General features: G+C 44.7%; 5 protein-coding genes across 12 annotated transcripts; 3 read left to right on the top strand and 2 right to left on the bottom strand.

Moving 5' to 3' along the window:
- Positions 1-88,688: 88,688 nt before the first annotated feature.
- Positions 88,689-93,013, top strand: CCN2 (cellular communication network factor 2). Its single transcript, XM_029594405.1, has 5 exons — positions 88,689-88,967; positions 89,517-89,736; positions 90,112-90,363; positions 90,815-91,026; positions 91,647-93,013. Exons 1-5 carry the CDS (start codon positions 88,905-88,907, stop codon positions 91,941-91,943), a joined length of 1,044 nt encoding a protein of 347 aa, XP_029450265.1. The 5' UTR covers positions 88,689-88,904; the 3' UTR covers positions 91,944-93,013.
- Positions 93,014-124,448: 31,435 nt separating this feature from the next.
- On the bottom strand, positions 124,449-349,888 carry ENPP1 (ectonucleotide pyrophosphatase/phosphodiesterase 1). The gene is made up of 25 exons (XM_029594404.1): positions 349,477-349,888; positions 276,001-276,073; positions 265,783-265,899; positions 264,188-264,313; positions 248,954-249,014; positions 229,727-229,824; positions 229,495-229,574; positions 217,976-218,095; positions 213,378-213,487; positions 199,970-200,035; positions 197,996-198,068; positions 192,572-192,680; positions 186,030-186,161; positions 182,118-182,149; positions 179,648-179,775; positions 178,580-178,649; positions 163,587-163,674; positions 155,309-155,478; positions 155,154-155,205; positions 145,125-145,279; positions 137,453-137,588; positions 135,689-135,769; positions 134,339-134,471; positions 129,344-129,500; positions 124,449-127,472 (listed from the first exon to the last, which is right to left on the bottom strand). Exons 1-25 carry the CDS (start codon positions 349,648-349,650, stop codon positions 127,302-127,304), a joined length of 2,712 nt encoding a protein of 903 aa, XP_029450264.1. The 5' UTR covers positions 349,651-349,888; the 3' UTR covers positions 124,449-127,301.
- Positions 349,889-401,903: 52,015 nt separating this feature from the next.
- Positions 401,904-731,757, bottom strand: ENPP3 (ectonucleotide pyrophosphatase/phosphodiesterase 3). 7 transcript variants are annotated; one of them, XM_029594399.1, is made up of 26 exons: positions 731,383-731,757; positions 730,630-730,824; positions 634,738-634,834; positions 627,796-627,918; positions 622,223-622,348; positions 616,432-616,492; positions 612,666-612,763; positions 605,827-605,906; positions 599,966-600,085; positions 594,118-594,227; positions 564,301-564,366; positions 547,871-547,943; positions 537,464-537,572; positions 514,219-514,347; positions 496,646-496,677; positions 493,233-493,360; positions 489,071-489,137; positions 477,894-477,981; positions 474,667-474,839; positions 474,508-474,559; positions 471,663-471,817; positions 428,885-429,014; positions 424,506-424,583; positions 422,833-422,965; positions 412,723-412,879; positions 401,904-402,229 (listed from the first exon to the last, which is right to left on the bottom strand). In XM_029594399.1, exons 3-26 carry the CDS (start codon positions 634,808-634,810, stop codon positions 402,053-402,055), a joined length of 2,538 nt encoding a protein of 845 aa, XP_029450259.1. In that variant the 5' UTR covers positions 634,811-634,834; positions 730,630-730,824; positions 731,383-731,757; the 3' UTR covers positions 401,904-402,052. The 7 variants fall into 7 exon arrangements, with proteins under 7 accessions (XP_029450259.1, XP_029450260.1, XP_029450261.1 ...); XM_029594400.1 differs by having other exon boundaries at positions 730,630-730,817; XM_029594401.1 differs by lacking the exon at positions 731,383-731,757 and having other exon boundaries at positions 730,630-730,942.
- Positions 731,758-731,799: 42 nt separating this feature from the next.
- On the top strand, positions 731,800-1,062,430 carry MED23 (mediator complex subunit 23). 2 transcript variants are annotated; one of them, XM_029594394.1, is made up of 26 exons: positions 731,800-731,940; positions 750,424-750,455; positions 750,539-750,626; positions 765,548-765,672; positions 773,956-774,067; positions 784,096-784,194; positions 785,984-786,085; positions 788,051-788,120; positions 806,779-806,891; positions 831,585-831,680; positions 832,289-832,306; positions 862,937-863,137; positions 864,381-864,524; positions 866,574-866,719; positions 887,251-887,496; positions 906,962-907,104; positions 918,251-918,425; positions 919,290-919,453; positions 923,574-923,698; positions 950,612-950,817; positions 990,771-990,951; positions 1,015,999-1,016,169; positions 1,028,718-1,028,934; positions 1,047,808-1,048,044; positions 1,051,276-1,051,441; positions 1,062,294-1,062,430. In XM_029594394.1, the coding sequence occupies exons 1-26, from the start codon at positions 731,890-731,892 to the stop codon at positions 1,062,400-1,062,402; spliced, it is 3,537 nt and encodes a 1,178-aa protein (XP_029450254.1). In that variant the 5' UTR covers positions 731,800-731,889; the 3' UTR covers positions 1,062,403-1,062,430. The 2 variants fall into 2 exon arrangements, with proteins under 2 accessions (XP_029450254.1, XP_029450255.1); XM_029594395.1 differs by lacking the exon at positions 832,289-832,306.
- Positions 1,062,431-1,109,813: 47,383 nt separating this feature from the next.
- ARG1 (arginase 1) lies at positions 1,109,814-1,150,680 on the top strand. The gene is made up of 8 exons (XM_029594393.1): positions 1,109,814-1,109,956; positions 1,114,687-1,114,759; positions 1,120,317-1,120,491; positions 1,123,112-1,123,271; positions 1,136,614-1,136,708; positions 1,139,765-1,139,869; positions 1,144,740-1,144,876; positions 1,150,078-1,150,680. The coding sequence occupies exons 1-8, from the start codon at positions 1,109,906-1,109,908 to the stop codon at positions 1,150,242-1,150,244; spliced, it is 963 nt and encodes a 320-aa protein (XP_029450253.1). The 5' UTR covers positions 1,109,814-1,109,905; the 3' UTR covers positions 1,150,245-1,150,680.
- Positions 1,150,681-1,153,433: the final 2,753 nt, after the last annotated feature.

The raw sequence follows: 1,153,433 nt of genomic DNA, 5'->3' as shown, positions 1-1,153,433 counted from the left end.
AGAAATATAAAGTTAAGTTAAAGGGAGAGAAACAAATTCCGGACTAGAGGTAGTCCAGACTAGAGATAGTCCACATGTTAGAGTCGGTATCCATGCTGTCAAGGTATTCAGAGGAGGGGAGGATCCATTAATCATGGGTAGATAACGCCTAATGTGTATCCCAGGGTTCTGGGAAGGCTTGGCGGAACAGCCACGTTTTGAGTTTTTTCTTAAAAGTTAGCAGGCAAGATTCCAGCCTAAGTTCTGCAGGGAGGTTGTTCCAGATGGCTGGGCCTGCTGTCGAAAATGCTCGGTCCCTGGATGCGATGAGTCGTGTGGCTTTGGTTGGAGGGGCTTGTAGCGTTCCTTTGGATATTTCTCTCATTGGCCTGTTAGAAGTATGGAGTTTTAATGGAATTTCAAGGTCGAGATAAAGGAGATTATAGATGAATTTGTGTATTAATGTTAAAGATTTGTGAAGGACTCTGTAATTGACTGGTAACCAGTCATATACACACACTGCAACCTTTTCTCATTGTCTGGGCCATAAGCCAGGACTTTCCTGCATAAAGAGAGTCCCCCCTCTAGGGATTAAAATTCAGCATGGGATGGAATGGTTATCTGGCAAGGCCCCCGAAGATATAAATTAGTTATGTGCCCTAAGGAGCAACAATCCTCCAAAAAGGGGGTTACATATACATTTAAACCAATCATTGAAACATGTCTCCCTAAATTTATTACCCAGTTCTTTGGATAGAGTGAAGATATTGGTCATTCCTTTTTTGGAATCTGACCATGACTAAATTTTAAAACTTCTTTTCCCCTAAATATGACAAATGTTGGATCAAGTGATTTAAATTCAAATTGTTCCAGATGTGATTGAGAGACTCAAACCTGTTGGTAAAAGATTTTGTTGTTAAGATCTCATGTGCATTGGCTTTGGAAAATTGCTACAATATATGCTATTGAATTGTCAATAGGCTTTACCCACATAAGTGCACTTAATGCAGGTAAATGGGCTTTTAAAAATTGCTCTGATACTATGTTACATTTACATTTTCCTTTGAAAATTATTCTGATAGAGCTCAATACTTCTTTCAGGAACAGTCTCACTTGGCAGCTTTGCTTCATGAGACCAAAGGATAGAACTATGACTGAGAGAATCATGTTCCTATTTCATTGCTTATATTTTCTAACTCTTCCACTAACTTAGCTGTATGATGACTCCCAAACTACTGAGATTGCAATGTTAGGTGGCAAAGAGGTTGCATTAAGATCCTAGTCTACTGCAAGGTGAATCAATAATCTGCCATAGCAAACTGATATGGATAATAGCTGAGGATTTGAAGGTTTAATGTATTATTTAATAAGTGCTTAACCATAATAAAGAAGCAAACAAACTTGGCCAACAATGAACATTATTTTAACAAGCTCTTTACCTAATTCGCAAAGGTTAGGTCACCCAATGTAATGGGATTATTTCTGACTACTCTGACTGGGGATGTATTTGTTGCACTGGAGATGGACCCTTGGCCTGGTGCAGGATTGGTATGGCCCTCTGGTTGGACTCAGAGAGCGCCTGCCACCAGGAGGTGGAGCACACAAGGAGACAGAGGCTAGCTGGAGCTTCGCCAATAGCAATCCGGGGTTTCCGCAGGTTGAGCCTTTGGGTACCCAGACCGCCTGGACTTAGGTGGGCCTCAGAGGATCTCCCAGAGAGGTAGCAGAAAGGTGTGCCCACCATGAGCAATGGAGCGTGGCTGGTGAAGAATAGAGGAACTAGACCTGAACCAGGATCACCGGAGACCTCAGGAAGGCAACAGGAAATGAAGGTCCTCCGGGCAAGATAGGCAGCACTTATTGGTCCTGTCTGATGTAGGCTGCGGGCAGTGTCTGAGCAGGCTGGTCTGGTGGTCACAGGAGCAGAGTATCCGAGTGTAATGCAAGGATCAAAGCCAGGGTATCCATCCAAGGGTGGTCAGCCAAAGCAAGGGTCAGTTCCGAGATCAGTCCGTGCGTAGTCAAAATGAGCAAAGGTCAGTTCCAAGCAGCAGTCAACATGGTCAGACAAGTAGAGGTCAGTTCCAGGTGGCAGTCAAACATAGTCAAAAGGCAGGCAGTGGTCAATTCCAGGCAGCGGTCAAACGTAGTCAGGCAAGCAGGGGTCAGTACCGAGAATCAGTCTGAGAAGGTACGACAGGAGGAGGAACGTGGAGCAGGAATCAGGACAGACGCTGGAACACAGGAATGCAGGAGCACTGGAACAAGACAGGAACACAGGAACGCAGGACAGCAAACTAGCTACACTGAAGGTGTCGACCCGATTGCCAAGGAGAGGTCCTGGGGACAGGGCCTCACTTCTTATAGTCCTGCTTAGGTGACACCCTTGGCCCTTTAAAAGTAGAGACATCGGCCACGCGCGCGCCTAAGGGGTGGGGCCGAGGATGCCAAAGACGTGGCGCTCCTACGGGAACTCCGCTGAGAGGCCTGTGGCATGGAGGAAGCCGGAGAGGCCTGAGGAGAGCGTCGGGGACATCGGGAGTTGGCAGCCATGGCAAGGGAAGAGGAGCCGGAGCTTGTGGAGGACAGCGCGAGGTGAGCAGGCCCGGTCGCGGCACCAATGCAGCCGAGACATGCAACAGTATTTAGAGATTAGGCCGTATGTGTTCAGACTAGTTTGAAGGCCACAGGCACTGCAAATTGCTTACACACAGGCAAGAATCTGTTTATTGTAGATATTCCAGTAGTTCTGTGGTGAGAAAGTAAGTAAACTGATACTAAAGTCTGAGAAAGTGAAGACCACACAGCTACATCTGAATTCGATAAGAACACAAACAGGCCTATTCAGAATGGTGCGCTCAGCTGAGCATACCGTATAGCACACTTTTGGCCTTGCATTTTCAACGAGCATCTATTATCCCTTAAACTGTAAGGGGCAATAGTGCTTTGAAAAACGTGAGTCCAAACTCGTGAAAACTAATAGCACTCATCACATGCGAATGCATGTTGATGAGCCTATTATTTAGTCGCCTGGGATACTGAAAGTAAAATATGTGGCCAAGCCACACATTTTACTTTCAGAAATTAACGCTTGCCCAAAGGCAAGCATTAATCATGGACAGCACTGGGAAAGTGTACAGAAAAGTAGAAAAAACTTTTTTGTACACCCTCCGACTTAATATTATAGCGATATTAAGTCGGAGGCCCCAAAAATAAAAAAACCCAAAAACTTCTTTAAAAAAAAAAATCTGCCCGCCAGTCAGCGGGTTCGAAAACGGACGCTCAATTTGGCCGGCGTCCATTTTCCGAACCCATGGCTGTCAGCGGGTTCGAAAACTGACACTGGTAAAATTAAGCATTGGTTGTCGGACCCGCCGCCTGGTGGGCAGATTTTTTTTTTTTAAAGAAGTTTTTGGGTTTTTTTATTTTTGGGGCCTCCGACTTAATATCGCTATAATATTAAGTCAGAGGGTGTACAGAAAAGCAGTTTTTTTCTACTTTTCTGTACACTTTCCCAGTGCTGTCCATGATTAAAGCTTGCCTTTGGGCAAGCGTTAATTTCTGAAAGTAAAATGTGTGGCTTGGCCACATATTTTACTTTCAGTATCCCAGGCGACTAAATAATAGGCTCATCAACATGCATTTGCATGTGTCCCTAGCGCCTCCTTATTAGCGCGGACCCTAATTTAAATACAGAATCGCGCACCCAGGAGAAGTGCCTGGGCGTGTGTCGGGAGAGCGGGCACTCAACACAGAGCACCAGCTCTCCCGCAGGTTTTTTTGCATCGGCCTGAAAGTGAGGGAACATTGCAGCTCTCCCAATCATTAGTGTATAAGGAGAAAGAACAACTAGATAAAAAGGGAGAGAGCACTTCCTGGCATGATAGCACAGACTGATCCTTTGGAAACATGTAAGCTTTATATATATGTATATATATATATATGTGTGTGTGTGTGTAGCAATTACTGCTATTATCAGCAACTAATTCTTCTGTATGATCTGATTTTATTTATTCTATTCTCTTATTGCTCAAATAAATTTACTTTCCTATAAACCTGGAACTGTGATGTACTAAATCAAAATTTGTGTGTAACTATTTGTGTGGAGAATAAACTCCTGGGTTCAAGCCCTCAGGTATAATCCCAGTAATTGTCTCTGTTTACATTGGGTAAGCTCTTGAGGTAGTCCTGTGTGCATGCAAGTGATGAGGCCCTCAGGTAACTCCTAGTGTAGACCCCAGTGATATTAGCCCCCAGGTCAGAGCGCCAGTGTGCATGGTCTGAACCCAGAACACCCGAGCACTCATATTTGAAACCTGAGCAAGTCATACATAGTAACATGATAATGACAGAAGGAAAAGACCAAATGGTCCATCCAATCTGTCCAGCAAGTTTGTTATAGTAGTAACTGCCATTTCATGAGATTACCCCTATGGTTCTGTTGAGGGTAGTAACTGCCGCTCCGTGCAGATTACCCCAACCCTTATGTTAAGGACAGTAAGATTTACAATCAAAACCAAGCAACTGTTAAACCCATAACAAAATTACTGCTAGCAACATTTGTACTGAGTGAGCAACTGAGCATCCTTCTTGATAATTTGGACAATGCTGCATAGGAGCAGTCCTGCACCTTTTCCCTAATATCTATTAAAAGTCGGGGTCCAGCATTGGCTGTTGCCTGAATCCAAGTCCCCTTTTTTCCTCCCCTCTGTTGTGTCAAAAGCATGAAAGCTAATTGGTTAAGGGGAGTCATCACCATGCTTTCAGTTAAGGGTAGTGTTGCGACCGTCGCTGCTCGACACCCTCACTCCGCCCTCTTTACCTCTGTGACGACTCCCTCCGGGTTTGATGGACGGCTGGCTGCCGCAGCGTCACCATGCCGTCTCCCTCCGGCGTCCCCAGACCGGCTCGACGTTGCAGATCCGCCATGTTGCCTGAAGATCTAGGGCGCGCGCACCCGCGCTCTGATTGAACTACCAGCAAGGGCATGAACCTCAGGGGCATCCCCCTGAGATGACGTCATCCGCTTCCAATATTTATAGGTCTCTATTTTGCTATCTAATTGAGTTAGCAAGGATAAGGGAAGGTTATGCTATCCTAAGCTACTCTGCCTCCTCGGACTTACCAGAGGTACCCGCTCCTCGGGGGCCTCACTCTTTTCTTTACTTTCAGATTACAGATAGGAACCGGTACTTGCTCCTCAAGGGCCCATGTTCATGGACACTCTGAAGATTCTCTACTGCCTGGAAGCTATCGCTACTACAAACAATTGTGAGTTACCATCGCTCTCTGAGAGCTTTCCCTGGAACCAGGTACTCGCTCCTCGAGGGCCTAAACCTTTCCAGCTCCTGAGCTTCCTTGAGACCTTATGTGAGTTTTGTCATCTAGTTCTGTTCATGAACTCTGTCTACTCACTTCTTCAGTTTTTTCAACAGCTCAGCCATCCTGGATCACTGTTCCAGTACCTGAGGGACTACAGCCCTGCCGGGCATATCAGCTCACTACTGCCACCTCTGGTGGTTTCAAAAACCTGTTTAATATAAGAACTATGTGTGTCTGTCTCCATACTCAAGCCTAGCCAGTGGTCCCTCTCGGGATATCCTCCCGGGGGCGTGGTCATCTGCCACTGGCCCCGGGATCCACCCACAACTATATCTAATGCTAACAGATTGCTAACTCCCTAGCAGTCTACTAACTCCAATAACAACAAGATTGCTGACTCCTCCTTCTTAGAAGCCAATATTACTGATTGTTCCTCCTATCTGATTGCTCCTCCCATCAGGTATCAGATCACTAGCAGAAATATAACAGATTGCTACTTCTTGCAACAGATCAATAACAGATTGCTATCTCCTAGCTTTCTTAACAGAGCATTTATAATAGGTAGTAACTGCAGCTCCATGCAGATTACCCCCATGCACCCTTTCCTTCATTTCTAACCCCCAACTATTTAGAGATCCACAGTGTTTATCCCATTACTTTTTGAATTTGTTTACTGTTTTCATCCTCACCACTTCTTCTCGAAGGTTTTTCCAGGCATCCACCACGCTCTCCGTGAAGAAATATTTCCTTTTTTTTTAAATTTATACTTTATTGAATTTTTCAAATATGATGACATAACGTCAAAAATAGAATACAGGTATCATTTTATCTCAAAATACATAGGTAATTGAATAATATTGGAAATTATAATTCATATTGAATTAACTACAGGAAATAAAACAAGCAAAATAAATTTAGCAATCCAATATTTTCTACTATTAAGAATAATTATCAATTGCTACCCTATTTACTATGTAATTATCAGTAAACAATCTGTGTTAGAGCTATTTTAAGAATTATATCTTAAGAAAAAGAAAGTATAATGTCCCATTTCTTTCACTATACGTCACACTTCTTAGCCACTATTACTCCCAATTAATTTCTTAGCTTCTAGAAAGACTTTTAAATCCGCTGGATCAAAATACACATATTTAACATCATTTAGTCTTAACAAACATTTTCATGGGTATTGAACTACCATTTGGGCACCAATCTGCTAAGCTAATTGTCTCATTGCAAGGAATTCCTTCCTTCTTTGTTGTGCTACTTTAACAATGTCTGGATAAATCCAAATTTGATAATTGTGAAATTTTACAGATCTATTACATAAAAATAGCTTAAGAACTGTGTATCTATCCAAAGGAAAAACAAATTTGACTAGTATAGTTCCACTTTTTTCCACAAGATCATCACCAGATGAGTTTAGAATCTCAGACACATTTAGAGGAGATGTTTTTGTAAGATGAAATATAGTAAATCTTTGCAAGTGGGGGAATGGCTTCTGTTGGTATTTTTAAGACTTCATTTTTTGAATTGATCATGTAATGTTGTATATCTGATCTGAGGAAAATTTATGATTCTAAGATTCAAGAATCTTGAATCATTTTCCAATCTTTCAAGATTTCTCATCTGGCTCCTCTTTCCTTGTAATTTTCCCACTTGGACTTTCTGAACGAGATACTTTTCTGCTCAAGTTCCTTTATCTGTATATTGTTTTTCAGAAGAAATATTTCCTAATGTTGGTTCTGAGTGGCCCCACCAGAGTATCATTTCTTGTCTCCTAGTTCTAATATTTGCTTTCTAATGGGAAAGGTTCAAGGATCGTGCATTGTTAAGACCTTTCAGTTATCTGAAGGGCTGTATCATATCTACCCTGCACCTCCTCTTTTCCAGGGTGTACATGTTCATTGTTCATATCCTTCAGCCTCTCCTCATAAGTCTTTTGATACAGGCCCCAACATAGAGTTTAGAGTAAGGACTAAAAAGCAAAGTTCTATCATACAAAACTTTCCATTTAGGATTGTCAATCAAGAGATAATATCCCCATGTCTGACCTGATTACATAACTGTTGCTTGCTCCTGATGCTTGATCATAAGACAATGGGGAGGGGGGGGGGGGGAACCCAATTCTCTCCACGAAGGAGGATTCGCCTACCACAATGTGGAACATATTGACTACCAAGAAGTTTACAGATCAGAAATATGAGAGAGGAGATTTATCACAAGGTCTGGTTTCCATTCTTACAATGAATTTATTGAATCTAAACCCTGCATTGTAAAACCTATGCATTCCAATAGTTTTTGCGCATTTTCATATTTTAAATGTAATATTTTCTCTGTAATGTATTTTAAGTATGTACTTAATTAGTCTGGTGATTTATAGGTTTGAGGGTAGATTTTTCCATCTGCTTCAATTCCTTACAAATAAGAAACAGAAATGATAAAGTTTGAACAGTTGCCATAAAATGAATTACTTGCAAATTCTATAAGAGTCTAAAGTTTGCAAGTTCTAGACAATTAAGAGACAATAATCAAATATCTTTACATATTTACCGATGCATAAAAGAACAGGGTATGATTATTCTCTCTCCCCCAAAACTTGGTTAAACGTATGTGAACTGGATGACAATGCATATACTTTTAGATGCAGTGGAAGTGGGATGCATAGGGGCAGGATTGGAGCAGGGAAAGAAAAGTACACATAGGGATTTCATGCATGCACTTCCTTTCTGTGGACACTTTTGCACCTGCTTCAAAGTAAATTCCAAAGTATGTGGTTACAAAGTACCTACTGTCCCACGTTCCACCTCCGCTTGCCTTATTTTCAAAGGGAAACTCTATGGGGAGCTTCTCTTTGGAAATGTGCTTGCAAGCTACAGGGACCATCTTATTATTGCCCTGTCCAAGTATAATATTTAATGGGAAAGTGCACAGAAAAAAAATGTGTTTTCATTATTCGGTTCATTTTCAGGAGGTTTTTTTCCCACGAATTTTGGTTCGTGGATTGCTTGATTCATTTCATTCATGTGAAAAAAACAAATTGAGCAATAAAAAAAGAAAAATCCCCAAACGGCCAAAAAACGAAAGCAAAGCCTTCCTCCCAGCCTCCCGGAAACATGTCGGGACCAGGATCCCCCCTGGCCCACACTTACCCTGTCTGGTGTGGATCCGCTAGCAAGACCTAAGCAATGCCATACATCAAAATGGCACCATCCATTGGGGTGAATGAGCTGGAGTTAATGAAATCTGGCTGACCCCAGCAAATGCTGTCATTTGGTAATGAAGAGCCAAAGATAGAAGAGGACCCAAAGAACAGCTCCCAGACTTGGCCTCCTGGCGGAGGCCCCAGAATAGGTCCTGGATTTGGGCCTAGGCCCTGGTATTGGGACCCGGCCTCTGTGTCAGGTCATGGTGTCAGGCTTGGGTCCAGACCTAGGCCCAAGCATAGGGACCCAGTCTCTGGGTCGGGTCTCAGTGTCAGGCCATGGTTTGGCCTCTGGCCTAGGTGTCAGGATTTGGCCTTTGGGTCGGGTTGTGGCATCAGGCCTGAGTCCGGGCCAAGGCCCCTGCATCAAGACCCAGCCATCACCAAATATCTGATGGATCAGGTAAAGTTTTGTTTTTTGTTTTTTTAATTTTCAATGTAATAACTATCACTTAATAATAAGCAATATCATGTGCAAATAGCTCAAATATTTCAAACAAAAAATCACATCATCCAAAAAATGCTATGGATGTTATGGATCACTGGGTCTACAAAATATATAAACTCTTAAAAATAGACTCATTCAATAATCACTTCCAATGTCCAGTGTCCAAATGTAGACTCAGCACTATTTTATAGACCCAGTGATCCAAAACATCCATAGCATTTTTTGGATGATGTGATTTTTTGTTTGAAATATTTGAGCTATTTGCACATGATATTGCTTATTATTAAGTGATAGTTATTGCATTTTTGAATGGTATGTTTATGCACATTTTTGATTACTGGGGGAATATGTAATTAAATATTTGTGGGCATTGTATATTATATGATGTGTTATTTTAATGGTTGTGATTGAATGGTGTGGATGTGGTGAGTGTATGAACTAGATAGTACTTATTGTCTAGTTAGTATTTTTACTGTATGGTCTCATGAATAAAAATGTTTGTACAGATCTATGTTTGATGTGGTATAAGTTTTGTGTGTTCTCTTATGTGGTTGTTATTGTATAGGTATAGGGAACCTATTGTATGATTTACCCTCAGTGAGTATTACTCTGCTGAGACCCCAGCATTGCGCTCAGGCCTAGCCATGGCTTCTGCTTTGGACCTCGGCCTAGGCCCTAGGTGAGGCCACAGCTTCAGGCCTAGGCCGAGGCACCATGTCATGCTCTGGTATAAGCCGCAGCTCCTGCTTTGGGCTTCGGCCTATGCCCTAGGCCCTAGGCAAGGGCCCGGCTTTGGGCCTGGGTTTAACGCTGATGCATTAGTTTAAAACAAAATGAATGAATAAAGTTTGTTTCATTTGATGGAGCCCTGAATGGGTTCAGAACCCTCCGAATGAAACAAATTTGCCTTATTTGTCAAGTTTTGCACTTTAGTTTTAAACTAATGCACATCCCTAATATTTAGGCTTTAAAAAACTAACTAAATAACCTTTAAAATGAAATCATCAACTAAAACAATTTCCAAGTGCTCTCAAACTGTCTGTTTTAGGATTGCCAACAGGTTCCATTTTTGGGGGGAGAGGACCACATAAAATGAACACAAATAAAATTGGTAGTAAGGTAAACCTCAATCGACTTTCAGAACAGTTTATTCATGAGGACTAATTAAACTTAAAGTAGATAAGGCAATGGGGCTGGATGGGATACATTCAAGGGTATTGAGGTAACATAGAAGTCCTGGCAGCTTCACTGATTGACCTTTCCAATGATTCTTTAGAATCAGGAGTAGTTCAGGAGAACTGGAGAGGGGCAGATGTGGTTCCTATTCATAAAAGTGGAAGTAAGAAGGAGGCTGGGATCTACAGGCTGGTTAGTTTGACCTCTGTGATAAGCAACTTAATTGAATGCAGTTAAAACAGAGGATAGTGCAGTTTCTGAAATCCAATGGTGATCTGTCCCCAGCAGTGGGTACATGTTTGTATCTGTCTATATTGTAATTTAACTGTGTTTAGTGCAGTCCTCCCTTCTGAGGATTCTTAATACTGAAGCACTGTTTGTAACCTATGATAGAAATCTGTGAGCCTTTGCCTTTAAGAGAGGCCCCCTCCCCCCTCCATTTTCTCTCACCATCGGGAGAGCTTGAATCCCTCTCAATCTAACTTATGTTTTCCAAGGTGCCTTATAGGTTCAAAGATTGCCCTTCATGCTCCCCCTGTGTTACATGATTCTAAGGCTCACTGCCATTGGACCCTGTCCCCTGCCTCCAGCTTGAGGAGGCATTTCCTTTAGCAGCTTTTGACGAGAGTTCAGTTTGCTCCATGCTTGCTTCCGAGTAGCAGCAGTCTGCGTTACCCCCTGAAACGGATTGGGTTTCACCTTCCCCTTTATTGCCTGCTTCTGTGGGCTAAATCAGCCTCATATTTCTCTCATCCTTCCTATCTCTACCATAAACCAACTCCTGCAACACAAGAGACTCCCTTCTCCTACCTTGTCTCCTGTTACCAAAGATTCTTGCCTGGGGCTCGCGTTTGAAATGCAACAATTGTGAGTAGAATTTGCTTGTACAATAAATGATTTCAGACTTACAGAATCTTTGTTATGAGGACTGATTGGGGAGGGGGGGGGGGGGGAGTTTAGCTGCCTAGGTAATAAACACGGATGTTTATGTGAGCCAGAACAAATGGATTGTATGATCTGAAGCAGCAAGGTTTTACTAGAGGTAAGTCTTGTCAGACAAATTGGATTAATTTCTTTGATTAGGTGACCAGAGAGTTGGATCAAGGGAGAGTGCGAGACATAGTGCACTTGAATTTCAGTAAGGCCTTTTACATGGTTCCGCACAGGACACATAAATAAATTGAGCACCTTTCATATCTAAATACACCAGTATTTAAAGATGAAGGGCTCTCAATTCCCAGCCCTCTCCTGGAGGCATGCCTATCCAGTCAAGTTTATAGGATTTCCCCAGTGAATGTGCATTAGAAAGATTTGCATACAATGGTTCTCTGATATATGCAAATCTAGAATATTCATTATGGATATCTTGAAAACCCATCTGGTTAGGTGTGCTTCCAGGAGAGGGTTGGGATACACTGAAACACACTATAATACATGCCATAGCACATATAAAGTCACATTAAAGAAATGCAGATGTAATTCTTTCAAATGCCCACTTAAGGGAGCTCAAACCCATGGGACACCATGTTCAGCATAGCTTAAAACTGAAAGACATCAAACACATTACATTGACATCACATATTGCATCTCAGTAGCAGCATAATATACTAATTCTTCTGGGAGAAGAACATAAAAAACATGTTTCTCATCATCAATCCACTTCAGCTCCCTGGGTTGGAAAACCAAAAGCTCTTCACACATCTGAAGAAGACATCTCTAGTCAAGGAACATACAGAGGCCTCTTCCACACTAAGGTGCAGGGAACATATGGGCACACTTGGGCCCCTTCCACCCAAAAGAGTAGGGAAGATTTGGCACACCTTCCACCAAACCCATACAGGGAGAAACATTAATAAGGAGGGCACATTCTCACCAGTGGAGCCACCCTTACCAAGGAACATTTGAGAACATTTCTTATAACCACCAAAAGCACCTTTGCAATCATTGTGGGAAAATTATAGTGTAACCACTCTTTTCCTCAATTGAGGTACTCACAACCACAAATTATCTCCAGGGAGGAGAAGTGGCAGAAATACTCCTGCGACCACTGGAAATAAGTCCATGGAAGACCTCCAAAATCTTAGACCATTAGTAGTAGGGATGTGAATCGTGTGCCCGATCGTTTTAACGATCGGGTTCGGCTGGGGGGGGGGGGGGGGGAATCTGATTGTTACGAGATGTGAATTGGAATCGGTTCTGATTCCAATTCACATCACTAATTTTTTTTAGTGAGGCCCGCGCCGATAAAAAAAACCCCACCCCGACCCTTTAAAATTACCCCCGTAACCTCCCCCAATCTCCCGACCCCCCCCCCCAAAAAAAACTTTTTACACATACCTGGTGGTCCAGGGGGGCCGCGGGCAGCGATCTCCCGTTCCCACGCTATCAGCTGCGCTAAAAAAAATGGCGCCGATGGCCCTTTGCCCTTACCATGTGACAGGGCAAAGGTAGCGCCGGCGCCATTTTGAGTACTGGCAATATGGCCGGAGTGCAGGAGGTCGCTCCCGGACCCCCGCTGGACTTTTGGTAAGTCTTGTGGGGGTCAGGATGCTCCCCCAAGCTGGCCAAAAGTCCCTGGGGGTCCAGCGGGGGTCCTGTTTATTTATTTATTTATTCCTTTTTTTTTGTAAAACAATAACCAGCGAAAACTATGTATAAGTGCTCATGCGAGACTTCGAAGACGCCAAAACCTGTAATCAAAAACCACAAAACAACCTGAGTGAACTCTCCTGGACAATTTATCTCTGGGCAGGCGTCTAGACTGATCCTTGGTACTACAGGAACGAAAATTAGCAGGTAAGAACCAATTTTCCTTTCCCTGTATGTACCAGGATCAGTCCAGTCTGCTGGGATGTACCCAAGCTGCCCTAAATGGGGTGGGACCTAAGCACACTGCTGCCAAAGGAATCCACATCCAGAACTCGGACGTCCAAACGGTAATGCTTAGCAAACATGTGCAAAGACTTCCAAGTAACTGCCCTGCAGATTTCTTGAGGTGATACACATTGGCTCTTTGCTCACGACACCGCTTGCGATCTGATAGAACGAGCCTTAAGACCATCTAGCACTTGTCGCCCGTGACATATGTACGTTGAAGCAATAGTGTCCTTTAGCCATCGGGCAATGGTAGTCTTAGAAGCCTTACAGCCTTTCTTGGACCGCTCCATAAGACAAAAAGATGATCAGACAGTCGAAAGGCATTAGTCACCTCCAAATACTGCAGGAGAATCTGTCATACGTCCAACTTCCTCATATTCTGGCCCTGAGGAGAACTCTTATTCACCTCTGGAAAGGCTGCTAACTCAAAGACTGGTTGACGTGGAGCACCGAGACCATGAACGGATCTCTACATGACAACGCCTGAAGATCCGAAACGTGTCTGGCCGAACTGATAGCCACGAGAAACACCATTTTAAGAGTTAAATCCTTCAATGTGGCCCGCTTGATAGGCTCAAAAGGAGAACCACAAAGTCCACGGACCACCAAATTCAAACTCCATGAAGGACAAATCGCCCACACCGGTGGGTGTAAATGTTTAGCTCCGCTCAAAAAACGAGCAACATCCGGATGTCCCATGATGGAGGTACCCTCAAGCTTACCACATAAGCAGCCTAATGCCGCTACCTGGACCTGGAGTGATTTATATGCCAAACCTTTCTTCAACACTCTACATTTCTTCAACACTCTACATTTCTTCAACACTCTAAAACACTCTACATTTTGGACACTTGTATCATTGCCTCTGGATAGCCTTTCTTTCTCAATTGCCTCCTCTCATAAGCCAAGCCACTAGACAAAAGCGATCTACCTGATCAAAATATACTGGACCCTGTAGCAGTAAATTCGGTAGGTGACCCAGACGCAAAGGGCCCCCTACCGCTAGGTTGACCAGATCTGCAACCCACAGCCTTCTTGGACACTCTGAAGCCACGAGAATAACCGGTCCCTGGTGGGATTCTATTCGCCTTAAAAACCTTTCCCACCAATGGCCAAGGAGGAAACAAGTAGAGGAGAATGTCAGGAGGCCATGGAGGAACCAGGGCATCCACCCCTTCCGATCCGTGCTCCCTTCTGCAACTAAAGAAACGAGCTGCATTGGCATTCAGCCGAGTCGCCATCAAGTCCAGCCGAGGGGCCCCCCCACTGGTGCATCACTAGCTGCATCGCCTCCTTCGACAGTTCCCATTCGCCGGGATCTAGCCGCTGTCAGCTGAAGAAGTCCGCCTGGATGTTGTCTATTCCGGCTATATGAGATGCCGCTATGCAAGTCAGATTGTATTCCACTCAGGCCATCAACTTGTCTGCCTCGGAGGCTACCAGCTGACTCTTTGTACCTCCTTGATGGTTTATGTAAGCCGCGGTGGCCGCATTGTCGGATAGAATCCATACCGCCCGGTGCCGGACAAGGAGGAGAAATTGGTGCAGCGCTAGCCAAACTGCCCTGGTTTCCAACCGATTTATGGACCACTTGGCCTGCTGAGGTATCCACTGACCTTGTGCCGAGCGGGACTTACAGACCGCCCCCCAACTGGTCAGGCTGGCATCCGTTGTCACAATTAACCATTGGGGACTTTCCAGATCCACACCTTGAAGCAAGTGATCCGGGACCAATCACCCATCTAGGCTGGCCCTGGTCGGATCCAGTAAGGCAAAGGCAGGTAGAACTCATCTGAATTGGGATCCCAACGGGAAAGCAACACCCTCTGCAAAGGTCTCATATGAGCAAAGGCCCAAGGAACCAACTCCAGGGTAGACACCATAGAACCAAGAACTTGTAAATAGTCCCACACCTTGAGCAAAGGAAGGACCAACAGACGTCGAACATGAGCCATTAATGACTCCATCCTCGCCAGAGACAGGGAAACCTTGCCCTCAGATGTGTCGAAACGTGCTCTGAGAAATTCCACGTGCTCCCGGAAATTCCAACATCCGGGACGGAGCCATCTGGCTCTTGGCGTAATTGACTAGACCCAGCCTAGTGAAAGCAAACTGTGCAACACCGACTGCACCACAACCTTGCAAGGCTATTTCGATTTCACTCGAATGAGCCATTCATCCCGGTAGGGATGAACTAATATCCCATCGCGCCAAAAGCATGCTGCGACTACCATCATCACCCGAAGAGTGGGCCAGCAACATTTCATAGGGTAGATTTAGCTGGAGCTCCTTGTGTAGAGGAGTCCCGAGCTGGTCTCCGGTCTCGAAAGGAATGAGACCAGGACTGCGACCAAGAAGAGGGAGTCCTGTGAGGCACCGGTCTAGTCTGATGACCACGCCTTTGCCCTCTGAACCGGGCCGCATAGTGTTGGAGGTTCTGGCAGTCCGAGGACTATCTTCCGGCAATTTATGTACCTTATCCACCCCAAGCGATTTAATGATATTGTCCAACTAGTCTGGGGCGGACCCATCAACATCCCCGTCTCCAACCCCAAGGAAAAGGTCCTGCGACCCAGGGTCCGGCGGATTAGGAGCTAATGACCCCGAGGAATTAACAGCTGTCCATCCTGATGGCCTGGGGACCTTTGCTGGTGTAGGTCCCTCCTCTTGCCATTCAGCCTCCACTTCTAAAAAAGCTTTGGGCATTAAAAACACAAACTTAGAAGAAAAAACCTGCTGTCTCTTTAAGGCCCCCCCTAGGGAAGGGGTCGCACTGGGAGGAGAAGCAGGCTCTAGGTCTGCTGGTTGCACCGGCTTAAATTAGGTGTAATAAAAGTACAAAATCAGTAGTAAAGTAAGAAGGGGCTTTCCCTGGAATTGGAGGAGAGGGGATATCGTTCTAAGGGTCCAGGATCAAATCTGGAGATCCCATGGGGCGCAAAGCCGGAGGGGATTGATGAACTACAGAATCCCTTCCCCCGTCCAGCAAAGAAACAGACTCGATTTGTGCACAGGCCGGCTCTCCACATGTGGATACAAAATGGCGATCGAGGCATCGGGAGGGAGGAGGGGGGAGAGGAGTTGCCACAGGAATGGCAAAATCTTTCTGTGCCCGGCTGCTGCAAGCGGGGGAGAGAGAAAACCCCGCTGAGAAATTGGCCTCTGCGAAGGCCCCCTCCCCCACCCCACCCGCCCCCGGGGATACAATGGGAGCAGAGGCCTTCGCGGAGGAGCACAACACAACCCACACGGCATTAAAAGCGCGCGAAAAAATGAAAGGCAGCTGGGTGAATTAATCTACCCCCTCCGGAGGCCCGGGAGACTACGGCAGGCTAGGGCTGAAGAAAAGGTCTGAATACCCTTTTAAATGTTCCTTTTTTTGAAATAGTTCTTTTCATTTTTTTTTTTTTTTTTTTTAATCAGCCACCAAGCAGGGGAATCACCTCCCTGATACCTTAGCACAAGCTAGCACCCACCAGAGGAATTTTATCATCTCTGGGCTTGTATAGAAGGGGGAAGATTGACCGGCCCACTGGTAAATACTCCCCCCAGCTCACTGGGTAGGGACACAATCTCTGGGTAAAAAGGCATTAGGGCACTGCCCTGCCTTGCCTGCCCTTCAGGATGCTATCAGTACACTTGCCTTTCCTGACAGTATTTATTATTAGTTATATAGATATATATCTTTTTTTCTTTTTTTTTTGTTAGTCAAGATTGATCTAGAAAAAGGTCTAAGGGATATTTCAAATACCAAACCTTTCCCAATGTACAGGATTATCACGGAATTTGACAAGGAACAGGACCGCTGGTTATGCTTTCCTTCATCTGCTGGATTAAAAGTAGTGGCTATTCCCTAAGTAAACTTGGAGTCAGAGAAATACTGAAGGATCGCAGGTAGCACACCGGTATATCTAGGGGGTGCTTTTCAGCTTTTCTCTGACTCCATCTACTGGAAGGGAGGCATAACCCAGCAGTCTGGACTGATCCTGGTACATACAGGGAAATAAAGTTTACTGATTATTTCCAAAGCATCAATCACTGTCCTACAAACTTTCCATAAATGAAACTGTACACTTGAACTATTTACATTGTCTCTCTGCTGAGCTGCTTGTGTCCATCTCCCTAGCTCCTGGGAGGGAGCTTGCCACTGTCTCCTCAATTGTGCAAACTGCCCAGTAGATTGGGGAATCCTAGAGGGGAGCCCCACGCCATGAAAAGATCCTACCTGAGTCCAAAGTTCAGTCTGATGCCAACAGCCTGTGTCCTGATCCCTTTGGGGTGGAGATCCAGTTGGGAGTCTCTAGATCTTGATGTTACAAATCCTGTTCTCTCCTTCTCTCTATGTGACTTCTCTGAGAGAGAATCCTGATGTTCCATTCTTGACAAAAGCTCTCTATCTCTTTTCTCCAAGTTGTGCAGAGAAGTGGAAAAAAACTTCCACACTAACAAAAGAGGAGAAATCCAAATGCCTCTATCCAAAATATCTCATTCTGAGTAGTGCTGTCACTGGTCTTGCTTCCTCTAGGAAGTAGATGAGTCACTCACAGGTCTCCAGTATCTGCTCTCTAGCTTAAGAGGGTTGCCCCTCTCCAAAGTGTTGCAGAGGTGGACCCCTGGCCCAAGGTGGTGTTGGCGCCACCCATGGGGAAAGCACCCACAGGTCCCCACCATCGGGAGGCGAGGCCAAGTAGGAAGCAGAGGTCGACTGGAACTTTGCCAATACCAGCCCTCATTCCCCGCAGGTTGAGCCCTTGGGTCCCGGGGCCGGCTGGAATTAGGCGGGCCTCCGTGTGGTTGATCTCAGAGAAGATGTCTAGAGACAGAGTGCCAGGTGGCAGCAGAGATGAAGGTTTCCAGAAAGAAGAGGCAAGATCTGAGGTCGGGTCCAGACGAGCATCGAGGCAGGCGGCAAGAGACAAGGTCAGGTCTAAGCAGAGGGTTGAGACAGGTGACAAGAGACAAGGTCAAGCCCAAGCAGAAGGTCCAGGCAGGTGGCTAGAGACAAGGTCAAGTCCGAGCAAAGGGTCAAAGCCAAGGAAGTCCGTCAGAAGGTAAGCAGAAACAAGGACAGGAGCTGGAGCAGGAACTGGAGCTGTAACAGGTACTGGATCAGGAACTGGAGCAGATACTGGAACAGGAACTGGAACAGGAGTAGCAACAAAACGCATGACAGGGAAGCATGGAGACCTGTTGGCAAGGCAGGCTCTGAACGACTGATCCTGCCTTATATAGTGGAACTAGTTGACGTCATCATCCGGGGCTGTGGGAGGCTTTCCCGCCATGGCCCCTTTAAAGTCCAGAGAGGCGCACGCATGCGCACCTAAGGCTGATGGGCCAGGGAAGAGGAAATGGTGGCGTCTCCCTGTGGTATACGTAGGGAAGCCCGGTTAGCCCAAAGAAGGATCCCGGGAGCACGGAGGGAACACGGGCACGTATGCAGCTGCCTACTGCTGCCAAGGAGGTCGGGCCAGCTCTGGGGACCCGGCGTCGTGAGTGAGTGAGCCCAGCTGCGGGCCTGCCATGGCCGGGGAGTGCAACAGTACCCCTCCTTACTCCCCCCTCCTGGAGGTCTGGGCTTACCCGGATGGGTCAAATGGAATTGCCGGAGGAGACCTTTATCAAGGATGTTGGTAGCAGGTTCCCAGGAGTTTTCTTCGGGACCATACCCCTCCCAAAAGAGGAGATACTATCAATGGCAGCCTCTCTTGTGGATGCTAAGACTTCTTGCACCCTGTAAAGGGTGTCAGTTTAGAAACAAGTCGCAAGGGTTCATGGGTTCTATGAGACGGCCATGAAAGCACCAAAGGTTTAAGCAGGGATACATGGAACAAGTTGTGTATTCCCAGCGTGGGTGGAAGACAGAATTGGTAGGTCACTGGGCTGATGCATTGGATAACTGGAAACAGGCCAATACATCTGGAAGCAAAACGCTGGGAATGAAGCTTTGGATGTCTGTGGCGCATACTCAGCCATACCCTGACACCAAGCTGCAACTCTGGGGCTGGCCTTCAGACAGCATCTGAGGATTTTTTGGCACATGCAGCAGCTTGTTGTAGCCTTTGATTCATGTGGGTCCACAAGGCCTGAAGAACATCTGCAGTTGCTTGGGCTGCTGGAGACAGAACCGTGAGGGGTATCGGCAGAGGAGGCCGTGGTTGTCTCCCATATACTAAGGAGAAAGGGAAGGTTCCCGTGGCTGCGGTGATGTGAGAGTTGGTGATGGGAAAACTCAGCCCATGGGAGCAGTTGGGCCCAATTGTCATGCTGGTCGTTGAAGTATGAGCGCAGAAACAATTTGAGAGAACAGTTCAAACACTCAGCTTGCCCGTTGATTTGATGATGGTAGGCTGTAGTCAATCCAACCAATATCCCAAATTTCTTGCACAGGGAACGGCAATAACGGTCAACAAATTGAGGTCCTCTGTCTGAGGTGATGTGTTCGGGTAATCCATGGAGATGAAATATGTGCAAGAAGAACAGGTGTGCTAGTTCAAGTGCAAAGGGCAAGTTAGTAAGCGAGATAAAGTGAGCTACCTTGGAGAACCTGTCCATAACCACCCAGATAATGGTGTTCCCATTAGATACAAGAAGGTCCACCACGAAATCGGTGGACAGGTGAGTCCAAGGCTCTATGGGGGCTGACAATGGCAGCAATAGCCCCCAGGATCAGCCCATGGATGTCTTTTGTTGTGCACACATAGGGCAGGAATCCACATAGGCTCGAGTATCCAAGGACATGGTTGGCCACCAATAGTAACGTTGAAGGAAGACAACATCCGTGTGCATCTGGGGTGTCCAGCGATTCGGGAGTCATGTGCCCATTGTAGTACCTTTTCATGAAACCTGCAGGGCACCACCATCTTCCCCGCAGGCACGGTCATGGCAGCAGACAGGTAGGTACAAGCCAGGTCAATAATATGCTGAGGCTCTTCCTGGGAATCTTCAAGCTCAAAGGAACGAGATAAGGCAACAGCACATAAATTCTTTTCTGCAGGACGATAATGTAGATCAAAGTTAAACCGGGTGAAGAACAATGCCCAGCGGGCCTGGTGGGAATTCAGACTCTGGTCGTGTCAGAGGTGCCAGGGGTGCCATTCTTCTAGGGCGAGCTTAATCACAAGGAGCTCATGATCCCCGATACTGTAATTCTGCTCTGTGGAGGAAAACTTGTGCGAGTAAAACTAACATGGATGCAAGGTGCCCTTACTAGAATGTTGACTCAAGACTGCTCCTGTTCCAATGGCAGAAGCATCCACTTTGACAATAAACATAGAAACATAGAAATGACGGCAGAAGAAGACCAAAAGGCCCATCCAGTCTGCCCAGCAAGTTTCGCACTCTTTTTTTTTTTTCTCATACTTATCTGTTACTCTTGGCTCTTAGTAACCCTTTGGTTCTATTTCCCTTCCACCCCCACCATTAATGCAAAGAGCAGTGTTGGAGCTGCATCTAAATGTAATATCTAGCTTAATTAGTTAAGGGTAGTAACCGCAGCAGTAAGCAAGCTACACCCTTGCCCATTTGTCTACTCAGACTATGCGACTCAATCCCTGTTGGTTGTTGTCTGTATATAGATCCACTTTTCTTCATTCTCCCTGCCGTTGAAGCAGAGAGCTATGCTGGATTTGCATGAAGTATCAGACTTTCTCCCCTGCCGTTGAAGCAGAGAGCTATGCTGGATATGCACGTAGATTCAGACTTTCTCCCCTGCCGTTGAAGCAGAGAGCTATGCTGGATATGCACGAGAATCAGACTTTCTCCCCTGCCGTTGAAGCAGTGAGCTATGCTGGATATGTGTGAAGTATTAGTTTTTCTTCTCCCCTGCCGTTGAAGCAGAGAGCTATGCTGGATATGCGTGAAGTATTAGTTTTTCTTCTCCCCTGCCGTTGAAGCAGAGAGCTATGCTGGATATGCATTGAAAGTGAAGTATCAGGCTTATTTGGTTTGGGGTAGTAACCGCTGTAACAAGCAAGCTACTCCCCGCTTTTTGTGAATTCAAATCTTTTTCCACATTTCCTCTTGCCGTTGAAGCTTGGAGCAATGTTGGAGTTGCATTAATCGTGTGTATGTTTATTGAATAAGGGTATTATCTCCAGGTAGTAGCCATCATTCCCGCGAGCCACCCGCTCTTCATTCACATCCTCTAGACTTTATGGATCCACAGTGTTTATCCCACGCCCCTTTGAAGTCCTTCACAGTTCTGGTCTTCACCACTTCCTCCGGAAGGGCATTCCAGGCATCCACCACCCTCTCCGTGAAGAAATACTTCCTGACATTAGTTCTGAGTCTTCCTCCCTGGAGTGACCCCTGGTTCTGCTGATTTTTTCCGACGGAAAAGGTTTGTCGTTGTCTTTGGATCGTTGAAACCTTTCAAGTATCTGAAAGTCTGTATCATATCACCTCTGCTCCTCCTTTCCTCCAGGGTGTACATATTTAGATTCTTCAATCTCTCCTCATAAGTCATTTAATGAAGACCCTCCACCTTTTTGGTCACCCTTCTCTGAACCGCCTCCATCCTGTCTCTGTCCCTTCGGAGATACGGTCTCCAGAATTGAACACAGTACTCCAGGTGAGGCCTCACCAAGGACCTGTACAAGGGGATAATCACTTCCCTTTTCTTACTCGATATTCCTCTTTCTATGCAGCCCAGCATTCTTCTGGCTTTAGCTATCGTCTTGTCACATTGTTTCGCTGACTTCAGATCATTAGACACTATCACCCCAAGGTCTCTCTCTTGCCCCGTGCACATCAGCCCTTCTCCCCCCATCGAATACAGTTCATTCAGATTTCCATACCCCATATGCATGACTCTGCACTTCTTGGCATTGAATCTCAGCTGCCATATCTTTGACCACTCTTCCAGCTTCCTTAGATCCCGTCTCATTCTCTCCACTCCTTCCGGCATGTCCACTCTATTGCAGATGTTAGTGTCATCTGCAAAAAGTCAAACCTTACCTTCTATCCCTTCCGCAATGTCGCTTACAAAGATATTGAACAGGACCGGTCCCAACACAGACACCTGCGGCACTCCGCTCAACACCGCTCTCTCTTCAGAGTAAGTTCCATTTACCATCACACATTGTCTTCTGTCCATCAACCAGTTTGCAATCCAGGCCACCACCTTGGCACTCACTCCTAAGCTTCTTATTTTATTCACCAGTCTCCTGTACGGGACCGTATCAAAAGCCTTGCTGAAGTCCAAGTAGATGTCATCGAGTGATCTTCCTTGATCCATTTCCTTGGTTACCCAGTCAAAAAAGTCAATCAGATTTGTCTGACAGGATCTTCCCCTGGTGAATCCATGCTGCCTCTGGTCCAGCAATTCTTCCGACTGTAGATAGTTCACTATTCCTTCTTTTAACAGCGACTCCATTACTTTTACCACCACCGAGGTGAGGCTAACCGGTATGTAGTTTTCAGCCTCCTCTCTGTTTCCACTCTTGTGAAGCGGGATCACCACCGCTCTTCTCCAATCACTCGGCACCACTCCCGTTTCTAGGGATCTATTGAACAGGTCACACAGCAGACCCACCAGCACATCTCTGAGCTCCCTCAGTATCCTGGAATGAACCTCATCAGGCCCCATGGCTTTGTCTACTTTCAGTTTCCCCAGCTCTTCCCATACATTCTCTACATTTGGGTCCGGATGGTGTAAACAGGGTCCATGTACAAAGGCCTCTTTTAGGGCCTGGAAGGCTGTGATAGCCTCTGGAGTCCAGTTCTTGGTGTCACTTCCCTTACTAGTGAGAGCCGTAAAGGGGGCTGCAACTAGAGAGTAGTTGGCTATAAAGTGTCTATAATAATTTGCAAAACATAGAAATTGCTGTAATGCCCGTAGGCCCATGAGCCAGGGCCAATCTTGGATGCTCTGCTGTTTACTAGGATCCAGCATGGACATCCTGATGATGAGTGAGGTCCTTTGAGAAAACAAGTATGTCGTCCAGATAGGCAATGACTTTCGTATACAGCAGGTTGCGGAATATTTCATTTATCATGCGTTGAAATACTGCAGGGGCATTACAAAGGCCAAATGGCTAGAAACAAGGTCAGGTCCAAGCAGAGGTTCTAGGCAGGTGGCTAGAGATAAGGTCAAGTCCGGCCAAAGGGTCAAAGCCAAGGTGGTCTATCAGAAGGTAAGCAGGAACAAGGACAGGAACTGGAGCAGGAACTGGAGCTGGAACAGGTACTGGATCAGGAACTGGAGCAGGTACTTGATCAAGAACTGGAACTGGAGCAGATACTGGAACAGGAACTGGAACAGGAGTAGCAACAAAGTGCATGACAGGGAAGCATGGAGACTTGTTGCCAAGGCAGGCTCTGAACATCTGAGCCTGCCTTATATAGTAGAGCTGGTTGACTTCATCATCTGGGGCAGTGGGAGGCTTTTCCGCCGCGGCCTCTTTAAAGTCCAGAGAGGCGCACACGTGTCTAAGGCTGTTGGACCAGGGAAGAGGAAATGGTGGCGTCTCCCCGCGGCGCATGTGGAGAGGCCCAGTCAGCACCAGAGAAGGCCACAGTGGCACAGGAGGGCCCCGGGAACACGGAGGGAATGCAGGCTTGTAGGCAGCTGCCTACTGCCTAGGAGGTCAGGCCAGCTCTGGGGACAGTAACACAAAGAGTATAAGGTGTTCCCCAAAGCAAAAAAAAAAATCCAAAAGCTTACCAAAATCTTCAAATATCTCTCTCTCTCTAAAAGGAGGCAGACCCTCTCAGACAATATGTGTACTAATGAGGAAGCTCCTCTAATTGCAAGAAAACATACTAAGCTGGGTTAGTGGGCCCAGCTCAGCAGGGAGAAAGTAAGCTCCTTACTCCTTAAAACCAAACTCAAAATGACCACACTCTCTCTTCCTTTAGCTCTGCCTTATGCCCTTGAGATAGCCAATCACAGTCAGCTCAGTGGAGTGACTGGAAGAGAATGGAAAATCCCACTGCTGTTACTAGTTCCAATCGTAAGGGACCTAGGGCCATCTAGTGGCAAACTGAAGGGTCAGCCACATTTATATGAGTTTATTAGATGTTCAGCTGTTTTGAAATATGTATTTTTTTTATTAATATAGTTTTACTATTGCTGATATATATTTCTTGATTTCATTGTTTGATGTTTTATGAGGAATGGTAATATGACTTTTTTCCCCCTTGTTGCACTGCATACAGGATCTGTCTTATTGCAGTTTCCTGCTCAGTTTTTGTCTGTGGGTTTCTATTTATAATTTATGGTTTCTTTATTCTGTACTTGGTGATAGTCTATCTGTGTTCTAAATGTGTGACCAAGATAAAATATTCCGCTATCATGCAGTTTCTGAGTAGGGATCTATAGCAGCATAGTTTGTTCTGTTTTCCATATGGGAGGTGTATTGGTGTTTTAGGGCTTGGTGTAATGTTTGAATGCTAGCTGTTAGTGCTGTTTTGGTATTGGAGGTTTAATATATTTTAATTTTAATTGTTCACCTCAGGCTTTCTGAGAGCCGAGCCCACAGCCAACATGTGTTACAATAGGCTTAATGCATCTGGGATCCAAGTCCTTTTTAATGTAAAAACTGTTATAAATGCATAATTTTTAATTTGTGTGGGGAGGCAGGAACTGCGAGTACATGGCTGTAAGGTTCATCTATGGTACCTAATACCCTTGCACTAGCCCTGGCTGCACTGGCTCCACATGGGAATGCAGGATTCTGGAGCTGTGCTGCTTTGGGATCTGTGGCTATCCCAAGTCTCAGGCCAGGGCTTAATTTTTCTTTCTAAGCTCTTGAGGAACAGCATGGATCATGTCTGGTCTCCCCTTCCCTTCCCTTCCCTTCCCTAGATTAGTGTTTCCAACCAGACCTGATCAGGTGTACCATGGAAAAGTCATCATTGCCTGATACTCAGATCCTGACCAGCATCTGGGCTCTACTCTCTGCACCTCTGAACCACCAGCGGTGGCTCTTGAACATGTTAGTGTTCCATTCTAAGAGCATATTGTTATCATGCATGCATCTTTCTAGTTACATGTAGTGTGGTAATTAAAGGGCAGCATTTAGGGCATGGTTAGCCAGTTCCCTCTTTGTGCAGTACACACACAGTCCCTCCTGAACATTGCCCTTTGAGCCTTTCCAGCATCTGTCTTATCCCCAGGCTGAGTGAGACAGGGAACATGTATATGGAGCATGGGATGTGACATTCCTAGACCTTCATTTTCAGTTTTTATTTTATTTTTCTCAGGAATTTCTCAGTATTTATTATAAAAAATTAAAATGGGAGAAAATCAATGGGGAAAAGATGCCATTGTTTCCACCGCTTTTCTCCCATTTTTGTTCAATAAAAATAAAATAAATACTGAAAACAAAGGCCCATACTCATTCTGAGTGTTAGGGGCAGCACAGCAGAGGAGTTATGGACAGCCAAATATAGCAGTGAAGGTAACTAAGTGAGCCAGCTGCCTACATCACGCCAACTTCTATGTTCTGCATTTATATATATAGAAGGAATTGGCCTGTTGTGATAAGCTCATGTATTTCTCTGCCCTTTAAAATGTGGAAGCAATATTGATGGGGCTTTCAGTGCTTTCGTAGCTCTTTTTTTTGTACATATGAGTTCTCTCTATGTCCAAATTGCCTGGCCTATGGAGTTTGATGTGTCACACATTTTTGTTAATGTAGGTGTGCCTTGGACTTCAAAAGGTTGGGAAATACTGACCTAGAGCAGGAATGCAGTGCAGAGCCTGGGGAACCATGAAAGCAAAAGACTCTGTAGCACCCAGTCAATGGGAATGCGCTGGAGTAGTGGCAGAGAAGTGGAGGCAAGCTAAAGTCACAGAAAGGGAGGAGCCTGTGCAGTGTTAGGAAAGCTTCTGTATGCTGAGTCAGATGACTGTGGACCCAGTGAGTCTCTTGGAGTGCCAAGAAGGGGTGGGGATGGTATTGGGAAAGGGAGAGGGCTGCTGCAGACTGGGGGAAGGGCTGGCAGCAAGCAATAACTTTTTAGATAATGATGCGGCAGTACTGGAGCAGGGGCATTCACTGTGTGAGCGTATGAGCAGCAGCAGCAGCAGCACCATGACAGAATGTGTGTATCAGAAAGGGTGTGTGGGTTTCTTTATCTCTGGCACAGAAAAACACCCCCCCACACACACACAACTTTTTCTATGACACACGCATACACTGAGAACGAGCGTGTGGGTGTCTTTATGTCAGAGAGAGAAACACCTTGTTATGATGCTGTTCGCAGAGCCTATCCCACCAGTAGCCTCTCACCTTGCCCCGGTCTGGCCTGATGCCACTGCTGCTCCCGCAGGATGCCCTCTTCTCACGGCCTGAACCGCCACGCCGCTGCCACCCTGGATCGCTGCTGCTGCGTTCCCCAGCGGGCCCCCTCGCTGCGGGCTCCTCCACTTATCGGCATGGAGCCACCACTGGAACGCTTCTGCTTCCCTCTTCGTGGCATGGAGCCACCGCCGTGACGCCATTGTCTCTTCACTTCTTGTAGCATGGAAGCCTCTGCCAAAGCTCCTCTTTGCGGCCCTTGTACCATCGCCGACTTCCTTCACCTCCCGGGCCTCTGGGCACAAGCACGCCTCATTACAATATTTAAAGGGCCAGTGGCGGAAAAAGCCCCGCGGCCCCATCAGATGACCTTAGCCTGTGCCTAGTCCAGCCCTATAAAAGGGCTCAGCTTTCACTCCTCGTGGCCTTCAAACCAGGATTCACAGTTGCCTGTGGCCTCTTCTCTGGTCAAGGTCCTCTGTGGTCTTCGCTTGTCTAGATGGTTCTTCGTTTAATGTTCCACATGTGCCTGGTCTCCTTCGTCTGATGTTCCTAGTCTTGTTCCTCTTTGGAGTTCCTTCATTGCCTGTTTCTTGTCTTGATGGTCCATGTTCCTGACATCCTGATGTTCAATGTTCCAGTCCTGGGTCTGATGTCCTCATCTTCAGCTCTTCGTCCTGCTTCCAGGTTCCCTGCTTTTCCACCTTTCCTGGCATGCCACTGTCGTGGTCCATGACTATCTCATAGGGGGCTGTGTAGGGCGCTTCATAGCACAAGGCCTGTCTTCTCATCTGCAGTGCAAGTCTCCGGAAAACCCTTGTTTTTAATGCCGAGGTCTGCTCCTGAATCCGAGTCTTGAATCCTGAGTCTTGAATCCTGTTTCCGGTCTTCAGAGTACCTTCTTCCTAATTCCGTCCATGCCCTAGACTCAAGCCAGAACCTGCTCCGCTTCAGTGTGGTCCACGACCAGCCACAGGCGGCTGTGTAGGGCGTGCCCTGTTTCAGGCGTCTCCTGAATCTTCGACATATTTCCAGTTCCAAGTCTTCGCTTTCTCACCTGAAGTCTGCTTCGCTTTTGGCGTGATCCATGACCAGCCATGGGCGGCTGTGTAGGGTACGCTGCGGTGCAGTACTCACCCTGTACTAGTGCCTGAATCCTGAATCCTCATCTGAGTCTTCCAAGTATCCTGAAATCTTGTCTGAGTCTTCCAAGTTCCTTGAGCCCTTGTTCAAGTCTTCCAAGTATCCTGAAACCTCATCTCAGTCTTCCAAGTTCCATGTATCCTCGTCTGAGTCTTCCAAGTTCCTCGAGTCCCAAGGTCTTGAGTTCCATGCCTTGTCTTGTTCCTGCCCTCAGCCTCCATCTAGCCTCACACACTTGTCGATCCCAAGCGGCGGGTCCGGAAGGACTACCAAGTGGCTGGAAGGCTACTCTTGAGATCAGCATTGCATTACTGGGTCTCACCGGTATGTGCAGGACCAGTGGAGGGCTGAGCCTGCCTTGTTCCAGTTCCTGAGGTTCCATGTCTTGATCCTGGTCCAGCCTTGTTCCAGCTCTAGCCTGTGCCTGAATACTCTCACCTCCCATGGTGTGTGTCTTGGGGCTCCTCCCTGAGCCGCGCCATGGCCCAAGGGCTCACAATCTCTCTCAGCAAGCGACCACACTTCCACGCTTGCAACACACCTTTTCTGAGTCACAAAGTAAGTGTCTGAAAGAGTGTGTGTGGGTGTTTGTGTCTGAGAGACTGTGTCTGTGGGTCTGAGACTGTCTGGCAGTGTGGTTGTCACATTTCTTAGCAACTGGTTCAGAAGCTGATTGGTTGGCAAGAGACTTTAATACCAAATCAGAAATCCAAGATATATCTACATCTATATCTATATATATCTATATATATATCTATATCTATATATAGATATAGATCTCTCTCTCTCTCTCTCTCTCTCTCTCTCTCTCTCTATATATATATATATATATACACACTGTATATGAGAGATGTAACCAAGCTTGGGGGCAGAGGGCAACTGATTGCATGGATGAAAGGTGACTACAGCTCTGTTTGCTCACCCCTGGTTTAGGGTGTGCTCTACTACTTAGTTATTTAGGAAAAATATGAAATTTATGTTGCAGATTTTTTGGTTTAGTATTGCCAGGCTCTAGTTCACATGATGTAACTCTGAAGGGTCAGTTTGGCATGCTTTTGGGACATGTTGAAACACATGCTGCAGGGAAAGCACAAAGGGCGTCAGACAAATACCCCATGGGCCAATTTTGAAAAACATTGACTGGAATGATATTTTCCTGCAATCCGCCCCTGGTAATAGACACTCAGTTTAACGTTTGTCCATAAACCTGTCCTATCTGAAATATATGGTTGCATGTTTATAGATGTTTCGCCATACATTCATCTCTTTCATTCTCTTTGCCATCTCCCCAGATTAAACAGAGTGACTCCTTGACTTATCCTTAAGCATTTATCAGCATACTTCCATATTCTCTCTTCTTGGTGATGCTTAACATGGACTGGGACGTATGGGTAGTGTAGACTAAGCCTAGCCCTCACTTTTCTCCAAACTAGCCTGTCAAGTTGCCGTGCTTTACTGTGCCAGAGGCCACCCATAATTGGACTCTCACCTCTCTTGCAATTGGGTGATTGAGAACTCCTGGGCCCACAAGTCCTCCAGGCCCATTGCTTGTGCTGGACAAATTGCCAAAATATGCTGGAGAGTCACCACCCAGCCCACTATAGAAGGAGACTCCTTGCCCCTCCAGAGGATACCCCGGAGCTGACATGATGACTAAATGGTCCATGCACTACTAACAGAATTCCAACATTGTCTCAGGTCTTTTTACTAATACATTGCTGCATGGAGTGATGATGGAAAAACAACAGCAAGCACTGGCGGCACTCATGACAATGTTCCAATTCCATGAATCATAGTTTCAACTGACCACGGTGCAGCCGTCCCTCCAGGATGATCGGAAACTTGAGAACTCTTCATCAGATGATCAACCTTGCCTCTTCCTAGCCAGCTGGCAGACAAGTGGCGGCCTTTGGGTCACACCTCGCTATCTAGGAGCAGTCAATAGATGACACAAAGCAGACCTCTCTCATACGGTTCACTTTCTTCAGCTGTCCACAAGGCCCATTCAACAGTGTCTTTCCTACTGACCCATGATGTACTGTCTGCTCTGTGCAGTATCATAGGGACAGCCTCACTTCTCCTCTTCCACTACCACATCTGGGTGGCTCAACTGGACTAGGCAATGTGGCCTGAGGTAACTCAAAGGACCTCTCGCTATCAGCAGATGGGCTGGGTAGAAGCATAGCAGTCTTGTTTACTAACACAGTATGTTCCACTCCTGGCTGCAGGTCCCAACTACGCTCTCGACTGGTTTGATTGCCATTGCAATGTCGGGGGGATATTAACTTATTCTAACCCAAACATTTTTATTGAAGATTGCGGAGTATTTATATCACAATAAAGATTAAGATATCCTTTCAAGAACTTTGTAAGGACTATTTAGTTTGCTCCATGCTCTCTTCCTTCTGCTGCTTGCAATAACTATTGTCATTGGTGATAATATTGACAGATGTGACATGTGATGATGTTTTCCATTGTTTTATATAGTTATGGAGCAGGCAATGGTGCATCTTTTGTAATGAAACAGGCTTAAATGGGATGGAGGAAAAATTCATGTACAGTGTTATTTTATATTTAGGAAAAATGAGAGATTACATGAAGCATCCTACCAGATTAGGACATATAGCAAAACTTTGCTGACTTTTCTCTAATCCAGGCAGCAAGGACAGCGAAAGCAAAGGTGGAGGGAACAACATGGGAACATTTCCCCACATTAAAAAAAAAACCAAACCCAACAAAATGACATTGTGATTCAATAATTACACACCTTCATATTATGAGACAGGAATGCCCACAAGAGTCAGGACTTTTGTTTATTCATGAAAACAAACAGTTGCATTAGCTCAGCTCCCCCGCAATTCTCACACTGAAAGAGGTCTGGCAACCCTCAGAACATGCAAACAGGAAAATTAAGTTTTATCCAACACTTACAGGAATTTCACCCAAATTAAAAACAAGAACATTTCAGCAGAATCAATCAACAAAAGTATATGTTTCTTTTATTTGTTTTTATATCTGCTATGGAAGTAATCTAGATGAGGCCTGCTCCCACCTCCTTATTCTTAATGAAATAGAGAAAGATATTGATAATTGTCTTATTAGTTTTGAGAGAACAAAATGACCTGCATGCTGTGTGAGGAATCCAAGCCAATTACCTGAACAGCTACTTGGTGGAAGAATGCCAAGCAGCAAAACCCCAATGGATACTCAACATATGGTGATGTTAAAGGGCCATTTTAGAAGAAATAGGATATACAGATGTAACCCCATCTCCGGGTGCAGACTGGTATCTGGTGAGGCCATAAAAAATATTTGTATAACTCTTCAGGGCTTGTTCCTTCCTAGAGTAGCTTGAACACTGACTCTTCTTTTCAAGGCCTGGATCCTTTTTCAAGAGGGGTGAGGTTACTCCCAAGGTCCCGAGTGCTAAGGGTGACCCTGCATCTGCATGTCCTTTATTCTTCTCCCTGGGGAAAGGGGTAGTTGTGAGTTCCAGTGTGTGCAGGAAGTGCCAAATAAAGTCAATGAAGCCACTGTGTTGTTATGAATCCTCTGCCCGCGGGTCACCCCATGCTGCTTCTCTTCAGCCGACGTGGCAGGATGCTGCCGTCAGCCTTCCCATGCGGCCGGAGCCACGGACTTTGCGCTCCCCTGCAGCCTGGAGGCCGCTCATCGGGTCTCCCTCCATCCATCGCGGCCGGAGCCGCGGGCCTTTCACCCTCTTCAGCGCGGCCGGGAATGCCACCGACGTCTTGCTCATCTTCACGGCGCGAAGGCCGCATCCCCGGGCCGGAGTGGCGGCTGGAGCGTCCCCTGGGGCTTCCTGCAGTGGCTGGAGCCGCCCCCGTCATTGGGCCTGCTCCTTAGGCCCTGCCCTGTTCCTTTGCGTCTGACGTCAGTGCAGGCCGCTGTCCGCGGTACTGCACAGCTCTCCTGCTTCCTCTACGCACGCGGCCGCGCCTCTTCACTGAATTTAAAGGGCCAGGCACAGGAAGTGTGCTGGCCCCACCTAGGGAGTAGACTTCCTGTACCAGCCCTATAAAAGGGCTGCTCCATCAGTCAATCTTGGCCTTGGATCGGAGTTGCTTCATTCTGGAGGCTCCTGCCTGCCAGAGCTCTGTCAGGTCTTCTTCGTCTTCTCCATGGAGTTCTTGTCACGCCATGTCAAGTTATGTCTTCGTTGCCTGAGGTCCCTGTCCAGGTGTCCTGGTGTCTCGCTTTGATCCTCCATTTCCTGATGTTCCAGGTTCCTTGATGTCCTGCTCCTGTGTCTTCGTCTTCAGCGCTCTTGAGCCTTCTGGTACCTGTCAGGCCGGGGGTCCCTCGGATGATGTCTTGCCAGAGCGTGGACTAGCCTACAGGTGGACTGGTGTACTGTGCTCCTGAGCCGTCATGTCCTGCCAGTCGTTGGTGGAGCTTCGGATGACATCGGCTCTGTCGGAGTTCTGCTTTGACTGGATCCTTCCAAGCACTCATCCCGCTCCCAGCGTGGTCCGTGACCAGCCTCATTGGGCTGTGTAGGGCGCGCAGTGGGACAGGGTGGTCTGCGACTCAGTCCCGTGGGTGGGCTGAGTAGGGCGCCCTGAGAGACAGTGCCAATGTCCTTCTGCCCAGCTTCTCGTCTCGTCTGGACTTCATCAATTCCTCGTCTCATCCTGGATGCCGTTGCATCACTTTTGGTATCATGTCTTGTTCCTGATGTCATCACATCGACCCTGGTCTGGGATGCCGTCTCATTGCCACTGGTCCGTGATGTCTTCGTATCAGCTTTGGTGTCAAGTCTTCGTCCGCAATGCTGTTGCATGGACCCTGGTGTCATGTCTTCAGCTACCTTGGTGTCTTGTCTAGTGCCAGCCTTCGTCTCTGATGCCATCTGCATCAGCCTTGGTGTCAAGTGTTCGTCCTCGATGCCTTTGCATCGATCCTGCTGTCATGTCTTCGTGTCAAGGCCCGTCTGCCCTTGACCTCAGGCCAGGCCTGCTGCTCCATGCTGTTCCATGCAGCAGGTCCGAAAGGGCTCGGAATGGTCGGAGGACCATTCACATTTATTTATTTATTTATTTATTTAACAGCTTTTAATATACCGGTGTTCGTGCAAGCACATCACGCCGGTTTACAATAAACTTGAGAAGGAGGAAATTACAAAAAACAGGGAATGGGGGATGGAGCAGGAGACAAAAAAGAGGGGGGGAGAGAGAGGGAGAAAGGTAAAAGGAGGAAAGACAGCAGCTGAGAAAGGTACAAAGGAACGTAGCAGTATTTACATGAGAGGTTGAGTAACGGTTAAGCATTGTTGCTTAATTACAGCGGTTAAAAGCTTAATTACAAAAGTTATGGTAGGTTATATTGATAACTTATTTAAACAATTAAAACATATGTATAAAATATTTGCTTATTTACATCAATTATAGCAGGTAATAAAAGGTAGCTTACTTTAGGTTTTTAACACAGGTTGAGTGTTTTAACTTGTGTTACAGTGGAGCACGGAAAAACTAGGTAGCGAATCAGTGAGTGGTGGGCGGGGCGGTATAGGAAGGGGTGAGGGGAGGGAGGGTGGGGGGATAAGAGGGGGTATGGGTGGGTTGAAAGGTGAGACTAGGGTGGTTTCAGGGGTTGCAGGGGGTGCGACTAGGGAGGTTTAAGGGGTGAGACGAGGGAGAGAACAGGGGGGGGGGGGGGAGAAGCTAGGGAGGTTTCAGGAGGGTTGACTACGAGAGGTTGGAATCGGGGTAAGCCTGTCTGAAGAGACAGGTCTTAATGCCTTTTTTGAAGTTGGGTAGGGAGGGTTCAAGACGGAGGTGTGTGGGGAGGGAGTTCCAGAGGGCGGGGCCTGCGATGGTGAAGGCTCTTTCTCTGGTGGTGGATAGGCGGGCTGTTTTGAGGGGTGGTGTGTGAAGGGTGCCTGTGGAGGTGGATCTTGTCTGGCAGGTTGAGAGGTGGAAGTGGGGCATTTCTTTAAGCCAGGGGGAGATGTTTTTGTAGAGAGTGTTGTGAAGAATAGTTAGGGTTTTGTATTGGGAGCGGAAATGGATGGGCAGCCAGTGTAGGTCTACTAGGATGGGTGTGATATGCTCTCTTTTACGTGTGTTAGTAAGGATTCGAGCCATGTTGATTCCAACATCATCCTTGTTGTTGGCCTTGGGAGCTTGCAGGCCTGGCAGAGGGTAAGACCGTCAGCCATGGTGGAACACGCCGTCAACCCTCGGTTCGGTCCTGGATCCGTCTGGGGTCGGGCTGAGGCCCAAGGGCACACTAAAACAATCCTTCTCAACAGAATGCAAGGCCTTTCGAGGCCCTCTCTCAACAGAATGCAAGGCCTTTCGAGGCCGTCTCCAACAGAATGCAAGGCCTTTCGAGGCCGTTCTCAACAGTGTTAGTGTCCAAATTAATCTTTACTGTTGCAAATGAGTGAAAATGCCAAAATGGCACAACCTTGATCCACAGCACCTTTCCTTTAGATTTTTATATTCTGCTTTTCAACTTTTTTCAGCACTTCAAAGCAGATTACATTCAGGTACTTCCCTATCCCCAGAGGGCTTACAATCTAACAGAGTCATTTATCAAATAGCGTTTTGGCATTTTCGCATGCGTTAAGGCCATAACATATGGTGCGATGCAAATCAGAAAAAGAGGAGGAGTTAGGGGCAGCAGTGGGCTGGGTTCATTGCTGTAATTCTCTCATACTAGATAGGTATTTATATCTGTATGGGAGGCCTACCTAGTAACTCGAGGTGAGGTTTAGTGTAGGTGTTAGGGGCCACTTTGACATTCAAAGTGAGACTTACGAACAGAACAGTGCTCTCTTGTGAAGGTTTGATGACCTTCGGAGTGAGGAAACTCACCCAAAGATGAGATTTGTGCAATGTTCTCTCAACCTAGCTTGATGGACTCTCTACCTGAGTAACATCAAGCTAGGTTGAAGAGCATTGCACAATGCGATAAGCTGCCTATTACCATAAAACACACCCCTTTTTCTATCGCATGTGATATTTAGTGCATTTTGATAAATCCAGGCATACGTTTGTACCTCAGGCAATGAAGAGTAAAGTGACTTGCCCCAGGTCACAAGGAGCAACAGTGGGACTTGAACCCTGGTCTCTTGGTTCATAACCCACTGCTCCACTCCAACCTATTACAATCTCCTCCTCAATCTGTGCAGGAACATCAGCTTTGGTTTTTTTTTTTTATCTTGAAACTTACTTCAGCCCGATTGCAGAAGATTGCTCCAGGACCCCTGCTGGGCCACCAGGGCCTTTTGGCAAGTTTGGGGAGGTCAGGAGTCCCCTCCAAAGCTTGATAAAAGTCCCTGGTGGTCCAGCGGGGGTCCTGGAGCTATCTCCTGCACTCGGGCCATCAGCTGCCAGTATTCAAAATGGCACCAATAGCCTTTGCCCTTACTATGTCACAGGGGCTACCGGTGCCATTGGTCGGCCCCTGTCACATGGTAGGAGCATAAGATGGCGCCAGCCGTCCATTGCTCCTATCATGTGACAGGGGCCGACCAATGGCACCGGTAGCCCCTGTGACATAGTAAGGGCAAAGGCTATCGGCGCCATTTTGAACACTGGCAGCCGACAGCCCGAGAGCAGGAGATCGCTCCAGGACCCACGCTGGACCACCAGGGACTTTTGGCAAGTCTTGGGGGGGGGAGGGGTCAGGAGGGTGGGGGTTTATTCGTTAGTGATATGTTGTATTTGTGGGAGTTCACCATTAGGGATGTGAATCGTTTTTCAACGATTAAAATTATCGTCCGATAATGTTTATATCGTCTTAAATCGTTATAGAACACGATACAATAGAAATTCTAACGATTTATCGTTAAAAATCGTTAAATCGTGTTAGTGCGCACTAACTCGAGTTAGTGCGCACTAACTCCCCGTTAGTGCGCACTAACTCGATTTAGTGCGCACTAACTGAAAATGATACAAATAAACACTTTCCAGGTCACTGAAGGTCAGTTAGGAATGAATATGTGTTCCTATTGGCTGGCTGCCCTCTTATCTATTGATATTACCAAGGTTACCACTGAGGTGATGGTTGGGGGGATGGGAAATGGAACTGGAAACTAACGAACACCAACAGAAAATGAAACAAAGTGTTCACACTTCCCAGGTCAGTAAAGGTCACTTAGGAATGAATATGTATGTATGTATTCCTATTGGCTGGCTGTGCTCTTATCTATTGATGTTACCAATATGGTTGGGGGGATGTGAAATGGAAACAGTTGGAAGCTTGACAAAAAAAGTAATGTAATGATCAGCACTCACGTGACTAGAACTTGTTTGTTTATTATTTTTGTTAGCAGGCACCTGAAATGCTAGTGCATGTTGAATTTGCCAATCACTGTGCATTTTAGAAAGGTGGTCCTGGCTGGAACTGTACACAGTTCAAATATATGTAATTGATTGTTGGTAAGTGTATTTTTTAAGTAGCCACACTGGCACCAGTATGTTTACTTTTCCTCCTACTTAACTCACTAGCTCAGCTTTGTAAGAAGGGCTTCTCTGCTTGTGTGTTGTTTTTGTTTGGTGTGAGGAGAGCAGAAACATCAGATCTTTATTCAATCTACTACAGTCATCTCTTACAGTGCCCTATCCCTATTAATACCAGGAGTGTTGTGATCTTCCTGCACACAGTGCCCTAACCCTGATACCAGTCTGAGACAGCTCCCTCCCTGCATTACTAGTGAGAGGCTGGCTTCACAGACAGGGGGGAGCTGCCTGACCCTCACTCCTGACTTCCCCCATGTCCCAGCTAGTGAATGGTGTGTGGGTGAGGGGGGGGGGAGGATGGTGAAGTCTGAGACAGCTCCCTCCCTGCATTACTAGTGAGAGGCTGGCTTCACAGACAGGGGGGAGCTGCCTGACCCTCACTCCTGACTTCCCCCATGTCCCAGCTAGTGAATGGTGTGTGGGTGAGGGGGGGGGGGGAGGATGGTGAAGTCTGAGACAGCTCCCTCCCTGCATTACTAGTGAGAGGCTGGCTTCGCAGACAGGGGGGAGCTGCCTGACCCTCACTCCTGACTTCCCCCATGTCCCAGCTAGTGAATGGTGTGTGGGTGAGGGGGGGGGGGGAGGATGGTGAAGTCTGAGACAGCTCCCTCCCTGCATTACTAGTGAGAGGCTGGCTTCACAGACAGGGGGGAGCTGCCTGACCCTCACTCCTGACTTCCCCCATGTCCCAGCTAGTGAATGGTGTGTGGGTGAGGGGGGGGGGGGGAGGATGGTGAAGTCTGAGACAGCTCCCTCCCTGCATTACTAGTGAGAGGCTGGCTTCACAGACAGGGGGGAGCTGCCTGACCCTCACTCCTGACTTCCCCCATGTCCCAGCTAGTGAATGGTGTGTGGGTGAGGGGGGGGGGGAGGATGGTGAAGTCTGAGACAGCTCCCTCCCTGCATTACTAGTGAGAGGCTGGCTTCACAGACAGGGGGGAGCTGCCTGACCCTCACTCCTGACTTCCCCCATGTCCCAGCTAGTGAATGGTGTGTGGGTGAGGGGGGGGGGGGGGAGGATGGTGAAGTCTGAGACAGCTCCCTCCCTGCATTACTAGTGAGAGGCTGGCTTCGCAGACAGGGGGGAGCTGCCTGACCCTCACTCCTGACTTCCCCCATGTCCCAGCTAGTGAATGGTGTGTGGGTGAGGGGGGGGGGGGGGAGGATGGTGAAGTCTGAGACAGCTCCCTCCCTGCATTACTAGTGAGAGGCTGGCTTCACAGACAGGGGGGAGCTGCCTGACCCTCACTCCTGACTTCCCCCATGTCCCAGCTAGTGAATGGTGTGTGGGTGAGGGGGGGGGGAGGATGGTGAAGTCTGAGACAGCTCCCTCCCTGCATTACTAGTGAGAGGCTGGCTTCACAGACAGGGGGGAGCTGCCTGACCCTCACTCCTGACTTCCCCCATGTCCCAGCTAGTGAATGGTGTGTGGGTGAGGGGGGGGGGGGTGGATGGTGAAGTCTGAGACAGCTCCCTCCCTGCATTACTAGTGAGAGGCTGGCTTCACAGACAGGGGGGAGCTGCCTGACCCTCACTCCTGACTTCCCCCATGTCCCAGCTAGTGAATGGTGTGTGGGTGAGGGGGGGGGGAGGATGGTGAAGTCTGAGACAGCTCCCTCCCTGCATTACTAGTGAGAGGCTGGCTTCGCAGACAGGGGGGAGCTGCCTGACCCTCACTCCTGACTTCCCCCATGTCCCAGCTAGTGAATGGTGTGTGGGTGAGGGGGGGGGGGGAGAGGATGGTGAAGTCTGAGACAGCTCCCTCCCTGCATTACTAGTGAGAGGCTGGCTTCACAGACAGGGGGGAGCTGCCTGACCCTCACTCCTGACTTCCCCCATGTCCCAGCTAGTGAATGGTGTGTGGGTGAGGGGGGGGGGGGGAGGATGGTGAAGTCTGAGACAGCTCCCTCCCTGCATTACTAGTGAGAGGCTGGCTTCACAGACAGGGGGGAGCTGCCTGACCCTCACTCCTGACTTCCCCCATGTCCCAGCTAGTGAATGGTGTGTGGGTAAGGGGGGGGGGAGGATGGTGAAGTCTGAGACAGCTCCCTCCCTGCATTACTAGTGAGAGGCTGGCTTCACAGACAGGGGGGAGCTGCCTGACCCTCACTCCTCCGGGGTATTGTGATCTTCCTGCACACAGTGCCCTATCCCTGATACCAGGGGTGTTGTGATCTTCCTGCATGCAGTGCCCTATCCCTATTAATACCAGGAGTGTTGTGATCTTCCTGCATGCAGTGCCCTATCCCTATTAATACCAGGAGTGTTGTGATCTTCCTGCATGCAGTGCCCTATCCCTGATATCGGGATGTGTGCAAGAAGATCACAACCCCCCCGGTATCAGGAATAGGGCACTGTGTGCAGGAAGATCACAACACCCCCAGTATCAGGAATAGGGCACTGTGTGCAGGAAGATCACAACACCCCTGGTATTAGGGATAGGGCACTGTGTGCAGGAAGATCACAACACTCCTGGTATTAATAGGGATAGGGCACTGTGTGCAGGAAGATCACAATACCCCTGGTATCAGGGTTAGGGCACAAGTTCTAGTCACATTGACTGATCACATTACTTGTTTTGTCAAGCTACCAACTGTTTCCATTTCCCATCCCCCATATACTGTCAGTAGGAAACTTGGTAACATGAATAAATAAGAGGGCAGCCAATAGGAATACATATTCATTCCTAAACTGACCTTAACTGACCTGAAAAGTGTCAAATTGTATCATTTTCAGTTAGTGCGCACTAACTCCCAGTTAGTGCGCACTAACTCCCGTTAGTGCGCACTAACTCGAGTTAGTGCGCACTAATCGGAAAAAAACGATTTTAACGATTTTTTAACTAAAAAATCGTGCCTAAGACGATTTTCTTGCCCTGCCACATGATTTCTATCGTTAAGACGATATGGAAAACGATTCACATCCCTATTCACCATATGTTTTGTGACCCCCACGAATACAACAAATATGGCATATACGTTGCGGATTGCCAATACATTGCAAACAAATGCACACCCCTAATATACTGTATTTGGCTTCTCAGAAGGCATTTAATAAAATTCCTCATGAGAGATTCCTCAGGAAATTAAAAGCACATGAATAGGACACAGTGTCCTATAGTAAACTAGTAATTAGTTACAAGGAAATAGAAAAGTACTAGAGTCAGTTTTCCCAAAGGAAAAAGCTAAATAGGGAAGTGCCACAAGGGTCTGTACTGGGATTTGTGCTGTTTAACATATTAATAAATGATTTGGAAAAGGAATAAAAAAGTGAAGTGATCAAATATGCTGATGAAACAAAGAGATTGATACTGAGTTGTGGGCAGTCCAGACTCGGTATCAGGATAAACTTATCCAAAACTTAAGCTAGAGCCTCCAGTTTCCTATGACAGATTTTTCATAATTCCATGGCAAGAGTTAGACAATTCTGTGGCAAATTTGCATAATTTTGCATAAAGATCCATACCTCTTATTATGCAAAAAAGTCACATTTTTTTTATTGAAAACCATATTGTTTGTTTTTAAACAATATTTAAATATACAAATAAAAAATGTACCAAAATCAAAAATCTACAATTTATCAAATTAAGACATATGTAACAAATTTAACTGTGAAATGCCACTTTTGTTTTGAACTGAAATAGTGCAACTATCGTATTTATAGTTTCTTGAGAAAGTTCTTGTCATCTTTCCAAGTATATGAGCTTCTGTTTGCTAAAAATGCCCTCAACATCAGCATTTTGTCATGCTAATTACACAGATACTGTATGCACATATACTGGATTCATGGTAACAGATACAAAAGGACTGAATTACAAATTGAAAGTTGTCAGCAGTAGTGTTAGTCATTAAGGCTTCTTTGAATTTAAATTAATGCCCTCTCTGCCAGCTGTGGGCACCTGCAGTTGTAGACTTCCAAAGCACATCCAAGTCTTTGTAAATGGTATATGATTGGCCACAAATAAAGATGAAATTCTTCTTCTATAGGGTCATCACTCCATCCAGGAATTATATCAAAATAATCTTTGATTTGATAAGGCTTTAAGAGATCTTTGAGGGATCAAACATTCTGACTGCTTTCTCTGTCCACTCTAACTTTACCTCCCCCAATCCCTCCGTTCACATCAGGACAGGAGGAGGTTCCCTGCAGGCTGTTTGCAAGGGATGGTGCTGGAATAGGAGCAAAGAGAGAGACGTGACTGAAGGCAGGCAGGCTACCCACAGTTTTGTTCAAAAGATTGAATTATGAAATATGAAAACTTTCAGGAGTGTTGATTCTGTGGCAGTTTCACCCATGGCCAAACAGTCATCAGTGGTGAAACTTCACTGACAAATCAAGTACTGCAGTTTTGAAAATGTATATTTTCAAAAGTTTGTATATTTATTTTTTATGCATTTGGACATCATTCGAATAAATGCAATCAAACTCGGCAGGGGATACTTTTACGTCCAGAGGAAGGTCATGGATTCGTTTTCAGCCAAAAATGTCTAGTCTTCTCCAAGCTAGAGGTTCAGACTGAGACTTTATATTTGGATGGGTGCACAATGTTTCACAAATATGCACTGGGAGCTCTAGATCAAACTCATCAAGACTTGTTACACAATGAAGAACTTACAGGTGGAATTCTGCTTTTAGAGGGCGATTTTCATCAAATACAGCCATAGCTGATTAACTTAATGCTTGCTTGAAAATCTCTTACTATGGAGCAGTATAACCATGCTTCGACTGCTAATTTTTCTCAACAACTGTTAAATACTGATTTTGGAAAAGTACTAGTTAACCCAAACATTGGACTCATCAGCGTTACAACAAGCTTCTGCAATACTGTAGAGTCAACTGAAATGCTATAAACCTTGAATCTATAACACCATTTCAACAATCACAAATGACTTTGTGAATGTGTCATTCTTACACCTACAAGTAGCAGCATAAAAGCCATCATCTTAAATATTCTACAACAGCTACCCGGAGAACCTACATCATATAAGTCAATCAACACAGTTGTGGATGTTAATCAAGTGGTTCAATATCCCACTGAATTTCTCAATTCTCTTGAGCCTTCTGGAATGCTAATGCTTAACTTGATCCTCATAATTGCTTCTCCTATTAGAATCTTGAGAAATTTGGATGCACCAAGACTACGCAATGGCACAAGACTATGTGTTAAAAGTTTGTCTCCTTATATTATTAAAGGAATAGTTTTGACAGACTGTGCAAAGAGTGAGGATGTAGTCATTCCATGGATACCTAACATTCCTACTGACATACTCTTTGCAGTCAAATGTCTGCAGTTTTTCTGGTATGTCCTGCTTTTACAATGTCAATCAATAACCTAAAGGACAGTCATTTAATTTAGTAGCTTTAAGCTAGAGACTCCTTGCTTTTCTCATGCACAACTTTATATAGAATGATGAAGTGTCAGAATTGAAATATGTGCTTGTCCCTAACTCTAAAACAAAAAACATGTATATCACACTACTTTGCAATAAAAATCTGATCTAATATATAATATACAATAGGCATGTGCATTCATTTTAAACAAAATAGACAATGGCAATGAAATTGTCTATTTCATCTTGTTTCAGGAGCACCATGAAACAAAAGAAAAAAAATATGATGACATTTTGTAAAAATTGCTATTTCGTATTAGTGTGCACTAACAGTCACCCCAGTCACTTCCCCTCTCACCAGTCACTCTTACACCACCAGGGAAATTAAAAATATGGATATTCCAAAGTGCCAGGGCCCTTTCCTAAAATACAAAAAGATTAGTGAATTCAAAATATGCATTTACATTACATGCTTTTGCTGACTTGAACTTGATGCTTTTATTACATCACTTGTTTGTTTACACTTGTTACCAGGCACTGGTTATCCCCTGACAAACACCACCTTGCAACCTTGGCAACACAAACAAGTAACTAAGGATACAGCCAATGGGAATGCAGAACCATAGCTTTAGCTAATGAATTGCTCCCCCAGTTGACACTTTTTAACTTATTGGTAACATTTTCAGTTAGTGCACACTAACTCCGACATGAAGGAACTCTGAAATAAACACCCCAAACCATTTTAAAAACAAAATCAAACAGATAATGACCTGAAATGAAAATGACACACAAAAAACAAAGCACACCCCTATTTTATAATGTATGTTGATTTTGTTTATCTTCTTTCTAATATAGCAGCCATTAGATTTCAAATATTAGCTTGTCAACTAATACCTGAATACATTAAAGTTCCCTGGATATATTTATCTGGATAATTTTGAGTGCTATATTAGAAAAATGTTATGCTCCTAAATATAGGCCGCTAAGAGGATAATTAATACAAGAGCACTCATGTCCATATATGAGTATTATACACATAAATATATCCAGGAACATACACGTGCATATAAACAAATGTACCAATACATTTTTGCATTAGCCGGATAAATTGTACTTTTTTAGACTTCTCCAGCTATCTAATTTAGCTGGATAAGTAGTGTTCTAAGACTTATCCAGCTAAGTAGTGGCTTTGTTGCTACTTAACCAGATAAATTGAAACTTATCTGGATAACTGCTACTACTTACCTGGATAACTCAAAACCTATCTGGCTAAGTAGAGCAAAGCAGCCACTTAGTGAGGTAAATCAGAATTTAGCTGGATAAGTATGCACTGGTATACCCATTTATTTTTACATCTAATTTTAATGTGATATACAAGTAGATTTAATATGCATATTTTAGATACACTTATTAGGGATGTGAATCATTTTTTGACGATTTAAAATATCGTCCGATATATTTTAAATCGTCAAAAATTGTTAGAGCCGCGATACAATAACAATTCCCCCGATTTATCGTCAAAAATCGTAAATCGGGGGAAGGGGGAGGGGAAAGGGGAGGGCGGGGAAAACCGGCACACTAAAAAAACCCTAAAACCCACCCCAACCCTTTAAAATAAATCCCCCACCCTCCCGATCCCCCCCAAAATACCTTAAATTACCTGGGGTCCAGAGGAAGGGTCCCGCTGTGATCTTCCACTCTCAGACCTCCGGTGCTTGTAGAAATGGCGCCGGCGCTACCTTTGGTTTTTCCGTACGGAAAAACGATTTGCGGCAGGAGATCACTCCCGAACCCCCGCTGGACCACCAGGGACTTTTGGCCAGCTTGGGGGGGGCCTCCTGACCCCCACAAGACTTGCCAAAAGTCCAGTGGGGGTCCGGAACGACCTCCTGCAGTCGAATCGTGTTGTCTACGGCCAGCGCCATTTTGCGCAAAATGGCGCCGCAAAATGGTGCCGGCCATACAGCGTATGGCCGGCGCCATTTTCCGTACAGAAAACGATTCGCGGCAGGAGATCGCTCCCGGACCCCCGCTGGACCCCCGTATGGCCGGCGCTGGACCCCCGTATGGCCGGCGCCATTTTCCGTATGGAAAAACCAAAGGTAGCGCCGGCGCCATTTCTACAAGCACCGGAGGTCCGAGAGTGGAAGATCACAGCGGGACCCTTCCTCTGGACCCCAGGTAATTTAAGGTATTTTGGGGGAGTTCGGGAGGGTGGGGGATTTATTTTAAAGGGTCGGGGTGGGTTTTAGGGTTGTTTTAGTGTGCCGGTTTTCCCGCCCTCCCCCCCACTGGACCCCAGGTAATTTAAGGCATTTGGGGGGGGGGGGGGGTTCGGGAGGGTGGGGGATTTATTTTAAAGGGTCGGGGTGGGTTTTAGGGATGTTTTAGTGTGCCGGTTTTCGATTTTCACGATTTTAACGATATTTAAAAACCCAAACGGCGACGATCCGATTCCCTCCCCCTCCCAGCCGAAATCGATCGTTAAGACGATCGATCACACGATTCACATCTCTAACACTTATTCCCATAAATCAGCGTTTACACTCTCTGAACCTGAAGTCCCCCCATTTCACCCAGACACCCCCCTCCACCCTGTCAGTATTTCTCTTACAAGATGTTTACAATCACTTACTCTAGATATTGAGCAGGAGTAAATATACATGAATAAGCTGCCAAATTTATATGCGTAAATTGCTTATAGAATAGCAACTCATTCATGTAAATGTTGGCCCTGCTTCATAATGCACCTGGCCCACTCCTTTTTTACACGTACAGATTTGCTTGTGGATCCTGATTTATGCATGTATCTTGAGGCTTCTAAAATAGTGTATACTCACATATATACTATTTTACACATGTAAAGGAAAATTGGTTCTTACCTGCTAATTTTCATTCCTGTACTACCACAGATCAGTCCAGACCAATGGGTTATGCATCCCTACTAGCAGATGGCAGGAGAGAGCAAAACTTTGAGGCTGTGCACTATAAACGAGAGTACCACCTGCAGCCCTTCAGTATTAAACTGTACCCAAGCTTAGAACCAAAAAACAATCAACTTAAAGGGATGAAACAAACCCTGGTACTGATACCCCCAAGCGTGACCAGACTGCTGAAGTCCCACAAAAAAGGTTAAACTCATGAAAAATATTGGCGTAACGAACTTGGCAGCTTAAAACTGTAACCCTTCTGAACGCAGTAGCAGAACTCTAGAAAAAAAAATCAGTCTTTTGGTATTGATATCAGGGTGGGCCTCTGGACTGATCTGTGGTATTACAGGAATGAAAATTAGCAGGTAAGAACAAGTTTTCCTTTCCTGAACATACCCAGATCAGTCCAGACCAATGGGATGTACCAAAGCTCCCTACACTGGGTGGGAACCCGAAAGACCTGCTCTCAATATACTTTCACCGAAAGTAGGAGACTTGTGAGCCCGCATATCCAAGTGGTAATACTTGGTGAATGTATGAAGAGAAGACCACACCACAGCCCTACAGATTTCCTGGGGAGAAAGCAATTGACATTCAGCCCAAGAAGATGCCTGAGGTCTTGTAGAATGCGCCTTCAGGACCAATGGTACGGATCGACTCTTGCTAATGTAAGCTGCGACAATAGTTTCTTTCAACCAACGGGCCATAAGTAGCCTTAGATACTTTTTCCCCTTTCTTGGCTCCACCAAAAGCCATGAAGAGATGATCCGATTGTCGAAAGGAGTTGGTGGCCTTGAGGTATCGTAAAAGAACTCGCCTCATGTCCAAAAGATGGCGATCCCTCCCCATCGCCAGATCTCAAGACTACTTGGGAAAACCTGGTAACTCCACTACCTGATTCACATGAAAAGAGGAAACCACCTTCGGCAAGAAAGATGGAACCGTCCGCGACACCACTTTGTTATTATCAATTTGCAAAAAAACTGATCCCAACACGAGAGAGCCTGAAGCTCTGAAATTCTCCTTGCCAAGAAAATTGCCACCAGAAAAACTGTCTTAAGTGTCAAAGTTTTCAGAGAAGTGTGATTCAAAGGCTCATAGGGTTCCTCACCATATTGAGACTCCATTCTGAACACATCTTCTGTATCAAGGGTTTCAAATGCTTTACCCCTTTCAAAAAATGAAGGACATCAGGGTGAGAGGTCAAATTCTCCCCCTGTACTTTCCCTCTGAGACAGCCTAGGGCTGACACTTGAACCCGGAGAGAGTTATACACTAGACTCTTGGATAAACCCTGCTGCAAGAATGCCAAAATCTGTGTAATGGATGTGACAAGAGGATACCAGTCTTGCTGATCACACCAGGACTCAAACACCTTCCAGACTCTGACATATACCATCGAAGTGGAAGGTCTTCTGACCTGGGGAAGGGTAGAAATCACCTGCTCTGAATAGCCTCTCACTCACAAGTGTCGCCTCTCAAAAGCCAAGCCACGAGACAAAAGTGATTCTCCCGATCTGAAAAGATGGGACCTTGGTGCAGATGTTCCAGCAAATGAGGCAGTGGAAGGGGTCCATCCACTGACAGACACATTCATTCTGCGAACCATGGATGACGTGGCCAGTCCGGTGCCACCAGAACCACCAATCCAGGGTGTGCTTCTATGCACCTGAGAACGTGACCTATGAGTGGCCACAGTGGAAATAACCCCTGTCAGCCAAGGACATACTAGAGCATCCAGCCCCACCGAACCCCTCTCGCATCTGCAACTGAAGAATCTTGTGGTCTTTGCGTTGGCTTTTGTCGCCATGAGATCCAACTGAGGTGTCACCCACTGGGCACAAATCGGTTCCATGCTTCCTGGGTCAACTCCCACTCGCCTGGATCCCGCTGCTGATGACTTAAGAAGTCAGCCTGAACATTGTCTACTCCTCCTATGTGGGAGGCCACAATCCCCTGGAGGTGGCTTTCCGCCCATATGATGAGCAACTGAACCTCCCACGCCACTGCCTGGCTCTTGATGCCTCCTTGGCAATTGACATATGCCACCATCATTGCGTTGTCTGAGAATATCCTTACCATCCACCCCTGGACCAGCAGGAGAAATATTTCGAGAGCCCTGCACACCGCTCTGGTTTGCAGTCGATTTATAGACCAGGTTCATTCCATCTCTGACCATCTTCCCTGTGCCCAATGTCCTAGGCACACAGCACCCCAGCCCATAAGACTGGCATCTGTGGTCATTACAACACAATCAAGAACCTCGAGGGACATGCCCTTTTCAAGATTGGCCCTTGCAAGCCACCAGGTTAAGCTGGTTCTGGCTTCCTTCTGAAGGGGCAAAGGAATATGAAACTGCTCCAAAACTGGGCTCCAATGGGTCAACAGAGCTCTCTGCAGGGGATGCATATGAGCGAAGGCCCATGGCACCAGTTCCAGGGTTGAGGCCATGGAACCGAGGACCTGCAAGTAATCCAAGACCTTTGGGACTGGAAGGCATAGCAAATGACGAACTTGACCCTGCAACTGGGAGATCCTGTCTTGGGTCAGGGTGTTGAATCGTGCTCCCAGATATTCCAATGACTGGGATGGAAGCAGGTGACTCTTCGCCACATTGATCACCCAACCTAAGGTTCTCAGGACCTGCATCACCAGGTGAATCAAACGAGAACACTCCTCCTCTGTCTTGACCCGAATAAGCCAGTTGTCCAGGTATGGATGCACTAGGACTCCATCCTTCCACAGGAATTCTGCCACTACTATCATTACCTTCGTGAAAGTCCGAGGAGCTGTGGCCAATCTGAAGGGAAGAGCTCGGAACTGACAATGTTGACCGAGCACCTTGAACCTGAGGAACTTTTGATGATTTTCCCAAATGGGAATATGTAAGTATGCCTCCATGAGGTCCTAGGATGCCAGGAACTCCCCCTTGCGGACTGCAGCAATGACTGTGCGCAGTGTTTCCATCCAAAATCTGGGAACCCACAAACTCCGGTTCACCTTCTGTAGATCCAGAATGTGGCAGGAAGTGCCCTCCTTCTTGGGAACAATGAAGTAAACGGAATACCGTCTGCGACTGTGTTTGCCCGGAGGAACCGGAAGAATGACCTCCAATGACAGCCATCTTTGAAGCATCCCTTCTACTGCTGCCCTTTTGCTTTGGGAAATGCAATGTGACTCCAGAAAGGTCTCCTTGAGAGGTCAAGAAGATTCTAAGGCGTAACCGTGGCGAATAACATCTAGTACCCAGTGGTCGAAGGTAATCTTGGTCCACTCCTCAAAAAACCGGGACAATATGCCCCCAAGTGCCACAGTTGAGGAGTGGACGAGCCTGATCTCATTGGACTGACTTTCCGCTTGCGGCTGCTTGACCAGAACCGCCTTTGGCTGACCTACCAGGAATGTTGCCGGTTAGCCGGTTGTTTACAGCCCGAGGAGGAAGCCCCCTTCCCGGGGTGAAATCTGCGCACCTCCCAAAAAAGGGGTTGACTCACAAAGGATCTCTTTGTGCTCCTCTTATCGTCTAGCAGTTCCCCCTGGCCTCTGCAAGGGACTTCATAAGCGATCCAGGTCTTCCCCGAAGAGCAGCTTTCCCTTAAAGGGAAGATTACACAACTGAGTCTTGGACGAGACATCCGCTGACCAATTATGAAGCCATAGGAGGCACCGCGCCATAACCGCCGATATCATACCTCAGGCGGCAGTGCGGACTAGGTCGTACAAAGCATCTGCCATGTAGGCTATCCCCGCCTCTAGACAAGCCACTTGAGCTGGAGATAAGTGTCCCGAGGATGAAGGTTCCTGAGGCTTCTGAACCCAACATCATCATCAACCCATCATACTCGCACAGACAGCTGCTCGAAGATCCAAGGAAGAAACCTCAAACATGAGTTTGAGCTGAAGTTCCAGTTTGCAATCCTGAACATCCTTAAGAGCGGCCGCCCCTGGAACTAGAACTGTTGTTTTCTTGGTGAACGCGGAAACTGCTGCATCCACCTTAGGGGTCTTAAGGCGATCGAGATGTTCCTCCGACAGGGGATATAACTTTGCCATTGCCCTTCCCACCTTGAGACCTGACTCCGGGGCCTCCCACTCACGGTTTGTAAGCTTCTGAATTTTCTTTGGGATAGGAAAGGCACTGAGAGGTCCCTGAAGCCCATCCAGAACCAGGTTCACTCCCTCATTGTTAGATTCCCCTTGAGACATTTTGACCCTCAGTTCCTCCAGAACCTGGGGAATAAGCGGAAGCAGCTCTTCTTTTTTGAAGAGACGGACCACTCGAGGGTCATCACCCTCTGAATTTGCCCCCTCCAAAAATACCTGATCTTCCTTAGCTGGATCTGGATCTGAGAACTAATTCCCATCTGGGTCCCCTTCTGGATCTGCCCCCGGAGAGGTAGAACCGTCATCCTGTAGGTCATCTGAATCTACCAGATCCTCAAGGTTCCCTGCTGCCCATATAGTTCAGGCTCTTTTTTGCTTGGGCGGCTCCTAAAAAAGTTCCTCCGGGGTCCCCTGGGACCTTTTTGAGGAGGTGACATGTTTATCCTTAGGTTGCCTTTTAAAAGACCCCCTAGCTAGAAAGTCTTCATGCATTAAAAGGATAAATTCAGGAGAAAACCTTTGACCATGGGTTCCGTTTGGGGAGGGGGTCATTTTTTAAAAATATAGATTGCTGGAGGGAGCTGGGCTTTTTTTGATGGGCACAGGCCAGAGACCTGAATGATATGGGGCAGAGGCAGCACCACAGTAATTGTTCGCTCAGGGCAGCAAAAAACCTAGCACTGGCCTTGTCTCCATTCTCACCTCCAGTGGTTGGGTAACTTTGCTCTTTTTGGTGAAGCAAAAAAGTGTTTTTGAGTGTTTATCTTTTTGGTTTTGGGAGGAAATATTTTGCCATCCTTTCTGCCCGGGAATAGGGAAATAAAAGAGATTTCTGTGCTGTATGGATTTTAGGACTTTCAGCTTGAAAGATCTGAGTGACATCTGAAAGGAGAATTGAAAGTGAAAAGGATTTCATCTGAAGACTCCCATAGGAGCTTTTTTTTCCTGGAACAGAAAGGACTGGTAGTATTGGAATCTTGGGAGAAAATCTACCTCAGGCATTTTTTCTGTTTTTGGAAAGGGAAAGTCAAGTTAGCTAGAGCAGCCTATTGAACCCTAGGACCCTTGCTTCTCATACTTTGAAAAGAAAGTTAGTATTGGACCCATAGGGGTAGATTTTAAAAGGTGTGCATGGGCATACATGTGTGTGCGCTACCCGGTGCGCACACATGTACGCCCGATTTTATAACATGCGTACGCAGGCGCGCGCATGTTATAAAATCAGGGGTCAGCGCGCGCAAGGGGATGCACAATTGTGCACCTTGAGCGCGCCAAGCTGTGCTGCCTTCCCCCGTTCCCTTCCCCCTAGCCTGGCCTTCCCAACCCTTCCCCTAACCTTTCCCCCCCCATAGCCCTACTCTAACTCCCCCAACCTTTGTCTTACCTTTTGCGCCTACCTCCAGGCAGGTGCAAGTTGCATGCGCCGGCAGTCTGCCGGCATGCGATCCTCCGACACAGCGGCAATGGCTGTTCTGTTGGAGGCCTCGGCCCCCGCCCTGCCCCCAGACCACCCCACCCTGCCCCCACCCAGCTCCCGGACCACCCCTTTGGTAAAGCCCCGGAACTTACACGCGTCCCGGGGCTTTTTGCGCATCGCCGAGCCTTTTTAAAATAGGCCCAATGTGCGTAGGGCTTTTAAAATCCAGTCCATAATATTGAAGGCCACTTGCACTGAGTAAGAAAAAAAAGATTTTGTACTAATCATGGATATAACTAAGAGAAAGTATGCTTGATGCCTACTTATAACTGCTGAAGAAGCATTATAGTAAACTCTGATTTGGAACATCCTTCTGGAATATCCAGCTTGATTATTTAGAACTGATGAGGATAAATTCCCCTGCATTATGGGTCCTGGAGATTTATCCTATCCCTATCAGAGAATCCACCCCTGGGGCCGTGGGACTGTGGGAGAACTTAGCCCCAGGATTGAGTGTGACCTCTAGCTTCATAAAATGAACTAGAATAGGAGCTATACAGAGCATTGTGGACAATGACATCATGTTAAAGTATTGTGAAGTTTGTCTAACTGTGTCAAGTATGTAGAAGATCAGTATAACTGGATTAACTGATAACTGGAATTTGGAGTGTGTTTGCTTTATCCCTATGCTGTATAGTCTTTTCCTTTAGAAAAGTCAAATTGTTTTAATTTGTTTAAATGCCTTTGAATAAACCCCTGCTTAACACTGGAGTGGACTCATTCTGCAGGGAGGTCTTCAACCCGACACCTAGAGAGGTCACACTCTTGTGGGTACATGGCGAAAAATGCCAGTCTGTTGACCCTCATGTGACCTGAAATGATAGACCAAGTTGAAGCTGGTATCTAGCCCTGGTTACCATATCCTATCAATATGGACAGGGATTTCCATTATTTTGTGAAACTCTGACAACTTGCCCTTTTGGAGGGCCTGAGCAAGAAGAAGAAGAACCAGACAAGAGGTTTCTAGCTGGAGGACATCAACCTGCCTATAGCAACTCTGACTTCCCTAAGCAATGCTGGAAAGAGAAGAAAGTCCATGTCCCAGAGACCATCACAGCCCTTGCCAAAGTCATACTCCTCTCCCCAAAATCATTCAGGTACCCACTTTTTGGGGATAAGTACACCTCAGGGAAAAGCAGGCAAATGTTATGCCCTAGTCCTTTAGAAGATCTCAGAAAGATGATGGATTTCTTATAACCTGAGAGAGCATTCACTTGGGGCAGATTTTAAAACCAGCACGCGGACGCAGATTTGTTCGCGCAAGCTGGCGTGAACAAATCTATGCCCAATTTTATAACATGCGCATGCAGCCACGCGCATGTTATAAAATCCAGGGTTGGTGCGCGCAAGGGGGTACACAATTGTGCGCGCCGAGCTGCGCAGCCTGCCTTGGAGGGAACTTTCCTTCCGCCCCCCCCCCCCCCGCACCTTCCCCTCCCTTCCCCTACCTAACCCGCCCCCCAGCCCTACCTAGAACGCCCCCGTTACCTTTGTTGAAGAAGTTATGCCTGCTTCCTGGCAGGCGTAACTTACGCATGCCGGCCACTGTCCGACCCGCAATCCCGGGCACAGTGGCAAATGGCCGCTGTGCCTGGAGGCTTAGGCCACGCCACGCCCTGCTCCCGGACTGCCCACACCCCACCCCTTTTTGCAAGCCCCGGGACATATGCGCGTCCCGGGGCTTGCGCGCGCTGCTGAGCCTATACATGATAGGCTCGGTGCGCGCAGGGGAGGCAGGGATAGGTTTTTGGGGGTTGCGCGCGTAAGATACACGCGCAACCCTTTGAAAATCTACCCCTAAGCATAACAGCACTTCCAAGAAAAGGGGCGTTGGACCAGGGACAGGTTTTTTTTCTCAAATGACTTGGTGTACGGAGTAATCAAGGGTGAATTTGAAGGGAAGCAGTGGAAAACAATTGTTGATTCCCCAACCAATTAGAGCCCAAGTAAGGAAGCTGGAAAAAAACAAGAGACAGGATCTTGTCCCAGTTTTATTAGCCCAGTATTTAACACCAAGTGGAAAACTTCAACTGATTGTGTCCAAAATGTCAGCTAACTTCAACCCACAAGTCCTGCCTTTTTAATATTTATCTATATTTAATTTCTTATTATCCACTATTCCGGCTCATCCAGATTGCCCAAAGCGGTGTACAGACCAACATGCTTACAAATATTTTATGAAAAATATATGTAGAGATCCTGTTAGAACACTACCAGGAACCATATAGAATATTTCATTTATGTGGGGGTGGAAACATAGGAACAATGTGGGTATTGTAGCTCCCCATGTGGAAGAGAACAACATGGAGTGTTCCTTTGATATAAATACTCAAAGCACCATCTTATGGATTCTCTGTTTCCCTTTCTAGGAGCAATAAGCCATGGCTGTCTCCTGATTTTTTCTGTAGTCTGCATCATAATGCCTCCATGGAGACTTCTAATTGTGGGATATAGGAGTTTCCTTCCATCCTCCCTATCCCTTTTGTATTTTTATGCTGAAACAGGGTGGGCAACACAAACCATATGCAATGACCATAAGACCTCCACAGAGATGTTCCAGAGTCCTGGTTTTTCTCCTGTTGACAGAAAGTGAAAGGGCTTATGAAGCATGGGAGAGGGTTGGGTCCCAACAACTATTATATCACCATACCAGAAAAGAAGAAAAAGAAACAACACCCGCCCACCAGTCTTCTAATGAAGTGGATTGAAAAAAATAAGTGTCATCTAATCTAGAGTAGAGGAAAAACAAGAAGATTTTTGAGCCATTAGTGGCTTCAAAAAAGCAAACAAGCCCTCTGTTTAAAAAAAACTGCAATCCTTCAAAAAGCAGACTTCTTGGCCTTGATATGTCAGTACAAAGACATATTCTCATAAATTGCCTGACACACTAGAATCATCTAACATGGGATTCTTATTGAAGCAGAAGCCATATAGAAAGACGTGGCTTAATAGAACACAGTCAACATGGATTTACCTAAGGGAAGTCTTGCCTCACAAATCTGCTTCTTTTTTTTGAAGGGGTTAATAAACATGTAGATAAAGGTGAACCGGTAGATGTAGTGTATTTGGATTTTCAGAAGGCGTTTGAGAAAGTTCCTCATGAGAGGCTTCTAAGAAAACTAAAAAGTCATGAGATAGGAGGCAATGTCCTTTCGTGGATTACAAACTGGTTAAAAGACAGAAACAGAGAGTAGGATTAAATGATCAATTTTCTCAGTGAAAAAGGGTAAACAGTGGAGTGCCTCAGAGATCTGTACTTGAACCTGTGCTTTTCAATATATTTATAAATGATCTGGAAAGGAATACGACGAGTGAGGTTATCAAATCTGCAGATGATACAAAATTATTCAGAGTTAAATTACAAGAGGATTGTGATACATTGCAGGAGGACCTTGCAAAACTGGAAGATTGGGCACCCAAATGACAGATGAAATTTAATGTGGACAAGTGCAAGGTGTTGCATATAGGGAAAAATAACCCTTCCTGAAGTTACATGATGTTAGGTTCCATATTAGGAGCTACCACCCAGGAAAAAGATTTAGGCATCATAGTGGATAATTCTTTGATATCATCGGCTCAGTGTGCTGCAGCAGTCAAAAAAGCAAACAGAATGTTAGGAATTATTAAGAAGGAAATGGTTAACAAAACGGAAAATGTCATAATGCCTCTGTATCGCTGAATATCAGGTACATCCGGCTAGGTAAGCCAGATAACTTTGGACCTGCTTCTGAGCAGGTCTAAAATTAGCCGGTTTTGTGTGGCTGGATAACCTGCCACTTAACCGGATGTCTTCAAAAGATATCCGGTTAAGTGGCAATGTTAATGGGAAAAAATACACGATCTGAAAGGCCCCAAAGAGCCTGGCGCCTGCTCTCTGCTCCCAAAAATGCCCTGTAGGGTTGGTATGCTAAAAATAGAGGCCAGGGTTGGAGACAGTCTTGCCTCATTCCCCCCACCCCTCACTCCTTGGTTTGACTTATTATTTTCCCAAGGTCAATCTCTGGGCCTCCCCTCCTTCCTGCCAACCCAACTCTAACCCTCCTACCCTTGCTTTATCTTAGTCTCCTACCACGAACTGGGCTGACGTAAAAGAGAAAGATAAGGTGAAGCAAGGGTGGGAGGCTCTTTGGCACCTTTCAAATCATGTATTTTATCCCATTAACATTGCCACTTAACCGGATATCTTTTGAAGACATCCGGTTAAGGGGCAGGTTATCCAGCCACATAAAGCCGGCTAATTTCTGACCTGCTCAGAAGCAGGTCCAAAGTTATCCAGCTTACCTAGCCAGATGTACCTGATATTCAGCTAGGTTAATTGGATATCTCAGCACTTCCTTGGAATGCCCCCCAAATGCCCCCTTTTTATCAGGCTATTATTTAGACAGATACATCGCTGAATAGGCCACATTTTTTAGTTATCTGTCTAAATGGCTTTTGAATATCTACTCCAATGTCACAAATAATTTAAAAAATCATTCTGTTATGGACCCTGCTGATGTGGCAGGATTCAGGAATCCCATCCTAGTCATCAGCGTCCTTAGCCTGGTACAGCTTGTTTCTTTAGCTCCAGGTGGCTCAGCCTCTAGATTACTTGAGATTAAGAACTATATTAGACTGCAGGCAGTGGTATTATAAGCACGTCATGTGGCACAAAATGTGGCCATGAGGGTGCTAATAGAAACTAAGCTTAAGGGCCACATTATGCCAGTTTTACAATCACTCCACTGGTTGCCAATACAATGGTGAGTTTAAGTACAAATTCTGACACTAATTCAAAAAGTGCTGAGTGATAACATCCTGATATGCATTAATATAATGCTGAAGATTTACTAGCCACCAAGGCCATTGAGGTCTGCAGGATGAAACTTCTTAGAAGCCCTGTTCCTCTGACAAATGCACCTTGTGGAGACAAGAACTTTCACAGTAGGAGGTCCACCACTATGGAATTCTCTTCCAGTATTTAGGGGCAGAAGTTTGCATTATAACCTTTAAGAAAAAGGTAACGACTTTAGGAAAGCATTTGGAGGAGAAAATTAGCTTGCATCTGTTTGGTTATTTAAATTTGTAGATGTTGTATAGGATTGTGGAAAAAGTATGGAGGGCTCTGAACAGGATCAGAGAGTATAATATGCTCAATAATCAATGTCAGAGTAAATTAGAAGCAGGGCAGGGGTAAGTTTTAATATGTTGTAAAGTTTCTATGCTTTTTAAGAGAAATGTATTGTTGTGTGCCACCTAGGACTATGAATGATGGGGCATAGAAATGTTTTAAATAAAAAAATAAATAAGGTTTCATTTTTGCCATAAATAGTAGAGGTGTGAATGGGAACCGGAATCGGTTCGGTTCCGGTTCCAATTCAAATCGTGCAATTTTTTTTGTCCGGCCCGATCGCGGTTTTGTTTATTGGCTGCGCCCAATCCAATAAACAAAAAACCCACCCCAACCCTTTAAAACTTCTCTCTTAGTCTCCCCCACCCTCCTGACCCCCCAAAAATGTTTTAAAATTACCTGGTGGTCCAGTGGGCCCCGGGAGCAACCTCCCGCACTCGGGCCGTCGGCTGCCACTAATAAAAATGGCGCCGATGGCCCTTTGCCCTTACCTTGTGACAGGGTAACCGTGCCATTGGCTGGCCCCTGTCACATGGTAGGAGCACTGGATGGCCGGCGCCATTTTTAAAGATGGTGCCGGCCGTCCATCATCTTTTTTTAGGTCAACCCATAGTGCTTCTTCTTTGCCCCATCTTCTAAGTGCAGTTAGTGTAGCTAGGTTCAAAAAAGGCTTGGATAAATTATTGGAGGAAAAGTCCATTAAAAGCTATTAATCAAGTTTACTTAGGGAATAGCCACTGCTATTAATTGCATCAGTAGCATGGGATCTTCTGCTAATGGGACTAATCTGCTTCTCTAGAGACTGGAAATCTCTCTGTACCACTTGGATGCTGCTTCTAGCAAGGTCGTTGGTTCTCAGATGGATGATAACATCAACTTTAGAGTCTTTGCTTTCTTCTTTGATCACTTTGACTATTTGAATAGCATTTCTGCTGGCCAATGATCCTGGGAGGCTTTTAACTGTAGTGTTTCCCTCGCTAAGAGTTCCCAGATTAGAGCCTCTGATGTCAGAGTCACCCAGCACAATGAGCTTTTTCCTTTGGTTACTGATTGTATTATGGAATTTCTGTAAGCATTGGGTTTCTTCTTTCTTTTCAGATAACACTTCAAACTCTTTCACAAGAGCTTCTTCATTACCTAATACAGGTGTCTTGTATTTGTGTCACTTGATACAGCATGTGTCTTCGCATCACAGGTCTAATTCTACCAGAGCCCACTGTAATCCCTTTGTTTTTTGAGTTCCTTAATGCCCTGTGTGAGTGGGACGGTAGATTTGTGGGCTGCACAGCTGTGAAGAACAGGTGTCTGTGGGTCACAGATCTTATCCTACCTGAGCCCACTGTAAACCCCTTTTTCCTTGACGTTTGGTTTTTCTGTGGTAATGGGGAATTAATTCCTGAATAATGTAAAGTGGGTGAAACTTTCTTTATTGCAGCTAATTCAGCTTAAACTTCAGCCAGCTCCTTTTTCAAGGAACAAATGGGATAAGCCCTAAGTTTCCAGATGATTTCCCTCAGAATAAAGGCTCCACAATAATTACATGGTAGGAGCAGTGGACGGCCGGCTTCATCTTAAAAAATGGCGCGGGCCATCCATTGCTCCTACCATGTAACAGGGGCCAGCCAATGGCACCGATAGCCCCTGTCACATGGTAAGGACAAAGGGCCATTGGTGCCATTTTGATTAGTGGCAGCCGATGGCCCAAAAGGGGGAGATCACTCCCGGGACCCCCACTGGACCACCAGGGTCTTTAGGCAAGTTTTGAGGGGTCAGGAGGGTGGGGGATTGTAATTAATTAAATCTGAAGGATTGGGGTGGGTTTGGATTTGAGAGGAAAACCACACAAAATTTTGTGGGTTTTCCTATCGTTTCAGGGACCCTCCCGAAACACGACGAAATAGGAAATATCGTCTATATTTCCTATTTCGTCGCAAACGAATGCACATCCCTAATATGTATATCCTTCAGCCTCTCCTCATAAGTCTTCCAATGCTGACCCCTTACCATTTTGGTCACTCTACTTTGGACCGTCTCCATCCTATCTCTATCCTTTTTGAGATATGGGAACCAGTATTGGAGTGGAGAGAGTGGGACTTAGTGCTGGAGGTAGCCCTCCCTTTACCTACCCTGCGCTGGAAAAAAAAAGATTTCTTCTCTTTGTTTCTGCCTGGTGGAGGAGAGATTCGGGCTGGGGGCGGAACCCGGAAGTGACATCACCGGGAGGCACCCCGAGGCCCAATAAAGAGCGGCGTCCCACGGCACTATCGTTTCAGGGACCCTCCCGAAACACGACGAAATAGGAAATATCGTCTATATTTCCTATTTTGTCGCAAACGAATGCACATCCCTAATATGTATATCCTTCAGCCTCTCCTCATAAGTCTTCCAATGCTGACCCCTTACCATTTTGGTCACTCTTCTTTGGACCATCTCCATCCTGTCTCTATCCTTTTTGAGATATGGGAACCAGTATTGAATGCAATACTCCAAGTGAGACCTCACCAAGGGCCTGTACAAGGGCATTATCATCTCTTTTTTCTTACTGGTTATTCTTCTCTCTATGCAGCCCAGCATTCTTCTGGCTTTAGCTATTGCCTTTTCACATTGCTTCGCCGCCTTCAGATCATCAGACACTATCACACCAAGGTCCCTCTCCCAGTCTGTGCACATTAATCTTTCACTGCCATTCATATACAGCTCTTTTGGATTGGTTCATGAGCAATATGATGCGGCAATCCAACAACTAGTATTTTATGGTCTGTAAGGCCTATTCAATACTACGTGCCTCCTTTTCAGTTGTGCAGTAGTTCTTTATTCTGGGAAGTAATTTCTGGCTGAATTGTCCAATTGGATGCTCTTCATCCAATGATTCTTGCTTCAACACTGTTCCTAATTCTATGATGGCAGCATCTGTTTGAACCACAAATGTCTTGGCAAGGTCTAGGTTGTTTAGAATCATGTCAGAACTTATTTACTTCTTTAACTTCTGAAATCTGCTAGTCATCTCTTCTGGAACCTGTTTTCTTAGGAATGCTGTCAAAGGCACCTTTTCTGTTGCAAAATTCAGAACAAACCATTTATAATATCACAGTAACCAGAGAAAGGCCTTTACCTGATAGTTTAGGTCCCTAGTAACTGGCTATAGTCATTTGAAAATAGCTGGTTAAGTCTCAAGTTATTTGGCTAAGATTAGCCGGCTAGCTTTAAACATAAAAGGATATTAAAAAGAATATCCGGTTATGTTTATCTTTATCTAGCTAATGTTAGCTGGATAACTTAAATTGAGGATATTCAGTAGGACGTTTATCCCATTGAATATCCAGGACAAGTTATCCGACTAACTGTAGCAGGATATCTTGTCCACCAAACATCCTACTGAATATGGACTCCATTATGTTTTATTTTTAATTAACCCCCCCCCACACACACACACACACACACACACACACACATACATACACAGATACATTTAGCCAAGACTGCTTCTCTATTTAAGGAGATTACCCATAGCCAGCATGAGTCCAAAGACTGACTCAGGAGATCAGAGTTGGAATTTCTATGTCATTAGATCATGATGATGAAAGACGTTTATTTTTCACCACTCCACTGTCTTAAATGAAAGAGGAAGAGATTTATGAGTCATGTTTAAAATTGCTGCACCACACTCCAAAAGTTCTTAAATACCTGCCATCAGTGAAAACTGGAATATTCACTCTAAAGTAGAATGATATCTTTTTCTTCATGTTTACATAAAATAATAAAGTACAATAAAATTCCCAAGAAATTTGACTGACAACAAAAAGTTAATGTGATGATCTCTTCAGATAAAGATTTGAGTAGCTATGGATTTGAAATGTAATTATGAGTTTGGGCACATGAAATATAAACAATATGTAAGCAGAACTGAGTATATTGTTTAGACTGTCGCCACAGCTGGTGGACACATGTATAAACAGGATAGCTTTTTGGCATTCCCTGATCATTTGTTGTGTTGAAGACAGAATATCAGCATGGTTACGTAAGTTTAAATTGGATCCATGCTTACGTCTGACACATCCCAGAAGGCCTAAGGCCATTGCCACTGATATAGTGTCTTGCAGGATTTCCTTACCAGATGATGGATTAACACAGGGAGGACAATTTTCAAAGGCATTTATGTGGGTAAAAAAATCCTGGTAGAATGCTAGTTTTCAAAATTGCCCTTTCCCCAACAAATGTGGTTAAAAGAATGCAAGTTCTTTCACAACGCATGTACCTTTAACCATGTTTAGGGGAGGTGTTTCCAGGAACATGTTTTGAGTAGGAATTATGCTTAAATCTACACACATTATTTTCCAGATAAATTTTACCTTCACAAAAATCTGGTGCAAAGGTTTGTGGATACTTTGTGCCCATGGTAATTTTCAAAGAGAAAGTATACACTTCCGATGTTACCCACTGATATCTATTGTAGTCCAGGAGATCCATGACTCTAATAAATCTGAGATTAACCAATGACAAACCACATGGGACTCAAGAATGCTCAACAACTAGGAGGGCTTCATAAGCAGAGGACTGGTAGAACAATCCTCATTCACAGGCTGTGGGAGATCTCTCAATATAGAGACCACATTCCACGCTCTTAAAATCTCTTGGTAGAAAACTGCCAGCTTTTATGAGCTCTCCGCTAATACCTCTTAGATGGATATAAAAAACTTGCCTTTCATAACATAGGTTGCATAACTGGTGAATACATAAACACCTTGTATCTCCCATTGCTTGCTCCAGGGAATGCACTGTCTCCTGACCTCCTCTGGCTCAACATGCCAACAACCCCTCAAAATTTGCCTTCTTTCGGGAGGCACACTTCTGCCCCATGTCAAGGCCTACCTTGTACTCGTTCATATTGCACACCTTGCATTTCTGTGCCTTTCATGATCCACTTCAACACTATCTGGCAGGAGACGCAGTTCATTTCAGAGAGAAAGAAGCCCCAGTGGGAATCATTCTGCTCACATCTAATACTAAAATCTAGCAGGGATCTTAGTTGTACAGTTTTGCATGGTACTATTAGTTTATTTCAGACTCCTCACCCTTCTGTTTCTTGTCATAGGCGCCAGCTCTGTGGGGCTGGAGGTGCTTGAGCACCACTGTCTCCTGTACTTCTGTGGATTAGGAGGCAGATAGCAAGGAAATGATTCTGTCTCTTGCTACTGCTCCTGCTTCTCCTGGTAGCCTATTGGCTGGCTGTAGAATATCTGACCAATGAGCTTCAGGGGAAGGCAGGCAATGCACTTCTGTCTCTTAGCTACTGTTCCCCCTTTCCCCTGAAGCCTATTGGCTGGCTATGGAATGTCTGCCCAATGGGAGAAGAGAGAGCAGCAGTAGTCTAGGAAAGAGGTTTCCTGAGGAGGAGGGGAGATGGGGAGAGCTGCTGTTAGAAGGGCTAGAAAGGAAAATAGGAACAGACTAGCTATAAGGAGGATGATAAAGGTGCTGAAAGAACCACTGGGAAGACATGTTTACATAGGAAAGACTCATATAGTCACCTGGGAGATGATTGTAAAAGGGGATACTAACTGGAAAAGGAACTAGAAGAAGAAATTCTAGCTGGGAGGGGAGGAGGTGAGGACCTGTGAGGAGAAGAGGGCCTGGGAGAGGAGCTGTGGCTTGGAGAGTAGCAGAGAGCACTGAGAGGGCACATGGACTGTGAGAAGGGAAAAGAAGCTGAGAGAAGGAAAAATAGGATGCAAGCTAGTCGCTGTGATAAGAAGAGGAGCAGGGATGTGGTTAGGTGAAGGGAACTTAAAAGGAAGAGAAGAGGACCGGGAAAGGAACTGTTTGGTTGAGGGGACTAATAGGAGAGGTAAATCAAGAGAAGGGTTCATGGTGGAGGAAAGAGACAAGAAGAGAGGATCATGGTGGAAGGAAGAGGCAAAAGAGTTGAGGAAAGATGGAAGTGACAGGAGGGGGTGAGACTAGGAGGAGGTGAGAGAAGCTAATGAGTTATGGAGAGACAGCCAATGGATAAAAAGAGATATACACATGGAGGAAAAATAACAAATAATAAAGAAATGAGAGGAAGACCAGAAACTAAACTGTAAAATAAAAGGAAGGAGTAAGGCAGAGAGGAAACTGAGAAAAAGTCAAGAGCCAGCAGAGACAGAGGAGAGAGTCAAACTGCAGGCACAAAGTTTGGAAAACTGTGTTTAATGAAGCTTTCTGTGCTAGACTGGCTCTGGAATGGAATCTGCCAGTACTGGGAGAAGTGCTGCAAGGGGTGGGAGTAGTTCCAGAAAAAAAAGTGCCAGGGCTCAGGAAAGGTAGAGCCGAGAAGTGATCCAAGCCTATGGAGGAGCAGGGAATCACAAACTGAAAGGTGAGCCGAGCTTGTCATTGAAGAGAAGCTTGATATGCTGGTAAAGGCTGGGAATCAATGAAGGGATAGGTGAACCAAGCCTGAAGAGGAGGACAATTAACTAAGGAGGAGTAAGGAGAAACCTGCTGGAGAGTACAACGGTGGGAAGAGAAACTAAGAGGGGGGGGGAGAGACAAAAAAGGACAGGTCAGTGAGAAATGGGGAGCAGAGCATTCTAAGGGGATGTAGGGAGGAGAATTAAAATCCCTCCTCCCAAATATTAAATTCAAAGTATACCCATATAGAAGGGGGAGAATGAAGAGTGTAGAGGGAGTAAGGAGGGGAGGGGGAAGAGGAGATTGAGTGAATGAGAGAAAAGGGAGGTTGAGAGAGTAGTGTAACAGGAAAGAGTGAGGAAGAGACTGTGATGTAACTGGGTTGTTGGTGGAGGGGAATGGAGCAGGAGGGAGGAGACTGGTGGGGATGAGCTGGGATTGGGGAGAAGTATGCATTGTGGGACTCTGAGTGTTTCACTGGTTTTTGTTATGACCACATGAGTGTTTCCAATATCCACATTACCTGCTCCTCTCTGGACATTTAAATAGAAGCTAGTCAGGCATGTTCACAACCCACTGTGTTTCATTCTTTCTTTTTTGTTGTAATTTGTGTTGAGTTCAGCACGCTCGATCATTTTCAGAAGTTGGCTCCTATGTCTCTTACACAAGAGGATAGAATCTGTTTTTCATATCTTTCCTTTTTGTGTCTTGACTGCAAATGTTTATACTATTCTTAAAAAATTCTTGTGTTTTATTTCTGTCTACACTTCCATCCCCCTCCGACCCCACTCAAATCTTCTTATTTTTGGATGCACAATGTCCAGGACCCTGAATTGTAGGCGAAGGACCTCATGGTCCATCTCTTCCTGGCTGTTGCTAAGATGCACCACTCCAATGCTATGATGGCACCAGTGGCCAATGAGGCCCTCTTAAGGTTCACGCCAGAATACAGTAATGCCGGGCTGCAGCAACGGATGAGTGAGTTTGCATCCTACCAGCTGGGATCTCTTCCCCTGCAAGCCTGCTCCTCTCTGACAGGGAATGGTGGTGGCCTAGCTCTAACCTCTTCCTGTGGCCCCCTTAAGGGTTGTGGTGCATGCAGACCCCCACCCACCCACCAAAAGGCTGTATGTTGAAAGGCCAAACCAAACTGGCGTGCATCTTGGTGCACCCCTTAGTGCATGATCCTTCATGTACTTTCTGTAGTACAAGATGGACTGTTGATCTGCCCAGCCTGGAGTTGTGTCGTCCCGTTCCCACCCCCCCACCCCCCCATGTGATCTTTCTCCTGTCTTCTCCTCCTGTGTCTGTTGGAGCATCAGGGCTAGCCTACTGGGAACAACCCCCAATGCTTACCCTTGCTGTCAAATTGGACCCCACTCTGCTGACTATCATACATCAGGATCATTCACCAGGGTATTACCTACCTTACATATCCAATAACACCACAGACCCAACCAAGACTGCCTCTGTGGGATAGACATTACTCCAGACCCCAACTTTCAAAAACTAAACTGCATGTTATATCAAAACAAATACTGTGCATTATTTGGGAATAGTGTATGCTATCTATAAATAGTGCACACTCTTTTCTGAAATGGATAACCCAAAAATTTCTTTTAAAAAAATGAAAACAAAATTTGGTCAGAAAGCAACCTGAGCTGAACCGAAAAAAAAGGCTGCACATCCCTAAGCAAAAGCATCGACCATTGAGATGCTGACCAGGAGAAGATGACATTCCCAGGGGGCCACCACATAACAAACATTCAGGGGCCAATATAATAATGTTCGTGGAAAGCGGGTACTGACTTTTCAGCGCCCGCTTTCTTATCACACACATGGCACCCGCAAGGGGGGTGCCATACAATATGTAAATTAGAGGGTTGCGCTAGGAAGGAGGCACTAAGGTCGCTTGCGCAACCTTAGTGCCTCCTTGCTAACGCAACCTGCCGTGGCTCCAGGTTATGAAGACCGACGTCGGTAAACTCAGCCTCGGTTTTCATAACCAGCTTGTTTACCAGTGGCCGTTTTCATTACTGGCAGACGGCCGGTTATGAAAACCGACACCGAGTTTACTGGCGTCGGTCTTCATAACTCGATGGTCTGCCGAGTTCAGCTCAAGAAGTACAGAAAAGCAGTTTTTTCTGCTTTTCTGTACTTCTTTTACCTGCGCTCAGCTATTAACGCCTGCTCCAGTCAGGCATTAATAACTGAGCGATAAATGTGCGTCTGAGGCGAACATTAATTTTTTTGCATGCGGAGTGAATGAGTAATAGGCTCATTCATATACATTTGCATGTGATAAGCGCTATCTCATTCACTCCGCGTCGGACGCGCGTTAAATAGGCGCTAATCCCCCTATTGCATTAGGGGTGGATTAGCGCTTATTTATTCTGCGTCCGACTGCAGGTTATTGTTATGGTTAATGGTGTTTGGGTGGATCCTTGGACACTGTGGAAGCTGACCATGCCCTCGGGGGGCAGTCCCGTGAGGGACCACAGTGTCAGGCTAAACTCCGGACAGCAAACACAGATTTGAATCTTTTATTAAACAGTTTATGGAACCACCAGAGGTGGCAGTAGTGAGTAGTGGTTGTAGAGCCCGGCTGGGCACATCTCTCACAGAACGCTGGAACAGCGGATCCTCTGTAGAGAAGTGCTGTATTGGAAAGAGACTGAGAGTTATGAGCATACAATAAGATTAGCATTCAGAGTCCCAAATAGAATAGGAGAGCTCCGAGACAGGGAGAGCAGGCCCTCGAGGAGCAAGTACCTGATCCCTTAGAGCAGAGAGTCTCAGTTGTATTGTACTCACTAGCAGTAGCAGAGGTTCCACTAGACGAGAGGTCTGGCACCGGAGCAGAGGGCAGGCCCTCGAGGAGCGAGTACCTGATTCCGGCGAAGCAGTACTGTAGAGAGAGATGTTTTCTGTACTCACTGATGGTGACTGTAAGTTAGTTCTTCCAAGTAGAAGGGTAGAAGTAGCAGGCAGTGACACAGGGAACATGGGCCCTCGAGGAGCGAGTACTGGTTTCCTGATAGCACCTGAAAGAAGCAGAGCGGCCCCCAAGGAGCGGGTACCCCATTAGTGACCCCGAAGTGTAGTAAGAGCTCTAGATAGAGCTGGAGTGGCAGAGTAGCTTAGGAACGGAGAGAGAATCCCATCCGTATGAATCCTGTTGCTAACTCAACGAGCTAGCAAATACTGTAGGCAGATATACTCTGGAGTTGAAATGTCAGAACAGGGGGGACACGCCAACGTGAAGTTAAAGATGAGGGCGGCATGCTTGTGCGCGCCCTAGAGGTACCTTGAAGGACAATGGTGGGAGGCAGCACCAAAGCCAGTCCGGGGACGCCGGAGAGAATGGCAAGCAGATGCCTCGGCGGCCATCAATCCAGGGTGAGCGGGAGGAGCCGCAAGTAGAGAGAGGTAAGCGGGGCAAAGCCGTCGAAGACCGACGGACGCAACAGTTATACAATGCACTCGGCAGGTCAAATGAATCTGCAAGGCAGTAGCATAGCCAGAGATAGTCCTCAAGGTCCTGTGTGCCCTCACTTTTAGCTCCACCTACCATCCCTAATAGTAGGGTCATGTTGCATCTGGGCCAGCCCCTTAAAGGTTCAGTTAGAAAGTGTGGAGGCCTCAACTCACTGCCAGTCCATAATCCCCTGAGCCTTTAAAGGAGGCTAACTTGAATGGGAAACACCACTGCCATTGGGCTAGACATGTAAAAGTTTGATGCCATCAAAGTCTTTGTTTTCTTTTGGCAGGCAAGTATTTAGCCCTTGTCCCCTCAGCCCCTTCAAAGTTAAGGAATGCCTGAACTGAATGGAAGCCTATTTACATAATCGCTCTTCAGTAACCTGAGAGATTAACACTTATATAAAGTAGATGCCTTAACCACAAAAGGAGAATGAGAACCAACAGAGACAAGCTCAGGAGACAGTGAAAAAACAGGAGATATAGCATATTGCTAGACATGAAAAGCATTTTGTTGCCACTTCTGTAAAGACCCATTTAGGATGGGGTAAAGAACTGGGCAGGATGCAGTGAGATGGCCACAGTGGCCACTCATAACCTTGGCCTCCTTCCCAAAAAATTCAGTTCTGTCTGCGCCCCTGCTACAAGGGAGAAGTGAGACATTCCTGCCCTAAAACCATGAGTCTTTGAGTTAAATCATGGGTAAGTGGGAGCAATTCCTAAATTTCTCTTTCCAGGGATCTGGCACCTTTGCCCTTCCTCTCTTTTGGATTTTGGCTTACTTTTCTTCATATATCATTTTTCTTGTACACTATTTTCTTTTTAGTGCATTTCCTAGTAAACAAGACCTCCTATTGTCAACATTCAGTCAATCTGTCTCTCTGTCAGTGGGTTAAAATAGAGAGAACAATTATGATTAACAAATGTTTAATCAAATTTAAACATGTACATAATGCCAAAAATACATTTTTACAAAAAAATAAAATGTATAATAAATCATCGCTGGAATCACATCTCAACCCATAAAACCTCAGTAGAAACAATCAAAAACACTAACTTCAACTAAAGATTTCTGCTTTTACCTATTACATGGTATATCATTATCTGTTATGCTAATGTTCCATACAAATTTTTACAGTGTTTACAGTGTTTGCTGTTAATTCACTTTAAATGTATCAAGTTGTTGTAACTGTAAACCAGAGTGAAGGCAACTCTGCTATACTTCGGTATATAAAATATGCTAAATAAATAAATAAATAAATAAATAAATAATCACATTCATTCCATTCCAGAAAAATATAATAAATTGCTAACTCAATTCGCATAGATATATAGCATCAGAAAATGTTCAAAATAAATCAATTATCAATTTTATTCTCCAATGACTTCGTCAAGCCTCATCTCCTTCTTCTTCAATGTTCTCATTAGACTCGAAAGGATATAAGATTTTATTTAAAAAATCCCAAATTCTCATCTCCTTCTTCTCTTATATTCCCATTAAAGTCGAGAGATGTAAGAGATGTAAGATGTAAGATGTAGATTTTATAAAGGCTCCCGACAAAGAATTCTTTATTTCACCCTACAAACAAAGGGCCTCAGGGGAAATATCAAAACATAACCAGACTCAAAAGCACAAAGCAAAGCTGCATAGCTGCGTGAATCGTGATTTGGAAATCCTGTCATGGATTATTAAACAAACATGCTTCTTCACAGCTCTATTGTGTTGTATTCCCAAGCTCCAGCGCTGAAGCAAAGACTTACAAGCCATGAATCGTACGTGTTACTGAATAGAGTCAATGGTTAAATGTAATGTAACGGTTAAACATAATGTAACTATCTGTCTGGCTGGCCATATGCATCAAGGGACATCTTCATGGATGGACTGAGATGAAATTTAAAAGAATGTGGTATTGAGGTGCCCATAGTCCTGCCAAATTTTTGCCACATCTGTTCAATGGGAGGTTCCTTAATGTGTCGGGAGAGTGGGGCAATCCGTCATTTCAGAGAAGTAGGAAAACTGGAGCCTAAAAGAAAAGAAAATTAAATACGCCTTTCCTATGTTATGCTATAAGCAAACACTTCTGCTTTTCCTATGAAAAGCAATAGGGAAATCAGAACCACAACAATGAATTAGCCTCTTCTTTATGATATGGAGCCAGTTGGCAACTCTAGGGACTAGATCAGGGGTGGTCTCCTCCTGTCCTTGAGGGTCCCAAACCGGTCCGGTTTTCAGGATATGCCTAATAAATATAAATGAAAGATTTGGATGCACGCTGCCTCACTTGTATGCAGTTGTATGCAAATCTATTTCATGCATATTCATTAGGGCTATTCTGAATACTTGACTGATTTGGGGCCTTTGAGGACCGGAGTTGTCCACCCTTGGACTAGCTTACTATAGGCACACATAACTTTAGCCTGAGGTTGAGGAATGTATCACTGTCACAGCAGGTATACTGTACCTGTTAAGATCACAGAGACTTTCTTCTTTATTCTCCATGTCATTTCCTTCATACTTTTGTTTCTCACCACTCCCCTTGCGCAAAGATTTTTTTTTTTTTTTTTTTGTTGTTGTTTTCAGTTGCAATAGCTTATTTTTACCTTCCTACCATTCTCCTTCCTGACTCCCTCCCAATATGTAAGTACTGGGCTAGCGTCCCACCACAGGGCCTGAAAGACCACACCTGAAATTAGGTTTAAGCTGTTAAAGCCCTCTCTTGATGTTAAGCAAACTCTGATGTCCAAGATTCCCTATCGAAGGGGAGGACTAGGGAGAAAATTCCTGGGCCCTGAGCATTGTTCGGTGATTAAGTCAACATTCAAGTTTCTTGTACACAGCAGTAATAATCACACAAAGCTGATTTGGTTTCCCAAATAACTTTTACTGATTGAAGATGGAAAGGTGATAAAAATGTTCAGTTACATGTTATCATTCTTTACAGGCCATTTACAGCTTTAGCTTTCTAATAAATCTGTGACTTTAAGATTCCAATTAATGTATGATGTTACTGAAGTCAACTGATTCTTTTATTCCTGATCCTGTCCAATTAACAGGGTCGTTTTGGAGCTTTCTTCCAGAATTCGGTGATTAGGATATTATCTCCCAAGTTAGATGTTCTAATTCAAAATCCCATCCCTCAGAACCTTTTTTCAGTTGCTCAGTCATTCTCCTTAGTTCTCTCTTCCACATCTTTATGGTGTAAGAGTGGCTAACACTGGATGGGTGCCAGAAATATTCTTCTCCTTCTCCTCCCCAGCAATGAATCCAGGTCTCTTCCTCCACCAGGACTTACCATAGTCCCCTTAGATAGCCCTGGGCCCTAGAGTATGCAAGCTGATAATAAAAATAAAACCTTAGAAGAAGGGGAAACCAAAATAGAGAGAAGAAGGGTGGAAAAAACTTCCTTCTCTGAAAAGCAAAAAAGGTTCCCCCCAAAAAATCCTAAAATAAGGCAAAGGAAATCCTTTCTACTTTTCCATACCCAAAACTCATCCTTAACCCAAGGGTCCTTTCCTAAGAAAACAAAAGCATAGTGACATGCTGCCCCTAGTAGAGATAACTCAAGAGCCTGCCCTCTAAAATGGAGGCATGGGTTTACAGTATATACTCTGGGGACTCACTACATTTAAGATAGTTGGATATGTTACACAATGAAAGTGTTTTCTCTACAGTCATTATTTTGTTATCTACTGCAGTGGTCCCCAACCCTGTCCTGGGGGCCCACCAGCCAGTCGGGTTTTCAGGATATCCACAATGAATATGCATGAGAGAAAATGTGCATGCACTGCCTCCACAACATGCAAATTTTCTCTCAGTCATATTCATTGTGGATATCCCTGTAACCCTTGCTGTGATTACAGGATGTTAGGTTCCACATTAGGAATTACCACCTAGGAAAGGGATCTAGATGAAATAGTGGATAATACATTGAAATTGTCGGCTCAGTGTGCTGCAGCAGTCAAAAAAGCAAACAGAATGTTAGGAATTATTAGGAAGGGAATGGCGAATAAAATGGTGGATGTCATAATGCCTCTGTATCGCTCCATGGTGAGACCGCACCTTGAATACTGTGTGCAGTTCTGGTTGCCGCATCTCAAAAAAGATATAGTTCCACTGGAGAAATTACAAAGAAGGGTGACCAAAACCATAAAGGGGATGGAACGACTTCCCTATGAGGAAAGGCAAAAGAGGTTAGGGTTGTTCAGCTTGAAGAAGAGTTGGCTGAGGGGGGATATGATAGAGATCTACAAAATCATTAAAGGACTTGAACAGGTAAATGTTAATTGGTTATTCTTTTTCACTCAATGCATAATTAAGCTCTGGAATTCATTGCCAGAGGATGTGGTTATGGCAGTTAGTGTAATTAGGTTTAAAAAAGGTTTGGATAAGTTCCTAGAGCAGAAGTCCATAAACTGCTATTAATCAGTAAGGATTAGTAGCTTGGGATCTACTCATTTAAGGGTAGATTTTTGAAGACCAACGTGCGCAAAAACCGGGTAATATGTGTGTGGCTGGGCTGGGCACGCACCAAGCACATTTTAAAAATGGCCCGGTCACGCGCATATGTCCTGGTATATGCGGACATGCCGGGCTGATCAAAGGAGGTGGGCCAGCGGCAGAGTCTGGGTGGGGTGGGGTTGGCCGGGACAGCGGCCATTAGGCCGGCTGCCGGCACACGGAACTTACTTCCTCCCTTAAGAGGAAGTAAGTTCCAAAATTTTTAAAAAAGGTAGGAAGAGGGGTTTTAGGGGTCGGGGAGGAGAGTGGAAAAGGGAGGCAGAGTAGTAAAGGAAGTTCCCTCTGAGTTCTCTCCTTAATTGGAGTGGACTGGGAGGGTACTGGGTAAAGGCTGTTCATTTCGCAGCTTTTTTTTTTTTTTTTTTTAAATCACCCTACCTCACACGAGTGTCACGACCCACCCACACATGCACCCACAGATATAAATTCAGCAAGCACATATGCGCACATGTATTGTATTTTATAACATGCACACGGCGACATACGCATTTTATAAAATTGGCACGTCCAGTGCGCGCGCCGGGAACCATGCGCTCTTGAATACGCATACAGCTTTTAAAATCTACCTCTTAATGTTTGGGTACTTGCCAGGTACTTGTGACTTGGATTGGCCACTGTTGGACACAGAATACTGGGCGTGATGGACCCTTGATCTGACTCAGTATGGCATACCTTATGTTCTTATACAGAGGACCACTGACAATTACGTACCTTTCACTTCTGTTTGGACATTATCTCTTTCTTCCAAATAATGTACATTTGTTATACCTTTTGAATATGGCTTACTATCTAGATTCCCTGGCTTTTCCCTGAGTTATTGCTCTTGTTCATGATATTGTGAGCTCTCGGTGCAAAGTCTTTATTTAGTTAGAATTATGATGAATAGAATACTTTTTCCATATTCCACAGCCTTTCCAAACCAATGCTCCCCCGTGTGGCTGCCAGCCGGCAAAAATAATTTTGGAAGTGAAATCAGGACTAGAAATTATTTACAACTGAAAGATACAAAGTCAGCTTAAAATGAAGTTTGCCGATTTGAACTTTACAGCTACAGTGCTTTGTCTCTTTTAATTTAGTGTTACAGCATTTGCTTCGGAAACAATTTACAAGGGTTTCCATGATGGCTAACAAATATAATTCACATCTAACATTTCTACATGAGCATATGAAACTGATTTCCGCTGAAATGGATTTCTTACTGGTTGAAAGCACTCTAACATGCTGCTTCCCATGGTTTCAATTTAAACAGTTTTGAAATTGGTTTCAAGTACTGCATGGAAAAAGTTGAGAGGATTCAGCTATAGTAACTGCAGTACACATGCACAATCTGACCAAAAGGAGTAGCGCATTTTAATGAACTTCTCAAGAATCAAGTCAGAGTAGGCACGAGTAGAGAGGTATATAAATAGCTGCCACAAATGTAAAGACAGCAAACTCGAGGCCTCTCATCTGTGTAGAAAAAGTGTGCCACTGTTTGCATCTGCAACTTTTTTTGACAGAAATTAATGGAAAAGCTTTTTCCTACATGAATGAAAAGTGACAAAATCCACTCTCTCTGCTGTATTTGCCACCTTTCTTTTTTTATCCTATAACAAGTTCCACATTTTCACTTTTTCTGCCATTCAAGTAGAAATTCTCGCTTTAAATGAGTATGGAAATACCTTTATTTATGGAAATGTTGCTGAATACTTGCAAATCTTTTTGTGAAATGACATTTTTGAAAATTCTACTATCTGCATATTCTTAGATGCAAGCAGGTGAGTTAGATGGCTCAGTGATAGTGCTCTAAAACAGGACATCTAGATTTGAAACCTGGGTCTATATATTCTTCCTTAGGCCAGTTGAATCTAAAAGTGATACTGCATCCAAAATCTCAGCCCACAGAAAGTAGTGAAGATTGTCCACAGCTACACTCTCTGATTAGTCAAGTCAGTCAAGTTGAGCCAGTCAGCACCATCTTAGCTCTAGGGTTGCCCACTAGCTCTAGATTTTCTTTTTTTTTTTTTTTTTTCTTTTCTCTTTATTAACTTTTTCAAAATTACATCAAGAAAACTTCTCGATATGCATATATGTATACAAAGTATTTTTCATAATTATAAGTACTCAGGCAATATCAAATCAAAAGTATACAATATTTAAGTCCACAATACAGACTCCAAGAATAACTAATTCCCAATTATCAATTATTTTCATATATTAAGGAGGAAAAACTTAAAACTAAACTAGCATCGGCAGGTGCTATATTATAACTATGAGGTGGCATATTCTCAGACATACTGAGGCTACAGGACTAAATATCAGAAACACAATCGGGACCCTCTACGTGTTTATCACTCAAGAACTGAGTTAGCTGTGAGGGTGTATAAAACAAAAAGGATTTATCTTTAAATTTAACATAACATTTACAAGGGAATTTAAGTAGAAATGATGCCCCTATCCATAAGACCAGCGGTCTCAGCAATAAAAATTGCCTTCTTTTTTTCTGTGTAGTCTTAGAAACATCTGGGTACACTCTAACTTGCATTCCCATGAATTTCTCAAGTCAATATTTGAAGAAAAGCTTCAGCACCCATTCTTTATCTATTTCTAACGCAAAGGTAATTATCATTGTTGCAGGTTCCGCCTGGGCCTGATCCGAAGTTTCCAAGAAATCTGTTAAGTTAAACCCATTTTTTGTTTCTTTTTCCCCTCCTATCGCTCCCAACAGTTCTTTATCATCTCTAGATGTTTGTCTCTTTAGCTGGTATGTAAAATGCCCGAACAAGTAGTGGGATTTGCTCTTGTCTCACTTTCAAAGTCTCTTGAAGATATTTATTAAAAATATCTCTTGGCAACATATGTGGAACTTTCGGGAAGTTCACCAAACACAAGTTTTTATTTTTTAAAGTGTTTTCCAAATTTTCCATTTTACCAAGTAATGCCAAGTTATCTTTTACCATTAACTCATGTTTGATTTTGATAGATTCCAATAATGGTGATTTCTCAGCATCATGTTGGTGTAATACCTTAACAGTGTTTTCCAACATTTTAATACGAACTTCATGGTTTTGAATATTTGCTACAAGAGGCTCAGTACGTGTAATAACTAAATTACCAAGTCTCTCCATTGCTTCCCACAATGATTCCAGCATAATCTGAGGTGGTTTTTGTAATGAAAAAGTAGAAATAGACAAACTTAGCTGTTGGGGTGTCGATGAGCTTTCCGGCATACTCAGTCCTGTTAAACCTCTGTCTGGGCTGCCTAAGGCCGCGTCCAGCCCTTCGGGACGATCTTCAATGCTGTCCTCTCCCGAATCGAGACTCCCTGGCCGGTTACACTCCGCGGCTACTTCAGCCCATGTTGCTTCCGGGTCTCCATCCGGGTTTCGCAGCGACGCTGGGTTCCTCGGCGCCTCCCTCATCATCGGGGATAGAGTGGTGTCTGAGTCCGGTAAGGAACTTACTTCCTCCAATTCAGTTCCTGTTTCCCGCGACTCACCTCCCGATGTCAAAGCAACCCTTAGAACATGGGCATCCATCGGGCCAGTTTTCGGTGTCTCAGGGATGTCCCCAGGGAAGGCTTTCTCCCTGGCTCACCGTTTCCTGGCCGAATGGGGCATATTAACAAGGTAAACTTAGGAAAAAATACCAAAAGTAAGCACCCCACGCTCTCGATGCTAGCACTCCAGCGCCATCTTGGAGCCTGCTCTAGATTTTCAAGACAGACTGATCCAGTCCTGCTTTTACCCCACTGCATGCTGGGACTTGTAGTCTTGCTTTTCGTAAACAACGTGTGACCCAGCTTTGCTTGTCATTAAGCTATTGCTCTATTTTTTTCTAGCAAAGTAGAGGATGGGCAATTTTTAGGGATCTTCCTTTGCACTTATCCCCACTTTTTTTGTGGGAAGGCTTAAAGGGACCATAAAATTTCCCCTAGCATGTGATTTGGGGGTTTTTTTTGCCATTCCCCAGGTGGACTGACCAGGAGGAGAGAGGGTTTCTCTGCTTGATAGTAAAGAAGCCCAAGGGAGACGATTTGAAGGGATTTGTGTTTTGAGATTTCTATGGGAACCAGTTCCTACAGAAGGGATTCCCACTGGCATCTGAAGGGACTGGATATGGGTTTTTCTTGTCACTGGTGATGAAGTAAAGCCAAAGGTGAATATTTTTAAGAAATTCTACATTCCATAAGGAGTAGCTGAAGAGGTGTTTCGATCTATTGAGGGGATTTTTCCCAGTTTTGAATGCTGGAATTACAACAGGGATTCCTACCCTAAAAGGAGAAGGACTGTTTCCATAGTAACATAGTATTGTCGGCAGAAAAAGACCAAATGGTCCATCCAGTCTGCTTGGCAAGCTTCCCATGGCAGCAACTGCTGCTTCGTGCAGGTTACCCCCATGCCTTATGTTAAGAATAGTATACTTACAAGCAAGACCAAGCAACGGTCAAACCCATCACAAAATTACTGCAACAGCCTTCCCGATATTTCAGACAATGCTGCTTTAATGTTCTTTGCTTTTCGACTTGGCCATAGAAGCTTTATCCCCAATGTCAGCATTATCAATGCCTGGACGGTAAAAGTTGGTGCCCAGCATTGGCTGTCTTCAGAATCCAAGACCCTTTTCTCTCACCTAGGCCATCAAAGTGGAGAGCAATGTTGCAGTTGTGTCTAAAACAAGGCTAATTGGTTAAGGGTAGTAATCCCCCATGCCTTCTGGTTAAGGGTACTAACTGCCATTCCATGCAGGTTACTCCCATGCACCCTTTTCTTCATTATCATTCTCAAGCCTTTAGGGATTGATATAGATGAAGGTACAAGGGAGCAAAGAGCATTGGACACAGGGCTTATGGCATTTCTAACCCTTATTTTCCTCATATTATCTTTTATATTCACCATCTTGACTTGGATTTTAATTTAACAAACTGAAACTTTTGCTTTGAGCATCAAGTTGGACTCTAAACCTTTTTTGGATTTAGGATTTTTAAGAGAGATAGAGCATGTTGGGTGAGGGGTATTTTTAGCTTTTTACTATTCTATGTCTTTTGGCCCCCTCCAGTACTACCCTTGGCACCAGTTTAGAAGAGCAGTGAGATCAGAGGGACTGTTAGTGACCATAGACCATGTCTATACCCAGAGCCCAGGAACTCAGGCTTCCTCCCACCCCTCACCAGAGGAACCCCGGCACCGTAGCGCGCTGAGTGCAGCCAACAGAGAGTCCCGCTACAAATCGAATAGGAAAATCAGAACAACAAGTCCCTGCATGCACTGTACTCAAATGAGGAGTGGATCAACCTGTCCTAAAAATCTGAAACCAAACCTTAGGTGCAAAAGGTATGACCGCACTAGATTCCGCAGCTGGAGGGGCTCCTTGGGGACTGCAGTAAAGTTTTAGGGACAGCCTTTTAGTAATGGGCCAACAGCAGGAAAAAGGAGCTGCTTTTGGTGAGTGGGCTCTACCTCTTCCCCACACAAGTTCTCTTTCAAACTGAAGGAAGCTACTCGGGCCATGTGTGGGCCTTGCCACAAGGAACACGCCGTGGCAATAGGTTATGAATGAGTACAGGGACTATAAAAAGATCCACATTTTATTACTACACCAGGCTGAAGTCTAAATTCTTATGAGCCTGAGGACTGGGGAAATCTTGTGGGGCCATGTAATACACCTAGATCCACTGTCAAAGGAGGCCCTTTTATCTTTCTAAGGAAAGGGTGGAGGCAAAAGACAACAGTAAAAAAAACCCCAAAAAACATAGTCTACCAATTCTTTGTATTATGCATGCTGATGACTGTGCAAGATCAATGGTTATCTAAAGAGGCATTTCAGTATTCCTCAGCAGTCACTTATACTGAAATGCTCCCCTAAAGATATGTACAGTGCTATACCCCCTTTCCCCTAATTAACAAGTTAGTATGTATTAGGGGCATGTCGTATTCCCTTTGGCAGTGATTCAGGTCCCTGCTGACCAATCTCACTAAACAAATTCCCTATTAAACTGGGGCCTAAAGGGAAACTGGAAGCAAAAAAACAACTCAGAAGAAGCCTCAAAAACTGTATTGTAAGTAAGTTTTCTTTAAAAAAAAAAAAAAAAGTGTTATATTAGAGAACCACACATGCTCAGCAAATAATTTCAGCATAACCACTCACTAGCTTAAGAAAGCGAGTCTTCAAACAGTGTTTTCTTTTCTGGGTGAGGAAATCCCAGAGCCTGCTAGGAAACACCATATTTCCAATGAGGAGTGATTCTTCACCACCCACTGTCTTTCACTTCTGTGTGAGTAACTCCGTGATGATGATTTCTCTGCAGACATTTGGAAGATTGTAGTTATGTGTTAGCTGGGATATCTAAACCTGTAGTTGTTAAATTTCTCATACATCTGTATGAAAATAATGAAGTTCGTTTACCCTCCAACTTCTAGGGTTCCCATTTGCGTCATTTGCACTGACATATTTGCACAGTGCGCATACCACAGACCACATACCATGAAACCAGGCCAGCGTGATGGCTGCCAGGAAGAACGGCAGATCCATTCCAACTAATCAAACAAATGATCATGTTACAAAACTATTTTCAGGTGGGTAGCTTCAGTGTGAATGCTGAACTTTAAGAGCATATTAATTTGAAGACAATAAAGTAATGTAATGTTATAAAGCAAATGTAGAAGCATGTATAAATAATGTTGCATAAAACATACCTTTTAAAGGTAGAATTGAATTAATTACACCAGTTTGCATGTGGCTGAGTTTCAATTGTATTCAGACAATAAAGCCGCGAATGCGTAGCGCATATCATGTACTGGATGTATTGCTTCATATGTATACTACTGTCACCCCCAAAGCTATGCTCACTATTTTACAGGCTCGTATGTGCCTGGAATGGAAGCCAAATTCCTAAGTGATCAACTAGGGTCAGCAACAGATATCAAGCTTTCAAATTAAATAAACCGATTGGCGACCATTGCTATGCTTCTGTTGCGCTCGCCTGCCACAAGAAGCCGCAACCGGCATCCCTCACCTCGGGTCACGGGGAAGCCGCTCCGGCCTGCGCAGGGCTTCCGGTCCCCGTCGGGTGTTCCTCTGTGCTCCCCGTCTCGTCCGGCCGCACCACTGCCGACGCTGCACTGACCCCCCTCAGGCGCGCACGCGATCCTTTGTAGCTTTTAAAGGGCCAGTGGTGGAAAAACTTTCCCGCGGCCCTCATCAATGATGTCAGGACAAGGGACTATTTAACCCCTGCCTGACCATTAGGTCCTCGCCTCAGCCACTGAACTACTCTTTCCAGGGTGCGAGTTGTCTGTCATGGTTCTTAATTCCTGCTCCCGGTTCCTGAATCCTGTTCCTGGTTCCTGCGTTCCTGATTCCTGCTCCCAGTTCCTGATTCCTGTTCCTGGCTCTTGACCTTGCACCTCGCCCCCTTGGACTGCTTTCCTGGCTCTGACCCTGCTTCGTTCCTGGATTCTGCTTTGCCTGCCGCTTGTCCTGACCATCTGCCTATTCTCCGACTCTCCGTTTGCTGCCTGCCCCGACTCTTGGACCGTGTCTAGTTCCTCTCATCCACTGCCTGCCCTGACCTCTGGTACATCTGACGTCGCTTCTGCCTCCTGTCTTCTGGGATTGTCATCTTCGAGAGATCCGTGCCTAAGTCCTTACGACCCCGGTACCCAAGGGCTCAACCTGTGGGGAATGTGGGCTGGTATAGGTGAAGGTTCTGTTGGGTCTTCTCTCCCAAAATTGCCTCCCGATGACGAGGATCTACAGGGACCATACCCTGGAGGTAGCGTCACCCTCATCTCGGCTAGGGGTCCACTGAACAACAGCTTCAAAGATAGTGTTTAAAAAGATTTACCTACTTTTTCTTCAGTAACAAAAAAGAATCTGTAAATTTTATAAATTCTTTCACAAAGGTATAATTTTCATTATATAAACAATCTTCAGGAACCCTCTTGCCACACACCATCTCATGGCTACTGGGCAATTTTTGAATTAAGCACTTTTCCTCTCAATACAAAATGAGAATGACCAGTTGTATATCTGGTCCTTTTTGCTTTGCGTTTTGTGATATTTATCATTTTTCCAAAATCAATTAAGTTTAGGAAAATCAATATATATTTTCACTAATGAAAGCAAAAAATGAAAATATTAGACTTTTATTAGAAAAGATAATGACGACCTGATAGTTCTGAAACACAAATATCACATGGTTTATTGTGAATAGTCACAGTATAGGCTTCTTTATAAACCAAAGGCCTATACATTTATTAAGAATCAACTGCAAACTACAAAGACCATAAGAACATAAGTTATGCCATTTTGAATCAGCAAAATCCATTAAATGCAGCATCCTGAACATAAGAAAATGCCATACTGGGTCAGACCAAGGGTCCATCAAGCCCAGCATCCTGTTTCCAACAGTGGCCAATCCAGGCCATAAGAACCTGGCAAGTACCCAAAAACTAAGTCTATTCCATGTTACCATTGCTAATGGCAGTGGCTATTCTCTAAGGGGCGGATTTTCAGAGCCCTGCTCGCGTAAATCCGCCCAAAACCGGGCGGATTTACGCGAGCAGGGCCCTGCGCGCCGGGAAGCCTATTTTACATAGGCCTCCCGGCGCGCGCAGAGCCCCGGGACTCGCGTAAGTCCCAGGGTTCTCCGAGGGGGGCGTGTCGGGGGCGTGTCGGGGGCGGGCCCGGTCGTCGCGGCGTTTCGGGGGCGTGTCGGCAGCGTTTTGGGGGCGGGTACGGGGGCGTGGCTACGGCCCAGGGGCGTGGCCGCGCCCTCCGTACCCGCCCCCAGGTCGCGGCCCGGCGCGCAGGAGGCCCGCTGGCGCGTGGGGATTTACGTCTCCCTCCGGGAGGCGTAAATCCCCCAACAAAGGTAAGGGGGGGGTTTAGACAGGGCCGGGCGGGTGGGTTAGGTAGGGGAAGGGAGGGGAAGGTGAGGGGAGGGCAAAGGAAAGTTCCCTTCTAGGCCGCTCCGATTTCGGAGCGGCCTAGGAGGGAACGGGGGTAGGCTGCGCGGCTCGGCGCGCACAGGCTATACGAAATCGATAGCCTTGCGCGCGCCGATCCAGGATTTTAGCCGATACGCGCGACTACGCGCGTATCTACTAAAATCCAGCGTACTTTTGTTTGCGCCTGGAGCGCAAAGAAAAGTAGGCTGTTCGCGCTCGTCTGAAAATCTACCCCTATGTGAACTTAATAGCAGGTAATGGACTTCTCCTCCAAGAACTTATCCAATCCTTTTTTAAACACAGCTATACTAACTGCACTAACCACATTCTCTGGCAACAAATTCCAGAGCTTTATTGTGCGTTGAGTAAAAAAGAACTTTCTCCAATTAGTTTTAAATGTGCCCCCTAGTCTTTCTGTTATCCGAAAGAGTAAATAACTGATTCACATCTACCCGTTCTAGACCTCTCATGATTTTAAACACCTCTATCATATCCCCCCTCAGTCGTCTCTTCTCCAAGCTGAAAAGTCCTAACCTCTTTAGTCTTTCCTCATAGGGGAGTTGTTCCATTCCCCTTATCATTTTGGTAGCCCTTCTCTGTACCTTCTCCATCGCAATTATATCTTTTTTGAGATGCGGTGACCAGAATTGTACACAGTATTCAAGGTGCGGTCTCACCATGGAGCGATACAGAGGCATTATGACATTTTCCGTTTTATTCATCATTCCTTTTCTAATAATTCCCAACATTCTGTTTGCTTTTTTGACTGCCGCAGCACACTGCACCGACGATTTCAATGTGTTATCCACTATGACACCTAGATCTCTTTCTTGGGTTGTAGCACCTAATATGGAACCCAACATTGTGTATTATAGCATGGGTTATTTTTCCCTATATGCATCACCTTGCACTTATCCACATTAAATTTCATCTGCCATTTGGATGCCCAATTTTCCAGTCTCACAAGGTCTTCCTGCAATTTATCACAATCTGCTTGCGATTTAACTACTCTCAACAATTTTGTGTCATCTGCAAATTTGATTATCTCACTCGTCGTATTTCTTTCCAGATCATTTATAAATATATTGAACAGTAAGGGTCCCAATACAGATCCCTGAGGCACTCCACTGTCCACTCCCTTCCACTGAGAAAATTGCCCATTTAATCCTACTCTCTGTTTCCTGTCTTTTAGCCAGTTTGCAATCCACGAAAGGACATCGCCACCTATCCCATGACTTTTTACTTTTCCTAGAAGCCTCTCATGAGGAACTTTGTCAAACGCCTTCTGAAAATCCAAGTATACTATATCTACCGGTTCACCTTTATCCACATGTTTATTAACTCCTTCAAAAAAGTGAAGCAGATTTGTGAGGCAAGACTTGCCCTGGGTAAAGCCATGCTGACTTTGTTCCATTAAACCATGTCTTTCTATATGTTCTGTGATTTTGATGTTTAGAACACTTTCCACTATTTTTCCTGGCACTGAAGTCAGGCTAACCGGTCTGTAGTTTCCCGGATCGCCCCTGGAGCCCTTTTTAAATATTGGGGTTACATTTGCTATCCTCCAGTCTTCAGGTACAATGGATGATTTTAATGATAAGTTACAAATTTTTACTAATAGGTCTGAAATTTCATTTTTTAGTTCCTTCAGAACTCTGGGGTGTATACCATCCGGTCTAGGTGATTTACTACTCTTCAGTTTGTCAATCAGGCCTACCACATCTTCTAGGTTCACCGTGATTTGATTCAGTCCATCTGAATCATTACCCATGAAAACCTTCTCCATTACGGGTACCTCCCCAACATCCTCTTCAGTAAACACCGAAGCAAAGAAATCATTTAATCTTTCCGCGATGGCCTTATCTTCTCTAAGTACCCCTTTAACCCCTCGATCATCTAACGGTCCAACTGACTCCCTCACAGGCTTTCTGCTTCGGATATATTTTAAAAAGTTTTTACTGTGAGTTTTTGCCTCTACAGCCAACTTCTTTTCAAATTCTCTCTTAGCCTGTCTTATCAATGTCTTACATTTAACTTGCCAATGTTTATGCTTTATCCTATTTTCTTCTGTTGGATCCTTCTTCCAATTTTTGAATGAAGATCTTTTGGCTAAAATAGCTTCTTTCACCTCCCCTTTTAACCATGCCGGTAATCGTTTTGCCTTCTTTCCACCTTTCTTAATGTGTGGAATACATCTGGATTGTGCTTCTAGAATGGTATTTTTTAACAATGACCACGCCTCTTGGACATTTTTTACTTTTGTAGCTGCTCCTTTCAGTTTTTTTCTAACAATTTTTCCCTTTTGAAAGTTTAGCACGAGAGCCTTGGATTTGCACACTGTTCCTATTCCAGGCATTAAATCAAATTTGATCATATTATTATCACTATTGCCAAGCGGCCCCACCACCGTTACCTCTCTCACCAAGTCCTGTGCTCCACTGAGAATTAGATCTAAAATTGCTCCCTCTCTCGTCGGTTCCTGAACCAATTGCTCCATAAAGCTATCATTTATTCCATCCAGGAATGTTATCTCTCTAGTGTGACCCGATGATACATTTACCCAGTCAATATTGGGATAATTGAAGTCTCCCATTATTACTGCACTACCAATTTGGTTAGCTTCCCTAATTTCTCTTAGCATTTCACTGTCCATCTCACCATCTTGACCAGGTGGACGGTAGTATACCCCTATCACTGTAGTCTTCCCTGACACACAAGGGATTTCTACCCATAAAGATTCAATTTTGTATTTAGTCTCATGCAGGATGTTTATCCTGTTGGACTATATGCCATCCTGGACATAAAGCGCCACACCTCCTCCTGACTTCTATGGTGGCCCATGTAGGTCGTAATTGCCCAAAAAGAGTAGATCCATTTCTTGTTGCTCACTCTCAGGGATAAGCGGTGGCTTTCCTAAATATACCTGGCTGAAAATGGTTTATGGACTTCTCCAGGAATTTGTCCAAATCCCTTTTCGACCCAGGTATGCTATATGCTTTGAGATCATCTTCCGGCAGCAAAGTCCACAGCTTGGTTATATGTTAAGCGAGAAAAATACTCCCTGATTTATTTTAAATCTGCTACCTGTTAGTTTAATTAAGTGTTCCTTACTCTTAGCACTATTTGAAAGGATAAATAACCATATCCTATTCACCAGTTCCACCCCACTCATGATTTTAGAAACCTTTATCAGATCTGCTCTCTGCTGCCTCTTCTGCAAGCTGAAGAGCCCTGACCGGTTCAATCTTTCTTCATAAAGGAGCTGTTCCTTCCCATTATCATTTTTTGCTCTTCTATGTACCTTTTCTAATTCCACTTTTTTTTTCTTTTTTTCTGTGATGGGGTGACCAGAATTACACACAATATTGAAGGTGCAGTCTCACCTTGGAGAGAAATGGATTTACTATGATAGTCTTCATTTTATTTTCCATTCCTTTCCAAATCATTCCTAACATTCTGTTTGTTCTTTTGACTGCTGCCCACTCTGATCTGAGGATTTCATTGCATTGTCTGCAATGACTCCAAAATCCTTTTTCTGGATGGTGATGTCTACTACGGAACCCAATTATTACATACCTATAGTTAGGAATTTTTGCATCACTTTGCACTTGTCCACATTAAATTCCATCTGCCATTAGATGCCAAGTTTCCCAGTTTCTCAAGGTCCTCCTGCAATTTTTCACTATCCACTTGTGATTTAACATCTTGGAATATTTTTGGGTCATCTGCAAATCTGATCACCTCACTCATTCCTCTCTTTTCCAGATCATTTATGAATATGTTAAACATCACAAGTCCTACTATTTACCTTTGGGGAAAAGGACCATTTAGTTCTACTCTCTGGTTCCTCACTTTTAACCAGTTACCAACCCAAAATACAACATCGCCTCCTATTTCAATGCATTTTAATTTCCTAAGATTCTCTGATGGGGAACTTTGTCAAATGCCTTCTGAAAATCCAGATAATCCATATCAACCAGCTCATCTTTATCTATATATTTATATCTTCAAAAAATCTAATAGACTGATAAGGCAAGCCTTCCCTTGCTAATTTCATGTTTGTTCTTCCCCATTAGGTCATGCTTGATATGGTCAGTAATTTGTTTTTAAGAATACCTTCCATCATTTTGCCAAAACGGTACTATATTTTTAAACAGTCTCCCTCTCCATTCATTTTTTTTTCCTGATTTCCTCATTTTATCCTGGACTCCCTTTTTAAAGTTAAATGCTCTTGCAGTAGTTTTACTTAATGTCCTCCTGATTGTGTCAAATTTGATTGCATTATGATCTCTATTGCTAAATGACCCCCACCACCATTATCCCTTGCACTTTTCAGCATTCTCGCCTCCAGCGTTTCTGTTCCTACGACCCTCCACCCAGTGCTCCTGCTCTCCGGACATTCTCCTGTCCTGCTCCTGCTCTCCTGCTCATCCTTTCTTAGACAGACCTTCTGCCTTCTGACCCCTGGCTTGATTCCTGACTATGAATTTTGCCACCAGCCCTGACCTCCAGCCTGAATCCTGACTACAGGTTTTGCTGCCTGCCCTGACCCTTGGCTAGGATCTGGACTACGAGTATCTCTGCCTGTCTAACCACTGTTTCGGATCAGTCCCAAGTCACCATTGAGCCCTCCTCAATGGGTTCATCCATGCAGAGGCCCACCTAAGACCAGCCGATCCTGGTACCCAAGGCCCCACCTGAGGGGAACAAGGGCTGGCATTGGCAAAGCCCCAGCTGGCCTCTGCTTCTCATCCGGCCTCGCCTACTGACGGGAGGGACCTGAGGGGGTCTCCCTTCAGGCAGCTTCAACTCTTCCCTCGGTTGCAGGGTCCACGCTCGCAACAAGTGACATACATTACATTGTAACTCTCCCATCTTATTTTTTAGACTTCTGGCATTTGCATTCACTCCATTCAGACAATTTAGAGTATGGTTTTTTTTATCTTTATTCACAACTTGATTATTAAGCAGTTAATACAACTGACTACTATTTAATTCCACCCAGGCTATTTCAAACTTTACCACAATCTTTCTATCAGGGTATTCTAACTTCCTTGTTTTGATAGTATCTTTAGTAGATACCTCTCTCCAAACCATGTGCTCCTGAGCAACTGTCTGCTTTCTCTCATACAGGCCGATACAGTACAGTGCGCTCTGATGGAACGCACTGTTAGCCTGGGTTTGGCCGCGCGTTTTCGACATGCTAGCTTTACCCCTTATTCAGTAAGGGGTAATAGTGCGTTGAAAACGTGCGGCCAACCCCCCCGAATCTAATAGCGCCCACAACATGCAAATGCATGTTGATGGCCCTATTAGTTATTCCCACGTGATACAGAAAGTAAAATGTGCAGCCAAGCCGCACATTTTACTTACAGAAATTAACACCTGCCCAAAGGGTGGCGTTAATTTTGGCTGGCACCGGGGAAGTGTACAGAAAAGCAGAAAAAACTGCTTTTCTGTACACCCTCCGACTTAATATCATAGCGATATTAAGTCGGAGGCCCCAAAAGTAAAAAAAAAAAAAAAAAATTAAAAAAAAAAATTAAAAATCGGCCCGCGGGTCAGAAGACGGACGCTCAATTATGCCGGCGTCCGGTTTCCGAACCCATGGCTGTCAGCTTGTTTGAGAACCAACGCCGGCAAAATTAATCCTCGGCTGTCAAACCCGCTGACAGCCGCCGCTCCTGTCAAAAAGGAGGTGCTGGGAATGTGCTAGTGTCCCTAGCGCCTCCTTTTACCGTGGGCCCTAATTTGCATAGGCCACCCTCCTGAATCGCGTGCCCAGGAGAGTGGCCTGTGCGTTCGCCGGCTCTCCCGCGCGTTTTTCTGTATTGGCCTGATAGTCTAGTTTAAAAGCTGCTCTGTCTCTTTTTTAAACATTATCACCAACAGCCATGTTATACTCTGGTTACGTTAGAGACCATTCTATCAGAATAATCTCCCCTTCCCAAAAGTTTTCCCCAGGTGCTAAGAAATCTAAAGCCCTCTTTTCTGCATCGCTGTCTCATCCATGCTTTGTGTCTTGAGCTCAGGCTGCCTTTGGGGGACATATGTTTGGAATGAAAGCACTTCTGAAAATACAACCCTGAAGCTTCTTGATTTCAATCTCTTACCTAAATGCAGCTTCCAGAACTTCCCTCCTGCACTTTCTTATGTTGTTGGTACCCACATGCATCATGACAGCTAGCACCTCCCCAGCATGCTGTAAAATCTTACCTAAGTGACGCATGAGTTCCACTGCCTTCACACTAGGCAAGCAAATGGCCAAGTGATCCTCTTGCCCACCAATCATCCAGCTATCTAAATTCCTAATGAACCAGGCCTTATTGGTTGGCTTTTTCTGCCCCACCTTGGGCATGATCCTTGCTGGTTCATTGATTCATTTCCTGGGCTCCTTTGCTTCCTGGTTCCAGTCTTCTGGTGCTCCTAATCCCTGGTTGTCTGGGTTACTTCCATGTTCCTGGATCCTTGCTCTAGTACTGCCGTGAGTCCTGGTTACCTGGATTTCTTGGACCATATATTTCCTGACCTTCCCTTGACTTCTTTGAACTGCCTTGGTTTCTTGCTGTTGAGGTTTAGTGAGATTAATGTAACCTTGTTCAGCCTCTTCTTATTTGTAGTATGTGTTTGGCAGGCATTCCCAGCACTAAGCTCCAGGGATCCCCAGTTTAAGGGGGCTGCCCACGTCTCAGCCTGGGGATTCCCTGGCAAACACCAACCTGAGGTTCTGCTTCCAGCTGACATTGTTCCTTCAAAGCAGCACAGAGTTGTCAAACTGTCCGTGAAGGGTTTCTCTATATACCTCTTTGTCTGCCACTGCTCCTTCAGGAACCCTGTGCAAAACTCAGGAAATGGTAGCAATCCACTGTCTCCCTACCCCAGTTCAAACAGCAAAATCTTCAGTGTGTTTTGCAGGACTGTTGCTGTGTCTGTCTTGTGCTAAAGAACAAATTCTAACATGAATAAGCTTTAGGGAAACATTTGCATTAGTTTTAACTCAAGACACTGACATAGGCAGAACAAGACCAGCTGAATTACAGGTGATTGCTGCAGTACTTAAGAAGTGGCTTTCAGCTCCACATCCTTGCTACAGCACAGCACACCTAGCAAGGAACTTGGATAGGTCGAGTTTAGCTGAAGGCTTTGGGGAGTTAGTATAGCATATATAATTTTTTTTTTTTTTTTTTTTTGCAACATTCATTTAGCTTGAGGCACACTGGAAACATCTGCACTCAGCTAATGTTCAGGCTATCGTAACGATAAATAGTTCAGTGTGCATATCTCCATATAGGGCCAGACTTCCCCTGTCTGTGCATTGCGTACAGCTCTTGGCTCACAGCTGCATTCTTTGGTTATGTTTCCCTGCTAGCTTTTGATTTCCGCCTTGAGGGCTGGCACAGACCTCCAGCTGCTCTTATAAGAAAATGTCTGCCCGATGAAAGTTGAAAATATGCAAAATTCCTTCTTTAAGTACACAAACACACCGAGTCTAGCCACTTTCCTGCAGTCCTGCCAGGGTTTCGGTGCAGTATGTCTGAGACCTGATCAAATGACTTTTTGGGGATGGGGGGGGGGGGGGGGGGGAAACCCTTAAAGGAAAGGAATGCACACTTTCCACTTTCACACCTGTACATTTTACAAGACTCGACTAAACACTAACTGCAGGGATTGAAGCAGATGTAAAAGTACTGTACTGTATATAGCTGTGTAAATACGACTGTCCTGCCAGCAAAGTAAAATTCTTCATTTTACCAGAAAAATATGTCCTGCTGAAGGCATTTATTATATAAACATCTGCACATAAGTAGGCATTAGTACATTTTAACCCTTGCAAATCTGTGCACAGACATGCAGTTTAATTCTTAGAGCCGGGCCCTACTACTAAGGAGATTCTCTGATTTACCGGGTCTTTCATCAAAATGTGTTAGGGCCCTAACACGTGCGATAAATATGCAGATTTTACATTTAGTAAGCAAGTAGGAGGAGTTAATGGAATGAGTCTGGTAGCGCGGAATGCGATAGAGTAACGCACACTAATGCGGGATTTAACGTCAGAAATGACTACACCTTTTTTTGTGCGTTATACCCGCATTATCATTGCATTACTGGGGAAAATGTTTTCATTGAGAGAGTAAGAGAGAGAGAGAGAAATAATGGCTGGTGCCATTTTGTTGTATAGCAGATTCTACTGGACAACAAAATGATGCTGGCCTCGGGCTGGCCAATGACCTGCAGTGGTGGGGCTGCTGCAACTCTGGATCACTCCTGCTCAATGAAGATATACAGACGGGGTAAGAAGTGGCATGGAGAGCTCAAGAAACTGGCACCAGGCCTGGGGAAAAGGCTTTTTTAACTTGAGCTGTGGGGAGCAGGGCTTTTTTTTTTTTTTTTCATTTTAAATAAACTAAATGAACCAAGAAACAATGCACACTCCTAATTTATATCCATTTTTAATCTGATCTTTTCTAGATGATCTAGGATCACAATTCCCCTATCCCTGGTTGATGGGAAGTACCTAGTTTATGGATGGGGTTTTGGATTATAATCTCAGGCTTTGATTATCAATATGATTTCTAATTATTTTCATTATTATTAGTTCCATAGCCACCTCTTTTCCTGTCGGTGCAGTTTATAATAGAAATCACAGTAAAAAAAAGAAAACAGACAATACAGTATAGCAGAAAAGCGTGGGTCTCATAAGATATCATGTAGCTGAATATTATGAGTTTCTGCTGTATCAAATGAAGCAAAAAAGGAATGAAAACAGATTATTAGTATCCCTGCCTCCTCCCCTCTAAAAGGCTGGCACTTAATAGAAATATATTAATGTTAATCAGAATGTAAAGAAATAGCTACTTCTATCAGTTGTAAGTAGGTTTCCATAAGCTTACCAGGCATCCTGCAAAGATTAGAATTCAGAAAAGTGTGATAACATCAGAAGTATAGATATACTGACACCACACCCCCGTCTCCCCTTCCATCATGTCCAAGTAATCCTTCTAATAAGTGTTTATTAAAAAGCACTACATAGTTCCTGGTACAAAAAGGTTGAAGAAGGAAAATCAGTAAGATTAGAATTGGTGATGCACTTGGGACTTACGGCTCACATTTGGCAAATCTCTACAAACAGGAATGCATCAGCTTCTTCCACGCTTTCACCTCTTCTGCCAGAAGGTAACTATGAATGCTTCCCACAGAGTAATCATTAACAGAGTCATAATGACCTTGCCTATTGTGACATAATGCACTCTAAGAATCTAATGGCTATAGAAAGAGGTGGTAAAACCACCAAAACATGCCCTCATAGACTGGCAAATGCCCCCAAATCCGAGAACACCCTAAACCAATGCGCACAGTTATGCAGATTGAAAGAAGGTGGCTTGCAATCCCTGCTTTCTTGTCTTTGCCATTCCCTCCTCACCTCTGTAGACGCGCACACACACACACACACAAGACACACACACACACAGAAGACACACACACAACACATACACACACACACACACACACCCATCTAAAGGAATGAGCATTCATCCTGATGGAGTAACTCGGCATGCAGCAGCCAAATATAGTCTAGTAAAATGGAGAGTTACTTTGCCATTCATCGCCCCCTACTCCAGTGCTGGTACATTGCAACCAACTGTTTGTCAGAGCACCGTGGCATGTGCCAAGCTGGCAATTTCAACATTCCCTACTAGCAAACAGCAGCATTATTAGTTACAGAGCAGTTCTTGTAATTTCCATGAGTTTTAAATGGACTATCTGTAATAAAAAGTATATATAGCATTTATTACTAAAGACTGCAAGCTATAGAAGCAACACGTGAAATCCAGATCACAACGCTATCTTGTTCTTTCTCGCAAACATGTTCTGTGTATTTGTTACTTAAAAAAAAAAATATATATACCAATTTGGGATTTGAATAGGTTTTTTCTGGAAAACTAATACTGAAATTACTTTACAGTATTGGTCTCTCTAAAAATATACTGTTGTTTCTTAAACTGTGAATCCTTCACAGATTAGAAACCTCTTCTTTCTCATTACCAGAACTTTTAGAAAGTGTCCTGTCTGAAAAAAACAACAACCCAGAAAGAAAGAAAAACCTCAAATCCTTCTCCAGCCTGGTTTAGATTCCCTGCAGTTTGCTTCTTATAATAACGTACGTGTTAACATGATTTATGGAATTTGCGGGTAGCACGGGCAAGGTAGAATACTTTGAAATAAGAGTTAGTCATATCAAAAAATAAGTTGAAGTATTTTTATAATTATACAAACCTGAGAGCGGAAAATATTCCGACTTGAGGCTGGAAATACAACGCCCTTTTTGTGTTCAGAAGTTTGCCAGCTTTTTCAGACAGGAGGAATGTTGAGTGTCAAGGGGTCATGATCAATCTGGTGTGAGTTGATGAAGCAGGAAGGTGGGGAGGAATGCTAGGAATGCCCCCTGTTTGTGTAGGACTCCATTCAGCTGATTGGCGAGTCCCAGCAGCCAACAGGGTATAAAAAGAGCCACGTCTCCCTGCTACACTCATACAACAACTCTTCCAGCTCCTGACCGAGAAAGGGAAAGAAAGAGGCAAAAAGGAAAAGGAAAAAAGAAATTCATTAGCAATCCCTGCGAGAAAGGAAGCTGCATTCCACAACGAGATCAACTTGATCCTAGGACACCTTCGACTGAAAGAGTGAAGGAGAAACGTTTTTCTTTCTTTTAGTATAAACCTGAGCTACAGCAGTGCTGAATAAATATGTCTGCAGGAATGGGAACCTTCACACTTACATCTCTGCTTCTAGGCGCCCTGTGCTGCTGGGTAAGTTGAATTGTTGCTGTCCGCTCACTGTAGAACAAGTGTCAGTCACTTTTAAGGCAACTAAATGTCACATGTTATTCTTATTCTCACAGTTTTGGGGTGAATTTACCCTACAGATAGAAGTTATAGTGAGTTGAATAACGATAGTTTAAACACTGTGACATCGTAATTTCCTGTCTTTACAGCACTCTTAGCACTTCATTTCTGTTTAAAGGGGCAAAGTCATTTTGCAAATGAATAAAAACTTTCAAATGTGATGTTACTGAGTCAGGGATGGTGAGCAGGACCTTAGATCTTGAAGTGCAACTTAAGAACTGCCTATTCTCAGTGCCTGTGGGGTATTTTTTTTTTTTTTTTGCATAAAAGTTTCCTGGTAGAGGGGAAAACTTTCAGGGAATTAGAAGAGGTGGTTGAAAAGGATTTCTTTAGGATGCCTCAACATGCTTTATGCCCAAAAAGAAAACAATTGTCAAGCTGAATGTACCAAAACATGATCTCTATTAACTGAGTGCCCCTCTCTCTCTCTCTCTCTCTCCCTGTGGCATACAGGTATCTAGTGCCCAAGAGTGCAGTGGTGAGTGCCAGTGCCCGCAGAAGCCACCAGAGTGCGAGGCTGGAGTCAGCCTGGTACTGGATGGATGCGGCTGTTGCAAGGTGTGTGCCAAGCAACTGGGTGAGCTCTGTGCTGAGAAGGACGTCTGTGATCCCCACAAAGGGCTTTTCTGTGATTTTGGCTCCCGAATGAACAGGAAAATTGGAGTCTGCTCTGGTAAGCCTGAACTGAGAAAAGACTACTACTATTTATAATTTGTAAAGTGCTACCAGACATATGCAGCACTATACAGATATACATAGATAGAATATGGTGCCTGCTCCTTGGAGCTTACCTTTGAGCTCTTCACTCACTTGCTTGGGTGAAGATAAATTAATCTCATTCCAAGGAAAAAGGCAAGGATAGATTGAAATGTTATAGCTTTCCCAGAGTAACTTAACATAGCTGTGGCTACCATGCACCCTACTTTGCTGCATTGTACTATTATAATTAAGCCTACAGCTATATATAGAAAGAAATTAGTTTGGTTTCTTGCATCTGGTTGTATTTTGGAACTTGTAACTGGAATTCTGCTGTCCTTTTTCCTTTCAGCAAGAGATGGCGCCCCCTGTGTGTTTGGAGGGATGGTGTACCGGAGCGGCGAGACCTTCCAAAGCAGCTGCAAATATCAGTGTACTTGTATTGATGGAGGTGTGGGATGTGTCCCTCTCTGTAGCATGGATGTCCGCCTGCCCAGCCCCGACTGTCCTTTCCCACGAAGAGTTAAACTGCCAGGCAAATGCTGCGAGGAATGGGTCTGTGATCAACCCAAACAGCAAACCATGGTTGGACCTGCCTTGGCTGGTAAGTCAAAATCATGAGTTACTGTTCACTGTGTCTTATAGTAAAATACATTTTAAGTATTAGCGTATCAAAATGATTTAACCTTTAAAAACATAATTGATTTTCCATGGGGTATGGACTAAAGATTTTATTTTTATTTGTTTAAAATCTCTTATATTACACATAAATGCAACAAATTGTAATGGGTTAAGAAACTATTTATCTATGGGTAACTGATCCCATGTGTACAGTTATTACAGTTATTTCATTTTATAGTTATATATGTATCAATTTATCAATATGAATAATTGCAGATAGCATTATTCCACTTTATATATAAGCTCACAGCTTTTGACTTTCTAACTTAGTAGTATTCTATATTAGAATTTTGGATTTTCTACAAAGTGTAACTCAGACAGATAGGAATAGTATCTTCCATGATAAACTAATTTTATGTTGTCTTGCTCCACAGCCTACAGACTGGAAGACACTTATGGGCCTGATCCCTCTCTAATGCGTGCCAACTGCCTGGTCCAGACTACTGAATGGAGTGCTTGCTCCAAGACCTGTGGAATGGGCATCTCTACCAGAGTCACCAATGACAATGCACAGTGCAGGCTGGAAAAGCAGAGCAGGCTTTGCATGGTCAGACCTTGTGAAGCTGACTTGGAGGAAACGATTAAAGTAAATATATTACTTCATTACTTTTGTAATTTACTACCTGAAAATTGTAATAGCGTAAAATTATAAGTAATCTTCCAAATGGATCTATAATTGAGGAGGTACATATTCAAAAGCCATTTAGATGGATAACATAATAATTATCCGTCTAAATGGCATACCCGGCTATATTTAGTCCTTATTTAGCTGGATAACATGGGAGCATTCCATGGGTGGGCATTAAGGGGAGGACCAAAGTTAGCTAGTTAATTTAACAGGCTAACTTTGATATTTGTAGTTAGCTGGCTAACCTAACCGGCTAAGTCTGTTCGGGCCATAGGACCATAGGGTCATAAGGCTGTCCTGAAGTTAGCCGGTTAGACATAACTGGCTAACTTTAAGATAGCCAGGTATGTTTATATTTGACTAACTAGCCAAGCTGCGCAGCGGCTGAAAATGGATCCCTATGGTTCTATATCGCAGTGCACATATCTTAGTAAATGAACCCAGTGAAAATCCTAGTGGCATATAGATTTAATTGCGATATATATATATATATATATATATATAAAAAACAAAAAACATTTTTCAAAAGACTCTGCTCGCATGCCCTAATTGTTCTTCCTTATTTTATTTCACAACAGAAAGGCAAAAAGTGCATCAGAACCCCCAAAATCTCCAAGCCTGTCAAGTTTGAACTGTCTGGCTGTGCCAGCGTGAAGACGTACAGGGCCAGGTTCTGTGGCGTGTGCACCGATGGCCGTTGCTGTACCCCTCACAGAACAGCCACCCTCCCCGTGGAGTTTAAGTGCCCCGATGGGGAGGTCATGAAGAAGAAGATGATGTTCATCAAGACCTGCGCATGCCACTACAACTGCCCTGGAGACAATGACATCTTCGAGTCAATGTACTACAAGAAGATGTACGGCGACATGGCATAAAGTGACCTGGACAGACTTTTAACTCGAACTGATTTGCATCTCATTTGTGTAAGCATGATTCAGTAATAGCACAAGAAAGTATTTAAGTTTGTTTAAAAAAAAATAAAAAAAAAATTAAAGGTCTCACCCCGGCCTGTGACACCAGACAAGTTGTCTGTTGACCCCAGCCAATAGTTTGAAGACGAGTGTAAGACAGACGGTGGGACCACATCGCAGGTCGTTGACTTAGTTGCGCCAGCGTGACATGTCAGGTTACCAGGGAGCAACAAGTCCCTAAAGGGTGGTAGAGCCCTTTACCCATCAAGTGATGCAACTATAAAGGAAACCCTTAGCATATCTGATGACCTTAGCTGAAACCCTAACCCCTGGCCACAAATGGTGCTAAGTAAAAAGTGTCCTGTTGGCCACGACAGCACTGTTTCAGCTTTGACACTGATTTAAAATGAGTTGAGTAAAGTCAGACTCATGGCTATTGATAGACTGGATGGCTTCAGGCATCTGATATGCCTGTAACAAGCTAGCTTTTTTGATATTGTAAATAATATGTATATATATATTTTGTACAGTTATTTTAAATTAATTTAAAGTTGTTGTTTTTTTCCAGTGGCTCTCTGTTTTGATTGTTTCAGTGCTTTGATATCTTGATGCTAGCTGTTTTTCAAACATGATATGTAGTCAAGCTTGTCTGACAGTGCATTCAGAGCAGGAATCGAATATTCAAATGAAATTTTTGCTCAGTCAGAGGAGAGCAGAGAATCAACCCTGTGAGGTATTGTTTAATAAAGCTGAAGCACTATATATGGACCATGGGCCATGAAGGCAGCATTGATTGTATGGCAGTATCTGATTACTTCAGCTTTAATGAACAGCTAACCTACAGTACAGTAAGTGGATACCTGTATAGCTGACAAAGGTTTACAGCTAGGAGCATTTATTTCTCCTTTTGACCAGGACTGTTTATTTTTAACAGTTTGTTGAGAAGTGTGACCAAAAGTTACATGTTTGCACTTTTCTAGATGAAAATTAAAGTGTTATATTTTTTATATAAAAGATCTAAGTGTTCATTTTCATTCTGGTTTGTTTTTTTTTTTGTTTTCACAAGAAGAAGCAAAACAATGGGTTAAATACATTGCTCAGTTTTCCTAGAGACATGGGGAAAAAACAAAAACGGGGGTTGGATTTTGCACAGGTTTGAAACCTGTGAGCAGTAGTTGCACCATTTGTCAAGGTTTCAACCCTGGTTACTGTCTGTTTTGTACAACTTTCATAGATAATTCATAATTCAATCGTCTTAAAAAAAATTAAAGTGGACAGTATATGTCACATTTACTTACCTTACATTTGGATCAAAAAGTGCTGGGCATTCGGGCTTTCAAGAATAATGTAAGTATCAATAGATAATCAGGTTTATAAGTGGATGCAATTGTCCAGGGAGTGGAGGGGAGGAAGGGGGCTGGGAGAGAAGCACATTAAGGAAAAAAGTATCTGGGACGCTGTCGTGGGTTGAGTCTAAAACCACACAAAAAATATAGCAAGAATCTTACATTGTTCCTCCTGATCCAACCATGATCCTCATCTCCTCCCTATATTAACTTCAAAGCTTGTTTAATTTTCTTTGGGGTTTTAGACTGTCTGATAAACACAGAATGGGAAATGATCTTTAGTGCATTTGTTCCAGCATTCGTTCCCTTCACAGCGCACTGCCTGCAGCCATATACTGAGGTTGCTATATGTCCAAAATGACAAACCAGAGAGCCAGAATTCAGTGATGTCACAAGTTTGGCTCAGCACAATAACAAACACGTCATCTGAGACTCTATGCCAGTAGCAATGAAGTTTGGCATTAAGGATCTGAACAGCAAATAGCATCTTCCAAACAACAAATTAAGATAAGAAAACAAATTAAACATACAGAAAGTACATCGAGAATACAGTGGCAAAATATATCACCAACGGGGGAACATGTACTAAAGGTTTTCTCCAATGTTTTGTCTTGGGGAAAAATGCTTAGTATATAATACCCAGGGATCTTTGTTTTCAGCTTTTATTTTTCCTGGGAATTTCAATGTTATAACAAAAACAACTGGTGAAAAAATGACTTTTCCTCTGATTTTTCTCCTATATATTATAACAAAGTCATTTTTTCTGTTGATTTTTTTTATATAGCATTGAAATTCACAGGAAAAATAAAATTAAAACTGAAAACGAAGATGCATATTAATATCCTAAGACATATAAAGTACATGACAAAACAACAACTCAATTTTGCAAGACAGTTTTCCCAATTAAGTAGGTGACTTGAACTCTTTAGGTATAGGTACGCACAGACTGCAATGGGTAGAATGTACCAAAGGAAAAGGATGAATAAAGGTTTGCTGCAGTTTTACACTGGGAAAAAAATACCCGTATTTTTCACTGAAAATTGGAGCAAAACATTGAAAAATTCCTAGTAAAGTCTGGTCTAATGTTAAATTGATATCAGAAGGTTCGCCCCAGTCCAGGAATTCCCTTGGTAAGCAGGATCCTTGTTTAGGGCACTTACAAAAACATGTAAAACAGTAAAACAACTATATGTATATCTATCTATATATATATAAGTACCTTTTTCACCAGGTAAAAGGGATCATGCCATCACTGCAGAATGCTAGGTTTCTTTTTTTAACCTGGAAAATCATTTTTAAATTATTTCTTTAAAATACAGTACTTAAAATATTTCTTCTTGGTATGAACATAGAGATGAGTCTAATTGTTTAAGAGGGTGCCTACTGCAGCAAGTCTTAAGTGGTGGCACTCTTACTTCATGTTATTCCTGGCATCTGAAGTTAGTACAGAGCAAAATAGAAATGTAATCCAGCCTGTCATTTTCGATTCTTGCTTCCTTTCCTACCAGATAGTCAGATATGTTCCTTCACACTCACTTCTCTGAACAGAGGCCCTCATTCTAAGCAAACAAGGAAGTTGAACTTCTGAAACCTAGGCTTTTAAATGGTCAGATGGTTCCTTTCCTTCTGTGTCAAAAACTGTTTTGAGAACATAACCCTTCATAAACATTTCTGAAGCCATGGCTACCAGTCTCTCTCCTTGTTCTTAAGAACATAAGAACATGCCATACTGGGTCAGATCAAGGGTCCATCAAGCCCAGCATCCTGTTTCCAACAGTGGCCAATCCAGGCCATAAGAACCTGGCAACAGGATTCATCATTTAATCAGCGCAGAAATCATTTCACTGCATAACAGCTGACTTTGCATGCGCTTTCGAAACTGACTCTTCAATTGGGCTGGTGGAAATCCCTAAGACAGTCACCTTCATCGGGCAGGTGGAGCCTGATGTATCGGGGGTCATCTCCTTCTCAATGCCCATTGGAAAAACCCCTTGTTGTAGCAGGCTGACAGCCTCCATGTTAGGGATTCGTTGGTACTAGGGAGTCACATTTATGGATGAAATGATAAACTGGCACCTGCGTTTGCATTGGTACAGTCTGTACTGTGGTGCTTCAGCAGCAGCCCAAAGCTTAGGGGTAGATTTTCAAAAACGGCGCGTTCGTGTACTTTTGTTGGCGCTCCAGGCGCAAACAAAAGTACGTGAGATTTTAGTAGATACGTGCGTAGCCGCGCGTATCCGCTAAAATCCTGGATCGGCGCGCGCAAGGCTGCCTATTCCGTGTAGCCGGCACGCGCCGAGCCGCGCAGCCTGCCGCCGTTCCCTCCAAGGCCGCTCCGAAATCGGAGAGGCCTCGGAGGGAATTCGCTAATGCCCTCCCCTCACCTTCCCCTCCCTTCCTCTACCTAACCCACCCCCCCGGCCCTGTCTAACCCCCCCCCCCTACCTTTGTTGGGGGATTTACGCCTCCCAGAGAGAAGTAAATCCCCGCGCGCCTAGACGCAACCCGGGGGCGGTTCCGGAGGGCGCGGCCATGCCCCCGGACAGCCCCGGGCCGAAACCACGCCCCTGGGCCCGCCCCCGAAATGCCGTGTCCCGCCCCGAAAACGGCGCGCCGCTCAGCCCCGCCCCCGACACGCCCCCCTCGGAAAACCCCGGGACTTACGCGAGTCCCGGGGCTCTGCGCGCACCGGTAGGCCTATTGAACATAGGCGCACCGGCGTGCAGGGCTCTTAAAATCTGCCCCACTATGAATCGACCCCTTTGTAAATAGTTGGAGTAATCTCTCCTGCTTCAGCATTTCATACAATAGGGCGTCTACGGCGCACTTACAATTACAGGACGGGTTGCACTCAGTGTTCTCATGAGCTCCAGATGTGAATAAGAATGAATTACAGTCCTTTCAAAGAAATGAGACAGAAAGTATTATCCAGATGGAACTTCAGCAGATTTGGTATAACTTACAAAGACAAAAATACCTCAGTTGAGGAAACTTTTTAAAAAATGAGCCACTGTTAATGATCTGAAACCACAGGGAAAAGAATCAGCTAGTTGAACAAAATCCAGTTCTTTTTACGTGCAAGGACCGGGATTTAATAATGTTGTTGGCTTCTGGACGCACTACTAGAAATAATAACTCTAGTTAGATCACTTGCATTCCTCCTCGTGGTGTAACCCTGCACCACATTCAGTACTTTACTTTTAAGTAGCTAAACTTCAACGCAAAGCCAAGGATCTTTTTATGTCGTATAACACACTTGAGACTTTCTCACTTATACGTTATAATTTTTATGCTCAATAAGACCTGTCAACTTAATTGTTTAAGTCTTTTTTTTTTTTTTTTTTTTCTCCTTTATCTTTTGGTCATCAATGTTACAACGTTATTGTTAAATTTTGAACTTATGTACACTGTTCCAAGTTTCATAACCTTGTTCTATGTAATGCCTTTTGGCAATTTTCATGTTCTGTTTCAATGTAAACCGATGTGATCTTTATTTCATATAGGAACACCGGTATATAAAAATCTAAAAAATAAATAAATAAATAAATAAATAAATTTGCCTTCATTGTAATCGTTTTGAATTGCTGCAGCCTCTGTTGTCAATTTTCAGAGTCTACTCCTTGAGCCGGGGCCTTGCTCTTTCATACTCAGCATGAAGCAACTGAACTCATCCGCTACAACGCACAGCACTGCTTGATGTGGGCAAGTGTATGGGCACTTTATAGCACAGGGACGTTATACAACTTTCCAAAGAAAGGCAACACGGGTTAGTTTATCATTGAAAACGTATGCTCGTTAAAAGGAGCCTCATAATTTGCATCTGTTTTTTTTGCGCGGGCGGCCAAGGAGGGGTGGGAGTAGCATGTGTAGAAGTGACAATATTACATACATGTGCTTTTCCCCTCCCCCTACCCAAATATGTCCACCCACCAGGAATACCTTCTCGCAGCCCTGCTAAAAGTCTGTGTGCTCACTGTGCTATGACAGAAAGCCCTGCAGGCTGGAAGCACTGAAATAAATAGACGTTCCCCCAGAAACACCGGCACGCATGTAACAGGGTGGTCAGCCTGGCAGGCCAGAAATTTGCGAAATGACCATGCTAGCATCGCTGGTTATTTAGACTATCACAGAGCTAAGTGGTTAGCCATGAGAAGGGAGGGGTGCAGGAGTGAACGGTGAGGGAATCTACCTGTGCTCATCTACCCAAGCAGTCAGAATTTTGAGGAAGAAGACAGAAATACTGTCCTGGACAAGGAGAGAGACCTCGCATGAGGTCACACTTATGTGGTTGGCAGCTGTGATGTATCCTTAGAGGGTGGACAGATGAAATGGGCAGACTGGATGGGCCGGTGGCTCTTTTTCTTCTGTCAGCCAGACTGAAGGAAGGTCATTTTCAGATTGGCCAGTTTACTGAGGTAAATCACTATTTTCCAAGCTAAGGACCTAATTGAAAAAGCAAAACTGGGTTTTACTTGAGTAAATGCACTTTACACATGTAAGTGGGCTTTTGAAAATTCCTATGATAGTATGTCACATTTACGCAGGTAAACACTTTGAAAATTCACTTTTATTTGGATTTGAAAATTCTCTTCCCTTACGCTTCAGCAGTCTGAGAAATAACGGGACAATTTTCAAACTGCTTGTTGAACTTTACACCAAATTTCAGAGAGAAAATCTCTGGGCATACTTTCCCTTGAAACTTGCCCTCTGGTTACTTTAGAAACTGTTCAAGTGCAGGGAGGATTTTCATGGAAAATAACTCGCACAGATTTGAAAACTCCACCTATGCGCATTCATTTATTGATCATGCCCGATAACACATTTCCTGCAGGGTCTCCTCCCAAATGCAGCTAAAAGCATGCACACTGTGGTACACAACACACACTTTTGGATACTTTAGGGTGGATTGAGGGAGGGCAATATTCAGACTTCCAACTTAAGGGGCAGATTTTCAAAGGGGTACTCGCATAAGATACGCGCGTAACCCCTGAATAGCTGCCCCTTCCACCACCTGCATAGGCTCAGCGGCGCGCGCAAGCCCCGGGACACGCGTAAGTCCCAGGGCTTTCCTGGGGGGCGTGTCGGGGGTGTGTCGGGGGCATGTCGCGGCAGGAGCATCATTGGGGGGGTTCCGAGGGCGGGGTCGCGAGCGTGGTTCCAGCCCGGGGCGCTCCGGGGGCATGGACACGGCCTCCAGACCAGCCCCTGGACCGGAACATGGCGTGCCGGCGCGCGCAAGTTACGCCTGCCTTGGGCAGGCGTAACTTTTGAAATAAAGGTAGGGGGGAATTAGTTAGGGCCAGGGGCGGGTTAGTTAGGGGAAGGGAAGGTGGGGGATGCCGCAAAGAAAGTTCCCTCCGAAGCCGCTCCGATTTTGGAGCGGCCTCGGAGGGAATGGAGGCAGGCTGCGCGGCTCGGCACATGCTGGCTGCCAATTTTGCGCAGCCTTGCTCGCGTCGACCCTGGATTTTAAAAGATCCGCATGGCTATGCGCGTATCTTTTAAAATCCGGTGTACTTTTGTTTGCGCCAGTTACTCAAACAAAAGTACGCATGCACGTACTTTTTTAAAATCTGCCCCTAAGTGAATAAATAGCTATTTACCTACCTACATTGATTTGAAAATTGTCCTCTAAGAGGTAGATTTTAAAAGCACTGCTGGCGCAAAAACGGCCACATATATGAGTATTCGGGCCGTGCGTGAGCAACGTGAATTTTAAGAATCCACAAAAGTACGCGGGTACATACCGATGCACGTGTCAAGAATAAAGGGGTGGGAAAGGGGCGGGGCATGGCTATTCCGGGGCAGGGCTAAGACTTACCTGCATAACTACGAATTTTAGAAAAGCTGACCATGGCGCGCATCCGTGTGTTATCCGCGTAACTTTGCTGCAGGTCCTGACAAGGAGAAAGTCTAGAGAACTGGAGTTTTAGGGCTTTCAGGACAGCATGAAAGTTCGGGGTCAAGTGCGGGGCTTACAGGATGAAGAACCAGAGGGGTCTTGAAGGCCTCAATATCAACTGGACAAATTGGTGGACTAATTGGAAAAACTGTTTTTTCCCTCGTGCGAGCGTGTATGCATTTGTATATATAGATGTGTGTGTGTGTGTGTGTGTGTGTGTGTGTGTGTGTGTCTTTCCTTTCCACAGCTTTTTCCCCATTTTGTATTTATGGGGGGTGGGGGGAGAAGAGCACATTGTAAAATAGATCTGTAGTCTAATCATTTGGATTAAAAATACAAAAAAAAAAAAGAAATGTGTTTCTGTTGTAACTAAAGTAAAAAAAAAAAAATCATTCCTTTAAATGGCTGTGAATCGTTTTTGACCATGTTCAGAAAAAAGTAAAAAAAAAAAAAATCATTCCTTTAAATGGCTGTGAATCGTTTTTGACCATGTTCAGGAAAAATAAACTAAGAAGTCAAATGTGCATTGTATACATAGGACAGGGGTGGCCAATTCTGATACTAAAGAAGCACACACAGGCTTGTTTCTCTGAATATCCAAAATGAATATGCAGGAGATACATTTGCATATAATGGGGGTAGTGTGTGCAAACCTATGCCATGCATATTCATTGTGCATATCCTGAAAACCAAGCCTATTTATGTGGCACTTGACTGTAGTTGGCCACCCCTGATATAGAACTTCAATGTGAAATGTTACATCCTGAAGGAAAATCAAAGTCAGATGCTATAAATCACTTTAGATGATATAAATTGAGCATTTTTTATGACACCTTATTTCTGTATACTTGATTTTGGTGAACATGGCGAAAATGTGTCAGAATTAAGGCTCACTGAGTTTCAGCAGTAAGATGCTATATTGTATCAAACTTATGATCCTTAAGGAATAGACCCCCGAAGAGACTGTTGATCTGCATTAAGAACAGAAACCAGAAATTAGTTCCTGGAGCTAATGCAAATATAGTTACAAATAAGTATAGTTAGATATAAGCATTCTGAACTGCTAGCACCACATATGTCCATTGCAGGGACTGTTACGTCCATTAATTATTATGGCCCACAGTGGCATCTAGTGGCCCCAGTCAGAAAGAAGCAACTCAGAAGAGCAAAAGGATTTAAAAAATGACATTAGATTTTATTTTGTTTTAATTCTTTATTTATCACTTTTCTAATGCATGCAATATTTTAAAGTATATTAGGAAATGTTATATTACATTAGATATAGAAACTTATTACAAAGAATTACATACCAAAGAATGATTCTAATGTATTTACCAAATCTCAATACAGTAGACTCCGAGAGACTTTATACTGAAGAGTTAAAGAAAATAATAACCCTGAGGAATAGGCTTAACCTGATAATAGTACTGTTTATTTTTTCTTACTACCTTAGATCCCTATGGTGAAACTTAGGGTAAAAAGGAGTCCAAATAAGTTCTCAGCTGCTTGGGAGAAAAAAATATATAGGTATGATGCACTTGCACGGGTATTTTAATAAAAAGGTGGCCTCTAAAGATACTGCCTCCTGTCTCATAGTCAAGAAACCCTTGCATCTCTCCTGTGTAACCTTCGATATATCTGGGAACATACGAACCTTACTGCAATGAAATAAGGAATTTAAGTGTTTGAAGTAACATGCCATTAATCTGCTAACATCCTGTTCCATAATTAAAGATACTAACAATGTACAACAATCAATAATCTCTACAGCAGAAGATACCAAAAATGTGGTTAAATTTTCAAGATTAATAGGAGGCACTGTTGACTCACACGATTTTGAGCATTTGGAGGAAGAAAGTATGCCTTATTTATCATAGGAAATTGTGTCTTAGGGCCTCATTTTCCAATATCGCAGCAGTAATGCATGAGGGGGCGTGTCCTATGCAAATAAGAAATTTTTTGTGCACTGGGGAAACATCGCCGCACGCGATGTTTTCACCATTTGTGGAACTGGAGTCGCAAATCGTGAAAACATCGTGCACAGTGATGATTCATTGGTTGTTTTATCGTGGTGCACGATGTTTTCACAAAACTGTCCAGCCAGGAGTATTGCAGTCCACGATATACCCAGCAGCCCATTTCAGTATGAGAGAGAAAGAGTGCAAGCGAGCGAGCGAGCCTTCCTATAATGCCCATGCCCTAGACAAGTATTTGTATCCCTATGGGAGGGCCACCTAGTAACTCGAGGTGGGGATTAGGTATGAGCGTCAGGGGTTGGGGGCCACTTTCGCATTCCACATGAGATGTACGGAAAGAACAGTGGTATCTAGTGAAGATTTGCTGGCCGTCGGAGTGAGGAAACTCACTCCAAGAAGAGATTTGGGCTACATTCTCTCCACCTAGCTCATCAAGCTAGGTGGAGAGAACGTTGCCCAAATCTCCTCTTGGAGTGAGTTTCCTCACTCCGACGGCCAGCAAATCTTCACTAGATACCACTGTTCTTTCCGTACGTCTCATGTGGAATGCGAAAGTGGCCCCCAACCCCTGACGCTCATACCTAATCCCCACCTCGAGTTACTAGGTGGCCCTCCCATAGGGATACAAATACTTGTCTAGGGCATGGGCATTATAGGAAGGCTCACTCTCTCGCTCTCTCATACTGAAACAGGCTGCTGGGAATATTGTGGACCATGATATTCCTGGCTGGACAGTTTCATGAAAACATCATGCACCACAATAAACAACCAATGAATCATCACAGTGCACAATGTTTTCGCAATTTGCAACTCCAGTTCCACAAATGGCAAAAACATCGCATGCGGCAATGTTTCCCCACTGCACAAAAAATTTCTTATTTGCATAGGACACACCCCCTCATGCATTACTGCTGCGATATTGGAAAATGAGGCCCTTAGTCAGTTGGAGTGTTTCGGCAACATATTTTTTTAAATGTAGTTATCGGCAGTTCTTCCATTATTCTAGGTAAATTTATTAATCTTAGATTAAGATGTTGATTCCAATTTTCTTTCAGTTCCAATCGCCGAGACAGGGCCGCTCTATCTTTTATGGTTGCCATATTGAAATTCATTATCTGTAATATGTCTGATTCTGCTTTTCCAACGGTGGTCTGAACTTGTAATAAAGAATGTTCTTGAGCTTGTATTTTTGATTCATTTGAGAAGAAAATATATCCAGCTTAGTATTACATAGCCTTACACCGGTTGTTAGGCCTGCCGTTAATTCCCACAGGTTCTCAAGTGTAACGACTGCCGGTCTTACCAGGGTTTCAGGTCAATCACCCGATGTTGAGGGGGTCGCCTCAGAGGACGCTGGACCCATTGAATCAGCACCGGTTGAAACCTCTGCCCCCGCTGAATCTCCTCTCCTTCCTGGTAATGCTGAGCTCTGTGGCGATTCTCCCTGCAGTCCCACGCCTCGGACCTCATCAGTCTGTGACTCTTGCAAGGCGTCCGGAGTTAACGTTCCTCTGGCAGCCGGTGGTCGAATGTTGGGGGGGCTGAGGGAAACCTCAGTCCCAGGCAAAATTGCCTGTCCTCCAGGTAGTTTCGCAGTGGGATTCACCAACCTGAGATTTACAGCACCCTGGTCTAGGGTTTGCTCTGAAAGCTGGGTAGGTATAGAGGAGAACACCCTCACCTTCCCCTTTCGTTTCGGCGGCATCACAATTATAGGAACAAATTTCTTGAACGAGGAAAAGAGCAGCTCTAGTCCATAGACCCAGTCAGGACGCCATCTTGCCCCCTGATGATCATTTATTTTGTTTTATAGTCAGCTCACATCTTTTCATTGGTAGTTCAAGCTGAGTCATACTCAGGTATAGGAGTTTTACAATCTAAGGACCTAATTTACTAAGGCTTTTCTCATATTTTGCGTCTCTGGGAAAAAAAAAATGCTTAGTAAATGAGGCCCTAAGTCTAAGGTTGCCAATTGGTTCCAGATTTTCAGGACAGGTTGATTCAGACCTGGTGTTACCCAATTGCATGCTAAGACTTATTCTGATTTCTCTATTGCATTCCCTAAGAAAAGCAAGACTATAAGTCCCATGTATGCAGGGGAGAAAAACCAACGACTGGGTCAACCTGTCCTGAAAATCTGTAGCCAGTTGGCTACCTAGAAGTGACTTGCCCTCTGGGAAGACTGAGTGGAGTGGAGAAGCAGCCCTAGTGGTTAGAGCCGTGGGCTATGAACCAGCAGCCCAGCGTTCTCGTCCCACTGTTGCTCCTTGGGTGAGTCACTTTACCCTCCATTACCTCAGGTTATGCTGATATATTTGTGCAGACGATGTGCAGGTTTTTTGCCCATTGTACCAAGATTCCTGGAGTCCATGAATGAAACAAAAATTAACTCATTTGTTGCATATTGCCATTCATTTCAAACAAATGCACATCCCTATTACTGTTTTGGTGCCCTATTTTGAATTGTACATCACATTGTACAGTGATTATCTTGTATTGTTCACCAGCCTTGGACAACCTGTCAGGCTGGGAAGGCAGGCAAGACTAGACATTTATTAAATAAATAAATAAATAAATAAACAAATAAATAGATAAAGGTCACAAGGAATGTCAATGGGATTCAAATCTTGTCTTCTATGGTTTTCTAGCTGCTGCACTAACCAGTATGCTACTTCTCCACTCCACTAAATGATTACGTTTGTAATGTATATGGTGCCCATTCAGATGCCATTTCTTGAATAACTGTCTAGCATCATTGTCATCATTAGCAGCATAAATTAGGCAGCAAAAACATGCCCAAGTTACATCAGTTTTTAAAGCAAACTTCTGCATGTAAGTTTGCTTTGAAAGTTATTCCTCCAAAGTTATCCATACACACGATTGTTTCCATGGAACGTTTACTTGAAATGTTCTGTACATACTTTTGAAAATGCAAAAGTATGTGCACAAGTGCATACACCTCCCCAACCCCACCCCTGGGAACATCTCTCCTCAATCCAGGTAAACCTATGTGCATACAAGACATATGCACGCAAGTTTATGTGCTTATCAGGCAAGCAATTTTATAACAAGCAGGTAAAGCACCATCTTAGTGATGGAACTGCTTTTGAAAATTTCCCTGAAGAAGTAGAGAAAGCTGTTTCTTTTATACTCCTGTCTATGGACAAACCTTTAGGGTACTAACAGTAACACTTGGCCTTGTTACAGCAGTTCTGAAGATTCACATTAAGTATTATCCCATATATGTGAATCAACCCTATTCTCCCCCTCCTTGCCACAGATAGATCTAACACACCGATCTTCATGGTAGAATCTGCAGGTACATTTCCTAAATTTCTCAGCAGGATATCATAAAGATGAAAACTTTAAGATATATTTTTTTCTATCTGATTTCTGCAATGGGACTCGGTTGTTCAGTGCAACCATTTGTGTCTAAAAGTTATTGTCCAGTTAGGTAGATGCTTCCAGCTGACAATAAAATGTACCTTTCTTTACTCTGCCCTGGTAGTTATTATTTTATCAATTCTTTGCAATGAGCAGACAAAGCATGGACATTATTAACAATTCTGAAAAAGCTGGAGTAAAAGGCAGGATGTTAAATAATATCTATACCATGTGTGGCATTATTTCTAAAATACACATGATCAGACATAACAATCACCCTATACAATTTGTAGAATAATTACTGTTCAAATATTGTAATATTTTTAAAATTCTTTCTGCAACATCCTCTTAACTTTTTTAGATTCCTGGAAATAGCAAGATTACAAATGTCACACTTTACATCACAAATACTGGATCTGATAGCATGATTCCAAGACATGGTCCATGTAAAGCCCAGAAAGGTGAACTAAAGGAATCTCCATATGGATGCTGTAGTTAGGTGTGCCATTGCAAATCTATATAAATCTATATAAATCTATATAATCTGCACCAGCAATATTGCATGTGATGCAATATTGCTGGTGCAGAATGTGCTGCTACCATTCATCCCCTTAATGTTTCTTGCCCACACCCATCTCATCCTATGGACCAAGTGCCCATCACACAGTGTTCATTCCCAAACCAGTACTGTCTGATCGACCTCCTTCCATCATGGCCATATCATCTATGCAAGAAATTTTACATTGCTCCATGGTTTTGCTTTGATCACCACTTCTCTACATAGCCATAACAAACTATTTTGGTTTGATCGCAGTAGTGCTATGGTGCTCATGCCATTTATTGCCACTACCTCCGAGTTCACTGATGCCTGTGCTTTCATCTGGGTAAGACTTTGAGACACAAACTGCAAAGACGCTCAGGGGCTCTATAGCGGAAAGAGGGCTATAGAAAGAGCCTATCCTGGATTTTCTCTCTACCGCTGCAAAACAGCACCCTCTTCTGCCAATGGTCAAATCCTTAGCTTCAGTAAGAGTAACAGCTGACATTTACTACAGCTGACATTTACTACATGTGAAACAGCTGATATTTATTTACTACAAGTGAGTTGAACCTCTGCAATTTCTATATATTTCCCTTGAGAACCCAATCCAGTATGCAGGCGATACATTCCCTCTCTCTGACTCATGCTGGCAGAGACTGTTCATTTGTCCTGCAGATTTTAACATTCATTGTGTCCCTTTTCCTGTTTTCTTCCTTCATCATGTCCATGCCTGTTGATGAGGCAAGGGCTGCTGACTGACTGCTGGCAAGGTTAGAAGCCAGTGCGTGAATGCCACTGTATCACAACTGCCTGGACTTGCTAGCGAGGGGACGCCTTGGGTTCTTATTCTTAGCCCTTGTTGCTATAGGCTCTAGCTTAAAGATCATAATGGTTCAGTCCATGTACCACGCTCCACCGCCTGAGTGTGCAATAATGGAATGAGCCATAGAAAGAAGAGACGTGCACAGAAGCTTAAAGGGCAATTTCAAAGTAATTTACCCAGATAAACAGCAAGTTAAATGGGTAAAATGGGCCAAATGAAAATTTCCCTCCTTAAAAGCAGCTTTAAAAATGTGCATGTTCCATAGCGCATGTATTTTTAGCCACATGGAAAAAGGCATTCCTGGGGGCATCTTTACTAGGTCGAGGAGGAATACAACATGCCCACATTTGATTTCCTATTGTACATGCAACCCCTGTGATGGTAGAACCCGGTTAATATTTCCATATTTCATGTTTCTATTTAGATGGACATTGTAGCTATGCCATAATATTTATGTTCCAGGGTTTCCTGCACGGAGGAAAAGATTCCTTTCAAGGCCCTGACATTGCTCTTTACTTTTCCCATATATGTCTCTTGCACATAGCACTGATAATCTCAGCATTATAGAATAATGAAGTCACTACTCAATAAAACACATGAAAGGTTTTTGCTGGTTTCGAACATTTCTCTTTTACTGATAAAAGTGCAACAATGAACTGAAGTTTTTACGGCTGTGAGCTTCATTTATAAGATAGTACATGTTCTTTTAGTAAGTTTGTGACTTATTACAGTCTTTCTCAAGTTTTAAATGTTAATTCAATTGAATCAGTTCTTTAAATGTTTAAGTTACTTGATTTCTTCCCTCCCATTGGAATATAGGGCAAGTGTGGTACTTTCCTCCCAATATAGATGAAGTATCAAAATGTACCTTTAAAGTATTTAACTTTTATTTCCTACCTCCTCTTGTAGTATTAAGGTTGATACCTCTTTCTCCTTCTCATCAATAGATAGTCATAGGCCATTGATGTGTTCCAGCTACTCTCCTTCCCTCCCCTTTCTCCTTCCTCCTTCCTTCTTTCACAGGATGGCTGGAAGTCCATCCTCTCCTTGGATTCTGCTGATCTCAGGTTCCACTTTCAGGAAGGGAACCTCTTCCATTGGTTAGGAAGAGTAAAAATTAACCAAGCTTAACTGAGTCCAAAAGCATTTGGCACTCTAAACTCAAATGAGTTAAAGGGGGCATGATAGGGGTGGAAAGAAACTGCCATCTAAAACAAAAGTCTCCATGGAGCTTAATGTAAAGAATAAGAAAAATGAGAGCACAGCACAGGATATGCTGCCTCCTTGAAAACAAAAAGAATCCATGAGGACAAAATGGTGATCTCTCTAAAAAACAAACAAACACTGAGGTCACTACCATTGCTAGCTGCCACAAGGGGGAGCTGTAAACTCAACAAACACGAATCTGTCTACCCCCCCAAACCAAATGGTATAATCATGATCCAGTGTCAGTAGGGGGTCTAACAGAATCCCTACATACACATGCTATTTCCCCCATCTACACAAATAGCTAGTGCAGTTGTTTTTAACAAATATATACTTTGTACTGGCTAAATTTCAACGTGAAACAATCCAGGTTGTTTCATCTTCAAAATCAGAGTAAAGTGCGTGCATTCAAATCCTCGAGGTAGATTGCAGCTACACAGTCTGTTTATAAATTACTCCCTTACTCCTGGGAGAATTCTGCACACAAACATTTAAAATTCTGCAAATTTTACATCTGTCAAAATAACACAATGTACATCACAGTCTTTGAGTAATTAATTTAAAATATAATACAGAACAGTTATTATTCAAAGATAAGGTGTTTTAAATAATTTGGACAGAATTCCCCTAAAGAGTACACTGTAAGATCATCCCTTCCACCTCTCTCCCTAGTCTCCTGATCAGATCCACTCTCTCCCATCTCCCTCCAGACTCAACCCCTTCCACCCTATCTCCACTCCCTGTCCTCCACTCCCACAGTTTGACCTTTCTCTCACACAGGCTCTCTCTGTTTCTCTAAAAAACATTCACACACCCTGACACATGCTCCCTCTCTCTCTCTCTCTCACACACACACACACACACACATACCTTCTCACAAAGGCTCCCTCTCTCTCGCATACACAAATATACATCCTCACACAGGCTCCCTCTCTCTCTTGCACACACACTTTATCTTTCTCTCTCTTGCACACACATTTCCTGCACATAGACTCCCTCTCACACACAAACATGCACCCAAACACACCCAATCCTCCTCTCACACACACCCTCACTCACACATACAGGCTTCCAATCTCTCACTCACATACACAGTCCCTCACAATCTCTTCTCACATACACACACCCTCACTTAGGCTCCCATCCTATCTCTCACTCTGTCACACACACATGCACCCTCACATCCACAGGGCCATACTTCCTCTCTCTCTCTCTCTCTATTACAGGCTTTCTTGACTCTCCTATCTTCATCAGCCATGAGCAAGATGGGCTCCACTGATGACCCACCGAGTCTCCTTGCTCCTCGGCCATGAGCAGAATGGGTTCTGCTTGCAGCCCACCAGCCACCCTGGTCTTCAGTTGTGAGCGGGATGGGATCCACTCACGACCCTCTGGGTCTCCTTCCTCCTTGGCCACAAGCAAGATGGGCTCCACTCGATGCCTGTCGGTTGCCCTGATCTTCAGCCATGGGTGGAATGGGCTTTATTTGTGGCCTGCCAGTTGCCCTGATCTTCAGCCATGAGTGGGATGGACTCTGCTCATGGTCCACCAGGCTTCCTTGCTTCTGGCCATGAGTGTAGTGAGCTCCACTTGTGGCTTGCCAGGCCTTTATTCAAATTCTGAGCAAAAAATGCAAATTCTTTACAGAAGGGGAATTCTGCGCATTCTGCACTGCACAGTTGATAGAATTCCCCCAGGACAAGCCCTCAGAGGGTTGATTCACTCTAGACAGGGAAGGAGTGAGGATCTTTTTCTAAGGGAGACTGGAAAGGGGTGATCTCTCTGAAATAGGAGAGGATCCTAAGACTTGTTTCCAGTGGCAATCTAGAGGCTAATACAGCAGCTTGCAAAAACACTTATTAAAGCAGCAGCAGTGCCAGTTCCCAATCACAGATCTTTTGTGAATGAATTTGAATCTGTAACATTCAATTTGTTATTTCATGTAGTTTCTCCCATATCACAATCTTTTCAGGCTCCTGTCTGCTAATCTATTTTTCTACTAAGAATAGGCCTTGTTCCCTGAATTTTCCTGAGTCCTGATTACAAAATTGAATTCTACTTAAATCAGTCTTGTGCTTATTTAAAAATGTCTTCTTAAATTAGCAGGACGTGGGTTCATTGGAAAAAAATATAACTTGGAAGGAGCATTAAACAGCACCACATGCTATCATAATGCCTTCTTGCTGCTGTTAGACTGGATGTTTCTTCAACCTTTTACAAATATGCTCCCTACTACTGCTGCAGAGTCTCTCTGCTTCAGTGTCAATCAAATACTGGTGCACCCTTAAGTCAGTAGCTTTGGCACGTAACACTGATATCATAAAAAAGGAGAGGGCTATTGAGAGGTACTGCCTACGGTGGCTTAAATAACCGCATCAAAAAATGAAGTGGCAATAAATTGCAATTGCCTACAGTTCTGTTTTTCAAATGCTTGTAACTTCGTGTTTCCTGAGCCTTGACTGCATAGGCCATTACTTCTCTGGGGCAAAAAAAATGCTCTCCAGTCACAGGAGCACATCCCTACCATAAATAATGAATTAACTTCCCAAAGTCTGTTATTTGTCCCATATGTTTGCCTTGGAGCCAAAAAGGTTGATCATATCCCAGCCTTCTTATATGATCGTCACCTGCAGCCAGTGGGGAGGGGGAGCAGAGATTAGTTATCAAGCATTGGTGAAATCAGGCATTGCAGTTAATATTTACAAGTTGAACCATATTTACAAGTAGAACCATACATTGCAGTTATTATTTATAGGTGGGGGAGACAGCTATGGTAGTTGGAAAACGGGGGGGGGGGGGGGGGGGGGGAGGGGGTTAGGGGTGATTGCGGTGTGCGCAAGGGTTACTCAGGGAAGGCTTGTTTGAAAAGCCAAGTTTTTAACTTTTTTTAAAATTTTTGGGTGCTTGTCTCAAGTCGAAGGCCTGATGGCATAGAGTTCCAGTGTTTGGGCCCTGCTAAAGAGAAGGCACGCTCTTTTCTGGATGTTAGTCATTAGGTCTTGTGAGATGGGATGTGAAGGGTGCCTTTGTGTACTGATCTGGTGGGGCGCTCAGAGGCGTATGGGCGGATGGTGTTGTTAGTCCAGTTGATGTTGCTGTTGTGCATGGATTTATGTATAATGGATAGGATCTTGTAGAGGTTGCGGGAGGAAACAGGGAGCCAATATAGTTCCTTGAGGATTGGGGTAATGTGGTCCGTTCTACACGTGTTGGTTAGTATTCTGGCTGCAGCATTTTGGAGTATTTGTAGGGGTTTGATGTAGTAAGCGGGGAGGCCTAGGAGGATTGAATTGCAGTAGTCAATTTTTGTAAGGATCATAGCTTGAAGGACGGTATGAAAGTCATTGAGATATAGGAGTGGTTTAAGTTTCTTAAGGTCATATGATGGAGTCCTCCCACCATCTTGGTCCTTTTTCTCTGAATCGCCTTCATTCTTGAGATACGGACTCCAGAACTGAACATAGTACTCCAGGTTGGGCCTCACCAGGGATCTGTACAAGGGAATTATCACTTCTTTTTTCCTACTAGATATTCCTCTTTCTATGCAGCCCAACATTTGTCTGGCTTTAGCAGTTGCCATGCCACACTGTTTTGACATCTTTAGATCGCTAGATACTATGACCCCTCTTGCTCCGTAATCAGCTCTTCACCCCCAATACATACTGTTCTTTTAGGTTGCACTCCCCAGATGCATGACTCTGCACTTCTTTGCATTGAAGCTCAGCTGCCATGTTTCCTACTATTTCTCTAGCTTTCTTATTTATTTATTTATTTATTTATTTATTTATTTATTTATTTATTTAGCAGTTTTATATACCGAAATTCTTGTAAAAAGTTACAAATCAGTTCGGTTTACAGTGAAACAGTAAACAGTGCTTCAGAAGAGAGCAATTACATTGAACTAGGTATTACAATAAAATAAAATAAAATACAAAAACGAAACAGTTAACATTGTAACAGTAACAGTGTCTCGGAGAGAGCAAATATATTGAACACGGGAAAGTATAAGTTTCTTTCTTAGATCACTTCTTTCTTAGATCACTTCTTTCTTAGATCACTTTCTTAGATCACTTTCTTTCTTAGATCACTTCTCATTCTCTCCACCCCTTCCGGTGTTTCTACCCTGTTGCAGATTTGAGTATCATCCGCGAATAGACAGACTTTACCTTCAATTCCTTCTATTATGTCACTCGTGAAGACATTGAACAGTATCGGTCCCATTGATCCCTGCGGTACACCACTTAACACCTTCCTCTCCTCAGAGTAGATTCCATTCACTATCACACTCTGTCTTCTATCAGTCAGCCAATTTGCAATCCATGACACCATCTTGTTTTTCAGCCTTTCTGCAAGGGGTGGGGAGGGGCGGGGAGGGGGGTGGGCTGGGACACACCATTATTCGCTGTCCCGGCTGCCAGCATGCACAACTTACTTCAGTTCGAGAGCTGAAGTAAGTTGCAAAATAAGACGAAGAAAAGAAAAAAGGTAGGGTTTAGGGGGTGGGGAGGAGAGAGGAAGGGGAAGGGACTGGGAGGGAACTGGGAAAGGCCGGGATTTATTTATTTTATTTATGTGTTTTTATATACCATTGTTTGGAACTTGCCTTCACAACGGTTTACAGTAGAACCAACAATAATACATATAACGTTATGCAGGTGAACCAGTAATACATAGGAACACTTAACAAGAGAAGAAACCAAATAACGTTTAACAATTGTAAAGTATAAAAGTGTAATTGATTGTATGTAGTATGTGATCACTGTAGTGGGTTATAATTAGGAGGTAAAGGAAGATTATAAAGGGTGGGGTTGGAAGAAGGTTCATATCATCGGTGTTAAAAATAAAAGAACTTCCACAACAATCCACACAACCAATAACTATATCGTTCAGGAAACAGTGCTCAGGAGACCAACTCAGTGAACACCTGGCCAAGGAACTAGAGCACCTAGACCTCTCCGACGCAAACTCAGCAACTTTATCATGGACCAACATCACTAAAAAGGTGGCAGATCAAATATGCCCCATGACAACTAAAGTTATCAATCCAAACAAAGACAATAAGAGACCCTGGTTCACACCGGAACTTAAAATACATAAACACGAGTTGAGATGCAAGGAACAAAATTGGCGAAAAAACCCATCTTCAACCACCCTCCTCACCTACAAATCATGCCTTAACTCATACAGAAACAACATCAACACAACAAAGAGAATATTCTTCTCTAAAAAAATACACCACCTCATTTTCGATTCAAGAGCTCTTTTCTCATACGTATCTACCCTCACAAAACCCCCGGCGCCTACCATTCCTGACGATCAAGCACTCAATAAAGCGAACGAGCTGGCAGTCTTTTTTGACAACAAAATCACTTCACTCCTAGCCCCCCTCAAGGGACCTTCTTCACATCCAAACCACGTAATCAACCTCAGCCCCCAATCATCGCGATCAACTGCCCAACAATCTTCACTCTCAATCGCTCAACAACCAACACTCTCAACAGAACAACAACCATCGCACCCAACCGTACAACAACCTAACACCTCACCAATAGTTCTCAACACTTTTGAGCCCACTTCCACATTAGAAATAGAGAATATTCTCAAGAAAATAAAACCATCCTCCCATCCATCAGACCATATTCCATCCAACAAACTGAGTCTGATCACAAACACTATAGCCAAACCTTTAGCAGACATCATTAACTGCTCTCTCACCCAAGGACATGTCCCGAACCAACTCAAGTTAGCCATGCTCAAACCGCTCCTCAAAAAACCCAACTTACCTACATCAGACCCAGCTAACTTCAGACCCATAGCAAACCTCCCTATGATAGCCAAAGTTATGGAGAAAGTTGTCAACAAACAACTTACAGAATTTCTTGACAAAAATAATATCCTCACCTCAAACCAATTTGGCTTTCGTAAGACTATGAATACCGAATCGTTACTAACATCTTTATCAGACACCATCATCTTCAACCTTGAAAAGGGCCAACCTTGCCTCCTCGCTCTCCTGGATCTCTCATCAGCGTTTGATACCGTAAACCACACATACCTCCTGCAACGATTAATAGACATCGGCATTTCAGGAGCAGCTTTTAACTGGTTCAAATCGTTTTTGGAGAACAGATCATACAAGGTCAAGATAAATAACAAAGAGTCCCACACCATCGAATCCAAGAGGGGGGTACCGCAAGGATCATCCCTCTCTCCGACTCTTTTCAATATTTATCTGCTCCCACTATGTCAACTTCTCACTAACCTTAAGCTAAGACATTACCTATACGCGGATGATATTCAAATCCTCATCCCTATAGAAGACTCCCTACACAAAGCCATATCATATTGGAATAAATGTCTGTCTGCTATCAACAATCTACTCACCAGCCTCAACTTGGTCCTAAACAAAAACAAAACCGAAATCCTCATTATAGCACCGGAAAACTATACCCCCCCTTCACATTCTAACACTAATCAACATCCGGACACCACCGGGCACTTCATCACGCAACAAGTTAAAGATCTGGGAGTCATCATAGACAGCAGACTCAATCTCAACAAATTTGTCAACAACACAACAAAAGAATGTTTCTTTAAACTTCAAACATTAAAGAAACTTAAACCACTCCTCCTATACAGGGACTTCCGTATGGTTTTACAAGCCATCATACTCCCAAAATTAGACTACTGCAACTCTCTCCTCCTAGGCCTACCAGCATGCACCACCAAACCACTTCAGATGGTCCTGAACGCCTCAGCAAGAATTCTTTCAAATGCCAAGAAAAGAGATCATATCACCCCAATCCTCCACTACCTCCACTGGCTCCCAATCAAATACAGGATCCAATTCAAGTCTCTAGCGATGATACATAAGGCCTTATACAACATCGCGCCTCTCAACTTAACATTTCAAATTCAACTACACACATCCGTAAAACCTACCAGAAGTGCTTATCAGAACAGACTAATCACACAACCGGCGAAATCCGCTCTAAGGAAACGTGCACTGTCGACAGCGGGCCCTTCACTTTGGAACTCGCTCCCTCCAGACCTGCATCTGGAACCATGCCACATTACATTTAAAAAGAAACTTAAGACTTGGTTATTCAAACTAGCCTTCCCCTAGAACCAAGAACAAAAAAAAAAAAAAAAAAGTCTTTTCACTCCCACAATGATATTTTTCAGATCTTTTTTTTTTTTTATTCAATTAGAGATTCACACATTCATGCTGTCTACATACAGTCTACATACACATTCATGTGGACTTACATATCTCCATGTTATTTTTGGATTTATTAACCGCATGTCTATTAATGGTTTAATAGTATTTACTATTTGCCTACTTCTATTAAGTTGTTTCAAAGTAAAAACTTGTTTACTTCGTTTGTTTCAATGTTAAAACTTGTTTACTTCTTTTTGCTCAATGTAACACTTCGTTGTTTAATACTGTTCTATGTAAACCGCAAAATGTAGCGATTGTTACTGTTATATGTAAACCGGGGTGATATGTATATTATACAGGAACCTCCGGTATATAAATTATTTAAATAAATAAATAAATAAATTGGTCATGGGTTGAATGAAGTTTATTGATATGCTAAGTGCTAAGAAAGGTTTTTGTGTGATGTTGCAAATTGGTGGGTGATAGCTGTGTTCGTATTTTTCTGGTGGGTGACAGCTGTGTTCATATTTTTTCTTATCCAGTGCCCTCTCTGTAGGCTTGTTGGAGTAGCCATGTTTTGAGGTGTTTTCGGAAGACTTTTGTATCGCTCAGTAGTCGTATGTTTTCTGGGAGTTTATTCTAGAGGGTAGGGGCTGCTATTGAGAATGATCTCTCACGGGTTGTAGTAAGTTTGGCTGCTGTGACTGAGGGAATTTCTAGCAATGCTTTGTTTGCAGATCTTGTGTTTCGTCATGGAATGTGTGGGTGTATTATGTCATTTAGCCATTTGATTTCATTCACATATATGGTTTTATGTAGCATGGTTAGCGCTTTGAATTCAATCCTTTTGTCTATGGGGAGCCAGTGCAGAGATTTTAGGACAGGGGTGATGTGGTCTGTTTTTTTGTTACCGGTAAGGACTCTGGCTGCTGCATTTAGAAAGACTTGTAGTGGTCGTGTGGCTGCTTTGGGTAGGCCTAACATCAGGGAGTTACAATAGTCCAGGCTTGTCAGGATTAGGGATCGTAGTGTGGTTCTGAAATCATTATGGTTTAGTAGTGGTTTTAGTCGTTTTAGTTTAGTAGTCGTTGCCATGCAAAAATTGTGGAAGTCAAGCCCCCTTTGTGCACGCCAAGCGCATGTTATAAAATCGGCACGTCCACATGTACGTGCTGGGAAGCACGCGCACATGGATGCGTGCACACTTCTTTTAAAATCTATCCCATAGCCTTCCAATTACTCTCATTTATGATGTTGTTCCCCTTGGTCTTTTTTTGAGTTTTGATTTCTTGTTCATCCATTCCCTTCTGCTTTGGATTTGGATAAGGATTTGAATTTGAATTTAGGGAGTGACTATCTAGATCTTTTCTGTCACCCCCAACAACTAGTTTAAATGTCTGAGGGTGTAGCATCTGAATTTATCTCCGAGGATCCTTTTTCCTGCCACTGATAAATGTAATCCATCTTTGGCATAAAGCCTCTTATTCTTCCATAGAAGCCCCCAGCCTCCAATATATCTAAAATTTTATTCCTTGCTCAAGTATTGAGCCAAGCATTGAAATCAGTTATTTTTTTTGTCTCTCCCTCTCCTTTACCATGAAATGGGAGTATTTCTCAAAAGGCAATAGATTTAGGTTTTATTCTTTGAGTGATCTGTTTCGTTAGCGTCTGGAAATCTTCGATATTATTTTTTGCAAGGTTGTTTGTTCCCACGTGGATTATTACATCCAGTTCAGAGCTTTTATTTTCTTTCCTAATTATGTTGGTTATAACGATAGTACTTCTACGAGCTGATGTTCCTGAGAGGCATTTGACTATGGTTTCACCTTCAAAACCAGTTCCCATGTTTGTGCCTCTGATGATAGAGTCCCCCAGCACAATGTTCTTTCTTGTGTAGGGGTTGGGTTTGTATATTATTTTCAGGTACTTTGTCAATATCCTTCCCTAAATCTTTTTTATTGTTTTGGACAGAAATGATATTAGGAATTTGTTGCTCTTGTAAGAGCAGGTGGCACTGTCCCCTTGACCCTATTTTGTGAGGTGTGGAGAAAGGGTGTCTATGTGGTACAGGTCTGGTTCTATCTGATCCCACTGAATAACATCTTCTTTTCGTGGGTCTACTTTTATTTATGGTTTTATTAAGTGAATTGGGTTTATATAATGAGGTTTCTATTCTAATACTCCTTTAATTGCAGCTAGTTCAGCTCTAGTGTGGGCTCTTTTCTCAGGGCATTTAGTTGTGAGCATATTGGACATGCCTTTTCTTTCCATACATGCTTTAAGATAAAGGCTCCACATTTGTTACATTGAATAGTTTTCATTTGTTATAGGGATTGTCTAAATTGCTTGATTGTGTACTCTATTAATAGTTTTATCAATTTTCTTATCAAAATATTTTTTCTTTATAAGTAGAACATCCTTAGGGGTGGATGGGTAGAGCAGTAAGGTGGGAGGGTATTGAGATAGTTGCCGTGCCGGTGAGTCAGTGTTCTTCTTTTCCCGCCGCTGTCCTCCTTCCCCAGCTCCTGTCAGGCACTGCAGCCCTCCTCCGCTCTGAAGATGGTGTCGGCTGATCTCATATATATATATATATGTATCTTTTGTACATATATAAGGACCAACCCTTACTTTTATAATCACAAGTCACGTTTCCAAACTGTGTAACTGATTCCTTCTGTTCCATTTTACCCTGGGGGCTTCCATTGCAATCCTTGATTCTAAACCCATCTGAAAGTCAAAACCTGTTCACATTTGAACTGTAACACAACATTTCTGATTTTTTCTGAGTACCTTGAAGAAACAATAACAGAACAAAACTTACGAGCTCGTTAGTTCTGTTGCAATCAGTGAAAATTAATCAATGAAATTTTCTTAATTTTATATAAAAATTTGGATATTTGTACAATCTGAGATATATAGTTAAGGATACATCTGATTTTTCTATGTGTATTGGGGCCTCCTTAGGTTACACTGACATCTTGTGGCTCTTCTGAGTTCCACATCCATTCCTGTCATATTCCAGACAAAAGCACCTTATTTGTTATTTGCCTCGGGCAATTAAATAAGTTGCACTGATTTTTAAATTTAGCAGGATCTGTCAAGAACTAAATTCCAGCACTTTTGCAGCACCTGAAAGTGACCCTGAGAACTTTTCTGATGAATTCCCCTTCTGGATGATTGTGCTAACAGATTCTCATTAGTACTGGGGAGGCCAACTCCAGTCTTCGAGAGTCACAAATAGGCTTGGTTTTTAGGGTAATCCACAATGAATATGCATCAACAGATGGAGGCAGGGCATGCGCATCTATCTTATGCATATTTACTGCGGATATCCTGAAAACCAGATCTGTGGCTCTTGATCACTGGATTTGGCCACTCCTGCACTAGTACGTGACCCTTCTTTGTGGTGTCCATCTCTAAGACCGCAGCATTGCTGTAGAGGTGCTGTTGATATTTGGTGGGGCCTAAGTTTTGTTATAAAATATTTCTTAGATTGCAGGTAATTAAATTCTACTTGCTGTCACTGAGATAATACAACAATGTGCTACTAATTTCTTGTCAAGGAGCCCTCACCAGTTCACTGGGAGAGACACTCCAGCGCATCCTTGAGATAATGTATACTAGAATTCTCTTAACAGAAATATACAAGTTGTAATTATTTGGGGGAATATTAGCATAAGAAACTTTTTGATATAAGAAGTATCTTTTCTTTGGAAATCTTGCCTCCCCTTCTTATACTGCGGCTTCTGCATTTGAAAGCACACAAGCATAACAATGTGATGGAGTCTTCACTCCACACAGGAGGCAGCAGGCACAGGGAACAGCCAGGATGCTGGGGATACCACATTAGAAAATGGTAGACGCCCAAAAGGGAATTCATTTAATTTATTAGATTTATAATCTGCTTTTCTAAAGAAAGCTCAAAGCTGAAAAAACTGGAATCGATTTTTAATAAAAAGGATGGCCCTAGGAATTGGAGTCCTGTGGAGAAGGGATGGCCAAGAATCTACAATCATGCCCCAAACTGGCAGTAAAATGGCAAGAAAAAGGCAAGCAAGGGTCTGGGATGCTGAGCTGTCTCCTACTGAGATAGATAAAAGGACAGAGTTTGTGAGCATGCAGGCAAAACAGCACAGGGTCTCCCAAACCTGTCCTGGTGACCCCACTGCCAGGCAGATTTTCAGGATATCCACAATGACCACACAAGAGATAAATATGCCTACACTGGAGACCCAGCCATCAAGACAGATCTGGGAAGCCCTGCCCTAGAAATAGCCAAGGGAAATTCTGGACATGGTTGTAATAAACATAACTATATTAGCAACTTATATTTCACCTTGTTACCAGAACATTGGTTCAAGGTGGATTACAACATAAATAAAACACTGATAAAACAAAACAAATTAATAAACAGATACAAAAAAATAGAATGATATATCTATAGCACCTGAAAGGCCTCCATATAAAAATGAGCCTTTAAAAGTTCCCTAAAACTCTTAAAATCCAGAACCAGTCATAACTCAGCAAGCAGATCTGTTCCAGAGCTATGGAGCAGCCTGTGAAAATGCCTCATGGCTAGTTCTGACACATTAGGAGGTTTTGTTTGCTGAACTGGATGCATTTGATCCTTTGGTTGGTAAGCATCCCTGGGTAAATAAATCCCTTTTGAGAAAGTGTTACCTTGATGGACTGCATTATTTGGTATGTCAGAACCTTCAGAGACAGTAATTTGTCCACTGGCAGTCAGAACCTTCACAGACCTTCATTTCTTTATTCAATTTTTGCATATATAACTCAATAGTACATGAAAAGATACTAAGATATCTTGCTATACTCCCGCTCCTCCTCACCCACCCCTAAAGAAACAGAAATGTGTTTAAGCATTAATGGTTCACCAAATGAATGTGTTTATTACTCATTTTTATATAAACAAAAAATGTAAATTATGTTAAGTTAGACTTGAAATAAGCTTAGTAAAGGGGGACCCCTTCCCTCTGTGTGGTGGTTGCTCCTATAGTTTAATGCAACAGTAATAGTAAGCATTTAAAAATAATTCAGTTGACTTCTAGAGTAAGTGAAATCACTGGATCCCCTTTCTTATACCATTCAAAGAGAATAGCATGCTGGATTTGCACTATCTTCAAACTTTGGTTTCCTGTATAGTTCAAAGATATGTATGACCTTTGGAAATACTGCCCTTGAATTCATCAGTAAGAAAATTGGCTAATTGGAGGAAAATGCCTCTTTAAGTAGGATATTGCATTAGAAGGGTTGGCCTTAAGCTTGAAGGAGCCTGGGGCAAATAGGAATTGCAAGGCCATACTTTTAAATTTAGTGTACTGCGCCCCTGAGGCCCAGGGTGTTGTATAACTACGTATGTGAAGGTATAATCCACTAAGATTTCCAGACTGCCGGAATAGAAATTGGTTAAATAAATTAGTGTCTCTGTATGGGGTATTCCCCTAATGTAAGGCCTGCGTCAAGCACTCTGGACACCCTGGTAAGCTGGGCCTAAGACTGCCCCTGACCACTGGACTAGAGCTATCTCAGGGCTCAGGGCTATTGTGAACGATAAATGCCAGCAGAGTGAAGGAATAGCCTACTGGTTAGAGCAGCAGGATGAGAATTAAGGAAACCAGAGTTCAAATCCTGCTATTGCCCCTTGTAACCTTGGGCACGTCACTTCACCCTCCATTATCTCAGGTACAAACTTAGAGCCTGAACAGAGTTTAAGAGTACATTCTTCAAAATCTTAGATGGGTAAAATAGGAGTCAGCATTGATTCTTCAATGTAAGCCAGCTAAATCAAACTTATAGAAGGCAGAAATAGTATGCATACTTCTGCTTTCCAGAAAGTTTAGCATATGCACTTTGGGGACAGTTCCAGGGCATGTCTGAAAAACAGCCCCTAATTTCAGCCTGCTTGCTTGACATCAACACCTGGGATGCCCCACCACCACCTTAAACCTAACATGACCCTTCCCCCCCGAACCAGCTTCCCATCTTCCCTCTTCTTCTGTCTCTGTGGATGATGTTCTCATCCTCCTAATTCCCTCAGCCCATTAACTTGCGCTTACTGTTACAATTAACAGCTCATGGAGGCCGGACCTACCCTGGATCTTGCTGGCTTCCTCCTGCGGCATGGACCTAGCAACACAGGACCTCCATCAAGCACGGCACACTGCACCAGGATGCCACCATCATCCTGCATCAGCCCTGGGAGTGGTTGTGGACACAGAAACTTAAAGGGCCCGCAGCAGGAAAAGCTCCCGCAGCACCCATTGATGAAATCATTGGCTGGCCTGAATGATCCCATGACACCTGAGCAAGAGGTCTCCTGATGTGCCTTGCTTGTCAGTTCTTGTTGCTTTGTTCCTGCGTTTGCTTCTCATTTTGTATTCTTACCTCCTGCTTTGCTCCAGAGTCCCAGGCTTGCCTTACCCAGCCCTTGTGCCTCCTGGTCCTATACTTGCCTTTGTTCAGCCTTGCCTTGCACTCCCTTGGTCTGACTTCCTGGATTCTGACCTTTGTTCTGGACCTTGACCATTCTCAATTACTGCCTAGACCTAACCTTTGCTTTGGACTTGACTTCGCCTTGTCTGCTGCCTTCTCCTACCTCTGGCCTGCCAACTGGTTCTCGTTGTCTCCTGCCTGCCCTGACCTTCACCTGGCTTTGACTTCTCATTCTTGCCACCACCTTAGTGACCCACCTAAGACCTGCCAGCCACAGGAACCCAAGGGCTCAACCTGTGGGGGAGGCGGCTGGTATAAGCAAAGCTTCGGCCAGTCCCACCACAGGGCATGGCCGCCAGTTGATGGAGTGTGCCTGGTGGATTTGCCCACCAAGCTGCGCCAACCCCTTCTTGGCACCAAGGATCCACAATTAACAGATCCATTACACTTATCTTTGATGCCCCTCTCTCCTTCTCTATGCACATCCAAAACACTTCTAAAGTTTCATTTCATTCTCTTTTAACATTGCTAAAATCCATTCCTTCCTTTCTGAGCATGCTACCAAAATACTCATCCATTCTGTCTCCTGCTTAAACTACTACAATTTGCCCCTGGCAGTCCTCCCTCTGAGCTGTTTTTCTCCTTTGCAGTCTATCAAAGTTCAGCTGCATGACTTACCCTACTTTCATGTAACTTTTCTTCTCAACTTGTTATATTTTTTCTGCATACAGTTCAAGCTTCTTACCTATATTCACTACCCTCATTACCTGTTGCGCTTACCGCCCATGGGACAGGCCCGCTAGTGGTTCACTCACCTTCCGATACCATGCACCTGTTGCCGGCACAGTGTGAAGCTCCACTTTCCTTACACCTTGCCACTGCAAACACTGAAGCCTTGACTTGCGGAAGAGGGAGACGCCACACATAGCTCAGCGTTGCTCTTCCATTGTGGTGGTGAGACATTGCCATTGCTGCCTCATGGCCTGAGGGTTTCCGACTTCCATTCCGCTCCTGCTGGCATTCTTCTCTAGGAGCATGCTACGCTCCATCCAGTGGAAAAGTTCTGCGGCTCTTCCTGATGACGTCTTCGCCTTGTTATGCTTGCAGCCCTATAAAAGGGCTTCTCTGCGAGTTTCCAATTGCCTTCCCAAGGAGATGTCCTGCTCCTGGAGTCCTGTTCCAGCTCTCCTTCCAGGAGTCTTCAGTATTCAAGTCTTTGCTTTTTCAAGGCCTTCATGTTCTTTGTGCTTTGTGGGAGCTCCTCGATGTTCTTCATTCCTTGTTCCTGGTCTCTCGACGGTTTCTGTGTCTTGTCCCTGATGTTAAATTCCTGATATTCCAGCCCTCGTCTTCAAGTCCCACCTTCCAGGTCTTCTCTCTTGTCCACTCCTCTAGGCGTGCCAGCATCGTGGTCTGTGACTAACCCTCGTGTTGTGTAGGGCACCTTGTGGCAGAAGTCCTGTCTCCTTCACTGGTCAAATCTCCGGAAGTCTCTTGTTTTTAAACGCTGGGGATCCATCCCTGGTTCTGAGTTCCTGAGCTCTGAGTCCCTGAATCCTGATCCTTGTCTTCAGAGCTCCTTGTCCAGCTTCTGTCCAAGTTTAAGTTTCAAGTCCAGAGCCTGCTATGCATTTGGCATGGTCCGCAACCAGCTCTCAGGTTGTGTAGGATATGCAGCGGTGCAGGCTCTCCCCGAGTCTTCATCATGTTTCCAGTGCCAAGCTGTCATCATGTTCCAAGCCCAAAGTCTGTTTTGCACTCAGCGTGGTCCACAACTAGTCTATGGGCTGTGTAGGTTGTGCTGCGGCGCAGGGCTCTATCCGCACTTGAATCTGAATGAGTCTGAGTCTGAGTATGAATCCTGATCTTGAGTCTAAGTCTGAATCCTGAACCTGAACCTCAGTTCCTTTGTCTAAGTTTCAAATCTTCAATGCCTTCATCAAATTTCCAAGTCTTCAGTGCCTTCATCTAAGTTCCAAGTCTTCAGTGCCTTCGTCTAGTTTCTTGTCTCCAGAGTCATCTTCTCTTCTCAACCTCCATCTGTCCTGACACTTAAGCCATTCCCAAGCGGCAGGTCCGAAATGGCTTTTGAGTGGCCAGAGGGCTACCCTAGGGGCCAGCATTGCATTGCTGGGTACTCCTGTGCATTCAAGTTCAACAGAGTCTCCAAGTGTTCCAAGTCTTTGAGTGCTTCCAAGTTTCTGTTCAGCTCATGCCTGGATTTGTTGGCCTCCTGCAGCACATACCTTGGAGCCTCGTCCTGGGGTTATTCCATGGTAAAAGTGCTCACACTCTCTCATTGGTCTGGCCAATAGCCTGACCACAACAGATTGCGAAGGCCATTAGCTCAGTGAACATCTCCCCACGATGGGCCCATGTTCCTGAATGTTTTGCATTTTGTTCCAGTCTCGAATCTTGTCCAAGCCTTGCTTTTCTTCTGAATTTTTTTAATGACCAGCAGGAGGTGCCTGCATTTATTCCTGGGTTTCTATACAACCTGCATGAGGTGCCTGCACCCAGGTTTGTGCTCACGTTTTTCAATTCATCCAGGTCTTCTGGTTCTCTCTTCATCACTTCTGCCTATGACCCGCAGGAGGCGCCTGCATCCAATTTCTTCAAGTTCTACAACTGTTTCAAATTTTTCTGGTTACAACCTGCAGGAGGCCCTTGCATTCAAGACATTATTCTAGTTCTTCAGCCACATCCCCGCTTCTGCTTCATACAGCCTTGGTTCAATACCAGTCTTGTTCCAAGAGTTCTGCTATGTCATTGTCTTAGTCTTCAATTTATTTCAAGCTTTCAATTACACTTCAGTTGTTCACCTCACAGTGTGCAAGCTTTTAAACCATATCACAGCCATTAGTCTGTCCTTGCCCAGACTTCAGCTTCTGGATTTTGGGAAAATATTAGAGGTCCCTCTGGATGCTTCTAGTCACCACATACCTGACCTAATGAGCTTCAGCATTGGAAAATCCTAGAATTGTGATTGTATCTCATCCAAGAATACAGCAGAGTATCAACTACCTTTCCCCTTAGTGCTGTGGGGGAGAGTGCTAACTTTACTCCTAAATGAACATCAGCCATAGCTATTCTGAGTCTCCACTCACCAATGCATTCTCTTGGATCTTTTTCCAAGTCTGCATGTCTTTGAGACCCAACTGAGAGTCACTTTTGAATCTAATTTGCAATACATAATGGTACTGTAGTACTGCTTCCGCCACTGGAAATTAGTAGTGCGATATGTCATGAAGTCAGGATGGTCTTCAACTCCCTCTCCTGTAAATGGGTCCCTTAGCAACGCAGTCAATGCAAGATTAGGACTTGCACTCTCAGGTTTCAGGACTTTGAACCACAATATGAGGTTCTCCCTACTCCCTTCCCATATCAGAGGATTACATTTCAAATGTACAAGGATTACCAGCATTACTAATTCTAAAATTAAAACCAAAGAAAAGTTGATTTCATTTTCTTTAAATTCTCAAGAAACTGGGATTGGCCGAGATGGGATGCTGGGCTCGTTGGACCTTTGGTCTGACCCAGCATTCCACTTCTTATATTCTTAATACCTACCCCTTTTCTAAACGAAAGTGATAACTGTGTGTGTATATATATATATATATATATATATATTAGACTAGGAATGCTTAGCCTTAGACTCAAGAGTTACATGAGGCCCTTTAGGGTTTTCAGTGTGACCATTTTATTGAAATGATTTAAAAAAATACAGAATAAAACAAAAAGGTGAAATGCTAAAAGAGTATTAGAATATGGCTCTTGGACACTTGCTCAGTGCTACAATGAATCATTGCCTGACTAATTTAGAGAATTACTGCAACACAGCAGGAGTCTATTTATCAAATTATGACACATGTCAAATACACTTTATTTACTGCTGCTCCCACTACTTGCATTGCGGTCTATTTACCAGTAATATGTGTCACAGTTTGATAAATAGATTCCCGTGTATAGCTCGAGTTTCTTGTTCTTCACACACAACTAGCTGTGTGTAGATGGCTGCCCCCTGATATAGGGAATATTGCTATAGCAAACAGTTGTCTATAAAGGTGTTTCAGAACAGTTGAAATGTTTTGCGCCATGTCTACTCTACGTAAATGAAAAATAACGTTGCTCCATTTTATAAAAATGGATTTTCCTAAACACAAAATCAAATCAATACCACAAGCTACATTCTAAAAGTACAACTTTTTAAAACATTTCCAGGGGTCCAAAAACAAAATTTTACATATTGTAACGGCAATACCCACAGATGACTTTTGTTGAAAAATCTCATACATTACTGTTACTTCTGCACTGTATAGTGCTGGCACTTGTGGAGAAATGATCATATTATACAGATTTTACATAGGATACAAAGTATGTAGGCTAATAAAGTAGGCAGGGGCAGAGTTAATATATTTGGGAATTTGGATTCATTGCAGCAAATCTAAAAAGGTATAAGGGCATGGGTGTGGGATGGTCTGTGGGCAGAGTGGATAACATTAATGGGGTGTCTATAGCAGCTCTGCCTCCTATGTGCCCCAAATGAGATTTTTTTGAGCTGAGCAAAATGCATTTTTCTTCTCCCCTTCTGTGTCTCCTGCATAGCTTTTTGGGTTTTATTTTATTTATTTTTTTTACAATTGTTGTTACTTGGGAAAATCCAAACTTTGGTAAATATTTGCCGTGAAACAGGAGGGGTGGGGGTGAATTGTTTTTCAACATTTATTATTTTACAATGATTATTACCACATATGAATGGAAATGCTTATTTTCTGCTATTGTATGTCCCATAAAATATATTTAAGTAATACAGTTTACCAAACTGATCATCCAATATTTGCTTCCAACCAACTCAAGGCAGCTGTCTGGAGCTCAAAGAATGCTACTTAATAGTCAAAAGCATTTATTGTAGGTCAGCCCAGTGGCAGCATGACCTGCTACCTTGCAGAATGACCCAGGTTCAATGCCAGGGCTGGGAATGGTACAGAAACTCCAGTCACAGCCCTTAGAGTTGGGGTGTGGTCCGCAACTGCACACTCTGAAGACAGCGGTGGCACGTTGGCCCCGTCTTAGCAATGTAGCTACACTAACTGGCCTAAGTGAAGAAAACAGGCATTAAAATAGGAGTAAAATACCCTGAGAAGCATCACATGAAGTCTTATGGTGCCATATCCTGGCCCCAGTTATATTTTCAGCACGAACAAGGAGGATAATACTGCCCCCCCCCCTTACAAAAAAAGCAGTTATCCTGATAATGGAACTATCAGGATTGATAAAAAGTTGAAAAAGTTGTGATTTTGTCATCTTTCTGCCATCAAGTCAACTGTGATGTTCTAACAAGTTTTATGTCCACTGTCGGACAGAGGAGCCCTTTGAATGGTTGCAGCTAACCAGCCTCCAGCATTCATTTTCTAAAATACCCTGCACTGTTCATAACTGAAGTGTGTAATATATCCTCAAAACAAAGGCACAGTTTTGAAGTTATGTTGCCTGTTCTGCCAGGCATTAACACTTAGATGGTAACTTTCAAAGCGGCGCGCAGGCGCACACCTGCATCAGCCCACACCGAGGGACGTGGCTGTTTTATAACTTGTGCGCTTATATGTGTGCATGTTATCAGAGAGTTTGGCCGCGTGCACATGTGTGCCAAATTTTAAGTGGGCACACGAATCCTGCTTCTACTGTGTAAATCTGGGGATTTTAAAAGAGGCGTGTGCTGATGCTATTCCCAGTTTTACCAGTTCATCTTCAGTCGCCAAGTTAACAGTCAGGTCCTCCAAACCCCCTAAATTAACAACCGTCACTCCCCCCAAGTTAGCCCCAGCCTTTGAAACCCTGCAGATCTGCCTAGTTTGCTTTGTTTTATTTTTAACTTACACCGCATGCATAGCAGAAGTAAAGTGACGTGGCAGCAGGGCCTTGGTGCATGCCAGGCTGCATTAGTACTTTTGCACACATCTCAGGTTCATGCCACCAAACACCCACGCCCTGCACCTTTTTGAAAATTTTCTGGAAGTGCGCGCTCCGGGCTTTTAAAATTCACCTTTTAACGTTCTGTCTTTGTAGTGGTCAAGTAAGCACCCATGAAAAGGAGAACATCCAGAGGATGTGCTGCACACATTTACAAAGTGATGGCAGTACTTACACATTTTAGCACTGTTTCTAAAGCAGAATTATTCCACACGGCTCACAATTTTTGCAAGCCATTTGTATCCACCTCTTGCATCAGTTGTTCGCTCAGAAAAGTTATTGCTCATGAGTAACATTTTCCAGTGCAGAACTTTAGCAGTATGTGAGTGTAAGGCTTAACCCAAGTCACCCTCCTCTCCAAACAATGTCCCTGAGGTAGCAGTACAGCAACAACAAATTTCAGTCAATTTTTTTGGGTCATGTTGAGTCGGACTGTCCAACAGCTTTGAAACATTCAAACTTATTTTAAAACTTGGCACTGGCAGGAAAATACATACTATTTACTGGAAAAAGACACACATGGAAAATGCATATTTCCTCAAACAAACAAAAAAAAAAATCAGTCCTCTTTGTCAAATGTTGGCAAGTACGTTTTGAGCCATAGCACATCTGAAATGGGTTGTTTGCTGTCATGAAAAAAGCTGAGGCCAGTGATCAGTTCCACATCTTTGACACGGGCTGCATGAAACCAGATTCGCTCTTCAACCCACAAGGATTCATCTTTACCATCCTGTTGGAAAAAAAAGGGCAAATAAAAGAGGGTTTTTATTTCACAACAGCTGGTATATAAGAATAATCTTATGGTCGTTTCAAGAAACTAATGAACACAGCGGCGGTAATGTACCATAAAAACCACAAAGCTGAAAACAAAGACATGATCAATGGTTAAAAAAACAGTAATATTATGACTCATCTCTGTTAAGCTGAATAGAAGCATCACTCATTCTAGGTCAATCCCTTTTTCAACCATCCATATTTGGGCAATTATTTCACTTATGTAACACCTTGCGTTTAACCAGGATGCAAAGCACATGTGTGACTGACTTATCAACTCATCACTGCAATTATTAAAGCCTGCCAACAGAAGGAACTCGAAGGAGCTTAGTGAAGACTAGACAGAAGTGTGCTCATGTTTGAAAGGAGACTTCTGGGATGTGTAGTCTCTGTGTTCTGGGCCTCTTTTTACCGTGGGCCCTAATTTGAATAATTTTTTTCTGAATCGCGCGCACAGGAGAGTGGCTTGCAATTTTTACTGTATCGGCCTGTGTGCCAGGCTAATCAGTTGGGGAAAGCCCAGTCTGCACAAGTTAACTGCTCTAGAGCAGCGTTTCCCAATCTTTTCATGCACAAGGAATGCCTACATTCATTAAAAAAAAGTTGTGTGGCGCACCAGCCTCCACAGAGCGGGCAGTATAGGCATGGAGAGGATTAAAATGGCAAAAAGAAGAGATAGGAAGCTTTAAAACAATGGGAGAAAGGGAGTGGAGGCACACATGAACCTCTCACAATGGATCAGTTCCCTCGAGTGTATCAACTCTCGCATCCCCTCAGGTCCTCTCAAAGAGGAATGCTCCACGTCCCCCTTCTGTCAAATGTGCTCCCCTTTCAGAGACACGAGATTGTGCTTTTTCTGTGGCGGCTCCAGTCCTGTGGAACTCCTTCCACATTGAGCTGTGCCTATGTGACCGACTTAAAACATTTAAAAACATCTTTGAAAACTTTCTTTTATAGGCAAGTCTTTTTGTAGAAGCAGATTAGGGTTTGGTTGAAAATGAGTTTGTTTGTTTTCTCGGTCATTTAAGTTGTGGCTGAACTTGGGCAGTATTTTTTTTGTAAGCGTGTGTTATTGTCAATTTCATGTTCTGAAATATGTACATTGTACCATGCAAATTTGCATAAAGTTAAACGTGTAGGAGAAGGGAAGATGTCACAGAGGGATGTGGGCAGCAGGCTCAGTTTAATTACTTTACGTGTGGCTGCCAGAGCTCCCTCATTACTGCTGCTCCCGACACTCAAAACGAGTCGCACCCAGGGCTCTGTGCCGGCTCTCCCTATCTTACTCAGCCTGGGGAAAAGAGGCAGGCTAGGACGGACTCCGGACTGGAAAATATGAGGAGGTGCCGTGTGCAATGCCCTGTGCTACCCAACGTGGATCTCTGCTTCCCACGCCCCCACAGGCTGCCCATAGTCCCCGTACTCCAGGGCTCATGCTTGCAGCTAGGAAGAGGCGGCACTGAAGAATTACACATGCTCACAAGAAAGGAGCTCCGACAAAGATGAAGCGCCACCACTGGGGTCTCTTGTTGCTGCAAGGCACTGAGAGCAGAGCCAGCGTGCTGGCCTGGATCTGAGCATTAGGCAGTGGTGGCTTTTCTGTGGCACACCTGCTGAAGTGTGAAGGCGCGCCGATTGGGAAATACTGCTCTACAGATTTTTACTTGTCTGAGAGGAGGACAATACCAGAGAGGAACATGCGATATTATATTTATTACAATTTCACTAAGGTTACCTGAAAGATGGGAGGCAATACAAAGTGCTCTACTATTTTAATTTGTGTCTGACACCTTAGCAAGGAGTACTTGTAAAGCTGGTATGACTTACTGCACAGCTTTCACTGTTGTCTGGTCTGTGAGGCACAATAAAAGAGAGGGCATCAAGGAGACTTTCACACTGTGCAGGCGTCTGGGACACATTTTTACAACTTGCCAACACTATAAAGTAGTGTGTTGGGACTGGAACCTCTGAATTTGTGTTCAGTCTGAAATACAACGACAAGGTATCACACAATTACAGTTGCAATAAACGACGGAATAAATATCAGAGAGCAATAGATGCCAATACAGTTTATTCACTGGCCTAGCATGAGTACTTCAAGATGCATGCATTTTTGGACTGCATAGAAAAGAGGTGTTTTGGGAGCATTTTGGAGGAGTGCATGGAAACTGTTCATGTGCATTTAATTTCCAGAACAGTTTGTGCACTGCAGGCATGCCGCTAACCCCATGATTTGTAAGGGTACGTATGCACCTTTAGCCACCTAACAAACTGATATTCATACACCATGGGCCAGATTTTAAAAGGGTTGTGCGCATCAGGCCTATTTTCAAAAGGCCCGGCGACGCGCGTAAAGCCCCGGGATGCATGTAAGTCCCGGGGCTTGCAAAAAGGGGCAGGGAGGGGGCGGGGTCAGGCTCCCGGCATAGCAGCCATATTTGCCACTGTGCCGGGGATCGCGCGCTGGCAGGCGCAAAAGATAAAACAAAAATTTTGGGGGGGGGGGGGTGGGAAGGGAACGGGGGAATGCAGCGCAGCTCGGCACACACAAGTTATAAAATCGGGTGTACAAGTGCGCGTGCCGGGTAGCGCGCACACATGTACACCCACACACAACCTTGGGTTTTTTTTGGACCTTTGACCATGTCTCTGCATCTCAGGTTTCGGGAGGGAGGTGGGGGGGGGGGAGGGAATATAGGCTGGGGTGGGGAATGGAGAGTTACTATTGGGAAATTTGTATAACTTACTATGGTGGCCGCTTTCTTTTTTGAAATGTACTTTTCTGAGATCCGGTGGTCACATTGTTTACATTTTTGTATTTCTACTTGTTCTTAATAAAAATTTTATTTAAAAAAAAACAAAAAAACCTACCCCTAAGTGTGCAAATACTTCTTTAAAAATTGTTTTGTTTTCAGTGGGCTTAACAGTATGCACATACCTTTAAGGTGCCCTCCTGCAGAATTTACCCTAGTATATCATATGTACTGTGGTTATAAAAACAAAACACTTCTGGGGAGAATATCCTAGCTGCACGGTTTGATTTTTTTTAATGTACAGCAAGTTTCCAAAGAAAGGCAGAAACAATGTAATTTATTATTACTGTGACACATTCAATTCCTATTTCCCATACAGTTCTCGGGCAGAGTCTCCAAATGAGTGTGTTCTGCGCATACCTTGACAGCAATGAACCTCATTCATAAGCCAGAGTATGTTGGGAATGATCTCAATCTCTCAACTTTATTGCTAATGCCCTTCTTGGTATTTGCATTATGCTAAAGAAAGCCTCCTTCTGGAGTTCAGAGGGTGTAATCTTTATAGGCAACAGAACAGGGTGTGCTTGGAAATTTTTCTTAATCAAGCCTGTGGCACCCAATATAATTGGGACAATTTCTGTTTCTTTCTACATTTTCTTGGTCTCTGGGTGAGTCTCCTAGTACATTAGGATCTTCACTTTCTCTCTACGATCCACAGAATAGTTGCTGGGTATGGACACCTCTATAACAATGCCATTCTTGTGTTTTTCTCCTTCATCACAATATCCTGATTTCTAGCATCGATCTTCCTGTCAGTTGGAATAGGAATGTCCCAGGTGATCACAGTTTCTTTATTCTTTTCTATTCCCAGTTTTGTTTGGTATATCAATGTTATAATACAGTTTCAAATTAATAAATCTGCCACCTTGTGCCTTTCTGCATACATGCCTTCTGACATCAGCACATCACATTCTGCAATGAGATTTGTAACTGTTTCCAGTTCTGTTTTGCAGAATCACATTTGTCTGTTTACTGTTTCTTTTTCTATATTGGCTGTGAACCATCTTGTCTGTAGTTCACTGTGCTGCAATTATCAATCTCTCATCTATAAGCTTTCACCTCTTCTTAGCCACTGCTGAGTCAAATCTTGATCCATGTGGGGTATCTGAAGTAGCTCTCTGTACTTCCCACTGTATTTGTCCTACTGCCAGTTATCTTACCTTGCTTGCAGGTCATCTAATACTTTAAATGTTGTTTTTTTCCTCTTGTTTTGCTAATTCGGTAGCTTCTTTCCCTTCATGTACTGGTGGATTTTCAGTCATTCCCTCTATTCGCCAGATTGATTGCCCAAGCTTAAGGATTGAAACTGATAATGTTTGCTCACTTTCATATTTCAGCACTATTTGAGCATTTGGGTCCACTGATGCTATTAAGTATGACTGAAGGCCTATGATAGTAGCTCTCTAGGTGCAATCAGTTTCTCTAGAGCAAGGAGAGTAATGTTGTTACCAGTAACCCAATTAACATGGAGCAAATTAAATAAGATAGCAACTTGCCTTCATATTAAAAAGTTCTTCTTGGCATTTCTTGTACTTGAAGCAAACTGGAAACCGATCCAAAATCGCAAGTAGCGACCAAGATCAGTAGAACACCAAGGATTCTTTATTATAAAATGCAATAAGAAGCCCGACTCAGGTTGAGTTTCACTCTGTTATGAGCTGCTTCAGGGGCTGTGATCCCTCAGGGGTGATCCTTGGTAAATTCTGGGGCTTTTCCCCACCCCTCCCCCCAGCTCTTTGATTCACATCTTGAGGACTTCCATAAAAGGAGCCTTCCTGGAAGGGTGGCCTACTGAGGTGTGCCTTAGAAGCCTCCATCCAGCAACCAGTCTCAGAGCCATAATAGTCGCAGTGTGGGAATCACCATGACCCTATTTTTCACTGAGGTTCTGATGATGTCATAGAATAGGTGTCTCACAAATGCTATACATGCCTCTTGGCATGCAGCGTCCTTAAATTTTGCAACACTGTCATCCAGGCATTTCTCTGGGAGGTGGTGTATTCTGGGAGGTGCAAAACATGTGCTAGACACAATGCTGCAAAGCACTGAGTGCAATGTCAGGAAGCATCATTGCCTACCTCCTTTTTCTCAGCAATGCCAAGGGACCACAGAAAATGGGAGACTGATGGCAGCTCTTCCTGATTCACAATGGATTTATCTGTTGCCAGAGCCTAGCAGATTGAGGTGGACTAGGGAGTCAACCTGGAGGAAGCTGTGAGGAGAATGCAAAGGAACTGCAACCTTTCCAGCACCCCTGTCCTTCTGAAGAGAGGAACCACCATAGCTTCACCACTCTCACCACCTGGAAACACCACCTCCTCCAACTTTCATCTCTTCCTGGCCTTCCAGGAATCCAAGGCCTTGACAGGAACTGTGAAGCTGGGGCTACAGCCAGCTCATCCAAATCCTCATCTATCCCCAACTTGAGCACCAGAAACCCCCTGTGGGGGGCAAGGAGAGGAAGGAGAGCTGAGGGGAGTGCCTCTGTGTGAGGCAGCAGGCTTGGTGGAGGAGACAGCCAAATTCAGAGAAAAAGGAATGAGGAAAACAGTTGGGAGGACTTTTTTTTTTGGGGGGGGGACGGACCTCTTCCACTTCATCCATCAGCTGGAACCAGCTCAAAACCACAAGCATTAAAGAAGGTGGACCCGGGAACAGTTCCTTCATGAGAACAATTAACCTCTATAATAGCCACCATGCCTGCTGTTTCAGCATCCCCCATCCCTCCTCCCCTGAAGGGGCCTGCAGAAGTATTCGAGAACAACACTGGAGGAGAATATCCTAAGCCTAGCCTCCGTAGGGGTGATCCCTCCCCCCACGGACAACTCAGCCCTTCTCAATGGACCCCCTGCTGCAGGAAAGACAATAATTGATGGCTGATAACCACTGCAGCAGTAACCACAGGCTGAGCTACCTAAGAACATAAGAACATAAGAAAATGCCATACTGGGTCAGACCAAGGGTCCATCAAGCCCAGCATCCTGTTTCCAACAGTGGCCAATCCAGGCCATAAGAACCTGGCAAGTACCCAAAACCTAAGTCTATTCCATGTAACCATTGCTAATGGCAGTGACTATTCTCTAAGTGAACTTAATAGCAGGTAATGGACTTCTCCTCCAATAACTTATCCAATCCTTTTTTAAACACAGCTATACTAACTGCACTAACCACATCCTCTGGCAACAAATTCCAGAGTTTAATTGTGCGTTGAGTAAAAAAGAACTTTCGCCGATTAGTTTTAAATGTGCCCCATGCTAACTTCATGGAGTGCCCCCTAGTCTGCAACAAGGATGGCTCTCTAGGAGTTATCCTGCCAAGCAAGGTTGCCTTTTTCTCAACCTCCAGCTCTAGCTGCTGACCATGAAAATGTACAGGAGTTTCTGGTGGGAAGGGGAGGAGGGATCCAGAGCTTCAGGATATCACACCTCCCCTCAGCCCATACGGCAAGCATAAATCAGAGATAATGTCTCCCCCCCAAATCAGCTCTGCTCAATTGGGGAGAGGGAGATATGATCCCTAAGGATCATACCCGGAGCAAACATCTTCCTTTCGGCAGTCCCAGCTAGGGAATACTGGATCATTGAGCGTACGGGGGGCTCTATAGGGTGATGACAGAGCTCCAATTCTTCTTTATCTGCATCAGCTTGTACAGGGACCAATCCCATATATTTTAACTGGTCTGGTGGGACGATAAGGAAATTGTGCCTATTCCAAAGATAAGAGATTAGAAAGAAGATATGAATCAGCAAATGCTGATAAAAATCCCTTTGAAGCACAATAGGAACACGCTTGTCAAATGTATAGTATGATGGAGTAAAATCACACAGTGCTAGTACAACAGCCATAGTAAAAAGAGGCTTGGCAAGTGTAATCTGCAAAATTAATGTAAATCACCTGTCCTTTTTTCTAGCCAAGAGAAATAGAATATTACCAAAAGCCTTCTAACAATTTTGTCAGCTGTTTATAAAAGGCATATAGTTGTTGAAGGGAAAAAAAAATACTTTCTTACAATTTAATTTTTTGTGGAGTATCAAAATGGCCATCGTAGTCATAGTCAAACACAGGCCCACTGATTACGTTTACCCCATTTCTTTCTGCAGCGTATTTCAGCAAGAGGACATTGTGGAAGAAGTCCCAGATCACTGAAAAACAAGGGCAAGAAACATTTAAACATAATTATATCATGTGTGCTTTATAGATGGGCATATTTCATTATGGATGATAAATATAGCATTTTATAAATCCATAGGCCTTACTGAAGACTAGGGGCATTTTTAAATGCAAAAATGACTTGTGGTAGAAAGCTAACAATACATTGAAAAGCAAGCGTAACATAACTTGTTTGTTAATAATCCAAGTTCTACGTCAGGGAAAAGGAAAAATATAGACTATAAGCCTGCTAATGACCACAAGGCCCATGCAGTCTGCTCATTTTCGTTTACTCTCCTAATATGGCAGACATTACTTCATCTCCAGCATTACCCTCATTTCCCCAAGGATTCACTGTATTTATCCCATGTTTTCCTGAATTTCCATACACCGGCGCTCCAATCACCTGCCAATGGGTGGATGCTCTTCCAGGCAGCCAGCACCTCTATTTCACGTACAGACATGCTTTATTCCACTGCCACCACACCTGCCCCCACTTCCTCATACCGTACCTCCTTGCTCTAGCACTCCCTTCCCCCTACAGAATTCTTTACGGTTGTACATTAGTTATATCTGGCACTTCCAGGTTAAAGCACCTTCAAGCTTTAACCCTGTCTCACTATTGTATATTTATAATTATTACCTGCCTTTATCTTCTTTCCAGCTTATGTTAAGCTTCCAAGTTCTCGATTCCCGTTGATTGTAACTTTGACTTATTCCTATCTATTGTTATCTTTTGTTTACCTGAATTGTTCCTTCAGTTATACCCTCTGTTAAATGTAAACCGATCCGATATGGTTATTTACTATGAAGGTCGGTATAAAAAAACTGTTAAATAAATAAATAAAATATCTTTGAGCTATCCAAATATCTGTAAGACATCCTACCTCTTGTGTTCCAATTTTTTTTTTATTAAAAAAAAACCCAAAACCAAAAAACAGACAAAGCACATCATACAATATCAGATACCTCCCAAGGAAGTGTTCTGTGAAATAGTCCATCAAGAAGTTAAGTTCTGCAGGTGTATATTTGGAGCTAGTTATTGTATACCTGTCCTGGATGTGCATTCACATCTCTTTGTACTTTTGGTCTGTAGTGTGTGACAGTGTGAGTGTGTGTGAGAATGTGTGTACACACTGTACAGTCTATGATCTCGGTGTTGAACTGTAACAGGGCCCAATAGGCAGCAAAGTAAATTAATGCTACTAACCTTGAAAATCCTTGTACATTGGTACAATGTTGCTGGTGATTAGTGCAACAGAGCCGCTATTTCTTAAGTCCTTTACTAGACCTTAAAGGCAAATTTTAAAAAGTAAGCTTTAGTTGCTTTGGAACGCACCTTTTGAAACTTTGAAAGTGAATTTTCAAAATGTTACCCATATATGTGCATAAGTAGCCTCTACTCCCGTATTCCATATTTTATAAAAGTAAAAAATGTGTTATTTGCTTTCACGCACACATATACGCTGCAAAAAAAAAAAAAAAAAAGGGGAGCATCCCAGGGAGCGCTAACACTGTCACGAGTAAGTTGCTATTTTAAAAGGCACTTATATGCATACGTTTTACAACTTAGTCATGTGCTTTTACACTTTACTAATTATCTGATGCAAGTGATATTCATTTTTATTATGAAGAATTGACTGAGTAGAGGTCTGGGTGAACTGGGGAGAATGCAGGCTTTATTAATTATCCTCTTGTTTTGTCCTTCCAGCTCAATTGAAAGCTTTGGCAGCAGAAGCCTTGAGTTGCAGGGACAGGAGATGTTTGTCCCCCCCTTTATTTTATAACCTCCCTTTCTGCACCCCTGTTCTGCATCTAGCCCAACCATCGCAGTGGCAATCCTAGGGGAGACGACACAGACTGCAGACTCCCTTCTGGAACCTAATATTCACGCATCCCGGATCTGGCCAACAAATGCTATCCCTAAGACTCATGAATGCTGCTTCAGCAATATCCCCAGCATGGGAAGCCGAAACAGAACTGAACACAGATCTCCACTAGGGCGGCGCTCAGCACAGCCACTGAGTCAGGAGGCCAGCCCCTCTTCTGGCTTTCTTGCTACCAGAATATTGCTATGTAGGAGTATTACTCTAGTCTCTAAGAGTTTGTGTCTCTTTGTAATTTTATTACTTTGGTTAAAATGATGCAGCAAATCAATTTAAACCTGTGCCCAAAACAATGGCGACAAGATATAGGGGTAGATTTTCAAAACGTACACACGTAAAAGCCCAGGGTGTGTAATTTGCAGCTTTTAAAATATGCGGCACTCACATGCATGCCACGTGCTCATGTGTATGGGCCTTTTAGCGCAAGCAGTGCTTTTAAAATCCATCCCATAGCATCGCTGTTTGTCTGCGCTGTTCCTGCTCTGACCACAAGAGGACACTCTCAGTTGTTAAGCACACATACTCTGCAAAAAATTCACTTTGGAGGTGCCACATATCCTCTATTGAATTTTCAATGAGTTGCAGTTCACAGATGCGGGGCAATTTCATAAGATCTTTTTTATTTATTTTATTTATTTAGGCATAAATTATTGTTAAATATGCACATAAATTACATTCGTTTTCAAAACTATCTTATATCTGTAAATCCGCTTTGAACATTATCCCAGATTTGCTGTGCATTATTTTGCCAACAGAATTTACACACACACACACTTTTTGAAATAAAAAAAACTATATACAGTAGTCCCATCCTCGCCTACACTGATCACGTGCAATTTTACACACACACAGAGGTCGTGCACTTTCCTAGAGGACCACTTCTGAGGGTAAAGCAGTGCTTTTCCAGCAGAAGTCCCCTTTGTAAATGACCCTCTTTAAGGCTGCAATATGAACAGAACATAACGAAGGAAATATGTCCCTGTTTGTAACCCACAAAAGCCTTTCCTTTCACTTAGCAGAAGCGAAATGGAAACCTTTACCTAACAGTCAGACTATCCCTTGCCCTTTCGATGCACGTCTGGACTTACTTGGTGGGAAAAGAAAGCCGTACTTTAGGAGAGGGTGATTTTTGTAGTAAGAACATTTCTGACTATATCTTGGAGGGATGCGGCCGTCTGTGAACAAACAGTTGGAAACATCTATCGTGGAAACAGATAACTTCGCCTAGTGATGAAAACATCCAAACAAAATAGTTAAGCTACTACAATGACTAGAGAAACCAACCATAGATTGGCAACATAGATTGTAATTCCATTCTTCATTCTTTCTACCAAGACAGGTGGGGACGTGGGTGGAGGGCATGAATGAGACGAGGGATTTTTTTTTTTTTTTTTTTTACTTACGAGATTTACCCCATTAGATTAGAAAGCTATTAATTTAAGTACTTCAGAAAAGTGTGTCTGCCTTTAGGAGTGGAAGTGGAAAAGCAAATCAGATCCAGATGTTGGGGACTAGTAATGCATAAGAAGCAGCTTCCTAACCTGCTTTTCATTCCTATGACATACAAAGAAAAAAATGACTCATACCTGTACAGCGAGAGCTGGTAGAGCTTCTGGCAGATTGCTAAGCATTTTCTATACTGAGAAATATGTACTCATGACCAGCGAGGATTACAACTGGAATAACTATATCCCTATCTTTTGGGAGAAGACAACTGGAATTTCTACAGTATTGTTGAAAACTGGACAGATCTCCAGTATTCCAATACCAACAGAGATAATTATTTTAAATTTTAAGTTAATAAGAAATAAAAAAAAAAAAAAGAAAAGCAGCAAACTTGACTAAGGAGTATAGAATATGTATGATAAAAGAGAAAGTTGCTGGTTTCTCACACTCAGTATGCTGCAGGAGGAGGGGAGCATGCGCCTCTTGCAGCACGTTCTAAGATGTGCTGCATATGCAGAAAAAAAAGGATAAATATTGAAATCCCTGTGTAGAGAGGCAGAGAGACAGATAGTGAGAGAGAATCCTCGACTTTCAGACGCTCTCCTAATAATCATAAGAAAGCATTTGTATTATATTATTGAAACTATTGTCTTTGCTATATCCTTTGCTGGCTTGCCTTGCTTTCCGGAACGTAAACTAGCAATAGTAATAAAACACTGTTTATCCTGGCATCCGCAGTTGTTTTGACTCAGTGTTGTGAGCATAGCGTGAAATGCTTGGTGTAGGGGATCCTGTCAGGAAGGGAGCCGGCAGGAGGCTAGTCTTGTGTCTGGAATGGTGGTTATTGCCAGAGGAACTGCCTGGGAGACACCAGTGTTTTGTGTCCTTGTGTTGCCATACTCACAGACAGGCCAATACAGTAAAGGTAGTGCAATTCAGGGGGGACAAACATGCAAATTAGGGCCCGCGGTAAAAAGAGGCGCTAGGGACACTAGCGCGTCCCTAGCGCCTCTTTTTTAATGGAAGCGGCGGCTGTCAGCGAGTTTGACAGCCGACACTCAATTTTGCTGGCGTCGGTTCTCAAACCCACTGACAGCCACAGGTTCGGAAACCGGATGCTGGCAAAATTGAGCGTCCAGTTTTCAACCCGCGAGCCGCGGGCCAATTTAAATTTTTTTTTTAAATTATTTTAAACTTTTAGGACCTCCGACATAATATCGCCATGATATTAAGTCGGAGGGTGCACAGAAAAGCAGTTTTTACTGCTTTTCTGTACACTTCCCTGGCGCCGGCAGAAATTAATGCCTACCTTTGGGTAGGCGCTAATTTCTAAAAGTAAAATGTGCGGCTTGGCTGCACATTTTACTTTCTGTATCGCGCGGGAATAACTAATAGGGCCATCAACATGCATTTGCATGTTGATGGCCCTATTAGTTTCGGGGGGAGGGGGGGTTGGACGCGCGTTTTCGACACGCTATTACCCCTTACTGAATAAGGGGTAGAGCTAGCGCGTCGAAAACGTGCGTCCAAACGCGGGGTAGCAGTGCGCTCCACCGAATATCGACCTCCACCGGAGCGCACTGTACTGTATTGGCCCGAGAGTGAACCTGTAACACTGCACAAGATTTTGCTTACACACGTTTTTCTGAGAAATGCTTTCCTGTTCCAGAAGATGCAGGATATTAAGGCCTTGGGCAAATGCTAGACTATTTCAACACTGTTCAAAGTAAACTGAGCAGCAGGCTTCTTACGCTCAAGTTTGCATGATCTTTAGATTTTGAATTGATCCTAACCTTTTCCAACAAACAACATTTACATTCTAGTTTATTTCTGAAAGCTTAGGTTCTCTTACGTGCACAAAAACATGATATTCAATAACCGTGTTTGTATACCTAGCATATGTTTTTAATTGGCATGTTCAGACAATCTTTTATCAGAGCTAAAAGTATGACTAAGTTACATAAAATATAGGGGTCTAAGCAATAACCTTTAGCATGCACATTAAGGCTGTCTTGTGCATGCTAACAGCAGCGAGCTATACAGGAATGTTAAAGGAGCCCTAGCAGATATTAGCATGTCCAGGCCATCCGTTTGCATGTACGTGCATGCAATGAAAGCACATCACATGCATTAAATAGCACTGTATGCTCGCCCACCACACTATTTTGTAAGTGCCCCTAAAACAGGGGTGGGGCAAGTCCGGTCCTCGAGGGCTGCAAACCAGTCGGGTTTTCAGGATACCCCTAATGAATATGCATGAAATAGATTTGCATACAACTGAGGCAGTGTGTATGCAGGTCTCTCTCATGCATATTCATTAAGGATATCCTGAAAACCCGACTGGTTTGTAGCCCTCGAGGACTGGAATTGCCCATCCCTGCCCCTAAAATGTTCACTAGTTAATATCGACCTCAGTCATGTTAAAGTAACACTTTTCCTTTGCCCCCCCTCACAACTGGTTCTCTCACTTCTTCCCTTTCAATGACCAGCAACCGCCATGTACCAGGGTTAGCTGTATAGCTTTTGGAAGCCAGCAGAAGAAACCAAGAGAATCGAGCAAGCTCAGTTTAGCCTGCTCGTGCTAATTAGCGTGCCCTCTATAAGCAGCATGCTCACGTGATTTGGCCATTGCATTTTTGGGTTTCCATGCCACTTCTGACATTTACCACAAAGCTCACTAATCTTTTTTTTGCTCGGCTCCTTAAGCAGCTTCTAATGAGCCCATGCTAAAATTGGCTGTTTTGTGTGTTTTATTGCATATGCCCCATAGTTGGAAAGGAAAGAAAGAAATAACTAAAAATAAGGAGAAGTCTGGTATATCTTCACTGGAAACAAATATCCATAATTAGACAAAGATTTGAGAAGAAATGAAGACCATATTAAGGTTCATAATATTGATAGCTTGTGTTCAATTAGTACTTTAGTGCCATAGAAACAATATTTTGGAGCACAGATGTCAGCCCTGTGGGAGGAGCTGCAATATTCAGCAAATTCGGGAGAGAGAGTTTGTGTTGAGCATAGTATCCCCAATCATTTTGAAAAGCTGGCTTCTATTATTAGGAGGCCACTAGATATCTAACTTCCTACCAGTCTCCCAACTTACTGAACAGCCAACATAAACTGCCTTATGATCAATGCACTAGATTCTTGTGATCCTGCCGCCATGGGAAAAACCACATAATTCATTTAATTTACAAGCCTCTGCAGAATCAACCAATCTTTGATTTCTGCTATGCCACAGATCAGATGTAGGCCTCAAATACCTGCCTTCGGTATAGTTGTAATTCGTTTCTGAGTTTCTCCCCCCCTTCTGCTTTCTTCTTCCCAGTCACTTCCCCCTGTTTTATTGCAACTTTCGCTCCTGCCAGTTATGGTTAACGTTGTTTTCCTTTCTGTTCTTTGTAAACCGATTTGATATGATCTTTATCATGAAAGTCGGTATAGAAAAGCTTTAAATAAATAAATAAATAAAATAAAATAAATCTGAAGTTCCCCTGCTGCATACTACTGCCTGCAAAGCTGATTCAGTGTGACTACTCTCAGCTTGGAACCATTGAGTTGCATGCTGATTGGCTCTCTCTCTTACAGCCAATTAACATAGCTAGCACCAGGTTAATCACTAGGACACAGAAGAGCTTAAATAAAGTCTCTGCAGATCCCCATTATTAATATTGCTGCTGCCATCTAGTGGTGAAGACATAGCATTGCCTGTTCTCATCCTTACCTTTGCTGCTTTTAACTAGATTCCAGCTGAGAGGTATGTTTTGCACTTGAATATAATTTGTGCTACTTTTTTTTTTTTTTTACTTTTTTTTATTTATATAAATGTTTTTTTATCTGGATAATGTTTACTCCTTTCCCCTTATTTTTATCTTTTTTTTATTTATGTGTATATATATATATATATATATATATATATATATATATATATATATATACATACATACATGTATTTCTATAGAGAGTATTATTCCCCATTTTTCCATTAGATATTAAATCCCCTCCCCAGCCATTAGTCCTCGGCAGCACAGGGAACCGTCACCAGTTCTGTGAGCTAGAGCAGTGCTTTTCAACCTTCTTTATTCTGTGACATATTTTCAAGTCAGCTCAATCCTGGTGGCGCACCAAACCAAATATTGCACAATTCTTGTTCCCCTTCCCCACCACTAGCAGAAGACTTGCACTTTTCATCTTGTGTGCCTCATTCTGTTGGCTTTACTCTGACAGCTAAACATGCAGAACTAGCCGATTCTGGGAGATTACAGAGCCCCACACATTCAAACATCAGATTGGAGCTGGTAGGGTTGATGCATGTAAGATGCACTGTTCTTCTCCCTCCAGTGGGAAGGCGGGACATAGGGTAAGATTACCAGAGTTCTGGTGGGTGAATCTGGGTCACTTGTTCCCTTTATTGCTAGTAATGAGTGAGCAGGTCATTTGGGAAGGGGGAGTTGCAGGTTGTTGTTCAGTGGGCTGTCCCCATGGAAAATTGTAGCAACCTATTCTCAAAATATACCTAAAGGCATACAGGTGAATTTTCAAAGGAGTTACGAATATAAATTTAACATGCCATCATAGCAATTTTCAAAAGCTATTTATTACCCACTTTAAGTGCACTTAAACGTGGGCAAACCCTATTGACAATTCAATGGCATATATTGTAGCAATTTTCAAAAGCTCACTTACATGGGTAAAATGCATTTTGAAAATCAGGCCCATGTCTTAAGTTTTGTTACCACAAAACATTTTTGGGCCTAATACAAACGCCTCCATGCTGGGGACTATGTCCTGCATACAAGAGAATTAATTATACACCAAACAAAAATCCAACTCTTCCCGACATGTAAATTCTACGTGGGAGACACATCCAGGTCAGAGACTTTGAACCCAGATATTTTACACTATTCTTTATCAGGCAATAAAAGTTTCCAGCCTTTGATGTCTCTGACTTACTTTCTTGGCTGATTGGGTCTTTTATCTCTCATTCTTATGAGAAATTCATTCTTTTTATGTTTTCCCTCTTTTTATCTGGGGCCCTCTTTCCTTCTTCATCTCTTTCCTTGAGTGGATATTTTAATTCTCTCTCCTCTTTCAATCTTTCTGCTCTTTCCTTGATTCTCTCCTTCCCTCATTCCTCCTCCTCCTCTTCCAGGGTCTTCTCGCTCTCTCTCTCATCCCCAGCTCTCCCTCATTCTCCAGTACCCTTTCTCCCTGTCTGTTCTTCCAATACCTGGTCATCAATCCCTCCTCCTCCATCCTGGCTCCCTTTCCACTCTCCTATATCCAGTGTTCTGTCTCCTTCTCTCTCTCATGCCTCTCTATACCATATCCTCCTTTCTCTCCCTATTCCTGAGTCCTTCTCCATCGTACTTGATCTTCTCTCTCTCTTTTTTCCTGGGTCTTCTTTCTCCATCACTTTGCTTCATATCTAGGGTCCTTTCTCCCTTTTTCCTCAGTCCCTGGTCTTCTCTCTTGCCCTCCCTTCTCTTGCCTTCTTGTTTTTCCCCCTTTGTCCTTCATATCTGATAACTCTCTCTCCCCCTCCTCCCCTGCTATTGCCCAACTTGACCTTCCAATCTTCCAGTCTGGTTGGCAAAAGCATCAGGGCATAATAAATACTGTGTCAGCATCCTGTGATTCCTCCCCCAACATTCACCACCTTTTGAACTGCCTCCCCTCACCGCCTTTCAGCATTTACCCTCCCCTCAAACCATTCTCACCAGGCTGCATTTCTGGGTGTCTCCTTACTTTGCTGTCATCTAAGTCCCAAGTCCCTGCAAGGCAGACATCCAAGGCTTGGGGCAGTGACTTCTCCAACCAAACAGCACAGCAGAGAAAAACCCTGTACTCCAGGCAGCAGGCGGGAACGGGGGAGTAAACAAGAGGCAAGAGCAAGGAGCTGAGGCTCTTGCCTGTTGTTCACTGTGGCTGGGGGAGCTCCCTGCTCTCCCCCCCCCCCCCACTTCCCTTCTCAGCGTTGTCTGGTTATCATGAGCATGGGAAGGAGGGGCTGGAGTTGCAAGAAGGAGATTTGGAGCATTGTGCAATGGAACCAGGGAGGAGGACATCCTGAGGCTGCCAGCACCGCTGCACATTAAGAATTTCCCCAAGGCACACACCAGTGTTCCACAGCACTCTAGATGGGAAGCACTGAGCTTAGAGGGATGTGTCTGCTCAGACTATACCTCTGCAGCCTTCTACGGGGTACAGCCATAATGGGGAGGAGGTGCAATCCGTTCCCAGGCACAAAGGGGAAGGGCGATACAATTGTTGAAAAATAATGTGAAAGGTTTTCCATTTAAAAAAAAAAAAATAGACTTTTTGGCATATTAAGAGATGAAAAAATTTATTCAAGATCATGCAAAATTTGCCATATAGTTGCCACAGAATTTTGAAAAGTTTGCCATCGAATTTGCTAACTCTTGTCGCGGAATCTTGAAAAATCTGCTGCAGAAAAACAGGGGCTTTGCTTATATCAGATGCTAATTCACACGGTATTGCAAAGGATCTAAACTCATGGATATATAAATAAATACACTGTAGGTATAATGTGCTTTACTGCATGGACTGAAGAATATAGAAAGGTATATTGCTGTGTTCTTTTTATATTCAGCTAAAGACCTCGGAGCACTGGAAGAGATCAGAATCGTAGCCCATCAGTTAGTGCTCTCTACTAACAAGTGGAAGACTTCTGGTCAGGATTGGGGTTTCTGCTGAAATATGGGTAATATTCGCTCAATACCAATGGGAGAAAATGTTTGATAAACTAAGCTCCCTTCATGTTTAATCAAACTGCAATGCTATAAGTAGCTATGTTAGGAACTGACTTTTCCCAATTACAATTTATCACTGCAATATTTGGCCTTGATGTGGGAGAAAAATGGAGAAATAATGGAGATTGTGCATGATGAGTCCTGGAGAGAGCCAAATGAAAGAAGGAGAATTTGCACAGGAGGATAAGCCAAACAGCAATTTCTGATATGTGACGGAAGGTGGAGAAGTGAGAAAAGCACACAGAATCCTTGTTCAGTTCATGCACCAGTTGTTTAAGTTAAGGTTCCATATAAATTGTGCACTTGACTTTTCTCTGGAAGCACTGCCTATCAAATGAATCACAGGAAGAAAGGTCTCCTTTCATGGGCACAACCTGTGCTTTTGTTTGCAAACTTACAATATAGAGTTTTGAGCATTCCTGGGGTTGGAAAGTTTGATTCAGCTGAGAAAAATCAGTTTACAAGCTTAATGCAAAGTCTGTGTTTGAAGTCTAAAGTTTGAGGGATATACAATGGATGAAGAAAATTCATTGATACTTGCATGTTTGCCAACAGTGTATGCACTCCACAAAGGCATCTGGATATCAAAGCTGAACCCGCTCACATACTGACGGTGAGACAGGCTGCAGTAGTTGGTATGGTTCTGTAAAACTCTTGGTCTCCCAAAGGGTAAATTTTGGCTGTTTGTCTTCGTTACTAAAATAGAAATATTGAGACCTTATTAAAAAGCTTACCATTTGTACTTGTGGTAACAGAAAAAATGTGAACCTATAGTTTCTAGAAGAAATTCTCTGCCGGGTGTCTGATTCCACATGGTTTCTCTTTATGTTATTTGGAATATTATAAACACAAAAGTGCAAAAATGCAAAGTTTCTGAAAATATATTTTAAATGATACTAATCAGCTCAATGTCCTGAAGAGAGATCAGAAAACCAGAACTGGACTAATTCCCATTCTAACACATTCAAAGGCATGAATCAGAACATGCTCAATTGGGAGGCAGAAAATCAGAACTGAACTGTTATCTTAAGTGACATGGAGTTAGGGTGGCATCACTGTATTTTTTCCAGAACATAACAGTTTTGTTCCTTATGTTATAAAATGATAGGCAAAATCCCTCTTCTGTGATTGGCTGCTGACAGTTCCTCTGCTTCTCTCATTGCACAATTCTGGTGAACCCTTCAGAATTTGGTGACCTTTCCTTTCCTCATCCCCATCCTCCCCTCGTTATCTTCACTGGCAAGGAATTGTTTTTTTATTCGTTCCCCTGCATTCTTTTGAAAGCCCCAGGGGCAATCATGGTCACAAACTACCATACTTGCAATGTGAATTGGTTGATTCAGTGATTTATATATCATACGTGACATCATGACCAATGTGAACCAATGAGAAGTTGGGTTTGCGAGACAATTTGTGACTCTCACTATTGGTGAGGTTCAGAAGAATTCCAGGAGAGCAAACTAGGAGTGTGCATGCCAAATGTTTTTGCTTTGTTTCTTCATTTTGTTCCTTTTTCATTTCAATTCTTTTTTCTGTTCTCTTTTTTTTTCTTTAACGCACATGAAAACTTTTAGTGTGGGCTATTTGCAAATAGTACATGTTAAAACAATGAAACATCCTTTTTTTGTGTTTTCATTTTTAAATGACATAAAACGACATAACAATATTGTTATTTCTTATGTCATTTTAAACCACGGCATATTCCTAGAGCAAATTATTTAAAAATTACTTACCAGTAGAACAGTTTATTGATTGTGTGTGAATATCAGTGTCTGACGGACAATATTTTGGGATGGGACAAAGAAGGTAGATCTTTCTTTTCAAAGCTGTTATTTTCCAATAGAAATAAAGCACTCCAAAATGCATACTGTTATGGGCTATTGACAATTCGTGGGGTCCGGAGGCACGGGGCTACCCACACATTTATCTAAGCAAGGGCTGGAATTCAAGGTGGCCTGGGATAACATCAGACTGAAAAATACATATGGGTCATCTTCTTCCCAATAGCTGCAGCAGCAATGTGGCACATGAAGTGTGCCCAACGACACTCGCTCTGGTCTGTATTGCAGAATAGGGGAGGAGCAAATTCAGAGCGGCCGGTGATTGGCAGCATTAGAAGACAATTTTATGTGGTGGGAATACTTTTTGTTTATTTTTGATTAGTGGGTCACTAATTTAATGGCTAAATATCATATCCGGTGAATTTTGATTCCCGTTGATACATGACAATATTCAGCAACCTCATACAGTTGGACTCAGTGAAGTACCGTAGCAAGATAGGAAAATTGGTCCTTATCTGCTAATTTTTGTTCCTGTAGTACCATGGATCAGTCCAGACTCCTGGGTTTATTCACCCCTGCCAGCAGATGGAGACAGAGAAAGTTTCACTGACTCTGCTTGTAAGCCCTGGTGCCACCTGCAGTTCCTCAGTATTGATATGTATACAAGCAAAAAGGTTACGTGCAAAGCTCAATAAAAACTGGCAAAACTGGTAAACTGGTAAAAATGTGGATAAAAAACTAGTAGTCCTTAACCGAAACAAAAGGTGTATGCTGAGCGGAGGACCCTCCACCTCCAAAAACCGGGTGGGTTCTGGACTGATCCGTGGTACTTCAGGAACGAAAATTAGCAGGTAAGGATCAATTTTCCTTTCCCTGTACGTACCTAGATCAATCCAGACTCCTGGGATGTACCAAAGCTCCCTACTTAGGGAGGGACCTGGAGAGTTCCACTCGCAAGACACTTTCACCAAATGACAAGGAGCCCAAGTCCCCTACATCCAGCCGGTAATGCTTTGCAAAGGTATGCAGCGACTTCCAAGTCGCCGCTCTGCAAATCTCTTGCGGAGAAACCAACTGAGCCTCCACCCACGAAGCCGCCTGAGCCCAAGTCGAGTGGGCTCGCAAACCCTCAGGAACCTGACGACCTTTGATAATATATAAGTCGACCCAATAGCTTCCTTAAGCCACCTTGCATGGTTGCCTTGGAGGCATGGGTACCCTTCTTTGAGCCACTCCATAAAACGAAAAGATGATCAGATCTCCTGAAATCATTAGTGACCTTGAGATACCACAGCAAAGCTCTGCGAACATCCAATAGCTTAAGCTCTCGAGCATGCGTCATAGAAGCATCCAATTCTAGGAAAGCTGGAAGTTCTATAGACTGATTAACATGGAAGGCAGAGACCACCTTCGGAACAAAAGAAGAAACCATCTGCAATGAGACGCCCGAATCAGAGATCTGAAGGAATGGGTCACGGCAAGACAAAGCCTGAAACTCAGAAATCCTCCTGGCAAAACAGATGGCCACTAAGAAGATGACCTTGAGAGTCAAGTCCTTAAGGGTTGCCCTAAGGATTGGTTCAATTGAAGCCTCACACAGCACTTGGAGAACTATATTAAGGTTCCAGGAGGGACAGACTTTCCGCACCAGAGGGCACAAATTCTTCACTCCCCAAAGGAACCTAAGCACATCGGGATGAGAACACAAGGTGTATCCCTCAACTTTTCCCTGTAAGCAAGCCAGAGCTGCTACTTGCATCCTAAGAGAATTAAAGGCAAGCCCTTTACCTAAATCTTCCTGCAGGAAAGACAAAATGTGAGACAAGGAGGAATGTTCAGCCACTATCCCTTCAGATATGCACCAAGCCTCAAAAACCTTCCACAACCGAACGTACAACAGGGAAGTAGATGTCTGCCTAGCTTGCAAAAAAGAGTATCCTTTCCATCTCAAGCGTTGCCTCTCAAAAGCCAAGACCCTAGACAAAAGCGATCTGCCTGGTCAGAAAATATGGGACCCTGACGGAGAAGACAAGAAAGATGACTGAGGCATAGCAGGCCGTCCACTGCTAAATTGATGAGATCTGCGAACCACGGTCAACCTTGGCCACTCTGGGGATACCAGCACCACATCCCCTGGATGCTTTTCTATCAGATGCAAGACCTTGCCTTCTAGAGGCCAAGGAGGGAAAACAGAGCTGAATCCCCTGAGGCCAGGGTACCACCAGAGCACTGACTCCCATGGCCCTGTACTCTCTTCTGCGGCTGAAAAAAACGAGGTGCTTTTATTTTGAGCTAGGTTGCCATCAAATCTAGGTGAGGACAACCCCACTGTTCTCGGATGAGCTGCATCGCCAAATCCGCCAATTCCCATTTGCCTGGATCCAAGCTCTTGCACCTGAAGAAATCAGCCTGGACGTTCTCGATGCCTGCAATATGAGACGCCGCTATCTGAACCAAGTACTGCTCCACCCAGTGAAACAGCTCTTGAGCCTCAAGGGCCACCCCCGACTCTTGGTGCCATCATGTCAACTGATGTAAGCCTGACCGAGCGACCTTGAATAAGAGGTAGAAAAGTGAGTAGCGCCAACCGCACTGCCCTGGTCAACAGATTGATAAGCCAAGAGGCTTCTTCCAAAGACCAAATGCCCTGGGCTTTCTGTCATTCATACACCGCCCCCCATCCAGAGAGACTGGCTGTATTAAGAATCACCCAATTCGGAACCTCCAGATTGACACCACACTGTAGATTGGATGACTGTAGTCATCAAGAGAGGCTGTCCCTGGTCGAAGCATCCAGAAAGACAGGTTGATGAAAGGCCTCTGACAACGGATTCCACCTCTCCAACAGAGCCCTTTGAAGTGGCCTCAAATGTGCGAAGGCTTATGGCACTAGCTCCAGCATGGAAGCCATCGACCCCAGAACCTGAAAAAAATCCCAGGCTCTGGATACCCTCAATGCCAACAAGCACCGAACTTGTGTCTGTAACTTGGACATATTCTCCTCCGGGAGGAACACCTTGCCCTGCCTCGTATCGAAACGAGCTCTGAGGTAGTTGAGGGACTGAGACAGGACCAAATGGCTCTTCGCCAGATTGACCACCCAGCCAAGAGACTCTAGTAGCCGAATTACCTTCTGCACCGCGACACAGCACCCGTCTAACAACTTTTCTCTGATGAGCCAATTGTCCAGATAAGGGTGCACCAGCACTCCGCCACTGCCGCCACCACCACCATAACCTTGGTGAATATGTGGGGAGTCGTGGTCAGCCCGAAGGGAAGAGCCTGGAACTGGAAATGCTGACCCAGCACTGCAAATCTCAGGAAGTGCTGGTGATCCTGGAATATACAGATAAGCCTCCGTCAGATCCAGGGGGGCCAGAAACTCTCGGTTGCGCACCGCTGCAATCACCGACTGTAAAGTCTCCAAGTGAATCCTTGGGACCTTCAACACAGTATTTACATGCTTCAGATCCAGAATGGGGCGAAAAGTGCCTTCCTTCTTTGGCACCACGAAATAAATGGAGTATCAACCCTTGCCCCATTCACCCAGGGGAACCGGGATTATGGCCCCTAAGCTGTGCAACCTGTGCAAAGTCTCCCAAACTGCATGATGGTTTTCTAAAAATCAGCATGGGAGACTAGAAACAGGTCACGAACAGGGCACGCAAACTCTAATGCGTATCCATCTCATTACACTGAGGACCCACTGATCCTGAGTAATTTTGGTCCATTCCCCGAAAAACCACACTAGGCGACCCTCTATTCAGGGAATGGTGGAGTGGACTGGCCTCACTTCATTGGGATGATTTGGCCCCCATAGCTCCCCCACTTGTGGGAGCCCTGAAAGACCTACACCCTCCCCGAAAGGACTGACCCCAAGTCGAGCCTTGAGATGGAAACTGTCTCTGCGACATCGCTGCATCTCTCAAAGGGCAAGACTGTCTACCATCCCAAAAATGCACCCGAGCCTGAAAGGCCTGCTTATTCCAAGGCTTGTCCTCTGGAACTTGTGCACCTTCGTCTCACCCAGCTGCTTCATCAGCTGTTCTAAGTCCTCTCCAAACAAGAGGTGCCCTTTAAAGGTTAACAACCCTAACTGAGACTTAGAAGATACATTTGCAACCAATTACAGAGCCATAGTAAATGCCCGGCCGCCACTGCGGAACCCATAATCTGAGACAAAGAACGGACCAAATCATAGAGAGCATCTGCTACACACACAACAGATGCTTCCTCGTGATCTGCATTAGGCGCATCGGTACCTGCTGTGCCTGTGCATCCTGAAATCATTGTACTCAGTGCAGACAGGCTCTCTGCATAAAACTGGAGCAAATGGTGGCCCTCAGTCCCAAAGCAGACACCTCAAAAATCCATTTGAGATGAAGCTCCAACTTTTGATTCTGAACATCCCTGAGGGCAGCCATGCCTGCAACTGGTATAGTGGTTTTCTTAGTCACCACCAATACTGCCACATCCACCTTTGGAAGTGAAAAAAGCTCTAAAGTTTGCTCAGGTAAGGGATAAAGCTTCAACATCACTCTTCCAACCCTTAAACCAGAGTCTGGGGTATTCCATTCCAGCTCCACCAACTGCTTCACGGACCTATGATAGGGACACTGTCAGAGGAGCCCTAAGGCCATCGAGCACCAGATCCGTCCCACCCATGTCCAGATCCTCCTGAGGGGCCTTCAATCCCAGCTCCTCGAGAACCAGAAGGTTTAAAGGAGCCAACTCTTCCCTCTGAAACAAATGGAGAATTTTAGAGTCATTCCCTTCCAGAATTGGAGGGGCCCCCAGATCATCCCCCTGATCTATATCAGGCAGCCCTTGATCATCACCGTGTGCTCCCGAGATTATCACCATATCCTTGGAGGGGGGAGTCTAGTGACCCCACTAAGTCATCTGAGTCGTCAGCCATCCCCCCTGGAAGCAACAAGCACTGAACCCCCGAGGGTCTGACGTCCCATGACTGACTGGACCCTGCCATGGTTCCAGAAGGCATGGGGCATGGTCCCCAGGATGCCAGGCCTATCTGCCGGGATCCCAACCCCTCCTGCCAAGCCATATAGGTCTGGTGAAGCAGGAGGATAAAATCCAGGGAAAAAGCGTGCAGAGCCACAGGCAAGGAAGAGGCCTGATCCCCAATGGCCCTGGAGCCCGCATATCCTTCCCAAGTGACTCCACTGTGCCCCCCGCCCCTCAAAGGGACCCGAGTGGACAGGGGAAAGCAGTGGAGGGAGATCCCCCTCCCCTTCAGGACATGGCGGCACGTGCGAACTGGGGTCTAAAATGGCCACCGCTCCAGCCACAAGGGAGCCAGCGGGCCCGATGTGAGCAGCAGCAGCACTAGTGGGGTCGACCGCAGTCACCATGAGGCATTCAGTTTTTCTGCACTTCACGGCCATCGGGAGGAGAAAGGGCCCTACATGCAGAACAAAGGCCGGCCCAACTGAGACATGCCGAAGCCGCACCACAAACGTGGCATGCCGAATCGTGAACCATTCCCCCTGGAGGCGGGAGAAGAAAACCCTCCCCGCTGACACAAAATAAAAAGAAACGCCAGTAAAAATGCACAGGAGGAGGAGGAGGAGGAGGGGAAGGGAAAAGGCCTCAGAGCCTTACCGCTCAGCTGCTCCTTACAGCAACAACCTTCCTGTTTCTATGAACTTTAAGAACATAAGAACATGCCATACTGGGTCAGACCAAGGGTCCATCAAGCCCAGCATCCTGTTTCCAACAGTGGCCAATCCAGGCCATAAGAACCTGTAAAGTACCCAAAAACTAAGTCTATTCCATGTTACCGTTGCTAGTAATAGCAGTGGCTATTTTCGAAGTCAACTTAATTAATAGCAGGTAATGGACTTCTCCTCCAAGAACTTATCCAATCCTTTTTTAAACACAGCTATACTAACTGCACTAACCACATCCTCTGGCAACAAATTCCAGAGTTTAATTGTGCGTTGAGTAAAAAAGAACTTTCTCCGATTAATTTTAAATGTGCCACATGCTAACTTCATGAAGTGCCCCCTAGTCTTTCTGTTATTCGAAAGAGTAAATAACCGATTCACATCTACCCTTTCTAGACCTCTCATGATTTCCTCTTTTTTTTTTTTTTTAAACTTTACTAAAACAGAAAAATCGAGGGCTCTCCTCTCCTAAGGCTGAAGGGAACAGTCCAGCTCAGTTCAGCTGAAGAAACCTAGGAGAGGAAGAGGCTCTAAAAAAGAAATAAGGAGCAGAGGGGAAAAACACCCCAAAGTTGAAAGCCACCTAGGCAGCCTCGTGGAGAGGAGGGATCACCAAGGATCGAGCATACAAAAAGGTCACCAACCTCCAGCTTGTCCACCTCGGCCAAACAGGGAATGGGTTCCCTTGGGATCCAAACTCCTGGGAGAAAGACTCACCCAAAACAGAAAAAAAGGAAAAAAGAACTGAAAACTGCAGGTTTATGCACCAGCCACCATCTGCTGGAGACAGAAATACTGGGGAACTGCAGGTGGAACCAGGGCTTATCAAGCAGTGTCAGTGAAGCTTTCTCTCTGTCTCCATCTGCTAGCAGGGGTGAATAAACCCAGGAGTCTGGACTGAATCAGGTACGTACGTACAGGGAACTGCAATGATCAGTTTGTCTCGCAATGAATAGCAGAAACAAATATTGTACCCAAACCATAAAATATGTTACAGTTAAGCATTCTTAGCTGCAGTAACATATTAGTTTGCTTGATTTTTCAAAGAGCATCCTGGAAACAGCAATACATGAAAATTACCATGGCTAATAGCCAGTTCTTTATTTCCTGGATTATCTTAGGTATATATGTACTGTAATATCTCTCTTTAGTTATAGTCAATTTGAGGAATCACATTTCTTGCAGAAAATCAAAGCAATTTACAATAAAATTAATTACATGCAAATAAACATAATAAATGATAAAGTAATCATAAAATTAATTTCATAAAGCTAAAAAATATAAAAAAAATTGACTAATAATGAAAACAGATCAAAACTAAACAGTGGTGCAGCAAATAACAGAAAACCAGGATACAGAACCACAATTGTCATATGTTTGGCAGAACAGAAGTATCTTGAGCTCTTTTCTAAACTTGTTAAAATCTTCTGCTGGAACAGGCATTACTGGTATATGCAGATAGAGGAGTAATTCTCATTGATCGAACCTCTCTCTGGTAGAGGTTTTACAATAATGCCTTGATTTCACAAGCGCATCCACTGAGTTTTTGGATGCCAGATCTTACGCTGCAGATGGACTTTTGAACTATCTTTTCCATGCAGTACATTGGGGTAGATTTTAAAAGGGTGCACGTGGGTGAACATGTGCACGTGCTACCCGGCGCGCGCACATGTACACCCAATTTTATAACTTGTGCACACAGGCACGTGCAAGTTATAAAATTCGGGGTCGGAGCGTACAAGGGGGTGCACAATTGTGCACCTTGCGCGCGCCGAGTCGTGCAGCCTTCCCCCTTCGCCCCCCCCCCCCCCCCCCGTTCCCTCCCGGGCCACTCCAAAATCGGAATGGCCTCGGAGGGAACTTCCCTACCCCCCACCCCACCTTCCCTTCCCTCCCCCGTCCTTACCCCCCTACCTTTTCTTTTTTCTATCTTTTATTACAAAACTTACTTCAGCCCTGGGGATGAAGTAAGTTGCGCGCGCTGGCCGACTGCTGGAGCACGATCCCAAGCACAGTGGCAAATGGCCGCGGTGCCTGGAACCTCCGACCTTGTCCCCGCCTCGCCCCCAGACCGCCCCACCCCTCCCACGTCCTGCCCCCTCCCCGCCCCTTTAGTAAAGCCCCGGGATTTTCACGCATCCCGGGGCTCTACATGCGTTGCCGGGCCTTTTGAAAATAGGCCTGGAGTGCGTAACCTTTTGAAAATCCGGCCCATTGTCTACTAAAGGAACATCTGCTCATACTTTGTATATATGAATGAGATCTCCTATAAAAGAATTCCTTTCTCTCTCTCATCAGACTGTGATTGTAAAGACCTAATTGCCTACGTGAGAAAACCTGCATAACTATGTTTTGGAAACCTATGGGGCAGATTTTAAAAGGCCCACGCATGTAAATCCTTCCGGATTTACGCGCGCAGGGCCCTTGCGCATGTAAATCCTTCCGGATTTACGCGCGCAGAGCCCTTGCGCGCCGGCGCGCCTATTTTGCATAGGCCGCCGGCGCGCGTAAAGCCCTGGGACGCGCGTAAGTCCCGGGGCTTTCGAAAAGGGGCGGGAGGGGGCATGTCCGGGGGTGCTCCCGAAACGACGTGGCATTTCGGGGGCATGCCGCGGCGTTTCGGGGGCGTGGCGCCGGCCCGGGGGCGTGGTCGAGGCCTCCGGACCAGCCCCCGGGACCGGAGGACGGCGCGGGGCTGCCGGCAACGCGCGCAAAGTTAGGGGGGGGGGGAAGGTGGGGGGAGGGCGAAGGAAAGTTCCCTCCGAGGCCACTCCGAAATCGGAGCGGCCTCGGAGGAAACAGGCAGCGCGCGCTGGGCTCGGCGCGCGCAGGTTGCACAAATGTGCACCCCCTTGCGCGCGCCGACCCCGGATTTTATAAGATACGCGCGGCTACGCGCATATCTTATAAAATCCAGCGTACTTTTGTTCGCGCCTGGTGCGCGAACAAAAGTACGCGATCGCGCAAGTATTTAAAATCTGCCCCTAAGTGATTATAGTCCAAGAAAACCCAATTGATTATAGTCCAAGAAAAGCAAACTATCCTGCGACTGAGTAGACACAAACTCATCCTTCATAACTCTATTTTGACTCATTTTCTTACCCTCTGAGGAATTCAAGTTTAATTTTGACTCAACATCTTCAGCTGACAAAGCCTACAAAAGAATGAAAATATATTAAAATTTAAATATTTTCATAATAGATTAAAACATAATTTAAATATGAGGCAGCCATTTTTGCCACATGATTCCTACTTACTAAAGCAGTACAAGAACAACCTAGCTTGTCTGAGGCCACATGCAGAAATGGGCAGATAGAAGGTCCAGTTACTTCCTTGGGATGGATGGGCTCATAGACTGGTTTCCTCAACAGGTGATTTAGATTTCCATGAGAGCCATTATTGGATGCTGGTGTCAAACCTAATAGGTCTATAGCAAAAACACTAAAGTTACTCAATAATACTGTGTATGCTTTTTACATGAAGTTCAGGATTTTAGTGAAAGCCTCAGTGTTGTTTATAAGAGAAATCATTTTGAAAGTTTAAAAGGGCACCAAGAAACATAAATTATTGTAAAACCTGGGCACATATTGGGGTCGATTTTAAGACTAGTGTGCACATGGATGTGACAATTTTATAACATGTGCACCGATGTGTGCATGTTAAAAAATCTGATGGCTGCTTGCATGTGTGGGCGGCCCGCGACTCGCAAGCATGGGAGGGGGGGGGGGGGGAATTTTACAAAGCAAAGCATGACAACGTGAGTAGGGCTTCCCCAGTTCCCTCCCAGGCTGCTCAAATTAAGGAGTGGACTGGGAGGGCACTTCCTTATACCCCTATCTAACTTTCCTACCTTTTCCACTCTCCTCTCCTCCCTGACCCCTACCCCCTACCTATTAGAATTGTTTTTATTTTATACCTTACTGCTCCTTTGGAGCAGCAGTAGACTCCGCGCACTGGCAGCCGGCCGGTGCGTGCTTCCCCGGGACAGTGGCTAATGGTGCTGTTCTGGCCCTCCCTGCCCAGACCATGCCCCCGGCCTGCCTCTTTGGCGAGGCCCAGCACTTCGGCATGTAATGGTGTTTACACACGTGGCTGTGCCCTTCCGAAAATGCGCATGGCCACACACGTAAACCCCTCATTTTTACGCACGTGGCCCTTTTAAAATCGGGCTGAATAAGCAGGAAAGCTCCAATAAAAAATGTATTAGTGCCTGCTTCTGAAACTAAAATCCACAAAACTTCAAGTTAATATATTTTTGGAGCTTTTACATTTAGCGATATCTTCAGATTCTGAAGTTTCATTTGGCATCTCCTTCATAAGAATACATTAATCTTAGCAACTGCTTGTCCTTATAGTTCTAGGATAATAATAATGTATGTATATTACATTAATGTTGCATTTGCATAGAGGTAGTTTGGTAACCGGAAAGGTAATTTCAAAGGGACTTCTGCGGGTAGACCAGTGTTTTACATACAGAAATTGTCTTTTACACAATTGCCCACCCAATATACACAAACGTATTTATTTGCATTTATTTGTTCTTGGATTTATTAAACTGCCCTGCTCCATGATCTTGAGGCAATTACATAACATAAAATGAATTAAAATATTACAGCATAATAACAATTGACTAAAATAAACATGCAAAATTGAATCATAACAGATGCCATAAATCTAAAATAAACTACAAATTAAATGCGCTCATATATAAACATCAAATTATAAAAAAGCAAATGTTGCTTTCCTGTAACAGGTGTTCTCACAGGACAGCAGGATGTTAGTCCTCACATTTGGGTGACATCACAGGATGGAGCCCAATCACGGAACACTTTTGTCAAAGTTTCTAGAACTTTGACTGGCACCTACTGGGCATGCCCAGAATGGCACTAAACCTGCAGCCAGCAGGGGTCCCCCTTCAGTCTTGTTTAAAGCTACAGGAAGTGCCGAAAAATAAAATAAGAAAGCGAACCCAACGTCACGGGGTGGCGGGCGGGTTTCGTGAGGACTAACATCCTGCTGTCCTGTGAGAACACCTGTTACAGGTAAGCAACATTTGCTTTCTCACAGAACAAGCAGGATGGTACTCACATATGGGTGAATACCGAGCTGAGGATGTCCGAGAAATGCACCAAATGTACCCAAGATGTGCAATAGGCACAAGGACTTGGGTGGAATTTAGTAGAGGGCATCCTGAACCCTAACGGGCAGGTGGGTGTTGGTACGTCAAATTGTAAAAAGGTTGCACAAGACAGATAGGCCGAAGATGGAATCTTGTCTTCCGGCCTTGTCTAAGCAATAATGGGCTGTAAAGGTATGGAGAGAACTCCAGGTAGCAGCCTTGCAAATGTCAGGAAGCGGCACCAAGCGTAGGTGTGCTACTGAAGTCACCATGGCCCTCATAGAGTGTGCTTTAACACGGTCTTGAAGCGGAATGCCTGCTTGCTGATAGCAAAAAGATATGCAGTCCGCTAACCAGGAGGAGAGAGTCTGCTTACCCACAAGCTGCCCCAATTTGATGGAATGGAAAGAGACAACAATTGAGTGCTTTTCCTGTGGGCAGCTGTATGGTCTAGATAGAATGCTAGAGCCCGTTTACAATCAAGGGTATGCAGAGTCTGCTCTCCTGGATTGGAGTGGGGCCTCGGAAAGAAGGTAGGTAGTATAATGGATTGATTAATGTGAAACTCCGATACTACCTTAGGTAAGAACTTAGGGTGAGTGCAGAGTACTGCCCGGTCTTGCAGAAGTTTAGTGTAAGGTGGATAGGTAACTAGGGCCTGTAACTCACTAACTCTGCGAGCAGATGTGATTGCAAAAGAAAAATTACTTTCCATGTGAGATAGCGAAGATCACAGGATTGGAGAGGCTTGAATTGTGGTTTCATGAGCCAACACAAAACCAGATTGAGGTCCCAAGAAGGGGCCGGAGGACATAGTGGAGGCTTGAGGTGAAGCAAGCCTTTCAGAAAACGTGTTACGAGGGGTTGTACCGAAATAGGAACGTCCCCGACACCTTTATGGAAGGCGGCCACCTCACTGACATGCATTATCTGATGGAGGAAGTTTTTAGACCTGATTCTGACAAGTGCCATAGATAGTCTAGAAACTTCGTGGTGGAACAGGTAAAGGGATCAAGGGATTGAGAACACCATGACTTAAACCTGTTCCATTTGTAGAGGTAAGACGTTCTCGTGGAAGGCTTCTGTGAAGCAATCAGGATAAGGGAAACTGGCTCTGAAAGGTTAAGTGGCTGAAGAATTAACCTTTCAACATCCAGGCCGTCAGGGACAAAGCTTGAAGATTGGGGTGGCGTAGGCACCCGTCCTTCTGAGTGATCAGAAGTGGGTCTGTTCCCAAGGGAATGTACCTGTGAATGGAGAGATCCTGAAGTACTGGAAACCACACTTGGCGAGGCCAGTGAGGTGCTATCAGGATCATGCATCCTTTGTCCTGATGTAATTTCATGAGAGTCTTTGATAGAAGTGGAAGTGGAGGGAATGCATATAGGAGACCGGTTGCCCATGAGAGGGAGAACGCATCTCTTGGCTGAGAGTGTTGGCTGCGAGTGAGAGAGCAAATGTTCTCTACTTTGCGGTTTTGAGGTGACGCAAAGAGGTCTATGCAAGAATAACCCCAACGTTGGAATATTAGTCCGCTATTGTGGGGTTGAGGGACCACCCATGTGGATGGAAAGTGCGACAACTTGTCCACCAACACATTGTCCACTCCCGGCAAGTAGGTGGCCTTGAGGTACATCGAATGGGAGAGGGCATCCGCCCATATCTGTGCAGCTTCCTGACACAGTAGGTAGGAGCCCGTCCCTCCCTGTTTGTTGTTGTACCACATGGCCACCTGGTTGTACATCTGAATCAAGATGACCTGATTGGAAAGGCGATCCTGAAACACCCTGAGAGCATATCCGATTGCTCGGAGCTCCAGGAAATTGATTTGGTGTTTGGCTTCCTCTGGAGACCAAGTTCCTTGTGTCTGCAAATCGGCAACATGGGCTCCCCAGCTGAGGTTGGAAGCATCGGTGGTGAGAAATATTTGAGGGACTGGAGCCTGGAAGGGCAGGCCTTGAAGGAGATTGATCTGATTTTGCCACCAGGCTAGAGACTGACTGAGTGAGTCGGTGATGTGGACAGTGGTCGATAGAGGTTGGACGGACTGAGTCCATTGTGACCTTAGAGTCCACTGCATGACTCTCATGGCCAAGCGGGCCATTGGGGTAACCTGTACTGAGGACACCATGTGTCCCAGCAGGATGAGGAAGTGGCATGCAGTTGTGCGGTGCTGAGACTGTAGCTGCTGTGCGAAAGAGATGAGAGTGAGAGCTCGCTGTCGAGGCAGAAATGCCTTTGCCTGCAAGGTGTCCAAGTCTGCCCCTATGAATGATAAAGTTTGAGATTGGACTAAGCAGGATTTCATGTAGTTGACGATAAATCCTAGCGAAATCAGAGTGTGTAAAGTAAGACGTAGGGACGACAGAGCAGCTTGCTGAGTGGGAGCCCTGATCAACCAATCGTCTAAATAGGGGAAGACGTGAACACCTTGAGTCCTGAGGAAGGCTGCTACTACTACGAGGCACTTGGTGAAGACTCATGGTGAAGATGCCAGGCCGAAAGGTAGCACTTGGTACTGATAGTGCTTGGGGCCTACCAGAAATCTCAGGAACCTGCGATGAGATGGAGTTATCGCAATGTGTGTGTACGCGTCTTGGAGATCGAGAAAGCAGAGCCAGTCTCCTTTTTGCAAAAGAGGAAGGAGGGAACCCAAGGTTACCATCTTGAACTTTTCTCAGTGGAGGTACTTGTTGAGGGCACGTAGGTCCAGAATTAGACGAACTCCGCCTGATTTTTTGGGGATTAGAAAGTACCGGGAATAGAATCCTAGGCCTTGTTGGGAGTAGGGCACCGGCTCTATTGCTCTGGACTGGAGGAGGAGGAAGATCTCCTGCTCCAGGAGTAGTGAGTGGTCAGATGTTCTCCACATTGGTAGAGGTGGGGAGTCCGGTGGGATGGAGAGAAAGTTCAAGTGATAACCCTGAGAGATTATGGCAAGGACCCACTGATCTGATGTGATTGTGTGCCACCTGTTGTTGAAATGGCACAATCGACCTCCCACTGGTATTTGAGGCAGTGGAAACTGGCTGCCGCTCTCTATGCAGGAGTCAAAAGCCGGAAGCAGGGCCCGGCTGAGGAGCTGCTTGTGGCTTTTGTTTACAAGGTTGAAGAGACTGGGCCTTTTGGAAAGGTCTCATGGAACGAGTTCTAGACGGTGGTGGATAGGACGTCTTTGGATGGAAGAATGACTTTTTAGTATCCTTCCTGAATGGTTGTTTGGAGGAATACTCAGAGGGCATCAGAGAGAGCTGGCGAAGGGTCTCATGATGCTCCTTGAGTTCCGCCAAACAAATTGTCTCCTATGCAGGGCAGATCAGCTAATCTGTCTTGTACCTCAGGGTGCAAGTCCGAAGACTTAAGCCAGGCTCATCTTCTTGCCGAAATAGCAGTTGCAGATACCCTGGAAGCGGTGTCGAAGATATCATAAGAGGATCTTATTTCATGCTTCCCTGCCTCAAAACCCTTGTGTACCAGGATTTGAAGCTGTTCCTGGAATTGCTGCAGCAGGGACTCTGCAAAGTCCTGTATCTGCTTGAATAAGATCCTGTTGTACTGGGTCATATACAGCTGGTAAGAGGCGATCTGAGAGATGAGCATTGATCCCTGGAAGACACACCAGCCAATGGCATCCAGGAATTTCTGCTCCTTGCCTGCGGGAAAGGAAGAGTGGGGTTTTGATCTTTTTGCCCTCTTTTGGGCAGATTCTACAACCACAGACTGGTGATCCTGCTGAGGTTTCTGGAATCCTGGGGCTGACTGGACCAAATAAGTGGTATCAGCTTTTCTGTTGACTGGAGCAACAGAACCAGGGTGTTCCCAGTTCTTTTTTAGGAGATCCAAAAGAACCTGGTGAATAGGGATGGAGGTTATTTCCTTGGGAGCATCCAGGAATTGCAATAGCTACATCATTTGATGCCTGTCATCTTGCTCAGTCTGCAATTGGAAGGGAACCAATTCAGACATTTCCTTCACAAAATTTATGAAGGATGGGTCCTCTGGAGGAGAACGCTTCCTGCTTTCAGTAGAAGATGGCGATGGCAAGTCTTCGGTGTCTGGAGATGAATCATCAGTCCAGGTATCATAGGGTTCAGCACCTGTCCCCCTAGGAACATGAGAAGGACGGGACGATGAAATTCCTGAAGGTCCTGGTCTAGCCTCTGAAGGCATCGAGGGAAGAACTGGAGGCACCGATGAAGGCATCGAGGACATCGATGGATGGATCATTGGCTCCGATGGATGTATCGACATCGATGGTTGAGGCATCGGCAAAACCCCCGATGGAGGAATGCGGAACGGTGTTTCTCCACCCGATGACAGGGTAAGCGGGGAAGGCACCGGAGCCATCGGTGACCCAGGATCCATCGGTGGAAAAGCAGCTATAAGTGCGTCCATCTTCTAGAGCAGCGGTGCCAATGCTGGCGGAATGGGATCGATGGTCGGTTCCGCGGCCGGCACTGATATTGGAGCCGGGGGAACTTGGAGTCTGTGCATCGCCTTATTGATGGTCTCCTGGACCATTCGGTCCAGTTCTTCATGGAGACCTGGAGCAAGCAGCCCTGGCTCCGGAAGGGAAGAAGGAGGCAGAGGCATAGCCGGAGGGACCACCGTTAAAGGTGGAGTCGCGGCTTCCGATACCCATCCGGGTGAGGGTTGCCTCAGTTACCCGGTCGCAGAAAGGATCGAATCCTTTTCTGGACGGGGTTTTTTCAATGGCGGCTCGGACGATGGCGAGGTCGATAATTTTCCTTCCTCGATGGTCCGAGACTTCCGGTGTTGATGCCGATGTTTCTCTCTATGATCCCCTCGGTCCTGAGGTAGAGGTAGTCGAAGGCCGAGAAGTCGTCGACGCCGGGCGGTCACCGGCCGGTGGCCGATACTGGCGCGAAGTGGATGGTGCCGGTTCAAACGACGTTGATGCAATAGACGGCGTCGGGGTTTGAGAACAGAAGAGAAGTTCCATTTTCTTCATTCTGGCCTTGCGACCTTTTGGTGTCATTAAGGCACATTTGGTGCAGGTCAAGACATCATGCTCGCACCCAAGACATATTACACAGACTTTATGAGGGTATGTCATGGACAGGGTGCGAGTACAGTCCGGGCACTGACGGAACCCCGACGCCATGGCTTTTGAAAAAATTGAGCCGCGGTATGGTCGACGGCCATTAGGCTGTGAGGGCCAAACTCGACAGGAATCGACCGAAAATGGGTAAAAGACTTACCGGAGTACCGCAGAGTAAAAAATTTGAAGGAGGGACCCCTGTGGGGTATGAAAGTTTTTAGTAATTCTGTGAGGAAAATTCCTGTCAGGAATCTCTGTGGAGCTCCTTAACCCACGTGGCTACTGCTGTGCAGAAAAAAGAAGACTGAAGGGGTAACCCTGCTGGCTGCAGGTTTAGTGCCATGCTGGGCATCCCCAGTAGGTGCCAGTCAAAGTTCTAGAAATTGACAAAAATGTTCCGTGATTGGGCTCCATCCTGTGATGTCACCCATATGTGTGGACTACCATCCTGCTTGTCTTGTGAGAATTATAAATACATAACTCATGTATATATGTCATGTTCAAGCATAAGTTTACTCACACTGAGTGGAGGCATTCCTGGAAGTGGATTTGGGGACTGGTTTGAATTTAGGTACATAGGCCTGGATTTATCAAAATGCACTAAGTATCGCATGAGATAGGAAAAGGGGTGTGTTTTATGGTGATAGGCAGTTTATGCTAATACTTATGTGGACAGCCAGTGTAGCTATTGGGGCCCTCCTACAACCACTGGGGGGGGGGGGGGAGGGAGAGAGAGAGAGACAGACAGACAGACAGACAGACTAGCCATAATGCCCTCACACTAGATAGGTATTTATATCTCTATGGGAGGCCCACCTAGTCACTCGAGGTGAGGTTTAGGTATTAGTGTAGGAGTTAGGGGCCACTTTGACATTCAAAGTCAGATGTACGAACAGAACAGTGCTCTCTTGTGAAGATTTGATGACCTCCGGAAAGATGAGATTTGTGCAATGTTCTCTCAACGTAACTTGATGTTACCCAGGTAGAGAGTCCATCAAGCTAGGTTGAGAGAACACTGCACAAATCTCATCTTTGGGTGAGTTTCCTCATTCCAAAGGTCATCAAATCTTCACAAGAGAGCACTGTTCGTACATCTCACTTTGAATGTCAAAGTGGGATTTTTTTTTCAGGGAAAATCTGCATGCACAATTTAGCAGGTATAACTTGGGTGGGTAGATTTGGCAGGCTAATTTTCAAAGCAGACTTATGTGTACAAGTCAACTTTTATAATTGATATAACCTGCCTGCCATTTTGCTCACATCTTTTGTGTGGACTGTTTGAAAAACTTCCCCTAAACGCGATTACTTTTAAATTATATGAAATGACTTAAGCTGGTAACAAGCATTTCCTTACCACACATGAGATTATAGATTTCAATATTTTCGAAGGGTTCAACTTCAGTCTTAAACTTGAATCCAGGTCCAAATCCGATAAAGAGTGCCTATGATTTAATCAGAGTTCCACTTTACTACAATGAATTGAAAAATAGATAGGAGGAAAAATAAGCAGGTACTGCATGTAAACGAGTCCTAACCATCAGTCACGCCATGTGAATTATCTACAACTAAACCCTTTCAGGAATGGCAGTGCAGTCTGCACTCTCCTACAGGACCCAAATCAGTTTATCCATGGGTAATAACCTCTGGGCTTTACTTTCCCTTGGACTGCAAGTCCCACTGATTGGTTCTCATTCCAGACATTACACAGGGCAGGGAACTTATCAAAACAATAGACTGACCTTTACTTAAGCAGTAACATGACATCACTGCTCGTAGAGCAGATTAGAGATTGCTGTGGAAATTCTGAGCTCTCTAACAAAACTGAATGTAAATAACAGAAAAAGCGTATCGCTGTTTTCTCAAACAGAGTGCACTCTGGCAGTAATAGAAACAGGGATCTGTTTAATAATCTGTGATGCAAACAGATTCAGTGCCAATAATGAAAGTTGCAGTAAATAACATACGTTATTGCATGTCGCAGGTCAGTAAATAGATCATTTTTTGTAGCTGAGCCATGTAGTCGTTTCATTTCAGGTGGATCCAAATATTCAGGTTGCAAGAAAGAGTGTGCATAATAAGGTGTTCTACACATATATGCTGCAGTAGTCCATTTGCTAAGCCCAGTTTAACTGTGTCTAGATCAGTGACTGTGTACGCCAGTCCTCAAGTGCCACAAACAGGCCAGGTTTTCAGGATATCTACAATGAATATGCATGAGAAAAATTTGCATGCACTGCCTCCACACTATGCAGGGAAGCGTGTTACTTCTAATCTGTACGCCGGCCCACACAGCAGATTGGATAGGGCTCGGCATTTGCAAGGTGCACAATTGTGCACCCCCTTGCATGCGCCGACTCCGGATTTTATAACATGTGCGCGCCTGTTATAAAATCAGGCATACATGTGCACGCGCCAGGGCGCACATGTTATAAAATCCGGGGTCGGCGCATAAGGGGGTGCACAATTGTGCACCTTGCAAATGCCGAGCCCTATCCGAGCCCGCTGCCTTCCCCTGTTGCCTCCCAGGCCGCTCCGAAATTGGAGCAGCCTCGGAGGAAACTTCCTTACCCCCACATCCCACCTTCCCTTCCCCTATCTCCCCCACCCTTTCCCCCATACCTTTGTTGCTTTCTTTTTTTTTGTTTTAAAACTTACTTCAGCCCTGGGGCTGAAGTAAGTTGCGCGTGCCGGTCAAATGCTGGCGCGCGATCCCCAGCCCAGCGGCCGTGCAGAGGCCTCTGGCCATGCCCCTGCCCCGCCCCCGGACCACCCCTTTTGTAAAGCCCTGGGACTTACAGGCGTCCCAGTGCTTTACGCACACCGCTGGGCCTTTTGAAAATAGGCCCGGTGCGCGTAACCTTTTGAAAATCTGGCCCTTGTTGTTTAAGCAGTCCAAATACAAAGCCTAGTATGGCTCTTACAATAACTTTGCGGTCTTCATATTCACACTAATTTACTGCGCATGGGGCTAAGTGTAATATATGAATTTAATATGTGACTACTAATGACATTGAAGTACATAATAAATAAGGTGCAGTATGCAGTGTCAGATCTATTAATTATGATTCAGTAATAGAGATATTTTTAATAAATATTTTTAATAGAATTGATCCATAAACACAATTATATGTACACCTGTATGCATGTATCTGTGCACATATATACACGTAGATGTGTGTGTCTGCATGCATGTGTATACATGTATATACAATTCATTAATTATGTTCTTTTAATTATATATGAGATTCATATTGTTATGTTCTGAGTGTCTTGAACTAATAGTGAGCCCTTGGGTCGTGGCGAGTGAAGACTCCGCCCACAGGGAGGAGCCCTGTGGGCACTTCCACAACAGGCAAAGTCTCAGCAGTGATGTACAACGGAGGAACCAACTTTATTGTACAGCCAATAGTGATCCGAGGAGCGGATCAATAGAGTCAGTCCAAAGAGAGAGTGACCTGCAGCTGGTCGGTCCGATTGTAACCCGCAGTGTAGAGCAGTCCAATGGATACCTTCTCTAGGCGTAGCTTGTGCTGGCAACTCTGGTAGTGGTCCGCAGTGTGGGGTAGGCCGGAAGCCGGTGAAAGGTTGCACAAGACTGGAGGGATCCGGTAGTGGCCCGCAAGCGAAGTAACCCGAGAATCCGTGCCACAAAGGTAGAAGTTCTGAACTCACGCCGGTACTGTGGAAGTAGATGGAAGATCAGGCACCAAGGAAGTCCGGAAACCAGAGCAGCAAGGGTCGTCCAAGGACAATGCAGGAACTCACTGGAACAGAGAACAAATAGTAAAGGCTCTCTGAAGAGCGGATAGCCCTGAGTGTGGCAAGGCCCCCGAGGAGCGGGTACCTGGGTCACCCAGAAGGATAGCGAGTGCCGAGTAAGTCCCAGTGAGGTGGAAATAGCAGGATGGGAATCCAAAGGAGAGAGGAATTAGGTAAGAGAATCCTTGCTAAGTCACTGGATGGAGGAATGAAGAGGCCTTAAATACCCCAGCAGGGGTGATGTCATCTGGAAGATGGCCCAGGGTTTCCCGCCCTGGGCCCTTTAAAGAAGAGGCCATCGTCGGCGTGTGCATCTAGGCAGCATCGGGGGGCGAGGCCTAGACAGCGGCGGTGTTCCCGCCATGGAAAAAGGCCTCTTGCTCTTGGAGCAGGCTGCGCGGGAACCCGCCACGCCGCTGACTCCGGCATCGGGCGGCCCGGAGCAGACAGCAGGCTGCGAGGGAAGGTAATCATGGTCGACCATGGATTCCGAGGTCGACCGGCACAACACATATTTGATTCCTAGATTGGTTTTGTTACTGCACAGCTACCGTGAAATAATTCAACATAGTGCTGTACGATTAGCAGCACTGGTGATAATTAAACAACATTCAACCTGAGAAAAAGGTAATAATTAAATCATTCTCCATTCATATCTGACTTTTTCAAGGATTTTTTTTAAATACACTTGTTAATTTAATCTGTATTCTAATGTTAATCTCATTAAAACTGATAATTAAGGGATCTACGAACTTTGCATAAGGAAACATCAAAATCCATATTATAAAGGATATACAAGGTATATATTTTTAATGATATTGCATGCATATTATTGCTCTTTGACTTTTCCGCCCGCTGTTTTTTATGTTTTTGCAGGTTTTACTATATTTAAATCAAATTATCTTTGTTTTGCTTGATTAACTTTTTTCTATTATTTAATATTCTAATATGGTTAATATAATTTTATCATATTCAATATGTTTTTATATTTTTTAAGAATTAAAAATAGTAATTTTGTACTGGACTTGTTTATGATTTTTTGGTGTTGAATTATGATTATGTTTCTTATATGTATTATGTTTTTTTTAAATTATTTATATTATGTTTTGTAGCCCTTGATGCAGCCCTTTGTATAGGTGAAACTCGGCCAGAGTTGGGCAATTTGGATATTTTACGTTTGTAATTTTACCTCATCTGCTAAATAAGCAATTATTGAGAACTCAGACGACTAGTCTACAGTTTTTCCTGCCACCTGGGAGGAAAAAGTTGGCCATCATCGCATGTTTTTCCCCATTTCACAGTGATATTTTTTTCTCGTGAGTTTTTTCTGTGATAAAAAAATATCACTGCAAAACAACATGATATTTTACCAGGGAGGGGAGAAATATCACAGGAATGAACCCCGTGATATTTCACTCTTCCCAGAGTAAAATCTCGCAGCTTGCTAAGGAGGAACCATTTGAAAGTTTAAACATTTGAATAAATCCTGATGTGTTGAAAATTACCAAAAACAATAGGAGAATTTGGAGCTTTTTCTTTTGGGAATTTTCTTGCAAATGTATAATTATAATGTTAAATGTATAAATAGAGGATAACTTTCAAACATGTGGCGGCATATACACGGGTAGATCTATGATAGTATTGTGTAACCTGCATTATAACATATACATTCTTTACCCACAACATATGCGTGTATGCATGCTTATGTGCAAATATATGCAATGCATTGAAAACGAGTATTTCAAAGCAATGAACAAGTACATTTTCTACCTATTTCAAAAATATATGCAAGTATATTTTTCATGCAAAAAGAAAATAGGACTCATAAAAACCCAATTTACATGTGTAAGTCAGTATATTTTAAAACATGCTAGTGTAATTAAAGTTACCAGTTTACCAATTATTCCACCAGTTCACCCAGTCCTTCTCTTGATCATCAAGATCTTTTTGATTCTTCAGTCTGAATTCCCCCAGAGCTTCTAACCAGCCAATAATACATAATAAGCAAGTCTGATATCAATTAAGCAAGATAATTAGCAAGTGTAAAATTATGCAAGTTGCCAAATGTACATGTCTTTTAAAAGAACAAATTATTGTATGTGTTAGCTTTGTCACAGAGTGCCCCTAGACCCGTCCCTTATATCTGTGCATGAAACCTAAAGCATGCATGTATATTCAACTTTTATAAAATATGGATTATGTGAGTACAGGGTACTTATGTGTGTTTTATGCTAATTCTTACATGTGTAACAATTTGAAAATTACCACCTTAATGTTTTTCCTTAGTGATAAGTTACATTTTGGGCCGTCATGTTCTTCACCTGAGATAAACTCCGAGGGATGGTGACATCTTGTCACCCATCTTAAGAACATAAGACTTGCTATACTGGGTAAGACCAAAGGTCCATCAAGCCCACTATCCTGATTCCAACAGTGGCCAAACCAGGTCACAAGTACCTGGCAGGATCCCAAGGGGATAGATAGATTCCAAGCTGCTTATCCCAAGAATAAGCAATGGATATCTGCAATTCCACCCTAATAATGGTTTATGGACTTTTCCTTCAGGAACTTGTCCAAACCATTTTTAAATGTAGCTACACTAATAGCTTTCACCATATCCTCTAGCAATGAATTCCAGAGTTTAATTATGTGTTGATTAAAAAATTATTTTCTCTCCCCTAGTCTTTGTACTTCTTGAGTCCTGCTGTCGCTCCTTGTGACCTTGTGGCCTCAGGTACAAACTTAGATTGTAAGACCTCTGGGGATAGGGGAAATACCTACAGTACCTGAATGTGTAATCCACTTTGAAGTGCTGAAAAAAGTGTGCAAAGTGGAATATAAATCTAAATAAATAATGTTTACTCGTTCCATTCCACTCATTATTTTATATCTCTACTCAGCCGCCTCTTCTTCAAGCTGAAGAATCCTAACCTCTTTAGCCTTTCCTCATAGGGGACTCATTCCATCCCCTTTATTATTTTGGTTGCCCTTCTCTGTAACTTTTCTAATTCTTCTATATCTTTTTTGAGATGTGGTGACTAGAACTGAACACATAGAAACATAGAAATGACAGCAGAAAAAGACCAATCGGCCCGTCTAGTCTGCCCAGCAAGCTCCCATACTTATTTTCACATACTTATCTGTTTCATCAACCACCAAGTTCAGGGCCCTTGTTGGTAACTGTTTGATTCAAATTTCCTGCCATCCGTCTGTCATTGATGCAGAGAGTAATGCTGGAGTTGCATCAAAGTGAGCATAAGGCTTAATGGTTAAAGGTAGTAACCGTCATAATAAGCAAGCTACCCCCCCCCCCACTTATTTGTTTACCCAGATTGTGAAGTTCAGTCCTTGTTGGTTGTAGTCTGAATGCAAATCCTCTTTTCCACATTTCCTCTTGCCGTTGAAGCAGACAGCAATGTTGGAGTTGCATTAACCATGCAAAGGCTTATTGAGTAAGGGTAGTAATCACCAGGTAGTAGCCTCCACTCCAGTAATCCACCCCCATGGTTCGTCTCTTCATTCCCATCCTCTAGCCTTTATGGATCCACAGTGTTTATCCCATGCCCCTTTGAAATCCTTCACAGTTTTAATCTTCACCACTTCCTCCGGGAGGGCATTCCAGGCATCCACCACCCTCTCAGTGAAGAAATACTTCCTGACATTGGTTCTGAGTCTTCCTCCCTGGAGCTTCAAATCATGACTCCAGTTCTACTGATTTTTTTCCAACGTAAAAGGTTTGTTGTTGACCATGGATCATTAAAAGCTTTCAAGTATCTGAAAATCTGTATCATATCACCTCTGCTCCTCCTCTCCTTCAGGGTGTACATATTTAGGTTCTTCAATCTCTCCTCATAAGTCATTTTATGAAGACCAGCCACCTTTCTGGTTGCCCTTCTCTGGACCACCTCCATCCTGTCTCTGTCCCTAAGAACATAAGAAATTACCATGCTGGGTCAGACCAAGAGTCCATCAAGCCCAGCATCCTGTTTCCAACAGAGGCCAAACCAGGCCACAAGAACCTGGCAATTACCAAAACAGTAAGAAGATCCCATGCTACTGATGCAATTTATAGCAGTGGCTATTCCCTAAGTAAACTTGATGAATAGCAGTTAATGGATTTCTCCTCCAAGAACTTATCCAAACCTTTTTTGAACCCAGCTTCACTAAATGCACTAACCACATCCTCTGGCAACAAATTCCAGAGCTTTGGAGATACGGTCTCCAGAACTGAACACATTACTCCAGGTGAGGCCTCACCAAGGCCCTGTACAAGGGGATCATCACTTCCTTTCTCTTACTAGATATTCCTCTCTCTATGCAGCCCAGCATTCTTCTGGCTTTAGCTATCGACTTGTCAAATTGTTTCGCCAACTTTAGATCGTTAGACACTATCACCCCAACACAATACACAAGATGAGGTCACACCGTACAGCAAAAACAGAGGCATTATGATATTCTGTGTTTTATTCTCCATTCCTTTCCTGATAATTCCTAGCATTCTATTTGCTTTCTTGCCTGCTGCTGCACACTGAGCAGAAGATTTCAATGTATTATCAACAATAAAGCCTAAATCCTTTTCCTGAATGGTGGCTCCTAATATGGAACCTTGCATTGTGTAGCTATAATTTGGGTTACTCTTCCCTAAGTGCATCAATTTGTACTTCTCCACATTAAATTTCCTTTACCATTTATGTCCGGTCTCCCAGTTTTGCAATATCCTCTTGCAATTTCTCACAATCCTCTAGTGATTTAACAACTTTGAATAATTAGCAGCAATTTTGATCACCTCACTTGTTCCCATTTCCAGGTCATTTATAAATATATTAAAAAGCAGTGGTCCCAGAACAGATCCCTGGGGCATGTCACTATTCACCTTTCTCCATTGAGAAAATTTACCATTTATCCCTACTGTTTGTTTTCTGTCTTTTAACCAGTTTGCAATCCATAATAGGACACTGCCTAAGAAATCTCTCATGAGGGACTTTGTCAAATGCTTTTTTGAAATCCAGACACACAATATTAACTTACTTACCTTTATCCACATATTTATTTATGCCCTCAAAAAATGTAGAAAATTTGTGAGGCAAGACTTCCCTTAGCTAAATCCATGTTGGCTTTGTCCCATTAAATCATAGGTTTGTATATGATGGAAAGGCAACAGGTTATGAACCAGGAAAGACATGGTTTATATCTCACTACCACTCCTTGTGACTTTGGGCAAGTCACTTCACCCTCCATTGTCTCAGGTACAAACTTACCCCTGCATGCACTAAGCTGCGATAGTTTTTATGGGAGGGGTCCCACTCTCCCATCTCTCCACCTATCCCCACCCACTCCCGCATCCCCCTCCCCCCAAAACCTTTAAAAGGATCCAGTGTAGGTGCTGGCAGCACTTTCACACCCTGGCCTGGTAGGCGCCATTTTCCAAAAGGGTGCCAACCTCACCTTACCCCGGCTATGTGACTGGGGTAAGCTCCGGGGATCAGACTCAGGTCATTGATTCCCACTCTAGCTCCCTATTTGCTGTGATTTTTTTCTTGCCACTTTAAATGTGCGGAGGGAGTCTCGGGACCTGCGTTAGGTGTTTCAAGTAGGTGTTATTTTATTGCGGGTGACCACTTTCATGGTCAGCCTCAGTAAAATACTTATATCAAATTGACTAGTAATGACCTTCTTTGCATGTATTTACCTTATTCATGCATGCAAATCACATGCAAAGAAGGCCATTGTAATAGGGTAGGGTACGTGCGTGGAGCGATGTAAAATATCATGTATATCACTTGATATATGCAATATAAAAGCAAGTTTGCTTACCATAAATGGTGTTTTCTGTAGATAGCAGGGTGAATTAGCCATGCTCTCTGTGACATTCTCCAGACAGCCCTGGGCAGAGCTTCTCTCAAAGATCACAAAGCTTTGTCTCTGTGAGCATGTGTGGCTCTTCCCGTGTGATATCGACTCTCCTTGGTCTGTAACATAGCTTATCCAGTACCTTGACCATGGAGAGGCTGTCCAGGGAGACGGGCTTGTAGTATGACTAATTCACCCTGCTATCTATGAAAAACACCATTTACTTTAAGCAAACTTGTTTTTTTCCCGTTGATAAGCAGGCTGAATTAGCCATGCTGTCTGGGAGTCTCCAGCTTAGGGTTGTATCTCACATACTGATATATTCTGAAGAAGGGGGTACACACCCCTTGCAGGCATGACTGATCTGGTGTGCTCATAGTCATGGAGAGCTTCATTTCCTTGTTGATCTGTTTAACATTGCTATGTCTAGGGCTGCGTCTGAAGATGCCTGCTGTTCTACACAGTAGTGTAATGTGAAAGTATGCAGAGACAACCATGTGGCTGCTTTACATATGTCCAGCAATGGTACAATGTGGAAATGTGCAACTGAAGCCGCTACAGCTCTGACCTGATGTGCTTTCACTGTGTTGGAAAGCTCTGCAGAGTGCTTTGAGTAACAAAAGTGAATGCATTAGGATATCCAGTTTGACAAAGTCCTTTTTGCTACAGGTAGACCTAGGATACAAACAGTTGAAAGGTCTTATTCTCTACATGCATGCTTTGTTTGCAGTAAGCCAAAGCCCTTTTACAATCTAAGGTATGAAGGCATCTTTCCCTGTCATTGGCATGTGGCTTCAGGAAAAAAGATGGTAATGTAATGGTTTGGTTCAAATGAAGCGCCGAGACTATCTTAGGCAAGAAGGAGGGATGAGTTCTCAAGGTAACCTTGTCGTAGTGAAACTGTAAATAGGAAGGGTAGTGAACCAGGGCCTGCAGTTCACTAACCCACCTTGCTGAGATTACTGCAAAGAGAAACACCACTTTCCACGTCAGATATTTAATATGGCAACTGTCCATGGGTTCAAAGGTTGGGAGGCTTTGTCATAGGTGACTTCAATTTCAGGATCCCTTTCATGAATCTGGACGCCAGAGGATGGTTCAAAATGGGTAGGCCATTGAATGGGTGATGATAGGCCACTATAGCACTCTTGTGGACCCTGACAGATGCTGTAGCCAGCTGTGCTTGGCAGAGTGTATACAAGTAGACCAGTAGAATTTCTGGTGAGGAAAATGGGTCAACCCCCCTCTCACCACACTAGGTTGTATAACGCTACCATTTGCCCTGATAGTTTTTCATTGTGGAAGGCTTCCTAGCTGAAACCAAGATGTCTTGGATATCTGCTGATAACTGGAGGTGGTCTAATACTGTCCTTTCAATCTCCAAGCTGTGAGATTAAGTGAAGAGTACATGGGGTGCAGCAGTGAGCCTCCCTCCTGAGTTAGCAGATGCACAGTGTTTCCTAATGAGATAGGAGGATCAATGGATAGTTGAACCAGATAGGCATACCAAGGTTGTCTTGGCCACTCTGGAGCAATGAATATCAGATCTGCTACATCTGCAATGCATTTTTGGATTGTATGGGATATGAATGGTATGGAGGGACAAGCATAGTAAAGTCCCTCAGTCCATGGAATGACAAATGTGTCCTGGGCGCATTGCTCCCAACTCGGATTTACTGAGCAAAAGGCTCAAAACTTCTGGTTGCATATTGTCATGAAGAGATCCATGCATGGAAGGCCCCCTGTTGCGAAAAGGTCGTCTGCTACCTCTTGGTTGAGAGCCCATTTGTGGGGATGGAATATCCTGCTGAGTCTGTCTGCCTCTGTGTTCACGATCCCTGGGAGATAGGTCACTTGCAACGAGATGGAATGTACCTCCGCCCTTTCCAGGATCTGGGTGGCTTCCCTGCAGAGTATCCAGGAACCTGACCCTCCTTCCTTGTTTATGTAAAACATGGCCACCTGGTTGTCCATGTGGATCATTACATTCTTTCCCTGCAGATGGCCCCGGAATGTTTGGAGGGCGGTTTTTTATTGCTCGCAATTCTAGGAGATTTATTTGCCGGCTTCTCTCTGATGGGTTCCATAGACCTTGTGTCTTTATGTGCCCTAAATGAGCTCCCCAATCTCTTGTTGAAGCATCCCTGGGCAGGACTAATTTATGTACTGGGCTGCAGAATGGGGCTTCCTTAGAAAGGGTTGGTGGGTACAACCACCATGTAATATCCCACTTCATTGCTCGGGTCAGTGTTACCTTTCTGGACAATGGTTGGGTGAACTGGGCAAATTGGGATTTGAGATCCATTGTAGACTATGCATATGCAGGCAAGTGTTTGGTAGAGATGTGAATCGTTTTTTGTGTTCGTGTCGTTCTTCGTTTTTCGGCCGCCACAAGAAATGTCATTTTTTTGCGGTTCGGGGGTTTTTTTCCGCGAAAAATCGTTTTTTGAGTTAGTGCGCGCTAACTGCTCGTTAGTGCGCACTAACAAAAACTGTTAGATTTTGTTATTTTGTGTTACCTTTTGTTAGTGCGCACTAACGGGAGTCAGCATGCACTAAACCAAAAAATGAATTTTCGTGGAAAAACGGGAAAATCCCGATCGTTTTTCAGGCTCCCTGAAACATGCTGAATTGGACGGTTTCTTTGAAATTGTCCAATTCGGAAAAAATGAATGCACATCTCTAGTGTTTGGCACTACATATATAGCTGCTGCCAAGTGGCTCAGAAGGGTTAAGGTCTGATGGGCTGACGGATGGGCGCAGTTCTTTAACTGTGTTGCTATAGTGTGAAAAATTTGAGCTCTTTCTTTTGGGAGGTAGGCCTTCCCCATAATAGTGTTTATGGTGGCCCCTATGAACTGAAGAGTTTATGTTGGATGAAGGCTGGATTTCTCATAGTTTATTATGAATCCTAGGCCTTCCAAAAAATTTATCATGTCTAGCAAGGGTGTTTGAATTGAGGTCGCTTCCTAAGCCACCAGAGGCCAGTTGTCCAAGTAGGGAAATAATTGAATTCCCTTCCTTCTTGTGGGCCACTGCTACTGCTAAACATTTAGTGAAGATTCTTGGGGCAGACAAAAGCCAAAGGGAAGAACTTTGTAATATGAATGCTGCATATTCAGTTGGAAGCACAGGTAGAGCCATGAAGAATGGTGCATAGGTATCTGGGAGTAAGCATCCTTGAGATCCAGCGAGCACATCCAATCGTTGGGTTGTAGGAAGGGTACAATTGACTTGAGAGATGTCATCTTGAACACTTCCCTCCAAATAAACTTGTTGAGGGCCCTCAAATCTAAAATTGGGCTAAGGCCTCCTGTTTTCTTGGCAATAAGGAAGTACTGGGAGTGGAAACCCTTGTTGCGTTGGTATGGAGGCACCACCTGTATCACCTTTTGTTGCAGTAGGGTGTCTACTTCCTTTTGCAACAGTTGTGTCTGCATGTGGTCTCGCACTGAAGGCACCAGGTGCAGAAGAGAGGGATTCATTTTGAAGTTCAGCAGGCATCCCTCCCGGATGATGTTTAATACTCAATGGTCTGATGTGATTGCCTGCCAAGAACTGTAGAATCTGGATAGCCTGCTCCCCACAGGTAACAGTAGCTGCAGCCAGGCCCTCCTTAAAAACCCTGTTGTGGTTTTGGGTTGCTGCCCTGTTGTTGCCTCTGTTGACGCTGGTTTCTTGCCCTATTTCTGGGTTGCATTTCTTGTGGCTGCTGCCTGGGCTGTTGGTACGCTAGTGGATGGTAGGGTGTATACAGCCAGAAGGGGCACTTTGAAAGTAGGACTTCTTGAAGGTCGGGTAATACCTTCTGGCTGAAAATTGCTGTTCTACCAGGAAAGCTAGGGACAGGACTGCCACATTCTTTTTCTTAAGCTGGGATACGGTTTTCCGCAGCTTGTCCATCAACAGGTTGTATCCTTTATAGGGGAGATCTGTCAATTTCTCATGGATGGCCTCACATATGGCACTGGCATGTAGCCAAGCTATTTTCCAGGCCGCTTTGGACCCCATCGATGTATGGGCTGATGTCTCGAATGCTTTTGTACATTGTTCGAAGAAAGTGTTGCAAGCCCTCTTCCAGATCTGTGAAGGACTGAGGCAGCACATCGTCCGACAGATCCAGTGTAACATGCGGTTTTAAGGACTGTAAACACTTATATAGATATTGGGTGATATAGAACTCATTTTGCTGGATTTTAGCACTCAACATCGCTGCTTGGAAAGTTCTTCCAAAGTCATCCAGTTATTGGTTGCCTTTACTCGGTGGGGTATTTGAGTGTAGCCGCGACTTCTTAGATGTCTTCATGGCTGATTCTATGACTACTGAGGCATGAGGTAGTTGAACTGTTTCATAGCATGGGGATTTCCTCATCCTGAACTTCAAAACAGTTTTTCTGGACATTGCTGGTCCCGAAAAGGGAGATTCCCATGCCTTGTCCATTACCGCATCAAGTACTGTGTGGGAAGGTAAGGCTGTGAGTTCAGCTGGGACTTCAAAGATCTTCAAGATCCCCAAGACTCCGATCTGGGATCTGCTACCTTCCTAGTTTCAATTTTTAATACCGTCCCCACTTTTTCAATAAACTTGGAGTAGGACAGGTCTTCTGGGGATGAAGATGGTTTGGGTGTTTCCTCCGGTGAGTCTGACAGAATTCCCAAAGAGGAATTCTGGTGAAGTTGGCAGGGAGTCCCTGGGCTCAGATGTTGCCTGGGGGAGATTGTGGTTGAGGGTTTGCTGCTTCGTCTTGCGGGCTGTGATCATCCTGTGTGGGAGATTGTGAGCCCCCCCCCCCCTCCTGCGAAGAATCTTCTGATGGAGAGGCCAGGTGGCAGGTGACGGTGCTTGTAACTCTTTAGGGACATGGAAAAATTGCTTAGAATTGTGAAGATTTGCGACATCACTTGTGAAGCTAGTCCTTCTTCCATAGGGTCCTGATGTCTCTTCCCCTGGACAGTGGATGTGACTCCCTCATGCCTCTTGTTCTCTCTTTTGACCACCCTGGGTTTGACCACTCAATCCTCCTAGCTTTGCAGCTAGGAGGATTGAGGAATCTGGCCCTCTATCATGCTTTATGGAGTGTGGTCCCTGTGCGATATCCTGTGTCTCTTTGTTAGTGGCTCCTGTAACTGAAGCGAGTGCATTTTCCTCTTTGAGACCAACAACATGTCCGAATAAACCCTTAGAGATGATCCTGAAAAATTCAATGAGCGATGGTCATCTGAGAGTGGTTCCACATTGGAAAACCCCTGCTCCAAAAGTTCTGCTCATCAGAACACAACCTGATGATCCCTCCTTGTTTTAGGGGGAAGCCTGCTCCTTGGGAGGCCTGTGCTTATGCACCATCTTCTCCTGTTGAGGGCTCAAAGCCCTGCGGTATGCGTTCTGTGGGCCACTTCACAGTGGGTACTTGAGCTATTTTCTTTTAAGGAAGCATCTGTGTCGCTGGGAGCAGCGCTTACAAGCCATGCTTCGATGTGTCGTGTGCTTCACTCTGCAGTGCATCCCTGTATCATGTAAGGTCTTCCTCGACACTTCTTTCAACCCCCTCTTTGCGTCATGCTTGCCTTGGTTTGACATGTGTGTCGGTCCGCAAGGTTCAATGCTGGTGAATGCTGGCGATGCAGTTCCTGGTCTGGGTTTTTGCGAAGCATCCCCCCAAAGCCTGTGACCTTTTCAGGGCATGGGGGAGCTTAAGCCCTGTGGTGACATGCACCACCTGGCCCTTTTTCTTTTTGCCCCAGATGGACGCAGGCAGGAGGCCCTCCTGGCCTGCTCGGCTCGGTGCATTTTTGGCCCCTGAGATGAGTGTGATGTCAAGTGTTCTGACGTTGGGGCATAGGAACCTGCCATTTCTCTCATAATTTGGCTATGGTCATAGCTCGTTGTTTCTGGGCCTGGGCGACATTCTCCCGCAGTCCCTGCAGATGGACTGGTCATGTTCCAGGTCCAGGGAGAGGTAGGATGGACATAACTTTCCTGTGCTTTGGCAGTATTAAAGCCTGGAAGGTTTTGGTGCCATGGTAACACTTAAAAGTGATTTTCTTTTTTTTGGGTGGGAGGGGTGAGGATTCACCAGAGTATAAACTAAGGAGAATGAAGAGAGAAATGACTGCGTGCAGCAGCTAGCAGCACAGAAGAAAAGACTGAAGAGAGCTCCGCCCAGGACGTCCCAGACAGCATGGCTAATTCAGCCTGCTTATCGATGAGAACACCCACGTTAGAGCACTAACACAGCCGGATGCATCGCCCCCTTAGATTGTAAGCCCTCTGGGGATAGGGAAATACCTACAGTACCTGAACGTAATCCTCTTTGAAGTGCCTGTAAAAGCAGAATATACAATAAATGGTTTCCCTCTGTGATTTCTTAGTTTCCTTTTCTGCATTCTCTGCTCCCCACTCCCTCATTTTGGAGGACTTTTGTATGATGAAATTTGTGCTGGTATTTTTGAGGGGGAGGGGTTAATAATCAAAGCTAAAATGATTTTGCTTTGCTTGCTGATGCATACCCCACAGGTAACAAGCACCCCTGGGATCTGCACGAAGGCACCCAGTTTTGATTATTTCCCCTGATATTAGTAAAGTTTCTCCATCCGAGGTACTGAAACAGACTCAAGACCAGAAAGATCTTCGTATTGAGAGCAAACCAAACCACTCCTCTTTCCCAATTTTGCTTCATTTCACTCAATCATTTCAGGGTTTTGTTTTTTGGGGGGTTTTTGCATTTACTTGCCACTTACCTGCATGTTTTTGAAACGATTATCGGAACCGTGGAATCCACCCGCACAATATTTGGCATCAGCAGGAGTCCTATTTATAAAATCAAACATTAGATATGGACAGAGAGAAATATGTCAGGTTTTTCCATAATATATCTTCATGGTAATATTCATAAACCGGAACAGGATTTACAAAGCAGTTTACTGATAATACTTTTGGGATTTCAGGAATCTCAAGGGTCTGCGTAAGAATCCAGCTGAAATCCTTTGAAATAAATCTAATAAGGCCAAATCAAATTAGATTTGATTTTATAAAATTTGTGATCTATATTCAATAAGCTGGCAAGTGGAAATGTTATCCAGCTATAGTTAGCCAGATAACTTGTCATGGATATTTAGTGGGACAAGTCTGCTGAATGAACTTGCCGAAGGTTATCCAGCTGGATACCTTAAAATCTAACTAGATATATTCTGAATATAGCCAGGGACAATATTTTTCAGGATTTAGGGTGGCCCCCTCAATAGGTTTCCCTTCCCAATGGGTCTCTTGCCCTGCAGACAAGTAAGGGGGTGAGCGGCTCCCAGGCAGTAGCAAAAAGGACACCTTTTTTGGACATTGTTTTAAATTTTGCCACATCAAAGTAAAATGTCTTTTGAACCCCCAAATTGAGTCCTGCCTGTTCCTGCAACACTACCACGATTACTGAGGCCAATAGCACACTTCAGGAAGGATTCCACGTCACTGCCTGGGCCTAAAAGATTAAGCCTTTCCCCCATAGAAAGAACCTGTTCCTTGGGATAAAAATTGGGGAGGAGGCAGAGGAAGATAGACCCAACAGAAATTCTTTTGTGTTCCCTCTGGACCTAGCAAAATCCAAAGAAAAGGGTTACATGAACATTACTCTAAGCCTCCACATCTGTCCTGACAATACACAATGGCTACAGAACTACAGAAACATCAAAATCTAAAATGTGATAAAAGAATAGGAAATGACAGTTATGTCCTGTGGTCTAACCCAAACAATTAATTGAAACTGATCTCAAAATATTTATATTTTTTTTATAGCATTATCAGTTAACTCAACTTACTGAACAACCTGCCACTGCTGGTCAGAGTAGAAATGGGCGGGCTCAATTCTGTCATTCTTGGCAAAATGAAAACATTTTGGCAAGTGATTTTTCATGTAAGCTTTAAAATGCTGATCCGGTACTTTGCACTACAATAGATAAGTTACAGCACATTTTAAATCATTTTGCAAACAGGCAGGCTTAACAGCTATTCAAACTTTTCTTCAACCAACCATCAAATAAACTCCCAGGAACCGTTACATTAAGGAGGTAGATATTCAAACGTTAGCCAGCTAGTCAAGTTAACCGAATAAAATTGTCCTGCTAACTTGGAGGGTCATTTTCTAAAGTATCACAGGCCTGCGATACTTTAGGTAATGAGGGGCGGGAGGCCAAAACAGGGGGCGGTCCTGCGCTAGCCGGCAGCGATCGCACCGCCGCGTTGCGATCACTGCCGGTTTCGCACCCAATAGCGCCACCATAGAAGGTGTAGCTATTGGGCGCAAAATAGGATGCGAAAAGGCCCTTACCTTTTCGTCATCTGCGGCGTCTTCGCGGAGTCGGCCCCCGGTGACGCCCCGACTCCTCCTCTTCTGGGGCCGACTCCGCCCCCATCTTGGTATCGCACGCGATAAGGGACTTTTCGCGTGCAAAACGTCCCTTATCGCGTGCAATCCATCTGGAAAATGACCCCCATAGAGGGTCATTTTTCAAATCACGATAACAACGGCATCACAATTCGAAAATGTAAATTAGGAAAAGGGGAGGAGTTTGGGCTGGGTTTAGGAAAATTAGGGGCCTGTAATGCTGTGGGCAATAATGTATCGCAGTACAGCTGGAAATAGCTATGGGGCAAGTGTGCAGAGCGGCCACAGCCGTGGTGGGCAAAAAACGCACCGCCGCGATGTGCCCCCCTTCTCGCTATTGACCCCCCTCCCCTCGCCGCTTTTTTCCTCACGGCTCATCATTCCAGGGGCAAGTCGGGGTATTCAGTGGTATAACCGAGCCACTGAATATACTCTGATCACTTTTTAGTTAGCCGGATAAGTTTATCTGGCTAACTTTAGACCTGCTCAATAGCAGATCTAACTTATCCAGCATACTTAGCCATATAAGTCTTCCAGTTGTGCCCACGTCTCGCCCAATATTTACCCAGCTAAGTAGTTATCCAGCTAAGTGGCAGCCGCTAAAAGTAGCTGGGTATTGAGATGCTGCCACTTAGCCGGATAAGTCAGAACCTATCTGGCTAAGTGGTGCTGAATATCAACCTCAAGATTTTGGTTTTAGAACCTTTGGATTTTAAATGTGGTGATAGATACATGTAAACTGATAGATACATGTAAACCAAAACTGGTAGGAAACAGGTATTGTCAAAATGCCATAAATATAATCATAAACATGAGTTCTTACAGAAAATCACCCCATTAGAAAATGCCAACAACTCTTTACAGGCCTCACACGCCTGTTTGCAAATATACCTAAGGTCATTTTCAAAGGCATTTCCATGGGTAAAAGAGGATTTTATTTGCAAAACTGGCCTTTTACAAAATTTCCATCTGATATGTGGATAAACTGATAAACATATGTCCCTTTTGGGCACAGGTTTAACCAGACTGAGTGAAAGCATTCAAGTAGGGTGGGAGTTGCCTTTGAAAAGTGCCTTCGGTATTGCATTTTCCTATCTGGCTGCCTTGAATAATATTTTTCTGAATTTGCAAAGGTTTCCAATATGCTAGTATAAACACACTCACCTAGTTTTGAAAAACATTTCCTAAAATGGCATTGCACACAGTTTTGAAAAGCTGTTTTGCGTCCGATCTTACTACATTTGTTTAACTGGACCTTACGACATGCTTATGGAAAGGCTGAGTATTGGAAAATGGTGCCATTTCCTTGACTGGAAACACATATTAAATTAAATGTGCTGAGCAGGAAAATCACATTGAGAACAAAGCTTTGTTTTCAGTTGTGTTCCAGAAAGCACCAGGATGCAAGGAAGAACAAGGAAAAAAATACCTCTGGAACAATAACTGTTAGACAAATAACTTAGTCCAAACATTTTCAGATGTGTTTATCAAGCAGCTATTCCTCAGGGCTTCTATTCTAGGAAAGTTTGAAGTGTGAAAAAAGTTATGTACAGAAGGAAATCTTCTGGACCAAAGTCAGATGTGCATTAAAATTGAAGTGAATATATAATTTTTTTTATAGCCTGAGAAAAATATAACTTTATTACACATCTTACTGTAAAAACACTCAAAAGAGTGGTGCAGCAATATAAAATAATGATAGAACTTCCAATCTTAAATAAGTTATAATAAGAAACATCAACCTGATCACATTGTTATGCCTTAATCATGGTCATTGATGACTACAGAGTTTCTGAATGCTGCAGATCGGAGGCTCTGGTAGCAGACTTAAAGCTGCTGCGTGCTAAATGGGAAACATGCACATTTTAATTAAAGTGAAGAAAACCGAACAAGAAAGTACTTACAGTAAGGTTTTTGACAACGCCTTCATAATCAACTGGAAGAGTCACACACATGAGAATTAGAGACCTAAAGTTCAAGAATCAGATTTCAAATAAGAGGTTGCCAAATAAGGCACCCATCATGCAGAACGTCAAAACCAAGAGTACAAATCTCACTTTTTTTATACTCATTTCAGAAACTTACAGGTGAAAAATTACAAATAATGGATCAAAATTTGAAAGCTCCACCCAAATCCCTGAGTGGGAAAATGCCTGGTTTGCAGCAGGGCTTCCGACTGAAATTCAAAATTGCAAAAGCATTGGCCTATATACATACTCTTTGGCATTATTCACTGGATCCAGAGGCAAAATCAATTTAAACTGTGCTAGTTTTAGTATAAAGGGAACAATTTTCGGGCAGCCTGCAGAGCCGAAAAACCTGCACGGACCTTGGTGCTAAATTTTAAAGGGAAATTACATGGATAGTTTCTCCTTTGAAAACTTCCCACAAGTACAGAGGACCCAGCTTTTTCCACAGGTAAAAATCTGCTAGAACACCACGCATGTAAGATTAGAAAATCCAATCTGAGGGGCGCATAACCCCACCTACACATGTAGGTGGGGTTATGCGCACTGGGCCTATTTTAGAAAGGCCCTGCAACATGCGTAAAGCCCCAGGACGCGCGTATGTCCTGGGGCTTCGAAAAAGGGGAGGGAGCGGGGTGGGGCGGTCCGGGGCGGGGCCATAGGCCTCTGGCACAGCGGCCATTTGCCGCTGTGTTGGAGGATCGTGTGCCAGCAGGCTGCCGGCGCGCGCAACGAGCCTGCCCAAAGGCAGGTGCAACAGGTAAAATAAAGGTCAGGGGTTTAGGATAGGGCTAGGGGGCGGGAGGGTGAGGGGAAGGGGAAGGGAGGTGAGGTTAGGTTAGGTTAGGGATTTAGGAAGTTCCCTCCGAGGCCGCTCCAATTTCGGAGCGGCCTGGGAGGAAACGGGAGAAGGCCACGGGTGTCGGCATGCGCAAGTTGCACAATTGTGCACTACCTTGCGCGAGCCGACCCCTGATTTTATAACATGCACGCACCTGCGCACGCATGTTATAAAATCGGGCATCCATGTGTGCACGCTGGGTAGAACGCACTCATGGACGCTCGCCCATAACCTTTTAAAATCTACCCCAAGTGCCCACCCTCACTCCAAAAACGAAACAGGCACGAAAAAAACCCTATGCAAACCTCTATTGTTTAATAGCATTTTATAGACTTTTCCTCGAGTAACCTATCCAAACTTTTTTTAAACCCAGCTACACTCAACTGCTGAACCACATCCTCTGGCAATGAATTCCAGAGCTTGACTATGCGCTGAGTGAAAAGCAATTTTCTCCAATTTTTTAAAATGAGCTACATGCTAACTTCATGGAGTGCCTCCTATTCCTTTTATTATCTGAGAGTAAATAACTGATTTACATTAACCTGTTCAAATCCTTTCATGATTTTGTAGACCTCTATAATATCCCCCCTCAGTCATCTCTTCTCCAAGCTGAACAGTCCTAACCTCTTGCAACAATATTTCTAATGCTTGCTATTTCAAAGAAAAGCTTCCTTTCTCGTTTTTTTAAATAATTTTCAATTGGCATAATATGTATTTATTTATTTAAAATCTTTTCTATACCGTCGCTAAGTTATATACCATCGCAACGGTTTACATGTAGGCACATAAATTAAAGTCGGTGAGATGTGTACTATAGTACATTCTAACAGGTGCCACAATAGGTTCAGTTACAATATATTATATAATACAATCAATTGTTTAGTGAAACGGTCGTGACCAGGTGTGCGTGTAAGGTACTATTCACAGATAAAATACATATTCTTTGTGTTTTACAATTACGTTTGTAACTGTGTTGTTTGTACATATGACTGTGCATTTAAAACTGTCCCCCCCCCCAAAAAAAAAAAAACCCACCTTATCCCGAGTCACTAGTGCCCCCTCTTACAGTAGTATAAATATTTATTTATTTGTAGGTTTTTATATACCGACCATCAGAGATATCATGCCGGTTTACAGTTAACTAGGGAAAAAAAAAGTGGGAGGATATCAGTTACAAAAAACAGGGGTCTTAAATAGTAGAGATGTGCATTCGTTTATTACGAATTAGGCAATTTCAACGCCAGTGTATTTCTCCAATTCAGCCCTCTTCATATTAAAATGACTATACTCGTCTATTAACACTTCTCGCATATGCTACCTGTAAATACCCCTCGTTCAATGTTATATGTTAAAGTTATCATTTGATTGTTTTTTGTATCTCGTTGTTAAAAATGTAAACCGGAGTGAAGGCCTTCACCAATACTTCGGTATATAAAAACCTATAAATAAAGAAAGAAAGAAAGAAAGAAATCTTGTGCTCCTACCATGTGACAAGGGCTCCTACCATGTGTCAAGGGCTGACCAATGGCACCGGGACTCCTGACCTCCCCAAGTCTTGCCAAAAGTCACTGGAGGTCCAGCGGGGGTCCGGAGCGATCTCCTGCCCTCGGGCCATTAGCTGCCAGTATTCAAAATGGCACAGATAGCCTTGCCCTTATGATGTCACAGGGGTCACAGGTGCCATTGGTCAGCCCTTGTCACATGCTCCTACCATGTGACAGTGGCTGACCAATGGCACCGGTAGCCCCTGTGACATCATAAGGGCAAGGCTATTGACGCCATTTTGAGTCATAGCAGGCCCGACAACCTGATGGCATGGAGGGAGAGATCACTCTCGGGACCCCGCTGGACCACCAGGGACTTTTAGTAAGTCTTGGGGAGGGATCGGAATGGTGGGAGGGGTGGAAGAAAGTTAAATTTAAGGGTTGGGGTGGGTTGTTTTTTTCCCGATTCGCGTTTTTTTTCCCCGATTCGTGTTTTTTTTTTTTTTTTATTCATTTTTCTGGTTCCGGGTTCAGGTTCCAGTTTCATTTTTGGCAAAAAACGATCCATGGGTAAACGAGTTTTCCCACGAAGCGCCCGAACCGAAACCTGACCCGAGCCAGAAAAACGAAGCTCATCTCTAATAAATAGTTAACTTTTTTGTGAGCCTCTACTGAGTCTCTCTCTCTTTCTCTCTAGCTCTAGCCAGCAGCCGAACTGTCATTCATGATAAAAACCTTTTTGGCTGGTAACGCGGCTGCGGTAGATTATTCAGTGTGTGATGTGAAAATAACATGCGGTGCAATAATGGCATCATGTATTGTGATTAATACATATGTTATGTGATATCAGGAAAATTAGCCTAACCATGCCACTTTTTTTTTTTTTTTTTTTTTTTTTTTTTATTGTGGGTGCTATTTTCACTATATTTATAGCAAAATGATGAATCTAGGTCTAAGTCTGGTCAGATAGTTTATTAACTGTCTAGCTTTAAGATAGTCATCTATATTCAATGGTGCAGCTCCACTATTGAATATACCTCCCAAAGTTAGCCATGTAAGTTTATTCGGCTAACTTTGTTATCTGGACTAAGTGAATACGGACCTTAGTGGTGTGAACTGCAGAATGATACTTAGTTGGACATGAATAGTCTGTTTACTGAAATGCAGAAAGTACTCTGACCAGCATGCTATATCGAAGAAAGTCACGTAGGCCAAAACAAAAATCATGATCAGTACTTAATGGTAAACAGAGATAAGTCTCAGGTTATTTGTAGAGCAGTGACTTACAGGTTATTATATGAGAACATTTGTATTGCAAGAGAATAATGTCCCATCATTTCACAACTGACTCACTGCTTTTAGAGGCCAGACTGGGTATTTTTCTCCTGCAATAAATAGATGGAATCAATACTAACTTTACACACGTGAGGTCTCGGACTGACTTCATTCAACATAACACATCAAGAATCATAAAAATATATAGTTAACCAAGAAGTAATATGAATTAGTTTAATAACTACATACAAGAGAAATACTCATCTGGAACATTTTTGGGTCTCAAACGAGCTGCAGGGCCAGACACCACTACGAAATTGTCAACACTGTCAAGGTAAGAGTTCAGGTACACTGTTTTTTTACAGCTACCCTGTTCCATGCCTGCAAATAATAAAATAAAATAAATAAAAAATAAATCTGTGTTTTAAGGGGTAAAAAGCCTTTCACTTTTCAGTCTATAACAAGCTTTCAATGCATAATTTCAGCAACTTTGCTTTTAGTCTATATAAGATACCTATTACATGCACACCTGTGGCTACCTGAAAAATTCCTTGCAAGAAATACCAGACCACAACAATTCCATGAATGTCAAAAGATGAGACTATAACTAATAAACTCAAGAAATACCACAGCAACATCCCTTAAAATAGTATTTCAGCACAGCTAGACTACAATCAGAGGGCAATGTGGTGACCCGCAGAATTTCCACCAGATTTTTGGCCATTTCTTGCAAAGATTTGTTACCCAAGCAAACGAGCAGAGCAGAGCAGCAAACATTTACACAAATGTTTGCTACAGCAAAAAAAAAAAAGAGCTATATTTTATTAAAGTCTAGTACTCTTCTTTTTTTTTTTTTTTTTGTGAAAAATGGCCCATGCTTTTGCAATCTGGTTTTCACTTAATTCAGAATGAATGAGCAACTTTGCATGACCTTACATTGCAGCAGTTCATTGATTTTGAATCTAAATAAAATTTCACACAACATGAAGTATGCACAAACTTTTACTATTTGTAAAGCGGCAAGCAGGGCTTTGCTTGCGAACATGCACAATATCCTTAAATTTGGGAGTTCTGCATGTAAAGCCTCATTTGCTAAATTTCTCACTCATAGTTTTAATTTTACACTAAAAATGGTCATCAACCACTAGTGTAGCAAAGTAGAATATACATTATAGTTCCTTTAAAAAAAAAAAAAAAAACCACAATTCTAGTTTCCTTTTGCTAATCTTTCTATATTAGATCCAGATGAAACAGATTCTGATACAAGCTGGAAGGGAAATGATGAAGGTAACATTTTACAATACGTTTTCCTTCAAAAAGAGTGTACAACACTATTTAAATGTTATGTTGATTAATCCAAAGCTTCCTCTCACTGTTTTACACAAGCTATTTGGTACAACCGGATTCAGCACAATAAATAATTTAAAGGACCTTCATCATAAATGCTCTATGCACCAAGCCTCATAGCTTGCAGTAGCAAAACTATTGATTAAGCCCTGGCCTACTCAAAGGTCCCAAAATGTATTCATTTTTTTCAAAAAGGACAATTAAAATAAGATTGAATGAACACAGAAGCTCTCTCTCCAAGCAAAAAAAACCAAACCAAAGCACCTATGGTGCAACACTGTTTAGAGAAGGGGCATCTTTTTTCAGAATTGCAATGGATACTGATTGAACAGGTGGTAGAGCCCAAACAAGGAGAAAAATCAGGAAACGTTTTGGATCTATACGTTGAGGACAGGTCAGCCATTCGACCTCAGTTTGGAGATTGATTGTTATTCATAGATTTAATACTTCACTTTGCTATTTTTTTTGTTTTAGTAGCATTCACTTCTGTTCAGTTTTATCCTTTATCACAGTGGTTCTCAACAGGTGTGTCGGGGCAAACTGGTGTGTCGCAAGGTCCTGGGAGGTGTGTGGCAGGGCCTGCTGTCTCCTTATCAGCCTGGGTGGGAGTTGGTTGACTTTTCTTATATTGGGCCTGATGGGAGGCTACTCTCTCTTCCTTCTCTTCTTTCTGGCTCAGTGGGAGGCTGTTTACGCTTTCCCCCAGATCAGAGCGAGATATTGCCAACTCTTGCTGTTCTGGGCCCCGATGTGACAAACTTTATCTTCCCCTGCTGAGTCTGGGAGTGATGCTGCTGATGATCTTTTCACCCTGTGGAGGGTGGGGAAAAGGAGGTTGGAAATTCTGGGCAGATGGAAGGGAGGGGGAGTGTGGGGGCTGCTGAGCAGGAAGGGATGAGAAATGGGTCAGGATAGCTGGGCAGGGAAGGGGTAGGGAGAGAGTGAGCACAGGGAAGAGGATGTGGGGGGATGTCAGGAATGCTGGGCAGGGATGTGAGTGTTAGTGGATGATTGAAAGGGAGTAATTGGCAGAAGGGAAAGATGACAGAGACATGGAGGGAACGTGACAAGGGGTACAAGAGCCATAATATGTCAGTTTGGGGAATGTGCATTTCTTCTCTCTTTGTACTTTGCTTAGTGTAGGAGGAGATAGATGTACTTCTGTTTCTAGCTCTCCAGTTTTGCACTGCATGCAGATTGGCTTTTTGGAGGTTTCCATTCCAATTTTTGTCTCCACATTTGTAATTTGTGGTCTTTTATTCTGTATTTGGTGAAGGTTGGAACTGTATGTGTGAGTGAGGTGAGGTATTTTACTACTATGAGGGGATTTGTATCAGTCTTATTTGTTGGGTTTTCTCATTCTCAAGAGGACATGCACTGGTGGTGCACTGCTGCCTTTTCATAGGTAGGGATATTGCTGTCTTGAGTTCTTGGAATTAGTATTGCAATGGTATGGCAGGTTTGCTACACATGTGCTGTTTTTTTTAGGTTTTGTATTTTACTATGCATCTGGTAGTAAGGGAGTTTGTGTTTCTGTTATTGAGATATATTTTTTTATATGGTGAGGTGTATGGGGAATTCTCTTCTGCATCCATTGTTTGGGGACCTGGGGAGGGGCGGGGAGGGGGGGTTGTGAGTTCCTATGGATGCAGAGTATATGTATATATTTATTTAGCCCCATGATGGTCAAGTGTTCAGTGTGTCATGAGTGTTAAGCATTATCTGTCAGGTGTGCCCCAATAGAAAAAAAGGTTGAGAATCACTGTTCTATCATCTGCTTATAAAGCTGTGGAAGAATGAGGTGAGGCAGCACGCCTTGTGCAGTTGCACAGTGAAACATGTGCAGCTCTGACTGGATTTAGATGCATAATAACATGGTGGCTCCATCTGATTTTTAGAATTGGCTTGGCAAGGAAATGCTGATGACACGTTCCCTGATGCAGGAAGAAAAAGCGATTCCGGAACATGGAACATGTCAGGGATGGCATCACATTGTTTTAAGCTCAGTCCTGTTTGCCTGTCTGTTTTAAATGCAAATTTAAAATGAAAAAAAAAAAAGGAGATATTTTAGGACATAATTAGATCAGGGCTTAATCAATAGTTTTGCTACTGAAAGCCGCAAGGCATGGTGCATAGCCAATTTTTATGAAGGTCTTTTAAATTATTTATTGTGCTGAACCTTGTTATACTTTGGCGACTCCAAATAGAGTGTTTTAAAGCATTAAGAGGAAGCTTTGGAGTAATCAATATAGCATTATTTTTCTCTCCTAGCCAGACCAATATAGTGATCAACACTATATAATAACATTATATGTTCATAACTAAATATTAATCACCTGGCTGTCTTACGCAAGCTCTCGAATTTCTTATGTACTATCTACCAGTGAATAAAATAAAAATATTATTTCTCATTATATGGCAAGACAACTAATGGATGTTCTGACAAACCGCAAGAGTGAGCCAATATGCCCATGAGTAGATTCTCAGTAGAGGTTAAAACAGAGAGGCAGATGTTTGAAGAAACATTATCTGTAGGCCTTGTGGCATTTTCTATATGTAGGAACCCCTTATCTCTACAATGGAGTTCTATGCCTTGGAAGAGGTTACATTCCCGAGAACACACTACAGAAAATGTATTGGGTCTAGAGGAAGGTGTGTTGATTGGGTTCTGCCAGTAGGTTAAGAGTTCCGAGTTGGCCTCTGGTGCGAGAGAGAGGGGGACTGACGTTCCGGTTCTCCCAGCAGAGAAGGGAACGGTTGGTGGAGAGCTCGAGAAACGTCCATTCTAAAGCCGCCCTACTATGCCAGATCAATCAGGGTGACGACTGTGAAGCTTTAACACTTCTTCCCTCCTGCTGCAGGACTCTCCAGTTTGGGATTATCATCCAGTAAAAGAAGATTTGCTGAGGACAAGAGTCTGAGGAGGACCCTTCTATTTATTTATTTATTTGAAGTTTTTTATATACTGCGGCATGTGATGCAAATGTTCTTCTAGTAGAGAACGTTTGTGCTTTGACCTAAGGAAACTACTGACAATATTCCTATAGAATTAGGAATGCTGTTAGACAGCAGCACACATCTGAAACCTCCTTTTGTAGGGAAAGTCTTTATTTGGGCTCTTTTTGCTTTAATTTCAAGCTATTTTCCTCACCATGCTGAGAGGCTTCTTTCAGCAACAATTCCCATATAAGTGAGAAGTGAAGAGCATAATTGCAGGTGTTATCTCTGGGGTTTTACAATCCACATGAAAACTGCAACTGAATTCTGTGTAATCTACCTAGCATGAGATTTTTGATGGCTAGAATTTATCCTAGTTTTTGAGATTGGGACTGTTGTTTAAACCTTGAACCCTTTTGGAGAAGGCAATATCCCAGACCCAAAAGGGCAAGAGCTGGAAATCTGTGAGCCTTGTTCCACTCCCTAGAAGAGGCAAGCACCAGTGACATCATCACATCAGCTACAGAGGGATTTTTGAAAAGAAGAAGGTATTCCTGTTTTGTTTGTGGGGAGATTTTTTTTTTTTTGATCCACCCCTCCTCACTGGGAAACAGGGCTGGGACAGCCATTTTCCTTCATAGAAGTCACAGAAGCACTGAAATCAGGAAGAAGGACCAAGATCAAGGAGACTGCCCCAGCCCCCCCCCCCAGGATCTCCACTCAAAGGGATGAGAACATAGGCTGGGTGACTGGGTATTAACAACTGGACTCAGGATTTTTCCGGGTCTAAGGGGAATCCCCTCAAGTAGGTTTTGCCTGGCCCCCTGGGGCAGTTTATGGACATAGAACAGCAGTGTAAACTTAACCCCAGGACCCTGAGAGAAAGACACATACCCAAAGGAAGATTAACAGCTGTAAACCAGACAACTGTAATATCAGCTTTTTGGATAAATTGGATTTTGATTTAACTTTAAAGAATCAGTAAACTTTTATTTTGAACACTCAGTACCATGTCCTTAATAACTTTAATGTTACAGCATTAAAGTTATTAAAGAAGAAGGAGGTACAAACAAACCACCACCTGGGCCATAAGCTTTCCCCCACAAAAAGGACCAACCCCTTGGGACAAGAAGAGAGATGGGGGAGGTGCTAGCTGGAGCAGCCCCAGAAGAAAAATGTGTTTGTGTGCCCTTGGGAAGAGGAACTCCCCAACAAAGGGTTACAGTAGTTTCACTACGCATTTTATAAACATACATGTGTGCACATTTTATGGGTGAAATAACAGACACTGCATGATTACCCACTCAGAATTAAACATAAAGGGGCGGATTTTAAAACCCCTGCGCACGTAAATCCTTCCGGATTTACGCGCACAGGGTCCTCGCGCGCCTATTTTGCATAGGCCGCCGGTGCGCGCAGAGCCCCAGGACGCGCATAAGTCCCAGGGCTTCCTGTTGGGGGCATGGCGGGGGGCGTGGCGGGATGATGCGGCGTTTAGGGGGCGGGGCGCCGCGTTTCGGGGGCGGCGACATGGGCATGGTTTCGGCCCGGGGGCGTGGCCGCGGCCTCCGGAACAGCCCCCGGGATCAGACCACGGAGCGGGGCAGCTGGCTGACGTGCGCAAAGTTAAGGGGGGGTTTAGATAGGGCCGGGGGGGTGGGTTAGGTAGAGGAAGGGAGGGGAAGGTGGGGGGAGGGCAAAGGAAAGTTCCCTCCGAGGCCGCGCCGAAATCGGAGCAGCCTCGGAGGGAACAGGCAGCGTGCGCTGGGCTCGGCGCGCGCAGGTTGCACAAATGTGCACCCCCTTGCGCGCGCCGACCCCGGATTTTATAAGATACGCACGTATCTTATAAAATCCAGCGTACTTTTGTTCGCGCCTGGTGCGCGAACAAAAGTATGTGTTCGCGCAAGTATTTAAAATCTACCCCAAAGGCAAGTATTTTAAAAAGTATGTGTCTATGCCATTTTGAAAATACTCGCATGCTTACTAGGAATCACCAGTTTGCAGATATCGCCACTCTGTCCTTTTTCAATTCAGCTAGACCCTCTAGCACTTCACCATTTACCCCCACTAGTTCACCCAGACCTCCCACCACAAATCTGCAGACAAGTCCGAATTCACTTTTGCAAGTCAATTAGTAGATGTAAAAATGTCCAAATAACATCTACGTGCATCTCTCTTATAAAATAGCAACTACCCTGTTTACTTTGGAACCCTGCCCCAGACAACTCCTAAACCGCCCCTTCCTACCCCCCCCCCCCCAGTGAAATGCATATATGAAACTGAAAATATGTCCATATTCTTGACGTTTATGAAATAGCATATACTGGCATGCATGCTTTTACATGTCTATGCAATTTTTATGCACGAAACCCCTCTGAACATTCATTCTTAAGTGAATAATAAAATTAGTAATACATAATCAAATAAAACACTTTTTTGTCTATTTTGGCATATTCTAAATTGATATTGGGCTGGTTGCTTAAACAGTATAGAAATCACAGTACCGTGATCTGATAAAAGAATGATGTTCAAGCATTTGTGCAAGTTCATTTGTTTAAGGCCATCCATCAGCATTCCTACTATGCCATCCACTCTCTGTAATGCCTTAATAACCTAGGTATAAAAAAAAAAAAGATAGATATTTTAAACAGGTCAAAAAATAAAATACTTTATTTGTGTAAGACCTCCCACACATACACATACCACACCCTCCTGAGATTCAGCAGTAGCTTACTTAAGAGCTGCTCTTTGCTTTTGCTGGGCATGTCAAGATAAACATGCAAACTGAAGTTTCAGCAAAAGAAAAACACTCAGGCCGATATTCTCAGCAGAGTGAGTAATGGCAGCTCCATTCTGCAGTAAACAGGAAACTTCGCAATGTTCAATTTTTCATAGATTCCAAAATTTAATGTGGAAAGTGTACACTTGTAGCTCCTTTGATGTTAAACGCATCCTTTGCTAGTAGATGAGAAAACATCACCACAAACTGCTTCTAGTGCCAAATAGCAGCATTCACAGCCTCTTGAAGAGCATCCCAGCCATTACATAGCAGCGATGTCTGCCTGAGAACCATGGTTAGAACCCCTTGTCTGAATGACTGTTACTGCAACGGCTGGACTGAGTGGGAGCAGACAGAAAGGAAGTGGAAATGTGGAGGGATTGAGATGCGTGAGATCAAGGCCAGGTTTGACATGTGAAAAGGAATGGGATCAGAGCCAGAGGTGAAATCTCTCTCTTTCTCACATACATACAAACACACACACACACACACACACACACACACACACACACATACCCAAATCAAAGCTATGTAACTGCCCTTCTCTCAAGGTAACTAGTTCTGCTTCCTTCAAGGGTCAGGGGTCCATAAGTGATCCATGCAACTATTGGGTCTGTTCTAGGGATGTGAATCATTTTTTAACGATTTAAATTATCATCTGATATTTTTAATATCGTCATTAATCGTTAAAGAGTGCGATACAATAGAAATTCCCCCGATTTATCGTAAAAAAATCGTTAATCGGGTTAGTGTGCACTAACTGAAAATGATACAATTTGACACTTTTCAGGTCAGTTAAGGTCAGTTAGGAATGAATATGTATTCCTATTGGCTGCCCTCTTATTTATTGATGTTACCAAGGTTCCCACTGAGGTGATGGTTTAATATATGGGGGATGGGAAATGGAAACGGTTGGTAGCTTGACAAAGGGAAGGGAAAGGGGGAGATGAAGGGCCAAGCAGTCCCACTCCCTGGTCTCTGAAGGACAGATCTCTTCAGAAAATCAGAGCTGCTGAATGCAGGGGCTGTCTCCCCCTTCACATCCCTCTTCCCCCCCCACCCAACCATTCACTGTGCTCAGGTTTGCAGTTCCTGTGTTAAACTAAACTTTTTTTTTCACTAGCGTAGAATAAAATAAAATTAAGTACTTTGTGTATTAAACTAAAGAAACTTTACATAACATGAAATTAAGTACTTCTCTATATTCTACTTTAGTGAAACAAAACATTTAATAAAGAAACTTGCAACCTGAGCTTCAAAACATTAACATACTATAGAAAAACTAAACAAAAAACTTTATTATTAATTTATTATATTTACAGTGGTTAAATTTAAAGAGAAGGCTGAGGCTAGACTGGCTACTGGCTACTGCTGGCACTGTCACTGCTGCAGCCTGCTGGCACTTTTTTTCTCTTTCTGGCTAGTGCGTGCTATATATGGTAGCAAAATGGCCACGGGGGACAGCACCAAGCACCTCTAGCTAACGAACATTTCCTCAAATGTTACTTTTAAACCATTAAGTAACAATTTTTGATAGTGCGCACTAACTCGCATTAGTGCGCACTATTCAGAAAAACGATTTTTAAAAAAAAAAAAATCATGCCGATCCGATTTTTTTCTCCCCCCAGCCGATCCAGATCGTTAAAACGATCGGGCACACGATTCACATCCCTAGTCTGTTCTGTTTCCTTAGGAGAGCCAGAACTGATATACACTGCTGGCTCTGCTCCGCTTTCTCAAGTCCCAGAAAAAAGATGGAGGAACGTCATTCTGGGTTATTCTGCCAAAAATTAAGCCCGCAGTAATGGACACAAAAAGGGGTTCAATAAGCAGAAGTTTGAAAGTTTTGAGCAGTAGTGCCATTCATCAAGACCAGGGTTAAAGCCTTAACAATTGCCATTATTGCTCACAACTTTCAAACTTGTGCTAATTCAAACCTTTTTTTTGGACTGTTCTTTGCTCTGCAGTCTGTTTCAGTATGACCCCTTCCCCTTCTGTTTACTGCAATACAGGAGAAGTGGGATGGAGGGGGAACAAGAGAGGAATGGCTGGATTAGGAGCAGCATGGGTGTTCTCTGCTCCGTGTGTTTCAGGCTCAGCCCGTCTCCTTCTCATCCACTCAGGCTGCCTGGAGAGGAGGGGCTGGAGCAAAACACCCCCTGCTGCTCTGACTCTTAAGCCTGAAAAGAAGTCCGGGAACTGCATTCTACCCTGTTCCCCCACAGAGTAAGTCCTGGGTGGGAGAAGGAATAGTAACATAGCAATGCAATAAATGACATCCGATACAGATAAATTGGACTATCCCATCTAACCAGTTGAGTTTTCATCTCTAATTTTTTACCACTTGGGGTAGATAAACATATAAAAATTCTCATACTTAAAACACCACTTTCAACCCTGTCCCTTTTACCTGAACTCTCAAATCTTTTCCTACCATTGCCCATCATATCTGTCCCTAACATGTCCAAATTCCATTACAATAGTGGCCTCCATCACTCTACTGGTATTCAGGCCTTGTCTTCCTCTTTGATTCTTACAAGACCAATAGTTTAGCAACCAAGCTATGAAGGACACTGGTGTCTGACAAGCCCCCTTCTTCAAGTACCCTGTAATGTTGTGGCCAGGACTGGCCTTTGCCCTGGTGGTGGCAATCTCAAGATATTGGGGTGGGAACAGTTCTAATTGTAGCACTGGCAACCATAGGATGACAATCTCTAAGTTTTCTGAAAGGATCTCCACAGTCAAGCCAAAAGAATGGTTGACCTCAAAGAAGCTGTCATCACCCAAACCATGGTTCTGGGTCAAGACTTAAACATCTGCAATGGTCTATGAACTGATGAACCACATCAAGAACAGCAATGATCATCACAATCATGCCAATGTATGTGGAATGGCCCCTCAGAAAGACAGTAAAACGTCTGTGGAGCATACAATGTTTGAACATAAGTTGCCATGATTTAACGTTTGGTTTGAAAAAAAGCATATATAAGTGTGCTTTGTGAAGGAATTTAAAAAAAGGAAAAAAAAAGTATATGCTGGTATATTTTTCTTTTACAAAGAGAAGTGTGAGAAGATTTGTAATAGCTCAAGGGCCTGTGGGTAAACATTTACAATGTCATTACTTGTGCATTTTCTCCATGTGTAAAACTCCAATGTTTACTGGTAACTGAGCCCTTTGGAACAGTGTGCATGCTAAAACATTAACACCAGGTCCCAGGCAAGTGTTAAGTTTTAGATCTTAGCCATTTCCTATCCATCTGCTAAAGCATCTGTTGTTTCTTCATTTAATTACATACACATCTGTGCTAATTCTAGTATGAACATACTAATGTCGGTTTAGTGTACATGTTAGAGCATTAGAGGTCAATATTCAAAGGGTTTGTCTGGTTAACTTTTGAAATTAACCCAGGCATTGCTCACAATCTTTTCTACCATGAGGTGGAAGAAAATGGCTCTCTTGTCCTTTCCTGGAGATCCCAAGATTAGGTCTGCTCCCATTAACCCTTTAGTGTCCCATTTAAACAGAAGCATGCCTGTCGCTGCATCACTGAACAGCCCGGTTCATCCAGAAAACCCTCCTCTGATTTGAAACCCAAATCCTCAAAAAGACAGCAGGGCCGTGAAATTCTATTGGAGGCAGGACTTTGAGGCCTTGGCCATTTTTAAGTCCCCCTTGGGATCCTGAGATATTCCAGAAAGAACAGAATTCCCTTGATTAAATCCAGGTTTGCCTTAATGATTAAGCTAGTGTAGACCATGGTGATGGGGTCTGAAGCTGTAGTCTCTATTGCTACTGATCTTGGTGGGGATCCAGATGTTCCAGGGAAGCCTCAATGCCAGTTGTGTCTTCTACCATAGCATCCTTCTATCTTAAAGCTCGATCTTTCACATCTCCTGCAGTACAACCAGTCACCTCACCCCTTAAACTTGACATCCCTGTGTAATGAGGTCCTATTCTTCATTCTGAAGACTCACCAGTGGTACCCATGCTCCCACACAGGGTGAGATTTGACCTGTGAAGGATGGAAGAGGAAGGACAACTGCCCCTGTAGCTTCCTTACTTGGTGCACCTACAATTCCAGCCTTACGCACAATCCTTAGGCCTGGTTCTAGAGGTTCCTTGACCAAGAATATTAAGTAAGAAAATAAATAAATAAATAAATAAATAAATAAAAAGTCTGGGGTGTAAGAGAGAGATCTGAGGCAAAAGGATACTGCAGTGTGAGAAAACTTTAAGCTGATCACAACTGCAACTTGGCCAGGGAGTCCCCTGACCCAATACACATTTTTTTGGGGGGAGGTGGGGGGGGGGGGGGGGGCTCTGGGAAAAGAACACTCAATCCTGAGTTGCTGAGAGCCTCAGAGACAGTCCCTGCTGTGGCACAGAGGCCAGAGGTTAGCCTCTCATAAAATCACTCTCTAGGTCTAGAAGCACACAGCAGAGACACACATCGCCTGCTCTTTCGGTCCAGGGAGGTTCCCTTACTGAAAGATCTCATTTACTGCAGGGTAGTGCACACGAAAACCATTTTGGCTGAAGAGCTGGCAAACCGACTGAACAACAGTAAGAAAGAAATAGGGGGGAAAAAAGGACTCAGGCTTCTGGAGGAGCATAGGAAAGGCTCTCTCTAGTAGACTTAGACTGAAGTGAGGTCACCAGGGAAAGGAGAAGTCGGAAGGAACTCCAGAAGCTAAAATGTTGCTGGTCTCACCAGCAGGCGGCCCCATACCCATCTGGTACAGTCCATGTTAAGAAGCAACAGAATGAAAGGAAAACACATCGCTATTCAATAGAGTAATATATGAGGGAGAGTGCCATATATCATGGATAGTATCACTATTAAAAATCTCAACTCTCTGCGTCAGCTGGAATAGATAATAAATCCAATGCAAATGTTTGGAAAGGGAAAAGATTTGTAATTTGATTAGACAATGATGCTATTGCATTAAACAATACACAGTGTAACGCATCTGTCTGGTATCAAGGCTTTCTAGAAAAAGTAATAGGTTACATATATTTAAAAACACATTTCTGCAATTCTTTTATCTCACAGTGTTATGTTGAGATTAACAGTGCAATAAAAAGAGCAGCTAATATACTGTCTAAAGCATCACTATTTCCATTCACAATTCAAAAAAACATACTTACTGCACTGCTGACTGGTCCATATTTATGCCCTGAATCATCCGGCTCTTCTAAATACAGAGTGTAAAAGTGTGGTCTATATCAAACGGTACCAAAAATGGCATATTTTATCAGCAATATTTTACAATACAGATTGCAAAATAACATTCAGAATAAAACAGGTTACAGATAAGACAACAAAAAATCGGCCTTCTTTCCACTGCATTCAAGACTGCTATTGAAGTTAAAGCATAGTTAGGGATAGTAGAACAAAGAACCCAGAGCTTCAGGGTGGATGAGCAGCCTAGTGGTTAGAGCAGTGTGCTACAAGCCAGGGTTCAAATCCTGCTGCTGCTTCTTGTGACCTTGTGCAAGTCACTTCACTTCCTCAGGTACAAATTTAGATTGTGACTCCTTAGGGGACAGGGAAATACCTACAGTTCTTGAATGCAATCTACATCAGTTAAGTGGCTAATTCTGGCCCACCCCAAAACCTATATACTTAAATTGCAGGTGCACATCATATGGCTCTGAATATCCCCAACCTCACAGTATTTATTTATATTCTACTTTTTCAGGCTGCCCTAAAATTAACCAGTTTGACATAACCGGCTAACTTTAAGATAGCCAGGGATATTCAGACCAAATAGCTATATTCGGCTAACTTAACTAGTCATTCTGGGGCTGAATATCGACCTCTGTGTTCCTAGTACTCCTCTCAGAGAAAATTTTCTCAAAAGGGATTTCCATAGGTAAATGTACGTTTATCAGTGGAAACAAAATACTGTCTTTCCCCCTCCCCACCAATGCAGGGAAAAGTGCATGTTATGTCACAATTGGAGAAAAGGGTGGAGCTAGGCTCACATCACCTTTACCCTGCACCTGCAAAGCACTCGGGGTAAAGAATCCACCCCATCGTGGGAGTTTCATTTGGAAATCAGCTTGGTTTCTTAGTAATGTACTATTCTACCTTCATCGCTATTTGTGAATCAGAGAATAACTATGCTGTGCCCCATGGTAATAAGAGATACACGTCAATAACATGAATCCTATTTTTCTCATTAGGTACATTGGCTTCCAGTTGCCAAAAACCAATTTACAGAAAAGACATGATGAAATCTTGGCAAAGCTAAGGATGCAAAAGAAGATTATTTATGAAAGGAGAAATTATTTCACTACTTTTCACCATAGGGATCAAACCAAACATTTCTAGCAAAATGTGAAGTTGATTAATTCTTGTAAAACATAATGCAAAATCAATGAGTTAATTAGCTTTTTATATCATTAATAATTTGCAAAGGAAAATATGGTTAGTATAGCATACAGCAAGAGTCATCAAAATAGTATAAAATGTTGCTTATTAGAAGCCACTTTTTAAAAAATATCACTGAGGTAGGAAGCATTTCTATTTTACATCCAACAAATGAGCCTATGCCAATACAACAGGAATTCAACTGGGCAGACCAAATGCACCTTACAGATATTATCTGCAATCATATTCTATGAATAGGGGAGAACTGTTCTTCTGAATTTATTATTCTGTAACATGCTTACCAAGCAAAGAATCTTTCAAAATCTGAAGCACAAAAGACATCTAATGCTGTGGTTATGAATCAACAAAATATATATTTAATTACTTTGCATAAACTTCATGGATGATCTTAAAAAAACAAAACAAAACATATTACCCCTTTTCTTAAAGTGTGTACTGTACATGTCTACAAATACTTGCTGGTCAGTCATATGCCTAAATTTAAAAATGCCTGTTGTAGCCTTTCTGCACTTCACTGTGAAGATGGTAAAAGCAGTTTAAAAGTAAATCACAAACGTTTTCATAAATTGAAATTACATCTTTAAACGGAATCCTGAGAAATCTGTGGGTGATTAGCAATCAACATTTTGGTTGTCCCTGGTTGGGGTTAAATAACTTTGCCAACATTTTCATAAAGAAAAAGAAATAAAAAAACCTTTTAATTTTTTCACTTTATATATATATACCTTTCACCTTCAGGTAACCGCATCCAGCTGAGAATCTCTATGACTCTTTCTTCAAATGAGATTGATCTAAAACACACATGTGCATTACATAAACATATGTAGTGAACTCTCGAGCACACTTAGAATAGTTTAGTCTGGTCCCATCGATCATGCACTTTTGAATGTATAACCCCCCAACAAAACAGAGGATATGCCACGAACATCTGAAGCACTATGCCCATCTAAGGGCCATCCCCTAGACCCAATAAATCCAGTAATCTTCTAGTTTTGCCATGAATAAGCCGGCATGCTGTGGTGCGCTCCCACCAATTGGAGATGATTGTCATCATCAAATGAAAAGTAGTTCTTAGGCCAATATAAATTCTAAAAGCTGTCAGTGTCTGCAGCAACAAATGCGCACAGGGATGAATTGCAAAAAGATGGGTGAGCTCCTCCTCTACCCAGCCAAATTTTGGCCATTTAAGGATAGGACAATTTTCAGTTCAATCAAACTGGCTACAGTTTAGGATAAAAAAAAAATCAGTCTGGCTGGCTAAACCTTAACCAGCAAGACAGAGAGCACTCAGCCTTGCGCTTCTGAAAGCCAGCTGGTGCTGAAAATCCACCCTGATCAGCTTAGCCCTCTCCAGCAGCCCCCTGCAGCCCAATCTCCCACCCACTAGCCTTCTAGTGTCCTGATATTTAAAAGAATGACCCACTGCCCAATCTCCCTCCCACTACCACCAATGAATTGCAGCGGGGGTATATTTTCAGCGGGTGTAAAGTCTGTGGGCACGTTTTACGTGCAGACTTTGTGCCAATTTTCAAAGCTAAAGTACATGGACAATTTCGCTTTGAAAAGGATTCCAGGAAAACCATCTGCCTGCATTCATGCCAGAAATGTGTGCCAGAGGTTTCTCCTCAGCAATATTCACGTACATAGCCTTTTAAATTTTAAAAAGGTATGAATGTAAATCCAATCCCTGCTCAGACTCTGCCTCCTGCATATAAGGTGTACGCACGTTTTTTTTTCTACGCATATTGGGCAGGCAGTGGTACGATACAGCACTTCTGTGGGTAAAGCCCTACTTTACTCACATAAATGCCTTTGAAAATTATCCTCTAAAAGTGCCCCACAGACCAGGAACCACTTTCTCTTTCCCATTACACAAACTGCTTCCAACTATCCAGCCCATTCAAACCCCCCCCCCCCCCCCCCCTCCCCCCCCCGTTTCCCTTCATCAGATTTCGACTAGTGGCAGACTGGGAGGGGCGGAGGCAGAGAGGTATACAGAGGAGACCTTCAGGGACATAGTAGAGCTGTCCCACCTCCAGTTTTGGCAGCCCCTGTGCTGCTTTGGAGGAAACAAGGTTACCTGGAAGGAGAGCATCACCTTAGTGTTGCAAGAATTGCTCCTGTAGCTGCAACCTGCCCTCTAGGGGATGTGCCTCCAGGGCTGTGTGTCCAGGAGGGAAAGGATAGGACTGCCACTGTAGCTGGAAGTTCAATTATTAGTAATTTAGATTGTTAGGTGGCTAGTAGGCATGAGGATTGTCTGGATTTTAAAGTTTGTTGGAGAGCAGCTTGCTGTCATGGTACATGCAGGTACCAATGATGTAGAAAGGTGCAGGAGGAAGGTTCTAGAAGCCAAACTTAGGCTTTCAGGCAAGAAATTGAAATCTCAGAAATGCTCCCCGTTCCACACACAGGACCCCAAAATCGGACGAACTCCAGAATCTCAATGCATGAATGAGATGACAAAGCAGAGAAGAAAATCATTGGAGAACATTTTGGAAGAGGGACATGGTGGGTTCCATCTTAACCAGGGTGGAATCCAGCTGCTGCTGCTGATAATTAAAGAGAAGATAGAGAAATTATGGGGGAGTCAAAAGTTGCTAAAGAGCTTAGAATTTGGGTGAGGTATCATCTAAGGAGACTTGTAAAGAGACCCCCCTGGTCTCCACTAGGTGGCCCTAATATCCCTGTCCTTTTAGTTAGCCAGCGGGGGAGCTGAAGTGGCTCAATCCCAGTCCACAAGGGGGAGGAGGTTAGGAGTCTAGAGAGTGTGTTCTTCTGAGTTTGGCTTTTGAAGGTAAAGAAACTGTTTTCAGTGCTTTGTTTTGAGTTAGACCCTCCTTGCCTAACTTTCCTGTGAGGAGAATCTCTTGCAGTACACCCCTTGCCTGTAGGGATCCTTCTCCAATTTTAGTAAATAAATCTTTTCATTAGAAACTGAAAGCTTGTTTTTTGGATTTTTCCTGGGGTGAGACTCTGGTTCTTTCTGGTGAGGGACATGCCCCAGATCCAAAGACCAGGAGTGAGAAGAACTGTGTGCTCACTCCCTGCTTGTAAAAGGGTGACAATGATTTTTATCACCTCAGAGAAAGTGTGAACTTTGATAGTGGGGTTTTTCCCCTTTTAGTTTGTTAGGAAATTTTTACCACTCTTCCTTACTCTAAAGCTGGGTTTTCAGACTGCCCTGCTTCTGAATCTACCCCTTGCAGCAGAAGATCAGAAGGCGCATCTGCATACCATTCTCAGCAGCCCCTGGGACAGGACTCCAGAGGTCTCCACAAGTGATCCAGGCTTTCAGGCCCCTCCTCCTCTTGCCATAAATTTACTACAGATTTTATACAGAAGGAATTTAATTCAAAACAAGAGTCTATAAGGTGGGTAACTAGGTAGATATAACTAGATTAAATCAATTTACTAAAAGTGCATATCTTAGATTTACATTCCTACTCCCTTAGAAATTTTAACTCGATAATAAGTTGAGAAATTACAATGGAGATAGTCCAGTAGCACGAGAGAGGCTTTCCAGTCTTTAGCACCGAGTGTCAAATGTATGATTATCTCCCAGTTGATGAGAAGTTGTATGCGTGCACTAGGTGTAAAGAGCTCCTAGCCCTCAGAGAACAAGTCTGATCTCTTGAGGCTTGAGTGGGAGATCTGGAGGAGCTAAGGTATATAATAGAGAAGTCCCACCTCCTATCTCGCAGCTCCTGTGCTGCCTTGAAGGAGAAAGGTCACTTAGAAGGAAATCATCAACTTGGTGAGGCAGGAAACAATCCTGTAGCTAGAGCATGCCCTCAAGGTTACGTAGTATCACCAAGGATATATCTCCAGGGGCATGCGCCCAGGAGGGAAGGGTTAAGATGGTCATTGTAGTTAGCAGGTTGATAGCTGAGTGGTTGATGGACATTCAGATCACTTGGTAACTTGCCTGCCTGGTATGAAGGTAGTGGACTTCACGCCTCACGTAGAAAGGATTTTAGATAGTCCTGGGGAGGAGCCGACTGCTTTGTAAATGTGGATACCAATGACATAGGAAAGTGCAGGAGGGATCTTTTGGAAGCCAAATTTAGGATTTTAGGTAGAAATTTGAAATCCAAAACCTCTAGGGTAGATTCTCAACAGTGCTCCCCGTTCCACATGTAGGACCCCAGAGCGAGGCAGAGCTCCAGTGTCTCAATGCGTGGATGAGACAATGATGCAGATGAGAGGGTTTGGGATTTGTTATGAACTGGGCTTCATTTTGGGGAAGAAGGGGCCTTTTCCAAAAGGATGGGCTCCATTTTAACCAGACAGGAACTAGGCTTCTGGCACTAACCTTTAAAAAGGAGACAAAGCAGTTTTTAATCTAGATGATGGGGGAAGCCAATATTCACTCAGAAATATTTGCTTCCCCCATCATCTAGATATTATGAAAATAGGGAAACTAGGGCAACCCAGTAGAGAAGTTCCAATAAATGCTAAAATGGACCAGAGTAGAAAGATTCCAAATTATCCCTGTCAACTGATAAGCAGGTTGTTAATCCAAGCAGAAAACTTACTTTGAAATGTCTGTATGCTAGAAGTCTAAAAAATAAGATGGGAGAGTTAGAGTGAATAGCACTGGATGAAGGGGTAGATATAATTGGCATCTCAGAGACATAGTAGGAGGAGGATAACCAATGGGACACTGTGATACCGGGGTACAAAAGATATCGAAAGGTGGTGGAGAGGTAGCACTAGTATATTAAAGAGGGCACCAAGTCAAACAGGATGAAAGTTCTGCAGGAAACAAAATGCAATGTTGAATCTTTATGGATAAACATTCCAGGTGAAAAGGGTAATAAAATAACAGTGGCCAGAATGAACAAACAGACAATGCTAAAAGAAATTAGGGAGGCTAGCAAAATTAGAAGCTCATAATAATGGAGGATTTGAAATGCTAGAGAGGTAAAGTTTCCAGATGAAAGATATGACTGCTTCGTGGAGCAGCTGGTACAAGAACCAACAAGAGGGGAAACTATTTTAGACCTAGTCTTTAGTGGAACACAGGATTTGGAAATACTATTTAGTGGAACACAGGATTTGGAAATCATATTGTGATATGATCAAATCTGAATTAATAACTAGAGGCAGGACACTAAAGAAATTACAGTGACAGCATTTATCTTTGAAATGGGTGACTATGATAGAAATGAGCAAAGCATTTATAAGGAAGGCAAAGAGAGAATTTGAAAAGAAGCTAGCCATGGAAGCAAAAATTCAAAATAAAGACTTCTTTATTAACATTTGCAGTAAAAAGCCTGTGAGGAAGTCAGTTGGACCATTAAATGATTTAAGGGTAAAAGGAGCACTTAGAGATGATAAAGCCATAGCAGAGAGAATAAATTAATTCTTTGCTTCGGTATTCACTGAGGAAGATGTAAGAGATATACCAATGCTGTTGCGCTGGAGGTGGAGGATGGTCTGGATGAGGCCGGGTTCCAGAGATCTGGATGCCAAACAGGAACAGAGTAGAGCAGGGGCACTTAGATAAAGATGGCCAAAGCCTGAGAGGCCAGGTCTGTAGGATACTGGAGAGGAGTCCAAGGCAAGCTGAAGTCAGGGCAGGGGCAGGAGGCGAAGTAATGGAAGCAGAGCTGAGGTCAGAGCCAGGAGATCAGAACAAGTGTGGTCCAGACGTAGCAGGGGTCATTGCCAGGGAATCAGTCAAAGAGTAGTCCAGGCGAAGCAGGGATCAATACCAGAGAATCAGTCTGAGAGTACGAAGATGAGGAGCAGATGAAGAGACAAGCAGGAACAGGAACCAGGAACAATGACAGGAACAGGAGACAGGAACGAAGACAGGAACCAGGAACGAGCAACGAGCACACGAACAATCGTGGAGACCTGTTGCCAAGGCAAGCCCTGACAGTCAGGGCTCGCTTAATTTAGGCCCTGGCAAATGACATCATCGGGGAGGTCTGGCAGCCTTAGCGTGCCACGGGCCCTTTAAATAAATCAGAGAGGCGCGCACACGCGCCTGGGGCAGCCAAGAGAGAGGAGCAGATGGCGGCGGCAGGGTGGCGGGCAAGGAATGCCAGTCACGAGATCCGCAGCCGGTCGACACAAAAAATGCTAGAAATGATATTCAAAAGTGATGATTCAGAGGAACTGAAACAAATCTCAGTGAACCTGGAAGATGTACTAGGGCAAATTGACAAACTAAAGAGTATAAAATCAGCTGGATCAGATGGTATATATCCCAGAGTGCTGAAAGAACAGAAAAATGAAATTGCGGACCTGCTACTGAAAATTTGTAAACTATCTTTAAAATAACCTATGGTACCTGAAGATTGGAGGATTGTCAATGTAACCCAATTTTTAAAAAGGGATCAAGGGGTGATCCAGAAAACAGACCATTGAGTCTGACATCGTAGAAACTATCATAAAGAGCAAAATTGCTGAGCATATAGATAAGCATAGTTTAATGGGAGAAAGCCAACATGGATTTAGCCAAGGGAAGTCTTGCCTCACAAATTTGCTACCTTTTTTTGAGGGATAAAGGTGAACCAGTTGATATTGTGTATCTGGATTTCCAGAAAGCATCTGACAAAGTCCTTCACGAGAGGCTTCTTAGGAAATTAGAAAGACATGGGATAGGTGGCAGTGTCCTGCACTGAGCCACAGCAGACCCGCGGCTCAGCTCCCTCACCTCTTTCAAAGTGATCCAGCACCTGGTCCCTCATCTCTGGCAGCTGTGGGCCACCGGCTTCAGCCTCAGACCACTCCTGGGGCCTCCGGCTCTGCTACAGTTCCTGATGCTTCACATCGGGCCTCTCTGTGTGGCCTATGGAGAGACGCCGTCCTGACCAGCGCCGCGCCACTCCCTAGGCACACGCGCGCGCGTGCACAGCTGATCCTTTAATAGAGCCCGCGGCAGGAACCTGGCCACAGCCCCGGATGATGACGTCCGGTATTAAGGCCGGGCTCCGCTCTCTCAAACTGCATTTGCAACAGGTCCCCTCGCTAGTCGAGTACTCATTGCCTCTTCAGTTCTTGGTTCCCGATCCTGATTGCCTTCGTTCCTATTTCCTTGTCCCGGTGTTCCTGTTCTTTCATCTCTCCTTCGGATTGCCAACCTAATTTGACCCTGCATTGCCTGACGACGCCGTTGCCTCTCTCCAGCCCCGGACCTCTACATTGCCTGACTACTCTATTGCCTCTCTCCAGCCCAAGACCTCTGCATCACCTGACCATGCCGTTGCTTCTCTCCATCCCTGGACTTCTGCTTCATCTGACCATCCTGTGACTCTCTCCTCATCTAGACCTCAGCCTTGCTCGCCACTGCCTCCAGACTGCCGCCAGCCCTGAATCCAGCTTGCTTACAGATGCCTCTTCAACCCTTGTCCTGGACGTGGTTCATTCAGGCTTCGGTCTGCTCTTGCTTAGGTGCCCTATATCAGACTGTGTTCCTATTGGTGCCTGGGTCTCCGCCTTGTCCAGTACAGACTGATACCTACAGTAGTTGTTGTCTCTGGGCTGACCTCAATCCACCCATTAACGACCACTGTCAAAGGCCACCTAAGTCCAGCCAGCCCCGGCACCCAAAGGCTCAACCCATGGGGAACGAGGGCTGGTATTGGTGAAGCGCCAGCCAGCCTCCGTTTATCAGCCCTCCGTCTATCAGCCCTACTATGGGTAGTGTCAACCCCACATCGGCCCAAGGGTCCATCTCTGGCGCAACAGATTCCAAAGGCCATGGACTCGGTGGAGCCGCATGCCCTCCTGGCTATTCCTGGCCTGGCCCTAAAGGTACAAGAACAGCAACAGTTTCTTGAAGCCCTGGCCTCTTCCCTCGAGCATCTGCATACAAGGCTAGATGCCATGTCCATCAACTCAGTTCCAGCGATGGCTTCCTCTCCGCCACAGCCATCTACTTCCTCCTCCAGAGCCCTACTGGACCTGCCAGCTCTGCCTCGTTCAACAGTGACTCCAAACTGTGTAGAGGGTTTATTAACCAGAGCTATATGCAGTTTGCTCTTCAGCCCTCCCTCTTTCAAGATGAATTAACCAAGGTCACCTTCATCTTGTCTCGCCTAGAAGGGAAGGCGCTGGCGTGGGCTTCTCTCTTGTGGAAGTGTTTGGACTCACTCCTACAGGAATGGTCTCAGTTCGTGACCGTGTTCCGGCAAAAGTTTGATGATCCTGGGCGGCATGCCGTGGCAAGCACTAGTCTACTATACCTGCGACAAGGCCAAAGAAGTCTCTTCGACTACACCATTGAATTCCAGACTTTAGCGTCTGAACTCGCTTGGCAGGAGGACTGCCTGCGAGCTATTTACCTGGATGGGCTCTCCCCGCAACTAAAGGACAAATTGGCAGCACAAGAGCTCCACTCCGAAGAAATTGAACTTTTGATTCTAGAGAAGTCCATCTACCTGGTAGTTCTGGGACTACCTTGGCTCCAATGGCACTCCCCCCAATTCGACTGGGGGTCTCTCCAGCTGACAGAATGGGGCTCCGCCTGTCACCAGACTTGTCTTCAGAAAGTGGCGCCCCCACCAGTGGTTCCTCTGGCAACCACTTCCTCAGGCATACCTGCTCCCTACGCTGTCTTCGAAGACGTGATCTCAAAGCAGAAGGCAAACCTCCTATCTCCGCTCCGGAAATTTGATTGTCCCATCGATCTTCTGCCTGGAAACATGCCCCCCCCCCCAAGGGCGTACCTATCCTCTGTCGCTTCCCGAGACCAAGGCCATGACGGATAACATCCGGGAGAATCTTGCGAAGGGGTTCATTCACCCCTCTACCTCCCCTGCTGGCACAGGGTTCTTTTTCGTCACAAAAAAGGACGGATCTCTAAGACAATGGATCGACTACCGTGGTCTGAATGCGATCACTCTCAAGAACAAGTACCCTCTGCCCTTGATATCAGAATTGTTTGATCGGCTACAAGGAGCCTCTATCTTCACCAAGTTAGACTTACACGGAGCCTATAACTTGGTGCGTATCCGCCCTGATGACATCTGGAAGACTGCTTTCAACACCAGAGATGGACATTATGAATATTTAGTGATGCCCTTCAGCCTTTGTAACGCACCTGCAGTTTTCCAGTGAATGATTAATTAAATCTTTAGGGATCTCTTATACATCAAAGTTGTGGCGTACCTGGATGACATTCTTATCTTCTCCAAGGACCTGGCCACACACCCTACCGATGTTCGTACTGTACTTCAACGTCTTCGGGAGAACCATCTGTTCGCAAAATTGGACAAGTGCCTATTTGAAAAATCCAGCTTGCCCTTTCTGGGGTACATAATCTCCCAACAAGGAGTCTCGATGGATCCTGTGAAACTAAAAGGAATCCAAGACTGGTCACAAGTCATGGGCCTGAAGGTACTTCAACGTTTTCTAGGATTCACGAATTACTACCACCACTTCATACCGCACTACTCTACGTTGGCGGCTCCTCTTACATCTCTGATCTGTAAGGGTCAGGACACGCGAAACTGGACCCCGGAGGCTGTTTCTGCCTTTCATCACCTCAAGGAGGTTTTCTTAACTGGATCCTGTCTCCATCATCTGGACCCTAATCGCCTCTTCCAGGTTGAGGTAGATGCCTCCGCGATTGGAGCAGGGGCGGTCCTGAACCAATGCTCTGCTTCCGGATCCATGGTCCCGTGTTCCTTCTACTCGCACAAATTCTCTGCTGCAGAACAAAATTACAGCATTGAAGACTGCGAGTTACTCACCATCAAGCTGGCTTTGGAGGAATGGCGCCCATGGCTAGAGGGCACCCAACATAAATTTACAGTGTTTACAGATCATAAAAACCTGAAACACTTGAGCCAAGCCCAACGTCTCAATACCCTTCAAGCCCGATGGGCTTTGTTCTTTTCCAGATTTAATTTCGAGAGAAAAATCTCCGGGCAAATGCCCTGTCTCATTCATTCGAACCTGAAGACAAACCCGAAGAACCCGGTCATATTATTGACCCAGCCTGCATTTGTCTTTCGGCTACTCATCCTGTTCCTACGGGGAAAACAGTGGTGCCCCGTCGACTCCATGAAAAAGTCCTCCGGTGGGCACATGAATCTCAGTTTGCCAGTCACCCAGGGCGAACACGAACCTTAGCGCTGCTTCAGCAGTTCTTCTGGTGGCCCACTATGGTCTCTGACGCTAAAGCTTACGTCGATTCCTGCAGTACCTGCGCTCAACAGAAACCCCGGTTGGGTGACCTTGGCGTTTACTCCAGCCACTCCCAGCTCCCGATGAACCATGGACACATCTTTACACGGATTTCATCGTGGACTTACCACCATCTAAAGGCCACACGGTCATATGGGTTACAATTGACAGATTCTCCAAAATGGCCCATTTTGTTCCACTACCGGGCCTACCATCTGCACCTGAATTGGCACACCTGTTCTTTCGACACATCTTCTGGCTACATGGCTTACCCAAGGACATTGTTTCTGATAGAGGCCCACAATTCATCGCCAGATATTGGTACGCCCTTTGTAAAAGGTTTGGCATTAACATCAGTTTAACAACAGCATACCATCCTCAAGCCAATGGACAAGCCGAGCATACAAACCACTCCTTGAAGTCCTTCCTCCATGCATATATAAACGATCGTCAAGACAATTGGTCGGAGCTTCTTCCTTGGGCAGAGTTCTCCCATAACTCCCACATTGCCATGGCCACAAGTATGTCACCCTTTTTCATCGTTTATGGGAAACAACCGCGACCACCGCTACCCATACCATTGTCAGTGCCTTCTCCTGCTGCGCAAGCTACTGCCGATGCCCTCAAGGCACTTTGGAACCAGATGAATCTTCGCTTACGCCAGGCCGCTTCTCGGGCCAAGATATCTGCTGACAGCCATAGACACTTGGCTCCTGAGTTCCTTCCTGGCCAGAAAGTCTGGTTAAGCACCCGTTATATTCGACTCAAGATACCTTCTCAGAGGTTTGAACCAAGGTATATTGGACCTTTTCCAATCATTCGTCGTGTCGGACTGGTAACCTACCAACTCCGGCTGCCGCCTACATTGGGAATCCCAATACGTTTCATGTATCACTCCTAAAACCGGTGGTCCTATCCTGGCCTTCACGAAAGGATCCTGCAGCTCTTCCACTGGTTGCAGAGACTGACACCACTTACAAGGTCCATGAAGTCCTTGATGTCCACCATAGGAGCCGCCGGTGGGAATACCTCCTTTCTTGGGAGGGTTACGGCCCTGAAGAAACTCCTCCTCCAGTTTCATCATGCCCATCCAGGTAAACCCAGACCTCCAAGGGGGGGCGTAGAGGGGGGGTACTGTTATGCGCGCCGGCCACAGCAGACCCGCAGCTCAGCCCCTTCACCTTTTTCAAAGTGATCCAGCACCTGGTCCCTCATCTCTGGCAGCTGTGGGCCGCCAGCTCTGTCCTTGGGCTGCCCCTGCGGCGTCTGGTTCTGCTACAGTTCCTGATGCTCTGTGTCAGGCCTCTCCACGTGGCCCGCAGAGAGACGCCATGCTTCTCTCTAGGTGTGCACACAGCTGATCCTTTAATAGGGCCCACGGCGGGAACCTGGCCACAGCACCAGATGATGACGTCGGCAAGCTCCGGTATTAAGGCCGCGCTCCTCTCTCTCAAATTGCCTTTGCAACAGGTCCCCTCGCTAGTCGAGTATTCGTTGCCTCTTCAGTTCTTGGTTCCCGATCCTGATTGCCTTTGTTCTTGTTTCCTTGTTCCGGTGTTCCTATTCCTTCATCTCTCCTTCGGATTGCCAACCTGATTTGACCCTGCATTGCCTGACGACGCCATTGCCTCTCTCCAGCCCCGGACCTCTACATTGCCTCTCTCCAGCCCCGGACCTCTGCATCGCCTGACCATGCCGTTGCTTCTCTCCAGCCCTGGACATCTGCTTCACCTGACCATCCTTTAACTCTCTCCTCGTCTAGACCTCAGCCTTGCTTGCCACTGCCTCCAGACTGCCACCAGTCCTGAACCCAGCTTGCTTACAGACGCCTCTTCAGCCCTTGTCCTGGACGTGGTTCATTCAGGCTTCGGCCTGCTCTTGCTTGGGCTCCCTCTGTCAGACTGTGTTCCTATTGGCGCCTGGGTCTCTGGGAATCCGCCTCGTCCAGTACAGACTGATACCTACACTAGTTGCTGCCTCTGGGCTGACCTCAATCCACCCATCGATGACCACTGACGGAGGCCACCTATGTCCAGCCGGCACCAGCACCCAAAGGCTCAACCCGCGGGGAACGAGGGCTGCTATTGGTGAAGCGCCATCCGGCCTCCGTCCATCAGCCTTCTCTGCCTACCAATGGTGGGGACCCGTAGGATCCCTCCTATGGGTAGCATCAACTCCACCTCGGCCCAAGGGTCCACCTCCGGCGCAACAGTCTTATTGAGGATTGCCAACTGGTGAAAAAATAGAAAACAGAGAGTAGAACTAAATGGTAAATTTTCCCAATGGAAGAGAACACTGCTTTTTAATATATTTGTAAATGACCCGGAAATGGGAACAAGTGAGCTGTTGAAATTTTAAATCACAATAGAAATGAGTGTAACTGCAAGAGGACCTTGCAAAACTGGTAGATTGGGCATACAAATGACAAATAAAATTTAATGTGGACCAATGCAAAGTGATGCACTTATGAAAGAGTAATCCAAATTATACTATACAATGCAAAGTTCCACATTAGGAACCACCATTCAGGAAAAGGATCTTGGCATTATCATTGATAATACACAGCAGCAGCCAAGAAAGCAAATAGAATGCTAGGAATTATCAGGAAAGGAATGAAGAATAAAACAAAAAATATCATAATGCCTCTGCATCACTCAATGGTGCATTCTCACTAAGTATTATGTGCAGTACTGGTCACCACATCTCAAAAAATATATAGCAGACTTAGAAAAGGTACAGAGAAGTGCAACCAAAAAGATAAAGGGGATGGACAGACTCTCCTATGAGGAAAGACTAAAGAGGTTAGGACTCTTCAGCTTGGAGAAGAGATGGCTGAGGAGAGATATTATAGAGGTCTATAAAATAATGAGTGTAATGGAACAAGTAAACGTCAATTGGTTGTTTATTCTTTCAGAAAGTATTAAGACTAGAGGACACTCAATGAAGTTACTAGGTGATGTATTTAAAACTAATAAGAGAAAATATTTTTTTTACTCGAAGCATAATTATGCTCTGGAATTCATTGATAGAAGATGTGGTAAAGCTGTTAGTGTGGCTGCATTTAAAAAAGGTTTGGTCAAGTTCCTGGAGGAAAAGTCCATTAACCATTATTAAGGTAGATTTGCAGAAATCCACTGCATATCCTTGGTATAAGCAGCTTGGAATCTATCTATCCCCTGGGATCCTGCCAGGTACTTGTGACCTGGCTTAGTCACTGATGGAAACAGGATACTGGGCTTGATGGACCTTGGTCTGACCCAATCCAATATGGCAAGTCTTATATTCTTATTGTTCTAAGAAATAACATCAGAAGATGCTACAGAGCCTATCCAGATGTTCCTTGTAAGTTACTATTTCAGTCTTATAGGATCATTGCTATTCAACTACAGTTGGTTTTCTAAAAACTGATTATATTTTGATGGGCAACATGCTGAAGGCACTGACTGGGCCAGATTTAAGAGTATTTTGCCCACAGGCAGGGTTAAAGAGTGCCCGGGAATAGGTACATCCTGGAGATCAGAAAATGGGGGAAATAGCTTTCCCTCCACCACCCCCACAGTCCCAGAGTGCTGAGCGGCACCTCTTTGGAGTAGATAGCTGGAGTAGTCTCCTCTGACATATGCACTCCTTTTTGGTCTGGGTATTATTTGGTGCCTTCATTATTTGACAACCTAGGCAATTGCCTACGTCGCCTATGCCTAAACCTGGGCCTGAACTCTGAGCCTTCCATTTAATACACCAGGAAATGGGAACATGAACAGATGGGGCAAGAGGTGAAACCAAATTTAAAAAGAATTCTCTGTATTGGGTTCTAAGTATGCTATATTAAATATATGTATTTTGACAGTTGTACTCAGCAGTCATTTCTTCTATGATCTACTAATTGCAAGTATGCTAAATAACATTTCATGAAGGATATATACAAAACTACATTTCATAATAGATTTTCTTTTGTAAAATATTATGTATCCAACCACATTTACATACCTATTATACTTTTTGTAGAAATTTGGAAAACTTCCATTAATCTTAACATCTGCTCCAGGCCAAAAGAATGTTCCAGCCTTAAGACCTTGATTCATTGCTGTCAGCCAAATCTGCAGGAAGACACGTATTACATATACTATCTTCTGTTTTTACATTTGAGGTTTGGATTTTTTATTTTTTTCTTGTATTTGATATTAGGAAAGGTTTAGTTATTTATATAGCTGTATTATTAAAGCTTGCATTTTTTATGATTTGCGTGTTAATGATGTATTATTTTATTGATGTAAAGTGACATTGTTTTTCTGATATAAATAGAAACATAGACATGTGATGGCAGAAAATGACCATATGGCCCATCTAGTCTGCCTATCCATGTAATCTATCTAGCCCTTACAATTCATATCATCGCCTACGAGATCTACTGCATTTATCCCATGCTTCTTGAATTCAAATACCATTTTTCCCTCCACTAGGAGGCCATTCCATGCATCTACTACTCTATCAAGAAATATTTCCTAAGAATACTCCCAAGTCTACCTCCTTTCAACCTCATCTCATGATCTCTTGTTCTACAGCCTCCTTTCCTTTGAAAGAGGCTCGCTTCCTATGCATGAAAACCTTTGAGATATTTAAATGTCTCTATCATATCTCCCCTATCACACTTTTCCTCCAGGGTGTACATATTTAGATTTTTGAGTCTGTCCCCTTATGCTTTACCACCCTTTTGGCCAACTCCATCCTGTTTATATCCTTTTGAAGGTACTGTCTTCAGCACTGTACATAGTATTACAAATAAGGTCTCACCAGGAGAAATATAACTTCCCTTTTTCTGCTGACTATTCCTTTCCTTATGCAATCAAGCATCTTTCTGGCTTTTACTGTCAACTTTATACACCTTAAGATCATCATATACAATCATCTCCCAGATCCTACCCTTTTTTCATAGAATAATTTCACCTCCAATACTGTACATTTCCCTTGGGTTTTTGCATCCTAAATACATTAATCTGCATTTTTTAGCATTAAATCTTAGCTGCAAGACTCTAGACCATTCCTTGAGCTTTGCTAAATCTCTTTTCATGTTTTCTATACCTTTCTGGCTGTCTTCCTTGTTGCATATTTTGGTATAATTGGCAAAAAGACAAACCTTACCCAACAATTCTTCCTCAAAGTTGCTCACAAAAATGTTGAAAAGAACCTGTCCCAGGACTAATCCTTGAGGCACACCATTAGTAACTAGAGATGTGCTTCGGGTAAATATTTCATGTCGGGCTTTGTTTTGGGCCCCCCCCACGGGAATTTTGTTTTTCCCATGGTTCGGGAGGGGGGTTTTCGGAAAAAATTCAATCATTTTTTGGTTCTTCCGAACCATTCCGAATTAGGCAATTTCGTTAACATTGCCTAATTCAGGAAAAACATAGAAACATATAGAAATGACGGCAGAAGAAGACCAACCGGTCCATCCAGTCTGCCCAGCAAGCTTCACACATTTGTTCTCATACTTAACTGTTTCTCTTGGCTCTTAGTAACCTTATGTTCTAATTCCCTTTTCACCCCCACCATTAATGTAGAGAGCAGTGCTGGAGCTGCTTCCAAGTGAAATATTAAGTTTGATTAGTTGGGTAAGCGGCAGCATAGCTCTCTGCCATGAAGCAGAGGGCAATGCTGGAAATGTGTGAAGTATCAGTTTTTCTTTTCCCCTGTCATTGAAGCAAGGAGTCATGCCGGACATGCACCGAAAGTGAAGAATGCCTTGAAAGTCACATTAACTATCATCAAATATTGAAAAGCCTAATAATTGGTAATACCTATAAGCCCATGAACCCATCCCTGTTTTTTTTTCTTTTTTTCTTTTCTTTTTTTAATTGGGAGATGGATGCCCTTCAAAAAAAATAGTGATTAATTGGGAGATGGATGCCCTTCAAAAAAAACGATTGCACATCCCTATTAGTAACACCCCTCTTCTCAGAGTAAACGCCGTATACCTCTACCCTTTTGCCACCTCCCACTTAGACAATTTCTAACCCAGTTGGTCACTCTAGATTCCATACCAAGGGCACTCAATTTATTTATGTCTTCTGTGCAGAACTGTTACTGAAGTTCACGTATACTATGTCTAGCACTCTCCTTTGATCCAATTCTATAGTCACCCAATCAAAAAAATTACTTCTAGTAAAACCATGCTGCCTCAGATTTTGTAATCCATTAGATTCCAGAAACTGCACTATCCTCTATTTTAGCAGCGATTCCATCAATTTTCTCACCACAGTGGTCAGACTAACCAGTCTGTAGTTCCCAGTCTCCTCCTTACTTTCACTTTTATGAATAAAAACCCAATCTGCCCCTGTCCAATCCTCTGAAACTACTCCAGATTCTAAAGATGCATTGAAAAGGACTAGTTAGCTCCACCTTGACCCATTATTGGGAAAGTGAAATAAAATGGAAATAAATAAATACAATATATTATTTGTGCTGGATTTTATTAATGAACAACTATATAAACTTTTAATCTCAGTTAAAAAGTTGCTTTGATACTGCAGCCAGGCCATCATCCAAGTTTATTACCGAAAGCTACATTAGTTAAGCTAGTGCAATGCTAATATCTGAATAAATTAAACTTTTGGAATAAGAAAAGTATTATAAAACAGCTGCATGAATTGGCAATAATTTTCTTTAACTTTCAATTTAGATAAAAGCATCCAAGTTCATGATGCATATTTCCTAAATGAATTAAATTTAAAAAATTAATTTAAACAAAAGATTTACAAGTAGGTTGATAATCAGAATATAATGAACATGTTAAAAAATACAGCAAGCCTTTAGTAAGGCATTCATACAACATCTGGAGGATTTCCTCAGTTAACCTCAAGGCAAATCCCATTAAAGACCAATGATTTTCAACTCAGTCCTCAGGGCACACCTAGCCAGTAAGGTTTCAGGATATCCACAATGAAGATGCATGAGAGAGATTTGCATAGAATGGAAGCAGTGCATGCAATTCTAATCTCATGCATATTCACTTTGGATATTCTGAAAACCTGACTGACTAGGTATGTCCAGAGAACTGGATTGAGAAACACTGTTTTAGACATCTTGAAGCCAGAAGAGAGACCAAGGCAAATAACTGCTTGGGTTGTAAATTATCTTTTAATTTACTATTCAAAGTTCATGCAGATGTTATGCAAATGGCTCAATAGCAGTGTACAAGCTAAAAATAAAAAATTTTGGGCTAGCCCTGCTCCAAGCTGCAGGATGCATTAGCTGCTCATTTCCCTATGCATGAGCTTCACTATCCTTCCTTGGACATGCAAAATGACTTGGGTGATAGTCCCTAAGAAAAGAACAGGGAAATCACACTGAGCATGTTCAGGCTGTGATGTCAGCACAATTTAAAAGCAAGAAGCCAAAAATGCCTGACTACACATCAGTCTCTATACAACCTCATTTTACATACCCTCTGAAACACTTATTCACCCCAATAATACAAGAATCAATGGGGAAAACTCCAAGAACCTCCCCCCACTCCCATAAATATGCACATACACACACCCAGTACAGTCAGAAAACAAACTTGTCAATGTCCTAGCAAGCTTCAGGTCATGAAGAATTGCTTGCAAACAAGATCAGCATGGTTCCAAATGAGGAAAAAAGAAAACAAAACACATTTTCCCCTTATACACAATCTTTGCTGTGCCTCCTTTATTCACAGTTGTTCTCTTCATAAAGGCCAGCATTCAAATGTCACTAACCACACACCGTTGCCATGCACATATCATGCAATCTTCAATCCTTTCACTGCTGCCATAGTGTCACAAATTCACAACCCTATTCCACAAAGCTCATGAAGGCTAGGGATAATTGGAACCAGAGTTTCATCTATCATACCCAAGGACTGTATCACTACATCTACCGCATAAATGAGGGGTTTCAGCCATCATGCATACCACACCTGCAGGCTTCTGTCACCTTCTACCATCATTCAGCCTTCTTGGATAGAACGCTTTGCTCACCACCTGCTCTGAATAGGGATATACAGCCATACACATGGAGGCAAACATGCCATATAAAAAACAGATAGATAAATCTGGAGCACAAAGTGATTGTTGCCATCACTTCTTCTTGTCTCTGTAATCCACTTTGAAGAGTTGAAAGGCGGAATTTAAAAAATAAATAACTTTAAAACAAACTTCTCTAATGCCTACTATTTAGAATCACCAAAGAGCACAGCTTGCCTGTCAGCTGTGCCTAAGCAGCACTGGTACATATTGGCCCTCGAAATGCTTGTGATGGCACTGAACACTGTAAATATCCAAAAGGGAGCTGAAGAGCATAGTGATTGATGTTGAGAAGCAAGACAGATTAATGTTGGAAAGAAGCAGAAAAATCAAGCAGGTATCAGAGAAATGAAAAAGGGTAGATACCAAATATAAACATGTTCTTTACCCAATAGACATTCAATTAACCCATTGAAAATAATGTACTTAATAGGTAGAGTGTAACTCAAAACTGTCATCAAACTGTCATCAAACTACTGTTTTGGGAAGGTAGAGTTAGAAGACATTTAGGGAGTTTACAACATGGTTTATGCTTATACTCACAGGTTCTCCTTGATACCAAAATGGATTAAACTTCTCTTCGCTTTTAAGAGTGAAGAAAGCATTACGACTGTGATCATACATTTTATTGTCAACCACACCATGAGATTCGGGATACAGACCCTGTAATGAGAACTTAGTTTAGTTTGGGAAAGGCTAGAATGCCATGCAAAATGCTTTGAAAAGCTATAATCCCCTAATTAATTTTATCACATGTAAATAATGTTAAAGCCACAATACCATTAGAAATTAGAATTAGATGTCTATTTAGAATGATAGTGGTGAATCAATTTGCCCCAAAATTTGAACACCACTCATTCATGATATTATCAAAGCTTTCTAAATGTTAAATCTGATTTGTGATTTAGACAATTCCTAGCCCAACTACTTTCAATTTGCCTTATTAGTCATGTGTTTGGAAAACTCTTAGGATTTCTGGGAGCTTACCACCTTCTCTCAGTTTATTCTATATTGTCGATATTCAAAAGTGTTTGTCCAGGTACCATTCCAAATTATCTGAACAAACCCTGAATTTTAAATTTCCAGCCCTGCTGAGTGGATACATTTTACCTGGGTAAAGCAGAGTTGCTTACTTTAACAGGTGTTCTCCAAAGACAGCAGAATGTCAGTCCTCACTCAAGGATTACATCATCAGATGGAGTCTGACATGGAAATTTGATTTCAGAGTATCTAGAAACTTTGAGCATGCCCAACTGGGCATGTGCAGCCTGCTATACTACCACACATCCATGCTGGAGCCCCTTCAGTCTATAATTTAGTTCAGAGTTGGAGAAACCAATGCCAAAGAAAACTGGGGGATTTTGGAGGACTGACATCCTCCTGTCCACAGATAACACCTGTTACAGGTAAGCAACTCTACTTTCTCAGAGGACAAGCAAGATGGCAGTCCTCACACATGAAGAATCCCTTGCTACAGACTGCCCTGAATGAAAAAGGAGACAATCCAAAATAGTGCCAACAGATAAAAACTGTTTTTGATGGCAACAAGCCTTTTTTATATATTAACTGTCATTTCTATAGGGGCAGCTTGAAATGAAAGGAGGATTCTACACCTCAAAGATAATCCTCAGGACAAATTAGCCAAACCTACTGTTGCGTCAGAGTCCCTGTCCAAGTAATAGTTCAATGGAAATGTGTAGTTAGAACTCCACAACACAGCCTTGCAGATCTCCTCTATGGAGGCTAATCTTAGGCAGGCTACTGATGCTGCCATGGCTCCGACACTGAGCCTTGACATGACCCACCAGATTCAGGTCTGCCTGGGCATAACAAAATCCATTTACAAAAGGTGTGCTTGGCAACGGCAATTGCAGGTTTGTTGGTATCAAATGAAACAAAAAGCTGAGTGGACTTTCTAAGGGCTTCAGCCTGCTCAGATAGAAGGCCATGGGACTTGGGACATGTGGCCTGAGAAAGAACGTTGGCTGGTTGAGGTAGAAATCAGACACCATCTCAAGCAGGCCCTTAGGATGCATGCACATAACCACCCTAATATGAAAAAACTTGGTATGAAGATGGATACATCACTAGAATCTGGAGCTCATTAATTCTGCACACTGAAGTGACCCCACCATAAATATCACCTTCCAGGTCAGCTCATAAGAATCTATAGGTTCAAAGGGAGCTTTCAGTAATTTTGAATGTGGATAAAATGAAAATCATGAATCTTTAAAGCTCAAGATAGGCTGTTTTTGTATTTGAGGGCCTTCAGATTCCAACAGCATCTCAAGTGAAGAGCCTTGGAATCATTATAGACACAAGTCTTTCCATGCATCCACAGATCCATGTGTTCACCAGAGCCATGTTTTTCAAACTTAGAACATTGCGCAACTTAAAACCACTGAAGGAGGGGGAAGAATTTGTACAGATCTCCAATCTCTGCTGTTTACCAGCTTTGATTACTGAAATGGTTTATATCTTGGAGTTTCCATCTCAACCTCTGCAAGTCACCCAGAATACTGCTACCCATGACCAGTCAGGACTGAAAGTTAGACAACATGTTATTCCAGGTCTTTACAAGCTCCATTGGCTCTTAATTGCTTGATGAATTAAATACAAAATAGAGGGGGTCACGTGATGCCGTGAAAGAGACCAGACGCACATTGTCTTCTCTCCGGGGGCCCTCTCCCTTCTTTGTGCATATTAAACCTCACTTTATACTCCAAACCCTGTTTTGAAGGCAGTGATCATCTCCTTGACCTGACAGGCATACAAATTGCTGTGTTAAAACCGGGAAGCAGCACTCATGTTGATGTGAATGGCACAGAGAGAAAAAAAAAAAAGCAACAGCCGGGAGAACTTAAGACGGCTGACTTAGAAGAGGGAGATGACACAGGAAGAACCTTTGATGGTACAGTGGCTGAAACAGAACATCCCCCCTCTGAATTAGCAGCCACATTTATTGCTGTACTGGAGGGGAGACTTCATAAATTGTCAGATCAGATTGAAGGGATCGGGTCCCAAATTGCCGGCTTTAAGCAAAGTCTAACTGAAGCTGAGCAATGGATATTGGGCCTGGAGGACCTACTGGAAACCACAATTACTGGACTCAAAACATCTAACGAGTTCCTAACATCTAAGGTAGATGACCTGGAAAATCATTCCAGGAGGAACAATTTAAGGCTGATGGGTATTCCAGAGTCTATCCCCGAATCTCAATTAGTTGAAATCTTGGAAAAATGGCTACCACACGAATTACAGACCCAAATTTCTTTACAATCTTTCAGGGCTTGTTTTGGGCGCATTTCTATAATCACTCAAAATGCACTAATGCAAGAAACAATATGGAATATGGAGTACAGCATACATATCACAGAGGCAAGTTTATATGATGGGTAGGAAGATTCAAATATATGTATTAAATGTAATGTCAAAATTGGGACACTTTTTGGTATTGCGCTAATATTCAATTCTTCTGGAAGCAGATATTTGGATATATGGAAAATGTTCTTTCTATTCAATTACCTTTTTCTGTACAGTTAGCAATCTTTGGCTCATTTCCTTCAGTGAGAACATACTCTGATGTTCAAAGACTATGGATTTCTAAAGTTCTAGTAGTTGCCAGAACCACTATATTACATTTTTGGAGAAAGGAAGTGGATCCATCTTTCACATTCTGGAGAAATGCTGTTCATCGTCTTATTAATGGAACTGATGGTCGGCAAACAGAGCTGCCCCAACATGAAACAGATAATATTAAATATTTGGCTCCCCTATATGGACTCTTTCACCATGTACTAGAATTCTGCTCCTGAATTCCTATTGATGGATCTATGTTAGTTGATGATACACTTATAAGTATGAAGGGGGTGGGTAGGTAATTGGGACTTCAAGGCTTTGTCATATCTATTTTGTAAAGATTTTCTAAGGACCTGATGTGTTAGGGAACAAACCATAAGGTTACGACTATATGTTTTGTAGGATCTATGCTGTTTGAGTTATAACAATAATAATCATAATAAAAATAGATTTAAACAAATACAAAGTAGCCATGACAACACAGAAACTATATGAGAGCCCTGAATCACCCTGGTTTAGCACCACGTAACCTAGTGGTTAGAATAGTGGTTACTCAACGCATAATAAAGTTCTGGAACTCGTTACCTATTAGTGTAGCTGCATTTAAAAAAAGTTTGGACATGTTCTTGGAGGAAAAGTCCATTAACCATTATTAAGGTAGAGTTGCAGAAATCCACTGCCTATTTTTGGAATAAGCAGCTTAGAATCTATCTACCCCTTGGGATCCTGCCAAATACTTGTGACCTGGATGGGCCACTGTTGAAAACAGGAAACTGGGCTTGATGGACCTTTGGTCTGATTCAGTATGACAAGTCTTATGTTCTTAGATTACTCACTGCTCCCTCTGTTAAAGCGTCTGGTCTATCTGAGACAAAGAAGCATGCTTTTTCCATTGCTATTTGACTCTCGGGAATTCTTAGACTGACTTCTTGCACTGAAAACTTTTCAGAACCCATGTTTTTCAGCAGGCTTTTGACCCAGAATCTTAGCAATAGATATAATTACCTGATCTCAGGGCAGGCCAGATTATAATTGCATGGCTAAAATAGCTGTAGTCTTGTGCATTTGTAGTGTTGAATACTGTTTATATTTTAATCTTTTTGTGTAATTTTTTTATGTATGGAATGATGTTAACCATTTTGAATTTCATCTAGGTGGTATTCAAATCTTTTAAAATAATGAATAGATAAATAAATAAAAAATGTGGACCAATACCACATTGAGATAATGCTGAAGACTAATGGAAGGCTTCAAATGAAGTAAGCACCGCATGAAACAGGCAACTAGAAGCTGTACAGACATGGGTTTACCTTCTACATGGTGATGGTAAGAACCAGTTGCATTAAAGTGAACCCTAGATGAGTTGGTGTTAAGATCTAACTCACTCTGAAAGATACAGAAAGTTATCAAGCAGTTTTTGGGTAGAGCAAGAGAAAGGATCTAGGGCGTTTCCTTCACACCAAAAGGCAAACCTCCTCCACTTCCACTCACAGGACTTCCTCATGGAATCCTTTGTAGAAGCCAGATCACAACACACATCCTCAGGAAGATCCAGGGTTTGCAGAGATACCATCAACATCCAGGCTGTAAGGGGCAGGGACTTAATAGTGGGATTGCACAACTGCCCCTGATTTTGAGTGATTAGAATCGGGGAATTCCCCAGCCTGACTGGATTCCTAATGGACATCTCCCGTAGGAATAGAAACCAAATCTGCCTCAGCCAATAGAGTGCTATGAGAATCTCTTCTGAGTGTCAACAAGGACTTTGCCACTAAAGGAGCTGGAGGATACCCATTCGGTAAACCCTGACACCAATTCAGGGCAAAGATGTTGGATGCTAATTTGCCTTGAGACCCCTTCCTGGAACATAAGAGCAGGACCTTTCTGTTCAGAGAAGAAAATAACAGATCTACCATGGGTGTATTCCACTCATGAAATATCTGGTTTGCTAGTCCCCTGTCGAGGGATCATTTATTGGATTCCAGGACCTGACTCAGACTGTCTGCCAGGACATTCTCCTCACTTGCCAGATATATGGCTCTGAGGACCATATCTGGACAGTCTCCTGACATAGCAGGCACAATCCTGTTCCTCTCTGCTTGTTGATGTGGCACATTAACATTTGATTGTCCATCTGGACAAGGGTAACTCTGTTGGCTAACCAATCCCTTCAGAATATACCGTACCACCCTTAGCTCCAGGAAGTTAATCTGATTAAGTTTTTCCTGAGCAAACCTAAGACCCTGGGTGCAGACTCCTTCTGTGTGGACTCCCTAATCCATGTTTCACAAAATCTGTGGTTAGGATAATTTGCGCTGGAGGAATTTGGAAGGGTATTCCGTGGCCAGATTTTAAAGAATAAATCATCGTGACAGGGAATCCTTTAGAGGCTGGGTAATATGGCTGCTGTCCCTAAGATCTTGAGTGGCCCAATTCCACTGATCTGAGAATCCATTGAAATCTGCATGTGTAAATGTGCCAAGGAAGTAACATGGATTATTGATGCCATAAAGCCTAAGAAACCCAACATGTCCCATGCTGTCATCTGCTAATTTGTTCTTATGTTCCCCATTGTGGATATCAATGTGACAATCCTCTTCTGTGGGAGGAAGGCTCTTGTCCGAGTCACGTCTAACAACATTCTTATTAATTCCAATTAAGAAGACAGCCTCAGGTGGGATTTGGGATAGTTGATGATGACCCTTAGTAACTCCAGCACCTTGATGGTTAATGTTCTTAAGATTCTGTAGTACCTCATTGATACATGCTCTTGATCAACCAATCATTCCGATAGGGAAACACATGCACCTCCCAATTTGCACAGATGTGCCACCACCACTGCCAGAGATTTTGTGAATACACATGGTGCTGATGCTAGACCAAAGGGCAGAACATGATGTTTAAGGTTGTGTTTTCCTACTACAAATCCAAGAAATTCCCTGTGGCCTGGAAATATCTCTCCATAGGTGTAAGCATCCTTTAGAAAGCATAGCCAGTTCCCTTTTTCAAGAATGAGAATCAAGGTGCCCAGGGAAACCATTCTGAACTTTCCTTTTCAGGAACTTGTTAAAACCCTCAGGTCTAGAATGGGACAGAAGGTAATAGTGATTCCCATATATGATTGGTGGAGTATTTTCCAGTGAGTGGTACTGTTTTTTGATTGGCTGGTTTGAGTATTTAATGTGAAGGTAAGAAGAAGCGCTGACATCTTGGAATGTGTATATAAGACATTTGTGACATCGGAGGAGGCGTCTAACAGGTTGGTGATTCATATATATGGACTGGGAGTAAGAAATCTGCTTATTTGAAGAAAAATAAATTTTAATTCTTTTTGATAATTGTTTTGAGTTGCTTATAAGTGATGATTATATAAGGTCATTATGTGTATTTGTAGGTACACATGAGCTAGTGAACTGAAACCCAAACGAAGTTGAGTATTGTGAAGTATCACTGGATTCAATCTGAAAGTAACAGGTTCTATAATACTGATGTCAGGTCTAGTAGCGCATATGTATACCTGATCTTCATTTAGAAGTATGTATTTGTGAAGTATACTTTTGTTTCATTTGCAGAAGGGAATATATGATAGTGATTGTTGATATGGAGTTGATGATATTATTTTATAGTACTTAGAGCCACTGGATGAATATGTTCCCCTGAAGAAGCCTTATCAGGTGAATCAAGGGATCTTGTTGGGATGTCTGTGGTATGGATGTTGTGACCGTCGCTGCTCGACGTCCTCACTCCACCATCTTTACCTCTGTGGTGACTTCCTCCGGGTCTGATGGACGGCTGGCTGCCGCGGCGTCTCCATGCTGCCCCCTTCCGGCGTCCCCGGACTGGCTCGACGTTGCAGATCCGCCATGTTGCTTGAAGACCTAGGGCGCGCGCGCACTGTGATTGAAGAACCAGGAAGAGCGCGAACCTCAGGGGCGTCCCCCTGAGGTGACGTCATCCGCTTCCAATATTTAAAGGTCTCTATTTCACTATCTAACTGAGTTAGCAAGGGGATTGCTTCGGCTACACCTCCCAAGCAACTCTGCCTCCTCGGACTTACCAGAGGTACCCGCTCCTCGGGGGCCTCGCTCTTTTTCTTACTTTCAGATTACAGATAGGAACCAGTACTCGCTCCTCGAGGGCCCATGTTCCTGGACACTGAAGATTCTCTACTGCTTGGAAGCTATCGTTGCTACAAACAATTGTGAGTTACCATCGCTCTCTCAGAGCTTTCCCTGGAACCAGGTACTCGCTCCTCGAGGGCCTAAACCTTTCCAGCTCCTGAGCTTCCTTGAGAGCTTATGTGAGTTTTGTCATCTAGTTCTGTTCATGAACTCTGCATACTCTGCCTACTCACTTTCTACAGTTTCTCAACAGCTCAGCCATCGTGGATCGCTGTTCCAGTACCTGAGGGACTACAGCCCTGCCAGGCATATCAGCTCACTACTGCCACCTCTAGTGGTTTCAAAAACCTGTTTAATAAAAGAACTAATGTGTGTCTGTCTCCATACTCAAGCCTAGCCGGGGGTCCCTCTCGGGATATCCTCCTGGGGGCGTGGTTATCTGCCACCGGCCGGGGGATCCACCCACAACCATATCAGATTCATTACAGATTGCTACTCCTTAGCAAGACGATATCTGAGACACTACAAGATTGCTGACTCCTCCTTCTTTAGGAGCCATTAATAACAGATTGCTACTCCTAGCTTGTCAACTAAGCTCATTCAGAACAGATTGCTAACTCCGCAGTCTAAGAGAAGATTTATAACAATGGATGCCTGTGGTCTGGAATAGATGAATAACAAGTAGAACGCCTACGGTGTGATATAGATGAGTAGCGGGACACATACTGGCATATATCGGGACACCTATGGTGCTGAATTATGAGATGGTATTTGATGTGAAGATATGAAGACATCGAGGAAGACATCTTTATATATAATTTTTTTGTGTGTTATTGGTGGTTTTATCCTCTAGGCCTATTTTATGTATGCATGTGTATGTAAGGGTATGTAAGGGTATGATTGATGATATATGGATTATGTGTTTGAGTGAAGTATTATATATGAGTAAGTTGGTCTATTATATTTAATATTGGGAATGTCTTATTTTGTGTATCTATTAAATATCTAACTCTTATATACTATTTATATTGTGGGATGTTTTCCACACTTTTGTAAAGATACTTCTTTGTAATAAGCATAAAATTATGTAATAAATCCTATTTATATGAATATAAGGATATTTTAGTATTTTTAATTATCCTTTGGATTTGTACTAGTGTTGTTTCTATACTTGCAGAAGGTGGAGCATACTTTCCGGTTTGTTACCTGATAGGGTTCTTTTAGTTGCTGACATACAATAGATAATCCTGCTGATACAGGAGAAAATTCCCAGTTCACCTAGCAGCTTGCCCAATCAGAGAAAAGATTACATTTAAGCTTTGATGTTGTTTCCCTCTATAGCCAGAAGGTGGCAGCATAACATAAAATCTGTGTAAACAGTCTATGTAGCACAGTGAACATTTCAAATACAACATATAGCCTTAAATTACTGTTATGATAGAACAAATGTTATACAACATGATTCTGTATTGATATATACTGCAGTATTTTCATCCAAAAATAAAGCCCATTTAAAAGCAAAAAAAGATAAGTAACAAGTAAAATTTTTATTTTAAAAACAGTTAAGGGTAGCCTATAAATTCTGCATATCAAAATTCAAAATTCACTTTATCTCATATACATACCTGGCTTTGGTTAATATTTATTTCTACGTTAAATAGTTATACTGCTTATATTAAATAATATAATTCTTTATTTATTACCAGTTAAACTATTATTTTAAGTTATCATTATGTTAAATTGTCTACCAGTTATATTGTTCCATATGTTCTACAGTTCCATGTAAAGCTCCGCTCTCTGTTGAGCAGTTCTTTGTTCTATATAAACCGGAGTGATTTGTAGTCTCTACAAGAACTTCGGTATATAAAAATTAAAAATAAATAAATAAATATTCACATACCTATATGCTACTAACTAACTGCTATATGCTATAAACAGAAATAGGTCAAATTTGCCAGCTCTGTAGCCTTTCCTTAGCTTTTACATTTCTAAACAAGAAAGCATAAAAGGAGAGACGGCTGCAAATGTAGTAAAAAGGTAAATTGACAGTTTTGTCTATTTTGTTAGTAGGCATTTTTCAGAACACTCGATTCCTGGCGAAAGGGAGAGCCTTATAAAAGACCAACAAGAGATGTTATAGTATATAAGCTTTAGAGATCTCAGACAAGGCTTTTCAGCTAGCTCAAGCTCATATACTTCAACGTCCCTCTTGCTGGTCATTTAGGGAACAATTTTCAGAACTAAGCAGATTTGCACCAATTTTTAAAAGAAAGGTACGTGTGCACTTTCCTTTTGAAAATTGCCTAGAAAAAAAAGGTTCCCAAAGAAATGTGCAGCTCCTTTTCCTGTGGATTCTTTTTCCCTGAAAAACAAAAGAAAAAAAACACACATAGGCCAATTTTAAAATGAGCGTGCGTGCGCCCATACATGCGCATATCAGTGCCCGAGCAAAGAGACGCTGGAATTTGAAATCATGCGCGATATGCATGAGTATGCTTTTAATTTTAAAAGGTTACTTGAACAGACCTACTTCGCATATCTTCCATAGGACTTTGCCGGCTTTAATGCGTGTAGGTAAGCAAATTTTAAAGCATGCTTGCACAAGGAACATTCCCAGTTTTTGAAATGAGTCTGACAGCTTGCCCAGTCAATATCAAGGTCTTGCAGACCCCTCTGGTTCCTCATCCTGCACGCAGCCCAGTTGACCCGGAGCCCTCACCCTGTCCTGTAAGTCCTAAAATGCGAGAGCTACAGACTTGCTTCTCATCTGGAGCAGCAGTAAAGTTATGCAGCTAACAAGCCACCGCGCACTGTGACCTCTGGTTTTAAAATATGGAGTTACATGCGTTAGTGTTAACCCCGCCTCAGAATCCCCATGCCTCGCACCATTATTTTTGGCGCAAGCACGGGTACATATGCACGTAAATCACAGCTTTTAAAATCCACATTGCTTGCGTGCGGCCTACATACACATGTATGTGGGCATTTTTGTGCGAGCAACACTTTTAAAATTGACTTCACAGTTTGAAAATCCAAAACTGTGTCTCACCTCATCCCACCTGCTTTTCCCATGGGTAGAAGTTATGCATCTGTGACTGTCTTCTGGTGTAGTTTGCAAATAAGGCAGGGTTTGTTCTCAGATACAGTTTGTATTTATTTTTTAACCCTGGGGCACAATTCCATATGGCAGCCCTTCTCCAAGGAAAGCAGCTTTCAAAGGCAATTGTTCATTCTGATAACTTCTGCTTTATTTTCACACGACAACAGATACTTGCACTTCATTCAAAGCATATACGAGGACAGACATTTGAACACAAAAAGGCATCTATATGTCAGCATTCTCTAAGAGCCATCTGGATTTCTATTTCTAGAACTGAGATTTGTTAATTAAAAACTACTCAAAACGCACCTTCTGGAGATCAGAACTAATAAAAACTGGTTATCACTAATTTCTGCTCTCCATAATCAGTGATTCCCAAACCAAATGAGAACCTTTATCCAGTCTGGTATTCAGCATATACACAATAAATGTATAGATCTGCATGAGGTAGATCTGCAGACACTGCCTCCACTGTATGCAAATTTATCTCATGCACGTTCATTGCAGATATCTTGAAAACCCAACTGGTTAGGTGCCACCCTCCAGTTAGGATTGAGAAGCATTGATCTAGATCCTTCTTCTCTCCAACTTCCCTTCTGACTGACCACACCCTTACAGAAACTCCCAGCCAAAAGAGGACTTTCTTACACAGAGCACATGGTACAATACATGGTGAAATGTGAAAAAATTATACACACACATCAGTAGCAAACATTGCTTAGAAATTGTTGATCCTCACACATCCTATTACCCGCATTCAGGGAGGGCAACTTTTATCTGAGTAAATGGCCATGCACATAGCTAATTGAAGTTTAAAAATTGCCCTCCTCAAAGAGGTCACAGTTTACAAACATTCAAACCGTTTTTTTCACCAATATTTCCACTCTAAATATTTTTTCTGCATCTCTGCTAAGAACACACAGAACTAAACTTGGGGTGGTTCAGGACTCTGATGACTAAAAATTAAGAGACTGCCATCCACACAGCAATCAGATTAGCACTCAATACAGTAAGTACGACTGAACTGAAAAAGTACCAAACTCTGTATTTTAAGATGTTACTGTTATCTAATGAAATTAAAATATGACACACAGAGAGAGGAGAAGAAACATTATATATGATGTTTGGTGCTGAGATAATATTTAGCATATATTCTTGCTAGAAATGGAAAAGCAAACAAATCTCCTCAAACTGGAGACAGTTAAATGTTTAAATACTTAAAATATTTCTCTAAGATGATTGGCAATAACCAGTATACTTACTGTGACTATGCTGTAGTGATTGGGGAAGGTTTTTGTTGGATAAACTGGCCTCAGGTTCGGTGTATATGTTCCACATGTTTCTGATTTAAACAAAAAAAAAATGCTCTTTTAGACATCAGACTCCTGTAGCAATTCATACTTCAACCACAATCACCTGTAATTGATCAATTTCATTCTTTTTTTCTAACATGCTCATTAGATTCTCTCACTGCTCCGCAACAGTGCCACTTACTTAATTTACTAATGGCAGGCAGAAGTCCACCCCAAGTGTGCAAATACTCAGCCCTGAAGCCATCCAAAGAGAACAAGAGCAGAGGAGGCTGGGCGAACCTTTAAAAAAAAAAAAAAAGAGAGAGAGAAAGTTAGTTAGAATCACACATTAACCAGATAAATTAAGTCACTGTTTTCCAACTTTTTCAAGTCCAAGGCACACCTACATTAACAAAAATGTAGGGTAGTATGCCAACCTCCACTGAGCAGCCAGTACAGACATGAAGAGGACTTATATGGCCATAAGAGCTAGAGAAGCACTGAAAAACCTCAGTCTCTCTTCCAAATGTAGCAAAAAAGGGAAGGAGAGGACGGAGACATACCTGAACCCATCACTATGAACCAGCTCCCTCTATATGCAAATGAAGGAGAAGTCAATGTGATGCCGCAGCTGGCTATCTTGGCTACAACATGTGGCTGCCAGAACTTCTCCACTGCTGCTGTACCCAAGACTCAGACAGGCCGATGAAATATCATGCACATAAAAAACGTGCATACAAAGTGGATGCTTGTTTTTTGAATGCACGCTCATCCACCTCTCCTGGGCTCTCGAAACAATATGCAAATGAGCTGCTGCGCTAAAAGGGACAATTTGTGCATCCCTAGCGCTCTGCATCAGGCACACAGGAGAAGTGGCTGTGCATCCACAACAGCCTGGCCAGAGCTCCCTCCCCACCCTCTAGCACGGCTGTTCCCGATTGGTTCTTTTCAGTGATAAGTGTCAGTGAAAGGACCAATCAGCAGTAAGTGAAACAGTGAATAAATTAATATTATGTGCCCTGGATGTGCAGGTTACCAAAACGGACACAATTTATGTACGTCCATTTTCTCCCACAGCAGCTAATTCACTGGCACAATATGCATGCACAATATAGATGGCCCTGAGTGTGTATATTGTGGGTGTTTACTGTGCGCGCTGAAATTGTTTTTTATGAACTTTTTTTTTGCATGGTGCTACGAAGTAGGAGGAACCAAGGAAAATCAGTTTTTTTGTTAAGTTCAGCCCTTGATGCGTGGGAAGACTTTATGCCTACTCCGGGCAAGCGTAAAATTTGACAGGTTAAAAAGTGCACCTTGGGCACATGGAGATTTTTTGCATCATGGGGTAATAGCCAATAGCCTCATCTACATGGATTTTACATGTGATGAGCATTATTATTTATGCGAGAGTCTGGATGCGCTGATCACCTTATTGCATTGGGGGTTATGGATACATGTCCAAAACGCGAGTCCAAGTGCTCGTTAACCTGTGCGCTAGGATCAGCGCACGATATTGCATTGGCCTGAGAGTGAGTCAGTGCAGTGTCTCCCTATCTAGCTCAGCCTGGGGATAGGACAGAGGTTGGAAGGACTCAAAGGAGGAAGCTAAAGAGATGGGAAGATGAGGTGCTGTGTGCAATGTGTGTGCTGCACAAGGTAAGGCCCAGCTATTCCATGCCCTGAATGATTAATTAGGATTTTACATTTAATTACCACAGTCCAGGGCTTAATGCTGTAGATAGGAAGAGGAGGCATATGTGATTAAACATTCTCAGAAAGGAGCGTCTATACATTTACGAGCCACCACTGGTGTCTCTTGTTGCCGCAAGGTGCTGAAAGCAGAGCCCAGGTGTTGGCTTGGATCTGAGCATCAATGGTGACTAGATCTGAAGACATGCCAGTATATGCCATGGCACACTGGTTGGGAAACCCTGAATTAAGTTATGACTTAATTTTTTCTCATCTAATGTCCGCTTACACAGGGTAAAAAAAATTTTTGAATAGGTTATGGATTCTGGAATTCAGCAGAATAGTAAATATGACGTTGCTATACAGATTTAGGATACATGGGCAAAGAGAAGGCAGCTGACCCTGATGAACATAAATTTTATAGCCAGTGGACAAATTGCAAGCCTGATATAGAAAGCAACTGTGGTGATATAGTGGACTGGTGTGCCAGTTACACCATCACTAACATTTTTTTTTTTTTTTTTAAACACACACTAGAAGAAAAATCACCACAGGGTCATTCCTCTAAGTAAATGCTGCTAACATGGCTCACAGAAATTATTATATTTGAAAACAAAGAGACAGTTCAGGAGCTGTTCTTCCTGTCCGCCTCTAAACTAGAAAGCTTGGATGCAATTCTACAAAACAATGAACATAAAAATCTACAAATGTAACTTCACAGTGAACTGGAATTCCAATAGAAATTGGTACCTTGAAGAAGCTAGAACTGGTAAAATAGCCCCACCTCCTATTTGTAGTCTCTCCCATAGACTGCCTTTGTAAAGGTTTCACCAACCACAGAAGGAGGTTGCAAAGTATAAGCTGAAATCTGTAATACCTCACTTCCATGTTATATGGAAACTCAGTGAAAAGTGGAGATTCCATTATTTGGAGATCATAGCAGAAGCACAAAACATGAACAAAAATGCATTACCCTTGGATGTGAAATCAGAAGTGATAAGGCACTTTTGTCCTGGTGAAAATCTGACCCAGACAGCAAAGGCATTAGGTCTTGCAACATCCACAGTGACAACAATCCATGAAAACAAAGATTAAAGAAAAGCAAGTGCAAACAGCCACATCTTTACGTGCAACTAAGCTGGTCGCTTCATAGGCGTGGCATCATGGAAACCACAGAAAGACTGCTGAATGTATGCATCAAGGATCAGAACCAACACAATATCCCCATAATCATGATGGTAATCCAGCAGAAAACAATGTGAGCACAAGGAGCTCTGAAAAGAAACCTTTACCACCAGCAAAGGGTGGTTTGAGAGATTTAAGACATCACCGTTTGCATAACATCAACATAAGTGCCAAAAAAAAAAAAAGCCAGTGCTGACATAGACACTTTACATAATTATCCCCAAGTTGCTGAAGAAAGTCAAAGAAATGGGATGAATTTCAAATATTTTATTAGCTTCATCAAATTGTAACACTGAACAACATGAAGTTAAACATTCAGAAATAATCATCAATATATCTGCCTTTAACACTCAAGCTCTACAAACAATAAACGAGAATGTTCTGTAATGTTCTATGCACCATAAAAAAAACCAAACAAACAACATTCCATTGGTTGTTATGGGGGTCATTTTAAAACATATTTACGTACATAAACATTTTTTTGGGGGGGGGGGGAGGGGCAGCACACACTACTGATTTTGGAGAATCTGTGCAGAGATGTACATGTGGAAAGTTAGACCTGCTTGGAAGTGGATGTAATTTCCCATGCGTGTCCCTACATCCACACCGGCACGACTGGGGAATTCTCACTGCAGATTTATGCATTTTAATTGCTTTAGAAAGTCTAGCTAAAGTCTGTATTCAAAACGTAGCTGGTTAAATCCAAAACAAAACACCACTACTTGCAGGCAAGAGGACCCAGTCCTCCACCCCCACAATCAACTCATATGATGTTGGGCATAGCGCCTAAAGGGCCCACCCCAAGTCCCTCATAAGAATTAAAATAAGTTATGGTCCATAGCAGCTTGAGAAGTCTGCCACCCCCCACAACCGACTTTGAAAATAACAAGATGGCTCCGAGTTCTCTTCCAACCCCCACACTCAGCCCCTATACCCCAACCCTACCACCCTGCCCAGAAGCCCCCAGAATCCCCAAGGATGCAGGGAGCTAGGCAACATCCAGCCTTGCTGTCAGGGTATTATATCCCCCCAAACATTCGATAAACATTTTTAATCCAGAAGTCCAAACTGCCACTCAGCAGAGAGAGAGAAAAATGCAACCCTCTCCCACCCCAAAACAAAAACATCACACAATCCAGTTATGGGCGTAATTCTGAAAGGGACCTCTGTGGGTGAAACACTGTTTTGTATACAAATGTGGCCTTTTATACACTACCCAACTGATATGTGGGTAAACTCACCTGCATGTGTCAAGTTCACACAAGTTTACCCAGACTGAGTGGAGGCGTTCCCGGGGGCAGAGTTGGAGGAAGGGAGTCTGGATTTATAAAATTCAGTAGTATATTGGTGTTATTGGATATTTCAGCTGCTTTTGACACCGCTGACCATCAGTTTTGGCATTTCTGGCTCAGTGCCGACCTGGTTCCAGTCCTACCTCTCTGGCCAATAGCAGCAGGTGCGTGTGGGTCACACATGATCCATACCAGTGTCCCACAGGGTTCAGCCCTGTCAGCAGTTCTCAGCATTCATAAGTCACAATTATGTAAGCTGCTGGCTGGGCTCTCTGTGGGATACTGGTTACATGCTGATGGTATTCAGATTTCTATCCCTGCTTGCCCTTCATGGATTGAGACAGCTAGTACTGTTTCTGTTTGTCAGCAGTATGATATTGGCTCAATCATAACAAATTGTCTGAGAGCCTGAGTGTGTGTCTGTGTGAGAGCCTGTGTGTATGTGACTATGTGAGAGCTTGTGTACTTGTGTATGTTTGTGTGCCTGTAATAGCCCATGTGTCACATACAGGCTTTCACAGGCACCCGCGCACACACAATGTATCTATGAGGGAGAGAGAGCCAATATATGTTAGAGAGGAGTGTGTGAGAGAATGAATGTGGTATTGTCTGTGTGTGAGAGAGAAAAGATAACATTTGTGCAGCCCTACCTCCCCCAATCCTCGACAATCTCAGGGTGACTGGAAATCAGAAGATCACAGGTATGGAGAGCAGGAGATTTTTATTAGTTTTAAATATTGGGTGTAATTTGATGATTCTGCTTTCGAAATATTTAACTTTTTTTTTTTAGGGGGGGGATAGAACATTTTTTAATTATTGGATGTTTAATTCCATCAGATGTTTTGAAATATTTTATTGATGTTTGGAAAATTTTGGATATTCTATTCATTAACAGGTTTGAAATATTTATTCTTTTAATTAATGTGATTTTACTATTATGATTGATGTTTTATATTTTTTGAATTTATTATTTAATGTTTGATGAATAATGGTTATGTTTCTATTTTTCCATTATTGCTTTGCATATAGAGGCTGGCTTGCTGTGGGTTCTAGTTCAGTTCTTCTCAGCACGTTTCTGTTGATACTTTCTGATCTCTTTATTCTGTATTTGGTCAGGGTCTCTCTGTGTTCTGCTTATGTGATGGAGATGAAGTATTTTGCTGTCATATAATTTCTGTGTAGGGATCTGTAGCAGCCTGGTTTCCTAATAAGAGTTTTTATTAGTGTTCCAGGACCTGGTGTAATTTGTGCAGTTTTGCCTTTCCATAGATGAGATTGTTAGGGGTGTTTTGGTATGGGAGGTTTACTATATTGTAATGGTAATTCTGTTTATTCATAACTTTCTGAGGGCCAAGCTCACACCCAACACGCATTACAAAAAGTCTAATTCCATAGGAACTCCAAGTGTCTTTTTTTTGCTGAGTCTTCTGGTTGGCACCACAGCAGGGCATGTAAATATAATATGCATGTTGTGATATTTTTGCCTCAGAAGACTGTACTTTTGAATGTTCTTTTTTATGTAAAATGTGTTATAAATGCTTAACTTGTGTGTGTCTGTAAAGGGTGTGGGAGTGTGTGAGAAGGTGGGGCACATGTGCAAGGCTGAAGGTTTGCCTAAGGTATCTAATACCCTTCCCTATCCATGGGCTCTGGGCGGGGGGGACTTGTCCGTTTTTAAAAATATAGATTGCAGGACAGAGCTGGGCTTTATATTTGATGGACCCAGGACAGACACCTGGGGGTGGCGGTAATTTTTCACACAGGGCAGCAAAAAAGCTAGCACCGGCCCTGGAGGCAAAAGGAGGTCCACAGAATTTGTTAGACCTGCTTAACTGTGAATTGTGACTTTTCATCTCCATCTCTGCAGAAGGTAAGCAGGTTTTCTTTTCTGTTCTGTGGTCTGAACAATAAAATATTTTTGTGGAGAAAGCCATAGTCCAGAGTGCTCTATCTTTTGGCAAAGCTAAGACTGCTCATGCTGTGCCACAAGCTGGAACAAGAACAAGCTGTTGAGAAGGAGGAGGAGGATGGAGAAGCGCCATTCACCCTATTATCAGTTGAACATAAAGCAACTATATGAAGCCTTTACAAACAGATCCTCATGAATAATAATCCTAGTCATGAACACAGTCTTAGAAGTTTCCAGAGGAATACATTATATGCTCAGTGATACAGGGAGCTATAAAAGGAGAAGAGGAGGAATTCAAACTGAAGTGTTTCAAATCCTTTAAAAAAAACAAACATACAATTGACAAGAGAAGGACTGCCTCTACACCTCCAAAAATGTTATTTTATTTCTTGTGTCTCTTTTGTACATAGGAAGCATCTCCAGGGTTTTCATGGAAGTCGGTGGGAAATGTGGCTTTCATATACTGAATTCAGATATGGAAACAATATCTTCTGTATGTCAAGGGTTTCCCATAGTATAAATTACAGTTTGTATCATTCCTAGACCTAATGTAAGTTTAATGATGTGATGATATGCCAAAAGCTATCCCTTTAGTGTTATTGAGAAACATTTTTTAAATGAAATCTTTCTTTTAAGAACAAAAATGCAAACCAACTCAGCATAAATTTAAAATGAATGATCAAGATGCTGAAAAATGGAAAATGACTGCCCTGGTTTCTGGTTTGAACACAAAACAAAAAAATCAAGACAAATGTATTCTCAAGAGCACCATGGGCATGAGATTTATACAGCTTGATAGTGTTGCGTTTCTGGCCACTATGTGGCTTCCCCTCCATCAGAGGACCGTGGTGAGTCTGACTCCAAACTACACTGTCCAATACGTCTCTGCTCACCACAGCCACGTCTTCAGCCTCTGTGCCACCAGGGGACCTGCATGAGCTCACTCCCCTGGCTGGCCAAGCCCCTCTTTTTTGCCTGCACCACACCCAGACACTAGCCCTATTTAGCCCTGTTTCTCCCCTGTCTCTACGTTTTGGCATAGAGTCCTTCTTAGCTCCCTACTCTAGCTACCCATGCCTTGCGGCCTTCCTAGGCCTTTTCCTTATTCTGACCTGTGGCCGTTGGGCCTTCTGATCTCTGTTCTGCCTTGCTTGCTCATCTGACCATCCTGTTTCTGTCCTGTGGCCAGCTCTGCCTGAACTCTGGCCTAGCCTGAGACCTCCCTAGATCTCTTCTGATTCTAGGCCCCTCTTTATCACCTGACATCTGGCCTAGCCTGAGACTTCCCATGTCTCTTCCTTGTTTCTAGGCCTCGCTGCTTTGTCCCACAAGGCCTTCCTATTGTAGCCTTCAGGCTTTTATGTTTCATGTTCTATATAGTCCTTGCCCTGGTTTGTCCTGTGTTATCCTAGTCTGTCTAGCCCTAGTCCAAGTTCCAGTTCCACACTTACCTGCATCCTGTTCCTGTGCTCCAGTTTCACCCTTACCTGCTCTCAATTCCAGTGTTCCAGTTCCCTGCTTATCTGCATCCAGTTCCACGCTTACTTGCATTCTGTTCCTGTGTTCACCCTCACTCTCCATGCAGCCTCAGTCTGTTCCTGAGCTCCAGGCCAGCCTTCACTTCGCTCCAGAGCTCCAGCTCAGCCTGCACTTCATTCCTGAGCTTCAGTCCAGCCCTACTTGTTCCTTGCTGCAGTCGTTCCGGACTGCCCGCACCTACCTTCCAGGTTTGCTGTCTTGCGCTACTCCCGGAAGCGGTGTCCACAACACCCCCTCTCTATTGCTGCCCTCACAGCAGACAGTTACATGAAAAATGCCATAAGCAGCTCCAGGACGTCTATATGTGTGGATCAGTGAGCAAGGCTCACCTTCCATCAGCAGAGGTCCTCAGTGAGCCATATTCCCTGCACTGTCACAGTTTAAATGTCTGCCTCCTATGCAGTACTCTGCCTCAGCCTGGAGTCCTTTCATGTTCCTTATCATGGCTTCTGTTACTTCAAGTATTGTTCTCCATTTGTGTTCATAGCCTGGCATTAGCAAGTTTGTAGCCTTTCTGTGTCTTGTCTGTTCCTGTTCCTCTTGCATTTTTTCCCCTTCTTTAGTCTTCTATTAGCCTTAAGTTCTGGCCTGGTTCTGTTTGTCACAATTTTTCTTGTATCCTGTCGAGGCCCTGGTTTGTGACCCTCTGGTTTTGATTCATTTGTCCTTTTCTTATATCTGTATGCCCTGTACCTTGTGGTGTACTCTGTTCTGTGTTTGAATTGTGGTCACCCTTTTCTTTCCTGTTTTGTTCCTACAATCCAGCTCTGCTCTTGTGGGTATCCCCTGGTATCTGTCCTTCCAGTGCTCCTCCCGTTCAAGTCCTGCCAGCCACCAGAACGTAAGGACTCAACCTGGGGGGAGGTGGCCAGTCCAGAAGAAAACCTTGCTTCTAGGCCAATTCCTGCTCTGCTTATTTAGCTGCACCTGTGTCCAGCCTGTCACAGCTCCAGGAGTTAAAACCACTGGCAGTTCCTGCCATGACACTATGTACTACTATATATAGATCTGTCAATAAGAATGGACTCTGGGAGACTGTAAGAAAGACTGGTTGCACAAGTAAATTCAGAGGCATGAGGGCTTCTGTGTTGAATGCAGGTGAGAGATCAGAGAATTTCCTCATCTCCAATGGAACCAAACAGATGTGTCCGGGCTCCACTTCTATTTCGTATTTAGTTTTCAATGGTATGATTTATTCTCATTAAAAACTGCAATATGGGCATTCCTATTCCATTTCACATGGATGGTGACATCTTCAACATTAAGTGGCAAAACAAAAAAAGGTACATACTACAGTCTGGTCATCTTTTTGCAGATGATTGTACACTAGTGGTGCACTTGCTAAATGAAGCCAAACAGCTATTTGATTATTGTGTATCATCCTTTCAGCCTGGATAGACTGTGAGCCTCAAAGAAAGCAAAAAGTTATGTATTAACCCTTTCCAGTCTTTAACCCATCTGTGCCAGAAGTGCATGTCGGAGACAGCAGGTTAACAGTTGTCGACAAGTTCTGTTATCTTGGCAACTTCTTGTCTAACTATTAATATCTATGTTTAGGTTAGTGCCAGGCTAGCCAAGGCAAATGTTACATTTGGATGCTTGAAGGCAGCACCTGTGGAACAAGCATGATGTGCTGTCAGTCTATCATGCAGCCATCCTCATGCCTCTACTTTATGGATGTGAGCTCTGGACTTTTTATACCATCATTGCAACCCAAAGCTTGTTTAACCCTCGTCCGACAGCGGGTTAAACAGTGTGCTCAGCTGAGCACACTGTATTGCATCGGCTCCAAAGATAGTCTGAGAACCCATGAAAAGGCATGCAGCCTGTTTGCTCAGCTGCAGAACAAAAGGGCCTCAGACAGGTTTATTACATGGGTGTGTACCAGTTTGAACAGAATTGCACCTTGCTGCTGATGGAGAAAAGTCATTGCCACAAAGCAGCTGTGTTTCCATCCAATCCTGTGTTTGAATGCAACCTCTGCGGAAGATTGTGCAGTTCAAGAACAAGCTTATAGTCACAAAAAAAAACAAAAACCGCATCATAGCTAATAAGATTCATTGAACAACAGCTCAGTCCAGGAGCAAACTAACAGGCTGATACAGTACAGTGCGCTCCAACAGAGTGCACTATTAACCTGCTCTTGGACGCGTGTTTTCCCTTACCCCTTATTCAGTAAGGGGCGGAAAACGCGCGTCCAACCCGCGGCACCTAATAGCGCCCTCAACATGCAAATGCATGTTGATGGTCCTATTAGGTATTCCCCGCGATACAGAAAGCAAAATGTGCAGCCAAGCTGCACATTTTACTTTAAGAAATTAGCGCCTACCCAAAGGTAGGAGCTAGTTTCTGCCGGCACCGGGAAAGTGCACAGAAAAGCAGTAAAAACTGCTTTTCTGTGCACCCTCTGACTTAATATCATGGCGATATTAAAGTCGGAGGTCCCGAAGGGTAAAAAAAAGTAAAAGAAAAAAAATTTTTAAATGGGCTGGCGGCTGTCGGGTCGAAAACCAGATGCTCAATTTTGCCAGTGTCCAGTTTTCGAGCCCGTGGCTGTCAGCGGGTTCGAGAACCGATGCCGGCAAAATTGAGCGTCGGCTGTTAAACCCACTGACAGCCACCGCTCCGGGCTAAAAGGAGGCGCTATGGACGCGCTAGTGTCCCTAGCACCTCCTTTTGCCTGTTTCTACCGCACCACCTAATTTGCATACTGTATCGCGCGCACCGGCGAGTGGCCGGTGCGCGCGCCAGGAGAGCGGGCGTTCGTCCGCTCTCCCGTGGACTTTACTGAATAGGCCTGTCAATGGTCAGGATTTTTAAAAAAATCTAAAATGACTGCCCTGGTTTCTGGTTTGACCACAAAGTAAACCTCAAGACAGATGTGCTTATAGTAAGCTACCAATCACATTGTTGTCCACAATCAGTCAAAATACCCCTTGTGGGTTTATTTACAGTGACTGGTCAGCTAGGGTTGTATTCAATACACATACACACACACACACACACACACACGAGTCATTATCTGAATACTGGTACATGGCTGTTTTTACAGATGTTAAAGAAAAGCTGATAAAAGATAAGAGCATCAGAAAAGGGTTTTTAGAAAAACAAAGCTCTGAAACCTCAGTACTTAGCTGTGAATTTGCAGCCTATAATTTTCTTTATCTGCTCTAGACAAGAAACCTTTACAAAAGATTTGGGCTCAAGGAACAAAACAGAAAAGCATATGCTTTTAAAATCAGCTTAAACACAGTTTATACTGTGTCGTCTCTTCGTTATAGGTTTTTTTTTTTTGTTGTTTAGACTTATTTAATTGTGTTTTCCAAATCTGAATGCAAGGCAAGTTGCAATTCAGGTACTGTAGTTATTTCCTTATCCCCAGAGGGCTTACATTCTAAGTTAAACTGGAGGTGATGGAGGATAAAGTGATTTATCCAAGGCCATAAGAAATGGAAGTAGGATTTGAACTCCGAATTCTTTCATTCATAGCCCACTGTTCTAAAAACTGGGCTATTCCTAGTGCTGAAGAATGTTGCCATGAGTGGAGAAAAACTAGTGAGAGCACCTTGGTAAGAATCTGATAACCGTACTGGCTGCTGAATCACACAGAGGGATATATTTTGAATGGATCTGCCTGTATTTGTTGGCTGGCTGAATGGGTAAGAACTATGCAGGTACTTTTATAATGTACAAAAAAGTATTCCTGTGGGCATTTTAGGTTGAGGATTAAACAATCCATGTGTAGAGATCCCCTTAGATCTCTACTAGTACCAGTACCCATATGGAGTATTCCACTGTTATGGGGGAACAGAGTAGTAATTAGTGTTTGTAACTTCCCCATGTGGGAGCCTGAGGTGGTGAGCTCAGTGTATATAAACCCCTGCCATCATCTTACGTGTGAACTTTTGAATTATCCCTTGTAGATGCAACATGTTGCTATGCTCTTCCCTTGTTTTATTGATTTTGCTTAGGGAAGGCTCCATAGGTCTCTAATGATGAGACCTGAGTTTAGTAAAGTGGAAAGGGCGCCTTTGCCTAACCTTAAGATATCTCCTTGGGAACTATTTATTTGAAGGAGAAGGAAATTTGTTCATCTCCCTCTCTCTATTGTTGGTTTCCCCTTTCTTAAGTTTTTTTATTTTTGTTACCTACCTGAATCCTTTTGGCTCCAGGGACTCGGGATAGTAACATCTTAGAGGAATGGTGTCTCTCAACCAAAGAGCACGGATGAACTATTGGAAGTTCTGAGGAGGAATGGATTTGGGTTCATACCTGAGGAGGAAAATGTGAAGACTACTTGTTGCACTCATTTGGTGTATCCACAGCCTTCTCATTGAGATAACCATGGGAAGAGAGAAGAATGGAAGTACCATACAGATACAAACAGGGGAGTAAGCAGAGTTATTGATCAACTGGACTAAAGATCTGAGGAACTGGGACTTTACTTAAGAACATGTAAATTAGGAATTGTCATTCTATCCACCAAATTTTGGGAAGAAGCTCCAAAACTACCCTATTAATTGGACAGAATTCAGAAAATAAATGGACATCAGTAAAGAGTAAATCAATTGGAAGCTTAAGATCACAAATTTAATGAAAGAACTAAAGCTGAGGAGGATTGCTGCATTAACATCAAGTTTCTGTCATCGGTCATTAAGAGGGCAAATATAGTCAGTCTCTTCAGAGATTATGTTTCCTTGTATGCCACTGAATCTCATAAAAATCACTCTCTCTTTACTGACTTTTTATTTTCTCTGGCTCACCCAACCTTATCACTGGAAGAAAATTTGATACTGGACATTCCAATCATGGTTCAGGAAATTGGTTATGCCCTTTCTTGCCTTCAGCTCTATAAGGCTCCTGGCATGGATGGCTATACTGTAAAATTGTTCAAGGTCTTTTCTGATCAATTACTCCTTAAATTACAATCTTTTTATGTTGAAATGCATACCACTGGCACTGTGCCAAATTAGTTTAATGATATGAAGATTCTTGTTTTTCCTAAGACTTAATACTATCTGTCATTGATACAATATATAACTTTCGTTCTTCTTAACCATACATCGATACATCCAATTCACCTCTAGAATATATGCCAACCTGATCCTACTCACGCCCACTATCCTGAACAATTCCCCAATATCTACCATTCTGAGGTTCACCATTCCTTGATCAACCTGTGTTCAGGTTACATTGTTACAGTTAATCTTATTATGTTACCTTGTTTGATATCTGTTTATACTATACCATCTCCTTTTATACTATGAGGACATGTTATATATTTATACTATGATCTCATCTTATTCTATTCCATCTTAGTTAACCACCGGTTCTGCCAGTTTACAGTATTGCGTTTCTATAGTTTCTTCTATTGTACTGCATTGTTCCAAATGTAAACTGGAGTGAAGGCATCTAGCTAAACTTCGGTATATAAAAATGACTAAATAAAAAATAAATAAAATATATAGAAACCTACTATTGGTGACTAATTACAGACTAATATCTTTGTTTAATGTTGACCATAAAATATTCCCCAAATTGTTATCCTATAAACTGGAATTGGTACTCCCCAAACTCATACATCCAGCCCAATCTGGTTTTATGACAGACTGTTATATCACGGACAAGGCTCATCTTTTTCTAAACATGCATACGGTCACCAAAGAGCAGCCTGTGCCAGTGGTGGCCGTCACTCTTGATGTGGAAAAGACCTTTGACCATGTTGAGTGGGATTATTTATTAGACGTTTTGCATTGGTGTGGATATGGGAATCATTTCATAACTTATACAGAAGGGGTTTGTCATACCCCCTTTCATTTCTCTCTACCAACAGCACATTATGTGACTGTATTCCTTTACAGAGAAGCAAAAGGCAAGGGTGCCCATTTTCACTTTCTTTCTTTAATCACTTTCGGAGCTATTGCTATACTCTCTCTGGCAAGATCTTTCTGTCATTGGTGTATGATTTTACAGTACAGAGCATAAATTGTCTGTGTACGCTGATGTTCTTTTATATGTATCACAATCCGATATTGCTCTGCCAATTATCATGTGCCATATTTCAACCTTCTCTCCTCTTTCAGATCATCATATTAATTAGAATAAGTCTGAAATGATGCCTCTCAATGTCAGTGATAGTCATCTCTCTTCCCACTTTCCAAGTTTTCACTGGCTAATATATGGTCTGAAATACCTGTGTATATATTTTTATAATTCCATAAAAGAAACTTAGTCCAAATCAGGATGCTCACAAAGCTTTACGATTCATAGCCCATTGATCCTCATTACATTTTTCTTGGTAGGGTCTTCGTGACACCATTAAAATAGTATTGGCACCATGGATTAATGTCATATTTACTATGCTCCCAATATTTTTAATAACAAATTGTATTCTTATCTAGATGGTTTGTTGTATCATTTTCTGTGGAACAATAAACCACACATATTGCCTTATGCAAACTAAAACTTCCATGGATCTTGGACGGGATTAATTTCCCAGATTTTTATTAACACACTGCTTTTATTATGCAATAGGGATTGCCCTGGCTAACAAAAAGACAAGAGCTGGATGTATGGCTTGATGTAGAGAAGGAATTAGTTCAGCCAATACCCTTATGGGCTGTTCCTTGTCTGAAATCTATATCCCTTTTTCGATACAATACCATCATTTTAACCATGTTCAAACTGACCATTAAAACATTATTGACCCCATGGAAAAAGTCCTCATCGAATCTGACATTCTTCATTGATTGTAAATTGATCAATTGGCTGCAGTGGTATCAAGCTGATATTTGGACATTAGCTCAGCTATTGGTTGCCACGCAATTTCCGTGTTTTGCTCAATTGATGGATAGATATGTTACCCTCCACTCAAAAGTTCTGAAGATTATAATTACAATCCTGTATGCATGTGGACTACAGATATGGAGCCTTCTCTACATCATTATGGCTTGATGTAGAGAAGGAATTAGTTCAGCCAATACCCTTATGGGCTGTTCCTTGTCTGAAATCTATATCCCTTTTTCGATACAATCCCATCATTTTAACAATGTATTCTGTTTATAGATTGTTCAAACTGACAATTAAAACATTATTGACCCCATGGAAAAAGTCCTCATCGAATCTGACATTCTTCATTGATTGTAAATTGATCAATTGGCTGCAGTGGTATCAAGCTGGTATTTGGACAATAGCTCAGCTATTGGTTGCCACGCAATTTCCGTGTTTTGCTCAATTGATCAATAGATATGTTACCCTCCACTCAAAGGTTCTGATGGTTATAATTACAATCCTGTATTCATGTGGACTACAGATATGGAACCTTTTTCCCGATTTCCACAGGCACTCACAATTTTGACCTCAAAATCCTCTCAAGGCCGCATTGACTCCCGTAATGTATAAGTATTTGAAAAAAGTGAAATCTGCTCGCTCTATAGGCCTTGAGAAGGCTTGGGCCGATGAACTGTCATTGAAGGATGATTTCTTATAGGATCATTACTAGAAAAGAACATGGAAATTATCCCTTTCTTCTCATATAACCCAATCAATGTTTTTTCTAGTACATTATGGGGCAGATTTTTAAAAAGTACGAATGCACGTACTTTTGTTCGCGCGACCGGTGCAAAAAAGAGTACGCCAGATTTTAATAGATACGCGCGTAGCCACATGTATCTTTTAAAATCCGGGGTCGGTGCGCACAAGGCTGCATAAAACCGGCATCCTGCGCGCGCCGAGCCGCGCAGCCTTGGAGGTAACTTTCCTTCCACCCCCCCGCACCTTCCCCTCCCTTCCCCTACCTAACCCACCCCCGGGCCCTATCTAAACCCCCCCTACCTTTGTTTGAAAAGTTACACCTGCCCGTGGCAGGCATAACTCATGCCCGCCGGTGGGCTGCTGGCGCGCCATCACCCAACCCAGGCGCTGGTCCGGAGGCCTCGGCCAAGCCCCCGGAATGCCCCCGGGCTGGCACCACACCCCCCGGAACACTCCCAAACTTCGCGCCGCTACCCAATACGCCCCCCTAGCAAAGCCCCGGGACTTGCGCACGCCACCGAGCCTATTCAACATGGGCCTTTCTTCTTCTCTGCATGCTGGTCTGTGGAATGTAAAAGACTTTGCTTTTAAATCTTCTCTTTTATTGTGCCATTACACATTCCTTTTGGCTAGAGGTAAGGGACAGAATTTCATCTATATTGAACATTACTAGCTCCATAATTTATAATCTCATTATCTTGAAATCTCTTGCAGTTTCGCGAGTGCCTTCCCAGGGCTGATTAAGTATCAGAAGCTCAGTTTTCCAGCATTTGTTTTATGCAATGTCTTTGTTGAAAATTTTGAATTTGAATGTTTGTATTGTACATCGCTTAGGCCATTTTGTGTAAAGTGATTAACTAATTTTAATAAATATAAATCTAAAATGAAACTGTAAACCCCAACTTTCATATCTGAAAATGAAATTATTGGATTTTTTTCTCTCCATAGCCACCCAGATGATCTTGACCAACTGGAAAAAAGGCATCTAATTTGAATGTTCATTTTTGGTGGAATAATATTTGTTGGTATTATAAATATGAAAAAGTGGCAGCAGCCCGTTATCATAGGATTGCTAGTTGGGTTTGTTACGCTTGGGCTGTGTTCTGGTGTTGTGAACACCACCTTCTGGAGCGACTCCAGGTGGAGAGAGATAGGGATGGCTGGAAAGTCTCTGATGATGGTAGTAGTGGAGCAGAGAACTGGCTCACAACAGGATCCACGTCCAAACTGGGTCAAGGCAGGCGGCAGGCAACAGTGTCAGAGTTCAGGCTGGGTCAGGGCAGGCAGCAGGCAACAGTATCAGAGTCCAGGCTGGGTCATGGCAGGTGGTAGGCAACAGTGTCAAGGTCCAGACTGGGTCAGGGCAGGCAGCAGGCAAGCAGAGTCAGAGTTCAGGCTGGGTCAAGGTACCAAGCAGCAAGGCAGGGAGCCAAAAGGCCACACACACTCAGCAGGGCTGAGGGCCCAAAGGCCACACACTCACAGCAGGGAAGAGGGCCCGAAGGCCACACACACACATGGCAGGGCTGAGGGCCCAAAGGCCACACACACACACGGCAGGGCTGAGGGCCCAAAGGCCACACACACGCACACGGCAGGGCTGAGGGCCCGAAAGCCACACACACACACACGGCAAGGCAAGGCAGGCAGAGCAGAAGGCCCGAAGGCCACGCGCACAGCAAGGCAAGGCAGGGCAGAAGGCCCAAAGGCCACATGCACAGCAAGGCAGGGCAGAAGGCCCAAAGGCCACACGCACAGCAAGGCAAGGAAGGCTAGAGCAGGGAGCCCAAGAGAGCTCGATGCCGAAGCACCGAGGGAACTGCCAGGCAGGGTTATAAGGGGAAGCCCAGAACATAGAGAAACCGGGCCGGGCCAGTCAGGAGAGCCTGCTCTTGAAGGACCCCTGGTGGTGAGGCGGTTGCACAGCAGCCATAGCTGCTGTGCAACCGCCTCACCACCAGGGTTACAATGTGGAGGTCAGTGGGTCACTATTTTCATGAGTGATGTTCCCTTTTTTTTTTTTTTTTTTTTTTTAACTATAATGTATAAAATGGAAGCACTCCAGCTTGTTAATTTGTTTTTATCATATTGTTTGTTATGGTGTTTGTGAGAGTGCTGCACTTATCATTCATATCTGTATCCTCAGATGAGCAATTTCATTGTATCTCCTGTTCTTTAATACTGTATTGTTAATGGTTTTCAATATATAGATTTGAAACGGGAAAGCACTGAAGCTATAAATGGGTTGAAGAGAATAAGAACTTGTAATTGAACATTATCATCAACTTTACATCTTTACTCAGTAACAACTAACAGACTGGTCCAATATCATGCTTGTAAAAATGTGCGTCCAAACTGGGCGCCTGTTTTTCAATGTGCGCACACCCAGGAGAAGTGGATGTGCAGCTATATTTTAATGAATTGCCGCATAAAAAAGGACACGCTCAGCTAAAATTGTGCATCCCTAGTACTCAGAAACATTGGGTGCCCTGGAGACATGGCTGTGTGTGGGCCAGGAAAATGGGCACTCAATATGAGTGTCCATTTTATCCTGCCACAGATAACACATGCACAAAATACACGTACAGCTGCAGCATGGATCTTGGGTGCCTAGAAAAAAATTTTTAAGTGCTACAAGTAGTATCACAATGATACTAAGTCATCGGAACCACAGAGACCAGGTCTTTTTAGTTTTTTCATGTGTGGTATGACATCAGTTTTAGAGCTGGCATTAAATTTGCCGCATAAAAAAGGGCGCATTGGTTGACCAGCGACTTTTTGTATCGGGGGGTAATAGTTAATAGCCTTATCTACATGGCATTTACATGTGATGAGCGCTATTAGCTACACGTTTATTTGGATGCGGATTTTAGACTCACTAATCCCCTTACTGCATCAGGTATTAGTCCAAAATAAGTGTCCTTCTATGGGTTAACCTATGCACTAGCTGAGCGCACTTTATTACATCGTTCCCCCAATTTTGGAACCACCAATTGTATCCCCATTATTTATTACTGTTGTTTACCACATTGTGATCGTTACTCCTATATACAATGGAATTTAATACTGAATTGACTATAAACCAATGTTCAGAGTCTAGAAGAGAATTATTTCCCCCACTCATGGAATCATGGACACTCAGATAACATAACTGCTTGGGAAGACAGATGTAAAAACTGTGTTTGAGGTGTGGTTCCCGCGGCCTTTCCCCAGGACTATTAGTCCAGAGGTTTCACACATATTACTCAACAGGGCACCTGTTTCCTGTTTCCTGCACCTTAGCCATCCACAGAAATTACAAGTACAAAATAAGTGGGTATTTTCAAACGTGAAAAAGTTTCAGTACATTTTCAAAAAGGAACTACACAGGTAGTTTCTCCTCAACAACAAATATTTGACATATATTTGCCCATATTTTTACTAAGAATATTTTTGTGTTCTTTCATTCAATTCAAATTTACAGCATTCTTCCACCATTGTTGGTTTGTCTGATCTGTCCCTTAAATTCAAAAGGACTTTTATTAATAAAGGATAAATTTGTTTATTTCTAGGCATATACTGTCAATGTCCACAACAAAATTAATATAAATGAGTACAGGAATATACTGTGTGAATAAGAGAATTGACAGTGGGCATCTAAACCACTCGAAAGGTGCGGACAGCACAGCTACAATTTGGGGTGCTCAGAAAAACCACTCGAAAGGTACGGACAGCACAGCTAAATTTGGGATGCTCAGAAAAACCACTCTTAAAACACGCATAATGCTCTCTTTTCAAAAATTTAGATTACATTTTATTGGAAGAAACAGGTCTTCTAGTAGAATATATTTGGTATACTAAAATGTTAATTTATCACTTCTACAGGCTAGGAAAACTTCACCGTAGAGTAAGGAAACTATGGTTATTGCCATTGTGCTTATCAGTTTCAATATCTCCTCTACACCATCTTGTGGGTGGTATCTGACATAAGTCACAGACTACCATGATTACAAGTATCCAAGATGCCATTATCTGCACAGGAAAGTCTCCGAAAAGGAAGACCACCACGAGACTCCATGATGAGGACTCTAATCTTTGATTGGTTATCTGATGTCTTAACTGAAACTAAAATCTAGGCTATGTGACAAATCTGTCATTATAAAATTAGAAACTAGAATTTTTTTTTAAGTTAATTGGGATAGTTTCAAACTGTGCTATTCACACTTGTTAAATGTGGGGTTGTCTATATAACCGGTAAAAAAAGTTGTGAACATTTTTCAAGAAGAGAAGAAAATAGTCTCACCCTGCTGGGCACTGCAGTGTAGTAAAGTCTTCACATGGTTCTTCCACCCAGCTTTTATTTCCTAAAAGAAAGGGAAAGTTCAAAGTAAAGTAAGGGAAAAAAAAAAGTCTTGAATGAACACTTGCCAATTAATTTTTGCCAAGAAAATGGTCATGCTGATCTAGTAAACTAACTGCCTGATTCATGATGGCTTTTCTCCCACTCTGTGTCTGGGAAAATAACTTGATTAACTTCAGTCAATCAAGTAAGCAAATACTTCATGTTCTTGTAACTGCTCATTTCATACTATTTTTCAAATTTCCATTTGGGATACAAGAAGAATACCAATAACTGTTCCATTATGCTAGTGTTTAACGATAGTGCTTAGACCTTACAATATTCTTAAGCATTAAGTAGCATAGTAGATGATGGTAGAGGAAGACCAGTTGACCCATCTACTCTGCTCAGTTATTCCTGTTCACACTGCATAGATACATCCCAGCTGCCAGCCATAGAAGCTTGACCAAGCTCAGCCCACATTCTGAATGCAGACTGGCTGGAGCAGATTCATCTCCAATGCATTATGTAGTTATATCCAGAAAACATTCCACAATGAACCGGGACCACATCTGACTCATGTGTGTTCCTCCTCCAGATAACATAAACATAGTATCAAAAGAAGGGGCAATGGTTTACCTGAGTTCTTTGTAAACCGGCATGATGTGCTGCACGAATGTCGGTAAATAAAAGTTAGTTAGTTAGTAAATAAATAAATAAATAAATAAATATAAGTAATGGAAAATAATCTTGTACTTGTGCCACGTACTTGTGACCCAAAAGGTCACAAGTACGTGGCAGGATCTCAAAAGGTCGATGGATTCCATGCTGCTTATCCCAAGGACAAGCAGTACATTTCCTCCAAATCCACTTTAATAATGGTTTATGGACTTTTCTTCCAGGAATTTGTCCAAACCTTTTTTAAACCCAGCAACACTAGCAGCTTTTACCACATCCTCCAGCAACAAATTCCAGAGTTTTGAGTAAAAAAATATATTTTCTCCTATTTGTCTTAAATGAATTTCCAAGTGACTATGGGCCGGATTTTAAAAGGGTTACGCGCATAAGGTACGTGTGTAACCCTTTTAAAAAACCCCTGCGCGTGCCGAGCCTATTTTGCATAGGCTTGGCGGTGCGCGCAAGCCCCGGGACGCGCATAAGTCCCAGGGCTTGCAAAAAGGGGTGGTCGGGAGCATGGCCAGGGGGCGCGGTTTTGGATCGGGGGCGTGTGGGTGGTCCGGGGGCGTGGCCGAGTGCCCCGACACAGCGGCCTGTGTCGGGGCCTGCCGTGCCAGCGCACATAAGTTACTACTGCCCGGAGGCAGTAGTAACTTTTCTGATAAAGGTAAGGGGGGGGGTCTAGATAGAGCCGGGAGGGTGGGTTAGGTAGGGGAAGGTGCGGGGGTGGAAGGAAAGTTCCCTCCGAGGCCGCTCTGATTTCGGAGCAGCCTCGGAGGGAACGGGCAGCGCGCGCAGGGCTCGGCATGCGCAAGTTGCACAAATGTGCACCCCCTTGCGCGCGCCGACCCCGGATTTTATAAAATACGCGCAGCTATGTGCATATCTTATAAAATCCAGCGTACTTTTGTTCACGCCTGATGCGCGAACAAAAGTACGCATGCGCGCTCTCTTTTAAAATGTACCCCTTTGTGTGTTCCCTAGACTTTATACTTTTTGAAAGACTAAACAACTGATATGCTTTTACCTGTTCCAGGCCACTCATTATTTTATAGATCTCTATTATATCTCCCCCTCAGCTATCTCTTCCCCAAGCTGAAGAGCCCTAACCTTTTCATTCCTTGCCCTTTATCATTTTTGATTGCTCTTCTCTGTAGCTTTTCTAATTCTGTTATATCTTTTTTGAGATGTGGTGACCAGAACTACATACGATGCTCAAGATGAGATCGCACCATGGAGTGAAACAGAGGCAGTATGATATTTTCTGTTTTATTCTCCATTCCTTTCCTAATTCCTAGCATTCTGCTTTCTTGGCTGGCACTGCACAATATGCAGAGGATTTCAACATATTATCCACAATGATGCCTAGATCCTTTTCCTGGATGGGGACTCCCAATGTGGAACCTTGCATCATGTAACAATAATTTGGGTTGCTCTTAATGTTCTTCACTTTATAGGGCATGGGAGGGAGATGGAAACAGGATGACAGAAGGAGACAAGACCCCTTCAGTTTGACTCCATAAATTGGGGAGATATGCATGTTAAGAAGTTACACTCATTTTCATTACAGACTTGTGGTACTCAAGCATAATGGGTGAAAACAGTATTAGGAAAAAGGATATAGACTCTGAATGTTCCTTCAGTGTACTTTATTTACAGTGGAAAAACAAACACAGAAACGAAAAGGGCAGCACAACTTAACTCCAAGTCTCAAAACAAATAGTGCAGTTCACCTTAACTTCAGGTCAAAGCATGTAGCGCAGCTTACCTTTAGATATAACAGGTTCTGGTGTATGATATGTCTCTCTCTACTTCCCAGACCCTTTCTAACCCTTGTAGGCCCTGAGGTCTTATACTTTGGTGACAGGCTCCTCCCTTCCTCCAGGATCTCAACCTTAAGGAGGACTGGGCAGGACACCTGTGACCGGTCCTTCAAGATAGTCTAAGGGAGTTTTCTGTACATTCACTCACATACCCTTCCCCTTAGCTCAGCCTTGCCGGGATGAGCAACTGCCTATACAAGGGACACCTCTCGACAGAAAATCTGCATTGTCATTCTCCCTTCCTGTCCTATGTCAGATCTTATAGTTGGGATGTAGGGGTAGGAACCATCTCATCACTCTTGTTGGACTTCTTCTCCAACAAGAGTGATGAGATGTAGTCCATTATGACCATGAACTGCCGTCCCAGCAGGTAATAACGCAAGGCCTCTCGCGTGGCATCAGCTTCTGGCTAATATATGCCACAGGATGTTCTTAGCCACCCTTCTTCTGGATTAAGATGGCTCCCAAGCCGACTTCTGAGGCATCAGTCTGTACCGTGAAGGCTTTGGTAAAGTATGAGCTTATCAGGATAGGTTCAGAGCATATTGTTTCCTTCAGGGCTCTGAAGGCCTTTTCTTCCTCTGACCACTGGATCTTCTCTTGTACTTTCTTTAGCAACAGGCTTGTAAGAGGCTCTGCCGTCTCTGAATAGTTGGGAATAAACCTGCAGTATGTGTAAGGCCTAGGAATGCTCTTTCACTTTTTTTTTTTTTTGCGGGACTGGCACCCGAGTGATCACCTCGAACTTCCTGCTCTATGGATGGACCTTGCCCTTCCCAAGGGTGAAGCCAAGATACTGGACCTTTTGCCCTCCCAACAAGCACTTCTTAGGGTTAGTCATTAGCCCTGCTTTCTTCAAACTGGTTAGCGCAGCCTGGAGTTGGCTAAGATGTGTCTTCCAGTTGGGGCTGCAGACCACTATGTCATTCAAGTAGGCAGCTGCATACCCTTGATGTAAGCGAAGCAAGGCAGTCAACCAATCGCTGAAACATTGCAGGAGTGCCATGGGAGTATGGTGAACTGGAAAAGCCCACTAGGTATCGAGAACACAGTCTTTTTCACCAAGGGTTTGAGAGGCAGCTGCCAATATACTTTGGTAAGATCAAGGGAAGAGATGAACTGGGGCCAATCCCAGACGTTCAATCAGTTTAGCCACTCATAGCATCAGATAGGCATTGAGTTTTGAGACCTCATTGACCTTTTTAAAGTCAATACACAATCTGATGCTCCCATCTGGCTTTGGCACCAATACTACGGGTGAGGACTAGTCCCGTAGCTGTCAGGGTCACTCGTCAGGACGAGTGACCCCGACAGCTACGGGATGAGTGACCCCGATAACCCATGAATAAGGGAAGTTGATACTTTTTAAATATATAGTAAAAAAACACAGAAAAATTGAACTTTGTTGTCTTGGATGCTAGCTACTTGGACCAATTGATTAAACGTGACCCCAATGAAGTGCATGAAATGCAAGTTTAACTTGTGAGCACTGGGGGTGGTATGATGGTCCTTAAATCCATATGAAAATATTGATATGCATAGCGTTGTGATTTTTTCAAATTTCTAAATACCACGTGTTTCAATTTAGTATATTGCCGATGATCCCCATGAATACATGCCAGGGGCACTACCTTATTACAGTCAATTTGAATTTGCTTCTGCAGATCCCTCCAAACGAGCGTTTTCACACTCCCAGAGTCCACTAACACTTGTACTTCAATGGCATCTAGCTCAGCCAGGATCACAAACTTAGAAACTCCCTGGCTGGAGACATCTACAAAGTTATAGGAGTGTGGAGCCACAGCATTAATATCCATCGCCTCATCTTCCCTGCGGGGACAATCTCTTGTGAAATGGTCCCTTTCTCCACAACTGAAGCATGGCAGTCCAGCTGAGGGTTGCAGGTGAGGTGAATAGTCTGGCCGGGCCTGCTCTTCTGTCTGTTGAGACCTCTGAGCCTTAGGACTCCGCTGTCCTCTATCCAAGTCAAGGGGCTTCTCATGGAAATGAGACAAGCATGTGGTACACCGATGAAGGCCTGTGCACGTGCGCACCTAGGGAATTCCGAGGGCAAGATAGCGGTCGGCAGCATCCACGGTGTCCCGGGAGGCCCGGGAGTGGTAGGCAGACTGGCGGTGGCTGGTGGAGGCTGCAAGTCTTCCCAACGGAGTCAATGCTGCTAAGAAGGAGGTGAGCAACAGTGATCGCAGCCATCTGCGACCGACGGGCGTAACACTCTGGTGACTGACTCCTCCTTTAATCCAGGATTCCCTGTGGGTTTCAACCTTAAGGAGGACCAGGCAGGACAACTGTGCCTGGTCCTTTAAGGTAGTCTGAGGGAGTTTTCTGTACACTCCCTCACAGGACTTATGTGCATAAGTCCACTTTGAAAATTATCCCATCAAATCTACCTGCACAGGTTACATCTGCTAAAATGTGCACTGATATTTTTTAAAACTAAAAAATATGTGTATTAATGCAAACCACTTTCCAACCCCGCCCCCAGGAATGCCTCTAATCAGTCTGGGTAAAATCTCAAGACAAACTTGCATAAGTTTTTTGAATGCTGTGCTAGGTAATTTTGTAAAAGGCCATTTCTACATGAAGAACACTGTTTCATCTGCAGAAGTCCCTCTGAAAATTACCTTCCCTATAAATTAAGCAATAATGACTGCAAATTACTGGGTGTTGTGTGTTATAGACAAGAGTTTATCCTCTCTTTTAGGATATATAATAGAATGTATCAACAATGAATTCATGGTTCTGGGAGAGATGGTGAAGCAGACAGGTGCACAGGTGGTATTTCTCCTCAATCCTCCCTGTCAAGGATAAAGGCCCAGGCAGGGAAGCTCGTATTCTGGAGTTGAATGAATGGCTGTATAGCCATAGATTGTGTCAACAAGGGCAGCTTGGTTCCTGAATTATGAATAATATTCCAAGGACTGCTGAGCAGAGATGGGGTCTCTCTCACACACAGCGCCCTGGAAAGTTATGCATGTTAATGCTCATAGTACAGAATAAACAGTCCCAGATCTAGAGGCAGTCCTGGAAGAAGCCGACTTGGGAACAGTGGTGATCAGAGACATTATACAATACATAAAGAACCATAAATGGAATATAATTATACCGGTCTATAATTTATGCAGGTAGGAATAAGGGTGGAAGAGTGACATGCTATATTAAAAAAATATTAAAGCAACATAATTGCAGAGCTTAAAAGGTAACGAGGAGATACTGTGGGTTAAATCTGGAAAGGAGGACTAGAACAGCTATTTATATTGGTGTAATAGACCTACTTCACAATCAGAAGAAATGGACAGAGTTAATCGAAGACTTTGCTATGAAAGGAAAGGTGTTATTGCTAGGCGATTTCAATCTGCTGGTGATTTATTTTATTTCTTGGATTTACTGGGACTGGGACATTTCAGCTCTGCTGTCAAGTAAAAGCAGGGAGATCTTAAATCACCTGTAAGGAGAACTATTCCGGCAACCGATAAGAGAACCAAGACACGAGAGAGTAATACTGGGCCTGGTGCTCCAAATAGGAAGAGCATTTCTGATGTCATAGTGGGGTATGGCCTGGGACCCAGTGATCACTGGATACTGTGTTTCAGTATTAGAGCACAGGCAATGAAGGCTCATTCAAAGGCTTGGACTTCAGGTAAACTAACATGCAGGCCGATTCAGTAAAAGTCGCGGGAGAGCGGGCGAGCGTCCGCTCTCCCGTGTGCGCGATTCAGTATTTAAATGAGGGCCCGTGGGGGGGGGCGCTGTTCGCCGCGTATGTGTGCGGCCGCGTGACAACTGAGCTCTGCTGAACCACCCGCTTAAAGACCCTTCTATCCGCGGCGAAACGCTTCCCAAACCGGTGCACCTGCAGGTAAAAGCGCAGACAACCCCCCGAGCTGCCAGGCGTAATGGCTTCTAAAAGGAAAACCCTGGATTTAAAGCAGTTCTCCTATGAGAAACTGCCGGGGGAACCTGGGCAAGATGGCGCCGAGGCCGTGCACCGGGAGCTTTGTGCTCAGGGAGAGGAGGCAGAGCAGCCTGCAGAGCTTGGTGTGACTCCCAAACAGCCCGATCCTACTGATTTACTTACCCGCTCGGAAGCCCGGACCTGGTTTATGGAGATCAGGGCTGATCTAAGGCAGCACAGAGAAGCCATAATGGCGTCCATGGCAGATTTAAAAGAAGATCTGGCTGCCTTACGGAATAGGGTGGATGACGCCGAAAACAGGATAGATGGGCATGGGGAATCTATTAATTCCCTTATTTCACAGCATACAACGATGACCTCGGATCTCTTAATATTACAAAATAAGGTGGAGGACCTTGAAAATCGTAGTCGGCGCAATAACTTGCGCATACGCGGGGTCCCGGAGACACCGGAATATGCAGGGGCAGCGGAGACAGCAGCGCAAGTCTGTACCTTTATTTTGCAGCAAGCACCGGAGGGGGCGGTGACAGAGCCTGTAAGTGAAGCTGATATTAAATTTGAAAGAGCACACCGAGCGTTGGGGCCCAGATTGGATCAGAGGCCCAGAGACCTTGTACTCTGTTTCTCCAGCTTCCCCCTCAAGGACAGGATTTACAATATTGCTAGGAACCTGAAGGAAATTAACTGGCATAATCATCAACTCTCCGTCTACCAGGACTTGTCCCCGGTCACCTTGAAGAAAAGATTTGAGCTTCGGGAAGTCACAGCGCAGCTCCGTGAGAGGAACATTAGGTACAGATGGACCTATCCCTTTGGTCTCTCTTTTCAGGTCCAGGGGGTTGGATATAAGATCACCTCCCTGGAGGAAGCGCCAGGAGTATTTTCTAAAGCACAGCTGCCGGTTCAATTCCAACATCCAAATCCAAAGCAGCCGGAACCTCGGAGGGACGACGCGCCCAGATGGCAGAGAGCAGATAAGGGAGGAAAACGGCTGAGGCGTCAAGCTGGAGTGCGTGGTGCAGCTGCATCGGACAAAGGGTGATTTTTCCTTTCCTCCTCAAGTCGTCGAGGACACTTCGGTCTTCTTTCCCTTGTATGTGGGGATCCCGTGCGTAAGGACATTCTAGCTGACATGGAATGTACTCTGTGCGGTGTACAGGGAACCAGTCATTTTCACTCCAATGGGATGTGAGATGTCTTATCACTGAGTTTCTGTTATAAATGGGTCTTTTATTGTTTTTCTATTGCATTTGGTTCAATGTTGCGGGTGGGGAGGTTGCAGAGGGAGGGGCACACATCGTATGCGACAAAACAGACCTCCAGAGGTGGAGTATCCCTATGAGGTGGATTGGGATACTACAGGAATTACCTGGGGTTACACTGGTCTTTCTAGACAACGGCTGTGGTATGTTCAGTTTCTGTGGGTGGTTATGGGCTTTGGCCCAAGAAGGGCAACCTTGTTGATGGGCCGATTACCAGAGGCTGGGATGAGGGGATTACAGCGGAGGCGGATGGCTTGGGAAGCGGTGGAGTCTTTTTCTTTTATTGGGTCACATGGCGACTAAAATACTATCCCTTAATGTGAAGGGGATTAACACTCCCCGTAAGCGTACCTTACTGCAGAGGGAACTACGTAGGCAAGGGGCGGGAGTGGTTTTTATACAGGAAACGCATGTACGGAAGCATCATCAAAAGTTACTGCATTTCCCGCAGTACCCGGTTGCACACTGGGCAGCCAGTACAAACACTTCCAAATATGCGGGGGTGGGCATACTTTTTGCAGCTACTTTTGCACATGAGGAGCTGTTTTCTATATGCGATCCACAGGGGAGATATGTACTGGTTCGAATTCGAGTCGGCAGACAGGTCTTTACTCTGGTTAACGTATACTTCCCTAATGATTCTAAAACTCATTTTTTGCAGGGGTTTAGAGATTTATTACAACATCACGTGGAAGGGGAACTCATTATAGGGGGCGATTTTAATTTTGGACAGACACCATCGTTGGACTCTAGTTCTGGGAAGATAGCAGACCCCCAGACTCGGAAGCGGTGGAGTGAGATTATGGAGGACTGGAGTCTGGTGGATATCTGGAGAATTAGATACCCAAAATCTAGAGCTTACACATTTTTCTCTCCTGTTCACCACTAGGATTGACTGTTTCTTCCTGTCCAGAACGCTGCAGAATTCTGTTCTCCAAACTGACATTGACAATATCACGTGGTCAGACCACGCTCCCACTTGGCTGGTGTGTCATTTTAAAGATCTTCATAAAGGGTTCAGGCCTTGGCGTCTTAATGACTGTTTGTTTAAAGATAATACCTTTACCGGCCAAATGGAAATGACCCTAAAAGATTACTTTCAGAACAACCAGACGGAGGGTATGTCTCCGCTGGTTGTTTGGGAATGCTCAAAAACAGTGGTCAGGGGGGGTCTGTATCGCCCAGGCCGCATATTGTAACCGGGAAAGGGAGAGGCAGAGGGAGGCTTGGTTGAAGGATTTGACCACTCTGACTCAATTGCATAGTCGCACACAATCAGGAGCCATGTACCGGCGGATACTCCATCTTAAAGATAAATTGAAATCATTGGAAGACTCTGCCGTTAGTCACCAACTACTGCTTCTTAAACAGCAATATTATGAGGGAGGGAACAAGGCGGGAAAGTTCCTGGCTAGACAGTTAAAAGCGGTCCACTAACACGACGATATCCAAACTTCAAAACACCCAAGGTCAATTGACCTCGTTGTCCGAGGATATTAGGACAGCCTTTACTGACTTTTACTCCAACCTTTACCGCCCGGACCCCACTATCAGGGCAAGGGCTATAGAGCAGTACTTGAGCACAGTACAGTTGCCAGTTCTGGGTGAGACACAGCAACTTATCCTGGACAAACGTATAGAAGTAGATGAAGTGATGGCTGCTATCAAGCAGCTTAAGCCCGGCAAAGCTCCGGGATTAGATGGGTTCACGGGAACTTACTACCGTAAGTTTGCCCTTCAATTGGCTGACCCACTGACAAAGGCATTCAACTCCCTTCTAGAGGGTAAAACCTTTACAACTGAGTCTAATACTGCAGGGATTACGGTACTGGCTAAACCAGGGCGGGATCCCACTAAATGCAGCTCCTATCGCCCTATCTCGTTAATTAATATTGATCTGAAACTATTGGCTAGAGTTTTAGCGGCTAGACTCAATGGTGTTCTCCCTGAGCTGATTCATAATGACCAGGTGGGCTTTGTACCGGGCCGCTTGGCAGCGGATAATGTCAGGAGGATTGTCAACATTGTCGATATAGTACATCAACAGCAAATTCCGGCGGTGCTTTTGGCTTTAGATGCAGAAAAAGCATTTGACCTGGTCCATTGGGAGTTTTTATTTAGTGTGTTAGGCAAAATGGGTTTTGGTAATGCCTTTCTGATGTGGATCCGGAAGCTTTATGAGCATCCTATGGCTAGGGTCAAGGCTAATGGTGGATATGGCCCCCCTTTTGCAATACAGCGCGGAACGCAGCAGGGATGTCCGCTATCTCCTCTGCTGTTCGCCCTGTTCCTGGAACCCTTTGCTACTAGGGTGCGGGAGGCCGGAAATATTAAAGGGGTCTGGGGTGGCACTGTTCATTCCAAAATATCACTTTTTGCGGACGATGTGATGCTAACTCTTACTGACCCTGAAGCATCTTTACATGGGGTGATGGCTGAATTGCAGGGATTTTCGGTGGTATCAGGAATGCGAATCAATTATGAAAAATCAGAAATCCTCAACCTGACTCTGTCCCCTACTACAGTGAATAGTCTTAAAAGCAAATTTCCTTTTCTATGGGCATCTTCCTATCTGAAATATTTAGGTGTTAAGATTGGAACCCATGTGAGCCAATTATATGATTTAAATTATAAACCTCTGGTGGCTAATATTCGGGAGAGCTTGAGGAGATGGGACCGTCAGGTATTCTCTTGGATAGGATGCCTGGCTATTGTTAAAATGAAAGTTCTCCCCCGTTTCTTGTATTTCTTCACTACTATTCCAATCTGTATACCCGCCGCACTCCTCAAACAATGGCAGCAATTAATCTGTGGCTTCATTTGGCGGAAACGCCCTCCCAGGGTGGCAAAGTCTATTCTCTATTTACCTAAAGATAGGGGAGGGTTACATCTACCTAACTTAATGTGGTACTATTATGCGGCTCAGTTGCGGGCGCTAGTGGCCTTACATGGTGTCAGAGATCTCCCTCAGTGGGTGAAGTTCGAACAGGGGTTGTTGGGGTCTTTTCCCATTACAGCGTTACCGTGGCAGCCCAGTCCTTCGTGGGACAAATTTGATTATTACCCCTTTGCTCTACGCACCACGATGCGGATCTGGCACCGCTGGAAAACTGAGCTGGTGGGACCCGAAAGGCACTCCCTGCTAACCCATTTATTTACCAATACGGCAGTACCCTGTTCGGAACGATCTGTTGGTCTTAGCTGCTGGCGAGGGACTGGGGTCTTGCGCCTGGGACATATCATACAGCAGGGTAAGGTGCTTACCAGAATGCAGCTTAGTGATTTGTACCCTGGACGCACTGTAGATTTTCTACTATATGCCAGAATTGCGTCCTTCATACAAACGGGTTTAAGGAGACGTACTTTGAGACCCAATAATACTCTCTTTGAGACTTTATGTCAACATGCCTCAGGTATTAAGGGAATTATATCCAAAATCTATACTATGTTTAATAATAAATCCCAGGTGGTACACAAATATAGGGCGCTGTGGGATGCGGACTTTCCGGGTTGTTTGGAAGACAGTGATTGGGACACTATTTTTACTATGGCTGGCAAGTGTTCCATATCAGCGGGCTTACAAGAAAATTGCTATAAATTGCTATATAGATGGCATTATACACCCCTTGCGTTACACAGGTTTTATCCTCATCTTCCAGACAGCTGTTGGAGAGGTTGTGGTGATCAGGGTACCTATCTGCACATCTGGTGGTACTGTCCTCGCATACAGAGTTATTGGCAGGGGGTGATTCAGTGGATTTCCCAGCTCTTAAGTAAGCCTTGTGCAGCTCAACCCTGGCAAGTGTTACTAGGAGCGCCTATGAAAGAATATAATACACCCACACAGAAGTTGATTTTGCAAATCTTTATTGCTGCCCGGACAGAGCTGGCTATAAAATGGAAGCAAGTAACGATACCTACGCTTGCTGCAGTGCAACATCGCCTTTTCTCATTATACCAATTGAGTAGACTTACTGCTGTCCATCGGAATCATATCTCTTCCTTTCAGGCTATCTGGGGCCCATACCAAAAATGGATAGCTGATGATAATACCATTTCCAGTCCATAGATTTGTAGCTATTATGCTAATCCACCACACAGGAGTATTAGTACTCGATTCTTATGCACCATTTCTTAGTAGGTCACGATTGTAGTAAACCAGTGTGGGGTAGGGGAGGGGGGTGGGTAAGGGGGGGTTGATAAGGTTTATCAGGTTATCACACTTCAGCATGTAATTTGATCTTTTGTTTGTTGTTATTATTGAGATTATTCTAAAGTTATGAAGGCAATTTTTCTCCGGCATGGTTGCCTCTGTGATTGTCATTTCTTCGATGTGCTGTATAATGGTGGCAATTTGTTGTTTACTTGTTTCTTGCATATTGCTGTAAGTTTTGACTTGCCAATAAAAAAAGATTATACATAAAAAAAATAAATGAGGGCCCGTGGTAAAAAGAGGTGCTAGGGACACTAGCGCGTCCCTAGCGCCTCTTTTTTGACAGGAGCGGCGGCTGTCAGTGAGTTTGACAGTTGATGCTCAATTTTGCCGGCGTCGGTTCTCAAACCCGCTGACAGCCACGGGTTCGGAAACCGGACGCCGGCAAAATTGAGCATCCGGTTTTCAACCTGCGAGCCGCGGGCCGATTTAAAAAAAATGTTTTAAATTATTTTTTACTTTGGGACCTCCGACTTAATCTTGCCACAATATTAAGTCAGAGGGTGTACAGAAAAGTCATTTTTACTGCTTTTCTGTACACTTTCCCGGTGCCGGCAGAAATTAACACCTTCCTTTGGGTAGGCACTAATTTCTGAAAGTAAAATGTGCGGCTTGGCTGCACATTTTACTTAGTGAATTGCGCGGGAATAACTAATAAGGCCATCTACATGCATTTGCATGCTGCGGGCGCTATTGGTTTCGGGGGGGTTGGATGCACGTTTTCGATGCGCATCCCTTACCCCTTACTGAATAAGGGGTAAAGCTAGCGCGTCGAAAACAGTATCAGCATGTCAGAAAACATGGAACATGGTCAGAGTATCTAAAAGGGAGAGGAAAGGACTATAAAACTGAGCAAGAGATATGGATGAACAGACTGGATGGGCCATATGGTCTTTACCTGCCATCATATTCTATGCTCTATAACATTTGCTTTTGGAGATGTTTTCTATCTGTTTTTCTTTCTGCTTCAACAACCTTTTACTAGTGCTATATAGTTGCTAATTACTGGGAGTTATGTGTATAATCCCTTCCACCCTACCCCTCACCTACCTATCCTAGTAGCATCTTTCCTTATATAGTCTACATAGGGTGTGAATGAATTATTTGAAGTAGACCCCAACCTCTGCAACAGAATAGGTGACTGAGGACTACATTAGATCAATACAACTTTCTCTAATATATTTCTTCTTCCTGTTGCTATTCCTCCCCAACCTTTTTAGTCCAAAGGAAACCATCCAATAATTGAGTCCATTCCCCTACCCTACTCCCACCATCTCTTCTGGTCATTGTGTCTCCTTTCTGTTCTTTATGACAAGACTGTAAACTCGAAAAAGTAAGAACTGTCTATTTAGTGTCTCTGTACAGTGCTGGATACATCTGGGATACAAATAATTTGTAATAAAAAATGAGGATGGGCATGTTCTGGAACAGAAGCTAGGGGACTAGGATGAAGATAAGAACTCTTAATACAAGAAGCCATCAATGAATAGGAAAGGATCTAATTAGAGGTTAGTCGTATAACAAATTGTGAAATGAGGGAGAATAAGTCAAAACACACAATTTTATCTTATATCTATAAAGAGATATCAGGTAGCTAAAAGGTAATGTCATCTAATTATCTATGTCAGGTTCTGAAGCACCTAACCTAAAATAATTCTAGAGCTATATCCCTGTATTCTGCATGGTAGACATCCTATGTTTATAATCTTGATCAGAAATGGTAAAATGAGTCTTCCATATTAATCTGAATTGAGGATATATAAAAAGGTAAATGCTATTTTACAATTATTCTGTAAAAATTCATTGATTCTTAAATCACAACAATACAAGGGATGTGCAGCCCCAAAATTTTCAGTTCAATTTGTTTTTTCTTTTATTTGCATTTAGTTAGTTTAATTGAGAGGGGGGGGGGGGGGTTCAGTTCAGTTCATTTGCCAAACTGAAAAGAAAAACAGTATTTAACTAGAAAAAAAACCTCTGAAACAAACAAAAAAAAAAAAGGGTCCCCAGCTGCTCTGGATGGCCCATCCCAGACCAAAAAATGGCCTGGACCAGTCCCAGCACTGAGGTCTGCTTCTGGTGGAAGCTCTTTTTTTGAAATGGAACAAATACAAAAAAAACAAAATTTTCGGGTAATTTTTGTTTCATTTCTTTCAGGAAGAACTGATAATGGCCTCATTTGGAGTATTTTTTGCATTGTTAAAAATGATTGCATATCCTTAATCAATATTTATTCTTGAAGAACATCAACCACAAACAAGAACAGATGCTTCATTAACCTAGTCTTCCTATGATTCAAATGTGCAATATGGCCACTTTTAGTTAGCTATTGTTTGTAAATGAATTCAGAAATTTAAACAAATAAAAATAAAAACACTTTTCTATTTACTGAACACGAAACTGCTGTGGAAAATCTGTTATTGAGGTTTCATTAATAAAGTTACAGTCGTATGCAAAAGTATAGGAACTCCTGGCCAACCTTTATATTTCAATAAGTGAAAAGAAACTGACACAGATTGTTACAACCACAGATTGTTTCAAATGCTGAGACAGTTGCTTAGGGGAGCCCATGGTTTTTGAAAACAGACGGAATACAACCACAACATGAGAGGTTACAAGGATCAGATTATTGGTTTACTTGTGGAACTGTCTTTATCTCCCTATTTGAAGGCCTAATGAGTCAATCAACTCTTTGGGCTTTATTAACAACTTTTTTAAAAAGTAGCAATGAATCAAATGGAAGGTGTCCCAGCTTTTGCACATGCCATATTCACTGTTTTGTTTTGGGTTTTTTTCAATCAGTTAATCCGCAAATAAATAGCAATTTTGCATTAAAAATTGCAGAAAGACATCATGTTTAACTTTGTATCATAAAGAGGTTGTGTCATCTTCATTGAAACATACAATTTGACTAGGGATGCCTAAACTTTTAAATACAACTGTATTTTTTATTATATTACTAGTATTTTTAGTCATATATTTATACTGTTTTAATTATTTATTGTTTGAATTTGTTTGGTCAACCTGTATTGTTGTTTTACCATGATTATGTATGTTCTTTTGTTCATCGCCTAGGTCTGATATGTTAGGCGATTCATAAATTTTAATAAATGTAAATTGATTATATTCCTGTATTTTGAATTTAGAAGTATGCTGTGATTGTGAGCACTAGGTCCACTGTAATAGGTGCTGAGTGTGGCCTATAGAAAGGCACGAGTAAACTGAAAGCAAATTTAGTACAGAAATACAGAAGTAACTGGACTCAGCCGTATATTGGTAATTTACCTTGACAAACAGTGCTATAATTGATGCAACAATCTCCACGTTCTTTGCAGTCATCAGAACAGGAGCAAAGATTCCCAGGCAACTTCTTCTCGCCACATCGGAACTTGTTGCAAGTCCAAATGTGAGCTGCGATCAAACAGGCAAAAATTGCATGAAACGTGCAAGCTCAGAAATTTCTTTCTAAACAAAAGTAAAGAGAAACTGGCTTTCATCATAAAAGCGATTGGCATAGTACTCATGACAAAAGTCTGCACTCAGTCACCTTATTTTCAAAGACAGGAGGCCTTCACATTTGTCCTTGAAGTAGTACTGCTACAATGAAGGGGACTTTTTCTTTGTTTTAAAAAAAAAAACTTGTTTTACCAAAAATGAAATGTTTCTTATTCTTTTACAGTTCCTGTGAGCTCCCCTCATCATGAAATAGTGGTAATGCAGTTACCTTGCTGTCACATTCTCAAAAGGCCTGGCAGCGCGTGTAAAGCCCCGGGACGCGCGTATGTCCCGGGGCTTTGTGAAAGGGGCGGGGCGTCGGCGGGACCAAGCCCTCCGGCATAGCGGTCATTTGCTGCTGTGACAGGGGGATTGTGCGCCGGCAGGCGTAACTTACAAAATAAAGGTGGGGGGGATTTAGGTAGGGCTGGGGGGTGGGTTAGATAGGGGAAGGGAGGGGAAGGTTGGGGGGGCCGAAGGAAAGTTCCCTCCGAGGCTGCTCTGATTTTGGAGCGGCCTTGGAGGGAATGGGGAAAGCCATCGGGGCTCCCCTAGGGCTCAGCGCACGCAAGGTACACTAGTGTGCACCTTGCGTGCGTGCCAGCCCCAGATTTTATAACATGTGCGCTGTGTTTGAATCAGTGAGGAGCACAGGAAAGGGAAGGGACTGGGCTCCCACTGGACCAACTGGGAAACAACGAGGAGCAAGAATGCAGTGTGCGGGCCCCTAGAACTAAAATCAGGAAACAAGGTGAAACGTCAATGCAAGAACAGACAAGCACAGACGTGCTAGCTGAAAGACATTCAGGGCCGACTGACAGGCAGTTGACTCAAGAAAGGAAAAAGACACACAGAAACCTCGGGGTGCTGGTTGAGCCCTGGCAGGCTGAGTACAGAATGCTGCCAGGTGAAGGTGCATTAGGTACTCCTTCCTCTGTGGGAGGTAAAGGAGGTGTCATCCAAAGTCACTTCAGGTGTTATGTTATAGTCAGCTAGACTGCAGCTGAAAATTTTCTTAAAAACTTGGCCAGCTATAACATAGTCAGGAAGTAGGAACAAGCCCCTGGTACTGAAAAGTGTTCACTTTATCTTTTAAATGTCATTTCGTTCCTGCCTACTGGGCCAATATTTTTCCAGCAAGTGAGGTGGCAGTCTGTTTTAGGATATACGGTTTAAATAAATGCTGACAAAACAACTTTAATAAATGCCATATAAATCTGTGCCTGTAATTTAAACTATTACCTGGTTCGGAGCACAATTAATTTCTTTCATGTTTGATCGTGGGATCTTAATTACACCAATAGGAAAAAAAATGAATGTATGTACATCTGCATGTATGTTTGTATAAACATTTTATTATAATAAAACTCTGGTTTCTCCCTTACCTGGCAATATGCACATGTCCTGGTAATCTAAACAGCAGTTCCCAAGCTCTACGCAGGCGCTGTCACAGCGGCAGCTCCCAAATTTTCTCTCAAAGCATCGATTTTTGCAACTTTTAACTGTAATAGGTGAGAGAGGATGTTATACACAGACAACTAAAACAATGGTATTACTATATACTTCTGTGCCATGAAACTCACAGTAATTTGTGTTGTTTAAAAAAATGAATTCAACGTAGCAGTGCTCAGGTCAGAACTGGAAGAGGAAAATGCTGCTGCTGCTATTAAAGCATGCTACAATTTAAAAACAGAAAAGTTAGCAGCAGGAAAGTCCACAGCTCTGTCCTAATCTCAGTGCAGCACCTTTTTGCATTTTGGTGATTCTTTGGGGGGGGGCACACTCAACACCAGAGCTAAGTACCGACTCAGTCCTGCAAAGCTGGAGTGGATTCTCTGCAAGGAGTGAGGGATGATTAATCTCCAGGGCCCAAAGCATTTAGATGTCTTTACCTAAAGAGACATTTAACAAAAGGAATGTGTTTCAAAAATGAAATCTTTACTGAGAAAAAAAAATTCACAAGTTGACAAAAGGTGGCAATTTATGGTCTTCGGCATAAACTCCAAAAGTAGTTACTGAGCTATCAAGAGGGGGTTACTAATCCTTGCTGGTGCACCCTCCTGGGATCTCCTTACTCTTTTGTAAGGTGTTTAAGGATTCCCTTGGACAGATGCTGGGCTCCCTGGCACCCAAGGACCCGCAAAGGAAGATTTCCAATGCCATGTGTGCAGTTCCCGGCGCGCGCGCATGTTATAAAATACGATATCCGTGCGCACACGTGCGGGTGGACTGCAACTCGCACGCACAGGGGAGGGGAAATTTTATAAAGTACATACGGCGACGCAAGTAGGCCTTCCCCAGTTCCCTCGCCGTCTGCTCCAAATAAGCAGTGGACTGGGAGGGAACTTCCCTAACACTACCCTTCTTACCTTTTCCCCTCTCCTCCTTGACCCCTAACCTAACCCTACCTAGCCCCTAATTTTTCATTTTAATACTTACTGCTCCTCTGGAGCAGAAGTATCTTCTGCATGCCGGTCAGCTGCCGGTGCATGCTGTCCTGGCCCGGTCCCCACCCTGCCTTGACCACATGCCACAGGCCACCCCTTTCAACAGGCCCGGCACTTCAGCACGTAAGCGGGGTTACGCACATGGCCGGGTCCTTTGTAAAATGCATGCGCAAGGCCTAGCCACACGCCTAACCCCCAAAATGTATGTGTGCGGCCCTTTTAAAATCTAGCCTTTATTGTACTTGATTCTCTAAATACCAGAATCTCTCCTACACACCTTTCTCCTTGCAGGGCTCCTTTGGACTACTATTTCACTGGACATGGGGATCAAACGGGCAGTTTCCTCCTTCTCTCCTCCTTTCACATTGATGGTTACCTCCAGACACACACTTCTCATTCACCATGAACTTGGATCAGGGTCTCTTTTCCCCCCAACAGTAAGGCAGAGGTTTACTCCCTCAGAGTGGCAGCACTTACCTTCTCACTGCTGGATTCCCCAAGAACAGTTATAGTGCTGTATCAGAACTGTGTGGCCCTCTATACCCACCTTCGATCATAGAGCAAATGGATTTCACCTCTTTCCAACTCAATACTCTCAGGACACCAGAGACTTGATTCCTCTCACTCAATTCCTGACTCCTAATCCTTCTTAACAGAAATCCTCAGGCTGATCTCCCCCAACCCCAGGACTGCACCACTATGGGCACTCCTAAAAGTGGCGCGCATAGCAAAATGGCTCAGTTTAAGATACTATTCTGGCCTCAACAATATGTCTCCCCATTGGGAGGAGCATGCAGTAGACCTAGTGAAGGCGCCAAGGGCCCTTTTACATTAAGTGGGAACCTAAACCAAGATAATTTGATCCAAGAGAAGAGACAGCTGGATTTCAGTGGGTTGGAGAAGTTCACATCAGCATTTGCCTTGATCAGCGGCATACACTACTAGGGTAGAAATCAGGCAGCCTATTCCATTTGCTTACGATGCATGATGGCCTCCCGAGATGAGAAGGTGTTTGTGGCTGTAGCAGCATTACCACTAGCAGGGCAAACTGAAGCACCGATGTGCATGCCGAAGGTCGCATAGAATAGGGTGGCTTGAATTTGCATCCCAGGATTTCTTTTTCTGGCTTGTACATCACTAATCTAGCCACCAGGACGCACAACCTCCCTTCTTCTCCTTGGTTCACAGAACGCTCCTCTGCGAGCATCCAAGAGTTAGGGAAAGCCTAATTCTTCAAAGATGTTCAAGAATTAAAGGGCACGGCCCCAAACATGTTCTAGTATTCACTTAAAAAATAAATAAATAAATAAATGAAAGCCATCTTTTCTTTTCATTGTGCAATATAATTGCAGAAGTTCTTTTGCACTGATAAGCTGAAGAAACAACGAGAGCACACATTTCTTTATTAAAGCAATCTACTGTGCACTGTCCAGTGGCTGGTCTTTATATTAGGGGATTTCTCTACTGTAGCAGAAATTATTCTGCTTTATGCTATACTGAGGGAAAGAAAAGGAAAGCGGAACATGAAAAAAACAAACCTGTCACTTGTAGTAAATCTGCATTCTGCACCACCCCTAAGATTAGACACCATTGACGAGCAACTTAAATATACATTCCATTTGTGTCTAGTGTTACGACTGCTATGTTTTCCAGGGCAGCTGCTATGGGGCATGATTTTGAAGAGCAATGATGATGGATACAATTTCATGCTACTTTTGAAAAGCACATGGTTTTGCCCACCTCCATTATTTGATTAGCTTTGAAAGTACCCTTAACCCTAACAGATGTCATTTGTCAGTGACATAGAATAGCCAGTTCTGTTCATTATTTTTGTACACCAAATTTCCCACATTTTAACATTCTGGTAACTGCAAATTAAGTTCATGGCACTAAATAGAAACTGGCATTTTACATTCCTCAAGCAATACCTGGCAATAAGTTGGCACATAACTCCTCCTGAATCATGGGGGAACCACACACAAATATGCTCCATTTCTTGTTAAAAAGACATTGTCAGGGTTCACACAATGGGAATTTAAACCTCTGACAATTGGCTCGCAAATATGGTGTTTTCTGTTTCTGCACAATTTTTCATGGTTCAGAAAAAGATGCTGGGATTGAAAAGAACAGCAAAGAATGCAAACAGAATGATTCACCGTTTGTTTCACACATTTATCCATCAATTACCACATTGAAAAATACTGACAGAAAGTTAGAACCCCATTCTACAGATTTTTTTGCAAAAGCAAATTGCCTGATTTTTTCCGTTTTCACTTTTGTAATGACATAGTTTACACATCTATATTGACGAGTTATTACCCACCCCCGAAAATATTTATTTATTTGTATTTATTTATTCAGGAGTTTTATATACCGTCATTTCAGAATAAGATCACAACGGTTTGTAAAATCAGTCAATAATTGCATTCTGTGCTAGCATTCATAATATAGGTCAACATCACATCAGATGCATGTTTCAGCTCATATTCGTACATATTCTTGGTCAGCTCGAGTGCAAGTTTTTGGACTACTTCGTATTCATACATTTTCAAAGGCAACATTACAGCAAATGCAGATTCTAGTTCTACTTCCTATACGCTTTACATCATTCGTTACTTATTGCTCACTTCACTACTCTTATCTCTGGTACTGACGTTGATGTTTTCAGTGTATTGGTATTTTATGGTAAGCTTTTCTAAAGAGCATGTTTTTAGTTCACCTTTGATATTCTGTTATCTAGCGTAATGACTGGAAGGGAGTTCTACAACTTGGGGCCTGCTATGGAAAACATTTGGTCTCTTATTTGAGTTAGGTGTGTGTTCCGAGTGGGCGGCACTGTTGGAAGTCCTTTGTTTTGTGATCTTAGGGTTCTCTGTGATGAGTAAACTTCAAGTGTAACTCCTAATAGGCATAAGTCAGTATTGTTAATGACATTGAAAATTAGGGTTAATACTTTATAATGAATTCTGGATTGTACAGGAAACCAGTGCAGTGCCATCAGTGAGGGGGTGATTTGGTCAAATTTCCTTGTCCCCAGTAAGTCTTGCAGAGGCATTTTGGAGTATTTGTAATGGTTTTAGTAAGCTTGAAAGTAGGCCTAGTAATAGGGAGTTGCAGTAGTCTAGGTTTGAAAATATTAGTGTTTGTAGGACAGTGAGGAAATCCTGTGTTGTTAATAGAGGTTTTAGCCAGTGTAAAATTCTCAGCTTGGTGTATCCTGTTTGTATTAATTTGTTTATATGCTTTCTCATAGTAAAGTTCTCCTCCATCTGTATATTAATAATTCCAAGGTCTAGTGTTGGCGGTGTGATTATTGTTGTATCTCTCCTTAACCCCACAATTTCAGTTTTTTGGGGGGTTAGAGTTAGTTTCAGTTGAGAAAGTTTTTCTTGTATTTCCTGCATGCATGTTGACAGAGACGATGCAGTCTTTTCAAAATAGAAAGGGATGTAGAATTGAATGTTGTCTGCATATAGGAAGAAGATTCCCAAATTTGCTAGTAATGCACATACAGACAATAGATAAATGCTGAATAGGATGGCTGATACAGGTGTCCTTCAGGGTTCAGCTCTATCAGTTGGGAAGGTATCTATCTTTTAGGAAAGAAGAGAACAAATTAACATTTCCGCCTTTTCCAATTTCTCTAAAATTGGTGGCATAGCAGGGTGTGGTCAACTGTGTCGAATGCTACTATAAGATCGATTAGTATACATTTAGTTTTGTACTAGCCTCACGCAACCAGCTGTAGTTCAAGTCTCCTATGCCAGAGCATGGCAGAAGTCAAGTAAAAGATGTGTTAGGGTTAGCATAATGCTGAAACACATGCATTAGCATGAGGCCTAGTCAATGAGGTTTAGTCAGTTAGGTTAAGGATGATCAGCCTATTCCCCAGCTTTGAGCCACTATGCAGAAAAGACTTCTGGACGACATCATGGACACAGTTACACTTTCCCATAGAAGAGGTTTACAGCAGCTTCAAGGATATTTGGCATGTAATATAGAGCTAAAAAAAAAATCACCTGCAAAAGGATATTTTCTCCAATATGCTAAAAAGCTACACAATTAACTCAAAGGCAGTGTGTTTTCAAGCAAGAGAGATTATCTCCCAGGTATGCCTGAAAGACCTCTGTCCTCTGTTTCCTGAAAGAGATAACCACTTACTGGAAGGGCTCAGCCAAGCATAGATCAAAGAATCTCTACTGTTAATTGGAAAGGAAAAACTCCAGCCTTGGACACAGCACAGACTGTGAAGCAAAGGGCTATAATAATAATGTGTGTGGGGAAAAATGCACAGTACAGCAGCATCCGAGAGTGCACCAGCAGCAACCCATACTGACCGAACACCAGCATCCTGCTTCCTTTACTTCTGGCCAAAGTGGGGAACAGACTGACTTGGCTGAAAAATAACTCCTGTTCATTTAGGAAAGACGTAGTTTCTAATTTTTTTTTTGTTTATATACTACAGTTAAAATAAATATTATAGTTCCACTGGGTGGTCTCTCCTGTGTCTATATCCCACACATGCTTCCTGCTAGTCATGTTAGTGACACATCGCCTGGTAACTTTCCTCTGCTCCAGACAACAAACCCACCAATTAAGACAGACAAGATAACCTCTGCTATAAGCAAGGAGGAGGATCACCTCTTGATTGTTTGACTTGAAATCCTCCTGGACTCCAAACTCTACTCCTTCACTTGAGCTCTGCCTTTGGGCTCCTGCCAGTTTCCCTAGAGGAGAACTGGAAGGAAAGAACAGGGAAGGGGTCTGGGTTCATCTGCTATATGGAAACCTACTCCCTGTTGCAACCGTCCCTTTCCGACGGCTTCACTCCACCTACCTCTCTTTGCTTCTCCTCATGCTGCGGATGGACGCCTGGCTGCCGCGACATCTGCCTGCCATCCTCTCCGGCGTCCCCGGACTGGCTTGGGCGCTGCCTCCTGCCTTGCTCCACTTATACCATAGGGCACGCGCACCGCGCAGCCCTTCTTCTTATTTCCCCCAGTGATGACGTCATACTGTCCGGATATTTAAAGCCTACAATGTTTGCTAGCCTTTGAGTTAGCAAGGGGGTAATCCTATGGGAATCCTACGGACAGGATTCGCTCTCCGTACCCAGCTACTCTGCCTCTCCAATCTCTATTGTACTCTCTAACGCTAATGGGGTACCCGCTCCTCGGGGGCCTCACTTGCTTTTCAGGTCGCTATCAGGAAATCGGTACTCGCTCCTCAAGGGCACATGTTCCCTGACTCGCTGCCTGCTCCTACCTTCTCTTCTGGCTGGAAGGATTCGCTAATCTTCAACATCAGTGAGTACTACCATCTTCACCTCAGAGCTGTTCCCTGGAACCAGGTACTCGCTCCTCGAGGGCCTGCCTCCGTTCCAGCCCTGGTGCCATCTCCTACGTGGAACCGCTGTGTGAGTACATCATCTGCAAGCCTCCCAGCTCTCAGGGTTCAGAAGCTCACTCGTCGTGGTCTGCACTCCCTACCCTGGGGATTTCCATACTGGAGTTTTGTATATTCTCCACTGTACTCATTCTCTTAGTTCTTTCCACTACAGCACTGCTACCGGAGGAGTTGCTGTTCCAGCGCCTGAGGGATACCAGCCCTGCCGGGCTATTCCAGCTGCTCACTACTGACACCTCTGGTGGCTTCCTTACACAGTCTAATATAAGATCAAACTCTGTGTTTGTGTGTCCTGAGCTAAGCCTGACCTGTGGCCCCTCATGGGACTTCCCCCGTGGGCGTGGTCAGCTGCCAAAGTGTCCAAGGGTCCACCCAAACTTCACAGTTTACAACACTCCCTCTGTACAAGACACCTTACAATGGGGAGCATCTAACCCAGGGCCACCACAGCCAGTCGGGTTTACAGGATGTCCACAATGAATATGCAGGAGATAAATTTGCATACCTTAGAGACTCAGTATATGCAAATGCATCTTAAGCATATTCACTGTGGATATCCTGAAAACCCAGCTGGCCATAGGGTCCCAGAACAGGTTTGGGAAGCAATGATCTAACCACTAGCAACCACCGTTCTTCTTACCTCAGATATCAAATAAGGCACACATTTTGAGACACAATTACAATGGGAACACAGTAGATGCTGGCAAATAAGGAGCATTTGGCTTACCCAGTCTGCCCAGTTGCCACTTAGCTGAAGATATCTCCTAGCTGTCAGTCCTACAAACGTTGTTGTTCTGGCTGTAGTCATTACCCTTTCTTACACCAATGCCTTTATCCTCACCCACTATACTAGCTTGACTACCTACAGGAGTTGTATATCCTAGTAAGCCTGAAACCCAGGCTAGGAAATTCTTGCCACCCCAGATTCTCTCTCTGAATGTAGCAAAGCTCTGCTGTTTCATGTTGGGTGAGCTCTGCCTCCTTTTCTTGGGCGTCTGAAGTAATCATCAATGGTATTCTCCCCTTCTACAGCCAAACAACGTTAGGTTTCCCTGATACTTCACTGCTTCAACTGAGATGATTGCTCCTGGTTCCCTTTCCTGTTCAGTAGCTCTCAGTTCATGTCCTCCTGATAGTGAATTTATGCTCCTTCCCCCAACTTCCCAACCTGTTGCATCTGATGAAGTGGACTCTGGTCCTCAAGGGCTTACCCATGTAAAATGGGTGTTTGGAAACTGCTCCTTCCCCACTGTGGGTAAAAGTATGCATCATGTACTTTTACCCATACAGTAAAAAGGGACGAGAGAAAATCAAGGAGGGAAAGCACAAGTACTTTCACACACGTATGTTGCACCTACTTCAAAACAGGCACCAAAAAATGCCCACATTCCTCTAGCAGGAGTTTCCCTTTGAAACTTAGCTATGCAGGCCCTGGGAGCAGTTTTAAAACTGTCCCTAACCCCCACCCCAACCCTGAAAGCTTTTGCCTCGGGGCACCTATTAGCTTATTAAGTTGTGAACATACCCTGTGAGCATTATTCCAATTTTTTCAGGTTCACTTTCATTTTTTTACCATCCCTCGATGTTTTTACCCTGCTATAGATGCTTGCCATCCGTAAACATTTCTCCCTCGAGTCCCTCTATAATGTCGCTCCACTCTTAAGTGGCAGCTAGGAGGGAGGTGAGGCTTCCAACATGGGTTTCCAGACTCTTCTATTGCAGTGACGGAAAAGCATGAAATCTCTGGAATGGCTAACGCAGACTCTTCCAAGGGCGGCAGCAGCAGAAGAAGTAGGAAAGAAGAAGTTCACCTCTGTTCTCTGGACTTATCTCTTCAGCAGTAGAAGCAGAAGAGGGAAGGGAGATGAGGCCTCTGGCAAGGCTCTCAATTAGGTGGCAGCTGGCAATGACGGGAGGAAGAGAGCTGAGGCCTCCCCTCTTCGGTGCCAGCCAGGGTGTTTCTTCAGCTGAACTATTCAGGAAAGCAGGACAGTCTTCTAAAACTGCTCCGCTGCGCGTGCCTTTGCTGCCATGTGGAATTATGAAGGGGATTTTGCAATTAAATGTGGTGATTTCAATGTTTGCCTTTTGCTGCCAACCGATTCAAAATGTGGCGATTTTCATGGCATAATCACTGCAGCTATTACTCCTGCTACTCCTTCCAAATATCCTGCCTCCCTACCACAATAGTTGATTGAAAAAAAAAATGTAAAGGCAGCAGCTAACAGCAAGTGGGACAGATGGAAGGGGGTTACTGTTGTTGGGGTGGATGGGGGAATAGAGGAGATGCCATTGCCCATGATTCTGTGGGAAGAGGAAAACTATTAGGGGTGTGATTCGTGTGATCGATCGTCTTAACGATCGATTTTGGCTGGGGGGGGGGGGGGGAGGGAAATCTTATCGTCGTGTTTTTTGTTTTTTTTTTAAATCGTTAAAAATCGTAAATCAGGGGAGGGCAGGAAAACCGGCACACCAAAAAACCCTAAACCCCACCCCGAACCTTTAAAACAAATCCCCCACCCTCCCGAACCCCCCCAAAATGTTTTAAATTACCTGGGGTCCAGTGGGGGGGTCCCGACGCAATCTCCCTCTCTCTGGCCACGACTGCGTTGAGAGAAATGGCACCGGTGGCCCTTTGCCCTTATCATGTGACAGGGCAAAGGTAGCGCCGGCGCCATTTTGGTTCCTGGTTCCCGACGTCACACGTCCAGGAGATCGCCCCTGGACCCCCGCTGGACCCCCAGGTACTTTTGGCCAGCTTGGGGGGCCTCCTGACCCCCACAAGACTTGCCAAAAGTCCAGCGGGGGTCCGGGAGCGACGCCCATATGACATAGTGAGGGCAAAGGTAGCGCCGGCGCCATTTTGAAGATTGGCAATACGGCCCGCGTGCAGGAGGTCACTCCTGGACCCCCGCTGGACTTTTGGCAAGTCTTGTGGGGGTCAGGAGGCCCCCCCAAGCTGGCCAAAAGTACCTGGGGGTCCAGCAGGGGTCCGGGGGCGATCTCCTGGACGCGTGACGTCGGGAACCAGGAACCAAAATGGCGCCGGCGCTACCTTTGCCCTGTCACATGATAAGGGCAAAGGGCCACCGGCGCCATTTCTCTCAACGCAGTCGTGGCCAGAGAGAGGGAGATCGCGTCGGGACCCCCCCACTGGACCCCAGGTAATTTAAAACATTTTGGGGGGGTTCGGGAGGGTGGGGGATTTGTTTTAATGGTTCGGGGTGGGTGTTAGGGTTTTTTTGGTGTGCCGGTTTTCCCGCGCCCTATTTAACGATACAATACAAATGCCCCTGACGATAAATCGGGGGCATTTGTATTGTATCGTGCACTCTAACGATTTTGGACGATAATTTTAATCGTTCAAAAATGATTCACATCCCTAGAAACTATGCAACCGCTGCAGTTGCAGATTCACAGGAAAACCGAGCACTTACCTATAAGACCCTGACAGCTTATGCACCACAACCTGCGTGTGTGTTCATGCAGAATATATTTTTTATGGGAGCAATACAACAGAGCATTCTAATTCACCCACATAAAATTGTTTTAGCTGATTGGTAAAGCTAAACTATACATCAGTTTAGCCTGTTCAAAAAAACAAAAAAAAAAAACGTTTTTAAACAAGGGGATATGCACAGCCAAAAGAGATTCAGATTGGAACCTTAATGGACTAATGATACCAAAGTTAAAAAAAAAAGTATTATAATTAATCTTCCATAAAATGAATTACAGAGATGTGTCAATTACCTTCCCTGGAACAGCTTGGCTTCAGCCCAAATATCAATCCTAGGATCAGTGTCAACATCAAGACGCACAGTAGCTGATAAGAGAAGAATAAAGTAAAATTGAATGATGTTATGGTTAACTTTTTCAACATTCTTTACATAAATATCTCACCTTAATCTCCACATATATTCAACCACACAGAAGAGGGGGAATGGGGTTCGCTTACTCTTTATTTTTTGGGGGGAGGGGGATACTGAATTTTGTACTAGAGGGTCTTAAAACCACAAGCCCTTTGTCATCAAGGATCTGTAACAGAGAGGGGTGGAACCCTCCCCTTCACATATTTACATACAGTAACTGGCCTGTTATATAACCACCTTAAGGCCTGAGCTAGGTCAGATAATGGAAAAGTCAGGAAACTGGATTTATACAAATAATCATAGACCCCACTCTCCTGCTGCAGCTCACGGGTAGATGTGGCAAGAGTTGTAAAATTCTGCAGCAAAATTTCTGAATTTTTGTGGCACATTTGCACACCTTTGAATCATTTTGCATATCAAATGATGTTATGTTAATTTATCTTGCACAAATAAAAATAGTTTTCCAACCTTGTTTGTGTGTTTGTACATTTTATTTTGCTCTTCTGGTCATTTTATGGGTTGGGAATCTCAGGTATTAGTTTAGAGGAGGGGAGGAGAAGAGGACTGAGATGTAGAGAGTTAAAAGGGAGGTAGATCAGAGATGGGCAGGAAGAGAAAGTTCACCACTCTCTTGCTTCTGACCCTTCTCCCCCTCACATTCCCACGTATCTCTCACACGCCTTACCCTCTCTCATCTCCCCATACTTATCCAACTAAGTGGTGGGTAGGAAAGGGGTATTTCATGAGGAGATACTTATCCGATTAACTTAGCCAGATAAGTGTTGATATTCAGACTTAAGTTAGACCTGCTCAATAGCAAGTCTAAAGTTAGCTGGATACTTTATTTATTTAAATGTTTTATATACTGTCATACCATGTGAGAATCACTAGTTCATAAGACTTATCTAGCTAACTGACTTAGCTATGGTATTTATTTCTGAATATGACCTCATGGATTCTATTCAAGAAATATTGCTTAGAAAGATTTGACAGGTCATACTCGAAATAAGCAGGCTTTAATCCCTAAAGTTAATTTGTTGGATAAATCACTTTCTGATATAAACAGGCAAGTCTTATAACGTTAGTCAGTTATGGAAAGAGTTCAAAATGACCTGGGATCCATGGCAGAAAAAAAACTGAGACAATGGATTTGGTGGTTAATAAATTGATTCAAGATAATATTGCACTAAAAAAAAAGGATGGAGAATTATGCAAACTTTATGAAATATAAGAACTTTATAATAATACATTCTTTTGTGGTTAAGGGTATTTCTCCTCTTGAGTTGTTTAAATAATATATGCATGAGTGACTATTGTTTCCTAAAGAGTCTTCTCCACATTTACTGAAAGTTTATGTGCCATCTAAAGACATTATTAATGGTAGCCATTTGGAGAGAGAATCTTTGGATTTGTCATTAGAATTGAATACCTTGAATTACAAGTGGTGGCTAAAAGATCATCAATAATGACTTTTCTCCATGAAACAGATAGGGATTAGCATTTTTTAATATTCTGTACTAAAATGAATTCTTTGTTTTCAGATGGGGAAAATTCAAATGTACCCCAATCAGGGCTGGATTCTAGGGTGGGTGATATGGGCTGATGCCTTGAGTGCCATGAGTTGAGCACCCTGGCACCACCAGCAACACCCTGCAGCACCCTAGGCAATGCCAAAATCACCCATCCGTAGCAATGTGGCTGTGATGGATCTCATCTTGCCGTGGTGGAAGAGATGCCTGGTGGCTTTGGCTGACCCTATCCACCACGACCACAAGGAGGCCCAATGAGGGCCATTTTTCGCCCAGAGCACCATTTACCCAAAATCTGGCCCTGTCCCCAATGTATCTATCTGTTTTAAAATTGGGGCTGATTTCAAACTGTATTGCCCATACACATGTAAACTGAAATTATGTGATGTCTCTTATGTTTTTGGGGATCTAGATCAGTTTTTGGTTCTGCATCAAAATGAGAATAAGAAAATAAATTAATTGTGCCAAGTAATGAAAGTAAGGTTAGGTTTTTGCGAACTTACACCAGCAGATTTAATATTCTTAATTTTTTTGAAGTGAAAAAATTCTAACAAAACATTATTCATGTGTTAATGTATTGCTGAATGTTTCAAGATGTTGTGTGTCTTGGATTTGTGCTCAAAATTATACAAAATATAAATTAAAAAAAAAAAAGAGGCTAAAGACAGTGGTCACCAAGGTCCAAACAAGGCAGCAGTTGCTGGTCAGTTAGCTGTACTTATCAGACACAGAGCCCCATCCACCAAAATGATTAACTCAAGTCAGTTACTGTACTAATAACAAAATCCTAAACTGAAAAACAATTACCCCTTGATAAAATGACAGAAAAATCTGATTTTTTTTTTTGATTGGGTGACTAGAGAATTATATCAAGGAAGAGAGCTTGATGTGGTATACTTGGATTTCAGCAAACTTTTTTTTATAACAGTCCCACATAGGAGACTCATATGGGAGTGGATCTCAAGGCGGTGGAATGGCTGGCTGACAGAAGTCAGCAAGTAGTGGTAAATGGAACCTATTCTGAAGAAAGGTGATAAAAGGAGTTCTTCAAGGATCAATTCTGGGACAGGTTTTATTCACTATCTTTGTGAGCGATACTGGGCAAGACAATTCACTCTCCATTGCCTCAGGTACAAATTCAGAGGACTATTTTCTAAAGGTTTTCTCCCATTCTGTATCTATGGGAAAAATGCTTAGTAAATAGGGCCCTTAGAGATGGTAAACCATATGGAGATAGGGAAACACCTATAATGCCTGAATGTAATCCACTTTGAAGTGTTATGGCCCCGGGCCTGAAGCCAAAACCTCGAGGCCGGCCCGGGCCGCTGGGACGCTGACAAGACCGGCGATCCCTCGCGTCTGGCCCCACCCCCTAGGTGCACACGTGCGCAGGGGCTCGGAACTTAAAGGGACCAGCACGGGAAACGACAAGGACTGCCTCCCGATGATGTCAGACGCTGCAGGTCTACTTAAACCCTGCAGCTTGGCTTCTTCCCTGCCTTGCAACAAGGTTCGCTCTTCTGAGTTGCTAGTTGCTGCTCCAGGACTCCTGTCTATCTTCGGCTTCAGACTTCTGACCCTGCTTCGTTCATTGACTCCGACTCTGGCTTCCGCCCCTGGTTTTGGCTTCACGCTTCTGACTTCTGGCTTCAGACCCTGCTTCGGCCATTGACTTCGGCTCCAGTTCTCTCATCATCTACAGGTATCCGGTTCTTCGCTTGCCCGGCGGCTCAGGCCCTCACGGGCCGCGGGCTTCCAAGGGTGAAGTCTCTTCTGGCCTCCTGGGCTCAGCCACCTCCGTCGACTACCTCTTCAGCTGCTTCCCTGAACCTTGGTCGCATAGGGTCACACCTAAGTCCAAGAGGCCTGGGTCCCTATGGGCTCCTCCTGGGGGGACCTCGGGCTTCCAGTGGTGAAGCCTTCTTCAGAACTCCTCTTCAGCACTGCCTCCCGGCTGCGACGCCCACTGTGGGCCCCCACAGTGCCACACCATCAGTCTCAGCCGGCCAAGGGTCCACTACCTTAACAGAAAGGCAGGATATTCTGCAACAGAATGGACACACCTGAAAGCATAGAGAATGAGAAGTGACCTAGTAAAGAAGCGATCCAAAAGGTTTGGCAGCCATTTACTCAAGTAAAGTGCTCTTGTGTGAGCAAATCCTAAGGACAATTCAATGACATATATTGTAGCAATTTTCAAAAGTCCACTTATTCAAGTAAAATGCATTTACTCAAATAAAATACAGTTTACGTGTGTAAATGCTTTTTAAAATCAGTCCCTTAATATACCCTGGAAAAGACGAGAGACAGGGGAGATCTGATACAGACCTTCAAATACTGTAAAGGATTAGATACACAAAAATAAAATCTTTTCTGATGGAAAGGAAGCTGTATAACTAGGGATCACAATATTAAACTCCGCACCCTGTAACCAGTCTCCATGTCCGGACCTGATCAAGTCTACTTTACCTATTTAATTCCGCCTTTAAGATGTATACCTTGTTAACCTAAATCTTGTTAGTCAGATTTTATTAAGTATTTATCCTAATTTGAATCTTGTTAATGTTCTAAGTAATGAATCTTCTATCATTTCCAGTTCAAAAGTATTTATTTATCTATTAACTTTGTTTAACAATAGTTTAGCCATGGTTCCTTAATTATGTTCTTGTCTCTTATATTGTTCCTTGTAATGCTCCTTTGCAAAGTTTTTTGTTCACTGTAAACCGGTATGATTTGTAGTTTTGTACAGGAATATCGATATATAAAAATCAAAAATAAATAAATAAGACTCAGGGACAATGTCAGGAAATATTTCTTCACAGAAAGGGTGGTGAATGCACTCACTGAAGAGGTGGTGAACACAAGAATGGTAACAGAATTCAAAAAGGGCGTGGGACAAACACAGAGGATTCCTCATGGCTAGAGAATGGAAATGAAGAAATGTGGTAACTTTTCTATTAAAGTTTACATTTCTGTTTGGGGATAGCCTATATAAAATGGCAGTTGCTACTATCCTTAACAGCAGGGTAGTCTGCATGGAGTCGAAGCTGCTGGTAGCCAAAAAAAACCCAAACACTTTTGGTCTTTATCTGCCATCTTTCACTATGTTACTATTTGTGTACTACAATATCTGACCACACCATATGACACAAAAAAAATAAACATAAAAGTTTTATAAAATGTTTAAGGGTTTTTTTCCCTTTCCAGTTATATACAGTAATTTAGGTTTTTCTGAGAAAGCTCGTAATGCATTATTTTGATACGTTTACTTCCTCTTAAGAAGTATAATTCCTTCAACCACAAACCTTGCATAATCATGGTCCTTAAAAATGCATACTTCTCCATGTAACAAGGGAAAACATGTTCTCTTTCTCTCCTGGTGGTGTGATTTTCAAAGCCATTTATGTGAATAAATAGAAATCTGCTCATGTAAATTGGTCATCTGAATACTGTCCACCCTGAATTCGGCTAAAAGGATGCACATTTTCCCCCATGAACTGCGTATTTTTATCCACATTTATAGAAGACATTCCAGGGGTCATGTTTAGGTTAGAGGGGAAAAAAATGCACCTAAAATAACATTTTTAACACTAGAGCCTGAGTTTTTGATGGCCCGCTCGCATAAAATCCGGGGATTACGCACTGAACGAACCCCGAGTGCGCCAAGCCCATTTTCGAAAGGTCCCGGGTATGCGCAGGTGCCGGGCCATCGAAAATGGGTGAGCTGGGGGGTTGGGGTCTGGGTGAGGAGGGGGGCTGGCTGAGACAGCAGCCATTAGATCCTGTCCTGGAGAAGCGCGTGCCGGCAGCTGGCAAAAAAAAAAAAAAGCGTGCGTAGCTAGGTAGGGCTTTGGGGTTAGGGGTCAGGGAGCAGAGGGGGAAAGGTAGGAAGGTTAATAGGGGTATAGAGAAGTTCCCTCCCTGACCACTCCTTAATTGTAGAGGACGGGGAGGGAACTGGGGAAGGCCTACTCATGTTGCCGCGTGGTGCTTTTTAAAATTCCCTCCCTGGTCGAGCGAGTCTCGACCCGCCCACACATGCCTGCACCGAATTTTAAATCTGGTGCATATGTGTGCATGAGAAACATGTGCATGCCAATGTGCGCATGTTATAAAATAGCCGCATCCAAGTGCACGCGCCAGGAAGCACGCACACATGGACGCCCGCACGTGTCCACATGCATTATTTTCTATGGAAAAAATACTTGCGTGAAAGAGAAGTGCAAATGTCCATATGTAATCTGCACTTGTGGCAACTTTCAAAGCTAGCATGCTAGTACTACCTCTTTGAAATTTGTTGCAAAGTCTGTTTGTAAAGGGGAGAAACAAATCATTCTGTGTCATCTGCAAATATGATTGCCTCACTCACTTCCTTTTCCAGATCATTTACAAATGTGTTAAAAAGCACAGGTCCCAGTACAAATCTCTGGGGCACTTCAGTAGTCTATGGGGGCATGGTCAATCAAAAATGTCAGCCAATCAGCGTTCACTTCTGGTTTAAGCCCCGCCCATGCACTGCCCACACCCCACCCACTCTCATAGAAGTAAATGGGGTATGGCACCACCCCCTCATGCCCCAACCCTGCCCCTAGCTCCACCCCCCAATAGAAGGGAATGGAGTGGCCCTCCCATGCCCCACCCCCAAACCAACCCCCATGATGCCACTGGTGGCCCCTCCCACACCCCGCCCCAAGCCAAACCCCCTATGATGTCACAGGTATGACATCACCAGAAATGATAGAGCCAGAATTTTGTCCATTGAGACAAAAGCTTTTTGATTCGCAGGATCCAGCCTTTGTCAATGAAAATGCTATGGACTCTGCAGATATAGAGCTCCACCAAGCCGCATTAGACTTTTTTGACTGGGTAACCAAGGAATTGGATCGAGGAAGAGCACTCGATATCATATACTTGGATTTCAGCAAAGCTTTTGATACGGTTCCGCACAGGAGACTGGTCAATAAAACGAGAAGCTTGGGAGTGAGTGCCGAGGTGGTGACCTGGATTGCAAATTGGTTGACGGACAGAAGACAATGTGTGATGGTAAATGGAACCTTCTCTGAAGAGAGAGCGGTTTTAAGTGGTGTACCGCAAGGATCGGTGTTGGGACCGGTCCTGTTCAATATCTTTGTGAGCGACATTGCGGACGGGGTAGAAGGTAAGGTTTGTCTTTTTGCGGATGACACTAAGATCTGCAACAGAGTGGACACGCCGGAAGGAGTGGAGAGAATGAGACGGGATCTAAGGAAACTGGAAGAGTGGTCGAAGATATGGCAGCTGAGATTCAATGCCAAGAAGTGCAAAGTCATGCATATGGGGAGTGGAAATCCGAATGAACTGTATTCGATGGGGGGGGGGAAAGGCTGATGTGCACGGAGCAGGAGAGGGACCTTGGGGTGATAGTGTCTAATGATATGAAGTCTGCGAAACAATGCGACAAGGCGATAGCAAAAGCCAGAAGAATGCTGGGCTGCATAGAGAGAGGAATATCGAGTAAGAAAAGGGAAGTGATTATTCCCTTGTACAGGTCCTTGGTGAGGCCTCACCTGGAGTACTGTGTTCAGTTCTGGAGACCGTATCTACAAAAAGACAAAGACAAGATGGAAGCGGTACAGAGAAGGGCGACCAGGAAGGTGGAGGATCTTCATCGGATGACGTACGAGGAGAGATTGAAGAATCTAAATATGTACACCCTGGAGGAAAGGAGGAGCAGAGGAGATATGATACAGACTTTCAGATACTTGAAAGGTTTTAATGATCCAAAGGCAACGACAAACCTTTACCATAAGAAAAAAATCAGCAGAACCAGGGGTCACGATTTGAAGCTCCAGGGAGGAAGATTCAGAACCAATGTCAGGAAGTATTTCTTCACGGAGAGGGTGGTGGATGCCTGGAATGCCCTTCCGGAGGAAGTGGTGAAGACCAGAACTGTGAAGGACTTCAAAGGGGCGTGGGATAAACACTGTGGATCCATAAAGTCAAGAGGCCGCCAATGAAGAGTGGGTGACTCGCCAGAATAATGGCTACTGCCTGGACACAATACCCTTATTCAATAAACATACACATGGTTACTGTGACTCCAACATCACTCTAAGCTTCAACAGCAAGAGGAAATGTGGAAAAAAGGATTTGCACTCACAAAGCCGGGAGTAGCTGGCTTGTTACGGCGGTTACTACCCCAAACCAAATGTGCCTGATACTTCACTTTCGATGCACATCCAGCATAGCTCTCTGCTCCAACGGCAGGGGAGAAGAAAAACTGATACTTCACGCATACCCAGCATAGCTTCAACGGCAGGGGAGAAGAAAAAAGGATTCACACTCACAAAGCGGGGAGTAGCTGGCTTGTTACGGCGGTTACTACCCCAAACCAAATGTGCCTGATACTTCACTTTAGATTCATATCCAGCATAGCTCTCTGCTTCAACGGCAGGGGAGAAGAAAAACAACCAATAAGGGCTGTATAATATAGTCTGGGTTAAAACAAATAAGCATGGGTGTAGCTTGCTTATTGCGGCGGTTACTACCCCTACTACCCCCTAACTAATCAAGCTAGATATTTCACTTGGATGCAGCTCCATCACTGCTCTCTACATTAATGGTGGGGGAGGAAGGGAAATAGAACCAAGAGCTAAAAGAAACAGATAAGTATGAGAGAAAAAATGTGTGAAGCTTGCTGGGCAGACTGGATGGGCCGTTTGGTCTTCTTCTGCCGTCATTTCTATATGTTTCTATATATGTTTCTATATTTGCTGGAAAAGCTTGAGTGTAAGGTAAGAAAATCTCTTTCATTGTAATTATGCATTTTAGGGGGACTTGGTTAGAAGAGGTTTTAATGTAATGTTTACATTATGTTTTATAGAAAAATGAAGGATCTTCACAAACAGAAGAATATGGGGACACACCAGATATCAACATGACCTGTTTGTGCTGTTTTTGCCCAAACATCAATGAACCACCAGACTCAGAAGGTAACAAAAAAAAAAAAAAAAATCAAACCTGAAGATGTACATGATTTCAGCTGGTAGAGGTGTATGGGGTTTCCAAAACCCCTGCTGGTACATGGCCTTTTTCGAAAAACAACATTTAGATCAATCATAAGGGTGGCCACGTACAGCATTCTTACAAAGTGTTTGGCCACCATGATGACTGCAATGGCTAACTCATTGATGAACCAAGTCAGGCAGACCATAGTTGCGTTTATTGGACTGCCTCTGACACCTAGGAAAAATTAAGGACCGTTTGTACCAGGCTGTGCCTAAAACGTGTTTTGAATCTTATTTTATTAGCAACACATAAAAGAGGTGTATTAAGTCTAAACAATAACGATTTGAATCTGATCATGTGTGAAAAGCGCTCTAAATTCTGTAGAAAAACTAAATAGTATGCTTAGACCTACAGATGAGGTTTTAATGAAGCAATATATACCGTATTTGCTGGTGTATAGGACGCAGTGGCGTATAAGACGCACCCCTTTTTTATACATATTTTTAAGGAAAAAATTATCGGCGAGTGATTCTGCAGGTCCTATGCACTGGTAATCAAATTACTAACAATGTCTGGTGGGAGGGGGGTTGGGAGTGTCGCGCTGCCCGATTTTGGGAGCGACTCTGCAGGTCCTATGTGCCGGTGACGCTCCCTGATTGAACGGCACTTCGGCAAGCCCCTTTTGCCCAGCACCGGCCAATCGGGCGGCGTGCCCTCACTCCCCTACGCCACCATGACACTCCCCCCCCCCCCCCCACACCGGACGCTGTTAGTAATTTTGATTACCGGCTCAAAATTACTAACAGCGTCCGGTGGGGGGGGGGGGGGGGGGAGTGTTTTGCAAGAAAAACTGTCAACATCTCAAGAGTGTTTTACGATCAGATCTGGGCAACCACAATCAAGCCACGCTTCAGCAAGCCCCTTTAACCCAGCATGGCCAATTGGGTGGCACGCCCTCGCTCACTGATGCCACCGCGTCACTCCTCCCCCCACTGGACGCTGTTAATTTTGATTACCAGCACATAGGACGCACTCCTTATTTTTCCCCTATTTTGAGGGGAAAAAAGTGCGTCCTATACGCCGGAAAATATGGTAAATGTCATGATCTATGGGAGAAAGCACCAGTCCTTTTTTAAAAATGCATAATAAAACAACCGATGTTTGCTAGTAATGTTTTTCTTGTCTGTATTTTCAGAAGTGTGTATTGAACATGAAATACTTTGTGATATTTAATACATTTTGCCATGTGCATAAATTAGTTAAAAAACATATAAAAACAACTAATAAATATATATCAGAATTAACAAAATGTGTCAATCGTGATCTACGGAAGGTTTTTTGGGGGGGCTACAAAGGGGGGGATACCTTATGGTTTTATTAAGTCTCATTGATAACAATGCACAGACTGTAAAATAGTTGATACAGCAACCATTTCATTAAACAAAGAATGAATATTGCAATGACCTAAGTGTGGGGGGATGTTGTCTGGACTCAAGATCTATAAATGGTTAATCTAATCAGGATGAGACAATGTATAATGTGTAATCTTTGGAAGAAAAAACAAGAGACCTGGATGACAAGCCATTCAAGAGAGAAAGGTCTTTCCCATAAGGGGTGGTGGGGCTGCTGTAGAGAATGCAGTTGTTGAACACTTGACAGTTTGAACAGACAGTTTTGTGTTATAATACACAATATTTTTTAGGATTGCTGTATGGGGAGATGAAGGAATACACAGAGGGGTGACCATTAAAGCACTGAAAAGCTCATCAGTCTACAGTTTGTAAAGTGCCCCCAAGACCTAAACAGGCAATGTTAACACACTACCTTTCATGAACAAAAGGGGGCGGATATTGTAATGACTTAGGTGTGAGTACATGACTGGACTCAAGATCTAATCAGGGAAAAACAATGGCCAATGAACCATTAAATCATAAAAGGTTCAACAGACTGTAGTTTTGTGAAATGGCTTCAGATCTAAAGAGATATTGATAATACACACAAAAAGCCCGTAAATGATAATCCAATCAAGAGAACTCTCTTATACTATAAGGGGGGTTTCTGAGATTGTTGTAGCAGATGTCCATCACATGACAGAGAGGGGCCAGGTAGCTTTTGTGTTACAATACACAAGTTTTGAGGGTTGTTGGTGATTATGCCCTTATGTTGATAATAAAAGGTATAGCCAGTGACCAGAAAGGTTCACCAGTCTGTAGTTTGTAAGGCCTGAAGAGTTTGAAACAGAAATGGATTATTCAAACAAAGAAAGGAACAAGTCTGGATTTATTAATAAACTGTCACTCACTAAACGGAGGCAACAAAGAAAACTGAAAGGTGGGTTAATTTCTTTATTGTATCTTTTTGTTTTTAGATATGATTTTAAAACTGTGGTAAAAAAAAATGTTTGTCTGTTTTCTTTTTATTATTAGAACAAGAAAATATTGCAAGAACAGACACAGTGTTGAGCACAGACCAACAGCCTGGCTGCAGTGAGGCCTCAGAGCAAAAAACAAAAGCCCATAACATTTCTGACAATAATACAAATGAAGGTAAGAAACATTTTTTTTCCTTAATGTCTGTGCCCAAATGTTTCTTTTCCTCCACAACAACCATCGAAGCAGAGAGCTATGTTGCAAAGGCATCAAAAGCATGTGTGACCCAGTGTTGTTTTTTTTTTATTTGCAATTTTTAGAACGTGAAAATGATGCAAAAAAACCTATTTTCCATAGAAAAAGAAAAGACAGTAACATCTTAACAGAGGGGGAACCAGTTGAAGGTAAGGAAGCATTTTTATATCTATACAGGTAAACCTCCAATTAGTTCTCAGCTGTGTAAATGAAAATACATTACCTTGTGTTTTTTTACATAACAGACCAAGAGCAACATATGCCAAAGAAATCTGACAAAAGACCATACCAAAAACCAAGAGATAAACAAAATAGTAAGAATTTTTACTGTTATAGTTTTACAAAATTCTTCTTAAAATATTGTAAAATCAATAAAAAGTATGACCCCATGTTAATTTTTTATTATTTTTAATTTTTAGACTGTGAAAATGCTACAAAAGGGTCTATTTGCGAAAGAAAAGACAGCGAGAACCTCAGTGACAGCAGACCAGCGCACAGGGACACAGTAGAGAAAGAATGTGAAAGCATGGCCTTAGATAATTGTACTGATGACAATGTTTCAGGGGGGTTGGTAAATAATTGTATATCAGGGACCTCTGAAAATGCATCTGCAGAAAATGAACCGGTTAATTTTGGGCAATTTGTGAGAAGGTGGAGCCATGATTTAGAAAAATGTAATGGCGTACTTTATTCAGAGGAATTTCGTTTTATTAATTTAGATAGAATAGATTCATTCATAGGTGCACAAAACATTGTAAGGCAAGGCATACAGCATGTTCTAAATGAAATAAGCGATATAATTTTATCTAATGATTATGTTCAGGTACATTTACATTCTACGGGTTTTCATAATTCTTTGTATTCAGGAAAGTTAAACCCTCATAATCTGAACGCTGATGATTTCTTAGATCAACTACTGCAGAGTTATAGAGAAATACAGTTTGGTGAGACATTTCGTATTGTCGTTCTTATTATACGGAACAGAGGGGGAGGGGCATGAAGGGTTTAAGGTCTATATACAGCCAAATCGTACATAAAAAGAGAAAACATTTAATAGACTTTAATATGACATACAGGTCGATACAGTAAAGTGTGCTCCGTCGGAGCGCACTGTCAGCCTGCTCTGGACGCGTGTTTTCCCTTACCCCTTATTCAGTAAGGGGAGGAAAACACGCGGCCCACCCGCAGCACCTAATAGCGCCCTCAACATGCAAATGCATGTTGAGGGCCCTATTAGGTATGCGCGCGGGATCCAGTAAGTAAAATGTGCAGCCAAGCCGCACATTTTACTCTAAGAAATTAGCGCCGACCTTTGGGTCGGCGCTAATTTCTTCCGGCGCCAGGAAAGTGCACAGAAAAGCAGTAAAAACTGCTTTTCTGTGCACCCTCCGACTTAATATCATGGCGATATTAAGTCGGAGGTCCCCAAAAGTAAAAAAAAAGTTAAAAAAAAAAAAAATTTGAATTCGGCCCGCGGCTGTCGGGCCGAAAACCGGACACTCAATTTTGCCGGCGTCCGGTTTCCGAGCCCGTGGCTGTCAGCGGGCTCGAGAACCGACGCCGGCAAAATTGAGCGTCGGCTGTCAAACCCGCTGACAGCCGCCGCTCCAGGCCAAAAGGAGGCGCTAGGGACGCGCTAGTGTCCCTAGCGCCTCCTTTCCCTCGTTTGCACCGCGTCACCTCATTTGAATACTGTATAGCTCGCACCGGCCAAGGGCCGGTGGGTGCGCCGGGAGAGCGGGCGTTCGTCCGCTCTCCCGCGGTTTTACAGTATCGATCCGATAGTGAGGGCAAAGGTAGCGCCGGCGCCAATTTGAAGATTGGCAATACGGCCCGTGTGCAGGAGGTCGCTCCCGGACCCCCGCTGGACTTTTGGCAAGTCTTGTGGGGGTCAGGAGGCCCCCCCCTAAGCTGGCCAAAAGTCCCTGGGGGTCCAGCGGGGGTCCGGGGGCGATCTCCTGCACGTGTGACGTCGGGAACCAGGAACCAAAATGGCGCCGGCGCTACCTTTGCCCTGTCACATGATAAGGGCAAAGGGCCACCGGCGCCATTTCTCTTAACGCAGTCATGGCCAGAGAGAGGGAGATCGCGCCGGGACCCCCCCCCCCCCCACTGGACCCCAGGTAATTTAAAACATTTTGGGGGGGTTCGGGAGGGTGGGGGATTTGTTTTAAAGGTTCGGGGTGGGTTTTAGGGTTTTTTTGGTGTGCCGGTTTTCCCGCGCCCTATTTAACGATACAATACAAATGCCCCTGACGATAAATCGGGGGCATTTGTATTGTATCGTGCACTCGAACGATTTTGGACGATTTTAAAATTATCTGACGATAATTTTAATCGTTCAAAAACGATTCACATCCCTAATACTTGTGCATTTATAAACTGCAATAAATATAAAATAAATTCTGATTAATAAGGAATTTTTAATGCTGGTAATTGCTTGAAATAATTGAGGTAAAATGTTTTAAAGTTTCACACATGATGCATAATGGCTGTTGCAAATTACTTAGCCATTCTAGGTTGCAGTATATGTCATTATTTATCAATAAGAAAACAACTAGTAGGTCTCAGACCTGCATGCCTACAGCTCACCTATGTTAACCTTGTGCCCACCCAAAAAATCAATTCTGTCTACACCACTGCATGCGCTGACAACATATGTCTGCAGTATATGTGCACCCACTCAGATGAGGAGAGAGCCCTCGTAGAGACTTGGTACACTGTGGAGATGAATGTGGCTGTTGCAAAAGGGTATGTGGTTGCTGAAATATGTGAAATATGGCACATTGAACGTAAATCTGACAGTCTCGTTTTCTGAATACATAAAAATGCATCTCCATCAAAATCAGGAGGCCTCTGGTTTAGGGATGTGCATTCGTTTTATGACGAAATAGGAAATAAAGATGATATTTCCTATTTCGTCATGGTTCGGGGGCAACAAAATGATAAGAAAACCCACATTAAAAAAAAAACCCCAAACCCACCCCAACCCTTCAAATTGAATTAATTGCAAACCCCCACCCTCCCGATCCCCCAAGACTTGCCCAACAACACCCCCCCCCCCCCCCCCAAGACTTACCGAAAGTCCCTGGTGGTCCAGCGAGTTTCTGGGAGCGATCTCTCCCTCGGGCCATCGGCTGCTACTAATCAAAATGGCGCCAATCGCCCTTACCGTGTGACAGGGGCTATTGGTGCCTTTGGCCAGCCTCTGTCACAAGGTAGGAGCAATGGACGGCCGGTGCTATCTTGGGCACCATCTTGATTCGTGGCAGCCGATGGCCCGAGAGGGGGAGATCGCTCCCGGGACCCCGCTGGACAACCAGGGACTTTCAGTAAGTCTTGGGGGGGGGGGGGTCGCAATTAATTCAATTTGAAGGATTGGGGTGGGTTTAGGGTATTTTTGTTTTGTTTTTTACATTTGAAGGGCCGGGGGGGGGGGGGGGGGGGTTTAGTGCTTCGGTTCGAGGTCAGATGAAATAAAATTGGACCAAACCGTGGGAAAATGAAATTTCCTGCGGTGGACCAATAATGAAGGCCAAACCAAAAGGTTCGGCCGAATCACATCTCTACTCTGGTTACCCTCAGTGATGTACCGATGTAGAAAAACAAAACATATATATATATGATTTTTACAAAAATGAAGGTGTAGTTTTAAGGCCTGAACAGATTAGTATAAACCCCACAAAGTGCCAAATTGCTAAGCTTTTCTTAAACTCTTTGTGGGGGAAATTTGGCCAAAGAACAAACCTACCTGTTACAAGTATTGTGAGAGATCCTGATGATCTGTATAAGTATTTGCTTTCACCAGAATATGAGGTTTCATCATGCGATTTTATTGATGATGAAACATCCTGTGTGACATGGAAGAATTCAAAAGACAGCAGCGTGCTGTCAGGTAATACAAATATCTTCATTGCCTGTTTCACAACTGCTTATGCTCGTTTAGAACTGTACAACCTGCTTGACAGTTTGCAAGAACGTTGTCTGTACCACAATACAGACTCTGTCTTATTTGTGAGTCGTGAGGGTGCCAGTGACCCCCCTTTGGGAGATTATTTAGGTCAGTTGATGAGCGAGATACCCACAGATGAGCATATCACAGAGTTTGTATCGGCTGGGCCCAAAACATATGGCTACAAACTGTCCAGCGGAAAGACCTGTATGAAAGTGAAAGGGATTACGCTAAATGTAGAAAATTGTAAAAAGATCAATTTCACTAATTTGAAAGATCTCGTCTTTGACTATAAAACTGAGTCTGTGGACAAGAGTCCTAAAAAGATACAGGTACAACAATCTGAGATCATAAGAAACAAAAAGACCTGGTTGATAGAGACTAGCCTACTTAAGAAAAAAAACAAAGTGTTGTACATGATAAAAGGGTGATAAAAGAGGGATTTAACACACTGCCCTATGGATATTGATTTTGTGGATGTGCCCTGGAGGCACCCCTTTTCTTGTATTTTAGCTGGACCGTCAAATAGCGGCAAAAGCTTATTAGATCACATGGGGCGAATGTTGACTGACATGACTAATAATATTGTATGGTGTTATAGTTGCTGGCAAACTTTGTGTAAAGAAATGTTGTGTAACTATCCTTTATAGCAGGTAATGAACTTCTCCTCCAAGAACTTATCCAATCATAGAAACATAGAAACAAAGAAATGACGGCAGAAGAAGACCAAACGGCCCATCCAGTCTGCCCAGCAAGTTCTGCTTTTTTTTTTTTTTTCTCATACTTATCTGTTACTCTTGGCTCTTAGTAACCTTTTGATTCTATTTCCCTTCTACCCCCACCATTAATGTAGAGAGTAGTGTTGGAACCCTCTAAGTGAAATATCTAGCTTAATTAGTTAGGGGTAGTAACCGTCGTAATAAGCAAGCTATACCCATGTTTATTTGTTTACCAAGACTAAATAATTCAGACCTTGTTGGTTGTTTTCTGTATATAGATCTACTTTTCTTCATTCCCCCTGCTGTTGAAGCAGAGATTTATGCTGGATATGCATTGAAAGTGAAGTATCTGACTTTCTCCCCTGCCGTTGAAGCAGAGATTTATGCTGAATATGCATTGAAAGTTAACTATGAGACTTTATCCTCTGCCGTTGAAGCAGAGAGCTATTCTGAATACGCGTGATGTATCAGTCTTTCTCCCCTGCCGTTGAAGCAGAGAGCTATGCTGGATATGCATAGCTCTCTGCTTTTTTAAACACAGCTATACTAACTGCACTAACCACATCCTCTGGCAACAAATTCCAGAGTTTAATTGTGCATTGAATGAAAAAGAACTTTCTCTGATTAGTTTTAAATGTGCCCCATGCTAACTTCATGGAGTGCCCCCTAGTCTTTCTGTTATCCGAAAGAGTAAACAATTGATTCACATTAACCCATTCTAGACCTCTCATGATTTTAAACACCTCTATCATATCCCCCCTCAGCCGTCTCTTGTCCAAGTTGAAAAGGCCTAACCTCTTTAGTCTTTCCTCATAGGGGAGCTGTTCCATTCCCTAACTGTGATTAAGAATTTTCTTGACATCTCTGAGGACACCCTAGGGAGAGAGCAAGGGGGACTTTTAAAATTTCTGTGATAAGACTGTTTTGTCCATTTTTACCCAGGGTCAGAGGGGAATCCCTGCCACACAACAAAACAGGGACCTTTCCCACCCTGGGCCTTCATGCTTCCACTCCCTGGAAAGTGGTGATAGCCTAGGTCCCTGTGAGGGATCCTACTGCAGATAGAGAGAAAACCGTGTAAATTAAATGGCTTGACCGTGAGGCTGAGAATTGAATCATTTGTGCCATATCCAGCTGCTTATCTGCCAATAAACTTATTTTGACGCCACCACAGAGTCTAGAGTGGTTTGTTCTGGTATAGATAGCCCACAGTGGAACTCTACTATTGTGTACTCCTTTACCAGGGATATATAGATCTGCAAAGCACCCTTAACACTCAGGGCCCTGAAAGGAAACTCCCCCCCCCCCCCCCCCCTTTTCCCAACCCAATACAGAACTCAAGCCACTGGGGAAGAAAAGAGACTGGAGCAGGAAGCCTGACTAGCTGGACACAAAGAGACAATACAATTATTTTATGGCCCCACTGGATCATAGTCCGTTCCTGAAGGTGGGGTTACACTTCCTTGAAGAAGATGTGCAAAGGCTGACACAGCATGCCTTATCACCCTAAACTTCAGTAAGTTGATATGAAACCAGCTTTCTTTGAGAGACCAGGGGCTCTGGGTTCGACAGGACCCTGTGTAAGCACCCCATTCTTTGGTGGGGACGTCAGTCACCAGCGTACCTTGATGGGGGGGAGCATGCAAAGAAGAATTCCTTCCAGGGTGTAACTATGATACCAGTTCTCTTTTTATGTGACCTGTGCCACAGAAGACAGTGGTAGTGTTGACTGATCCAATTGAGAGCACAGACCCCACTGAAGATAATGGATATGAAGGCGGATCAGTGGAACCACATGGATGGTTGCTGCCATATGTCCTAATACTATGAGACAAGCTCTCGCTGAGAAGCTTGGAGAGTACACTAACTTGCAGATTGTAAGCCCTCAGGGGACAGGGAAATACCTAGAGTACCTGAATGCAATCTGCTTTGAATTGCTGAAAAGCAGAATATAAAAATAAAATTAAAAAAAACATAAGAAACTGATAGCACATCACTGAGCAGGAACAAAAAAAACCTGCCTCCTCTCAACTCCACCATGAAAGCAAACAGGATGTGAATAACCTCATAAGAGATTTCTTGACCACTCATCCCCTGATGGTTATGGAAAAGTGACAAATCAGAGCCAGATGTGAAAATCTGTCATTACTAAAAGACCTAAAACTGAATGTGACTCAAGTCACATTCATCTCTAAATACAACCATATATAATTTTGGAATACCCAACAGCAATGGAACAGAATGTACCAACTCAAAAACAGTCTGAATGCAATTATCTGCATTCTTATTCATATTGTTTTACAATGATACTTAAGAGAGAGACCAACTCAATAGCTGATAGACATAAACCTGAATTTAAAAAAACCCTGAGCACGTAACATTCATGGGTTATGTGCGTGGCTGGGCCCTGCGCACACAGGGGCGGATTTTAAAAGAGTTATGCACGTAACCCTTAAACCCCCCCTGCGCGCGCCGAGCTTATTTTGCATAGGCTCGGCGGCGTGCGCAAGCCCCGGGATGTGCTTATGTCCCGGGGCTCGCAAAAATGGGTGGGACGTGGGCGGGGCTGTAGTGGGGCCGTGGTCCGGGGGGCGTGGCGGTGGTCCGGGGATGTGGCGGCGGTCCAGGGGCGTGGCCGAGTGCTCCAACATAGCGGCCTGTGTCAGGGCCTGCCGTGACAGCAGATAGCTGGCGTGCGCAAGTTACGCCTGCCAGAGGCAGGCGTAACTCAACAAAATAAGGTGGGGGGGATTTAGGTAGGGCTGGGGGGTAGGTTAGCTAGGGTAGATTTAGGGGTCGGGGTGGAGAGGGGAATGGGAGAAAGGTTAGGTAAGGGGTAGGGAAGTTCCCCTCCAGTCCACTCCTTAATTGGAGCGGACTGGGAGGAAATTGGAAAAAAGCCCAATCTCATCAACGCGCATAACTGAAAAAATCCCCCACACCTTGCGTGGAGGAGGCCACCCACTCGCACATGCGTGCACGGACATTAAAATCCGGTGCACACATGCGTGCGAGAATTGTATTTTTTAACATACGCGCGCTGACGAATGCATGTCATAAAATAGCCGCATCTGTGGGCGTGCGCCGAGAACCGCATGCACATGGACATGCGCGCAGGCCTTCTAAAATCTAACCCATAATCTGCTATACACTAGCAAGCTGCAAATTCAGGTTCTAGATCGGAGAATACTCTGGTCTCTCCAGATAGCTAGCCCTGGAAACACAATACATTAGGGGTGTGCATTCGATTTGAACGCATATGTAAAACGCAACTTATATTTTTAAAAGAGAAAAAAAAGGTTTGAGGAGAAACGCATCGCGAGTTCCAACGTATTCAACATAGCTATGTTGAATACGTTGAACCTAAATAAACACTTAAACCCCCCCACCCTCCTGACCCCCCCAAGACTTACCAAAACTCCCTGGTGGTCCAGCGGGGAGTCAGGAAGCCATCCCTGTATTCCTTTGCGAGGAGCACGTGACGTCGGCGTCACGTCGGAGTGACGTGGACGTCACGTGCTCCTCCGTGCCTCTGCTCTCGGACCCCCGTTGGACCCAACCGGAACTTTTGGCCAGCTTGGGGGGGCCTCCTGACCCCTCCAAGCTGGCCAAAAGTTCCGGTTGGGTCCAACAGGGGTCCCAGAGCGACCTCCTGCCACATGACCTACCTGTCACGTGGTAGGAGTACAAGATGGCGCCGGTGACCATGTGACAGGGGCTGACCAATGGCACGGCAGCCCCTGTGACACAGGCTATCGGCGCCATGAGGAAATCGCAGACGAGTGCAGGGATGGCTTCCTAACTCCCCCCTGGACCACCAGGGAGTTTTGGTAAATCTTGGGGGGGGGATTAAGGAGGGTGAGGGGTTTAAATTTTTATTTAGGGAACCGGTGAACGTATGGACAGACCCTCAACTTATGGAATTCTCCATATGTCCATATTGAATGAAATCGACCCTCAACTTCAACTTATCAACGAAAACTTTTTGTCTGCACATCCCTACAATACATCAGTCCAATCACCTGAAATCAGGGAAAAGCAGTACCTGCCAGATGTCCATAGAAGAGTGCATAAACAAGCAAGGAAAGGTATTGAAAAATTTCTATTTGCTACTGAAGAGGAAGTAGATTGATTGAGCAAGTTTTTTACAAGTCCTAGATTGAATGTGCTAGGATGGAGGAAGAAGAGCGACATCATAAGAATAAAATTAAGCTCATACGCTATCTCAGTCTAAGATTGCTTTCTCTTTCCACACTTTTTCATAAGGAAGAGTGCAGAGTTTAGACAGGTATCGGACATAGAAGCAGAGGAGGATCTGCAAGAAAAATATAAAGTAGGATAAGAAAATTATTGTTATTAACACATTTCCAGAGTATGGACGTATGTTTTGGAAATTAAGACATTGTATAGATAAATCAAACCATTTATATTATAGACCTCTTGAGGCTCTTGACATTTTTTCTATTGCAGAAAGAATTTCTAAGAAAAAATAAATGTGCCTAATAAACTAATGGACCTAGTTACAAATTTTAACTAGCAGATAATTTTACTATTTATAATGAATGTAGTTTAGTATCACATGATAAAAGAACACACAGATTTTCAGAGACAAATTAATAGTTCTCTGATGTATATCTTGACTGGTACTGTTTTAAACCAGGGGTGGGCAGTTACAGTCAGACGGCTACCAACCAGTCAGGTTTTCTGACTATTCCCAATGAATATGCATGCACGCTACCTCAATTGCATGCAAATCTCTCTCATACATATTCATTAGGGGAATCGTGAAAACCCAACCAGTTGGTGGCCCTTGAAGATGGGAATTGCCCACCCTGATTTAAACCCATGTGAATTTTTTATTTGTGCCTCTGTCCTATATCGAACATAATCAGACTGTATCTCTTCATCCTCAGGGAAACAAATCAGTTTACATTTTAGAATTAAAACAAAAAAAAAAAAAGTAATAGCTCCATCTTTGTATGTGCTGCTTTCAACATTCTGTGGTGTGGCAGACACAGGAGAGCATGAAGAGTCTTGGTGGTTCCTGAATTTCAGGATAGAATCTACATGCTACATTTTTAGGACCATCTAGTGAAATATCTTGTGCAATTAAGAAGAAAAAAAAAAGCTTCCATTGCTAACTTTCTATATATGAAGTGATCCTCCATGCTATTTGTGGGAGTCCACAGAGAAGGCCTGTGATTTGGAAAGCTTCTTCCCATAATCACACCCATAAAATATAATTGCATGCCCTACCAGCCTAAAGAAGCCTGAGGTTTACCTTGATGGTGTTACTGTTCATAAAATGTGGCTTTCTGCAGATGTTTTAACAGACTCTGGAGACGGCGAGACAAGGATATCATTTACAGAGAATGTGATCTGCTCTCTAGATAGTATCAAACAATGTGATACTTTGTTTCCCTCTCTCCAAATTTTAAGTGTTCATTTGGGTATTTGCATCTCAGAGAAAAACTACAGTGTTCGAAATGTAAAAACAGGTTAATTTGTCATATTTGCTTACCACTAACAATGTTTGTGAGTGTGCTGGCATATATATATATGTTTTCCAGAAACAGCTTTAAAGTTAAATATAGAAGAAAACTGTCTGTTACACTTAACATTACTGCTGATACTATAAACCCACTATTTAAAAGGAGTCGATTAAAATAAAACATGATGACTATGATCCGATATGTCAAATCTTGTCCCTCTAGTCTTACTGTGGCTCTTCTCCCTCCTTTCCTTCACATCACAGCAGGTCCTGGTCTAATTATGCCCCATAAGTGTCTATTGTGCTACACAGGGATACCACTGGATCCGTTTTCCAGGACGTACAGAATGCCCAGCTTGGTCAGCTAAAAGAAGCTAATTTTCTGTTTCAACCTAACTGGCTAAAACTTAGCTGGCTCAGTATAGAGCACTAGCCGACAAAGTCTTATCAAAGAAACACCTACCCACAAGGCAGCAATATACCTCCTCCTTCCAATCTGTATTTTTTTTAAATGTGTAACCAAACCACCACCCGAGCCACTCTCCCATCCACATTAAGTGTGTGTGTGTGGGGGGGGGGGGTGTGGAGGGACGGAAGGCCCCAGTTCCCCTCTCCCACCCAATCAAAAAAAAATTGTCTTCTGCTCTGCACTGCCTGGCCTTCCTCTCATCCTCCAGAAGCCTCCGAAAAGATTCCTAATCTAGCTGGAGGACACAAGCTTACCTCCTACCAGCTTGCCATTCAGACAATGCCCAGTAGGGATGTGCAGCAAGGATGGATTTATCCCATTTGGTATTCATTGGGACCCAAATCCGTTGCATCCGTTCTCGGGGGACCCCGATCCATTCATTAGTTACATATGTATTCGTATCCCCCCAAAAAACCCCATCCCAACCCTTTAAATGTAATTTACTACAAACCCCCCCCCCCCCCAAGACTTGCCAAAAGCCCCTGGTGGTCCACCGGGGGTCCTGGAGCAATCTCCTTTACTCGGGCCATCGGCTGCCAGTATTCAAAATGGCACCGATAGCCTTTGCCCTTACAATGTTACAGGGGCTACCGGTGCCATTGGTCGGCCCCTGTCACATGGTAGGAGCACAAGATGGAGCCAGCCATCCATTGCAAATCTTGGGGGGGGGACGGGGACTCCTGACCTCCCCTTCCTGGAGCAATCTCCTGAACTCGGGCTGTCTGCTGCCAGTATTCAAAATGGTGCCGATAGCCTTTGCCCTTACTATGTCACAGGGGCTACCGGTGCCATTGGTCGGCCCCTGTGACATAGTAAGGGCAAAGGCTATCGGCACCATTTTGAATACTGGCAGCCGATGGCCTGAGAGAAGGAGATTGCTCCAGGACCCACGCTGGACCACCAAGGACTTTTGGCAAGTCGGGGGGAGTCAGGAGGGTGGGGGTTTATTCATTAGTGATATGTTGTATTCGTGGGGGTTCGCCATATGTTTCATGACCCCCACGAATACAACGAATATGACATATACGTTGCGGATTGCCAATACGTTGCAAACGAATGCACACCCCTAATGCCCAGTATCACTAGGGAAAGCAGAAGAATGCATGATAGCAAGCCTGTAGGAGGTAAGCGCTTGGTGATTATTTTGAGGGCTTAATGATCCAAAAGACTGGGGAGAGGTTTGGGGCTGCTCTCCAGTCAAGAGTTTGTTTTGTTTTTTTTTTAATCAAGCAGAAGGAAGGTAATAAACTGCAGGTTCCAAAAGCCAGGATTGTGTGAAAGATTTAGTCCAGCTATCCTTGCACCTAGGAATGGCTGACTAATCCCTAGATTCATCATATATAAAAATATAGCTGAAGTATCGCCTGCGATAAAAAAGGGGGCATGGTTAATTGCTCCTGCATTGGTAATTTCCACAACACACTGAGAGAGAGAGAGAGAGAGATGGGGGCCAATCTGTTAGTTTACTATTTATACCACTATAAGAGGGGGCACTATTAACTTGGGGTGAGGTAGGTTTTAGGAGGAAGTTTTACATGCAGAATCAGACATACGAACAGCAAAGTGAAGATTTTCTGTCATTTGGAGTGATGAAAGGTAAGAGAGGAGTTGATTTGTACAATGTACTCTCTACCTAGCTTGATTGCACACAAATGTGTGCTCTTTGCAGAGTAACAGTACCAACAGATAACACCAGTTCCCCAAGCTCCAACCACTTCCCTATGCTCTTTATGGTAATGATAATATTTATTTTACTATACCGATTGTCATACATTCAAACCAGTGTACAACATGTGGTACAATATAATAAGAAAAATAATGAATACAACTATATATAAAACAAAAATTACCTCAAAATTATAATCGTGATAAATTTTATCAAAATAAAATAAAAGCATTCTAGGAAATCAGAAAAAGAAAAAAATTTGATAATCAAAAACTGCTTATATAACCAGGATTTAATCAACTTTCTACATTTCATAAAGTTGTTTTATGTTTGAAAATCAAACAGTAAGGAGTTTCACACTACTGGTATTGGAAAGTACATTGGCCTTGTTGCTTCCAAAGTAATCCCCTGTGATGATGCCAATCTTAAATTAACTCCACTTTCACCCCAAGTTCTTCAAAGGCTCAAAAACCTCTAAGACTGAAAGATCCATAGTCTCAGAAATCCTTCTCTCTACTCCTCTGGCCTCTTGAGAGGCACTTTAATAAACTTCCTAAACCCATACCATCACTGACCAACTTGAGACACACCTCCCAGAACCTCTCCTTATTTGAAAATTCTCCACTACACACGCAGAATAGAATTTATTGGTCTAACAAAGTGCTCTTTGGAATCATGGCATCTTATCAGGAACATCATTGTGCCTGCCTTAGCCACTTTTACGTCTTCACTGAGATCCCATATGAAGATGAACACCTAGTGCAGGGGTTCTCAATTCTGGTCCTTCAAGGGAAAAATCCCCAGGTAGATGCAAATGAAAGGCCATGCACCCAGATCCCAGCCCTGGTTTTGACTGAGCTGGGAAGTACAAAAGAGCAGAAGGATACTTCCGGGTCAGAACAACATCTAGATAAGTGCAAAAGGTCAGAAAAATATTTGCAGCCATTTTTTTTTTTAATTGTTTTTGGTTTTCTCCATTTCAAAAACCATCCAGTCAAGCTTTCAAGCTTAACTTACTGTCAGGGCATGGAAAAGAAAATGCTTGTGCTAATAATGATTTTCTTTTTTTTTTTTTTTAAAGAAAAAAAACACACACTTCTCAGCAAAACCATAGGCAAATGAAAATCGTAACTCAGAGAAGTAACGTTAAACCCATTACTCTGAGTCTGGTGCGTTATTACTGCAGCACTACACAAAGAATCAGGATGGAAAATCCCAGATGCTGGATCGCCATTTGTACATAAGGCCTTCTGTATCACCAAAGCATGAAACATTCATACAAAGTACTGTTTATTTCACGCAAAGTTTTGAACAATATTCCCATTCCATGTCTTTAGACTTGGTTTCTTCTAGGTGTAAACCACCTGGGCAAGGAACTATGGTGGTCATTTTCTAAAGGGATCGGGAAAAGTCCCTTTTCGCGTGCGATACCTAGGTCGGGGCGGCGTCAGCACCGGAAGGGGAGGAGTCGGGGCGGCACAGGGGTGGATGTGGCGGAGACATCACTGGCAGCGAAACGGTAAGACTCCTTATCACCGCCAGTAGCATGCCCAATAGCACCACCTTTCACAGTGGCGCTATTGGTTTGCGAAAGCCGGCAGCGATAACACCGCGGTGGTGCGATCGGTGCTGGCTTTCACAGGCCCGCCCCGCCCCCCTGCCCCCCGGGTACTGCACGATTCTCAAAGGCCTGCGACCTTAGAGAATCCAGGCCTCTGTCTTTGCATGCTGGCGTTGGTGATCGAGGGCTTCAAGCTTTTGGGCTTGCACTTGGTTGATTTTAGAATAGAATAGTACACCAGAATTTAAATTTAAACCCAAGTAGATTCACAATTGATACAATTATTTTTTTGACACTTCAAATAAAGAACATTTTTTTATTTTTTAGTTAACTAAGGCCTGGATTTTCTAAAATCGCAGGCCTTAGTGAATTGTGCAGTACTGGGGGTCGGGCCTGCGAAAGCCAGCAGTGATCGCACCACCATGGTGCAATCGCTGCCGGCTTTCGCACCCAATAGAGCCACCATGAAAGGTGGCGCTATTGGGCGTACTACTGGTGACGATAAGGAGTCTTACCTTTCGCCGTCAGCGAAGTCCACCCCAACGCCACCCTGACTCCTCCCCTTCCGGTGCGGACGGGGAGGAGTCACTCTGCCCCGATCTAGGTATTACACGCGAAAAGGGACTTTTCAAGTGCGATCCCTTTAGAAAATGACCCCCTAAGCTGGCAATAAAATAAATGAATTGTATAAGGATTCTGTGAATAGGTATCAGAACATATATGGCAACAATGCTTCACTTTTTTGTTGTTTTAACAATGCAAGATATTTAATGGGCATTCATGCATAATTTTCATAAGCTAATAACATATACAATAAACTTTTGTCTTTCAGATATATTAGTAAACTGAAATCAGTTTCCTTGTGATAACAAGAGCACTATCAGATATGTATATTTCCTTATATTTCCCTTTATTATATTATCTCTGTTCTATATCTTTAGTTTGTATTTTAAGAAGTGATCATTTGCATTTTACTTTTCAGTTAAATTCCTCACAAATAAGTTTAAACTATTAACCTTAACCTATGGTAAGTATTCTTATATGTTTCTTCTTCCCTATACTCTTGTCTTTCTGTGTCTCTTTCTTGTATGTATATTTTCTTTCTATCCTATTTTTATGTTTAATTTTAATGTTCATCTGTATATCTTTCTATTGTCTCAGTTTCTTGAGTGCACACTATTTTTCACTCCCAGCTGCTGAAGGCTGGGGCAAGGCTCATTAACGCTGCTAGATAGCAATGGGTGCTATAGTACCAGAGGACGAGACGATTTAGCAGATTGATGCCAGGGCTAGCTAGTATGGCTTGAGAGCATAGACAGGAACCAAGAACTCTTGACCACGTTGAATAGTTAGAGCCCAGACTGATGTCACATATTAACCTAACTTTACCAAAATAAAAAGATACTATCGCCCTTGCACCAAATTATCTTTGGCCACCTAATATGTTGCCCTCTGTGTATCTTGTAGGCTTAGCGCCAGATTTTAGTAGCTACGCGCGGGCATAGATTTGTGCGTGCAACCTGATGTTTGCTGGCGATTCAATTGTTCGGGATGTTTGTTCCCAGACTGCAAGTTCAAGCATGTCTGCTCCAACTGCGGTTCTAATCACCCCGCTGCAAAATGTATCCAACAAGGGTCCTGGTAAGTGACCTATCCCGGAGGGTCCCAACACCTATTAAAGTTGAAGTGCTTTGGCCATGGTTGCAATTATATCTGGTTGCGAAAGTTGGGCTTATGTTATATAGGGGATTTTAATGGGGTTTTCACATTCCTTTTAAGCATCCCAATGTAACTGGGGGAGGGGATAATTGCCCATCTGTCCGTTGAATGGTGCACATAGTAAGACAGAAACTGGAGGGAGAGATAGCTCTTGGTAGGATCACGGGTCCTTATGCAGAGTCCCTGTTCCAGAACTTAGTTCTCTCATCTCTGGCGGTCATCCCCAAGAAGGGGGCTGGGAAGTTCAGGTTGATTCATAACCTGTCCTACCCGAAGGGTAACTCCATTAACGACTTCATTCCAAAGGAACATATGAACATGCCATACTGGGTCAGACCAAGGGTCCATCAAGCTCAGCATCCTGTTTCCAACAGTGGCCAATCCAGGCCATAAGAACCTGGCAAGTACCCAAAAACTAAGTCTATTCCATGTTACTGTTGCTAGTAATAGCAGTGGCATTTTCTAAGTCAACTTAATTAATAGCAGGTAATGGACTTCTCCTCCAAGAACTTTTCAATCCTTTTTTAAGCACAGCTATACTAACTGCACTAACCATATCCCCTGGCAACAAATTCCAGAGTTTAATTGTGCACTGAGTGAAAAAGAACTTTCTCCGATTAGTTTTAAATGTGCCACATGTTAACTTCATGGCGTGCCCCCTAGTCTTTCTATTATCTGAAAGAGTAAATAACTGATTCACATCTACCTGTTCTAGACCTCTCATGATTTTAAACACCTCTATCATATCCCCTCTCAGCCATCTCTTCTCCAAGCTGAAAAGTCCTAACCTCTTTAGTCTTTCCTCATAAGGGAACAGTTCCATTCCCCTTATATGGTGCAATATGCATCTTTCGAGTCAGCCGTCCGGATGGTTTGTAGGAGGGGGAGGGAAGCCTTAATGACTAAAGTGGACATAGAATCCGCGTTTAGGCTGCTTCTGGTGCACCTGGATAATTTTCCTTTGTTCAGCTTCCTTTTTGACCATGCTTTCTATTTTGATAAATGCATCCCTATGGGCTGTTCGATTGTGTGCGCTTATTTTGAAGCCTTCAGTACTTTCGTACACTGGGTGGTGGAGCAGTGCTCTGGTTCCTCCTTCATCGTTCACTACTTAGATGACTTCCTTTTGGTGGGGAGAGAGAGTACGGTGGAATGCAGTGAGTTACTGAAATGCTTTCGCATGGTGGCAGATGCTTTTGGGATCCCTATCACAGAGAACAAGACAGTGGGGCCTGGGATGAAGTTAGTCTTCTTTGGAGTAGAATTGGACTCTATAGACATGGTTTCCTGGCTGCTGGCTGACAAGGTCATTAATTTGAGGGAGCTTGTTAAGAGTTTGCTAGGGTGGGCTAAGTTGACACTACTGGAGCTTCAAGCCTTGGTGGGGAGTCTGAACTTCACCTGTCGCATCATTCCGATGGGGAGAGTTTTCCTCCTTAGGTTCGCTTTTGTTATGTGGGGTGTCTTCAGAGCTATCACCATATTTGTATTTCCAAGAGAATAAGGGAGGATTTGGTAGTTTGGGACAGATTTTTAAGTGATTTCAATGGTAACTCTTTCTGGCAATTAGATGGTTTGTTGAGTCAAGACCTAGACTTGTTTACAGATGCGGCTGGTTCTGTAGGATTTGGGGTTTATTTACAAGGATCCTGGTGCGCAGCTTTATGGCCGTAGGATTGGACAGCTCAGGCAATTACTAAGAATATCACTTTTTTAGAGTTATTTCCAATAGAGATACTAATCTCTCAGTTAAACCACGACTACTAACAGGAAGGTTATATTCTGGTGTGACAACTTGGAAGTCACGGAAGTCATTAGCAAACATTCTGTCAAATGTCTGCTCATATCAGACTTATTGCGGGAATTAATTCTGCATTGTATGTCCTTAAATGTTACTATATGGGCTCGACATGTGCCCGGAGTAGCTAACAGCATAGCTGATTCTCTTTCTCGTGCTAAATGGGATTTGTTTCACCAGCTTGCACTGGAAGCAGATTCTGTCAGAGTGGTTGTACCGTCTTTCCTTTGGAATTTTGGTTCCCTGAAGCATTGAGATTACTGTAGTCATTACTAGCCCCATCTACTTGGACAAGCTATTTGAATGGTACCTGTAAGGTGGTGTCATTCCTTTCATCCCTGGGCTGGCGCTGGGGACCGGTCTCTGACATGCAACTGTTGCAGTTTATCGAAAAGGCGAGAGCAGAAGGGTTATCTAAATCGGCAGAGGCCAGACAGTTAACTGGTTATTCATTCTTCATGTGAGTTCACAGTTGGGATTTCCCAATGGGTCAGTTCATGATTCGTAGGTTATTGCTGGGTTGGTCTAGAGGTTCAGTGCAAATCCCTGATGGACGTCTACCATTACACAACCTCTTGGTCGAACTTTGGAATATATTGCCTAGTATTTGCACATCCACTTATGAGAGTTGCCTTTTTCGAGTTGCTTTTGTTTGGCTTTTTTGGGGGCTTTTTGAATCAGTGAACTGGTGGCTAGGACTACGAAGGGAGCAGATTTTTCGGGTTTGCTAATCAAACATGTCACTTTGGGTCCCAATTATTTAATACTATATATTCCCAGATCAAAAATTGACCAAGCTGGGTGGGACAATTCGGTCACGTTCCAGGCTGTCGGTGGTTTGTCTCCCTGCCTAGTGTATAATTTGTGGGTGTATTCCTGCCTCTGTCCTGCTGGTGGGCATCATTTCCTTACTTACCAGCACTTGTGGCCCTTGACCAAATTTCAGTTCGTAGCGGTACTTTGAACCAGCTTAATAGATTTGGGTTTGGACACTCGTCATTTTGGGACACACTCTTTTAGGGTTGGTGAGGCAACTTCGGCTGCCAGGTCTGGTTTACCTGGGGGAATGATTTGCATGATCAGCAGATGGTGATCAGATGTTTTCGAGGGCTACATCTGTCTTGGGCAAACTGATAATTAGATATGGTACTAATTTTGCTCTCTTTCCAGGTGTTACACACTCAAGGCATGAAGTATGGATTCTGATACACTCCTTTATCGCCCGGGGCTTTTGGCATGCATGCAATTGCCCATATGGTGGTCATCTGGACTTTTTTTGCAAAGGGGTATGGGTCCAGTGGATTGGCTGTAGGGGGATGCTATGGAACAATCTTATTCCATGTTTGAGATGGGCCTTGGAATGTTTTGGTCAGCCCAGGATACTGATCATCCATCTTGAGGGAAACAATTGGGGTTAACATCTATTTTGTTGCCAAACACCATAATCTGTTGGTCTGATATAATTGCAAAGCCTGCTGAGATGGGTAAGCTAATATGGCACAGACGTAGGGCTAAGGCCAATCAGCAGATTGGTTCTTGGTTAAGATGGGTGGGAGGGTTATCACATCAGACTCAGTACTTATGGGATGTAAAACTGGGGTTATTTAGACAGGAGGGTGTTCATCCATCCTTCATTGGCACGGACTTATTTCTGAACTCATTTCAGGAGGCCTTAGAGGACTTATTGCAATAAGAATCCTGGGCTGTATTTTTGGGGGGTCACATGGTTTATTTATTTATTTATTTATTTATTTATTTATTGTTTTTGTTATACCGAGTTTCATGACTAATATCACATCAACCCGGTTTACAGCTAACAATGTGTGTAGGGTAAAGTGTAACATAATAAACAAATTTCCCAATTGCAACTTTAAATACAGTAAAACAATAATAAGGATGTGAGAAAGTTACAATAAAACAGGGAAAATTAACTAGGATCAGAAAAGGGGGGGAGAGAGTGAATAAAGAGATATTTACAAATCAGACAGTTTCATCAAGTAACATAATTGTATAGCAAAGTGAGTACATATCAGCCAGTTGCATCAAGTAACATAGTTGTGAGTAAATGAGACAACGTGAGTAAATATGACTGTGGATAGATATGACGCAGTAAATAAATATAGCCAAGTGAATAAATATGACACCCAAGTGAATAGATATGACACAGTTGTGAGTGATGATAATATTGTGCTGAGTATAAGTTTGTGGTTGGTGGATTCTTATTTTGATCCAATTTTTGAATACATTTGTGCTGAAGGGTGGAGGTTTTAATCAGGGCCTGGGAATGCTTTTTTGAAAAGCCAAGTTTTTAGTCTTTTCCTAAATGTTAGAGTGCATGGTTCTTGTCTCAAGTCAGGTGGGATAGAGTTCCATAGTGTTGGACCTGCTGAAGAAAAAGCTCTGAGACTCAATGATTTATGTTGGTAGGTTTTGGCATGAGGAATTTGGAGTGACTCTTTGTAGTATTCCCTGATGGGTCTGGCGGATGTGTGTTTTTTAAGTGGTATTTGTAGGTCGAGTTGAGTGTGTTGGTTGATAGCCTTGTGGATGATATTGATAGTTTTGTACATGATTCTGTAGTGGATCGGTAACCAATGAAGGTCTTTGAGGATCGGTGAGATGTGGTCGATTTTCCTGGAGTTTGTAAGGATTCTGGCTGCTGAGTTCTGAACCATTTGTAGAGGCTTGGTGTAGGAAGCTGGGAGGCCTAGTAGTAGTGAGTTGCAATAATCTAGTTTGGAAAAGATTATTGCTTGCAAGATTGTTCTAAAGTCCTGAGCGTGGAAAAGTGGTTTAATTCTTTTCAGAATATGTAATTTGTGGAAGCAATCTTTGGTGGTCTGGTTAATGAATGGTTTGAGGTTAAGCCGGTTGTCTAAGCGGGCTCCTAGGTCTCTTACGTGGGTTGTTTGAAGGAGGGCTGGTGGGTTTGGATGTGTGTTGTTGTTTTCCGGTGATATGAGCAGGTATTCCGTTTTCGAAGCATTGAGGACGAGGTTTAAGCTGGTGAGGAGATGTTTGATATCTAATAAGCAACTATCCCAGTATTCCATTGTTTTTGAGATTGATTCTTTTATGGGGATCACGATTTGTACGTCGTCTGCGAAAAGGAAGTGTTTCAGGCTTAGTTTTGAGAGAAGTTGACATAGGGGAAGCAGGTAGACATTAAAGAGTGTGGGTGAAAGTGATGAACCTTGTGGCACCCCACGGTTGGAAGGGTGATATTGGGATTCTGTATTGTGAATTTTGACTCTATATCCTCTGTTTTCTAGAAATGTTTTAAACCAGATTAGTGTAGCACCTGACAATCCAATGTTTGCCAGTTGTTTTAGAACAACTGGCAAACATTGGATTGTCAATGTTTGGAACAAAACATTGGATTGTCAATGTTTGGAACAAACCTGCGCCTATGGCGGGTGGCCTGAGCCTATTTAGGGTGGCAGCATCGTGCTGATTGGTTGTACAACTTGGCAGGTGCCAGGTTCGAATATCACAAGAGTATACATGAGTGCAGTTGTCCCTTGACAACTCCTTGCTGGGCAGTGGCGGGGGTCGATGGCTTCGGCTGCTTGCTGTGTGGCAGTGGGAGTTGAGTGAGTTAGCCATTACTGGAATCTTTAGGTCGGGCGACCTAGTGGAAATCATCTTGCTGGGAGGCGGCGGATGGTTACTATCGCGTTCCTAATTGGGGGGTGGGGACATGTTGGCTCGGGCACTACTGTTTGTTAAATAAAGCTGCGGGCTTTGGATTCCAATTGTTGTCCTGTATTCTTGGTGAGGTTACTTTGTGAAGGGCGAATGTGGAGGGAGGAGATAGTCCTGGCTGCCTACATTATGAAAGGGCAGGTGGGCCTAGTGCCCATATGCACACATTAATGTGGTACCAGGCTTTCCCCTGACTGAAGCCCCAATGCCCGGGGTGGGGGTGTCTTGGCTGAGCACAGGTTCAGGCGCAAAGTTGACCCGGGTTCCCATGAAACCGTTGGCATGGGTATTTTTTAATTTTGGGGCTTCGGTGCCAATTGGCTGTAAGGGTAATGAGCTGGGTTCAGGAGGAGGAGTTACCAGGGTTAGCTGACAAGCTTTTTCCTCATTCCATCACCTCGATCATGTGTTGCTCCCTCCTGCCCGCCTTATTTTATCACTGTTTGTACTGGGAATGCTCTTGTCGCAGTTTGGAGGGGGCGGGTGGCCCGAGTCTATTTAGGATGGTAGCATGATTTGGCAGGTGCTAGGTTTGAATACCACAAGGGTACAGCTGGGTGCAGTTGCCCCTGCACGACTCCTTGATGGACGGGGGGTGGGGGTCGATGGTTTCGGCTCCTTGCTGGGTGGCAGCGGTGGTCAAGTGAGTTAGCCATTACTGGAATCTCTAGGTCAGGCAACCTAGTGGTGATCATCTTGCTGGGAGGTGGTGGATGGTTACTATCAAGTTCCTAATGGGTAGGGACGGGGGGGGACGACGACATGTTGGCTCAGGCACTACTGTTTGTTAAATAAAGCTGCGGCCTTTTGATTCCAATTGTTGTTCTGTATTCTTGGTGTGGTTACTTTGTGAAGAGCGAATGTGGAGGGAGGAGATAGTCCTGGCTGTCTACATTATGGAAGCAGGTGATGTGTGCTGGGACTATAGGATATGAGACAAATACAGATGACTGTAACCTGAGACCTTGAAACACAATCAACAATAAGACTTTGAAGGAAAAGAATGTCATGCCTTCAAAACGATTAAAGATATTCACTGGGCATGCATGTACCTATTTACACATTTCCTTTTTTTCTCTTATAAAACTTTCCTCAGTTTCTTCATGTTATTATCTTGAAGAAACCATTTGAACTGTGAAGCAGAAATTGTTTGTGTTTCGAACAATGCCACTATACTTTATTGAAACTATAACCTTAAAAAAGGAGCAGTTAAGGTTAGCTTAATTTCTTTCAGTTCTTTTTATAGAACTTCAAGGTTAAATTTGGTCTAGCTGACTAGATTTACACTAATCCTGCACCTTAATTAGCACTTTTAAATTATTTAGGGTAATTATGCCCATAATTATTCTTTAAATCCAGTTTTTAGTACTGGCAGAAAGTAAGATAGTTTCTCAACAATATGGGCCTATTGTGAATAAGAGGTTTATTATCCCAAGGCTTCTGCCTCTTCTTTAAACGATTTGAGGTGAACATGGAACAGCTATTTTATTTTTAAATAACCTGTTTCTTTATCCTAACATTTTAGGTTCTCACTAACAAAATAAATTCCCATTCGCATATTTATCAATGTTCCCTCTCAACTATTCTGAGCTTTTTAAACAATTACTAGACCTCAGAGCGGACAGAAGGAACACAACTGCTCTCTATCTTCCAGCTTAGTTCTCTCTCTCTCTCTCTGTTCTAAACTCTATCTTTCTTTTGACAAGAAGATTCTTACTTTTTGTGATGTCAGCAAAAAATTAATTCTTCACGTATCCAAATTCTCTATTCAATATCCATGGAGCCAACTATAAACTCCATGTCACAGCTTGTTGCGATATAAAAAGTTTTTAATAGCTTTAAAATTTAATTATCACTGTATTTTAACCAAAAAAGATATAACTACGCTAGCCTGCTAACTCGTTGGCTTTTGGTAAACATTCCGATTCTATTATGTCTCCCTGGTGATGGCTTCAGAACTTTGAGTTATTTTCAGTTTTCTGGGCTACTGGACCTTCTTTTGATCAAATTCAACATCAGATACCAAAATAAATATGGACAAACCTAACGAAATAGAGCCCAAACATCCAAACCAGTCTAAACTCACTTCATCCCAGCCAACCACAAATCAAGGAGGTCCAACATCATAAAAACACCCACCAAAATTCACCAGAAGCACCCCAAAAACATCAGTGCTCATAGGTAAAAATTATAATATTCCAACCCAAAACAATGGTCACACAAAGATCCCCAATACCTCCTTGGATGCTCCCAATTATGAAACAAATTTCCTGATGTGTTTTACATTCCAGAAATCACTCAGAAAAAAAAAAAAGGGGGGGGGGGTTATATTTCAGCTTTGAAAATCACTTTTAAGTCCAAACAGAGGTTTCATTCGGGTCTCCAGCCTCTCTTTTCATGACCTCATCCTTTATTTTATTTCAGTTTGTTATTTTTTTTTACAGTTTTCCATCCTATGGTTCTGGATTAACCAATGTGCTTCCCAGATGTTATAAACTGATAGAGAGCCTCCCTTAGGGCTTCCCACTTGAACCAGGGCACTTTGAAATTTTAATTTTGGATATTTTTCCTCTTTTGTTTTTTTTTACTTTAACATTATCCCCAGGCTCAGGATTGTCAAGTTCCGCTGATGTGATTGATAACATCAGGGGGACCTGGCCTATGCTGCACTATTGTGCATAAGGCTTTCCCAAGGCCCCTGTATTAGTGTGTAATTTTTCATCTTTTATGAGAGAAAAATACTGTCATGTAGTTGTTCAATGCTGTACCCTGAAGGGGGGGAGCTGGCAAATTATAATACTCTGTAGGCGGAGTTATCAATCTATAGTGGGTTGGCTCCCCACAGAGTAACAGTCTGTTATAATACAACTCTTGTAGTGTGGGGAAGAGTACCCAACGTAAGTTGGTGAATCTCTGGGCCGATGGCAGATAACAGCGCCCCCAGGAGGATATCCTGAGAGGGACCACTGGCTAGGCTGGAATATGGAGACAGACACAGATAGTTCTTTATTTAGGCAGATAGTAGAACCACCGGAGGTGGAAGTAGTGAGCTGATGTACCTGGCAGGGCTGAGGTCCCTCAGATACTGGAACTGCGATCTCTGGGCTTGCTGAGCTGTAGAGAGAGACTATAGATAGTGAGTAGACAGGGTATGCTGGATACACCCAGTAGACGATACACTCACAATTGTATATATAATGGCTTCTATGCAACAGAGAGTCTTCGGTATATTCAGGATCAGGAGCCTAGAGGCGAGTACTGGTTCCAATGCAATCTGGAATAAAACTCATGATCTCTGTACCTGCGATAGCGTCTTAGACAGAAGAGAGTCTTCAGAGATTAGGAACATGGGCCCTCGTGGAGCGAGTACTGGTTCCTATCTGCAATAGAACTCACAGAGTTCACATCTGCGATCGCTTCCAGGCAATTCAGAGACTTCTAAGCAATCAGGGACGTAGGCCCTCGAGGAGCGAGTACCAGATCCAGTCTTAGAATCTGAAATCAAGAAGAGAGAGAGGGCCCCCAAGGAGCGGGTACCCTTAGGTAAGTTTGAGGAGGCAGAGTAGCTTGGGCCAATCGTATCCAAGAGAGTAAGAGTCGAGTCCTTGCTAACTCGATTCGTAAGCATGAAAGAAGACCTTTTATGCTGGAGGTGGGTGACATCATTATGGGGGACGCCCCCGAGGTTCGCGCCTCTGCCGGTACAAACTCTGTAGTGTGCGCGCACGCACCTTATGTCATCTGGAACATGGCGGATTCACAGAGTCAGGCCAGCCTGGGAATTCCGAGGAGAAGCGGCAAGGAGATGCTGTGGCAGCAAGCCTTCCATCAGACCTCGAAGGAGTCGCCACAGCGGTAAAGAGGGTGAAGCGAAGGTGAGAAGCAGGCACGAACGCAACAGTACCCCCCTTCAAAGGGCGATCTCCTCTTCGGGTACCAGGTTTAAGTTTCAAAGGATGCGTGAGATGAAACTGACGAAGCATCTCTTTGTCCAGGATATTGGCCTGAGGCTCCCAAGAGTTTTCCTTGGGGCCGAAACCTTCCCACTTTAGAAGGTATTCAAAAGTCTTGACTTTTTTACGAACATCTAGAATTTCTTTGACTTTGTATTCTAAGTTGTCTTCAGCATTGATAACCGGTAGATCTTGGGTTTTGGAAGAAAATTCGCTGAGTATAAGCGGTTTCAATAGTGAAACGTGAAATGCATTATGAATGTGGAGACTAGGTGGTAGCTTCAGCCAATAGGTGACATTGCCAATACAGTGAAGAACTGAAAATGGTCCCACGTAATGAGGGGAAAATCGAGAAAAAGGTAGTTTGAGTCTGAAGTGCTTAGAAGACAACCAGACAGACCTTGTCCCCTGGTTTGAAGACTGGGGCTGGTGCATGGTGCGCATCATAATACTTCTTAGCATGGTCATTTGCTTTGACTAACATGTCTTTTGTCTGAACCCAGAGTTTATGAATATCATCCACAGTGGATTGAGCTGCTGGGGACGTCACTGAGAGTTTCAGTGGAAGCGGCAGTGTTGGAGAAGGTCCAAAGACCACTTCAAAGGGTGACAATCCAGTTGATGTTGCATTCAGCCCATGGAAGCAATTTGGCCCAGTTATTTTGTCGGGACGTGACATAAGCTCGTATAAACTGCTTCATAGTTTGATTCATCTGTTCCGTCTGGCCATTTGACTGCGAATGGTAGGCTGAAGTGTAGTCTAAAGTGATGTCAAATAACTTGCATAAAGCCTTCCAGAATCGTGCTGTGAATTGAAACCCACGGTCTGATACGATGTGTGAAGGTAGACCGTGGAAGCGGAATATGCGTTTTATAAAGAGCTTTGCAAGCTCTAAGGCTGATGGTAGGCCCGGAAGTGCCACGAAGTGTGCCATCTTGCTAAAGCGATCTACAGTCACTCAAATGGTGTTCATTCCTCCAGACGTAGGTAAATCAACTATAAAATCAGTAGCGATGTGCGACCAGGGCCGATCCGGAACTGGCAAAGGTTGCATTTGCCCCCACGGTGGTTCAGAGGCCGGTTTGTTCTTGGTACAGTTGGTGCAAGATGCCACATAAGAATAGGTATCCTTTTTGATGGTAGGCCACCAATACAGCTCTTGGATTCTGAGCAGGGTGCGGCGTTGACCAGGATGACCAGCCAGCTTAGAATCATGCGCCCAGAAGAGCATTTTCTTCCTGAGGTTCTTTGGAACAATAGTCTTTCTAACAGGTACTGATTGGGTAGTGGCCAAAATGATTTTCTTAGGGTCAATTACGTCTAGTAGCTCATCAGGCATATCTTCCCACATCGTCTCTTTGTCCATATCAGATGAAGGGTCTATTTCTTTTTCGGGTAGCACCATATTTAATCCTGAACCCATAGTATTCTCACAGGATCTCAATAGAGGAATGGCTTCCATTACCTCTTTAAAAGATTCATCTTGGGAAGGAGCCTGCTGATGTAATGATTCTGGTTCTGCTGGAATATTAAATCTGCATCTAACAGGCGAAACTTCCTTGAAACATTTCTTATGACAATCTGGGCCCCATCGTGAAAGATCCAAGGATGCCCAATCAAATTGAGGTTGTGCTCTTTCAACCAGGGTAACCCCAGAACAATCGGATGCATGGCCCTCTCCAATACAAAAAAGGAGATTATTTCCATATGGAGTGCTCCGGTGCCCAGCGTAACTGGTCCCGTCTCACAGGTTACATCGCCTGGCAAGGGCTCCCCGTGAATGGAAGATAACAGTAGTGGACTTTTTAAGTAGATGAGAGGAATCCTCAGATATTCCACTAAACATCTACTAATGAAGTTACCTCCTGCCCCTGAGTCCATCAGGGCAGGAGTCTGAATCGTGACCGGTCCATAGGTCAGAGAGACTGGAAGAGAAAGCAGAGGAGAAGATGCGGTAAGTCCCACGAACAGTCTTTCCACCGGACTTGAATTCCTCCGATCTTCAGGCAAAATGGGACATGTAGAGACATCATGGCCAGGCTGACCACAGTACATGCATGGACCATGTTTTCCCTGGGACCTTCTCTCCTTAAAGATCAAGTGACCAATGCCAAGTTGCATCAGTTCTTCTTTATGAACAGCAGGATTTGCTGGACCCATCTGAAAGGTAGGGGTACTAACCTGCTTTAATCCAGGTAATACCTTAGGCGGAAGTTCCTTCACCTTGTCTTGAAGCTGCCAGTCAATCCAAGTAGCTAAGGCTATTAATTCTTCCAGCGAGTCAGGTGTCTTACGAGCAGCCAACTCAACCTTTACGCAGGTGTCCAGACCTCTGCAAAAGAGTGTCTTCAGACATCTGGGGTCCCAGTGAAGTTCTGCTGCCAGAGTTTTAAATTCTATGGCAAATTCAGCCAGAGATCTGTTGCCTTGCTTCAAGTCCACCAAAGCAAATCCAGCAACAGACATACAAGCAGGATCATCAAAAATGGATTTAAACAAGTCCATAAATCCTTCTATGTCCTGTAAGATAGAATCCTTGTGTTCCCACAAGGTAGATGCCCATGTCAAGGCTCTCCCATCCAAATAAGACAGAATGTAGTTAGTCTTAGAGAGGCCAGTGGGAAATAATGAAGGTTGTAAGGTGAAATGTACGCTGTCTGAGTCTTCTGGAGTTCTCTGGACAATTGAAGAGGTGCCACCAGTGGAACAGCTGTCTTTAAAGTTACCTCCTGTGACTGACCCTCTGGTGTAGAATCTTCTGGGTATGAAGTTGATGAAATGCTGCAGTAAGTTTCTCCAAGGTTTCTTGCTGTTCCGAGATATGTTGAGCTAGGCCCAGAATAGCCTGCAAGGCGGAAAGGTGAGCTGGGTCCATGGCTACAGACATCAAATACCTTTGGCTAGATTCCGAGGAGTACTGCTTCTCCAAATACTTTTAGCCATATTCACTGGAGTTAGCAATCTGTTCAATGCTGTACCCCGAAGGGGGGGGGGGGGGGGGAGTTGACAAATTATAATACTCTGTAGGCGGAGTTATCAATCTGTAGTGGGTTGGCTCCCCACAGAGTAACAGTCTGTTATAATACAACGCTTGTAGTGTGGGGAAGAGCACCCAACGTAAGTTGGTGAATCTCTGGGCCGATGGCAGATAACAGTGCCCCCAGGAGGATATCCTCAGAGGGACCACCGGCTAGACTGGAATATGGAGACAGACACAGATAGTTCTTTATTTAGGCAGATAGTAGAACCACCGGAGGTGGCAGTAGTGAGCTGATGTACCCGGCAGGGCTGAAGTCCCTCAGATACTGGAACTGCGATCTCTGGGTTTGCTGATCTGTAGAGAGAGACTATAGATAGTGAGTAGTCAGGGTATGCTGCATACACCCAGTAGATGATACACTCACAATTGTATATATCTGTAATGGCTTCTATGCAACAGAAAGTCTTCAGTATATTCAGATCAGGAGCCTAGAGGCGAGCCGAGTACTGGTTCCAATGCAATCTGGAATAAAACTCACGATCTCTGTACCTGCGATAGCGTCTTAGACAGAAGAGAGTCTTCAGAGATTAGGAACATGGGCCCTCGTGGAGCGAGTACAGGTTCCTATCTGCAACAGAACTCACAGAGTTCACGTCTGCAATCACTTCCAGGCAATGGAGAGACTTCTGAGCAGTCAGGGACATAGGCCCTCAAGGAGCGAGTACTGGATCCCATCTTAGAATCTGAAATCAAGAAGAGAGAGCGGGCCCCTGAGGAGCGGGTACCCTTAGGTAAGTTTGAGGAGGCAGAGTAACTTGGGCGAATCGTATCCAAGAGAGTAAGATTCGAGTCCTTGCTAACTCGATTCGTAAGCATGAAAGACCTTTTATGTTGGAGGCGGGTGACGTCATTACGGGGGACGCCCCCAAGGTTCGCGCCTCTGCCGGTACAAACTCTGTAGTGTGCGCGCGCGCGCGCCTTACGTCATCTGGAACATGGCGGATTCGCAGCGTCAGGCCAGCCCGGGGATTTTGGGGAGAAGCGGCAAGGAGGCGCCGCGGCAGCAAGCCGTCCATCAGACCTGGAGGGAGTCACCACAGCAGTAAAGAGGGTGGAGCGAGGGTGAGAAGCAGGCACGAACGCAACAGTAGTTTTGTGTCACTGAGAGGAGAGTTTTTGCTTCATGCTTTACAGCTTCCTTCGGCCCCCACCTTTTTCCCCCTTAGTATTAAAGAAAGCACAACTTACTTTATGTACAAGGTCAGTCTGCATATTTTCTTTACTAAGGCACAGCATGGGATGTTAGGTAGTTCTTTCACTCCCTTTGCTAGAAGCAGTTTCCCCCCTAGCCGTCCCATCACAATAGCAAACAGTTCTCCCCCTTCTTCACTCACAGCTCATGGCTCCCACCCTTGAGCACAAAATGGTGATAAGACAAATAAAATCATAAGATTGCTACTTACTGAAAGCCAGCCAGCTTATTGAAAGTTAAAAGATCTTGGCTGGCTACATCAGTAGGCTCTGCAGAAATCTGAATTTGGAAAACACCTGGCATATAACCAGATTAGTTTTAGCAAAACATTTTAAGAAGTATATTATAGAATTGTATACCATACTTACATGTCTTTTTATAGTGATTCAATAGTAGTGTTTCTACCTGAATTATTATATGATTGTTTCACTTATACTAATGCAGAAATTATTGTGATTAAGCTTAAAGAATATTTTAGATAACAATCCCATAGTAACCTATATGAGAAATAGGGAATATGCACAAAACATGAGTGGTCCCAAAACATATGCAGTAGTTATTTTTTTTTTGTTTTTTTTGGGGGTTTTTTTTATCAGTAGTTGGCAAAATGTCAGGAGTTATATCAAAGAGAATTGCTCTGAGCACATGCAAGCCAAGGACATAATAATATGCAGATGGGTGGGACTGCAGACGAGAGCTGAAGAAAGACAGAGAGAAAAGATTCAGTATCTCCAGTATTGTATATGTTTGTTTGTTTTGTTATTTGTCTCAAGCATTCTCATAAGCACCTGTCTTGTACATACAGGGCCTGATTTTAAAAAGCATTTACATGTGTAAAACTAGGTTTTACTCAAGTAAATGCACTTTACTCGAGTAAGTGGGCTTTTGAAAATTGCTACAAGATAGGCATTGAATTGTCCATAGGATTTGCTCTTGTAAATTGAACTTTACATTTGTAAATGGCTTTTGAAAGTTGTTACGATAGTAGTTACATTTACACGTGAATATCCTTTTGAAAATTCACCAATTATACAGAAAATATAGCTTGTCATTGTTTCACAAAAAGACATAGTGAGTGTTATTATTTTCTTAGTTTGTCTGTGTGATCCAGCCCATGGGGCAAATACCCTACACCCCAAAAGAACCCACAACAGCCCCCTGACACTTTATTGTGCCTTAATTATGAGTGGCAGCTCTGGCTCACCTGAGGTGGTGCAGGTATTTAATTCTCATCGCCGTGGCCCGTCACTGCAGCGGGCAACCAATGCTGCCTCTCTAGATCGCCATCAGGTGCTCCTGCCTTACTTCCCCAGCATCTAATAATGACAGTCAACTGCAAAGAGCAGTCATTCTGCTTTCTCCAGGCATTTCTCATTAAAACACTTGTGGCTATATTTTTCTTTGGCTCCTCAGACCCTACCAACACCCCCCCCCCCCCCCTGTTGCCATATTTCCAGGGCTTCCCAGGTTCATACCAAGCTTCAACCTAGACCACCATACCACAGGGCCTCCTGCCTCATAATCACACCAGGTTAACCACAGCAAGCAAATCTTCACCAACCAAGGACTCCAAGACTTCACCATACAAGTCAGGTAATTAAATATTATTTTTTTCACCCTAGTCACCCTCATCATATCAAAGATTAATGCATTGCCTTGTTTATGTTGCTAATTTTAAATATTTGGATTATCCCTACGTAGTAAGTGCTGTATAAAAGCTATAAGTAAGGCTAGGAAGGTCTCACAACAGGAAATGTGGTATGAAAATATTACTCTCCAACCAGATTATCTGCCATCTTTAAAAATCTATTCCAGGAAGATCTTACAAGAAGAAAGGAACAAACCCTCTAGCACTGTATGTGCTTCTCTAAGATTGGATGCGTGAAAGCAATTAGTAGGAAAAGAACAGCTAACAGGGTTACCAGTAAGAAAGGGAAACTGGCACCTTGCTTTCTAGCAAAAGTATATTTCATATATTATGCTATTTCATTGGCTGTGTTAACCATCCTCCAACCCAGTGGGAATCTGCACCAAATCTAGCTGACTTCCATTTTTTATAGGGGAGGATCCAAAGCTAAGGGACTATTGACCTTCGTTCCTGGCCTCTAGATCATATTGTGGTATTAAAAATCATGATTAGAATCCATCCACCTCACTTTATATACAGCTATGGCAGTGAATGTCCCCGAACCCTCCTGTACACAGTCATGAACATATGGTTTTATAGATAGGATACTTAAAACTGAATTTCATTGGCCTCAGTAGCTCCATAGTTATTTTTGCAATGTAATGTATTTTGCAACATGCTGAGAAACAGTTCTCCAGTTCCTGAGATTTACGCCACTCTGAGGAAGTCTGTCTGGTAAAACTCTTAAAACAAAATACATAGTCTGCTTTACTTTCTAAAGGTTCATTTTTATTTTATTTGGAACCAACAAATGTTGTTCCCTGGGTCTCAGTCTCTGAATTAGCTAACCTTTATGTAGGAAGTTGCAGGAAATAACGTGGTCCTATAAACACTGTGGGCTGTGAGGGCAAATGTGGCAACACCCATCCAGAGCACATTTGGAAATAATTTTTTTTTTTTTGGCTAAAAGTAAAAGGAGTATGTGATCCCTCTTCCCTGCCTTCCCACGCACAAATACATGAGATGGAATAGATTTAAAATGTCTCATCAGTGCACTGCAGGCCGAAAATATTGCAGAGCCTTGGCAGGACCCTGTCACATGGATGCACACAGTATAGTACATTAGAGGAACTTAAAATGCAGTGGTTTGCTCAGTGAACCAGACATATTCCTAGGGAGATGTTGTTCACCTAACAATAGGAACACTCTGCTGCTGGTAGTGAAAGGCATGGAGAAGAACAAAATGATCTACAAATGTAATGGTAGACTCATCTCTCATTTGCATATTTGACCACAATAATACAAACTCAAACTGGAGAAGGAAGAACAAGTCCCCAAAAACTTTGCAGTTCTTTCTTGTTAGAACTATAAAAGTTATAGCACAAATGACTACTCTACCAAACTTCAAAAGAGAAATGTTATTACTATTATAAAATTGAATACTGGGTTGACGATAGTGGCTCAGATTTTATCAGCAGGGCATGCTTCTCTCTGCTGATTAAACTGTACTCATATTTATCAACTAATGATCTTGCTACAGTAGTCCATTCTCCAACCACAAGCAGATTGGACTTCTGTAACTCATTGTACCATGGGTTCGTTTGAGACAACTCCAGTTGCTTCAAAATAATGCAGCATGGCTGCTGTCAGGAGCCAAAATTTCTCTTCTGGATTCTCTGGAGGCCCAAGATTTCACCATTCCTAGGCTCTGGAATTTCTCTCTCTTTTCTGGCACCCCCTTGCCCAAAAGGATATTACCCAAGTGCCTTGGCCTGAAGCTGATGCTGAATTCCCCCATCTCATAAGAACATAAGAAAATGCCATACTGGGTCAGACCAAGGGTCCATCAAGCCCAGCATCCTGTTTCCAACAGTGGTCACAGTGGGCACAAGAGTTTTGTAGATCAGTGGTGTTCAAACCAGTCCTTGGGGGGCCCCTCCAGCCAGTCAGGTTTTCAGGATCTCTAGTAAATATGCATGATATTTACTTGCATGCACTACCTCCTATGTATGCAAGTATTTCTCTTGCATATCCTTTATGGATATCCTGAAAATCCACCTTGCAGGGGTGGGAGAGGCCAAGGACCAGTTTGAACACCCATGTGTTAGATCTCAAACCACTCCCACTAGGGAGTGGTATACTACAATACCACACTTACAGTATAGTGACTTCACACTTAGGGGCAGGGTCTGGATAGAGGACTCTAAACTCATACTGCTGGCAGGGTGAACTGACTTACAGCGACACATCAAGACTCTACTGGACGAAGGGCTGCGAGCTAAATATATCTCTGATAAGTTCTTACTTGAACCTTTTCCTCAGATTCCATTCTTTTACCTTGTGCCAAAAATTCACAAGTCACTAATTTCTCTGCCAGTCACCCTATAGATTGGGAATGATTTTTGCCCATTTTTCCTGGCAGATTTGCTCCAGGTTGTTCAGGTTGGTTGTATGATGCTTATGGACTGCAATTTACAAATAGTGCCACAAATTCTTGATTGGATTGAGACTGGACTTTGACTTGGTCATCGTAGAACATTCACCTTTTTGTTGTTCAACCACTCCTGTGTTCCTTTGGCCTTGTGCTTGAGATCAATGTCCTGCTGAAAGGTGAACTTTCTGCCAAGTTTTAGTTTTTTAGCAGATTGAAGCAGCTTCCACATGGAGGAAGATATAGACCCACAGGGTTACTAATATGTCCCCACCGCACACTAATGGTACATTCTGACTGAATTCTAGTAGAGAGCTAATAGGATCCCTACCCTTAGAACAATAACAAAACCAATTGTAAGGAGACCCCCAAATCTGCCCCTTATTAGCAGTATTTGCCCCTTGTTCAAATGGTAATTGTGGCCTCAACAGGTCATCCTGTTTCATCAAACAGGCTTCCCCAGGGGAAATTATGGTTCATAACTATTCTTGCATTCATACTATGGACTGTATTTAGTGAAGAGAACGCAATTTCTTATTGCTGATTCTACTATATATGTCAATTTGCCAATTCAGTGTCTCAAGACTTCAACTGTTGTTAATTATGTTGTCTTTAGGAAGCTGCTAATCATACGTGAACTTCCATTGTCTTCTCAGCATGTTGGAAACCATCCCAAGCCTATTTGCCAGAGCTATATCTGTAGCAGACTTCAATGTCTCCTTGCAGTATAAATGCAATGATGTTAGTGTCACATCAGGGCTCTTAGCTGTTTGTATCTGGTGGTAATTTATATAGACCTTTATTGACATGTATTTAACAAGCTGCTCATTAAAAACAATTGAAGTCTGAAGACACTGAATTGGTAAATTGACACATAAAATAAAATCAACAATAAGAGATCGAGTTTACCAGCGCTCGAGTCCCACTGCAGCTCCTTGTGACCTTGGGCAAGTCACTTTACCCTCCATTGCCTCAGGTACAAACTTAGGGGAAGATTTTCAAAGGCTACGCGCATAACCGGAGAAAATTTGCCCCTGCGTGCACAAAGCCTATTTTGCATAGTCTTGGCGGTGCGCGTATGTCCTGGGGCTTGTAAAAAGGGGCCGTCCGGGGGCGTGGCTGGGGGCATGGCGGCATACTGGGAGCGGTCTGGGGGCGGGGTCCAGTGCTCCGGCACAGCGGCCTGTGACGGGGCATGACACGCCGGCAGGCGTAACTTTTTCAACAAAATTGGGGGGGGGGGGGGGGCCCAGAGAAACAGTTCCCTCCAAGGCCGCTCTGATTTCGGAGCGGCCTTGGAGGGAACGGGAAATCCATCGGGGCTCCCCTCGGGCTCAGCACACGCAAGGGTGCACCCCCTTGCGTGCGCTGACCCCAGATTTTATAACATGCGCGCAGCAGTGTGCACAGGTTATAAAATCGGGCATAGATTTGTTCGCACTGGGTTGTGCGAACAAATCTAAGCCCGCGCATACGTTTTAAAATCTGGACCTTAGAGTGTAAGCCCTCTGGGGATAGGGAAATACTACAGCACCTGAATGGAATCCACTTTGAAGTACTGAAAAAGTGCAAAAAGCGGAATATAAATCTAAATCTAAAACTAAATCTAAATAAATAAATAAATAAATAAGGTCCATGGTATCACTGCAAGAATAGTTATGAATCATAATTTCCCCTGAAAAAGCCTGTATGGCAAAACAGAAGCCTTTATAGGGACGGAGAGAATACAGGACATAGAGAGACTACACAGGATACAGAAAAATCATTGGGACAGAGTCAATACAGGACACAGAAATATTAATGGAACCTATTTCAAGTGATAAACATATGCACAAGACTCTGAACAACATTCCTGTGAAACAATTAAAAAGTATCCTTTCTTGTGGACTGTGGTTCAACTGTATCCCCGTTTTATGAAGGTGTCTTTCATGTGACTCATTTGCAATTCACAAAGTATCTTTCTTGAAGTTCCATTCTATTGCTTCATTACAAGCACTCTATAAATTTTGGCAATATTTTATGGTGGTATTTATACATGCTATAAATCCATAAAACTAAAGAGAGTATAGAAGTGGTATGAATGAGAAATGATCGATTAAGACAACTGATCAATATGTGTGTGTGCCAATTTTATCTTTTGAATATTTTTTATATTCTTTGTCATTGTATAAGGGAGGAGGAATAGCCTAGTGGTTAGAGCAGTGGACTATGAATCAGGAGACCAAGGTTCAAGTCCCGCTATTGCTCCTTGTGACCTTGGGCAAGTCACTTTACCCTACATTGCCACAGGTACAAAAACTTAGATTGTAAGCCCTCTGGGGACAGAGAAATGAATGTAAACCAGTGTGATATCTCAATTGAGAAGAATGTTGGTATATAAATATAATAAATAAATAATAAAGCTTGCAACATTTGGCATCTTTTTAAAACATTAGTGGTGTTACTTACCCTATTTTAGGGTCCTCTGACAGAGAGATATATAGATAGAGACAGATATATATATATATATAGATATAGATATATATATAGAGAGAGAGAGAGAGAGAGAGAGAGAGTAAAAACCTATGCTTGACTTTAAGTAGTTTTGGTGCAAAAATCATTTTTGAAATACATGTGGTGTCATGACCAATTTTATCTTAAAGGGTATTAATTACCATGTGAACTTGACGGGTGTCAAACCAAGGCATTGAGTACCAAGTAAATTTTGACGGGGATTAAACCTTGCATTCTCTAAGTTCAGGCACAACTACTCTCCGATGTGGATACAGTCCCTGAGGCAGCGCAAAGCGAAACGTACGTCGGACTGCGCAAGCATCTTCAATATCGGAAGTTTACCCATTTAAAGAAATTCCTGAACAACCTTCATCTGCAAAGCGCGGTAGCGCTGTAGACTAAATCGGAAGCGCGGAGGCGCTCAGCACAAGTAAGAAAACATCATCTCTTGGAAGCGCGGTGGCGCTCAGCACAAGTAAGGCAAATACCATCCTTTACTAACTTTAACACCGTCACATTAAAAATATTTTTTACAATATAAAAAAATTGAAAAAAGAAAAAAATTGATTTAATAATAAAGCAGCATTTTGAGGAATTAAAGACTGTAACGGACTGATGATTAAACATGACCCGTTGTGGTTGAAAGCTTGGCTTACTGCCTAACCAACCCAGGGTGGTATGATGGTCCATCGCCTTAAATAATTTATTGCACAGAAAAATGAAAAATTTGTAGCTTGCGACGTCTTTTGTATATAGAGATAAGTGGAGCTCGTTGCATTTTCACAATCAACTGTTCCTTTATAGTGGTAATTGAAATCTCCCATTATTATTGCACTGCCAAATTGGTTTGCTTCCCTGATTTCTCTTAGCATTTCATCATCTGTCTGACCATTTTGTCCAGGTGGACGGTAGTATACTCCTATCACTATACTCTTACCCAACACACATGGGATTTCTACCCATATAGATTCTACTGAGCATTTACTCTCTTGTATGATCTTTATCCTGTTGGACTCTATACTCTCCCGGACATAAAGTGCCACACCCCCACCAAGTTGATCCTCCCTATCATTGCGATATAATTTGTACCCTGATATAGCACTGTCCCATTGGTTATCCTCCTTCCACCAAGTCTCTGTGATGCCAATTATGTCAATCTCATCATTTGCTGCTATACACTCTAACTCTCCCATCTTACTACTTAGACTTCTGGCATTGGCATACAGACATTTCAAAGTGTGGTTTTTGCTTGTTTTAACAACCTGCTTTTCAGTTGTTTGGGATAATTCGGTAATCATTAGCTTTGGTGATTTTTTACATATAGGCATATGAACTATGTTTGCTTTTGATGGAACCTCTCTGTTGGGATGCCCTAACTCTCCTGTTTCATTAGTATCCTTCAAGGATACATTTCTCCGAACCATGCACTGCTGAGTGACTGTCGGCTTTCCCCCTTGTTCTAGTTTAAAAGCTGCTCTATCTGCTGAAAACGGAGAATACTGGCAGGCTTGGGTCACTGCAGGGTCATATATATACACGGATGTCAGTTTACTCTGTCTCCATCTCCTGGCAGAGCATAAACCCACTGTCCTGAGTCCATCTGTCTACATGCTAGGAAATTCCCCCGATACTGTGTAATTCCATGTACAAAGAACATTATTACATCAACTGGGCCATGAATCCATCACAAATACAAATATCAGTTCTATTTCCACAGTCTCATGTTTTTAACTGATTATTCTGTATTCTTCTAACCGTTGGATGTTGTGTAAATAAGTCCTGAGGTTAACTGATGAACAAAAAAACCCCTACAAAAGCTTTTTTTTTTGTTTCGCCCTGTTACAGGCTTCCTCAGGAGGAACCTGCATTGTTGCAGAGATCTTCACAAAGTAATAATCCCATCCAATGTTCACCTGAACCAACAGTATTGTAGCATATTTCAGAAGGGAACAGTCTCATCAATGTTTCACCCGAGGTGGGTTCAATCTCCTAAAACATCTCATTACGGGTATTTTCAGATGGCTAATAGAACGAGCCGTGCCACAGTAAATTAATAAAAAGTATATTTCAGCATATTATCATTATAGACTTTTCCTGCTTTAAAATTTCCTAAAAAGTGTCCAACCCAACACATATAAACCAAGTATTTTCCTCTATTTTCAATATTCACTCATTACAACAAAGCAAATGTTTAAATGTTCTTGCACACCTTCGACTGACTCTCACTGCCTATAACTGATTTAAAACTATTTTAACTCCATTTCAAACCTGTTTTACCTCCCGATGTTACTTCATCCAATAAGCAGATAGTCATGATACCCTAGCCTCCCTATAAAACATACTCTTCGGAGGCACTATACATATGACACTACACAGGTCATCTATGCAGTACAATGACCATGCCTTAAATTATATATAGGACAGACTTAAGAGATCTAAGACACGCATTATACAACATAAGAGTTACATAAGGCACAAAAAAAAATGGATGCACCATTGGTCCCACACTGGATTTAGTATAGGCACACCATTGGCCAGCTTCAATTTTTCATAATTCAACATATTCCCATGACAAGGGTTAATGACACTACAATATGCTTGCAACAGAAGGAGCAAGCATATATCTTTTAATGGCTCACCATTAGCCCTATAGGATTAAATTAGGCCATTGACTGGGAATCTTTTTATTGAAGCTGTAATAAAGTTGCACCATTCAATTACTGTCAGGTACAAATAGAGGAATTTTCTGGCGGAGTCTTCAGAGATGATTTCCCACCATTATGGAGCAGGTCCTGACTGTCATGACTATCTGTTCACCGGCTGAGGTAACATCAGAGAGTAAAATGGGTTTGAATTGGAGTTAAAATAGTTTTAAATCAATTATAAGGCAGAAAGATAGTTGAAGCTGTGCAAGAACATTTAAACATTTGCTTTGTTGTAATGTCTGATGAATTCTGAAAACAGGAGAGGAAAATACTTGGTATATGTGTGTCGGGTTGGACATTTTTTAGGCAATTTTTAAAGTTGAAAGGTCTACAATGATAATGCACTGAAATATGCTTTTTATTAATTTATAGTGACATAGCTTGTTCTATTAGCCATCTGAAAATACCCTTATGAGATGTTTTAGGAGATTGAACCCAGCTCGGGTGAAACCTTGGTGAGACTGTACCCTTATGAAATACGCTACAGTAATGTTGGTTCAGGTGAAAATTTGATGGGATTATTATTTTGGGAAGATCTCTGTTAACAGTGCAGGTCCCCACTAAGGAAGACTGTAACAGGGCAAAACAAAAGCTTTTGTAAGGGTTCTTTGTTCATCGTTAACCTCGGAACTTATCTCTACGATGTGTAACAATTAGAAGAATACAGAATAATCAGTTAAGAACATGGATCTGTGGGAATAGAATTGATACATGTTTTTGTGACAGTTTCAAGGCTCAGTTGAAGTAATAATGTTGTTCTTTGTACATTGAATTACACAATATATTTCCATAGTGAGATGCCTTTTGAATGCCTTTTAAAAAATATCTAAGTACATTTGTATCTTCCTTGTTCTATAGGGACACTGTGATATTTGGTTTTAGGATGGCATGTGTGTGTGAGTGAGTGTTTTGCTATGTTGTGCTTATATAAACATATCCAAGAACTAAGGGGATAGTTTGCCAGTAATAAGAGTCCACAGGATTCAAGTGATAAAGTTTTATTTATCAGTTTTCAGAAATGGCACTGCAGTTCTTTAAGCAAAGCAAGTCTTACACAGTCCCCTTCAATCTCATCAATCTTTTGGTGCACCCAAAGTACACTAAGACACATAGGCAAGTTATTGCATTTACAACCCATGCTGTCGAGCAATCAGTATGGAAATTAAACTTAATACTCATTTGTCTGTTTAGGGTTTCACTCCAATTCCTCCACTGTTTGTGTACAACAGGAACACACTCCATATTTGAATCGACCTCTGGGTTGTGTTTCTTCTTCTATGTCCATAGGTAAATCCCTCTAGTAATATTCTTTGATGCTTTTCCCTTTGGTGAAAGCAAAGCATGGCATCTCTTTGAAAACTGAATGCCATGCTAGTATATGCCAATGTTTTTTTTTTTATAATAGTTACTATGGCCTCCCTCTTTGATTGAAATGTCAAAAGCAGATCTCTGTTTGCATATTTTGCCCTTTTATATGCCGATATAATAGACTACAGATATCCCCTGGCTTCAGATCTGCTAATCAGCTGTTTTGCTTAACATCTAAAGTCACTGTCTTGTGAACATATTTGTCTTTGCTATAAAAACTGGCTACTTGGTAAACTTGCTTTACTATGAGTTTGAGGATATTTTATTGATCTATTTTTTTGTAATGTTTATTTTATGCTGATTTAAAATATTTTATGATACATTTAATAAATGTTTATATAATGCTTATACCTATTATTGTATTATAATTGTTTTATTGATTATGTACTGTAACACATTGAGTACTTGTTTACCAATTGAAATGTGTGATCCAAACAAATTATGTTTATAGTTTTGTGCATACTTTTATGCAAATTGGGGAGAGGCATTCCAGGGGCAGCAAAATTGGAACATTTGTGTGGGTTTTGATTTTCAAAAGTATGTAAGTTCTTCCGCACAAGTTATACCTTCTGGAAAGAAAGGGTAAGCCTGTGCAAGATATTCTATATGCATACCAGGACAATTACCTGTCAGTTTTCGACTTGAACTTATATACATAATTTTGCTTTGAAAATTCAGAGTAAAGTCTACTTATAAGAAGGTACATGCACACATTACCCAAACGGACACAGTTATAAAATTACTTTCTTTGTGTCTATGTGGGAAAAAAATGCTTAACATGTCAGGCACAAATCTGCTTTAAGGAAAAGGATTGCAAGGTCTTCCTAAGACTATTAAAGAAATTCATACATACAAAACAGTACCAATGTTTACCAACCCAAAACTTATTTATTGACCAGGAGACAAGCCCATTTAAAACAAATTGAAACCAAGCACAGAACTGCCTTGGAAAATCAGGCCCTACTGTGGACAGGGTATGGACTTGAGAGGTAAGACAGGCTGAATATAAGACATAGTATCAAGCATATATCACCTTTGCTTGAAGGGTTTTATTCACTCCATCTATAGCTACATAGCCATTCCATTTGCTTTGAATCCTTTGTAATTATTTTATTTCAAAACAAAAACTTATACTCTGCCTATCAATATTCTTGGAGAAAAGACTACATTCTTGTGCCCTCAAGTTTCTATGTTAAACAATTTTCTATTGTTCTATTGCTGGGTTTTTTTCTCCATTCCTCCCAAACAACCTCATGCACTACCATCCAATTTTTTTCTCCTAGCACAGTCCATGTCTAGAGAGAACCAGCCAGCCAGGACAACAAATCCAGTTACTTTTAGAGAAAAAAAGATTCTCGGGAATCATAGAAAGAGAACATAGTACATAGTACCGCTCATCCTTGTGACCCTTGGACAAGTCACTTTACCCTCCATTGCCTCAGGTACACACTTATAGGGTCATTCATCAAAATGCGCTATGGCATTATGGCACGCGATAACATGTTAATGCCATAACACATGATATAAACATATTATCGCATGGTGCAAACGCACGTTTTTTCATGGGGCAGGATTAATGAAAATGAGGGGCAATATCACACAGTGCGATAGCATGCATTATGCTATTACATGGTTTTAATGCTGGAAATAACTACACTTTTTTTCCTGGCGTTAAGCTGTGCAATATGCCAAAAACGGCCATAACTCAATTTGCGATAAAATTTGCAAATTGCATTTCAGCGCTGGGGGAAGAGAAAGGAAGAGAGCCTCTGGGGAGGTCTTCACAGTATTCAATTATTTATGACTATAGGAGGGCCAGCTAATAGTTTGCTGATGGTGGTTTAGGGGTCAGTTTTACATACAGAGTGAGACGTACGAACTGCATAGTACATCTTGGTGAAGATTTGACATCATTTGGAGTGAGGAAAGTCTCACAAAGATGAGATTTCTACTATGTTCTCTCACCCTAGCTTTACTCATCCAAGTGATGTCAAATCTTCACCTAGGTGTACTGTGCAGTACTGTGCAGTTTGTACGTTTCACTCTGCATATAAAACTGGCCCCTAAACCAGCACCAACACCTTACCTCGAACTATTAGATGGCCCTCCTTAGAGATATAAATAGTTGACTACAATGAGGGCATTATAAATAGTCTCTCTCTCGGCACTTATTGAGCTGCAAAACAGAAATATTGCAGGGTGCAAAAACTTTACCACACCAGGTGATACTACCTATGTAAAACGCTATGTTACTGCGCAGTGCGTGCATGCGATATTATAGCATTTTGATGAATCTAGGGGTTAGATTGTGAGCCTTCTGGAGACAGAGAAATAACTACAGAACCTGAATGTAATCCACTTTGAAGTGCTGAAAGGTGGAATATAAAATCTGATAAAAAATGATGGCAGATAAGGCCCAGCTGGCCCACCCAGCCTGCCCGGCTGTTGCCCTGATTTTAGCCTATACCTCCTTCAGTATCTTTGCAACCCCTGCTGAAACACAGAAAGATAGAAATGACGGCAGAAAAGGACCAAATGGTCCATCCAGTTTGCCCAGCAAGCTCATGGTGGTACCTACTGGACCGTGTAGGTTATCCCATGCTTATCAGTTTCCCACACCGTAAAAGTCAGGGTCTTCATTGGTTGCTGTTTGAATCCAATTCCCCGTTATGCATTGTCATTGAAGCAGAGAGCAATGTTCGAGTTGCATCAAAATATCAGTCTTATTGGTTAAGGGTAGTAAACGCCGCATCAGCATTTACCCATACGTTTCCCCAGACCGTAAAAGTCGGGGCCCCCATTGGTAGCTGTACAAATCTAATTCCCTTTTCCCTCTGCTGTTGAAGCCTTCATGAATCACATGAAGGCAGATTACAAATACAATACTTTTCTTTCTCCCACCAAGAAGCTGCAAGTGCTGCCTTAGAAAGCATTCCAATTCAATAATAACTAGAGCAATCATATCCTGAGAGAGGTTAACCCAGTTCTCCCCCTTAGAAACTCAGAGCATTAACCAACAGCTCATAAGTGTGGCTCCTATTTTAAATGTAACATTTTGTATACACTCTGCTCTGTTGATTCCTATTTAGTGTTTCTATTGGGATGACATTCTGTAACATGGTTATTATATGTCACAAGAGGCAACCTGCAAAAAAAAAAAAAAACCCCACAGAACTCATGAGGACTCCCGTCTTCTCCCAGGCCTTCACCAATTTTACTCTCTTCTCAGTTCCCAGGGAGGGGATCTCTGACCCCTTCTGGGGCATCAGGAAGAGATCCCCAGATCCTGAACTCACTTACCTACTATTAATTAAGTTGACTTAGAAAATAGCCACTGCTATTACTAGCAACAGTAACATGGAATAGACTTAGTTTTTGGGTACTTGCCAGGTTCTTATGGCCTGGATTGGCCACTGTTGGAAACAGGATGCTGGGCTTGATGGACCCTTGGTCTGACCCAGTATGGCATTTTCTTATGTTCTTAGCATGAATATACGAGTTACTGGCTGGCCACTGTGAGGGCTTCTGAATAATGCAAATGATACTCAGTTTCATTTGCCATTAGAAAATTCTTGGTCTGAGTCCCTTAAGAAAATCTCAGCTTGTATGACAATAATTATATCTTGGCTGACTGAGAACAGACTTGCATTGAATTTAACAAAACCGATATTGTATTCCTTAAGACACCATGAGTCTATATTAATTCCACTCCATATAATCACTGGTGATAGTGAAGTAAAAATTGTTCCCCATGTAAGAAGACTTGAGTATATCTTTGACTAACTTATCATTCATTCCTCAAATCAAGGCTGTAATTAAAATTGGTTAAACAAGCTGCATCTGTCACACCCTCTAAAAAGTCTATTATAACCATATGATTTTCGAATGATTGTTCCGACAATTATTGCTCCACTTCTAGATTATTATATTGTGCTGTATTTGAGTATGCCCTCTACTGCACTTAGGTTGATGAAGCTTCTCCAAAATGCTCAGCTCACCTAATATCAGGTCTCTCGATTTGAGAGCATATTATGCCAGTGTTGTCTGATCTTCACTGGCTTGAGGCTTCCCATGCTCTGAAGGTTTGGATATAAGACCGCCCTACTGGTACATAAATTGCTTGCCCGACCAGAGACTCCTTGGATTAATGCCTTAATCAAGCCCTACAACCCAACAAAAACACTGCAATGTTCACAGAAAGCTTTGCTGGAAGTTTCATCTGTGAGCAAAGTACATTTGACTGAGACTTGTCTGCACTCCTTTCTTGGAGCATCTGAAATGTGCTGGCTAGATGCATGAAAACCTTTAAGAAGCAGTTGAAGACTTTGGGGCGGATTTTAAAACCCCTGCGCGCGTAAATCCTTCTGGATTAACGCGCGTCGGCGTGCCTATTTTGCATAGGCCACCGGCGCACGCAGAGCCCCGGGACGCGCATAAGTCCCGGGGCTTCCTGTCGGGGGCGGCGACATGGGCGTGGCCGCGGCCTCCGGAACAGCCCCCGGGACCGGACCACGGAGCAGGGCAGCCGGCCGACGCGCACAAAGGTAAGAGGGGGTTTAGATAGGGCCGGGGGGGTGGGTTAGGTAGGGGAAGGGAGGGCGAAGGAAAGTTCCCTCCGAGGCAGCTCCGAAATCGGAGTGGCCTCGGAGGGAACGGAGGCAGGCTGCACGGCTCGGCGCGTGCAGGCTGCCGATTTTGGGCAGCCTTGCACGTGCTGTATCTTATAAAATCCGGTGTCCTTTTGTTCGCGACGGTGGCGCGAACAAAAGTACACGATCGCGTAAGGTTTGAAAATCTACCTCTTTATTCTTTGAGCAACCTTATTAGAGCATTTTGATATCTGTACTCACCTTTAGTTATTCCTGTTTTATGAAAAGGTACAGAGAAGTGCAAGCAAAATAATAAAGGGGATGGAACAAGTCCCCTATGAAGAAAGGCTAAAGAGGTTAGGTCTCCAGCTTGAAGAAGTCATAGCTGAGGGGAAATATAATAGAGGCCTATAAAATAATGAGTGTAATGGAACAAGTAAAACATTAATCAATTGTTTACTCTTTCGAAAAGTACAAAAACCAGGGGACACACAATAAAATTACTAGGTAATACATTTAAAACTAATAAGAGAAAATAATCGTTTACTCAATACATAATTAAGCTCTGGAATTCATTGCCAGAGGGTGTGGTGAAATCTATTAGTATAGCTGCATTTAAAAAAATGGTTTGGACAAGTTCCTGGAGGAAAAGTCCATAAACCATTATTAAGTTGTAGTTGCAGATATCCACTACTTCTTCTTGGGATAAACAGCCTGGAACCTATCTACCCCTTGGGGTCCTGCAGGTACTTGTGACCTGGATTGGCCACTGTGGGAAACAGGATCCTGGGGGTTGATGGATCTTTGGTCTGACCCAGTATGGCAAGTTCTTATGTTTTTAAATGGGAAGTGATTTTATTATGTATTTTACTTGTAAACCGCCTAGGGCTGTTGCTTAGGCAGGATATAAATAAACCAACCATAACCATGCAGACTTGAAACAAAAACACTGATGTAATCCAAACTGCATTTTAATTGTATATTTCTGGCAACAGCACCCTTAGCCTATTTTTCACTGACCTGATGAAGGGAAATAACTCACTCTGAGTTCCGATTCCTTGCATATTACCAGAAGTTGGTACCGCTTCTTTGCGGCTGTTAAAACTGCCCAGGGTCACAAGTTCTACAGTTCTATATTTGTATTGGTCTGCATTCCTGCACACCACATCATGCCACTTGAAGGTTCCAACACACAGAAATAGTTTTTCGATTCATTGATTATGCAACAGTACTCGGCAGAACAGGATAATAAACTGTTATGATGAGGATTTACTGTGAGCTGCATTGGTTATAGTGATTTCTGGAGCAGGACAGGAAAGGAATTATTGGCACCAAATGCTCGGGGATTCTATAATCCTGCTTTCTTCTTGAATTTTTGAGCAATTAAATTATAAAATAAAAATGGGTGGGGTTGGGTGTTGACATTTTTCTTTGGCTTTTTCATTATTGGTAGGAAATGTTTTTGTTCTATTTTGTCAAAATGATTTGGTTTCCACAAACTTCTTTACTACTAACTTGCCTTTAATCCTTTAGTTTTCAATAGTCATACCAAAGGGATTACAAAATAGGGTTGAAGGTCAAAAAGGTATAGCATGTTTCCATTACATCTAACAAAAAGTTAGGATTTCATTTACTAAGGCTTTTCTCCCATTCTGTATCTATGAAAAAAAAAGCTTAGTAAATCCGACCCTAACAGGCCGATTCAGTAAAAGTCACGGGAGAGCAGGTGAGCGCCCGCTCTTCTGTGAGCGTGATTCAGTATTTAAATGAAGGCTCGCGATAAAAAGAATGGCGGCTGTCAGCAAGTTTGACAGCCGACGCTCAATTTTTCCGGCGTCGGTTCTCAAACCCACTAACAGCCACAGGTTCGGAAACTGGACGCCGGCAAAATTGAGCATCCAGTTTTCAACCCACGAGCCGCGAGCCAATTTTAAATTTTTTTTTTTTTTTAATTTTTTTTTTACTTTGGGACCTCCGACTTAATATCGCTATGATATTAAGTCAGAGGGTGGACAGAAAAGCAGTTTTTACTGCTTTTCTGTATACTTTCCCGGCACGGTAGAAATTAACGTCTACCTTTGGTTAGGTGCTAATTTCTGAAAGTAAAATGTGCGGCTTGGCTGCACATTTTACTTAGTGAATCGCGTGGGAATAACTAATAGGGCCATCAACATGCATTTGCATGTTGTGGGCGCTATTAATTTCGGGGGGTATTGGATGCATGTTTTCGACCCCTTACTGTATAAGGGGTAAAGCTAGCACGTCGAAAACGCGCGTCCAAACGTGGGTTAACAGTGCGCTCCGCCGGAGCGCACTGTACTGTTTTGGCCCGTTAGTTTGGTATTGTTTGTAAGGTTATCCAAAAAAAAGGCTTTGATCCTGCTGCAACTATAAACAGTGGTACCTACACTTAAGTAAAAACCTAGAATAGATTAACACATTGCATTAATGTTGCAGTCCTAGTCGCAGGTCTTGCGACCGGGCCCTTACCTTCTTCTTCGGGGTTTCAACGGCGGGATACGCTGCCGGTCGGGCCTAAACTGGCCGGCAAGTACTTAAGGCCGGCATCTGACTGAGTCAAATCGCCTTGCAACGAGATTCCCTGCTGGGTGTTAGTTGCAGAGTGCTGTCTTGGCTCTTGCCTGGATTTCCTGTTGTTCCTGTTCCTGGTCCTGCTTCGTTCCAGCTCCTGATCTTCAGTTCCAGCTTCGGAGCTTCTCTTCAGTTCCTGGTCTCGCTTCAGTTCCAGCTCTGGATCTTCCGTCCCAGTTCCTGGTCTCTCTTCAGTTCCAGCTTCAGTTGTTCTGCTTCCGTTCCGGATCTCCCTTGATTGCTTCCCAGGTTCCTGACTTCTGCCTGCTCTCGACTCTCCATGTCTGCCGCCTGCCTCGACCTTGGACTGTCTTCACTGCTGCCCACTGCCTTTGCCTAAGTCCCAGCAGTCCGGGTTCTCACGGGCTCCTCCCGGGGGAACATCGGGCTTCCAGGGTGAATTCTCTTCATCTCTCCCAGTCACCTAAGTCCCAGCGGCTCGGGTCCTCACGGGCTCCTCCCGGGGGGACCTCGGGCTTCCAGGTTGAAGACTTGAGCTCTACGTCCAGCTTGTATCCGCCTCCCGGCCTACCTCTTCACTGCGGAGTGCTCTTCCTCTTCCACTCCGTCAGGCCAGCCCAAGGGTCCACCGCTACGATCGCAACAATTAATATTTAACATGCAGAAAATCATCTGTTGCTATAAAGAGATAAGGGCAAGCCACATAGTCTGTGCTTCTAAAAGAATAGGAGAGTAAATTCCTCACAAATGAGTCAAGAAGGGTCCTGGGGTAGAGTTCTGTGGAAGTGGGAGAGCCAGAGTTCCAGATCCAGATCCCATTTGCCTGCTCAAAAAGGGCAGGGGGTGGAAAGAGTGCATGCAAGCTTACCCGAGAGGATCTCACATAGCTGAGCTAAAGAAAGAACTGTGAACCTAAGCAAGAGAAGGATATATTGTGGAGTCCCAGAGCACTGATCGGACTGCTAACCTTCTGGAACTCTATGTAAACTGCCTATGGCCAGAGTGGAACAGCTATGCTCAAAACAGATGTCTGGAATCCCAGCAGAAGGAACCAAAAACAGGAGTGTGTGTGTGTAGGGGGGGGTGGGGGGAGGGATCCCAGCAAAGATCCACTCTGTCGACTGATGACCCCGGTCATTGTAGCCAGTGGAAGAAAAAAAAAAAAAAAGCGACCAAAGGAATAGAACAAAGGACACTCAGTCCTACACAGTCTGCCACATTCACATGCTAATACTGCATCTTTCCACTTTTCCTCCCCTCAGTACATACAAACCCTGCCTTCTTAATCCAAGGGCTTGCTCCCCATGCCCTTTCTGGATACGCACACAGAGTGAAGTCAAAGCAGGAAACACAAGAAGTTACTGGCATTTTTCAATGTTTTGTTTCTTTTTTCCTCAAAAGTTACTCACCTATGGCATTAGGTTTAACAGAAAAGCAATGCCAAAAAAACCCAAAAAAACTGGCTACACTGAACTGCCGCTTTAAAACTCAGATTCCAAGTTACTCCAAAAGCAATTATGAGCATTAAAAGTGTGAGGGCAAAATATGAAAATTTAGTCACTTCTTTGTCCATTTAAAAAAAACAAAAAAAAAACCCCCATAAAAACTGGCCTTCAAGTCAACCAGTTAGCTAACCTAGGGGTCGATGCAATACAGTGCGCTCAGCTGAGCGCACTGTATAACCCGCAATTGGACACAGGTTGTATAGGCACTAATTAATTCCCTTATGCAATAAGGGGATTAGCGCCTATTCAACGCGTGTCTGACACAGAGTGAGTCTAATAGCACTAATCACAAGCAAATGCAAGCAAAAAAAAAAAAGTGTGTCTAGGACACAGATTTAGCGAGCAGGCATTAATTGCTGAGCACTTCTTAAACCAGTACAGAAAAGCAGAAAAAAAAACTGCTTTTCTGTACTGCCTCCTACTTAATATAGTTGCAATATTAAGTAGGAGAAAAAAAACCAAATTTAACCAAAAAAAAAGTTTTAAAAAAAACCGCCAGCAGTCAGGAGCAGGAAGCGGATGCCCAATTGAGAAGCATCAGTTTCCTGAACCCCCTTGATTGTGTGGTGTTTAGGAAACAGACACCGATAAATTTGGTGTCAGTTTCCCTAATTGGCAGAGGGCCGACGCACTCTGGCTCTTCTTGCTAACGCGACCCCCTAATTTAAATATTGCATGGCACCCCCACGGGGGAGCACCTGGGGGCACATTAAGAAAGCAGGCGCTGACTGTTCAGCGCCCGCTTTCTCTGCCAAAATATTGCATCGGCCCACTAGGTTGCGATTATGCCACCAATAGGAGCCTGAGGTAATCCTGGCAATATACGGTAAGCAAACTTTCTCTTTTCACGTAGATAAGCAGCAGATAGGGATGTACATTCATTGAAAGGAATGGATAAAAATGCAACAAAATGAGACTATTTTAGTTTCATTCATGGATCCCAAAACAAATGGAAGTTGCCCTCACATTTAAATGACAAGTTTCATTTCATTCATTTATGTTTATGACACATTAAAAAGTGCTGCACTGAGAAAGCTGCAGTGAGACCTGGAAACTATAAGCAATCAATCACTGCCTGTGTGATGTAGCAGCCAGACCAGAACTGAGATAGGAAAAGTAAGCAAGTAGGCAGGGTGGAGGACCAATTAAGGTAAAACTTTTTTTTTTAAACTAGCCTATAACTGGCATCTGGATCAAGTGACCAGATATCCTCCCACTGAAAGGTCTGAGATGTGTGAAGAAACCATTTTTCTCTCTTGGATTTCACTGAAGAAAGATTGTTTCTTCAGAAGCTCTCAGAGACAAAGAAAAGCTTTAATAAAGGGGAGAGAGAAGAATTTTGGCAGTGGCAACAGGCTTTTTCTGATCTTCACTGCTGCAGTCACAGATCTGTCACTGTGACAGAGAGACACTGGTTCTTTGTACCTGACTTTGCAAGGTACACTGCACTGATTATCTGCAGACAGACTGAAGCCTTGCCAGCTGTCTCAATTTATTCAGTTTCTAATAGTTTGGGGTTTTTTTGTATGCAAAAGGAGTCAGTCAACAGTGCACACAAACATACACTATGGACCTCATTTTCTAAAGTATTGCAGGCCTGTGATACTTTAGGTAATGAGGGGTGGGGGGCTGAAACGGGGGGTGGTCCTGCGCTAGCCGGCAGTGATCGCACCGCTGCGGTGCGATCGCTGCCGGTTTTGCACCCAATAGCGCCACCATAGAAGGTGTAGCTATTGGGCGTGAACTAGGACGCAAAAAGGACCTTACCTTTTCGTCGTTCGCGGCGTCTTTGCAGAGTCGGCCCTGGTGACGCCCCGACTCCTCCTCTTCCGGGGCAGACTCTGCCCCCATTTTGGTATCGCATGCGATAAGGGACTTTTCGAAACGTCCCTTATCGCGTGCAATCCATCTCGAAAATGAGGCCCCATGTATATTTTTGTGTGTGTAACAGACATTTTTGCACACACTGTGAGTGATAGCCCTAGAAAGGCAGAGGCTAAATTTGTGCCACTAGCAAGCTGCTTGGCAAGTTGGCACTATGCTGTATTGTGATATGACTGCTGTTTTAAATTGTTTACATCTCTAAAATGTGAAGCTTCAAATGACCTGTTTATAAGGAGCTTTTGGGAATTGATTAGAGTCTCTTAAGGAGTTGTGCGAGTCTTGGGAGTCTGAAGGAGTTCTAGGGAAGTGATGGAGATACAAGAAGGGTTCCTGGTCTGCCTCTTCAGTCCTTTGGAACATCTCTGGAGAAGGAAATCCTTCTGTGGGATTTTTCAGAAGTTTGACCTGGGCGCATCTGTCTGCCTGAAACAAGGGGAAGATTCTTTTCGGACAGTGGAGTGTGAGTACTGTGAGCCCTTAGAGTAGTGATGGCAAAACTCTAGTCCTCGAGTGCCATAAACGGGCTAGGTTTTCAGGATATCCACAATAAATATGCATGAGATTATCATAAAATAGAGGCAGTGCATACAAATCTTTCTAATGTATATTCATTGTAGATATCCTGAAAACCTGGCTTGTTTGTGGCACTTGAGGACTGGAGTTCGCCATCACTGACCTAGAGAGACACTGTCAACTTTATGTGAACAGAGAGCCTGGGGAAGATTCTTACTGCCAGTAACATCTGACTGATGAAGAATAAGTCTGGAGAATTGTGGCACTGTGTATTTTTGTATCTGAAATGCTTTAATTTTTACTTAATTTTGAACTTTGTATTCTTGCTGAATTGGTTATTTTCCTAGCAAACTTTTCTCTTGTTTGAAGTTCCAGTTTTTGTGTGGACATGGAGTTATTTCATGGTAACCTTTGCCTAGTTCTTGGGACATAAATATGAATCCTCCACTCTGGTTCAGTGATCCCAGAGCTCTCTGGGACTGGGAAGATGACTCCCAGATGAGGGAGGGTTACAGCTATATGGAGCTATATCCATACCTCCCTATAGGGATTACCGCTTTAGAACAAAATGATGCCAGGCCTCAGGGTCCACCAACACCATGCTGATTAAAGCATCTGGAGGGTCAGCTCCTACCCATGAAGTTACTTATGATTGTGGGTAAGCTTGGGAGGAGGGGGCAGTTCGGAAACAGTCCCAGTGGGACTTTATTTAATTTTGTAAACTTGCAATTTTTGTGGAGGGACAGTGCCCTCCACCACCCAAGGCTGTCTGCTACTGCCTTTTTTTTCTTCAAAAACAAAATGTAATGAAATTTGTTTTTCTTTCTCAAAATTGAAAACCAAAATGAAAGCAAATCCTTACAGAGCAGTTAGTGCCTTTCCCATAACTTATTTTAAATGCTGGTCCAATTAAGGTCTGAATCAATGGTTAAGGGCTGATGTACCTTTCTCGGATGGATGCAAATAATCCCCTTTAAATACATTCTTATCCTCCAAGGTGTAACCCCAGACCTTCATAACACCCAAAAACCACCTTCTCTACACCAGCCTTTTAACCAAGAAGTTCTTTGGGAAAAGAATGTCTATTTGCCTGTGTATGCAAGTAGCACATCTGAGAATATCATAGATTTAACTACCTGTGTTGGACCCTTTCCTAATTCCTTGAACTGCTGTTGAACCTTTATTACTATAAATACCTACTTTATGGAGGTTAAGTCAACAGCAGCTGGGATCCTAACCTTAGCAGATGTTACATGCTTTCCAGATGATGCCTTTCCCATACAGAAACTCAAGAAACAGGATCTTTGTTCTATACAAGAACCATAGTTTATATATGATGGTTAACAGTGCCACAACCTTATAGATTATCAGTTGTATTTGTAAGTTTAAAAAAAAAAAGCCCAACACAAATACAATTAAATATTTTATCTTTCCCGAATTGTTAAGAATCAGCATAACGAAAAAACAGACTGCCTTGCCTCTTTTAACTGAAAGATGTTAGCTAATAGGCAAGACCGCTTGATGAGTAACATCTTGTCTGGATGACAACATGCTCAGAGTAAATGGAAAAAATGAAGAAGCATGAGTGGGCCACATGGGGGATGGCGGGGGAAGAAGGAAAGATGTGCTCGCTTCAGGGACAAAATCCACTCACCGAGCAATCCTAACAGCCCTTCCTCCTTCATACACATCTTCAAAGCAAATTATTGGGCAAGTACGGAAATAGTTTCTGATGAGCACTTTTCATCCCTGGCGAATAAGTCTGAGAAACATTTTTAGAATTCCTGCTCATTGCATCACGCTAAAGATTCAAGATGCAATTTTTTTCTTTGATTGGGCCACATCTTCTTGTCAGAAACAATAAGCTTGGAGGGGGGACATGGAAAATGCTTTTGTAATGCACTTAGCCTCTTGTGTTGGTTTGGAGTTGTCAGTTTATGACTCTGTTCATCATTTTATGCTGGCAAGAGTAATTTCATGTGCCAAAACTTAAGAAAATTAATGTTTCCAAAGACATGCTATGTTGATGACTTAGTGTCCCTAGACCTATAGTCTCAGGTTTTGTGAAGAAGTTCCAGAATCCTTTGCCCAACTCCATCCTGTACTAGGCTTGTTTAATTTTGACCCTTATTCCTTTGCTAGCACCATTAGTCCAGTCATTTGTATCTAGGTGCAGTGACATTCAGTTCACACTCAAAACTCCAAGCTGTGACATATGAAAAGTACCAAATTTCCCTTCTAACTTTACACCCCTTTACTATAGGGTTAGTTAAAACATTTTCTGACAAGTCTGAATTTGATTAACAGGATCAACATCAATTTCCACGTGGCTCAAACATTTCGAAGGCAAACCAGAGAGTTTACATCTAATTTATTCATCCAGACGTGGAAGAATGTGCAGCCTGCAAAACCATGCCCATTTAGAGCACTTAAAAATAAAGTTTTCCTTTTAAAAAAAAACACGTAAAAGTCTAGCTTTCAATTACAGGTAGTGTGTTTCCAGCTGATTCAATTGTTTCCTGACAAGTTAATCCAGTTCTGATCATACAATGATACAAAAGGTGGGAAGCATTTCTCTCAAGTGCTGCTGCTCCTGCTCCCACCCATGTGTCCACTGGTTCTCAGCATGAATGCCCGGGATCGAAAGGCCACAGCACATGAAAGGAAAACTCTTCCAATATCCCTGCCTCATGGCCGCTTGTGCACAGTATTGAATCTCACTCTGCACTGGATGGAAGACAGTATGAGCAAAAGAGAAGAGAGCATGCAAAAGAGAGCAAAGGCAAGTAGGGGAAAAAGCAAAAGAAGAAGTGAAAGAGCAAACAGAACGAGGGAGGGGAAAAAGGGATAAAGAGCAAAGGAGAGAGCAAGAATAGGAGAGAGAGGGCAAAAAGGGGAAGCCAGAGATTAACTGGAGTCTATGGCACTGCATTAAGAGTGAAACTGGGTAATCCAGAGGCTAGACCTGAAGGCCTTATAGTCCTCATCTGCCATTATATTCCATGTTTTTATGGAAACAGTAGAGGAGAAATGGTGCAACCCCATGTTGCTGATGGGCTAAAGAACCTGTACATTTCAGAAGACAAAGAAGAAAAGCAAAAATGGATCGAAAAAGGCAAGAGAAACCACAGAGAGAAAGAGAAGGAAGGTAAAGGAAGACTAAAGAAAACTATTGCTATCCCTGGGAGTGAGTAACAGGAGTTAGATCTACTTTATGGAATCTGTCAGCTACTTGCAACCTGGATTGGCCACTATTGGAGAACGGATGCTGGGCTCGATGGACCTTGGTCTGATCTAGCAAAACTTATGTTCTTAATAGAGGAGACAAGAGACAAAGTCGAAGGAGTTTGGACATGGAGAGTTAATCATGATAATGCCAGAAATCATTGGGTAGACAGATGTACCTTTTAGGCAAAAGCTAATCCACTAATCTCCGCTGAGTGACACACAAGAATGGAGAAAGAGAAAGGCAAGACATGACAAAACATTTTGTAACACCCACCCACAAAAATAACAAAGGATACAAAGTTGAAAGAAATGCAGAAAATGAAAAACAATCATTAAGACAAAAAGCTGAAAAGGTACAAGATCAGGTGGTAGCAAAATTGAGCCTAAGTGAAAAAGAAGACCAGAAATGCAAGTTTGAAGGCCTTCCTAAGAAGTTCTGGTGCACTATATTTCAGTAGAAAAAGCTGAGAAGGGAGAAGAGTTAGCAATTACAGAGATGTGTGACCTTTTTAAAGAGAGATAAATGAAACAAAGCAGCAAATTCTAAGAAAATACCCACTACAGGCAAAATCCAAGGCACATCCACAGAAAGATGCAGATCGTCCATAGGTTCTGCAACTCAAAGGCTATGCTCAGATGAGCTTCCACTTTCTCCTCCAACTTAAGCCAGTTGAACGAGGCCATGTTTTTCCTTGTTACAAGATGAACACCTAGATATTTCAGGGTTTCCTGGCTTCATGAAAAATTGTTAAACTCCTTTGGGAAAAGGTCCACTCACTGCAGTACCATCATAAGCCCTGAGCATTTGGCCCAGTTGATCTTGGCATAAGATGTGGATGAATATATTATGCTCAGCTCCTGTAGAAGGAGGAGCTAGCAATCTGTTATGAATCGGCTCTGTGGAGGGAGGAGTTAGCAATCTGTTATGAAACTGACTCCTGCGGAAGGAGGAGTTAGAAATCTGTTATGCTCTACTCCTCGAGAAGAGAGTAGTTAACAATCTGTTAAGGTATACACTGCGGAGTTGCAATCTATTATGAATCTGTTGCTGAAAGCTCCTGATGGGGAAGGAGTAGCAATCTGTTACCAGCGGAGTCCTTGGAGAGGGCATTCAGCTGTAGAGGAATGTAGATAGGTGGATCCTTGGCCCGATGGCCATGTAGGATTGATCTTGATGAATCATCTGCTCTAGCAAGGTCCCTAGCCTCGGCAAAAGCACTTTAGCCAGGATTTTGTAGTCTATGCAGAGTAAAAACTGGAAGCTAGTTCCACAAGTTGCATAGATCCTCTTTTTGGGGGAGCAGGGATTATATTGCGCAGCCACATGACAGTGGCAACTATCCAGTTTTCAGGGTTTCTGTGAGGACTCACAGAAGATCAGGTCCAGGCAGATTGAAAAAATGGCAAAAAAATACTAATGTCAGACCATCGATGCTAACATTTTATTGCAGGGCATCTGGTTCAGAGGCTCAGAAAGGTCCACTAAACCCAAGGGCATATCCAGCTTGTCTCTGCAGTCTAAATCAGAGCAGGAATTCCCTCCCATGAGATCCTGCAGGAGTCTGGGTTCCGAAGAGAAAAGGGTCAAATAAGAGCCCTGACTTCTACCCAAACTCTCTCCAGATCTATGAAGATGGTCCCGCTGGCAAAGTTATTGCTTCTGGGTGCATCTCTTCTCCAACCCACAGAAAAAGTACAAGCCACAATCCATTTCCTGAAGAACTGGATTTGTGACCTCATGAAGACTCCCAGCCTCATTGCTCCTCGAGGTGAATGAGGATGCACTTCTTCTCCATGTACTCATATCACAGAGCCCTAGTCCTTGGCTTTGAGATCCAGCACCTCTCTTAAGGTTCTCTATTTGTCAGCTCCACTCTGTTAACACCACTGGCATAATCTTGCCACAGCCATTTCATATGGATTTTCCCCATGTCCCACAATTGGATCCATGAGGCAAAATCTCTCTCACAGGTGCACCATTCCACCCAGAACTCTCAGTTCACTGCCACAAAGCACCTCAAGCAAGGAGTTGAGAGTTGTTGAAATGTCAGTGGGTGGCTTTAGACCCAGCCAAGTCAAGCCTCTCCACAGTGATGGCATGATGGTCCAAGATGACTCCCATTTCAATGGCACTCAAAAGGGCTCATGATGTTAAGAAGCCCATGATGTACAGCCAGTCAGTCTGGAAGCGGATGACTTGTCCCCCTCCACACCTGGATAAAGGTGAATGAGGTGAAATTAGCCAGGTGATGTAGCCATCATGCATCAATGAGAGAGAACTGGTTAACCATCTCCCCCAAGAATACAGAAGAGGAAGTGTGATTTTCATGACCAGTATGGTCATGGCTCTCAAAGGTGCAATTAAAATCACACCTGAGCACAATCTCCTCTGTTGCATTCACGGTATGCAATAGGGCTGACAACTGGTGAAAGAACACTAACCTGGCTTCTCCTTCGTTCGGGTCATACACATTGGCCAAATTGATCGTGCTGCCCTGGATTAGTATCTGCAAATGTAGTAAATGGCCTGGCATGATGGATCAGATGACCAGTACATCGCCTGCAAGGATTCTACAAGCAGGGTGACCACCCCCTGGCACATCCACAGTGGCTAAAAAAATACCCTGCGTGTCACTCCAGGAGCCAGTGGGCTTCGCCCTCTGGAGTGGAATGGGTCCCCTGCAGGAGATTTATGGAGTACCCTCCCTTCTGAAGAAAGGAGAGTATCCAGCTCCTGCTGAGACTATCCTTGCAGTCACTGAGATTTTAGGTGCTGACTGTTAAAGCCATCCTCTACCAAGATTGTGCTGCTAAGATACTGGTACCCCTCACAAGATGACGCCAGATGCATGCCGAACCTCAAAGCTCACTCTATGTTCACCGAGCTCAAGTGTTTGCTCTTCAGGAGGCAGCCCAGGGTCATCATGGAAGGAGCCACTTGTGGATTGTGGAAATACGGAGTCACTCCTGAGAGCACTATCCATCCTTATTGCCCTTCCTATTCATTGTTGTAAGAAATTGTCTAGCTCCTTGTAGGAGATAGAGGAGTACTGACCCTTTTGATCTTTGGTGCTTGTGTGCTGAATAGCTCCATTTCTCCCAACCTGAATCTTCTCTCCCCACGCCTGCCCCAATGGTCTGGCCAGCGAGCAGAAGGTCACCAGCCACCACCAGAAGAGGATTGTGGATACCAATTCTGAGCTGGGAATTTCAGTCCTGGCCCCCACACACTCAAAGACCTTCCCTGTTTTGACCAGATCCCCTCTTCCCTTTGACCCTCTGCTCTGGGGTTAGTCCCCGAAGTTATACCTGGCTCCCCGCTGTTGCAAGCTGAAACTCCCAAGAGAGACCCCCTCCCCCTGCCTGACTGCAAAAATAATTGCTTGCTATGCAGCCGGTTGTGGAAAGAGGAGGAGGGGGGGAAGGTAGATCCTCAGAGGTTCCTCTAAGGCAGTTGCCAGGACCCCAATTTGAGACCCGTTAGTGACAAAAGGGCCTTGAAACATTTGTCACAGGAAACTTGTTCCTCCTACCTCAGGGATGTTATCGATTGAGAATCACCACTTTCCCACTCAAGTGATCTATCCCATGAGGTAGGGTGACAGCGATGCTGTTACCTCCTTCTTTAGTGGCTCCTTCCATGATGACCCTGTGGGTGCCAGCAGTGAGTCTGAACAATTGTTTGATAGGACATTCCATCTCTCTCTCTCCTTAAGCTTAGGTTTCTCCATGACAGAGAGAATGGGGGACAGAAGGTCCTGGTGGTGCATGGCAGATTGTGCTTGGTGCCTGTATCTATTGAGCCTTACTGCTCTTCCTGGTAGGGGTGATCTGCCATATTCCACTGTCCAGTTCTCTTAAGGTTTCCTCTCCCAAGCATTCCAAGCAAATGAAAGCAAAAAAAATGCACAGTGAACACACAATGAGTTCCTTTCACAAATACTTGTTTAAATTATTTTTATATTTGATGAATACTAATCAATAGTTGAAAAAAAGACCTCAGATCCCCATATGCATTGTTCTAACAGAACGTATAAGTATACAATCGGATAATTCAATCATCAGTCTGAAAAACCTCCAAACCATCCATTTTTAGATTCTTATTTTATTCAATCCAAATATGTTTTATCCTTTAAGTTATTTGTATGTGTTAAATTAAAAACTGAGACTTATCTTTATAAGGCTAAATGCCAAAATTGCTGATGTTGGCCAGCGTGTCGCAGAAAATGTTCTAATCACTTCAGTATTCAACTCCTCATTGCAGCGGCAAAACCGCTACTGCAACCACTTGGAGAACAGCCTTAGTGGGCGGGGCCTTCATTACAGCGCCTGGGTACCTTTTTTGAGTGTGCCAGACTTCCCACAGAGGTAGCACTCCTCCCTCCCCACAGAGTAATAAACCCGATAGGTAAACCCACTATGGGGGAAAGCAAACCACCTCGCAGCCTCCTCTTGACCTCTCGGCATTTTTATCACCATTTCCCTCCGATAGAATTGTATATGCTTGAGCGCGCCATCTTTGTGCCCCATAGGGAGAACCAAGGATGAGTGACCTCAGCTCCCCGAGGGAATGCAGGCGCATTTCCAGGGCCTGCACTGGAAGGAACCGGGAGAGAGAAAGAGCTTAACCATTATCCCCAGCCTGTCAAGGGGTAGAAGACTCCTCTGACCACCAGCCCTTCTGTGATCGTCCAATGGGCAGCCACTAGGAAAGACAGAAATAGCACTGCCTTCCCATATATTTTGCTAAAGGCCACGTTGTTCTGGGCCCCACCTCCTTCACCATTGCCAAGGTGTAATCCTGTGGTTCCTCGTTAGGGAGCATTGGGCAGCGAACCCCCATGCTTTCTGTGGAGGTTTGCTCCTGCTTCTTTGGGTAGTACCCCATTATTTTGTCTCAGAGGCAGCGATGCCACCAGCTGCTGCCGCCACACAGGAAGGTTTTGCTGTGTCATGCCAGTTCGTGGGGAGTATCATCACCCGAGCCAACGACTGGGTGAGTTATCACTTTTGCTTGTTTCTTGCCACTGTCTATGGGAGACCCCTCCCCTCCTTTGTGGGTGGGGCTCTGGTGAAGGTAGTGCTGATGGCCACCCGACACACTGTTAGGCATGGTAGATGTGTTCTGGGGAATTCTGCCTGGAGGAACTGCGGTGGTCGTGGACTCTCCCGGGACGGATGGATGAGGCCAAGCTCCCTTAGGGCAGCATTGGGTTGTGCTCCTGTCTCCCCCTAAGATAGCACTGGATTGAGTCCCTACCCCTCCCAAGAAAACTCTGGACTGAGATCCAACCCCCACTCATGATGGTGCCAGACTGAGTTCCAGCCCCACTTAAGGCAGTGCTGAGCAGAGTCTCACTCCCTCCCAGGATGGTGCAAGGCTGCATTAACACTCCTCCTGAGTTGGCACACGGTTGTACAGCAATTCCTCCCTGTCCAACGTGGGCTTGAGTCACTTTTTCTCCCAGGATGGCACTCCCTACAGGCAGTGAAATAATGCCACCTGTAATTTTTTGGATCTCTCCCAGGGCTAAGACACATTCCTGCATTGCAAGTTTTCCTTGGAGAAGAACTGCTGAAATTGTTCATAGGGCAATGATAGCTCTCCCCCCCCCCCCCCCAAAGTGGCAAAGGCAATACATCCTTGGGGGTGTGCGATGTCCATAGGTACAAAGATGTATCATATACCTGGTATTGGCAGCTTTGGTGCTATTTTGCTTTGCAAGGTTTTATTGGTGGAGATGGTTTAAAAACAGAAGAAATTGCCATGCTGGGTCAGACCAAGGGTCCATCAGTCCAGCATCCTGTATCCAACAGAGGCCAAACCAGGCCACAAGAACCTGGCAATTACTCAAACATTAAGAAGATCCCATGCTACTGATGCAATTAATAGCAGTGGCTATTCCCTAAGTAAACTTGATTAATAGCCGTTAATGGATTTCTCCTCCAAGAACTTATCCAAACCTTTTTTGAACCCAGCTACACTAACCACATCTTCTGGCAACAAATTCCAGAGTTTTATTGTGCGTTGAGTGAAAAAGAATTTTCTCCGATTAGTCTTAATTGTGCTACTTGCTAACTTCATGGAGTGTCCCCTATTCCTTCTATTATTTGAAAGTATAAATAACCGAGTCACATCTACTCGTTCAAGACCTCTCATGATCTTAAACACCTCTATCATATCCCCCCTCAGCTGTCTCTTCTCCAAGCTGAACAGCCCCAACCTCTTCAGCCTTTCCTCATAGGGGAGCTGTTCCACCCCTTTTATCATTTTGGTTGCCCTTCTCTGTACCTTCTCCATCGCAACTATCTCTTTTTTGAGATGCAGCGACCAGAATTGTACACAGTATTCAAGGTGCGGTCTCACCATGGAGCGATATAGAGGCATTGTGACATTTTCCGTTTTATTAACCATTCCCTTCCTAATAATTCCTAACATTCTGTTTGCTTTTTTGACTGCTGCAGCACACTGAGCCGACAATTTTAAAGTATTATCCACTATGATGCCTAGATCTTTTTCCTGAGTGGTAGCTCCTAATATGGAACCTAACATCGTGTAACTACAGCAAGGGTTTGAATAATGATGGTGACTCCTCTGTTAATGGGGGTGCATTTGATTTCCCCTTGAACTGGGGTAGCCAGGATGAATTGTACCTGAATAGTTTCTGGACAGGTGGGTATGGTTTGTGTATCATTCAGCATGTGGCCACGGGCTATCATGGCATCTCTTAAGGGGGTGGGGTGCAGGAATTTGGAGAAGTCCAGTCCTACATTTTTTTCTTTGTTGTTCACTTTAGGCATGATGTATGGCTGTAATATATGGAAAAAATCCAGAGTGTGTGTGTGTGTGTGTGTGTAAAGCTAAAAAACAGATCGGGGGCATAGGGTGGGAGGTTAAAAGAAAAGCAGATGCTGACCATTATAGTCAGCAATCAAAAACAAAAAGTTCATACAGGCAGTCTTACATTACAAAAAGAAAGGAAAAAAAACCTTTGAAACTTGCTTACCTTCCTGTAGATTGTTTATAGTGAAAAAAAGGGAGAGGGAGAAAAAACTCAAATACTTAAGGCCGACTTTGGCCAGGTGGTGGGGGGGAACCTAGGCAGAGGAGGGAGAAAAAACAAACTAGGCAGGATAGTCCAAAAGGAACACACACTCAAACATTCACATATACAGGGGAAAAAAAGGTGGGGGAGCAGACTATCTGGAGACAAAAAAAAAAAAGTTGGGTTGAAATTTATAATGAGGAAAAAAAAGATTATAAAGTTGTGAGAGGGGAGTTGAAAGAGTAAATAAAACCAAAGATGAATGTAAATAAGGTGGTTGTAAATGAAAGATGAATGTAAATAAGGTGGTTGTTTTATTTTTTTCTGCTCTAAGAAACTCAATTAAAAAGGGGACGGGGAAAATTAAATGAAAGCTTTTAAGTAACAGCTCTGCTATCCCCCCCCCCAGGTGAGAGCTCCACACAGCAGTAATTCATGCTGTCCCTGAAAAGAAAAAAAAAAAAAAAAGGAGACTGTAGGTTTACTCTGGAGCAGCGGGAATCCAGGCAATGAGCCGCCACTGCAGGAAAGCGCTAGCAGCTGTTAAGGGCTGAGAAAGAGTGGGGGAGGGACGGAAGAAGCAACTCCAGGGGTGAAAAAAGAAAGTACTAGAAAAATGTAGAGAGAAAGGGACTGTAAAAGCAGAAGCAGGTGGTGGGAGTTGTAGTAAGAGTTAAAAAAAAAGTTTCTTCCTCACATAAGGTAAATGTGTTTTTTTGCGCCGAAACTGAAGCTCTGCCTATAATATGATCTGTACTGCAGCTCTGCACCTTGCAAACGTCCCAAGTCCTATGGAGGAGTGAGCGTGACGAGGGCTGACCGCCAGCAGCAGCAGCAACAACAATGAGACGGCGCCTCTGCTTGCAAATGATTAACTCTGCACCATAAATCAATTCCAACTCTTCCCGCAGAACTTGAAAGCAGTAAGCACTCACTAGTAGTTTCCAGCTCTGTTAACCCTTCCACCTCCCTCCCTATCCCGCTTGTTAGCCCAGGGCTGCGCACTCACCAGGGAGATGACTTTCCACTTGCTGGATTTCTTCGCTTTGCCGCTGGGAGGCGCCCTGTCCGCCTCCTCTCCCACCTCCATGGGGTGCACCTCTCCTCCTGCCGCCGCCGCTCTCCTCTCCCCGTTCTCCCGGGTTCCCCCTGTCAGCTTCTCCTTGACGTTATCCTCCTCCATGGCCTGGCTCTGCCACGCTCAGCTCTTCCTGCTCGATCGGGATGTGCGTGTGGCTTGCATGGACCGAGCAAAGCTGTAATAACATCGGGGGGGGGGCCGAACCGTATCGGGGTCCCGCCTCTATGTTGGCCCACCGCCCTGCCCCACGAGCCACAGCAGCAGGTTGTGGCTTCTTTGGCTTCCTGCCTTGACCCATCTTCGATTAAGGGGATTTAACTGGAAGGAAAAGCGTTTCCTCCCTTCGCCAGCCTCTGCGCCGCAGGGCAGTATTATTGTTTGCTGGAGTCAGGGCGAGGAGCAGGAAATCTAGTGCAGGGGCCGTCTGGATCCGTGTCCTCGAGATCACGGAGGTGGGGAAATGGTGCTTACAGGTTTGGCAGAGTCTGGGAATGTAGGGTACTGCCCTGTTGGACCTCCTAATTCGCTTAATGTACGGAAATAAAGGCCAACTAAACATATATATATATATATATATATATATATATATATATAATATATAGGTAGACTAAATTATATTTCTTGGAAAGCAGAACCTTGTTTCTATGCAAATGAATTAAGCACAAAACTCTCACTCTGTCTATACTAATGGATTGAGGCTAGGTATATGATGTGTAAAACTGAGATTTAACAAAGTGTTTGCTTCAGACTTAGAAGTGTTTATGTACAATGTAACCCAGTCGTGGTATGCCCTCTTGCTGTGATAGCCCTGGACACTCTCCATGAATTATATTGTAGGAAAAAGTCCTTGGAATAGTTTTTTTCATGGATGGCATGTCAGTGCTGCATTTTTTTGTCTGCAGTAATTGCTACTGTATTTAAAGGACAATGCCAATAGTGATGCAGTGCTCCAGGGGACAAAAAATCTGCTCGCCTTAGTCTGACCCCATTGTCTGCGTATTATATCCTGCTCAGTTACTCAGACTTGCGTTTGTATACGTTTCCCGCAGCAGCTCAAGAGTAGCTTACAGGTTAGGGCTCTTCATTTACGGTTTAAACTGATTTTCGCCCATAAATTCTTGGAATTTTCCAAAAGTGAAAATCAGTTTAAACTGATTTTCACCTTAGTTATTGGCTGATTAAAGAGCAGCTCCAGAGCTGTGTTGCAGCGCCTCAAGGCTTCCAGTAAGTGCTGGAAGGCAGTGAGGGGCCAAAGCACCTGCAGCCTTTGAAGTTCTGCCTCCCACCAGCGAAAAAGCTTGCCCTCCAGTGCTGCTATGGTGTTTCAAGTCCTACTTCCCCTCCCCCTCAGTAGCCAAAGTGCCTGCTGCTTGGTGCCACCAGTGTAGCATTTGAAGTGAGCCACACCCACCAGAAGCAATGGTGTATTAAGGGGGGGGGGGGGGTTCCACTAGTGTGACAACCAGCAGGGGAGGCTGCCATGAAGATGGTTTAGTAGTACCAATCATCTGCTTTCAGTACAGCCTGGCAGAGCAGCCGCAAAAAAGAAAAAGCATGCTGTGCTTCTTGTACCAACTCTGTGGTGGCTCTACTCCTGACTCCCATCCTTGCTGCGGCTCAGGCAGGGCTGCCGCTGCCGAGTCCCAACTCGAATAATCGGGACGGGTGAAGACGGATCGACGCAGTCGGTGATTTGTGTTCACTATTTGACAGCACCCTCAACGAGGCGCAGCCCGAGTCCTCTGCTCCAGGCCTCCTGAGAGACTTCTGACACAGTCTCTTGCCACAGTTGTCGCTACAGTGCCTCCCGCTCTGCTTTCTGCTACAGTCTGCTGCTACTGCCTCTTCCCCTTAGAAGTCTTCGGCTGGCCCGGCCATCTCCAAGGTCCCCCTTGGGCGATGCCGCCAGTGTAGCCTTCAAAAATGAAATTTGCTGTCTGCTGCATGCTGGTCTTGGCAAATTAAAGCTGTATGTCTGCTTTCTTGTCCTGTTGGATGTTGCTACACAGTCACTGCCTCCCTCCTCAGTTGTCCCAGTTCCACAAGGCCCTATAAAAAGTGTGTGTGTGTGTGAGAGAGACAGGAACCATATGTGTGAGAGAAGGAGACAAAGGAAGCATGTATATATGGGTGTGAGAAAGACAGGAAGCATTTGTATGTGTGAGAGAGAAAGCCGTCTGTATATCTGTGAGAGACCGAGGAAGCACTCACACATGCTTGGAGCATATTGAGTGTGTGTGCGCGCACCCAGTCTTCAACAGTCTCAGAGTGGCAGGTATGGAGAGTGGGGGACTTTTAAAATCCTTATTAGTTTTAATTACTGGGTGTTGTTTGTGTCTGCTGTCTTGAAATATATTGCTATTTAGGAAATTTTTAAAATTTTGTATGAGTTTTTAATTAGTGGAGCTTATTCTATTTGCCAGCTATTTTGAAATGTATATTTTTTAGTATTATGATTTTGCAATTGCGATTCATTTATATTCCTTGATTGTATTGATATGAGGAATGGGAATGTTTCTGCTTTGCCATTGTTGCACTTCATACAGAGTTTGACTTGTGGTTTCCCGTTCAGTGTGTGAGTGTGTGAGAAAGAAACAGAGGGAGCATATGTGCCTGTTTCACCAAGTGTATATATAAGTGTATATATATATATATATATATATACATACATACACACAATACATGAGACAGTCAGAGCATATTGTGGGGCCAATGCAATACAGTGCGCTCAGCCGAGCGCACTGTATAACCTGCAGTCAGACGCGGGTTGAATAGATGCTAATGAATCCCCTAATGCAAATGCATGTGATTGAGGCTATTAGCATTCACTCCAGATGCAAAAGAAAATGTGCATCTAGGACCCACATCTAGCACTCAGTAATTAAGCCTGCCTGGAGCAGGCGTTAATTGCTGAGCACTCTTTAAACCAGTACAGAAAAGCAGAAAAAACTGCTTTTCTGTACTGCCTCCTACTTAATATCGTTGCGATATTAAGTAGGAGGAAAAGTGAACTGGCAGACTGACGATCGGGTTCGCGTTTAACAAGGAGCTAGAGGCGTACAAGCAACCCTAGCGCCTCCTTACTATCACGCCCCCCCCCCCCCCTTGGGGTGCCTGGGGCACGTTAAGAAAGCGGGCGCTGACTGTTCAGCGCCCGCTTTCTATGCAAATTTATTGCATTGGCCCCTGTGTGTGTGTGTGTGTGTGCGCGCGCGCACACCCCAGTCTACGACAATCTCAGGGTGACAAATATGGAGAGCGGAGAATTTTTTAAATCCTTATTAGTTTTAATTACTAAGTGTAATTTGATGTGTCTGGTCTTCTAAAATATTTTAGTTATGCTTAGGAAATTTTTAAAAATGTGTACATGAGTTTTTAATTAGAGGATGCTATTCTATTTATCAGCTGTTTTGAAATATATATTTTTTAATAGTATGGTTTGACAATTCTGATTTATTTCCATTTCTTGATTGTATTGTTTTGAGGAATGGTGATGGTTGTGCTTTTCCATTGCTGCACTGCATACAGAGTCTGGCTTGTGGCAGTTTCCAGTTCCATTTTTATCTTCATGTGTGTGCGTGTGTGTGTGTGTGTGACAGAGAGACAGAGAAGAGTGTGTGTGTGACAGAGAGAGAGACAGAGAAGAGTGTGTGTGTGACAGAGAGAGAGACAGAGAAGAGTGTGTGTGTGTGTGTGTGTGTGTGACAGAGAGAGAGAGACAGAGAAGAGTGTGTGTGTGTGTGTGTGCGCGCGCAATGGCGAGGGGAACAGCAGAAATTAAGGCTTGAGAGCAGAGAATGTAAATCCTTTCTATTTACCTTTGAAGAATAGGCTAAGTATTGAGATTGGATTTCTTGTATTTTTTGTACAAAATAAAATGCAGTAATACTTATTCACTGACTTATAAATGACCTGCATGTTTCTTATTTTCAATTTGCTTATGACTGTACTGAACTTAGTGTACAATTTAGAAATCCACTTGCAAACCTATTTTTCTTAAATTTTAAAATTATATATGGGGGGATGCCAAAGGAAGTATCCGCCTGGGTGCCAAATATTTTTAAGTGCGCCACAGACCAGAAGTAGTTCCTAGCAGCTTCTCTGGCCCTGCAAAAAAAGAAGTGTGGTGCTGGAGTCGCATGTAGAGGGGAGAAACCTGGAGCCACTACTATTGAGGATGAGGGCTCTTATAATGGGGGGGAAGAGCATGATTCTCATTGGGGGTGAGGGAGGACAAAGGGACATGCTAGGCATGGGTTAAAGATAGGGATACTGGTGAGTGGGAGAATCTGCTTAATGTTATTTTATTGGCCTAGTTTCTGACCACCAAAATAAACTTCAATATTTACCCAGAAAAATAAAGAATCACATTTTTCCACTGATTATCTCCTGTTTTTGTTCTTGTCATAATAAATCCTGATAACTTCCCAAGAAAATAAAACATGAAAATGAAAGGCCCGGGGGGCGCTGTTCTGCCGGAGACGGTGATGGCCGCTTAAATTTGAGCTCTCCCTCCCGGATTATAAAAGCGCTGCTAAAGGGACTTTTTACTCGCAGAAAATTGCAGGATATATAGCCTAACTAGAGCGGGTACTCTCTATGATGGCAGGAAAGCGGAAAACCACTGACCTGAAGCAGTTTTCCTTTTCTAAACTACCGCCTGAAATGTCGGAGGTACACGAGGCTAGGCCGGAGCAGGCCGCGCTTGAGAGTGCCGCAGTAGATTCTGATGTACCCCCGGGAAGCGCGGCAGTCGCAGAAATCGAGGTCCCGGCGAGTATAACTCAGCTGCGAGATGAGATTCGGGGCTGGTTTATAGAATTTCGGGCGGATCTCAAGACTTATAAACAAGACCTTCTCGCCTCTATCTCTGACCTCCTGGAGGATTTCGCAGCGCTGGGACAGCGTGTAGATGAGGTTGACGTCCGGACCGAGGGACATGCGGCAGCTATAAATACTTTAAATGAGCAACAGGGTGCCATGAGCGATGAGCTGTCCTCCCTTCAAGATAAACTAGAGGATCTTGAAAATCGCTCTCGCCGCTGCAATCTAAGGATCCGGGGTGTCCCTGAATCGGCAGCCTACACTAACGCCGGTGAGGTCGCTGGGCTTATCTGCAAGTTTCTTCTTAATGAGGGCAATATACCTAATCCAGACCCCTCGACTCAGCCGGCTATCAAATTGGAAAGGGCACACAGGGCACTTGGACCCAGGTCTGATGCCAAACCCAGGGACTTGGTGTTGTGCTTCCACAGTTTTACCCAGAAAACTGCGATCATGGAGGCGGCCAGGAAACAGAACAACTGGATGTGGGAAGGACACCCTATCTCCATTTTTCAGGACCTAGCCTCCATCACGCTACGGCGGCGGTTCGAGCTACGGGAAGTTACCGCTTTTCTGCGCCAGGAAAATATCAGATATAAATGGACTTTCCCGTTCGGGCTCCAATTTGATGTGAAAGGGTCAACGCACAGGATTAAAACCCTGCATGCCGCAGTGGCGGTCTTGGAGAAAGCAGGCTTTCGCCTCCCCATTGCCACTAATCAGCCCAAGACTGCCTCCCGTAAATTGGTTGACCAACCTAGGTGGCACAGGGTGGGCAAAGGTGGTAAACGCCTTCGTAGGCACTCAGAAGAATCGAGATCAGCCCTGTCGGATCAAGGTTGACTTGCTAATGCTTCCAGTTTCCGTCCTGGATTAATTTACAGTTTAGGTACCATTGATGGTCACCTGTTTCAGTTGTATCTCTGTATATCTATTTATGCTTTAGGGATTCAGAGTTCTTCTGCGAGTACATGTGTGTTTGTATTGCCATGTTCTTAGTTTATGATATCTTCTTGAAATGTATGTAATCTGGGGGGGAGGGTATTGATGGCGGTTGTTCACGCCCGGTTTGGAGGCCCTCCTGTTCATGGTTCTCACCATCTCTTGTGATGGATGGTGGGGGGGAGGTGGGAGGGGAGGGGGAGATTGGGGGGGTGTTTCTTCTCTAACTGGTTGGTTACAATATCTTGTTTATATGAACAGTCCACGGCTTAAAATTGTGGGAGTACATAGTTCGCCAGGGGTCATCTTACTCTATAGATTATGGCGGGGATGTTGAGGTTTGTCTCCATTAATGTCAAGGGTCTTAATCATCACCATAAACGGGCCCTGTTGGAGAGGGAGTTGGAGACCCATAAAGCTACGGTTGGGTTTATACAGGAGACTCATCTCCGTAAGCGATATGAACACTTACTGCGCTTTCGGCAATTCCCACATAGGTACCTAGCGGCAAGTACTAAAGATTCTAAATTTGCGGGTGTGGGAATCTTATTAGCCCGGGATATCCCGCATGAGGTTCTTGCATTTGTGCCCGATCCTCACGGTAGATATGTGATAGTGAAACTTCGCATCGGAGACGAGGTGTTCACTATGGTCACTGTATATGCCCCTAACACGGGACAGAGCACCTTCTTCCGCAAACTGGACAATATCTTGCTTATGCATGCGGAAGGACCATTGATATTAGGGGGGGACTTTAATGTCACGTTGAATCCCGCCTTGGACAACTCCGGGCAGTCTTCACTTATCTACCGGGGAGCGAGGTCCTCATTACTCTCTTTAATGGCCCGGTGGGATCTTAAAGATATCTGGCGACAGAGGTTTCCAATTACAAGAGCTTATACGTTCTACTCGCACGCACATCAATCCTATTCGCGGATTGATTTTTTTCTGGTGGACTCTAGGATACAAAATAGAGTGGTTGGGGGGGACATTGATCCCATCACTTGGACGGATCATGGCCCAGTAACTATGGTAATTACATTATCCAAGGCCCTTTCAGGACAAAGATTTTGGAGGTTAAATGAAACTTTATTGGCAGATAAGATCTTTGTGACGAAATTGGGACAAGAGCTGCTAGCTTATTTTCAGCATAACGACAACCCAGAGTGTGCGCCACCATTGCTGTGGGAATGTTCTAAGGCGGTGGCTCGCGGTCTGCTTATTTCGCAGGCGACATATTGTAAAAAGGTGAAGGGGGAACGTAGAGCACTCTTGCACGACCTTATTGCCCAATTATCTAGGCAGCATCAAGTTAGGCAAAGCCAAAAAATCTATAATCAGCTAGAAAAAGCCCAGTCGGAACTTCAGTCGCTAGATCTTGCCACGACTAATTTGGCTTTAAATATTACCAAACAGCAGTTTTACGAGGAAGGGGATAAGGCAGGCCGCATGTTGGCCCGACGTCTAAAGGTGGTCCTTGCCCAAAACAATATAGCTAAACTTAAAGACCCCATGGGTGAGATGGTCACGACTTCTGACGATATTCGTCACTGCTTCACGGAGTTCTATGCGGCTCTTTATGCTAAAGATTCTGCTATAACTGACAAGGATATTGACTGTTATTTGACTCCGGTTGCTTTACCGACCCTGACCCCCGAACAGCAAGAGAGGCTAGAGGGACCTATTACTGCGGCTGAGGTCCAATATGCTATTAAATTGTTGAAGGTGGGCAAGGCTCCAGGCCTTGATGGCCTCTCAGGGAGTTACTATAAAAAATTGACGCACACCTTGGCCAAGCCCCTCACTGACATGTTTAATTCTTTGCGGGGCGAAGCGCGGCTAGCTCCCCATTCTAATGTAGCGGGTATCACGGTCATCGCAAAGCCGGGGAGGGACCCTGACCTCTGCGGCTCTTACCGTCCGATCTCTCTGATCAACCTTGATCTTAAGATACTGGCCCGGGTCTTAGCGGAACGCTTGAAGATTATATTACCCAATTTAATTTACAATGACCAGGTTGGCTTTATTCCAGATCGAATGGCCAGTGACAATATTCGCAAAGTAATTGATCTGATTGACTGGGTACAGGTTAAACAAATACCAGCAGTCCTCCTGGCCATTGATGCTGAAAAAGCCTTTGATCTGGTTCATTGGCCCTTCTTATTTAAAGTCCTGCAAAAAATGGGCTTTGGTCCATATTTTCAGTGCTGGGTACAGGCCCTCTACGACTCCCCACAGGCTAGGGTAAAGGTGAATGGTGGATATGGCCCTTGTTTCCCTATTCAGAGGGGTACTCGGCAGGGATGCCCTCTGTCTCCTATGCTTTTTGCCCTTTTTTTGGAGCCGCTGGCCTCGAAGGTCCGAGCTTCCTCCCAGGTGGTGGGAGTTGAGTTACAGGGCATTCACTGTAAAATGTCGCTTTTTGCGGACGATGTCCTCTTTACGCTGACGAATCCCTTTGATTCTCTCACAGCTGTGAGGGGTGAACTGGAAGCTTTTCAGAGAGTAGCGGGTTTCAGGGTCAACCACGATAAATCTGAGCTCTTGAACCTTACTCTGCCACCTTTGGAAGTTGAGCGTATAAAGGCGGTGTTCCCCTTCCGATGGGCAACCCATTTTATTAAATATTTGGGGGTTCATATTGGAGCACGTACCTCTGATTTATTTCGCCTTAATTACACCAAACTTTGGCAGAAAATTGAAGGGGATCTACATCGTTGGGGCAGGGAAGCCTTCTCTTGGATGGGACGTATTGCCATTCTGAAAATGAATGTGCTTCCCCGGTTACTATATCTGTTTTCTACTCTCCCCATATTAGTACCTAAAACGGTTCTAGCGACTTGGCAAAGGAAGCTCTTCGGATATATCTGGAGGAGGAGACCGCCCCGGGTGTCGCGTGCTGTCCTTTATCTCCCCCGTAGAAGTGGGGGGAGGGGAGTCCCTAATTTGACATGGTATCATGGGGCAGCTCAACTACGAGCTATTATTGCCACCTATCAACAACGTGATGTTAAGCAGTGGGTCCGGGTAGAACAAGCTATGATAGCTGTCATGCCTATTCAAGCTCTGTTCTGGCAGCCCAAACACACATACAGGCCTCTTGTTTACTTACCTGGGGCGTTACGGACCACTCTTGCTGTGTGGGCTCAGTGGCGTAACCAGCTTGTCGGACCCTATAGGTATTTTCAGTTGACTCATTTGTTCCATAACACTGATTTTCAGATGGGCTTCCGGTCCCCAGTTTTTCATAGCTGGCAACAGCAGGGAGTGGTCACTATCAGTCATTTATGGACAGGTGGGGAGGTTTTATCTGCACAGGAGTTTCTGCACAAATTTCAAGGGGGAATGGGAGATTTTCTGGGAGTGGCTCAGGTTCGGCACTTCCTACAAAGGATTCGGGCTGCACAGATGTTACGTACCACTAAATCCTTGTTTGAGACCTTTTGTGATAATGCTGATAAGCTAAGAGGTGTAATTTCTAAATTGTATGGGTTATTAAATGCATTGTCCCCCTTTGCTTTCCCTCACCTTAAAGCATGGGAGACTGAGTTGGGAGTTAGTGTTTCAGATGATGACTGGGAGGTTGTTTTTCATTCTACAGCCAAAAGTTCCATCTCTGCAGCCATACAGGAACATTGTTATAAACTATTGTATAGATGGCACTTGACCCCAGCTCGGTTGCACGTTATGTTTCCACAGCGTTCTGATAAGTGTTGGAGACGGTGTGGCCAGGTGGGCTCCTATCTCCATATTTGGTGGACCTGCCCCATTGTAACTGTCTTCTGGAATGCAGTCGGTGAATGGTTGCGGGCTGTGCTGGGCATGGACATCCCCATGGGACCTCTCCAGGTCTTGCTGAATTTGCCTTGCGAGGATATGGACAAATTTCGGCAAGTCTTTATTTCTCAGGTGTTTATTGCAGCCCGTTGCGAAATTGCCAAGGCCTGGAGGCAGCCTGTTTTACCTTCTCTCTCAGTGGTGATACATAGACTACATATATGTCATCGTATGGAGCACCTTACTGCGTTGCGCAGGGACAAGGTCGCTAAATTTCAGCGCATCTGGGAACCTTTTCTAAAATGGATTCAAAACCAATCTACCTAGAGTGTCGGGGGACTGGAGCCCGGTTGGCTTTGAGTGCCTGGACCTCGTACTTTCCAGGGACTGTTCGCCTTATTTACTCTCCGGTGGACTTGATATTACTGACTGTTCTAGTTCATGTTTTTTCTCTTTGGTGATTTGTACTACGAGATATGTTTAGATTATTCTGTATTGGAGCGGCTATAGAGAAGGGGTGGGGAGGGGAGGGGAGGGGAAGGGGGTCTAGGAGACTGTTTGTTTGAAAACGGTATTGGTCTCATTATGCTATTATGGTATGTTGTCTGTTTAAGGTGATCAATAAAAATTTCATATACAAAAAAAAATGAAAGGCCCTACTTAAGGGCATCAAGTGTTAGAAAGTTCAGCCACAACCTCTTTCTATTTCTGCAGTAATTCTGTGACACGTTGGTAAAAATTAAGATGCAGTTTTGTATCATAGGCAGGGCCGGGCATGCACACAAACTTCTTCAGCCACCGCCAGAACCCTTCTTCATCTGACACAGGATGGGATCAGCGGTGGCCGTTCTGCAGGCCTCTTCAGCCACTGCAGGATGGAGTCCTGGGATGGCCAGCAATGAGAGATGCCCAATGTAGTTTATACAGTTTCTGTATGTTTTTATAGGCTTTTTGTTAATTTATTTAATAAAATAAAACAATATGTATCCTTTCCACTTTTGTTCTATTTTAATCTGTATATCTGATACTGATCAGACAACCTGAGCATCACCAGGCACTTTTGCCACAGGGTTGAAAGTGCATCTTGACTTGGCTCTGGCAGGGGAGGAGGGAGACACACCAGAGGCAGTACAAGGCTGCTGCCCTCATCCTCCTCCTCCTTTTTCTTGTCATTGGAGCCGGCGAGCAAGGGAATATGGATGGCGTGGGTGTTGTGAGGGTAGGGTTGGGGGGTATGGAACGCACAGATCGGGGCAGTGGGAACCTCGAGGAGGGGGGCAGTGAATGAACATGGGAAGGTGTGGGGACTTCGTGGACTGGGGAAAAAGTGAGGGGTTCATTGGGATCGTTTGGGGTGAGTGAGTGTTCATTGGGAGGAGGAGTGCATGGAGTAAGAGAGGGATTTGTTGAGAGGGGACCTGGTAAGAGGTTGGTAAGGAGGGAGGAGTGAATGAACTGAACAGGGATCATGAGGTGGGACATAAATTGAGATATAGGCCAAACGAGTATATATAGCTAGAAACAAGCTGAAGAAAGTACACAATTAAACATTTTTCCTACTGTGATTAGGAAATGCAACTACTTCAGAATTTGGCAGCTTGCTTAATATCAGGAAATTATAAAATACAAATTATAAAATTATAAAATACAAAAAAATCGAATTGCTTTTCAGTGAACATCTAATTTAAATATTATCACCAAGTATTTGTTGCAGGATTGAAGTGTTCACTTGGTGTTGAATCTCTTTTGTGGATCAAGTGTAATATCAGGAAAGAGCAGGAGGGATCATATCTCTCCCGTACTGGCCGATTTACATTGGTGAACTATTTACTATCGTGTTATTAAACCAACACTTAAAAAATTCAGCCTTGACCAACTTAATATTTCTAATTTCAGACCTATTTCTAACCTCCCTTTTATCGCAAAAATAATCGAAAAATATGTCAATCAACAACTTCAAGACCATTTAGAAAAACATAAATTACTATTCCCAAATCAACATGGTTTTAGAAATACACTCAGCACTGAAACTTTATTAATATCATTATCAGATACCATCATTAAAGGATTAGATATTGGCCAAAAATACATTTCCTAGCATATAGCAGATGGACTCAGAACCAATGGGTATAGTGTACTTCTGATAGCAGTTGGAGACGGATCAGATTTCAATCTGACGTCAGCCCTAGTACATATACCCCTGCAGGAAGTGCAGCTCTTCAGTATTTTCTGTCTCCATAGCCGTTAGGGACTCTATGCGATCTCCCGCTCTTGGGCCGTTGGCTGCCACTAATCAAAATGGTGCTGATGGCCCTTTGCCCTTACCATGTGACAGGGTATCCGTGCCATTGGCCAGCCCCTGTCACATGGTAGGAGTAATGGACGGCCGGCGCCATCTTTAAAAACACACACAGGCTTCCCACTCCCATGTTCTATCTTACATATACAAGCTTCTCACTCCCATGCTGTATCTCACACAAACCCATGTTTCTCACTCCTATGCTAGCTCTCTCCACATGCACAGGCTTCTCATTCCCATAATCACTTTCTTTCTCACACACACACACTCCAGTCATCGCCCTGACCAGTCACTTCCATTGTCTCTCCTATATACACACATCACCTCTCTGACCAGTTTCTCTCAATCACACACATGGCTCTCTCTCACACACTTTAAATAGATGATCTCAATCAAAGGCTCTCACTTATACACAGGCTCTCACTTACAGTTACACATGCACACTCTCAATCATATATACATTCTCTCACTTACAGACCGGCTGGCTGTCTTTCTCTCTCTCTCATTTCCTGCCCCCCCCCCCTTCTTTCTTGGCATGCGGGGACTAGAGGAAGAGGCAGCAGCCTCTTCCTCTAGTCCCTGCATGCCAAGAAAGAAGAATCCCATTGGCCACAGGAGGCTAATTCTGCTGTCTCCTGTGCTGATTTCTGGCTCCTTCTGATTTTGCTTTGGGCCCATGCTACTGCTCGGGGGCCGCCGCTGCTGACACTGTTTTCTCATGCGGCATGGCTCTTTCTTCTTCTCGCGTACCCCACTGCACGTCACTTCCTGTTCTGGGCCAGGGGGGCAGGTGCGGGAAGAAGAAAAGGCCTAGCTGCAGTTGCCAGCCTCCACTAACACTGCTGCCGTTCCCATCTGGGTTTGAATGTGCTGATAGCCCGGGCGGCAATGGCAGCAGTGGAAGTTAGCCTGCCTCTCGCTCGGTGAAGGAAGAGGGAGGAAGAGCAGCGGGAGACCAGTAGCACAGTGCTGCTTTAGAGGGAGGGGGAAGGCCCGAGATCTGTTAAGCCACGTGAGCCCTGAAGCTGTTTGTTTTTATATGTTTTTTTGCTGCGGCTTGAGAAAGAAAGGAGCCTGCCACAGAAGAAAGCTGTGGGAGCTGGGAGGCAGGTATTCAGCCCGCGGAGAGGCAGCGGCAGGAAGTGTGCTGGCTGGCTGCCTTCCGCTGGCAAAAACGCAAGCGGGGCAGGCGCGAATGGAATTGGCAGGGCCTCGGTGATGATGGGGCACGGGAGAAGTGCGGCGAATAGGCCCATGAAACCGGACCTGGTGCCGCAGAGAAAATACAAAAGCAGCACTTCAATGTCACATGGCTGCTGTTGGTCGCCGCGACCAACACCAATCACGTGATTGGAGTGACCGGCCCACCGGGGCATGCCCGAAGCCCCGATAGGCCAATCCACCCCTGGCCTGGATTTTCTAAGGTCGCAGACCTTAGAGAATCTGATGGTAACGGAGGGGCGGGGGGTGGGCCTGCGAAAGCCAGCAGCAATCGCACCTCCATGGTGCGATCGCTGCCGGCTTTTGCACCCAATAGCACCATCGTAAAAGGTGGTGCTATTGGGCACACTACTGGCAGCTAAAAGGGTTCTTACCTTTTCACTGCCAGCGAATTTTCCGCCGCGTCCGCCCCTACGACGTCCCGACTTCTCTTCTTCCAAGGCCGACTCCGCCCCGATCTAGCTATCACACGCGAAAATGACCCCCTAAATCTCATTTTAATAATTTTGATTGCAATTAAATGCTTGCATACAAAGCTGTCTTTCTGTAAAAATACATCTCTCTGTATATAATATTTTATTGGGAAGCTCTCTGTTAGTATTGGTAAACTTTATGGGCTTGTTTTTCAAAAGGATTAATGCACATAAAACCTGGTCTTATGTGTGTAAATGGCGTTTTGAAAATCAGCCTGAGGCCTAGGCTCACACAAAAGTGTAAAAGCAGATTTTGTGCATGCTTTTGTCCACAGCCACATGAGGTGTTCCAAGGGGCAGAGTTGGAGTGCAGAAAGATTTATGCACATACTTTCAATTTTCAAAAGCATGCATGCAAATATACATACATAGAGTTACACCTCATCCCAAGCAGGTGTGACTTTGTGCGTGTATGTCCAAGCATGTAGTGAGACAACATATTTTCAAAGTGGACTTCTATACATAAATCCCTTTTGAAAATTCAAGCCAAAATTCACAGGTACAATGTACACAGTTGAGAGCAATTTTCAAAAGTCATATACACATGTAAATGGCTACCTTCCTGGCTAAAAGGTCTTTTTGAAAATTGCTCATCTTATGCAGGTAAAAGTACGCATGAGTGGATGTGCTCCTAGGGACAGGGTTAGGCTGGGGAATGAAACCATGCGCTTGCTTTGTATTTTCAAAACTAGGCATGTTTTTGAAGGAAAAAATATCTGCAAAAAAAGGAGGTGCAAATGTGTATGTTCCCTTTGAGAATTATTGCAAAGCTCATGAGCAATACTGTGCAGTTTTGAAAATTGCCCCCTATGTGTTTTTACCCTGTCTGTTACACAGGAGAATTATAGGCAATAGTGACGTTTGCTAGGGCAAATATAACTTTTAAATCTGTAAATGTTCTTTGTATGGTTTTAACATTGTTTGGATGTGTGTTTAGGATCATAACATTGTAATAAACCCAAATTGATTGAGTAGATTATATATTATTTCTACTGTAGCACATAGCAACAATAGATTATAGATTATAATTTCTTTCCATCATAAACCATTTCTTCCAACCTGCATAAAAACCATTGGCAGTGCTTCACTCATCTCACTCCCCACTCCATATTTACACTGTAAAAAGGTGGGGCTGTGCGAAGATAGACCTCCTATAGAGCCCTTTAATCATTTATAACTCTTTAATTTTTGTTATATTATTTAACACACATCTGGCAATATAAGGGGAATCCTATTAAGGGCAAAGGCTTTACAGTATACGTTAAGCAGCCATTGGGGATTCTGAGAATGATTATGAGCTGCAGGCGAGGGAGAGTAGTTGGTATTACCCGTGTGGTAGTGCTGACTGCTGTGACCAAAGAGAGCAAATAAAAGGCTGGTTTATTTACTTCTTCCCAGAGGGTAAAGCCACAAGAAGATGCGGTTCCAGCTCCACCAGTACAAACAACAAGATTCAAACAAACACAGCATCCACGCTAAACAAAAGGCACTGGATCAGTTTTGAGTGAGATAGTGTTTTTTCCATTCACGAATGCAGGTTTGTATTGCAAAATCAGTGGGGTAGGTCGGGCTCATAATGTCACATTTACTATATCTACAAATATAGATGTGAACAATTCTGGATCCTTTCACTATTGTGCATTCGAATAATCTGAAGGATGTGCATTTGGATGATCTGAATGTGAAAAACTGATTTGAATGAGGTGATTTTTGGTTTGGTTTGGATCATCCAAACTGAATGGGTGCAGTCATTCTGTCTGCAGATCACCTAAATGACTCTCTTCAAGTACTAGGCAGCTTTTATATTGAGGCCTGCATGACCCTCTTGTAAGGGTTGTTAGTATTACATGGTTTATCTGACATTTAATTCAGATAAATTAAGTCCATTTTAAGAAAGCAGAATGTCTATACCTTTTTGGGGGTGAATGAGTTTTTTTATTGTAGCATAAACATACAATGATTTTATGCAGCAAATATAATTTCTTTTAAGTTTCTGGTTTTTTAAAGCAAGGCACTATTTTTTCAAAGATTACACAAACTTCTGTGTTAACTCAAGTTAATTTGCACTTGCCAAATATGCATTGCCAATTAACTGTCTCCAGCTAAAATAGAAATTAAGCTAATGATCTCACCCTTCACTGCTGTAGTAGTAGGGTCACATTCCTGGTAAATCAGGGTTCCTTTGTCGAGTTGGAGGAAATCCAGCTGTACCTCTAAGAGGTAAATGACAGGTTAACTCCACAGGCAAGACCCAGAGCACTCACAGATGCCTCTGAAATCTGCATAGGCAAAAACAGGATGAGAACATGGGCTAATGTGAAACCAGCAAGCACTCCACAGTTATGGAGAGGAGCTGGGCTAAGCTTTGAATCCAGTCTCATTGCCAAGTCACAGATATAAAGTTTATGTGGATGGCAGCAACAGAATAGGGAAAAGTTCCTATAAAGGAAATTACTTTCAGCAGCGGAATAGGGAAAAATTACTCTCCTGCAATCTTTAAAGTCCAAAATCTTTTTCTCTGCTCAGAACTTCATCTATATGGTACAAACATTGATCTTGATTGGATGTTACCACTTTCCACAGGCATCCCATGCCTGTGGTGTTGCGCTGCGATGGGACAGAGCGCAACTGGGAGCTCTCCAGCACGGGAAGAGGAGAGTGTGTTCCCTTGCAGTGAAACCAGTCCAAGTCTGGGAGGCTAGCACAGGCAAGGAATGTCCTTGAAGACTTGGAGCAGACATGAAGACTTGGAATAGACGAGAAAAGTCCTTGAAGACTTGGAACATTCATGAAGATTTGGAGCAAGCGAGGAAAGTCCTTGAAGACTTAAATAGATGAGGAAAAGTCCTTGAAGACATGGAGCAGACATGAAGATGGACATAGACACAGAGGGGGCGAGCAAGGCCCTCAGGCGCCCTACAGAGCCCAGAGGCTGGTCGCGGACCACGCTGTCCCCGGCACGCCCTACACAGCCAGATGGCTAGTCGCGGACCACATGGCGAGTGGGACAGGCTCGGGAGGTCTCATAGCACAGGAGTGAAGCCATCCCTTGGATGTCAGGAGAGGACTGGATTCAGGAGCAGATAAAACATGGAACTTGGAACTCAGATTAAAAGCAAGGAATCTCCGGAGGCACAGGTGGTTCAGGACCTAGAGCATCAGGACCAGGAAGAGACATCGGAACATCAGGACTGGAACGGAACTATGGATCTATGGATGAAGATCAGAGATGCCAGGCAGGAGCTGGAGACGAAGAGTCCTTGGGAGGACCTAGCCCCTTGCCAAAGCAAGGACTGAATGACTGAAGGACCCTTTTGTAGGGGAAGAAAGCAACTCCCTGGGAGGAGTTCAGGTGGACCACACCTGGCTGGCCCTATAAGTAGGGGAGAGAGCCGCGAGCCTGCCCCCTAGGAGGAGCAGGAAGAGGAAGTCTGCAGGACCCTGGACAGCAGCCCTGCAGACACTGAAGCAGGGAGGAGCTGGAGCTGGGCCGTGCAGGCCCCGACGTGGGAGGCGGAGCAAGGCAGTGTCCCTGCTGCTGCGGAGCAGACCTCCAGGCCTGTCGAGGGTCAGTGTGGGTGGCGTCCCAAGCCACGAAGAGGACAACGAAGTCCGCGGCTCCTGCTGCTCTTCTCCATTTCCTGGTCTTACATCTGAGTGGTCTTTCCACATCTTACCAGATTGAGGATGCTGGTATTTTTTGAACTTACAATCTATATGAGAGTCTGTGAGCCAGTATATCCTTTGTTGTCCAGGTAGACCTTCAAAGTATGGGTTCATTTTTAGCCCCTTAAGTATTGCCTGGACTGTCCAAAGTCTCCTTTTTCTTTGTCTCAGCTGGTTATTCCACAGTTTTGTCTGGGCTCCCATCTCCATTATTACAGCAGAAATACCGCACACATCTAGCCGCCTACAAAAAAACCATCCAGAACATGAAACGCAATTACTACAGTAAAAAAATAAATAACTCCGCCAACAAATCTAAATCACTGTTCAACATAGTAAACAACCTCATCGCCGAAAACAACAATCACAATACCACCACAACAAAAAATTTAAGCCAAGACTTAGCTATCTTCTTTAAGAACAAAATTTCAAAAATTACTGATGCCTTCAACACCCCATCAATCATAGAAAAGCATCCTTTATTAAACATAAGTCCTTGGCTTGAATTCAATCCTATCTCCAACTTGGAAACAGAGAAAATGTTGAAAAAAATAAACCCTGCACGTCATGACATGGACACCATCCCAACCCGAGCTCTAAAGGAAATCGCTCATCCCATAGCCCCAACAATAGCAGCAATCATCAACAAATCTCTTATTGAGGGTGAGCTTCCTACCAAACTAAAAATCGCTACAATCACGCCACTACTTAAGAAAAAAAACCTCAACCCAGAAGATTTAAACAACTACCGCCCAATATCAAACCTTCCCCTCTTTGCTAAATTAACAGAAAAGGCGGTTCTGAAACAACTAAACGAACACCTTGATGACCACAAAATTCTATTTCCTACTCAACACGGCTTTAGAAAAAACCTCAGTACAGAAACCCTACTACTCAATCTTTCTGACACCTTATTAAGAGGCCTCGATAACAAACTAGATCACCTTCTGATCCTCCTCGATTTGTCAGCAGCCTTTGACACAGTGGAACACAAAAGGCTTATTTTTAGTCTGGAATCCATCGGGCTCGCTGGAAAAACCCTTAACTGGTTTTCCTCTTTCCTTAAAAACAGATTTTTCAAAGTTTCCTACAACAGCTTTTCATCCGAGGCCATCCCTCTGGATACTGGAGTTCCTCAAGGGTCGGCTTTATCACCCATTCTCTTTAATATCTACCTTCTTCCTTTATGCCATCTTTTAACTAACCTTAACATCATTTTCTACATGTATGCTGATGACATACAACTTCTCATTCCCATTACTTCATCTTTAGAAGAATCAATGTCAAAAGCAGCCTCACACCTGGAAGCAATACGAAAACTGCTAAACAACCTAAAATTATGCTTAAATATGAGCAAAACAGAATGTATACTAATTACAAGAAAAAACTCTGGTATAACATACACTCCTCCCTTCCAATTTGACAACATTCAAATCCAACTCAAAGACAACGTTAAAGATCTGGGTTTCTGGCTAGATAATGAGCTAAATCTTAAAAAACACATCGCAACAAAAACAAGAGAAGGCTTCTTCAAAATTCAAATACTCAAACACCTAAAACCGCTGCTTCACCCCCGGGATTTCAGAACCGTTCTTCAAACCCTCATCTTCTCCAGTATAGACTACTGCAACTCCCTTCTAATTGGCCTTCCCAATGCAACCTTAAGACCACTGCAGTTACTCCAAAATGCAGCTGCCAGAGTCCTGACTGGTAAAAGAAAATCCGACCATATATCCCCAGTACTCCACAACTTACATTGGCTACCTGTTAAAAAAATAATAGAGTACAAAGTCATCACAATTCTACACAAGACAATTCACAAAGCAGACTTCACTGCCCTGGACAATATTATATATCTGCATAAATCATCACGTACAACAAGATCTACATATAAAATTCAACTGGATGTCCCTTCATTACCACAAGCCAAACTTTCCTCCACCAGAAATAGAGCCATCTCTATAGTCGGTCCAAAATTATGGAACTCATTACCTCTACACCTCAATTCACAAGAAAATCTTAAATCTTTTAAAAAAGAACTTAAAGAATGGCTACTCTCACAGTCTTACAATAACTGTGAACCCATTGATAACAGAGCATAAATCCTTTTCATATCCACCTCTCGCTCCTTTTTATTCCAGCAATCCTTCTGACACTCGCCCCGACTTGCAGAAACCTTCCTTCTCATTAACGGTTTCAACCGTCAACCTCAAGCGTTGCATACATTCTTATCTAATGTTCAATGTACTTATTAACTTTTATTAAGTTAATGTTCTGTTTCAATCTCTGTTTTAATGTTATGAATTCAAATGTAACTGGTTCGTTGTAATGTAAACCGGAGTGAAGGCATTGTCAGCTGTACCTCGGTATATAAACAAATGCTAAATAAATAAATAAATAAATAAATAAATCTGTAGTGACATCCAGTTGTTCTGCAGTTCTGCCTTGGTTTGTACCAGTGGCAATTGTTCCATGGCTTCACCTTGACCCATGTTGATGGTAATACTCATAACAGCTATCTGTGGTGAGCTTTTTGGAGTTGTGACATTCAGCGAGAGGGCCTTGTCGAAGTGCATATCTGGGTTACTGTCACTTGGTTTATATCTGGGAGTAGGATCCTGTATCCCCAGTCTCATTCATTGTATCCCAACAGCATGCCTTCTATGCCTCTGTCCACCATCTTGGAGTGTTTTCCATTTGGGACATGTATGTAGACCTCACAGCAAAATGCTTTCAGATGCCACATTTCATGCAGTGTCACCTTGTTTGCCCTTGATAGCTGCAGAATTTGCATATGGTTCACAGTGCTCTCTCCAGAATTTGTCAGGAAGGTTGGCATCCATCAGCATGCTTCTTGTCATTTCCATCAGTGTGCAGTTTTTCCCTTTGGCTATACTGTTCTGACTGGAAGCATTAGATACTGTGGTCTGATGCTTGATACCTTGTCATTTGAGGTATACTTGAAATACTTTGTCCATGAACTCTCCTCCTTTGTCCATACAGATGTTTTCAGGTTGATGTTGGAACTTGTTGCCCATCATTGCCATGTACTTCTCAAGTTTCTCCAGTGTTTCACTTTTGTGTATCAGGAGATGGGTCTTTGTATATCCGGAGTAATCATCAATGAAGGACAGGAAGTATCTGTTTCCACATAGGATTGCTTTCTTCATTAGTCCATACTGTAGATTAGCTCCAGTGCCTAATTTGCTCTGCTATGGCCTACCTCTGGTAGTGGTACATGTGTTACTTTGCCTTTCAACAGCACCTGCATGACAGTGTCTCTGTGCATGGGGATAACTTTAAATCCACCATCATCTGTTCATACAGCAAGTCATTTATTGCAACTGGGCACCTGTGCCCCAGATGTCTGTGCCATGTGTGTGTATGCAGTTCTGGTGTGGGGGTTAGGCAGCTGCTTTGGTTTCCTCATCTGTTCAGGTGATTTTGTACAAGCTGTCACATGCAACCCCCTCATACTACTGTGCTTGTACTCTTCTTAATCGTGCATACTGTTACAGTTTGTGGGTATGCGGACGAGTTGTTACAGCCTGTGGAGAGGAGCCCTACAGGTCTGCGCCGTTGAGGGAGGTGAGGTGCCGGCACAGCGGGGAGCTCTAGGCACAGCGGTGGAGAGGCCCCAGGGACTGACCCGAGGAGCAGGACAGCTGACAGTCAATTGTGAGCTGGTGTCCATCCCCGAGGAGCAGGGCGGAACAAGGTAGTTCACTTGACTGGAAGTGCAGCCTAAGGTGCAGGCAAGCGTGGTCAGACTTGGCGTAGACATGGGTGCAACCCTGAGGAACGAAGAAGGCCAGAGGAGGAACTCACAGGTAGCCGAGGTATACCGATAGAGACTCGAGTAGCAGGAGCCAATGCAGAGTGGAGCCCAAGAGGCACAGCGCCAGCCCGAGAAGTGGGGTAGGCCAAGGGGGCGAGACCCCGAGAGTGCACACTGACCCCTGACGAGAGAGTGCCAGACAAGGTCCAAGCGCGAGGCAGCAGGTGATGTCTCAGGAACACACAGGAGTTCAGACCACAGATGGAACTTGTTGCCAAGTCGACTTGCTGGGGGTGAAGGTGAAGCTTATACAAGAGAGGCTGATGACATCATCACAGCGGGACGTCCCGAGGTTCCCGCTGAAGAGGCCTCAAAGGCGGAGCTGGTGATGCATGCCCGCGCCTAGGAAGGCCCGGCCTCGGAGCAGTGAGTAGCGGCGTCCATGCCACCAAGAGAAGTCCCACGGGGCACAGCGATGTAGACAGGCCCGCTCAGTGAGCAGCCCCGGGGAGGGCAGGAGAGCAATGCAGGATATGAGTACTTGCAGTCACAGCCGTCTGTGACTGACAGGCATAACACATACATTCTTGTAGAAGAGAACAATAAGGCTGTTGCTTGTCTGGCTTCTCACTGACAATAAGCTGCCTTTCAATTCTAGCACATCTTTTATAAGTATTCTGTGTTTGCATCCAGCAGTGGTAGCACTTATGAATTGCACTTCCCCCTTCTCCATCACAAGAATGCATTTCCCATCTCCTATGTACACTTTCTGGTCAATTTTAAAAGCCCTACTATGCACGACAAAGCTGGGAGATGCATGTGTGACATGGTGTGGTGTGCACATGTGGATTTTAAAACACATGCAGGTATGCACATATATCTCAGTACACGCAGAAAAATAATTTTTGAAAAAGGGGCATGGGCGTGGTCTGGTTGGGGCATGGGTGGGACATGGACTGGCCAGAACTGCATAATGAATTATGCACATAAGTCTTTATGCAATCAAGTGCGTGCCAGGGTACCCTAATGTGTAACTTTACTTCTGGAATGGATGGCATGTAAGTTGTAAAATAAAGAAACTAAGGGTAGTCAGCAGGGATTTAAGCCTTGGACCTAATAGGGTAAAAGGGAGGTGAGAGCTAAGGGGGTGTTAGGAAGTCCTCTCCTTTACTGGGTCGAATTAGGGACAAATTGGGAATAGAGGTAATTGTGTCGGCACACGTATCTAGTAAAATCCCCCCCACTTATGCAAGCAAGGTGGAATTTGCACACACATGCGCGCATCAATATGAAATCATGCTTGTGAATAGCCAGTTTTAAAACACATGCAAATAGGCACATATGTTTTAAAATCACCATGCCCATGTGAGTGTGTGGCAAATGCACGTGGCTCTTAAAATCTACCTCATAATGTTTCACACTGTTTTAATACCCTATTACCTTAAAACTATTAATAAAAAAAAAATGTTTCACATTGTAATCGATCTCAGTGAAAGTTTTTGTATTATTTCTCATATGCCTTGTTGCTCCGGAATCAATATGCTAACCTCATATATGACTTCCCTCAGGGAGTTTAAAACTGCAACTCCAAAGCAATTCATTGTTTCTCTGACTGCCTATGCATTTATCTATTCCTGTTGTCTCAGCAAACAACTGATTGCTATCAGATTTCCATTCTGAGCAGCTCTTTAAGAGGCCATCTCCTTGCAGTGATAACACACCTTGGGCTGTGACCATCCCTCACCTGTATGCCCTTCTGTGTAGGTATCTCTGCCTTTCCAAAGTCATGCTTGCCAACAAGCTATATGAGAAATGTTTGCTCTTGGCTGCTTTCCTACACCCATCCCTTCCCCTGCAGCAAAGGCAGTTTGAAGATCTTTTGTCTCTTTCTCTCTCTCCTTGCAGGACTGCCTTATGGTGCCTGTGCTGCTTGTCTTTGTCTCCTTTAGTTTTTAACTACTGTGAACGTTTGTGAGTCTGCCTTTCACATAGTCCAGTGTTAGAGCACATTCTGGTCTAGTCTCCAGAGCATTTATGAGCTTGTCATATGTCATATGATGCCTCCATATGTCATATGCCTCCATATGTCATATGACATATGACATATGACATATGCCTCCATATGTCATATGTCATATGATGCCTCCACTAAGAGCGAAGAAATCGCCCAGTATTTCCTCATAAAAATCACCAACATCCTCCGCAGATTTCAACACCCTTCTCCATCTACCTCCCCTTCCCCCTCCCTCCAACCTTCCCCCACTTCACCCACCCTCCAAACCCTTGACCTGACTTCCGCTAAAGAAGTGGAATCTATTCTCAGAAAACTCAAACCAGCTTCCCACCCTTCAGACACCATTCCCACAAAATCCCTCCTCTCCATCCCGAATACTATATCCAAACCCATCGCAGACATCATAAACTCCTCCCTCTCTTCAGGCTCTGTCCCAGATGCTCTCAAACAAGCTATTGTCAAGCCCCTCCTAAAAAAACCAACACTAGACCCTAAAGACCCCGCTAACTTCCGCCCTATCTCTAACCTGCCCTTCCTATCCAAAATTATGGAAAAGATTGTAAACATCCAACTTACAGAATATCTAGAAAGCAACAACATTCTGCATCCAGCCCAATACGGCTTCCGTAAATACCTCAATACAGAAACCCTCCTGCTCTCCCTCACGGACCACTTACTCATAGGCATGGACCGAGGCAACTGTTACCTCCTCGTCCTACTCGACATCTCAGCTGCCTTTGATACCATCAACCACAACCTCCTCATCAACCGGCTATCCGAAATAGGCATTTCAGGCCTAGCCCTACTATGGTTTAAATCCTACTTATCTAACAGAAAGTTCTCCGTCAAGATAGGAAACGCCAACTCCACACTCTACCCCTTGTCTCAAGGTGTCCCACAAGGCTCCTCCCTCTCCTCCACCCTTTTCAACATTTATCTCACACCTCTATGTCAGCTCCTCACAGACCTCGGCCTCAAATTCTACCTCTATGCAGATGACGTTCAAATCGTCATTCCCATTCACAACTCTCTCTCAGATGCCCTTGCCTTCTGGAACACATGTCTTGCCAACATAAATGACTTCCTCACCAACATCCACCTCGCTCTAAACTCCTCCAAAACAGAGCTGCTCCTTATCTCTCCTCACCTCCCTCCCAAACCACCGATCTCCAACGATCCAGCTTTCAACGTCATAACACCCCAACCCACAGTAAGAGACCTTGGGGTTATCATAGATCAACAACTCAATCTCAAAAAACAGATCAATTCCATCCTCAAAGAAGGTTTCTTCAAGCTTCACATCCTGAAGAAACTCAGACCCCTCCTCCACTATCATGACTTCCGCACCGTCGTCCAAGCCACCCTTTCCTCAAAGCTGGACTACTGTAATGCCCTCTTCCTCGGCCTACCCTCCTCCACCACCAAGCCCTTACAAATGCTCCAGAATACCATCGCCAGGGTCATCACCAACTCAAGGAAAGCTGATCACATTACCCCTATACTCAAAGAACTCCACTGGCTCCCCATCGAATCCCGAATTCTCTTCAAAATTCTAACCATAGTGCACAAGTCCATCCACTCGCACAATTCCAATTGGTTGGATGAACCCTTTCGTCCTATACGCACTGAATGACCCACTCGCACTGTCAACAAAGGCACCCTCTCCATTCCCCCTTTGAAAAAAGCCCACCTCTCCTCTACTAGGGACCGTGCACTATCCATTGCAGGCCCTAAACAATGGAACGCCCTCCCTACCACTCTCAGGCTAGAGCCATGTTACGCCAAGTTCAGAAAAAAACTTAAAACATGGCTCTTCCGACAAGCCTACCCTGATTAAGTACACCGACTTCCGCAAGTATCTTGCCTACGCCTTGTATATTCCTGTAAATAGTCCGTTGCAGTTTTATTTATTGCTTTAATTCCTCCACCTCCTGCTCTTTGTATACTCCTCCTTGTTCGCCATCCCTGTTCATTGTAATTTCTGCCTTTAAAGTTACATTGTGAACCGGTATGATGTATGCATACTAATACCGGTATATAAAAGTTTTTAAATAAATAAATAAATGTGTCTGGCAAGCTACACAATAATATTGAAATCACATGACCAACTTTTAAATCTACTCAAAACAAAAAAAGAGCAAAACACCTCTTACAATATTCCAAAATCATGCAAAAAGCAACTACAGAACTGCTCCAAAGTTCAATAAAAATCTTCAGGGAATGGTATCAGATTTTAATAGTGCTTAAAATTCTAATACACAGACTCTTGCCTGCAATTTAGATATCAACATCTACTTTTTCCCCACCTGTAATTTTAATCAGCAAAAATCAAATTTAATTAAAAAAATATTTATTTGAAAAATTATTTGTACTTATCTGTTGTCGCTAAATGTATTAAATATCAACACCACTTATGCAAAAAGAGGATCATTCAAGGAACCTTGTGAATCCTGACGATGCAAACCCAAGTGCTTTCATAAAAAGCAGCATTGACAATGTTTTGGCACCATACGTGCCTTTATCAGGTGTCCATATCTCAAAACCTGCAATAGAAGCACAAAAACAACTGTTGGTGAGTGTTTTAAACATAATTAAAAATTAATTTAAAAGACTGCTACCTGGGAATCATACCGTCATTATCGATTTGACCAGGCTCTACTTAGCTTTCCAAAAAATGGTGTCAAGCTATCGGACTGTCCACTAACTACTCAAATTTAAAGAGCTAAATAGATGGTACTATTTGTTATGAATCGGCTCCTATGAAGGGAGGAGTTAGCAATCTGTAATGAATCTGCTCCTGTGGAAGGAGTTAGTAATCTGATATGCTCAGCTCCTGTAGAAGGAGTAGTAAACAATCTGTTAGGATTTAGACTACGGAGTAGCAATCTGTTATGAATCTGTTGCTGAAGACTCCTGATGGGGAAGGAGTAACAATCTGTTACCAGCGGAGTGCTTAGAGAGGGCACTCAGCTGTAGAGGAATGTAGATAGGTGGATCCTTGGGCCGATGGCAGATGATGGTGCCCCCAGGAGGATATCCTGAGAAGGACCACCGGCTAGGCTTGGGTATGGAGACAGACACAGATAATTCTTTTATTAGACAGGTTGGTAGAACCACCAGATGTGGCAGTAGTGAGGTGATATGCTGAGCTGTAGAGAAACTATAGATAGTGAGTAGACAGGGTATGCTGTGTTCATAGCCAGAACTGGATGACAAAACTCATATAAGGTCTTAAGGAAGCTCAGTAGCTGGAAAGGGTTAGGCCCTCGAGGAGCGAGTACCTGGTTCCAGGGAAAGCCCTGAGAGAGCGATGGTATCTGCTATAGCTTCCAAGCAGTAGAGAATCTTCAGAGTGTTCAAGAAAATGGGCCCTCGAGGAGCGAGTACCGGTTCCTATCTGCAATCTGAAATAAAGAAAAGAGAGCGAGGCCCCCGAGGAGCGGGTACCCCTGGTAAGTCCAAGGAGGCAGAGTAGCTTGGGAGTAAAGCTGAAGCAATCCCCTTGCTAACTCGTATCGTTAGCGAATACTGAGACCTTTTATATTGGAAATGGATGACATCATCTCAGGGGGACGCCCCCAAGGTTCGCGCCCTTGCTGGTACATCAATTGGAGCTCGCGCGCCCTATGTCATCAGGCAACATGGCGGATCCGCAGCGTCGTGCCGGTCCGGGGACGCTGGAAGGAGACGGCAAGAAGACGCCGTGTCAGCTAACCGTCCATCAGACCCGGAGGGAATCGCCACAGAGGTAAAGAGGGAGGAGTGAGGGCATCAAGCAGTGACGGACGCAACACTATTGAGCTATTGAAAGCTAAAATATCACCACCTACGTCTACAGGAACATGGACTAATCCATTTCCTTATTGGGACCATGTGGTTGTACAGTCTGCAATTTAAAAATACACTTCTGTTCATGATGGGTCAAAATAAGATCATAATCACCCCCATGTTAATTCACTGTAGGTACCTCAATACTGAAAAAAATAAATTATTACATATATGTCCAGCCAACAGTCAATGTTCAACTAAAGGTGCCTCTAGTCTCTGACAGTTAATGGTGCTACAATGTTCTATCATGCATGCCAATAGTACATTTACTAGTGACACATGTTGTCTTCACTCTAGGTTTAAAAGACTTCAAACATTTAAATGACAAATTCACTTTATTTGTGGGCAAACAATAGTGGCCACAGGCAAAATGACCACGCTCAGAAGTGCTATCACTGACAGCTTCAGTGTTCTGTACAAATCAGGATTGTATAACTTGGTCCTTAATATTCAAAGGAAACTTGATAAAGAATGGATGCAACTGCAACACATGCCAATGTACTTTATAGGGATGTGAATCGTGTCCTCGATCGTCTTAACGATCGATTTCGGCTGGGAGGGGGAGGGAATCGTATTGTTGCCGTTTGGGGGGGTAAAATATCGTGAAAAATCGTGAAAAATCGTTAAAAATCGAAAAATCAAAAAATCGAAAAACCGGCACATTAAAACCCCCTAAAACCCACCCCCGACCCTTTAAATTAAATCCCCCACCCTCCCGAACCCCCCCCCAAATAACTTAAATAACCTGCGGGTCCAGCGGCGGTCCGGAACGGCAGCGGTCCGGAACGGGCTCCTGCTCCTGAATCTTGTCGTCTTCAGCCGGCGCCATTTTCCAAAATGGCGCCGAAAAATGGCGGCGGCCATAGACGAAAAAGATTGGACGGCAGGAGGTCCTTCCGGACCCCCGCTGGACTTTTGGCAAGTCTCGTGGGGGTCAGGAGGCCCCCCACAAGCTGGCCAAAAGTTCCTGGAGGTCCAGCGGGAGTCAGGGAGCGATTTCCCGCCGCGAATCGTTTTCGTACGGAAAATGGCGCCGGCAGGAGATCGACTGCAGGAGGTCGTTCAGCGAGGCGCCGGAACCCTCGCTGAACGACCTCCTGCAGTCGATCTCCTGCCGGCGCCATTTTCCGTACGAAAACGATTCGCGGCGGGAAATCGCTCCCTGACCCCCGCTGGACCTCCAGGAACTTTTGGCCAGCTTGTGGGGGGCCTCCTGACCCCCACGAGACTTGCCAAAAGTCCAGCGGGGGTCCGGAAGGACCTCCTGCCGTCCAATCTTTTTCGTCTATGGCCGCCGCCATTTTTCGGCGCCATTTTGGAAAATGGCGCCGGCTGAAGACGACAAGATTCAGGAGCAGGAGCCCGTTCCGGACCGCTGCCGTTCCGGACCGCCGCTGGACCCGCAGGTTATTTAAGTTATTTGGGGGGGGGTTCGGGAGGGTAGGGGATTTAATTTAAAGGGTCGGGGGTGGGTTTTAGGGGGTTTTAGTGTGCCGGCTCACGATTCTAACGATTTATAACGATAAATCGTTAGAATCTGTATTGTATTGTGTTCCATAACGGTTTAAGACGATATTAAAATTATCGGACGATAATTTTAATCGTCCTAAAACGATTCACATCCCTAGTACTTTAATGCTCTTTTGAACTCTGAAGGAGAGAACGGTAACGCACAAGTCAAACAAGAGGAACCTGATCATGGAAGTGATTGTAACAAAAGTTCTCTGTTATTCCACCTGGCACATTTCATTGCAGTATTAACTACTGCTAATGCATAACCTCTTTCCAGAAATTTTTTCTGCATCTTCTGTACTTTGTTTAAATTCACCAGCTGTAGAACATAAGTATCACAGATGCAAAAACTGCCCAAATAGTATACTGTCTCGCAGAGGCTGGGGGTGGCAACTGTTATATCTCAATATGGTATTCCTATCAGTAGGTTTCTGATAAATAGAAAAAAAAAAGAATGTATTACTTCCTAAAGTAATAGTTATCCAAAAAAAGGTAAAGAAACCATACTGAAAATGAAATACATTATAATACTCTCTTTACTCTCTTACATTTCTGCTTTAAATATGGGGAATCACTGGATTATAGATTACACATTATTCCAGTGTCACAGTACCAGTGTATCCTGACCATTTCTTAGTATTCCTTTGCAGAATATGGGCAAATCAATGGGTTATCAAGCACCAAAACCACTTTTCACTGTTGTCCACGTTCGCAATACCAACTCATTTAGGAATATGAGATTTACAATGCGATTTCATTCCTAGGTAGAATGTGATGAGATCATCAGATAAGCAACTTCTAGTATACTGTAAGTTCCTGTGGCTGGAAAAGATAAGACAAGACAATTTCCTTTCTCCTGACAAAGGAGATAAGGAAAAGCCAAGAGAAACAGTGCAGTGTGCCACAATACCTGAAGAAAGAATTCTGAGCAATTTACCAAAAAAAAACAACCCCAAACCAACCCCCTCCAATGGGTATTGCAAAGCCTGCAAAATGTGTGATAGGTAAATTATTTACATTATTTACATTATATATAAACGTGAAACCTTTTTACAGTATTTTCTTATTTTTTATCCTATTTTTTATATAGAAAACAACAGCTGACTGGGTCAAGGTATAAGAGATATCGCTTCACTAGTAATTTTTCTTTATTTCACTGTAACCCTTATACCAGTCTTTCAAAATGGATGATAACATATAGGTCCACATTCAGTAAGCCAGCGAGTAGACAAGTTGTCCTGCTAAAGTTAACTGATGACTACATGGATATTGAGTGGGAAAAGTCTCCTACTGAATGTAATTATCTAAAGCTATCCAGCTAACTTCAGCTGGATACCTTAAAACCTAAATGGATAAAGATAATTCAGATAAGTTTAACCTTACCTGGCTATATTCAGATTATAGTGGGTACGTTAAAAAAATATATCTATCTAGAACCCAGGGAACTGTTAGGTGCGGTCAAGCAAACACCCACACAAACACACTCCATTCTTCTTAAAGTGTGTATTCTCTCCTATATTCTAATCTCCACCTTTATCTTAAACTTCAAAGAACTAAAGTTAAGTAACACCAAACTTTTAGCAGAGTTAGAAAAACTAGACATAACTTATAACACTCACCAAATAGTACTTATTATGATATAATGTTACAGTATTTTTGATGGCACCTGTTTAAGAGTTAGAATTCCAGACACTTTATGCAACATAGTTTTTGTGCCTTATTGTGAACCGTTGTGATGGCACCCGCTTAACGATGGTATAGAAAAGATTTTAAATAAATAAATAAATTATATATATATATATATATATATATATATATATATATATCCTTCTAGGCCTTCAGACTCAGTTCCCCAGTTCCTCACATCCCCTCAAAATACTTAAAGGTACTGTAGGTTAGCATACAATCCCCCTCCCAACCCCCTGACCACCAAAATAAAAAAAGATTAGGTCACAGCAACCAGAGGCCAGTTCCCCCTCCATGATATTCCATGCAAATACATCAAACCCCTCTTGCCCCCTCAAGCCACCCACAATCTCAACTCCACCCTATCTCCGTATCCCTTAAACCCTAGCCAGTCTTACATGCTCCAGGACGTTGCCAGTGTTACTCAGACAGTAACGTTGTTTGTGTCTGCTTCCAATGTTGCTCTCAGAGCAATGCTGGAAGCAGCCGGGAGCGAGTAAGACTGTACTATACTCCCGGCTGGGATCTGGGGGTATGCAGTGGGATGGGGAGGGTGAAGTTGAGGTTTCAGATGGGGGGGAATCTTTACCCCAGTTTCTGTTTGGATTCCATTTTTTATGTGACTGGATCTTTTGCTAAAAGGATTAGAGAGAGAGAAAGGAGATGAAGTCGTTTTTTCCCTCTACTTTGCAAGTGGCTTTGCAGGAGAGACTTCTACAATGTTGGATCTGTAGATTTTCTCTAATGGAACATGTAAGCCCATCCTGGTCAGCTCTTGGGCACAGGGGAACATGCAGACTGTCACATACCACACAAAGCCCCATGACTTCCCTTGGATCCCGCACAGGGAGGAAAAGACTGTCTTTTGAAGGCCCTTAGGGTTTTCTTCACTCTGGGACACTTCTGCACACCAGCCCAGACTAAAATATTTAAATAAAAACTCCACTCCACTCAGCTTTTGTTCAAAGTAAAAGTCTTTACCAAATTGGTAAGTAGGCAGGCAAAACATAGTTCCCAAAACTGGGTCACAAAAATAAACTCAATCTCTTTTCAGATCGCTCAACAAAGTCCACCAAAATAGTAAGCTCTTTGGGCCCTCCCTGGGCCCTGCCAGTACCTGTGTTGGTAGAGCAGATTATCTTCTCTTTCTCTCAGGCCGATGCAATAATCTGAGCATTAAAAAAGTTGTGCATTGGTTTTCAGCACACAGTTTCAAAGCATAGATTAAAATGTTTTTTAACTCCTGATGCAGTAAATGCATTGGGAGTGTATAAAAAACGTGTTAACTGTAAAATGTGTGTTTGGCACATTTTAACTCGGGAAGGGGAGGAGGGGCGTTATGCACCAGATACGGAGCCGTCAATTTTTATCTGGCTAAGTGGCAGAGAATAGACTGATAAATCCTGACTTCTTTGCCTGTTTTTGAGTATTTTACGGGTTTTTAGTGCCTGGAGTTAAGTTTTCCAGCACTAAGAAAATCCAGGTTAGGCCAGCACACCTCTCTGCATCAGGGAGTACTAATTAATGTCCTCACTTGCATGGAATTTCCATGCAAGGGCGCTAAGCAGTACTCACAATTTTTCACACATATTGGAGTACATTTTTAGAAAAAGAGCTAGCGCGTACTTTTGTTCGCGCACCAGGCGCAAATAAAAGTAAACCTAGCCAACATGTATCTAAGCATTATAAAACAACTACTGACACAAATGGAACTTGTAATTAATATTGATAAAACAGAATTTCTACACTTAGAACGAAAAAACTCTGAAATCAGTCAAACCTCAATAATTCTCAAAGACAACCAGAAAATTGAACTAACTGGGAAAGTACGTAACCTGGGAATAATTATAGACCCCGAAATCAATCTGAAACAACACATATCACTAAAAGTAAAGGAAGGTTATGCAAAACTCATGGTACTCAGAAAACTTAAACCACTACTAACTCAAAATGACTTCCGAACAATACTACAGGCACTAATTTTCTCCAGCACAGACTACTGCAATGCCCTTATGCTTGGACTACCAAATACGACATTAAGACCACTGCAAATACTACAGAACACAGCAGCTAGAATACTAACCGGAAAAGAAGGCGGGACCATATAACTGAAACCCTAGCAGAGTTACATTGGCTACCAATTGAACACAGAATTAAATACAAAACACTATGTATCATCCACAAACTAATTTATGATGAGAAATCAGATTGGCTAAACACAGCATTACGGGTACACACACCACACAGGAATCTCCGATCAGCAAATAAAGCACTCCTAACCATTCCATCAGTTAAAACAGCAAGACTGACCCAAGTGAGAGAGAGAGCCCTTTCACTAGCAGGACCCATAATCTGGAACACAATGCCTCCAGAGATCAGACTACAAAATGATCTAAAGACATTCAAGAAAAGTTTAAAAACATGGCTTTTTAAACAAGAATTTTACAAAGAGACGAAAGAATAGAGAGAAATTATTCAGGAAAAACAAAAAGGCACAGACACACAGTAAGTAGAACTTTACAATAGATTAGTCTATGAACTCTACACCACAACAAACATAACTATAATACTATGTGTGATAAATGTTGTGCTCCGCGGCCATGGCGCCCCACGACCGCGTCCCCCTACCTGACTCTCAGTGCCATGAAAGCCCCGGGGGAGTGCTCCGACTCGGGCCCGTGCTGCCCGCTGCAGGGGAAGCCTCCTGCTTCCCTCAGCGGTGTCTCTCCTCCACTGGGGAGATCCAAGATGGCCTCCACCATGAGATCCAAGATGGCCGCCGTCAACTCATTTGCATTTAAAGGGACCTGGTCCCTTTAACTAGACTCACCTGCTTCCAATGATCCAGAGCAGAGGAAGTATATAGGGAGGCTTCCTCTGCTCATTCCTTGACTTGGCAACGTCTCTTGTGAGTGTTGTTTGAGTCTGCTTGCCTCGGTGAGTTCCTGCTTCTTGCTCCTGTTACGTCTTGGTGTTCTCTGGTTCCTGACTTCAGATTGGCTTACGGTGATTCTCTGGTTCCTGACTTCGGATTGGCTGACGGTGATTCTTTGGCTCCTGACCTTGGCTTGGCAAGTGGTGATTCTCTGGCACTCGACGTTGGACTGGTGAGCGTTGACCCTCTGGTATTCGACCTAGGACTTCTTCAAGACTCTGTCTCCAAGGGCCCACCTAAGTCCCAGCGGCCCGGGTCCCTACGGGCTCCTCCTGGGGGGACCACGGGCTTCTAGGGCGAAGCTCCAGTTGGCCTTTGCACCATTGCCTGACCTTTCGAGGTCCACCTAAGTCCCAGCGGTCGGGTCCCTACGGGCTCCTCCTGGGGGGACCGCAGACCACCAGTGGTGAAGACACAGCACCTCGTCCCGACTCCTCATTGCCTCCGTGTTCACCTCAGCCTCCAGTGCCAAGGGTCGACTGGTCCTACCTCCTGTCCTGCCTCGCCACCCGACGAGAGAGCCTATGGACCGTCCGGAAAGTATACCATCCTCTCGTCGGCCAAGGGTCCACAAGCCCAAACATAACAATAAAACTACCCGTGTAAGTACCTTTGGTACAACTGGTCATGAACTACTTCGCGAAATGTCTATGTCTAATGATATATTGTAACCGAACCTTTAACGGCACCTGTTAGAATGTACTATAGTACGCTTTTACCCTCATTAAATATGTGCCTACATGTAAACCGTTGCGATGGTATTTAACTTAGCAACGGTATAGAAAAGTTTTAAAATAAATTTTTAAATAAGTCAGGCTTTGTGGTAGCAACTGTTGGCGACAACACAGGGATAGCAACTGTTATCGACTGTTGGAAACTGTTGGCAACTGTTGGCAATGACACAGGGGAAACCATAGTGATCAGCAACTTTCCTGACGTGTATAAAAAGCAGAGGGGTGGAACGGCAAGACAGGAGTCTTTTGGAGCACCTTCGTAGATGTACGAAGTGCTGCAGATTCCCCTTCTTCGCCTAATCAATTGACGAGACTTCTCGCACAGACAGGCTGATGTATGAGGGGTGAGGAAACCTGAATATCCATGGACAGGTATGTGACTTTGTATATATGTATAGAACTGTAAGCTTTGAACCATGACGTCATGCAAATAAATGATATCATAGAGAGCGTGTGGCAGTGCTTTTATTCTTGCTCCACACACTAGCGCACCTCTGAATTGGAGGTTCCTTCTCTGGTACATTGTATCTTCAGTCCTGCTTAGCACTGCGATCATGTGGCATTGACGCAGGACGTCCTCTCTCTACTGAACTATAGTCGTGTCCCTGCTGCAACTGACCTCGCCTCTCGATGGAGAGGACCTGTGGGGTCCCACCCCTCAGGTAGCATCAACCTCCACCTTGGGCCTAGGGTCCACGAAATCCACGAAATCCACGAAATTCATGGAAATTGTTCTGAAGTCTTAGCTTTCTCTCCTGGTGTTCCTCACAGGTTGGAATAGACCTAGCAGCAGCTAGTATATAGTAGAGGGTAACATATGTGTAAACCCGGCTCCAGCTTCTGGCTAGGCACAGGGACTACCTGGGGAGATCATGTGCAAGCACAGAATCCGTGCCTCCCAGAGATTTTGCCTACACTAGGGGAAAAGAGTCAGTCTTTCAAGGCCCTTAGGGGTTTTTCTTCTCTCTTGGAACTCTTCTGCAATCCAGAGCAGCAAAACCACAAACCACATCATAAATGTCCAACAATATTGTTCTTTAGTGGTCTCTGATTGCAGGAAAACAAAATCCACAAAGCAATACGCTGAGAATTTAGTGCACCAACAGTAGAAGAAAACAAGGTTCAGAAGCAAGAGAAATAAACACAGTCTCTTGCAGCAGTCAAAGCCCCTGCTTTCCTGCAGCAGATTTTTCAAAATTCTGCAGCACTTATATGGCAAATTTACTTAATTTCACTTAAAGCTATGCAAAAAAAATCAATTTTTAAATTGAAAACCATTCATATTGTTTTTAAATAATATTTAAACTATATACAAATAAAAAATGTACCAAGTAAAAAAATCAACAATATATCAAGTTAAGGCATATAAATTGCAAACTTAACTGTGAATTGCCACTTTTTTTTTTAAATTCAAATAATGTAACCAACCTTTTTATATTTTCTTGACAAATTCATTGTCTTCCGAATATATGAGCTCATGTATTCTGAAAATGCCTTCATTATCATAATATTAATTACTAGGAATTCACATTCGGGAGAAATGAAATAAGAAATGAGATGAAATTTCCTATCTTGTTTTGGGTTGTTTTCAAAATGGAAAGATTGAAAGTCCGATTAAATTTCATTGGAATTTCATTCTACTTTGAAAAACAGGGAAAACAAGAGTCACCCATTGGACCTAGGCCTAGGCTTTAAGCCAGTGCTTTGCATAGGAAATAGAATGGGACCCAAAGCAGGGGCCTCAGTCTACACCGAAGCACGACGCTAGTGCCTTGGCCTAGGCCTCAGCCCAAAGCCAAGGCCTCACCAAGGCATACACCACAGCTCGAGCATAATGCCAGGCCCGAGACCAGCACAAAGGCCAAGGACCAGGAAATTTCCCAACCCCGAATTACCTTGTCCATCAAGAATCCAAAGCCATGTCAAGGCCAGGTACCAATGCCTGGGCCTTGGTCCAAATCCAGGCCTAACCCGGAGGCTGGGTCCTAATGGAGCCCAGACCTAGGACTTTTGCCAGGGCCAGCCCTGCAGGCCCAGTCCCAACACCTTGTCCTCAGGCCAAACCCAGGCCCGGAGGCTGGAGACTGGGTTCCAAATTCTGGACCTCTGCCTAGGCCTTGGAAGAGGACTGGGCCTGAGCCCAGGCCCAATGCTGGGACCAGGCCTGGAGGCCAGGTCCTAACTCCAGAGCCTCAGCCCAGGCCTTGCCGCTGGAGTCCAGGCCTTGAAAGTCCGCTGTCTCTTCAACTTATTTCTTGAAAATCTGACATCCACTTGGGATGCACTGGAGTATGGCATACTGCCGTACAACAAAATGGCAGGATGTTCTTATGTTCTTAGGACATACCAGAGTTAATGTACTCCAGCGCATCTCTAGCATTCAGCATCATTTCAAGAGAGAAGACAGTAGACCTATGAGGCCTAGGCTCCCACATCCAGCCCTGGGCTCAGGTATTGGGACATGGCCTTCAGGCCAAGCCAAGGTATCGGGCCCTGACCTCTAGACCAGGACCTAGCAAAAGCCGAGAGCCAGGCATCGGGACCCAGCCTCTGGATCATGCCCGGACATCTGGCCTGGCCCTAGGCCTAAGCTCTGGTGTTGGGACCAGGTCTACAAGCCTGCACCTTGCATAAGGCTTAAAATAAGGTCATGGTGGCCTATTGTGGCCTAGGCCTAAGCTCTGGTGTTGGGACCAGGCCTCCAAGCCTGGGCCTTGCATAGGGCCTAGAATGAGGTCATGGTGGCTTACTGTGGCCTAGGCCTATGCAAGACTGAGGCTTCAGCCTGGGCTTAGGCCTCGTTGTCAGATCCCCTCATTGTCATATCCCATTTAATGAGACAAGTGTTATAGTAGCCATAGACATTGTATGGAATTAAAGTATACATACATCCAAAAACATCCTGCTACCATGATTTTACAGTTGCCATAATCCCTTATTACTCTCCCTCTCCCCATATCCCTCTCTCCCCACACTCCCTCATCCTTCCCCTACTCTGAGACCAAAATACAGGTGAGGTCAAACCCCACCCATTTTCCATGAGGATTGAAGCTCCCTGGCAGAGCCAAGTATATCCAAACCATATTTAGCGGTTATTCTATTACTTAAACTGCTAGTGCTGCCAGTAAAATTAATAAGAACAAACTAATAAAAAAGAATAGAAGACCAGCACTGTGATATGTGGAACGCTAGAGTAAAAGATGTTATTATGTAAGAACTTAAGTCCATAAATATAATGCCAGTTTCAGCTGCCGAATCTGCGCAGGCTGAAAGAGAAGATGGTGGCAAGTGAAGGTCAATCAAGCAGCTGTAATCTTCTCAGGTAGTGACATCAAGCAAACCAGGAACCTCGTTGGAGCTAGAGTTTCTCCACAATCGCTTGCCACCTTTGCCTATTCGTTACCACCGAGTCATCTTCCTTCGTGGGCCAGGCATATTATTCACTTTAGTCACCTTAACCTCTATTCCTTTCTGCTTGAGTACATTTTCTGCTGACTCAGGCGATCTTGCAACAAGGGAATCTCCGCTGATCGTGAAAGAGAATCCGAAGGTGTATAGCCATTTATATCGTATGTTTTCAGCCCTCAAGGTATCCAGTATGTTTTTCATAGCCTTATGTCGTTGAAGAGTTAGGGCTGAAATACCATTAAATATCTGAAGTTTCATCCCCTTCCATGTAATTGTGCTTAAAGATCTGGCTTTCTGCATAATAGCATTTTTCACAGGAAAGTCATGCAGACATGCCTTTATGTCTTGAGGTTGGTTGTTGCTTGGCTTTCCCAGTGCCCTGTGGGCCTGATCGATCTTCACATGCCTATCTGAGTTCTCAGAGGAATCCAAATTTAAGATTGCCTTACAGATATTCTGAACTAGCAAGGCATAATCTGTACTTCCCTCCTCTTCAAGTACAGGATAAAATGGATGCTCATATTGAGCGCCTGTTGTAATTGTGGATGCCCAATGAATTTGAGCGCTAGGGACACACAATTCTCCCCTAGTATAACCTTTTTTTACGCAGCCCCTCATTTAAATTCTGTATCGGGCGCCCAGAGGATGTGGCTACGTGCATGTAAGGAAAACGGACACTCAATACCAGCGCCCGTTTTCAACTCGCGTCTTGTTGCATCTGACTGCTTTTTCTGTCCATTCCCACTTCACCTTCCCCCCACTTCACTTCAGTACAGGAAGAAGGAGGGTGGGGGGAACTACAGAAAAAGGTTCCCTGCAGGCCCGCTTGCGAGGGTAAGGGCTGGAGCAGGAGCAGAGAGAGAGCTGAAAAAGAAGGCAGATAGATTCTCTGCAGCTTTGCTCAGGAAGGTTAATTCTGTAGCAGACTGTGAAATACGCGGCAACAAGCTAATTATGCAGTTTCTCCCCATCACACAATCCTGGGAGGCTAGGGGCACTGACAGTAGAATATTCTGCACCCCTGGGACAGATAAGAACCTCCCCCCCTGCTTTTGGGCTCTTTCCTTGGTACCTGTTTCCTCTGATTGCAGCTCTTAATTTATTCTATCATCATCAACTGGCACATTCTCAGAATAAATTAGGAACATCTAAACTGATATTTCCCTTTAGGCTGCAGCTCTGAAACAATCCTCCAGCTCTGGCAGTCTTCATTGGACTCCAACTTAAAACTCCATTCTTTTCCCAGTTCAAGGACACTCTCCCTGGACAGATGAGGAGCAAGGATTTACGCCTCTCTTTCCTGAGTCCACCTCTGGGTCTTCCCAAAAAGACTTGAGGACTTGAGAGCTTTACTCTCTTCCCATCTGAAGAAAACCTTCTTACACGGGTCTTCGGGAAACCTAGGAATCCTTCTTTGGAATTCTCTGCAGAATCTCTCTAATCCTAGAGTCCTGGATAAACAGCCTTAGGTCCCAGCCACTTTTCTAGGACAGGATGCTCCTTTGAGAGAGGCATCCCACACTATGACCTCTTCCCTCGAAGAAGCCTGCATCCCTGAAGAGCCCTGTATACTCCCATGGACACAGGAATTTTGGTAAACTGCTGACACCTCCCATCGGGGAATGCCGAGTATCTACCACTCCTGTCAATCACTCACACTCAATGTCTACTAGGATGCTGATGCACTCTAATAAGTTTATTTGTGTTGTTTTATGTTTCACTGATGTTGAAGGCTAGAAACATAATGGCTGAGGCTACACCCTGGTCTTACTCATTGCTTCTGCCTTTAGCTGTGTGTCTGCATATTGTTTATCTTTGCCTTACAACTAACTGATGGCTGAATACTTACATTTAATTATATTATAGGTTCTTCCCCTGCTTTCAGTTTGCAGTGGTTTGTGGTTGAGGCCAGGGTGCCAAACAGAGCCAAATTCGTTTTTTAAAGTCAATAAATCATGCAAATATTTTTCCTGAGGGGGCCAGAGATTGCATGACTATGTTGCCCCTCCCCTCTTGTTTTTTCCTTAAACAGTAGTTAGGAGTTAGCTTGAACTGTCCTGACTCCAGTTCTCTCTGGATTGATTTGATAAGAGCCCAATTGCCCTGGTATTAATCTTGACAGAGTGAAGAGTTTGCCTTGCCTAATTGATGCTGTTAGCTAAGAGTTGCATGAGTAATACTGGATTTAATTTTGAAAATGTGGAGTTTTGAAATTGTAGTCTCTTTTACTGCATCTTAAGGATGTAATTTCATCATGATAGGTTTTGCTGGAAAATCACAGCATAGTAATGATAAGATTGTCAAAAATAAGGAAAAGCTTGTCAAAAGTCCTGAAAGGTCACGGGCATATTTAGTAACTAATAGGGAAGCTGATGCAAAAAGCTGAGTGTTAAAACTGTGAGATGAAACTCAAACTCAGTGCAAAGTTTCCTAATGTACAAGCTAAGTTTTGTTAAACTCTCAATGCAGTAAACTAATGTTATGTTAAAGCAACAGGAGTTAAAATGTGTGCAGTGCATACAAACTGTTGTGAAGGAAGGCAGCTGGAGAGGGGTTGTTGAAGATACCACCTCCTGGAGAGGTACAGAACTGGAACAGAGGGTGGCTGGTCCGGTGAGGCTGGAGCACTGGAACAAGGTGCAGGCAGGGCTAGAACAATGGAACAAGGTACAGGCTGGGCTGGGGCATGGGAATGCTGGAACCGAGTGCTGGTAAGGATGGTACAGGAACACAGGAACAGAGTGGAGGTAAGCGTGGAGCTGGATACAGGTATACATGGAACTGGAACAGACAGGATCTGAGTGCGGGTAAGCGTGGATTGGAACAGCAAGAACAGACTGGAACTGGGTGCAGGTAAGAGTGGAGTGGATGCAGGAATATGTGGAACTGGAATGCTGGAACAGTCAGAGATTGGGGCAAGACAGGACAAACCAGAACAAGGACTACACAGAACATGGAACATAAGCAGCGAGACCTAAAGTCTCAGAGCAAGATCAGCTCAGGAAACAGAGATGCCTAGAGTAAGCCGGAGACAGAAGGCCCTCAGGCCACAGAGCAAGGCTTGGAACAGATGGCCACAAGGCAAGTTGGAGACAGAAGACCCAGAGGCCACAAGACAAAACTAGGAATGGCTTGAGAAAGCCATAAGCATTGAAGAGACAGAGTTAATTAGGGCTGAGTGTGGTACAGGACAAGAGAGAAAGAGAGAGAGAGAGAGAGATTCTGTAGAGAACAATATGTAAGGTTACTATTTATACCACTGTAAGAGGGGGCACTTTTAACTCGGGGTGAGATTTGGGGGATGGGGGAGGTTTGGGGGCAGTTTTATATATGCAGTCAGAGGTACGAACAGCAAATGTCAACTTTGCTGTTGATACCTCTGACTGCGTATGTAACACTGGCCCCCCAAACCTACCCCACCCCCAAACATCACCTTGAGTTAAAAGTCCCCCCTCTTTTATTGTGGGCACTATTTTTATTATATTTATAGCATTTTGATGACTCTAGGCCTAAGCTTGTAAGTCATAGGGCCCAGTTGACATTCAATAGGGAATGGGCCCATGAATCAAGGAGCAAACTTCCCAGAGGGCATTTTCCCTCATAGATTTCTGGTGCTAAGCTAGACTAGGCTTCCAGGGCGAAGTTGAAGTGCTGGGAGGTGTTTCTTGTCTGTGTGTTTTTTAAAATGCTCTGCTGCTTGCTCTAGATAGAAGCTGACGTGTCTTCTGCCACAGCTCTTGAGATACCTGTCCCATCAGGTTTGCAGAAGTGGAGGCAGATGCATCGTGGGAATGGTAGGCCATACCATAGGTATGAAAGCGGAGCGAGAGCTGGGGCTGGATGTGCAGCCATGTCTTGGAAGTATCCAGCCATGATATTCAGCTGGTCCTGTTGCTGCTGAAGCTGGTGCGACAATGGCAAAGGATTGAGGCAAGTTCGCCAAGCTCATGGCCTCAGCAATCTGTGAAGGGTAGTGTGGGTGTCAGCCTCTGGTGCTGTGGAGTAGTTGATGCAACCCCATAGGCAAACCTACGAGGCCTACACCGGCAGCTGGCGAACGTGCCCTGTAGCAGGACAGACTGGAGCTTCACCTATACCAGCTGCCTCCCCACAAGTTAAATCCTTGGGTCCTGGCGGCTTGCAAGTCTTAGGCAGGTCTCTAGGGTAGTGGCTAGAGAGAGAATCCAAGGTAGGCAGAGGTCAGGGCTGGCTGCAGGCAGATGGAATCAAGACAGGCCAAGGTCAGCACAGGTGGCAGACAAAGGTGGTCAAATCCAGACAAGAGGTCAGGTCCAGGCAGCAGGCAAAACATGGTCAGGTCTAGGCAAGAGGTCAGAATCCAGAAGTCAGGCCAAGGGTGGATGGAGACACACTGAAGACACTGGATGAGATGGACAAGGAAAGCTGAATGAAGTGGATAAGGCAAGACTGGACAAGTCAGGAGAAGACAAGGTTGGATGAGGCAGGAAAAGACAAGGCTAAATGAGACAGGAGGTTGGATGAGGCAAGAGAAGATGAGACTGGAGATGCAGGAATTCAGGAATGCTGGCAACATGCATTGCAAAGCAGTTGCTAAGGCGCTGATAAGGCATCTGTGGAACCCTTATATAGGAAGGGCCTGCTGGCATCATCAGAGGGTGCTACGAGTATTTTCCCACCATGGGTCCTTTAAACAAGCTTGTTATATGTGTGTGTGCATGCATGCACTTATAGAAGCCATGGTTGGGGCAGAATGGCGATGTCCCTTGCTGCTACAGCAGCAGTCAACATCGGTGGCGGATGAGCTACGAAGAGTCGTTGGCGGGGCAGGATCGATCAGGTTACTGTAGCATCGGGGGTAAGAGCAGCGGCTTGTGGGGCCAATCTGCAAGCCACGTATCTTAATAGGAGTTGAGGGGGGAATTCGTCGATCTCCAGAAAAGTGAATGCTTTGTATCCGGGGCCTGGAATGTTCTGCGGGAACGTCCCGGTCAGCCCCCTGCACTCCATGAAAGAGCGGTTTTACTCAGCTGGAAGATTCCGGAAGGTCCAGGCGATGCCCTCAGTAGGAGCCGGTGCCGGAGCTGTTTTAGAAGCGTCACTCTATGCAGCTGCTATGGAATACAAAGCTCTGGGAAAGGCAAGCGGACTGGTGCCAACCTCGTCCTTCACTTCTTTGAGTAAGCTTTGATTGAGCACGGCACCCTGGAGGGTTTAAAGTATGCTCGCAGAATCCTGATTTTATAACCCTTATGAGTAATTATGTTATTGCAGTGTTCACTTCTGCCATGTTTAAAAAAAAACAAACAAAAATCTGTTGATTCCTCTTTATACTACTGAGCTCAAGAAATTAAAGTGAAAGTATATACTGACCGGCTGACTAATCCTGCAAGCTTCCTTATATGGCACTTTCAACTGGCCGCTCTGTGACTCAAAAAAAAGGTATAGGAGCTAATGGTCCTTGTTCCTGGAAAGAAACACATTTATTATGGGTTTTTGAAATTTTGGCAGAGTTTTGTTCTCCAGAAAATGCATCCACTTTTCACCAGTAATCATTTACAATGTTCCAGCACAGCAATGCTGGAAACTTTACTCCATCTCTGACCAGGAGTAAAATTCCCAGTGCTAAGAAAACAGGAGGTAAGCCAGCACCCGTTTCTTTATTGGGTGGGGGTAATGTTTAGTGCCTTCACTGGCATGGGATTTCCATCGGGCCGATATAGTACAACCTGCCTTTGGACGTGCGTTTTCCCTTACCCCTTATTCAGTAAGGGGAGGAAAACGCACGTCCAACCCGCCGAACCTAATAGGGCCCTCAACATGCAAATGCATGTTGAGGGCCCTATTAGGTATTCGCGCGCGATTCAGTAAGTAAAATGTGCCGCCAAGCCGCACATTTTACTTTCAGAAATTAGCGCCTACCCAAAGGTAGGCGCTAATTTCTTCGGGCACCGGGAAAGTGCACAGAAAAGCAGTAAAAACCCTCTGTCTTAAGATCTTTGGTGATATTAAGTCGGAGGTCCCGAAGGGTAAAAAAAGTAAAAAAAGAAAAAAAAATTTTGAAGTAGACCGGCGGCTGTCGGGTTGAAAACCGGACGCTCAATTTTGCCGGCATCCGGTTTCCGAGCCCGTGGCTGTCAGCGTGCTCGAGAACCAACGCCGGCAAAATAGAGCGTCGGCTGTCAAACCCGCTGACAGCCGCCGGACCTAATTTAAATACTGAATCGTGCGCGCACAGGCCACTTATCTGTGCGCGCGCCAGGAGAGCGGGCATTCGTCCACTCTCCCGCAGACTTTACTGAATGTGAGGGAGCTAATCAGGTGGCAGAGTTTTACATGCATTGGCATTGGCAGTAAAATTTGCAAGCACAACTACAGCAAAAACATTGTCTTCTGCTGAACGCACTTAACTGCAGCAACCTGTGAAATAGGCTAATTTTTTTTAATGTCAATCCAGAGTGATAATCTTGGATTTAAATTAATTACTTACCTTTTCCCAATCCAAGCTCAAGATGAGTTACAGTTCAGGTAGTGTAGTTATTTCCCTGCCCAAAAGGATTTCCAATCTAAGTTGCACCTGAGGCAATGCCCAAGGTCATAAGGAACATCAGTGAGAGGAGCTTCCCTGGTTCTCAGCTCACAGTTCTAATCACTAGGTTACTCAATTATGGGAGTTTATTGTAGGCATCCTGCCATTGTTGGGTGTCTGTCTTTGATCAGCGGTATATTTTTAGCCAAACTTTACTTTCTGATAGCAAGATAATCAGCCAAAGATGTCTGACTGCTTTCCAGTTCCACTTCCTGTTTGCTTGTTGCCAATCAACTAAGCCCGAGTGATCAGCATCCTGTAATCCTGCTATGCACCTACTCAAGTTCACCTTCCTTCTTTTAGGTCCTACTACTTCCTTCAGGCAATCAGCTGAGTCCTCCCACAAGCAGCAGCAGGGCTGGATTTATGTACCTCTAGGAAAATCTACTTATTATTATGGTTAATGAAAACGTTGAACTCCCCGACTTCCAGTTCATCAGGTCTAAGCGGCAAACAAAACTAATTGCAACATAAGTACACACACACTCATATGACTGATAAAATAACAGTTCAATACAAAGTATATACAAGTAAACAATATTAAACAACAAATAAAGCTAAACAATGGAAACCTAGCAAAAACAAACATAATACTTATAATATTATGTTATAATATTTAACATAGAGCAAGGGCGGAGTAAACAGCTCACACATATGGAGAAATACAACAAAAATAATGTGTGGCAAGCAATGCACTGGACAATAACTATTAACACAAAGGATTGTATTTATAAGTAAGCACACATGAGTTGTGCATAATTCTAAACATACAATTCAATTGTAATGTCCTTGTATAATATTTAACATAACGTCTTTAGAGAATTACAAAAAGCAGTGGTGAAAAGGTACTTCTCAAGAGCAGTTTTAGTCTTTTTTTATTTGTCTGGAGCCGTTTGTCTTGTGGGAAAGAGTTCCAGAAGGCCTGAGAGTGAGAATGCTTTCTCCCGAGTAGAGGACAGCTTGGCTTTTTCTTCAATACCTGCAGTCAGCCGAGTACTCCCGCATTAAATCATTGTCCTATACCAATATCCAGACATATTTGCCAAACTGAACATGAAGAATGCATAAGCCTTCCAGACCAACCCAACCATGTGATGCCTGCTTTTCCACTAGGACTTCTACTTATTACTGTATTTGCAGCCCTCCAGACAGACCCACATTTTTTTATTTATTTTAAAGATTTGTCTGCACAAATCACAAGAGTTCAAGGCGGAGAAGTCCATTAACAGCTATTAATCAAGTTGACTTAGGGAATAGCCACTGGTATCAAGTGGACATACAAGTAAATTTTAAAAGTCCTGCGTGTGTGAATTACGTGTGTGAAATGGCCCTGCGCACGCCACGCACATTTTCGGAAGGGCCCGGCCACATGCGTAACCCCCGTTCGATGCTGTCCCGCCATTCGATGTTGTCCCGGGGAAGCACGCGACAGCAGCCGGCTGGCGCGCAGAAATGACTTCTGCTTCCGAGGAGCAGTAAATAATCAAACAAAAAAATCGTAAGTAGCTAGGAAGGGGTTAGGGGTCGAGAAGGAGAGGGGAAAGGATGGGAAGGTTAGGTAGTGGTATAGGGAAGTTCTCCCCCAATAAGCTCCTTAATTGGAGCAGGCAGGGAGGGAACCAGGGAAGCCCTACTCCTGTCGCCACGTGTGGCCTTTTAAAATTCCCCCCCCCCCTTGCATGTGGCGGAGACCACCCACCTGCACATGCATGCACGGATGTTAAAATCCTCCATGCAATGCGCGCAGATATATTTTATAACATGAGCGCACAACTCGCATGTGTTATAAAATAGCCGTATCCTTGTGCGCACACTGGGAACTGCACATAAATGGACGCATTTGGGTCTAAAAATTGACCCCCCCTTAGGGAATAGCCACTGCTATTAATTGCATCAGTAGCATGGGTTCTTCTTAGTGTTTGGGTAATTGCCAGGTTCTTGTGGCCTGCTTGGGCCATTGTTGGAAACAGGATGCTGGGCTTGATGGACCCTTGGTCTGACCCAGTATGGTGATTTCTCACATTCTTATGTTCTGAAACCAAGGTAGGAACATAATGTAAATCACCTAAGCGAGTAAACTATCCTGTTGCACAGACACATAGGCAGTCTTAAGTGTTGACGGTCAAATAGGGTTTCCATTTGAAGGATTTGTTTGAAGACAGTTCACCAGATATTATTACTCATGTAGATTCACAATAAAATTAATAAAATAAAAATGTATAAAGAGAAAAAGAAATAATGGAGACACTCTTTTGTTATAATGAATGGTGTTTTATTAATTAGAGCTGAACTGGCAGGTGGAGTAATATTTCAGCTTTAAATAGTTGTAAATGCCAAGTTTGAAATCTTATAAAATACTTGGTAATTCAATTCAGTAACAATGCAATTAAATAATGTAAAATATTCAATGATACTTTATACTGATGCTATTTTTTTTAATATCTTTAGCAGGAACTATGGAATTAGAACTGGTTCCCATAAAAAATTAAAGGATTACTGTCAGATATTTCTCTTATTTTTTTTATTTCTTTCTTTTATGTAGTATATTCTAGGCTTTCAATTAAGGATTGATCTTCTAATCTCTTACAGGGAATTGGAGAAGACTTTCTCCAATGGCAATGAATTTTAATTCAGGTGTTACTCTTAAATGTCTGTTTCTATTTCTCGTGTTGAAAAGCAGGACAAACTGTAGAGATCGGTATAATCTGGGATTCTTTATTGGTGTTAGCCCGACTCTGACCAAGTTTCGCTCTCGCAGGAGCTGCCTCAGGGGCTACTGTACCAATGGTGGCTTGTATTATCTCATATGAATAGTATGAAAACTTTACATCATATCAATTGGAATTATAATAGGTTGACTCAACATTGAAGCAGAGTGTAATTGATGTTTTGAAAACACGAACACCACTCTCAATGCGGTATATATCTTAGTCATGTAATGAACGGAGATGGAGATCCCAGCAGGCAGACGTAGTTGAATACAGGCACCGAGGCAGGGACATCAGGCCCTCGAGGAGCAAGTACCTGATCCCTGATAGGCACCTGAAAGAAAGCAAAGGGCCCCCGAGGAGCGGGTACCCAGGTTAGAGAAATATCCCGAAGGGCAGAGAGAGCTTCCAGCGGCAGCACAGAAGTGGCAGAGTAGCTCAGACCAGAGGCATTCCAATCTAATCCTTGCTAACTCAAAATGTAGGGCAGGCTAAATACCCGGATGGTGTACATCACTCGAGGGGACCCCCCCGAGGTTCCCGCCATGACGTGGATAAAGACGTGGGTGGCATGCACGTGCGCACCCTAGGAGGCCCTCAGGAGAAACATGGCGGGTTGCCTTGCCATTGCCGTTCCGGGGACACCGGAGAGAGTGGCATGCATATATGGCGGTGGCCATCTTCCCAAGGCTAGCGGGGAGAGCAGAGAGAAAGGTGAGGCACAGAGGTCGAAGCCGTCTGAGACAGACGGACGCAACAACAGGGTGCATAGCTAATAGCCTCATGAACATACATTTACATGTGATAAACACTATTAGTTTTGGAGTGGGTTATACACACGTTTTCGACGTGCTAAACCCCTAACTATATAAGGGGTGTGGGCATGTGTTGAAAATGTCCGTCTAACCATGGCTAAAACGGTGCGCTCAGCTGAACACACTTTATAAAATGGGCCTGATTTGTGATATTTTTACCTCAGAAGACTTAACTTTGAATATCCTTTTTCATGTTAAGAAACAGCTAGCCTCCCTGCATTCAGAAAGTTGGGACACCACAAGTTGGGAGACTGTTTGTACAATCTGTTATTATAAATGCATAATTTTTGTACAATTTGTTATTATAAATGCATAATTTTTAATTGTGTGTGGTGTTATGGGAGTCTCTGTTTAGTGGACCCTTGGGCCGACCTGCTGGAGGCTTGGAAAGGTGGTCAATGTCTCTAATGAACAGCAGGCCGGGAGGCAGATGTTCAGGCAGGACGTAGATGCTCTTCACCCTGGAAGCTGGTACTCCCCCGGTAGGAGCCCATAGGAGCCCAACCGCTGGGACTTAGGTGGCTTCACCCTTGGAAGCCGAAGCCCCCCCGGGAGGAGCCCGTAGAGGCCTGGTCGCTGGGACTTAGGCAGGTTGTGGATCAGGACAGGTAACTGGAACCAGACTAGGACAGTAGCAATACTGTAACTGGGCTCGGGTTCTGAAACCAGGCAGGAACTGTAGCAAGACTCGGGTACTGGAACCAGGCAGGAACTGTAGCAGGATTAGGGTACTGGAAACAGACAGGAACTGTAGCAAGACTCGGGTACTGGAACCAGACAGGAACTGTAGCAGGCAAGCAGGGACCAACCAGGTCTAGTAGCAGGCAGGCGGGAACCAAGCAGGTACTGTAGCAAGCAGGCAGGAACCAGCAGGTACTGTAGCAGGTAAGCAGGAACCAGGCAGGTACTGTAGCAGGAACGGAGCGACGAAGCAAGGCGAGTCACTCCGGAGCACAGCGCAACAGGAAACCGGGAGGCTAACCTGTTGCAAGGCAAAGACTGGATGGCCGCGGCCGGCTTATCAAGGCCGCGGCGTCTGACATCAAGAGTTGGGCGGAGTCACCACTGGCAGGAAACGGCCTAGAAAAGCGCCCCTAGGAACCGGGCGTCCATGGGAGACCTCGCAGCGGCGCAGCCCCAGCGGGGACGCCACCAAACAGGCCGCAAACCAGGCCTCTGGATGCGGGAGCAGGTCCGGGAGCCCGGAGGTAAGGGCCTAGCCACGATGCTCGCAGCCAGAACCGCAATATGTGGGGAGAGCATTACGGGTGTGGGGGTAGGACACAAGGCTGTAAGGTTCCCCTAGGGCACCTAATACCCTTGCACCTTGCGGCCTTGGACATTGCTGTTCAAATATTAGTCTCCCAACTTGTGGAGTCCTAACTTTCTGAATGCAGAGAGGCTAGCTGTTTGTGTCCAAATGGATCACAGAGGTGAGTCTCCAACATGACAGAGCTCAGGCTTGCCTTCTGAATGGCAAGGAATCCATGAGACCTGAATTGGAAATCATAGAGAGTGTGTATAGAGTGAACACTCTACATGGAACTCAGGCAAAGAGTCATTGGAGCCAAGCAGGATGGCTCCTTACACTGCTCAATTTCCTCATAAGGAACTAGGAGGTCCAAATTAAGCCATTGTGTGGCTCGGCTAGTTAGTCAGGTAAACTTATCTGACTAAATTAGTCCATATATTTGGCTAACTTTAGGACAGGTCTACAGATCAACCAGAGTTAGTCGGATAAGTTATCTGGCTAACTCAGCTCCTCTCAGTTATGCCCCAGAATGTATCCAGCTAAATTCTAACCGGCTAATTTATTATCTGGCTAGAATTTAACCCGATAATTAGTAAGCTGGTTAGAAGTTAGCACAAATTGTTATTTAGCCGAATAACGTTATCCAGCTTAATGAGCTGCTTTGCATCCATTTGCAAAGCATTTCCATTCAAAGCTGCTCATTACCATTTTGGTGATATTTGGAGTAAAATATCACAAGGTGTTTACCACACATTAACCTTTAAGTTTGTACCTGAGGCAATGGAGGGTGAAGTGACTTGCCTAATGTCACTTGGAGTTTCAGCAGACACCCCTGGTTCTCAGCCTGCTCTTCTAACCACTAAGCTAATTTGAGACACTGGAGGGTATCTCAGGTTGGGAGGGTGTGAACACAATGGCATCATCTATCTCCAGTTTGTTCATGAATCCACAAATCCCTGGGCCTCTAAATTATAGGGGGATCCAGTGATTTACTTGTGGCCAGTTCCCCCCCCCCTCCCTTGACACTGGCTGCATTGTATTTATTTTATTTATTTATTTTATTTATAACTTTTATATACCGGCATTCGTAAAAAAAAACATCATGTCGGTTTACAGACAACTGAGAAAGGAAATTACAATGATAGATGGAGGAAGGATAGGAAGTTAAAAGGTGACAACTTTACTGTAGAGCCAACGGGCGCCACAGTTATTAAATGAGATTACATGTGGTTAACCAGGTTGGACATAAATTAATTATATACAAGAGGCGACAGAGTGGGGGGTAGCGCGGGGTGGGGGATGAAGCGCATAGGGGAGGCGGGGTGGGGTAGGTGGGGTAGGAAAATTTATTTTATTCATTTCTTTTTGTGCATTTATTAGTCACCTGCTGCCAGGGCCCTAGATAGTTTAGATATAATTTGCCGAGGTTTTAATGTTGGCACTAACGTTATTATGATCCTTCTTCATATATCGGTAGTATTTGACACCTTAGATCACTCTCTCATGCTTGCTAGGTTAGAGCACATAGGTTTATTGAGAGAAGTTTTGGCATGGTTTGAATCATACCTTTCAGACAGAAATCAACAAGTGAGATATGGAACTAAAGCCACAAAGTGGCATGCATGGAAGACAGGGGTTCCTCCCCGTCGTCTGTTTTATTTAACATTTATTTGCAACCAATATGTCATCTCCTCTCTGGTCTGGGTTTATACTGTCGCCTTTGTACAGATGATATTTATGTGTTCTTTCCCATTCCATCTGATGTTAAGACCACTCTTGGTTGTATTTCTATTTATCTCACTTCTATAAGGTTTGGTTGAGTTGTAATCTGTTGTCTCTGAATTTATCAAAAACTGAGATAATCAGATTAGGCAGTGCCACTTCTTCCTCCTTTCTATCTCACTTCAATTTTGAAAATGTCACCATTCCAGTTGCAAGTGAAATAAGACATTTGGGTGTAGTTATGGACTCAGAGCTCTCCTTCATGCCTCATGTGAAATCCATGGTGCAAAGATCTTTTTGCAAATTATAAGGTGAATTTTAAAAGCTGGATGCGCACTGAAATTGGGAGAATGGCACATATCTGGCACTTGAACGTGTCCACCTGCATCAGCCAAAAAAGAGGTGTGGCATGGGTGGTGCAGGGGCGTTGCGGGGCCAAGAGATGTTCACACAAGTACCTACATGTCTGGGCGTGCACCCAAGTCCAGTACCACCTAATATTACTTCTGCTATGGAGGAGCTGTATTTCTAATTTCCTCTCCTTTCTCCATATGGACTTTCAAACTGATTCATTTCCACTCCCTGCCTTTGGCTTGGCTTCTAATCCTTACCTTCCTGCCCCTACAGACCTCAGGGATTTCTTCAACTCTGGTGGTGGTGTGATCATGGGAGTCGGCCTATGGCCCTGTCCTCATAGATCCCCACCTTTTGCACAGAAGCCTGGAGGAAGCATAATCACTACAGTGCCTATGAAGTGCGGGGCGGTGAGTTGGCTCAGCCTACAACATGCTCAATGCTTTCTGGATGTACTGTAGCCAGAGCTTTGAGATATGCAGAGGAGGGAGAGATGAAGAGTGTGGCAAGAAGGAAAGGATCAGAGGACTGACTGGATGGAAGGGGAGAGAATTGAATGAGAATGGAAGTCTGGGGCAGTCTGGAGGTCTGCGGGGTGGTAGGGGTGGTAGGGGGTGAACGGGAAGGGAAAGGGGCAGATGGGACAGATTGGAAGTCTGGAACAGGGAGGAGGCAGAATTTGAAGTCCATAGGACCGTGCAGGACCTGTGTATAAATCCACCATCTGTGAATCCAACTTTAATAGAGTAATTTTAAAAGGAACGCACATGTGTCCATAAACGTGCTTATTGGCACGCAAGTGGAGATATGCTGCAATTTTATATCACGCACATTTCATTTAAAATACTCCTCCAACAAGTATCTGTGCGTGTAATTGTAAGAGGCAGCTCGCGTAAATGTCCCATGCATAATTCCACTATGGCTTTAGCGGCTTTTATGCGCGTATGGAGGCAGATTTTAAAACTGGCTCATGTGAGGGAAAAAACTGTTTTTCCAATTAGACCACCAGTTTGTCCAGTTGATATTGAGGTCTTCGAGATCCCTCTGGTTCTTCATCCTGCAAGCCCCCTACTTGATTCCAAACACTCATGCTGTGTTGAAAACCCTAAAACTCGAGTTCTCCAGATTTGCTCCTCATCAGGATCAGCAATAAAGTTACGCAGACCACCCGCAGACGTGCACCATGATCAGCTTTTTTAAAATTCAGAGTTACGTGAGTACATCTTGGTCCCACCCCCTTCTTATGTACATGCGTACTTCGCGGCTTCTTAAAATCCGCCTTGCTCGTACATGGCCCGCATACAGGTGTATATGGCTGTTTTTGAGTGAGCCACACTTTTAAAATTTACCTCTAAGTGTTTCAGAACTTCCATAAGCCATTCAACTTCCTTCCATTTTCCCAGATGTAGAATGTGAGATGGAGGGCACCTGAAAAGCTCAAATTGTATTTTTATGGTGTAGAATTCCTGGCAGCATAGAAGCCCATAACACAGGGGTGGCTAAGTCTGGTCCTCAAAAGCCACAAATAGGTTTTCAGGATATCTATAATGAATATGCATAAGATAGATTTGCATACAATGGAAGCAGTGCATGCAAATCTATCTCATACATATTCATTATGGATATTCTGAAAACCAGGTCTGTTTGTTGCTCTTGAAGATCAGATTTGACTACCTCTGCCATAGCATATAGCATGAAAAAGAAATGTGTTTATGCTACAAAACTGGTTCTTTAAAAGTAATACATTCTGCTTGAGAGAAATAATATTTGGCATGATTTATATTTGGCTAATGATATATATAGAAAAGTAAGATGAAGTAAAAAAAAGTCCCATATTTCTTTCACATAATTTAATATAGGAATAATGTTAATTGAAGTGATTCTGTTTATAAGTAATTTTGGACTGAGCACATATTTTCAACTTATTGCTATCAATTGACAAACGACTTTCAATTATTTAATTATTGCTAACCTCTCTTCCACCCCTTTCAGTTAATAATAGTTTCAAATGTTGGCAAAAATGTCTTCAGCTGTAAAATTTCAGTTATGGGTTGTTCTCTGTTCTGATAAAAATCCAGTCCAGTTAGAAGTTCCACATCTTTGACACGTGCTGCGTGAGCTTTGAGTCTTTCTTCAACCCACTGGGATTCTGGCTTACCACCGTCCTGCCAAGGAAAGCAGAGATAAGATTGACAGGCTTGCTAGTAACCCTGCAAGAGAAACATTAGCATAGAGCTGCCTGGCAAAGATTGCACTGCCCTCTTATATTCAATGCTGATGAAAAATTGATCTTGGATCTTTGGGTAGGAGAATGATTCAGACTAGTAGATTATATCCCTCTGCATTCAGGTGCCTTTTTTTTTTTTCGTGAAAAATCGTTTTTTGAGTTAGTGCGCGCTAACTCCCCATTAGACTTTGTTACTTTTTGTTAGCACGCACTAACGGAGTTAGCACGCACTAATCTGAAAAATGAATTTTCGCGAAAAAATGGGAAAATCCCGATCGTTTTTCGGGCCCCCCGAAACATGCCGAACTGGACAATTTCGTTGAAATTTTCCAATTCGGCAAAAACGAATGCACATCTCTACTATTCAGTTTTCTATAAATACCATGTTAGTACAATCAAGTGGCACATGAGAAAGGAAGAACAAATGAGGTAAGCAGGCACCAGGTTCCAATTTTTGATGAAAACTTGTTTTTTCTTGTGCCATTTAACAAACAACAGATGTTCAAGACCATGGGGATATTTCTCATTTGTTGCAGTCTTCGTGCTTTCATATGTGCTGTTAAGTGAGAGTAAAACACGAGCTCACTATTCTGGAGATGCAACAGCACAAGAGTGAGCTGTTGACGAGAGTGTAGAATATCACCAGCTCAACAGACTTTCAAACAAATTAAAGCACAGTTATGACACCTTAAAGAAGCAGACACTGGATTGGGTATCAAATTATTTTTCCTAATATAATACCATTTTAATATGTTTAATAATGAATGAAAGAAAAACAAATCTCCCTCTTAATACTATGAAATCTGTACTAATCAGAACCACCAAACTGAACTTCAGGTACATATACATATCTTTATTAGCAACATTCCTGAGGAAACTAAAGGAAAAATATGCTAGGAGACACACATCAAGGGTGAGAAACTGAAATGGAACTTGAAACACTGGAAAAATAGGCAAGGGTTTAGAAAATGAGTTTCAGTGCTAGGAAGTTTAAACCATTCATTTTGGTTGCAAAAATCTATTAGCCATATATCAATCAAAAGGGCAAGACCTGGAAACTGTTAAATGAGAAAAAGATCCAGGAGGAATCATGTCAGATGACCTCAAGTAAGTCAATCAATGTATTAAAGCAATTGAGAGAGGCTGCGTAGGTAAAGAAAGGCTGTGCAAGCCCATCTTAGACAGCCGATGATAACTCGGCATTAGCACGGGAAGGAGTAGGAGTTGAAGGGGGAAAGGGGAAAGGGGGGAGGGGAGAAAGGGCAGAAGAGGTATAGTAGGAATATAGACAGGCTAAGGAGCTGGGTAACGGTCGAATGAGTAGGGGTTTGAATTGGGGTGTTGTGATTGCCAGCAAGTAATGGAGTGACGAAGCAGCAGATTGATGCCATTCGAGCTGGAGCGGCGTGGAGAGAGGGTGCATGGGGCTCGCGATCCCGCCCTCCCTCCCTGTGTTTTAAATGTGATGTATTACATTTCTGTTTTTTGTCGCAGTGGGGCGGTATAACCTGAGCCCTTGTTACTATGGAAGAATTTGTAAGGTTCAAGAGGGGGGGGGGAATGGAGGAGGGGGGGCAACTTGTGCAGTTGGAGGGGCTGTTGTACAAGAAGACCTGCGAGCTTGGGGGCTATAGCTCAGGGCCAGGGCTTGCCCTCGCTGGTGTGAGGCGGGGCAAGGGGGGGGAGGTAGGTGGCAGTGCTTTACCTCTGGGACGAGGGGTAGAGACGGAAAAGGGAGGGGGGTGAGGAGGGGGAGATAAGGGGGGGGATAGGGAGTTGGTGGTTACATATTATAAGTTTACAATTGTTTGTAAGGTGCTCGGGTTTATGGATTAAACTGCGGCCTATGTTAAATGCCAAAAAGTGGTACGTGTTTTATTTGGGGCGAGGGCGTGAAGGAGCGATCTGAGAGCAGGTCTAATCTCCCTGAGCTAAGGTATCATCCGCAGGAAAAAGCAGGTAACGTTGCCCTTGTCTCTAATAAGACTCCACTGAGTTTTGTGTTCAAGCCTTAGTTTCAGAAGGGCATTGAGAGGATGAAAGCTGTTCAGAGAAGAGCTGCCAAAATGATACAAGGCCTGCAGCAAAAACCTCACAAAGAGAGGCTTAAGAATCAAAATCTACTCACTGGAGGAAAGAAGGGGGAAGGTGAGACATGATAGAAACAATCAAATATTTGACAGACTCCAATAAAGTATGGGAATGTGAAAATTTCTAAAGAAATGGAAACTCAAGTTTCAGGGAAGAAGATGCTGAGGAACGATGAGAAAACACTTCTTTATTGAAAGGATGGCGGATGCCTGGAATAGCCAAGCAGCAGAGGTAGTAGCAACCAAAACCAAAACAAATGTGAGCATGCTTGGGACAGAAACAGGATACAGCAGTAAGAACAGGTGGGGGGCAAATGGGCAGAAAAAATGAGGAAGAGGGTTTGAGTGTTTCCTCAGTCAGATGAAACTTGAGGGCCAAAAAAAAAAGGCTAATACAAGCCAATGTACAGATAGGGGTAGTGGAACCACATCAAGGCATCCAACCCCAAAATAAACTAGCACTGGATGACCAGACACTTGGGCAACAGCTTCGCTAATTTTGGTAGCTGTTTTGATTATTTGAAAGATGGCTTTTATAACATGGGATGAGGCTTGGGTGTTGGTTGAAAAACGGGACTTGAAGAAACTTAAGAGGAAGATGACAATGCCTGGAGTGGCATATCAGTGGAGGTAGTAATGACCGGCACTCTTAGAAAAAGGCGCGGGCCATCCATTGCTCCTTCCATATGACAGGGGCCGACCAATGGCACCAGTAGCCCCTATCACATGATAAGGGCAAAGGGCCACCGGCGCCATTTTGTTTACTGGCAGCCGACGGCCCTAGAGGGAGAGATTGCTCCCAGGACCCCGCTGGACCACCAGGGCTTTTAGTAAGTCTTGGGAGGGATCAGGATGGTGGTGGTGGGGGGGGGGGGGGGGGGGGTTGTAGTTAAGTAAATTTGAAGTGTTGGGGTGGGGGGGTCCTTTTTTTTTCAGCGTAAATTGCCAAGAAAAAAAAACTGACCCATTGGAAAATGGTTTCCACGTGTTGCCTGACCCGAAGCCTGACCCGGCAGATAAAAACGAAGCACATCTCTAGCAAGCAGTAGGGATGTGAATCGTTTTAGGACGATTAAAATTATCGTCCGATAATTTTAATATCGTCTTAAACCGTTATGGAACACAATACAATACAGATTCTAACGATTTATCGTTATAAATCGTTAGAATCGTGAGCCGGCACACTAAAACCCCCTAAAACCCACCCCCGACCCTTTAAATTAAATCCCCCACCCTCCCGAACCCCCCCCAAATAACTTAAATAACCTGCGGGTCCAGCGGCGGTCCGGAACGGCAGCGGTCCGGAACGGGCTCCTGCTCTGAATCTTGTCGTCTTCAGCCGGCGCCATTTTCCAAAATGGCGCTGAAAAATGGCGGCGGCCATAGACGAAAAAGATTGGACGGCAGGAGGTCCTTCCGGACCCCCGCTGGACTTTTGGCAAGTCTCGTGGGGGTCAGGAGGCCCCCCACAAGCTGGCCAAAAGTTCCTGGAGGTCCAGCGGGGGGACAGGGAGCGATTTCCCGCCGCGAATCGTTTTCGTACGGAAAATGGCGCCGGCAGGAGATCGACTGCAGGAGGTCGTTCAGCGAGGGTTCCGGCGCCTCGCTGAACATACGGAAAATGGCGCCGGCCATACGCGTATGGCCGGCGCCATTTTCCGTACGAAAACGATTCGCGGCGGGAAATCGCTCCCTGACCCCCGCTGGACCTCCAGGAACTTTTGGCCAGCTTGTGGGGGGCCTCCTGACCCCCACAAGACTTGCCAAAAGTCCAGCGGGGGTCCGGAAGGACCTCCTGCCGTCCAATCTTTTTCGTCTATGGCCGCCGCCATTTTTCGGCGCCATTTTGGAAAATGGCGCCGGCTGAAGACGACAAGATTCAGAGCAGGAGCCCGTTCCGGACCGCTGCCGTTCCGGACCGCCGCTGGACCCGCAGGTTATTTAAGTTATTTGGGGGGGGTTCGGGAGGGTGGGGGATTTAATTTAAAGGGTCGGGGGTGGGTTTTAGGGGGTTTTAATGTGCCGGTTTTTCGATTTTTCGATTTTTCGATTTTTAACGATTTTTCACGATTTTTCACGATATTTTACCCCCCCAAACGGCAACAATACGATTCCCTCCCCCTCCCAGCCGAAATCGATCGTTAAGACGATCGAGGACACGATTCACATCCCTAGCAAGCAGTACCCATCCTGCTCATGACCAAGAAAAGCAAACACTTGGTGGGCCACAAGCAGCATCTCAATGATTGAGGTTGAACGGGGGGGAGAGAAGAGAGTAAGGGGGGCTAGGTGCACAAGGCAGAAGGTTTGCTTAGGGCACCTAACACCCTTCCACCTGCCCTGCCCTAGACCAGAAGTGAGCAAAAGGAGCTGGTGCCCTATTCCATCCATGTAATCGGTTGCCATCTGTCCGCAAGTCTGGTTACATCTCTCATAATTATATCTTGGATTTCCAGTCTGGTATTAAAGTCTTTTACCAAGCAAGCAATCAGCTCTTGAACCAGTTGATGGACTCTATAACAGGGTACCATCAAGGTAGGGTGAGATAACATAGTACAAAATTTCATCTTTGTGAGACTTTCCTCACTCCAAATGATGTCACATCTTCAACAAAGTGTATGGTGCTGTTCGTATGTCTCATTCTACATGTGAAGCTGGCTCCTAAACTCTAAACTACCACCAACACCTCACCTCGACCTATTAGGTGGCCCTCCTATAGAGATATAAATACTTCACTACTAGAAGGGCCTTGTAGATAGTCGCTTTCTCTTGGTCTCTCTCTCCCTCCCTCCCTCCCTCCTCCTCTCTTTAGCACAGGGTGTGAAAAATACTACACCACACAGTAACTCAAAATTTTCCATAAACACACCCCTTTTATTTATTGCATGTGTTATTAACACTTTTTGTTGAACGATGGGATTAGTTTGTTATTTTTCATCCAGTCTAAAAGTGCTACCAAATGATGATTGAAGATATTAACTGCTTCAGCTCTATTTTTCCCTAAAGGACATAGATGCACAATGCATATCACTGGTTGATAGTATATTCCAATTATCTGAATCACAGTGAAGCCAACTTCTTTGAGCAGACTCATTCTTATGCCCTACAGTGACATATACCAAATAGTATCAAGTACTGGTCTGTCCAGGAAATCTTGGTTACTTCTGTCCCCATTAGTTTTAAATGTGTTTTTTTCTGCTTTAGAATACTAGATCACGGAGGTGGCCTGCAACATGGGCTGGTTCAGAAATTAAGACAGACCAGATGCCAATGTCCCTTTTATAAAATCCGCCCCTTGGCCAGAAGACAATGCCCCAGCATGTATATTTAAATCTCCTAAAATTGGTACGTCTGTTGCTGTGGTAGCACTGTAGTGCATTCAAACAAAATTCTTGAAAATTACCTTTTAATTTAAAAAATTCTTAAGTCATTAAAGGAATAATTGTCTATGACATTTGTATGCATAAAAAATGCACCTAAATGACGTGCTATAAAATTGGACAGAATTTGTATGCAGAAAATATGTGTGGAATCCAATTTTGCGTACAGTTTTGATGCACAAAAATATATGTGTGCTGTAGACAGAGTTGGGGTGGAGTTTGGATTTGCATGCATATATCTGATTTTTTAAAAGTATGAATGCAAATTAACATACACAAAGAACAGGTGTAACTTTCTGCAGGTGAGCTTGTGTGCTTTCTTAGAGATCATTTTGAAAGTGAACTTGTATGTTTAAGTTCACTTTGATAATTGGTGTAACTTATGTGCATAACTGTTAACTGTCACGTAAGTTTCCTGCAATGTTACAAAATTACTTTTAAAAGCAATCTTTTTGTTTTGTATCTGTCTGACAGCAAAAAGCAGGTAAAAATCCAGAAGTGCGTTTCTGCAAAGGTTGTTGTTTGCACACATTTTTTAGCTGAATTTTTTTTTAACTTCTTGAAAGTGTAGGAAATTAAAATCTTTGGGCAAAAGTTGTGTTATTTCATAATTGTGCAAGTAAAACAAATTGCAGACTTTATGAACTTGTTTTGCCCTATTCTTGGCCAAAACTCAAATCTGGCCCTTTATCAGCCAAATAAATCACACCCTTGGGGGTCTTTAAAAGATCCAGGAGGGAAATTAATACAGGAAGGCTATTTCTGTGTGCAATAACAAATGTGAGTGGAGAAAACTGAGCCCAACGTGGAACCAAACCAAAAACATTACATTGGAAGCAGAAAAGAAAGTTACTGCATTTGCAAGACAAATATGCACTTTTCAAAGGAAAGCTAATGCTAGAGATGTTCAGAAAGAACGCACTTAATAAACGTTTTTACATTGTGAAATGATTTTTGGTAGTGATTTTCATCTTGGGCCTCAGGGACCACTCAACCAGTTTGTTTTTTCAGGATATCTGCAATGAATGTGCATGAGAGATACTGCATACAATAATTATGTAAGGGTGATTTTTTTTTGCATGTGGGGGTCATTCTAAATTTCTTTCCTATGTTTGGGGAAAGGTGCTGGGGAAAGGATGAGCCAGAGGCTTTGGAGTGTAGGATGTCTTTGGAGGACAGGGATACTTGCTCCTCTAAGACTCGGGGGGAATTTAAGCCTTTTAATATTAAGGAGCTGCTTTGCATGTATTTGCATATGACACTACTCACTAATATTTTCAGCGTGTTCCTCCAAATTTTTGTAATGATGGTAATGCTCGTGCAAACGTTACCAATATGACATATTAACATGTTTTAATGCAGTGGTTCCCAAACCTATCCTGGGGACCCCCCAGCCAGTCAGGTTTTCAGGATATCCACAATGAATATGCATGAGAGAAAATGTGCATGTTATGGAGGCAGGCAGTGCATGCAAACCCGACTGGCTGCGGGGTCCCCAGGACAGGGTTGGGAACCACTGTTTTAATGCATATTAAATGCCTAATTTGGCATGTAATGTGCATTAACACCATTTAGTATATAGACCTCTTAACTTTTTAAAGTGGTAGCACTAAGCAAGCAGTTTAAAGGAAAACCAGGAAAAGATTTATTGTAATCTAATCTCAAAATATGCTGTTTCCTGAAACTTACAAACATATTTGTTACTAGGGATGTCATATGAAAGGGCAAAGGTAGCGCCGGCGCCATTTTGGTTCCTGTTCCCCGACGTCACGAGCGTAGGAGATCGCTCCCGGACCCCCGCTGGACCCCCAGGGACTTTTGGCCAGCTTGGGGGGGCCTCCTGACACCCACAAGACTTGCCAAAAGTCCAGCGGGGGTCCGGGAATGACCTCCTGCACTCGAATTGTGTTGCCGTACGGCCAGCGCCATTTTGCTGTACGGCAATATGACCATATGGCCGGCGCCATTTTGCTTTGCTTTGCTTTGCAAAATGGCGCCGGCCGTACGGGTGGGGGATTTATTTTAAAGGGTCGGGGTGGGTTTTAGGGATGTTTTAGTGTGCCGGTTTTCCCGCCCTCGCCCGATTTACGATTTACACGATATTTATAAAAACAAAACCGCAACGATCCGATTCCCTCCCCCCCCCCAGCCGAAATCGATCGTTAAGACGATCGATCACACGATACACATCTCTATTTGTTACCACAGATATAAGGATCCCATGCACACTATCAGAGCTTCGGAATATTTATTTATTTATTTATTTATTTATTTATTTATTTAAAGCTTTTTTATACCGAAGTTCATTTGCACATCACATCGGTTTACACATAACAGCAAAACGATGAGAGAGAAAGGAGGAATATGCTCTACAGAGAATGAAAATGTTTGCCAGATAAATCCAAATCAACCAATTAAATTCAGCAGTTTCCTACTTGTGGGAGATATATACAGGGCATGATTTTTAAAGTGGGACTCTGGGGCTCAATATTTAAAGATATCTGGTTAACTTAGAATGGATATTCAACAGCTGAATATAATCAGACAAATGTTATTAAACTGGTCTAACTTATTCGGTTAACTTAACCAGATAAGGCTGAATATAGGCACTTATCTGGTCATGATAACTGGATAAGTTGCCCGCCTCGATGTGCCCATTGGCAGCCCCCAAGATATCCAGCTATCTACTTAACCGAATAAATAGTTATCTGGCTAAATGGCAACAGATGAACAGATTGATATTCAGTGGCTGCCACTTAGCTAGATAAGACCTACTTATCCGGCTAAGTAACATTTCAATATCTATCCCTGGATATTTTATATTGATTGAGTTCATTTATGTTCTCTTTCTAGCAAGGACACTGTACTCAAGGACAGTGATTATGTTGAATTATTTTGATAAATAAAACTCTGTGCAGTTTTAAGAGTTTTTGCACAGAATTCCCCCAAGAGCACAAAAAGAGCCACTGTCCATTTCTTCTCAATAGTAAAATGCAGTAAATAGGCCAGATGGGGAAAGTGAGTGAAAATGGGGGACAATCCCTATTAACTGCAAATGATCACAGTGCATGGCCCCAGTGTGTCTGGATTCTGATTGAGCTGCAAGGCCCAGAGGAGAGGAGGAGGAAGATGCTGGGCATAAAAAGAAAACACAGAAGATGTTGGCAAATAAAGAGCCGCTTGGTCCATTCAGTCTTCCCATTTACATTTGCCTACGGTAGAGCCACACAATTCCGACTTCTCTCTCCCTTCCCCTATCACTAGTGTTCCTGTGTGTTTGTACCAAGCATGCTTGAATTCGGCCACCATTTGGCTCCTACTTTCCTTGGATGGAAGTCTATTCAAGGAAATTACTACCCTCTCAGTGAAAAAGTACTTTCTCTTATTCCTTTTGAGTTTTTCTCCTTTCATATGTGTCCTTCTTATTCTATTAAAAGAATTGTTGGTTTATGGTACTTTTATGAAGCCTTATATATTTGAATGCTTCTCTCATAGCTCCCCTTTTTTCTAGAGAGTACATCTTCAGTTCATTTAGTCTCTCTCTATATAGCTTAAAACAATGCTTCCCAACCCTTTCCTGAAGGCACACCTAACCAGTTGTCATTTTGGAATGTCCAAAAATGAATATGCATGAGACAGATTTGCATACATTGGAGACCCAGGGTATGCAAATCTACCTCATGCATATTCATTGTGGAAATCCTGAAAACCCAACTGGCTAAGTGTGCCTCCAGGAGAGGGCTGGGAAACACTGGCTTATGATGCAGGCCATGCACCAGTTTGGTTGCCCTCCTTTGAATTGTCTCCACTTTATCAATGACCTTTGGTATACATGGACTCCAGATCTGAATACAGTACTCAAAGTGGGGGGTGGGTCTCACCAGAGATCTATACAGAAGTAAGTTTACTTTCCTCTTCCTAGTGGTGCCTTTTACGTATCAAACCATATTAGCCTTTCTAACTGCTTTGTTGCACTGATTGCCTACAATGACATCATTGTCAATGATGACTGTTAGGTCCCTATCTGTTTGGAGGCTGCTAGTACTTTCCCTCCTAAATGGTAGGTGGGCTTTGGATAGTAAAATAATTTATTATTATTATTTTTAATGTAAACAGTCATCAAATGACTATTATCTTCCAGATGACTTCTATAATTACATTTCATTTTCCACATAAATTTTCGAAGCTTGTCAGGCAGCATGGATGATCTCTCAGCCTGGTTTCTGGCATATCCTGATCCATAATATATGTACTCTATAGGCAATATTGCCCACCTTAAATACGGCTACACGCCCATGCATTGTTGCACAGTGGATATGCTTTTAGCCATTTTGAGAGGAGGCATTGCCAGGGATGTGTTAAGATCGGGGAGGAAAAGTATGTACTTATATTGTATTTTTAAATCTTTGCTTGTACTTTTACAGCAAAATTCTACCCACGCAACAAAAGGTGCAAATGAAAGTGCATGATTTGTACCCTTGGCAATATTTAAAATGAAAGCCTTTCATACTTTCCCTTTGAAAACTGGTGCAAAGATGATGAGTATAAAGTAAGAATATGCATAGGAAGCATTTTCATTTCAATTTGTTCCACTTGTTTTTGGCCCAATTTTGCTCTAAGGGCATTTTTTTCATGTTTTTTAAATTTATTTTCTGAAAATAGTGCCCATTATTTACATATAGCATGCTTTATTTTCCAAAATAAATAACTCAAAAGATTTTTGGGTTTTCAGAGTTCTTTTGAGTAAATTGAACTAAATTGAAAATGGGCTGTTTCAGTTCAGATTACTCATTTGTTATAAAGGAAGGCCCATCCTTAGTAAAAGGTACATGTGCTTTTTGCATCAGTATGGGCAGTCTGAATATTTACCCTTATATGTGCAATAACTGTCTGTAAATAAACTGGGTTGACTTTCTTCACTTTAAGAGGGAAGAGTGGAGTAATTCAGTCTCTGTACTTACAGCACAGCTCTCACTGTTGTCAGATCTGTGAGGAATGAGGAATGACTGAACATCCAGGAAGCCAGGGCATACCACAGGGATACTGGAAGAATTCTTACAGCTCGTTAACACTATAAAGTAATGAGTTGGGATGGGAATCTGCAGATTGGTTAAATTCCTAAAAAAAAGATAAAGAAGAAATCAGCATGTGATTATACAAGCTTAACAGGTCCACACTGTGTAATCTGATGAAAGGCAAGTTACCCAGTTAAAGTTGACAAGTCTCCCTCTGAATATACTCAGCTAAAGTTAACCAGATAAAATTATCCAAGTAGCTTTGCTACTCACCAGCTTATTCAATATGATAAAAAATGAAAACGAGCAGCAGCCAACCCCCTCTCTCCTTCTCACCCCCCTCCCCAATATTGTAACCAATAGGAGCATGAACTATGTCACCCACACCCAACATACTGAAAAAAAAGTCACACAACCCACTGGTCCCCCTTCTGCCTCCAAGGAACTTGTAGAACTAGGTTTCCTCTCTCTCTGCTGCTTTCTACCTCCGTGCTACTTGTATTTATTGTTTTCAAATCTGATATGGTATCCTGCCCAGGGTGGTACACAACTAATTAACAAAAAGAATTGTACTTATAAAATTAGAAAACAAAAAGGCAGAGGGTTTCATATAGGCATTTAAGTGTCTGAATATGCTACCCTGAAAAGATGCATTTTAACCTCGACTGGAAAGAAATATATCTGCACATTTGAATTAATGAAAAGATATTGGCAAATCTCATCAAAAAGGGAAACTAGAAAAAAAAACCAACTGTATTTGCCATACAGTTTGGTCTATTTAATCTTAAGACCTTACCATTTGCACTTCATGGCACATCCAGTGATGTTTCGGTACATCATGGATCAAGGGTTATGACCCCACTCATGATATGCAGCCACACACTTGGATGAAATAATCATCCATAATGTGGATTGGGAATCCCATCTATAGAAAATCAGGCCAGTATTGCAGACTGTAAGGCAGGCAGGGCTAATGGCAAACCAAGCCAAGTACACAATGGGAAAAGTAGACACACTCAGGTAAATTTTCAAAGGAGTTACGTGTGTAAATGTAACATATTATCTTAGCAATTTTCAAAACCCACTTACACAGGCAAAGTGCATTTTTATGTATAAAACCCAGATTTATGCATGTAAATTCTTTTGAAAACCAGACCCAAAGTACTTAGGGCAATCCTCGTGGAATGGGCAGATAAAACTACTAGGGGTCCATTCCAAAGGCATTTAGCCGGATAACTTGTAAGTTATCCAGCTATATAACATCTTTTGAGTATTTTCAGAACTTATCCTGTTAAATTTTACCTAGATAATTCATTATCCAGCTAGATTTTAGCTGGAAAATGTAGGGGCTTTCCAGGTGCATTCCAGGCTGGAATTAAGTTAGCCAGGCTAATTCCACTATTCAGAGTTAGCCAGATAATTTACTTGGCTAAGTCTGTTCTTGCCATAGAGTAGCACTAAAGTTAGCGACCAATCCAGGCCACAAGTACCTGGCAGAGTACCAAGAGGTAAATAGATTCCATGCTGCTTAACCCAAGGATAAGTAATAGATTTCCCAAAATCCACCTTAATAATGGTTTATGTACTTTTCTTCCAGGAACTTGTCCAAACCATGTTTAAACCCAATTACACTAACAGTTTTCATCACACCCTCCGGCAATAAATTCCAGAGTTTAATTTATAAAAATATTCCTTCTACTTCACTTAAATGTATTACCTAGTAACTTCATTCCTTGTACCCTAGTCATTGTACATTTTGAAAGAGTAAACAACTGATCTGTGTTTATCCATTTCACTCCACTCATTATTTTATAGACCTCTATCATATCTCCCCTCAGCCATCTCTTCTCCAAGCTGAAGAGCTCTAACTTCTTTAGCTTTTCCTCCTAGGTGAATTGTTCCATCCCCTTACATTTTGGTCACTCTTCTCTGTACCTTTTCTAATTCTACTATATCTTTTTTGAGATGCAGTGACTGGAATTGCACACAATATTCAAGGTACAGTCATACTAAGAAGCAATACAGAGATATTATGATATTCTGTTTTATTCTCCATTCCTTCCCTAATAATTACTAGCATTCTATTTGCTTTCTTGGTCATTGCTACACACTGGGCTGGATTTTAAAACCTATGCGTGCCCAAATGTACGCCCGATTTTATAACATGCGCGCGCAGCCGCGCACGTGTTATAACATCCGGGGTCAGCGCACGCAAGAGGGTGCACACTAGTGCACCTTGTGTGCACCAAGCCCTAGAGGAGACCCGATGGCTTTTCCCATTCCCTCCGAGGCCGCTCCAAAACAGGAGCGGTCTCGGAGGGAGTTTTCCTTCCGCCCCCCCCCATCTTCCCCTCCCTAACCCGCCCCCCCCCCCCAGCCTGCGCGCGCAAGTTATAAAATCGGGCGTACATGTGTACATGCCGGGTAGCGTGCGCACATGTACGCCCGCGCGAACCCTTTTAAAATCTACCCCTAAGATGGTAACTTTTAAACTGGTGTGCAGGCCTCCCTTCTGTGCCTGAGTTGGCGTGTCTCTTCATCCTTCACATCTTTCACCTATATCCCTTCCAAAGCACATACTGTCGGATAGAGGAGTCCAATTCACTGCGAGGTACCGGTGCTTCCTTTGTAAAATATTTTGTATAATGTGCAACTATACTAGAGCCTACCACCCATAGGGCAATGGACAAGGGGAGCATACCAACTGCACCTTTAAAAGCGTCCTCTGCTCTTACTTCAATGAGCACCAGGATAACTGGACTATCCTCTTACCGTGGGCTGAGTTCTCACATAATAATCACATTAATGCCACCAACGGCTCTTTGCTTTTTCAGATGATCTATGGAAAACAACCTCTACCACCTCTGCCACGGCCACTGACTGTGAAGGTACCATCTTCAGCAGCTCAACTCTCTGCCCAGGAATTGCATGAACTATGGGAACTGACCAATCGGTTGATAGAGAAATCCACTGCATGAGCCAAGAAAATAGCAATACCTAAAGACTAGCCTTGCAGTTCAAAATGGGAGAAAGGGTGTGGTTGAGTACCTGAAACTTATGTCTATAACTTCCCTCAATGTGCCTGGCCCTATGTTTTATTGGACCATTTCCTGTGCTTTGACAAATAGGCCCTGCACATACCAGCTAACATTACCACCAATGCTAAAAGTCCATAACATATTTCATGTGTCCTTGCTTAAACTAGTAGTGCTTTCATGGCCCTCCAGAGTCTTGCCTGAACCTAAGAGATCCTAAGCTCCCACCAAAGAGGAAAAAAAGTTGAATATCTAATCTCATGGAAAAACTATGGTCCAGAAGAAACCTCTTGGGAGCCATCAGCAAAAACATACTGGATACCAACCTCTTGAAGGACTTCCATCAACAATACCCCAGAAAGCCCAGGACCTCGGGGAGAGAGTCTAAAGGGGGTGGGGGGTACTGTTATGTTTGGCGGTCCACTGGCGAACAGCCAAATTAACCTTCCTGGCCAAGCCAACCCTTGTAGCTCCTAATGTGGACTAGTGCTTCCAGCTCTCCTTGCAGCTGGAGGCCACGTTCCGATGTGACAGGTTGTTGCCAGCATCTCATGTGGCAGGACACTGCCAGTCCCAGCCACCTGCGCTCCTCCATAGGTCCGCACATGCCCGACTTCACCCTACTCTCTCACCCTACTCTCCTGAATCACTCCACTCTCCTTAAACGACTTTCAGACATCGGGATAAAAGGTACGGCCTTCAAATGGTTCGACTCCTTTCCCACGAACAGAGGCTACAAAGTAAAGATCAACAATAAGGAATCTCCGCTCATCAACACCACAAGAGGTGTTCCACAGGGCTCCTCTCTGTCTCCTACACTATTCAACCTTTACCTTCTTTCCCTTTGCCAGCTGCTTACGAATCTTAAACTCAAACACTATCTCTACGCCGACGATGTCCAAATCCTGATCCCAATAACCGAATCCCTCACAAAAACACTGAAGTTCTGGGACAAATGTCTCCAAGATTTCAACGACCTCCTCACTACCTTAAACCTTGTTCTTAACAAGTCTTAGACAGAAATGTTCTTTATATCTCTCAACACAACGATAACCCACATTCAATCCACACCAACACCTTGGCCAGCCAAGCAAGAGACCTCGGAGTTATAATTGATAACCAGTTAAATTTTAAAAAGTTCATCACCAACACAACCAAAGACTGCTTCTTCAAACTTCAGGTACTAAAAAGACTCAAACCGCTCCTGTACTTTCAAGGCTTCAGATCGGTACTCCAGGCCATTATATTCTCCAAATTAGAATACTGTAATTCGATTCTGCTAGGCCTTCCCACCTCTACCACCAAACCGCTTCAGATGCTACAAAATTCAGCCGCCAGAATTTTAACAAACTCCAACAGAAGAGACCACATCACACCCATCCTGAAAAATCTGCACTGGCTTCCTGTAAACTTTAGAATTCTACACAAGTGTCTCACCATCATCCATAAAGCTATATACAACAGAACACCCATCGATTTACACTAACCACTCACGCTGCACTCCTCTTCTAGACCCATTAGAGAAGCCTACAAGGGCTTGCTACACCCCCCCCCCCAGCCAAATCCACTCACCTCTCATCCACCAAAGATCGAGCCTTCTCGACAGCGGCACCAACCATCTGGAACACCATGCCCCCTGACCTTAGACAAGAACCTTGCATTCTGTCTTTCAAAAAGAAACTCAAAACGTGGCTATTTCTACAAGCCTTCCCTGAGCTATGACCTCCCCAACCACAATAACTTCATGGTCCTCCAGTCAATGTACCCATGCACTGTCTCCATATTAGTTAGTTCCGAGTTCTAAGACCTGACACTATTTAGTCATGAATATACGATATTTACAGTCCTGAGTATATGATCTTATTTAGATATTTGATAGTATTCAGCCATGAGTTCAGATTATTGTTAATCCTGAGTGTATAACCAGATATTATTTATCTCTGAGTTACCCATATCTTTGGCTCTTCCTCCTCCCAGTTCGAGTGCCCCTGTTTTATTGTAACTTTTATTACTTCTCGCCTATTGTTCAGGTTGATGTTAATGTTATTGCACCATTGTTTATTGTAAACCGATATGATATGATTGGGATCATGAATGTCGGTATAAAAAAAGCTCTAAATAAATAAATAAATATTTCAAGCACCCGCAGCAGGAAAGTGCAACGGCACCTAATGATGACATCACATGTTCAGGCCTATAAAAGGCCCTTGCTGTCTCTCCTTCACTACCTCACCAACAGGTCCAACTATGCTTCATAGTGCGTGTTGCTTCCCAGTGTCTTGTCTTCGTTGCAGCCTTGTCCAGCTTGTTCTTGTCCAGCTTGCTTCTCCCACGTTATCCGCTTATTCTTGTCCTCGCCTGCCTGCCCTATCTATCCATCCCCCTTCTCTTCCCTCAGACAGATACTAGGTTTGACCTCAGCTAGGACCATGGATACCCTTGACTGCTTCCTGCCTCTGACCATTGCCTGGACAATGGATACACTTGACTGCTGCCTGCCTCTGACCATTGCCTGGACCTCAGATTCACCTGACTGCTGCCTGCCTTTGACCCAAGTTAATCACAGACCTTCTCTTCTGTCATCAGCAGAAACCTCCACCTAAGTCCTGCCAGCCCTGGCACCCAAAAGGTTCAACCTGTGGGGGAAAGAGGGCTGATATAGGTGAAGATCCTGACAGGTTTCCGCCTCTCCAAGGTCCATTTGCTGACAGTGGGAACCTGCAGGAAGTCAATCCTGTCTCGGTCCAAGGGTCCATAGAGGCAACAAAATGTGGCCATCATTAAGTTTCTATTATTGCCCCCAACTAAAAGCTAATGCAAAAATCTATTACTAAGTAGCTACAGAGGAAAGATAACTTTCAACAAGTGTGCACAATGGCATTAACATATGTATATGGCTGTACATTGTTTTACCTTACTATTTTATAAGCTACGAGTATCATAAAATACGCATATCTTTACCTTGCAAAATACAAACATATGTAGGCTTCCCTGTGAAGGTAAGCAATGCGTTGAAACCATGTTGTTCAATTGATATTCCAAACCAGTATGAAATTGGCTTTTTTAAATCTAAGTCACTCCAACTGTGTCTCATCTATACACCCCCAGGTCTCCTGGAGAAAGATTCGTCCCCCCTTATCGAATTTTTTGCAAACTCCCTATCCTCTGACATACCCACTATTCTCCTAGGAGACTTTAATTTACATGTGGATACCTCCCCACAATCCCCAGCATGTGAAGCATTCCTCTCCTCCCTTGAAGCTATGGGCTTCCAACAAATCGTGAACTCACCCACACACAAAGCAGGCCACACACTTGATCTTATCTTTGTCAACTCCCACATGAACACTACCAATCCCCCATCATGCATTGCAGTACCCTGGTCTGACCACTCCCTGATTCAGACTAAGCTCTCACTCCCGCAAATGTCCCCCTCCACGCCACAGCAGCCCATCTCATTTAAATTTCGCAAACCATGCGATATTGATACCATCTCACAAGCTTGCGCTGACATAGACAGCCAAATGGACGTCTCATCCCCAAACAATGCCTTCTCTACCTGGCTCAACCTTACCCTCAGCATCGCCGACAAACATTGCCCGCTTACAACAAAAACTATCAACCCAAACCGTAGAAACAGAAAACCATGGTACACACCTGATCTTAGGAATCTTAAAATTCAACTCAGAACAGCTGAGAGGTCATGGCGCAAATGCCAATCCCCTGCAACTAAAACTTTATACTACCAAAAAATGCATGAATATAGAAATTCTATCCTTCAGGCTAAACGCAATTACTATGCTAAAAAAATACATGGTATGCAATATAACCCCAAGGCCCTATTCACCATGGTTGCGGACCTCACTTCTCCTACTCCCACACAACTACCAGTCAATCCCTCTAAAAATCGCTGCAATGAATTAGCTCAATTTTTCAAAAACAAAGTCTCATCCATCACTGCACAATTCTCACATAAGAACATCAATATCTGTCTGCCCACCATAAACTCTCTGGTCCCCCTCTCATGTTTTGACCCCTCATCCTCTCTTGAAGTACAAAACATTCTTAAAAAATTAAAACCTTCATCCCATCCCTCCGAAACCATCCCCACTAAACTCCTGCTAGCCATCCCCGAGGTGATTGCCAAACCTCTCTCAAATATCTTTAATTGTTCTTTAGAGCATGGCACAGTCCCTAATTTTCTAAAACAAGCAGTAGTGAAACCACTACTCAAAAAACCTAATCTTGACCCTGACACATTATCTAATTACAGACCTGTCTCTAACCTACCCCTTCTAGCTAAAGTCCTTGAAAAAATAGTCAACGCACGTCTCTCCGATCACCTGGAACAAAACAATATTCTCCCTTCTACACAGCACGGTTTCAGAAAGCACTTTACTGAAACCCTGCTACTCTCCCTACATGATACCCTCATTAGAGGAACTGACTCAGGTTCTTCCTATCTGATAGCCATGCTTGACATCTCAGCGGCATTCGACACAGTCAATCACGATGTCCTCCTCAACATCCTCAGGAGTATCGGGATCACTGGCAATGCCCTATCCTGGATACGATCGTATCTCCAGGACCGCCTTTTCACTGTATTAGTTGATAACAATGAATCTGACCCCATTAGTCTGCCCCAAGGTGTTCCCCAAGGTTCCTCCCTCTCCTCCACCCTCTTTAATATATACATGCTCCCCCTCACTACACTCCACATCAAGCATTTCATTTATGCGGACGATGTGCAACTCATTTTCCCTTTCTCTGATTCTCTCCATAATGCTCTTCTTAAATGGGAATCCTGTCTCTCCTCTATCAACAACTTACTAAATGATATGCAACTAGCTTTAAATCCCAGCAAGACTGAACTCTTAATCATATCAAACAGACCACCGCTCCCAGACATCCCACCTGCTTACTCTTCCACATCTTTCCCATCACACGTTCGCAACCTTGGGGTGCTTATTGATAACCATCTTACCTTCAAACCCTTCATTAAATCCATCATCAAGGAATGCTATTTTAAGCTCCAAACCATAAAAAAACTGAGACCAATGCTTCACTTTTCTGATTTCCGCACTGTACTCCAGTCTATCATTTTATCTAAGGTAGACTATTGCAATGCACTCTTGCTAGGCATTCCCGCTATCCATACCAAACCATTACAACTATTACAAAACGCTGCCGCTAGGATTCTATCAAATTCAAAAAAAAGAGATCACATCACCCCTACACTTATAGAACTCCATTGGCTCCCCATACACTCTCGAATTCGCTATAAAGCCCTTTCTATCATCCACAAAAGTCTGCTGAACTCTAACCTCAACTGGATTAACCCCCCTCTCCTCCCCCTCAAATAGACCCACACGTACAGCCCTCCAAGGAACCCTACGCCCCCAACCTATCAAATCTTTTAAATTATCTTCCACCATAAGTAGAGCTTTCTCTCTAGCCGGCCCTTCTATATGGAACTCCCTGCCTCCGGATATACGCCTGGAAACATACACACCCACCTTCAAAAAAAAACTGAAAACATGGCTCTTCCAGCAAGCTTACCACATATCACCATCCATTACATAAACCCTCTGACTAACTAAAATTCGACTAACTAAAAATTTGCTACATGACTAATGAATCGACCCATTGGAATCTGTCTTATGCCTATCGATTTGGTACCTTTGACTCGGCTATTTATGTCTCTATCTATTGTATATAGTTTTGATTTATACATATATAGTGATTTTGCTGTATCTATCTATTAACCTCATGGACTCTGCCCGGCATAGTCAGCTCTATACCCTTTCCCTGTTTTAGCCTTTTTTTTTACTCAGTTACTTGTAAGGGCCCTGCCCATAAGTTACTCTGTTTTGCAAAGTTATATGTAAGGGTTTCCGCCCAACTGTTACTGTTTCACTGTAAACCGATGCGATGTGTGAACGGTCATCGGTATAAAAGAGACTTTAAATAAATAAAAAAATAAATAAATGTATTTCAGTGCATTGAATGCCGTACTTTTCCTGCCTCTTTTAAAAATATGTGTGTGTATATTTTAAGTGTGAAAATAAAGTAGGACTTACGTACATTGGGATTTATGCACATAAATTAGCCATTTTTAAAACATGTGCGCTGCACATCAAGGAAATTACTGGTTTTACCAACTAGTCCACCAGTTTACCCAGTCCTTTTCCAGGTCATCGAGATCCTCCTGGTTCATCAGCCTGAACTCTCCCCAGTTCACCCAGACCTCCCACCCACTCAGTACTACCTATTAAAGACATTTAAATATCACTTACACCTGATAATTAGTAGGTGTAAAAATATGCAAATAAGTTGGCAAATGTTTCTGTGTATCTCTGAAAATAGCAACTTAATCCGCATAAGTGTTGGCCCCATCCCATTTTATGCGCATATATGGGGGACAAAAGCAAATAGATGTGCATATTTTCTATTTTTATAACATATGGAATACACGAGCAGAGGCTACTTGCACGCATATATGCAAATTTTTACATGCGGAATGTTTTAAAAATTCATCTCTTAAGTGCGTAAACTCTTGGAGGTTGACAATCACTGGCTTTGTGTAGGTAAATTTTGGAGTTACTCGTGGAAAAGCCAAGACCGGAGTATTTCCCCCTCTCCCCAATGCATTCGTTTTATCCATGCAGCTCACGCGTACAAACTTTTTTCCAGATAAAAAAAAGAGTTATCCAAGGCAGGGCTAAATTGAGACGGTGAGTACACATATTGGGAACTTTCTGGTTAAACGTACGCCTATAAATCAGATCAGAAAAATAGCTGACCTAAAGCTATCCAGGTAGAGTTATCCGAACAAGTTTATCTGAGTATATTCAGCAGCAGACTTATTCAGGTAAGTCCTGTTGAATATCCAGGAAAAGTTACATGTACAACTTTACCCAGATACTTTACCTGCTCGCCAGCTCTCTGAATATTGACCTCTTGATGTTTTGCTGTAACATAAATGTTTGTTGCTGTTTCCACGGCTAGATATTATACTTACTGTTTAATTTCATATAAAGAATCAAAATGGCCATCATAGTTGTAATCAAAAACAGGTCCACTGACCACATTGAGTCCATTCTTCTCATTAGCGTACTTTGGAAGCAGAGTGCCGTGAAAATAATTCCATATCCCTGGCATCAGAAATACAGAAAGAAGAATTACCGAAAGTGGCAAAATGTTTCATACTTCATGTGGCTTTTTACTAAACATGTGCTGCCAAAAAAAGAGTTCTTGAGATTCATTTATTGTGTACCTGACAACATTTAAACAATTTGAGTTAGGCAATCTACAGGAAGAACTACATGACTGAGCTGGAGAAATGTGCCACAGCATTCCATTGTTTCTCATGAGACAGAAAAGGACTAGGAATGTGTGCATTCATTTTGAAATGACAAGAAAAATGCAATGAAACAGCCACGTTTTGTGTCTTTTCATAACAAAATGAAATAAAATCCGGCACACACCCTACCAACACCGAAAAAAAACTCAGTACCACTAAAATGTAAAAATTAATCCCCCGCCCCCTGTTCCCCACTCATGGATACTTCTTACCTGGGTAAGAGGTATCCAGTGGGTCCTTAAGAACATAAGAAATACCACGCTGGGTCAGACCTTGATCCATCAAGTCCAGCATCCTGTCTCAGACAGTGGCAAGTCTGGGTTACAAGTGCCCAACAGATCCCAAAAAAGCAGATCCATTTCTAGTTACTTATTACCAAGGATAGCAATGGCTTTCTTTAGTCTACCTGGCCAAAAATGTTTTATATACTTTTCCTCCAGGAACTTGTCCAAACCTCTTTTAAACCCCGCTATTCTAATCACCTTGACCAGGCCTTCTGGCAACAGATTTCACAGCTGGACTGCGTAGCGTACTGAGTGAAAAAGGACTGTCTACAGTTTATTTTAAATGTTAATTGTTAATTTCATCAATGTCCCCTTGTTTTAGTATTATTTCAAAGAGTAACTAACTGTCCTTTATTTACCCCCTCATGATTTTGTAAACTTCTTTCATATCCTCTTTCTTGGCTGTCTCTAAGCCATAGCGTGTGGAGCCTCTCATCGTAGAGGAGCTGCCCATTCTCTCCTATCCCCATCCTCAAAAATCAGGCAGGAGGGATCCTCAGTCACTGCTGCCCTGCCGGCTCCTCATTTGAAAATGGTGCTGGCCGGCCCTGAGGGAGGGTGGTGGGGATCAGTGTCAAGACGTCTCTCTCTTTTTTTTTTTTTTTTACTTTGAACATGAGGTGGAAGGGGGAGGGGGAACTGGGCTGCTGCTCAGCTGGCAATTTGTTTGTTTTTAAATCAAACTGGATAAATTTAATCCCTGGTGGGTACTATGATTTACTAGGAATTTATCTGATCAGCAGGGGCCAGATAGGATATTTAAAACCCAAGGTTTATCCAGGGAAGCCCAGGCTTAGCCAAAAAACCTTTTGGAATATGGATTTCTAGCTAGGATACCAGTTTCCTTTTCTTTCTAAGGAACAAAGGGGGTCCCATGTTTTAGGCTGGTATTTATACTCTTTGCTGATTATTCTATATTTTCATGTAAACTCTGCTGTTTTGCCTTTGTATATAATCAATATCCCCTTTTTTCCTGCCCTTCAAGAAATTCCAGAGTTATATGCAAGCAACAGATAGAAACTGATCATCCAAACTTGTTGGACCTACTTTTAAATTCATTGTACATAGGAACGATATTACTGGAGATTAGTGCATCATATTGCCCAAGTTCACTTTTATTGTAGTCTGTAAGAAAACAAATAAAAAAGAAAATGTAAAAGTAGGTTCTGATGAAACAAAACTTTTTGTTTTGCTTTTTTTTGTGGGGAGGGGTAGTTTTTATAATAGTCTGTGTACATTTGCGTAGGCTACACCAATTTTCAAATCCAATTTGCACATCTCAGTTCACTTTGACAATGATCCCACAAAAACTCCCCATACAGTTACACCTGCAATGTTGTATGGGGAAAGTTGGGGGGGGGGGGTTTGGGGGGGGGAGAGATTTACATGCATCGTTTTCAGAATTGAAAGTATGCACAAAAATGCACCCCCCACAATGCCTCTCCCTGATGTGCTTAATATTACGCGCATACAAGTGCATGCATATAATTTTACGTACATGTCAGCCAGGCAGTTTTAAAAGAGAGTCATTTCTGCAGATAAAGCACTATTTGCCAGCAGAAGTCGCTATGAAAATTACCCTTCCCAAGTGGGACATTCTAATATAGAAAACTGTAAAATGGCAAATCGAAGGTTCTGAGGCTTTATTTAATGAAACCTAAAATTGTACTTAAGCAATAGTGCCCACAGCAAAAGGCATTATCATGAGGTAATTGCCTGTGCCGGTAGGTAGATGTTCCAAGCCAAAAATGAAACAAGGGTAATCATCTAATAATTATCACAGCTAAGGTTACTATCACTGTTAGAACACTGAATATGACAATTTGTTCTGATGTTTCAGAGGATTCTTTTTGTTCAAATAATGTCTTCAGTAGCACAGTTCAGTGGGCCACTGATAGCTAATGCTGACGGAATCTGTCTGCTGACTCTCAAGAAGCGGAGTTCCATGTTCTAATATTAATGAAAATCTGTCATAGAACAAATATTTTAACATGAAGAACAAGAGATAATCTAAGGGGGAAAATTGCTTCTAAGCCTTTTAAAAGCAACCTTCCTCTCTAACTGACTTTCCCTTTTAGTTCATGGGATCTGGGGGTGATTGTATCTGATGATCTTAAGGTGGCCAAACAGGTGGATAAAGCAATGGTTAAAGCCAGCAAGATGCTTGGCTGCATAGGGAGAGGAATGGTAGAGGTGTGCATCCGTTTTCCACGTATTTGTAATCCGCAACTTAATTTTTGCAATCTGAAAAATACGTGGGGAGGCGAAACGCATCGCGACTCCCCACGTATTCAACAGATATCCGTTTTATTCGGCCTCCTAAATAAACATTTAAACCCCCCACCCTCCTGACCCCCCCAAGACTTACCAAAACTCCCTGGTGGTCCAGCGGGGAGTCAGGAAGCCATCCCTGCACTCGTTTGCGGTTTCCTCACGGCGCCGATAGCCTGTGTCACAGGGGCTGCCGGTGCCATTGGTCAGCCCCTGTCACATGGTCACCAGCGCCATCTTGTGCTCCTACCACATGACAGGTAGGTCATGTGGCAAGAGGTCGCTCCGGGACCCTCGTTGGACCCAACTGGAACTTTTAGCCAGCTTGGGGGGGCCTCCTGACCCCCACAAGACTTGCCAAAAGTCCAGCGGGGGTCCGGGAGCGACCTCCTTTCACGCCATCCGTCCGATCCCAATACTCAAAATGGCGCCGGTCGCCGCCATTTTGAGACTCAAAATCGCCGTCCCGCCAATACTCAAAATGGCGCCGATCGCCATGGCGATCAGCGCGGCGTGAAAGGAGGTCGCTCCCGGACCCCCGCTGGACTTTTGGCAAGTCTTGTGGGGGTCAGGAGGCCCCCCCAAGCTGGCCAAAAGTTCCGGTTGGGTCCAACGAGGGTCCCAGAGCGACCTCCTGCCACATGACCTGTCACGTGGTAGGAGCACAAGATGGCGCCGGTGACCATGTGACAGGGGCTGACCAATGGCACCGGCAGCCCCTGTGACACAGGCTATCGGCGCCGTGAGGAAACCACAAACGAGTGCAGGGATGGCTTCCTGACTCCCCGCTGGACCACCAGGGAGTTTTGGTAAGTCTTGGGGGGGGGGGGGGGTTGTAGTTAATTTAGTAGTAACGTATTTACAGATCGACAACTTATTGAATTCTCCATACTTCCACATGAAACGGAATTGACCCCCCACGAATACCTATCGCGTACGCAACGAAAACTTTTTGCCTGCACATTTCTAAGGAATGGTCAACAGAAAAAGGGAGGTGATATTGCCCCTGTATAGGTCCCTGTTGAGACTAGAGATGTGTATCGTACAGGCAATCGTTTCTGGTTTCATTTTCGTAGAACCGCAGGAAATTTTGTTTCCCGCGGTTCTAACCGTTTGGTTTTTTTTGGCTGTCCCGATCCGAAAAAAAGAAAACCACCCCGATCCTTCAGATTTAATTATTTACAATCCCCCACCCTCCCGACCCCCCCAAAACTTGCCTAATGTCCTTGGTGGTCCAGCGGGGATCCCGGGAGCGATCTCCTGCTCTCGGGCCGTCGGCTACCAGTTAACAAAATGGTGCGGTGGCCCTTTGCCCTTACTGACAGGGGCTATCGGTGCCATTGGCTGGCCCCTGTCACATGGTAGGAGCAATGGGTGGCCAGCGCCATCTTAAAAAATGGCGCAGGCTATCCATTGCTCCTACCATGTGACAGGGGCCATCCAATGGCACCGATAGCCCCCTGTCACATGGCAAGGGCAAAGGGCCATTGGCACCATTTTGATTAGTGGCAGCCGACAGCCTGAGAGGGGAACATTGCTCCCGGGACCCCTGCTGGACCACCAGGGATTTTAGGCAAGTTTTCGTGGGTTGGGAGGGTGGGGGATTGTAAATAATTAGATCAGAAGGGTTGGGGTAGGTTTGGGGTTTTTTTCCCTGTGTGCCCTTTCTCTCCCCCCCCCCCCCCCCCCAAATGATAAGAAAACCACACAAAGTTTCGTGGGGTTTTCCTATCATTTTCGGGGACCCCTGATACATGACAAATTATGAAATATTGTACGATGTTTTAATTCATCATAAAAATTATGCACATCCCTAGTTGAGACTTCATTTGGAATACTGTGTGCAATTCTGGAGACCGCACCTTCAAAAGGATACAAACAGGATGGAGTCATCCAGAGGTTGGCTACAAAAATGGTCACTGATGTTCGTTCTATCTATGGGGGATAAACTTAAAAATCTTATTTATTTTATTTATTTGTTTAACACTTTTTTATACCGGCATTCGTAGGACACATCATGTCGGTTTACAAGTAACTGAGAAAGGAAATTACAATGAACGAGGAAAGAGGGCTAACTGGATAATATACAAAAGTACAGGTGAAGAGAGTCAACGAGCAGAGTTACCACTTTGCATTCATGTTAGGGTTAGATAAGCAAGTGAACTATAAACAATGTTAAGGAGGCATGTGCACTTAAGAAGTTAGCATATGGAACTTATTTACAGTATGAAGGAGGCAAGTGCACGTGTGTACAGATAAATGCTGGTGCAGGGGGGAGGAAAAGAGGGAGGGAGCGAGAAGGGAAAAGGAGCGGGGGGGTGGCGGGAACAGGGGTACAACAGAACGAGGGTACTTTCAGGGAGAGGATGCTAGGGGGTGAGAGGGCGGGGTAGGAGGAGGTTGTGGGGCGCTAGGGGAGGGAGGAAGGGGGGTACAGGGAAGGTATAGGGGAGGTCAGGGAGAAGGTAGATAGGCTGAGCGGGAGCTGAGGTGGTTCAGGGAGGAAAATGACTAGGATTGGGAGGAATTGGGGTATGCCTGTTTAAAGAGCCATGTCTTTAAACAGGCATAACCTTAAGGAAAGGCAAAATAAGGGAGATATGATAGATACATTAAAATACCTCCAAAGTTTCCATGCACAGGAGGTGAGCCTCTTTCAACAGAAAGGAGGCTCTAGAATGAGGGGGCATGAGATGAGGTGGAAAGGGAGTAGACTCAGGAATAATCTTAGGAAATATTTCTTTTCAAAGAGGGTGGTGGATGCATGGAATGGCCTGTTAGCATTTTCAATCTGAACTTTCTTTTACTAGGACTTTTCTCTATCTGTTTAAAAAAAAAAAAAAAAATCTAAGCCTTCAGAATTAAACACATCTGAATGAAAGGTACTAAATTCATCTAGGGTACCTCCATCCCGTTTTGTGCTTTTCGGAAACCTTTCAATGAAGTAGGCCTCTGATGAAGTTCCTTAAAACTGATTAATCATCATTATATCAGCTCTTCTTCAAGTCAAAAGCACAAAAACCACTTAAATTCTTTTCCTGTGCAGTGCAGTCACTACAAAGCTGGTTACTGTGTTTTGTATGTGCTGGTACATATGGCCACATCCAGATGATTAAGGCTTTGAAAACTCTTGCTTTAAATAGAAACAAACTCACTGGGAGGATAGAGGAAACCGTGGGTAATATTCAGGTCTGACTTGTAGTCGGAGCATTTTTGGCTCTGTGCGCTAGGGATTCTAACATCAGCCCTCAGACAGTCTGGAATAGTGGGAGGAAGTGCGTCTATCTGGTGAAAAGGAAAGAAAAAAATAAGGCGATTTCGCCCACAATTGTGGTTAGCCAGATGTTCTCTAATGTTTCAGAATTTCTCGCACTGTTTCATTTAACTTTTCCTATTTATCTAATGACTCTGCTAAACAATACAATATTCTTCAAGCATTCAGTAATTTTTTTTTGCTTATATATGAGATAGAAATGTTAACCTGATCATTTTTACTTCGTGCCTCCTGCTTAAAACCTGTTATGCATTCTCTCCTTATTTTGCTTTCTCTCCTAAGGCTAATTCAGCTATCAAGCGTGAGCACCTGTCTAAAGAGTAAGACATCAAAGAAATCAAATACTCCAACGGCACAGAACTGCACATTTGTGTTCCCAGTTTCAGAAACAAATGTGCAGTTCTGCATTCCCTGCCTCCACCACGATATTTGCATGCATTTGGAATGTGTGCAGCGAAAGAAATGGAACTTAGCGGAGGCTGCATTTGAGTCTGATGCCAGATGAGGCAGTGGAATTCTGTAAAATGAATAACATATCAGACATTTACTTCACAGCAGGAAAATGAGTAAATACAAACAAAACAGACCTGCTCTAGCAATAATGGAAAGTAAGAGAGATTAGGGAAAGTAAGAGAGATTAGGGAAAGAGCTCAGGGTGGGGGGAGGGGGAAAGAGCTCAGGGTGGGGGGAGGGGTTTTCAAAAAATAAGCCTTTATTTGGAATTTATACAGTTTGGTAGACAGAAATGTTTAGCTGAATACACAAACAATTTCTTCATCGTTTACTTAAATCTATAAACACAAGGTGAAGGCCAAGTTCTAACATCATGGCTAAAACTAACAAAGCTCTGCAGAACTAAGTAGTACACACCTAATATCTGAATCTAAACAATATTTATCCAGACTGACACTTGTGTTTGTCCAACATCTCTTTCCATTTCGCTCCCTCCATGTGGGGAATCTTAATGCAGCACTCAGAGTAGAAATATTGTCCAAACTCGCCAACACTGGTTAATAATCTGAGTCAAAACATTTTTGGTTTTTTCGCTTTGTTTTGTTTTTATTTGGGGGCTTATTTTTTCATTTTATGTTGTTGCATTTTTAGTGTGCACTAAATTTTTTGGTGCCCGCTAAAACCTATTTAGTATGCACTAATTCCTATAATTATGTGCTAATTCTATTTAGAACATAAGACATCCTATATTGGGTCAGATCAAGGGTCCATCAAGCCCAGCATCCTGTTTCTAACAGTGGCCAAACCAAGTCACAAGTACCTGGAAAGTAGCCAAACATTAAATAGATCCCAAGTTACTGTTCCATATTGATTAATATCTGTTTATGTACTTCTCCTCTAGGAACTTAACCAAACCTTTTAAAAATCTTTTTTGATTCAATTTAGTATGCACTAAAAAAAAAAAATCAGTGCACAGCACACTAACTGAAACAAAATGAAAGAAATGGTAACACATCTTTAGTGTTGGGAACTGGGGTTCTACCAACTCACAGTTTTTGCTGCCAGGAAGAAGCAAGCGAGCAGCGCCCTGGGAAGGGAAAGCCATGAGAAGCTGCTAGCCCTGGAGGTGCGTCCACCAGAACAGCCTCTTTACAATCAGGATTCACATGCCGCCTGTGCTCATCAGGGCAGTACTGATCTAAGAAAATGCCATACTGGGTCAGACCAAGGGTCCATCAAGCCCAGCATCCTGTTTCCAACGGTGGCCAATCCAGGCCAATCCAGGCCACTAATGAATACTCCTTCAGTCACCACTTGTCACCAGGTGAAGACTTCTGCATGTTCATTTCTGCTGTACCAAACTCTGCCAGGTGAAGTTGCCCTCCATTAAACAATGCAGTTAAACTGGGCTAATGAGGATATGTTAATTTAAAGTTGATGATTGTTAAGGATTTTGCCAATCAACGGCTTTATTTCCTCTTTTACCAAGAAACTAATATGCATAAATTGGACCAGGCCTGGCTTTCTTACAGGTCGATCCAGTAAGGCCGCGGTAGAAACAGTGCGGTAGTGTCAGGCGCACCCTTCCTCCCCGCACCCACAGTTCTCTTCACTAACTCCCCGATACTCTCCTCTAATCGCATGCAAATGCATGCCGCGGCTTTAAAGCGGTAGGGAAGGGATATGGCCGCGTAACCCATTTTACTGTATAGGCGCTTAATACAGCGCCTATACAGTAACCAGGGTGCGTTGGTACCTGTCATTTCAAATGACATTTGAAATGACAGGTACCAGGAAGTGTAAAAATCAAAATTTTTAAATACCTGTCGGAGGGCCGCGTGGGTCCAGGCGGCCGGCGGGATCCGGGGGGCCGGTGGTCGCGTGTTAAATCTAGGCCGCGGGCGGGTGGGCGCCTGTTCCGGGCGGCGGGGGGTGGACGCGCGTTAGTTTCAGACGGCCGCGTGGGTCCAGGCGGCCGGCGGCGGCGGGGGCCGGGTGGTCGCGTGTTAAATCTAGGCCGCGGGCGGGTGGGCGCCTGTTCCGGGCGGCGGGGGGTGGACGCGCGTTAGTTTCAGACGGCCGCGTGGGTCCAGGCGGCCGGCGGCGGCGGGAGCCGGGCGGTCGCGTGTTAAATCTAGGCCGCGGGTGGGTGGGCGCCTGTTCCGGGCGGCAGCGGCGGCGGGGGGACACCCGTTAGCTCGAGACGGGCGGCGGGTGGTCGCGTGTTAAATCTAGGCCGGGTCCGCAAAGGCGCGCATTCATTCACTGCCGGTGGGGTCCGGCAGCCCCCACCGGCAGTGAATGAATGCGCGCCTGTGCGACCCCTGCGATTCGGCGCTCAAGGCGTGACGTCACGGCATGTGACTGCCTTGAGCGCCGAATCGCAGGGGTCGCACAGGCGCACATTCATTCATTCACTGCCGGTGGGGGCTGCCGGAGAGGCAGCCCCCACCGGCAGTGAATGAATTCATTCATCCAGGCGGAGGAGCCGGGTGCTTTCGCCACCGGCTCCTCCGCCTGGATGAATGAATGCGCGCCTGTGCGACCCCTGCGATTCGGCGCTCAAGGCAGTCACATGCCGTGACGTCACGCCTTGAGCGCCGAATTGCAGGGGTCGCACAGGCGCGCATTCATTCATCCAGGCGGAGGAGCCGGTGGCGAAAGCAGCCGGCTCCTCCGCCTGGATGAATGAATTCATTCACTGCCGGTGGGGGCTGCCGGGAGAGGCAGCCCCCACCGGCAGTGAATGCGCGCCTGTGCGGACCCGGCCTAGATTTAACACGCCGCCGGCCGTCTCGAACTAACGCGTGTCCCCCCGCCGCCGCTGCCCGGAACAGGCGCCCACCCGCCCGCGGCCTAGATTTAACACGCGACCACCCGGCTCCCGCCGCCGCCGTCCGCCTGGACCCACGCGGCCCTCCGACAGGTATTTAAAAATTTTTATTTTTTCTTCTGACAGGTTTTATGTGTCCCACATCATTACATTTTCTCGATCATCTCTGTATCGCTTTTTTTTTAAATTGTGTTTTATTGTTTTTGAGTATCTTAAGCGGTGTCGATGGATTTGTTACTAGACTCAGTCCTAACTCCTACTAGGGGGAGGCGGTAAACTAACACGTTACGGCCGCGGCAAAACAGTGCGTTACTAATGAGAGAACCTGAGCGCGCGTTACGGTATCGGAGGGGAATAGCTAATTCCTTCATTATACAGCTAATTCGTTCATTTACATGCCGGGTGCGGGAAGGGTTACGCGTCTGTTTTAAGAAGCACTACGGACGCGCAAAACTGGAGACTGTATCGCTGGTTTGCCTTACACGTCCGAATTGTGCGCAGCAAGCTCGTTACAGACGAGAAATCTTCAACTTAACTTTACTGGATCGACCTGTTAATAGGAAATGGAGGGGAAGGTAAGAGAGATGGCAAAGATAGGGGGTGGGAGGGGGCTGAAGATTTACAGCCTTCCCGCTGTGCTGAATCTCACGCAGCAGAAAACAGCCCTCTGCTTCCTCATCCAGCCACGCAATTCTGGAGCACAGAGAGCAAAGCGGGATCATTTTGGTAAGGCTAGGAGGGGCTGAATAGGGATCATGGGGGGGGGGGGGGGGGAGAAGCAAGGCTGGGGGGTGAGAGTGCATCAGCTGGGGGGAAGGGGGCAGTGTTTGTGTGTGAATGCAAGAAAAGACATTGGTGCTGGTGTGTGTGCCAGATTGAGAGGATAGTGAGGCGGTTGTAACTGGGACAGAGACCAGTGGGTGTGTACCTACCTCTTTTCCTTCCCCCCCTCCCCCACCACTGCAATTCAGGTTCTCTCACCCTTGACCTGTTATGCCCTGGATCCTGGATCCTCCCTTCCTTCCTCTCCCTTATCCTGGAACCCAGCCCCCACCATATCCTACGCCCTTTTCCCCATTCTCAATCCCAGAACCTCTCTCCCTTCCCCCTCTTTTCCTCCCATCCCAGATTTCTGATTTCCCCCTTTCTTTAATTTTCCATCTCCCATCCTACCCCTCTCCCTCCATTCCTAGTCCTCCTCCTTTCCTCCCCCCATCCCTGGTCCCCTCTCCTGCCCATCCCTTATCTCCGTACTGATATTTAAGACCCCTTTTCCTCACCCAACAAAAAAGTAAATTATGCAGACACGAGCAAGGATGGAAAATTACTTAATTTTTATAAAATGAAAGATGGAAATGTTTGCCAATGTGCTTCACAATTTTTACAGTTTTTACCCCAGAATCTACGCCTGAGCTGCTGCAGCAAACTGTGGGGCTGTGCCTTACACCTCCTGCTCCCTGCTGTCTGACCTTACCCAGGAGTGGGGAATGGGGGCGGGGAGCGTGACAACAGCACCAGCACCTGGGGGAGGTGGGGGGGAGGGTAAACTCCTAAATCTGTTTCTGTACTGGGCATATGATAGCATACATACAAAGAGGAAGAATTAACATAGGTTTGAAATTTCAGGAGCTCAGAGACAGCATGCCTAGCTCTTTATTGATCCAGGTGTATGGTGAACACTTCGGATAGAGTTTTGTTTGTATTTCGTAAAGTAATTGAATTATAAATGCTTATGTAAGATGCTGGAATGGACGGTAGCCAGAGCTGAAGCCTTGATGATTGATCCTGCTGTTTACAAGTTTCATACTTGTGCAAATTCAATCCCTTTTTATCTGTCTTACCAAACTATGATTATTTTACTACTTCAAATATTTACATGCATCATAGTGTAACTATATTTAAGTGGTACAAATAATAAGCATTAGAACTGAGTTTATTGCTCATTTACTTGAAGAAATACTAAAAACTATGCTGCAACTGGCATCTAAGACAAAGCAAATGTTGCTTACCTGATGTAACAGGTGTTCTCACAGGACAGCAGGATGTTAGTCCTCACAAATGGGTGACATCGAGGATGGAGCCCACCACGGAAAACTTCTGTCAAAGTTTAAACAGAACTTTGACTGGCCCCTACTGGGCATGCCCAGCAAGGCACTGACCCTGCAGCCAGCAGGGGTCTCCCCTCAGTCTGATTTTCAAAGCTACAGGCAGTGCCTAGAAAGTAAAAATAAAACGAACCCAACACCGCGGGGAGGCGGGCGGGTTTCGTGAGGACTAACATCCTGCTGTCCTGTGAGAACACCTGTTACATCAGGTAAGCAACATTTGCTTTCTCACAGGACAAGCAGGATGGTTGTCCTCACAAATGGGTGAGTACCGAGCTGAGGATGTCCCGACTTGCACCAAATGTACCCAACGGTGTGCAGCAGGCACAACAACTGAGGAGAAATTTGGGAAAGGGCATCCGCACCCAACCGGGTAGGTGGAAGGGTGTTGGTACATCAGGTTGGAAAAAGGTTACGCAAGACAGACTGGCCGAAGATGGAGTCCTGTCTTCCAGCCTTGTCCAAACAATAGTGGGCTGCAAAGGTATGGAGGGAACTCCAGGTTGCAGCTTTGCAGATGTCAGGAAGCGGCACCGATCGAAGGTGTGCCACTGACGTCGCCATGGCCCTCACAGAGTGTGCTTTAACACGGTCTTGAAAAGGAATGCCAGCCTGCTCATAGCAGAAAGAAATGCAGTCCGCCAACCAGGAAGAAAGAGCCTGCTTACCCACAGGTTGTCCCAACTTATTAGGATGGAAAGAGACGAATAATTGAGTGCTCTTCCTGTGGGAAACTGTACGGTCTAGGTAAAAAGCTAGAGCTCGTTTACAGTCTAGGGTATGCAGGGTCTGCTCTCCAGAGTTGGAGTGGGGCCTGGGAAAAAAGATAGGTAGTATGATGGATTGATTGATATGAAACTCAGAAACTACCTTAGGTAAAAATTTAGGGTGAGTGCGGAGTACCGCCCGGTCCTGCAGGAGCTTAGTGTAAGGCGGATAGGTAACTAGGGCCTGTAATTCACTAACCCTGCGAGCTGAAGTAATAGCCAAAAGGAATAACACTTTCCAAGTGAGGTATTTAAAGTCACAGGAGTGCAGAGGTTCGAAAGGAGGTTTCATAAGACGACCAAGAACCAGGTTAAGGTCCCAGGATGGGGCTGGAGGACGCAAGGGCGGCTTTAGATGGAGCAAGCCCTTAAGAAAGCGTGTTACTAGGGGTTGTACTGAAATAGGATTACCCCCAATACCCTTATGGAAGGCGGCTACCGCACTGACATGCATTCTGATAGAAGAGGTTTTAAGACCTGATTCAGAGAGATGCCATAAATAGTCCAAGAATTTGGAGATTGGACAGGAAAGGGGATCAAGGGACTGAGAAGTGCACCATGATGTGTACCTTTTCCATTTGTATGAGTAAGACTTTCTTGTGGAAGGCTTTCATGAAGCTATCAGGACCCGAGAAACGGAATCTGAAAGGTTGAAAGGCTGAAGGACTAACCTTTCAACATCCATGCCGTCAGGGACAAGGCTTGGAGGTTGGGATGGAGGAGGCATCCGTCGTTTTGAGTGAGCAGATGCGGGTCCGTTCCCAGAGGAATGTGCCTGCGGATGGAGAGATCCTGGAGTATTGGAAACCATACTTGGCGTGGCCAGTAAGGTGCTATCAGGATCATGGTTCCTCCGTCCTGGCGTAGCTTCACGAGAGTCTTTGACACAAGAGGAAGTGGAGGGAATGCATAGAGTAGACCGGTTGTCCACTTGAGGGAGAATGCATCCCTCGGCCGAGAGTGCTGGCTCCGAATGAGAGAGCAGTAATCGTCCACTTTGTGGTTCTGAGGGGACGCAAAGAGGTCTATGCGGGGAGAACCCCACGTGAAACAGAGAGGTCGCTACCAGAGGATCGAGTGACCACTCGTGTGGTTGGAAGACACGGCTCAGCTGGTCTGCCAATACATTGTCTACTCCCGGCAGGTAAGTGGCCCTGAGGTACATGGAGTGGAAGAGGGCTTCCGCCCAGATGTGCGCAGCTTCCTGACACAGAAGGAAGGAGCCTGTGCCTCCCTGCTTGTTTATGTACCACATGGCCACTTGGTTGTCCGTCTGGATTAAGATTATCTGATGAAAGAGATGATCTTTGAAAGTGCGGAGCGCATAGCGGATTGCTCGAAGTTCCAGGAAATTGATCTGGTGTTCGGCTTCCTCTTTGGACCATAACCCTTGGGTTTGAAAGTCGTCCACATGGGCTCCCCAACCGATGTGAGAAGCGTCGGTGGTTAGGATTACTTGCGGATCCGGTGGAAGAAAGGGTAAGCCCTGAAGGAGGTTGACCTGAGTCGTCCACCAGGTTAAGGATAGGCGCAGCGCTTGTGTGACTGTGACTATGGAGGACAGAGGCTGAAAAGCTTGAATCCATTGGTGTCGTAGAGTCCATTGTGTTACTCTCATGGCTAGTCGGGTCATGGGAGTGACTTGAACCGAGGATGCCATGTGCCCTAGGAGAATGAGGAACTGGCGAGCCGTGGCAGTGTTCTGAGACTGGAGCTGGCGAGCCAGGGACATTAGGGTGTGGACCCTCTGAAGAGGAAGGTAAGCCTTTGCCTGTAAGGTGTCCAAGTCTGCCCCAATGAAGGATAAGGTTTGAGACGGGACTAAGCAAGATTTCTCGTAATTGACGAGAAACCCTAAGGAAAGGAGTGTTTGAATAGTCAATTTTAGGGAGGATTGAGCTATCTGTTGGGTGGAGGCCCTGATTAGCCAATCGTCCAGGTATGGGTAGACGTGGACACCTTCCTTCCTTAGGAATGCTGCTACCACTACGAGACATTTGGTAAAGACTCGTGGGGCAGAAGCTAGACCGAAAGGGAGGACACGGTATTGATAATGGTCGTGGCCTACTAGAAACCGCAGATATTTGCGATGAGACTGTGTGATCGCAATGTGGGTATAAGCGTCCTTGAGGTCGAGAGAGCACAGCCAATCCCCTCTTTGTAGCAGAGGGAGCAGCGCCCCTAGGGTTACCATTTTGAACTTCTCTTTTTGAAGGTATTTGTTGAGGGCTCGAAGGTCCAAAATGGGACGTAGTCCCCCTGATTTCTTTGGTATTAGGAAGTATCTGGAATAGAATCCCTTGCCTCGTTGAGAGGGAGGAACGGGTTCTATAGCATTTGATTGCAGAAGAAGGGATACTTCCTGTTGTAATTGAGCCAAATGGGTGGATAGACTCCACGCTTGAAGAGGCGGGGAGTCTGCCGGAAGAGTTATGAAGTTGAGGTGGTAACCCTGTGCGATAATTGTTAGCACCCACTGATCTGAGGTGGTCTGCAACCAAGGTTGTAGAAAATGGTACAGTCGACCTCCTACAGGGATGTGTGGAAGAGGGGTTTGGCATGTGTTCCCTACAGGGGAGTCAAAGGCCAGCCGCAGGCCCAGGAGGAGGGGCTACAGTAGGCCTTTGCTTCCTAGGCTGACACGGCTGAGGCCTAGCAGAGGATCGAGCTGGACGAGGCCTGGCCGATGGAGGGTAATAACGGCGTGGTCGAAAGAATGACTTCTTAGAGTCTTTCTTTTGCGGTTGCTTGGAGGTCAGCTCAGGTGGGACAGATGAGAGTTGTTTCAACGTCTCATGGTGGTCTTTTAACTCCGCCACAATCTGCTGAATTTGCTCTCCAAACAAATTATCGCCTAAGCAGGGTAAATCAGCAAGACGATCTTGAACCTCTGGGCGAAGGTTGGATGATTTTAACCAAGCCCAACGTCTGGCTGAGATGGCTGTGGCTGAAACTTTTGTGGAAGCATCGAATATGTCGTAGGCAGTCCTAATCTCGTGCTTCCCTGCCTCAAATCCCTTGTGAAGAAGGGCTTGAAGCTGCGGTTGGTAATGGTCTGGCAACGTGTCAGCATAGTCTTGCATCTGCTTAAGGATGGCTCTGTTGTACTGAGTCATGTAAAGTTGATATGAAGCTATGCGTGAAATCAACATAGCTCCATGATAGACTTTCCGTCCAACACTATCTAGGAACTTGTTGTCTCTGGTAGGCGGGGTAGAAGAGTGTGGCTTAAGACGCTTGGCCTTCTTCTGTGCGGATTCAACCACAACAGAGCGATGATCCAGTTGAGGTTTTTGGAAACCTGGTGCTGACTGGACAAGGTAGGTGGAGTCAGCTTTTTTGTTAACTGGGGACACTGATGAAGGAGATTCCCAGTTTTTCTTGAGCAGATCCAAAAACACCTGGTGTATAGGGATGGAAGCGATGATTTTTGGAGCATCCAGAAATTGAAGGAGTTCCATCATCTGGTGTCTGTCATCAGCTTCAGATTGTAGTTGAAAAGGTACAACTTCTGACATCTCTTTCACAAAATTAATGAAAGATAGATCCTCAGGAGGAGATCTTTTTCTACTCTCTGTAGGAGATGGAGGCGAAGGCAAATCCGTGTCAGAAGATGTATCATCATCATCACCCCAGGTATCGTAGGGATCAAGTGGGGTTTGTAACCCTGATGGACCTGGCTGAGGCTCTAAAGGCATCGATGGAAACCGAGGTGGAATCGGTGCCGTAGGTGGAACCAGAAATGGCATCGATGGCTTCGGTGCTGTCGATGGAATCGGTGCCTGGCGTGGAATGGATGGAACCGAAGGATATATCGGTGGAGATATACCAGAAGGCACCGATGGAACCACCCCGGAAGGGGGAATCCGGAACGGTGTTTCTCCTGCCGATGAAAATCCAGTCGGAGACGGTGGTGTTGTCGATGGCACTGGAATCACCGATGGAAGGGCCGTCATGAACGCCTCCATGCGGCTCAGTAGCGGTGCTAGCGCTTGTATCAACGGCTCGGTGGTCGGTTCCCTCCTCGGTGGCGAAGCCGGTGCCGGTGTCGGTGCCGGGGGCGGCATTGGAACCGGTGCCGGAGACGGTGCCGATGGAGGTTGCAATTTCTTCATCGCTTTCTCGATGGCCTCCTGGACCAGCCGGTCCAGTTCTGCCCGGAGACCAGGGGTAACCATACCCGGCTCGACGGGAGAGGGAGGCTGAGGCAGGGCCGGAGGGACCACCGTAACCGGTGGGATCACGGCCCCCGCACCCCGGGAGGGTGAGGGTTTCCTCGATGCCTGCGAACGAGACGTGGAGGGTATCCGGTCTGTTCGCGGCTTCTTTGTCGGTGGCTCGGCTTGAGCAGAGGTCGATGGCTGTGGATCCTCGACAGGCCGAGACTTATGCCGTCGATGGCGGTGCTTTTCTTTCCGATCCCCTCGCCCATCCGGGGAAGGGACGGGAGTCGACGGCCGAGAAGCGATCGATGGCGGACGGTCACCGGAGGGTTGACGATGATGGTACAACTTCGACGGTGCCGGTTCCGATGACGTCGATGCTATCGATGGCGTTGGGGTGGGTGCATGGAAGAGGAGCCCCATCTTCTCCATCCTGGCTTTGCGACCCTTGGGTGTCATTAAGGCACATTTGGTGCAAGTCAGGACATCATGCTCACTACCCAAACACATCACACAAACCCTGTGGGGGTCTGTGATGGACATAGTCCGGGTACAATCCGGACAACGGCGGAACCCCGTTGCCATGGCCTGAAGCCAAAATTTAGGCTGGGGATCGGTAAGTGCCAACAGGCCTCAAGGGCCAAATTCGACGGTAGTCGATGGAAAAAGGCAAAAAACTTACCGGGTTCCGTAAGATGACTAAAAAATTTGTCGAAGGGAGACCCCTGAGGGGCAAATTTTCTTAGGAAATTAACTTCCAAATTCCTGTCAGGAACGTGGTTAGAGAGCTCCTTTCACCGCGTGGCAACTGCTGCGCGGAAAAAAGAAGACTGAGGGGAGACCCCTGCTGGCTGCAGGGTCAGTGCCTTGCTGGGCATGCCCAGTAGGGGCCAGTCAAAGTTCTGTTTAAACTTTGACAGAAGTTTTCCGTGGTGGGCTCCATCCTCGATGTCACCCATTTGTGAGGACAACCATCCTGCTTGTCCTGTGAGAAAGAGAGAAACATTTTCTTGCCCCTTCTTATGGATGTGCAGGGAAACAGAATTTTATTTTGCATTTCTATGTCATTTCATTTGTTTATGTTTATATTATTTTGTTTTATCATTTATATAATTCATTTCATTTTCTTTGTTTTTGTGCACATAGGGATGGTAACTTTCAAACCAGTGCATGGGAACACATTGGCATGCATACGTCGGCCCGTACTCAGGGACGTGGCTATTTTATAACATACACGCGCATGTTCTAAAATAACCTGGCTGCATGTACATGTATGTCGGACTTTAATTGGGTGAGTGCACGGGCACGCAAATCCTACTTCTACCACGTAAGTTGGAGGATTTTAAAAGGGGCTCGTGCAAACGTCATTCTCAGTTTTCCAAGTTCATCCCTAGTTCGCCCACATAAGGGAGAGGTCCTCCAACCCGCCGCCGCCCCCCCCCCCCCCCCCCACAGTTCAATAGACTTCACTTCCCCCAGTTAGTAGAAAGAAGAGGACGGCGTCGATGGAGCTATGAGGCCTAGGCCCTAGGCATCAGGATCCAGCTTCCAGGCCAGGCCCCAGCAATGGGCCTGGTCCGGGTTGAGGCCCAGTCATCAGGACCTGGCATCTGAGCTGCTCTGCATCATTTGGCCTGGGCCCGGCCTCTGGTCTAGGTCAAGGCCCAAGCGTTTGGACTCAGCATCCAGGTCAGGCCCAGGCATTGCTAGGCCCTGGCCTCAGGCCTGGGTATGGGTCAAGGTCCCAGCATCAGGGCCCAGCTTCTGGGACAGACTGCGGCATTGGGCCTGGGCTCCAGCCTAGGCCAAGGCCCAGGTGTCACAACCTGGCCTCTGGGCCGGGCCCAGAGGTCGAGCCTGGATCTAGGCTGAGGCCCCAGAGTCAGGACCTGGCCTCCAGGCCAGGTCACAGCATGGGGCCTGGGCCCAGTGGATTACCACCAGACCAGTAAGTGGGGACTGGGGGGAGATCCTGGCCCCAGAATTTTTCATGTGGGAGGGATGGGTGGTTGGGAGAGGAAGGGAGGCCCTGTTTTCTTTTTTTGGAATTATTTTTTTTTTTTAACGTTTGATATGGGTTTTTTTACACAAATGAAACAAATCAAACATTCCATGAAATGAAATACATGGATAAAAATTCTCCCAGAAACAAACCAAAAATGAAAACACATCTTTATCCCTGCACACCCCAACAGGAACTAAACCTCTGCAGCAGCACCTGAAGAAAAGCAGTCAAAGAAGACCCCCACAGTGATCCCATTGGTGATCTGCCAGCATGGTTCCAACACGTATGGCAGGAAGAAGAAGACAACTAGAGATTGGGGGGTATGAATGAGAGGGAAGGAAAGGAAAGGGGTGAAAGGGGAGGGAATGAGTAAGAGGAAAGGGAGGTAAGTGGGAAAGGAAGAGGTGAGTGAGAAGAGGGAAAGAAAGGCAGAGTGAGAGGGAAGGGAAAGAGGTAGTTGAGAGGAAAGGGGAGGAGAGTGACAAAGCGAGCAGAGTATGAGTGAGACGGAAGGAGTGAGAGAAGAAAGGGAGGTGAGTGGGATGGGGTGAGTGATTGAGAGGAAAAGAAAGTGTGAGTGACTGAGAAGGAAGGAAAGGGATGCGTGAGAGGGAAGGGGTGTTGAGTGAGAGGGAAGGGAAAGAAAGGGGATATGAGTGAGAGGGGAGGGAAGTGGGTGAGTGATGAGAGGAAAGGGAAGTGAGAGAGTATGGCTGAAAAAAAAAAAGGCGTTCAGGAGCATAACTGGTAGGAACTACTGATACTTATCTGGCTACTTTAGACCTGCTATCAAGCAAGTCTAAATTTAACCAGATAACATATCCAGCTAACTTTAAACTTATCCAAGTATATTCTATAGCATACAACATCATCCATTGAACTGGTTCAAATCTTTTTTAGAAGATAGAACCTATCAAGTAAATTGGAATTTATCCACCTCTCAAAGTAGCCAACTACATTGTGGTGTTCCACAGAATTCTGTACTATCTCCTATTCTTTATATCTGTTACCTGGCACCACTAGCAACTTTAATTCAAAGTCTCGCTTTCTCTAATTATCTGTATGCTAATGACATTAAGATTATAGTCACCTGTGATCTCAAGTTTACTGACTCCTTGTCAACTTTAATAGCTGTTTGACTGAAGTTGCTAACTGCTTAGCTTCTTCCAAGCTTAAGGTAAATCCATTGAAATCAGACGCCATTTGGTTTCTTAGGAACAAAAATGTTAACCAGTTACCATCTCCCAATATGGCAGTAATTCCTATTCCAATCTAAGAGTCTATTTGTGTATTAGAAGTCTGGCTAGACTCATCCTTGAGTTTTTCTTTTCATGTATCCAAGGTTGTTCAAAACTGTTATTACGTTTTACGATTTCTGTGTCAAATCAAACCATATTCAGATCTTGACACATGCTATTATTTTAAGTAATATTGATGTCATGAACCCTGCCCGCGGAGCTATTCCCTGCGAGCAGGCTCTGCTTACCTCACCCCATGCTGCTTCTGCTTCTTCACCCGACACGGCACGGACGCTGCCGAAGTCGGGCCTTCCCGTGCGGCCGGAGCCGCGGACTTGATTTCCTTCGCGGCCCGAGAGCCGCACCTCATGTCCCTCTTCGCGGCCGGAGCCACCCTGACGTCTACGACATCTTCGTGGCAGGAGGCCGCAAGCCCCGGCCTGGATTAGCGGCTGGAGCCGCCCCCGGGGCCTCCTGCAGCGGCTGGAGCCGCCACCGTCATCAGGGCCTGCTTTCCAGGCCAGCCCTGCATCAGAGACGTCGACGTCTGCAGGACCACTGTCCACAGTCCTGCACAGCTTGTTTCCTGTTCCTCTAGGCATGCGGCCGCACCTCTCTACTGAATTTAAAGGGCCAGACACAGGAAGTGTGCTGGCCCCACCTATGGACGGATTTCCTGTGTTAGCACTATAAAAGGGCTGTCTTCACTCTACGTCTTGGCTTTTGCATTGGAGTTACTTCACTCTGGAGGCTCCTGCCTGCCAGAGCTCCGTCAGGTCTTCTTCGTGGAGCTCCTCTTCGTTTCATCTCTTCATGTCAAGTCATGTTTCGTGCCTGAGGTCCACATCCAGGTGCCCTGGTGTTTCGCCTCCTGGTGTTTCACCTCCTGGTGTCCTGCCCTTCTTGGTGTTCGCTTCAGTGCTCCTGAGCCTTCTGGTCCTATCAGGCCCGGCTCCATCGGATGACGTCTTGCCCAAGCGTAGAGTGGCCTGCAGGAGGAATTCATTCCTGTGCTCCTGAGCCATCATGTCCTGCCAGCCTTCGTGGTGCTTCGGACGACATCTGGCTCTGTCGTCGGAGTCCCACCTCGACTGGATTCTTCCCTGCGCTCATCCCGTTCTCAGCGTGGTCCGTGACTAGCCTCCTTGGGCTGTGTAGGGCGCGCAGTGGGACAGGGTGGTCTGCGACCAGCCCATTGGGTCCGCCTGTGAAGGTGGGCTGTGTAGGGCGCCCTGAGAGACAGTGCCAATGTCTTCCTTCCCAGCTTCTCATCTCGTTTGGACTTTGTCAAGTTTCCTCGTCATGTCTTGGATGCCATCGCATCGACCCTGGTCCATGATGTCTTCGCATCAGCCCTGGTGTCATGTCTTCAATAGCCCTGATGTCATGTCTTCATGTCAAGGCCCATCTGCCCTCATCCTCAGGCCAGGCCTGCTGCTCCATGCCGATCCAAGTGGCAGGTCCGAAAGGGCTCGGAATGGTCGGAGGACCATTCAACTTCCAACATCATGTTGTTGGCCTTGGGAGCTTGAAGGCCTGGCAGAGGGTAAGACCGTCAGCCATGCTGGAACACATCTTCAACCCTTGGTTTGGCCCTGGATCTGTCTGGGGTCGGGCTGAGGCCCAAGGGCACACTAGAACACCCCTTTTCTCAACAATTGATTACTGTAATGCTCTGCTATATGGACTCTCTTCATATCAACTAAGATGCCTTCAATTTGTACAAAATAAAACTGATGCAAAACAGATTTTTGGAAAAAAGAAGTATGAACATGTCACTTCTTTGATGCAAAATCTAAATTGGCTTCCCATAAACTTATGTATTTAATTTAAAATAGGATGTCTGACTTTTAAAGTTTGATGTTCAGGTGTTCCCCTTACCTTGCATGTTTTATTATACCTCACTGTTATTCATGTCCTCTCAGATCCTCTCAACAGGAAATGCTTGTCTTACCTTCACTTAGGGATATTAGGTAAGAAATGACCAGAGAAAAAAGTTTTCTTACCTTTTGCCTAGCTGATGGAATTCTCTACCATTGGCCATTCGACTGGAGAGCGATTTCGTCAAATTTAGGAAAGCCATGAAGACTGTCCTATTTGTTAAGCTTTATGAAAACTGATAGTTCATTTTTTATAAAAAGTTTTATCTTTGGTTTTCTGATCAGGATCTGTTTTATTGTATTTTTATGTTATTTTATATTCACTTAGTCTTATATTTATGATTGCTTTTATTTTAATGTCTGCTTATATGTTATACCAAAACTTTCAATGGCACCCTATAATTCAGAGGGATTTCTACAATGTAACAACGCATAGACCCACAAATCACCTCTTGAATGGAGGAGGTCCGTTCAAGATTATAATATGGTCATATCACCTGGTTGGGGCTCATGATACTAATATATGAAACGTTCCTCTTTCCATCAAAAAAATGTTTTGTGCTGTGATAAGAATTGATATAAGATAATTTTTTGGTAATGCTATAATCATCATCCAATATTGGGGTATTCAGTTGTTTACATTGAGAAAAATATTTTTTAAGAGGTGATTTGTGGGTCTATGCTTATAAGTTATGTCATTAACTGCCATTTTTATGAATTATGAATGAAAATCAACTGAATTAATACAAAATCCTATCAAACTTAAAAAGGATCAGATAGTGGAACTAACTGAAAAAGACCGAAACCTAGGTATAATAATTGACAATGAACTCAACCTTAAGCAACACATATCATTGAAAGTTAGAGAAGGCTATGCCAAACTAATGGTCCTTAGAAGGCTAAAACCCCTATTAACCCAAGCACACTTTCAAACTGTTCTGCAAGCACTTATATTCGCTAGCACAGACTATTATAACACACTTTTCCTAGGATTACCATATACAACATTAAGACCACTTCAAATCTTACAGAACTCTGCAGCCGGAATGCTAAATGGAAAAAGCAGAAGGGATCACATCACTCAAACACTCGCCGAATTACACTGGCTGCCAATTGAACAAAGAGTGCAATTTAAAACACTATGCACAATCCACAAACTAATCTATGAGGAAAATACTGATTGGCTAAACACTGCACTACGACTACATGTCCCCCAGAGAAATCTCAGATCAGCCAATAAAGCTTTACTAACCATACCCTCTGTAAAGACAGCAAAACTGACGCAAGTAAGAGAGAGAGCACTATCCCTAGCCGGTCCAATATTATGGAACACAATGTCTCTTGAAATAAGATTAATGAAAGATTAAAACTCTTCAAAAAAAGTCTAAAAACATGGCTCTTCAAAAAAGCTTTTCAAAGTGAGAGTGGGGAGAAAGGAATACTAACGGACAAGAAAAAGTACTCCTACACACAGTTAAAAGTCAACAAATAGCAGTTATCCTTTTCTCATACATAAGTATTAATTTGAGTACAGTATATCTCATGTATGGATATTCTATTAATCATATAATTGGAATTTCCAATCCATGAACCATATAGCATATTTTATTTGAACCATGTAACCGAAAATTTATTGGCACTTACTAGTTAATTGATAAACCGAACCAAACTTATTTATGTGCCTATCTGTAAACCGTTGTGATGGTATATCACTAAACAACAGTATAGAAAAAATTTTAAATAAATTAAATTATCTTTGTGGTATTCTTAATTTGTAATTTCAATTTTTTTTATGTTCATCGTTTTGATTTACTTTTGTAAAATATTGCAATTAATTAAGCACATAAATAATAATAATAAGTTAGCCGGAAAAGCCTTATCTGGCTAACTTACTTAGCTGGCTATGTCTGAATATTGACCTCGCAAGAGCTTAGTGCTGGGATGTCTGGCTCATGTTCTATTGGCTTCCACAAACCCAAAGCACATGTATTAAGCTCTATAAATCAGAAAGAACCAAAATTAAGGCCTTACATCTTACGCAAGCAAGCAATAAAATATTTTAAGTTATACTAGAAATACCAAACTAATTTAAAACATGTTATCGTATACTAAGAACAAGGGCTATAATTTTCTCCAACCACATGTACTTTGGGTTCCCATCCAATGAACCTTACTATAGGGAAATTCATGCTGCTTTGTTTACCAAGTAAGAATATGGACTTAATCCGCATCCGAAAATAAACATTAAGCACACTGCAATCTATCTCAAACCTACTAAATTTAAAATTCTCTAGGAAAAATAATGACAACAATATGATTGCCAGTTTTACTTTGTGTGCTGCAGAGTGTTAAAAAGAAGGAGGAGGTGGTGGTGACAAAAACTGTAACAGAATTCAAGAAAGCCTAGGATAAACATAGAGAATCCCTACTTGAGTAGTAAATCAGAGATTGGCTTAGGATCAGTGGCACTGCACCAAGAACAGACTAAATGGGCCTAATGGGCCTAGGGATGTGCAGAGATAAAATGTTCAATTCAGTTTGTTCATTCATTTTATAGGGCACCTCCATTCAGTTAGCTTTAAACAAAAAACACCTTTCCATTTATTCATTAGAAGGTCAATTTTAAAAGCCCGGTGTGCACCAAAATAAGGAGATGCACATGCATGTAAGGCTTACATAATAATATGCCTGCCATATTTTAAAAGCTGTCACCTAACAAACCCACACATAAAGGTTATTTTTTAACCATTACTTAAATATTTTTTTGAAAGTATATATTTTTTTGACCCTCATAAATAGAAGTGAATAATGAAAAATCTTTTTAAATCACGCTCATCACACCCACTAAATGAGTCCTATGAGACTCTAACACATACCTTTCCAAAAGAAAAAATATTTAAAGGGTGTAAGGCGATGCTTCATAAATTTTCAGAATTTTCAGAAACACCTACATGCCTACATGCATGCATATCTCCTGCTGCATGCACATTTCACTTAGAATCAAAAAGGAGGCATGGTGTGGACGGGGCAAGGGTATTCTGGGGCAGGTTCAAGAGACGTGCACACAAATATTTACACATCTGGGCATGTGCCCAGATCTAATGCCATGTAAGTTTACTTCTGCTATGGAGGAGGTGTAAGTTAAAAAAAAAAAAAAAAGCCATCCTTGAGGGGTTCAAAGGGTCTGGGGAACTGGGGGGAGTGCAAGCCATTAAACCAAGAGGGTCTGGAGGATCTAGCTCTACACTGGGTGAACTGGAGGCCAAACTGGTGAAACTGGTCTCGGTGTGAGCATGCACCGATTATAAAATTCCATGACTTACACAGCCGAAACCCGATTTGCGTGGTTGAGCACACCTACCTGTAAAATTAGGTGCACGCATACGCGCACCAAGGCTATTTTATAACATACGTGTGTGTATGCACGTATGCTATAAAATCGCTGCATCGATGGGCACACATCAATGCACATGCAACAATGTTCACCTGCGTGCCCCTTTGCAAATTACCATCTTTCAGGGTCATTTATCAAAATGTGTTATGGCATTAATGTCTGTGATAGTTATCGCCACGCGCTGAGACTTAGGGGGCGCCATGGCAGGTGGCAGAAATATGAAAGGTCAAAAAGTGCCCTTTCAAAATTCGGCCAGCCCCCACCTCCCCCCCCCAGTGCCACCTTCCTGATGCCCCCCTGGTGGTCCAGCGGAGGGCCTGGGAGCAATCTTCCGCTCCTGGGGCCTCGGCTGCCACTAATCAAAATGGTGCCGGTGGCCTTTAGCCCCTACCATGTGACAGGGGCCAACCAATGGCACCGGTAGCTCCTGTCACATGGTAGAGGCTGAAGGCCACCAGCGCAATTTTGATTAGTGGCAGCCGATGACCCGGGGCCGGCAGATGGCTCCTGGGCCCGCCGCTGGACCACCAGGTGATTCGTGAGTTTTCTTTTGGGGGGGGGAAGGAGTCGGGGCTTCTACCAGGGATGGGGATGGGAGTGGGGGGGCGGCACAAGACTGAAGGTGCCTAGGGTGCCCAATCCCTTTGCACCGGCCCTGGTTATCGCAACACAAATGCAAATTTTTTAATTTTTTTAAAGGGGCAGGACTGGGGGGGGGGGGCTTTGGGTGGGAAGAGAGAGAGCCTCTGGGGTGGCACACATAGTAGTCAACTATTTATTTATATCACTATAGGAGGGCCAGCTAGTAACTCAAGGTGAGGTTTTGGTGGTGGTCTAGGGTTTTGGGGCCAGTTTTACATGCACAGTGAGATGAACGAACAGCACAGTACACATCAGTGAAGATTTGACATGATTTGGAGTGAGGAAAGTCACACAAAGATGAGATTTCTACAGTGTTCTCTCGCCCTAGCTTGATGGACTCTCTACCAGGGTATTATCAAGCTAGGGCGAGAGAACACTGAAGTAATCTCATCTTAGTTTGACTTTCCTCACTCCAGTTCATGTCAAATCTTCAGTGAGCTCTACTGTGCTCTTCATACATCTCACTCTGCATGTGAAACTGGCCCCAAAACCCTAGACCACCACCAAAACCTCACCGCAGGTTACTAGCTGGCCTTCCTATAGTGCTAAATAGTTGACTACTAGGAAAGCCTTATAAGTCTCTTTCTCTCTCTCTGTCTCCCCCCACATCACAAGTAGTGGAAACTTTAACACACATTGTGCAAAACTACCTGTGCAGTAATTCTAAAATTATCAAAGCCATGCCTCTTTTCCTTATTATAGGTGTTATTCATGTGAAAATAAAGCTAGGCCTTTATTTGTTCATTCATTTACCATTAAATAGGGGAATCACTGTAGCCTAAGTTGGGCTGCAAAATTGGGATTTTCTAATAATTTCTAATGAAACTGGTGGGTAGATATTAGGGATGTGAATCGGTACTGGACTCATTTCCGGTATCGAGTTCGGGTAAAAACTGCGAGAAATCTTCATTCCCGTGATTCTTACCTGTTTTAATTGGCTGTGTCGTGCCGAAAAAAAACCAAAACACCCCAACCCTTTAAATTTAATCCTTTCGCATCCCCCACCCTCCCGACCCCCCCCCCCAAAAAAATGTTTTTAAAGTACCTTGTGGTCCAGCAGGGGTCCCAGGAGCGATCTCCCGCTCTCAGGCTGTCGGCTGCCACTAATCAAAATGGTGCCGATGGCCCTTTGCCCTTAGCATGTGACAGGGTATCCGTGACATTGGCAGGTCCCTGTCACATGGTAGGAGCACCTACCATGTCACATGCTAAGGGCAAAGGGCCATCGGCACCATTTTGATTAGTGGCAGCCGATGGCCCGAGAGTGGGAGATCGCTCCCGGGACCCCAGCTGGACCACCAGGTACTTTAAAAATTTGGGGGGATCGGGAGGGTGGGGAATGCGAAAGGATTAAATTTAAAGGGTCGGGGTGGGTTTGCATTTTATTTTTATGTGCCCTTTCTTCCCGCCCCCCAAAATGATAAGAGAACCCCAAGAAAAGGTTTGTGGGGTTTTCCTATCGGGTTCGGGGGCCCCCCCAAATTCTGACGAGTTTGAAAATATCTTCCAATATTTTCAGTCGTCAGAAAAATGATTCACATCCCTAGTAGATATCATCAGACGGGCAAAGGCTCCCCACAGTGGCAAGAACACGCCAAAGTGTAGAGTCTGGGGTAAGACAGTAAGACTGAGTAAAGAAAGACCCCCAAGGAGTATAGTACTAAGACAGAATGCTAAGATGTCTGTCTTCCTATTGAGGTACATGCCACTGATTTAGTACAAGAAAATGATCTGTCATAAGTATTTTAAGATATAATCTTTTATTAAATTCTCTACTTGAAATTGATCTTGCTGCAGGGTGGAATTTTCGGTTTCTTGTGAAATTTGCTTTCCAATTGAAACTTTTGTCACAATCACTATATGACAATGATCTCTCATCAGTGTGGCTTTCCTGGCAATTTATGAGGTTTGCTTTATTAAGAAAACTTTTCCTATATTCTGTAGCTGAACACGGTCTCTTTCCTTTGTTGATTTTCTGGTATTGCATTGGTTCTCTCTTCCTACTGAAACCTTTTCCACATTCAGAACATGTAACAAGTCTCTCCTGTGCACGTTTTCTGTTGTGCTTGCATTTCTTCCTTCTGACTTAGGGTTTTCGAGGACAACATACCCCAGTATAACTAAGAAAGACAAAGGGTTGGAGAACTAGGCTGGGATCCTAGAGATGTTCAATAAAACAGTAAGGTAGAGAACCAGAAAAGAGATGGAGTAGGAGTAGAAACTTGCTGTTCATATTTTTTTTCTAGAGATAAAACACCCCAATATAACCAACAAACAAACAGAGTGGGAGAACTAGATTCAGATCCAAAGAGCAAATACGAAGGCACCAAAACTTCCATGCTGGTACATAAAAGGCATGGCAGGTAGGCATATTATCAGCATGACCCCCATTGTATTTCATGGGCAAGACAAGTAGGCAGAGCAGTAGCAATAAGCCCCTTAAGTGATATATCAGGGGCATGGCAGGTGGGCAGAGCAGTGTCAGCAAGATGCCTAAGTTGATATATCAGAGACTTGACAGGTAGGCAGAGACCAGCAAGGCCTTCAAAGAACTTCCAGTCATCATACCATTCACATGGAAATTCTGGAAATCCATGCAAAGGCAGATTGATTTTCAAAAATACCAGCTTTTCCATCAACTCTAGCACCAGCCTTGAGCAATGAGATTTCATGATATCCCCTGCCATTGAGAAGACACATTCATTGAGCAAGCTAGTTGATGAGTAGGAGAGATAATACTGAGCCACCTTGGCTAGGTCTAGCCAGATTGCAGATTTATGCACCAAATATGCCAGCACCTGTGTCCATGTTCTCGATGGGCTTTGTGAGATAGTGTGTCACAAATTTGTGCTAGGGCCTCCTTTTCTGGTGTGGGCTGAGGGTCTCTCTTGCCAGCTGCTTTAGCTATGGCCTGTGCAGGCAACGTGTCTTTGGCATATTGAGGTGGGGTAGGAAGTAGTAGCTAACAGAATTGCACCATTCTCTGAAGTAGTAGCTGACAGGATCGCACTACTCTCTGAAGTTGCCACTCTTTCCTGTGCTACATCCCCACTGTGCCTCAGTCTCTGGTGTTGCTGTTCACACAACCTAGTTACCATCATCTCCTTCAAGAATGTGAGATGCTGGGACTGCAATGTGACACTGCCTTTCACCCATGGATCACAAAGTGTAGAAAGCATGTATGTATTGTTTTCTGTGAGAGGTTTCAGTCTCTCTTGCACTTACTTCTGCAAGGAATCTAGAACTTGCAACATCTTTGCTTCCATTCCCTCTTGCTCATAGAAGCTCTCTAACATTTCTTCCAGAACATTTACTATAGGGATGATCTTTCCAGGCCTGGTGCAACTGGGTTTGCAGACTGTGCAATTGCACAGGGCAGCATACTCCAGACGGTGGCAGAGACAGCAGCATAGAAAAGGAGAAGGCTGTGCCATAAGACAGAAAAAATACATGCGGCCCACCAAAAATGATGATAGACTTTCTCGGCTCTTAAGTTAGTGGCAGTGTTACTTTCAAGGTACTCAGGTGAGCTCCCGCATACACCACACTTCAGACTCCACACTACCCAACTTGGGAAGAGAACAAGAAAAGGAAGCCTGTTCTGCCGATTTTCCTTCCTGCAATATTCAAAACTGGCAGAGCAGTAACCAAAGAGGCGTGCACTGCTGGTGTTGAACATTGCAATTCTGCTACTCCTGTCCTGCTAATAACAGTCTTAGATGGCACGTCCATTTTTTCCTCTGCTCCACAACAAGAGGGAAAAGAGCAAACAGCAGTGGCACATGCTCTCCAAACTTCAATTTATTCTGCATTGAGCTGTCTTTCTCTCCTGCCATTCTGAGCCTAAAAAAGTTCCTCTTCAATTTAAGTGCAAGACTGTCTTCTTTTATTGCTGCCCCTGCCAAAGCTGCCAACATCTCTTCCTCTCCTTTTTCTTGACATAATGGAATTTGTTGCAATTCACTGCCTACTAGGAGGGTTTGGATATTACAAATTAATTTATTGATATAGTGGCTGCACACCCACTCAAAGTACCACGCATTGTATAGTGAACACTCTGTTACACAGACACACGTACAGTGTATGTGTGCTTAGCTGTGTGCACTACTGCTATCTCCACACACAAAAAATGAGTGTAACCACTGCAGCAAAGAGAAGATTTGAAGCAGTCCTTTGCTAGTGCCAAATCCAAAAATTAAGCTTTTTTAAACTCCGTGAGGGCTTCTACTAGCATGTCTTTCTCTGTGAAGAGCTAGAGAGGAAATACGGATTGCTTCTTGCACATGTTCAGACTTTACAGTGGGAATGGGTCAGCATCACTTGCTCCAGATAACAGCTATAGGCTCATTAAAAGATGCTGTACCGTGAGTTGTCCTCTGCTAGTTTCCTTGCTAACTTGTCCTGCCTTGGCCCTGTCAAGGCTCTAACAAAGTGCTGAAGTCCCACAGGCAAGAGCTGGTTGTTAAGTTACCTGCACCTGTTTTACAGCAGAACTATAGGCTTCAATGGGCCATAGACATGAATGGAAAACATAAATGAATGAGACAAGGATTATTTATTTCATTTGTGGGAGCCCTCCCCCTTTGTTTTGGGAGACCACAAATGAAACAAATATGAGCTCATTTGTTATGTTTTGTACATCTGCTGTCATAGTCTATATTTTTACAGATATGAAAGAATTAAGTTCTGTGAACTTTAAAATATTTTCAAAGTATACATAGAAAGCAGTAATAATTGCCCTTTATCCGGGCAAAATATAATATTTTGAATTCCCCCACCCCCACCCCTAGCTCAATGGCTAAGTTTTGTGCACTCAAATCATTCCATGCACACAATTTAGGAGGATAAAAAGAGGTGGCCCTGGAGGTGAAGTGAAAAATCTCCATTCAGAACTGAGTTCTAAACGGGAATTGATGATCTGTCATTGAATCAACCAATCCTGGCTGCAGTGCAGTGAATAAATGAATATCTAAGTGGCAGGACCAGTCTACTATACCAGCAGATATTCACCTTATGGGAGGAGTTAAGAGCATTTCCTCTTCCCACTGCAATTTTGGAAGCTTTTGGAGGTTATGGGGTGGGTTGAAGTGGTGCCCACATTTTTATGAGGGGAAAAGCAAAAGGGCATCAGGCCACTACAGCAACAACAGAAATCAGACTTAAGGATGAGCAGTGTGATCGGGCTGCTACAGCTCACTTTTTTTTTTTTTTTTCCAATATTCAGTAAGCTGATAAGTGGTATAGTTACCCAAATAACTTTATCCTGGTAGATTTAGCCGAGTATATTCAGCTGAAGGTACGTTCAGCAGTTATCCGCATAACTTTACCCAGATAATTACCGCTGGACAGCTTATTGAATCTTGGACTCCCAGTCTCGGCTGTGCTTCTTAAGTAATGAGTTTACCTGGTTAAGCTTCTCATATTAATTGATTTCTTAACCACCTAAAACTCATCAGAAAATTGGATGCACAGTGCTTTGATTTTAACGTTAACCGCTCTTATTCACAAGACTCCTCTTCTGACAACTCCTGCAATGCCACTGAAGCTGCCTCTGCCTCAGCTACATATCGTATCCAACCTCCTTCTAGTAGTCAGTTATTTGCCCCATTTCCTGCACATTGCAGGGACTTTCCAGCTTAGCAGATATCTCTGATCCTGCAGATTAGATTCAGTGTTCTTTCAAATCAGTTTAAGAAGGGAAAAGGAGATGAAATGTGCCAGAGCTTTTCAAAAGGATCCAATGGTCTAAGTGCTCACCAGTGCCCCTTTGAGTGAACTTTTTAAATGATTTCTGTCTGCCTTTTCAGCAAACCTCCTTTACATTTCTTATCCAATGAGTCATAGCCCATTTCAAAACTCTTAAGCAGTAGATAGGTAACTTAGAATCTGTTTTGAACATTTTTGATGAGTTTTGAAATCAAAATTCAGTATGAAACAATGAAGACAGAGGGAGGCATAGAATCTGTGCAGGCTTCATGCATAAAATGTGTATCACAGATTTACACCTATAAGCATAGAACCTCAGCTTTTGTCAGCTAACATGAGCACTAGCAACATCAATACTAGCATTAGCACCAACACAGCTATAAACAGGGGACATGGCATTGCCTTTCCACCTTAAATAGTCATACCAGCAACAATTCACATTAACATTTTAATCAGACTTCAACCCAGACTTCAACATATTTTATGGTGAGGCTGACCAATGGCAGGACAACTTTCTGCTGATGGATTTGGAAGAACATGGAATTTCTCTCCCTGCACCACTAAACTGAAATAAAAAGTATTTGAAGGGTCAGCCCAGTGGGACACTAGCAAAAGGTGGGACCTGGATTTCATTGCCAGGGCAGGATTCTGTTCCGGAGGCCACCAGGGCTTTAGATGCTCTCAAGAGAGAGTTCAAAGACCCCAGGAGAGGGAAGTCTCAGTCATTGTTTCAATCAAAGACTATTACTAAGATGGTCCAACAAAGCCTTATGATAAGAGTAGTAATATTTACAATCAAAACCAATCAAAGATCAAACCCAAAACAAATGTCTGCTAGCAACATTTTTACTGGGTGAGGAGCTGCTTGACATTCTTTGCTTGGGGACTTGGCCATAGAAGCCATCCTGTGCTTTCCCCCTTATAGCTGTGTGTCAGTACTTCAGACCATAAAAGTCAAGACCCATGTTGGTTGTCGTCTGAATCCAATTCCCCTTCCCCTCCACTAGGGATGTGAATCGTTTTTTGACGATTTAAAATATCGTCCGATATATTTTAAATCGTCAAAAAATCGTTAGGGCCACGAAACAATACCAATTCCCCCGATTTATCGTTAAAAAATCGTAAATCGGGGGAAGGGGGAGGGCAGGAAAACCGGCACACTAAAACCCCCTAAACCCCCCCCCCCCCCAATGCTTTAAATTACCTGGGGATCCGGCGGTGGTCCAGAACGGCGGCGGTCCGGAACGGCCCCCTCAATAGAATCGTGTTGTCTTCAGCCGGCGCCATTTTTCAAAATGGCTGCCGCAAAATGGCGGCGGCCATAGACAAAAACGATTCGACACAGGAGGTCATTCCGGACCCCCGCTGGACTTTTGGCAAGTCTTGTGGGGGTCAGGAGGCCCCCCCCAAGCTGGCCAAAATTTTCCTGGGAGTCCAGCGGGGTTCCGGGAGCGATTTCTTGCCGCGAATCGTTTTCGTACGGAAAATGGCGCCGGCAGGAGATCGACTGCAGGAGGTCGTTCAGCGGCGGTCCGGAACCCCCGCTGAATGACCTCCTGCAGTCGATCTCCTGCCGGCGCCATTTTCCGTACGAAAACGATTCGCGCAAGAAATCGCTCCCGGAACCCCGCTGGACTCCCAGGAAAATTTTGGCCAGCTTGGGGGGGCCTCCTGACCCCCACAAGACTTGCCAAAAGTCCAGCGGGGGTCCGGAACGACCTCCTGCGTCGAATCGTTTTTGTCTATGGCCGCCGCCATTTTGCGGTGGCCATTTTGAAAAATGGCGCCGGCTGAAGACAACACGATTCTATTGAGGGGGCCGTTCCGGACCGCCGCCGTTCTGGACCACCGCCGAATCCACAGGTAATTTAAAGCATTGGGGGGGGGATTTAATTTAAAGGGTCGGGGTGGGTTTTAGGGGGGTTTAGTGTGCCGGCTCACGATTTTAACGATTTTTCACGATAGTTTACACACCCAAACGGCAACAATACGATTCCCTCCCCCTCCCAGCCGAAATCGATCGTTAAGACGATCGAGGACACGATTCACATCTCTACCCTCCACCAAATGCAGGTGCAAGGACTTCAATAAGTCCTTACATCTGCATTTGGGAGGGGGGTGGCAAGGGTGTTTTGGGGGTGTGCTATGAACTCAGGTCACATTAATTTTCACACAGCACATGTGTAACCAGCATTTCATAAGGCATGGAACTTGCACCATTGTTTTGAAATAGTTACACACGCATGTTTTGCTGCATAACAACCCACTAGTCACCATGAGGACAATATTCAAAGCCATCTAAATGGCAAGTTATCCATCTAAGTTGTAAGTTATCTATTTAACTAAGTTATCCATTTAAATGTTTTGTTTTGAATAGTGACCTCCATGTGTTTGAAAACGAGGTTATTTTGTGCATGCTTAAAAGTATGCATGGAACTGTGCGGTTTGGCACAGTACTGAAAATTTACCTGGTGAGTATCTGGTGCACGATTATTCCAGAGGGAAAGGAGCAAGCTGTGAAAAAGGCCCAAACTCAGAATATAATAGCAGATGATGACCATTAAACCCATCTACTCTACCCCATTTTATTTCTAGTGCAGCACCATAGTTCCCTGCTGCTTTCTGGCTTTCTCTTCACTTTTTTGCAACTAAGGAGCCTTTGTGCTTATCCCAATAAATTACTGCTTTTGACCGCACCACCTCCACTGAGAGGCCATCCACCAACTACTCTTTCTGTGACGAAATGCCCCCAAACCTTAAAAGTGGCTGTATTTGTCTGAAACATTAAATTGTAAAGCATGTTAGCATTTTGTTCAGATTATTGGTACTATATAAATGCAAATTATTATTCAAATATCACAAATGCACAACTGAGCTTGGACATGAGTCCACTTTCTATTTCTCTCTCACACGTACACATTCTCTTTCTCTCTCTCTCTCTCTCTCTCTCTCTCTCTCTGGATTAAGCAGTATGCACATATCCTGTGTGAGAATACATCAGCTGCCAAGAAGCCAGCATACCTCCAGCTCTTGATTTAGCAAGAGAGTCCTCCACTTCCCTATATGGCTTCCCAGATCCGCACAGCACAATAATATTTCTTTTATTCATTTACACTAGGCCCCATGAAGTCAAATGTCTCCTCGTCCCCTTTCTGCAAAGGTGCCAGACATGTGGATTATGTGCCATATCTGAAATCACAGACTATAACCATAAAAAACCCTAAAAAAGTAGTTGCATCTTTAGGGGTGGATATTCAAAAGCCATTTAGATGGATAACTGAAAGGTTATCCATCTAAATGGTTAAGCTGCTATTTTAAAAAGCTTAACTGGCAATATTTTAGCCAGATAATGAGTTATCCATCTAGAATTTAGCCTGTTACATTGGGGGTATTCTGGGGTGGGCAATAGGTGTTCCTGGGAGGAGCAGACCTGGCCGGTTAGGTTTACTGGATAACTCTGATATTTGGATTATCCGGTTAACCTAACCAGCTAACTAGCCATGCCTTAGGACTGGTCTAAAGATAGCCAGATACACCTATCCAGCTAACTTTAAGATATCCAACTATATTCAGCAGCATTGCTGCACTGCTGAATATCCCAGTTAAGTTAGATAAGTGTATTCGGCTAACCTAACTGGCCATTCAGTGGATGAATATGGACCCCTTAAACCTTCCCCAAATTCTCACTTAATCTCTGCCATTGGTTTTCACTGTGCAGACCAGGAAGGCACAGAATACCAAGGAAACAGTTACATATTATTAATTCTAGCTATCTGGGATAGGTTGGAGGAATTACTCTTTTATGAGCACAGAAAGCCAGATTTTAAAGATAACTTTTAAACAAATCATCAACAATGCAAATTAAGGAATAAGGGGGGCCCTCTTGAGCAGCGACCAAGATGGCTGCTTAACCTAAGAGCTCCGCCAGACCTTGCTGTAATAACCCTAGAACCCACTTTGTTACCAGATGTGTTTCGCCAAGAAATTACATCAACTTATTTGGAAGATGTCCACCTCCAAGTCGTGGAAGATTGAGGCAGCCTTTGCTGCTGTTTCGGGCTCCAAACGGGCCAAACAAGACCCACCCTCCCCGGAGAAATCCTCTACACCACAAAAGATGGCGTCTGCAGATTTGGTTCTCCTGGAGCTAAAACAGCTTAAAGACATGCTTCAGCTGAATATTGATGTGACCATGGCTATCCGGTTTGACCTGCAGTCAGTTACCCAACAAATGGCTAGTTTTCAGACCCGACTGCACGACGTTGAGGCACAAACCTCTTCACTGCTGCTCTCTACTGCGACACTCCCCCGTTTCAACCATGAGTTAGAGCTCCTGCAATCTTAAATTGAAGATTTGTCCAACAGAAATCGCAGAAATAATCTTCAACTCTTAGGCGTACCGGAGGGAGCTGAGGGACCTGACCCGATTACCTTTCTAACAAATTTCATTCCGTCCTGCCTAAAAATAAAATTCAACTGCCCCTTTGAGATAGAATGGGCGCATCGGATACCGACCAGGCCCCTCCATGACTCTCCCCACCCGTGGCCTCTCATCTTTAAAGTGCTCCGTTACCCTCAGGTACTTCTCATCTTAGCCACCGCTAAAAGTCAATCGCCTCTTCAATTTCAAGGCAATAATGTTCTCTGGTACCGGACTTTGCCAAGACCACTGCCGTGAAACGGAAACATTTCTTGGCATTGCGTCCACGGTTACGCTCCCTGGGGGCCCAATATGGCCTCCTTTACCCGTCGCAAATGAAGATCACCTATCAAAACCATACTAGGATCTTTCACCAATCTACAGTGCTGGAAGAATTTCTACAGAGTCAAGAGGCTTCTTCCACCATGGTCACTTGAAGTTACCTTACAGATCCGGGTGTTTGCTACTATAGGCTTTCTTTTTTCCCTGAGAGCTTTTCACACAGATGATCCGATTCTGGCTCCTAACTGTTCAAGATGTGATGTTCAATTGAAATCATTTTTGTTTTTTTCTATTGCTTTGATGCCACCACACATCTGATGTTCACTTTGGAAGTGGAATGTAACGGCGAATGCTAGCCTGATGTACATATGTTTCTTTTTTCCTCCGTGCATTTCTTATACATAGGGTTTGCATGTATCCTCCTGCCATGGTCTGGCGGGCAGACTAGGAAAGTAACAGCCACTGGCCAGACAAGAGGCTCTTTTGAGTTCCGAAGCCAATATGGCACACTGGCTTTTTCTATTCTGGATTATCTCATTTCTTTTATTTTCTTGTTTCTTTTTCTTTTTTACCTCTCCCACGATTAAGGTTCTTCCAGATACATGCTACTCCTTTTTGTTCTTGCAGCCGATTGCATCCCACTATTGCAATGACTTTGCTATCTGTCACCTATGTTTTAGCAGCATATTGCTCTCATGGCGTCCTCTATCACTTCTCTCACCATCATCTCCTTGAATGTCAACGGCTTCTCACACCCTATTAAAAGGAAAAAAATTCTGGCATATTTACAATCTTTACTACTAAAACCATGGACCTTGAATTACTAACACTTTAGGGATGGACCGTTGGTAAATACTGACCCACAATCGCAAAGAGTACCAATAGTGTCCAAGTTAATGCTCCATTCACCAAGAACCTATAGGGTGAATATACATACTAGGCTTCATTGACCTTCATAATAGGCTTCATCGTATAGCATGGTTTTACTTTCACACTCCGTCTTATCTTTAATCATTGGTCAATACTGGTGCGTTTTTTTTGTTGTATTTTTCAATCTGCAAAATATCTTGTGTTAATGCCATGTGTGATGTGCTCCTTAAAATCACAATCATACATCAAATTTAGCTGCATTACTTAGCTTTCAAGGGCTCATCTATTGTGATCGCTCAATTTGTCAGTTTGAAACATAGTGGCATCATGCCCTTTTTCAAGGGCTCATCTATTGTGATCGCTCAATTTGGCATCATGCCACTATGTTTCAAACTGACAAATTGAGCGATCACAATAGATGAGCCCTTGAAAAAGGATAGTTTCGACATCTGAAACATGGTCCCGTGTCAGGCAGAGTTTACCGGGCAATCCAACTTGAAAATTTGGCTTCCATTTATTAACCTAAGTAATGCAGCTAAATTTGATGTATGATTGTGATTTTAAGGAGCACATCACACGTGGCATTAACACGAGATATTTTGCATATTGAAAAATACAACAAAAAAACCGCACCAGTATTGACCAATGATTAAAGATAAGGCGGAGTGTGAAAGTAAAACCATGCTATATGATGAAGCCTATTATGAAGGTCAATGAAGCCTAGTATGTATATTCACCCTATAGGTTCTTGGTGAAGGGAGCATTAACTTGGACACTATTGGTAATATTTACAATCTTTACATGCGGATGTGGCTTTTATTCAGGAGACGCACCTCTCTCCATCTGAATCTCTTAAACTGAAATAGCAATGGGTGGGCCAAGTTCTCTACAGCCCAGCAGTGCAAAAGAAACGCGGCGTTGCTATCCTTCTTCATAAATGCTTGGATGCGCAACTCTTACACCAAATCTCTGACGTGGATGGCCGCTGGCTCCTAGCTCAGGTTAAAGTTGCCCAACATGCCTATATCTTTCTCAACATTTTTGCCCCCGATGCAGATACTCCAGAATTTTTTCACTCCATTTTTGCTCGCCTGCTGGCAATGGACTCTTCTCCAACCACTATTGGCAGAGATTTCAACCAACCATTGGATCCCTTCTTGGATAAGAAAACTACACTGCGGTCTCATATTTCTAAATCCTGCAAAACTCTGCGGCATTTGATCAACTCCTTTGGTCTTTCGAATTCTTGGCACTTACTTCACCCTACAGACAAGGATTATACCTTCTATTCCTTTCCTCATTAGATTACTTTCTCATCTCTAGCACACTGATCACCTCTGTGCGATCGGCTTCCATCTGTCCCATCCTGGTCTTTGATCATGGTACTTTTCTCAACTATTCACAAGGTTCCAATCCGGAAGACGGTGGTTCCCCGGACGCTCAGGAAGATCCTCAGATGGGCCCATGACTCTCTACTTGCGGGTCATCCTGGACAATCCAGAACACTGACCACACTGCAAAGATGTTACTGGTGGCCTTCTATGAAAGAGGATGTACGGGCCTACATGGAATCTTGTTCTATCTGCGCAAGACAGAAACCACCGGCCGGTCATCCCTGGGGACTTCTTCAGCCTCTTCCTGCTCCTAGCGAACCATGGACACACATCACCATGAACTTATAGTTGATTTACCAATATCCAATGGCAACAATACCATCTGGGTCACTATAGACCGTTTCTCTAAAATGGCTCATTTTGTGGCATTACCCGGGTTACCTTCGGCTCCAGAATTAGTGAAGCTGTACATCTGTCACGTATTCCATCTGCACGGCATGCCTAAGCACATCCTCCTTGACAGAGGAGTCCAATTTACTGCGAAGTTCTGGAGATCTATCTGCAAAAATGTCGACATATCTCTGGATCTTACTTCAGCTTACCATCCACAAGCCAACGGACAAACAAACAGAGAGGATGAACTGTACCCTAAAGCAATTTCTCTGGGCTTATGTCAACTCCAGACAAAGTGACTGGTCCGAGCTACTTCCCTGGGCTGAATTTGTGCTAAATTCTCATCAATCAGCTTCAACTGGATCGTTGCCTTTTCAACTAGTCTATGGATGTCAACTCCTACCTCCTTTACCACTGCCCTTGTCAGTATCCTCTCCTGCAGCCCAGGTTTCGACACAAGAACTGCATCTGCTTTGGGAACACACCAAGGAACTTCTGCAGAAAGCTGGGCAACAGGTCAAGAAGTTCTATGAGCCCATCATAGGGCAGCTCCTCCATAATTACAAATCAGAGACAAGGTGTGGCTCAGTACCCGCTTCATCCACCTAAAGATGCCTTACGCTCACTTTGCACCCAGGTACATAGGGCCTTTCGCTATACGCCGCCGCCTGGGTCCAGTCACATACAGCCTGTAGCTACCATCCTTTCTGAGAATCCACAACGCCTTCCACATCTCCCTTCTAAAACTGCATGTTTTGTCGGAGTTCTCTAGGAAGACTCCTGATCCTCAACCTCTCACGGCAGAAGAGGACATCACTTATCAGGTGGAAGATATAATTGATGTACGAAAAAATGGAAGACGCTGGGAGTACCTCATATCCTGGGAAGGATTTGGAACTGAGGAGAATAGTTGGGATCCTGCAAGCAACATCCTCAACAAGGAGTTGATTAGACAATTTCACTTGTCATATCCTAGGAAACCAAAACTCCAGGGGAGGGGCCCTAAGAAGGGGGGTACGTTACGCCCGTCAGGCGCAGATGGCTGTGACCTCTCATGCTCACTTCTTTTTTCCCTGCACCATCAATCATTGGGAGAGTGGCAGTCTCCAACAGCCAGCGCTGACCTCCTTGGCGTCCCCAGGTCAGCGTGGGCGCTGCCTACCGCCATCTTGAACCTGGAATTACCTAGGGCGCGCTCGCACGAGGGTCTCCTTTGTACGCATCATGGCGGGAACCTCGGGGGCATCCCCTCTGGATGACGTTAACAAGATGCTGTACTTAAACCAACCTTCCCTCTGCTATTACGAGTTAGCAAGGAGTTTTCCTCGCTGCTGAATCCGCTCTACTTTGGACTTCAGTTCCTGCCTTCTCTCTCTGGGTTTGGATGCTCTGGGTACCCGTTCCTCGGAGGGCCTTCCTGCCTGGGGATTCCTCCTGACCCAAGCCTTGGGACTTTATCTGGGAACATCCATTGTGAGTACCTTACTTCTGACTCCAACGACTCAAGCTTGACTGAAGCCTTCCCGCAGTGTACCCCATTCCTCAGGCCACTACCACTTCTCCTTCAGTAAAGAAATTTACAATACACCCTGAGATGCAGGGCTGCTACTGCTGCAACTACAAGCTTCACTTCCGGGTATCTGTTCCTCAGTTCTTCCATCTACAGTACAGACTCCTTGGTGTACCCTGCTCCGCAGGCCACTACTGGATCTGCACCACTGAGGCTATCTACACCAGTCTGAAGGAACTTACTGGCATACCCCGCTCTGCGAGCCACTATCAGATCTTCTCAGCTGTGGTATCACATGGTATACCTCTCTACTCAGAACTGTACTTATTACAGCTCCTGCTCCACGGGCCCTGTCTTTTCCTTCCTGCATAATAAAGTCTATATATATAGCTGTGTCCTACGCTGCTGAGATCCCACCTATCGATGGTGAGACCCACAGGGCTCCTACCTGTGGGCGGAGACATCTCACATCTCGACCCAGGGTTCACATCCATACAAAAACATAACACATAATTGGATTAAAGGTATTATATTATGGGCATTTATGTCAATAACATATATATTTATAGATAGATAGATAGATAAAGATAAAAGGTTTGTGTCATTTGGGCCAGTCCATCACACTGTCGTGTCTGTGTTTGATCACTAGCTGGTACCCAGAGCAGTGGAAGGTGCATAGTGCAAAGCCAAGTTGCTCCGTCTGCAAAGCCCTGTTGTGCACACACACACACACAACACACACACACAGGCACACACACATGCATGCACACAGGCAGTCACACACACATACACAGGCAGGCACACAATTCACATTCAGGGCACACATGCACAGGCACACAGGCGTAAACACAGGTAGGCATATATGCACACATACACACACACACATGACTTATTTTTACATATACAAGTGGACTAACAGGCACAGCAACACATCTGATTCTATTCAGTTTTGGAGGAAATTGAAGATTTGTTATTCTCTGAAGCCTTTTCTCAAACCAATTCTAATATAACATCCTACAGAACTTGATTTGGCCTCTTTAGTCTAGGTTCAGTGGTTTCATTTGTGTTACATATATTTGTTTTATGTAATTCGCCTAGTAAGGCTGGTCCATTATAAGTGAAATATAATTACTATATGCTGTGGGCATCAACCCTTGGATCAAGGTGGAGTTGGCACAATCTGCAGGGAGGAGCCCTGCATGTCCCAACCATTGGCTGGCAGAGCTGGCTGTGAGAGAGGCTCAGTTGGAGCTTCTCCTATACAAGCCCATGTTCCCCTTAGGTTGAGTCCTCAGGTGCTGGGACCAGCAGGTCTTAAGCACGGGCCTCTGTTGCTGAGCAGAAGATCTGTCAAGTCAAAGGAGTTGCAGGCCAAGGGCTAGCACAGAGGGGATGTAAGCATAGTCAGAGTCCTGCAGCAGTTAAGGCAGGCAGTGTACAATCACAAACGAAGTCCAGGCAGTGGTCAGTGGCAGGTGAAGTACAGAGTCATGATCCAGGCCATGGTCAGTGGGAAGCAGAATACAATCAGAGTCAGAGTCCAGGCCAAGGTCACAACCAGAGGTCCATCTGAGGAGCAACAAGAGATGGAAAGAAAGTAGGGAGGCGAGGAGTGGCACAAGCAGGAGTGGAGACATTGAAGACTGACCACGAAGAAGACAAGGGACTAAAGACTCACCATGAAGAAGACGAGAACTCAGGAATATGAACCAGACTGCCAACACAGAACCAGGAACAATAATCAAGAACTCAGGATCATGGACCAGGAACAATGAAGCCAGAATCAGGAACACGCAGAGGCAATGCACTACTTCCAGGAAGTTCATCTATTGCCGAGGCAAGTAGTGCAGGGAGAGAGGGCCTTAAATAGTGACAGTGCCATGATGCGGGCCCTTTAAAGTTATAGCAAGTTGGGCACACATGTGCCTAGAGGCAGCCCCGTGTCAGTATTAGCATCTCGCTGTTAGTTCACTACTATGGGTCATTCAAGCATGGTGGTCTGCTGCACACTCATTTGGAGAGTCTGCAGAGAGCTCGGGCTGGAGGTAACAGCAGCAGGTTATGGACCTGCTCCCACAGACCACTGAGTGTAACACTGTATTTTAAATAAACTAGAATAATAATAAACCACATACACAGGCCCACACACAGAGGCACTCACATACATACACACACACATATGCCCCCATATACAGAGGCAGAAGCACCCACATACATACAGGCAGAGGCATACACACACACAGAGGCCCAAACTCCCACAGGCACACACACACACACACACACACACACACACAAATTATAGGTATATAAACATAAACATAGAGGCTGTTTTAGATCAGACAACCTAAACAATGCTGGATGGAGGACACTAATATGCTCTAGAGATGTTCAGAAGGAAAAAAAATTGTTTTTGCTTCATTCATTTGCTTCTTGGGAATCTTAATTTGTTTCATTAGTTTCAAAACAAACAAAAATATATACATATATATATATATATTCATTTATTGGTTTAATTTGGATTTTTTTGTTTTTGTTTTTGTTTTTCAAGGGGCAAGGGGGAAGCACTGCAGCCTATTTTGTGCTCCAGAATTAGGGTTTCCTCATCAGATCTAATGAAACTTGTGTGAAGAAATCTAGAGAAGGGGGAAAGAACTCCAAGGTACCTAGACTATGGCAATGTGGCTCTCAAAGTGTCATGAATAGCTTAAGGTTCCATAAAGGAGAAAAGAGGCACCAGCAGGGGAGCTCTCCAAAGCATCATCAGAGAAGCAAAGAAGCAGCAAGAGGGGAAGAATACCCAAGGCCCCAAAAGAGGGCACTACCAATAATGGCATAAACCCTTGAAGGTAGCCTGAGAGGAAAAGTGGCACCAAAAGTGGTATCTGCATCTTAAGGCACCATGAAGGGGAAACAAAGCAAAAAAGGTGGCAGGAAGAACCCCATGACATTGATAAAGGGGAAAATCAGCACAAACAAACAGCTTTGGTGTGTTGGAATCAACCCACCAAAGCAACATGAGCGGTGCAAAGCAATCCCCCAGTGGTAGGAATACCTCAAGATGTAAGGTCTGGGGTATGGCAGCAAGGCAGCATAGCAGAAAGAGCCCCAAGATGTAAAGTCTGGGTATAACAGCAAGACTGTGTGGCATAAAGACTCCCAAGTTGTAGCATGAGGGGTATAGCAGTAAGGCAGAGTGGCATGGGGGATGTCTGTCTTCCTGTGGAAGCTCTTGCCACTAGTCAGATTTAGTGCAAGGCAAAAATCTGATATCAGTATAATTTTTGTTTCATGAGCTTTTATTTTATTCCCTACGTGAGTTTGATCTTGCTACTGGGTAGAATTAAAGGTTTCTTGTGAAATGGGCTTTCTGAATGAAAATTTGATAACATTCAGAACATGTAAATTGTTTCACTTTCTAATCAGTGTGGTTTTCTTGGTAAGTTGTAAGGTTTGCTTTATTAAGAAAGTTTTTCCCATATTCCTTAGCTGAACTCAGAATATTCCATTTCTTAATTTATTTGTTTTGTAAGAGTTCTCTCTTCCTACTGAAGCTTTTAGCACATTCTGAATATCAAAATGGTTTCTCAGCAGCAATTTATTTTTCTTATGTTTGTATTGCTTCCTTCTGGCTGAGGGTTTTTGTGGACAAACCACCCCATAATATTATTTATTTGTTGTAAACTGCTTTGATTTATTTTAGAAAAGCGGTCAAATAAAAGAAACTAAACTAAACAAAGAGCCAGTATAATCAGTACAATCAAACAGGGTTGGAGTACCTGGCTGGGACTGTGAAGGAGTAGAATAAAAAGAACTATAAAACAGGTGTTGTGGTAGAGAAATTGTATCTTTTGACTTTTTCACATTTTGTTCTGGGGACAAAACACCACAGTATAACAAACAAAGAAGAAAGCTATAGTGGGAAATCACTCCAAGGCTTCAAAAAAGGGCACCAACAACAGTTGCATGAACCATTGAAGGTACCATGAGAGGCAAAGCGGTACCAAAAGTGGCATCAGCATCTTAAGGCAGGGGTGTTCAAACCAGTCCTATGGGCCCCCCTAGGCAGTTGGGTTTCCAGGATATCCCTAATGAATATGCATGAGAAATATTTTGCATACACAGTTTCCTGCCATTTAAGGAACTACCATAAAGGTAATTTGATGAAAATTATCTTTAACCACTATTGGGAAAATATAGGTGCGCAGAGGGAATTTTAAGCAGGGAATTGAGAAATTCAGGGCTGGCTGCCTCACTGATGAAAGTTCTCTCTCTCTTTTGGCACTTCTAAGAGTCTTCCACAGCTGGGAAAGGTAGGAGAACCTACTAAGGTGAGAACACAGGATTAACCCTTCTTTGTCTGTTCAGATTCTAGAGATGTGAATCATGTGCCAGATCGTCTTAACGATCAGATTCGGCTGGGGGGGGGGGGAAATCTGATCGTTAAGATATGTGAATTGGAATAGTTTCCGATTCCAATTCACATCGCTAATTTTTTTTTTAGGGAGGCCCGCGCCACTAAAAAAAAAACCCACCCGACCCTTTAAATCAAACCCCACCTCCCGACCCCCCCAAAACCTTTTCAAAGGTTTAGAGTATAGTATATTATACTATACTCTATAATAGGGGCTGATGAGTAATGATGATGGCTGGCGCCATCTTTAAAGATGGTGCCGGCCATCCAGTGCTCCTGCCATGTGACAGGGGCCGGCCAATGGCACAGATACCCTGTCACATGGTAAGGGCAAAGGGGCATCGGCGCCATTTTTTTTAGAACAGCTGATGCCTGGGAATGGGAAATCTCTGCCCGAGGCCTCCCTGGATCTCTCCTCTCCCCGAGGCCCCCCTGGATCTCTCCCCGAGGCCAACCAAGGCCCCCCTGGACCACCAGATAATTTTAAAGGTTTTTGGAGGGGGTCGGGAGGTTTCACCTGATACCTTTGGGTTAACTGAGAGGAGAGATAACATCTCTAATGATTTTCTTCTGAGTCTGTTCTAAATAGAGTCGGTAAGTGACTGCTATTCATATTTTTCTGTTTTCCTGTTTTATTTTGCATTTGAATTGGACTGTGCCTGGAGTTTCGTTTGTCTGCTATTTTGGAAACCAATACATTCTGTTGTTTTTGGAACTATAAAGGTGTGGTGTGGACCCTGTTCTTGCATGAGTCTCCCCTTGGGCCTCCCAGAATTCATTTTGGACCCCAGTTGGTTGAACTCTGGAGGTATTTGTTTTTTCTTATTCTAGAGCTGGATAAGGGTCAGCAACTACCCCTGCAGCTGGCCGAGGGTGATCCCAGTGTCATGGGGGTTACATAAATAAATCTGGTGCTACTGTGCTGACTCTCATCAGAATCCCCATGCAGACATCACAATAGTACCTGCAGAGGGAAATTTTCAAAGTCATTTATGGGGGTATGTAGCAATTTATCCAGATAAATTGGCTGTCCTCAAATTTCCCTCTTCAAGGCAGCAAAAAGCATGCATGCTGTTTCACAATACACATACTTTGGTTGCATTTAGGGGAGGCATTCCTAAGGTTTATGTGTAATTTCCAGTCTACAGGTGTTATTTTCCATTCAGATTTTGCTTGCACAAAAAGTACATGCAAAGTCTGCAGGGGAAAGGTAGACATGTACTCTCTGATCATTAGGTACAAGGTCCAAGAGTAAAAAAATAAAATAAGGAACTTTGATAATTGCCTCTATAAAGCATGAATCATATGGAATGAATAGATTGAAAGTGCACTCAGGGAAGGCATTTAAAAAAAAACAAACCAGAAGACTATGTCAATAATTAACAATGTATACCTTTTATAGCAAAAAATGTAAAAATATGAGAAGTAAATTATAATAACAAAATAGAAAGACTTAGGGCCTCATTTTCTAAAGTATCGCAGGCCTGCGATACTTTAGGGAATGAGGGGCAGGGGGCCGAAACAGGTGGGCGGGCCTGCGCTAGCCGGCAGCGATCGCACCGTCGCGGTGCGATCGCTGCCGGTTTCGCACCCAATAGCGCCACCATAGGAGGTGTAGCTATTGGGAGCGAAATAGGACGCGAAAAGGCACTTACCTTTTCGTCGTCCGCAGCGGCTTCGTGGAGTCGGCCCCGGTGATGCCCCGACTCCTCCTCTTCCGGGGCCGACTCCACCCCTATTTTGGTATCGCACGCGAAAAGGGACATTTCGCGTGCGAAACGTCCCTTACCGCGTGCGATACGTTTAGAAAATAAGGCCCTTAGGGATAAGACCAATAGATAAACCAACAGAGCCATTAATCAGGAATGTTACTATTTGGAAAAAATAATTTGTTTTCTATATAAAGGATTAGCGACTACTTGCAGCAATATTTGAAAACAATGCAATTCAAAAAGTATTCAGAGAAAATGTACCTTGTGCAAAATATTATTGCTTTGATGTGTCTAATAGATTTTTAGAGGAACTATTTGTGGTGGTACTTTGTTTATTAAGATTTACATGATCACAGCCCCAACATGTAATTTCTTACCTTTTGTAGCCCACAGCAGCTGGTCTTCCTGGATGACTCCCATCCAGGTACTAGGCAGGCCTGATATTGCTTAACTTCTGAAATCTGAGAAGTTTAGACTGTTCCATGGCAGTGCTTGTATGAACATATGGGGAGTAATATTCAGTAAGACAGCCAGTGAACAAGATATTCAGCTAAAGTTATCCAGATAACATCTCTCAGATATTCAGCAGAATAAAGGTCCCGCTGAATAATCCCCAGTTAAAGTTGTCCACAGGTGCTTTTCTGTTTGTTTTCAGTTGTCCTACTTTCACAGTTGTCTTGCTTCCACAGCAGCTTTCTGTTTTTTTTGTTGCTAATGCTGCTGTTCATGTTCTTACGCTACATAAAGTTCTGTTATACTGTTATATGTATTGTTCACTGCTTCTGCTGCATTCAGTGCAGATGATTCTATAGGGCTAACTTTTGACTTGGAAGCAGGAAGAGAGCGCATTGCACAAATCAACTCCTCTTGTACCTTTCAACAATTCAAACAGCAGAAAATCTTCAGTGATTTCACCTTTGCTGTTTGTACCTCCTACTGTATATGTAAAACCGCGTCTCCCCCCCCCCCCCCCCCCCGCACCATGTTAACAGTGGTATAAATAGTAAAGTTTAAAAAACACCACTCCACTCATGAGGAATATCTTATTCTCTAATTATCCAAATATTTCTTTATATCAGGAATCAGAATCAGAGATAAATGTGCCGTTACAATCTCCAGGCTGTTGACTGCAATGGGCTACAACAGTATCATCAACAGGAATCAGATTTTACATCATTCACTGTTTCCTGTATTGCATTTTATTCAATTTAAATACTATATTCTTCTTATTTATTTATAATCTTAAATCTTTACTACTTGTATTTAAACCCTTTTACCAAAAACTCCCACCAGAGTAAGTGCTTATCTTTAGCTTTGAAGATTTTTGAGTTGTGCGTTGAGCTGCTGGGGTTGATTAAAAAGTGAAAAGTCTTTTAAAAGGAATGTTGGTGAGATTTATGTGTTTTTAATCATAGATAAAGAAATATCCCCTGAAGATGCCGAAACATTGTCAATGTTGGGTGCATTGAATGAAGAAAACGCAGCGGGAAAAGTAAAACTGCAGCAGGCAAAATAAAAACATTTGAGAGCCTGTAGAGTAAAAATCTCCAAAGCTAAAGATAAGCACTTACTCTGGTGGGAGTTTTTGGTAAAAGGGTTTAAATACAAGTACTAAAGATTTAAGATTATAAATAAATAATAAGAAGAATTTAGTATTTAAATTGAATAAAATGCAATACAGGAAACAGTAAATGACGTAAAATCTGGTGCCTGTTGATGATACTGGTTGTAGCCCATTGTGGACAAGAGCCTGGAGATTGTAACGGCACATTTATCTCTGATACTGATTCCTGATATAAAGAAATATTTGGATAATTAGAGAATAAGATATTCCTCATGAGTGGAGTGGTGTTTTTTAAAGTTTAATACGTGAGGTCTTTTAGCCATTGTATATTTGAGAATAAATAGTAAAGTGACATATTAGCTCTATAGAGTCTCTCTCTCTCAATAAAAACCTTTTTAAGTGTGCATTACAGAGTTATCATGCACGTTAGGGCCTTAATGTGAAACGATGAATGAACTTGTAGGTTACTTAGAGGGTCATTCTCTAAAGCTATCGCACGCAAAAAGCGATAGCTAGCTTGGGGCGGAATCAGCCCCGGAAGAGGAGGAATCAGGGTGGCACCGGGGCCGAAGCTGCGGACACATCGCTGAATAACTACACCTTTTATGGTGTAGTTATTCAGCGTGAAAGCCGACGGCGATCGTACCGCGGAGATGCGATCACTGCCAGCTATCGCAGGACCGCCCCCCGCTTCGCCCTCCCGCCCCCTGTTAATGCCGGATTCTCTAAGGTCTGTGAGCTTAGAGAATCCAGTCCTTAGTTGTTTAGGCTTTCAATATCTACCCCCCCTCTATTTTATCTGGCTAAATTACAGCTGGATGTGTGCTCCAATTTTCAAAAAGTTGCCATTTGGCTGGATAACTTGTGAATTTATCTGGCTAAATGGCTTTGAATATATTATTGATCTCATGCTTTTTCAGTAATGTATTAAATGCATGTTGTATTAGTAGTACACATTTTGTAGATTTAAAACATACCTGCTTTTCAATGGTGTATGCACTCCACAGTGGCATCCGAATGTCCTGACTGTATCCATTCACATAGTCATGGTGGTATAGGAGACAGTAGGTGCTGCTCTTCTGTAGGACTCTGGGTCTCCCATAAGGTAAAATAAACGCATTTGCCTTGTTCTCTGGAAGATAAATTAGAGATTATTCTGTCTTAAAGTAGTTATTTTCCAGGCAGAGTTTTGCATCAATGGAACAAGCAATGAGAGTTGTATTTATGAAGGCTGTGAATGCGTGTCCGACATCACTCTCCCCAGTGTTGTGTTGTCAATTTCTTAACAAACGTCTTGTCAGACATTTTCCACTGGGCAAGACACACTTTTTTTAATCTAAGGGAAAGTAATTTTTAAGCAGCCTACATAGGAAAGTCAAGCACATAAGTTACATTAATTTTCAAAGTGGACATATGCATATGCCCGCTTTGAAAATCATTTCACCAAAACTACCCCACACGTTACACCTATTTGGTGTGTATACATTTTCCTGATCACTTATGCACATATTGCCAGATTTTCTAAAGTATGATTGCTTCTGATCATTCTGGGTAAACATGTACAAACATTACTTACACACACACTGGTTTACTCGCATGTCGGGCATGCATAACTTTTAGAGCTAGGTCCCTAGACATTTGAATTAAAAAACATGTGGGCTCTGAGCGCCTAAATCTGTGTGCTGTAAATCACATGGCATATAAGCTTAGGAGCGGTGGAGCCAGTGTTGAGAACAGAGTGGGCTGAGGACATTAGGAACCTAGTGCTGATTTTCAAGGGACAGACACCTAATCTGGGTGACCACATCTAGATTGTGTCGGTGCAGGTCTAAATCGAGCTGCTGAATCCCCCTCCCGGTGACAGATGCAAAATTAAATTACAGGACTGACAATGCCTCCAATCCCCCTCTCCCGCACAATAAAAGATGAAAAAATAGTGGGGCTGATAGTTCCATTGATCCCCCATCTCACTAGCCCAAAGATTAAAAAACAAACAAACCTGGAGCACATCAAAGGGTGCACCTCAAATCTCCCTTCCCTGCCCCACAAGCCTGCTTGGCAGCCCCCAAAATAAAACTAAATCAGGAAGCCACAGTCTTAAGGTCCTCATGGCATAGCAGCTACCATTGCTATCCCACTAGTAGTGTTGCTGTCAGATGCTAAGCTGGGAGGAATGTAAGACTGCATACTCTCGGCTTAGTTTATTTTTTGTGGCGGCCAGGCAGGCTTCTGGGGATGGAAGGGGGCACCCTTGGATGCCCTCCATTGTTTTTGTATTTGAGTGGGGAATCTGAGGGGTTGCTGATCTTCACAATTGAAGTTTGGTTTGGTCAGAATAGGATTTAAGCCATCTAGTGCTGATGGTTAGGTGGCTATGTTTAGGGATTTTAAATGCTCATTTAGGGTTCTCTATATTTAGCATGATTTTTAGGCACCTAAATCAAGGTGTATAGTGCTTTAGAAAACAAATTGGGCTTTTAGGGATCTAAATATGTACAGTACATACATGAGGAGTGAAGAGAGAGGGCATGGAATAAGCACATAGAATCGAGAGTTGGGGAAAAAAGTGGAGAGAGAAAGAAAGAAGGGAAGTGTGACTAAGCAATATGAGGGTCATTTTATAAGTGTGCAAGTAGGGGTAAAATCTGTAACTCTTACATGCAGACTTTACCTCACATTTTCAAAACAAGCTTATGCGCAAAATTTGGCTTTGAAAATGTTAGGTAATTGCTCTTCGCCATGCTCAAAATAACTTGCATAAAGTAATGTAATATAGTTGCTTTCTTTCTTTCTCTCTTAACGTTAACTCTATCCCTCACTAAACTCTGCTTCTCTTTTTCGACATCCCGTTCCTTGGAATTTACCTTGTTAGATGTAACTATTATTTTCCTCCTACTGATGTTAATTGTTACCCCTGTTATAATGTAAACCGATGTGATATCCATTTGAACGTCGGTATATAAAAGTTTTAAATAAATAAATAAAGTCAGCCACACCTACGTTTCGCAGGGCATAACTTGTGCGGGATAACTTATGCACACACATTCTTTTGAAAATAAAAAAAGTAAGCATGCAAGTCCCAAATCCACTTCCCGGGACTCCTACCGCCAGCGTTCATGAAAGTATGCGTGAAATCAGATAATGCGCATACTTTTATGTGCACTGACCATTGGTCCATTTATAACAGCCATATATGGGCATAAAACAGTGTTTTATGCACGTAAATGGTTTTTAAAATTCAAATCTGTATAAGTGATTTAATGAGTGTTAGGGTTGCCAGAATGAATGGTAAAGCGGGTAATATGAAATGTTAGAAGTACAAACAGAAATGCAGGTAGCCACGCAGTCAGGTCCGTTTGGCCTTGTTGACAGAACTTTCTAGCAGCTGAGTCTGTCTGGCAGGCTGCAAGAATAGCAATATCTAGAAGTCCCATAGGAAATGTAGGCACTTATATAAGCAGCTCTGGCTGGTAGGCTTTGCAGGCACCCTAGGAGACCAAATATTCGGGTAATATACACACTAGTGCTAGTTGCTAGATTATTACAAAGCTTTACTTTTAGGCATGGAAAGGGGGAGACGGTGTGATGCCAGGTGTGAACTACCCAAGAAGGCAGAGACTAAAAGAAAAGATAACAAAAACATTCCTGGATAAGGAATGGTATCTTATAAGCAGACACACTATATGGCTGTCAGCTGAGGTATATGCTTAGCAGGGTAAATAAGGTTAAATGAGAAGACTGGATGATGCAATTGGTCTTTTTATGCCATCATCTACCATATTATAAGGAAATTCTAGTTTCTTTTCCCAGTCTGAAACTTACTTTCATCTGCTGTGAGGTTTAATCTTTGATTCATTGCTTCAGTGCTGACTGACTGCAAAACAATATATTTTGAAGATTATACAGTAAGAATTCTTAAAAAAAAAAAAGAAAGATTAAGAAGACATTTTAAAATATAACATGTACTTTATTATGACTTACATTAGTATCACATATGCAGCCTAAATTATCTGCAGAGGCTGAATTGGTAAATGGACACAATGAGACATCTGATTGCTCTTTTGGATGAGATGGGTTGTAGAACGGTTTCTTCAAAAGGTGGTTTAGGCTGCCATGGGTACCATTGTTTGGTGCTGGTTGAATCTGTAGTAAATCTATATAAAATGGGTCAAGTAAATGCAAACATTATCCAAGCAAATGAAGCGGTGAACAAAAGCCATAAAGATACAATATATTGCCATAATAAGAACATAAGAACATGCCATACTGGGTCAGACCAAGGGTCCATCAAGCCCAGCAACCTGTCTCCAACAGTGGCCAATCCAGGCCATAAGAACCTGGCAAGTACCGAAGAACTAAGTCTATTCCATGTAACCATTGTGTTACGAAGGACGAAATCCGGAAGTGGATCCTTAGGCCGACTGACCCGAGGGGGCAGTCGGGAGGCAGAACTCCCACTGGGCAGATGGAGCTTCACCTGGAAACCCGTGACTCCTCCAGAGGAGCTGTGGGAGCCCGGGTCGCTAGGACTTAGGAGTCTTCGCCCTGGAAGCCCGAGGTCCCCCCGGGAGGAGCCCGTAGGGACCCGGACCGCTGGGACTTAGGCGAGGACGGAGAAGCCCAGGAGTGGAATACGAACCGGAGTCTAGGCAGGCTGCGGACAAGCAGGAATCGGAGTCACGGACCGGGGTCAAGGCAGGCTGAAGACAAGCAGGAATCGGAGTCACGGACCGGAGTCAAGGCAGGCTGAAGACAAGCAGGAATCGGAGTCACGGACCGGAGTCTAGGCAGGCTGAAGACAAGCAGGAATCGGAATCACGGACCGGAGTCAAGGCAGGCTGAAGACAAGCAGGAATCGGAGTCACGGACCGGAGTCAAGGCAGGCTGAAGACAAGCAGGAATCGGAGTCACGGACCGGAGTCAAGGCAGGCTGAAGACAAGCAGGAATCGGAGTTACAAACCGGAATCAAGGCAGGCTGAAGACAAGCAGGAATCCAGGAACCAGGCAGGAATCAAGCAGGCAGGCAGGCAATCAGCGGGGAACAGGAACGACGGCAACTAGCTCTTCAAAGAAGGAACCTCGTTGCAAGGCACTTGGGTGAGGAAAGAGCCCGGTTTAAATCCCCCGGTCGGCGTCTGACGTCACGGGGGGCGTGTCAGCACATCCGGGTGCTGACAGCACAAAACGCTGCCCTTCGCGCGCGCGCGTTCCCTCGCCGAGGGGAGGAGTCTCCGGCGACGTCTCCCTCGTGGAGACGCCGCTGCCAAGCCGCGTGGAGGGCCCCGAACCCGGCGGTTCGCAGCGCGGGTGAGAGAGGTAAGCTCCCGGTCACTAGTCTAGTGACCGGGATCGTAACACATTGCTAATGGCAGTGGCTATTCTCTAAGTGAACTTAATAGCAGGTAATGGACTTCTCCTCCAAGAACTTATCCAATCCTTTTTTAAAAACAGCTATACTAACTGCACTAACCACATCCTCTGGCAACAAATTCCAGAGTTTAATTGTGCATTGAGTAAAAAAGAACTTCCTCCGATTAGTTTTAAATGTGCCACATGCTAACTTCATGGAGTGCCCCCTAGTCTTTCTATTATCCGAAAGAGTAAATAGCCGATTCACATCTACCCGTTCTAGACCTCTCATGATTTTAAACACCTCTATCATATCCCCCCTCAGCTGTCTCATCTCCAAGCTGAAAAGTCCTAACCTCTTTAGTCTTTCCTCATAGGGGAGCTGTTCCATTCCCCTTATCATTTTGGTAGCCCTTCTCTGTACCTTCTCCATCGCAATTATATCTTTTTTGAGATGCGGCGACCAGAACCCGCATCAGTATTCAAGGTGTGGTCTCACCATGGAGCGATACAGAGGCATTATGATATTTTCCGTTTTATTCACTATTCCCTTTCTAATAATTCCCAACATTCTGTTTGCTTTTTTGACTGCCGCAGCACACTGAACCGACGATTTCAATGTATTATCCACTATGATGCCTAGATCTCTTTCTTGGGTTGTAGCACCTAATATGGAACCCAACATTGTATAACTATAGCATGGGTTATTTTTTCCCTATATGCATCACCTTGCACTTATCCACATTAAATTTCATCTGCCATTTGGATGCCCAATTTTCCAGTCTCACAAGGTCTTCCTGCAATTTATCACAATCTGCTTGTGATTTAACTACTCTGAACAATTTTGTGTCATCTGCAAATCTGATTATCTCACTCGTCGTCTTTCTTTCCAGATCATTTATAAATATATTGAAAAGTAAGGGTCCCAATACAGATCCCTGAGGCAATCCACTGCCCACTCCCTTCCACTGAGAAAATTGTCCATTTAATCCTACTCTGTTTCCTGTCTTTTAGCCAGTTTGTAATCCACGAAAGGACATCGCCACCTATCCCATGACTTTTTACTTTTCCTAGAAGCCTCTCATGAGGAGCTTTGTCAAACACCTTCTGAAAATCCAAGTATACTACATCTACTGGTTCACCTTTATCCACATGTTTATTAACTCCTTCAAAAAAGTGAAGCAGATTTGTGAGGCAAGACTTGCCTTGGATAAAGCCATGTTGACTTTGTTCCATTAAACCATGCCTTTCTATATGTTCTGTGATTTTGATGTTTAGAACACTTTCCACTATTTTGCCTGGCACTGAAGTCAGGCTAACCGGTCTGTAGTTTCCCGGATCACCCCTGGAGCCCTTTTTAAATATTGGGGTTACATTTGCTAATCTCCAGTCTTCAGGTACAATGGATGATTTTAATGATAGGTTACAAATTTTTACTAATAGGTCTGAAATTTCATTTTTTAGTTCCTTCAGAACTCTGAGGTGTATACCATCCGGTCCAGGTGATTTACTACTCTTCAGTTTGTCAATCAGCTCTACCACATCTTCTCGGTTCACCGTGATTTGATTCAGTCCATCTGAATCATTACCCATGAAAACCTTCTCCGGTACGGGTACCTCCCCAACATCCTCTTCAGTAAACACCGAAGCAAAGAAATCATTTAATCTTTCCGCGATGGCCTTATCTTCTCTAAGTGCCCCTTACCAACAGAACAATTTTATATCATGGCTTTATAGTTTAAACATTTAAATGAGTTATCAGAGATGATCATGGTTACTCTGAAACTAGCAATATTTTGCCAGACATTTGAGATTTACAGTTTACAGTGCATTGTGCTTCATTATTGTATATGCTCACCACATATCAGATTGTAAATTTCTATATTTTCAAAAGGTTCCACTTCAGTTCCATTCTTAAAGCTTGGCCCATGTGCTATAAAGATAGCCTGAAATGAAATAATACAAACTGTTATCTTTTTACAATCCAATAGGGATGTGCATTGGTTTGAAAAAAATGGGTAAAACATAACACATGAGCCTATATTTATTTCTTTTGTGGCCTCCATACAGTGAGTGGTACTGTGAGTGGGGGTACAGTTATAGTACCACAAAATAAATTAATTTGTAATATCCAAATCCCCAGTAGACAGTTCATTCCAACAAATTCCATCACATCAGGAAAAGGGAAAGGAGAGCATGTTTGCAGGGTTGGCAGCTTTGCAGAGGCAGCAATAAAAAAAAGGGAGTCCTGCACTTAAATTGAAAAGGGACTTTTTAAAGGTCCAGAATAGCAAAAGAGGAAAGAAGCTCACGGCAGAAGAAATTCAAATTTGGAGAGCATGTGGCTGGCGCTTCACCAATACCAGCCCTTGTTCCCCACGGGTTGATCCTTTGAATACTGGTGCCAGCTGGACTTATGTCGTCATCGATAGACGGACTGAGAGGTCAGCCCAGAGGCAGCAACAGTGGAATGAAGAAGTCTATACTGGATGAGGTGGAGTCCTGGAGACCTGGGCACCAATAGAACCAAAGTCAGACAGGGGGTGCCCAAGCAAGAGCAGGCCAAAGCCTGAATAGGCCAAGTCCAGCACATAGACTGAAGAGGTGTCATAGAACAAGCTGGAGTCAGGGCCGGCAGCAATCAGGAAGCAGTGGCAAGACAAGGCTGAGGTCTGGACGAGGAGAGAGTCAATAGCGTAATCAGGCAATGCAGAGGTCCAGACTTGGAGTCAACGGCCTGGTCAGGCAATGCAAAGGTCCGGGCTTGGAGAGAGTCAACGGCATGGTCAGGCAATGCAGAGGCCCGGGCTTGGAGAGAGACAACAGCGTAGTCAGGCAATGTAGAGGTCCAGGCTTGGAGTGAGTCAATAGCATAGTCAGGCAATGCAGAGGTCCGGGCTTGGAGAGAGTCAATGGCGTGGTCAGGCAATGCAGAGGTCATGTCCGAGAAAGCAATCCAAGGAAAGGTTAGGAATCAGGAACACAGGAACGAAGGAGAACAGGAACAGGAACTTGCGAGGTTCAGGAACCAGGAATGCAGAAGAATCACCAGGAGGCAACGAGTACACGACCAGCGTGGAGACCTGTTGCAAAGGTGATCATTGGGAGCTGAGCCCGGACTTAAGTACCGGAGCTCAGGTGACATCATCATCTGGGGCCGCGGCCAGGTTCCCGCCGCACACCCTTCATAAGGATCAGTGATATGCGTGTGCATACCTAGGGAGGGATGGGTAGCTGGATGGCGGCATCTCTTCGTGGGCCATGCAGAGAGGCCCAACGCAGAGCACAGGAATCTGTAGCTGAAGCTGAGGCACCAGGGGTGGCCCGAGGATGGAGCCGGCGGCCCACCACCGCCTGAGATGAGGAACCGGGCACTGGATTCGCCAGAGAGAGGTGAGGGGGCCAGACCACGGGTCTGCTGCGGCCGGCACATGTAACATTATTGACTATTAAAAATAAATACACTAACTTCTGCTTATTAGCTGCCATACTGACTATTAAAAGCACAAACACACTAAATAATATACCCCAATAGTTTACTTCTCCCCAATATTAAAAAAAAATAAAATAAAATTTCCCAAGCAAAACTTACTGATTCCTTTCAGCCACCAGCAAGGTGATCCTCTCCTCTCAGTTGTCCCTTTTTTGGGATCTTTTATACTTCTTGAACACTGTTTTGTTTTTTTTTTGCCTTTATTTTTTCAGCCACCTCCTTAGAGAACCAGACTGGGGTTTTTTCCCCTCTTACTCTTGTTTACTTTTCTAACATATAAATTTGTTGCCTTTGTAATAACTCCTTTTAATTTGACCCAGTTTTGTTCCATCTCACTCATTTTCTCTGTCTTCCAGTTCTTCGTCCATTTTGACAAAGTCCATATTTGTGAAATTCAAAACTCGGGCTTCATGTGACTTCTCTGTATCTTATTCACTATGTCATACCATACCTTCTGATGATCACTGGTGCTCAGGGGAGCCCCTAAGCAAACATTAAAGACATTATAACCATTAATGAGCATTAGATAGAGTATCAAACCCTCCTTCATAGGTTTCAATATCATTTGTTTGAGTAGAGCCCCTTGAAGGACATCCATTATCTCTCTATTTGTTATAGATTCCACAGAAGGGATACTCCAATCCGCATCCGGTAGATTAAAATCTCCAATGAGCAACACTTCTCCCTTCTTTCCCATCTTTTTGATGTCCATTAAAAATGGAAGCACCATCTTCTTTTTTAGGATGGTCCATAGTGCTTTTTCTCTATCCCACGTCCCTTGCAATTCAGTTGCTTGGATATATATTTTTTTTTACATGGAGAATTACTGCTCCCCCTTTTCTGTCCTTTCTTAACAAGTTATAGCCTGGGATGGCCATATCCCAATCATGAGAATCAATGAACCATGTCTCAATAACAGCAACAATATCCAAGTCCGCCTCCAACATTAGGGCCTTCAGGTCTGAGATTTTGTTGACCAGACTACGAGCATTTGTAGTGAAAGCTTTCCAGCTGCTCTTCCTAGTCACCTTTTCTGCTTTTTTTGAACTGATTGATTTTATTACTGTCTTTTCCCTCTTCCGTTTTACTTGTGGGTGACATGCCAAATTCACTGGCCACCTTCTGCCACCCCTGCTCCCTAGTTTAAATGCCTCATAATGTATGATCTGAATTTTTCACTTTGCATCCTCTTTCCTGCCACAGAAATGTTAGGATTCTGAGGTATCAGATGGTGTGTGAACCCTTGGGCCGAAGTGAGACGTGTTACCACCCACAGGGAGGAGCCCCGTAAGCCTGTTGGGAGGCTAGGTCTCGGCTAAGGAAGGCACAGAATGAATAGAGTCTTTATTAACAGAGATAGAAGCACTACCCATGGAGCGGGAGGTGCCAGAGAGAGATGGTCACACAGACCCTGAGACACAGGGTCGATGGGATAGGTAGAGCCCTGAGGGAATACCTCCGTAGTGCTGGTAATAGTCCGTGAAACAGGTACACTGGAGAGGTTTCTTGTAACAATGGTAGTGGCCTGCGAAGCGGGGTACACCGAAGAGGCCTTGATAGAGATGTAGTGGCCCGCAAAGCGGGGTACACCAATGATGTCTTCGGTAGTGATGGTAAAAGCCCGCAGAGTAGGATATGTAGATGATGTCTTCAGAAGAGGTGACAGCGGCTCGCCGAGCGAGGAGCACAGTCGAGGCCCAAGGTAGAAGTGGTAATGGCCCGCAGCGCGGGGTACACCAGTGAGGGTCCTCAGTCGGTCTAGTAGCGGTCCGCAAGGCGGAAGCGCCTGTGAGGTCCTCAATAGCGTAATAGAGCAGGCACCTCTGTCAGAGCTCTCTGTAACGATGGTAATGGCCCGCAGCACGGGGTACACCAGATAGGCACTTGGTAGGTAGGAAGTGATCCGCAGAGCAGAGTACTCACAAAGAACAAGTTGGTTCCAGGAAGCTCTGGGGAACGGGGCAGATGGAGTTCCAGGCATCAGGCCCTCCGAGGAGCAGATAGCCAGGACGAAAGAGAGGCCCCCGAGGAGCAGGTACCTGAGATGTCCACGTCAGAACTGGAATCTGGAACACAGGAAGCGAGGCGGAAATAGCAAGAATGGGACTCTTTGCCAAATCATCTTTGCAGAAGGCCAGCAGGTTTAAATATCCACAGATCCTGACATCATCTGGAGGAGTCGCCCCCAAGGTTCCCGCCATGACGTAGATAAGATCAGCCTGTGTGTGTGCGCATGCGCCTAGAGGGACCTGATGGCAGGATGGCGGTTGGCGGCGTCTGTGCCAACCCAGAAGGTCTGGAAGCGGTAGGTAGGTCGTAGGTAGCTAGCGGAGCCTGCCAATCTACCCCATGGAGTTGGAGACATGAAGAAAGAGGTGAGCAGAAGTGGTCGCAGCCGTCTGCGACTGATGGGCATAACAATACCGCCCCCCCCCCCCCCTTCTTAGGGCCCCTTCCAGGGGGTTTTGGCTTTCCAGGATGAGAAGCATGGAACTGTCGAATTAGCTGCTTGTCAAGGATGTTTTTAGCGGGCTTCCAATTGTTTTCTTCGGGGCCAAATCAGTGATGAGCATCGTAGAATTTTTTCACCTTCAGAGCTGCTTGTTGTAGCAATTGCTTGGTATGCTCCTAGAGTTGGTGCAGTTCTTGAGCGGAGGCTTGCACTGCTGGAGAGGGCACAGATAGAGGAATCAGAAGAAGAGGTAAAGGCTGGCATCTATATACCACTTAGAAAGGAGATGATCCTGTGGCTGAAGATTGATGAGAATTCAAGGCGAACTCGGCCCATGGCAACAACTCAGACCAATCGTTCTGATGGGAATTCACGTATGCCCGGAGGAACTGCTTCAGAGTATGATTGGTTCTTTCTGTCTGTCCATTGGACTGTGGTTGATAGGCCAATGTAAGGTCCAGGGAGATGTCAAACTTCTTACACAGCGACCTCCAGAACTTAGCTGTGAACTGGACGCCCCTATCCGAGAGGATATGCTTCGGAAGTCCATGAAGATGGAACATGTGTCTGATGAATAATTTGGCCAACTCTGGAGCTGAGGGCAGGCCGGGTAACGCCACGAAGTGAGCCATCTTTGAAAAGCGTTCTATGGTGACCCAAATAGTATTGTTTCCACTGGAAAAGGGTAGGTCTACAATAAAGTCCGTAGATACATGTGTTCACGGCTCACTAGGTGCCGGGAGAGGTTGTAGGAGGCCCCATGGACAGCCTGTCGGCGGCTTTTGGCAAGCACATGTGGGGCAAGATTCCACATAGGCCTCAGCGTCCTATTTCATGGTCAGCCACCAATAGTACCTCTGAAGTGTAGAGATCATTCTTGCTTGCCCGGGGTGGCCAGAGAGCAGCGAATCATGTACCCATCTGAGGATCTTCTTGCGAAGAGGCCAGCGAACCATCATCTTCCTGGATGGCACATTGTGAGTAGCGGAGAGGAGTACCTTCGTGGGATCGATGATGTGCCTGGGGACCTCCGGGACATCATCGGTAGTAAATGAGCGAGAGAGAGCATCTGCTCGCACATTTTCGTCTGCTGGTCGGTACCGAAGTAGGAAATTAAATCGGGTGAAAAAAAGAGACCATCAGGCTTGTCTGTGCTTCAGGCGTTGGGTGTGATGGAGATATTCGAGGTTTTTGTGATCCGTGTACACGGTTATTTGATGCTGTGCTCCCTCGAGCAGGGGACACAATCTGCTTGTGATTTAACTACTCTGAACAATTTTGTATCATCTGCAAATTTGATTATCTCACTCGTTGTATTTCTTTCCAGATCATTTATAAATATATTGAAAAGTAAGGGTCCCAAAACAGATCCCTGAGGCACTCCACTGCCCACTCCCTTCCACTGAGAAAATTGTCCATTTAATCCTACTCTCTATTTCCTGTCTTTTAGCCAGTTTGCAATCCACGAAAGGACATCGCCACCTATCCCATGACTTTTTACTTTTCCTAGAGGCCTCTCATGAGGAACTTTGTCAAACGACTTCTGAAAATCTACCGGTTCACCATTATCCACATGTTTATTAACTCCTTCAAAAAAGTGAAGCAGATTTGTGAGGCAAGACTTGCCTTGGGTAAAGCCATGCTGACTTTGTTCCAATAAACCATGTCTTTCTATATGTTCTGTGATTTTGATGTTTAGAACACTTTCCACTATTTTTCCTGGCACTGAAGACAGGTTAACTGGTCTGTAGTTTCCTGGATCGCCCCTGGGGCATTTTTTAAATATTGGGGTTACATTTGCTATCCTCCAGTCTTCAGGTACAAAAATTTCATTTTTTAGTTCCTTCAGATCTCTGGGGTATATACCATCCGGTCCAGGTGATTTATTACTCTTCAGTTTGTCAATCAGGTCTACCACATCTTCTATGTTCACCGTGATTTGATTCAGTCCATCTGAATCATTAACCATGAAAACCTTCTCCAGTATGGGTACCTCCCCAACATTCTCTTCAGTAAACACCGAAGCAAAGAAATCATTTAATCTTTCCGCGATGGCCTTATCTTCTCTAAGTGCCCCTTTAACCCCTCGATCATCTAACGGGGGATCTGGATGACACAGGGGAATCCGGACGGGGGATCTGGATGACACAGGCATGGTTCTTGCAAGAAGGCATCCTTAAGTTTCTGGAAAGCGGATACAGCTTTGGGTGACCATTGGGATGGATCAGATCCCTTTCGTGTCATGGCCGTGAGTGGGGTGGTTAGTGTAGAGTAGTGGTTGATGAAATATCTATAATAATTTGTGAAGCCTAGAAATCTTCGGAGTGCCTTGAGACCCAATGACTGAGGCCAGTCTCAGATGCTTTTAGCCTTCTGTGAAATCCTTGGCTAGAGACCACATAGCCCAGAAAAGGGATGGACTCCTTGTGAAAGGAGCATTTTTACAGCTTGGCATATAACTGGTTTTCCCTTAAATGTTGGAAGACGTTGATGACGTCCCGATGATGGCTTTGGAGGTCTTGTGAAAAAAACAGGATGTCGTCCAAGTAAACCACAACACAACTGTAGAGCATGTCTCTGAAGATTTCGTTCATCATATTCTGGAACACCACATGCGCATTGCATAGGCCGAATGGCATGACCAGTTTTTCACTCATCGCCTTGACGTATTCTGATCAAATTATAAGCGCCCCTAAGGTCCAATTTGGTGAATATCTTAGCCCCCTGGAGTCTGTCAAACAGTTCGGAAATTAGTGGTAGGGGGTAGCAATCCTTCTGTGTAATTTTGTTTAGGCCGCGGTAATCTATACACGGCCGGAGAGAGCCATCTTTCTTTCCTACAAAAAAGAACCCTGCTCCAGCAGGGGACTTGGAGGGATGAATAAAGCCTTTGGCCAAGTTCTCCTTTATGTATTCGGACATGGCTTGAGTTTCAGTTAAGGAAAGTGGATAGACTCTTCCTCGAGGAGGCTCAGTATTGGGTAGCAGATTGATTGTGCAATCAAAAGAGTGATGTGGAGGTAAGATGTCTGCAGCTTACTTTGAAAATACATCCTGGAAGGAGGAATATTGTGGTGGAAGTCCTGAAATCGATGGCTGCGTGGTCAGGCAAGGCATCGGTGATATTGTTCTTAAACATTTTTTATGGCAGGAATCTCCTTAGTGAGAGAGTTGGAGGGTGGTCCAGTCAAATTGAGTAGTGTGTATTTTTAGCCAGGGTAATCCCAAGACCACTGGATGTATAGCCTTGTCCAATATCAAAAAAGACTGTAGAGATCTAGTGTGAAGGCGAATAGGGATCGTGGAGAAGGCGACTTTACCAGGCAAGGGTTCGCCATGAATAGATGAAAGTAACAAGGGATGGTGGGAATGCGTTAATGTTCTACAAGTTGCCGGAGAATAAAGTTTCTCCCGGCTCCGGAGTCTAATAGTGCCAGGGTGTGAAACTCCTGGTTATCTAAGTTATTGGTGACAGGAAGGGTTAGTGGAGGAGAAGGTGCAGTTAGCCTACGTGGAGTCCTCCAGCGGATCCTAGGCCTGGAAGTTTCCAGGACGAAGAGGGCAAGATGGTACAGCGTGACCCGATTGGCCACAATACATGCAGATGCCTGCTTTCTGGCGACGCTGATTCTCCTTTGCGGATAGATGACTATGGCCCATCTGCATTGGTTCTTCTTCTTCTATGTTTGATGCTGAAATGCCCTGAGTGGAGGATGTGTGCGAACCCGTGGGACACTAGCAGCCGCTCTCTTGGTTCCTCTGATCTCCTAGGAACGTTCGCGTAGATGACTGTTTATGGGGCCAGTGAGATCAATAAGCGAGTCCAGGATCTCAGGGAACTTGCATTCTGCCAACTTGTCTTTAATACATGGGCTAAGGCCCTCAAGAAAAATGGCTCGCAGACAGCCCAGGTCCCAATGTTCTGATGAGAGAGTCCAAAACTCGATGACGTAATCAGTCAATGATCGGGAACCTTGCTGCAAATGCAAAAGGGTGGATCCGGAAATGGTCCTTCACTCTGGGTCATCAAACACAGTTCAGAAGAGAGCGAGGAAGCCTGGTAGATCGTTCAGGATGGGATCTGTATGTTCCCAAAGAGGTGATGCCCAAGCCAATGCTTTATCATCCAGAAGGGATAAAATATATGTAGTTTTGGAGACTACATCCGGAAAATATGCCGGTTGTAAGCAAAAGTGCATGTTGCACTGGTTCAAGAAGCCTCTGCATAATGAGGGTTCACCTGCAAAATGAGGAGGAGCCGGCAAAGGTACAGGAGGCCGAAAGGACGGTGCTTGCTTAGCTAGATCAGGATTGGCAGGTAAAGATATGGAATCCAACCGGCTATTCAGTTGATTGACGGCATTAGCCAAAGTCTCTAGAATCTTCTGTTGCTCCGTGATTCGCTGGGCCAGGCCAGGAATGGCCTGAATTGCTGATTCATGTGCCGGGTCATGATCTGACAATCTGTTAGGATTCTGAGGTATCAGATGGTGTGTGAACCCTTGGACCGAAGTGAGAGGTGTTACCGCCCATGGGGAAGAGCCCCATGAGCCTCACTGTCGGGAGGCTAGGTCTCAGCTAAGGAAGGCACAGAATGAATAGAGTCTTTATTAACAGAGATAGAAGCACTACCCATGGAGCGGGAGGTGCCAGAGAGAGATGATCACACAGACCCTGAGACACAGGGTTGATGGGTAGGTAGTGCCCTGAGGGAATAACTCCATAGTGCTGGAAGTAGTCCGTGAAATGGGTACACCGGAGAGGTCTCTTGTAGAGATGGTAGTGGCCTGCAAAGTGGGGTACACTGAAGAGGCCTTGATAGAGATGTAGTGGCCCGCGAAGCGGGGTACACCAATGATGTCTTCAGTAGTGATGGTAAAAGCCCGCAGAGTAGGATGTACAGATGAAGTCTTCAGAAGAGGTGACAGCGGCTCGCAGAGCAAGGAGCACAGTCGAGGCCCAAGGTGGAAGTGGTAATGGCCCGCAGCGCAGGGTACACCAATGAGGGTCCAACAGAGACCTGATGGCAAGATGGCAGTCGGCGGTGTCTGTGCCGACCCAGGAGGACTGGAAGCGGTAGGCAGGTTATAGGTAGCTAGCGGAGGTTGCCAATCTACCCTATGGAGTTGGAGATGTGAAGAGACCGATGGGCGTAACAAGAAAAATGAAGGCCACCCTTATCATATAGTCTTTTATTGTTCCATACACAGCCCCAGCCTCCAATGTATCCAAAACAATTTTCCTTATACCAGGTTTGGAGTCAGATATTGAAATTATCTATATGGCATAAACTTTCCTTTCCCTTTCCATGAACTGGTAATACTACTTAAAAGGCAATAGCCTTTGCCATGGATTCAGTCTTCTTCCCTAGATTTTGGAAATCTTACTTTGTGAACACTATTTCTAGCTTAGTCATTGGTCCCCAGATGGATGATAACATTGTTATCAAAGTTCTTACTTTCCTCTATAATTGCATTGACCACCTGGTTTGCATTTCTATTAGCAAAGGATCCTGGAAGGCATTTAAACAGTTGTCTCCCCATCAAAATGAGTTGCCATATTGGTTCCTCTGATGACTGAGCCTCCCAGCAGAAGCAGCTTTTTTTTAATGACATTTCATCATATTGAAGGGTTTCTGGGTGAACAAGGTGACTTCTTCCCTTTCAGACATCACTTCATATTCTTTTGATTGGGTTTCTTCATTTTCCAGTGCATAAAATACATTATATAAGGTAATAGCAGGGACAATGGGTGTCTCTTCATCACAGACCTTTTTCTGCCAGAGCAAATAGTAATCAAATTATTACTGAGATTCTGAATCCTGGACGTCTGACCTCTCCCTGGGTATTGAGGTGGATACACAGGATGCTTCAAAGTTGGGGAAATTGGGTATCTCAGTGTCACAGGTCTTGGTTTCTGAATTCTCTGTAAGAGTTTGGAGCGATATTCTGGATGATGCATGGAAAGGGAGGTTTTTTGAAACTTGGACAATATCTTTTTCAAATGAATCAGCTCCTTATTCATGGCAAACAACTGAAGGTAAACTGGACAACCCTTAATGCTCCAAATGATAGGCCTTGGGACATAAGCACCACAATTGTTGCAATGAATAATAGACACTGTGCTAAAGTGACTAATAAACAAGTCCTATTATTATTATTCAATCATCATAAGTGCTCGGAAGAAATATTTAAGAAGGAAACACTTTATGGGTGGAAGGGAGAGGGGATAGTGAAAGGGAATAAGTAGCAGAGATAAAGCAAAATATATTGGAGAAATAAATATTAAAGTTATATTAAATTAGACTGTTAGACTTAGCCAAAACAGGAACCAGATATGCTGTGCAGCCTTCAGCAAGATCACATGTGCTAGAAACTTGTGCTTGGTTCAATAACCCTTGCTATGCAACTGATTAAACTACACCTAGAATATCTGCTAGGTAGGGTCCTGTGTTCTTCTCTGTGAAACAGCGCTCCTAGTGTCCCCTTGTGAGCATATGCAGGGCCAGGCTAGAGGCCTGGTCCACTTTAATTCCAAAGACAGAGAAGGTTCTATAGGGTGTGACCCTGTAGGGGCAGGAAAATGTCCAGAGGGTGGGACCCAGCTGGGGGTGGGTTAAGAGTGCAAGCCCAGCTCTATTCAGTAGGCCCCCTAGGCCTCCAGGAGGAAGGCAGCTTCTGTAAAGCAGTCTGCTTCGGGTACACTAACCTGAAGCAAGGTAGTCTACAACCCTTTCTTTGTAAGTGACTACTATGGAAAGTAGGAAGGCTTTTGAAGTATTGTGTTGCTCAATCTACACCAGAAAAGCTGGAGTCAGTGTGGATTCTGTCTCTAACTAGGGAAATTCTGCTCGGTCTCCCACACTCTCTTTAAAGCACACAGGGATTTTACAGTAATACAATACACAAGTCAGAGTAAGAACCTGCAGAAATAGAACACTATCTTTTTTTTCTAATATTATACAGCCACACACAAGGCCAATATAGAAATCTGTAAGGACAAGAAAACAAAATCTTGAACGGTGATTGCACACTAAGCCAAGGACATAAGATAAAAGTCATGGAATCATGTTTGAAAAAAGGTACCTCACCTCCATGCTTTTAAACTCGTTGTCATAACCATGGTTTCCTCCTCCGCAAAAGGTATATGTGTTATCCCTGTTGATAAATGAAGAGATCATTTTGAATTCTCAGTGTAATTTCCCTGTTAATCCACTTAGATATGTAGAAATAAAGGCCAACAAATAAGTTGTAGGTAATACCTTTTTACTGGATTAACTTTATATATTTGTGACACACTTTCAAGCTATATTTCATCAGGTCAGTGCTAAATGAGCTCATCTATAAGTTATACCTATATCTATATGGTAGGTAAAACTCAGCATTTCTTCAACTGAGGACAACTAAGTAGATACAATCAAACAAACTATAAAGTTGAACCCTCCTCAACTATTATGCACACATTTTTATTAAATTCTTTACATACATGAATATTCCACTATGTAAGAAAAGTGGACCCTTGTGCTGTGGTGTGGTTGGCGCAGCCTAGTGGCGAACCCTCTAGGCTCATACCGACAGCTGGTGTACATGCCCTGGGATGGGACTGAACAGGAGTTTCATCTTTACCAACCCCTTTCAGCACAGGTTGAGCCCTTGGGTTTCAGGGGCTGGCAGGACTTAGGCAATGTCCCACAGGGCAAAGAGTAAGAGAGAGTCTTGGGCCAAGCTGAGGTCTGGGCAGGCAGCAATCAGAGAGACACTGGGTTGGGGGCAGGTGGCGAGCAAAGCATAGTCTGATTCTGTAGCAATGGTTAGTGGCAGGCGGCAGGCAAGAGGGAAGCCCAGGTCCATGCAGAGTTCAAATCCGAGAAGTCAGTCCTAGGTAGAGGCAGGATGAAAACAAGGAGGACAGACTGGAGAGGCAGGGCAGGAGGATGGACAAGGCTGGATGAGGCAAGGATGAGACAGGCTGGACAAGGCAAGGACAAGGCAGGAATCAGGAACACATGGCAACATGTACTGCAAGGCAACAGACTCATTGCTAAGGCAAGGAAAGGCAGAGCAGCCAGCACTTAAGTAAGGCTGCAAAGTCGTTTTCCCACCTCAGAGCCTTTAAGGGATGTGCGGCTGCATGTGTGCACACCTTCAGGGGGCAGTGCAAGGAGAATGATGGCAGCATCCAAGCCACGTCGAAAACAGCCGGGGTTCCAGGGGACAGACTTGCAACTGGCAAACGTTACACACTACACATAATTATCAAACAGCATTCCAAAACAATTCATGCTATATCGCATTTATCAATCCATTAAAAAATGAAAAGACCATAAAGCCTTCAACACACTCACACCCACAAACCAGGTATAAGGACATTAAGATCCAGTGTTCATTAATACTTGATGAAATATGTTAAAAGGGTCTTGAGGAGTCTGTAAACACTTTAGCTGGAGAATTTCTATAAGACACCAGAAGTATTTCTATAAATGCTATATCACATTTATCAATCCATTACAAAATGAAAAGACCATAAAGCTTTCAACACACTCATACCCAGTATAAAGACATTCAGATTGAGTGTTCATTAATCCTTGACGAAATATGTTAAAAGAGTCTTGAGGAGTCTGTAAACATTTAAGCTGAAGAATTTCTTCAAGCCACCAGAAGTGCACAATAGAAAATCTCCATTAATTTGCCTGGATTTATTTGTTTTTATAAAGTTAATAAATCAGAAACCCAAGTGCTTTCATATTGACAACTTCATGGATTCTGTGTGCCAGCTCTGTAGTATTTGTTAGGAACTAATAGCAAAGAGCCGAAAAGGTCCTATAGTACAAGCAACACAAAAAACAAAAGGACTCCGTCTTAACATTCAAAAATTGCACGCTAGCAAAATAATTTTTAAATTTTTAAATTTTTTAAGAGGAAACCGCATCAGTAAGCCTGACAACGACTATGTGTATAACAAAGTCGTCCGGTCTTGTCCTCATATGCGGCAAAGTTGTCAAATAACACCTTGCGATGCTTTCCAGATTTAAATAGTTACTTCAAAATTATTCATCTGTACCCTTTGTAAATGTCCAAGACCCAATAGCGGCCGGTGTTTCGCAATCTATTTGATTGCTTCTTCAGGAGTCAAATTTATATTTTTGTTTTCTTAAAGACGCCCGGTCTTAATAAATTTGAAAAACGGGACAACTTTGCCGCATATGAGGACAAGACCGGACGACTTTGTTATACACATAGTCGTTGTCAGGCTTACTGATGCGGTTTCCTCTTTAAAAATTTTAAAATTTAAACATTATTTTGCTAGTGTGTAATTTTTGAAAGTTAAGACGGAGTCCTTCTGTTTTTTGTATTTGTTAGGAAACCACGTGTTCGGTGACTCAGTGCCAGCAAAACACGCCATGATGATAAGTTTAAGAATTGAAATATGTAACTATAATCGTTATAAGGACTAATGAATGTTGAATAGATTTATCACTATTGATGAACTCACTATTGATGAACTCACAAGCAAAAAATTCATTATTGGACCGATGATTAAAACTTTGGCAGTGAATAATCTCTGGTCATATGCAATGAGTTTTATGCCTATATATGAGGCCCATTAATAATGAGATAAAAAATCCGTAACACAGTGTTTTTGTATCACTATATATAAGTGGGACGTTTGGCTACTCTTGTTTGATCACCATTTGTTAAATGGCTATCATCCCTCTATAAATACTATAGTGAGAGTTGCATATTCTTTGTTCCAATATATACATATAACACAGAACGCAATAAATAAATTATACATCATAATTAAATACATAAAACAAAAAAACATCAAATAAATATAACCTCATCAAAATAAATAGCTTTACAAACACGGTTTTTACAAACAGGAATTTTTGCTTATACATAAATATAAGCATAAAATCGTTTAGAAACATCTTTAAAAAAACATAAAAGACATATTATAATAATAAATGTGAGTGACAGAAAAAGAGGTAAAAAAAAATAGGGCAGGAGAGGTGCTGGTGGCAGGAGAAGCAGTTGGAGAAGCACAGATCTGCTGGATCTGCTTTCCTGCTGGCCAAGCCTGCTTGTGTCAGGGAGTTGTGTTGTGGAAGTAGTGAGGTGCTGATGGAGGGTGGTGAATCTAAAAAGTGCAGAGCTACTGACTCTGCTTTCCTGTTGGCCAGGCCTTGTCAGATTGGACAGATCTGCAGGGGTGGGGAAGAAGTGGAAGAAAGAAATGAAGAGAGAGAGGGGCACTAGCACTGGTGAGCTTTTAGGTGACGGAAAAGTCATGCTTTGGTCATGATTAAAGGATTGTGAGGCAGCACCTCTAGTGTCCCCTTGTGAGCATGTGCAGGACCAGACTGAGAGCCTGGTCCCATTTAAATTCCCTAGAGGGAGAATGGCTATGGGCAGGAACCCGCCGGGTGGGAGATGCTTGTAGTGCGTGTCCAATACCGTAGAGGATAAGTTGTTGAGCCAGCGAGGAGAGGATGGGCTCCATGGATCTGGGATCATGAGCTCCAGGTCGTGTCTGAGTGTGGGAGCTCCAGACCTCTTTCTGGGAAAGGATAGGCAGACTTCTGGAAAGTGCCTAAGGATCTGTGAAGATAGGCAAACTTCTGAGAAGTGCCTATGAGTTACTGTGAAGGTGGGCAGACTTCTGGGAAGTGCCTAATGTTAATGTACAGAGTGGAGAATAGAAAGACTTCTGGTAAGAGCCTAGTTAGCTGAGACTAGAGAGTAATCTTTGTATTTGCAGCTGTGTTTGCCAATCCTGTCTGTGATAAGTGTGGCATTGTATGTAAATGCTCTGAAGTTACAACAGAGTCTGAGAAGTGATTCCTCTAGCTTTTCCAAGTCCTTAACTGCTTGAGTGCCACAAGAATGAGGTATTTGGACAGCCAAATTTTCCAGAAACTCCTTATGTTATATTCGAGTCATTACATTAGGGCACCTCTTCAGATGTTCAGAATATGGAAGCCCACCTGCATCATCATCTGTGGAGAATTCTTATGTCTGTGAAATAAAATGTATCAGAACATAGAAAGAAAGCATTCCCATTCATATTCTTGGACTCTGTACAACTACAGAATGATAAAAAAGACAATCAACTATTTTACTTATTATTTTTCATCCACAACTGTTAAGACCGTGAAGACAAGCATTCTTCCTTACTGTTCCATGGAGGTCCTTGTTAGATGTGTCCAAGATGATTAAGTACATAAATAGAAGTAATTGTTTACACTGTACCTCACAGCTAGCCACTGCCTGTCAACGTAAAGATGAACTTTGTCAATACGAATGTTGTTGGCATAGTGGAATCGCTTTGGCAGGTCAGGCGTCAAGTAGGGCTTGAAATGCTGGTTGGGTTTACGGCACTGTAATATAAATAATATAGTGGTGGTTCTGCACAATCACACGAGGCATAGAAAGCAATTAACTATAGTCCTGAAGAGTAACAAGCAATGGGTCGGTCATTATGATAGGGACGTACGCCCAGAGTTGCAGAATCAAATGTGGCTCTTCATCTTTCTAAAATAATCAAATCTGAAACTGGATTTTTGAAAATATCCTATTTTGAAACCTTATGAATTGGATCCAAGGTGCCTGAAGATGTCCCTCTTCCTCTCCTGTGCTTCCTGTATTGCATCAGGAAGATAATGGGGAGAGGAGAAGCAGCTTTTGGGATAAAGTGTAGTTCCCAGCTGGAGACTTTGCATCTTTTTTTTTTTTTCTGGTGGTCAAGTAGGTGGGACTAGCAACCTGAGCCCGATTCCCCTCACTTTCTTCTTGCAGCCACTGGGTCTCTTCCTACAGCTCTGCTTGAGTCTCCACAGCCAACAGAAAAGGAGGAGGGGAAAAATGAGGGCTAACCTTTTTCTGCAATGGTAGGATGAAATGGGTTTTTGGACATTCAAAATGTCCAGAAAAACCTTATTTTATATTTGGGCTAATTCAGTAGGGCCCATCTTCAGAAGTTCAGAGATTGGATGTACATTCATACTTTCCCTTTGGAAACTGCGTAGGTAAAAAGTACCCATCTGTTTTTTCTATGGATACTTTTTTATCCTGAAAAGCAAGTTTTCAAAAGGCAAAACTATGCATGTTGTTGCCTTCCCTGAACTAACCACCCCCTCCCCCAATCCTACCTTCTTTTCCTACAGGTAAAAGTGCTTGCATTGTTGATCTCCATGTGTACTTTCACAGGGGGCAGGATGGGTAATTTTTAGCCTATTTATCTGGGTAAATGGCTTTTGAATTTTGTGAACAAAGTAATTAAATAAAAAGGATAAAAATATATAATAGTTCAAATAACAGTAACATAAAAGAGTGTGGAGAAGACACAATAACCAAGATAATTTCCAGGTTCTGGTGATGGACCCTGGTCAGATTGCATTTCTGGTCTGGTGGCAAAATACAACATATTTTAAGCAATAGTTGCTGTTTCTCCTGTTTCCCCCAGGATTTATGCAGAGTTTTTCCTGTTTTGTGAAATGTGAATCTCTTATCTTTGTACTTTGTACAACAAAGGAGGAAGTTGAGTTTTGTTTTCACTTCTAAGGTGCTCCATGCATGCAGAGTACAGCTTCTTGGGATTCCAGGTTAGCTTTTATTTGCATATTTCTATTTGTAGTTTGTGGTCACTTATTCTGTATTTGATGAGGATATGCTTCTGCTTTGCATGTATGACCAAGGTGAGGTATTCTTTTCCAAGTTACACAGGAACTCTGAGCCACATTATTTCAACATAGGATATCATAAGAACATAAGATTTGCTCTACTGGGTCAGTCCAAAGATCCGTCAAGCTCAGCATCCTGTTTCCAACAATGGAATCCTGGTCACAAATACCTGGCAGGATCCCAGAAGGTCGACAGATTCCATTCTGCTTATCCCAGGGATAAGCGGTGGATTTTCTCAAGTCCACGTTAATAATGGTTTATGACCTTTTTTTTCCAGGAACTTCTACAAACATTTTTTAAACCCAGCTATACTAAAAGCTTTTACCACATCCTCCAGCAACAAATTCCAGAGGCCAATTATGCATTGAGTAAAAAAATATATTTTCTACTATCTGTCTCATATGTATTACGTAGAAACTTAATTGTGTCTCCTAATCTGTGAACTTTTTGAAAGAATAAACAACCAATTCACGTTTACCCATTCCTCTCCACATTATTTTATAGATCTCCATAATATCTCCTCTCAGCCATCTCTTCTCCAATCTGAAGAGGCCTAAACTCTTTAGCCTTTCCTCATAGAGTAACCATTCCATCTCTTTATCATTTTTATCACCCTTCTCTGATTCTTTTTTAATTCTGTTATATCTTTTTTTTAGATGCAGTGACCAGAATTGTGCACAATGTTCAAGGTGTGGTCGCACCATGGATGATACAGAGGCATTATGATATTTTCTGTTTTCTTCTCCATTCCTTTCCTAATAATCCCTAGCATTCTGTTTGCTTTCTTGGCTGCTGTTGCTCACTGAGCAGAAGATTTCAACATATTATCAACAACGATGCCTAGATTCTTTTCCTGAGTGGTGACTTCTAATGTGAAATCTAGCATTGCCTACCTATAATTTGGATTGCTCTTCCCTAAGTGCATCATTTTGCAGTTGTCCACGTTAAATGTCATCTGTCATTTGGATGCCCAGTCTCCCAGTCTTGCAAAGTCCTCTTGCAATTTCTCACAATCCTTTATGGATTTAAGCACTTTGAATAATTTTGTATCATTAGCAATTTTGAACACCTCACTCGTTGTTCCTATCTCAAGTACATTTAGCTGTAAATTTTTGTAAGACATGATTCTAGGAGATTCAAGCACATATGGGTGTAAAAATATTTGCAGTTTACTATATTATTATTGGGATTTATTACCTGCCTTTTTGAAAAGGAAATTCATCCAAGGCGAGATACAACAACTTAAAAAGAGTTTAAACATACAGTGGGTTTAGCAACATAACAAAAGGTCTGATAACTAGGATGATCAATAAAATAAGGTATAGCAGCATAACAGGGTCTACATCTAGAAGGAACTTACAAAATAAAGATTTAATCTTGAATGGAGGACAGATTTGTAAATGTCAAGGTCATAGTAGCAAACTTGAGCAATGATTGTTCACTGAAATCTGATGACCTCTATTGGTGACTTCTTTAAAACACAGCTCAGATAAGCATCATTCAGAGTGAAGATACCAGTTACCTCTTAACAGGTACCCCACAATGTACCCGCAGGAAACTCCGTCATACATAGAACTGCTTCAAGATTTTTCTAAAATTTTTTACAGACTTTGCTACCAATGCGCTATATCATTTATGCTTACAGTATTGTTTCTCTTATGAAGACCTCTTTTTTCCTTTGAATGCAAAATGAAAAGATCTAAATAGGCTTTAAGGGGGTATACTTTCAAAAGACTTAGTTGGGTTTTACCCTTGTAACTTCAGAGTTATGCAGATAGGACTCCCTAACTTAAAATGTATCCCCATTTACCAGCTTAAAAGTATGCACATGTCACTACATGAATACTTTCTTCATATATCTCTCCTTTCTACAGTACATTTGACATATTAGCATGAACAAAAAAAATACATTTTCAGTGTTATATCATTAAAATTGTTTTAAACCACTAAAATGATTAATCACAGGATATTCCAGTACTCACTGTGAGGTTTTTAACGATTCCGGCAGAATCAACTATTTCAAAAAGGGGAAAAAAATGGTAAGGTATGTAAAAACATTTACTTTTGGCGTTTTGGCAGTAAACAAAGAGAACCCTATCAAGATGGATTAATGAATACTGAAACCACTCTGCTGAAATTTCTAGCAGAAAAAGGACAATAATCACAGTTAGATATATTACTATTAATAACCTATTAATATTACTAACAATGCCATCAGTGAAAAATAAAGGGGTGCTGGGATATTATGTGCTCTCGTCTTCTGCTGGCTGCCATGGTTATGATGAAGTTTTTAAAAGGTTTGAAATAAAGTGATAAAGATTTGCTCCTGACATTTGAATAGGTTTGTTCCTTATTGATATTTTTTTTTTGTTTTTGACCTGACAGTTTCTCTTACTCCTGTGTACTTCCTACTTAGTTAGAACCAGGGGTGGGATTTGCCACCATTTGCACCCTACCTGGGAGAGGGGTGTGCATTCGTTTTGAACGCATTTGCACTCCGCAACTTATTTTTTTTCAAACTTAAAAAAAGTGATGATGCACAACACATCGCAACTTCCAACTTATTCAACATAGCTATGTTGAATAAGTTGAACCTAAATAAACACTTAAACCCCCCACCCTCCTGACCCCCCCAAGACTTACCAAAACTCCCTGGTGGTCCAGTGGGGAGTCAGGAAGCCATCCCTGCACTCCTTTGCGATTTCCTCATGGCGCCGATAGCCTGTGTCACAGGGGCTGCCGGTGTCATTGGTCAGCACTGGTCACATGGTCACCGGCGCCATCTTGTGCTCCTACCACGTGACAGGTAGGTCATGTGGCAGGAGGTCGCTCCGGGACCCCCGTTGGACCCAACCGGAACTTTTGGCCAGCTTGGGGGGGCCTCCTGACCCCCCCCAAGCTGGCCAAAAGTTCCGGTTGGGTCCAACGGGGGTCCGGGAGCGGAGGAGCATGTGACGCCGGAGCGGAGTAGCACGTGACGCCGGAGCGGAGTGACGCCAGCGTCACATGCTCCCCCGCGCCTCCGCTCCGGGACCCCCGTTGGACCCAACCGGAACTTTTGGCCAGCTTGGGGGGGTCAGGAGGCCCCCCCAAGCTGGCCAAAAGTTCTGGTTGGGTCCAGCGGGGGTCCCGGAGCGACCTCCTGCGACATGACCTACCTGTCACGTGGTAGGAGCACAAGATGGTGCCGGTGACCATGTGACAGGGGCTGACCAATGGCACGGGCAGCCCCTGTGACACAGGCTATCGGCGCCGTGAGGAAATTGCAAAGGAGTGCAGGGATGGCTTCCTGACTCCCCGCTGGACCACCAGGGAGTTTTGGTAAGTCTTGGGGGGGATTAAGGAGGGTGGTTGGTTTACATTTTTATTTAGGGAACCGGGAAAAGTATGGACAGATCCTCAACTTATGGAATTCTCCATAAGTCCATATTGAACGAAATCGACACCCCACGAAAACGTATCAATGATTCACCGAAAACATTTTGTCTGCACATCCCTGCTGGGAGTTTCAGTCCCTTATATATCCCCTCCCCATTTATGTTTTGCCCTGAGGGTCCTAGGCTAGGGCATCTTCAGTTGTGGTCCAGGAATCTGGCCACGTGGGAGTCATCCTTTACTAACGACCAGGACTCCCTTCTCCTACCCAGAGGCTGTAAATGTTGCCTCCACAGCATTCCCAGCCCCAGCTGACCCACAGAGAGGCAGAGCTAACTTGAAGATTGAACTGGGGACCTCCTGCATGGCAATGCAGCACATTTACCACCCGAGCCCTTGTGAAGAATAAGACTTGCATTTTTGAATACTGTAGGCAATCATGGGCCGAGACTCCTTTAGGTGCACACTGGCAAGAGGCTGGGCTTAATATTTTGGATTTACAATTTTTTGAAATAGGAAAGGTTGCCTGCCATCTGTATTATTTATTCATCTTTTATGCTTTATATTCTGTATACTACAATAGTTTTATTGATCACTGTATTTCATGTGGATGGTTTCTTTGATATTTCATAACCTTGTATTTACATGTGTTTTTTTCTATTGATCCTATATCAATAGATATTTGCTTTATGGCTTGTAGTTGTCAGCTCTTGGCTGACAGGCATGCTTGTTTACACTTGTATTTTATTGGTGTTTTTCTGTCATGTGATCTTTCGTGCTATTTTTCTGAGTCTATATTGACAGTGGTTGTCTTTGATCTGACGCATTGCTATCATAAGCTGGTTTCAATCTGTTATGCTGTGCCATTTTGAAAATTGCTTGATCTGTTCCAGGTATGTTTTCTATTTGGTGTCTATTATTAGGGGTATGGGTGTTTATTATATTGTCTTTAATATATATTTTTATATATTTTATTTCTACATGTTCCTCCTGATGCAGCTTGCTAGCAAAACACAGCCAGTGTCGGGGAATTATGGTGATTGTCTTATGCTATTTTATCTCAAGTTTTCCAAGAATTAAATAAAGAACAAGTTTTTCTACATGATGTCATTGGAACTATATGTTTTATAATGTAACCTTTCTCACTTGATTCATGAGGGTATGTATGTATATACATTAGAGATGTGTATTCATTGCAAACAAATAGGTAAAATGCAACAAAAGAATCAATCTCTTTTCATTTGTGGACCCATGAAACAAAATGGAGGAGGTCCACAAATTTAAACAAAAGGTTTTTAAGTTATCAATTTAAGTCTATGGCACATTCAAATCTATGGCTGTGCTGTGAGCAGAGAGTACTGAAAAAACAAACAAATGCAGGTAACTTAGCAACCACAACCTGCTTGTGTGACATCTCCTGGGAGTCAAAGCGGGACAAGTTGGCAAGGAGACCAGACAGAGGACAAATCACGGTGAAGCATCTTTTTAACTAGCCTATAGTTACTGTCTGGATCAAGTGATGTGGACGTCCTCTCACTGAAACTCTCTATTTCCTCTCTAGCAATTGGCAGAGAAGGATCTCTTGTGAGAAGCTCTCTAGCAGTTCAAAAAAAAAAAAAAAAGCTTTGAAAAAGTTAATTTTGGTACTGGTAAAGTGGCTTTTTTTCTGACCTCTGCTGCAGTGGTCTCACAGTGACAGACAGAAAGATAGAAGCAATATCACTGCTTTCTTTCAGTGTTTACTGGGGGAGGGGAAGGGAATGTCACTGGAGATTGAAGCACAGTATTAGTGATTTTTTTGTCTTTGTCTGAATGTCTGAATGTCTGAAGACAGATTGAAGTGGAGTCTCAATCTTGTCAGGCTGCCAGTTTTAAAGTTCTTAGCTATATTTAACTTTAATACTAACAGTTTTTGTGTGTGGAAAGGAGTCAGTCAGTACTCAGCAATGCACAGCACACACATACACTGTATGTTTGTGAGAGAGAGTGAGGCAAGGCTGGGCTGGAGGAAACAGGAGCAGCAACACACACTACACTTTCCAGTATAGACGACTCTTTTGCTGAGATGATGCTAGGGTACACAGCTGGGCCTTAAGTACCCAGCCACGTGACATCATTGGGAGACATGAGCAGCCCTGGTTCCCGATGTGAGCCCATTAAAAGGCAGCGCGGTGCTCGCACCTAAAGGCAGCCTACAGAGGAGGGAGGAAGATAAGGCGATGGTGGTATCTTTGCATGACGAGCTTGTCGGGCATCTCCCCAGTGGCAAAGGGATAAGTGATAGCTCTTTTGACCAGCAAACATAACAATGGCAGGTATGGAAACCAGCTCAAGGCATAAGAAATTTAAAGTTGGAAAGTATGTGTCACTGCCACCCATTCCTGCCCCTCTTATTCTAGAGTAGAGGGAAAAGGTGAAAGAACCATCCAAGGCTGGCATTAGCAGGGCAGGGCAGCAGAAGTGCAATGCTCAAAGCCAGCAGCATCTTCTCTATAGTTACTGCTTCTGGGGCAATATTTGTATCAACTGATTTTGAGGAAGAAACTTGTCTGGGATTCTCTCAATCAGAAACTGAAGAGCTAGTAGCTGAAGACAGTTTGGGATGATTAGTCAGTAACATTTTAGCCTCTTGTGCAGTAATAGGGAAGATAGATGATACTGATGGTGTTGAGAGTAACCCCCAGGAAGAGCAGATATTTTTCCTCCTGGTCCATCCTCAACCTCACATACAGTTCAAGTATCAGTCCCCAAAGATTTAGAGAAAGGATCATGGAAGACATCCCTGATCTGGAGGCACCTTAAAGTGAAGGTGGACCCCCTCAGTATATTCACAGCATTAAGTATATTAGTTGAGGGAAGCAAGTGGGGCATCTGACATATGCTAGTATGCAGCATCACCTGCAGAAGCAGCACCCGCTAGCATTGACATCAGGGGAAGGTAGAAATACTAGTCTGATTACCCCTTCTGCCACATGAAAGGGGTTGAAAAGGAGAAGATTTTTCCCCCAAGCTGATCTCATGGCTCCTTCTACCAGTAAAGAGGCAGGCCAGCAGTACCCACCCATGCGTCTGCAAAGGCAACCCAATATAGAGGAAACTGGGCGGTGTTCCATAACCATACCACTGTCCAAGTGCATGAAGGATGCAGCATCTAAAGTAGTAACAAGGAACATCAGGGATATGATTGTTTTCTGTGCCGTCCATGGCAGACCCGCAGCACAGCCCCCTCACCTCTCTGCAGTAACTCCAGCTCCTGGTTCCTCCTCTCTGGTGGCGGTGGGCTGCCAACTCCGTCCTTGGGCCTCCCCTGGTGCCTCTGTCTCATCTGCAGTCCCTAGCATTTCTGGTCTAGCCACCATGTCCATTGCTTCATGTCGGGCCTCTCCGTGTGGCCCGCAGAGAGACGCCGCTACTCGGCGCCGCACCCCTCCCTAGGCGTGTGCACGCGCATCACCAATGCTTATGTAGGGCCCGCGGCAGGAACCTAGCCACGGCCCCGGATGATGACGTCAGTGAAGCTTCAGTATTTAAGCGCAGGCTTCACCCCCTAGCTTTGCCTTTGCAACAGGACTCCTCACTGGTCGAGTACTCGTTGCCTCCTTAGAGATTCGTCTCACTCCTGTGTTCCTGTTCCTCATTTGTTCCTGGTTCCTTTCTCCTTGTTCCTATGTGCCTGCCTTGCACCTTACCTCGGATTGCCTACACGGACTTTGACTTTGCTTTGCCTAACTCGCCATTGACTCTTTCCAAGCCCGGACCTCTGCATTACCTGACTACGCAGTTGCCTCTCTCCAGTCCCAGACCTCTGCATTGCTGACTAAGTCATTGCCTCTCTCTAGACCCAGACCTCAGCATCTTTCGACTACACTTAACTATCTCCATGATCAGACCTCAGCCTTGCTTGCCACCGCTTCCAGATTGTCGCCAGTCCTGTATCAAGCCTGACCTCAGACGCCTCTTCAGCTTACTTCCTGGACTTGGTCAAATCAGGCTTCGGCCTGCTCTTGCTCGGGTGCCCCCTGTCTGCCTTCATTCCTTTGGTGCCCGAGTCTCCAGGACACTACCTTGTCTGATGTAAGACTATACCATCTCTCTTCTGCTGTCTCTGGGCTGAACTCAATCTTCTCATATTCTACATACAGAGGCCTACCTAAGTCCAGCCAGCCCCGGCACCCAAAGGCTCAACCCGCGGGGAACGAGGGCTGGTATTGGTGAAGCTCCAGCCAGCCTCTGTTCATCAGCCCACTCTGCCTGCCGACAGTGGGGACCCATATGTCCCGACCTATGGGTTGCGTCAACCCCACCTCGGCCCAAGGGTCCACCTCCGGCGCAACAATGATTGCCTTGGATGACTAACCCCTGTAAATAGTGGAGAACATAGGTTTTAAGTGTCTGCTGCCTATCAGGTCGATCCAGTAAGGCCGCGGTAGAAACAGTGCGGTAGTGTCAGGCGCACCCTTCCTCCCCGCACGCACAGTTCTCTTCACTAACTCCCCGATACTCTCCTCTAATCGCATGCAAATGCATGCCGCGGCTTTAAAGCGGTAGGGAAGGGTTATGGGCGCGTAACCCATTTTACTGTATAGGCGCTTAATACAGCGCCTATACAGTAACCAGGGTGCGCTGGTACCTGTCATTTCAAATGACATTTGAAATGACAGGTACCAGGAAGTGTAAAAATCAAAATTTTTAAATACCTGTCGGAGGGCCGCGTGGGTCCAGGCGGCCGGCGGGATCCGGGGGGCCGGTGGTCGCGTGTTAAATCTAGGCCGCGGGCGGGTGGGCGCCTGTTCCGGGCGGCGGGGGGTGGACGCGCGTTAGTTTCAGACGGCCGCGTGGGTCCAGGCGGCCGGCGGCGGCGGGAGCCGGGTGGTCGCGTGTTAAATCTAAGCCGCGGGCGGGTGGGCGCCTGTTCCGGGCGGCGGCAGCGGCGGCGGGGGGACACGCGTTAGTTCGAGACGGCCGGCGGGTGGTCGCGTGTTAAATCTAGGCCGGGTCCGCACAGGCGCGCATTCACTGCCGGTGGGGGCTGCCTCTCCCGGCAGTGAATGAATTCATTCATCCAGGCGGAGGAGCCGGTGGCGAAAGCAGCCGGCTCCTCCGCCTGGATGAATGAATTCATTCACTGCCGGTGGGGGCTGCCTCTCCCGGCAGCCCCCACCGGCAGTGAATGAATGCGCGCCTGTGCGACCCCTGCGATTCGGCGCTCAAGGCAGTGACATGCCGTGACGCCACGCCTTGAGCGCCCAATCGCAGGGGTCCGCACAGGCGCGCATTCATTCATTCACTGCCGGTGGGGGCTGCCGGGAGAGGCAGCCCCCACCGGCAGTGAATGAATGAATGCGCGCCTGTGCGGACCCGGCCTAGATTTAACACGCGACCGCCCGCCGGCCGTCTCGAACTAACGCGTGTCCCCCCGCCGCCGCTGCCGCCCGGAACAGGCGCCCACCCGCCCGCGGCCTAGACTTAACACGTGACCACCCGGCTCCCGCCACCTGGACCCACGCCGGCCGCCTGGACCCACGCGGCCCTCCAACAGGTATTTAAATTTTTTTATTTTTTCTTCTGACAGGTTTTATGTGTCCCACATCATTACATTTTATCGATCATCTCTGTATTGCTTTTTTTTTAAATTGTGTTTTATTGTTTTTGAGTATCTTAAGCGGTGTCGATGGATTTATTACTAGACTCACAGTCCTAACTCCTACTAGGGGGAGGCGGTAAACTAACACGTTACGGCCGCGGCAAAACAGTGCGTTACTAATGAGAGAACCTGAGCGCGCCTTACGGTATCGGAGGGGAATAGCTAATTCCTTCATTATACAGCTAATTCGTTCATTTACATGCCGGGTGCGGGAAGGGTTACGCGTCTGTTTTAAGAAGCACTACGGATGCGCAAAATTGGAGACTGTATCGCTGGTTTGCCTTACGCGTCCGAATTGTGCGCAGCGAGCTCGTTACAGACGAGAAATCTTCAACTGAACTTTACTGGATCGACCTGTATGTTAGCCCCCAATTACAAAATCCCCTCCAGGGCTATATTTAATACACAGGATTAGAGATGTGCATCGGGTGCCGATTGTTTCCGCTTTCAGTTTTGTGTAGCCGCAGGAAAAGTTTGTATTCCCGCGGATCGGCATTTTTTTTTTTTCGTATAGAATAGTTTTCGGTTTAGTGCGCGCTAGCTCCCGTTAGTGCGTGCTAATACAAACCCAGCGCGCACCCCGATCCTTCACATTTAATTATTTATAAAAATTATTTACAAAAAAAACCCCAAACCCACCCCAACCCTTCAGATCTAATTGGTTACAATCTCCCACCCTCCTGACCCCCCCCCAAAAAACTTGCCTAAAGTCCCTGGTGGTCCAGCGGGGGTCCCGGAAGTGATCTCCCACTCTCAGGCTGTCGGCTGCCAGTAAACAAAATAGTGCCGGTGGCCCTTTGCACTTACCATGTGACAGGGGCTATCGGTGCCATTGGCCGGTCCCTGTCACATAGTAGGAACAAAGGACAGCCGGCGCCATCTTAAAAAATGGTGTGGGCCATCCATTGCTCCTACCATGTTACAGGGGCTGGCCAATGGCACTGATAGCCCCCTGTCACATGGTAAGGGCAAAGGATCATTGGCACCATTTTGATTTGTGGTAGCCAATGGCTCGAGAGGGGAACATCGCTCCTGGGACACCCGCTGGACCACCAAGGACTTTAGGCAAGTTTGGGGGGGGGGGGGGTTCGGGAGGGGAGGGGATTGTAAATAATTAGATCTGAAGGGTTGGGGTGGGTTTGGGGGGGGGGGGGTTTCTGTGTGTCCTCCCCCCCCCCCCAAAAGAAAACGATAAGAAAACCACATGAAATTTCATGGGGTTTTCCTATCATTTTCCGGGACCCCCGATACATGATAAGAACATAAGAAAATGCCATACTGGGTCAGACCAAGGGTCCATCAAGCCCAGCATCTTGTTTCCAACAGTGGCCAATCCAGGCCATAAGAACCTGGCAAGAACCCAAAAACTAAGTCTATTCCATGTTACCATTGCTAATGGCAGTGGCTCTTCTCTAAGTGAACTTAATGAATTATGAAATATCATATGATATTTTAATACGTCATAAAAACGATGCACATCACTGGTCAGGATATCCCCACCTAGTACAACCAATGCTGTAGTCATATGTAGCCACAGGTGGCTAAGGCAGAGGGGAGTAGCATACATTTCACCAGCAATATCTGGACCAGCACAAATGCTATGTATGCTTACCTCTCCCTGATGGCACACTGGTGGGACCTGGTCAAGGCAAAAACAGGCAGCAGCTCTAGTGGGGATCGAGCATTAGTGTGGAGGTGGGTTGTGCTGAACACTCAAGTGATGAATAGTTTCCATATCTCATGCAATATTTTATCAGTTACAACAAAAATGCTGGTGGGTTGGCAGCTAGACCGGAGAGGCAGGAGTCTTCAGGCAGGTTTCTTTGTGACACACAGTGGGAAAAATATGATAAGAGCAATAGATAATAGGGCTTCTGATTATCCGTTGCTTTCACACTGCTGTATCTGGCAGTGAGGGATCCCCTGGAGCTGGGGCTCAAGGAACACAGGAATCTATCCCTGAAGGACCTGATAGTGAGAATTTATTATAATTAACCTTTCTTATTCGACCTATAAAATACTGGTTATATTTGAAATGACAAATGATATTGGGGGGGGGGGGGGTTTCAAAGGGTTACACGCATATATTACGCATGTAACCCTGAAAACCCGCTCCTGCACGCACGCGCTGAGCCTATTTTGCATACACTCGGCGACGCGTGCAAGCCCCGGGACCGCATATGTCCCGGGGCTTTGAAAAAGGGGAGGGAAGAGGGCGGGGCGGGGGCAGGGTTGGAGCCTCCAGGCACAGCGGCCATTTGCCACTGTGCCCGGGATCGTGGGCCGGCCGTCAGCTGGCGTGCACAATCTATGCCTGCCCGGAGGCAGGCGCAAATTATAGGACAAAGGTAAGGGAGGGGTTTAGGCAGGGTTGGGGGGCGGGTTAAGTAGGGGAAGGGAGGGGAATGTGGGGGGGCAGGGGGAACGGAGGAAGGCTGCGCGGCTCAGCGCATGCAAGTTGCACAATTGTGCACCCCCTTGCGTGCGCCGACCCTGGATTTTATAACATGCGCGCCTGTTATAAAATCGGGCATAGATTTTAAAATCTGGCCCATATTTTGCATCAGCTTAGGTAAGCTATATATTACTTATTCATTCTTAGTAACCAATAAAAAGTAAGGGATTGAATAATAATGAGCCTTTTTAATTATGTTTAAAAAAATAAGGATGCTTTTGTTTAAGGAGAGAGTCAAAGGAAGAGATACAGGCAGACTCAAATTTAGGCATAGGCAACTACCCAGGTTCCAAATTTTAAAGGCATCAAATATCCACACCAAAGAGGAGCCTGCTTCTGCCTGCTTCAGAGCCATGTGACAGCAGAGCTTCAAAGTTGTGCTGCTGTGAAATTTTGACTGTAGGCACCAAAATCTTATACCCAGCCCTTTATACATGGATGTAGTCATGAGGTGTGACCTAAATTTGTTGCGCTTTCTGGCCACGTTCGCTCCGCGGCCGGGCCTGCTCACCTTTCCCGTCTGTCCATGAGCTCTGGGCTCTCTCATGCTGCAGCCGCAGTCAGTCCACGGCATCCCCGGCTCTGCCGTGCTCAAGCTCCTGTCCAGGCCTCAAGACGGGATTCGGCATCCTCCGTGGCGTCGGCGCCACCCCTAGGCGGTACGCACGGACCACCTGGCCTCTTAAAGGGCCAGGGGCGGATCCCACCTCCGTGATGCACCCTGATTGATGGCTCTACTAAAGGAAGTGGTCTGACACCACTTCCTTCCCTTGGCAATCGGGTTGTACACTCCGGTGTATATAGTTTGCCTTCCAGCATCTCTTGATCCAGAGTCTCTTGTTCCAGCGTCTCCTGTTCCAGCATCTCCTGTGTCTCTTGTTCCAGCATCTCCTGTGTCTCTTGTTCAGGCGTCTCCTGTTCCAGCATCTCCTGTGTCTCCTTTTCCAGGGTCTCTTGTTCCTTCGTCTCTCCATCCTTAGTAATACCCTTTGGACTGATCTCACGGTACTGACCATTGCTTGCTCCTGACTATTCTTGATTGCTGTCTGGACCTGGACCTTTGCCTGTTCTCTGACTTCTCATGATCGCTACCTGGAACAGACTTCTGCCTGATCACTGACTACTCCTGATCACTGCCTGACCTGACTACTTCCAGATTGACTACAGGTACTGACCCCTGCTTCGGCTGACTATTCTGAACTGTTACTCTGGCCTTGATCCTCGCTATCCATTCAGACTGTTCTCGCCTCCTATGACCTCTAGACATTCCTGTTCTGACATCGACCATGCACCCTTGTTTGTGGTGGGCACTCCACTGCACTTCCTCTCTAGGAGATCCTGCGAGGCCCACCTAAGACCAGGCGGCCTGCATAACCAAGGGCTCAACCTGAGGGAACCCCAGGTTGCTACTGGTGAAGCTCCAGCTAGCCTCTGTCTCCTCCTGTGCTCCACCTCCTGGTGGCAGGCGCTCTCAAGGCCAAGGGTCCACCTCCAGCGCAACAAAATTGCAGCCTCCAGCTGGCTGCTAATAAGAAACGAAAAGTAGTTACAGGTAGCTGGAAGTTTTCTTGTAGCCATTATCTGAAGAAAATTACTTATTCAGTAGCATTGAGGCAGATAGCTGTTTATTATTTTGTAGTGAGGGGAAAAAAAAGTGATTTTTAGATATTCTCTGATTTTTGTTTTATTTCAAGCTAGATGAACAGGTAACACTGTTAGTATTAATCTAACTTTTGGAAGATTTATCATGATTTTATTTAGAATAGAAAAGGAATATTATTTCATTTGTGAGCTTTCAGACATCATCTCTGTGAGGCAAGCTGACCCTGAATCTATGTGCAGCACTGGTGTTATGGGAGTCTCTGTTTAGTGGACCCTTGGGCCGACCTGCTGGAGACTGGGAAAGGTGGTTAATGTCTCTAGTGAATAGCAGGCCGGGAGGCAGATGTTCAGGCAGGACGTAGATGCTCTTCACCCTGGAAGCTGGTGCTCCCCAGGAAGAGCCCGTAGGGGCCCGGCCGCTGGGACTTAGGCGGGTTGTGGATCAGGACAGGTAACTGGAACCAGACTAGGACAGTAGCAATACTGTAACTGGGTTTGGGCTCTGCAACCAGGCAGGAACTGTAGCGAGACTCGGGTACTGGAACCAGGCAGGAACAGTAGCAGGCTCTGGGTACTGGGACCAGGCAGGAACAGTAGCAGGCTCTGGGTACTGGGACCAGGCAGGAACTGTAGCTGGATTCGGGTACTGGAACCAGGCAGGAACAGTAGCAGGTGGGCTGGGACCAACCAGGTACAGTAGCAGGCAGGCAGGAACCAAGCAGGTACTGTAGCAGGCAGGCAGGAACCAGCAGGTACTGTAGCAAGCAGGCAGGAACCAAGCAAGTACTGTAGCAAGCAGGCAGGCAGGAACCAAGCAGGTACTATAGCAGGAACAGAGCGACGAAGCGAAGCGAGTCACTCTGGGGCACAGCGCAACAGGAAACCGGGAGGCTAACCCGTTGCAAGGCAAAGACTGGATGGTCGCGGCCGGCTTATCAAGGCCGCGGCGTCTGACGTCAGGAGTTGGGCGGAGTCACCACTGGTGGGAAACGGCCTAGAAAAGCCCCCAAGTGGCGCGTGCACGCGCGCCTAGGAACTGGGCATCCATGTGAGGGCTCGCAGCAGCGCAGCCCCAGCGGGGACACCGCCAACCAGGCCGCTGGAAGCGGGAGCAGGTCCGGGAACCCGGAGGTAAGGGCCTGGCCGCAGTGCTCGCGGCCAGAACCGCAACAGTACTTCCCCTCTTACGCCCCCCTCTTAGCCGGTCCAGGCTTACTTGGGTGGTCCAGATGGAACTGCCATAATAAGTCCTTGTCGAAGATGTTACGGGCCAGTTCCCAAGAATTATCCTCGGGTCCGCAACCCTCCCAGGCAAGCAAGTATTCCCATCGGCATTGATGAAACCGGACATCCAAAACTTCACGCACTTGATACGTGACCTCGTCCGGTACTGAAGGATCCGATGGTTCAGGAGCCCGGGAGTGGTACCTGGATAACACAAGAGGCTTCCGCAATGATACGTGGAAGACGTCATGTATGCGTATGGAGTAGGGTAGGCGCAGACGGTAAGAGACTGCTCCCACATGTTCGGCGACTCGAAAAGGCCCACAGAATTTCGATGCAAGTCGTCTGGACGAGATTTGTAGCTGTAGATTTCTGGTGCTAACCAGACATGGTCTCCTGGAAGGAAGATGGGTGCTGGCAGAGGATGGAATGCTGACAAAAGACTAAGTTGCAACAGGCCCCTGGGCTTCCTGATGGGTGGCTTTTGAACAGCACACCTAGGGCATGAGCCCACAAAAGCTTGGACGTCCCATCTCACCGTTGGCCACCAGTAGAAACGGTTTAACAAGTCTAAAGTTCCTTTCCTACCCGCATGACCCCCAGGGAGGGAGTCATGGGCCCAAGTGAGAACGGCTCTCCGAGAGCGACGTGGAATGATGGTTTTCCCTTGGGAGGACACTGAGGTTACAGCAAGACTTACTTTCTCAGGATTCAAAATATATTGGGGTGTATCAGGAGTCTCTTCGACCTCAGAGGAGTGCGAGAGCACGTCAGCTCGAATGTTCGAGCGGGGTCGGTGGCGTAACGTAAAGTCAAACCGGTCAAAAAACAGCGACTACTGGGCTTGTCTTGGATTTAGGTGTTGGGCTTGCTTCAACAATGCTAGGTTCTTATGAATGGTGTAAATCGTAACCGGATGGTTGGCTCCTTCCAACCACTGTCTCCATTCCTCCAGGGCAAGTTTCATGGTTAGCAACTCTTTGTCCCCAACACAGTAGTTGCTCTCTGCCGGGGAGAATTTCCTTGAAAAATATGAACAGGGCAACAGCTGTCCAGAATCAGAGTACTGACTCAGTACGGCCCCCACGGCCACACTGGAGGCATCAACTTCCACCACGAAGGGCCGGCTGGGATCCGGATGGCGAAGACAGGTGTCTAACAAGAAGGCTTCTTTAAGGACCTCAAAAGCTTGACAGGCAGAAGCAGGCCAATCCATCGCGTTAGCCCCCTTTCGGGTGAGGGCAGTTAACGGGGCCACAATACGAGAGTAATTGGGAATAAAGTGACAGTAGACATTAGAAAAGCCGAGGAAGTGTTGCAACACTTGAAGACCCTTTGGCCGAGGTTAATTCTTAATAGCCGCCACTTTCTCAGGATGCATTTGAAAGCCAGCTGCAGAGACTATGTAGCCTAGGAACGGCAGGGACGTCTTCTCAAAGCTACATTTTTCCAGCTTCGCGTACAGGCCATGCTCCCTAAATATCTGGAGCACTTGATGGACATGCTGACGGTGCGATGACTGATCCTGAGAGTAGATTAAGACATCGTCGAGGTAAACAATTACACAGGTGTTCAGAAGGTCCCGCAACACCTCATTTCTGGGACGGATTCTGACTAAATTGTATGCTCCTCGCAAGTCCAATCTTGTGAAAATCTTCGTTCCTCGAAGCCGATCAAGGAGCTCCAGGATTAACGGGAGCGGGCAACGGTCTCGATTGGTAATAGAATTTAGGCCTCAAAAGTCCATGCACGGGCTCAGTGAGCCGTCCTTCTTGCTAGGTATGGATAAGGGATCAGCCCTTCCTCGGGGGGGCATAGTACCAGACAGCAAGTCCATAGCACAGTCATACGGACAATGCTGCGGGAGGAACTCCGCCTTGGTCTTGGAGAATACATCCGTAAAGTCCTCATAAGGTGCCAGAGGATCCATGGCAGCGTGCATCAAAGGAAGTGCAGAAGTCTTGGGCCCTTTCATACAATTAGCTAGGCAAAAAGGACTCCATTTGAGAATCTGTAGCGTATCCCACTGAATCGTGGGCGAGTGCTTCTGTAACCACGGCAACCCTAGCAGCACAGGGTGGACAGCCTTCTCCAATATTAAGAAGGCTATCTCCTCCAAATGGATCGCCCTGGTGCGGACCGTAGGGTGCTGTGGTCATCTGGACAGGTTCTGGAAGAAGCGTCCCCTGGATAGAGGTAATTCATAACGGGACCTCCCGTCTATGCGTAGGGATACGCAACTGGGAGACTAAGTCCTGCAGGATGAAATTACCTCCAGCTCCGGAACCCAGGAACACCATCGTTTCAAAGGAACCTCCGGGATATTCCAAGGTAACAGGAACAGTACACTGAGGAGTGGTAGCACAGCCTAGCAGGAGCTCCTCCCAATCTCCTAGGCTTTGGCGTTTTCCGCACGCTCCTGGCAGCGTGCCAAGAAGTGGCCCTTCTGACCACAATACAAGCACAACTTCAGCGAACGGCGATGTTGCCTTCCTTCCACAGAAAGCGGGGCCCGTCCCAGCTGCATAGGTTCGCAGGTGGGAGCATCTGGACAAGAAATCTTGGGCGAAGGCACCAGTCTTGGTCCTCGAGTCGGACTATGGCAAGAGGAGCGTTGCTCCTTGGCCCGTTGTTGTAGGCGGCGATCAATGCGGCCAGCCATCTCAATCAAGGCATTGAGGTCCCCCGGCAGGTCTCGAACAGCAATTTCGTCCTTTATGCATCCGGAGAGGCCTTCCAGGAAGATGGCCTTGAGACTATCATCTTGCCAACCTACTTCTTGGGCTAAAGTCCGAAACTCCATTGCATAATCTGCCAAGGAGCGAGCCCCTTGACGAAGTTGCAGCAGGTCAGACGTAGCTGTGGTTACTCGGGCGGGCTCAAAGGCCTGGCGAAAGTTCGTGATGAACAGTTGTAAGTCCGTTAGCGAAGAATCATTGTTTTCCCAGAGGGGAGAAGCCCAAATTAAGACTTTCCCGTCAAGCAGGGACAGGATATACGCCACTTTCACCGCATCTGAGGGGAACTGCCGAGGCAACAAGGAGAAACGTACAAAACATTGGTTCAAGAAGCCGCGGCAGGTCCTTAAATCCCCAGTGTAACGAGAGGGTGCGGGCAGCTGGGTCACTGACGAGTCCTGGGCCTCGAGTCCTGGTTCTGGGGCAGATGAGGCCCTGACATCCAACCGGGCCGACAATTCCCCTACTGAACCGGTAAGGACCTGAAGGTACTGTTGTTGATACTGCAGCTGCTGGGCCAACCCCGGCAGGTCCAAGGGAACAGGCGCATCCGCCGAGTCCATGGCCTTGCAATCTGTTATGGGAGTCTCTGTTTAGTGGACCCTTGGGCCGACCTGCTGGAGACTGGGAAAGGTGGTCAATGTCACTAGTGAATAGCAGGCCGGGAGGCAGATGTTCAGGCAGGACGTAGATGCTCTTCACCCTGGAAGCTGGTGCTCCCCCGGGAGGAGCCCGTAGAAGCCCAACCGCCGGGACTTAGGTGACTTCACCCTTGGAAGCCAAAGCCCCCCCGGGAGGAGCCGTAGGGGCCCGGTCGCTGGGACTTAGGCGGGTTGTGGATCAGGACAGGTAACTGGAACCAGACTAGGACAGTAGCAATACTGTAACTGGGTTCGGGTTCTGGAACCAGGCAGGAACTGTAGCGAGACTCGGGTACTGGAACCAGGCAGGAACTGTAGCAGGATTCGGGTACTGGAACCAGGCAGGAACAGTAGCAGGCTCCGGGTACTGGGACCAGGCAGGAACTGTAGCAAGCTCCGGGTACTGGGACCAGGCAGGAACTGTAGCTGGATTCGGGTACTGAAACCAGGCAGGAACAGTAGCAGGTGGGCTGGGACCAACCAGGTACAGTAGCAGGCAGGCAGGAACCAAGCAGGTACTGTAGCAGGCAGGCAGGAACCAGCAGGTACTGTAGCAAGCAAGCAGGAACCAAGCAGGTACTGTAGCAGGCAGGCAGGAACCAGCAGGTACTGTAGCAAGCAGGCAGGAACCAAGCAGGTACTATAGCAGGAACGGAGTGACGAAGCGAAGCGAGTCACTCTGGGGCACAGTGCAACAGGAAACCGGGAGGCTAACCCATTGCAAGGCAAAGACTGGATGTTCGCGGCCGGCTTATCAAGGCTGCGGCGTCTGACGTCAGGAGTTGGGTGGAGTCACCACTGGTGGGAAATGGCCTAGAAAAGTGCCCAAGTGGCGCGTGCCTAGGAGCCAGGTGTCCATGGGAGGGCTCTCAGCGGCGCAGCCCCAGCGGGGACGCCGCCAACCAGGCCGCTGGAAGCAAGAGCAGGTCCGGGATCCCGGAGGTAAGGGCCTGGCCGCGGTGCTCGCGGCCAGAACCGCAACAACTGGACCCCAAACATCTCCAACTGTTTCATCAACAATCTGGACTGCAGAGAAGTTTGTCTAACATATTCAACTATCATGTTAGATTAAATTGAAAATGTATGCTAATATTCTGGCTGGGATTTATAAAGGAATTTTGAATCTCCAATAACCTTTAATGTTCTATAAGTGAATTGCACTGAGATTTAGGGTGATTTTTGTTACAATTTACACAGAGCAAATTTTCTTAATTTTCAATGCTAAGAAGTTGGTTTTTTTTTTTTTTTTACTTAATGCCCTGTGCTTCTGTTTCCAATAGAGTATAAGAATCCAAATGTGCTATGTAAATATGCATGTGCTGATTTTGCTTATATTCCTTGCAATAATAATATTGGGTGTTTATTTTATTTTATGCTCCAGCCTTTTCTGCCCACACCTGGAGAACCTTAATTTATATGGGTGTGTTATACATGCCCATTCTAAATCACACAGGTAAGAGATGGTTATTTATATATCTCTTCCCATAGATGGAGGTTTACAATATTATATTCTTGCACATCTCTAATCATAACTAGAAATCTTTATGTGTAGAGATAGCTAGTTTTTCTAGTGCTCAACTAACTGGCCAAGCAATAGAAATGTTGCCACCTTTCCTCAACAAAGTTTATTTTTCTTATAATCAGAGAGATACCCAGCAAATGTATATGCTGTAACATAAAATACAATGGCAAATAGGGACCTTAAAGCCCCTCTAGTGCTGCTGTATTTCCTGTTGCAATACCATCCACCCTACTTGATATCCAGCTCCTCTGCCTTTATTTGCAACAAATAACCCTCTGTGCTTATCCCATGTTTTCTTGAACTGTCTTATTTTGATGCATTTTTTTTTATTGCACGATGGTAATGCATACTTACATTTAAAGTAGTCTTGGGGGACATTTTTCGACCGTATTCGAGCTGCTGGTCCATCATACATGTAGAAGTTAATCTCATTAAAGTAATTAGTCATATATTCCAATTTTTCACAGAATGTCTTTTCCATTCCTAAACCAATAAAGAAGCACATTCAAATTGTTCAAATACATTCTAGACCTTATTTCAGTGTAACAGATTATGCACGCCATTCTGTAGAAATTATTGCTATTTAATTTATTGAGGAGGTAACTTTCAAAGGAATTGCATGCATAAAAGTAGCATATCTATGCTATGATATGTGATTTAATTGAGATTGTTTCTACTCAGAAATTAGATTTCTTTTGAGTTTTTCCTTTCAGTAATATCTTTCTGCCCCCTTAGGTATTTTCTTTTGCTTTCCCCTCCTTAGGTCCTATTGTATTTTTTCCTGTATTTGTTAATTGTTTTTGTAATTAATTTCTTCTAGTATACTTCAGTTTTTCTTTCAGATATGTTTAAATTTGATTATAATTTGAAATGTAATAAGGAAGTAAAAAAAAAAAAAAGCTGCACATATTGTAGCAATTTTATGTGCATAAATCTGCCCTATGGAGTGAGTTTTCAAAGGAGTTACGAGTGTAAAAGTAGCAATTTTCATGGGCCCATTTACGTATGTACAACCCAGCTTTACATGTGCAAATCCTTTTGAAAATTACCTTCTCGTGTATAAGGGTTAAAGTACTTACAAAAAATGATACATTAATGTGGTGCTAGATTAGACAAACTAGTCTGTCCTGGATAGCAAATGAAAAGAGTTCTCTTGAGAAGCAAGGTTCATGAGGAAATATCAGAAGAATAGAAACATGAAAGTGTACATGGAGAGGGAGTATAGGTAAAAACAGAGACTTGTTGAGAATGCAGAGATCTGGGTAGAATGATGAAGAAAACCAGGGTAAAGAAGGAAAGAAATACTTGGATCTCATAATACAGGGATTTTAAAGATAGGAGCTGAAGTTGGGTTTGAGGAGAGATTGAAAGCCAGTATAATATGAAAGAAGGAGAGATAGCAGAAAAAAGTAACAATGCAGCAAATCTTAAATGCCATTTCATTCTTGAGGTTGGCCATATGGACAATAGAGTGGACAGTTTAAAGAGAAACTAAAATAGAAACTTGGAGGTAAACATTCAGCATGTTTGCCTGGCTAAGCTCAGGACAAACACTGGAGAAATGTCAGGAAATGAAAATTCCTGCTGGCTGACTGCCTCCGAGTTATCCAAAGTAGCTTGATAAAATTTAGCCAGATAACTTGAAGGTGGTCTGAGAGCATTTTGGAGCAGAGTTAAGTTAGCCATATTCAAAGTTAGATGGATATAACATATTCAGTTAACTCTGGTCATGCCGTAGAGCATTCTTAAAGTTAGCCAGATAAATTGATCCGGCTAACTTTATGATAATTGGGTATATTCAGCGACATGGCCACACTTCTGAATATTTCACCTAAGTGAGCCGGATCAGTTTATCTGGCTAATTTTGATGACTGGATAGCAGCAAAAAAATGGACCCCTAATTGAACATATCAAAAAGATTGGTTGTGTGCAGGTTTGAGCTTAACAGAGACAGAACAAGCAACCCCCTGAGGCAGCAGAATATTTGAAGACAGTAAAATAGCTTCTGTTTAGTGTAAGCATCACCATTTCATTTCATTTTCATTTATTCAAATTTATTAATCGCTTAACACAAAAAATTTGGCCTAAGCGATTTACAATAAAACATACATAAAATTATATCATATACAAACAAAAATATTAACAGAGAATAGAGCAAATATCTTGGAGATAATTTTTAAAGAGTTATGCAGGGGTTGTATGCATAAAATTAGCATAAATAGCATGTACACCTGTATATGCTACATTATAAATCTTGTGTGTCCGCATGTTCTTGCAGTATTGTACGTAAATGTTAAATGGGGAAAAAAGAAGGGGTTTAGGGGTATTTTGGAATGGGATTTGGAAGGATACACACAAGTTGCTATTTTATATGCCGTATACTTGCATGCATTACCGAACCTGCTTGTACACTTTTACAGTGTTAATTGACTCGTGCACTTGAAATCACACTTGTCTTTTGATTGCAATTTTTGGGTGGGAGGTCTGGTTTAAGTGATGGGGGTTAGGGTGACATTCTGGAGGGCCTAGGAGAACTGATGAAGGTCTGGGTGAAATGGCAGAGATATCAGTGAAGTGGTGATTCTAAGCAGGTACACAAATATTTTCAGAAATGCAGAACATGCATTCTATTTAAAATCTCTACCTTTTCATTTATTTCAGGGATATTACACGTGCATTATTTCAATTGTTATGCACAGAAAATATACATGCATATTTTTATAAAATGGGTTTAGAAAGCTTGTATTTTCCTGCATTCAAATGTAGATGCATATGTTACGCGTGCCGTCTGTGGCAGAGCTGTTGTTAGCACCGCCGGCTGCGGCAAGCCGCGACTGGGGCCAGGTGTCATGGCCGCCGGCCGCAGCAGACCGAGACTAAGGCCGGACCAGCGGGTGCTGAAGAAATAGTTACCCGGGACGTTGGACGGCGTTCAGGGCTCCTGCGGGGCAGGCTGCCCTCCTGCTTCTTCCTGCGGCCGCTGCCGCGTTGCCGGGCTGGCTGGCTCCTCGGGGTTCAGCTCCGCCCCCATTGCTTCTCCTAGGGCCGCGCGCGCAGCTGAAGATTGTTCTTAAAGGAGCCATGACAGGAAGTTGTCATGGCTCCCCCTGAGTCTCCTCCCCTGGCTTCTGGTACTTAAGGCAAGGTCTGAGCATTCAGACCTTGCCTTGGGTTCCTGCTTGAGTTGCTCCTGTGTTCTCTGTTCCTGGTTCTTCGTCCCGCTCTGCTTCCCTGCTCCGTGGATTGCTTCTTGGCTTCTGACTTCTGGACTGGTGGACGTGTCTTCTCCTGGCTTGATCTTGGTACGGCACTGGACCCTTCTCTGGCTTGATCCTGGTACGGCTTTAGACCCTTCTCCTGCTTAGACCCTGGACTGGATTCGGACCTCGTCTGTGTATCGAACCTCGGACCGGCTTTGGACTCTTCTACAACTCCGTCCTCAGACTGCTATGACCTGCTGGAGGCGCCAGCCATCTGGAACCCACGACCTGCAGGAGGTGCCTGCATCCAGACCTTTCTACAGTCTTCCGAGGATTCTCCTAAGTCCCAGCGGCCGGACCCCTACGAGTTCCTCCTGGGGGGGGGGGTTGCGTGCTTCCAGGGTGAAGTCTTCAGTCAAGTTTCTCCTGTCCAAAAGGCCTCGCCCTTATACGGTAGCTGTCTACCTCGAAACAGGGGTCCACTTTCATAACAGCTGTGGCACGGCCCCCTCACCTTTCCACAAGGACTCCAGCCTCTGGTTCCTCCTCGCTAGCGGTGGTGGGCCACCAGCGCTGACTTCGGGTCTCCTCTGGTGCCTCCGGCTCTGCCACAGTCCCCAGCATTCCAGGTCATGATGCTACAGCTCATCAGGCCTCTCTGCGTGGGCCGCGGAGAGACGCCACTACCCGCACCATGCTCCTCCCTGGGCACATGCGTGCATATCGCTGATCTTTATGTAGGGACCACGCAGCCCCGGATGATGATGTCAACCTCTTCACAGTATTTAAGCTCAGGCCCCACTCCATAGCGTTGCCTTTGCAACAGGTCTCTCCTCGCTGGTCGAGTACTCGTTACTGCTAAGAGATTCGTCTCTACTCTACGTTACTGATCCTCGTTGTTCCTGGTTCCTGTTTCCTCGTTCCTGAACTGCCTATGCTTCGGATTGATTACACGGACATTGACTTCGCTTCGCCTGACTACGCTACAGCCTATCTCCAGACCCTGACCTTCACTTTGTCCGACTACGCTATTGACTTCTCCGTGATCAGACCTCAGCTTCAATTGACTATGCTATTGACTATCTCCGTGATCAGACCTCAGCATCGCTTGCCACATCCCCTGGATTGCCGCCAGCCCTGACTCAAGCCTACCATTGGACGCCTCTTCTGCCTACTCCATGGACGTGGACTTATCAGGCTTTGGCCTTCCTTTGCTCAAGCGCTCTCAGTCTGCCTTTGTTTCATTGGCGCCCGAGTTTCCAGAACCTTACCCAGTCCAGAGTAGGACTACACCATCCCTCGCCTGCTGTCTCTGGGTTGAACCCACTTCTCTTGCTATTCTATCTCAAGGCCCACCTAAGTCCTGCCAGCCCCGGCTCCCAAAGGCTCAACCCACGGGGAGCGAGGGCTGGTATAGGAGAAGCTCCAGCAGCCCCTGCCTATCAGCCAACTCCACCTTCCAAAGGTGGGGACCCATAGATCCTTACCTACAGGTTGCATCAACCTCACCTCGGCCCAAGGGTCCACCTCCGATGCATCAGCATACTGAAACATATGTATTTTGGGGGCAGAAATACATGATGCTTTATAAACTGAGTGGTTTCCACAACACTATTTATACAATACTAGCATAAATCTCTACCACCCCATTTATAGGTGTATTTCATGTACTTTTGAAAGTACTGGCAGTAAATTTGTGAGGACTGAGATTGGATCCAACATACCATATCAAGAGTGAGGTTCATCCTGTCATAATATGATATGATAGAGGTGTTTAAAATCATGAGAGGTCTAGGACGGGTAGATGTGAATCGGTTTTTTACTCTTTCGGATAATAGAAAGACTAGGGGGCACTCCATGAAGTTAGCATATGGCACATTTAAAACTAATCGGAGAAAGTTCTTTTTCACTCAATGCACAATTAAACTCTGGAATTTGTTGCCAGAGGATGTGGTCAGTGCAGTTAGTATAGCTGTGTTTAAAAAAGGATTGGATAAGTTCTTGGAGGAGAAGTCCATTACCTGCTATTAATTAAGTTGACCTAGATAATAACCACCGCTATTATTAGCAATGGTAACATGGAATAGACTTAGTTTTTGGGTACTTGCCAGGTTCTTGTGGCCCGGATTGGCCACTGTTGGAAACAGGATGCTGGGCTTGATGGACCCTTGGTCTGACCCAGTATGGCATGTTCTTATGTTCTTAATATGTACAGAACAAAACCAAAGGGAGACATTAATCCAAGGGAACGTAGCAGAAAGGAAGCTATAAGTCCCATACAGATCCCCATGCCTGGGGATCTGTATGGGACTTATAGGGGCTGGAACAGGGGATGGAACAGCTCCCCTATAAGGAAAGGCTGAAGAGGTTAGGGCTGTTCAGCTTGGAGAAGAGACGGCTGAGGGGGGATTTGATAGAGGATTTTAAGATCATGAGAGGTCTTGAACAGGTAGATGTGAATCGGTTATTTACACTTTCGAATAATAGAAGGACTAGGGGGCATTCCATGAAGTTAGCAAGTAGCACATTTAAGACTAATCAGAGAAAATTATTTTTCACTCAACGCACAATAAAGCTCTGGAATTTATTGCCAGAGGATGTGGTTAGTGCAGTTAGTGTGGTGGGTTCAAAAAAGGTTTGGATAAGTTCTTGGAGGAGAAGTCCATTAACGGTTATTAATCAAATTTACTTAGGGAATAGCCACTGCTATTAATTGCATCAGTGGCATGGGATCTTTTTAGTGTTTGGGTAATTGCCAGGTTCTTGTGGCCTGGTTTGGCCTCTGTTGGAAACAGGATGCTAGGCTTGATGGACCCTTGGTCTGACCCAGCATGGCAATTTCTTATGTTCTTATGATTCCATAGAAAACGGAATTCCAAGGGGTTTTTAATTACTGCTTTTATATATCTCTTTCTTAGTCAAAGAGGCTTCCATTTGGCTTTGAGCAAAAAGAAAGGAGAGAAAAATGGGAAAGCTGGAGAGAAAAGGCTCTCCTTGGAGGTAGAGTGACAGAGAAAGGGAGATGGGGGCTATAGACAAATGCGGGTCTATGACAGAGGGAGGTAAGAGAAAATTAATGAAAAAGAAAGTGGTAGAAAACCATAATGCCATTATTATAGGAAATAATGCGAGATTACAGGAAAAAACTAAATATATTAGAAGGGTAATCTTGTAACAACCTTCATAGGGTTGAAGTCTAGATATTGTTATAATTCTGCTAGCGGTTTACTCCTGTAAAGGGAGGAGTTAGCAATCTGTTAGAATTCTGCTAGAGGGTTGGCAATCTGTTGTAGATCTGCTGCTGGATACTCCTGTAAAGGGAGGAGTTAGCAATCTGTTGCACTCTGTAGGCGGAGTTAGCAATCTGTTGTAGGATCTGCTATGCGGATGGGAGGAGCTAACAGAGAGAATAGCAGTCTGATAGAATCCCCTCCCCAAAGGGGAGGAGTAGCAATCTGTAGTGAGCTGCCTCCTATGGCTCTGCTAAGGAATGGCAATATGTTATGATGTAGACTGCAGAGTTGACAATCTGTACCAGTACTGGAGATGGTGCACAGCTGGACAGAAAGTAAATAGGTGAATCCTTGGGCCGATGGCAGATGACAGCGCCACGAGGAGGAAGTCCCGAGAAGGACCATCGGCTAGGCTGGAGTATGGAGACAGACATAGATAGTTCTTTTATTAGATAAGTAGTATAACCACCAGAGGTGGCAGTAGTGAGCTGGTATGCCTGGCAGGGCTGAAGTCCCTCGGATACTGGAACTGCGATTCCCAGGTTGCTGAGCTGCAAAGAGACTGTAGATAGTGAATATACAGGGTATGCAGATGTACATAGCCAGTACTAGATGATAACTCACATAAGGTCTTGAGATAGCTCAGTAGCTGGAAAGGGTTAGGCCCTCGAGGAGCGAGTACCTGGTTCCAGGGAAAGCTCAGAGAGTGTGGTGGTCCCTCACAATAATCTGTATCTGGAATAGCGTATAGTCAATAGAGAATCTTCAGAGAGTTCAGGAACATAGGCCCTCGAGGAGCGAGTGCCAGTTCCTATATACCATCTGAAATAGTAACTCACAAATGTCTGTACATGGAATAGCTTCTGGACAAGGAGAATCTTCAGAGTGTTCAGGAACATAGGCCCTCGAGGAGCGAGTGCCGGTTCCTATATACCATCTGAAATAGTAACTCACAAATGTCTGTACATGCAATAGCTTCTGGACAAGGAGAATCTTCAGAGTGTTCAGGAACATAGGACCTCGAGGAGCGAGTACCGGTTCCTATCTGTAGTCTGAAATAATAAATCACAATGTCCGTCTCTTGTGATCGCTTCCAGGCAATGGAGAGTCTTCAGAGAGTTTAGGAACATGGGCCCTCGAGGAGCGAGTACCAGTTTCCTTCTGTAATCTGAAACAGAGAAAGAGAATGAGGCCCCCGAGGAGCGGGTACCCCTGGTAGGTTCGGAGAGGCAATGCTGCAAGAGTGAATCGGGTCCGAAGGAAATCCCGCAAACAATCCTTTGGGTGCAGAGTAGTCTTTGGACAACCGAAGCCAGTCCAATCGGAGTCCTTGCTAACTCGATCTGTTAGCAAAAGTAAAGACCTTTTATGTTGGAAGCGGATGACGTCAATACAGGGGGACGCCCCTGAGGTTCGCGCCCTTGCTGGTACATACTTTGGAGCACGCGCGTGCACGCACTATGTCATCAGGAACATGGCGGATCCGCAGCGTCGAGCCGGCCCGGGGACGCCGGGGAGAAGCAGCATGGAGACGCCGCGGCATCAAGCCGTCCATTAGGCACGGAAGGAGTGGCCACACAGGTAGAGAGGGTGGCGCGAGGGCGAAAGCAGGCACGAACGCAACAGATATAGAAAGTACACGCAGACTTCAGCCCAAATTTTCAAAGCAGAGTTACGCATGCAATATGAGCAGGTGTACGCTTAACACTGCATGGCAAGCATACACACATCAGCCCCTGCTCAGGAGCAGGAGGGAATATGTACATGCACATTTACCCGCATACTTTTGAAAATCAAAAGTTACACATGTAAGTGTTTCACTGCCCCACCTAACAAAGCCTCTTCTGCATTCTACTTTTACATGCACAGCCCTCGGGTAATTTTCACTAAGCCCTTTTACATGCATAAAATTGTGTCGTATGTGCATAAATGCCTCTGAAAATTACCCGCTTTATGACATTTCTTTAGTTAATTTATTTAAAGTGGCATCTGCGACAACATTTCTATGGAGTTTCCCCAGGTTTTCTCTAAATAACTTTTTATTCATCATTATCAAGTGTCATCTTCAATATGAAGGCTTTCCTTTGTTCTCAGCTTTCATCTTTGTTTTACCCATGTAGCAATTTTCAAAGGATTTTCAAAGCATAAGAACATAAGAAATTGCCATACTGGGTCAGACCAAAGGTCCATCAAGCCCAGCATCCTGTTTCCAACAGTGGCCAACAGATACAAAAAGGGGTTGAAATAGCATAAGTTGAAACTTGTCAGTAGTAGGGTCAGTCATCTAGGCTTCTATCAACTGAAATGAATCCTAGATCTTGACCATTTTTTTTTTTTATGGTTTATGGGATTCTTTGCATTTAAACAAAAACATAGACCACTCTACAATAAGGGCTGTAATTTATATTATCTATGTATTTTATACTTTTTATGGGGTTAATTTTGCATTGAAAGGCAATATATCAAATAAAGGAACTAACTAAAGCCATTTATGTGCGTAATCCCCGTTTTTATGCGTGTAAATGATTGACAAGAAAAGTTACCAGTCTATGTCACAGGGGCCGACCATTGCCATTGGCCGGCCCCTGTGACATAGTGAGGGCAAACGCTATCGGCGCCATTTTGATTACTGGCAACCGACGGCCCGAGTGCAGGAGATCGCTCCCGGACCCCCTCTGGACCACCAGGGACTTTTGGAAAGTCTTGTGGGGGTCGACCATCCATTGCTCCTACCATGTGACAGGGGCCAGCCAATGGCACTGGTAGCCCCTGTGACATAGTAAGGTCAAAAGCTATTGGCACCATTTTGAATACCAGCAGCTGACGGCGTGAGTGCAGTAGATGGCTCCCGGACCACCAGGGAGTTTTGGTAAGTCTTGGGGGGGTCAGGAGGGTGGGGGGTTTGTTTAAATTCGCTCCTTTAGACGGCTGAATAATTCGGTGAAGATTCGTTGTATTCGTGGGGAATCGCGATACGTTTCACTTCCCCGCGAATACAACGAATATGGCCCTATACATTGCGGATTACCAATACGTTGCAAACGAATGCACACCCCTAGTAGACAGGCCCGTGCTGGGAGCAGACCCGGGGAGGGCAGGAAAGCGGTGCAAGAAGTGAGTACTCGCAGTCGCAGCTGTCTGCGACCGACAGGCATAACAGTTAAAATTGCTTCTGGTGCTGTTGCTGCAGCCAATTAGGATTTGTTAAGAAATTTGATGGTTTAATTGTATACCTCTTGTATTCATATATATACTTTATAATGTTTATTATTTTATGCTTTTTAAAAAATAAAAACAGATTTACCATAATTGTATACCTCTAGGATTGTGCTTTTCCTAAGATTATTTCATTGTTTAATATAGCTTCCTTGTATTTCAGATTTTCCCCAGCTTATTACTGTGGGCTTCTAAAAGGATTAGAGTTATTGATATTTTCTTTTGTATTATGTCTTATTTGTTTCTGTATCTCAGAAACCTATTTTCTTTATAAATATTAATGTATTGTTATTATTTGTTAAAACTGAATAAATGGTTTTTTTGGGGTTTTTTTAAAGAGATAGAGCAGCTTTTAAGCTAGAACATGGGGGAAAGCTGACTGTTGCTCAGCAGTGCATGGTTTGGAGGGAGATATCTTCAAAGGGTACTAAAATAGCAGGTGAGTTAGGGCATCCTGATAGAGAAGTTCTAATGAAAGCAAAATTAGCCCATGTGCCTATAAATAAAGAATCACTTGAGTTAAAAGATTCCAAATTACCCATATCAACTAATAAGCAGATTGTTATTCAAACAAAAACCATACTTTGAAATGTCTGTATGCTAATGCCAGAAGTCTAAAAAGTGAGATAGGAGAGTTAGAGTGTATAGTACTGAATGAAGAGGTAGACATAACTGGCATCTGAGAGACCTGGTGGAAGGAGGATAATCAATGGTACAGTGGCCAGGTCAGAGAACAAATGTGACACAATGAAAGACTCTGAGGCACTGGATAGGCTGCGTTAAGTAGGGCTGAGGCTTGAGAGTAGTATAATCAGCAAGGAGGTAACTGGCAAGGTAGTGAGCAAGGCTCACTGAGGACTTCTAGTAGAGGGAAGACTGCATAGCAGGCTGAACTTTGGCACAGGAAGACTTCACAACAGGCAAAACCATGACAACTGCTTCATGGAGCAATTGGTCTGGGAACTGACCAGAGGGGGGAGCCATTTTAGAGGACTGCAGGATTTGGTGCAAGATGTAAATGTGTTGGGGGCATCTTGGTAACAGTGATCATTTAATATTAGAGCTGTAGATTTACTTAATGTCCTCCCTCCAGTCATTAAATCTAATTTGGTGGCAGTATGACCTTTGGCAATGCGTGTTGGGTGTGAGCTTGGCCCTCAGAAAGCCATGAATAAACAGAATTACCATTACAATATAGTAAACCTCTACCAAAACAATCCTAACAACCTTATCTATGAAAAGCCAACACTGCACATATTACACAAGGTCCTAGAACACCAATAAAAGCTCTTATTAGGTAACCAGGATGCTACCAGAAATTACATGCTAGCAAAATACCTCCCCTCGGTCACATATACAGAACACAGAGAGACCCTGACCAAATACAGAATAAAGAGATCATAAAGTATAAACAGAAACATGCTGAGAAGAACTTATAGAAACATAGAAATGATGTGAACCAGCCCACGGCAGGCGCGGGCAGGTCCCCTACCTCTCTTCCTGCTGCTCCCCAGAATGCAGCAGTCCGCTGCCGTCCTCCATGGTCCGGGGGCCACAGCAGTCTCCTGCCCTGTGCAGAAGGGCCGAGCCGTCTGTCACTTCCTCATTGCAGTGAGAGCTGCTGCCGGGGTCTTTGAGCAGCAGAGAGGCCATCTCTGCCGCTGCCTGCTTCCTCTTCGTGGCACAATGCTGCTTCTGCAGCCTGCCTTGTTTCTCTCTTCACAGCAGGGCTGCCGCTGCCACTCATCGGGCCTTCCACATGGCTGGGATGCCACCACCGACGGGCCTGTCTTCTTCCTGCTTCTTCCTAGGCGTGGGCGCATGCCTCTGCTCGGCTTTTAAAGGGCCAGTGGCAGGAAAAGGCCCCGCGGCCCTCAGAAATGACATCATCGCCCTGCCTTGCTTCAGCCCTATAAAAGGGACCCTGTGTTAGTCCATCTTTGCCTTCGCAAGGAGTTAGTTGCTCCTGGATGTTCCTGTCCTTCACTCCAGGAGTCTTCTGTGATCCATCGCTTCTTCAAGCTCCTGTGTTCCTTGTTCTTCGTTGGTGCTCCATGTCTTGTCCTGATGTTCGTGATCCAGTCCAGATGTCCGTCTTCCATTCCTGATATCCATGGTCAGTCTTGATGTCTGTCTTCCAGTTCCTGATGTTCCGTGATCTAGTCCTGATGTTCCATGATCCAGCCTTGATGTCCTGAATCTTTGGTTCCTCATTTCCACCCTTACTGGCGTGCCATGTCGTGGTCCGCGACCAGCCCCATAGGCGGGCTGAGTAGGGCACCTCGTGGCACAAGGCCTTCCTCACAGCTGCAGCGCAAGCCTCTGGGAGACTTCCATCTTGAAGCCTTGTTCCTGAATCTCTAGTTCCCAGTCTACAGAGTCGCCTTGCATCTGCTCCGTCCATGCCAAAGACACTGCCAGAACCTGCTCCATTCAGCATGGTCCGCGACCAGCCACAGGTGGCTGTGTAGGGTGCACTCTGGTGCTGGACTCTACGGAATCTTTGCCATGTTCCAGTCTCAATCTTCCATTATTTCGATTAGAATCTGCTTCGAGTCCAGCATGGTCCGTGACCAGCCCCGTGGGTGGGCTGTGTAGGGCGCGCTGCGTCTCAGTCTCAACCTAGCACTTTGATCCTGACTCCTCGTCTTCAGTGCCTTGTTCCTGACTCCTCGTCTTCAGTGCCTTGTTCTTGAGTCTTCATCCAAGTGTCTTCACCTGAGTCTTCATCCAAGTATCCACGTTTTCGCCCGAGTCTTCGTCTGAATCATCATGTTCTGCCCTCAGCCTCCGTCTGGTCCCCACACACTCGTCATTTCCAAGCGATGAGTCCGAAAGGGCTTCCAAGTGGCCGGAGGGCTACTCTCGTGACCAGCATTGCATTGCTGGGTCACACTGGTGCATGCAGGTCCAGTGGAGGCTGGGTCCAGTCTTGTTCCTGCTCCAGATTCCATCGTTTGTCTTCAGTCCAGTCTTGTTCCTGTCCAGCCCATGCTCGGGCATGCCTCGCCTGCCTCGGCACCTCTTCGGAGTTCCTCTGGGGGTCGAGCCATGGTCCAAGAACTCACAATCCACTGGAAAGTGGAACTGCTCTCCTAGCGCTTCCTAACAGTTTGCGAAGGCCATGTGTTCGGCGTTCATGTCCTTGTGATAGGCCATGCCTAGTTCCGGTGTTCCTAATCCAAGAAAATTTTCTTAAGAATTTTTTGTTCAAGTTTTCCCTGAGAATCCACTGACCTGCTGGAGGCGCCAGCTTGTTTTGAGATTTTTTGTTTTTCTTCATCCGCTAGAGACTCTAGCATCCGCTATCATCAAGAACCTCCTTGAAAGCTTGTATGGCCTGGGTACATTTTTGTTGTACGACCTGCAGGAGGCACCTGCACCCAGATTCACCAACATCCATCTAGATGCCAAAGCTTTTGGTTTGATTCCTCTGCTTCTACCTAGTCCAGAATTTTTTTTTTCTCTAAGGACATTTTTGTTTAATCTTTAAGATCATGAGTGGTCTTGAACGAGTTGATGTGAATCAGTTATTGACCGCCTTATCCGCGATCATATTCAAAAGGCTAAGAGTCCACAAAAGTCTACAGTGAGGGCTAACCATCCAAAACCTGTGCCTATTGCTTCCAGCTTACCGTCTGCACTCCTAGAGGAGGAAGAGCCTATGCAACTAGGCCAAAGCCACTTGACTTCTAAGGAGAGACATTACCGCAAGCGCATGGGCCTGTCCATGTACTGTGGCCAATTGGGCCACGCAGTCCAAACCTGTCCCATTTGTCTGGGAAACTGATGAGCCCAGGATCTGCAGAAGGACTTCTCCTGGGCCTTACCTCTCCTACTCCTCCATTATCTTTACCTGTATCCCTGCTCTGCGGAGGTTTCGAATTTCAGACCCTCGCTCTCATTGACTCCGGTGTCGGAGGTAATTTTATTCTGCAGCGCTTGGTCGAACATCTGAGGATTCCTACCACACCAATAGATAAGCCTCTGCTATTGCCATCCATCCATGGAGAACCACTTCCTGGAGAAGTTTCTTTGACCACCCAGGCCATTGGCCTGCTCACTGGAGCCCTACACACAGAATCAATTTCCTTTCTAGTGTTGGAAAAAGCCATGCATCTGGTGGTATGGCTACAAGATCATATGCCACAATTTAATTGTGCTACCTTGGAACTGTCCTAGTGGGGACCAGTGTTGCGTCCGTCGGTCTCAGAGGGCTTCGTCCGACATGCCTCACCTCTATTTCAGCCTTCTCCACCAGCCTCAGGAGAATGGCATCTGTAGCGTCTCCTTGCCATACCCTCCGGCTTCCCCGGAGCAGCTCTGGCGCGGCGCCCCTAGAGCGCGTGCGCATGCACACCTCAAGTCTTGTAGCAGTGCGCGCAAACCTCGGGGGCATCCCCCTCGAGTGACATCACTGCTTCCTTCTTCAAAAGGTTGCCCATTTGCTGACACTCGCCGAGTTAGCATCAGATTGGATTCACTCCAGTCTGAAGCTGCTCTGCCGCTTCTACTCTGCTGGAAACTACCTTCACCCTCCGGGGGTCTACTAACCTGGGTACCCGCTCCTCGGTGGCCCTTTGCTTATTTCCAGGTGCCTATCCTAATTAAGGTACTCGCTCCTCGAGGGCCTGTGTGTCTATCCTGGTGCCTGCTACCAATTCTTCAACCTGCTGGAACACTACCTATCAGCTACAGAGAGTGAGTACTACTTCTCCCAGTCTGTCCATCTACAGCTCCTCGCTGCCCATCTGCATCGGGCCCTACACCACCATTGTGGAATTGATCTCCTCTGCTGAGCATCACAGACTGTTGATATCTATCCTCTCTCTACTGCTCACTGGGAGCTCTATCTACTAGAGATGTGAATCGTGTCCTCTATCGTCTTAATGATCGATTTCGGCTGGGAGGGGGAGGGAATCGTATTGTTGCCGTTTGGGTTTTAAAAATATCGTGAAAAATCGTTAAAATCGTGAGCCAACCCCCTAAAACCCACCCCCGACCCTTTAAATTAAATCCCCCACCCTCCCGAACCCCCCCCCCCCCAATGCTTTAAATTACCTGGGGATCCAGCGGTGGTCCAGAACGGCGGCGGTCCGGAACGGCCCCCTCAATTGAATCCTTTTGTCTTCATCCGGCGCCATTTTGCAAAATGGCCGCCGCAAAATGGCGGCGGCCATAGACAAAAACGATTCGACGCAGGAGGTCGTTCCGGACCCCCGCTGGACTTTTGGCAAGTCTTGTGGGGGTCAGGAGGCCCCCCCAAGCTGGCCAAAAGTTTCTGGGAGTCCAGCGGGGTTCAGGAAGCGATTTCTTGCCGCGAATCGTTTTCCATGCGGTCCGGAACCCCCGCTGAACGACCTCCTGCAGTCGATCTCCTGCCGGCGCCATTTTCCGTACAGAAAACGATTCGCGGCAAGAAATCGCTTCCTGAACCCCGCTGGACTCCCAGAAACTTTTGGCCAGCTTGGGGGGGGCCTCCTGACCCCCACAAGACTTGCCAAAAGTCCAGCAGGGGTCCGGAACGACCTCCTGAGTCGAATCATTTTTGTCTATGGCCGCCGCCATTTTGCGGCGGCCATTTTGCAAAATGGCGCCGGCTGAAGACAAAAGGATTCAATTGAGGGGGCCGTTCCGGACCGCCGCCGTTCTGGACCACCGCTGGATCCCCAGGTAATTTAAAGCATTTGGGGGGGGGTTCGGGAGGGTGGGGGATTTAATTTAAAGGGTCGGGGGTGGGTTTTAGGGGGTTTTAGTGTGCCGGTTTTCCTGCCCTCCCCCTTCCCCCGATTTACGATTTTTTAACGATAAATCGGGGGAATTGGTATTGTATCGTGGCCCTAACGATTTTTGACGATTTAAAATATATCAGACGATATTTTAAATCGTCAAAAAACGATTCACATCCCTACTATCTACTCAGCTACCGGGGAGTGTGTTATAACATCTGCCAGTCTGTCTCTCCTACAGTGCTTTACTGGGCATCTGCATCTGGACCTTACACTACCATTGTGGGACGGGTCTCCCATGCTGAGGATCACAGACTGTTGCTATCTAATCCACTCTCTACTGCCACCTCTGGTGAACCAGACAAGCTGTATAATAAAAGATATATTCTCTGTGTTTGGTATCTGAGTCTAGCCCGGTGCTACAGTTCCTTACGGGGCTCTTCCCCATAGGAGATACCATCACTGTTGCCCCTGAGAATCCACCAAACACCTCGATATCATAACAGATTGCTAACTCCATGGATTCGTCTCAGCTCACCGCATTGCAGGCCATTCCAGGCCTGGCCCAGCGAATCACTGAACAACAGAGCATGCTGGAAAGCTTGACTGTGGCCTTTAATCTACTGCACTCACAGATGAACGCTTCTACTACCTCAGGTAAAGAAGAAACACCACCAGAAGTGACGGTTAAGACAGTTGTACCCCTCTCCGCTCCTATTCGCTTCTCTGGGGAAGCCTAGAGATGCAGGGGATTCCTCAACCAATGCTGTATGCATTTTGTACTTTAACCTAATAATTTTCCCACAGCCTATGCCAAGACTACGTATATCCTGTCTTATTTGGACGGAAGAACACTAGCTTGGGCTTCTCTACTGTGGGAGCGAGATGACCCCATCCTGAAGGACCTTACTGGGTTTTTGGAACTGTTCAAATCCGTATTTGATGACCCAGCCAGGTACACAATCACAGGATCTACACTGGTTCATCTACAGAAAGGTAATATACCTTTACCAGACTTCGCCATCGAGTTTAAGACTTTGGCTTCAGAGTTGAATTGGGACTCGAGATGCCTGAAGACCCTGTTCTTTGAAGGCCTGAACTCTCGGCTGAAAGATGAATTGGCAGCTCGAGAAATGCCTGAGACCTTGGAGGACCTGATGAAGTTAGCCACAAGAATTGACCAACGACTTTGGGATAAGGTTCAAGAGGTTAAAGTTCCAAGAGGCCAAGCCAGGGAGAAATCCGAGACAAGACTATACCTAAACCTATTCAGTCTAAAGCGGTTGCGGGTGAAGAAGAACCTATGCAATTGGGCCATAGTCACCATACTTCTAAGGAGAGAAGAACGCTGAGAAGATTAGGTCTCTGCATGTATTGTGGTCAAGCAGGCCATGCAGTACAAACATGCCCTATCTGTCCAGGAAACGGGCAGATCTAAGTCCTGTGGGAGGACTCTTCTTAGGTCTAACTGCACCTTCTCCTCCACTCTCCCTGCCAGTCTCCTTGATAAACAGACCACTTGAATTCCAGACTCTTGCCCTAGTGGACTCTGGGTACATGGGTACAATATTGACATGGGTACAATATTAAATCGGCGAGAGCAATATTGGATCTATAAATTAAGAACTGAAGCACCATCTGGATTGAATGATCAAATAGACTGGTATTCCCTCCTTTAAATTGAATTTAAAGGGGTTTCTGAATTTCTTTACTGCCATGCCAAAGGACAAGTGATGGAGTCCCTTTAAATATGGGACGCTGAACAAGGAAGGGCGGGTTCGCCATTTTTTGAAAGGAGCACAGAGCAGCGCTTTGCGAGCTTCATTATAAACTTGAACCGGGAAATATCATGAGTTGGGACAAGCAGTATCTAAGTGGCTCTCCCTGACGAAGATGAACTTCGAAACTGGGCCTTGTCGGGGATAGTTTTGCCAATGGGTATACTGGATCTTCAGGATATATCTTCAAAGCTAACTGACATTTTCTAACTATGCTCCAGTTTTGATGTGGGCTTGGTGAACCGCATTTCCTTGCTGTAGCGCTTTTCACATTAGCAGGCGAGGATTATTTGTTCAACAAAAGTACATATAAATTAAAAAATATTTTTTTGAAATAAACAATAAAAGGACTATTGGATGGACGGTGGTGCTTATGATTAAATAGAGAAAAAGTATGGTACACCGGGATGGTGCCCTGAAAATTTATGAAGCATCACTTTACACTCATTAAATATTTTTTTCCTTAAACATTTTTTCATAAATATTTTTTCACAAACATTTTTTAAGTCTCGGGGAAGCTAACAAGTGAATGTGATGAGCGCGATCAAAGAAAAGTCTTTTTAAATTAGTCTATTGTGGTGTGTTTTATAAGTAATTAAAAAACATATAAAAAAGTAGCAAAAATTGATTAAGTGTTAGGTAATTAATTTTGTTTGTAGTGTGGGTTCTTTTTGTGGATTGGAAGTATTTTGTTTTCTAGTGGACTCCGGGGCAGGAGGGAATTTTATACTGAGACGTCTGGTGGAACATCTGCGAATCCCCACTATGACTATGAAGCCTCCGCTTCTGTTATCCTCTATTCATGGGGAGCCCTTGCCCGGTGAAGTAACCCTACAAACAGAACCAGTCAGTTTAAGGACTGGAGCTCTTCATACGGAATCCATTTCCTTCTTCGTGCTTGAAAAGGCTATGCACCCCTTAGTACTCGGGTTACCATGGCTACAAAAGCACATGCCTCAATTCAACTGGGCTACACTGGAGCTTTCACGTTGGGGCCCAGATTGTCATGGCAAATGCCTGAAGGAAGTTCCACCACTACACTGTATGCCCACAATTCCGTTGATGCCTGGGTTACCACCTCAATACGCATCATTTCAAGATGTGTTCTCTAAAGAAGCTGCTGATATACTTCCTCCACACAGATCTTATGAAAGTGTGATCAACTTGAAACCGAATACAGAACCACCCAAGGGAAGAGTTTACCCCCTCTCAGTTGTGTAAAATAAAGCGATGTCGGAATACATCCAAAAAAATCTACAAAAAGATTTCATAAGGCCATCCAAGTCTCCTTCAGGAGCAGGGTTTTTCTTTGTGGGCAAGAGGGACGGAACCCTACATCCATGCATTGATTATCGTGGTCTAAACGGGATCACGGTCAAAGACCGCTATCCCTTACCACTCATCTCTGAGCTGTTTGACTGCCTACAAGGGGCTAAGATCTTCTCCAAGCTGGATCTTAAAGGAGCATATAACCTTGTCCGCATTCGTTCAGGTGACGAATGGAAGACAGCTTTTAACACCAGGGACGGACACTTTGAATATTTGGTGATGCCCTTCAGCTTATGCAACGCCCCAGCTGTCTTTCCTGTCTGTCTTAAGGTGGGCCAGGCCAGATAGCTGGAGCCGGTCCGTTAAGGCAGTCTGAGGCTATCTATCACATACTCTATCACAGCTTGGGATGCACACCCAGTTGCACTGGGCCTAGGGATCTTAGGGGTTCCCCTGTACAAGGCACCAGGAACGGATGGCTATCGAGGGGAATTTCATGCTCCTCATGAATGAAAATCTCATTGAAAAGCAGTATTTCCATACAATGCTAATAAGGCATTAATAACGCTACTTCCTTAAAAAGATAAGGATCCACTTTTGCCAGGTTCTTATAGACACAAATCATTGCAGAATTTTGACATTAAGTTATTAGCCAAGATTTATGCAGACAACCTAGAATGTGTTATCCCCTCTTTGGTGGAAGATCATCAGGTTGACTTTGTACGTGGGATTCATCCTATTTTCAATGTGAGGAGGGTTTTGGCTTCTACAGCGAGGAGTACTTCCCAAGTGATTCCATCACTATTGATCAGCTATGACACCGAAAAGGCTTTTGATCAGGTAGCATGGGATTATCTCTTCTTCATCTTAGAACAGCTTGGATTCTGTGGAAACTGGTTAAGAGTAGTGTGTGCTTGCTCTATTCTGATCCCAGGGCTCAAATATTAGTAAATGGATTTCCCATAAATGAGTTTCCTTTACAGTGCAGCACACAGCAGGGCTGTTCTCTTTCACCCCTTCTATTTATTGTATCGCTAGAACTGGTATTACAGGCCATAAACCACAATGTTTGCATTTCAGATATTCTGGCAGGTACCAGAATGTTTAAGAACGTGGCCTTTGCAGATGATCTGCTTATACACCTTAGTAATCCAGTGGAGTTGTTGACTGCTTTGGTGGAAGAATTTGCTGCTTTTGGCTCCTTTTCAGGTTTTAACTTGAATATGAGCAAATCTGAGGTGATGGCATCCCCGGTTCGCTCTGAGATGGAGTGGGGTGGGCCAGAGATTCTTTCCGCTATCTGGGGGCACAGATATCAACAAACCTCACCAAGATCTATGATTTAAATGTTCTACCATTATTAAAGTCCTTAAAGAACAAATTTTTGGAATGGAGGGATTTGCCCCTTTCGGTGACAGGTAAGATGAATTTATTTAAAATGCTTTTATGGCCCCAGTGGTTTTATATATTGCAAACTCTTCCTTTAGTTCTTCAAAGGCAGGATATTAAGCTAGTCTATGCTATATTGTCCCGTTTTGCATGGCAGGGGAAAAGAGCGCAGATCTCTATAGTTAACATGTTGGGACCTTGGCAGCAAGGAGGGCTGGGGATTCCAGAAGTGGAGGAGCATAACATGGCCTGTCTATTGAGACACGTTGAAGATTGGATGTTTAATTCTGCACATTTTACCCCCCTGGATCTGGAGAAGGAATTGGTCAAACCTTTATATCCGTGCTTTGTGGTGCATGTTAGTTCGGTAAAATTTCCGTTGGATATATGTTGCAAGTTCTCCATAGTCTTAGGGTTGCCAACTTTTCTATGGAGCAGGACTGGACCCTTGGGGGCTGGGGGGGGGGGGGGGGTATTTTTGGAAAAAGCCAAAATGAATTGCTAACCAAATAGAAAAGCACAGGTCAGAAGCTCATGACTGGATAGGAAGTCACAAATCTAGTACACCTGCACTGAAAGTATGAAACTAGCCCAGGCTAATTTTCCATTCACATTCTTCCCTCAAATAAGCATTTTGGTACTCTCTTTTTCTCTCTCATTACAATTGTTTCCTGCCCTCCTAGACCCAAAAGGCAGCCCAGAGCATCAATATACAGTTCACACACCAAAGAGAACATTCATCACATTAACAGAAATTACAAAGTATCAGGTGAATTTTCAAAAGGATTTACACATGTAAATGTAACTACTGTCTTAGCAATTTTTAAAATCCATTTACGCATGTAAAGTGCAATTAAGTAAGCAAATCCTCTGGACAATTGAATTGGATATATTGCATCAATTTTCAAAAGCCCACTTACTTGAGTAAAGTGTAAGCATGTAAATGCTTTTTAAAATCAGTCGCTGTATATATATAGGGAGGGTGATTTGAAAACATCATGATCAATTTATGCAGCAGCTACTTTTGCCAATTTTAAAAGCGAACTTAAATGCATATATTTGCTTTGAAAATTATCCAAACTAATGCACGCAAACTCACCCACATTCTTTGTGGGGTGTAACTTGTAGGAGTTCATTTGCATGCATACTTTTTAAATTCAAAAATCCATCCCAACTCCGCCACCTGGAATGCCTATTTTTTTGTGCACAGAAAAGTATGCACAAAGTCAGGTTATGTGCATACTTTTATGTGCACAAACCATGCGCAGTTTTATAACAAACTGTTTATAAGTGTAAAGCAATATTTTATGAGCATACTTGGCTTTGAAAATTACCCCCCCCTCCAAAGTAAAATTCCAAATCATTGGACATAACCTTACCCACAATATCACTAGCACCTGGATACATTCTATTTTACACTTTTATATTCCTTCCCGAAACTTCAAATCAGCAAATCGATTTCTGCTTCACGTCCCTTCTGCTAGAAACACCAGATTATCCAAGACACGTGAAAGAGCATTGTCAATTGCAGGCCCCACTACCTGGATCTCACTTCCCTCAGGGATTAGAGCAATGGCAAACGCTAAAGACTTTACGGAGGCTTTGAAAACGCTTTCTCTTTAAGCAGGTTCTCTGCGAACAAGTCTAACTCGGCTGAGCGCACTGTATTGCATCAGCCTCTCTTCTCTCTATCTCTTCTTGGCAGTGCTTATATTAAGTCAATTGTCTACTTTATTTTGTTTTGCATTTGTTTGGTTCTTTTCTGTTTCAACATTAGGTATGCTTTTCTGTAACCCGCCTCACACATTGGAGGGCACAGACAAGAAGCACTTTAAAATAAATAAATATATAAACCTGACCCTTGATTTGGGAAGGGATTTTTTGGGGGGATTCTAGAGTTTGAATCAAGAGGGACAGGGCTTGCACTAGGGATGTGAATCGGGCTTCGGACGATTGAAAATATCGTACGATATTTTCAAAATCGTCAGAAATCGGGGGCTCCCCCAAAACAATAGGAAAACCCAACGAAATTGTTCGTGGGGGTTCTCTTATCATTTTGGGGGAGGGTGGGAAAAACGGCACACAAAAATAACCCCTAAACCCACCCCGACCCTTTAAAACTAATCAAAATGGTGCCGATGGCCCTTTGCCCTTACCATGTGACAGGGTATCCATGCCATTGGCCGGCCCCTGTCACATGGAGGGAGCACTGGATGACCGGCGCCATCTTTAAAAATGGCGCGGGCCATCCTGTGCTCCTACCATGTGACAGGGGCCGGCCAATGGCATGGTTACTCTGTCACATGGTAAGGGCAAAGGCCATCGGCACCATTTTTATTAGTAGCAGCCGACGGCCCGAGAGCGGGAGATCGCTCCCGGGACCCCCACTGGACCACCAGGTACCTGTAAAAAGTTTTTGGGGGGTCGGGAGGGTGGGGGAAGCTAAGGGATTAGTTTTAAAGGGTCGGGTGGGTTTTTTGTTTATCAGCTCGGGCCGATTCACATCTCTAGCTTGCACTGGCTTCTGAAGATATCCCTTGAGGCCTACCAGGGGCCTCTTTATTTCACTATGGAATGCTGGTGTGCCGAAGATCTGCTCCTAGGGCCAGAGCCCAGTGGCTTATCCAGAGCTCTTGGGGGAAAACGGGCACAGCCAGCTGACAGAGCTGCTTCCCAGGAGAAGGAACCTTTCTGCTAATTGACTCAGGGCTCTTAGTGAGCACTAGCTGGTGTTAACAGGGGGTCAGGCTGGAGCTGTTTGAAGAGTTAATGGCCCTACTGCTATAGGGAGCTGGGATTGCTTTCACCCAAGGCTGTCTGTTAGATTATTGTGTAGTAGGAACCTGTGACTCATTCTGTTGTTTTTGTGATTACTGCTGATTTTTCCTAAAGTAATGCTTGATGTGCTGGAACTATAGTATAATTTGTGAGCCTACTTTTGTGGATCCCAGGGTATGGGGTTTGTATGAACAAGACATCCTGAAGAAGGTCTAAGGAGGAGTGGGGAAAGCAATTTAGATGGTCACAGAAGGGAAAACCTTTTAATTTTCCCTTTCGCTGTCCTGAAGAATGATCCACCTCATTGTCCCCTCAGCCAGGTCCAATTATTCAACATCTTACCAGACCAATTTTTGGGAACCCACAGAGTTTGTGTCAGGACTCTTTATTTTATGTGCCCCCTAGCAGGGTTTACATGAGGTTACCTAAGAATCAATGTATATTATATGTTACACTCCTCATAATGGGGTAGGTAATGAAACTATCTGCATGTCAAGAAACTCTGTAGGGTTTGCAAAAATAATCAAAGCAAAACTAATATTTTGATTATTGCCTAATGGAAACATGCGTGCATAAAGCTGTGTCTGCTTTCTCTGCGGGTATTTTTTTTCTGTAGATTCGTATACAGTTAGCTTTGATTATTCACAACTACTCGCATAAGAGCTTCCCCAACCAAACCCCATCTGCGGGAACGCCGCCAGACATTTGCAGGTAAAAACATCCATAATGCTGACATCCGCGGGTGCTTTTACTGATGTATGGGGTAGATACTAATCAAGCACAGGTAAAACAGTGTTTTACCTGCAGAAAGGGTTTGGATTATGACTCTCAATATATACTATATCATGTGGCTACTCCATTGCATTATCTCTCACACGATTTTCTTTCAGTTTGTCTCTGGGTTAAGAGTCCTTTCATATTTATTGTACACTACAGATCCAGAAACGAGAGAATAGGATATATTGTGCAAGGTGAAAAAAAGAAAAATAAAGCAAAAATGTATATACCATGATCAGCTACAATAATTAGATTAACGCAGTTGTGCAGATTCCTTTGTTTGAGGCCGTCCATTAGCATCCCTATTGTCCGGTCTGCAAGTTGCAAAGCTTGGATTACCTGTGGAAGTAGGAACACATTTCCAGCATTTCAGTGTTAGCAGCTTCAAGAACCGGAAAAGAACTATTACATGCAAGAGCATCAACCAACAATTGTTCTTTCATTTTCTTTTAAACTTGTCTTGCAAAGTACCAGCTAGCAGAGCTCCAGGACACTTCTTGGTACTGCCACCGAACTACATTCCTGTAACTGAAGAGTAATTACTAGTTTTTTAATATATTCTCACAGCACCGCTTCCAAACTCTTGACCATTCTAGCTTTTTCACATCTTCTGTCGTTTATTCTGCTCTCATGGCATGGCAGAGATTTTGGTATAAAGCAGTGTGGCAGCTGTGTTAGTCCACTTGAATACATGAAAATAAGAGTTAACATATAAAAACTTGTATATATATTTTGTTATTATTTACTAACCTTTATTTCCAACAGATGTTTGTGTCTTTTGTAAACAGGCACATTTCTGTCAACTTTGAAAGAGGAGAAGGTTTCTTAATTTTTATTGCTTGGTTGGGACTCCGCAATTTGCAGCACAAAGTGTTAGTTCTCGTGCAAGATCACATGAAAACTTGGGTAAAAAAAAAAAAGCACTCTAGAACTTTTTTAAATTTAATCCCACTAAGCAAAAGTTTCATAGTTCTTGCCAGAGAAGATTTTACTGGCACAAGATTTCATGTGCAATTTTTTCTTTTTTCCCTAAGTACAGTTTCAGGAAATCAGTCCTTAGACAACAGATGCTCTATGACTTCCAGGGCTATTTATACCTGTTTTTGCACTCTTTTGACCACAAAACTTAAGTTTGGCTGCAACTGTGCACAGGTCTTGTACTGCTGCCACACAAAGCACAAAGGTGCTTTTTATTTATAAAACAGACAGTGATGTTCTGGTGTTTGTTTGTTTTTTAAGTCTTAGAATGTGTTTAAATGGATGTAGTATTTTCAGCGTATACAGTAGACAGTTTGGCAGTTCCTATGGTAAATAGCACGGGTTTTGTGGAAAATGACGGCGCCCCTTGGTTTTTTTTTATTAACTTGGTCTATAATTTTCAAAAACAAGCTATGCTTCATACTAGTATTTTTTGTGTTGGGGGATTATATTATTTTAGACATGTTCCAAAAAATGCAGTTTTATTAGTGGATGTGCCTATCTGGATTTATATGCACTCATCAAAAAGAAATAGTGCACAAGCAGAAAAGGTAAGCATGCAACTCCAGTGGGAGGATTGAAAGGAGAAGATCATATTGCTGGAGGCTGAAGAGGATCGGTAAGTATTCCTTTAGTGTTGTGATTCTGCCCGCGGTCCCTCCACCTACCTCTCAACTGACGCGGCAAACTGCCGCCGTCCTCCACGGCCCAGAGGCTGCGGCTGTCTCCTGCCCTGTGCAGCAGGGCTGTGCCCTGCCGGGAGCCTTCCTCCGCGGCTGGGGCTGCCGCTGCCGCTCCTGCTCCGACCTTCACGGCAAGGAGCCGCTGCCGGGGTCTTCAGACGGCAGGGAGCGGCAGGTTCCTGCCGATGCCTGCTTCTTCTCTTCAGTCTTCACGGCAGGGAGCCGCTCCAGCCACTCTTTGGGCCTTCCACGTGGCAGGGGACACCTCCAGCATGTCCATCTGCTCTTGCTTCTTCCTGCCTCTGCATAGGCATGGGCGCGCACCTCTCTGCGACTTTTAAAGGGCCAGCAGCGGGAAAAGCACCGCAGCCCTTGGAGATGACATCATCAGCCAGGTTTGCTTCAGCCCTATAAAAGGGGCCCTGTGCCAGTCCATTGTTGCCTTCGCAAGGAGCCAGTCTACTCCTGGATGTTCCTGTCCTTTGCTCCAGGAGTCTTCTGTGGTCCATCTCTTCTTCAAGGTCCCGTGTTTCCTGTTGGAGCTCCTCTGTCTTTGTCTGAACCTTTGCTCCTGATGTTCCATGTCCAGAGGTCCTGTCATCCTGTGAGTTCATTCCTGAAAGCCTTGATGTTCCAGTTGTCCTGTTGTTTGTGGTTTCGTTCCTGAAAGTCCTGTTGTTCCTCATCCTGATGTTCCAGATGCTCCGTGTTCCTGTTCTCTTGATCCTGACGCCCTTGTCCTCTCTTCTGCATCCAGTTCCCAGGTTCCTTGTACCAACATTTCCTGGCCTGCCATGTCGTGGTCCATGATCAGCCCACGGGATGGATGTGTAGGGTGTGCTGTGATGCAGTGCTCACTAGGGATGTGCAGAGGGACGCCATATGTTGCATTCGTGATTCGGATTCGTCGGGGAGCAGATACGTTGCATTCGGCTGTATGGCGCCCCGATGCGTTAATACGGCGATTTCTATTCATGTCCCAGCTAAAATTAAAATTAACTACAACCCCCCACCCTCCTGACCCGCCCAAGACTTACCAAAACACCCTGGTGGTCCAGCGGGAAGTCTGGGAACCATCCCCTGCACTCTCACACCCTCGTTTGTCGGTTTCATCATGGCACCGATAGCCTTTATCACAGGAGCTACCGGTGCCATTGGTCAGCCCCGTCACATGGTCATTGGGTGCCATCTTGTGTTCCTACCATGTGACAGGGGCTGACCAATGGCACCGGTAGCCCCTGTGACATAGTATGGGCAAAGGCTATCAGAGCCATTTTGAGTACTGGCATCGGCCGGCCGGCGTGCAGGATCCCCGTTGGACCAACAGGGACTTTTGGCCAGATTGGGGGGGCCTCCTGACCCCCACAAGACTTGCCAAAAGTCCAGCGGGAGTCCGGGAGCGACCTCCTGCACGCCGTCCGTCCGATGCCAGTACTCAAAATGGCGCCGATAGCCTTTGCCCATACTATGTCACAGGTACCGACGGTCGGCCCCTGTGACATAGTGAAGGCAAAGGCAATCTGCTGCGCGCTGATCGCCTTTGCCCTCACTATGTCACAGGGGCCGACCGTCGGTACCTGTGACATGGTGAGGGCAAAGGCGATCTGCTGCGCGCCGGCCGTCCGATACCAGTACTCAAAATGGCGCCGATCGCCTTTGCCCTCACTATGTCACAGGGGCCGACCGTCGGTACCTGTGACATAGTGAGGGCAAAGGTGATCGGCGCCATTTTGAGTACTGGCATCGGACGGCCGGCGTGCAGGAGGGTCGCTCCCGGACCCCCACTGGACTTTTGGCAAGTCTTGTGGGTGTTAGGAGGCCCCCCCAAGCTGGCCAAAAGTCCCTGTGGGTCCAACGGGGGTCCCGGAGCGACCTCCTGCACGCCGGCCGTCCGATGCCAGTACTCAAAATGGCGCCGATAGCCTTTGCCCATACTATGTCACGGGGGCTACCGGTGCCATTGGTCAGCCCCTGTCACATGGTAGGAGCACAAGATGGTGCCGATGGCCATGTGACAGGGGCTGACTAATGGCACCGGTAGCCCCTGTGACAAAGGCTATCGGCGCCATGATGAAACCAGCACCGAGGGTGTGAGTGCAGGGGATAGCTCCCGGACCCTCCGCTGGACCACTAGGGAGTTTTGGTAAGTCTTGGGGGGGGTTCAGGAGGGTGGGGGGTTTGTTTAAATTTGTATTTAGGTGGCTGTATAATTCGGGGAAGATTCATGTATTTGTGGGGAATCGCGATACGTTTCGCTTCCCCACGAATACTACGAATAGTGCAATATACGTTGCGGATCGCCAATACGGCGAAAACGAATGCACACCGCTAGTGCTCACCCAGTACTTTGTCTGATTCCTGAATCCCTGCTTAAACCTCTCAGTTCCCAAGTCTTCGTCGATGTCTTCATGTTCCTGCCCTCAGCCTCCGTCTGGTCTCACGCACTCGTCGTTCCCAAGCGGCGGGTCCGAAAGAGATTTTGAGTGGCCGGAGGGCTACTCTCATGACTAGCATTGCGTTTCTGGGTCACACTGGTGCATGTAGGTCCAGCGGAGGCCAGGTCCAGCCTGGTTCCCGTTCCGGATTCCATCGCTTGTCTTCAGTCCATCCTTACTCCTGTCCTGCACATGCTCGGGCATGCCTCGCCTGCCTCGGCACCTCTTTGGAGTTCCTCTGGGGTCGAGCCATGGCCAAAGAACACACATTCTCCTCAGAAGTGGAACCACTCTCCTAGCACTTCCTAACAGATTGCGAGGCCATGTATTCGGCGAACATGTCCTTGTGATGGGCAATGCCTAGTTCCAGAGTTTCTAATTCAAGAATTTCTTAAGAACTTTTTGTTCAACTTTTTCCCGGAGAATCCATCAACCCGCTGGATGCGCCAGCTTGTTTGAAATTTTTTGTTTTTCCTATGACCGCTAGAGGCTCTAGCATCTGCTTCCACCTTCTTGGAAACCCTGCGGGGCCTGGGTATATTTTTGTTTTACGATCTGCAGGAGGCGCCTGCACCCAGTTTCACCAGCATCCACCAAGCTGCTAAGCTTCTGGTTCATTTCCTCACTTCCACCTTGTCAAGATTTTTTATTTTTTCCTTGGGTGCATTTGTTCTACCGGCAGAAGACACCTGCTCCCTAGAGCTTATCATGCTAGAAATCCCATGCATCTCGTCCATCCAGTTCACCATCTTGCAAAAGATGTCTTCACTCTTCAACTCGTCATCTTTGGTACTTCTCTCCAGACGACCTGCAGAAGGCACCTGCGCCCCATCAGCTGTCATCCTTCCAATGGGGCCTGGATTATCTCTCTTCTCTATTTCGAGTTGAACCAGCGAGTTTCTCCGATCGTCCCGCTCAGCTTCTTCAGTTCTACCAGCTACCACATTCTAGCCTCGCTCACCATCCTATGCTCAAGACCAGCGATATCCCTCTGCGATCCCTTGCTTTCAACGTTTTCTTCTGCAATGATCCAGCTCCCGCTGGAGAACAATTGGAGACCTCTTCTTTGGGATCCACTGCAAGTTTCATCATCCAAGCTAAAATCCTGTTTAAAGTGCATCTATTCCTGGCTTGCACTTAAGTCCTCCAGAGGACATCACCTTTTCTGCCAGTCTGGCAATTCTACTTCGCCGGCCTTCCTTGCCTAGTCCTAGCCTGTCCAATTGGCACCGGACCTCTCTGCCATCAGTCAAGAATAACTTCAGCTTGACTGTAAACCTTGCCAAGCCTCACTGAAATTCTACCTTTGCCTAAGGGTTCGCCTTAAAAGATAAATACAAGGACTTCTGTGCCTGCAATACTTCCGCTCTGCTCTTAAGTATTCACACCTCCATTGAACTACACCTCCAGCCTGAGTGAGTTTAACAACTAAATTCGTCTGCTGTATGGAGACCAATTACCAACAAGACGACTTCATCTTACATTCCTTGTAAGAGGACCTCACCCTACAAGTCTATTTCCATTCTGTGACCGCCAGCAGCTGGCCTATGCATTGACCAGCTATTCTTCAATTCCGTATGCTAGGAGTTCACGCTTGCCTCAACGTCCTAAAATCCAAAAGACTGCCTAGGTACCCAGTCAAGACTTTCCTACGGTCTGGCTCTCTAACCAACGGGTAGTGTCAAATAGCGAATACTCCATCCTATTTAATCCAAACTTGGACAACTATGGGAATGATTTCAGTCTTCCAGAAATACCAAGACTATTCCTTGATGCATCCTGGGCTGCTACCTAGACTCCTTGCCTTCAGCTTCTTCCACCTAGAATCGCTGGAGTGCTAGTCTTCTTGAACCATTCAACTCTGCGCTTTGATACTTCTTCTTTCCACAACAGCTTCAGCCTTGAAGAATTCTAAAAGATTCCCGTCTGTATCCAGCCTTTCCAAGTCTAGATGGGAGCCTTAGCATCTACCACCTTGATTTCAAGAACCGAGATGCCATCTTGCGGTTCTGCAATTCCACATTTTTGCCTGACCTGCGCCTTCAGTATTCAGTGTTCTGTGTACGTCTTGTCTGGACCTTAACCACCTCCGTTTCCTGTCTTCTGTTCCAGTATTTTCCCCACTACAGTTCCTCACCAAGAAATTCCAGCTTCTGCCCTTGGATCCTTGACTTCCCCCTAATGGTAAGGAGTATACCTTCATCTTTCCAAGCTGTTGACAAGAGGCTTGGGGAGGGGGTCTTTGAGGAGGGGGTACTGTTGCGAATCTGCCCACTGCAAAGAATAGCAGAGCTGCTTATGTTTTGTTTCTTGTCATTAATAAAGAAGTTTATGAGAAATTTGCCAGAATCCAGCCTAGGTCTGTCCTCTGGCAATCCCAAAGACCGCATATGTTGCCACACTCACAAACTCTTCCACCTCTCCACCCACCCCCCCCCCCCCCCCACACACACACACACATTCGCCAAGAAAAAAATGCATTGTATCTTCTATATACTAGAAAATAAACAGGCTAATATTTTGTAAGGTAGATAACTTATCCTTTAGATTCAGTGAGATAAACATTCTGCTGAATATATTTGCCTACAGTCATCTGGCTTCATGTAGCCGGATAACTAAAAAAACATAACCTGTAATGTTTGAATATAACTGGTTAGATTTTTTTGATATCCAGTCTTGTGTGGCCAGATCTCCAATTCAGCTGGATAGCTTCAAAAGATATTTGGTTAAGTAACCCTATACATTTTTGAAAAAAAGAAGAAGAAATCCCTTCCGGAAGTAGGATATGAACTTGCCCGTTCCCGACATGCTACAACACAGATTCTATCACAAGCTGCACTGGAAGCATAAACTACCATGGATGTGCAGTGGGACGCCATACATTGCATTTGGGATTCGTATTCGTTGGGGGGCAGATATATTGCATTCGGCAAGGGGCTCCCCCCCCCCCCCCCGATACGTTCTATACGTCAATTCCTATTCGTTTCCCCGCTAAAATTAAATTAACTACAACCCCCCCCCCCCCCCCCAAGACTTACAAAAACTCCCTGGTGAGCCAGCAGGGGGTCCTGGAGCCATCCCCTGCACTCACACACTCGGCTGCCGGTTTCAAAATGGCACCGATAGCCTTTGACCTACTATGTCACAGGGGCTATCGGTGCCATTGGTCAGCCCCTGTCACATGGCCATCGGTCCCATCTTGTGCTCCTACCATGTGACAGGGACTGACCAATGGCACCGGTAGCCCCTGTGACATAGTAAGGGCAAAGGCTATCGGCGCCATTTTGATTACTGGCAGCCGATGGCCTGAGTGCAAAAGATTGCTCCCGGATCCCCGCTGGACCACCAGGGACTTTTGGCAAGTCTTGGGGGACCCTCCTGACCCCCAAAAGACTTGCCAAAAGTCCAGCGGGGGTCTGGGAGCGACCTCCTGCACTCCGGCCGTTGGTTGCCAGTAATCAAAATGGCGCCAATAACCTTTGCCCTTACTATGTCACAGGGGCTACTGGTGCCATTGGTCAGTCCCTGTCACATGGTAGGAGCACAAGATGGCACCGATGGCCATGTGACAGGGGCTGACCAATGGCACCGATAGCCCCTGTGACATAGTAGGTCAAAGGCTATCGGCGCCATTTTGAAACCGGCTGCAGAGGGTGTGAGTGCAGGGGATGGCTCCCGGACCCCCACTGGACCACCAGGGAGTTTTGGTAAGTCTTGGGGGGGTCAGAAGGGTGGGGGGTTTTGTTTAAATTGGCTCCTAGGTGGCCGAATAATTCGGCGAAGATTTGTTGTATTCGTGGGGAATTGCAATACGTTTCGCTTCCCCACGAATACAACGAATAAGGCCTTATACGTTGCGGATTCCCAATTCGTACAGAACGAATGCACACCCCTATAAACTACACACAGTTTATGACTCCAATACTGAAAGGGTCCACAGCAGCTTGTGACAGAAGCTGCGCTATAGTGTGCCAGATAACTTTAGACCTGCTCTATAACCAGATATAACTGAAATTCGGCTAAGTTAGCTGGAAAATTAAAGACCTCGCAGAAATGCCTCCAGAACGCCTCTTTTTTTATCCAGCTAGATTTTCACTGGTTAATTACTTACCTGGCTAAAATCTAGCCAGATAACGGACTCGATATTCAGAACTTTGTAATTTAGAGGGATAACTTGTGATATATCCATCTAAATAGCTCTGAATCTTGACCTCACAATGTTTGAGTATTTATTTTTAAACATGGCAATGAACACTTTTGAAAGCATGAAATTTTAGCCCATATCCTGGTGATGACCAACCAGAAGCAAAATATTTGGTCCTATCATGCAGGTAAATGTTCAAAAAAATCTTGCTGCTTAGTTGTACAGCTCATTTTAAATAATTTAATCTACTATTGAACTGCAGAAAAAAGCAAATGGTTTTGTAATTAAATTTTTGATATTTTAAAGTTAATTAAATTTTTGGATTTTTAGCCTGACTTTCCAAATGATGCTCAAGGTTTACAGCTTTATTCAAATCCAGGTACAATAAGTCATGTTATGACTGTCGGTCGCAGATAGCTGCAACCACGTGTACTTACTTCCTGCACTGCTCAGCTGCCCTCCCCAGGGCTGCTCGTGGCTCACGCCAGCCTTCACCTCTATGTTCCCCGGGACTCCTCATGGCTGCCATCTTCGTCGACTTTAGGCCTTCCTAGGCACACACGCGCGCGCCACCGAGCACTCTCTTCAAGCTCCTCGGCGGGAACCTCGGCGGCGTCTCAGATTGATGACATCACCAGGCTGGTGTATATAAACTCCACCTTCGCCCTCAGCCAGCCGACTACTGTTATGTGTTCCTGTGATTTTGCCTCTTGGACTTGAACCCTTTCTGGTACCCGCTCCTCGGGGGCCAGTGCACACACTGGGGACTTGCTTCCCTTGCCTACCCTACTCCTCGGGCTGGCTCTGCTTCTCCTGGGTTGTAACCTGCAAGGCCTCCCATTCCTCAGGACTACCTCTGGGAGATTTCAACTATCCGTGAGTTCTACTAAGGGACTTCCCCGCTTCTCAGGGTTGCGCCTGCATCCTGAACAGGACTGATCGTGCCTCCCACTCCTCGGGACTGCGCCTTTCATACTACAGTGATTGTCAAGAGCTCCCTGCTCCTTGGGTTTACGTCTACGAATGATATTGGGACTGCCTACACTTCCCCACTCCTCGGGGCGGTGCTATCATCACATGAGGCTCAGCTCGGGCTTCTCTGTCCTGTGGGCTGGCCTACGGCGTTACATCATCAGCCTATGCTATGCAGCTGTTACGCTTGGGCAGTGATCAGGTGTAGTGAACACCACCTTCAAGAGTGACTCCAGGTGGAGAGAGACAGGGATAACTGGAAGGTCTCTGATGATGCCTGGGAGAGAAGTGTTGCGGCAGGAGTGTATGGAGCTGGGTGATGGCTGGTAAATGGAGCAGAGTACTAGCTGGGAACAAAGTCCAAGTCCAGGCTGGGTCAGGGCAGGCGGCAGGCAAACAGCATCAAAGTCCAGGCTGGGCCAGGGCAGGCGGCAGGCAAGCAGAGTCAGAGTCCAGGCAGGGTCAAGGCACCTAGTAGCAAGGCAGAGAGCCCAAAGGCCATACACACACGGCAAGGCAGAGACAATGAACCTTATAGTAAGGCAGAGAGCCTGAAGGCCACACACACAGCAAGGCAGAGGGCCAGAAGGCCACACATACACGGCAAGGCAGAGGGCCCGAAGGCCACACACACACAGCAGGGCAGAGGGCCCGAAGGCCACACACACACACGGCAGGGCAGAGGGCCCGAAGGCCACACACAAACACGGCAGGGCAGAGGGCCCGAAGGCCACACACTCACGGCAAGGCAAGGCAAAGCAGAAGGCCCGAAGGCCACACGCACAGCAGGGCAAGGCAGGGCAGAAGGCCCGAAGGCCACACGCACAGCAAGGCAGGGCAGAAGGCCCAAAGGCCACACACAGCAAGGCTAGGGCAGGGAAACCAAGAGAGCTCGATGCCGAAGCACTCGAGTTTAGGGTAGGCAGGGCTATAAGGGAACCTCCAGGACATAGAGCAGGTGGATTGAGCCAGCCAGGAGAGCCTGCTCTAGAAGGACCCCTGGTGGTGAGGCGGATGCATAGCAGCCATAGCCGTAACAGCAGCTCCTCCCTTTGGGGTTGCCCTCCGGAGTACTTCCTGATTGCTCAGGCCTCATGCTCCCCGCTCTGCAGTCTGTCTGGCATTCCTCCCTTCGGGGTCCCTGCCCAGGTATTGCCTCCAGTCTACTCTCATGGGGGTCCTCACCTGGTACCCCGGGACCACTCTGTTGCCTCACCCAGAGCTCTCCGCTGTCTCTGACCTTACCTCCGGACAATGCATACCCACAAATCATAACATGATCTCTGCAATGTTATGACTATACCTTCGATCAGGCATGTAAATCAATCAGGGCCACAAACATCTTTCTGCATTGTTTCATTGTTTTCATACATTTGTACACAAAACATGTAATTTGTATATTAATAAGAGAGAATCATGACTTACTCCTCCACTGACGGGTCCAAAAGCGTGCCCAGCGCTATCAGGTTGTTCTATATACAACGTATAAAAATCTGGCCTAGTGGTACATAAGGACAAAAAGCAAAGCAAGAAAAGCAAATGAAAAATAGCATATTGGAATATCTTTTCATGCATGTATTTCTGGGATTCTGAAGAAGCAACACTATACATTATCATGATAGGTGTAGTACATTTTAAGGTCCTCTAGGTGGGGTCATGGAGGACCATCAGTGTTAGGAGGGTGAGGACAAAGGATGAATCACAGCATCATGGGAGAGGTGGTTGAAGATATAGGGTCAACAACGTTTGGGGACAGGGAAGATGAGGAGCATCACAGATGGGGATGGAGTGAAGGAACAACAGTACGGGTGGAGGGAGATGTTTGATTTTTGGCATCATCAGGGGTAGAGAATCAACTGGATCATCACTGTTAGTGGTGTTAATCATAGAAGGAGATACATTGGCAGCAGTTTTGGTGGAGGGGGAAGGGAATGACGGGAAGGAGAGGAAGAAGAGGATCACTCCAACTTCAGAACTGTAAAATGTGCTACATTCACTGTGAATGCTTGTTTTATTTTATTAATAGATCATTCAATTTATTTAAATTCAGTTTATTTAATTTTATCAATCACCATCCCAAAAGCTCAAGACAGATTTATAGAAGATAGAAACAAATTTAAAAAATAAATAATGCATGACCTATAAAATCAGAGGAAGCATTGATTCACCAGAAGTAGGTCTTGTCAAACAAATCTGATCAATTTCTTTGACTGGGTGACCAGAGGGTTGGATCAGAGAAGAGCACAAAATGTAGCATAACCTGAATTTCAGTAAGGCCTTTGACAAGGTTCTGCATAGGCAACTTGTAAATACATTGAGCACGCTTGGTGTGGGTGCTAAAATGACTGACTGGGTTAGAAACTGGTTGAATGGGAGGTGACAGTAGTGATAAATGGAGTTCACTTTGAGGAGCGAGTTTTACTAGTGGTGTGCTGCAGGGATCAGTCCTCAGACTGGTTCTTCTCAAAATTTTGTGAGTGACATTGCGGAAGGATTAATGGGAAAGGTCAGTCTTTTTGCTGATGATATCAAAATCTGCAACAGGATAGACAGCCTGGAAGGTATGGAAAAGATGAGAAGGGATATAGTGAAGTTCGAGGAATGATCTAGGTCTTGCAGCTAAGTTTCAATGCTAAAAATACAGTTATGCATTTAGGAAGCAAAAAGCAAAGGAAGAGGTAGAGTATAGGGGGTGAAATTCTTCTAAGCATGAAATAAAATCGGGATCTGGGGATGATCATATCTGATGATCTTACAATGGCCAAACAGGTGAATAAGGTTGATCACAAAAAGTAATCTTGCCTCCCTGGTCAGATCTCATTTAAAATACTGTATATAGTTCTGGAGACTGTATCTCAAAACAATATAAATTAGTTGGAATCAGTCCAGTGGGTAGCTATTAAAATAGTCGGTGGTCTTCATTCTAAAGCATATGGGAACAGACTTAAACATGTATCTCCTAGAGAAAAGGCAGGATTGGGAGATATGATAGAAACATATAAATACTTCAAAGGTTTCCATGTATAAAAGGCAGGGCCTCTTTCAAAAGAAAGGAGGTTCTAAAGCAAGGGATAAGAGTGATAGGGATTAGACTCAGTAGTAATCTAAGGAAATATTTCTTTACAAAGAAGGTAGTGAATTCATGGAACAGCCTCCCTGTGGAGATAGTGATGACCAGGACAGTATCTGAATTCAAGAAAGCTTGGGACAAATAGTAAGGATTGTAAAGCTGAATAACTGGTGTGGATAAGCAGACTAGACAGTAGGGATGTGCATTCGTTTGCAACGCATTGGCAACCTGCAACGTATACGTCCATATTCATTGTATTCGTGGGTTCGCGAAATGCATTGCAATCCCCCACAAATACAACATATCATTAGTTTTATTCTTTTGGCTCACAGTGATTTCTTAGCAACCGTTTGAAATAAGAAATAGCAAAAACCAGCCCTTTCCTGTGAGTCATAAGTGATCTCACAGCCCTGTCACAGAGTGGGTCAGACAGGTTGGCAAGGAGACCAGAATGCAACCTATCAGAGCTAAGCATTTTTCTAATGCAGCCAATCGCCGCTCTCACTCAGTGCTCTGTGACGCTATTCCTGATGACGCAGCACTATTTATACGTGAAGCACGTGGCATGCCATGCACTTTCTTGGCGGGGATGGTTTGGGGAGATGGCTGCAGTCAGAGCTAGTCTGAGTTGTCTCAAATCTGTATTCAATTGCTAGCTACTTTGATAGAATTTTCCATTGAAAAAGATATTTGTTCGATTTGGCTGCAGTGCTGCCGCCAGCCAGCTAGCCTAGCCATGGTTTTTTTGACAACCCTTTTTTTTTTATTGATCTGAGGTGGTCTCTGTGCCACTGAGAGAAGCTGCTAGCAGTGGCATTTTTCTGCTTATTTTACCCCTTGGGGTAGGTTGCAAGTAGGATTTGGGTGTTGTGGGAGGGAGATATATTAAATTGCTAGCTACTTTGATAGAATTGTCCATTGAAAAAAATATTTGATTTGGCTGCAGTGCCAGCTAGCCATGGTTTTTTTGACTGCCCATTTTTTTTATTGATCTGAGATGGTCTCTCTGTGCCACTGAGAGAAGCTGCTAGCAGTGGCATTTTTCTGCTTATTTTACCCCTTGGGGTAGGTTGAAAGCAGGATTTAGGTGTTGTGGGTGAGAGATATATTAAATTCCTAGCTACTTTGATAGAATTTTTCATTGAAAATATATTTCTTTGTTTTTGCTGCTGTGCCAAACAAGCCAACCTTTTTATTTAACTACAGTTTTTTTTTATTGAACTCAGGCTGTCTCTTTGTGCTCTTTTAAGCCAAGAAGACACGCAGTGCACTCACTGGGCATCAGTGGGCACTGGGCAGTTTTGCAGACTACTCATATATACATTATTGGGACAGTAGTGCAGTGGGCCTCTTTTGTAGTTACAAGCTTGATGTGTGCACACATACAGCGAGAGGTCCCAGTTTTAGTGTACATCCAGGCACGGCCTGGGGCACTTTTGCAGTCTCAAATATATATTATTGGGACAGTAGTGCTCTCTGAAGACAAATCCCCAGTGGGCCTCTTTTGTACTTACAAGCTTGGTGTGTGCACACATACAGTGAGCGTTCCCAGTTTTAGTGTACATCCAGGCATGGCCTGGGGCACTTTTGCAGACTCACATATATATTATTGGGACAGTAGTGCTCTCTGAAGACAAATCCCCAGAGGGGCCTCTTTTGTACTTACAAGCTCAGTGTGTGTACACATACTACAAGCGGTCCCAGTTTTAGTGTGCATCCAGGCACGGCCGGGGGGTATTTTTGCAGACTTACATATATATTATTGGGACAACAGTGCTTTCTGAAGACAAATCCCTAGTGGGCCTCTTTTGGAAATAATTCTTTTAATTGAAACCCCTAGTAGGCAGGACATTAAATCCATAATGTCAGGGAAAGCTAGACGTGGTCGAGTGATTGGGACTGGCATAGGAGGCACTTCAAAAGGCAATGCCAGTCCCCCATTAAAGTTAAAAAGGGACCTGTTCCAATCTAAAATCTCTGGAAGGGCAGGCAGTTCCATCCGGAAAACAACAAAATTTAAAGATGCTACATCGCCACTACCTGTTTCTGACCATGTAGTTTTGGAGGTGAGGGAAGGGGAGGCTGAGTCATGCCAGACAAAATGGCGACACTCAAAAGCAGCAGTGCAACAGCAGACTCGACTTAGCGTTGACAATGTAACACAGGCACTGTTTGCTTCTGATTTCGATGAATAATCATCTTGTGTGGGATTCTCATTATCAGAAATGGAAGACATAATAATAGCTGAAGAAGGTTTAGGAGGATTAGTTAGTCCTGTCTTAGCCTCCACTTCAGTGCAGCAGGGAAGAGATGAAACTGATGATGATGAGGAAGAGCAGTCAGCGCAGGTACAGAGTGTGACTGATGCCCCTGGCATTGCTTCTCAGGGTGTACCCACTACTTCAGCTCCAGTGCCAGCATCTACCCTGATGTCTAATGAGAACGGATCACGAAAGAAATCTGTGATCTGGAGCCACTTTAAAGTGACGGAGGACCCGCGTTTTGCTCAGTGTAATTACTGTGGCAGGGCTATTAGCAGAGGCAAGCAATTGGGACATCTAATTTTGGCATGACGCATCATATGAAGAGGCAACACCCAAAAACAGTACTGCCATCTGGGGATGGTGGCAGTCAGTCAGGGGACCACTTTTTCCAGGCAGCGTAAAGTGGTTGAAAAGGAGCATAGTCACCCCTCGCCCTCAGCCCCTTCTAGCAGTCAGGTGGCAGGCCAGCAGCCCCCTGCCATGTGGCAGAAGCGACAACCCACCATGGAGGAAATGGGGTGGTGTGCGGTAATGCTATCCCGGGGTAGGAGGCAGGCAGCCTCAAAAGTTGTAACCAGGAGCATTGGGGAAATGATTGCCCTTGATGACCAGCCCTTGCAGATAGTGGAGAATATGGGTTTCAAGCATTTGCTGAAGGTCTTAGTTCCAAATTACAAAGTCCCCTTCAGAACCACATTTAGCAGCAAGGTCATCCCCAGCCTGTACAACCAGTGTCGCAGTCGCAGTCGCATCCAAGCACTGCTAGCTAAGGCAGAGGGGAGTGTGCATTTCACCTGTGATATCTGAACCGCCATGAATGCTGCACACTCTTACCTCTCCCTAACAGCACACTGGTGGGACCTGGCTAAGGCAAGGGCAGGCAGCAGCTCTATTAGTGAACAAGTATCAGGGTGGAGGTGGGCTTTACTGCACACCCACCTGACGGACGAGGCCCATACCTCAGCCAATATTCTAGCATGCATCAGACAGATGCTGGAGGGCTGGCAACTACACCAGCGAGACAGGAATCCTCAGGCAGGGTTCTTTGTCACAGACAATGGTGCAAACATGGTAAAGGCAATATGAGATGGGGGCTTTCAGAACATCCGATGTTTTGCACACACTCTGCACCTGGTAGTGAAGTCAGCTCTGGGGTTGGAGTCCAATCACCAAGAGAATGAATACCTGCATACGTTAATACAGAAGTGCAGGAACATAGCAGCACACTTCCACAGAAGTGTGAAAGCGGGGCAGGTTCTCCGAGAAAAGCAGACTGATTTGGAGATGCCTCACAAGCGTCTCATTCAAGACATTGTCACCCAGTGGAATTCCACCTTTATGATGCTGCAGAGGTTAGTGGAGCTGCAGACACTCCTTCATGAAATTTATGGTTCAATGGTTCAATGGACATAGGTGTGCAGAATCCCCTAGGGCATCATGATTGGTTAGTCATGAGTCAGCTGGTAAAAATCCTGCAGCCCTTCAAGGATGTCACGGAGGAGCTGATTTCCAGAAGTGCCACCTTGGCTGACATCATCCCTATAGTTAATTTTCTGGAGGAAAATTTGGAGGGCTTTAAACAGGAAGAGGGAATGACAGCAGAGGTGCTGCATTGTCTGGACATTTTGCAGCAGCAGGTGCAAGAGAGATTAGGGCCCTTAACAGAAGAGCACACATACATGCTCGCCACAGTCTGTGATCTCCGTGTGAAAAGGAAACTCGCACTATAGTCCATTTGTCTCTCATTTGTGAAGGACCTGCTGTTAGCAAAAGTCTGTGATCAGAAGCGCCATAGGCAGAGACAGATTAGGCATGAAGCAGAGGAGGAAACAGTGGCAGGCACTTCAGAGAGTTGTGCTAGCCCAAGCACGAGCAGCTTTCTGTCAGCAGCAGCTAGTACCTCCTCCTCCTCCACTTCAGTATGGCAAAGCCATGTTGCCCATAAAGATTCATCTTTTGTGCTACGGGCTAGAGAGAAAGCAGCTGGCATGAGTGACTCTCAGCCCACCCGAGCAAAGGAGACTCCAGCACAACTGTCAGTGACATGGTATCTCTCAGAGCCCACAAAGGACATGCAGACAGATCTGCTGGCATATTGGGCACACAAGTCCACTGTCTGGCCACACCTAGCCAAAGTGGCTCAGCGATTGTTACGACTGTCGCTGCCCAACATCTCCACTCCGCCTTCCTTACCTCTCTGGTGACTCCTCCCGCGGTTGACGGACATTTGGCTGCCACGGCGTCTGCCTGCTGCCCTCTCCAGTGTCCCCGGTCCAGCTTGAGCATTGCCTCCTGCCATGCTGTCCAGCTGCCTTAGGGCGTGCGCGCCACACGGCCCTGCTTCAAATACTTTCTTTGGCGCGAACCTCAGGGGCGTCCCCCTGTGATGACATCACGCATCCCGGATACAAAAAGCCTACACTACTGCTAGCTAATCGAGTTAGTAACAGGTATTCGTACTGGTGGTGAACTCCTTACGGATGGGATTTATTTATTTATTTATTTATTTATTTATTTATTCATTCACTCTCCGTACCTAGCTACTCTGCCTCTCCATTATTGGACTTACTCTATTTGGGGTACCCGCTTCTTAGGGGCCTCTCTCTTCTCTTTCAAGTCACTGTCTGGAACCGGTACTCACTCCTCGAGGGCCCATGTTCTTGGATTCGCTGCCTGGACTTCACCACCACCTACACCATCAGTGAGTTACTATCTACTTCTCTCAGAGCTGTTCCCTGTAACCAGGTACTCGCTCCTCGAGGGCCTGCCTCTACTCCAGCTCCTGTGATTCCTGCCGAGAGAAAACCGCTGTCACAGCCATTGTGGGATCGCTGTTCCAGAGCCTTGAGGGACTACAAGCCCAGCCGGGCTTCATCTCTGCTCACTACTGCCACCTCTGGTGGCTCCTCAATACTGTTAATAAAAGATCTATCTGTGTTGTGTGTCCTAAGCTGAGCCTGATCTGTGGCCCCTCACGGGACTTCCCCCCGTGGGCATGGTCAGCAGCCACAGTGTCCAAGGGTCCACCCAAAACCTTATAAACAATAACAGCGATATCTGTCATGTCCTCCAACCAGTGTGCCCAATGAACGTGTATTTTCAATGACGGGGGATATCATAAGCCCTCACCGCTCAAGGCTGGCACCGGTGTTTTTGAAAATAAACTTGCCTTTGCTTGGGTTTCCAAATTTTCCCTGTGAATGGAAAGATGAATAAAAGCAATTGAAAGCCTTGCAGCAGCTCCAACTGCCTCCTATGCTCCAGAGAAAATCAGCACATGTACCTGACCTGAAACGCTGTGCCTGTCCGTCCACTGTCTAGGCAGTATGACCCTGCAAGGGCCTGACCTGAAATGCTGTGCCTGTCTGTCCACTGTCCAGGCCGTACATCCCTACAAGGGCCTGACCTGAAAATCTGTGCCTGGCCATCCACTGACCAGACTATACGTCCCTACAAGGGCTTGACCTGAAAAGGTGTGCCTGTCCATCCACTGTCCAGGCCATATGTCCCTATAACGGCCTGATCTCAAACTCTGTGCCTGTCTGAGTTTAGTTCTAGTATTTCTAATTTCAGTTTCATGTATTTGTGCATCAATTCTTTCCAGAAAATTCTTTTCCTGTTTTGCAACATTTAGAATGTAAGAACATAAAAAGCTGACTTCAGATGTTTGGAGCTTGCATATTTCATATGGTCAACAGTTTTCCAGACCTTCATAATATGGGCCATGTTCCTGAAACCTTTCTTAGGTGCCAACAGTAATGTTTCTAGTACAATAGAAAACTGGTGGTAGTTACACTCTAGTTCATACCCTGTCTTCCCATAGTTTACCGAGGCACTTTGTAAACTACAAAGTCAACATAGGTTGATATTGTAGATTTGGACTTGAGTAGTGGCTTTCTTATTTCTGAGAGCGCTTCATATTCCTTTGTAATCAGCTGAAGTGCTTAAATACAGTTAAAAGCTTCTGGATATTCACAAATAATCTCCAGAACAGTTCTTGCTTCACAAATGGCAGTCTCTCTTGCTGTAAAAGCATCCTATATTGAATTATCTTTCATAAATCAAAAAGATGCCATTTTCTTCTGGTAGTGACAGATCAAACCACAACAAACATGCACAAAGGAAATCCTCTAATGCTGTGCGTGTCCGTCCAGGCCTTAAGCCCCTATGAGGGCTTGACTCCTATCCTCTAATGCTGTGCCTGTCCATCCAGGCCTTATGTCCTACAAGGGCTTGACCTCTAAAGCTGGGCCTGCCCATCTAGGACTTACGTCTCTACGAGGGTTTGACCTCAAATGCTGTGCCTGTCCATCCAGGCTTTACATCTCTATGAGGGTTAGACCTCGAATGCTATGCCTGTCTGTCCAGGCCTTATGTCCCTAACAGGGCTTGACCTCATATGCTGTGCTTATCCATCCAGGCTTTATGTCTCTACGAGGGCTTGACCTCGAACGCTGTGCCTGTCTGTCCAGGCTCTACGTCTCTACAAGGGCTTGATCTCTAATGCTGTGCCTGTCCATCCAGGCGTTACCTCTGTACAAGCGCTTGACATCTAATGCTGTGCCTGTCTGTCCAGGTCTTACGGGTCTACAAGGGTTTGCCCTCTAATGCTGTGCCTGCCCATCTAGGACTTACGTCTCTATGAGGGTTAGACCTCGAATGCTATGCCTGTCTGTCCAGGATTTATGTCCCTAAAAGGGCTTGACCTCAAATGCTGTGCCTGTCCATCCAGGCTTTATATCTCTATGAGGGCTTGACCTCGAATGCTGTGCCTGTCCATCCAGGCTTTACATCTCTTCAAGGTTTGACTTCTAATGCTGTGCCTGTCCGTCGAGGATTTATGTCCTTAAAAGGGCTTGACCTCTAAAGCTGTGCATGTCTGTCCAGGATTCACATCTCAATGAGGGCTTGACCTCGAATGCTGTGCCTGTCTGTCCAGACCTTATGTCCCTAAAAGGGCTTGACCTCTAATGCTGTGCCTGTCCTTCTAGGCTTTATGTCACTACAAGGGTTTGACCACTAATTCTGTGCCTGTCCATCCAGGCCTTATGTCCCTAAAAGGGCTTGACCTCTAATGCTGTGCCTGTCCGTCCAGGCTTTATGTCTCTACGAGGGCTTGACCTCGAATGCTGTGCCTGTCCGTCCAGGCTTTATGTCTCTACGAGGGTTTGACCTCTAATGCTATGCCTGTCCGTCCAGGCCTTATGTCCCTAAAAGGGCTTGACCTCTAATGCTGTGCCTGTCCGTCCAGGCTTTATGTCTCTACGAGGGCTTGACCTCGAATGCTGTGCCTGTCCGTCCAGGCCTTATGTCCCTAAAAGGGCTTGACCTCCAATGCTGTGCCTGTCCATCCAGGCTTTACAACTCTATGAGGGTTAGACCTCGAATGCTATGCCTGTCTGTCCAGGTCTTATGTCCCGAAAAGGGCTTGACCTCAAATGCTGTGCCTGTCCATCCAGGCTTTATGTCTCTATGAGGGCTTGACCTCGAATGCTGTGCCTGTCCATCCAGGCTTTACATCTCTACAAGGTTTGACTTCTAATGCTGTGCCTGTCCGACGAGGATTTATGTCCTTAACAGGGCTTGACCTCTAAAGCTGTGCATGTCTGTCCAGGATTCACATCTCTATGAGGGCTTGACCTCGAATGCTGTGCCTGTCTGTCCAGGCCTTATGTCCCTAAAAGGGCTTGACCTCTAATGCTGTGCCTGTCCTTCTAGGCTTTATGTCTCTACAAGGGTTTGACCACTAATTCTGTGCCTGTCCGTCCAGGCCTTATGTCCCTAAAAGGGCTTGACCTCTAATGCTGTGCTTGTCCGTCCAGGCTTTATGTCTCTACGAGGGCTTGACCTCGAATGCTGTGCCTGTCCGTCCAGGCTTTACGTCTCTACGAGGGTTTGACCTCTAATGCTGTGCATGTCCATCCAGGCTTTACGTCTCTTCAAGGGATTAACCTCTAATGCTGTGCCTGTCCATCCAGGATTTACGTCTCTACAAGGGCTTGACCTCTAATGCTGTGCCTGTCCATCCAGGATTTACGTCTCTACAAAGGTTTGACCTCTAATGCTGTGCCTGGCCATCCAGGCCTTATGTCCCTAAAACGGTTTGACCTAGAATGCTGTGCCTCCTCCATCCAGGCTTTACCTCTCTACAAGGGTTTGACGTCTAATGCTGTGTCTGTCCGTAGAGGCCTTACATCTGTATGAGGGCTTGACCTTGAATACTGTGCCTTTCCATCCAGGCTTTACCTCTCTATGAGGGTTTGACCTCTAATGCTGTGCCTGTCCATCCAGGCTTTACATCTCTAGGAGGGTTTGACCTCTAATGCTGTGCCTGTCCATCCAGGCTTTACATCTCTAGGAGGGCTTGACCTCGAATGCTGTGCCTGTCCTTCCAGGCCTTATGTGCCTAAAAGGGATTGACCTCTAATGCTGTGCCTGTCCATTTAGGCCTTATGTCCCTAAAAGGGCTTGAACTCGAATGCGGTGCCTGTCCGTCCAGGCCTTATGTCCCTAAAAAGACTTGACCTCCAATGCGGTTCCTGTCCGTCCAGGCCTTATGTCCCTAAAAGGGCATGACCTCAAACGCTGTGCCTGTCTGTCCAGGCCTTACGGCTCTACAAGGGTTTGACTTCTAATGCTGTGCCTGTCCATCCAGGCCTTATGTCCCTAAAACGGCTTGACCTCAAATGCTGTGCCTGTCCATCCAGGATTTATGACTCTACAAGGGTTTGACCTCTAATGCTGTGCCTGTCTGTCCAGGCTGTATGTCTCTACAAGGGCTTGATCTCTAATGCTGTGCCTGTCCTTCTAGGCCTTATGTCCCTAAAAGGGCTTGACCTCGAATGCGGTGCCTGTCCCTCCAGGCCTTATGTCCCTAAAAGGGCTTGACCTCAAATGCTGTGCCTGTCTGTCCAGGCCTTACGGCTTTACAAGGCTTTGACCTCTAATGCAGTGCCTGTCCATCCAGGCCTTATGTCCCTAAAAGGGCTTGACCTCAAATGCTGTGCCTGTCCATCCAGGATTTATGACTCTACAAGGGTTTGACCTCTAATGCTGTGCCTGTCCATACAGGCTTTACGTTTCTACATGGGCTTGACCTCGAATGCTGTGCCTGTCCATCCAGGATTTATGTCTCTACGAGGGTTTGACCTCGAATGCTGTGCCTGTCCATCCAGGATTTACTTCTCTTCGAGGGTTTTACCTATCATGCTATGCCTGTCCTTCCAGGCTTTACGTCTCTTCGAGGGCTTGACCTCTGTTGCTGTGCTTAACCATCCAGTCTTTACGTCTCGACAAGGGTTTGACCTCGAATGCTGTGCCTGTCCGTCCAGACTTTATGTCTCTATGAAGGTTTGACATCTAATGCTCTGCCTATCCATCCAGGCCTTATGTCCCTAAAAGGGTTGACTTCGAATGCTGTGCCTCTCCATCCAGAATTTACCTCTATACAAGGGTTTGACCTCTAATGCTGTGTCTCTCCATCCAGGTTTTACATCTGTATGAGGGCTTGACCTTGAATGCTGTGCCTGTCCATCCAGGATTTACCTCTCTACGAGGGTTTGACCTCTAATGCTGTGCCTGTCCATCCAGGCTTTACGTCTCTATGAAGGCTTGACCTTGAATGCTTTGCCTGTCCATCCAGGCCTTAAGTCCCTAACAGGGTTTGACCTCTAATGTTGTGCCTGTCCTTCCAGACCTTATGACCCTAAAAGGGTTTGACCTCTAATGCTGTGCCTGTCCATCCAGGCCTTATGTCACTAAAAGGGCTAGACCTCTAATGCTGTGCCTGTCCATCCAGGATTTACGTCTCTACAAGGGTTTGACCTCTACTGCTGTACCTGTCCATCCAGGCTTTACCTCTCTACAAGGGTTTGACCTCTAATGCTGTGCCTGTCCGTCCAGGTTTTACATCTGTACGAGGGCTTGACTTCGAATGCTGTGCCTGTCCATCCAGGCTTTACATCTCTATGAGGGTTTGACCTCTAATGCTGTGTCTGTCTGTCCAGGCTTATGTCCCTAAAGGGTTTGACCTGTAATGATGTGCCTGTCTGTCTAGGCCTTATGTCCCTAAAAGGGCTTGACTTCGAATGCTGTGCCTGTCCATCCAGGCTTTACATCTCTATGAGGGTTTGACCTCTAATGCTGTGCCTGTTTGTCCAGGCCTTATGTCCCTAAAAGGGTTTGACCTCTAATGCTGTGCCTCTCTGTCCAGCCCTTATGTCCCTAAAAGGGCTTGACCTCTAAAGCTGTCCCTGTCCATTCAGGCTTTATGTCTCTACAAGATTATGACCTCTAATGCTGTGCCTGTCTGTCCAGGCTGTACGTCTCTACAAGGGCTTGACCTCTAATGCTGTGCCTGTCCGTCCAGGCCTTATGTCCCTATAAGGGCTTGATCTCTAAAGCTGTCCCTGTCCATCCAGGTTTTATGTCTCTACAAGGTTATGACCTCTAATGCTGTGCCTGTCCATCCAGGATTTACGTTTCTACGAGGACTTGACCTTGAATGATGTGCCTGTCCATCCAGGCTTTACATCTCTATGAGGGTTTGACCTTTAATGCTGTGCCTGTACATCCAGGCTTTACGTCTCTATGAGGACTTGACCTCGAATGCGGTGCCTGTCCGTCCAGGCCTTATGTCCCTAAAAGGACTTGACCTCCAATGCGGTTCCTGTCCGTCCAGGCCTTATGTCCCTAAAAGGGCTTGACCTCAAACTCTGTGCCTGTCTGTCCAGGCCTTACGGCTCTACAAGGGTTTGACCACTAATGCTGTGCCTGTCCATCCAGGCCTTATGTCCCTAAAAGGGCTTGACCTCAAATGCTGTGCCTGTCCATCCAGGCCTTACGTCTCTACAAGGGTTTGTCCTCTACTGCTGTACCTGTCCATCCAGGCTTTACCTCTCTATAAGGGTTTGACCTCTAATGTTGTGCCTGTCCGTCCAGGTTTTACATCTGTACGAAGGCTTGACTTCGAATGCTCTGCCTGTCCATCCAGGCTTTACATCTCTATGAGGGTTTGGCCTCTAATGCTGTGCCTGTCCATCCAGGCTTTACGTTTCTACGAGGACTTGACCTCAAATGCTGTGCCTGTCCATCCAGGCTTATGTCCCTAAAGGGTTTGACCTGTAATGCTGTGCTTGTCTGTCTAGGCCTTATGTCCCTAAAAGGGCTTGACTTCGAATGTTGACCCTGTCCATCCAGGCCTTACGGCTCTACAAGGGTTTGACCTCTAATGCTGTGCCTGTTTGTCCAGGCCTTATGTCCCTAAAAGGGTTTGACCTCGAATGCTGTGCCTCTCCATCCAGGATTTACCTCTCTACAAGGGTTTGACCTCTAAGGCTGTGCCTGTTTGTCCAGGCCTTATGTCCCTAAAAGGGCTTGACCTGTAATGCTGTCCATGACCATCCAGGCTTTACGTCTCTACAAAGGTTTGACCTCTAATGCTGTGCCTGTCTGTCCAGGCTGTAAGTCTCTTCAAGGGCTTGATCTCTAATGCTGTGCCTGTCCTTTTAGGCCTTATGTCCCTAAAAGGGCTTGACCTCTAATGCTGTGCCTGTCCATCCAGGATTTATGTCTCTACAAGCGTTTGACCTCTAATGCTGTGCCTGTCCATCCAGGATTTATGTCTCTTCGAGGGCTTGACCTCTGTTGCTTTGCTTATCCATCCAGTCTTTACGTCTCGACAAGGGTTTGACCTCTAATGCTGTGCCTGTCCATCCAGGATTTACGTCTCTACAAGGGCTTGACCTCGAACGCTGTGCCTGTCCGTCCAGGATTTATGTCTCTACAAGGGCTTGACCTCGAATGCTGTGCCTGTCCGTCCAGGATTTATGTCTCTACAAGGGCTTGACCTCGAATGCTGTGCCTGTCCGTCCAGGATTTATGTCTCTACAAGGGCTTGACCTTGAATGCTGTGCCTGTCCATCCAGTCTTTAGGTCTCTATGAAGGTTTGACATCTAATGCTGTGCCTGTCCATCCAGGCCTTATGTCCCTAAAAGGGTTTGACCTCGAATGCTGTGCCACTCTGTCCAGAATTTACCTCTCTACAAGGGTTTGACCTCTAATGCTGTGTCTCTCCATCCAGGTTTTACATCTGTATGAGGGCTTGACCTTCATTGCAGTGCCTGTCCATCCATGCTTTATGTCTGTATGAGGGCTTGACCTCAAATGCTGTGCCTGTCCATCCAGGCTTTAGATCTCTACGAGAGTTTGACCTCGAATGCTGTGCCTGTCCATCCAGGATTTATATCTCTATGAGAGTTTGACCTCTAATGCTGTGCCTGTCCATCCAGGCTTTATGTCTCTATGAGGGCTTGACCTCTAATGCTGTGCCTGTCCATCCAGGCTTTACGTCTCTACAAGGGCTAGACTTGTATTGCTGTGACTGTCCGTCCAGGCCTTATGTCCCTAAAAGTGCTTGACCTTGAATGCTGTGCCTGTCTGTCCAGTCCTTATGTCCCTGAAAGGGCTTGACCTCTAATGCTGTGCCTGTCATCCAGGCTTTATGTCTCTTCAAGGGTTTGACCTATAATGCAGTGCCTGTCCATCCATGCTTTATGTCTGTATGAGGGCTTGACCTCGAATGCTGTGCCTGTCCATCCAGGCTTTATATCTCTACGAGAGTTTGACCTCGAATGCTGTGCCTGTCCATCCAGGATTTATATCTCTACGAGAGTTTGACCTCTAATGCTGTGCCTGTCCATCCAGGCTTTATGTCTCTATGAGGGCTTGACCTCTAATGCTGTGCCTGTCCATCCAGGCTTTACGTCTCTACAAGGGCTAGACTTCTATTGCTGTGACTGTCCGTCCAGGCCTTATGTCTCTCAAAGGGCTTGACCTCTATACTCGATTACTGTGACTGCCTATCTCTTAGTACCTGTTGACCCATGTTGAACCGCTGTTTGCATGGCACCCTGCTCCACATTGCCACGCTTTGAAGGCTCGTGCTCCACTCTAGGGGCCATCCCATTCCGGGGAGCCCTTTCCTGCTCAAAGGAAAGGGAACTCTCCCCGGGATAGACAGACACCCTATCTCTTAGTTCCTGTTGACCCATGTTGAACCATTGTTCAAATGGCATGCTGCTTCACTTCGCCATGCTTTGAAGGCTCGTACTCCACTCTAGGGGCCAACTCATTCCATGGAGCCCTTTCCTGCTCAAAGAAAAGTGAACTGTCCCCGGGGTAGATGGCCTGCCTATCTCTTAGTACCTTTTGACCCATGTTGAACCACTGTTCGCATGGCACCCTGCTCCACATTGCCACACTTTGAAGGCTCGTGCTCCACTCTAGAGGCCAACCCATTCCGGGGAGCCCTTTCCTGCTCAAAGGAAAGGGAATTCTCCCTGGGGTAGATGGCCAGCCTATCTCTTAGTACCTGTTGACCCATGTTGAACCGCTGTTCTCATTGCACCCTCCTCCGCCTCTGCCTTGAAAATTCTCGTTTGTATATCTGCTAATTCCACCAGATTTTAAAAGATCAGCGAGAGCTCACTAGACACCAATAGAAACACCCCACTCTAGGGGCAAACCCATTCTAGGGAGCACTTTCCTGTGCAAAGGAAAGGGAACTCTCCCTGGGGCCAGCCTGTCTTGCCCCTATCAAAGCCACAGGGACCTGACTACCTCAGTTCTGCCAGCCTGTCTTGCCCCTATCAAAACCACAGGGACCAGACTACCTCCGCTCTGCCAGCCTGTCTTGCCCCTATCAGCTTTCTGCCACTCTGCCTTGCTGCCATACACCAGATGACTAACTCAACTCCTTGTGGTGTTCTTGCCACTATCATGGTTTCTCAGTGTGTTGGTGCTAGTCTTTCTGCTTGCTATGTTCCCCCATTCATTGTGCTGTAGGATGTTGATGCCACTTGTCTTGCCGCTTTGCCTGTCGTGCTGCCTTCGAGGGTTCATGCAACTGTTATCGGTGCTCTCTTTTGAAGCTGTGGTGTGTTTTTGACACTCTTGCTGCTGCTTTGCACCTCTGTTAAAGCACTCTTGCCACTCCTGGTATCCCTTTGCCCCTTTACAGTGCCTTAGGCTATTCATGCCACTTTGGTGCCACTTTGCCACAGTCTACGTACCTTGGAGCTCTTTTCTCGTTCTGATGATTGCTCCCCAGAAGTTTCATCAGAATTGATAAGAAAACTCCAATTCTGCAGCCAAAAATAGGCTGCAAATACTTCCCCATTAACTTTAATGGGAAATCGGAAAACTAATAAAACTAATCAACGAATTGGGTTTCTCCCCCTGAAACGAATGCAATGGATTTGGGTCCCAGTGAAATGAATACCAAATCGAAACTAATTTTTTCCTTCTGCACATCCCTACTAGACAGGCCATAATGGTCGTTTTCTGCCATTATGTTTCTATGTTTCCATACATCAGCATATATAAATATAAAAATCAAAACATAAAATAATCAGACAAATTCAAATAGACAATTCTCAATAAAACATAAATACATAATCATGCAAAAAATCACAGAATAGGAAACTTCAATAAAAATTGATTAAGGACATCCAGTAAATACCTCTCAGTCTTAGGTAAATCAAGCCACTTCAGTACCTGCAATACTCTTTCTTCAAACACAATAGACCTGAAATAAAAATATAGTAATAATATCAAACAGATCAGCATCAGAGAAGAAGCTAAACCACTTATCTTTTAATGGGCAGAGGATATAGGGGAAAAGATCCTAGAAGAATGCTGTCTACTAACTATCCTATTGTCTAATACTTTCACAGAAGATGCAAGAAATCAATTTTTGAAAGAACTTCTATAGTTCAAGTACATTAAATGAAATATAGTTTAAAGTCTTTAATATACAGTGCTTCTTAGGCAGTTGTTTCTTTGTAAGCCTTACCTGAGCTAGTTGCAGCAGGCTTATAAAACATCTCTCCTGAGATTCTACAACTGCAATAAAGGTCATAAAATTCAATACTTGCTTTAAGAACTGTGTGGTCCGATGTGGAAATGTGGGAGACCAGGAAGTGGATGTAGGTTGAACAGGGAATAGGGGTGGAGAGAAGGGAGAGATTTGTCAGGGGTGGGAAGGGGAAGGAGGGGGAAGGGGGAAGGGGAGAATTGGCAAGTAGGGAGGAAGGCAAGCGAGAAAGAGGATGAGGACAGGTCATATGTATGTGTGTGACGAAGATGGAAGTAGACGAGTGGTATGTGCGTTTGTGCAAAAGGGGATCATGGTGGGGGGCTGCGAGAGGGGATTAGGGATGCATGTGTGTGTGAGAGAGAGAGAGGTGTGAAATGGGGAATGTGTGCACAGGGATCTACACCAAATGGAGAGGGAGGGTAAGAGAATGAATCCTCCTTCCCTTTCTCTCTGTCTCCGCCAGTTCTGCATCTGATCATTTTTCCCTCTCCCTTTCTAATCCTTGATTTCACTCTTTTCTCTTCCCACTCTTCAATCCTTCCTAATGCCCTCTCCTCCCCCATCTCTGATCGTATCCTTCTCCCCAATGCTAGGATTTTTTTTATTTTTATTCAGCGCATGCCTTTTCAGTGGTAGTTCAAGGCATTTGGAAGAGGCATTCTGGGGGGATGGGGGTCATTCGTGTGTATATATTTTGGGTTCAAAAAGTATGCGTGTAAATTCTCTCAGCAAAACCACCCACACAGATTAGCAAGTGTAAGTCTGTGTGGGTATTTATGCCATCATAATTTTCAAAGTGAATTTGCTTTGAAAAATTGGAGTAACTTCTGCAGGCTGTTGCAAAATTACCCTCTTAGAAACCACGTAGAGCTTTGTATCTGCATACTGTAGCCCAAATTTTCAAAGCAGACTTATGCAAGTTTGCTTTGAAAATTTGCAAGTTTGACCATTCTATATGCTGATTTATACACAGAAGGTTACATGCTTTTGGAGCAGGTGTACCTTTCTGCATGTAGATTGCCCTGCATAATTTCAAAAATCAAAAGTATGCGCATAAATTATTTCCCTGCCCCAACTCTGCCCCCCCCCCCAGAACACCTGAACAAATGTACACACGAAATAAAGTTTCATGCAAACATTTGCACACAGAAACCTCAGGATGATTTTCAATTTAATGCACATAAAACAGGGATTTTTGCATGTAAAATGCTTTGAAAATCAGGCCCTTAATGTGAAAATATATGTAAATATGCAAACTAAGTTGATAATCAATGCAGAATTTTCTACTTCTTGCTGCAGAATCTACCTCAACCTGGCCATGCTTCCACTACTGCGGAAGCATGGCCAAATAAAATAGCCCAGTAGTGAACATTGGCAGCTTATGACAGCAAAGTGCCTTGCTTATCATCATCTATCATGCCATACAGTTTACTGCATATTGGACAGGGATTGTATTTACTTGCATGATACAGAATCACAGATCACATTACCAACAATAACAAAACTGTATTAATACAGTATGTAGTGATAAACACTCAGATGTACCCAGAGCACCTCCATCATACTATCCCGTCCTGCAATATATCAGGTTCAAACTCTTCATAAACTCAGTACAAAGGGGTAAATTTGGTAACAGCCTGCATAATAAAGTTAGCAAATACATGCATAACTTACATCAATTTTCCAATCAAACTTATGTGCATATCTTCGCTTTGAAAATTACTCACAAATTACACTTGCTAATTTGCACATAGGAAAATGTTCAAGGAAATTTACATAAACACTTTGAAAATCCAAAACTATGCATGTAAATCTAAACTCCTCCTCTAGTCTGCCCCCAGGAACACCTCTGCTCAGTCCAAATACAGCATATTGGGAAGGCAATTTTATAACAAGCACTGTTTTACCCTCAGCAATGCCTTAAATTTCCTTTCATTCAATGGATTATATGCTAAGAAAATAAGAATATGCCATACTGTGTCAGACCAAGGGTCCATTAAGCCCAGCATCCTGTTTCCAATAGTGGCCACACTGGCCAATCCAGGCCATAAGAACCTGGCAAGTACCCAAAAACTAAGTCTATTCCATGCTACTTTGCTAGTAATAGCAGTGGCTGATTTCTAAGTCAACTTAATTAATAGCAGGTAATGGACTTCTCCTCCAAGAACTTATCCAATCCTTTTTTAAATACAGCTATACTAACTGCACTAACCACATCCTCTGGCAACAAATTCCAGAGTTTAATTGTGCGTTGAGTGAAAAAGAACTTTCTCCGATTAGTTTTAAATGTGCCACATGCTAACTTCATGGAGTGCCCCCTAGTCTTTCTATAATCCAAAAACCCAGGAGGGAAGGGTTAGGTCGGCCGTCATAGTTGGTGATTCGATTATTAGGAATGTAGATAGCTGGGTGGCTGATGGGCGTGAGGATCACCTGGTAACATGCCTACCTGGTGCGAAGGTGGCGGACCTCACGCGTCACCTAGATAGGATTTTAGACAGTGCTGGGGAGGAGCCGGCTGTCGTGGTACACGTGGGCACTGGGCACCAACGGCATAGGAAAATGTGGGAGGGAGGTTCTGGAAGCCAAATTTAGGCTCTTAGGTAGAAAGATTAAATCCAGAACCTCCAGGGTAGCATTCTCTGAAATGCTCCCTGTTCCACGCGCAGGTCACCAGAGGCAGGCAGAGCTCCGGAGTCTCAATGCGTGGATGAGACGATGGTGCAAGGAAGAGGGATTCAGTTTTGTTAGGAACTGGGGAACCTTTTGGGGTAGGGGGAGTCTCTTCCGAAGGGATGGGCTCCATCTTAACCAGGGTGGAACCAGACTGCTGGCGCTAATCTTTAAAAAGGAGATAGAGCAGCTTTTAAACTAGAACAAAGGGGAAAGCCGACAGTCGCTCAGCAGCGCATGGTTCGGAGAGATGTATCTTTAAAGGATACTAATGATGCATTAGAATTAGGGCATCCCGACAGTGAGGTTCCAATAATTAGAAAAGTAGTCCAAGTGCCTGTAACTAAAAACTCACCTGAGCTAAAAAATTCTAACTTATCCCTATCAATTAAAAAGCAGAATAAAAATACAAACAAAAAACAAACTTTGAAATGTTTGTATGCTAATGCCAGAAGTCTAAGAAGTAAGATGGGAGAATTAGAATGTATAGCAGTAAATGATGACATAGACTTAAATGGCATCTCAGAGACATGGTGGAAAGAGGAAAACCAATGGGACAGTGCTATTCCGGGGTACAAATTATATCGCAATGACAGAGAGGAGCAGTCGGGAGGAGGTGTGGCGCTTTATGTCCGGGATGGCATAGAGTCCAACAGGATAAACATCCTGCATGAGACTAAATACAAAATTGAATCTTTATGGGTAGAAATCCCTTGTGTGTCAGGGAAGACTACAGTGATAGGGGTATACTACCGTCCACCTGGTCAAGATGGTGAGATGGACAGTGAAATGCTAAGAGAAATTAGGGAAGCTAACCAAATTGGTAGTGCAGTAATAATGGGAGACTTCAATTACCCCAATATAGACTGGGTAAATGTATCATCGGGTCACGCTAGAGAGATAACGTTCCTGGATGGAATAAATGATAGCTTTATGGAGCAATTGGTTCAGGAACTGACGAGAGAGGGAGCAATTTTAGATCTAATTCTCAGTGGAGCACAGGACTTGGTGAGAGAGGTAACGGTGGTGGGGCCGCTTGGCAATAGTGATCATAATATGATAAAATTTGATTTAACTTTTGTAACTTATCATTAAAATCATCCATTGTACCTGAAGACTGGAGGATAGCAAATGTAACCCCAATATTTAAAAAGGGCTCCAGGGGCGATCCGGGAAACTACAGACCGGTTAGCCTGACTTCAGTGCCAGGAAAAATAGTGGAAAGTATTCTAAACATCAAAATCACAGAACATATAGAAAGACATGGTTTAATGGAACAAAGTCAGCATGGCTTTACCCAGGGCAAGTCTTGCCTCACAAATCTGCTTCACTTTTTTGAAGGAGTTAATAAACATGTGGATAAAGGTGAACCAGTAGATATAGTATACTTGGATTTTCAGAAGGCGTTTGACAAAGTTCCTCATGAGAGGCTTCTAGGAAAAGGAAAAAGTCATGGGATAGGTGGCGATGTCCTTTCGTGGATTGCAAACTGGCTAAAAGACGGAAACAGAGAGTAGGATTAAATGGGCAATTTTCTCAGTGGAAGGGAGTGGACAGTGGAGTGCCTCAGGGATCTGTATTGGGACCCTTACTGTTCAATATATTTATAAATGATCTGGAAAGAAATACGACGAGTGAGATAATCAAATTTGCAGATGACACAAAATTGTTCAGAGTAGTTAAATCACAAGCAGATTGTGATAAATTGCAGGAAGACCTTGTGAGACTGGAAAATTGGGCATCCAAATGGCAGATGAAATGTAATGTGGATAAGTGCAAGGTGATGCATATAGGGAAAAATAACCCATGCTATAATTACACGATGTTGGGTTCCATATTAGGTGCTACAACCCAAGAAAGAGATCTAGGTGTCATAGTGGATAACACATTGAAATCGTCGGTTCAGTGTGCTGCGGCAGTCAAAAAAGCAAACAGAATGTTGGGAATTATTAGAAAAGGAATGATGAATAAAACAGAAAATGTCATAATGCCTCTGTATTGCTCCATGGTGAGACCGCACCTTGAATACTGTGTACAATTCTGGTCGCCGCATCTCAGAAAAGATATAATTGCGATGGAGAAGGTACAGAGAAGGGCTACCAAAATGATAAGGGGAATGGAACAACTCCCCGATGAGGAAAGACTAAAGAGGTTAGGACTTTTCAGCTTGGAGAAGAGACGACTGAGGGGGGATATGATAGAGGTGTTTAAAATCATGAGAGGTCTAGAACGGATAGATGTGAATCGGTTATTTACTCTTTCGGATAGTAGAAAGACTAGGGGACACTCCATGAAGTTGGCATGGGGCACATTTAAAACTAATCGGAGAAAGTTCTTTTTTACTCAACGCACAATTAAACTCTGGAATTTGTTGCCAGAGAATGTGGTTCGTGCAGTTAGTATAGCTGTGTTTAAAAAAGGATTGGATAAGTTCTTGGAGGAGAAGTCCATTACCTGCTATTAAGTTCACTTAGAGAATAGCCACTACCATTAGCAATGGTTACATGGAATAGACTTAGTTTTTGGGTACTTGCCAGGTTCTTATGGCCTGGATTGGCCACTGTTGGAAACAGGATGCTGGGCTTGATGGACCCTTGGTCTGACCCAGTATGGCATTTTCTTATGTTCTTATAAATAACCGATTCACATGCTGCTTTAGATCTTCAGGTTGTAATAACTGCTTTGGAATGAACCCTTTCGTCATTGTCAGAGGCTTGCAGGACAACCCTGCGAGCCACCTCACTCCCCCTGATGCAACACCAGCACCTCCGTGGCCAGGACGCCGCCTAGTATAACTGAGGCCACTTCAAGCGGCTTGCACATTAACACTGCGGCTCAACGCTGCCAACTTCCAGCTCCTCCAGGTCCTCTCCTTAGGCACAAATATACTATGCACCTATATTTAAAGGGGCTTTGTCAGGAAACATCCCGTGATGATGTCAGCAGGACTTCTCTACTTAAGCATGTCCCGCGCTCTCTGGCATTGCATCAGCATTGGGTCTCCTGCCTAAAAGCAGCATGTATTGCCACCAAGTTCCAGTGTTTATTTATTTATTTCAAAATGTTTATATACCGCTTTTACAAACAAAGTTTAATCAAAACGGTGTAAAATATATCAGTCATAAAAATCAAAATATAAAGTAAAACTCAATTAAAAATTACAAAAAATATAATCATATAAATAAACAAACTTAAAACAAAACCATCATTATTAAAAAATGAATAATTTATTTATTTATTTATTTATTTATTTAACAGTTTTTTATACCGACCTTCATAGTAAATAACTATATCGGATCGGTTTACAATTTAACAAGGGAATAACTGGAGTAACAATTCAAGTAAACGAAAGATAACAAAAGGAAGGAATAAGTCAAAGTTACAATCAACAGGGAGAGAGAACTTGGAAGCTTACAACAAGCTGGAAAAAAGAAAGGCCGGTAATAAATAAGTAGTGTTACCATAGAGTGTACGAATTAAAAGCTTAAAACGGTGCTTTAACCTGAAAGTCTCAGAGTCCATTTTTCGTGAAAAAGAGTGCCAGACCGGGTAGGGGTGAAGGACAACTAGTAATTGTCTGGTGGATCAGGGAAGGCTTGGTGAAAGAGCCAGGTTTTAAGTCTTTTTCTGAAAGTTAAAAGGCAAGGCTCCAGTCTGAGATTTGATGGGATGCTATTCCAGATCGATGGGCCTGCTATCGAAAAAGCTCTGTCTTTGGTCGTAGCGAGGCGTGTGGCTTTAGTGGGGGGAACATTCAGAGTGCCTTTGTGAATATCTCTAGTTGGTCTGTTAGAGGAGTGGAGTTTGAATGGTATTTCCAGGTCTAGTTGAAGATGATGATTGATGGTTTTGTGGATTAAGGTGATTGATTTGTATAGAATTCTGAAATTCACTGGTAGCCAATGTAGGTTCCTGAGTATGGGTGAGATGTCTTCGCCGCGGCTGGTACTGGTCAACAATCTTGCTGCCACATTTTGTATCATCTGCAGAGGTTTGGTAGTGGATTTGGGGAGTCCTAGGAAAAGGGCACTGCAGTAGTCTATTTTGGCGAACAGTAGCGCTTGGAGGACTGTCCTGAAGTCATGGAAGAATAAGAGTGGTTTAAGTCGTTTTAGAACCTGTAATCTGTAGAAGCAGTCTTTAGTTGTTGTGTTGACCATTTTCTTTAGGTTTAGTCGATTGTCTAAAATTACCCCAAGATCTTTAACCTGCTTATAGGTAATGTGAGAGTTGTTTGGTGATGGTGGGGAGATATTGTTATCATTTGAAGAGATGAGGAGAAGCTCTGTCTTAGAGGTGTTGAGGACCAAGTTTAAGCTGTTGAGTAGATTGGTGATGGATAAAAGGCAGTTATTCCAATGGGTGAGCGCTTTTGAGATTGATTCTGTTATGGGGATTAGAATCTGCACGTCGTCTGCGTACAGATAATGAATTAGATTGAGATCTGTTAACAGTTGGCCGAGGGGGAGGAGGTATATGTTGAAGAGGGTTGGGGATAAGGAGGATTCTTGTGGTACACCCAGAGTTGATTTTGTTAGGGGTGACTCTTTATTGTTGATTTTGACTTTGAAAGTCCTATTGCTGAGGAAGGACTTGAACCAGTTGTGGGCAGATCCGGAGATGCCGATATCTGCTAGGCGATCCAACAGGATGGTATGGTTGACGGTGTCGAAAGCCGCCGAGATGTCTAACAGGTCTAGTAGAAAGGATTGTCCTTTGTCTAACCCCATAATAATATGGTCTGTTAGTGAAATGAGGAGGGTTTCAGTGTTGCGTGATTTGCGAAAACCATATTGCGAGGGGTGTAAGATCTTGTGGTCTTCCAGATAATCAGAGAGCTGGGTGTTTACCAGTTTCTCCGTTAGTTTAGCGACGAATGGGAGGTTGGAGATGGGTCTGAAATTAGCTAGTACATTTGGGTCTAAATTGTGTTTCTTGAGGAGGGGCTTGAGTGAAGCGGTTTTTAGACTGTCTGGGTAGCTTCCTTGGGTTAGAAGGCTGTTTATGATGCTGGTCAGAGGTCCTGAGATCGAGTTTGGGATGAGGAGCAGGAGTCTCGATGGAATATTATCAGCCGGATGGCTAGATGGTTTCTGTCTTTTTAGCAGGGATTCAATCTCTTTAGTGGAGATTGATTCGAAACAGTCAAATTTGGGTCTATTTAGAGAGTTGGAATTCTCGCCTGACTTGAGGGGAGTTGTATTTGTAGGAAGGAGGGCGAGGGTATTTAAGATCTTCTGTTGGAAGAATGAAGCGAGTTCATTAGCCTTGGAAAGAGCTTGTTTGTCTGGAATAGGTGGGGAGGTCGATTTAGTGATTTGTGTTACGTAAGCGAATAGGGCCTGGGTATCATACTGAAAATGGTGTATTTTGTTTGCATAGTATTCCTTTTTTTTCTGTAGAATGGCGGTCCTTTAGTGATGTAAAAATCCCTTGTATGTTGAAAGGGTTGTTTTGTTAGGGGTTTTGCGCCATCTATTTTCTTTCTGGCGTAAGTCCTGTTTCATCTGTTTCAGTTCAGTGCTGAACCAGGGTTGATTTCCCTTTTTTGTTGGGTTGATTGATTTGGAGATTATTGGGCACCATTTGTTTGCGACTGTTTCTGTAATCTTTTGCCAAGAGGATAGGGCTGAGTCAGGATTAGCTAGGTCTAGGTTAGAGAGTTCTTTGGAAAGTTGATCGCTGAGTATGTCAGATGGACATGCTTTCCTGAATTGAATGGTAGAAGTGTGTGAAGAGGTGTGTGTCTGTTTGTGTGTGGAAAAGGAAGATTCTATCAGGAAATGATCTGACCAAGGGATTGGGGTACAAGTAGGTTCTCTTGTGCAAGTGAAATGAGAATTGATGAATATTTGATCCAGAGTGTGACCAGCTTTATGTGTGGGGCTGTTGATGGTCTGAGTGAATCCCATCGCGCCGAGGGTGGTGAGGAGGGCTTCACAGTTGGTAGAGCGAGGAATTGCATTTGTATGGAGGTTGAAATCCCCCATAATCATTGTTGGAAGGTCTGAATTAAGGTGTTTCACAATGGATTCTACAAGGGGTGAGGGGTCTGTTTCTAGAACTCCCGGGGGAGCGTAGACTAACAGAATTTGTAGGTGTTTAGATTTGACTAGACCCAATTCTAATTTGGATTCTGTCTTGATTGTATGTGCGGTCAATCTGAGTTCTTTCTTGGTGGCTAGAAGAAGTCCTCCTCCTCTTTTTTTGAGTCTATGGAAGGTGAAGATGTCATATGTCTGGATAGGTAGTTGGTTGGTTAAGGCAATGTCCGAGCTTTTTAACCAGGTTTCTGTGATGGCACAGATGTCTGGGTTGGTATCCGTGAGGTAATCATTGAGGATGTGTGTCTTCTTAGTTAAGGATTGCGCATTGAAGAGGGTTACTGAGAGTAGCGTGAGGCCTAGAAGTTGGTTCAATGGTGATGTCTTGATAGGGATGATTCTTTTTTGTATGACGTTGGTGGAGTTAGTTAAGGGGGTTCTCCTTTGGTTGTAGATGATTGGGATGTTGTAAGTGAGCATGGTGAGAGGAGTTCTGGAGGAGGTTTGGTCTGAGATGCGCTTGATTGGGTCTGGGTTTTGGAGGTACACTGGAGTGAGTCTGTAGGAATTCAAGAGATGTTTGAGGATGGGTGAAAGAAGGTGTCTGTCTGAATGAGTAGAGGTTTGGATGATTGCTGAAAGGTGTTTGTAAGTTTGTTGGTTTGGCTTTGTAAGTTTGTGAAGCTGGCATGGTTTGCGCTGGTCTGGAGTAGGAATCTTGGGCGCAGCTGTCTAGATGTGGTTTGAATAGGTTCTGTTGTGGGTGGATATTGATTGAAGGTTAATGCGGCTGTCTTTAGAGGAGTGTGCTCTGAGACTTCATACATTTGATGGTGATGCTGTTATGCTGAAAGGAGCTGAAAAGGTAGGCAGCTGAAGAGGCATTGTGATATGAGACCGGAACTGGAGACCGTATGGTTGACTCGGGGCTCCCTCGGGGCTGAGCCGAAGGGGCGAGACAAAGGGGCAGGCCGAAGGGGCAGGCCGAAGGGGCGAGACAAAGGGGCAGGCCCCTTTGTCGCGCTCCTTCGGCGCGCGGCGCCTGGCTGAAGAGGATTTAAAGCCCCTCTGGGCTTGCTCCTATTGTAGGCTAGGTTCGGCGGGCGGGGCTTAACAATACTTAACAATACTAATCGGGTGCCATATGATTAACAATACTAATATGTTAATAATAATAATAATAATAATAATAATACATATTGTTAATATGATTAACAATACTAATCGGGTGCCATATGATTAATGTATGAAGAGTAACTGATTGATTATTTAGTGGGTTTAATTTTGAATCCAATTTGAAAGAAGTGTGTTTTTAAAGATTTTTTAAATTGTTTTGAGTTTGATATGGATCTTAATGAGTCTGGTAATGCATTCCAAAGAGTTGGACCTGCTATCGAAAAGGCTCTTTTCCTAGTAATGTCAAGGCGTGCCTGTCGAGGTGATGTTATGTCTAGAAGGTTCTTATTCATTGATCTTAAATGTCTGGACGGTTTATATATTCGAAGGAGGGAACACAAGGTAGTAGAATTAGAATTATGAATAAGGGAATGCATAATGGTTAAGATTTTGAACTGTATTCTGTATTTGAAAGGTAGCCAGTGTAAAGACTGAAGTATTGGGGTAATATGATTTCTAATTGGGGAACCTGATAGGATATGTGCAGCTGTGTTTTGAACTAATTGAAGTGGTTGAAGTGTATTATCTGGAAGACCTATATAGAGAGAATTACAGTAATCAAGCCCAGAAAAAATAAGTGATTGTAGAATAGTCCGAAAGTCATGGAAAAAAAGCAAAGGGCGAAAACATTTCAAGAGTTGCAGTTTGTAAAAAGAGTTTCTTGTTACCAGTGATATGTGTTGCTTTAGAGATAGATCAGTATTGATAGACATGCCTAAGTTTTTTGCTGATTTAGAAATAGGAATAGAAGTGCCATTAAACAGAAGATGAGATGGGGGAACTCTAGCCGGTTCCATGATAGACGTGAGATGGACAATTTCAGCTTTTGCTCTCCAGCATTGCCTCACCCAGCCTTGTCTTCTCTAGCCTTTCTTGTCTAGCTTTGTCCTGTCCATCTTGTCCAGTGTCTTCTGTGTATCTTCATCCACCTTTGGCTTGATTCTCTGGATCTTATCGTCTTGCTTGAACCTGACCATGATTCCCTGCTGCCTGGATCTTACCTCTTGCCTGGACCTGACCATTTTAGCCACCTGTCCCGACCTTGGCCTGTCTCCAACTCCATTAGTCTGCTTCTTGCCATGACTCAAGTGTGCCTTTGGATTTTGACTCTCTTCACCACCCTAGGGACCTGCCTAAGTCCTGCCAGCTGTCAAAACCCAAGGGCTCAACCTACAGGGGAAGTAGCTGGTATAGGCAAAGTTCTAGACTGTCCAGCTACAGGGCACATTTGCTAGCTGCTGGCATAGGCTTCATAGGTTCACCTATGAGGCTGCATCAACTACGTCATAGCACAAAGGGCTCACATCCCTGCTATCCATCACACCTTTCTGTTGCAGTGTAGTTGACACAGCATCATAGTCAACTCTACATATCGCTTCACATCAATCTCCAGCTGAGGCACCACTAATGATGGAAGATTAACTATGGCTCTGAAAATGCTAGGATGACCTGCCAAATGGGAATTGTGTGCCCACTGATGGGTCTTTTGACGGGAGCCATTACAGAGGATGGCTTTCAGTTTCTCTGGATCCATGCATAGGCCTTGCCAGAAAATGATGTAGCTGAGGAATGGTAGTTCCTCCTGTTCAAAAGTATATTTTTCTAATTTTCCATATAAGTGGTGCTCACAAAGCCTCTGGAGAACTTTCTTCACATGATCTCAGTTTTCTGGCAAGAATTTAGAAAACACTAGGATATCGTCAAGATATACCACCACATAGGGGTAGAACAGGTCTCGAAAAATCTCATTAACCATAAAGTGAAAGACTGTGGGGGCGTTGCATAACCTGAAGGGCATAACCAGGAATTCGAATTGTCCATCTCAGGTATTAAGAGCGGTCTTCCAATTGTCTCCCTCTCGGATCCTAATTAAATTGTATGCCCCCTACAGTTCAAGCTAGGCAAATATCTGTGCCCCTCTGATGCGGTCAAAGAATTCCGTGATCAGTGGGAGAAGATATCGGTTCTTCTTGGTAATAGCGCTGAGTCCACAGTAGTCAATGCAAGGATGTAAAGAACTGTCCTTATTCCCCACAAAAAGAAGCCAGTCCCAATAGGTGACAAGGAAGGGCGAATGAACCCTCTGACCAGATTTTCTTTAATGTATTTGGACATAGCCTCACTTTCAGGCACTGAGAATGAGTAGATGCTACCCCTGTGTGGTATCTTTCCTGGAATCAAGTCTACAGGATAGTTGTAGGAGTGATGTGGTGACAGGACCCCTGCCTGCTGTTTGCTAAAGACATCAGCATACTCTGAGTACTGTGGTGGCAGGCCTGGTAGCTCCTGAGTGACTGTCCAAGCAAGGTGCATGACAGGGAAGACTTTGGCAAGACATTGGTCATGGCAGCGGGAGCTCCATCTGGTGAGCTGCAGAGTATCCCAGTTAATGTGGGGCTGATGCAGCACGAACCAAGGTAGACCCAAGATTACTGTGTTGACCACTTTGGATAACAGATAGAAACTGATCTGTTCTCCATGTAGGAGGCCGGTCTGCATAGTAAGTGGAATGGTAGCCTGGTGATACATGCAGGTAGAGGTTCCGCATAGAGAGATGAGACTGTAAGTGCTGTGTCCAATGGAATTGTCAGAATCCCATAGTGAAGCACTGAGGACTCTTGGATAAAGCTGCCTCCTGCTCCGGTATCAAGGAAGGCCTGAGTGTCCACATGGGTGTCCCTGAAAGAAAGATGTACAGGTACTAGAATTTGTAGAGAGATACCTGGTCAATCTAGAGTGGCTTCTATCACCAGACCTAGATCCTGGAGTTTCTGGATTGGCCAGACAGCGATTTGTAGTGTCCCAATGCAGCACAATATAAGCATAAGTTAAGACATTGGTGTTTCTGCTTTTCCATAGCAGTCTACTTGCATATCTTCATTTGGTACTGGTACTGACCCAGGAGGTGACCTGGAATGCACTTGGATATGGAAATTAGGAGCAAGGTGAATGGGACGCAGGGGTAGACCTCTCTCTCAAGCCAAATCTTGGAATTGGAGGTCCAGGAGAATGGACAAACTAACCCCTCCAATGTATCAGGTAAATCCCAGCCCGCCAGCTCATCTTTAACACACTTTGATAGCACTTGCCTGGAGATTGCTCTTAAGCTGTCACTGCCCCATTGCAGTTCAGATGTCAGCATATGAAAATGAACCGTGTACTCCCCAACAGACTGGGAGTTTTTTCTGATCTGAAGAAGTTCTGATGCCATGGACGATGTGCAACCAGGGTCATCAAAAATTAAGCAAAACTCTTGCAGGTAGTTGTTCAAATCCCCTAGAAGCAGATCATTTCTCTCCCAGAGGGTCAAAGCTCAGGCTAGGGCCCCAAAATGAATTGAGGGCCCCCCAAATGAAACAAACTTTATTCATTGCATTCATTTATAAATTGAAAAATTTTAGTCCAAAAATCAATCCTTAAAATTGCAGTCGCCTTATCCATAGATCAATCCACATTAATAATTCTAGATGCATGATTGAATCATTCGCACTCTCCCCCTCCTGATCCCTTAACTTGCTCAATGCAAACAGGAAGATGAAGGCACTTGCAGTTGCTAAGGTACATCCTCCCTCCTTTCCTGCGGTGTCCCAGTGGCATTCGGACCTCTTCCCCCCCACACACACACCCTCCCATTCCCTTAACTAACCCACTTGCTGCTATCAGAAAAACAATGGCACTTGAGATATCAAGATTGCTTAAGCGTGTCCTCCCTCCTCCCAAGCCAAGGTATGATTGGCACACTTAGAACTACATGGTTCAAAGCGTGCCACTGGGACCCCACGGGGGAGGAGGAAGGATGTGCCTGAGCAACCGTAAATTCATTGTTGTCCTCATAGCAGCGTTTACTAAACAACAACCAAACTTCTGTTCCCTTCCAAGAAGATCATTAGTTAATGGTCCTCATAGCAGCAGCAAGCAAGCAGTTGAGTTAAGGAATCTGAAGGAGTTGGAAGGAGATGCCTAGGCCTGAAAAAAGCAGGGGCCGTGGCCTATGCCCGAGCACAATACATAGGCTGAGCCCCCTAAAAAACTTTACTTACCTGATCCATTGGGTATCCAAAGAAATTGCCAGGCCAGGTCCCAAAGCCAGAGCCTCAACATGGACCCAGGCCTGACACCGTGGCCTAGCCCAAAGGCCAAGTCCCAATGCCTGGACCCTGGCCTAGGCCAGAGTCCAAGCCAAGTCAGATGCCAGGGTATGGGCCAGAGGCCAGAACCCAAAGCCCTGGTCTTGATATAGGACAGGGTCCAAGCCCAGGCCCAACGCTGGGGCCCAGGCCAGAGGCTGAGTCCTCATGCCTGGGTCTTGACTTAGGCCAGGACTCACACCCAGGGCCAACACTGTGGCCTGACCAGGAAGCCAGGTCCCAATGTGAGAGCCTCAACCTGGACCCAAGCCCAACGCCATGACCCAGCCTAATGGCTGGGTCCTGACACCTGAACCTTGGCCAAGGACGGAGCCAGGCCTAGGCTCAACACCATGGCCAAATCCAGAGACCAGGTCCCGACACTGAGACCTCAGTCTGGACCCAGGCCTGATGCCCAGATCTGAAAGCAGTGACAATGAAAGGAGTTAATTAACTCCAGTGCGACCCTAGTGGATGGCAACAGTTTTCAAAAAAAGAAAAGTACACTGTCATTTGAGTTGTGAGACATGGACTCCGGGCCTGAGCCTGACACTAGGCTGAGGCCCGGCAACATCGAGTCTGGGTCCGGGCTCCACCCGAGACCATGGCATTGGCCTTGTGTAGGCCAAGGTTGCAGCGACCTACCACATCTTTGATCTATGAAGGACGAAGCTTTCGCCTGGGCCTAGGCCTCACAGGTGGATCCCCACCAGACTGGGTAAGTGGAGACTAAAGGGATCCTGGCCCAGCATTTTTCTGGATGGGAGGGATAGATAGGTGGTGAGGCCTTGGGAGGCCCTATTTTTGGTTCATTTGTTTTTTTTTAATGTTTGATTTGTTTTTTTCCTACAAATGAAATGAAAGGAAAATTGGTTCTTACCTGCTAATTGTCATTCCTGTAGTACCACAGATCAGTACAGACTCCTGGATTTTACCTGCCTTCCAGCAGATGGAGAAAGAGAGTTTTATAGGCACCGCCTCTTAACCCCGTGTGCCACCTGCATCTCCTCAATATTAAACAGTATCTGTTAGGTTTTGTGAGTTTCGTGGACCCTTGGCCTGAGGTGGAGGTTGAAACTACCTGAGGGCTAGAACCCCACAGGTCCCCACCATTGGGAGGCGAAGTCAGCTGCAGCAGGGACACGACTAAGTTCAGTAGAGAAGGAGATGTCCTGCGTCACTGCCAAGTGATTGCAGGTGCCTGACTGAGGTATACTGCGAGGCACCCCAAGGAGCGGGACGGAGAGACACAGTTCAGAGGAGTCACAGTACTTGGCAGGTCTGGAGATACGATGTACCAGAGAAGGAACCTCCAATGCAGAGGTGCGCTAGGCAGGCCCCAAGGAGCGGGGAGCGTGGAGACAGAATCTCTGGGGGAGTAATGTAGAGACTGTCTTGAGGAGTGGAACAGTGTAGCAACAGAGTCTCTGGTGTAGTGATGTAAGGGCTGCCCCGAGGCCCGGGGAAGTGCAGAGTCAAGTCTCTGAAGTAGTAACGTAGACTGCCCCAAGAAGGAGTAGAGTAAAGCCACTGGTGTGGCGACGAAGAGACTGCCCCGCAGAGCAGGGAAGAGCAGAGTCAAATTCTCCGGTGTGGTAAAGTAGAGACTGCCCCGAGGAGCAGGGAAGCATAAGCCGGGATCTCTGGTAGGCAATGCTGAGGCTACCCCAAGGAGCGAGGAAGCCTGGAGACCAGGTCTCCCAAAAGAAAGTGCAAGCAGGCCCCTGAGGAGTGGGTACCCAAGCCAGAATCCAGGTCAGAAGGTGGAGATCCAAGGTAGGAACCATGGGTCCGGAGAGACAGGAAAAAGCACCAGAGAGGTCAAGGAACTCATTGCCAAGTCAGTTTGCATAGGCCAAAGGAGGTGCTTAAATATCGCAAGGTAATGATGTCATCAGTTGGGGATGGCCCAAGAGTTCCCGCCATTGGCCCTGTAAGTAGAGAATAGATGGCGTGCGCACGTGCCTAGGAAGGCCCGGAGTCAGAGCATGGGCCGGCGGCATCCTAGCTGCCACGTGAAGCAGGGAGGACTAGGAACAGCGCAGTGACAGTGGCTGGCCAGAGCCGCGAGTTCACCTGGAGTGGAGGGCCAGGCATGGCAGGATGTGAGTTGGATCAGCTGCGGCTGCCCGCAGCCAATGGTCATAACAGTACCCCCCCCCCTTCTAAGGCCCCCCCCCGGGGGTTTGAGTTTTGAAGGATGTGTAGCATGAAATTGCTTGATGAGATCCTTATCCAGGATATTGGTGGCAGGCTCCCAACTATTCTCTTCTGGGCCATAGCCCACCCAAGACAGGAGATACTCCCATTTCTTTCCACGTTTTCGCATATTAAGAATGTCTTGAACTTGGTAAATGACATCCGTTTTGGAGGACACAGGTTGAGGATCCGGGGCCTTCTTGGAGAATCCTGACAGTACCAAGGGTTTTAGCAAAGCTACATGAAAGGCGTGGTGGATCTTAAGAGAGGCTGGGAGCCGAAGTCTATAAGTGACTGGACCCAAATGGCGGACCACCGGAAAGGGTCCGATGTACCTGGGAGCAAAGCGGGAAGAAGGGAGTTTGAGGCGGATGAACCGAGTACTGAGCCACACCTTGTCACCCAGATTAAACTGGGGAGCTTCACGGTGATGACGTCAAATAATATTTTGGCTCTGTGGGCCGCTTTCTGTAGCAACTGCTTCATACTGTTCCATATCTGGTGCAACTCCAGGGCGGTCACCTGGTCCGCTGGTGAAGGAATAGATAACGGAAGCGGGAGAGGAGGAAGATGCTGGCGTCCATAGACTACTTAAAATGGTGATGAGCAAGTTGAAGAAGATGGATGAGAGTTCAAGGCAAACTCAGCCCAGGGAAGTAGGTCAGACCAATCATTTTGCCAAAGGTTAACCTAGGCCTGAAGAAACTGTTTAAGATTCCTGTTAGTTCTCTCTGCCTGCCCATTGGCTTGGGGGTGATAGGTGGAGGTGAAATCTAGAGAAACACTGAATCTCTTGCAGAGGGCAGAAGCGGGCCGTGAATTGGACTCCACGGTCTGAAAGTATATGTTTAGGAAGTTCATGGAGCCGGAACACGTGACAAATGAACAGTTGTGCGAGCTGAGGTGCCAATGGGGAGGCCAGGCAAGGCCACAAAGTGGGCCATTTTAGAAAAGCAGTCAACAGTGACCCAAATGGTATTGTTGCCTCCAGAAGGAGGGAGGTCCACAATAAAATCCATCTCGAAATGGGTCCATGGCTCACTAGGAATAGACAGAGGTTGCAGGAGTCCCCACGGGCATCCCACTGGAGGCTTACAGCGTGCAAAAGTGGGACATGTCTCCACATATGCCTGTGCATCCTGTTGTGTGTGCTGGCTGTGGCAGGCCCGCGGTCAGGCCCTCTTACCCTCTGCTGCTGAATCCAGCATCTGGCTCCATGTTCCTCTTGGCGGTAGGCCGCCGGCTCCGTTCTCGGGCCACCCCCCCCCCAGTGCTCCTGATACTGCGACAAGTTCCTGTGTTCTGCAGCGGGCCTCTCTGCGTGGCCCGCGGAGAAACGCCTCCATTCAGTGCCATGCGCGCATCACTGTTTCTTTTAAAGGGCCCGCAGCGGGAACTTGGCCATAGCCCCAGATGATGACGTCGCTGAAGCTCTGGTATATAAGGCTGGGCTCAGCTCCTGTTAGTTGCCTTTGCAATAGGTCTCCAAGCTGTTCATGTACTTCGTTGCCTCCTGGTGATTCCTCCGCGTTCCAGGATCCTGTTCCCTCCGAGTTCCTGTTCCTAGTTGTCTTCTCCATTCCGTGTCCTGCTACCCAGCTTTCCTTACGGACTGATCGCCTTCTGGATTTGATCTCTGCTTTGCCAGACTACACCACTGATATTCTCCTGGACCCGACCTCTGCTTTGCCTGACTACGCTATTGATCTTCTCCTGGACCCGACCTCTGCTTTGCCCGACTAGGCCATTGATCTTCTCCTGGACCCGACCTCTGCTTTGCCCGACTACGCTATTGATCTTCTCCTGGACTCGACCTCCATTTTGTCCAACCACGCTACTCATCATCTCCTAGTCCAGACCTCCACTTTGCTTGACTATGCTACTGATCATCTCCTAGTCCAGACCTCCGCTTTGCCTGATCATGCTGCTGATCATCTCCTAGTCCAGACCTCAGCCTTGCCTTGCCACCGCTCCTTGATTGCCACCAATCCTGACTTCAGTTTGTTCTACGACGCCTCTATTGTCTACATCCTGGACTTGGCCTTTCAGGCTTCAGCCTGTTCTTGCTCGGGCGCCCCCTGTCAGACTTTGGTTCCCATTAGTGCCCGGGTCTCCAGGACTCTGCCTCGTCCAGTACAGACTCTCCAGTTCAGCTGTTGCTGCCTCTGGGCTGACCGTGCCATCCTCTCATCAACGACTACATATGGAGGCCCACCCAACTCCAGCCTGCCCTGGTACCCATAGGCTCAACCCGTCAGGAATGAGGGCTGGTATTGGTGAAGTTCCAGCTGGCCTCCGTCAGTCATCCCACTCTGTCTGCAGACGGTGGAGACCTGTATGATCCCTCCTATGGATAGCGTCAACCCCACCTCGGCCCAAGGGTCCACCTCCTGTGCAACACATCCTTTTTCATGGTAGGCCACCAGTAGAACCATTGAAGAGTGGTTAGGGTCCTGGACTGTCCAGGGTGTCCTGCGGTAAGGGAGTCATGAGCCCAATGAAGAACCCTCCAGCGTAGCTGAAGTGGGACCACAGTCTTCCCAGGCGGAACCGGGAAGGTGACTGTTAGAATGACCTTAGCAGGGTCAATTATATGCCATGGAGAGTCTGGAACATCCTCCAGGACGAAGGATCTGGAGAGGGCATCAGCCCAGCAATTCTTGTTGACCGGACGGTAGCGCAGCAGGAATTTAAACCGGGTGAAAAAGAGGGCCCAGTGGGCCTGGCGATGATTCAGACTTTGAGCTCGGTGTAAATACTCAAGGTTTTTATGGTCTGTATATACTGTGATCTGTGCTGGGCTCCCTCGAGCCAGGGATGCCATTCCTCAAAGGCTAGTTTGATAGCCAGTAACTAGATGGCCCGTGCCATTTTTAAAGATGGCGCTGGCCGTCCATTGCTCCTACCATGTGACGGGGCCGGCCAATGGCACGGATACCCTGTCACATGCTAAGGGCAAAGGGTGGGGAGACACTAAAGAACTAATTTTAAAGGGTCGGGCTGTGTTTTGTCTTACTTTTAAGTGCTTTTTCTTCCCCCCCCCCCCCCCCATAACGATAAGAGAACCCATGAAACTAATCATGGGGTTTCCTATCGCTATCGGGGACCCCCCGATATCTGACGAGATTGAAAATATCGTCCAATATTTTCAATCGTCAGATAAACGATTCACATCCCTAGTAAGTGGTGCGGTCAGAGTGGAGTAATGATGGATGAAAGAGCGGTAGTAATTGGCAAACACAAGGAATCTCTGTAAGGAGCGAAGGCCCGTAGGCTCTAATGCTTTTCAATTTTTGAGGATCCATTCTGAACCCTTGACTGGAGACTTATGTAGCCAAGGAAGGGAATGGTCTCCTGCTCTAAAGAACACTTTTCAAGTGTGGCACAGAGTTGGTTGTCTCAAAGGCGCTGGAAGACGCAAGAGACATTGTGACGGAGACTGAAGGTCCTTGGAGAATACCAGAATGTCGTTGAGATACACCATAACACATTGATATAACATATCCCTGAAGGCCTCATTCATTAAATTTTGGAACACAGCTGGGGCGTTGCAAAGGCCAAACAGCATCACAAGATAGTCAAAGTGGCCGACTTGGGTATTAAAAGCTGTCTTCCATTTATCTCCTTTGCGGATACAAACCAAATTGTAGGCTCCCCTGAGATCCAATTTGGAAAAAATTTTCGCTCCCTGGAGCCGGTCAAAAAGTTCAGAGATTAAAGATAGAGGATGGTGGTCTTTCAGGGTGATCTCATTCAAACCCTGGTAATCGATGCAAGGGCGGAGTGATCCATCTTTTTTCCCCACAAAGAAAAAACCCGCACCAGCGGGAGATTTGGAGGGTCGAATGAACCTCTTGGCCAAGTTCTCGCGGATGTACTCAGACATGGCCTGCGTTTCGGTGAGCGATAATGGGTAAATCCTTCCCCAAGAAGGCTCGGTGTTGGGTAGTAAGTTAATAGCGCAATCGTAAGTTTAATGATGCGGAGGCAGAGTGTCCGTGGTCTTTTTGGAGAACACGTCTGTGTAGGATGAATATTGTGGAGGAAGGCCAGGAGGTAAAATCGAAGTACTCAGGCAGGGTAGAGGTGAGATGGGTTCTAGGCAGTTGGCATGCAAAAGGATCCCCAACGAGAAAGTTGTAGGGTGGCCCAATCAAAATGTGGAGTATGTTGTTGTAGCCATGGCAGTCATAAAACCACCGGATGTATGGCCTTGCCCAGAATGTGGAAGGAGATGGACTCCACGTGCTGGGAACCAGTGCAAAGAAGAATAGGAGCTGTGGTATGAGTAACTTGACCAGGCAATGGCTCTCCATGAATGGATGAAAGAAGTAGAGGTACTGGGGAGTGGATGGTGGGAATCCAGAGGTGCTCCGTCAGTTGTCTTAAGATAAAATTTCCACCAGCACCAGAGTCCACAAGAGCTAGAGTGTGGAACTCTTGGCTATCCAGCTTGATGGATACAGGCAAGGTCAATGGAGGAGAAGGTGAAGTCAGGCCTAGGAGCAGTTCTCCTGCTGAACCTAGGCCTGGGAGTTTCCTGGACAGACAGGACATGTGACTAAGGCATGTCCAGACTTGCCACAGTATAAGCAGAGACCCGATTGCTGGCAGCAACCTTGTTCGTTGGGCGAAAGCTTGCTTCGGCCCATTTGCATGGGTTCTTCTTCAGGTTTATTTTGGGCCGAGTCTAACCTGGGGGAGGAAGACATCAACGATGGGATGAGCTTGGCGTAGATCCTCTGGAGGACTGGGTCTCCCGTGAACATTCCTGGAGACGTCGGTCAATTCACCCGGCAAGGTTGATTAAAGAGTCCAAGGATGCGGGCAATTCTCGAGCCGCCAACTCATCTTTGATTCGAGAGCTCAGTCCTTTGAGGAAAATGGAGCAGAGACAATCAAGGTCCCAATGGAGTTCAGATGCCAGTGTCTGGAATTCTATGACGTAATCAGCCAAGGACCTGGTGCCTTGACGAAGATGAAGAACCGTGGATCTGGAAGCGGATTTTCTGCCAGGGTCATCAAAGACGGAGCGAAATAAGGCAAAAAACCTGGGCAAATATCGTAGGACCGGGTCGGCATGCTCCCATAGAAGAGAGGCCCAAGCCAAAGCCTTACCATCCAGGAGAGAGAGGATGTAAGTGGTCTTGGTAATCACGTCTGGAAAATAAGTTGGTTACAGGCAAAATTGCATGTTACATTGGTTCAGGAAACCTCTGCACATCAGGGGGTTTCCAGAGTATCGTGGGGGTGCCAGTAGCAGAATGGTTGGTCAATGCTCAGATTATCCATAGCTGCTGCTAGTGCTTCCAAGGTTTTTGGTTGCTTGATGATCTTTTGAACCAGGCCAGGAATGGCCTGTATAGATGAGACCTATGCTGGGTCCATGGACTTGACAATCTGTTAGGTTTCGTGGACCCTTGGCCTGAGGTGGAGATTGATGCTACCTGAGGGGTAGAACCCCACAAGTCCCCATCGTCGGGAGGCGAGGTCAGCTGCAACAGGGATATGACTAAGTTCAGTAGAGAAGGAGACATCCTGCGTCACTGCCACATGATCGCAGGTGCCTGCACTGAGGTATACTGCGAGGTGCCCCGAGGAGTGGGATGGAGAGGCACAGTTCAGAGGAGTCGCAGTACTTAGCAGGTCTAGAGATATGATATACCAGAGAAGGAGCTTACAATGCAGAAATTCTCTACACAGGCCCTGAGGAGTGGGGAGCACGGAGACAGAATCTCTGGGGGAGTAATGTAGAGACTGTCCCAAGGGGCAGGACAGTGTAGCAACAGAGTATCTAGTGTAGTGATGCAGGGGCTATCCCGAGGAGCGGGGAAGCGCAGAGTCAAGTTTCTGAAGTAGTGACGTAGACTGCCCCAAGGAGCAGGGAGGAGAAGAGTAAAGCCACTGGTGTGGCGACAAAGAGACTGCCCCGAGGAGCAGGGAAGTGTAGAATCAAAGTCTCTGAAGTGGCGTAGAGGATGCCCCGAGGAGCGGGGAAGCGTAGAATCAAAGTCTCCGGTGTGGTAAAGTAGAGACTGCGCCGAGGAGCGAGGACACATAAGACGAGATCTCTGGTAGGCAATGCTGAGGCTACCTTGAGGAGTGGGGAAGCCAGCTGAAAGGACCTCTGGTAAGGAGCACAGGGGCTACTCCGAGGAGTGGGGAAGCCTGGAGACCAGGTCTCCCGAAAGGAAGCAGAAGCAGGCCCCCGAGGAGTGGGTACCCGAGCCAAAGTCCAGGTCAGAGGGTGGAGATCCAAGGCAGGAACCATGGGTCCGGAGAGACAGGTCAAGGAACTCGTTGCCAAGTCAGTTTGCATAGGCCAAAGGAGGTGCTTAAATATCTCAAGGTAATGATGTCATCAGTCGGGGACGGCCCAAGAGTTCCCGCCATTGGCCCTTTAAGTAGAAAATAGATGGCAAGCGCACGTGCCTAGGAAGGCCCGGAGTCGGAGCATGGGCTGGCAGCGTCCCAGCCGCCATATGGAGCAGGGAGGCTAGGAACAGCACTTCGACAGTGGCTGACCAGAGCCGCAAGTTCACCTGGAGTGGTGGGCCAGGCATGGCAAGATGTGAGTTGGTTTGGCCACAGCTGCCCGTGGCCAACGTTCATAACAGTATCCAAGCAAAAAATACTTAATCTAAACGATCTTTAACCAATTAACTGTACTATATCCCCCGGAACAAGCAGAGGACAAGGAAATTCATAATTAAGAACTATAATTAAATTTAGAATACGTCTTAACAGGACCTGTGCCAGTCTTCAGATTTACTCAGAACTATTAAAGAAGACAGATCGAGCGGACTCTCCAAAACTCCTCTTCCCCCCGGGTGAGATTCTGGACTGATCTGTGGTACTACAGTCATGAAAATTAGCAGGGAAGAATCAATTTTCCTTTCCCTGTATATACCAAATGGCTCAAAAAACCTCATGTATATAACATCCAAAAAAACCCACACCACTCTTGAGAATTACTTCATAATCTAATCGAAATATATCTAAACGGAATCAGTATCAGAGACAGTTGTACTGTTTCAATCTCCAGGCTCTTGCCCGCAATGGGCTGCAACCAGTATCATCAACGAGCACCAGATTTCACGTCATCGACTGCTTCCCACACTGCATTTTATTCAATTTTAATTCAAAACTTTTTATTTCATTTTTTAAATTATTTTTTAGAGCAAATATCTTTTTTTATATGCTTAAAAACCTTTTACCTAACCTTCCAAATTGGAAAGTACTTATCTTTAACTTTGAGTACAGGTTCTTGATCTTTTATTTTGCTCGCTGTGTTTAGCTTTGAATTAAAATTGAATAAAATGGAGTGTGGAAAGCAGCAGTAGATGACATGAAATCTGGTGCTCGCTGATGATACTGGTTGCAGCCCATTGCAGGCAAGAGCCTGGAGATTGAAACAGCACAACTGTCTCTGATACTGATTCCCTTTAGATATATTTCAATTAGAATATGAAGTAATCCTCATGAGTGGTATGGTGTTTTTTTGGATATACCCAGATCAGTCAAGACTCCTGGGATGAACCAAAGCTTCCCTAACCTGGGTGGGACTGTGAGAGTCCCGCTCAAAGAACACTTCTACCAAAGTTGTCAACAGCCGGAGCCTGGACATCCAGTCGGTAGTGTCTGGCAAAGATATGTAAAGACTTCCAAGTAGCTGCCCTGCAAATCTCTTGCGGAAAAAACAATTCGCACTCTGCCCAGGTGACCGCCTGCGAATGGGAAGAATGAGCTCTTAACCACTCCGGGACAGGACAACCACAACAAACAGCCTGTATATGCGGAACTAATGGTTTCCTTCAACCAATGTGCTATTGTGGCCTTTGATGCTTTTTGACTCTTTTTTGTACCATTCCATAGCACAAAAAGGTGATCCAACAGTCGTAAACCATTTGTGATCTCTAGATACCATAACAAGGCATCTGACATCCAGACATCTCAATTCCCTTACATGAGGCTTATCAATCTCCAAATTTGTAAAGGCCGGAAGCTCCACTGACTGTCTTAAGTGAAACGCTGAAACCACCTTCAGCAGAAAGAGCAGAACTGTCCTGAGCAAAATTCCATAGTCCAAAATCCACAAAAAGGGCTCCCTGCATGACAGGGCTTGAAGCTCAGCCACCATTCTGGCTGAATAAATAGCTACCAAGAAAACCACTTTGAAAGTCAGATCTTTTATGGTGGCCCTCTTAAGAGGCTCAAATGGCTCCTCACACATACCCCTAAGGACTAAATTAAGACTCCAAAAAGGACAAACTTTATGAACAGGGGGGTTCAAATGCTTCGCCCCACGAAGAAAACACATCTCATCCAGATGTGCAGCCATAGTTGCTCCATGAATTTTGCCCAGTAAGCAGCCCAAGACTGACACCTGCACTCTCAGGGAACTAAAGGACAAACTTTTCGTTAGACCTCTCTGCAAAAAAGCCAGAATCTACACCACTGATGTTCAATGAGAAATAACCCCCTGCTCCATACACCAAGACTCGAAGACTCTCCAAAATCGGACATATGCCAAGGAAGTAGAGATCTTCTGAGCTCACAGCAGAATAGAAATAACATCCCCAGATATCTTTTCTTCCTTAGTTGCCTCCTTTCAAAAGCCAAGCCGCTGGACAAAAGTAATCTTCTTGAACTGAAAATATAGGGCCCTGTCTTAGAAGATTTGGTAGATTGTTCAGCCTCAAGGGGCCATCCACAACTAGGTTGATCAGATCCACAAACCAAGGCTTTCATTGCCACTCCAAAGCCATGAGAATCACCTTTCCTGAGTGGACCTCTATTTTCCTTACAACCTTGCCCACCAGAGACCAAGGAGGAAACACATAGATCAGAATGTCATGTGGCCAATGGAGCACCAGGGCATCGACCCCCTCCACTCTGTGCTCTTTTCTGCGACTAAAGAAACACAGCTTCTTGGCATTCCTTTGAGTTGCCATCAAATCCATGTGAGAAGTGCCCCATATGCGAGAAATGAGGGCCATTGCATTCTCTGATAACTCCCATTCCCCGAGATCCAACCGTTGCCAACTAAGAAAATTTGCTTGCACATTTTTGGACCCTGCTGTTGGGGAGCGCTAGGAGAGGGATCCCACTTCCTGGGAGATGTGTGTCCTTGGGCCATGGCTCGACCCCAGAGGAACTCTGAAGAGGTGCCGCGGGAGGCGTGGCATGCCTGAGCATGGGCTGGACGGGAGCAAGGCTGGAGTGATGACTGGGAAGACAGGCCCTCCTCCGGACCTGCACACTTCGGAAGACCCAACAACGCAATGTTGGTCTTGTGAACAGTCCTCCGACCGTTCCCAGCCCTTTCGGACCTGCCGCAGGGTACAGCACGAAGCGGCAGGCCGGATGGAGGCCAGGGCAGCGAAGACTGGAACATGGATGCAGACGAGACTCAGGAACGACGTAGACTCAGGCATAGACGTGGACTCAGGCACAGACGTGGACTCAGGATGAGGTACTGGATGCACAGAGGTGGACTCAGGCACAGACGTGGACTCAGGACGAGGTACTGGATGCACAGAGGTGGACTCAGGAACAGACGTGGACTCAGGACGAGGTACTGGATGCACAGAGGTGGACTCAGGAACGAGGACTGAAGGAAGACATGGGCACTGTCCCTCAGGGCGCCCTACTCAGGCCACCCGCGGGACTGAGTCGCGGACCACCCTGTCCCATGCGCGCCCTACACAGCCCAGGAAGGCTGGTCGCGGACCACGCTGAGAACAGGAGAGCACAGGAAAGAAGAAGCGGTGGTTTACTGCACTCCTGGCAGTCGAGGCAAGTTGCTGCACTCCTGGCAGCCGAAGGCGAGTTTGCTGCACACTGGCAGCCTAAGGCAGGTTAAAGCATCAGGGTCAGGAACAAACACTAAGGATACTGGAACAAGAGACAGACCTCGGGGCTGGAACATGGGCATCTGGAACAGCAGGTAACATCAGGACTGGAACACAGACACTGGATCAGGAGACACACATCAGGGCTGGAACACGGATACTGGATCAAGAGACAGACCTTGGGACTGGAACAGCAGGCGGACATCAGGACTGGCACAGAAGGCGGACATCAGGACAAGACGAGGAGCTCCAACAAGTAACAGGAAACGCAGGACCTTGCAGAAGTGCTGGAGATCAGAGCCGCCACACTGGCCACTGGGATAGTGGTTCTCTTTGTGACAGCCAAGATGGAAGCAGCCACCTTCGGTACCCTCAACAATTCCAGTCTCCTCAGGCAAGGGATAAAGATTGTCCATAGCCTGCTAACTTTAAGACCTGTCTCAGAAGTATCCCACTCCCTGACCATTAATTGCTTAACAATCCTTTGGAAAGGAAAAGTCCTGGCCAGGCCCTGCAAACATGCCATGACTGGATCTACCATGTTCTGGTCCGGCTTCTCCTGCAGAACTGCTATTCCAAACTCCACCAAGACATGTGGGATCATAGGACCCAGCTCTTCTCTCTGAAAAAGGCGAAAGACCTTCAGATCGTCCTCATCCATGGAAGGAATCTTCCCCGGTTCCTCCTCTTGATCCTGACCACAAAAAGAAAGGGGGCCACCAGGAAGACCATCCTTCCTGGGGTAACCCATGGTTGGACTCCTCCGAGGAAGGGTCATCTGTGGTACCCCACACCACTGGACCTCTGATTTTCTGGATCCTCGTGGCCCCTGGTGTTTCCAACCACCTGGGCACTTTGCTATGCGGCCCCTCAGAAAGTCTATACCTGGGGGAGCAACTCCACTTGGATTTACTGGCCAGATATGCTTTGTGCAATAAAAACACAAAGTCCGGGGAAAATCAAGAAGGACCCCCAAATCCCCCTCCAGGGGATCAGGATCTTCACCTGACTGCTCTTCTACAGCCTCCTGGGCCTCATCGGGGCTCAAATCAGCTGGCGACAGTGCTGGTAGTAGATCCCCTCTCCCTGCCGCTATCTCCTCAGCCACCTTAAAAGTTTTCAAGATGGCCGCCATTCCCGCACTTAGCAGGAGTGGATCGGCCTCATCCTCCAGAGCAGCCAGCAACCTGCCTGGGTCGCGCTGCTTAACCGAACTGTTACAGCCCCCTGCGATGAACCCTCCCCCCAGAAAGGCAGCAGGAGCATCGGACGGCCCGGGAGAGCCACAAAGATTGTTCTCCACAGGCAGAGCAGCGGCTCACACGTGGCATGACTCGGCATGATTCTGACCACGCGGTAGGAGCCAGGAGCTGCAATAGAGCTACTGGCTAAGCGCCTGCCTCCAGCCACCACCAGCGATGGGGAGAGCATCAAAAACCAACCACCGCTTTCCTGTTCTTTCTTATCCTTTTTTTTTTTTTTTTTTTAAACTTTATGAAGAACAAGTGAGAAAAAACTATTTTCCTGAAGAAGAGTGGCAGAGGCTTCTCACGATTCTCGCTGAATGGAAGGGAGCCGGATCACCAACTGTCACTCTCAGTGCACTAGAAAAGAGCAATTTTGGTTTCCCAACTCCTACTCATCTTTAACCAGCTACCAGGGGGGATGGTCTTACCAGGACCTGCCAACCCCCTGGGAGGAATGCTTTTCTTCTTCTTTTCCTGTTTTTTTTTTTATATAATTTTTTTTTTTTACTATAATCCTTTTTTTTTTTTTTTTACTCAGGTACAGAACTGCAGGTTTTGCACCACCTCCATCTGCTGGAGACAGAGAAATACTGAGGAGATGCAGGTGGCACACTAGGTTAAGAGGTGATGCCTACAAAACTTTCTCTGTCTCCATCAGCTGGAAGGGAGGCAAAACTCAGGAGTCTGGACTGATCTGGATACGTACAGGAATCAACTATTCCATGAACTGAAATTTGTAGGGAAAAAAACTCTCAAAAATGAACCGAAAAACAAAAATGAATTTTTAACCCCTGCACACCACTACCGCCCAGCAAGGTCAATATATATTATAGGTAATCTTGATGCTATCAGACGGGAAGAGAGGTGCTTGCAATTCCAATTGCATCCTTCATTGATTTAAAAAGCCTCTACATTTGGTGAGATCTCAATCATACTTCAGAGGTGGATGCAAGTGCAGCATGGTACTAACAGCCTGTACTGGAGATGCCGGAGCAGGAACAGGAGGAGCTGGACCGGCAGCCATGTCGTAGAGATAACCAGCCATCATATTCAATTGGTCTTGCTGCTGTTTTAGCTGGTTGGCTAGATTGGCAATGGCGGAGGACTGGGATGAGTCCACCGAGCTCATGGCCTCAGCAAACTGTAATAATTGGCATGGGAGTGAACTCTTTGTGCTGCGGTATGGTTGATGCAGCCTCATAGGAAAAGCTACGAGGCCTAAACCGGCAGCTGGTGAACACGCCCTATAGTAGGACAGAGCTTCACATATATCAACCATCTCCCCTGCAGGTTGAGTCTTTGGGTTCCAGCAGCCAGAAAGCTTAGGTGGGTCACTAATGTGCTAAAGGGAGCAAGAAATCAAGGGCACACTCGGGTCAGGACAGGCAACAAGCTGGAGATGCAGCGACAGACCAAGGGACAGGGTAGGCAGCAGGCAAACATGGTCAGTCCAAGCAAGAGGTCAGGTCCATGTGCCAGGCAAGCGTGGTCAGGTCCAAGCAAGAGGTGAGGTCCAGGTGGCAAGCAAGCATGGTCAGGTCCAAAGTAAGAGGTCGATACCAGGAGGTCAGGCCGGAATGGATGAAGACACACAAAGGCACTGGATGAGAAAAGGAGAAGGGGACAAGGCTGGACAAGACAAGCTGGGTATGACAAGACTGAACAAGATGGCAGGGTTGGACGAGGCAAGACTGAAGACAGCAAGACTGGATGAAGCAAAGCTGGACAAGACAAGGCAGGAACCAGGAATATGTAGAAACAGGAACACAGAGAAACCAAGAATGCAGGAGCAACACATACTGGAAATGCAAAAGACCCATTGCTGAGGCGTCTGATGCACCTCTGGAAAAGTCTTTTAAGGAGCGGAGCCAATGAGATCATTAGAGGGCACCGCAGCTGTCTTCCTGCCGCAAGCCCTTCAAAAGGAGAGAATGTACATGTGTGCCTTAAAAGAAGTTGGGACAGTGGTGGCATGGCTATGTGCCTTGTCACACTCGGTGGTGTACATGCTGCATCAGAGTTGGTGCCTGCTCGTGGCATCAGGATGAGTGCAGCGGCTCACAAGTCCTTTCCGTGTGCCGCCAAGCCTAACACAGGTCTAATTATTTTATCATAAACATTTAAATGTAACTCAGCTTACTTGTCAAACATTTTATACAGAGTAGGGTAACTTCCATTGATAGGAACATCCGATCCTGGCCAAAAGAAAGTCCCAGCTTTCAAACCCTGATACATCGCAGTCAGCCAGATCTGTAGCAAGGAGACATACATGGTTTATGGCAGAACAAATATAATAGCTGCAAGAAGATAGAAGATATTTATATTCCTTAATATTGGATCACTTAGATGCCAATGTACATTAACATACATTAATTAGCTTGTGTTAATGACCTATATTAATGGCATACAAATGAGTTTTGCATTAATTTACTAGCGTTAAAGGTAGCACGTTTACCAGATGTTATCAGAAAAACTTAACTACACTTCCCTGAGGTGCAGTTGTATTTTTTGTACTAAAGGAAATATCTTAATTTTTGCAAGTTTTAAGATTAATTATTTTCCTATGTGCTAAGAGGGTAGTAAACTATTTTGCATAGTTTTGCATCTCAATACCTCATTAGCATAGGTTTTTGTGTTAAAACTATTAAAAATTAATTCACATGCATTAAATGCACTATTAACACATGTAAACAAGACTGCATAATGCTAAAAGTGCAATTAATGCATGTTAACGCTTATCACAGGCATGCACTTTTAAGCAGTAGCCTCTTAGTTAACAAGTTCTACTTTCTCATAGGGAAATATGAAATTGTAAATGTGCAAGTGAAAATGGTTTTGAATCTTCATAATGGATTTTATATTTATAATCCATTATTTATAGTCAGAAAACATTTTTATCTAATTTTAACATTTCATCTGCGACAAATGATAGAATTTCATGGACTTTGTCTTTCCCTAGTTTTCTGGTCTCTAATCTGCAAACACAAGCCAATAAACCCTGCAAACAAATAAATACCTAGATTATGGGCAGGATATATTTTTTTATTGCCATTAAGAAAATAAAATTGATTTCCCTGTATCACCCCACTGGAAGCTGCTTTGTTGCCACCTTCATGTATCTGTTTTGCAAAATATAAAATGACCAAAGATTGGAAATATTCAGCCTGTGGCTGATTTTTCTCATACTGACAGGCAATATATTTAGGTCAGCACAGGGGATTGTTATCTGTTTCTTACAGTGTTTTTCACCCCATATTTGATTTGCTGCACATTTCTAAACTTAGCACAACAGAGGATCCCATGATTAATGAAATAATGTGTACCAATATAAAAATTTAATGTATTGAAGTTTTAATACATATAATATAAAAACAATGCACTACAGAGACCAGTTTTTGAGTCTGGTATAGTAGTTTATTGAATAATTTGTTTGGTTGGTATGGCCTTACACCTTAGAAGAGGTAATTTTCAAAGACTTACATGGAGGTTGTGCATGTAAGAGCGAGGAGCGCAGGCAGGCTCTTACCTTCACGCGGCCAGTCGGGTCACTGACGCTATTCTCTTCGCGGTGGGCCTGCCGCCGTCGCCGGGCTCCTCCCCGGCTGCTTCCGGTCCAGCGCGGCAGGGTCGGGCCGCCGGGAGCTCCCTCATGTGGCTGGGGACTGCCGCTGTCGCTCCTGCTCCCCCGAATCAGCTGGGGCCATCCCCGCAGCTGTTTCCACGAAGCCGGGGTCTTCAGCCGGCAGGGAGGCCGTCCCTGCCGGTGCCTGCTGCAGTCCGGGTCCTCGCCCGGCAGGAAAGCCATCCCTGCCGGTGCCTGCAGCCTTCTACAGCTTCCTGCTTCTGTCTTTGAGGCTGGGAGCCGCTCCTGCAGCCTGCCACCTCTTCACCTCCATGGCAGGGCTGCTCCGCTGCCTGCCTTGCTTCCTGGGCCCTCCACGTGGCCGAGGATGCAACCTGCGGATCCTGCTTTTCTTCCTCTCCAGCTTCCTAAGGCACGGGCGCACGCCTCTCACCTGTTCTTCAAGGGCTAGCAAGGTGTGGCCCTCTGCTGACCCCTCCCTGGGCGTTGTCCTCTTCAGCCTTACAAAAGGGCTCAGCGTCCATTCCAGCTTTGCCTTCGCAAGGAGTTGGTCACTCCTGGGATCCTGCTGTCCTTCACTCCAGGAGTCGTTCTTGTTCCAGCACTTCTTCAAGGTCCTGTGTTTCCTGTTCTTCATTGGAGCTCCTCGTCTTGTCTTATTGTCTACATTCCAGTCCTGATGTTCACCTGCTGTTCCAAATGTCCATGTTCCAGCCCTAAGGTCTGTCTCCTGATCCAGTATTTGTGTTCCAGTCCAGATGTTTGTTCCTAATGTCCGTGACCCAGCTCTGTTGTTGCTTCTCCTGATCCTGAAGTCCGTGATCCTGTCTTGCTCTCCTGAACCCCTGGTTCCTCGTTCCTGAGTCTTCTGTACACTTGGTACCCTGCGGCAAGCCATGTCGTGGTCCCCGACCAGCCCCACGGGCGGGCTGAGTAGGGCGCTTCATGATGCAAGCCTTGTACCTTGTTCCTGAGTCTTCTGTACGCTTGGTACCCTGCGGCAAGCCATGTTGTGGTCCGTGACCAGCCCCACAGGTGGGCTGAGTAGGGCGCTTCATGATGCAAGCCTTGTACCTTGTTCCTGAGTCTTCTGAAAGCCAAGTACCCTGTTCCTGAGTCTTCTGAAAGCCAAGTACCTTGTTCCTGAGTCTTCTGCAAGCTTGTTACCCTGCGGCAAGCCATGTCGTGGTCCGCGACCAGTCCCACGGGCGGGCTCAGTAGGGCGCTTCATGATGCAAGCCTTGTACCTTGTTCCTGAGTCTTCTGAAAGCCAAGTACCCTGTTCCTGAGTCTTCTGAAAGCCAAGTACCTTGTTCCTGAGTCTTCTGCAAGCTTGGTATCCTGCGGCAAGCCATGTTGTAGTCTGCGACCAGTCCCACGGGTGGGCTCAGAAGGGCGCTTCATGATGCAAGCCAAGTACCTTGTTCCTGAGTTTTCTGAAAGCCAAGTACCTTGTTCCTGAGTCTTCTGCAAGCTTGGTACCTCGCGGCAAGCCATGTCATGGCCCGCGACCAGCCCCACGGGCGGGCTGAATAGGGCGCTTCATAATGCAAGCCTTGTACCTTGTTTCTGAGTCTTCTGAAAGCTAAGTATCTTGTTCCTGAGTCTTCCGAAAGCCAAGTACCTCGTTCCTTCCTGCGCTGGTTCCGCTCCCGCGGATGTAGGACAGGGTGGTCCGTGACCAGACCAGTAGTACTGGCTGAGTAAGGTGCCCTGAGGGATTGCGCCACTGTCCATATACCCCAAAGTCTCATCTGTGCATCCAAGTACCTCGTTCCTGAGTCTACGTCTGTTCCTGAGTCTCACCTGTGCATCCAAGTACCTCGTTCCTAAGTCTCGTCTGTATCTCCATGTTCCGGTCTTCGCTGCCCTGGCCTCCATCCGGCCTGCCGCTTCTTGCCGTACCCTGCGGCAGGTCCGAAAGGGCTTGGAACGGTCGGAGGACTGTTCATAAGACTATCATTGCGTTGTTGGTCTTCCAAAGCATGCAGGTCCGGAGGAGGATCAGTATCTCCAGTCTTCAGTCCAGCTTCGCTCCTGTCCAGCCCATGCTCGGGCATGCCTCGCCTACCGCGGCACCTCTTCGGAGTTCCTCTGGGGTCGAGCCGTGGCCCAAGAACACACATCTCTTGGTAAGTGGGACCGCTCTCCTAGCGCTCCAAAACACAACTGGCATATATGTACACAAGTAAACCCTGCATAGTAAGCAAATTTTCAGAAGGGTGAAAGTACTTGCATAGGGTCACTGCAGCACAGAAACATATGCACATTCAAAGAGGGTGCTTTGAAGGCATTCAGGCATGGTTTATAAGCACATTTATGCGTCTTATAAATGGAATTCATGTCTGTGTCATCAAACATATGCTCATGCTTTTACAAGTGCTAATAAAGCCATGAATATTAAATCTAATTTCTCTTTTGACAGCAGCTTTTGGGTGGGAGGTCTGGAACACGTGGTGGAGGGTGTGGTGAACTAGCGGAGATCTAGGTGAACTAGTGCTTGGAATACATGCATAAGCATTTTCATAAGCGAGGGTTATTATGCGGAATCCTGCGTTTAAAAAAATACATGTACTGAAACACGTTCTTACGTTATAAGCAGAGATATGCAATATTTTGTAAACTGTGTGGCTTCTGAGGCACAGTTTATAAAATATAGGTGTGCTTACTTGTGTGTGTATGTGTTGAGTTATGCACACTATTGAAAATTACCCTCAAAAAGTCTTGTATATGAATTTTACAATATAGAAATTAAAAAAATTAAAATGGAATATAGGTAAAAAGTATTTTGTATGCAACTTTTATTATAATTAAGAGTTGCTGCTTTCTGATTGGCTGAAGTTTTGCTACTATGAATAAATAAATAAAAGATCCATAATCAAGTTAATACGATTGATTGTCACACTTTTTTGGAGTGTTCTACACCAGCTCTTTGCAGCACTGAGAGCTTCCATACTGTCCCCATATGAAATCCACACTCAGAGGGAAACATGATTAACTGTAAGACTTAGAAAATCAGCATCCCAAGGCTTAGCCTCCTCGGACATCATTAGGGTGCAATTTTGCACTCAGAAGTCCATTGTCTTCTAGTGCCTCTTCTGAACACTTCTTGGTACCCTGCTGCAGAGAACTGGATGGTAGGGATGTGAATCCGCAACGTATATGCCATATTCGTTGTATTCCTGGGGGTTCTGAAACGTATAGCGAACCCCCACGAATACATCGGATCACCAACGAATAGGCCCCCCCACCCTCCTGACCCCCCCCCCCCCAAGACTTGCCAAAAGTCCCTGGTGGTCCAGCGGGGGTCCCGGGAGCGATCTCCTGCACTCGGGTCGTCGGCTGCCAGTATTCAAAATGGCGCCGATAGCCTTTGCCCTTACTATGTCACAGGGGCTATCGGCGCCATTTTGAATACTGGCAGCCCCACAGCCCGAGTGCAGGAGATCGCTCCCGGAACTCCGCTGGACCACCAGGTACTTGGGGGGGGGGGGTCAGGAGGGTGGGGGGTTGTAGATAAATAATTTTAAAGGGTTGGGATGGGGTTTTTTGGGGGGAACGAATGCATTTTTGACATATGAACAGATCAGGGGCCCCTGAGAACGGATGCAATGGATTTGGGCCCCTACGAATCCGAATCCCAAATGGGACGAATCCATCCCTGCTGCACATCCCTACTGGATGGTGTACATAACCCTCCTTGTGGATTACAAACAAGCTTAAATTACAGGATATCCACAGTGAATATTCTGGCATATCTGCAAACATTTGATGACAGGACTAGGTGTATTTGTGTAGTTTGATAAACTAGAAAACCAGCCCTTGATGACCGAGTTTGTGCACCTCCTGGGCGAAGCTTATTGGTGGCCTGCTGAATCCAGAAGGAGGGTCTCCAAGTAGGCTACACTCCCCTCCCACAAAATGTGTGCCACCATCCCCATTACACAGAGAAATCCTGGGCCCATAGTCAGCTAAAGTTTGCACAGGTTTTTACTCATAATGCACAGGCTTGATTCCTGGGTCGAGGCTCTCCTGCCTGGGCTAGTCAGTGCTGGGGAGATTGTATCCACAGGTCCTGACAGTGGGCCCTGGCAGGAGGGAGTCTCAGGTATTGTACGATGGTGACACGACTGTGGGGTTGCAAAAAGGCATCAGTGCATGGCCCCTGGTCAAGGACTATTACTGCAATAACTTGGATAAGTGAGTTGGGAAGGGAGGGTAAAACAGGATAAGAATCACCAGATGTTGTGAATGAAGGCTCATGGGACTAGATTTGACTAAGTTGAAAGCCCAAAGGAGCAGGAGAAAATTGCCTGACCCCGCCCCCTTCTCATTCCCCCACCCCCCAAAAAAAATGTTACAATAAAGCAGAAAAAGTCTAATTTTAAGTTTAATTAGAACATACTGGCTGTCCATTCCACCAGGTCCTGTTAAATTTTTCATTTCCAGACAGAGAAAATGACTTGTTTAATTTCACATCATACATATTGTTGTCAATGATACCACTAGACTCTGGATATAAACCCTACAAAGGAAAAAGAATAAAGATGGATTAACTTTACTGAAAAAAAAGTAGAAGTTCTTTCAAGACAGCACTGCACATGTTCAACCTGTGGGATCATTATTGTTAAGGAATTTAGCTTCATGAAATGGCATGTGACAAATGGAGAGCTGTCACTGGCCAGAGCGGATCTTATTATCTCTTACAAAATTTACACTTCAATTACCAGGCTCTCTCTGCCGAAACGCTTCTAAAATGGGCAATTAAAGGCTCTTTCCTTACCAGAAGTGGTAGGGATATAAGCACACTAAGACATTTTTGGCCATTGGGTAAGACAGATCTTGCGGTCTTTCCCAGATGAGTCTAAGGCATATATCTAGGGTGTACAGGCGCAGCAAGAATTGCCCCACCACACCCTCCCTAGGAACATATTGCTCATATCAACTAGTTCAGCTCTATAGCCTCTCTTAATCTGCTTGGAAGTGCCGAAGAAGTGGAATATAAATAAATAATAATAATCATGTTAAATGAATGACATTTCAAGAATTACAAAACAAATATGGTTTGTCTGCCTTGCAAAGCTATCAAATGACTTCAGCTTCGGCACGACAGTATATACTAGCAAGTAATACTGAGCTAACGCCATGATCCAAAGAGCCACACTATATAACAACCTGCACTGAAATCTTGTCATCGTCCAAGATAAGATCACATTTTTATCAGCACATCACAACTTGTGTGGAAGTAAAATGTCTTGGAAAGGAAAAAATGTTATAAAAAGATTTTAATGCTACATTAACGACTTATAGTTGCGATTTGGGGAGAAGACCCTATGGGTGTCATTACCAGCATCTATAACACAAAACATTATTTTCTGTGGCACAAAGAACAATTTAGGGTCCTTGTAAATTTGCTAAGTTCCTGATACAAGCAGATGACAAATGTTGGTTTTCTTTCTCAGAATAAGGAACAATTTCTTGTTCATGTTTGAACACATACTGACAATCGCTTTGGGAATGGATTTGTAATATGTTCAAGGAGAGCTTTGCTCTAGAACAGGATTTATCTGTTTACCAGAGTAGGCTGATGGATTTTTGTTATCCTTAGTCAGGGTTGAATTTAGGCATAGGTGACATATGCGCATGCCTTGAGTACCAAATTCTGAGGGCGCCCAAAAACTGGGACTCTTCATGGGGGTGAAACGCCTCATTACTGATTCTCTCCTTATGGGTGCCATAATCTTAATAGTCCTTAATAGTGAAATTAATATTAAATGACTGGAAAGGTAGTGCACATACTGAGACGAATGTGTGATAGAATAATGTCAGTATTGTTAACATGTACAAGTACGAAGCAGTAGCTGAGAAAAATAAAGCAGGCTCTACCATTTCTATAAAACATATAAACCTAAGGATTATGAAATCCTGTTGGCAATTAGTGATAGAAACTGTGAGCCCAACATTAAAAAAAAAAACAGCCGGATAAGTTGGAGTTATCTGGCTAAGTTGTGCCGTTGAATATTCGGCTACAGTAAGCGAGCGCCACTTAGCTGCATAACTCAGGGGCGGGGAATGGGCAAATTGGGGAGGAGTTGAGTTAGCTGAATAAGTTATTCGGCTAACTCTGATATTCTGAGATAGTCGGATAAATTATCCAGCTAACACTGTTCAGGACACAGGGCTATTCTAAAGTTAGCCGGATAAATTTATCTGGCTATCTTTAAGCTAGGTGGATATATTCAGTGGCACTGCCACACTGCTGAATATCCCAGCTAAGGGGTCAGATTCATTAAGGCTTTTCTCCCATTTTGTCTCTATGGGAAAAACTCTTAGGGGTAGATTTTATAAATTGTTCGCGCACCAGGCGCAAACAAAAGTACGCTGGATTTTATAAGATACGCGCGTAGCCGCGCGTATCTTATAAAATCCGGGGTCGGCGCGCGCAAGGGGGTGCACATTTGTGCAACTTGCGCGCGCCGAGCCCGGCGCGCGCTGCCTGTTCCCTCCAAGGCCGCTCCGAAATTTCTTTCCACCCCCGCACCTTCCCCGGCCCTATCTAAATCCCCCCCTACCTTTGTTGGCAGATTTATGCCATCACCCGACCCCGGAGGCCTCGACCATGCCCCCGGGCCGGCGCCACGCCCCCGGTCCCGCCCCGAACCGCCCCCTGACCCCGGACACGCCCCGGACACGCCCCCCCCCGCCCTCTTACGAAGCTCCGGGACTTACGTGCGTCCCAGGGCTGTGCATGCGCCGGTGGTCTATGCAAAATAGGCGCGCCGGCGCGCGAGTGCCCTGCGCGCATAAATCCGGCCGGATTTACGTGCGCAGGACTTGTAAAATCCGGCCCTTAGTGAATCGGTTATTAAGTAGCTGGATAAATGTCCCTATGGGACCCATCTTAGAATATTTCTTGGTTTGAACTATAACTTGTTTATTTTTGTTTTGCTGTACTTATATTATTTTGAAGTAAAAACTAAAATATTTTTGAACTTACAAAAATTACAATATCTAGGAGAAATCATGTCATATATTTCAAGTTTGCAATACATACCTGTGGCAGCACTAACGAGTGACAAGAAGTTGGGACAACCCCCCCCCCCCCTCCAAAAAAAACCCAAAAACCAAACAGAGGACCAAGTTAAGGGACCAGACATACAAACTAAGCAAAGTAAACATACATTGACAAGTAAGGAGGACTCCAAAATCTGCCCCTTACTAGCAGTGTTTGCCCTTTAGTGGAATGGCAGTTGTAGCCTAACAGGTCATCCTGCCAGCAGTGTTGAGTCAGAGGTGTCCATCCAGACTCTGCCCCATGGGCGTGCGAGGTCAGAGCACGGTAGGTGTGTTAGTGTAGTAATACCACTCTTCATTGGGAGGGGTCTATGTGTTAACAAAACTCCTGTGTCCATCCAACATAGAAGGACTTGAGAATCAGCCTTAGAACAGGGCTGAGGGAGCAAGGGTCTCTCTCTCTCTCTCCACAGGTAGAGGGCCTGAAGAAGATTCAGGGCTCCAGAAGGTCCAGAGAGAGTTTGGAAGAGTTGCTGCTGAGAAAGCATCAGACTCTGAGGAGATCTAAGAGAGAAGGGAATGCTGCAGAATCTTGGATGAGGGTAACAAAGAGCTGTAAGGGGAAATGGTCTGCTTGGAAAAATCCACAGTGTTGGCTGATCATGCAAATCAGCCAAAAGCTCAAAGAGGAAAGAGAGAAAGGAACTGAGAAGATCTGCAGTACCCAAAAGGTGCTGGGAGGGCCCAGGGTGGATGGGTATGTGTCCCAAAGAGCTTACCTATTTGAGGAGGAGTATGTGAGACAGACAGATTTGGGTTTTCATATTTTGGGACTTTGTGTATAGTGCGGGGCACTACCCTCTAATGTACTGTTGGACTTTGATTTATTCTCCTGCCACCAATTTCAGTATTTTGAACAGTTTTTGAAGTGAAGAGTGATTATTGGGGTGACAGGATTGCTGTGCAGAAGAGCCCCAGAGAGAGATAAAACCTTAAGGCTCCTTGAAAAGACTGTTTCCCCCTCTCTGTGCAGAAACCCTGGGAGGTCATGGGGCTTTGCCTGGTCCATGGCCCTTCTTGACCAGGATAAGGGCTACATATAATAGAAAATAAGTCCTATTTTAATACAGAAAATCTACTCTGGTAATGTAATTGGTGCACTGCTGGATTATTCTTGTAAGCTTATGTAACCCAGACCACTTTTTGCGTTATTAATACTCCTATAGTCTAGTGCATTTAGGGAAATAATTAGGGGAGTATCTATTCATTGACAGCCTTCCCACTGGCGGAGCTGTAATAGATTCCCTTGGTCCTGAGGTTTTATAGCAGAGCTGTGCCATAGGCTCTGGGGGAAGTCTAAATTGAGCGTGAGAGGTTGTATTTTCCTACGTTGGATTTTGGGCCATGCTGGAGCCTCAGAAGCCCTCCAAGATCCCTCCAGGATAGGTCAAAGGGGCTCCACTGTTGTACTGGCCACATGAGGTACAGAGTGGCTGCTCTGGGACTAATTTTGGGATTTTGTACGTTCGTTTAGAGGAGCCCAGCTGATGGCCTGAGCCTCTCTGAAGCCCAGTGAATGGGGAACCTTGGACTGAAGACGCCCAGTGATAAAGGAAGATCTGCCCAACAAAGTGGTGACCCATTGCAGCGGATTCCTGCAGTTATTTAAGTTGGGGAAAAAGATTTGCTTTCCAACATCTGGGAGGAAGTGTTTTCTACCCCTCTTCCTGCCCATCAAGGGGACTGGCAAGAACTGCAGTCTGCCAAGGATTCCTACCACTAGGGATTCCACCGGAAGATTAATCTACTAACTGTGAGTAAAAGATCTACATTCAAGGGAGGACACCCATCTGGCGTTCACAAAAAGCCCTGAGGGATGGAAACATGAATTTCTGTGCCAAGATAGATTTTTGTGCCATCAGGAAGGGTTTCCTATCCATCCAAGGGGGCGTAACCCAGAGGGACCACTGCACAATAGGGATGTGCATTCGTTTTGAATGAATGAGCAATCCACAACGTATAGGTCCTTATTCATTGTATTCGTGGGGGTTCCGAAACGTATGGCGAACCCCCACAAATGCATCGTATCACATGGTAGGAGCACCATTGACAGGGGCTGACCAATGGCACCGGTAGCCCCTGTGACATAGTAAGGGCAAAGGCTATCGGCGCCGTTTTGAATACCGGCAGCCGATGGCCCGAGTGCAGGAGAATGCTCCAGGACCCCCACTGGACCACCAGGGACTTTTGGCAAGTCTTGGGGGGTCAGGAGGGTGGGGAGTTGTAGTTAATTAAGTTTAAAGGGATGGGTTTTGTTTTTTTTTTAACTTTAATGGGAAACGAATCCCATATGTAACTAATGGACGAATCAGGGTCCCCCGAAAATGGATGTAACGGATTTGGGTCCCAACGAATACGAATACCGAATTGAACGCATCCGTCCCTGCTGCACATCCCTACTGCACATTGTAATAGGGATGTGGATCGATTCCAGACTCGTTTCTGGTATCGAGTTCAGGTAAAAACCACGGGAAATCTTCGTTCCTGTGATTCTTACCCATTTTAATTGGCTGTGTCGTGCCGAAAAAAACCCAAAACACCCAACCCTTTAAATTTAATTCTTTCGTATCCTACACCCCCCAAAATTTTTAAAATACCTGGTGGTCCAGCGGGGGTCCCAGGAGTGATCTCCTGCTCTCGGGCCGTCGGCTGCCACTAATCAAAATGGTACTGATGGCCCTTTTCTCTTAGCATGTGACAGGGAATCTGTGCCATTGGCCGGCCCCTGTCACATGGTAGGAGCACTGGATGACCCTATTAAAAAGTAGGCTGAATTTCGCATGCATTTTAATACATGGTGCACACTGTTTTTTTTACTGGGATTGATATGCAAAATCTTCTAGTAGCAAAATAGCATGCAAAAATTAACATGAAATTTCACAGAAGAAATAATTATACCTTAATCTGGCCTACAAAGCCAATTTTGTGTGCAGTTTTGCACCGCACTCATAGTTAAATCAGTTGCTTCGCATGATTTTGCATCACAGCAGCTCATTAACTATGAATTTGAATATAATTTTGCATATGCAAATTTTTAGTCTGTGCAAAGGAGGTAAGCGTCACAAAGATGGCTTTGCATGCTAAATCATCAAATAGCACGCATTAACGGTCAATGAAGCCAGTCTCATGAAATTTGATCTCCCATTAGTATATCAGCTCCTTAGTCATCTATTTACTGTAGCAGTCACTTACCGTGACAATTGTGTAATGATTAGGGAAGGTTTTGGTTGGGTAAGCTGCCCTCATGTACTTTGAATGTGTTCCACATGTTTCTGTAATAGATTATAAAATATGTTTATAAAATAATCTTGTACATACCATTCTCATTTTGACTATTAACTACTTTAATAAATACAGGAAATCATGAGACAATAAAACGGTTGTAGCTAGGGTTGTGATCTCTGGCTAGACCTGTTCCTGTACATCATGGAATGGGTTTTAAGACTTGGTTTGTCACTCATTTGCTATGGAGTGAGCGGTTTTCCCCAGTAGAATGTACGGTATGTGGTGTGTGTGTCAGATGTTTCATGTGCATGTGAAATTCAAGTGAGGAACCTAAAATAATACTGAAAAATCACTAGTAATGTCCTAAATCTTCAATTTAAAATGAGTACTTTTTATTAATTGCTTAGATAATGTGTTAATTGTATTCATTTCTTTTAAATTAAAAAAAAACCTAAAAGAAAATAGTATGCTATCACAAAATGAATGCTACCTTTAAAATTAATTCATTAGACTTATATAAAATTAAAGAAAAGTTATCGTATTTACATTACAAATGATGGGTCTGTTGCTCTGCTCATGTTATCTTTACCTTTAAAACCTGATTTTGCAAACAATGACGAGATAGCAGTCTCCTGGAATAAATGAAACCAATCAGCAGTGTCCTAGACAGGGGCAGATTGGCCTATCGGGGGATCGGGCATCCCCTGGTGGGCCGGTCGTGCTAGTCACGTGGTCTGCCGAGCGCGGCTCTGTCACGGCGAGCTCGGCAGACCACGTGGTATCTCCTGGGCTGGCCTGGGTGGCGAATCCCCGGGCTGGCTTTCATCGGGAATCCGCTGCTGGTCCTAGAGATTGACCTTTCATTCTGGGAGACTCCAGGACAATCCTTAAGGCTTGGTAGCCCTAGGTGTAGATTTTAAAAGAAGCACGTGCGCACATCCCGGCATGCACACATGCGCGTGCATGTTATAAAATCCGTGGGCCTCACCCACATGCGTGCCGGATTTTATAATCCACGTACACATGTGCGGGCAACGGGCACAGGAGGGTCTAATCTTAGAAACATACGCGTGGTGATGAGATCGGGCCTCTCCCAGTTCCCTCCCAGTCAGCTCCAATTAAGGAGCGAACTGGGAAGGAACTTCCCAACACCCCTACCTATACTCCCTCCCTAATCCCCTCTCCTTCCCATCCCCTAAACCCGTTGTCCTACTTTTTTCTTTTTTTTATTTTGTTGCTTACTGCTCCGTTGGAACAGAAGCAACTTGTGTGCACCAGCAGTCCCTTCCCCGGCACAGTGGCAAATGGCCGCTGCACCGGCTGCCTCCAGCCCCGCCCCTCCCCGCCCATTTCCTTTGGCCCAGTACTTCTGAGCATAATGGGAGTTATGCATGTGGCTGGGCCCCTTTGAAAATGCGTGCAGCGCGCACAAGGCCTAGCCACGCACGTAAACCCCGTTTTTTACGCTCGTGGCTGATTAAAAATGTGGCTACTAATTTGTGCGGTATTTGTGTAACTAGATTCTATAACTGGATCGCTCCCAGGACACAGGAAGGTAATATAGAAGGTACTGCATATCCCTTGTAAGAGTTCATATGGTGTGGTCCTAGAAAAACTCTGAAGAAAATAGGATAAAACATAAGCATTGTCAAGTTAAGTGTAAAACATTGATAAAACAAGCGAAGAGAGAATTTGAAATGAAGTTGGCCATAGAGGCAAAAACTCATAATAAAAACTTTTTTAAATATATCCAAAGCAAGAAACCTGTGAGGGAGTCGGTTGGACCATTAGATGACCGAGGGGTTAAAGGGGCTCTTAGGGAAGATAAGGCCATTGCAGAAAGACTAAATGAATTCTTTGCTTCCGTGTTTACTAGTGAGGATGTTGGGGAGATACCAGTTCCGGAGTTGGTTTTCAGGGGTGATGAGTCAGACGAACTGAACGAAATCACTGTCAACCTGGAAGATATAGTAGGCCAGATTGACAAACTAAAGAGTAGCAAGTCACCTGGACCGGATGGTATGCATCCCAGGGTACTAAAGGAACTCAAAAATGAAATTTCTGACCTATTAGTTAAAATTTGTAACCTATCATTAAAATCATCCATTGTACCTGAAGACTGGAGGGTGGCCAATGTAACCCCAATATTTAAAAAAGGCTCCAGGGGTGATCCGGGTAACTATAGACCAGTGAGCCTAACTTCAGTGCCGGGAAAAATAGTGGAAACTATCCTCAAGATCAAAATTGTAGAGCATATAGAAAGACATGATTTAATGGGACACAGTCAACATGGATTTACCCAAGGGAAGTCTTGCCTAACAAACCTGCTTCATTTTTTTGAAGGGGTTAATAAACATGTGGATAAAGGTGAACCGGTAGATGTAGTGTATTTGGATTTTCAGAAGGCGTTTGACAAAGTCCCTCATGAGAGGCTTCTACGAAAACTAAAAAGTCATGGGATAGGAGGCGATGTCCTTTCGTGGATTACAAACTGGTTAAAAGACAGGAAACAGAGAGTAGGACTAAATGGTCAATTTTCTCAGTGGAAAAGGGTAAACAGTGGAGTGCCTCAGGGATCTGTACTTGGACCGGTGCTTTTCAATATATATATCAATGATCTGGAAAGGAATACAATGAGTGACGTTATCAAATTTGCAGATGATACAAAATTATTCAGAGTAGTTAAATCACAAGCAGACTGTGATACATTACAGGAGGACCTTGCAAGACTGGAAGATTGGGCATCCAAATGGCAGATGAAATTTAATGTGGACAAGTGCAAGGTGTTGCATATAGGGAAAAATAACCCTAGCTGTAGTTACACGATGTTAGGTTCCATATTAGGAACTACCACCCAAGAAAGAGATCTAGGCGTCATAGTAGATAATACATTGAAATCGTCAGCTCAGTGTGCTGCAGCAGTCAAAAAAGCAAATAAAATGTTAGGAATTATTAGGAAGGGAATGGTTAATAAAACGGAAAATGTCATAATGCCTCTATATCGCTCCATGGTGAGACCACACCTTGAATACTGTGTACAATTCTGGTCGCCGTATCTCAAAAAAGATATAGTTGCAATGGAGAAGGTACAGAGAAGGGCAACCAAAATGATAAAGGGGATGGAACAGCTCCCCTATGAGGAAAGGCTGAAGAGGTTAGGGCTGTTCAGCTTGGAGAAGAGACGGCTGAGGGGGGATATCATAGAGGTCTTTAAGATCATGAGAGGTCTTGAACGAGTAGATGTGACTCGGTTATTTACACTTTCGAATAATAGAAGGACTAGGGGGCATTCCATGAAGTTAGCAAGTAGCACATTTAAGACTAATCGGAGAAAATTCTTTTTCACTCAACGCACAATAAATCTCTGGAATTTGTTGCCAGAGGATGTGGTTAGTGCAGTTAGTGTAGCTGGGTTCAAAAAAGGTTTGGATAAGTTCTTGGAAGAGAAGTCCATTAACTGCTATTAATCAAGTTTACTTAGGGAATAGTCACTGCTATTAATTGCATCAGTAGCATGGGATCTTCTAGGTGTTTGGGTAATTGCCAGGTTCTTGTGGCCTGGTTTGGCCTCTGTTGGAAACAGGATGCTGGGCTTGATGGACCCTTGGTTTGACCCAGCATGGCAATTTCTTATGTTCTTATGTTCTTATGTTCTTAATGATTAATGCTTTAAAGTTTTATCGTTCCAATGTTCCATTGTTTAATACCCCAATGTTTTAATGTTCGAATGTTTAATGGCTCCCCCAATTGTTTCCATTGAATGATCTCATGTTTAGTTAATGGAATTTAACCTAACTTAATGTTTAACTTAATGTTTAATGTATTCGCCCACCCGCGACCGTTCTATTGTACTGTATACCGGTGTGATCTGTATTTCATACAGGAATGTCAGTACATAAGAATTCAAAATAAATAATAAATACATAAATAACTAGACAATTCCACCTCCCTTCAGAATGTTATGAATTGGAGAGTGGACCCCTGTTCCGAGGTAGAGTCAGCACAGCCGAGAAGGGAATTAACCCTTGTCGGTCTCTACCGTCGGATGGCAAGGCCTGTTGGAGAGGTAGAGCTGAAGACATCACCCTGGAAGCTCGTGAAACCCCCCCCCCCCCCCCAAGGAGGAGCCTGTAGGGGCACGGCCGCTGGGGCTTAGGAGACTCCCTGAAGAACGAAGATGGTCTGGATGCAGGCACCTCCAGCAGGTCGTGAGAAGTCGGGGAATATACTTGAAGAATAGTCCCAGTCCAGTCCAAGGGTCGAAGTCCAGAGAGAGGTCGAGAGCCGGTCCAGGAGCAGACGGGAGAATGGTCCGAAGCCAATCCAGGAACAAGAAGGAGAAGGGTCCAGAGCCAGTCCACGTCAAAGCCAGAAAATCACTACCACCAGTCCAAGGGTCAGGAGCCAAAGAATCAGTCCAACGGGGAGAAGAGCAGAAGCGGGGCAAGAAGCAGATCCGGAACACCAAACAGGAAACCAGGAACTGAGCCTCAATACCAAGGCAAGGTCTGAGGAGCAGACCTTGCCTTAAATACCTGGAAGAAGGGAGGAGTCTTCAGGAGGGAGCCACGACAGGAAATGTCGTGGCCCCTTTAAATCTATTCTTCAGCCGCGCGTGCAGCCCTATGCAGCCAGGAAGTGGGAGGAGTCATCGCAGCTCCTGCAGGAGCCCCCAAGTGCACCCTGCGTCGCGGGTGAGTACTTGTTCCCGGCCGCCACAGCCGGCGGCCATGACGGTCGGCCCCGGTCTCGGTTTGCCGTGGCCGGCGGCCATAACACAGAAGGCTATGGAGTCATTATTATTTCATTGAAAGCAAATGCTGTCCCTTGTTTTAAAATTCCCAAAAATTTCAAAAACAAGCTTCTGGATTTGTTGGGTAATCTTGGGCCAGTTCCATCTTTTAGTAATACGAGACTGATCAACCCCATTATATCGGACACTACCAGAGGCCCGATATGCTTTCTTTCCATTGGGAGTACATTTCCATGACCTAATTGTCATCAGACTGATCCAAGTTTTGATCATTAGGTATCACGCCTCTATAAAGCAGATTTTGGGCAATGGAATCCCTTCAGCTAGATTTTTCACTGCATTAGTATGCAGTGGAAGAAGCCTATTTGAGTTCTGTGTTCCTTTACATTGCAAGCAAAGAGATTCTTCAGTGTCAGCTCTTTTTGTTATTCTGTTATTCACTGATCGAGGATTATGCTCACATTCCAATTTTACCGGGGGTCGGGAGGTTCTGTGAGAACAGAGATGGATATATATACTCGGTGTCTTAGCTGGCAAATTTTAAAGTGGAAATCAGTGTTTTACGCATCAGAGTTCAAATCAATGTCATTTTCATCACAGTAACAGCATGAAATCATGAGACTACGGAGGGAAAGAAGTGACGTTTTCCAAGTCAGATGGATAGATCCATCAGCGGTAAATGTTTCTACAGTGTACACAGGAAAAACATGATGTGGAGTGGAAAGCAAATTCAAAACCCAATACATTCAGACTTTTGATTGCATCCATGGCTTGCCCTATTTGTGGTCTTCAGTACAGGCTGGCTCAGGGTATGGTAACAAGAAATCTGCACACTAAAGGCAATTTGATTTTTTTTTTTAAGCTAAAATTATATTTCTGACCTCTAACGTTCAGGTTTTTCAGGGCTTACCGTCACCTTCTCTGAGTCCAGCCAGGCTGGTTGTATGTACTGTTTCCCCCTAATATACCTGTGTGCCAACTGATATTTTTTATCAGTCAAGACTCTTTCTAAAGGGAAATTTTACATTTGCCGAGACTAACGGCACAGCCCCGTTTTGTACTTTCCCACCATTTTGTCCTTCCCCCATCGGGGAGCCAGTAGGAATCGCCTCCCAGTGCTTGCTGGTTCCATCAGCACAGGAAGATAAGCAATTGAGACCAGTCTCAAATCTAGAGAATAGTGCAATGTTGTTGCAAGGTTAATCAGTGGCACAATACATACAGACTCAGAGGTCTGCATAAGTCTGTGCTGCATATTCCTTCTATGTAAGAAACCAGACTAAGCAATAAAAATGTATGGAATAAGCTGCTTTTAAAAAAGAACTTTATTACCCAGAGTCAATCAATGTGTATAATAATATACGGGCGGATTTTAAAAGCCCTGCTCGCGTAAATCCGCCCGGATTTACGCGAGCAGGGCCTTGTGCGCTGGCGCGCCTATTTTCCATAGGCCACCGGCGCGCGCAGGTCCCGGGGTTTTTGGAAGGGAGCGTGTCGGGGGCGTGTCGGGGGCGGGACCCGACGATGCGGCGTTTCGGGGGTGGGACCGGGGGCATGGTTTCGGCCCGGGGCGTTTCGGGGGCGTGGCCGCGCCCTCCGGAACTGCCCCCGGGTCGAGTCTCGGCGCGCCAGCAGCCCGCTGGCGCGCGTAGATTTACGTCTCCCTCTGGGAGGCGTAAATCCGTGGATAAAGGTAGGGGGGGGGTTAGATAGGGCCGGGGGGGGGGGTTAGGTAGGGGAAGGGAGGGGAAGGTGAGGGGAGGGCGAAAGAAAGTTCCCTCCGAGGCCGCTCCGATTTCGGAGCGGCCTCGGAGGGAACGGTGACAGGCTGCGCGGCTCGGTGCATGCTGGCTGCCCAAAATCGGCAGCCTTGCGCGTGCCGATCCAGGATTTTAGAAGATACGCGCGGCTACGCGCGTATCTTCTAAAATCCAGTGTACTTTTGTTTGCGCACCAGCGAGAACGCACTTTTTTAAAAAATCTAACCCATAATGTAATATATTACATATTCTTACATTTGCTATAATGTATATGCATTTTTAATGCTACTTACTGAGTTTTTCAATATTTGGCATTAAAGATCCCCATGTCTGCAAATATTCTGCTCTAAATCCATCCATGGAAAAAAGGATAACAGGTGGCAGATTAAATCTGTAAAGCAGAAATAAAAATTAAATGTTGACGACTCCTCAGCATCACTCACGTTTCTGTCCTCCCCCATCTCCACCTCCTTTTCATCTCCCTCTAACAAACTCAAGGCTTCGATCTCTTCAGTTCTTCCTTCACCTCCTGCACTTTACACTTCAAATTTACCTGTGCAATGCTTCACATGAGTCTACTACAGGAATGAAGGTACGTTTGCACAACACTCACAGGAAAGAGATCAGAGAAAGAGGTTTGAATTAATCCTGGCATAGTTTATCCCACCAAGGAAATCATTTGTGGATTACTTAATTCTAGGAGAGCCTACTACTCAAATATATGTGAAAGGAGTTTTGGCATCAACTCCATGATTAAATTTGAATGAAAACAGAAATTAATCTATTTTTTACTGCTGGAGTGATTCCAAAGTCAAATTATAATAGGGGTGTGAGGGAGTGTATAAGAAACTCATAACACCTTAAAGGACTGGCCACAGCTATCTGGCCCAGTCTTCCTTAAAGCCAACCCAGCAAGGGATTCTGGGCCAGGAAGGATCCCTGCAGCCTTGGATAAAAAGGCAGGGCCCAGAAGACTAAGAAGGCCTCTGAAAGAAGGCAGGAAGCCAGTCTAAGCAAGAACTGCGTATACTGGATTGTTGAGGCTGCATAGGTAAGCGGCCTCTGTTCTGTACTTTAGATTTTGCTTGTAAATAAAAAGTTTGTCTGGAATCAGCCAGAGTTTGGCCTCCTTTTTTTTACTCCTGGCTGTTTCCCAACTCATGGCAACACCCGAGTGACTACATATGGTGGCAGCAGTGGGACCTGAACCCATGCCCCTTCAGAGACTGGAGCCTCAATCCAGGTGAATCCATTTCCTTATATTCTGTTTAAGATGAAATCAGGGGAGGACTCTGAGATCTTCCTAAAAAACTATAAAAGGACCTGTTACACTTACCACCCGTGCTGACCCTGCTCCCCATGGTCTCCTACCTCGCACCACCGGCTGGCTCACCCCTGGACCCCCCGTGCCTTCCTCCAACGGTCCTGCTTTCGTTCTGTCTGTGCAGGGCCTCCGTTGGGGCATTGGGACACCGCTGGTTTCCCTGCCTGCCAGGTCCTCCCTCTAGGAGCGCGCACGTGACTATGGCCTCTCCTTAAAGGGCCAGTGGCGGGAAATCCCTGCGGGTCGAGCAGGATGTCGTCACCATGCTTGGCCTATTTAGGCCTGCTTCTCCTTCACCTCCCTGACTTAGCAATGAGTCTCCTGCCTTGAGTGGTAGTTCTGGTGCCTTCCTGAGTCAGTTCCTGCCCTTCGCTCCTGGATCTGCTTCTGTTCCTGCCTTCTGCTCCTGCTCCTGCCTTCCACTCTTTTTCCAACTTCCAACTCCTCGCCCATCACTCCTTCTCCCCTCGGATGGACCTTTTGGCTTTTGACCTCGGACCGGACCTCTCTTGCTTGCTTGCCACCTGCCCAGGACTTCGGATCAGACCTCTCGCTGTTTGCTTGCTGCCTGCCCAGGACTTCAGACCAGGACTTCCTCCCACCTGGCCATGCCACCGTGGAACCTGCCTCTAGTACTTCGTCGGAACTTCCGTACAGGGGCCCACCTAAGTCCAGCCAGTCCCGGCACCCAAAGGCTCAACCCTCGGGGAATGGGATTGGTATTGGTAAAGCTCCAGCTGGCCCCTGTCTTTCGTCAGCCTCGCCTCCTGTTGTTGGGAACCTGCGGCAGGTCTTCCTCCCAGGTAGTGTCAACCCCAATACAGGCCAAGGGTCCACATTTCCGTCAAGGTCACAACAGGATCCCTCGCCTATCGGGTTAGCCAAAAGCCAACTGACAAGTTTGCTCATAGGCAAAAGCCAAGCAGTCTTTCAAACGACCAATCCAGATGGAAGGGCCACCTATGCAGAAGCCAAGACCACCATCCTAGAAAGAGCTGGGTATACCTACAGCAGTTCCAGCTGGGTATCCTGCAGCCCGAGGAAAGCCCCCAAAACCTGTTCCATCATCTGAAAGATGCTGGCTGGAAGTAGCTGCAGCCTGGGGCAAAGACATCCCCAAAGTAGTGAAACTGGTACTTCTAGAACAGTTCCTAGATGGGCTTGACCCACCCATGCAGAACTGGGTCTATTGCCTCCCAGGGCTCACTTTGGAAAAAACAATAAAAGTCACAGCCTTTCACCAGGAACAATTAATGCCCGACATGGTATGGAGGCTAGAAAGACATCCCACAAAGCTGCCATAGCACATAATGAGACTGGAGGACTCCAGCAATGATTCTTTGAGGCAGCAGCCCATCTTCTATTACCTGACCACAGCCTCTCCTGCTTGCGTCAACTGTGGAAGGAGAGGTCATTTGTCATGGGACTGTTGTTATGAGGGAATCAAAGTTATGGACAACAGCTTAGTGATATAGCCAACATGAGAGGAAAAAGTCCACTTGGATAAAAACAAATCTCCAAAGCCAGGGCTGATCCTCAAATCAAAAGAAAAAGGGAACCTCAGGGAACCCAGGAATGAGGCTATAGATATTTTTCCTTCTGTCCCCTTTGTGCAGGGAATGGACCTGAAGATCACTGCCTGGATGGAAAGGCAGAAAATGAAGAGCCTTTGGGTGGAGTGCCTAAAGCCAAAGGGGATCCCTTCCTGCGGGCATGCTCTTTTTGTAAGACTGAGGACCATAAGGGTAAAGAGTGCCTACAGCTTAAAGACATGGAATGGGAACACAGGCTGGCAGAACAATGCAAGAAGGAGCAGGGGACAGTAGCAGAACCCCAGAAGGAGAATGAAAAGTGAGCATAAAAAAAACTTTGTGGACATTCCTCATTCATGACTTAAGGAGTCTGTGATCTAGGTGCATCTGAATTAAGTTCCTACTCAAGCTTTAGTGGATTCAGGTTCTGGTAAGACTCTCATTCATGAGGACCTGCTCAAAAAGAACACATCAACCATAAGAGGAGAGAGATACTTCCCTGTATACATGGGGACAAACAGAAGTATCCCACCAGTCAGGTCCTATTGATGACTCTGGCAGGACAAGCCATTATAGAAGCAGGAGTCCTTCCCAAGCTCCTGTACTCGGTCATTCTGGGACACGATTGTCCCCAGTTTGTAACTCTAGTGAGCTGGCCTTTATCTAACCCTAGGAGATTTGCCTTTATCTAAGTGGAGTTTACCTTCCGGGTGCACAAGTATATTCTCTGACCTATAAATGTTCACCTGGACTCCTCACCAGCAGGTCTCTCCCCGGAGACACTCCCAGTCACCTGCCTGTGCCATGCTGGATTGTCAGTCATACAGTCAGACTGGTCTCATTCAGTTCAAACTTCCATCCAGTTTCTGAGTCAGCCCCAACCTGAGATGGAGGTACAGTAGCTATTTACCGCCTTTTGAATTGAGAGTGGAGACATTCCTTGCTGCCCCCACTTGGGACAAAGGATGTTGGGAGAGTTTTGGGGAGTTTTGGAGGTATCTAGGAGTAAGACAGGGGAAATGCCCTAATGAATTTATATGAAATAGATTTGCATACAACTGAGGCAGTGTGCATGCAAATACCTCTCATGTATATTCTTTAGGCATATCCTAATTATCCAACCAGTTTGTGGCAATCGAGGCCTCGTGTTGCCCACCCTGCACTAGATTTAAATATAAATATATAAATTGATGAGGAGCTTACCCTTTGGGACATTGAGGTTGAATGATGGGTTCACACTTGTCTTTTACCCATGGTGTGTCACCTAAAAAGAACAATTAAATGGCAACACTGGATATTGTTGTTATAAGAGGAAAAATGCAAAAATATCAAAATATGGAATACTACACTGTTTCACTAGAGATGATAATGAAGTCAGTTCACATATCACTGAATCCTGAGTAAACTTTCTCTTGGGCCATGAAATAGTATAGAGTACGTAGCATCCCTACATCCTTTCATATATTCTATTTTAGAGACTGTATATATAAAGAGACAGAGAGAACCAATATTGTTAAAGCAGGAGCTCTTAGCCAATCAGAAGGAAGAGATTTCCATATAGTTTAAGGGGATCACCAAACCTTCCATATGGTCATCAAAACCACCATGCTTTCATACCATGAAGCATGATTCTTGCCTCAGACAATATGGAAAGCCTTCGATCAAAAGTACAGATTAGGAGAGGATCTTAACAAATCTGGCCCTTCCTTATTCTCAAGGGATATAACTTTTATGACTGTCACAGCTTCTCCCAGATGAAATTCTGCTCTGTTTTTCCCAGGTTGTAATTTTACAATAGTTTTGTAACTGTGACACTGGATAGGAGTGATAACTCTAGAGTAGCTTCAGGTGAACTCAGGAATAAACATTTGCCACTTCGCAAGCACTGTGGCTTTGCCACAGAGTTTGAGAGGCCTGTCTTAGCAAAGCAGATTTTCCTGTAAACAGTAATTTTCAAAGACACTTCTGCAAGTAAAAAAAGCAGTGCTTAATCCATGGAAATGGCCTTTTACAAAATTTCCTTTCTAATATGCGAGTAAACTTGCATGCATAGCACCTGTATGTGCTTCAGTAATGAGTAGAGGCATTCCTGGGGTGGGGGACTGGGGAGAAATTTGAATTTAGGCACACACTTTAATATTTGGAGCAGAGGCATAGCCTAGTAGTTAAAGCAGTGGGCTGTGAATCAGCAAAGCAAGAGCTGACATGCCTTGTGACCTTGGAAAAGTCACTTCACCCTCAGGTAGAAAAAGATTGGAAACCGGCTGGGAATAGAGAGATACCTACAGTGCCTAAATGAAATCTGCTTTAAAGTGTCACGGAATAAAAATAAATACAATTTTCAAAAGCAGGTGAAAAAAAAAAATAAAAGCTGTGTGCATATATTGGCAAGAGTAAACAAGTTCAGGAAATTTTGGTGTGATCATTTCCATAGCAAAAATGTATGCCAACTTTCCTTTTGAAAATTGGTGTACAGTCTGCAGGTAAAGAAGTATCCACAGTCTTTACACCAATGCAGCAGTTACAGAATTACCCGCGAGGCATTTATATTCATGCATAGGAGCTGGAAGTGGTTTGTCATCACTTAACCGATACCTTGCAAGATCAATTTAATTGTCTTTCTAAACTTATTACTGGGTAATACATTTAAAACTAATAAGAGAAAATATTTTTTTACTCAATGCGTAATTAAGATCTGGAATTTTTTTTCCAGAAGATGTGGTGAAAGCTGTTAGTATTAGGGTTGTGCTTCGGCCGAACCTTTCGTCCTAGACGAATGCACATCCCTAGTTAGTACAGCTGCATTTAAAAAAGGTTTGACCAAGTTTCTGGAGGAAAAGTCCATTAAAAATTATTAAGGAAGAGTTGCAGAAATCCACTGCATATTCTTGGGATAAGCAGCATGGAATCTGTCTACCACTTGGGATCCCGCCAGGTACTTGTGACCTGGCTTGGCCACTGTTGGAAACAGGATGCTGGGCTTGATGGATCCTTGGTCTGACCCAATATGTTCTTATGTTCTTATTATTAGGTTTTGTGGAGCTCCTGACTCAGCAATGACAAAACTTCAGTTCTGGTTTTCATCCCCACTGTATTCTAATCTGTTTATTAACAAAAAAAAACCCAAAACAACACCCCCCCCCCCCCCCCCCCCAGAACTTCAGCCAAGGTTGATTTAGCTAAAGTAGAAGGAAGGCTATGGGATGGGCCTCACTGAACTATCATAGTCCAACTTGGTGCCAGCCAACCCTGAAACTGGTGCCATTTTGACATTACTTTGGTGACAGTCTCTGGGCTGGGCACCATTTTTAGGGGTAGATTTTCAGACGAGCGCGAACAGCCTACTTTTGTTTGCGCTCCAGGCGCAAACAAAAGTACGCTGGATTTTAGTAGATACGCGCGGAGCCGCGCGTATCCACTAAAATCCTGGATCGGCGCGCGCAAGGCTATCGATTTTGTATAGCCTGCGCGCGCCGAGCCGCGCTGCCTCCCCCCGTTCCCTCCAAGGCCGCTCCGAAATCGGAGCGGCCTCGGAGGGAACTTTCCTTTGCCCTCCCCTCACCCTCCCTTCCCCTACCTAACCCCCCCCCCCCGGCCCTGTCTACACCCCCCCCTTACCTTTGTCGGGGGATTTACGCCTCCCGGAGGCAGACGTAAATCCCCGCGCGCCAGCGGGCCTGCTGCGCGCCGGGCCGCGACCTGGGGGCGGGTACGGAGGGCGCGGCCACGCCCCCGGGCCGTAGCCACGCCCCGTACCCGCCCCCCAAAACGCTGCCGACACGCCCCCGCAACGCCGCGCGCTCCGGCCCCGCCCCCCGACACGCCCCCCTCCGAGAACCCCGGGACGTACGCGAGTCCCGGGGCTCTGCGCGCGCCGGGAGGCCTAGGTAAAATAGGCTTCCCGGCGCGCAGGGCCCTGCTCGCCTAAATCCGCCCGGTTTTGGGCGGATTTACGCGAGCAGGGCTCTGAAAATCCGCCCCTTTGGGGTAGATTTTCAGACGAGCGCGAACAGCCTACTTTTGTTTGCGCTCCAGGCGCAAACAAAAGTACGCTGGATTTTAGTAGATACGCGCGTAGTCGCGCGTATCTACTAAAATCCTGGATCGGCGCGCGCAAGGCTATCGATTTCGTATAGCCTGCGCGCGCCGAGCCGCGCAGCCTACCCCCGTTCCCTCCTAGGCCGCTCCGAAATCGGAGCGGCCTAGAAGGGAACTTACCTTTGCCCTCCCCTCACCTTCCCCTACCTAACCCACCCGCCCGGCCCTGTCTAAACCCCCATCCTACTTTGTCGGGGGATTTACGCCTCCCGGAGGGAGGCGTAAATCCCCGCGCGCCAGCGGGCCTCCTGCGCGCCGGGCCGCGACCTGGGGGCGGGTACGAAGGGCGCGGCCACGCCCCGGGCCGTAGCCACGCCCCCCGTACCCGCCCCCAAAACGCTGCCGACACGCCCCCGCAACGCCGCGCGCTCCGGCCCCGCCCCCCGACACGCCTCCCGACACGCCCACTCCGAAAACCCCGGGACTTACGCGAGTCCCGGGGTTCTGCGCGCGCCGGGAGGCCTATGTAAAATAGGCTTCCCGGCGCGCAGGGCCCTGCTTGCGTAAATCCGCCCGGTTTTGGGCGGATTTACGCGAGCAGGGCTCTGAAAATCCGCCCCTTAATGAATTGTGGTGGGACAGGAGTGAGTGTGAATTGCTCTTGTCCTTTTATCTTGCCAGGACCCTCACAGAAGGGGTAAGTCCCTACCCCGGCTGATATATGGGTGGCAGGTGGGGGGGGTGGAGAGTCCAATGGAGGCCCAGATTTGGCTCAGCTCAGCTAGATAGACCGGCGTCTCAGTAGGGGGTAGGGGCCAGGAAGGTCCTGGGAATGCCCTGGGGAGTGTTTTTTTAGTTAAATATCGCAGATTTTAGAAATGTTGTGCAGGAGTTTTTATTAACAATGGCCGACTATTGTAATGTGCTTTTAGTTGGTTTAGCAAAGTATCATATTAAGGCCGCTCAAATGCTGCAAAACGCTGCCGCACGCATGCTTTTACGCAGCAATATCAGAGATCATGTAACACCATTGTTTCAGAGATTATATTGGTTATCAATAGAGTATTTAATTAAATTTAAAATTTTACTATTCGTATTCAAAGAAATACTGGTCCATCTTATTTCTCCACATTATGAAATAAATATGTTCCTAGATAAGCTTTACGATTGGAAGCTGATTGTCTTTTGTCTTTGAAGGAACATTGATTGACCGAGACACGTAAGCGTACATTTTCTTATATTGAGCCACAGTTATGGAACGCTCTTCCGCAGCCCTTGAGATTGATTGATGTGACAATTTTTCTTCAGAAATGAAAGGCCTATTTGTTCATTGAAGGTTTTCAGAATCAGTAATGACTGCATGAAATGCAATTGTCTGTAATATGTCGGGATGCAACTAATGCAATTTTTGTGACGTGCTGTTTGAAATTGTTTTATTACTATCTGTGTAAATAATGCTCACCGCGGAATATAAACTTTTGAAATAAAATAAATAAATAAATAAATAAATGGAAATGTATGCACATAAATTCTCTTGGAAAAGCTATGCACACCAAATAGGTGTAATTGTGAGTGCTGAGTTTTGCTGGGATAATTTTCAAAGTGAACTTCATGCTTTTGAAAACTGCCGTAGCTTGGGTGCATAACAGCCTGCAGATTTGTGGGGGTCTATTATAAAATTGCCTCCAGAAAGAGAAAATGCCATTGTGAACAAGCTGGCAATGGAACATTACAAAATCAATTTAAAACAAATTCCTTTCTGCCCTCCTTTTCCTGTATTTCTTAAAAAGAAACCTCCTTGCTCAAAATTCTAGGCAACACATGCAGCCATGTCCATACAGCTTAAGTCACATTGAATTCTCGGCACAGGCAGGCCTGGATATAGACACAGGCAACAGAGGTAACTGCCGAGGGCAGGGGTGGGCATTTCCAGTTCTACAAACCAGTCGGGTGTTCAGGATATCCCTAATGAATATGTATGAGAGAAATTTGTATGCACACTGCCTCAGTTGTATGCAAATCTATGTCATGCATATTCATTAGGGATATCCTGGAAGCCCGACTACTTTGTGGCCCTCGAGGACCGGAATTGCTCATCCCTGGCCTAGGGCACCACATTTTGAAAGCATCAAATATCCAGGCCAAAGAGGTACCTGCTCCTGGCCTTGCATTAGGGCCGTGGGCCAGCACAGCCTCAAAGAGGCATCACCGTGGCAACTCCAGCTTTGGGCGTCAAAAGCCTTAAATCCGGCCCTGAGCACAAAGTCAAAGAGAATGGAGGGGGGAGGACAGGGGAGGGCTAATTAGTGAAGGATGTTTCAAAGAGGAAGGGCCTAGTTTACCAAAGGGCTCCTGCTATTCTCCGACCCCCAGGAAAATGTTTTGACAAACCTGACTTGAACTGGCTAATAAGTAGCTCAGTGTTAAACTGTGTGAATATGGCAGGTGAATAACTGGAAAAGACCTGTTAGAGGGACCTCTTCCCTTTGCACTAGAAGCAAATGTATAGTGGAGAACCATGCCAGAAGCTGCTGGTTTGGTTTGCATGACTGCTTTTATAGTGGTGAACAGCTGTCTTCACTTCAGTAAATGTTTTACTGCAGCATTCTCTGTAAAATATTCAGTTCCATTTGTGCACATTTTTAGGCCTTAGATTGACCAGTCTTTGTTGACGTAGTTACCTCTAATGTGGGATTATAGAACATTTAGTTTACTCCTAAACAGGATTATTCCTGTCAAACAACAGCATGAGAGCGAGAGGGTGTGGGGCCCACAGAAATATGCAGAGCCAAGCTCTTTTCTATGGGCCCAGCCCATGGAAATTAGATGCTGGTTTCAGATGAAAGCTGGCACTATAGCCATGAACAGGAAGGCCTGCCTGTGGCGTTTGCAGTGAGAGTCGCTCAGAGTTTTTGAATAGTTGTAAAAAGGCGCTTGGTTACTGTAAGATCTTTACCTTTGCAAACACTCTTGTAGTCTGCGCAGCAGTCCCCTTTGCTCAAGCAGTCATCAGAGCAAAAGCAATGGCTGCCTGCTAGCCGCTTCTCACCACATCTTAGCCTGCTGCACGTCCAGAGCTGAGCTGTGAAATTAGAAGTGATGTTGCATGTTAACCAGTACAAGACAGCATGTATTCCAGCCTTATGATGGAGCCTGTTCTCTTGGTTGCATTTCCGATGAGCTATAAACAATTCAAAATCAAACTCTAGTCGTGCAGATTTCTTCCTGGGTTGAGTTTGCCTGGAAAAGGGGGGTTTCTCTAGATTTGTTAGGAAAACCATTTGTATTTTTGTTTCTTAGTGAATCTAGGTAAAATCGGAAGCACATCTGAGAATCTGCTTTGGATCTTTGAAAAATCAGGTCAGCCAATTCAAAATGAAATCCACTTCACATTTTTTGCAAACATGCGGTGGATTTTTCTTTTCCTTTGGTTTTTTGTTTGGGTTTTTTTGCTCACCAGGCAGTTTCCTCCTGCTCTTGGCCTTCCAACTGAATTAGAACCAGCACTGGAATCTGGTGCCATGAGCCTTCATTCATAAATACCCAGGGATTTTTCTTCTCTTTTTAGATTCTTTCCCCACTTCCTTTAGTCCTGTCGTTGCAGTGATAGTCTTCGGCCGGGTCCACGCATGAAGGCTCTTTCTGGTTAACCTGCAATCATGGGTCCTAGATCTGGCCAGTAGGAGTCACTATTGTGCACTGAGAATAACGTTCTCCCTGCAGGGGCTATGAGTTACCATCTGTCTGCATTCCCATCCTCAGTCAACCCAGGAAGCAGAAGATCTGATCCAGGAATCAAACCCAGGTTTCTCCTAACATATTTGGTTCACCTGGCCAGTTTTAAAGAAGAGAGGCCAATGGCCAGCAAGTAATTCTGCTAACCATTGCTTCTGTACTGGCAAAAACTCCTCACGTCATCCTCCCAGCCTCCCCTCTACCACCACGGCTCTAGTGCAGGGGCCATGTCAAGTCCTATCATAGAGGTGACAGCAGCGGCAGCAACAAGCTCTGGGAGCACGCAGGCCAGGGAGCAAGTCAGTGCGCACTCCACTCCCAGGTGTCACCTTCCATATGGAAGCCAGGAGGGGCTGAGACCACTGTGGGGGTGGAGGTTTGACAGACCAGTTTTGTAACGTTTGAAAGCTGACAACCCTAGACCCTCCGCATGACAATGTACAGCATTGTCACTTAGAGATGTGAATCAGAACCGGAATCGGTTCTGATTCCGGTTCCGATTCACATCGTGGGGTTTTTTTTTTCGTCCAACCCGATTGCGGTTTTGTTTATCGGCTGCGCCCGAGCCGATAAACAAAAATCCCACCCGACCCTTTAAAACGAATCCCTTAGCTTCCCCCACCCACCCGACCCCCCAAAAAAACATTTTACAGGTACCTGGTGGTCCAGTGGGGGTCCCGGGAGCGATCTCCCACTCTCGGGCCGTCGGCTGCCACTAATCAAAATGGCGCCGATGGCCTTTGCCCTTACCATGTGACACGGTATCCCCAGCCATCCAGTGCTCCCTCCATGTGACAGGGGCCGGCCAATGGCACGGATACCCTGTCACATGGTAAGGGCAAAGGGCCATCAGCGCCATTTTGATTAGTGGCAGCTGACGGCCTGGGAGCGGGAGATCACTCCTGGGACCCCCACTGGACCACCAGGTACCTGTAAAAAGTTTTTGGGGGGGTCGGGAGGGTGGGGGAAGCTAAGGGATTCGTTTTAAAGGGTTGGGGTGGGTTTAGGGGTTATTTTTGTGTGCCGTTTTTCCCGCCCTCCCCCAAAACGATAAGAGAACCCCCACGAACAATTTTGTGGGGTTTTCCTATCATTTTGGGGGAGCCCCCGATTTCTGATGATTTTGAAAATATCGTACGATATTTTCAATCATCCGAAGCCCGAGTCACATCCCTACTGTCACTGAGCCAACGGGCTAGCACCACAGTGACATTTTCAAGGCATTTCAGGTTTTGCTTCAATCCACATTTTCACGTCTCAAATTGCAGTATTTGTTTTTTTCAAATGAAAAGCAGTAGCAGCTCTTATCCAGGACTTCCTGGCTTAGGATTTTAAAGGAGGTTGCATGCCCCTCTTGAAGCCTAATGCGGGGAGGGTGTGGGGAGTTAAATGTTCATGTTTTATTGTTGTTATATTTGTTGTAACTGTTTGTCTATATTTTATGAATGCATTTTGTAATCCACGTATGAACATTGAGATAATACACGGAATATATTACTTTTTGGTAAATAAATAAATGTCTCCAGTATGTGCCACTGTTCCTTTTAGAAAGAGAGTGACAGACACCTCTTCTACTGCCTCAGGGCTCTGTCCTGGGCCCTCTTTTCTCCTCACTGTATACTAATTCCCTTGGTGCTCTGATTTCCTCTCATGGCTTTCAATACCATTTTTATGCTGATGACTCCCAGATCTACCTTTCTACATCAGTCCCAGATCTCGGCCTGCTTATTTGACATTACTGCCTGAATGTCCCATCGCCACCTTAAACTCAACATGGCCAAGATGGAGGTCCTTATCTTCCCCCCACAAGTCCAACTCCCTCCTTTCTCTGTGGATAACACAGTCATTACCCCGGTCCCATTAGCCTCTAACTTAGGTCGTCTTCGACTCCTCTCTCTCTCCTTTTCTACACATATCCAAAACTTGTTAAAACATGACATTTCTTTCTCTGTAACCTTGTCAAAATCCATCATTTCCTTTCTGAACATACTACCAGAACCCTTATCCACTCTCTCATCCTCTGCCGCTTAGACTATTGAAACCTGCTCCTCACAGGTCTCCCAGCAAGCCATCTCTCACCTCTGAAATTGGTTCTAAATTCAGCTGCATGACTTATCTTTTGCTAACGTTGCTATACTCACATAACCCCTCTTCTGAAGTCACTGCAGTGGCTCCCTATCCACTCCCGCATACAGTTCAAGCTCCTCTTTCCTACCTACAAATGCCTTCACTCTGCAGCACCTCACTACCTCTCCTCTCTTATTTCTCTCTAGACCCCTCCTCATGTACTCCACTCATCGGATAAGTCACTCCTTTCTGTGCCCTTCTCCTCTAACTCCAATTCCAGACTCTGTGCCTTCCACCTGGCTGCGCCGTGTGCTTGGAATAGTCTTCCTGAACTGGTGCATCATGTTCTCTCTCTCTTGCCATATTTAAATCACATCTAAAGACCCACCTTTTTGAAGCTGCTTTTAAATTTTATGCCTGTCTGCTTTTAGCCTTTTTAACTAACTTTCTTTTCTTTTTAACTATTGTATTGCTTTATGAAATGCCCCAAGTCTCTTGTCCTGTATGTTTGTCTTAATAGACTGTAAGCTCTATTGAGCAGGGACTGACTTTTTGTATGTTTGTATAGCGCTGCATATGTCATGTAGCACTATAGAAATACTAAGTAGTAAAAGTTGTAGGACAATGAGCTCATGCCAAGGAAAGTAAGCTGATTACTGGAATACCTCAAGGATCTGTCCTGGGCCCAGTTCTGTTCAATATCTTTGTGAGCAATACTGCAGAGGGCTAGTCGGAAAAATGTGTTTGCTTGCAGATGACACAAAGATCTGCAGCATAGTGGACACATATGAGGGAGTAAACAGAATGAGACATGATCTTAAGAGAGTTTGAGATCTCACTTCACCCTCCTTTGCCTCGGGTACAAACATAGGGGTGGATTTATCAAAATGTGGTAAGTACTGCATGCGATAGCAAAAGGGGTGTGTTTTATGCTAATATAGCACCACCAGGGGACCATTGTTGAGAGAGAGAGAGAGAGAGAGAGAGAGAGAGAGAGAGAGAGACACACTGGCTATAAGATCATTGCCCATAGATAGGTATTTGTATCCCTATGGTAGGCCCACCTAGTAACTCGAGGTGGGGTTTAGGTAAGAGTGTAGGGGGTTAGGGGCCACTTTGACATTCTACGTGACACCTACGAACAGAACAGTGGTCTCTTGTAAAGATTTGTTGGCCTTCGGAGTGAGGAAACTCACTCCAAGATGAGATTTGTGGAAGGTTCTCTCAACCTAGCTTGATGGACTCTCTACCTGGGTAACATCAAGCTAGGTTGAGAGAACATTGCCCAAATCTCATCTTGGAGTGAGTTTCCTCACTCCGAAGGCCAGCAAATCTTCACAAGAGACCACTGTTCTGTTCGTAGGTGTCACGTAGAATGTCAAAATGGCCCCTAACCCCCTACACTCATACCTAATCCCCACCTCGAGTTACTAGGTGGGCCTACCATAGGGATACAAATACCTACCTATGGGCCATAATATTATGGCCAGGCTTGCTCTCTCTCTCTCTCCCCCCCCCCCCATCAATTCACTTGAAATAGGACTTACGGGAGACATCACTAATGGCAATGAAACCTTACCACACAGTCACAGCAGCTATCACACAGCCTAACACATTCCAAAGAGGTATAGTTAAAATCAGTGTTATGGCTGTCTTCACAGACAGGCTAACCCAGCCCACTCTCCACCCCCTAACTCCTCCTATTTTCTGAATTTGCATCACACCATACGATATGGTGCATTCGCATGCGTTAACGGGGCTTTTTGCATGCGATAAGCCCTTAACGCATGCGAAAACGCCTTATCGCATTTTGATAAATGACCCCCATAGATTGTGAGTCTTCTGGGGACAGGGAAACACCTACAGTACCTGAATGTAATCTGCTTTGAAGTACCTGAAAAGCAGAATATAAATATAAATTATATGTCTTAAAGAAAGTGGTAGGCAGAGTCAGGGGAATGGTAGATTGCATAGTCATGGCATAGCCAGTAGAAATCAGGAGATAACTCCTCTCACAAGTCATTGGTGGAACTTGACTTGGAATTTTGTATCCAAAAAGATATAGACAGAGTAGAGGTGATACAGAGGGAGGCTAGCAAAAATGGTGTAGATTTGCACCAAAAGTCCTAAACAAGGATCTGAATATATGTACCCTAAAAGAGAGGAGAAACATAGAGGATATAATAGAAACATTCAAATACTTCATGGATATAAAATAATGCATAAGAAGTCAATCTCTCTCAGAGGAAAAGAAATTCTAGGACAAAGATCATAATATGAGGCTTAGAGTGGGTAGACTCAGGATTAACATTAGAAAATATTTCTTCACAGTAAGGATGGTGGATGCATGGAATAGTCTATCAGGCAGAGGTGGTGGAGACAAAATTAGTGAAAAAATACAAGAAGTCATGGGAAAAAAAACCCACACAGGGTCCTTAGTTGTGAAGAGAAAGCCAGAGGTTAGTTGAATTCTCTGGCAGTGCAACAAAAGGTCCTTATCTGCCATCAGATTCTCCTTTGCTATCGTATTTATTTTAATGCACATTAGAAAATGCATGACAATCTCAAGAGAAGGTGGGGGAATGGAGGGTCATGCCTACTGCATTTAGGAATATCTATATTTTATCTATTCTTCCAGTGACCTAGGTTTGGTTCTTTAAACTCCAGTGCTAAAGAACACCTCATGTGGCACCCTGAAACGCAAGTGAAAGCCACACTAGCACTTACTTGGCTTCAGACAAATATCTTCAAAATCCCAGCAGCAGTTTTCAAACAGTGTACACTTCTGGTCACACCGGCAGTTCTTCTGGTTTCCATTCAATGGCTCATGACATCTGTTTCTGCAGCTCACTATGCAAACAAGAAAAAGTGTTGGTTACAAATTGAATGCCACTGGAAAATGAATGCCTGTTTCTTAAGAGGTGCAACAGTGAAGCAGAGTATGGGCAGAGCTATGCAATTCACAGTCATCACCACTGCTGCATGCAATAGCTTTGGTTTTATAGGCTCACGACTCTCTCTCTCTCTCCATTTCCCCACAGAGGTTCCTCTCCTCCTGTCACCTTCTGTCTTTGTCTGGCTGTCAGGTTCTTCTCCATTCAGGGCCGGTACTTCCATTAGGCAAACTAGGTGATAGAGAGCCAAAACGGTGGGGGTGGCAAAATCCTGCCAGTCTGAGGTCCAGAGGGTTGCTGTATCAGAGCCAATATTGTCAACGAAGGGAACACTGTGCTGGAGATACTGCCACCAGCAGTCAAGCTGGGGAAGGAAAGGAATGACCAAAGGTTCGCCTAGGGTGCGAAATGTGCATGCACTGATCCTGTCTCCATCTCCCCCCCCCCCCACACACACACACACACAGAAACCTTTCCATCACCCGACCCCTTTCCATTCATCTCCATTTCCCCTTTAAGTTCTTTCCCATTTGCTCCTTGTGTGTCTACAGATTCCTATGCATCTCTGCCTCCATGGTCTTCTTCATTTCTCCCTGCCCTTTGATTCCGCTCTCTCGCGCTCTCTCTTCTCTTAGGTTCTTCTTCATCTTCCCAGATTCCTTTCCACTTACGTCTTCTTTCCTTCAGGTTCTTCTCAGCTTTTTGAGGCTCTGTACTATGGGAAGATTAGTGACAGCCAGTAAGGAAGGGCTATAATGTGTGTGTGTGCTCCCTGGCAGACTTACACTACTTACATGGATAACTTTATCTGGTTATATTTTCACTTGCTGGGTTACTGAATATTAACATCTAGGGGAGCATGCTTTCTGTATCCCTATACTGCTGATATGACTGTGATGAAGAAGAGGAGGTGGAGGAAAGTTGGCTTTTAAAATGTAGTGTTTATTTTAGGAATTATTAGGAAGGGAATGGAAAATAAAACGGAGGATGTCATAATGCCTCTGTATCGCTCCATGTTGAGACCGCACGTTGATTACTCTGTGCAGTTCTGGTCACCGCTGCTCAAAAAGGATATAGCTGCACTGGAGAAAGTGCAGAGAAGAGCGACCAAAATGATAAAGGGCATTGAACGGCTGCCCTATGAGGAAAGACTATAGAAGTTAGAGCTGTTCAGTCTGGAAAAGAGACGACTGAGGGGGAATATGATAGAAGTCTACAAAATCATGAAAGGACTTGAACAAGTTAATGTAAATCGGTTATTTAATATAAATCAGTTATTTACATTAACAAGTTAATGTAAATCTCTTAGTTCCTTGTAAACCGATATGATGTACCCATGAATGTCGGTTTTAAAAAGTTGTTAAATAAATAAATAAATATGTACTCTCTCAGATAATAGAATGACCAGGGGGCACTCCATGAAGTTAGCAAGTATCTCATTTAAAACAAATCGAAGAAAATTCTTTTTCACTAAGCACATAGTTAAGCTCTGGAATTCATTGCCAGAGTATTTGGTTACAGCAGTTAGTGTAACTGGGCTTAAAGAAAGTTTGGATAAGTTCCTAGAGGATAAATTCATAAACTGCTATGATGGTAATTAATAAGCAATAGTAGCTTGTGATCTATCTAATGTTTGGGTACTTGCCAGGTACTTGTGACTTGGATTGGCCACTGTTGGAAACAGGATACTGGGCTTGATGGACCCTTGGTCTGACCCAGTATGGCATATCTTAGGTTCTTATGTACTTTTCCAATACAATTGCACAAGTAAGATTTGGTAGTTTTTCCCAAGAGTTTGTCCTGTATTCTGGGGATGCATCAGTGGCCAACATAAGATGTGCCATGCTGGGTCATACCAAAGGTCCACAAAGCCCAGCATCCTGCCTCCAACCGTTACCAGTCTGGATCATTAGAAAGTACCCGGCAGATCCCAAAGAGTAGATCTAATATCTTGTTACTCTCAGGAATAAGCAGTGGCTTTCCCTGAGTCTACCTGGCTAATAATAGTTTAGGGATTTTTCCTCCAGGAACTTGCCCAAACCTCTTTTAAACCCTACTATGCTAGTCACCTTGATCACATCTTCTGGCAACAAATTCCATAACTTAATTGTGGTTTGAGTGAAAAAGAAATATTTTCTCCAGTTTGTTTTAAATCTACTGCCTGCTAATTTTATGGTGTGTCCCCTAGTCCTAGTACCATTTAAAAGGGTTCCCTATTTATCTAGTCCTCCCCATTCATGATTTTATAGACCTCTATCATATCCACTCTCAGTTGTGTCTTCTCTAAGTTGAAGAGCCCTAAATTGTATGGCCTTTCATCATAGGGAGCTGTTATATCCCCTTTATCATTTTGGTTGCTTGTCTCTGTAATTTTTCTAGCTCTGCTATATCTTTCTTGAGATGGGACGACCAATGGATCTAAATACAGGCATTGTGATATTCACAGTTTAATTCTCCATTCTATTCTGAATAGTTTCTAATAGGGGCGGTTCTATCATGAGGCAGGGTGAGGCGGTCGCTTCAGGGGGCAGAATTTTGAAGAGTCAAAAAGTGCCACTTCAATACACCTCTACCGCAGCCCCGCCTCACCCTTCCTCCAGAGTCAAACATCAGATCAGGCAGGGAAAAACCAAACCCCTGCCCGATCTGCTCAGTGGCAATACACGTCCCTAACCCCGGGCAGCAGGAGTCACGTTTATCCCAACGTCATCTCCTGCTGCCCAGGGTTAGGGACGTGTGTTGCCACTGAGCGGATGGGGCAGGGGTTTGGTTTGTCTGCTTTGTTTGGTGTTGAATTCTGTAAAGTTTCTAAGGTCCCGGTTACCCACAGTTTCACATCCTCCTGCCTGAATGATAAAAATTAGAAAGAGAAGAGAAATGGCATGTCTTTCAGACCGGGCTGGGTGGAAATGGGGCTGCTTTTGTTTGCCCTCTGAGTAAATGATCTCTGTCTGTTCCTCGTGGGGCTAGGGACAGCCACCTCTTACCCATCAGCCCCATTCAATACAGGACAAAAAAAATAGAGAGAGAGAAAAGCAACCACGAAATCAACCAACCTTTGAGCTTCAGTTCTAAATGTCTGAAGGGGGTGAGGATGCGAGCATTAAAACAAAGACGAGGAAATTCAAAGCCCGGCTGGTGCAGAAACACACTCTGCGCTTTCCAAACTCGTATCTTCCTTGCTCATGAATCGGAATCATGTCGTCTTAGACTCATCCATAGCTGTAAAGAAAATGCCTTGGGAAAATCTACCTGAGAACATAATCAAGTTCTTCTATCTGTCAGGAAGAGCAGATAGGGCAGGGGTTTACTTTTCAGACCTTTGGATCTGAGAAGAGCCTTTCAGGGTCGATAAAATATTGTCTGAGAACAACACAATGTCTTTAGAGCAGCCAGAATGTGCTTCCTGTGTTTGTAGAGATTGAAATTTGCACAGTATCTTTCTTTCTTTTTTTTGGGGGGGGGGGGGAGCTTTTCAATATAATTTGAATTATTTTTGTAAAAGTAGCACATTTTTTTAAAAGACCTGTTAAAAATGAACTATGGTGATCTCAGGCAAGAGCATGCTATTATTTATGCATTTATTTGCATTAATCTTATGTTCTTAATGTGCTAGTCTACTCCTGCTGCCCGGGGTTAGGGACATGTGTTACCACTGAGTGGATCGGGCAGGGGTTTGGTTTATCCCTGCCCGATCCACTCAGTGACAACACACATCTCTAGTGTGGATGCCAAAAACTGAGAACAAAAAAATAACAGGCCTCAAAACTGAGTGGTTAGAGCAGTGGGCTGCAAACAAGGGAAGCCAGGGTTCAAATCCTATTGCCATTCCTTGTGACCTTGAGCAAGTCACTTTACCCTCCATTGCCTTCCCCCTGCCTTGGCCCTCGGTGATTTCACCTTCACCAGACCATGGGGGGGGAGGGGGGCACCATTCCATCCTTTGCCTCAGGCAGCAGATCGCCTTGAGCTACCCCTGGTTCCTAACATTCCATTTGCTTTTTTGACCGCTGCCACACACTTAGCTGAGGATTTCAATGTATTGTCCACAATGATTCTGAGGTGCTTTTCCAGGATGGCGACTCCTCATATGGAACCCAGCATTATATACTGATAATTTGGATTATGTTTCCCTATGGGCATCACTTCACATTTTTCCACCTGAAATTTCACCTGCCTTGAAATGCCCAATCCCCTAGCCTAGCAAGTTCCTTCTGCAGTTTCCCAGTCTGTTTGTGTTTTTAACTACTTTTAGTATTTTTGTGTCATCTGCAAATCTGATCATTTCATTCGTTGCTTCCTTTTTACCTTACTGTGAACAAGTGCAGTTTGACTCATGAGGAGGAGAAAGAAGCATCCTATTTTACTGTTCTACTCCTGTTTCTGGTTGCCGCTGCAAAGATAAATGATTTCACTGACAACTCACTACAGCATGCCCAGTGAGTTGCCAGTATGTCATGGTCAAGTCTGGCAGGTGATGTGAGCTAAGTCAGCTGCCGAGATAATTCATCTACCTGGAGCTGAAGGAGACAATTTTTTAACCCTGCAGGGAGCTTGCTCTTTTAATGCGTAGCCATAGAACTGCAGGCTAATTTTTCAAAGGGAAAATCTGGTGGCTGGCTGAGACCGTGAATGCAAAGGTGCCCGTGGATTGTGCACCTGCTTGATGGCAGATGCAAAGTACATGTGGGGATTTCAGAATTAAATCCCTGTGCGTACTTACCTCACCCAACCCATTTTGCCATATTTAAAAATATGCATACCATGAAACAGCATGCATACATTTGGCTGCTGAGAGGAGGACAATTTGCAGCTTGGAAGATTTACCCAGATACCTGTTTAGTTAACTAGGAAAATTTCTACAAAAATTGCCCACAAACCGTGGAAGCTGCAATTTGCTATATTTGATACCCACACTGGATTGCTACCATAAGTCAAGCGAACGGAGTGCTTGATGTACCTAAAGATTTTATAAGCAAGCACACTGGAGCACCATGGCCCCATGGCTTATAACATTTCCCCAGTTTAATTTTTAAAAGCTTTTATTTGCGTAAAGCTGGGTTTTAATCAAGTAAATGCACTTTACTCGAGAAGTGGGCTTTTGAAAATTGCTGCAATATATGCCATTGAATTGTCCATAGGATTTAGTCACGTAAGTGCACTTTACTTGAGTAACTGGCTTTTGAAAATTGTTGCAATATAAGTTATATTTACGCACGTAACTCCTTCTGAAAATTCACCTGTAATATGGCAAGCAGTGATGCCATTGACAAGAATGGGCCCAGCAGAGAGGGGACAGTTTGAAGAGGACCATGAAGTGAAGGCTGTAGCTGAGAGTCAGCAATCATTTCCAGTTTGCTGGAGGAGAAGCACGTGATCATGGAAGAAGGAGACGCAAGGAGCCATGTCCCATTTTCAGTCTATTTGTCTAGAGAGGGCCTGTTTACATTTGGTGTTCAGTAAATAAGAAGTACTGGTAAATCATTTCCTGTGCTGCTGATAAACGAGAAAAGAACAGCCTCAAAAAAAGTGAAAACTACCTGCAAGAGTATTATGGGATTGTTGTTGTGATAAGGAAAAATGGTAATTCATTTACTTTGTCTGAAAAACAAGCAGATTTTTTCTTTTTTCTTTATTTCTTTATTAAATTTATACAGTCACATTGGACTTTCTAATAGTGATTTTGATTTGGACTAGCAATAATAGGGGTCGATGCAATATGGTGCGCTGAGCAAATGCATGTGAATGAAGCTATTAGGCAAAAAGAAAAATGTGCGTCTCGGACGCACATTTAACTGTCATCTATTAACACCTGCCAGGAGCAGGCGTTAATAGATGTGCACATTGAAAAAAGAAGAAAAAAAAAAGAAATAAAAGAAAAAAAAAATTTGACAGTCGGACCCATCACAAAAACCGACACCAAGTTTAACCACGTCTGTTTTTGTTACCGGCGGACAGCCAAGAAAACAGATGCCGACAAACCCGGCGTTGGTTTTCGTGACTAGGTCGCTGAAAACCAATGCCGATAAACCCGGATTTGGTTTTTGTGACCGCTAAAACCAATGCCGAGTTTATCGGCGTCGGTTTTCCTTCTGAAAACATTGACAGATCACATTCATGCAACCCCTTGACTGCAGAGCGAAAAATGAAGCTGTTTCACCCTTACCTTCCATCTCAATTTCAGTTTAACTTGGACAGTCTTTTCTACAACAAATCGGAGTGTGTTTGCTAGGAAAGTTACAGAGAAAAGCTCCAGGATCCTCAGATTGCAAGTGTAGAATCCAAATGGTTTTCGTGACTGCTGTACGCCAGTCACGAAAACTGATGCCGATAAACCCGGCGTCGGTTTTCATGATTGTCGTACGGCAGTAAGGGAAACCGACGCCAATAAACTCGGCATTGGTTTTTAGCAACTAAAACCAATGGCTTTCATCACAGGTCCCTAACACATGGACGCCAACATTTTTTTTGTTTTCTCTGTTGTATAAACCATGTACATTAGCAGCATCCTGTTGTGGAGAGATTAGCACACTGCTCCTTTCACATCTGCATATCATGCTGCTGTACAGCTGTTCCCTAGTTACCTCCACAGCGGAAGTATTTATTTCCAGTTTGCTCAGGAGGAACTACAAGTGCCACTTCAGCAGTGCTTCTGGCATGGGTGGACGCCAGGAATGAATCCTCCTGCTTCAGAATAAAGATGCTCAGCATGGGCTGATGGACCATTCCAGATTAAATGGAGATTAAGGCAAAAACATTAAAAAAAAAAAAGTACCTAGAGCTGGTGCTTCACGAAGTTCTCCCGGGTTCTGTCTGAGCCCTAATCCAAGGCCAAGTCCAAGTGACATCACCACCAGGCACACCGCAAGAACCTGCCACAAAATGGAGAAGGCACAGCATTGTTATGCATACCCAGTAACAGATCAATGGGCAGTCAGGTTCTTTTAAGAATCTTCGGATTAGTTCCAAAATTTAAATAAATTAAAATAGGGAGAGATTTGGATCAAAGTATACAGTAATCTATCCTCATGTTCATCACGAGGGTTTGGTGTTGTGTTCCACTGAGAAAAGAATTTAATTTTCAAACCATCCAATGAATTGAAAAGTCTGCAGGTACTTTATACCCATGGATCTTGTACCTAATTATCAAACACAAAATATATTTTTCCTTTGAAATTGACATGGGTACCTGCTTTTTGGATTGTTAAAACCTCTGTGGAAAATGATGCATGTGGATTTGAACATAACATCTATATGTATTATTTTCCAATCCCACCCAAACATGCCCAGGAAGCCTTCCCTCAATCCAGTCAATAGAATGAATGCTATGGAGCCCTCCAAGAATATATTTAGCCAAATTGAGAGAGGGTAGTTTTCAGAAAGCCAATCTTATCTGGGGAAAATCACTATTTTAACAAAGTCTATGTCATTTCGAATGAAAGTGCATTCTTATTAGTTGGATTACTAGGTCAGAGGCTCCCAACCCCAGGCTTCAGGACACCCCTAGCCAGTCAGGTTTTCAAGATGTCCACAATGAATAGGGATGACGCACATTTGTATGCACTGCCTCCATTGTATGCATATCTATCTCATATTTATTCATTGTAGATGTCCTGATAACCCAACCAGCTGGGTGTGCTCCAAGGCCTGGGTTGAGAACCACTGCATTAGATGGCCATTGGGTAAAAAGGGCACTATAGAAGGACAAAGCCATAGCAGAAAAACTAAATTTTTTTTTTGCTCTGATATTTACTAAAGGGGATATTGAGGAGATACTCACACTTTAAATGTTTTTTTTTATGGTAATGATTCAAAGGAACTGAAGCAAGTCACTTGTGAAAATGGAAGATGTAATAGAGCAAATTGACAAACTAAAGAATAACAAATCACCAGGGCCTGATAGTATTCACCCCAGAGTTCTGAAATAATTCAAATATGAAATTGCAGACCTGTTAGTCGCAATCTATTACCTAGAGGAAGGCAACTCTGGACCTTGAGTTCCATAAACAGGATATCCACCGTGAATATGCATGAGATATTTCCAGAGACATATAAAAGGATTTTATTTTATTTGTTTATATTTTGAAATGGTAATCTTTTAAATTTTTATTTTTATTTGTATAATTTACTGATATAAGGATATGAATACTTAAAGTTTTAGTGTATTAGTTTATTGTGTTTTTATTATATAAGATTGTATTTTAAGTAAGATGTTTGGCACATAATGCATTTATATTTCTTTTATACTGTTTCATATTTTGTGCCTCCTGTGAACCGATGTGAAGGAAATGCTCTAAATGACGGTATAGAAAAATCACCAAATAAATAAATAAATAAATAAATAAATGCAATGGAGAAAATGCATGCAAATATATCTCATGCATATTCATTGTGGATATTCTGAAAACTAGACCTGATTCTGCCACTTAAGGTCCAGAGTTGCCTACCCCTGCTGTAACCTATCAATGATAGCCACAGTACCTGAAGACTGAAGAGTCCAATGTAACACCATTTCTTTAAAAATGATTCAGGGGTGATCAGGAAAACAGTGAGCCTAATGTCAGTTCTAAGCAAAATAGTAGAAGCTATTAGTTAAAAACAAACTTACTCGCCATATGGATAGACCTGGTTTGATAAGGATATAGCAAAGGGAAACCTTGCTTTACCAATCTACTAGATTATTTTGAAGTTGTTAACAAACATATGGATGAGGGTAAGTCAGCTGATAAAGTACACCTGGAATTTCAGAGGGTATTTGATTAAATCCCTCATGAGAGACTTCTTAGGAAAAGGTCATGGGATCGGAAGCAGTGTCCTATTGTGGATTGGTAACTGGTTAAATGTCAGGAAACAGAGCAGGACTAAATGGTCAGTTTTCCCAATAAAGAAAGGTCCCAGGGATCTATACTGGAACCTGTAATGTTTAACACATTTATAAATGATCTGGAAAAGAGAATAATGAGTGAGGTGATCAAATTTGCATATCTCACAAAATTATTCAAAGTTGTTAATGCATGAGCGAATTGTGAAGAACTACAGAAGGATGATGCATGACTGGGGGACTGGGCATCTAAATGGCAAATGAAATTTAAAATGGATAAGTGCAAAGCACTGCACATAGGAAAAAATAATCCAAATTATAGGTATATAATACTGGGTTCTATATTAGGAGTAACCACCCAGTAAAATCTTGGAGTCATGTAGACAATACACTCCCTCACATGTGCTCTCTCTTTCTCTCTCTCTCTCTCACATACACACACACATACACACTCCCTCTTTCTCCCTCACACACATTTCCTCTCTCCTTCACACACACATATATGCTCACACACACTACCTCTCTCTCCCTTACAGACATACACACACACACACACATTCACAGACTCATTCGCTCTCTCATACAAATGCAGGCTTTTACACGCATACATGCAAGCTCACTCTCTCTCTTTCTCATACACACAAAGGATCTCCATCGCTTACACAAGCAGGCTCTTTCTCATATATGTACACAGACTCTCACATACACACACACACACACACACACACACACATATATATGCAAGCTCTCTCTCTCTCATATATACAAATGCAGGCTTTCACACAAACATGCAAGCCTCGTTCTCTCTCATACACATAATGCAGGCGCTCTCTCTCTCTCATATCAGTAGAAAATCCAGAACTGATTTTTGGGTGGGCTCAAGGTTAACATGAGTGGCAGTAGGCATACATGTCTGAACCCTACTAGTTGTACTATTATCGTTAAATTATCCCTTAAGGGTAGATTTTCAAAGCTCTACGCGTGTAAATCCTGGCCTTTATGGGCGTGGCTGGGCCACGCGCACGCCGGGTGAATTTTCGAAGAGCCTGGCCATGCGTGTAAAGGCTGGTACGCTCACAAGTGCCAAGCTTCCAGGAAGGGGGGGCCGGGGGCATGTTCTGGGTGGGGGGGGCGGGCTGGGACAGCGCCATTGATGGCTATCCTGAAGACTCGTGCGCCGGCCAGCTGCCTGCGCACACAACTTACTTCAGCTCGGGAGCTGAAGTAAGTTGTCAAACAAAGGAAAAAAAAAAAAGAAAAGAGATAGGGGATGGGGAAGAGAGGAGAAGAGGGAGGGAATTTAGGTAGAGGGTAGGGAAGTTCCCTCCCAGTCCTCTCCTTAACTGGAAGGGAACTGGGGAAGGCCGGAATGTGTCGCTGCGCGGAAATTGCATAAGTCTCCCCCCCCTTGCGCGTGCTGCCTGCACATACTCACGCGGTTTCTAAAATCTGACACAAATGTGCACACGGCACATGGATTTTCTAACATGAATGCGCCGGTTCGCACATGTTAGAAAATTGGCGCGCACATTAGAAAATTTACCCCTTAGAGCGCACCTGCAATGGATTTCTAAGTAGGTCTGCAACAGGCTAACAGCCATTATGCATCTTGCGTGAAACTTTAAAATATTTCAACTCACTTATTTCAACCATTTACCAACATTAAAAATTCCTTTTTAATGTGTGTTATTTTATTTTATATTTATTGCAGTTTATAAATACACAAGTAGAATATAATGTAAAAAGCAAACAAAGAACATATTTCAGAAACATCAGAGCCAATCACGTAATAAAACAAATATCCATGTATTCTTTCATAAATCCTCTCTCCAGAAAGGCAGAGATTATCATAACTACAATAAAATAGCAATAATTTTATATGTTTTATGTTTTATATTATATATACGTTTATATGTTTGAATTAATGACCTGTCCTTTCTCTTCTTCCTCTGCCAAGTTCTAATCACCCTGTTATATGTAACTGCCTTTTTCTGCACCATTGTTTTAGTTTATGTTTACGATACACCCTTGTTTTATGTGAACCAACATGATGGGACTGCGTTCTCGAATGCCGGTATATAAAAACCCGAAATAAATAAATAAATAAATAAATAAAATAATCATAAGAATAGGTGCAAGCAGAATCAGGACAGTTCACATTACAACCGAACTTACAAACCTAAAACAAAAAAAATTATATATATATATATATATTATATATTATATATATATATATATATTATATATATATTATAATATATATATATATATAAATATATTCAAATTCTGGTGTTACCTCAACAAAAGAAACTCCCTCCACTGCCAAACATTTTGTGAAATAACACAAACCCCTGTAAAAAACAAAACAAAAAAAAAAACATCTGGAACCTTGTTCTACCATACAATCACAGCAATAACTCTCAGGACTCATAACAGCACCCGTATCTATGAAAAGGCTATTATACAAAGCCCTGGAACACTAATATACCACCTATCGACCAAACAGAACAATCTGGACTGCTACAAATATCTACAGAGAAACTGCACCTTATCTAATACAGAAATAAGGAATTACAAATTAGACCCAGAAACATGTAGGCAAAACCAAAATTGAAGCCTAAGAAACCAGACTCTGAACAGTGAAACTTTAAAGAAAGTGCAAAATAAAACAAATATTATATAAGAAATTCATATCATAATAACTAAAAACTCATTTTATTTTTGCTAATTAGTTGGTTCCGTTCTTTTTTCCACTTTCCCCTTGTTGATTTTTTCCTAATTCCTTTATCAGAGTCTGTTTTCTCTTTCAATTTTTTCTCTCTCCTCCCATCTTCTTCCTTATCTCCTTTCCCCCCTGTCACATGGTGAATGTCCGCTGCTGAGGAGTCTGGGAAAACAGCTGGATTCTAACAAACCACCAATGGTTCCCTTATTTAATGACTCTTCTCCTTCTACACTTGATGCCTGCCTTATGCTTATGCATCTATGTCCATACCTGTCTGTGCAAAGAATGAAAACGAAGAAACTGAGTGTCATGTGTTAACTTTAGGTGTTACATTTCTATATGGAGGTAACCTGCACAGAGCGACAGTTACTACTCTAACTAAAAGGCGTGTTGGTAATCTGCATGGAGCAGCAGTTAATATCCTCCTAATCAACTTGCTAGGTAGACTGGAAACACCATTTGAGTCTTATCATAGTACTATGTTCCTATGTTACACTTACCTAATATATTAAGTAGACCTGTGATTTAGCACATATTCTGCAACATCCCAAATAACCATGTCAATCTGCCTCATGTTTCTACTCATATCTAGTAATATATGACCCCTTCATCAGGGTCAATATTCCTGTGATGAATGTAATTTGTGATGCAACGCTAGTTGTAATTTTGATTATAATCCACCTTAAGACTATCTTGGGAAAAGGCATAATATCAAGATGCCAGAGCCATTTGTCTGGCTAAGTTTGGACTTACCAATGAAAATCAAGCCACTTACACAGTGTCTATAATATACACTATATCAAAAATAGAACCAACAGGTTCATTCACTGTGAAAATCTATCTTTCTATTGTGTTCGGTATTATTATGCTCTCCTTTTTTCCATGTTACTTACACTAATTTTGATAACGTACACGTCAAGTGGGATTCAATTATCTCAGCACTCAGAGGAGAAAACTTTTTTTAGGGTGGTAGGTTGGACTTAGCCAGACTGTAAGGGAGATACCAGATGTTCTACAACTGTCTGCAACAAAATATGAATACTACCTTCTATGAATACTGACCTTAGAGGGACACAGACTTTAAAAGATGGATGCTGACATATATGTTCCAGCAAAGAAACACTGTCTCAGCAGAGAGAAACAAGATAAGAACTTTGAATAGCATAACAATGATACTCAACTTATCAGACTGGCTTGTCGACTATAAGTTCCTTTCTAAATAAAAGGTAAGTGGCCCTAGGACATCCATGGCAGAAACTCAAAACCAACTTAATCCTCCAGAGTAGGAAACACAGCCTGTCCAAGGACACTGCATTGGACAGGAGAAGTGAACCCCCATCAAAGAGGGGGAAAAATATGAAAGGAGGAAAATTGCTGACGTGGCATGGCAGCGCTGGCCTAAGTTGTGTCCAGAGTCTCCATGAGTCAGGAGCAGTGACTCCCCCCTCCCCACCCCCCATGAAAAAGGAGGAGGCAAGCGATCCGAAATGCAGAGATGACACCATCTGCCCGCTGCTTGGCTATGCAAGAACTTTTTTCATAATCATCAACTGACTGTTATAAGAAAGAGAAAACAAGGAAAAAGGGAACACCTAATGACGCGGAGGCATCAACCCTGCCTTTCCCTGCATTGAGGAGGTAGAGCACCGGGAGTGTCCAGGAGACTGGCAAGAGGAAAGCCTTGCCTGATATTTGGCCACTGGCCACAAAGCCAGGGATGGCCCCAGAGCTGAGAGATGCCTCCTCAGCCCAGTCAGTACCAGGAACAAGGAAGCAAGCCTTTTCCTCAAAATGGTCCCCAAGATCTCCAGCCAGAGACTGCTCTAGAGGTAAACAGAAGAGAATCTCCCAAAGTTGGGTGGGGCTAGCTAGCTAGTTACCTTTATTAATACTCTATGCAGGCTAAGGTTTATAGCACATTTTAATCCACTTAAAATGCAGACCTTTATTTAGTTATAAACCGATGCTAAGTAGCAAGGACTTTAGAGCATGTACTGTTTATTTTCTTCTAAATGCTAATCCTGCAAAGTCTGACAAATAAAAGTCTAATTCTATGGATAAACACCTGGTCATTTCTGAACTATTGAGATTGTGTAGGCATAAGAGGTAGTAGAGAGAATTGTCTGTAGATTGGCCACCCTCGATAGGTGTAGGGGAGGGGAAAACGAGATGCACAGTAGCAACACGTTCCCAAACCCCTAATATTGTGTACAGGACAAATGGGATTTGAAAATCCCAGCTGGTTGACTGCCTCCGAGTTATCCAGCTCAATAGTTAGCTGGATAAGACGAAGCTAGATAACTTGGAGTATTCTGGGGGTGTTTCAGGGTGAAGTTACATTAGCCAGATAAGTTATGCAGCTTTCTTCAATATTCAGAGTTAGAGGATAACATATCTAACTCTGGTTGTGTCGTAAAGCAATCCTAATGTTATTATTATATCATGCAAGTCCAAAGAATCTTATGTTATCAAGGGCTTGAAAAATTATCCTAAAAATTGTTCTTTTTTCCATGATATTATAAATAAACAATTTAAAAACAATGCACTCATAAATAGGCCAACACCTATGATGATTTAAGGTTTTGGGCTACAGTGCACTGAAAAAAGGACTTGATATATTCCTAAAAGTGTTATTAATTACTAAAATGTATCACCACATACTGTGACCAAAGCAATTATTGAACAGTTATGAAAAACAAAATTATCAAAGTGAAACAAAGTGTAGCACCTTCTAAATATACTATAATAAACAAGACAAACGTCAGACTTACGTTTCAACTGTAGGCGGTTCATTAAACATTGTTGTCCTATGGTGAACTATCCCAAACCAACAGTATTTGTATCCACCATCATCCTGCAATCCATAGCAGCAAATTATTCTAATAATTATAGTTTTTTCCACCTCCTAAAGTTATCCAGATCAAGTTATCTGGTTATCTTTAAGATAGTTGGGTATATTCAGTAACAATCACATATGGCTGAATATCCCAACAAAGTTAGCCGGATAATTTTATTGGACTAACTTTGCTGATTGGACAGCGGTTGAAAATAGAACCCCAAATGTTTATAAATAAATAAACTCCATGTTAAAGCAGACTAATACACGCATGCATTAAGGGCAACGCAGGGTTAATGTGCGTCACCTCATTACCATTCGTCCTTCGGTTTGTAGGATCCGCATACACTTCATAGAGACAGTCTGAGCCAAACCTGGTTTTACCCCTAGTGAATGCAATAGTGGTAAATATCAGGACTGGTTCAACCTTTCCAGTATGACCTGAACTCTTTTGATAACCCTATCCTAGAGTACCCTTAGAAGTCAGTTTGTATAGCCTGTCTTCAGCTTAGCAACAAAGCTAAAGGAAGAATGGATGGTGTTTCCCATGGGTTCCTAGGAAAGAGTCATAACTAACTTCTAAATCAGTATTTATAAGATAATATCTCCTATGTATTCGTATTGTCAAATGTATAAATTAATTTTATTTCATACCATGGCATAATTATTTTTCTGAAACGAAGATGATTTATTTAACATGCAAGCAAAAATGTGAATTTGTTCACATAAATCACTCTGAATTGGGGTAAATAACCTCCAAACATAGATGACAGACTGCAAATGGGAAACTGGAAAAAGGAAAGCCCATGCAAGCTGCTTGGAGGTGCCCTTGCCTCTAAATAAGATGATAGAAAAGGAAGAAGGGATTCTTCTAAATGAAGGTCAGCAGCTTGAAGGAGAGAAGCTGGAGATGCTGGGGAAGCTGTTTTCATACTGAATAAATAGTTGTAAGGTAAAAATAGGACTGGTGTTAGATACACTGGGGCCCTTAGCAGAAAATAAGGAGTGAGCACCACCAGCGCCTGGTAGTCCGAAGCCTGCTTCAGTGAAATGTAACTTGCCAAGGGGACCCTTTTTGATGCTGGGGCCCCCAGCAATTTCCCCTGCTTGCACCATTTGTCCACACAAAATGCCCTGGGTAAAATCCTATTGAGAACTAATTCAATGTCTTTCTTAAAGGGGAAGGTGCTAAAAGTTAGGACTGCTCTGCTGAGCCAGCTCCTGGAGGTCTGCAACCTGTGAGCTCAGCCAGATTCCATTTAAACCGCTGGCTTCCTCCCTCCGGGCTGCATTGACATTCCTTGCTACTGGCAGCCAGTGACAGATTAAGACCTTTGGGGCCCCCAGGCATAAAAACTTTGGGGGCGTTTCCATGTTGTTTGTAATGGTATATAAAATATGGCATCATGTCTCTAAAGCCAATACCAGTTTACCATCACCTTAAATATTCCAACGCAGTGATAGAACATAGATAAACCTTCAAATTATAATGACCTTCATAATAGGCATCATCGTAGTTGCTTACGCATTTTTCAACTCTGCCTTATGTTTAATCATTTGGTCATTTTAAGTCCTATTTCCAACTGGATTTGCTTTCACAATTTTTTTAAGAATTTTTTGTTTGCACTTAAAAGTTCCTCTTAAAATACATATATATTGTGCTTAGATTCTGCACTTATCTTGAAATGCTTTCTCCTTCACTAGTGTTGATTGTTGTCTTGCTAAATTCCACAAGAAACTGTTGACCCAACACTGGACCGTGTTTCGGACTGCTGTGAAAAATCTTCAGTCCTTTATCAAGGGTAATTACATCTGCGTATTTTTTCTTTTTGTTTTTCTTTCACATTGCACTTCACACTCACAATGGCGTCCCAGCGTTTTTTAGATATCTAAAAATAAATATCTAAAAAACATCTAATATCTAAATAACATCTAATATCTAAATATCTAAAAAACGCTGGGACGCCATTGTGAGTGTGAAGTGCAATGTGAAAGAAAAACAAAAAGAAAAAATACGCAGATGTAATTACCCTTGATAAAGAACTGAAGATTTTTCACAGCAGTCCGAAACACGGTCCAGTGTTGGGTCAACAGTTTCTTGTGGAATTTAGCAAGGCAACAATCAACACTAGTGAAGGAGAAAGCATTTCAAGATAAGTGCAGAATCTAAGCACAATATATATGTATTTTAAGAGGAACTTTTAAGTGCAAACAAAAAATTCTTAAAAAAATTGTGAAAGCAAATCCAGTTGGAAATAGGACTTAAAATGACCAAATGATTAAACATAAGGCAGAGTTGAAAAATGCGTAAGCAACTACGATGATGCCTATTATGAAGGTCATTATAATTTGAAGGTTTATCTATGTTCTATCACTGCGTTGGAATATTTAAGGTGATGGTAAACTGGTATTGGCTTTAGAGACATGGTGGGTTTTTCAGATACAGTTTGAAACAAAAATATTTGTATCCTCTCTTTGATTATATTGGAATATAAAATATGGCATCATACTGGCAAGGGATATTTTAATATTACTATTACAAATACGATAAAATAATGTATTTTTTCCAAGTAGCAAATATAGAAACATAAAAATATGACAGCAGAAAAAGACCGTAAGGCCCATCTACTGTGCCCATCTGCCCAATCAATTTAGCTTTATAATTCCCATCACTCCCTGTATTTATCCCATTTCTCCATCAGCTCCGCTGGGAGGCCTTTCCACCCTCCCTGTAAAGAAATATTTCCTAAGATTACTCCTGAGTCTACCCTCTTTCACTCTCATTCCATGACCCCCTTCTTCTAGCGCCTTCTTTCCATTGAAAAAGGCTCACCTCCTGTGCATGGAAACCTTTGAGATATTTAAATATCTCATCATATTTCCCCTCTCTCACCTTCCCTCAAAGGTGTACATGTTTAGATCTTTAAGTCTGTTCCCAAATGCTTTAGAACAAAGACCACTGATCATTTTAGAAGTCACCCTCTGGACCTGTTTATATCCTTTTGAAGGTGCGGTCTCCAGAACTGTACACATTATTCTCATCAAGGACCTATGCAGGGGCAATATCACCTAAGCCTTGAAATGCTGATCAGCTCCTAAGGGACCCTATTAAAGGGCAAAGTCTGAGAGAACATTGGGCTTAATTGGAAGGCTGATGAGCCAGCTCTGAAGTGATGACTGACAAAAGGGGTTTGACACTGGTTTGCCTACACCAGAGTGAGATACCTCTTACTGCATGCTGGTTTAGTATTAGAACATTTTATGTCTTCCGAAATAAAAGTCTATTTGTCTGTAAAACCCTTAACCTTAGCGTGCTGCCTCCTTTATCCAATCTCCAGCACTCCAACAGCCAGCCGCATATATAATCGCATCCTGCAATTTTCTGTGGCAGTTCAGGGATACATTCTATATCAAGATTTTAAAAATTCTGCAGAAAAGTTTCTGAAATCCTACGGAACATTTGAATAAAGTTGCATGTCTGGTTGATTTTTTTGGGTGGGAGAAAAGGGATTTTAAAGCTTGGTACAGAGAAGGGGGATTGGCTTGGAGGTGGGGGGAAAAGATATCAAGGATTGGTGAGGGGGGAATCTGAAGGATAATTTCGTCTCTCTCTCTCTCTCTCTGTTTCTCCTTCTCTACCTGGTACCATTCTCCTTTCTCTATAAAACATAGACACACACATACACACAACACCCTAATCCTTTCTCTCTAATGTCCCTCTTCCATGTCATTTTTCTCTCTCATACATAGCAACCCTTGCCTAACCAATCCCCTTTCTCATATGTACACACACACACACACACACACACACCATCTGTCTCTTATCTCCTCTCTCACCCTCCTCCCCCACTGCTGATTTCACCCTCTTGAGCTGATTGGCTAGAAATACATAAATTAATACACAACGAAAAAGCCGAATGGCTGAATACAGCCCTCCGCCTACACGTCCCTAACAGAAACCTAAGATCAGCAAATAAAGCCTTACTGACCATCCCCTCAATTAAAACAGCTAAACTAACCCAAGTAAGGGAAAGTGTGCTTTCCTTAGCAGGTCCTATGCTATGGAATGCCATGCCTGTCGAGATCCGATTACAAACAGACATCAAAACCTTCAGAAAACACTTGAAAACATGGTTATTTAAACAAGCTTACAACAATGAGAAAGGAGAGTAGTATACAGGGATAAAGGAAAAAAAACAAAAAACGATCTGCAGAACACTCATGCACACAACCCCAACCTACACGGGTATATATTCTACTTTTATTTTTAAATATGTTTGCTCTCAATTTTAAAATATGATACAATAAAGAATGGACATGATATAACATGATATAACACTTACAATTATGAGTAATTATAAACGCGCTATGTTACCGTAAATTCTTGGCACTTGTTTAGTGATAGATTTTATCTGTTTCCCAATATTAATATTGGTGCCTTCTTGTAAACCGTTATGATGGTACCTAACTTAATGACGGTATAGAAAAGTTTTTAAATAAATAAAATAAAATAAATAAATAGGAGGAGCAAGGGCAATGATACCTCGCACTGCATCTTTCTTCTCGTGATTTGAACTGCAGGGGACCCCATACTGTTGTGTGGTTCAATCCATGAGTCAGATCCCATGTGGCAGGGAAGAAGGAGGATGCAGCCTGAATCATTGCCATTCTCCTCCTCCTACCATTGACTGTTTATGCATATGGTGGGCGAGAGACCTTGGGTGCACCAATACATGCAACCAGCTGGGCCTGTTCAGGTTCCACAGTGCATGCATATGTTTCTTTATTATGCTGCCATCTTGTGATATTGCACAGTTTAGATTTTCATAAGAACATAAGAAATTGCCATGCTGGGTCAGACCAAGGGTCCATCAAGCCCAGCATCCTGTTTCCAACAGAGGCCAAACCAGGCCACAAGAACCTGGCAATTACCCAAACACCAAGAAGATCCCATGCCACTGATGCCAATAATAGCAGAGGTCATTCCCTAAGTCAACTTGATTAATAGCAGTTAATGGACTTCTCCTCCAAGAACTTATCCAAACCTTTTTTAAACCCAGCTACACTAACTGCCCTGATTGGTTATTGTTTGAATGTTTCTGAACTTCCTATTGGGTCTGTTCCTTTTTGCTCAGTCTCCCCCTCTATACTTTTCTCCTCTTCCTAATGGTCCTTTCACCCAAGGAATGCCTGAGACAGTTTATTTCCTGCTGAGATTTTCATTTGGAAGTAGGCTTTTTGCAGGCTAACAACTTGTTCTCAGCCTTTTTCAGGCTTTGAAAAGCATCATCTTTTCTTATTTACTATTAACCTACAGCTATTGTAAATTTTCAGAGAAACTTATTACAGCTGCATCTGTCTCATCAACCTATTCAGCTACTCTTGGAACCTTATCATCTATTGTGTGTTGAACTGTTATTCGTTCAATAAATGTTTTTGGTAATCTGCAACCAGGGAAGAAATTTCGTTGATTGTCTAGGAGTTCAAGCTAAACATTGAATGCCGAGGGTGGTTGTTGTCCTCCTCCTCCCCCAGACAAGCCATGGCCTCCCGATATTCTATGGGGGGACCACACAATTTCACAAGTGCCAAATATTGTAGAATCATGGAAAACTAGTGTCAGGCCTGAGGGCCTCTGCAGCACACAGACATAGGATGTATATTTACAATAGTGGCTTTATTAGGAGTATAGGCAACAGAAACACAGCTCCTGATTTATGTGCTGCAGAAGGATAAAGAAACACTTCATAATAGCATAAGGCTTATACCTAGTACAAGGATACAGTTCAAGACTTTACCAGTAGAATCCTTTCCAGAGACAAAGACAAGCACAGCATTTCTAGACAAGACTATTAACTTCACATTAATATTAATACATATTGCTTGGTAACTCATGGTTCTCAAGGGATCCCCAACTTCTTTTGGCCTCTCTGCCGTCTAAATGCTGGGAACGCCTGAGAGATGGTCCAGCAGTCCTTTGGAAGCCCCTGAGAACCAATTGGGATACTCAGGGGTGGGGGCCATACAGGAGGCTATCTTTAGGCTTTGAGTGCCTTTTCCTAAGCCCTCCCATGACTCAACACCGAGTACAACAGCCCCATGCTGGGCAGACCCTGGTTCAAGACTGGGAAATACACTTTTTCCCCTGACAACTAGGCATCCTGGTTATGCTGAATTTGCATATGTGTTTCACATGATATTCAAGGTGTGCCTGTATATAGACATAGCATGTTTGTCTTAGCAGAATGTATTAGGTCAAACACCATATTAATTCCCTTTCAAAGCAATTGTGTAATTAGTGATTTGGAAATTAAAGCTGACACACCCCTTAAACTACTGAATGGACCTCCATCTAAGTTTTCTCATCCTTCCAAGCCCAGCATGAGAAACGTGTCACCAAGTCATCCCCAGCAGAGGTGGCTGTTATGTGTATGTTTCTGATCTGTAATAACTATTTTGGAAGCACTGTAATCATTATGATACTTGGAAATTCCATTTGGATGAATGACTCAACATAAATGCAACACTGTAGATTAATTATATTTCAAATATAACCCAGCCCCTGTCAATTCAGATTAGTTTGACTTAACCTGTAGAGATCTTTTGTACCAAGGCTGGACATGGTTTCTGCAGAATTTTCTGCAATTCCAAGCAGTAATGGAAGAATGCTTCCATAGCATGGAAAAGAAAGTGTTAAGAGAGCAGCAGCACCCAGGCAGCACCCAGGCAGAAATGCTCCAGGCTTACGGAAGATTGCATATTTTGGTCAGTGGACCACTTTTGCTAGCAGCACTGCTTCACAGGAGTAGGGAGGGCAGCAACACTAAGAGTGGTGACAACACAGCAAAGTGCTGGGGGCAAAAAATGTGGGCAATGGGTCAGTGGGAGTGAACCCCCAAAGGTTTGGCCAACTGTGTTCAGTGGATAGGAAACCACCAAAAGATATGAAATGTAACCATGTGCTCAGACCTTCTACCACTTGCATGGAATGTCAGGGGACCCCAGAAGAGTGAGGTTTACCTTAATGAAGAAGAACTTTGCCACCAGCTGTGGTGCCAGTTCCGAATGATGTAGACTTGCAATGTTTCACACAAGTGAGAATACCCATCCATAGGTATGTGGTTGATGCTCAGGAAAGGAAATGCTGGGCAAACTTGGCCTTGTGTGCCCAGTAGCCATGACTTTCGTAGGCTCTGCAAGGTACTGTGTGTCCAAAGTTTGTGCAAGAGTCTCATTTGGAGGTATGGGATATAGAGCTTTCCTGTGAACTGCTGAAGCTATGACCTGAGTCAGAAGAGCCCATCTTACAGTTGCCATGGGGGCAGGGGCTGAGAGACCAAAGAAGGGGGAAGAAGTGGGAGCTGGCAAGGTGTTGCTGATGCTGACAGCGCTGCAAGGGGAGTGCACACTTTCCTCTATATCCCCATTACCCCTCTTGTGCTCCCAGTCCTGCACCTTAGCCACCAGCTTTTCCTTCCAATAAGTCAGAATGTTGGATTGGATACTCCATTTCATCCATGGGTCATACAGGGTGGCCAGCATGTGAGAATCCAGGTGGTGCGGGACATGAGACAATTTTGCAGTTGCATTTGCAAGCATTCCACAAGCACCGACACCTCCAGTGCCATTCCCAGCTCCTGCCAGAAACCCTGAAACCTCTCCTCATGTTGACTAATGGGGTTACCTTCTCTAAGGTGGCTTTGTTGAACTCAGGGTCTCTATGACATCCTTGAAGAGCTTTATGATATTGACCTCCCTGCATGTATAATCAATTCTGATGCACTAGGGGACAATTGAAACATGTCAGCTTCCACAGGCAACTCATGAAGAGGTGTCTGTGGCTCCATTAAACTCTGCATCATGAGCAGGGCTTCTTATTTTCAGATAAAACTGAAAAACACCAACAACACAGCCCCAATGGGGAAATTGGGGTTTTCTGTTTTAACAAAAAAGAAAAAGAAACACCTTATGACACTTTGATGACATATTTTGGCCCTTCAAGTCCAGACAAGACATAAGAGCAGCAGCCAAATAATGCCAGACAAGTGGACCAGAAGGAAGCCTAAGCCCTGCCGGGTCAGAAATAAGTGCCACTAGAGGGGCAAACCACTGGGGAGCCCAAGGCTCACCGGCCCACAGTGAGCCATACTAGAGGAGTGAATTGGCAAGGAACCCAAGCACTGCAGGCCCATGAAGAGGTGCCACAAGCGAAGCAGACCAGCCGGGAGGCCAAGTCCCATCAGCCAAGAAGAGGCGTCATGGAGGAGGATGAAGAGGTGTGAAGGAGCGGAAGGTAAAAAAAGGAGAAGTGGGAGGGAGAAGAGAGAAAGAAGATATCCTCCCCAGCCCCTCAGCTGCACCCATCCATACACCAGCCACCCCCTAGCCACACACACCCACCCTGATGCCACCAGCTACATACACACACACACACACACTACCACCCTCCCTTAGCTAAGTACATACACCCAACCTGCATCCCAACCTCACTCCATCACTCCCCCCTCCATCACTTCCCCCTCCATCACCCCTTTCCTCCTGAGACCCAGCCCTCTCTTTTCCATCCTCATTCTTGTTTTGTTTTTAATTGCAGTAGGCTTTTGTATTGGGTTTGTTTTTTTAATTTAAAAGATATTTTATTTGCTCAATACAGAAGAAAAACTTAGGGCAAGGGCCCATATATTTTTCATTGAGATTCTTCATTGTTCTTATGTTCTTATAATTAAATTCAATAATCATGATCAGTTGCCCTTCCCCCTTTCCCCTCTACTGAGAATGATCCTGTAAAAACACAAGCCATTAGTATTACTGAGATCATGCTGACTTTATGGGAATAATTTTGAAAATCAACACCTACCACACTTGAAGAGCCATGGGATTACATTGTACTGGTTGATTCTTACATGATCAGTGAAGTGAGGCCAGTTTCTTATCAAAGGGTTCTCATCATCTCTGTTCCACTTGGTGAGGCACTCCTTGTTTTCACAAAATTATTTATCCCTCCATCACAGAAAATATAACAAAATAAATTGTAGATAGAACATACAGTAACTTAACACTGAAAATTATATTCCAATCATGGAAGTCTAGCCAGATTTGGAAATCTTTTAATGGATCACTTTACGAATTATCTAAGGATGTTATACTTGAGCTTTTGAGTCTAATGAGGTCTCTTCTTCAGATGCCACATCAGATACATCATTCACACCTGAGGAAAGGACCTCTGAGGTCTTGATGGCTTATGTATAATATTTTTTAATACTACTTACACTGAACCAAACAAGGCATCAGAGTCTACAAAGAATCTTGTTTACTCCAGTAACCATAGAGCTACTAGATCACTGTGTTACATATTCCAGTCATTAATCTGAAAGTGGATAAGACAATGGGGCCAGATGGGATACATTCAAGGATACTAAGAGAACAGATATGTCCTGGCAGCAAAGCTGGCTGACCTTTTCAATGTTTCTTTAGAGACGGGAGTAGTTCCACAGGACTGGAGATGGGCAGATAGGTTAGTCTGACCGGTCTGTAGTTCATTGCTAAAACAGTTTTAGCATTCTGCTAAATCAGAGGATAGTGCAGTTTCTGGAATCCAATGGATTGCAAGATCTGAGGCAGCATGGTTTTAGCAGAGACAAATCTTGTTAGACAAATCTGATCAATTTCTTTGACTAAGTGACTATAGAGTTGGAACGTTAGATGTAGTGTACTTGGATTTCAGTAAGGCCTTTGCCATAGTTCCACATGGGATACATAAATAAATTGAACGCCCTTGGGATGGGACTTGGGTTAGAAACTGGCTGAGAGGGAGGTAAATGGAGTAGTGGTAAATTGAGTTTTCTCTAAGGAGGGGACTGTAACTAGCGGTGTGCCTCAGGGATCCGTTTTTGCACAGGTTCTTTTAACATTTTATGAGTGACATAGCGGAAGGATTTTCGGAAAGGTTTGTCTTTTTGCTGATGATACCAAAACCTGCAAATTGATGAACAGCGAGAAAGGTTTGGAAAGCATGAGAAAGAATGTAGCAAAGCTTGAGGAATGGTTTAGGGTCTTACAGCTAATATTTAATGCTAAAAAAAATGCAGAGTAATCCATTTAAGGTGCAAAAAACTAAGGAAGAGGTATAGTATTGGAGGTGAAAATCTTTTAAGCATGAAAAAAAGAGAGATCTGGGGGTGATTGTATCTGATAATCTTACAGTGGCCAAACAAGTAAACAAAGCAATGGCAAAGCCAGAAAGATGCTTGGCTGCATAGGGATAGGAATGATCAGCAGAAAAAGGGAGGTGATCTTGCCCCTGTATAGGTCTCTGGTGAGAGCTCACTTGGAATACTGTGTACAATTTTGGAGGCCACACCTTCAAAGAGATATAAATAGGATGAAGTCGGTTCTCAGAGTGGCTACTAAAATGGTGGATGGTCTTCGTTCTAAAGCATGTGGGGATAGACTTAGAGATCTTATCATTTACATCCTAGAAGAAAAGTAAGAAAGGGGAGATATGACAGAGACATTTAAATATCTCAAAGGTTTCCTTGCATAGGAGGAAAGCCTCTTTCAACAGAAAGGAGGCTCTAGAATAAGGGTCATGGGTTGAGGGTAAAAGGGGATACCCTGATGAGTAATCTTAGGAATTATTTCTTTACGTAGAGGGTGGCAGATGCATGGAATGGTTTACCAGTGGTGGTGGAGGCAAAATCAGTATGTGAATTCAAGAAAGCATGGGATAAATACAGGGGATCTCTAAGGGATTGATGGGAAAAATAAATTTAAATTAATTGGGCAGATGGGCAAACTAGATGGCCCATGAGGACATTTTCTGCTGTCATGTTTCTATGAAACTAAAATTCTTTTTTCTACCTTTTTATCTGGGTGGTGTTTCTTATACGTTGGTCTCAATCACTTTTTTCCTGATTTCCTCTTCTCTGCGTTTCCTAGTTTTCCACGCTCTCTTTTCCATTTTATTTTGTTTTCTCTTGGCTTCAAAACTTCCTTCCCTCCTCTGATATCTATCTTTCCCTTTCATGTAATTTTCTTTCATTTTTCTCTTCTTTGTCTATAAATTTCTTTCTTACATCACTGTCACATCACTCTCTCTAATCTCTCACACCTGGATCTCATTCCTCATTTTCCCTCACTCTAATGCTTCATCTCTCACCCTTCAGTTTTCGATGTCCCAGCACTTCACTTCCATAACTCTTCCCTGTGTTTCTCCTCTCATTTTCCCTCACCGCGTTGCTCCCTCAATCAATCTCAGGATACCCGCCTCCCTTTTCTCCTAACAGCCATCCCTTCTCTCTTACCACCCTCTATCATCCCACATTGACTTTCTCACCCCCTCAACATTTCATTTCACTCTCCCCTCATGTGTTCCCTTCTCTGATTCCCTCACCCCAGCTATCCCCTTTCATAATTCCCCGTCACCCTCTCTCTGATTCATTGTCAGCCATCATCCCTTTACATACTCTCCCCTTCTTCCTGCCCCTAATATCCTCTCTGTCCTATCAAACACACAATCCTCCATCACACCTACTAGCTCTCACACACTAACCCCCATCACTCCCTTCTCTTTCTCTCTCAAACCTTCCTCTTGACTCCTAAAATCACCACCTCTGGCTCTCTCTGAATCCCATCACAACTCTGTCTCACCTCCCCCTGCCCATTACCCCCTCCAGCTCTTTGTCACCATCCCCCACTTCCCCACCTCTGGTTCTGTCATCTTCCTTCCCCCTTTTATCATTACTGGCTTTCTCTCAAGCAACCCTCCACCCCTCCACACACACACTCCAGCTCTGGCTCTCTTCATCTCCATTACCACCTCTTGGTTTCTTTCACACAGAGATCCTCACCCTCTGGCCCTTTCTTGCATCCAATTACCACCACTTTTTTTGCACATCCTTCAACGCTACCTGATATTTCATGTAATAGAATTTCAAACATACTAAGAATTTCTGAAAAAACTGGATAAGAAAGGTGTTGCAATAAATGTAAAACTGATTAAGCCTCAGGTTATGATGTGGAAATGTCAAGAAACATTAAGTTCTATGGGTGTATAGTTGTTTTTGAGTGATAGTTAGGATTCATCCCCTACAGCGTGAGTCATTTATCCGAAAGCTACTCCATGAGTCACTGGGAGAGTCATCAACCAGAGGAGCAAGGAAAAGGCAGCAAGGGCTGCCTGTGACTCTCCAGACTTCTAGAAGAGGAAAGGTAGCTTGCCTTTCTTCTCTTAACAGAGAGAGTTCCAGAAGGGACCCTGGGAGCAGAATTGGAGATTCTACTTGTCCAGAGTCAAAGAGACAAGGTGGATTGTCCATAAGTCTGTTTTTATCAACAAGGTATTTTGATCCTTTGTTCCAATTGGATTTTCTAAGACTCAGACAGATTTTTATGGAAGACAGGGCTAGCTGGGAAACAGAGACAAACCCAGTTTCTCTAGCCTTACTTAATAAGCCTAAATCCCACTACCACTTCTTGTGAACTTAGGCAAGTCACTTCATCCTTCATTGCCTCAGGTACATTGTTATGGTAGTGGACTCTTGGGTCAAGGCAAGGTTGGCACCACCTGCAGGGAGGAGCCCTGCAGGTCCTCACCATTGACAGGTGGACCTTGATGGAGCAGAGACCCAACGGGACCTTCACCAATACCAGCCCTCTTCCCCACAGGTTGAGCCCTTGCGTGCAGAGGCTGGCTAGACTTAGGTGCGAGTCTCTGGATGGTGAAGAATATGATGAAGGCTGGGGATCCACTGAAGAGCAGTCAATGCAGGCTAAAGGTTGGATAGTCCACAGGTGGAGTCAAATGGTACCAGACATCGGGGCAGTGGCAAGCAGCAAGAATGAAGACAGGTCAGAGGTCAGGACAGGCAGAAGAGCGGAGAAGTCCAAGGAGGTCCAAGGTCAGCCAGACATTGATCCACAAAGAAGGTCAAGTATGCGGAGCCAAGAGAGGACTTATTGCTGAGGCCTCTGGTGTTAGGCAGATCCAGCACCTGGCTGATATCATCGCTGGGCACTGTGGAGGTTTTCCTGCTGCGGGCCCGTTAAATCGGGCCACAATGTGTGTGTACCTAAGATTGCCCCCTGCTCAGGGTGCCATCTCCAGCACAGCTGGGCCTGTGTGGCGGCCTGCCACATCTTCATTGTGGCATCGGGAACCCAGGCCAGGAGAGGTAAGCGTGGCCAGCCATGGGGCGAGTCTGCAGCAGCTGAACACTATCCAATTAGATTGTGAGCCCTCTGGGGACAGGGAAATACCTACAGTACATGAATGTAATCTGCTTTGAAGTGGCTGAAAGGTGGAATATAAATCAAATAAATAATAGTTACATGAATTGAATCAAACTAAAAATGCACCCAGAGTTATTGTTCATGATGCAAAAACACTGATAAATAACTATTTTCATTATTCTCCCTGAAAAATAAGCATCTAAATTTGCAATTTATAAATACCTATGATCAGAAACCCTAATCATGAGATAGATGGAATGCCACCTGGTGCTCACCTCCTGAATAAGGTGGTTCAGTCATAGTTGCTGTCCACCCTTCACGCTTTGGTTAAAATTCCCCTCTATTTTTCTGCATATCTCTATCAGATCTTGAACTTGCTGTACCTGGCAATAAGGGATGCTGCCCTTGCCCCCAGCACAAGGACATCCCTTACCATCAGGTACAGCAAATGTGCAAAGCATTGGACCCTTTCAGCACTATTCACCAACTGCCCAGATCATGTTGCTACCACCATCTATAAAAAAAAACCAAACAAAAAAAAACTGGAATTTTAATGTCTCTCCAGCCTAGCTAGTCTTCTATCATCCCCCTGATCACCTCTAAGATATGGGTAGAAGATGGCTCTGGTCCATCACCTGAGCCAATATATAGCTTGCTGGAGCAACCCTGCTAGAGATGATGCCTGACCCTTCTTTATCCAGCTGCCACCAGTACGCCAACAGGAAAAGAGATAGGCACAAGGAGCATTCTGGCTGGTCCAGATATTGTTGGTGAAATGGTGCTACTCCCCGTTGCTTGGTCATCTGTGCCTTCATCCGGGCATGACATTGACTGTACAGAGTGGGGATCACACACCTACTGAAAGTCATCCTGTGGGGAATTTTGTAATTTGGAACTAAAATGTGGAGCAGCTGCTTAAATTGCACATCCTCAACCAATTGAAGGGACTGGTCCCCCAAGGTAATTATTTCCCCAATACACCAGGTCACCACCTTCAAATGCTGCCTGTCTCTTGTCCTGACACTTATGTAGAACACCATCCCATTTGCTCCATGGTGGCTTGCTGCTGACATTGGAGTGGGGCTGCTGGCCAGTGCCTCACTGGGGAAAGGGCCTGGGGAGGTTAGCTTAGGAGATAGACTTCCCTTTTCCTATATTTTTCTTGTTGCTGCTGCTGTTGCTTTGAATGGAGGACGGGGTCCCCAGACTAGTACCAGCCTCCCCTGAAACCAACACTGAAAGATGCTGCTTATGCAAATGAAATTGCATGGCACTATTTGAAAGATGTCCCAGTAACTAATGACAGCCTTCTTACAGTGAAGGCTTTCAACATAACACTGATCCTCCATAGCAGTCAAGCGCCTCCACACTTGAGGTTTCTTGTAGAATCTCCTCTCTGGATCCTCGAGTGCTACTATTGAGGCTGGGGTTGAGGGTGAATGAGGATATAAAAGACCAAGGGCATCTCTCAGGCTATCAACTGCCCTCAGCAGCATCACAGTTACTATCTCTAGGGCTATGGTCTCTGCCCGCAGCTGTTCACTAGATATCACTCTACAAACTAGTTCTCCAAACCCTCCACAGTCACTAGACTTTCAATATCCCCTTTCCTCTAAATCTTCAAATCCCAAACATGATTCATCTCATCTGAATGAGTTGATTCCTAAATGATCTGCTCGAGACACCGGTCAGAACAAACAGGAAGCACTGCGCTGACTTCAGCTATTGTCCTTGTACCTCTTCCCCACGCTGCTGCCATGCTGCACTGATTCTACCTCCATCATCAGGCACCATCTCTAGCTGGGCTGCTCCAGCAGGGTACATGGAAGCTGAAGCAAGGGGTGGCTGCTGCTGTTTCTGCCTTTGACCCAATCCTGCATCTCTGGCTCTAGAAAGTTTCCTCTTCTTACAAAAAAAAAAGTATGCTTGATCTTGGCCAGAGGACTGCTGAATAGACCAGAAAGTGCCTGTGCTCATTTCAGGTCTATTCAGCTGAGAATAAATCAATAATGACTGTATATCAAACCAAATGGTGCATTAAAAAAAAAAAATTAAATACATTTTTTCATTACATTTAGGGTGCCTCACAGACTGAAACTGCAACCACGCTACATTTCTTGAAAAACAAAGGCTGTTCAAACTTGCTTATAAAAAGACCCAACAGATTTAGCCAAGTATATCTCTAATAGACAGTAAACACTACTGCTAATAATTAGGAAAGCCTTTGTAACAACATACTCACTCTCTGCTCAGCGCAGCACTCCATAGCATCCCCCACAGACTAAAACTACCGTACACAAAGTACATCCAAACTGCATCTAAATCAGTCTTCACCTCAATAGGAATAATACATTTCTTAAGCAGTGTACACGTATATATATGTATACAGTATATATATCTCATTCATAGATGGGTGGGGCATATCCTATCCAGAATGTGAACACTGCGCAAGAATCAACAGGTCCAACTAACCACATCCGGATACCAGAAAGCTGGAATGGCCTTCTCTCAGAGTGTACTGTACTTGTTCCAAAGGTACATTTTGAGTAATTACCCATGGATGGACTCCAACTCAGAAAAGCTCCTGGGGTCACGAGCTCAAATTAAATTCAGGAAAAAGGTATGAAAATGCTCAATATGATTGCTTTACGTGGTTGTGACTGACGTTCTCATTTAGTCATACCCATTATTAAGAATCTAAGTCTAACAGCAGGAGGCGCCCACTTTGGTTTGCATGGGAAAGAAATTTGTTTCCATTTGTTTAGTTTTCCAGTTGTTTCATTACATTCCATTTTTCCCTATTTGGTATGTTTCATTATTGTCGTTTATTTTGGTTTTTGCGCAAGCTAGTTTTCCCAATACATGCTGACTGTTTACTGCGTGCACATTTTTGCGACTAGCATGAGGTAAATTTCTTTAGTACATGCAAGTCACAAATGTGTGCACGTTGTAAAAAAAAATAGTGAATGCTTAAATGACATTATAGACAAAAACAATTTTATTAGGTTTTTTTGTGTTCTTTCGGCTGGGAAACAATATAACAAATATCAGTGATGTTTTCACATCAATTTAAAACAAAAGCACACCCCTAGGGCCCTAGAAAGATGTTTCCTCTTGATTGCCAGGGTGCTACAATTTCTTACACTTTTACACCCTAAGGTATGCACTTTAGAACTGATATCAATGAGATGAATCAACTCCACCAAATATAATCACTGTTAAAGTAGGCATTCTCAGTTCAGGAGAAAAAAAGTATACTCGTAGGATTGAAATTTCAGTTCTACATGGTCCGGGGTGGTCCAGGGGCGGTCCTGAGTCCTCTGGCACAGCGGCTATGCCAGGGTTGGTGCACCGGCATCTGGCCAGCGAGTGTAACTCCTGCAATAAAGGTAGGGGGGATTTAGATAGGGCAGAGGGGTGGGTTAGATAGGGGAAGGGAGGTGAAGGTGGGGGGGAGCGAAAGGAAAGTTCCCTCCGAGGAAAGCCATCGGGCCTCCCCTAGGGCTTGGCACGCGCAAGGTGCACCCCCTTGTGCACGCTGACCCTGGATTTTATTACATGTGTGTGGCAGCACATGAATGTTATAAAATTAGGTGTACATTTGTGTGCACAAGATTAAAAATCTGCCCTAATATGAAATGCCATCTTAGTGCAAATTGCAATAAGAATTGTTGTATTTCCTACATACAACAACTGGGGGGACCATGTTTAGTAGGTTTAAGCTCCTGGAGAGCCAGCCAGATTTGAGAGAGAGAGAGAGAGAGACTAGCCATAATGGCCTCCCACTAGATAGGTATTTATATCTCTATGGGAAGCCACCCTAGTAACTTGAGGTGAGGTTTAGGTATTAGTGTAGGAGTTAGGGGCCACTTTGACATTCAAAGTGAGATGTACGAACAGAACAGTGCTCGCTTGTGAAGATTTGATGACCTTCAGAGTGAGGAAACTCACCCAAAGATGAGATTTGTGCAATGTTCTCTCAACCTAGCATGATGGACTCTCAAGCTAGGTTGAGAGAACATTGCACAAATCTCATCTTTGGGTGAGTTTCCTCACTCTGAAGGTCAATATTTCTCTATCTGAGAGCAAAATGCCTAATTCATTGAAATATACAGCAGTCTGCCTTTTATTTGAAATAGAACATTGGATCCAGAGGTTCTGGGCAATATTTTCACTGTATCCAATGTAATTTTTTTTTGTCTAAAGTTATTGAAGCAGCAGTATTGACTCAACTTCTGAAACATCCTTTGGAGCCCTACCAGTTTGGCTTTAGAGCCAACCATGGGACAGAAGCCCTGTTGTTATTACTTATGGATGAACAGATCTGTGCCAGGGATAAGCCCCTCCATGCTGATTCAGCTGGACATTTCTTCAGCTTTTGATCTCATTGACTATCGGATCCTTCTAAATAGGCTGGTGGAGTTTGGCATGGAGGATCAGTCCATAACTGGTTTTCATAATTTCTAGACCAGGTTAGACAGGTTATATTTGGATCATCAACGTCTGCCTTTCTTTCTTATGCAAGGTACCTCTTCTATTCCTTGAGTTGTTTAATATTTTTCTAAAATCTCTCTGGGAGTTGATCAGAAAGTTTGGGTTAGGCTTCCATATATATGCCAACAGCATTCAGATTTATTTTTTGCTGAGTGTGGATCCTTTCCCAAGACATATTTTGAGAACAGCAGTGCTTCTTTGTGAGCTAATTAGCAATGCCTGAAGTTGAATTTGTTTATTTAAATTTTTATGTTTCGCTTTTTAGCACTTCAAAGCAGATTACATTCAGGTACTACAGGTATTTCCCTATCCCCATAAGGCTTACAATCTAATTTTGTACCCAAGGCAACAGAGAGTAAAGTGACCTGCCCAAGGTCACAAGGAGCAATAGCAGAATTTGAATGCTGGTTTCCCCTGGGTCATAGCCCACTCCTCCACTCCAAATTTGGTCAAGTCGGAAGCCCTATTTATCAGTAATTTTGTTGATGGGGTTTCGCTCCCTATAAAGAAGAAAATTTGGATTTTGGGCATTGTGAGGGAGTACACAAAAGACTTCCTCAAACCACCTTAAATCACAGGCTAGAGCCATCTGTCCCAGTACGCCTTAAAGCGCAGGGCTGCAAAGGATCTGGGTCCCAGGAGGATCCCTACCTAATAGTATAAAGTATCAGGGCCCAGAAGGGTTAGGGAGACCCCGGAGAGCTGTGTAGAGCCCATGGTATGCCCATTCAGAATACGTATGAACTGCTTGGATGTTTAAAGTGAGGTGAGCTGCTGTTTTATTTGCTGTTTATTTTGAACTCTTGTAAATAAACTTTTGCTCCTGATCAGAACAGCCAAGTCTTGCTGTTTTCCTTGGCTATTGAGACACTGTGGCTGGCCCAACGCTACATATGGCGGCAAAAATTGGGACTTGCTACTATCCTATGTGGTATTCTCAGTCCACGAAGTGCCTCAAAGTTCGACAGGCTTTTCACCTTTTGAGTTGTTATATGGTTGAAGACCAAGAGGCGTATTAGATGTGGCTTGAAAGACATGGGAGGATGAAGAAAATCCCAGACAGAATCTCGTGGACTATGTTATACGGGTGCAAGAGTGCTTAAAGAAAGCCAGGAAGGCGACCCGCTTGTGCTTAGAGAAAGCTCAGACTGCCCAAGCCCGGGCTTACAATCGTCCCACAGTTCAGAGGACCTTCCAGCCAAGAGACCATGTTCTGGTTCTCTTACTCTCTTCGGAAAGCAATTTTCTTGTCAGTTGGAAAGGGCCCTATGAGGTCTTGGGAAAAAACACCCCTGTGGACTACAAAATAGCCCAACTAGATAAGAGAAAGAAAAGACAGATTTAACATGTCAGCTTACTAAAGAAATGGGTTCCTCAAGAGTGTGTAATGGTACAAGGGGAATTCAGCCCAGAGCTCAGACCTGAAGAAGATCAGACCCAAGTTTGGAGAGGAGCTGTCAACTTCCCAGATAGCTGACTTAAAGCAGTTCCTTGAGCGGAATAGAAAATCTTTTCAAACTTGCTGGGACATACTAATTTGGTTCAGCATGATATTGTTACCCCACCCGGGGTGGTTGTATGTCAGTGAGCATATCGAATCCCAGAAGCCAGACATTGAAACAGTTGTGAAAGAGATGCTTCATCTCGGACTCATAGAAGGTTTATATCTAATTTCTCTGAGAAGGCAGAGCCACTCAATAGACTTACTGATCACCGTAAAAAGTCAGTAAAAGAGGTGTGTTTTAGGGTAATAGGCAGTTTATTGCTATTTGTGCTAATACCTCAATTTAATTTGTGCTAATACCTCAATTTAATACCTCAATTTAATTTTCTAATTGTTTTAATTGCTTTATTTGCATTGCATTTGTTTTTCCCATGTTGCCTTTATGCCCGTTTTTGCTCCTTCCATTCTTTCTATTGGTTCTATGTACCCCTTTCCCCGTTCAATGTATTTTCCATCCTTTTGTTCCACTGTAAACCGATATGATGTTTCGACTAATATCGGTATAAAAAAAATTCTTAAATAAATAAATACCTATGTGAAATACTACTGTAGTGCAAATTGCAATAACTTTTTCACACTTTGTGATGTGCCAGAATTGTTGTATTTCCTACATACAACCACTGGGGGGCTCCTGGAGAGCCAGCCTAGCTATGTGTGAGTGAGTGAGTGAGTGAGTGAGTGAGAGAGAGAGAGAGAGAGAGAGAGTGAGAGCCTCTGGGGGTGATACCATAGTAAGCAGATATATTTATGCTATTATAGGAGGCCCACCTAGTAACTCAAGGTGAGATTTAGGTAGTAGTGTAGGGGTTAGAGGGCCACTTTGACATGCAGAGTGAGATGTACTACAGAACAGTACACTCTTGTGAAGATTTGATGTCCTTTGGAGTTAGGAAACTCAGACAATGATGAGATTTGTACAATGTTCTCTCAACCTAGCTTGATGGACTCTCTACCTGAGTAACATCAAGCTAGGTTGAGAGAACATTATACAAATTTCATTGTTGTGTGAGTTTTCTCACTCTGAAGGACATCAAATCTTCACAAGAGTGTACTGTTCTGTCCGTACGTCTCACTCTGCATGTCAAGTGTGAAAAGTTAACAACTTTGTGGTAATACCTATGCGAAGCACTAAGAAAGCACACATTGCAATAAATAGGCTATTACCATAAAACACACCCCTCTTCTTATCACATGAAATAGTTTGATGAATCTATCTAGCCCTAAGCTTGTATTTGAGGTAATGGAGGGTAAAGTGACTATCACAAGGAGCAACAGTGGGCCTTGAATACTGGTCTCCTGATGTATAGCCTGCTGCTCTAACCACTAGGCTACTCCACAACACATGCTGGCTTATTTATAAATATATAGATGCCTACACAGAAAGTATATGCTAGCAGAATACTTCACCTTAGTCACACATGCAGAATGAAGACACATCCTCACCAAATACAGGACAGGGAGGTCATAAACTATAAATAGAAACATTTAGACAAAACTCAACTGGAAACTGCAACAAAGCCAGACAAGCAGTACAACAATGGAAAAAGAAAGACATCACCATTCCTTATAAAACATAGAACAATAAAAACACAAATATAAATCATAATACTAAAACCATACTAATAAAAAGAATATTTCAAAACAGCTGATGAAAAGAGCATCCAACCAAAAATTGAAAAAGTTTTTAAAATTTCCCTAATACCTATAAAATATTTTAAAACAGCAGATACGTGAAATACCATCCAATAATTAAAAAGAATAAAGGATTTTTAAAAATTATCCTGCTCTCCATACCTAGGATCTGTTGATTCCAGTCACTCTGAGATTGTTGTGAACTAGAGGTGGTGACGTGTACAAACTTTCTTCTCTTTCATATACAGACACTCTGTAACACACACGTTCATTCTTATACACATTCTTTCATATGCTCACTCACAATTGGTCCCTGAAACTCACATATGCTGACTCACTGACTTGTTCACACACATATACTCACTGTTCGCACACATACTCATTGACTCATTAATTCTCACAGCACTCTGTTAAGAATCGAGCAAGATGCTGCTTACTAGGGGTGTGCATTCGGATTGACCGCATTAGTAAAACGCAACTCATATTTTTTTTTTACTTAAAAAATTGATTCGACATAAACGATCGGATTTCCCACATATCGAACATAGATATGTTCGATATGTGGGAAATCGCGATTGTTGAGCCAAAATAAAAATATAAACCCCCTCACCCTCCTTAATCCCCCCCCCCCCCCCCGACTTACCACAACTCCCTGGTGATGGAGCGAGGAGTGAGGACGCCATTTCTGCAATCCTTGGCGAGAAGCATGTGACGTCGGCGGCACGTCGAGTGACGCCGGCGTCACGTGATTCCCGGCTCGTTCGCGCCGGACGGCTCGTTCGGCCCAAAAAGAACTTTTGGCCAGCTTGGGGGGGTCAGGAGGCCCCCCCCAAGCTGGCCAAAAGTTCTTTTTGGGCCGAACGAGCCGTCTGGCGCGAACGAGCCGGGAATCACGTGGCGCCGCGTCACTCAGACGCGACGTCACGTGATTCCCGGCAAGTTCACGCCGGACGGCTCATTCGGCCCAAAAAGAACTTTTGGCCAGCTTGGGGGGGTCAGGAGGCCCCCCCCCCCCAAGCTGGCCAAAAGTTCTTTTTGGGCCGAACGAGCCGTCCGGCGCGAACTTGCCGGGAATCACGTGACGTCGGCGTCACGTGATTCCCGGCTCGTTCGCGCCGGACGGCTCGTTCGGCCCAAAAAGAACTTTTGGCCAGCTTGAGGGGGTCAGGAGGCCCCCCCCAAGCTGGCCAAAAGTTCTTTTTGGGCCGAACGAGCCGTCCGGCGCGAACTTGCCGGGAATCACGTGACGCCGCGTCTGAGTGACGCGGCGCCACGTGATTCCCGGCAAGTTCGCACCGGACGGCTCGTTCGGCCCAAAAAGAACTTTTGGCCAGCTTGAGGGGGTCAGGAGGCCCCCCCAAGCTGGCCAAAAGTTCTTTTTGGGCCGAACGAGCCGTCCGGCGCGAACGAGCCGGGAATCACGTGACGCCGCGTCACTCGACGTGCCACCGACGTCACATGCTTCTCGCCAAGGATTGCAGAAATGACGTCCTCACTCCTCGCTCCATCACCAGGGAGTTGTGGTAAGTCTGGGGGGGGGATTAAGGAGGGTGAGGGGGTTTAAATTTTTTTTTTGCACATATGTACATATACCCAACTCATTGGATTTTTTTTATGTCCATATTGGCCGCAAGTGGGACCCCCTTTCGGACATAAAAAATATGAACATAAAATTTTGCTCTGCACATCCCTACTGCTTACCCTCAGTGATCCCGCTGCTTACCCTCAGTGATACCTCAGAGAGGAGCGTGACAGGAAGCGCGCTGTATCATGGCTCCTCCCCCCGTCATGCTGGGCTTCCCTGTCGGAAGTTCCTGCGGTAAGAGTGGGAGCATCTGCTACTGCCTTGTATTCCATGCATAGGTACTGGATTGTTTCCGAGTCTGATCATTCCTCTTCAGGCACTATGTGGTCTACAGTTAAGGTAAGGCTGTTTGCCTCGGCAAACTGTTACAATTCAATGGATCCAATGAAGGAAATAACAGCTTTATCTTAGCTGTAGACCAAATAGAGCCTGAAGAGGAATGATCGGACTCGGAAACAATCCAGTCCCTATCCATGGAATACAAGGCAGTAGCAGACAACCACTCCAAGTCCAACCAGAGGTCGAGGCAGGCAGCAGACGAACCAAATCCAAAGTCCAGTCAGGGGTCGAGGCAGGCAGCAGACGAACCAAATCCAAAGTCCAGTCAGGGGTCGAGGCAGACAGTAGACAAATCAAATCCAAAATCTAGTCCGGGGTCGAGGCAGAGCAAGGAGAAACACTGACAGCGAAACCAAACACTAAACCAGCCTGTTGCCGAGGCAGAGAACTGTAGCAGGGACAGTATTTAAATCTCTAATGTTCACGCTCATACCGTGGGAACTTCCGGCAGGGACGCCCAGCATGATGGGAGGGGCAGAAGCCACGATAGCTCGCCCTTCCTGTCACGCTCCTCTCTGAGGCAGCCGCCGCCGATGGTCATTGCCACATTGTGGGATCGCTGAGGGTAAACAAGCAGCGTCCCGCTCGATTCTTAAGACACTCACTCTCAGTCAAAAACATATATTCATTGACTCAGTTGCTTTCTCGCTCTCTCTTCTCCCCTCTGAATACATTTTTAAAAAATTAGTTTTTACTTACATTGGTGGTCAGGGGGACCCAGGCAGGGCCCCAAGAATAGGATTTGGGTGGCCTGCCTGTTGCTGCTTCGTTTCCCCCCTTGGTTTGGGAAGGGGTGGGTTGGAAGACCCCAATGAAAATGTTTGGTTTTTGTTTTTCAATTACTTTTATGTCATGGCCCAGCGGCTGAAAGCAGGGTTGGCCTGCTCACTGCCTCCCGTCGGCTGCCAGCAGAAACATGTGAGGGAAGCAGCCAGGAGTGCGGCAATGGTGGAAAAGAGGTGCCTGAGCAGAGCAATGGCAACGGCAACAAGCACATGAAGCCACTGCTGTTGTTACTGCTGCCATCACTGCTGTGCCGGTTAAAAAAAAAAAAAAAAAAAAGACAGCAGACTGAGTGCAGAGTTTCTTGGAAAGCTCCCGCTCTGTGATGAAAGATAGTGCGGGGCCTGGTGTTGGTTGTAGCGGCTCCAAGGGCACGGGGTCGCAGCGACCAACACAAACCATGTGATCCTTCCGACTGACCTTCTGGGACAAGCCCGAAGCACCAGTTGGTGGCCAATCCACCCCTGTGTAGCCGCTCTTTCTTTCTTGCTTCCCACGGGGAGTGAAGACCCTGCGGGCTTGTCGGCAGAGCTGCCCATCCATGGTTCTGAAGGCAGGGTGAGATGGCTGTGGATGGAGAGTTTTGAAGTGCAATTTTTGCCACCTCAAAATTTTTCCGCCTGAGGCTGCTGCCTCACCCTGTCTCGTGATCGAACTGTCCCTGCACCTGTCACAAGTGAATGCATCACCGTTCACAAATCAGATCAAGTCAAACATGGTTTCAATTTTTGTAACACCCCTAATTTCTAATAAAAGTTGTGAATAACTGAATTCATGTGACTCCAGAAGGAGAGCGCTGGAAAAATGACTCCCAGATTTCTCACCTGTTCAAGTACAGGAATAGTACAATTATCAAACTGTATCACAATTGGGCAATTAGAATCTGGATGGCGTGAGAAGATAACTACTTCTGTTTTGCAAGGTTAAGTGATAATTTATTATGTGTTAATCATTGCTTAATAGCAGATAAATAAATTGCTACTAGGCTTAGTGCATTTTGAACTGTAGGTGTAATCTGTAAAAAAAAAAAAAAAAAAAAAGAATATTATCTACAAACCTGACTGCATTAAGTGATCCTGTCAGTGATCAACGAGAGTTTGTCAGTGGTATCCGACACGGTGCCTGGAGTGTTAATTCAGCATTCAAGCTACTCGGAAGAGCCCCAATAATTTTTGCCTGCACTTAGGGTGGACAGTTTTCATGGACGCCATTTATCCATAGAAACGGGTTTTGAAAATTGCCCTCTTGAGGTATTAGAATGGTTTTGTCATAACTCTCTCTCTCCTATCCTCTACAGCAGGGGTGGGCAAGTCCGGTCCTCGAGGGCTGCAAACCAGTCGGGTTTTCAGGATACCCCTAATGAATATGCATGAAATAGATTTGCATACAACTGAGGCAGTGTGTATGCAGGTCTCTCTCATGCATATTCATTAAGGATATCCTGAAAACCCGACTGGTTTGCAGCCCTCGAGGACCGGAATTGCCCACCCCTGCTCTACAGCATGTATATTTCGGTCCTTAAGTATCATTTCATAAGACTTTTGGTGCTGATCCCTCCATCATTTTGGTAGCCCTCCTCTATCCTTTTGGAGGTAGGGCCTACAGAACTAGACACAACACTGCTGATGAAGTCTCATAGTCTGACAAATACAGAGCTATTATTACTTCCCATTTTTCTAATGGCTATGCTTCTCCCTATACACTTCCTCTGAGTCTGGCATTGCCACCCTGCGCTGTTTGACTACCTTGAGAACATCCGATATGATCACCCAGAAGTTTCTTTCCTGATTCGGGGCAGACCCTAAGGCGTATGGGACATAGGGCAAATCAGCCCGTGTGGGCCCATTTCCCTCCTCTGTGCACTCCTCTCCCCTGCCCCACTCCTAGGTATGATCTTCTATAAATCCCCTTTCCCCCATGCAATCTTTTTCCGCTGGCAGGAAGCTGGAGTGCATCTTGCTTCTGGAGTGGACTCAGGGGAGAAGATTTAAAACAGATTGTAGGAAGTCCTCTTTCTCTCAGCACACTGTCAAACTGAAATCTGTTGCCAAAGGACATGATCAAGGCGACTTAGCATACACAGCAGGCTTTAAAAGAGGTTTGGATGAGTTCCTGCAGGAAAAGTCCATAATACATTACTAGTCAGGTAAACTAAAAGCTATTGCTATCCTTGGGAGTAAGAGGAATTAGACTACTTTATGGGATCCGCCAGGCACTTGCAACCTGAATGGGCTACTGTCGGAGACAGGATTCTGGGCTCCCTAGACCTTGGTCTGACCTAGCATGACAGTTCTTATGTTTTATAATGATTTGGGGGAACATGAAAGCCAGCAGTTCACCTTCTCCATTTTTCATTATGCCTCTGCTGAGTCCACTCTGGCCCCACATAAGTCAATGATACCATCACTGCCACTGTAAAATCCCCCTAGTCCTGCACATGCAATGGCAGCTAGCATGGCACGGTGCTTGGATGATCGCCCTACTTTCTGCCCTCTAAGGCTGGACCTGAATTGATTGGTGCACATCAGTATCTTATGCCCTCCACTCCTCCATCCCATTATACACTACTATCTTGGATTTCTGTATTCCGAAAGTATGATTCTGCACTTTTTTTGCATTAAATTGTAGTTGCCAAGCACTCAACTACTTCATGCATTTTTTTTTTAGATTGCTCTTGATTTTGTGTACTCCCACAGCAATGTCCACTTTGTTGCAAATCTTAATGTCAGTTGCAAACCTGAGACACATCTTTTCTGTTATCTCCAGTGCAAGATCACTCATGATCCCTGAAGCACTCTACCGATAACCTTCTTTTCCCTTGAGTGAACTCCATTTACCACTACTTTCTATTGCTCAACAAGTTTTTAACCCAGTCAACTACTTTGAGGCCCTTGAGGCCCAAGTTTATTTATGAGCCTCTTATTAGGGATAATGTCAAAATCTTTGCTGAAATCAAAGCACAGCACATCTGGAGCGCACCCCTGATCTAATTCTATCTGCTTTATTTATTATTTTATTTATTTATTAATGAAATCTATAAGCCGCCTACACCTAAGCTCTAGGCAGCATACAAAAGATTTACATCTCATAAAATTTCAAGACAAAAACAATGAAAAAAGACAATTAGAATGATCGTTACTTAAAATACACACCTTCAGTGCATCCAGAGGGCAAAGAATTTAGAGTTCTCATAAAAATGCAAGCCTAAACAAATCTGTTTTTAAAAGGCCTCATTATCAAGATCACTTAATCGAGACCTTCTTTTCCATTAAAAAAAAAAACTTTCTGTTGTGCAGGATTTATACTCTTGTGATAAGATCAACAAAGAAATAGACGTGAAACCTATTTCTCTGATCTAAAATGTAAATGGTGCCTTTTTGTTCCTACCTGCTTACAGAAGGAGGGGGGAGGATATGGATGGTGAAGCTTTCTTCACTCTTTCCTTGCATTTGCATGTGGAGCACACAATTAGATTTTACTGTTTGGCTAATATTGTATAGTATAAATGGAACCTTTGATTTGAGGTTGCAAAGGTGTCCTGGACATTGCCCAAAGTCAATTAGTCTAGTTGTTCATTTGCAGAGATTCATGTGTTATCTCCTCCTGTGTGGATCACAGCTTTATCTGGGTGTGTAAAACATGTTTCCTGAAAAGTATACCATGCAGTGACAGCCTTTGTGTAGGGCATGCTGGGTGGTTCTCTGGGGAACCATGAGCTGAGGAGCACCATGAACGCCACAGGCATCACCTGTTGTTGTTGCGGTCCCGGTCGCGACCTTCGTGACCGGGTCCTTACCTTGGCACCCGAGGAGAACTGCCAGCAAGTCCGGGGATCCTCTGGGCCTGCTTGAGCCTCTGCGGCGGCGTCTCCACAAGGGAGAAGCCACCGAACGGTGCAATAGCTCCTCCCCCTTAGGCATGCGCGCGCGCAGAGGGAACCCTTTTAAAGGGCCTCTGGCGCGAAATCACAGCCAGTTCCTTTCCATGACGTCAGACGCCAGTGGGGATTTAAACCCGGTGTCTGACCGAAGATTCCTGCCTTGCAATGTGGTCGACTCCTTGTGAGTGGTGAGTTGCAGTTCCTGCTTGTTCCTGCTTGTACCTGCTTATTCCTCAACTCCCGCCTCGGATCCGGTTCCTGGTCTTCCGGCACCCAGCCCTTTGGGTCTCCAGTCGCTGGAATCTGTCTCGCTGCTGCTCTGCTGCCGCTCCTGTCTGCGGTTCCAGGTGCCGGTATACTTTCCTTTGGATTGCCTTCAGGTTTTGACCCCGGCTTGTCTTCTCATGTGCTAATCTCCACCTGTCCTGACCCTGGTCCGTCTTCTCGTCTCTCCAACCTCCGTGGTCTGCCTAAGTCCCAGCGGTCCAGATCCCTACAGGCTCCTCCTGGGGGGGATCTCGGACTTCCAGGGTGAAGCCGCCTAAGTCCCAGCGGTCCGGATCCTCACGGGCTCCTCCTGGGAGGATCTCGGACTTCCAGGGCGAAGTATTCATCAGTCTTCAGCTTCTGATCCGCCTGCCGGCCTGCTTTCTTCAGTAGAGATCTCTTCCATCTTCTCTCCGTCCGGCCGGACCAAGGATCCACTTCTCTGGTCACAACAGTTTGCAAGGCCATGGATCTGGCGGATATCCCGGGTCTTCAAGCCATCCCCGAAATGGCCCAGCGCTTACAGCAGCAGCAACACTGTTTGGACGTCTTAGCTGCTACAGTGGAGCGTTTGGCTAACCGTCTGGATGCCAACCCTCCAGAACTGGTGTTAGTGCAACCGCCAGCTCCAGTGGTGAGTGTAAGCACCCCAACACAGTTACCAGCCCCCTCCCGCTATTCGGGTGATGCGAGGGGTTGTCAGGGGTTTCTGAACCAATGTTTCATACGGTTCTCCTTGTTACCTGGTCAGTTTTCCACGGACTCGGTCAAAGTGGCCTATATTCTCTCCCTTTTGGATGGGAGGGCCCTGAGCTGGGTGTCTCCTATGTGGGAGCGGAGCGACCCCCATGTTGAACAACTTGTCTCAGTTTGTGGAAAACTTCAAACCAGCTTTTGATGAACCTGCACGCATGGCTACTGCTACCTCTGAGCTTCTGCAGCTGCGCCAAGGATCTCGCTCATTAGTGGACTATGCAATAGAATTCCATACTCTTGTGCTCGAAGTTAGATGGCGCGACGACAGCCTGCAAGGAGTATTCCTGGAGGGCCTTTCGGCTTGGATAAAGGATGAGCTAGCTGCCAGGGATCTCCCGGAGGATCTCAATGCTGTAATCGATGTAGCTGGGCGTATTGACCAACGCCTCCAGCAAAGGACAAAGGAAGGGCGCCTCCTCGTCAAATGGCTCCTTTGGCTCCCGCTTTTTCCAGGCCTTTGACGCCTCCAACTAGGTCTGGTGCTACGCACTCGGAAGCTTCGACAGAGGAGCCCATGCAGCTAGGGCGTACCCCCTTGTCTGCAGAAGAGAGATGTCATTGCTGAGCTTTAGGGCTATGCCTTTACTGCGGCAGCAAGGGGTATTTCCTGGCTCAATGTAAAGAACGGCCTGAAAACACCAAAGCCTAGGTGATATAGGGGAACTACTCCTAGGCTGTGTTAATTCTGCTCCTCAATGTACTGTCCCTATTACCCTGAAGTATCTGGGAGGGTCTTTTGAGACTCTTGCTTTCATTGACTCCATTGTGGGGGGGGGGGAATTTCATTCTCTCTGACTAGGTACAACAACTTCAGATCCCCACTCTTCCTCATACTCCTCCACTTCGGATCACATCTATTTGAGGAACAGTTCTTCCTGGAAGTATCTCGACTATCACAGTTCCTCTCACCCTCAACACCGGAGTTCTGCATTTGGAGGAAATTTCCTTTTTGGTTCTAGAAAAAGCAGTACATCCTGTTGTTCTCGGACTGCCGAGGCTGCAACAACACTCTCCAGTGATCCATTGGGATACTTTACAAATCACGCAATGGAGCTCGTTCTGTTTCGATAATTGCCTCAAGACTCCTTGTGCTCCCCGCATGCCTTTGCTACACACCTCTGTTCTGCCTCCCACGCCTTACGAAGAATTTGCGGAGGTGTTTTCTAAGGAGAAAGCGGAGATCCTACCACAGCATCGGCCCTTCGACTGCACTATAGAACTTCTGCCCGGAACTATGCCACCCCGAGGAAGGGTCTACCCTCTTTCTCTAACAGAGACTCAAGCGATGTCGGAGTACATTTCCGAGAACCTCGCCAAGGGATTCATCCGTCCCTCCAAGTCACCAGCAGGGGCAGGATTCTTCTTTATAGGAAAGAAGGATGGCTCCTTGAGACCTTGTATTGACTACAGGGGCTTGAATGCCATTACCAAGAGGGATTGGTACCCTCTCCCATTAATCCCTGAACTCCTGGATAGACTTCAAGGAGCAAAAATCTTCACCAAGCTAGACTTACGAGGGGCATACAATCTTGTCCGAATTCGACCTGGAGATGAATGGAAGACTGCCTTCAACACCCGGGACGGGCACTATGAGTATTTAGTAATGCCCTTCGGGTTATGCAACGCCCCAGCAGTCTTCCAGCACTTGATGAACGAAGTACTTTGAGAGATGTTATATTCTTCAGTAATCGTGTACCTAGATGACGTGTTGATTTACTCCAGCAATTTGAAGTCTCATCGCCAACATGTCAAACAAGTACTGCAGGTACTTAAAGGCAATCATTTGTATACAAAATTGGAAAAGTGCATGTTTGAGCGAGACTCTATACCATTCCTGGGATACATAGTTTCTGTGACAGGATTCCATATGGACCCGGAGAAGGTTTCGGCTATTAAGAAGTGGCCTCGCCCCAAGGGGTTGAAAGCCTTACAATGCTTCCTTGGGTTTGCGAACTTCTATAGACACTTTATATCTCAGTACTCACGTATAGTGGCTCCACTTATTGCGCTTACTAGGAAAGGAGCTGATGCCAGTGATTGGCCCAAAGAGGCCTGCCAAGCCTTTGAAAACCTTAAAGAGGCCTTCCTACTAGAAACTTGCTTACATCACCCGGACCCACTTCGCCCATTTATTGTGGAAGTGGATACATCCAATATAGCCTTTGAGGAATGGAGACAGTGGCTGGAGGGAGCTAGCCACCCCATCACAGTGTATACAGATCACAAAAACCTAGAGTTTCTGTGTCAAGCTCAGCGCTTAAATCCCAGGCAAGCTCACTGGTCTCTGTTCTTCAACCGGCTTGACTTTGTACTTCACTACTGACCAGCCTCTAAAAACATCCGAGCGAATGCCTTGTCTCGCAACTCGGAGTTGGAGGAGAGCGAGGAACAACCACAGTACATCATCGATCCAACCAAGATCAACTTGTCTGGTACTACTGTAAGTGCTCAAGGAAGGACTGTTGTCCCTCGTCGAGATCGCAAAAGGGTCCTAAATTGGGCTTATAACTTTCTCACGGGTGGCCATGCGGGCCGAGAAAGAACTTTAGATCTCCTTAGTCGCTACTACTGGTGGCCAAACATGCGGCAAGACATCCGCATCTACGTAGGTTCATGCTCTACTTGTGCTAGACAGAAGCCATTAACTGGACGACCGTGGGGGCTTCGGCAACCCTTGCCTGTGCCTGTGGAGCCCTGGACCCACATAGCTACCGATTTTGTGGTGGATCTGCCATCGTCCGAGGGGAACACCGTTATCTGGGTGACAGTGGATCGCTTCTCTAAAATGGTTCATTTGGTCCCTCTTCCCAAATTACCTTCTGCTCCTGAGTTAGCTCAACTATTTACACAGCACGTCTTTCGGGCCCATGGCCTCCCGCAAAGTATCGTATCTGACCGCAGTTCCCAATTTACTGCTCGATATTGGAGGGCCTACAGCCTTTCATCCCCAAAGTAATGGGCAAACTGAGCGAATGAATCGTTCCTTGAAGACATTCCTCCGCAGCTTTGCCACAGAAAGGCAAAACAACTGGGTAGTGCAGCTACCATGGGCTGAGTTCTCTTACAACAATCACACCCATTCAGCTACTGGAAAATCGCCCTTCTAGATAGTATTTGGTCGACAGTTCAGACCTCCCATTCCGTTGCCAATCCCCGTTCCGTCGCCAGCAGCTCATCTATCTGCCGATCAATTACAGAGCCTCTGGAGATCTGTGCAGCGCAAACTCTCCAAAGCGGCAAAACTCACACAAAAGAATTGCTGATCGGCATCGACGACCTGCACTTTTCTTTTTACCAGGTGACAAAGTATGGTTAAGCACTAGGGGTGTGCATTCGGTCCCTACGTATTGGCAATCTGCAACGGATGTTGCCATATTTGTTGTATTCGTGGGGAAGCGAAACATATCGCGATTCCCCACGAATACACGAATTAGTCGCCAGTATGACATAGTGAGGGCAAAGGTAGCGCTGGCGCCATTTTGAAGATTGGCAATACGGCCCGCGTGCAGGAGGTCGCTCCCGGACCCCCGCTGGACATTTGGCAAGTCTTGTGGGGGTCAGGAGGCCCCCCCAAGCTGGCCAAAAGTCCCTGGGGGTCCAGCGGGGGTCCGGGGGCGATCTCCTGCACGCGTGACGTCGGGAGCCAGGAACCAAAATGTCTTAACGCAGTTGTGGCCAGAGAGAGGGAGATCGCGCCGAGACCCCCCCCCCCCCAACTGGACCCCAGGTAATTTAAAACATTTTGGGGGGGTTCGGGAGGGTGGGGGATTTGTTTTAAAGGTTCGGGGTGGGTTTTAGGGTTTTTTTGGTGTGCCGGTTTTCCCGCGCCCTATTTAATGATACAATACAAATGCCCCTGACGATAAATCGGGGGCATTTGTATTTTATCGTGCACTCTAACGATTTTGGACGATTTTAAAATTATCTGACGATAATTTTAATCGTTCAAAAACGATTCACATCCCTATTAATTAGCTTGTGATCAGAAATGGGACAACACACTCAGTCCAGTGCTAAAATGCACAGGGTCAGTGATACTGATAATGGCTGATCTCTGACGTACGATGGATGCTTGCAAAAAAAAAAAAAAGGATAGAGACCAATGTTGGTGTTCAACTGAAAAAAACTTTAACTTAAACAAAATGATACAAGATAGAATGGCAAAAATCATAAAGAACAAAATAAAAATAACCACATGTAAAGTAATGATTCCTTATCCATGTGGCATCTTCTAACTACTCTCCTTATCCATGTGACCCAGTTTTCAATATCCCTTCTGAATAGAGGGTGGGATGATATTGGAAATATTATCAATCATAAACTGGGATGGCACACACACAAAAAAAAAAAAAGATGGCACAAAAATAGGTATTTCAAAAACTCTGTACTCAGTCACAGATTCTCCAGTACTTCTCTTTTGTTGTTTGTTAGCCCTGTTATCTGTACCCTCTGGTTTGATGTAATTTCCAACTTTGGTTCTATGTAAACCGACGTGATATGTACTAGTACAGGAACATCGGTATATAAAAGCCTTAAATAAATAAATAAATAAATAAATAAATAAATAAACTGGGCACAAAGAGGGATGAACCCCAAGAACTCAGTCATTCCAAAAATGGGGGTTTGCCCTTCTTTCAGGAACTGGTCCACACTGGATAGCAATGCAAAAACCTGTCCTTCTCCAGAAATCTTCACTAAATTTCTCTCCTCTTGCTACTCCTACTACTCTTTACTTCTCTAAAACTCCTGGGTCTATATATCAGGGGAGCAGAAAGACCTTAATCAGTCCTCTAGAGAAGGCACCCAGAGGCAAAGACTGTGTGCACATACTCAGGGAAAAAATTATATCCCTGAGACACATCCCACAAAAAGCAGGAGGGAAGGCCTTCGGTAATGCAAAAACCCTTAACTGCTGGAAAACAGGGCAAAAATAGTGTGTGCACACACACACATATATTATATACACACACATAGCAAAGTTTAATATTTAAACGTAAAGAGGCAGTTTTCAAAACTGTGAGGCCAACATTTAAAACTACTATATAATGGATAACTTATTTAGTTAAAGTTAGCTGGATAAGTTATCAGGGGTATTCAGGGGGATAAACATCTCCCTAAATATCCCTGAATTATATTATCCAGGAAAACCTATCCAGATAACTTTGTATCCTAACCGGCTAGATTTAGATTGCATGAAATAGATTATGCTCATTCTCAATCCAGATATGAATACCTGGATAATTTTAACTTAACCAGTGATGTTCAAAGAATATCACCTGTTAAGCAGTGATTTATAGATTTTTATTTATTTATTTATTTTGAGTTTTTCTATACCGGCATTCGCGATGGGAATCACATCATGCCGGTTTACAATTAACAAGGGGTGAAAAAGAAGATATAAGAACATTAAACATTAACATTAACAGGTGCTGAAAGAAAGGTTGCAGTTACAATAAAACGGAAATACACAACTTGGAGCAATGAAAAGGTGATAGGAACTTAACAGAGAGAACGAAATTTGTCAATTAATGGTGTTTACAAAGTTATGAAATTTGCAAAGTTATTAATTACCATGTTAAGGTAAAGTTATTGATTACCATGTTAAGGTAAAGTCTGAGTGTCAGTTAATGGTGAATTAAGATTCAGTTGGGGTCTGGAAAGGCTTTCAGACTCCAACTGAACCTTAATTTAAAATAGATTTAAAATAAGCTCTTGATCAGGCCTCATAGCCCAGTCCCCTTCTCAGTGAAAAGAATGTTGCTCCTGTTGGCAGATCCTGAATCCCCCAAAATAAGTATTAGATGTTGTGGACCTTAAGGCCTGAAAACAATTCCTTTCCTATCCCCTCTCCTCCAAAAGTCCAAAAATGAATTACTGGAAGGCATACAACATTATGCCCTCTCCCCCCAACTCCTGCTGCATTATGCCACTCCCCCCACACCCTTGCCAAGGCCATCCTAATACTTCCACCCCACTTCCACTCCCCCTCTAATGGCAACCATGAGTTCAGATCCAGAAACGCTGGATGCACCAGGAGCTCGACACAAGTTCCAAGCTCTCGGTTGGCATCCCAAGTTTTGTGGCAGGGGAGGGGTTGCAGGTGGAATGGGAGGGTAAGGGTGGGCTTGGCGGGGAGGGGGGTGAGCATAATGCTGTAGACCTTCCAGTAATTCAGTTTATAATTTTTGAGGTGGGGTTGATGGAGATCTGGGAGAAAGGCTTTCCAGTCCTAAAAGCCTACAACGTATGCTTATTTTGTGGGGACTTGGGGATAAGTTGGCAGGAACAGTATTCTTTTCACGGAGATGGAAAGTGGGGGATCGGGCCATAAAGCCCTCTTAAGAGCTAAATATTTTTCTGTAATTGCTACTTAACTGGCCAGATAAATGCCAGGTATATTCAAAAGTCGGAATTTAGCTGAATAATGTACAAGTTATCTGGCTAAATGCCTTGGAATCTTGATCTCTGTATGTGTTAGTGCAAAGTCTGAAAGTCCTTTTTCCCGTCGATAGCAGGGCTGAATTAGCCATGCTGTTTGGGAGCGTGCCTGTGACCAGAGTAGGCGGAGTCTTTCTCAGTAAGTCACAGAGCTTTGACTCTGTGCGGCTGCGCAGTCGTCTTCCTCACATTTTTCTAACTTTTTCGAGAATTTTACCCGACACGATGGCTCAGAAGCCATCGGGATTTAAATACTGCCAATGCTACATTTGCCTGGAGCTGGACCACAACCAAGCCTCTTGCCGAGACTGTGGTCAGATGTCCCACCGAGCCCAGCATCAGCACGTCAAAAAAATGGCACACCTGCATTCGGGCTCCCATGCCCCAACACCATTGATGCACTCTTCGCTGGGACCGGCGAAGAAGACACAGAAGACGTCAACGAAGAGGGCCTCCTCACTTGGTCCAGGGGGCCATCTCCGCACCGCTCCTGGCGCCGGGCCCAGGTTTGATAAACCTACAGCGCCCAAAAAAACATCCCAGGCACCGACTCTGTTGCCTCCATGGGACAAAAGATCCCCAGATGAGTCAACTGGGACTCAGGGACCTGTTCCTGATTGTCCGCGTTTCTTGGCGCCGACGCCATCGAAGCACTCGATGCAACCAGAGCGCCCAAAGACTGTGACGCACTCGATGCATTCGGACCGCACAGCACACAAGAAACACTTGACGCATTCGATGCACTCCACGCACGCCTCGACGCATGCCACGGCGTGAACGACACAGCCCGGCCATAAGGACCACTCACCGTGGTCTAAGAAGTCGGACAAGACCAAGCAGGCTCACAGAGCCCCATCCACTCATTCTGAGCACTCTGGTCACTCCATCACACCGAGGCCACGAGAAAGCCCTGACATGCAGATGGAGCTCTTGTTGAACCCAGATTCTATTTCTTCCAGAGGTGCATTGGGAAGTGGAGGCTCCTTCTCTGACTTATCCTCGGTATCCCAAAGCAAAAGTTTGTCCCCTCAGATGCAGGTACCACTCCATCAAAGACACAGATGATCTCCACTCATTCCATTGGGTCCTCAATTAAGACGCACTGCTGCGTAGAATATTCTTCTGGCAGCACTGCCTGCAAGACCTTCATCAAAGGTGGGTCAGATACCCCTACAACCAGGTAACCTAGCATCCAGAGCCATGCTGCATATTTTGCAAGCACTAAGCTCTTTCTTTGAGGATCTGGAATCTATGAAATCTAAACCACAGGTGACGGTTCCTCATCCTTCACCACCTACAATGACTCCTCCTAGACCAGATGTCCCAGCCAACTTTCCAGCTCCCCCACACAGCCCGGTTCGCAAATCTCCTCATCATCATTTTCGAGTTACTCCACAGGCATGTCTTCAGATCCACCAGAAGGACTGCCAGAACCGTATTCACCGCTGGAGGATCTATATGTAATCTATATGTAATCCACCTTGAAGTGCTGAAAAAAGTGCAAAAAGCAGAATATAAATCTAAATAAATAAAATAAAATAAATAAATCTATCATATGCAAAATTCATTGAAAAAGTGAGAAATCTTCTTAATGTGGAGACCAGAAAAATCCCGGATCCCCAGGCCGAAGTCTTAGGTATCTTAAAAATCTTTGAGATGCCACCAGAACCGATGGCTTTACCTCCCCATTCGGTTTTACATGGAGTCCTCCGCAAGATGTGGGAAACCCCTTTTTCCATCATGGCCGCATCACGGAAAACTGACCTAAAATATCGAATGAGAAACTCTACCATCTACGACTCCACCCAGCTACCCCATAATTCCATTGTGGTTGAGTCTGCGTTGGCAAAGGCAAAATGATCAAAACACGCAAATGCACCTCTGGGAAAGGATCATAAGTACATGGATGACTTTGGCCATAGGGTGTACCATGCTTCCATGTTATCCACAAAAATCCAACGCCATCAATTCTATATGACACAATACTTATATGAGTGTCTACAGAAGTTACGCCCAATTTGTCTATCCGCTGAGAACACCTTGCCGCAGCCCTTCCTAGTCATTGAAGAAGGTCTACACCATTTGCTTCAGTCAGTTTATGAGGCATTTGAATCCTCTACAAGATCTTCTTAAACTGCTATCACTGCCCGGCGTCTTGCTTGGTTAAGGGCAAGGCAATTTGTGAAGACGTTCGTGACAAATTGGCGGATATACCTTGCATGAGAGACAACTTGTTCAGTTCAAATTTGGGGAAATGGTTTCCCACCTAAAAGAGCAAAGTACTGCAGTACTCTCTCTCACTTCCCCCTCGGAGCATCATGCAGCACCTCGAAGGTTTTACCCTTCCTACAAAAAAAAATCCTACCCGAGGGGACAATTCAGACCTTTCCCTGCATATTGATCACCGCACTACAGTCAACCAAGACCCTCAAATCAGCCCCATCAGTCACATGGATGGCCACGCCAACAGTGACAACCTAAACAAGGCCCTGCAGCTCCACAAAAGCAGCCGCCTGCTTTTTGAGTTTCATCGAGCCACCCCCACCACCATTTATAGGAGGTCACTTCCAATATTTTTACAGCAATTGGGAGACGATCACCTCAGATCGTTGGGTACTCGACATCAGAGAGGGTTATCGCCTGAACTTCATGGTTCTTCCATCCCTTCCTCATGTATCTCCTCTTTGAAGTACATCAACCCAATTATCATCCCTCCAGACGGAAATTGCAAACCTACAGCTTCAAAGGTCTATTCAAACAATCCCTCATCAACAACAGAATCAGAGATTCTATTCCCAATACTTTCTAATTCCAAAGAAATCAGGGGGCCTTCACCCTATTCTAGATTTATGAAACCTCAACAAATACATTCAAAAAGAAAAGTTCAAGATGACCTCTCTCAAAAACATCCTACCTCTCCTGCAACCCAATGACTGGCTGTGTTCCATTGACCTGAAGGAAGCATACTCCCATATACCCATGTACCCCTCTTCCTGGCACTACCTTTGTTTTAGAGTTCAGAACAATTACAAGGTCCTACCTTTTGACCTGTCTTCAGCCCCAAGAGCATTTCTCAAAATGCTTAGTGGTGGTGGTGGCTCATCTCAGGCAACTATCAACCCAGATTTTTCCTTATCTGGACAACTAGCTGTTAGTGACATCAGATCAGACTACTCTACGAGCACACACAGTGTACACGATCAATTGCCTTCAGACCCTGGGATTCCTAATAAATTAAGAAAAATTGCATCTACAACCTACCCAGACACTGCATTTCATCGGGGCCCTCATCAATACAGTAGAGGAGAGAGCCTACTTTCCATAAGACATAATTCAAACTCTCTCCTGCCTGGCGCAGAAGTTATGCAGCCAATCTCATTTATTTATTTATTTATTTATTTATTTATTTATTTATTTAACAGCTTTTCTATACCGACATTAAAGTACACATCATATCGGTTTACATAAAACAAAAGGTGGAAAGTACAATTAACAGGGGGAGGACAACTGAAAGAGGTCCGAAACAGCGGAGCCTGAACAAAATAAATGAGAGAAGAGGATAGAGATAACAAGATTAACAAATTATAATTATATTTACAAGGGGCTGAAAAGGATTACAAGGTCTACAAGAGGTTTTATACTGCAACTGCATTACAAAGAATTGGGCAGGGTTGAGGAAATTATTGATTTAAGTGGGCTAGAGGAGGACAGGAGGGAAAAAAAGGTGACTGAAAAATTAATCCGGAAAGGTTTGGTGGAAAAGCCAGGTTTTTCACAGTTTGCGGAATTTAAACGGGCATTGCTCCTGATGGATGTCGGGAGGAAGAGAGTTCCAAAGAGTGGGGCCCGCAATGGATAGGGCACGGGTCTTAGTTGCTGAGAGACCGGCTTTCTTAAGAGAGGGGACTTGTAGGGTGCATTTAAGGTGTGTTCTAGTGGGACGGGCAGATAGGGCTGGTTGAAGTGGTTCATTGAGCCAGAGGGAGTTATGCGTGTGGATAGCTTTATGTATAATGGTGAGGGTCTTGAACATGATACGGGAGGAGATGGGGAGCCAGTGTAGGTCTCTGAGTATGGGGGATATGTGGTCTGATTTGCGTGCATTACTGATTATCCTTGCAGTAGCATTTTGGAGTATCTGGAGAGGTCTGATGGTGGAAAAGGGGAGGCCAAGGTACGGTGAATTGCAGTAGTCTAACTTAGATGTAAGGGTAGCTTGGATAACAGTTTTGAGATCATGGGTGTGGAGTACGGGCTTGAGCTTTTTTATGACCATAAGCTTGTAAAAGCCTCCTTTTATGAAGGAGTTTATGTGACTCCTGAGGTTCAGCTGAGGGTCAATGAGGACGCCTAGGTTTCGTACAAGGGGTTGGGGGCTGGGGGTGGTGGGCGTGGGATCATTGTGAGAGGTGAGTGTAAGGGTATGCTGGTTATTGATAAGGAGGAGCTCAGTTTTGGAGGAATTAAGGGCAAGTTGGAGGGATGTGAGCAGGGTGTTAACAGAGGCAAGGCATTTCTCCCAGAAAGAGAGGGTGGCAGATAGAGATTCACGGATAGGGATGATGATTTGGACATCATCTGCATAAATATAGAATCTAAGGCCGAGATCAGATAGATGATAACAGAGGGGGAGGAGGTATATGTTAAAGAGGGTGGAGGAGAGGGAGGAGCCTTGGGGTACTCCTTGTGATAGGGTGAAGAGGGAGGATTCAGAGGGGCCACGTTTTACGGAGAAGCATCTGTTAGTGAGGTAGGATCTGAACCACAGGAGGGCGATACCAGAGACACCGATGTCGATAAGGCAGGAGATGAGTATATCATGGCTTATCGTATCGAAAGCAGCTGAGATGTCGAGGAAAGCAATAAGAAAGTTTTGACCTTGGTCAAGGCCAGTGAGGAGGAAATCTGTGAGGGATAGGAGCAGGGTCTCAGTGCTCAGATTTTTGCAAAAGCCAAATTGAGAGGGATAGAGTATGTTACTGTTGTCAAGGTACTCCATGAGCTGGGTATTTACTACTTTCTCCATGATTTTTGCTATAAGGGGGAAATTGGAAATAGGACGATAGTTGGCGGGGTCTTTGGGGTCAAGAGAGGGCTTCTTTAGGAGGGGTTTGACTACAGCATGTTTGAGAGGATCTGGGATTATGCCAATGGATAGAGAGCAATTAATAATATCTGCCAGGGGTTGAGCAATCATAGTAGGAATAGAGAGAAGTGTTTTTGTGGGTAGAGTGTCAGATGGGTGGGAGGCAGGCTTGGATTTTTTAAGAATTGCCTCAATTTGCTTGGATGAGGTAAGGTCAATGATGTCAAGAGAGTTTTTCATGTGGGGGGTGTTGTGGTTGTGCTTGGGAAAGCAAGGCGTGAGGTTAGCAGCAGAGGGGAACCTGAGGAGTAAATTTACTATTTTATTGTGAAAGAAAGAGGCGAGTTCTTCGCATCTCAAGCTGGTTTCTTCCTCATCAATGATGGGAGCGGGGGGGTTGGTGAGGGCTGTGACATAGGAGAATAGGGCTTTAGGGTTGAAGGTGTACTGATGGATTTTGGAGGCGTAGTAGTCTCGTTTGGCATTCAGGATGGCAAGGCGGTAGGTGTGTAGATAGGATTTGTAGGAAGAGGAGTGCTGTGGGGTAGGGTCTCTACGCCAAACTCTTTCTTTGTATCTAAGGTTGTGTTTCATTTGGTGAAGTTCAGTGGTGTACCAAGGTTTGTTGTTGGCAGGGGAGGTACGTAGCTTATGGGTGATGATGGGGCATATTTTATTGGCTAGGTCTTGAGTGATGCTAACCCAAGAGCTGAGTGCAGTCTCGGGGGAGGAGCAGTCAAGGTTGTTCATGGATTCAGTAAGAGCGGAGGTGAGCTCTTCTGAGTTGCAGGCTTTGCGATAGGAGAAGGAGGAGTTATTTTGTGGGGGGGTGCAGGGGTTGTTGGCATTAAGGGTAATACGGGTTTCAATAAGTGCGTGGTCGCACCATGGTACCGGAGTGCAGGTAGGGGGAGATGGGAACTGGATACCGGAATTGGTAAATATGAGGTCCAGTGTATGTCCGGCTTTGTGTGTGGGGGCTGAGATAGTTTGGGTGAAACCTAGGGCCTGAAGAGTCATGAGGAAGGTTTCGCAGGATGATGAGAGGGGAGTGGAGTCTACATGTAGACTCCACTCCCCTCTCATCATACGCCAAATTCTTCAACTGCTGGGTCATATGGTAGCAGCTATCCATGTGGTTCCCCACACAAGACTACACATGCGCCACTTACAATGGGGCCTAAAATATCAATGGTCTCAGTTCCTGCAACACCTCACTTCCAGAATACTCCTAACCAAACCAATGATCACAGACATTCAATGGTGGCTCTCTCCCACCAACCTATCCACAGGAGCTCCCTTCCGAGTGCCTCCTCATCAGCTGACACTCACGACAGATGCCTCCAGGAAAGGTTGGGGAGCCCATCTCGCCGATCTCAAAACTCAGGGATTCTGGTCTCCCCAGAATCCCAGTACCAGATCAACCTCCTGAAGTTACGTGCAATCTGGAAAGCGCTTCAGACCTTCTCTTCTCAGGTCCGAGGAAAACGCCTCATGGTGTACACCGACAATCAAGTCGCCATGTTTTACATAAACAAAGAAGGAGGGTCTGGTTCATGGACACTCTGTCGAGAAGCACTCCGGATACTCCACTGGGCGAATGCATCCAACGTATCACACCAGGCCACCTACCTGCTAGGTCTGGACAATGCCACAGCGGATCGCCTGAGCAGGGTTTTTCACCCGCACAAATTGACTTTAAATTGAGAAGTGGCCCTCACCATATTCTCTCAGTGGAGCTTCCCAACAATCAACCTCTTTGCCATGGAAAACAACCGGCAAACACACGTCTTTTGCTCCATCTACCCCAGCAACCTTCAGTACGCTCCAGATGCCTTCCTCATTCCATGGACGAAGGGCTTACTGTACACCTACCCTCCTATACCACTAATATCAAGGACAATTCAGAAATGTATTCAAGACATAGCGGACATGATTCTCATAGCTCCAGCCTGGCCGAGACAACCATGATATACGTATCTCATTCGACTTTCCATACGCCCACTGATTCCGCTGGGAGCCCACCAAAAACTGCTAACACAAGAGGGAGGCTCCCTCCTCCATTCAATGCATCATTCCCTCCATCTGATGGCGTGGAGATTGAAAGGCAAATATTGAACCACCTTGGTCTACCTTCCCAGGTAGAAGATATCCTTATCGCATCAGGAAGCCTTCAACCAGACGCAACTATGCAGAGAAATGGCATCGCTACGCTGCATGGTGCAAACCACGGAACCTAAATCCGTTCTCCTCTACCATCATACATCTGCCGGAGTACTTCCATACTCTCTACCAAGCTGGTCTGGCTACCACGTCAGTTCGAGTGCATATCAGTGCTATTGCGGCTTTTCATCATGCTCACAATGGCCTTCCCATTTCTAATCATCCTTTGGTCTCCAGATTCATGCGAGGCATGCTTCACCTCCGACCGCTGGTGACGAAGCCACCTGTACCATGGGATCTTAACATTATCCTAGAGCAGCTAATGATGTCTCCTTTTGAGCCTTTAGACACATGCCATGTAAAATACCTCACCTGGAAGACAGTATTCCTGGTGGCCATCACATCAGCTAGGAGAGTGAGTGAATTGCAAGCCTTAGTTCACTGTCCTCCTTACTGTTTATAAAATTTCTAAATAAATAATACCCTTGTACTGTTGTTGAGACCATCCCTGCTTCTCGAAATGTACAATCTAGTCAAGTCAGACAGACATGATACACAGATGAAAAACAAATAAAAGGCTTTGAATTAATAGGAAGGCCATCATTGGGAAAAAAATTAAACCAGGTGGGAATAATAGTACTTAAGTTCTTAACCTTATTCATAGGGGCCTCCAGGCTGGAGAATCCAATGTTTATCTCTCTAGGAACATTCAACTGTTCAACAAGGGAGTAGCCATTTTTATCTCTATGCTTGCCATCTGTGGGCAGTCAGACAGCTGCTGCCTCACTTCAGTTTTCCAATATTCTCCTTAAAGTTAAGGAGCTCTCTGAGCAAGTCCAGATCACACACATGGAATGGATTATGTACAATTTCAAACCAAGTTTACTAAAATATACTCAGAACTATTTATTTGTTTGAAGATAGTTTTTTCCAGCAGATTCAGAGCATGGCAATGAGGACCACTTTGACCTCTGACATAGCATGCCTCTATGTATCTGAAATGGAATCCCAGTGGCTCAGTGACTCCCCTTTTTCTTCCTTAATAGTATAATGGCTCAGATTTATTGATGCTGTTTTAGAATTCAGCCACCTTCCTACACTCCTTGGCTTCGGGCACACACTGCATGGCAGAGAGCCATTACAGAATGCTCTGACACATGTACTACTAGGACCTAACGAAGAAATACATAAGGCATGCGTGCGCATCTGTGCACATGATCTGCCCACCTTGGCAAGTGAGTCTGGTAGTCACTCCGATGAGGATGTCACGCACTCAAGATTACTTAACCTGCCTGGTCCTAGATTCCTTACATTAGCAACAGGTTTCTTGGCCTGTTCCTGGTTCTTGCCTTGCTTGCTGACTACCTGGTTTTGGATGCTGCTCCTGCCTGCCTACTTGCTGTCTTGACTTTGGACTTGTCTGGATTCTGCCTGCTTGTTGCCTGTCTTGACCTTGGTCTGTTCTAGATTCTGCTTTCCTGATGCCTTCCTCGACTCTGGACTGGATACTGGATTCTGCTTGTCTGCTGCCTTCCTTGACCCTGGTCTACCTCCTGGCATCTGATTGTGCCTTGGGATCCTCCTAAGTCATGCTGGCCATTTGCACCGTGGGCTCAACCTGAGGGAATGATGGTTAGTATACATGAAACCTCCCCAAGTCCCTCTTTGGTACTTCCGCTTGTGTTCAGGCTCAAGGGTGGTGCTTCTTGCTGCCTCTCCACACAAGGGTTCACATCACCGCCTGTAGTCTGAAAGGGCATACAGAGTGGCCAGAGGGCTATTCCCCTGACGCTAGCAAGGGCTGCCCCCTAACATGATGTTTTTATGATATAGCATGGCACTGAGGTGCAGTTTTTTTCTTTTCCTTGACTGGTTAAACACACGCAACCCTCATTTGTGGTTTCTCCACCACAAACACAAATCACAGGTATCTTTTTCAGACATGATGATTTCCACACATAACAGTTCATTGGTTACCTCTATTTTTCAAAAAAACTACAGATACAAATATACCAGTCACCATCCACAGACACACCGTAACATACCAACTGGTCAGTTTTTGTGTTATAGCCATACTGATTTTATTGTACAGACTCAAAGCATAACCCAACAGTTTTTTGCAAGGGGTTACCCTCAACATACAGTAAAAACGGCATTTAAGTATGTTCCATTTACTTAACACGATTGCTTTTTTTCCATCTAATGCAGACCCCACAGATAAATTTGTGTGTGACCTACCTTATTCAGCTCAGGTGGGTCCCTTATGAGTCATCATATAAAAGCACTGGAGTGTACCTCCCTCCACCCTGTGTTTTCATCTATTCCACATTTTGCCTTTTGGAGGGTCTATAACCTGTGGGATTGGCTGGTATCATCCATCTTACCCCCCCCCCCCTCGCTTATGAAACCCTTGCAGATGGCCACAAACCATGTTATGATTTCCATGCTTGTCCTTTGGCACTCACATTATCTGTAAATGACCATCCTACAATTCAAAAGTACTATCTGTTTCCTTTTTTCACTGACTGTAGCTCGACTGGTGTGGTATCCGTGATTATGTGTTCTTGTCCCCTCTTATACGTAGGGAAAACCTTTCATGCAATATGGATTGTTATGTGGCAATAGATGGAAGTTCCTTTAGTCTCCCATTGGTTAGAAGTTCAGCACAATATTCAAGACCTCTGTTTTTTTGTTGTTGAGACGGTAACTCGTAGGACTAGGGGTGGTGATTTTGACAACCTATTACTCCAGCGAGAATAATGTTGGATTTTTTCTTTAAACACATTGACCCCTGATGGCCTAAATCAAGTCTGCGGGTAATCTTGAAGTATGAAGATGTAAAAAAAAGATCAATTTGGAATCTGCTATCACCATCGTGGTTGGACTACTGTGAAAACTTATTTTGCATATAATTGGTAAAATAATGCATAAAATAACAGGACTAAAAAACAATTGGTTCCTAATGCAACTGATGAAGTACTTGTAAGGTCAGGACTTAATAAGAGTACTGGAATTTGCTGTTTAACACCATTGAGGTGTTAAAGAAATTGCCTGTGTTCAGGCTGCTTAAAATGGAACAACTGTATAGGAATGATTAACTGTTTGCAATGTTTAGAGATATTTCTTGAAGAATATTGATGAGGATTTTAGTAAAAGGTTGTGAGTGAATATGGTGTGCATGTGTGAATGTTGATATTTTAGTTAAGTTTGAAGGTTGTTTAGCCACTGTGGGGAACATATATGGGTTTGAGTTATCTAATATTGTTATTTTTAAATGATAAAAGGAACATATTTTTGTAGATAGGTGTGAGGATGTGATTTTAGATACTGTATGTGTTTGCATAAAGGGACACCTTTATATAAATTAGCATAAGTGCATGTTAGTTTGACTATATATATATCTTTATAAATATATATGTTTCAGGATTATATCACAATGTCTGATGAATGTATCATCTGTAATTTTTGGAGATAAACTGTAAAAAAAAAAAAATAAAAGATCAAGTATAAATTAATAAATATAAATTAAAAGAAATCCATCTGTATTGGTTGAAGATATCTTATTTATTTTTTATTTATTTACTTGAGTTTTTTATATACCATCATTTCACGTGAGAATCACTAGATCACAAGGGTGTATAAGGTTAGAAGTAAAGTACAAAGGAAGAGTTAAAAGGAAGGCATATAAACAGGAAGACATTCAATAGCATATCTTAGAATTAAGGGTGAAGTTTTAATTACAGAGTGAGAAGGCATTGTTGATAAACCAAGATTTCAGGTCTTCTTTAAATTTCTTGGTGTCAGTAGTTATTCAAAGGTTTTCAGGTAAGGAGTTCCAGAGCATAAACCTGCTATTGATATAGCTCTGTCTCTTGTTTGTTTTAGCTGGTAGTTTTTTTTATAGTTGGGATTTCAAATAAGCCTTTGTCCTGAGATCTGAGAGAATGTGTAATGAAATGATTGGCTGGCTGGCTGTGTTGAACTTAGATGGTTCCCCTTACTACTCATCATAAAAAAATGTTCAAATTCTTTTGCCAATTCCCTCCGTTACCAGACACTTTGTGAAGTAATACAAAACCCTGCAAAAAGGTCACTCAGAACTTATATAGTAAACCTGCCATAATAAAACAGCATTAACTCCCAGACTTAAACAGCAACAACACTATCTATGAAAAGGCAACACAGCATATATTATACTAGGCCCTAGAACAGCATTATATTCTCCCCAGCATTATAATGTTTCCCAGTGGTTAAAGTAATGAGCAGAAAACCAGGTAAACTTGATTTTAAATTCCTTTCCTCCACTGACATGCCTTGTGAGCTTGGGCAAGTCACATTATCTCCCATTACTTCATGTACTCATTTATATGGTAAGCTCATTGGAACTGGGACTTTTTGTACTTGATTTTTAAAAATGCAAAAGATTGCCTTCAGCATTATTTGAGAAAGTGGGCTAAAATCCATAATTACTAGGGATGTGCAATCGTTTTTCCCAAATTAGGAAATATCAACAATATTGCCTAATTCGGAAAGGTTCGGGAGAACTGAAAAACGATGTAACTTTTTCTGAAATTTCGGAAAAAATTCATTTTTGAGTTAGCACATGCTAACTCTGCCATTTTAGTGTGCACTATCAGGAGTTAGCGCACACTAACTCCCGATAGTGCGCACTAACCCGAAAATCAGGGCCCCCGAAAAAAAAAACCGAACCGCGGGAAAAACAAATTCCCGCTGTGGGGGGCCCCAAAATTAAGCCCGACACAAAATTTTTACCCGAAGCACATCTCTAATAATTACTATTAGGAATATATTCCCTAATGGGAAAACAGAGTAAGCTAGAAACTACTCATGAGAAGAATACATTATTCATACACCTAAACAGAGCAAGTAACCACAAATTAGATAATACAAATATGCAGAGAAAATCTGAACTGGAAACCCCAAGACCTCAGACTCGGTATGCAATTTAACACTGGAGAAAATAGAACCATTTCCCATGCAAAATACAAAGATTCCAAAGATATGCATTTCCCAAAGCTGACCAAGAAAATCAAAGACTTCCCACTAAAGAGCGAACAGGAAAAATTTTGAGATAATTTCATAACTTATCTGGACAAATCTTAGGTTTCAAAAATTTCTCTCGAAGCTCCATTTAAATCTTGTGCAGGTAACTCATTACCCCCATAAAATTTAGCTGGATAAAAGAGCGGTGTGATGGTATATTCCAGAAGCATGGTTTAACTTTAGCCTGTTAGTGCTGATATACAGGTAGGTATGGTCATGCCGGAGGACTTTCCTGCAGTTATCCAGATAACTTTATTTGGGCAACTTTAGCTGGATATATTCAGCAGAACACATACCCGGTTATGTCCCGCTAAATATCTCAGTAAAGTTACTTGGATAGCTTTAACTGGTTAGCTTTCCCACTCAGCAGCTTACTCGATATGGACATCGCTGTATAATATTTATTTATTTAGACATTTTATATACCGTCGTTCCATTTATACATCACAACGGTTTACAAAGTGACATTCATAATTGTAACTCAACGAATAGACAAAAGGGATTGCTTACAGAGGTTGTTACACTTGCCGCCTGCGGCAGCCCCGCAATGCAGCCCTCTCACCTCTCCACACAAGCTTCAGGCTCCAGCTCCTCATTGCTGGTAGCAGTGGGCCGCCAGTCCCGACCTTGGACTTCCACCAGCTCCTCCGGCCCTGCTCCACTTCCTGGGACCTCCAGCCAGGATGCCTCCATCCGTTGGGTCTCTCCGCGGGGTTCACTGAGAGATGCCGCTGGCAGCGCCACGCCCCTCCCTAGGTGCGCGCGCGCACCAGTGAAACCTTTGAAGGGCCCGCAGCGGGAACCTGGCCGCGAACCCGGATGTTGACATCAGTTCCCTCAACATATAAAAGCTCAGGCAGTGCTCCTCAGCATTGCCTTTGCAACAGGTCGCCTTGGTCTCCTGTTCCAGTTTCTGAGTTCTAGTTGCCTTGTGCTTGTCTTGTTCCTGTGATTCCCGGTTCCTGTTCCTTATGTTCGTCTCATCTGTCTACTAGATCGACTACCTGGTACCGACCACTGCTACACCTGACTTCGTCTGCCTTCTCCAAGCCTGACCTCCGCTATGCCTGACTTCGCCTGCCTTCTCCAAGCCTGACCTCCGCTACGCCTGATCTCGCCTGCCTTCTCCAAGCCTGACCTCCGCTACGCCTGACCTCGCCTGCCTTCTCCAAGCCTGACCTCCTCTACGCCTGACTTCGCCTGCCTTCTCCAAGCCTGACCATTGTTACGTCTGACCATGCCTGCCTTCTCCGTGCCTTGACCATTGCTACATTGACCATGCCTGCCTTCTCCTTGCCTTGACCATTGCTCCGTTTGACCATGCCTGCCTTCTCCGTGCCTTGATCATTGCTACGAATGACTTCACCTCAGACCTTCTTGAGTCCAGAGTTCCACATTGCTTGCTACTCCTTCCAAGTGCTGCCAGCCTCCATTCAAGCTTGACAGTGGTGCCTCTGTCCCTGTCCTCTGGACATGGACTATTAAGGCTTCGGCCTTCCTTTGCTCAGGCACCTTCAGTTCCTTCTTGTCCCTTAGTGCTTGAGTTCCTGTTCCACATCCTGTTCAGGATAGGACCACGCCACCTGCTGGCTGCTGTCTCTGGGCTGAACCATCTCCTAACTGTACTCAACCTTGAGGCCTGCCTAAGTCCTGCCAGCCGCCGAAGGCTCAACCCGAGGGGAACATGAGCTGGTATAGGTGAAGCTCCAGTGGCTTCCAGCTTCAGCCCACTCCACCTGCTGACAGTGGGGACCCGTAGGCCTCGTCTACGAGTTACATCAACCCCACCTCAGCCCAAGGATCCACCTCCTACGCAACAGAGGTGGTATGCAGAGCAGGCATTTATCTATCAAGTCAAAATTTCTAGTCCATATTAGCATTGATCTATTTCCTGTTTTTTGAGTTTCTGTATCTTCTGATGTGTTTAAGTTAAATTGCATGCGTTTTTGAATAGCCATGTTTTCAATTCACATTTAAATCTAGAGGAAATAGGTGAGACAGCAGCTACAGCTGCAAAATATGTTTCCTGTCACCAGGCCAGAAATGTAATCTGATCAGGGATCATATGGACCTACACCAGAACCTGGAAATTGTCATTGTATTTGTCCTTTCTATACTCTGTAACTTTATCTTACTGTTATCATTATTTTGTAAATGTTTCCCTTTTATTTTAATCACTTTATATATTATTTTGTTAACACATTTTCATACCAATAAAGTTATCTGAAACTGAATCTGCTTGGCTCTGTCCACTCTAGCCTCACCCCCTCTCTTCCTTTTCCCTGCATACTGCCTGGGAGGGAAGGGGCTAGAGCAAGAAGCAAATGACAGGTCTTTGCTGCCTGAAATTTGGGACACTGGCCAGAGCCCTATGTGCTCATGCTTCCAAAGTCCCTGGTGCTACACTCTAGGCCAGTGGTGGCCAACTCCAGTCTTCAAGAGCCACAAACAGGTCTGTGTTTTTTAGGATATCCATAATGAATATGCCTGAGATAGATCTGTATACAGTGGAGGCAGTGCAGCAAATCTATATCCTGCATAGTCATTGTGAATATCCTGAATATCAAACCTGTTCGTAGCTCCTGAGGACTGAGTTGGCCAACTCTAGCCTAGTCTACCTAATAGAAGATCCAGCACTTGGCAGTCTCATGTGTACAGTGCTGCATATATCTAGTAAATGTAGGGACCTTCATTTTCAGTTTTTATTGTCCTTTATTTTTCCCTGGAATTTATCAGGGTTTATTATGACAAAAACAAACAAGATAAAATCAGTTGAATAAAAATAATTCAATTTTTCCAGGTAAATATTAGAGTTTATTTTGGTGGATAGAAGTCAAGACAATAAAATATTAAGCAGATCCTCCCACCCACCCACTCAGCAGCATCCCCAACTCTTACCCCCCATCCTCTGCCTAGCTTGTCCCTCTCTTCCCCTAACCCACCCTGCCAAGAATCTCTCTTCTCCCCCACAACTTCCTCACATTCCAGCTAGTTCCAGGCTTCTCCTATCTCCTTCAGCAGCGTTCTTACTGAGGCTCCTGCACTCTGCAGAACTGCATTTATGCCTTTATGCAGGGCCAGGGAACTTGCCAAGAAACGCTTCTAGTGAACAGGGCCTGCTTCAAATGCATTTGCGGCACCAGGCAGAAGGCACTTTGGCTGCTTGGGGGGGGGGGGGGGGGTTGAGGAGGCTAGACTTGAAACACAGCACGGGTGGCACTGGAGGGTGAGGACTTTCACTGGTAGGGCATGGGACTTGAAACACAGCATGGGTGGCACTGGAGGGCGAGGACTTTCACTGGTAGGGCATGGGACTTGAAACACAGCATGGGTGGCACTGGAGGGCGAGCACTTTCACTGGTAAGGCATGGGACTTGAAACACAGCATGGGTGGCACTGGAGGGCGAGCACTTTCACTGGTAGGGCATGGGACTTGAAACACACCATGGGTGGCACTGGAGGGCGAGCACTTTCACTGGTAGGGCATGGGACTTGAAACACAGCATGGGTGGCACTGGAGGGCGAGCACTTTCACTGGTAGGGCATGGGACTTGAAACACAGCATGGGTGGCACTGGAGGGCGAGCACTTTCACTGGTAGGGCATGGGACTTGAAACACAGCATGGGTGGCACTGGAGGGCGAGCACTTTCACTGGTAGGGCATGGGACTTGAAACACAGCATGGGTGGCACTGGAGGGCGAGCACTTTCACTGGTAGAGCATGGGACTTGAAACACAGCATGGGTGGCACTGGAGGGCGAGCACTTTCACTGGTAGGGCATGGGACTTGAAACACAGCATGGGTGGCACTGGAGGGTGAGTACTTTCACTGGTAGGGTTTGGGACTTGAAACACAGCATGGGTGGCACTGGAGGGCGAGCCCTTTACTGGTAGGGCATGGGACTTGAAACACAGCATGGGTGGCACTGGAGGGCGAGCACTTTCACTGGTAGGGCATGGGACTTGAAACACAGCATGGGTGGCACTGGAGGGTGAGCACTTTCACTGGTAGAGCATGGGACTTGAAACACAGCATGGGTGGCACTGGAGGGTGAGTACTTTCACTGGTAGGGTATGGGACTTGAAACACACCATGGGTGGCACTGGAGGGCTAGCACTTTCACTGGTAGGGCATGGAACTTGAAATTCAGCATGCGCTTTGGCCCACACTGGATTCCAGCAGTGTCTGGAAGCCTTGAAATACTGCATCTGCAGCTCTGGAGCAGCTTTTTAATTAGCCTAAAATTAGGATGAATATTGGTTTGAATCGATTGTCACCTTTGGGAAAATCCAGAAATGAATGGTTAAACTGAAAACGAAGGACCCTAAGTATATGTTACACAAATAATGATAATAATAATATTAATAAATAACCCAGGGAAAGATAGCATGATGTGGAACTTGAACTCTGAGCTAGAGAAAGGCGCAAGGTGCTGAAGAAGCAACTAGAATCCTGTCATCTATAGGTGTTGTGTAGTTTATCATGTTCGACAGTTGGACTGGACAGCTACAGAACGGTGAGAATTAATTATCTTCTCTGCTGTGCTATGAACTGAGATGATTTGATATATGTGACCTGAATAAAGCAAGCAGTCTGACCCTCATGTTGAGTGGAGCGCTCTTTATTTAATTGTGACTATGGAATTAGAGGTGAAAGTTGTCTTAGCAGAAAGAAAAGCACATAAGGTCCATTAAAGAACAGTAAGATTGAGATTAAAAAAACATGTCCCAGAGCCATAACAGTGGCTGGCCCCCTGCACCGGCTACGCATTAAAGTTCTGAAGATATAAAAAAGTGGAACCCTTTTACATTTTCCTAAAATGAGCTGGACATGCACTTCCTTTAGAATTTCATAAGCATTAAAGGTGACCTATGTCAAGAAGCAAACATAAGTTTCATCGCACATGAATTTGCATCTTAGCTGGAAATGCATTTCTTCTAACTCATTTGAGAGAAGGTGAAAGAAGGGCTGTACTTGTACTGTAGCAGTGCAGGAATGAACAGAGCATCGTGTTTGTTGCTGGTAGGTTACTCTTGACAGCTTCAGTGCTTTCTACCAAAATGTAATCCTATAGTACTGAGGATGCCTGGGAACTCTCCAAAAGTGACCCAGTGTCTCTGTGTTTTCAACCCGAATTCCAGACATCTGAGAGTGTCCTTAGGTTCTCTAGGCACTGGGGACCTAAAAAGAAAACACCTGAAAAAAAATGTAACAGCTGCCACAGGAGAGAAAGCATTGTCTCTTCTGCACGCATTTCTGTAATCAAAATTCTCCCCCAATTCCCTCTCACAGAAGATCCAGATCTTCCAGGAAATTCCTGAATTCAGTCACACCAGATCACTGACCTGAAACCTTTTTGAATTTGCTTCCTTTTCCCCGTTGCAACTGGAGAGGAAGGTGAAGTCTCTGACTTGGTACCTTCTGTACCTTTATTTTTTATTTTTTTTTTAGAAAATTACCAATACCTGAACTGTCCTACCTACCTCCCCTTCAGATGTGTGTCACTTAGCTGAGCTTCAAAAGCATGGAGCCTTCACTGGCTTGTGCTGGCACATGCCGTAGCTTACAGAAATGAGTTGCCAGTGCTGCCATGGGGATTCTTCTGCCTCCCTGAGTTCTCAGACTCATGTTCGGATGAGTCGCATTGATGTGGACCCTCTGCTAGCTGGTACTGCAACCAACAGAGATGTATTGTCAATTTTGCTGGAGGGAAGGGGGTGGGAGACTCTCCTTACTCTAGGTACGGAATTGCTTCGTAGGGGAGGTCGTGGAGACCAAAACTGTAACAGAGCTCCAAAAAGCATGCGATAAGCATAGAGGATCCTTAAGTGTGAAGAGAAAACTGTAAGTGTGGAGGTCAACTGTGGCCAACGGCCCTGTAACAGGAAGCAAATGATGCAGTCTAGAGGGGCCTTATCAGCTTTCATATTCTATGCTGAAGATGGAGGATAAGAAAAGGGTATGGGTGTAAGTGACTGAGAACAGTAGATGGTGGGGCAGGGGTGAAGCAGGAAGCCGAAGTGGGGAAAGTACAGGGGGCTGAGAGCAGGTCAAAATGGGGCAGGGGCTAAGAGAAATAGATAAGGGCATAGGGACTGAAGAGGGAGATGAAAGACAAGGGATTAGAGAAATTCCTTAGAAGGAGGGGAGAGGCAGCCACAAGTATTGTAAGCAAACAGACTCAATCAGGGCTGGCACATCCCAATAGTCAAACTAGGCAGTCACCTAGGGCACCATCTATTAGGGGGCAGCAAAAAGCAGCCATGTGGGGCCATGAGCGGAGCCTATCTCACTCATGGCCGAGAGGAGTAGAGACTTGGCGAGCTGCGAGCATCGCCCATCCTGCTCGTGGCTGAGAGAAGCAGTCATGGAAGGCCATGAGCAGAGCCTCTGTGTGTGCGTGCTTGTGTGTGTGTGTGTGTGTGAGGGTTTGTGTGTATACAAGAGAGCAATGGTGTTAGTGAGAGGGAGGGAGGAAGCCTGTGTGAGGGTGCATGTGTGAATGAGACAAGGCCTGTCTGAGTGAATGAGACTGGGGCTTTAGCCAGGGTCTGGACCAGAGGGGGGTGGAGGGCAGGGACAAGGCAGAACGTTCGCCTAGGGCACCTAATACTCTTGCACCAGCCCTGAATGTATGGTGTTCAGGAATGGGCAGCAGTAGTAGCTGACACTGATAGCAGCTACATCCAGGGTATCCAAAACCACTGTGCCAGGGTTTTGATCAGCTCAGAGAGAAAACAATCACATGGGAAGTCATAAGCAGTCTGTGGAGAGGGAGGGAATAAAGACATGCTATGCAACTGATTTTGCTAGGTAGTGGTGGCCTTATAAAAAATGAAACATGCTATTCAATTTAACTTTAAACAGTAGTGAATAGGTTTTTAGGTTGTAATCCCAAAGTCTGTTAAACTGAGAGCAAAGTCTGGTGAAGTAGGTTTCCAGAGATAAAAAAGCTAGCGACCTAAGTGTAGGAAATAATATAACCAGAGATAGAATAAAACAAAACAGCATAGCAACAGAAATCCCTTTAAAGTCTGATGGTCATCTGACTCCCTACTTAATAACTAGCCACTGAAAAAGAGGTTTTATAGTTCTTACTCTGGAATATTGCCACACTGAACAAATACCATAAAAGTGATTGCAAACATCTTAAAATGTTTACAATATGCTTTCACCCCCCCGCCCCCCCCCCCTTCTCTTGCTCTTAAGGCAGAAGAGGTTGGCTACATAGTGCCATAAAAAGAATACTGCTAATAGGGTATATACTGTGTATAGTGCAGTAATTAGTTTGAGACATTTCTAAAATAACTTCAAATGATGAAAGAAGCAATCCTGAAGATGAAAAAAGAAATGTATAGATTCAGAAGAACTTGAAAACTGCAACAAGCAAACAGAAAAGAATCCTAACCATTTGAAAAAGGTTTGCAGTTTACTACACTAAACCATGCCTCTGTACCGTTGCAGTTAAAAGTAAGCATTTCTGTGCAATGTTATCAGGCTCGGTCCTTGCAGATCCTCTAAACAGCTGGAATTTTGAGAGATCCACAGTTAATATGCATGAGATATACTTGCATCCAGCAGAGGCAGTGCATGCAGCTATGTCTCATGCATATTCACTGTGGATAGCCTGAAAAACTGACTGGTCAGGACATCCCCAAGGACAGTAGCCAGGAACACTGGTCTCCATTTCTCAGGGTCAATTAAACAATTGCAAGAGAAGATACAAAATGTAACCTTTACATTCATTTGTGATGTGTTTTGCTAACTTTACAAACTGAAAAGAGATTTGTCAGTTATATTTTTAACACAAATAAGTTTCAATTATTTTTGGCAAACATGAATTTTACTGTAGGACGAATCTACATTTTAGCAAACAGTATTTCCACTTAGCAAGTTTCATAATCTTTACCACCTCAAATTTTAGAGATGTGAATCGTGTGGTCGATCGTCTTAACGATCAATTTCGGCTGGGAGGGGGAGGGAATCGGATCGTCGCAGTTTGGGTTTTTTAAATATCGTATAAATCGTGTAAATTGAAAACCGGCACACTAAAACATCCCTAAAACCCACCCCGACCCTTTAAAATAAATCCCCCACCCTCCCGAACCCCCCCAAAATGCCTTAAATTACCTGGGGTCCAGTGGGGGGGGGGGAGGATGGGAAAACCGGCACACTAAAACAAGCCTAAAACCCACCCCGACCCTTTACAATAAATCCCCCCCCTCCCGAACCCCCCCCAAATGCCTTAAATTACCTGGGGTCCAGAGGAAGGGTCCCGGTGTGATCTCTTTCTCTCGGACCTCCGTGCATTGTAGAAATGGCGCCGGCGCTACCTTTGTCCTGTCATATGACAGGGCAAAGGTAGCGCCGGCGCCATTTTGTTTTTTTGTCCCCCGATGGCAGGAGATCGCTCCCGGACCCCCGCTGGACCCCCAGGGACTTTTGGCCAGCTTGGGGGGGCCTCCTGACCCCCACAAGATTTGCCAAAAGTCCAGCGGGGGTCCAGAACGACCTCCTGCAGTCGAACCATGTTGCCGTACGGCCGACGCCATTTTGCGCCAAAATGGCGCAAAATGGCGCGTTGAGAGAGCACTGGATGGCCGGTGCCATCTTTAAAAATGGCGCGGGCCATCCAGTGCTCCTACCATGTGACAGGGGCCGGCCAATGGCACGGATACCCTGTCACATGCAAAGGGCAAAAGGCCATCGGCGCCATTTTGATTAGTGGCAGCCGATGGCCCGGGAGCGGGAGATCGCTCCCTGGACCCCCACTGGACCACCAGGTACCTGTAAAAGGTTTTTTGGGGGGGTCAGAAGGGTGGGGGAAGCTAAGGGATTAGTTTTAAAGGGTCGGGTGGGTTTAGGGGTTATTTTTGTGTGCCGTTTTTCCCCGCCCTCCCCCAAAACGATAAGAGAACCCCCATGAACAATATCGTGGGGTTTTCCTATCGTTTTCGGGGAGCCCCCGATTTCTGATGATTTTGAAAATATCGTACGATATTTTCAATCGTCCAAAGCCCGATTCACATCCCTACTAAATAGATCCCATGCTACTGATGCCAGTAATAGCAGAGGCCATTCCCTAAGTCAACTTGATTACTAGCAGTTAATGGACTTCTCCTCCAAGAACTTATCCAAACCTTTTTTGAACCCAGCTACACTAACTACACTAACCACATCCTCTGGCATCAAATTCCAGAGCTTAATTTTGCATTGAGTGAAAAAGAATTTTCTATGATTAGTTTTAAATATGCTACTTGCTAACTTCATGGAGTGTCCCTAGTCCTTCTATTATCCAAAAGAGTAAATAATCGATTCACATTTACCCATTCTAGACCTCTCATGATTTTAAGGACCTCTATCATATCTCCCCTCAGCTGTCTTTTCTCCAAGCTGAACAGCCCTAATCTCTTTAGCCTTTTCTCATAGGGCAGCCAATCTGTGCCCCTTATCATTTTGGTTGCCCTTCTCTGCACTTTTTCCAGTGCAACTATATCTTTTTTGAGATGCAGTGACCAGAACTGTACACAGTACTCAAGGTGTAGTCTCACCATGGAGCAACATAGAGGCATTATGACATTTTCTGTTTTATTCACCATTCCCTTCCTAATAATTCCTAACATTGCTCTTTTGACTGCTGCAGCACACTGAGCCAACAATTTCAATGTATTACCCTTACTTTTCAATATATTTATAAATGATCTGGAAAGAAATACGAGTGAGATAATCAAATTTGCAGATGACACAAAATTGTTCAGAGTAGTTAAATCACAAGCAGATTGTGATAAATTGCAGGAAGACCTTGTGAGATTGGAAAATTGGGCATCCAAATGGCAGATGAAATTTAATGTGGATAAGTGCAAGGTGATGCATATAGGGAAAAATAACCCATGCTATAATTACACAATGTTGGGTTCCATATTAGGTGCTACAACCCAAGAAAGAGATCTAGGTGTCATAGTGGATAACACATTGAAATCGTCGGTACAGTGTGCTTCGGCAGTCAAAAAAGCAAACAGAATGTTGGGAATTATTAGAAAGGGAATGGTGAATAAAACGGAAGATGTCATAATGCCTCTTTATCGCTCCATGGTGAGACCGCACCTTGAATACTGTGTACAATTCTGGTCGCTGCATCTCAAAAAAGATATAATTGTGATGGAGAAGGTACAGAGAAGGGCTACCAAAATGATAAGGGGAATGGAACAACTCCCCTATGAGGAAAGACTAAAGAGGTTGGGACTTTTCAGCTTGGAGAAGAGACGACTGAGGGGGGATATGATAGAGGTGTTTAAAATCATGAGAGGTCTAGAACGGGTAGATGTGAATCGGTTATTTACTCTTTCGGATAGTAGAAAGACTAGGGGCACTCCATGAAGTTGGCATGGGGCACATTTAAAACTAATCGGAGAAGGTTCTTTTTTACTCAATGCATAATTAAACTCTGGAATTTGTTGCCAGAGGATATGGTTAGTGCAGTTAGTATAGCTGTGTTTAAAAAAGGATTGGATAAGTTCTTGGAGGAGAAGTCCATTACCTGCTATTAAGTTCACTTAGAGAATAGCCACTGCCATTAGCAATTGTAACATGGAATAGACTTAGTTTTTGGGTACTTGCCAGGTTCTTATGGCTTGGATTGGCCACTGTTGGAAACAGGATGCTGGGCCATGGACCCTTGGTCTGACCCAGTATGGCATTTTCTTATGTTCTTATGTTCTTACTATGATGCCTAGATCTTTTTCCTGAGTAGTAACTCCTAATATGGAATCTAACATCGTGTAACTACAACATGGGTTATTTTTCCCTATATACAACACCTTGCACTTGGCCACATTAAATTTCATCTGCCATTTGGATGCCCAATCTTCCAGTCTCGCGATGCCCTCCTGCAATTTATCACAGTCTGCTTGTGATTTAACTACTCTGAATAATTTTGTATCATCTGCAAATTTGATAACCTCAGTCATCATCTTCCTTTCCAGATCATTTATAAATATATTGAAAAGCAGCGGTTCTTTTCCACTGAGAAAATTGACTACTTAATCCTACTCTCTGTTTCCTGTCTTTTAACCAGTTTGTAATTCATGAAACGAGATCGCCTCCTGTATCACATGACTTTTTAGTTTTCTTAGAAGCCTCTCATGTCAAACGCCTTCTGAAAATCCAAATACACTACATCTACCAGTTCACCTTTATCCATATGTTTATTAACCCCTTCAAAAAAATGAAGCTGATTTGTGAGGCAAGACTTCCCTTGGGTAAATCCTTGACTGTGTTCAATTAAACTATGTCTTTCAATATGCTCTGTGATTTTGATCTTTAGAATAGTTAGGGATGTGAATCGTTTTTCAACGATTAAAATTATCGTCCGATAATGTTTATATCGTCTTAAATCGTTATAGAACACGATACAATAGAAATTCTAACGATTTATCGTTAAAAATCGTTAAATCGTGTTAGTGCGCACTAAATCGAGTTAGTGCGCACTAACTCCCCGTTAGTGCGCACTAACTCGATTTAGTGCGCACTAACTGAAAATGATACAAATAAACACTTTCCAGGTCACTGAAGGTCAGTTAGGAATGAATATGTGTTCCTATTGGCTGGCTGCCCTCTTATCTATTGATGTTACCAAGGTTACCACTGAGGTGATGGTTGGGGGGATGGGAAATGGAACTGGAAACTAACGAACACCAACAGAAAATGAAACAAAGTGTTCACACTTCCCAGGTCAGTAAAGGTCACTTAGGAATGAATATGTATGTATGTATTCCTATTGGCTGGCTGTGCTCTTATCTATTGATGTTACCAAGGCTAATACTGAGGTAATGGTTGAGGGGATGTGAAATGGAAACAGTTGGAAGCTTGACAAAAAAAGTAATGTAATGATCAGCACTCACGTGACTAGAACTTGTTTGTTTATTATTTTTGTTAGCAGGCACCTGAAATGCTAGTGCATGTTGAATTTGCCAATCACTGTGCATTTTAGAAAGGTGGTCCTGGCTGGAACTGTACACAGTTCAAATATATGTAATTGATTGTTGGTAAGTGTATTTTTTAAGTAGCCACACTGGCACAAGTATTTACTTTTCCTCCTACTTAACTCACTAGCTCAGCTTTGTAAGAAGGGCTTCTCTGCTTGTGTGTTGTTTTTGTTTGGTGTGAGGAGAGCAGAAACATCAGATCTTTATTCAATCTACTACAGTCATCTCTTACAGTGCCCTATCCCTATTAATACCAGGAGTGTTGTGATCTTCCTGCACACAGTGCCCTAACCCTGATACCAGTCTGAGACAGCTCCCTCCCTGCATTACTAGTGAGAGGCTGGCTTCACAGACAGGGGGGAGCTGCCTGACCCTCACTCCTGACTTCCCCCATGTCCCAGCTAGTGAATGGTGTGTGGGTGAGGGGGGGGGGGGAGGATGGTGAAGTCTGAGACAGCTCCCTCCCTGCATTACTAGTGAGAGGCTGGCTTCACAGACAGGGGGGAGCTGCCTGACCCTCACTCCTGACTTCCCCCATGTCCCAGCTAGTGAATGGTGTGTGGGTGAGGGGGGGGGGGGGGGGATGGTGAAGTCTGAGACAGCTCCCTCCCTGCATTACTAGTGAGAGGCTGGCTTCACAGACAGGGGGGAGCTGCCTGACCCTCACTCCTGACTTCCCCCATGTCCCAGCTAGTGAATGGTGTGTGGGTGAGGGGGGGGAGGATGGTGAAGTCTGAGACAGCTCCCTCCCTGCATTACTAGTGAGAGGCTGGCTTCACAGACAGGGGGGGGCTGCCTGACCCTCACTCCTCCGGGGTATTGTGATCTTCCTGCACACAGTGCCCTATCCCTGATACCAGGGGTGTTGTGATCTTCCTGCATGCAGTGCCCTATCCCTATTAATACCAGGAGTGTTGTGATCTTCCTGCATGCAGTGCCCTATCCCTGATACCGGGATGTGTGCAAGAAGATCACAACACCCCCGGTATCAGGAATAGGGCACTGTGTGCAGGAAGATCACAACACCCCCAGTATCAGGAATAGGGCACTGTGTGCAGGAAGATCACAACACCCCTGTGTTTTGTCAAGCTACCAACTGTTTCCATTTCCCATCCCCCATATACTGTCAGTAGGAAACTTGGTAACATGAATAAATAAGAGGGCAGCCAATAGGAATACATATTCATTCCTAAACTGACCTTAACTGACCTGAAAAGTGTCAAATTGTATCATTTTCAGTTAGTGCGCACTAACTCCCAGTTAGTGCGCACTAACTCCCGTTAGTGCGCACTAACTCGAGTTAGTGCGCACTAATCGGAAAAAACGATTTTTAACGATTTTTTAACTAAAAAATCGTGCCTAAGACGATTTTCTTGCCCTGCCACACGATTTCTATCGTTAAGACGATATGGAAAACGATTCACATCCCTAGTTTCCACTACTTTTCCCGGCATTGAAGTCTAGGTCACTGGTCTATAGCTTCCCGGATCACCTCTGGAGCCCTTTTTAAATATTGGTGTTTCATTGGCCACCCTCGAGTCTTCAGGTACAATGGATGATTTTAATGATAGGTTACAAATGTTAACTAATAGATCTGAAATTTCATTTTTTAATTTCTTCAGAATCCTGGGATGCATACATCCAGTCCAGGTGATTTGCTACTCTTTAGTTTGTCAATCTCTGCCTACTACATCTTCCAGGTTCACAGTGATTTGGTTCAGTTCATCTGACTCATCACCCTTGAAAAACATCGTCGGAACTGGTATCTCCCCAACATCTTCATTAGTAAACACCGAAGCAAAGAATTCATTTAGTCTTTCTGCAATGGCCTTATCTTCCCTAAGAGCCCCTTTAACCCCTGGTTATCTAACAGTCCAACTGACTGCTTCGGATATATTTTAAAAAGTTTTTATTATGAGTTTTTGCCTCTACGGCCAATTTCATTTCAAATTCTCTCTTAGCCTATCTTATCAATGTTTTGCACTTAAATTGACAATGTTTATCCTTTTTCCTATTTTCTTCAGATGGATCCTTTTACCAGTTTTTGAAGGATTTTTTTGGCTAAAATAGCCTCTTTCACCTCACATTTTAACTATGCAGGTAATCATTTTGCCTTCCTTCCACCTTTCTTAATGCGTGAAATACATCTGGACTGTGCTTCTAAGATTGTTGGTTTTTAAACAATGTCCACGCCTGTTGAACACTTTTAACCTTTCCAGCTGCACCTTTCAGTTTTTTCTAACTATTTTCCTCATTTTATCAAAGTTTCCCTTTTGAAAATTTAGTGTTAGAGCTGTAGATTTACTTATTGTCCCCCTTCCAGTTATTAGTTCAAATTTGATCATGTTATGAATACTCTTGCCAAGTGTCCCCACCACCATTACCTCTCTCACCAAATCCTGCATTCCACTAAGAATTAAATCTAAAATAGCTCCCTCTCTCGTTGGCTCCTGAACCAATTGCTCCATGAAGTAGTTGTTTATTCTATCCAGGAACTTTATATCTCTAGTATGTCCTGATTTTATGCTTACCCAGTCAATATTAGGGTAACTGAAATCTCCCATTATTATTACACTGCCAAATTGGTTAGTTTCCCTGATTTCTCTTAGCATTTCATCATCTTTCTGACCATTTTGTCCAGGTGGACGGTAGTATACTCCTATCACTATATACCCAACACACATGGGATTTCTACCCATATAGATTCTACTGAGCATTTAGTCTCTTGTATGATCTTTATCCTGTTGGACTCTATACCCTCCCAGACATAAAGTGCCATACCCCCACCAAGTTAATCCTCCCTATCATTGCGATATAATTTGTACCCTGATATAGCACTGTCCCATTGGTTATCCTTCTTCCACCATGTCTCTGAGATGCCAATTATGTCTATCTTGTCATGGACCCTGCCCGCGGGTCTCCCCGCGAGCAGGCACTGCTCACCTCGTTTCTTCTTTGCCCAACGCGGCTGGTGCTGCCGGAGTTGGGCCTTCTGTGTGGCCGGAGCCGCGGACCTTCCTGCTCCTGCAGCCCAGAGATCGCCCCTTGTGCCTGCCCGACGCGGCACGGACGCCACTGAAGTAGAGCCTCCCATGCGGCTGGAGCCATGGATTGTGTTTTCCTTCTGTGGCCCGGAGGCCGCCCCGAAGCCTGCCTCCATGCAGGGAGCCATCGTCAGCCTGCCCCCGTGGCCGGGAGCCGCAACGCCATCGATGGGGGTCCTCTTTTGGCAGCCTGAAGGCTGCCCCGGGGCCTGCCTGCGACCGGCCTGCCTCCCCTGCTCTGCTGTCGCAGCGTGCAGGAGAGCACCAATGTCCGCGGTCCTGCACAAGCTCCTGCTGCTTCCCTTAGGCGCCGGCGCGCGTCTCTCTTCAGAATTTAAAGGGCCAGACACAGGAAGTGTGCCTGACCCCACACCTTTGATTGGACTTCCTGCTCCAGCCCTATAAAGAGCTGCTCTGTCACTTCAGTCTTCGCCTTGCATCAGAGTTACTTCACTCTGGAGGCTCCTGCCTGCCAGAGCTCCATCAGGTCTTCTTCGTGGAGCTCCTCTTCATTTCGTCTTCATGTCATGTTTAGTCAAATCAAGTCTTCGTGCCTGAGGTCCCCGTCCAGGTGTCCTGGTGTCTCGTCTTAATCTTCTGCTTCCTGATGTCCCAAGTTCCTTGGTGTCTTGCTCCTGTGTCATCAGTGCTCCTGAGCCTTCTGGTCCTGTCGGTCTTCTCCTTCAGACGACGTCTTTCCCGGGTTGGAGTGGCCTGCAGGTGGTCTGGTGTCCTGTGCTCCTGAGCAGTCTCGTCCTGCCAGCCGTGTTGGTGCTTCGGCTGACATCGGCTTCGTCATCGGAGTCCTACCTTGGCTGGATTCTTCCCTGCGCTTGTCCCACTCCCAGCATGGTCCGTGACCAGCCTCTTCGGGCTGTGTAGGGCGCGCAGTGGGACAGGGTGGTCCGCGACCAGCCCATTGGGTGCACCCGTGAAGGTGGGTTGTGTAGGGCGCCCTGAGAGACAGTGCCAATGTCCTTCCACCCAAATTCTCGTCTCGTCTGGACTTCGTCAACTTCCTCGACATGTATCTGATGTCGTCGCATCGACCCTGGTCCGGGATGCCGTTGCATCGACTCTGGTCCGTGATGTCTTCGCATCAGCCTAGGTGTCATGTCTTGTTCCAGCCCTCATCTCTGATACCGTCCGCATCAGCCTTGGTGTCATGTCTGCAACAACCCTGGTGTCATGTCTGCAACCCTCGTCTGTGATGCCGTTGCATCAACCTTGGTGTCATGTCTTCATGTCAAGGCCCGCCTGCCCTTGTTCTCAGGCCAGGCCTGCTGCTCCATGCCTATCAAAGCGGCAGGTCCGAAAGGGCTCGGAATGGTCGGAGGACCATTCAGCTTCCAATATCATCATGTTGTTGGCCTTGGGAGCTTGCAGGCCTGGCAGAGGGTAAGACCGTCTGCCATGCTGGAACACGCTGTCAATCCTCGGTTCGGTCCTGGATCCATCTGGGGTTGGGCTGAGGCCCAAGGGCACACTAAAATATCCCTACATAACAGAATGCAAGGCCTTTCGAGGCACCCTTACGTAAAAGATCTCATCATTTACTGCTATACACTAACTCTCCCATCTTAGATTTCTGGCATTGGCATATAGACATTTCAAAGTGTGTTTTTTTATTTGTATTAACAACCTGCTTTTCAGATGATAGGGATAATAAATCTTTAGCGTAGGTGATTTTTTACACGTAGTCACATGGACTACGTTTGCCTTTATTGGAACCTCTCTGTTTGGATGCCCTAACTATTCTGTTTCATTAGTATCCTTCAAAGATACATTCGTCTGAACCATGCACTGCTGAGTGACTGTTGGCTTTCCCCCTTGTTCTAGTTTAATAACTGTTCTATCTCTTTTTCAAAAGTTAGTGCCAGCAGCCTGGTTCCACACCTGGTTAAAGTGGAGCCAATCCTTTCGGAAAAGTCTCCCCCTTCCCTAAAAGGTTCCTTTCAAAACCTTATGGCACTGTGCAAACAGGTCTGAGGATAGATTAGACCCAGGGATGAGGGAGTTTCACAAAGTCCCACCTCCCTCTTTTTTGGGTCCGCATCAGCGGGAAGTAAGTCTGCCACCTCATGGCTTTAAACTCTGGGTCCTATTGAGTCTGATCAATAGGACCATTGTTTGGTTTTAGACATTGAGCGGGAAGTTACTTAGCTGTTATAATACAGCAAGTTACTTATCTGTTTTCAGGGTCACCTTCAAAGGCATGTCCGCGGGTACTTTACCCACATAAATGGCTTTTAACAAAATTGATTGCCCAATATGCAGGTAGACTTGCATTTGTATATACAGAAATCTACTCTGATTGAGCTGAGGCATTCCTAGGAGCAGGGCTGGGGAGAGATTTGCCTTTATGCACATACGTTTCCATATTCAGAAGCATGAGGGTACATTTTCAAGAAAACTTTCCGTGCATCAATTAGTAGGTGTAATTGTGTGTGGATAGTATTGGTGGGATAATTTTCAAAGCATCCTTATATGCATAAGTTAGTATTGAAAATTGGTGTAACCAATGCATATATTTGCCATCAATTTTATACAAGCTGAAACAAAATTACCCCCTTTATGTTGCTCTAATGTATTCCGCTTTGGGAAAGGCTTTGATTGGGAAATTACCATAGTTGTTTTATATCATTTAGTGGTTTTTTTTACAGCTATGAGGATGAGACTGATGCTGTGATCAGGATCATTTGGTGGATCTTACAGTATCTGATTTAGTTCTTGTTTGTATATTTTGTATTTTCTGCATTTATTTATTATGTATATATGTATGGTTAGGGTTTTTTCCTATTATTTTGGATCAATGATTTTATGTTTTATAGTTTGATCATGCGGTTTACTGTTGTAGAGTGTATTTTTCAAAGAGCCCACAGAGCTGTAAAGTCTGCATGTTTGTACATGGTACAGGTAGAATTTACTGAGTATTTTCAAAGTGAACTTACACACACACTTTGAAAATATGCAGGTACTCATGTGAAGTGGCAACAACTCTGGCCCAATTCCCCCACCCCAGGACTTCTATCCTTAGTGCACATAAAAGGACATGCAAAACTGGGTAATACACCTCCTTTGAATCGCCCTGAGCCCGGGTCAATTTTAGATCACCTATGCACACGCATAAAACTGTATTTTATGCAAGGAAATGGCTTTGAAAATTTTCCCCTTAAAACTTATCTGTTATTACCTTTACTATTGCTGTTTTCAGCTGATTGTACTTGGTCTTGGACAAACAAGAACTGTGCATAAAAATAAATGAATGAATGAATGAATGAATGAACGAATGAATGAAGTATTGCTCCAGTTGCATCCTGGCTCCCTCTCCCATGGTTCTGTGGAGATTGTTTCACATCTCATCAGCAAATGCATTAATTTAGGGGGTTTGCAGCAACAGGCCCAACTTTTGTGGACTGTGTGTTTTACTGTTGCAAGGCCTGTAGAGGCTTACAAATCAACAAACACATTAAAACATAAAGCAAAGGAAAGAAAATACAATCATAAAACATTAGTAGTAACATAACATCAAATAAAACACAAAATTTTAAAAACAAGACCAAATAAAACTTAATCAGTATCTTAGTAAGTAAAATGAAAACAGTAGCATCTTTAAATATTATATCTAGAATAAAAGCTAAGAAATTAAAAGCCTGCTTAAATAAATATATGTTTACAAAAAACAGATTTGAACTTCTTTGAACACCCTACCGATCTGATTTTCACAGGGAGTGAATTCAAAAGGCTAGGTGCTACAATGGAAAATGCGCACTCCCTTGTTACACATAACCTTGCCTGCTTGATGGAAGGAACATCGAGCGGTGCCATCTGAGAAGACCTTAAAGCTCTTTCAGGGTTGTAAACCCATAACATCGCATTTGTCCAAGGCAAAAAATTGGAGGCCAAAAGTTTATTGATCAATATGGCCATTTTATGTTTAATTCTTCACTGAACAGGAAACCAGTGGAGATTAGCAAGAGCAGGAGAAATGAGATCAGTTCTACTGCAACTGGTGATTGATTAGTTGTTCTGCAGCAACTGCAATGCCTTAATCAACAGAGTGGAAGACCATTATAAAGCGAGTTACAGTAATCTAATGCAGTCAGTAAAAATGCTTGGACCACTGTACGGAAATTGTGTGGAAGTAGAAGCCATTTAAGGTCTCTTAGTAGTGATGGTTTATAAAAGCTGGCATGCACCACAGATTCAATTTGAGGGACACAATCCATCTTGGAGTCAATAATTACTCCTAGACTTGTCCTTGCTGTGAGATGAATATAGTAGCAACTTCAATATGAATAGTCAGTGGGACTGAGTTATTGTGCTGAATTATTACAGTGTCAGTTTTGGCTATCGCACGGTTTTAATGCTGGAAATAGCTACACCTTTTTTCCTGGCGTTAAGCTGTACAAAATGCCTGAAATGGCCATAACACAATTCACAATAAATTTGTAGAATTGCATTTCGGCCATTTCTGGGATTGGGAGTGGAGAGGGGATAGGAAGGCGAGAGAAGTGGAGTGGAGTAGAGAGAGTGTGCAACTAATTATATGCCTATAGGAGGGGCATGTAATAGCTCAAGGTGAGGTGTTGGTGGTGGTTTAGGGGCCTGTTTTTCATGTAGATTGAGATGTATGAACAGCACAGTACACCTCGGCAAAGATTTGACTTCATTTGGAGGGAGGAAAGTCTCACAAAGATGAACCCATGCCCAGAAACAGCATACATCAAAAAGAACCAGGAAATAGGGTAGGAGGGAGCTAGATAGTTCAGAGATTGCCTCAGATGCTTCCACCACTAGAATCCATTAAGGATCAAAGGCAGGCAGCTACCTCTCACTTGAAACTGTAGTGCCCTGATCACAGAGGCTTATGCTAATAAACGTTGCTCCAGTTCCCTAAAAACTGCTAAAATCAAGGTCTTCTGTCCCCATGAATAAAATTCATCATACCTAGCCCAGATTTGTTTTTAGAGATTGTCTCAAATGAGGCATATTACAGATCAAAATGATGCCTGCACTGCAAAATACTAGTACATCTGTCCCAAAATGTACTATGACAAAAGAGAGACACAAAAAGACACAATGGATCAGTTGATATTTTGAACAAACTAGCTAAGAAGACTTTACTTCTGAAAATCAACTTTGCGCATTTAGGGGTAGATTTTCAAAGGGTTATGCGCGTAACCCCGAAAACCTGACCCTGCATGCGCTGAGCAAGCCCCGGGATGCACGTATGTCCTGGGGCTTTGAAAAAGGGGCGGGAAGGGGGCGTGGTGCCGATCCAGGGGCGGGACCGAGGCCTCTGGCACAGCGGCTATGCCGGAGGTTGGCGTGCCGGCAGCTGGCCGGCGTGCGCATGATACACCTGCAAGAGGCAGGCATAAAAAATAAAATAAGGTAGGGGGGGACTTAGGTAGGGCTGGGGGGTGGGTTAGATAGGGGAAGGGAGGGGGAAGGTGGGGGGAGCGAAAGAAAAGTTCCCTCCAAGGCCGCTCTGATTTCAGAGCGGCCTTGGAGGGGAAAGTCATCAGGGCTCCCCTAGGGCTTGGTGCACACAAGGTGCACAAGTGTGCACCCTCTTGCGAACGCTGACCCTGGATTTATAAAATCGGGTGTACATTTGTGCGCACCGGGTAGCGCGCACAAATGTACCCTGCGCGCGTAGGATTAAAAATCTGCCCCCTACTGTACATGCATTATTTTCCAGTTAGCTCTAAACACCCCCTCCCCTTCTGGGAATGCTTTTCCCTCAAATGGGTAGACTGGCAATTTACTTCAGTAAATTGTTATTTATCCTCATACATGACTCTGGCTTTGAAAATTGCTTCAAAGTATTGGTTGGCCTTTGTGACCCGCTTCTAAGCCAGCAAGTACATTTTCTTCTTATGCTTTCCAAAACCTGTACATTCTCCATAAAAACTAGTTAGTCATCTCTTTAAAAAGGTAATATGTACTTTTATGCATTGCATCATTTGGTAACACAGATAAAATAAATATTTTGTTTAACTATGCTGCTTCTAATTTTCGATATCAGTATAGCAGCTCTATCATAATTTATACCTGCAATCAGTACCTTTATCTACTCTGCTACCCTCCTGTTTCTTATCGTTCCTTTCCCCCTTCCCCACCCAAAACAAGACTGCATTCTGCCTGGAGTCACAAATACAAACTTTGGTTCCTCTCAGTAATGTGAGCAGCTATATCAATACATGCTGGAGAGAAGTCTCACCTCCCCTGTGTCACTTTACATATATGGCAGTGCTGCAGTAGTTTGTTAAAGATTTGTTTTTTCAATATGGAGAATGAGGGGATACAAGGATTGAGAGACACTGGGTAAGAGGAGAGGACAGAGAAGGCAAGTCAGGGCTCTGCTGCAGAGGATGGGGAAAGAGAAATGGGCAGACCTGAGAGAGGCAAGAGAAGCTGCAGATGGGAGAAATATGAAGAAAAACATCTAGGAGAGAAAGGAAGTGGGGCATAAGCATTTTCTGGCGTTTTATCATTCGTATCTGAAAACTTCCTTGGTCCCTTCCCCTCCTCCTTAACTCCAAGCTAATCCCAGGGTTATCAATACTTTTAAAGATCTTAGGTGTGCTGAAGGCTGAATAACTCATCTAGAGACCTGGCTCAAGACATCAGATGCTAATGAGAAAAGGATAACATTGTGAGAAAAGAATTGTCTTACCGCACAGAGTATCTGATATTTCCTCAGCTGGTTTCTTTTGATAGTTTCTTCCACTTCAAAATTCTTCATTGTCTCCTTGGCATACACAGCTCTGGTGGCTGCAGACTGTTGGTCTTAATAAAATGTTGGGATTTGTAATCCCCCTCCCCCCCAAACCCTCCCTCTTCCTACCCCCGATCAGATATAACTGAGTTTTCAGACTTGCAAAGAATTTCTAACCTATGATGATGAGTACATAGTTCTTGCTAAAAGCTGGAAGCCAGAACGAAGAGGAGATAAACGACAGGTCAAAGGCTGAAAAGCTTTATCAAAAAGGACTGCGTTTCTAATGGAAGATTAAGCAGATCAGCTTTGCTGGCTGTTAGGCTAAAAACAAATATAGAAATTAGTTAATGCCAGACTCTAGAAGTGGTTAGAAAAAACACTCCACCACCACGTGTAACCTTTGGCACTTGCCATCCGCTTATTGGCTTATCACAAATATGGATTTCCTCCAGCACTTTCTCCTACATTGAGGGTGCAGGAGGTTGAAGCACCCTTCATTTCATTTTTTTTTTTTAAATGAAAAGTAACCACATTGCATTAGTTGGACCTGTTATTTCCTGTTAAAACTCCCGGGATCTCTCCAGCCCATGCCAATAGATAGGGTTGCCAACCAACTCTTGTTGAACCTGTTCCTGGAGATTTCATCATATGACATGATGGGCTTGTTGTAACTCATGTATTATGGAAAGAGCAATTTTCCATAGTAAAAAGTAAGCACATGTTTGTGTTTGTGTGTGTGTGTGTGTGTGTGTGTGTGTGTGTAAGTGCATGCGTGTGCCAGATGTTTCATGAGAAGTTCAACTGCATTTCAGAGACAAAAATATTAATTTAACTCCCTGGAAATGCTGTGACACATTTTTCCATTATTTTTAATGCAGGTTTAAATGAGGAGTGTTAATTCCTTATAGTTCTTAAAAAGAATGTCTAAAAGAAAATACTACACAATAACAAAATGACTGATACAGCTACAATGTATTCATCAGACTCAAATAAATAGAAATACATGTTGTTGCATTTACGTTTCCATTAGGTGTCCTGTAACTGAGAGGAAACAGATATCAGATTGCCAAAGATGAGGCAGACTTCCTTTTGGGTGTTGCAGTAGCAGGTTGGCATAGCAACAATGGCTATGCAACTATTGCCAGCTTCCTCTCAAGTGAAATCACCCATGTTAAAAGCTGGCTTGCACAATACTCAGGTAGGCAAAAGAGTCTAGAATTCACATTTATACACATTATGAAAGTGATGTTTCAGTCCAATAATGGACCTTTGTCAAGTTAATACACTGTAAGTAAACCACTGTTTTTTTAATATATTATATAATAAACAAACTGATGTAACCCCTCAATGTCCCTAAGTGATGATATAATAAAACACTGTTTGTACCAAAAGTGAAATTTTTGTAATGTCAAATTGCATAAGTCCACAGTATCTAGTAAAACACTGATTATATGCATGTATATCTTTTTTAAGAAAAAAGTTGTACACTCAAGGTAGTGGTTAACATATTTATAGATTGCTTCCCACACATAAATGCCTCAAAGCGGTTTATAATATCCAAATAGAATAATATGTCAACATCAAAATATACAAAAAAAATGCAATATCATAATAATCTTAATGCAGGACTCAGCCCCAACCCTTGCTCTTACTAGGGGTAATGGCAAAGCTAACGGCCGGATTTTAAAAACCCGGTGCGTAAATCCTGGGGTTTATGCGCGTGGCCGGGCCTTATGCATGCTGGGCCAATTTTCAAACGGACCCGGCCACATGCGTAAACCCCAGTACGCAAGTAAGTGCCGGGGTCTGAAAAGGGGGTGGTCCAGAGGGCGGAGAGAGGCGGTCTGGGGGGCGGGAAGGTTCAGCGGCCATTTGCTGCTGTGCCGGGGGAGTGCATGCTGGCAGTCAGCTGGCACGTGCAAGTTGCTTCTGCTCTGGAGGAGCAGCAACTTCAAAAGCAAAAAAAGGGGAAGGGGAAGGGAGGTTAGGGAGAGGGGAAGGGGAAGGGAGGTTAGGGTAGGTGGTAAGGAAGTTCCCTCCCAGTCCACTCCTTAATAGGGATGTGAATCGTTTTTTGACGATTTAAAATATCGTCCGATATATTTTAAATCGTCAAAAATCGTTAGGGCCACGATACAATACCAATTCCCCCGATTTATCGTCAAAAAATCGTAAATCGGGGGAAGGGGGAGGGCAGGAAAACCGGCACACTAAAACCCCCTAAAACCCACCCCCGACCCTTTAAATTAAATCCCCCACCCTCCCGAAACCCCCCCCCCAAATGCCTTAAATTACCTGGGGGTCCAGCGGCGGTCCGGAACGGCAGCGGTCCGGAACGGCCTCCTGCAATTGAATCGTGTTGTCTTCAGCCGGCGCCATTTTTCAAAATGGTGGCACAAAATGGCGGTGGCCATAGACCAACACGATTCGACTGCAGGAGGTCGTTCCGGACCCCCGCTGGACTTTTGGCAAGTCTTGTGGGGGTCAGGAGGCCCCCCCAAGCTGGCCAAAAGTCCCTGGGGGTCCAGCGGGGGTCCGGAAAATGATCTCCTGCCGCGAATCGTTTTCCGTACGGAAAATGGCGCCGGCAGGAGATCGACTGCAGGAGGTCGTTCAGCCGGGGTCCAGAACCCCCGCTGAACGGGGGTCCAGAACCCCCGCTGAACGACCTCCTGCAGTCGATCTCCTGCCGGCGCCATTTTCCGTACGGAAAATGATTCGCGGCAGGAGATCGTTTTCCGGACCCCCGCTGGACCCCCAGGGACTTTTGGCCAGCTTGGGGGGGCCTCCTGACCCCCACAAGACTTGCCAAAAGTCCAGCGGGGGTCCGGAACGACCTCCTGCAGTCGAATCGTGTTGGTCTATGGCCACCGCCATTTTGCGCCGCCATTTTGAAAAATGGCGCCGGCTGAAGACAACACGATTCAATTGCAGGAGGCTGTTCCGGACCGCCGCTGGATCCCCAGGTAATTTAAGGCATTTGGGGGGGGGGGGTTCGGGAGGGTGGGGGATTTAATTTAAAGGGTCGGGGGTGGGTTTTAGGGGGTTTTAGTGTGCTGGCTCACGATTTTCACGATACTTTAAACACCCAAATGGCAACAATACGATTCCCTCCCCCTCCCAGCCGAAATCGATCGTTAAGACAATCGAGGACACGATTCACATCTCTACTCCTTAATTAGAGCAGATTTGGAGGGAACTGGGGAAGGCTGACGATGCGTCACTGCGTGAATGTAGCTAAACTGTGCCCCCCCCTTGCGCACGCCACCCCCGATTTTATAACATGCGTGCACTGGTGCGCGCATGTTATAAAATTGCATGTCCATGTGCGCGCGCTGGGTAGCGCGCGCACATGGATGGGCACTCGTATTTTTTAAAAATCTACCCCTATGCATGTACTTTCCTTTTGAAAATTTTCTAGAGGAAAAATTATCTGCAGAGTCTTGTACCTGCTTTTTCAGTAGATACTTTTTCTCTGAAAATGTGTAGTTTTGAAAATGCAAAACTATGCACTTGCTTGCCGCCCCTGGCCTAGCCCCACACTGGGAATACCTCCATGAAAATGCAGGTAAAAGTATGTGCATTGTGGAATAACACCCATACTTTTAACTGCATACAGAGTGGGCAGTTTTCAAATAGCCCTTTCACCTGGACAAATATATTTGAAGCAAAAAGTCTGTGAGGGAGTCAATTGGCCTCTAGATGACCAAGGGGCAAAAGGAGTGCTCAGATAGGACAATGGAATAGCAGAAAAATATTAATGAATTCTTTGCTTCGGTCTTTATGGAAGAGGATGTTGGGAACATATCCTCACCTGAAACATTCTTTAATGGTGGAAATTTTGAGCAACTAAAACAAATATTTTTGATAATAGAGGGTATAGTAAGTAGATCAGAGTGAGAAACTAAAGAGTAGCAAATCACCGGGACCAGATGGCATCAACCACAAAAGTTGTAAATGCTGTTACTAGTAATCTACATGCTATCATTTAAAATAGCCACAATTCCTGAAGGCTAGAAGGTAGCCAATGTGATGCTGATTTTTAAAAAGGGTTCAAGGGGTGATCTGGGAAACTATAGACTGGTTTGCCTGATGTCATTGCTGGGCAAAATGCTAGAAGTCATTCTTAAATACAAAATCCCAAATATAGATTAACATTCCACCAGGTAGTGATGCGGAGGTGCAGCCCACCAGTACCGGGCACCTTTAGGGGCAATCGCTGAGAGAAAAAGAAACTAAAAAGACCAAAAAAATTGTAAACACTTTGCGCTGAAACTGAGAATGCTGTGAACTCAGAGATGAAGAGACCTGCCCCCAGTGATGTCATCACGCTCAGCGGCGAGCCGGTAAACGGCCACATTCCACCAGGCGTCGCGCTTTGTGCACCCCTTCATGCAATCTTTTGTGCTACGCTTATTTTAATTCCCTTAAGTTTTCCTTTGTTAATTAACCTTTTTCATAGTGTTTAGTAATCTCTTGTTTATTGAATATGTTCAATGTATTCGACTTAGGAAACCTATTTTCCTGCATACTCTGTTTTTAATGTAAACCGGTATGATTTGTATCTGATACAAGAATGTCGGTATATAAAAATTCAAAATAAATAAATAAATAAAAATCACTAGCCATATAGACAGGCATGGATTAATGGGGAATAGTCAACATGGTTTTAGCATGGAGAAGTCTTGTCTTACCAATCTTTTAGATTTTTTGAAGGTGTAAATAAACATGCAGATAAAGGTGAGTCAGTTGATATAGTGCATTTGGATTTTCAGAAGGCATTTAACAAAGTCCCTCATGAAAGGCTCCTCAGGAAATTACAAAGTCATGGAATAGAAAGCAGTGTTCTTTTGTGAACTAGTAATTGACTAAAAGGCCAGAAACACAGGGTTGAACTAAATGGTCAGTTTTCCAAATTGAGAAAGGTTGTTAGCTGACTACTACAGGGATCAGTACTGGGATCTGTGCGACCTTAGAGAATCCAGGCCATAGCCGGCTAACTCAACTCCTCCTGGTTATGCTCTGGAACACCCCTAATTTAATCAGCTAAGTTCTAGCCAACTAATTTATTAGCTGGCTACAATTTTGCTGGATAAGTATCCAAATATTAATTTAGCCAGCTAACTTCTAAGTTATCTGGTTAAATGCTTCTGGGGCTCTGGGAGACTGGGCAACTGAAAGGCAGATGAAATTTAATATGAAAAGTGGAAAATAATGCACAAAGAGAAAAATAATCTCAATTACAGGCACATAATGCTGGGTTCTGTATTGGGAGTCACTACCCAAGAAGAGAACTTTAGAGACCTTGTGGACAATAAGTTGAAATCTTTGGCTCAGTGCGTGGCAGTGGTCAACAAAAATAATAAAGGGGATGGAGCATCCCTCCTATGATAAGAGGCTATGCAGGCTAGGATTCTTCAACTTGGAAAAGAGACAGCTGCATGATAGTGGAGTGGAACGGGTGAACAAAGAACAATTATTTACCCTTTCAAATAACACTAAGACAAGAGGACACTCCATGAAACTAACAACCAGCAGATTGAAAACAAATCTTAGAAAGTACTTTTTCACTCAGAGCACTATCAAGCTGTGGAATTTTCTGCCAGAGGATGTGATCCATGCAACTAGCATAGCGGGATTTAAAAGAGGTTTGGACAAGTTCCTGGAGGAAAAGTCCATAACATTTTATTAGCCAGGCAGACTAAAGAGAACTACTGCTATCCCTGGGAGTGAATAACAGGAATTAGATCTACTTTATGGGATCTTCTAGGTATTTGCGACATGGATGGGCCACTGTCGGAGGCAGGAGTTTTGGTCTGACCCCCGCATGGCAATTATTATTTTCTTACATAAAATGAAGGCACCCACAACTACAGGAATTCATTGGAAATCACTTCCCAGTTTTGTTTTCACACAGACTCTGCAGATTAAAAAAAAAAATTAAACATCACCCCTGTTAATGTTTGTGTGATGGGAGGGGCGGAGGGGGGCATAAATTAGGTCTTTGGTCACTAAATATTTGTCCTTGGAAAATGTTAAGGAAAGTCACTTGACCTCAACCTTCAGGTAAGACTGATCAGTCACTATGGTAAAGGTTTATAAAGGGGATTTGGTATATTCTTTTAAGAAATAGAAATCTACGAGGGAAAGCTTCTGTGAGGTCAATATAAGGTGGTTTAGCAGGAAAGGTCTTCCTTTGTCAGTGGTGGTCTTAGGAGAGCTCTCACATCTCCTTGGTAGGCAGCAGGTCTACTCATTCTAGCAGGACCAGACATTACTGGGTTCCTGGGTAATGCCATGTGGCAACCTCGGGGGTATTATAGACACAATAGCCTTGTGGACACCTTTTGTAAAATGGATGAGCTATGTTGATGGGAATATGACTGAGAAGAATTCTGCAGGGGGAAGTGAGTACCAAAATCTTGTCCGTTTTGTGAGGAAGAGTGTTTTGTTGTTAATATTGCTGTTAATCAATGCTATGAACCCTGATTAATGTAGTGAATTTTTAATATATGCTTGACTGCTGAAAACTCTAGAAATTTTGGAAATAAAAGTTTGTTCTTATTGAAGATATCTTTTTGTGCGAAACCCTCTTTTATCCAAAGGTGTGGGTGGGGAGTGGGCAATCAGGTGGATAAGGCAACAGGAACAGCTAGAAAGATACTTGGCTGTATAGGGAGAGGAATGGTCAGCAGAAAAAAGGATTATATTGCCACTGTAGAAGACCCTGGTGAGAACTCATTTATAATACAATATATAGTTCTGGAAACTGTATGTTCATAAGGATATAAACAGGATGGATTTGGCAATGAGTGTGGCTACTAGAATGGCCAGTGGTCTTGATTCTAAAGCATATGGAGACAAACAAAAATCTAAACATGTATATCCTAGAGCAGGGGTGCTCAAACTGGTCCTACGGCCGCCCCCCCCCCCCCAATCAGGCTTTCAGGATATCCCTAATGAATATTCATGAAATGTATTTGCATGTACCACCTCCTGTATATGCAAATGTTTATCATGCATATTCACTAGGGATATCCTGAAAACCCGATTGGCTGGGGGGGGGGGGGCAGAGGAAAGGTGGGATAGGGCAGATATGATAGAGACATTTAAATATCTCAAAGGTTCCCATGCACAAGAGACAAGTCTCTTCCAATGGAAAGGAGGCTCTAGAATGAGGGGTCATGGGATGAAAGTGAAATGGGGTAGACTTGGGAGTAATCTCAGGAAATATTTCTTTACAGAGAGGGTAGTGGATGCATGGACGGCCTCCCAGTGGAGGTCATGAAGATAAAAACAGTATCTGAATTCAAGAAAGCATGGGAAAAATAGAGGATCTCTGAGGGAGTAATAGGAATTATAAAGTTGAATAGTTGGTGTGGATGAGCAGACTAGATAGGCCGTATGGTCTTTTTCTGCCATCACATTTCTATATTTATCTATAACATGCCTCTGTTAGTCATGGAAGAATTTGGGGTGCAGTCAGAGGGGTCACAGAGGGAAACTTTTGGCTTTTAATCCCCTAACTAGTTTGAGGGCTACCCTTGCCTCTGTGTAAGGTCCACTACACCATCTGCTCAACCAGTTTTGTTTTTGAACCCACAGAGTCTAGTGCTCAGCTCCCAAATTGTCATCAAGCAGGCATTCTATCTTTTATTTGCCCCAAAAGGGGGGGGGGGGGGTGTTACAAATGGAAAAGCTTAGCCTTACAAAAGAAACACAACAAAACTTGTCTTTATCCTTGAAGAAATTGTACCTTCTCTGCATATTTCTTTACCTGAATGTACACTTGCTGACAAAGGACAATATTTATTTAAATAAAACAATTTATATGAAAACAGTACCTATGGTGCACTGCATAATATTTTAGAAAGACACATGACAAGCAGTAATACATAATCTTGTCCTAACATTTGCACTGTTAAGTCATTATTTTTTAAGTTCTTTCACCTCATCTCTTGCAGGTCCCCACAATCTCCAAGGGCAGCCATGTTCATAATTCAGAAAATAGATACATGACATATATTCAATGCTGTATTTTTTAAAATTGGGAACACATTTTGGAGACTCAGTAGAATCATTTCCTTCTCAACAAGTTTCAAGTGGTCATATCTGCAACAACAGTGACTCGCAGAGGATGGTTAGAGGAATTACAGATCTATACTTCCATCACAGAAATCCAGGCCTTGTTTCCTACTTAATACCATCTACCCCTTGTAAAATGTAAAATTTGCAGTGAGTAGAAGAGTAAGGGGAGCATATACAGGCCCATTTTTTACTTCTTGCACCTGGGAAGCTGAATAAAAGCAAGTGAAAATCAATAAGGCTCCTGGAACAAGAAAGGCAAACGACAGGCACAGGCTGTATGCCTTGCCCTCGGAACATGATGAGTCCTGGTAGAAATAATATAGTCCACACCATTTCATTCTGTGATAACAAAGGTGACGGTCTATTGAACAGGCAGCACATTCTCACAATTCCTGCATTTGCAACAAGAAATGCTTGATAGGTTCTTGTGCTGTTCTAGGAAAGGTGGAATACAAATACAGTTTTGATTGACTGATTGATTGATTGATTGAACAAAGGGATGAGGATTATGAGCATTGTACCTGCTTTAACTCAGCCAGCCTGAATGGTGAATATCCCAAGCAGCTTCTCATAGTAGACAACTTCCCTCTTTGGCTTTAATGTATTTATTATACCTTTTTGAAGCTGCTTTTAAATCTTATGCCTGATTGTCTGCTTTTAGTCTTTTTAACTAACTTTATTTTCTTTTTTTTTTTAACCATTGTCTTGCTTTATGAAATACCCCGTCTCTTGTCCTGTATGTTTATTAGATTGTAAGCTCTAATAAGCAGAGGCTGTCTTTTTGTGTGCCTGTACAGCGCTCCATATGTTGTGAAGCGCTATATAAATGTTTTGTAGGAGTAGTACATTTTATACCACACATTCTGTATAAGTTTAGGGCTGTATGCAGCTTCAAAACATAAAATTAATAGTGAACATGCAAGCATACATATGGAGTCTAAGGTTTTAAAATGTTGACTCCTGTTTTATAGGGCAGTATATGTTACTGCACCAAAATACATAAGGAATTGTCTGACACTCTATACACCAGGCAGCCAATTATGCTTGAAGCAGGACTTTCTTTTCCAGCTAACAGAAGCTGGGAAAATCAGGAGAGTGAATAAGCAAATGAAAGAAACAACATAGCTAATAGGGTAAAACGGGGAGAAAATACTTTTTTAGATATCTTAGTGATGGGGGGAACTGCAAAAGTAACATTGTGAGACTCAGAGGTGAAAGGAGGACTTTGTACAGGCTGAATAGGAAAAGGTGGCATTGCTTAATACATATTTCTGTTCAGTGTTAACTGAGGAAGGGCTTGGAGCAGGACCACAGAAAATTGCCACAAATAGGATTGAAAGTGAGATAAATCTCGGACGATTTTCAGAAGACTGTGTTCATGAGATGATAGCCAAACTAAAAGTACATAAAGTGATGGGGCCAGATGAAACATAGAAATGACGGCAGAAGAAGACCAAAAGGCTCATCCAGTCTGCCCAGCAAGCTTCACACTTTTTTTTTCTCGTACTTATCTGTTACTCTTGGCTCTTAGTAACCTTTTGGTTCTATTTCCCTTCCACCCCCACCATTAATGTAGAGAGCAGTGTTGGAACTGCATGTAAGTGAAATATCTAGCTTAATTAGTTAGGGGTAGTAACCGCCACAATAAGCAAGCTACACCCATGCTTATTTGTTTACCCAGACTATGTAATTCAGTCCTTGTTGGTTGCTGTCTGTATATAGATCCACTTTTCTTCATCCTCCCAGCCATTGAAGCAGAGAACTATGCTGGATATGCATTGAACGTGAAGTATCAATCTTTCTCCCCTGCCATTGAAGCAGAGAGCTATGCTGGATATGCATTGAAGGTGAAGTATCAAGCTTATTTGGTTTGGGTAGTAACCCCAAAAAACCTACAGATGATATACATCTGTAGGTTTTTTAAGGTAGTAACCCCAAAAAACCTACAGATGAGATATATCTGTAGGTTTTAAGGGAGCTTAGAGAAGTTCTGGCAGCTTGGCTGGCTGACCTTTTCAATGCTTCTGTAGAGCTGGGAGTAGTACTAGAAAACTGGAGGAAGGCAGATGTGGTTCCTCTTCACAAATCTGGAAGTAGGAGGAGGCTGGCTAGTCTGACCGTTGGTGGTGAGAAAACCATTGCTCCAAAATATTATATAGGGGATATGTGAGGTCTGCTACCTTTGCACCAGGCAAGCAAGTTACCATGCGATGCTCACACCCACCCAGATATTTATTTTCCTAAAGATCAAATTGCTAACTATCAGGCCGATACAGTACAGTGCGCTCCGGCGGAGCACACTGTTAACCCGCGATTGAACGTGCGTTTGACGCGCTAGCTTTAACCCTTATTCAGTAAGGGGTAATAGCACATCGAAAATTCGCATCCAACCCCCCCCAAACCTAATAGCGCCCGCAACATGGAAATGCATGTTGATGGCCCAATTAGGTATTCCCACGCGATTCAGAAAGCAAAATGTGCAGCCAAGCCGCACATTTTACTTTCAGAAATTAGCACCTATCCCAAAGGTAGGTATTCATTTCTCTGGGCATTGGGAAAGTGCACAGAAAAGCAGTTTTTACTGCTTTTCTGTGCACCCTCCGACTTAATATCATGGCGATATTAAGTCGGAGGTCCCGAAAGTTAAAAAAAATTAAAAAAATAAAATAAAATTTGAAATCGGCTAGCGGGTTGAAAACCGGATGCTCAATTTTGCCGGCGTCTGGTTTCCGAACCCGTGGCTGTCAGCAGGATTGAGAACCGATGCCAGCAAAATTGAGCGTCGGCTGTCAAACCCGCTGACAGCCGCCGCTCCTGTCCAAAAATAGGCGCTAGGGACGCGCTAGTGTCCCTAGCACCTCTTTTTGCTGCGGGCCCCTCATTTGAATACAGAATCGTGCAGGCGCGACTTTTACTGTATTGGCCCATATAAGTGCAGTCCTAACCTTTCTCTCCTGGGTACATACTCCTGGAGACACATCCTTGGTGTGAGAAGATAAGACATCAGCTGGAGAGCAAGTCCTACTAAAGAATCACTTCTTGTCACATCAGGGTGGTGTTCTCTTCCAGGTGACCTTGGTCCTCTAAAGCAGCATAGGGGCTACCAGACTGGAACTGCTCTATCTTCCTGAAGGTCTCCTCTACTGTAGATATATAGTATATCTGTCTGCCTCAGCAACTCCAGGTATGCCCCTCTGGCCTCCAAATATTGGACTCATTCTCTGAGAACCAGTTTGTCGCACCATGCGCACACATACAGTCTTTCATCAACAGATAGATAATCATATGTGAAACTTGGTGCTAAAGACTGAATAGCCCCCCCAGTGGACCTCTGTCTGCATCTTAATGCTGTTCTTAAAGTTATTTAAAGCTGTTTAAGACATGGATATTCCTAAAAAAGTTTAGGTGTGTTTTATGTTAGCTTGTCAATGATCAGAAATAGAACTAAAAATTAGTCAATTACTAAAATCAGGGTTAATTATATGTTGATGTAAATGCTTTATTGATCTGTGAAAAATAATTCCCTCTTAATTGAGGTAAAAGTCTATATACATTAAAAAATATGACTGGGGAGGGTGGGAATCAAATGCCACGGATTACATTTCCAGGAATCAGCTCTCATAGCTTCTCTGAGCAAAGCACAGAGTTAATATAAATTTGCAAACTACTTTCCTACCATACAAAGATGCTTTACAATTGTAATTAGAGATTCCTGAGGAGACTTATAAGAGTAAAAATGCCAGAAGAGATAGGAAAAAGTGTAGGAGTTCTGAAGGACCCCATAATCCAATTTCTCTAGTAGGACACTTCAAATGGAAACAGACCTAAGCCTAGGGACCTGCAGCAGGAGAGGTAACCTGCAACTCAACTGAACCGTTTTGCTAGTAACATGGTCCATAAATCTATGTAAACTGTGATTACTGGATCCTGATATTCCTGAAATCCCCCGGTATATGCTCCTTTGAGGTAAATAGGACAATCCTCATCCTCTGGCATGGTGGCCAGAAAGCAGCATATTTCTGGATGTCACCTCACTTATTGGTCACAAATGGACTCTGTTTTGCACTGACCGGAAAGAGAGCTTGTGTAGTTTGGGAAGCTCACACCAAAATCTTCCCTGAATAATGAGAGGAGATGCCCTTGTGCTGGTGAGAAAATATCTGTTCAGTATGGATAGGAATTATTGACTGCAACTATTTGCATGTTTATGTGTAGCTAACTACATAAGAACATGCCATACTGGGTCAGACCAAGGGTCCATTAAGCTCAGCATCCTGTTTCCAACAGTGGCCAATCCAGGCCATAAGAACCTGGCAAGTGCCCAAAAACTAAGTCTATTCCATGTTACCGTTGCTAATAGCAGTGGCTATTTTCTAAGTCAACTCAATTAATAGCAAGTAATGGACTTCTCCTCCAAGAACTTATCCAATTCTTTTTTAAACACAGCTATACTAACTGCACTAACCACATCCTCTGGCAACAAATTCCGGAGTTTAATTGTGCATTGAGTGAAAAAGAACTTTCTCTGATTAGTTTTAAATGTGTCACACGCTAACTTCATGGACTGCCCCCTAGTCTATTATCCGAAAGAGTAAATAACCGATTCACTTCTACCTGTTCTAGACCTCTCATGATTTTAAACACCTCTATCATATCCCCCCCTCAGCCGTCTCTTCTCCAAGCTGAAAAGTCCTAACCTCTTTAGTCTTTCCTCATAGGGAAGCTGTTCCATTCCCCTTATCATTTTGGTAGCCCTTCTCTGTACCTTCTCCATCACAATTATATCTTTTTTGAGATGCGGCGACCAGAATTGTACACAGTATTCAAGGTGTGGTCTCACCATGGAATGATACAGAAGCATTATGAAATTTTCTGTTTTATTCACCATTCCCTTTCTAATAATTCCCAACATTTTGTTTGTTTTTTTGACTGCCGCAGCACACTGCCCTGACGATTTCAATGTGTTATCCACTATGATGCCTAGATCTCTTTCTTGGGTTGTAGCACTTAATATGGAACCTAACATTGTGTAACTGCAGCATGGGTTATTTTTCCCTATATGCATCACCTTGCACTTATTCACATTAAATTTAATCTGCCATTTTGATGCCCAATTTTCCAGTCTCACAAGGTCTTCCTGCAATTTATCACAATCTGCTTGTGATTTAACTACTCTGAACAATTTTGTATCATCTGCAAATTTGATTACCTCACTCGTCGTATTTCTTTCCAGATCATTTATAAATATATTGAAAAGTAAGAGTCCCAATACAGATCCCTGAGGCACTCCACTGCCCACTCCCTTCCACTGAGAAAATTGTCCATTTAATCCTACTCTCTGTTTCCTGTCTTTTAGCCAGTTTGTAAAATGATGGGCTGAGATAGCTGCTATTCTTCTGGACTCTCTGCCCTCTTACTGCTGCTGCATCTTCTCTGTGCCTGCCTTTGTGGATTGCTTACCCCCACCCCTACTTCCTGTATTATCTTCTGTGGGCCACTTCTGGGATGCTGTCCTGGTACAGAAGCGGGAGGGTGTGGCGCTTCTGCTGCAGCTGGCTGGGGCCTAGGCCATGCTGTTCAGTGGGACGCTTTGCCCCAGAGGCCTGCTTCTCAGTTTCTCTTGGGCAGCCAACTGGGGAAGCAGTGGCCAGCTCTGCCTATAGGTTATTTATGGAGTTATTAATGGTACTTTTAGATTTATTCTATAATTAGTCATTTTAAGCTACATGTATTTTAGCTGATATTAGTAAAATATAAATAATAATGGCTATTTTATTGTATTTTCTGCTTTTATTGACTGTATACCGTTGTGATGGTTTTACTACTGATGTGACTGTTTAAAAAACCAAATAAACCATAAAACCACATACACAAATAAGACGCTCATCAACCCAACTGGTTATTTTGCACAGAATAAATTAATAATGGAACCAGCCTCATTTGAAATTGCAGCACAGGCAAGGCAGGAGAGACAATTACTTCTGGCCCATGAGCTTTCTTCAATAGGATAAGAGAAGCTGGGGGAGAAGGGCACAGGAGCAACATTTTTTCTTTTTTCAATTTTTATTGTAAATAAACAAAAAAAAGAAGCAAACATGAATGTGCACATAGAGTACATAACTATAGGACTAACATATTGTGTGTATAAGCCTATCTCCATCATTGAAGCAGAGTTAACTTTGGAATCAGTGTCATGGCTTTGGGAAGTGAGCCCTTGGGTGGTTAGTGAGTTGGTGCTGCCTGACATGTGTAGACACAGGCCAGGCCCAGCAGGCAGCAGCAGATATGCCAATAGGCAAGATTCAGTGGGCAAGAGTCTGAAACCTGTACCAGCCACATCCCCAAGGTGGAGCTTTGGGTTCTGGGGGCCGGCGGGACTCAGAGGAACTACGGCAGAGGTTGGGGCAGGCAGAGCTCAGTGTCAGATGTCAGGCCAAGGCAAGCACAAAACATGCATGGATCAAAAGAGAGGAACAGTCCAAAAAGAGGTAGGATGGAAGGCAGGAAAGAGAGACAAGGCAGGGTAGGGCAGAAACATAGCCAGGCAAAACTGGACAAGGGCGCACACACTACCGATAGAAGCACAACAGAACTGTTGAAGAGGTGCTGGCTAGTAGCAGGGAACTGCCTTTTATAGTCATGATACGGCGGCATCAGCAAGCACCCCAGGCAGTCGTGGCTGCATGACCTAAAGAGGAGCTCATGGTGCATGACATTCTTGTCCTGGCACTTAGCTGCAGCGAAGTGTGGGATGCTATGTTGGGTGTGCTTGGAGGTAAGGGTGTTCAATCAGTTATTTTGATTTGGTTGGGTTGTGGTAATAATTAAAGATACAGCTTCTGAGTCTTGCAGGTGTTCCCACGCAGGTAAAATTTATTGTGTTGCTGAGGCAATAAATTGCAGTTGGTGGGACAAAGGGGTGAATTTGAAGCCCAAACTGGTGGTTTTCTGGGTCAGGCCATTCAAGAGAATGATTACTGATTTGTCCCTACCACTCCCAAACAGCAGTTGCATTTTTTCAGGCATTTCAGATGTGGTTAAGAGAGACTGATTTAATTCTACAAATGAAAAAAATCCAACACTAAAGGTTATTATTCTTTACATGTTAAAACTGACATTTTTTACTATTTTATGGTTTAATGAAGGTTACATATACATACTTTGACATAGAAATGACGGCAGAAGACGACCAAATGGCCCATCCAGTCTGCCCAACAAGCTTTCAGTTATTTTTCTCATACTTATCTGTTACTCTGACCGCTGAGGTCAGGGCCCTTATTGGTAACTTTTTGGTTCTAATTTCTTTCCAACCCCACCATTGATGTAGAGAGCAGTGCTGGAGCTGCATCAAAGTGAAGTATCAAGCCTAATTGGTTAGGGGTAGTAACTGCCGCAATAAGCAAGCTACTCCCATGCTTGTTTACCCAGCCTGTGCAGTTTAGTCCCTGTTTGTTGTTGTCTGAATATAAATCCTCTTCTTCATTCGCCCCTGCCGGTGAAGCAGTAAGCTGCACTGGATATGTATTAAAAGTGAAGTATCAGGCTTAATTGGTTCGGGGTAGTAACCACCGCAAGAAGCAAGCTACTCCCACACTTATTTGTGAATGCAAATCCTTTTTCCCCACTTTTCCTCTTGCTGTTGAAGCATAGAGCAATGTTGGAGTCGCATTAACAATGTGTATGTTTATTGAATAAGGGTATTAATCACCAGGTAGTAGCCAACATTCCTGCAAGCCAACCCCCCATGCCTCTTCTCTTCATTCACATCCTCAAGATGTTATGGATCCATAGTGTTTATCTTTTTGTTTAGCAATGTGCATAACATAGCAGGACTGGTGTTCAAATTAGTATTCTATTAATATCAGAGGCATATCTTTGCCTGTAAAATTTTTTTTCAGTACTTCAAAAAACAAAACAGCCCGATAGCTTTAAAATTTGCTTGAAGAAACTCATTTAACAAGAGCTGGGCACTTAAAACTAAAGTCAAATATACTTTGCTTTCTACAGTTCAAAAACAGAAGGGTAGGTGTGCTGATACATAAAGCTCTTCCTTTAACTATTAGTAGATTTTTGTCAGATCCAGCAGGAAAATGTTATCTTTCAATGCTCTTTCTGCTCCATTGATTTTGTAGTGATATCCATGTTCTAATACTGGACAGAATGCTTTTTACAATGCTCTATCACACACCGTTGCTGGATTTTTGGCAGTATGGATTGAGGGAATCGGGAGAAGAGGCATGAAGAAGGGAAAGCAGGTCACAGAGACTAAGAAAGAGAAAAAGGTTTAAGGATAGTGAGGCAGGCGAAGAGAGGGACATGCTTGGGCAAAGATATTCACACAGTGTGGGGAGGAGGAAAAACTACAAAAAGATTGAAAACCTGTAAAAGAAAAAGTTAGAAAATGAATAAATAATAAAATGAAAAAAGAAAAAAAACAAACAAAAACAAAGATGGAATCAGAAATATACTAAGAAGCTATTAAAGAATTACAACTTGAAAACTGATTTTATTTTCTGATTCTCTAAGAGAATGTTACCTAGATGGTTAACTTTCAAATGACAGATGTTTGGGAACAAAGCTAGAAAAAGGTGAAGTATTTTAAAGTCTCTTGAAAAGCACTGGATTTTTTTTTTTTTTTTCAGAACTGAGTATAAAAGTTGATTTTATTTAGAAACCAGAAAGAGAAGGACTAATGGCTATGCTGTCACAGATTACATCAGAGCAGAACGTGTCATCTTAAATGGTTTGTGATCTTGGTTGCATTTTATATATTTTGTTTTGTGGAGAATATGTCAACTACTTTTTGTAAAACTGATAGCTCTCTATTCACTGAAGTACGTCAGCATTTCTGTTCTGGTACAACTGCAGCACTAACTTCTAATAAATGTCAGTCTCTTCTTTCTTCACAAAAGACAGATCAGCACAAAATTGTAATACATATACAATTTAACCTTCGTTGTCACAACCTCAGGGCTCCACGGGCTCCAGTCAACCTCTTATGCTGAAAACCTCAATATTTTCGTCCAATGACTTAACATTGCACCAGACACTCCAATAGCACTCTAGAACTCTCCATAACCCATGTGTATACATTTGTTTCCCGCAAAGCCATGAAACACTTGAGATGAGGGCATATGTAATTATTATTGGGCATATGTTATTGTTCTATGTAAAGCCTGTTGTGATAAGTTCAAATGTAAACCGATGGGATGTTCCCAATGACTGTCGGTATATAAAAATACTAAATAAATAAAGGTAACAAATTCAGTTAATAATACACATTTACTTCTTCTCCCTCTCTCCATTGGTATTTGTAAAAAGCTTTCCACCCAACAATCAAGCATAGCCACCAGGTACCTTAGTGGTAGGTCCTGTGCTCAGTAACTCTGGGATCTGGTTTCCACAGCAACCGCCATTCCCCGGTCCTTTCCTCTTCCCTTCCCCTCCATTCACTGTCCTAGGGACAGTGTTGCTAGATTTTAAACAAGGTTTGTAGCCCAAAGACACAATGTAGCCCAAAATTAGCCCAAGCAACCTGGGGAAAGGGAAATCCCAAGCCCCAAAATTTTCCAGTTCTTAAAAGACCAAATAAAGGCTAAGATAAATGGTATTTTCAATAATAATTTTATTCTAACATTAAAATATACAAACATGTAGTATATTTACAGTATGGCAACAGATGAATGTACAAAACTGCATCAAGAAAAAAAAATTGAAGTTAAGGATATTTTAATTAGTGTTCACAAAATTCTGTCCCCTTCCCATGGTGTTCAACATCCTATTCCCCCACCCCACCGAACTTCCTTTCTTCCCCCCTTGTCCTCAACACTAATCCCACAGTGGTACTGTCTCTCCCTTTTTAAGTAACCTGGATTTTATGTACAAAACTCATTTGACACCTACATAATTCAATAGCATTCCTCCAAAAATGAAGATTAAATTGAAAAACTCTGCTGCTTGTATCACTTTTTTTTTTAACAGATTAGTTAAATACCTAAAGAGCATATAAAGAGTTACATTTCCAAATACTTATTTGGGATTTACATGTGCAAAATGAAGGCTTACACCATATACTGGCTGAATCTCTATACAAGAATATGGAACCACTTGAACATAAATATATATTTTCATAAAATTTGTATTTTTGGCTGCATTAAGAGAGGCATTCCTAAGGGCATTTCAAAGGTGTGTTTACAAGCCTTGCACATATATATGAATTAATGATGCACAAAAATAGTCTTTTCCGATGGCAAGGAAGCTGCAAAACTAGGAGTCATGATATGAAACTCCATAGAGGAAGATTCAAAAATGTCAGAAAATATTTCTTCATGAAAAGGGTGGTGGATTCATGGAATGCTCTCCCGGAAGAGGTGGTAATAGAATTAAATACAGGATCCCTGATGGCTAGACAATGAAAACAAATAGGGTAACTTTACTTTTACACCTAAAGTTTATATTTCTGCTTAGGGATAGTTTACATGGAGTGGCAGTTACTACTACTGCCCTTAAAAATAAAGAAAGAAAGAAAGAATTTAAAATAACTTGCTGGGCAGACTAGATGGAACATTTTGGTCTTTATCTGCTATCTACTATATATGTTAAAAAAAGGATGCATGTAATGAAACACTATTAATGTGTACTTTATGCCATCAATCAACACCAAGTGTATGCATGTATTTTTATCTGCATCACAAGCCGATATTCAAACACACTGTACACAAGTATTTTATGTCTGAAAATTAGCTGGGATTGTGCAGGCTAAAGTCTGTGCCCTATTGAAAATTTATTATCAAGTTACTAAAAGCAGCCTTGCTCTTGAACTTTATTCCTCAGTCACCAGCTTTGGTCCTTCATCTGAGCATCTGCACTCTCCTCCTCCCTCACCCCTCTCTTTACCTCCCACTCTTTCACCCCACCACTGGTATCACCAACTCATCTCTCTTCACCTGTTCTCTGCTCCCTCTTTCTCACCTACACACCTACTCCTTCCCCAACCCAATCCCCTTTGCCCCACCTTCTACACAACATCAGTTTCCTTCCACCTAATCCCTTTGTCTTTGCCCCTTTCCATGGTGCTCAACATTCTCTTTCTCCCCCAATCCCCTTTACCTCACCACCCCTATCCAACAATGCTACTCTGTCTCTCCTCAATCCCTAGGATGCTAAATCTTAGACACCAGTCAAAAAAATATCTCTTCCCATACTCTTGCCTCTTACCTCCTGTAGCGGTCAAGTCTCAGTCTATGGTTCCCAGGCAGCAGCAGGGTTATGAAGAAGGTTCAGCAGGATGAAGGGAGGTTAGCAGGTTCAGGACCAAGATGGAGCAAGATGTCAGTGGTGGCTATGACAACTTCCCCAGGTTTGGGAGTGTGGGCAGATTGGTTGCGTTGTACAAGTAGGCCGGTCTGTTTTCTTAAGCAGCATCAATTGGCAGTGAGCAGATTCAGACAAATGTATTGGCATGACAATTATACATGTTGCCAATATTGATTAAATTAAAAGGGGAAGGAAGGAAAGAAAGAAGAAAACTTTATAATAATAAAAAAAAATAAATCCCAAGTTACAGAAAGTACAAGGACAAATACATTTTTATAGGCAAATAAAATTGTGTGCTTTAGAAGTCTCTTGAGGCCTAACACCCTGCTTAGTCCTGATGTACAGCTCCTTTTCAAGTCATTTTGTCTTATGGTGTTTGGGGGGGGGGGACTTTTTTCTAAAATTATGACAGAAATCTTAACCTTTAACGCTCAATTTTTGAGAAAAATTGAAACGAGAAATCGGACCAATGCAAAATGATGACTCTATTCAGGAATAGGTGGCATCTGCTATTCAGACTAACTCGATGCCACTTTCATTTCCACCACATTTTCTCTATTTAGAATCTCCTGCCTGGAGTTGGTTTAGTGGTACTGCTTATTACAAAATGTCATTCATGCTAGTGCAAGAACAAGCTGTAAAGAAGCCACTTACCGTCCAAGTCTGAGTTTCATTTAAATATGTCATTTGTTATATGACCGCATGCCTCTGCCTAGCACTGCAAGCTGCAGCAACCTTTGCCTTCTAATGCTTTGTGGTTCCTGTAGCCTCTAATTGACTGCGGATACTGGCTAGGCAAGGCTGCCTGTAAAAAAGAAAAAAATGTTCCAGCAACAAACAGGGTTGCTAGCACTAGGTCACCCATTTGTCCAACCCAAATCTAGCTCAACCCGTATAAAAAAATGTCCCCGCCCGACAGGAAAAAAAAATTAGCCCAACTGGGAGGGGTAAAACACAATTTGGCAACACTGCAAACGCCTCGGAGGCGAGCAACGTACTCGGTAGACCCGGGACCTGATTTCCACAGCAACCGTCACTTCCGGTCCTTCCCTCTTCCCTCCTCCTCCTCTCACTGTCTTCGGAAGCCGGGCAGAAGCGGAAGTGACGCATGAGCAGAAGTTGGTCAGGCTCCGGCAGCTGCGATTGGCAGGGGCCGCTAGGATGGCGTTGCCCATGGTGTCGCAGCTGCAGAACATCTTCGAAGAAATGGTGGTGAGTGCTCGCGCGGCACCTGTTGTAAGCGAGAGCGGGTAGCAATGTTGTGATGTGGCCCGCCCCCATGCAGTTTTTTTTGTTTTTGGGTAGCAGGGGCGTGTTGGATGTTTTGTTGTAATATTTGACTGTAGCTGTTTTGAAGGAAGGTTTCTGTCTTCTAACCGGTTTTATGGCTTGCAAATTTGGCTAAATTGTTCCATGTCATAAATGGCAGGACTGAATGCGTACTAGTTTTTAATTTTATTCACACTGTTTCTATGCATTTATTCCGATTTGAGATTACTAATAGCTTCTAGATCTACCCAGGGCCGGTGCAAGGGTATTAGGCACCCTAGGCAAACCTTACAGGATGGCGCTCCCACCTCCCCTTACATATTTTTAAATTATGCATTTATTACAACATATTTTACATGAAAAATGAAATTCTGAGGTAAAATTAATATACACGTTGTTGTGATAATTTCATGCACTGTTGTGATGCCAACAAGAAAACTTTGCATCTTGGAATTCATATGGCATCATACCTATTGTGATATATTTTGGCATGGTCCTCCAGTATCAACACAGTACTATCTGCCAACACTCAAATAATAACAACCCTACCTATGAAAAAGAATACCACAAATATTACAGCAGAATCTAAAATATCAATACACCTTCTATCAGGAAAACAGAACAGGCCAAGCTACTACAGATCCCTACAGAGAAACCACATGCTAAAAGAATGCTTCATCTCAGTCTTTGCATGGAGAACACAAACCCACACCAAATACAGAATTAAACCACATAAAGTATAAATGGAAATGTGCAGACAAAAACTGAACTGTAAAACATAACACACCAGACTGTATACAGTGCAACAATGGAAAAACAAAAATGTCACCATTCCTCATGAAACAATCAATAAAATCAAGATATATAAATCATTAATCATAATAGTAAAATCATACTAATAAAATAATTTCAAAACAGCTGATGAATAGAATATCCAATAATTAAAGACTCATGCAAATTTGAAAGCTTTACCAAACACCAATAAAATATTTCATAACAGCAAACACATAAACACTACTCAATAATTAAAATAAGGATAAAAAATATCCCACAATCCATAGCTGGGAACTTTTGATTTTCAGTCTGAGCTTGTCATGGATTGAGAGGAGGCGGTGGCTGCTATACAAAGACATTCTCCTCTCTCTCACACGTGCTCCAACACAAGCATACTCGCTTTCTCAACATATTCATACACATGCGCTCTCTCTCCCCTACATGCTCTCTCTCACACACATGTTCTCTGTCCCCCTCATGCTCTCTCAAACACAAATGCTCTCACCCCATACACTTGCTTTTCCTCACATGCTCTCTCTCACAAACACATACTTCCCCCCCCCCCACATGCTTTGTCTCCCCATATACTCTCATATACACATGCTCACACGCATATATATTTTTTACTCTCCAACCTAGGTGTAGGCAGCAGCTTTCTTCTTGAACTTCCATGGCATCAGGAGGCCTCCACTGTCTTCCTTGTTCAGCAGAGATGCTGCCTCTTTTCTGCAGCGTGCCCAGCCGATCCTGCCTTTCTCCTGCCGTGCAGCCTGGCTGATTGGTGCCTCTCTCCTTCTGCGTGGCTGGTCGATCGCTGCCTCTCTTCAGGGCACAGCTCGACCAATCCTGCCTCTCTCCTACTGTGCGGCTGGCTGATGCTGCAATTGACCCTCTCAGTCTTTTCTTCTGGCCACTCCTTCCAGCTACGACGATTGGGCATCCTGCCCATGAGGGCCCACAACACATTTCCTCTTCCAGTCCTCGAGGGCTAGAAGAAGGAGGTCCAATTGCCTGGGTCAGTGGTTCTCAACCTTTTTTCTGTTGGGACACACCTGATAGATGGTCCTCACATGTGAGACACACTGAACACATGACAGTCACAGGGCTAACCCCACCCCAGTAATGCGTATAAAGCAGAATTAGAACATTCCCCGTACAACTCACCATACAAAAAAGATATTCTGGTGTTATCTCATTAACAGCAACACAAACTCCCTTTACTACCAGGCGCAATAGCCCTACTTATAAAAAGACAGCAGTTCACCACCAATGCATGCCCAATTGAGAAAACACAACAAATACAATGAGGTATTTTATGTGCCCATGTGCTAGTTAAATATCTCACCTCGGTCATACACACAAGATTGACCTTCAAGTACAGAAAGACCACAATTTACAAATATGGAGACAAACTGGAATGAAAACCCCAAAAAAGCCACTCTGCATGCAGAGCAAACCTGGAGAAATGGAAACAAATATAGCACCTAACAAAGTCCCAGGATCTGCAATAATGCACACAAACTAATCTGCACAAAGTTACACCTGCATTATGGCATGCAGTCAAATGGAACAACCCTACCTATAAAAAGCCAACACTACAAATATTGAACCAGGCCCTAAACACCAATACACCTCCCATTAGGAAAACAGAAAAAGCCAAGCTGTTATAGATTCCCACACAGAAATAATTGTAAAACTATATGAAAAAATGCTTCAAAACAGTTGATGAACAGAACATCATCTAACAATTAAAAACTCTTAAAAAGTATTAAAAATTCTTCAAACACCAATAAAATATTTCAAAACAGCAGACACATCACATACTACCCAATAATTAAAATGGTAGTCAATCAAGAAAAATGAACTTAAAAGCTACCTTTACTTACCCTCTCCAGCAGTTCTCCTACTCCTTTCCCTTGCAGGCCACACCAGAAGCAGCAGTAGCTGCTGAAGCTGTCCTCACGGTCTTCAACCAGTCTCTCCTCTCTCTCACACACACATGTCACACCCTCAGGACCAGTTTCTGACTCTTACACACCAATCATCTCCCCAACCAGTCACTCTCTCTCTCACACACACACACACGTCACACCCTCAGGACCAGTTTCTGTCTCTTACACACCAATCATCTCCCCAACCAGTCACTCTCTCTCTCACACACACAAGCACATACATACCAGTCATCTCCCTGATCAATCTTTCTCACACATACACACGTCTCCTCTCTGACCACTCTTTCTCAAACACACAATGCTCTCGCTCTCTCTTACAGGCTTTCAATCACACACATGCTCTCTCTATTTCACTTATACACAAGCTCTCAGTCACGCACATGTTCTATCTCACTTACACTATGAATGACCCAACCAATAGCTTGAAAAATAGAAATCAATCACAAAAATATGAATTCAGCTATGTAGGAAGAACTCTATAAAAAAGAATGTCTCGCAACCGTCATATATTGCCACAGTATACTTTTTGGCTTATATTTTGAAGCACTGGGCTTGTCTAATCATAGGTTGCATGGACATCCGATATTCTCCTTCCGGGCTATATCGCAAGTGCAAACACTGTATAATGTAAAACAACTAATGAATGCACTTATCTCAATCCACAAGACAGTAGATAGTATGTACAATCCTGAAGTCAATCCTCCGACACGGCAGTGTTTCGGAGTGTATTACTCCTTCGGGGAGCTCCAGGTGGCGACATACTGTCAAAATGATTCTGTGTGGAAAAACAAATAAAGAGTTCTTAAGGGATGCCGTACGGCTAATATGTTACAAATGTCTCTGGGCTTGGAAGGCTAAACTTACTGAATAGCTGTGTGCAGTCAGTCCATGAACTAGTAACAGCATCTGCTTGAGCACTGTAACAATGATAGTTCCAAAAATTACAATGTATTTATGCTCAGGAAGTGCTACATTGGAAACTGCTATCTGGCAATAAGGGTACTTACGTGCGCTATCAGAGTGCAGCCTGCCAGCAGTCTGCTCTGCGACTGACAACTGGAGCGCAGCACAAACGCCGTATTTAAAGGGGAAATTCTCCGACTGCTAAAGGAGCCAACAGGAAATGACGTCTCTTGCCCCAAATATGGTGAATGCCATATATGGGAAATGACGTATAAGAGGGATTTTTCCATTTTGATAAAATTCATAAAAGGAGAATGATGTCAAATGCGTGGCCATTTTGAGGTGGTTCTTGATTTAAATTAGATCCTTTTATGGAAAATGACGTGACGATCTCGGCCATATTGGAAATGCCATTCAAATAAGGGTGAACCACTCCACTTTCTCATTCAACCCTTGTGGTTCCGTAGAGCGCAGTCAAAAAATCCATTGATTTTCCTTGAAATTCAGCAGCGTTGATCCTGTCCATAAATCACATCTCATGGCCATTTCTCTTTACTGTACTTGCTAAGTTGGGGGTTTCTATATGATTTTATTGGGCGGTGCAAGTTTTGTATTACAATCCTATGGCGCGGGTACTGTCAAATGGGGTGATCTCTACCCATTCCAAATTGTAGGGGCACTTGACAAGAATGCCCCTTATCTCCTATTATTTTTGATTTGGTTATTGAACACTTGACCCAAGCTATTAAATGCTTGCTCCTTATTGAGGGATTTGTTTTCCATAAAACCATCCATAAGATATCTTTATATGATTATGCATTTACTACAGCAATGTAGTTGAGTTTCTGGATACTTAATGAAATATTCAAAATCGGAGGTATTGCTCGCGAGTTCTTGCTCGTAGCTACCGTCTGATCTTAAATCAGTTTAGGCTCGCGGAGGAGGGGTTTAAATATCTGGGTATCTGGATTCCGACAGATGTTTCACAGATATACACTACTAACTGCTCAATTGTGACTAAAAATCTAGGCTGACCTGAACAAGTGGACATCTTTGCCCATCTCTTGGCTTGGTAGGGTGACCTTTGTCAAGATGGCTGTTTTGCCTGAATTGCTTTACTCTTTATCTCGTCTGCCCGGTGATGTCCTTAATTCTACTTTTCCAGCTCTAAGGGTCAGAGTGTTTTCCTTTCTGAGATATTCAGAATTGATTAAATCTTAGATTTTGGGGGAAGGGGGGTCAGGGTGGAGTTACCGGATTTCCAGGCTTCCTACTGGGCAGCCAGGCTGGTCTCTTTACAGGTCTGGATTGGCACTGATACAACCCCACATTGGTATCTGCTCAAGGAAGGTGGTGCTGAAAAAAAGTGCAAAAAGCAGAATATAAATCTAAAATAAATAAATAAATAAATAGTGACTCTGCCACAGATTTAGCCTTCATTTGCTCTTGGTAGGACAGTATGTAGAAAAATCCTATTTTAGCTCATACCTTACATTAATGGCCTGCGGTCAACAAGCGATTTGGTATTTCATACACTGATTTTTGTACATGACTCCCCTTGCAAATAATCTGCATATCGAGCCGGCTACCTTCTCTCTAGAGATTTATAATTGAGAGAGGAGGGGGGGGTCTAGATTTCTTGGTCAGTTCTACTTGGATAATCAAGTTAAATCCTTTTTCTGATTTGGAGGTAGAGTTTGAGCTACCCAGCTATACTAATTATTTGTTCACCAACTAAGAAGGGACTTGATCAAGTTGGGAGTGGCAGGAGAGACAGTTGAGGAATGTGACAGCCTGTGTTGAGCAGAGGGCAGTGCCACATGATATCTAAACTCTATATAAATATCAGGGACCGGATTTATGAAGCTGAGATTTCCTCTGGCCTCATCCGGGTATGAAACGAGGATCTCTAGTTAGAATTGGACTGGAGAAACTGGAAATAAATTTGGCATTCGTCTAGTTCAATATCTTTCTGTCTCAAGAGCAGAGAGCTTTTGCTAAAATGACTTCATCACTTATCCTGCACACCTATGTTTTTTGCAAAATTTGGTATAGGCATCCCTATGTGTTGGATTGCTGCGGGTAATAGGGAAGCTTTATACACGTTGTGGGAGTGTAACAAGGTGCAAAGGTTTTGGAGGCAGGTCTTGGCCTGTATCCATTCGATATGTGGAGGTGCACCTACTATGGACCCTCTCTTTTGCCTGCTCGGCTTGTGTTGGGACTGGAATTGCATGAGGGGATTTAGGAAATTAATTAATCGGTTATTTCATGCAGCATGCCTTACAATTGCCCAAATATGGAAGTTAAGACCCAGTATATTATGTTGGGAGCACAAAGTAGAAGATATTGCTGTTATGGAACAGATGACATATCTCAAGGAACAGGGGGATAGTTATAAAGACACTTGGTCTTCATATTGTGTTGGTGAAGGGAGAGGGTTGATGGCTGAGGTGTTGGTTGATTGTATTAAGTTCTTCTGTTTGTATACTGTTTAGTATTCATCCACCAGAACTTGTTTGTACTATATGTGTCTGGTTTAAATTAAAAAAAAAACAACAACAAAAAAACCCAGTAAGCAGTAGCAGTCTGCTTATCATCACTGGCCTTTCTTTTTGCACCAGTGTTTCCCAACCTTTTCAAACTTAAGGCACATCTACATTAACAAATAAGATGTGTTGGCATACCAGCCTCCACAAGGCAGGTAATTTAGACATGGAGAGGATTCATATGGTGTAAAGAAGAGCTGGGGAAGAACTGAAAGGAATCCGTCATAATGGACAAACTCCATATATACAAATGCAGGAGGAAAAAAGTCAATACAGAGTGGGCAGCTGGCTTGGTTTGTTACCCTGGCTACCACATGTGGCTGCCAGAGCTTTCTCCCGTAGGTAAGCAGCATGAATTAGCCATGCTGTCTGGGGGACGTCCTCTGGGTTGCTAGATGGCGGAGCTCTCTTAGAACACAGTCTTTTAGTGTAGTGTGCCTGCTTGGATCCTCCCCCGCTTTCCCCATCCTCCTCAGTCCGTTTTTTTCCATGCGCCTGACTGCACGTGGAGTTCTTCTCCTCAGCGGAACACTTCTCTGAAGTAAAAAAAAAAAAAAAAAAGAAAAGAAGTTAAAAGGTTCTCTGAAGTGACACACTTTGTTTTCATCTTCGCCTCATCCTTTTCTTCCCACTTTATTCGACATGCCGCGACCACCAGGCTTCAAATTTTGCTAGTGCAGCAAACTTATGTCTGTCACCAACGGCCACACCAAATGTTACCTATGCCTTGGACCCGACCACGACCAGAGGGCCTGTAGGGATGCGGATACATGTCCCCCCATGCCCAGCGGCAGAGGGCTGTCAAAATATCAAAACTGAGAGAAGTGACATTGGGCTCGTATGCTCTTTGGAAGAGTCGACTCTGTCCTCCCTGGGCCTCCAAGGAGTTGACGCATCCCAGGGCCACTTCGGTGGGGCCTCCCGGTTCGGCCGGGCCAAAGACATCTGCGCCGAGTGACGTTGGGGGCTCCGCATCACCAATGCGTCCGATGCAGGAAGCCGGCCGTATGCTTCGGGATCAGAGCATAAGCACAGGACATCCACGCACCGAAGCAAGTCTGTGCCAACCCATCGACACACTCACTGGCAAAGACCCCCAAGAAGCACAATTCAGGACACAAAAGATCCAGAGAAACTTCCCCTTTCCTGGTCATGGATTCAGATGTGGCACCCTCTTCACCAGCTGCCTCGCATGCTTCCTCGACTTCAAGGAGATCAGGCCTTCAAGAGCCTTTACAAAAGAGGCTCAAGGGACCCCTCACAATCCCTCCGTCACCCAGAGGTCCAAACACGCACATACTGTTCGGGTGGCGGTGCCAGGGATCTGGCACCGCCACCCACTGAGCCACACGGACAGCCTCTGCCAACCCCTCAAGTCACCTTAGCCACGCAGGCAATGTCCCAGATTTCCCTTATCTTGTCTCACTTTCTCACCACTGTGGAGCAGCAAGGGAGATATCCGGCAGAAACACCACTGGAAGCCCCCCCCATCACCGCAAGACAGCCTCAGCTCAGTGCCTTCCCCTGGCCAACCTCTACCAACTCCTCTTCCTGGGGATCTTTCCCCCCAGCCGTCCATGTCACCGGGATCCTCCACAGGGTACCCCTCTGATTTGGCGGAGGAACAACCTGATCCGGTCTCTCCTCTGGAAGACTTGTCTTATTCAAAGTTTCTGGAGAAGGTGGGGCAACGCCTCAACGTTGAGACGAGGAAAGTCCCTGACCCAAGAGTAGAAGTCCTGGGCATCCTCAAGATTTTTGAGTCACCTGTGGAGCCCATGGCCTTGCCCTCCCATGAAGTCCTAGACTCAGTCATGACCAGGGCCTGGGAAACTCCCTGTGCGGGACCATCAACCTCTCGAAAGACGGACCTCAAATTTCGTATGAGGCAATCCCCATACTACTCTGCAGTAAGTTTCCTCACGCCTCTGTAGTCGTGGACTCCGCCATGTAGAGGGCTAAAACATCTCGCCTTCACTCGAACACTCCTCTTGGGAAAGATTCGAAGTATTTAGATGACTTCGGAAAGAAGGCCTTTCACTCTGGTATGCTCAATGTGAAAATCCAGCAACACCAATTTTACATTACGCAATATTTATATGAGTGTCTGCAATCATTGAAACCCTTGCTTCAGAAGGCGTCCCCGGACCATCAACCCCTGGAGCAATTTCACAATTTGGAGGAGGGCTTGAGGCATCTCTTGCGAATAGTATATGAGGGGTTCAAAACTTTGGCTAAGTCCACGGCCAATGCCATCGCGGGCTGACGTCTTGCATGGCTGCGAGCCAGTGCCATCCGTGAGGATGTTCATGAGAAGCTCGCCGACCTACCCTGTCTCCCAGATAACCTTTTTAGGGACAAATTTAGAGAAACGGTAGCCCAGCTCAAAGAGCAGAAGATAGCAGTAATGTCCTTGGCTTCTCCTGCAGATGTGGCTTCCTCGAGACGTATGTTCACATCTTATAGAAAACCCTCTTACCAGCGACGACCGTATAGGCCATACCCGGCCTCCGCAATATACTCCGACTCGTCCTCAGTCTTCCCAGCAACAGGGGTCTCGGCAACACCAGCGAGCTCCCCGGCAACCTCGTCCACCTCAGGATTCCAACCCCCTAAACCTCCCAGGGTTTTTAGGGTGAATGCACCCCTCGCTACCGCTCCCGGTGGAAGGCAGGCTTACCCACTTTCTTCAGGAATGGAAGGACATCACAGCTGACCTCTGGGTTCTTCGTATCATACAGGAGGGCTATTCCCTCAATTTTCACTCCACCCCCTCCACTCCATTCCACACCTGGTGCGCCAGAAACATCTGTCAGCGCATTGCGATCAACTGCAACTGGAGATCAACAGCTTACTTCAGCAACAGTGCATCAGCGAACCGCCTGTGGCGCAGTTCCATCAGGGCTTCTACTCCCAATACTTCCTCATACCCAAGAAGTCGGGAGGATTACATCCCATCCTAGACTTTTGAGCTCTCAACAGATACTTAACGAGGGAAAAATTCAAAATGACGTCACTAAAGTCCATCCTGCCCTTCCTTCGACCCAATGATTGGATGTGTTCACTGGACCTCAAAGATGCCTATTCGCACATACCGATGCACCCTACTTCCTGGTGGTTCCTATGCTTTACGGCCACTGGCCACCATTTTCAGGTCTAGATGCTCCCATTTGGCCTCTCCTCAGCCCCCAGAGTTTTTACCAAATGCCTAGCGGTAGCGGTGGCTCACCTCCGATGATGGAGGATTCAAATATTCCCCTACCTGGATGATTGGCTGCTGGTGGCCCCCAACCTGTCCCTCCTGCAGACCAATCTCCTCACAACCATACACTGCCTAGACAACCTAGGGCTACTAGTAAACTACGAAAAGTCAAATCTGCAACCCACTCAAGTCTTACAGTTCATTGGAGCCCATATCGACACCATTCGGGACAGAGCCCTCCTCCCGGAAACCCGAGCTCTTGCCGTGACATCGCTCACCAGATGTCTCCAAGGAGCCACCACTGCTCCTGCTCGTCAAATCCTCACAATCCTCGGCCACATGACATCAGCTATCTATGTCGTTCCCCACACTCTCCTCCACATACGGCGTCTGCAATGGGGTCTGAAGACCCAATGGAACCAGTTTTCTGCACTCCTTTCACCCTCATGCCCAGCATGAAGTGGGATTTGGAGTGGTGGCTTACACCAACAGCTCTCGTGGAGGGAGTCCCCCTGTGGACTCCAACTCATCATACCATCCTTACTACAGATGCTTCCACCAAGGGTTGGGGCGCTCACCTAGTCCACCTTCAAACTCAAGGCTTGTGGTCAGCCTGGAACGATCTCAGCAGATCAACCTACTGGAGCTATGAGCCATTCGAAACACTCTTCGAGCCTTCGAACCAGCATTCCGAGGGAAGACAGTTATGGTCCACAAGTACAACCAGGTAGCATGTTCTACATCAAGAAGGAAGGAGGGTCCGGTTCCTGGAACCTCTGCAGAGAGGCAATGAGGATCCTGGAATGGGCGCACAGCAAATCCATTACCCTACAGGCAAAGCACCTGCCCGGCATCAACAACACCAGGGCAGACAGATTGAGCAGAATCTTTCACCCTCACGATTGGGAACTCCATCAATATGTGGAAGACAGACTCTTTCAGACCTGGGGCCTGTTATGCATCGATCTCTTTGCTTCAGAACTCAGTCGCAAGGTGCAGACCTTCTGCTCGGTGTACTCCAGCTCCCAGAGACTAGCGCAGGATGCGTTCCTCATCGACTGGAAGGAGAGTCTACTGTTCGCCTTCCCTCCTATACCTCTGATCTCTCGCACAGTCTAGCAATGCATTACGGACAATGCAGACCTCATTCTCATCGCTCCAGCATGGCCCAGACAGCTTGGTACACGTATCTCGTTCGACTATTGGTAGACCAACCGACCCCCCCCCCTTGGCAACAGTTCACACCTCCTAACCCAAGAAGGGGGCTTCCTGCTCCATCCACTCCACTCATATCTCAATCTCACTGTGTGGAGATTGAAAGGCTGGTATTCCACCACCTGAACCTTTCACCGCAGCTTCAGGATATTTTAGTTTCCTCTAGGAAACCCTCCACAAGAATGAATTATCAGAGGAAATGGACATGTTATGCCTCCTGGTGCTTGGAAAGTGGAACCGACCCGCTTACCTGTCCACCTGAGCGATTACTACATTACCTTCATCTACTATACCTGAAAGGACTGGCTACAGCTTCAGTCAGAGTTCACCTCCGTGCCATAGCAGCTTATCATACTCTGCACGAAGAGACTCCAATCTCTTGTCACCCGCTCATCTCCAGATTCATGAAAGGGATTCTATGTCTCCGGCCTCCAATCCAGAAGCCTCCAGTCCCATGGGATATGAATGTGGTGCTGGAGCAACGGATGCTACCACCTTTTGAACCACTGGATACTTACCATTCCAAGTTCCTATCCTGGAAGGTGCTGTTTCTAGTTGCACTTACCTCCGCAAGTTGTGTCAGCGAGCTGCAAGCCCTAGTGCACTACTTGCCATATCTTGAATTCTATCACTGCAAGGTTTTGCTATGTACGCATCCTGCCTTCCTTCCTAAAGTGGTATCTGTTTTCCACCTCAATCAATCCATCACCCTTCCAACCTTTTACCCAAAACCACATAGTAAAGAGGCAGAGCACAAATTACACATGTTATATTGTAAGCGAGCACTCGCTTACTACAAATGCTGCATACACGGTGAACACAGAGCTCTTTGTATAATTCAACACTAACGCTCCAGGACTTCCGGTTTCCAAAAGGACACTTTCGTCCTGGATCTCAAATTGCGTACAATTCTGCTTTCAGAAACTTTCAGAGACCTTGCCCTCCTCCCCTAAGGCGCACCAGGTCCGTGCTATGGCTGCTTCTATGGCTCACCTGCATGAGGTGCCCATTCCAGACATTTGCAGAGCTGCCACCTGGTCCTCGCTGCACACTTTCACGGCTCACTACTGTTTGGACAAACACACTGCAGCTGGCCCTGCTTACTGACGACTTGGCAAAGAGATCCATCCTTGCTGATTCCGCTTCACTCTCAGAGGACCCGCATTCCAGTTCCTGCTTCCTGGCATAGATGTCTTGGGTACCCGCTCCTCGGGGACCCTCTTCTCGTCTTGGCTATCCGCTCCTCGGAGGGCCTGATGCCTGGAACTCTGCTTGCTCCATTCCCCGGGGCTTCCCTGGAACCATCGCTACTCTCTTCTTGAGTACCCCGCTCTGCAGACCACTTCCTGTTTCACCAAGGACCTCCCTGGTGTACCCCACTTCGCAGACCATTACCATCTCTACGGAAGACTCCCTCGGACATACCCTGCTCTGCGGGTCATTATCAACTTTACTGAGGTCCCTTACCGGTGTAGTCCGCTTTGCAGACCATTACCATCTCAACTAGGACCTCATTGGTATACCCCGCTCTGCGGTCCACTAACATCGCTACTGAGGACCCTCTTCGGTGTACCCCGCTTCACAGGCCACTACCATCTCTTCTGAAGGTCCCTTTGGTATTCTCAGTTCCACGGAGAACCTCCATCTCTATGGAAGAACTCATCGGTGTACCCCGCTCTGTGGACCATTACCAACTCTATGGAGGTATTCCTGCTGGGTATTGCCCATTCCACTGATGCTGATTCTCTGGGTCTGTGTGACCTCCTCTCTGGCACTACCCACTCCTTGGGTAGTGTCTCTATCTCTTTAATAAAGACTCTAGACTGTTACTGTGTCCGTCGTCAGCTGAGACACTGCCTCCCGATTGGTGAGGCTCACGGGGCTCCTTCCTGTGGGCGGTACCATCTCTCACCTCGGCTCAGGGCCCACATACGAACTAATCCTAACAGATTGCCAAGTCCATGGACCCGGCACAGCTCTCAGCGATTCAGGCCATCCCTGGCCTGGCCCAGCGAATCACAGAACAGCAGAAAGTCCTAGAGACTTTGGTTAACGCCATCCATCAACTGAATAATCGGCTGGACTCCATTCCTACGCATGCGCCACCCTTTCGGCCTCCTGTGCCCTTGCCGGCACCTCCTCGTTATGTAGATAACTCCTTGTTGTGTAGGGGCTTCTTGAACCAGTGCAACATGCACTTTGTCTTACAACCTGCATATTTCCCTGATGTAGTCTCCAAAACTACATATATCTAGTCCCTTCTGGATGGGAGAGCATTGGCCTGGGTGTCACCTCTTTGGGAACGTACAGATCCAATCCTCAACCACCTACTGGGCTTTCTCACCCTCTTCCGCACTATGTTTGATGACCCAGGTCGGAAGGCCATCTCCAGATCTGCGCTCCTACACTTACAACAAGGTTCCAGATCACTGACTGATTACGTCATTGACTTTAGGACCCTCTCATCAGAATTGCAGTGGGACCTGGGCTGCCTGTGTGCCATATTCCTTGAGGGCCTGAGTCCTCGAATTAAGGACGAGTTGGCAGCACGAGAACTCCCTGAGGCCTTGGACCCCCTTATTGACCTCGCTGGTCGCATTGACCTTCGTCTACGTGAATGTTCCCAAGAGGTCAGAGGAACCAAGAGAATGGCTTCTAGTGCTCCACGCATTCACCCAGCGTCATCTACTCAGGTCATCACTACACACCTAGCATCGAGGTTGAGGAACCGATGCAAATGGGTCGTAGTCACCTATCCTCCAAGGAGAAACATTGTCACCAGAAGGCCGGCCTTTGCATGTATTGTGGCCAATCGGGTCATGCGGTACTCTCCTGCCCACTCCGTCCGGGAAACTCCCAGGCCTAGAATCTGCTGGAAGACTCTTCCTAGGCCTGACCGCACCCTCTCCTCCGTTAACTCTGCCTGTCACCATTAATTTGCAAACCCAGGAGTTTCACATCCTGGCATTATTGGACTCCGGATCCGGTGGAAACTTTATCCTCCGGCAACTCGTAGAACACCTGTGGATTCCCACTGTCCGTATACTGATGCCATTGCTACTCTCTTCTATCCATGGCGAACCATTACCTGGCGAAGTTGCCTTCTCCACAATCCCTGCATACAGAGACTATTTCCTTTCTGATTTTGGACAAGGCTATACATCCAGTGGTCCTAGGATTGCCATGGCTGAAGATACACACTCCACAATTTGATGGGAGTACTCTCCAACTGTCTCACTGGGATGACTACTGCCATAAGGAATGTCTGAAGATTGTGTCCCCGATACCCTGCCTAGCCATACAGCCATCCATTCCGGGGCTTCCGCTGCAGTATTCTTCCTTCCTGGACGTGTTCTCAAAAAAAGCTGCAGACACCTTACCTCCGCATCACTCTTTTGATTGCACTATTAATTTGTAGACTAACTCGGAGCCTCCCCGAGGAAGAGTCTACCCACTTTCTCTGACTGAGACAAAAGCCATGTCAGAATGTATACAGGAAAATTTGGCTAAAGGCTTCATTCGGCCTTTTCAAGTCCCCCGCTGAAGCAGGGTTCTTTTTTGTGGGGAAAAAGGACGGCTCCCTCCGGCTGTGTATAGATTACCGCGGCTTAAATAAGATTACAAAGAAGGATCGCTACCCCTGCCATTAATCTCAGAACTGTTTGACAGGCTCCAAGGAGCCAAGATCTTTACCAAATTGGACCTTAGAGGAGCTTACAATTTGATCAGAATACTTCAGGGTGATGAATGGAAAACAGCATTTAACACCCTCAATGGCCATTTTGAATATCTGGTCATGCCATTTGGCCTCTGCAACTCTCCAGCGGTGTTCCAGAATATGATGAACAAAATCTTCAGAGGCATGCTCTACAGTTGTGCCATGGTCTATTTGGATGACATTCTGGTGTTTTCGCAAGACCTCCAGCGCCAGCGCCGGGACATCACCAATGTCTTGCAGCGCTTAAGGGATAACCGGCTGTACGCCAAGCTGGAAAAATGCTCTTTTCACAAGGAGTCCGTCCCTTTCCTGGGCTATGTGGTCTCTAGCCAGGGGTTTCAGATGGATCCACAGAAAACCAAGAGCATCCGGGACTGGCCCCAACCAATGGGCCTTAAGGCACTCAGAAGATTTCTAGGCTTCACTAACTACTACAGGTCCTTCATCAATCACTATTCCACACTCACCGCTCCACTTACAGCTATGACACTAAAGGGAGCCAAACCTTCCCAGTTGTCGCCCGAAGCCATGTCCGCCTTCCAAGAGCTTAAAGAGGCATTCCTTCAGGAGCCATGCCTGCATCATCCTGACTCCCGACGACCTTTCATTGTTGAAGTGGATGCTTCTAACGTCTGAGTTGGTGCAGTTCTCAGCCAGCATTCTATTAATCACACCTTGCACCCGTGCTCCTTCTTCTCCCGATGCTTCTCTCCGGCGGAGCATAATTACGGAATCGGGGACAAAGAATTGCTGGCGATCAAATTAGCCTTTGAGGAATGGCGTCCCTGGCTTGAGGGGGCACAGCATCAAATAACTGTGTACATAGATCACAAGAACCTCGAGTACCTACACCACGCTCAGCGCCTTAACCACAGGCAAGCCCGCTGGTCTCTTTTTTTCACTCGATTTAACTTCCTACTTTGATACCGACCAGCTAATATCATCCGAGGAGATGTCCTCTCCTGTTCGTTCACCACTGATGATGTCCCAGATTTCCCCGGCACATCATCGACCCGACCAAAGTACTGCTTGCCGCCACACACACGTTGCCAGCCGGGAAGACGGTGGTTCCCCGACCGCTTCGTAGGAAGATTCTCCACTGGGCACATGACTCCCTACTCGCTAGTCATCCTGGACAAGCCTTAGATAAATCAGCTCCATTTTAATTACAGACAGCTGAAGGCAAAAGGAACAGACTTTGATTCTCCAAATGATAGACGTTGGGACATAAGCCCCACAATTGTTGCATAGAATGAAGGACATTTTGTTAGATTAACACTAATTCCTTAAAATAATATAGATTAGGTAAGGCAGGGTAAAAATTAGTCTCTAGCAAAGTTTTTTAAATTTAATTTTATTTGTAATAGGTAGAATATGAAAACCAATTTTTATGATTAGTATGACAGTTTAAATTATCTGAGCTGAAAGGAATTACTAATAATTGAAGCTAAATATTGAAGAGTCCAGGGAAGAGTATTTAAGAAAGTGAACTCAGGGGTGGGTGAGTAGAGAGTAGGGTGAGAGGAAATAAACAGTTGCTAGAGGTAAAGTCTTTTGTCTTTAGCTGAGCCCCATTAAAAGTCTGCCCCCTCTTTCAAAATAAGGCACACAATTTTGGTATTATCAACCCCTTCTATAACAGACACAATAATATCAATAATAATCAGTAAAAATTCACTTAGCGAATTCTTGAAGGCTAGTGATCAAGAATATCTGGAATCCAAGGAGCCTGCTCCACCTTAACACACGAGCCCGTGTGTCACAACCCACAGTTTGGGTATTGCTGACTTAAAGGATGGACATACTTGAGAGTAAATAAGGTAATTGGATTCAATGGAGTACATGCCAGGATGCTGAAAGAGCGCAGAAGGAAGGAGTGACTGTACCCCCTTGCCGTTTTATTCCACTACTTCTTCTTCCTCCTGTCTCTAAAGCTGATAAGGAAGATGCCAGGGATGTTCTCTATATGGACTTTAGTAAGTCTTTTGACACTGTTCCCTGTAAAAAAGTGTTAAACTAGCCAGTTTGGGAGTAGGACAAAATGTTAACTAAGTGGGTAAGCAAAAGAACTTAGAGGTGGCCAGCGAAGTTCACTCTATTTGGTGCTGGCTTTCTAAAATAAAAGGTACCAGATTAGAGCCAGCAGCAGCCTTAACTTTCCATTCTGGGAGAAAAGGAAATAATTTGCTATAGTAAAGTTGGAGAGCTGGAAGAAACCAGAACTGATTCTAGTGAAGGTAAAGTGACCAGAGGGGTGAGAGAGGCAGGGGTGAGAAATTATTTAGAAAACTTGGATGCCAGGAACATTTTTTTTAAATCTTTTGGCTTTTTGATAACTTTTTTTTACTTTTTGCCTCCATTGCTTTTTCCTCCAGCTTCTCTTCTTCCCTCCCTCCTTCCAGCCACCTTCCTCTCCCAGCTTCTCTTCTCCCATCCTATAAAAATCTGAACTGGACTAGACATACCAGGAAAGAATGAAGAGGCCTTGACAAAACTAGAGGAATATCAGAAGTTTGGAAGCTATTTTTCAGCACAAAAATGTACAGTCATGCATCTGGAGTACAAATTTCCAGTAATCAATTATCAATTAGGAGGATAAGGGCTGGCAGCTGCTAAATAGGAAAGGAATCTCGTCGTCAGCTCAGATGACCTGTAAGCAGCAGGAAAAGGAGGTTATATTTTCCTTATATAGGTCATCAGTGAGACCACTTCTCAAGTACTGTATTCAGTTTTGGTGTTCATACCTCTTTAAGGGCACTGAAAAGATGGAAGCAGGGTCTGCAACATATACCCTGCACAGAGAGATGTAAGGAAGCAAAACATACTCGCTGGAGAAAAATTTAATAAAGCAGAAGGCAGCATTTTCCATAGAAAACTATATTTTAGGGACAAGAGCTCATGAAGTTGGAGGGAGAGGGACTCGGAGGAAATGTGAATTTTTTTTTTTTAGATGCCAGGTGGATGCCTTAAATAGCCTACCAGCATAGATGGTAGTAAAACTGTGATAGAATTTAAGCATGCTTGGGAAATATACAGAGCGCAGAAATGACTCTGTGTTTTCTAGGTTGTAAGCTTAAATTTCCTAGGTTGTAAGCTTAAATTTCCATCTACCTAGAATGGGAGAGGACCAAAAAGGGAGATATTGTCAGTTTGCACAGAGGGCTGCTGCTTTGATTTCTTAAGGAGAGATGGCAGGGTCAGCCGGTATTGAGGTGATCAGACCTTGGAATTATCCCAGATACAATCAGAGAAGATGATGTCCGGTTTCTTAACATGGGTAGCATGGTTATACTTCCTAATGAAGGGCAAAAAAGGATCAAGACATCTCCTGCAGGTGTTCAGGTTTGTATGGCTGATGGCATGGTGGGTATTAGGTAAGGTCAGAAAGGATAATGGCATTAGAGCAGTATAGGTGGTCACACTTGTATGGCTGTTATATTGTAGATATCCTTATCTAAAGTAGTATATGTAGACGGTGGAAACAGGGCAGATTGAATGGCCAAATAGTAAGATCTTGGCAGATCAAGACTATGAGATCAACCTTGCACATTCTGCAGGAAACAGGCAGGAAATGTATTTGCTAAAGTGGATCAGAAGATTAGAAAGTCACAATTTTATTAAAATGTAAAGGGATTCTTGAAACTAGCCAGCAGTATTTTTGTTTCTCTTTTCCCTTTTTGTTGATCTACTCATTTTTCCCCCTCCCTGCCACCAGCTAAATCCTACTTTAAAAGTACTTAGTAGTTGGTTAGGGGGCATGACAAGATTGTGACTTAGAAGAGCAATCAGGTGACGGTTCTTCAGTGCTCAGTAAGTGCCAAGGTTGCTCTTATATATTTGGTTACCATTTGATCTTTCACAAATTTTGTAATGGATGTTCTTGATATCAGTTTAGTGAAATTTATCAATCATGGAAAATACCTTCTATAGTGAACACTTTGTGGAGAAATTGTAGAGCTAGTTTGCTATTAAGTCCCACTTGACTGATTCTGCTATATTTTCTTTTACAACCTATGGCTTAGCCGACTCTGCAGACTTTAAATCAGTGTATCTGTGCTGTCATAATTGATTCATAGCTCCCGAAAGCTAAAAACTATAAACTTTCTTTTACAGAAAACAGAAGCCATTGAGGAGGCTTTCTCTGGGTAAGTATCTTTCCACATTTATTCCATACTAGATTGTTAGTTTTCTATAATCATTTCCTGACTTATGATGTTGTTTTGAACAGCATGTTTTTGGATACTCCTGAAGATGAGCGGACAAAATTAATCAGCTGCTTGGGTGCTTTTAGACAGTACTGGAGCAGTCTGTCCCAGGTAAGCATTTCAGTGCTTGAAAGTAACTAGAGCTGTTCCAGAAAAAGTACAAGTTGTGGATTGTGAACATAAGCAGTGGGCAAAATATTTGTCATTTTGTTTTTACTGATCATTTTGATGCCATTTGAGATTAGTTAGCAAACACCTCCCCACTGAGAAATACCTTTTTATTGGTGTTTGTGATTGTAACCTGCAATCACAATTTTTGGTCCATGTGTAAACTGTACAGCATATTTTTAATTTCCTAACATAGAAACATAGAAATGACGGCAGAAGAAGACCAAACGGCCCATCCAGTCTGCCCAGCAAGCTTTCACACATTTTTTTTCTCTCACATACTTATGTTTCTCTTGGCTCTTAGTAAACTTTTTTTATTCTATTTCCCTTCCACCCCCGCCATTAATGTAGAGAGCAGTGTTGGAACTGCATCTAAGTGAAATAGCTTAATTTAGTTAGGGGTATTAACCACTGTAAAAGGCAAGCTACACCCATGCTCATCTGTTTATGTAATTCAGTCCTTGTTGATTGTTGCCTGAATATAGATCCACCTTTCTTCATTCTCCCCTGCTGTTGAAGCAGAGAGCTATGCTGGCTTTGCATTGAAAGTGAAATATCAGACTTGCTCCCCTGCCGTTGAAGCAGAGGGCTATGCTGGATATGCGTGAATTGTCAAAATTTCCTCCCCTGCCGTTGAAGCAGAGAGCTATGCTGGATATGTGTGAAGTGTCAAACTTCCTCCCCTGCTGTTGAAGCAGAGAGTTATGCTGGATTTGTGTTGAAAGTGAAGTATCAGGTATTTTTGGTTTGGGGTAGTAACCGCCGTAACAAGCAAGCTACTCCCCTGCTTTTATGTGGTTGCAAATCCTTTTTTCCACATATAAAACAGTCTGTTCTAACATGACATGATCTCTTAAATTCCATCATGTTACTGGCATCGAGACAAATGTGGCAATGGGGGAGGAAGCAGATAGGCTTTTCCTCCAGAGAGACATGGAGCCAGCACAAGTAGCAGTGGTGATGATGAGAGGTATAGGATGAGGAGCTCCCACTACCAAGCTCAGATGGGATTATTTTGTGGAGGAGGACTGGAAGGCTCATCTGCATACTGCTCCCAGCATCCCCCAGGAGAGGCGTACAGAGGTCACCACAGGCGATCCAGGGATTGACTTCCACAACCCCAGCTTCTAGAGGCCCCGCACCCTTTGCAGTAGAGGAGGACCGGAAGGCAGGATTTGAACCTGTGATTCCGGGTGTTCAAGACCAGAGAATTTAGTGTTGCAGCCACGGGGACTTCAAAGCAACAAGAATCCTCTGGTAAATATCAGGCAAAGTAATATTAGGGGAGACCTGCCTCTGGAGGCTCCCTATTGCAGGGGTGGACAATTCTAGTCCTTGAGGACTGCATCCCAGTTGGGTTTTCAGGGCATCCCTAATGAATATGCATGAAATAGATTTGCATACAACTGAGGCAGAGTGCATCCAGCAGGGGTCCCCCTTCGGTCTCTTATTTTTTCCGCACAGCAGTAGCCACGCGGGTTAAGGAGCTCTCTAGAGATTCCTGATAGGAATTTCCTCACGGAACTTCTTTCAAAATTTTCAAAAATTTCTACCCCATAGGGGTCCCCCTATCGATAACAATACTCCGCGGTCGAAAGGTAAGGTTTTATCCTCGTTGCAGTCTATTCCCGTCGAGTTTTCCCTTCGGGGCTTACTGGCCATCGACCGCACCGCGGCTAAAATTTTGTCGAAGCCATGGCGTCTGGTTTTCGTTGGTGCCATGATTGTCCTCGGACAATGTCCATCACAGACCCACATAGGGTTTGTGCATTGTGTTTGGGGTCCTACCATGACATGCTAACTTGCACCAAATGTGCCCAAATGACACCGAAGGGCTGTAATGCTCGTTCAGAAAAAATGGAGTTTCTTTTTCAGTCAAAAATCCCGACTCCATTGACTGCTTCGACTTCGTCTGAGCCGGTGCCATCGACCTCTCGCCAGCAGTGGAACACTGGTGCTGTCCGACTGGCATCGACTATTCCAAAGGTGTCGACCTCCTCCTCATCGCCTCAAGAGAAGGACCGAGGAGAACATCGTGAAAAGCGACGACAACATCATCGGAAGGCTCAATCCGCTGATCCAGGTAAGCCCTTGGCATTGGCGTTGATAGAGCCAGCAATAAGGAAATCCCGTCCAGAGAAGGCCCCATCCTCCTCTGCAACTGGGTCACCGAGACGTTCCCCACCTTCATTGGTGCTGGGAGCCGCAATTCCTCTTACACCGGTGGACCCTCCGGCTCTGCCAATGTTGCCTCCTACTCCGGAGCCGGGGTTCCACGCCCCCAGGCTTCCGCGAGGAATTGGATCGGATGATCCAAGAGGCCATTGGTAAGGCACTGCAGGGCTTTCAACCCCCATTGGTACTGATGCAGATGCCAGCCCCAGTCACCGACCCGATTCCCACGGCGCTCACACCGCTGCTCGGCAGGCTGGATGCGTTGATCGTTGCTCTTCTGCTGCTGGAACCGAGGACACCGGATTGTCCACAGCCTTCCACGCCGATACCTATGTCATCAGAGGTCGAAGAAACACCGATATCCATACCGCCATCTGGGATCCTGCCACCGGCTCATCCATCGATGTCGCCGGTTCCATCGGTGCCTATACTTTCATCGGTGCCGTCGATGCCTAGGCCTGGTCCATCGGGAATAGCACCATTACTCCCCTCTGGAGTTCCTATGGGAGCTGGTGATCAACCTTACAATCTTGAACCAATGATTCTTCCCAGGATACTGATGACTTTCCTTCAGAGCCATCTCCACCTGAGGAGAGAAGACGTTCTCCTCCAGATGACCTGTCCTTTATTAATTTTATTAAAGAAATGTCTGAGACAATTCCATTTCAGCTCCAGATGGAAGAGGATTCAAGGCACAAGATGCTGGAAGTACTCCAGTTTCTTGATGCCCCAAAGGAAATCATGTCTATCCCTATTCATGAAATCCTAATTGATCTGCTGAAAAGGAATTGGGAGCACCCAGGCTCGGTACCACCTGTCAACCGAAAGACAGATGCCACCTACCTTGTCCAGACAGCCCCTGGGTTTCAAAGAACACAGTTGGATCACCATTCTGTGGTTGTGGAGTCAGCCCAGAAGAAGGCATGACGCTCTAAATCTCATTCCTCCATACCTCCAGGGAAGGAACAGAGGTCCCTGGATACTTTCGGCAGGCTTGACTTCCATGGCTCAATGCTTATTTCTCGCATTGCTTCCTACCAGTTATACATGACCCAGTATAACAGGGACCTGATCAAGAAGATCCAAGATTTCTCTGAATCTTTACCAGATCAATTCCAGGATCCACTCAATGCTCTGGCTCAGAAGGCCCTAGATGCTGGAAAGCATGAGGTCCGCGCTGCCTATGATATTTTTTTTTTTTTGAAATTTTTTATTTAATCTCTTACAGAACAAGAAATACAACAAATCAGAAGAAGAACATTCAACAGCACAGACATTATAAACTCAGCCTGTTGCACAATTGTTCAGTAAATATGCTCTCTACACATTCAAATTTAACAGAATTGTGTACTCAACCATTATAAACCGTTCTGGAATAGTCACCAAGTGTTCCATGTTTCATTGAACATCTCCCCCTGTTTTTGTCCCCCCCGTTTTTTCCCCCCCCTACCCTCCTCCCCCACCCTGTTGTCCATATTACGCTACCCCAACCAGGCTCATAAAGGAAGGAGAGTCACTGCTGGGTGTGTTTCCAAACTCGATACGGTTCCCATATGGCGTTGAATTTATTGACCCGGTCATGTGTTACTGCAGTCAGATATTCCAACTGGTATACTCTATCCAATCTTGATACGACATGTGTGAGGATAGGCACGGCATCCCCTTTCCATTTAAGTGCAATTTCACACCTGGTAGCAATAAAGATATGGAGTGCTAATCTCCTCTGTTTTTCGCCCCCAGTTCCCCCCAGCAGCCCTAGCAGACATCCCTTGGGATCGAGCGGGACATCTACCCCCAATATGTTGGATGCAAGCCGAGTCACTTCGGCCCATAAACCCTGTATTTTGTTGCATAGCCACCACATATGAAAGAATGTACCCTTCTCACCACACTGACGCCAACAACGGTCACTCAGCTGGGGTTGTATGCAGTGTATTCTTTCCGGGGCCATATACCACCTGTACATTAGTTTATAACCGTTCTCTTTAATGGTAGCAGAAATAGATCCCCGTCCCACAATCATATGGCATTGATCCCATTCTGCGTCCGAGAGAGATTCTCCCAGATCTCTTTCCCACTTGGTCTGATAACCCAACTTTACCTTAGGGCCACTATTAATAAGCATGTATAGTCGAGAAATGGGCTTGGATACCGGCTTAGCCTGTTCACAAAGCGATTCATAAAGAGATTTGCCCTGCGACCATGCACCAGGTGCCCCTTCGGACCGAAGAAAGTGTATGATTTGCCGATAGGCATACAGGTCTCTAGGTGATAAATCATATGTATCTTGTAATTCTGCGGCTGGGATCAGCTGAGACCCATGAAAGAATTGACCCGCCGTAGTGACCCCCAATTGTCGCCATCTCCGGACATAAACAAGATCCTGCCCTGGTGGGAATCTAGGGTGCATTAAAAAGGTTGTAAGTGGATATTTATTTATTTATTATTTATTTTTAATTTTTATATACCGGAATTCCTGTATGCAATACAAATCAATCCGGTTTACATGTAACGAGAAGGTTGCCCTGGTCTGGGAGGTTAGACCGGGGTTTTTTTTTTACATAGAACATTGAAACAATAACAATCAACCATTGAACATTATTACAAGGAACATAGAAAGTAATAATAATATTATATTATATATATTAATATATATATATATATATAATAATATATATTATATACTCTTGTCTCCCACCATAAGCCCCCTCCACTTCCCCCAGTGCCACAAGACAGCTTGTGTGAACGGCGTGAGTGACTTGAATGTGCCCCTTCCCGTATCTCTACACCAAACCCGAGAGGCTAAGGATACGGGCTCCGAACCCGCCTGCGCTATGGCCACCCATGGTTTGGGACTGCCTTTGAGATGCCAGCTAATAATCACTCCCAGCATGATGGCTGAGTAATACCACTGGAGGTTGGGTATATTGAGGCCTCCTCGTGCCTTATCTTTATATAAAATGTTACGTGAAACCCGAGGGGGTTTCCTCTTCCAAATAAACTGAAAGAGTTTTCTTTGCCATACTCTCATAGCTCCTTCCGGTATCGCTACAGGTAGCGTTTGGAACAGATGGCAAAAGCGGGGTAGGACATTCATCTTAATTGCTGCCACCCTCCCGAACCAAGTTAAGTCCAACCTGTCCCATCTGTCTAAGTCTTGTTGTATACGGGTCAGTAATGCATCATAGTTTAAACTATATAAATCAGCCAAGTGTGTCCCTATTTTAACACCCAGATACTTTATGGCCTCTCTAGCCAGTCGGAAAGGCAACGCTCTCCCCAGCGCTGCATACTGGTCATTAGACAGCGAAACATTTAGCAATTCAGATTTATCAGCGTTAACTTTGAAACCAGATAATCTGCCAAATATGCGCATTTCCTCCAACAGAGGCTTTAAGGAGACCTCCGGTTGGGCGACTGTAAATAACAAATCATCAGCGAAGAGCGATAATTTATAGGATACATCATTAATGGGAATGCCCTGAATATCCGGATGACCTCTAATTTTCTCCGCGAACGGCTCTAATGATAGGGCAAACAATAATGGAGATAAAGGGCACCCCTGCCTCGTGCCCCGTTTCACCTCAAAGGGGTCAGAATAAGCCCCATTAATTTTAATTCTGGCATGTGGGTTCCCATATAATTTTGCAATCCAAGTGATAAAGTACTCCCCGAGGCCCATAACCTCCATGACTTTAAATAAATAAGGCCAGTGTACACGATCAAACGCCTTTTCGGCTTCAATAGCGAGTAGTACTGCAGGAATGCTGTTAGTCTGCGCCCACCACATCAATTCCACTACCCGGTGCACATTGTCCGACGCCAGCCTTCCTGGTATAAACCCCGACTGATCGTTATGAATCAGCCCAGGTGCTACCCTCCCAAGCTTGATAGCCAAAGCTCTCGCTAAAATCTTCATATCTATATTAATCAGTGATATGGGCCGGTATGAGCCACAAAGGGTGTGATCCCTTCCCGGCTTGGCCAATATCGTAATGCCCGCAGTATTGGACTCAGTGGAAAGCTTACCATCCCTGCGTAATGCAGAATACATGGACACTAAGGTAGGTGTCAATTCCAAGCAGAAAGTTTTGTAGAATTTCCCAGTTAGCCCATCCAGGCCCGGAGCCTTCCCCAATTTAAGATCTTTGATGATTAGGGATATTTCTCCCTCTCTGATCTCTTCATTAATCTGAGTCCTCTGATCATCTGACAGAACAGGAAGTGGTATATCCCGAAGATACTGGTCAATCTCCGTCAGAGTACTCAATTGCTCGGAATCATATAGTGTGCGGTAGAATTTGTTGAAGCACTGCCCTATTTCCTGCTGTGAATATACATATTTACCCTGGGGCCCCTTGATCTTAATAATGTTGGATTGCGATTCTCTTTCTTTTAGCTTCCTTGCCAATTGCCGCCCCGCTTTGTTTCCCCATTCATAATGTTGCTGCTTCAATCTCTGTATCAGAAAGGCTATCTGATCCTTATCTAGGGCCTGTAGTGCCCTCTAGCCTCCGCCAATTTCCCTAAAAGGCCCGGGTCAAGGGTACGTTTATGTTGCAACTCCAGGCGGGCTATCTTATCCATTAGCGATCAACGTTCCCTTTCCCTCTCCTTTTTCACATACGTGGCCCTGGCTATAAAAAGACCCCTCACATAGGCCTTCATGCTGTCCCATAATACACCAGGTGTCACTTCCCCATTATCGTTGATTTCTAGGTATTGGACTAACTTATCCTTTATCGTATTCACAAATGGCTTATCATCCAATAGCCTGTTGTTCAACCTCCAGAATTTTACACCCGCTTGTGGACTTCCTAGGTAAAGCTTGATCCAGATCGGGGCATGGTCTGACCAGGAGATAATACCAATATCCGCATCCCTAATGATGCCCACCATATCCCTATCTACCAGGAAGTAGTCGATCCGGGAGTAGGATTTATGTGGAGTTGAAAAGAAAGTGTAGTTGCGGGACGTAGGGTTGCGAAGCCGGCAGATATTTACTAGTCCCCTGTCAGCTATCAAGTTTTTTAAAGCTTGCCTGATATTCTTACTCCCTACTCCTCCCCGTCCCGTATTGTCTAAATAAGGGTAACGAGTAAAATTAAAATCACCCCCCACTACAAGATGCCCTTCCGCCCATTCACTTAGGACTGTAGACAGTTTAGTAAAGAATGCGGACTGATCCGTATTCGGGGCATAGACATTCAATAATGTAAACAGCACTTCATTAATTTTAGCTTTCACTAGTATGTATCGTCCCTCCACGTCCCTGATTACTGACATAATATCCACTACCATAGCTTTGGCAAAGAAAATTCCCACTTCGGTGTATTTGTGTTGCACTGTCGCTGCAGCTAGAAACACCTGAGGGTACCCTACAGAGGAAAGCAATCGCTCATATCGTTTCCTGATATGCGTTTCTTGGCTGAATATAATGTCCGCCTTTAGTAAGGCCATATCCTTTAGCAAAAGCTGTCGTTTGTGATAGGTATTAAGGCCTTTCACATTCAGGGAAGCGATGTTTAACATCCCCATAATGGCAGTAAAGTAAGCTGAGCAACTGCTGCCTGAAAGGCCCCCCTTCTCCTAGATTTCATTTTAACTATATTCGCGGAACCATAAGTGTGCCAGCCGCCATAAGAAACAGCATTCTTCCACCCAGTCACTCCCCCCCTCCCTCCCTGCCCCCCATCCCCCCACCCTACCCTTCTGACAACCACTCTCCACCACGTGGTTCACATCCCTGAGAGAGCTGACGTCTCCCGCCTCTCTGTACCATACTCCCCTCCGCCCCAGCTGACCCCCGTGAACTGTAATGCGTCTCCCCCCAAAAGTGATGAAGCATAACCTCTCCCGCTTCTGCCGCCTATGATATTTTTGACACTGCCTCCAGAGTGTCTGCAGTGGGGATTAGTGCAAGAAGGTGGGCCTGGCTGAAGTCCTCATACCTAAGACCAGAGGTGCAGGACCGGTTAGCAGACCTACCCTGCGCTGGAGATAATCTCTTCGGGGACAAAATCCAAGAAACAGTGGCACAGATAAAGGACCACCATGAAACACTGCACCAGTTTTCCTCAGTACCTTCTGATTTCCCGTCCACTTCTTAAGAGGACATTCCGAATGTACTCTAAGCGACTGTCTTTCAAGCCACGGAGGTATAATCCTGCCACTCGAGGTCGTCCTTCCAGGCCTTACCAGAAGGGTCAGCCCAGGCAAGCCCGACCTCAGAAGACCCAGGCAGCCCCTCAACTGGACCCATCTTCTGGATTTTGACTCCTCGCTGGAGAGCATAAGCCAACCTCCTCTACCATCTGTACCAGTCGGCGGACGACTGTGCCATTTTACCAACATATGGCACATGATCACTTCAGACCAGTGGGTACTTGCTGTACTGACCCAAGGCTACCACCTCAACTTCCTGTCTGTACCAGCAGACTTCCCACCTCGGCTGACGGGGGTTCATCCGACCACTCCTCTCTTCTGGAAGAGGAAGTATCAACCTTCCTGAAATCCCTGTCAATAGAACCGGTGCCCCTCTCTCAGCAGGGGCAGGGGCTCTATTCCAGGTATTTCCTCATTCCAAAAAAGTCAGGCGGCGTTTGTCCAATACTGGACCTGCGTGCCTTAAACAAATATCTTCAGAGGGAGAAGTTCAGGATGGTGACCTTGGGTTCTCTACTGCCTCTTCTACAAAGAGGAGATTGGCTTTGCTCTCTAGATCTACAAGACGCGTATACACACATCTCCATCACTCCGTCCTATCGCAAATTCCTTCGTTTCTGGTCAGTCCCCGGCACTTCCAGTACCGGGTATTGCCGTTCGGCCTATCATCCGCTCCTCGAGTCTTCACCAAGTGCCTCGTAGTGGTCGCGGCTTACCTGAGATGTCAGGGCGTCCATGTCTACCCTTATCTCGATGATTGGCTGATAAGGGCTCCATTAGCCTCCTTACGTCTAACTATCCATACGTTGCTGTCTCTTGGGTTTCTGATCAACTAACCCAAGTCCAGCCTAGTTCCATCTCAAGCCCTATTCTTCATAGGAGCCGACATGGACACCATGCAGGCAAAAGCATTCCTCTCTCAGGATCGAGCTTGTACTCTCATATCCCTCGCACAATGTCTTCAAAATCGGCGTTCTGTGACAGCTCGTCATTTTCTCAGGTCACATGGCATCCGCTGTGCATGTCACTCCAATGACACGCCTCGCCATGAGAGTCATGCAGTGAACTCTAAAGTCCCAGTGGACTCAGGCTTTCCAGCCAAAGTCCAGCATTGTCCACGTTACCAAGTAGCTCCGCCTATCGCTGGCCTGGTGGATTCAGCTCTCCAACCTCCTTCAAGGCCTTCCCTTTCAGGTTCCAGAGCCTCAAATTGTCCTAATGACAGACGCCTCCAATCTAGGTTGGGGTGCTTATGTCAACGACGTATAGACTCTGGGTCCCTGGTCTCCAGAGGAAGCCAAACATCAAATAAATTTCTTGGAACTTCGAGCGATCAGATATGCCCTCAGAGTCTTTCAGGATTGCCTCTCAAACAAGACCATCCTGATTCAAACCGACAACCAGGTAGTGATGTGATACATCAACAAGCAAGGGGGAACGGGCTCCTACCTTCTGTGTCAGGAAGCTGCACAGATATGGGTGTGAACTCTTTCCCACTCGAAGTACCTCAGAGCGACCTACTTGGTAGGTGTGGACAATGTTCTGGCCGACAGCTTGAGCCGGACCTTCCATCCGCACGAATGGTCTCTCAACCCTGCGGTAACAGACACAATCTTCCAATGTTGGGGGTATCCACACACAGACCTCTTTGCATCCATCCACAACCACAAAGTAGAGAACTTCTGCTCTCTCACTCGCAGCCGCCACTCACATCCGAGGGACGCTTTCGCCCTCTCGTGGTCCAGTGGTCTCCTCTACGTGTATCCCCCACTTCCACTCATATCAAAGACTCTCGTGAAGTTACAAAGAGACAAGGGCTTAATCATTCCATTAACCCCTCATTGGCCACGCCAAGTCTGGTTTCCAATCCTCAAGGATCTATCAGTTCGCCAGCACATTGCTCTAAGGAGGGACCCGCTTCTGATAATTCAGAACGACAGGTGCCTATGCCACCCCAGCCTCCAGGCCCTGTCGCTGACAGCCTGGATGTTGAAAGGTTACTACTTCAACCCCTTAACCTTTTAGAGTCGGTATCCCGAGTTCTGGTAGCTTCACGAAAGCTTTCTACGAGACGCTCTTATCGTTCCAAGTGGAAAAGGTTTACGGTCTGGTGCACATCTATGTCCATCGACCCCCTTCACTTGTTCCACTGCGAAGTTTCTGGACTATCTCTGGCATCTGTCAGAGTCAGGCCTGAAAACTTCCTCTATAAGAGTGCATGTCAGTGCGGTAGCCACCTTCCACAACGGAATAGAAGATGTCTCTATTTCGACACAGTCCTTAGTCACATGCTTCATGAGAGGGTTGCTCCCCCCTGAAACCTCCATTGCGTCCTCCGGCTCCCGCTTGGGACCTTAATTTGGTCTTAGGGCGGCTCATGAAACCTCCGTTTGAGCCTCTCCACTCCTGTGAGCTCCGCTATCTCACCTGGAAAGTAATCTTTCTTCTCGCTATAACATTCGCTCGTAGAGTTAGTGAATTACAGGCATTAGTCACCTACCCGCCTTACACTAAAATTCTACATGACAGAGTGGTTCTCCATACACACCTTAAGTTTTTACCAAAGGTAGTGTCTGAATTTCATCTTAATGAATCCATCATCTTACCTACTTTCTTCCCAAGGCCCCATTCAAACCCAGGAGAAAAGGCTCTACATTCCCTGGACTGCAAATGTGGCCTAGCCTTTTATCTGGAGCGCACGTCAGCCCACAGAATGTCCACTCAATTATTTGTTTCCTTTGATAATATCAAATTGGGAAATCTAGTGGGGAAACAGACCCTTTCTTCCTGGTTGGCGGACTGTATCTCCTTTTGCTACCAGCAAGCAGGCATTCTGCTACAAGACCGTGTGAAAGCACACTCTGTTAGGGCCGTGGCATCCTCTGTGGCACACCTTCGTTCAGTACCACTTGTTGATATTTGTAAGGCTGCAACCTGGAGCTCTCTCCATACCTTTGCAGCCCATTATTGCTTAGATAAGGCTGGCCGGCAAGATTCTGTCTTTAGCCAGTCTGTTCTAAGCAACTTATTCTCAGCCTAACTACCCAACATCCTTCCAGCGACCCATTCAGGATGTTCAGGATGCCCTCCTACCCAAATCCACCCCTGTTGTTGTGCCTGTTGCACGTCTTTGGGTGCATTTGGTGCATTGCTCAGACATCCTCAGCTCGCTACTCACCCATATGTGAAGACTACCATCCTGCTTGTCCTGTGATAAAGCAGAGTTGCTTACCTGTAACAAGTGTTCCCACAGGACAGCAGGATGTTAGTCCTCACGAAACCCACCCACCACCCCGCGGAGTTGGGCTCGCTTGCGATTTTATTTTATTTTTCGCATGTACTTTTGCTATACACGAGACTGAAGGGGGACTCCTGCTGGATGCAGGGTTAGTGCCATGGTGGGCATGCCCAGTAGGTGCCAGTCAAAGTTCTAGAAACTTTGACAAAAGTGTTCCGTGATTGGGCTCCATCCTGATGATTTCACCCATATGTGAGGACTAACATCCTGCTGTCCTCTGAAAACACCTGTTACAGGTAAGCAACTCTGCTATACCGAAGGGGCCTTCAGAAGAGATGGTAGTGGCCCATGGAGCGGGGTACACCGAAGAGGGTCCTCAGTAGCGATGGCAGTGGCCTGCGGAGCGGGGTATACACCGAAGAGGGTCCTCAGTAGTGATGGTAGTGGCCCGCGGAGCAGGGTACACCAATGAGGTCCTTAGTTGAGATGGTAATGGTCCGTGAAGCGAGTACACCAGAGAGGGTACTCGGCCGAGAAGATAGGGATCCGCAGAGCGGGGTTCACCCGTGAGGTCCTAGTTGAGATGGTAATGGTCCTTGAAGCGGGGTTCACCGGTGAGGGTCCTCGGTAAAGTTGATAATGACCCATAGAGCAGGGTATGTCCGAGGGAGTCCTCCGTAGAGATGGTAATGTCCACGAAGCGGGGTACACTAGGGAGGTCCTCAATGAAACTGGAAGTGGTCCGCAGAGCGGGGTACTCACGAAGAGAATAGCGATGGTTCCAGGGAAGCCCTGGGGAATGGGGCAGGCAGAGTTCCAGGCGTCAGGCCCTCCGAGGAGCGGATAGCCAAGACGAGAAGAGGGCCCCCAAAGAGCGGGTACCAGAGACATCTATGCCAGGAAGCAGGAACTGGAACGCAGGTCCTCTGAGAGTGAGGCGGAATCAGCAAGGATGGATCTCTTTGCCAAGTCATTGGTAAGCAGGGCCAGCTGGTTTAAATATCCTGGAAGGATGACATCATCCCGAGGGAATGCCCCCGATGTTCCCGCCATGATGTGTTTAAGAGTGGCCCGTGTGCATGCACGCCTAGAGGTTCCTGATGGCAAGATGGCGGTTGGCAGCGTCCGTGCCACCCCGAGAGGCCTGGAGTGATAGGCAGGCCGGCAGCTGGCGGAGGCTGCCAGTCTACCCCATGGAGTCAGGGAGGCGAAGAAAGAGGTGAGCAAGAGCGGTCGCAGCCGTCTGCGACCGAGAGTAACACTGTTCATATCATATACGCCTACTATAGTTCACATGCATCATTATGGCACTGCCTTGACGAATATACTTATATCCGGAATACTGAAAGTGACTGAGGAATAGGAGCTTTCCAAAACATTTCTTATCTGTGATGAAAAAAGAGCTCAGAAAAAATGAGAGGGCATGAGCCAACATTTTGAGCCGCTGTTTGACATAGTTTAAAAAATATTGGTGGTACTGCTGCATTGACAATCCATTTTCACTTGCCAACAACTGAGATACTATTAAGCTAGAGACTCCTGAACTATATGTCATGAAGTAGCCACAAACTGGCAACTTGAAGATTTCAGTTTTAGAAAGAAATAATTGTATATTACCATCAGTGTATACAGTGCTGTACAAAATGATTCATAATGTCACAATGTCCTGCTACAGAGTGCTTACTATTGAAGTTCCATCACATGATTTATATAAGGGTACAGAGGGAGTGGTGGATTGGAAAAGTGATTTTATGTCAAGGAACAGGTTGAGCCAGTCCTAACTTTATCCCATTGCACACAAGCAGATGTAGTTCTGATTTCCCAATTGATTTCTGTAACATCAGGACTACATCTCCATGCATGCAGTGGAGTAAAACCAGGACTGACTCAGTTTACTCACTATATGGCCATTCTGGATAGGTGAAATGAACCAGAGTTTCCATCTTGCAGCTTTGTGGTGTGAGCATTATGCCTTATTAATGTAACAAGGCATAGTACTCCAAAGTAGTATAAAAGAATGCACAGTTAGCTTAAAATACAGATGTTTCAGTTCCCTGAAGGATTTTAAGAGGTGAAATATTTTGACAATTTTGAGGTAGATATTAAAAAACATTTAGACGGATAACTGAAAGTTACCTTTCTAAATGGCAAGTTTCGGGATATTCAGCCAGTCATCTGACTTAGTTATAGCCGGATAAAAAAAGGGGCATTCTGGGGGCATTCCAGGGCGAAAGTTATCTGGCTAACTTGGCCAATTTTCAACTGTAACTGGCTAAGTTATCCAGCCTTGTGTGGCCAGATAACTTTATACTTAACCGGTTATATTCCAAAAGAATATAGCTGATTAAGTAGCGTTCTGGTTTAAAAAAAAAAATCACAGGCCTATGGGCCCAAACCTGTCTCTTGTGTCACTCCCACCCAAACTCCAAAGGACTTCCGGGTCCGAACCTGCTGGCCCCTGCTCCATTTCTGTGTTAAATAAAAAAAATTATCAGTGCCATATTGTCGTAGCCTATTAATCCCCCCCCCCCCCCCCCCCCCCAACACCTCCTGTTCCCGACTGACCTATTTTTTAATAGTTTTTGTTTTTTTTAAATTGGTGTTGCATAGTAACCCACTTTATTTCTGCATCTTCTCAATGCTTTCCTCCTTATATTTGTCTTTCTCCTTGCCAACATGGTGAGACTTGGCTTTGCATTCAAGGATATTCTTGCAATCCTTGTCCAGTTTAACCAAAAATATTCAAGCTCTCTAGGTTCTCTCCCGCCCCATCACCCATCCCTACCCTTTCCCTTCCACCCCTACCCCATACCTTATGTCTAGAATGTCTTCTGCTAGCATCGCTGTAGTGTCCTGTCGCGATCTAGACCTAGTGCTTCTGCTATTGCTAGGCTACCGTGCTGGGAGGTACAAGTCCAGCGATATTCAAAAGAATATCTGGTTATGTTTAAACTTATCCAGCTAAGGTTAGCCACATAGCTTTAATCCAGGACATTCAATGGGACATTTATCTCACTAAATATCCCGGACAAGTTAATCAGCTAACCTTAGCTGGATAACTTGTTCACTAAACAGCCTACTGAATATTGGCCTCTTTGTGTCTTTTTTTAATCAGTTTACTGGTACACTGTTTTTTTTTTCTAAATCTAATTTTTTCCCATTCTTTGTTTATTGGGGGGGGGGGAGGCGAAAAAGCTTAGTGAATCAGGCCTTAGTCATGTTGTCTTTGTAGTTTGCAATATGCCACGTTATCAGCTCAAAATGACATTACTTTTGTGTTTCCCAGGAATTTCATGATCAATGTGTCCAGTGGATTGTAAGATTCATTCATGGGCAACACAGCCCTAAAAGAATTTCTTTCCTCTATGATTGTCTAGAAATGGCAGTGGAAACCGGTCTTCTTCCATCAAGGTATGTTATAGGGCTAGCAGCAGATGATATTTAGAATTTGTGTTATAAGTTTGACATTTTAAGAATTAATATTGCCTGCCAAGTTTTGAAATGATTTCTCAACTTTAACTTAATCAAAAAGTCCTTGGTAAAAACACCCTGATTAGAGTCTTCTGTAAATCAGCATACCTGGTCATAAGTTTCAAGAGTATCTGACTGAGGTAGGGGCTGCTAAAACAAGAGGCCTTTAAACCTCCAAAAAAAGGGCGTTTAGAGATGGAGTCAAAATTATAGGGCAGTGATTTTTAGGCTGTGGACTGGGTCTCAAAAAGTCATGAAAGATAACTTGGGTAAGCACTGAAGGGATACAAGGCCAAAATCAATCTTGCAATAATATCTAGTAACAACATGCAGAAGTTGAAATTGGATAGCTGATAAAATAGCTAATGGAAAAATAGAAAGAGATGAAAATAGAATTGGACAGTACAACTGAACATCATCCAGGAGAGCCATGTGTATAATTAACAAAGTTGCTGACTTTGCAACTATTATAGCAGAAGCAGACTTGGATATAGTTTGTTTTATATTTTGGAGCTTCTGGTGATCCGCTACACTCTTTGGATGTTTCGGGATCGCTTGCCCCACAAAGCAGTCCTGATCCAGACAGACAATCAGGCCGCAATGTGGTACATAAACAAACAGGGGGATACTGGTTCGTTCTTCCTCTGTCAAGAGGTAGTGCATATATGAGCCTGAGCTCTGTCACAAGGCATACTCCTACAAGCAGTGTACCTAGCAGGGACAGAGAATGTGGTTGCAGACCGCCTGAGTCGAGCGTTCTGACCACACGAGTGGGCACTGGATTCAGCAGTAGCGGGCTGGATCTTCCGCCTGTAGGGAACCCCGAACGTGGACCTTTTTGCCTTCCCTTGCAATAGCAAAGTGAGCCACTTCTGCTCCCTGTTCAGGACAGATGGACTACCAGCCTTGGATGCCTTTGCCCGCCATTGGGGCAAGGGTCTTCTTATGCGTATCCTCCACTTCCGCTGTTAAGGAAGACTCTCTTGAAGCTCCAGCAGGACAAGAGGACCATGATCCTGGAGGCTCCTTATTGGCCAAGACACGTCTGGTTCCTGCTCCTGCGGGACCTGTCGGTCAGAGATCCAGTCCATCTGGGGACCTTTCCCTATCTGGTCACACAAGATTGGGGCAGGCTGTGCTATCCAGACCTCAATTCGTTGGCTTTGATGGTCTGGATGTTGAGAGGCTAGTCCTACAGTCCCTTGACCTCTCTGATGATGTGTCTCAGGTGCTGGTTACATCTAGGAAGCCTTCCACCAGGAAGTCTTACAGACTGAAGTGGAAGAGGTTCTCTGTCTGGTGCGAAGGTCATGGCTTGGTTCCTTTCGCCTGTCCCACTCCGAAGCTGCTGTGGCACCTCTCAGAAGCTGGGTTGAAAACCAATTCAGTCATGGTACATCTGAGTGCCATTAATGCTTACCATGAAGGTGTTGCTGTTATGTCCATCTCTGTGCAGCCCTTGGTAGCGCAGTTTATGCGGGGTCTGATTCAGCTGAAGCCTCCCCTCCGGCCTCCCATTGTGAACTGGGACCTCAATGTCATGTTGGCATGGCTCATGCGAGATCCTTTTGAGCCTCTGTGGTCCTGTGATCTAAAGTTCCTCTCCTGGAAGGTTCTCTTCCTGGTGGCGGTCACTTTGGTGCGCAGGGTTAGTGAGCTTCAGGCTTTAGGTCGTACCCGTCCTACACGAAATTCTTTCATGATAGGGTGGTTCTGCCCCTCATTCTCACCAGGGCGAACAGGTGCTGCATACTTTGGCTTGTAAGAGGGCCTTAGCTTTCTATCTAGAACGCACAGCAGACCACAGGCAGTCCACACAACTCTTCATATCGTTCGACAAGAATAGATTGGGAGTTGCCGTGGGCAAGCAAGCTCTGTCAGACTGGCTGGCGGATTGTATCTCCTTCTGCTGTGCCAGATGGGCCTTCAGCTTGGAGGCCGTGTCAAGGCTCATTCTGTTAGAAGTTTGTAAAAGGACTGCTTTTACAAACTGCAAGTCCTCAGAAAGCTAAAACCCCTCCTTCACTTCACTGACTTCCGGCTAGTACTTCAATCCATCATACTTTCTAAGCTCGATTATTGCAACTCCCTCCTTCTCGGTCTTCCCACAAATACCATCAAACCCTTACAAATGGTACAGAACGCCGCCGCCAGAATACTCACAAACTCTAATAAAAGAGATCATATCACTCCAATCCTTCATAACCTACACTGGCTTCCTATTAATCACAGGATCCTCTATAAAGTTCTCACAATCATTCACAAAGCAACATACAATCTTGCTCCGATCATGTTAAGCACCCAACTTCAACCTCATACATCTTCCAGACCAATTAGAAGCGCATACAAAGGCACACTGCAAGCCCCACAGGTAAAATCATCACTGAGCAAACGAGCACTATCTTCAGGACGCCCCCACCAATGGAACGCGCTCCCCCCAGATCTAAGACTAGAACCAGGTCATCAGGAGTTCAAAAAAAAGCTAAAAACCTGGCTTTTCCGCCAAGCCTTCCCAGACATTTAATGCTACTTAGTCAAGATTATAAACCCAAATTATGGGATACCTCACTGTTTTTTACTATTACGATTTTTCCAACTGCACTATGATTTTGAGCTCATACATTTCTTGTATTTATACTGTATTTACACTATAATATTACTATGTTTAATTGGTTATTTTGTTCTATTGTTCTATGTAAAGCCCCTACTCTTTTTGGGCATTCCAAAGTTGTATGTAAACCGGAGTGATTTGTAGTTCCTACAAGAACTTCGGTCTATAAAAATTAAAAATAAATAAATAAATGGTGGCGTCAGTAGCCCACTTGCGGGTGGTTCCCGTTGCCGAAATCTGCAGGGCTGTGACATGAAGTTTCTTACACATGTTCGCTGCCCACTATTTCTTAGACAAGGATGGCCGGCATGACAGTAGCTTCGGCCAATCTGTCCTTTGCAATATCTTCCAGCCTTAAACTCAACTCTCCCTACCTAGGGCCCATTGTTAGGGTTCAGGCTGCCTCCCTCTGTTACCAGCAGCACCGTAGTTTCTTGTGCCCGTTGTACCCAGTTAGGGGCTATTTGCTGAATCCGGGAGCAGCCTGTAGCTTGGTTTTCACCCACATGTGAGGACAACCATCCTGCTTGTTCTAGGAGAAAGCAGAGTTGCTTACCTGAAATAGGTGTTCTCCTAGGACAGCAGGATGTTAGTCCTCAGGAAACCCACCTGCCACCCCACGGAGTTGGGTTCTCCTGTGTTTTGTTATTTAAATTTTTCGCTCATGAATTCTATGTTATGAGACTGAAGAGGGACCCCAAGTGGACACGTGGATAGTGGCATGCTGGGCATGCTCAGTGTGCCAGTCAAAATTTCTCATGCCAGGTCCATCTGATGATGTCACTCACATATGAGGACTAACATTCTGCTGTCCTAGGAGAAAATCTGTCACAGGTAAGCAATTTTGCTTTACTTGTACAATAAGTGTTTTGTTTAGGCATTGACATACTATGTTAAGCAAATATTTAAACAAACAACAAGCAGGAGGATGCCAAATATTTCACTGAGAGGAGACGAACACTGTTGGTGCAGATATGAATACACACTGTTGATTTTATTCGGACCATCACTTGAACACTGTTCTTTGATCACTCAGCCCCTGAGGCAGCCACCGCAAGTGGCGAAACTCGGCCAGAGTCGGGCAATTTTATTTGAGTTTTTACGTCTCCTTGATTAAAGTTTGAAAAAGACGCTCTTTGGCATCCTCCTGCTTGTTGTTTGCCTACGGTTTCACTGGATCGCCTACCCTGCTGTTTTTTGGGTCCAAGCAAATATTTAACACACATTCTTTTTTGGAAATTCAAAACCTGGTTTCTCCATCAACAAACAGGATGAAATCAACCATAAGCAATGGCTGATATCTGGCAACACTGACATGAACCGAAGTTCAGATGTCTTTCTGAGTATGCATAGGAGTTTCCGCGTGTGGCCACTGCCTCGTGAGCCCTACAGTTTTTCTTTGTCCGAGCTACCATGCAGTAGGATTCCTAGTCTCTCATCTTCTTTTGGTGATTTTTGCTACTTGTGCAAATAGCATTTTCTTTTTGTGCTGCTCCCTTGGCAGCCCCTCAAAAAGGACTTTTACCGTATTTTTTGCTCCATAAGATGCACTTTTTTCCCCCAAAAGTGTGTGTGGGGGTGGGGGGGGAATGTCTGTGTGTCTTATGGAGTGAAATAAAAAAAATGAACTACAACCCCCCCACCCTCCTGACCCCCCCCCCCAAGACTTGCCAAAAGTCCCTGGTGGTCCAGCGGGGGTTCTGGGAACAATCTCCTGCCCTTGGGCTGTTGGCTGCCAGTAATCAAAATGGCGCCAGTGGCCCTTTGCCCTTACTATGTGACAGGGGCTACCGGTGCCATTGGTTGGCCCCTGTCACATGGTAGGAGCAATGGACGGCCCATGTCAAGAATGTACCGTCCGTCCATTGCTCCTACCATGTGACAGGGGCCGACCAATCGCACCGGTAGCCCCTGTGACATAATAAGGGTAAAGGGCCACAGGCGCCTTTTTGATTACTGACAGCCGACAGCCCAAGAGTAGGAGATCGCTCCTGGGACCCCCCCGCTGGAACACCAGGGACTTTTGGCAAGTCTTGGAGGGGGTCAGGAGGATAGGTGGTTGTAATTAATTAAATTTTAAGGGTTGGGGGTGGGGTTTTTTTTTTTTTTTTTCTACGAAAGAGAACGATAAGTTTTCTGATCCGGGGAGTGGACCGAAATGGCCCCCCCCAGACCCGAAAATGAAACTGGGACAAAAAACATTGTATGCACACCCCTAATTTGCTCCATAAGATGCACAGATGCCCGGGAACAGAGCCAGTTTAGCACGCCATTTTGTTTTTTAATTTTCCCCTTCTGAATCCTAGGTGCATCTTATGGAGCGAAAAATACTGTAAGTTCTACTGTTGAAAAAAAAAAGTAAAAAAGATAATGTTCTGAGAAGGCCTCCATTTGGGCTCAAGACATGTGCGCGCATGTCCATTATGGATCCTCACGCCGGATCATGATGTCTTTAATTGTCTAAGTGAGGCAGAATTCAGTTCTGCACCTAAAAATATAGAAGAGCTGCAGAGGGTGGCATTGGGTAAGATTCCTAAGACTTGGTGTGAAGGCGGCCAGCATAGTTATTTTTATATACCGACATTCAATCTGAGATATCACATCGGTTTACATTCAGGTACTGTAGGTATTTCTGTATCCCCAGAGGGCTTACAATCTAAGAGGTAGTTCTTCAAAAAATATGCGCGCGCGTACTTTTGTTGGCGCCACCGGCGCCAACAAAAGTACACCAGATTTTATAAGATACGTGCATAGCCGCGCGTATCTTATAAAATCCGGGGTCGGCGCGCGCAAGGCTGCGCAAAATTGGCAGCCTGCGCGCGCCGAGCCACGCAGCCTGCCTCCATTCCCTCCCTTCCCCTATCTACCCCACCCCCCAGCCCTACCTAAATCCCCCCCTACCTTTGTTGGGCAAGTTACGCCTGCTTGAAGCAGGCGTAACTTGCGCGCGCTGCCCCGGCATCCCCCGGCACAGGCCGCAGTGCCGGGGACTCGGGACCGCCCTCCCTGGCCCGCCCCTGAACCGTTGCCACGCCCCTGGACCGCCCCGGACACGCCCCTCCCGCCCCTTTTAGGAAGCCCCGGGACTTACGCATGTCCCGGGGCTTTGCACGCGCCGGCGGCCTATGCAAAATAGGCGCGCCGGCGCACGAGTGCCCTGCGTGCGTAAATCCGGGAGGATTTACATGCGCAGGGGTTTTAAAATCTTCCCCCAAGTTTTTTTGTACCTGAGGCAATGGAGGGTAAAGTGACTTGCCCAAGGTCAAAAGGAGTGACAGCAGGACTCGAACTCTGGTCTCCTGGTTTGTAGTCCACTGCTCTAACCACTAGGCTATTCCTAGGATACAGGGAGTCTGTATTCCCATCCATGGACAATTGGTTCATGGCAGGCTCCTTCCAGTTCATGTCCCAGAGTCCCTCTGCATGATTATTCAACTTCTTCAGTTCCTGGGCTTCATCCTTCGTTTCCTAACATCCATCTTAATCCCATCATAGCGGATCCAGTTCATGGGAGCCTGGATTAACTCGCTTCAGGAGAAGGCTCTCCTTCCGGTTGAGAGAGCTGGGGTTTTAATGGGCCTCATGAGGTCCCTCCTGCTATGAGACCATATGTTAGCAAGGTTGTTGCTTGGTCTATTGGGACCATGTGTTGGTGGTAGTCAGTGTAGTTTATCTGACTTGCCTTCATATGAGGGGCTTTCAGTGGATTGTTCAGAATCAATGATATCAGTTACTCCAAATGTTATCAGATATTCATGACTTCCAAAATGGTTAGATCCAGAAGTTCTTGCCTTAGCATTTGCATTGCATTCCCCAGTGCAACAAATTGCTGTCTGTTGATGCCTTCACCAGAGGTTGGGGGGCACACACCAGTGTTTCATGGACCCAAGGGATGTAATCTGAAACAGAAAGTCATCTATAGATCAATCTTCTCAAATTGTGGGCCATCTGGTACAAATTAAGTGCATTCTCAGATCTGTTCTTGAAGAAGAGAATCTTAATTCAGACCGACAATCAGGTGGCCATGTTTTGTATAAACAAGCAAGGAGACACAGGTTCATACGCCCTTTGGGGCGGATTTTCAGAGCCCTGCTCGCGTAAATCCGCCCAAAACCGGGCGGATTTACGCGAGCAGGGCCCTGCGCGCCGGGAAGCCTATTTTACATAGGCCTCCCGGCGCGCGCAGAGCCCCGGGACTCGCGTACGTCCCGGGGTTCTCGGAGGGGGGCGTGTCGGGGGGCGGGGCCGGAGCGCGCGGCGTTGCGGGGGCGTGTCGGCAGCGTTTTGGGGGCGGGTACGGGGCGTGGCTACGGCCCGGGGGCGTGGCCGCGCCCTCCGTACCCGCCCCCAGGTCGCGGCCCGGCGCGCAGCAGGCCCGCTGGCGCGCGGGGATTTACGTCTCCCTCCGGGAGGCGTAAATCCCCCGACAAAGGTAAGGGGTGGGTGTAGACAGGGCCGGGTGGGTGGGTTAGGTAGGGGAAGGGAGGGTAAGGTGAGGGGAGGGCAAAGGAAAGTTCCCTCCGAGGCCGCTCCGATTTCGGAGCGGCCTTGGAGGGAACGGGGGGAGGCAGCGCGGCTCGGCGCGCGCAGGCTATACAAAATCGATAGCCTTGCGCGCGCCGATCCAGGATTTTAGTGGATACGCGCGGCTCCGCGCGTATCTACTAAAATCCAGCGTACTTTTGCTTGAGTCTGATGCGCAAGCAAAAGTAGGCTGATCGCGCTTCTTTTAAAATCTACCCCTTTGCGCAGAGGCCATACGGAGCTGGTTATGGATCTGTCATTAAAGCTCTTACTTCCAATTGTCTTATCTCCCAGGCGTACACTGGCAGACTGGCTCAGCAGATTCTTGCAGCCTCATAAGTGGTATCTGCTCTCCAAAGTTACTGTCTCTTCAGGACATGTTATATAGACAGTAATGGGGTGTGAATGGGAAGGTCAGTTACCAAAATAACTCTTATTTGGCTAATGGAACTGCTACTCTGGCTGGTTTACAGATTATGGAATCTGTCCAGACTTATCCGAGGCCACATCTGTTGATATGCAAAGCTGCTACTTTATCCATTCATTCCCTCACACCCCAGTACTGTCTATACAGCATGTCCCAAAGAGACAGTGTACTTTGGACAAGCAGTTTTGCACAACTTATTCACCCAATAGTCCACTCTCTACAGGGCGGCTTCTGGGTTATCTATCGGTTAGTTGCTTTGCAAGGCAACTCTGAGCTTGGATTTGTCCATTGGTTATGCTGATTTCATCTTGCTTGTCAATGGAGAAAGCAACGTTGCTTACCTGTAATGGGGGTTCTCCTTAGACAGGATAAATCAGCCATATATGTATTACCCACCCGCTTCCCTGGAGAGTTGTGTACCAAGCTTAGGTTAAAGCTCTGAAAGAGACTGAAGGGCTGACAAAGTGGCAGCACGTGGGAACTCGTTTGCTTGCTCAGAAAGACTTCTGAGCTCTGAGAGCTAGGTCTGTGTCGATACCATAAAATGACATCACCCATTGATTAAGGCTGATTTATCCTGCTGTCTATGGAGAACCCCCGTTACAGGTAAGCAACTGTTTTTTTCATACATTACTTGTTTGATTTTGTTCCCTTTTGTTAGGATGGTTTGTGACTCGTTAATAAACTCGGACACTTTTGAATGGGAAAGGACTCAGCTTTGGGCCTTAACATTTAAATTGGTTCGGAAAATAATTGGAGGCGTTGACTATAAGGTATGTTACATGTATTAAATATATTGTGTGTGCGTGTCTTATGGCTTTGGAGAGAGGAGGAAGTTGCAAGAGTCATCAGCAAGAGCCTTCATAAACTAATTTCTCATTGATGTTGTATAGTAAAATGTTTACTTAGATACTTATGATATGTTACTAATTAAATTTACAAAGTCTGAATGGTTTATTTTGTTTAACAAAATTAGTGGTACTATAAGGGCATGTAAAATATGAAATTCAAAATCACTGATATTTTTTTACCGTTTAGTAGCAAAAATGTAAACTGCAGCACCTGGATCAACATGGCTTGCTGATCCAGTTCCTTTTGAGCTTAATGTGCATGTTTTAGCTGCTGTAGTAGAATTGTTAGCTAAGATGATTGAACACACAGTGGTCATTAAAATAATAATAAAGTTAAAAAGCCCATGAGGCTAAAAGAAATGTAAGGGAAGGCTGAGTAATAACGACAACATTGAATAACGTATATTTTTGAGGTTTTTCCAATTTTCATTTTACCAACCCTGAACGTCCCTGTGTGTATATTTTTGGGCCTGCCAGTTTCTTCTTGCTCCTTTTGGGCTTTCATCTCAGTTGAGTGTGAGGCACCACAAGCCTTCATTCATAATTGTAGGTTTCATCCTTCCAGTCTGAACATCCTCCCATCTAACCCAGCCATTGGAGCAACAGTTCTTGAAAGGCACAGACCTCCTTTCTCTGCAGAACCTGTCCAGAGTGCCTCTTTGAGTTAACTTGCTATTGCATGATGATTGGGTACCCCATTCCCTGCTCAAAGGCTCTGAATACTTTCTCTGCTGAAGCTGGACTTGGGAATGTTGACAGGTAGTAGGGTTCTAGTGCAGGAGATGCCGACGGATGTCATGCAAGTGATGATGACTGATGGATAAGCGAGGCCTTGAGTGAGAAAATGATTGTTCTTAGAGTGAACTGGCTGGACTGGGGACTAGTTGGAAGGATAGGCGATAAGGGCAAGGAAGATGTGATCTAGAACTTTGTAGTGAATTTTTTAATTTGAGTTGGGGAACTGGGTGAGGAACCCTGATAGTAAAATGAGAGGTGATTTTCAAATTTCTTAATTGTATGCAGAGAAAAGGTAGCATGGTAAGTAACTATTGTATTGTGATAGCTTTCTGGATGGTGAAATTTCTTCTTCCTATATTAGCGAGAAGTAGAGTCTACAGAGAGGTACAGCATCTGATTCAGTTTAAATAGAAGTTTTGTTACTCTCATGCATTTAACCCTGGGTCTGGGATGACATCTCTTTTATTACCTCGGACAGTCCTCTGTTTTCTAGATTTAATGCTTCAATTTTGCAGTTGGAATAGACAGATTGTTACTATAGTGGAGGGATGCATTTCCTCTCCCTCCCTGCTATATAAATATCATCCCACATCTGGGACAGTGATGCTTGTTGTACAGGTCTCCAGTGTGTTAGCATGTTATACTGTTTTGTTTTATACTCTGTACATGTGCTTTGGAGGACTAACCACAGAAAATAATTATTTAAAGGGAGAATAGACACTGACTGCTTTCCTTTTTAAGGTTCAGTGACTGCCAGGCCTGGACTACCCACTCAAATTGGCCCAGGAAACTTATTCCTGCTGGTTCCACCACTTCTTTGGCTCTCTACCCCTCCCGTTCCTATTCGTCTTGCCCTTAATAGCAAAGGGGAAAGAGCCTGCTTAGTCTGACTTTGGTGGTGGGAAAATAAACACATACTCTTCTGAAGGAAAGGGTAGTGAAGCACCTTGAATTCAGGGGGTTGCAGGATCTGAGGCAGCATGGTTTTACCAGAGGGAGTTTGTATCAGACAAATCTGATGGATTTCTTTGAGTTACCAGAAAATGATATTGAGAGCAGATGCTGGATTTCCTGGGTGTCAGTAAAGCTGTTTACACTCTTCCACGTAAGAGGCTAATACATAAACTGAACAATCTAAGGGCCTTACTTCAAATGGTGGACTGTATTAGAAACTTGTTGAGGAATAGATAACAGAGTATGGTGGTAAATGGAGTTCACGCTGAAGAAAGAAAGGTGATTAGTGACATGCCTTCGGGACCGATTCTGGGGCCAGTATTTTTGTGGAGGAAATATTTGCTTTTTTGTGGATGGCACTAAGTTGCCACTAAGTTCTGCAACTGAGTGGATACACTTGAGGGAGAATGAGAAGCAATCTAAGAAAGATCAAGGAGTAGTTATTTACCCTTCCAAAGTACAAGAACAGGAGACATTCCGTGAAACTGACTGGTAGCAGATTTAAAACCAGGTTATGAAAGTCAGCACACAATTAAAGGATGGGATTTGTGGATGAAGTGATCAAGGCTAGTACTATTGCCAGGGCCCTTAGTCTCCTGTGATTCTGCAGCTGCAGAAAGGACTGCAGAATCCAGCTCTTTCCATGCAGGAGACCAGGGGCTAAGCCATAAAACAGCAGTAGCGGTCTCGTCATCTTTTTTTACTCTCTGACCTCATCCACATTCCCCATCCCTACTTTTTTTAAAATGGATTAAACAGCAGCAGCTCTGTGCTTTGGGTTGCCTGTTTGCTCTGGCCCTTCCTGTCTTTTTCTCCTGGTAGTAGCTCATTCCACTAGGGCCAGGACCCAGTATCCGCTTCAAGGTTTATGATCGAGCCTCCTCAGCTGTTAGCCACGTCTGAAGCCATGTTGCAGTATCACAACAGGAGCTGCTTCTCTCTAGCCAGCCCTCTACTGCTCTTCATGGCAGGAACAGACAGCAGCCTTCCTGTCACTTCTCTGCTGCTCCTATCTAAGGCACTCCCCAGACTCGGTCTTGGCAATAAGAAGAAAAACACCAGTAAAGTGTGTGCTGAGTTGAAATTAATACTGCTAGGGATTGATTAATTTTGCCATTCCTTAATGTAAACTTTTTTTTTTTTCTTAATGAGCCATTAATTGGCAAGGGGAATACAAAATTTTGTTTGCTTTAAAATAGCAGTACCACTTCCCCCTCCACCCCCCCCCCCCCCATCCTCAGGCTCAGAGAGGATAGCCTCTTCCTTCTTGTCCCTTCCCCACCTCCCCCAGTTCTCAGGCTAAGAAGGGACACCCTTACTCCCCTCCCCCACCCCCTGGCTAGTAGTTCAGTTATGGTCTGGAAAAGTTGGTCACCCTAATCAGAAGGAACAGGGTGTGAGTGTGTGAAAGTTAAGGAGGATTTGTGGAGGTGAGGGAGGAGAAGGTGGGTATAAAGGTAGAATAAGGAAGAGGATTAGAGATGGTGTGGAGTATATATGTAAGCGTGAGAGACAGGATGTGGGAAGGAGGAGATTATGGGGATGTGTATGGAATAAGGGAAGGGACCAGAAGAGATGCAGGAGATAGCGTGAATGAGGTGATCGGAGGTTCTGTGGAGTGTGAGGGAATTGGGAGGGGACGAGGAGCTGTGCAGTATGAATTGATTTGAGGGGTGTGTGGAGAGATGAGAGGTCGGAGGCAATGTAGGGCGGGATTGAAGGGAGAGTGAGTAAGAGGAAGGATCATTGTCAGAAACAGTGTGACTGGGTTTCCCCCCTTCTCCTCCTACTATTACTACTACTTAAAATTTCTGTAGTGCTACATGACAAATGCAGCACTATACAAACATACAAAAAGACAGTCCCTGCTCAATAGAGCTTACAATCTAATAAGGCAAACATACAAAATGAGAGACTTGTGGTATTTCATAAAGCAAGACAATTGTTAAAAAAGAAAAGAAAATTAGTTAACAAGACAGGCAGTCAGGCATAAGATTTAAAAGTGGTTTCAAAAAGGTGGGTCTTTAGATGGGATTTAAACATGGTTAGAGAGAGAGAGCATGACACACCAGTTCAGAAAGACTATTCCAAGCACCCAGCGAAGCCAGGTGGAAAGCATGGAGTCGGGAATTGGTGGTAGAGAAGGGCAAAGATAGGAGTGATCTGTCTGATGAGCAGAGTACACGAGGAGGGGTGTACAGAGAGATAAGAGAGGAGAGATAGTGAGATCCTGCAGAGTGAAGGCATTTGTAGATGAGAAAGAGGAGCTTAAACTATTTGTGGGAGCGGATAGGGAGGCAATGCAGTGACTTTAGAAGGGGCACTGGCTATAGCTCGGTTTATAAAAAGGTTTGGACAGGTTTCAGGAGGACTGTTGATCCATTAATAGCCAGGTAGGCTTGGGGATTGCCACTTCGGGAAATGAGCAACAGGGAAGGTGTTTCCCCATTAGGATCTGCTAGATACTTTGATGTGACCCAAATTGGCCATGAGACAGGAGACTGGGTTCGTTGGACCATTTGTTCTGTAATCTAAGGCTTTTTAATACTGTGAAGGGTGCAGCATTAGTGGGGGCTTCATTTTCAGCTCACACCAAGTATGTTTTGAGGCAGCTGGGGGGAAGAGTGCTGAAAATAGAAATTATGGAAACATTCTGTTCCCTGTACGTACCTGGATCAGTCCAGACAGTGGGTTATGTCCCCAATCCAGCAGATGGAGTCAGCACAAGCTTTGAGGGGGCGTATCCATATATACTACTACCCCCTCTGCAGGAGTTCAGTATCTTCTGACTCCAGCAGATGCGAGTAGGGGAATCAGGCTTCCCCTCCTTTTCCTTCACTTTCTTGCTTGATTATGGCTTGTTGTCTTTTTCTGTGGATCAAGTTTGTATCAAGTTTGTATTAAGTTTAAAAAAAAAAAAAAAAAAAAAAAGGCAGAGTTCTTTCAACTTCTGGGGAGTGGCTTATCTTCCTTGTCTCTTCTCTGCGGCCTTGCTGTTTATTTCTCGTTGCAGCCAGGGGTAAGTTTGTTTTTCCTTTGTAGTTTTTTTCCTTTACAGCTCAGCCCCCGGTGCCCGCGAAAGCCGGTGGAGCCGGCCTCTTCGCTCTTTACTCCCTCACCCGCGGCCATTTTACAGCTCCTCATGGGCTGCTGAGCCATTTAGGGAAAGATGTCTGGGGCGGGTCGTGTGGCCAGGAAGGCCCCCCCGCGGCACCCTCCTCTATTTTCAGACAGCGGGCAGTGCGGGCCGACCGGGCCCCCCCCGCAGCGGTGCCTTTGTGCGCGTGGCCCCCCCCCCGTGGCTTTTTCTTTTCTCCTGCAGCGATCCCGATGCCGCGGCCGTCCCGCTGTGCGGCCTGCGGAGACCCGGGGTCCCGGATTTCCCGGGAGGGCATCTGTGCACGATGCCTTCCCGGGGGGGAAGGTACCTCACAGTCCCTGACTGATTTCTCTTTTTTGCCCGGGCGGTGCGGGCCGGCCACTCCGCCATTTTTGGCGTGAACGGCGGCCATTTTACATTCTGAGCGCCCTGAGGCGCAGACCACGAGGGGGAACGGATCCCTGGAGGCCACGAGGGAGAACGGATCCCTGGAGGACTCTACCAGCGGGGGTGTTCCCCCGATTTTGGTGCAGGAACCAAGCACCCAGAGCCAGGGAGCAGGAACCACGCCGCCCCCGAAGCGCACCCGAGCAGGCCGGGGTTCTCTCCGGAGTTTATCCTGCTCATGCATACCGCTTATCTGCAGGGGCTGGAAGCACCTGTGGGACCCCCCCCCCCCCCTCCTAAGATCCCTCGGATGTTGCCCTCGACGCCGGCCCCCCCCGACCCTCCGGGAGTGGGGGCCTCCCGCCTTCCTACCCGGGTCCGATCCACGCCCGCGGCAGTGGGGGCGGTGCCAGACCCAGCGGGACATGGACTTGACCTCCCGGACGGGGGACAAGGGGACGGCACACAGGAGGGGGATGATCCGCGTACCCTACGCCTCTTCCAGAGGGAAGAGCTGGACGACCTCATCCCGCAGATCATCCAAGAATTAGATTTGGATCCGCCACCAGACCCGCCTGCCCCAGTAGCTCCCGCTGTCATCACTTCTTCAAGGAAGGGAGATCCTGTCCTGGCGGCACTCCGGCCGAGGGCTCGGGCTTTTCCCATTCATGACTCGTTTTTACAACTTCTCACCAGGGAATGGGACACCCCGGAGGCCTCCCTGAAGAGCAGCCGGGCTATGGAAAAGCTGTACCCGCTCCCCGAAGATTTTCTGGACCTCATCAAGGTCCCAAAGGTGGACTCCGCAGTGTCGGCGGTCACGAAGAGGACGACTATCCCAGTGACGGGAGGTGCGGCGTTGCGGGACACACAGGATCGTAAGTTGGAAGTTTTCCTTAAGCGGGTTTTCGAGGTCTCCGCTCTGGGTATGCGGGCGGTGATGTGCAGTTCGCTTGCCCAGCGGGCTAGTCTCCTTTGGGTGCAACAACTCCTCACGTCTCAGAACCTGCCGTCCGATGAGGCTGCCCAGGCAGATCGGCTAGAAGCCGCAGTGGCGTATGGGGCGGACGCCTCGTACGACCTTTTTCGGGTCCTCACAAGATCCATGGTTTCGGTAGTGGCAGCACGACGACTACTGTGGCTACGCAATTGGGCGTCTGATACGTCCTCTAAGTCCAGTCTGGGCTCTCTTCCCTTCAGGGGCAAGTTCCTCTTCGGGGAGGATTTGGACCAGATCATCAAGTCCCTGGGGGAGAACGCTGTTCATCGGCTGCTGGAGGATAGGTTTCGACCATCCAGAGCGTTTTCTTCTTCTCGGACCAGAGCCAGAGCGCAACGGCGCTACAGGGGCTACAGACAGACGGGCTCCCGGCCATCCGCCCCCAGGTCTCAGCCCTGGTTGCGCGCCTTCCGCGGGCATCGGCCCGCACGCACTACTCCCGGAACCGGGAACCCCTATACCAAGTCTTCACAATGATGCCAGTCTCGCCCACTCCCCTGTCCCCAGGATTGGGGACCGACTAACGTATTTCTAAGCGGAGTGGGCACGGATCACCTCGGACCAGTGGGTCCTGGATACCATAAAACACGGCTACGCATTGGAATTTGTCCGCCCCCCGCAGGGAAGGTTCATCTTTTCCCCCTGTGGCTCGGACCTCAAGAGAGGAGCGGTGCAGCTGACTCTGGACAGACTCCGGGAGATAGGCGCTACTGCGCCCGTGCCCTTCGGAGAGGTGGGCTCGGGCCACTATTCCATCTATTTCGTCGTACCAAAGAAGGACGGTTCCTTCCGGCCTATCCTAGTCCTCAAGGAAGTCAACAAATCCCTTCGAGTCGTTCGGTTCCGCATGGAAACGCTCCGGTCAGTGATTGCGGCGGTGCATCAGGGGGAGTTCCTCGCCTCCCTGGACTTAACGGAGGCCTACCTGCACATTCCCATCCGCCCGGACCACCACAGTTTCCTTCGTTTCAAAATTCTGGACCAGCATTTTCAGTTCACGGCTCTCGCGTTTGGATTGGCGCCGGCGCTGCACACCTTCACCAAGATCATGGTAGTTGTGGCGGCAACTCTCCGGAAGGAGGGCATCCTGGTTCATCCTTATCTGGACGATTGGCTCCTCCGGGCGAAGTCATTCGATCATGGACGCTCAGCGGTGACTCGAGTAGTACGGTTTCTACATTCCCTGGGATGGGTAGTGAACTTCTCCAAGAGCTCCCTCATGCCCTCGCAACGCTTGGGTTTTTTTTTGGGGGCAACTTTCGACACCCTACTGGGCAAAGTTTTTCTGCGCCAGGACAAAGCTCAATCCTTGCGGGATCACACACGACGGTTCTCTGCGTTACCAGAGCCCACCTCCTGGGACTACCTGCAACTCCTGGGAGTGATGGGGTCCACCATCGACCTTGTACCTTGGGCTTTCGCGCACCTCAGGACCTTACAGTGGGCGCTCTTCTCCCGTTGGAAACCAGTATTGCAGGACTATCAGATGATTCTCCCGCTCCCACAGAATGCCAGGGACAGTCTGGGCTGGTGGTTGGATCCGCCGAACCTGGCCCGTGGCATGTCCCTCGATCTGCCAAATTGGGTGGTGGTGACCACCTATGCCAGTCTAGCAGGCTGGGGTGCAGTCTGCGATCGAAGCGCCACGCAGGGGACGTGGTCCACGGTGGAGGCGAAGTGGTCAATCAACCGTCTGGAAACCAGAGCGGTCCGGCTAGCTCTGCGACATTTCCTCCCGCTTCTTCGGAACCGAGAAGTCAGAATCCTATCGGACAACGCTACCACCGTGGTCTACATCAACCGACAAGGAGGCACGCGCAGCCCGCAGGTCGCGCTCGAGGCGGCGCTGCTGATGCAATGGGCGGAGCGTCATCTCGTCCGGCTAGCGGCCTCGCACGTCGCCGGTGTGGACAACGTCCAGGCGGACTTCCTCAGTCGTCAACTGCTGGACCCGGAGAGTGGTCTCTCTCCGACAAAGCAATGCAACTTCTCGTCCATCGGTGGGGGGCCCCCCACTTGGATCTGATGGCGTCTGCTCTCAACGCCAAGGCTCCACGCTTCTTCAGTCGCCGGAGAGAGCGCGGAGGGAGTGGATGCCCTGGTCCTCCCGTGGCCGCCATATCTTTCTTTTCCACCATGGCCCCTGGTGGGCAGGATGCTCCGCAGAATAGAAAGCCATCAGGGGACCGTGGTTTTCGTCACCCCAGAATGGCTCTTGCAGCCTGGCTTTTGAGAGGTGCCGCCTCCGGCGTCGGGGCTACCTGGAGGCGGTAGTATCCACGCTATTGCGGGCACGAAAGACATCGGCCTATGTTCGAGTCTGGAAGGTGTTCAAGCTGTGGTGTACCAGCCAGGCCACGAGACCCGCTAAGGCTTCTGTACCTCAGATCCTTCAGTTTCTACAGGCGGGGGTGGAAAAAGGGCTCACCTATAATTCACTACGGGTTCAGGTGGCCGCCCTTGGTTCGCTGTTGAGCGATGGGGGCTCTCTTCTACAGCATCCTGACATTGCTCGTTTTCTCAAGGGTGTCAAGCATATGCGTCCTCCGTTACGGGACCCTTGTCCCTCCTGGAGTCTTAACCTTGTGCTTTGCTCCCTGTCGGGACCACCGTTCGAGCCGCTGCGCAGCGCAACGATAAAGGATCTCACTCTCAAGACTGTATTTCTTGTGACCATCTGTTCCGCTCGACGCATCTCGGAGATGCAGGCTCTGTCGTGTAGAGAGCCCTATCTCCGTTTCTCCGACTCTGGAGTTTCGCTTCGCACCGTTCCCTCCTTCCTTCCGAAGGTGGTTTCTGCATTCCATGTGAACCAGACGGTGGAGTTGCTGTCCTTCTCTTCCTCAGAGCCGAAGTCTCTCCGTCTCTTGAATGTCAAGCGCACTCTGCGCCTCTATCTGGAGGCTACAAATGAGTTCCGAACCTCTGACCATCTCTTTGTACTCTGGGCCGGTCCTAAGAAGGGGTCTCAGGCCTCGAAGACTACCATTGCCAGATGGCTGAAGGCCGGCATTGCTGCTTCTTACATTGGGGCGGGTTGGACTCCCCCACCCGGAATCGTAGCGCATTCTACACGTTCTCAGGCGGCTTCCTGGGCGGAGGTTCGCTCGGTATCCTCGCAGGAAATTTGTAGGGCAGCCACCTGGAAATCGTTACACACGTTCTCGAGGCACTATCGTCTGCACCTCGCCTCTTCGGTCTCTGGACACTTTGGCGAGCAGGTTCTCCGAGCAGGCCTCGCAGGACCCCACCCGATTTAGGGAAGCTTGGGTACATCCCACTGTCTGGACTGATCCAGGTACGTACAGGGAAAAGAAAATTATTATTTACCTGCTAATTTTCGTTCCTGTAGTACCATGGATCAGTCCAGACGCCCACCGCGTTTGGGTTCTTGATCCTGCTCAGCTCTGCGCTGCTTCTTGCTCGCAGTGTTCTGTGTCTTCACAGTTGTTTCTTTTCGCTGTTTTTCACAGCTCCCTACAAGTTGGTAGGATGTTTGCAGTTACTTGTTGCGGTTACAATTGTTTTCATTATCTGTTTCCACAAACTTGATCCTTCGGGGGTTTCTACTCGGGCTTTGATATACTCGATACTGAACTCCTGCAGAGGGGGTAGTAGTATATATGGATACGCCCCCTCAAAGCTTGTGCTGACTCCATCTGCTGGATTGGGGACATAACCCACTGTCTGGACTGATCCATGGTACTACAGGAACGAAAATTAGCAGGTAAATAATAATTTTCTTATCACTTATTGTCTGCTTTTCCTTAGGGTGTTCGAGATTTGTTGAAAGCAATTCTGGAGAAAATTCAAACTGTCCCCAACACCGTGAGCTCTGCTGTTGTGCAGCAGCTTTTAGCAGCTAGAGAGGTAACCACAGGAAGCACTCTGCCCTATCCCTTACTAACTAGTTTGTCTTTCAAAACTGTCTTTAGAAATCTAAAGAAAAAGCAACATGCACAATATTTCTGCAGTGGCTTGATGGTTATTTTGTAACATAGGTGTCTAAATGGGGGTGGCGGGTGCAGGGGCCATGACCCCCCCTCCAAAAAAAAAATTCTGCTGGAAGCCTCAATGGTGGCAGGTGGGACGCCAAGTCCTTTCCACCATCGCTGCGATCCCCTCACTTACCTTCCCTGCTTCTGGAGGATCACATCCTTGCAGTGCCTCAGGCTGCTTTCTCCTCCTTGGCTGCCAGCACCTGAATGAGGTCATCGGGCGCCGAAAGCCAAGGAAAAGAAAGCAACTCACATGGCAAGACCATGATCCTCCAAAATAGGTCTGGCTGGGCCGCCGTGGAGCCCATCCCACAGTGGCCGAAGAAGAAGCCCAGCCCGACATGGAACCCATCCTTCAGTGGCCTGTATGTGTATATGTGAGTGAGTGCGTGCCTGCATGTGTTTAAGTGTGTGTGTGTGTGTGTGTGTAAGAGTGCCCCTGTGTGTGTGTGTGAGAGAGAGTGCCTGCTTGCCTGTGTTTGTTTGTGCTTGCTTGTTGGTCTGTGTGAGAGAGAATGGCTGTGTGTGTGTGTGTGTGCTTGCCCCTGTGTGTGTGTGTGTGTGTGTGCTTGCCCCTGTGTATGTGTGTGTGTGTGCTTGCCCCTGTGTGTGTGCATGAGAGAGAATGCCTGCCTGCATGTATGTGGCAGGCACTTTCCTGCCTGTGTGTTTGTGTGTATGACAGTGCCTGCCTGCCTATGTGTGTTTGACTGTGTGTGTATGTGTGAGACTGCCTGCCTCTGTGTGTGTATGAGAGAGTGTGTTGTCTTGCCTCCATGTCGGTGAGCGAGCCTGCCTGTTTGAGAGCACGTGGGGAATGTTTGAGAGAATGAACATGTGAGAGACAGAGAGGATAAAGTTTGTGTGGCCTCCCTCTCCCTATTCCATGACATTCTCAGGATGACTGGCCATCAGAAGATCCCAGGTCTGGAGATCGGGAGATTATTAAATTGTCACTAGTTTTAATTTTTGGGTGTTTGATGTGTCTGCTGGTGTGACCCAGACAGCATGGCTAAATCGTCTTGCTATCTACAGAAAAAAATGTTTACAATAAGCAAACTTGCTTGTATTGTAACTGTAAGCTGTTTTAATATGCTTATAATCTGCCTTGGGGATCATTCTTGGCAAAAGGCAGAATATTAAATGTTATAAATCATTCTAGACTGAGCAATAGGGCCACTGACATACAAATACACATTTATTTATTTATTTATTTATTTATTTATTTATTTATTTAGGGATCGGTTTACTAAAGGTTATCGCCCATTTTCTGTCTTTGGGGAAAAATACTTACTAAATAGGACCTTTGATGTGTTGGATTAAAATTCAATGTTTTATTTAAAATTTAATAATATAGAATTCTAGTAGCTATGTTGGTCCTGGAGAAAAAGGAACTTTTTGTAGATTGTGATACCTTCCAAAGAATCAGCAAGAAAGATGTTGTAGTACATGAGCTTTCAAAACCTCAGATGTGTCATCTGAAGAAGAAGCTTGAGATCTAAATAGCTCATGGATTGAAATTTAGTTGCCTTTCACAAAATTTCAGCATTAGTCCTTGTGCATATATATCTATGGCTGATCTGTATCTTCTTTTTGATTTTAAGATGCTGCTTTGCTCAAGCTGTGATATTTTGTTGTTAATTCTGTTTACTGTACTCTAGGTTGTAGCTTACATACTGGAAAGGAATGCCTGTTTATTGCCTGCTTATTTTGCTGTCACGGAGATCCGAAAGCTTTATCCTGAAGGCAAGCTTTCTCATTGGGTAAGGACGTGCTCTGTTAGTGTTAGAAGTACATGATGCTGTAATTACACTATGTTAGGGAACTTTATTAGTTGAACCTATCAGAAAATGTGAAGCTGTGGCTAAATTTCTGAAAACGATCTTGGCACTGTTTTAAAGATGTGTTTGCAAACTTACCCTAAAAGTGTGCATTTGAAACAGAGGTTCATATGTAGCCACTGTGCTGCTTGGCTAATTAGTTGTATAAACTTATCTGGCTAATTAGTGCTGTGTATTCAGTGGCGCAGCCGTGCCACTGAATATAGCTGGTTATCTACAGAATATCTGAATATCGGAGTTAGCTGGATAACTTATCTGACCAACTCAGCTCCTCCCAGTTATGCTCCTGGAACATCCTTATCTGGCTAAATTCTAGCCACATAACTTATTATCTGGCTAGAATGTATCCAAATAAGTGTCCACATTTAGCTGGATAACTTCTCAGTTATCCAGCTAAATGCTTATGAATATGGACCTCTGTGTTTGTGCATGGTTATACTGTGAAGGGTTCTCATTGAAATTTAGGTGCAAGCATGCATACTTTGCACCCTCACATCCCCAGCCAGTCCCATGCATTCCTCCTTGTAGCCGATCCACTCACCCTCTCCCTCATATTCCTCCAGCTCCAATTCACCCCCACCAGTTAATCCACTCTCTCCTGCTTCCCCCCACCTTCTGATTCCCCTTCTGAGTCCCTCCTTTACTAATCGTTTCTGTTCTGTCTAACAGGAGGAGGAGGAGAGCAGTGGTGTTTCAGGCAGTTATCCTCTGCTTTCGGAGCTTTTCAAAGTGCAGTTATGGCTTTTAGTGGCAGAGAATGAGAAAACAGTCTGAGGTGCCACTGCTGTCAACTTGCTGCTGGCGAGATTGGTGACAGCAGGGAGGGATCAGCTGGGGTGGGGGGGGGGGGCAGCTGCAATTAGTGGAGCTGAGTGCAGAAATGTTGCAAAAGGGAAAAAAGAAATGTGCATGGTTGGCCACCCATCTCTACCCTGGCGTCTGCTTTATCAGATTGTCTCTCTTGCCACAGAATTGCACGAAACTGGATGCCCTGGATAGGGATATAGAAGTTAGAAACAGGTATGAGAGGAAAAGATGTATGTGGCAAAGATGTGTGGATAAAAAGAGGCTTGGGGAGTAGTTCTTAAACATTTTGCTGTGTTTTATGTGTACAGGGAAAAATTCCAATCTTCTGTATTGCACTCAATTGGGGGATCTCCTCACAGAAACCCTTTCTGATTTCATTCATCAGAGAGTGTGACTGTCGTTAGTATATGTGTAATGACATGAAGCTGAAACTCCAGTCTCTGTGATATTGTCTCAGAGGGCACTAGTCATGCATGCTATTTTATAGCAAAAGCTTTGCTAGCATTTGCTTTGGTCAGGATGATCAAATATATCCACAGATCAGAAATCTCATGCCATCTGCCAGAAAAAGACTGTTCTTAAAGCACAACAATACATCAAAGATCCTTCATAACCCTGATAGTAAAGTTAATCTTACTTGCTAGTGATTTCTAATTTCATTTTTATCACCTCCTATTTTCTAGTACTTGGTTTTCTGTGATTATACCACTGGTATAGCGATCCTTTGAGTAGCATTTTTTGGATGACCATAATGTGCATCAGGTGCAATGCCCAGTGCTCTTAGAGCTTGAGATATGCCAAAAATGTCAGCGTGCATTGCAAGAATAGCACATTACTGTCATGTAATTTTCCCTCTGTTACTGTCATGTAATTTTCCCTCTGTTAAACTGTAAACCAATCCGATATGGTAATCTACTATGAAGGTCGGTATATAAAATTGTTAAATAAATAAATAAATAAATGTATAGAAACAAATTATTATTTATATTGGATTTATGCGATAGTAGGGACAATCTCTATGCAGCAAGATTCTCAAAATCAAAGATTTTTATTTTTCTATTTACTTTTCTATATTTTCAGTTGTTGGGTAACCTAGTGTCAGACTTTGTGGACAGCTTCAGGCCTACAGCAAGAATAAATTCAATTTGTGGTAAGCATGTGAAAGCATTTTGAAAAAATGAGCCAAGAAGATGTAAGGTTTGGATGGTCTTTAGATCTTGTCATTCAAGAAGATGTAATTGATGTGTAGCATCAGTGTAAAAGTTCTCTGTCTTGACAAGGGGAATTGTTTATAGATGCTAAAATAATTTGCTGAAAAGTATTTTTGCATCTGCTTTATGTTGCAAAAAGAGAGGGAAAAACTTTGATATAGTAAATGAGCTCAGAAAAAGAGTGGCATTGGTTTCACAGATGTAATTTGAAGCACAGTGCTCATACAAATTTTTTTTTTTTTTGCAAAAATGTAACTGGCAAAGTTATTTAAACAAGAAGCAAAAGGTGGGCTCAGTTGAAAAGATCTATATAAAGGCCATCTTTTTTTTTTTTTTTTTATAGTTTTGAACTGAGTATGCAGTATGCATTTCTGGGATAACAAAAAGAAGGTTCCAATTCCTGGCACATCTATTGAGCGTTCTCTTCCTGAATGCATGTGTTTGAAATTTGGCAGGAATGTTGGCATCCCTGTAAGAGACTCTCACCAAATTTCAGCTAAATATATCCACTTGGAGAGCCCAGATACATGTGTATAGATGGACAGACACGGGTGCTGCAGTAGGTGCGCTTTGCCCTGGTGGAACAGTAAAAAGCAGGGACTCTGCCTTATGCAAAATTGCCTAGCTCCACAGTGCTTGATAAGCGTATGAAATTTTGTTCCTGCTGAAAAACACTGTAAATTTATAATTATTCTGTACTGATTACTTGAAAAACCAAATTCTTGGCCACAAAAAGAGGCCAAGAAAACTAGTTTATATCAGTGGATGCAAAACTTTCAAGATGAGTTATGAGGAGGATGTTTTTAACTCATACTAATGTAGTGGCTTGACAGAAATGCGAGGCAAAACTGTCATGTTCAGAAGCCCAAGTTCCCTCCAGCACTGGGAATGCAGCATTTCTCCGCTGCAGATCAAATATGCGAGTACTTTTCTCAGTGAGTAAAAGTAAAAGTAAATGTGCTGTGTGCTCTTTTATTTGCACACAGACTGGACAATTGCAAACTATGTTTTATGAGCATCCACGAATCCTTGCCTATGGAAAATACGCACATAATTTCCGTCTTTCTGTCCAATGAGAAAATCATTTCCTCTTTCAGTTAAACTTATTAGGGCACAATTTTTTGGATGGAATACTAAGAGGACATCAATCTCCCAAAAATACAGTATGGATAAGCTGTAGAGTGTGACACAAAATGACCAGCACACAAATGGAGAAAATTATTTAATAGATGGAAGTGTTTTTTCTGAATTTGGACTTTGCAGTGTGAATTCACTGTTATTTTTCTACTTTATATTTAGATGAAAACCACATAAAGTTTCCCAAAAATGGGATAGATAATTCAATTAGATTTTAGCAGTATAGAAAATTTGAGTGCTTGAAACTTAAGGCCTGGATTTTAAAAAGGTAACGCTCGTAACCGGCCTTACGTGTGCCGGGCCTATTTTAAAAGGCCTGGTCATGCGCGTAAATCCCCGGGACGCGGGCAGGGAGTGGGTGGGACGGGGCGAGAGGCCCTCGGTACAGTGGGTTAGGTTAGGGGGGCGGGAAAGCTAGGGGAAAGGGTAGGAAGGTTCCCTCCGAAATCAGAGCGGCCTCGGAGGGAACAGGGGAAGTCTGCGGGTGTCGATGCACGCAAGTCTGCGGGTGTCGATGCGCACAAGTTGCACAATTGTGCACCCCTTTGCGCGCACCGACCCCTGATTTTATAACATGCGCACAAATGACCGTTGTACCGGCCACCTCCAGTCCCGCCCCTTCCTTCCCCCCGGACTGCCCCTTTCTCTGGGCCCGTCATCTTTGCGTATAATGGGGTTATGCATGTGGCTGGGCCCCATTGAAAATGTACACGGTGTGCTCAAGGCCCAGCCACATGTGTAACCCCTGTTTTTTATGTGCGTGGCCAATTTTAAATTCGGCCGAATGTGAACAGAAGCTATGCAACCTCTAAATGGTACAAAATTTAACAATATCTTTCTGTAGTTTTTTATGTGAAATTACTATTATTTGATGATTTTAATAGATTGAAATTAACAAAATAGTAAATATGGCATGTGCAAAAGTTGATTCATAACTACTTTTTTTAAAGTTAAGGCCCAAAAGGTTGATTGACTTGTTACTTTCAGTTAGTCAGTTGAAGACAATTCCATGGTTGAAACAAATACTCTGATCCTGACTCTTCTAACGTCTCAGGTTGTGATTGTTGTTCTAATGTCTGCCTTCAACAACTGTGGACTCTTCTAAACAGCAGCTGTCTGAGCATTTGAAAAGGATGGTAATTCACTCTTACAAAGTAGCAGAAGGCTGTAAAAAAAAACCCCAAAAACTCTAAACACTTCCAGCTAGCAATTTTATCTGTCAGAAATTGGGGTCAAGGCAAGATCTGGGAGACCAAGAAAAATCTGTGATAGAACTACCAAAAACTGGACAGATGTGCAAAACAGAAGCCACAGATCATTGCAGACGACCTGCTGAAAAGTCTAGCTCGCACTGCAGTAGATCTCCACAGGTCCACAGTACAGAATTGCTTCCATAACAATGACCTGCATGGAAAAGTTGTTAGAAGGAAACCTTTTATACGACCTCATCATAAGTTATTATCTAAAGTATGTAAAACAAAACCTTGTTAAACCTGAAACTTTTTGGAACAAAGTGCTTTGGATTGATGGAAGAAAAATTGAACTTTCCCTGTACGTACCCGGATCAGTCCAGACACCTGGGTTGTGACTCCGCACCAGCAGATGGAGACAGAGCAAAACTTGACGGGCTCCCTACAAATAGTAAGGTGCCACCCACAGCCCCTCAGTCTTTCTCTGTCTCCAGCAGATGGGGCAGGTCCACCCACAGTCTCGGTGATCCTTGGTAGTTTTGTGGCTCGGGGTAGTCAGTCAGGGATCTATTTGTATTAAATCCTAAGTTGTTAGGGCAGTGTGTTTTAAAAAAAAAAAAAAAAAAAGGAGAGAAATTTTCTTCAAAGAAGACATAAAGAAGAAGATAGAAGTCTCCCGTCGGGGGAGCCTCCCAGGAGGGTTGGAAGGTCCTGAGAGGACCATCCCCTCCAGGTCGAGGCCGCTGCTGAGGGTCGAGGACCCAGCCTGTGCTGGCAGCAGCGTCGGGGGTGACACCGGGGAGCCCGGTTCACTCACCCCCGCTGGAGCTGAAGACTGCAGGACCACGGCTAGCGGCTAAGTAAAAAAAAAAACAAAAAAAACAGCGTGTTGTTTTGGTTTTGCGCCGCCGGCTCTCTCCCTCTTCACCGTCCCTTCGCCGGTCGGGTTGATCGTTCGCGGAGGGGGGACGCTGGTTGGGGAGCCTGTTCGCCGAGGTGGTCCAGGATGCCGAGGGGGACGACTTGCCGCGCGTGCGGCTCTGCGCGCGCACGCGCGGCTCTCCAGGGACGGGGTCTGCTCCGGCTGCATTGCAGGTGGCGAGGGTTCGTCGGAGGTCGCCCGGGGGGTCGATCGCGGGGGGCCCGTTCGCCATCGCGCGCCGGAGCTTCGGAGGCCGCGTCTTTTGATCCGTTCCCGCTTAGTGCGGGAACGGACGCCATTTTGTCCACCGTGAGGGAAGCCACGAGGAGGGCACTCCAAGATGGCGCCCAGCCTCCCGCGCTATCGCCACAGCCCAGGGGTTCGGGGGGAGAGCCCCCGGGACCCCGTGGTTCGGGGAGCCCTTGTGCTGGGGAGGATTCCTCCGGATCGGAGGGCTCGTTTTCAGAGGATTTTTCCTTATTAATGCAGAAACTGGCGAAATATAAAAAGTCAAAACTAAAGGCTGGGAAGGCTTCAGGGGGCAGGGAAGCGCGCTCCCAGCCCCGGAAGAGAGCCGCTCGGACCCGGGACGCCCGGGGGGTGCCGCGGGAGAAGAGGCAGCCGCGTGGCGACCTGCAGGAGTCGGAGTCAGCGTCCACCGCCTCCTCGGAGGAGGAAGCGCTGTCGGGAGCCCCTGAGGGCCAGGAGGGCCCTGAAGACGAGGGGCAGGCCCAGCCGGGAGCCGGCAAGGGGCCGCAGGCGGCGGAGGGTGATGACCCCAAGGTCGTCCGCCTGTTTCGTCGGGAAGAACTTTCTCCACTTATCTCAGCCATTCTGGACGAGATCGGCGTGGATCCTCCTCCAGTGGAGTCCAGGCAGGGGGTCAAGATGGATCCGGTGCTGTTGGGCCTGGCGGGTCCTGCACTGGCCTTCCCTTTTCACTTCTCGGCCTCTGATATTTTGTTTCGGGAATGGGATACCCCGGAACTGGGGCTGAAGGTGAGTAAGGCTATGGACAAGCTTTATCCCCTTCCAGAGGACGCGCTGGAACTGCTGCGTCTCCCGCGGGTGGACGCGGCGGTGTCAGCGGTTACAAAGAGATCCACCATCCCGGTTACGGGTGCTACTGCCCTCCGTGATATCCAGGATAGGAAGCTGGAGGTGCAACTGAAGAAGATCTTCGAAGTGTCCGCACTCGGAGTGCGGGCAGCCATTTGTAGTACCTTTGCACTGCGAGCGGGGCTCCGGTGGGCCCAAGTCCTGCAAGCAAACGCCGACCTCTCCTTGGGGGAGGCTACTCAGGCAGATAACTTGGAGGCGGTGATTGCCTACACCGCTGATGCGATGCACGATTTAATCAGAACATCGGCCAGAGCGATGGTGTCGGCGGTCTCGGCGAGTCGTCTCCTTTGGCTTCGCAACTGGGCTGCGGATGGAGCGTCCAAGGCCCACCTGGGGTCCTTACCGTTTAAGGGAAAGCTCCTGTTTGGCAAGCAGCTGGACGATCTGATGCAGTTCCTGAGCGAGAACAAGGCTTTTAAGTTGCCGGAGGATAGGCCCAGGCTGCGGTCGTCCTTTTCTGGAAGGAACAGGTTCCGGTCCAACCGCCGTCAGCGGCCGCAGAGGGCGTCGGGGTCGGGCCAGTCCTACTGGTCCGGATCGGCTAGATCGTACTCCTGGTCCCAGTCCTTTCGAGGGAAGAAATTCAACAGAACCGGTGGACCCTCATCCGGCTCGGGGTCCAAGTCGGCCCAATGAAACGAGACGGGTCCATTCCTCATTGCCTCCAGCCCTCGTACCTTACGTGGGCGCGAGGCTCACCTTGTTTTACGAGGCATGGACCAGAATAACTTCCGACCAGTGGGTCCTCGCTGTGATAAGAGGCGGTTACGCGTTAGATTTTGTTCGGCTCCCGGTGGACAAGTTCCTCGTCTCACCCTGCAAGGCCCTCGTCAAGCGCGCCGCTGTCCGGACCACCCTCCGGCGTCTAGAGGACCTGGGCGCAATTACTCCTGTGCTGCGGGATCAGCAGGGCAAGGGAAGGTACTCTATTTACTTCGTGGTCCCAAAGAAGGATGGAGCGTTTCGGCCCATTCTCGATCTAAAGGGCGTCAACCGGTGCCTGCGGGTACCACGGTTCAAGATGGAGACGATCCGCTCGGTGATTGCCGCGGTTCGTCCGGGCGAGTTCCTCGCTTCTCTGGACCTTACGGAGGCGTATCTTCACATCGGGATTCAGCCGGCTTATCACCGGTACCCGAGGTTCTGCATCCTGGGCGGACATTATCAGTTCCGGGCTCTTCCCTTCGGCCTCGCCACGGCTCCACGCACTTTCACCAAGGTGATGGTGGTGGTGGCTGCTCAGCTCCGGAGGGAAGGGCTGCTGGTGCATCCTTACTTGGACGACTGGCTCATCCGAGCCAAATCGGAGGATGAGTGTCGGCAGGCGATTGCCAGGGACCTACAGCTCTTGCGATCACTCGGTTGGGTGGTCAACTTGTCCAAGAGTCATCTGCAGCCTACGCAGCGGTTGGAGTATCTGGGGGCCCTGTTCGACACTGAGAGGGCCATGGTGTCGCTGACTCAGGAGAGAGTGGTCAAGCTCCAGCGACAGGTGCGACACATTTTGTCCATGCGGTGCCCGCTGGTTTGCGATTACCTGAGGGTCTTGGGTTCCATGGCGTCGACCCTCGCTCTGGTCCCTTGGGCATTCGCTCACCTGCGACCGTTACAATCAGCGTTACTTTCCTGCTGGAAGCCGGTTTCGGAGGAGTTTCATCTTCCGTTGCCTCTCACGCCCTGTGCCAGGGCCAGTCTGCACTGGTGGCTCTCCCGAGATCATCTGTCATGCGGGGTGTCTCTGGTCATGCCCACCTGGACGGTAGTGACGACGGATGCCAGTCTACTCGGCTGGGGGGCGGTCTGCGGAGGCCGCTCGGTCCAGGGGCAGTGGTCGAGCCAGCAGTCGAGGTGGTCCATCAACCGCTTGGAGACGAGGGCGGTGTCGTTAGCCCTGCAAGCTTTTCTGCTGTGGATACGGGGCCAGGCGGTTCGGGTGCTCTCGGACAACGCAACCACGGTGGCGTATATCAATCGTCAAGGGGGCACGAGGAGCCAGCAAGTGGCGGAGGAGGCAAGGCTGCTCATGATCTGGGCGGAGCAACACCTCAGCGGCTTGGCGGCGTCTCACATCGCAGGTGTGGACAACATGCAGGCGGATTTCCTCAGCCGACATCGGCTGGATCCAGGCGAGTGGGAGTTACCAGACATGGCGTTTCGCCTCATCTGTGCCAGGTGGGGAACGCCACGCCTGGACCTGATGGCCACCGCTCGCAACTCAAAGGCCCCACGGTTCTTCAGCCGTCGGAGGGAACGGGGCGCAGAAGGAGTCGATGCTCTAGTACTTCCCTGGCCCACGGACGTGTTGCTATATGTGTTTCCCCCGTGGCCTCTGATAGGCAAGGTTCTTCGCCGAATCGAGTTACATCCGTCGGACGTGATCCTGGTGGCGCCGGAGTGGCCAAGGCGCCCGTGGTTCGTGGACCTCATTCAGCTGGCGGCGGAGCCTCCGCTTCGGTTTCACGGGGCCGCATCTCTTCTTCGACAAGGACCCGTCTGTTTGGAGGATGCGGATCACTTTTGTCTCGCGGCATGGCGTTTGAAAGGGCGCGCTTAAGGGCTAAGGGGTACTCCGAGGCAGTGATTGCTACCTTGTTGAGGGCTCGAAAACAGTCCACGTCCTTAACCTATATGAGGGTGTGGACGGTGTTCGAGGACTGGTGTAGTACTCATGAGGTGGATCCTGTACGTCCACCGGTGCCGGGGGTCCTCGCTTTTCTTCAAGAGGGCCTCTCGAAGGGGACTGGCCTGGAGTACCCTGAAGGTCCAGATAGCTGCGCTTGGTTGTCTGCGCGGTAAGGTTCGCGGAGTGCCCTTGGCGTGTCATCCGGATGTGGTGCGTTTTCTGCGCGGGGCTAAGCATTTACGCCCTCCTGTACGGAATCCTTGTCCATCGTGGAATTTAAATTGCGTGCTCTCGGCGCTTCGGGGAGCACCGTTTGAGCCTCTCAAGCGGGCGACGCTGAAGGATCTTACTTTGAAGACCGTGTTTCTAGTAGCCATTACATCTGCTCGTCGGGTCTCGGAGTTGCAGGCCTTGTCCTGTCAGTAACCGTTCTTGCGTTTTTCGCAGGGCGGAGTTTCCCTGCGGACTGTGCCGTCCTTTTTGCCTAAGGTGGTGTCCTCTTTTCACTTAAATCAGTCAGTGGACCTTCCAGGTTTTGAGGTCGGGGATCAGATGGACAAGGGGATGAAAGAGTTAAGGAAGCTCGACGTTCGCAGGATTCTGCTTCGTTACCTGGAGGTTACGAATCCTTTCCGGGTTTCCGACCATCTGTTTGTTCTCTGGTCCGGGCCTCGCCGGGGGTCTGCTGCGTCGCGGGCCACTATTGCGCGTTGGCTCAAAGAGGCTATTAGTTCCGCATATCTTCTGCACGGTAAGTTGGCACCCAGGGGGCTTCGTGCTCACTCCACTCGGGCGCAAGCCACGTCCTGGGCCGAGGTCTCTCAGGTGTCCACGCAGGAGATCTGTAGAGCTGCGACGTGGAAGTCCTTGCATACTTTCACTAGACATTACAGGCTTGATGTCCAGGCGGCTGAGTCTCGGGGGTTTGGGGCGAGTGTTCTCCGAGCGGGACTTTCTGCGTCCCACCCTCGGTAGTTTGCTCTGGTACATCCCAGGTGTCTGGACTGATCCGGGTACGTACAGGGAAAGGAAAATTAGTTCTTACCTGATAATTTTCGTTCCTGTAGTACCACGGATCAGTCCAGGCTCCCGCCCGTTCTGTTCGGTACGATGAAGAGAGAGAGAGTCCGCTCGTTGTTTATTCGTGCTGCAATTGTTCCAGTTCTTGGCATAACGCCGCTTGCCTCTGGTCTGATGTTTTTGGTTTTCAGCCAGGGGGTGTTTGAATTGGTTTAACATTGTTCTAGTTAGTTAGTCGGGCACTGGTTTGCTTTGACAGTTCGTTCGACTGAGGGGCTGTGGGTGGCACCTTACTATATGTAGGGAGCCCGTCAAGTTTTGCTCTGTCTCCATCTGCTGGTGCGGAGTCACAACCCAGGTGTCTGGACTGATCCGTGGTACTACAGGAACGAAAATTATCAGGTAAGAACTAATTTTCCTGTTCAGTCACAACTACAAAAGGTACTGTAACTTCCATTTCTTATCAATCATTCTTACAGTTGAAATTGCTAACTGGAGCATTTGTAAGAGTGAATTACTATATCTCCATTTTCAAATGCTCGAACAATTGGCTATTGAAAGTATACAGAAAAATATTCATAACCTGAGAGGTTAGAGGTATCGGAGTATTTGTTCAATTGTGGAATTGTCTTAATCTGACTAATTGAATGCCTGACAAGTCAATCAACTTCTTAGGCTTTATTTACAACTTTAGAAAAAAAAAGCAATAATCAATTGTAAGCATGTCCAAACTTTTGCACATGCTGTATTCGCTTTTTGCTGATTTTAACAGATTGAAAATAATAACCAAACCAAATAAGCCTGATACTTCAATTTCAATGCATATACAGCATAGTTCTCTGCTTCAACGGCAGGGGAGAAGAAAAACTGATACTACACACATCCAGCAGAGCTCTCTGCTTCAACGGCAGGGGAGAAGAAAAAAGGGTTCACACTCACAAAGCGGGGAGTAGCTGGCTTGTTACGGCGGTTACTACCCCAAACCAAATGTGCCTGATACTTCACTTTCGATGCATATCCAGCATGGCTCTCTGCTTCAACAGCATGGGAGAAGAAAAAACTGATACTTCAAGCATATCCAGCATAGCTCCCTGCTTCAACGGCAGGGGAGAAGAAAAACAACCAATAAGGGCTGTATAACATAGTCTGGGTAAAACAAATAAGCATGGGTGTATCTTGCTTATTGCGGCAGTTACTACCCCTACTACCCCTAACTAATCAAGCTAGATATTTCACTTGGATGCAGCTCCATCACTGCTCTCTACATTAATGGTGGGGGTGGAAGGGAAATAGAACCAAGAGCTAAGAGAAACAGATAAGTATGAGAGAAAAAATGTGTGAAGCTTGCTGGGCAGACTGGATGGGCCGTTTGGTCTTCTTCTGCCGTCATTTCTATGTTTCTTTTTATGTTTCTATGTTTAAAAATTGCAGAAAGATGTCTGTTTACTTTTGTACCATGTAGAAGTTGTGTCACTTAGAAGTTCATTGAATCATACAATTTTATCCTGGAGTACCTAAACGTTTGCACATAATTGTATAAATATAGATATATAAAAAAATCTGAAAAACATGCTGAAGCTATCGATAACCCACAAATGCAATTTATACTTTATCCTCCAATGCCAGAAGAGCAATGGAGGAGACCGTGGTAATGACTGGAGGAACAAATATCGCAATGACAGAGAGGAGCACTCGGGAGGAGGTGTGGCACTTTATGTCCGGGATGGCATAGAGTCCAGCAGGATAAACATCCTGCATGAGACTAAATACAAAATTGAATCTTTCTGGGTAGAAATCCCTTGTGGTCGGGGAAGACTATAGTGATAGGGGTATTCTACCGTCCACCTGGTCAAGATGGTGAGACGGACAGTGAAATGCTAAGAGAAATTAGGGAAGCTAACCAAGTTGGTAGTGCGGTAATAATGGGAGACTTCAATTACCCCAATATAGACTGGGTAAATGTATCATCGGGTCACGCTAGAGAGATAACGTTCCTGGATGGAATAAATGATAGCTTTATGGAGCATTTGGTTTAGGAACCGACGAGAGAGGGAGCATTTTTAGATCTAATTCTCAGTGGAGCACAGGACTTGGTGAGAGAGGTAACGGTCGTGGGGCCGCTTGGCAATAGTGATCATAATATGATCAAATTTGATTTAATGACTGGAAAAGGAACAGTGTGCAAATCCAAGGCTCTCGTGCTAAACTTTCAAAAGGGAAACTTTGATAAAATGAGAAAAATGGTTAGAAAAAAACTGAAAGGAGCAGCTACAAAAGTAAAAAATGTCCAAGAGGCGTGGTCATTGTTAAAAAATACCATTCTAGAAGCACAGTCCAGATGTATTCCACACATTAAGAAAGGTGGAAAGAAGGCAAAACGATTACCGGCATGGTTAAAAGGGGAGGTGAAAGAAGCTATTTTAGCCAAAAGATCTTCATTCAAAAATTGGAAGAAGGATCCAACAGAAGAAAATAGGGTAAAGCATAAACATTGGCAAGTTAAATGTAAGACATTGATAAGACAGGCTAAGAGAGAATTTGAAAAGAAGTTGGCTGTAGAGGCAAAAACTCACAGTAAAAACTTTTTTAAATATATCCGAAGCAGAAAGCCTGTGAGGGAGTCAGTAGGACCGTTAGATGATCGAGGGGTTAAAGGGGCACTTAGAGAAGATAAAGCCATCGTGGAAAGATTAAATGATTTCTTTGCTTCGGTGTTTACTGAAGAGGATGTTGGGGAGGTACCTGTAATGGAGAAGGTTTTCATGGGCAATGATTCAGATGGACTGAATCAAATCACGGTGAACCTAGAAGATGTGGTAGGCCTGATTGACAAACTGAAGAGTAGTAAATCACCTGGACCGGATGGTATACACCCCAGAGTTCTGAAGGAACTAAAAAATGAAATTTCAGACCTATTAGTAAAAATTTGTAACTTATCATTAAAATCATCCATTGTACCTGAAGACTGGAGGATAGCAAATGTAACCCCAATATTTAAAAAGGGCTCCAGGGGCGATCCGGAAACTACAGACCGGTTAGCCTGACTTCAGTGCCAGGAAAAATAGTGGAAAGTGTTCTAAACATCAAAATCACAGAACATATAGAAAGACATGGTTTAATGGAACAAAGTCAGCATGGCTTTACCCAGGGCAAGTCTTGCCTCACAAATCTGCTTCACTTTTTTGAAGGAGTTAATAAACATGTGGATAAAGGTGAACCGGTAGATATAGTATACTTGGATTTTCAGAAGGCGTTTGACAAAGTTCCTCATGAGAGGCTTCTAGGAAAAGGAAAAAGTCATGGGATAGGTGGCGATGTCCTTTCGTGGATTGCAAACTGGCTAAAAGACAGGAAACAGAGAGTAGGATTAAATGGGCAATTTTCTCAGTGGAAGGGAGTGGACAGTGGAGTGCCTCAGGGATCTGTATTGGGACCCTTACTTTTCAATATATTTATAAATGATCTGGAAAGAAATACGACGAGTGAGATAATCAAATTTGCAGATGACACAAAATTGTTCAGAATAGTTAAATCACAAGCAGATTGTGATAAATTGCAGGAAGACCTTGTGAGACTGGAAAATTGGGCATCCAAATGGCAGCTGAAATTTAATGTGGATAAGTGCAAGGTGATGCATATAGGGAAAAATAACCCATGCTATAATTACACAATGTTGGGTTCCATATTAGGTGCTACAACCCAAGAAAGAGATCTAGGTGTCATAGTGGATAACACATTGAAATCGTCGGTACAGTGTGCTGCGGCAGTAAAAAAAGCAAACAGAATGTTGGGAATTATTAGAAAGGGAATGGTGAATAAAACGGAAAATGTCATAATGCCTCTGAATCGCTCCATGGTGAGACCGCACCTTGAATACTGTGTACAATTCTGGTCGCCGCATCTCAAAAAAGATATAATTGCGATGGAGAAGGTACAGAGAAGGGCTACCAAAATAAGGGGAATGGAACAGCTCCCCTATGAGGAAAGACTAAAGAGGTTAGAACTTTTCAGCTTGGAGAAGAGACGACTGAGGGGGGATATGATAGAGGTGTTTAAAATCATGAGAGGTCTAGAACGGGTAGATGTGAATCGGTTATTTACTCTTTCGGATAGTAGAAAGACTAGGGGGCACTCCATGAAGTTAGCATGGGGCACATTTAAAACAAATCGGAGAAAGTTCTTTTTTACTCAACGCACAATTAAACTCTGGAATTTGTTACCAGAGGATGTGGTTAGTGTAGTTAGTATAGCTGTGTTTAAAAAAGGATTGGATAAGTTCTTGGAGGAGAAGTCCATTACCTGCTATTAAGTTCACTTAGAGAATAGCCACTGCCATTAGCAATGGTAACATGGAATAGACTTAGTTTTTGGGCACTTGCCAGGTTCTTATGGCCTGGATTGGCCACTGTTGGAAACAGGATGCTGGGCTTGATGGACCTTGGTCTGACCCAGTATGGCATTTTCTTATGTTCTTATGTTCTTAATAGTTATTTGCATGGTAAGTGTATGCATATTTGTCTTTCTTGCTACAAGTATATATATGATCTACCTAATAAACGAAGGTTGACCGACGTGCCGCAAATGTGCAGTAGAGAGCAGCTCTACCGCGCATGCGAGCACGTCGGTCACAGTGTGCCTCTTAAAAATAAAAATGGTGCTGTAGGAGCGGCGGCAGCGGCGGCCCGAAGACCCGGAGCGGCAGGAGCGGCGACCCGGAGCGGCGGGAGTGGCGGCACCGGCCCGAAGACCCGGAGCGGCGGCGGCACCGGCCCGAAGACCCGGAGCGGCAGGAGCGGCGGCCCGAAGACCCGGAGCAGCAGCGGCCCGAAGACCCGGAGCGGCGGGAGTGGCAGCGGCGGCCCGAAGAGCGGCGGGAGTGGCAGCGGCGGCCCGAAGAGCTGCGGCGGCAGCGGCCCGGAGCGGCAGGAGCGGCGGCCCGAAGACGCGGAGCGGCGGCGTCATGCGCGCGAGGGAGGGACAGACGGACGGAAGGAAGTCTGTCCCTCCCTCGCGCGCATGCCGCCGCCGCTCCGCGTCTTCGGGCCGCCACTCTGGGTCTTCGGAGATCGACTGAGGAGAGGAGGGAGGAGGGAGAGAGGAGTGACTGAGGGGAGGGAGGAGGGAGGGGAGGGAGGAGTGACTGAGGGGAGGAGGGAGGGGGAGAGAGGAGTGACTGAGGGGAGGAGGGAGGGAGGAGTGACTGAGAGGAGGGAGGGAGGAGTGACTGAGGGGAGGAGGGAGGGGGGAGAGAGGAGTGACTGAGGGGAGGAGGGAGAGAGGAGTGACTGAGGGGAGGAGGGAGGGGGGAGAGAGGAGTGACTGAGGGGAGGAGGGAGGGAGGGAGGAGTGACTGAGGGGAGGAGGGAGGAGAGAGGAGTGACTGAGAGGAGGGAGGAGTGACTGAGGGGAGGAGGGAGAGAGGAGTGACGGAGGGAGGGAGGAGGGGGGAGTGACTGAGGGGAGGGGGAGAGAGGGGGGAGTGACTGAGGGGAGGGGGAGAGAGGGGGGAGTGACTGAGGGGAGGGGGGAGAGAGGGGGGAGTGACTCAGGGGAGGAGGGAGGGAGGAGTGACTCAGGGGAGGAGGGAGGAGGGAGGGGGGAGAGAGGAGTAACTGGGGGGAGGGGGGAGTGACTGAGGGGAGGAGGGGGGAGTGACTGAGGGGAGTGACTGGGGGAGGGGGAGATAGGAGTGACTGAGGGAGGGAGGAGGGAGGGGGGAGAGAGAGGAGTGACTGAGGGGAGAGAGTGGGGGAGGTGGGAGGGAGAATGAGGGGGAAGGAAATGATCCAAAACAATGTTATTGTAGCCCGTTTTAACGGGCTTAGGCCTGCTGTCATGCAGAGTCTTTTCTCAGGACCCCTCTTATGTATTCTGCTGCTGCGTTCTGCTTCACTCTCTCCATTCTTGACTGTCTTTTTAACATTGCCACATTGCCTACCTGCTCAGTTCACACCTGCAGATGCTACTGCTCCCTTGGTTCTTCACTACCTGTATACTCCTGTTCTTTCCCTACTCTTAGCTCCACTCCATGTGTGGACAGCCCCTGCCTCTATCCCATTCACTTAGTTCCTCGCTGCAAGCAGGCCTCCCTACTCCTGAACTTCATCTTCTACATACAAATGCAGGAGAAGGCAGAGATCTGTGTAGTGCGAGCAGTCATCTTTTAGTTATTTTGGCTGCTGCTGGAGGAGATATGTGTTAGCAGTCAGTTTGTCATATCTGATACTCCATGAATGCTCTCCCTGTCTCACTTGGCCTGGGGATAATTGTTGGGATGGAAGGACTCTAATGAGATGACTTGGGAGAGGGAAGAGGAGTTGCTGTGTACTCAAAGTGGGGTCCAGCTGTCTGTGCCCTGCATTCTGTCCATTAATTCCTACAGTCTAAGGCTTATACTGTTGCTAGGAAGAAAGGCATGTGTAAATGCATACTTTCAGAAAGGAGTTCTTGCAAGTTTGAGAGTCAGTGTGCAGTAATGACATTTCTGTGACTCATCTGATCAGGTCTAACGGTACCACACTGGTTGGGAAACAATCCTCCATACTGTCATGTGATGGGATACCTCTGTAGTTGAAGGAATTCACTGTGTTACTCTGCAAAACTTTTAGAGTTCTGTAACTCAATTGTGTTAAACTTCAAAGTAAAGAATAAAAGGGGGGAAATATGGGAAAAAGTCCACAACTACCTGGTGAAAGCAATCATCAAGCAAAGATTTTGGGTCCTAATTTAATCAAGAAGTTTCACACAGAACTAAGTGCCTACTTTCTGCAAGGTGCACAAATCCATGTGTATTCATGAATCAAAAAAGGCTTCCTTTCAGCTCTCTGAGGCAGTGCCATCACAATGGGTGGGCAAGACAGGGCACCCGCCAAGGGCAACAAGGTGAGGGATCACTGAAAGACTAAGGAAAGCAGGACAAGCTGGACCCCGGCCTGGCCAGTAGTGCTTCAGGCTGCTTCAGCATGGGAGTGGGAAGGAGGGAGTCGATGGCTACCTTAGCCTGGGTGCAGTACTTCCTGGTGATCATCCTGCCTTGATATGCACTGAAATTGTGGTGTACATAAGACACAAAACACAAAAGTTAGTAGGCAGAGACATAGTGTTTAGGTAGGGTCATTCGTTTTCAGCATAAACCAATTTTCACTGATAAATTCCAAAATTTACAAAAGTGAAAATTGGTTTAAATTGTTATCACCCTAATTTCAAAAACTTAGCTGCAGATCCACGATGCTTTCCAACATCTCCTCCCCCAGAAGACCAACATTGAGCTATGCACAGGACCTGGGGCTGCCCTGTACATGCAGCAAAAGAGTGTGGAAGCAGCATGCTGCAGCCATAACCATGTGTCCACTGCCGATGGAGGGAGACCAGATCTACTGCCAAAGCCGGAGGTACCACTGAAGCTACAAGTTGGAAAGAAGAGGGGAGATGCTGTAAGAGGAGAAGGATTGAGGGGAGTTGGGATGAGAAGGGGAGAGATTCTGGAGGAAGGAGGGAAGAAAGAGGAGATATGCTGGAAAAAAAGAGGTCATTACAATTTTCATCTAGCTTGTCAATGATTTGGAAAGTAATATGGCCATTTTCATGAAACGTTTGGCAATCCCTGCTCTGTGATCCTAATCTTAATATTTTTTTCTTTTTCTTGTTTTTTTGCCATTTTGGCTTTTGTTCACCAAAGTAAACTGTTATTTACCCTGTTAAATGCAGTCATTTTTTACACTGCTTTTTTCCAGTTTTTTGTTCTTGGTATGATAAATTCCCATGAAAAAATTTAAAATAAAAACTGAAAATGAAAATCCCTATGTACATGATAACGTACAAGAGAAAGTGGCACTTGGAGTTGAATCTGCTTTGTTTCCTTTTGGGTGAGATGCATAAAAACTTAGAATAAAAATCCAGAAAGCCTAGAAGCTCTTAGTACGCTGTTTAGGACATCCTATTTGGATCCAGTCCAAGATCTATTGCATATGGATGTCATAGTTGTAAAGTGAAACATGAAAATTTATAATTCAGTAATTTGTCCAGAGACAACAGTAAACCAGCTCATGTAAGCATTTCACTGCACATCTTGCAGGGGAAGATATTGATGAGAATTAATATGCGATGGGGTAAATTTGAGAGAAGGCAGCAGTAAAAGTGGCTGAAGAAACATCACATAGTTACAGAATGGCGGGGGAGGAAGGCAGGGAAGCCTTGATAAATTAGGCTTAAAGTTAGAAATTAGTGAAGCTGAGAAGAATTCCAGCATGAGATTACAACTTGCTGGTGGAATGGTATTACTGTTTTTGTTGTTCACAAAACAACCCAGAGCCTCTTTTTTTTTTAATTTCAAATTTCTATTTAAGGGGAAAATAGGACACGATTGTAGGCTTAATCATAAGAAAAGAGAGATCTAAAGCAGCGGCAAATAAAAAAAAAACCAACAAAAAAAAACCTACTAAAGATGTTTGATGCCCAAGGAAGTCTTGTATTTTTAGAAAACAAAAACTGCAGGGAATATCTTTTGCAACTAGCATGCATTTTCAGAAAGAAAAATGTGCTATGCAGCTATGTAGCACAAATAGCATCTTTTGATTATTTGCACCTTTTTCTCTTTATAAAAGCCATTCAGACAATGCAGAATTTGCATGGAATTTACCTTTGCGCAGAATTCACTAAAGCTGGCTCGTCTGAGTGAGGCAATATAAATAGCTGACTCTGTAAGCAGGCAGCAACTGAAGAGCAGGTTGCTGCAAATCCACAGGAGGAGGAGGAGGTAGCCGTGAATCGTGCAATGCCTGAACTCCTGTACTGTTCTCACAAAACTTTGAGAGCAGCACAGGATTTCAGGTTTCCCATGCGGCTACGCTTTGAAAGCCACATGGTGCAAGGAGCAGACAGTTGTCTTGTTGTGTGAGCAGAAGACAGAAGCACAAGGAACTGGTTGGTGGAGGCTGGCAACTGGGAAAGGCACGTGAGGCTGAGAGATTGGGGAATGAGTTGGGAGAAGAGAGAGAGCGTGAGGAACATGTTTTGGGAAGGGATATGGTGGAGGAAACCGGGTGGCAGAATGTGTGGGATGGGGATAAGGAATGTATAAGGGGAGAGATTAACTGAGGAGGAGAGGAGAGAGCATTGGAGGGGATGAGTTTGGGAAGGGGGAGCAGAGAGAGCATTTTAGGCAGCATGTTCCCTGTAAGCTTTGTGTGTGTGTGTGTGCATACGTACACATGCCGTAATACAAGATGTAGCAATAGTTCCTTACTATATGTGGATCTGAATTCTGTACAGAAACAGAAGACGGCATAGCAAGGAGCAGTAAAGATTTATTACTACACAAGCACACAGGAAACAGCACAAACAAGAAAAATAAAATAGAATGATGTTTCAAAGAATACTGCACAGAAATTTGTATACCATGTTGCACACAAACATTTTTTCTCACACAGCCCACAAAAAATTAGAGGAAACATTTTTGCCAGGGAAGAGGGGAAGAGAAAGCGTGTTGCAGTGGATGAGTGAGGGAGGGGGTGAGCATATACATAGCGGAGAGCGGTGTATTGCCTCTTGTCTTTCAGAGATTTTAATTTGCAGAGTCCAAGAGAAGCCTCAAGAAGCACTGACTTCTATCTACCACTGGCATTTATAGCAATAACTATGGACACCGCTGTCAGAAGTATTGGTAGCTGCAAGAAGTCAATGCTGCTTGTAACTCAGGTCTCTATGGATTGCAAGCGTACAATCACTAGAAGCTCTAATTATGGTGTACTATTACTGTATTCCTGGGGAAATTCTGCACCAAAAGCTTAAAGATTTTGCATTTTTGAGTAAGGATTTTGCTGTTTTAAAGATTAAATTAATTGTTACTGTATTATTTTGATAAATATAGTATGTAGAATTTTAAATGGTTTTGCATGAAGTTTCCCCAGGAATAAAGTTTTGTTTTAGTCTGTGATTGATACCTTATTGGAAAGAAATATAAGGATATGCAGCCTAAACCGCATAGAAATTATACTGATTAATTCACTTATTTACACATAAGTTTTTTTGGGTTTTTTTTTTAGATTTTAAAGAATGTAGTGAAAAACAATATTTCTTTAACTGTGTGAAGAGACTGGTAATTGGTTATATATTGCATTTTGTCCAACTGACAGAATGTGAAAAAAACCCAAACCCTTAAATTAGGATCTTCACGTCTCACTATGATAAACAAGTTTCTTTTATTAAGGATCTTTATAACAGTGGTGAGCATTTGTTTCAGGAAATAAACAAGAAAAATCTCAAAGGTAGGCTCCCTGAGGCTTAGGCCTCGTTCCCATTCTTATTATTATTAAAGTTACTCATTTTAATATTATATCTACCACATTATATGATAGTGTATTCTATTATGTTGCTAAAGTTTTGCACATATCTGTTTTATTTTCCCCGCACGTTCTTGGTTCCTATGTTTCATTGTATACGCCTTCCGGCGACAGTTTTCAGTTCCATGTAAACCGGTGCGATATGTATCCTGTACAGGAGCATCGGTATAGAAAAGTTAAAAATAAATAAATAAAATAAATCTGCAAGATTTATTTTTCTCTTATTTTGCATGGTGTACATAGGACGTTGCAGCCTTCTTCCAGTGGTGAACAACTCTGGGGCCATTTGTAATTCCTGGAAACTGGATCCTACCACTCTGCGGTTTCCCTTGAAAGGTCTTTTGCCTTATGATAAGGTAAGGACTTACTAATACTTGAGAGAGAAGAGGGAAAAAAGCCTTTCTTGCTGTTGTGAAGGCTGCTTGATGATAATGTGGGAGAGGTAGAGAATTAGAGAAGGGCTTCACCATAATCTCTGACCTTTGAAGCAGCGGTCTCTCTTTGTGCAGAATTTGAATATGCTGCAAGAATATGAACAGTCTAAACAAGAGAATGCCCTTGGCATCTTCTCTGAGGGAATACCAGTAACGCTGCATCTGCCTTCTCTTCCTCCTCCAGTTCCTGAACAGATTTTTGGGGAAATGTGCTCCTGCCCTGGAAGAGTGGGGCAGCAGCAGACTGTCTTGTATAAGAGGATGTCAGTGGAGGGAGGCAGGCAAAATTGTGGTCTTCTCTGAGGAAGCAGTAATTATGGAAATACAGCAGCAAACTCGGGCATCACTAGAGGAGAGTTTTGAAGGTTGGAGGGGATAAACACATTTAAATACCTTAGAGCAGTGGTTCTCAACCTTTTTCCCATCGTGACACACCTGATAGGCCACGCTCACATGTGTGACACACTGCTCATTACAATTCACAGCGGAAATAAAAAGTAAAGGTCTGGTAATTATTTTTATTGTTTAAAATGACACAAGGAAAAGATTCATATTCTGTCTGAACAGAAATTGCATAAATAGTAAACATCCCACACCAAAACAGTACCAATTTCCAGCACTTAAACAATAACCACCTTACCTAAGAAAAGGCAACACTGAAAATATTACACCAGGCCTTAAGACACCAATACATCTCCTATTAGGAAAACGGACCAACAACTTAATGTCAACTTTCCACAACACTTCAAAATTCCACATCACTGCCACCACAGGGGCAAAATAAATGGTATACAGTAAAGGTGACAACACAGATAGTGCAAGTTGCCAAATTTTAGGAATCATGGAGCATAGTGGATACTGTCCCACAGGATCTTTTGCGTTATGTTCTCCAAAAGAGATGACATTCAAATTGTGTTTTTTGGAGAACAAGATACAGAAGCAAAGCTTGTTGCCAATGTGCTTCTAAAGCCATTTTTTACATTAAATTTGGACATGTTTTGGCCTCCTGCTATGCAGTAATCATCTTGCTGTCCTATTTGGTAATCTTTGACTTCACCTGACACCACCTTGGAGGCGATATGAAGAGAGATATGGTTAGTTCTCCTTATGAACTTTTTATTTATTTATTTTAACATTTTTATATACCGATAGCCATTTGCACATCGTACCGGTTTACAAAGAACAGGAGGAAGGCCATAGGAAATAGGCACAACCTTTACATGGAATGCATAAAAGTAACAAATTAATGCTTTAAGGAACGAGTGATTCCATGTACGTACCTGGATCAGTCCAGACCGTGGGTTATGTCCCCAATCCAGCAGATGGAGTCAGCCCAAAACTTCGAGGGGGCGTCACCATAAGTACTACTACCCCCTCTGCAGGAGTTCAGTATCTTCTGATTCCAGCAGATGCGAGTAGGGGAATCTGGGCTTGCTCCCGATTTCCTATAACCTATTTTGTTTCCCCTTGGTTGGGGCTTTCTTCTCTGTATTGTTTGCTTTGGTTTGTCTTGGATCAAGTTGTACTTCAGTTTAAAAAAAAAAAAAAAAAAAAGTTAATTGGTTAATTGGGGAGGCGGGGCTTCTTCGTTGTGCTGGCTCTCTGCCTCCTTTGTTTCCTCTCCCAGCGCTAGTCTGTGTTCTTACCGGGGTAAGTTGTTTTTCTTTGGTTTTCTTGGCTGTAGTTTCTTTTTCAGCTAGGTTGACTGCGACTGCCGGTGAGACCGGCCTACTAGCGGCTTCACTTGCTCCCACGGCCATTTTGCCGGCTCCTCGTGGGCAGCAGGGAGCAGGGAGAGCGATTTCAGCGGGTTGCGAGGCCAGGACGGGCCCCCCCGCGGCGCCGCTTGGTTTTCTCGGCGGGTTGTGCAGGCCGTCCGGGCCCCCCCACAGCGGTGCGCCGTCTCGCGGCCCCCCCCCTCCCTCCCTGAGGCTACCCGAGTGATTTTAACTGCCGGGGTTGTTTTTCTGCGCGCTTGCTATGCCGCGGCCGTCACGTTGCTCGGCCTGCGGCGAGCCAGGATCGCGCATTTCAAGGGAGGGCATCTGTGCTAGGTGCCTCCCAGGGGGGGAAGGCACGTCCGGGCTCCGCACTCGTTTTCCAATGTTGACAGCCTTGCCCGGGCATTTCAAGGGAGGGCATCTGTGCTAGGTGCCTCCCATGGGGGGAAGGCACGTCCGGGCTCCGCACTCGTTTTCCAACGTTGACAGCCTTGCCCGGGCGGCGTGGGCCGGCCCCTCCCCCATTCCTGGCGGGAACGGCGGCCATTTTGCACGCGCTGCGCCCCGAGGGAGATCGGACAGTGCTGGGGGATGGGGATGCCTCAGAGGGCTCTCCCCCGAACTTACTGCCGGAGGCAGATCCGGAGGTGGACTCACAGGAGCAGGGTCCTCCGGGGCTCTCTCCCGCGGAGGTCCCCCCGAGTAGGCCGGGGTTTTCCCCAGAGTTTATTCGTCTGATGCACACAGCGTACCTGCAGGAGCTGGCTGCTCCCGCGGGGCCTCCACCCCCCAAGCTACCGCGACCTTCGTCCCTCTCCCCGGCCCCCCCCCCTCCGGGGGGCGTGGGGGCCCCACAGCTCCCCGTCCACGTCCGGCTCCCTGTGGGTTCGGGGGGGGCTGGGTCGGACCCAGTCTCCCCGGGATCGGACCCTGCCGTTTCGGGACAAGGGGACTCTACGTCAGAGGGAGAGGATCCACGCACGCTGCGCCTTTTCCAGCGGGAAGAGCTGGATGACCTAATCCCGCAAATCATTCAGGGGTTGGACTTCGATCCCCCGCCGGACCCGCCAGCTCCCGTCGCGCCCGCTGTCGTCACTTCTTCGAAGAAGGGGGATCCGGTTCTGGCAGCACTTCGTCCGCGGGCGCGGGCATTTCCCATTCACGAGTCGTTTCTGCAACTTCTCACTAGGGAATGGGATTCCCCGGAAGCTGCGCTAAAGGGCAGCCGAGTCATGGAGAGGCTGTACCCGCTGCCGGAAGATTTTCTGGATCTCATCAAGGTACCCAGGGTGGACTCTGCGGGTACAGCTACTGCTCACTTCTCAGGTGCTGCCTCCCGAGGAGGCCGCCCAGGCGGATCGACTGGAAGCCGCGGTGGCATACGGGGCTGATGCCTCCTACGATCTCTTCAGGGTCCTCGCCCGCTCCATGGCCTCGGTAGTGGCGGCGCGTCGACTCCTATGGCTACGCAACTGGGCGGCGGACACGTCCTCCAAGTCGAGCCTGGGTTCCCTGCCATTCAGGGGTAAGTTCCTGTTCGGGGAGGAGCTGGACCAGATCATCAAGTCGCTGGGGGAAAACGCGGTCCATCGCCTGCCGGAAGACAGATATTGCTCCACCAGGGTGTTTTCGTCCTCCCGGACCAGAGCCAGGGCGCAGAGACGCTACAGGAGTTACAGACCGGCGGTATCCCGGCCTCCTCCCTCCAGGGCTCAGCCCTGGTCCCGTTCCTTTCGCGGGCGCCGCCCAGCGCGTGCCGCTCCCACGGCGGGACAGCCCTCGCCCAAGTCCTCTCAATGATGTTCAGCTCGCCCACTCCGCCGTCCCCAAGATCGGGGGGCGGCTGGCGTTCTTTTACGAGGAGTGGGCGCGGATCACCTCGGATCAGTGGGTCTTGGACACCATAGGACACGGCTACGCGTTGGAATTTGCCCGCGCTCCGAAGGGACGGTTCATCTTCTCTCCCTGTGGCTCGGCCATCAAGCGAAGGGCGGTGCAGCTGACACTGGACAGACTGTGGGAGATAGGCGCCATTGTGCCCATACCCTCCGGAGAGGTGGGCTCGGACCATTATTCCATCTACTTCGTGGTACCGAAGAAAGACGGTTCCTTCCGCCCCATACTGGACTTGAAGGAAGTCAACAAATCCCTTCAGGTGGTCCGGTTCCGCATGGAAACGCTACGTTCGGTGATCGCGGCGGTACATCGAGGGGAGTTTCTGGCCTCCTTGGACCTGACGGAGGCCTACCTTCACATTCCCATTCGCCGGGAGCATCATCATCTGCTACGGTTCAAGATCCTGGATCAGCATTTCCAGTTTGTGGCGCTTCCGTTCGGATTGGCAACGGCCCCGCGCACCTTCACCAAGATCACGGTAGTCGTGGCGGCTGCCCTTCGGAAGGAGGGGATTCTAGTCCATCCTTATTTGGACGATTGGCTCATACGAGCGAAGTCTTTTCGACATGGACAGGCGGCAGTGGCCAGGGTGATAGAGTTTCTGCAGTCCCTGGGATGGGTGGTGAACTTCTCCAAGAGCTCCCTCGTGCCCTCGCAGCGCTTGGATTTCTTGGGGGCGACCTTCGACACCCGTCTGGGCGCGGTTTTTCTACGGCAGGACAAGGCGCACGCCCTACGGGAACACATACAGCGATTCTCTGCATTACCAGCTCCCACCTCCTGGGACTATCTTCAGCTCCTGGGGGTGATGGGCTCCACCATCGACATGGTTCCTTGGGCATTTGCGCACCTACGGCCTCTGCAAAGAGCACTTCTATCCCGTTGGAAACCACTCTCGCAGGACTACCAGGTGATACTTCCGCTGCCCCAGTTTGCCAGGAACAGCTTGGCCTGGTGGATGGTCCCGGAGAATCTGGCTCGCGGCGTGTCCCTCGACCTACCAAATTGGGTGGTGGTGACCACCGACGCCAGTCTCGTAGGCTGGGGAGCAGTCTGCGACCGAAGCGCCACGCAGGGGACGTGGTCCGCGGAGGAATCGAAGTGGTCCATCAATCGTCTGGAGACCAGAGCCGTCAGGTTGGCGCTTCTCCACTTCCTGCCGCTCCTTCGGAATCGGGAAGTCAGAATCTTATCGGACAACGCGACTACGGTGGCCTACATCAACCGTCAGGGCGGCACTCGCAGTCCGCAGGTCGCGCTCAAGGCAGCGATGCTGATGCAGTGGGCGGAACGGCATCTGCGCCGCCTGGCGGCCTCGCACATCGCGGGCGTGGACAACGTCCAGGCGGACTTCCTCAGTCGCCAGCTTCTGGATCCCGGAGAGTGGTCGCTCTCCGACGAGGCCATGCAGCTGCTCGTCCGGCGGTGGGGCTCCCCCCACCTGGATCTCATGGCGTCCGCCCAGAACACCAAGGCGCCTCGCTTCTTCAGTCGCCGGAGAGAACGGGGGGCGGAGGGCGTCGATGCTCTCGCGCTCCCGTGGCCGGCCGATCTGCTCCTATACGCGTTTCCCCCTTGGCCGCTGGTGGGAAGACTACTCCGTCGGATACAAGTTCATCAGGGGACTGTGATCTTCGTCGCGCCAGAGTGGCCAAGACGACCTTGGTTTGCGGACCTCCTCCACCTGGTAATCGACGGACCCATTCGGCTGGGACATCTTCCCCGCCTCCTACACCAGGGACCGGTATTTTTCGACCAGGCAGAACTCTTCTGTCTTGCGGCCTGGCTTTTGAGAGGCGCCGCCTCCGCCGACGGGGGTACCCGGAGGCGGTAGTGTCAACTCTGCTGCGGTCTCGGAAGACTTCAACGTCGGTGGCCTATGTGCGAGTCTGGAAAGTGTTCGAGCTGTGGTGTACCGACCGGAACACAAGACCCACGGAGGCGTCTGTCCCGCAGATTCTCCAGTTCCTACAGGCGGGAGTGGAAAAGGGGCTCGCTTACAACTCACTTCGGGTTCAAGTGGCCGCTCTTGGCTCCCTCCTGCGGGGAGGAGGATCTCTGTTACAGCATCCGGACATCATCCGTTTTCTCAAGGGTGTCAAGCACTTGCGGCCTCCATTGCGGGATCCTTGTCCCTCTTGGAGCCTCAATCTGGTACTACGTTCCATGTCGGGACCTCCGTTTGAACCACTGAGGAGTGCGACGATCAAGGACCTCACTCTCAAGGCAGTGTTCCTGGTGGCCATATGTTCCGCTCGGCGTATTTCGGAGCTGCAGGCTCTGTCCTGTCGAGAGCCTTATCTCTGGTTCTCCGATTCGGGCGTTTCACTCCGTACTGTGCCTTCCTTCCTCCCGAAGGTGGTGTCCGCCTTCCATGTGAATCAGACGGTGGAATTGCCATCTTTCTCTTCGTCTGAACCGCGGTCTCTCCGTCTCCTTGACGTCAAGCGCACTCTGCGGCTCTACCTGGAGGCTACGAATGATTTTCGGACTTCTGACCATCTCTTCGTCCTTTGGTCCGGTCCCCGGAAGGGATCCCAGGCCTCGAAGACGACTATTGCCAGATGGCTGAAGGCCGGCATTGCCGCTTCCTACATCGGGGCGGGGCGGACTCCCCCACCCGGTATTGTGGCGCATTCTACACACTCTCAGGCGGCCTCCTGGGCGGAGAGTCGATCGGTATCTTCGCAAGAAATCTGTAGAGCGGCCACCTGGAAATCGTTGCACACGTTCTCGAGACACTACAGACTACACCTCGCCTCGTCCGTCCATGGACACTTTGGCGAACAGGTTCTACGAGCAGGCCTCGCAGGACCCCACCCGGGTTAGGGAAGCTTGGGTACATCCCACGGTCTGGACTGATCCAGGTACGTACAGGGAAAAGAAAATTATTACTTACCTGCTAATTTTCCTTCCTGTAGTACCATGGATCAGTCCAGACGCCCACCGTATTTGGGTTCTACTCCTGCTCAGCTGTATTTGGGGGCTGATTCGACTCAGCTGTTATATGGTAGTGTCTTTTCTACTGTGTTCTTTCACGTGTTCCCTGTTTCACTGTCTGTGACTGTTTTTCTTGGGGGTCGACACGCGTTGTGACCTCCCATCCGTTGGTGGGATGGTACAGTTTTCTCTATTTCAAATTCAGCGGCTTATTGTTGCCGTCTCGTTTAAACTTGATCCAATTCAGGGGTTTTCTATTTCCTCGGGCTTTGATATTCTCGATACTGAACTCCTGCAGAGGGGGTAGTAGTACTTATGGTGACGCCCCCTCGAAGTTTTGGGCTGACTCCATCTGCTGGATTGGGGACATAACCCACGGTCTGGACTGATCCATGGTACTACAGGAACGAAAATTAGCAGGTAAGTAATAATTTTCTTATAAATGATATATTTTAATATTAAGGTATTGAAGGAATATAATATAATAGAAATATGACATTAAATATTTTGTATCGAAAAATGTAGAGGTAGGAAAGTATAGAATAAGATGATAGAAGGGGAGGAAGTGACGTCACTCTTCATGTAAGCAGTTCTTCCGAATTGCTCCTCGAGCCTCTGGGGTAATTTGCTAGTTTACACGCGACAAACTAGCCCAAAATCGCACCTGACGACGGCTGCGTGCTCACTAACCGACGGTGAGATGACCACAAAGAAAAAAACGCCGGATCTCCGCAAGTTTTCTTTCGCCCGCGGCGCTGATCGATCGGACCCAGGACAATTAAAGATGGCGGCGGAATCCCTCCACGATACGGAGGGGGAGAGTGATGAGCAATCTGCATCGGAGGATCTCCTGCCCATACGAACGGAGATGAGGCGGTGGTTCGGGGAACTCCGGCAGGACCTTAAAGCATATAAATCCGAGATAGCAGCACTGCTGGCTGAGGTGAAAGAGGAAACGGCAGAGCTGGGACGGCGCGTGGAGGAAGCAGAGCTCAGACTCGATACGCAGGGAGAAAGCTGGGATGCCATGCGGAGGGAGCATGTGCAGTTACAACAGTCTTATTGCTCTTTATCTGAGAAGCTGGAGGATCTCGAGAATCGCAATCGAAGGTGCAACATACGGATCAGGGGGGTCCCAGAGACTGAGGAGTTTACTGACTGCCTGCAGGTAGTAGAAAAAATGTCTTCCTTTTTCCTGGATATGGATGCCCCCACGGGGGAGCCCGCTACTGCTCCAATTGTTGTCAAAGTGGAAAGGGCGCACAGATCCTTGGGTCCTAAAGTTGCCAATAAGCCACGGGACATCGTGGTTTGTTACCATTCCTACTCTCAGAAAGAGAAGATTTTCACTATAGCACGACGCCAGAGATTATGGCAATGGGAAGGCCAGGAAATAGCGATATTCGCCGATCTCTCCGCCGCAACATTGAAGAAGAGGCAGGAGTTCCGCTGTATCACGATGAAACTTGCTGAGGCCAACATTCGCTATCGCTGGCTCTATCCTGGAGGTCTGGCGTTTACCCTCCAAGGCACCACTCACCGGGCCAAGACCGTGCAGGAGGCGGCTGGTCTTTTGAATGCAGAAGGAATCCAGATCGAGACTCCACTGGTTAAGCCAGGGGGGCAGAGCGGCGTACCGGCTCGAAAGGTCTCTCAACCTCGGTGGCAAAGGGTGCCCAAGGGCCGGCGGCGGCTCCAACGAAATTCGATGGAAGCTGAAAATGGGGACGATCCTGCTTGAAGGCTCGCTGGGACTTTCTTCATAGAAGTCTGATTCCCGCCATGTTGAGCCGCACCAGAGTTTTGGTTATGGCCAGATGTTTATCATGATTTTTGCTACGGTTCTCATCATTATGAGGTTGTCAGGACACATAGGTTGACATTTTTTTTTATGTGTTGTTTAAGCTACTTTGTTTACAAGACGAGATCACCCAGAGGCAGAGTGTCATGGGGAGTGATACATGTCTTCCTCCATGAGATATTGGACCCATTTGGATGGGCTCCCAGGGGTTTTGGGAAGGTATGGGGGAGGGGGGAGTGGGGTGGGGTTGGGGTATTATGCATATGGTGAGGGCGGTGGGGATCTATACAGCTTTGTTTTGGTGATGTTCTGTACAGGAGGGGGTACTCTCATGAGCGCGGAGGGAAGTTGTGAATGTCAGCTTAATGGCTACTTTTAAATTTCTCTCGCTGAATGTGAAGGGGTTGAATACCCCTCGAAAAAGGAAGCTATTGTATAAAGAGCTTGACAGAATGAATGTGGATGTGGTAATGGTACAGGAGACGCACCTTCGGAAGAGATATCAAAGTCTGATGGGCCATTACAAATATCCACATCAATATTGGGCCGCTGCTACGGTAGCGTCTAAATACTCAGGGGTTGGAATTCTGATCCATAAAGACTTTATCTTCGAATTAAAGGAAATCCACGCGGATCCCGAGGGACGGTTTTTACTAGTGAAGCTGTTAATAGGAGGGGAATTATATACCTTGGTGTCACTGTATGGCCCCACCTCTGATAAGGCGGGGTTCTATCACTCTTTCAATCAGGTTTTGAGCTCGAGGGCCGAGGGATCCTTGTTGGTGGGGGGAGATTTTAACCTGACCCTCAACCCTCGTCTTGACACATCACAGGGGAGTAGTTCTGACTCCAAGGTAGCTAGGAAGGCTCTGAAAACTCTGATGAATTATCATGGCCTTCGGGATGTCTGGAGGAGTAGGTACCCTTCCTCGAGAAATTATACCTTTTTTTCTGCTCCACATACCAGTTATTCTCGAATTGATATGTTTCTATGTAGTGCGGGTTTGCTCCCACTGGTTCATAAGGTTGACATCGAACCGATCTTATGGTCCGACCATGCCCCTATCTGGCTCACGATCCAACTCCGGGATTATGATCGGGGTAATAGATACTGGAGGCTCAATGATTCACTCTTGGATGACCCTGTGTATGTGTCACAGGTAGAATCGGATATCCAGGATTACCTGAAGTTCAATGACAATGGGGAAGTTAACCCCGTAGTGCTTTGGGAATGCTTAAAGGCGGTCCTTAGGGGAAAATTTATTGCCCGCTCGTCCCAACTTAAAAAGCAGAGGGAGAAGGATAGGACCCAGCTTTTGCAAAAGCTTAAGGAGTTGGAGCAAGTTCATAAGCAATGTACTTCCTCCTTGGGTACATATGCCCACATCAGCGATATCAGGAACCGTATTGCCTCTTTAGACGCGGCGTTTATGGCCCATCAATTACAAATGTCCCAGCAAAAATATTATGAGGGTGGGAACAAAGCGGGAAAGCTGTTGGCGAATGTACTGAAAAGACGGCAAGCACAAACCACCATTATTAAGGTAAAAAATAAAGAGGGAGGTATGCTGACAGACAACAAAGCTATTAGGCAACGGTTCCACCAATTTTATTCAGAACTATACTCGATGGATAGGGACATTAGCGATGAGGACATTGATGCCTATTTAGAGGCGTCCTCGGTTCCCGTGCTGGAAGAGTCGCAGCAGCGCCTCCTGAATAAAGATATATCGGAGCAGGAGATTCTACTTGCTATCCGATCCCTAAAACCAGGTAAATCCCCGGGACTTGACGGTTACACGGGACGTTTCTATCAAACGTTTGCCGTCTGCTTAGCACCAGTTCTAGTCCAATTTTTTATAGCTCTAAAAGATGGGACGTCACTTTCTGAAGCTGCTAACACGGCCGGCATTACGATACTGGCAAAACCTGGGAGGGACCCAACTTTATGCGGTTCGTATCGGCCGATCTCCCTCATAAATATTGATTTAAAGATTCTTGCCAAAATCCTGGCTACCCGGCTCAACAGCTTTATTTCTCAAGTTATTCATCCTGATCAAGCAGGGTTCATTCCAGGACGCCAAGCTAGCGACAATGTACACAAAATCCTTGATATGTTTTGGTGGGTAAAGAAGCATGATATACCAGCAGTAGCTCTATCGGTAGACGCTGAGAAAGCTTTTGATATGGTGCACTGGCCATATCTTTTTGCTTTGCTTCGGAAACTCCAGTTTGGGCACCATTTCATACAATGGATTCAACAATTGTATACTAACCCCTTAGCTTGTATTAAAATAAATGGGGGTTATTCACCTACCTTTCCAGTGAAAAGGGGTACAAGGCAGGGATGCCCCCTGTCGCCCCTCCTGTTTGCAATTTTTTTAGAGCCATTTGCAAACCTCGTACGAACTCATCCTGGTATTAAGGGGGTGCAGGTGGGTTCTTTCTCCTCCAAATTGTCTCTTTTTGCAGATGACATTTTAATTTTGGTTACAGACCCTGAATCCTCACTGCCCCATCTGACTGCTGCGTTGGAGGGGTTTAGCCGGGTTTCTGGGTTTCGCCTTAACTGGGAGAAGTCGGAGATCTTGAACATTAATGTTTCCCATGCTTCTGAATTGCAGCTTAGGACCAGATTTAGCTTTAAGTGGGCCCAGCACACGTTGAAATACTTGGGGGTATATATCAGTGCCTCCCAAGACCTGTTCCAGTTGAACTATGGCAGATTGTGGTCAGCAATTCTCAAGGACTTGGAGGAGTGGAACAGATACAGCATATCTTGGCTAGGCAGAATTGCTACTGTCAAAATGACAATCCTTCCTAAATTGCTGTATCTGTTCCAGACCCTACCGATTGACATATCTAGGAAACTATTAGCACAATGGCAGAAACGGCTAATGGTATACATATGGGGTGGTAAACGTCCCAGAATTGCCAGGCGTACACTCTATAAGCCCCGATTACAGGGTGGTTTGGGAGTTCCCAACTTGGAACGCTACTTTTTAGCTGCACGTTGTAAAACCATTGTGGAATGGCATAAACGGTCCAACCCGAAGCCTTGGCTTTTATTTAGCCAACAATTGGCAGGGGAAGTACCCTTAAGTAGTTTATTTTGGCAGCCCAAACATACTTGGCGTATGTCAGTCGAGGAGCGTCTCCCTCCGACTATGCTGTTAGCTCTTACAACCTGGTCTGCCTGTAAGCACTTACTCTTGGGGCACAGAGAATATCACCAATCTACTTACTTGTATGCAAATACAGCCTTTACACCTGGCTTTGAAAATTCGGCTTTTTTGAGGTGGAAACAGAAGGGGATCAGTACTTGGGCACATATTACGGGGTCTGGAGGCCTTCTTCCTTACCCGGACTTGCAAACGAGATATGGTCTTGAGGGATCTGATATATTTTTATATTTGCAACTTCGTCATTTTGCAGGGGCCTCTTTGCTTAGAGGTCCCGGCCAGATGGCACAATCTGATTTTGAGAAATTATGCCAGAAAGCGGATTTCACCGTTAACTTGTTGTCTGTGCTCTACTCCTTGTTGGGGGGCGAAGCCTTTGTAAAGTCCACAGCTATGTTAGCTTGGGAACATGATATGCATGTTACTTTCTCGCAACAAGAGTGGGAAACGATTTTCAGAAGCTTGGGTAAAGGGCTCATATCCGCTTCCTTGATAGAAAATTCTTTGAAGCTGCTGCACAGGTGGCATTATTACCCACAGCGGCTACACCGCATGCTCCCGCATATACCGGCCGAATGCTGGCGGGGATGCCTACAGGGGGGCAGCTACTTTCATATGTGGTGGGATTGCCCTTTAATTCGACCACTGTGGACTGCCATTGAACTTTGGATTCAACAGATGTGCGGGGCCACAGTGGGGCTAAAACCACAACATGCATTATTGGGAATGGATATGATCCCGGGCAGGGCCGGTTCCAATAGATTAATTGCATATGTCTGTAAGGCTACTCGGATCGAAATTGCTAGAAAATGGAGATTGGCCCACCCACCGTCATTGGCCGAGGTACAAGTTAAACTGAATCATTTGTATGTTATGTCAGAGATCACTGCGAGGTTGAAGAAACAACTTCAACGATTTCATAATATTTGGTCAGGCTATTCCACATGGAAGTCACAATTCTGTTTTGCAGGGAAAAGCTGAAGTATAATTTGATGGCTCTTTAGCCATATGTGATGGGTACTGCCTGTCGAGTGCCTCTCTCTTCACACCTGTCTTAACACCTGTCACTATGTCACCTGTTAATGTGTGGTATACTCACTGTCCTAACATTACCACTGTTGTTATCACCAATAGCATATTTAGGGGGGGTGGGGTTGGGGGGGTATACTGTAAACCATGGATTTATTATGAGACATATGGAATATGATGATATCTTTATTTGCTCGGTGATGATGAGGTTCCATTCGCATTTTGTTATTACTATTTGTTGTTGTTCCCTTTTCCTCGAGCTTGTTATACTGGTTACTTATTTGTATGTAAATGGGGCACTGTCTTATGTTTCCATTTGTCCTACTTGGTTTTCAATAAAAATATTTCAATTATAAAAAAAGAATAAGATGATAGAATAACATATGCTAGAATATAACTTAAAACTGAATCACAACGGTAAACGGTATATATTAAATAAAATGACATGCTGGCAAAGAAAGGGGGAAGGGGAAAGAGGGGAGGAAAGATGTTTAAATCAGAAATTGTGAGCATCTTGCTATGCCACATGCGGGTAATACAGAACCATTTTGGACAAGTGTTGACCATTGTGCCACCAGCCATTTCTGATGGGGTTATTGTGATTAATCCCTTTGCAGCTGTGGATTGGTTCAAACGTCATATCTCTGATTGCCCACTGGCCAAATCTGAAGTTGGGCAGGCAGCACTGAACCCTGTATCTAATACCATTTTGACATGACTCAGCCGAGTTAACTGCATATGCTAAGAATAAGACTAGAAGTGTGTTGCTGGTCTCTACCATCTCATAGCAACAAGAAGGGTGGTCACTAGGTATTGGAATTCACTAGAGAAACTGTCCATAGAGACATGGCTTAACTATATTTGGAACACTATGCATAGTGAAATTAATGCACAACTGTAGAGACAAATACCCAGATCATGTCCCTACTTGGTGGGCTTTTCTACAATTTGTTGGAAATAATCCTAACCTTCAGTTAAGTTTTAATTTTGGAAAAATATTAGTTTTGGTGAAAATTGCAGACAACCGGTAGCAAGTGTGGATGTATACCTGAATATTTGTAATCTGGAACTTGTCAATGATGATGGAATATACAAAAAAAAAAAAAATAGTTTCAGTGTTTTACAGCTTTTTGACCAAAAGAATATCAACACTAGATCTTAAACTGTGGGGTCCCCGAAGGCGCCATACTAGGATCCTGTACTCTTCAACATATACAGTACCTCAAACCACTGGCATAGCTGGTCTGAACATTTAACATAGCCTACATATATGCAAATGATGTCCATATAATGCTATCAATGGTCTTGGGCCTCACCTACAGCGATAACTAAGCCAAGCAAGTGTCCAACATCCTTTGAAGAATGAACAAAAAACAACAAACTTCATCTAAATCCAAACAAAACAGAAATTCTGTGGGTGCAAAACATGCATAGACAAGTTGCTGACCTAAAAATCCCATTTGGAACATAGGTCAAAAGCCTCAGAACTCACCATGCTGCTGCAAATCCAGACAATAAAGAGCTGCCACTTTCAATTACAAAACATGAAGACAGCACCTGTTCATTGAGAAGAAAAACCTACTCACAGTTGTTCATGCCTCTGTAACTACTTAGCTGGATTATTACAATGCAATGTACAACAGTCTAACAGATAAGGCCCTTCACAAACTCCTGATAATACAGAACTCCACTGCATAACTGATAGGATGCAAACCACACAGCGACATCACATTTGCCTTATACAAGTTACATTAGTTCTCGCAAGGACAAACAGGATGGTAGTCCTCTGACATGGGTGACATCATCAGATGGAGCCCCGATGCGGAAAACTTATGTCAGAGTTTCTAGAACTTTGACTAGGCACACTGAGCATGCCCAGCATGCCCTATACCATGAATCCATGTGGGGTCCCTCTTCAGTCTCTCTTTTCTCTGTGGAGCTATGAGCCTCACGGTGTGACTGAGCTCAAAACTTTGGCTTTTTGCCTTGTGGAAAACTTTTTTCTTTGCTTTTTGCATGTTTATTTTTTTCCTCTTTGGTCCGTCGCCAGTCCCTCTCGGTGCACTTCCGTAATATCCCCAGTCAGGGTTTTTGGTGTTTCGGGTAAGTTTCCTTTCATGGTCAATTTCCCCTATGGTAGCAGTGCCTCGGTGCCCTCTGGCCCTCAATATCTGCCGCCAACGGTTTAGACTTCGGCCCCTTTTGTTTTGCCCTATCACGGCCACATCCGATTTTCGCCAGTGCCCTCAGTGCCTAAGGACCATGTCTATCACTGATCCTCATGAGGTGTGCATCCTCTGCCTAGGGGCATCGCATGACATCTGGGGTTGCCACTTGTACACCCAGATTGACCCCAAAGTGATGTCTGCTTTGACTCAACAAGATGGATCAACTCTTCGGGTGGAGGAAGTCCAAGCCATCGGCATCAAAGGACCTTGGAGCCACACCAATGGACACCATGCCATCGACATCAGTGGACCATCTGTTACTCTGGTGCCGTCCGTCCTCGTACCGCTTCTGGAGAAGCTCACTGTGCTCATTGGTGCTTTACCGACCCAGCTGATGGTGGGGTATCAAGGCCTTCCACTACCAAAACAGTGGTTGTTGTCGGTTCCTCTGAGGAAGCTCCATCGAGGCCAGCAGCGATGCCTAGGCCCGCAGCCCCCCATCCAGTTTTACCTGTGCCTTTACTTATGGACGTAAGCCGAGCACCTAGGGACCCATTCCTTGTACCATACAGTGAGGATGAGGGTCCCTATGACCCCTGGGGGGAGGATAAAATGGAGGCCTCCTCTGAGGACTTTGATGGTTTTCCATCAGACCCTTCTCCTCCAGATGAGCGAAGGAAGTCTCCACCTGAAGACTTAACCTTCACAGGGTTTGTGAGGGTGATGGCGGAGACCACCCCTTTTCAGCTTTTGACAGAGGAGTATGCCAGGCACAAAATGCTTGAGATTCTCCAGTTCATGGAGCCTCTTAAGAAAATCGTGGTGGGTGGTGAGACGCTCAGAGAGGGCAGAGAGTGAGGCCCCAGAAGCCTTCCGGAGGTGCAGGCAATCGGCCTCGACGGCGGCTCACCTGGAAGCCAGCACCTGACGTCATCAGGGTACGCACAGGGGCTTTGAAAAGAGCCATGTGAACTTTTCCTGCTGTGGTGAGATGCTCAGAGAGGGCAGAGAGTGAGGCCCCAGAAGCCTTCCGGAGATGCAGGCAATCGGTCTCGACGGCAGCTCACCTGGGAGCCAGTGCCTGACGTCATCTCGGCATGCACAGGGGCTTTGAAAAAGAGCCCTAGTGCGGCGCGATACTGCCACCGGCGTGTCGCCAAAGGGGCGCACACACGGCTTTGCCCCAAACTTCTTGGCTATGGGAAAAAAACGTCTCTGAAGTTTTTTTTATTTTTCTCTTAGTCTCGGAGCTTCTGTGCCATCAATTTAAAAAGGATCCAGATAATTTGCTAATTAACACAGCATCCGAGGGGTCAAATCCTTTATTATGCAACACTCAGCAGGGAAGAGGAGGGCCAAAGAACGTCAGGCCTTGGACGGGATTGAGGTCACCTCTAAAGTGGGTCCAATGGACCTGAATGTGTTAAGAGTCTTTTGACTCTTAACACATGCAGGTCCAATGGACCTGCATGTGTTAAGGTCTTTTGACACACTTCCTCCTGAACAATGGACACTGGCACCTCCAGGTTAAAGCATATGCTCTAACCCGTTAATTTATTCGTATCACGTTATATTTATTCTACCTGCCTTTATCTTCCTTCCAGCTTGTCTTTAAGCCTCCAAGTTTTTTCCATTCCTTGTTGATTGTAACTTTGACTTATTCCTTTTTCCTTTGTTATCTATTATTAACCAGAATTGTTACCTTAGTTTTCCCTTGTTAAAATGTAAACCGATCCGATATGGTTATCTACTATGAAGGTCGGTATAAAAACCTGTTAAATAAATAAATAAATAAATAAATAAATAAATAAGAGATTCAGAGGGGAATAGAGTGTTCGCTGAATGCCGGGAGGGGAGAAGAGGAGCCCTCAGGCATTCCTGAACTCTTAACGTCACTCTTCCCTGGGGAGAGACCACTTCCAGCAAATCCTGCTGAGAAGTTTCTGCATATCTCAGAAGACCAGTCCCCCAACCGAAGGGGTTGGAGTAGAGTGGTCTTCCTCGAGGCAAGGAGATTCTCAGGAAGAAACCTCTGCCAACAATAACAGCTTGGAAGTTGGGCAAGTCTCCAACAGAGCAGATAATTGGGACCTGCCATGAGTAAAATGGGACTTTTAACATCTCAGTTTAAGCCCTTAGTGAGGCCTCAGGACTTCTCCTTAGAATACATATGGGAGGCCATAAATGAGGTTAATCAGAATATGGATACTCAAATGGTTATGATGACTAATGTAATTAATGACACTAAAAGAAATATTGAATCATTGGTAGAGAGTAATGGAGTTATGAAAGTAGAAATGGATGATGAAAACTGAAGTAGGGAAAATTAATAACATTCAAGTAGAAATGATGAAAGAAAATCTATCTTTGCAGTTAAAAGTTAAAAAATTAGAGAATGTGGAAAGATCAAGAAATATAAGATGTATTAATTTCCCCAAGGCTCTTACTTCCTCACCAATACAATTATGGAGAAGATATCTAATGGAGGTACTGGATATTCCAGAGGTGGCTCTGCCCATAATTTCTAAAATATTTTATTTGCCCTCTATGAAAAAATCTTTAGAAGTTAGGGTGGATGGAAAATTACACTTAACAGAACTTCAAGAAAGACAACCAATATCAGAAGATATAATACATGTGTCAGAAGTCTTGGAGAAATCATTAGAGAATTTTGTAACACCAGCAACCCTGATAGTTTCATTTATGTTAGAGTCTGATAGGGACTGGATTTTCAAAAGATATTTTCTTAACAGAACTAAAGTATTTCTTGGTTGTAGAGTCCAGCTTTTTCCAGATCTCGCGCCCTCAACCCAGAAACGGAGGAAAGAGTTCCTATTATTAAAGAATCAAGTGTTGCAAATGGGGATATATTTTATTTTAAAATTCCCGTGTAAGTGTATTTTAAAAAGCGAAGGTAACACTTATGTCTTTACCCAATCTAGTCAGTTGGCACAATTCATTGAAAATAGAACAAAACCCATTGGAACTTCCACGCCAGGAACCACAAAATAAAGCTCTTAAGTTGGGAACTTACTCTCTCATAAAAGAAAAATATCCCTCAAGTTAGCAAAAAGAAAGTCTTGCTAATGATTAATGGTTGTTTATGGAATTTGGTACTCTGGATCCTTAATTGTGGGCTAATGTATGCAGGTTTTCTTTTCAAATTTATTTGTACTATGTTTATGGCTAACGATTTAAGGTTTAAAATAAGTACAATATAATTTAGTGGATACATGTGGTTATATTACACAGATAATTTTGTGAAATTTATATTTTTTTCTTTTTGATAGTATGTGTAGTGAATGTAACTCATATGTTTTTTTGGTTTAAAAATAACCTGTATAATTCAAGATGTAAATATACTTGAAAGTATAATGAAAAGTTGATAATTAAAAAAAGAAAATCGTGGTGGTCCCGGTACCCAAGATCCTTAAGTGGTTGCTGCTGAGGATATGGGAACACCCCTTACAATGGCTCCTGTTAACAAGAAGGCGGACAGGGTCTATCTCATCCAAAAGGCTGCTGATAAGCATCAGCTGCCTCACCAGTCGTTGGTGGTTGAATCCGCAATCAAGAGGGCCAAGCGCTCTTGGACCTATTCCTTGGCACCACCGGGGATGGACCATAGAGCGATGGATGCTCTTGGGAGGAAGGTGTTCCAAGGCACCATGCTTATAGCCCGCATTACTGCTTCCCAGCTCTACATGAGCCAATACTCGGACATCTGGAAGCAGGTGCAGGAGATGGCTGAGCAGCTGCCTCAACAGCAGCAAGACACCCTCATGTCGCTGGTGCATATAAGGGTCTGTAGTGTGGAAAACATGCAGTCCATGCGACCATGATGTCGAGACGGCATTAAGAGTCTCTGCAGAGGGAATTGGCACCCACAGAATGGCATGGCTGCGGGCCTTGGATCTTCGATCGGAGATACAGGAAAGATTCGCTGACATGCCATGTACTGAAGAGAATCTCTTTGGAGGCAGGGTAAGGGATGCTATGATCCAGGACCTTCATGAAACCCTCCAACAACTCTCCGTTGGTACTCCGGACCCATCCTCCGCATCTCAGAGGCTGTCGAAGCCGAGGCCCAGGATTTCTTTCACCAAAGGAGGTACTATGCTCTACCTCCTTGATCCCATTAACACCATCAGAGCTCCCATGGCGATTCCAGGCAGCAGAGAGCTCACAAGCCCCAGCCGGCTCCTCAGTCAAATCCAGGGACGGGGTTTTGACTGAGCTGCAGGGAGTATAAGCCAGTTGTCATACCCGGCATGATGGCCCCTCTGGTCGGGAGCAGGCTGTGGTTCTTCACAAACCAGTGGCCCAGTATAACCTCATACCAGTGGGTTCTGACCATCATCCATCAAGGCTGTCAATTAAATTTATTGGGTGTCCTGCCAAATTGCCTTTCATGTCCACATTGTGGGCCAGTAGTGCATCAGGAAGTAGTACAAGCAGAGCTTTCCTCCCTTGTAACAGCCAGAGCGGTCAAGCCTTTTCCATCAGGGCAATGAGGGCAGGGATTCTATCCAAATACTTCCTGATTCCAAAGAGAACAGGAGGACTCTGTCCCATCCTAGACCTATGGGTCCTTGAACAAGTTTTTGAAAGGAGAAAAGTTCAGGATGGTTTCTCTGGGTACCTTGATTCCCCTTTTGCAAAAAGGGGACTGGATTTGCTCCCTCAGCCTGAAGGACTCTTACACTCACATCAAGATCCTCCTCACTCACATGAAGTATTTTCAATTTGTGGTGGGACACAGCACTTCCAGTACCGAGTGTTGCAGTTCGGGCTGGCGTCCGCCCCACATATCTTCCCAAAATGCCTGGCATGGTGGCGGTGCACCTCCGTAGACTGGAAGTATGTCTTCCTGTATCTGGATGATTGGCTTCAAGAGCACGTCTCAGGTAGGGGCCAACAGGTTCATGCGCTTGACCATTCAGGTATTGAGTCACTAGGGTTCGTTCTCAACTACCCAAAGTCCTATCTTAACCTGTTACCTCAATTGGACTTCATAGAGGCCCTGTAGACACGGCTCAAGCCAAGGTCTTTCTGCCCCACAGAAGAGCCAGCAGGTATCAACCTGGCACACGTTGAGGTTGTTGGACCATGTGCTGCAACTGTCCATGTTACTCACCTGGCATATGCGAGGAGCCCAGTGGACCCTGAGGTCACAGTAGTGTCAGGCCACTCATGCTTCCAGGATTGCATCCGAGACACCCCGATCCTCAGGGACTCCTTGTCCTGGTGGCAGGTACTTTTCACTCTGGAACAAGGATATTGTTTTGGAGTACCCCCACTCAAATTGTTATAATCACGGATGCATCTACCCTGGGTGGGGAGCTCATACAGATCGCCTCGGCATCCAGGATCTTTGGTCTACTCAGCAACGTACTTGTCAAATCAACTTCCTGGAGCTTTGGGCAATCCGGTACGCTTTATGGGCTTTCAGAGATCAGCTGTCCACCAAAGTTGTTCTGATCCAGACTGACAACCAGGTAGCAATGTGGTATATCAACGAGCAGGGAGGCACTGGGTTGTACCTTATGTGTCAGGAAGTGGTCCAGATCTGGTCGTGTGCCCTGTCTCAAGGGATGGTGCTCAGGTCCATGTACCTTGCCAGGATGGAGAATGAGGAAGCGGTTAGGCTGATTCAAGCCTTCAGACCCCATGAGTGGTCCCTGGACCAGGGGATAGTGAATCGGATATTCCACCTTTGGGAGAGCTTAGACGTAGATCTGTCCTTGTCCCTTTGCAACAGGAGGTTGCCTTGGTTCTGCTCTCTGTACAGGTCAGATGGCAAACCAGCCTCTGACTCCCTTGCCCATCATTGGGTCAAGGGTCTTCTCTACATGTATCATCCGATTCCTTTGTGGCAAATACTCTTTTGAAGTTTCGTGAGGACAGGAGAACTATGATTCTCAAAGCCTCTCAATGGCCGCGACAGGTCTGGTTTCCCCTCCTGTGGGAGTTATCCATCTGGAAACCGATAAATCCAAGGACTTCCCCAGATCTCATCACGCAAGATCAGGGCTGGCTGCGGCATCCTAATCTCCAGGCACTGTCACGGTGATGTTGAGAGGTTGATTCTGCAGCTGCTTGATCTTTCAGAGGTTGTGTCTCTGTCTTACCCGCTCAGGTCCCAATGCATGCACCGCTTCATGGTGAGAATGCATGTACACGCCTACGAACGTAGGAAAAGAACCGCTGCCGCGGCCTACCACACAGCTATGCAAAGCCTGCCTGCATCTTCAGCACGGCATAGTTGAGGAGGGATTTCCCTGCCTCTTCCGCCGACACTGCTAGGGAATCGAAAATGGCCACCGTTTCCCTGCTGATGGGGAATGCATCAGCTCTAGACCCTGTCACCCATGAGGTTTATTCTATCGGTGTGGCCATGCTTGATGCAGGCCCTCGAATGCCATGCCACTTCTGCCGCACGCACACGTTGTTCCTCCCCACACCTGTGGCACCATCAGCACCTCAACGGCAAGCAGGGGAACAGTCCCTCAGCGCCATGGAGCCAACACCCAGTCTTCTCCTCAGGCAGAGAAGCTGCTGAAAAACCCTATTACTGAGTTCTCCGAGCTGTTAAGGTAGCTCCTCTCGGGAACCCTGCTGCTGTACTGATTCCTCTAATTAGTTCCTTGTTCTCTTTTATTTTTTTAACTCTCTGAGAACAAATAAAGATACCTAGAAACCAGTACTTTTCTTTGGTGCAGAGGTTCTGGTTCCAGGAGTGCAGGCTCAATGGCAGATGAGAAAAGAGCCAGACCACTAGCTATATCAGTTTCCACTCCTTTTGCCAAATTTTAGCAACCCAGCCCAGGACAAACAGTATAAAAGGGATACTTCCCTGATCCACTGAGCTTACAGAACAGAACTGCCAATAAGGTTCCACCACTGTTTCGTGGGGGTGAGGGATCTCGACCACCAGATGTCCACTCTATGGACTTCTGGACCGAGCTATCAGAAGGGTCACCAATCCCATGCTCGGCCGCCTCAAACTAGGGGGGATGGCCCCACCAGGACCTCACAACCCCCTCGGAGGATCCAGAAATTTTGTGTCTTAATCTTTTTGTTTTCTTTCTCTCCAGACTGCAAGTTTTACATCAACTACCATCTGCTGGAGACAGAGAAATACTGGGTTATGTACAATGTCAGTGAAACTTTCTCCATCTCTATCTGCTGGCAGGGAAGCAAAACCCAGGAGTCTGGATTAATCTGGGTATGTACAGGGACCTGGCTAATGTAACCGGATTACTTTAGGACAGCCAAAGAACAGACCTAAAGTTAGCCGGGTATATTCAGTGGGTAAGTTACCAAATAAGTTTATCTGATTAACTTTGCTAACTGGCCAGCTTCTGAATATGGACTTTTACAAGCATGTTTCTTTTGCCTAGATGTTTTCAGCCCTTCCCTAACAAACTTTCCACAAAGGCAGTCACAAACCACAAAGTTTCCAATGTTATCATTCTGGGAGAAGTTTCCCTCTGACAACTTTAAGTCCTGGGCAGAAGAGACCACCATAGAAATATCTAGAAATAGTAATTGCAATTGGCAGTCCATGGTCCTGCAGAACAGCACCTACCATCTCTGTTGAGGCAGCACACATAAAGAGCATAAGAAATTGCCATGCTGGGTCAGACCAAGGGTCCATCAAGCCCAGCATCCAGTTTCCAACAGAGGCCAAACCAGGCCACAAGAACCTGGCAATTACCCAAACACTAAGAAGATCCCATGCTACTGATGCAATTAATAGCAGTGGCTATTTCCTAAGGGGCAGATTTTCAAACACTTACACGCGTAAATTGGTTACGTGCGCCGGGCCTAGAGCCCCGGGACGTGTGTATGTCCCGGGGCTTTTCTGAATGGACGGGGGCGGGGGCAGGACTGAGGCCGCGCGCCTACCCCGGATTTTATAACATGCGCGCGGCTGCATGTGCATGTTATAAAATTGGGAGTACATTTGTGCGTGCTGGGTTGCACTCACAAATGTACGCCCGCGCTTACGTCTTAAAATCCGGCCCTAAGTAAACTTGATTAATAGCAGTTAATGGACTTCTCCAAGAACTTATCCAAACCTTTTTTAAACCCAGCTACACTAACTGCACTAACCACATCCTCTGGCAACAAATTCCAGAGCTTAATTGTGCATTGAGTGAAAAAGAATTTTCTCCGATTAGTCTTAAATGAGCTACTTGCTAACTTCATGGTATGCCCCCTAGTCCTTCTATTATTCAAAAGTGTAAATAACCGATTCACATCTACTCGTTCAAGACCTCTCATGATCTTAAAGACCTCTATCATATCCCCCCTCGGCTGTCTCTTCTCCAAGCTGAACAGCCCTAACCTCTTCAGCCTTTCCTCATAGGTGAGCTGTTCCATCCCCTTTATTGTTTTGGTTGCCCTTCTCTGTACCTTCTCCATTGCAACTATATCTTTTTTGAGATGCGGCAACCAGAATTGTACCTCCTAGAGAACTCTCTAGTTTGACTATGGCAGACATCTTTCTGCAGCTAACAATTCAGCAGTTGCACATTATACAGTATATTAACCCAGGTTGGCTAACCAGTGAGGTCCTAGGAGTCTGCCCGCTCCACAAGACAGGGGAGTTAATGTTGCCAAAGAAAGGGCTACAGTGTTTGCTACAGAATGAGGAGTCTACCGACAGTGAATTTACACAATTTGGCAGCGACCCAAACTCTTCCGCAAGCCTACTGAGAAGCTGTTGCTGAAGTCAGCTCCATGCAAGGCAGACCTATCCACAGGACATAAAAGATAAAAGGGAGACTGGTAAGTACGTAAACAAAAGTGAAAAGGTTCAGAGGCAGAACAGTTAGAAAGTGTCAGCACTGGTTATACTGCTGCCCAAAAGTACAGTAGTTTGAGTGTTTGTGAATGCTTTCTTAGGAAAATAATTTTTAAACTAGATGTGGCTTCTAAAATTTCAGTTCCACCAACAGTGTTCATATACAGTAATACACAGAGAGCCCAGCTTTCAAACCTATCCACAGTACAGCATTTTCGTGTGCAAGTGCACACACAGAATTTAATATTAGTGCTTTATAAACTGCAGTGGGAGCTGCATAGTTTATAAATACCACATATATCTGCTCTGCAAGTATACTTCAGTATGCGAGAATATTTCTAGTGCATGAAAACAAATGCTTTCTCTACCCATTTTATAAATATGCGTGTGTATATTTTACACCTGAAATAATGGAGATACTGGACATATGAATGACCAAAATTACACACACAGGCAGGTATTTTATAAAGTATATGTGTATGCTGTATTGAAAATAATTATTCACACACATATAGAATCAGCTGTGGCTGATACCTCTTCCAGTTCACCCAGTCTTTCTCCAGTTCACCTAAACTTCCTTGCACTTCACCCTGAACCTCCACCCAAAACTGCAGACAACAAACAAGTCTTATTTCCCTAGCGCAAATCAATTAGCAGTTGTAATAATGTACACAGAAGTTCGGTAATGTATATGTGTATATTACAAAATAGCAACTACTGCGTATACTTTTGAACCCCGTCCCGGCACATCCCTAGACCATCCTTTTTTCTCTCCAGTAAGATGTACATATGAAACCGAAAATACACACATTTCCACTTTTATAAAATAGCATATATGCGTGTACAAGCTACTTATTTGCATATTTGCTAATTTTTACACAGGGAACCCCTTTGAAGACTCACCTTTTGATAAGAAAATGGTTGGAATATCGCCCTGTAGGAGATTTGAATATAATCATTCTGTTCACAACCAAAGCGTACATGTTAACTCTGCTGAAATGAAAATAAGAATTGAATTTAATCTCTCTGTGGCCATAACACATTTCCTTTGTTTCCTCCCTCTCAGGATCTCTTTGAGCCACAGACTGCATTGCTCAGATATGTGCTGGAACAGCCCTATTCCCGAGACATGGTCTGCAACATGCTTGGTCTAAATAAGCAGGTACTGTGGTGAGCTGGAACATCAGTTCTGCCTAGAATCTGCGCTATTCTTTTCTATTTTTCTTTGCTATAGCTAACAACACAAAACAGTTTGGATCTATTGACTTTTTTATATCTATAATTTTTTTTATTGTTTAGTAACTCTGAAGGTTTATTACATATTATACAGTTCCTTTTTGGTATATTGCTTTAAGTATCTTAAGTATAAAAGTAGATATTTAAAATTGATCTTTTTATTTAATTTTTTTGCATTGCTTTTTTTTTCTTTATACTATAAGGCCAGCCTCAAGTATACCTTCTGCCAGATTAGCATGCAGTGTACAGAACTTAAAACATATTACAAATTATTGCAGCTAGTTTTCTAAAATTGTAAGCAGTATTCAGTACATAGCACAGTTTTGATTATGCTGTGCAAGATGTGTTACTAGAAAGTCAATAAGCTTATATAGGTTTGTGCTTCTTGGGTCACTTGGCCTTTATGGGGTAGTGCTATCTGACTTGTGGGTTCCTTGAAGCTGGCCTCATAGTCACTGTTTTGTCTTTTCTGTTTTTTCTTCCTTTATTTTTTGTTCTGTCCTGTCTTGTCCTGCCCATCCTCCAATGCTCTAGACCTTGAACATTGCTCAGGTATGTTCACAAACTTACTGTTGTATTGTGACTAACGGTGCACTGGCTGCTTTGTAGCCACTGATTCCTGTTAGAAAATACCAGGTCAGGGCTTGAAATTGGCAGGACTGCCAGATGCCAAGACAAAATCCTATTTTCATTTAAAATGTATTTTTATTAGTGTCCCTGCGGATGTCAAATACATTTTTTGAAAGGACACTGCAGCCATTTTTCATTTGATCATATTATTTAGCTATTTTTGTTTTCTTCTCCTTTTCCAAATCTTTATCTATTTCTAAGCTTATGGGCTTCTAGATGGCCTAAGAGACATGCTGATTAGTTGGAGGCACTGGAAGCTGTCCATCAAGAGTATCCTCTTAGTCTATGCAGAAAGAAAACATTGATGCTACTATGGAAGCTAGAAGAATAAACATATTACTTGAATTCATGTGAGGGAATAAAGATGTCTGATTGGTGGAGAAACTGTTAGATTGCACCAACACTACTTGCTGCATTTTCGTCCTTCCTGTATCCTGTAAGAAGGTTTGTTGAGTAACTTCAGGGTTTGTCATTTTGTCGTGACTTCCTTTGGGGAAATAGAATTTTATTTGCAAAGTAAGGATGCTTCCTTCCTTCCTTTTAGAAAAGCTGATCCTTCTAGTGTAAAGTTCCTTGGATCTAAGGAAATTGCCAGTCATGGGCATAGACTTGTTCTGGCTTTTGAGAGTCTCTTTCTTTAGATGTTTGATCTTGCTGACTAAAAAAAAAATAGGAAGAAGTATTATCATCAGTGCTGTAGGCCAGAGATGTGAACATATGCATGAGGTGGCCACATGTTCAGACAACAGCCTTATTAGATTTGGTAGTAGTTTAGATTATGACAAAGCTTGGTGATAAGACATGGGAAGGGATCTGGGTATTGGATTAAGTATACGTCTTGGAAAAATCAGAGGAAAAAGACAAACTGAGGAGTGATAGTTTGCAGGCAGTCAAATTTCTATGTCAGACAGCTGGGATATATACTTAACAGCATATGACGGGAGTAGCCAGGTGGACTAGATGGGCCAATTTGTCATCTGCTTTAGTCTTTGTCTACTATGTGTTAGCTTCAGAGGAAATGTGAGGAGGTTGTGCTTTGCTTTTTTTTTCGGGGGAAAGGGGGTAGTAGAGTAAGGGCCTGAAGTGGCAGCTGATGGAGAAACTGTTCCTGTGGCAGAATTTGGACATGCTTACAACAAATATAGAGGGTGCTGGAAATGGGGTAGAGAAGCTGGGTAAAAGACTTGTGGGTGGGGGTGGGTAGAGCTGATGATTTAATTTAAATATGGGAATTTTATATAATCATCTAACCTAAATGAAAGAGAACCAGAGGGGTAGACAACTGGGCAAACTGGATGGACCAAGTGGTTCTTATCTGTCTACTATGTTCTCTTATTGAAGAGACAGGGGGACAAGGAAAGCAGGCTTACTCCCTATGTATAGAAAAGAAAACATTACAGTCCATGACATAGCTGTAAAATAGCATCATGCTTGGTTATAAATATTTATTTAAACTGTACTTAAAAGAAAATAATCCTCCTTGTTTTATGGCTGTCTCTCTCTTCCTCTGCCTTATATTTTCTTGCACTCCTGCAAGGGGCGCTTGGGATCTACTTAGATCCTCATTAATGTATCCTGGAACATTAGGCCTAACTACTATAGTACAATATGTAGCATACAACAACCACTTTCTCCGAGGACAAGCGGGATGGTAGTCTTCAAACATGGTTGACATCAGATGGAACCCGATATGGAAAACATATGACAAAGATTCTAGAACTTTGATTAGGCACACTGAGCATGCCCAACGTGACTTATACTTCTCATCCACGTGGGATCCCTCTTCAATCTCTCTTTTTCTGAGGAACTGTGAGCCTCATGCTCATTGTCCTGGTTGTGGGTACTTTCCAGTCTGGAACAGGGAATCTCCTTTCGGAGTCTCACTACCCAAATTGTGCTAACCATGGATGTGTCTACCCTGGGCTGGGTAGCTCATGTGGATGGGTTCGGCACCCAGGGTCTGTCAAATGAACTTTCTGGAGCTCAGTGCAATCAGGTACTTGCTATGGGCTTTCAGAGATAGGCTGTCCAACAAAATTGTCCTGATCCAGACTGACAAACCAAGGGACTTCTGTACGCATATTCTTTGATTCCCTTAGTGGCGAAGACTCTCTTGAAGCTTTGCGAGGACAGGGGAACTATGATTTTCATAGGCTCTCATTGGCCAAGACAGGTCTGGTTTGTACTCCTGCGGAAGTTTTCCATCCAGAAACTGATCAGTCTGGGCACTTTCCCGGATCTTATCACGAAAGATCAGGGCAGGCTGTGGCATCACAACCTCCATCCCTATCGCTCACAGCCTGGATGTCGAGAGGTTAATCCTACAGCTACTAGATCTTTGAGGATGTGTCTCGGGTCCTGGTGGCTTCTTGAAAGCCTTTCACTAGAAAGTCCTATGGATTGAAGTGGAGGAGGTTTTCCGTGTGGTGAGAGCAGAAGGCCCTAGATCCATTCTCCTGCCCCACACAAAAACTGGTTGATTACCTTGTACACCTATTGGAGGCTGGCTTAAAAAACAACTTTGTTAAAGCTCATCTTAGTGCAGTTGGTGCATACCACTATACTATGGTGTTCGATGATACACCAACTCTGTACAGCTTATAGTTGTACGTTTTATGCGGGGCCTGCTTCAATTGAAGCCTCCCTTAAGGCCTCCCACTGTGTCTTGGGACCTCAATGTAGTGTTAGCTCAGCTGATTAAAGCTCCTTCTGAGCTGCTGCGCACCTGTGACCTGAAATACCTGACCTGGAAGGTCATATTTTTGGTAGTAGTAACTTCAGTGTGCAGAGTCAGTGAGCTCCAGGCCTTAATGACTTATTCACCTTATACTACATTTTATCATGACAAGGTGGTCTTGCATATGCGCCCTAAGTTCCTGCCTAAGATGGTGACTGATTTCCATTTTAATCAGTCAACCATCCTGCCAATTTTCTTTCCTGGGCTCCATAGACAGCCTTAGCCTTCTAAGCCCATAGACAGTCCACCCAACTTTTTATTTCTTTTGATAGGAATAGGTTTGGCATTGCTGTTGACAAACAGACACTATCCATTTGGCTTGCAGACTGCTTGCTTGCAGACTGTTGCTTGCTTGCAGACTGTTATGCCCAGGCGGGACTGTATCTTGGGGGTCATGTCAAGACTCATTCTGTCAGAGACATGGCAGCATTGGGTGCCTATTTGCAAGCTGTTTCCATGGAGGAGATCTGCAAAGCTGCAACTTGAAGTTTTCCTCACACATTCACATTTCACTATTATCTGGATAGGGACAGCCGACGCAACAATTGGTTCGGCCATTCTGTCCTTCGGAACCTGATTGAGGTGTAAAATCCAACTCTCCTACCCAGGGCCCGTTGTTTGGATTCAGGTTGTCTCCCCCTTTGTTACCAACAGCACCAGTATTGTTGTGCTTGCTGGCACCTGGCTAGGTGTCTGGTCCCCTTTTGTTTTGGGGAGCAACCTGTAGCTAGGGATTCACCCATGTGTGAGGACTACCATCCTGCTTGTCCTCAGAGAAAGCAGAGTTGCTTACATGTAACAGGTGTTGTCCGAGGACAGCAGGATGTTAGTCCTCATGAAAACCACCCGCCATCCCCTGGAGTTGGGTTTCTCCTATTTTTTATTTTAATTATAATTCTGGAGAGGGACCCTTGTGTGGATATGAGGTATAGGACATGTTGTGCAGTGTGCCTAGTTAAAGTTCTATGCATTGGGGCTCCATCTGATGATGTCACGCATGTTTGAGGACTAACATCCTGCTATCCTCAAACATTTGTTACAGGTAAGCAACTCTGCTTTACCCATGCCACACCCCATTCATGAGTTTATAAACTTCTGTCATATCTCCTCTCAGTTGCCTCTTTTCCAAGCTAAAGAGCCCTAATCTGTGTAGCCTTTCATGATAGAGGAGCAGTTCCATTCCTTTTATCATTTTTGTTGCCCTTATCTATACGTTTTCTAGGTCCGCTATGTCTTTTTTTTTTTTTTAAATAGTGTGACCTGAACTGCACACAGTACTGAAGGCGTGGCCATTCCATGGCTCAGTATAGAGGCAATATGATTTTTCTTTGCTTTATTATCCATTCCTTTTTGCATCTACTTAATGTTTTATTTTTTCACCATTGTGGTACATAGAACTAATTATTTCAATGCATGTATTTTTTATTTTTATTTTATTTAAATTATTTATATGCCATTCTATCCACTGCTCTAGACGGGTGTCAAATGAACACTCTCATAAAAATAAATGAGACAAGTTTATTGCATAAGAACAAGATAAAGCAATATTTGCTAAGACTAGAAAAAAAATGCATAACATGGGCATTGCAACAGTAAATACTAAATTAGACTAAGAGCATAAGCTATCCCACACATTTTATCCTAGCCAATATCGTACTGGTGTCATTCTAGTGAGTGATCACTTGTCATATAAAGACCTTTGATGGGTAGATGATGACAAGAGACTGTTGGTTAAACACCTGAATAAACAGTTAAATCTTGAGTTCCTTCCTAAAGCGGACTAGAGCGTTTTTGTTCTTAATTGCCTCTAAGAGTATATTCCAGAGGAGAATTCTGGCAACTCCAAACATGTACTTGTGAGATTCAGCAAGTTGAACAGATTTAATAGATGGAATGTCAAGCAACATTTCAGAAGGTAAACAATAAGGATGATAAATCTTAATACTGTGTTAAAACAACAACAATGAGCCAATGCTAATAGTGAAATACAATAAAAGTTATTTGAAATGCTTAATAACAAAAAAAAAAAAAAAGCCAATGATAAAGCCTTGAATTGGACCCTCGCAAAAAAAAAAATTGGAAGCTGTTAAAGTTGAAAAAGAATCAGTGTGCTATGCTTGCCTAGTGGAGCTCCAGATAACCAGCCATGCAGTTGCATTGTGAATGAGGATGACCAAGAAATAAAGTATTGCAGTAATCAATTGGTCCAATAAAAGACGATTGAATAATAATTCTTAAGGTTCTCTTCGGTGAGGAATGGCTTCAAATTATGGTATATGCAAAGCCTAAAAAGGAATTCTTTACTAGGATTTTTGTGTGTAGGCACACAATGTGTGCCTACACACGCAGAATCAATGTGTGTTCCTAAAATTTGAGCTTGGCAAGCAATTGGAATCAACAATTCATCAAAAATTAAGGCCATAGACATATCAAGAATTGGGTAACAGGCAAGCATCACTATCTCGGCCTTTTGAAAATTTAGAACTAGTCTATTTTGAGTTATCCAGCTATTAATCACTGAGTGTCAATGTGAAATTCTAGATAAGTCATCTTTTATTGTAAAAGTGATGAGAAAATAAAACTAAATAGCATAAATTTTATAGCAGAATCTGTAGTGGGTTTGAAAATTGGTGATTTTGTCATAGATTACATAACACACTATAAATATAGACGTTTTACTTATAAGTCTGAGAATAAGCAACAAAAGCATATAAGATTAGAGTTTGCCTTAAGGGAATATACACAAAAATACTTCCCCTCACAGTTCCCAGTGTGAGTCTGATATATCTTTGGAAATATGGGAATACAGCACCAGGAAACCAGCAACAGCTCATAAAGACACTTCATTAACCACTGGTAAAGCAGAGTTGCTTACCTGTAACAGGTCTCCTAGGACAACAGGATGTTAGTCCTCACAAGTGGGTGACATCATCAGATGGAGCCCAGAAAACTTTTGTCAAAGTTTCTAGAAACTTTGACTGGCACACTGAGCATGCCCAGCATGCCACTATCCATGCGTCCACGCACAGTCCTCCTTCAGTCTCATAATATAGAATTATGAAAAAATAAAATAACAAACTAGGAGAAAGCCCAACTCCGCGGGGTGGCAGGCGGGTTTCCTGAGGGCTAACATCCTGCTATCCTAGGAGAACACCTGTTAAAGGTAAGCAACTCTGCTTTCTCCTAGGACAAGCAGGATGGTAGTCCTCACAAGTGGGTGAATACCTAGCTACAGGCTGTTCCCAAACAAGGGGACCAACAGTTACCTAACCAGGTGCCAATGGGCACAACAACCAAGGTGCTGTTGGTAACAGAGGGCTTGAGGCAGGAAGAGTGGGGTTTTATATCCGAAAGAAATTCTGGAGTACAGACTGGCCGAAATTGCTATCGTGTCGTCCGTCACTGTCCAGACAGTAGTGCAAGGCAAAGGTGTGGAAGGAACTCCATGACGCCGCCTTACAGATCTCGTCCACAGGAACCGCTCACAAGTGGGCCACCGAAGCTGCCATGGCTCGAACTGAGTGAGCCTTGACATGGCCTCCCAGCTGTAGTCTCGCCTGCGCATAGCAGAAAGATATACAATCCGCCAGCCAGTTGGACATTGTCTGCTTGGCTACTGCAACTCCTAATTGGTTTCTGTCAAAAGAGAGAAAGTTGTGTAGATTGCCTATGACCTGCTGTCCGATCCAGGCAAAAGGCTAAGGCTCTCTTACAATCCAGGCTGTGGAGAGCCCTTTCGTTCTGGTGCGAATGAGGCTTTGGAAAAAAGGTGGGTAAGACGATGGATTGGTTCTGATGGAAATCCACCTTTGGCAATGCCTTAGGATGGTTCTGCATACACATCCTACTGACTCTGCATGCCGAGGTGACCTCCATTAGGAAGATGACATTCCATTTCAAGAGCTTTAGGTCACAGAAGCACAGAGACTCGAAAGGAGCCTTCATAAGCTGGTCCAGAACTACATTGAGGTCCCAGGACACTGCAGGGAGGCTTCAGTTGAAGCAGACCCTGCATGAAGCGACCCACGATAGGGTGTACTGAGATGGGTGCACTATCCACCTCCTGGCGGTAAGCCCCAATAGCACTAAGATGCACACTGAGTTGGTTTTTAGCCCAGACTCCGAGAGGTGTAGCAGGGAGTCCAGTAACTTAGGGGTAGAGCAAGAGAACGGATCTAAACCATGACTCGCACATCAAGTGGAGAACATCTTCCACTTCAGGCCATAAGACTTCCTATTAGAAGGCCTCCTGGAGTCCCAACATGACCCGAGACACTGCATCCGAGAGGTCCAAGGGTTGTAAAATCAGCCTTTCAACATGCACACCGTGAGGGATAAGGTTCAGGGTTGGGATGCCGCAGCCTGCCCCGGTCTTGTGTGATAAGGTCTGGGGAGGCCTCCAGAAGTATCAGCTGCCTCAGGGCAAGTTCTTGCAGGTGTGGGAACCAGATCTGCCACAGCCAATAAAGAATTATGAGGAACATGGTCCCCTGGTCCTGCAGGAGCTTCAGGGGGGTCTTCGACACTAGTGGAAGTGGAGGATATGCATACAGGAGACCTCTGCCCCAATGGTGTACAAAGGCGTCCAATGCCACTCGCCATTCTCCCTGATTAGGCAGCAAAACCGAGCTATCTTCTTGTTGCAGGGGGATGAGAACAGATCGATGTCTGGGGTTCCCAAAAGATGGAAGATCTGATCCGCAACCTCCTGCTTCAGGGACTATTCGTGGGGGCAAAATGAGTGACTTGGGTCGTCCGCCAGTACATGGCATGGAGCAAGGATGCCTTGGGACAGAGTCCACAACCAGATCTGGATTGCCTCCTAGCAGAGGAGGAATGATCTCGTGCCTCCCTGCTTGTTGAGGTACCACATTGCCACCTGGTTGTCGGTTCGGATGAGGACCACCTTGTTTGCTAGGTGCTCCCGAAATGTCCAAAGTGCATATCAGATAGCCTGGAGCTCAAGAAAGTCTGTCTGATGTTGCTCTTCCTGAGTGAAGAGAGTGACATGGATGGTCACTGCCATATGTCCCAACACCCACAACATATGGTGCACTGAGACTTGGCAACTCCAAGAGATCGCTCCCACTAAGGCCACTAAGGTGAGTGCAAAGTCTCGGGGGAAAAAGCGCCCAAGCCTGCGCCGTGTCGAACGTGGCCCCAATCAAGTACAACTGCAGTGAAGGGACCGATTGAGACTTTGGGTAGTTGACCAGAAAACCCAAGGTCTGCAGAGACCGCAGTGCTCCTCCTGGGTGGAAGTCTTGATGAGTCAGTCATCCAGGTAGGGAAAAACCTACTCCCACAGCCTCCGCTAGAAGGCGCCCACTATCGCTAGGCACTTGCTGAAAACTGCTGGGTGCAGATGCCAGACTGAATGGCAACACTCAATACTGGAAGTGGCTCCCGCCCACAACAAACTGCAGGTACTTCTTGTGGGCATGGGAAATTTTGATGTTGGCGTAGGTGACCTTTAGATACAAAATTGTAAAGCATATAGAAAGACATGATTTAATGGAACATAGTCAACATGGATTTACCCAAGGGAAGTCTTGCCTAACAAATCTGCTTCATTTTTTTGAAGGGGTTAATAAACATGTGGATAAAGGTGAACCGGTAGATGTAGTGTATTTGGATTTTCAGAAGGCATTTGACAAAGTCCCTCATGAGAGGCTTCTACGAAAACTAAAAAGTCATGGGATAGGAGGCGATGTCCTTTCGTGGATTACAAGCTGGTTAAAAGGAGGGGGGGGGGGGGGGGGTGTACGCAGTACGGAATGCTATCAATCCGAAGCTCTATAAGCGTGAGAAGCTTATACCCTTTTAGTTGCGCAATTGCAATTTAGATAGACAATGTTCAAATGTTGTTGTACTACTTGGAAGCACATGATGTTATTGCTTGTTACATTCTGTTTCGGATTTTGTGCCGGATGTAAAATGATATGATGGAAATCATAATAAAATTTTAATTACAAAAAAAAAAAAAAAGACAGGAAACAGAGAGTAGGATTAAATAGTCAATTTTCTCAGTGGAAAAGGGTAAACAGTGGAGTGCCTCAGGGATCTGTACTTGGACCGGTGCTTTTCAATATATATATAAATGATCTGGAAAGGAATACGACAAGTGAGGTTATCAAATTTGCAGATGATACAAAATTATTCAGAGTAGTTAAATCACAAGCAGACTGTGATACATTGCAGGAGGACCTTGCAAGACTTGAAGAGTGGGCATCCAAATGGCAGATGAAATTTAATGTGGACAAGTGCAAGGTGTTGCATATAGGGAAAAATAACTGTTGCTGTAGTTACACGATGTTAGGTTCCATATTAGGAGCTACCACCCAGGAAAAAGATCTAGGCATCATAGTGGATAATACTTTAAAATCATCAGCTCAGTGTGCTGCAGCAGTCAAAAAAGCAAATAGAATGTTAGGAATTATTAGGAAGGGAATGGTTAATAGAACGGAAAATGTCATAATGCCTCTATATCGCTCCATGGTGAGACCACACCTTGAATACTGTGTACAATTATGGTCGCCGCATCTCAAAAAAGATATAGTTGCGATGGAGAAGGTACAGAGAAGGGCAACCAAAATGATAAAGGGGATGGAACAGCTTCCCTATGAGGAAAGGCTGAAGAGATTAGGGCTGTTCAGTTTGGAGAAGAGACGGCTGAGGGGGGATATGATAGAGGTCTTTAAGATCATGAGAGGTCTTGAACGAGTAGATGTGACTCGGTTATTTTCACTTTCGAATAATAGAAGGACTAGGGGGCATTCCATGAAGTTAGCTAGTAGCACATTTAAGACTAATCGGAGAAAATTCTTTTTCATTCAACGCACAATAAAGCTCTGGAATTTGTTGCCAGAGGATGTGGTTAGTGCAATTAGTGTAGCTGGGTTCAAAAAAGGTTTGGATAAGTTCTTGGAGGAGAAGTCCATTAATGGCTATTAATCAATTTTACTTAGGGAATAGCCACTGCTATTAATTGTATCAGTAGCATGGGATCTTCTTGGTGTTTGGGTAATTGCCAGGTTCTCGTGGCCTGGTTTTGGCCTCTGTTGGAAACAGGATGCTGGGCTTGATGGACCCTTGGTCTGACCCAGCATGGCAATTTCTTATGTTCTTATGAGGGAGCAAAGCATGTCCCCTCTCCACAGGAGAGTTTATTAGGGTGCCAAGAGAGACCATTTTGAACTTTTCCCATTTCAGGAATTTAATCAAGGCCTGCAAATCCAGAATAGGACATAGGTTTTCTTTGGAATTATGAAATATCTGGAGTAGAAGCTGCTCCCTCGTTGCCCTGAGGGAATGGGTTCGACCGCCCTGGCTATTACAAGGGCAGAGAGTGCCTTCAAAGGTATTTCCTGCTCCTCTGAGAGGCCCCAAGCGGTGCATGGGGGAGAGTCTAGCGGGACATTCTGGAAATTTAACCTGTACCCCCAATGAACAATGGATAGGACCCACTGATCCGAGGTGATGTATGGCCAATGGACTACAAAGAACCATAGCTGACCTTTGACGGGAGGGCCCACCATCGAAGGTACCAGTGACTGGCTTACGCTCCCTCACAGCCAGTCAAAACCCAGTGGCAGGGCTTTGCTGAGGTGCCGGCTGAGGCCTAGGAACCCGTGTTTGCCGAGGGCGAGCTCTAGGGCCAGCCTGTTGAGACCTCACTCTGGATGCTGGATGATAGTTCTTCCTCGGATGGTAAAAAGGGTGCCTAGGCCCTTGCCTTGAGAACTTCTTGCCCAAAGATTGTTGGTCTGAGATGCAGGCCGAGAGATGCTGGAGTGTCTCATGATGATCCTTCAGCTGCGCTACTGCCTCTTTAATCTTGTCACCAAAAAGATTTTCTCCTGTGCAGGGCTGAGCCGCAAGCCGTTCTTCAACCTCTGGACAGAGATGGGAGTTGTGGAGCCAAGCAATATGGTGGGTACTGATGCCGGTTGCCGCTACCCTCGCCGCCATCTCAAAGACATAGGTGGTCCGGATCTCATGCTTGTCCTACTCCAACCCTGCTGGACCAACTTCAGGAAGGTGCTCAACCAGATCCTGGATCTGTTCCCAGAGATTCCTGGAATATTGGCTCATATACAGCTGATAACAGGCAGTATGAGCCACCAACATGGAGCCCTGGAAGACCTTCCTCCCTAGGGCATCCAGGGCCCTGTGGTCTCGGCCCGGGGAAGCTTAGGCATGTGTCGATAATGCTTTGCTTTCTTTAGGGTGGACTCCACCACCACAGACTGGTGTGGGAGTTGACACCTCTCAAACCCTTTGGTGAGCTGAACCAGATATACCGCATTGATCTTCCTGTTCACTGAGATACCAAGATGGGGTGCTCCCAGAGCCGGACAAACACGTCCTTAAAAATGTCAAGAACTGGGACAACCACCACCTCCTTAGGCACATCCACAAACTAGAGGATCTCCAGCATCTTGTGCCTGGAGTCCTTCATCAGGAGCTGGAACAGGACAGACTTCGCCATGGTCCGTATCAATGTTAGGTCCTCGGGAGGGGATCAACGCCTCTCCTCTGTGGGAGACGGCTCAGAGGGCAGGTCCTCTGAGTCCTCTGAGGAGGACTCAGACATGTCATCCCCCTATGGATCATACAGGGTGTCCTCCAGGACAGCAGTCGGGGAGCCCAGGCTATGCTATTTGCCTGAGACACCGAGGGCATTGGGAGCTCTGGGGGCTTTGAGGGACCCAGTAGGGGCTTGGACAAACCTGGCCGTAGGATCGGCCCCAAAAGTGGAGCAATTTGTCCCAATGGGCCACCCTCGTCTGAGGAATTGGCGATGGAAATGAACTCCTCTGGGGCAGCATCATTACTTCCTGGGGCATTGCGGGCACCTGGGGCACCGTCATTGGCTGCATTGGTAGAGCACTGAGGAGCAAGTCCAAGCGCTCCAGCAACGGTGCCAGCACCGATGTTGCAGGTTCTGGAATCGGTGGTGGCCCCAATGGGGCTGGAGGCTCAGTGCCTTGTAGCGCTCATCTGATCACTAACTGCACTCTGCGCTCTAACTCCTCAAATGCTGCCGAAGAAAGGACAGTCAGAGGAGGAGGAGAAGGGTTGACCTAGACTCCCCCAGAGCCACAAGGGAGACTGGAGTCCGGCACTGGAATCTGTGGCGACCGCCTAAGGCCTCCAGCTTCGATGGAGGATGACGTCTCCTTAGGCCGGGACCACGTCAGGGGCATCTCGGTCGGTGCCGATGTCTTCTTGAGCCTAATCTTATGAGAGTATGGAGACCGATGACTGTGCTTTCTCGATTTACCACGGTACTCAGCCTGGTCTTTCCCCTGCGCCGAGGGAGATGGAGACAACCCAGACCTGGAACGAAAAGAAATGGAAGTAGGCTTGTCCCTAGCACCTAATTCGACCTGGGACCCAGCAGAGGAGAAGACAACATGGGGCCAGCAGCCACCGGCTCCCCTTTCCCCAAGGGTATTAAGGCCGTCCCCCCCCTGATGTCGATGGCACCAGGACATCTGGTCCCTTGGCAAACAGCTTCTCTATTTTGTCAAGGCACGCACGGTGACCCTTGCAGATCATTTGGTCACAAAAGCGACATCCCCCTGACATTGTGCGATTCCCCCGGCACAAGATACAGATCTCATGAGAGTCTGTAATGGGCATGATCCAGGGGGCACCAGTGAATCCCCGACGACGCCATTTCTAAAAGTAACCAACAAGTGGTCGATGGGCAGCAGTCACCAGGAACGGGAACCGGCACCATCGGGGATCAACCTCAAGGAACGCAAAAATTCACTGCGATGCCCTCTAATTAGGGCTGGGATGATGTTGAGGGACCCAGAGCAGGAACAGAACTGAGAAAAACTCTAATGTGGAAAGTATTCCAGAAAAAAGAGCATGAGCTCCACATCTGCGAGACGACAGCTCTGCGGAAGAGAAGACTGAAGAGGAATCCCGCATGGATGCATGGATAGTGGCATGACAAAAGTTTCCAGTGCTGGGCTCCATCTGATGATGTCACCCACTTGTGAGGACTACTATCCTGCTTGTCCTAGGGGAATATCAAAAAGCTTTTCCTTGGAGCTGTTCTTTCTCTGATTTCAAACAGTTAGCTTGAAGTAGATCTTTTTATGTTGATTCTGCTGACCTTTGTCCTAGGGTCAGTTTTTCTCTGGGCTATTCCTGTGTGTTCTTGAGGCCCCAACTGTCTGTTCTTATCACATCAGCAAGCAGTTAGGTATGGCAAAGTCACTACTGTCCTGTTTTCCTCTGATACCTGCACAGTTAGCCTCCTGAGTAACTGTTCTTTAATATATCTGATCTCATGACTTGTTTGTTTGTTTCAAGCAGGCTAAGAAAAATGGTATATTTATTCTCAGAACTTATAGGCCATATATCAAATAATTACACTAATAATATCAGTGATTCTCTGCTTCACTACTTTCTCTCTCAGTACAAAATTCTTCACGTAAGCTAACTAGCTGCTTAAAATACTTTCCCACAACATCTCAATTGGCTTAGACGATAGGGTAGATATAAACATTGAATAAAGTTTCCTAGATAGCAGAACCCTATGGGACGGGAGTCTGGACTATAGCCCAAAAGGAGTCCAAGGTCCTTTTTGTGGGTGCTAACTCCTGATGTGGAACCCAACATTGTATATGGGTAGTTGGGATTGTTTTTCCCTATGTGTATCGCTTTGCACTTCACATTAAATTTCATCTGTCATTCAGATGCCCAGTCTCCTAATCTCAAGAGTTTTTTGCAATTCCTCAGAATTGGCTACTGCTTTAACAGATATGAATAATTTTGTGTCATCTGCATATTTGATCACCTCACTTATTGTTCACTTTCCAGATCATTTATAAATATATTAAACAGCACAGGTCGTAGTACAGACCAGTGGGGCTTTCCGCTAATGACGTTTCTCTTTCTCTGTTTCCTGTTTTCCTGTTTCGTTGGGGTACTTGCCAGATTCTTGTGGCCTGCTTTGGCCTCTATTGGAAACAGGATGCTGGGCTTGATGGACCCTTGGTCTGACTCAGCATGGCAATTTCTTATGTACTGTCTTTTTAACCAGTTTCTAATCCACATTGCTTCCTATCCATGAGTTTTTAGTTTCCTGAGGAGTCTCATGGGGGACTTTGTCAGATGCCTTCTGAAAATGCAAATGCTTTATCAACTGGCTCACCTATATCTACATGTTTATTAATGTGTTCAAAAAAATCTAATAGATTTATAAGGCAAGACTACCTTTTGCTAAAACCAGGCTGACTGTGTATTAGTTATTTAAACCTTAAATGCAACCTTATGAAAACTTATTTAAGAAATGGTATTTGAAAAAAAAAATTTTTGACACCTACTCTATGTACAGTATATGCTTGTGTTGAAATGTTGTTTATATGGTAATTTAAAAATTGTGAAGGAGTGGAGGGAAAGTTTCATATAAACTCGTTGGTGTCTCGGCACCACGATTGTGTGGTGGTATAATCATTAACTGACCCCCTCCTCCTGTGAAGACTTTTGTGTTATAAAAGATTTTTCCTTCACCTATGCCGTGCAATGAACGTCAAACTTGTTTATAAGCCATAACAGTGCTAGGTTTAAAAAGCTAAGAACACTCTGCTTTTGAGCTGTTAAGGAGTAAAGTTCAGACTTCCCTTTGTGGTGTTGGTATGCGCTATCCAATTTCCGACGAAAATCCCGACACAGTCGATCCGTGTTTCAGACTGTTAGTCTTTCCTCAGGGGTGTGAAACGTTGTAGAGCTGCCAACTTGCTGGGAATCAAATACCATTTCTTAAATAAGTTTTCATAAGGTTGCATTTAAGGTTTAAATAATTTTACATTCCAGCGATTGAGCAGCTGCTCAATTCCAGCGATTGAGCAGCAGCTCCTGATTGATTGATTATAGTTTTAATCGCTGCAGCAGTGGCATTGATTTGTTTTGACTGTGTATTAGGCCAATAATTTTTGTTTTTAAAAATAGCTTCACTTTGCACATCAATGTATAACTTCCTTGATCCCTTTTTAAAAATTGATATTACGTTGGCCATTCTCCAGTCTATAGGAAATTTGTTTGTTTTTTTAATGATAGGTTACATATTTCTTTGGAAAGTGCGGTTAATAAATAATTTTAAATAAAGAAATAGTAACAGATCTGAAATTTCATGTTTGAATTCTTTCAGAATTCTGGGATGAATACTGTTTGTTCCTGGTGATTTCTCATTTTGATGTATTATATCTTCCATTATTGCAGAGATTTGCTTTAGTTGCTCAGAATGATCACTATCAAATAACTTTTTTTTTTTTTTGTAAGCATGTTCCAGAAATCCTCCTCAATAAAGACAGAGGCAAAGAATGAATTCAGTTTTTCTGTGATGTCCTTGACATCCCTCAGCATCCCTTTTATCCTTTGGTCATCTAGTTGTCCGACTTCCTCACAGGCCTTTTGTTTCAAATGTACTTGAAATAGTATTTATTAATTTTTGCTTTTGTAGCAAGTTTCTTCTCATATTCCTGGCTTATGTCCCTGCTGTTTTATATCTAATTTGCTAGTACTTATAATCTTGCCTATTTTTCTTATTAGGGTCTGCGTTCCATTGGCTTTAACTGTCTGTCTCTTTGACCTCACCATGAAACCGTGCTGGGAGTCTTTTGGTCTTCCTTCAATCTTTTTTAATGCATGGAATGCATTTTATCCGTGCTTCCAAGACTTGTAATTTTAAACAATGTCCATGCTTTCTGCAAACATTTAACCTTGACAATTGCTCCTTTTAGTTTTTTCTTTTCTAATTTCCTCATTCTATTATAGTCTCCCTTTTTAAAGTTATATGCTACTGCAGTAGTTTTTAGGGATGTGAATCGTTTTTTGACGATTTAAAAAAATCGTCGATATTTTTTAAATCGTCAAAAATCGTTAGAGTGCGTGATACAATACAAATTCCCCCGATTTATCGTCAAAAATCGTTAAATCGGGCATGGGAATTATTTGGGGGGAGGGCGGGAAAACCGGCACACCAAAACAACCTCTAAACCCACCCTTTAAAACCAATCCCTTACCCTCCTGAACCCCCCCCAAAATGTTAAATTACCTGGTGGACCAGTGGGGGGGGGCCTGGCGCAATCTCCCGCTCTCGGGCCATAGGCGCCATTTTGGCTGCCACTAATATAAATGGCACCGATGGCCCGATAAAAAAAAAAAACCCACCCGACCCTTTAAACCGACCCCCTTAGCCTCCCCACCCTCCCGACCCCCCCAAAACCTTTTAAAATTACCTGGTGGTCCGGGGGGGGGGCCCGGGGAACGATCTCCCGCTCTCGGGCCATCGGCTGCCACTCATAAAGATGGCACCATTCATTCTAACTGACAAAATATTATTTTTCAGACCTCTGACATTTGCATACGATCATTGAAGGGTTTTTTTTTTGGTTTGTTTTTCTAATTTGTGTTCACAATCTGCTTATTAGCAGATGCTACATACAGTTTATTCATGTCTGTGCACTATTTATTTAAAGCCATATGAGCTACTTGAGCCTTTACCACACCCTCTCTTTTGGGATGCTTTAACTTCCTTGTTTTGAAGTACTTTGGAAGATGCTTCCCTCTGAACCATGCGCTTCTGAGCAACTATAGGCTTTCCCCCTATGGTCTAGTTTAAAAGTTGCTCTATCTTGTATCTGTGTTACAAGGTGGTAATATATTTCGGGTTCCAACTATTTAAAAGCTTCTCTATTTCTTATCTATCTGTGTCTTAGAGTGGTAATATAATTTGGGATCCAACTATTTGGATGACCAGACTACTGAGCCATAGCGCAGTCAGATTGGGTGTAAAGGTCTAAAGTAATGTTAGCAGTTTAGTGGAGTGTTTAAATAACATCAGTAACTTATAACACTAAAATGAAAACCAAAACCAAGTCTTCCTTTAGATTAATATGCTTATATTACAAAACAACATTCATAGACATCTGTAAGTGTCAGAATTTCATATGTACAGGAGACGTATGTAGAAAGAACTTTATAAATCGGTAACCGATCCAGTGAGCTGTGTAGCAGTGACGACAATGAGAATCGGATAAAAGAAAGCCCTTTATTAAAACGCCCGACTCTGGCCGAGTTTCGCTCTTTTGCACAGAGCTGCCTCAGGGGCAATTCATTCAAGCAGGACTTGGAAAAGTCAATATCGTATTGATTATCAGCTGTAAGACTGCTCGTTATGTGGATTTAATATATATCGAATGCATTCAATTTCATTGCTGACACTACACAGCATCGCTACGTGAACAAGTGAAAGTCTAATTGCTTTGGAGTGAAATCATCCGCGCTGATAATCAATACGATATTGACTTTTCCAAGTCCTGCTTGAATGAATTGCCCCTGAGGCAGCTCTGTGCAAAAGAGCGAAACTCGGCCAGAGTCGGGCGTTTTAATAAAGGGCTTTCTTTTATCCGATTCTCATTGTCGTCACTGCGAAAGAACTTTATATACAGATGCAAGGACAGCAGCTTTTATAATGAACCCTTGTTCTCATGAATCTCTCATGTGTCTCATGTTTTGTACAAATCCTTCTCTTGAAAAAGGAGTCTCACATTGAAACCCCAAACCTGGTGAAGTGAGAAGTGGGAGTTCAGGCCAAGATAGCTCTGTTACAGATTTACTATCATGGTAGTTTCATGTCAAAAGATTGCTGGCCCATAGCAGCACATGTCCTGCCATTCTGCTTTCATGACATGCATTGTTTGAATCTGCTCCTGTGAATATTATGCATCTGTGTAGACACCATTGTGGGGTTTAGGGGGACAGTCAGTTTTCTCAGCACCTCATTGTCCTGGAGCAAGGGGTTATCCAAGTTTCAAATAGTCATGATCTGTATGTGCATAGAAGTGATTTCAAATAGGCTATATGTGCAAGACAGATTTTCTGCAGGAGTCTCATGCTTCCTTTTCCAGGGTGTAGAGATGGTGAGATACAGTGGGTTGTAGCTGCTTCTGGCCCCTAATGAATTGATGCTCCAGGAGGATCCAAGATGCAGGTGTTTGTGGCTGGGGGTGGACTTTCAAAAGTGGGTGTGGCAGGCACTGGAGGCAGAGAGCTACTTTCTGGGGACTGCTGTTCAGTAGTCTGGATTTCTTTGATGTCTGGTTCCAGGTCCTCAACTGGCTTTTCTGAGACTCAATGATGAGATCTCCTCTTCCTGTCTGAAAGATTCCTCATTCAAGACATCCTTTGACCTGGCAGCTGCTGAGAGAATGTTACACTGTGATAAATTTTCCTTATTAAAACTAATACATGATTCTTATACAATGGTTTTATCCAAAATACTTTACTGGCATAACACTATTATTACCCAATTACAGAGGTACTCATTTTATTTTTCCAAGGATAAGCAGGATGTAGATACTTACAGGTAGGTGATGTCATGCAAAGGAGTCTGGCTGGTGACGTTTGCCTGAAAGTTTCTAGAAGCTTCGACATGCTCTACTGACCATCTGCATGCTGTTGCATGGGGCCCCTTTAGTTCTAGCTTTTCTGTGAAGCCTAACAGTTGCAATTGTGTTCTCTCCCACTGAGAGAGATTTTGCTTTTTTATTGTTTCAGGGCCTCCTTGGTTTGCCTTCTTCCGCCCTAAGGTTCACTCAGTGGGTTTTTACTCAGTCAAGTTAGTTTTCTTTATTTTCATCATCCAGCAGGTGCATTGTTCGGTATTGGTTGGTTTTTTTTTTTATAAAATTGAGTCATTTTGATTTCTTTATATGCTTTCATCACGGGGCCTTTTGGTTCAACTTCTCTCACCCTCCTTAGGTTCAATAGATAGGTTTTTTCAATCATGTTGAACTTTTCCTTAATTTTTGTCATCTGCCGTGTGCATCGATATTGGTGCATCAAGCCATATCAGTCAGGATTTTTTGTAAAATCTTTTTGATTTTGTTTCAGTAATTTCTCAGCCGATGCCCCAGAAAGAGAAAAGGGCCAGTGGCTTCAACAAGTGCCCACTATGCAGACACATCATGTCTATCTTGGATCCCCATGATAGATGTGTACTTTGCCTGGAATTTTCCACCTGCAGGAAGATAATTCTTAGAGGACACATTCCTGCCTGGAGCTCATGTAGAGAATATGGAGAAAAGTAAGTCTAACTCATTGACATCGGCAGCAAAAGGTCCAGGAGTTGCACCAGCATAGTGGAAGCATAGCAGAAGCATCGATCTGCCTTGACATCAAACAACCAGAGAGATGGACAGTCATCTACTTCCCTCTGTCTGATGAAAGCAAAAGATTCATTGGTACTGGCATGAAGGTCACCTATACTAACCGTCGAGCAAAGCCTAAGAAACATTGGTATCAGTCCACATTGATGTATGATGCTGGGAGCTAGGAGGTTTTAGCTGCTGCCATAAATTCCCCAAAGTGTTCCCATAGAGAGAGCTCTTATCTCTCATATCCAGAGAATGAAGAAGGCTTTTCAGTTTTGAATAAACAGATTTATACTAGCCCAAACTGAAACTTGTGAGCAATAGTTCCAATCAACAAGGCTTCCATCCCAACTGCTGTCCATTCATATGTTCTTGTACATTCATAAATCTTTTAAAGTACCCCAAAAAAATCTCACTCATATGAGAGTACATCTTACATTTACTCATTTCTTGGATGAGAAAAAGCTGGACATTCTAACTGCAAACTCTTAGGGACTTTCCTTAAAAAACTGAAATTCCTACAGAGGAGCAGGTTTGTAGGGGGATTGTCCATGGAGGAGGAAAACAGGTAGGGGAAAAGAGAGAATCACATAAAAAGCAGCTGGGATGATTCTTGAGAAATTAGGCTAAAATTACAAAAAATATAGCAAGAAACATGCATTCTCCAAAGCTTTCACTTACATTTATCTTGGGAAAAGCAACAGCCTTGAAGGATTCAGATATCAGCCATCAATATTCCTCACATGTTCCAGGAAGATATAACCACTACTAGCTTCCCATGCTGTATTGGCATTAGCAATTTTTGAAAAGGAATTGGAGAAGTCTATGGTAAAAATGACTGACGTTATCCTCCAGTTCATGGCACTCCCTCCCTCCAAAGGAAATCATGGCAGTGCCCATCCATGAAATCCTGCAGAAGACTTAGATAAGAATGTGGGAGGACATGCATCCTTTTTTCCTTGGAGAACACCTATTACAGGTAAGCAACTTATGCTTTTTTGAAGGCCCTATGTGCAGAGGTATTTTCTTAAATTTTAGTTCCTACTTGCCATGTGTACAAATGAACCACCCTTTAGTCTACAATTATGCTCTCCATTTAAATCTATTTATACCCAAGCTTACAGGGCTGCTTTTCTGCCAGGGTTTGCTTCCCAGGAAGCAAGAAACATTTTCCAAGGTCCAGCCCCACCCTGAGATAACTTTCACCAGAGAATCTGTAAAACACAGACTAAAATGGAGCTAGAATTTTTAAGAGCCAGTACAAAGCAATGATATGTAAATCTAATCCACAGAAGGTCAGATACTAAGTGTGTGTATTGCTGAGAGACAAAAGGTTAAGTATCACTTAACTTTAGTAGTTAGTAGCATCAGTCTATAAGTGGGGAGTTATTGACTCAAGGGAATTGTTACAGAGCCTTTAGGTCACCATTTCAAATCCAGCTCAGGTTGGTAAAGGCTTAAAAAGGTGGCCTATGTGAACTAGGTGTTGGTTTCCAGGTTTGGGGACCATAGCAGAAGCAATCACATCATGGCCCCTGTCAGATTCTTACGAATCTGTTAATTCTGCTATGCGTTTTCTCACTGATTTGTGACAAGGTCACAAGGAGGAATGTGAGTGGGAATCTGCTGTGATAATATATTAAAAGAGAATTTAGATTGTTCAAAGCAGAGATTAGAGCATAATACAGAGAGAGACATACTTCAGGATATCAAGAAATATATAGAGGTAGGGGAGAGAAGGGGAAGTAAACCATAGAATTAACTCAGCTATAGTTTAGGCTCTCTTTAAATATTTCTCACAGGACAAGCAGGATGGTAGTCCTCACATATGGGCGACATCACAGGATGGAGCCCAATCACGGAACACTTTTGTTAAAGTTTCTAGAACTTTGACTGGCACCTACTGGGCATGCCCAGCATAGCACTAAACCTGCAGCCAGCAGGGGTCCCCTTCAGTCTTCTTTTTTCCACGCAGCAGTAGCCACGCGGGTTAAGGAGCTCCAAGGAGATTCCTGACAGGAATTTTCCTCACGGAATTACTAAAATCTTTCATACCCCACAGGGGTCCTCCTTTGAATTTTTTGACTCCGTGGTACTCCAGTACTTCCCTCGATGCCTTCAGATCCTAGACCAGGACCTTCAGGAATACCATCGTCCCATCCTTCTCAGGTTCCTTCAGAGACAGGTGCTGATCCCTATGACACCTGGACTGATGATTCATCTCAAGACACCGATGATTCATCTCAAGCCACCTTTTCCTACTGAAAGAAGGAAGCGTTCTTCTCCAGAGGGCTTGTCCTTCATAAATTTTGTGAAGGAAATGTCTGAATTGGTTCCCTTCCAATTACAGACTGAGCAAGATGATGGGCACCAAATGATGGAGCTGTTACAATTCCTGGATGCTCCCAAGGAAATAACCTCCATCCCTATACACCAGGTTCTTTTGGATCTCCTCAAAAAGAACTGGGAACACCCTGGTTCTGTTGCTTCAGTCAACAGAAAAGCTGATACCACCTATTTGGTCCAGTCAGCCCCAGGATTCCAGAAACCTCAGATGGATCACCAATCTGTGGTTGTAGAATCTGCCCAAAAGAGGGCAAAAAGATCAAAACCCCACTCTTCCTTTCCCCCAGGTAAGAAACAGCAATTCCTGGATGTCATTGGCCGGCGTGTCTTCCAGGGATCAATGCTTATCTCTCAGATCGCCTCCTACCAGCTGTATTATGACCCAGTACAACAGGGTCTTATTCAAGCAGATACAGGACTTTGCAGAGTCCCTGCCTCAGCAATTCCAGGAACAGCTTCAAACCCTGGTACACAAGGGTTTCGAGGCAGGGAAGCATGAAATAAGATCCTCTTATGATATCTTTGACACCGCTTCCAGGATATCTGCAACTGCTGTTTCAGCAAGAAGATGGGCCTGGCTTAAGTCTTTGGACTTGTGCCCTGAAGTACAAGATAGATTATCTGATCTGCCCTGCATAGGAGACAATCTGTTTGGCGAACAGATTCAGCGGACGGTGGCGGAACTCAAGGACCATCATGAGACCTTCGCCAGCTCTCTCTGATGCCCTCTGAGTATTCCTCCAAACAGCCTTTCAGGAAGGATACTAAAAAGTCATTCTTCCGTCCCAAGAAGTCCTATCCTTGGGTGTAGCTTGCTTATTGCGGTGGCTACTACCCCTAACTAATCAAGCTAGATATTTCACTTGGATGCAGCTCCATCACTGCTCTCTACATTAAAGGTGGGGGTGGAAGGGAAATAGAACCAAGAGCTAAGAGAAACAGATAAGTATGAGAGAAAAAATGTGTGAAGCTTGCTGGGCAGACTGGATGGGCCATTTGGTCTTCTTCTGCCGTCATTTCTATGTTTCTATATCCGCCACCGTCTAGAACTCGTTCCACAAGACCTTTCCAAAAGGCCCAGTCTCATCAATCACGGAAACAAAAGCCACAGGCAGCTCCTCAGCCGGGCCCTGCTTCCGGCTTTTGACTCCTGCATAGAGAGCAGCAGCCAGTTTCCACTGCCTCAGATACCAGTGGGAGGTCGATTGTGCCATTTCAACAGGTGGCACACGATCACCTCAGACCAGTGGGTCCTTGCCATAATCTTGCAAGGTTATCACCTGAACTTTCTCTCCATCCCACCGGACTCCCTACCTCTACCGACGTGGAGAACATCTGACTACTCACTTCTCCTGGAGCAGGAGGTCTCCCTCCTCCAGTCCAGAGCAATAGAGCCAGTGCCCTACTCCCAACAAGGCCTAGGATTCTATTCCCGGTACTTTCTAATCCCCAAATAATCAGGCGGTGTTCGTCCAATTCTGGACCTACACGCCCTCAACAAGTACGTCCACTGAGAAAAGTTCAAGATGGTGCCCTTGGGTTCCCTCCTTCCTCTTCTGCAAAAAGGAGACTGGCTCTGCTCTCTCGATCTCCAAGACGCGTACACACACATTGCAATAACTCCATCTCATCGCAAGTTCCTGAGATTTCTGGTAGGCCCCAAGCACTATCAGTACCGAGTGCTACCATTTGGCCTGGCATCTGCACCACGAGTCTTCACCAAGTGCCTCATAGTAGTAGCAGCCTTCCTCAGGACTCAAGGTGTTCACGTCTACCCCTATCTAGATGATTGGTTGATCAGGGCTCCCACTCAGCAAGCTGCTCTGTCGTCCCTAAGTCTTACTTTACACACTCTGATTTCGCTAGGATTTCTCGTCAACTACATGAAATCCTGCTTAGTCCCATCTCAAACTTTATCATTCATAGGGGCAGACTTGGACACCTTGCAGGCAAAGGCATTTCTGCCTCGACAGTGAGCTCTCACTCTCATCTCCCTCGCACACCAGCTACAGTCTCACCACCGCACGACTGCATGCCACTTCCTCATCCTGCTAGGACACATGACGTCCTCAGTACAGGTTACCCCAATGGCCTGCTTGGCTATGAGAGTCATGCAGTGGACTCTTAAGGTCACAATGGACTCAGTCCGTCCAATCTCTATCAACCACTGTCTACATCACTGACTCACTTCGTCAGTCTCTAACCTGGTGGCAAAATCAGATCAATCTCCTCCAAGGCCTGCCCTTCCAGGCTCCAGACCCTCAAATAATTCTCACCACCGATGCTTCCAACCTCGGCTGGGGAGCCCATGTTGCCGATTTGCAAATACAAGGAACTTGGTCTCCAGAGGAAGCCAAACACCAAATAAATTTCCTGGAACTGCGAGCAATCAGATATGCTCTCAGGGTATTTCAGGATCTCCTTTCCAACCAGGTCATCCTCATTCAGATGGACAATCAGGTGGCCATGTGGTACATCAACAAACAGGGAGGGACGGGCTCCTACCTACTGTGTCAGGAGGCTGCACAGATATGGGCGGAGGCCCTCTCCCATTCGATGTACCTCAGGGTCACCTACTTGCTGGGAGTGGACAATGTGTTGGCGGACAAGCTGAGTCGCGCCTTTCAACCACACGAGTGGTCCCTCAACCCCACTGTAGCGGACTCAATATTCCAACGTTGGGGTTACCCCCACATAGATCTCTTTGCGTAACCTCAGAACCAACCACAAAGTAGAGAACCTTTGCTCTCTCACTCGCAGCCAGCACTCTCAGCCAAGAGATGCGTTCTCCCTCTCATGGGCAACATGTCTCCTATATGCATTCCCTCCACTTCCAATTCTCTCGAAGACTCTCCTGAAGTTACGTCAGGACAAGGGAAGCATGATCCTGATAGCACCTCACTGGCCTCGCCAAGTGTGGTTTCCATTCGCAGGAACATTCCTTTGGGAAAGGACCTGCTTCTGATCACTCAGAACGACGGGTGCCTATGCCACCACAATCTTCAGGCGTTTTCTCTGACGGCCTGGATGTTGAAAGGTTAATTCTTTAGCCACTTAACCTTTCGGAGCCAGTTTCCCGTGTCCTGATTGCTTCACGGAAGCCTTCCACGAGAAAATCTTATCATTACAAATGGAACCGGTTTATATCTTGGTGTTCTTCTCAATCCCTTGATCCCTTTACCTGTTCCACCACAAAGTTTCTAGACTATCTCTGGCACTTGTCAGAATCAGGTCTAAAAACCTCCTCCATCAGAATGCATGGTAGTGCGGTAGCCGCCTTCCATAGATGTGTCGGGGATGTTCCTATTTCAGTACAGCCCCTCGTAACACGTTTTCTGAAGGGCTTGCTTCACCTCAAGCCTCCTCTGTGCCCTCCGGCCCCTTCTTGGGACCTCAATCTGGTTTTGGGTCGGCTCATGAAACCACCATTTGAGCCTCTCCAATCCTGTGATCTTCGCTATCTCACATGGAAAATGATTTTTGGACTTTCACATTAATCCATTATACTACCTACCTTCTTTCCCAGGCCCTACTCCAATCCAGGAGAACAAGCTCTGCATACCCTTGACTGTAAACCGCTCTAGCGTTCTATCTAGACTGTATAGCTGCCCACAGGAAAAGCACTCAATTGTTTGTCTCTTTCCATTCCATCAAATTGGGGCAGCCCGTGGGTAAGCAGATTCTCTCCTCCTGGTTAGTAGACTGCATATCCTTTTGCTATCAGCAAGCTGGCATTCCACTTCAAAACAGTGTTAAAGCACATTCTGTGAGGGCCATGGCGACTTCAGTAGCTCACCTACGCTTGGTGCCACTTCCTGACATTTGCAGGGCTGCTACCTGGAGTTCTCTCCATACCTTTACAGCCCATTATTGCTTAGACAAAGCCGGAAGACAAGATTACATCTTTGGCCAATCTGTCTTGCGCGACCTTTTTGCAACTTGACGTACCAACACCCTTCCACCTGCCCATTAGGCTTCAGGATGCCCTCTACCAAATTTCACCCCAGTCCTAGTGCCTTTTGCACATCTGGATACATTTGGTGCATTTCTCGGACATCCTCAGCTCAGTACTCACCCATATGTGAGGACTACCATCCTGCTTGTCCTATGAGAAAGTAAATGTTGCTTACATGTAACAGGTGTTCTCACAGGACAGCAGGATGTTAGTCCTCATGAAACCCGCCCGCCGCCCCACAGTGTTGGGTTCGTAACGTTTTCTTATTTTATTTTTCAGCACTTCCTGTAGCTTTAAATCAGACTGAAGGGGGACCCCTGCTGGCTGCAGGTTTAGTGCCATGCTGGGCATGCCCAGTAGGTGCCAGTCAAAGTTCTAGAAACTTTGACAAAAGTGTTCCGTGATTGGGCTCCATCCTGTGATGTCACCCATATGTGAGGACTAACATCCTGCTGTCCTGTGAGAACACCTGTTACAGGTAAGCAACGTTTGCTTTTCCTTGTGCTCCTTTGTTCTATCTGTAGGTAACTGAATTGGTGGTGATCTATGCATGGCTTCCTGCTAACATGACTACAGTCAGAGACAGTGGAAGTCCTTATCAATAGTGCTACAGTTTTTGCCATATACAGCATTTCTGACACTCAACAGTTTTTTAACTACTCAGACCATTTTTTTTGTTCTTGCATGTTACCCTCCTAAATTATAACAAATTTCCACCTGTAATGGAAAAAGAGACATTGCTTCTCTTTCACTGTATTCCTTTTACTGACCCAAGTATGCATCTTTGAAATAACTTTTCAGCAAAATTCACGTTGCCTGGCATCATTGTTGGACTGCTGGACAGTGCTCACAAACTTTGGAGACTAGTGAATTTCAAGCCCTGTACACAATTAGTTTGCATGCTGGATTACAAATAGTCTGTAGTCTTGTCTGTCGCACTTTGCTCCATAACGACTGGTTGCACTGGATGAAAAGCATTCTCAACTGGTGGTGTTCACATCGCTGTTTGTATACCTGTAATGTGGTTGATCTGTGGTCGTGGCCTTGTGTATTTTGAAGAGAAGGTGAAACAGCAATTCCGCTTCCCTTTGATTTTGTATATTTAAATATATTTTTCTTATTGTGGCATGCTTGAAAGAAAGCACAACTTTTTTGTAGCTTTCTTCAGTTTTCAGCTGGCAAAGAGCATGTAACAGAGGGGATGCTGTTCATTCTATTTTAGATTTATTTATTTATTTATTTATTTTTAAAGAGACAATATCCCTTTTTCATGGCAAAAGACAATCCACATTGGTTAAGGTCAGAGAGTATAGCTCCTTGAACTATTTGCTAAAAATTTAAAATTCATTTGTGCATTTCACTGAAATAAAGTCAAAGAAACATTTAATGGGAATCCCTACAAGAACAATGTGTGCAATTCTGGTGTTACTGATACGTTTTGTAGACCCGTTCTGAAAATGTAAATCTGCTTTGCCTCTAGAAAGGGACACTGCACTTTCATTCTTGGTGCTTGAGCTCAGTTTCTTTCCTTACTAAAATAGAACTTTGTATATTGAAGCTGCATCATGACAGGTTTTTAAACTTGGCCTTTCTTTTGAGTTTTTTGATTACTATGTATTTCTAAACCGCTGTGATTTAAACAGACCTGCAGAATGGTACTGATACAGGTTTTACTGTATTGTTTGCTGGTGTGGATCTAATATAAAAATTGACAAGTTCTCCAGTGTCTCAAATGGGTTATGTCTTCATGCTCTCAGAAATGTGTACATACCTTTTCCTCATTGGAACACATTTGGGTATTTCCTAGCTTACTTTAAAACATGGCTGGGGTCTGTCACTAGAATGCTGTTGGTTCACTCCCATGCTGTTAATGTTCATTCATGTGCATCTCTAGTCGCAGAAGTCCCCAAACCTGGTCCTCGAGAGCCACAACCCAATCGGGTTTTCAGGATTTTCACAGTGAACATGCATGAGATTTATTTGCATGCACTTCCTTCATTGCAGATAGATCCCTTGCATATTCATTGTAGAAGTCCCTACAATCTGACTAGGTTGCAACTCTCCAGGACCTCTGCTCTGAAGAATACTGTAGATAAACATTCAGCTTTTTTTCATGGCCTTGACATACAAGCTTCTCAGGAGGCAATACTAACCTAGAGAAGAGATAAAGGTGTCCTTCACTAATTCCCCAATCTCTTTTTGTAACATGAGCCAAGGGTAGGTGGGGGAGGGGGGGGGGGAAAGAAAAGCTCTAACGTTTCCATTCACGGGCAGGGTTCATGGCTAGGCTCCTGTATTAAGTGACTAAGGTTAAAAAGATGATATGCTTAAACTTTGGCATAAAGGATAGTACTGCAGTGACACTTCCAACTGGCCTGAAAGGGCATTGCAGAGTGCAGCCTCAAAGGAGGCGTCCCAGCCCTCATCCCAGTGAAGTAAAATGAGGAGGAGTTTAAAGAAACAAAACTGAGATTATTTCCAAGTGTGGAAGGGTTGTAGAAATAACTCTTGCCAAAACATTTTAAAATTGGCGCAGAAGCTGAAAGGAATATTCTGTGGATTTAACAAGTGGAAACTTGAAAGCAATATGGCTGTGACTGACCTCTCCAAAAGCAAGGTCATTTCTGAGGCTTTAAATGAAGATTTGTTAATATAGGGCCCAATATTAAAAGATATCTGGCTAACTTGAAGGGATTTTTAGCAGCACAACTATGCCGCTGAATATATCCGAATAAGTTATATCGGCTAAACTGTTACACCTGCTATAGAGCATTTCTAACTTATTCAGTTAATTTAATTGGATAAGTCCAATTATCAACACTTATTTGGTTAAGGTATATGGATAAATAGCTGATCCTCCTATTGCCCATCCCCAAAATATCTAGTTTTCTACTTAGCCAGTTAAGTATTTATCTGGCTAAGTGGCAGCCGCTGAATATCCAGCTATGTTCAACGGCTACCACTTAGCCAGATAAGTCCCTACTTATTATCTGGCTAAGTAGCGTTAAATATCGACCTCTGTTATTTAAGCTGAAAGTCATCAAGTAACCAAAAAGCATCATTCTTACAAAATCGCTGTTGTTTTAAGCAGATGTTTTAGCTTGACCCACAGGGATGGTAACTTTTAAACAGGTGTGTGAGTGCACATGTGCGTGCGCTTGCCGGCTCGTGCCCTTGGACATGGCTATTTTATGTGCATGTGTTATAAAATAGGCTGAACGCATGCACATTTGTGCGCAATTTTAAGTGGGCACAAGCCTATGGTGCAAATGCTGCTTCTACCGCTTAAATGGGTGGGATTTTAATAGACACGCACACCAATGCAATTGCCTGTTTTCCCAGTTTGTACCCAGTTCGCCCAAGCAAGGGATAGGACTACTTTAATAGTCCTCCTTTCCCCTCTGTTAGTCCTGTCTTTTAAAACCCAGCTAATTTGTGTCATTTCTTTTGTTTTATGACTTACATAACATCCATAGCAGAAGTAAAGTTACGCGGTAGGGGACCCCAGTGTGCGCTTATGTGCATAAGTATTTACGCACTGGTTTCATTGAGAAATCCAGGAACTCCCCTTTCTTAGAAAAGCAATTTTGTGTGTGCAGTGGGAGCTACGGGCGGCTTTTAAAATGTGCTTGGTGTCCGCCGGCCTGACTTGTGCGCATATCTCCCGGTTTTGGTGCACGCCGGGCTTTTAAAACTCAGATAAGTTGGAATGTGGTCTTTACTTGCTTCTTCTCTTGGGTTTATAGTGCTCAAATCTGGTGCTATACATTGACCCTCAGAAAGAGAAGGTTACTTTGAATTATTTTCTCTGTGACTTGTGGCTTGGGACATGCCATGCTTACCCTTCTCTGACCTTACTGGAGCACTATATGCTACAGCTGCTGCTTACTGATAGGCTCAGTAGGGGTTTAGAGAGCAATCATATACCACATACTTTGAAGAAAGTCCCACATTTCCAGAAGACAACTTAAATATAGTCGGGTAGATTTTCAAAAAGCGCGATTTGGCGTACTTTTGTTGGCGCATCAGGCGCAAACAAAAGTACGCTGGATTTTAGTAGATATGCGCGTAGCCGCTAAAATCCTGGATCGGCGCGCGCAAGGCTACCGATTCCGTATAGCCGGCGTGCGCCGAGCCGCGCAGCCTACCTCCGTTCCCTCCAAGGCCGCTCCGAAATCGGAGCGGCCTCGGAGGGAACTTTCTTATGCCCTCCCCTCACCTTCCCCTCCCTTCCCCTACCTAACCCACCCCCCCCGGCCCTGTCTAAACCCCCCCTTACCTTTGTCGGGGGATTTACGCCTCCTGGAGGGAGACGTAAATCCCCGCGCGCCAGCGGGCCGCTAGCGCGCCGGGACGTGACCTGGGGGCGGGTCCGGAGGGCGTGGCCACGCCCCCGGACCGCCCTGGGCTGTAACCACGCCCTCGGACCCGCCCCCGAAACGCTACGTCCCGCCCCGAAAACGCTGCGTGGATCGGGCCCGCCCCCGACACGCCCCCCTCGGAAAACCCCGGGACTTACGCGAGTCCCGAGGCTCTGCGCGCGCCGGTAGGCCTATGTAAAATAGGCGCACCGGCGCGCAGGGCCCTGCTCGCGTAAATCCGGGCGGATTTACGCGAGCAGGGCTCTTAAAATCCGCCCCAGTATGTACAGCACCATTTTTTTTAAGTTCTATAAGAGGAAGGATATTTTACCTTCAAGACAGATTACCTAAGTTTGGTACACAAATGAGAGATCATAGGAAAAACATAAGCAAGCAAAACTAAACACTTGAACTCAAACAATAAAAGATGTTAAGCTATGGCCAGGAAGAAACTAAACCAGACCCTTCTATGAACAGAGTTGCAGAGAGGGTTGGGCTTCTAGCAACAAGTTTTGCTAAATTATTAAAAACAGCATTCACATGTAGACCATGCCATCAGTGCTGCTCTAGTTGGGTTAAAAATTTGAGATGAAAATTCTACGAGCTGGGACATTAACTTCCAAGGAGTTCTGTGGCTATCCATGAGCATTGCTTACTTCCCAAGTATAATATTAGTATTATGTATACAGATGAACTGAGGAGTACCATTCTGCACTTAATGAAATCTAGCCATTCTTGTGACATGGCAGGTAATTTTAACATAAGAACTTCTATGTGAATAAGTAAAATGTTTTATTTAAATGGTGATTAGAAAGCATCTGATGTGGCTTCTTAACATGATGCAGCTTTAATGGACTAGTTCTTCAGATTTCATTTCATGCTTTCCAGCTTTTTGTTTTAAAGTATTGCTCTGCAACAAGTCAGTGAGGTGCTCGCAAAGCTTTTGGAATACTCTATCTGATCTCTGCCTTGCAGCACAAACAACGCTGTCCTGTGCTGGAAGACCAGTTGGTCGATCTCGTGGTTTATGCCATGGAGCGCTCTGAGACGGAAGAGAAATTTGACGACGGGGGAACCAGCCAGCTGCTGTGGCAGCACCTTTCCAGTCAGCTCATTTTCTTTGTGCTCTTTCAGTTTGCCAGTTTTCCTCACATGGTCCTTTCACTCCATCAGAAGGTATATATACTGCATAGTACCTTGCCATGAACTATTTTCTTCCTGCAAGATACAGAATAAGATGAGAGAAATTTACAAAGCCAAGAATCAGACTGAGATTAAGGAAAAGAAAAAGAGTGCAGTATTACCAAGAACATCTATGTAGTTATCAAAGTGCAGATTGCCTGCCCCATCTTTAAAAATGTATTGTTTCATGGTTTGGTCTCTGTTGGAAACAGGATGCTGGGCTTGATGGACCCTTGGTCTGACCCAGCATGGCAATTTCGTATGTTCTTATGTTAAATTTGACTGTCTGCATTATATGCTGTTGCGCTGGTCATACATGCAGCACTACAGCTGAGTTTGTCAGAGACACTGTGAAGAGGGACATAACTTTATTTTTTCTCTCCAGATAACCATCAATCTAGAGATTGCTTCCCCAGCAAAAAAATAAAGAGTAGTTCCAGCGATATAAGTGAAACAAAATTAGACTCCTTACTTCTGTTGCAAAGTTGTACTGATAGCAGGTTTCAAGTGCTAATAGAAGTTAAATGCAAACAAAATACCCCCTCTAAGAGGGTCATATTCTGTACCACATAATACATTGGGTAAAAATAGTAGTAGGTGAGGAGTGTTATTTGCCTTTTTTATTTTGTTCATTGATTGAGATTTCTTTTTAATACATTAGCAAAGTTGTCCATTGCATTTTAAAAGGCAGAGGTTAGGGGACACCACAGAATTCCCAATACCCAATCCTTTGAGCCCATCACCATGGGTGGGGTCACCTAATATTTAGAATTCAGAATAGAATTTAGATTGGTCAGATGAAGTATCCATGCTTTTTTGCATGCTGCCCCTATTTTATGGAATGCTTTACAAAAAAAATGTTACTTAAGGTTTAGGAGTTTGGTTAAGGCAGAGAATCTTAGGAGTTCTTTCTCTGGGTATAGTTTACCTTTATGATACTTTTTTTGTTTAATATTGTATTATTGTCTGAATGACCCTTCTTGAGTATGTTATTGGTATTGTATTTCATTGACTCATTGTGTATCACCTAGAGATTTTTTGATAGGTATTTCAGAGATAGCAATACATAACGTGCAAATAGATACGGAATGTTTATTTTCTGCCTACATTATTTCAGCCGCCTTCAGTTTAAAAAAAAAAAGTCCTTATAATAAATAAGAATGGTAGAACAGAAATATATGGAGCTGCATTTTTTTGGCTTTCTGCATACAATCTTATGCTTAAATATGTGTTTCAGCTGGCAGGCAGAGGTCTCATCAAGGGCCGAGATCACCTGATGTGGGTACTGCTACAGTTCATCTCTGGCAGCATCCAGAAGAATGCACTGGCTGACTTCCTTCCAGTTATGAAGCTCTTTGATCTCTTGTATCCAGAGAAAGAAGTAAGCCTTTCAGTTTTAAATAAGCATACATTCAAAACTTATGAGCAATAGCACCAATTAGCAAGGCTTCCACCCTCTTTTGTCCATTCATAAATTGTTCATATACATTTATAATTGAATAATCTTTAAAAATGTAAAAAAAAAAAAAAATCTCACTAATGAAAGTGCATCTTGCATTTACTCATCTCATACTGAGATCAGAAAAGGTTGTCCATTCTGGCTGCAAACTGATAAGGTGTTACCTTAGAAAATTGGGGGAACAAGTTTGTAGGGCAGTCATTGCCCATGGAGGAGGAGACTGCGTAAGCAAATGGTGACAGACAAAGATCTAAACATGTATACCCTAGAGGAAAGGTGAGCTAGAAGAGATATGAAAGAGACATTTAAATATCTCCAAGGTTTCCATGCACAGGAGACAGTGGAAAAGAGGCTCTAGAACGAGGGGTCATGGGCTGAGGATGAAAGGGGGTAGACTCAGGAGTAATCTTAGGAAATATATCTTTTTCAGAGAGAGTAGTAGATGCATGGAATAGCCTCCCAGTAGAGGTGGTGGAGACAAAAACTGTATCTAAATTTAAGAAAACTTAGGATAAACATATACGGGCATAACCCTTTAAAACCTACCCCTGCGTTCTCCGAGCCTATTTTGCATAGGTTCGGCGGCGCGTGCAAGCCCCGGGATGCGCGTATGTCCCAGAGCTTTGAAAAAGGGGCGGTCCGGGGGCGGGGCAGCGATCTGGGGGCAGTCCCGAGTCCTCTGGCACAGCGGCTGTGCTGGAGGTTGGCACGCCGGCGGCAGGCGTAACTCCTGCAATAAAGGTAGGGGGATTTAGATAGGACAGGGGGGTGGGTTAGATAGGGGAAGGGCAGGGGAAGGTGGGGGGGGAGTGAAAGGAAAGTTCTCTGAGAGGCCACTCCGATTTCGGAGTGGCCTCGGAGGGAACGGGGAAAGCCATTGGGCCTCCCCTAGAGCTTGGCGCGTGCAAGGTGCCTGGATTTTATAACATGCGTGCGGTAGCGCACGCATGTTATAAAATCGTGTGTACATTTGTTCGCGCCAGGTAGTGCGCACAAATGTACCCCGCGCGCGTAAGATTAAAAATCTGCCCCACAGGGTCTCTGAGGGAGTGATGGGAATTGTAAAGCTAAATTAGTTGAGTGGATGAGCAGACTAGATAGGCCATATAGTCTTTTTCTGCCATCATGTTTATATGCCTAGGGGATAGGAAAGAAGCACATAAAAAATGCAGCTGGCATGATGACTTGTGGATGGGTCTAAAATTACAAAATATATAGCAAAAATCATGCATCGCCGCAGATTCTGCCAAAATTCTCATCCCCTTTCTAGATAAATTACAAAGCTCATTTAATTCTGTTGAGGCTTTTACTTAAAGTATTTCCGGTACACTCATAGCTAATTGACAATCTCAGCAACTCAGGGGATCCATTTTCTTGGATCTGTAAAGAGTACCCCTGGAATATTTGCAAAATATACCTCTCTGTAGTTATACAGAAAAATGTGTGCATATGTTGGACACATGTTAACAGACACAAAAAAGGGTTAAATTTGAAAATTGTGAGCAGTAATACCAATTGTCATGGATCGAAGTCTTCTAGTGCCATCTAGGTTTCATTTTCATTTGACTTCTGCTGAGTTTTCACAATCTGTTTTGTGATTTATTTTATTTTGCTACACTTGATGTAATGGCTAAACCTATTACCCACGTAAATATGTAATGCATGAATCATAAATACATTTTAGAAGTTCGGCAATTGATAATTTATCCTAATCTGTTTAGTAATTTAAGCAATTTTTCCAAACCAAACTAGAGGAGAACTGAAAAACAAATAACTGCAAATGCAGATGCCCACTGCTAAGGTTTATTGGATTGCAATCATGGAGTACTGTAGTTTTGAATCCAAGAAACTGAGAGTAAGTGCCATCCCTGGCAAATAACGTTAAAAAAAAACAACTTAATCATAAAATACAGCACAATAGTAATCAAAAAAATTTTTAGGTTAAGTAACTTTTTTAATATTTGTTTTTAGTGTATTCCTGTACCTGATATTAATAAACCTCAGTCAACACATGCCTTTGCTATGACCTGTATTTGGATACATCTCAATAGAAAGGCCCAGAATGACAACTCCAAACTGCAAATTCCCATTCCGCATTCTCTTAAACGCCATCATGAGTAAGTATTTGCAGCTGCTTATCCAGGTATTGCAAAAGAAACCATGAAACTACTACAGTAGATACTTTCTGTCCTTTATTTTCTAATGTCAAAATTCCTAACTTTTCTAGCATGTAGATAGAATGATTCAGGACAAGTGGGTTATGCACCTCTACCAGCAGATGGAGACAGAGCAAACTGACGTCTCAGTATATATACACACCTGCAGTGGTATCACCCTGCCAGTATTCTCTGTCTCCAGGAGATGGTGAACATGCATTTCCCTACTGGGGTTGCTTCAAATTTAGAGGAGAATTAATTGGAGATTTGAGTTGCCCCGCCCCACTCTCCTGCGGTGATATCTAATGGTCCCTCTCCCAGTTGTGAATTCCTGAGGTGATTTCCATGGTCCCTCAGATGAGTGCCTTGGTCCGGTAGCTGGTTATTCAGCTGGCATGAACTTATCTGACTTTAAGCAGCTGAAAGGCAGTTGGTGCAGGAGGTTGAGCATGGTGGTGATGGTTTATGTCCCCTCCCCTCTCAGCCAGAGACCATCTGTACTCAGTGGGAAGAGAGAAATAATCAGAGACAGAGCGGAGGGGTTAGTGTAGGACTTCCTCCAGTCTCCGTGCTTGGTCCGCCGTTCCAACATTTCTTCCCACTCCAATGGGGGTTAGGGGAATTGAGCATCCTGGAGGGTTGAACACCCCGGGAGGTCTAGGCCCCGCTGTTAGGCTTCTTTTTGTGCGCAGCGTGGAGGGCTGTGGTGGCGTTTTCACGTGCTTTTTTTCTGCATGTTCAGCTGCCCTCTACAGGATCGTTGGTGCAAGCAAGTGCATCCGAATTGTGCGCCCAGTTTATTTTGGGCACGTGGACTGTACGCATATTTTCACACATATCGACAGTGTGCACGGTGACCGTGCGTTTAGCTTTTTGGAGCACAAATTTGGGACACTTACATTTTGTGTGCATAAATTTTGTGCTCCTAAAGTATTTCAGTGTGAACTCGGCTGGGCGCACATCTTCAGTCGCCTATTAAGCATACTGACAGGCTAATGGCACCTCTGGCTAAAAAACCTAAGTGCCTTTCCCTATGTGCATCCTGTAATATTCAGGCATCTCAGCCTGGAGTGTCCTATAACTTGTGCCAGCGTTGCTTAGAAGCTCAGGGAGATTTATCATCTTCTGATTTTACTAAGCCTACATCAATCACCAAGGGGGAACCAGGAACCGGTCGGTGGCCTGGGAGGCCGAAAGGCTCATGACGTGGGCAGAGCGACATCTGGTCTGGTTGGCGGCCTTGCACATAGCCGGAGTGGACAATGTGCAGGCAGACTTTCTCAGCCGCCAGCATCTAGATCCTGGCGAGTGGGAATTGTCTGACGCAGCTTTCCGGCTGATCACTCGTCGTTGGGGGGTTTCACACTTCGACCTGATGACAACTCAGACAAATGTAACGGCGCCCCGGTTTTTCAGTCGTCTGAGAGACCACGGGTCGGAAGGAGTGGATGCTGTCGTCCTTCCATGGCCTCGCGGCGTACTGCTGTATGTGTTTCCGCCTTGGCACTAGTGGGCAAGATCGTGTGTCGGATAGAGAACCACATGGGGTCTGTCATTCTTGTAGCCCCAGAGTGGCCCCAAAAGTCGTGGTATATGGATCTGATCTCGTTGGCAATCGACGGTCCGGTGCATCTCACCTACCTTCCGAATCTTCTTCGACAAGGTCCAATATTTTTCGATCGAGCGGATCGCTTTTGACTAGCGGCCTGGCTTATGAGAGGAGGCAATTGAGGAAGAGGGGGATATTCAGATTCGGTTATTTCTACTCTCTTGCAAGCACGGAAATCGTCCACGTCGTTGGCCTATATTTGTGTTTGGAGAGTTTTCGACTCTTGGTGCCAAGGTTTGAACATCCCCCCGCGTCTGGCTTCGGTGGCACACATCATATCCTTCCTGCAGGAGGGACTGAAGAAAGGTCTAGCTTGCAGTTCTCTCCGGGTGCAGGTCGCAGCACTGGGTTGCCTGCGGGGCAAGATTGGCTTTTCACTGGCAGCTCATCCAGATGTGTCCCGTTTTTTGAAGGGGGCCAAGCATTTGCGCCCGCCGGTACGACAAATTTGTCCAGCCTGGAGCTTGAATTTAGTTCTCAAGGGCTTATGTGGTCTTCCTTTTGAGCTCCTCCGGCGGGCTACGTTGAAGGATTTGACACTCAAGACTGTTTTTTTGGTAGCCATTACCTCCTCATGGCGAATTTCAGAGCTTCAAGCTTTGTCGTATCGGGATCCGTATCTTCGTATTTCGCATTCCGGAGTTTCGCTGCGGACCGTTCCCTCCTTCTTGCCCAAGGTGGTATCGGCTTTTCATGTCAATCAGATGGTAGAGTTACCAGCCTTCCCGAATTTGGATCTGACTTCTGCGACGGATAAGGATCTGCATAAGTTGGATGTGCGCCCGGTTCTTCTTCGCTATCTAGAGGTGACAAATGCTTTTCGATTATTGGATCATTTGTTTGTCTTATTGACTGGTCCTAGACGGGGACACAAGGCATCCAAAGCTACGGTTGCTAGGTGGTTGAAGGAGGCCATTTCCTCCACTTATCTTTGCGCAGGGCGTGCCATACCAGAAGGCTTGAAAGTGCACTCTACCAGGTCTCAAGCTGCCTCTTGGGCGGAGAGCCAGTCAGTCTCACTGCAGGAAATTTGTAGAGCAGCCACTTGGAAATCCTTGCATACTTTTGCGAAACATTATCGTGTGGACGTCCGGGATCCGGAGGTAGACTGTTTTGGCAGCAGTGTTTTTTGTGCGGGTCTCTCCAGATCCCACCCCAATTAGGGCAGCTCTGGTACATCCCAGCGGTCTGGACTGATCCTGGTACGTACAGGGAAAGGAAAATTGGTTCTTACCTGCTAATTTTCGTTCCTGTAGTACCAAGGATCAGTCCAGACGCCCGCCCTTGGGTTTTTTGGAGAGTCCGTTTTTTTTCTGTATGTTTTCTTCCTTCTTCTTACCTCGGCAGAGTTCTTTACAGGCATGGGAAGGAATCTTCTTGATTGATATGTTATGCGGCGGTAAGGTTTGTTTATTTTACCGCGGGTATTGTTGTAGCCACTGGTTGTTATATTTGGGGATTTGTTCTCCCTTATTAATTATTCTGCTTTGATATCGTATATACTGAGGGATCGCAGGTGGCACACCAGGTTAAGAGGGGTGCCTTTTCAGTTTTTTTTCTCTGATTCCCTCTGCTGGAAGGGAGACACAACCCAGCAGTCTGGACTGATCCTTGGTACTACAAGAACGAAAATTAGCAGGTAAGAACCAATTTTCCTTTCTTCCCAGCCCTAATAATGGCCTGGTTAAGGATATGTCAGGAGGGATGCCTGATCTTGGTATTCCCTTGACTGGTTCCTCAGCATGAGACTGCAGCTCAGTGAGCGCCGCACAAGTGCCTCCTGGTTTTGGCATGGATCCTTCTGCCTTTTCTTGGGTAGAACGTTTTCAAGGATTGCAAGCCTTTCTTCAGGCGCAGTCCTCAGCCCCATCCAGTCCTGTCAGGTCAAATCCTCAGGCAATGATCTCTCCCTCTTATAGTACTACATTTAAGCGCCGAAGTACACTTCAAGCTGCAGGTGTTTCTCACAGGAATCTGGAGGGCACTGATGATGAGGCAGTTCCTGTACATACCCAGATCTGTCCAGTGGGTAATGCACTCCCACCAGCAGATGGAGTCAGAGAGCAAAGCTTCAAGGCACTGGGATCCCAAATGTGCCACCTGCAGCTCATCAGTATTTCTCTGACTCCAGCAGATGGTGGTCCTGTATACCTGCAGCTCTGTGTGAGATGGATTTTTCTTGCTCCCTGAGGTGCTAGGTTCAGTGTCTGGGCCATCCCTCAGGTAGATCCTGGCGAACGGGAGGTTGGTTAAGCCTGGCAGTGCTAGCCCGTGTGGTTCTGAGTCCCTCAGCGACCCGAAGGCTCCCCCTCAGTGTCTGCAGTAGAGGGAAGTAGCCCCTTTGGGGAATTTTTTTCTATTATTCTTAGCTTAGGCTTTATTTTTTTCTGTTACTAGAAGTTAGTTTTTGTGTAAAAAAAAAAACAACAAACAAACAAACAAAACAAACAGCTCCAAGTTCTCTGTTCACAGCGGCTCCCAGGGTAATTCAGTCTGCCCGGTGGTGCAGAGCCAGGCAGACCCCTGAAGAGGAGAGGAGAGTGTTTCAGCTCTGTTAGAACCTCTGAGGAAGTTTTTAGACTCCCTGCCTCAGTTTTACTGCCAGCTCCGGAGCTATTTTTTATTGCTGTGGCCATTTTGTTTTTTCTTTTTTGACCTCACACGCAGCTCCCCACCGATTCTGGGGCCAATTTTTGTGGCGTTTTTGGTGGGAGTCACCAGGACTGGGTGGCAGCACCTGTTTTCTTCTGGGGGGGAGGGGAGTTATATGCCCTTTTTTGCAGGAGGAACATGGCAGAAACTCCTTTGGTGGAACCCTGTAAGGCTTGCAGGTTTGGTGGAGGAGTAGCCTAGTGGTTAGAGCAGTGGGCTACAAACCAGGAGACCAGGGTTTGAGTCCTGCTGTCGCTCCTTGTGACCTTGGGCAAGTCACTTTACTCTCCATTGCCTCAGATTGTAAGCCCTCTGGGAAAATACCTACTTTACCTGAATGTAATCCACTTTAAAGCGCTGAAAAAAGTGCAAAAAGCAGAATATATAATAAAAAAAAATCTAAATCTATTTCACTGTGCATGGACTGTGCACTGCATGGGGAAGGGGACTCAGACAAGAGGACCAAACCTAAAAAGTCTGCACGCAGGTCAGGTTCGGCAGCTGGGTCTAATGGAAGGAGCCCAACCCCCACTGCACACCCTGTGGAAAAGATCTCCCAGGATGACCCTCCCCTGCTGTCCCCCACTGCGCGGTCTTCGAGACTGGAGGAATCGAGAGACACAGCCACTGATTCTAGCAGTGACGAGATGGAACCGGGGGATTTTCACCGGAATTTGTGCTGCTCATGCATGAAACATTTCTGGCTCGGAAGCTCGCGAAGTGCAGAGCCCAGGATGGGAGCGTGGGAGTTCCCAAGCATCCCCATCTGTGAACTGACGGTCGTCCGTCCCAGGCAACTTTGGTTCGGGAGGATCTAGCAGGTGTAGTCAACCAGCAGGGGAACGACTCCACTCCGCCCCCAAGGGACACCACTACAGATCAGGGTGAGGTCCCTCCAGACGTAGATATGGGCGATCAGGATCCGGTAGAACCTAGTGCGGAGGGGGACAACCCCCGTGTTGTTTGGCTGTTTAAGAGGAGAAATTAAGCCCCCTTATTCCCCAGGTGCTTGAGGAATTGGGGGTGAGACCCTCGCTGGAAGATTCCAACAGCAAAGGAGTGAACCCAGTCCTGGACGGTCTCCGGGGTCCACCTAATGCTTTTCCTAGCCCGAAGAAGATTCAAAAGCTCATCAGCCGGGAGTGGGAATCCCCAGAGGCAGGGCTTAAGGTCGGCCAGGCGATGCAAACACTACCCGCTAATGGAGGAACATTTAGAATGCCTCAGGGATACCTAAGTTGGATGCGGCTGTATCATCAGTGACCAAGAAGACGACCATTCCACTGGTGGGAGCAGCTGCTCTCAGAGATGTGCAGGACCACAAGCTGGAGCTGCATCTGAAGCGGGTGTTCAAGGTCTCCTCCTTAGGACTTTGGGAGGCGGTATGTGCCAGCATGATGCAAAGAGAGTGTTTATGTTGGATTCAAAAACCGCAGGACCCATCGTCTTCTGGGACTTTGTCAGCTTCTCAGGCGGCTCGTCTGGATGCGGCGGTAGCATATGTGGCGGATGCCTTATATGACTTGGTGCGTTCGGTGGTGGCTCGGCGACTCCTATGGCTCCACAATTGGGCAGCGGATGCTTCCTCCAGTCGCAACTGTGCAGCCTGCCTTTTCAAGGGAAGTTGCTGTTTGGAGAGGATTTGGATCAGCTGATGAAATCTCTAGGGGATTCCAAGGGCAAAACATTTCTGGAAGATAGAAAGCCCTACAAGAAATCATTCGGTCCTCGATCCTGTTTTCGGGATTTCCGAAAAAGCAGGTCGGGGAGGAGTGTTCCCCCTCTGGTTCCAGACAGACCTCTTCCCGTACACAGTCCTTTCGCGGCTCCAGTTGTCCTGCCAGAGGTGGTTTTGGTCAGGGAACCGGAACTGGGAAGCCTGCCCAATGAAATCAGACCCGCCCACTCCTCAGACAGCATGATCAGGGCAGGTTGTCCCAATTTTATGAGGAGTGGGCCAGGATCACCTCCAATCGCTGGGTGTTAGAGGTGGTAAAAAAGGTTACGCCTTAGAATTTTCTCGGCCTCTCATGCCGACCTTTGTGGAATCGCGATGCGTTTCCCACAACAAGCGAGCCGCGGTAGAAGACACTCTACAAAGATTGCTGGCCCTGAAGGCGATCATCCCCGTGCCATCTGAGGAACGGGGGAGGGGACGGTACTCCATTTATTTCGTGGTTCCCAAAAAGGAGGGCACTTTCTGACCCATCCTGGACCTACAGAAGGTGAATTGCTGTGTTATCGTTTTGAGGTGTTGAAGTGGATTCTTGGGTACTGCGGTGATGGCCACTCCCATGGGGAGGAGCCCCATGAGGAACCGCAGAACTAGGCTAGACTCTTTACACGCAGACACAGAGAATTTGTATTTATTATACAGCTTGATGGTACTGCCCGGGTTGGACAGCAGTGAAGGTAACTCAGTAGAAGCAGTCCAGGTGTCCTCGGCAGAGGAGACCAGTCCCACACTTGGGTTGATGATGGGCAGCGCAGGATAGCAGAGGCAGGACCCGGATGTAGACTCCAAGCGCTAAAGCTGTAGGTGAGACAGACTGAGAGTGTTAGTACTCACTGAGCAGTTGGCTGTATTGATGAAGATCCTGGCAGGCAGAAGTAGAATGGATGCAGGCACCAGCATAGGGAATGCAGGCCCTTGAGGAGTGAGTACCCGGTTTCCCAGATAGTTACCTGAAAGAGAGAAGAAGGACCCCTGAGGAACGGGTACCCAGGTTAGTGATGAATTACCCCGAAGGGCAGAGAGAGAGCTTCCAGCGGCTGCTGGGAAGTGGCAGAGCAGCTTAGACTGGAGCATTCCAATCCAATCCTTGCTAACTCGGTTTGTTAGCAAACGAAGGGCAGGCTAAATACCAGGATGTGCTGACATCACTCGGAGGGGATGCCGCCGAGGTTCCCGCCATGACGTGAATAAAGACGGTGGCGTGTGCGCGCGTGCGCACCCTAGGAAGCCCTTAGGAGGAACATGGCGAACACCGTTGCCGAATCAGGTATGCTGAGGAGAGCAGCATGAGGACGCGGTGGCAGCCAGCCTCCCAAGGCTTGAGGAGAGAGAAGGAAGAAAGGTGAGGCACAGAGGTCGAAGCCGTCTGAGACCGACGGACGCAACTCGCTGTTTGAAGGTGCTCCGTTTTCGAATGGAAACACTTCGAAGAGTAATCCCAGCGGTTCGAAAGGGAGAGTTCCTCGCCTCCTTGGATCTCACCGAGGCTTATCTATACATCCCGATTCGCAGCGCTCACCAGAGATTCCTACGATTCAAGATCCTGGGTCAGAATTTTCAGTTCCGGGTGCTGCCATTTGGACTGGCAACGGTCCCGTGCACCAAGGTGATGGTCGTGGTGGCGGCAATCCTCCGGAAGGAAAGGATAATGGTCCATCCTTACCTCAACGATTGGCTGATTCGAGCCAAGTCAGAAGAGGAAGGCGAGCAGACAGTTCTTTGTGTGATCCATTGTCTCCAGTCCCTAGGCTGGGTAATCAATGAAGCGAAAAGTCATCTGACTCCATCACAGTGCCTGGAGTATTTGGGAGCTTGTTTCGACATCCTCCAGGGCAGGGTGTTTCTCACGAATGACAGGATGTACAAATTGCAGCAACAAGTGCGTCTCTTGTTACAGCTTCCAATTCCCCAGAGTGTGGGATTAACTACATGTTCTGGGGTTCATGGCTTTGATTTTGGAATTGGTGCCTTGGGCCTTCGTTCACCTGAGACCATTGCAGATCTACTGTCACGGTGGGACCCAGTGTCTGAGCAATACCAGTTGCCCCTGCCTTTGTCGCAGTAAATCAGGTCCAGCCTGCCATGGTGGCTGTCGCAAGACAACTTACAGAAGGGGATGCCCCTCGAAGTCCTGGATTGGGTGATCATGACAATGGATGCGAGTCTTCAAGGCTAGGGAGCAGTGTGCCTCAGTCATGCGGCACAGGGAACCTGGTCCTTACCTGAACGGTCGTGGTCTATTAATCGCCTAGAGACAAGGGCAGTCCACAAAGCATTCCAGTCCCTGGTGCAGGGAAGAATGGTTCGAGTCTTCTCGGAAAACGCCACCACGGTGGCATATCTCAGTCACCAGGGAGGAAACAGGTGTCCGGCCGTGGCACAGGAAGCACACCTCTTCGCGTGGGCCGAGCTTCATCTGGAAGGTTTTGCAGGCTCTCACGTGGCAGGCGTGGACAACGTGCAGGCGACTTCCTCAGTCATCAACAGCTGGATCCTGGGGAGTGGGAACTATCCTGGGAGGGTTGAAATCACATTTGTGCCCGATGGGGAGTTCCCCAACCGGACCTCATGGCGACCCGTGTCAACGCCAAGATGGACCGGTTCTTCAGCCGAAAGAAGGAAATCAGGGCGGTAGGAGTAGACACCCTAGTCTACAAGTGGCCAACCGGAATCCTCCTGTATGCCTTTCCTCCATGACTCCTGATCGGATGCGTTCTCCGGCGCATAGAAGACCATCCTGGTTCGGTAATTCTGGTGACACCGGAGTGGCCACGGCGGCCATGGTTTGCGGACCTGGTATGGTTGTTGACAGACGGCCCGCTACGCCTAGCTCATCTGCCAAACCTCCTGCGACAAGGGCCCATTTTTTCGGATCGGGAGGATCACTTCTCTCTCACAACCTGGTGTTTGAGAGGCAGCGGTTACAGATGAAAGGTTATTTGGAACAGGTGATTTCCACCCTGCTTCAGTCCGTGCAGCCCTCGATGTCTATGGCATACGCTCGAGTGTGGAAGGTGTTTGAATTCTGGTGTGACCAGCAGGGTGTAGTGCTGTTGTCGGTGACCATACCTCAGGTCTTGGGGTTTTTGCTGCAGGCATTATCTAAAGGCTTGGCTTACAGTTCCCTGCGTGTTCAGGTTTCAGCCCTGGGATGTCTCCTAGGGCGGGTAGGTGGCAGGCCTCTAGCCAGCCTCTTGGACATTGTCCATTTCCTGAAAGGGGTGAAGCACCTTCGTTGTCCTCTTTGTAGGTTATGCCTGGAGTGGAATCTCAATCTGGTGTTGAGGGTGCTTCGTGATCCCCCTTTGAGCCTCTGGGACACGCTTCTTTAAAGGACCTCACCTTGAAGACGGTGTTCTTGGTGGCCATCTGTTTCGCAAGGTGTATTTCAGAATTGCAGGCTCTTTCTTGTAGGGATCCCTTCCTTCGCATCTCGGCTGATAGGTGTCCCTGCGCACGGTCTCTTCCTTTTTGCCGAAAGTGGTGTCTGCCTTTCATGTTATTCACTCCGTGGAGTTACCCGGATTCCCTGATTGGGCTCGTGACCCCGCTATGGGAAGAGATCTTCATCTTTTAGATGTCCGCCGGGTTCTCCTTCGGTATTTGAAAGTCACTAACTCTTTTAGAAAACTGGATCACCTTTTTTGCTCTTTGCAGGTCCGAAGAAGGGTGAAAAGGCATCTAAGGCATCCTTGGCTCGCTGGCTGAAGGAAACAATTTGCTTGACCTACATCGGGAAGGGTCGCCCCATTCCGACTGGTTTGAAAGCTCACTCGACGAGAGCACAAACGGCTTCTTGGTGGAGTGTCAGTTGTTGTCACCTGAGGAGATTTGTAGAACCGCAGTCTGGTCTTCCCTGCATACCTTCACAAGGCATTATCATGTGGATGTCAGGGATCCGGACCAAGCGCTTTTTGGAGAGAGCGTCTTGTGAGTGGGTCTTTCAGGTTCCCGCCCAGTGTAATGTGGCTTTGGTACATCCAACTGGTCTGGACTGATCTGGGTATGTACAGGAAAGGAAAATTGGTTCTTACCTGCTAATTTTCATTCCTGTAATACCAAAGATCAGTCCAGAATCCCGTCCGGGTGCTACTGCCAAATGACTGATTTACCTAACGTTTAGCTGCTGTACATAGGGAATCTTATCAGAATGATTCTATAATATTTTGGTTTTTTGTCAATTATACTTTTCTTTGGTATTGATAACTACAGATGGCACACTTGGGATACCAGTGCCTTGAAGCTTTGCTCTCTGACTCCATCTTCTAGTGGGAGTGAATAACCCACTGGTCTGGACTGATCTGTGGTATTACAGGAACGAAAATTAGCAGGTAAGAACCAATTTTCTTATCTGACTCCCTGAAGGATGGGGAAATCACTTCGGGACTGGAACATCTAGAACTATGTTGCGGTTCTTTCATAGAGATGAACTGCCGGCCCTGATTTCCAAGACGTTGAAGATGCTGGTAGTTCCTGGGGCAGATTCCATGTCTTGAGCCAAAGAAAAATACCATTTTGGTTTTTTTGCGTAAAGCCTTTTGTTTTTTCCCTGTTATGGAGGCCATTCAAGAATTGATTGATCTTGAGTGGGATGCTCTGGAAATTTTAAAGGGGGTCGGACCTTGGAAGGCCTGTACCCCCTGGATCCAGTAGTGAGAGCTTCAGCATTATCCAAAACTGGATACGCTTGTCTGTGCCGTCTCTAAACGGATGACTATCTCCATGGAGGGAGGAGCAGCCTTGAAGATGTGCATGATAGGAAGATTGAGGCCATTGTTAAGCAAGCATTTGAAGCAGTGGCAATGTCATTGCAGATTGCTTCCTGTTGTTCCCTGGTTGCTCGCTTTTCTTTGCTTCTCTATTAGGAAGTTGATGACTCCGGGGTGAATTCCAGGGCAGTTATGGAACTCGCTGCTGCCTTTTTAGCAGATGCAGACTATGATTTAGTCTGCATCTCGGCCAGAGGAGTGGTTTCGCTAATAGTGACTAGATGTCACTTATGGCTGAGACATTGGTTGGCAGATGCAACCTCCAAAGCTAATCATATGAAATTGCTTTTTAAAGGCTCGCTCTTGTTTGGGAGCGAGTTAGAGAAACTGGCCAGTAAGTGGGACAAATCTCAGGTTCCTCGGTTGCTGGAGGATAAGAAGCAGTTGCTGTGCCCCTTTGAATTTGAGGGGTCGTCTCAGGGGTTCCAAGCAGTTTTGTCCCTACAAAGGGATGATCTTTCAGAGGACTTGACCTTTTGACAGTCCTTTTGTTCCAGACAGCCCAAGCGAGGCGCGAGCTCGGGTAGTAGAACCTCCTGAGCATCCCAATGAAGGTTTGCCGACCCACCCTCTGGAACAGGAGATAAGGGGGCGCTTTTCTCTCCTTTATCAAAGGTGGTTCGAGATCACATTGGATCGGCGAGACCTGGAGATAATACGAGAAGGTTATGCGCTGGAGTTTCACAGTGTTTCTCATGTTGTGTTCATGGTGTCTGCCTGCTACTCCCCGCAGAGGAAACAGGCAGTAGAGTGTACACTGTCAAGGCTCCTCAGTCTAAGGGCTGTGATTCCAGTACCCACATCTCAAGAAAATACGGGTCGATATTCCATTTATTTCAATGTGCGCATCCTGGATCTTAAAGGGGTCAACCGTCATTTACGGTGACTCATTTCCACATGGAAACATTGCGATCAGTGATAAAGGCCATGCAATCGGTAGAATTTCTGACCTCCTTGGATCTGTCTGAGGTGTACTGCCATATTCCCATCCGATTGGAGCACCAACGTTTTCTGTGTTTCACGGTGTTGGGGTTACATTATCAGTTTTGGGCATTGCCTTTTGGTCTGGCCACTGCTTCCAGGACTTTTTCCAAAGTTATAGTGGTGCTGGCAGCAGAGTTGAGAAAGGATGTAATCCTAGTATACCCTTATTTGGAGGACTGGTTGATTCGGGCCAAGTCTCTGGAAGAGGCACGTCTGGTGACCCGCAAGTTGATCTCCCTGTTGCAGGAGCTTAGTTAGGTGGTGAACCTAGCCAAGAGCAATCTTCAGCCACGTCAGTTGTTGGAGTATCTGGGTGTTCGGTTTTACACAAAGCAGGGCAAAGTTTTCCTGCCAGAAACCTGTATTCAGACGCTGATGTCACAGGTGCATCTCTTGGTGAACACTATACATCTGACAGTGTGGTCTTATCTACAGGTACTCTGTTTGATGACAGCAATCCTGGAAGCAGTGCCGTGGGCAAGAGTGCATATGCATCCTCTTCAGCGCTTCCTGCTGTGTCGTTGGAACCCGCAGTCTCATGACTATTTGATTCAACTCCATCTGCCGATGGAAGTCTGCTCTCACCTTCAGTGGTGGTTGCGAAAAGGAGTTTCCCTGACTTAGCTAGATTAGTTGGTACTCATAACAGATGTGAGTCTCCAAGGTTGGGAAGCTCACTGTCGGGAACTAAAGGCACAGGGGAGCTGGAATACAGAAGAGTCTCTCTGGAACATTAATCGGCTGCAAGCCTGGGCGATCTGGTTGGCGTACTTACAGTTCAGCAGCAGGCTGTGGGGTCGTGAGGTCCAAGTAATGTTCGACAATGCAACGACAGTGGCTTATATCAATTGGCAGAGAGGAACCAAGAGTCTGCAAGTGTCGCACGAGAAATGGTGGAAATGCATCTTTAGGAGATTTCAGCCTTGCACATTGCAGGAAAAGACAATGTAAGAGCATACTTTCTCAGCAGAGAGAGTCTAGATCCAGGCGAATGGGAATTGTCGGACGAGGCATTTCAGCTGATAGTGGATCACTGGGGCCTTATGTTTCTAGACCTGCTGGCGACTTCTCGCAAAGTGAATGTTCCTTGATTCTTCAGTCGCTGGAGAGATCCAAAGTCCTTGGGTATTGATGCTCTCGTGCAGGTCTGGCTGGAGGACAAGTTGCTGTATGCCTTTCCTCTGTGGCCCTTGTTGGGCAGAATAGTTCGGAGGGTCAAAGTCCACAGGAGGATGGTGCTTTTGGTGGCACTGGATTGGCCCAGGAGACCATGGTATACATATCTGCGAAGACTCCTGGTAGACTCCCCCCTCTATCTTCCGGTGCACAGGAATCTTTTGCAGCAGAGACCTGTTGTTCATAAGAAGATAAGAACATGCTATACTGGGTCATCAAGCCCAGCATCCTGTTTCTAACAGTGGTCAATCCAGGCTATAAGTAACTGGCAAGTACCCAAAAACTAAGTCTATCCCATGCTACTGATGCTAGTAATAGCAGTGGCTATTTTCTAAGTCAACCTGATTAATAGCAGGTAATGGACTTCTCCAAGAACTTCTCCAATCCCTTTTTAAACACAGCTACACTAACTGCACTAACCACATCCCCTGGCAACAATTTCCAGAGTTTAATTGTGCGTTGAGTGAAAAAGAACTTTCTCTGATTAGTTTTAAATGTGCAACATGCTAACTTCATGGAGTGCCCCCTTGTCCGAAAGAGTAAATAACTGATTCACATTTACCCGTTCTAGACCTCTCATGATTTTAAAAACCTCTATCATATCCCCCCTCAGTCGTCTCTTCTCCAAGCTGAAAAGTCCTAACCTCTTTAGTCTTTCCTGAGAAAATTGTCCATTTAATCCTACTCTCTATTTCCTGTCTTTTAACCAGTTTGTAATCATTCGCACCTATCCCATGACTTTTTACTTTACCTGAAAGCCTCTCATGAGGAACTTTGTCAAATGCCTTCTGAAAATCCAAAAAGGGAAGGATTATTCTTCCTGAGAGGAAGTTTACAGTTTGGTTCTGCTGTATTTGACAACCCCCCCCCCCCCCACACACACACACACACACACACACACACACACACACACCCCTCCATCTGCCTGCTCCTGCTCTTGGCTGTCCTTTCTTAATAAAGCAAAAATAAAAAATAAAAGGACAAGGCATATGAGCCCTCTGCATGGCTCAAGGAGACAGCTCATTTTCTGGGAGTCAGGGAAGGGGAGTATCTGGGCCGCTTGTTGGCGCGCTGAGGGAGTTTGTGCATTGGAGATGTGCGGCAGGAATGGATGGACCGGGCGGCACGAGTAACACGCTGGTGTGAGCACTGTGGCATGCTTCGGGCCATGACTGAGAAGTAATCCCTGTGCTTGGCATGCATGCAACTCCTGGGATGGTCTAGTGACTGGATTTCCTTCCTCCTCTCCTCCACAAAGCTCTCTTTCAGTGCCACTGAATCTTGAGGGCCCAGACACATGGTCATCTGCAAGTGCCTCAAAGCCGGCAGTCATTTCGGATCGCTTTCCCGAGCAGGTCGGTCTGGGGGATATTGAGATGTTAGGGTCTTTTGGAGAGACCTGAGATGCCTCTGATCCTGGTGTCTGCGTTCATGCTATCTGGAACTTTGGTGTCATTGGGACCGGGTGCCCGTGGAGACTTCTCCCCAGAGAGTTTTTAGATTTTTGCTTCAGGCCTTTTGTTCCTTTTTTATGGCCCAGAGAGACCTCGCATAGAGCTGCAAGAAAGGTGGCCGAGGTCTTTCCACCAGTTTTAACCCCCCAGGCATGGGTTAAAAGAGCGTGGGGGGCCATTGAGTCCCCAAGTCCTTCCTGGGAGGTTTCTGAAGACGCGGAGGATCTTAGTGATGTCAATAGCTCGGCATCCTTAGAGGAGGGGGAGGACTTGTAGGGGCTGGAGGAAGGGACTTTGTGATTTGATGATTTCACAGATAGGAAGTAGGATTTGTGATGAAGCAGGTGCTTTCTTGCCTGTGCTTGAATGAGCCGAAAGCCAAAGGGACCCTGGTGTGGGATACGATCTTTAAAGGAAAGTGGAAGTCTGCTGCCATCTTTCCCCTACACTCGAAGGTGGAGGAGCTCATGATGGAGTGGGAGTCCCCTGAATCAGCATTGCGGGGGTGAAGCACCTGAAGAGGCTAAACCGTCTTCCACCGAAGACTTTTCTGAAGTTCTTTCAGATTCCGTTGATGGATGCATTTGTTACAGCTGTAACTCGGAGTTACCTTGAAGGATCCTCAATATCGCAAGATGGAGCCACCTTGGAAGAATTTTTGTCTCTTCTGTGACAGCTTTTCAAATGTCCATTTGTTCTAAGTTGATGGGGATGCATACTCTTTTTTTTACTCGTTCCATCAGTTGCCGGAGAGTGAAGACCTGGCCAGGATGGAATCCACCACTGCTTTTTTGACAGACACGCTTTATGGTTTACTGCGGAGGTCTACGCGGTCTGTGGCCCTTTTCTGTTGCGATTCAGAGACTCTTGTGGCTTTGCAATTGGACAGTGACTTTTGGTCCAAAACCGGTTTGGGCAAATTGCCCTTTTAGGGCAGGCTGCTTTTTGGTGAGGATCTGCATCAGATGGTAAAAAAACATAGGGGATCCTAAGCTCCAAGGACTCCTGGAGGACAAGGGGAGGTTCTTTTATGGGGTCAGTAGAGGTTGGGGGCACGTTTGAGCCTACTGGCACTATCATCTGGGGAGATAGATGAAGTGGACCCAAAAAACTAATTTCCAGATTTTGAGAAGCCAGGGTCAGTCCTTTCAGAGCCACTGAAAGCCAAGAGGAGATTCTGTTCCTCCACGTGACCCACCAGGGTCTTATCATGAGAGTCAGTGGGTCCACTCGTTCCTGACTCCGGAAGGGAGCCATCTGCAGGACTTTACAGGGAGTGGACCCACATAATGTCTTATTGGTGGGTGTTGGAGATCATTCGGTCTGGGTATGCCCTGGACCTGCAACAGCTCATTTGAGACATTTTTATGGTGTCCCCTTGTTCCACTCTAGCCAATTAACAGGCAGTTCACAAGACATTGCTAAATTTGCAGCTTCTGCGGGTGGTGGTGCCAGTGCTTCTGTTCCATTCATTTCATGGTGCTCAAGAAGAATGGGTCTTTTTGTCTTATATTAGATCTCAAAGGGGGTTATGCATTTTCATATAGAGACTTTGCGCCCGATCCTCGCTGCGGTTCAGCATGGGGAGCTTTTGTGCTCCCTGGACTTACCAGAACCCTATCTTCACATTCCCATCTGGGAACACAGTCAGAGATATCTGTGCTTTTGTAGTCTGTGGGAACATTTTCATTCCGAGTGTTGCAGTTTGGTCTGGTGACCACGCCTCGGGTCTTTATCAAGGTGACGGTTGTGATGGCAGCATCTTTCAGGCACAAAGGTACATGGTTCGCCTGTACCTAGACAATTGGTTGATTTGGGCACTCCTTTTCCCCTGGGCAGAGGAGCATCTAGATTTGCTGTTGGTGGCACGTATCACCGGGCAGGAAAATATACCAGAAGACTTTCTCAGTCATAATCTTTTGGACCCCAGGGAATGGGAGCTAAGCCTGGGTGCCTTTCAAATATCAGTCATCAATGGGGTTGCCTATAGGCATAGGTGGATTTGTAGTCAAGAACGCAAGGTTAGGACATTTCTTCAGTTAGCAAAGGGAGCCAGGGTTGATGGATATCGACGCTCTAGTGCAGCCTTGGCTGGTGAGGGAGTTAATATATGTTATTCTGCCATTTGCTTCATAAGCAGTTGCTGCATAGGATAGAAAGGGAGCACAATCGGGTCATCCGGATTGAAATAGATTGGCTGTGCAGGCCATGATATGCAGATCTCATGCATCTGCAGGTGGACCATTCCTTGCATCTCTAGGAGTCGCGGGGGCTATTATCGCAGGAGCCAGTGGTGATAGATGACCCAACTATTTTGACTTATGGCCTGGCTATTGAGAGGCGAGGCTCCACAGGAATAGATACTCTTTTTCCATGATTTCATCTTTGTTGGTCTTCTTCATTGACTTACATCCCCGTATGGCGGGCGTTTGAGATGTTCTGTGAGGCTAGATTGGAGACCCCCTGGCAAGCCACGATTCCAGGTATGCTGCCTTTCCTTCAGAAAAATTTGGACAAAAAGGCTTGCCCAGCATTCTTTGAAGGTACAGGTAGTGATTATTTCATGTTACTGAGGATGATTAGGTGTTGTCTCTCTAGGATCCATCAGGATCTTTCTCGGTTTCTGAGGGGTATCAAAAGGTTGCGACCTCCTTTTCAGCCCATTGATCCACCTTGGACCCTTACTTTGGTTTTGAGGGCTCTGACGGGAGCTCCCTTTTGAAACTTTGGGGCAGATTTCTTTAAAGCAGTGGTTTTCAACCTTTTTTCAGTCAGGACACACCTGATAGATGGTTTTCACATGTGTGGCACACTGCTTATTACAATCTACAGTGGGGGGGAAAATAAAGCCCCCGCATTACTTTTATTGTTAAGAATGACACAAGGGAAGAATAAGGGTACTCTCTCTGAACATAAAATAAATAGTAAACCTCCCATACCAGAACAGCACCAACTTCCAGCACTCGAACAGTAACCACCTTACCTAAGAAAAGGCAACACTGAAAATATTACACCAGGCCTTAAATCTACACTTCTGTTAGGAAAATGGAACAAGCGAGGCTGCTGTAGAGCCCTACCCAGAAACTACATGCAGCAGAATACCTCACCTCAATCACATGTGCAGACCCTCACCTAACAAAGAATAAAGAGCCTATAAAGCATAAATAGAAACCTGCAGACAAAATCTGAAACGGAAACCGCAACATGCCAGAGGCTCTGTATGCAGTGCAACAAAGGAAAAAGAGAAATCACAAGTCTTCATAAAATAAAGCAAAAAATATAAAATCAATAGCAGTAAAATCATACTAATAAAAATAATAGATTATTTCAAAACAGCTGATGAATGGAATATCCAATAATTAAAAACTTAGACATCAATAAAATATTTCAAAACAACAGACACAAAGACCTAATAATTAAAAATAATAAGGATAAAAAAATGCTCTGCTCTCCATTCCTGGAAATGTTTGATTTCCAGGTACACTGAGATTGTTGTGCAACTTTCTCCTTTCTCTCTCACACAGGCTCTCAATTACACACATGCTCTCTCAATCACAGGTTCTCAATCACAAAATTACACATGCTTTCTCTCTCATTTACATAGGCTCTCAGTCATACAATTACACACATGTTCCCTCTCTCTCTTATACACACAGGTTGTTAATCATATATACACGTGCTCTCTCACTTACACGTACAGGTTCTCAATCACACACACAGGCTCTCAATCACACAAATAGGTTCTTAATCACACATATACATGGTGTCTCAAACACATATGCTTGCTCACTCTCCACCGAACTAGCGGCAGCAACAGCCTCCTCCTCTTCCAGTCCTCAAGGCCTCAAGAAAGGAGTCCAGTTGGCTGTGGGGGCTGATGTTGCTCCTTGTTTTTCTCCTGGCCGACTCTGCAAGCACTTTAACATGGTCTCTTCATCCCGCACATGCGGCTGCTGCACTCCACTTCCTCTTCCGAGCTGTGGGGGTGGGAAGAAGAGACCATGCTGGTGCCACTGACTCCAGCTCTCCTGCCGCGTTCTGCCCAGTCTATCAGCATTCTAAGCCCAGGCAGAGGAAGAGTTCCATTTCGCTGGGACAGGAGGAGCAGCTGGGCCAGCAGGGGACCGGGAAGTGTGGTGACACATTGGTTGAAAACCGCTGCTTTTTAAGGATCTGTCCTAAGATGGCCTTCCTAGTGATTATTTGTTCTGAGTGGTGAATTTCAGAACTTTACACCTTGCTTGGAGGATCCGTTTTTGGTAATCTTGACGGATGAGGTAGTCTTCTGCCTGGTTAGTGTTTCTTCTTAATCAGATAATATCTCTGCTGGCATACTCCCTAGAGGAGTGTGGCTTCTCCTTCGTTATTTGGAAATAACTAATGAGTTCCTCAAGTCTGCCAGACTGTTTGTTCGGGGTCCACGTAAAGGGGAGGCAGCCTCCAAAGCTCCTCTGGCTCGCTGGATAAGGAGGCGATTGACTCAACTTATATGCTGAAAGACAAGAAGCCTCCAGAATTGGTGCGAGCGCACTCTACCAGGGTCCTGTCAGCATCCTGGGCCAGAGGTACAGATGCTCTCACTGACAGATATTTGCAAGGCAGCCACTTGGTTGTCATGGCACACCTTTGTGAGACATTGCTGGCTAGACGTTTTGTCGAGGGAGGACAGGGCATATTGTGCCAGGTTTCACTGGGCAGCTCTCACTTCTGCCCACCTGCGTAGGTAGCGCTTTGGTACTTCCCACTTGTTATGATATGGACTGGTGTAGCAGGATGAGATGTAAGGAGAAATGTTCTTACTTGCTAATTTTCTTTCCATTAGTCCTGCTACGCCTGTCCAGGACTCACCAGGGAAGTGAGGCTGTCTCTTGTCAGAAAATTTGCAGATTATTTTGGGACATTGTTCTTCTGGTGTCGGGCTATCCTTTTCTCTATATTTTCATAGTTGGCATCCCTATTTCAGTTGCAGGCTACAGGGCAGCTTCTTCTCAGGTTTGTTCAAATGTTGATAAATGTATATGTTGGAGGTCTGACCAAAGCTTTGAGAGAAGGTTATTGGATTCTGGCTGTTTGGCACCTCCCCTAAAGTAGTGGCTGGGATGTCAGAGGAAAAACAGTGTTGTTTGCCTCCATCTGCTGGTAGGGGAAACAACCCACTTGTTATGGCCTGGACTGGTGTAGCAGGACTAATGGAAAGGAAATTAGCAGGTAAGAAAATTTCTCCTTTCTAGTGGTAAAGAACCAAATAAATTAACTGGACACAGCAATGTTAGAAAATGACTTTTTGTACAAAGTTCTGTCTCTTAAAAAATTAGGAAATCACGAACACTATGTGTTGGGTTAAGTAATGAAACCTAGATATCTCAAGTCTCTGATCCTGGAAAAGAGAGGAGCTTGAGGCTGGCTCAAGAAAGAAAGTCTCTCTCCAGTTTTCTATGTTCTGTTTTTTTCCCACTATCTGCACCATATTCGCATCCTTAATTCTTTATCTCCTTCAATGAATTTCTTTGCAGCACTTTCCTTCCTTTTTTTTCCCTTTTTCTCCCAAAGTCCATTCCCAAATTTATACATTAAAACAATTTTATTTTATAACACAGTCTTATTATGTAAAATGTCTTTTAAAGATATTCATAAAATAAATTCACATACCATTTTATAGTACCGTCGCATACAAATGTTACTGTGTCCATTACTGCAAGCTATTTTGACACCTGTTGACTTTTGTGTTTTAAATGCTCAACAGTTTCAGGTGAAATTTCAGTAGACCTAGAGTGCATTTTGATTTCCTTGAGTATCAGTAAAGCTGCGTTTTGGTGCATTGTTTTGGCGGTCATAGGATGGTATCTGACAAATTGCAGTACATATGAATTTAAATCTGTATATATGATGTTATAAGGCAGGGATGGGGATCCTCTGGTCTTGATGGCTGCACATCCTTCAGATTTTTTGGATATCCCTAATGAATATGCATGCAAAGCTATCTCTTACATATTCATTAGAGATATTTTGTAAATCAGACCAGTATGTAGCCCTCGAGGATGAGAAGCTCTCTATTCCTGCTATAAGGAAAAGCTCATGCTGTAGTTTTCATTTTGTATGTCTTGATTACACAGGTTTCTGCAGCAGAGTTTGCGGAATAAAAATCTGCAAATGAATGACTACAAAATTGCCTTGTTGTGTAATGCATATTCCACTAATTCTGAATGCTTCACACTGCCTATGGGAGTTCTGGTAGAAACTATATATGGAAATGGAAATATGAGGATACCATTACCAGGAACCAACTGTATGGCTTCAGGATCTATTACCCCTTTGCCAATGAATCTCTTGGATTCCCTCACAGTTCATGCCAAGATGAGGTATTGTTATTGGAAATGTTTTCTTTTTTCTTGAGATGGGGGTTTCATTCAACAAACTACATCAGGAGTATGACAATTCATACTTTTCTGTTCAGATTTTAATAGAAAGTGAAACCCTGTATGCAAGTTGCATTGTATTAAAAGTCCACATAGTAAATAATAGTCACCTTGCTCACTGAGGAGCAATGTTCAAAGCCATGGGTAAAAATGTGTGTTACTCTAGCAAGTGGGACTTCGAATATTGCCCTGTCTGCCCGAGGTGTTCAGCAACTTACACATTTTTAGTTGTGGACTCTGGCGGTATTCCTGGGGGTAGAGGGAGGAGCTACATGTTTACATTTGATTATTCAAACCTAACTGCAAAGTTTCTGGCAGAAAAATTACCCACAGAGAAAGCGAGTGATTTTTCTGGGAACCATAATCAAAGCAAAACCTGTGCGGACTTTTGATTATTGGAACAAGCACTGCCAGTAAAAGTACTTGTGGTGTTTGCTTCAATACGGGAAGTTCTGATTATTGCTCCCTACATCTAATTGGTTTACATTGGCTATCGTGTTAGAAGGGACGTTGAAGGGATCCAAGACGGTGACAAGCTAGATCTGTGCTGATATAGTGCTTCTACATGCTGTTTTTCCTTCGTGGTTTTTTTTTATGTATTACCTAGTGTAAGGGAAGAAAGAGGAAGGTAAAGCCCGGGTTGCTTTACCAAGGCCTGTAGTAACATTGACCTATGGACTCCTTCCTTGCTGTAATGTGGATACAGGTTTCTACCCTCTGACTCCCCTATGACTGAGTTGCCAAGATGGGAGGATTGCATAGCAGGTCCTAGTTTGTTTGCTGCTGGAGTTCGAGATGACCTCTATTTTGGAGGGCCACATCACATCCAAGCAGCCGGCATTGTATAATCTCAACCTTTTGAGCGCAGCGGTGCAGCTTGATGATGCTGGCCAGCAGGCACAGGGTAGAACAATGCAGTTTTGAGCTAGGTCAGTGATTATGAAGGCCAGCACTGCAAGGTGTGCAACATTCAGAAATGGTTATGTGTGCTGCAATACAGAGATCTGAAAAAGCTGGCAACTCCTCAGGTATGACTTTACATTTAAATTTTTCTGCTGGAACATTTGATCTTTAGAAACCTTCAATTATTACACTGGATGAACTGTGGAAGGCTGTATCCACTAAGAGGAAACAACTGTTAGGTCAAATATCCCAATTTGTAGGATAATTAAATGACTTAAAAAGTAGAGGAGAGTTATATAAAAATCCGTTTCCCTGTACGTACCAGGATCAGTCCAGACACTGGGTTATGTCCCCCGTCCAGCAGATGTTGTCAGACAAATCTTCGGAGGGTGCTGGCATATTAACCTGTGCACCCTCCCTAGATCCTCCGTATCTCTCTGACTCCAGCAGATAGGAGTAGGGGAACCTGGTGCTTCCCCTGACTGGTGGACATCTCTCCACACTTCTATTTCTTCTGTTTCTTGTCTCTAAGGTTGGATCAAGTTATTTAAAAAAAAAAAAAAGTTTTCACAGACTCTGTTTAGAGTTTTGTCTTCCTTGCAAGCAGTGCTGTGTGGGCACTTCTCCTTCTCCCTTCCCTCCTCCGGTGGGGTAAGTGACTAGCCTGAGTTTTGTCTCTGTCTTTTCTCTCTTCCAGGCTCTAGTTTTTCATCTCGGTGTTTAGGGTGGTGGATGCTGGTGGGGCCAGCCTCTCCCCCCCCCCCTCGCCGCGGTTTCCCCCATGGCCCCGAGACGTGCATTCCCTGGGGCCGCCGCAGCAGGGAGGTCTCATTCCCCTGCTGTCCATTGCTGAGATTAAAGGTGTAGCGGAGGCGTTTTTCCCACTCCCCCGCAGCGCTACTCTTTATTTGGCTCCGTTGCAGCTTGTTTCCTGCCCCTCCCCCGGTCGCCTCCGAGCATGCCGTGTTCACCATGATGCTCGGCCTGCTGCGGCGAGGATCGCGCGAGGGGCTATGTTTTAGGTGCCTCCCTGGTGGGGAGGGCACCTCCGTGCTGCTGAAGACATCTTTTTCGCGCGCCTCTGCGCACCGTGAACTGCAGGGGCCGGCCCCGTCTCCGCTTTCAAGCGGGAACAGTGGCCATCTTGGAATCGGAGGAGAGCACGCTGCAGACATCAGAAGGTGAAGGGGAGGATTTCCTGGATATGCCACCGCCGATTCTCACTCCGGTCCCTGCGCTGGCTCCCCCGGACCCCCCGGGTGACTCCACAACGGTCCCCGTCCCCCCCTGCGTTTTCCGCAGAGTTCAAAATGCCTACTTGCAGCGCCTGGAGCATCCCAGGGATCTCTGTCCAGAGCCACTTCCATCCAAGGCTCCTCGGCTACGGAGACACTTGCGGCGGACCATGGCTTCTCGGGGGGGGCCCAGGGACCCTTCAGGGGGCTCCCAGGGTACACTTTGCCCTACCCCTGGTGGGAGGAGCGGCCCCTCTTCAGGATTTGGGGGGGGGGGGGACCCTCTCCTGGCTACACAGCTAGATGGCGATGACACGCGGGTTCTCCGCATTTTTCAGAGAGAAGAGCTGGAGGACCTAATCCCTCATATCTTGCAGGAGCTGGACCTCGAGCCTCCCATCGACCCCCCAGGGCCCTCTGCTCCTGTTGTCACTTCGTCTAGCAAAAAGGGGGACCCGGTACTGGCGGGTCTGCGCCCATTGTCTCGGACTTTTCCAATTCATTCCTCCTTCCTGCAGTTTTTGGCGAGAGAGTGGGATACTCCCGAGGCCTCCCTTAAGGTCGGACGGGCGATGGAAAAACTCTATCCCCTCCCAGAGGATTTCCTGGAGCTCCTCAAGGTTCCAAAGGTGGATTCAGCGGTCTCGGCGGTTACCAAGAGGACCACAATCCCGGTCACGGGGGGCACGGCCCCGCGCGACCTTCAAGATAGGAAGTTGGAAGTGTACCTCAAGAGGGTCTTTGAGGTCTTGGCTTTGGGAGTCCGCGCGGCCATCTGCAGTTCTCTCACCCAGAGGGCAGGTCTCCGTTGGGTCCAGCAACTTCTCACCTCTCAACAACTGCCGCCGGAGGAAGCAGACCAAGCTGACCGCCTTGAGGCCGTCATAGCCTACGTATGACCTGCTACGAGTTTTGGCGAGGTCCATGGTCTCCGTGGTCTCGGCGAGGCGTCTTCTCTGGCTTCGCAACTGAGTGGCAGATTCATCTTCCAAATCCAGTCTGGGATCTCTTCCTTTTAAGGGCAAGTTCCTCTTTGGTGATGACCTTGACCAGATCATTAAGTCTCGGGGGGAAAACGTGGTCCATCGCCTGCCCGAGGACCGCCAGCAGACTAACTGACCGTTCACTTCTTTCAGAAGTCGGCCCCTCACACAACGCTGCTATCGCAGTTCCAGACAGCCGGTGCCACGGACGTCTTCCTCCAGATCATAGTCGTGGCTCCGTTCCTTTCGTGGCTGCAGAACACCCAGAGAGGGGTCGACACAAGGGGTGTCGTCCAAGCCCCCTCATGATGCCAGACTCACCCACTTTTCGACTCCCCGGATCGGGGGACGCATTTCTCTCTTCTACGAGGAGTGGGTCCATATCACTTCAGACCAGTGGGTCCTAGACATCCTAAGGAATGGTTATGCATTGGAGTTTGCTCGCATTGCAAGAGACAGGTTCCTTTTCTCGCCTTGTGGATCGTGTCACAAGCGTCTAGCGGTGCAACAGACCCTCGACAGGCTCCTGGATCTCGGGGCCATCTCTCCCATCCCCTCCGGAGAGGTGGGCTTTGGCCATTATCTACTTTGTGGTACCCAAAAAGGACGGAGCCTTCCATCCAATCTTGGATCTCAAGGAGGTCAACAAGTCCCTCCGGGTACTTCACTTCCGAATGGAGACCCTACGCTCAGTGATGGCGGCGGTACATCAGGGAGAGTTCCTCGCCTCTCTCGATCTGACAGAGGCCTATTTTCACATTCCCATCCGCAAGGCTAACCAGAGGTTCCTTCGCTTCAAGATTCTGAATCAGCATTTTCTGTTACAGGCCCCGCGGACATTCACAAAGATCATGGTGGTAGTGGCGGCCGCTCTTCGTCGGGAGGGAATCTTAGTTCATCCCTACCTGGACGACTGGCTCATTCGGGCGAAGACCTTCTCCCAGGGACAGACGGTGGTCACCCGGGTCGTTCAACTCCTCCAGTCGCTCGGCTGGGTGGTGAACTTCACCAAGAACAGTCTCCGGCCCTCGCAGTACTTGGACTTCTTGGGAGCACACTTCGACACGGTTCAGGGCAAGGTTTTCCTACGCCTGGACAAAGCTCAAGCTCTTCGAAAGCAGATTCAGCATTTCGCAGCGCTCCCAGAGCCCACTTCTTGGGATTATCTGCAGATCTTGGGATCCATGGCCTTCACTATCGATCTTGTACCATGGGCGTTTGCGCATCTGCGTCCCTTACAAGGAGCACTGCTCTCTCATTGGAAACCGGTATCACAGGACTACCAGATCGTCCTCCTTCTCCCGCCGATTGCCAGGAACAGCTTGCGCTGATGGTTAGATCCTCTACATCTGGCTCAAGGCACCCCTCTCGAGATCCCAGATTGGGTGGTGGTCACCATCGATGCCAGCCTGACCGGCTGGGGAGCAGTGTGTCAACTGAGCTCTGCGCAGGGGCAGTGGACAAAGACACAAGCCACTTGGTCGATCAATCGTTTGGAAACAAGAGCCATTCGTCTGGCGCTCATACATTTTCTGCCTCTCGTGCGGAATCGTGTGGTACGGATTCTGTCGGACAACACGACCACGGTAGCCTACATCAACCGCCAGGACGGCACGAGAAGCTGACAGGTGTCTCTCGAAACAGCCCGCCTGATGGCATGGGCAGAGCAGTTCCTAGCATGTCTGGCAGCTTCCCATATCGCAGGCGTAGACAACATCCAGGCGGTCTACCTGAGTCGGCAGAGTCTGGATCCCGGGAAATGGTCTCTTTCCAACGAGGCGATGCAACTTCTCATCCGTCGTTGGGGGACACCTTCTCTGGATCTCATGGCAACTTCTCTCAACACCAAGGCACCACGATTCTTCAGTCGCGGGCGGGAGCACGGCACGGTGGGCGTAGACTCCCTGGTTCTCCCCTGGCCAGTTTGTCTTCTCCTATATGCATTCCCTCCGTGGCCTCTAGTGGGCAAGGTCCTACGGAGAATAGAGACGCATCAGGGCCCCGTCATCCTGGTGACCCCGGAGTGGCCACGGTGCCCGTGGTTTGCGGACCTACTCAACATTTTAATTTTAATTGATTCTCTGTATTTAAAGTTCACAGTTGTATTGGAAATATTTATTACGTTATGCTATACTTTACACACATTGTTATTTGTAAACCGGGTTGATGTGATGCCTATCATGAAACTCGGTATAACACAAATAATAAATAAATAAATAAATAACATCGCAGTGGACGGCCCGATACGTCTAGGCCATCTCCCTCACCTGCTCCATTTACGGACACCGGAGTATCCTTACGTACAGTGCCTTCCTTCCTTCCCAAGGTCGTCTCCACTTTTCATGTGAATCAGACAGTGGAGCTTCCGTCTTTTCCCGCCGACGAGTCAAGATCTCTTCGGCATTCGGATGTCAAGCGAAGCTTAATCTGCTACTTGGAGGTCACCAACGAGTTCAGGGTCTCAGACCACTTGTTTGTCCTCTGGTCGGGACCAAGGAAGGGGTCTCAGGCCACGAATACCACGATTGCGAAGTGGCTCAAGGAAGCCGTAGTGGCGGTGTACATTGGTGCGGGTTGGATCCCTCCATTGGGGGTCAAGGCCCATTCACTCCGTTCTCAGGCAACCTCCTGGGCGGAATCTCAGTCCGTTTCATCTCAAGAAATTTGTCGGGCTGCGACTTGGAAGTCACTACACACCTTTGCACGACATTATTGTCTGCACCTGCCATCGTCAACCTCCGGATCTTTTGGCGACAGGGTTATTCGAGAAGGGTTTTCAGGGGCCCACCCGAGTTAGGGAAGCTTTGGTACATCCCACCGTCTGGACTGATCCTGGTACGTACAGGGAAAAGAAAATTACTTCCTTACTTGCTATTTTTCGTTCCTGTAGTACCATGGATCAGTCTAGATGCCCTCCCGGCTAACTTGGGATACTGGGGTTTTTCCTGCTCGATCTCTCTCTTTCCTGACCTCTACGTTTTTCCTGGTTATGAGGTTTTGGCCTCGTTTCTTGAGGCTGTTCGACAGTTCTCTTTGCAAGTTAAGATGGTTGTACCATTTGCTCCAGTTACTTTTACACTTGATCCATCCTTCCTAGTTTAGTATTCTGGCTTTGATATTCTCGATACTGAGGATCTAGGGAGGGTGCACAGGTTAATATGCCAGCACCCTCCGAAGTTTTTCTGACTCCATCTGCTGGACGGGGGACATAACCCACCATCTGGACTGATCCATGGTACTACAGGAACTAAAATTAGCAGGTATTTATTTATTTATTTATTTATTTTTAATTTTTTTCTACCGAAATTCCTGTATTAGATACAAATCAATCCGGTTTACATGGAACAATAAGTTGCCCTGGTCTGAGAGGTCCGACCGGAGCTTTTTACATGGAACAGTGAACAGTACGTTTCCGTATTTTATACAATTAACGAGTTAAACATTGCATTTAACGAGTGAAACATAGAGATTCCGTATTCTGTAACTTAACGAAATTAAACATTGAGTATGATAATAGCAGAATGATAGAAATAAAATATAACTTGAGAGTAAATAAGTATAGTATTAAATATATATAGTATAGGTATTAAACGACAATTAAATAACTTGAGAGTAAATAAGTATAGTATTAAATAAATATATATCGTATTGGTATTAAACGACAATAAATACAAGTTAACGTAGGTTTGCAGGTGGGGTTATCAAGAAAGGAGGGGGGGTGGCAGGGGGAAGGAAGGCAGGTGGATGGATCGTGTCATGAGGGGGTGGGGGTTAGGGACCCTGAAAATGAGGGGTAGGAACCTGAAAATGAGTCAGAATAAGGAACCTAGTTACATTCCGGAAATGGGAAAGCTTGCCTGAAGAGCCAGGTTTTTAACTTTTTTTTTTAACTCTGGTAGACTGGGTTCGAGGCGTAGGTCTGGGGGGAGAGCATTCCATTGGTGGGGTCCTGCAGTTGAGAGTGCTCTTTTCCTTAGTATTGTTTTTGCTGGAGGGGCGAATAATGTGCCTTTGTAAGCGCTTCTGATGGGTCTGGAGGATGAATGTGAACGAAGTTGAGTCTTGAGCATGATAGGTGCGATGTTGTGTATTGCTTTATGAATAATAGTGAGGGTTTTGAATAGGATTCTCTGTTTGATGGGTAGCCAGTGAAGGTTGCTGAGAATGGGGATGATATGGTCTCTTTTATTGGTGTTTGTTAGGATTCTGGCTGCGGCGTTCTGTACCATCTGTAGAGGCTTGATACTGTTGGCGGGGAGGCCGAGTAGGATTGCGTTGCAGTAGTCGAGTTTTGAAAAGATGATGGATTGTAGAACTAGTCGAAAGTCGTTGAAGTGAAGAAGTGGTTTTAACTTTTTGAGGACTTGTAATTTGTAAAAGCAGTCCTTGGTGGTGATATTTATAAATTTTTTTAAGTTTAGTTGGTTGTCAAGCCATGCTCCTAGATCCCTGACGTCTGAGGAGAGATCCATGTTTAAGGTAGTGGATTGCGAAGGGCTTGATGAGTGGATACGTGGGTCGTGTGAAATAAGTAGCATCTCTGTTTTGCTGGAGTTTAAAACCAAGTTAAGGTTGGAGAGTAGTTGTTTGATTGGTTGTAGGCAGTCCTTCCAGTAAGTGAAGGTTTTTTGAATAGATTCTGTGATAGATTCTGTGATAAGGTAAGGAAGTAATTTTCTTTTCCATTTCATCCTGCTATACCAGTCCAGCCATGACAAGTGGGTTATTTCCCCCTACCAGCAGATGGAGGCAGACAACACTGTTTTCCTGTGTGACATCACAGCTACTACTTAAGAGGTGGTATTAGCAGCAGGAATCCAGTATTTTCTGCCTCCAGCAAATGGTAGAACTCAGCTGGTACAGCAGCTCTGTGGTGGATCTGAGGTCAGACCCCTGGCCCAAGCCATTGGTCACAACCAGAAGTGCAAGCCCTTGTGCTCCAAAACCCTGAAAGGGTCCCTAGTTATGCTTTGACTGTGGCACGTCGGGTAAAGTGAAGAAAAAAAAAAAGATTAATGCAAGGAAAACACGATTTTCTGCTGTGTTTTCTCCCTTGATATGGCATTTCCCTGCTCCCATGCCTGTGGTGAGTGTTTTTTTTCTCTCCCTCTCTGGCTCCTTATTCCCCCCTCTCCCCTCCTGCCTCTCACATTTGGAGCCATTAAAATTAAGACAAGGCCATTAGGAGGAGATAAGGGGAGGATTTGGGATATCTGCTTGGGGGGGAGCAGGGGGTTCGCAAGCCATGCTTGCAGCGGCATGAGGCAGAGTTCAGCGGAGTGCGACTGCCTTCGCCCTTCTTCCCTCGCGGCGGATCAGTGCAGCTGTGATGCGATGCTGTGAGGCCTACGGCATGCTGAGAGCAACAGCAGACAAGGGAGCTCTTTGTTTGGCATGCCATCACATGGGTAAGACCCATTTTATGGCTGGTCTTGCTCCTCCTCAACCCCTGGACAGCTTTTTTGATGCACCGGAACTGGTAGGCCCTGACATGCAGTCTGTTGCATGGGCAACAATGGCAGTGGCCATCTTAGAGCCTGCTGCACGCTCAGGTCTGGAGACTGCTAAGTCGGCTAGGCCTTTGGGGGAGCTTGATTTTCTGCCGATATTGATGACTGTGGTGGCAGCAGGTGAAATACTGCAGGACATGGGGTCTACCTTGCCCCTGGGTTCTGGGGTAGATTTTTCACTGGAATGTTTTCATTTCTTGAGGCAGGCTTTTTGTGCTTACTCTAAGCCTGGGTTGCTTTCTGGTGGGGCCACGATCAGGGTATCGGGCCGAAAGCTGTATGGTCCCTTCTCAAATTCTGGGCAAGAGGGCGTGAGCAGCCATTGAAGCCCTTGAACCCTCTCGGGAGGACCCAGAATTTTTGGAGGATCCATGAGATGTTGACAGTGTGGTTCCCTTGGTGGAAAAGGAGGTTGCTCCCATTTCAGAGACCGATTCCATTATCTGTCTCTTTCACATAGATGAGATAAGTGCTTTGTTTGATCAGGTGATTGCTTGTCTTCACCTGGAAGAGTCACAGCCACAAGAGGCTTTGAAGTCAGATTCTTTTATTAAGGGTAAGCAAAAGACCATTCCCTGTACGTACCCGGATCAGTCCAGACCGTGGGTTGAGCCTCCTTTCCAGCAGGTGGAGACAGACTAAAACTGAAAGGATATCCTATATGAGGACAGAGCCTACCCTGTAGCCCTTCAGTATTTGTCTGTCTCCAGCAGGTGGAACAGCTCACCCTGTGGTTCCCTGCTTTCCTTATTATCTTTGGGGATTCTTTATACCTTTTCTTCTCACATTGACTGGAACAAGCAAGTATTTCTTCGTCATTGTTTTTAAAAAGAAAAAAAAGATAATTTCAACTGTATGAACTTTGTGTTCTGTTCTACAGGAGACAGTTCCTGTCTCCTTGCTCTTGCGGGGGCCTAGGGGGGCTTTGCCCCTTGTGTTATATAGCCTAGGCTCCCTATTCCCGGTGTTCCTCAGCTGCAGGGGTGGATATTGGTGGTGCTAGTCACTCCCCCTGTTCAGCAGCTCTCTCCCTCTCCCTCCATAATTTTCTCCCCTCATGGGGTTTGAATTCCTTTAAGACTGCCTGCTGGGAGCTTTTCCCTGCCTTCTTTAGGAAAAAAAAAAAAAGGGGGGGGGGCTTTTGAGTTCTATACGGGAGAAAAGTTTCTAACTTACTTTTGGCAGTCTCTGAGAGAGTTTAGGAGCATGCAGACTTCACTCTCTGCCTCCGCTCCTGCAGCCCCGGCAGCCCAGCTGATTTTAATTGCTGCCCCTCCCCCCTCTTTGCACCTATGCCGAGATACCCACTGTGCCTGGCTTGTGGAGACTCCTCTCTGCGTCTCTCTCGAGAGAGGGACTTTGCTCTCAATGTTTGCCGGGGGGGGAAGTCCTCAGGACCCCCATCCAGACCTCCCAAGCGTTCTGCCCCGCCATTCCCGGGCTGTTCAAAGGCGGGAATGGCAGCCATTTAGGTTTCTCTGCTTCTTTTTCTGAGCAGCCTGAGCCACAGGACATGATTTTTTTGGAGCCACCCCCCAATTTGAGCCCCCCACTTCCCCCTTGCAGGCCCTGACCCACCCCCCCGGGGGTGTTAGACCCCGTTTTTCAACTGAATTTGTGCTTCTATTGCACAAATCCTATTTGGCTAGTTTACAGGAGGAAACAGGACCCCCCTGCCCCTCCCCCAGCTAAGATCCCTCGGTTCTCCGTTCGTCCTCCTGCGCCTCAGGGTGGGCAGGGAGAAATGCGGGTCCAGGTGGTCCCGGGGGCCCCCCTTCCCCCTCGCCGGACCTCCCGCCCCCAGCCTTCCCAGGACCCAGATCAGGATCCGGACGCAGTTGATGTCCCTCCCCCCCCCCCCCTTAGAGGGGGGCGACCCCCCGGGTTCTCCGTCTTTTTCATAGGGAGGAACTGGAACCTCTCCTTTCATTTATTTCCCAAGAGTTAGGGATCGACTGTCCCCCTGTGGACGAGTTTTCTGCGGCAGTGCCGACATCCTCGGACCCGGTCATAGCGGGGCTCAGGGCCCTACCGTCCTCCTTCCCTTTTCACCCTATGCATAAGCTTATGCTCCTACGGGAATGGCAGGCCCCCGAGGCGAGTCTTCGGGTTGGAAGGGCCATGGAAAATCTTTATCCCCTCCCTGAGGAGTGTTTAGATTTGTTGAAGCTGCCTAAGGTGGACTCTTCTGTGACGGCGGTCACTAAACATACAACCATCTCGGTGGATAGGGCTACAGCCTTGAGAGATGTACAGGATCGTAAGCTTGAATCCCACCTCAAGCGCATTTTTTAAATCCTGGCCCTGGGTGTTGGGGCGTCTATTTGCAGCAGTCTCATGCAGCGGGCAAGTCTTAGGTGGGTCCAACAATTGCTCAGCACCCAGGACCTCCTGCCTGCAGAGGCAGAGCAGGCTGACCGGTTAGAAGGCGCTATAGCTTATGGGGCGGATGCCCTATATGATTTGTTCCGCGTACAGGCGAAGGAGATGGCCTCGGCGGTCTTGGCTAGACGGCTCTTCTGGCTATGCCATTGGGCGGCTGATTCATCTTCCAAGGTGCAGCTGGGTACTCTCCCTTTCAAAGGTAAGTTACTCTTTGGGGAGGACCTGGACCAGCTTATTAAGTCTTTGGGGGAAAACAAGGTTCATAAATTGCCTGAGGACCCACCGAAACAGGCTAGATCCTTCTTCCCTACTCGCACCCATTTCCGGGGTCAACGCCGCTATAACCCTAGGGCAAGGGGCGCCTTCCCCAGGGGGAATTCTTCTCTGGTCCAGTCTTGGCCCCAGTCCTTTCGTGGCCGGCGACCTTTTCGAGATGCTGCTTCCCACCGTCCGGCGTCCAAGCCCACCTCGCAATGAAAATCCGCTGGCCCATCCCTCCGTTCCCAGCTTAGGTGGTCGTTTGTCCCTGTTTGTGGAGGAATGGGCCAAGATCACGTCGGACCAGTGGGTCCTCAAAACCATCACCAAAGGCTTTAGAGTTTGCTTGCGACATCCCGGACCTGTACATGGTCTCTCCGTGCGGCCACTGGAAGCGGGCCGCAGTCACCCAGACTCTTCTCAGACTTCAGGGGCTGGGGGCCATCTGCCCAGTTCCAGGGGCGGAGCCTACTCCATCTACTTCGTGGTCCCAAAGAAGGACGACTCCTTCCGTCCCATCCTGGATCTCAAGAGGGTCAATCGGGCCCTCAAAGTGTCTCATTTCCTGATGGAAATCCTCCGGGCGGTGATTGCGGCGGTACACCCCGGAGAATTCTTGGCCTCCCTCGATCTGATGGAGGCCTATTTGCATATTCCGATCCGTTCTGAGCATCAGAGGTTCCTTTGGTTCCACATCCTGGGACATCACTTCCAGTTCAGAGCTCTGCCCTTCGGCCTTGCCACAGCTCCCCGCACATTTACCAAGGTGATGGTTGTGGTGGCAGCAGCCCTTCGGAAGGATGGTGTCCTGGTCCATCCGTATTTGGATGATTGGTTAATCCAAGCCAAGTCGGCGACCCTCTGCCACCAGGGGGTGGACCACATACTCGCGCTCCTCTCATCCCTCGGTTGGATAGTCAACTTCTCCAAGAGCAATCTACAGCCATCTCAGGTCTTGGAGTTTCTGGGGGCTCGCTTTGATACTCGCATCGGCAAGGTCTTTCTACAGGACTCCAGAGCTTTCAAGCTAATGGATCAGCTCCAGGGCTTCTTCTCCATGCCTCTTTCCACGGCATGGGATTATCTACAGGTCCTGGGGGCCATGGCATCCACGATCGACCTGGTCCCCTGGGCGTTTGCACATATGCGTCCGTTACAGAGAGCCTTGTTGGCTCGTTGGAAGCCGGTATCTGAGCAGTTTCAGATGCAGCTCCCTCTCTCAGCATCTACCATCAGCGAATTACAATGGGGCTTTCGCTCAAGCACCTTCTCCGTGGAATGTCCCTTCGGACCCCGCAGTGGATGGTAGTCACGACGGATGCCAGCCTATCTGGTTGGGGAGCGGTCTGCCTGTCTCAGGTCACGCAGGGGCACTGGTCCCCAGCCCAGTCTCGCTGGCACATCAACCGCCTGGAGACCTGGGCGGTTCGTCTAGCACTCAAGGCTTTTCTTCCCCTACTCCGCCGCCGGGCGGTCCGGGTGCTCTCAGACAATTCTACTACTGTGGCATACATCAATCGACAAAGGGGCACCAGGAGTCGCCTGGTGGCCCTCGAGGCAAGTCGTCTTCTCGCATGGGTGGAGCGGCACCTGGACTGCCTTGCGGCCTCCCACATCGCGGGCAACGAGAACGTCCAAGCCGACTTCTTGAATCGCCAGCGTCTGGACCTAGGCGAGTGGGAGCTGTCCGAAGATGCCATGGCCCTCATCATTGACAGATGGGGTCCCCCACATCTGGACATGATGGCGACTCTGCACAATGCCAAGGCTCTCCGGTTCTTCAGCCGCTGGAGAGAACACTGCACGGAAGGGGTAGATGCCCTAGCCCTTCCGTGGCCGAGCGAAGTCCTTCTGTATGTGTTCCCTCCGTGGCCCCTTGTCGGGAAGGTGCTCAGACAGATAGAACTTCACAGAGGCCCGGTCATTCTCATAGCTCCCGAGTGGCCTCACAGGCCGTGGTTCGCGGATCTGGTCAGTCTAGCGTCGGACGGTCCTCTTCGCCTGGGTCATCTTCCACACCTCAGCCAAGGTCCTGTATTTTTCGACCAGGCGGATCGCTTCTGTCTTGCGGCTTGGCTTTTGAACGGCAATGGCTAAGGCGGAGGGGATATGCCGAGGACGTCATTTCCACTATCTTGTGGGCCCGCAAAACTTCTACCTCCATTACCTATGTCTGGGTCTGGAAGGTCTTCGAGCTGGCCTGTGTGGAAGCGGGCATTTCGAATGGTTCGGCCCCCGTCTCGCTTGTCCTCTCCTTCCTTCCTTTTCTTCGAGCGCTGACACCAAAGAAGTTACAATAAAACGTAGGAAGAGATCACATGCTTCACGTAGAAGTCATACAGACTCACTATACTCATAAGCACTCACGACGCTCTCACCATAAAAAACTGGCAAAGAGAAGTGCTACATGGGAAATAAGCCCTTCGACTTCTAAATCATCTCATATACCACCTTCCAATACCATCTTACATAGAGAGGTAATACAGCTGGTTTCCTCTGACACTTCTACAGATTCAGAAGATTCGAGGAACATAACAGGCAATAAAATACGAAATGACAAAAAGGTATCTGACACTTCATCTCTAAATACTCCAAGGCACCCTAAAGCAGGTGTCTCAGGATAATCAGATCATCGCACAACAATGCCCCCTCATACAAGAGAGGCATTTTTTCAATTGTCTCAATCCTTAGCAGGTTTTTATGAAACTCTTCAATCATCATTCAAAATGACTAATATTGCTGAAGACAGTTCTCCGGAACACAAAGCACAGCTTACTAGAGAACCGTCGGTGGAACCACCGACATCTCCCATAACAAATCGACCAACCTCGCCAACTCATACTCAGGATAGATATTTTGATTCTCCTTCAATACAAACATCCCCATCATCATCTACGGGATTTCCATCGGATCCCCAAGAACAACCTCAGGAACCGTACTCCCCTCCGGAGGACCTCACATACCCAAAATTCCTAGAAAAATTGGGTACAGTTCTGCATCTAGAGGTCCAAAAAGAAACAGACCCTAGGGCAGAAACCCTGTGTCTCCTAAAGATTTTTGATACTCCAGGGGAACCAACATCTCGTCCACCACAAGAACTCCTGCATTCAGTCTTACAGAAGTCCTGGGATGCGCCTTATACAATTGCAGCCGTTTCCAGGAAAACAGACAGACAAATTTCGTATGAGGAAAACATCACCGTATACTCTACCACAATTACCTCATACTTCGATAGTGGTGGAATCGGCCATGCAAAGATTTAAGAAAACAAAATCTCATTCCTCATTCCCACCAGGGAAAGACAACAAATACTTAGATGAATTTGGCAGGAAAATATATCATAACTCGATGTTGACTACCCGAATTATGCACCATCAATTCTACATTGTACAATACCTATATGAGTGCATGCAAGCTATGAAGGGTATGCTTTCTTCTACGGCAGATCAGATACCTCCGCCTCTTCTTGACATGGAAGAGTGTTCTCGACACCTTTTGAGGTCAAGCTACGAAGTACTTGAAACATCATCTAGGGCATCAGCAACAGCCATTGCAGCCCGCAGACTAGCATGGTTACGTTCAAGTTCAATACGTGAAGATTTGCACGACAAACTAACAAACCTCCCATGTACAGGAGATAATCTGTTTGGAGAAAGATTCCAAGACGCAGTAGGTAAACTGAAAGAAGAAGCTTTAGCAGTACAATCATTAACGTCACATCCTAATTATTCGACCACACGTCGTTATATTGGATCTACTCGAAGGCAATCATATGCCAGAAGACCCTATAGATCTTATCAGTCTTTTCGTACACAAACATACCCATCCTACCAGCGTCCTGCTCCACAACAGAATACCTCAAACCCACGTAGAGGTAAACCACATAACCAGAGACAACAAGAACAACAACCTACTTCTGCAGCAAAAGCGGCTTCATCTTTTTAGTTACTCAGCCACCACCACAACATCAAGCTCCACCAGGCAGAATTCGTTCTTGCCTGGAAGCCTGGGAAAGAATAACATCCGATCAATGGGTTTTGGAGATAGCACGTCACTGTTACCAACTCCAATTTACCACAAAACCCATATTGCCTCATCTTTCCACACTCAAGATTCACAAACCCCAACCACAACTGGGGGAGGAAATTGCTTTGCTTCGCAACAACAAGCAATTCGACATATTCACCCAGGCTCCAAATCAGCAGTATTTTATTCCCCATACTTCTTCATACCCAAGAAGTCGGGGGGCCTTTGCCCCATACTAGACCTAAGGGAACTGAACAAATTTCTCACCACGAAGAAATTCAAAATGGTATCTTTGAAGTCAATCCTTCCTCTCATTCAAACCAACAATTGGATGTGTTCTATCGACCTGAAGGATACTTACACACACATTCCAATCCATCCATCCTCGTGGCGTTACCTATGCTTTCGCTACAGACATCAACACTACCAGTACAAAGTTCTCCCCTTTGGACTATTGGCTGCACCCAGGGTGTTCACCAAATGCATGGTAGTGGTGGTGGCTCATCTCAGACAACAAGGTATAACCATCTTTCCATATCTGGACGATTGGCTCATAATCGCCTCAACTCCCAACATCTTACTAGATCACCTCCATCGGGTGATACAATGCTTATAGGAATTAGGATTAGTGATCAATTTCCAGAAATCACACCTACAACCAACACAACAGTTACAGTTCATAGGTGCATGCCTGGACACTACGTGCAAAAGGGCATACCTACCAGGCGACAGAATATCACACTTCCGTCACCTTCTACATACCTTGAACCATACTCAGAGACCGTCAGCGAGACAGGTCTTGGTAGTCCTGGGCCACATGGCGGCAGCGATTTTCACGGTTCCCAACACCAGGCTACACATGAGGCGCCTGCAATGGGGACTAAAACATCAATGGAAACAACATTCACAACCATTGACGCAGAAGGTATCGCTGACCACCAAAATGAAAAAAGATATAACATGGTGGCTCCTAGACTCCACCCTGTGCAAAGGAGCATTGTTCAGTCCCCCTCCTCACAAACCAGTCCTAACCACAGATGCGTCTCACAAGGGCTGGGGTGCACACCTCGAGATTTACGAAACACGAGGGTTATGGACAATCTTGGAACAGAACCTGCAAATAAATTTGTTGGAACTCAGAGCGATTCGCAATGCATTACGAGTGTTCCAAGACCACCTGAAAGGACGCAGGGTCATGATCTACACGGACAACCAAATTGCGATGTTTTACATCAACAAACAAGGAGGGTCCGGTTCATGGTCTCTTTGCAAGGAGACCCTGACAATCTTCGAGCATGCTCACCGAAACTGCATACATCTCCAAGCGACTTATCTACCAGGAGTTGCAAACACAAGAGCAGAGAGACTAAGTCGCATCTTTCATCCTCACGAATGGGCACTCAATACAAAAATAGCCCAGGACGTATTCACGCAGTGGGGGACACCATCATTAGATCTCTTTGCAACGGAGATCAATGCTCAAGTTCCCAAATTCTGCTCGATAAGACTAAGCCAATTCAGGATCGCTCAAGATGCCTTCCTCATCCCGTGGACGACAGGCCTCCTGTACGCCTTTCTTCCCATACCACTCATAACAAGAACAATTCAGAAGTGCATAGCGGACAAAGCTCAACTGATACTCATAGCCCCGGCCTGGCCGAGGCAACCATGGTACAGTTTCCTTCTCCGGCTATCCATCATGGACCCAATTCGGCTACCGAATCACCAGGATCTTCTCTGCCAAGATCAAGGGACGCTTCTACACCCGCTACACTCATCTCTCCACTTGACAGCGTGGAGATTGAGCGGCTCCTTCTAACAGAACAGGGAGTTTCCAACTCGGCACAATTCGTCTTGTTGGAATCCAGGAAACTATCCACAAGGAAGAATTATAGTTATAAATGGAAACCTTACTCTACCTGATGCACCTCCAAAGGTGTACCACCATTGGACTGCTCACCTGAGTTGCTCATGGATTATCTTCATACACTATATGTAGCTGGTCTAGCAACATCATCCATCAGAGTTCATCTCGGCGCCTATCATAGACCAGTAAACAATATTCCTATATCCAATCACCCATTACTGTCTCGTTTCATCAAGGGATTAAATCACATTCGTCCTCCGGTATCTAAACCTCCAGTTCCATGGAACCTCAACATAGTTCTGGAACAGCTCATGCTTTCCCCATTTGAACCCATGGACTCAGCACACATTAAATACCTCACATGGAAAGTGGTATTCCTGGTTGCAGTAACATCAGCACGAAGAGTGAGTGAGTTGCAGGCCTTGGTCCATTACCCTCCATATTTGCAATTTCATCACCAGAAGGTAGTTCTCCGAACTCACCCATCCTTCCTACCGAAAGTGGTTACTCAATTCCATCTCAATCAGACCATGGAATTACCCACCTTTTTCCCTACCCCTCACGCAAATGATAGGGAAAAACTACTGCACACACTAGATTGTAAAAGAGCTTTAACACACTACAAAGAAAGGACAAACTCGGACTCCCGTGTTTCTCAACTCTTGGTCTCCTTCGACCCGAAGGCACCTGGATTACCAGTGGCTAAACGCACCATCTCCAGCTGGATAGTACAGTGCATCAAATTCTGCTATGATAAACAGAATTTACAATTATATTCTACTCCTCAAGCTCACCAAGTCCGAGCAGTAGCAGCCTCCTTGGCACACCTGAAGAATGTACAACCCATAGACATTTGCAAGGCAGCTACATGGTCATCGCTTCATACCTTCACATCTCACTACTGCCTTGACCAACAAGCAGCCACTGATGCGAAGATAGGGCAAGCAATACTACAATCTCTATCCTCCGGTCCACGATGACTGCCACACTGTCAAAGATCATGTACAAACATATATATCATAAATGACGTGATCGGGAGCTTGGGACTCCCATGACAGCATAGCTAGTTCAGCCCTGCTATCGATGGGGAAAAAGCAAGTTTGCTTACCGTAAACGATGTTTCCGTAGATAGCAGGATGAATTAGCCATGCTGACCCACCCTCCTCCCTGGCAGTCACCAAGTCTTCGACTACAATAATGCTTAATCACAGACTGAGGAGATTCCGTTACTTTCCTGCGCGGGAATACACGCGCAGCCGCAGAGAGCAAAGCTCTGTTCTCTGCTTTGACAAGCTCTGCCTCCTGGGCTGATTGACAGATCCCATGACAGCATGGCTAATTCATCCTGCTATTTACGGAAACATCGTTTACGGTAAGCAAACTTGCTTTTCTTTTTGTTAGTATGGTTTTACTGCTACTGATTTTATATTTCCTGATTTGTTTTATAAGGATGGGTGATGTTTCTTTTTTTCCTTTGTTGCACTGCATACAGAGACTCTGGCTTGTTGCGGTTTCCAGTTCAGTTTTTGTCTGCATGCTTTTAGTTATGTGTTTTGGTCTTTTTATTCTTTGTTAGGTGAGGGGTCAGCACATGTGATTCAGGTGAGATTTCTGCTGGCGTGTAGTTTCTGTGTAGGGCTCTATAGCAGCCTGACTTGGTCCATTTTCCTAATAGGAGATGTATTGGTGTCTTAAGGCCTGGTGCAATAATTTCAGTGTTGCCTTTTCTTAGGTAAGGTGGTTACTGTTTAAGTGCTGGAAATTGGTGCTGTTTTGGTGTGGGATGTTTACTATTTATGCAATTTCTGTTCAGACAGAATACGTATCTTTTTCTTGTGTCATTCTTAACAACAAAAATAATACTGGACCTTTACTTTTTATTTCTGCCGTAGATTGTAATGAGCAGTGTGTCACACATTTGAGCATGGTCTGTCAGGTGTGTCATGATGGGAAAAAGGTTAAGAACCACTGTCTAAAGTACAGTTAGCCATTGTAATTTTTAATTAGTGTTTTCCTATAATGTAATTTTGGGTATCTGATGCTTTTCCATGCAAAGAGTATTTTTCTTGCATAGTAATAATAAATTCAATAAACAGAAAAAAAAAAATGTCATTAAAGTAAAGTGAATATTGCAGCCAAGAAAGTGACCTAATCTGTGTTAATGCATTTATGTAAGAAAAAGTAGGATTGAATGGTTGTTTTCTATCTGTTTTCTAATTATTCTGAAATTTGCTTTCCCAGCCTAATTCACAGCATTGCCACCCGAGTAATAAAACTGGCCCATGCCAAATCAAGTGTGGCCTTGGCTCCTGCCCTTGTGGAAACATACAGCCGGCTATTGGTTTATATGGAGATAGAATCTTTGGGCATCAAAGGCTTTATCAGTAAGAAACCATCTTTTATAAGATATTCTGATTCTTGCCCATCATTAGATGATTGTTTCTGTACAAAGATGCACATTAAATTTTAGATGTACTGTACAGGGCATACAAATTATGTTAGTCTGTTTTAATTTTATTAGAAAATTACAAAGACATCCTCTCTAGGACTGGAGTTAGCTTTTTGCCTGCCCCGTGTGAAAAATTACCGCACTGCCCTCCCCCCCCCCCCCCCCCCCCCCCCCCCCGATTCATTCAGTGTCTGTCCTGGGCTCATCAAAAAAAGCCCAGCTCTGTCCTGCAATCTATATTTTTTTAAAACTCGCATGCCCCTCACCCAAAGAGCCCATGGATAGGGAAGGGTATTAGTTACTCTAGGCAAACTTTACAGCATTGCACAAATGCCACCCCCCAACACATACACACTCTCCCAAACACTTTTAAGACACACACAAATTAAGCATTTATAACACATTTTACATGAAAAAGAACATTCAAAAGTACAGCCTTCTGAGGCAATAATAACACCTACAACATGCATATTATATTGTATTTATTTATTTATTTAAAATCTTTTCTATACCGTTGCTAAATTATATACCATCGCAACGGTTTACATGTAGGCACATATTTAATGTAGGTAAAAGTGTACTATAGTACATTCTAACAGATGCCGTCAAAGGTTCGGTTACAATATATCATTAGACATAATCATTTAGCGAAGTAGTTCATGACCAATTGTACCAAGGTACTTACACAGGTAGATTTATCACATATAGTATTATAGTTATGTATATTGTGGTGTAGCGTTCATAGACTAATCTACTGTACAGTCCTAAGTACTGTGTGTCTGTGATCTCCAGCCTATTCCTGAATAATTTCTATTCTCCCATCTCATTGTAAAATGCTTGTTTAAAAAGCCATGTTTTTAAACTTTTCTTAAATGCCTTGAGATCACTTTGTAATCTGATCTCTGGAGGCATTGGGTTCCAAATTATGGGTCCTGCTTGTGATAAGGCTCTTTCTCTCACTTGGGTCAGTCTTGCTGTTTTTACTGAAGGAATGGTTAGGAGTGCTTTATTTGCTGATCGGAGGTTTCTGTGTGGGATGTGTACCCGTAATGCTGTGTTTAACCAGTCTGATTTCTCATCATAAATTAGTTTTTGAATGGTACATAGGGTTTTGATTTAATTCTGTGTTCAATTGGTAACCAATGTAATTCCGCAAGGGTTTCAGTTATATGGTCCCGCCTTCTTTTTCCGGTTAGTATTCTAGCTGCTGTGTTCTGAAGTATATGCAGTGGTCTTAATGTTGTATTAGGTAGTCCTAGCATAAGAGCATTGCAGTAATCTGTGCTGGAGAAAATTAGTGCTTGTAGAATTGTTCAGAAGTCGTTTTGAGTTAGTAGTGGTTTAAGTTTTCTGAGTACCATGAGTTTTGCATAACCTTCCTTTACTTTTAGTGATATGTGTTGTTTCAGATTGATTTCAGGATCTATTATTATTCCAAGGTTACGTACTTTTCCAGCTAGTTCAATTTTCTGGTTGTCTTTGAGTATTATTGAAGTTTGGCTGATTTCAGTATTTTTTCGTTCTAGGTGTAGAAATTCTGTTTTATCAATATTAATTACAAATTCCATTTGTGTTAGTAGTTGTTTTATAATGCTTAGGTACATGTTGGCTAGGTTTAATGTTTTCTCTAAAGTGTCATCTATAGGTAGAATTAGTTGAATATCGTCAGCGTAAATGTAGTGTATGATTCCTAGTCCTGCAAGTAAGTGGCATAATGGCAGCATGTATATGTTAAAAACGGTCGTAGACAGGGCTGATCCCTGTGGAACTCCTGTTTTGAGAATTATTTTTTCTGATAATGTGTTGTTGATCTGAACTTGGAAAAACCTGTTTTTTAGATATGAACTGAACCAGTTTAATGTTAAGCCGTGTAATCCGATTTCTTCTAGTCTATTTAGTAGTATTTTATGGTTTACTGTGTCAAAGGCTGCTGATAGGTCAAGCATTAGTAGAATATAGTGTTTACCACTGTCAAAGCCTCTTAGAATGTTATCTGTTAGAGAGAGGAGCAGAGTCTCAGTGCTGTAATGTTTTTGAAATCCGTGTTGAGATGTATATAGTATGTTATTGTTATCCAGGTGTTCAGTTAGCTGTTTCTGCACTGTTTTTTCAATTAGTTTAGCTATTAAAGGAAGATTTGATACTGGTCTGTAGTTGTTTAGGATAAGGGGATCACTGTTTTTTTTCTTAATAATTGGTTTTATCATTGCTCCTGTGGTGCCAACCAGAAAACTTTGCAAAAGACATTTGCAACTCCTATGGAATTAGACTTTTTTGTATTGCATGTTGGGTGTGAACTTGGCCCTCAGAAAGTCATGAATAAACAGAATTACCGTTACAATATAGTAAACCTCCCATACCAAAACACCCCTAACAATCTTACCTATGAAAAGGCAACACTGCACATATTACACCAGGACATAGAACACCAATAAAACTCTTATTCGGAAACCAGGCTGCTATAGATACCTACACAGAAATTACATGCCAGCAAAATATTTCACCTCAGTCACATATGCAGAACACAGACAGACCCTTACCAAATACAGAATAAAGAGATCAGAAAGTAGAAAAAGAAATGTGCTGAGAAGAACTGAATTGGAACCCACAAGCCAGCCTCTATATGCAGAGCAACAATGTAAAAACAGAAACATTACTATTCTTCATAAAACATTAAATAATAAAATCAAGAAATATAAAACATCAATCATGATAGTAAAATTATATTCAGAATATTTCAAACCAATTAATGAATAGAATATTCTCCAAACACCAATAGAATATTTCAAAACATCTGATGAATAAAAAATCCAATAATTAAAAAATGTTCTATTCCCCCTCCCAAAAATTTAATATTGCGAAAGAGCAGAATCATCAAATTACACCCTATAATTAAAACTAATAAGGATTTAAAAATCTTCTGCTCTTCATACCTGTGATCTTCTAATTTCCAGTCACTCTGAGATTGCCATGGATTGGGGGGAGGTAGGACCGCACAAATTATATCTTCTGTCTCATATACACACACACACACACACACACAATATCACATTCATTCTCTCAAACAGTTTCTCTCTCTAACATACACAGGCTTCCTCTCCCTCACAGATGATGTGTGTGTGTGTGTGTGTGTGTGTGTGTGTGTGTGCGCACGTGTGCCTGTGAGAGCCTATATGTGACACATGGGCTCTCATAGGCATATAAACACACAAGTACACAGGCTATCACACAGACACATTCTTAGGCAACAAGCTCTCACACAAACACAGGGGTGGCTCAAGGCAATCTGCTGCCTGAGGTGAGGGAAGAGATGGTGTCCCCTGAGGCATGGCATAGCACAGGTCAAATCACTGAGATGGCAAGGAGGTAATGCCCCCCTGCCCCCCTGTGAGTACGTCATAAACCTGTGCCTCTGCTGCCTCTGTCTTCCTACTCGCAGAGCTGGGAGCCCCGAGTGCACGTTCTACATGTTCACTGCCACTGCTGCTGTTTTCTTCCTGCTTGTGGAGTTGATGTGCCGAAGGAGGTGGTAGCTGTCCTAGTGCATGAGGTCCTCCTGGAGCTCTTCCACCAGCTATGGGAGCACCCAGGCTCCGTCGCCCCGGTCAATTGGAAGACAGATGCCATTTAATTAGTACAGCAAGCCCTGGGATTCCAAAAGAGCCAGCTCCCGCACCAGTCGGTTTAGTGGAGTCAGCTCTGAAAAAGGCTAAGCAATCCCTCACCCACTCTTCTGCACCCCCTGGGAAAAGACCAGAGGGCCATGGATGCCCTCAGCCACAGAATCTTCCAGGGGGCGATGCTCATCGCCCATATTGCGGCATACCAGTCGTACATGAATCAATACAATCACAACCTCTGGAAGTAGTTTCAGCAGCTTGCTGAGGGTCTCCAACAACAGTTCCAGGAAGGATTAGAATCCATAATTGAGAAGGACTTTGAGGCCATCAAGCCATGAGGTGTGAGCAGCTTATGATGTCTTTGAGACGGCGGCAAGGGTGTCTGCGGCCAGTTTTAGTGCCCGGCGCTGGGCCTGGCTTAAGGCCTCCGACCTCCGCCCTGAAATCCAGGAGAAGCTGGCCAACCTGACTTGCACAGGTGAAAACCTGTTCAGTGTCAAGGTCCGAGACATGGTGGCCCAACTCAAGGACCACCACGAAACCTTGCAACAGCTATCTGCCACCACCTCGGACCCTTCTTCGGCAACCGGTCAGGCGTTGCGACGGGCCCCGAGGAAGACCTACAGGCAACGGAGATACTATCCTCCAGCCTCTTGGGCTAGGGCATCTCGGACTGCCCCTGAGCCGACCATGCCAGCAGCGGGTGCCTCAGTTCCAGCCTGTGCCTCGACCCAGCTCCTTGGCGGGATTTTGACTGGCGCAGAGAGAGCAACAGCCTGATTCAACCCATTGGGTGTTAACCATTGTACAATGGGGCTACCGCCCGAATTTTCTCAGCATCCCACTGGACTCCCCTCCCTCACCAGGGTAGAGTCTCGTGGAACATGCAATGGACCTCGAGCTAGAACTCTCTGCCCTGCTACGGGCCAAGGCTGTAGAGCCAGTCCCACTGGCCCAGCAGGGCTGGAGGTTCTACTCCAGGTACTTTCTCATTCCAAAGAGAACATAAGAACATAAGAAATTGCCATGCTGGGTCAGACCAAGGGTCCATCAAGCCCACCATCCTGTTTCCAACAGAGGCCAATCCAGGCCACAAGAACCTGGCAATTACCCAAACACTAAGAAGATCTCATGCTACTGATGCAATTAATAGCAGTGTCTATTCCCTAAGTAAACTTGATAAATAGCCGTTAATGGACTTCTCCTCCAAGAACTTATCCAAACCTTTTTTGAACCCAGCTACACTAACTGCACTAACCACATCCTCTGGCAACAAATTCCAGAGCTTTATTGTTCGTTGAGTGAAAAAGAATTTTCTCCGATTAGTCTTAAATGTGCTACTTGCTAACTTCATGGAATGCCCCTAGTCCTTCTATTATTCGAAAGTGTAAATAACCGATTCACATTCTCGAAGGTCGAGGATGGGCCAGAGAACAGGCGGTCTCTGGCCCATCCTCGACCTCCGAGCCTTAAACAGGTTCCTGAGACGAGAGCAGTTCAAGATGGTCTCATTAGGCACCTTGATTCCCTTTCTTCATCAGGGGGATTGGCTCTACTCTCTCGATTTAAAAAATGCCTACACGCACATCGCCATATTTCTGTCGGAAATTCCTGTGCTATATGATTCTGCCCTTCGGCCTCGACTCTGCACCTTGTGTCTTCACCAAGTACCGTACTTGGTGGTGGTGAGAGGACACCTACGCCAAAAGGGGATGCATGTGTTCCCATACTTGGATGACTAGCTCATCAGGAGTTCCTTGAGGGAGGGAGCCCTTTGGGCCCTACGTGCGACGGTCGAGGCACCCCAGTCGCTGGGTTTTCTCATCAATTAAAATCTCAGCTGACACCGTCCCAGCAGCTCAGCTTTATCGGGGCGTACCTGGACACCACAGTGGCCAGGGCATTCCTCCCCAGCGATCGTGCGTCAACTCTGGCAGGGCTAGCTCGATCCATTTGCCACCAGCAAACAGCCTCTGCCCTCCTGCTTCAGCAGCTTCTGGGCCACATGGCAGCTTCGGTGCATGTCATCCCCATGGCCTGCCTGGCCATGAGGATGATGCAGTGGACTTTGCACTTCCAGTGGCACCAGGCCTCTCAGGAGCTCTCTGCACTGGTCCAAATAATCAGGCCGCTCAAGTACTCCCTTGCGTGGTGGGAACAAGAGGCCAGTTTACACAAAATGTAATGTATCAGCTGTTGAGTCTCATGTAGTATGCACATTACATTTTTTTGTGCATCTGCACAAAACTAAAATATGAAATCGTTGCTATACCCACCACTTAATTGGAGTGAATCCCATTGACCAGGAATCGAAAAAAAAACACTCACTCGATACTATGGCCTAAAAATTCTCAAAAACCCCTCCTTCCACAAAGAAGGTGACGTGAGATTGATGTATCTTATAGCTGGTTCCCCACCTTATTTCATAGATGTTCATATTCAAAAGCTATTTAGATGGATAACGTAATAATAATCTTTTTCCCAGGACAAGCAGGATGATGGTCCTCACAGATGGGTGACATCATCAGATGGAGCCCCGTCACGGAACACTTTTGTCAAAGTTTCTAGAACTTTGTCTGGCACACTGAGCATGCCCACCATGCCACTAACCCCGTGGCCACCCCCTTTAGTCTCCTTTTTTCCACGGAGCTGTTGCATCGTGGTTTGTGCAGCTCTGTTGAGAACTTTTTTTTCCTCAGGGAATAATTCAAAGTTTTTCTTCAGTTTTTTCCCCACTTCGGGGTCCCCCAACATGAACTGATTCCTCCAGTGCTCGGTAGGTCTGTTTTCACATCATTGCGGTCAGTTGCCGAGTGTCTACCTCCCAGTGGCCAACAGCCACTGACCGCTCGCCGCCTTTTTTCAATGGTGACCAGTTTTCGGAAGTGCCCAGAGTGTCCGCATACTATGTCCATCACGGACCCACACGACATTTGTGTCCTGTGTCTCTGGCCTTCCCATGATATCTGTCAGTGTCCCAGCTGTGCTTAGATGACCCCCAAAGGCTGACGCGCCCACCTGGACAAGATGGAGCACTTGTTTGGTTCCAAGCAATCTGCTCCATAGTCTACTGTGGTAGGTATGTTGGGTTGCCAGGATCGATCTGACTCGGGACCTTCGCCCTCGGCACCCCGCCGTGATGATCAAAGGGCAGGAGATCGCCCCTCACCAGCATCAGAATGTTCAAAAGCTTTGGGATTGTCATCCTCTGTGCTGGAGAAGGACCGGGCCGAGCACCGTGGGAAGCACCGACATCGGCACAACGTTATTCACCGACCGGTGCTGGCACCGACACCGGAGCAGCATAGGCCTTGGCCAAACCCCTCCAAAGAAACCTTGAGGAGAGAAGAACCCGCCCTCCTCCAAGCCCAGGAGTCCAAGGCGTTCCCCACCAATATCGGTGCTGGGTACTGAGCCTCCACATACCCCCGTGGAAGCTCCGGTGATGCCCAGCGTGTCTCCTCCTTCTGGGTCGGTACTTTCTACACCTGCATTTAGAGAGTAGTTGTACCGCGTGGCTCAACAGGCAGTGCTAAATGCCCTTCAGGGCTTCCAGCAGGCATAGAAGCTGGCTCCCATACTGGCATTGGAACAGACACCCTCCATGCTGGCGCCCCTGCTGGAAAGGCTGGATTTGCTGCTTGGTGCCTTACCGATGCAGCCTATACTGGGGGGGTGCCCCAGTGCCCTGTCCGCCACCGGTGCCTCCCCCCGTCTCGATCCCGATTCCGGGATCCGAGGAGGAAGGGGCACCACGCCCATCCCCACAGGCAGTGCCACCAATGCCGGATCCCGTTCCTGGGCCCTCGGACCTCCTGGTGCCCCGCCGTCCGCCGCAGGTCCTGGTGCCCTCGATGCTGGCGCAACCATTGTCTGTCCCACTTCACCGACCATCAGTGCCTGCACCCCATACTTTGGGTACTCTCCTCCCTCCTTACGACCCGTGGGAAGACGCCTCTTCCGACCACTCCTCGGAGGCCTCCTAAGACATTCTGTCAGAAACTTCTCCCCAGGACGAGAGACGGCGCTCGCCTCCCAAAGACTTATCCTTCGCGGGCTTTGTGCGGGCACTGGTGGAAACCATTCCCTTCCAGCTTTTGACTGGAGGACGCCTGCCATAAGATGTTGGCGGTCCTCCAGTTTCTGGATATCCCTAAGGAGGTGATGGCCATCCCCATACATGAGGTCCTTTTAGACCTCCTCTACCAGCTCTGGGAACACCCAGGTTCTGTGGCCCCAGTCATCAGAAAGACTGACGCTGCCTATCTGGTGCAGCATGCCTTAAGCTTCCAAAGGGAGCCAGTTGCCTTCCAAATCACTGGTGGAAGAATCAGCCCAGAAGAAAGCCAAGAGGGCCCGGCCACACTCCTCTGCACCTCCAAGGCGTTCCTTCCCAGCGAATGCATAGCCACCCTGGCCGGGCTGGCCAGTTCCATCCGTCGCCAGCAGACTGCCTCGGCCCGCCTGCTCCTGAGGTTGCTGGGTCACATGGCATCGTCGGTGCATGTCACCCCAATGGCCCGCCTGGCCATGAGGGTCACGCAATGGACCCTGCAGTCCCAATGGCACCAAGCCTTTCAAGAACTCTCCACATTGGTCCAGATAACCAAACCACTCCAGTTCCCCCTCGCCTGGTGGGTACAGGAATCCAGCCTCAGCAAGGGACTTCTTTTTCAGCCCCCTGCTGCTCAGGTGATTCTGACCATGGATGCCTCCAACCTAGGCTGGGGGGCCCATGTCAACGGCCTCCACACACAAGGGGTGTGGTCAAAGCCTGAGGCGAGATACCAGATAAGCTTCCTGGAGCTCCAAGCGATGCGGTATGCACTCTACGCATTCCAGGATTGCCTGTCCAACAGGGTTGTCTGATCCAGCTGGACAATACAGTGGCCATGTGGTATGTGCACAAACAGGGAGGTACAAGCTCTTACCTCCTCTGCCAAGAGGCGGCGCAGATTTGGGCCTGGGCCCTGTTATGTTCCATACTCCTATGGGCCATCTACCTGGCAGGGACCAAGAATGTAGTGGCAGACCTTCCACCCACACGAGTGGCCCCTAAACCCCTCGCTGGCGAACATGATCTTCCACCGGTGGGGTCAACCGGATGTAGATCTCTTCTTGTCCTCGCAGAACCACAACGTTGACCGCTTCTGCTCCCTGCAGAAGGAAGGACAGAGAACAGCCGTGGATGCCTTTGCCCACTGCTGGAGTGCAGGTCTCCTGTATGCATACCCTCCGATTCCGCTAATAGGCAAGAATCTCATGAAGCTACAACAGGACCGAGGCTCCATGATCCTCATAGCCCCATATTGGCCGCATCAGGTCTGATTTCCATTACTCCGCGACTTGTCTGTCCAGGAGCCCATTCGCCTGGGCACCTCTCCCGACCTCATCACGCAGGATCAGGGCAGGCTACGCTACCCGAACCTCCAGTCGTTGGCTCTCATGGCCTGGATATCGAAAGGCTAGTACTGTTGTCCCTTAACCTTTCAGACAATGTCTCACAAGTCCTTGTAAGCTTCCACGCGGAAGTCCTGCCAAGCAAAGTGGAGGAAATTCTTGACCTGGTGCACGGAGAAGGGTCTTGACCCTTTCACTTGCCACACCTAGGCTTTTGGACTACCTCTGGCGCCTTTCGGAGTCTTGTCTTCAGACTACCTCAATCCAGGTGCATCTGAGTGCCATCAGCGCCTACCACCGTGAAGTGGGCGACACTCCGGTCTCAGTGCAGCGTTTAGTGGGGCGCTTCATGAGAAGCTTACTTCAGCTGAAGCCTCACCCTAAATTCCTGTCTAAGGTGATGACTGACATTCACCTGAATCAGTCCATCGTGTTGCCCACCTTTTTCCCGAGGCCACACTGTCAACCAGATGAGCGGACTCTGCATACCTTGGACTGCAAACGTGCTCTATCCTTTTATTTAGAGCGCACCGCAGCCCACAGACAATCCACCCAACTCTGTCGCCTTTGACAAAAATAGACTTGGAGTTGCGGTGGGCAAGCAGACCCTGTCCAATTGGTTGGCGGATTGTATTACTTTCTGCTACCAGCAAGTATGCCTTCCGCTCGGGGGCTGAGTGAAAGCACACTCTAAGGCCATGGCAGCGTCAGTAGCACACTTCCAGGCAGTCCCCATTGCCAACATCTGTAAGGCCGTGACGTGGAGTTCCCTCCACACCTTCGCAGCCCATTACTGTCTGGACAAGGACAGTTGACAGGATAGCGTCTTTGGCCAGTCTGTCCTCTATAACCTATTTCCAGTGTGAAATCCCAACTGTTCCTACCTAGGGCCCAATATGAGATTCAGACTGCCCCCATTGTTGCCAACAACACCCCTGTTGTTGTGCCTGTTGCACAGCAGCCTGCAGTTTGATATTCACCCATCTGTGAGGACTACAATCCTGCTTGCCATGGGAGAAAGCAGAGTTGATTCCCTTAAACAGGTGTTCGCCCAGGACAGCAGGATGTTAGTCCTCACGAAACCCACCCACCGCCCCCTGGAGTTGGGTTCGCATGTGTTTTGTGCTTTTATTTTTCACTCATACTTTTTCTGCTTTGAAACGAGACTGAAGGGGGACCCTGTGTGGCCTCAGGGTTGGTGGCATGCTGGGCATGCTCAGTGTGCCAATCAAAGTTCTAGAAATTTTGACAAAAGTGTTCCGTGACAGGGTTCCATATGATGATGTCACCCATCTGTGAGGACTAACATCCTGCTATCCTGGGAGATAAGCAACTCTGCTGTCTAAATGTCTTATCCGGCTATATTCAGCCTTTATCCAGATAAATTCTAGCCAACTAATAAGTTAAGAGCTAGAATTTAGCCGGATAAATTAGGAGCATAACTGGAAGGAGTTGAGTTAGCCGGTAAGTTAACTCCATTGATCGTAGTGGTTTCAAGTTAAAATATTCATAAAAACATCAAATTTGAGACGATTTCAATCCACACATGACAGAAGTGTTTGTGAACTTGGGTTTCATCATTGTATTCCATCTCAAATAAAAACATTAATCATGCTATATTTTTGCATTTTATGATTGCTAATAAAAACCACTTATCTTTAACCAGTGATTTACCATCTCCTGGATAGCTTGAGATATCACTGGTTGAAGGTAAATGGTTTTATTAGCCATCTCCTGGATGGCTTGAGATGTCACTGCATGAAGATAAGTGGTTTTTATTAACGAGTATAAAATAATTTAAAGAAATTATTTGTAGAAGTTATGATAGCTTGGACGTTTCTAGGTTTTAATAGGAAAATATAGCTTCATGCGCTCCTTTGGGTAATAATGTTCTCACTTTGCGGCTGCTGAATTTCCTTTTGGAATTTATGGGTACAAAGTTTTTTGCTGTAATCCTAATGCCCTTTGTCTTGCATGTGAGAGATGTCTGTTCATGAAGACAGCGTAGTAATCACTGTAGTGGAATCATCATGTTTAGAAGAGATGTTTCTTGTCCTTCAGGCCAGCTGTTGCCCACAGTTTTCAAGTCTCATGCTTGGGGAATCCTACACACCTTGCTAGAGATGTTCAGTTACCGCATGCACCATATCCAGCCTCATTACAGAGTCCAGTTGCTGAGCCATCTCCACTCTCTGGCCGCTTTTCCACAAACTAATCAGAACCAGCTTCATCTCTGGTGAGTGTTTGAAGTTATCTGTCCATACCAAATGGTGCAGTGGTGACTTATGAAACTCCATTACTCAATTTGTAAGCCATCAGCAATGCATGCTTACTGGCCTATACTGAATTTTGAAAAAATAGGCATAATAAGGCCGGCCTAGTGGCAATGCTGTGCAATACCATGTAGAAGACCTGGGTTTAAATTCCATGTCAGGTCTTTCTTGGGCTTGGGAAGTTGTAGAGCTAGTATTAACAGCCTCTGCGGGGAAGGAGTCCCAGGTATTCCACAACTGTAGCACCTAGTTTGCTGAATTTAGAGCCCATGATCGGCCTGGTGCACAGCCCCCAGCTCAGAACTGTTGCTGCAATAACTAGACTTGGTATGTTATGAGTGTGGATATACAAAAAAGGAGTCAAATTACCAGGTAGTTGTAAATTAAGGCTCATGATTTCAGATTCCATCCCTGGTTCCAATTGAGCTGGAAGCCCAAAGGAGCAGAAGGAAATTTCCTGCCTCTTGCGCCCCCCCCCCCCCCCCCTCAAAAAAATGTACATTAGCTAAATGTGCATGCATTGTATCAGCAGGTGTTTGCAGGTCAAGGCAGTTGCACAGGTAACTTGTGTTCAGACAGAGCCCAATGAATTTATGACTGCCATATTATTCTGATATCTTTTTCCAAAGCAAAACAAGCTTCCTAAGTTTTTGATTAGGGGCATGAATAAATCTATAGTCCATCTCTAATCTTGGTAGATACTGTTTATGGAATTTGTAGCTGGTGACAAATGAAATGTTCCATTTTTCTAAACTTCCTCAAATGTTTACTTATTCTGAATGGTCCATTCCTAGTGAAGACAGTAAGTCTTTGTTTTCTCATTGCAGTGTGGAGAGCACCGCTTTAAGGCTGATAACTGCCCTGGGCAGCACTGAGGTTCAGCCGCAATTTACACGTTTCCTTAGTGATCCTAAAACTGTTCTTTCAGCAGAATCAGAAGAGCTCAACAGGGCACTGATTTTGACTTTAGCTAGAGCAACACACGTAACAGGTACTAAAAAAATTTGTAAAAGTATATCCAAGGTCTAAACCTCCATTCACATTCTGCCACTTTCTCAGTATGCCATTTGCAGTAGTCAAAACCATGTTAAAGGGCCTAGAACTTCCAACTATTGTGCATTTACAATATTCAAAGCTATTATATATATATATATATATATATATATATATATAGTATGTATATATATTTAAGGTTCAGTGTATATGTCTGTAATTAAAAGTTTTAGCTTCAATTTTCCATTTTTTAAAATATCTTGCATTTTCTTTTTTTCTTTTTTCTTTAATTTGTAGGCTTTTGTTTCTCTGTGGATAAGCAGGACAGTAATCAGCCACACAAGTGAGCCATTTGAGACGCAAGAACTCTCTGTGCTCAGGAAAACTGAGGTGTTTTTTCTGAACGTGTTCCCATTCAGTCACTGCTGTGCGAGTCTCCTCAGTTTTTGTTTTTTTTTCTTTTCTTACAAAAGGATGTATTTTTGCTCTCTCCTAAGCCACTCTTTGAAAGTTTTTACTCACAGTGCTTTTATTTGTTTTAATTTCTTCATTTTTACTTTTTTGTTTTTTTGTAAGTCTCCAAAAAAACCCCCAAGAGGAGCTTTTCTTTAAAGTTGTGAAAATTGAGTTAGCTTCAGCTCTTTGCCATGGCAGACAAGATACCGATGTCCCAGATGTTCCTACAAGTTGTCTATAGTGAATCTCCTTGATTGGTGCCTTCATTATTTTGACAATTGCACTGCTTATACTCTAATCTCTCAAGGCCATAAAATTCAGAAGTTTTACACTAAAATAATGTTTTAGATCTCCTCAAACTAGAAAACTAGATCTCCTCAAACTAGCCACTAGAAAATCACCAGCTGAGGGACCAGTGCTTAAAACAAAATGGTCAAAGTCCTCTCATGCTAAGTGCCTTGACTCAGGGAAGTCTCAGTGCAGGCATCATTTCCCCAAGAGAGACAGAAACTTTGGCCAAGATAGGTCCTGTCCGCACTGCTGATGACTCAGTGCACAGATCTGAGAAGACTATACTCCTCAGCACAAAAGTCTCAATGGCACTATCGACAAGTAAAGAAAACATATCCTTGTCGACACTTTTTTGATGTTGAGATACATCGGCATCAACCATTTGGAATTGAAACAAATTGTCAGTTTTAGTTCTAGAACAGGATAGCTCTTCTAAGGGAATTTCTCATCCTAGTATATAGGGTTTTGTGTAAGGAAAATGTAGCTTGACTTTGTCAAAAATTACTTTAGTAGCATGCTTAATTCTCTACATCCTCCATCTCAGTTAATCTCCTATTTTGGATTCCATGGGCCAGAAAATATGAAAATCAATCTACTATTCCCCGAGGACCAGCAGGATGGCATTCCTCACACATAGGTGACATCATCAGATGGAGCCCGGCATGGAAAACCTATGTCAAAATTTCTAGCATTGAGAATGCTCAAGCATGCTTTATACATTGTGTCCACGCTGGGTCCCCTTCAGTCTCTTCTTTTCCGCGCAGCCTGTCATCTCGTGCTTGGGTAAGAGCCTCACTTCACCTGCTTTTCTTAAAGCGTATTTTTTCACTTAAATATTTTTGCTTCCTTGCACAGTCTACGCAGGGTCCCCCTGGCTCTCCTGTTAGTGTCCTAGATAGGTTTTTCGATATTTATTGGTAAGTTTATTTTTATTAGCGATTCCCTAGGGCAGCAGTGCGCTCAGTGCCTGCCAGTCTTTGACTGCCACCGCCTTAGAATTCAATTTCACATTTCTTTTGTTTTGCAACATCATGTTCATTTTGGGTTTTTAGCGATGCCCCAGGTGTACGAGGACCATGTCTCTATCATAGACTCCCTTGAGGCAGAGGACAGATCTGTCATGCTGCAGAGGACACATCTATTACTGCAACCCCGAGCATGATAGACATGTCCAGGATTGTAGCAAGTGCGCCAGGATAACCCTGAAGGGACATAAGTTCCAGCTCAACAAGATGGAGTGCTTCTTTGGGATGGAGAAAACTGATCCATCTGCATCAGAGGCATCAGCATCGAGGGACCTTGGAGCCGCATCGATGAACACCGAGCCATCGACATTGGCAGAGCTGGTGGTCTTGTTGAGGTCATTAGCCGAGAGGGACGCCAGAGACTGGCCATCATCTATCTCCTCCAGGTCAAGGATGTCTGGCTCGTCGGCCTTGGCATTGGGGAAGGACCAAGCCGAGCATCGAGGGAAGCTAATTCAGTCAGAGTTTACCTTGGTGCTATTGGAGAATACCATCAGAATTCAGGAGGCATTCCTATTTCTCAGAAGACTACAGTTGCTGGATTAATAAAAAGCCTAAATCATCTTCCTTCAGTTTGAGATCCTTCAGGACAACAAATTAAGAAAAAAGCCCAGCCTATCATGTAAGGGCTCCTGCAGCTTCTTAGCCCATCTTCCATGGAATAAATCTGCAAAGCTGCCACCTGATCTTCTATTACTCCGTCATTGCTCTTTATTATCTAGTAAATGCTTCACGACAGTATAGCAGTTTTATCCAAGCAGTTTCAAAAGCTTATTTAACTAATTCCTTCAACTTTCCTGCCAGTCTCTATCAGTATGGGTTGCATGTTCCACTGATGATATAAAAACATAATAGATCCTTAGATACAGTCTTCAGCCTGGGAGTCCCCTTTTGTGTGACTGATTACTGTCCAGCCACACACTCCCACCCTTCTCCCCTGCAAAGCTGAGGGTTAACTTGCCATAAAGACTGAGGATCTTCAGAGGATAGCCATGTATATCTGGTGTAGCAAAAATGATAATAGGCAATTTGCACCTTATAGGCTAACCGATTTATTGAGGCATGAATTTCAAGGACAGAGTCCAATTCATTAGGTGCATGAAGAGGTGGGCAAAGTATATATGATGATGGGTGTGGGGCAGGGGGGCAGGGATGCACTGAATAAGGCAGGGCAAAGTGTGGAAAGATTATAGTTCAGCCTGTTGAAAACTGAGGTAAATGTGAAAAGACAAGATGATCCTGAGAACAGTTAAATTCAGAGATATCTGTACTGTGTCATGAAGCCATTGTCTCTGTTCAGACCTAGGGTGATGCTGTACGAATCTCCTCAGGCTGAAGACTCCCAGGCTGAAGACTGAGGAGGTTCATACAGGGGCAGTGGCTGCTTGGGAACCCTTACACATGCTCAGAAAAAGCTTCTTGGTTTTCTGAATTCTGAGAGCGCTTTGTGACTGATTTGTCCTGCTGTCTATTAAGAATACCTGTTAGAGAAAACCAGGTTTGCTTTACTTCTCATTTCACGTTTCAGTTTTTGGGGATTAATCTTTATACTGCTTGTAGTGGATTGAGCTTCGGACTCTGTCTGCCCTGCAAGTGAGTAGACAGGAAAATAGGGAGGATAATTTTCAAACTTACATGAACCCTACAAGTCAATGCTGCAGTGGCTAATGCCATAGGGATTCTGTACACCACATATTTTGTTGGTACAAAGTTCAAAAGGTAAACTGCGATCAAGGATTTCAAAATTAAATTTCCAGAGTATTTAAGAGAACCTGTCCTAGTCCTATCCTTTTTCCCCATGAAGGGGGCGATTTTCAAAGATGTTTTTCCCATGGGTAGACACCCGTTTACATGTGGAAATCTCTTTGAAAATTGCTCCCTTATTTCCCCAGCTGTGAAGAATCAGAGTAATTGTAGCACAGACAGATATTGCAGAGACAACCTGTGAAATGCTAATCTAAATAAAACCTCTGGCACTGTCCACAATTTCCTGGTAGATTTAGACAAAGCTAGTATCCTTTCCCTAAAGAGTTTATAACCTAAGCTAGAGCACAGAAAAAATTAAAGATTTGCTCATTGTCATGCGAATGAGTTGTAGATATGGGAAATTAAATCAATGGCTGCAGGTTAGCAGTTATTTCCTCTGCAGTCCTACAGAGTCAGACTACCATAATAATTTTATACTAGAACTAGTTAAATCTGCTCTTGACTAGTCTAAACATTCAAAATCTTACAGTAGTCTTTTTGGGTTTTTTTACTTGTAAAATTAGATCCTCAGATAATATTGTGATTACATTGCTGCTTTTCCTAAATATGAATGTTTAGCTAAACTTATTTGCCTGTCAGACTTTTTCACAGGCTCTGAATCAATACAGGGAACATGGTGTAAGGAAATACTCCAGACGATTATGAATTTTACACCACACAACTGGGCTTCACACACACTAAGCTGTTTTCCAGCTCCATTACAGGTAATTTACTGGGATGCAAGGCAGAATTTTTAGTAGCAATTCTGAAAATGTATCAGACAGTAAATAGAAAGTCAAAGGATTTGTTTATACAGCTACTCGGGGGCTTTTCCTGATACTAATCTTACTCTTTTTCAGAAGAAGCCTAAAAACATGGCTCTGGTTCTTTAAGTCTCATGATATTAGTATATCTGGGCTGTGTAATAATGATGATTTTATTTATTGTGGTTAGTGGAATCTAACTTGGGGTTTTTTGTTTGTTTGTTTTTAACTTATTGTACTTTTTGGGGGATTCAGAAGAGTGGAAATAAATCGAATGAATGAATGTACAATTCTGGTCGCTGCATCTCAAAAAAGATATAGTTGCAATGGAGAAGGTACTGAGAAGGGCAACCAAAATGATAAAGGGGATGAAACAGCTCCCCTATGAAGAGGTTAGGCCTGTTCAGCTTGGAGAAGAGACTGCTGAGGGGGGATATGATAGATGTCTTTAAGATCATGAGAGGTGTTGAACAAGTAGATGGGAAGCGGTTATTTACACTTTCGGATAATAGAAGGACTAGGGGGCATTCCACGAAGTTAGCAAGTAGCACATTTAAGACTAATCGGAGAAAATTCTTTTTCACTCATCGCACTCTGGAATTTGTTGCCAGAGGATGTGGTTAGTGCAGTTAGTATAGATGAGTTCAAAAAAGGTTTGGATAAGTTCTTGAAGGAGAAATCCATTAGCAGCAAAATCGAACAAATATCTTTTTCAATGGAAAATTCTATCAAAGTAGCTAGCAATTGAATACAGATTTGAGACACTCAGACTAGCTCTGAGTACAGCCACCTCCCCGGACCTCCCTCACAAAGAAAGAGCATGGCATGCCGCGTGCTTAAGTTACAAATAGTAAAGCCTACCAAAACACCCTATGACTCTATGCCACAACTTCCCTCCCTAGCGACACATATAAACATGCCAAACCAATCCAAAGCCGTAATTTAACCTGTTCAATTTACAACCAAACAATGTTTATTATGACTAAGATAACTATGTTAACAAGCGCATGAATTTTTGATCACTCTGTTAAACATTGAAACTTTGTAAACCTTTGTGATGGCGAAACCGAACGACGGTATATAAACTCGATAAATAAATAAAATAAATAAATGAAAACTGCTATATATCAAGTTTATTTAGAGAATAGCCACTGTTATTAATTGCATCAGTAGCATGGGATCTTCTTGGAGTTTGGGTACTTGCCAGGTTCTTGTGGCCTGGTTTGGACTCTGTTGGAAACAGGATGCTGGGCTTGATGGACCCTTGGTCTGACCCAGCATGGCATTTTCTTATGTTCTTATACAATGTTGTCAATTTCAGGGGGCAATTTTAAAACTGTCCGCATTAGTGCAAAGGCTGCTGGTACTTTTTAACAGCGACTTTACCGTAGTTTTCAAAAAATACTTTCCCTTTGAAATTTATCCCAGAAAAACAACCTGCACACATCTATACCTGCTAATTTGTACAGATAATTTGTATTTGAATAAAATGTATGCATACTTTTGAAAATTCAAAAGTGTGTATATAAGTACAAACCTCTGTGAAAGACACACTGCAGGTAAAAGTACTTGCATAGAGGCCTAATGTGCATACTTTTATCGTGAAGTACCCGGCAGATTCCAAACAGTAGTTCCATTCCTTGTTGCTCTGTCCCAGAGATAAGTGGCTGGTTTCCCTGAGTCCATCTGGCTAATAATTGTTTATGGACTTATTCCCAGGGTTTCAATAAGTAATTCCTAAATATCCAGATTGGTCAGTGTTGGAAACCTCGGTCTGATCCAGCATGGAACATCTCATTTTCATATGTGCATAGAGGATGGGCAATATTTTAAAAATCCATTTCCACAGGTAAAGCACTGCTTCCTAGCACTCAGAGATGGATTCAGGACCCCAGTGGGTTATGTACCTCTACGAGCAGATGGAGACAGAGCACTATATATACTCTTGGAGTGACATCAACCTGCCAGTATTCTCCGTCTCTGGCAGATGGTAGACATGCATTCCCTACTGGGGATTGCTTCAAATTTTAGAGGAGAATTAATAAGACATTTGATTTGCCCCTCTCTCCTCCGGTGATACCAAATGGTCCCTCCCCAAGTTGAGAATTTCTGAGGTGAATTCCATGGTCCCTCAGGTGAGTGCCTTGGTCCAGTAGCTGGTTTTCTCAGCCGGCGTGGACATAGCTGATTAAAACAGCTGAAAGGCAGCTGGTGCAGGAAGCCGAGCACGGCGGTGACGGCATATGCCCTTTCCCTCCACAGCCGGAGACCGTCTCTGTACTCAGCCGGGAAAGGTTGAGTTCAGGTAAGGTTTTAAAAAAGAGAAAAGCAGAGTAGAAGGGTTGTTGTAGGCCTTCCTCCGGTCACAGTGCTCGGCGCGCCATTCCACCGTTCGTTCCCACTTCCATGGGAAGTTAAGGGACTTGGGTAGACTCGTGGGTTGAGCAGCCCAGGTGGACTAGACCCCACTGTTAGGCTTTCTTTTCTGTGCACTGCGTGGTAGACCACGGTGGTGATTTGGCGTGCTTTTTTTCTGCGCATAAGGCTGCCCTCTGCAGCACCATCGGTGCAAGTAAGTGTGTCTGACTATGCGTCCGAGTTGTGTGCCCAGTTTGGGCGTGCTGCCTGTGCACACAATCTGGCACACATTGGTTGTGCACTCTAGTTAGGTGCGGTGACAGTGTGCTTAGTTTTGCGACACATAGCCTTGGGATGCCTAAATTTTGTGCCCTAAATTTTGTGAGTTTTTAGTTACAGGCACTTGGACTACTTTTCTAATTATTGGAACCTCACTGTCGGGATGCCCTAATTCTAATGCATCATTAGTATCCTTTAAAGATACCTATCTCCGAACCATGCGCTGCTGAGCGACTGTCGGCTTTCCCCTTTGTTCTAGTTTAAAAGCTGCTCTATCTCCTTTTTAAAGGTTAGCGCCAGCAGTCTGGTTCCACCCTGGTTAAGGTGGAGCCCATCCCTTCGGAAGAGACTCCCCCTTCCCCAAAAGGTTCCCCAGTTCCTAACAAAACTGAATCCCTCTTCCTTGCACCATCGTCTCATCCACGCATTGAGACTCCGGAGCTCTGCCTGCCTCTGGTGACCTGCGCGTGGAACAGGGAGCATTTCAGAGAATGCTACCCTGGAGGTTCTGGATTTAATCTTTCTACCTAAGAGCCTAAATTTGGCTTCCAGAACCTCCCTCCCACATTTTCCTATGACACACAAGGGATTATTTATTTATTTAAGGCTTTTATATACCGATGTTCCTGTACTAGTACATATCACGTCGGTTTACATAGAACCAAAGTTGGAAATTACATCAAACAAGAGGGTACAGATAACAGGGCTAAATATCTTATTTAATATAAATAAATATCTTATTTAATATAAATAAATATCTTATTTCCTCTGTATTGAGCCATTGTGAGACAGATCCTTGTGTGCAGTTCTGGTCACCCCATATAAAAACGACATAGTAGAAGTAGAAAAGGTGCAGAGAGGGGCAACAAAAATGATAAAGGAGAAGGAACATTTCTTCTCTGAGAGGCTATGCAAGCTAGGGCACCAGCTTGGAAAAGAGACTGCTGAAATTTGATAGAAGGTTCTAAAATCATGAGTGTGGTAGAGCAGTTAAATAAAGGACAGTTATTTAATCTTTCAAATAATACTAAAATAAGGGGACCCGCCATGAAATTAGCAACCTACAGATGTAAAACAAATAATAGAAAATTATTTTTCACTTAATGTACAATCAAGCTGTGGAATTTGTTGCTAGAGGATGTGATCAAGGTGACTAGCATAGCTGGGTTTAAAAGGTTTGGACAAGTTCCTGGAGGAAATATCTGCAAACCATTATTAGCCAGGTAGACCAGAGAAAGTTATTGCGATCACTGGGAATGAGAACAAGAATTAGATCCACTTTTTGGGATCTGCCAGGTATATGTGACCCAGGCTGGCCTCTGTTGGGGACAGGATGCTAAGCTTGATGTACCTTTTATGACCCAGCATGGCATTTATAGTTTCTTAAAGTAGAGCTTAAAGCATTGTTGATAGTTATGTACCATAGATAAAGCTTCCCTGTGGTGTACTAAATCCAGAATGAGCTTGAGCATAGTTTCAATTTTTTTGCTTTGAGACTCGTTAAAAAAAAAATATATATATATCTATAGCAATCAAAAAATTGTTGGCAGTATCGTCTCTACCAGTGCTATAACTAGCATATATACCAAAAAAAACCCCTACATTAAAAAATGTGGGAGACAACTAGCACTTTTGTGAGTTCAATAAAATATTTCAAAATGAAGTATTACTTAAAAAGAATCATTCCTTTATTGAAAACTTGATTACCTATCAAAATTACATATAGTGAATTTTCAACACATCACAAAATACATGTACATTGAAATTTGCATGGAGTCCACTAAAGTATGTCCCTCAATTCTCTCCTACTTCTTCCCTAAACCTTACCCTAATCGGACCTTGTATATCCTGATCCCATTGATGTTAATTTAGGTCTTTGTTGGTGGATACACCTCTTATATCAAAAACCTTGTGTATGTTTCTTAGATGGTAATCCTATATACATTCAATAAATATGTATCCTTGGTGTATTCCATGTATGAACAATAGAACTGGTTGAATGGAATACACCAAGGAATCATATTTATTGAATGTATATAGCATTACCATCTAAGAAACATACACAAGGTTTTTGATATAAGAGGTGTATCCACCAACAAAGACCTAAATTAACATCAATGGGATCAGGATGTACAAGGTCCGATTAGGGTAAGGTTTAGGGAAGAAGTAGGAGAGAATTGAGGGACATACTTTAGTGGACTCCATGCAAATTTCAATGTACATGTATTTTGTGATATGTTGAAAATTCACTATATGTAATTTTGATAGGTAATCAAGTTTTCAATAAAGGAATGATTCTTTTTAAGTAATACTTCATTTTGAAATATTTTATTGAACTCACAAAAGTGCTAGTTGTCTCCCACATTTTTTAATGTAGGGGTGTTTTTTTGGTATATATATATATATATATATATATATTTCAGTGACTCAAACATTAATACCTTGTGACTTGAGGGTTTTTTTTCTTTAATAAAAAGGAAGAGCAGTAATTGCTAGTTACACTCACTTTACATCAGATAATTAAAATACAGTATATGGTAATAAAAAAATATATATATATCAGTTTGTTCTGCTTACCCTTTATTACGTATCTTTAATGTGATCAGTGGGCCTGCTTGTTCCTGATCTCATTCTAATTTGGATCAAAAGTTACAAAGGCAATCAGAATATCAGATCAGTACTTTGTCACTTTCTCTCTCTTCCTCTTGATCACAGTACTCACTCTTTTTCTTTTCTCCCCTTCCCATGGCTTGTTCTCACTCAACCCCAATTTTCATTGCTCATGCAGTCATCCACCCCCCTGTTCAACTCACCTATACCCCCAGTCCTCTTTCACGTCTCATTCACCCAGCTCCCATTTCTTATTCTTACACTCCAGCTGTTACTGCTCATTCTCACAGGACAAGCAGGATGGTAGTCCTCACATATGGGTGACATCACAGGATGGAGCCCAATCACGGAAAACGTCTGTCAAAGTTTCCAGAACTTTGACTGGACCCTACTGGGCATGCCCAGCATGGCACTAACCCTGCAGCCAGCAGGGGTCCCCCTTCAGTCTTCTTTTTTCCGCGCAGCAGTAGCCTCGCGGTTTAGGAGCTCTGAAGAGATTCCTGACAGGAATTTTCCTCACGGAGTTAATAAAACTTAAATTGCCCCACAGAGGTCCCTCCTCTAACCTTTCTCAGGCCGCGGTACTCCGGTAAGTTTTTCACCGTTTTTCGTCGATTACCGTCGAATTTGGCCCTCGCGGCCTACTGGTATTTAAAAAGGGCTCCAGGGGCGATCCGGGAAACTACAGACCGGTTAGCCTGACTTCAGTGCCAGGAAAAATAGTGGAAAGTGTTCTAAACATCAAAATCACAGAACATATAGAAAGACATGGTTTAATGGAACAAAGTCAGCATGGCTTTACCCAGGGCAAGTCTTGCCTCACAAATCTGCTTCACTTTTTTGAAGGAGTTAATAAACATGTGGATAAAGGTGAACCGGTAGATATAGTATACTTGGATTTTCAGAAGGCGTTTGACAAAGTTCCTCATGAGAGGCTTCTAGGAAAAGTAAAAAGTCATGGGATAGGTGGCGATGTCCTTTCGTGGATTGCAAACTGGCTAAAAGACAGGAAACAGAGAGTAGGATTAAATGGGCAATTTTCTCAGTGGAAGGGAGTGGACAGTGGAGTGCCTCAGGCATCTGTATTGGGACCCTTACTGTTCAATATATTTATAAATGATCTGGAAAGAAATACGACGAGTGAGATAATCAAATTTGCAGATGACACAAAATTGTTCAGAGTAGTTAAATCACAAGCAGATTGTGATAAATTGCAGGAAGACCTTGTGAGACTGGAAAATTGGGCATCCAAATGGCAGATGAAATTTAATGTGGATAAGTGCAAGGTGATGCATATAGGGAAAAATAACCCATGCTATAATTACACGATGTTGGGTTCCATATTAGGTGCTACAACCCAAGAAAGAGATCTAGGTGTCATAGTGGATAACACATTGAAATCGTCGGTTCAGTGTGCTGCGGCAGTCAAAAAAGCAAACAGAATGTTGGGAATTATTAGAAAAGGAATGATGAATAAAACGGAAAATGTCATAATGCCTCTGTATCGCTCCATGGTGAAGACCGCACCTTGAATACTGTGTACAATTCTGGTCGCCGCATCTCAAAAAAGATATAATTGCGATGGAGAAGGTACAGAGAAGGGCTACCAAAATGATAAGGGGAATGGAACAACTCCCCTATGAGGAAAGACTAAAGAGGTTAGGACTTTTCAGCTTGGAGAAGAGACGACTGAGGGGGGATATGATAGAGGTGTTTAAAATCATGAGAGGTCTAGAACGGGTAGATGTGAATCGGTTATTTACTCCTTCGGATAGTAGAAAGACTAGGGGACACTCCATGAAGTTAGCATGGGGCACATTTAAAACTAATCGGAGAAAGTTCTTTTTTACTCAACGCACAATTAAACTCTGGAATTTGTTGCCAGAGAATGTGGTTCGTGCAGTTAGTATAGCTGTGTTTAAAAAAGGATTGGATAAGTTCTTGGAGGAGAAGTCCATTACCTGCTATTAAGTTAACTTAGAGAATAGCCTCTGCCATTAGCAATGGTTACATGGAATAGACTTAGTTTTTGGGTACTTGCCAGGTTCTTATGGCCTGGATTGGCCTCTGTTGGAAACAGGATGCTGGGCTTGATGGACCCTTGGTCTGACCCAGTATGGCATTTTCTTATGTTATGTACCGCAGCTCGATTTTTTTCTCTGGCCATGGCATCGGGGTTTCGTCGGTGCCCAGACTGTACTCATACCGTGTCTATCACAGACCCTCATGGAGTCTGTGTAATGTGTTTAGGCCGTGAGCATGATGTCCTGACTTGCACCAAATGTGCCCTCATGACACCAAAAGGTCGCAAAGTCAGAATGGAGAAGATAGGACTCCTCTTCCATGCTCACACCCCGACGCCGTCCATCGCATCGATGTCATCGGAACCGGCACAGTCGAAGTCAAACCAGCATTGACCACCGTCCGGTGACCGTCTGCCATCAACGTCTTCATGGCCATCGACTCCCGTTACTCCCCCTCAAGATTGAGGGGATCGTAGGGAGAAACATCGCCTTCGGCATCGTAAGTCTCGGACCGTCGAGGGAGCGAAATCATCGACCTCGCCACCGTCCAAGCCACCATCGAAGAAGCCCCGTCCAGAAATGGCACCGACCATTCCTGCAACCGGGACATTGAGGCCACCCTCACCCGATCGGGGTTTGGGAGTCGCGATTCTGCCTGTAAAGGTGGTCCCTCCGACTGTGCCTCCGCCTCCCTCTTCCATCACGGAGCCGGGGCTGCTTGCTCCAGGTCTCCGGGAAGAACTGGACCGGCTGGTCCAGGAGGCCATCGACAAGGCAATGCAATGGCTCCAGGTTCCTCCGGCACCGGCACCGAGAGTGGAACCGGTCACTGACCCGATGACAGCAGCGCTGGCACTGCTGCTATCACGGATGGAGGCGCTCATGACCGCCCTTCCACCGATAATTCCCAAGTCTCCGATGGCTCCGGTGCACTCCCCGTTGACAGCTTCATCGGGAAGAGAAACACCGTTCCGCATTCCTCCTTCGGGAGTATTGCCTCAGCCATCGATGCCATTTCGTCCCTCGCCACCGATTCATTCATCGGGGGTGATACGCACATCGGTGCCATCGATGCCTTCGATACCGGCACCGATGCCTTCCAGGCCGTCCTCGGTGCCCCCGGCGATTCCTTCGATTTTCTCGGAGCCTCAGCCGGGGCCTTCGGGTATCCAACCCCCTTCTCGTCCTACAGGTCAGTCTGCTGATCCTTATGACACCTGGGGTGATGATACTTCCACAGACACCGATCACTTACCTTCACCTCCCTCTCCTACTGAAAGTAGAAAGCGTTCTCCTCCAGACGACCTCTCTTTCATTAGTTTTGTGAAGGAAATGTCTGAGTTGGTCCCTTTTCAGCTTCAGACGGAGCAGGATGATAGGCACCAGATGATGGAGCTCCAATTCCTGGATGCCCCTAAAGTGATCACTTCTATTCCCATTCATCAAGTTCTTCGTGACCTCCTCAAAAAGAACTTGGAAAACCCAAGATCCATTGCCCCAGTCCATAGAAAAGCTGACACTACCTATTTAGTATAGTCAGCCCCTGGCTTTCAAAAATCTCAGCTCGACCACCACTCAATTGTGGTGGAATCAGCTCAAAAGAAAGCAAAAAGGACGAAGCCTCACTCATCTACCCCTCCTGTTAAGGAACACAAGTTCCTAGCCAATATTGGTCGATGAGTGTTCCAAGGGGCCATGCTCATCTCCAGAATTGCTGCTTACCAGCTGTATATGACCCAATACAATAGGGTCATTTTCAAGCAGATACAGGACTTTTCTGAAACCCTGCCTGACCAATTCCAACAACAGCTTCAAATCCTTGTCAACAAGGGGTTTGGAGCAGGAAAGCATGAGATAAGAACAGCTTACGATATCTTCGACACCTCCACTAGAGTGTCTGCAGCTGCCATTTCAGCAAGACGATGGGCCTGGCTCAAATCTTCTGACTTTCGCCCAGAAGTACAGGACAGGCTATCTGACCTACCATGTGTAGGAGACAATCTGTTAGGCGAACAGATCCAGCAAATAGTGGCTGAATTAAAAGACCGTCATGAAACCCTTAAACAGCTTTCATCAATATCTTCTGACTTCCCCTCAAGACAGCCCTTTAGGAAGGACTCGAAGAAGTCATTCTTCCGTCCAAGGAAGTACTATCCTCCTCCAGCAAGGTCCCGAACTGCGAGACCTTCCCAAAAACCTCAGCCTCGCCAGGCCCGAAAGCAAAAGCCGCAAGCAGCTCCCCAGCCGGGGCCTGCTTCAGGTTTTTGACTTTCACTTGGAGAGCAGCAGCCTGATTCCTCTGCCAAGTATACCAGTGGGAGGTCGATTGTGCCACTTTCACCACATGTGGCAATCAATCACTACCGACCAATGGGTGCTAGCAATCATTGCTCAGGGTTACCACCTAAACTTTCTTGCTCTTCCACCTGACTCACCACCTCTGCAAGCATGGAGAGTATCCGACCATTCTGTCCTTCTGGAGCAGGAGGTTTCCCTTCTTCTCCAGTTAAAGTCAATGGAACCTGTCCCACTCTCGCAGCATGGCCTAGGGTTCTATTCCCGGTACTTTTTGATCCCCAAAAAATCCGGAGGAGTTCGTCCAATTCTGGACTTACGTGCTCTCAACAAGTACCTACAGAGAGAAAAGTTCAAGATGGTAACCTTAGGCTTGCTTCTACCTCTACTGCAAAGAGGAGACTGGCTCTGCTCTCTGGACCTTCAGGACGCATACACACACATTGCGATAACTCCAACTCATCGCAAGTACCTCAGGTTTTTAGTAGGCCCAAAGCACTATCAATATCGAGTGCTTTCCTTCGGCCTAGCATCTGCACCACGAGTCTTCACCAAAGGCCTCGTAGTTGTAGCAGCTTTCCTCAGGAAAGAAGGTGTCCCACGTCTACCCCTATCTGGACGACTGGTTAATCAGGGCTCCAACCCAGCAAGCCGCTCAGTCCTCCCTCGATTTGACCCTACATACTCTAACTTCTCTAGGATTTCTCGTCAATTACGGGAAATCCTATTTAATCCCATCTCAAAACTTGTCGTTCATTGGGGCAGACTTGGACACTTTACAGGCAAAAGTCTTTCTACCTCGACAATGAGCACTAACACTCGTAGCCCTCGCTCACCAGTTGCAGTCTCAACATACAGCAACAGCTCACCAATTCCTCGTCCTGCTGGGATACATGGCGTCCTCAGTCCATGTTACACCAATGGCCTGTCTGGCCATGAGACTCATACATTGGACTCTGAGGACACAATGGATTCAAGCTATTCAGCCTCTGTCGACCATTGTCCACATCACCAACTCTCTCCGTCTGACTCTCACCTGGTGGAAAGATCAGACCAATCTCCTCCAGGGACTGCCTTTTCAAGTGCCAGATCCACAACTCATTCTCACCACCGACACTTCCAACCTCGGGTGGGGAGCTCACTTGGACAATCTGCAGACACAAGGGTCTTGTTCTCCAGAGGAAGTCAAACATCAGATAAACGTCCTAGAACTTCGAGCAATGCAATATGCTCTCAGGGCTTTTCAGGAACACCTATCAAATCACGTCATCCTGATTCAGACGGACAACCAGGTGGCCATGTGGTACATCAACAAGCAGGGAGGCACAGGCTCCTTCCTCCTGTGTCAGGAAGCTGCGCAGATTTGGGCGGAAGCACTCTCCCACTCGATGTACCTCAGGGCCACCTACTTGCTGGGAGTGGACAATGTCTTGGCAGACAAAATGAGTTGCATCTTCCAGCCACACAAGTGGTCTCTCAACCCCTCGGTAGCGACCTCAATCTTTTGCCAATGGGGATACCCCCAGATAGACCTCTTTGCGTCCCCTCAGAACCACAAAGTGGACAATTACTGCTCCCTCATTCGGAGCAAGCGCTCTCAGCCCAGAGATGCATTCTCCCTCTCGTGGGCAACCAGTCTGCTCTATGCATTCCCTCCACTGCCTCTTCTCTCGAAGACGCTCGTGAAGCTCCGTCAGGACAAGGGAACCATGATCCTGATAGCACCTCACTGGCCACGCCAAGTGTGGTTTCCCATACTCCAGGATCTCTCCATCCACAGGCGCATTCCCTTGGGAACGGATCCGCATCTGATCACTCAAAACGACAGATGCCTCCGCCATCCCAATCTTCAGGCCTTGTCCCTGATGGCATGGGTGTTGAAAGGTTGATTCTTCAACCACTTAACCTTTCAGATTTGGTTTCTCGTGTCCTCATTGCTTCACGGAAGCCTTCCACAAGAAAATCTTATTCCTATAAATGGAAAAGGTACACATCATGGTGCACTTCACAATCCCTTGATCCCTTTTCCTGTCCAATCCCAAGGTTTTTCGACTATCTCTGGCATTTGTCAGAGTCGGGTCTAAAGACCTCTTCCATCAGAATGCATGTCAGTGCGGTAGCCGCCTTCCATAAAGGTGTCGGGGATGTCACTATATCAGTACAACCCCTCGTAACATGCTTTTTGAAGGGCTTGCTCCATATCAAGCCACCTTTACGTCCTCCGGCCCCTTCTTGGGACCTTAATCTGGTTCTCGGTCGGCTCATGAAACCACCATTCGAACCTCTTCACTCCTGTGACCTAAAATATCTCACATGGAAAGTGATTTTTCTTTTAGCTCTTACTTCAGCTCGCAGGGTTAGTGAATTACAGGCCCTAGTTACCTATCCGCCTTACACTAAACTCCTGCAGGACCGGGCGGTACTCCGCACTCACCCTAAATTTTTACCTAAGGTAGTTTCGGAGTTTCACATTAATCAATCCGTCATACTACCTACCTTCTTTCCCAGGCCCCATTCCAATCCAGGGGAACAGGCTCTGCATACCCTTGACTGTAAACAAGCTCTAGCTTTTTACCTAGACCGTACACTTGCCCACAGGAAGAGCACTCAGTTATTCGTCTCTTTCCATCCCAACAAATTAGGGCAACCCGTGGGTAAGCAGACTCTTTCCTCATGGTTGGCGGACTGCATATCTTTTTGCTATCAGCAAGCAGGCATTCCTTTTCAAGATCGTGTTAAAGCACACTCTGTGCGGGCCATGGCGACTTCAGTAGCACACCTACGATCGGTGCCGCTTCCTGACATTTGCAGGACTGCCACCTGGAGCTCTCTCCATACTTTCGCAGCCCACTATTGCTTGGAGAAAGCCGGAAGGCAAGATTCCATCTTCGACCAGTCTGTCCTGCGTAACTTATTTCCAACATGATGTACCGACACCCTTTCGCCTGCCCGGTGGGGTTCAGGATGCCCTCTACCAAATTCCACCCCAGTTGTTGTGCCTGTTGCACGCCGTTGGGTACATTTGGTGCATGTTCGGACATCCTCAGCTCGGTACTCACCCATATGTGAGGACTACCATCCTGCTTGTCCTGTGAGAAAGCAAATGTTGCTTACCTGTAACAGGTGTTCTCACAGGACAGCAGGATGTTAGTCCTCATGAAACCTGCCCGCCGCCCCGCGGTGTTGGGTTCGTTTCTTATTTTATTTTTCGGCACTGCCTGTAGCTTTCAAAACAAGACTGAAGGGGGACCCCTGCTGGCTGCAGGGTTAGTGCCATGCTGGGCATGCCCAGTAGGGGCCAGTCAAAGTTCTGGAAACTTTGACAGAAGTTTTCCGTGATTGGGCTCCATCCTGTGATGTCACCCATATGTGAGGACTAACATCCTGCTGTCCTGTGAGAACACCTGTTACAGGTAAGCAACATTTGCTTTCTCTCACCCACATCCTAACGTTCCCCATTATTCACTCTTACCTACACCCCCTGTCCTCATTGCTCACTTTCTCACCCACTCATCCCCAGCACCCATTGCTCACTCCTTCACTCATATCCTTTATCCACTCCAAGCCTATACACTTTCTCAGTCCACATTGCTCACTCACCCATCCCTAAGCTTAAATTGCTTGCTTTTACCCTCTTCTTCTGTTCCCATTGCTCATGCTCTGCCCCACTTCCCCCAGTCTACATTGTTCACTCACACTCTCTCACTCAGCCCCTTTTATTTACTCATTCACCCTCCCAACCTTCTGTTGATCTTGCTCACTCCAGGCCTGATTGCCCTCTCACTACCACTCCAGGTCCCCATTGCTTAATTCCCAACAATCCACAGCCCCCGCTGCTCTCACCCCACCACACCCTGGTCCCTGCTGCGCTCTCTCCCCACTACCCCCCAGCTCCTGCTGTTTTCTCCCCAGCCCCTATTGTTCACTCTCTCTCACCTACCCTCAAACTCTATTGCTTACATTTTTCCAGCCTTTCCAGTCCTCAAGCTCTCTGGACACTCCTCTGGCCCTGCTTATGTTGCCATCTTACAGCTCCACATTACCATCAGTCCCACTGAGCTATGCTGTGCCAGTATACCCATGCTTCTTGATAGTCATTCTGAGAACAACGCAAGAGTTTAGATACCACACGACTCAAACTTCCTGAGAGCCACTTTAGACTACAAATTGGAGGCAGATTGCTGTGGCATGACCATTTCCTCCCAGCCTAGGAAAACAGTTGCTGTTGGGAATGGACTGCCACACAGTGACTGGCATGCCACAACCCAGTACTGGATAATGACCCTGAGTTTTAAAACCACTACTCTAGAATGACAAGAAGTAATTTCACATACAAGGGAGCAAGCTGAGCCAGTCTTGGTTTTATCCCATTGCATGCCTGGAGATGTAGTTCTTATTTCCCAATTGATTTTTCTAAGAAAAGCAGAACTACATCTTCATGCTTGTGATAGGATAAAATCAGCTTTTCTTTTGATTTGGAGCTGTTTACTTTGAGAGAAAGTGCTGTTTTTAATGATTGGATTTTACTTATTTTCAACTGATTTAAGTGTACCCATCTCTGAAGTGCTGGCAGCCCTTATGGCACTTAGTTTTTATTTTACACGCCTCTCTATATGTGGGGTTTATGATTGGAATCTTTTGCATTTAATCTTGTATGCATTCACTTTGGGGCAGATTTTCAAAGCCTACGCGCGTAAGGGGGGTTACGCGCATCGGGCCTATTTTCAAAAGGCCCGGCGGCGCAGGTAAAGCCCTGACCGCCCGGCCACGCCCCTCGAAAAAAAGGGGCGTGGCAGGGCGGTCAGGGGGCAGGCCCTGGCGTGGCCGGAGCCTCCAGGCACAGCGGCCATTTGCCGCTGTGCCCGGGATTGTGAGCTGACAGTCGGCCGGCGCACACTACCTATGTCTGCCCGGAGGCAGGCACAACTTATAAAACTGCCACCTAGAATTCACCTCATCTTCTGTAATTAGAAAACTGCAGAACTTTCTAGTTGTTGCACCTTGGCAAAAGGTTGTGCCCCTTCGCTTGCCACTTTGCTTGCAATATTGTTTGCTTTTTTTGGGGGGGGAGGAGGGTGGTGATAGAAGATGGGGGGGTTGAGGGTGGTGATAGAAGATGAATATATCTCTGTAATTACTGGGAGAGGTAAATATGGTCAGTTCTGTAGCTTGTATAAAAGATATCACACAGATATAGCTGTAACAGTAGAACATGAAGGATATGTTAATTTGTGTACTGGACTTCCTTCCAATTTTTCTATCCTCCTATGGCCTATTTAATATTTCATCTTTGAGGAAGAAGGTGGATATTTCAGCATTTTATTGGATGGCTAGTTATTTTATTTCTTACAGAAACATAGGTCTCCTACACAGACATCCCTTTACTGAATTTGTTGTGCCTGTATGGTTATTCATTTTTTCAGCATGTAAGGATGGGTAGAAAGTTGGGTAGTAGTATTATTTGTAAGTCTGTTCTTAACCTGAAATTTTAAAATTGTCTGATGCTCTTACCCCTATTAATGTTTTTTTTACTTTACTTCTTTTGCAGTCATAAGATAATGATTATTGGTGAAATAAAAGTTCATCCAGATAGTAAACCAAGAGGAGCTTTTCAAGATTTCCAAGGCTTTTTGTCTGCTTTATGTTTATCTGAGTTACTTACTACTGCCACTTTTAGGGCAAGTTATATACTTGACTAATTATTGATCCCTGATTGTTTTATTGAGCAGGGTATCATTAGTAATATCCCATTGTTTGGTCGGATCATTTTCTTTTAACTTCTCATTACTAAATAATGCTATGAAACCTATGTATACTATAATTACTAAATTATCCCAAGGACCTAATTGCATTTAAGAAAGAATTGAATGAGAGTGCCTGTATTATATGTGATGATTCAGTAGACAACTTCAGATGCTTTTTTTCAAAAGCTGTCTTCCATTACCCAAAAGGTTGCATGCATCCCTTAAGCATAAACACTATAATTGGCCTATTACTCAAATTACATGGTTTAATCACGATCTTGTGTTGAAGAGATGCACTATGCAGAATGGAAATGGTTCAGGAAACCTCTTGTAGTTAAGCTGGCCTTTGATAACACCCATGTGAACATAAGACTTTATTTGAAGCTTCTAGGAAGGATTGTTTTTATTTCTCATCTTCAGGCCTCTTGAAATTGGTCTCATGAGTTGGGGGTTTTTTTTTTTAATTTTTATTTATACATTTTCAATTAATCAATTGGATAAATTACAAGGCAAAATCCAAAGAAATATATGTCACAGAGAGAAAAATACACTGTAATTATCTAATCCAAATATATAAGGAAATAAAGGGGAGGGAAGATAAGAAATCAAGGGGAGAAAACAAGGAAACTTTTTTTTTCTTTTACAGAAAAGGCATTAACATAGTGTTACTCAACCAGCACAAAAACATTTCTCAACCTTTATTCACTTAGACCGCAGGGGAAGAGGTGGTTGGCATATGAGCTTCTGTAAAAAGAGGTAATTGGTCAGGTTAAAAGAAAATAAAACATTCATCACCCCTCTTAATAATACATTTACAGAGGTAACGTAAGGTAAAAGAATAACCTAAGGAAATAATAGCTTGCATGAAAGAGAGAAATTCTCTTCTCCTCACTTGTGAAACCTAAGCTAAATCAGGATATATCCTTACTACTTGACCATAATAAGATACTGGAAATTTCCTGAAAAAATTACGCATAACATTATTTAAATCTGAGACTGAAATAAATGACACTAACAAAGTGTTTCTACCCAAAACTTCCAAAAAAGAATTCTCTAAAAAGCTGGACAGATTTTCAGATATTTGAACATCAACTGCTGGTCCTGAAGAAGTTCTTTTAATAAGAAAACGACAATAATTAACTGAGGGTATATTATCTTCAGAGAAACCAAGAACTTCTAACAGAAACCGCTTCAAAGTTGTAAAAGGAATTTCACTAGCTATTTTAGGAAAATTCAGTATTTGCAGATTTAAATGTCTGACGTTATTTTCAAGAACTTCCAAACATCTGGAACAAGCCATCTGCTCTTTTATAGTGGCAACATTCACTGCTTGAAGTAACTGAATCTTATTTTCAGCTTCCAAAATTCTGTTTGAAGTAGCACTGACTTGTTCTTGAACCTCAAGGATTTTTTGATGTGAATTATAAGAGAGAGAGTCCATTTTATTTTCTAAGCGCCTTAAAGAAGTCCCGAAGCCAGCTACCAGGTCCCATATTGCATCTAAAGTGACTACCTCCAGACGAGATGGAATAACCGGGGACTCACCAAGCTCGCTGGCAGGAATTTCCACATGATGGCCAGGTAAAGAAATCTCCATCGGCCCCCTTGGTGGGGAATCTCCAGGTCGGGCCACTAAGGGACTTTCCAACACCAGGGCTCGTCTCCACTCCAGGGCCAGAAGATGTCTCTGCATTGAACGAGGGACGAGGAAGCGCCCCCTCCATCTCAGGTGCCCTTACTGCATCATTGGTATGTGCCTGAAGGATGACCTCGCCGGGGACGCACTGCGCCAGAGGTGGACAGAGATCCGGGCTGAGGGACACCTCATTTGCCGGAGAGCACGACTCTCCTCCACCGTGACTCGCACCAAATTCCTCGGCTCCCCCGAATGCTAGCTGGCTCATGAAGCGCACAATGTCAAATTGCCCTGGGGAAGGTAGGGATTCAGGAGGGAAGATTTTCACCTTCCCCTTACGTTTAGATGGCATAGTTAGTCCAGGAAACAAAAAACAGGCAGAAACAGGGCAAGCAATGCTCAGCAGCCTCACTATGCCGCCATCTTGCTTCCCCCTCATGAGTTGTTTTTGACTAAGTTAGATTATAGAAGGCCCCAGTAACACAAAAACAGACATGAGGTTTTGTTCTCAGGATTTTGCTGATTACAGTGTTCAGAAGATTGCTTCTTTGTTGCAGACCAAGATGGTCCACCAAGGGGTGTTAAAAGATCAGACAAAAGTAGTGGCTCTGGTACATTCTTTTTCTGTCTCCTCATGATGTGAGGAGAGGGGAAGTAGAGTTTTGGGCAGGTCAAACAAAAAAATCTATCCTCTCAGTCATTGCCCTTTCTCAGTTATGTATTCACTAAGGGGTAAATTTTCAAAGATGTGCATGGGCATCGGATTTTATAACATGTGCGTGGACTATTCTCCTGTCTAACCTTCCCTATCCCCCTGTCTAACCTTCCTTCCTTTTCCCCTCTCCACTCCAACTTCTAAACCCACCCTAACTAACCTTTTTTTTTGTTTGTTTGTTTTGCAACTTACTTTCTCTGAAGAGATGAAGTAACCCCGGCACGCACTTCACCAGCCCGCCCCTTTTCAAAATCCCAGCTCCTCCACAAGTACCGGGAGATATGCGCATGGCCAGGCTGTTTTGAAAATGTGTTTGGCGCAGCCACGTGTATATCTCCCGGGATTTCCGCATATTGGGTTTTAAAAGTTTAGTTGTATGGGAAGATTTTCTAGAAGTTATGAACAAGCTGTTGATCCTTTCTTCATTTGAGTCTCCTAGTTAGACTCTTGGGAAATTATTAGAAATAGTCTGTTCGCAGTTCAATGAATTTTTAACTGCTAACAGTACATTAGACCCTTAGCAATGTGGGTTCCGTAATGGTCATAGTATGGAAACTTTACTTTTTTGTTATTGATTTTCTTTTGTGGGATGATGATGATGGAGGGATGGTTATAGCTGTATTTTTGGATATCATTGTTGCATATCAGTTATTCTGTGTTATTGGGCAGGTAATGCATATTAGGAATTTATGGCACTGTTTATTGCTGGTTTGAATCTTATTTGACAGGATGGCAGCAGCAGGTTAGATTTTCTGAACAAGAGTCAACCTGGATTGACGTTGTCTGGTGTCCCACAGGGTTCTGTTTTGTCCACTGCTTTAACATGTTTTTATATCTTTGTTTATGCAATTTGTACATATTTGCAAGTTAAAAACTTGACTGGAAATAGTACATAGAGATCAAAATTAAATAGGAAATTCGCTTAAGGGAAATATTTTAAAAAAATCTCTAATACTTTGTTAGACCACAAATGTGAGAAATCCAACACACAAAGAGAAGAAATACTTATACCATATAAGCAACAAGAAACCAAACAGTAAGGAAGAAATGTTTAAAATATTTAAACACCATTATGTCGTAGGGGCTACTGACTAGCTACTGGAGGCACAATATCCTGCCTGCTATCATTAAGGAAAACATTTAATTGAGAGGGGTCAAAAATATATTCAACTCCCTGAAATTTAACTACATATTTACAGCTGACAAACCTTTGCTTGGCAAACTGTCCAACGACTGCTCTATAGAGCCTGGAAGAAGATCTTGGCTCCAGAGAAGATGTTTGTCCATCGGGCCAACCAGTGTAGAGGTTTCAGGCATCTCCAGAAACACTCTCGCTTTGCCCTTCCTCTTGCCCATGAAAATGTAAACAAAAGGAGTGAAGAAACAAACTTCTAAATACAGGCAAGAGGGAGTCAACGGAGCTACTTCCCTTAATGTGCGGCCATGTTGAATTCCCAGCCACACACTAGATAAACACTGTGGATCCATAAAGTCAAGAGGCTGCCAATGAAGAGTGGGTGACTCGCCAGAATGATGGCTACTGCCTGGAGTCAATACCCTTATTAAATAAACATACACAGGCTTACGGTGACTCCAACATCGCTCTAAGCTTCAACAGCAAGAGGAAATGTGGAAAAAAGGATTCACACTCACAAAGAGGGGAGTAGCTGGCTTGTTACGGCGGTTACTACCCCAAATCAAATAAGCCTGATACTTCACTTTCAATGCATATACAGCAAAGTTCTCTGATTCAACGGCAGGGGAGAAGAAAAACTGATACTTCACACATCCAGCAGAGCTCTCTGCTTCAACGGCAGGGGAGAAGAAAAGAGGGTTCGCACTCACAAAGCGGGGAGTAGCTGGCTTGTTACGGCGGTTACTACCCCAAACCAAATGTGCCTGATACTTCACTTTCGATGCACATCCAGCATGGCTCTCTGCTTCAACGGCATGGGAGAAGACTTATACGTCACGCATATCCAGCATAGCTCCCTGCTTCAACGGCAGGGGAGAAGAAAAACAACCAATAAGGGCTAATAACATAGTCTGGGTAAAACAAATAAGCATGGGTGCAGCTTGCTTATTGCGGCGGCTACTACCCCTAACGAATCAAGCTAGATATTTCACTTGGATGCAGCTCCATCACTGCTCTCTACATTAAAGGTGGGGGTGGAAGGGAAATAGAACCAAGAGCTAAGAGAAACAGATAAGTATGAGAGAAAATATGTGTGAAGCTTGCTGGGCAGACTAGATGGGCCATTTGGTCGTCTTCTGCCGTCATTTCTATGTTTCTATGTTTCTATATGTAACATTTATTTTTGTCCATTGTATTTAATCTTAGATCATTATAACATTAAATTTAAAATTTATGCTGATGATATTTAGCTGTTTTTCTTAGTAAAATAGAATTTACGTTGTTTTGAGTGAAATTGTTTACTGTCTATTATCAGTTTTTGGATTTATTCATAAATCAAAACAAAAAAAAAATAGAATGGTTAAATGCCTCCTTTCATTTACGTATCCCAAAAAGGAATTTAATGTCCGCTAATAAAGGCTTGTTATCTGTTCCATCGGTCAAATTTGCACATTTGACTGAAGTGAGAGAAAGATCTATCTCAATTGCAGACCCTAAAGTGTGGAACAAAAGGATTTCCTGATTTTCAAGAAGAATTGAAAGATCTGGCTGTTCAAGCAAGCAATTGAGAGTTGACTATCAAAATTGGGTTAAGGCTCACGGTTTACACTGAAGCAGAAATATAAAATGACTTTTCAATAGTTTCTTTTAGAAGCTTCTTTTAATATTTTTAGAATTTTTGTTTTCAATTATATTTGTGTATAGTTGTTGGATTTTATTTTTGTTGTCTATTTTATAACTGTAAACTGTTATGAGTGAACACAGAATGATGGCATAGAAATGTAATAAATAAATGTCCAGCAATAACTTTATTCTGAATATTTCTAAAACTGAAGCTTTAGGGATTTATAGACGCACTATACCTGCTGATGATTTGAAGACTTGTTCTTTTCCTGTGCATGAGTCATCAATTTCATTCTCAGATACTATTAAGAATTGTTGTGGGGTTTTTTTAATTTGATTTGTGGTCTTTCAATTAAGCATCAAATTTGATCAGTTTTGAAGTCAGGTTATTTTAAATTAAGGATGCTATGGCACTTAAAGTATATTCTTGATTAATGTGATTTTGTACTGTAGTGTAGGCTTTTGTACTTACCACAGTTGATTATTATAATTGATTTTATGTAGGTCTGCCTTTTTCCCATCATAGAGCTTTACAAGTGCTTCAGAAATTAGCTGTTCGTCTTATTTGGGTGAGCTGCCATGAAAGCATGTAACTTGCTGTATCATTTACATTGGTTACCAGTAAAGCAAATAATTAAATTTTCCTAGTATGTAGCCAGATGGACTCAAGACCAATGGGTATAGTGCTCTTCTGCTAGCAGATGGGAGATGGAGTCAGATTTCAAAGCTGATGTCACTCCAGATATACCCCCTCTCCTGCGGTGAAACCTAAGGGTCCCTCCCCCAGTTGAGAATTCCTTAGGTGATTTCCGATATCCCTCAGAGGTGTGCCTTGGTCCGGTAGCCGGTTCCAGGCATGCACTTAGTCCCAGAGTGGCTGAAAGGCAGCGGGTGCACAACCGAGTGTGGCGGTGAAGGTAAAGCCCTCTCCTCCCACAGCTGGAGACCGTCCTGGCATTCGATCGGTAAGCGCCGAGACCAGGTAAGCAGAAAACTTTAAATTCAGGTCTCCGAGGCTCGGATTGCTGTACTGATTCAATTTCTTTTCCGGCGAGGTAAAAGGGAACACTGATCGGGTTGGGCTAGGCCCTGATCCGGTACAGGGGTCCACATGGAGACCCTCGGGGGTGCCATCTTACACGCGGGGGGCATCGGCACCATCTTCCCTTCATGACTGGCGGTACGCGCGGGGCAGACCGGGCGACCGATGCGCCTAACTTCTGTGCATCCAGTGCAGACACGCCCGGCCGCGCGCACCCCACGTACACATCTACACGCACAGCCGCGTTTACAATTACAATTACATGCACGTATTGAAGCTAGAGGCAATGGCACTGGCCAGAAGGAATTCTCTGTGCACAGCCTGCCACACAAGAGCCACGCAGCCTGAACTGGAGTCCTGCCTTTGCCAGCATTGCGAGGAAGCAAAGGGGAAACCAAAGCCTGGTCCCTCACTGTCTGGGGATGGGTCCGGAACTACTACAGATGATAGTTCCCCAGATCTATGCATCTCTGAGATAGCCTCTCCACAAGAGGGCCCCTCAGGGGCTCCTACACCGACTCCCCCTGGGGTTAACATGGACCCAGGGACCTTCTCCTGGTTAGAATGTTTCCAAGGGCTACAAGCCTTTGTTCAGGCGCAATCAGCCCCTGCTGCATCCCGGGCTCAACCCCTGTCAGAAGCACAAGATCCTACCAGCCCTGCTCGGATGCCTCGGGACATGCCTCGCCTAACCAAGAATTTCCCAGACAGTAACCCAGACACCTCAGACGATGATGGCGACTCCATGGAAGAAGGAGAAATTCCTCCAGGCCTGGAACCATACCGAACCATGCTTCGATTCTTCCACAAGGATGAACTACCAGCCCTTGTTTCCCAGACTCTGAAGACTCTGGGTATTCCAAGAACGGACCCGATGGCGGAACCAAAGAAGCACCCCATCCTGATGTCCCTTCGTAAAGCCTCATGCTACTTCCCAATGATGAAAGCCATCCAGGAACTCATCAACCTGGAATGGGATGCCCCAGAAGCCAGCTTTAAAGGAGGTCAGGCCTTGGAAGCCCTATACCCTCTAGAACCAGTGATCAAGGAACGTCTGTGTTTCCCGAAAGTGGACGCCATGGTCTGTGCCATCTCTAAGCGAACAATGATTCCCATTGAGGGAGGGGCTGCATTGAAGGATACTCAGGATAGACGACTGGAATCCATCCTTAAGCAGGCCTTCAACGCAACAGCAATGACACTACAGATTGCCTCCTGCTGCACATTGGTGGCACATTCCTGCTTGCTCCTCTCAAGAGAGGCAAATAACCTCCGGAATGTATACTGGTGAGATGATGGAACCTGCAGCAGCATTCTTGACGCTGCTCAGACCTGGTGCGTACCTCAGCCAGAGGCGTAGCCTTGGTAGTGGCAGCCAGAAGACAACTATGGCTACGGAATTGGTCTGCTGACGCGACATCTAAAGCGAATCTTACAAGGATGCCCTTTAAAGGATCCCTCTTGTTCGGAAGTGAATTGGAGAAGTTAGCCAGCAAGTGGGGCGAATCCCCAGTGCCTCAGCTACCGGAAGATAGGAATAAAAGATCTCAGCGTCCCTCTCCCAGAAGAGGGCAGAGGCTCACAATGCTTTAGACCCTACAGGAACTCGCAGTTCCAAGCACCTCACCCCCTCCGGAAGGCCCCAGCCCTTTCGGAACCGACAGACCAAAAGAGGAGCAGGCCCGGGGGCAGGCTCCAGCCATGCTCCACAATGAGAATGGACCGACCCATCCACAGGAAGAGGAAATAGGGGGTCGACGTGCCCTCTTCTACCAAAGATGGCCATAATGACCGCTCCAGAACATTCAACAAAATTGTGGTGGCCGTGGTGGCAACACTGAGGAAGGAAAGGATCTTGGTACACCCTTACCTGGACGACTGGCTGATCAGGTAAAAAGTTTTCGGAAGCGAGCCGACAAGTGACCAGCAGAGTCAAAAGCCTACTGCAGGAACTCGGTTGGGTCGTGAACACGGGCAAGAGCAGTCTGCAGCCCTCTCAATCCCTAGAGTACCTGGGGGCCTTTTTCGACACCAAACAGAACAAAGTCTATCTCCCCCGAGGAGAAAGAAACTGATGGAACAATTTTGACGATTGATGACCAATGCACCCTCCAAGGTATGGGACTATCTTCAAGTCCTCGGCCTCATGGCACCAACCCTGAAGGTCGTCCTGTGGGCAAGGGCCCATATGTGACCGCTCCAGCTCTCCTTACTGTCACGGTGGAACCCACTGTCCCAGAACTACTCAATTTGCCTCCAACTACCAGCAGAGGTACCTTCTCAGCTCCAGTGGTGGCTACAGGAAGACCACCTAAGCAGAAGAGTAAGCCTGTCCCCACCCAACTGGACTTTGCTCACCACGGACGCAAGCCTGCGAGGGTGGAGACCCCACTGTCAGGAACTGATGGCCCAGGGACAATGGAACAAGGAAGAGGCTAAATGGAACATAAACCACCTGGAAGCTCGAGCAGTGAGACTAGCATGCCTGCAATTCAACCAAAGCAAAGCGATTCGAGTAATGTCGGACAACGCAACAACTGTCGCTTACATCACCTACCAGGGAGGAACCAGCAGGTGTCTCTGGAGATAGATCCCCTCATGGCATGGGCGGAGATAAACATACAAGGAATCTCGGCCTCCCACATCGCAGGGAAGACAATGTCTCAGCAGACTGAGCCTGGACCCGGTGGAATGGACGCTGTCGACCACAGCCTTCCAACTGATAGTAAATCGCTGTGGCCTCCTAGCCATGGACCTACTGGCCACCCGTCGCACTGCCCAAGTTCCCAGGTTCTTCAGCCGCAGGTGAGAGCTATACTCCCAAGGGATCGACACTCTCGTCCAGACTTGTCCACTTACTGTACGCCTTCCCCCCCATGGCCACTAGTGGGCAAGGTCATCCGCAAGATAGAACATCACAGGGGATTAGTTCTACTAGTGGCCCCGGATTGGCCAAGATGACCATGGTACACAGACATGAAAAGACTCCTTGCAGGGGGAACCCTCTGTGCCTACCTCCACACAGAGGCCTTCTCCGACAGGGCCCGATTCTCCACGAAGATTCGGCTCAATTCTCTCTTATGATCTGGCCCTTGAGAGGACTCGCCTGAAGAAGCGCGATTATTCGAAACCCGTGATTGACACCCTGCTCTGAGCATGCAAGTTCTCCACATCCCTGACATACATACGGATCTGGAGAATATTTGAAGCCTGGTGTGAAGACCACGGGACTCTCCCGCGGACAGCCAAAATCCCCATGTTCCTGGAATTCCTACAGGATGGTATAAAGAAGGGTTTGTCACTCAACTCCCTCAAGATCCAAGTAGCCGCACTGTCCTGCTTCATTACCAAAGCGGATGGTATCCGGCTATCAACCCATCCGGATTTGACCCACTTCCTGAAATGTGTTAAACAACTCCGACCACCCCTAAAGTGGCCGGTGCCTCTATGGAATCTCAATTTAGTATTAGACTTCCTAGCTGGGAATTCCTTCAGACCAACTTGCAGTCTGTCACTACGCCTTGTAACATTGAAGACGGTATTCCTGGTGGCAATATGTTCAGCTCGTATCATCTCCGAACTACAGGCACTATCCTGTCGGGAACCGTTCCTTAGCTTCACTCCTGGAACCATACAGCTGCGCACCGTCCCCTCCTTTCTACCGAAAGTGGTTTCCCAGTTTCACTTGAACCAAACCATCACGCTACCATCTCCGGATGAACATAAGGACTTGGAAGACTCACGCCATCTTTGCCATCAAAATGTATGGTACCTGGAAAGATCGGTCTTCCTGGTGTGCAAAATGGACCGCTTGTTTGTCCTTCACAGCAGGAAGTAACAAGGAGAAGCTGCCTCGCGGGCAACCATAGCCCGCTGGATCAAAGAAGTAATCAAGGCAGCCTACATAGAGGCAGGGAAGCCCTTACCACTACAGGTTAAGGCTCATTCTACGAGGGCCCAGGCAGTTTCTTGGGCAGAAACCAAGCTACTGTCGCCCGCAGCAACGTGGTCCTCCATACACACCTTTTCCAGATTCTACTGCCTGGATATTCAAGCCCGAGAAGACGCAGCGATCTCGGGCTAAGTACTAAGTGTGTCAAGGGCAGCCTCCTGGACACTCTGAAGATTCTCTACTGCCTGGAAGCTATCGCTGCTAGAAACAATTGTGAGTTACCATCGCTCTCTCAGAGCTTTCCCTGGAACCAGGTACTCGCTCCTCGAGGGCCTAAACCTTTCCAGCTCCTGAGCTTCCTTGAGACCTTATGTGAGTTTTGTCATCTAGTTCTGTTCATGAACTCTGCCTACTCAATTTCTACAGTTTCTCAACAGCTCAGCCATCCTGGATCGCTGTTCAGTACCTGAGGGACTACAGCCCTGCCGGGCATATCAGCTCACTACTGCCACCTCTGGTGGTTTCAAAAACCTGTTTAATAAAAGAACTAATGTGTGTCTGTCTCCATACTCAAGCCTAGCTGGTGGTCCCTCTCGGGATATCCTCCCGGGGGCGTGGTCATCTGCCACCGGCCCAGGGATCCACCCACTACTATATCCACTGCAGGTCCTACTCATTGGAACACACTCCCATCAGAACTCAGACAAGACCCCTGCCAGATTTCATTCAAGAAAAAACTGAAAACATGGCTTTTCAGCCTAGCGTTTCCTTGATGGCCCACAATGTACTTCCCTCGACAACCTTGATTTGTTCTATATGTTATTAATTCACCCTTAAACCCTCCCCCATACTCCAACTTTCTGATCCACTGTTCCCCCCATCCACTTTCCACTGTTCCCTTCCCCGCGTCTGCCCTCCGACTCCCCCCCCCCCCCCCTGTTCTCCATCTCAATCGAGACTATTATACACTTGATTTCGTTTTAACGTTGATGGCTTTTTTGCTTACATCTTGTATAAGAAGTTTACTTTTAATACCTTGTTGCCAAAAGTTTTTAAATATTCTTCGTTCTATGTAATGCTCACAAGCTCTCTTATTTGTACTATGTTCTTCGTTCCATGTAATGCTCTTAGGCAAGTTTGTTTCACTGTAAACCGGTTTGATTTGCATCCAATGCAAGAAGATCGGTATATAAAAACCAAAAATAAATAAAATAAATAAATACTATAATCAGAATTACAAATTGCTACTTCCAGCTCTACACAGAGCTTTCCTAACAAGTTTGCTAACTCCTCCCACTTCAGGAGCCCGCAACACAGATTCATAACAGATTGCTCTACTAGCATCAGATTTCATAACAGATTGCTAACTCCGCAGTCTAACTACATCAGATTTCTAACAGCATCTAACTTTTGCAAAGGCAGTTTCCCGAAAATAATGTAAGAACTGGCTTAATTAGACTTGGTCAAGAGATATTCCTTCAACTGCACTCTTTTCTTTTTTTTTTCCTTTCTTTTGTTTAGGCATTCTTCAAACAGAATAATGTACCCCAAGAAAGCCGTTTCAATCTAAAGAAGAACGTGGAAGAGGAGTATAGGAAATGGAAGTCGATGACGAATGAGAATGACATCATCACGCATTTTTCTATGCAAGGATCCCCACCACTTTTCCTTTGCCTTCTGTGGAAGATGCTTCTGGAAACTGATCACATCAATCAGATTGGCTATAGGTAAATGATTTGAAACCTTTCTGCATCCCAAGATGCTCAGGCTCACTGTTGCCTAACGGGTAGTATTTTGAGTTATCTTGGAAAATGCAGGCTGTATGTGTTTTCCCCTTTAGTCTGTTTTAAAATAGAAACATTTCCATTTGCATATGTTTGCAGAAGAGATTTGTAATATGATATATTTTTTAAACAGCTTGGTAGTACAATGTACCGTAAATACTCATCCTTGTTCTGTCATTGAATTTCTGCAAGATTGGTGGTATTCTGATTATATTCTACCATGAAAAATAATCTTTGCTACAATCAAAATATTCAAATAGGAAAAAAACACTACTTCCTTAGTTGTTGAAGGTTCTGCACTTTAATCAGTATCTTAGCACAGCATGACTGGATCCAAACAAATAAAATGCCTAAAAAAATAATTTTTATAGTGGCAAGAAAGTCCTCTGGGGATATGTTATAGTTGCAACATCAACTCTTCTTAGGTAGATGAAAGTTTTGACCTTATGCCCCACCATTTATTCTAGTATCTGATAAACATGTGCACTCTGTTGTGCTTTATAGATTTGTATTTGTGTAGTTTATTTTTTCTTTCTTTTTCTTTAAAACTAGCATTTGTATGAAGATTGCCCTATAATTACTTGCACTTTTACTTTGAAAAATTATCCTACAAAAATTACCTGTGCACATATGTGCCTGCTGATATATGCTTGCTGCCCATCTTCTGAAAAGGAAAGTGCCTCTTCTATTCTTTTCTTCGTTTTGTCACTTGTTAAAGTTAAAAAAAAAAAAAAGAAGCAGAGTCCTGAGGGTTTGCAGCTGTCTCCCAGAGGGAGAGGTGATTTCGACATGCCCGCGGGGGGTCTGAGCGGCATGGTGAATCGGCAACGCTTGTGCTGGCATGGTGGGAGTTCTCAGAGCCGGTTCCTGGCAGCGTGGGAATGGTAGCCATCTAGGCCACTTTTTCCGCTCATACTGGAGCCGTGGGGGAGGGGAATTTTCCTGTTTCATTATCCACGGCAGATGGGAGCTCTTTGCAGGCCCGGAGGGTTCGAGGGGGCAAGACTGAGGCGGCTGAGGACCTCCTGGGGGAGGAATCTGATGCTGCTTCTTTTCAGCAGATTTTGTGCTTTTAATGCACAAAGCTGGTAGGGCCTGAAAATCCTTAGGGCGGCATGGGCCCAGCCGTGATGATTCTACTGAGTCTTGACCCAAGAAGAGACCCAGAGCCACAAACAAGGGCATCTACTTCGGAACCCTTAGGTTCGGCGAGTCCTTGCAGAGCCCGCACAGCTTGCTGTAGGGGATACATTTTCAGATGATTCTGATGGTGATGTCCCGGTTCGGTCTAGATCCTTCCCGGGGGGGGCAGGATTCCAAGAAAGACGAGGAAGAAGGCCCGCCGGTGGAAGGTGTTGATCCGAAGTGGTGCGGCTTTTCTGGAGGGAAGGGTTGGGGCCCCTGATTCCATATGTTTTAGAATAGTTGGGGATCAAACTTCCAGAGATAGAGTCCGATCAGGAAGATGTGGAGCCCATTATGACTGGCTTACGGGGCCCAGCGAAGACCTTCCCTTTTAATAAATCACTTAAGCAGTTGGTGGACTGGGAGTGGGACACTCCGGAGACTGGCCTGAAGGTGAGCTGGGTGATGGATAAATTACATCCTTTACCCGAGAACACTTAGGAGCTATTAAGGGTTCCGAAGTAGATGCCTCCGTGTTGGCTGTAACTAAGAGGACCACGATTCCATAGCTGAGGCTGCAGCTTTGAAGACTTTACAAGACAGGAGGCTTGAGGTCCATCTGAAGAAACTTTTTGAGGTGTCAGCTCTCACCATTTGGGCTGCAGTTTGCAGCAGTTTCATTCTCCTAAGACAAGTTGGTAGTCCTCACATGTGGGTGACATCATCAGATGGAGCCCAGCCTGTTGCTATCCATGCGTGCATGCGAGGTCCCCCTTCAGTCTCTTCTTTTCCACGGTGCAGTAGCCTCACGGTTGTGGAGCTCCAAACCCATGAATGCGTCTTCACATATTTTCGGGGCTTTTTCCTTTTTCTGCATTGGGTCCCCCTTCGTTGTTTGTTCCTCCAGTAGGTACCCTTGGCTTTTACTATTGTTATTCGCGGTCGATTCCCGAACTCCTGTTTCTGGGTCCCCGTTGCTCATCGACCGCGCACCAGCCTCCTTTTTCAGTGGCGTCACCAGGTTTTCGACGATGCCCCCAGTGTTTGCGGACCATGTCCTTCACGGATCCGCACGAAGTCTGTATCCTCTGCTTTGGGGCCTCGTATAATGTCCGAGGGTGTCATTTGTGCGATCAAATGACCCCAAAGGGCATCGTGCTCGCCTGGATCAAATGGAGAAGCTTTTTGGCTCCCTGAAACCCTCCGCTTCAGCATCTGTGTCCTCTACGCCAAAGGACCGTAGGGAATCATCCCCGTTCCCTGGCGTTCCACTCTCCAGTACACCTAAGGATCGTGGAGAAGGGAGATCGATCCTCGGTGGTCTCTCCCCTCTTCCCAACCCCGGGGTCGTCATCATCCTCTGAGCCGGGGAAACACCGGGCCGAGTACCGGAAACTCAGGAAGCATTGACACCAGTCACCGTTCCGACACGGTTCTGGTTCCGGAGCGGCATCGGCGGCTGCCGAGCCGCCATCGAAGAGGCACCGGCCACTGGAGGCCCCATCCTGCAGTGCCCCCGGAAGCCCGAGGCATTCCCCACCGGCAACAATGCTGGGCGCCGTGCCCTCCTCAGGCTCCCTCCGAGGGTGTACCGGTGATGGCTTGTCCCCCTCTTTCTTTCAGTCCTTACTTCACAGGACTTCCAGGAGGAGCTGGTCCACTGGGTGCAATCGGCGATGCTCAAAGCGCTTCAGAGCATCAAGCTGCCAGCGCCACTGGCCCCCATACCGGTGCCGGAGCCTCTGCCTTCAATATTCATGCCCCGGCTTGAGAATCTGGACGTCCTTGGTGCCCTACCGACGCAAACTGTGCCCGAGAGGCCCTCGATGCCTCCTTGGCCACCAATGCCTTCCACCGGAGCAATCCCGATTCCCGGGTCCTCCGAGGAGGATGAGGCTGCGGGGACCGGGCGCCCATGCCCGCGATTACCCGGGCCACCGCTGGTTCCCCCTGGGGTACTATGGCCGATGCCTCCTCGATGCCCAAGGGCCCATCAATGCAGTCTGTGCCTTTGGGGGCCAGGCCTAGTGCCCTCCCAGTCAATGTGGTACATCAACAAGCGGGGAAGCACGAGCTCCTTCCCCCTCTGCCAGGAGCCGCTACAGGTCTGGGATTGGACCCTCTCCAAAGGGATGTAACTGCGGGCCACATACCTGCCGGGCCACCAAAACACATTGGCGGACTACCTCATTCGGTCCTTCCAATCACACAAGTGGCCCTTGAACCCGGCAGTAGCAGCCCACCTGTTCGCCTCTCCCCACAATCACAGGGTGAGCATGTTCTACGCCCTGATCATGGGGAAGGACCATCCGGCCTGCGACGCATTCTCCCTTCACTGAGGACTATGATCCTGGTGGCATCCTCCTGGGCAAGACAGGTGTGGTTCCCTCTCCTCCAGGACCTGTCTGTGAGCGCACCGGTTCCGCTGGGGGTGCCTCCCCACCTGCTATCACAACCAGGGCACCCTGCACCACCCAAATCTCCAGGCACTGGCCCTCACGGCGTAGATGTTGGGCGCATGATCCTCCAGCCCTTGCAGCTCTCGGATGGGGTTCCAGGGTCTTGATTGAATCCCGGAAACCTTGCACGCGCAGATCCTACGGTTTAAAGTAGAAGTGTTTCTCCACCTGGTGCGGGGGCCACGGACTGGACCCTTTCTCCTGCCTGCTCCCCTGCCTTCTGGATTATCTGTGGCACCTGTCCAAGTCCGGCCTCCAGACCAGCTCAGTCCGAGTACATCTCGGCTCCTACCACCAGGGTGTCGCTGGGGCGCCCTTCTCAGTCCAGCCACTGGTCGGGCATTTTATGCGGGGCCTAGTCCAACTAAAGCCCCCACTTTGCCCGCTGGCGACCCCATGGGATCTCAACGTCGTCCCAGCAAGGCTCATGTAACATCCGTTCGAGCCTCTCAAATCCTGTGACCTGAAGTTCATCACTTGGAAGGTTATGTTCCTGGTGGCGATCACTTCCGTTCGCAAGGTCAGTGAGATCCAAGCCCTGGTTATGTACGCTCCCTACACAAAATTCTTCCATGATCGTGTAGTGCTGTGCACGCATACAAAATTCAAAGGTGGTAACTATGTTCCATATCAACCAGTCAATTATCCTTCCCACGTTCTTCCCGTGTCCTCATTCCCACACAGGGGAATGTGCTCTTCACACCCTGGACTGCAAACGGGCACTCACTTTGTACTTGGATCGCACAGCGAGGCATAGACAGTCCACCCAGCTCTTTGTGTCCTTTGACACCAGCAGGCTAGGAGCAGCAGTGGGAAAGCAGACCCTTTCCAACTGGCTAGCGGATTGCATTGCCTTCTGCTACGAGCAGGCAGGCCTCAGGAATCCCGTCCGCCTCCCCTCGATGTTGAGTTCACCTTCATTTTGTTGTTTTATTTTTCGCTTGTATTTTGCTATGGTTGGAGACTGAAGGGGGACCTCGAGTGGATGCGCAGATAGCGGCAGTCTGCCTGTCAAAGTTTTCCGTGCTGGGCTCCATCTGATGATGCCACCCACATGTGAGGACTAACATCCTGCTGTCCTAGGAGAACACTTGTGACAGGTAAGCAACTCTGCTTTCTTCGAGCGGGGCTGCATTGGGTCCAACAGCTGCATTCCGACAGGTCCATGTCCTCTTAGGAGGCAAAGCAGGCTGAGAGACTGGAAGCCATGGTAGCCTATGGCATGGATACGCTGTATGACCTCATCAGGATGTCCTCTAGGACCATGATGTCGGCGGTCTCGGCAAGGAGTCTACTGTGGTTACGAAACTGGGCAGTGGATTTCTTGTCCAAGTCTCAGGAGTGGATCCTTTTAAGGGGAAGCTGCTCTTTGGAGAAGATTTAGAGGAGCTGATAAAGCATCTCGGGGACAATAAGGTTCACAAGTTGCCTGAGGATAAGCCCCGAGGGGCGAAGTATTCCTCTTCTGGGCATGTGCAATTCTGGGGGAACAGGCAATTTCGTCTAGGGAGATCATCCTCTGGGGTCAGAGACCAGCCTCGGGGAGGCAGTACTCCTGGAACCAGTACTTTTGGGGACGAAAACCCAGTTGAGAAGGCTCCGGACAGGGAGGTTCTGGAGCCAAGTCAGCACAATGAAATGAGGCTGGTCCATGCCTCTGTCCCGCTTATAGGGGTTTGCTAACCCTGTTTTATGGGGAGTGGGCCAGAATCACTATGGACCAGTGGGTCTTAAGCATGATAGAACAAGGTTACGTTTTAGAATTTGCTTCTCCGCTCCGGGACCGGTTCATGGTCTCTCCTTGCGTTTATGCAGAAAAGAGGCAGTTAGTGCAGCTGACTGTCGACCATCTGCGGATGCTTGGAGCCATTGTTCCCGTATCCATGAAAGAACAGGGGATAGTTTGCTTCTCCATTTATTTCTTGGTTCCAAAGAAAGGGGACTTTTTGTCCAATTTTAGATTTGAAGAGTGTCAACGAGGCCCTCAAAGTTCCTCGTTTTCGCATGGAAAGTCTCCCCTCTGTAATCGCAGTGCAAGGGGGAGTTATTGGCGTCAGTGGATCTGACTAAGGCGTACCTGCATATAGGCATCCGGCCAGACCATCAGATGTTTCTGAGGTTCAAGATTTTGGGCATGCATTTTCAATTTTGTGCGATGCCAATTGGATTATCGATGGCTCCAAGGCCCTTCACCAAGGTATGATGGTGGTGGTCGCAGCAGTATTTACCCCTTCATTTTTAGTGTTATTTTATCTTGTATATTGACATGTAAATGTTTTTATTCTTTTTAATATTTTATAAATAATGCATTGTGAATGTGAAGGATGTAATCCACCTTGAACATATGGAACTGTTTTGTGTGTGCATAAAAGTCTTTTATGCGCAGAAAAGTAATTTTGATGCAGAAAACATTTTTTTGTGCATACAAATCATGCTTTCTGTGCGCAAAGCATTTTTTCTCTGCAAATACCTTTCTACAAATCCTGTCACCAGAACTCCTGCTTCTGGTCATAGGCTAATATTATTGCCAGAAACCTGATGCCACCTCTGAGCGAGGCTAAAAATTTCCAACGCTAAGAAAACATGATGTAAGCTACTGCACCACTCTATATTGGGGATAATAACCAATACCTTCGTTAGCATGGTATTTCCTTCCGCAGGTGCTAAGCCATACGTGTATAGTTTTACGCATTTTAAGTGCAAAACTCCTTGCTGCATTGAGAGTAAAGTGTATCCACAACTGTGGGTAAAACTGTGTGCTTTGCTGAATGCACCTTATTACATCAGGCCTTTAGGTGGCAGCGTAAGCATGCTGTTTAATTAGGCATTAAGGAGGGAAAATTTCTCAGCAGCCTTAGAGCGAATATATAATGCTGAATCAGGAAGTGAATTTTTTTTTTATTTATAAAAATTGTTTAAATTTTCAAAGAACATCTTTGCAAGGAAAACTTAAGAGACTGAATCAGGAAGTGAATTTTAAACTCTGTTCTGTGGGCTTCAGGATGTTAATGAGTTAGCAGGATTGCCTGGAAAATAATATTTTAGTGTGAAGGAAAGATTTTCCATATCTAAAAAGTGGGAGTGACATTGAAGTATCTTTGGTCTAAACAGGGATAACATCTAGCTCTTTGCTGGTAATAAGAGAGAGAGAGGTTGAGAAAGTAAGCTCAGGTTTCTGGGTTTTTTTTCCTCTCAATCCTAGCAGTATAGGGAGACCAAAGAAAGGATTGACAGAGGGGTAAAAGTCCTCTTCTCACAGACTTCTTCATTTATCAGTGAAACTTCAGTACACACTGCAAAAGAGGAGATATACAAAATGTTTTAAGGGAGATTACTTATAACATACTGATACATTGAACTACACACCTTTCAGAAAAAGCTATATGCTAGAAAGCAGTTTCTGGATCCTGAAGATTGCAGACAAGAGAAACATAAAGTACCAAAACACATAGTGTTGAGGATAATTGTCTGCTTATAGAAAATAAAGCAAGCTACTCTATCTTTGCTAAGTTCAAGCAGAGTCTCTAGAGGTCAGACTGGAGAAAAAGGCAACAGGGCTGAAATCTCTGAGAGTAGCACTTCTGCAAGTGGCAGTAAAGGAAATAAATTACTGTTAACTAAGTCTAATCTAGCCACGCTAGTTTAACATAGTAATAAATGCAGAAAAGAACCAGATTGCCCATCCAGTCTGCCCAGCAGGCTTATTATGGTAGCATCTGCCGCTCCATGCAGGATACCCCCATATTTCTCTCAAGGGTAGTAACTGCCACTCAGTGCAGTTATCCCCAAGCCTTATGATAAGGGTAATAATATTTACAATCAAAACCAAACAACTCTCAAACCAGTAATAAATTACTGCTAGTAATATTTTTACTGGATGAGGAGCCTTCTTAATAATTCAGACAATGTTGCTTGACGTTCTTTGCTTTGGGACTTGGCCATAGAAGCAGTCCTGTGCTTTTCCCCTTATGTCTGCATGTCAGTACCCCAGACTGTAAAAGTCAGGGTCCATGTTGGTTGTTGTCTGTATCCAGTTCCCTCCCCCCGCTTCACCATCAAAGCAGGGAGCATCAAAAGCATAAGAAAATTATTCCTTACCTGCTAATTTTCGTTCCTGTAGTACCATGGATCATTCCAGACGGTGGGTTATGTCCCCCGTCCAGCAGATGGAGTCAGAACAAAAAATTCCCAGGGGAGGTCCCTTATAGCCACGCCTCCCCTGGCTCAATCCTCAGTAACAGACTATCAAAGCCAATAGAGAAGAGATAATACAAACAGAGGGATCAAGTGAACCAAACAAAAAGCCAACTGGCTAAAAATTGGAAACTAGTTTGTAACTAAAAAACCGAAAACTGTAAAACTTGCAAACAGTATTGAGATAAAAGTACAGTCTGAAGTACCAGAAATATAGAAAAGACTGAAACTAGAGACAGGTAAGCAGGGATGACCCCAATAACACGAAACCCCCAAAATAAGGGAGGGTGTCTGGAATGATCCATGGTACTACAGGAACGAAAATTAGCAGGTAAGGAATAATTTTCTTTTCCCTGTACATACCAGGATCATTCCAGACGGTGGGATGTTCCAAAGCTTTCCCATCATGGGTGGGCCGTGGACAGCCCTGCCCGAAGAACCCTGTCTCCCAGTTGTCCGAGAGAGGAAGCTCGGACGTCCAGACGATAATGTCTGGTAAAAGTGTGAATTGACTTCCAAGTGGCTGCTCTACAGATCTCCTGAATAGGTACAGAAGAACTCTCAGCCCAGGAGGTCGCTTGGCCTCGTAGAGAGTGAGCCTTAATCACCAACGGCAGAGACTTACCTACTCCAAGATATGCCGCTATGATCGCTCCCTTTAACCAGCGAGCAATGGACTGCTTCGAAGCCATACATCCCTTCCGAGGTCCCGACCAAAGAACAAATAAATGATCTGAGAGCCGGAACTCATTGGTTATCTCCAGATAGTGCAATAGGACTCGCTTTACATCCAGCTTGCGAAGATCAGCCGGTTCTGAGGAAGAAAAGGAAGGAAGGTCCACCGACTGATTGAGATGGAAACTGGAGACCACCTTAGGCAAGAAGGAAGGAACAGTACGCAAGGAAACCCCATCAGGCGAATAACGAAGATATGGCTCTCGGCAGGAGAGAGCCTGCAACTCCGAAATTCGTCGTGCAGAACTAATTGCCACCAGGAAAACTGTCTTAAGAGTGACATCCTTAAGGGTAGCCAAACGCAAAGGTTCAAAGGGAGAGGAGCAGAGAGCTCGAAGCACCAGGTTCAAGTTCCACGAAGGACAAGGTGATCGGATTGGAGGCTTCAAGTGCTTGACCCCTCTAAGGAAGCGCATAATATCTGGATGAGAAGACAGAAGACTGCCGTCTGTTCCCTGAAGAAAAGCCGCCAAGGCCGCCACCTGAACCCGGAGAGAATTATAGGCTAGCCCGAGATCCAATCCCGCCTGCAAGAAGGAAAGAATCTGTACCACTGAAGCCTGTGGAGCCTGAATGTGCTTGGAGACACACCATTCTTCGAAGACTTTCCATACCCGGACATAGGTAACCGACGTGGAAGTCTTTCGTGCCCGTAACATAGTGGAAATAACTGGTTCAGGGTAACCGCAACGTCTTAACCTGCGCCTCTCAAAAGCCAGGCCGCAAGACAGAAGCGATCTGCCTCTGGAAAAAATATTGGACCCTGGCGTAGTAACCGCGGGATTCTCCATCGCCAACTGGAGGAGATCCGCGAACCACGGGCGTCGAGGCCATTCCGGTGCAACGAGTATCACTGGACCCTGATGAGCTTCTATTCTTCGAATGACCTTTCCCACCAGAGGCCACGGTGGAAAGACATACAGAAGGGACTGTCGAGGCCAAGGAAGTACCAGTGCATCGACTCCTTCTGCACCGTGCTCCCTTCTTCGGCTGAAGAAGCGAGCTGCCTTTGCATTCCTGGCCGTTGCCATGAGGTCCAGGCGAGGAACTCCCCAGCGTTCGATGATCAGAGCCATCGCTTCCTCCGAGAGTTCCCATTCTCCCGGATCCAGGTGTTGTCGGCTGAGAAAATCCGCCTGTACATTTTCGACGCCTGCTATATGGGAGGCTGCTAGATGGAGAAGATGACGCTCCGCCCAATCCATTAGTCGGTCGATCTCTAATGACACCAACCGACTCCTTGTGCCTCCTTGACGGTTGATGTACGCTACCGTGGTAGCGTTGTCCGATAGAACTCGAACCGCTCTGAGACGTAGAAGGTGTAGGAAACCCCGCAGGGCAAGACGAGCTGCTCTTGCCTCTAAACGGTTTATGGGCCAAGACGATTGTTCCTTCGACCACTTTCCCTGTATCGCACTGTCCTGACAGACCGCACCCCAGCCCGAGAGACTGGCATCTGTGGTCACTATGATCCAGTCTGGAGAATGCAGGGAAACACCTTGAGCTAGATTCAAGGGGTCCATCCACCACACAAGACTGCGTCTTGCAAAGTCTGGAATTGGAAGGATCACCTGGTATTCCCGGGACACTGGCTTCCAACGGGAAAGCAATGCCCTCTGAAGTGGTCGTAGATGAGCAAACGCCCATGGCACTAGGTCGATGGTGGAGGCCATGGTTCCTAGAACCTGAAGATAGTCCCACGCCCTCGGGAACTCGAGAGCCAAGAACCTGATGATCTGCTCGCGCAGAGCCTGCGCCCTCTCTTGGGTGAGGAACACCATGGCAGCTCTTGTGTCGAAGTGGGCACCCAGAAAGTTCAAAGTCTGAGAAGGTTGAAGCTTGCTTTTTGTAAAATTGACTATCCACCCCAGGGTCTGGAGAAGCTGAATTACCCTGTCGACCGCCTGAATTCCCTGTGACTGTGATTTCGCCCTGATGAGCCAATCGTCCAGGTAAGGGTGTACCAGAATTCCTTCCCTCCTGAGCGCCGCTGCAACTATGATCATTATCTTTGTGAAAACTCGAGGTGCCGTGGCTAGGCCAAAAGGTAAAGCCCGGAACTGAAAATGCTGGTCTAAAATCTTGAAGCGAAGATAACGTTGATGGGAAAGAAGAATCGGAATATGTAGGTATGCCTCCGTCAGATCCAAGGAGGCCAAGAATTCTCCCGGATGTACAGCCGCCAAGACCGAACGCAGCGTCTCCATGCGAAATCGAGGAACGTGGAGGGAGTTGTTGACTATTTTGAGATCCAAGATTGGACGAAACGTACCTTCCTTCTTGGGCACTATGAAATAGATGGAATAGTGACCCCGTCCCAGTTCGGAGACCGGCACCGGCACAATTGCCCCCAAGGCAAGTAGACGATTTAAGGTCTGTCGAACTGCCTGGCGCTTGAGAAGAGATCCGCAAGGTGAGAAGAGGAATCTGTTTGGTGGAGCGCGTACAAAATCTAACGCGTAGCCATGTCTTAGAATACTTAGAACCCATTGGTCTGAGGTTATTTGGACCCACGCCTTGTAGAAGAGCGCAAGTCGACCCCCCAGCCGGGGAATCGACTCGTGGGTCCGCCTGGCATCATTGAGACGACTTAGTCGAGGTGCCCGCACCTTGACCATCCTTACCGGGTCGACGGCCTCGAAAGGACCGATTCCAAGTGTGTGAACGAGATGAAGGAGGTCGAGGTGGTTGTTGTCTGGTGGGACGCCCTCTGCGTTGATTACAATATCGGCCTCTGTTAGTATTAAAAGACCTGTACGAGCGTGGCCGATCCTCTGGTAACTTGTGAACTGTATTCTCATTAAGGGATTTAATAATCTGATCCAGGTCCTCACCAAACAGGTACTTGCCCTTAAAGGGAAGAGACCCAAGACGCGTCTTGGATGAAGCATCCGCGGACCAATTCCTTAACCAAAGGAGGCGGCGCGCCGACACCGCTGCAACCATGGCTCTAGCTTGAACCCTAATAAGGTCATAGAGAGCATCAGCCCCATAAGCTACTACTGCCTCCAATCTTTCAGCCTGTTGAGCCTCAGAATCTGGAAGAGCCTGTGAAGTAAGCAGCTGTTGCACCCATCGGAGTCCTGCCCGCTGTGCTAACGAACTACAAATAGCAGCTCGCATACCCAGAGCTGAAACCTCGAAAACTCTCTTCAGGAAGACTTCCAATTTCCTATCCTGAATATCTTTCAATGCTGTTCCGCCAGTGACAGGAATGGTGGTGTGTTTAGTCACAGCAGAAACAGCCGAATCCACAGCAGGAACCTTAAGAAGTTCCAAAAAATCCGCTGGCAAAGGATATAATTTGTCCATAGCTCTACCAACCCTAAGGTTAGCCTCAGGAGTGTCCCATTCTCTGGAAATTAGCTGTAGAATAGAATGATGCGTAGGAAAAGCCTTTGCTAGTGGACGAAGACCTGCTAAAAGAGGATCCCCCTTTTTTATATTAGGATCTGGAGCCACTGGGTCCGGAGGAGGGTCAATATCCATCTCCTGTAGGATGTGTGGTATAAGTTCCTCTAGCTCTCCAGCTTGAAAAATTCTGAGAACCCTGGGATCATCTCCCTCGACATGAGCCACCAGGGAAGGATCATCAGAGAGTGGATCCAGAGAGGGATCTCCACCCCCTACTGGCTGCGGAGCTGCTGGAGTGGGCAGGGAACACCCAGAAATTCCTGGGCGTCCCTTCGGAGGAGAGGTGTCACCTTGGGGAAAGAGACTTCCCAGGGAAGGTATCGTACAAGGCAGCTTAGCTGGAGGAGGACCCCCTCCCCCCAGAAAGCTGTCTCTGCTGCATACAAATGCTCTGTGCATTAGAACTACAAACTCAGGAGAGAAAAAATCATGAGAAGATGTCCCAGGCCGAGACACAGGCTGAACTCCGGCAGCAGAGATAGGCAGGGTAGTAGAAAATTGAGCGTCTGTATTCTCCTCAGAGAAAACGTCGTTTGTAGCTGAGGACAAAATGGCTGCCGTTGCCGCGGACGACGGAAACGGAGCGTGTCTCTTTCGTTCCCCCCAGTCCTGAAGACGCTCGACCTCCCTCGCAGGAGGGCTGTCTTCCCCTTCTGAAGACATACTGACAGAAAAAAATTTTCGGTCGGAGCAGGTAAGAAACTGAAACCTGACAGGAGGGAGGAGGAGGGGCAGCGTGCGCGCGCGAAAAAAATTTAAGCAGTCAAACTTTACAGAGAGACTGAAGGTCCGGCCCGGTTACCCACCCACCGACCCGAGAAAACCGTCGAGGAATGTGACCTCTCGACGGCAGGCGGCCCCGGGGAATATTACGTCGCGGGGCCGCAGGTCGGGAAGAAAAAATTTCAGACTGCCGTCCACCTCAAGGGTGGGGCGGGTACAAGCGGCTTCAGGCAAAAGGGGAGGGATCGGCACCACCGATGTGCTCCCTCGGACCTAAAAGCCCCGTAGTAGATCTTTCTTTCCTCAAATAAATGACGCCCTAAAACAAAAAATTAAACACTTACCTCCAACCCTATGATAAAAAAGGGAAGAGGTAGGAAAGAAAGAAATAAGACAGAAATACAGCCTGTCAGCAAGAAAAATTGTTCTCTGAGGAACAAAAAGAAATTGCTTTATTTAAAACTAAATAGTTAAAATAAATTTAGTAGTAAGCAACTTGATCCCTCACAACAAAATAAAATAAATTAGAAAACCCTAAGGCTTGATGCTGGGGACCGCAGTGTCCCCTGCTCAACATCTGCTGGAGTCAGAACTATACTGAGGATTGAGCCAGGGGAGGCGTGGCTATAAGGGACCTCCCCTGGGAATTTTTTGTTCTGACTCCATCTGCTGGACGGGGGACATAACCCACCGTCTGGAATGATCCTGGTACGTACAGGGAAAAAGGCTATTAATTGAGGGTAATAATCCCCCATGCTTTCTGTTAAGGGTAGTAACTACTGCTCCATGCAGCCCACTGTCTTACCGCACGCTGATCCACCTCTCCCAGGCACCCGATTTAATATTTAAATGGGCTGCTGCGGTAAAAAGGAGACGCAAGGGGAAATTGTGTGTCCCTAGCACCTCCTTGGCATCGGGCGCCCGGGAGAGGTGGCTGTAAGTGCTGGTTAGGAAAACGGATGCTCGGTTTTATGAACATTCGTTTTCCTAACCTATGCACAGCCACAGGTTAGGAAAAAAGCCGCTCGTTAATTGAGCGTCAGTTTTCCTAAACTGACCGTAGCGATTTTTTATTTTCCTTTACTCCTTTTTTAGGTTCCTCCAACTTAATATTGTCATGAAATTAAGTCAGAGGAACTAGAGAAAAGCAGTATTTTCTGCTTTTCTGTTAATTCTTGAGGAGCCCCTAAAGTTAACGCCTGCTCCAGGGCAGGCATTAATTTTTGAGAGTAAACATGTGTGCATTGGGTGCACATTGTTTTTTTGCATCGGGGTAATAGCTTAATATCCTCAACAACATGAATTTACCTGTGGTGAGCGCTATTAGCTACACGCTGGTTTTGACTTGTGTTTTGAACACGCTAATCCCAATATTGTGTAAGAGATTTTGTACGTGTGTCCAAGAGTGTGTGAAGCCGTGTGCTTGGCTGAGCACACTATATTGCATTGGCCTGAAAGTGCTTGGCAGTGGAGGAAATTTGTTTTGCTATTACTGAAGTGACACAGAATCTGAATATATATATTTTTTTGTATGTTGGGTTATAATATGAAGAATCCTAGTTCTTCTCTGCACCCATTGCAAATGTTAAGTTCTTATCCTATTTTATTGTAGTTATAATATATTATGATATATTCTGCATTTTTGGAAAGAGGATTCATAAAAGAATACATTGATATTTGTTTTATTACATGGTTGAATCTGATGTTTCTTTGACGTGTTCTTGCTTTTTATATGAGGATATGTGTTTATAAACTATAAACATATAAATTAATATAGATCAATAAGCTATTTTTAATGTTAAGTGCTTGAAACAAAATATTTTATAGCATCATGGCTGTTGCAGACTACAAAGAAATCCATTGTCAGGTGCATTCTAAGGTATTATTTATTGATAAGAGTACAACTAGTAGGACCCAAACCTATAGGCCTACTGCCCACCCATGTTGACCTTGGGGACCCCCAAAAAATTCAGTTCTGGCTACGCCTCTGAATGCAGGTTACTCCTATGCACCCTCTTCATTTCCATCTTCTAGCCTTTAGGGATCCACAGTGTTTATCCCATGCCCCTTTGAATTCATTGACTGTTTTCTTTTTCACCTCCTCTTCCGGGAGGGCATTTCAAGCATTCTCCACCCTTTCCGTGAAGAAATATTTCCTGACGTTGGTTCTGAGTCATCCCCCCTGGAGTTTTATTTCATGATCCCTAGTTCTGTTTCCTTTCCAACAGAAAAGGTTTGAAGTTTGTGCATCAATAAAACCTTTCAGGTATCTGAAACTCATTTCTTCCTTGTACCTCCTTTCTTCCAGGGTATATATATTTAGATCCTTCAGCCTCTCCTCATAAGTCTTCTGATTCAGTCCCCACATCATTTGTTTGCCCTTCTCTGGACTACCTTCATCCTATCTCTATCCTTTTTTAGATACAGTCTCTAGAACTGAACACATTACTCCAGGTGAGGCCTCATCAAGGATCTATACAAGGGCATTATCACTTTTTACCTGCTGATTATTCCTCTTTTTCTATACAGCCCAGTATTCTTCTGATTCTAGCTATCGCCTTGTCACATTGCTTTCTCCATCTTCAGATCACCAGATACTATTGCCTCAAGGTCTCTTTCTTAGCCTGTGCACATCTGTGTTTCACTCCCCATCATATACAGCTCTTTCAGATTACCACACCCCAGATGCATGGCTCTCCACTTCTTGGCATTGAATCCCAGCTGCTAAATCTTTGCCCACTCTTCAAGCTTTCTTAAATTACTTTTCATTCTCTCTACTCCTTCAGACATGTCCACTCTGTTGCAGATCTTAGTATCATCTGGAAATAGACAAACTTTACCTTGTATCCTTTCTGCAATGTCACTCACAAAGATATTGAACAGAACGACCCAAAACCGATTCCTGTGGCATTCTGCTTAACATGGTTCTCTCTTCAGAGTAGGTTCCATTTACCATTACACGCTGTCTCCTATCAGTCAACCAGTTTGTAATCCACATCACCACCTTGATGCTCACTCCCAAGCTTCTCATTTTATTCACAAGCCTCCTAAGCAGGACTGTTATCAAAAGCTTTACTAAAATCCCAGTAGATCTCATTGAGCACTCTTCCTTGATTCATTTCTCTAGTCATCCAATCAAGAAAAATCAATACGATTGGTCTGACAGGTCTTTCCCCTGGTGAATTCATTCTGCTTCGTATCCAGCAAACTCTCTGATTGTAGATAATTCACTAACCTTTCCTTCAGCAGAGTCTCCATTAATTTTCTCACCGAGGTGAGGAGGCCTGCACTCTCCAGCCTCCTCCTGCTATTACCCTTATGAAGAGGGACCACAATTACTCTTCTTCAATCTAGCAGCGTCATTCCTGTTTCTCCCAGGACAAACAGTATGGTAGTCCTCATATGTGGGTGATGTCAACTTTTCTGTTAAAATTTCTAGAACTTTTGACTGGCACACTGAGCATCCCCAGCATGCCATGATCACTCGAGCCACAGTCTCTTTTTTTCCACGCTGCAATTTGCCTCGCGGTTAGGAGCTCTGTGAAAATTCTCACACAAATTTCCTCACGGAAAAATCTTAACAATTTCCTAAAAAAAAAAAAATTCCCTCATAGGGGTCTCCCATCGGGAAACTTTTTTTTCCATCGTTCGGTGACTAAAATCACTATTCCCAGTCGATTCCCACTCTCACCTTTTTCGGTGCCCGTAGGCCATCAACCGTTTTTGGGTCCTCAACCTCTGTCATTATGGCAACAGGTTTCCAAAAATGTCCGGAATGCCCCCAAATCATGTCAATTACCAACCCACACGATGACTGTGTGCTGTGCCTAGGTATCATCGCACGACGTTTCTACTTGCCCAAGTTGTGCTCAGATGACTCTGAAGGGTAGGCGAGCTCGCCTTGTCAAAATGGAAACCTGTTTAAAATTAAACTGACTCCATCGACGTCCACCCAATCATCACCGGCAGGAGCATCGAAGAAGTGGTCATTAAACCTCGCCGGGAGCACCAGGGCAGTGGTGACTGTCCATCACTGACTCCGTCTAAGTCATCAACATCATCTACCTCGGCGCTGGGGAAAGACCTGGCCAAGCACCGAGGGAAGCACCAACACCAGCACCGACGCGAGTCTACTCCCGGTGCCGGCACCAACACCGCATTGGCCTCAATAGCTTGTGAAGAGGACACGGGTAGAAGAGCTGTTAACACCTTCTCCACCTGAATAACCAAGGTGATCCCCACAGACATCGGTGCCGGGTACTGAGCCCCCACAGGTTCCTGCGGTGGTGCCAGTAACGCCTAGCCTGCCACCCCCTGTAGCTGCGATGTCTACACCAGCTTTCAGGGAGGAATTGGACGGTTTTATCTGCCAGGCAGTGCTCGATGTTCTCAAGAGACCTACAGCCACCGGCCCCGGCCCCCATACCGGCACTGACACTGGAGCCATCGATTTTTGCACCATTGCTAACCAGACTCGTTACACTCATCGGTGCCCTTCCAATGCAAACTGTGCCACCGATGCCAAAGCAACCAGTGCAGCCTCTGAAAGCCCCAATTCCCATTCCCGTGTCTTCAGACGAGGGCACAGATTCCAGTCCCATTTCACCGATGCCTGAATTGATGCCTGGTCCGTCAGGCCTCTCGGGACCGAGAGGCCCACATCTTCCATTGATGCCTCCGGTGACTCTGAAACCTCCATCGGTGCCACCGCGTCATCCATCGAGGCCATCAATGGATCCATCGGTGCCAATATGTCCTACAACACCAGCCTTCTTCCCTCCTACAGGATCTTGACTAGAGACCTTTTCTGACACATGGGAAGATGTGGACACCGACACTATCCCTTCCAGAGGAAAGAAGAAAATCTCCCCCAGAAGACCTCTCCTTTGCCAATTTTATTAGGGAGTTGTCAGAGACAATTCCCTTTGATCTTATTACAGAGGAGGGCACAAGGCACAAAACATTGGAAGTTCTCCAATTTGTTGGTGCTCCAAAGGAAGTCGTAGCCATCCCAGTACACGAGGTACTAGTAGATCTACAGCATCATCTCTGGGAACATCCTTGTGCTGTTCAGCCAGTGAATAAAAGAACAGATGCAACTTATCTGGTCCAGCACATCCCTGGATTCCAAAAACCACAACTGCCCCATCAGTCAATGGTAGTTGAATCTGCACAAAAGAAATCCAGAAGACTACGACCACACTCTTCCACACCTCCTGGTAAAGATAAAAATTCCTTGACGTATTAAGTCGCAAAATGTTTCAAGGTTCTATGCTAGTGTCACGAATAGCTGCATATCAACTGTACATGACACAATATCAAAGGAATCTATAGAAACAGGTTCAAGAAGTAGCCGACTCTCTTCAACAGCAGCAAGACAGTCTCAATGCCATATTACATAAAGGCCTTGAGGCGGGTAAACATGAAGTTCGTGCTGCTTATGACTCCTTTGAGACAGCTTCTCGAATGTCAGCAACAGGAATCAGCGCCAGGAGGTGGACCTGGTTAAAAGCCTCTGACTTGAGACCTGAAATCCAAGACAGACTTGCCGATTTACCATGCACCGGTGAAAATCTGTTTGGTGATAAGATACAAGATGCAGTGGCTCAATTGAAAGACCACAATGAGACCCTGCGTCAGTTATCAACAGTGACTACCGAGGCCCCTTCTTCTGTGAGAAGATCCGCCAGAAGGGACCCTAAAAAACCATTTTATTGCCCATGCAGATACTACCCACCTATAATCTCGCGTACGGACAGCTAGGCCGTCTCAGAGAGCACATCCTCGACAGCCCAAAACATCCAGGCTTCAGTCACCTCCACAAATAGGCCAAGCATCTGGATTTTGAAACCTTTCCAGAGAACAGCAGCCGCTCCATAAATCCAGAACCAATTTACCAGTAGGAGGTCGAATTCATCATTTCAAAACCAATTGGCTCAACATTAGCACAGACCAATGGGTTATATCCATCATAATCCAGGGATACTGTCTAAACTTCCTCACATTACCCCCGTATTCACTACCCAATCCACTGTGGATGCAAAAAGATCACACAATCCTTCTAGAGTCAGACCTCTCCACCCTTCTGCACACCAGGGCTGTGGAACCCGTTCACTGGGCACAGCAGGGCAGATGATTCTACTCCCACTCCTTTCTCATTCCAAAGAAATCATTCGGCCTCCGCCCCATTCTAGACCTTCGCAATCTCAATTCCGCTTTGGGATCTTAATCTAGTTTTGCCTTCTAATCAGGATCACAGTTTTCCTTGACCATCCAACAGGGAAAGGTTATAGGTAATCTTGACACAATCAGCAAAAAAATGTTCTGGCTGTAACTTGAAATGTATTTTACAGACATTGAGGAACCATCTGCACCCCTTGGGGTCCCCACTATACCTCGGAGGCAGTGGAAGCTGTATCATGGATTCCATTGTCCGGATGGGTGGTGTTGCAGTGTTCACCAGAGTTGGTACTGGGACTGAGGCTGGACATTGGGCTTGTATTACATCTAAACACTGAGAGAAGGTCTGTAGTAAACCATTTACTTGATTAGGTCGCTGCTAGGCCTGTTGCATAAACCTGTTCAGGAGAACATTTAATTCAGGCTTTCGTTCCTGCATCTGGGTGGCCAAGGCAGCGATGGTCCATCACGAGGATGCATTTTTTGAGCTCATGACCACAGCAACCTGTTGTGAGTTGCATGAGCATGAGCCCCTCTTGTCGTGGCGCAAGACCCTAAAGTCTGCGCTGATGGCGAGCAAATTAGTTTTTGCATTGACCAGGCTATGACAAAGTCCAAGGGGGTGTGAGTATGGTCAGATCCAAGGTCCGAACGAGGCTAGGGACCAGACAAGGCTGAAGGATCAGGCTGAAGCTGAAGACAGACGTGAAGCAAGGATGAGGCTGAAGACAGATGTGGGGCAGGGCTGAGACTGAAGCTGAAGACAGACATGGAGCAGGGCTGAGGCTGAAGCTGAAGACAGATATGTAGCAGGGCTGAAGCTGAAGACAGATGTGGGGCAGGGCTGAGACTGAAGCTGAAGACAGATGTGGAGCAAGGCTGAGGCTGAAGACTGAATACAAATATGGAGCAGGGCTGAAGCTGAAGACTGGAGCAAGGCTAAAGACTGGGTGATCCATTTGCTGAAACAACCGAGAAGCCCTTTTATAGAGCAAAATGCTGTGATGTCATCAAAGGACATTGCAGGCTTTTTCTGCCATAGGCCTTTTTAAAAGAAGTGGCTTTGAGCGCACGCGTGCCTAATGAAATTTCAGATGACAGTGATTCTGGTGGCATCCTGCCGCGTGTGCAGCTCAATGGCATCCCGCCACAGCCAGGCCTGCTGGCCTGGAGGTGAGTGCTTCTGCTTGCGTTCTACGAGCAGCAAAACGTAACAGGGAATTTCTTGTTCACTGATCTGGCATTTGCCAGGCCTATATTTCCGTATTTCTTTGCTTCAGTGTTTACTGACGAGGATGTTGGGGAGGTACCCGTAATGGAGAAGGTTTTCATGGGTAAAGATTCAGATGGACTGAATCAAATCACTGTGAACCTAGAAGATGTGGTAGGCCTGATTGACAAACTGAAGAGTAGTATTTATTTATTTATTTATTTTATTTAGCATTTTTTATATACCGAGGTATAGCATAGATGCCTTCACTCCAGTTTACATATGGAACAACTTGTTACATTGAAAGATTTAAAACTTTAAAGTTTAACAATAGTGAGAAATGGCACCAAAAGAAGAGATATGAACAAAGAACATAGTGTAAACAGGGTAGAAGTAAATCACCCGGACCGGATGGTATACACCCCAGAGTTCTGAAGGAACTAAAAAATGAAATTTCAGACCTATTAGTAAAAATTTGTAACTTATCATTAAAATCATCCATTGTACCTGAAGACTGGAGGATAGCAAACCCCAATATTTAAAAAGGGCTCCAGAGGTGATCTAGGAAACTACAGACCAGTTAGCCTGACTTCAGTGCCAGGAAAAATAGTGGAAAGTGTTCTAAACATCAAAATCATAGAACATAAAGAAAGACATGGTTTAATGGAACAAAGTCAGCATGGCTTTACCCAGGGCAAGTCTTGCCTCACAAATCTGCTTCACTTTTTTGAAGGAGTTAATAAACATGTGGATAAAGGTGAACCGGTAGATATAGTATACTTGGATTTTCAGAAGGCGTTTGACAAAGTTCCTCATGAGAGGCTTCTAGGAAAAGTAAAAAGTCATGGGATATGTGGCGATGTCCTTTCATGGATTGCAAACTGGCTAAAAGACAGGAAACAGAGAGTAGAATTAAATGGACAATTTTCTCAGTGGAAGGGAGTGGACAGTGGAGTGCCTCAGGGATCTGTATTGGGACCCTTACTTTTCAATATATTTATAAATGATCTGGAAAGAAATACGACGAGTGAGATAATCAAATTTGCAGATGACACAAAATTGTTCAGAGTAGTTAAATCACAAGCAGATTGTGATAAATTGCAGGAAGACCTTGTGAGACTGGAAAATTGGGCATCCAAATGGCAGATGAAATTTAATGTGGATAAGTGCAAGGTGATGCATATAGGGAAAAATAACCCATGCTATAATTACACAATGTTGGGTTCCATATTAGGTGCTACAACCCAAGAAAGAGATCTAGGTGTCATAGTGGATAACACATTGAAATCGTCGGTTCAGTGTGCTGTGGCAGTCAAAAAAGCAAACAGAATGTTGAGAATTATTAGAAAGGGAATGGTGAATAAAACGGAAAATGTCATAATGCCTCTGTATCGCTCCATGGTGAGACCGCACCTTGAATACTGTGTACAATTCTGGTCGCCGCATCTCAAAAAAGATATAATTGCGATGGAGAAGGTACAGAGAAGGGCTACCAAAATGATAAGGGGAATGGAACAACTTCCCAACAAGGAAAGACTAAAGAGGTTAGGACTTTTCAGCTTGGAGAAGAGACGACTGAGGGGGGATATGATAGAGGTGTTTAAAATCATGAGAGGTCTAGAACGGGTAGATGTGAATTGGTTATTTACTCTTTCGGATAGTAGAAAGACTAGGGGGCACTCCATGAAGTTAGCATGGGGCACATTTAAAATTAATCGGAGAAAGTTCTTTTTTACTCAATGCACAATTAAACTCTGGAATTTGTTACCAGCGGATGTGGTCAGTGCAGTTAGTATAGCTGTGTTTAAAAAAGGATTGGATAAGTTCTTGGAGGAGAAGTCCATTACCTGCTATTAAGTTAACTTAGAGAATAGCCACTGCCATTAGCAATGGTAACATGGAATAGACTTAGTTTTTGGGTACTTGCCAGGTTCTTATGGCCTGGATTGGCCACTGTTGGAAACAGGATGCTGGGCTTGATGGACCCTTGGTCTGACCCAGTATGGCATTTTCTTATGTTCTTATGGGAGTTTGACTGAAGCTATTTAGTGGTGGGTGTGGTAAAGCTTTAGAGGTGTAATAAGGCATAGGTTGGTTTCTTTGTTTGCTATTCTTTGAAGTCAAGAGCAACCCTGGATGTCTCTTATTCAGATCAGTGCGATCTCAGGGGACCCTTGATCCTCAGGGCCCTAGGCACATTTCCTAACAGGGGGCCTTGGAGCACTTTTCTTCATGAATTAAGTTTGGAGGACAGCACATAGTTTATTTGAGACTTGGGAGCCGAGAAGTTTGAGCCAAGAAAATTGAGACTGAGATTGGAGGACCAGGAGAAACTGAGACCTGAGGCTAATGCTGGTATCATCCCCTCATTGTCCATGTAGTCAGTAGGTAGGGTTGTGCGATCCCATCCTGCACCTGAGTTGTGCACAAAGGGTTGCGCCCTTTGGCACAGCCCTTCGGTATTGGGTCCTCCTCCAGCACAACCCGTAAGAGAGATATGTCGGCTGCTTCTGGTGATGTCATGAGGAATGGACAGAGTGAACTGAGGCCTGTTTCCCGGCCAAAGCAAGTTTTGAGTCAGCCTGGCCCAGTGAAGGCTCAGCAATTCCCTGTCCACTCTCTAATTCATTAGACTGAGACTTTGTCAAATGCTGCTCCTTTTATAGACCAAGTAAGATCTGGGAGTGAGCCTTGCAGGTTTATCATGGAACCAGTATGGAGCAGTCATTGTGCTGAGAAGATTATAGTTAGAAAAGAAAACAAGGACTCCTAAATAACTTCTCTTTTCATAACTACTAAGATTCAGTATAATCTGTGAAGCTAACAACACTGCTTTTCTGTAATCAGAATAAAAGAAGGGACTGATGAGGTTTCGAAAACATATGTACTACATCTTTTTTTTTTTTTTTTTTTGTACATTAAAAGTATGGGAACCTACAAAGATTCTAAAATTAAAGAATGATTGTTTTCCACTCAAAAAAAAGTTTGAGTAATATCAGGGTATTTGTTGAACAAAAGACTGCCCAAGCCAGGTTTGCTTTCAGTGCCCCCTTCCCTTTTGGGCTTATGTTCTCACAGACGGGCAGACTGACTCAAAAGGGCAGCTTGGTGCTTCCTCACCCCCTCCCCCTCCTCCGTCTACCTTAATTGCTTTTACTCCAGGCTTGGCACCCAGCATGGTCATCCTTCTTGCCTGCACTTTATGACAGCCCTGAGTAGCACAATATGTGAAATGTGATCATCTGGCACTCCAGCAGCATTGTGCATTTTAACATGTCTGATGTACTTGATGAGAGCCTATCTTTTTAATATTTTGGGAGGGCATTGTCCTATGATTGGTGTACCATGACGTTACAACTGTGTTTGTGAAAAGAATTGGGAAACTTCTCTAATAGTGTAATCTGTGATTAGGAAAGATGTAGCAATAGGACACACAGTATTAGTGTTCTCTTTCAACCTCATTTTGCAAAAGCGAAACAGAAGTAAAGTTGCAGAATTGTTTCCAGATTGCGTTTTAGGATTTTGCAAAGCATTGCATCATGCAATCGTGTGCATTCCAGTCCACAATTAACTTTGCCATTCAAAACTGGTTCCTAAACCCATTGGCTGAAAGGTTAATTGCCTTTAGCTATGATAAAATACATTTAAAACTGTTTTCACATGCATTGTGGCAGAAAAATGGTTACATTTTCATAAGTTTAGAACTTGAGATCAGGCAGCATAATACAAAAGAAGATTTATAACTTTTTCAAGAGAAAGTTAATTTTACTGTCCATCTTTTTTTTTTTTTAACTCTTTATAATTTTCCAAAATTCAAATATAAGCATATATACTTTACAGAAAACATGTGATTAAAGCCTGATGCATTTTTGTAAAGGAAAGCAGCATCATGAGATTATACAGCATTAATTCCTAAATCAAGTCCACAGCATTGGAGGAGGATCAAGAGGCAAATACAAATGAAAAGAATACAAAAAGAAAAACAGTTCAAAGATCTACTCTTAGTTTAAATTCATTTACTAACCAAATAGCTCAGGGACTGGAAGTGGGAGGGTTTATAGTTCTATTATTTAACATAGCTTTCAACTGGCAAGGTTCAAAAAAGATATAATTTTGACCAGAAAGAAAAAAATTGCATTTAGCTGATAAGAAAGAGAAAAGGACCCCCCAATGTTAGAATAGTATCTCTGAATTGAAGAAACGCTTTCCTTCTAGCCTGAGTTTGCTTGCATACATCAGGGAAGATCCATACTTTATGGCCCATAAAGGAATAATTGCGATTAGTAAAAAAATAACCTCAAAATTACATTTTTTTTTCAGTTCAGAAGAACATGTGACCAATAAGGTGACCCTTGCCCTAATCTTTTCAGAGGACTGTTCCAAAAAATTAGTAGTATTAAGACTATTAATAGGAGAGAGAGAATCTCTCCTTCCAGACTCATCCTTTGCCCTGAAGGGTGAATAAACTTTAAGCAAAAATGGAAGAGAGTCCTCTGAGAAACCAAGCCCTTCCTTCAAATATTTCTTCATGAATTCAATAGGAAAAATATGGGGAGTCCTAGGAAAATTAAGTATATGCAGATTAAGTATCCGAGATCTATTCTCAAACATTTTCAAACACCTGTGAATCAAAGCACTATCTTTAACAGCATCAATTTTAAAATCCTGAAAAGATGAATTCTGAAGCTCCATGCTCAGTAGTGGTAGATTGAACAACTGCAAGTTGACCTTTAACCAAGTAAGAAGAAATGTTAACCTCATGCAGTCTTTTGCTTAGTTTTCTCTAAAAATGTGATTGCCTTCTTTACATCCTCAAGAGTTATTACTGCAGGTTTTGTCGAACAAGATTTCCAGGAGTCCTCAGGGTGCTGTTGAGAAGGCACCAAAGATTGAGAAGTAACTCCCACATCAGATATAGAACCATCGCTATTCCTTATGGTTGACAATAGAGGAAGATGGTGGTGGACGATTGTCGGGACGCAAGTGGTTTCCAACTCTGGCTGACCAGGCACTGCCTCTAGCCCTGAGTCTGTAATGTGTGTCACACCTGACTGAGGCTGCACCATAATAGAATAAACATAAGGAATCATTAACTGAGCAGGGCTAGGCACTGAGCCTGACGAATGGACCTGGCCTCTTCTCTTGACCATAATTCAGAAGAGAGGAAAAGGAGCAGAACTTCACTGAACTGTGCACATACAAATACCCTGCGAAAATACAAAAGAAAAGAAAGTGGCGTCCAGGGATGTGCCACTTCTTATGCCCGGAGTTGGCTCCTCCCACAGGCTTCGCTTACGGCTGGGAGCCTCCAGTTCAGCACTGATCCAATATATTTATAAATGATCTGGAAAGAAATATGACAAGTGAGATAATCAAATTTGCAGATGACACAAAATTGTTCAGAGTAGTTAAATCACAAGCAGATTGTGATAAATTGCAGGAAGACCTTGTGAGACTGGAAAATTGGGCATCCAAATGGCAGATGAAATTTAATGTGGATAAGTGCAAGGTGATGCATATAGGGAAAAATAACCCATGCTATAATTACACAATGTTGGGTTCCATATTAGGTGCTACAGCCCAAGAAAGAGATCTAGGTGTCATAGTGGATAACACATTGAAATTGTCGGTTCAGTGTGCTGCGGCAGTCAAAAAAGCAAACAGAATGTTGGGAATTATTAGAAAGGGAATGGTGAATAAAATGGAAAATGTCATAATGCCTCTGTATCGCTCCATGGTGAGACCGCACCTTGAATACTGTGTACAATTCTGGTCGCCGCATCTCAAAAAAGATATAATTGCGATGGAGAAGGTACAGAGAAGGGCTACCAAAATGATAAGGGGAATGGAACAGCTCCCCTATGAGGAAAGACTAAAGAGGTTAGGACTTTTCAGCTTGGAGAAGAGACGACTGAGGGGGGATATGATAGAGATGTTTAAAATCATGAGAGGTCTAGAACGGGTAGATGTGAATCAGTTATTTACTCTTTCGGAGAGTAGAAAGACTAGGGGGCACTCCATGAAGTCAGCATGGGGCACATTTAAAACTAATCGGAGAAAGTTCTTTTTTACTCAACGCACAATTAAACTCTGGAATTTGTTGCCAGAGGATGTGGTTAGTGCAGTTAGTATAGCTGTGTTTAAAAAAGGATTGGATAAGTTCTTGGAGGAGAAGTCCATTACCTGCTATTAAGTTCACTTAGAGAATAGCCACTGCCATTAGCAATGGTAACATGGAATAGACTTAGTTTCTGGGTACTTGCCAGGTTCTTATGGCCTGGATTGGCCACTGTTGAAAACAGGATGCTGGGCTTGATGGACCCTTGGTCTAACCCAGTATGGCATTTTCTTATGTTCTTAATAGTAGGTCCCCTTCCTCCTTGTCCATCTTTTTCTGAATGTGTGTATTAATATTTATTATTAATCATTCATACCTTTATATATATATATATTTTTTTTTTTAAATTTATTTATTTTTTTTTTAACTGATTCAAAGTAAAATGTGCTGGGTTGTATTTTTTTATACAGAAACGAGAGAAAAGAATAGAATGAACAATCTTTTTCTCACATTTTTCTCTATTTTTTTATTTTCAAAAAATCTTTGAATCTGGGCCAAACTATTTTACAAAAACTTATAATACAACTTCAACATAGATTTGGGATAGGCTAAAACATTTGACAATACAGAACTTGTTTTCCAAAGTTCTTTTGAGATAAGACTATGAATGTTTCAACTGTGACAGATTTGATTTTTAACCGATGGGTTGAAACTCTCATATGAAGAAAACTATAAAATAAGCAGCATATTGTAATATGTTGGATTATTTTAATAGATGGCAGGGGGTACATATGATATAGTGCTAGCAGCATACCATATTGTAAAAGTGAAGGACTGCATGGAACTAGCATACATGAAAGTTGACATGGCAGTGATGTCAGATTGAATATATTCTAGATCAGGATATTAAGGCATCTCAGTTTTGGGCAGCTCTAGTTATAATTCTGTCAATCACTCTTTAGAGACAGTTCAAAGAACTGGATGCTTGACAAATATGGAAATAGAGAGGAGGCAGGTAAGTACATGCCAGTCTCTCTGTGGTGGGTACATTTAATGGCATAACCAGTAAAGCAGTGGTTCCCAACCCTGTCCTGGGGACCCTCCAGCCAGGTGGGTTTTCAGGATGTCCACAATGAATATGCATGAGAGAATTTGCATGCACTGCCTCCATAACATGCAAATTTTCTCTCATGCATATTCATTGTGGATATCCTGAAAACCTGACTGGCTGGGGGGGGTCCCCAGGACAGGGTTGGGAACCACTGCACTAAAGGATAGAATAGTAGAGTATCTTAAATCTAATGGATTACAGGATCCCAGGCAACATGGTTTTACCAGAGTAGTATCATGACAGACAAATCTTGTGTTTCTTTAATTGGGTGACCAAATAGTTTAATCCAGGTTCAACACTGGATGTGGAATACTTTTTTTTTTGTTTGTTTGTTTTTTAATTATCACTTTATTGAATTTTCAAAATAGTACTAGTCATGACAGGTAATACAAATACAATACTTCAAATGAAGAAAACATAACAGAAGCAATATAGTTGCATGATGGAATAATAGTCCATAAATGAGGTGTGGTGTCTGATTAGTAAGTAAAATTCAATAATGTGATTGGGTATATCCTTCCAAATTAAACTATCTTACCTTAAAATGACCTTGTCTTATCTTCCAAAAATCTTTTAAGTTGAGCAGGTTCATAAAAAACACATTTGTTTCCCTGATAAATTAAAATACATTTACAGGGAAATTTGAGAAAAAAAAAGAAGCTCCCAAATGATGAACTTAGAGCTTTAATTGAAGAAAAGATATCCTCTGAATCTGAGTCTGCTTAATAAGATGAGGAAAGGCATTTATTTTCTCTCCAAGAAAGGTAGAAGATATTCTGAGGTAGAATTTTTACATTTTCAGAAAAATATCTTTTAACCATTTCAAGTGGGGAAACACATTTTTGGGAAATTTACAAAACGCAAATTCCTATATCTAATAGAATTTTCAAACATCTCCATCCGCATATGTAATAAAGAATTATCTCTAACTCAGTTTGAAAAAATTGACTTTCCAAAACCTGAGTAGAGAGGGAGTTTAATAGGGAAGTGTGGCTATCCAATAATGATTGATGATGCTCCATTTGAGCAGAAGCCTCAGCAGAAAAAGTACAAAGTTTAGCCACACATTCCTCAAGAATACCCTCTACCCATTGCAAGGAGGAAGCAAAATCATTTAAAGCAATATTTTGAGAGGAAATAGCACCTCTGTGAGGGGCAGAAAATACAACAGGAGAGAAAGTCACAGATATTGGTCAAGACGAAGAAACATAGAAACATAGAAATGACGGCAGAAGAAGACCAAATGGCCCATCCAGTCTGCCCAGCAAGCTTCCCTCATTTCTTCTCTCATACTTATCTGTTTCTCTTAGCTCTTGGTTCTAATTCCCTTCCACCCCTGCCATTAATGTAGAGAGCGGTGATGGAGCTGCATCCAAGTGAAATATCTAGCTTGATTAGTTAGAGGTAGTAGGGGTAGTAACCGCCGCAATAAGCAAGCTACACCCATGCTTATTTGTTTTTACCCAGATTATGTTATACAGCCCTTATTGGTTGTTTATCTTCTCCCCTGCCGTTGAAGCAGGGAGCTATGCTGGATATGCGTGAGGTATCAGTTTTTTTCTTCTCCCCTGCCGTTGAAGCAGAGAGCTATGCTGGATATGCATCGAAAGTGAAGTATCAGGCACATTTGGTTTGGGGTAGTAACCGCCGTAACAAGCCAGCTACTCCCCGCTTTGTGAGTGTGAATCCTTTTTTCTTCTCCCCTGCCGTTGAAGTTATGCTGGATATGTGTGAAGTATCAGTTTTTCTTTTCCCCTGCCGTTGAAGCAGAGAGCTATGCTGGAAATTCGTGATGTATCAGTCTTTCTCCCATGCCGTTGAAGCAGAGAGCCATGCTGGATATGCGTCGAGAGTGAAGTATCAGGTACATTTGGTTTGGGGTAGTAACCGCCGTAACAAGCCAGCTACTCCCCGCTTTGTGAGTGCGAACCCTTTTTTCTTCTCCCCTGCCGTTTAAGCAGAGAGCTCTGCTGGATGTGTGAAGTAACAGTTTTTCTTTTCCCCTGCTGTTGAAGCAGAGAACTATGCTGGATATGCATTGAAAGTGAAGTATAAGAATGGAGTGATCAAGCTAGTTGAAAGGCATCAGGAATAGAGGAAGGTGGAGGTGGTAATTTGGATATTTGGTTTGGGGTAGTAACCGCCGTAACAAGCCAGCTACTCCCGTCTTTGTGAGTGCAAATCCTTTTTTCCACATTTCCTCTTGCTGTTGAAGCTTAGAGTGATGTTGGAGTCACAGTAACCATGTGTATGTTTATTGAATAAGGGTATTGTCTCCAGGCAGTAGCCATCATTCTGGCGAGTCACCCACTCTTCATTGGCGGCCTCTTGACTTTATGGATCCACAGTGTTTATCCCACGCCCCTTTGAAGTCCTTCACAGTTCTGGTCTTCACCACTTCCTCCGGAAGGGCATTCCAGGCATCCACCACCCTCTCCGTGAAGAAATACTTCCTGACATTGGTTCTGAATCTTCCTCCCTGGAGCTTCAAATCGTGACCCCTGGTTCTGCTGATTTTTTTCTTATGGTAAAGGTTTGTAGTTGCCTTTGGATCATTAAAACCTTTCAAGTATCTGAAAGTCTGTATCATATCACCTCTGCTCCTCCTTTCCTCCAGGGTGTACATATTTAGATTCTTCAATCTCTCCTCGTACGTCATGCGATGAAGATCCTCCACCTTCCTGGTCGCCCTTCTCTGTACCGCTTCCATCTTGTCTTTGTCTTTTTGTAGATACGGTCTCCAGAACTGAACACAGTACTCCAGGTGAGGCCTCACCAAGGACCTGTACAAGGGAATAATCACTTCCCTTTTCTTACTTGATATTCCTCTCTCTATGCAGCCCAGCATTCTTCTGGCTTTTGCTATCGCCTTGTCGCATTGTTTCGCAGACTTCATATCATTAGACACTATCACCCCAAGGTCCCTCTCCTGCTCCGTGCACGTCAGCCTTTCCTCCCCCATCGAATACAGTTCATTCGGATTTCCGCTCCCGATATGCATGACTTTGCACTTCTTGGCATTGAATCTCAGCTGCCATATCTTCGACCACTCTTCCAGTTTCCTTAGATCCCGTCTCATTCTCTCCACTCCTTCCGGCGTGTCCACTCTGTTGCAGATCTTAGTGTCATCCGCAAAAAGACAAACCTTACCTTCTATCCCGTCCGCAATGTCGCTCACAAAGATATTGAACAGGACCGGTCCCAACACCGATCCTTGCGGTACACCACTTAAAACCGCTCTCTCTTCAGAGAAGGTTCCGTTTACCATAACACATTGTCTTCTGTCCGTCAACCAGTTTGCAATCCAGGTCACCACCTTGTCACTCACTCCCAAGCTTCTCGTTTTATTCACCAGTCTCCTGTGTGGAACCGTATCAAAAGCTTTGCTGAAATCCAAGTATATGACATCGAGCGCTCTTCCTTGGTCCAATTCCTTGGTTACCCAGTCAAAAAAGTCAATCAGATTTGTCTGACAGGATCTTCCCCTGGTGAATCCATGTTGCCTCTGGTCCATCAATTCTCCGGACTGTAGATAGTTCACTATTCTCTCTTTCAGCAGAGACTCCATTACTTTTCCCACCACCGAAGTGAGGCTAACCGGCCTGTAGTTGCCAGCCTCCTCCCTGTTCCCACTCTTGTGAAGCGGGACCACCACCGCTCTTCTCCAGTCTCTCGGCACCACTCCCGTTTCTAGGGATCTATTGAACAGGTCACACAGTGGACCCGCCAGAACATCTCTGAGCTCCCTCAATATCCTTGGATGAATCCCATCAGTGAGAGTGAGAGAAACAGATGAGAAAGACTCACTCCTAGAAGTTAGAACTTCTCTGCCCAGAATAGGAGATAATGGCAAAACTCCATTACTTTCAAGATAGGTCCAGTACCAGAAAACTCTCCCAAGCCCAGACTCTTCTTGACCCCTGAGTTACCAATAACAGGGATCTGAGGAAGAGAAACCATAGAGGATGCAGCATAATTAAGAGGTTGTGAAGGATGATTACTATCTTTGGGGCTAAGAAGACACACATTGCTCGGGGGAGATACCAATGGAGCACCAATCGGTATACCCCCAAGAGCTTCCCCAATATGGCTGGTAGATGGAGTAACCCAAGAATCCAGAGACAGGAGCAATAACTGTCGCTTGAAATGGCATATTCTGTCCCTCTCTTTTCTTGCCCATAAGGTAGCCAAAAACAAACACTTAATCGATCTAGGAGATGAGATCTTCCTACAAAAGACTGCTAGGTCCCCAAGGGACTACCCAAGGAATTCACAAGGGGCATGCTCCTTATGTTCGCTCCTTGGGCTGCACGCCGTAGGCCAGCTTGATTTTATGTAGCTAGACGCAATGATGTTGACATCGGCAGTGAGTAGTCAGCAGCTTCCCTGCACCTACCTGAGTGCAGCGTCTGTATAGGGCAGCATCTCACCTCTTCAGGTCTCTCAGGAACTCCTCCAACCTGCCTGATTTTATGCAGCCAAACATGATGATGATGAAGGCGGGGAGGAGTCAGCAGTTTCCCTTTGCCCGCCTGAGGTCAGCGTCTGTATAGGTCAGCGTCTTACCTCCTCAGGTCTTCCCATACTTTTTTTTTTTTTCCAAATCTGTTTATTGGGGTACAACATCCAACAACATTACAAACAGATGAATGCACAATTCAAGCTTACAGTGTTGACTCCCCATACTCCACTATTTCCTTGCTTTTCCTTCCCTCCCTCCCTCCCTCCCCCACCCTCCCCTATGGGGAGCCTCTGGACCAACGGTGTATACAAGGTAGGGTACAGCAAGCATAAATGTGCACACCCTCATTAAAAACATTACACATAGTATCAACTGGCACTGCTTTCAATAAAACAAGAAAGGAAGATGACAAGGTACCTTCTGAGATATTAGAACCGCCAGTAGCAGTCTAGTACATAGGCACGAACCCCCTACACTCCCTCGAGCGGTGCTAGTTTACGAGTACAGTGGGGTAAGGACAAATAATAGCAGTTCCAAATTTGGTGAAACAGTCCCCTTGCCCGGGGAGAGAACTTATTGTAGCGGGACCCATACTCTAGGAGGAAGAGATTAGTGAGCGAAGAGGTCCACATGTCCAGCTTGGGGGCCGATGCTTCTATCCATAGAGTCAGGATACATTTCTTCGCAATCAAACAAGCTTTAGATACAAAAACAACATTATCTACATTCAAACTTTGATCCCCAACATCATTGTTAAGAATACAAAAGGAGCAAGACCATTGTACCTCAACGCCCAACAATGCAGACAAGCGCAAGCGAATGGAGTCCCAAAAGCTCTGGATTGCCGGGCACTCCCATAAGCAGTGTATCAAAGTGGCAGGACTACCAGAACACTTCAGGCATACCGCCGAGGGAATACGTCCCATTTGGTGAGCCCTGGCTGGCGAGCATATGCTGCGATGGAATACCCTCTGTTGGAGCTCGCGAAGTCCGACATTGGTGGTGACAGAGTAGATAGTCGCATAAGAGTTTTTGAGCATATGCGGCTGAATGTCCTCCCCACAGTCCCTAGTCCACTTGATAGTGAGCTTCTGAAAGATCTGATAGGGTTGGATAGACACATAGAATGAGTACAGACATGATAGAGAGTTTTTTTTCATTTGGAAACAAGTTATCAAATCCAAGTAACTTTGATTAGTCACTTTCCCCTCTGCTCCTTGCAACAGAGTGGGAATCACAGCTCGGAGGTAGCCATACATAAGAAAATGACTAGGGCGTAACCCCAGTAGGGCTCTGCATTGAGAAAAGGAATACACTTGGCTCGTTTCAGGGTCCAATAAAGTGCCCAAGGGCCAATTAGAGGCAATTGAAAATTGGTGTTGAGCCGGTAGTACAGTTAACGACAAGGGGGAAGACCCCCGCATAGGATATTGGGGAGATACCCGTGATGAAAGGCCCAACATTTTACGAGTAATTCTCCACACTACCCGAAGCGTGCGTATCATTATGTAGTGGTTGGGCGTCAGTTGGGGGGGGCAAAAAGGGTGCATGCAATATATAACCCGGGTCATAAGGGCTACACATCGTTTGTATCAGCTGACCATCCGAATAGTCAGAGGTTCCAAAAAACCAATCCCCCAGGAATCTGAGGTTGGCCGCCAGAGAATACAAGTAAAAATTGGGTAACCCATATCCCCCGCTAGCCCGAGGGGTCATTAAAACACTGAGGGTTAATCGCGCTCTCTTAGCTCGCCATAGAAACGTGCGCATGGCAGAGCAAAGGAGCCGCCGGTCCTTTGGGGAAATGAGAAATGGTAACATAAGGAGCTTGTACAAGAGTAGGGGTGCAATAACCATTTTGATTACCGCTATGCGACCCTGTAAAGATAAGGGAAGCGATTGCCACCCTCGCATTTTGTGAGTCATCTTAGCTATAGTTGGAGGTATATTCAGGGCGTACCATTGTTTAGGATCTGCATGTATGATGATGCCCAAATATTTAATGGTAGAGGATGCCCATTTCACCGGGAAGTGATCCCATCCCCCCCTCATGGAACCCTGCAAGTCTAAGGCCTCTGTTTTGTCAAGGTTCAGTTTGAACCCCGACAATGCCTGATAACGTTTGAAAATCTCCAGAGCGGCCGGCAATGCACTCCGAGCTTTTGACAACAATAGTAAAATGTCATCAGCAAATAACAAAGAGAGGTATGAAGTGGCACCAACAGGAATACCCGTGACCGCAGGAGTTGATTTCAGCTTACATACCAGAGGTTCCACGGTAAGGATAAATAGGAGGGGGGACAAGGGGCATCCCTGGCGTGTTCCCCGCTGCAAGCCAAACTCCTGGGAAAGCTCTCCATTTACTAATATGCGGGCAGTAGGGTTAGAATACAACAAGGAAATGTAATCAAAAATTCTTCCTTCAAAACCCATAATCGAGAGAGTCTGTTTCAAAAAAGGCCAGGCTACCCGGTCGAAAGCTTTTTCGGCGTCGCAGGTAACAAGCAAGGGGTCGACTACCTTGCGCAGAGCGCACGTCTCCAATGCTAACAGCACTTTGTGAATGTTCACAGTGGAACGCCTTCCTGCTACGAACCCCACTTGGTCTGGGGATATCAAGTGCCTCATTATACATTGCAGACGAGTGGCCAGGATCTTGGCATATATTTTAATGTCCAAATTAAGGAGGGATATGGGACGGTATGAAGAAGTTAACAAGGGATCCCTCCCAGTCTTGGGTAGGACTACTATCGTGGCCGCTCGCATAGTGCTTGGCATGCGTTGGCTATCAGTCATAGATTCATAAACCAATTTTAATATGGGGCTAAGCTCTGATTTTAACGCCCTGTAGAATGTAGAAGACAGGCCATCCGGGCCGGGAGCTTTTAAATGCGGTAACCCTTGGATAGCATCAAGCACCTCCCCTTCTTCAATGGGACGTTGCAATTTTTGGAGCTGTAATGGCGTTAAGCAAGGCAAAGATAACTCCCGCAAGAATTCCCCAATCTGCTCTTCACATACCGGATCTGCTGAGTATAAAGACCGATAATATTCAGAGAAGATGTCTGCTATCTCGGTAGCGCTAGATTTGATCTCCCCATTGGAATTTCGAATATTAGCAATAAATTTAGAGGACTCCTGAGCTTTCAAGAGACGAGCAAGGAGGCGGCCAGCTTTGTTGCCGTATTGGAAAAAATTGAACTGCCTGTGCCGCAAAGAATGCGCCGCTCTTTTATGTAGTAAGTTATTGAGTGCTGTTTGAGTCTCCCGAAATTGTAGAGGGAGGTGTGTATCGCCCGATGTTCCCATTTGCCTCTTGAGAGCCCTCAGCCTCCGTTCCAGACTGAGAACTTCCCTATCCAATTGTTTCTTTTTGTGGCTAGAGTAACTAATTATATCGCCCCGGAGGACAGCCTTGGCTGTTTCCCAGAGGAGAACAGGCTGGTCTACATGTTGACCATTAGTTTCCATAAATGCCTGCCACCTCCCCCGTAGATATATCGGAAATTCTGGGTCTGATGCTAAGGACGCAGGAAGGCGCCAACTCCCACCCCTAGCAGGTCCACCGGGTTGTAACGTGCCTGTAACCGGGCAGTGATCGGAAATTACCAGCGCTTCGATGGTAGCTTTAGTAAACTTGGGGAAAAGGGATTCCGAGATCAGCAGGTAGTCAAGTCTAGACTGAGCAGGATGAGCTTTCGCTACATGTGTGTATTCTTTAGTGTTAGGATGTAGTATTCGCCACAAATCTATAAGCCCCAAATGATTGCAGAGAAAGCGGGGACCCCTGCGTTCGCTAGTGAGATGGCCCCCCCGAACAGGTAGTCTATCCAGCTCTGGGTCTATAGCAAAGTTGAAATCGCCCCCTAGTATGATTGGGCAGTCCCCCATCTGAGCAAAGTGAGAGAGTAGTGTAGTGTAAAATTTGTGATCATATACATTGGGCGCATAGCTGGAAGCCAGTATTATAGGAGAGCCCATAAGAAGTCCCTTGACAATAATAAATCGACCCTGCGGGTCTTCCAGGGTTGCCGTCTTAGTGAAAGGAACCGCTTTATGTATCAGTATGGCCACACCTCTACTCTTAGATGTCCCTGTGACATAATACAGTTGGGAAACCCATTTTTTCCGCATCTTCAGAATCTCAGGGGGAAGCATATGCGTTTCCTGTAAAAATATTATTTTAGCATGTAGCCGGTTTAAACGGGCAAACACCTTCTCTCTTTTGATAGGAGTACCTAAGCCCGCAACATTCCATGTGACTAGATCTACCGCCATGCTAGCAACAAATAAAGGCCTTGCCGCAAGCACTCAGTGTCAGAGATACCAAGCCTCTGGAAGCAGGTAGTTGCACTCGCGAATGCATGTAATTCAAACATTTTGGGTGACAATATAGTACAAATGAAATGAACCCCTCAGAACACATTATAAGAAACCTTACATCCCCCTGGTTCCAGAAAATTCCCCCTTTTGTTCCCTTTCTAGCCCCCTCCCCCTGTAGAACAGACCCCACAGTGCCCATTCAGGAACCACGTAAGAGGGTCCCAGTGAACGGACCTGCTAGGCTTCCCTCCTTTAATAGAAACCCCGATCTGAAGCGGGTGAGATCACAAACAGCACTGATGTGCTCGGCTGCCTCCCCAGCCCCATAACAATTAAATAGAGAACCTGAAAAAACATGAAAAGAAAAAACCAGAAAAGAAAAACTTGGCTCCAGGTACCACCTGCAAGTGTCTCCAAGATTGCTTCCTCTTAGCCAGATAGTAAATCCCAAACGGAAAAGAAAAGAACGTTCCTTGTTGTCCGGGTATTAAAACATAAAGGTTCTCCCGCGATGTTCGTCCTCTTTACAATGACTGGCCGTCAGTCCAAACAGGAACAATTATAATTAGAAAAAGAAAAAAAAAAAAAACGTCCACATTGGGGATTGCGGCCATAGCAGAAGGAAATAAGCACAGTCGGACTAGTAGTAGCATGAAGTTTGGCGAAAAAAAAAAAAAATTCCTGGAGGACAACAAGGATTAGTGGGTATCCATGTGAGCGCTCCTAAACTCCAAAAGCAGACGTTAAGTCGCAGGGGACTGGGCCGGGCCCGGAAGACCCTGGACAAAGGTCTTGGCTGCAGTTGCAGAATCAAAGAATTTCAGCTGCCCCTGATGGGAGATTCTGAGCTTGGCTGGGAACATAAGTGCAAAACGAATCTGTTTTTTATATAGTTCTGCACACACCTCTTGAAATGCTTTGCGCTGTACGGTCACCCGAGGAGAAAAGTCTTGAAAGACTAGGATCCGGTGGGCTTCATAGTGAAATTCTCGCACTTTACGAAAATGCTGAAGCACGATGGAACGGTGTGCAAAGTGCAAGAATCCCGCGATAATCACCCTGGGTTTCCGCGCTGCGTCTCCATCCATCCGCCGGCCCACACGATGGGCTCTCTCGAACAGGCCCCCGGACGGGGACGCCAGAGAGGGGACCACGCCCAGCAGCCATGCCTCCAGCAACCGAGGGAGCTCTGCTTCAGGTAGGGACTCCGGGAAACCGATAAAGCGAAGATTATTACGGCGGGACCTGTTTTCAAGGTCATCAATTTTCTCTTCCCTCGCCGCAGCTTGTTTGGTGAGTTCGTCGACACGCTTCTCCAAGGCCCCAATGTCATCCTCGGCCAGGCCCATTCTCCCCTCCAGTCGCTCCGCACGGCCGTCAAACTCTGTGAGGGAGGCCCGAACGTCAGCTATCTGCTCCGAAAGTTGGTGCAAACGCACATCTAGGGCAGTTACGACAGCCTGTGAAATCTTTTCTTCCAAGGATTCGCCTTCCTCCAGCGGGCCCTCATGAGCTGTCGCGGCCATTTTGTTGGTGAGGGCCGGCAGTTTTTCCTTCTCTCTCCTAAGCGATCTGGTAGCCATACAGCGTCGTCAAACGTGGTAAAATCTGTTCTTAGCTGCTAAGCTCTTGAGGAGAGCCAAGTGGATCGAACCTCTAATTCAGATGGGCTGGATGGGAGCCGATTTGGCCGGAGAGGCAGCCGGAGCTCGCGTAATATCGTCTTACCGAGCCCACCACATCACGTGATCTCTTCTTCTTCCCATACTTTTAAGTAAAACTTTTAACATGCTGGAAACTCATAAATTCTCTGATCCTCTTGAGGATGGGTCCCAAGATACTGGGTTAGATACTGATTGAGTGATAGGAACCACCCTTCTGATGGGCAGGACTGGTTCTTCCATTAGGCAAACCAGGTGGTTGCCTAGGGCACCATATTTTGGAGGAGCGGCAAAAAACCGCAAAAACCAGATGCATCCTATTCACCTAATGGTACGGTAACACAAGGGAGATGGGAACGGATGTTGTGTAGATATGGCGGGTGGAGACAGAAATAAAGCTGGGTGGGTGGGGGGAGTTGTGGAAAAAAGGCATTGGGCATGTGAAAATGGAGTGGAAAAAAAGATTCTGAGCAAGTAGATAGGGAGTGGAGAGTGAGAGATTATGGGCACTGCAAAAAAGGGACAAAAAGGCTGTTGTGATGTCGGTGTGCTGAGCAAGGAATGAAGGTAAGAAAGAGGAGGAAGTTGTGATAAGAGAGGAGAGATGCTGGTCAAAGAGATAGAAGGGATCTGGAGCACTGTGGACAGTGGACAAAGGGAGGGTAATGCAAGACTTGACAGAGGGTGAGAGGAGAGAGACAGAGGTAGATGCTGCGCCGATAGGGAGGTGTATAAAGGGGGGAGTCACAAGATTGAAGGTTTTCTTAGGGCGCCTAATACCCTTGCATCAGCCCTGCTGATGCAGTAGACAAAATGAAGGATGATCTAAGAAAGCTTAAGGTGTTCAGTGGCAGCTAAGATTAAATACAAAAAAAGTGTAAAGTCATGTATTGGAGTACAGAAAATTCAAGGGAGAAGTGCACAATGTAGGGGGCAGATATTGATGTTCACCACATAGGAGATAGACCTCAGGGTTATTACATCTGGCGATCTCAAGGTTTCAAAACAGTGTGACAAGGCAATAGCCAGAGTCAGAAGATGTAAGGGTACATAGGGAGAAGTATTACCAGTAGAATAAAGAGGTAACAGTTTCTCTGTACTGATCATTGGCAAGATCTTATCTTGAGCATTATGCCCAGTTCTGGAGTTTGTACTTCCAAAAGACAGAACAGAGACAGTCCAGAGAAGATCACCTAAATGGTGAACAGTCTGCACCAAAAGACCCATGAAATGAGATTTCAATATGTATACCATAGCAGAGAAAGAAGGTGGAGTATAACATGTTTATTTAAATCTCAAAGGCATAAATAATGTACAAGAAACAAGGAAGGTTCTAAAACTAAGGAGTCTCAAAGAGGTAGACTTGGGAGTAATACTAAGAAATATTTCTTAAAGAAACAACATCCCAGTGGAGATGGTGGAGGCCAAAACAGTAATTCAAGAAGGCATGGCATAAACTTATTGGATCCTTTGGTTGCAAGTGTGTGAACTGAAGCTAGAGTTAAGTGGAATTTATAGCATTGCAAGAAGTAGATAATTAGGAATACTGAATGGGCTTTATGGTCCTTATCTACTGTTGTATTCTGTGTTTCTAAAAAAGAGGGTCTTTGGTAAAATCACTCTGCACCAGAAAGTATATCCATAGGATAGTATACATTGGAACTCGGAAAATATTTTTTCATAACTGGGGTTTCTTTAAGTGTTATACTCTTCTCTGATGGTTACAATGGATAAGTAAATCCAAAAATCCTGAGGTCGATATTTGTCATTTAGACAGATAACTCACAAGTTATCCATCTAAATGGCCAGTTTTGCCATATTCAGACATTTATCCAGTTAAATTATAGCCAGATAAAAAAGGGGCGTTTCAGGGGCATTCCAGAGAGGGGTTGAGTTATCTAGGTAACATAACCGAATATTGAGTAGCATGGCCAAATAACTTTAGATCTGCTCCAGAGGTAGCTTAAAGTTATCCGGCGTTGTGTGGCTGAATAACTTTCTACTTAACCGGATATCTTTGAAAATATCCGGTTAAGTAGTGCCGCATTAAAATAAAAAAAACAAATAAATCAGTGGTTCCGCAGTCCAAATGTCAGCCTACCTACTTTATATATAAACGACCCTATTGGGCCCAACGCCCTCAGCCACAAAAAAATCGCTTTAGAAATTGTACGCTCTTGTATTTTGGCTAATACACTAAAAATTGTCTCTTATTGTCTCTCCCCCTTTTCTGCTTTCTAGAGTGTTGGAGAGAATTGGAGCCAGAGCTCTAGTAGCCCATGTCAGAACCTTTGCAGATTTCTTAGTTTATGAGTTTTCCACATCAGCTGGAGGTCAGCAACTTAACAAATGCATTGAGATTCTGAATGAAATGGTGTGGAAATACAATATTGTGACTCTGGATCGCTTGATCTTGTGCCTGGTAAGTACTTTACACATTGCTATTACAATTTATCATTTCTAAAGTGCTACCAGACATGAGAAGTACTATACAGATGATGTAAGAGACTGTCCCCGCTAAGTGGAGTTTACAATCTAGTCTTGAGAAACATACATCACAAACATGTCTATGGGAAGTATATTTATTGTACAGATGTGGTTAGGATTTAAAAGCAGCATCAAAAAGATGAGTTTTTAAACTGGATTTGAATACAGCCAAAGAAGGGAGCAAGAAGCACTGACTCAAGAAGTCTATTCTAGGCATGTGGTACAGCAAAGTAGAAAGCACACAATCAGGAATTGGTGAAGAAGATCACAGATAAGAGTGACTTGTTTGAATGAAGTTCATGAGGAAGAAAGCTGGGAGAGAGAAGAGAAGATAGGTAATGGGGAGCTGCAGAACAAATACATAAATAGATGAGAAAGAAGCTTGAACTACATGCAGAAGAAGACAGAAAACCAGTATAGCAACTAAAGAGGTTATATTGTCATAGCAATGGAGTGGAGTAGCTGCCTAGTTGTTAGAGCAGTGGGCTATGAACCAAGGAAACCAAGGTTCAAGTCCCACTTCCGCTGCTTATGACCTTCGGCAACTCACTTTACCCTCCATTGCCTCAGGTACAGATTGTACCTAAGGGGGTTGTACCTATGGGGATTGGGAAATACCTACAGTAGCTGAATGTAATTGCTTTGACGTGCTGAAAAGCAGAATTTACGTAAACTGAAGGAAGTTAAGCCATGCACATGAAATTTTAATAGATTGCAGTGGAGAAAGATCCTTCAGCGGAAAGTGTGCAAAGAGCATTATAGTCATCTAACTGGAAGTGATAAAAGAGCGTTATGGTATCATGCTCAGAAAGGAAGGGATGGATTTTAGCAGTGTTAGAGGAAGAACCAACATGCTTTGGTAATGTTTTGAATGTGGTTCCACTTTTCTTTTTCACACAGTCACAGGCTTTTCAGTGCTTCCTGTGTTCATCTATTTTTTTGACAGCTAATACCATTAAAGGAATAATTTTCAAAACTCTGGATTGTTGCAAAGTCCACATTGAGCAATTCTCAAAAAAAATGTACACACATACTTTCCTTTTGAAAATTTGACTACTTTGGGACTATGCCAGTAATGAAGATTCACTGGTATTTTTGAGCTCTGGAACAGCTTTCTCCAGATTTGTGGGTTTCAGTTATAGCTAAGCAATTTGGTGTCTATGGCAAGTAAAATTTCCATCCTTGCCCTTTATAGAACACATGAGATCAGAGTAGGGAGACTGTTAAATGGTACAGCAATGCCAAAAGTCAGTGCATGGGTATGAGGTGCTCCAGGCAAACCTTACAGCCTTGCACCCTGTCACGTCCTCCCTACACACAATTAAAAGTTATGCATTTCTAATAGATTTTATGTAAAAAAAAAAAAAAAAAAAGGCTATTCAAAGTGTAGTCTTCTGAGGAAAAAATATTACTTACAATATGTATATTTACAATCATTGCTGTTCTGCCAACCAGAAAACCCTGCAAAAATCAAACAGACACTTAGAATCGATATCTTATTAGGCCTACTGTAAAGCACTATGGGGCGGATTTTCAGCGCCCTGCTCGCCTAAATCCGCCCAAAACCGGGCGGATTTAGGCGAGCAGGGCCCTGCGCGCCGGTAAGCCTATTTTACATAGGCCTACCGGCGCGCGCAGACCCCGGGACTCGCGTACGTCCCGGGGTTTTCGGAGGGGGGCGTGTCGGGGGCGTGTCGGGGGGCGGGCCCGGTCGACGCGGCGTTTCGGGGGCATGTCGGCCGCGTTTTGGGGGCGGGTACGGGGCGTGGCTACGGCCCGGGGGCGTGGCCGCGCCCTCCGTACCCGCCCCCAGGTCGCGGCCCGGCGCGCAGCAGGCCCGCTGGCGCGCGGGGATTTACGTCTCACTCCGGGAGGCGTAAATCCCCCGACAACGGTAAGGGGGGGGGTGTAGACAGGGCTGGGTGGGTGGGTTAGGTAGGGGAAGGGAGGGTAAGGTGAGGGGAGGGCAAAGGAAAGTTCCCTCCGAGGCCGCTCCGATTTCGGAGCGGCCTTGGAGGGAACGGGGGGAGGCAGCGCGGCTCGGCGCGCGCAGGCTATACAAAATCAATAGCCTTGCGCGCGCCGATCCAGGATTTTAGTGGATACGCGCGGCTCCGCGCGTATCTACTAAAATCCAGCGTACTTTTGCTTGAGTCTGATGCGCAAGCAAAAGTAGGCTGTTCGCGCGCCTCTTAAAAACTACCCCTATGGGCATAGGCTTGGGCCCCCAGAAAGCCAGGAGAAAACAGAATTACAATATCTATATCAGAATAGCACTAACAGCTAGCATTCAAACAAACAACCCTACCCCGCTGCAAATATTTCACCAGACCCTAAAACACCAATGCACCTCCTATTAGGAAAACAGAATAAGCTTAGCTGCTATAAATTCCTCCACAGAAACAGCACTCTAGTGAATATCTCACTTCAGTCACATACGCAGAACATAGACAGACCTTCAAAAACACAATAAAGAGAACATAAAATTTAAATAGAAACATGCAGGCAAAAATTGAACTAGAAATTGCAACAAGCCAAATTCTGTATGCAGTGCAACAATGGAAAAAATGAAACATTACTAATCGTATAAAACAACAAAATCAAGAAATATAAACTTTATCAATAGTAGTAAAACCACACTAATAAAAAATATAATTCAAAACAGCTAACAAATAGAATAATATCCAATAATTAAAAATGCATGTAAACATTTTCCAAATACCAATAAAATATTTCAAAACATATCGGATAACAGCCATTACTTAAAACTAATAAGGATTTGATTCTGAATACTAAACGAGACTACTACAGTCAAAAGATCAAAAACTCCTCCAATAACTCCAGATCCCTTTACAACATAGTAAACAACCTCATCTCTGAAAACACCAACTCCAACACAACCGAAACAAAAAATTTAAGCCAAGACTTAGCTACGTTCTTCAAGAACAAAATAACCAAAATAACTGATGCCTTCAACAACTCTTTGATCAAAGAAAACCAAATATCCACATCAAATATAACTACATGGTCTAATTTTGAACCTATCTCCTCGATGGAAACAGAAAAAATGCTAAGAAAAATAAACCCAGCTCGCCATGACCTAGACACCATCCGCACTCAAGAGTTAAAGGAAATTGCTCCTTCCATAGCACCAACAGTAGCAGCAATTATCAATAAATCCCTCGAAGAAGGTGAACTACCAGTTAAGTTAAAAATCGCAACAATCAGACTAATACTAAAGAGGAAAAACTTGAACCCAGACGACTTGAACAACTACCGTCCAATATCAAACCTGCCCCTCCTTGCAAAAATGACAGAGAAAGCGGTCCTGAAACAACTCAATGAACACCTTGAGAACAATAAAATACTACATCCCACCCAACACGGCTTTAGAAAAAACCTCAGCACGGAAACTCTACTGCTCAACCTATCTAACAATATAATAAGAGGCTTTGATAACAAAATCAGCCACTTACTAATCCTCCTCGACCTATCCGCTGCATTTGACACAGTTGACCACAAAAGGCTCTTATCAAGGCTAGCAAACATAGGGCTCTCAGGCAAAACTCTTGATTGGTTCACTTCTTTCCTAAAAGACAGATTTTTCAAAGTCTCCATCAACAACAACACATCAGAAGCCATCCCCCTTGAAACAGGAGTGCCATAAGGGTCCGCTCTGTCGCCCACACTCTTTAATATTTATCTACTTCCTCTTTGCCAACTCCTAGCAAGCCTAGGCATAACTTACTATATGTATGCTGACGACATACAACTCATCATTCCAATTACATCCATCATCGAAGATGCACTGAAACTAGCTACCCTCTCACCTCGACTCGATCAAAAATATGCTAAACCACCTAAAATTGTTTAAACATGAGCAAAACCGAATGCATTCTAATCGAAAGAAAAAAATCAGGATCAAAAACCACCACATCCTTCCAAATAGACAACATCTACATACAACTTAAAGACAACGTAAAATACCTCGGTATTTGGATTGACAATGAACTAAACTACAAAAAGCACATCACAACAAAAACAAAAGAGGGTTTCCATAAACTCCAAATACTTAAACATCCAAAACAGATGCTTCACCACCAAGACTTCAGAACCGTCTTACAATCCCTTATTTTCACCAGCCTTGACTACTGCAATTCACCCTTGATAGGCCTACCTAAAGTGGCCTTAAAACCACTTCAACTACTACAGAATGCCGCAGCTAGAGTCCTAGAAATCAGACCACATCACACCTGTACTCAGCAGTCTACACTGGCTACCAGTAGAAAAAAGAATTGAGTTCAAAATACTAACAATCTTACACAACGCAATATACAAAGCAGATAACACGGCCCTTGACAATATCATACATATACAAAGATCGCAACGTACGACCAGAACAGCAAATAAACTACAGCTAGAAATACCATCAATCCCATTAGCCAAGCTATCCACCACAAGGAACAGAGCTATATCCATTGCTGGTCCGAAATTATGGAACTCACTACCAGATCACTTGAGCTCACAAAGCAACATTAAATCATTTAAAAAAGAGCTCAAAACATGGAAATTCAGTCAAAAATTCAAAGATGATGTAGGTTAATATCATATAACACATCTCATGCATAGCTTTTTTCGGATATGCAATCTAAGTCCTAAGACTATGACACTGAACATTTTAAGCTAGAAAATACATGGTTTAATCACGGACATACCCTGTTATAAACGTTAATGTTGCTTGTAATAAGTAGTTTTCTGGTTTCAGTCTTTTCAGTTTTTACTGTTAAATGTAATAGGTTGTTGTACCTGTAAACCGGAGTGAAGGCTGCTAGCTATACCTCGGTATAAAAAAACTCAAATAAAATAAATAAAATAATTTTTTTTAAAATCCCCGCTTTCCATACCTGGGATCTTTTAATTTCCAGATGCCCTGAGATTGAAATCATGGATTCGCAGGCAGAGAGGATGGAGGGTTGTTGTGCACAAACTTTCTTTCACACATGCTCTCTCTTAGTCTTTCACTCACACACATGCACAAGCTTTTAGTCACACTCACACAGGGCCGGTGGAATCACTAGGCGAGCTAGGCCTGAGCCTAGGGCGCTGACCATTAGGGGTTGCTGCCGCCAGTCATGAGCCATGTGGGGCCGTGAACAGCGGTGGCAAAGGAGAGTGGGGATTCGAATCTTGACTCCTCTTTACCGCTACCACTCACGAGAGAGGTAGGAGTCAGGGGTGGGGTGGCGCAAGGCAGAAAGTGCCTAGGGTGCCTAATCCCCTTGGACCGGCCCTACACACACACACACATACACGCTGTCTGTCTCATACACATACAAATGCTCTCTCTGTCTCACACAAACACATGCTATTACAGATATACAGGGTGGCCCATGGAAAAGTAACTTGCCTCCAATGCACTGGTATTGGAGATGGGCTTCTTTTCCATGGGCCACTCCGTGTGTGTGGTTTTCATTTACACATGCTCATGCTCTCTCACTTATACAAACACACACATATTCTGTCTCACACACACATACACACTTCCCTGTACATACCCAGATCAGTCTAGACTGCTGGGTTTTGCCTCCCTTCCAGCAGATGGAGGCAGAGAAAAACTTGAAGAGCACTCCCTCTTAACCTGGTGTGCCTTCATCTCTTCAGTATTTCTCTGTCTCCAGCAGATGGAGGTGGTGTAAAACCTGCGCTCTTGACCGATTCTTCAGTTTTCAAAAAAAAAATAAATTTCTATTTAAAAAAAAAAAATTGATACTTCAAAGATCAAGCAGGGCATTAAACAGGTGCAACCTCCCTGGTAGTAGGCAGGTCCTAATGGGGCCATCCCCCCTGGTAATAGGTCTCGTGGAGCTGGGGTTGGTGACCCCTGTGGAGCTCCAGTTCGGTAAGGCGCCAGGGGTGACTACCAGTAGCAGGCCCCTCCCCCTTCTTCCCGACCCAATCAAAGAGCAGCCTGTCAGCCTTCTTTGCTTCTCACTGCCGCAAAAAAAAAAAAAAGTAAAGGGGAGAAATTTAGTCTGTGGTTCTCCGGGACATCAAAGGGCAGTCTCCTTCTCTGGCGCAGCATTTGTTCTCGGCTGTGCTTTAGAGCTCTGCCAATGGCTGCGAACTCCGTTGGTGCCTGGAGGGGAGCTCGACTCCCTCCCCTGTCTCATAGCACTTTCCCCGTGTCTTCCCTATGCCGCGTCCAGTGTGCTGTGTGGCCTGCAAGGAGTCTGCTTCGCAGCTCTCCCGTTCTGGGCTTTGTGTTAAGTGCTTCCCCGGTGGGGAGGGTCCCTCAGAGCAGAGGCCGGAGTCTCTGGTTAAGTCCCGCGGAACGGTGAAGCGATCTGCCACTCAAGAGGGCCAGGACGACCTGTTCCCGCTGGGAATGGCAGCCTTCTTGAATCTTTTGCTGATGCGCGGGCCAAGGTGTCGGAGAGAGGGGATTTTCTGCCTGACCTGGCTCCGGTTCCCAGCAGTCCTGAGGACCTTCAGGATCCATCCCAGGACTTTTCAGATGGTGAGCCCGATCCCCTGGAGAGGGAGGTGGGCGGTCCAAATGCCTTTTCATTGGATTTTGTGCTGTTAATGCACAAGGCCTTCCTGGCTACCCAGGCTCAGCAGAGTGGGGGTCCACAGCAGGGGTGACTAGAGGGGCCCCCCCAAGAAGATTTCTAGGCACTTAGAGTTGCAGTCATCCCTTTGAATCAAGAAGTTGAGGAGAACCTCGCTTCCTGGGGTCGGGGCCCCTATTCCGGATGCTTCTGGCACCAGTGCTTCGGACAGCACCGGTGTGGCGGGGTTGCGTGGCCCAGCCAAGACTTTTCCATTTCATCTCATGGTTCAACAGTTGATGATCCGAGAGCGGGATGTCCCGGAATCAGATCTGCGAGTTGGATGGGCTATAGACAAACTTTATCCTTTGCCCAAGGAGACTTTGGAGCTTTTGAAGTTTCCAAAAGTGGACGCCTCAATGTCGGCCATAACGAAGAGAACTACAGTACCATTTGCAGGAGTGGCGGCCCTCAAGGACCTCCAGGATAGGAAATTTGAGGTTCATCTGAAGCGGATATTCAAAGTTTCAGCGCTGGGTATCCAGGAGGCCATCTGTAGTAGCTTCATGCTCCAGGCAGGCCTCTGCTGGGTGCAACAGTTATTGACTTCCAAGGACTTTCCGCCTCAGGAATCAGCACAGGCAGAGCACTTGGAGGTGGCGGTTGCATATGGTGCAGACGCCTTGTATGATCTTCTGCGTACTTCCTCCAGGACCATGGTGGCTGCAGTTTCAGCAAGGAGGCTCCTGTGGATATGCAACTGGTTGGCCGATGTTTCCTCCAAAGCCCAGTTGAGTCCTTTGCCTTTTAAGGGAAAGTTTCTCTTTGGTGAAGACTTGGAGCAGCTGATCAAGTCATTGGGGGAGAACAAAGCTCACAAACTCCCAGAAGATAAACCTAAGTCTTCGAGAGGTTTCTTTATGACCCGCTCTCGTTTTCGGGGACAACAACGATTCCAGCAAAACCAGGGTGCTGGCTTCGGATCAGAAACAGCCTGCTGAGGGGTCCCAATCCTGGTCTCATTCCTTTTGGGGCTGTAGACCCTCTCACGATGGGGTCAATTCTGCACCCATTGGATCCAATTCCACTCAATGAGATGCGGTTGGCCCATTTCTCTGGTGGGCAGACGGCTATCCAGTTTTTACAAGGAGTGGGTCAAAATAACCTCCAAGCAGTGGGTTCTAAACATCATAAAACCTGACTATGCGTTAGAATTTGCTCGCCCTCTCTAAGACCTCTTTATAGTCTCCCCTTGCGGCTCTCGCATGAAAGAACAGATTGTTCGCCAAACCCTCTACCGGCTGAAGTGTCTCAGGGCCATCCTTCCCGTCTCCCAGCTGGAGTGGACAGCGGGATGCTACTCCATCTATTTCGTGGTCTCGAAGAAGGAGGGCTCCATCCAACTGATCCTGGAACTGAAGAATGAGAACAAGGGCCCTCATGGTTCCACATTTCCAGATGGAGACCCTGCGCTCGTTCATTGTGGTGGTCCGCAGCAGGGAGTTCTTAGCTTCCCTGGATTTAACGGAAGCATACTTGCACATCGCTATTCACAGGGATCACCAGTTCATGATCCTCGGTATGCATTTCCAGTTCTGTGTCCTTTCATTCGGTCTAGCTACGGCGCCTCCCACATTCACCAAGGTAATGGTGGTGGCGGCAGCTCTCAGGAAGGAGGACGTACTGTTTCACCCGTATCTAGATGACTGGCTCGTTCAGGCGAAGTTGAGAGTCCTATGCGAGATGGTGGTCACCAAAGTCGTGCATCTTTTGGAATCCCTCTGCTAGGTCGTCAGTCAGGCCAAGAACCACTTTCTTCCATCTCAAGTGCTGGACTTCTTGGGAGCTAGGTTCGACACCCGTGTGGGCAAAGTGTTCCTCCAGCCAGACCGGATAATCAAATTGACACAGCAGGTTCATTGTCTCTTGTTGCTTCCTCTCCCCAAGGTCTGAGACTATTTGCAGGTCCTCGGCTCCATGGTGTCCACCCTGGAGTTGGTCCCTTTGGCGTTTGCTCATATGAGTCCATTATAGAACGCATTACTCTCCCATTGGGATCAGAAGTCGGAAGAATTTCAGGTCCCATAATCACTCACAGAGTCCACCAGGTCCAGTCTTGGATGGTGGCTTGTTTCAGATCACTTAGTCACGGAGTGGCCCTCGAAGTGCCACAGTGGGTAGTAATGACCATGGATGCCAGTCTTTCAGGTTGGGGAGCTGTCTGCCAGTCTCGATTGGTCCAGGGCCAGTGATCGTTGAAGGAGGCGAGCTGGTCCATCAATCACCTGAAAACAAGAGTGGTTCGTTTGGTGCTGCGGCACTTCCTGCCTCTGGTATGCAACCGAGCTGTCAGAGTCTTGTCCGACAATGCAACGATGGTTGCCTAAATCAACCGGCAAGGGGGAACCAGGAGTCGGCCAGTAGCCTCGGAAGCAGAGCAGCTCATGACCTGGGTGGAACAGCATCTCGCCTTTCTAGCTGCATCACGTTGCAGGATCCAACAACGTGTAACCGGATTTCCTGAGCCAACAGCGGATAGACCCCAGAGAGTGGAAACTTTCTGACGAAGCGAACTTAGTCTCTCGCAGATGGGGGCCTCCCCATCTGGACGATGACAACTCAAAAAAATGCCAAGAAGAGCGGAATAGGTCGACACACTGGTGCTTCTATGACCGACCGATGTGCTTCTTTATGCCTTTCCTCCATGGCTTCTGATCAGCAAGATTCTTCGACAGATAGAGGTCCATCCAGGGACGGTGATCCTGGTGGCCCTGGAGTGGCCCCAACGACCGTTGTTTGCAGATCTAATCAATCTCTTGGTGGACGGTCATCTTCCAAATCTGCTTCATCAAAGCCCTATAGGTTTTGACTAGGTGGATCGCTTTTGTCTAGCGGCCTGGCTTTTGAAAGGCATCAATTGAGGAAGAAAGGTTATCCGGAGGAAGTGATTACTACTCTACTTCAAGTGCAAAAGACCTCTACCTCATTGACTTACATCAGGGTATGGAGGGTTTTTGAATCGTGGTGTTGCGAGCAGGGCGTTCTCCCCTGCCAGTCCTCGGTGGCGCAGATTCTGGCATTTTTACAGAGAGGCTTAGTCAAAGGGTTGTTCTTCAATTCCTTCCGGGTACAGGTGGTGGCATTGGAGTGTCTCAGAGACAAGGTTCATGGTACAGCTCTTGCAACACATCCGGATGTGGTGCGTTTTCTCAGGGCGTAGCATTTGAATCCTCCTGTCCGTCCGGTCTGTTCATCCTGGAGCCTTAACTTGGTACTCAGGGTCTTGTGTGAAGCCTCTTCTGAACCTCTTAAGCAGGCCACTTTGAAGACAGTGTTTTTGGTGGCAATCTGCTCAGCTCGAAGGGTGTCTGAGATCCAAACCTTTTCTTGCAGGGAGCCTTTTTTGCAGATTTCTGATTCTGGAGTCTCTCTTATAACGGGTCCACCCTGCCCAAAATAGTCTTGGCCTTCCACTTAAATCAATCTGTGGAGCTTCCGGTTTTTTCTCATATTGCATCAGACGTGCCTCATGCTAGGGAGTTGAGGCACCTGGATGTCAGAAGGGTTCTGTGCGCTATTTTGAGGTCACAAATTCTTTCCGAGTTTAGGATCATCTGTTCATGTTTTGGATCGGCGCTAAAAAGGATCACAAAGCGTCCAAAGCGACTATTGCAGTTGGTTGAAAGAGGCTATTTCTTCCACTTACATTTGTCGCTGCCAGCCTATACCTAATAGGTTGAAAGCGCACTCAATCCAATCTCAAGCTACTTCTTGGGCCGAGTGCCACTTGGTCTAGCCGCAAGAAATTCGCAGAGCGGCAACCTGGAAGATTCTACATACTTTTGCTCGACACTACCATTTGGATGTCCAGGCACCGGGTATGGATCAGTCCAGGAAAGGGAAAGGAAAATTGGTTCTTACCTGCTAATTTTCACTCCTGTCGTACCACGGATCAGTCCAGATGCCCTCCCATTGAAGGGGTTATCACTCAGTTTTTATTGAGAGTCTGCTCTGATCATCTTATTTGCTGAAGAAGGCTACAGGTTTCTTCTTATTCTGGGTTTGGAATTTTTTTGCCAGTTCGTGTTTAATTTGTCAGTTTTCTCTTTTGTCCTTTGCTTGATCTGCAAAAGTTCTCATATTCTACTTTGGTAATCATACTGAGGAGATGCAGGTGGCACACTGGTCTAATAGGGGGTGCTCTTCAAGTTTTTCTCTTGTCTCCATCTGCTGGAAGGGAGGCAAAACCCAGCAGTCTGGACTGATCCGTGGTACTACAGGAACAAAAATTAGCAGGTAAGAACCAATTTTCCTATGCTCCCTCTCACATGCTCATGTTCTCTCTCACACAAATACACACACACTCACTCACTCATGCTCTTTCTCACTTTACTCCCCTCTTGAGACAGGAGCAGCAGTCTTCTTCTTCAGCCCCTACAGCCAACAGGATGACTTCTTGGAGCCGACTCATGTTCCAGTTCTGGCCTTGTATTCTTACTGAAGAGCAGGCCACATCACTCCTCCTCCTAAGGCCTCTCTGACGTTTCCGGTGAGGTTGCAGCATTCCTCTTCCTGAGACCTTGCCAAATGTTCCGGCAGCACTGCTGTGCTCTTCTCCTCCTCACAGCAGCTCTGCCAGCGATTTCAGAGACAGTGCATTGCTCCTCTTCCTCCTAAGGCCCTGCTGGCGATTCCTGCAGGGCCACCAGCTTCCAGTGACAGCAATAGAAGGCATTTACAGCAGCACTAGGGCACCCTTCCACTAGAGATGCCTATGGCCAAGGCCATATTGGCCATAGGCATGGTACAGCTCTGATTGGTTTAAAGTTTGTGACTGAATATAGTTTTCAAGTAAGGATTTATTCAGTTTTGCAATTTTCTTACATCAAGAAAACTTTAAAAAAGGGAAAAAAAAAAGTAAACAGCAGCTTGGCATGGTAAATTAATTATATTTGAGTGCCTTTTTATATTTTCCAAGGACACGCAGGATGGTAGTCCTCACACATGAGTGACATCATCAGATGGAGCCCGGCATGAAAACCTTCTGTCAAAGTTTCCAGAACTTTGGGGCCAATGCAATACAGTGCGCTTAGCCGAGCGCACTGTATAACCCGCAGTCGGATGTGGGATAAATAGACGCTAATCCACCCCTAATGCAATTGGGGGATTAGCGCCTATTTAACACGCGTCTGACGCGGAGTGAATGAGATAGCGCTCATCACATGCAAATGCATGTGAATGAGCCTATTACTCATTCACTCTGAATGCGAAAAGATAAATGTGCATCTCAGACGCACATTTATCGCTCATATATTAATGCCTGCCTGGAGCAGGCGTTAATAGCTGAGCGTATTGAAATGAAGTACAGAAAAGCAGAAAAAACTGCTTTTCTGTAATTTTTTTTTAAAGTAAAGGAAAAGAAAAGAACTCAGCAGACCGCCGAGTTATGAAGACTGATGTCTGTAAACTCTGCCTCTGTTTTCATTACTGGCAGACACGCAGGTTATGAAAATCGAGGCCGAGTTTACAGGCGTCGGTCTTCATAAACGGCAGCCGCGGCAGGTCACATTAGGAAAGAGGCGCTAAAGTCGTGCAAGCGACCCTAGCGCCTCCTTCCTAGTGCAACCCCCTAATTTCCATTTTGCATGGTGTCGCCCCTTGCAGGTGCCATAAATGCGTTAAAAAAGCACATAAGTGCACATAATTGTATCGGCCCCTTTGACTTGGCACACTGAGGATGCCCAACATGTCCTATACCGCGTGTCCGCACAGGATCCCTCTTTAGTCTGTTTTTTTTTCATGGAGCTTTTGCATCACAGTATGAGTGAGCTCTTAATTTTTTTCTTTAAAACTCTGGAAAGGGGGGGCGCTCTCGCCGCGGAGCAAGATGGCCACCTAATCTCAGTGCTCCCGCGTGTTCCGGGACGAATTTCGCCGGTACCCCCGTGAAACTTGCAGACACAGCTGGTAAACCACCCGATTCGGCGTTTAACAACATCTGAGATGGCGCAACGCAAAAAAGGAACTGATTTAAAACAGTTTGCATTCTCCAAATTACCCGACTTGGAGGAGGGGCCTGAGAGCGCAGCAGAAGCCTCGGAACCCAGTGAGCAAGCATCCGGGGAAGAGAACATGCTGAGCGGCCCGCAGTTGGCGGCTCCGGATCTCCCCACGAGAGATGACTTCCGACGCTGGTTCGGGGATATTCGCAAAGAAATGAAGGACAACAAGAAGGAACTCATGGAAACCATCCAGCAATTGAAAGAAGAAATGGCAGACGTAGGAAGGCGCGTCGATGATTGTGATTTGCGATTGGATGTACAATCAGAGAAAATGGATGCCCTCACTAAGACGGTGAGCAAGGTGACACAGGATTCCGATGTTTTCATAGCCAAACTGGAAGATTTAGAAAACAGAAGCAGGCGAAATAATTTAAGATTCAGGGGCATTCCTGAAACGGATTCCTTTGTTGACTGTGTAGCCACGATTAAACGCATATGTGCTTTCCTTCTGCAGCAAGCATCAGAGGGCAATGCAGGGCAGGACTCAGATATAAGCATTGACTTGGAGAGGGCACACAGGACTCTGGGGCCCAGAATTGCTGGGAAACCTAGAGATATAATTGTATGCTTCACCAGATTCCCAATGAAAGATAAGATTTTTCAAATTGCCAGGAAAAAGGTCGCCTGGGAATGGGAGTCCCATTCTATACAAGTATTTACAGATCTTTCTCCCTTGACCTTGAAGAAACGCATGGAGTTTAAAGACATTACAACACTACTTCGTAAGGAGAACATTCGGTACCGCTGGCTGTTCCCCTTTGGAATAGCTATTACCATTGAAGGAGTCACAACTACGGCTAAGACTCTGCAGGAGGCGGCCGCCATTTTGAGAACCGCAGGCCATCATGTCACGGCCGCCATCGCACCGGGGAGCTCGTCCTCAACCTCTTCTTCCGCTCCTTTGGAGACTCCACGCTGGCAGAGGGTCCGAGGAGGAGGGAAGCGCCTGCAACGCCACTCCGGAGACAGTTCCTCGGATCAGGATAAGGGGAAAGGTTGAACGTCCTGGGACTCTGCTGGGTATTCTTATTGCATGTTGGGCTATGGTTCCTGTTCATAGCGATGTTGTTCTCTGTTAATTTTACATGTTCAGTTATGGTTTACACTGTGGTACATTTACATTATACCAGGGGGGACCGGCGGAGCAAGGGCCGGAACGGGAGGAGTGGGCCTCGCTGGTGACTGCTACCCCCGCACCTTTACGGAATGGTATTAGTACGGATCCGTGAGGCATTGTGGTGGAAGAGGGGAGGGGGGAGGGGGGAGGGTTTGACAGGGGTTACTATTTCAATGGACAGCAGCAATACTGCACGCTACTTTCATCACACAGTGATCAAATATCATGTACAGCAACAAGGACTGGGTACTAGTGTCAGAGGGGTGTTTTTTTGGAGCACAAGGGGTGTGGATGATGGAACGTTTGGTGTGGGGCTTCATGCGCAGGGAGGGGTGTGAAAGAGGGCATTATGATGTCCTTTAAAATATGGTCCTTGAACGTGAAGGGCCTTAATAGTCCACACAAAAGGCAGCACCTTAGAAGGGAAGCTCAGAGGTCCCAGGCGGATGTTATACTTTTACAGGAAACCCACTTACAGCAGCAATATGTACACCTGCTTCAGTGGCATTTGTACCCACACCAATATCACGCTGCAGCCCCTAAAGCAAGCAAGTACACTGGCGTTAGTATCTTACTGAGGAAGGATTTCCCAGGGGTTGTACTTCAACATGTTGCAGATCCCATGGGCCGGTTCTTAATGCTCTTAATAGAGGTAGATAAGGTAACATATACTATTGTCAATGTGTATGCTCCGAATACTTCCCACTCGGAATATATAGACCAGATGGATGGGGTCCTTACTTCCGTGGAGGGAGATCATTTAATCCTAGCGGGGGATTTTAATATTACAATTCAGCCGAGAGTGGATAATTCCTCTGGGGGGGGTGTGGGGTCAGCCGAAGGCCGCAAACGCCTCAAAAAATTTATGCGGTCCAGGGAGGTATTGGATATATGGCGCCACAAGAATACTGCTACTAGGGACTACACGTTTTATTCCCATCCCCATCATTCATATTCCCGCATTGATTACTTTCTACTGGACAAAACACTCCTATTCCGGGTAAAAGATTTGGGCATAGGTCCCATAACCTGGTCGGATCATGGAGCGATCTGGTTGACTTTACGTACCCAGCCTTCTCAGACCGGGTTACGCTTTTGGAAACTTAATGATTCCCTTTTGGAGAATGATGCTTTTTGCAAAACTATAAAGACGGCGATAGAGGAATACCAACACTTTAACGATTCAAGCGATCACCCCAGGCCTATTCTGTGGGAATGTTTGAAGGTGGTTCTCAGGGGTAAATTTATATCTCAGGCTTCACACACAAAAAAGATTAATCAAGCCAAAGAAGTAGAATTATTGTCTGATATCTCTGCTTTAGAAAAATATCATAAGGTATCTTTGTCCCCCAAGGTCTATAGCCAACTGCTGAGGGCCCGTACGGCATTGAAGGCTTTACAAGCGAGGGATATTGCCCATAAATTACAGCTTATTCGGCAAGAACATTTTGAGTGGGGAAACAAATCTGGTCGGCTCTTGGCGAGTAAATTAAAAAAACTGTCCATTCAAAATCAGATTACCAGCATTAAAGCGGGGGATGGCTCTATTTTGGACTCCGCGGAGCAGATCCAGAGTCGATTTCAGCAGTTTTATGGGGTCTTGTATACGGCAGACTCTGGCATATCTACTTCACATATAGATGATTACTTAGCTACTATTCCTCTACCCCAATTGACCGAAATGGAGCGGCAATATTTTGAGAAACTTATCACGCCAGCCGAGCTATCACTTGCCATTAAGGCTCTTAAACCTAATAAAGCGCCTGGCCTCGATGGATATACCGGCCTCTTTTACAAAAAATTTATAGACCAGGTTTCCCCTTACTTGCTTGACACTTTTAATGCCTTACGGGATGGGGAGACTCTGCCAGCGGAAGCTAATGTGGCTGGCATCACCATTCTGGCAAAACCAGGCAGGGATCCTCTAGAGTGTGGGTCCTACCGCCCAATCTCTCTCATTAATATCGATTTAAAATTATTAGCCAAGATTTTAGCTACTCGTATGAATAGGGTGATGGCGAAATTGACTCATCCGGATCAAGCCGGTTTCATTCCGGGGTGGAAGGCAGCGGACAATGTTAGGAAAATCTTAGATTTACTCTGGAGCGCTAAGAGGGATCACACCCCAGCTATCTTGTTAGCTATAGACGCTGAAAAAGCGTTCGACATGGTCCACTGGCCTTTTTTATTTCGCACGCTGGAAAAAATGAATTTTGGTCCCAGGTTTTTGACATGGCTCTACAGGTTGTATGATAACCCCAGAGCACGAGTGAAGGTTAATGGGAATTATTCGAATCCATTTCCAATCACTCGAGGCACACGACAGGGTTGTCCTCTATCTCCCCTGCTGTTCGCTTTATTTCTAGAGCCTCTTACCACCATAATAAGGGGCGATCAGACTATATCTGGTATAAAGGTGGGGATGGAGGACTATAAAATGTCGCTTTTTGCGGATGATGTGCTGTTCACTCTTACCAATCCCCACCAATCTTTGACAAGGGTGATAGGATGCCTGTCCGAGTTTAGCTCGGTTTCGGGCTTTCGGCTTAATCTTGATAAGTCAGAGGTACTGAACATTTCTCTGCCTCCGGAACAAACATTGCATTTACAACAACAATTCCCATTAAAATGGGCGGGGTCTAAAATTAAATACCTTGGGATACAAATTGGCCAGAATTTGGATGATTTGTTCAAATTGAATTACTTACCTTTGGTGTCCAAGATTTCCCAGGACTTAGACAACTGGAATGACTTGCCCATTTCCTGGACGGGACGGATAGCTGTAGTTAAGATGACGATACTTCCCAAATTTAACTATCTATTCCAGTCCTTACCGATCTCGATCTCTACGGCTATGTTAAAAACTTGGCAGAAACGACTGTTCGCCTTTATATGGAAGCGGAGACCACCCCGGGTGGCACAAACTACTCTCTACCGCCATAAGTTGCGGGGAGGCTTAGGGGTCCCAAAACTTCAATGGTATTATGCTGCAGCCCAATTAGCTGCGATATTGGCGTGGCATAGATGTGGTGAGAAACCCAGATGGGTAGATATTGAACAGGCTCACTTAGGTCCCATCCCCCTACAAGCTCTTATATGGCAACCTAAGACATCTTTGAAAATTACAGGTTGTATCTCTTTACCACTACAAACTACCCTACACTCATGGGCCAGATGGAAAACTCTATTGGTGGGCACGAGACGTTACTTTTTGAATACACATTTATTTCATCATGTCTCCTTTTCTCCGGGATGGGACTCTGTATTATTTCGTGAGTGGAGGTATAAAGGTATTACAACTGTGGCTAAACTCAGAGATCGCACTGATTTCATGACATTCCCACAATTGCAGGCAGTGTATCAACTTCCACCCTCCGCTTATTATTCTTACTATCAATTGCAACACTTCATCCGCCGGGAGAATATAAAGGAGGAAATAGCTAAGGGCTGTTCGCAATTTGAAGGTTGGTGTGCCCTGGCTGATCGAATCAAGGGCGGCTTATCAAAAATATACACCCTGTTACAGAACTCGTTGTCCCAACAGCCTCGGTATGTGTCCAAATGGGAAGGTGATTTAGGGATCAAACTATCCGAGGAGGAGTGGGCTCAAATCTTTTTATATACTAAGGGCTGTTCAGTGTCATCTTCTCTCACAGAGAATGGATATAAACTTCTGTTTAGATGGCACCTCACTCCAAGCCAGTTGTATAGAGCTCACTTATGTGACTCTGATGTGTGTTGGAAGGGATGTGGACAACGGGGCACGTTCCTACACATGTGGTGGGAGTGTACTCAAGTTAGGAGACTATGGTCGGATGTGCAGGATATAGTCTTGTGTACCATAAACAAACAAGTGGTATTGACTCCGGTGCAGGGCCTTTTAAATGCACCGGTTGATGGCTCCAGGTTTGAAAGCACACTTGTTAGTCAGTTCTGTTTGGGGGCCCGGTGCCTCTTGGCACTATCCTGGAAACAAACTACTGTTCCCACTAAGTCTTCCTTGCTACAAAAGATAGACACTATGAGTGTGATGTATAAGATAACAGCCCAAAAGCACAAACAACTGCCCAAATTTGAAGGGACGTGGGCTCCTTACCTCCGGTGGAGAAGGGATCCGGGATACTTTGATGTGGGAACCCTTAACTCTCCCACATAAGACACAGGACACACAGGACATCAGTTAGACTCAGAGGCCTGTGGTCGTGACCTGCTTTATTCAATTGTTTTGCTAATAATTGACACCAACACATTTATTTATTATTTGTTGTTTCTTGTTTCTTCACTGACATTTCTTGATAGCTGCAGTTTTCCATCTCTTGTGGAGAGCTGACTTCTCACCAGGGGGTCATAGGAAGCTCCTATTATCACGCTTGTACTCTATTATAATTCTGGTACATTCCTTTTACTTGTTGTTAATTATGTTCTTGCTGTGCAGTGATCATCTGTAATCTACGCTTTGCTAAAGTGCATTATTTGTTTCTTTGTATTATTTGTGCAGTTCTTTAACCTTATACACGTTCTTGTATAATGGCTTATATTGTGTGCATTCTGAATAAAAATTATATTGAAAAAAAAAAAAAACTCTGGAAAATTCTTTTCCCTGGTTTTCTCGAAGTTTTCTTCATGTTACATTGACGCCAGGTCCCTTCCAGTCCCTCCCATGGCCTCCTTAGGTAGATTTCTTGGCATTTTGAATAAGTTTTCATTTGTTTCGACCTTCCCTGTGGCAACGGTGCCTCTGCCCGCTGGTCATCGTTGCCTGCCGCCATTGTTGTCGTTTCGCATCTCTCTTTTTTCGCTTCAATCATGGTCACTTCCAGTTTTCGTCGATACCCCCAGTGACCGGGGGCCATATCTATCATGGACCCCCATGATATATATGTCCTCTGCCTGAGGACATTGCATGACGCCCGGGGTTGTCTCAAGTGCGCCCAAATGACATTGCACCCGATTCGACAAGATAGAGAAACTCTTTGGGTCGGGTAAATCCAAGCCATTGGCTTGGCATCAGCGGTGTCGACACCAATGGACCTTGGAGCCACACCAGTGGACACCACGCCATCAACATCGGCTGGACCGTCTGTTCCGCCAGTGCCGCCAGTAGATAGGGGTGCCAGAAACTGGTCATGCTCAGTCTCCTCCAGGTCAAGGAATTCGGGTTCCTCATCTTCAACCTCTGCATCGAGGGAAGCCGAGGAAAGTATCAGCACTGGTCGCCTTCAAAGCAAGGTGCCAGGCACGGAAATGAGCTGGCTCATGCAATGATGCCTCTGAAGCGACCCCATAAGAACATAAGAAATTACCATGCTGGGGCAGACCAAGGGTCCATCAAGCCCAGCATCCTGTTTCCAACAGAGGCCAAACCAGGCCACAAGAACCTGGCAAGTACCCAAACACCAAGAAGATCCCATGCTACTGATGCCAGTAATAGCAGAGACCATTCCCTAAGTCAACTTGATTAATAGCAGTTAATGGACTTCTCCAAGAACTTATCCAAACCTTTTTTGAACCCAGCTACACTAACTGCACTAACCACATCCTCTGGCAACAAATTCCAGAGCTTAATTATGTGTTAAGTGAAAAATAATTTTCTCCGATTAGTCTTAAATGTGCTACTTGCTAACTTCATGGAGTGCCCCTAACATTCTGTTTGCTTTTTTGAATGCTGCAGCACACTGAGCCAATGATTTTAAAATATTATCCACTATGATGCCTAGATCATTTTCCTGGGTGGTAGCTCCTAATATGGAACCTAACATCGTGTAACTACAGCAACACCCTGCACTTGTAACTACAGCAACACCCTGCACTTGTCCACATTAAATTTCATCTGCCATTTGGATGCCCAATCTTCTAGTCTCGCTTGTGATTTAACTATTCTGGATAATTTTGTATCATTCGTATTCCTTTCCAGATCATTTATAAATATATTGAAACGCACAGGTCCAAGTACAGATCCCTGAGGCACTCCACTTTTTACCCTTTTCCACTGAAAAAATTGACCTTTTAAATCCTACTCTCTGTTTCCTGTCTTTTAACGAGTTTGTAATCCACGAAAGGACATCGCATCCTATCCCATGACTTTTTTGTTTTCTTAGAAGCCTCTTATGAGGGACTTTGTCAAACGCCTTCTGAAAATCCAAATACACTACATCTACCGGTTCACCTTTATCCACATGTTTATTAAACCCTTCAAAAAAAAGGAAGCAGATTTGTTATGCCAGACTTCCTTCCCTTGGGGTAAATTCATGTTGACTGTGTTCCATTAAATCATGTCTTTCTATATGCTCTTTTAATCTATGCTCTATTGATCTTTAGAATAGTTTCCACTAATTTTCCTGGCACTGAAGTCAGGCTCACTGATCTGTAGTTTCCTGGATTGCCACGGAGCCCTTTCTAAATATTGAGGTTACATTGGCCACCCTCCCATTTCAAGGAACACCCATCCTCTATCAATGCCAGGGATTTGCAATAGTCTCCACCAGTTCTGATGCCAGTCACTGATCCACCTTGGGGATCTGATGAAGATTTGGCCATCCCTCCTTTATCCCAGTCAGTGTTGGCTTCAGCAACTTTCAAGGAGGAGCTGGAGCAGCATGTCCAGCTGGCGGTGGAGTGGACACTGCGGGGCATTGGTCCTGTGGCACCAATGCAGCTCCTGTCTGCTTTGAAACTGCTGCTGGAATGGCTCAATGTGCTCATCAGTGTATTATCTGGCCAGGCTGGTGCCGGTCCCTGGGAGGCCATCAATACCCGGCAGGGCACCATTGCTTCCCCCCGACTGATGCGGTGGTCATTCCTGGTTCCTCCTCCGAGGAAGCTCTGCCTAGGCCGGCAGAGACACCGCAGCCTGCTGCCCTATCCAGCTTTTCCAGGGCTTGCACCAGTTTGCCGGTGATTACACCTCTTCATGAAGTCCGAGCACCCAGGGCCCCATCCCCTGTTGATTACAGTGAGGATGAGGGTCTCTATGATTCTTGGGGGATGATACTGCAGAGCCCTCCTCTGAGTGCTAGGAGAGTCTCCCCTCAGAACTGTCTCCTCCAGAAGAGCGAAGGAGGTCCCCGCCAGAGGACTTATCCTTCCTAGGGTTTGTGCGGGTAATGGTAGAAGCCATTCCATTTCAGTTGTTGACAGAGGAAGATGCCAGACACAAGATGCTGGAGATCCTCCAGTTTGTGGAGCCTCCTAAGGAAATCATGGCAGTCCTAGTGCATGAAATCCTTAAGGAACTGCTGTTGAGGGTATGGGAACACACCCTCACAGTGCTTCCTGTTAACAGGAAGGCGGATGGGGTCTACCTCTTCCAGAAGGCTACCGGATTCGATAAGCGTCAGCTCCCCCACCAATCTGTGGTCGTCGAATCCGCCCTCAAGAAGGCCAAGCACCCTCAGACCCACTCCTTTGCGTCCCCCCTAGAAGGACCAAGGGCATTAGATGCTCTTAGGAGGAAAGTGTTCCAGGCGGCCATGTTCATTGTCCACATTGCCTCTACTAACTCTACATGAGCTAATACTCACAGGACCTCTGGAAGCAGGCGCAGGAGATAGTCTAGCAGCTGCCTCAGCAGCAGTAGGACTCACTCCTATCGCTGGTACAGAATGGCCTGGAGTGCAGAAAACACGAGGTCCAGGCGACCTCTGATGTTTTCGAAATGGTAGTGAGGGCCTCTGCAGCGGGAATCGGCGCCCACAGCATGTCATGGCTGCAGGCTTCAGATTTCCATCCAGAGGTTCAGGAGAGGCTCACTGACATGCCATGTACTGGGGAGAATCTCTTTGGAGATAGAGTGAGGGACGCAGTGGCCCAGTTGTGGGATCACTGTGAGACCCTCCCACAGCTCTCTGCTTGCACTCTGGACCCGTCCTCATCCTGGAAGTCGGCGAGGCAGGGGCAGAAAAAATATTTCTATTGCCAGAGGAGGTACTATCATCCACCCTCTCACTCCCGTCAGCAACATGTGAGCTCAAACGGCTGCCCCAGGCAGCAGAGAACTCCCAAGCCCCAGCCAGCGCCTCAGTCAACTCCTGAGATGGGGTTTTGACTGGATCGGAGGGAACATACGCCAGTTGGATTCCCTAGTCGGGGGCAGGCTGCGGTTCTTCTCAAATCTGTGGCCCAGTATAACCTCGGACCAGTGGTTCTGTCCATCGCCTATCAGGGGTACCAATTAAACCTATTGCATGCCCTGCCAAATTGCCCTCCATGCCCATTTTGGGGGCCGGTAGCGCATCAGGAAGTACTGCTTGTGGAGCTGTCCACCCTCTTAACGACAAGGGCGGTCGAGCCTGTTCCACCAAGGCAGAGAGAGGGGATTCTACTCCAGGTATTTCCTGATTCCAAAGAGAATGGGAGGACTCCATCCCATCCTAGACCTAAGGGCCTTGAACAAGTTTCTAAAAAAAGAAAAGTTCATGATCCCTCTTCTGCAAAGCGAGGACTGGCTATGCTCCCTCTGTCTATAGGACATGAACACCCATGTCAAGATCTTCCCAGGTCACAGGAAGTATCTCCGATTCGTGGTGGGGAAACAGCACTTTCAGTATAGAGTGTTGCTATTTGGGCTAGCACCAGGCACACATGTCTTCACAAAATGCCTAGCCGTGGTGGCGGCACATCTCTGCAGGCTGGGAGTGTATATCTTTCCCTATCTGGACGATTCGCAGGCCAGTAGCAAATCTCAGGCAGGGGCCATTTGATCCATGAGCTTAACCATCCTGGTGTTGGAGCCACTAAGGTTCATCATAAACTACCCAAAGTCCTATCTCAGTCTGTCACCTCAATTGGACTTTATAGAAGCCCTGCTAGACACGGCTCAGGCAAGAGCCTTCCTGCTTTGTTCACGGGCCACCACCCTGGCATCCATTGTGGCAGAAATCCAGCAGGTGTCAGCACGGTACATGTTGAGGTTGTTGCGCCACATGACCACAACCATCCATCTCACTCCCTTGGCACGTTTACACATGCACAGAGCCCAATGGACCCTGAGGTCACAATGGTGCCAGGCCACGCAGAGCCTCCAAGCTTGCATCCGAGGCACCCTCTCTTTCCAGGACTCTTTGTCCTGGTGGCGGGTACTCTCCAAACTGGAATGAGGGGATCTCTTTCTGGAATCCCCCTACACAAATTGACCTAACCACGGAAGCGCAACCACTCTGGGCTGGGGAGCTCATGTATAGGGGCTCTGCACCCAGGACCTGGAAATCTGTTGCCACATCAACTTCCTGGAGCTCTGGGTGATCAGGTATGCGCTATGGGCTTTCAGAGATCGTCTGTTCAACAAACTTTTCCTGATCCAGACAACCAGGTAGTAATGTGGTATGTCAACAAGCAGGTAGGTACAGGGATCGTACCTCCTGTGTTAAGAAACAGTCAAGATTTGGTCATGGACCCTGTCCCACAGGATAGTGCTCAGGGCAATGTATTTGGCAGGTATGAAGAGCATGGTGAAGAGCAAGGTGCAAGGACCCCACGAATGGTCCTTGCACCAGGAGGTGCTGAATCGGATCTTCCGCTTCTATGGGAGCCCAGACATAGATCTGTTCGCATCCCCCTGGAACAGGAAGATAACTTGGTTCTGCTGCCTGTACAGGACTGACAGCAAACCAGCTTTGGACGTCCTTGCCCATCATTGGAGCAAGTGTCTTTTGTACGTGAATCCTCCAGTTCCTTTGCTGGGGAAGACTTCCTTGAAGCTTCATGAGGACAGAGGCACTATGATCCTCATAGCCCCTCATTGACTGAGACAGGTCTGGTTTCCACTCCTACAGGAGTTATCTATCCGGAAACTTATCAGTCTGGGGACTTCCCCAGATCTCATCACACAGGATCAGGGGAGGTTGTGGAAGCCCAACTTCCAGGCCTTGTTTCTCACAGCCTGGATGTTGAGATGTTAATCCTGCAATCACTTGATCTCTCAGAAGTTGCGTCTTGGATCCTAGTGGCTTCTAGAAAGCCTTCCACTAGAAGGTCCTATGGACTGAAGTGGAAGAGGCATTCTGTATGGTGTGAGCAGACGGCCCTAGATCGGTTCTCCTGCCCCACACAAAAACTGCTTGATTACCTTCTACATGTATTGGAGACTGGCTTGAAAACCAACTCCTTTAGGGTCCATCTGAGTATTATTGGCACATACCATCATGGTGTAGATGCTACGCCCATTTCTGTACAGCCTATAGTTGTATATTTTATGCGGGGCCTGCATCAGTTGAAGCTTCTCCTAAGGCCTTCCGCTGTGTCTTGGGACCTCAGTGTGATGTTAGCTCAGCTGATAAAAGCTCATTTTGAGCTGCTACACACCTGTGACCTGAAGTATCTGACTTGGAAGGTCATATTTTTGGTGGCCGCACATTCAAATCTCACTGTTGTCTGGATAGGGATGGCTGACATGATAGTAGGTTCGACCAGTCTGTCCTTCAGAATCTTTTTGAGGTATAGAACCCAACTCTCCCTGCCTAGGGCCCATTGTTTGGGTTCAGGCTGTCTCCCCCTCTGTTACCGACAGCACTGTTCTTGTTGTGCTCGTTAGTACCTGGTTGGTGTCTGTTGGCTCCCTTTTTTTGGGGGGAGCAGCCTGTAGCTAGGGATTCACCCATGTGTGAGGACTACATCCTGCTTGTCCTTGGAGAAAGCAGAGTTGCTTACCTGTAATAGGTGTTCTCCAATGCAGCAGGATGTTAGTCCTCATGGAAACCCACCCGCCACCCCGCAGAGTTGGGTTTCTCCTTTTGTAATTTTTTATCTAAATCTATGTTATAAGACTGAAGAGGGACCCTGCATGGACGCATGGTATAGGGCATGCTGGGTTTGCTCAGTATGCCAAGTCAAAGTTCTGGAAACTTTGACAGAAGTTTTCTCTGCCGGGCTCCATCTGATGATGTCACCCATGTGTAAGGACTAACATCCTGCTATCCTTGGAGAACACCTGTTACTGGTAAGCAACTCTGCTTACTGTTGACTAGGACATATTTCTATGATATAATGCTCTCTTTCATACCATCATTACTTTGAGTATTTATTTTGTTTTCTAAGTTGCAGCAATACTACACATTGTCTTCCCTTCATTCCTAATTTGGCCTTCTGTAAGCCATTGAATTGTACAATCTCCATTTTAAAGTGAAAATATTGACAGTTTTGGTGTCTGGGTTAGTGACTTGATTAGAAGCTTTGGGTAGCTAACTGTCCAGTCACATGGGCAGTATTGGAGATGGGAAATTTGTAATCCTTATGATTGTTTTTATGTTTTATTCAAGGCTATGCGCAGTCATGAAGGAAATGAAGCCCAGGTTTGTTACTTCATAATTCAGCTACTCTTGTTAAAACCTAATGATTTTAGGAATCGAGTGAGTGATTTTGTAAAAGAGAACTCTCCAGAACACTGGCTGCAAAATGACTGGCACACCAAGCATATGAATTATCACAAGGTATTGTTTTCATCTTTTATTGTGTGCATTATTGTACTGGGCATTGTAATGTTTATACTATTGTTGAATATTTTATTTACAAATTATTAGCAGTATCTTACATTTGTATGAGTTCTGCTTTCCTATACTCTGGATTGGATAGTTGTATCACCTAATGCTTTTGAGTAGTGTGAGCAGTTTTGGTTGCTTAGTCTTGAAACAGCTCTTTTTATGAAGAAACACTAAGTAGGTTAAGCTCTTCAGCTTGGAGAAAAGGCGACTAAAAAGTGGATATGGTAAGGCTTAGTAAAATCATGAGCTGTGTGGATCAAATTAATAGGAAATTTACCCTTTCAAGTAGGGGACATTCCATGAAACTAAGTGGTAACAGGTAATGTTACCACTTAGTTAAGTATTTTTTTCAGTCACAATTAAGCTGTAGTTTGTTGCTGGAGGATATAATTAAGGCTATGATTATTTATTTAAAAAATTTATATCCCACTTATCATCAGTTCTAGACGGGTTATAGCAGTGCGTACATAAATCTCAAATCTTAACAAATAAAAACAAATGCATCAAACTGAAGGAAATTGCATATCAGTTGTTGCACCTCTCATATGTGTTACAGAGCGTGGATCCTTAGGCCAAGGGGGAAGTTGGTACCATCTGTGGGGAGGAGTCCCACAGGTCTCCACCGTTGGCAGGAGAGGCTAATGGGAAGCCTGAGAACCCGTTGATGCTTCACCACTACCAGCCCCCGTTCCCCTCAGGTTGAGCCCTTGGATACCGGGGCCAGCTGCACTTACGTGGGGCCTCAGAAGACAGAGTCTGGGTGCAGGTGTAGCTCTTAGCAGGCAGAGATGAGTAGAAGGTAGTAGCTGGCAAGGCAGATGACGTGGCTGAAGGTCAGGTACAGGCTGATGTCTAGGCATGCAGCGTATCTCGGTGGTCAGTTACAAGCAGAGGTCTTAGCAGGCAGCATATCTCGGTGGTCAGGTACAAGCAGAGGTCTTGGCAGGCAGCGTATCTTGGTAGTGGAGCGATACAGAGGCATTATGACATTTTACATTTTATTAACCATTCCCTTCCTAATAATTCCTAACATTCTGTTTGCTTTTTTGACTGTTGCAGCACACTGAGCTGACAATTTTAAAGTATTATCCACTATGATGCCTAGATCTTTTTCCTGGGTGGTAGTTCCTAATATGGAACCTAACATCGTGTAACTACAGCAAGGTTTATTTTTCCCTATGTGCAACACCTTGCACTTGTCCACATTAAATTTCATCTGCCATTTGGATGCCCAGTCTTCCAGTCTTGCAAGGTCCTCCTGTAATGTATCACAATTCGCTTGTGATTTAACTACTCTGAATAATTTTGTATCGTCCGCAAATTTGATAACCTCACTCATCCTATTCCTTTCCAGATCATTTATATATATATTAGAACATAAGAACATAAGAAAATGCCATACTGGGTCAGACCAAGGGTCCATCAAGCCCAGCATCCTGTTTCCAACAGTGGCCAATCCAGGCCATAAGAACCTGGCAAGTGCCCAAAAACTAAGTCTATTCCATGTTACCATTGCTAATGGCAGTGGCTATTCTGTAAGTGAACTTAATAGCAGGTAATGGACTTCTCCTCCAAGAACTTATCCAATCCTTTTTTAAACACAGCTATACTAACTGCACTAACCACATCCTCTGGCAACAAATTCCAGAGTTTAATTGTGCGTTGAGTAAAAAAGAACCGGTCCAAGTACAGATCCCTGAGGCACTCAACTGTTTACCCTGATAAAGGGGATGGAACAGCTCCCCTATGAAGAAAGGCTGAAGAAGTTAGGGCTGTTCAGCTTGGAGAAGAGACGGCTGAGGGGGGATATGATAGAGGTCTTTAAGATCATGAGAGGTCTTGAACGAGTAGATGTGAATCGGTTATTTACACTTTTGGATAATAGAAGTCCTGGCGAGCATTCCATGAAATTAGCAAGTAGCACATTTAAGACTAATTGGAGAAAATTCTTTTTCACTCAACGCACAATTAAGCTCTGGAATTTGTTGCCAGAGGATGTGATTAGTGCAGTTAGTGTAGCTGGGTTCAAAAAAGGTTTGGATAAGTTCTTGGAGGAGAAATCCATTAACTGCTATTAATCAGGTTTACTTAGGGAATAGCCATAGCGATTAATTACATCAGTAGCATGGTATCTTCTTGGTGTTTGGATAATTGCCAGGTTCTTGTGGCCTGATTTGGCCTCTGTTGGAAACAGGATGCTGGGCTTGATGGACCCTTGGTCTGACCCAGCATGGCAATTTCTTATGTTCTTAGAAACAAGCAGAGGTCTTTGCAGGCAGCGTATCTCGGTAGTCAGGAACAAGCAGAGGTCTTGGCAGGTCAGAAGCAAGAATACAGGAACAAAACTATCAGGAACACAAGCAGAAGCTGAGTAGCCAAGGCAGGGGCTTGCAGGAAGGCCTTGCCTTAAATAGTCCCGGGTCAAGAGGGAGGAGTCCAGTCACCTCCCATAGCAATTCCCTTAAATGATGTCAGCGGCCGCGCGCGCACTTAGGAGCACAAGGCACCCCTGTGGAACCGGACTGAGCACCACCGCGTCTAGGCCAAGAAGGAACAACATTGTTGGAGGCCTGGCGGAGGCCCTGCACGGGGAGAGCGCGCGGCTGGGAACGTAGCAGCGTCGGAGGCCTGGTGGAAGGAACGCACAGCCGGGAAGGAGCAACAGTGTCTGAGGCCTGGCAGAGACCCTGCACAGGAGGAGCGCATGGCCGGGAAGGAGCAGCAGCGTCAGAGGCCCAACAGGAGCCTAGCACGGGGAGAGCAAAGCAACCACAGCGCCCTGCGGCCATGAGACTTCCGGGGCTAACAAGCAGCGGGCAGCCACGGCAGTAGGTGGAGGGAGCAGGTTGAAGCCTACCGCAGCCAGATCCCTTAACAATATTTGGATGATGCCTGGAAATATATGAAAATGTCGGACTCATCATTATGCAGTAGATGTTGGACAGAGCACAGAATGTTGCTGCTTAAATTGATCTATAGCATTATGTGGTCTTTTTGGTCTGAAGTGGTCGAGATTGTCCAAAAATGTACTGGAATATCCCTCCTGATAAATGGGGAGTAACCATTTTTTGGAACTTTATTCAGCAGCACGATAAAGTTTGAGGAGTGGACAGATTTCTAGGTCTTGCTACAATGGTCGCTTGTATGTATATCACATGGAATGTTGGATTGACAATCAAGGACCCGAAATATTAGCATGGAAAATTTGTATGACACAGTACATGCAGATGGATTGGCTGGATGTGAAATTTGGCAACAAAAAAAAAGTGGCCTATTACTTATGTTCAAGCGTGGAGAGAATTCTTTGTTCTCCTGCCGAAAGTGTTACTGTTACGGCTATGGCTGCTGTGCAACCGCCTCACCACCAGGGGTCCCTCTAGAGCTGGATCTCCTGACAGGCCCAGTCCATCTCCCTTCTCCTCTCTATGTTCTGGGCTGTCCCTTATAACCCTGCCTGACAGTTCCCTCAGGGCTTCGGCATCGAGCTCGCCTGGGCTCCCTGCTCTAGCCTTCCTTGCTTGCTGTGCATTTGGTCCCTGGACCTTCCCTTGCCTTGCGCGGCCTTCGGGCCTTATTCCTTGCCTTGCCTTGCGCGGCCTTCGGGCCTTATTCCTTGCCTTGCCTTGCCTTGCGCGGCCTTCGGGCCTTATTCCTTGCCTTGTCTTGCCTTGCCTTGAGTGGCCTACAGGCCTTCTGTGTGTGTGTGGCCTACGGGCCTTCTGACCTGCCTTGCCCTGCTTACGGTGTGTGGCCTACGGGCCTTCTGTGTGTGTGTGGCCTACGGGCCTTCTCTGCCTTGTCCTGCTTACGGTGTGTGGCCTACGGGCCTTCTGTGTGTGTGTGTGGCCTACGGGCCTTCTCTGCCTTGCCCTGCTTACGGTGTGTGGCCTACGGGCCTTCTGTGTGTGTGTGGCCTACGGGCCTTCTGACCTGCCTTGCCCTGCTTACGGTGTGTGGCCTATGTGCCTTCTGTGTGTGTGTGGCTTACAGGCCTTCTCTGCCTTGCCTTGCTTACTGTGTGTGGCCTACGGGCCTTCTGTGTGTGTGTGGCCTACGGGCCTTCTGACCTGCCTTGCCCTGCTTCAGACTTTGGCTCGAGGTATCAAGCCCACGGCAGTACAATCTGTGTCTTCCATGCACACTACTTCTAATCTTGCTACTCTGCCATCTGAACCTGCTGCACAACCCCAAGAAGAGTCTGGGTCTGCTGTTTCGCCCCAAGAGGGGTCCGAGTCTCCTGCACTACCCCGAAAAGAGCCTGAGTCTGCTGAACCGGTCCTGCTGTCATCCCCGGAGGGGTCCGAACCAGCCCTGCTGCCGCCCCTGGAGGGGCTCGAACCGGTCCTGCTGCCGCCCCTGGAGGGGTCCGAACCGGTCCTACTGACAGACTTTCTGACTCAGCCATCTGAGCCTGCTGAACCGGCCCTCCTGCCGTCCTCGGAGGGGTCCGAACCGGCCCTGCTGCCGTCCTCGGAGGGGTCCACACCGGTCCTGCTGACAGACTTTTTGACTCAACCATCTGAGCCTGCTGATCCGGTCCTGCTGCCGCCCCTGGAGGGGCTCGAACCGGTCCTACTGCTGCCCCTGGAGGGGCTCGAACCGGTCCTGCTGCCACCCCTGGAGGGGTCCGAACCGGTCCTACTGACAGACTTTCTGACTCAGCCATCTGAGCCTGCTGATCCGGTCCTGCTGCCGCCCCTGGAGGGGCTCGAACCGGTCCTGCTGCCGCCCCTGGAGGGGCTCGAACCGGTCCTGCTGCCGCCCCTGGAGGGGTCCGAACCGGTCTACTGACAGACTTTCTGACTCAGCCATCTGAGCCTGCTGAACCGGCCCTGCTGCCGTCCTCGGAGGGGTCCGAACCGGCCCTGCTGCCGTCCTCGGAGGGGTCCGATCCGGTCCTGCTGCCGTCCCCGGAGGGGTCCAAACCAGTCCTATTGACAGACTTCCTGACTCAGCCATCTGAGTCTGCTGAACCGGTCCTGCTGCCAACCCTGGAGGGGTCCATACCGGCCCTGCTGCCGCCCCCGGAGGGGTCCGAACCGGGCCTGCCAACAGACTTTGTTACTCAACTATCTGAGCCTGCTGTACTGGTCCAGCTGCCGCCCCTGGCGGGGTCCATACCGGTCCAGCTGCCTCCCCGAGAGGGGTCCGTACCGGTCTTGCTGCTGCCCCCGGAAGGGTCCGTACCGGTCTTGCTGCTGCCCCCGGAGGGGTCCGAACCGGGCCTGCCAACTGACTTTGTTACTCAACTATCTGAGCCTGCTGTACCGGTCCAGCTGCCGCCCCTGGAGGGGTCCGTACCGGTCCAGCTGCCTCCCCAAGAGGAGTCCGTACCGGTCCTGCTGCTGCCTCCGGAGGGGTCCGAACCGGGCCTGCCAACTGACTTTGTTACTCAACTATCTGAGCCTGCTGTACTGGTCCAGCTGCCGCCCTTGGAGGGGTCTGTACCGGTCCTGATGCCGACCTTGGAAGGGTCCGGACCGGCCCTACTGTCGGCTCAAGAAGGGTTACAGACTATTTCTCTGCCCCAGGTGGGGTTTGTGTTCCCCTTGTCACCCCAGGAGGGGTTATGGAAATCTGCACCGCCTCTGCTACCCCAGGAGGGGTCTAACCCTGCTGCCTTATCACCCCAGGTGGGGGTATGGACTGCCTTATTGCCTCGGGAAGGAGTTGAACCTGCCGCATCACCCCCGGAGTGGTCTCACGTTATTATTGATTACCTCCTGCACAGATGGGATCCAGGAGGAGGGGGAGGCCTTGAGGGGGGGGTACTGTTACTGTTACGGCTATGGCTGCTGTGCAACCGCCTCACCACCAGGGGTCCCTCTAGAGCTGGATCTCCTGACAGGCCCAGTCCATCTCCCTTCTCCTCTCTATGTTCTGGGCTGTCCCTTATAACCCTGCCTGACAGTTCCCTCAGGGCTTCGGCATCGAGCTCGCCTGGGCTCCCTGCTCTAGCCTTCCTTGCTTGCTGTGCATTTGGTCCCTGGACCTTTCCTTGCCTTGCGCGGCCTTCGGGCCTTATTCCTTGCCTTGCCTTGCGCGGCCTTCGGGCCTTATTCCTTGCCTTGCCTTGCCTTGCGCGGCCTTCGGGCCTTATTCCTTGCCTTGTCTTGCCTTGCCTTGTGTGGCCTACAGGCCTTCTGTGTGTGTGTGGCCTACGGGCCTTCTGACCTGCCTTGCCCTGCTTACGGTGTGTGGCCTACGGGCCTTCTGTGTGTGTGTGGCCTACGGGCCTTCTCTGCCTTGCCTTGCTTACGGTGTGTGGCCTACGGGCCTTCTGTGTGTGTGTGTGTGGCCTACGGGCCTTCTCTGCCTTGCCCTGCTTACGGTGTGTGGCCTATGGGCCTTCTGTGTGTGTGTGGCCTACGGGCCTTCTGACCTGCCTTGCCCTGCTTACGGTGTGTGGCCTATGGGCCTTCTGTGTGTGTGTGGCTTACAGGCCTTCTCTGCCTTGCCTTGCTTACTGTGTGTGGCCTACGGGCCTTCTGTGTGTGTGTGGCCTACGGGCCTTCTGACCTGCCTTGCCCTGCTTATGATGTGTGGCCTACGGGCCTTCTGTGTGTGTGTGGCTTACGGGCCTTCTCTGCCTTGCCTTGCTTACTGTGTGTGTCCTACGGGCCTTCTGTGTGTGTGTGTGGCCTACGGGCCTTCTGACCTGCCTTGCCCTGACCCAGCCTGAACCCAGACACTGCTGCTTGCCGCCTGCCCTGACCCAGCCTGAACCCAGACACTGCTACTTGCCGCCTGCCCTGACCCAGCCTGAACCCAGACACTGCTACTTGCCGCCTTCCCTGACCCAGCCTAGACCCAGACACTGCTACTTGCCGCCTGCCCTGACCCAGCCTGAACCCAGACACTGCTACTTGCCGCCTGCCCTGACCCAGCCTGAACCCAGACATTGCTACTTGCTGCCTGCCCTGACCCAGCCTGGAACCAGACCCTGTTTCTAGCTTCCTGTCTCTCTCCACCTGGAGCCACCCTGCTGGGTGGTGTTCACGACTCCTGACCGGAGCCCAAGCGTAACAGAAAGAGAGACAAGATAGTCTGCAAGAAATGGGATACTCAGTGCATTGGAGTACGTTAAATCCCCAAGAAAGGGCAAGATCTACAAAGCCTTCTCATAAGTGAACGCATATAGGAAGGGAGGAGGATTCTTATCCGCTGAACTATATTGTTCTACAAAGTGTCAAACTAGCAGGCTTTTTGTTTACAGTTGGTCATTGGCAAAGGTTTGGAGACCTGAGATATAAAGGTTAAATGATTGTGAAAGGAAATGAATGGAATGAAGAGTGTGGGGATAGAAGTAGCTGCATGGCGTTAGCTTGGGGAGTATGAGTAGTCGGGAGTTAATGGGAGTATACCGCAGTTTTGTCGGGGGTGAAAATATGAAAAGGTGTAGGATGCTTACTATTACTAAAGTGTTTGTTGGGAGATGTCTATAATCCCTGTTTTTTAGTGTATACAATGCTCATTGTTGAATTGTTGCTGTATTAGAATATAGGATATCATCTTTTGTATTGTACTCATTCCATGCAATAAAAAGGAATTAAAAAAAAAGTTCCTGTCAAATAGTGCCCCGTTTCTTGTATGTATTTTTAACAATGTTGGGGAGTGTGAAAGATCTCTTGGAGATATGGCAGATGCTAATGTCACTTTAATACACAAAAAGATTAAAGATTGTGGATCGTATCGGCCTATCTTCCTCTTAAATTCTGACATAAAGATTTTGTCCAAAGTACTTCAGCTTTATATGGAAAAAATCATGACTATCCTAGTGTACCCAGATCAGACTGTGTTCATCAAGGGGAGAGTGTTTACCACTAACACCAGACTGCTTTTCAATATTCTGCATCTAGCAAGGAAATCGGGAACCTTGAATCTGCTTATTTCCTTGGACGCGGAGAAGGCCTTTGACAGGATGTCCTGATCTTTTCTGTTTTCTTTCTGTAGAATGCTGGATTCCCTGATCCCTTCGTGGCCTGGATTCAGGCTATGTATGAATGACTTTGCGCTCATATGATGTGGAATGGTTCATTAACCTAGTTTCTACTTTATCAAGAGAAGCACAAGACGGGGATGCCCACTCTCACCTCTACTTTTTAGATTTAGTACTTGAGCCCCTAGCGGAGTCTATCAGGCTTAGTCCTGATATTAAAGGTATTAACTTTGAGAGGGGAGAGAGAACATAGTCTCACTATATGCTGATGATCTTCTTTTATTTTTGATGGACCCTGCAAACTCTAGGTCAACCTTTTTAGACTTAGTGATCAGATATGGGACTCTAGCCAGTTACAAGTTGAACTATGATAAATCTGAGATGTTTTCTTTGGGAGCAGGGGTGGTGTTGCCTGATTGTCTAAGAGACAAAAAATAGGTAAGAGGTAAGATAGGGCTTTCATATATTTGGGCATCTATATAGCTAGAGAACATAAGGACCTTTATTCTAAAAACTATACTCCTTGCCACTATTAAACAGCTTCTGAATGACTAGGAAGATATCCCAATGTCCTGGGCAGGGTGAATAAACTGGTTAAGATGAATCTGCACCCCTAGATGTTATATCTTTTCCAGCATGTTCCCTGGCATATCCCTAAACAGGTTTTTACAGACTTACATAGTCAGGTGAGCAAATTTATTTGGAAGTATAAACAGGCCAGAATAAAGAGGAAAATGGCTTCCAAAGAAACAAAGATTTGGTTTAGCAATAAAGAAACTGGATGGTTGGCTTTAAAACAAGCACAGTCATTAAACTAACTTAGCTGTCTTGATATTCATGCTTGCTTTCTCTTATCTGAGTAAACATAGTGTATGCAATACTCCCATCCTGGCCTACACCCTGCAGGTGTGGAGGCATGCTATTAAGTATTTGGGCTATACTGGGGAATTGCTTGCACTTCTCTCTCCTGTATCTAAAAAATCCTTCTATTGCTGATTGTACCTTTCTTCCTGTTTTTAAGACTTGGAGAGATAAAGGTTTCATCTATGTAGTCCACTTGTGGGGGATAATGGGTTTTGTATATTTCAAGAGCTGACTGATTATGAGCTGCAGAGTAGCTTGCACATATATTATTTGCAATTGAGAAGGGCTCTGGGCAGCAAAATAAATTTTCAGGCCTCACTCCCACCCACTTAGTGTCATGGGGGCTTTTCTTAGCGACCTTGATGCTCAAGCCAAAGGAATATGAAATATCTGTTTGAGAAAGATACTTTCCAAATGCTCATTGATAAATGGAATGAGGATCTGGTCACCACACTTATTGCCAAGGAGTGGACAGGTATCTGGAAGGAAGTACACAGGATTTCTGTTTCTTGTAAGAGGGTTGATTTGCTTATTAGGTTGCTCTACAAAACGTATCATTGCCCCACCTACTTTGCTAGAATCTTAGACAGTGCAGATATGCTGTACTGATGAGGATATGGGGAACATGGTAATTTTGTAATTATGTTTCTGTATCAATTGTTATATTTTTCTTCTTGCTTCCTCCTCTCCCAGTTGTATTCTTCCTTGTTTTATTGTAACTGCTATTCCTGCACTAGTTTAGTTCATCTAGTTTTATGTTCAATACACTAAATGTTAATTGTAAAACGGTTTGATGCGACTCCCAGTCGTGAAAGCCGGTATAGAAAAATAGTAAATAAATAAATAAACATGGTACTTTCATACATATGTGGTGGCATTGTCAGGCAATATCCTGGTTCTAAAAAGAGGTAATACAGAAGATTTCCAATATTTTGAACCTGCCAGTTTATCTTCAACCAAAGCTGGGCCTGTTGGGGTCTGACAGGGATCCTTGGTCCCTAGTAGGCCAATTGATCTTAGTGACGAGGTTTACTATTGCTAAATTTTGGAAAATAATCCCAAGCTTGATTTATTAGTGATACCAAGTCAGGAATATCGTAGACATTGAAAAATTGTTTTGATTTAGTGGGTAAATCCTTTAAATACCAACAAATTTGGGGATGTTATAAAATCTACTATAGACTTGATTAATCCGGGTATGTCTCTATTGGGAAGCTGGGAGAGGCCTGATTTATTTATTTATTTAAAATTGTTTATATACTGCTTTTTCAATAAAAATTGGTCAAAACAGTTCTCATACTGGTACATACACATAAAAGTACATAAAAGTAGAATAAAAATAAAGTAAAAACAGTTAAATGAAAATTAAAATAAAAGCTAAGAACTAAACATCATCAAAATAACAATATAATTAAAATCAAATATAAATTCAGTTCACAGGTGTTGATGGATGTGGAAAATCAGATGCTTTCTTGTGTTTGGGTATTAAAGGCTTGTTGAAAGAGAGATTTTTTTTTAGAGTTTTTTAAAATTCTTTTGTGTTTGAAATTTGTCGGTGTTAGGTAGGTTGTTCCAAGTTAATGGGCCTGCGACAGAGAAAGTTCTTTCTCTGATGATGTCTACCCTTGCAAGGTAGACCGAAGGGGACATCTAGTAGGTTTTTGTTCAGAGATCTTTAGTGTCTTGTAGGTTTATAAATTCTCAAAGTGGAGTATAGCCAAGTTGATGAAGGATTGTGTATGAGTGAGTGGATGATAGACAAAGTTTTCAATTGAATTCTGAATTTAATAGGAATCCAATGAAGAGAAAACAGAACAGGGCTTATATGGTTTTTGAGTGAGACTTCGGACAGAACACACGCAGCTGAATTTTGGATTAGTTGGAGAGGTCGGATGGCTGTATCAGGAAGACCCAAGTAGAGTGAGTTACAGTAGTCGAGTCCAGAGAAAATCAAAGATTGGAGAACCATGCGAAAATCTTGATGAAGGAGCAGAGGACGGAGGTGCTTCAGCATATGTAATTTAAAGAGAGACTTTTTTACTATTTCAGAAATGTGTTTTAATAGGGAAAGATCCGAGATTATTAGCACCCCAAGACTGCATGCCTGAGTCGAAATAGGGGTAGAGAAGCCATTTAGAGAAAGATGAGAAGGTGGACCGTTAAGGTGATTTGTGATAGAAATTAGATGGATGATTTCTGTTTTTGTAGGGTTAAGTTTAAGACGGTTATGTGAAAGCCAAGTGTTGATAGTGTTTGTCTAAAGCAACTATAGAGAGAGTATTAGACCAGGAGATGTTGAATGGGACGAAAAACTGAATGTCATCAGTGTAGATTTTGGACTGAATATTTAAGGCAGAGAGAATATGACATAGAGGCAGTAAATAAATATTGAACAGAATCAGAGAAAGAGAGGAATCTTGAAGAACACTGGAAGAAACTATGTAGGGGTTAGAGGAATGAGCACCGATATTGATTTATTGGGTTTGGTCGGGTAGAAATGATGAAAACCATTTAAGTACTGTTGAAGAAATACCTATTGATTGTAAGCTAGGTAGAAGAATTTTGTGATCAAGCATGTCAAAAGTGGCTGAAATGTCTATTAAATCTAGAATAAAGTCAGTGTTAGAGTCAAAACCACGTAGCAGTGAATCAAAGGAAGAGAGGAGTAATGTTTCGGTGGAGTGGCCTTTGCGAAAACCATGCTGACAGGGATATAGAAAATCATGATCAGATAGATAGTCTGAGAGCTGATGAAGAGCCACAGATTCTAAGAGTTTAGCAAGAGAGGGAAGTGAAGCGATAGGTCTAAAGTTGTTGAGATCCACCGGATCCTTTGTTTTATTTTTAGGGATTGGAAGAATTGAAGTCTGTTTTAGGGTGTTAGGAAAGATTCCAGTTTCTAAAGATTGGTTCACAAGTTTACATAAGAAATAACAAACTATGGGTCCAATGGATCTGAAAAATAACCCTGAGCAAGGGTTTAGGGGAGAGTAGACAATTTTTTTTGCTTTTAGATACCGATTGTATGTTTAGTATGATTGTATGTTTAGTATGAAATGCTATCTCAAGATGTGCTGTACAACTGTTTAGGTTTCTGAATTGTATGTTAGCCTCATTTCACGCTGAAAGACCTGTTGATAATATGCTTATTTGATAGATAGATATATATATATATATATATATATATATATATATATACATGCCTGACAGGTGATAGTTATAAAAAAAAACAATCCTACATTCTACCACTTCTACCTTATTTTATTTATTTCACAGATTTATAGTCCACAATTCACAAAGCACCAGTGCAGATTACAACTAAGATGCACAATAAAAACATAATTCTACTGCACTTCCAATGTGTTCCATTTTTCCTAGGCTTTCATTCTCTTTCCTGTCTTTGCTCTTTATTGCTCATTTCTCCCTGTCTTTCTGTGCAATTCCCCTTACCTCATTCATGTTTCATGGTTTTCTTTTTAATTTCCCTGCTTTTGGTGCCACATTTTTCTTGTTTGATCATTTATTTCATTATTCTGCCATATAACATCTTTCCTGTTATGTCTTGCATATATTAAAATGTATAGTTTTTGTAACTTATCAGTAGTGTATATTTCATTGTTTGCTAACTTTTTGTTCATTAAAAATTGACATTTGTTCATTAAAAAAAGAAACAAAAATATCTAATTTTCCTCAGAAGTATCCAGAAAAGCTCTATTTTGAGGGGTTGGCAGAGCAAGTGAATCCTCCTGTGCAGATCCAGCCGCACTACCTGCCTATCTACTTTGGAAATGTTTGCCTTCGATTTCTGCCGGTCTTTGATATTGTAATCCATCGATTTCTGGAACTGCTTCCAGTTTCCAAATCACTGGAAACCCTGCTTGATCATTTGGGAGGCTTGTATAAATTTCATGGTGAGTGCTAACCATACATATCATTTTCTACAGGGGAAAAGTTTATTGACTTAAAGCCATATCATCACTCAAAAAACGGTAGAATTATCAAAAATGTGGAACTTCTGAGCCATAACACTACAAATGAACGCTTTTAATATTAGTTACTTTCAGATTCAAGAAATGAGCAACTGCTTCAGGAACGAGGTTTAACATTTTGTTGGTGATATGGCTTTCAGATGTCACACTCCAATTCAAATTTTTGCTTTGTGGACATAGGGAGGTCAGTCTTCAAAGTGATTTACACACATACAAAACATTTTACCTACATAATTTACTGTTTGAAAACTTCTCATTGTGCATCTATAAATTTGCACATTCTGTATATGAACAATGTACTTTTTGCTGCATTAAAAGGAGGCATTCCCAATTGCATATATTGGTCTGGGAGGCAAAGTACACACGTAGATTTCATTTTCAAATCTACTTGGAGAAAATGCAGGTACAAGTGACTGCGTGTACTTTGTACCCACAGCAAATTTCGAAGTAAAAGTATGAGCATACTTTAACTTTGAGAATTGGTGCAAAGCTCATGGATAGAATGTACATGCGGTCTTTGACCCAGTGTAGACACTTGGAAAATTGCCTGCTGAAAATTTAAATCACTGCACAAGGGCCATTAGGAATCTACTCTTTAAAAAGAAAAAAGAAAAACAAATCTCTTGACCTTTTTTTTTTTTTTTTTTAGTTTTTTTTGTTAATAAGAGCTTTGCTTTTTAAGACACGTTTGTATTTGTATATGTTCTAAAAGTTGGTGAGCAGTAGCAGAAGAACATTGATTCTTTTTCATCTTTTACAAACATAAAGCTTGCTGTGACACAAGAATTATGGAAGCAATAGAAAGTTTGTAAACTGGTGCCAAAACATTTTCTCTGGAACATTCACCCTCTCACCTGCTGTCATTGCAGATGACAGTTTATGTTAATTATTTTATTTTTTTTAAAACCTATTGTTGACTCTGCAGATTGACTCCCTAAATTCAACAGAGTAACATGAGTTTTGCTATTATTATTTTGTAACCATAGTAGGAATTTGTGTATTATAAACTGTTTTATTATGAATTGTAGTTTGATATGTATTAATTTAAATTGCCATAAGCCACTTTTGGCATTCCGTAAGAAATGCAAAAGTGGGATATTAAGTGTCATGAATGGGAAGTTAATTTTATAATAAAAATAGCGCCTAATTGACAAACAAGGTTAATATAGCATCAGTAATTTAAAACTGCCAGCAGTCTGCATGGATAATTGGTAGTTGGGTCTGTTAATTTAAGTGTAGAACAAAGCTGATAAATTTTCCCATCACTCTTCACTTGATCGTCTCTCATGCTTTCCCCAGTTCTGTTTTGAGCGTGTCTTCAGTAGAGAAAAAAGGGCCAATGAACCCAAATCATTAGGAAAGAAAGTGAGATCTGGGAGAGGTATTCAGCCTTATAAAAATAATAGAAACACTTTATGGCCTCTGTAGGACAGATGGAGGAACATTATTCCTAATACCCTCAAAATGAGGAAAGATGAGATGGTGAAAAAACTAATAATTATTCAACAACAAACTTAATGATAACAAAAAAGCAATAGGAATTGCATGCCATCAAAGCAATAAAGTGATCCAAAACAGCACCCAAATATATGAAGAGGATGGCAAGTAAGTAATTCATTAAGGAGACTGCTTATAAAGGTTTTCCCTCATTAGATGGGAAAAATGCTTAGTAAATAGGGCCTTAAATACTTGGAGATCACTTTTCAGAAGCATTTAGCTGCATAACTCAAAAATTATCTGGCTATATGAATATTTAGGGACTTAGCCGGTTAACTTACAGCCAGATAACTTTTTATCCAGCTAAAATTTGGCTGGATAAGTCAAGGGTATTCCTTGAGCGTAACTGAGAGGAGCTGAATTAGTTGGATAAGTTATTTGGCTAAGTATAGTCATCCCATACATCTGCCCGAAAGTTAACCTGATAAACCTATCTAGCTAAATTTAGGATAGCCGCATATATTCTGCGGCCACACCACTGAATATATAGGGTAAGTTTTCTGGATGTTTATCTGGCTATCTTGCCGAGCCGCACAGCAGCTGAATATGCTTCTCTTTGTAAATAGGCCATTAGTTCAGTGATTAAAGTTGATTCATAAGTCACTGTATTACATTTCTACTACATTAGTTCATTAGATGATGCATAAAGAACCAAATGGACAACCCGACTCATGTTTTTACATGTAATAAAAGCCCATTTCAAGGCTATCTTATAACCTCCTTCATTAAGAGAATAATTGTATAACAGCCTGCATGTAGAAAGTACATATGAACTTCAGCCCTAATTTTTAAAGTGGACTTGTGCATTCAAGTCTGCTTTGAAAATTAGCAGGTGAACATGGAAGCTTGAGCAGCATATGCACACATATTTATGCCTGCTTGGGAGCAGGAGTAAATGTGTATGTACCCATTTATGTGCGTAGTCTCAAAAATCCAAAGTATGTGCGTAAATAGTTTCCTCTCCCCAGCTTCACCCCCAGAAACATCTCTTTCAAGCATCTGTGAAAATACAAACAAAATCACTTCCATGAATAATTTTACATGCAAACCACCAGGATAATTTTCAAAAAGCCTATTTACACACATGAAACCAAATTTTACGCATCTAAATGGTTTTTGATAATTTCCTCCTAAATATTGGAGACCTTGAGCGAATGAAAAGTTGGGAGGAATAACATCTCAAATTTTCAAAATAATGCATAAGGTGAGTAGGTCAAATCACATGTCAATGAATTAGGTTTGCATTGTTTTTCTAACCGAGCAGCCCTGTCTGATTTTAATGCATATTAATATGCATTTTTAATAACATGTGTACATTTTTCATATAGTGTGGTTTCTAGGTTCCATACCATACATTTCTAGTTAATTTTACTTTTTTCTACATCTAATAAGGAGCCAGATGTGATAAAAGTTGAGTAAGAAATGTTAGCTAAATTTGAGCTCACATTTTCTTACTCATTCAATAAAGATTGAGTTAATTCCCAATACATTAAGCTAATGGTAGGTTAATGCTTTAGGGGTTAAAAAAAAAAGGCATGCTAACCCAAAAATGTGCACAGAGACATGTTTAAAGCACATAAAACATGTCTTTTACGCATAACATGTGTTTTCTGCATACAAACAATACTTTCTACTCACAAAACGTTTTGTGTGCAGTACATATTTTCTGCGCATAAAACATTTTATACAGAGAAAAGCACAGAAAACACGATTTGTGCACATAAATCTCAAGAATAGGATCCCTGCACCACAAGCCATCCCCTATAGACTAACACTAGCCAAATAAATTTTATTCCACTTCTGACAAGGGATAAATTTTGAGAGTTAACAAAATGGGAGTAAAGCCTACCAACCTCTGCATTAGCATGTAATGGCTAATGGCTTGATTGACATAGGATTTGCATAAATGACCACTATTGTTGTTATGTGTTTGATGGTGGCTATTTTTTTGTGACTGTACTCCGCTTAGCACACTAGGTCTGCTATAAGCAGATGATAAATATTTTAAAATAAATGTGTGTGTACATGTTAGTGCTGGGTTTTCTACACTGTTTTGTGTGGGAAATTTCTCCTCAATTCTTGAGTAAAGTTTGCACACAAAACATGCGCACAACCTGGAACTAACATTCTCTCACAGCGCTCCTTATTCCATCTGGGCCAGAATGACCTATTACTAGGTATTGATGTACAAAAAAAGATCTTGTGTTGGTAATATTGATTAATTTAGCAATCCTTTCATTTTTGAATAGATGGAATTTGATATAAATGTTTTGTATGCATCAGTATGATAACTGCCTCATAGTTTTTCATAGATCTTCCAGTGGCTTGGCAGTTACAGGGAGGCTAGTTTTCAAAGCTGTTTTTGTGGGTAAAGCACTCCCTATGTGCAGGTAAATCTACTTGCATAATGCCACTACACATGTAACTTTAACTGCACTGAAATTGTTCTTGGTGGCAGGGTTGGGAAGGGGCTTCTACTTTTGTGCATACTTTTGAGTATGCATGCATTTTTTCCTCAGGGGAAAATAATCCACACATATTAACAGGTGTAAATATGTGCATTTAGTTTTCCTGGAATAACTTACAAAGTGAAAGTATACGCTTACTTTCACTTTGACTAATGGGGAAAAGTCTACACAGGCTTTGACTTTGCACCAGTGTGATCAAGTTCTCTCTCTATTTAAATTGTGTTATTTTGAAGATATTTTCCTAGACATGTTTGTTCATGATCTTCAATAAAGATAACTTATTTTTTAAAGATAAGATACACCTTGAAAAAACAAATCTTTCTGAGAAACCAAAATATGTGTTGGGTTGTCCTTCGTGTTCTTTATACCTCAGCTAATGAATTAATGCATTACAATTTAATGCAGTGTTTTATGAATACTTTTAATTAAGCAGCTGAATTAATGACTACGATCCAATGCAGTAATAAAAATATTGGGGGTAATTTTGTAACATTGTGCATAAGTTAGTTGACAAATATGAGCAAAGGTTAACTCACATTTTCAGAGTGGATTTATATGCATAAGTCTTCTTTGAAAATTATTCAACCAAATCTGCACACATACACACTTGCGAAAATGTAGGCAGACTTTTTTCATAAAAATGTACACACATGGTTTTGGAAATACAAAAGTGTGCACACAAGCCCAAACCTCTCCCCATCCCTGCCCCCCGAGAACACCTCTGGATAATCTTAAGCGTTTACATGGCATACACGTACAGGCAAGCAGTTTTGTAAAAGGCCATTTCCCTGTACGTATCCAGATCAGTCAAGACTCCTGGGTTTTGCATCCCTGCCAGCAGATAGAGACAAAGAAAGTTTTTCCAACATTGTACATAATCAAGTGTTCTACCTGCAGTCCCTCAATATTTCTCTGTCTCCAGCAGATGGTAGATGGTGTAAAATCTGCAGTAGAGTTGAAAAAAAAAAAAAAGAAGAAGAGAATACTCCCTGGTGGTGCATCCTTCCTGGTTGAGGCGGGCGAGTAGGGGTTGGTGACTCTGGATTTAGCTTATGCCCAGTTCAGTGTGGGAGTTAGTGTTGCATGTGTGGACTCTTGAGACGAGGTTGATGCTGCTACCAGGGGAAGGCCCCTAGTGGTCCTCGTCGTCGGGAGGCAGTGCAGGCCGAGAAGACCCAACTGGAGTTTCACCTTTACCAGCCCACGTTCCCCGCAGGGGGCCGGCAGGACTTAAGTGCGGGTCTCTCACGTCGAGGAGTCCAAAGGAGAAGTCAACGCGGCATCGGGCAGACAGAAGTCGAGGCAGGTGGCGGACAGACAAAACCAGAAGCAGGCCATGGGTCAGGACAGGCAGCAGGCAGGCAATACGAGGAAACAGGCTGGAGGTCAGGGCAGGCAGAGGTCAAGCAAAGTCAGATCACCAGGCAAGCATCAGGCAGGCAGAGAACAAGCTGAGATGAAATACCAAGCAGAGGTCCAAACCGGGGAGTCAATCCAAGGGCAGGAGCAGGAACACATGAGTCAGGCCTAGAACGCAGGATCAGAAGCAAGACTGGAAGATAGGACCGGAACACGCAGACTACCACTCCAGATCAGAGCAGGACCCATTGCTGAGGCAAAGTGCTGAAGTCAGAGCCAGGGTTAAATATCCGGCCGGAGTGACGTCATCTCCTGGGGCCGCAGCAAAATTTCCCCGCTACGGGCCCTTTAAATGCGTGAAGACAGCGCGAGCGCCTAGAGGGACAGGTGCCGAGGCCAAGCCGGCGGCATGTCTCACCGTGTGGGCAGGCCGCCCTAGCGGGATTTGAGGTCTGGGCGCCTTGTGCGGCAAAGGAGAGAGCCGGGATTGGCCGCCTGCCAGAGCAAGTAAGCGGGGCCCAGCTGTGGGTGGCCGCAGCCGGGAATCCTAACAGTTAGGATATCTGGTGTTAAAGATCCCTCCTTCTCTGAAGCTTGAGAACTTTGAGGATCCAGCAGGTGTCTCGCAGGGTACCCAGAGATTCCAGGGATCAGGGCAGCTAGTCCAATTTCTTCTTTCCCCCTGTGGAGCCCTGTGGATTCCTTTTTCTTATTTTGGGGACAGTAAAGTTTGCTTTACTAAAAAAAATAAATAAATAGCTGCGACTACAAGGAATCTATGCTTCAGCGGCTTATCGTGGACACTGCATGCAAGATGGCTTCAGGCAGTGGCTGGGGGGAGCAGTCAGACCACAGCGGCGAGTCAGAGCACATGGCTACTGGTGTTGAAGAGCCGGTGGCTTCAGCACGGCATGCAAAAAAGCTTCAGGCAGTAGCTGGGGGAGCAGTGAGATTGCAGCGACGAGTCAGCGCATGTGGCTAATGGTGCCAAAGAGCTGACACAGGGGCAGTAGAGCTCATGTTGTGCTGCGCCCACGGCTCAGGTGTGATCGGTGCATAGCCTCTGAGTTTTCCTGGAGAGGTTAGTTCTGGCAGGGCTGCCTTGGGGGAGACGCCGCGAAGTTAGGGAAGCACCGAGGCAACTGCAGACTGGTTCCTTGCAAACGCGGGAACAGCGTCTGTTTTGGCAGAGGCAAAAAGGAGCTTAGGGGAGATAAGGGATCCAGTCCTACCATTTCCCTGACCGTCGGGTATCACGCAGGAGCGCACCTTCGGACTTCTGCGACTTTGGGCTTCTCATGCCAGAAAAGCAGCATGAGGGAAGTGTCCACTTCCCCACAATGGGGCACAAAGTTGCCCACATCCTGTAATACAAAAAAAATGTCTAAAAGGATGCAGGGGTTTCTAGATTTGGCTTCATGTTCGCTTAGTCCCTTGGATGAGGGGGCAGAGGAGTGGGCTGTGGGGTAATGCGGGATGGATCCGCTGTGGTCTGATCACTTTGTCTTCCTTAACATAAGGGGCGAAGAGCACTGCAGGAGATTTCTCTAGGTCTCAGCCCTAGTAAAGAGTCATGTGCAAGGTTAAGGACAGTGTGTGGTGGGCATTCAGCCTGTTACGAGGTTCAGGTTATACAGGGGTCGCATCCTGGTATTCCCAGATGCCTGAAGCGACAGGTTCAATTGGGGGCACAGAGAGGTCTTGCTTGCTGAAGGGGGATGGTTTTCCCCATGTTCTTTAGGAGCGGGCATCAAGGTTACACAGGAAGACTCTGATCTGTGGAGAGATGACGCTGTCTCAGAGTGTGGATACTGTCTGGGACGGCTGGCATATTCCATCAACAGCTTCACCTCAGGAGGTGGTTTGAAGTCTTTGCCCTGAGCATAAAGGCTGCAGTTTGCAGCAGTTTTATGCAGAGAACATGTCTCCATTGGAGTTGAAAGCTGTGTCAGGTGCGACAGCAAAAAAAAAAAAATGGTTAAGATGACTGGTGTATATTGCAGAAGCTTTGTACAGCTTCATCAGGTCATTTTTTAGGACAAGGATGTCTACAAGATTAGCCAGAATTCTGCTGTGGTTGCACGGCTGGTCGGCAAAGATGGTCCAGTTTTCGACTGGAAGCTCTTCTCTTTAAGAGCAGGCTCTTGTATGAGGAGGACCTGGAACAGATAATGGAGCATCTGGGAGAGTCCAAGGTGCAGGTGCATAACTTGCTAGAAGATAAGTTAAGGACTTTTTCTTTGGACTAAAAGTTATTTGGGTCCTTACAGGCAAACCGCGGCCAGAGCTCATTTTCGATGTGGTTGGGGACCTCCCTGAGACAACCCAGATACAGACGGATGTGAAGTAATGTTCTTGCAATGTGATGAGGACATTCTACGCTTCAGTTGCCGTCAGAGGGCGTTTCATGCTGTTTTTATGAAGAATGGGCTGAAATTAACATGGACCAGTGGGTACTAAAGATGTTAAAAGATGGCCATGTGTTTTTGAATTTGCTCATCTGGTTCGAGACATTTAGATAGTTTTCACTTGCGCTTCTCTCGCCAAGAGGCTCACCATTCAGGAGAAGCTGGATTGCTTCCAGTGTCTGGGGGGCCTTAAAGCCTGTTCCCTGAGAGGAACTAGGAACAGGTTGATGTTCCATTTGTTTTCATCGTGCCACAGAAGGAAAGGACATTTTCGTACAATTTGTGGTTTGAGAAAGATAAGTGTGGCTCTGAAAGTTCCTCTTTTCAGTAGAACGAATTTGACTTCTCTCTTGGACAAAGGCTTATCAGGATATAGACATTAGTTCAAAGCACCAGCAGTTTCTGATTTTAGGGAATCATTTTCAGTTTTCAGCCTTCCCATTCAGCGTTGCACAACTTCACTGAGGTAATGGCAGTTGGGGCGGCGGCCATATTTCGGGATCCTAGTGCTGGTGCACCTGTGTTTGGACGATTGGCTCTGCCAAGGGAAGGTCAGGCATTCTCTGGCGGCAGTTGATCAGAATGTGCGGAGGTGATTGAAGTGTTCAGGCTAGATGGTGAATCTAGCAAAGAGCAGACTTGTTTCCAATCAGACCCTGGAGGGTCTGGGGACTTTGTTCAACAAGGTCAGATTCCACACCTGTTAGTGGCTTTTCATGACTACTTGTGAGAACTGTCTCAGTGATATTGACCTTGGAATTAATGCCTGGCAGTCGCATATCTGCGGCCTCTTTGGAGGGCTCTTCACTCCCCAGTGGAATTTATGGTCGGAAGACTTTTATCTTCCCCTTCCACACGGACCAATCTGAAGTGTAGTGTGGTTACTCGCTACTGAGGCCAGCCTTTCGAGCTGGGGTGTCAGCTTCAGTTGGCACAGGGCCACTGGTCCAAGAAAGTGACTTCTATGAGTCTGTTACAGGTGAGTGGTGCGATGTGCATTACTTGCCTTTTAGCCACGGTTGCACGAGGAGAGTCCTACCACTCAATGCAACAATGGTGATCTACATCATCCAGCAGTGAGGACCCCAGCATCTGGTAGTGGCTTGGGAGGCCCAGTAGTTGGTTATCCGGGCGGAGACAAATGAGGCTCAGGGGTTGGTCTTCTGAGCAGAGTATCACTTGAAGACAATGGCAGCATCTCACATCCCCGGGTAGGTAAGTTTCCAGTGGATTTTCTCAGTCAGAGAAAATTAGATCCCAGGGAGGCGACAGTATGTCTCATCCACCAGAAATGAGGATATCCCCATATGGACAATGACAACTAGTCAAAAACCCAGGCTGGCTCAGTTTTATGACCTCTGAGGAGAACACTGTGCAGAGGGAATAAACACTCTAGCTCTACCATGGCCTCAAGGAATTCTCCTTTGTCTTCCCTCCTTGGCATTTGGTGGACAAAGTGCTATGCCAGATAGTGGAGCATCCAGACAATGTAATTCTCGCAGCTTCAAAGTGGCCTTGTCACCGGATCTGTTCAATATGGCCATAGACAGACCACGAGGTTCAGCCACCTGTTCTACATCAGAGCCCAATATGTTCACAGCTTGGTTTGTGAGAGGAGAAGATTAGCATGGAGGGGATATTCCATAGTAGTTATTTCTTCCTTGTTGCAGGCCAGGCAATCTTCTGCATCTGTAGCATATGGTTTGAGTTTGAAGGGTCTGCAAGTCCTGGTGTGTGACGAATGGTGAGCAGCTAGTTCAGACCGCCGTGTTGCATCACTTAACTTTTCTCCAATAATTTTTGGTCAAAGGTCTGGTCTTCAAGTCTGAGAGTCTCTTTAGCAGCCTTGGACTGTCTCTGGGATAAGGTGTAGGGGTATCCTCTGTCTGCTCATCCGGATGTCATACAGTTCCTTGGGGAGGTTAAGAATTTGTGTCCGGTGAGGAAGGTTTGGCTGTCGTGGAATCTTAATCTGGTATTATGAGGAATGTCCCAGGCTTCGTTTGAACTCCTATGGAGGGCTTGAACGCTTGGGAGAGTTTTTCTAGTGGTTCACCAAGACTATGTCAGAGATTCAGACTTTGTTGTGTCAGGATCCTTTTCTCAGATCTCAGATTTGGGGATATCGTTACATATGGTACTGTCCTTTCTGCCCAAAATGATTTTAGCATTCTCTCTTAAGCAGTGCAGCTTCCATCGTTGACAGATTTGGAATTCTCCTAGCTTCTTGCGAGGGAGAGTATGCTCTTGGATGTTCAAGCCTTTTTTAATTGTTTGAAGGTTACTAATGATTTCCATAGGTCGGATCTTCTTGTTGTACTCTGTAGTATTCCAAAGAAAGGAGGCAAAGCAATAAAAGCTATGATCACCTGCCACTACACATGTAACTGTAACTGCACTGAGATTGTTCTTGGTGGCAGGGTTGGGAAGGAGATCTACTTTTGTGCATACTTTTGAGTATGCATGCATTTTTTTCCACAGGGGAAAATTACCCACGCATATTAACAGGTGTAAATATGTGCATTTAGTTTTCCTGGAATAACTTACAAAGTGAAAGTATGCACCTACTTTCACTTTGAATAATGGAGAAAAGTCCACACAGGCTTTGACTTTGCACCAGTATGATCAAGTCTCTCTCCATTTGAATTGTGTTATTTTGAAGATAGTTTCCTTGACATGTTTGTTCATGATCTTCAATAAAGATAACATTTTTTAAAGATAAGTTACACCTTGAAAAAACAAAACTTTCTGACAAAACAAAATGTGTTGGGTTGTCCTTCGCGTTCTTTATACCTGTTATTATTTGTGATAATTGTGGGTGGATCCTTGGGCCGGTGGCAGATGACCATGCCCACGGGGGAAGGTCCCGAGAGGGGCCACCGGTCAGGCTCAGAGTTGGGAGACAAACACACAATAGTTCTTTTATTAAACTGTATAGTGAACCACCAGAGGTGGCAGTAGTGAGCTGGAAGAGCCCGGCTGGGCTGTAGTCCCTCAGGCACTGGAACAGCGATCCCAGGATGGCTGAGCTGTAGAGAAACTGAATATAGTGAGTAAGCAAGATATGCAGAGTTCAGGAACAGAACCTGGATGGTAACACTCACACAATAGTCTCTTGAAGCAGCCCAGGAGCTGGAATGGAGTAGGCCCTCGAGGAGCGAGTACCTGGTTCCAGGGAAAGCTCTGAGAGAGAGATGGTAACTCACTGGTGTTGTAGGCAGCGGTGACTTCCTGGCAGAAGTAGTATTCGGTAGCAGGTCCGGGAACGTGGGCCCTCGAGGAGCGAGTACCGGTTCCAGACTGCGACCTGAAAAGCAAGAGAGAGAGCGAGGCCGCTGAGGAGCAGGTACCCCTGGTAAAGTCCGAGGAGGCAGAGTAGCAAGGTATGCAGAGAGCGAATCCCATCCGCAGCGATACCTGGAGGAAGCTAGGTAAACGTAGAGTAACCAAACCTGTGAAAACCTTTGCTAACTCGATTAGCTAGCAAAACGAGAGACCTTAAGTATCCGGTGAAGATGACGTCATCGCAGGGGGACGCCCCTGAGGTTCGCGCCACAGCTGGTACTTGAGTTGGGGCCGCGCGCGCGCCCTTAGGCTTCAGAAGAACATGGCGGAAGGCAGCATCTAGCCAGTCCGGGGACGCTGGAGGGGAACGGCAAGATGACGCCGTGGCAGCCAACCTTCCATCAACCCAAGTGGGAGTCGCAAAAGAGGAAAGGTGGGCGGAGTGGAGAGTCGGGCAGCGACGGTCGCAACAGTACCTCAGCTAATGAATTAATGCACTAAATTTAATGCAGTGTTTTATGAATACTTTTAATTAAGCATCTGAATTAATGTCTAGGATCCAATTCAGTAATTAATTCAAATATTGGGGTAATTTTGTAACATTGTGCATAAGTTAGTTGACAAATATGCTTTAAAGTTAATCCACATTTTCAGAGTGGATTTCTATTCATAAGTCTCTAGGCAGAATTTTTTCATAAAAATCTCCACACATGGTTTTGGAAATCCAAAAGTGTGCACCCAAGCCCAAACCTCTCCCCATACCTGCTGCCAGGGAACACCTCTGCTCAGTCTGGATAATCTTAAGCGTTTACATGGCATACACATACAGGCAAGCAGTTTTGTAAAAGGCCATTTCCCTGTACGTATCCAGATCAGTCAAGACTCCTGGGTTTTGCATCCCTGCCAGCAGATAGAGACAAAGAAAGTTTTACCGACATTGTACATAATCAAGTGTTCTACCTGCAGTCCCTCAGTATTTCTCTGTCTCCAGCAGATGGTAGATGGTGTAAAATCTGCAATCTGCAGTAGAGTTGAAAAAAAAAAAAAAGAAGAGAATGCTCCCTGGTAGTGCATCCTTCCTGGTTGAGGCAGGCAAGTAGGGGTTGGTGACCCTGGATTTAGCTCATGCCCGGTTCAGTATGGGAGTTAGAGTTGCGTGTGTGGACCCTTGAGACGAGGTTGATGCTGCTACCAGGGGAAGGCCCCTAGTGGTCCTCGTCGTCGGGAGGCAGTGCAGGCTGAGAAGACACAACTGGAGTTTCACCTTTACCAGCCCACGTTACCCGCAGGTTGAGCCCTTGGGTGCCGGGGCCGGCAGGACTTAGGTGCGGGTCTCTCATGTCGAGGAGTCCAAAGGAGAAGGCAACGCAGCGCGAGGCAGGCGGTAGACATACAAAACCAGGAGCAGGCCAAGGGTCAGGACGGGCAGCATTCTGGTGAGACAAACAGGCTGGAGGTCAGGGCAGGCAGAGGTCAAGCAAAGTCAGATCACCAGGCAAGGATCAGGCAGGCAGAGAGCAAGCTGAGACGAAATACCAAGCAGAGATCCAAACTGGGGAGTCAATCCAAGGGCAGGAGCAGGAACAGGGAGAAAGGCAGGAACACAGGAACTGGAACAACGCAAACTACGCACTCTGGATCAGAGCAGGACCCGTTGCTGAGGCAAAGTGCTGAAGTCAGAGCCGGGTTTAAATATCCGGCCGGGGTGATGTCATCTCCCGGGACCGATTCAAAGTTTCCCGCTGCAGGTTCTTTAAATGCGTGAAGACAGAGCATGCTCCTAGAGAGGGGCAGGTGCTGAGGCAAAGCTGGCGGCGTGTCGCACTGCGAGGGCAGGCCGCCCCAGCGGGATTCGGGATCTGGCCGCCTCGTGCGGTGGAGGAGAGAGCCAGGTCTGGCCACCTGCCGGAGCAGGTAAGGGGGGCCCGGCCACGGGTGGCTGCAGCCAGGAATCCTAAAAAGTACCTGGTGTTAAAGATCCCTCCTTCTCCTCTGAAGCTTGAGAGCTTTGAGGATCCAGCAGGTGTCTCGCAGGGTACCCAGAGATTCCAGGGATCAGGGCAGCTGGTGGTCCAGTTTCTTCTTTCCCCCTGTGGAGCCCTATGGATTCCTTTTTCTTATTTTGGGGACAGTAAAATTTGCTTTACTAAAAAATAAATAAATAAAAGCTGCGACTACAAGGAATCTATGCTTCAGCGGCTTATCGTGGGTACAATGCGGTGTGTCCTCGGCACTGCATGCAAGATGGCTTCAGGCGATGGCTGGGGGAAGAGTCAGACCACAGTGGCGAGTCAGAGCACATGGTTACTGGTGTTGAAGAGCCAGTGGCTTCAGCACGATATGCAAAACAGCTTCAGGCAATAGCTGGGGGAGCAGTCAGATTGCAGCAGCAAGTCAGCACATGTGGCTAATGCAGCCGAAGAGTTGATGCAGGGGCAGTAGAGCTCATGTTGTGCTATGCCCGTGGCTCAGGTACATTCGGAGCATAGCCTCTGAGTCTCTGTGGAGAGGTTATTTCTGGCAGGGCTGCCTTGTGGGCGACACCACGAAGTTAAGAAAGCACCGAGACAATCGCAGACTGGTTCCTTGCAAGCTCGGGAACGGCGGCTATTTTGGCAGAGGCAAAAAAGAGCTTCGGGGAGATAAGGGATCCAGCTTACCCTTTCCCCGGCTGTCGGGTATCACGCAGGAGTGCACTTGCGACTTTGGGCTTCTCATGCCAGAAAAGCAGCATGAGGGAAGTGTCCACTTCCCCACAATGGGGCACAAAGTTGCCCACATCCTGTAATACAAAAAAAAAGTCTGAAAGAATGCAGGGGTTTCTAGATTTGGCTTCATGTTCGCTTAATCCCTTGGATGAGGGGGCGGAGGAGTGGGCTGTGGGGTAATGCGGGCTGTGGGAATGCTGTGGGCTGGTCACTTTGTGTTCCTTGACATAAGGGGCGAAGAGCACAGCAGGAGATTTCTCTAGGTCTCAGCCCTAGTGAAGAGACCTGTGCAAGGTTAAGGACAGTGTGTGGTGGGCATTCAGCATATTATGAGGTTCAGGTTATACAGGCGTCGCATCCTGGTATTCCCGGATGCCTGATGTGACAGGCTCAGCTGGGGGCACAGAGAGGTCCCACTGGCTGAAGGAGGATAGTTTTCACCATGTTCTTCAGGAGCGGGGCATCAAGGTTTCACAGGAGGACTCTGATCTGCGGAGAGCTGATACTGTCTTAGAGTGGATACTGTCTGGGATGGCTGGCATATTCCAGCAACAGCTTTTATTGGGAGATGTGTAGCTTCATCTCAGGAGGTGGTTTAAAGTCTTGGCCCTGAGCAATAAAGGCTGCGATTTGCAGCAGTCTTATGCAGAGAACATGTCTCCATTGGAGTTTAAAGCTGCGTCAGGTGCAACAGCAAAAAAAAAATAATAATAATAAAATGGTTAATGTGACTCTGGTGTATGGTGCAGATGCTTTGTACAGCTTCATCAGGTCATCTTTTAGGATAGGGATGTCTGCAAGATCAGCCAGAAGTCTCCTGTGGTTGCACGGCTGGTCGGCAGAGATGGTCTAGTTTTTGACTGGGAGCTCTTCTCTTTAATGGCAGGCTCTTGTATGAGGAGGACCTAGGGCAGATAATGGAGCGTCTGGGAGAGTCCATGCAGGTGCATAACTTGCTAGAAGATAAGTTAAGGACTTTTTCTTCGGACTAAAAGTTATTTGGGTCCTCACAGGCAAGCCGTGGCCAGAGTTCAATCCTGGAGTCTTTTCAATGTGGTTGGGGACCTCCCTGAGACAACCCAGGTACACATGGAGGTGGAGTAATGTTCTCGTAATGTAATGAGGATGGTCTACGCTTCAGTTGCCGTCAGAGGGCGTTCCATGCTGTTTTTACGAAGAATGGTCTGAAATTTACATGGACCAGTGGGTACTAAAGGTGTTAAAAGATGGCCATGTGTTTTTGAATTTGCTCATCTATTTCGAGACGCTTAGTTTTCCCTTGCACTTCTCTCACCAAGAGGCTCTCCACTCAGGAGACGCTTGATTGCTTCCAGCGTCTGGGGGGGCCTTAAAGCCTGTTCCCCGAGAGGAACAATGAACAGATTGATGTTCCATTTGTTTTCATCGTGCCACAGAAGGAAAAATGTGTTTTCGTTCAATTTGTGGTTTGAGAAAGATAAGTGTGGCTCTGAAAGTTCCTCTTTTCAGTAGGACGAGTTTGACCTCTCTCTTGGACAAAGGCTTTTCAGCATATAGCCATCGGATCAAAGCACCAGCAGTTTCTGATTTTAGGGGATCATTTTCAGTTTTCAGCCTTCCTGTTCAGCTTCATGCAACTTCATCAAGGTAATGGCAGTTGGGGCGGAGGCCCTATGTCGGGATCATGTGCTGTTGCACTTTTTTTTTGGAAGATTGGCTCTGCCAAGGGAAGGTCAGACATTCTCTGGCGGCAGTTGATCAGAATGTGCTGAGGTGATTGAGGTCTTCAGGCTGTATGATGAATCTAGCAAAGAGCAGTATTGTTTCCAATCAGACCCTGAAGGGTCTGGGTGCTTTGTTTAACAGGGTCAGATTCCACACCTGTTAAGGGCTTTTCATGACTACTTGTGAGAACTGGGTCAGTGGTATTAACCTTGGAATTGGTGCCTTGGCAGTAGCATATCTGCAGCCTCTTTGGAGGGCTCTTCACTCCCCAGTAGAATCTATGGTCGGAAGACTTTTATCTTCCCCTTCCGCAAGGACCATTCTGGAATGTGGTGTAGTTACTTGCTACCGAGGCCAGCCTTTCGAGATGGGGTGCAATGTGTCAGCTTCAGTTGGCACAGGGCCACTGGTCCAAGAAAGTGTCTACTACTTCTATCAGTCGGTTACAGATGAGTGGTGCGATGTGCATTACTTGCCTTTTAGCCACGGTTTCACGAGGAGAGTCCTATCACTCAGTGTAACAATGGTGATCTACAACATCCAGCAGCGAGGAACCCAGCATCCGGTGGTGGCTTGGGAGCCCAGCAGTTGGTTATCCGGGTGGAGAAAAATGAAGCCCAGGGGTTGGTTCTCTGAGCAGAGTATCACTTGAAGACAGTGGCAGCATCTCAGATCCCCGGGTAGGCAAGATTCCAGTGGATTTTCTCAGAGAAAATTAGATCCCGAGGAGGTGTCTCATCCACCAGAAATGAGGATATCCCCATAAGGACTTAATGGCGACCAGAAAAAACTCCAAGCTGCCTCGGTTTTACGGCCACTGAGTAGAACACTGTGCAGAAGAAATAAACACTAGCTCTACCATGGCCTCAAGGAATTCTCCTTTGTCTTCCCTCCTTGGCATCTGGTGGGCAAGGTGCTATGCCAGATAGTGGAGCATCCAGACAATGTAATTCTCGTAGTTTCAAAGTGGCCTTGTCAGCGGATCTGTTCTATATGGCCATAGACAGACCGCGAGGTTCAGCCACCTGTTCTCAATCAGGGCCCAATACTTTCACAGCTTGGCTTTTGAGAGGAGAAGATTGGCATGGAGGGGATATTCCATAGTAGTTATTTCTTCCTTGTTGCAGGCCAGGCAGCCTTCTGCATCTTTAGCATATGTTTGAGTTTGAAGGGTCTGCAAGTCCTGGTGTGTGACGAATGGTGAGCAGCTAGTTCAGACTGCCGTGTCGCATCACTTAACCTTTCTCCAAGAAGGTTTGGTCAAAGGTCTGATCTGAGAGTCTCGTTAGCAGCCTTGGGCTGTATCCGGGATAAGGTGTAGGGGTATCCTCTGTCGGCTCATCCGGATGTCATGCAGTTCAAGAATTTGTGTCCTCCAGTGAGGAAGATTTGGCTGTCGTGGAATCTTAATCTGGTACAATGAGGAATGTTCAAGGCTTCATTTGTACTCCTACAGAGGGCAACATTAAAAGCTTGAATGCTTTGGGAGAGTTTTTCTAGAGGTTCGCCGGGAGTATGTCAGAGATTCAGACTTTGTTGTGTTGGGATCCTTTTCTCGGATCTCGGATTTGGGGATATCGTTACATATGGTACTATCCTTTCTGCCCAAAATGATTTTAGCATTCCCTCTTAAGCAGTGCAGCTTCCATCCTTGACAGATTTGGAATTCTCCTAGCTTCTTGCGAGGGAGAGTTTGCTCTTGGATGTTCAAGCCTTTTTGCATTATTTGATGGTTACTAATTTCCATAGGTTGGATCTTCTTGTCGTATTCTGTAGTATTCCAAAGAAAGGAGGCAAAGCAACAAAAGCTATGATCACCTGTTGCTGAAAGAGACTATTGAGTCGACTTGTATTTCTAAGGGTCGCCTTGTGCCTGAGGGCTTGAGAACTCTGTCAATACATTTTCTGGCAAACGTTTGGGCAGAATCCCAGTAAGTATAGCATCAGCAGATTGGCAGAGCAGCTATTTGGAGTTCAGTATACACTTTCATCAGGCATTATCGCTTGGATGTCTGAGCTCTGGCTTCCATAAACTTTGGTGAGAGTGTTCTGCAAGTGGAACTCTCAAGGTCCCACCCAGTTTTAAGGAGCTTAGGTACATCCCAGGAGTCTGTACTCATCTGGATATGTACAAGGAAAGGAAAATTTGGTTCTTACCTGTTAATTTTCATTCCTTTAGTACCACAGATCAGTCCAGAAACCCACCCAAATAGTAGGGGGAGAGTCGCTTGTTCTGTTGGGTATATATAATGCAGAATTGTTGGAGCACTTCAATGCTATTCTATTAAGTTATGTTGGGAACAAGTTTTTCAGTTTGGGCAATCTCATCTTCCTCCTGCTTATTGGGAAAGAAAGGTTTCATTTAGGTTTATTGGGTGGTGCCATCATCTTGGCTTGGGTACAGGTCAATACTGAGGGACTGGAGGTGGCACACTATTTTATGTACAATGTGAGTAAAACTTTCTCCGTCTCCATCTGCTGGCAGGGAGGCAAATCCCAGGAGTCTGGACTGATCTGTGGTACTACAGGAATGAAGATCAGGAGGTAAAAACCAGTTTTCCTTTCTCCTTATAAAACCATTTTACCTCAGAATTTCCTTTAAAAATCACACTCACTTCCTTGCTTTCCTTCTAACACATTGGCTCTTATTTCCTTCTTAAATGATGATTTTTTTTCTTTTTTTCCCTTTTTTGAGTGATTAATGTTCCTCCACCAAAGGTATAGGAAGTGTTTTATTACAAATATCACTTTGCCCTTGTCTTTTCGTCTGTGTATATTTCTACAAGGTTGAACATCTCTCCTAGATCTTGTTTTGTTTGCCTAAATGTCTTCCCTAGACTCATCGCTGGCTGCTGTACTTTCTGCTTTTCTACAACTCTAGCAGAAAGCAGTGCAACTGACTTAGTCAAGTTTCACTGCCTATCACTAAAGATGGCTTAGTTGAGTTTATAAAAATAGAAGGGCCTTTATGGGATATGATGCATTTCAAATAGTGGAACTTCAACCATGAAAGCGGTAGCTTAGGCAATCATATTTGAGGTGCATGTGGGGAGCGTTTGGATTGAGTTTATTTCCCTGCAAATATTGTTCCATGAGGAAAATTTTTAAAAAAATTATTGGCTCTCCTTTGGCAATATTTGTTTCTAAAATTAAATAATTTGGGCCAGGCTTCCTACTCTGTGAGAGTCAGCCCAGCTTTTGCTGCTTGGGTTCTTTGAAGCAGAGGCACTGTGGTTGCAGCGTTCCAGTTATTGTTTTTTTGTGTGTTGTTGTGGCACAGTCCCATCATTATTAGTTATGAAATTCAATGCATGCATATTTAGTCTCCATGTAAGGTAGCATGATTCTTTATTCCATTCCTGTCAGATCGCCCAGTAACCTACTTGTACAATACACTTCATTACTATGAGAAGCATCTTAGAGAACGTACAAACCTCAAACGGAAGCTTGTCCATGCCATCATTGGTTCACTTAAGGACAACCGGCCACAAGGTTGGTGCCTAAGTGACACTTACCTCAAGAGTGCTATGAATGCATGGGAAGAAAATCCATGGATCCCTGATGACATCTACTACTGCAAACTGATTGGCAGACTAGTGGACAATATCCTTTTTGTGAAAGTTAATGTAAACGTGACACTCATATATCTAAAGTATAAATATAGTACAGAGATCTTATGGAAGAAGCAAGAAATGTACTCACTGTAGATTACATACCTTTTTGTTCAAAAAGCACAAGTTTATATGAAATAAAATGTATTAGGATAAAAAGAAACCTAGGAATAAAACAAAAAGATGAAGCTATTGTGTCAAGAAACAGTCATAGTTTGAACTGTCTAGTTATTTCTGATTTAATCAGCATCTAAGTTTGTACTGCTGATCTCAAGGAACTCTTCAGAGCTTTTTGATTCAAGGCAGTAAGAAGAGATCATAGACATTTTTTCCTGCCATCAGAGAAATATGAGTGAAGTGGTGGAATCTTCCCCCTGATGAAGGACTTCTTTCTGAAACAGCCATCATATAGGGTAGCCATGTAGGGTTTCATTTTTAAATGCTGACTTCACTTAAGTAATATTTTTTAAATGCAGCAAAAAAAAAAAAAGTACATAGAAAGTGAGTTGTATCATGTTACCACAGATAGTCCTTCTATAAACTGGTGGAGATAAGGGTGGACATTATTTTTTTGTTTTCCTTATGTGGATTGGTAGTGCCCCATTTCTTTGTTTTTTGTACTATATATATCCTTTCTTGCAGATATATATTAGCACCACTAATGTTTTTAATTATTTGAAAGATGCTTAATGTTGCAGGCTTCGGCCAGGATTGCGAAAACGGGGGGGCGGGCCTGCGAAAGCCCGCAGCCTTCGCACCAACGTGGTGCACCGGCTGCAGGCTTTCACACCAAATAGCACCACCGTGAAAGGTGGTGCTATTCGGCGCGCTACTGCCGACGATAATGTTAGTAGCATTATTGCCGGCAGCGAAGACACCGCCGACTCCTTCCCTCCCCCTAATTTGCATGATATTGCATGCGAAAAGGCCCTTTTCGCATGCGATATGGCTTTATCGCATGCGATATGGCTTTATCGCGTGCGTTAGAGCCCAACGCATGTGATAACGCTTTAGAAAATAACCCCCTTTATTATACAATGGCAAAGAATATGAAAACTATTCAAAAAATAAAATTGGCACAATAACACACACATTTATCAATTGTCCTAGTCAGTCTTTACTCATTCACACTGCTTCTAAACTCTCTTTAGTGCATTTGTAGCATGTATGAATACCAACATAAAATATGGTCAAAATATGTACAGAGTGTTTGTAATGAAACAATGAAACACTTGCAATACAGCTGGACTTCAAGAAAGATACAATGGGGCGGATTTTAAAACGAGCGCGAATAGCCTACTTTTGTTTGCGCTCCAGGCGCAAACAAAAGTACGCTGGATTTTAGTAGATACGCGCGGAGCCGCGCGTATCCGCTAAAATCCTGGATCGGCGCGCGCAAGGCTATCGATTTCGTATAGCCGGCGCGCGCCGAGCCGCGCAGCCTACCCCCGTTCCCTCCAAGGCCGCTCCGAAATCGGAGCGGCCTCGGAGGGAACTTTCCTTTGCCCTCCCCTCACCTTCCCCTCCCTTCCCCTACCTAACCCACCCGCCCGGCCCTGTCTAAACCCCCCCCTTACCTTTGTCGGGGGATTTACGCCTCCCAGAGGGAGGCGTAAATCCCCGCGCGTCAGCGGGCCTCCTGCGCGCCGGGACGCGACCTGGGGGCGGGTCCGGAGGGCGCGGCCACACCCCCGGGCCGCCCCGGGCCGTAGCCACGCCCCCGGAACGCTCCTGACACGCCCCAAAAACGCCGCGCGGTTCGGGCCCGCCCCCGACACGCCCCCTGCGAAAACCCCGGGACTTACGCGAGTCCCGGGGCTCTGCGCGCGCCGGTAGGCCTATGTAAAATAGGCTTCCCGGCGCGCAGGGCCCTGCTCGCGTAAATCCGCCCGGTTTTGGGCGGATTTACGCGAGCAGGGCTCTGAAAATCCGCCCCTTTGTGAACTGCAAATGAATCACATGGAAGATACTGTCATTAAAAAGGGGATACAGTTGAATCACAGACTGCAAGAAAGGATACTTTGTAATTGTTTCACAGGACCGTTGTTCCAATGATGTTTCTGTAGTCTCTGTTCTACTTCTGCTATATCCTATATTCTCTCTGATCCTACAAAGGCCTCTTTTTGCTGTACAGGATTCTTCAGGGCAAAATATGGTTTATAACTATTCTTGCAATGGCATGGACTGTATTTAGTGACGAGATTCTCTTATTGTTGATTCTTTAAATGTCAATTTTCTAATTCAGTGTCTCAAGACTTCCACTGTTGTTAATTAACAGCTTGCTAAATGCAGCATAATCATCTGTGAATTTCTAGTGTTATCTTAGCATGTTGGAAACCTTTTCAAGTCTCTTTGCTGGAACTGAATCTGGAGCAGACTTCATTGCCTCCTTGCAGTACAAATGCAGTGATGTTAGTGACACATCAGGGCTCTTAGTTGTTTGTATCCGGTGGTAATTTGTATAGAACCTAAAAGTTCCAGATACTAGTGATTGACTTGGAGAATTGATAAATATATGTAAGGGTTATTGTGCCAAATTTCTTTTTGAATAGTTTTGATATTCTTTGCCATTGTATAATAAAGCTTGCAACATTAAGCATCTTTCAAATCTTTTAAAACATTAGTGGTGTTACTTACCCTATTTTAGGGTTCTCTGACTGATATACCTTTTAGGTACCCACATATCATTTTTATTTTATTTAAAACCTAGATCCAATATAAAATAATATATATTTTAGAATACATAGTATATTAAAGAACTTTTCTGAGTTTATGTGCAGCAAAGTTTCTGACCATCTGCTTTTATCTTTGTGTTTTTCCAAAAATATTTTCTATGAATTCATACTGATTTCTATTTCCTTTTTACTGTAATGTTTGTTTAGAAACTAGTGGCCAAGTTGTGCAAGAGATTGTTACAAGAAGTATAGTAACTGCTGAGCTAAATCTAATTACTTTTAAAGCAATACTAGAAACCAATTGTGTTCATTTGTCCATGTTTGTTCCTATAGCATTATTATCTTTCTCTATGGCAAAAAAATAAACAGAGAGAGAGAGAGAGAATATGATACACAATGTTAATTTATGTATAACAAAATAAAATTAAATTGTGCATAGCAAGTAGACTACTAGGAATCCTGTTTTCAACTAAATTATTCAATGTTTTTGATGTTGCACATGTATGCAGCTGTACAAACAATAGTTATTTCCTTTATTACTATCTTACCCATGGCTGGAAAGTCACCTGGTCCATTTCCAAACTGTGACTGGAGATTCAATGAGTTCCCCAACCCAGCTGCCCATGCTCTCCATGTTACCTGCGTTGAGCTCATGGCATTGGCAGTTCCTGGAAATGATGTTGGCAATGCTCTTCTCAATGTGGTATTAAAGAGGTACAGTATTACATGCTAGGCTAGTTGATCTTCATATATAAGTCTAAATTATTGGTCTGTTTTTATACATTTCCATATCTGTTTGGTATCATTTAGCATCTCCCTTTTTTTTAGCAAACCCATATCAAGATCCATGTGGTTGTTTGGGGTGCCCTGTTTGCTATGTTAATACAGCTTAAAAATATCTAAAATATTTAAGTCCAGCAACTCAGTGATTTGTAATAATAAGAATTATTTTTCCCTTCTATGTAAATACAGAAAAGGTATTTCGAGTTATAATTTGAGTTAAAGTTCTAAATTAACACCCAATATTCTACTTATGACACTTGTCTTATTGCCCAAGCATTTCCCAGCAAGCTAATTATGGTGTCTGTGCTTTCTGTGTCAGCAGCATTTTCAAAACAAGCACTTTTAGGCCTTGGGTGCCAGTGCTGTTGGAACATGGGAAGGAGCAGATCCAGTGGTCATTTGTCCCCCCTTCCTTTGTGGTGTGGCTTCAGGAGAAAAGTAGTAGACCTCCATTCCTTTCCCAGCAGAGGATTCCCTGGAGTAGACCCCAGTTTATGGGTGGGGGGGGGGGGCAGTATACCGCATGATCAGGTAGGAGGAGGTCTTGTAGCTAAGAGCTCCTTCTACCTGGTGGAGTTAGGAGCCTTTCTTTTCTCTGATTTTGAAATACGGGTATATTAGTCTCTGAATGAAAACAGAGACTTAGGTATCCCAAGACTGCAGGCGCAGGGAAGGACAAAAGAGTTTATTGGAGTTCCTCAGAGTTCCGGCTTCTTCAGGAACCAGAGCCCGATATTTGAGACAGGGGAATTAGCTGTGACTGAGAAGGATGTCCCTAACTTGGTCGATTCTTCAGGGATAGGAGGAGTTCATGGGTCATTCTGGTGCTAGATATCAGAGAAATTGCATCAGTAGCTCCTAAGGGTTCTATTTTGGCTTAGGAACGATCTGCACAGAGTGGCGATTGAGGCTACTCTTAACAGAATGCTCGGCGGTATCCTACATAGAGTGGCAGATGCTATTGCCCTTGGTAGAATGCTTGGGGGTGGCCTTCATAGAGCGACAGTTGCCCCTATCTTTAATAGCTACCTTTCTCACAGGACAAGCAAGATGGTAGTCCTCACATATGGGTGACATCATCAGGATGGAGCCCAATCACGGAATACTTTTGTCAAAGTTTCTAGAACTTTGACTGGTACCTACTGGGCATGCCCAGCATGGCACTAACCCTGCATCCAGCAGGCGTCCCCCCTTCAGTCTCTTTTTTTCTGGGCAGCAGTAGCCACGTGGGTTAAGGAGCTCTCTAGAGATTCCTGACAGGAATTTTCCCCACGGAACATCTTTCAGAATTTTCAAAAAATTCTACTCCATAGGGGTTTCCCTATCGATTCCGTACTTCGCAGTCAAAGGGTAAGACTTTACCCTCGTTTGCGGTCGATTTCCGTCTAGTTTTCCCTTCGGGGCCTACCGGCCATTGACCACACCGCAGCTAAATCTTTGTCGAAGCCATGGCATCGGGTTTTCGTCAGTGCCCCAACTGTCCTCTGACAGTGTCCATCACAGACCCGCATAGGGTTTGTGTGTTATGTTTGCGGTCCGACCATTACATCCTAACTTGCACCAAATATGCCCAAATGACACCGATGGGACGTAAGGCCCGCTTAGAGATGGAGTTTCTTTTTCAAAGCTTCCGACTCCATCGACCGCTTCGACATCGTCTGAGCCGGTGCCATCGACTTCTCGCCAGCAGCGGGATACCGGTGCTGCCCGACCGGCACCAACTACTCCGAAGGTATTGACTTCTTCCTCATCAGCTCTGGAGAAGGACAGAGGAGAACATCGTGGAAAGCATCGACACTGTCATCAGAAAGCTCAGTCCGCTGATCCAGGCAAGCCCTTGGCATCGGCGTCGATAGAGCCACCTACAAAGAAATCCTGTCCAGAGAAGGCCCCATCCTCCTCTGCGACTGGGTCACCAAGGCATCCCCCACCTTCATTGGTGCTGGGAGCCATGACTCCACTTTCACCGGTGGACCTTCTGGCTACGCCAGTATTGCCTCCTTCTCCGGAGCTGAGGTTGCATGCCCAGGCTTCCGCGAGGAATTGGATCGGATGATCCAAGAGGCCATCGGTAAGGCACTGCAGGGCTTCCAACCTCCATCGACACCAATGCCAGCCCTAGTCACTGACCCAATACCCACGGCGCTCGCACCGCTACTTGGCAGACTGGATGCGCTGATTGGTGCCCTTCCTCAGTGGAACTGAGGATACCGGTATGTCCACCACTTTCCACGCTGATACCATTGTCAACGGAAGACGAAAAACACTGATGCTGGAACCTATACCCGGACCGTCTGGGATCTTGCCACTGATTCGCCTATCGATGTCACCGGTTCCATTGGTGCCTATTCTGCCATCGATACCGCATCGTCCTCAGTCGGTGCCACCTCCAGTGCCATCGGTGCCTAGGCCTGATCCTTCAGGAATAGCACCATTACTCCCCTCGGGAGATCCTATAGGAGCCGGTGATCAACCTTACGATCCTTGGACCGATGATTCTTCCCAGGATATGGATGATCTACCTTCAGAGCCGTCTTCCCCTGAGGAGAGAAGACGTTCTCCCGCAGAGGACCATCCTTTATTAATTTTATAAAGGAAATGTCTGAAGCCATACCATTCCAGCTTCAGACAGAAGAGGACTCCAGAAACAAAATGCTGGAAGTGCTCCAATTCGTAGATGCACCCAAGGAGATCATGTCCATACCTGTTCATGAAGTTCTCCTGGACTTGCAGAAGAGGAATTGGGAGCATCTAGGCTCTGTACCACCGGTAAATCGAAAACAAATGCCACCTACCTGGTACAGTCAGCCCCTGGTTTCCAAAAACCACAGCTGGATCACCATTCTGTGGTTGTAGAGTCAGCCCAGAAAAAAGCACAACGTTCTAAGCCTCATTCCTCCAGGGAAAGAACAGAGGTCCCTCGATGCATTTGGCCGTTGTGTTTTCCATGGATCAATGCTTATTTCTCGCATTGCTTCCTACCAGTTATACATGACCCAGTATAACAGAGACCTATTCAAGAAGATCCAGGATTTCTCTGAATCTTTACCTGACCAGCTTCAGGATCAACTTAATGCCCTGGCTCAGAAGGGTCTAGATGCTGGCAAGCACAAGGTCCGTGCTGCCTAGGGTTTTTTGACACTGCCTCTAGGGGTCTGCAGCGGGAATTAGTGCACGAAGATGGGCCTGGCTGAAGTCCTCTGACTTAAGACCAGAGGTACAGGACCGATTGGCTGACCTGCCCTGCGCTGGAGACAATCTCTTCGGGGACAAAATCCAGGAGACTGTGGCACAGCTCAAAGACCACCACGAGACGCTACGACAGCTTTCGTCCGTGCCTTCTGATTTCCCGTCCACCTCTAAAAGGACATTCCGAAGAGACTCTAAGCGGCCGTCCTTCAAGCCACAGAGATATTATCCTCCTGCTACTCAAGGTCACTCCTTCAGACCTTACAGAAAGGTCAGGCCAGACAATCCATGCCTCAGAAGACTCAGCCAGCCCCTCCACCGGGCCCAGCTGCTGGATATTGACTCCTCGCTGGAGAGCACAAGCCAACCTCCTCTGTGTCCGTACCCGTCGGCGGTCGGTTTTGCCACTTCACCAACATATGGCACATGATCACTTCAGATCAGTGAATACTTGCTGTACTGACTCAAGGTTACCCCCTCAACTTCCTGTCAGACTCCCCACCTTGGCCGACGTGTGGGGATCATCCGACCACTCCTCTTCTGGAGGAGGAGGTTTCAACCCTCCTGAAATCCTGGGCAGTAGAACCAGTGCCCCTTCCAGCAGGGGTAGGGGTTCTATTCCAGGTATTTCCTCATCCCAAAAAAGTCAGGGGGCATTCGTCCAATACTGGACCTGCGTGCCATAAACAAATATCTGCAGAAGGAAAAGTTCAGGATGGTAACCTTGGGCTCTCTACTTCCTCTTCTACAAAGAGGAGATTGGCTTTGCTCTCTAGATCTTCAGGACATGTATACACACATCTCGATCACTCCGTCTCACCACAAATTCCTTCGATTCCTGGTTGGCCCCTGGCACTTTCAGTACCGGGTACTGCCGTTTGGCCTAGCATCTACACCTCAAGTCTTTACCAAGTGCCTCGTAGTGGTCGCGGCCTACCTGAGATGTCAAGGCATCCATGTCTACCCTTTTCTCGACAATTAGCTATAAGTGCTCCAACTCAAAGGGATGCACTAGCCTCCTTACGTCTAACTATCCATACGTTGCTGTCTCTCGGGTTTCTGATCAACTACCCCAAGTCCAGCCTAGTTCCGTCTCAAACCCTATCCTTCATAGGAGCTGACCTGAACACCATGCAGGCAAAAGCATTCCTCCCTCAGGATCGAGCTCGTACTCTCATATCCCTCGCACAATGCCTCCAGAATCAAGATTACTCGACAGCACGTCATTTCCTCATTTTGCTGGGTCACATGGCATCCTCCGTACATATCACTCCATTGACACACCTCGTCATGAGACTCATGCAGTGGACTCTGAATTCCCAGTGGACTCAGGCTTATCATCCAATGTCCAGCATTGTCCACTTTACCAAGAAGCTCCGCCTGTCGCTGGCCTGCTGGATGCAGCTTCCAACCTCCTTCAAGGCCTTCCCTTTCAGGTTCCAGAACCTCAAATTATCCTAACAGACGCCTCCAATCTAGGTTGGGGTGCTCATGTTGACGACCTACAGACTCAGGGTACCTTGTCGCCAGAGGAAGCCAAACATCAGATAAATTTCCTGGAACGTCGAGCGATCAGATATGCCCTTAGAGTCTTTCAGGGTTGCCTCTCAAACAAGACCATCCTGATTCAAACCGACAACCAGGTAGCGATGTGGTACATCAACAAGCAAGGGGGAATGGGCTCCTACCTTCTGTGTCAGGAAGCTGCACAGATATGGGCGTGGGCTCTTTCCCACTCGATGTACCTCAGAGCAACTTACTTGGTGGGTGTGGACAATGTTCTGGCGGACAGATTGAGCCGGATCTTTCATCTGCACAAATGGTCTCTCAACCCCATGGTAGCTGACAGAATCTTCCAACATTGGGGTTATCCACAAATAGATCTCTTTGCGTCCATTCACAACCGCAAAGTAGACAACTTCTGCTCACTCACTCGCAGCCGCTACTCACAGCCAAGGGACGCCTTTGCCCTCTCGTGACCCAGCAGTCTCCTCTACGCGTACCCTCCACTTCCACTCATATCAAAGACTCTCGTGAAGTTATGAAGGGACAAGGGTTTAATGATTCTGATAGCCCCTCACTGGCCACGCCAAGTCTGGTTCCCAATCCTCCAGGACCTATCAGTTCGCCAGCACATCCCTCTCAGGAAGGATCCGCTTCTGATAACTCAGAACAACGGGTGCCTACACCACCCCAACCTCCAGGCCCTGTCTCTGACTGCCTGGATGTTGAAAGATTAATATTTCAACCCCTTAACCTTTCAGAGTCGGTATCCCGAGTCCTGGTAGCTTCACGAAAGCCTTCCACGAGACGGTCTTATTGTTCTAAGTGGAAAAGGTTTACGGTCTGGTGCATGTCCATGTCCATAGACCCCCTTCACTTGTTCCACCATGAGGTTTCTGGACTATCTCTGGTACCTGTCTGAGTCAGGCCTGAAATCTTCCTCTATAAGGGTGCATGTCAGTGCGGTAGCCGCTTTCCACAACGGCATGGGAGATATCTCTATTTCGACACAACCCTTAGTCACACGCTTCATGAGAGGTTTGCTCCACCTGAAACCTTCATTGCGCCCTCCGGCCCCTGCTTGGGACCTTAATATTGTCTTAGGACGGCTCATGAAACCTCCATTTGAGCCTCTCCACACCTGCGATCTCCGCTATCTCACTTGGAAAGTGATTTTTCTTCTCGCTATCACATCCGCTTGCAGAGTTAGTGAGTTACAGGCATTAGTCACCTACCCGCCTTACACCAAAATTCTACATGACAGAGTGGTACTCCGTACACACCCTAAGTTTTTACCAAAGGTAGTGTCGGAATTTCATCTTAATCAATCCATCATCTTACCTACTTTCTTTCCAAGGCCCCATTCAAACCCAGAACAGGTTCTACATTCCCTGGACTGCAAATGTGCCCTAGCCTTTTATCTAGAGCGCATATCAGCCCATAGGAAGTCCACTCAATTATTTTTCTTTCGATAACATCAAATTGGGAAATCCAGTGGGAAAACAGACCCTTTCCTCCTGGTTGGCGAACTGTATCTCCTTTTGCTACCAGCAAGCAGGCATTCCGCTACAAAACCGTATAAAAGCACACTCTGTTAGGGCCGTGGCAACCTCAGTGGCACACCTTCATTCGGTGCCACTTATTGATATTTGTAAGACTACAACCTGGAGCTCTCTCCATACCTTCGCAGCCCATTATTGCTTAGATAAGGCTGGCAGGCAAGATTCCATTTTTGGCCATCTGTTCTATGCAACTTATTCTCAGCTTAACCACCCAACATCCTACCAGCGACCCATTCAGGGTTTTCAGGATGCCCTCCTACCCAAATCCACCCCTGTTGTTGTGCCTGTTGCACGTCTTTGAGTGCATTTAGTGCATTGCTTGGGCATCCTCAGCTCACTACTCACCCATATGTGAGGACTACCATCCTGCTTCTCCTGTGAGAAAGCAAATGTTGCTTATCTGTAACAGGTGTTCTCACAGGACAGCAGGATGTTAGTCCTCACGAAACCCGCCCGCCACCCCGCGGAGTTGGGTTCGCTTGCGATTTATTTTATTTTTTGCACATACTTCTTGCTATACACGAGACTGAAGGAGAACCCCTGCTGGATGCAGGGTTAGTACCATGCTGGGCATGCCCAGTAGGTGCCAGTCAAAGTTCTAGAAATTTTGACAAAAGTGTTCCGTGATTGGGCTCCATCCTGATGGTCACCCATATGTGAGGACTAACATCCTGCTGTCCTGTGAGAACACCTGTTACAGGTAAGCAACTCTGCTTTATCAAGTCTGGAGGTAAGTTTTCACAGACCGGCAGTGGATCCTACCCTTAACAGAAGGATTGGAAATAGTCTGCATATGATGGCAGCTGCTACTGTCCTAATACAAAGAAAAAAAAGAGTGATTCAGAGAAATGCTGTCTGTAGTAGTTTTATGGCATGATCCTGCTTGCGCTGGGTTCAGCAGTTGCACTTAAAGAGGGTAGGATCCCTTCTGTCTGCTAAACAGGTGGAGTGTTTGAAAGCCGGGGTTGCATTTATTGCTGATGCCTTGTATGACTTGTTGCACATTGTGACCCTCAATATGATGATGGCTGTTTCTGCTAGAAGACTTTTAAGGTTGCACAGTTGGTTGGCGGATGTATGGTCAAGTTGCAAATTGGTAGTCTTCCCTTTAAAGGCTAACTTCTGTTCAGATAGGGCCTGGAGCTATTGGTGCAGCACTTAGAGAAATCAAAAGGTCATAAGCTGCCTGAAGATATGCCCAGGGGAAATAGGAAGAATTTCCCTAAAAGGTAAAGATGCCGAAAGACATGTCGATACCAACGAAGAGGATGATCATTTTCTAGGAGGCAGCTTTTTGACAAGTCTGTCCTTTTATAATGAAACGCTCTTTGACATATAAGGCCTCTTCAAGAAAACACTTCTGTCCTGCAGGAGCTCTCAGTCAGAAGAGGTCCAACTGCAACTATCACTGTTAGGGGAAATCAGGTCTAGGCCCTCCAGGTGTCTTTCTCGGGCCAATGTGGAACTGGGTGTAAAATTGGAGATCTCAGATTGGGTAGCAATGAGCACCAATGCCAGTCTGAAAGGCTTGGGAGCCCTTTTCCAGGGTCAAGTGGCACAGGGCCAGTGGTTTCCTGAGAAGGCATCATGGTTGCTCCAAGTTGCTCCATCAAGGACTATTCGGAGAAAGTAATTACCATCTTGTTACAGAGTAGGAGAACTTCCACTTCTCTGACCTATGTTTGGGTAGGAAGGTGTTTCAGACATGGTGCCTCGGAGAGACGGTTGCACCACTTCAGGTGTCTGTGTCTCATGTTCTGTTATGTTTTTGCATAACAGACTAGTGAAAGGGGCTGGCATTCAGTTCCCTAACAGTATAGGTAGTAGCTTTGGGCTATTTCAGAGGTAAGGTGCAAGGGGTATCCCTGGTTTTGTGTCCGGATGTGGTCTGTTTTTTTTCAAAGGCTGAAGCATTTGCATCCTCCGGTGGGGAGAATGTTTCCCTTGTGGGTCCTTAATCTGGTGTTGTGGATTCTCGGTACGTCTCTGTTCGAGCTGTTGAGGAAGGTGTTGCTGAAGAACCTTACATTTAAAGTATTTTTCCTAGTGGCTGTTTATTCGGTCAAGAGGAGTTAGGAGCAGCAAGCATTGTCTTGTAGGGGTCCTATCCTTCATTTTTTTGAGGATAGGGTGTCTTTGCGCACAGTGTCTTCCTTTTTACCGAAGGTAGTCTCTGACGTCCACCTTAGATAGCGGAACTAACTTAATTTCGGAATTCGGATTCTTCTGTTCTGAGGGAGCTTCACTTGTTGGATGTCTGTTGGGTACTGTTATGTTTCTTGAAGGTCACCAAGAGTTTTCAGAGGTCTGATCCATCTTTTCGTTCTGTTTGGGGGAACGAATAATGAGAGGAATGCTTCAAAAGCGACGTTTGCTCAGTGGCTAAAGGAGGCCATTGTGTTAGCTTATATTTGCAAGGGGTGTTGATTCCTGAAGGGCTCAGGCCCATTCTATTAGGGTATGGGCGGCGTCCTGGACTGAGTGTCGACAGGAGATGAGTTGGACGGCAACCTGGTCTTCTCTTCACACTTTCACAAGGCATTACCGACTGGATGTTCAGGCGCTGAAAGCGGCTGGTTTTGGAGAGTGTGTGCTACGAATGGATCTTTCAGATTCCCGCCCAGTTTAGGGGAGCTTGGGTACATCCCAAGTATCTGGACTTATCTGGAGTATGAACAGGAAAGGAAAATTGGTTCTTACCTGCTAATTTTCATTCCTAGAATACCACAGATCAGTCCAGAGCCCTGACCCCTCTGGAAAGACCACTCTGTTTTATGTGTGTAGGTAGTAAAGAAATTTATATGTTAGTTTGGGAGTTTTCAATCTCCTTTCAGGAAGAAAGGGCTCCAGTTTGGGGGCTTGACCTTTTCCTCTGCTTGGTTTGGGGGGGGGGGGGGGAGATTTGGTTTATGGTTTAACGGTGACACGCTATCTTAAGTAGCACAGTAAAGCTTTACTTTTCTATCTCCATCTGCTGGTAGGGATAAAAAAAAAATACATGCATCTGGACTGATTTGTGGTATTCCAGGAACAAAAATTAACAGATGAAAATCAGTTTTCCTTTATGTAGCAAGTTATCCTGCTACATGCGGCTGGATACATTTAGGAATGCTCTGAGGCAGGTCTAGAATTATCCATCTGACTTAGCCAGATACTGCTGATTATTGGCTGTTATCCAGTTAACTTTGCTCTGGCCCAGAATGTCTCTTTTTTTTTTTTTAATATGACCAAATTGTAGCCAGATAATGACTTATCTGTCTAAAACTTAGCTGGTCATTGAAGGGATATACTGTATTTAAGCCCCAAGGTTGTCTGGCTATGTTTGGGATATGGCCGGACAAATCCTTTTGAATATTGACCTCTAAGTGCTATAGAGCTGACAGTTCCCTGGCAGATTAGTATTAATTTATTTATTTCTCTCCAGGTGAAAAGACAATGATTGGTCTCTGTCAGTGAAGGTACCAATCATTGGTCTTTTTAATAAGAGTGAAGTAAATTTATTACTAATCTGCTGTCAACATTCCCGCACTCGATATTCAGCCCAGGGACCCACTTTTAGGGGTTTAGGTGGTGGGAATTTGGCCAACTGCTATTTTCTTTTTCTTAAAGTTAAGGGATCGGGATTCGGATCGACATCTGATTGGCATGCTAGATGTATTTATTTATTTATTTTTTAGTTGTCCAGCTAACTTTAGTCCTGCTACTTTTCCAACCAGGGTTAGCTGGATAGCTTTACCTGGCTAACACTTGAATATTATTGCTATCTGGGTATATTTCAGCCATGCTCTTAGAACACCCCCATCCTGCCTCTTTTATTACCCTGCTAAAACAGAGATGTTCAGCTATGTCCCAAACTTAGCCAGACATCCTTTTGAATATTGACCTCTCAGGTATATTGTCATGTCCTCTTTTCTATATTGGGAAAAATACTTTTTTTATAGCCAAAAAATTAGACTTTGAGAGATCAATATATTGAGCCAGGCAGTAGGGGTAAGTTATCCGGATAAATGTATGTACCCAGCAAAGTTATCCTGATAAATTTAGGTCTGCCTTGCAGTATGACCAGACCTAGCTGAATAGCCTATTTGGATAACTCTGAATATCTGATTTTGGTCCGCCCCAAAACATCCCTGATTTATTGGGGTAAGTTTTATCTGACTGAGAATTTAGCTAGATAATTTGGAGCTGTTCACTGCAGCGTCAAATTAAAAAACTGTAGGTTGTCCAGCTAAGTTCCTAACTTAACCAGACAAACCATCTGAATATGGACCTCTTACTGAGTTAGACATTAAAGTCTGATTTGAACATAAATGTTCATCTATCTGTTATGTGCTTTGTGGCTGTAAATTCCAAACTTCCAATTTGACCTTAGTGGCATTGATGCATCCTACACATATAAAAGCTTATAAAAGATTTGGGACCCTTTGGTGCCTATTTTTGTATTAAGGATGTATGTTAGTGGTTTATTTGCTAAAAACTGTGAAAACCTTTGTAAAACCTCATCCTTTCTTTTTTTGTCTTGTTTGCAGCCAACCATTAGTCCCCAGAGAAAATATTACAGCATGGATGAATGCAATTGGACTGATTGTCACAGCCTTACCAGTGAGTCTCTTTGACACAGACGTGAATGAGGAATAAAAATAGTAATTGTAAAAACTTTCATGAGATACACTCAATTTTCTCTAAAGCACTTCCTTATCCACTGCTATCATTTTGAGTATTCAAAATAAATTATTTTCAGATAGAAGACATTAGGTCACACAAAAATTTGCTACCAGTGCTGCACCAACTGATCACTTGTCAAACAATGTAGCGGTATCTTACATATTTAAATTTTCAAAATTGTTATGTAGAATCACTGCCAAAGATTTTCCCCTATGCAGATACCACATTATATTGACTTGGGTTACTTTCAAATACTATGTAAATGGATATCTTAAAATTATGCTGTACATTTTTTTTGTTTTGTTTTAGGAAGGCATACCTGCAGTGTATTGGAATGGATTATCAGTACTTCTCTGGTAATTGAAAATATGACGTAAAACACCAGAGAAATGCTGATATTAGTCAGTAGTACTGAATACAGCCTGTAGTCTTACATTGCATATTCGCAAAATGGCTGCCAAAGGATCCAGCCCATATCAGTATTTCAAGACAGTGTCATAACTTTAGAGCTAATCAGAAATACTCTGGTGATGGAACACTCCTGCGGTATGCTATTTCATAAATGTATACACCAGGTTACAGCATTTTACTATGTGCTCTGTTTCTTGTGGAAATGTTCTTTCTCAGTCAACAAGGAAGCATAAATCAGCCGTAATGTGTGGGTGATGTCATCCAATGGTGCTGACATGGACGCAGATCTCAGATAAAAATCTTTGCGCGCATGCATGGAAGTTCCGCATATAGTAGTTTCCTCATGAGCCTTTCAGTCTTTCTTAAGCCGAGCTACCAAATGACATGTTTCTCTGTTTTCTTGACTTTCGGTTTTTTTTTGCCTCGAGTTCTCAAGTGTGCAAGACCCTCTTTTTTTCATCACTGCCTCAACAGCCCCTCAACAGAACCTTTAAGTTCTATATCCACCTCCCTGTCGTCCCCCCTTTTGGATGAAGAAATCCAAGGGTATTGCATGTCCATCACTGACACCTAAGCTATCTGTTAACACTGCCTAGGCCAAGACCATGATGCCCTCAAATGCTCTAGTTGTGGCCAGATGTCCCCGCAAGTGCAACAGTACTGGAAGATAGATGCCCTGAGGAAGGTGCCCTTGGGTAAGACCCCTAAGCCTCAGCATAAGGGTGGGTAGCACAGCAGCTTCACTTCCCAGATTGAGGCCTTATTAGACTGCCAGTGCCATAGGAAACCTCAGTTGTTTGGGAACTCCTGTTTCTTCATACTCCTGCAAATCTTCTTGGAAGGTTCCCTCTCCTTCTCATCATGGTTCTGGATTCCAAATCCATTACAAGTCAGGTGCTGAGTGTGGCGCAAAAACAAGAGGCAACAAAAAGAGTGTCTAAGCATCATGTGGGTTCCCTTTTAGGGCCATAGCCTTTGGCTCCAAAGTGACTAGTAGAGCTCTGTTTAGATAGATTGGTAGACACTTAAAAGTACTAAGAATTTAAGCTAAGCTAGGTTTATCATCTCTACTTTGTTCATACTTCCATCGTTGTGAATGAAGGCTCATCTGTGGTAGTTCTGTTGATTTTCATGTGCTTGTAGCAGTACATAAGAACAAAAGATTTGCCCTACTAGGTCCAACCAAAGATCTGCCAAGCCCAGGATCCTGTTTCCAACAGTGGCCATCCAGGTCACAAGTACCTGACAGGATCCCAAAAGGTAGATAGATTCCATGCCATTTTTCCCAGAGATAAGCAGTGGATTTCCCCAAGTTCACCTTAATAATGGTTTATGGGCTTTACTTTTTTAAATCCAGCTACACTATCAGCTTTTACCACATTCTCTGGCAACGAATTTCAGAGTTTAATTACGTGTTGAATAAAAAAATATTTTCCCTGTACGTACCTGGATCAGTCCAGACCCTGGCTTATGTTACCAATCCAGCAGAGGGAGGCAGAGAAATGTTCTACTGACCCTGGGGTGCCACCTACAGTCCATCAGTATTTCTCTGTCTCCCAGCAGAGGTGAACGTGCCTAACCCTGCAGTCTGTGGTGGTAGTTTTTTGGTTTGTTAGTCAGATAGTTTAGAGTTAACTGGTTTGCTATCTCTCTTTGTGAAAGGCTGTCTTTTCATTTGAGTTATTTTAAAAAAAAAAATATTTTTTTCTTCAGCCGCTTCACTGCCTCCCGGGAGGGTGGGAAGGCCTGGGGGGACTATCCCTCCTGGTTTTGAGGCCGCCGGAGTTGGGGAGGTTTGGACCCAGCAACCACTCCTGGCAGGGGTGATACCGGGGGGCCCGGCTCACTCACCCTACTTGGAGCAGCTCCCGAGGTCCGCAGTGTTTAGTCAGGTAAAAAAAAAAAAATAAATAAATACTTTTTCTCTTTTCCTTTCTGTTTTCTGGCAGCTATTGTGGTTTATTTACTTCTTCGGTGTTCAGCAGGGCTGTGCCTTTTCTCGTCGGAGTTTATTTTATTTTAAATTTGCGCCGTTTTTTCCTTTTCAATGCCAAGAGGCGCGCGCGCGTCTCTCCAGGGATAGTCTCTGTTCTGCCTGCCTTCCCGGGGGGGAAGGCTCGTCTGTTTTGCCGGTGAAAGAAGTGTCTCGGCCGCCTCTCGCTGCCCCGAAACCTCGGCGCGGCTGCTCACCTACCCCAGACCTGTTTCGCTGCAGTGCAGGAATGGAAGTTATTTTATCTTCATTGAGAATGGCGACACAACAAGTAATTCAGGGCGCTCCGGACCCGCCTCCCTTGTCGCCACAGCCGGCGGTCCACGAGTTACAGAGGTAGGTTTCTCTGAGAGTCTGGAGGACATTTCAAATTCTTCTTCTTCTTCTCCCCTTTCAGGGGATTTTATTTGTTTTCTTCGTAAGGCTTACAAGTCTAGAAAGTTTCATAAAAAACATGGGGACCACTCAGCTGGACAGGATCTAAAGACCTGCTCTTCCAAACGGACGAGACCAAGTGATTTTGGGGCTGGGCAAGCTCCGAAGCATCCCCTTTGCTCAGGCCAGGATCAGTTTAATTTTTCTACTTCAGAGGATTCTGAACATGACTCTTTACCTGTCCTGGACAAGTGCCTTCCGGATGGGGATCTCGGTGGAGATCCTGTTTTGGGCAGTAGTTCTGTCCCTCATGTAGCGGATGGGATGATCCCAAAGTAGTCTGTCTTTTTAGAAGGGAAGAACTTAATCCTTTAATTCCAGCAATTTTGCTTGAATTGGGTCTGGAAGCCCGGGCGAAGGATTCTCGAATGGATAATATTGACCCAGTGTTGCTAGGCCTTAGGGGTCCGGCGACATCCTTTCCTTTTCATCTTTCTCTCACTGACCTTTTGTACCGGGAGTGGGAGTGGAACACTCCTGAATTAGGTCTTAAGGTAACACGAGCTATGGAGAAGCTATATCCATTACCTGAAGAGGCCTTGGAAATTTTAAAATTTCCAAAAGTGGATGCCGCTGTCTCAGCTGTCACTAAGAGGACGACTATTCCAGTGACGGGAGCTACGGCTCTTAAAGATCTTCAGGATCGTAAACTAGATTCAACTCAAGCGAAGTTTTGAGGTTTCTGCTCTAGGGGTACGGGCGGCCATGTGTAGTAGTCTGGCTTTGAGACCTGGCCTGCGGTGGGTCCAAGCATTGCAAAATAATTCTTCCCTCTCTACTGAGGAGGTAGCACAAGCTGGTCGATTAGAGGCTACAGTTGCTTACAGCACAGATGCTTTATATAATCTACTCAGGACCTCGGCTCGCGCTATGGTTGCTTCAGTATCGGCTCGCAGGCTCCTTTGGTTAAGGAATTGGTCTGCAGATGCATCATCAAAAGCTCAGTTAGGGGTTTTACCCTTTAAGGGAAAATTGCTCTTTGGTAAAGAATTGGAAGATTTAATTTTGTCCCTAGGAGAGAATAAGATTCACAAGTTACCAGAGGATCGTCCTAGACCTCGGACCTCCTTCACATCCCGTACTCGTTTTCGGTCTGGTAGAAGATTTCGTTCTTCTCGGTCATCAGCTCCACCTGCTAAGCAGTCTTCGGGTAGACAACAGAATTGGACTCAGTCCTTTCTTGGCTGCCGGTTCGGGAGACCTGGAACTTCCCAAGCCTCAGGTGGCACGAAGTCTACTCAATGAGATGCGGCTGGTCCTTTCCCCGGTTCCGGTTATAGGGGGCAGACTGTCCATGTTTTACGGGGAATGGGCCAGATTGGCGACAGACCAGTGGGTTCTTTCAGTTATAAATCAAGGTTACGCTTTAGATTTTGTATGGCGGCTTCACCACCAATTTCTGATTTCACCATGTTCTTACCTAGAAAAACGTCGAGTAATCAAGGACTCCCTTCAGCATCTAAGGGACCTCGGAGCCATTGTTCAAGTTCCAATATCAGAACATCGGAGGGGTTGTTACTCAATTTTCTTCATCGTTCCAAAAAAAGATGGAACCTTTCGTCCCATTCTTGATCTCAAAAGGGTCAACCTTTGCCTACAGATCCCCAAGTTTCAAATGGAAACTCTACAGTCTGTCATAGCTTCAGTACACAAGGGAGAATTTCTTGCGTCTCTCAATCTCACCGAAGCTTATCTACACATTGGCATTCGTTCCGATCATCAGAAGTTTCTCAGGTTTTGCATTCTAGGGCAGCATTATCAATTCAGGGCTCTCCCATTTGGGTTAGCCACAGCTCCCAGGACATTTACCAAGGTCATGATTGTGGTGGCAGCACAGCTCAGGAAAGAGGGCCTATTGGTGCATCCATATCTGGATGACTGGTTAATTCAAGCGAAGTCGGAATCTCTTTGTCGCTTAACGATCAGCAGGGTCATCGACCTTTTGCAATCGCTAGGCTGGGTGATCAACAAGGACAAGAGTCACCTAGTCCCTTCATAGTCTCTGGAGTTTTGGGGTGCACTGTTTGACACTTGTCAAGGGACAGTGTCCCTTCCGGAGCATCGCATTCTCAAGATTCAATTGCAAATCCGAGACTTGCTGTCCGTTCCTATACCATGTGTTCGGGATTACTTGATAGTTTTAGGCTCAATGACCTCTACTTTGGAATTGGTGCCTTGGACCTTTGCACACATGAGACCACTTCAGTATGCTTTGCTTTCAGGCTGGAATCCGGTTTCGGAACTAAACTACCTTCCCCTTACAGAGAAGACTCGTTTCAGCCTGGATTGGTGGTTACAGTCGGACAATTTGCGTCGGGGAGTACCTCTAGAGATTCCGGAATGGACTGTGGTCACCACCGACGCCAGTCTTTCAGGCTGGGGAGCGGTATGTCAGAAAACATCTGTTCAAGGTCAGTGGTCCGAAGAAGAAGCTCAGTGGTCGATCAATCGGTTAGAGACCAGAGTGGTTCGCTTGGCCTTGATCGCTCTTCAACCTCTCCTATGCAGGAAGTCAGTACGGATACTTTCCGACAATGCGACCACAGTAGCGTATATCAACCGCCAGGGAGGAACTCGAAGCTTACAGGTAGCGCAGGAAACACAACAGCTGATCACCTGGGCGGAACAACATCTGCTCAGCATCGCAGCCTCACACATTGCCGGGGTAGACAACGTTCAAGCCAACTTTTTCAGTCGGCATCATCTCGACCCAGGCGAGTGGGAACTGCGAGGAAGCCTATCAGATGATATGCAACAGATGGTCCACACCGGCAATGGATCTCATGGCCACATTTCAGAATTCCAAAGCCCCTCGGTTCTTCAGCCGCAGGAGGGAAAGAGGAGCGGACGGAGTAGACACTCTGGTACTTCCTTGGAGAAAGGATGTTCTTCTCTGTGTTTCCACCCTGGCCTCTGATCTGCAAGGTCTTGCGTCGGATAGAAGTTCAACAAGTCAACGTTGTTTTAGTGGCTCCAGAGTGGCCACGCTGTCCGTGGTTCACGGACCTGGTCAGTCTAGTACTGGACGGTCCCCTGCGATTTCGGGATCTGCCTTGCCTTCTGTCTCAGGGTCCAGTTTGTTTGAAAGAGGTCGAACGCTTCTCTCTAGCGGCATGGCTTTTGAGAGGCGTCGGTTAAAGAATAAAGGTTACTCAGATGCTTTGGTAACTACTTTATTACGTTCTAGAAAACCGTCTACATCTTTGGCTTATGCGACAGTGTGGAAGGTTTTTGAGTCATGGTGTACTGAGCATCAATTAGATCCGGTTCACTCTTCTGTATCGGATATTTTATCTTTTTTACAAGATGGGTTAGCCAAGGGTTTGTCCTGCAGTTCTTTACGTGTCCAAGATGCAGCGCTTGGATGTTTTAGGGGTAAGGTTCGGGGATTATCCTTGGCTACGCATCCGGATGTAGCGTGTTGATTCTCAAGGGCGCACAACATCTACGGCCTCCGTTTCGGAACCCTTGTCCTGCTTGGAGTTTGAACTTGGTTCTTAGGGCTCTGTGTGCGGCTCCCTTTGAACCCCTTAAACATGCGACTTTAAAAGATCTTATGTTGAAGGTGGTCTTTCTTGTGGCTATTTCTTCAGCTTGTAGAATTTCAGAGTTGCAGGCCTTGTTTTGCAGAGAGCCCTTTCTTAGAATTTCTGATGCGGGCATTTCATTAAGGACTGTGCCATCTTTTTTACCTAAGGTAGTATCTTCTTTTCATTTAAATCAGTCAATAGAGCTTCCTGCTTTTCCGTGTTTAGATCATTTGGATCCTTCTTCTAAGGATCTTAAGAAATTGGATGTGAGACGAGCACTGTTGCATTATCTTAAAGTTACTAACAGTTTTCGTTTGTCTGATCATTTGTTTTGTGGAGTGGCCCTCCTAAGGGTCATAATGTTTCCAAGGCTACAATTGCTCATTGGTTAAAAGAGACAATTCGATCAGCTTATCTTCTGGCTCATCGAGATATTCCTGAAGGTTTGAGAGCTCATTCCACTAGGTCGCAAGCTACGTCCTGGGTGGAATGTCAACTAGTTTCTCCTCAGGAGATTTGTAAGGCAGCAACTTGGAAGTCGTTGCACACTTTTGCTCGTCATTATCGCTTAGATGTCCAGGCTCCAAGTTCGGCAGCCTTCGGAGAGAGTGTTCTCCGAGCAGGAATCTCTGGGTCCCACCCCAATTAAATCAGCTCTGGTACATCCCTGGGACTGGACTGATCCAGGGACGTACAGGGAAAGGAAAATTGGTTCTTACCTGATAATTTTTGTTCCTGTAGTACCATGGATCAGTCCAGACGCCTGCCCTTTATATCTGTGTATGTATTTATCTTTCAGAGAGTCCGCTTGTTCACTGTTTTGGTTCTTAAACCACTTTTTATGCTGTCTACTTTTTCTTAAGATTTCTTATTTATTCTTTGGGATTCTGCTTCCATTTAGGATTCGTGAGTTGGAAGTATGTTATAGAGTTTAGATAGTTAGTTAGTATTTTATTGATTACATTTCTGCTTTGATACTGTTCAATACCGATGGACTGCAGGTGGCACCCCAGGGTATACATCACAGTCAGTAGAATGTTTCTCTGCCTCCCTCTGCTGGATTGATGACATAACCCAGGGTCTGGACTGATCCATGGTACTACAGGAACGAAAATTAGCAGGTAAGAACCAATTTTCCTTTCTCCTGTTTGTCTTGAATGTATTACCAAGTAACTTCATTGTATGTTCCCTAGTCTTTATACTTTTTGAAAGAGTAAACAACCAATTCACATTTACCCATTCCACTCTACTCATATCTCCCCTCAACTGTTTCTTCTCCAAGCTGAAGAGCCCTAACCTCTTTAGCCTTTCCTCATAGAGGAATCGTTTCATTCCCTTTATCATTTTTGGTTGCCCTTCTCTGTACCATTTCTAATTCCGCTACATCTTTCTTGAGATATGGTGACCAGGATTACACATAGTATTCAAGGTGCATTCTCACCATGAAGCAATACAGAGGCATTATGACACCCTCTGTTTTATTCTCTATTCATTTCCTAATAATTCCTAGCATTCTATTTGCTTTTTTGGCCGCTGCACACTGAGCAGAGGATTTCAATATATTATCCATGATGATGCCTAGATAGGGAAGAGCAAACCAAATTATAACTATGTGTATCACTTTGCACTTGGCAGCATTAAATGTCATCTGCTATTTGGATGCCCAGTCTCTCAAGATCCTCCTGCAATTTCTCACAATCCTCTTGTAATTTAACAACTTTGAATACATTTGTCTCATCAGCAAATTTGGTCACCTCACTTGTTCCCATTTCTATATCATTTATTTAAAAAAAAGCAATGGTCCCAGTACAGATCCCTGGGGCATTCCACTATGCACCTTTTTTCATTGAGAAAACTGACGATTTAGCCCTATTCTCTGTTTTCTCTATTTTTTTTTTTATTTTTTATTTCTCAAATTTTAAAAATAACAAGCAGATAATTACTTGATACAAATATAGGCGTATCATTAAGTAATCAATAACATATTGTCATTATATATTATTCTAAGAAATAATAATCCTGTACACCATGGTTTCTAAGTCCTCAATATGTGAGGGAACAAAGATAAGAAATATAACAAAGCACAATATTATAAAAAGCTTTAGGAAATATCAGACGACCTAACTAGGTTTGCCTATTTTACAACTCTTAGAGCTTGGTTATCTTACTGAGGGGTTGTTCCTCCCTGGGCTTGGTTACTTTTATCAGTAATAAATTTTTTCAAATGTAAAGGTTGAAAGAACAATATTTAATTCTTTGATACGTAATGCAACATTTGCATGGGAACTTTAATTTATATGAGGCACCCATTTGTAATACTTCTGATCTTAAGCTAATGAACTCTTTCCTCCTCTTTTGAGTTTCCTTGGTTATATCTGGAAACATTCTTACCTCCAGTTGGCAAAATTTCTCATTTATATTCCTAAAGAATAACATCTGAAGCCAGTATCTAATAAAAAAGAAATTACCAATGTAGATGGTTGAGCCATTTCTAAACTGGTGGATTCTAATATATCTGTTACATTTAATGGCATTATAGACTGATATGGTTGTTCTTTTTCTGATGTAATTTTCCATGAAGGAATATAATACACTTGAGTTAAAGGAGGAAGGGCTTGTTGTGGATGTTTTCTCTATTTTAATCAGTTCTCAATCCACAGTAGAGCATTGACTCTTATCCCATGACTTTTTAATTTCCTCAAGTGTCTCTCATGAGATACTTTTTCAAACACTTTCTGAAAAATCCAGATACACTGTATCTGGATTTATCCACGTTTATTCGCACCTTCAAAAAAAATGTAGCAGATTGGTCAAGGAAGACTTCCTTTGGCTAAATCCATGTTGGCTTTGTCCCAGTAACTACCTATATGTTCAATAATTTTGTTGTTTATAATAGTTTCAACCATTTTCCCAGCACTGATGTCAGGCTCACCGCTCTGTAGTTTCCTGGATCACCCCTTGTATCCTTTTTAAAAATGGGGATTACATTGGCTGCCCTCCAGTCTTCTGGTCCTGCAGCTTATTTTAATGATAGTTTACAGATTATTAAAAGTAGGTCTGCAATTTCATTTTTTCAATTATTTTAGCACTCTGCGACGTATACCATCTGGTCCAGGTGATTTGGTACTCTTTATTTGTCAATTTTCTCTGATGGTCATATCTTTGTAAACATTGAAACGATTTTTATTAATTTTCTAGCATATAAACAAAACAGGTAAATTTTCAGATAACTCTTAATTTCCATTTCATCCTGCTACACCAGTCCAGTTCAATTAAGGTAAGTTATGTCCCCCTACCAGCAGATGGAGGCAAAGCACACAGATTTTTTTTTTGTGGCATAAACACTACATAGTGGTACAGCACAGAGGAAATCCAGGATTCTCTGCCTCCAGCAGATGGTAAGACTGAAAAAGGTACTGACTCAGGCATAGAGCCAGGCCACTGGCTTTTCTAGAAGTGCGAGCCCATCATTAAGGGGATACAGTCCCAGAGGGGACTTGGTAGAACCTGCAGAAGTGGTGCTTTCTCCTTTCCAAAAAAAAAAAAGATTCAGAAGAGAAGTATTATCTTTATCTTTAAGGAGAGGATCCTCCTGCCTCTCCTCCCCACCCCACCCCCAATAGATCTTGCTCGGAGGCCTTCTAAGTTTAAAAAAACAAAAAAAACGGTGATACTAAGGCCTGCATTGGGAAGTGAGGAGACAAGCAATTGAGCGGCTGACCTAATCATCTTCTACTGAATTTAAGTGCCTGCAATGGGGTGAGCCTGTCTTCCCTCCCCCCACTGAGCTGCCGCACTATGAAGAGATCTGAAGGTGGCCGCAGCTGTCGTGGGACTTCTGTTCTGCCTGTGTTCACATGGAGTAAATCCCTGGAGAGTGTTTATTTATTTGCAGTGGTTTATATTCTACCCATTACCAGAAATCTCTTCTAGGCAGTTTACATAGTAAATCAGAAACAATGCAATTATCATAGACATCACAGAAATAAACATTAAAATGCAGAAAAACATATATCTTGTTGCTAAAAATATAAATCTTTATACTGACATAAGAGCTTCATGAAATAAATAAAATTGTAAAACCTTTCAGAAAGATTTATAGTCCTGTATCAGATATAGCTCCAATGGAAGACTATTCCATAGAGTTAGAGCCATGCATGAAAAAGCCTGGTGACTATTTCTTTGAATCTAGTGCTATTCACACTTGGTACTATCCAACATGGAGGAGTTACTTGAACGTAATTACGAGGAAGAAGTAATCAATTCTTTAAAACACATGAGCTGTCTATCATACAAAACATGAAAAACTAAAACGATGTTATAATTAATCCTCTCTTCAATAGGCAGCTAGTGTAATTTGGTAATACCGGGCAAAAATGATCCCTGAGCAGACACCTGGTCACTAAATTAGTAATTGATTGAAAACCAAATCCACCAGCCCAACTATGAAAAACATCATTAGCATAAACTTTAAAAAAAGATCCCTAAGTCATAATTAAAGTAGCTTACAAGTCCACAAAAGCGTTCCCGTTACACTTCGACGCTGGCTGAATGGGAAACCCCAGAGAGTAGTCTCAAGGAAGTAAAGAATCTCCTGAAGTTGTAAACTCTTCCTCCAGAGGTGGTTCAATGCATGTTTCAGATTCCTCAGGAAGGGCACCCTGGTTACCACAGTTACAAGACATATTACTATCCCAATAGAGGAAAGTACCTTGCTTAAAGATCCTCAGGATAGAAAAATTGAGCTCCCTTTGAAGCATCTGTGTACTTCCTCTGTCCTAGCATTACAGATTTTTACGTGTAGCGGTTTCATAGTTCGGGTGCTTTGGCACTGGATTCAGCTGCTCCCAGAAGGTGAAGAAGTGGCTAGGATGTCAGAGCATCAGGCACTTGCAACCTGGATTGATCAGTGTCAGAGACAGGATGCTGGGCTCTGTGGACCTTGGTCAGACCTACCATGAGAAATGTTATGTTCTTATGTTATGTCCCTCCTCCATTTATGACAATAGACATAAATGAAGTTCAAGGATGGAATAAAAGACAGTTTTATCGAACAATTGGTTCAGGAACTGACATGAGGGAGCAATTTTAGATCTAATTCTTAGTGGAGCAGGATTTGGTGAGAGAGGTAACGATGGTGGGGCCACTTGGCAATAGGGATCATAATATGATCAAATTTGAATTAATGACTGGAAGGGGGACAGTATATAAATCCATGGCTCTAGCGCTAAACTTTCAAAAGGGAAACTTTGATAAAATGAGAAAAATAGAAAAAAAACTGAAAGGAGCAGCTACAAATGTAAAAAGTGTGCAATAGGCATGGACATTGTTAAAAAAATATATATATATACATATATACCATCCTAGAAGCGCAAACCAGATGTATTCCATGCATTAAGAAAGATGGAAGGAATGCAAAACGATTACCGGTATGGTTAAAAAAATGAGGTGAAAGAGCTATTTTAGCCAAAGAATCTTCATTCAAAAATTGGAAGAAGGATCCTTCAGAAGAAAATAGGATAATGCATAAGTGTTGGCAAGTTAAATTTAAGACATTGATAAGACAGGCTAAGAGAAAATTTGAAAAGAAGTTGGCTGTAGAGGCAAAAACTCACAATAAAAATGTTTTTAAATATATCCAAAGCAGAAAGCCTGCAAGGGAATTGGTTGGACCACTGGATGATCAAGGGGTTAAAGGGGCACTTAGAGAAGATAAGGCCATCACAGAAAGATTAAACAATTTCTATGCTTCAGTGTTTACTGAAGAAGATGTTGGAGAGATACCCGTTCCAGAGAAGGTTTTCATGTGTGATGATTCAGATCAACTGAACCAAATGACGGTGCACCTGGAAGATGTGGTAGGCCTGATTGACAAACTGAACAGTAATAAATCACCTGGACTGGATGGTATACACCCCAGGGTTAACATAAGAACATGCCATACTGGGTCAGACCAAGGGTCCATCAAGCCAGCATCCTGTTTCCAATAGTGGCCAATCCAGGCCATAAGAACCTGGCAAGTACCCAAAAACTAAGTCTATTCCATGTTACCATTGCTAGTAATAGTAGTGGCTATTTTCTAAGACAACTTAATAGCAGGTAATGAACTTCTCCTCCAAGAAATTATCCAATCCTTTTTTAAACACAGCTATACTAACTGCACTAACCACATCCTTTGGCAACAAATTCCAGAGTTTAATTGTGCGTTGAGTGAAAACTTTCTCCGATTAGTTTTAAATGTGCCACATGCGAACTTCATGGATTGCCTCCTAGTCTTTCTATTATCCGAAAGAGTAAATAACCGATTCACATCTACCCATTCTAGACCTCTCGTGATTTTAAACACCTCTATCATATCCCCCCTCAGCCATCTCTTCTCCAAGCTGAAAAGTCCTAACCTCTTTAGTCTTTCCTCATAGGGAAGCTGTTCCATTCCCCTTATCATTTTGGTAGCCCTTCTCTGTGCCTTCTCCATTGCAATTATATCTTTTTTTGAGATGTGGCGACCAGAATTGTACACAGTATTCAAGGTGCGGTCTCACCATGGAGCGAATCAGAGGCATTATGACATTTTCCATTTTATTCGCCATTCCCTTTCTAATAATTCCCAACATTCTGTTTGCTTTTTTGACTGCCACAGCACACTGAACCGATGATTTATGTGGCTCTTACCTTCCCATCTCCCTCTTAAATTCAGACATAAAAATATTGGCGAAAGTATTGCAACTGCATTTAGAGAAAGTATTACCTTGTTTAATTCACACTGATCAAACTGGTTTTATTAAAGGGAGGTTATCTGCTTCTAACACGAGGCGTTTATTCAATATTCTCCACTTGGAAAAGCAAAAAGGAATTTCTGGCATTATAGTATCCTTAGATGCAGAAAAGGCCTTTGATAGACTGTCGTGACCCTTCCTTTTTGAAGTTTTGACTCAAGTAGGCATACCTAATAGGTTCATTGCCTAGATTCTCGCTATGTATAAAATGCTCAGGGATCGGTTGTTGGTTAATGTTCACCTCTCTCCCTTTTTTTTGATAGGGTCAGCCTTGTCTAGTGCCTCTACCTATCACCACTTCTTTTTAGTTTAGCTATTGAATCCCTTCCCAGGGCAGTCAAACAAAACCCACTGATTCAGGGTATGTGAGTAGGAGGACGAAACCATAAAATCTCCTTATATGCTGACGTGTTGCTTTATTTAACGAATCCGAGAATATCTGGTCCAGTACTACTGGCCGTTCTGCAAGAATTTGGCCAGCTCTCAGAGTATAATGTTAACTATAATGTTAACTATAATGTTAACTATTACCTCTGGATAATAAATTTCCTCTGCTGGCCTGTCTATCTGTCTTTCGTAAAGTTGAAAACTGCTTTACCTACCTTGGTATTCTTTATCATAAAAATTATAGTCCCGTGCTTAATCATATCAAGCAGGACCTGATGGATTGGGAACATCTGTCAGTCTCCTGGGCAAGTCAGATTCATTTATTAAAGATGTCTATACTACCAAAATTGCTCTCTCTCTTTCAACATCTGTCCTGCGATGTACCTGCTCAAGTCTTTGTTGATCTGCATAAGGCAATGGCTAAATTTGTCTGGAAACAATGTAAGGCCTGACTGAGATTGAGCACTTTATGGCTTCCCAAATCTCAATATTAGTTTTTATTACTGTGCAGCTCGGTTGGTGAGAATGCATGAATGGTTGCACGGTGGGGATGTGGCATGGTTGGGTTTGGAAAAAGAGCAAGCTGAATCAGTCAATCTCTAGCTACTCTTCCATTCTTGGCTTCTGCTTCCCCTTAGGTTGCAGAATAAGCAAGTCCAGTCCTATTATTAACCATACTCTCATGGTTTGGGGCCAGGTCCAGAAATTTAGGGGTATGGACAGTGAGAGGTTATCCCCTATTGCGCCTATATTTGAGAACCTGGTTTTAGATACCTGTACTTTTTCCTCCTATCTATAGAGGTTGGAGAGACAAATGGTTGGTCCTTCTCTCCGATTTATGGGATGATGATATTTTGAAAATGAGTTCGAGCTTGGTTGGGAATCGCAAGCTTCCTTTTTTTCAGTTAAGGAGTGCTGTGGAGTGCCATTTCAATCTGGTTGAACCATTATGGCAGTTGAATGGTGTGGAGCAGTATCTGAGTGACTCTGGTGCTAAGAAAAGGGGCATTGCTTTCCTATATAAGGATATTTTGGCGGGCAGATGTGGTCTTACTACTTTTCCTGCCTTGATAGAGGATTGGAATGTAAACTTAGACGCAAAAGCTTGGAAATCTATATGGCAGGTAGCACACCATATTTCTTTCTTTTTTTTTTTTTTTTTAATTTTTTATTTATAATTTCCAGTTACATATTTCAAGAATTTAAATACTTGAATAGAAAAACATAATGATTACCCAAAGTACTTACACAAGTAGAAAATCAAGAAATACAATTTTAGTCAATAATGCATTTAATCCTCAAAATTGAGATCCAATCCACTACCTCATGGAAATAGTTTTAACTAAGTTACTTAACAAAAAGCTGGTTAAACAAGACCCATCCTTATTTAGCGGTTATGCTTACAGATTTTCAAACGACGGGAGATGACATAGCATTTTGATACTTTACTAGACATTTACACGGAAATTTAAGAAAAAATGCAGCCCCCATTTTAAGATAAAGGACTTCAGGTAATACTAATTACTCAGCTAAATCTTCTTCCTTGATAGGATTCTGGTAAGACTAAAAATAAGTAGAGGTGGTAGGGATACAGGAGGGGGGATTAGAGACATGGTTGCATGGATTAATTTATGGTCTACCCATGGAACAGATTTAGCAGATATGGCTGTATCATTGACTAAATTATTATTAACATAAATTAAATCTTATATATGTCCTGCTTTATGGGATGGCTCTTGATTAATCTGCTCCCAGCCCAATGCCGAAAGAGAATCTAAAAAATTATTTAAGGCTGGAGATCATAGAAGAGCCCTACAGGCCCTGCTGGAATTCCATCATACTTATGTGAGTATCTCACCAACATGTGAGGGCTAGGACAGGGTCAAAGACGAAACTGCAGCAAGCAAAAAGGTACAAGCTATGGCAAGCTATATACACTGTGTTGGCAATCCTACTTGAATACTATGGTGAGACGTGACTTTTTTGAACTGACAATTAATCTGAATACATTATGCCAGCCACATCTCTTTGGTGTTATGTTTATTTTGTGTCTACTTTGTCTATGACTGTCTATTGCACCTATTGCTCCATTATCACAATATTGTCTAACTAGGCCTCAGTGGTTGTTACACACTGATGCAGACAGAGGACCTGTGAGTAAAAGAAAGATAGAGATGAGACCAGTTTGAACCAGTCTTCTGGTCTCTCTTCCATCGAAGGGGAAGGAGTAGATAAGGACTAACAGGCAAAGTAGCATTGTATGATGCTTTGCCAAATCTAGCTTCCAGTCCATGTGGGTCTCCCCAGCTTTTATTTATTTATTTTATTTCAACATTTTTCATAGACCAACATTCGTTGGGAACATCATATCAGTTTATATATAACATTAATGCAGCGTTAAATAGCTTTACAGGGAACAAAGGTTAACATAAATAATATCTGGAGAACACATTATAACAAATAATCTTTGGAACATTAGTCTCATGGGACACTTTCATCCCAATCTCTGAGCCCTCAATCTTATATATTATAACATATAAACTTTAGAACATAAGTCTCAAAAAGGTAATGTTTATGTTTAAATTTAAAATCTTTTTTGCAGGGGGACACAAAGGATCCTCAGAACAACATCTAATGGGATACCATACTGTAGAGCCAGATTATGGAATACACAGCAGAGCAGCGCTATCTCAGCAACTTTAGGTGAGACATACAGTGAAGCTCCCCCTGTTTTGTCCACATAGCAAAATCTACATTTGAAAACTCCAAAGATGCTTTCTATGACACACTGGGCTGGATTTTAAAAGGGTTTACACGCATAACCGGGTTTACGCTTGCTGGGCCTATTTTGAAAAGGTCTGGCGACGTGCGTAAATCCCCAGGACGTGTGTAAGTCCCAGGGCTTGCAAAAAGGGGCGGGGAGGAGGCGGGGTGAGGCGGGGCGAGGTGGGGTCAGGCTCCCGGCACAGCAGCCATATTTGCTGCTGTGGCGGGGATCGCGAAGTAAGTCCAAACTTACTTCAGCCCCAGGGCTGAAGTAAGTTTGGACATTAAAAAAAAAGCAAAGGGAAAGGGTGGGGGAAAGGCTGGGGGAGGTAGGGGAAGGGAAGGTGGGGTGGGGGGTAGGGAACTGGAGAAGGCAGCACAGCTCGGCGCACACAAGGTGCACAATTGTGCACCCTCTTGCGCGTGCCGACTCCCGATTTTATAACATGCGTGAGCCTGGGCGTGCATATTATAAAATCGTGCGTGCGCCGGGTAGCGCGTGCACATGTATGCCGCGCGCGCTTCTTTTAAAATCTACCGCGGTGGGAAGAACATAAGGCCTCGTTGTACCTCATCTCTGCTGGTGTGAGAAGCCAAGTCCTGCAACCATATCTTGAATCTTCTGCTGCAAAGAGAGAATGATTAGATTACTCACACCACTGTGACTGTGATATTGCTGCTAACCCACAGTAGGCTATTATGCACTAGGAGCTAAGTTATAGCTCGACATGAGCCTTAAAAGACTATTGCCAAACCCAAAGCCCATGCCGCCTTTTACTGTGACACCATATGTATGCTATAGCACTTGCTTATGCTGTGTCAGATCTTTTGAATGGAAAACTGCATCTGGGGTTCTGAAGCAATGTGTCACGCACAACCAAGCTATTGCTACCCATTTCTAGCTCTCCTCTAACACTGATGCTGTACATCCCAGCTGCCACACATGTTATTTTCAGAAAGAAATCAACTTTGTGGTATGTCCCTGACTGTATGCAGGATGTCCTCCAGAAATACACATTTGTCTGACATGACACAGTGACTAGGACTGGGCCAAAATGCATAGCTCCCGTGTACTCCTGTGATTGTCAAGACAAACTGTGGCTGACATCCTGGCTGACAGAGCACTAACAAGGCACACCTGACCTGGGAGTCCTTGCACTATGGACATAACAAGGTTTTGCTTGACAAGTGATATTTCAACAGCTCCAAGAGGAAGGATTTGAACAGCTACTTGCTTAAAGTTAACAAGTTGAAAGTCCGTAGTGCTTGGTCACACACAGAGCTTAGTGGCAAGTGCATTGTTTGGGCACGCAAAATTAGCAGGTCTCTACAGCATGGAGAGAGAAACCCGGGCCTTAGCATTATGGCTTATAGACCTAACTGTGCAAGCCACTTGTCATATAACTGAATCAGTCACATTCCCGACAGCCCCCCATGTCAGTGCAGTTTGCTGTAAACACATAGCCAGAGAAGGAGTATAGAAAGAAGCAGTGCTCTTACCTATGAGCCAGCTGTCACCGTGGAGGCCATCTTCAAAATTTCCAAACAGGCCAGATTAAGTATAAAGGAATAGTGTGCAGTTCCTGGGTACCTGGCAACCACGTCTTGAAGATGTGCAGTTGAGTGTCACAGACCACTTGCACACCAATGAAGTGGAAGAGCTTTTGTTTTGGTAGATCTTCTTGCCATGGGGTGGGATGACGACTAGGTGAGAGCATCAATAGCTTCCAGAACATTAGGAAATTGGCAATGGCATAAAAACCTCTCTTCAAGTCCAGCAAGTTCTGCCTTTCATGAGGGAATCTTATGTAATGTACAAAACGTAGGCCTGGATTTATCAAAATGCGGTAAGTACCGCATGCGATAGCAAAAGGGGTGTGTTTTATGCTAATATAGTATTTTTTGCAATAATTATCTGTGCGAAGAGATAAGTTAGTGCACATTGTGATACCATTTCAGATTCTGCAATAAGTGCCAAACCAGAGAGAGAGAGAGAGAGAGAGAGAGAGAGAGAGAGAGAGAGAGAGAGAAAGACTGGCCATAATATCATGACCCATAGGCAGGTATTTGTATCCCTAGGGTAGGCCCACCTAGTAACTCGAGGTGGGGATTAGGTAAGTGGGTAGGGGGTTAGGGGCCACTTTGACATGCTACGTGCACCTACGAACAGAACAGTGGTCACTTGTGAAGATTTGCTGGCCTTTGAAGTGAGGAAACTCACTCCAAGATGAGATTTGGGCAAGGTTCTCTCAACCTAGCTTGATGTTACCCAGGTAGAGTCCATCAAGCTAGGTTGAGAGAACCTTGCCCAAATCTCATCTTGGAGTGAGTTTCCTCACTCCAAAGGCCAGCAAATCTTCACAAGTGACCACTGTTCTGTTCGTAGGTGTCACGTAGCATGTCAAAGTGGCCCCTAACCCCCTACACACTTACCTAATCCCCACTTCGAGTTACTAGGTGGGCCTACCCTAGGGATACAAATACCTGCCTATGGGCCATGATATTATGGCCAGTCTCAGTCTCTCTCTCTCTCTCTCTCTCTCTCTCCCAGAGCCTTCAAATCATCTGAAATAAGCCTTACGGGACACATCGCAAATGGTGATAAAGCCTTACCACATGGTCATGGCCGCTATCGCACTGCAAAACGCATTTCAAAGAGGTGTAGTTAAAATCTGCATTATGGCTGTGCGATAGCTCTTTGCAGAGAGGCTAGCCCACACTCCTCCCATTTTTGGAATTTGCATCGCACCATACGATATGGTGCGATCGCATGCGGTAAACACGTTTTCGCATGCGTTAAGGGCCTATCGCATGCGAAAACTGAGCTTTTCGCATGCAATAAGCCCTTAACGCATGCGAAAAGGCCTTACCGCATTTTGAAAAATGACCCCCTTAGATTGTAAGCCCTCTGGGGATAGGGAAATACCTACAGTACCTGAATGTAAACCGATGTCGGTATATAAAAAATAAATAAATAAAATAAATAATGATTAATGCAGCCACATATAGCTATTATGACCTGGTCCAGACAGCAGGAAAAAGGCATTTTGGACATTAACCTGATGACCCTGACTGTTTTTTGGGTTTTTTTTAAGGAGCCAGATGTCATAAAATGTAGGGTACAAATAGTGAGGCCTGGTATAGCGTGTGACATTTCCGTGACAGGATCTAGAAACCCTCTGAGTTCTTGATATAATTCCATTATAGCCTGAGAGCTCAAGTGATAATTCATAACCACGTGTTCCTCTGGCATCCCCAACAATATGGTTCATGAATGAAAGATCCGCTCCCTATACCGCCTGCATGCCCTCCTGCATGGCAAGCCCTGCCATGGGCCAGGGTGCTCCACTGGCGGGACTTACAGCTCTGGATCCAGTGGGTACTTCCCTATGAGGCATTTGAACCTCCTTTGCCTGTTGTAGTACTTTTTGTTGTTGTTGTTGGGCAGCCCGAAGCAGCCAGTATCCCACTATTAGTGCACTTCTCCCTAACACTGTATGTTTAGGAAGTCAGGGCAGGTAAGAAAAGCTGTTTCTATTGGGCCAGCAGGGCTGTATAGGTGTGTCTGAGAGAAGACCTCATTTTATTGTGCACAATAATAGCCACAATTTGCGATAACGGCTGTTATTGTGTGATAAAAACATTTTTTCCACTGTACTGCAAAATTTAAAAAGGTGTTATTTCCCACATTAAATCCTGCATTATGCGTCATTTTACTGAAAAATGCTATAGGAGTCCCTCATTTGCATATTTTTCCAGGTTTTACCTATTCATCATAATATTTACATGGTAATGCGCAAAGCGATAAACATCACGCGTTTATCACGCATTAGACCTCATTTATCGCACCATGGCGAAACCGAATGACGGTATATAAAACTCAATAAATAAAATAATAAATAAATAAAAATAATGTAGCTTAATGAATGACCCTACAAGTTTGTTATGAACTGCTAAACATCTGCATTTGAATTCCTGAATCCATCACCGTTCCCCAGGGGTGGAAAAAGTATTTGTTTGTCCCAGTTGCATTGGTACTCCGCTTCATTTTTATCTGTCCCTCTGAAAATCAAAGATATCTCCCCATTGCTGCAGCTCCTATAGATCAAGGAACATCAAGCACTGCAGGGAAAAAGGAATAAGTGGATTTGGTTATGTGTGATTAATACTGGGCCCAGTAAATGATAGTGATACACCCTCGAGGGATAAAATGAGCTCAATAATAATTTAAAGTATACTAGTCCTTAGTACCAGTAATACATAAAAACAATATTGATGGATAAATATTCTAAGGAAAAGGGACTGTGGTATAACTGTTGTACTGCTCATTGATATTAGAATTTATGAATGCTAGTTCTGTTTGATCTTGTTTTTATGTACAGTTTGATATGGCCCTGCTATCTGTAATAATAAAAGCAGTGTTTTATTTCAGTGTGTGTTTGATAGCTTACAGGGACAGTTCCCCCCATAAATAATTATTTGCAGAGGGGGAATCCAGTTCTACTCAAACCACACCTCTGGGTGGAACTATAGAATAAGAACATAAGAACATAAGAAAATGCCATACTGGGTCAGACTAAGGGTCCATCAAGCCCAGCATCCTGTTTCCAACAGTGGCCAATCCAGGCCATAAGAACCTGGCAATTACCCAAAAACTAAGCCTATTCCATGTTACCATTGCTAATGGCAGTGGCTATTCTCTAAGTGAACTTAATAGCAGGTAATGGACTTCTCCTCAAGAACTTATCCAATCCTTTTTTAAACACAGCTATATTAACTGCACTAACCACATCCTCTGGCAACAAATTCCAGAGTTTAATTGTGCGTTGAGTAAAAAAGAACTTTCTCCGATTAGTTTTAAATGTGCCCCATGCTAACTTCATGGAGTGCCCCCTAGTCTTTCTACTGTCCGAAAGAGTAAATTACCGATTCACATCTACCTGTTCTAGACCTCTCATATATATGGACTTTTATGTAGTTTTCAGTGTGCTTTGACAGAGGCACACTGTGCTCAACGGATGCAGTAGTGAGTCATAGACTAAAAAAACCCGGAATGTTCTTTGCCTCCATCAGCTGGTTGAGGAACTAAACCCAATTGTTCTAGACCAGTGAAGCAGAAATAAAGGAAAGGAAATTATTAAGTACCGGTAATTATAATTTTTTCCATATCTATATATCTATCTTTCTACCTATCTATATATATAAACTAGAAAACAATAGAGCAGTTAGAGTGTGTCCTCAAGTGTTCAAATGAAATACAGTGTATAACATAAAAAATGAACACTCATGTACCAAAAATAATAATATATCTAAAAAGAATATTTTATTAAATATCATTATGCCTTATCACAGTTCCCCAGTCGGAGTGCCAGAGGAAGGAAGGTTTTGGTTCAAAATATTGGAGAAGAAGTTGTATATAAAGCCTTCATTGCATACAATTCTGTGCATCCGGTAAATGTCCATTCCTAATGTCATAGAGTTTGAATGGTCCATTTGCATATATGGATCTCTACTTCCTGATGAAACCCACATGCAACAAATCAAGGGGACCTTTGTCGAGGGAAGGTTTTCTCACCCAGCAGCCATTTTAGCACTGAAGAATCCACAGTGCTCATCGCAAGGAGAGGAGTAGCTATTGAGAACTCTACAACATATTGAGGAACTGTTCATGTTTATAAGAGATCTAATTTAGACTGTTCACAGTTGGATCATTTGGTTTGGGAACTCTTGATTTTGGGGAGATTTCAGCTTTATCACTATACAAGCATGCTATCTGGTTGATTTTAAAAGCCCTTCGTGCGCCAAAACCGGGAGATAGGTGCATGACTCAGCCTGGCGTGCACTGCGTTGATTTTAAAAACTGTGTGGATAAGCGCATATCTCCTGGCATGCGCATAAAAAAATGTTTTCTGTAAAAGGGGCGGGACAAAGACAGGGCTGGGACTGCACCATGAAATGAATGAGTGCGGAAGCGAGTGCTGGGGTCCCGTATCGCGTTTACTTTTGCTATAGATGGCATGTAAGTCATGAATACAATAAAAATGAGGCTATTCAGTGGGGTTTTAAGGCTCAGGGCTAAAAGGATAAAAGGGGGGCAAGTTAGGGGGTTTAAGAAGTCCTCTCCTTTAATCGAGCGAACTGAGAGCGAACTGGGAAAAGGCCTATTGCATCGCTGCATGTACCTATTAAAATTACCCCCACGTTTGAGATGGCATTCACGCGCACAAATATGCACGTCAATATAAAATCGTGCACGCATGTACACGCGGATAGCCGATTTTATAATACACACATATACGCGCATATGTTATAAAATTGGTGCATCCATGTGTGTGTGACGGCAAACGCGTGCACATATGCGTGAGCTTTACATTTTAATTCTATGGACGGATAATTCAAAAAACATTTTTTTGGTCATCATATATACTTTTTTTTAAAATCTTTCTATTTTTGTGTAAATATATAAAAAAAAATATTTTTTGCATAATGATATTCAATAAAATATTTTTTTTACATATATTTGTGATGTTTGGTTATTGGCATATCAGTGTTCATATTTTATGTTATATACTCTATTTCATTTGAATACTTGAAGACACACTAGCTGCCCTATTGTTTTCTAGTTTATATATATTACAAACTGGCACTTATGAATGAAAATAAAGAATGAGCAATAAATGCAAATTCACTCTAATGCCTATTGATTGAACCCCACTAGCTCATCTATAACAGTGTTACTTTTATTTTATTTATTTATTTTTTTATTTTATTTTATTTTTATTCAATTTCAACTACATTTAAGTAATCATTCTTACTTCCAGAAAAAACAGAGATTCACATAGTATATATCTTTTAACGGATACAGAAAAAAGGAGAAAAACAATATCAAGAAATAACATACATATTTTCGACTCTTTCTTGTGGTAGTAATAATCTATGTGCCCCCACAATAAAGGTAATAAAGAAATAGAAGGTGAGACAAAGGAAAAAACAATGGGAGTACATATACAATAACAGTATAATATAGGCTGCGTGTCCAAGCTTTACCATCAATGTACCTTCAAGACTAGATAGTAATTACAGAAGGGGTGGTTATATTCCTAGCATTTATGAAGGATTTTAATTGCTCTGGAATGAAAAAAATGAATGATTCATCCTTCGATCTAACCATACATTTACATGGATATCTCAATAGGAAAATATAACCTAAGGATATTACTTGTGATTTAAATTTTAAGAATTCATGACATCTCTCCTGAGTAACTCGAGTAAAGTCAGGATAAATCCTGACTTGCTGAGAAAAGAAACTAGCAGAGATATTTTTAAAATATTTCTGCATTATTAGGCTTAAATCAGCCTCATTAAAGAAGGTTACTAACAGGGTTCCACGTTCGAGAACTTCTTCAGTTGAATTTTCAAGGAATGCATAAGTTTTCTAAAGCCTCTGACTGAATTTGATTATTCCTTGAATTTATCATTATAGGTAAACAGTTCAGCTTGTTTACCACAGGAATATTTTGTTCTTCAAACTTTAATATTTCCAGCATGTATTTTTTTAAGGTCGCAAGAAAATCCTGTCCTAAAATTTTGGGGAAATTAAGCATTCGTAAATTCAATCTCCTATTGTAATTCTCAAGTTGTTCTATTCTCCTATTCATATAATTATAATCCTTTATAATTTTCGAAACACAGTCAGAGTTTTTAGCCAACGATAATTCCACTTTCCCAAGCTGTTGTTTAATTTCAATAGGTTGCTTCTCCACCTTTTCCTCCAGTAAGTCTACTTTTTCTTTTAGATGTTTTAACTCTGCCCCTTGCTTCTTATGGCATTGACCTAAGCCAACCATTAAGTCCCACAACGCTTCAAGCGTTACCACCTCAGGTCTAGCTGGAATATGGAAAGACTCACCCAATTCCATTTGGGCAAAGTCCTCTCTCTCCGTTGCTGTCTCAGAGGTTTCCGCAGTTCCAGCCAGCGCTTCAGGTTCACCGTCCGGTGTCGAAGTCAGAAAACCCGTCCCTGCTCCAGCTCCATTCAACTCCTCCAAGCACAGCAGTAACACCGCCTGAACCAGGCAAGTCCTCTCTCTGGCCCCCACCATCCGGGGTCGCTCGACCAACATCATCTTTCAGCGCCCCGGGCAAGAGAGAAGAGCCAGACAATCCCAGGGCCTGAGGTGGTTGAAGGCACGGAGGGCTCAAGGTTAACTTCCCAGGTGATTCCCTCGCTCCCTCGAGGGCAGTCGCAGCGGGGATTTCACCCTCCTCTTCTTGGTTTGGAAGAGATCGGTAAACCGTTTTCAATCTCTGGTTAGAAGGCATAGTGGCTTCGGAAGGGTACAGGCACACTTTACCCTTTCTTTTTGCAGGCATCTTCGAAGACATTTTCCCAGAGCGAGAGCGTTCCTCCGATCTGCCTCATGCAGCGGCCATCTTGCTCACCCTGTGTTACTTTTATTTAATATTATATTACAAAACGTCTTATATCTTAACCTACAGAAATCTAGAATTCCATAAAATGCACCACATTCACTCCCATTCACCTCACCAATCACACACAGTATACAATATAAAGCATATAACATAAAAACAATGATTTTCATTCAGTAAACCTAGAAAAACTCCATCAACAGAGCAATAAATTTACATATCACAAAAAGCTGTGCATAATTTTTTTTTGAAAAGCCAAATATTTTGGAAAGTTTTTAAAAAAAAGGTTTAAAAAGTTCGCACAAGCATGCATAAGTGTACAAACAGGCTTGCATACGCATATACACACACAGTTAGACACAGGCAGATATAAACAGCCATGCACAGGCAGGAACACACACATAGCCTCCCCCCCCCCCCCCCAGATACACACACACAGGCAGACCCATACACACACACAGACCCCATACACACACACATAGGAAGAGGTGCATGCACACAAATTCACAGGCAGACAAAGGCAGACACACACAAATAGGCACCTATATAGACAAGCATAGGTGCGCACGCATGCACACACACACATATGCTGTTATAGACCAGAATACCGAAGCAACACTGGGCACTTTTCGTTAATCATATTATATAATCTCATAGCAATAAGGAAAGGGAGACCAGCAATTGAAGAGAAAGTGAAATTTGTAGGTGATAAAGGAAAAAAAGGAAATTTTATAGCAAGAATTTTTTAAGCCTATGAGAGGATTGAGGCCTACAAAGAAGAGTCTAAAAAATAAATATTGCATTTTGACTAGTTTTTAATCTTCCAGATGAAACTTCTTTAGGTATATTGCCCCGTTTTCATTAATCCCTAATGGCAGGTAGTTAAGGTCATAGGCAATGAATAATCATATCCAAGCCATTAAAAATATGATTCACTTCAAAGATGGAGGCAACTGAACTTAGGCTCCAAGCAGTAAAAATGTGCAGAAAGCTTAAAAGTCCCAGATAATTTTTCTTAAAAAAAATAATGTGCTAGGGTCATTAAGTGTGTCCAGTCCTGTGACTATGTTAGGTACATAGCTATTACAAAATGTTATAATTAATGGGTAAATTTCTGCCATTATCAAACGTTAACATATTTGACCTTTTGTTATTACACAAAAAAATTCAATAGTTAATCATTGAAAAGAATGTTTGAAAAGCAGGTTTTTGGCCCATTGCTAAAGAGTAGAAGTTTTAACTGGACTTGAAAACAAGTTGGAAAATATTTGCTATACTTTACTTCATATTTTTTCTACAAGCTCATTAACAGGTCAGATGAAAAAAATAGCATCTTACATGAACAAATTTTCTTCCGGAAATCCAGTTTAGCCAAAAGCTTTCATTCAGTCCCTTGATTTTAAGAACATAACGTAAGAACATAAGAAGTGCCAGGGTGGGTCAGACGAAGGTCCATAGAGCCCAGCATGCTGCCTTTAACAGTCACCAGTCTAGGTCACAGATACCTGGCAGGTTCCTAATAATTGAATTATTTCTTCTATCTCACTCCCAGAGATCGCACTGGCTTTCCCAAGTCTACTGGCTAATAACTGTTTATGGACTTTTCCTTCAGGAACTTGTCCATTCAACTTTTCAACCTCTTTACAGTTACTTGCCTTGGCCACATCCTCCAGCAACAGATTCCATAGCTTGATTGTTCACTGTGTGAAAAAATATTTCCTTTGTTTTAAATCTGCCAGTTTCAGGGAGTATCCCCTAGCCTTATTTACCCATTCCATTCCACTCATGATTTTATAAATTTCAATCATATCCCCTCTCTGTCTCTTTTCCAAGCTAAAAAGTCCTGATCTGTTTATTCTTTCTCCATAAAAGAGCTTTTTTATCCTCTTTATCATTGTTGGCACCCTTCTCTCTGTCTGCTAAACAATTTTTGAGATGGGGTGACCAGAACTGCACATAATACTCATCGTGCAGATGCAAGATGGATCTTTTATGGATAACTCAAACCTAACCACAATGATGCTAACTAGTCTTTCACCTTTATTTCTAATCTTTCCTGTTTACATTTGTGCAAAAGATTACTCGCTTCTTGTTCCTTCTATTTTACAGGACCTGTTACAAAGACCACTAAAGATTCCCATCCATTTCACGGTAAGTTGTACATTTATAGAGAACTCTTTAATTAGACTTAAGAGTTCATATGCTGTTGAGCTTACATGACCTTGAAATGACTAAAGACAAGGGAACGCAAATTAGTATTATTTTTTAATTTCATTATTGAGGTGATTTTTCCACAAATTTCATTTCATTTAATGTTTATTTCATTTTCTTTAGTTTACTAAACTGAAATAAACATAAAGAAAACCTCCCCAAAAACAAATTTAAATAAGAAACGAGGCCTCCCATCCCCACCTCCCATCCCTTCCATCTGGAAAAATGCCAAGGCCAGGATCCTCCCTGGCACCTACTTATCCAGTCTGGGGAGATCCTCTGATGGGACATAGGCCTAGGCTGAAGCCTGGACCTTGTGTAGGTCTAGGCCACAGTAGTTGCTGCAACCTTGGCCTAGGTCCTATGCAAAGGCCAGGCTTAGAGGCTGTTGGGTTTGTGGCATGGTGTGGACTCTTAGTCTCAGTGGTGATGACTCCTCCCATGGGGAGGGGCCCCGTGGGGAACCACAGCGATAGGCTAGACTCAAAGAGCAGACACTGGAGATGAAAAGCTTTATTGTACTGCTGTAAGAACATGCCATACTAGGTCAGACCAAGGGTCCATCAAGCCCAGCATCCTGCTTCCAACAGTGGCGAATCCAAGCCATAAGAACCTGGCAAGTACCCAAAAACTAAGTCTATTTCATGTTACCGTTGCTAGTAATAGCAGTGGCTATTTTCTAAGTCAACTTAATTAATATCAGGTAATGGACTTCTCCTCCAAGAACTTATCCAATCCTTTTTTAAACACAGCTATACTAACTGAACTAACCACGTCCTCTGGCAACAAATTCCAGAGTTTAATTGTGCGTTGAGTGAAGAAGAACTTTCTCCGATTAGTTTTAAATGTGCCACATGCTAACTTCATGGAGTTCTCCCTAGTCTTTCTATTATCTGAAAGACTAAATAACCAATAACTAAATAACCAATTTACATCTCTATCATATCCTCCCGCAACCGTCTCTTGTCCAAGCTGAAAAGTCCTAACCTCTTTAGTCTTTCTTCATAGGGAGCTGTTCCATTCCAGTTATCATTTTGGTCGTCCTTCTCTGTACCTTCTCCATCGCAATTATATCTTTTTTGAGATGCGGCGACCAGAATTGTACACAGTATTCAAGGTGGGGTCTCACCATGGAGCGATACAGAGGCATTATGATATTTTCCGTTTTATTCACCATTCCCTTCCTAATAATTCCCAACATTCTGTTTGCTTTTTTGACTGCTGCAGCACACTGAACCGACAATTTCAATTTGTTATCCACTATGACAACTAGATCTCTTTCTTGGGTGGTAGCACCTAATATGGAACCTAACATTGTGTAACTATAGCATGGGTTATTTTTCCCTATATGCATCACCTTGCACTTATCCACATTAAATTTCATCTGCCATTTCAATGCCCAATTTTCCAGTCTCACAAGGTCTTCCTGCAATTTATCACAATCTGCTTGTGATTTAACTACTCTGAACAATTTTGTATCCTCTGCAAATTTGATTACCTCACTCGTCATATTTCTTTCCAGATCATTTTTAAATATATTGAAAAGTAAAGGTTCCAATACAGATCCCTGAGGCAAAGCACTGCCCACTACCTTCCACTGAGAAAATTGTCCATTTAATCCTACTCTCTGTTTCCTGTCTTTTAGCTAGTTTGTAATCCATGAAAGGACATCACCACCTATACCATGACTTTTTACTTTTCCTAGAAGCCTCTCATGAACTTTATCAAATGCCTTCTGAAAATCCAAGTACACTACATCTACCGGTTCACCTTTATCCACATGTTTATTAATTCCTTCAAAAAAGTGAAGCAGATTTGTGAGTTAAGACTTGCCTTGGGTAAAGCCATGCTGACTTTGTTCCATTAAACCATGGATAGATGGTAATTGTGCAGGAAGAAATGGCACTGAAGGCTAGCAAGGTGCCAATATGCTCAGACAGTCTCAGATGTAGAAGTCTCACCTGGATGTACAAGGTTGGTAGTGTTCCACAGAGCGGGATAAGCCGAACTTGGTGGGTGGAAATGGAGAGCTGGAACATAGAGGTACTCGCTGAAGAGTAGTGTAGGAATCCTTCTAGTAGATGATGAAGGTGGGACCCGAGGTCCATGGTGCAGGATACTCTGAGCTGGTAAGGCCCTTGAGGAGTGAGTACCTGGAAGTGCAGATAATCCTGAAATGAGACGAGAGACCCCCGAGGAGTGGTTGTTTGAATTAATAGTAGAAACACTGAAGGGTAGTTGGAAGCGAGAAGCCCCCGAGCAGCGGGTGCCCAGAGCTTCTTCAGGAGCGAGATACCCCAGAGGGTAGCGAGGAATCTAAGCGTGCAGCTTAGAAGCAGTCAGAGTAGCTAAACCGAAGTCCTTGTTAACTCGTTCGTTAGGAGTGTAGCGGAGGCTTAAATACCCGGAGGTATTGACGTCATGTGGTGGGAATGCCCCTGAGTTTCCCACCATAACGTGTAGATGAGCATAGGCAGCGTGCGCACATGCGCCCTAAGAGGCCCCGTGAAGGAGCATGGCGGACGGGGATGCCCATGTTGAGTTGGAGACGCTGAGGGTTTCGGCACTCGGCACCGGAGGCAGCCATCTTACCCATGGAGGAGGAGAAAGGCAAAAAAGAGGTGAGGCAGAGCGGTCGCAGCCATCTGTGACCGACGGACGCAACAGAGGCCAAATATTTTATGCTTGGGCCTTTGCTTGGGTCTTGGCCAATGCCCTGGCATCTAACGTAGGCCCCGGCATTGGGCCACAGCCTAGGCCCAAAGGGTTACTGTTTTTTGTTTTTTTTTGGTTTTCAAAACATGAAAACCAACAAAACATGAACAAAAAAAAAAACCAACCCATGAAAACCAACAAAATTTTCTCAGATTTTCAATTGTTTTGTTTTCAGAATGAAATGAAATGAAGTAGAAAATTTCATTGTCATTTCCTATTTCGTTTCTAAGATCATGCATTGAACCCTCAATGTTTCGGTTCCTCAATATTCAGTCCTATGAATTTTAGCCCCATGCAGTAGGAGTTTATTTTTTAATTTTTGACTCTAATAGAAACTAAACCTTATTCTAAACCAATAGCTATATCCTGCTTTCAAATGTCCTTAAATGAGTTTGCCTCAGCATCTACAAATCTATTACCATTCTCCGTTTAACAAAAGAAAAATAATTTATATCTCTGAGGTAAACGCTACTTGTTACTTACAATTACACATTTCTTTTTATTTTTACTCTTTTTACAGAGCAACTACTATAACCATGTCCTCTCACTAGTTTATCAGGCACACCTAGCTTCTATAACAGGGAGACATCCACACATAAGGCCGGATTTTAAAAGGGCCATGCGCACAAATACCGGCAGCTACACGCGTGGCAGGGCCCTTCATGCACCACATGCATAACTGCCAATATGCGCATGTGCCAGGCCCTGAAAACGGGACGAGGCAGGGGGCAGGGTCTGGGTGGGGCGGGGCAGGGTGGGACGGAGGCCGGCCATTAGCCACTGTTCTGGGGAAATGTGCATTGGCAGCCGGCTGGTGCACACAAGTTGCTTCTGCTCCAACGGAGCAGTAAGTAAAAAAAATTTTTTTTAATTCTTAGTTAGGTAGGGGTTAGGGGTCAGGGTGGAGAGGGGAAAGGGAAGGAAGGTTAGGTAGAGAGGTAGGGAAATTCCTTCCCAGTCCACTCCTTAATTGGAGCAGACTACGCGTAATATTCAATAGTTCACCCCCGCACGCATCACCCACACATGCGCGCGTGGATTATAAAGTCCAGCGTGGATTATAAAGTCCAACGTGCATGTGCACGTGGCCTGCGGATTTTATAACAAGCACTTGCATGTTATAAAATCGGCGGGTCCATGTGGGGCTCGCGGACTTCTTTTAAAATCTACCCCATACTGTACAACCTGCCTCTTTGAATCAAGAAACTGAGCTCCAGAAATATTCCAATATTTAACTTTTTTTTTTTTTTTTTTACTATCAGTTATTTTTCATACATTCTTTAAATGTTACATATGACCCATGAAACTGAAATATTTTTGTAACTGCAATAAACAGTAAAACTAAAAGACTGGGAGGTTATTTTCAAAATGATTTACACACATAAAGGTAGCAAATATTGTATAAATTGTTAAAAGCCCAGTTATGCACAGGGAAGATAACTTTCAAATAAATGCACTCAGCACCATATACGTATGTATATGGATGCAAGAAGATATATACTCAAATATTTTGTCTGCGCATATGATATATGCATGTTTTAAAAACTACGCATCTCTGCTCCACAACATATGTATGCATGCTTACATGCGAATATATGCAGAGAATTGAAAGAACATACAACTATGCATTGAACACACATACTTTTCCTATTTTAAAAACATATGCATGTATATTTTATGTGCAAAAGTACAGTACGAGTTATTTGTGTAAATACATTTTAAATCTGTGCGCAAAAATGAAATTAACCAGTTTACCAATTAATCCACCAGTTCCCCCAGTCCTTCACCAGTTCTTTGAGCGCTTCCTGGCTCTTCAGCCTGAACTCCCCCCGAGTTACCCAGATAAGATATCCCACCTGGTTAGTGCTGCACAATAAACACATTTAATATCACTTATGCCAGATAGAAATGTACGATTAAATTGGTAAATGTATATGCATGTCTTTTAAAATAGCAACTTACTTGTTAAGTGTTGGCCCACCTCAGAATGCCCCCCCCTTTTTTTTTTTTTTTACACACGTATGAAAGTGGAAATAATTGCCTATTTTGACTTTTATAAAATACAGAATGCACGAGAAGAGGCTACTTATGTGTATGTATGCGAATTTTTATGTGCACAAAGTTTTGAAAGTTCATCCCAGATAGTGCACTCACACAAATAAAACCTATTTTCAATTCAATGGCATACATCATAGCAATCTTCAAAAGCATGCGAAATGGGGCAGATTTTAAAATCCCTGCATGCGTAAATCCAGCCGGATTTACGCATGCAGGGGACTTACGCGCCGGCACGTCTTTGTTGCATAGGCCACCGGTGCGCATATATCCCGGGACTTTGCTTGGGGGGCGTGTCGGGGGCAGTGCGACATTCGGGGGCATTCCAGGGGCGAGGCCATGGGAGTGATGCCAGCCCGGGGCATTCCAGGGGCGTGGTCAAGGTCTCCAAACCAGCCCCCGGGCTGGGGAATGGCGCGCCGGCAGCTGGCTGGCACGCACAAGTTACACCTGCCTCGGGCAGGCGTAACTTTCTGAACAAAGGTAGGGGGGATTTAGTTAGGGCTGGGGGGTGGGTTAGGTAGAAGATGGGAGGGGAAGGTGGGGGGGCCGGAAAAAAAGTTCCCTCAGAGGCCGCTCTGAGTTCAGAGCGGGAACGGAGGCAGGCTGCTCGGCGTGCGCAGGTTGCACAATTGTGCACTCCCCTGCACGCGTCGACCCTGGATTTTATAACATGCGCGTGGCAGCGCGTGCATGTTATAAAATCGGGCGTAGATTTGTTCGCGCCAGGTTGCGTGAACAAATCTATGCTCACACATAACTTTAAAAATCTACCCCAGTATGCATTTATGCACATAATATGCATGCGTAATATGCATTTATGCGCGTAAAACCTAGTTTTAAGCACAAAACTACTTTTGAAAATTTCCCTACAGGGAAATAAAATAAATACTGTATTTATTTTATTGGTTTTTATTGACTTCTTCCACTAATTTAAACAAATCAACCAAAGTGGTTTACAAATTAAAAACTAATTATAATGCATCAAAACAATACCTCAAACAAAAGCCATAAACAAATAAGCAAGTAATGACAAATACTTGCTGGAGATGTGTATTCATTTGAAATGAAACAGGAAACAATGAAATTTCTCAGTTCAGTTCAGTTCATTTTCAACTGAAATGCAAGAAAATGGAACACAATTTTCTTTGTTTTCCTTTGTTTCATTTTTTTAAAAGCTATCATTGCTGCCAACAACTCCCCCCCCCCCCCCCCCACTCCTAGAGACATCCCCCAGACCCTCTTACCCTCGTGTTTCTTGAAACTTTCTTCATGGGGCAGGAACGATCCCCAGTTGCTCCTGCCCTGCCAATGCAACTATCATAAATGGTGCCAGCAGACTGAAGCCAGCATCAAAGTTTTGCCATACATTATGGTACTGGCTAGGGAAAGAGATAAGTGAGAAAAAGTTAGAGATAAATGAGAGGAGTAAACTATGCTAGTAGACATTTCAGAAATCAGCATATTTTCTTAAATAGAGTTCCCATACCCCATCTCAGCATCAAGGAACTTGATAAGAGTAATTTGTTTCACAATTAATTTCTTCGAGATCCATATTCAAAAGCATTTAGCCGGATAAATGAAAAGCTGGGAACTTAACTGGCTAGAATGTAGCCAGATAAGTTAGGAGAGAGAGAGAGCGAGCACCTCTGTAGGGACCAATATGTAAGTTTACTATTCATACCACTGTAAGAGGGGGCACTTTTAACTCTACCTAGCTTGATGCACGCATCAAGCTAGGTAGAGAGTACATTGTACAAATCAACTCCTCTTTTATCTTTCATCGCTCCAAATGCGAGAAAATCTTCACGGATGTCAACTTTGCTGTTCGTACCTCTGATTATGTATGTAAAATTGCCCCCCAAAACCTACCCCACCCCCCAAACCTCACCCAGAGTAAACAGTGCCCCCTCTTACATTGGTATAAATAGTAAACTTACATACTGGTCTCTCTCTCTCGCTCTTTCTTGCCCGATCTGGCATTTGTGATAAATACCTTTTCGGTCAGTAACACACCTGCAGTGGATTAATCACGTGATGCGAAAAATAGTGCTGATGTGATAAATTTATTGTGCATTTCAGAAATTACTTATGTGATGCAAGAGCAAGGAAATTAGCCTAACCACGCCTCCCCCCCCCCCTTTTTTTTTTTTTTAATCATGGATGCTATTTCTGCTATATTCATAACATTTTGATGAATCTAGGTCTTAGGGCTGGATTTATTAAGGCTTTTCTCCCATTCTGTGTGTACTAGCCATTAGGCCAGTTCAAATGGGCAAGATTCCATTGGTCAGACCGGCACGTCGGTCAGAGACGCTCTCTTCTCCACAACTTCTTACCCATCCCACTTACTCATTCACAACTTCTTACCAATCCCACTTACTTATTCATATCCTCTTCCCTTTTCCTTCCATCCCCTCTCATCTTCCCTTTCCTTCCCCTCTTACCTCATCCACAACCCCTTCCCTCTCCCACTCCCTTTTTCTCTTCTCCAAAATGTCTTACCCTTCCCACTTACGCACTCATACCCTCTTCCCTTTTCCTTCCACCCCCTCTCATCTTCCCTTTCCTTCCCCTCCCATCTTCACTCCCTCTTTTTCGCTTCTACAGGGCTGGCTGTACCCTGCTGAACCTGTGAGATGCAGAGGGCGAGGAGCGCTGCTACGGGGACCTGCCTCTCTCCGTACCTCCCTCCCTGTGTACAGTGGCTTCTCACTGCTGTCCCTCTAGCCCTAATGCCTATTAAAACGGGTGAGATTTGCTGTGCTCTGGCCATCCCAACTCCCTCCCCCCCTTCCCTGGCGGCGGAGGGACGGGTTCAGGCTGTTGTTGGTCTGACCTCCTCCTCCTCCCCCCCACCCTAGCACCGCGAAGGCCCGGAGGCAGCAGCGGTGGCGGAAGAATCTGTAGCAGCGGCCAAGGGTGATCTGGCGAGGTGGCGTCAATTCAACACGTCGGTGAGAGATGTCTTCCGCGCATGCGTGGCCCCTCGGTGAGAGCTGCAGAGCAGCTCTCTACTGCATATTCGTGGCACGTCGATCCCATCATATAAGTATGATGGGAAAAATGCTTAGAAATGACCCCCTTAGTCAGCTAACTATGGATAGAGCTGACCTAAAGTTAGCTGGATAAACTTATCAGGCTATTAAGACAGCCGGATATATTCAGTAGAGATGTGAATCGTGTGATCGATCATCTTAACGATCGATTTTGGCTGGGGGGGGGGAAGGAATCGGATCGTTGCGGTTTTGTTTTTTTAAAAATCGTGTAAATCGTAAATCGGGGGAGGGCGGGAAAACCGGCACACTAAAACAAGCCTAAAACCCACCCCGACCCTTTAAAATAAATCCCCCACCCTCCCGAACCCCCCCAAATGTCTTAAATTACCTGGGGTCCAGTGGGGGGGTCCCGCTGTGATCTTCCACTCTCGGGCCACGGCTCCGTTAATAGAAATGGCGCAGGCGCTACCTTTGCCCTGTCATATGACAGGGCAAAGGTAGCGCCGGCGCCCTTTTGGTTCCTGTCCCCTGACGTCACGAGTGCGGCCGGCGCCATTTTGCAATATGCCATACGGCCGACGCCATTTTGCAATACGGCAACGAGTGCAGGCGGTCACTCCCGGACCCCCGCTGGACTTTTGGCAAGTCTTGTGGGGGTCAGGAGGCCTCCCCAAGCTGGCCAAAAGTCCCTGGGGGTCCAGCAGGGGTCCGGGAGCAATCTCCTGCGCTCGTGACGTCGGGGGACAGGAACCAAAATGGCGCCGGCGCTACCTTTGCCCTGTCATATGACAGGGCAAAGGTAGCGCCAGCGCCATTTCTATTAATGCACCCATGGCCCGAGAGTGGAAGATCACACCGGGACCCCCCCACTGGACCCCAGGTAATTTAAGACATTTGGGGGGGACTTTTCAGCTTGGAGAAGAGACGGCTGATGGGGGATGTGATAGAGGTGTTTAAAATCATGATAGGTCTAGAACGGGTAAATTGGTTATTTACTCTTTCAGATAATAAAAGGACTAGGGGGCACTCCCTGGCATGTTCTTATGTCTCCTCGCTGGTCCTCGCTGGTCGAGTACTCTTTGCTACTAGAGATTCATTTCTTCCCTGTGTTCCTGATTCCTTGCTGTTCCTCGTTCCTGTTTCCTTGTTCCTGCTCAGCCTATGCCTCGGATTGACTACACGGACTTTGACTTTGCTTCACCTGACTACATTCCAGCCTGTCTACAGACCCAGACCTCCACATTGCCTGACCACGCTACAGCCTATCTCCAGACCCAGACCTCTGCTTCACCTGACTATGATACAGCCTATCTCCAGCCCCGACCTTCGCTTCGTCCGACTACGCACTCTCACAAAGCCATCAAGGACATGGTGACAGATCTGTTGACATACTGGGCCCACAAGGCTATGGTCTGGCTGGACTTGGCTAAGGTAGCCAAGCATTTCCTTTTATGCCCAGCAACTAGTATGCTTAGTGAATGGGTATTCTCAATGGCACAAAATCTGGTGAAAAATTTGATTTTCCTTAAAATAAACATAAGAAAAACATAAGAACATGCCATACTGGGTCAGACCAAGGGTCCATCAAGCCCAGCATCCTGTTTCCAACAGTGGCCAATCCAGGCCATAAGAACCTGGCAAGTACCCAAAAACTAAGTCTATCCCATGTTACTGTTGCTAGTAATAGCAGTGGCTATTTTCTAAGTCAACTTAATTAATAGCAGGTAATGGACATCTTCTCCAAGAACTTATCCAATCCTTTTTTAAACACAGCTACACTAACTGCACTAACCACATCCTCTGGCAACAAATTCCAGAGTTTAATTGTACATTGAGTGAAAAAGAATTTCTCCGATTAGTTTTAAATGTGCACTGCCACATGCTATTTTCATGGAGTGCCCCCTAGTCTTTCTGTTATCCGAAAGAGTAAATAACTGATTCACATTAACCTGTTCTAGACCTCTCATGATTTTAAACAGCTCTATCATATCCCCCCTCAGCCGTCTCTTCCTCAAGCTGAAAAGTCTTTCCTCATAGGGGAGCTGTTTCATTCCCTTTATCATTTTGGTTGCCCTTCTCTGTACCTTCTCCATCGCAACTATATCTTTTTTGAGATGCGGCGACCAGAATTATACCCAGTATTCAAGGTGTGGTCTCACCATGGAGCGATACAGAGGCATTATGACATTTTCCGTTTTATTCACCATTCCCTTTCTAGTAATTCCCAACATTCTGTTTCTTGGGTTGTAGCTCCTAATATAAACATTCCTTTGCTGGGTTTCCCTCAGTTTCCATGTGAGTGTGCAGGAATATATATCTTGAAAATGAACATAATTTAGCCTTGATTCTGTCTCTTTATTATGTAATCCTATCCTGAGAGGCAGACTGCACTCCAATGAGACTATAAACTTATTTATTGTCTCTTCCAAGCTGTAACCCTGGTTAGCTGTTCCTTCAGTCTGTTTTCCAAGGATGTGGATTCTTTTTGTGGGAAGGAAGAGTTAAATGGGTAAATGTGAATCGGTTATTTACTCTTTCGGATAACAGAAGGACTAGGGGGCACTCCATGAAGTTAGCAAGTAGCACATTTAAAACTAATCGGAAAAAATTATTTTTCACTCAACACACAATTAAGCTCTGGAATTTGTTGCCAGAGGATGTGGTTAGTGTAGTTAGTGTAGCTGGGTTTAACAAAGGTTTGGATAAGTTCTTGGAGGAGAAATCTATTAACTGCTATTAAGCAAGTTGTCTTAGAGAATAGCCTCTGCTATTACTAACATTCAGGTCAATACAGTAAAGTGCGACCGCGGTTACCCCGCTCCTAACCCACTTTCTACTCACTTTCCGGCCGCGTTAGCCCTTCCTGCGATACACAATCCCCTTTAACCCATCCTTACCACCTCTTTAAATCACCGGGTAACCCCTTCCACACGCGGCATGTATATTAAATGTAAACGATCGAATTAGCTATTCCCTCCCATACAGTAACGCGCGCCCCGACTATCGCTTTTTTACCCTGCCGTTTTGCCGCGCGTTTAACCTAACTTACCGCCTACCCTTACCCTTGCGTTAGAGGCAGGGGTAAGGGTAGGCGGCAAACTTTCCCCCAGCCCCCGCTCACCTACCCTGGCCATGTCAATGGATGCTGGTCTCCGGGGCAGCCCCAGTCCTCTCCCCCCCTCCTCCTGAAGCAACGAAAGCGGAAAAAATCTAAAAAGCGAAAAGCAAAAAAAAAAGTAGCAACGAAGTGGACGGTCGGGATTGCCAGTCCTCTCTCCCCTCCTCCCGAAGCAAGGCTGCTTTACTTTACTTTACTGGATTGACCTGACACGCTTTGAAGCTTTCCCGTATTTTTTCTTCCCCTCCCTCCACTTTCTTCCAGCACTTTGCCTGTTTTCTTTTGGGGGACTCTTGTTTTCACCACTTCAATTCCCTGCTCCCCCCAGCAGCTAAGGCCTCCTCCCTCCTCACAGTCCCATGTGTAAAGCAACGACTAATTTTTTTTCGCAGCCGCTCATGATTGCCAGTCCTCTCTCCCCTCCTCCCGAAGCAAGGCGCGTAAAGCAGCCTTGCTTCGGGAGGAGGGGAGAGAGGACTGGCAGTGTAAAGCAACGACTTACTTTTTCGCAGCCCTCCTCCGAAGACGGACATCGGCTCCCCTGCCTCCCGGAGGCGAAGATGGATGCCTGCACGGGCAAAAGCGGCCCCTGTGAGTGCAATTGGGCCGCTCAAGACGTGACGTCATGACATTTTGCGTCACGGCATGTGACGTTACGTCTTGAGCGGTCCAATTGCACGCACAGGGGCCGCTTTCGCCCGTGCAGGCGTCCATCTTCACCTCCGGGAGGCAGGGGAGCCGATGTCCGTCTCTGCCGATGTCCGTCTTCGGAGGAGGGCTGCGAAAAAGTAAGTCGTTGCTTTACACTGCCAGTCCTCTCTCCCCTCCTCCCGAAGCAAGGCTGCTTTTCGCGCCTTGCTCCGGGAGGAGGGGAGAGAGGACTGGCAATCTCGAGCGGCTGCGAAAAAAAAAGTTAGTCGTTGCTTTACACATAGGGCTGTGAGGAGGGAGGAGGCCTTAGCTGCTGGGGGGAGCAGGGAATTGAAGTGGTGAAAACGAGAGTCCCCCAAAAGAAAACAGGCAAAGTGCTGGAAGAAAGTGGAGGGAGGGGAAGAAAAAATACGGGAAAGCTTCAAAGCGTGTCAGGTCAATACCATAAAGTAAAGTAAAGCAGCCTTGCTTCGGGAGGAGGGGAGAGAGGACTGGCAATCCCTACCGTCCACTTCATTGCTACTTTTTTTTTTTTTCCGCTTTTCGATTTTTTTCCACTTTCATTGCTTAGGGAGAAGGGGGGAGAGGACTGGGGCTGCCCCAGAGACCAGCATCCATTGACGCGGCCAGGGCAGGTGAGCGTAGGAGAACCGTCCACTTCCTGGTACCTGTCATTTCAAATGTCATTTGAAATGACAGATACCAGCGTGTCCGTGAAGCGTTAGGCCCGCGCACCCAGATTACTGTATAGGCGCTGTATAGCGCTCTATACAGTAAAATGGGTTGCGCGGGCCTAACGCTTCATGGACGCTTCTTGGACGCGGCTTCCATTTGCAAGCAATTTAAATACAGTATCGAGAGGTAGGTGAGCCGGGCTGTGCGTGCGGCAACCGCGGGTGCGCCCGATACTAACGCAGCTCTTCCTACCCCTCCTTACTGTATCGACCTGATTAATAGCGTGGGATCTACTTAGTGTTTGGGTACTTGCCAGGTACTTGTAGTCTGGATTGACCACTGTTGGAAACAGGATGCTGGGCTTGATGGATTCTTGGTCTGACACAGTATGACAATTTCTTATGTTCTTAAGAGTTAACTTTCAGGGACCCAAGGGCTAAGGGTGCCTTTCCTTCCATTATAACCTTGCTGTGTGCTGAAGTGCCAAAATAAACACTCCAGAATCACTTGTTTAGTGTCCCAAGATAAAGTCTTTACTGTTTAAACACCAGTGAAATATGGCACAACAAATTAATCTTCAGCACTACAGCATTCCTTTTGCCTTTTTTTTCTTCCTCTATCTGTGCAGGGGTATTTTGTACCAGGATACGGAAGCATCCACCTTCCAGGGCATGAAAAAGTGAAGTTACCAGGTGGACAGGGGGATCCTTATGTGGGCAGGAAAACCCCTCTAGCACTGGAAAAAATGTTAACACTGTCCTTGGTACAGAGAAGAAAATTCTCTCTCTCTCTCCAGGGGTAAGGATGCTGGATAGGTGTCCCCAATGATGGTCGGTTTCTTTTACGCATGGTTAGCAGATGATCTGAATCTCTTGATTCTCTCAACCTCTTTTATGTCTTGATGGGAGAGATCCTTTTGAAGCAGGCAGCTCTCCCTGCTCCAAACAGGAAGGCAGGGGCAACCAAAACCTTCCTCCTGGATCTCAAATTTAAGTCCTTGTTCCCGTAACTGAATTTAACATCAAGTTCCTCCTTGCAGCAGGTCAGTACCACCTCCTTCTTCATCAAGGGTATGGAGAACAGATCTTCCCTAACCTGAGCAACCCCAGACACTGAGTTCCCCATGCTCTGAGCCCAGGTGGTACATACCCGCTTACTAGGCTCCTACCACTAAAATTGTAAAAATCGAAAAACACAACCTGGAGGGAAACTCCCAACCAGCTAGTGAGTGGACTGGAAAGGGAATACCCTCCTGATTCTGGTCAGACTCACCAGACAGGGTTTGCCTGGCTCCTCTGACTGGGCCTAAAAAAAAAAATCAACACAGGAAAATCTCCTTTCTGTCTTCTAACCTAGCAAACCATAAGGGTCTGCCTCCAGAGTTTCTGGAGAGGGCAGTTTAAAAAGCCTCTCAAGGGGGGCGGCCACTCCAGACTCCTTAAAGGGAGGGGCTGCATTTGAATGGTAACCTCCACAATTCACTAACCTATATTGCTCTTATGAAGGTTCACCCAGTCCTTAATTGTAATTATGTATGTAAAGTTGTTCATCGCCTAGGCCTTTTGTGTTAGGTGATCCACAAATTTTAATAAATGTAAATGTATATATATATTACCCCCTCTCAGACCTCTGCAAATATCAAACTCAAGCTCATGAGTGCCCGGCGGCATATGAAAAAGTCCAAAGAACGTCATGAGCTCTTCTAAATATAGCTTTAATTTGGTGCAACTTGGTTGTAGTTGTGCTCTTGGTGTCAACTTTGTCTTTCAGACTCATTTTTTATTTTATTTATTTAAGTTTTTTTATATACCAACATTCAGGACGATAGTCCCATCATGCTGGTTCACAAGAAACAGGGGTGTAATAATAATAAAACTTTACAATTTGAACAATAGTGCAGAAAAAGCAGTTTCATATAACATACTCATGACATTACATGTTGTCCCAGATTTCAGCTAACAGGATTGTAGTATATTATTTAATCTGAAATTAACAAACCGTTTGTGTCATTTTCTTAACATGGTGCCTGAACATTCTTTTAAGAAGATCACATCAGTACTGAGGAAGTGCTGCATTATCTGATTACTCTTCCAACATATGCAGTTTACTTGCTGTGTTTCACCTTTTACTTGACGAATACACCATTGCAAAATAATCTGGGTTACCGCATAACGTACATGTTTTTCCATATATTGGTCATTGTTCTCTATCTCACTTTTGAACATTTACACAATACCTGCCTGATGCAGATTGGCCTTTCAGGGGATTGAGCTTGCCCCGGTGGGCCAGTCTAACTGATCATGTGATCTCCTACAAATCCATCCCAGCCAAATTTTACAACTGCCAGTCTCCAGGCACCACAGAGTTGTTTGCAGGCTGCAGGAGCCGGGGACACTTTCTGCCGGTGCTACCTTACAATTTTGCAGCAAACCCAACCCCTGTCTAATTGTACAACCGGGGGTTGGGCATGATGCAAAATAGTAAGTCAGTGTTGGCAGAAAGTGTCCCCGGCTCTCCCAGCCCACAAACAAGCAATAGATGAAGAGGCCTAGAAAGGCCGTCAGCACCAACCTTCCCCCTGGCGGCTGAAAAAAAAGGCCCAGTGGGGCCATCAACACTTCCTTTCCTGCCAGTGACCAAAAAAAAACCCACAACAGGATCACCAGCAAAAACCTTCCCACCCGTGGCAGAAGAAATGCACTAGTGGGGCCGAAGAGGAGGCTTAGCGGGATGGGCCTGGCACACCTCTCCCACAGGAATCTAACTACAAAGAATCTGCTGACACTGTCGTTCATGCCAGCAGTTAAAGAAGAAACCTACTGGAGCCGGCACACTCCTCCCAAAAGTTGCTTCATACAAAGGCCCTGCACATCCTCTGGTGCCTGCAGCAGAAGAGGAGGCCTGGTTTGTGAGTAAGTGTGTGTATGAGGGGGGAGAGACCAAGTGAGAGAGTGTGTGTTTCTATATGACAGGAAGAGAACAGTGAGTGTGTGTATGTATATGAGAAGAAGAGAGCCCGTGCATGTGTCTGTGTGTGTGTATGAGAAGAAGAGAGCCCGTGCATGTGTGTGTGTGTGTATATATGAGGGGGAGAGAGCAGTGAGTGTGTGTATGTATATGAGAAGAAGAGAGCCAGTGCATGTATATTTGTGTGTATATGAGGAGGAGAGAGTGAGTGTGTGTATGAGGGAGAAAGAGCCAGTAAATGTGTGTGTATGAACATGAAAAGAAGAGAGCAGTGAGTGTGTGTATATATATGACAGGAAGAGAGCAGTGAGTGTGTGTATGTATATGAGAAGAAGAGAGCCAGTGCATGTGTGTGTGTGTATATGAGGGGGAGAGAGTGAGTAAGAGTGTGTGTATGAGGGAGAAAGAGCCAGTAAATGTGTGTGTATGTACATGAAAAGAAGAGAGCCAGTGAGTGTGCGTGTGTGTGTGTGTGTGAGGGACAGAACCAGTGAGTGAGTGAGTGTGTGTGTGTGTGTGTATATATGAGGGAGAGAGAGCCAGTAAGTGTGTGTCTGTGTATGAGGGGGAGGGAGCCAGTTAGTGTTAGTGTGTGTCTGTGTATGAGGGGGAGAGAGCCAGTGAGTGTTAGTTTGTTTCTGTGTATGAGGGGAGAGAACCAGTAAGTGAGTGTAATTTTGAGGGGGAGAAGCCTGTATGTGCATGTATATGAGAGAGATTGAGAGAACATGTACAGTATGATTGTGTTTGAGAGAATGAACATGTGTGTGTATTGAAAGAAGACAGTTTGTTTGTCCTTCTCCTCCCCTACTAATCCATAACAATTTCAGGGAGTCTGGAAATCCAAAAGTTCCCAGGATGGATGGCAGAGGATTTTTTTTCATTCCTATTAGTTTTAATTATTGGGTAGTGTTTGATGTCTGGTGACCTTTTTTGACATGTTATTTTTGGTAAATTTTTAAACATTTTAATGAACTTTTTAGATTATTGGATGTTCTAAATATCAGCTATTTTGAAATATCTATTCTTACTTATTTATTATATATATTTTTTTTATATTATTGAATTTGTTTGATGTTTTATGAGGAATGGTAATGTTTCTGTTTTTCCATTGCTGCATTGCATATAGAATCTGGCAGTTTTTAATTGAGTTTTTGCACATGTCCATGTATGATGTCTTTATTCTGTGTTTGAGACTAGCCGTTAGTATGTTATAATATGGCGGGAGTACTTTTCTTGCAGGATTTTGGATTCTTGGTAGTGGAGGGAATTGTTGTTGATGAGGTAACATCACTATTTGAATATTTATTTTTGTATGGTGAGTGGTAAGGGGAAATGTCCTGCTTCAGCAGCTTTTTCTGACTGGGATTAAACCCATCAACTCAAACTGCCGGTGACTGTGGAACACAGCATTGTTGTATTGCCACCTGCTCTTCCACTGAAAATAGAAAATGTATTTAAACTAGTAGATATCTTATTGATTGCAAGTGCTTACTGAAACTTTTTATAAATGATATATCAATTATTTAAAATTTGCACAATATATGACAATGTTGGAACTTTCTATATTTTTGTCTTTTATTCAGTAATTTTGTTATACTTAAGTGGTCAAGAAATGTGTTTGTGCAGTGTGTATGTATATATATATATTTATATATGCTATATAATTTTTTTGTGTGTGTGCGTGCAATTGTATACCCATGGACCAGTATGGATAAAATCCCTTGGGCCGATATTTTCCCATAAACAGCCACTGCAGGTGGGTTATCCTGCTGTCTCTTATTGCAGTAGTGATTTATGCTTTGCTGATGCTTACCTGTTGCATTCATGCTGTCAGCTGTTCTCATTTGCAAGTCCATAAGCTCCTCAGTGCAACATATTTCAATATCTGTATTCAGATTTAAGTTGTGTTCTCTCAGAAGAGAGCAATGTGTAAACTGAATGGCGATGCCAAGGGATTCGTTTATCCCAAATCAGTTCATCATTCAGTGGCCTAGACTCACATGCCACTGCTTTCTCTTTCAAACATGTGATAAAGCTATCAGTAGTTCACCCTTCCCTTGTTTGTAGCAACCAAATATTTATCTTTCATATATTGTTTGGTTTTTTTTCAGGCTTGAAACAGGCTTCCAGTGCATCAAAGATGGTTTTTATATCCTCTCTCTGTTGCTCTGTAAAGCTGAAATAGTGTTTATAAACATGGCAGCATTCAGTACCCATTACCCTTCCCAATTTAGCAGCTTGCACTCCGGTTAATTTCTCATTTTAACCTGTGGCTGAAGAGCAGTCCAAATCCTGCTCTGCATTTTTCCCAGTTGCTACCCAAGTCAGAGCTAACCTTTCTGCCACTGTGGGGGGAGTGGAATGTTGTTAGCAACTGCCATGATGCAGAAATGCTGATTGTCCTTTAGCATTACGAGTTTCAGGAGTGTCAGGGCTTGGCGATCAGGGCTTGGCGATCAGGGCTGGCCCAGAAGCAAGATGCTTACTTGAGGAGGCAGGGTGGAGACTCACAGTGGCAAGGTCAGGCGCTGGAGAATCACCTGCAGGAGAGAGAGACACACACAGAACGGGAACGCTGGAACTGGACACGAGCAGGAGGCTGGAGACTGGACTGTGAAGCAGGAAGCTTTAAGTGCAGGAGCGCTGTACATAAATACATGTGCAGGAATCTTCAAATGCAAGTGCAGGAATCTTGGATACAGAATACTTCAACTGAACAAGGCGTGGTTACTTAGACAAGAAAAAGGCTTGGACATCAGGAAACAAACCGGTAGAGCTTCCGCAGAGCAGTTGCCAAGATGGCTGTTGAACCCTCTGAGCATACCTTATATTCTGCTGAGAATAAAAGGCACACACAGTGCTAGCCCTATTGGACGAGTGCAGAGGTGTATCTGACTCTCCCAGGAAATAAAACAAATATACTAGAACTCCTCGCAAAACAGCTCTGTGGCAGGTTCATGGTCCAGATATCCCAGGATCATGGGTTCAAACCCAGTCAACTCTGATATTCAGTGTCCATAGGAAGGCACATGCACTCCTAAGCCAATCAATATCACTACAAGTCTTGTCTTCTGCTCACAGTTCCTGAGCCCACTGCACCCTGGAATCTCTCTGCTTCAGATACAGGGAAGCAATGTAGCATCATATACCTCTGACACCATGTTTTAAATGTAGAAATAAAGACAACTGGAAGCTGCTAGTGAACAATTGCCCTGTTGCATTGTAATACCCAGCAAGCAACCCAAAAGGTTTATTTAATTAAAAATTTATATATCACATATAAATCCACAGCTAAAAGTGCATGCATGTATAAAAACATACATAAAAGTAAGCACACATTAAAAAAAAATTACAGTAACAGTCTGCCTAAAACAAAACTGGTCTTGGATTATCAAAATCATTATCTAAATTATTCTGTTATGGCCTGGTTTAGCACAAGGAAGAAAACCGTGCTGACTAAGTAAAAGCCTGCTGGAATAAGTATGTTTTAAGTATGTTTTAGTTCCATGGAGCTTCTTAGGTACACTTCCACAAAACTGGACCCACAACTGAAAATGGTCTTTCACGAGTCTCTGTGAGATGAGTCTGCTGTGAAGGAACATTTAATAAACCTGTTTGTGAGGACCTATGTGTGAGTATCAGATTACAGATATGTAACATTGTGTTCATCCATGGAAAGGCATTTTCACTCACCATTTTATGTATCATCGTGGCTGCTTTACATTTAACCTGTCATTCAGCTGGGAGTCAATGTAACTCATACAGTATTGGCGTGATATGTGCCTGCAAACCCTGACCAGAAATAACCCAGGCTGTTGAATTATGTAAAATCTGAAATGCCTTCAATGCATTATCTGGCATCCCTATAAAGACCCAAGTTACAATTGTCCATTCCGGAGAACAGTAAGACCTGAAAGGACAAGCAGAAATCTGATGGGTGCAACAAAGGTCTCAATCTGTGCAAAGGCCACAGCTTTCTAAAGTCTGACCTGAGAAGAGACAGGAAATAGTGAAATATATCAATCAGCCACAAAACGTCATCAATCTGTATGCTAGCATCAATAACAAATGTGTGTTTTGGGGGGATATGGAAGCATGTAGATGTGAGGTGAGTTTTATATTTGAAGAGTATGTGCATTTGGCAATTGTAGGTAGGGGGTGGGGAGGGGGTGGCGAGGCGAGGGGGATAGATTTTGGGGGTGTATGTATATGTTTGGGTGGTAGGGTAGGGGTGTAGGTATATGCTTATGTGGGGGGAGGGTTGTGTGTGTGTCAGGATTGTGTGGAGGGGGCCTGTTTGGGGGAAGTACAATTGTGTGCAGATGGGAGGTGTGCTTGTAAGAGAGTGGTTGGGGAAGGACTACATGTGGGTATGGCAGGGAGGTTGCTTTGAATTCATCTTTTAGCACTATCCTTCATCAGTTGCCTCAGTTATTTTTCCTGTTTCTATCTCTGTTTAGGGTCTGTAGTATGTCGGGGGCAAGTGTGTGTGTGTTTGTGTGAAGGGAGTGTAAAAATATGAGGGGAATGGTGTAGGGGTATGTGTGTGCGTGTGAATTTGGAAATGTGGGGAGTTGCTTTGAAGGTGCCTTTTGGTGCCATTCTTCGCCAGCAACTTCAGCTATTTTCCCTGTCTTTACCTGGGCCAATGTATTAGATGGGTGGGAGTGGGGGGGGGGGGGGGGGGGGGGAGTGGGGGGGCTTTTGGAATGGATCACTGATCAACATTCTGCAGTCATTGTTTCCCCATACAAATCAATGGGGAGTTTTTGGGGGAGACTGGAAATACTGACCAGATATTTCCCATTTTTAAACTTGTCTGACTTATTCATATTTTCTTCCAGCATGCACAATTTGATGAATTTCTGTCCCTTTTCAAAGACTTATTGTGCCTACAGACTGATAGACAAATATTGATCCCTTTTATAAAATTCTTTCCAACAATCTGCATATAGGAAAGCATAAAAATGATTTAGTAATTCAGAAATCTTTTTTTTTTTTTTAATTTGATTCCCAGCAAAGATCTCTAAATAGAAATGGCAACATGGGTTGGTTACTTACTTTTCACTGTTTGACAAATCGATACGTGACATTATATCATCCTTTTCTGTTTTCCCACATTTGGCAACTTTATATTGGCAGTAAATGCACTCTTGCAATGCTAAAAGGAAGCACAGCAATTCTGAGGGTAGGGTTGCACAATTGTTCTAGTGGGTGGAGATTTCTATCTCCTGACCTCATTTAGCAGCATCACTTTTCTGATAAATATGAGATAGGTGACTGCTTTCTCTGGTCTCTAGAAGACAATCAAATCAGGATCACACAGCAAACCTAGGGGTCTAGCAGGTGGTAAGATGGGTGACAAGGGTATCGGAATCATTGGAGCACCTTTCTCAAAGGGACAGGTAAAATATGCCACTGTTTTGAATTTTTCTAGTTTCTTAATAATAATGATTATAATTATAATAATTCTAAAGTTAATATTATAAAAGCAAGCAACTATGCGTATTAAGTTGCTTCCAGTAAAGATAAAGTGAATACAAATCTAAGTTTCATAGGAATCATCTCTGTTTTGTCGAGCCAAAAATATAAGATCACAGCAACAGTAATATGCTCAACTGGTTACAGCTTTCATTTTTTTTTTGTTCTGAATTATTCTTCGTTTGGTTAAAAGAACAGCTACACTGCGAAATAGGAATGTGAATACCCTTTCACAAAATGTGAAATGGCACAATCCTTAGAAAATGAAGAAAGTAAACTGAAAGAGATAATTCCTCTCAGTGTATGAAATATTGACTAATTGTGCATTACAAAGTCAGGGAATTTTTTTTTTTTTTTTTTAAGATTTTTATATTCCACTTTTCAGCACTTCAAAGTGGATTACATTCAGGTACTGTAGGTATAGCCAGAGAAAGAGATCAAGACACACCAATTCAAGAAGGCTATTCCAGACACACATCAGTGCAAAACAGATAACTCAAAGTCTGAAATTAGAAAAGGAGGAGAAAGCATAGCAAAAAGTAGTTTACCTTAAGAACAGTGATTATGAGGAGAGATGTAGGGGAAAACGAGGGAGGGGAAGTAGTGCAGCACACACTATTTAAAATGAAGAAGGAATGGAGAGAGAATTTAAACTGCACAATCATTACATGGTAAGTTAACTTAGAATGATAATAAGATTGACCAATAATTTATAAAGTGCTCTTCCAATCTGTGTTGATCAGATAAGGTATGCAATAGTGAGACTATTAAAGTATCAGCCCAATTTAAAACTGGAGAAAAAAAAAGTAAATTGGAATCTGCAGTTACAGGGAAGGAAATTCAGAAAGGCACAGGGAAGGTAATTTTCAAAGGGACTTTACCTGCAAAAATGAGCATTTAGAAAATTGTGTGACCAATGAGCATGTAAAATTACACAAATATATACTATATTCATATGCTTTTACATGTATAGGGGAGAGGCATTCCAAGAAGTTGGGGTCTAGGTGTAGTTGAAACTTGTGCACAAATCTTTTGATTTTAAAAAGTGTGTGCATAAATTCTGTTGGCAAAATTATGCGTAACAAATAGTAGATGCAATTGTGCATGCATAGTTTTGCCAGGATAATTTTCAAAATAGACTTATGTGCATACGAATGCTTTGAAAATTGGTGTAACCTATGTGTATATTTGCCAACCTGCACACTTACATAATTACAGTACTTTAATGTAATCTGCTTTGAAGTGCCGAAAAGCAGAATATAAAAATCTAAATAAATAAATAAAATAAAAAATAATTATCCTCTAAATCTCTAAACTCTTTGAAAAATCACTGGGACTGAATGGTTTTCCAATAGAATGTTATCAAGCTTTTAAGAGCAAGCCAACTCTTAAACTTCAACAACTGTATTAAGATTTCATTTCCCTGAGTAAAGCTGAGGATACCTTGAAACTAAGAGAAAAGGTTGTCCAGTGGTTAGAGTAATGGGCTAGAAACCAGAATACTAGAGTTCAAATTATGCTTCTTATACAGTTTATGACCTTGGGCAAGTTGCTTTGGTCTTTATTCAATAAAGATTTTTTGCCATATACCCAGAATGGGGAAAAACCTTTTTCAAATTACCTTTTATCACCTATTACCTCTAGTTGTACCTGTATGAAAATTATTCTGTAACGCTCTCAATTCAGGACACTATAAAAATACTAAATCTCTACTTCTAACCCTTAGCAATTATGAAATCTAGCCTGATTCAAAAAGTGTTCCCTACTATTTTTTTTTACCTCTTCCTCCAAAGTTTTCAGCTGTTTGGGTACTTGAAATAACATTTTTCACTGTCCTGTACCTTTAAATTGTTTGGTATCTAATAAGGTAACGTAATAATATTAATCTGAATGACCATGGGCACATTGATTATTAATATATTTTGAGGGTCAGTGATTCACTTCTCCTATGTGAGATCTATAGGATGGTTTTGGTTGAGAGATGTATTCTTTACCTGCCTGCTCATTAATCTGGCTTCCATGCATTTCTGGATAGCCACACACCAGACAATCCATCACACAAAATTCTTTCCTAAGAGACAGGAGAGGTCCTCTCAACGTTGCTTTTTTTAAATGTATTGATTACTTTTCAAATTTTGAATGTACAATGTAAATACTTTTTAAAGCATTGTAATTCTTGATGCTATACAGAGTTCAGTTATTGATCACCTTTTAAATATAGACCTGTTTTATTTTTTAAACATATTTGGCACAATGAGGGTGATTTTCAAATCATTTCCATTGGTAGGAGACAGTGCTCGATCTGTGGAAATGGCATGTTATAAAATTATTAACTCACAACCAGTCTGCTAGGATAAAGAAGGATTTTCAGTATAGCAATGGACCATCATACTAAGCACAACTGGTCATCAGACCTTCAATGCTTTATAAATAAGCATTGGTCCATGATTTTGAATGAGATGACAAAACTGTTTTGAAAAATTGCGAAAAGAGCATCATTAAAATACATGAGTTTATACATTTTATTTGCATTATTTTGAAAAAAAAAATAAAAAAAATTACAAGAGGTTTGGACCAATAATTATTTATAAAGCAATGAAGGTTTGGTGACTGTCAGTGCTTAGTATGATGGTCCATTACTATACTGGAAAAACAATTACCATATTGAAAAATCCTTCTTTATTGTAACAGACTGATGTGAATTAACAAGATTTCAACTGACACTTTAGTGAAACATAGAAGTGCTATAAAACTGTGAATCAGGTATATGGCTATCTCCTGTATATGTGTAAGTTTATCCAGACCAAGTGGAAGTGTTCCTGGGGGCAGAGTGGAGCAGGAGTTTATACTTAGGCACTTACTGTTAGATTTTGAAGTGTATGCTTTTAAAATGTGCAAACATATTTCTGTGTACATTTTAGCAGGTGTAATAGTGTGCAGGAAATGCTGGTGGAATAATTTTCAAAGCAAACTTACATGTGTGAGTTTGCTTGAAGATTGGTGTAACTTATGATAAAATTAATTGCACAGATGGGGAAAGGAGTTTTTGCAATGTTTTGACACAATTTGACCTTCTTTGCCAGTTGCTACTCATGCTTTGAACCTTGCTAAGTGATTACAAGTGCTTTTATGAACTCTAATAAGGCGTGTTTTCTATTTACTTAGTTGCTGTCTTTTTCTTCATTGTATATTTTATGGAATTAGGCCACATACTTAAGCATGTTTAAATGAGATAGAGTGGTAGTTAGTGTGGGCAGGTGTTTTTGGCTTCTTGACTTTAGATTGTGCTGGCATCCTTCCCTGGGGAAAACTGTACATTGTTTTCTGCATTTACATTAACATTGATTTACATTAACATTGAGATAAACAAAGCAATTTTAATTTTATAAAAGGCTATTACATTTATATATTATGAGTTTCCAAGGAATTGCCCAAAGAGGATTACAACAGATTAAATAAAAATAAACAGGAGACAATATACTCAGCAAAGCATAATACAATAAATATCTCATAAATAAATCATAACAAATAAATACTCATAATAAACTCAGTTACTCAACAAGTCTTACTCCTCATTCACACTAAGGAATATGCCAACTGAGTGAATAAGTACATGAATCAATTAAACAAACTATTATACTTACTAAAACCACATATATCTTATATCTGAATTTAACCACAGCTAGCTGGGATTCAAACTGCATTTTTAGAGCTGCAGGTGAACAAGGAAAGGAAAGGGAGATTGATGTCATAGTCCATTTGAGCACAAATGATTTGGCTCGGAGATGTCAAATCAGCATAGTAAAAGGAGAAGTTTAAGAAATTAGTGGAAGGCAAAGACAGTAATATTTTCAGAGTTATTACCTGTCTATGGGAAGGGGAAGCTATATCGCTTCAGAATTTTTAATATGCAGCTGAAAAGAAGAGATTTTTGGATATCTCGGGGGCTAAGGCAATATGTAGAAGGATATAAGATTTTTCTGGAAGGATAGTCTGCATTTGTCTGAAAGAGGATCTGAGCAGTTAAGTTCATACACTGACAAAATTCTGATGCCGATTCCTCAAACGATGAATCCACATCGGAATTCAGGCGGATCTGACTGATTCATGGGGTCCTTGCGCCTGTCTGATTCAATGATGATTTCCTCAGATTTCAACAAAATTCCCCAGAGAACCTGAGGAAAATGCAAGCATTCAATTAAATTTAAATGAGGGCAAAATTTGCCTGGTCTAAGTTAGACTCTGAATTATTCACATTTCCCTACTCTTTTTAGGCCAAAAGTATTATTCTAATTCTTTCCTATTTAAAATTCCCTTGCTATACAGCATTTCAAGGGAAGATTAAGATATCTCTCTCTTTAAATCACTCCCTTAAGAGCTTCCAAATGTTGCTGTGTGGACAAACCAGATTATTCAGGTATGACTGGATAGTTCCAACTCTACCATATAGATCAGGTCAAACCTTTGCACTATACACTTATAACTTTATGATTATGTGACAAGTCATACAGTATGAAAAATGTACTATATTCTTGACAATATGAGGACTTTAATTAGCACTCAAAACTCTGTTCTATACCCAAGAATGTTTTCAATATTACTACAGTTGAAATATCTGATTTGATCTTGTTTTATATTTTATATTTTGTATTAGCCAAAAGGTGGTGTGGAAGAAGGTCCACAAAGCATAAGAAAAGCTGGACTGATTGAGAAACTTGAAAAACTAGGTAAATTTCAATTTAAAGTGAAATTCATGAGGTATAATACCAATACATACTGTAAATAAATAAATAATTAAAATAGTATCCTGTATATATATATATATATATATATATATATATATATATATATATATATATATATGTGTGTATGTGTAGAAATATGTAATGATATTACTCAAATTGCACTATAATGTAGATGCTTTTTATGTCACTTAAATTTGTATGAAAATCTTAGTCATTCAGGGCATATACTTTATGGGTTATAATTTTAATAATTTGTTATAATGAAATTCACAGACTGGTGAAACAAATTTAGAAATCCATTAGATAGCATCTGACATTGTAAGTTCAAAAAGGTAATCAAGTATTACAAATTTAAAAGATCTATAGAAATCCCTGTAAACCCTCAATGCCTTACTGCAATGAGAAGTTGAATGCATACCTGAAGAGGAGCACTATGCCATGCACAAACGGGAAGATGCAGATATGCAGTTTAAAGCCTTGAAGGTGAATTTTAAAAGCCTGGCACGCACCAAAAGTGGAAGATAAGTGAATATGTCAGGCCGGCGCAAACCGGGCGTACTTGCCACTACATGCACAAGTGAAAAGTTCCGAGTAAGGGGTGGGGTGTGGACATTCCTGGATTTCAACTTGAAATTTGCACATAGATACTTACGCACACAGGCCCGTGCCGAGGTCCCCAACTGTGTAACTTTACTTCTGCTATGGATGGCGTGTAAGTAGTAAAACAAAAAGACATAGGCTGATCAGTGGGGTTTTAAAGGTAGGGGCTTACAGGGGAGAAGGGAGGCTATTAGACTAAGGGGGTTTGGAAATCCTATCCTTTACCTGGGCGAACTGGGAATGAGCTGGGAAAACAGGAAATGGCGTCAGCATGCACGTCTACTAAAATAAGCCCACTTACTCAGTAGAAGCATCATTTGCGTGCATAGGTAGATGTACGCTTAAAATTCTGCCTACATATGCGCACATTCAGGCTATTGTATAACTTGTGTGCATATACGTGCGTATGTTATAAAATAGCCACATTCCTGGGTGTGGGCCATGAACATGTGCACCTGTTTAAAAGTTACCATCCCTATTTATCAACTGCTGAGACCAAACCAGTCTTTTCTTCTTCCAGGAAGACTGGATGTAGATGTCACAAACATTAGGATTCCACCATCTTTAAGTTGCTTTTCTTTTACTGCATTCTCTGTAATTAACAAACTTAGGGCCTCATTTTCTAAAGTATCACAGGCCTGTGATACTTTAGAAGATGAGGGGCAGGGGGCCAAAACGGGGGGCGGGCCTGCGCTAGCCGGCAGCGATCGCACCGTCACGGTGCGATCGCTGCCGGTTTCGCACCCAATAGCGCCACCATAGGAAGTGTAGCTATTGGGAGCGAAATGCTGTATGCCGGAGCTCTTCTGTTTATTCCAGTGTATTTTCTATTCTCCGGTCTCTTTATAAAAAGCTTGTTTAAAAAGCCATGTCTTTAGACTTCTCTTGAATGTTTTGGGGTCTCTCTGTAATCTGGTCTCCAAAGGCATTGTATTCCAGAGTGTGGGTCCTGCTAAAGACAATGCCCTTTCTCTTACCTGGGTTAGTCTCGCTGTCTTGACTGAGGGAATGGTTAAGAGAGCTTTGTTTGCTGAACGAAGGTCTCTGTGTGGTACGTGTACCCGTAGTGCAGTGTTTAGCCAGTCCGCTTTTTCATCATGTATTAGTTTATGTATGGTGCATAGTGCTTTGTATTTTATTCTTTGTTCTACGGGTAGCCAGTGAAGTTCGGCCAGAGTTTCAGTTATATGGTCTCTTCTTCTTCTTTTCCAGTTAGTATTCTCGCTGCTGTGTTTTGTAGAATTTGAAGTGGTCTTATTGTTGTATTTGGGAGTCCTAGAAAAAGTGCATTACAGTAATCGGTACTGGCGAAAACTAGTGCCTGAAGCACTGTTCTGAAATCTGCAGAAGTTAGTAACGGTTTCAGTTTTCTGAGGATCATGAGTTTAGCATAGCCTTCTTTTACTTTTAGCGATATGTGTTGTTTTATATTAATTTCGGGGTCCATTATTATTCCAAGGTTCCTTACTTTTTCCACTAGTTCTATTTTCTGGTTGTTTTTGATATAATTGGGGTTTGAATGATTTTGATATTTTTTCTTTCTTAGTGTAGAAATTCCATTTTTTCAATATTGATCACTAGTTCCATTCAGTTTAATAGTTGTTTTATGATGTCTAGGTACATGTTAGCTAGGTTTAATGTTTTTTCTATTGTGTCATCGATTGGTAGAATTAATTGAATATCATCTGCATAGATGTAATGTATGATTCCTAATCCTGCTAGTAGATGGCATAATGGAAGCATGTATATGTTAAAAAGGGTTGCGATAAGGCTGATCCCTGCAATACCCCTGTTTCAAGATTGAATTTGTCTGATAGTGTGTTGTTGATATGAACTTGAAAGAACCTTTTTTTTTAGATATGAGCTGAACCAGTTTATTGTTTCATTGTAGAGTCCAATCTCTTCTAGTCTTTTTAGTAGAATCTTATGGTTTACTGTGTCAAAGGCTGCTGCTATGTCTAACATTAATAGAATATATTGTTTTCCACTATCAAAACCTCTTAGGATGTTGTCTGTAAGTGAGAGGAGTAGTGTTTCGGTACTGTAGTGTTTGCGAAATCCATGTTGTGACTGATATAGTAATTTATTGTTATCAAGGTGTTCTGCTAGTTTCTGTACTGTTTTTTCTATTAATTTGGCTAATAAGGGTAGATTTGAGACTGGATGGTAGTTGTTTAGGATCAAGGGGGTCACTGTTTTTTTTTCTTTATGATTAGTTTTATAATTGCTCCTTTTAGTATATCTGGGATTGTTCCTTCTTTTAGGTTTATAATCTTAGCTAAGGTTGAGGAGACTGTGTTGGCTGCTTCTTTTATGTCAAATGTTGGTATTGTGTCGATTTTCCTAACCTGCTGACAGGCACTAGGGGCACACATTTGTCCCTAGCACCTCCTTGGAAGCATGACCCCCCACATTTAAATATTCGATCGCGTGCCCAGGAGAGGTGGCTAGGCATGCATTAGGAAAGCAGGCATTCAACACTGAATGCCCTTTTTCCACACTGCTTTATTAGATTGGCCAGTAAGTCTCCAGATGGTTTGTCTTTAGACAAAGGCACCACAGTTATTACATTGAATAATAGTCATTTTGTTAATTTGTTTTGATATGGAACACCTTTAATATGAAAAATATTTGCAAAGGACCTTTACCACTTACTGCAATTATGTACTATAGCAAGACTTTATAAGAAAATCAAGCTCTGGGCTGGGTGGGGAGGATAGGTAGGGAGGGATTTTATTACTTGAGATTATTTAACTCTCAGTAGGCCTACATTAGATCATTTTGAAACAATGGCCAAGATGGAAGTAAAGGAAATACAAAAAGATTAGATGCCTCGGTCTTTTTCGATTCCTTTATTGAAGTGGAGACGTGTCTAAAATAATACAGCTGTATTTCTCCTTTACTTCCAACTTGGGAAGGTCCCAAGAAGCACGAAGGTAGGCGATCAAGATGGTTGAACAAACTGTTACAAGTGGAGACTGGAATCCGAATGTGTAACGTAAGGAGCCTATAGACGCATCGTATTCACATGAATATGTTTCACTTTAAAAGTGACAAGATTTAATACTTTTGCGGATTACATATGCACAAATACAATTGACAATCAAGTGCATGGCTTGTTCAACCATCTCGAGTCCATAAATGTATATCTAAGCCCCTGAGGCAGCCGCTGTGAGAACGGCGAAACTCGGCCAGAGTCGGGCTGTATTATTTTAGACACGTCTCCACTTCAATAAAGGAACTGAAAAAGACCAAGGCATCTATTCTTTTTGTATTTCCTAATGACTTTTTTAGATCGCCTACCTTCGTGCTTCTTGGGACCTTCCCAAGTTGGAAGTAAAGGCCAGACTCATTTGTATGGGGAGAAATACACACAGTTTTGACCCTTACCCCACTTGGATGCTAAAACTGCTTCCAGAATAAGTGCTAGATCAGCTTATGGTATTGGCAAATGCTTCTCTTTATCAGGGGCAGGACTTGGCCTCCCTGAAACTAGCAGTAGTTAAGCCTCTACTTAAAGAATCTTCTTGGGATACAAGTAATTCAAAATATGGTAGCAAAGATGATCACTGGTAGTAAGCTTTGGGACAGAGTGTCTCCTCTCTTGATAGCACTACATTGTTTACTATTTCCCAGGGTATGAAATTTAAAGTTTTATGCTTAGTTTTTCAAGCACTTAAAGGTATTGGCTCAGAATACTTAGGTGCTAACTTAGGTGTTACAGCCCAGTCAAGCTAAAAATCTGATCATTCCATCAGCTAAAGCCTTTTGTCATGTTTGCTTTGCTTCTCCACATGAAGGAAATTGAAACCAAAAATAATTATTTTCAATGGAAACTGAAGATGGTTTAGTTCCTTGTTTGTTAGTTATATTACTCTGCCTTTTTGCAAAATAATAAGTAGGACAAACTACCTTCTGGGGAAATTAATCTCCGGAGTATAGGAAAACATTTTATGAAAGATCAGTACATATTAAATTTTGGAGTGTTTAAAATATTGTAATTGTTAATATCTGGTTGTGTTATGCCCTGAGGGCATGCAACTTGCTGAAATGGTGTATAAGTTTGTAAATGCTTCTGCAATATTGTTTTTGGGTTTTTACTCTGTAATGTGATCTGCCTTGAACAGGCTCATCTCTATAAAGGCAGAATACAAATGGTGAATTAAATTGTTGTGGTGGACAATGGGTGTTATACCTAGTATTCCTTGATCCATCCTTCAAATTCAACAATGCAATACATTTTCTGCCAAACACAGACAAACAAATTTTAGTAGCAAGCTTATTAATGAATAGAAACATAAAAGCCAACCTATGAAAAGTAACAGTACTTGCTGTCATGTCAGTAAAAGTCTTGATGAAGAGACTTTTACTGATGAAGAAACATGGATCAGTTTTCTATAGCCACTCAGAGGTTTTGCACAGGAATTTGCAGCTATGGGCAGGCATAGATTAGGTCTATGGCTTCAGTTAGGAGACATCCAAACCAATGAGTAAAAACCTCCAGATCTAAGATGCTTATGAAACTGACTCAAAATTACCGTTTTCTTTTGAAAATAATGCCATTATCACTTTGACTTCCAAAACAAAAAGAGAAAATACTTTTGTTAAGGAGAACATTTTATTTTGACTTTCCAAAAGCTTACTTTTATTACATCCTTGCCTATATCATTAATCTGTATTGGAGAATTAGAAAAAGACTTTAATCTATAAAATAAAAATAAAAAATTTAAACTATATTGCACTGGAAAGCCTGAGAGGACTCATTAAAATCATTTTATAGGGAATTCAACACTAAATCTATTTAGCTAATAGGTCAAATGTTACAAGCTCTTTTGGGCCCCGTAAAGCAGTGTTCCATGGGCTTTACCAAAGAGTATTTCACAGGATTTTGCTATGCTATGTATTCTTCTAACCTCACCACTGTACTTATCTTCTCCAGAGTGTGATGTTAAGGATTATGGAGACCTGCATTTTGCTGATGTTCCCAATGATAGTCCTTTCCAGAATGTGAAGAACCCCAGGACTGTGGGCCAAGCCACTGAGAAACTAGCAAATGCTGTAGCTGATGTCAAGAGAAGCGGAAGAACCTGTTTGGTGCTTGGCGGCGATCACAGGTCTTTACTGGTTAAATTTATAGCATCTGTTCATTGTGAATGACTGGAAGGAAGATGGAAATACTGCAGACTGTCCATATTTACATTTTGTAATCAGAAGGGTTACTACCACCTCTTAACAAGAGAAATCCTCATTATCCTCCACAAAAAAAAAATAATACACTCCAGCTACAATATAACTATAATAGAGAACGCAAAGGAGAAAATGAATTAATTTGTTTACCATCAATGCCAAGACTTTCCTCTTACAGTATAGAATATCACCTACTGTATATAGATAGTGTTTGCTATTTTTTAATATAGTGCATAAAATGTAGACAAATTCATATAATCTTGATCACACCATAGAGTTATCTACACTAAAATAGACTTGTGAATCTTTGTTTCAATATCAAAATATAGATTATATGAATAATTTTATATATCATCTCAAAGTGACCATCATATACCTCAGGTGGTTTATCAATTCTGAATATAACACACCTGATATTAGGTTTGAAGGTTTATTATCATCAGTCACTTATTCGAGATGTGCTTTTGTTGTTTTTTGTTGGTATTTATAGGTTAATCAACAGTCACTTAACTTCAAGGTGCTGTATTGTCTGCAACTTCCTCATATCATTGATTTCTTTGCTTCTCCATGCAGGTCGTTAAGTTGATTTCTTTGCTTCTCCATGCATGTCATTGTTCTAGTGTTGTTGAGACAAGAACTTAACAACGTACATGGAGAAGCAAAGAAATCAGTGTTGTGAGGAAGTTGAGGACAATACAGCACCTTGAAGTTAAGTGACTGTTGATTAACCAATAAATACCAACAAAAAACAACAAAAGCACATCTCGAATAAGTGACTGATGATAATAAACCTTCAAACCTAATATCGGGTGTGTTATATTCAGAATTGATAAACCACCTGAGGTATGTGATGGTCACTTGAGATGATATATAAAAATATTCATATAATCTATATTTAGATATTGAAACAAAGATTCACAAGTCTATTTTAGTATAGATAACGCTATGGTGTGATCAAGATTATATGATTTTGTGTTTGTTTAGTTCTTTAAATTACTGGGTTTATTGGAAATTCTTGTAAAATGTAGACAAAACATGCAGTTGTACCACTAATCTTTTTATCTTAAACTAAAATTCCAGAGTCTATTGCTTAGTGGTGATAAGTATTAGTTACTGGGCAATTAAGAGTTAATTAAATGCATACAAATGTTTCTTTGGTTTTGGTTGTCTAATACATGGTCCCCAAACTGTGCTCCATGGACCTCCAGGGTTCTGTGGAGGGTCCTGCAACGATGTACTGAACTGCTACTGGTCCTGCAGACCTTAACTCAAAGTGGCAGAGAGAGGAGCCACTGACAGACTGTGCTGCTTCTTGCTTCCATGACACCTAATGCCAGAAGTACCTCAGCATGGCAGAGGTGATCAGCAGTGCTGTGGCATCAGATCAGAAGTGCAGGAGTAGTAAGGAGATGGTTAAGGAGCGGCCTTCCCATCCCTGCTCTAACGCACCTCCTTCTGGCCCTGCAGTGTGAACTTCTACTCTAAATGGGAAAGGTGCCATGGGAACAAGAGCAGGATAAGTATCAGTGGGGATAGAACTGCACTTCCCTGAGCCTGTGGGGATAGAACTGACTGTCCCTGAGCCTGTACTGCCGCAGCATCAGCTTTATTGCTGGAGTAGATGTGGCAGGTTAAAATGGTAGGAGACAGGAAGCTGGATAAGAAGAGGAGAGAGATGGGGCTAGAGGAACAGATGGGAAGGGAAATGGAAAGAGAAATGGGAGAGGCAGCAAAGTGGCACCCGCAGAGCTGACTCCCCATTCCTTGTGTCTGAAGCAGCATAGTCAGGAAAAATGTACATATTTATTATTTTTGCAGGTATCTGTGGGACTTTAAATAAATTGTTTGTGCTTTACTTTAACAGTTTTTTTGCTCGTATCTGTTGGATTTTTATTTTTAAATGTATTTTGCTGGTGTCTGTAGAAAAGCTGTTTTTTTGTTTTTTTTTTTAAATTGCTGATACCTGTAGGGTATCAGGTAAACAGTCATCCTGTAACCCCCCTAAATACCAAATTTCACCAATTTATGCCACCTAGGGAAAGTTGTATTTGAATCCTGCTGAACTGACAGAGTTGCTGCAATGAATCAAATGTGAGCACAGGAACGAAAGTCAAGATACAAGAGAGGTCAACTCTGATCCGCCCATCTTTAGTTTTAATGCAGTTAACTGTTCACTATTAAATAACTTTTACTATATCCACCTACACTAGATTCTTTAAATACAGTATCCAGCAGTACAACATTGTCATGCCCTAAATTTATTAAATATGAATAAGGACAAGATCTCACAATGGTATGAGATATAATCCTACTTTGATATTATTATCAAACCAAACTTCTCTGTCCTTTTTTTTTTTTTTTTTTCCAAATTCAAGGTTCAAAACAGAAGTTTACTTGCATAAATAGATTATGTTGTTCCATCTACTGTGTCTCACAAAATATTTAGTTTGGGATCCGGCAAGCAAATAGGCTTTAGCTGCACTGGATGCGGGTTATGCAAATGCTTCCTTTGTTAACACAAATCCTCTCCTTTTTCTCCTGCTTCAGTCTGGCAGTTGGGACCATTGCTGGACACGCAAAGGTCCATCCTGATCTCTGTGTTGTTTGGGTTGATGCCCATTCCGATATCAACACTCCACATACCTCCCCAAGTGGCAACCTGCATGGCCAGCCTGTCTCCTTCCTCATGAAGGAACTGAAAGATAAGGTAACAGTGGCCACTACTTTATTTCTACTCTGAACTGGTGCAGGGTGCAAACAAAGCATTAATAGCAGAGCTATGCAATCCCATTTCAATTCTTTTATAGACTTTATCATCTTGTCCTGTTGACATAAAGCGAGAAATGCCTTTTAGTGCATTATATGAAAAAAAAACGTTTATGGTTTTGGTTTGTCTGTTTGTTTGGTTTGTCTTTGACACTGATATCATAGGGTAGGGAACAGCAGCAAATCCAGGAGTCACTCACAGTGGGGTTGGTGGAGAGCCCAGGCCTTCCTGGATGAACAAGAAGGACTTGTCGGCAGCTGAGGTTGGAGCAAAAGAAAAGGGAGGTGAGGGGGGAGGGAAAGGATGGGAGAGTCAGAGGAGTATAAGGGGGGGGGTAGGGGAGGAGGATGAGAACACATGGGAATGGAGAAGAAAGTTGTGCCACTCAAGAACCCATCCATGCCCACGCTAACCTCCAACCACACACTCACAAACATCATCCTCCAGCCATACACACACACACACACACACACACACACACACTCATACACCCCCCCCCCCAACCCTCTCCGACATCCATACACGGCCACCCTTACCTTCCATTCCCCTCTCTCCAGTTTAAGGAGTCATAAAATGTGATCTTTTAAATTATCATGGAATTGGTTTACTGATCATAAGTGCTTGACCATAAGTGCCAGCTATGTGGGTGTAGTGGGTGCTTGAGCACCCCTAATATTGAATAAATTATTTCACTGTGACCAGGGAAGGGTAATTTGCATTGAGTTTAGCATCCCCAGTTATTTTGAAGTGTTGGCTCCCATGTTACGGATTTCATCAGTGACATACCATTTCAGATCCCCCTTCTTGCAATAATCTCTTTTCTCCTCAAGGATATATGCAAACACCTTGAGTGGAAGATCTCTTAGATTCCAGAATAATACACATACATTTTTGCTGTTAACTACAGGGCACAATTCTGCAATATCTCCTCTGTGCTTGAGGACTTTGACATCTTTAAAAAGCAAACATAGAACAAGAGATCACGTGATGTGGTGGGCTTGAGAAGCTGCGGCTTTCGGGGCTCTGGCTGCTACCCCTCCTGAACGATATTTGCACCTGAGCTAACTCCGGATTTTCTCCTCGAGAGGTCGCTGCATACTATCAGGACCCTTCCCGACATAGAATTGTGTGGGGGGGAGCTCTCTTATGGCGTCTAAACCTGCGCGGAAAGATAGAGACAGACCTCGGATCGGGGCATCCAAGATGGCCGCCTCCCCGAAAATGTCTGAGCCGCCTGAAGACAGTTCTCTGGAAGACAAGATCTCCCACGCGGTTGTCAATGCCCTCGATATGCGGCTCCATCAGATTTCTGAGCAAATCGCTGAAGTTCGAGCCTCGTTTGTGGAAATGGACGGCCGGGTGGAGAAAGTGGAGGGACGTGTGGGCCTCGCGGAGGACGACATAAACGCCTTGGAGGGTCGGGTTCTAGTGCTGGAAAAACAAGCTAAGGCTGACGCAGAGAAGATAGACGATCTCGAGAACCGCTCGCGACGGAATAATTTGCGATTTGTAGGAGTTCCCGAGTCCCTGCCTGACCTTGAATTGCCGCATCTCCTGGAGGCCTGGCTTCTGGGGTTTGTCCCGTCTCTCGCCTCGCCTTCGGGGGGCCTACTGGAGCGGGCTCACAGGGTGGGCAAGAAAATGGCCGGTGACGGAACGCACAGACCCCGTGTGATTTTGACACGCTTCTTACACTTTGCTCACAAGGAATTGGTCCTGCAGCATTACCGGAAAAAGAGGGAGTTTTTCTATGAATCGCATCGCATACTTGTTTTTCAAGATTTCTCCCCACGCATTTCTTTGCTGCGCAAAGCTTTTAACGGAGTCTGCAGTGAACTGGTCAATAAGAAATATCGATTTGCGCTGCTGTATCCCGCGCGGCTCCGTATCTCTCACCAGGGTCAATATAAGTATTTTACTTCGCCTGCTGAAGCTCAGTCCTTTGTGGCACCTCTTTCATCACTGGATGTATCGGAACCATCTTGAAATACTGTCTCTCGGACGCCTTGTATAGTGTACTTGTCTTTTCGAGGAGTGCATCTTGCTGCAGTGGTTTGAGGAGTTTCCCCTCCGTTTTTTGACATGCCTTAGTAGCCATTGACATGCCTTAGTAGCCGTACTATGGTTTTTCTTTTTTTTTTTTTTTTTTTTTTAAATTCAGCTGGTTGTGACAATCTGGACGTGGGGGATGTCTCTAATCATACGTTCTGGGCTGGTGCTCCGAGGGTTATTGCATCCGGGACTTCCTGGACCCTCTCTTGGAGGCCGATTTTTCTTTTTATATATTCTCCCCAGGGAGTATCTAGAGAGGAAGTTTTGGCGATTAAGGTTTCCCTTACTCGGAGGGCTACAATGCTGCAGCGCATGATTTCCGAGTTTGCTCTACTTTTGTTAATCCAGTTATATGTTCGGTGGGGTGGCAGCCTTACACATGGTTACACCTGTGTGATCTCTGACCCGCGTTAGGGTCCCTAGTTCTACTTGTGGGGTCAGTTTTTGCCCCGGGACTTTTTGGTTTAGTTGCGAGATGGGGGGTTTTTGGGTTCCCCTGTTTTTTCTCTTTTCCTCATGTGGGGGGGGGGGGGGTGGGGGGGGGGGGGGGTGTTCTTATTGTTTTTGTTTATTTTCTTGGCTATAGTTTTAAGGAGTGTATGGGGATACATGGCAGAGAACCTCAGGGGATCTTGGTTGCTAGAATGTCTATTGGGATATGTGACTTCATTTTTTCTATGTGCTAATGCTTTTTTGCTCCAGCAGAGGGAGAATGTTGAGATGTTGCTGCACAGTCCTTTTTTCTGTCTGGATCTATGGCGGTGGAGATAGTGACGTGGAATGTGGCTGGTTTGGGCACCCCCGTCAAGCGGGAAAAAGTGCTGACGCGGCTGGCTCGATTACATGCCCAAGTCGCTTTTCTCCAAGAGACCCATATGCTTGAACAGGAGGTTCGCAAGTTACGCAAGAAGTGGGTGGGACAAGTGTTTTTTGCCACAGGGACATCTAAGAGTAGAGGGGTAGCTATTCTGATACACAAAGCTACCTCTTTTCAAGTACAGAGTCAATTGGCAGACCCTCAAGGTAGATTTCTTATTGTGAAGGGCGTTCTAATGGGTTCCCCAATCACTTTGGTGTCTGTTTATGCCCCCAATTCGTATGACCATGAATTTTATACCACTTTGCTTTCCCATCTCACACAAATGGGAGATTCCCCTATGGTACTTGGGGGAGATTTCAATTTTGCTATTGACCCTCAGTTAGATAGACAACCGCCCAGGGGGGGCCATACGGTGAGTCTCAACAAGGGTCCCAATTTTCTTTGTAAACACCTTCAATTATTGGATCTTTGGCGGGTTTTACACCCTGAAGAGCGTGACTTCACTCACCTGGCTAGGGCACATGCTGCCCGGTCTCGGATTGACTTTTTGTTAATTTCTGAGTCCCTTTTTTCTCGGTTTACCAAATCTTCTATCGCTCCCTTATTGATATCCGACCACTGTCCGGTTGTAGGCACTCTTGGCCAGAGGGCTGGAGGGTCCTCATCCCAGTGGCGCTTACCAGCTTTTTTGGCTACTGACCCAGAGTTCCCGGAGTATCTTCTAAAGAGATGGCGCGAATTTCTACAGGACAATCGGCAACATCTCGCTCAACCGATTCTGTTGTGGGAAACTGCAAAATGTGTTCTACGTGGAGATATTATCAGCTATGTCAGCTTCAAAAAGAAACAGCTTGATGCAGATCTTATTTCTTTAGAAAGGCGAATGAGGGGGTTGAAGCGTCAACTTAATGTACAGGAGGATGCCAATACACTAGCTCAATATAAGGAGACTCGTACTGCTCTTAATACTATATTACATGAGCGAGCAAAACGGAAACTAAGGGCCCAGCAATTTTTCCTGTTTCGGTTTGGAAATAAGACGGGGCGCTTGCTTGCGTCACTTTTGAAAACGCAAAATTCTGCTAAATTTATTGCCAACTTAAAAGATTCAGCAGGGATTATTAAATCCACTTCTTCGGATATAGCGGACATTTTTTCTGATTATTATTGTAAATTGTATTCCGAGGATAAAGTGGATGCTGTGACCATCGCGGACTTTTTACGGGAGCTCCCTTTACCGAGCTTGTCCGAGGATCAGCAGGCAAGGTTACAGCGCCCAATTGAAGTCTCGGAGATCTGTGAAGCGATTCGGTCGCTACCTGCTAATAAGGCTCCAGGTCCCGATGGACTGACCTCTGTTTTTTATAAAGCATTGAGGGAGGAGATTTCTCCTATTCTCTGTAATGTTTTTGAAACTATGACAGACCAACAAGAAATGCCCAGCTCCATGAGGGTGGCCACTATTGTGGTCCTTCCTAAGGGCGGACGCGACCCTTTATTGGCATCCTCCTACAGACCAATTTCATTGTTAAACTTAGATATCAAAATTTTTGCGAAAATTCTGGCCAATCGCCTGAAACCCATTTTGCCTCTGCTAGTCTCCTCGGACCAGGTGGGGTTTGTAGCGGGGAGACGGTCCACAGTTAACATGCACAAAGTCTTAGCTGCTTTGGAGTGCTGTCACGCGCAGAATGTTGTGGACCCCCCTTTTGGTCGCATGTGACGCTGAAAAAGCGTTTGATCGGGTAGCGTGGCCCTTTCTTAAACAGGTTTTGATCAAATTGGGGTTTGTGGGGAGAATTTTCGAGTATATCACCCTATTGTATACCAACCCCTCTGCTCGAATCCTGGTGAATGGCCAACTTTCTGGGGAGTTTTATCTACAGAGAGGCACTAGACAGGGTTGCCCCTTATCCCCCCTGTTGTTTATTTTGACAGTGGAACCCTTAGTGTACAAGCTAAAGTTGGATTCTGCAGTTACGGGTATAGCGGTTAATGGGCAGACATTTCTTACCTTGCTCTTTGCGGATGATATCTTGCTTTTGCTGTCCCATGCTCGTAGAGCCCTCCCGGCTGCTATAGATATTTTTCATTTCTATCAGCGGGTTTCGGGGTTTAAATTAAACTTAGACAAGACTGAGGCCTTAGACTTGGGGGACGATTTGCGGGACAGGTGGCCCGATCTCCCGGTCAAATGGGCTGCACCAACCATTAAGTACTTAGGTATTCTCATCCATCCTAACCCTAAGAAGTGGTATGGCTTGAATGTGACCCCGACTATAGAGAAAGCTGCAAAAACATTGGCGGGCTGGCAGAATCTCCCTCTTTCCCTTCAGGGGCGCATTGCGGTCATTAAAATGGTAATCGCTCCGCAGGTCTTATATAAATTGCTTATGTTACCGTTTCTATTTCTCTCTAAAGATAACAAGAGAATACAGTCTGTCATTCGTAAATTTATTTGGAATAATAAGCGTCCTCGCTTGCCATATTCCACGATGTCAGCCCAGCGACATCATGGGGGTTATGGTCTTCCGGATTTTGTTTTATATTCATGGGCCGCCAACTTAAGGTTTTTGGGGGACTGGCTTTTGGGCACCCAGGAATATACTGACCCTAAGTTAATATGGGCCTTATGCTCCCCAAATGAACCTTCTTATGTCCTCCATGCTTTAGCCCCTCAGCCATCGCAGCCCTATATGGGACATAGATTGGTCCTTACCATGAGGAAACTTTGGGGGTTCACCAGGAAACTTTTGGGATTACCTAGGCATGTTTCCCCGCACCTTTCCCTGAGATGCTCTTTACCGGACTCACACCAAATGTTACTGGCTCGCCATGGCTTTAATATCTCCTCGTTGTGGCACTTGCAGGAAGTTATGGACTCCGCATCTGGACAGATTTATACTTTTACGCAGTGCCAGGAGAAGCTTGGTTTTCAACCTTCTCATTTTCTTCTTTATGGCCACTTGAAGGCTGCTGTGTCTGCTTCCATGCAAGGTTCTGCCGGCTCTGATATTACCAATGATACCTATGATTCTTTGGTGGAGTGTTTTAAATCTCGGAAGGGATCCCTGTCCTGCTTATATCAATTCTATCATACTATTGTTCCGCACTCTGTATACCATATTCTGCTTCCTAAGTGGTCTAGAGATTGTGGGGAGACTTTAGAAGAACGAATGTTAAGAGACTGTTATCTTTCAATTGTTAAAATTACTAATAACATTGGTCTCCGTGAGTTGCAACAGAGAATTTTTCATCGTATTGTGTATTCTCCAGCGAGGGCTCATCTGATGGGATGTGCCCCCTCGCCGAGCTGTTTAAAGTGTGCTCATTCCCCTGCCTCATTAATTCATTGTTTGTGGGACTGCCCAAAGATTGCTGTATTTTGGGAAGATGTTCGTGGCTACTTGAGTGCGATACTACAGGAGACAGTTCTGTGGTCGTGCTCGTTCTGTCTCTTGAACAATGATGTCGGGGACGTTAGTCTCAATGTGGACAATATTGGGTTTGTGTCTAAGGCATGCCTAATAGCAAAGAAATGTATTCTTTTAAAGTGGATTAATGAGAATCCTCCGACAGCAGCTGAGTGGAAGGCCTTATTGACTGAGTTATATCAACTGGAATATGGCTCCTTATACAAAACGTTCAGGCCTCGCAGAAAAAGTGACTTTCGAGCGATCTGGGGACCGTATTACGCGACTCTTGCTTCTACTGTTAAAGCTTTAGCACCTCTAGTAGAACTAAATATGACTTGACGGTCCGGAAATGCCTTGGGTACAAGCCCCTACGTAGGGGCCTGGGTGTCTCTATTTCTCTATCTCTTTGTTTCTGATGTTTACCACACTCCTGGGGGCTGACTTGCTTATCTTTCTGTACATGGCACTATTCCTGATATGAGGTGAGGTTGTCGGCACACCTGACCGGTATTTCATCTTTCCCCGAGTTATGATATCCCGGTCTAGCTGTGTATGAGGTTCTCTGCCGGGGGGGGGGGGGGGGGGGGGGGGGGAAGGAGTGGGATGGGTGCTGGTCTGTTTTGTTCTTTTTTGTTAAATTGGGTTGGTGTTTTTTGTTAATTTGGATGGGGATGGAAAATTGAAACGCTGGTGGCATGTACGGCCTATATGACTGCTTTAGATTGTTGTTCTTTGTATTTTTCATGCCATAATAAAGAAATTTTGAAAAAAGCAAACATAAGATCAAAATCTGCACTTTTGAAATCTAAAAAAGGGAAACAACATCCTTCCAAAGTCAGTAGGGAAGCACACTTTGATTCACCACTAGCAGCTAACGTTATCTGAACATATATGGAAGCACATGAACTGGAATACCTTCAGTAAGGTAGCTCAATCAATTACCACCCACATTGGTCTTTGTTTTCTTCAGAGAATATTCCTCTTTTTAGTAAGAGACCACACATCTGAAAAAGGAATATGAACAAAATAAATTGTACATAGTTAAAATACCCATCCTAATTTAATATTTTCCTGTACATATTAAGTTCTATTACCAGATATCTCACCCCTCAATGTGAGAAGTGGAAATAGTGTGAAAAAACATAAACAAAAGGTAGAATATAAATCAAACAATATAATAATAATAATAAATATATTCAGGAAAGATAAGTTATGATTGTATGAGCAAACTTTCTGTTAATTGGGAAGACAATGTGATAACATGTTTTATTTCATTTATTGCTGTAATTTAAATGTATATGAAATATTCATGCTATTTTTTTCTATAATTTACTTTGTGCTGCATAAGTAAAGTAGAATATCAAATGCAATAAATACATACCATTCACACTATATATGAATTAGAATCACTCTATAATGATTTAATATACAGTCAATAACAACTGATTAATATAATAATATAATTATTGGGTTTTTAAAATTGTAATTAAGATGGGTATATGAAACAGACCATAGGTGTCGGAACAGGTGGTGGAGGGGACTGCAAGGGCCATTGCTTCCCCCCAAATAAATTCTGCCAGCAATGGAAGAAGCCTCATTGACAGCAAGTGGCATGGCAAATTATTTCCTATCCCCCTCCCTCCGGTGGCTTAGATGACACCAGAATTGTTTTGTATGGTGAGGTATAGGGGAAAGTATCCTACTCTGCCCCCATTGTTAGAGTACTGTGTGTGTGTTGGGAAGGTAGTTGTAATCACAAAGTACATATTTACAAATTGGAGGTATAGGACTTCTATTGGGTTTGTCTTGCCCATACAATGGCAAGAATGAATCTCTCATTCTCTAGGGTTAAGTATGATCTCAATCTATGAAGTTTACTGCTAGTGCTTTTAATGCTTGCATTGTGCCAAGCAGCTTCTTTCTCATGTTTGTTAAGGCTTTATACTGTATATATAGACAACATATTGAGGTGAGCTTGGAAGTTCTTTCTAATTAAGATGAGTGGGTGCTGGGCTGTCCTTCTTCCAGTCTTCTCCTCAAGCAGCAGGGCAAAGTATTGCTAGCAGGAAGAGACACTGAAAGAGAAAGGAAGAACATTTGGAAAATGAAGGCTTTTCCATGGACTGATGTTTCTCTACTGGATTTCAAGGATCCCAGAGGTAGGATGGAGAATCCTCCATGGTTTGGGTCTTTCAGAAAGAAAAGCTTCCCTCTTTGATTATTTATTCCCTGAGGGTTTTGAGCATTTCAGAGAAAAAGTATGAAATGGATGGGAATACTTCTGACCATTTCAAACCCTATTATGGTGAGTTTGAAACAGACATCCAAAATGTTTCCATTATTCGGGGATGACCTGGAGAAATTCATGAAAGCCTTGAGGGGGTCTAAGGCTCCCTCATAGCTGGAAGATAAGTCCAGGTGATCATTTTCAAGAATCAAGTCGGGTAAGAATAAGTAGGTCTTCAGGTGGTTGGCGAATAGGTTTCAGTCCTTTTGCTCCAATAAGAGAAGAGAAAACAAAGATGATGGATCAGCCAGTGTTACAGGTTCTAGAAGTGCCCAATGAAGATGTATGGGCCTAGCCTTCAGGAGTTATAGGCAGATGGCTGTCAGCTTTTTACCTATGGTGGGCCAAAATAACTTTGGACAATGGATCCTATACATGGTGAAGGAAAGCTATGCCCTAGAGTTTTCCTTCTTATTTCAGATATTATGGTGCACCATTGTCATTCTTCTCAAAAAAGGGAGGCATTTTGGGTAACTCTTGAGCATCTTCTGCAGTTAGTAGCAGTTATCCCCATTCCAGCTTAACAGAGAAGTCAATTTATTTCATAGTTCCACAGGAGGAAGGACCTTGATAAGCTATTTTGGATCGGAAACAGGTCAACAGGGCACTGAGATGGAAACCTTGAAGTTGGTCATAGTAGTAGTATAAAAAGGGAATTCCTGACATCCTTGGATTTAACAGAAGTGTAAATTCATATCACAGTAAGGAAAGATGATCAGAAATACATACAGGGGCGGATTTTAAGAGCCCTGCTCACCTAAATCCGCCCAAAACCGGGCGGATTTAGGTGAGCAGGGCCCTCCGCGCCGGGAAGCCTATTTTACATAGGCCTACTGGCGAGCGCAGAGCCCCGGGACTCGCGTAAGTTCCGGGGTTCTCCGAGGGGGGCGTGTCGGGGGGCGGGCCCGGTCGTCGCGGCGTTTCGGGGGCGTGTTGGCAGCGTTTTGGGGGCGTGTCGGCAGCATTTTGGGGGCGGGTATGGGGGCGTGGCTACGGCCCGGGGCAGTCTGGGGGCATGGCCGCGCCCTCTGTACCCGCCCCCAGGTCACTGCCTGGCGCGCAGGAGGCCCGCTCACGTGCGGGGATTTACGCCTCCCTCCGGGAGGCGTAAATCCCTGGAGAAAGGTAAGGGGGAGGTGTAGACAGGGCCGGGCGGGTGGGTTAGGTAGAGGAAGGGAGGGGAAGGTGAGGGGAGGGCGTTAGAGGATTCCCTCCAAGGCCGCTCCGATTTCGGAACGGCCTTGGAGGGAACGGGGGTAGGCTGCGCGGCTTGGCGCGCGCCGGCTATACAAAATCCATAGCCTTGCGCGCGCCGATCCAGGTTTTTAGCAGATACGCGCGGCTCCGCGCGTATCTACTAAAATCCAGCGTACTTTTGTTTGCGCCTGGAGCGCAAACAAAAGTAGGCTATTCGCGCTCCTTTTAAAATCCGCCCCTAATTTTGTGGTATTGGGAGGTAATTTTCAGTTTTGGGCTCTACTCTTTGGTTTGGCCACTGCCCCAAGAACCTTTTCCAAGGTAATGGTGGTGGCAGAAGCAGCTCTTCATCAGGAGAGTATTTTGATTCATTTGTATCTAGACAATTGGTTGATCAGAGTGAAGTCAGCTCAGGGAAGCAAAACAGCCACAGTATTGGAGTTTGATTGGCCAAGATGCACTTGGTATACAGATCTGGTTAGAATGCTGGATGCTGATCCAATCGGGCTTCCACAATCCAGAGGGTTGTTAGTCCAGTGCCCGGTTGTGCTCAAGTTTTGTCTTATGGTGCTACCCTTAAGAGGGCTCACAGACAAGAGAGGTTATTGTGAGGGTGTAGTTGATACTCTTACATGCCCAGAAATGACATATGTAAGAGTATGGAAGGATTTTGGTGGGCATATAATAGTCTGTCAGCTAAGAGACCTTCTGCAAGAAGGTTTGAATAAGGGTTTAGCCATGAACTCACTGAAAGTGCATGTTGCAATTATAGCTTTCTATAGAGGTCGTTTAAGTGGCAAGTCTGTGACTTGTCATCCTGATTCTTCGTAGAGTGAAACATATTCATCCATCTATAAGAGATCTGGTTCTTGCTTGGGATCTGAATCTGGTTTTGAGATTTCTTTCAGATAAGCTGTTTGAGTTGATGAGGAAGGGTTCTAGTAAGTTGCTTACTATAAATGCAGTGTTTTTAGTAGCAATTTGTTCAGCTAGGTGTATCTCGAAAATCCAAGCATTGTCTCGTAGGGATCCCTTCCTTAATTTTTCAAATGAGGCAGTTTCTATCTAAATGGTGCCTTTCTTTCTTCCCAAAGTTGTTTCTACATTCCATATGAAACAGATAATTTGTTTCCCTGCCTTTCAGAGTGAGGTATATGAAGCACAGTATAGTTTCCTTCATCTCCTAAATGTAAGGAGAATCTTGCTTAGTTAACTTGAATTTATTTAGTCAGATCATCTGTCTGTGTTGTTCATTGATCCAAGGAAAGGTAAGTCAGCTTCCAAAACTTTGTTAGTCCATTGGATTAAAGAAACTATTGGTGTTGCTTACATGGATAAGGGTTTGCCTCTTCCTAGGAAGTTGAGGGCTCCTTCTACAAGGGTGCAGGCTTTTTCTTGGACTGAATTTAATTTGTTGTTGCCAGTGGATATTTGCAAAGTAGCAATCTGATTCTCTTTACATTACTTTGCAGGGAAGAAGCAGAATTTGGCACAGGTGTGCTAAGAGCAGGGTGGACAGTCCCACCCATGTAGGAGAGAGCTTCCCATGCATCTGGACTGGCCTGGCAGGATAATGAGGAAGGAGAAATGTACTATTACCCAATAATTTCCTTTCCTTGAATCCTGTCAGACCAGTCCAGAACCCTCCCTGGCTGCCAACCGATTGCCAATGGATATTCTGTTTTCTGGCTGTTTGCTTGTTATAATGGCTCATGCAATGTCATTGTGTTCGTCAGGGCCACAACTAACGGAGCCATGAATTTTCCTTTTTTGGATGAGGAATCAGTTACAATTCCTTCCTATAGCTTCTTCTTATATCCTTTTATAATTGTTCCTGGAAACCCTTTGGTTCTGGGCAGGGAATTTAAGAATTTTTCTTAGCTTGTTACATAGAATTTTGGCAAGATGAGCACAGCATGAAATCATATATTAGCTGATGCCAGCAAACCTGTTGTTCTCTATCTGCTAGTTAGAGAGCATAACCCATGTGGTTGGACTGGTCTGATTGGATTCAAGGAAAGGAAATTATCAAGTAAGAGTAAATTTCTCCTTTTATAAATAAATTGTTATAAGCAGATTATATATTATTTTAAATAAATTATTAAAATTGTATGACTTCCTTTTTCATCAAAAAACCACCAAAGAAAGGTACAGTATATATAGTACAATAAAACTTTCCCATTTAGAACATACAAACATGCCTCACTGGGTCAGACCAAGGGTCCATCAAGCCCAGCATCCTGTTTCCAACAGTGGCCAATCCAGGCCATAAGAACCTAGCAAGTACGCAAAAACTAAGTCTATTCCATGCTACTGTTTCTAGTAATAGCAGTGGCTATTTTCTAAGTCAACTTAATTAATAGCAGGTAATGGACTTCTCCTCCAAGAATCTATCCAATCCTTTTTTAAACACAGCTACACTAACTGCACTAACCACATCCTCTGGCAACAAATTCCAGAGTTTAATTGTGCCTTGAGTGAAAAAGAACTTTCTCCGATTAGTTTTAAATGTGCCACATGCTAACTTTATGGAATGCCCCCTAGTCTATTAGCCGAAAGAGTAAATAACTGATTCACATTAACCCGTTCTAGTCCTCTCATGATTTTAAACACCTCTATCATATCCCCCCCTCGGCTGTCTCTTCTCCAAGCTGAAAAGTCCTAACCTCTTTAGTCTTTCCTCATAGGGGAGCTGTTCTATTCCCTTTATCATTTTGGTCGCCCTTCTCTGTACCTTCTCCATTGCAACTGTATCTTTTTTGAGATGTGGCGACCAGAATTGTACCCAGTATTCGAGGTGTGGTCTCACCATGGAGCGATACAGAGGCATTATGACATTTTCCTTTTTATTCACCATTCCCTTTCTAATAATTCCCAACATTCTGTTTGCTTTCTTGACTGCTGCGGCACACTGAACCGACGATTTCAATGTGTTATCCACTATGACGCCTAGATCTCTGTCTTGGATAGTAGCTCCTGATATGGAATCCAACATTGTGTAACTATAAGCATGGGTTATTTTTCCCTATATGCATCACCTTGCACTTATCCACATTAAATTTCATCTGCATATATTTTATCTACCATATGCACAAATACATTTATTAAAAAAATAATATTCCACCACAAGTATTATTAAAGGTCATTAATATGATAGCTTCCAAGCCAAATTTGCTTGCAGCATTATGGTAATTTTCTTTTTTTTTTACAATTATTACAGCCAGCATAAATGGTAGTTCTCAAATTACTGTGGTCAGTCAATGGCTCTAGTAGTTCATAATACTTTCTTTTCTATGCGCAAACAATATGAGTTCTATTTTAATATGGAATGGAAATATGCACTTTGGAATTTTTGTCTACAATAATGGAAATAAGCTAAATTGCAGTTTGGTAGGTTGAATTGCTGTGTGAAAGCCTATTACATTGAGCCAATTAGTTCTTTTAAAAATATTTTTACAGGAAGTACAGTTACAATTACAATAAGGAACTGAACTTGTACCCTCTTTTTAGATGCCTGAGGTTCCAGGTTTCTCCTGGGTGAAACCATGCCTAACTGCTAAAGACATTGTTTACATTGGACTGCGAGATATAGATCCCGGTGAACAGTGAGTTCAGTCAATTTCTCTGCTTTTAACATAACATAAGGCTCATGAAAATGTAAGCGCCTATTTGAGGATTACGACTGAAGTTCTAAACTTGTCAAGGAAATGTTTAATAAATTTCTCAGGTGGAAATATAAAATTACCAGTTAAGTCACAAGATAGGAATTGAGGAGAGCAAGGATAGGTAACTTTAACCTGGAGTGCCACAAACAGATGTTTTTTTAGGACATCTAAATGAATATGTATGAGATATATTTGCATACAATGGAGTCATACATATTTATTGTGGCTATCTTGAAAACCAGATATGTTTGTGGCACTCCAGGACCAGTAGTTGTCTACCCCTGGCCTATTGGTTAGAACAGCAAGCGGAAAACCAGGAAAGTCATGGATCATATTCTGCTGACACTCTTTGTGATTTTGGGCAAGTTACATCACCTTCCATTGCCTTAGGAAAAGATGTACTAAGCTGCAGTAGGCAGTACTTTAAATACCATGTGTTATTTTCCCCCCTGATAATGCAAAAATAGTAATGAGCTGCGTTGCATGCAAAGCAGCTCATTACTAAGTAATTTCATGTAAATAAAATAACACGGTGTACCTGAAAAATCACAAGCTTGTCATTTTCTGAAAAGTTAGCTACAACTCTGGAGTTGTAGCTAACGTTCACAGGGAGCATTGGGATACTAATGCACATCATTTATAGAGCCATAGTATTCCAAATAACAAAACCCCCAATATTGTCAAGACCCTCTGTTCTACCACCTACGTCCCATGAAGTGGCTAAAGTATTCAAAAAGAGTTTTAAACAAAATTAAGCCCACGTTTGCAAGCCCTATCCCTTCCCCTTCGTTAAACAATACCCTGAGTTCACCCATCCCCCCAGCCCTGGTCCTTACCAGTACTTCCATTGTGGCCATAAAGATACCTCACCACAACCACAGAAGTAACATCCCTTACATTTTTCAAAGACAAATTTCCAGTGACCAGATCCTGATTTAGGGCACCCATCACAAAAGTATGACAGGCTTTTTCTGTCCAATTAAATACCTCTCTTTAACTTTACTGTTTTTGCTTTCTTTCATTTTTAGTCCCATCTTACCTTCTTCCACACTTGACTTTCCTGACCTGTCGGAACCTGCCCCAACCTTTGCTTCTGCTGGAATGAGCAGCTGGTACTTTTGTGAAAAGCACTGATAGGTAGATATTCAAAGGGGCTTATCCAGATAACTTCTGTGTTTTCCAGATAAAGCTCAAGGTTTGAATATTTTCCCCACTTATCTGGATACATTTTATTTGGGTAAGCCATTATCCGGATACTTGGAGGCGTGTCGGGGCAGAGTTGACTTAGCTGAATAATTTATCTGGCTAACACTGATATCTGGAGTTAGTAAAATAAGTTATTCAGCTAATCTAGACATTCCTTTGAGCAGGGGTAAAGTTATCCAGGAATGTTTTGCTGGCTAAGATAACGTTACCTTAACTGGCTGTATTCATATAATATAGCCAGTTAAGTGGTGACTGATGGAGAAAAAAAAAAAAAGAGTAGCCAAGCGAACATCCCAGCCCAATCTCCCACAACAGTGAAACTGTTGAAGGGCACTGTGCCCAATTCCCGCCCCCCCCAACAGATTGTTATAAAGTTTAGAGCCTCTTGGCCCACGGAGCAAGCTCACCCCTCCCAATGCTTTCTCGAAATATATCTGCCCTTCTCAGCTCCCCACTCCTCCAACCCAAACCTTCCTGCTTATAAGGATTAAGACTACAACTTTCAAGAGCAGATTTCTTAAAGTAATTTTTATTTAGGATCAGAATCAGAACAAGGACTTCTACGATTTGTTAAGATTCAGTAATTTATTTTTAAGGGTTTTTATCATCAGTTAAGGATAATTTATTAGGTATTACAAAAATATATAGCAATTGCTTTAGGTGATGCAAGACAGTTAGATGCGCTCTTACACCTTCTAAATTATAACAGCAGATCAATCAATGGTAAATCTGCACAGATTTGTTAATTCACAAATCCTACCATATAATTAACTCCAGATTGCTTAGGATAAATTCTCTGATCTTCAAAATGTTATTAGGAGTTAGAGTCTGTTTCCTTACCACACTGATACACAACCAGTGATTGAAGTCTGGTGCAATCTCTTTCCCTATAGGCAAGCAGCTTCTCTGCCAGACAGAAACACGGTGTCTGCAGCTGTAGGCTTGTCCCAAACAAGGCAGAGATGCAGGCTGATCACAGGAACAGGAGTAAAGATGCAGCCTTTGGGCCGGATTTTAAAAGGGTTACACGCTTAAGTTAAGCGCGTAACCCTTAAAAAAACCCCTGCGCGCGCCGAGCCTATTTTGCATAGGCTCGGCAGCGCACGCAAGCCCCGTGACGTGCGTAAGTCCCGGGGCTTTGCTTGGGGGGGCATATCGGGGGCGGAGCAACGTTCGGGGCATTCCGGGGAGCGTTCCGGGGGCGTGGTGCCGGCCCGGGGGCGTTCCGGGGGGCATGACCGAGGCCTCCGGACCAGCCCCTGGGTCGGGTGATGGCGCGGCAGCAGGCCACCTGCTTCGAGCAGGCGTAACTTGTGCGATAAAGGTAGGGGGGGTTTAGATAGGGCTGGGGGGCGGGTTAGGTAGGGGAAGGGAGGGGAAGGTGCGGGGGGGTGGAAGGAAAGTTTCCTCCGAGGCCGCTCCGATTTCGGAGCGGCCTCGGAGGGAACGGGCAGCGCGCGCAGGGCTTGGCGCGCGCAAGTTGCACAAATGTGCACCCCCTTGCGCTCGCCGACCCGGGATTTTATAAGATATGCGCGTATCTTATAAAATCCGGCATACTTTTGTTTGCGCCTGGTGCGCGAACAAAAGTACGTGTGCGCTTTTTTTAAAAATGTACCCCTTTGGGTAGAAATCATCTGCTCTGTAAGTCGATGTAGGGGTCTCCAGTCAAGCTCTGGATTACTCAAGAGTTATTCTCAGGGACTGTTGATAAATCAAGCTTTTATTTGTGCAATACAACACTGAGTGCTATAACTAATCAAATGATCATATAATGAATTGTTTTATAGCTATATTTTGAAGACTTTGGGTATCAAATTCTATGGAATGCGAGAGGTAGATCAACTCGGAATTGTCAAAGTGATGGAGGAAACACTTAAGTACTTGGTAGGCAAGTAAGTAAACAAAAAAAACCCACCTATGTATCTGTTTGAATATAATTTATTTTTCATGCTAAAATGGCAAAAGATGTCATGCATAAAAAAATGTGTCTACAACATAAAATACTTTTTCCATATTTTTCAAAGTACAAACTTTAAATAATATAAAACCTCTGCACATTAAAACTTTCTACAAAAATAAAACAAAAGTTTCAACAGTGAAAAGACTCTGCAGAATCCAAGCGGTTGGCTCAGATCTTATATTGGACAGGTAACGTCTCAAGCCATGTATGGACAATTTGGATTTCCCTATAAAATGAACACTTGCTACCTAGCTGCATAGGAATCATGTGAAAGTTCTGAGCTACCCCCTCCCTGCACGCTTACCTCACTTTCATGTTAAATGCTGTCCAGCATTTGGTCATCTTTCATAGGAAGTCAAAACTTTATACAATCTTACATACAGTAGGGAGTTTAAGGATTTTTTGCTCTAGAATAAAATGTCCCAATTCCATGGTTAAATTTCTGATGACTTGAGGTTGATATCAAAAGCTTTTGTGCTTGACTTTCCTTCAGTGTTCCTTCAGTGTTTTTTTTTCATCTATGAAATTCATAGAGGAACAGGAATACTAATTGAAAAATCTTAATAACCTTGCAGTATTAAGTGAAATAGGGAAGTAGAATGATTGTTAAAATCAAATACCAAGCAATTTATAGGTGAAAATATTTGGGGATTGTAATGACAATGGCAAAACAACTCGCCCTTTAGTCATGTGGTTTTATGAGTAAGGCCGCCACTAAGATAATATTGTTCCTTAATACATTATTTCTTATCTATTATTGTAATAAATATTTCATCAACTCTGAAAATCCTTTCTGCGATTGTTCTCACTGAAGATGGAATGGATTTCTAGCAGTAAGAGAATTCTTCACAACAACTGCAGTTAGAGCATCAAATAATTAGCTGATGTGTTGCTTGGATATTGTTTGATAGTGAAATTGAGATACATACACATTTCAATAAGAAGCTGTAGAAAAAGATCATAAGGGATTTATCTTTGAACAAGGGCCTGCAAGCTTTTTTCCTTTTCTCTGTAGATACAGACTAATTCACTTTAGGTAACTGGGAACCATACTGTGACATTAGAATAAACGCTGTGACATTACTGCTATGACAAGTACTATAACTTAGGGCCAGATTTTCAAAGGGATACGCGCATACCCCCCAAAAACCTGGCCGAAGAACCCCCTGCGTGCGCCGAGCCTATGTTGAGAAGGCTCGGCGGCGCGCGCAAGCCCCGGGACGCGTGCAAGTCCTGGGGCTTTCCTGGGGGGGGGGGTCGGGGCATGCCACGGTGGCACGTCATTTGGGGGTGGGGCTGCGGGTGTGGTTCTGGCCCGGGGGCATGGCCGAGGCCTCCAAAATGGCTCCTGGGCCTGGGAATCATGCGCCGGCGGCCGGCCCAGCGCATGCAAGTTACCAAGAGGTAGGGGGTTTAGAAAGGGCTGGGGTGGTGGGTTAGGTAGGGGAAGGGAGAGGAAGGTGGGGGGAGGCGGAGGGAACGGAGGCAGGCTGCGCGGCTCGGTGCGTGCAGGCTGCCGATTTTGGGCAGCCTTGCACGCACCGACCCCGGATTTTAATGGATATGCGCGGCTATGTGCGTATCTATTAAAATCCCGCGTACTCTTGTTTGCGCCTGGTGCACGAACAAAAGTACACGTGGGTGCAGATTTATAAAATCTACCCCTAAATGTTTATATAGGGCTTCAAGGCATATGCAGTACTATATAGATACACATCAAAGATGGTCCCTGCTCCATGGAGCTTAAAATCTATTCAAGATAGGCAGTCAAAACAAATAAGTTGGGGATTTCGGGGATGGGGAAGAGGGGTTCAAGATTTAACTATCAAAAGTGGGTTAATAGGTAGCGTTTAACTGAGGACAGGGAGTATTTTATGTAATTGAGGAAAGTTGCAAGAAATTGGGCCTCTGCCCTACTAACAATCTGGTAAGCTCCAACCTGAAGTGTCACAAACAGCTCTAATTTCTGACATATTCAGTAAATAATCATGAGATTTAGTTGCAAAGAATGACTCTAATTTGTAATGAATTCTTATATATTGGATATCCCAATAAGAGTTGCTGATAACACACTAGAAAGGGAGGTTGCCATTGATCTAGAGCAGAGGGGTCAAACTGTGGTCCCTAAGGGCTACAAACAGGCCTACTTTTCATGTTAATCAAAATGTAAAATGTTATATATAAATTAGAGTGAATAACAAGGGTGTCAGAAAAGGCCAAACAAACGTCAGTAAATGAAAAGTACATTTTCTGTGACAATTAATGTCTATGTCAAAAATCAGATGCTCTCTGTGTCAAACTTTAATACACAAATCATAGGTTATGAATTATAATAATCTTGCAATCTCAAAATAGGCACTACCAGCTAAAAGGCTTGCAAAATGCCTTATGCCAATCATGCATCATCATGTCTAAAACAGACCTAAAATAATCTTTGTTTTCCTTACATTGTAAATAAAGTTATCATTATCTTATCTGTGCTCAGCAATTTCCCATTTATCTTAAGTTGCAAATATAAATTTATCTTATCTTAGCTGTCTTACCCCCAGATTCATCAAAATGAGATAATGCATTGGCTAAGAAAAAGGGGTGTGTATAGAAATTTTATAATTATTGCACCATATGATAACATATCACTTTGCATTGGTAGTAAACTTTTCATGCTCTGTGATAATTACTATTTTGCATCTTGCGCTGAGAGAGAGAGAGAGAGAGATAGAGATTCATTCTTTCTTAAAGAAATGTGCATGTAGTTCTGACTACTAAACAATAGCAGGGAAGTTTTAAAAAATGTTTAATATCATCACAATGAACACCAACCTCCCTAAGAATGCAGTTGAACTGAACTAGCCTGTTTCCCTCGGGAAAAATAAAATTTAAAAACAGAAACAGCAATTGTGAGTGTAGATGCATCAGGAGTACATGAAATGTATAAGCCAGGAGTCATTGGGTGATCTATCATCTGTGTCAGAAATGTGAATGAAACTGGATAAACAATGCAAAGGTTTCCAGGAATAGGGGTGGGACGATACATTTACAGAAGGGATCACACAGTCCGATGTCCTGATCTTATCAGGCATGTTTTCCTATAGGAATCCAGACTAAAATTTAGCATATTTACTCCTGGGGGAATTCTGTGCAAAAAACTTAAAATTCTGCACACAAAAACTTAAAAGTCTGTATACTTTATATTGGTCAAAATAACACAATATACATGACAGTCTTTAAGTAATTAATTAAAAATATAATACAGAAAAAAATTATTACTTAAAGATGCAGAATTTTAAATATTTTGAGCAGAAATTCCCTAAAAGTTCACTGTAAGAGTGTCCCTTCCACTCTCCCTACTCCCCTGGCCACTTTGCCTTCTAAGGCCCCAACTTCTCCAACTGCCAGAATCTCCCCCTTTAGCCTCAACTCCTTCAACTCTATCTCCACTCCCAGAATTTGACCCCTCTCTCAGTACTGCCCTTCACACAGACTCATGTCCTTCCCTCTCTCTAGTACTCATATACATCTCCTTATATAGGCTCCCTCACTCGCACACACACATCCCCCTCATACAGGCTCCCTCTCTCTCTCTCGCACACACACATCCCCTCATTCAGGGTCCCCTCTCTCTTGCACAAACACATCCATCTCCTCATACAGGGTCCCTCTCAATCTGTCACGTGCACACACACATTTCCTCATACAGGGTCCCTCTCTCTCTCTTGCACACAGACATCCCTTTATACAGGGTCCCTTTCTCTCTTGCATACACACCCACAGGCTCCCTTTCTCTTTCACGCATACACCCTGACACACACCTTCACACAGGCTCTCTCTCACACATACACAATCCCTTCACACAAGCTCCCTCTCTCACAAACAAGCACCCTCACATACACACAATCCCTTTTCCACACACACCAGCTCCTAGTCTCTCACACATATACACACTCCTTCCCAATCTTCTCATATAGGCTCCCTCTCTCTGGCACCCACACTCATGCATCCTCACACATGCCCTCTCTCACCACCACCCCCCTGGCTTGCAATCTTACACACACACACACACACAATCTCTACACACACTCACTCTCACTGGGGGCCTTCATCTTTGCTGCAAGTGGGATGGGCTCCACTCGTGGCCTGCTGGGGCCTTCACTTTCACCGTGAGTGGGATGAGCTCTGCTCATGGAATGCCAGGGCCGTCACCTTCGCCGCAAGCCAGACGAGCTCCACTCGCAGCATGCTGGGGCCTCCTCCATCTTCGCCAAATTCTGCCCAGAAAATGGCAATTCTGTGCAAGGGGGGGGGGGGGGGGGCTGGGGGAATTCCACGCAAATTCTGCACTCCGTAGTAGCGCAGAATTCCCCTAGGACTACATACTGCATCCATCAAGATGGTTAGATTGATTAATCAAAATAAAGAGAGAGAGAGAGGGCTCAGAAACAATTTTACTTTCTTGGGGTGAAGTTTATGTCAGGAATGGTGAACTCTGGACATTATGTTCTGTGAGTAAACCTGATTTTCAGGATGACAGAAGTATGTAAAGTAGTAAATACTGATAGCAACAGCCTTAAAAGCCAACAAATTTCATACCTATTCATTGATGTTGTGGAAACCAGACCTATTTATGGCTTCAAAGACAGATGTCTGGCAGACTGGCACCACTGGACTATCATGCAAACCCTGTTGGCACAGCATGTCTTTTAAGCACATATAAGATGCTTTGGTCTAAGGGCTGACAAACTGCTACTGTTTTTAAAACTTGGGATGTATCTTCAACACTAAACATACACATTTTATCTTTAAAGAAAAAAGAGGCCAATCCACTTAAGTTTTGATGTTGATGGCCTGGATCCCGCTGTGACACCAGCTACAGGCACACCTGTTCCTGGAGGACTGACATATAGAGAAGGAATGTATATCACAGAGGAGCTTCATAAAACAGGTACATTGGCAATGCAGTTTATTTTTATTAGTGCAAACCTTTGACAGTCATACTTATTTAAGTTTTGTTTCTAAAGCTTCCAGCAACTTATATTTTTTCTTTGAGCAGAAAATCAGTTACTGCAATTATATGATGGTTTTGCTTGTCTGCATCCAAAAAAAGGATCCTAAAAGGCTTCAGAATAATAGCTTAATAGCAGCGCACAGATGTGAACATTCTTTATTTTCCACATGAATAATATCAAAATATATCTCATTAGCTCCCAGAAAACCTTCTTAAATAAATTGGCAATCACAATGAGGTACAGCAAGATATTCTGATACAAAATACATTTATTTATTGTTCCATACATTTATTTATTTATTTATTATTTTTATTATACCGAGTTTCATGATAGGAATCACATCAACCCGGTTTACAATTAACAATGTGAGTAAAGGCAGAGAGTAACATAGTAAAACATTTCCCAATTCAACGTCACATATAGAATGAAACTTAACAGATATAATAACAATATTTAGGATGTGAGAAAGTTACAAAAAACTAGGAAAAATAACTAGGATCTGAAAGGGGGAGGAAATTGAAGGAAGAATATTAACATTTTAGCCAACTGTATCAATTAATAAATATGTATAGTATTATAAAAATATAGATGAGTAGCAAAAATGATCAAATATGATGCTGTTGTGAAGTATAATAATAAGATGCTGTTCCCTCCCAGTCCGCTCCTTTATTGGAGCGGACTGGGAGGGAACTGGGGAAGGTCCGATCACGTTGCCGCACGCTTCTAAATAAAATCCCCCCATTGCGCGCATGACTCAGTACCCCATGTGCATGTTAATGAAATTGGCGCGTCCATGTGTACGTGCCGGGAACTGCGAGTCCCTTTTAAATTTACCCTTTCATTTATGAGTGATAATGCAGAAGGGTTGAATGGAAAAGTCTGCATTTTGCAAATGATCTTACAATTGGTAACAAGGTAGTCATGCCAAGTGTAATAGAAAAATCAGGAGTGATTTAATGCAAAAACAAGTGTAGAGTTAATCATTTGGGGCACAGAAGTGAAATGCAGCCTTACATAATGGAGGGTGAAGTACCGATGTACACGAAACAGAAGGATCTTGGGCTGATTCTATTTGATTATCTACAACTTGCAAAACAGTGCATTAAAGGAGTGGCAAAAGCTAAAATCATGGTTGGATGAATAAGACAGCATATCATTGTTTTAGAAATCACTGGAAGATTTCACCTAGACATATGCCCCATTCCAGAAGCCACATTTCCAAAAGGATGTGAAAGAACCTGGGTTCATTTCCTGGCTCAGGTCTTCAGCTCACCCGGTCAACTGGGGCTAGGGTTGCTGTGAAGTTCCTTGTGGGAGAGAGTCATAGTCACCGCATAATGACAACACTTACGGGCCAATACAGTACAGTGCTCGCTTCGGAGCGCTGGCTCTCCCACCAATTTTACTGTATCGGCCTGTCAGTGACTGGATTTAAGGCCCTTGATTGCAGGGTTCTGGAAAAATCCTGGAGCATGATACTGGCTGAGTACTGTTACTTCAGGTCTTCAGGCAATTATGTACCTAAATTACACCAATTTTCAAAGGAAAATTACGTGTATAAATCTGTTTTGAAATGATCCTGGCGAAACTATGCACACATAATTACACCTACTATTTGATGCATATAGTTTTGCTGAGAAAGTTTACACACATAGGAGTGAATTTTCAAAGAAGTTAAATGCGGAAAAGTACCAATATTCAAAATCCATTTACGGGCATAAAATCTTTTAAAAATTCAGCTTTACGGAGTGGATTTTTAAAGGAGTTGCACATGTAACATCAGCAATTTTCAAAAGTAGCTTTTCCATGCATAAATCCTTTTGAATATTTCCTCTACACTTTTTAAAATCAGGAAGTATGTCGGTAAATCCCAACCTTACCCAGAATCCAACCCCTAAACACTTCTCCGCTATGTAAAAGTATGCACAGAGAAGATAACTTTCAAATAACTCCACACGGCCCCATACATACATGTATATAGCTGCATGAAGATCTATGAAAATATTTTATGACCTGTGTATTCTATAAAATACGCATATGTCTACCCCCAAGCATGTGAATTCCTGCACTGCATTGAAAGTACACACTTTTCCTACTTTTAAAACATATGCATGTGTATTTTATGTACAAAAAAATCACGATTTGCTCATGTAAAAGCCTATTTATGCACAGAAGTCAGTGTATTTTAAAACATGCACGTCTAATTGAAATCGTCAGTTTGCTGAAGCCTCCATCAGTTCACCCAGTCTTTCTCTAGTTCATCAAGACCCTTCTAGTTCTTCTCTCTGAACTCCCCCCAGTTCACCAGGCCCTCCCACCCAACCAATAGCAGACAATAAACGAGTCCGATATCAATCACACAAGATAATTAGGTTTAAAATGACACATACGTTTGCGCCCATATGGCTTACAAATTAACAGCTTGTGCACGTACCTCTTGTCCGTATCCCAGAATGCTCCTTTTTTACGTGTAAATGTACACGTGAGACTAAAAATATTTGCAAGTACAACAAGCTACTTATGCATGTATATGCTAATTTTATGCACATGTTTATGCGTGTATCAGTTTTTCTAAAGACCATTTCTATAGGTAGAGCACTACTTTACCTGCCAAAGTCCCTTTCAAAATTACCCTCCCTAGTCTGGCAACCTCTGCAGTATGGCAGTTTCACAACTCTATTTCATTTCCGTGTGAATTGATTCTGCTATTCCCACTTTTGGTCTCATTTCCCTCTCCCCCAATATTTTCTCCCTTTCTTTTCTTCCTTTAATCCAGGGGTCGGGGGAAGCTGCTTGCCTATACGTAGGCAAGCAGGAATAGTGATGACTTATTCATGCTTTATGGGATATCTGAATGAGATTTCATATAAGATCGCTTTACTTGCATTGAGGAAAGTGGCTCTAGGATGAAACGTGATTGACTCCTGCTATATTTAGTAGAAATATAAAATGCTCCAGTACCTTTTTAAAACACTTCCCCCTTCCCCCTCACATCAGCACTTTATTCTACTTTGTTGCCATGGCTGTCTATATTGTTATTGGAATAAAAAATCTTAGACCTTGCCTGTGTAGTGACTGACAAATGCCCATGTGGTTATTCCTGTTAAAGAAACGGCCTTCTGAAAGTATTAATGTATGCAGTAGAATATTAGAAAGCTTTTGTGAAAAAGTTCAATAGCACACATTACATATATCTCCTTCAATAACCTAATTAGGCTATTTCTGTGCACTGCTATAGGCTACAGCACAGATTGTAATTACATTTTTAAAGCATTTCTACTGTGATATTTTCTCTTGCTGAATGGAGAAACTCAAGTGTTTCTAATTAAGGTCATCAAAGCATAGGAGAAACAGTTTTGCAGCAGAGCCTGAAAAATGTTCCCCATTCAATTTCACAACTTATATTATAGTACATATATGGCAACATTCACAAATTTTGAGGAACATTTTTTGGAAGGGAGAGAAATTTGCTTTCATATATTACCATATTTCAAAGGTGAAAAAAAATTTAAAAATCAGCATGATTAGCAAAAAAAAAAAAAATAAAAAAATAAAAAATATATATTTCACCTTCATCTAAGGGTCTTGATAGAACCAGAAAGAGAGAGCTCATGAATGAACCCTTTAATTTCAGGAAGACTGGTGGTGAGGGGGGTGAAGGTGAGGCAGAGCATACAAAATCCACCCAACCTATCCTCCCCCCACCCTGCATTGCCAGTAGTGCAGGAGATAGAACTAACAAGAATAGAGCCCCGGTGCATAACAACTATTATAAATATACAATTAAAAAGTAAATATTGACATAAAATAGTCAACAATTTAAAAACATTTCCTAAATAATTGAAACCTTTAAAAAAAAATCACAGAATGCAATATTTAAAATTAAAATAAGTTTTTCTACCTTTGTCATTTTTCTCATAATATTGTGCTTTCCTTATGTCTAACTTCTCCTACTTCCTTTTCCTCATTCTCTGTTCCTGGCTGTTCCTCCTTTCTTCAGCTCATTTGCTTTCTTCCATCTCTCCAAACTGCCCTTCCCAATACTCCAATCTCCCATTCTTACTCTGACCCAGCTAGCAATCTTCTCTTCTTTGTCTCTCACTCATCTCCTTCCCATTTTTTCAACCCCATAGGTAATCCATGAGACTCATCTTTTTAGAAGGCAAGGGAGTCATCAGCACCCTGGATGAGCTCTCCTCCTCTGTCAGTCTCTATTCCATCTGGCCTGACCATGTAGCTCACTGTGTCACCTTTTTTCCTCTTTGGAAGCCAGTGGGATGGATTCCACCAACCATCCCAACTACATTTCTCCCTCATGGTGAACCTATCTGTGCTCTGTCTGCAATTTTGATCCACTTTGGATTAGTTGGGGTTTCCTTTTCAAGCAATTTTTGAGGAGGTTCAGCCTCCTCAAATCTCTTATATCCATTAACTATGCTCACCCCTTTCTCAACTTCCTGCTCTCAACATTTTCCCATTCTCTCATGTCCTTTAAAACATATGGCTTCTTCTCTCTATCTCACAACTTTCTATTCCCCTTCTCCTTAACCTCTCTTGCCGTTCCCTGCCCTCCATTTATTCCACTTCCTCTCGCTCATCCTCTCTCAGTCCTCCTTCTCTTCCCAATATCCTACATGACTCATCTACTGCTTCCCCCACTGGGGTCACTGCCAACAGTAGGAGAGGTTGCATGCATGGCACAACAGGAACAGAGGTAGAAAATGTGGGTTCATTATCCCTTATCCTCATCAAGTCTGCATGCACTTTCTCAGTGTACTGCAGGGAGAGAAAGGGTTGCAAGCAGGGACAATGAGCACCAGGTCTCCAAAGCCTGCCCTTGTAATTCTGCACCACCACACACTACAGACTCAGGAAGGACTATGTCTCAAGAAGAAAAGAGCTCTTTGTCTTGATCAAAGGCAATTGCCTACTTGTTTAGTTGAGAGACCAGACTGCCCAGGAATCTCCAAGATGACTTGATCTGCGCTGTAATGATTCTTTTGTTTGCTATTACACTAGAATATTGATGTTATAAATTTCTACCAAATACGTTTATAGTCAGATGATATTATTACACAAGATTTTACATGGTATATTCCTTTTGATTTGGGTCTAAAATTGCTATTACTTTCTATAGGAATGCTTTCGACAGTAGACATGATGGAGGTCAATCCATCTCGTGGAAAAACAGAGGCAGAAGCTGCAGTAACAGTTGACACTGCAATCGCTATGATCTTATCCAGTTTTGGAAATGCACGAGAAGGCGTTCACAATTCTAATTATGTCATCCCTAATCCAAATTAATCTGCTTGGTAATTTCCATGTATTTTACCAATAAACTTTTAAAACTCTAATATATGTGTTAATGAGATAAAATGATAATTTCATTTAATGTAAGAAATATTTTTCTTCTTTATGTCAGACAAGAAACAAACTGCAGGTAGAATTAATAATAAAAATCTGAGGCATTTCATTACCTACATGGGAAAAAAGTTCACTTACTAATAAAAATGATACATCTTTAATACATAGAGGCCTATGTACTAAAGATTTTTTCACATCGTGTCTCTATGGAACAAATGCTTAATATATAGGGGCCTATATCTATAGATTTATAGTTTGTTCAAGTCCAAACAATAAAACATGATGTCAGAGACAAACACCAATATTTACAAAGGTATGTTATATATTAATGTGCATTATTTATCACAGGCCTCATTATTGCCTATAGGTCCTGAGGTAAATAATACACATCGTCATGTATTAACTCATAATGCACCTTTGTAAATAAGGGTAAAAGTGTATCTCCTTTATACCCTTAAAAAAAAACACCAAAACTTTTGGAAAGCACAAAAAGCAATAGGCTGAAATGATACGTAGAGTGCTAGTTTTTCTATATGGATAAATCTGTTTTGGATTTTTGGGCATAAACTTTTTATCTGTTCCTTTGCTCTTCTGGTTTGCTGGCTTCATAAACTGTTCTTAATTGTGTACTGCTGCTTTTCATCTGTTTATAGTGAAAGCTGAGCAAATGATAGAGCTAACTAATCAGGGAGTAAGTGTTAATATCATTTATCACCACCAAGATTAGTGAGAGTGATTGGCAATCTTCTGTTATGATATACATGTTGACAGTTTATATTGTTCTTAAATTTGATTGTGTCCCAAGTTGACATTTTGAACCCTATATTTTTATGTATTTTATGAACCCCTTACATCTTTAGCACAAAGGGCACAATATCAGAGAGTGTGAACTATTCTGCAGTTTGGTTTGGCATCATATTCTTCGTTGCAAAATGTGTAATTTATGGTATGAATTTCAACTGATCAGTGTTTGTGAATATGGTTATATCTTCCTCCCACTCTATAAAATCATGTGAAATGTAGAATAGTTTAAGATATACACCAAATTAAATATTTAGTCAAAATAAGGTTTTCTTTATGTTGCATTTGTGTGTCAGTAGGCGGTGATATGGAAGTGACGTTTGACCAAGTACTTCCAACTGTGTAACACACTGCTGACTGTGGGGTTCTGCACAGCAATTAGCATCCCATACCTCAGGGTCCCGAGTCTAGCATGTCCTTAGCATCCTGATCATCTACCTATGGGTGCTTACCAACTCAGTAGTTTCATAGGCCTAGCACCCAAGATTTCCTATGGGCACACCTTGATGACATCATCACTACTCTCCTATAATTTTTGTTGATTTTTTGTTGATTCTATGTTCTGATTGTCTAATTCATGTTTTTATTGTTATTGTTGAGCCATTAATTTTTTTATGTATGTTTTTATTGTAAATTGCTTAGGCCTTCATGTGTTAGGTGATTAATAAATTTTAATAAATACAAATACAAATATAATTGGAATCTCAGTTCTCTTGGGCCAATGTCTGGGCAACAGCTTTTGGTTATGTGTTTTCCTGGCCTTGTTGCTGCCTTCTCCTGTGATCTGGCCTGATCCCGGACTCTGCCTTGTCTTCTGCTTACCCTGGCTATTGCTTACCTGTTGGCTTTGTATGAACTCTACCTGCCTTGACTTGTTGCTTGCCTCTTGACTGTGATTGAACTCTGCCTCTCTGCCTGTCCTGACCTTGGCCTGCCTCATGACTTTGCACGAACTCACCCTGCCTTGACCCTACCTGTCTGACCTTGCTTCTGCCTTCCAACTCTGTCGTGGTGTATTGGTCCTGACCATTGGCTGCTATGAGTCCTCTCTCTAGTCTGTGACAAATTGTATTTGAGACAAATGGAAGGGGATTAAATACCAGAACAGTTTGTATGTGAAAGATGAAATCAAAAAGAATAAATCTTCTCAAGTGACGAAAATTATGATACAGCTAGATATGAGTTTAGAATCTTTAGCTAAGGGTTTCCTGGTGTGCCTACAAAGTAATAGGTAGCAGATACCCTACAGGCATCTCTGGCAATCCAGTACAACGACAACAGTATAACTACCAGGTTTGGAACAGATTGGAGCCTATGCTACTGTAGACACTACAGTTGATACCACTACTACCACCCCAGCGTTAACCGACACACTCAATAAACAACCCTGCTGGCATCTCTGACAAGAGAGTGTTCCAAATCTAATAGAAATGGAAAAAAAAAATCAGAATAGATCCTGTGACAGGTCAAGGAAAGAATGGTGACCCAAAGAACAACACAATAAAAAATCGAACCAAGGCTAATGTTTCATACCCAAAGCTCAAAACATGCTTATTGTTCACCCTATTGCTACTAAATGCTCACTCACTTGAAAAAAAATCCCTCTTATCAATGACATGATTGAAGACCAACAATCAATAATATTTTGTATCACAGAAATCTGGCTAAATGACAAGGACAATGTTTTCTTAAACCAATTATCCCATCCAAATTATGATCTATTCCATATACCACTACAAAAAAAGAAAAGGTAAGGGCCTATTAATAATATGTAAAAAAGAACTCAAATTAATTCTAAGCAAAATCAAGATTTATCCATCTTACGAAGTAGCCATTCTAAAATCAAAACAAATTAACATAGGGCTGGTATACTGCCCACCTGGCCTGCTCCAAAAGATTGCTCACCCTTAATTAAACTTTTCATGAAAGAGTTTCCTACTCCAGAGACAACAATAATATTAACATTCATGTAAACAACTCACCAAGGTCTCTTTCATGCAATATGTTCCTAGAAGCAATGGAAGCCCTAGGATGGACACAACACACTTCAGAAGCCACACATAAAGCAGACTATACACTCGATCTCATATTTGCAAATGCTAATAACTGTAGTAAAAAATCCGAACACAAGATAATCCCATGGTCAGATCACCAGTTAATAAAAGCAGTTCTAATATTTAAAAAACAAATTACGAAGTGTTGAAAATAAAATCACCCTCACATTCAGAAAGAAAATAAAGACTGAAACACTAACAAATGCAATAGAAAACAAAATATCCAAAATAAATATAAACAACTGCTCTGATGCATTTGATTCATGGGAAAGAA

Source organism: Rhinatrema bivittatum, chromosome 3 (assembly GCF_901001135.1).
Source record: "Rhinatrema bivittatum chromosome 3, aRhiBiv1.1, whole genome shotgun sequence".
Classification (NCBI taxonomy): Eukaryota; Metazoa; Chordata; class Amphibia; order Gymnophiona; family Rhinatrematidae; genus Rhinatrema; species Rhinatrema bivittatum.
Note: the sequence above shows the minus strand (reverse complement) of the source record. Positions and strands in the feature narration are given on the sequence as shown.

Bases quoted from the DNA above. Each gene is read 5' to 3' on its own strand.
- MED23 (XM_029594394.1), top strand. From the start codon at position 731,890: ATGGCGTTGCCCATGGTGTCGCAGCTGCAGAACATCTTCGAAGAAATG. The intron at 788,121-806,778 runs GTAAGCATGTGA...TGGTGTACATAG, and splicing joins AAGAATAAATTCAATTTGTG to GACGTTGCAGCCTTCTTCCA. The intron at 864,525-866,573 runs GTAAGCCTTTCA...ATTTGTTTTTAG, and splicing joins TCTTGTATCCAGAGAAAGAA to TGTATTCCTGTACCTGATAT.
- CCN2 (XM_029594405.1), top strand. From the start codon at position 88,905: ATGTCTGCAGGAATGGGAACCTTCACACTTACATCTCTGCTTCTAGGC. The intron at 90,364-90,814 runs GTAAGTCAAAAT...CTTGCTCCACAG, and splicing joins GGTTGGACCTGCCTTGGCTG to CCTACAGACTGGAAGACACT. The intron at 91,027-91,646 runs GTAAATATATTA...ATTTCACAACAG, and splicing joins ACTTGGAGGAAACGATTAAA to AAAGGCAAAAAGTGCATCAG.
- ENPP1 (XM_029594404.1), bottom strand. From the start codon at position 349,650: ATGGAGGAGGATAACGTCAAGGAGAAGCTGACAGGGGGAACCCGGGAG. The intron at 213,488-217,975 runs GTGAGTATAAGC...GTCTTCCTGCAG, and splicing joins TTTGGTATCAAGGAGAACCT to ATTTGGCTGACAGCAATGAA. The intron at 145,280-155,153 runs GTAAGAAAATGA...TTTCTATTTTAG, and splicing joins AAACTTGAATTCCTCAGAGG to TAACGAAGACAAACAGCCAA.
- ARG1 (XM_029594393.1), top strand. From the start codon at position 1,109,906: ATGGGTGACAAGGGTATCGGAATCATTGGAGCACCTTTCTCAAAGGGA. The intron at 1,123,272-1,136,613 runs GTAACAGTGGCC...CCCTCTTTTTAG, and splicing joins TGAAGGAACTGAAAGATAAG to ATGCCTGAGGTTCCAGGTTT. The intron at 1,144,877-1,150,077 runs GTACATTGGCAA...TACTTTCTATAG, and splicing joins AGAGGAGCTTCATAAAACAG to GAATGCTTTCGACAGTAGAC.
- ENPP3 (XM_029594397.1), bottom strand. From the start codon at position 711,348: ATGAAGAATTTTGAAGTGGAAGAAACTATCAAAAGAAACCAGCTGAGG. The intron at 514,348-537,463 runs GTATATACATTT...TTATTGGTTTAG, and splicing joins AATTATTGTAGCTGATCATG to GAATGGAAAAGACATTCTGT. The intron at 489,138-493,232 runs GTACAGTGTAAA...ATTTATCAACAG, and splicing joins AGGCAGTGGCTAGCTGTGAG to GGATAACACATATACCTTTT.